General features: G+C 38.3%; 8 protein-coding genes and 3 pseudogenes across 43 annotated transcripts; 4 read left to right on the top strand and 7 right to left on the bottom strand.

The window, feature by feature from the left end:
* Window positions 1-10,785: 10,785 nt before the first annotated feature.
* On the top strand, window positions 10,786-90,816 carry DPYS (dihydropyrimidinase; the record flags this gene model as incomplete). Its single annotated transcript, XM_079722199.1, has 9 exons — window positions 10,786-11,049; window positions 25,821-25,979; window positions 30,907-31,086; window positions 32,565-32,754; window positions 45,753-45,909; window positions 47,148-47,289; window positions 49,589-49,731; window positions 81,035-81,242; window positions 90,700-90,816. 9 exons carry the CDS (start codon window positions 10,786-10,788, stop codon window positions 90,814-90,816), a joined length of 1,560 nt encoding a protein of 519 aa, XP_079578325.1.
* Window positions 90,817-123,615: 32,799 nt separating this feature from the next.
* On the bottom strand, window positions 123,616-129,967 carry DCSTAMP (dendrocyte expressed seven transmembrane protein; the record flags this gene model as incomplete). Of its 2 annotated transcripts, XM_079722761.1 has the most annotated exons (3): window positions 123,616-123,690; window positions 125,068-125,376; window positions 128,939-129,967. In XM_079722761.1, 3 exons carry the CDS (start codon window positions 129,965-129,967, stop codon window positions 123,616-123,618), a joined length of 1,413 nt encoding a protein of 470 aa, XP_079578887.1. The 2 variants fall into 2 exon arrangements, with proteins under 2 accessions (XP_079578887.1, XP_079578888.1); XM_079722762.1 differs by lacking the exon at window positions 125,068-125,376 and having other exon boundaries at window positions 123,666-123,690; window positions 129,141-129,967.
* Window positions 129,968-205,559: 75,592 nt separating this feature from the next.
* RIMS2 (regulating synaptic membrane exocytosis 2) lies at window positions 205,560-768,335 on the bottom strand (the record flags this gene model as incomplete). 29 transcript variants are annotated; one of them, XM_079722698.1, is made up of 33 exons in its annotated part: window positions 205,560-205,778; window positions 206,282-206,421; window positions 207,785-207,886; window positions 208,182-208,294; window positions 212,094-212,235; window positions 288,485-288,726; window positions 330,882-331,133; window positions 332,022-332,194; window positions 353,304-353,404; window positions 371,964-371,996; window positions 395,450-395,559; window positions 396,465-396,644; window positions 412,250-412,315; window positions 421,168-421,284; window positions 422,917-423,073; window positions 425,515-425,583; window positions 442,345-442,371; window positions 446,123-446,276; window positions 448,345-448,516; window positions 452,862-452,992; window positions 456,671-456,718; window positions 462,721-462,833; window positions 466,111-466,157; window positions 467,494-467,617; window positions 468,542-468,641; window positions 471,005-471,124; window positions 472,611-472,819; window positions 496,929-497,854; window positions 588,751-589,061; window positions 648,121-648,331; window positions 662,839-662,925; window positions 663,330-663,362; window positions 768,160-768,335. In XM_079722698.1, 33 exons carry the CDS (start codon window positions 768,333-768,335, stop codon window positions 205,560-205,562), a joined length of 5,205 nt encoding a protein of 1,734 aa, XP_079578824.1. The 29 variants fall into 29 exon arrangements, with proteins under 29 accessions (XP_079578824.1, XP_079578823.1, XP_079578826.1 ...); XM_079722697.1 differs by lacking the exons at window positions 371,964-371,996; window positions 442,345-442,371 and adding exons at window positions 392,030-392,098; window positions 394,602-394,634; XM_079722700.1 differs by lacking the exons at window positions 330,882-331,133; window positions 371,964-371,996; window positions 442,345-442,371 and adding an exon at window positions 394,602-394,634.
* Window positions 403,558-403,832, top strand: LOC307065633 (ragulator complex protein LAMTOR5-like; annotated as a pseudogene). The gene has a single exon. The product of its transcript is annotated as a ragulator complex protein LAMTOR5-like (transcript).
* LOC307065632 (actin-related protein 3-like) lies at window positions 673,923-674,721 on the top strand (annotated as a pseudogene). Its single transcript has 2 exons — window positions 673,923-674,038; window positions 674,088-674,721. The product of its transcript is annotated as an actin-related protein 3-like (transcript).
* Window positions 768,336-830,112: 61,777 nt separating the features above from the next.
* DCAF13 (DDB1 and CUL4 associated factor 13) lies at window positions 830,113-855,738 on the bottom strand (the record flags this gene model as incomplete). 2 transcript variants are annotated; one of them, XM_079722546.1, is made up of 11 exons in its annotated part: window positions 830,113-830,297; window positions 832,467-832,630; window positions 833,876-834,011; window positions 838,840-839,004; window positions 842,024-842,106; window positions 843,968-844,045; window positions 847,746-847,901; window positions 849,479-849,568; window positions 853,080-853,187; window positions 853,763-853,962; window positions 855,669-855,738. In XM_079722546.1, 11 exons carry the CDS (start codon window positions 855,736-855,738, stop codon window positions 830,210-830,212), a joined length of 1,338 nt encoding a protein of 445 aa, XP_079578672.1. In that variant the 3' UTR covers window positions 830,113-830,209. The 2 variants fall into 2 exon arrangements, with proteins under 2 accessions (XP_079578672.1, XP_079578673.1); XM_079722547.1 differs by lacking the exons at window positions 853,080-853,187; window positions 853,763-853,962 and having other exon boundaries at window positions 855,669-855,701.
* Window positions 855,739-856,254: 516 nt separating this feature from the next.
* Window positions 856,255-900,652, top strand: SLC25A32 (solute carrier family 25 member 32; the record flags this gene model as incomplete). Its single annotated transcript, XM_079722380.1, has 7 exons — window positions 856,255-856,408; window positions 892,096-892,246; window positions 894,076-894,161; window positions 895,664-895,824; window positions 896,193-896,306; window positions 896,634-896,779; window positions 900,517-900,652. 7 exons carry the CDS (start codon window positions 856,255-856,257, stop codon window positions 900,650-900,652), a joined length of 948 nt encoding a protein of 315 aa, XP_079578506.1.
* On the bottom strand, window positions 885,423-890,278 carry LOC307065631 (HMG domain-containing protein 4-like; annotated as a pseudogene). Its single transcript has 3 exons — window positions 890,244-890,278; window positions 887,067-887,272; window positions 885,423-886,984 (listed from the first exon to the last, which is right to left on the bottom strand). The product of its transcript is annotated as an HMG domain-containing protein 4-like (transcript).
* A 31,754-nt stretch (window positions 900,653-932,406) lies between the features above and the next one.
* Window positions 932,407-944,386, bottom strand: CTHRC1 (collagen triple helix repeat containing 1; the record flags this gene model as incomplete). Of its 3 annotated transcripts, none has more annotated exons than XM_079722379.1 (4): window positions 932,407-932,549; window positions 936,696-936,912; window positions 938,852-939,073; window positions 944,219-944,386. In XM_079722379.1, the coding sequence occupies 4 exons, from the start codon at window positions 944,369-944,371 to the stop codon at window positions 932,407-932,409; spliced, it is 735 nt and encodes a 244-aa protein (XP_079578505.1). The 3 variants fall into 3 exon arrangements, with proteins under 3 accessions (XP_079578505.1, XP_079578503.1, XP_079578504.1); XM_079722377.1 differs by having other exon boundaries at window positions 932,407-932,543; window positions 944,219-944,371; XM_079722378.1 differs by lacking the exon at window positions 938,852-939,073 and having other exon boundaries at window positions 944,219-944,371.
* Window positions 944,387-971,804: 27,418 nt separating this feature from the next.
* Window positions 971,805-1,007,441, bottom strand: FZD6 (frizzled class receptor 6; the record flags this gene model as incomplete). The annotated part of the gene is made up of 6 exons (XM_079722729.1): window positions 971,805-971,973; window positions 976,443-976,871; window positions 978,057-978,205; window positions 981,040-982,057; window positions 984,020-984,216; window positions 1,007,265-1,007,441. The coding sequence occupies 6 exons, from the start codon at window positions 1,007,439-1,007,441 to the stop codon at window positions 971,805-971,807; spliced, it is 2,139 nt and encodes a 712-aa protein (XP_079578855.1).
* A 41,073-nt stretch (window positions 1,007,442-1,048,514) lies between these two features.
* Window positions 1,048,515-1,134,560, bottom strand: BAALC (BAALC binder of MAP3K1 and KLF4; the record flags this gene model as incomplete). The annotated part of the gene is made up of 3 exons (XM_079722345.1): window positions 1,048,515-1,048,625; window positions 1,061,332-1,061,498; window positions 1,134,401-1,134,560. The coding sequence occupies 3 exons, from the start codon at window positions 1,134,558-1,134,560 to the stop codon at window positions 1,048,515-1,048,517; spliced, it is 438 nt and encodes a 145-aa protein (XP_079578471.1).
* Window positions 1,134,561-1,147,991: the final 13,431 nt, after the last annotated feature.

Raw genomic sequence — 1,147,991 nt, 5'->3', positions numbered from 1 at the left:
CCCTTTATGCTTTTGCCAATACATCTTGTAACTTAATATACTAGATGTTAAGGTTGTTAATATAAAAAGAGAAAAAGTCCTTATTCTCACCTGTTTTTATTTGTATAACATCTGTCTAAACATTAGATTTCATAATAGGAGCTTGTCAAAGGGAAAAAAACTTTGTCTAAAATTTTTTCTCTTACGTTTAACATGCAATGATGGGAAATTTAGATAGATTAGATAAATTAATGGCAAAAACAAAACTCTTTTATAAATTTTCTAATGTTGACTTTAATACTCTAATATGGTACAAACCAAATGGTAAAAAGCCCAAGTCATTTCTTTTTTTATCTCTGTTTAAGGACAGAATTAAGCGGATGAAGATATTCTACTATGCATTAAATCTTGAACTTTATAAAATATGTACAAAGATTGTACAAGATAAGTTCCAACTGGTGATGTCTTTCCCTGATACAGGGTTATGCTTGTATTGGACCCTAGGGATTTGCACTAAAATCATATCAAGGTCTCAGATGAGTTTAGTGCAGAAGCACTATCACTTTAAATACTATTATTTGCTATCATAATAACTATATATTTCCATAGCTTACGGGGGGGAGCGTGAGGGGGCATTTTTATTACAACTTGAGGTTGCTTTGCTGGTTTCATATTTATTTGTTGTATTTAAAAACTGCATTATAGTAAAAAAGTGATTTTTTCAATATATTTTATTCATAAGGGGAGGATCATGCTACATGTTGAAAAGCAAATTAAGAAATCATTCAGATCACCTCCCTTTTTTAAGTAAAGTGAATTGCAAAACCCCGCATATTTTTTTATTGTCAATTCCCATTTATTTATTCTTTAGCTATCTGTTTTAGTAGCTTAATGTTTGAGTATGAAAAATGTATTTGTGTGTGATTATTGCTATTTATTAAATTTTAAATACTTTGCTGAATGTCATTTTAAAGCATGTTTGAGGTCTTGTGTATTTGTCTTGTTATGCTGTCAGGAAGAACTGACTGAAATGTTTTAATATGTATCAAAAATTAAAATGACTTCTTTTTTTTTGTATTGCCTTGACGTACTTTTTAAATCAAAGTTTCTCTTTATTTTTGTTCATTTGGTGCATATACAAATTCAGGCCATGAAGTATGCAGTGTGTCTAGAAGAAAAATTAAAGAGGGGATGTCTTCCTTAACTCCCTTATAGTAAAGTAGTAGCTTGCACCAGTTCTCAAGGGTAAAAAGATCCCTAAGGACCTGGACATTATTTTGCCTTTGAAAAACCTGCCTTTTAATTGATGTGTCTTATAAGAGTCAGTAACTCTATCAGTTCTCTTTTTATATTATTTTCAGATTCATTTTAGACCCCTATACAATATTTTACTGGCAGAATTTGGGTTACCAAATTAACCTTGTTTAGCTCCTACTAATTATATACTATTATGTATAGGTTTTTTGTTTTTGTTTTCTGACATATATTTTAATTTCTTTGTTTAATTAACTAATACATCTTCTTGATTCAAACAGTAAAAAAATTAAGTCTCTCTCCTATCCCTGACAGCCATCTTCTAGTTCCCTTTCAAAGAAATAGGTACCAAGACCCAATTCTTGTATACCCTCCAGAAATACCATATAGATACATAAATGTATCTATATGTATAAATGCTATATGATGTAATACAAATTGTAACATACTATGCATTCTTTTTCTGTACTTTTTTTCAAGGGAAAAAGTGTATCTGCTACTGGTTGAATGTTAAAAGTACAGTTGGGTATTTCTGTTATTTGACTTTTCACATTTAAAAATTTGATCTATCCTGAATTTAAGGCTCCAGTTTTTCTTCCTAGGTAACTACCTAGTTCCTGCAAGGCTGTTTATTAAGTCTGTCCTTTCCTTGCTATTGGAAATGGCCCTTTTATCACATTGCAGATTTTCATATTATGTGGATATATTTCTAGACTCTAATTCCATTCTCTTCAGTTGACTTGCCTTTCTTTTTTTGTACCAGTCCTACACTGTTTTAATAACAGTAATTTTTAAATGTTCAAATATTCTTGCTTATTTTTCCATTTGAACTTTAGAATCAACCCTTTTTTTGTGTTCCACAAAACAAATCCATTGTACATTTTTTTTTTTGGACAGTTTTACTTTATATTTGACATCATTATCATGTTAAAGCTTCTATCTAAACCATGGTGCCCTATCCAAAAATGGTTCCCAATTTGTTCAAGTCTTTTTTGTTGTTTCCTTCACAGATGCTTCGCATTTTACTTTACAGAGATCTTGTACATGTTTTTCAAGAGTTCTTAGAAATTTTATTATTTTTGTTACCATTATTAAGGAAGTCCTTTCTGTTTATAATTTAGTCTGATTTTAGTATATATGAAGGCTAATGACTTATTTATGTTAATTTTCTACCCAGCTACCAGACTCTCATGTTTGTAATGGTACTTCAGTTAATTCTTTTGTGTTTTCCAGTTATACAGTCGTGTCTTCCAATTTGCATACCTCTTTATGTCTTGATTGCATTGTCTAGTACTTCTAGAATAATGTTAAAATATATTGGCTATAATGAACTGGGTTGAGATATATACATTTAATCATGTTAAGGAGTATCCATTGATCCCTATTTTAAAATAAATTAGTCAAGAGTGCATGTTGAATTTTATCACATGCCTTTTCATTTTCTATGGAGATGATCATACGATTTTTCTCCTTTGACCTTTTAATATATTTTGTCACTTTGAACCATCCTTGCGTTCCTGAAATAAACTCTACTTGACCATATGTATTATTCTTTTAATATATTTCCAGATTATGTTTCATATTTTATTTAATATATTTGCATCTGTATTCATCAGTGCAGTTTGTGTGTGTGTGTGTGTGTGTTCACGTGCACGCTATCTTTAAGAAGTTTTGTTATTAATTTTATGCTGGTAAATTGGAAATGTTTTTCCTTTTCCTGAGTTCTGGAACAGTTTGCACAGCATTGGAATTTTCTCTTCCTTAAAATTTCAGTGAAATTATCTGGTGTTGGTGGATGTTTGGCAATAGCTCTTTGACAGCTCTTTTAGTATCTGTTATGGTAATTGGTCTGTGTAGTTTTTATGTCTTAGCTAGGGTCATCAACCATCCATTTTGTCCATGTTTTCAAGTTCATTTGCCTAGAGGTGAGCAAAGTTACCCTCCTCTCTTCTGCATATGGCTCTTTCCCCCTTGTTATGTATTATGCTTGCTCCCTTGTTTTCTTAATTAAGATAGCTAATGGTTCACCTATTTTGTTGTTGTTTTTGTTTGCTTGTTTCCCCCAAGTGGTATGCTTTGAACATCTCTTCTGTTATTTTTCTGTTTTCCAATTAATTGATTTCCTTAAATTTCCTACTTTTTCCTTTCCTTAGTCTATTCTGTTGTTTTTTTCTAACTCCTTGAGTTAGCATTCAGTATAATCATTTTTATTTTTTCTTAATTATTAATATGAGATTTAAGGTGTGGACTTGAGTACTGCTTAAGCTGAATCACTTAGGTGAACTAGTGTTGTCATTACTATTATATTCTAGGTGTTCTGAAGTTTCAGTTTTTATTTCCTCCTTAACCGACAAGTTGTATAAAAGAAGGCTTTTTCCCTTTTTCTTTGCTGTTTTTTTCCCCCCAGATAATGGCAGTTTGGTGTGGGTAGTGGTTTTGTTTTCTGATTATTTTATTAGTTGTTATGTTTTAGCATCAGGATCAGAGAATGTTATGTGTATTATATTTACTGTGGGGAGTTTATTGTCTTTTCTTAATTTTAAAATATTCCAGGATCACTTTAAAAAATCATATTCTCTGTTTACAGGGTATAGATTTTAATAGATACTACTCAGGTTTATCCTGTATCATTTAGATCTTCCCTCCCTCATTTAGATCTTCCCTTCCATCAAAGTACTTGATGAATGTTAACAAGTACTTTGTCTTGTCTTATCCGTCTGTCTGTCAGAGCTCCAGTGTTGGTATAAAGGAAGAGAGGGGGAACCAAGGGGCTGCGTCAGACGAGCTCTGGGGGCAACAGCCCTGCCTCAGCTCACGTCATTCACTAGGACTGAGAACATAAGCACGTGATGAGGGGAGTCTTCCAACAAGCTGTTGGGGGTTTGGCTGCTACTACTGCTTACCACCGGCATCCACCGTTAAGCTGGAAATAAATGCATACGACAGGTTAAAAGAATAAAGGAAGAACGAGCAGATTGAATTCACAAGGTGTTTATCAAGTCCCTACCACAGAACCAGTAATGCTGACAGCGGTGACCTGCCTGCTGCTCTCCATTCAAGCTGCTTGGCCATTCCTTCTCACCCTTCTGAATTCCAGGCAGAAGATGACAGCAACTTGCTAGGACTCATTTTACTCAAGTGGGCCCTTGTTTAAAAATTGATAGACATCTCTGCAGAAGCTTTTTATGAGCTAGTCTCCGAAGGACCAAAATGTCACTTATGCCACATTCTGTTGGTCAAACGAATCACTAAGGCCAACCCAGATTCCACAGAAAGAGAAACTGATTCCACTCTCCATAGTAGATGTAGCAAAGAATTTGTGACTTCTGTAATCTACCCCAGGACAGTACCTGATACATAAGAAACACCAAGTTGCCAGAATTAATATTTTAAGCAGAAAAACAGTGCTACAGTCCCAGTAAGAAGCTCATTTGCTAAAAGGTTATCAAATTAGCTTCTCTGTCACGTCACGTACATTAATTGTGCATATCTTAGTTGATTAGAAATACAATAGTGTAACAATTTGCCTTAGCATATTTGAATGAGAAATCATAGCATTGATGCAAATTTAGATAAGCATGTTTAGGCATTTGATGAATGTTAACAATTAGTTATTTTTCAACTAAGTTTATTTCAACATGTTATCATAACCTGTAAATTTTTTTTTTTTTCGGTACACGGGCCTCTCACTGTTGTGGCCTCTCCCGTTGCAGAGCGCAGGCTCCGGATGCGCAGGCTCAGCGGCCATGGCTCACGGGCCTAGCCGCTCCACGGCATGTGGAATCTTACCGGACCGGGGCACGAACCCGTGTCCCCTGCATCGGCAGGCGGACTCTCAACCACTGTGCCACCAGGGAAGCCCACCTGTAAGATATTTTTAAATTTATTAGAGGCAACATCGTGGATAAAGACAATGGAGCCACATTGCCCGTCCTGCTTCTTCCTATCATGCAATCTTCAACAAGTCCCTTAATCACTTTGTACTTAAGTTCTTCATCTATAAATGGGGATAATAGGGCTGTTGGAAGATTAAATTAATGTATGTAAAGCTCTTGGAGCAGTGCCTGGCTCATTATTAAGGACTACATCTTTGCTATTATTGTCATTGTCTGAATGTTCAACAGAGAACATCTCAGAAGCTTGAATTAAATCAGATATTGTATGTGAAAAGTCCAAAATGATTCATGGTTTCCAAAGGTCGTGAAGATGTGCTTCCCAGGTGCTTCTGAATGCAGCCACTTCCCCTGGGATCATCATGGAAGTGAACCGGCAGCTCAAAGTCAAACGGGGAGCAAGAAAAGGGGGGGAAAGAAACAGAAGCAGCCCACTTGTGATGAGTTGAAGGGAGCTCCAAGACCCAGGAAACAGGATCGTGCTGCCCTTGGGGCCTGAGGAAATTACCAACCACAGTGACTGAATCTGGAGAAAAGTCTTCACAGGTCTCCTAGAACCTAGTAAGTTTTAGATCACTTAGTTCTTCCATTGTAACAAATGTGCATCCTCAACATCCAGAGGGAGAGAAGCCTCATTTTAAGGGTTTGGGGAAAGGATAAAAGAAGCTTGATGTCTCTGAGCAACTGCACCAGCCTTGGCCTGGCTCCCTCAACTTCCCAGGTCCATGAAGCAAGGGTGGTAGGCTTCTTTGTCACCCACGGAGTAAGACATGCCTAACTCATGGGCGGGTTCTTAGGTTGGGAGTAAAAACAGTGGTTGGGAGGATTAAATGAGAGTTAATGAGGATTAGTGAGTTAAAATAATGACAGTTAAGGGCAGCATGAGTGCTCGGTAAACGATAAATGTGGCTACAGTGATGATGGTCAGTTTATCAATGCACTGCTCACCCTTCTCTCTTCCAGCAGCAACTCTGTTTATGTCTTGGGCTTTCCTATAAGATTTCCTTTGAACAAAGGGTTTTGAGAGTTAATAAAATTTAGAAACCAGTGCTAGAATATGACAAGACTAAGTTGCCCTATGCTAATCGAGGGCACATATGGTTTACTGATCATGAAGTACCTTGAAAAGAATTTACGGAGTGATTTCAAGTAACGATACCGAGATGTCAATTGGAGTGGATTTTCCCACGTGCTGGAGGGAGGCTAAAGCCCAAAGAAGCTTAATATCCTCCAAAAAAGGGATATGTAAGCTTTACTAAGGAGAAGTAATAGAGTGTGGTGGGAAAGCATGGACTTTGAAGTCAGACACCTCACAGTTTGACTCCTGGCTCTGCTACTTTAGGAGTTTTATAACTGAATAAATCACTTGATCTCACTAAGCCTTGTTGTGTCATCTGAAAAATGGGCTAACGTCCAGGCTTAAGGGTTACTGCAAGGATTAAACTAAAGAAAGAAAGAAGAGGTTGAAATAAATTTTAATTGTGATTATTACAGACTCATATTCAAATAAAAATGACCTTTTTTTCGAGCTCCCCACCACTGAGTGTTATGCATTTTGTATATTAGTAGAGCTTTCTTTAAGAGCATATTTCTTATAGTAATCATTGTCCTGTTTTCTTGATTACAGGGCAACTTACGGCTGTATCTCAATGAAAAGTAGATTCACTAAACAAAGGTAGAGTGGCATCTTGGCACAGACGTCTTTATTTTATTATAAAAAGGCCAAAATTGTGAACTTCCATAGAGCCCCAGACCAAGAAAGATGTGGCTACACACTATGGACTTCGTAACATATGTTGAGCGAGTATAAATAAAAGAAATACAGAGAAGTTATTTCTATTAAAAAATTATAGTAACATAAACAATATTCAAAAACTTTTTTCAATTTCACTACAGTATCAAATTTCACTTGAATATTTATATTTCTCTCATCTGCTGAGCTCTGATTTCAAGGAATATAGAAATTCCTTATCTACTTCGGCTTTTTTTTTTTTTTTTTTTTTTTTGCGGTATGCAGGCCTCTCACTGTTGTGGCCTCTCCCGTTGTGGAGCACAGGCTCCGGACGCACAGGCTCAGCGGCCATGGCTCACGGGCCCAGCCACTCCGCGGCATGTGGGATCTTCCCAGACCAGGGCACGAATCCACGTCCCCTGCGTCGGCAGGCGGACTCTCAACCACTGCTCCACCAGGGAAGCCCTCTAATTTGGCTTTTAGATTTAGTTTTTACTTTCCTTAAATATAGACTTTGTTATTGTGCATTGTGTGAATTTCAACTTCACTGGATTCTTACTACTTTCCTTGGGTTGGAACTTACATTATTGCTGTTTTCCATGGAGATTTCACCATACAATGTAATTTCCATTTCTCTAGCTCATGAGTTGCCATTAGAGATGTTAGCCAAGTGCACAAAGCAATTCTTTGTAACCTTTTCCTTGATTTGGAGTGGAAATAAGCATCCATGTTTTGAGTACTTCCTGAGAACCAACCACAGTACTAGATATATCCCACTTTGTTTACCCATTTATCAAATGATGTATGTTTGAGTTAGTTCTACTTTCTAACTATTAAGAATAATGCTACTACAAACATTCATGTACAAGTTTTTGGGTATATACCTAGGAGTAGAATTTCTGGGTCATAGGGTAACTCTATTTAACTTTTGAGGCACTGCCAAACCACTTTCCACTGTAACTGCACCATTTCATTCCTACCAGCAATGTATGAGGGTTTCAATTTCTCCACATCCTTGCAATGTGAAAATATAATACAGCAAAGAGTCATGCTGCTTCCAATCCCAATGAGAAAGGCATTTCCTGAAGCTTCTGCTGATGTCTGAGAGAATAAGACCTACCCCACAGATTTGTTCTGAGGATTAGAAATGAAGTACATAAGGTACACAGTGAACTCTTCTTAGCCGTCACCATGGTCTGTGATAGGTCTTTGAATACAAAAATAAATGCCATGCAGTTTTCATTTTCCAGAAGCTCATAGATTAGTGCCCTTAAGTACAGTTACACAACAGACGGGTAGTTGGTATTATCCTTGACCTTAAATCACATTTTCACTGTGCTTGCCTTGTCTAATACTAAATACCTCTCACAGCAAGCAGAACAGTAAGTTTCTCCCAAGACGTATTTGTTTAAGATGAACAAAAGTTTTAATAAAGAAGGAAGATATACAAATCTAGTCCCTTCCAGTTATATTAGAGAAATAAAGTGTAAAATAAGATGGCACAGACAGTGGCAGAAACAGAAAGTTTCTAATTCAGAGGGTGTGGGCCCAGGTGGGACAAGTGCAGGTAAAAGGGGCAGCACCTTGACAACTGTCTCTCTGTATCTTATGGTCTTCCTTTTACGCTGATGCCTCCAACATCTGGGGCATCAGTCTCGACACTGTCCCGTCTACATAACTGTACACAGTGTCATGAGAGCTCCAGAACGGCACCTGCTGTCCCTGCTTCAGCCCCAACTGTGGTCACGCCCAGGACCTCCCAGGATTCCTGGAAAAATTGAGGTAAATCCTAGTAAGGTCCGCCTCTGAATCTTTTTAGCTTTAGACCTTGACAGCATCAACAGCAGGGCATAGGAAGAGTTTTACTAAGTTGCAGAACTGAAGTTGAACTCTCCAGAAGATACCCTGCAACTTACTTTGTTTCCATGTCTCAAGTCAACAAAATAAAAAAGACTGAAAGTAGATCAATGGTTGCCAGGGGCCAGGGCTGGGGGAAGAGGACTGACTGCAAAGGGGCACCTGGAAGCTTTTCGGAGTGATGGAAATATTTCCTATCTTGATTGTGGTGGTGGTTACATGACTGCATGTTTCTGTCAGAATTCATAGTACTGTACACTTGAAAAGATGGATTTTGCTCTATGTGCTTTACTTTTTTTTTTTTTTTTTAAAGAAGATGTTGGGGGTAGGAGCTTATTAGTTAATTTATTTATTTTTGCTGTGTTGCCATCAGGCATGGCTGGTTTCAGGAGCACCAACGGTGTCACGAGAACCCAGTCCCTCTGCATCTCTCCTTCCTGTTCTCTGTGTTGGCTCTGTTCACAGGACTATTCCCTTGTTGTCTTTTACTCCCTCCAGGATTCAAGTCCAGCAGGAAAGAGAAAGCTCTTCATCTGCTCAACCGAACACAAGTTAGGATCCGCTCTCACTGAGCACAGTTAGTCTTCTTGGGACCTGTATCATCCCTGAACACATCACCGTGGCCGTGAGGACTTCCTGCTGTGACTGGCAGTGCTTAGATAAGCAGATCAGTCCCAGAGCCGGAGGTCCCATCAGTTCCACCGAGGCGAGTGTTCCGAGAATGCACGGGGAGGATTTCCTGCCACAGAAACTCCAGTGACTGTTGACAGAATGAGGATGAGACTAGACGATGGGACAGCACACGTGCACCACACTCCCACCCTTCCTACGGCATTCGATCTTGGTGCTCTTGAAAGCCCGCACTGCTGTCGTCCCTCACACAGAGCTCCCCGAGCTCCCTTCTCTCACTGCTCCTCCTCTGTCTACTCTTCATCCTTCTCCCCTGGGAGGAAAGGGGTGGCCCACAACTGTCCAACCCTATCCCCTCAGCTTAACCACGCGGAGGTCACACTCAACTTGCCACCACCTTCTCGGTGCCTTTATCCAGCCTGTTTCCCCACCCAGAACAGCATCCCTCTTCCCAGCCCGCATCTCTCCATGTCCATGTCCTCTGTGTCCTAGTTCAAATACGTCTTTGTGAATCTTCCATATCTAATTTCCTTCAAGGCAGAAATAGACTCCCCCTTTCCTCTAAACTCGTATTTTTAGCCTCTCTCGAAGGTAGAATTTTCTGGTTCATATATTGTTATCCATTGAAATATGTATGTGTGTCACTGTTGGCTCTTAGCTCCTTGAGGACGAGAATGTCATTTATCTTTGCTCCTCGCATAGTTAAGAATATTTAAAAGGAAACCCAGATCAAGTGGTTCTTCGGGGCGTGGGTATTTTCATTGTTGCTGGTGGTGTCTGTCTGTCTGTCTCCCTCCCTTCCTCTCTCTCTCTGCCTGTCTCTCTGCGTTTTGGTACAGACACACTCTTCATAAAGGGAAGAAATGAGGTGGATTTTTTCCCCAAAGTGCCTTTTCTTAGAAAGGAAAACAAATGTCCCTCGTCTTTAAAACTACCTCCAAGGGCTTCCCTGGTGGCGCAGTGGTTGAGAGTCCGCCTGCCGATATACGGGACACGGGTTCGTGTCCCGGTCTGGGAGGATCCCACATGCCGCAGAGCGGCCCGTGAGCCATGGCCGCTGAGCCTGCGCGTCCGGAGCCTGTGCTCCGCAACGGGAGAGGCCACAACAGTGAGAGGCCCGCGTACCGCAAAAAAAAAAACAAAACAAACAAAAAATACTACCTCCAAGATTCTTCCCTTCCAATGACTGGAAGGGGAAAATCTCTGTGTACATCCAGGGTCTGGACGTACACCTGGATTCAGGGCGGCAGAACTTTCATGTCTGAAGCCAGTTGCCCTCCGGGTCCGCCCCAGCCTTTCGCGCAGGCCCAGACCCCCGGGGGTGGAGCCGCTCCTCCCCCACCCCCTCGCAGCGGGTCCTTGTTAAACCCGGAGCCGGGCTCGGGCATCCTTCCCGTGCACCTGGAAGGAGGGCGGCCCGCAGCGCGTGCGCCCCTCGCCATGGCGGCGCCGTCGCGGCTCCTGATCCGCGGGGGGCGCGTGGTCAACGAAGACTCCTCTCAGGTGGCCGACGTGCTGGTGGAGGACGGCGTGGTGCGGGCGCTAGGGCGAGACCTGCTGCCGCCTGGGGACGCGCCGGCCGGGCTGCGGGTCCTAGACGCCGCCGGCAAGCTGGTCTTGCCCGGCGGCATCGACACGCACACGCACATGCAGTTCCCCTTCATGGGCTCGCGGTCCGTGGACGACTTCTACCAGGGCACCAAGGTACACGCCTCACCGCATCCTGCACCCCGGGACAACCGCCGAGCCCTCGGCCGCCTCTGAGGCTGCCTCCCCGGGGTCTGGCTGGGCCGGCTCGCGCCGCGCGGGGGGCTGAGGGGGCGGGAGCGAGCCGCGGAGACCCGAGCGGGGTCAAGGCACCCACGCTGAGCTTCCTTCTTCTAGGTGGCCCTCCTCGGTGGCATCAGCCCGGCTTTGGCCAAGCCGGGCGCCCCCTACTCTCTTCGGGTAATTGGCAGGTTTACGGCAGCCTATTCCCGCACCCTCGTTTCTCTGCACCCCTCCCCCCGAACCCCTCTTTTTCGCTGGGTGTTCTGTGGAAGTCCACAAGTCCTCCATAAAATCGATAGTTTTTTTTTTTTTTTTTTTTTTTTTTTTGCGGTACGCGGGCCTCTCACTGCTGTGGCCTCTCCCGTTGCGGAGCACAGGCTCCGGACGCGCAGGCTCAGCGGCCATGGCTCACGGGCCTAGCCGCTCCGCGGCATGTGGGATCTTCCGGGACCGGGGCACGAACCCGTGTTCCCTGCATCGGCAGGCGGACTCTCAACCACTGCGCCACCAGGGAAGCCCCGATAGCCTCTTTTAAGTCGACACTCCCAGCCGTTTGTCCCCATCATCCATCCCCAGCCCAAACCGAGTGAAAAATCCATTCACCTACAAGTTACTGCCGTCACTCAAACGTTGGCAGTGCGCGGAGGGTGATAGTGATGAGCCCACGCGTCCACAGTCTTTGCCTCCGCCCAGCAGCCGAAAAAGTGCAACGTGGACAAGGGTTTCCAAGAGAACTGTTGCAGAAATGGTCTCCCAGCGCTCGCACTTGACGTGTCCCCACCACTTCTCCGACGTGCTTGCCCCGGGGATATTAAACACAGACCCTGATTCTTGCTGTTTGAGCACTTGCATCTTTACTGATTGTGTAGGAGGATCAGATCACAGGTCCCCAGGTGAGGGAGGCTTGGGTTTCTCTAGACACAAAGGCCTAGAGGCTCAGTCTATGAAAAGAACCTTAAACGGATCTTCAGAGCTCCCGAAACCAAGATCAGGAGATGAACAGGGCAGCCTTACAGAGACATAAAGTTAAAACTGCCCGCAGCACTTTGACTGCAGCCAAACCTGCACCCTCCTTGAGGCTTGCGTTTGGGGATGTGGTGGGAGATACGGCTCCTTGCAAAGTGGAAGTATCAATATCCTTAAGGTCTAAGCTGTCACTCACGGATGCGCGGGTTTTTCCTGGTGGGCCACGTCCTGGTGTGTGTGAAACAGATCGGGCTGTTTAGTGCAGATACAGGCTGCAAACACTTTCAGAGCAGTTTTGAGGATATATCCGTTACCCAACCAATTTCTAACAGTTTTACTCGCCCTACAGCTCTCTCCCTCCATGTTCCCCAGTCCTCTAGGATAGACCGGAATGTTTCACAGAAAAAAGAATCATCTGACCCAGAGAGAGGGGTCTGGGGCAGGCTGCTGACGCCAATATTTGCAAAGCATCCTTCTAGTTACTAATTATCAACCGTTACCATCAGGACAATGGTCAAAGTCGTTTGTAGGAAGGATCGTTAACTGTTGTGAAGAGTATTCATTTTTCTCTCTTGCTAAAACGTGAAATTTGCTAAATTTCAATGAATTTATGTTGACATTTAAAATACGTTTTTTAGATATCCAAGCTATACACGATTATAGACAATTGGAGAAAAATAATAGGAAAGTAGAGAGAGGAAAAGTATTACCCATAATCTCCCAGTCAGTGACAACCAATGCTTTGGTGTATTGTCTTTATGGTTTTCATATGCTTTATTTTACATAATTGAGGCTGTATTGTGCATGTGTGTATGAATGTGTGTACCTGTATTATAAAAGTTTTGTAACCTGTTGTATTCAGTTATAGTACACGCACTTTCTGTTATCACAGACTCGTCATTCACTAAGTGCATTGCTGATGGCAGGGCATTCCATTGACACCCCCATTTGCCAAGTGGGGACCCGCTGCTATGGCTGACCATCAGTCACCAGGCCCACTAGCATTATTCCCCCTCATTATTTCCCCTTCTCTGATCAGGGTTCCAGATGAAGCAGCCAAGAAGAGGGGTTAGAATGTTGCCAGGGCAGGACATTCCTTCTCATTCTCAAGCTTATCTGTGCATGCCCCAAGACCCTGGGAGGTGGTTCTTAGTTTTCTATCTGTTCTTGGCCATTCTGGGATTCCAGTGTGGAGAGATTTACGATTCCATACTTAGAAGGCAGGTTTTTGTAGCATATTATGTATAGTCTGTTCTCACCATTTGAAAGAACTTACTCACCAGTTGATTCTCTAGGCGTTTCTGTACTTAAAGGTTCTCAAAACATTAAAGGAAAACGTGTTTTTCATGAGCTTAGGATCACAAGCAGAAAATGATATGGTCCGAGATAAGGTCAAAGATTTAGCAAAGACTAAGTTCACGTGGAACATTAAACAGTACTCACAAAAGGGCAAAGTTGCAAAAGTCTACTGCAAAATTGGTTGGTTGAATCCCAGGACATCCCCATCCCACAAACAGATGAGGCTCCGTAAAATGGAACCAGCCAGGTAAATACAGATAAACATGAGCATTAAAGTATTGGCCTGAGTTCTGAAAGAAGGGCATTGTGGAGTTATTTTGTCCTCTTTTCTAGAGTCTTCACGATAATTCCCAAGGCAGTGTTGATGGAGTTTCTGGTTTGGGGAAACAGGGACAAAGAAGTCTTTTGTAAATGCTCCTCATATTATATACCAAACTTGAAAAACATCTTATGAATACTGTTAAGTAACATTTACTTTATCAAGTCCGTGCTATGTACTACACACTGTGCTAAGCTGTGCATTGTCTTCCGACAATCCCAGGTGCCATTGTATACTCTTTGCAGTTGAAGAAACTGAAACTTAAGTCACTTGTCCAAGGTCGCACACCTGGTAAGTGGCAGAGTGGCTCTTCAAATTCAGGACTGCCTGCCATCCCTAGAGCTCTTACCTACTAGGTTCTCTTCCTTTCTGAAATGATGACTGAAAAAAAGTCTAATGTTTAGATTCGTCAGAATGGCAGTAGGTAGATGAAAAAGCTGTAAATGTAAGGTGTGTGTTACTGTGAGATGTCTTTTGTCAAAGACAGAGCAAAGTCATCTTTCAGAAATACACTAGCCCTGGGGCTTCCCTGGTGGCGCAGTGGTTGGGAGTCCGCCTGCCGATGCAGGGGACGCGGGTTCGTGCCCCGATCCGGGAGGATCCCACATGCTGCGGAGCGTCTGGGTCCGTGAGCCATGGCCGCTGAGCCTGCGCGTCCGGAGCCCGTGCTCCGCAACGGGAGAGGCCACAACAGTGAGGGGCCCGCGTAAAAGCAAAAAAAAAAAAAAAAAAAAAAAAAAAAGAAATACACTAGCCCTTCTTTACCTGCCCGCCACTGGAGGCAGTTAAGGTTGTCAAAATAAATACACATCTCACGGTGTGGGTTTGTGAGACATTTATACATGCATTTATAGCCACATCATCCCTAAGGCTACAGAACTGGGTACCTTAAGTACAGAAAGCCATAAAGTAAGAACGATATATCATGCTTTCAGGAGATGGGCCCCAAAAGGTTAGACCAACAGCTGTGTGCTTCCTGCAAGCATAATGCTAATCATTTATAATATCTGACAAACAGAAGGGATACTATTTGTGGTGTTCTGTGTATTGATCACTAGATTGTGATGGACCCCAGTTTTAAAAATGAAATATAGGTCAACCAAAGGTTGCATATTTTGGAAATCTAATTCATGTCAGAGGTAGGTTTAAAGCTTATAATTGATTTACTTAATTACAGGTAAAAGCTTTCCATCTGATGTAAGTAATGGAAATAGCGTTCTGCTTTTAAGAAATCATATTTCATTTTGTTGGTCTAGACTAGATGTACAGTGGTCTTCCAGTAATTCAGTATCCATCGTGAAAGACAATGGGACTTTTTTATTCAAATGGGTATTGAAAGTTAGATAAACTTGAAGGAAATATGACTTTGCTTTTACTATATCCTGTGATAAGAGAATGAATTAAAAGAACTTGGCCAGTCTTCAAATATATGTATTTGTATTCAGACATAGATACAGCTTGGAGTGGGTGGACTCACATTAAAAACCTGGCAGCATCAGTAGCTGGCAAAAGGATCTTTTTTTTTTTTTTTTAATTGAGAAAACGCAAAACACTTTTTTTGTAAAGGACAAAAAGTCCTCAAAATTATCAAGAGAGAAGATTATACTTTGCTCTGGAACATTTTGGTAAAATGCCATGGAGGTGATTACTTATAATAAGGCAGTGGAAGATATATGATTAAGCGTATATTTATAGTTGTATTTATAGAGCTTCCTCACCTGGTAGAAGAGCTGTGATTCAGAGAGCTTGGTTACAAACCGAATCCCTTTTTCCATTTCTTGCTGGAGCTCCAGGATGGTTTTCAGAAGCTGTACATGCTGACTGCATGACCTTGGGCAAGTCACTTCCTCTACTGGTGTTGTCAGCATTTCCATATCTGTAAAACAAGGCAATAGTTCGAACATCTCAGATTAAATTTTTTTTTAAGTAATGAAAAATACATATATTTATCATTCAGGAAAATGCTGGAGCATTATATTTGCTTATCATACATAGTTGAATGAAGACACTGCTTTTTTTTTTTAAAAAAAGGAAAATACAGAAGAGTATAAAGAAAAATAATATCTAAATCATCTATAATTTCAACATTTTGCTTTTAACATTTTCCTTTCAGATTTTTCTTTTTGGGGGCACATATAATCATTTTTCCTTCTACTAAATTGTGCATACACTTTGGAATCAGCCTTGTTCATTAAACCTTTTCCCCACGGCCTTCACTGTTGTCAGAGAACGTGATTTCTGTGGACTGTTGACTTCTCCGAGGCTGAGTCCCAGATCTTTCTCTCTGGTCTTGTATCTCTTCTGCATCAAGCTTCCATTTCTGCCCATCTGACAATGAATGTCCCACAGGCGCCTCAGACTTCAAGTGCCCAAGTTTATCCTTCTCTTCAAGTGCTCAACCCATTTTTCATCCTCTGTTTCCCCAGTTGTTAACAGCTCCACTCTCATCTTGTTCGTGTTGGACATTTTGGTGGTTTCCAGCTTTTTTGGCTTGTGCATAAGAATGTTGTGACGTAATTCATCACTCAGATTCCTGATGATTGACGTAGAAATCACCCCTCAGGGTGAAATGCCTGGGCCAGTGAGTTTTAGATCCATCCTAAAGGAGTCTAACACATACATCCAGATTGCCCTTCAATTTATGCCCCCCTCCCAGCAATACCTCCTAATTCCCATCTCACTGCATCCTAGCTAATTATGGATATTGACTTTTAAAAAATCTATGCTAATTTAATAGGAAAAACATAGAATTTCTTAATTTTTTAAACAAGTATTTCTTTAATTGCTTGTAAGGCTGAGCTTTGAACATTCTTGTGCTAATAACTTCCATGTTCCAGCTGTAAGAGTGTATAATTCTGTGATTTCCTTTAGTGGCTATTTACTGATTACAAAGTTAATCTTTGCACTAATCAGAGGAAGAAAATAAAACCATCTCAAAGATTAATTTGAAGCCACTTGATATTAAATAGGGCTTTGGCCCTATTGAAAGTATTGTGTGTTAGGAATCCTTTCACTGAATTTTACAGAATCTGGGACTTGCCTTCTTTCAGTTTTCATACTTGAGTTTTGCATGCTTTTCACTTCCACTGCTCGTTTTCTCCCTCATTTATCTGGACTGCATGCCTTCAGTGTCTGATAGAGGTAGTCAGGATTCAAGGTTTCCTTGACGTTGCTGTCGGGAAAGAAAAATTTTTCCTCTAACCTCTTATGTTTAGTTTTTGGGGGCCCACAAATTAAACTGACAAAAGACAGATTCACAAGAGAGAAGATAGATTTTTAAAATTCATGTACATTCAGTGCAAGTTCACCGAAAAATGTGCTTCAAGGAGGCGGTTAGAATTTGGGGCTTCTGTATCACCTTACCAAGGGAAAGGGAGTGGAAGAAGGGCACTTATGGAAAAACAAATGACTTTTAGGAAAGACCAGTGGGTTCTTAGGGGAATAGCTAGAGATACGATAGTTCGTGACGAGGTCTATTTAGGTGCAGTGCAGGCTTCTAGTCTCAGGTGGTAAGAGTCATCTTCCTGGAAAGGCATTTATGACAATTCAGTTCTTTTGAAAAGCTCTGCTTTTAGGCAGGTAAGGGAGTTCAGGAAAAAAAATGCCTATTCTCAAATGCCTGCAGCTCAAAATGATTTTTTTGCCACAGTGACACATTCTGGACCTTGTCACTGCCATCTAATATGGAATAACCTTAAGCTAAGGAATTTTCAAGTTGATAGTTATGTTCCATGAATTCAGTCAACAAATAGTTCTTGGAAACCCACTACATGCCAGGCATTATGGTTGGGGTTATAGAGATGAAAACTGTGGTCTTTGCTCGCAATGGCAGACAGACTGGAGGTATATGGGGTTCTAATTTATCTTGGCTTTAATAATAAATTATGTACAGTGGACTTGTGGACTTGTAGACTTAACTTGGACAATTTGTGACTATTTTTGAGTGAACAGGTTTTGACCTGGCGTTTTCCCTTGTGCTTGGTCACCATTCATAATTGCTGGCGTCGCTGGGCTGCCTTTCCAATAAGTGAGCCTCTGCCACTCCCCAGAGCCTTCTTTCTCCTCAACACTGTCTTGTGCTTTTATTCAGATGTCACGTAACAGTTGAGGGAGGACACTGCAATTTTTCTGTTATGTTTCATTGCATCTAATAGAGGAATTTCATGTTATAGTGATAGTCATGAGTTCCTGAGCCCTGAGGATCTGTTCACACGTAAAAGCTTAAAATAACACAAACCATAATCTTTTCTTAAAAACAGGAAATTATTGGAGGCACAGATACAGAAATAGACTATAATTCTGTTTTGTTAAAAGTCCTGGTTAACGCTGATTAGGTAATGGGCTTGGGACAAAACTGAGCATTCAGCTTTCAAGTGTGCTCAGAGTCTACGTTCTACAGTAACATTTTCATAGAAGGATTTCAGAAACCACACAGCCAGGGCTAGCAATATTTTCGAGAAACGAAATCTCACATGAATATGCAACTTGCGCAGCTTTACCACTTTGCTGTTGGAAAAGTGAACCATCTTAATTCTTCCATCATAATTTCTGGGAGAAATTCATTGGTCTCTCTTCCTTTCTTCCTTAAACATTTAAAGAGTATTTATGTACCAGGCACTGTAACCGGCACAGGGCATATGGAGATGAAACTACATCAGCTAAATCAGCATCTCTGGGGGACAGGATAAAAGTTCCCTAGACCATGCCAGTGTGAAGCCAGGGTTAAGAGTCACTGGACTAGGTAGAGAGGGGACAGGGAGAGAAGAGTATGGGCGACTTGTCTCTCTGAGGTGGAAAGGAACTCAGATCGTGCAGGGCTTTATGGGCTGTGTAATAATTGTTTTCTTCATCCTGAGAGCAGAGGGAAGTCAATAACAGATTGGACGTGGCCCAGACTAACTGGTCTAGTCTAGTCAGAAGATGAGGGTGGCACAGGGCAACGGAGGTGCAGATGCAGGAAGTATGGAGACTCATGGAGTATGTAGGGGAGGGGATAGGTTGCTGATGGATTGGATTTGGGGATGTAGGGAAGGGAACAGGTAGACGTCAAGGGTGCCTCTCGAGTCTGTGGTTTGCACAGTGGGATGGGTGATGGTGTGATTAATGTTTCACATTTGGGGAGGCAAGGAGTGTGGAGAGGCACTGTGGAGGACATCTTTACAAAGCTGCATATGCTTCTAGAGTTGGAACGTAAACTGGGATCATGAAGTTTGTTTTCATAAGTCTTAGTGACTATGAGAAATCTGAAAATTCAGCCACGTGTTTTTCTCCCTAAGGCTCAAATGTACTTTTGGATTTCTTTTTGTTTTACTTGGGTCGAGCTGGTCCTCTGATAAATTTTAGTGAAACAAAGTTACTTGTTCTAGGATGAGCTTAGAAATGAAAATTCAGTGACCCCATAAAAGGAAAGAAAATCCTTGGGATGCTTTCAATAATGATTTACAACCTGATACAGTCCTAAATAAAATCTCGTGTTCTGTCATATTATGACCCCACTGTTGGGTAAGAGTTTATCCCAATTTATGTTCTATCACGTTTTCACCTAAGACAGCACATGCTCTTTTCCCCTCAAGAGAAGGTTTTAGACAAATTGGAAGGTTTTCAAGGGAGAACAGCCAAAGTAATTAGGAGCCGAAAGAACTGATTTAGGAGCCAAGATTAGAAAAGGCAAACGCATTTTGTTTGGCTAACTGACAAAGAAAGGAGAAGTCAATCAGCAATAAATACAAAGGAAACAATTAGGCTTTGTGTAAAAATATGAAAGGAATTTCCACCCTTTACTGGTTCTCCCTCCCCTAAACTCTCTTCATTCTTCAAATGTTGATCCTGGTGAACATTTTGTGAAGTGAATCTAGAAGCATCTGATGTTAAAAGCAATTCAACGAATACTGAAAATATCCCAGGTGAGCTAGGAATGAGATGTTCTGATGAGTTGGTTTGCTGGATAAAGTTAATTATCCCATGGCTAACAAGTGTGTGGAGGCCAAGAAGCACTGATATGGGCCTTTCCTTGTAATAACTCTTTTAGGGGCGCATTATTTCCATGGCAGTTGTCGCAGTGATGAACATCACATGAGCTTAATAAAGTTGCGTCTCATTTGTGAATTTACAGTTTATAATTTGATGGGACTTGTTTTGTTTTGGTATGGCTTTGGGTTTCCTAAATGCTTGATTCATTTTACCAACCTATGTCTTTCTCCAAGTAATGATTCACTGATGACTTGGGGCAACAGGCTGGAAGTCAGATCACACTAAATGGAAGGTCAGATAAGGGGGAGTGGCCTGCCTAGGGCTGAGGCCCAGAGTAGGCTAAATGTAAGACCTCCTGCTCAAAGCTGTATCCTCCTCCATGTTCCCAATGAGAATTTACCAGCTGTGAGAGCCTGGAGAGTCATTTGACCACTCTGAGCCTCAGTATCCTCAACTGTAAAATAAGAAAAGCAGTTTCTACCTCTCAGGACTATAGCAAGGCTTCATTCAATGAGCTAATGTGTGTAAGATGCTTAACCCAGGACTGGGCATTTGAACAAGCTCTTATTCCAAGAGGCAGATACTTCCCGGGAGGGGTAGGTCTCCTTCACACCTCCTGGTGTCCCCTCTAATTGGGATTACAGAACTGCAGCTCTGGCATGTGGCTCCCTGGATCCAGTGGAAAGAAGGGAACATTTCAGATCTTGAAATAATAGTCAGGGATTTGAGATGACTTTGGGCAGCCCAGGGACCCTGGGTAACCAGAGAGAACCAAAGAGGCAGGAGGAAGAAAGAGGTTCAAAGGAGGCTGGGGTGCTGACAGTGCCCGGCCACTGTTTGCCAGGTCCCAGGGTAGTAGCCAGGATCCCTGCGGCAGGTGGATGGATAAAGCCCCAGGGGTTTGGAAAAAGACAGGTTCCGTTTTCAATCCATTGCCTAGGATTGGCCCAGGCTATCCTGTCCCAGGCACTATAGTTTTTCTAGATCTGGTCCCGTTTTGAGGGTGAGGAGAAGGAGGAAATTAGGGAGGAGAAACAGAACAAGAAGAAACCAAAGAAGACAAGTGGCTGCTCCTTTTCTGTTCATTAGGGATATAGAGCATCTGTGATAAATCCTTATTTATGGGCTTTTAAATGATAGCCCCAGGAATTTCAATTTGCTGTAGTTTAAAAAAAAAAAAAAGTGTCCGTTTGACCATGACATCTTCAGTCTCATAAGAGGCCCATCAAAGTTGAGCTACTTAATTTATATGGCATATACATGCATACCTGGATTTGTATCACATATATGTAAAATCCTTATTTTTTCTTCTTTTGAAAGTTAGGCTTTGTTATAGAAAATGTAGCAACTATTGAAAAGAAAATTTAACTAGAGGAAAATCAAAAGGATCTGTAGTCGCTCCACCCAGAAACAGCCACTGGCTCAGACCTGCTTTGTTTTCTTGCTAAGGGCTGGTATGTTCTGGAGCATGTTGCCATGGCATCTCTCTCTCTGGCTATTTCCGCTGACCTTGGGACCCCTCTGGCATCCCCTGCAAGGTGACTGCCACATCCTTCTCCTGCGTTTGAGTGCTCCTTTCAGCATCAGGGCTGCGCTTCTCTGTCTGCAAACACACGGAGTGGACGTGTGCCCGAGCACCTCACACTCAGGGTCCTCTGCACAGAATTCATGCTCCCTCCAAAGGCCAGACCGGCTGCCCTCCTCTGTCCCCTCGTCTGCCACCTCTCAGTCACTCCAGTCAGAATCAGCTCCTGGACTCCCGTCACCCCCGCAGCCAGCCACTGCCTTGCCTTCTTCTGGGAACCATTGCTTCACACATCCCAGTCATCTGCTTTTAAAGTACAGTTGGTTTACAGTAGTATGTTGGTTTCAGGTGTACAGCATAATGAGTCAGTGTTTTTGCAGGTTATACTCCGTTATAGGCTATTACAAGGTAATGGGTATAATTCCCCGTGCTGTACAGTGTATCCTTGTTGCTTATCTGTTCTATACATAGTTATTTGTATCTCTTAATCCCATACTTGTTTTCTTTTTTTTTTTTTTTTTTGCGGTACGCGGGCCTCTCACTGTTGTGGCCTCTCCCGTTGCGGAGCACAGGCTCCGGACGCGCAGGCTCAGTGGCCATGGCTCACGGGCCCAGCCGCTCTGCGGCATGTGGCATCTTCCCGGACTGGGGCATGAACCAGTGTCCCCTGCATTGGCAGGCGGACTCTCAACCACTGCGCCACCAGGGAAGCCCTTAATCCCATACTTCTAATTTGTCCCTCCCCATCTTCCTTCTCTCCTTTGATAACCACAAGTGTGTGTTCTCTATCTGTGAGTCTGTTTCTCTTTTGCATGTACATTCTGCCCTTTACCACTTTTCTACTGATGCTTCCTCACGGACCCTTTTCTCAGAGTTTCCCTCCTGCTGTCAACTGTTACTGAAAGCACTGGCTCTGGAGCACAATGACCTGGGTCCAGTCTTGCCTTTGTTATTCTCTAGCTGTGAGATGTGGGGAGTTATTTCATGGTGCTATTCTCAGTTTCCTCAACTCTAAAAAGGGGTTAACAATACGACCTGCTGCAGAGCTCATGAGATGGTTAAAGCACTTAGAACATCAGAATAGTTCCTGGCACATAATAAGCACTCACTACAAGTTAGATACTATTATCCTTATTGGCAACTGCACATTTATGTCCTAATGCTAATTCACATCCCAGCTTCCTCTGATCTATTTCCTTCCTCTGAATTCCCAGGAGTCTTTTCCTCTTCTAGGGAGCTTAGCAATTTTAACTTCCCTTTAGCAATTCCTATACCACACTTACTATGGAAGTGTACTTGCTACCTATTATTACCATCTGATTATTTTATTATAATTGTTTTTGCATGTTTCTGTCTCCCCCTCTAGACGGTCTGATTACTTGTGTGTGTCTGATTATTACTGTGTCACATGGTGCAGTGACCAGGTGAACCACTGGGGGGTCCAGTTTCTTCCATTTAGTCCCTTAGTCCTTGCTCTGTGCAAAGATCAAGAAATGGGCAGATCAAGAAATGGGCAATGTCAAAACACAAGAAACTGGTGATGTTGGTTGCTTCCTGGAAGTCAGAATTGGAGGGAAGACTTTTCATTGCATTGTGTGTAACAGCCCCCTCACTCCCTGTAATGGCTCACTTGGGTAGACATTTTTTTGGTAATAATTTTATTAAGATGTAATTGATATACAATACCAGTTAGCCATTCAGAGTGTACAGTTTAACGTTCTTTCGTATATTCACAGAGCTGTGCAACCATCACCACAATCAATTTTGGAACATTTTTATCTCCCCAGAAAGAAGCCCATACCCTTTAGCTATCACCCCAACTTACCCCAAGCCCCCTGGATCCAGGCAACCACTATTCTACTTACTGTCTCTATGGATTTATCTCTTCTGGACATTTCATATAAACGGAATCATATGATATGTGATCTTTTGTGACTGGATTCTTTCACTTAGCATCATGTTTTCAAGGTTCATCCAAGTTGTAGCAAGTGCATCAGAACCTCATTCCTTTTTATGGCCCAATAATACTCCATTGTATGAATATATCACATTTTGTTTATCCATTCATCAGTAGATGGGCATTTGGGTTGTTTCCACTTTTTGATTATTATGGATAATGCTGCTCTGAATATTTGTGTACAGGTTTTTGTGTGGACATGTTTTCATTTCTTTTGGGTATATACTTAGGAGTGGAATTGATGGGTCATTTGGTAACTCTATGAGGAACTGCCAAACTATTTTCCAAAGTGGTTGCATCATTTTATTTATATTTCTACCAGCACTGTATTTAGTTTCCCCACATCCTGCATGTGATAGACATTTAATATGGAAAGAATTGTTCTTTAAGCTTGATTTTCTAGTTCAGTAGACACTAAAAAAGTACTTTCTTCCAACACTTAAATTAACAGCACTTTCTATTAGAAAAATGCCCTTCAGCCTCAAGGGATATCTGTGAGAAGACATTTTAGAAGGAAGAAGGTGAGAGGGTTAATCTGCATTCAAATAAAAATATAGAGCCTAAGGAATTTTTTCTGGTATTGTCATTATACCAATAGGGATTTCTTAAGAAATGCAAATATGTATTTTTTTGCCATGCATAAGGCAATTGTTATCTAAAGATAAAGTACAGGATCCTGTATAAATAGATTTTTGAGAGCAAAAAGAGTTGGAGTGGGACCAAGTGACTTAAGGAAAAATAAAAACCCATTGAAGTAAGCAAGAACGAGGAGATAGAATGGAGCTAATGTAGCAGGTGGGACCTTGGGAGCACTCGGCATGGCTGGGGGGCTGTGAGTGAGGGGTAAGGTGACAGGGGTGCAGACCTGGGAGGAAAGCTGGCGGCACTCCCTTCTTTGTTGTAACATGACCATGTTTCTGGTAGTGAGATGAGTCAATGTATGAAAAGTGGGGAAATGCCTGATTCTAAAGCAGTGGTGCAAAGGCTCATCACTCATTGTGGGCTGAAGCTTATGAAGCACTTAACCATGAGTCAAACATGGTATTAAGCACTTTATATACGTCACCCCAATTTAATCCTCCCAACAACCCTATGGTTCAGGTACAATTATTGTCCTCACTTTACAGGTTAGGAATCAAAGGCACACAGAGGTTAAGAAATTGCTGTCTACACTCTCATGTTCATTGCAGGATTATTCACAATAGTCAAGATATAAATAAATTAACGTGTCCATCTATGAATGAGTGGATAAAGGAAATATGGTGTATGTACACACTGGAATATTATCGAGAAAGAGGGACATCCTGCCATTTGTGACAAAGTGGATGGACCTTGAGGACATTGTGCTAAGTGAAATAAGTCAGACAGAGAAACACAAATATTATATGATCTCACTTATATGTGGAATCTAAAAAAGCCAAACTCAGAGAAACCAAGAGTAGAATGGTGGTTGCCAGGGGCTGGGGACGGGGCGCATGGGGGGAATGGGGAGCTGTTGATCAAAGGACACAGACTTGCAGTTATAAGATGAATACGTTCTGGGGATCAAATGTGCAGAATGTACAGAACAATACTGTACAAGGAAAGAAGGAAGGAACGATTTAAGGAAGGAAGGAGGGAGGGAAGGAAGCGGTTAAGGAATTGCTCCGAGTACCATACTGATAAGTGCTGAATCTGAGCTGTGCCCTGGAACCAATAAGCCTCTTTGGTCGGTGCCCTTAACCAGTGCACTAGTATATCCCTGCCTATGTTTTTTTTTTTTCACCTCCATTTTCTGAACACAGCAGTTAAAAACACATTTAACCATCTTTTAATCTTAGTTTAAATAAAATCAAAGTCAGTAATTAGTCAAAGACGTGATTTAATAACTTAATAGTTTTTAATCCAGTTGTAATGTAACATAGTGTAATATGCCAGGGAAAATAGGAGCTTCGAGGCAGATCGTGCAAGGCCTTGTAGATCATGTTAAAAAGATTAAACGCTATTCCAGAGGCAGTGAGAAGCATTCAGTTTTAAGTCTTGGAGTCAAGGGGTCACATCTGTGCTTTGGAATTTCCCCCTAATTGCAAAAAGGGGTTTTCATTGGAGGAAGTAAGAGCAAAACTGGGGACATGAAGATCAAGCTGAGGGGTGACATTAGGACCAGAGCATTGGAGATGGATTAGAGGGGACAGTTGAGAATTAAGGAAAGATTAAGGAGTCACCAGTTGGTTGTGGGGAATGAAGGTGAGGTGGGAATCACATGAGTCTCCCAGGAGTCTGTGTGCAACACAGTGTAGTTAGAGATACAATTCACCAAGATTGATTCTAATGAAGTGGATTGTACAATGATGTTTTCTTGAGAAGAAAAATGTTTGAATCTTCTCCGTTTTTCCATTTTGGTTTTACTTTACAGCCTTCACTATTTTCTTTGGTCAAAGCCATTTCCATTTCATCAGACGTGTCATTCTTTTTGCAGAAGCAATTCCAGCTCTTTTAATACTTCAAACTTTAATTTATGGAACATCTATTCATGTCTCTCTAGATCTTTTAAACAGGCAGCATCTTTGTGCAATTTCCTGGACCCATCAAGTTTGCCCAAGTGCTTGCAAATGCATGTTGTTCAAGGAGATAAATGACTCAACTAGAAAGCTGATGGCTAACCTGTTGAAACTCTTTTGTGATTCCAGGCTGCCCTGGCAGGAGGCACCACCATGATCATTGATTTTGCTATTCCTCACAAAGGCCACTCCCTCATCGAGGCCTTCGAGACCTGGCGAAGCTGGGCTGATCCCAAAGTCTGCTGTGACTACAGCCTTCATGTGGCGGTGACATGGTGGAGTGAGCAGGTGAACCACTGGGGGGTCCAGTTTCTTCCATTTAGTCCTTTAGTCCTTGCTCTTTGCAAAGATCAAGGAACAGGCAATGTCAAAACATAAGAAACTGGTGATGTTGGTTGCTTCCTGGAAGTCAGAATTGGAGGGAAGACTTTTCACTGCATACTCTTTTGTACTGTTTGAATTTTGAATCTTGTGAGGTATTATCAATTTAGAAAACTAAAAAAAATTTTAAAGCGTAGGAAAGTGGTAGGATAAATCCCTTATACTCATTCACAAAAGACTTTCCTAATATTTAATTCATGAATTGTAAATACTTTAAATGTAATTTTTAGAAACTGGACTTCTCAACTTAACAATACAGGACACTTTTAAGCAGTCTTTTCCCACAGATCAGAACTTTAGTTACAAATGTCTTTAATATCTGGTAAAAAATCAAGGAAGGGACGGACTGGGAATGTGTTCAAGGCCTTCTCCTCCCTGTGCACTAACCTGGCGTTCTGCTAACATCAACACCTGGTCAAAGCATTTCAAAGCAGAGCTCACACAACCTTCCGGATCTGCTAATTATTTAGGTCATGGCAGAAATGATCACATGATTCAGACAGAAAAGACAGTTTTGAGAGATGTTAAAATATGTTTATTTTTTTCCCCGTGAAAACGTGTATGTGTACTTTGGAAGAAACTTTTACTTGTGGTTTAAATCAATAACATGTTTTTCCACATTGAACTTAATTCAGAACTCGTTTTGCCAGAAAGGGCTCAACGGGATGACTTTATTTGAAGTTACCATGTAACTTATGTCCCTCCTTCCTCCCAAAATTTGGACTTTAGACACCAAGTTAATATAAAACAAGGAATCAGTCTTTAACAGATAGTTCAGCAAACGTAATAGCAAGGTTTATAGTCCAGAGAAAAAGTTAATTTTTCCCCAGAAACGCCATTCTAACTGAGGCATCTGATCTCTTTCGTGCTTTTAGGGTCTCCCTCCCTCCCTCCCTCCCGTCCTTCCTCTCTGTCTCCCTTCCTTCTTTCCCTTCTCCCTTCCTCCTTTCCTCCCTCTCTCGTTTTATAAGATAGAGCAAAGGTGAAGATGTTTGCCCTTACCAGTGTTTCTCACACTTTAATATGCAAATGATTACCTGGTGAATATTGTTAAAACACAGATTCTGTTTAGTAAGTGTATTAGTCTACTAGGGCTGCTGTAACAAAGAACTACAAACTGGGTGGCCGAAACAACAGAAGTGTACTGTCTCACAGTTCCGGAGGCTAAAAGTCTGAGATCAAGGCGTTGGCAGTGTTGGGTCCTTCTGAGGGCTGTGAGGAAGAATCTCTTTCATGCCTCTCACCAGCTTCTGGCGGTTTCCTGACAATCTCTGGTATTCTCTGATTTGTAGGAGCATCACCCGAATTTCTGCCATCGTCTTTACATGATGTTCTGTGTGTGTGTGTGTCTGTGTCTAAACTTCCCCTTTTAACAAGGACACCAGTCTTCTTGGATTATGGTCCACCCTGCTGACCTCATCTTCATTAATTACATCTGCAATGCCCCTATTTCCAAATGTTGACCTGAAACAAATAGACTGCTGGGTATTTCTCCAGCAAAAATGGGTTTATTTGGGATCAGCAGAGAATTGCAGCTCAGGGTCTGCAAGCTTGGCAAGCCACGTGCAAGTCCCCACGGGGCAAGGGAAGGAGCAGGCTTTCATCGAGGGGGAAAGGAAGCTGGGAGGGCTGTAGTAACAAAGAGTCCACGACTTTTCATTGGCTAAGACCTTGCCAAGAAAGGAGTCTTTTTTTTTTTTTTCCCCCTGTGGTGACATGCAGGTGTGAGAGCTCCCCCTTCTGGTCTCCCGACATACGCTTAATTGAGGTTTCTATTTATTAATTTTTTACACAAGCGAGGTCACATTTGGTACTGGGGGTTAGGACTTCAACATATGAATCTGGGGGGGACACAGTCAACCCATCGCAGTAGGTCTGGGGCGGGGCCTGAGATTCTGCATTTCTAACAAGCTCCCAGGTGATGCTGATGGTGCGAGAACAATACAGTATAGTGAGACTTACCTGTGGATGAGGATGTGGATGACAGGGATGTGTAACGAGGTCACCTTCAGAAAGGCTCTTCTACTCAGGGAGGAATAGGTATTTCATCTGAGCAATGCAGATCATAACTCCCTTTGGGAACCCCGTCGTGTGAATATTCCAACAATGTTTAAAGCATTTTTTTCCTGACTATAAAAATAATAGACTCATGGTAGAAAATATGAACTTATAAAGAAGCTTTAAAAAATGAGGCACACTATCCCAAGTCCTGCCCTTGCTGTTGTCACTTAATGGATCTTGGAACCCATTCCATCATTTCAGTGATGACCATTCTCAACATTTTGGTGTTTGCCGTTCCTTTTCATGCATTTATTCATCCAACAAAAAGCTATTGAGTGGCCACTATGGACCAGGCACTATTCTAGGATATAGCAAAGGACAGACTGTACAAAGGCCCTGCTCTTACGGGGTGGAAATTCTAGAGGAGGAGGCAGGCCATCAACAAGTAACTATATTATATGCCAGGTGATAAAGCGCCATGGAGGTAAGTAAGGGAAATTAGTAAAGGAATAAATAGTGATGGAAGTGAGTAACTTAACATGTGATATTGTCATTTTTAACACTTTGCTGATTCAGTAGGGAAAAATTGCGTTGTTTTATTTTGTACTTTAAAAAAAAATAAGTTTATTTGTTTATTTATTTATGACTGCGTCGGGTCTTTGTTGCTGCACGCGGGCTTTCTCTACTTCTGGTGAGCGGGGGCTACTCTTCATTGCTCTGTGTGGGCTTCTCATTGCAGTGGCTTCTCCTGTTGTGGAGCACGGACTCTAGGCACGTGGGCTTCGGTAGTTGTGGCTCGCAGGCTCAGTAGTTGTGGCTCGTGGGCTCTAGAGCACAAGCTCAGCAGTTGTGGCGCACGGGCTTAGTTGCTCCGTGGCATGTGGGATCTTCCCAGATCAAACCCATGTCCCCTGCATTGGCAGGCGGATTCCCAACCACTGTGCCACCAGGGAAGTCCCTATTTTATACTTTTTAGTCAGTAGGAAGGTTAACGTTTTTTCCATGTTTATTAGTCATTTGTATTTACTGTTTGAACTGTAACATTTTTTACCTAGAATATTAGGGTTTTTCTTATCAAGTAGAAACAGCAATAACTTTTTAAATTTTTTATTAACTAAGAGCTATAATCCTATGCCTGTTTTATATTTTTATGTTTTGTCGTATATTTTTGTTTTATATTTTATGTTATATATATATTTGTGTGTGTGTGTGGTTTTTTTTTTTAGCATGTAGAAATTCAAGCAATTTTATTTGATCTTCCTCTGACTTTTCCTTTGAAGTTTTTAGTCTTTGTTGAGACTAGAATTGGACCTGCAAGGGCAATTACTAAGCTAGTTTTGATCTTAACTTGTCCCTTACTGTTGGTGTGATGTTACGATTTATAATAAGAAATGCATGTCTGGTCTTCATCCCCATTTCTGGCACAGAGCTCCTAAAACCCCTGGAATTTCCTAAGTGATGAGAGCAACAAAGGTGCCTTTTATTATGTTAAAGAGGTGACTTTTAGACCCCACCTAAAGATGGGGGCTGATTGACCCAGGAGCCAACTGTATTATTAGAGGGTTGAAAATTTCAGTTCCACCCAGCTGACCTCCAGGGAGGGGAGAGGGGCTGGAGGCTGGATCAGTTGCCAATGGCCAATGCTTTAATCAATCATGCCTGTGTAATTGAGCCTCCACCACAACCTAAAAGGATAGGATTTGGAGAGCTTCCAGGATGGTGACCAAGTTGAGATTTGGGGAGAGTGGCGCTCTCAGAGAGGGCATTCAAGCCCCGTGCCCTTTCCCCATTCCTTGCCCTATGACATACCTCTTCCATCCAGATGTTCATCTATATCCTTTATTGTATGCTTTTATCATAAGCTGGTGATCCAGTAAGTAAAATGTTTCTCTGAGTTCTGTGAACCGCTTTAGCAAATTAATTGAACCCGAGGAGGGGGTTGTGGGAAGCTCTGACTTATAGCCAGTTGGTCAAAAGTGCAGGTGACAACCTGGACACCCCATAGCACTGAACCCTTAACTTGTGGAACCCAGTGCGGTCTACCTGGTGCAGGTAGATAGTGTGAAAATTGATTTTAATTGTAAGACACCCCCCAGCTGGTGTCTGGAGAGCCGCTTGGTGAGGGTGGGGAACCTCCCCACCTCCACACACTGGAATCGGTGATCAGAACCTTTTAGTTGGCAACCCAGAAGGCTCCTGCCAGTGGCTCAGTCTGCATCTTCCACTACCTGCATCTCTGAACTCATCCTGTAGGTTTCAGATTTGACCCCAAACCCTTACTTCACATTAGCTCTGGTTCCTTCTAGAGACACAGTTGCTTCTGTTGCTGCCAGTGGCTTTGTTTTCATGTTCTAGAATAATTTCTTCTCATCAGGAGATAGATGCTGAGAATTTCATAAAGTATAACAATGAAGTATTTGGGGGAAGTGCTATTAACTATTTCATGATTTAAAAGTATCGTAGGGACTTCCCTGGTGGTCCAATGGCTAAGACTCTGCACTCCCAATGCAGGGGGCCTGGGTTCGATCCCTGGTCAGGGAACTAGATCCCACATGCCGCAACTAAAGATCCTGCCTGCCGCAACTAAGACCCAGCGCAGCCAAAATAAATAAATAATTTTAAAAAATAAAAAAAGTATCATAGCAACAGCAGTTCATCAGATGAAATGAGGTCTAACCTAGGGGAAAGATCAAGACCTTAATTACATTTTTCTGGAGTTCAACTGATGTCCTTATTTTACTTCATTTTCTTCTGAATGCAAGATTTTGGAGAATGGTGATATTATCTTTAAATTAAAGAGTGGCATTCTGTTGTGGTTTTTGGGCCCTTTTAGGTTAAAGAAGAAATGAAAATCCTTACCCAAGATAAAGGTGTGAACTCCTTCAAGGTGTTTATGGCCTATAAAGATCTGTACATGCTGAGAGATGTGGAGCTGTACAAGGTCTTCTCTCAGTGCAAGGAAATTGGAGCAATTGCTCAAGTTCATGCAGAAAATGGAGACCTAATTGCAGAGGTAAGTAACTGCCTTCCAGAACTTCCACAGAAATGAAAATGGCCATAACTTAAGGTGAGGATGACTGGCCCCATGTAGGTTAATTCATTTAATGGATTGGAAGAAAGGAAATTCAGAAACTAATTTTATGTGGCTTGGAAACACTTGACTTGAATTACTTGGTGTCCGGCTCTGAGTTTTTTGCAGGTGGTATATGTATTGGAATGAGGAGTTCCCTTTTTCACATCAGTTATTAGATCTCAGACAAGGTTTATTCTAAAAACACAAATATTTTTCTTTGTGTCCCCAGCATTTTTTTTTTTTAAGTAGCTCAAGCTGCTGGTTCAAAATGCCAGTGTGGACATCAGTGAAATCTGATGACTAAAGCGGTGCATTAGGTAGCTGTTTAAAGCCCCATTCTTTTCAGAAACTGGGTATTAAAATCTGCTGTGGGGCTTCCCTGGTGGCGCAGTGGTTGAGAGTCCACCTGCCGATGCAGGGGACACGGGTTCGTGCCCCGGTCCGGGAAGATCCCACATGCCGCAGGGCGGCTGGGCCCGTGAGCCATGGCCACTGGGCCTGCGCGTCCGGAGCCTGTGCTCCACAACGGGAGAGGCCACAACATTGAGAGGCCCGCGTACTGCAAAAAAAAAAAAAAAAAAAAAAAAGTGCTGTGGAGGAATCTAGATGATATTTCTCATGTTAGTTCCATTATTAATGCCTGAAGGGTACACCATCTGCAAGATTTAAAGAGCTGTCTCTTACCCTTTATATTAGCTGATCTTTCTCTCTCCCTGGGCTCAGTTCCCATTAAAGTCAGTGTGATGGAGGCCCCGTGGCCAGGATGGGGGGGCGGCGGTAGGCAAGGGGAATGATAAGAGGAAAGCATGAGCTGTAAGCTCAAACACACCAGGTTTAAACTGGACTCTTCCACGTCGTAGCTGTGTGACACCAGGTGAGTCATTTTGACACTCTGAGTCTTGACTTCCTGCCTTTTTTGTAAGGAAGGCATAACACTTTTGGAGAGAGGAAATATTGGTCTAATATCACTCCGTGGATCTGGGGAGAAGGCAATGAAGAGAATGAATCAGTAAAACGTACAACTAACTACATAATAGCATGAGTCGCTTCATCAAGGACATAATATGGGGGACTAGAATACTTTGTTTTATTATATTTTGTTCTGAACCAACAAAAAGTCTTAAATATGGACACTACTTTTCAAAGACTGTGATTAGAACAGACCTCATATCTTTGTCACCTTTTCAATCAAAATAATTTGATTGTGAAATATGTATATGAAAAATTAACATATGCTTTGAGAGTAGTAGATTATTTTTACCCAAAACACACACTGTCTACGCACACATTCACACACACCTATACCTAATAGATCTAAAATAAAAGCCTGGCAGTGCATTCGTTTCACAACAAAATTATGGGAGTTGTCATTAGTAAACCTTTCTCACCGGTGTGTATGTTCCTGCTGCCTTTTTTAGGGAGCAAAGAAGATGTTGGCTTTGGGGATAACGGGTCCCGAGGGCCATGAGCTGGGCCGCCCAGAAGCGGTGGAGGCAGAAGCCACGCTGAGAGCCATCACCATAGCCGGCGCCGTGAACTGCCCTCTGTGCGTTGTGCACGTGATGAGCAAGTCCGCAGCAAGGGTGATAGCAGATGCCAGGAGGGATGGTAAGTCCTGAACTGTAGCCTCGCTTACAACTAGTACTGTTAGCTAAAGAGTAAGATAAAATACGCCAACCCCTGCTTTTGCTTATCAGAAAGTTGCCCATGAATTTCCACAACTTTTCTTTCTTTTTTATTTTGAATTTTTGAGTTTATTTTTTTATACAGCAGGTTCCTATTAGTTATCTGTTTTATACATGTTGGTGTATATATGTCAATCCCAATCCCAACGTTTCTTCCTCCCTTTTTATTAGCATCCTTTCTGTGTTCTCGCAGTCTTACACGTCTGTCTGGTTCTGCCCTCTTCAGCCGCAAGCCCCGCCCCTCACACCACTAACTGCCAACTCTCCAGTGAACTTTACAGAAGCTTCCCTGGCTCTTAGGCACCTCCACTAGCCCTTCCAGTACCTGAATCAGGGTCAGGCAGGGCACACAGTAGGTGCTCCACAAATTTCTTTTGAATCGAATTGATTCATCTCACAGCAACTTGATTGTTGGCGCGATTGAAGCAATTATCCAAATAGTGTTTTTATGACAATTATTTTAAGATTTTTAAAGCAAATTTATGTTTAATCCAAATTGCTTAATTGCCTCACTTCTATAGTGTAATTTTATGTGTAAACAGTCATCTTAAAAGAAAGAGAAAATCTCCTATTTTTGATAAGAATTGAACATGGAAATAATTTTATTCATTGGCCAGTACTGGGAAAGGAAGAATGAAAAACAAATAAGGTGTGTTTTATTCAGTAGTTTAGACCCTCCTGGGATGTGGTAGTGGTTTCTATCTCTCACTTTTAGGAACCCGGATAATCAGAAATAGTTGTGTAAATCATCCTGGCTGTTTGTTTTTTTAAACTGAAACTGGCTGCATTTTTATAACATGGATCTTAAAAACTATGAAAATAGATTTGGCATGTCTATAATTGACACTAAAAGAAATTTTTTCAAAATTGCTTCTTGTTGCTTGAGTTTCAATAAGGATTTTGTGCAAGCTAAATGCATTTTTAAATGTAATATATCAGTATTGTGTATTAAGAGTCACCTCAGTTTCACACAGGAGTTAATAAGGTCTTACTACCAGCCATTTCTGGTTGCTTTTTTTCCCCACATATAGTATAATTTCAGTATAAAAGAGCACACCACTTCAAAAAGAATCTGTACTTCAATTTTAAGTTATAGCTTTAGGTTTTGCCACCAGATGGCGCTGTTGCTAGCGCTATGAAATTGGTTTTCTCTATTTGCTTTGCAAGAGGTGTACCGTGTCCCATAGCCTGTCAGTCAGGTCCGTAATGTCAGAATATGGTTTAACAAACAGCAAAATCAGCAGAAATGGTCAGTCTTAACCCACCAGCAATCTGTGATTTTGCCAGTTCTGTCAGGAAACAGTTTCTCGATTTGAGTATTTATTTTGCATTGGGATAAAATTCCATTAGCAGCGGAGTAAGTCTAGGGAAGGTTTTAGAATGTAAATCATAGGCAGAAAACTATTAAAATTAAATATGAATATTTTAATTTTATTTTAAATTATTTTTAAATATAATTTTATATTTTAAATATGGAAAAACATTTACCTGGCCCAAAAGTCAAAGTGATATATTGAAAGATATATTCTCAGAGATATCTTGCTTCCTTCCCTAGCTTCTTCATCACATACCTCATAAGTAATTATTTTTATTAATTTATTTCTGGCCTATCCTGTAGTGTTTCTCTTTATGAAAAAGGAACACATGTATATTCTTATTTCTCTTTCTTTCCTACTTGAAAGGTAAAATCCATAGTGTTCTGTATCTTGTTTTTTCCTACTTGAAAATATGTCCTAAAGGTCAGCTCATATCAGGTATAGAGAGCTTCCTCATTCTTGTTTACAGGTGCAGAGGCTGCCACTGTGTTTGTTCAACTAGTCTCTAATTATGGATATTTGGGTCGTTTCCAATCTTTAGCTGTTACAAATAAAACCACAGTGATGTCCTGTGCCTATGCTATTTCATATTTGTGAAATATTAAATTTTTCGTAATTTCATAATTAGTCTCCTATTACTGCTGTAACAAATTACAGCAAACCTAGTGGCTTAAAGCAATACAAATTTATTATCTTATAGCTCTGGAGGTCGGAAGTTTGCAGTCAGTCACACTGGGCTGAAACCAAGGTGTTAGCAGGGCTGTGTTCCTTCCGGAGGCTCTAGGGGGTATGCCCTTCCTTGCTTTCTCTAGCTTCTAGAGACCACCTACATTCTTTGCTTCCTGTCTCCCTTCCTCCATTTTCACAGCCAGCAATGGTGGGTGGAGAACATTGCATTATCCTGATCTCTCTTCTACTTTAAGGGTCCTTGGATGACATTGAACCCACCTAATTAATTCAGGATAATCTCCCTATCTCAAGACCCTTAATTTTCTCACATCGGTGAAGTCCCTTCTGCCAAGTAGGGTTGACATATTCACAGGTTATGGGGATTAGGACATGGACATCTTTGGGGCGCCATTATTCTGTCTCCCACAAAAGTGTAGCCTCAGGGTGGAGTCCTAGAAATGAGAACCTGGAAATGGTTCAAAGGGCAAGTGCATATCTACTTTTTGGACGTTGCTAAGTCCCTTTGCAAAGGGGTTGTAAACATGAAATACTTAAAACGTCAGCCCAAATGCTCTAGTTGAGTCAGATTTACCGTACACTTGTGAAAATACTCTAACGCGCAATTGTCAGAGGCAGCAGAGGTCCAGAATAAATTAGCATGAGAGATTGTTCCATCGCTGGCATGTGACCTCTCACAGGTGGTCAAGCAGTGTCAATCCATTCACATGGTGATGGCATCAGCCAATCCAAGGCCAGATCCATGGGGAGTACAGAGTGACAAGAGCTGGTGGACACACTGAGCTTTTACAGAAGATTCCTCTACTCTATACGCATTTATTATGTAACGTAATTTCTGAACATAAAAGAGCAAGATACATCGATTCATTGTTATCTTGTTTAAAGAAGAAAAAATTCAGCCTCATAGATTTGTAATATGAACATCTGTAAATACCTTTGCCAGCGCATTCCATCATCTAGGGCCTTGCCACTCAGAGTGTGGTCCCTGGAACACAGTGCTGACATCCCGTGAGAGCTCGTTAGTGATGCAGCTCCTTAGACCCCATCCCAGATGCACTGAATCAGAATGTGCCTTTATAACTAGAACCCCAGGTGATTCCTATGTGTATTGAATTTGAGACTCACTGCCCCAGGAGGCACAAAAGATACCCAATTAGTAATTGTCTCTATTGTAGTTGCCTAGCAATACAATGCTCTTATTACCTTGGATTTTATTGTTGAATTGCCAACTATATACCCTAAAGATAGCGATCTGAGGTGCTGGTTAATGATTATAACAACTAACTTTGTTGAGTGCCTAATATGTGCTTGGCACATATTTTAATACATCTTTTATCTCATTTCAAATTTTATTATATAGTATCTCATCACTGCATTGTAATATACAATATTTTTTCAAATTGTCATAACAGTGCTTCAAGCTAAATTTTATCACTGTTTTGTAACTGATGAAATTGAGGCTTGGGAAAGTTTGGTAAATTAAGCCCAAGATCACTTTACTAGTGCGTGCTAAACCTGAAATTCAAGCCTATCCAACTCCAAAGCCCACATTTTTTATTACCCTCCACTCTGTTCCAGAAGAAATCAGTTTACAGAGTTGGGAAATGCAGATACCAAGTTTATATTTAATTGCTTTTGTTTATTGGCCTTACATTTTTAACAAATTTATTTAAAATATTGCCATCATTTTGTTATTTTTTTATCATTGTTAAAAGAAGAAAACATTCCAGAAATGGAAATGGTCAAGAACGTATTAAGTGAAGAGTAAACATCTTCTATCTCTCTCAGCTCAGTCCTTGGAACTAGCAGTTTTTAACCATGTCTATTTTTTTGGTAGTTTCCTTCAAATTTCTAAACCATAAATTTGTAAGTAGTGACTTATAAATCTTTGACAGTATCACTTGACTCTGAGTGATGAAAAAAGAACAGTCTAGCCTACATAAATCTTACCTCTCACCTGCTGAGTTTTGTTAGTAGTAAATGTTCACTTCTGGCAATATTACTTAAATTTATGTGTTTTGGCTATTTTTTGTGTGTGGTATCTCTTTATTCTCTACTAGGCTGAAAAGGAATTAAGAGGCCCAGAATCACCCTCTCTGCCCCCTCCTGACTTCTTTCAGCTGTATTATTGTCTTTACATGAACAGGAGTTACAGCATTTTCAGTTGGCTCTAGGACTAGAATCAGGTCTTCCAAGCTTTGTCTATAGGTTAGGTCTAAAATTTAGAACTGTTATAAAGTAAGACTGTGGAAATATTCTTCTTGGTAGAAACAATTCAGGAGAAGAGAACCTCAGAGGAATTTATTTGACTAACTTGAGAGTGAAAGCTAATGTCATTTAACTCTTGGAGAGGCCATCGCCAAGTGTCAAGGTGAAGTGGGTTTCCTTTCCTACACTCCCATAAGATTAACGGCATGCCTTATTTTTAGTTTGCTACATATTTAGACCATTATTGTCCTGTCTTTTTTTTGGCTTGGAATTTTTCCAATTAGCTCTTTTTAATATAGGTTCAGAAAAGAAACATGTATACCTTCTTTACTATATCATGAAGATTTTCCAGCTTCTACCTCATACCTTCTATTGAATGGAATCAGCTTCTGTTGAAATGAATCAGCTCTTCTTGCAGAGATATTTTTTAGGAGAAGAATCTTTTGGCTTTCTGCTTTATTTTTATACTTTCCAAGCTGTAGAGATGCCATCCTTGGATTTCTTTTCACAAAATCCTGGTTGGATATACTGTTTCTTGGTTCCCATCTCTCCCCTTTTCTTGAATTACTGTGAAGATTCTCATGTGATTTTTTTAAAAAAATATTTATTTAGTTAGTTATTTCGCTGCATCAGGTCTTAGTTGCTGCGGCACACGGGCTCCAGGGTGCTCGGGCTTAGTTGCCCCGCAGCATGTGGGATCTTAGTTCCCTGTGTCCCCTGTGTTGGAAGGCAGATTCTTAACCACTGGACCACCAGGGAAGTCCCTCTCATGTGAGTTTTAAAGGAAGAGTGTTAGAAGGTAAATTTTCTGATTCTTTGTCCTCAAGCTTGTTTGCAACTTGAACGGACATAGAATTCTAGGTTCAGAATTATTTCCTTGTGAATTGTAGGGTATCATTTCATTCTCTTCTGGCGTCTAGTGTTACTGATACATAGACAAATGCCAATAAAATTCATGTCCTTTTGTCACTTTTTTCACCATCTGGAAGATTTTTATATTTTCTCTTCATTTTAGACTTCCAGAAATTATATTAAGACTATGTTTAGCAGTAGGATTTTTAAAATTCACCTTCATGTTCAGATGTCTGTTTAATCTGAAGGCTGATCTTTGATTCTGAAAAATTTTCTTCTATTATTTCCTTCATATTAATTTTCTCTGTTCCTCTCTCGGAACTCCACTATAAGACCTCATGAACTAAGCCTCCATGTCCTTTAACTACTTTCACCTTTAAAAAAACCTGATTTTTGCTTTATATTTTAGGAAAAGATTCTGTTTACTTCTTCTTTCCTTCTAATAAACTTTCATTTTGGTAATCATATATTTATTTCCAAGAAAACACTTGTTCTCTGATAGCTCTTTTTTTTCCCTACAGTTACTTACTTTTTAATTTTTTTCCTTCAATGGATGAGATCTTTTTGACCTCATTAGAATACTAACAGAGATTTTTTTTTTTTTTAATTCTGTTTTCTGGATTATCTTTGTTTCTTGCTGAGTCAATTTTTCATTTTTTTTTTTTTAAACATCTTGGCCCTTTTTTTGTTGTTGTTGTTTTTGGGGGGGTTTTTTTGTTTTTTTTTTTGCGGTACGCGGGCCTCTCACTGTTGCGGTCTCTCCCATTGCGGAGCACAGGCTCCGGACGTGCAGGCTCAGTGGCCATGGCTCACGGGCCCAGCCGCTCCGCAGCATGTGGGATCTTCCCGGACCGGGGCACGAACCCGTGTCCCCTGCATCGGCAGGCGGACTCTCAACCACTGCGCCACCAGGGGAGCCCTTGGCCCTTCTTTTTATGTTGTTTGTTTTTTTCTTTAAGTGTCTGGTGATCTTGGGCTGTCTGTATTCATGACTGGACAGTTCAGATGATTAAGTAGGGAGCTGGTGTGGATTCCCTCTGCTGGTGAGTAGGCCCCGCCCCCAAATGAGAGCACCAACAATGAGACTATGAACTTTGTGAATGTAAATGGGGTGAGGTTACTGGTGAGCTTCGGTTTTCATGTGAGCTTCACTCTGTAGCATCAGCACCACCTTAGAAAGCTTTGTTCCCTAGGCAGAGGGCGGGATGAGGGCGAACTGCCCCAGCTCATCCCCTTCCCCACACCAGGAGGAATGTCTGTCATGACCCTTCTGCTCGTTTGAGTTCAAGCTGTAGCTGCCTCTACTTTCCTTAATAAGCATTGCCATCCCATCTGCTTTCTGTCTTCCTACAATCTATCATAACCTCTGGTCGGCCATGGTTCCTCTTTTATTCTCAACACAGTTTTGGATTTTGTTCATCTGTTGTACATCTTCACCAGGGTTTGATATGAACTGGGAAGCAAGAGACGGGAATGCATGTTCAGTCCATCAACTTTCTTTCAAAGCCTGTGGTTTCCCTACCATGATATTTCCTTTTAGCATTCAGCACCTGCAATAAAAAGTGAAAAGCAGGTTACAGGGAAAAGAAGAAAGCTTTCACATGCAAGCCATGGAAAGCTGAGTTGCCTTTGACCGTTTGCAAGGAATTTCAATTTCATGCTTATTTCAAGTCTCAGTTAATCTAACTTGAGTAACTAGGTTAGTTCCCATCTTTGCTGTGAGAAGCCACTTTTGCAAAAATGAGGCAAGGGAGTCAGCAGGCTGTCCCTAGAGTGTTATCCTTTTCTTCCAGAAGGAGAGTCCCCCCTCCCTTGCTCCATACCCCCAGTATAAAGTTGGACAAACCAGCTGAAATTGTATCTCATATAGAAGTTCCCACCTACCACTCTTAGACCTCTCTCACTCACTGTACTCTGATCTTTGTCCAAATAGTATATGTGTCAATATATGTCATTTGTTTCAGTGACAGAGGTGCTTTTTACTTTGGTTTGAGTAGCTTTGGGTATCGATGTTCCTTTTCTGCCGTGTATTGACATAAGGAATTAATAGTGTTTAAAAAAACATATTGTTCACCTCTCCTTCCCACCTCCCAGTAAAACTTGCATGCACATGGATTCATTATTTTTCTGGTGCTTTGCTTAGAATGTAGGTGATTTCTCCCAGCAACTTACTTGATACTCTCTTTGGTGTATATCTGTTAGGATAAATTTGTTTACCAATTAATGACTGAAATTTTCAATACTTTTTTTTAGTTCCCTGTTTAATTTGTTTTAATTTACCTTAATAAAGCTCATTCTATTTTATATCCATATTCGTGTCTTTAGGGTATAAATATGACTGTCGCTTGAACTTATTAATAAAATGTTTTCTTTATGCTTTTCATAAAAAACCAAGTTATTGGACACCTGATATATGCTTGGCACTGTGCTTTTGGCATTGGATTTGAAAAAATGATTAAGATAACTTTGGTTCTCAGATAGCTTACAGTGAACTGGGCTACATGATGGTTGGGGGTTTTTTGTTTGCTTTGCTTTGCTTTGGTTTTGGTTTTCCGTGTTGTAGAAAGCTTTATTTTCCAGGCTTATTGCTGTAAAATATAAACTTCTCTTACAGGGAGGTTTAGATGTCCTATTTTCCATTTTATTTAAACTCTGCCCCCACCCCACCCCCAGAGTATTTCTGTTGTATTTGGGGACTAACAGGGAGAAAGGGCCACACAGAGGCCACTCTCTGCCCATGTGGTCACACTACCCCCTGCTTGTTGGTGCTGAATAGAGAAAACCAAATCTCACACAAGTACGATGAGCTGATGCTTGGTAACCAGTGCTTTTCCTAATAAAGGGTTGATATGTGCCGAGTTAAGGTGGATTTGAATCTCAGGCTTCCTTTTTTCTTTCTTGTGCATGAACATCCAAACATCCCTTGTCCTTTAAATTTAGAACAAGATGATTTACCTTATGTCCAACTGCAAAGCAGTTCAAGACTGCCCATTTTAAAAGATTAAAAAAAAAAAAAGAATTGTGTAACCGTAAGGAAACTAACATTTGTAGAATGTATTTGTTTGCTGCTCTAACAAAGTACCACAGACTGAGTGGCTTAAAACAACCGAAATTAATTTTCTCACAGTCCTGGAGGCTAGAAGTTCAAGACCTAAGTGTTGGCAACATTGGTTTTCCTATGGGCACTGACAGAAGGATGCGTGCACTCCAGACCTCTCTCCTTGGCTTGGAAGGGCTGTCTCCTCCCTGTGTCTTCCCTCTGTGTGTGTGTGTGTGTGTGTGTGTGTGTGTGTGTGTGTGTGTGTGTCCAGATTTCCTCTCCTTATAAGGACACCAGCCATATTGAATGAGGGCTCACTTCTAATGACCTTATTTTAACCTAATTACCTCTTTTAAGGACCCCAGTCGTATTGAATGAGGGCTCACTTCTAATGACCTCATTTTAACCTAATTACCTCTTTAAAGCACCCTATCTCCAAATACAGTCACATTCTGAGATACTGGGGGTTAGGACTTTAACATGTGAATTTTGACAAGGGACACAATTCAGCTTATAACATGAAGTGACTCCAGGATCCCAGGAAGATGCTAGATATTTTCGTATATGTTAAGTTGTTTGATCCTCACAAAATTGCCACACTAGAGGAACATTACAATCCCATTTCATAGATGGGAAAAACTGAGACCAAGAGCAATGACTCATCATGCACAAGGTCACCAACTAAAAGCAAAATCAGGATTTGAACCTAAATCTGTGTGATCTACTTTATTATGCTGCTTCTACGTATTTTCCTTCTCAATTATTTTCTTTCTTTGTAAGTGTAATATTTTGAATCCAAACAAAGCCCAGGAAGGTTCTACCTTATCCTTCTAGCTGGGAGAAATTATTTTTATAAAAGCGTTTGGCCTTCTGTTTGGCAGCCAGTGCTTCCACTCCTGGGCACCTATGCCAGCTTCTCTGCATCTTTCAACCTTTTCTAAAAGATCCCATGACTTGATTAAATGCTGCTCCCAAATTCAGACAAGATGTTAACATCTGCTCTATCACTTTCATCTAATAAACAATGGGCTGTCTGGTCAGGGATGGGGGGTAGTTTTGGTTGGTTTGACATGTTTCACTATTTGGAAATCGTAACAATCTCTCAGAGAGTAGAACTCCTTTAACTGGGAGATTGCATCATAAGTGAAGATTCTTTTTTGGTTTTGAGCTAAAGGATGGAGAAAGAAGGAGAGAACACGTATGGGGAGACAGGATACAACATAATGTGAAACTTGCTGAGACAGTGGGAGGATATTAATGCTGGATATGTACTATCTGCCAAGAGTTGCTGAAATCATCTGGTCTCGAATGTAATCAGGAGAGTATCACACTAGGACAGATCTAGGACTTTTCATTACTCACCTGTTAAATGTAGTAAAACCAAACCAGTAAGTGAAATTGGAAAATTGCTTAACCGTGTCCACAGATCTTATGGTTGACTTTTAAAAATACATGCTCTTTACCAAGAAATGAAAAATGATACTTTTCCTACTGCATATGTATGGTATGTTATCAGTATACTAGGATTCTAATTCTCATGTACCACTCACTACCCCTGTCTCATAGACAAATTAGTCTTATTGAGTGTCAGTTTCTTTGTCTGTCAAACCAGTGTTTGGGTTGCCATGAAGGTCAAGTAAGATATATGATCTTCAAGCTGTATTTGCAAACTCTAGAGTGCTATACATACATTAGATATGTTTATTACTACTTTATTTCTGGCCCAAATCTAACAGAACCCACCATTATGCTGAATTAATCTAGTTTGATTCTTCAATTTATGTATTATCCAGGCCCCTTGTTTTCTTTTTACAGCTTGCATTGCTGTTTAGTCCTGTGAAAAATGTCTTAGAACCATTGTGAAATACAGGGAAGAATAGTTAGGAATTTTTACTTTTTTATTTTTTCATTTTTTTAAGTACTTACAGATAATTAATGGGGAGACAGTTGAAAATAAGCCTGTTAATGAAGAGCTTGTTGTATATACCAAAGAAGTGGCACGTCATATTGTAAAGGTGCTAAGCCCTTCCAAGGAAATTACCTGTCATCTGGTTTCAAAACAGTCCTGGCAGACTCCTGGTAGATGCTGACACTTTTAATTTTTCCTGAGAGCTATTAAAATTGTAGAAATTTTGGAACTGTATCCCCATACCACCTTGATGGGCCAAATGCAATCAGAAGAAACAGAACATGTGATAAGACTCTTTCCTCTGTAATGAAATACCAGGAAAAATCCTGAGTTGACAACTTGTAAAATGATTGCAGATCAAGAATCTGAGTTTTTCATTGTCCAAGCATCCGTAAGAAGTTCTCTTGGAATAGGAAGGTCTCTTTGTACCTGCAAATAAAATACCACACCCGTCCTGTTATCTCTCCAGTAAATAGTGCATTACCTCTTAGTTCATGTTAAAAGTGATTGCTTCTTTTTTTTTTTTTTTTTTTTTTGTGGTACGCGGGCCTCTCACCGCCGTGGCCTCTCCCGTTGTGGAGCACAGGCTCCGGACGCGCAGGCTCAGCGGCCATGGCTCATGGGTCCAGGTGCTCCGTGGCATGTGGGATCCTCCCGAACCGGGGCACGAACCCGTGTCCCCTGCATCGGCAGGCGGACTCTCAACCACTGCACCACCAGGGAAGGCCATGATTGCTTCTTGTTCGGTACACCAGAAGGAGATACTAATGGCATTTCCTATTTTCTGGGAATAGGACAGTAAGAAACGGGGTGGGATTCATCTAGTGTGTGTATATCGTGAAAGTGAAGGATATTAGCTGTGGCTAAGTTCTTGGAGGATAGCTTTTATTACCAATAGTTTGATGCTAGGTTACATAAGAGGCAAAGTTGGTTAGGCTTCAAGCAGCCTTGCTTTCAGGGTTTTTCAAACCCCTAGGCTCACTGGAGGAAGATGGCTCATTTGGGGGAGAAATGATCTGTGAGGTAATAGGGTGCCATGTTCCAATTCAATATGACTCAGGCAGCTGGTGGCCATCCACTGTCAGGACTCTGAGGAAATCAGTGCATTTCAGTTGTATATCAGGATTTTAACTAAAGTCTGTGGCATCTGGTTAACCAGAGTGAAGTAATTGAGATGCCAGCTTCTTTCTGTGCACTCTCCTTCATGACTGCTTGGATATGAGCAGGTTGATGCCAGAGAATCTATTATGCTGACAAATGCTAATCAGAGATAGGCTCCTGATTTTAAATTCAAATTCACTACAAGCTATTAACTTTTCTAACACTGTGTGCTTTTGATGGCCTCATTTGCATGATTTTATAAATATGCATTTCTGGCTACAATTTTATTATCTGAGTGTTATTTTATTTAACATAAGTTTTTAGAGGAGGTTTATACCTTAAGGGTGTGCAAAGATGATCAATCTACTTGCAACAGAGATATAGTGTGGTTGGACTCCGTATGACCATATGGTCATTGACATCAGGATAGTATAGTGTAGAGGTTAGGACCACTCAAGTCAAAATGCCTGGATTCAGACCCTACCTTCTCCACCCCGTCTATGCTGAGTGCATGTAATTTAACTGTACAAAAGTTACTTAATCCTATAAGCCTTAACCTCATCTTTTAAAAAAGTTTTATCTTTTATTTATTTATTTTATTGAAATATAGTTGATTTATAATGCTGTGTTAGTTTCAGGTGTACCGCAAAGTGTTTCAGTTATACACATATATACATATATATATATTCTTTTTCAGATTCTTTTCCCTTATAGATTATTACAAAATATTAAATAGAGTTCCCTGTGCTCTACAGTAGGTCCTCGTTGTTTATCTGTTTTACATATAGTCGTGTGTATTTGTTAAACCCAAACTCCTAATTTATCCCTCCCTCCCTTCCTCTTTGGTAACCATAAGTTTGTTTTCTATGTCTGTGGGTTTATTTCTGTTTTGTAAAAAAGTTCATTTGTATCATTGTTTGTTAGATTCCACATATAAGTGATATCATATGATATTTCTCTTTCTTTGTCTGGCTTACCTCACTTAGTATATGATAATCTCTAGGTCCATCCATGTTGCTGCAAATGGCATTATTCCATTCTTTTTTATGGCTGAGTAATATTCCATTGTATATATGTACCACATCCTCTTTATCCATTCACCTGTTGATGGACATTTAGGTTGCTTCCATGTCTTCCATTTAGGTTGCTATTGTAAATAGTGCTGCAGTGAACATCGGGGTGCATGTATCTTTTTGAATTATAGTTTTCTCTAGATATATGCCCAGGACTCATACTTTAATGGAGATAATAATAGCTTTTCCCAGATAGGGTTTTTGAGAAGATTCCATTAGAATGGCACATATATCAGCCAGCTTTTGCTAGGTTATGCTCCAGTAACAAATTAACTGAAAATATCAATGGCTTACAATGGCAGAGATTTATTTCTTATTCGTACTCATATCCATCATCGGTTGGCTCTGCCTCTGCTCTATAGTCTCTTCATTCTGAGACACACCTGAAGAAGCAGCTTCTACTGGTCTCATGACAGAGGGAGAACTCGTTGTGGCTTTAACAGGTTCTGCTTGGAAGCAGCACACGTTACTTCTATTCATATATAATTGGCCAAAGGAAGCCATGAGGCCAAGCCTAATATCAGCGAGTGGGTACAATCGTCTACCACAACATGCAATGCACACTGACTGGAGCATAGTAAAGGCTCGGTAAATGGTAGATTTTATTTTTCAGTCCTGATCAGAGAGGTAAACTGTAGTTTAGGTAGGACAGAGAAGACTAATATTTATGTGTTTGTCAAATGCCTCTCTTAAGAGCAAATCGAGGTGCTGAACGCTTCCCTTTGAACTTTCCAGGGAAAGTGGTCTATGGAGAACCCATCGCAGCAGGTCTCGGCACAGATGGCACTCACTACTGGAATAGAGAATGGCTCCATGCAGCCCATCATGTTATGGGGCCACCCCTACGACCGGACCCTTCAACGCCTGACTTCCTCATGAATCTGTTGGCTAAGTAATAGTTTAGTAGATGATTGTAAAGTGTTTTGCCAAAAGAAGATGTTTCGCTGGTCCCAAAACTTGAGTGTTTTGAGTGTAGGAGATCTTGTCCTACCATCTGGACCTTCCATTGACTTCCCAGTCTTCTGTTCTACTTGACCTCACAGGCCCTGGGGAATCCTTCATCTGGAGACCCCAAAGCATTGGCTTAATTGTGTTATGATGTGGTGTAAAATCTCCTGGCCACAGAGAAATCAGATCATTTTTACTGACATTTTCCTCTGCTCTGATTTTTTCGTTGTCTTTTCTATCTCTTGCTGCCTAGGACCAGGTCTCTTCAATATGCCCTATTTTTATCATACAGAATAGTCTTGAATATGTTTTTATGCTGATATAACCCAGGAACCAGATGTGCTTGTTGTATAGATACAAGAGATGATGATCTAGGTCAGAGCCCCTGGAGAGGTGAAAGGCAAAATCCTACCCTCTGATTAGGTTATCCCCATGAAAGGCCATCCACACTATTTTCAGATGCTGTTTTGGGAGACATTTTGAACATTTTTTCTTGAGAAATACACCATTCGTGGACATTCCCCATTCACGGATACTCAGATCCAAGTTAACAAAGAGCTTTTCACCACAGACTGTCCAAGAGTTCACTTGCCGTTTCCTTTCAGGCTCCTACCTCCTTCAGCCTTCTACATCCCCGAGGTGACTCACAGGTCAAAGCACAATTCCTGTTGCTCGTGACCTCAACATCCTCAGCCAGTGTCCCACCTCTGCTCGTCACAACATTGCCATGTGGCCAGGGGCTGCCTCTGTCTATGTGGATCACCCTGGTTCACCTTTGTGTGGTTCTGTACTCACAAGAAATTTTCACTTATGTTATTGCCAGTGACCCTGAATAATTGTCATCAAGTATATGTAATTACCAATTTCTAGATGAGAAACTGAGCATTGGACAAACTCATAGTCATATAACCAGTAGGGGATGGAGCCTAGAACCCACTTTTTCTGACCCAAGCACGATCCTTCATCATGCTTCATGTAAGAGTATTATTCTCCAAAAGTGTTTCCTGGAATAGAGACAGGCATGGGTGAAATATGTACTTGAAAAAGCTGCTCATTCTCCATTGCAGTTTTCTGACTATCAGTTGAGAATGGGGTCCAGAGACCAGGGAAGGTTATGGTAGCTTCCTCCTAACATATTCTGTCTACTCACCCCTATTGCTCTTGTGTGTTTCTCTTTTACAGTGGTCATCTAACCATAACAGGGTCTGACCACTGCACTTTCAACACCTGCCAGAAAGCTCTTGGGAAGGATGATTTTACTAAGATTCCCAATGGAGTGAATGGCGTTGAGGACCGGATGTCAGTAATATGGGAAAAAGGCGTGGTGAGTTTCACAGGATTCAGTCTGCTTTGCCTGATTTTTCAGCCAGAATCTGGCCCATTTTAGGACCAGAGTGGCAAAAGCCTTCATAGAGAAGCTTTTTGATTGTTTTCACTAGAGTGGAAACTGGGAATACAACCGTATCACCACCACCATGCCATCCCCCAAGATAATAATGAAAAACAGTTTTCTTCTCTGCATGGTTTAGAGGATGCTTTGCACCGTGATGCAGACATTAGGGGATACATTTAGATTGGGTACCTAGAGGATTATTCTTGAACTCTTTGAAATGTAATAGCACTTCTACTTGATTTCCATGTTTTTGAATCCTAGTTCCTCATATGTCACTGATATAGATACTTGCAATGATTGAAAGGACGTGAAGAATTTTTATTACGTTCATACCTCCTTTTCATATAAAAATGTAGATATCCCTTTTAAAGAACTTTTGGATATTATGTTTTAAAAACTGCTGTATGAGGTTACATAAATAAGAATCCAAAATATAGAAAGAGATTTTTTTTTTAATTTCATGATTTAAAAATTTCTACCTGAGGACGAAGAAGAATCAAATGGCTAAATGTTCATATGTTAGCCTATCCAGCCAGCTGACAAGTGTAGTTGTAAAGATCAGCAGTGGAGACTTGCCTGGTAAGACCTGAGGTCCCCATTTTCATGCCATTCTCACCCGTCTCTCAGAACCCCTTCCTTCAATGGCACATTAATCACATCTCACACCTCAGAATCCCTTACACATACCCCTCACTTCTAGCTCTAATATTTTACCAGGTTTTGTCAATTTTATTTCCAAAATGCCTCCTTATTTCCACCATCATGTCCACCATTCTACTTTGAGGCCCATGTCTTGTTTAGACCATTGCAATAGTCTCACAGCTGGTGCCCCTGCCTCCACTCTCTGGCTTGCTACAATCTATCCCATACTCTAAGACCAGAGTTGCCTTTCAAATACCAGGGTCTGTTCATGCTACTTTCATCTCTAAAATCCTTTAATTTTCAGCATTATTTATTGGATGATATTTGAACAGTTAATTTACATGCAAGGATCTTCAGAACATCTATACAGCCCTATCTTCTACCAATTGTCCTCTCCACCCCCTGCTACCTCTGCCCTAATTCTAAGCATCCCAGATGACTTTTCTTCTCTTTCTCTTTGCTTAGACTTTCTTGATAACAGTCCAACCTTTCACTTTGAACTTGCATGAATTAAAATGAGTATCTTCATTACAGCAGATTTTCATAATATATAAAGTATATAAATGGCTTTAAAGTGATCGGATACTTCTTCATAATATACAGGAGCCTATGTTATTTTCTGAAATATTCAGATGGTTTATTTAGGGCAAAATTACTTTCAGGACATGGTTCTTAATGTTTTTATGAGATGGGGACCCTTTGATAATTAAATAAACCTTAAGGAAGCTCTTGCCATGTAAATGTACACAGGGATAAATTCTCAGCATTTAAAAACAAATCATTTTAGAGGGATCACATCCCACTGGAGTTTGTCCATATTAAAATCTCTTATAGCAGACTGTCCATGACTGTTGGTTCATGTAAATTTCAGTAGCACAAAATTGAACCTCTTAGTTGATTTCTAAAAGCGTAGTCACCGGGCTTACCTGGTGGCGCAGTGGTTGAGAGTCCGCCTGCCGATGCAGGGGACATGGGTTCGTGCCCCGGTCTGGGAAGATCCCACATGCCGCGGAGCAGCTGGGCCCGTGAGCCATGGCCGCTGAGCCTGCGCGTCCAGAGCCTGTGCTCCGCAACGGGAGAGGCCACAACAGTGAGAGGCCCGCATACCGTGAAAAAAAAAAAAAAAGCGTAGTCACCTGAATTATAGGTCTATCTTATTTTAACTCTATAATATTCCATATAATGTCTACATGATCATCTCATAAATCTTAGGCCCATATTATAAATGTAGTAGGTGGTGGTAGTAAACTTTAAACAAGAATTGGAAATATTGTTACCAATATTTAGCTCTTGTCTGTGTGATTTTGGAAAGAATGGGAAAAATTAATGGGGCTGTTTTGTTAAGCTGATAGGCTTTTGAAAAATTATCTTCAGGCTTCCATATATAACCCCATTCATCCCCATCATTATCATTATGATTGTTTAAGATTTATCAGTATTCACAGGTGTGTTTGGCTTCACGATATAAGAAATTAGGTGCAATTTTATTTGGTTCTAAGAGATAAAATTCTTGTACTTTGATTGACGGGAGATTTTTAGTGTTTTATCAGAAAAAGAAATGTATTTTCTTCCTTGAATTGTTTTACAGCACAATGGCAAAATGGATGAAAACTGGTTTGTGGCAGTTACCAGCACAAATGCAGCTAAAATCTTTAATCTGTATCCAAGAAAAGGAAGAATAGCTGTGGGCTCAGATGCTGACATAGTGATTTGGGACCCAAAAGCCACAAGGTAAGTCTAAGTTTTGTTTTGGCTTCTCCATGGAGAAAAAGCACTAATTTGCAAAGAAATTTTCATTGGCCTTAATCAGCCATTTCTTATTAGGTGATTTATTTAGCCAGGCTCAGGTATTTTGAGCCTATGCACAAGATAAAGGTTTTGATGTACAGACATCCTTTTGTTTTCCTTGGCATAGAGAATGCAAAAGTTGTGTTGCTTCCCATTCCCTGGAAATGCATGTGTGTATAAAACCAGTATAAATTTCCCACTTCAGTGCTTGGCAAAGGCCTGAGTTCATATGGAGGAAAGGTGCCGAGCAATGAAGAAAAGGAAAGGCTTAGTTTGAAAAGGGCTGCATTGAAAACTCGAAATAATTACAGCTTCCAGATAGAAAAATTCCAGCACAAAGGATGTCACTTTTAGCCAGATTTTCCAGCTGAGTTCATCTTGAGCCTGTCATTCCCAGCAGACTCCGGCTTTTTGTTTCCAATTTCCATAATTCTATGTGAGTATCGCAGGTTTGGCTGATTCCACCAGTTCAGAAAAGTATTCAATAGCAGCTGAAGCTTTGTTAATTTCTCCTTATAGGATGTTGGCACAGACAACACCTGCATCCTGATTTCTGTTTTTCATAAACTCTGCAGCTGTAATGGAGAAAATCCCACATACTTTAACATTGCGTGTGTGTGTGCATGCATGCGTATGTGTGCAAACAGGGATACGATAAGACCTTTTACCTTTACTGAATAGGCATTTATTCAAAGTCTGTTAAGGGTTATGTTGTAGTAAACAGACGTCTATGTAGGCATACCTTATTGCACTTCACAGATACCATGTTTTTAACTAACTCAGCGTTTGTGGCAAACCTGCTTGGAGCAAGTCTGTCAGCACCAGTTTTCCAATAGCATTTGCTCAGTTTGTGTCTCTGCATCATATTTTGGTAATTCTTACAATACTTCAAGCTTTTTCATTATTATTACATTGGCTGTGGTGATCAGTGATCTTTGATGTTTGCGGACGAACTGAGCCCCTGTAAGACAGTGAGCTTGTGTGTGTTCTCAATACTCCACCAAACGGCTGTTCCTCCGTCTCTCTCCCTCTTCTTGGGCCTCCCTGTTCCCTGAAACACAACAATATTGAAATTCGGCCAGTTAATAACCCTACAGTGGCCTCTAAGCGTTCAAGCAAAAGGAACAGTTTCATGTCTCTCACTTTAAATCAAAAGCTAGAAATGATTAAGGCAAGTTGAAAGCCGAGATAGGCTGAAAGCTAGGCCTCTTGCACCAAACAGTTAGCCAAGTTGTGAATGCAAAAGAAAAGTTATTGAAAGAAATTAAAGGTGCTACTCCAGTGAACACACAAATGATGAGAAAGTGGAACAGCCTTATTGCTGATAGGGAGAAAGTTGTAGTGGTCTGGATAGAGGATCCAACCAGCCACAGCACTCCCTTAAACCAAAGCCTAATCCAGAGCTTTAACTCTCTTCCATTCTATGAAGGCTGAGAGAGGTGAGGAAACTGCAGAAGAAGAGTTTGAAGTTAGCAGAGGTTGGCTCATGAGGTTTCAGGAAAGAAGTCATCTCCGTAACATAAAAGCACAAGGTAACGCAGCAAGTGACCCAGAAGACCTAGCTAAGATCATTAATGAAGGTGGCTACACTGCACAACAGATTTTCAATGTAGATGAAATAGCCTTATATCGGTAGAAGATGCCATCTAGGACTTCCACAGCTAAAGAGGAAAAGTTAATCAATGCCTGGCTTCAAAGCTTCAAAGGACAGGCTGACTCTCTTGTTACAGGCTAAAGCAGCTGGTGACTTTAAGTTGATGTCAATACTCATTTACCGTTCTGAAAATCCTAGGGCCCTTAAGAATTATGCTAAGTCTACTCGACTGTGCTCTCTAAATGGAACAACAAAGCCTGGATGACAGCACATCCGAGGATATGGCTGAATATTTTAAGCCCCACTGCTGAGAGCAACTTCTCAGAAAAAAAGATTCCTTTTGAAATATGACTGCTCAGTGGCTATGCACTTGATAACCCAAGAGCTCTGATGGAGATGCACAAGATTCATGTTGTTTTCATGCCCGCTGACCCAACACCCATTCTGCAGCTCATGAATCAGGAGTAATTGCAACTTTTAAGTGTTATTCTTTAAGAAATACATTTCATAAGGCTATAGCTGCCATAGATAGTGGTTCTTCTGAGAGATCGGGGCAAAGCCAATTAGAAATCTTCTGGAAAGGATTCACCATTCTAGATGCCATTAAGAACATTCGTGATTCATGGGAAGAGGTCAAAATATCAACGTTCACAGGAGTTTGGAAGAAGTTGATTCCAGCCCTCATGGATGACTTTTGAGGAGTTCAAGACTTCAGTGGAGGAAGTAACTGCAGTTGTGGTGGAAACAGTGAGAGAACTAGAAATAGAAGTGGGGCCTGAGGTTGTGAATGAACTGTTGCAATCTCATAATAAAACTTTCATGGATGAGAAGTTGCTTCTCATGTGTGAGCAAAGAAAGTAGTTTCTTGAGATGAAATCTACTCCTGATGAAGGTGCTGTGAAGGTGTTGAAATGACAACAAAGGATTTAGAATGTTCTGTAAACTTAGTTGCTAAAACAGAGGCAGAGTTTGAGAGGATTACCTCCGATTTTGAAAGAAGTTCTGCTGTAGGTAAAATGCTATCAAACAGTACTGCATGCTACAGAGAATTTTTTCATCAAAGGAAGAGTCAATCAATGCGGCAAGCTTTATTGTTGTCTTATTTTAAGAAATTGCCACTGCCACCTCAGTCTTCAGCAGTCACCACTCTGATCAGTCAGCAGCCATTAACATTCAGGCAAGACCCTCCACCAGCAAAAACATTAGGACTTGGCCGAAGGCTCAGATGATGGTTAGCATTTTTTAGCAATAAAATAATTTTTCATTAAGGTATGTGTATTGTTTCTTTAGACACAATGCTACTACACACTTAATAGACACAATATAGTATAAACATAAGTTTTATATGCCCTGGGAAAACAAAAAATTCATGTGACTGGCTCTATTGTGATATTCAGTTTATTACAGTGCTCTGGAACCAAACCTGCACTGTCTCCGAGGTATGCCTGTGTTCTTCCAGATTCATTATTCTATGGAGGCTCCTCTTAACCATCCCTTCTATCCCATTTCTCACATTCTGCAGTTTTCACACTGAAAAAGATGAAGAAGGATAGTGCAAAAAATTCTGATGGTGGCTTAGAGAAAATTCTTAAAGGGTTGCAGAAGCAAGATATAAGACAAAGAAATCCAAAGAGGGCTAGATCATTTCAACACATCCTCCCAAGTAAAGATAATATTTCTCCGTGTTTCAAAAGGACATTAAAACAAGAAAAGAAAAAGAAAAAGGTCTCCAGTTTTTCAAAAGTCTCCGAGAGTCGGAGAAATAGAATCCTATGGTTCATCTGCCTCCAGCCAAACTAGATAAATATAAAATAACCTTAGTAATTTCTAAGGTTACAAAACGTTTTTGCATTTCTCATGAGATTCTAACAAAAACCTTCTGAAGTAGGCATAAAAATTATTAATATCTCATTTTACAGATGAGAGAGTGGACGGACATTCAGAGACCTTAAATGACATGCCTGGGTTCTCCAGCTTGGCACTAATGAGCTGGGAACAGGATCTACACATCAGTCTCTTGGGCTGTGCTGGTTTTCTTTATGCTTAGCGCTTAGTTATACACAATAAGCAGACATCAATAGAGAAGACTCAGCACTAGTAATCACATGCCAATATGTATCATTTTCCTAAAAGACACATATAAAAATGTAAATATTTAATTTTCTGATATCATTACTGTTACAAAGTGAAGGACAGATATATAAGAAATACTAGAGAACCGATGAGCGAAAGTGATAGAAACTTAAAAGCACAGAGGCTTTTTAGCTTGACCTTAAGTTAGTTATTCTTAGGCTAGAAATGAAGGAAATTAAGCAGGTAATATATAGATCTTAAAAAAGAATAAGAACTAAACATCTGGATCATTAAGGGCTATTCTGTAACAACTGACTAGGAAAAGGAGGACAAAGAATGTTATAGAAATCAGTAGCTAACACTGGTGAGAGAGCGGTCTAAATTTATATAGTCTGAAAACATGACTCAAAGAGACATGATCACAGCCTATAAATATCCTCCAAGCAACAATATATGTGGTAAGTAAAGGGAGTGAATTATTCACAACCTTGAGTTCAGGTCATTTTTCTTTGTCCAGTTATCTAAGGAAGACAATGCTTTACACCTGAGCTGGTATTGTCCTCAGACTTTACAACAGCGGAGGAGACTAAGGCTGGTACCGCTGGAGATACCCAGGTGTAGGGTTAAAAAGAAGATCACAGGGAATGGCCTTCCCATGGCTCTCCACCTTGCTAGGAATTAGACTGGACAGCTTGAGTGTTTTCATTTCTCCCTCACAAATAAAGGAATATTTGAACAAGGAATATTTGAACAAGGAGAAAGTGCATTTATCATAGTTCATACCAAAAGAGAGAATTTGACAGAAATTGAATGCTGAGCCCTTATCCGGGTCGATCATAGCACCAGCCTGCTCTACTCTTGGCCTGCTTGTTAGGAGAAAGTTGCTCATCTGAGCTGGCTGTTCCTGACCAAAATTTATGCTGATGACCTCAAGGAGGACCTGTCTGGTGCGAGACAATATTTTAAGCCTTCGCTAACTGTCCGCACGTCACCCATAGCTTCCCCGTCTCCAGCTACTACCCCACTGCCGTGACGGTCTGCCTCTCCTCGCCTCGCAGGCTGCGTTCTCTGGAATGCCGCACGCCCACCGACCACGCTGCATCACAGCCTTTATTCACTGTCTTTCTCCCTCGTTAACATTCTTGAAGTCTAATTCCATTTTTTAAAATAAACGTGTTGTTTCAGAATAGTTTTAGATTTACAGAAAAGTTGCAGAGTTAGCACAGAGACTCCCAAATGCCCCACAGTGGGTTGCCGTTATGATTATCTTACATTACTCTGATACATTTGCCACAATGAATGAACCAGTTTTGATATGGTATTATTAACTAGAGTTCATACTTTGAGACTTTCTTAGTTTTTGCCTAATAGTCTTTTTCCATTCCAGGATCTCATCCAGGACACCACATGACATTTAGTCATCATGTTTCCTTAGGCTCCTTTGGTCTCTGAGAATTTTTCTGACTTTATTTTTATTGAAGTACAGTTGATGTACAATGTTGTGTTAATTTCTACTGTACAGCAAAGTGATTCAGTTATACACACACACACACACACATATATATATATGTTCTTTTTTATATTCTTTTCCATTATGGTTTATCACGGGATACTGAATATAGTTCCCTGTGCTGCACAGTAGGACCTCGTTGTTTACCCGTTCTGTATATAACACTTGGCATCTGCTAATCCCAGCCTCCCACCCCATGCCTCCCTCTTGAAAACTATAAGTCTGTTCTGTATGTTTCTGACTTTATTTTTGATGACCTTGACAGTTTTGAGGAATTCTGGTCAGGTATTTTGCAGAATGTCTATTTCCTTTTTTTTGGACGTTTCTCTCATTATTAGCCTGGGGTTATGGGTTTGGGGAGGAAGACCATAGAGGCAAAGTACTATTTTCATCACAGCCTTTCAAGGGTACCTACTATCAACGTGACTTCTCACTGTCGTTGACCTGGATCAGCTGCATCTGTTTTCTCCACTGTACAATTAGTCATTTCTTCCCCTTTCCATATTGTACTTTTTAGAAGGAAGTCACTATGCACAGCCCACACTTAAGGAGTGGGGAATTATGCTCTAGTTTTATGTTTTAATTGATTCTACAACCCCAGAGTCTGACCCAGTTCAACACAGGCTAGAAACACAATAAATGTTGAAGGGATGAGTGAGAAGGATAGGGGTTCCACACTGTATGGAAGATTGATGTGATTAAGACATGGCATAAGCTCTATTATATACTTGAAAGTTGCTAAGAGAGTAGATCCTAAATGTTCTAACCACAAAAAAGAAATGGTAATTATGTGACATGATGGAGGTGCTTTGGCAGTAATCATTTTGCAATATGTAAGTGTGTATCAAATCAACATGTTAGGGACTTCCCTGGTGGTACAGTGGTAAGAGTCCACCTGCCAATGCAGGGGACACGGGTTTGATCCCACATGCCGCGGAGCAGCTAAGCCCGTGCGCCACAACTACTGAAGCCTGCACGCCTAGAGCCCGCAAGCCACAACTACTGAGCCTGCATGCTACAACTACTGAAGCCCGCACGCCTAGAGCCCATGCTCCACAATGAGAGAAGCCACCGCAATGAGAAGCCTGCGCACCACAACCAAGAGTAGCCCCCACTCTCCGCAACTAGAGAAAAAGCCCGCGCACAGCAACGAAGATCCAACACAGCCATAAATAAATAAATAAATAAATAAATATTTTAAAAAATCAACACATTAAGCTCATACAATGCTATATGTCAATTACAGTTCAATAAAGCTGAGGAAAAGTAAAGAAATGACATAAAGGAAAATTGGAAAGATTTTATTCAGCAACAATTACAGTGAGAGGAAAAGTAAGAAGAATTAGCATTTCCTCACCTTTTTTTTTTAGTTTTTTATTAATTAATTTATTTATTTTTGCTGTGTTGCATCTTCATTTCTATGCGAGGGCTTTCTCTAGCTGTGGCAAGCGGGGGCCACTCTTCATTGCGGTGCGCGGGCCTCTCACTATGGCGGCCTCTCTTGTTGTGGAGCACAGGCTCCAGACGCGCAGGCTCAGTAGTTGTGGCTCACGGGCCTAGTTGCTCCGCGGCATGTGGGATCTTCCCAGGCCAGGGCTTGAACCCGTGTCCCCTGCATTAGCAGACAGATTCTCAACCACTGCGCCACCAGGGAAGCCCTTCCTCACACTTTAACGTATTGCAAGTTATCAATAATTGTTGAAATGAATGAAGATGAATAAAGGAGAAAGGATTCTATAAGGAAAGAAGAAAGAACTGCTTCACGGGTCTTCTTTTCCTTGTGTCCCCTTCATTTTTGAGGTTGGGGCACAATTAGCTTTTTAAGCAGCTCTTACAATAAATAAGAGAAGAAAATGAAGTTAACAGAGAGCTATCTTCCTGGTTCTTTCATTCAGTCAGCAAGGAGCATCACTGAGAGCCAGGCATGAGGGTCAAGGCTGTACAAGAGCCAGGCCCTGCCTTTGGGAAGCTGACAGTCTATGGAGAGGAGATAAGAGATAAAGTCAAAGGGTCTCAGCCTCAGGAGGAATGTGTTAAGGATATCACGTGGGAGGCAGAAACAAGGTGCCATGGAAGCCCAGGGAGGAAAGATCATTCTTGCGCTAGTGCAGTCATTGGCATAGGACCTAGGGTCACATCAGAGAGGAGAGGAAATGAGGCTTCTGATGCTGAGAGTCAAGGCTAAACATGGAGGTGAGGTAGACTGAGGCATTGGTAGCAGGGTCTGGGTGGAGGCAGTTTAGGCTGGGGATTACAAGCAGAAAGAACAGGTTCAGGCTGTGGAAAGGGACTGGAGGATGAAGAGGTCGTGGGCTGCCTATCTCCAGCTTTAATCTTGTTCATTACAGACACAGGCATTTTTTTTTTTTTTTTTTTTTTAATGGTACGTGGGCCTCTCACTGTTGTGGCCTCTCCCGTTGCGGAGCACAGGCTCCAGATGTGCAGGCTCAGCAGCCATGGCTCACGGGCCTAGCCGCTCCGCAGGATGTGGGATCCTCCCAGACCGGGGCACGAACCCTTGTCCCCTGCATCGGCAGGCGGACTCTCAACCACTGCGCCGCCAGGGAAGACACAGGCAGTTTTAAAGAGAGCTCATCTAGTGAAGAAGCATCATTTAATCAAATGAACAAATAGATACATCTGTAGGGTTTTTTTTTCTTGCAAGATACTCCTTTTGATTTTACCTATCTAATTTTAATATTAGCTAAAGGCTGGCGATGTGAAGGCTTTCTGTCTGATCACAACATTAGAGTTTGAACAGAATTTTCCTTCGAAATTTCCTGGAAGGTTTTTAGCAAAAGCAATTAATTGCCCTGCTGACTAAGTTAGGATGTCAAATGACAGCAATGTGCATTTCACCCCAGAGCCTGAAGGGGGCGCCCACAGCCCACACTGAGCCAAAGGACCCAACCAGGCCATTCAAGCTTCTGGTTATGCAAGAAAAAGCCAGCCTCTGGAGGATGGATGCGTTTGCTAATGATATTTGGCTTCATGGAACATGGATGTTTTCCTTTTTTTTTTTTTTAATTCTCATTACTTATTAATGGCATGTAGAAGTATGCTTGCAACACAATCTGTAACCTTAAAAATGGACTGCATTAAAGTTGCTGAAGGAGATCAAGGAAAAGACAGGTAGTGCAGCCGTGTTTCTTTTTCTTTTAAATTTATAAAAAGCTGATGATTCCAGGGTGAGGGATCTGACATGTGGTGCTGGATGCTGAGAGAGGACTGGGAGTGGGCGTCTGTAGAGAAGGTTTGGACACCCTGTTGAAAGGTTACCTAAGACGTTACTATCCTGTAAAAAGTTCCTGCAAAAATCAACTGCAATAGCTCTTCTGTGTCATTGCACAATCAAAACAAACTGCATTTGGTGTATGTGGAGCATTCACCTTTTTTGGAAGTAAAAAGAGTCTGCTGTATTCAGTGTGACAGCCCATTGAGCCAGTGCCTATTGCTTGTGACAGAGGTATGTGCCTTAACACATCACTACTTGGGTCAGAGCTTGAAATTTAGGGACACATTGCCTATCTAAATGTTTGGCCCATTTCTGTAGGATATCTTGGAGCTTAGAGTCAGGAGGACGAAATCAGGATTATGATTTTCATGTAGTGTCAAGACAGAATCTTGTGGTATCATGTGGTAAATACAGAGACCAGTCAAATTGGCCAACTTGTTAAAAACCTTATTAGAGAAGATGGCATGTGAGTTACTTGCAAGCCTATAGCGTCAGCAATAACTCATGTTCTGGCAATTTAAGACTATCCTATGAGCTTCCGTTCTTCTGTGTTCATTAAATAGCACTTAGTTACCATGGCAACTGTCCCTTTTCAGTATTTATGAGCAGTAGGGTATATCACAGAATCTCAAGCACACAAACACACAGCTAACACACTGTGTGCACTGGAACATTTAATGAAGACTTCTAGGCTGGACTGTATTTTGCAAAGCAGGCATATTTTGCTCACAGTTATTTTCGTTTATTATTTTTAACTCAATATGGCAGGTTTCGACCATGAATACACCATTCTTGAAGGCATTGTGCTGTCTTTCCTGCTTAATTTCCTTCCCTTTCTCATTGAAGATAGAGATAAATGAATTTTACTCTATTCAGAGAAGAGTAATGACTTGCAGCTTAATGAAAGTGCCCCTCTGAGTTCTAGAGAGGGTCTTGTGTGTGAAAAGGAGAAGAATGACTGTTTCATCCTTGGCTAGTGGGGAGTGTGGGACGTGGGGAAGAAGAAGAAATGGGGAGTAAGGTGCCCTTTGGTGAATAGTGATGACTGGGGCTGATTATTACAGCTATGTTATCAGTGACTGTTTCACGGAAGCTACTAAGCATTTTCCCTTGAAGTTGCACATCGTGTATCATTTAACTAATTTGTACACTATCATCTTCCTTCTCAAAAGAAGCATTTGCACACACACATGCTAGCACACACACACACACAGGCACATAAACACAGCTACCGTGTCTCTGCTTGTAAATGTTGGTCAGCCTGAAAACTCTGCTTTTAATGCCTGTTTCTAAGACTGTTTATAACTCACTCCTCTCCCAGTCCCCAAACCCACACCGTCGCATCATGTGGGAGGAGGGGAGAGAGACCCAGGCCTTGTACCGTGTGCGTGGCTGGAAATGAAGACGATTTATGCCATGCTTTTTCACCGTGTTGTCTTGCAGACGTTCATGGGGGCAGCCTGGCGTCAGGTGAAGGTTGACCAAGGCTCTGCTTTTGCACAGCTATCCGAGGACCCGCCACAGAGTAGTTACCATAGATTTATAGAGTAATTTTGACAATTTTCTGGCAAATGATAGCAAAGTTTCTTGAGGAATAAATGACTTTTGCTAATCCACACAAAATCCAGCCCACCTTCTCAGCTGCTGGGGGCAGGAGCAGAACCAGAGTGTAAAGAGAAAGGCTTTGGGGTTCAATTCCTACTCTGTCTGCCACATACTAACTGGATGTGACCTTGGGAATGTTATTTAATTTTTCTGAATTTCAGTCTGTTTATTTGTAAAATAGGGATGATGATGATAATTGACGTTTATCTGATAACATTGTTGTGTTTAAGATAGTGTACGTAAAATACTTGATATAATAAATGAAATAAAAAACAAAATACCCACAATGCGTAGTACATAATTAATGTTTAGTAGTGCCTGGCGTGCAGTAGGTGCTCAGTAGGTGGTCAGTAGGTGGTCAGTGGCAGTAGGTGGTCAGTGGCAGCAGATGATCAATTGATCAAATAAGTGGGAGCTATTATTAACTATAATTGTGATTCAAAAGCAGTAATGACTTACTTCAGACCAAACAGGACTAAAATTATATTCCATGTAAAAGCTCCATCTCTTGTGTTTCTTACACACCTGCAACTTGCAGCAAGAATGACTAAAATTAAGGAGCTTAGTGGATTCTTTAGGCTAAGATAACCTGATTAAATCAGAACTCATGTGCCCCCAGAGCTGACCCCTTTGAAAAATTATTTGCAGTGAAACAGTTTCAACAAACCACCTAAGGTCCATTTTGTGACCTTCAGAAGTCATTTGCTTTAAAAAAAAGTTTTGGACTATGCATGAAAAAAGCTGGCTTGCTGATTACATACGGGTGAAATTTTAACCACTATTTATTCCAGGTTGTTTATTTAAACATGTTCTTATGCAGCTGAACCTTTCAAGTGAACTAGAAATGGTTTCCAAGGACTTCACTACTAATAGCTGCAATTTTCTTCAAATGATACAGGAAAAGTGGCTTAGGGACAGACCACAGTAACCCATATTCTATCACTGACGATTTGCCTTTGCCAGAGTAAGCATAGTTTATTTTAAGCATTAGGATTTGGGTAACAAATAAGCACCAAGGGGAGGTGGTTGTATGAAAGGCATAGGCTTTTCTAACCTGCTATATTTTTCTTCCTACCTGACATATGTTGTACATTTTTCTGTCTTTGGCATTTGCCTGTCTTATTTACAGCTGTATCCCTAGGTACCAAAACAGTGCCAGGAATATATAGCAGCTCAATAATTATTTATTGAATGACTAAACCAGATAGTAATTGTCTCGGGCCAGTGAACAAATGTGATTTTAAAATTTTGGTTGGGCTTTGTTTATCTGCTTCAGAAACACATTCAAGATCCAGGTTTTACATTTTTCCCCCTGAGTTGAAAAAAAAAAGAATTCTTGGCACTTCTTCCTTCTCCTTCCCCAAAGCAGTACTTGACCAGGATACGTTCTAGAGTCAGTGGCCAGTAACATTGCCAGACCTGGCCTGGCCATGAATGTGGCTTAAGCCAGATTGGATCCTTTTGTGGGTTAAACGACTCTGTGTTTTGGTCCCAGACTCATTTCTAATTCTGGCCAGTTATCTTAAAAACATGGGCCCTTGGTTATGGAGGGGTCAGAAGATGGAATGAAAATGGATGGAGGGAAATTTAGTATCAGTACCTGAAAAGAATCCCAGTGTCCTTATATTCTTAAAGCACAGCAAAGAGCATGACTTCCTACAAAGGCCTTTGGAAGAAGCATCAGTTACTAGGCATTGTCCTCTTTAGAAGACGATCACAATTGGAAGTCTGTTGGAGGCAGTGAGTAATTTAGGGAAGCACAGTCTTTTCTAATAGCCGAACAAAGCTCAAAAAACAAAACAAAAACAAAAAACCTTAATGTAAGCTAATTTACCTTTTTTTTTTTTTTTTTTTTTTAAAGAACAGGGCTTCTTGGGACTTCCCTGGCAGTCCGGTGGTTAAGCGTCCTCATTCCCAATGCAGGGGGCACGGGTTCAATCCTTCATCGGGGAACTAAGGTCCTGCATGCTGCACGGTGCGGCCAAAAAAAAAAAAAAAGGAAAAGGGGGGTGGTACTCAAAGTGTGGTCCCAGGACCAGTAGCATCAGCATCAGCATCAGCTGGGAATTTATTAGAAATGCTAATTCTCAGGCACATCCCAGAGCCTGCTGTCTCAGAAACTCTGAGGGTAGAGCCCAGCAACCTGCATTTTCACAAGCCCCCCACGGGATTCTGTTCCTCACTCAGGTTTAAGAAGCACTGGTTCTCATAGTGTGAGAGAAGACTTTGGAACTCAAAGTCCGATTAACTCCCCAAACAGAGTTCTCTGTAGCCCTGCTTGATTAGTACTAGTTTTAGGAAACTTACTACCTAACCAAACTGTTCAGTCCTTCCTGGGATGATTATAATTGTTAGGATGTTCTTACTTTGGTTGCATTAAAAATTCCCTCCTTCCAGCTGCTAATGTGTTTGGCCTCTGAAACTATGAGGAATGTATCTACATTCTCAGATAATAGTTCATTCATTCATTCAATCAAACATTTAAAGAAAGACACTGGCTCCAGTAAGTTATCCCATCACCAGATAAGCATCCTTGGGTCCCTCAGTGGATCCTTAGGTCCATGATTAGTAGAATCCCAATGTCCTGACCACACTTCTGCTCACCCTTCTCTTTTTTTTTTTTTTTTTTTTTTCACCCTTCTCTTGACACACACTTGTCCACATCCTACAAAGATGCAAGTCCCAGAACTGGATCCGATTCTGCTTGTAATACCACGAGAGCAGGAACATGTGAGGCTGATTGGTTTTATCACTAAATGCAGAACTTTGCATTTCCTTTATGACATTTTTTTCTGCGATGTACCTTATGAAATTGCCATTTGTAGGTTAAAAATGTGAAATGTGAGCAATTGCATGGAGTTCTAATATCTTACCACATTTATTCAGTCAATAATATAAAAACTTATATCGGGCCTTCTCTGGTGTTTATGTTAAGATAACAGGATTATGCTAAATGGTTTTTGTCTGTTTGTTTGTTTCACACTTTTAAGTCCATTTGAGCAGATAGTAATTTACAGTGTCCATAATTATTCAAAGATGCAATATTTAATATAAACAAAAGTCACAAAGAATAATGCAGTTAACATTTGTGTATTAACCTTCCCAAGCCCATCTCCTCCCCTCCCCCCAGTAAATACCTTGGATCCTGGATTTGATGTTTATTACTCCCATGCATTTCTTCCTATTTGTATGATATATATATGTAGGTGCATTCCCAAGCACAATATATACACAATAAATATATTTTGTGTATTTTTGGCTTTATATGGATTGTATTGTACCATATATATTTTTGTGCAACTTTCTCAATATTATGTTTATTGGTACCTAACCATGTCGAAATGTGTGTAGGTGTTTCATTCCTTTCTACTGCTGTATCGTATTCTATTTTATGAATATAGGATGATTGATTATATATCTTCCTATGCTGGTGGACATTTAGGTTGTTTCCAGTCTTTCACTGTTTCAGACAGTGTGTACATCCTTGTATACATGTGTGAGAGTTTCTATAGGACATCTATCTAGTCCCTGATTTGTTTTACATCAAATGCTGTCAAATTTTTGCCAGTAGAAAGATATAAAATTTCTCAATTCTTTGTAAGTAAATGCAGAACTTTCTGTTCTGGAGTCGCGTTAAACCTATTGCCTAATTACCTCTTATCTTGTCCCACGTTCATTTATTCAGTTATTAAGAAGCATATATTGGACCCCTGCCATGTGTCAAAGACCACAGTAGGCAGCTGAAGACAAAAGTGAGGCATAATCTCACTCCTTACTTGGGTGGCAGGGGCAGGGTTAGTGGAGAGGTGGTGGCTTTTGCTTTTTGGCTGCAGTCATTATTTTGTGAGCTGCGAGTCTGACATTCCAGGGATTAGCTGTCACTAACAGAGTAGGATGGAATGTGGAGATGAGGTGTGGGTGGTAGGAAATGGGGTTAGACAACTTGGGCTTATGATCCCTTCCTGTCCCCTGAGGTGACACAGCAAATATCCACCTGTAGACCTGGCTTTGTACCTATTTTGTTATTCTAACTGCATCCCTAACCCCGAAATACAGAGTATTAGCATCAAACAAAGACACATGAACACAGACATATAATGGTTTCCTATTCATCAGGGCTTCTGGTTACAGCCTCACATATTTTGCATAAACATACATGTTGGCCCTGATTTTCCCACTTCAGCATGTATAAACTAAGATTAAGTTTATATGTACATATATACACATCTACATATGTGTATATATATATAGGTTCATGCAGAGTGGTGAGCTCGGGGTGCTGAGCAGGGCACCCCTGAATCCAAGGTCAGAGCTTCCTCGCTGGGCTGCAGGGCAACAGACTGTGTGCTCTGTCCTTGGTGACAAGTGCGCACTCGGCATATAGGTCCCTGCAAATCTGCCAGTGCTCCTGGATCTCACTTCCCAGCACATCCTGCTGGCTGGGGGATTCTTTGGACACCAGAGGACAGTGGACATTTTCCACTTAAAAGATTTCCTGTGCCTGCAGAACACCTACTCGGTGCCCTCCCAGAAGAGCGGGCTGTGCACAGCAGAGAGCTGGGGAAGGAGAGTGAAGGTACATTAAGTTGATTTTGCAGCTGCAGCTGGAGTCGCGTTAAACCTATTGCCTAATTTCCTTTGTCTAACTTGATTTATTTTTGGCTGGAAGGGAAATGGATCAGGCTTGCTTTTTATGCCGAGATTATGTTGCCTGAAGGAAATTTTCCATCAGTTCCCTGTGCCTGCCTTCAGTCCTGTAATTGGGACTGGACAGCGACCTCCCCGGAGGCCTTCTGGAGGGGGTCACACAGGCTGCCCCTCCACACAGAGCTTGGCGTTTGTGCCAGGCCTTTCTGCAGGTTTCTCTGGCCATACTCTAACATAGACAGCTTCATTTTATTTATTTTTTTCTTTTCCGTGAAGCCCTTTTCTCTATCTCTTTTCCTATATTTGGAATGCTCTCTGTCTCTCCAAAACTTCTTGAAGGTGGTTCCTTTACATTTCTGATATAATATGTCCTTCCTGTCTCCCCTCCTCCCACCCCACTCCAATGTGATTCTGCCCTCCCCTTTTTTTTTAATCACCAAGGAGGGACATGTTTATACTTTGCCCTTGGTTCTATTCTCCTACCCAGGCATTTAAGGAAAGCTAAGAGTCTGGAGGCAGAAAAAAGAAAAGGCAATTTAGCCACACACAGAAAATAGGAGCATTTATCTGTGCGGAAGGGTTGATGAGTTCCTCGCATGGTGGGGATGGGAGGAGAAAGTATTAACCGGTTACCTACAAACACGTATTTATTGCGTGCTCACTCTGTATAAGAAATAGCGTTGCTAAGTGCTGTGAGGGACATAAATGTAAGATGTAACACCTGCTGTCAAAGAGGCTGCATTCTGGTTGGACAGACAAGATATAAACATGGGAAAGGATAAGATAACTCTTGGAAGAGGAAAATTAGAAACGCTCAACACATCAGTTCAAGAAGTGGGGAGGGTCTCATGTGCTTGACTCCTACCAATGAGGGGTCCAAATAATTGTCCTGAGTTTTAGGTCATCAAGCCTTCACAGAAGACCGGGTTGGGCTTGGGAAAGGGCTTTGACCTAGCTGAATCCTTGGGGACGGTTCTGGATAAGTAGACAGGGGGCAGTAAAGCCCTCCAGATGGAGAAGTCAGGGATAAATGAGGGAAAATGGAAAAGATAATTCAGTGGGCAATCAAGAGACCCAGGAGGCTGGGCAGAGGGGTCAAGGTGGCAGGCAGCTGGAGACAAGATTAGTCCTGGCCAAACTGCCAAGGGCTTTGAATGGTAGTTTGAGTACACAAGATTTTCTCTTAGGCAGCACGAGCTATTGAATGTCTTTGTGTGAGGATTTGAATTGATCTAAATCTGTACCTCCCTATTTTTACATGGCATAAGTAGAAAATAGTTATTTGTAGAGCACACGGCACTAAAGAGAAAGGGATTTGGAGACTGGGAGGAGAATATAGCAAAACCAACTTGTCCTGGTTTGCCTGGAACCTTCCCAGTTTTCCCATAGCACTGAAAGTCTCATGTCCAGACAAATCATCAACCTCAGCCTACACCAGGACTGCTTGTCACCTGGGAGAATACTTTTGGTCAAAGGTGACTAGCCTATGAGCTCTGCCCACACCTGGTCACCCTGGGATCTCAGAGTTTCAATCTTGCATCTGGGCTCATCAGTTGGGAAACCTTGATTAAATAGTATTTTAGGGTTATGAGTGGGCAGGATGGGTTGGAGTCTGGAAGAATGGTCAGGAGGCTATTGGTAGAGTCTGGCTTGAGGGGATAAGGCCTCAAACAAGATGATGGCAAGGAAAATGGGGGGAAAAATTGGATTTAAGACATTTTTCCCCCCGGGAGGAAAAATTCTCCTGACAACCAGGAGAAAGATTGGAAATTGAATGAGGTAAAGGAGTCAGAAATGACTTCAAAACAACTGCAGCTTTGTTCATTTATGACCCAAGCATTTATTGAGTGCCAACTGGGTGCAAAATATCATACTCAAAGTTGAGTGAGAAATGTGTTCCCCTTATATAACTTAGGACCATATTGGACGGATTAAATTAAAAAAAAAACTCTTCAAATAACTATAATATAAGGTAAAAGGTCAGGGTGTGTGGCACAGTAAAGGAGCATGGGATTCAGAGCAGAAGTGGGTCACCAGATTCAAATCTCAAATACTAGCTGCATGACCTTGGACAAGTTACCTTTTCAATTCTCAGCTTCCTCTCAGATGCACAATAATGTAGATATGCTAGTCATAGTGCCAAGCTCTGGGCCTTGTTGGAAGGAGATAATACCTTCAGCATGGTGCGTGGCATATGGTAAAACTTTAAGCAACATTAATATTATCATTATCACATACAAAGTGGTAAGACACGAGAGATTTACTACCTAGCAGGGAGGTGTCAAAGTAAACGACTTTTATAAAGTGAGGACCTATAGGAAAAAAAAAAAAAGTTTACATGAACCAACAATAGTTCCAGAATTCCAGTTTGTTTTGTCAATCCTAGTTTCACTCCTGTTTATGCATATCCACTTCCTCACATTTAGTTTGTGATTGGCGTGTCAGTGGGGTGCAGTTGTACCTGCAGTTTAGGTAAAGTGCCCCTTAGATGTCACATTGCAAAGGGCCATTCATCAGTGTTGGATGTCTGACCCTGTGGGGCAGTGGTCTCCAGAGAAGGGTCTCTATATAATTTCTTTATTTTAGTTATAACTTGGATTACTTTTTACAGTTTAAAAAAAATTTTTTTCTTTTGCTATTTTAAATCCAAATTTTTGATTATTTCTATTGGATGAGTTACTAAGAGCAGAATTACTGTATCAAAGGGTATATGCATTTAGGGGTTCTCTGCATATGTGGTTACATCCTCATGGTTCCTCACCAACTCTGGGTACAATCTTTTTTTTTTTCCTTTGATTTTTGTTACTTTTGCAGGTAAAAATTTTTACCTTTCAGCTACAAATTGCATATATTTGAGCACTAAGGAAGTTGAATATTTTTCCATGTTTATTAGTCATTGGGTTTTCTTCCTTATGAAGAAATATCTGTTCATGCCCTTTGTTCATTTTCATTTGGTAACGTGTTATTATTTGTCTCTTCATTTAAAGGGGTCTGTCTTATTTCTTGCAAACTCCCCAGGTTCTTTTGAGAAATAAATGCTATAGTTACATGAAAGTGTTTTGCATAAACTGTAAGGACCTATATGCATGTTATTATTATTGAAAAATTGACCTTGTTCGTATGTTAGAGTCATATTTATAACAAAGAGATCCTTGCAAATTCAGAAATAGGCTTGACTAGAGTGTGAGCTCCATTCCCCATCGGGATTTTTGTCTGTTTTATTCACTGCTGCATCCCCAGTGCCTAGAACAGTGTGTGGCATGGAGTAGTGATCAATAAATACATGTTAAATGAATGGAATATGAGATCAACACATAGATGGATAGAGATTTTCTACAATGTTCCACCAAGTTGACTTCATTTCATTTTCTTTTTTGCCTCAAGCTGGAAGCAAATAGAGTTGTGTATGGCTGGTAGGTCAGAGCTATGAAATAGTGTTCTTTTTTTTTTTTTTTTTTTTTTTTTTTGCGGTACGCAGGCCTCTCACTGCTGCGGCCTCTCCCGTTGCAGAGCACAGGCTCCGGACACGCAGGCTCAGTGGCCATGGCTCACGGGCCTAGCCGCTCCGTGGCATGTGGGATCCTCCCGGACCGGGGCATGAACCCGTGTCCCCTTCATCGGCAGGTGGACTCTCAACCACTGCGCCACCAGGAAAGCCCCTGAAATAGTGTTCTTATAATTCTGCACTTAGGAAACTCATTTCTTTGAACCTAACTTTCTTTATGGTAACATTGTAAGCCTAATTAGTAATTCTACCTCATTTATTTAAGTGATAAACCAGAGACAAGGAGAGTTTAGTGACCCCAGCGTGGCTTTCAGCAGTGTGATAGAAGACCCAAGTTGTTCTATTTTTATATAAGAGCTTTTCTAATTCCTAAAGATATGACAAGCCTCCTAGTCTTTCCATGCCTCACTTGTGGTTTCTGGCAATTATGAGAATAAATTGTACACAAGGTCTAAAAGAAAACATGACAGTATGCCTTAAAATTGATTCATTCTTTGGTTGCCTATTTTGCGGGAAAGGTTTTGCATACAGATTTATGCTAATGAGTTTAATCTCCTGTATAGACTTAAATTCAAATACCCACAGGTTCCTGGTACCAACTTCTTTTCTAGAGTTTCTCTGCTCTGTTTTTATCCCTAATTATCCTACCTCACATTATGTTTTCCTTTTAAGGTGCTTTAGTGTTTCTGGAAGAAGATGGGGTAAAATTTCATATAAATGTGCATTTTGCTCCAGACTTGTGTTCTGGATGGATCACTTACAGTGGAAGGCAATACATGGTGGTTAAGTGCTTTGTTTTTGAGGCACATAGACTCTTATTTATGACCTTAGGTGAGTTACTCAGCTTCCCTGAGCCTCAATTTCTTCATTTATAAAATAGGTATTTAAAAAACCCTGCTTCCATTGGATTGTAAGGATTAAATAAAATAATGTGTGAAAAGATGTTAGCATAGGGTTTGGCAAATAAGCAAGCAGGAAATAGAGGCTGCAACTGAATATTATTATTTATTATTGCCATGTTCATCATAGATGGCTTGGCCATGGCTCTTAGCCACTGAGGTGCTATTAGCAAATGTAAGAAAAGCAAGTGAAAATGTCAAAGCAAGAGACAAGGAGAGAGAGAGAGATGCCTGCAAGAAACAATCCCAGAAGCAACCCATCCAGGATATATCAGTCAGGGTTCAAACAGAGAAGTGGAACCACCTGGAGATACAGATATAGATACAGATACAGATGTATACACACATGCACCCATGCATATATACACGTGTCTGTGTGTGTAGATATATGTGCACATGTATATATATATAGATATACACATACATGTATGTATATATGATTTGACCTTTCACAACTGTAGGAGCTGGTTGATCAGTGTCTGTGAGGCTGCTGTCTTTGCATCTGATGCTGGAGCTTGAAGTCCAGCGGTTAGGCCATCGGGAGGGGAAGATGGAGGTCAAGTGGGAAGTGCAGAGACAAGGTGGAACCACAAGCGCAAGCTGGGCCCCACAGGGAGGACGGGGTGACACCAGTGCCTGCTTTTGTTGCCTCTGCCCTTGGGGGTGTGGCATGGATGTCAAACTTTGGTCATGGGGCCAAACACACACTGGGCGCAGGGGTCAGAGTGGCTGATGGAGGATCCAGAGGAAGGAGAAGCAAGCTCAGTCCCGGTGGCTTCTCACACCAGATGAGCCCGCAGATAATCTGAGCTGCAAATTGGTCGCTGCTTCACTTCCACCCTCTGAGGCCTAGATGTCTTATCAATGTGGTTGTCTATTTTAAGGTGAAGACACTGAGGGGTACAGAGAGGTTATTCATTTGCTTCAAATCACACAGCTGCAAAGGGCAGAGCTGGGCTTCACAGCAGGCCTGGTTGACTTGTGTCTAACCTCTTAAACACTGCAAAATTACAGCTGCCCAAAAAGTCAGGGAAGGAAGGAATACCTACCGCACAGAGGTTAACATGTGGTCTCTGGAGTTTGTAATCTGGCCTCTCCACTCCCTGACAGTGTAACCTGGGGCAAGTTACTGAACCTTGGCTTGCTTCCATTCGCTCATCTGTCAAATGGGCCTGATTATAATGCCCATGTCACAGGCTGTATGTAGAGCATTAATACATGTGGATTCTCTGCCACAGTGCCCAGGGCCGTAAGCACCCCATGAATGTTGGCAGTTACCACCCCAGTTTGCTCAAGTCAGCGGCTTTCTGCGTGTCTCTCTGCAGTGTCAGGTAGCTTGTCAGGCCCTCCTTGGGTGTCGCTGCCTTTCCGTGCTTCATTACGGATGAGTTGCCCTGAGGCTGGCTCAGTGGTGTAGCAAAGTCAGTTTCACTGGCTGCATTTCCGCATCAGCACCTTGGATTCTGAGCCTCATGCCCACTCAAGGCAGTCAGAGGTGATGTTGCAGTGACCCCGTTAACCCCGGCGCCTGCCTCTGTGACCCGCCAGTGCTTCCTCGAAGCAGCTGCCTTTTGGGTCCAGTCAAGTTTGAACTAGACAGCCGTATCGCTAATTGGGACTTTGGGGCTGTGCTAACTCTGGCAGAGCCTCCAAAATGCTCTGTTTTCCGAGGGTCGATGAAGCGCTGCAGTGCACCAGGATGGAAATAGATGATTAGGTGTCACCAGAGTTCTTGCCCCGATGGAAAGCAGATACTCACTGTTACAATTCCAAGTGTTCTAGTAACCTTCTTAATGAGTAAAGAATATAGTGCTTTCATCCTCGGAGCAGGGGGTGCTCACGGATGGTGGAGCGTGGTGAAGGAGGGTGGAACGGGGGTTCAGCCTGCCCGTGTTTATTTCCTCCCAACCGCGTACTTCCTGTGTAACTCGGACAATTTACTCAACCCCTCTCAGCCTCCATTTCCTCCTCTGTTAAATGGAGGTAATGAGTTCTTGAGAGATTAGGTGAGGCAGTGCACATGGAAGAGCCTAGAATCTGGCTTAATGGACATTGACCACACCAGGAACTTGCTGGGCCCCTAATTGAAGTGACTTGGAAATAGAGTCATGTGATGTTCTGTTTGCCTTATCACTTTCTCGGGAATGCTGGAGCCCAGGGTTCTGTTCTTAGGGTTGCAGAGCCGGAAATTCTCTCTGACTTTTGAGGAGGTGCTGCAGCCTGTCCTGGTGGATTTCACACAGTTCATTGGCCACCTGCGTCCACGGGTCTCTTTCCTGGCCACAGGTGTGTTCTTCACTAACACACCTCACTCCCAATTGTCACGAGGTTATTTTCCAGTGTCAAACTACATGTCATCTGCCAGCGTTTCTGCTTACTACCTCTTTTTATTTTCCTCAGCAGGGACGGAGGGAAAATAGGTCATCTTTTTCCTTTCAAAAAAAAAGAGTAGGGCTTCCCTGGTGGCGCAGTGGTTGAGAGTCCACCTGCCGATGCAGGGGACACGAGTTCGAGCCCTGGTCTGGGAGGATCCCACATGCCACGGAGCAACTGGGCCCGTGAGCCACAACTACTGAGCCTGCGCGTCTGGAGCCTGTGCTCCGCAACAAGAGAGGCCGCGATAGTGAGAGGCCCGCGCACCGTGATGAAGAGTGGCCCCCGCTCGCCACAACTAGAGAAAGCCCTCGCACAGAAACGAAGACCCAACACAGCCAAAAATAAATAAAATAAAAAATTTAAAAAAAAAAAAAAAAAGAGTAAAGTTTAGAAGTGCCCCAGACATTTCTGTTATCCAGCGTTCTCTTTTCCATCCCTTTATTGAGAACCCTACTGACTTCCCTTTATATTCCAGTAAGTCTTCTTTCTTCCTAAAATATGGTATTAGAGCTGAATATAATCATAAATACCTGGCCAACTCTGGTCTGCAAGAAGGATATTGTGTGAATTTTACCCAGTGTATTCCTGTGTAGAAAACCCACATCTTTTTCTGCCCAAGTTGTGCCCCTAGATAGTCTGTCAAACAATGTCATCTTGCCAAGGGCAAGGCAGCGTCCCAGGAAGGGTGACAATGTAATTACAAGACCAAGTCCACACCCAACCCCGAAAGTTATTTCTACCTCTTACCAATATGTGAGGTCAACAGCCTCACCTTCCAAAAGCTAATAATCATACCTCACCTATAAGCACTTACCTGTTTAATATTCATAGGACATACATCCTAGTATCATGCTAGCTTTTGCTGATTCACATTCAGTTCCTCTTTTTTTGTGTGTGTGTGCTACGCGGGCCTCTCACTGCTGTGGCCTCTTCCGTTGCGGAGCACAGGCTCTGGATGCACAGGCTTAGCGGCCATGGCCCACGGGCCCAGCCGCTCTGCGGCATGTGGAATCCTCCCGGACCGAGGCACGAACCCACGTCCCCTGCATTGGCAGGCGGCCTCTCAACCACTGTGCCACCAGGGAAGCCCTCAGCTCCTCTTCCTTCAAGACACTAAATTATTTTTAATTCCCCATTTTCTGAAAACTAGTATATAGAACATGAAATATTTATGTTAAGTAGTAATGTCAAAATTTGCTAATAACTTATTTTTAGATAAACAAATATGTATCTAAAATGCCTTCTATTTGCTCAGTGCTGTGCAGGGCACGGGGGGTGAAAGATGTGGGACCTACTTCCAAGGTCAACTTTCTAGAATCTAAATCCAGTTTATCTAACCATGGTCTGAACCACCATCCATGACCTGGATGACATAACTCCAAGGACAAAATAGTCGGCTTGCCTGATCAGTTTATTTCTTTAAGTCAATGTTTGGGCAGCATTATTATGAACCTGTATTGTTTTGTCGTCCATGTAGCACCAATAGAGTTCCAAGTTATTGTCCAATTTAGATTTAATAATGTGGCTGAAGCAATTCCCATTTTCTCTTCTGTGGGAGATGGTGCAGAAGTCTGCATAGAGGATGGAAGATTGATGGGTGCAGTGAGCAGCAACTTTGCTTAGTAATGAGAATGTACTTGAAGTAGCACCGATTAGCATTTCCAGAGATGTGGTTGCTTTGCTCCCCGTTTATATAACTTGTCACGTCCAAGAAATTGACAGAAGAACTAGTCTGAAATAGACAGTTGGAACACACGTCAAAAAATATTTTCCATCATGATCACATGGAGAATGACCAATTTCAGTTTAAGGAATTTTTAATAGCATCCTAAATCCCTTGCCACTAAACAGAAAACAGACTAAGAAACACTGGGAAGTAAGGAACGAGCTGCTTCCCATTTGTTTTCTGGTGGATGAAGAATGTTTTCACTGACTGCATGCTTTCCAAGTAGCTTCTCATAGAGCTTTCAAGGGGCAACACTGTCTAGTGGTTAAGAGCCCAACCTTTTATCTCACCTGAGCTGCATGAACTTACTAGCTGTGTAACATGGGGTGAGTTATTCACCTTTTTGTGTCTCATCATCCTTGTCTATTGCATGGTGCTATTGGGAAGCTTTAAATGGTTACTATTCCTTCATGTTGAATATACAAGATGTCATATAACACATGTAGAGAGATGAGAGAGATGAGGTATATTTTTAAAGAAACCACTAATAGACCTGATATGATTCTTTCAAACTTTTTTTTTTTTTGGTTCTCATGGCAACCTGGTAAGGATCCATCCATGCCATGGACAAAGTGGCTGAGTTGGAGGAAATATAACAAAATACCTAAACAAGTCATTTCTCTGGGGTCAGGAAGACCCACATTGTTTTAAGAAATTCTCTTCCTTTCCCCAGTGTTCCCTTTGAATGCACACGGGCAGTCTCCCGCAGGCTTTTTTGCTTCAGTGATTTTCTCATCTATAGGAGCGCGCAGCTCTTTGATAGGAAGCTATTTGCAAAGGGACAGAGTGTTTTTCTGCGGCTGTGATGTGAGTGGTATCCGAGTTATTGACAAAGTTGAAAAATAGCTTAATGTTACCTTCAAGGCTTCTGCTTTCCTGTCGGCTTGAGCCTTGGAGATGTGTATAATTGGGACTCAGTAAGACAACCTTGACACCCCTCTGCAGAGAGATGTGCCTGTTTGATACAGGCTCAAAGCGAGCTTGACAAAGAGCAGCATTTCCCTTGGGGCAGGGTGACCACGGAGAATCTGCTAATGAAGAGTTAATGGCCCAGGAACTCCAGCTTCACTTATCAGATGGGAAGGCTTTAATCATTCCTATCCTTCCTGTCACCACCAGGACAGGCCAACAGCCTAGCCATCCAGTCAGTAATTAGAGAGAAGGTATTTCTATACTCTCCTGAGCTGACTGTCATATTGTTAAATTTGAAAAATATTTGATGATGAATCTCACAGCTCTTTGGTTTTACTTATGAGTGGAATCAGAGCACCGCCCCACATTCGCATCTGTTCTGTGGACAGATTTGGTGGAAAATAGTTTCTGGTTTCTTTTTGAGTCACAGACCTTTTGAACTGTGCCTCAGAGACATCCATGGGCTCTTCATTACAGGAATTACTCTCCAAAGGACAAGGTCTTTATCAGTCAGGGTCTTTGGTTGCAAACCATAGCAACTAACTTACACGCAGATGAGCAAAAACACACTCTGTGGGAAGGCCATGGGGTGCTCACAGACCAAAGGAATAGTCAGTGCTCCAGGCTTTGAAAGAACAGAGTCCAAGGCAGCCCTGGACAGCCTGCAGCAGGAATTGCTCTGTGTTCAGGGATGCACCCTCCAATCACTTAAAAAAAATTTTTTTTTGTCATTCTACCAAAGATTCAAATTCCTGGGAAACAATGCAGTTCCCCCTCTCTTGGCAAGGGAAGAATACGGCACCATGCCTAACCATCTTGCCAGATATCTCCAATGGGGGAGAGATGTTTCTTAAAGAAAAACTGGGGGAGTGCCGAAACCAGAGGAAGGAAGAGTGTATGCCAAGGGATGGAACTACAGTGCTTGCTACACTGCATTTCTCAGACTAGGATCACGTGTGTGGCTGAAATGCACTGCAAAGCTCCATGTCACTTGCTCCAATTTATCTCACAGTGTTGCTGAACCTTAGGACGATAACATGTTAGCCCATTGACTGAATCCCTTTTAGTTAGAGCCCAGACGTGTGTTCCTGCTTTCTTCTAAGATGGTTGAAAGAAAAAGATGGATCAGGCAGGGCTCTTAGCTACAACCAAGAGAAATCTACGCTAGGTGGTTAAACAAAAGAGGAATGTATTAAAAGAACTGGGTGGCTCAGAGAATCTCCAGGAGGCCAGAAGACCAGGCTGAGAGGCTGTGTAGCCAGGACCAATGCCCCAGGCCTACCATAGGACAGTGGAGAGCCCCAGTGCTGCCCCTGGGCTCAGTTGCCATGGATCGCTTCACTGAGGCAGGGCTTGGACGCTAGTGCTAAACCCCTGTCACAGCTGGCCTGAAAAACAGGATTGATCCATCTCTACCTTCACCAACATGGATCCTGCGGCACCTGCTTCCTGAGTCACCAGCTTGCCATGCAAAGTATGGTGCTGGGGCACCAATTTGGAGGAGGCCAGGTCACATGACTGGGCCCCAGCTGCAAAGGGGCCTGGGAAGGCATGTTCTGGCTTCTGCCTTAGAACAGAAGGCCTCTGCCTTGGAGGAAGCATGTTCAAAGGAACAAGTATCCTTAGAAAGGCAATTGTGTGACTTTGAACTTGTGTTCATTCCACTAATGGACCACATCTCCCATACCACACTAGTAATGAATAGATTTTAAATACATTTTGTAATAATTTTATAAACGTTATGATGATATTGCATTCTATTTTTTGTTGAAACAAATATTGAAAATGTACCGCAATTTTTTTAATCTTCTCATGACAGAGTTACAGATATACCAGTATGCTCAAAAAGTGGCAGTGATTCCAACCTCTCAGAGGTTCCTTCAATATCAAGCTGTATGAACCTTGGGCAAACTCTTACACAGCTGTATTTCAGCATTACCATCCAGGACATGGTGTAATAGTACTTAGCTGGGGACTTAATCCTGTTGATAATATTGGTATTGCTAAGTATTTTTAGGTATCAATAAACAAATGTTTCATCTAACTGGATAAGATACAACTAAAAATGATAATTATAACAATGTTCCTTTATTTATTTATTTATTACTAATGAGCTTGTACAGTTCACCAGAAATGCTAAGTACACAACAGAACTTTAGGATTGGATGTTTACATTCCATGTAAGTCAATGTTCTGTTATTTCCAAAACACTGATTATCAAGAGATCATTACAATTGTTTCAGATAATGCTACAACACAGAGGAAAATGCAAGGTTTTGCCGTGGGTTGTCAGGGTCAGCTTCTAGGAACCAGAAGCCGGTCCTTCCCTTCCCTTCCCTTCCCTTTCGTTTCTGTTTCATTTCCTTTCTTTTCTTTTCTATTTTCTTCTTTTCTTTTCCAGCGTTATTGAGATATGATTGACATGGGACCAGGATATTTGAGCAGAGTCTTGGGGCAGGGAGGGGGCAGATCTGAGCAGTGAGAAGGGCCCCCAGGGAAAAGGAAGACCCAGAAGTGTGGAAGTTCCTAAAGAACGGGAGACTTGCAGCTCTGGCTGGAAGGAAAAAGTTGGGTGAGGAATGACACCCTGTCACACACCTTCCAATGTGAAAATGGAAGCACATTCTTTTTGCTGCTGGTGATAATGTCGAGAATCTACATTTTGTGTTAATTTGACCTCATTGACATAATGCCTTATTATAGAGAATCACTTAGATGTTGCCTAATTGCCTTCTTTCTCTTGCTAACCCCAACGCTGAGAAAGTAAAAAATGACCTTTGTTTTGGCTGCGGCAGAGAAATCTGATTTGATATTTTGTTGTCACAGATCTTTTGCTTTCGTATTTATTTGTTTTTTCCTAGGCCACACAAGCACTTTAATTTGTATATTTCCTTTTGCATTTGTCCACGTGCATATGTATTTTCTCACGCTTTCTGTAACTTTTTTCCATTTAAATTATATAATTATCATTTTCTTTGCTTCCCCAGTGTGTTCTTATTTCTAGTCTTTCACAGAAGCCCACTATTCCATTGAGTAATCATTGGAAAATTGTTATGCTTCAGTTTTTCAATAGTTTAAATATTGTAATGGCAATTTTTGTGTATAGAACTTATTTCTTCTGTTAGATTATTTTCCTAACAGCACCTGTAACTTTTAACTTCCTGCTTGGAAAAATAAAGTTTTATGTCTTAGGGTTTTCCCTTTTTTGCCTCCCATTCTTGTATGTAAATAACCATTTCAGCATGAATTATTATGCATTTTACTTTCTTTGTATAGCAGTCTTACTAATACATCTGTCCAGACATGCTTATATAACACTGTACAGTATAAGCCCAAGAGCTTCTGCCATCAGTGTAACTGTGATATGCAGGAAAGCAATAGCCCAGACTATGGAAGTATTGCAGAGAGATTGTGATGGTCATAAAACAACACTCTACCCTGAAGTTCTAAATCTCCTCTACATTGTTTCCTAGATTTATTTTCTTTAAGTTTGTATCTTTCATCACCAACTCATAACTTATCATAACTCATTCTATACCTAGTAACCCTTTAACTATTTTCTTCATTTTCTTACTTTAATGACATTACTTACTATTTGATCAGTACTCTTCCCTCCTCGTTAGTGTTTGAAATTATTGTTGTTGTATTTGTACCTACCTCCTATTCATTAACCTTTTAAATGTTCCTCTCTACCAGTAAGTTGGTTCCTAAGGATACTGGAAGCTCTTTTTGTGCAGTATACACTGGCCATATAACCCAGTGATGCCACTCATGGGAATTTACACTAAGAAAAGCATTCACACAAAACATGTACATGAATCTTTATAATATCTGTATTCATAATCATCAAAAACTGGAAACAATCCAAATGTCCTTCAGTAGGTGAATGGATAAACAATCTGTGATGTATTCATACATTGGAATACTACTCAGCAGTTGAAAAGGAATGAACTATTGATACACACAACAACTTGGATAAATCTCAAAATAGTTATGCCAAATGAAAGAAGTCAGCTTCAAAAGGTTACATACTCTATGATTCCATTTACATGGCATTCTTGAAAAGAGACAGCTCTAGAGATAGAGAACAGATCAAGGATTTCCAGGAGTTATGCTTCGGGGGAGGTTGTGACTACACAGGGATGGTATGAGTTTTGGGGGGGTGATGGAACTGTTTCTGTCCTGAATGTTGTGAGGATAACAAATCTATCCAGGTGTCAACACTCATAGAACTAACACTAAAAATATAAATTTTATTGTATGTTAACTTAAAAAAACATGAAAAGATTCCCATTTCATCAAAGTAGTCATAGGTCCTTTGACAAGTTATTTAACCTCTCTAAATCTCAATTTATTTACTTGTCAAGTGTAGAAAATACTCTCTACCTTGAAGAGGTGTTATAAAGATGAAATAAAATGTCATAAAGTATCCACCTGACATACAGGAAGATCTTCTTTTTCTTTTCCATGCTGATATTTCTCATTGGGAGCAGATTCTTTTTCATGATTATTATTATCTGGGCTTTTTTACAGTTATTTGTCCCTTGGGGAACAGACTGGAGGGTTTCAAGCAGAAAAGTGACCTGATATGATGTTCATTTTAAAAATATCATTTGAGCAGCTTTGTCGGGGGGTGGTAAGAATGTAGGAGGGTAAGAATGGAAACATGGAGGCCAGTAAGAGGTGTTGGAGGTTGTCCAGATGAGAGATGATGGTGGCGTGGACTTGGTGGGAGCGATGGAGGGGGAGAGAAATGGGCAGGTTTGGGATTTATTTTTTTTTTGGAGGTAGAACCAACAGGCTTGATGATGGTTTGAGGAGTGAGGAAAGGTGGCTGGGGGTGCCATTTACTGAGATGAGAAACTCAAGGGAGGAGCAAATTCGAGTGTGTGGGCTGGAGTCGTCATGGAAAATCAAGAGTTCTGTTTGGATGTGTTAAGGAGTGGAAACCAAACAGATAATTGGGTACAGGATTCTGGAACCCAGGACAGGGTCAGCATCGTGTCGTTCATTTCCACTGGAGGTGGCGCTGTGAGTCTCCCAGCTCCGCCCCTCCAGGGTAGGGTTGCAGGGGAGCTTTTAGCTGCTCTTCCTCTGACCTAGCCTTGGGATTGTTAGCAAAGCACTTTTCTTTAATCCATTCCTGAGAGCAAGCACTTGTAGAAACTTCAGATTATGCTTGTATGATCCACTGCTGCCAGATTTTCTTTTTCCTTTTCCATTTAATGTGATTTAGGGAAGGGCAAACACCCAGTATTTCCACATATCCAGCTTAGAAGTCATTAGTCATATTGTGTAAGATTGAAAAGAATTAATAAACTACTGAGAATGCTGATGAATATGCAAATGCATGACAAAATGTGCTGAGATTATATTCAACATATTTTGTTATTTTTATTGTCCTCAAATTTCCAGTTTTGCCACAGACAAGGGAAAGAAATTCAAGATATAATTTTCCTTTTCAAGGTATAATTTTTTCTATGTTGAATTTTTTAAAGTTTTATTTATTTTTTTATACAGCAGGTTCTTATTAGTTATCTATTTTATACATATTAGTGTATATATGTCAATCCTAATCTCCCAATTCATCCCACCACCACCACCCCTCCCACCACCACTTTCTCCCCTTGGTGTCCATACGTTTGTTTTCTGCATCTGTGTCTCTATTTCTGCCTTGCAAACCGGTTCATCTGTACCATTTTTCTAGATTCCACATATATGCATTAATATATGATATTTGTTTTTCTCTTTCTGACTTACTTCACTCTGTATAACAGTCTCTTGGTCCATCCACGTCTCTACAAATGACCCAATTTCATTCCTTTTTATGGATGAGTAATATTCCATTGTATATATGTAACACATCTTCTTTATCGTCTGTCAATGGGCATTTAGGTTGCTTCCATGACCTGGCTATTGTACATAGTGCTGCAATGAACATTGGGGTGCATCTGTCTTTTGGAATTATGGTTTTCTCTGGGTATATGCCCAGTAGTGGAGTAAGCGTCATAAGAGACTACTACAAGCAACTCTATCCCAATAAAATGGACAGCCTGGAAGAAATGGACAAATTCTTAGAAAGGTATAACCTTCCAAGACTGAACCAGGAAGAAATAGAAAATATGAACAGACCAATCACAAGTAACGAAATTGAAACTGATTAAAAATCTTCCAACAAACAAAAGTCCAGGACCAGATGACTTCACAGGTGAATTCTATCAAACGTTTAGAGAAGAGCTAACACCCATCCTTCTCAAACTCTTCCAAAATATAGCAGAGGAAAGAACAAACTCCCAAACTCATTCTACAAGACCACCATCACCCTGATACCAAAACCAGACGAAGATACTACAAAAATGAAAATTACAGACCAATATCACTGATGAATATAGATGCAAAAATCCTCAACAAAATACTAGCAAACAGAATCCAACAACACATTAAAAGGATCATACACCATGATCAAGTGGGGTTTATCCTAGGGATGCAAGGATTCTTCAATATATGCAAATCAGTCAATGTGATACACCATATTAACAAGCTGAAGAATAAATACCATATGATCACCTCAATAGATGCAGAAAAAGCTTTTGACAAAATTCAACACTCATTTATGATAAAAACTCTCCAGAAAGTGGGCATAGAGGGAACCTACCTCAACATAATAAAGGCCATATATGATAACTACCAATTAACGATTGCCTCTGGGAAGGGAGGGACAGGGATGGAATTTGAGGGACAGGGAGGTATTGAGGAAACCTCGACTGTGTCTACAAAAAGTTAAAATTCTGTAGAGTGGGGTATTGAGTCAGTGTGTTCATCATACTCATCTATGTTTGAAATATTTTATAATTAATATTTTGTTCTTTAAACATATACATAAAAATAACTTAAAATTATAAGCACGAGAGACAATGCCCTTCTTCCACTCACTCCATCCTTATTAATCACCATAAAGAGTGATCTACTGGATTTTTCTCTCAGAAAATATAATTACTTTGGAATAAAATGTTAATGCTATGTTCTATTCTTAAAGTCACTTGTTCCAGTGATAAAGCTATGGCTTAATAGAGTTGCTAAATTTTCTTCTAAGTCATTCTTTTAATATTTCATATTTGTCAAATGAGCTGGTAATGATCAGGAATATCTTTGTTTTTACATCAGGACCATTTCGGCAAAAACTCATCATCAGGCTGTTAACTTCAACATCTTCGAGGGCATGGTGTGCCATGGGGTGCCCCTGGTGACTATTTCAAGAGGCAAAGTGGTGTATGAAGCTGGAGTTTTCAGTGTCACAGCAGGAGACGGGAAGTTTATTCCTCGTAAACCATTTGCTGAATATATTTACAAACGGATCAAGCAGCAGGACCAGGTGAGTTGGGGCTAAGCGGGCTGTTAACACAGGCTGGATTGTTACTTGCTCCTGGATGCTGGTGATGGCGTTGTCACATACAATTGGTTAACATATTCACGTGGTGCTAGAAGAGGTTATGAACAAATACAGCTTTCAAAGGAAAAAGTCATTATTGGATGGATGCAGTTTCTTTTGAAGATTGGTGTCTATCGGGTTTCCTAATGGACCAAGTCAGGTTTTCCCAGGCAAGTGTAGGGCCCCTGTGGGCCTTTTGACAATTGCTGTTAGTCAGGGTCCTCTGAGAAGCAGCCACCTAGATGGATAAAGGTGTAACTTTTTTAAACACCTGGGAGAGAAAATGGGTGGGAGCCCGGGAAAGGCTGGGAGAGCCCTCAGCCTGCAATTCAAGCCTGGCCCCAGTGAAGGAGAGAGGGAGAAAAACAAGTGGTGGAAACATCCTAGACTACTATACAGACCAAGAAAGGTTGAGCAAGGCCTACAAGCAGCCCTTGAGCCATCTCCTGCACCTAGCCACGTGGCGTGCTGTCATTGGCTGAGAACAGCAGTGGGAGGCATGTCCTCCGACGAACAGAAGGATGGAGTTCAAACTCAACTACTGTCCCTTGAAACATCAAGCTCCTTGTAGTTGAAGGTCTGCAAGGTGTATTCTAATGACCACCAGAGCAATGGCAGAGTTTGAGGTCAAGGTAAATATGAATTCTACCTTGGCTTCCCTTTTCCTAGCTGTGTGGCCAAGAGCAAGTTTCTCTATCATCCTTGGTCTGTTTCCTCATCTGGAAAATGACAACAGTGTTTTCTCCCCAACAGATTGCAAGAGTCAAATGAGATTTTAAAACGTAAGGCACTCGTAGGAGGTCAATAAACATCAGTTCAGTCTCTTTGCTTTCCCCCTTTGATGACCAAATTTATAATAAAGGTCTCCAAGTCTTTGTTATAATCCAGTTGTTAAAAAAGAGGTGTTGGGCTTCCCTGGTGGCGTAGTGGTTGAGAGTCCGCCTGCCGATGCAGGAGACACGGGTTCGTGTCCCGGTCTGGGAGGATCCCACATGCCGCAGAGCGGCTGGGCCTGTGAGCCATGGCCGCTGAGCCTGTGTGTCTGGAGCCTGTGCTCCGCAACGGGAGAGGCCACAACAGTGAGAGGCCCGCATACAGCAAAAAAAAAAGTGTTTGTTCTTTTAGTGTGTCTTGGATTTTCCAGTGTTTGCTTGTTTAGCTCATGCAGTGTTTTAAACAGTTTTAAAAATTCACTTAACTACATACAGTAATATATCAGAATTTTCAGACTAAAACTGTCTAAATTGCTGGGTTTGGAGTGAGGTGGGGCACTGTGTGCCCTCAATCCCACATGGTAAGAGGAGGCCGGAGCTGGATGGCCAAGCCACACAGAGGCAGCCTTTCTGATTTTCACCTACAGGCTTCACTCGTTAATGTTCCCAGCTTGGCCATGTAGCCATTAGAATTTGTAACCCTTGGGTTAGTTCTAAGGCTTCTGTGTCTTCTTTCCATTTTAAAATATACTTCTCTTTTTCCAAAGTTCTCTGGCTGTTTTCCGATTCATTTCGTTGGGGTCTTATAGTCTCTTTGATTTCTCCTCTAATGTCTTGTGAAAATTTTTTGCTTGTGGATTCTCAGAGTTTGTTAGATAAGATTCATCCTTTTTTTTTTTTAACCACTTCCTAAAGCTTTGATTAAGTAAACAAGTGCTCTAGAATGCTTTAAATTCTCAGGATGCTACAATTCTTTATATACTGTATTTCAGTCAAAATATTTAAGGTTGCAGTTTATTTTGCTGGGAGTTAATTTGTAAATATTGACACTGACAGGTTACAGGTAGGTAGAGACTATAAGGTTTCCATGCATTTCTAAACATCACATGGTAAATAACAGCAATACTAACATTTACTGAGCATTTACTGAAGGCAAGGCACAATGCTAGGGGCTCTGTCACTGTAACAACCCTGTGAGCGAGGGAGTATTATTTTCCCCACTTTAAATATTAGGAAACTGAAGCTTCAGGAAATTAAGAAACTTGGTCATGTCACACAGCTAGTATATGGCAGGACCAAAACATAAACTCCGGTTATCTGACTACAAAAGCTATATACTTAAGCAATAAACCATATAACATAAACCATAAAGATTGAGTTAAATGAGTTAATGGGAGATAAATTATTCTGAGCTAGGTTTGGGGAAAAACTCTAAACGAGAGGCCTTGATGGCAGCTAGGTCATTCATGACACTTGTAGTAGTAATCCAAGGGATGAGCAGATAAGCGTTGACTTAGAAGAGACAGTACCGACAGAACTGGGTGATGAATCATGTGATGCTTGAAGTGGATCCAGGACGAACCTGCTCCTGGCTGTCAGTACCAGTTGGCCACCAGCAGGGACACTAGACTAACTGGGAACCCCTGACAGACTGTATTTAAAGGACTGACTTTGCCCAAGTCTTCCTCTTGTAGGGAAAATACGCCGAGATCACTGAATGACTGGCTTCATCAGTTCTCCTTTTCAAATCATTGTTGGGTATTTTATTGGCAAAATTAATGCCAACATCATTTTTTAGGAGTTCACTATCAATTTTGTGAGTTATTTTAGTTTCTCAGTATTTTCTTCTGATACCAACTTTTTAGGTATTCTAGTGCATTATTGTTTTTACAATAGCAATAAGTAATAGTTGTATTATAATATATTGTTCTGAGCACTTACTATCTGCCAGGCAATGTATTTGGTGTAATTTATATTTATTATTTTACCTAACCTGCACAACAAGCCATGTGGGAGATATTATCATCCCCATTTTACAGAACAGAAAACTGACTCTCAGCAAGATTAAGTAACTTTCCCTGGGCTGAGCAGTAAGTAAATGTAAGAGCCAAGGTGTGTGATAAGGCCGTTCTGATTCCCGCTGTACATGAGACCTCTGTAGAGCAAGAAAAGAGAAGAAAATGGTTGTGAAACTCAAATCATGGGGAATGCATTATTTTAAAAAGTGTCGATGTGGAAAAAGTATCCAATGACATGAATAAAATGAGGTTTGGGGACTGTGTGGAGATGTTTCAGACCGCTTTTCTCTCCATCAGGCGAAGATAATTTTATAGGAGAAAAATATTACGCTAAAGTTAACAAAAAGTTGTTAGGAATCCTAGATTTTAAATTCACATGAGGTAATTAGAGCTCTTACTTTGGTTTTCATTTGAAATATTCAGATTTCTTTGTAAGTGAGGATAAGAGTTTGAAGGAAAGCAGGAAAGGCCCATACCATTTCTCCTGCTCTCCTGTTATCCTTCCCAAGAAAATTAATCACTTACCACTCTGGACTCCAAAGCACAGATTGTAGAGACACGCCAGTGTCTGTCAGTCCCAGAACTCAGCTGGTCTCCTGGCTAGAATGTTAGTTCTTTGAGGAACTTACTTTTTTATTCCCAGTACTTCCTATGTAGTAGGCGTTTGATAAATAAGCAAATTGCAAATGGAAGGAGCAAAGACTATAGTTTCATAGGTCATAGAAAGGACTTGAAATAAATTTACACAGAAGATTGCCTCTTGCCTCGTCCCAAACAGTGGGGTTGTCTGTGAACTTGATTCTTATCCACGATTTTATTACTTAGTGAAACTTGGCATCATGCTGTGCAACTATCACTGTTAAAGGATATTGTGAGGAATTTCAAAGGAGAGAAATGACATTTTAATGCAATTTGACAGCTTCAGGGAATTGTTACTTTATTTTAACATTTAAACAGGGGATCCTTAAGGGGAAAAATTTAAATCAGAAGATGAAACATCAAAATTTATTTGATATATGTTACCTAATAAAATACATATTTCAATTCAATATAAAAAGTCACTTAAGGAAGAGTGTTGGGGGATTCAGGAAAGAAAAATAAAAGAGGAAGGAAAAAAAGTACATGGTCCCTCGGTATCCGTAGGGTTTGGTGCTCAGTATCTGCAGATACCAAAATCCACAGCTGCTCAAGTCCCTTATACTGTTGGCCCTCTCTATCCGTGTATTCAACCAACTGTGCACATGGAGGACCACTGTAACAGCAACTTGGGTGTTCAAGTACATTTTGAAAGAAGAAAATCAACTTACATACTATTCATTCTTTACCAAAAAGAACAAAAACAAAACCTTTTTAAACTCAAATGGTTTATTATTCCTAGAATTTTTGTGTGTTTAGAGTATTATAATTTTTACCAAAATTTGGAAGCATAGATATTCTTCAAGTCATCCCTTTTTCTCTTTTTTCAGTAATAAGCAACCCAATCTATTTTGGAAAATTAGGGTCACATTGCATTTTCTAGAGAAGCAGGGGTAACGTCATGGAGTAATGCATGGTTTCAGAATACTGCGCCAAAGCTTTTAAACTGGCTTGTGCCTTTGCAACCATAAGCATAATTTGCCTTTTAGATAAGATAAAATTAAATGGATGGCTGATCTAGTCCTTGAAATGGGTGTTCTCCATTTCCAAAGTAACAGTTTATCAATGTCTTTCTCAATGTGGTAGCTCAGAGAAAATAATTTCATATCATCAGCTGCCATGTAATTCTAATTTCCTCGGATTGATTGCTAGTAATTGCAAAAGGCGATACATATGTTGGAGCCAGCTCATTTTGGCTTATGAGAGACACTTGTATGTATCCCTTCCCGACTCCTCATTCAGTGATGTCAGTAGCTTGAAATCAGCCATGGTGAGAGCATTTACACAACAGAAATAGGCAAGTGCTATAAATCAGGGCTTTAGGAGTGGTGAGAAAAGGGGAAGGTGGGTTGTCAACATTTACCAGTACATCACTGTATACAGGGACTTTGTAAGTACTCTCTTTCCATGTTTTACCTAACCATTCAATGTTCATCCAGTAAATACTTATTGATGACCAATTATGTGCTCACATTGTTCTTGAGAAATAGCTCACAAGGTATTTTGAGGATTAAATGGAAACATTTGGTGGATTGTAAAACATTATCAAAATGCAAATTTTCATTGTCATAGATCACCTCTGTTGAATCTAGTGATTCATAGTCCCCTGGAGAGCTCAGTCCTGTGAGGACCTCTAAGAACCTTGAAGTTCACCAGGTACTGAATACCTACCTGTAAATTCACCAGCCAGGCATGGATTTCATTCTCAGGGAGTCGCTGCTCATTTGGACTGTTTGGTGTTACGTCAGTGTCTGCTGTTTGGTATTTGGAAGTTTTGTTGTCTTTATCGCTATTTTAGTATCTTAGCCTCCATGATCAACATTGTATTAGTGACTTCTTGGGGTTCAGGATTCTTGTCTATGGTCTTAAAAATCTCAGAAAAATCTAGCATCCTAGCGTTTTACTCTCTGCAGACAATACACGTAAATTTTCTATCAATTTTAAGCTTCCTCTTTTCCCTGATCAGCTAACCAAAAACATTTCTGCAATCATGCGGGTATAGGGATTGCAATTAATATTTATTCAGAGCACTTCATATTGCGATATAATTCTCATTTTTGTCTACGAACTCATCACAGTGACAATCATCATTAAATACTATGAACTCAAATTGAACTCCCATCTACCTAAGTAAACCACCAGCACCCTGCTGGGTGAGGTCCCATCCATGTTTCCTGTATTACTTAGGATAGCCTCTCACAGTGTTTTACCCTCAAACCTTTCTATTTGATTGTGAACCCATCAAGATGGGAAGAACTGCTGGCGGGGTGTGATCATCTAATTTTGGCCAGCCTGTACTGGGAGAAAAAAATGTCACCACCCAGATCAGTCTTCCGAAGGTGTGCGCTCAGGATCCTAGTCGCTTTTAGGTGCTCCTTAAGAAAGCTTTCAAGAGATTTTAGATAATGCTACCCTCAGGTGATTCTACTGCCCAGTATAATCTAAAAAGTTCTAAAAAGTCCTACAGTCAAGAAATCTTTCTTTTAACAAATGTTTGTTAAACACCAGATACAATTCCATATTCCAGGTGCTGGGGGTACAGGTGTAACTAAGACAGCAGTCCCTGGGCTCAAAGAGCTTTAATCCTACTTCTCTTTCAACTCTAGTTTGTGGTGCTTAAGTTCTAGTTCTGTTTGAGATGCTAATTACACATCCCTGTGAAGAGGTCAGTTAGCCACTTGGATAAAGGAGTCCGGAAATTGGGAGGCATTGGGGCTGGACATAAAATTTAGGAATCCTGGCATCTACATTTATTTAAAAACACAAGTCTGAGGCCACCGGAGAGACTGTAGACAGAGAAGAAAGGGGACTTGAGAAAGAGCTCTGGGGCTGCCAACCTTCAGAGGCTGAGGAGAGGTGGAGGGGAGGAGCCAGCAAAGGAGCCTGAGAAAAGCTGACCAGTGAGATCAGAAGAAAACTAGGAGAACACGAAGAAGAGAAGAGACCTGCTTACTTTGTTCAACCCAGAACCCTCTGATACCTCACCCTGGTCTTTCTGTGAGCTTTATGCTGCATTAATGTCCTCTAAGAAGTAGGTATGCAGGGACTTCCCTGGTGGCACAGTGGTTAGGAATCCACCTGCCAATGCAGGGGACACGGGTTCGAGCCCTGGTCCGGGAAGATCCCACATGCCGCGGAGCAACTAAGCCCGTGCGCCACAACTGCTGAGCCTGCGCTCTAGAGTCCACGAGCCACAACTACTGAGCCTGCGAGCCACAACTACTGAAGCCCCTGCGCCTAGAGCCCGTGCTCCTCAACAAGAGAAGCCACCGCAATGAGAAGCCCGCGCGCTGCAACGAAGAGTAACCCCTTCTCGCCGCAACTAGAGAAAGTCTGCGCACAGCAACGAAGACCCAACGTAGCCAAAAATAAATAAATAAATAAATAAATAAGAAAGAAATAGGTATGCATTTAGTTGGGAGACTCAGGATGGTGTCCCTGTCATCACTGTACTCATCCTGGATACCTGGTAAAGAAGCCCACTTTGGACCCAACCACTAGGATAACCTCTGAGCATTATGCACTGGTTGCACCAGATGCTGATGCCCATGTCAGGGCTGGGCACATCACACCTGAGATGGAGATTTGCCATTTGCCACTAGAGAGAAGCCACGTGACTACTTTTCCTGAGAGCTGCAGGGTAAGTCTGCTTAGAAAACACGGGCAGCCGAAGTCTGGAATGATGCAGGGAAGGCTTAACGTCCTGCAGAACGAGTGCCGTCACCTTTCCATTTCGTCACAGTCAACATCTATTGAGGTTCTAAAATGTATATAGAGTACAATGCCAGGGGCAATAGACAGTACAAGATGGACAAGACCTGGGTCTAGCATTAAAGAGCTTATGTAACCACATCTAAGGATAAGAAAAGATTCAAAGGTTGAAAGTACTGCAAGGCTTGAGACCAGAACTTAGATTGTCTGATTCCTGTCAACTTGTCTATAAAGGGGAAGACTGTGAAGTGTGGAGCAGCAGAAGCCTCCCCAGAGAGGGCCAGTCTGTGTCCGAGGTTGCGGTGTGAGTAGGAGTGGTTGACAGCCCACAGCCATCCTGGCGGGAAATTGGTCCCTGCCCGTCCCGAGCCTCAGCGGCAGATGAAGAGGAAGGCTGTGTGCATGTGAGACCTGGCCAGTCAGGTCAGAGACATTTGACGGTCAGTGTGACCAGAGTGACCAGCCAGGCTAAGAGGGGCCTTGTGGCATTGCGAGTACAGTGACTGAGCAGCCGGAAAGGGATTCTTAGACAAGTGCAAAGGGCAAGTGCAACCTGGGGAGCAGATCATTGGTGAAGCAGAACAAAAGAGGATGAGGGAAACTGAGCTCTGGCCAGGATAACTGATACAGAGAGGAGAGGAGCTCAACCGGGGATCTCCTCCCCACCAACATCCTTCCCTTTACGCTCTCAGAAGTGTCCCAGTTTGGATGATAAATCATATGGTCACCTTAGGCTTAAGTACATACATATAGTTGGGCTTGAAAAATAAACCAGGAGAAGAAAAAACATGGAGACTAAAGACCTGAAATGGGGGATGTGGTCAGAGAGTGGGGTATTAAATTAATTGAAAGTTTCAGGTGTGGATTGGCTCCAGGTAACTACAGTGTCCAGGGGTTGGGTGGCAGCCACGGGAAGCTGGTGCTTCATTACCCCGTGTCGATGTTCAAGGTGATGGCAGGATCCAGGGTGAAGGGAAGGACTGAGTCGATAGCGATCCAACATGCAAGTCCAGCAAAGCATCCAACCAGACACAGGAAGTGGACAGAGGCTTGGACTTGTGCACAGAGGGCAGGGGTCTTCCTAGTCACTAAGTGATGAGTGTGCTTCAAATCCCACTGTAGGGACGTGGTCTCTGTCTTGTTCTCTGCTTTATCCTCTGTGCCTGGCAGAATATCTGGGACTCCTGTATGCTCAGTAAATATCTACTGAATGAATGAAGGAAATGCTTTGTATCTGGGAAATCTCATGTGCCTGTGAGGTTTTATTCCTTGCATTTCATACACGAGTGAGTAGGCTCAGAGGAGCTTATTAACTCGCCAGTCTCCTACAGCCAGTAAATGGCAAAGCTAGAATTCAAACTTAGACCTATCTTTCTCCAAAGCCCACACAGTTGATTGCTACAATATATTAGTTTTGGTGGTCAAAATAAGACAGATGTACACAAACGTACACACACAACACATTTACTTTTTAAGAGCCTTTATATGCAAGGCATTATTCTAAATGCTTTACATATATTTAATCCTCACACCCCCCCTATAAATTAGGAGCTGTTATGATCCCCAGTTTACAGCTGAAGCACAGTTTTAAGTAACATGCCCAGGCAAGCTGGTTCCAGAGCCCATGCCCTTAATCACTGTGGTTTACAGTTACTTGACTTGCCAGTGAATTTGTGTCCACACTGACAAACAGTAGGATTTAGTTCTTATGAATCCCTTTGTTTAGAAAGTCCTGATTTCAAAAGTCTGCTCAAGCACTGAATTAACTCTAGCTGAATCCAGGGTTCTGCTACACAGTTGGCCACCAAAGAGGTATAGTCCCAGATGGGAGATTTCTGTGGAAGACTTGTGACAAGCGGGCACTATCAGGAAAATGAGGAAACACACACACAGATTGCTAGAATCTGAAACAAAAAGCTGAAAGTCTTAGGAGACGTACAACAAAGCACTCTGGGAATATAGACACCTAGAATTGAAACTACAAGAAAAAAAGGTAGAATGTTGGAAAAGCCTGTAAGGTGGTTATAGAACAGAATGTGTGAGGATATGGCAGAGGCCCCAGTGAAAGTTGCGGTGGAAGGAATGATCTTTAGGAAGTGTTCCCTGGGCCTTTGTCTGATGCAGGTCAACCCCAGTGAAAGAGTGGGGCAGTGCCGGTACCCGGGGTCGCCGGGAATTTCTGTGAAAGGGCAGGGCGTGGGAGGCACGTGATAAATCCACAAGGCTCATGTTTGGTCTCACAGTTCACTTAGGGCGCAGAGCTTAGCTTTGAATTCAAGAAGCCAATAAGCCGCAAGAGAAAAATGAAATGTTCTGTTTCAGACTTGCACGCCTACCCCCGTGGAGCGTGAACCCTATAAGGGAGAAGTCATCACACTGAAACCCAGAGGGACAGAAGAAGACTCCACACATGGGACCAGGAAGCAGGCCCACTCCTGAACCAGGTGCTGCCAGCAAGGGATAGTGGGCAGAGAAAGTTCTCCTCCCTGACGGCATAGGAAATTAGCATATCTCTTTCTTCCTTAGTGTTTAAAGGGTCCACGGTCGAGGTCAAAGACTTCAAAGTGACCTAAGACTCAAAGACAGTTCAGCCAAAGGGCCGGCTGATAAAAGACCTCTTGACGGGGAACACTTGGAAGAGCCCTCCAGGTTGAAGAAGGCCTTGGGCTAGCTGGAGGTTTATTCTCTGAGACGAGACATTAGGAAACATCGCACAGAGGCCTAGAGAATCAAGTATGAGCAAGAGGCTGGTAACACAGAGGGAGGCTGTTATTGAGGAATGTTGACACTACTTAAAACTGAGAGTGCAAGTTTATAGTCAAAATGTATAAACCGATTAGGGCTTTATCTCGAAGAAATGAATCTATGTATTGTAAAGGCAACCATATTCTAGAACTTAGAATGGAATGAAAAATGAATCGTTGCTTTGGGTATAATTTTTCAGGAAAATTATTTGATAGCTTATTTCACACAGTTTTAGAATAATATAGATATGGTCATTTAAAAAACATTTGAGTGCTTCATCAGTTTTCTCTTAGTCTTTTGACATTCAAATCTTTCTTTTTGAAGCATGTATTATCATCATCCTTGTCAATTTTCTTTTTCTTTTTCTGGGTTTTTTTTTTTTTTTTTTTTTTTCCCCTCCAGTTGTCTTCTGGTCCTGCTCTGCCAGGTACCTATTTCACCATGGCTTTCCTGTGATTTAAACATTTCTCTAACATCATTCCCACTGACTTCATGAAATCTACATGTTTTGCCAGTTTTGCAATTTCACTAGCCTCTATGGCTTTGTTTTTTCTTTTTAATGTGTGATACATATTCAGATGTTTCAGCATGTAGCAATCAGCAAAAGATTACAGAGGAGGTTGACAAGATGGACAGGGAGAGATGTTTGTGTTAATTAGGGACACTGTCTGTCAAAGGACTCGTTTTATACAAACCCAGTTAGGCATTGCAGGTTTTTACATTATGATAACCTATGCTTTCTCACATAAACCCTGAGACCTGTATAATGGGGCCCTGTGTACTCCCAGCTGTGTTCTCTTTCATTATTGAATGCTGTTAAGTTTTTAGTAATGCTGTACAGCCAGCAGTTCCAGCTTTGTTGTCATTTCCTGACTATTGGAACTATTTTTCCAATCCAGGAAGGTTGTGTTAAAAATCCAGAGGAAGATTAGCAAGAGGAAGAAATTTTATTGAATGCTGTAACATGCTATTACCAACATTTGTAGGAGTGGGATTAATGTTTACTTTGATTATAGGATTTCTTGGGGGTCAGGCTTGGGTTCTGCATCTCTTTGTGAGGGAGAATGTTACACTAGGTTCCTTTTATTCTGTTCAAAGGTAAAATCAGAGAAAAGGATGCTGCTGTTCCCATCCCAGTTAAACGTTGTCAGCCCGTGGAGAAGCAGGCCTTGTTTCAACTCCCCGAGATCCTTTTGAAAAAATAATCGCTCTAGGCTTCTTTGATTTCCTTTCAGAGCAATTGCCGTCTTTCTTACTGTGACTTTGTTGCTGTGTAAGATTGAAGATATAAATGAATATTATTGTAATCGAAAGTCTGTGTGAAAATTCACTGATGATACTTTAAAATGTCATCTTTGCTTGCACCAGATTTCTTACTTTGAATTTTTAAAAATCACTTTCTTGTTTAAAGTTTTTTAATGGCTACATTTGTTTAAAAATAGCTAACTCTGTGATTTTACATTCTATTGTAATTTGTAAACATTTAGATCTTTATTGTAATTAATAAACATTTAGATCTTCATTTTATATCCTGTTATCTGAGTTATGTGTGTCTTCTTTTAACTAGTGGGATTGGGAGTCTGGGAGGTTGGTTTTGATTCAAAATTTCCTGAGAGACATCTGCTTCCGAACTCCTGGAAATCCGGTCCCTCAGCAAACCCCTTGTAATCAAACTGGATACTCAACCTTAGAATAACTCCAAGGCAAATTATCCAATTACATTGATGAATGCAGGATTTGAGGGAATTAAATGGAGTCAACGTGGCTGAAAGATGCTGCAGTGATACCTTCCGGCCCCTATGCTTCCTGGTCTGTGCTCTGATCCTTCTGTGTGTGCAGAGAAGCTGAGTTTATATTCCTTCTCTTGGGTAACTAGGCCAAGAGGGATTTTAAAAACATACAGTAAAATCAGGGCAATTATGTTCTCACTGCAGACACATCTGCCCCGACTTACTCACTTAGATCTGGGGTGTAGTCACACTTTTGACAAAGGATGGTAGGAATCTAGTTTACTCAGTTGTGATTCGTTTTGAACACACAGTAAAAAGGATGATGAAATACATCTACAGAAGAATCACAGGTCTCTTTTCTCAGGTAAGAGATACCTTAAAATACGACTTTTCTCCTCCACTTTGGTTGATGAAAAAATTCAACAATAAGAAGACTGAATCCTCTGAAAAAATTCAACAATAAGATGACTGAATCCTCTGAAAAGAAAGAATGAAATTACTTTAACTAGAAGCCAATTTTCACTCATCATTTGGAATTCAGCTTAAATATCACCCTCACTCAGAGGCTTCCCCAGACCCAACACCATAGGGTTAAGTCCCACTTTCTGTTCCTCCATATCAAGGCCACCACGTACCCCGTCACAGCACCACACCCCACTGTACTATATCTACCTGCTTTATTTGTTGGCCTCCCCCAGGAAACTGAAAGCTCGTTCAGGGCAGGGCTGTCTGGTCCACTGTTACTTCCCCAGCATCTACCAGGGCACCAACTGATGGGCATTCAATGGATAATTATCAGAGGACATGAAGGAGTTCCTGCTAAGTTCCTGAATTGATACTGATGAACTAAGTGAGAACTTTCAACAAAATAAGGATAAATTTTGTGCAGTATTTTAGTGTAAAGGGGCTTTAAATGAAGAATACTGATTCATTATCTTGTATTTGATGGATCTCTTTGGGAGAATGAAATAGCCTCAGGATTCTACATTAACAAAATCATTTGAAATGAATGTGGGGATCCCTTTGTTGCTTTCCTTAGGCTTTGTCATGAAAATGTTTGTAGAAACATAGTTCTAAATAAGTGACGTAAGGCAATGGAAAAACATGATTCAAGCTATTAATATTTAATAGCTTGTTTTTCAGGATTGCCTCTGGTATACAAAGTAAGGGTCCCTTTGTCCCTAAACAATTGCATTCTCAAGGTCTGTCCAAAGACTAGATGGAATTAGTAGCTTTTTTTTTTTTTTTTTGTAAATATTCACTCCTTCCTCTGATGGGCAGTATGATGTACTGGGAAGCAAAAAAGTGTGGGATCTAAACTTCTATTTCCTATTTAACAATTCTTAAAATTAAAATACATTAAACAATTCTTAAAATTAAAAAACAATTCTTAAAATTAAAATACATTATGAATTTATCAAAACATACCAAAAGCAAAAAAATTAACATAATCACACTTATATACCTATTATCCCATTTAAGAAAGAAAACTTTACCAGTACAGCTGAAGAGCCCTGTGTGCTTCTCTATTCATTTCCCCTTCCTCCCCCAAGGTAACCAATGTCTGGAATCTGGTGTTTTATTCCCATGTACAATACATCTTTTATATATTTGCTATATGTGTACATATCTCTAAGCATTGTTTCGTAGTGGTTAAATCTCATAAAAGCATTATATAGTATGTGTTGGTTTTTTCTTTGTTGGTATGTATTCTTTGGTTTCTGCTTTTATGCAGTCAACATATTTGGGAGTTATTGTTTTGCTAGGTCTAGCTCTAGTTATCCATTTTATTGCTATACAGTATTTCCTCGTATGACCACACCATAATCTATTTACCCATGTTCCTGTTGATAGACATTTAGGTTGTTTCCATTATCATAAACAACACTGCCATAAGTGTTTTTGTACCTATTTCCTTGTGCTCACTGAGTGCTTCCCTAACATATATGTCCTGAGTGAAGGGGGGTGGAACTGACGGGTCTGAAGGTGGGTGCATTCTCCCCTTAGATACTGGCAAATTCTTCTCCAAAGTGGAAATGTATGCCCTCCATAACAGAGTGTAAGAGTTTCTGTTGCTCCAGATTCTCACCAACATTAGATATTGTCCAACTTACTAACTTTGCTAATTTGATTCTTGTCAAAGTTATCGGAGTTTTAATTTGCATTTTCTTGAGCGCTAATGAAGTTGAGCTCCTTTTTATCATGCAGTTTAATTGATCTTACTGAGCGTCAGTGTCTTCATTTATAAGATGAGAATAATAGTATCTTCCTAATGCACAAGGGTGCTGTGAGGGTTACAAAGCCCATACTGTGTGGTCAGCACAGGCTAGCTAGGATTACTGCTAATAGTGTCATGATGAAATAATAAACAGTGTGCTGCCCAGAGACTGCCGAAGTCTTGCCTGTTCTCCTTCTGTGGGAAAGCTCACCAGGCTTGGTAATGCCAGCTCCTTTGACAGCTGGAGGAGCATGGAAGCCAAGACCAGAAGGGTGGAGTGAGAGCAGGCACAGGCCTGGGGAGGGCTCAGTGGGCATGGTGGCCCTGGGTCCTGGCACATGTGAGCAGTCAGCAGGGGCATGAGCAGAAATACGGGGGATGAGCAGAGCCTGGCTCTCAAGTGACGCCTGTAGATCCAGCAGGTCCCAATGTCAGAATCTGCCAGCTACACCTGGGACCCTCTTCTCTCAGTGTTTTCTCTCCCCTCTGCCTGCCCACTGGAGAGGAGACAGCATCTTGTGGGAGAAAGAGTGTCGGCCTGTCACTGCCTTTAAAGTCACAAAGCTGGATTTGAACCAAGTGGTCTAGATGCTTGACCTTCCTGAGCCTGTTTCCCCATTGGTAAGGTTGGAACAATTAATAATACTTCCTTGGCAGGGAAGAGGCGAAAAGATTAACTGAGATGATAGGGAAGGTCAGATTCATCCTCTTCTCATGGCCCTCCCCTACACCTGCTTTTTTTTTTTTTTTTTTTTTTTTTTTTTGCTATACGCAGGCCTCTCACTGTTGTGGCCTCTCCCGTTGTGGAGCACAGGCTTCAGATGCACAGGCTCAGCAGCCATCACGGGCCCAGCCGTTCCGCGGCATGTGGGGTCTTCCAGGACCGGGGCACGAACCTGTGTCTCCTGCATTGGCAGGCGGACTCTCAACCACTGCGCCACCAGGGAAGCCCTGCTTTTACTCTTTTTTTGCCTTCTTTCTCACTTACCTACTATCGAATCCCCTGAAGGCACCAGTAGATTCATTAGATTTCTTTGTGTCAAACCCACTCTCTCCCTTTCCTTCTTTTTGGAGAATATCTGTGGACAAGTTAAAAGGAAATAAAGGCAGTGGGTCTATCATTTATTAAACACCTACTGTTTATAGAACACAAACCAAACCCCTCGGTTTTGGCTGCCACTGTCCCTCAACAGTACAGTGAGTAACACAAAGAAGTGCTCAATGAATTCATCTTGGGAAGAGAAGACAAAGAAGATTATGGTGATGGAGGAAGAAGAGAGAAATAATTCACAAATGAAAATCAACACTACAGCAAACCATTATTTGTGTTCAGGGGTCAGGACGGCATTTATCTCAGGAGCTATCCATAGCATGTCAGGGGAGTTGGTAAAAATCTAAATGGCCAGTTGTGACATATATTTGCCCACATTTTAACTTGGCCTATACAATAATCTAACATGATAAAATAACTATGTTATATTTGTTATACAAAATATTTGCAACTGCATTATGATTGTAAGTTCCTTGAGGGCAGGGACAGTTTCTTAACAGCTTATGCCCCAAACAACACCAGCACAATGATTTACACAGGGCAGACCTTCACGATGGGCTTGGTGAATTGAAATTAATGTACTGTGGCTGAGGGGATTTAAAGGAAAGCGTCTGAATTTGGAAAGGCTCGCTGAAAGAAAAGGATTTAAGATCCTATGGATGAAGACAGTCACACCTGGCAGAGGAGAGAAGGAAGTATATTCTAGGAAAAGGAACAGTGCAGCAAAAGCAGAGGTTGGCTCAGCCAGGGCCATCAGCCCATGGAGGTTCACTGGGGACTGGCCATTGTGGCTCTATGGGCCAATGGAGTTTTCCATAACCAGCTGTTGAGGTAAGGAAGTATTAACAGGGCTTTTTCAAGCATTGCTTTTTGCCTTAGAGTAGGATGTAGTCTCCACAAGAACACAGAACCTTTGGCATTTTCTTTAATGATTTCTATAAATGTGCTCAATAGATCATTAATATAACATTTCTTAGGCCCTTATTGAAACAGAGCAGGACCCAGTGGGGCTCCTGGACACGGAAGCCTTTTAGTGTCCCCTGTTTCTTGTTTGTAGGGAATAGACTTCAGCCTCCATGACCTTCCAAAGGGCAGGTTTGAACAGTTGCTAATCAGGGAAGGGAGGGGATGCAGAGACAAGGGAGGAGACCACCTGAGGCCAGATTAAAGGAGTGCAGGCCCTGCACACACCCTGATCCTTATCAGCAGCTCTGCCCCTGAATCATTGCTATAAAACTCCTCATCAAATCCTCCCAGTTTGGGACACATGGTTTTTGAGGCCCGAGCCTGCGATGTCCCCCTTTGCCTGGCAAAGCAGTAAAGCTATTCTTTTCTACTTCACCCAAAACTCTGTCTCCAGGATGCGCTTAGACACCGGTGCACAGAGGCCGAGCTTTCGGCATCATTATTCGGTTCCCAGACCAGCGTTGGAACCTCCCCCGCACCCTGTGTTTGTGCCTGTCCTGTTCATCACCCAGCGAGACTCCGACGGGCGTGTCACCGACCCTCATCCCGTGCAGGTGCGGCCGTCACGGGGCTGCGGGGCTGAGTGAGTGCTAGCCCCACCCATTCCGATGGCATCTCCTCCCATCCGCACACCAGGAGCCTGCTCACCCCTCTGCAGGCAGACATTTGGGAATTATTTATTCTCCACTCCCCTTCCTCCCAAGGCCTGCATTCTTTTCCTAAGTGGTTTACAATACTCTGAGTTGCTTTACACCTTATATGCAACTCGCTCTAAAGACTTCTCTTGTCTGGGGAATTCTAGTAACAAGACGGCTTGCTTTCTCTTTTCTAAAAGAACACGGCACGCCCCCTCCAATCAATATTTACTGGCTCTAGGTCTGCTGAGAGGCAGAGAGGTTTACGTTAAGAAGATGTAGACACAGCCCTCAGGGAGCTTATGATAAAAATGTTACAGGGAGAGGAGTCAAAAAATTACTAAGATTCCTAGGAGTGGAACTATGCCGGCAGTGGTGGGATTTCAAGGCAGTTCCTGAAAAAAGGATGTTCTTGTTGTGGTTTTTGCATTGTTTTTTCCTTCTCCTCCTCCCCCTCCCCCCCTGCTCCGCCTTCCTGTAGGCAAAGAAGGAAAAAATGAAGGTTTCTGAATCTTAGTTGTAGGATCCTAGAATCTACCTTTATGCCATGGAGCTAATGAAAGGGGAAATTGAAGGCATGAGTTGGTATTTCTCTTTACTGAAATTCTTTGGAGGACAATGGTATAACACGAAGAAGGAAAGATTCTTAGAATAAGATGGGAGGGGTGTGGGCAAAGACCCAGAGCCCCAAAAGTTATGCTTCATGCACCAGAGGACACATGACATGGGCCAGGAGCCTGGGATTTGGAATGAGAAGGTGGTTTTCATCACTTCTCAACGTGTCACTTAACCTCTCCGAACCTCTATTTCTTTCTTTTTTTTTTTTGCGGTACGCGGGCCTCTCACTGTTGTGGCCTCTCCCATTGCGGAGCACAGGCTCCGGACATGCAGGCTCAGCAGCCATGGCTCACGGGCCCAGCCACTCCGCGGCATGTGGGATCTTCCCGGACCGGGGCACAAACCCACGTCCCCTGCATCGGCAGGCGGACTCCCAACCACTGCACCACCAGGGAAGCCCTGAACCTCTATTTCTCGATCCATGAAATGGAAATGATAATACCTGCCCTGCTTACTTTACTGCTTTGAACTGAATGAAGTTTGTAGACAATAAAACATTATGAGTGTTATGAGTATAATAATATGATGATAATATCAATGCCAGGCTCAAAAATTCAGTTACTCTGGAAAACTGGTTTGTAGTAAAAAGAAGATTCAGAATGAGAGAGATTCTAAAGGCCATGGGAGATTTTAAAATAGCCTGGTGAGACCACTGTAATTACAGAAGGACACTTTTAAGGGGAGGGTGGCAAGAAAAGGATTAAATAACTGAGAACTGAACAAGAAGTTTAACAGGGGCCACAGAGAAGGAGGAGGTGTTGCTGGGTCCCACCGGAGGAAGCTGGAGGTCTTGTTCACTGATATATAGAGGAATGGGGTTGGGGAAGAGCTTATAATGTGAGCATTTACTGTGAGTCACTGTACCATCCCTGTTGAGTGTCACATGTAAAAGCTAGAGCCAAGAACAGGCATGCCAAGTGAAGGCTAGGACTGCATTCAAGAACCCATGGAGAAGATGCACTGAGCTGGGAGGACCAGGATGGTGAGAGGAGTTGGACACTCCAGGCGAATTCTGAGAAAGCTCAGCAGAAGGCAGTGGGAGGAGCTCAGACAAGCGCACGGATATCTGGGCAGAGAAGGCTGCCAGGAGGTGTAAGGACCTGCCGTGGGGATGGGTTGGAAGCCAAGAAGGTCAGTTCAGAAGGAGCTGGAATCCTAGGCAGGGTGGCAAGGATGCTACCTGGTCAGGAAGGAGACTTGGCAGACACCCTAGATTAGGACCAGAGCTTACAGGGCAGAGAGAAGCTTGATTCCCAAGAGCGGGACTTGAGGACAGTGTTTTTAGGTCTTGCTCATCCAGAGAGCAGTCAGGGACAGCAGGCTCCTGGTGACCTGGAACTATGTCTCATTGCTTTCCGTAGCCTCACTACCTAGCACAGTGCCTGGTGTTCAGAAAGCACTTGATCAATGTTCATTGGAATGAACCAGCAAATGAATGACAAAAGAATAAGGCCAAGTTCAAAATACCCAATAAGCTTTGAATTTTATTCCTCCCTCTGGTGGCTTTTGACAGCCTTTGGCTTTCTTTCTAGTGCCAAATAGTTCATGTGGAACCACCCTCACGGTCCCTCCTGAGAACTCTTGGCCACCCAGTGTGTCTCCTTCCCTTCTCTTTACATGGTAGGTGTGCTCGATATGGCCACGTTCCGCTTAGCGGCTTGTTTCCATGGCAACTTGCTTCTTCATTTTGCTACACTCACCCTGCCTCTCATTACGAGGCATTGCCGTATCTTATTCAGATTTCTAACCCTGTCAGTTCCCAGCCGTGTTTATATCCTGTCTGATAGAAAATGTCTTACATTAAGGGAACATTGAGAAAATTAACTTTAAAAATTGGATTTAAACACATTATGGCATGATTTTTTTTCCAACTAGAAATATAAATTTTCTCCACAACTTCCTTGCCAAGAAACAAGTTCCCTTGTCAGCCATTTTCACTGACTCTTTTCAAAACTTTTTTATCCATGCATATTTTAAAGCCCTGGAAAGAGTCACCAGAAGAAGCATCTGGCTCCTGAAGTAATGTATGGCTCTCAAACTTTCACCTACATCTGCGGACTCTACCCCCTGCTGGTCACTGCCATGGTCAGACCACCAGCAATCTCTCCCTTGGTACCGAAGAAGATCTGAACACCATCCCAAGAAAATGTAGGCACAAGAGTCACAGTGCACATTTAATTTCATTTTATTGTGTCACTTTTATTAGACCAGTCCATTTGTGTTTTAAGGCTCCCGACATGTTTTTCATGACTTTAATGAAGAAAGATCTAGCTAATCTGTTCTTAGAATCCATCTTGGTCAACTTACAGAGTGTGTCTTGACCTTAGTCTATTTCTCAGCTGTCAACTATTTTAAGAAACACTCAGATGGGACCCACTAATGCCAATTCAGGATCACCTCGTCTTTTATTTTCAAGGTGGATTTTCACATCTGCTGGAAGAACTGTCTGCCACACACCTGCCACTTGTAGCCAGTGTGGATAGGCTTGTCCTTGGTCCAGCAGCTCATCCTATTCCTCACTTGGGGCCTTTCACCATTCCTTACCTTCCCATAAAGCACCAAATGGATTCCTACATTTGGTGTCTCTCACTTATAAGGTCCCTCATGGCTCAGCTCAGTGTATTGCTGGGATCCTTCATTTAGATCTTTTCCTCAATGCTCAGTGAGCCTCTATGTAGCAGAACATTTATTTATTGTGGCTAAGATATACTTCCAAGTTCCATAGAACAACTTTCCTCTGGCTGTGCAGAGGAAAAAAAAAATCAGTTCTGAAGGACCTACTCTATAGCACAAGGAACTACACTCAATATTTTGTAATAACCAATATGAGAAAAGAATCTGAAAAAGAATATATATATATAGCTGAATCACTTGCTGTGTACCAGAAACTAACACAACATTGTAAATCTACTATACTTCAATTTTTAAAAAAAGGAAAAAAAATCAATTCTGATTTCTCCTGCCCTTTTCACACCTGCATTTAGAGTTAGAATGCATCAGAGGATGTGTAAAGTTCATCCTAACCGTGCAGCTATGCTATAACCCAGTAGAAGATATTTTCTAGAGAGTTGGTTATGCATACCAGACATACCGTACAAGGGGTGATTCTTGTAGGGGAAAGTCTTTGCTGGTTGTTTACTGTACTGGGTTGAATTGTGTCCCCCACAAAAATACCTTCAGGTCCTAATCCCCATTATCCATGAACGTGACCTTATTTGGAGACACAGTCTTTGCAAATGTAGTCAAATTAAGATGAGGTTATACTGGATTAGGTTTGGTCCGAATACAACGACTGCTGTTCTTAAGAGAGAATATTGGACACAGAAGGATGAAGGTCATGTGAAGACAGAGGCAGAAATTGGACTTGTGCTGCCATAAGCCAAAGGATGTGAAGAATTGCCAGTAACCACCAGAAGGCAGAAGAGACAAGGGAAGATTCTCTCCTAGACACTTTGGAGGAAACATGGCCCTGCCAACACCTTGAATTCAGCTTCCAGGCTCCAGAACTATGAGAGCATATATTTCTGTTGTTTTAAGGCCTCCAATTTGTGGTCATTTGTTACAGCAGCCCTAGGAAACCCATACATTCACCACTGGAAAACTAAATAAAGGTAAGAAGTTTGAAACTTGGGAATTTTGTCCTGCCTCCAAGGTTCAAATCCCCCAAGGATAAATGGGAATTTGCCCAGTTTGTTTCTTGGATATGAGAAAAAAACAGAGACATTTTTTCCTCCCCTGACATTGGTATCATTGTTAGCCGTAATATATTAGACTATCATATTTGAGCTACTGCCTAAATATTTACAGCTCCTCCTGGAGTATGAATACCTAATATACTGATAAGAGGCTGCTTGAGAGACACACCTCTGACCATGATGCACAGCTTTGCATCCTCCCAGCTAGTGAATTAAACATGACTGCTTGAGTTGACTCCTTAATCTGCGAGGGCAGCCGGCAACTTGGGGAGTGGATGTGATAAGTAATGGAGATGACAAATGACCATTGTAAATTCTCATCCAAGGAAAAGCTCTGCACAACTGGCTTTTTAGATTATTTTTTTTTGATTGTTGTTTTGGGAGAAAGAGTTCTAGAGCTGAGGCTTGATGGAGAAGCTGGAGTAGGGATGGGAGCCAATGCAGTGGTTTGGTAAGGAAATGTTAGTGTCAGTTAACACTGGAAAACAAAAGGAGATTCAAGAGATGTGCAGCAAGGGAATTGGTTGGGTGTTGGATAGAAGCAGAGTTACAAATAAAACTGACTCCTAAGCTGAGAAAATCTGGAAAATATTTGGGTCACTGATGGTGATGGGGAATTGATCTTTGAGACTAAGAAGGGCAAGAAAGAGGGTGATGAGGATGGGGATCTAGCAGTCTCATGAGCTAATAGAGCTTGTAGGGCTCTCAAAGTCATTGACTCCAAGGGTCACCCTGAGGCCCACGGAGGGGAAACTACTCAACCAAAATCCTACAGCCAGCGACAGACAGAGCCCAAGTCAGAATCCAGGACTCCTATCATTGTCCTGTATTCTTTCCAAATTAGAAGACTGGAAGAAAGTGGGAAGCTTTAGGCTGAAGCATGTAGATTTTGTAGAACCCCGCTTTATAGCTGGTAACAAACACGGTTCCCGAAAAAGAATGTATGAGCAGAGGCCGCAAACCACCAGCTCATGGATTGACCTCGACTCTATTTTTTTAAATTAATTTTTGAATTGATTATTGGGAATTCCCTGGCGGTCCAGTGGTTAGGATTTGGTGCTTTCACTGCTGTGGCCTGGGAACTAAGATCCCACAAGCTACACGGCGCAGCCAAAAAAAAATTTTTTAATTGATTACTAACATTTAAAAAGTAAGCAATATATGTGGAATCTAGAAAATGGTACAGATGAACTTAGTGGCAAAGCAGAAATAGAGACACAGATGGAGAGAACAAACGTATGGATACCAAGGGGGGAAGGGAGGGTGGGATGAACTGGGAGATTGGGATTGATATATATACAACACTATGTATAAAATAGATAACTAATGAGAACCTACTGTATAGCACAGGGAACTCTACTCAATGCTCTGTGGTGACCTAAATGGGAAGGAAATCCAAAAAAGAGGGGATATATGTATACGTATAGCTGATTCACTTTGCTGTGCAGCAGAAACTAACACAACATTGTAAAGCAACTATACTCCAATAAAAATAAATTAATTAATTAAAAAATAATAAAAGGCCTTTTAAAAAAAAAGAGTAAGCGAGCTCCTCTGAAACTCTGGCTGTCTAGCTGCTCTGGGAAAAGCCAGTGGATCTATGAGAAAGGAGGAAGAGCTGCCCTCTGTTTAAATTTTTTTTTTTTTTTTTTGCAGCACGCGGGCCTCTCACTGTTGTGGCCTCTCCCTTTGCGGAGCACAGGCTCCGGACGTGCAGGCCCAGCGGCCATGGCTCACGGGCCCAGTCGCTCTGCGGCATGTGGTATCTTCCCGGACCGGGGCACGAACCCGTGTCCCCTGCATTGGCGGGCGGACTCTCAACCACTGCGCCACCAGGGAAGCCCCTGCCCTCTGTTTAGATGAGGCAGGCACAGGCTGGTGTGCCCATCTACCTGGCCGGCTTTGCTAACTTATATTCTCTACCTGGCCCCTGCCGGCCCTGGAGTCTGCCAGCCCTGGGAGGGGAGGAAAGGCAGAGGCCCTGAGCCCGAGGCCGAGGCCAGAGTTGGGACTGTTAATGGCAGGGGTGAAAAGAACCTGGCAAAATACCCAGGGACTAGAAGGACTAGAGAGCCTAGGTCACAGAAGCTAAGGTCTTGTCCAGAAAGTCAGGGACAGACTTTTCATCTATTTTTAGATAAAGCAACAGGATGTGGAAACCAAAAATGTGGTCAGTTCTCCCATACTGCGCAATGGTGATGACTTATGCAAAACATCCTCTTTTCCTATTTTTAACCAGATCACAGAAGCTGCATCAAAGGACTGGCTGCTGACTAATCCTGTTGAGACGCCTTTCTCTGAGTTGCATAAATGTCATCTACGCGAGCTAGAGAACATTTGAGAAGGAAAAAAAAACCCTGTTAAGACTACTGCACATAGGGCATTCTTAAAAATAGCCTTCTGAGTGGTATCAAGGTGTTCTGGGCCACAGCTTTCTGGAACTTGTCTAGGATTTCATGGCTGAATGGGGCAGATATTCAAAGAGAAATCATTCATTTATTAAAGCTGAATTAATGATCCATGACTTTTGGACTCCAAAGTACAGTGATGACAGTTTTTCAGTAGATTACCTGGAGAATTACGCTGATTTTTTCAGCAAAACTATTATCTAGTTGTATAAATATCCCTGCACCAGGAACAGGCATTTTATTGGAGAAAAGGAGTCAGGAATGAAAGCAAAGCGTTGTCAATGCGTTATGGACGAGAACCACATTGTGACAATGGCAGGCCTTGAACATCGGCAGAGAGCTCAGCCATCATGGAAGGCAACCTTCTCACTTTACTGAGGGGGAGATGGAGCTGTTACAGGTGGTGTGGAGGCCCTGCTCCTCCCCCACCCCCGCCCGCCCAGGCCTCACCACTTCTGTGCGCTCCCGCTGTCCAGTGGCCAGACTCTGAAATCTCTTTGCCTGGGGGCTTTTTTCATAACTGAGGAAAGCCAGATGTGCCAGGGAATAAATACCACCGAGAAGCAGCAGCGGCCCACAATCAGGGACTGGTAGGACTTGGTGTCTAAATACCCCAGGCCCTCACCCCTCAGTGGGATAACCCCTAGGCATGAGCTCTACAAGCTGCTAACACAGAGAAAGTAGGCTGCAGGCTTTGGCAGGCAAGTATCTTGCTAGAGTTAATGTAATAATGTTTTGTTTTCAATGTGTGTGTATGTCTGTGTGTGTGGTATGTATAGTTTATATATGTATATTTAAGATGTATATATTGTGCATATTAATGTATATATGTAAATATGGGTATATAATAAATGTATACATGATGTTTATATAAGTTACTTTCTATTTACGGAAGGGGATACTGTTTTTCTATTTACAGTGGTGTTATACAGTTTCCTTTTATTTTTTAAAAATTTATTTTATTGAAGAATAGGTGATTTATAATGTTGTGTTAATTTCTACTGTATAGCAAATGATTCAGTTATACATATATATACATTCTTTTTCATATTCTTTTCCACTATGGTTTATCACAGGATGTCGAATATAGTTCCCTAAGCTACACAGTAGGACCTTGTTGTTTATCCATCCTATATATAATAGTTGCCTCTGCTAATCCCAAACTCCCAATCCTTCCCTTCCCCATGCCCTGTCAGGTCATCAGCCTCTGTTTCAAGCATGGCACCTCTGTCTTTGTTGGGTTAGGAACTGGTGATATAAAGAATGAATTAGAGATACAAACTACTAGACGTAAAGTAGATAAACAACAAGGATTTACTGTATAGCACAGGGAATTATATTTAATAACTTGTAATAACCTATAATGAAATATAATCTGAAAACAAGAGCTGGATCACTTTGCTGTACACCTGAAACTAACACAACATGGAAAATCAACTATACTTCTATTTAAAAACTACATTGTAGGCTTTGAACTGTACATTTAAACATTGTTAAAATGGCAAATTTTATGTTACATATATTTTACCATAATAAAAAATACAAACTAAAAATATATAGGTTTAAAAAAAGGTGACTTAGAGGAAGGGGGGTTTACTGCTTAGAAGAATAGTAGTTGATACGTTTGCAAATTTCAGATGGAGTCCAACACTCAATTGATCACGAAATTGAGGCCCAGAGAGATTAAATGACATTTCCCAGTTCCCACACAGAGTCTGTGACAAAACCAGGACAACGCCCCATTCCCTTAACTCCCACCCATGCTCTTCCCACAGGGCTCACTTCCTGAGGAGGCGGGACTTGAAGAATGGGAGGAAGTGAATGGGGAGAGAAGATTGGAGCGTGCAATGAGGAGATCCAAGAGAGCAAAGGTGTGAAGGGGGAATGCAGGCGACTCTTCCCAAGCCAGGTGGGCAGAGCTTTTTGACTAAAGGGAGGGTTGGGGCAGAAGCGGAGTGAGGAATAAGGTGGCAAAATAGGCTGGGATCAGATTGGAGGGGAGTTTGAAGGACCGATGGGGAGAATGTTAACTCCCCAGGACCTATGATGCAAATCTCTGAGCTGGGAAACGATAGGTCAACACCATGCTGAGGAGGCAGCATGGTAGAAAGTAACTATGTTCAAATATTGTTTCCAGAACACAGTGCTGACAAGTTACTTAGCCTCTCTGTGACTTGGTTTCTTCACCTACAAAACAACAACAGCGTCAGAACTTCCCTCATGAAATTTTGGTGAGGATTAATGGAAATAATACACCAAAAACAATATCTAGTATCTAGTAAGGGCTCAATAAATCATACCTATTATGATTTCTAAGGGCTGAATTGACTCAAGAGACAGAAGTGCCTTGGCTGAGCTAGTTAATAGCAGAGCCAGAATTAGGAGTCAGTTCCTATAATTTCTAATTCAACGTTCTTTTTCTTTCATTGTATCATATTTTAAAACAACGGATTATTTATTTTCTGGTATGTATTAGCATTTCGACTTGCAAGACATAGCACTCATTCTTTGTGTACAATCACTCAATCACTACAATGGTTTCCTTTTGGAAAAAGAATTTTTTTTTTTTTTTTTTTTTTTTTGCGTTACGTGGGCCTCCCACTGTTGTGGCCTCTCCCGTTGCGGAGCACAGTTCCGGACGCGCAGGCTCAGTGGACATGGCTTACGTGCCCAGCTGCTCTGCGGCATGTGGGATCTTCCCAGACCGGGGCACGAACCCATGTCCCCTGCATTGGCAGGTGGACTCTCAACCACTGCGCCACCAGGGAAGCCCTGGAAAAATAATTTTGATCAATTTCTTTCACTCTCTAATTAATATATCACATTTAGAGTGAGTACACTGTTTGCTTTGAAAAAGAAAGACTTTCAATTTTCAGGTCTTCAGGCAACTGACATTGCAGCCCGACTTTTCAGGCTCCGGACGCGCAGGCTCAGCGGCCATGGCTCACGGGCGCAGCCGCTCAGCGGCATGTGGGATCCTCCCGGACCGGGGCACGAACCCGTATCCCCTGCATCGGCAGGCGGACTCTCAACCACTGCGCCACCAGGGAAGCCCTGCAGCCCGACTTTAAACCATAAGAAATTACATATGACATTTAGAATATAATAAATATTCTGATTGCTTCTTTGTGTCTGTGGAGAAAACATTTATTTTTACCACATGTTATCTTTTCCCGCTTTCATCAAATGAATCATACTTATGACCCAAGAGCGTCTGTTGTTCTTTATGATTCATTGATCAACCATGAAAGAACAAACGAATCAAATACTGAAACTTGGGTGGCAGTTTATTGGTGATTGTCTCCAGGAGACTGTGGTCTCCCGAAGAATCATAGACCTTAAGAGATGGCAGCTTCCTCGGAGATCCCGTATCCCTGCTCCTTCATCTTTATAGACGAGAAAATTTGGTTCAGAAAGGTGAAGTGACTTTTGCAAAGTCATCCAGCTAGTTGGTGGAAAAGAGGGATTTTGATACCATTTTTTTTTTCTAACTTTGAAAAAAAAGAGGGATTTTGATCCCCCGCCCCTTTTTTTTCCGACATTGCATCATGTCCTGCATCAATTCATGGATTTCTGAAAAGTCTTCCTGCATTTCAGGTAGGCCAGATCCAGTTTGCTGCTTCTGCATTGCATCATGTCCTACATCAACTCATGGATTTCTGAAAAGTCTTCCTACATTTCAGGTAGGCCAGATCCAGTTTGCTGCTTCTTTGTGCAAATAAAGTTTTATTGAAACACAGCCATGCTCATTCCTTTACTGATTGTCTATGGCTGCTTTCTCACTACAGTGGCAGAGGTGAGGGGGTTGTACCAGACCCACATGACTGCAAAGCCTGAAAGACTTACTATCAGTCCCTTCACAAAAAATGTGTGCCAATTTCCATTGTATATCAAGCCTAGTTGAAATTCTGTTTTTTGTTTTTATTCTTTTTGTATCAGACCCTAATGTCAATGTTGAATAAAGTGGGCTTGGGCAGGGAAGAATGGGAAAAAAGAAAGAGAAAGGAAAGAGCTAACGTTTATTTGTCTCATTGGGGGAGACTTTTTATGTGTCACCCCATTTAATTCTCAAAAAGATGCTATCAGATTGCTCTTTTAAGCTCCATTTTATAGATAAGAAAACTGAGGCTAAGAGAGAGAAAAGCCAAGTTGCCTAAGTTCATGTCACTAATAATTAGCAGGACTAAGGTTTGAATCCAGCCTTCCCCATTCTAAAACTCTCTGTTCTTTCTTCTGTACCATGTGATTGTCATAGTCAAGGTTACCTTCTATTTTTTTAAATGTGATATATCGTCCCTTAAATTGAAAGAGTTGAATTAAAAAATAATATTGGATACCAAATCATACTTGATAAACAGTTAAATACTGGTTACAATTGTCTAATTCATGATGCCATCATGGGTTTTATTTTCCTTTGGGTGCTCATTTATACAAGTGGGGGAGTTGGACTGCAGAATGTAATAGTACATATTTTGACAATTAGCATTTTGCATTATTGGCTAAACTTGATGGATTTAATAGCTCCTGCAGCAACTTGTAGAATGGAAGTCTTGTGTGTATGTCCACACAACTAATTACATAGATACCACATAGATGGGTTTTTATTTAATCAACAATTCCTCCTCTCCAAAGTTGGCTACACTTCTCTAAAGCAGTGTTTACCAATTTGCCTCATCATCTGAATTGCCCGTGAAGACCCTTAGAAGACAGATTCCCAGGACCCTTCCAGGACTCTCTAGTTAGTATATCTGGGTTTAGGTTTGGGAATCCATAATTTTACATTATTTTGTAACCTTGGAAGGTAATTCTGATGATTAATCAGCTCTGGGAACCACTACTCTGTAAGGTCATGAAGGCATGGATGTCCATATCTTTGTCTCAGTCCTTCCTGGTCTTCCCTTACATCCTCTAACCTGTCCTCTTCCTGAATCCCACTTGGTGATCAGTGGGTGCATTGTTCCTTGTCTTTGCTGAAAGAGGCTGGGGGTGAGGGCACCTCACACCCCACACTATGTATTTCCTCAGTGTCCAGTAAAGCAGTGCAGACACTTTCTGCCTTAATTGTAGTTACTGTGTTTAGTTATGCTTTTATTTCTCGTTGCTTTTTTTGCTTTTCATTTGCATTTGCAAAATTTCCTCAAATACAAATCTGACTAACTTCTGCTTTTTGACTAAAAAATGAGGTTCATAGACACCCAAAATTTAGATCATAAAAGTCTATTATCCCCTGTACCCTGTTATTCATCTCCCTGTCATTTTCAACTTTTAAAAATGTCACTACAACCATTAGCAATTAAAATCAAAAGGTACTTTGTACCCTGAAAGTTTGGTGGTCTCAGACACACATTAATTTAAATCTTTCCTCCCCACTGTACAGGGTTTACATTAACCTCATATAACAGGCTTTTAAATTTACATATATAACCACACTCAACCCACATTCATTTTATTAACCAGTTCCTCTACCATAGTATAAATTAAATAAAATAATTATATATAGTAGGGTGTATATGTTAATCCCAAACTCCTAATTTATCCCTCCCCCCCCAACATTTCCCCTTTGGTAACCATAGTTTCTTTTCTATGTCTGTGAGTCTGTTTCTGTTTTGTAAATAAATTCATTTGTACCAATTTTTAGATTCCACATATAAGCAATACTGTATGATATTTGTCTTTCTCTGTCTGATTTCCTTCACTTAATATTATAATCACTAGGTCCATCCATGTTACTGCAAATGGCATTATTTCATTCTTTTTTATGGCTGAGTAGTATTCCATTCTGTACCACATCTTCTTTCTCCATTCCTTTGTCAATGGACATTTATGTTGCTTCCATGTCTTGGCTATTACAAATAGTGCTGCAATGAACATTGGGGTGCATTCTTCTTTCGAATTATGGTTTTCTCTAGATATATGCCCAGATATGGGATTGCTGGGTCATATGGTAGCTCTATTTTTAGTTTTTTAAGGAACCTCCAGACTGTTCTCTACAGTGGCTGTACCAATTTACATTCCCACCAACAGTGTAGGAGGGTTACCTTTTCTCCACACCCACTCCAGCATTTATTATATGTAGACTTTTTAATGATGGCCATTCTGACCAGTGTGAGGTGGTACCTCATTGTAGTTTTGATTTGCATTTCTCTGGTAATTAGTGATGCTGAGCATCTTTTCATGTGCTTTTTGGCCACGTGTATGTCTTCTTTGGAGAAACGTCTATTTAGATCTTCTGTCCATTTTTTGATTGGGTTGTTTGCTTTTTTGATGTTGAGCTGAATGAGCTGTTTATATATTTATAAAATAAATAATCAACAAGGACCTACTGTATGGCACAGGGAACTCTACTCAATATTCTGTAATAACCTATGTGGAAAAAGAATGGACATATGTGTATACATAACTGAATCGCTTTGCTGTACACCTGAAACTAATACAACATTGTAAATCAACTATACTCCAATATAAAAAAAAAGTCAATCAGGACTGTTAAAAAAAGTAAAAGAGATTTACAAGCTTCCCATTCAAGATGGGGACCTAAAAAGACCCTAAACTCACCTCCTCCCACAGACACACCAAGTCTACAACTACACATGGAACAATTTCCTCTGGAAAAAACCTAAAAACTGACTGAGCCACTCCTAGCATCCAGCGAATGAGAGAAGGTCTACATGGAAGCCCCCGGTAGGAGAGGCTGGGACACAGTCTCGCCATAAACCCCACTTCCTCCTCCTTCTCCTCCTCCTCTTTGACCCCTTGACCCCTGAGAACCCACAGCTTCTCACTGAGGAGCAAAAGCTTTAAACCCCACATTGGGCACCTCCCACTTTTAAGATCTGCACCTGAGAGACGGGCCTCCAAAACATCTAGCTTTGAATAATAACCGGGGCTCTGTCCACAAGCCCCACAAGGCTCTACAGACCTGGGCTCTTAAAGGGTTTGCACTGGGATGCACCAGCCCCAAAGCTCAGGGCAAAGCGTGGATGCAGGGTGCCAGGACTTGTAAGGGGAGAGGCCCACGTGCTGGTCTTGTAGTTGGCCTGGGCTCAGGCATCTGATCAGACAGGCATTTGCTGGCGCTCTGGGGGGAAGGGGGGGAGCTGTCGGCTGCCATCTTGGCTCTCCTTCCACAGCCTCCAGGGTCCAGAGTCCCCTGAGCGGAGCTTTTATGTGTGTCTGGATGCCGCCCAGGAGCCACTCCTTGATTGCCTGGCTCTGTTGGCCAATGGGGCTTGCGTCCTTGGGTCCCCTGGGAGTATGGTAATCTGCAAGGTGGTTCTTGGTCTGCCACGTGGGGCAGTGCACAGACAGCCATCTGAGGCACCCTCCCCAGGCTCTCTGCGAGTGCAGCCTCTTTGCTGGTCCTGGACCTCCAGTCCGAGGTGCAGGCCCACCTATAGGGCTCTATGGACGTGGATGTGCTCTCAGGGAAGGTAGGCTAGTGTAAGGCGTCTTTGCGCTCTCCCTCTGACTTGCTATAGCTCACAGACAGGAGTTTGTACACTCCTCTGGAGTCCCAATTTGGGGGACTGCTTCCCCGGGGGACACCTCGAGATGGTGGCCAGCAAGGCATACACTTGCAGTCCCATAGGATTGTATATACCTGCATACTTCAAAAGCTGCTGCCTGAAGGTCTGGCTTCTTAATCACATACCACAATATAGCACAGTAGAAAGCTCTAAATATGAAAAATAATCTTCCACAATCTCACCAGCAATCGTTGACTTTTTCATTCATGCCACCTTCTAGTCGCTGTCCAGCTCACTTTCAGAATCTGTATTGACTTTTTTCTTCTTGTATTGTGATTTTAAAATACAATATTTGTTTAACCAAAAAACAAACACTCTTAAAGAGCTATGCATAAGTTCTTCCAAGCACAGCATTGATTTCTAATGTGTATGTGAGTAATAAATTTACGAATATCATGGGTTACCCTCCTTGTGTTTCTTGTGCCCTCCTGCAATAGTTCATGGACTGACTTTGCTAATCAGTGCTTGTCCAAATAGATATTTTATATTCATCTCTTCAATTCTTGCTTACTAAACTTCACAGATATAGTGGTTCCTATGATATATTATTAAGAACAAACAATTAACTTGTCATTTTATTTAAAAGAACAAATTTCTCATTTCAAAAGCTCTGCATGCATTTACCATAATTATATGGGAATCTTTTCAAAGCTGTTTTTTCATCTATTGAGGTTCCCCCTCTAACTTTGCCAAATATACTTATTAATAAATCTCTACAATAATTAATTTTAAACAAATGTGCTTACAATTTAACACAAGTTTGGAATGTTTTATTTATGTAAGCACTTTTGTAAATGTAAAAAGATATTGGGCATCCTTGAAAGCAATATTGGGTTGCCCAAAAATTTCGTTTGGTTAATGAATACATTGTTCAATAAAGTTCTTGGTGAAAATGAAAAATGTCTTTTATTTTTACTTAAAACTGAATGAACTTTTTGGCCAGCCCAATATTTTTAAAAACTGAGCTTATAAATTCTCTGATGTATGAACTTTGTATTAATACTTATATAAATGCATACCACCACCTCTTCCATTACCATAAGGCTTAATGATTATGGTCTTAGGGTAATGTTAAAGATTTCTTTTAAATAAGTAGTACCCAACATCTTTTTGAGAATATTTAACTTTTTTGACTTGGAGGCAGTGTGAGGGATTGGTGAATCTAATCATTTACATCAGATTCAATCTAGTGTGTATCCTTCCTTAAAGTAAATGAGTTAACCTTATTAAACCTTATTTTGTTTTAAATGCAAGAATAATAATAATGATAACAATAATAATAATAAAATAATCGAGCTCAATGGTCTTTGTCAGTATTAGTGACTTTGGGTGAAAAAGTTAGTTCTTACTCACTCAGAAATAAGATATTTTGATCCACCAGAGGGCAGACAGAAGAAGCAAGGAGAACTACAATCCTGCACCCTGTGGAACAAAAACCACATTCACAGAAAGATAGACAACATGAAAAGGCAGAGGGCTATATACCAGATGAAGGAACAAGATAAAACCCCAGAAAAACAACTAAATGAAGTGGAGATAGGCAACCTTCCAGAAAAAGAATTCACAATAATGATAGTGAAGATGATCCAGGACCTCGGAAAAACAATGGAGGCAAAGATCGACAAGATGCAAGAAATGTTTAACAAAGACCTAGAAGAACTAAAGAACAAACAAACAGAGATGAACAATACAATAACTGAAATGAAAACTAGACTAGAAGGAATCAATAGCAGAATAACTAATGCAGAAGAATGGATAAGTGACCTGTAAGACAGAATGGTGGAATTCACTGCTGTGGAACAGAATAAAGAAAAGAGAATGCAAAGAAATGAAGACAGCCTAAGAGACCTCTTGGACAACATTAAACGCAATAACATTCGCGTTATAGGGGTCCCAGAAGGAGAGGAGAGAGAGAAAGGACCAGAGAAAATATTTGAAGAGATTATAGTCGAAAACTTCCCTAACATGGGAAAGGAAATAGCTACCCAAGTCCAGGAAGCTCAGGGAGTCCCATACAGGATAAACCCAAGGAGAATCACACCAAGACACATAGTAATCAAATTGGCAAAAATTAAAGACAAAGAAAAATTATTGAAAGCAGCAAGGGAAAAATGACAAATAATATACAAGGGAACTCCCATAAGGTTAACAGCTGACTTCTCAGCAGAAACTCTACAAGCCAGAAGGGAGTGGCGTGATATACTTAAAGTGATGAAAGGGAAGAACCTACAACCAAGATTACCCGGCAAGGATCTCATTCAGATTCGATGGAGAAATCAAAAGCTTTACAGACAAACAAAAGCTAAGAGAATTCAGCACCACCAAACCAGCTTTACAACAAATGCTAAAGGAGCTTCTCTAAGTGGGAAACACAAGAGAAGAAAAGGACCTACAAAAACAAACCCAAAACAATTAAGAAAATGGTCATAGGAACATACATATCGATAATTACCTTAAACGTGAATGGACTAAATGCTCCAACCAAAAGACACAGGCTTGGTGAATGGATACAAAAACAAGACCCATATATATGCTGTCTACAAGAGACCCACTTCAGTCCTCGGGACACATACAGACTGAAAGTGAGGGGATGGAAAAAGATATTCCATGTAAATGGAAATCAAAAGAAAGCTGGAGTAGCAATACTCATATCAGATAAAATAGACTTTAAAATAAAGAATGTTACAAGAGACAATGAAGAACACTACATAATGATAAAGGGATCAATCCAAGAAGAAGATATAACAATTATAAATATATATGCACCCAACATAGGAGCACCTCAATACATAAGGCAACTGCTATAAAGGAGGAAATCTACAGTAACACAGTAATAGTGGGGGACTTTAACACCCCACTTACACCAATGGACAGATCATCCAAAATGAAAATAAATAAGGAAACAGAAGCTTTAAATGACACAATAGACGAGATAGATTTAACTGATATTTATAGGACATTCCATCCCAAAACAGCAGATTACACTTTCTTCTCAAGTGCGCACAGAATATTCTCCAGGATAGATCACATCTTGGGTCACAAATCAAGCCTCAGTAAATTTAAGAAAATTGAAATCATATCAAGCATCTTTTCTGACCACAACGCTATGAGATTAGAAATGAATTACAGGGGAAAAAACGTAAAAAACACAAACACATGAAGGCTAAACAATACGTTACTAAATAACCAAGAGATCACTGAAGAAATTTAAGAGGAAATCAAAAATACCTAGAGACAAATAACAATGAAAACACGATGATCTAAAACCTATGGGATGCAGCAAAAGCAGTTCTAAGAGGGAAGTTTAGAACTATACAAGCCTACCTCAAGGAACAAGAAAAATCGCAAATAAACAATCTAACCTTACACCTAAAGGAACTAGAGAAAGAAGAACAAACAAAACCCAAAGTTAGCAGAAGGAAAGAAATCATAAAGATCAGAGCAGAAATAAATGAAATAGAAACAAAACAATAGCAAATATCAATAAAACTAAAAGCTGGTTCTTTGAGAAGATAAACAAAATTGATAAACCATTAGGCAGACTCATCAAGAAAAAGAGGGAAAGGACTCAAATCAATAAAATTAGAAATGAAAAAGGAGAAGTTACAACAGACACCGCAGAAATACAAAGCATCCTAAGAGACTACTATAAGCAACTCTATGCCAAAAAAAAATGGACAACCTGGAAGAAATGGACAAATTCTTAGAAAGGTATAACCTTCCAAGACTGAACCAGGAAGAAATAGAAAATATGGAGAGACCAATCACAAGTAATGAAAAGGAAACTGTGATTAAAAATCTTTCAACAGTAGAAGTCCAGGACCAGATGGCTACACAGGTGAATTCTATCAAACATTTAGAGAAGAGCTAACACCCATCCTTCTCAAACTCTTCCAAAAAACTGCAGAGAAGGAACACTCCCAAACTCATTTTATGAGGCCACCATCACCCTGATACCAAAACCAGACAAAGATACTACAAAAAAAGAAAATTACAGACCAATATCACTGATCAATATAGATGCAAAAATCCTCAACAAAATACTAGCAGACAGAATCCAACAACACATTAAAAGGATCATACACCACAATCAAGTGGGATTTATCCCAGGGATGCAAGGATTCTTCAATATATGCAAAACAATCAATGTGATACACCATATTAACAAATTAAAGAAGAACAACCATATGATCATCTCAATAGATGCAGCAAAAGCTTTTGACAAAATTCAACACCCATTTATGATAAAAATTCTCCAGAAAGTGGGCGTAGAGGGAACCTACCTCAACATAATAAAGGCCATATATGACAAACCCACAGCAAACATCATTCTCAATGGTGAAAAACTGAAAGCATTTCCTCTAAGATGAGGAATGAGACAAGGATGTCCACTCTCACCACTATTATTCAACATAGTTTTGGAAGTCCAAGCCATGGCAATCAGAGAAGAAAAAGAAATAAAAGGAATACAGATTGGAAAAGAAGAAGTAAAACTGTCACTGTTTGCAGATGACATGATACTATACATAGAGAATCCTAAAAATGCGACCAGAAAACTACTAGAGCTAATCAATGAATTTGGTAAAGTTGCAGGATACAAAATTAATGCACAGAAATCTCTTGCATTCCTGTACACTAATGATGAAAAATCTGAAAGAGAAATTAAGGAAACACTCCCATTTACCATTGCAACAAAAAGAATAAAATACCTAGGTATAAACCTACCTAGGGAGACAAAAGACCTGTATGCAGAAAACTGTAAGACTCTGATGAAAGAAATTAAAGATGATACCAACAGATGGAAAGATATACCATGTTCTTGGATTGGAAGAATCAATATTGTGAAAATGACAGCACTACCCAAAGCAATCTACAGATTCAATGCAATCCCTATCAAATTACCAATGGCATTTTGTACAGAATGAGAACAAAAAAATCTTAAAATTTGTATGGAGACAGAAAAGACCTCGAATAGCCAAAGCAGTCTTGGGGCAAGAAAGTGGAGCTGGAGGAATCAGACTTCCTGACTTCATACTATACTACAAAGCCACAGTAATCAAGATAATGTGGTACTGGCACAAAAACAGAAATATAGATCAATAGAACAGGATAGAAAGCCCAGAGATAGACCCACGCACCTATGGTCAACTAATCTATGACAAAGGAGGCAAGGATATACAATGGAGAAAAGACAGTCTCTTCAATAAGTGGTGCTGGGAAGACTGGACAGCTACATGTAAAAGAATGAAATTGGAATACTCCCTAACACCATACACAAAAATAAACTCAAAATGGATTCGAGACCTAAATGTAAGACCGGACACTATAAAACTCTTAGAGGGAAACATAGGAAGAACACTCTTTGACATAAATCACAGCAGATCTCTTTGGATCCACCTCCTAGAGAAATGGAAATAAAAACAAAAATAAAGAAATGGGACCTAATAAAACTTCAAAGCTTTTGCACAACAAAGGAAACCATAAACAAGACAAAAAGACAACCCTCAGAATGGGAGAAAATATTTGCAAATGAATCAGTGGAGAAAGGATTAATCTCCAAAATATATAAACAGCTCATGCAGCTCAATGTTAAAGAAACAAACAACCCAATCCAAAAATGGGCAGAAGACCTAAATAGATATTTCTCCAAAGAAGACATATAGATGGCCAAGAAGCACATGAAAAGCTGCTCAACATCACTAATTATTAGAGAATGCAAGTCAAAACTACAATGAGGTATCACCTCACACCAGTTAGAATGGGCATCATCAGAAGATCTACAAACAACAAATGCTGGAGAGGGTGTGGAGAAAAGGGAACCCTCTTGTACTCTTGGTGGGAATGTAAATTGATACAGCACTTATGGAGAACAGTATGGAGGTTCCTTAAAAAACTAAAAATAGAATTACCATATGATCCAGCAATCCCACTACTGGGCATATACCCAGAGAAAACCATAATTCAAAAAGACACATGCACCCCAATGTTCATGGCAGCATTATTTACAATAGCCAGGTCAGAAGCAACCTAAATGCCCATCTACAGACGAATGGATAAAGAATATGTGGTACATATATATAATGGAATATTACTCAGCCAAAAAAGGAATGAAATTGAGTCATTTGTTGAGACGTGGATGGATCTAGAGACTGTCATACAGAGTGAAGTAAGTCAGAAAGAGAAGAACAAGTATCGTATATTAATGCATGTATGTGGAACCTAGAAAAATGGTACAAATGAACCAGTTTGCAGGGCAGAAGTTGAGACACAGATATAGAGAACAAACGTATGGCCACCAAGGGGGGAGAGCTGCGGAGGGGTGGGGATGGTGGCGTGATGAATTGGGCAATTGGGATTCACATGTATACACTGATGTATATAAAATTGATGACTAATAAGAACCTGCTGTATAAAAAAATAAAATAAAATTCAAAAAAAAAAGAAATAAGATATTTTAATTTCTTTCTCTTAGGTGAATTAAGACAAAAATATATGATGTGTGAAGATGTCAACATATCCCGTATTATATTTAGGATTGATTAGGTTCTAGCAGAGAAAGCAGCAGATATAGGATCTATGAGGAAGGACAAGGTTTTACTTCCTGAGTAGAACAGTAAAAGAGATCTATTACTATGAAGGTGTTTAGAATTACTGTATCTTACTGTCAAAGAGAAACGTAACTGACAACAAATATGGAGTCAATGAGGACATCATAATGACGCTTATAACAAAATACAGCCACCAAGCTGAGATTCGTTAGATGAGAAATAGTGACTTAGACCATAATGTGATACTCTTTTATAAGCCATTAATATTAGAGGTGAAAAGGAAGTTCTATTAAATTACCTGGGGCAATATCTTTCTTCCTCTACAAGATTAACAAAGCACACTTGACAATAGATGTCTCAAGAAATTTAACTAACCATTTGTTTAAATCTAACATGGATAAGCTGCAATTAAATAAGCATTTTATGCCCTACGTTAGATTGGCCCTAATGAGCAAGTCTAAATCTTGTTTTCAAGATCAAAATTGCCTTTTGTGACAGCACCTCTTTGCCAGTCTGTCCTTCCAATAGGGACAAGTACTTCAGAGTAAGGGCAAGCATGCCTAACAGATAAAGACAGCAGGTCACTCTCCAGAAGTCTCGAGAACTGTTCAAAGTCACAGTCCATTAGAAACAACAGAGACTATGCTACTTCAGAAAGGTAGTTTGGTTTCAAGGAAGTTAAGACCCTTTTCCCAACCCCTCCAGTGCCCTTGTCATAGAGAAGAGGGGTAAACTGGGCATTCGTAATAGACGAGGGCAGAGAAACTGGGCATGATTCCCTAAAGGCACTGCCTGCCTGGTGCCCTTGGCACTTACCAAAAGCTACCACATACTGTTATTTTTTGTCTAAGCATCTGTCTGTCTTCCTGACTAGATTGGAAGCATCCCAAAGGCAGGGACCAAGGAGAGCTGTCTGGGCATCACCAGCACCTTCTGTGTGCCCTGTTCAAATGTTTACTGTAGATATTGGTGATATTTTTAGGTAAGTAAGTAAGTTAGTTAATTAGTAGAATTTTGAAAGGCCAAAGGATCCAATTTTCTCTAAAACTTGAGCAGTTGATTTAAAAAATTTTTTTTATTTAAGTATAGTTGATGTATAATGTATTGCTGCTTCACAGCAGAGTGCTTCACTTATATATACACATTCGTTTTTTAAATATTCCTTTCTTTATGGTTCATCATAGGATATTGAATATACTTCTCTGTGCTATACAATAGGACCTTGTTGTTTATCCATTCTATACATAATAGCTTACATCTGCTAACCCCAACCTCTCACTCCATCCTTCCCCAGACTCCCTCTCCCTTGGCAGCCACCAGTCTGTTCTCTACGTCCGTGAGTCTGTTTCTGTTTCATAGATAGGTTCACTTGTGTCATATTTTAGATTCCACATATAAGTGATATCAAATGGTATTTGTCTTTCTCTTTCTGACTTACTTCACTTAGTATGATTACCTCTAGTTGCATCCATGTTGCTGCAAATGGCATTATTTCATTCTTTTTTATGGCTGAGTAGTATTCCATTGTATATATGTACCACATCTTTATCCATTCATCTGTTGATGGACATTTAGGTTGTTTCCATGTCTTGGCTATTGTAAATAGTGATACTATGAACACAGGGATGCATGTATCTTTTTGAATTATAGTTTTGTCTGGATCTATGCCCAGGAGTAGGATTGCTGGATCATATGGTAATTCTATTTTTAGTTTTCTGAGGAACTTCCATACTATTTTCCATAGCAGCTGCACCAACTTATATTCCCACAAACAGTGTAGGAGGGTTCCATTTTCTCCACACCCTCTCCAGCATTTGTTATTTGTAGACTTTTTAATGATGGCCATTCTGACCAGTGTGAGGTGGTACTTCATTGTAATTTTGATTTGCATTTCTCTAATAATTACCGATGTTGAGCATCTTTTCATGTGTCTATTGGCCATCCGTATTTCTTCTTTGGAGAAATGTCTATTTAGGTCTTCTGCCCATTTTTGGATTGGGTTGTTTGGTTTTTTGTTGTTGAGTTGTATGAGCTGTTTGTAAATCAAGCCCTTGTCATTTGCAAATATTTTCTCCCATTCTGTAGGTTGTGTTTTTGTTTTGTTTATGGTTTCCTTTGCTATGCAAAAGCTTGTAAGTTTGATTAGGTCCCATTTGTTTATTTTTGTTTTTATTTCTATTGCTTTGGGAGACTGACCTAAGAAAACATTTGTACAATTTATGTCAGAGAATGTTTTGCCTATGATCTCTTCTAGGAGTTTTATGGTGTCATGTCTTATGTTTAAGTCTTTAAGCCATTTAGAGTTTATTTTTGTGTATGGTGAGAGTGTGCATTCTAACTTGAGCAGTTGATTCTTTGCCTAGTTAATGTGGGGCAGATCCTGTCTCTGTAGGAGGAATAATTGCAAAATGAGTAAAAAAAAATCACATATTGTATTAGTTTATTAATATATAATTTTAATAAACACAGTTTTGTTTTCTTTAGAAAACACAGTAAAACATAAAATCATCAGAATATTTAAATAAACCAAAACTACAAATTCATCTTTACCTTCTCAGATCTTTTTTGGTTGAAAGTTATGCCAATTATATCAGTATTTACCAGAGTATGGGCTGTAGAACTGGTCCTATGTGCTGTTAACAGTTATTACAGGTAAAATTGTTCCATGTTTAATAGCTTGAGAAAATTTTGGGTGAAACAGGTTAAATGAGATTTCTTTTTTTTTTTTTAAAGAAAGGATTCTTTTTTTTTTTTTTTTTTTTTTTTTATTTATTTATGGCTGTGTTGGGTCCTCTTTTCTGCACGAGGGCTCCCTCTAGTTGCGGTGAGCGGGCCTCTCACTATCGTGGCCTCTCTTGTTACGGAGCACAGGCTCCAGACGCGCAGGCTCAGTAGTTGTGGCTCACGGACCCAGTTGCTTTGCGGCATGTGGGATCTTCCCAGACCAGGGCTCGAACCCGTGTCCCCTGCATTGACAGGTAGACTCTCAACCACTGCGCCACCAGGGAAGCCCCGAGATTTCTTTATTATAGGGTTTCTCAAAGTTTTAAAATTATGCCAGCATGCATTATGAATCTTCAAGGTTGGAAGGCAGATTGTGTGGATTTATTGACATCATATAACTCTTTTATGGAACAACTAAGGGATTAGTGGTCTGAGGAACACACTTTGGGAAATGCCAACTCAGATTTCTAATGTAGGCTCCTTCTGCTAGAGAAATTTCACCATTGAAGACCTGTGTTGAAAGACCTGCAATTCAGTAAAACTTCCTGGAATGATGGTTCTCAGTACTGGCCAACTATTAGAATCACCTGGGAGCTTTAAACATGCCAGTGCCCAGGCCCCAGCCCAGGCCAGCTAAGTCAGGGTCTTTGAGGGTGAGTTTTCCCATCTATAAAATAGAAATAATACTACCTACCTCACAGGATTGTCATGAAACATAAATGAGACCTTATGTGTAAAATGCCTACTCTGGCGCCCAAAACAAAATTTGGTCTTCGAAAAAATGTTTCATTCTGGGGAGAGTGTAGAATTTCAATTTTAAAATGTAGAAGATATTATTAAAATAGAAAATCACTATTTGGCTGGCACAGTTTTGCATCCATGGATGCTAAAATTAGAGGGTAAATGTATGATGAGAAACAGGATGTTTGCATAGTCTGAAGGTATTTCCCACAATATACTTATTCATTCCAAAAGGAAAATAGTAACCTCAACAGTGGAAGAATCTGCGGACCCCATCTTAACTAAGTGAAGAAAGGTAACCTCATCAGTAACGAGACATATTAACATCACATACCCCCGATCTCATGCATTGAGAAGAGCATGTCAGCGCTTCTGTAGTATTGTTGCCCCAAAATACATTACCTGGGTTTACTTATAAGGAAACATCAGACAAACCCAAAGCAAAGGACATTTTACAAAATAACTGGCAGCACTCCTCAGAACTGTCAAGGTCATGAAAGAAAAAGAAAGACAGACTGAGGAACTGTCCCTGACTGGACGAGACTAAGGAACCATGACAGCCAAATGCGATGCATGAGCCTGGATTGGATCAAGGACTAGTCCTTGGGACATTAGTGGGACAATTGGTGAAAATCCAAAGAGTTTTGTAGATTATGCATTTTTCAGTGTTATTTACCTGGTTTTGACAATTGTGCTATGGTTATGTAAGATGTTAATGTTCTGGGATGAGGGGTGATAGGTAAATGGAACGCTGTACTTACTATTTTGCAACTTTTTTATAAGGCTGAAACATTTTCAAAATGAAAAGTTAAAAAATTGTTTTAAAATTTTAATGTTTCTTCATTTCTTCCCATTCGGGCACTTTAGAGATAATAGAATCAGTATTTTTCCCTCTTAGGTATTTTGAATATAGGGGAAATAGGCCCCTGTAGTGTAGAGTGTACATTGATTATAGTGAAAAAGAGGCCCAAGATGCACATTGTAGGAAGCCTCTCATAGGATTTTAATAAATGTGTTCTCTAAATAACTGTGGCTAGAGGATTTGGTAGAAGAGGAAAAACAAAAGAGATGCAGGAAAGTAGAGGATAGGAGCAGAGGGGGTGGTGAGAAGAAAGGAGGGGCTGCTGGAGGTGGGCTTTGGAAAGAGCTCTTGAATAAGGGGGCAGGGGGAGGCCAGACACTTGTGGGTAGGAAATAGCTGTGAAAGATATTAAGAAGGGCAGAGAAGGGATAGAAGCGTTTAAAGATACTTTGCTGGCATCACACATGCATGTTCTCCTTGGTATTATTTGTTTGTCAGCCTGCAGTAGAGATTTTGATTTTTTCCAATTTTTTTCTGATTTTTTCTTTGAATATTACTCTATGCTGAGACTCTCCTCAAAGGGCCTGGTTATAGTCCTGTTACACTGAGATACAGTCCAGATCATGTGCCTTGTTTGCGAGACAGACAGCACAACAATTTATCTGGTAGCCCTTTGGCCCTTATGGAAAAAAGTAGTTCGGCCCTGCAAACTCAAACCGCTGAAGGACCATGCAGTGTAGTTCTCTGTCGCTGGGCATGAGTACGGGTCACGATCAGTAGACTTAAGGAGAATTGCTGGAACAGTGTGGCTGAGGAGCTGCATGGGGCCTCTCACGGGTTGTCTTCACTGGCAGTGTCCATTTGTTTCTTCCCAATCATTTTCAGGACTGGAAGCCAGAAATGAATCTGAAAAGACACGAAGCTGGATGAATGAGCATTAGAGTCATTTCAAATGCCACTGACACAAACTTTTCACGAGACTTGGAAATGGCCAGAAAAGCTGACCCTTAGGGATTATTTTGGTCTTTCATTGTCTATGAACTATTTTCCAGTTCTGTAAGCTGTAGATAGCTGATGGCAACAATGCAAATGATTCTTGTCCATGGACATGCAAATGAATTTCACCCTGCAGAGTACAATTGATCTTCCCATCCTCCCTTGTGGAAGAAGCCAGTTTTGTATCTATTAAACAAATTCATTTTGGTATTCAAGATGACCTGTATATATGTGTGATTTAAATTGTTCTTTGGGGCTTCCCTGGTGGCGCAGTGGTTGAGAGTCCGCCTGCCGATGCAGGGGACACGGGTTCGTGCCCCGGTCCGGGAAGATCCCACATGCTGCGGAAAGGCTGGGCCCGTGAGCCATGGCTGCTGGGCCTGCGTGTCTGGAGCCTGTGCTCCACAACGGGAGAGGCCACAACAGTGAGAGGCCCGCGTACCGCAAAATAAGTAAATAAATAAATAAATAAATTATTCTTTGAATTGGTTGGAGTTTCTTACTGTTCCGTCTTTAATACGTTGAATAAAATCTTAGACAAGTGCTCATTTTATATGTGTATGAAAGTCATTGTTATCATATATATGTATAAATATATACATATCATATATATATATATCTCATCAGATATAATTTTTAATGCTGGAGAATGAGCAAATTCTTTGGAGTTTACCAAGCTATAGTAGATACTTCCCTTCTGTTATTTATTTATCCCGGTAAAGTAACTCTGACTGGGTATTGTTCTTTTTTTTTTTCCTTTTTTGCGGTACGCGGGCCTCTCACTGCTGTGGCCTCTCCCATTGCGGAGCACAGGCTCCGGACGCGCAGGCTCAGCGGCCATGGCTCACGGGCCCAGCCGCTCCGCGGCATGTGGGATCTTCCCGGACCAGGGCACGAACCCGTGTCCCCTGCATCGGCAGGTGGACTCTCAACCACTGCGCCACCAGGGAAGCCCCGGGTATTGTTCTTTAACAGCCATTAGAGAGGGCCTTCCCAGTAGCTTTTCTACAATATGACTGAATGTACTCACTTGAAATCAGTGTTTTGAAGGCTATCTTGTAGAATCCTCTGGACCGGCATTGCTGCAGGGTCTTCTGGACTTAGCCATGTACATCTGTTCCCCGTCACTGTTCACCCACCGCCACCACCACCCCCGCCCCGAAAGTGTCCTATCTGTTGCTGGGGATATAAGCCCTAATGTAAAGTTGAAGAGTTCTTTGAAATTCCATTTGCCTTTCAAAATCAAAATTTCCCTAATTACAGGTTATAACCCTATTTTGGCTTTACCTTTGTAAAGTACAGACTCAGTTTCCTTTTTACTTCTCCCACGGGCTGCTTTGATCTTTTCTTCAGTAGCTTTGCATGTAGGTATTGGATGCGCTCCCTCTGCACACTTGGGTAGAAGGATGCTGACACCAGGATTTTAAGTTGCATCAGGATGGAGGACAACAGTCCTAGCATCACTAGTATCACGAGAATAAAACTGAGAGGAATCCAGGTCTTAGACAGAAGTAACTTTGGTTTAGGGAGGCAACTGGGTTCAAACAGAGATATATTAAATGAAGAATCATGGATGATGTCTTGAGCTTCTTGTTTCTAAAATGAAAGAATGAAATCATCAAGATCCATGCCATTTTCATACTCTGTGCTTGTCTGTCTCAATACTGCCCCATAGCACATAACATTTATCTTAAAATATGCAGGGAGCTTTGGCTGAAGGGCTATCCCAGCTCCTTTTATGTGCTATGATTGGAATAAAGGAGAAGGGATGAAGTTTAGTTGTAGCCATTGCAGAGTTTTCCAAAGTGGGATTGTGGAAATATAGATTTCCTTGAGAGAAGGATATCAGATAAGTTTGTTTGCTCTATCCTTTCTTTAGAGAGTCACAATGGCCATGAGACTGTTGAAGGTGCTGAGAAGAAAGCAGAGAAATTCCCTTAACTTCAGCCAACGAGTCTCCTATTAATTTTGACCACATAACCCATTTTTATGGAACACTGTTTCTACACTTCAGAGCATGTGGGATTAATGAAAGATGGTTTTTGCTCAACTGGGGGAGAAGTTTTTTTTGTAGCAGAACCCCTCAAGACCCAGTCATAGCCTCTCCATCTCGACAAACACCTCGTCAGCAGACCACAAGGTCATAAAGATGTGGAGGCATTAAATTATGTTCTAAGTCATCCTTCTAGAGCTTGAGGTGGCGGGGAGGGGCGGGTGGTGGAATTATTCTTGATGCAAGAATACAAAGAAGAGTATATTTACTGAAAGTGTCTCTAAAATCCTATTTATAGAGGTCTCAAAATAGGACATTTTCACATCTCTCTTAGATGATAGGAGGGGTGCATTCCTCCCTGCTTGAAGGCAAGAGAATAAGCCAGTTGCCCTCAACAAACTGACCCAGAGGGCAGATGACATTGAGCCACCTAGCCAAGCCACCAGCAGGAGAAGTGTGTGCTGATTCAGCTCTTACTTTTCCCTGACCTGAGAAAGCCATATAGTCTCTTGGTTGATTTGTTTTCCAATTTGGTAAAACAGGAATTAATGGACCAGATCTTGCCCATGAATAAACTACTCCCAGTGTAAATTAAGCACCTTGGGGATGGAGCATTAACGTTACAGACTGGAGTACTTAGTAAGTTATTATCACCCCAACATCTTAGAGCCCTGGAGCCCAGAGGAGGAAAATGACTTCTGAGAAGAACCCAATCACACCCAGAGAACACCACGCACCTTCGATTTACCCCAATACCTGTGAAAAATCTGGAAACCCCAAAACCTGGGACTTCTACACAAATGTCAAGTCAGATCTGCAATTTCCCCAGCACTGTGGCTAAGCAGTAGAAAGCATTTGTGTTGCCTCTCCTTTGCTCTTATTAAAAAGACAGTTCACCTACGATTAAATAGAGAGATTTCAGTCCCCAGAGCAGTGGCATGCATTCTTTTCAATACTGTTGAAGAAACAAACACATCGATTGAGTAAGTGATGAGAAATCCTGCAATAAGAAAGCAGCGGGTGTCCGGTCTGGGAAGAAGTTTTTAGTCTAGGAATCTAACCGGGGATTTTGCAGCTGGGAGTCAGGGCTTCAGAAAGGTTGTCAACACTTTTGTACGGGCTTGGTGGAGGGTTACAAACTCTCAAAATACCGAGCAATGTAGTAAATGGTACCCCAGTGTTTTAAAATGTGTTTGCCTCTCTCAAGTAAACAATTTGCCAAGATGGTATTGAGTAATGGATGGAAGATTCACTCTGGTATCAGACAGTCCTGAAAAGTTAATGCAGACCAGTGCTGGGCACATAGTAGGTGCTCAATAAGTAGCGACTGTAGCTTTTTTTTTTTTTTTTTTTTTTGCGGTACGCGGGCCTCTAACTGTTGTGGTCTCTCCCGTTGTGGAGCACAGGCTCCAGACGCGCAGGCTCAGTGGCCATGGCTCATGGGCCCAGCCACTCCGCGGCATGTGGGCTCTTCCCAGACCGGGGCACGAACCCGTGTCCCCTGCGTCGGCAGGCGGACTCTCAACCACTGCGCCACCAGGGAAGCCCGACTGTAGCTATTTTTACTTACAGTGTCCACCTATCCATCCAGGTCTATTCACGTCATTTCCCACTTTTCTTCTTTATTTAAAATTGTAGAAAAGTGGGAGAAACCTTGAGCCAATGTTTCTTTTCTTGCTTGACTTCTCCTTTGCAAATCTGCTGCAATGGAGAGACCAGGAACCTCCAAGGTCATCATGGGATAAGGGCTGGGCACTGCCAGTTATGTGGAAGCCAGCTGCCGGTGGCACAGCCTCCCAGGCTCGGCAGGAGAGAGTTTGAGACGAGCTCCCACAGCAGTCCTGTGCTCGCATCTGTTCTGCGCCCACCACCCTGCTGTCATTGTGAGTGTACGTGGTGGCCTCCCCGGCCAGGACGTGAGCCCCTCGATGGCAGCCATCACGGTCTAGACAACTTTGCATCCCCAGGACCCAGCAACACCCCAAAATGTATTTGCCAGGACATTGTCATTGGAAAGCTTCTGGGCCTTCTTTGGAAGGCAGACTTGCTTTTCTCCCCCCATGTATCTAAACCAGTGAGAATTCACAAAACAGGCATGGGTTTTGGCTCAGAGAGAAATAGATGAGAGAGGAGCAAAAAGATGAAGGAGAGGGAAGAACTGAGAGGGGAAGATCAAAGAAGGGACTACAGGAGGGGGATGGACTGTGGGGGAGAGGAGGAGAGAAGCCCTTCTACTGGCCGCTGCCCCGGATCAAGCCTGGCTGAAAATCTTGTTTGGCTTTCATCTGAAACACTGCGTCCATTAGCCACCCTGCTCCAGATATGTAGAGCAACGGGGCTCTTGTAATTAACTGAAGACTTCAGAGGAAACAGAGGGCTCAGAGTAATCAACTCCGAGAAGCAGCCCAGGATTAGGCGGGGCAGGGGCCAGACAGTGCCTGCTGAGCCAGGAGAAAAGGGGAGGGAGAGCGTGGATGCAGCAGGAGGCAGAGGACGTTCAAAGGAGGGTTCCCAGGTCCCTTTCTGCCCTTCCCCTCTGAGATTCCCCCAGCAGAGGCACAATCTATTGTAGCTCGATGAAGAGGAGGGAAAATCAGACATATGGAAACAGTAGATGGCGTGTTCACCAGCCCGGGCTAGTGTTTACCACCCAGCATGCATGACATTCACACACACACACACGCACATGTGCACATGTACACACATACAACTACACGCACTATGTGTGCACATGCACACAGAGGCACACACATGTGCACGTTCCACATAGCGCAGAACGCCAGGTTTAAAAACAAATAAGACAAGTATCTGACAGTATCCAGATCCTCTGAAATGTCTACATAATCATACATTTCCACAGGGAAAAATGGAAAAGAGAAAAGATGGGATGAACAAAAACCATGGTCTCCTCTGTTGCAGCACGGCTGCCACAGGAAACTAATACAGGGATCAAAAATATTCAGAATGTTCTCATACTCTAACATTGGGGTTTCAACTCAATCTAACCCACATTTTGGGTGTTCTTCCCACATGCCAGGCTCCGTGCCAGGCACAGAGGATCCAGAGGGGAATAAGGCACTGCCCTGCCTTGGGAAGTTCACGATCTTTTGCAAACACACAGCAAACAGCTGGGATACACAGTGAGACGGGCCTGTGAGCACCTACCTCTCTGTGCAGCTTCAAGTGAACCTCAAGCCCTGGCAAGCTTTGGAAGTGTTTGCCGATGGAGAAAATGAGCCAGTATAGCAGATAATCTATGGCTGCAAACAACACCCAGATGTACAGATGGGTAAGCACCGGGAGGAAAAACAGCCCCAGGTTTTTCCTGTCTTTAGGAGTCAGCCAGAAGGATGGGATGATGACATACTTCTTCCTTTCCTGCTTATTCAGCGGGAGGACGCAGGGCCTCTGTTCAAGCCTCTCCCTCTCGTCAAACTGGACAAATTGTCTGGTGATGTAGATGTTCTCAAACTTCCAACCACAGGAGCCCAAAAATCGCTTCATGAAGAGGCCAGTGCCAAGTAGCACCAGCAGAAGCCCTGTGAGGGCAAATAGCTGCCGCCCCAGGGAAGACAACACCTCTGTCGCTGTCACCACCTGGTACAAGACACGCAGGGCTTTGTCTGTAGTGTCATTGAGCTGTGTCTCCAGGGCTTGGCTGGGACTAAAAAGAGAGACCTCCAGTGTTTGGTTCCAAGAAACAAGGTCATCAAATAGACTTAGGTGAGTGGCAAGGCCGTATATCCACTGAATTGCTTCAATATATTTTTTCAAAAGTGGAAAATGGATGGAAAAGCTCTTTGCCCTTAGGTTGCAAGTCATACTGTCCAGGAGACCTTTAAAGTTGTGAAAAATATTTTCCACGTGTCCAAAGATTACTATCCCTGTGCCAGCAGTGATCAAAGCGTTCCTGCCTTCACGCAGGCCACATGAGAGGAAGAAGAGCAGAATGAAACACCGTGCGTGCTTGGAGCAGCACAGCAGAGCACACGTGACCATCCAGGAGGTGGTGAAGACTGTGAATGAGGACAGAAACCAGTAGAAGGCCCCAGAGAGGAGGCCAACGGAAATGAAAGCAACAAAACAGCAAGTGCCCAAGTGTTGGGTCAAGTCCATCCATCCAAGGCTCCTTGGAGACACATACGTCCTCCAAAGACTGAGGAAGATATTGGTGCCTGAGGCCCAGACACCCATGCTCCCTGTGTCCCTGGAAATGAAAGAGAAACAGGGTCAGATGTTGCTTTTAAATGTCCTCTTTGTAAAGGGCACGATGATAGATTGATTGCAAGAAATGGCCGTAATTTTTTACCCTCCTCAGTCTCTACACTATTACTAAACCAAACTTGGGCCCACTCGCTGCCAATCCACTGACACTGGATTGTGGTGAAGGGAAGTGCAGAGTTTATTGCAAGGTGCCCAGTGCAGGACCAAGCAGGGAGAACGGGCAGCTTGTGTTCAAAAGACCCGAACTTGATATAAATGAGTTTATTTACAAAACAGAAGTAGACTCACAGACATAGAAAACAAACTTACGGTTACCAGAGGGGATAACGGGATGGGGAGGTGCGGTGGAGCTAAATTAAAACTTTGGGATTAACTGCTATGTATAAAATAGGTAAACAACAAGGACCTGCTGTACAGCACAGGGAACTATATTCAGTGTCTTGTAATAACCTATAATGGAAAAGAATCTGAAAAAGAATATATATACAAATTTATGCCTAACTGAATCACTTTACTGTACACCTGAAGCTAACACAACACTGTAAAATTAACTATACTTCAATTAAAAAAAACACAGTTTAAAAAAAAGAGACCTGAACTCCACAGTGGCTTTCGGGGAAGGGTTGTTAAAGGCAAGGTGAGGGAGAGGGTTGCAGGGTACCTGATCAGCTTGGTACATCCTTCTAATTGTGGGTGGTGAGGTAACAGCGTGATGTTTCGGGAATTAACATCATCAACCTCTGGTTCCAACCCCTCTGGGGTCTACATGCTTATCGTCACGTGCAGTTAACTTCTTCCACCTGGTGGGGGCTTTTAATGTCTGCGAAACACCTCAAGGATATGGTTCAGGTTATTATCTACAGCCTTGAGGAGGCACTAAAAGTCCTTGACTTTGTGTTATGGCTAAACTCTTACTATTTTGTCTTACTTGACTGTTATCCTTTGTTTCTGCATTTTCTCACTTTTCTCATTAAATTTGCTCTTTGGACTTGGGGGGGAGGCCTACGAGGCTAAAGCTTTTCTACAAACAAGAGGTGGGGGACACGGGGTCTGTCCCTGGGGAGGCCCTGCAGGGTCCTGCTCAGTTTCTACACCTCCTTGCAAAGTGACATTACAGCTTCTCCCATCAAGAAGTGAGAGAAATAAGGGCTTTCCTGGTGGCGCAGTGGTTGGGAGTCCGCCTGCCGATGCAGGGGACATGGGTTCGTGCCCCGGTCTGGGAAGATCCCACATGCCACGGAGCAGCTGGGCCCGTGAGCCATGGCCGCTGAGCCTGCGCATCCGGAGCCTGTGCTCTGCAATGGGAGAGGCCACAACAGTGAGAAGCCTGCGTACCGCAAAAAAAAAAAAAAAAAAAAAAAAGAAGTGAGAGAAATAGAATCACATGGTGGGGTTTATTTCTCCAGCCCTTGAATTTGGGATGGCCTTGTGACACCATCGGCCAATGGAATGTGGCAGAAGTAATAGTATGCCTATCCCGAGTCTATGATTCCCTCCTGCCTCTCTTGGAACCCTACTACTAACTTGTTGACAAGTCCAGGTGTATTAGCTTCTATTGCTGCTGTAGCAAATTTCCACAGACTTAGTGGCTTATAGAAACACATATTTATTCTCTCACAGTTCTAGAGGTCAGAAGTCTAAAACTGGTCCAGAGGGCTGCAGAGGGCTGGAGATTCTAGGGGAAAATCCATTTGCTTGCCTTTTCCAGCTTCTAAAGGCCACCTATATTCCTTGGCTTGTGGACTCTCCTCCATCTCAAAGAGAGCCATGTTGCATCTTCTTTTCTTTCTGACCTCTGCTTCCATCCTTATATCTTCTCTCATGACTCTGATCCTCCTGCCTCCCTCTTCAAAGGACCCCTGTGACTATACTGGGGCCACCCAAGTAATCCAGGATAATCTCTCCATCTCAAGGTCCTTAACTCAAGCACATATATAGAGTTCCTTTTACCATGAAAGGTAACATAGTCACAGGTTCTGGGCATTAGGACATGGACATCTTTGGTTGAGGCTAGGGGGGTGGGGTCATTCATCCCGTCATACCAGGTTGGGCTGCTGAATGACAAGAGGAACATGACCAGTCTATTCCATCAACTCAGCCAATAGCCAGTCAATTGCCAGATATGTGAAATAGGGCATCCTAGACCAGCCAGTCCCCAGCCACCAGCTGATCACAGATACTTGAGCAGTAAGAAATGCTTATTTACTTTGAGCCCCTGAATTCTGTGCTGCTTTTTTGCACGGTGATTGTTAACTGATAAAAGCAGCAATCCTGTGCCATGGGTCTTATTAATTGAAACAGACCTTAGGTTGATGGACAGGCTGAAATTTCAACAAACTGCATTACATAAGATCACTTTCTGACAGTCATCTATTTTCTTGTGCTCTAAGTTTACAGACAAGAAAGCAAACAAAAGGCCTCCAAACTTAAACGTGACATTGGACTGAGGCCATTGTATTCAGCTCTGTAACCATTGTGCCTTCCCTCCCTTGCTCCTACCCTCTGAGTGCAGTTCTCTCCTGAGAATCTTACAAGGAAAATGAGAATAATTTGTCACCGAGTTAATCATCTTTTCTTTTTTCCCAGATCTAAAATGAAGGTGCTATGGGGCTGCTACTGCCCTGTCAGTCATGCAGATTTAGGTGTGTGATTCACTCAGAGAGCCTTGGGTTCATTTGGGATGATACAAAATAAATTTGAGCTATCTTAATTGACATGAAAATATCTAATAAGCATTATACCCTATGTATGGGATTTTAACGAAGACATTGATCAGTTTTTAAACACTCTCAGATAAATCCCTTCTCACATCAAAAATTTGGGGGCTGGATTTATGGAGTAGCTTAATACTGTTTGAGCCAGTGAATTACACTGGTAATGTGAGAAAGGTATCCAGTCACTGGCGGGAGGGCATGAACTGAGCAACCTGAAGGGAAGAAATGGCTCTCTTTTGGGGTTCGGGTGGAATGGGGTTAATGTAGGACAGAAATGAAATGGGGAAATAGGCAGGTTAGGAACAAACCTGTGGAAATGTCTTCAGCAATAACATAGAGGGCTTGCAGTTCCTGCACGTAATCTGAACGGGGAAGTTCAGTGCAGAGAAGAGATACGGGGAGACATCGTGTTGAAGAAGGGTCATTACCATGTGGGACTGGCCTTATAGAAGATTCAAGGTCCTCCCTAAGAAGGTGGTCTTACTCCATCCGGAGGAAAGGAAGTTGGAAGAAATGGACCTTAGAATGGGGACCAGCAAAAGAACAGAGTTCTTTTTTCCTGCAAGCTTGCTTCCTTTCAGAACTGGAGGTTGATTTGGAGGTTGGCAGTACTCCTGTGCACCAACTCCACTCCTATGCCTCTCTGAGCCCCAGAAATCGCTGAAGCCCCTGTGCTCCTGAGCTGTCCCCAGCCTTGCCAGTGTGAGTCAGCCCTGCTTCATTGCCTGGGTCGGAGGACTTGATCAGTCAGCAGAGAGCAGGCGGACACTGGGCAGGACACCCAGCACCACAGCAAATGGGGAGGTGCTGCCTCTCCTCTGTGTCCCCATTTGCTTTCTTCGGTATGGCTTTGGATTTGACCCCAAACCACTGTCTGAGTAATTGGTACACTAATAGATAAGAATTGTCTATTTTGTCCTAGGAGCACTTTATATATAGCATCTCTCTGCATCCTCCCTAAAGCCTCTGGAGGTTGCTTTTCACACAGTGGACACTGAGGCTCAGAGCGCTTGCTGAAATGTGTCAGCGATCACATGGAGAGTAGGTGGCACAGCAGAATTCAGACCAGGTCTCCCTGCCCCCCCAGCCACGCCCAGATTCCACAGCTCTGGGTTATGTGACAGGATGCTCAGCCCACTGTATCTGCTGGAAACGTATCACACTTTCTGCCAGTGACTGTTTAAGAGCTGATGTGTATATCACAAACCCATTTCTATCTGCTCATTTCTTTTTGCATCAAAATAGTTTACCCTGTAAGAATGTTTCTCCAATCAGCAGATTTTTCTCTACAGCAAATCAAAAATCCCAGCTGTTTTATTTTTTTCTGATATCCTTTATGAGGTACCATGTTGCTTGCTTTCTACAAAATTAATAATGCATATTTTAGATTCATTTTTCCCTCCTCTTGCCTTCATCCTTGTACAGTGTGTTCTTTATAAAGAGATTTCTCTGCAAGTGAGAAACAGATTTATGGATACATTAAAATTTTAGCCTTTGGCAATAAAGTCTAATAACAATTAAATAAGATCTATTACTGCAATTTTGTCTTGTAAGAGGCACATGTTTTCTTAACAAGCAACAGATCTAATATTATTCCCCTTTGTTTTGGTGCTGAAAACAGCATGTCACCAAAGGACATCAAAACTTTCTGCAGCAAGAGGACCAAATGCCTTCTCTCCTATTTTATAGCTCAAGCCACAGAGGCGAGTTTGGACCACAAGCTCAGGGCTGGTGTTCCAGTCTGTTGAATGTGACCTTGATTTCTTCACCAATCTCTGTTCCTCATTTTCCCTACTTGAATAAAAGACCTGCCTGAGCTCCTTCCTGGTGAGGTTTAAGGAGGGAAGCTTTGGCAGGCATGGTGAGATGCCCTGGAGATAAGGTGCCTAGGAAATGCAACCCATTTCTTCTTGTTTCTTTGCTGCCACAGCAAATTGAGAATGTCCCTTCTCTGAAGCTCTTTAGGCAAGGCTTCAATGTCCCAACGATGAGAGGCTCAGAGGCAGGAGGTAGATCGCACCGCCTTCCCAGCACTGATGTTTGACACGTTGCCTTTAGATGTCTGTTGATCTCTATCCTCTTGCTCCTGCAGAGGTGCAGTCATTCTGCGGATCTTTCTTTCTTCTGATGGCCCCAGTTCTTTCCTTTTAGAAAAATCAGGGAATCAGGATTTGGACAAGCTGGTTACTTATTCCTTTCTCAAAGATTTTTTCAGGCAGATACCCAGATTCTTTTTTTTTTTTTTTTTTTTTTTTTTTTGCAGTATGCGGGCCTCTCACTGTTGTGGCCTCTCCCGTTGCAGAGCACAGGCTCTGGACACGCAGGCTCAGCGGCCATGGCTCACGGGCCCAGGTGCTCCATGGCATGTGGGATCTTCCCAGACCGGGGCACGAACCCATGTCCCCTGCATCGGCAGGTGGACTCTCAACCACTGCGCCACCAGGGAAGCCCCAGATTCTTAAATTTTACTTTTAGAGCTGGAAGAAATATTATAGGTCAGAGCTTCTTAAACTTGAGTATGTTATCACTGGGGGAGTCTAGTCAAAATGCAGATTTTTATTTCAAAGGTCTAGACTGGCCCCTGAGAGTTTGCGTTACTAACAAGTCCAAGATGGTACTGATGCTGCTCATCTGAGGACCAGGCACTGCGTAGCAATCTCTAGAATTCAGGACTGTCTGATAGCACTTTCAGCGGTGGTGGAAACGTTCTGTATCTGTGCTGTCTAACATGGTCAGCACTAGCCTGATGTGACAATTGAGCACTTAGGGCTGGTACAACTGAGGAGTTGAATTTTTAACTTTATTTAGTTTTAATTAATTTAAAGTTAAACAGTCACATGTGGCTGGTGTCTATCTACTGAACAGCACAGCTCTAGATCAGCAACACCTGGCTGGCTGGTTTCCACAGATGAGGAAACGAAAATCCAAGGAGGCTACTGGGCTGGCTGAGGCTGGCCTGGACTAGAGGCAGAAGTGGGAGGGAGACCCCAGTTTTCTACCACAATGGGACACATTTCCCATCATCAACATCTCATTTCTGACTCTTCATGAAACCTGTTTTAAAATTCCGACCAGAGTTCCTAAGCAACGGAATTAAAGTTTCCCACATACCAAATTTGCCTTCAGGCATCATAAAATAAATAATTAGAAAAGTGGACAAGCAAAATAGTAATAATAATAGATAATAGTTACCAAGTTGTTACCAAGCGTCTGGCTACTGTTAATGGCATCCAAAATACATTATTCCTAATTTTCACAGTAGCTCTGTATGATTATATAGATATATTTTAGATGAGGAAACTGAGGCTCAGAGAGGTTCAATAACTTGCCCAAAGTCACACAGCGAGTAAGTAGAAGAGACAGGATTCTAACCCGTGTTTACGTGGCACTGAGGGTTCAGGATAGGCAAGTTTCTCAGACTCTCTTTAACATGATCCTCAAAGAGTAGCTTCTAAATTTTGTTGAAATATATTCCCAGAATCCCAGTCATGCGGGAATCCTGAAATGCCATTCAACACTGTAGGTATAAACTCTCCTTGCATTGTCGTCTTCATGGGGCGTCCTCCACCTCCCCTGTCAGCACAGCCTAACTGAACCCTCCAGAGCTGACTACAGATCTCCACTGGGTGTCAGGCCCATCCTGGTCTGAGGTCTAGGCTGCAGGGCATTCGTTCTCAACTGAACCGTCTCTCCCAGCATCAGGGGATGAGAGCAGCATTCAGTGTTGGTCCCCACCTTCTCTGCTGAGCTGGGGGTTAGGGTCGGGGCTTTCCCTTTGCTGGTATATTAGGGCAGTGTGGGCAGCACTGAGCCTTTACACGCCTGCAGGGGTCAGACAGGCACTGTAAAGAGTGAAGAAAATCAGGAGATACAGAGACTTCCTGGGGGGCAGGGGTGTGGGCAGTGGGTCCTGGGGGGCTGGGAGCCCATGTCCCAGCCGAAGTTGCAGGAGCAACAGCTCCAGCCCAGCAGATTATCTTCGAGGCTGTACACAGACCCAGTGTTGCCAGATTTTCTGAATTTTTTTTTTAAGAGAAGCCAGAAATCTAATTATCTTTGGGTAGCATCTCCTGATTAAAAAAAAAAAAAGTTTGGCTCAAATTATTTTTAAAGAGTCTGACACTGGTTTTGGCTACTGGTTGTCAGTTTGCAACCCTTGGTGTTTGGGGAAATCCTCGCGTGACTTCCTCCTCTTCTCTCTGCCTGGCCTTTGTCCTCCCCTTCTCCTCCTCCTCCTCCAGTCACCTGAGTTACCCTCTTTTTATTCCCTGGTGCCTTTTAAAATCATGTTGTAGACCAGATTCCAGTCTCGTGCATACAGGTTTTTCTCTATGCCTTGGGAATATTTTTTCCCCTAAGATCTCTAGCTCTATTTTATTCCCTTCTCTTGCTCTGGATTGAGCCCTTCCCTCTCTCGCCATCGCTTCTTCCAGCAGCAGCTAAAAGGCTAACCTGATCGCTTTAACCTGCAGTTTCTCTTTACGGTGCCTCCATTATCAATAATGTTTATCTCAACATCAGTGTCTCCCCAGGACCGTGTACCTGCTTTTTTGCTTTTACCAACGGCAATATCCCAAGAATAATTACCACTTTCCTCCCTTTATCCCTAAACTCTAGTTTGTGCCGCAACCCGGGGCCAGGAAACCACAGCTGCAGTTCACAGGAGAATATCACCAAGGACCCATCTCTCTTTCACGGGATGAAAGGAATGTTTGTGTGGCTGGGTGGGAGGGAACAAGTTAAGGAACAGGGGCAGTGATGACAAGCTCCTGGTCCAAGGCCGGAGCCATGCAGAGCTGTGCAGTCTGTGTATCCAGCCTGAGCCCACACTTATCTGCTTTCACGCAGAGCTGAGCTGTTGCCATGGGAAACAGAGGCAGCCAGGCTTCTCCATCAACCTGCACACACCAGCAAACGCCGGCTGTGAGGTGCATACGCAGTGGATTTGATTGTTTTCCCCGGGGGGCTATTAAACATCAGTGGCAGCAGCAAAAGCCCTGGCACGGAGGACACAGGCTCCCAGCCCCCAGCCCCAGCCCCAGAGCCCTGTTCGCCCACTTCATCGGGGAGTCAGGGTGAGGAACATTCCTGTGTTGTCCTGTGATTCCTCTGAGCACAGATTAACTCTCAAGGTGCAAAGAACGCATCTTTGCTTCAGATACAAGGCCCAGTCAGCAGCTGTGACAGTAATAACTAGAGCCTCCAAAGTGGCCCACCCTGGGCGTCTTCAAGATTGGGGGGATATTGAAGAAGCACATCACCAGTGTCGCTCTGGCGCTGGCAGACAGAAACCCACAGGATCACTGCTTTTGCAAGTGCAGGAGAAACCAATGCAGCCTTCTTTGGGGAAGGCCCCAGAGGATGAGGAACTCAACGCGGTCCTATTGCCCTCCCCTCCTTCCCCAAGTGGGGATCACTCGCCTTGTCGGACATCCTGAGATTTCCAGAAAGTGCGACCGGATCCTTCTGGCCCTGCTCCCCATGCAGAAGCCAATGGCTTATGCGCAACAAGCCCAGGTACCGTCTGCAGACACCCTGGGGGAAAATAAACCCGACTGCGGACGTTCTTTCTCCGCTCCTCCAACCCGCTCTTCTAACCCCCTGTGGGAACCTGGTCTGGACACATCAGCCTCTCACTGACCTCAGGACTTGATGGGAATCTCATTTGAAAGGGAATTTGGAGAAAGGGCAGAGTGGGGTAGAAAAAGACCACGGGGCAGGGAGACAGGAGACCTGGGGTCTGGCCTGCATGTGACCTTGGATAGGTTACTTCACCTCTGGGGACCACAGCTCCCTTGGGTCCTGCCAGCCCCCAGTCTCGGAAATAAAGGCAAAGGAGAGCGGCCGAGCCCACTCTGGACGCTGGCATTTTGCAGAAGCCCAGCACCCGGAAGGGGGACAAAAGGAGGACGGAGCGTTTCTTGTCCTTTTCTCTTTTTCTTTCTTTCTTTTTTTAAAACTCCTGCAAACTTATAAATTGGTCGGGAACGCAGTGTTCTCCGGGCCTGCCAGAATAGCTCGAGCAGCGCCAAGAGGTGGAATGAATTCCTCATCATTTTGTTCTCATCGTTCTCGCCTTGGGAAAGCCAGCGAACGCCTTCCTCTCTGAAAGCAGCCTTCACACAAGGAAGGAAAGATTAATGAAAGCTACTGGGTAAACAGAGGGGTGTCTACAGAACAATTCAGCCCGGCATGGCACTGTCTGTGAAGCCTGGCAGCCTTTCCGAGCCAGCCCTGATCCTCTCCGCGACCCGAGCCTTGGCTAACAGATCAGTTCTTCAAAAGCCAGGGATGGCCCACGTCCACACAGCTGTTCTGTTAAGAAGATGCTCAAGCTGCAGTCCTCCCTGAGATGAGGGATTCAGATCCCTCAGGCCAATGTTAACAAAGGCTTTCTGATATTTCTGTACATAGGTAAACTGTCAGGGATAGAGGCAGAGGTTTCAAGTTTCCTCTAGTCTCAACTGTTTATTCCAATTTACTAACACTTAATTTTTTCTTATAAAAGAAAAGCAATTTCAAAATCAAGATTATTCTGAAAGTTTACTTACAGGCTCCTCTCAGGTTCTTCTCTGAGTGCAAAAATGCCCTTCCCTAGGGCTCTGAGTCTTGATAAAGAACAAGGAAAAAGGAACCAGAAGTGACAAGAGGGTCACATAGCCATGAATCAACCTCTTTAACTCCCCAGAGAAGTGACTAAGTCGTTTAATATTGACAAAGGGGATAACTGATGCAAAGAAACTACATATTTCTTTCTAATATTTTTCTCGGAATAGATGTTGCATAAACCAATCCTAGAAAATAATGAAATAGGGTATTTTCAAACGTCAGAGAGTGAGTTACGAAAACTCGGGTGGTCTCTTGCCCTCTTCCTCTTCTTCCTTCCTTCATACTCCCCACCCCCATCCCTACCCCCAGAGGTGGAACCAAATGTTCACCGTCTCCCTCCCAACCTCAGCTGAAAAGACAAGTTGCATGAAGGAGCCACCTCTGCCTTGATGACTCAAGAGAGGTGTAGTAATCTGTGTCATGCGTCTCAATTTTTTTTTTTTTGTAATATGTATTTATTTATTTGGCTGTGCTGGGTCTTAGTTGTGGCGCACGGGATCTTTAGTTGCAGCATGCAGGCTCTTAGTTGTGGCATGCGGGAACCTAGTTCCCCAGCCAGGGATCAAACCCAGGCCCCCTGCATTGGGAGCATGGAGTCTTAACCACTGGACCACCAGGGAAGTCCCACACATCTCAATCTTGCTGGGACCTTCCATCTTAGAAATTTAGCTTCAAGTCAAGAGGACCAGCTTGCGTGGTGGCAGGGAATTAGGAAAGCTCAAAACCCTTCCACAAAACTGCTCTCCACCTTTTGATTAGGACTGCAAGAGCTTTTATCTTAAAAATTCACACATTCCGGGCTTCCCTGGTGACGCAGTGGTTGAGAGTCTGCCTGCCGATGCAGGGGACGTGGGTTCGTGCCCCGGTCCGGGAGGATCCCACATGCCGCGGAGCGGCTGGGCCCGTGGGCCATGGCCGCTGGGCCTGCGCGTCCGGGGCCTGTGCTCCGCAGCGGGAGAGGCCACAACAGTGAGAGGCCTGCGTACTGCAAAAAAAAAAAAAAAAAATTCGCACATTCCTGTAAATTGGTGCAGCCACTATGGAGAATAGTATGGAGGTTCCTTAAGAAACTAAAAATAGAGTTGCCACGTGATCCTGCAATCCTACTCCTGGATAAATCTGGAGAAAAACATGGCCTGAAAGGATACTTGCACCTCAATATTCATTGCAGCACTATTTACAATAGACAAGACATGGAGGCAACCTAAATGTCCATCAACAGATGAATGGATAAAGAAGATGCGGTACATATATACAATGGAATATTACACCGCCATTAAAAAGAATGGAATAATGCCATTTGCAGCAACATGGATGGACCTAGAGATTGTCATAGTGAGTGAAGTAAGTTAGACGGCAAAAGAGAAATATCATGATATATTGTTTATATGTGGAATTCTGAAAAAAAATGATGCAAATGAACTTATTTACAAAACAGAATCAGACTCACAGACTTAGAGAACGAACTAAAGGTTACCAGGGAGGAGGGAAGGGGGAGGGATAGTTAGGGAGTTTGGGATTGACATGTACACACTGCTATATTTTAAATGGATAACAAACAAGGACCTACTCTATAGCACAGGGAACTCTGCTTAATAGTCTGTAACAACCTAATTGGGAAAAGAATTTGAAAAAGAATAGTTACATGTATATGTATAACTGAATCACTTTGTTGTTGTTTGAAACTAACACAATATTGTTGATCAACTATACTCCAATAAAAATAAAAAGTTAAAAAAAATTTCACACATTCCTGCCAAAATGCAAACATCCCTGAGAAGGGTCAGTGTAAAGAAAAATCTAAAACAAGTAACTGGGGCTTCCCTGGTGGCGCAGTCGTTGAGAGTCCGCCTGCCGATGCAGGGGACACAGGTTTGTGCCCCGGTCTGGGAAGATCCCACATTCCGCAGAGCGGCTGGGCCCATGAACCATGGCCGCTGAGCCTGCGCGTCTGGAGCCTGTGCTCTGCAACGGGAGAGGCCACAACAGTGAGAGGCCCGCGTACCGCAAAATAAATTTAAAAATAAATAAAAAATAAAACAAGTAACTGTATAGACGAGACACTGAAAACTCATGTTAAATGTGGTGAAGATATGCAAACATCTGATGTTTGGGAAACACAGCCATTCATTGATAAACAGTAGGGATCCAGCAAATTTTGTGAGCAAATTAACATTACAAAAAAAATCAGCGAAAGGAATTGATTCACATGATTGATTGTAGAGGCAGCTCGTCTAAAATCTGCAGGGTGGGCCGGCAGCTGGAGACTCAGGGAAGAGTTCATGTTGCAGCTGGAGTCCAAAGGTGGATTGCAGGTGGAATTCCCTCTTCCTCGGAAGACCTCAGTCTTTTTTCTCTTAAGGCCTTCAACTGATTAGACAGGGCCCACCCACATTTGAGAGGATAATCTGCTTTCCTCAAAGTCTGCTGACTTAAATGTTCATCTCATCTTAAACACATCTTCAGAGTAACGTCTAGATTCATGTTCGACCAAATGGGTTCTGTGGCCTAGCCAAACTGACACAGAAAATGAACCGTCATAGCCAGATTGAGTACTAGAAAGGAAAGACAAAGCATAGGGCTTTGTTTGTTTTGCTTGTTTGTCTGTTTAGGCTGTGAAGGGTGAATGGACAGAATTTGGCAGCTGGGGGAGAAAGAGGAAAGCAATCAGTGCTGATCAGAACTTTCCATCCTGTGAACAGGCAGGAACATGGGTCTGGCCTTAGGAGAGGACATGAGGTATAAAGGCGGAGAGCTGAGAATTAGCCAAACGTGTGCTTGCAGGGTAGCATCCAAGCATTTCTGCTGAATTGAGCTGCAGGTTGAAACTGTGAGATGGAATGGATTTTCAGAGGGAGCCAGTGTGGAAGCAGAAGACTGAGGATCTCTGTTTGTTGCGTACTGGGCTACAGGGTACCTTCCTGGCACTCAAAGGGCTGAGGCTGCTGCCGAGTCATTAAGTGTATAGAACACATTCCAGAAAAGCATTAGGAGCACGGCTTCCTCCACTGAGGTGGAGAGGCGAGTGGTGGTGGGAAGAGAGGTATTCCAGACAGAGCAAACAGCACCTGCAAACTCATGGAAACCAATGAGAGGGCTACAAAAATCTGGATGTGACTGAAGTATAAGGGGCTAGGGACAAGCGGTCACAGATGATGCAGGGAAGCCTGCCGGGGCCACATCTGTGACAACGATCATGTCAGGGGGCTGACTTAGTCCAGTAGGTAGCGAGAGCCCTTGAAGCAAGATGTTTTCATTCAAACAAGAAGGTCCAGAGTGCAGTGCAGATGGCTGATTGGGTCATCCGGAAGCAATGCTGGGGGTCCAAGACAGGGAAGAGTCAGGGAAGGAGAGTCGGAAGCAGGCTGGTGACCGTGAGGGCAGGAAAAAGAACAAAGTCCTGGAAATGGCCCTAGACTTTGGTGACCAGAAGGTCACTGGTGCTCTGGGAGAAGCCATTTCAGTAGAGGGGTGGGGGAAGGAACCAGAGGGGAGGAGGGGACGCTCAAGCCAAAGGTTACTGTGTAGTTGTGTTGAGGATGGAAACGGAGAGGGGAAGGCAAGTCCTAGAGAGGCAGTGATTTTGGTTTTTGGAAGAACAGAGAAAACTTAACATATCAAGCTCACAAAGGAGATCAGATGAGGAGAAAAGGAAGAAAGCTGGTGAGGATGGTCTCAGCCCTCTTGGGGAAAGAGAAGAGGGGGCCTTCTGCTCAAAGAGAAGGGAAGGAGACAGAGGTTGCTGGGTTGAGGAGAGCAAATCTGGGAGCAGCTGCTGGAAGAAGTACTGGGAGCGGGGGAGGACCCCAGACCCCAGGGCCCATCGCGGGGAGCCAGGGAGCGTGGTCTGGGGAGCCGCTTGGCAATGCCCAAGCTGGGAGTGGGAGAAAACGGCCAATTGGGTTTAGACCTTAGAGACTCCTAGAACTGGGTGCAGCTTAAGGCTGGGGGACTGGGATGCAGGTGAATGAGATTCAGCTATTGCTGCAAGATTTCTTTCCAATGCTTCCTGTGAACTTAGAGACTAGAAAAGCTATGCTCAGTGGAGAATCTCAACCTGATTCAGCTCAAATGTTCCTTAAAGACTCTGAGTCTGCAATTAGTGGGCTGGACTCTTTAGAGAGCATCTGTACTCTGCAGATAAATGGCTTCAGAACAGCAATGGTCCTGATATGCAGGAACCATCCTGATTCCAATGCTAGGGCCTGCTGGCCACCAGCCAGCTAAGACTGGGGCCCGAACTTCCAGGGTGTCTCTGGAATTCTTCCTGGGATGGCTGGCAAGGAACAGTCAGTCACTACTGAAATGACTGTACAATCCTGGGGTCAGGAGCAGCTCCTGTTCTTTCTACTGCTATCAGGAATCTGTGCCCCACAGAGGTGATTTTCGATCTGATGAGTCATGAAGCATGGCTAATCTGAGGCTCACTTCAGACGCACATGATTCATCCAGCCCAAAGATACCTCTGGAGAACTGAGATCGGGAGAGGGTGTTTTGTGAGGCTGCGGGGGCCTGGCATTAACAAGTGTAGTCACTTTGTCCATTCAGTAGCTTTTAACCACTTAAAAATTGTTGTAGTCTTCCCTGAACGACCTCTTAGAGGTAATAAGTTCCATATGTTGAATGAACAGAGAATTCTGTCCCATGAGGCCAGCTGTGCCATCTCTGTTTTAAAACTCTCTCCTTTTAATTTCAGAGTGATATTCCCAGGTCTATTTTTTCTGAGCTCATCCAAGTGATGTCCTTTATCATTCTAGATCTTGATCATTTCTGCTGCTTCAGTACTGAAGTCTTCCAGTGTTTAGTACTCGCTTCTGTACTGACACGGCTCCTAGCTGACCACCTCCCACCTTTGCTTTGTGTCCTCTCCGGGACCTTTTCTAGCTCCATCTGCTTTTCTTCCTATTCAAGTTCACTTTTTCAAGCATAACTGGGCTAGGCCCCGGGACTCCCCTAATGAAAGAGGGGTGGTTCTAGAAGCTCATGTCTGGCCGTTAAGACATATGCCCGCATAAGGCAGTCTAGACAGAAGGACAATGAAGTTATATAGAAAGGCCTGTGGGAACCCCAGTGAGCATCACTGAACCCTCTGGGGTAGAGGGTGGAGGAAGGGAGCGCCAGAGAGAACAGAATGAGGCTGAGCACAGCAGTTGGAGAAAGCAGGAGGGAGGAGCACAGCCACATAGCCCTGGAAGTGCCAGTGGAGTGCTGGTGGATGCCCACGGGGAAACCCTCCCCCTTCGGTTTCCCAGACTTCCTTACAGTCAGACCACGGATATGCGACTCAACCTTGGCCAATGGGACCTGAGGGAAAGTCTCTGAAGAGCTCACAGGAGAGTTTTCCTCTCTCTTAAAAAAAGACGTCTAAAGGAAGAAATAAGTTCATCTTTGCTACACATGGCTGCGCCTGCATGTGGCTTCTTGAGAAGCTGCATCCATTTTCATAACACGAGGGGAGACACAGCCCAAAGATGGGAAGCATCTGTGTCCTCAGTAGCGTCTGTAGCACCTGAACAAACCCTTGACCCCCTCTGCCCCCAGAGCCCTGATATGAGAGACAAAACATATTCAATGGTTCAAGCCAGTTTTTAAAAATTAAACGTTACTTTTTAGAGCAGTTTTAGGTTCGCAGCAAAGTTGAGCAGCCAGTACAGTGATTTCTCCTGTACACCCCGTCCCACACATGCACAAGCCACCCTCACCGTCAACATCCCACACCAGAGCGGAACATGTGTCACCACTGATGAATCTACATTGACATGTCATAACCACCCAAAGTCCATAGGTTATATTACAAATCACTCTTGGTGTTGTAAATTCGATGGGTTTGGACAAATGTGTCCACCATTATAGTGGATACTCAGTCAGACAGAATAATTTCACTGCCTTAAAAATCCTCTGTGCTCTGCCTGTTGATCCTTCTTTCCCCACCAACCTTTGGCAACCACTGATCTTTTTATGGTCTCCATGGTTTTGCCTTTTCCAGAATGTCATAGTTGGAATAATATAGTATGTAACCTTTTCAGATTGGCTTCTTTCACTTAGTGTTATGTGTTTAAGTTTCTTCCATCTCTTTCCAAGATCAAGCCATTTTTAAGTACCACTTTATTAAGGTATAATTGACATACAACAAACTGTACATAATTTGATGAGTTTCAGTATATGTGTACACCTGTGAAACCATCATCACAAGCAAGATAGTAAACATACCCACCCCTTTTGAAGTTTCCCCGTGCACCACTGTGACCCTTCCCTCTCTCCCCTCCCCACTCCATCCTATCTGCAGGCCACCACTGATCTGCTTTCTCCCACTATAGATTAGTTTGTATTTTCTAGAATTTTATAGATGGAACCATACAGTATGTAGTCTTTTTTTTTATCTGTCTTTTTTCATGCAGTGTAATTATTCTGAGATCTCTCCATGTTGTTGCAGACATCAATGGTTCATTCTTTTTTATTGCTGAGTAGTATTCCATTGTATGGATATACTACAATTTGTTTATCCATAAACCTGTTGATGGACAGGTTGTTTCCACTTTGGGGCTATTAAGAATAAAACTGCTATGAACATTTGCATATAAGTCTTTGTATGGGCACATGCTTTCATTTCTTTTGGGAAAATACCTAGGAGTGGTATGGCTGCATCATATGGTAGGTGTATGCTTATCTTTCAAGTTTTCTAATGTGGTTGTACCATTTTACATCCTCTCCAGCAGTGTGAGAGCACCAGTGGCTTCATGTCTTCATTAGCACTTGATATGGTCCGTCTTTTTAATTTAACCCACTCTAATAGGTGTGCAGTGGTGTATCAATGTAGTTTTAATTTGTATTTGTCTAGTGACCAATGATGTGGAGCATCTTTTCATACACTTATTTGCCATCCCTATATCTTCTTTGGTGAAGTGCCCATACTTGTCTCTAATTCATTTTTAATACAACTGCCACAGTAACAATTTCTTTCTGTTGAAATATGTATCTTCTTTACAAAAAAAAAAAAGCACATTCATTGTAGAAAATCACCCTTAACTTTACCATTCAAGATGATTCTCTGTTCATTTTATACATTTCAAATATTTTTCCAGTTTGTAACTTGCATGATAATTTCACTTATAGGTTTATTTTTAATATATAGAGGTTTTTAAAAATGCTTTCACTCTGTCTTTGAAGCCATAATTATAAGATCTACTCTCCCCACAAGTTTTGTTTGTTTGTTTGTATGGTATTCCTATTTAAATATTTAATCTAATATTTATTTGATAAGTTATAAACTGGGAACTCATATTAGTTTCCTATAGATGTTGTAACAAATGGTCACAAACTTAGTGGCTTAAAACAACACAGATTTATTCCCTTATTATCCTGGAGGTCAGAAGTCTGCAATGGGTCTTAAGGGATTAAAATCAAGGTGTCAGTAGGGCTGTTTCTCTTTCTGGAGGTCCCAGAGAAGAATCTGTGTCCTTGCTTTTTGCAGCTTCTAGAGGCTACCTACATTCTTTGGCTAGTGGACCCCTGGATCTTTATCTATTCCGCTGTCTCTGAAAAGATACACAAGAAACGGATTAACTGTGTGCTCCTGAGGAGAGGAGGGACCTGGGCGGGCTGAAAGACAAAGGTTGAGGTGGGGGACTTTTCACTGCATTCCTCTGGTATATTTTGAATTTTGAATTGCATGCACTACTGCCTATTCGAAAAATAAATAAAACCTCAACAGTAATAATAAAAATAGTCATTAACTATAAAAATAATTTAATATATTGCATAATTTTACAAATATATTAAAGTTCTATATATAAAACAATATGTCAGTAACTTACTATAGTATTAATATTGGAAAAATAAGTAAACAATAAAGCAGATGGACTGCATTTGAAGCCAGTTACTAGCTGTGTGGTCTTGGACAAGTCAGTTACCCTTTCTGAGCCTCTGTTTTGCTCTGAGCACAGTGACATCTGTTACTGGGCAAATTAGAGTCAGGTGGATAGTGGGAGCAAGGACTGGCACTGCGCACGCACGGGGAGCTGGTGCCTGGGGTGTGGATCGGCTCTGGGAAGTGGGAGGTGCTGGGCAGAGGACCGGAGGGTAACAGAGCACGGCCTTCGTGGGGAGGGTGAAGCCGCCTTGGGCCAGCAGTCCCTCCTCTGGGAAGCAGTCCCTCTGGCTCCAAAGGCAACTCTAGCCCGAAAGCTTGCAGCGCTGGTCCCGCAGTGGGACTTTCTTAGTCCCTGGCCTCTTCTTGGCCTCTTTCCTTTCAGCCACCAACAGGATAAACGCTTTGAGTTTATACGGCCCCAGACGCCTGCCCAGGCCGAGTCCCTGATTGCTTCCTGGCTGGGGCCGGAGGACAACTGAGAAGCCAGAGGGCTGCCGGAGCCCCTTCCCCGCGGCCCAGTTACTGCTGAATTTCTCCGCCTTCCCGCAGTCGGGCGCCTCCTGCCGGCGCGCGGGCCGCCAGCGCCTTCCCGGCAGTTCTTCATTCTCCGGAAGGAGAGGAGTCAGGAATCAACTAGAGGGTCATGAGTTAGGAAAGTGGCTTCTTCCTTACCTCGTTTTGGTCGTGGGTAAAACTGAAGCACCAGAAGTTTGAGTCACAAGAGCAGGGCAGGGAGGCTGGGCTGCCGGGAAGTCCAGCCCCCGACCCACCCGGCTCAAGCTGTGCTGTCCTTTCACCTCCTAACCCACTTTTAAAAAATCAAATTACGCTCACAGAGAGAACAAGCTAGTGGTTACCGGGGCGGGGGACAAACCGGGGTGGGGTAGAGAGGGTAAGATAGGCTCAAGGATGTATTGTACAACTCTGGGAATATAGCCAATATTCTGTAATAACTGTAAGTAGAAAGTAACATTTAAAACTATTAAAAATTTTTTTGATTAAAAATATAAAATTCTGTAAAGGGAAATCAAAGATGGCTTGTTTTCATCTGGTCTCTGTAGTCCCCTCCCCCCAGCCCCATACAGTTGTTCAATTTATTTGTTCATAAATAAGCAGTGGGAAAATTTGTTAACCAACAAATTTATTTGTTCATAAATAAGCAGTGGGAAAATGGAAATGTCTTAATTCTTCCTTCTCTGTAGCATCCCTGACTCACTCAGACTGGCCTCCCGTAGTGCCTCGAAGAGAGCTAGATTTAGAAGAAATATTACTTCAGCTCTCAGGATGGAAAAAGATCTAGCCAGGAGGCAGAGACTCTGGAAAAGTGCTAATAAATTGTTACTGCCTGCTATTAAAAGGATCGATAAGATAAGGCCAGAAATAACTGATGGAAGGGACTTGGGCTTTGAGAACTAAGCAGGGGAAGTGGTGCCTGGCGGCTCAGAACACCTCTGGCTGGGGCAGCACCCACCTTCTTCGGCAGAACCTTGGGCAGCTTCATTCGTTGCTTTGGAGTTAGTTTGCTGGTTATGAAGAATTAAATCAAATGTCATGTGGGGCCGTTCAGGTATCAGGGAAATTGCCTAATTTACGTCTGTAGCATTGAAAATGCACCAACATACCTCTTCTGTGATTGTATTCGGGATACTCTCATGGGACAGAATTGGGGTAGGGGGGGCTGTTTCCTTGTGAGGCTTCCCCAGGACAGGAAGGAGCCCAGGTGTGCTGCTGGCTCCTGCACGCCTGCCCAGCTCGTGCATCTTGTTCCTTGAGACTTCCCTGCCTTTCTGCATGCAGGCAGCCCCAGGGGGAGGCAGTATGGGCCCCACAGCCAGACGGACATGTGGTGGGCCAGGCTCTTCTGTGGGACTAACCTCTCTTCCAGCCAGCACACCTCCCAAGATCCAAGAGGACCAATCCATGCATCCAACAGCCTGATCTTTTTTTTTTTTTTTTTTTTTTTTTGCGGTACGCGGGCCTCTCACTGTTGTGGCCTCTCCCGTTGCGGAGCACAGACTCCGGACGCGCAGGCCCAGCGGCCATGGCTCACGGGCCCAGCCGCTCCGCGACACGTGGGATTCTCCCGGACCGGGGCACGAACCTGTGTCCCCTGCATCGGCAGGTGGACTCTCAACCACTGCGCCACCAGGGAAGCCCTCTTCACTTTCTTTTGCACATGCCCTTCAATGCCTAGCTCTTCTGCTCAGGGAAGCTCTGGATTTTGTTGCTACCTCTTTCCGGAGGCGGCCAGGTTCAAGGCCATTCCTTTCCCTTTCTCCCAGATTCAAACAAGCGCAGCCTGCTTTCAGCAGGAGCCCAAGCTCACCAGCAGCCAGAGTGTCATGGGCTTAATGGGAAACCGTTTCACAGGCATCTGAGGAGCCCTGAGTGTGCACAGTGGCCTGGGCTGCCCACATAATGACAGTTAGTGGAGCTACCACTCTCCTTACTGTGTGGGGAGCGTTCTGAGTGCTAGAATTATCCCCTTCCCAGAGCTACTCAGCATCCCAGTCCTGGAGCCCAGATGTGGCCCCAAAGCCAGGCTCTGTCCTTGACACTTCACCCCTCCTCTTCTGCAGGGGCCTCAGGAAGATGGATCTCTTAGCAGGGGCAGTGAAGGCTCTAGACTGACAAGGGAATGCCTTAGGGGCCCAGATCCTTGACCTTTGCTGATAATGGTACATAAAGATCACAGGAAAGCCAGGACCTGAGGAGGTTATGGCTGGGAAGTGACCAGCACCAAAGACACTGGCAGCTCCTTAGATCACCCTGGGGCTGCCTGGCCTGCTGGGAACAAAGCTGGAATACTCTTGATCTAGGGAAATACAGCCTAAAACAGCTGTTCCCCAGGTGATATAACCAGAGCCTGATCAGGGAGAGAATCACAGGCAGGCAAAGGGCCTGGCCTCTTTGAAGGGGGAGTCCAGCATGGAAGGCCCTGGGCAGGCGGGGGACGAGAGGGGGGCAGGTTGCAGACATGGAGGTCTGACCACGCCAAGGCCGAGAACAACCCTCAGGAGATCCTCACTCCTGGGGTTCGCTGGACCCTGCCCGGCTTGCTGGAGGCCCAGTGCATCCTGGAGCTCTGATGTGCCCGTGGACTTCCAGCTGGCATTTCTACACTGTGGAGCAGCCAACTTGTGCAGCTGGTGGCGTGCCACAGAACAAGTTAGGAAATTGCAGAGGGGTGGCTGACAGAGACAACTGCCCATTCTCCTGCCTGGAAGCTCATTTGGTTGGAGCCGAGGGTTCATCCACATGTGCCCGGAAGGGAGGGCCCTTGGGCAGCAGGGAGCAGGCCCTGGTTTGATAAAGGCGGCCCTTGCCAGCGGGCAGGGGCCCAGATTGGTGAGGCTTTGGGTCCCATAAGGGTGGGACTGGTGGCCAGACATTTCAGGCTCTGCTCTCCACTCTTGGCCTGAAGGTGACAGCTCACCCTGTGTCTGGAGAGGCTGGGCGCTTCTTTCGGTGAGGCCTTCAAAGTCGGCCAGCTTCTCCCTCCTGGAGAGTCTCGAACCAGAGCCTGTCTCCAGCCTTTTGAGGCTATGTAACAGCCTCACTTCTGTTTTCAGAGATTCACTGCTGGGACCGTTCACACCACTCACCACTCTACAGCCTGGAATGACACAGAGCGGCCCCTGGCCAGAGGGTCGTCACCCCAAGGGGCCTTGTAGGCAAGTGCGCCCCTGGGAGTCAAGCCAGTGTGCGTGTGAGCTCCTGCAATGCCACTTACTGGTTGAGTGGCCTTGGCCTAGGGACTGAATCCCTCTGAGGGTGAGAATCAGAATTCCTGCTTTCCTCCCTGCCTGCCTGTCCTCCTCAAAGAAGTCACATTCCAGGAGTCCCCAGGCCAGGGGGGTTGGAGGGATAAGGATGGAGCCTGTGAAGGGATGGAAGCACCCATTGGTCCAGGAGAATACAGGGTGTGGGTACCAAGCAGTTAGCATCCGGTGGACCCAGCAGGGATGGCCATCCCTTCACACCCTGCCCCGCTGAGATGCAGGGCACATCCTGCTGGGCACTCAGCTCCTGCCTCTGCAGCCAGGGCAGCCCCAGGAGGAACCAATAACAGTAATAGTGATTATAGCCACCACCTGCTGGCCCTGGCTCTGTGCCCGACCCTCTTACAGGCAATTTATATCTATTATAAACTCATTTAATGCTAACAACAACGGTAGCTCTTTTAATGCCCTGTACTGTTGGTATCCAATTTATAGCTGGTGAAACTGGTTATAGGACTTGTCCAAAGTCACGTAGTTGGTAAGTGGCAGTTCTTAGATTCAAACCAAAGCAATCCAGCTTGACTCAAGAGAGTGCTTTTAAGGACTAAGCTGAGGTGTCTCTTAAAGATATAGTCAGCACCGCTGTCAACAGAGGCCAAGTGCAGAATCATGGAGGAGCAGGTTTTGGGGACCCAAAACTGGTGGCACAGTGGTTGAGAGTCCGCCTGCTGATGCAGGGGGTGCGGGTTCATGACCCGGTCCGGGAAGATCCCACATGCCGCGGAGCGGCTGGGCCCGTGAGCCATGGCCACTGGGGCTACGCGTCCGGAGCCTGTGCTCCGCAACGGGAGAGGCCACAACAGTGAGAGGCCCGCGTACCGCAAAAAAAAAGTGTAGAATGGATGCTCTGGAGCCAGGTGGCAGGCAGCAGAGCTAAAGGACAGCCTACCTCTGGGGCTGGGAAGAAAGAATCCATGGAGAGCTCCTTCCCTGGGTGTTGGGCCCCTCCTGAGACCCTCCATTGACCCTGAGCTCGGTAATTCTGCTCCAAACCCAGAAATGGAACAGCACAGGCCCCTGACAAAACAGCAAACCCTGGGGAGAATAGCAGCAGAATTAGAGTAACAAATGCCTAACTCTGCAGTGGGAGCTACATAAGCATTAGAATGGAAATTAACCTGGAGAAGAGAAAGCTCGAATGGACTTTAGGGACTGGTTTTTTTGTGTGTTTTTTTTTTGTGTTTTTTTTTCCATTCCATAGATTGCCTTTCAGAGAGAAAATTAAACACTAAACAGAAAGCAAATGTTCAAGGGAAGAGGGACTCTGCTTTCCCATTGGTAGCCCGAATGCTCAGGCTGGGCCTGCCTCTGAGGTCCCCATCAGACCCGAAGCCTGGTGCCATGGCCTACATGTCCTGGCCACCTTCTGCATATACTGTGGATGTCGGGGGTGATGAGGGCATATCTCTATATAACTAACCTTCAGTAAAGGGAGTTGAGGCGGGACAGCCATAACGCATCAGCTGAAACTATTAGAGCCACTAATTGCTGCCTGGGATGATCCAAGCTCCAAGTGGAGCTTTTATGAAGCTGCAGAATTCCCAGGGAGTCTGCAGGACTGGGGCATCCCAGCAGAGAAGCAGCAGCCATTACACTAGTCACGACGTCCTCAGCCTGCCGTCCCTCCCCACTCCTCCCCCACCTCCATTCAGTTCCCGGCCTCTCGCACCCTAATTATTCGTGGGCTGGGGGGTGGTACATGCAGAGGCCTGACTCTCATAATTATATTAAGAGCTTTTGACAGGACCAACCTTTCTGGCTTCTATTTCTGTCTTGTTGAAATTCTACTGTGCTGAAATAAATGTGAGGGGAAGGATCCATCAACCCTTTCCGGAAAACAGGGGAGACAGCAGAGTCTATTGTGCACCCAGCACTCCCGTCCACAGGGAGATTTATGGCTTGTTCTCTTGACTAACAGGAAGATTGCCCAGACTGAGGTCAGGTGGGAGGTGGGAATGTCTCAGAGTTAAATGTGTTGCATTCAGTTTTATGCCAATATCAAATCATAGGGCTGAAAGTGACCTCCAGGGGGTCTCTGGCCTACGCTTGTTCCTATCTCATGGGCTGGCTCTCTCCTTGCACCCCTGTTCTTGTCTTGACCTGACATGTGGTAGTTTGCCTTGTCAGGTATAAAAAAGGTTAGCGCTGGCAAAGTCAAGGCCATTGGCCAGGACCTTCAACTGGCATGTTGGCCAAGGTCCTGACTGCCTTCCATCCCCAGCCACCTGCTTCTCTGACCTCAAGGGGAGTTAGCAGTGTAAGAGCATAATGGCTGACACTGCAGGACTCCTGCAGGGAGCAGTGGAGGTGGAGGCATGAGTGTAAAAGGTCAAGAAAAGCCCCCTGGACAAATAGTCACCTGCTCTCCCTGAAGACCCGCACAATAACCAACATTATCAATTATATACCATATGCCAAGTCCTGAGTTCAGCACATAACATGGTGTATCTAATTTAAGCCTCATGGCAATGCTATGAACTAAGCATTATTAGCCCATTTTGGAGATGAAGAAGTAGAGGCTCAGAGAGTTTAAGTGACTTATCCAGTGTCATATGGAGAGTTTCATGATTGGAATTGTATTTATAACTCAGTTTTGAACCCAGACAATCCCAGGTCCTCAGACCAGTTCCTTTTATTATTATTTTGCTTTATTCATTAGCAAGTTTTGCACCCGTGCATGAGTAAGTCACATCATGAGAATCTGTGTCTCATTTTCTTCATCTGGGGCCACATGGGCACAGACTCTGGACTTGGACCTGCGTCTCTGCCACTACTTGCTCTGTGACCTTGGTGCCTCACAGGGTCTGCTTTCTGTCATCCAAATAGAGGTAGTACCTCCCACCTGATAATGTTGCCAAGCACATAATAGATGCTCAATAAATGGTGTCGTTTACCATTATTATCAATAATAATATCTCTAATTCAGTCTTATTTAACCATCCGGCTCCAACAAGAGGGATGACGCTCTTGTACTTTATGCATTTATTTAAATGGATCTATTTAAACATTAGATGGTGGCTTCATTTGAATGGAAGCCTCTAAAGTCAGGGGCTCTCACAATTTTCTGTGAAGCCCACTCTCTCCCATTTCCTCATCTTCATAGTACCCACCTTGTAATATTTATCATTTGGGCCCAGATTAGGTCACAGAAGGGCTGAAACTACTGACAAGCATGTGTATGAATGCAGTCAATCCAAACAAATATCCACAAGAAAACCCACCAAAAGCAAGGTGAATTCATTCTAACAATTTTTGAGTAGGAAAAAAAAAAAAAAGAAAGGGCTGGAAAGACTAGGCCCACTGGCTTTGACTAAATGCTTCACTTTGGTCTGGATGTTTTGTCCTCAGGCAAAGCCCGCAAACATTTCTGGCTGAATCTCTGCACCTCCTGGGTTCTGCAGCTATGTCCTACGAAAAGGAAATGGTTTCTCTGAAAACCCAATAACCTGCCTCCCACTGTCCTGCCTGTAGAGTATCAGGCAAGCGCCTATTTGGGCAGGAAGGGAGACAGCAAGCAGAAATGAAGACGTTCCTCTTTAAGCATATGAGGTCAGGTGTAGCTCCTAGAAAATCAGAATCAGGTCTTTGGAAGAAACCTCACTCCAGCACAGATGGTCTTGACTGACAAGCCCAGCCAGCCTTTAGAGTGAGAGTTGAGACAAAGCTAAAGTAAGAGGACTTTCCACCAAGGTAAGAGGTTGTATTTCAAGGGGAAAAGATGTTTTAAACCTGAATATTCATACTCAAATCACTGGGCTCCCTTTGCCTTTCTTTTTTTCTTCTATTAGATTCATTTTTCTAAGGTCTACAGCAATTATCTTGAAAGGGAAATTTTAAAACTGCACCTTGCTCATGGTCAGGGGCCAATTTTTTTTTTTTTTCTAAACTGGATCACCCATTTTGTATTTATTCATCCCTCCTGCCTCCACGTCTCTCTCTCCCCAGCTCTGGGACAGGCCCAGAGACAATCACCCCCACGAGGAGCCATCTTTTTTTTATTTTTTGCGGTACACGGGCCTCTCACTGTCGTGGCCTCTCTCGTTGTGGAGCACAGGCTCTGGACGCTCAGGCCCAGTGGCCATGGCTCACGGGCCCAGCCGCTCCGAGGCATGCGGGATCCTCCCGGACTGGGGCACGAACCCGCGTCCCCTGCATCGGCAGGCGGACTCCCAACCACTGCACCACCAGGGAAGCCCAAGGAGCCATCTTTGAGTCAGCATCACTCTCTAGCTCCGTCCCATTCTCATCCCTCTATGTCAGTGCTGGTGGGGAGGTCTCAGGGCTGATACCCAAAGGCTAGAAGGCATAGGGTGCACTCACATGCCTGGGTTTGTATCCTGGCTCCCCGCTTAGAGCTGTTTGAGCTTGGGCAAGTTACTTAATGTCTCTGGGCTTCAGTTTCCTCATTGGTAAAATGAGGAATGAGAACTAGGACAATTAAGACAAACAAAGCATGCTTCCAACAGTGCCCAGCACGTGAGAAGTACTGGGTGAGTGGCATCTATTATTAATAACCGTTATTAGCCATAGATTCATAATGTAATCTCATAGATCTGTCTACTCACATCATCCCAAAGACTCTCTGTCATCTGGGATGATACCCTTTGGCACAAGAGCTGGGCATTGCACACCACACAGTGTGTGCACACCACACTGTGAGATCTCAGAGAGAGGTTTCCTGAGGCCCAGAGAGGCACCTTTGCTCAACCAAGTGAGGGCCAGGACTGGAGATCAGGTGGCCTCATCCTCAGGCTGAAATTTATTAGTCAGCCTAAGATTTAAAAACTTTGGCAGAAGAAGAATCACTCTCGAGACTCAAATCACATGAAGCTGAGCCTGGGTACGTGTGTTGTGCTTAAATGAAGCAGCTTATGATGTGGGTATTCAATTGCTATAATCTGTTCTAAATTTAAGCATGCAAAACGTCAAGTTATCTCACTATTTTGCTTCAGTTAAAAAAAAAAAGAGAGATTTAGATTTATGACTGGATGTTACAAGAACTGCTGCTTCATTTCAAATCCTGGCAGGTCCCTCACAAGCAGCAATTGACCAAGAAGTCACTTCCTGAGCTGAAGGTCAGTGTGTTGGCCCTGGAATGAGCATCAGTGCATCATCGATAAGAGCCAGGTGCTCTCTCCTGCCATTTTGGGGTGAGGTTGGTGGGAGGCCTTGAGACTCCAGCTGCTCCTGGCACCACCTATGCTCCCCATATGGCCCCCAGCCCCCTCCCCTGCACCCCTCCCACAGAGTGCTGCCACAGAGCTCCACAGGGCATGTCTGTAAGACCTGATGCTGCATGCCCTTGCCCTCAGACCCTTGGCAAAAGTGTACCCATCTGAAAGGGCTCCCCTGGACTTAGTGCTGGAGCCTAAGGGGCAGTGCCTGGCTTTGGGATCCCGAGTCACTTTTAAATGTCCTTTCAATGCCTGGGAATTCAAGAAGGTACCAGGGTAGGTTAAATATGTTTCTCCTGGTTTATGTGTTCTTGGGTAACAACTTTCAAAACATCCCTTTTCCTTATCAAATGTCTGATAAGAAAACTTCCAGATGGCTAAAAATCCCCTTTAAATAGACAAAGGAAATGAGACCTGGAAGCACTTTTTATTCACTTTCTAACCAGGTCTGGTTACCCCCTCTGTCTGGTATAGATAAGCAAACATTTACTTTTTTGTAACTTAGAGCCAAGAGGGCAGAACTCTGTTGTGTATCTGGTGTTTTCACAGCTTGAGTAAGTGTACTGTCAATCCTAAACTGTCAACTGCTCCCCAACCCCAAGAGCTGCACCAAAGGCCACCTGATCTAAAGCCATCCCTGATCAATTGCCATCTCATCTCCCCATCTTAATTCTCAGCACATGACTCCCCGAAAGTTTTCTTGTTTGTTTGTTTGTTTATCTACGGTCTTCAGAGCACAAGAATATAAACTCCTGATGTCAACCTTGACCACAGCTGTGTCCACGGAGCCCAGAACAGTGAGTTGTTCAACACTCAAGGCTCTTTACTGTGTTAACCCTTGTTATGCAGGAGAGGCCAGGAAACAAGTGGAGAACCAGAAGAGGAAGGAAAGACCCATGGGGTAGGGGAACATCTGGATATCCACCAAGTAAAGGAAGCTGTTTCCAGGAGAAATCCAAGGAAGGAAAAATCCAGAGCCTGATGACAATGTGGAGGTAGAAGAGGCTAGAAGGGCTGGCTTCCTTCCTTCTGCATTGCTGGACCTACAGGAATAAACAAGAGTTTCAAGTCTCAACGGAGCTTTTCAGTCACGCTTCTCCTTCAGCAAGCTGCCTGATGTTCACGTGATCGTCTTTCACATCCTCTGAGCCCATAAATAGTCTCAAACCAGCTGCTGGAATCCATCCTTCCATCCGCTCCCATCACCCCTCATCATAGCCACAGGTGCTGTGGCATCAAAGGTCACACTGGACAGTGTTGGGAGCGTAACAAACCCTGTGGGTGGCCATGCCACCTACCTAAACTGTGAAGACGGCTCCATGGACTTCACACACTGAGATGTAAGTCAAGGAAGAGCCCACAGAGGGGAGGAGGGAGTTAGGCCTGGGGACAGTGCTCAGGAGCACTGCCAGATGCAGCCAGGAGGGGCTTTGAGCAGTGGATTGGTCAGCTCAGGCTGCAGAACAAAATACCATAGACTCGGTGGCTTAAACAACAGAAATTGATTTCTCAGTTCTGGAGGAAGGAAGTCCAAGATCAGGTGCCAACAGGTTTGGTTTCTTCTGAGACCTCTGTCCTTGGCTCACAGATGGCCACCTTCTCACTGTGTCCTCACAAGGTCTTTCCTCCGTGCATGCGCCTCTCTGGTGTTTCTCTGTGTGTCCAAGTTTCCTCATTTTATAAGGACATCAGTCATATTGGATTATAGCCCATCCTATTGGCCTCATATTAACTTAGTCACCTCTCTAAAGGCTCTATCTCCAATCACATTCAGAAGTACTGAGGGTTAGGATTCAACATATGAATTAGGGAGGACACAATTTAGCCCATAATAAGCAGTGTAGGAGCATGGAACCATGGGCACCACTGGCTTTGGAGGTTTGAAAGGATGGGAGGTGGAAAAGAAAGAGGCAGTAGCAATTAGAACCAAGGGTGAAGTCTGGAGTTTCAAACCACCAGTTAGAATTGGGATTGTGTTGACTTGTTCCCCCTCCCTCCCCAAATATCTTGAAATCCTATCCTCTAGAACCCCAGAATGTGGCCTTATTTGGATGTAGAGTCTTTACACAGGTAATCAAGTTAAAATGAGGTTATTAGGGTGGGTCCTAATCAAATGTGACCAATGTCCTTATAAAAAGGGGAAATTTGGACACAGAGAGACACACAGAGAAGGAAGATGATGTGAACATGGAGGACTAGAAGGAGCAATCTATGAGCCAAGGAACGCCAAAAATTGCCAGCAAACTACCAGAAGCTGTGTAGACAAGTAGGGATTCCCCTACAGTTTTCAAAGGGAGCATTGTTTTTTGACCTCATAATCTAGATATTATTTTTTATAACATCAATGTAAGATTTTTCCAAATTCAGAATTTTAAAAAAATTTTACTTACCCTTCTTTCTTGTATCTCAGACCTGTTGAGGATTCCTTTTTTTTTTTTCCCTCTCTCTTTCTGTCTCTCTTTATAGTATAGACTTTAGAATTTCAATTAGTAAGCGTTTTGAGGTCAACTTCCTCAGTGTTTATCTGAAAATGTCTTTATTTTCCCTTTGTTCTTGAGAAGTAGTTCTGCTAAGTATATCTATCTAGCTTGACAACTATCTTATCTGAGCATACTGAAGATATTGTCTTACTACTTTCTGACTTCCATTGTTGCTGCTAAGTCAGCTGTCAGTCTAATTATCACTTGTTTGTGGTTATCTTTCCTTTCTCACTGGCTGTCTTAAAGATGTCATGGCCTCTGATTTCTGCAGTTTTGCAATGATGTGTCTAAGTATGTTCTTTTGTCTACCTTCTTCTTAGTTATTCTGCTTGGAAGTCATAGGGCTTCCTGACTGAAGATTTGTGTCTTTCATAGTATTTGGAAAATTTCTCTCTCTCTCTCTCCCCCTGGGAGAGGAGATATGCTAATCAACTTTTTATTTTAAAACAATTTTAGGTTTACAGAAGCACAAAGATAGTGTAAAGCTAGAAGGTAGTACATATACCCCACACCCAATTTCCCCTATTATTAACATTTTACAGTAGTAAGGGGCAGTCTCATTTGCTTTAAAATTCTGCTTCTTACCAGTTCTCTTTGTCCTCTCCTTTTATAACTCTCATTAGATGTATATTGGCATTTTTACTCTATCTTAAATGTTTGTTAACCATTCTTTCATATTTTCTGTCTCTTTTGACACCTCTTCTTCCACGTAATTTATTTAGACCTATCTTCCAATTCACCAATTCTCTCTTCAGCTGTGTCCAAACTGCTGTTTAACCCACTGATTAGTATTTTATATTTCATTTATGATAGTCTTTACTTCTGTAAGTTCTACTTGGATATTTTTCAAATTTCATCTGAACATTATCACTTTGATACCTGCTGCTCCTTACTAGTATCTTTAATTCCTACTTTGTTTCTTTAACCAGGTTGTATTCTATATTTCATAATCCCAATTTCTGAAGTCTTTGTAGTTCTGGTCTTTATTTTTTATTCTGACTCTATTGTTTCATTTTCTCTTTTGTGATTTTTTTTTTTGTAAATGCATATTTATTGCAACTCTATCAGTGAAAATTAAGGCCTGGGTTGAGAGCATAACTAATGTTTGTTTATGCCAACTGGGGGAACAACAGCCAAGAGTCACCTAAATGACAATTCTTGGGTTGGTAGAGGGAGTTACTTGTCTAACTTCAAGACAGACATTTGTCCCTGTTGTTTGTCTCTGAGTGCCATAATGGTTCCTGCGTTCCTAATTTCCCTTTCCTCTGTGGGTGTAACTCTTTTTAAAACCTATAAATACTTGTGGTAGCCTTTGATCTGCCTCCCCCCTTTGAATCCATCCCCCTGGGCACTAATGTTCTAGACCAGTGGGATGCACACAATGCCCCCAGGGTTTACTTGCTTCTGTATTGTGCTGACTTACCTTCCTGGATTCCTGCAGCTGTTCTGCACCTGGTCACCACTACAAAGCTCTCTAAACCACACTTAATGTGTATACTTTATATTTATTAAAAAAAAATACCCTGGGCTTCCCTGGTGGCGCAGTCGTTGAGAATCTGCCTGCCGATGCAGGGGACATGGGTTCGTGCCCTGGTCCGGGAAGATCCCACATGCCACGGAGCGGCTGGGCCCGTGAGCCATGGCCACTGAGCCTGCGCGTCTGGAGCCTGTGCTCCGCAACGGGAGAGGCCACAACAGTGAGAGGCCTGCGTAACACACACACAAAAAAAACCTAAAATATATAATCATGTACATATTTAAATAACATATATTATAGATACATGTTTATGAATATATACAATTGAGCAGTTATTATTATGCTGAAGAAGATATGGAAGGAGAAGGAAAGAAGGATGAGTCCATTCATACTAGGGCAGCAACAGCAAAATAAGACAGACAATGATTTGCCCAATATATTTACACTCATGAGGTAGGAGCATGAGTGCGATACCTGTTTTAGCATCTGACGCCTTGTTAAGGTAAATAAGAAAAGTTTCATTAAGAATTCCAAACATGCCAGCAATAATTTTTGGATGCCATGGTTTCCACACAAGGGAGGGAAGGGGAAGGCTGGGAGGATGACAGGGCAGCTTCCCTGTGCTACTGACTTTGCCAGCACCTGAGCCCTGGCAGGGAGTTAGAAAAAGCTGATGTTAGCAACCTCAGGCATATGACTAACAAACATTCCCAACACTTCTTTATCCACTTCTTAGTTCTCTTTCCAATCACACTCAGCAAAGTTGCACTTTTACCTTCACAGCTCATTATCTGAGTTACCTTTGTTCCTGTCTCTCTCAAAGTCAGTTTCCAATTCTCAGAATCTCTCTTCTCAGCTCTCCTGACAGCCCTTTTCATAGATATATAAATGTATTTCTCCTAGTTCTTCTTTGGCTCTGTGTGCCCGGGTGACCAAGGCAGCACGTGCCTATAGAAGTGACTATCCCTGAAATGGGGTCAGATGATGAGAAAGTGAGTGTGTTTAGACCTCTAATGCCTGGGGATACAATGGCATCCTATCTTTATGTGTGATTTGAAGTCAGCTTGCCTTTGAATGAGACAGGTCTGAACCATCACTGGTGCTGAAATAAACTCTTTGTTTACTCCAAGCCACTAAGGAACACACATTTAGCTCATCTCTGCTGAGAATGCTGGATCCCTGTGACAGTCAAAGAGGCTTCACTTTTGGCAATGCATAGGAGGCTCTGCCATGGTGATGATGCTCCATGACTTTTATCTTCCATTTGTGGCTTCTCAAAGCTGAAGCCCTGGTGAATTTTTCCTCTCTTTTCTAGGTCATGAAGAGGAAACCTGGATTCTAGATGACTGCAAAGAGGTAAAGTATCTCCAAAAGATAAAATTCTTTACTTCTTTCCAAAAGATTTTAATAACAGAATGGTGCTATATTTTGTGAAATCATATTACAAAATGAATTTTGCTATGATGGAGACAAAAACAGACTAACAGCAATAAAAGCATAGCTTACCTTAGGAGACAAAGATAAATGTATCCTGTATTGGCCATTTGTAAACTTTTATAAATTCTCTGTTTATGTCATTTTAAAATCCTTTTTTTCTTTTAGATTATCTTTTTTAAAAAATTCACCTGTCTTAGTGATCTCCATCTATGCCGATAATATTCTCCAACTTGGTGGCTTTAAAAAAAAAAGACTTTTTTCTTTCTTTACTAGAGAAGTTTTAAATTTTATAAGCTCAAATCTGTCAATCTTTTTTTTTATGCCTCCTGAATTTTTTGGGTTTTGTTTTGTCTTGTTTAGGAAGGCCTTTCTTATCTCAAGATTACAAAGAGATGTTCTAATTATCTAGATTTTCTCTTTACATCTTGATCTTTAATCTACCTGGAATTTATTTTTGTGTATGGTATGGGATAAGGATCCAACTTAATTTTTTTCCCTTTATGAGTATCCCTCATTGCTCCTTACTGGCCTGTTTGGCTGCCTTGAAAAGATAAGCCTGGAAATAATCAGCCTGCAAGGTATTCCTGAGGTCAGCAGCAGGATTCTGTTCTGTTCTAACTACATAAGTGGTAGGGTTATTTTCAAGCGGAAAAAGTGCAAGTGAAACCAACCATGAATGCTTAGTTGTAACAAACATGAATAACTTGCTGGTTTTCTTCCAGAAGATGCTCTGACTATAGGGCTCTACCACCTCAAATTCACTTCCTTTCAATTTTAAAAGGAATTATTATACATTTGCTTGATACCCTGAACACTGGGAAAGATCATACAACATACATCCCCTATGCTTAAAATGCTTAGTCTTATGGGAAAACCAATTATATATCAATGTCTATCTATATCTATGTAATATAAATATATACACATGCAGCTGAGTTGAATAAACACTCTAAGGCAGTATATATTAATGCACCATGATGTGCTAATGAATTCCTATCTGCCCTCCAAGTCCCCGAGAGGGTAGGATGGTGTCACTGTCGTTTTCATTTGCCCGGAACAAAGTAGGAGATTGGTAAACGTAGGCTGAATGGAATTGAAATAGCAGGTAGCATCGGAACTGAGAGAAGAGAGAACTCTTCATAGTTAATAAAGGTCAGAGGATGTTTCCTAGAGGTGACACTGTGCTAGCCCTAAGGATCTGGAGAGATAGAAAAGAGGAGGGAGGGGCTGCCAGGGTCATCTGACCCTGAGTATTATCTCCCTTGGAACCAATTTTCTCTGTTCTCACATACTAGTTCAGGTTGTCTGGGGGGGAATCGAAAAGGTGCAAACATGGTGTTGATCTCTCTCAATCATCAAATGCTCCCAGAGCCCTGGAGCTTTTCAAACCCGTGGAAATAGATTCTCTGGGACCAACGTCCCTACTGACACTCCTCTCTGCAGCAGCGACCAGTCGAGCGTGAGTCGCACGCGGGAATCCATCTGACACAGGGCTTTAGCGCTGTGAGTGCACACCGTGCTCACAGAACAGAAGATACAAAACACCCTTGGCCGTCTCGTCAGAAGCCCGAGTCTGACGTCTCCTCCCAGAGCCAGTGCTAGTGTCAGTCACCAAACAGCAGGGGGTTTTCTGCCCAAGTACAGGAGCGACACAGCTGGCCCTGGAGATACTGAGCCTTCAGGTCAGCCCTGAGGAGGACAAGGAATAGAGGCTGAAGACAAAAGAATGGACCCAAGCCCACACCCTAAGTCAGAACCCCCTGAATTTGCCTGGCACATTTCCTGGGACCTCAGGACTCTGGGACAAGGAGGCACGTGGCTGTGACCTAGGCCAGGAGAATACAGGTTCATGCAGACCAAGCTCTTCTGCACACTTCTCTGCTAACGAGGACCCTGTGCCCAGCCTGCTGGAGCAGAAAGGTGGAAAGTCAGACACCCTCCTGGCCTCCCACGGGCGAGGAGATGCTTTGTGGAAGGCCCGGGGAAGGAGGAGCTTTCCTTGCTCTTGAAGGGTGCTGTTGACCCCGCCCAGCTCTGCAGGGAAAGGGTCTCATTTCCAAAATGACCATTGGTGATTTTTCTGTTTTAAATTAGATTTAGCAGAGTGGCTTTTGGCATTCACTCACCCTCTTCTGTTTTCCTTCTCTCCTACTGGAAATGTGGGACTGAACCGGGATTGTGAACACGGCATGGCTACACAGGGGCTGAGGTTCTCCGACCCGCCCCTTTGCTGCCCTTGCTGAGCTCTGCTTGAAGCCAACTTCCCGCCATCAACGCATGTACTGAAAGCAGAATTTGTCTTCTGAAACCTCCTGGGCCAAGATTTCCCCAAATTGCTGGCATATTAAAACGAAGCCACCATGTGAAATACCGAGCGGGGATCCAAGGCCACAGTCAAGTTCACCTGCCCCGCCTGTCTCTAAGCCATGCCCCTGGCCTCCACACTCATCACTGGGGGCGACCTGCCTGTTCTGGGTGAGTCTCCACAGCTCCGAGGTCGTGCTCACGACCCTTCTGTGAGTCCTTGACCACGGTGGCTCTAGTCCTTCCTCTCCAGGCCACACTAGCCACCACCAGCTCCAGGTTCAACCACCCTCCAAACTGCAGTCCCCTTGCCTACAAAATGGAGATTGCACGTATACCTGCCTCCAGGGTGGTCTTGAGACTGGGGTGACAAAATGACTGGAAAGCCCTTACACTCCACCCCATACACACAGCACGTGAGGAAAAAGTACATGTGGACTGTGGCCGCGTTCCCCACCCTCTCATCCCATTTTGGCCTTTAAGATCTCTTTTGGAAGTTTTGAATTTATGTAAATCAGAAGAATACATTCTAGCCCTCTCCCCTCAGAATGCACTAGGGGGGCCTCCTTCTCCTTGGCAATCTGCGAGAGACACCCTCTATCCCTGGTGCTCAAAGACTCAGGGAAGGTCTGATCCTGTCCCCATGACCCTGTCCTCACACCTCTATCCCCCTTGATCTCCAGCCTGCTGTTCTGAGCACAGGCTTTTCTCTGCATGTCGGGAGGAGGGCTTTCGAGGTGGACAGAACACCTCACTCAGGAACTTGGCTACCTTCTGGCACTAGCCCAAGAAAAACCTTCCTTCCTGCCAGGGTCCCACAACAAAGAGAAGAAACACGAATTCACCCAGTACTTACTGAGTATCTCCCCTGTGCCCGGCACTGTCTAGGAACTGAGGGAACATCAGTGCACAAAGCACACAGATATTCCTGCCCTTGTAGAGCTTATGTTATAGCTGGGGAGGGCAGTGGGGACAGTAAACAAATATTATGAATAAACAGAAAAAAGTGAACACATATTAATCTTTTAGCAGATCATCCCACCACACTGGCATACCCCAATTTAAAATATAGGTACTTTTTTCCAGTGGTGGTTTAATTCAGATCATAATGGCCGTGATGACTGCCCTCCTAGGACCAGTGGGGCTGGTCATAGAGTTCAGCAGAGATTTGTTTAAGCTTCTCTTTTTAAAAAATCCATAAGCAGGCCCAGGAAAACCTTCAGTCACATGTGAGAAAGGTCGACCTTATACAAACGTTTGACTAAAATTTGCAAGACTGAAACTGGAGAGAATGCAAGTACCAATATAAAAGGCATTTTCATGAGAAGCCTGGTTCAAAAGCTTTAAAAAGAAATGTTCTGCACAATATAATACACCAAGAAAAAGAATCTGCCTCAGCAGATCTCTACCCTGCAGCAATGTTCCCCAAGCAACTGAAGCAGGTTCTGTGGTAGGTTGCCTGAAGGAGAAGGTGTGTCCTTCTCAACCAATGAATCCTGTGCATTGAGAGGCACATTTCTTCTAGACCTTCATTTGCAGTAAGTACTTACACGCAAACACACACACATACACGCATACACAACCAGCTAGCTAAAATGTTTCTTCTTTTTTTAAATTTTTTTAACAGATTTTTTTTGATGTGGACCATTTTTAAAGTCTTTATTGAATTTGTTACAATATTGCTTCTGTTTTATGTTTTGTTTTTTTGCTGGGAGGCATGTGGGATCTTAGCTGCCCCACCAGGGATCGAATCCACACCCCCTGCATTGGAAGGCGACATCTTAACCATTGGACCGCCAGGGAAGTCCCTTAAAATGTTTCTTCTAATCCCCAATTTTTTTTTTTTTTTTTTTTTTTTGCAGTACATGGGCCTCTCCCTGTTGTGGCCTCTCCCGTTGTGGAGCACAGGCTCCAGATGCTCAGGCTCAGCGGCCATGGCTCACAGGCCCAGCCACTCCGCGGCATGTGGGATCTTCCCAGACCGGGGCACGAACCCGTGTCCCCTGCATCGGCAGGCGGACTCTCAACCACTGCGCCACCAGGGAAGCCCTAATCCCCATTTTTTATGAGAACTTGATCTTTCCTTCAGAGATTCTGCCTGCTGTGGAACACTGTTTCCAAATCTGTCCTTAGCTGATGTTTCTTGTCCTTTAGGAGGCAACATACTAAAGGATGCTATCCTTTAGCATCCCCTCCTGAGATGCTATCCCCTCCTGAGATGCCTTTCCTGACTAGTCTAGGACATACCCTTCAGGCCATACTCCCCACCCACCCTGTGACTCCCTTTTAGAAGGGAAGGCAGAACTAAATATAATTTATTTAGTTTTATCAGAACTAAATATAATTGGAAATGACCTCTTTCACTCATTGATTCCTTTGCTCACTTGTTTATTGTATGTCTGCTTCCACTAGAAGATAAGCTTCATGGGAACAGAAAGCTTATCTTGCTCACTCCCCAGCTCCTAAAACAGTGTTTGGCAAGAGTACATGTTCAATAAACATGTGCTGAATGAACACATGAAAACCTGCCAGACTTCATTTAGCAAAGCAGCTTTGATTTTGCTGCTACCTCAAGCGGACATCTTATTTCCCTTCCTTTTTTCAGCAGTCCAGTGTTCTGTCTCCACTTTCGATCACTCCTTCCTCAGTCTGGCTTCGTATCTGACCCCATCGCCTCCATAAAGCAGATCTCTTGAAGGTCAGCCATGTCTCCTTCAAGGTCAGACTCAGTGGTCTTTCCTTGGCCTCGGATGTTTTTGACTTATCTCCAGATTTGGTAGTGAGGAACCTTCCTGAGATGCGTCTCATGAATGTGGCCCTAGTAAACTGAGCCCTTTGCTTTTCTATGTGTTTTTATTTTGCCTCTGTAAGTATGTGTTCTTCCTATGTATTCCTCAAGTGTCTGTCCTTAGAGTTTTGCTTTCCACTGTCTCTCCTCTTTACATCAAAGATGGTATCTACTGCTCTGTCTTCATCAAGGGTCTCAGTCTTAGATGATACATATGGGAGTCAGAACAGCAGTTGCACAGATGGCAGTTCTTTTGCCCTAGGCACATGTAGGATTATTTATCCACATTCTCCGAGCTCAAGGATGATCACATGACTTGCTTTTACCAATGAAATGTGAGGGGGGAAAAAAGGCACATGACACTTCTTGGCAGCATTTTTTTTTTTTTGGTGATATTTGTATATGAAAGTTCTCCATTGATACATGAGGTCTGGATTACAACTTATATACAATAAGTGATTTCCAAAAAAGTAAAGAAAGAGAAGGGAAGGGAGGGAAGGAGGGAAGGAAGGAGGGAGGGAGGGTAGAAAAGGAAACCTATATTCATAGACATCATAATACGGGATGTTTATTTCCAAGAGAGATACCACTGCTGCTATCGTGCACAAGAAGCAGCACAAATTAACACTAGACTAAAATTTGCTCAACTTTCTAACTGGCTCCTGGTGGTCCATGTTCCCCTTGTCCAGTCTCCATGACCACTGAGAATACACTGAAATGGAGCCTCCATGAAACTGCATCCCTGATGAACAGAGTCTCCTTGCTGAGTTGCGGTGGCCATGGTGTGTGAGTTATAAATAAGCACGATTGTTTCAAGTCACTAGGATTTTTAGTGCTGCTTGTTATGGCAGCATAAGCTGGCCTATTCTGACTTTCTTCTGAAGCTCAGTCCCCACTTCTCCAGCTGCTTTTAAGATTTCCATCTGGTTTTACTTACAGAAGTATAAGCCTAACATATCTATACTTATATTTATCATTTTCTTCCCCAACTCTGCAACATACCACTCCCCCTGACTTTTCTATTTTGGTTAATGGTACCAACACTCTTCTCAAAACCTAAACTTTATACAATCGGTTACCATATTTTGTCTCTCCTTTATTTATACCCCACTTTTTTGTTCCGATGGGTGCCTCCTGGGTCTTGCCTTGATTAGTACACTTCTGGGTCAGTCTATACTAGTACACCTCTTGAGCCATCTCACTGCTTCCATGAACTCTTCTTCCTTTGTCATTGGCCATTCATGAATGTGATAAAGGTACATTCCAGATCATATTATTCCTTTGTTCAAAACTGTCAATGTACCGCCGTTGTCTACTGAATCTCAACTCTCAGTCCTTGATCTAGCATGTACACCCCCTTTTTTCTCACCTCTAATCTCCTCTCCCACTACTCCTTTGCATGGATCTTACATGAGCAATGAACGACTTAACTCACTATAAATGGGATATACTCTGAGCTAGTTTGCCTCTGGTGCACTTAGAATTAATTCCCTGTCCTTGCTTTTCTTCCCATGTGCCTGTCAAAATCCAAGTCCACCCTTGAAATCCTGCTGAGATACCACTTTCTTCACAGAACCTTCTCTGATCACTCCAACCAAAATGTGACTCCACTCTCTTGAGTCCTCAGCTACTTGCTCCGCTCCACTTCTTGCTGTCACAGTAATTTCTGCAGAGGTCTCACCTCCTCTAGAGTAATCCTTTCTCCTTGAAGTCACCATATCCTGAACACCTTTGGCTTCCCCACAGAGCACAGGTCCTAACTTTTGCTGTTTTTCCATAAACATTAGTTGAGTGAAGAAGCACCAGGACATGGACTCAATTCACAGAAAAGTTGTGTGACTAAGCAAAGTGACTGCGTGTGGGAATTTCACAATTTGACAAATTGGAGAGCTCTATCAAGTCTAGGCAATAATTAGTGTTATTGTTGTTTTTTGGTTTTGCATCTATTAAAAAATGGGCCATCACTGGGCTATGAAATTTCATTTGATGTGAATTAGAGATGTACTGCTGGTGATAATGACCACCTAAATATTAGAAACATCTGTGGCTCACCATCATTAGCTTTTCCCAGTGTAGTTTATTAAAGAACTACTGTCAGATCCCAACTGTATACTTAAGGCTGTTTATTTACAGCACAGTAAGTACTGGAGAAGTAACTAGAAACCCTCAAATCTCCCTGCTATCATTTTTTTTTTCCAGGAAAAATCCTTATTACTGAAATGTCTCCTTTATAACCTTCTCCTTGATCTTGGATATCAGCTTCTCACCATCTAACTCTGGGAATACAGATGACATAGTGTTGTAAAGTAATGAGTGACCACAGAGCTGATGACTCTCTAAAGATGAGAAACGTAAATACAGACTAACATAAACATGAACTTGCTCTGAGAACTTTCCACATCAGTAGTTCTTAGAAGTGTAGTCCACAGACCAGCAGCACCAGTAGCACCTGGACCCTTTTTGGAAATGCAAATTCTTGAGCCCTTTCTCAGACCTACCAAATCAGAAACTCTGGCAATGGGGCCTAGACATGTGCATTTTAACAAGGTCTTCTTGGTGATTCTGTTGGGCACTGAAGTTTGAGAATCACTGCTCAGTATCATCTGTTAAGACATAAGGTCAAGAGAACTGAGTAAATTCTATTGGGTGGGCCAAAAATTGCCTTCATTTTTTTTTTTTTAAGATGTTGGGGATAGGAGTTTATTAATTAATTAATTAATTTTTGCCGTTGGGTCTTCGTTTCTGTGCGGGGGCTATCTCCAGTTGTGGCAAGCAGGGGCCACTCTTCATCGCGGTGCGCGGGCCTCTCACTATCGCAGCCTCTCTTGTTGAGTAACACAGGCTCCAGACGCGCAGGCTCAGTAGTTGTGGCTCACGGGCCTCGTTGCTCCGCGGCATGCGGGATCCTCCCAGACCAGGGCTCGAACCCATGTCCCCTGCATTAGCAGGCAGATTCTCAACCACTGCGCCACCAGGGAAGCCCTTGCCTTCATTTTTAAAGTAAAAAAACAAAAGACACATTTTTCATTTTCACCAAGAACTTTATTGAACAACGTATTCACTGTTTTGTTCCACTACTTTCTGCCATTTTTCAGGCAACTTCATAATTCCATCTTCCCGAAACTTTTTATCTTTTTCAGCAAAGAACTGTTCCAGGTGCCTTATACAGTCTTCCAGGGAATTGACATTTTTTCCATTAAGAGAATTTTGTAAAGACCAAAATAAATGGAAATCCGAAGGTGCAATGTCTAGTGAATACGGCAGATTAATCAGGACTTCCCAGCCAAGCTGTAACAGTTTTTGCCTGGTCATCAAAGAAACATGTGGTCTTGCGTTATCCTGATGGAAGATTATGCGTTTTCCGTTGACTAATTCGGGATGCTTTTTGTCGAGTGCTGCTTTCAGTTGGGCTAATTGGGAGCAGTACTTATTGGAATTAATCGTTTGGTTTTCCAGAAGGAGCTCATAATAGAGGACTCCCTTCCAATCCCACCATATACACAACATCAGCTTCTTTGGATGAAGACTGGCCTTTGGTGTGGTAGGTGGTTGTTCATTTCACTTGCCCCACGATCTCTTCTGTTCCACATTATTGTACACTATCCACTTTTCATCACCTGTCACAATTTGTTTTAAAAATGGAACATTTTCATTATGTTTAAGTAGAAAATTGCATGCGGAAATACAGTCAAGAAGGTGTTTTTCACTTAACTTAGGTGGAACCCAAACATCAAAGTCATTAACATAACCAAGCTGGTGCAAATGATTTTCAACACTTGATTTGGATATTTTGAGTATGTCAGCTATCTCCTGCATAGTATAACATTCATTGCTCTCAATTAATGTCTCGATTTGATTGCTATCAACTTCAGCTGGTCTACCCGACCGTGGAGCATCGTCCAGTGAGAAATCTCCAGCACGAAACTTCGCAAACCACTTTTTACACGTTCGATCAGCCACAGCACCTTCTCCATACACTGAACAAATTTTTTTTTTGCATTTCTGTTGCATTTTTACCTTTTTTGAAATCATAAAGCATAATATGCCAAAAATGTTGGTTTTTTCCTTCCATCTTCAATATTAAAATGGCTACACAAAAATTCACCAATTTTTATAAGTTTTTTAAAAATGCACATGGATATGACAGCTGTCACATACAATCTAACAAAATTGTTTTGAATGAAGTTAAAGATAATTAAGTGCTACTAAAGCCATCTTATGGGAAAAAAACGTGTCTCTAGCTTTTAGATTGCTCATCTGTTCTTAATATATTAGGCCTATTCCTGCACTGACAGAGTGTGTGTGTGTATTTAATGAAAATATTGGTATGAACATTTTTGATAAAATATTGATGTCATGGCTTGACAAATATTCTGAATTATACATTATGTTACAGTTTTAGCTTGTCTCTTAGGTTAAATAGAGACTCATTCAAAGCAGCTTAAATTGGGGGAAGGGGGTTAATGTGAGGAATCAGGTGAAGTGATTAGGAGACCCCTTGGATATCTAAGAAGAGGAGATCTCAAATAGGGTGGAGGCTCACACAGTCTGTAGCTGACAGATGGTTCTGAATTCAAGACTGGTCAAAGCATCCTGGCAGAGTTATAATGTTACACCATGATTGTGATGCAATTACAGTCTTATATGTCTGCTTTTTAAAAAATCCTACTATCAATTAACTTCCTCTATTTAATCATGTTTTTTTGTGGTCCACAATTTTGGGTTGTAGGGCTAATTCTTTCAATGTTTTTCTTTTGAGAGAAAGAGTATGATAAGTTCAACTTATCTTTTGGGTGCCACATTACTGGTTATTTTTGGTGAGAGTCAAATACTTAATAACTAATACAAGGCCGACCTCAACCAATCAGAATGGAGAATCAACCTACTAGAAGAGGGTGCCAACCAATTAGAATGGACACCAACTGAACATACTGGCATGGCCTTATGAATGCATACCTGCTGAATAACAGGCTGAAAAATAGCTGTTTAGATTCGTCCCTTTTGAATGGACTTTGGGCCGAGCAAAAGGATCCATATAAGCAGAAACTATGGGTTTTTTTCACTCAGTATCATCTCCACAAAACTCAGCACAGTGCTTGGTACATAGTGGACACTCATTAAATGTTTAACAGGACATAACTTGGAAAACTATATTTTTAAATATTTAAATAATACCAATAAATAGACTTAAAGTTCAAGCTCTAAGTCAAATTAAATATGTTGTTCCTTCCCTGTAACTGGCCTTTGAGTCTCCTTATCTATTCCTCTTGCCCTAACCCCTGCTTCACCAAAGTGCACATGGACCATTTCACCAACTTTCTAATTCATCTTCCTACCTCTAGAATCTTTCTCTCTAATACAACTTTTATACTCTCTCCAAAGCATCTCTCCATTCCATGTTTAAGTATTCCAGTTACTTATCTATTTTCCTGTTTGAGGATATGTTCATGAATGGAAACAGTATAAAGATATACGTAAAGGTGATACACATTAATGCAGGATAGTAGTTGCCTCTAGAGGTATAAGGAGGAGTTAGAGAAAGGTTCAACCTGGTAATATCACTCTTTATATGCTTTATATTTAAAAATTAAAGTATTTTAAACATTTTTGTAAAACACAAAAGAGTTGATGGTATCATGTTACTTCTAGTAGGGCTACCAATAAAATAATAAATAGATAACATTTTTGGCAGTAGGTTTCTGCTTCTAGCCATATAAGTAAGTGAAGTGCTGGACTTCCCAAAACAACTATAAAACTGAACAATGTATATGAAGCATCTGTTTTCAGGCATGAGACAACACTCAGGGTAGGACTGTGAACTCGAGGGGAGCAAACACAGGAAGTGAGCCCGTGGGCATGCTGGCTTTTTATCTGGGGACACTTTTCTGGGTCAGCATAAGGAGGAACAAGCCGAGCCGAGCTGTCATCCTGGTGAGCTAAGGAATCAAGGAGACAAGTTCTGGGCTGCTGAAGCAGCTGGAAGTTTTGGACAGAGTACCTGAGAAAAGGTAGCTGTACAGAGAGGTGACCTCAGAAGTCAGCATAATAATTCACCTCAATTTCTGGGCTGAGGACCAGACTATGTAGGAAAGGGCTAGACTTTAGAGATCAAATATTTTGAGGAGATTATCTGAAAAGTGATGCTGGGAGATGTTGGGATTTTAGACCAGCCGGAGTGGAGACACCTCCCCGAGTAATGCACACATTCAGTTATTACTCCAGAAAGACCATAACTTAGGGATGATGGCCATGCTCTAAGACTAAGTTCAAAACTGAAACAGACCTGCCCTAACATAGAATGAAAAAAGTTTGACAGGACCCAAAGACCCCACCAATGACTTAATAGTAATTTAAATACAAAGAAAAGCACATCTAGGTACAATGTAATCAAACTGCTAAAAACCAAAGATGAAGAGAAAATCTTAAAAGCAGTCATATTTTTAAAAATATACTAAAAAAAGGGAAGGAAGAGTATGAATAATGGCTGACTTCTCATCACGAATAATGGAGGCCATTATGATGAGAAGACAATGGAATGACATTAAAGTTCTACAAGAAAGAAGAAACTAAACAAAACAAAACACAGGATTCCTATAGTGTGGTTGTGATGGCAGGAGCTTCAGCTACCATCTTCAAGGATGTAACCTTGAAGAAAAAATAAGCCTCTGTATTTTAAGGCTGTTTTTACTGGGGACTCTGTTACCTATGACTGAATGCAATCTCTAATTCAAGAAATAACTTTGGTTGAGCACTTAATATATATATATATTATATATAGTTGTATTGGATGTGGTCATTTCTTTTGTCATTTAAACTCCCAAAGCCCTATGAAGTGGGCATTCTGCCCCTCAGTTTACAAATGAGTAAACTGAAACAGAAAAGTAAACAGAAAATTTCACCTCCTTCAAGTGAGCATTTCTGCCTAAAGAAAACTAACCAGTTCTTCCTCTATATGTGCCTGTCTACTATACATCTTATCTAGCAACTGACACAGATTTTAGGCATAAAAACATACACTTTGGACATATCCAGAGAATCCCTTTGCAGCCTGGAATGGCTGCGATGGCATTGCTAGTGCTTGAACAGAATTTAATATATACTTTTAAAAAGTAAAATCCAGAGACTACACTGTCTTACAGTATATTCTCCAGAGTTGTCATTATAAAGAACACCAGCTGTGTAGTGGAGACAAGGGCCAAGTGGCAATTAGTGGAGAGTTTTACCACTAGGAAACCAAAAACTAAAAAGTTCTTACAATCTGCGGTCTCCCTCCAGGACCGCTGCTTGCTGGTGCCTACCCTCCAGTTCCTTGGACCCTTGAGCCATGGTCTATGTTTCTACCAGTGTAATTCACCATATTAACAGAGTGCAGGAGCAAAAACATATAAACATCTCAATAGAAGGAAAAAAGGCATTTGACAAAATTTAATGCCCATTCATGTCAAAACCCCTCAGCAAATTAAGAGTAAAAGGGAACTTCCTCAATATGATAAACAGCATCTGCAATAATCCTACAGCTAACATAATACTTAATAGTGAAATATTGAACACTTCCCCCCCTAAGACCGGAAGTCTTGGGCAGAACTTCCAGGAAAGATTTCAAGATACAGGTTTCCCTCGCCATCACAAAGTAGAACATTCCTATGAAACTTTCACAATCTGAAATGACTTAAAGCAAAGAAGCAATTACTTTAGGACACGTCTTACTAATGGGTGCACAAAATAAATGGAGGTAAGGCAAGATGCTCACAGATACAGTTCAAAGCGATGGCAGGTGGATGCTGAGCTGCTGAGTGTAGTTTCTGGGGAAGGAGCTTGGCAGGGCCACTCTCACTGCTTTGGGGTGCTCGCTGCCTCTATAAGGGCTCACTGCAGAACAAACGCTGGGCACTACTTTTGCTTTCACCTTTTCTCATAAAAGCGAAAATCCCCTTCACATTTCATTCGGTTAGTGAAAACAATGCTCATGTAGGTCTTCCCTAAAGGTGAAGGGGTGCAAAGTGGAGGGTGCCTGTAGTTCCCCACCTGACTGTGCCCTTTGCTCCCCGTAAAGAACTAGATCTTTGGTTTTGTGAGTTTGGGATTATTTCTCTAACAGTCTTGAAGCACCATGTACCTAAAGGTTGATTGGATGGTCAACCTTGAGGCCTCAGCACCTGTCAGAACTCAGCACATTCAGGATCAGTCAGCCCTCCGTCTGCTCCCCATACCACCAAAGCACTGGGGGTTTTGGGGACTATTTTGATTTTTGTTTGGTTAGTTTCATTTACTGTATTACAAGCAACTTACATAAGCTTCATGGCTGTTAGCACACAAATCAAGAATGAACTAGGCAACATGCACCTTTCCCCACATTTTTCAATAGTTCTCCAGCAAGAGCTTGAGATTTGCTCGGAAAAGCTTATGATGGCCTAACAGACAGTTTCTTGTTACCGTGCTGTTCATCTTTCCCAGGTAGGGCCCGAGTCATCCATCAGTGGTTCAGGGTTTGTGTACCCCAGCATATTGTCAGGGCCGGGCCCTGCTGTCCTTGAGTGGAAACCCAAGCAGTCTGTTGTCCCTGGCAGCCTACCAGCCAGACCTATGACAGAGGGGAGCCCAGACTCTGGAGGTGAGACCCAGAAAAGAGCCTGACCTATTACTTGCTTAGGAAACATCCAGAGAAGCTGGATCCTGAGGATTCTGAGGTCGCCCTGCTCCCATCCCGTGTTAGCTTCCAGGAGACGGGCCTTCCCCTCCCATTCCCAAGGCTCCAGGACACACAGAGCCAGCCCATATGGAGTGAACTCTCCCAGGGTATTTTTAAAGTCCTAGCTTTTGGATAACTGCTCAGCTCTGTCTGCACAGCTGCTCCCTTCTGAGAAGGCCCTGAGCTGCCTTCCTTCTTGAGATTCCTCACCAGGGTCTTTCTTGTATGCAGCTCTGACTGTGGGCTGCTGAATCCATTGGGGGTACCTTCATCTCCAGGGGAGATTCGGCAAAGTCTGCTCTTAGGGAACTCAGCAGACCCACCTCCAAATCCAGCAGCTGGTGCCCTGAATGTACAGAGGAAACTATTTGTTTCCTTAGGAGTGCTTGTACCTTCGATGAGACGGACCAACAAAGAATGAAACCGTTCTCAGGACATTCTAATTAATTGCTTATGCTCGTAATAGTTGGCATTTGCAAGCACTTATTTTATACCTTCACGATGCTGTGGGTTCTACATAATCTCATTGAATCCTCCTGAGAACCCAATGCATTGGACAGTTTTACTATTCCTATTTTGCCACTGTGGGTAGTGAGACTCAGAATATAAATGATATTGTCAAGGCTGAACCCTAAGTGGCAGGGCCAGGGACCAGCCAATAGAGTAATTCTAAAACAAACAAAAACCCCCAAACTGGTTTCTTAAGTAGAAGTTAGTCATTTACCCTCTTGTGAGTAAGTCACTATTTCATTTTATATTTATCACAGTGAGGAAAGAAGATACTGGTCATCATCAGACAGGTGTCCTAGAGCTTTTACTGGCATGTTGAAAAATTCAGAGGATATAAGGATGATTCCCTGGCAGGAGTGGTAATTGCGAAAGAGGCATGCAACAATCTAGGGAAAACCAATCATCCTAATATTCCAACAAGAAAAAAGGGAAAGGCAGACAAAACAGAAATACATGAAGCAAACATAAAAATGAAAAGTCTAATTACAGAGAGACTCCACTGCTGAGCTCTGATGAGAAAAGGAGGATATCCTCACTTTATCCCATAAGTGAGGATAAATAGCACCTACGCATGTACCTGTCAGAAGGTGGTCTGATGGGGAAGAGTTTCCATGATAAGGAAGAGAACTGCCATTGGTGAGTACCCACTTTATGCCAAGTCCATATCCATGTTCTAGTCAAATCCAAATAATAACTCAGAGAAGTAGGTATGATTATAACCAGCAACTGCTTCCTCCCTCCCCAGCTCCCCCTCCCCCCTGTGCTTTGTTGGCACCCTGCAGTAGGAGGAAAATATAATAAAGGTAGTAAATCTGTATCTCAGTAAGTCATTTGAGAAAGGTCCCATGGACTGCCTAAGGATAAGGAGGGAAAATGCATGGTGGATGACGTAAGGTGAAGTGGTCTCATAATTGATCCAACAACTCAGTTCGTTGTCAGAGGACCCTGGTTTGCATCTGGATATACCACTTCTCAGATGGGAGACGTTGCTCACATTATGTAAACTCTCTGAACTACAGATTTCTTATGTGCAAAATAAAGATAATAACACTATTTACTTCATAAGGATTAAGTTAGATTATGTATATTAAAGGCATCTTATAAACTATAATGGTATTACATGACCATAACTATTAATATCCAGCAATATTACCAGTAGAGGATTACAAAGCTTTGATCTTGACCCTATTTTAGTCAACATTTTATCAAAGACATGGATGAAGACAGGAAACACCTGAGCTGGCAATGAAAGCTGATACATTTGATGTCTTAATAATTCAGAGTTGATGCTAGAGTTCGGACAGTTATAGTGATTTTAGCAGGCTGGAATATTCAACAAACCCAATAAGAAAAAAATGTATCAAGAATGAACTTTTATATCTGTGCTTGGCCAGAAACAAAATTCCACAAGGACAAAATGAGGAAGCAGTTCACTGAAGGGGGGGTCTGGGAGGTTGGGTTAACCTCGATCCCAGTGTGAAAGGGCTGTGTGAGGTGGCTGCAGAAAAAAGCAACAGAATTTTAGGCTGTGTTTATAGTAGTAGGGGCCATAGTCTAGTACTCTTCTTGGGCCAGTACCCATCTGGGGTCCTTTGTTTAATACTGGAGACGATATTAATGTACAAGCAAGATGACCAGGTTTCTAGTAAATGACAAATGGTTGAAGGGGTTAGAAGTGCTGGGGTGAGAGAAGAGTCAGTAGTGGTAGTAATAATTATAATCACCACCACTACAGCAATGCTTAATACTTACTGAGTACTTACATGTCTAGAATTCATATCTGTTATCTCACTTAATCCTCTCAAAAACCTTGGGAGGTAGGTACCATTGTTATCCCTGCTTCCCCATTTTATAGATGATAAAGCCGACTTAGAGAGGCTAGTGGCTCACTCAAGTTTCTATAGCTAGTAAATGAAGGAGCATATTTTTGATCTCAAGTATTCTTATCTAGAACTGGTGCTTTTAGCCAACTTGCTCTGCTGCTTTCTTAGAGCTGGGGAAATTTCAACAGCTAACAAAATATTTGAAGGACTGTCATGTGGAATAGAGATCAGCCCTTTTTTATACAGTTCTAGAAGTTAGTTCTAATGTAATAGGGGAGAACTTTTGTATTCCATTCCAAGTTCATCACTAAAGGGATGTTGCCGATAAGCTTAAATTATACAAAAGGGCCCATCTCTGGGAACCCTGCCTCCCAGGTAATGAGCATTAATCTAAAACACCTTTGTTTAGCTCTTAGGAAACATCCTGACCAGGCCCACCTGTGAATGACTGCAGGCAGGAAGAAATTAACACACCCCTCTGGAGGCGGACGGGAACCAGGAAGTGTTTGACTTTACTCCCTCCCCTTTTAGCATAAAAGAAGCCTAAGTTCTAACTCAGGCAAAATGGTTCTTTGGGGCGTGAGTTCGCCATCTTCTTAGTCCCTGGCTTTCTGCATAAAGCTGCTATTTTTTTCCCCAACAACTTGGTCTGTCGTGTGGTGAGCACAATGAGCTTGGACTCGGTAACACTGAGTCTAGGAAATGTAAAATTCCAGAAGGGAGATTTAGGCTAGGCGTTTACAAGGAGAGTCTAACTGTTAGAGAGTGTGGAATGGGCTGCATTGCCGAGTTTCTCTCTCCAGCCTCCTGCCAAGCAGAGGTTGGATGGCCGGCCCCTGTTGGAAAATTTTCAGGTAAGGCCTTAGCATCTGCCAGGACCACTTGTCCTGAGGATCTTCCCTTCAGAATTCTCTGAAGTAACAGTGCCTACCCCAGCACTTGGCGGCTGGAACAAGGAATCGGCCTTCGGGAGCTGGCCCATACAGCAGGGTAAGTCACTCCAGTGTGTGCAGCTGGGAACTTTAGTTTCTCTCCATTTGGGGCTTTTTCTCTGGAATAAGCCAATTTGTTTTGCATTTAAGTGGGCTACACTGTTGGAGAAAGGAAAGAGTTGTTGGACTTCTCCGCGATTTGTGAACTGCTTCATTTGTTTGTTTGGATGCTGGCATTTGTGTGTGAAGTTTGTGTTTTGTTTGTCTTGAATTTCTGTCTTTAAAAATGGGGAACGTTTCAACAATCCCTGTAGTCCTCTGAGGCGCATTTTGGATAAGTGATCTGATTACAACTATGAACACATGGGTGAGAGGAAGATGATATTTTATTGTAAAAATGTGTGGCCAGAGTACCTGTTAGGATCTCCACAAGGTGTTTAGGCAGGGCTGTGTTGGGACTCTGTGCACCATGTACTGCTATCCTTGCTGTGTTAATTATGCTGTTTATGATCTCCTGTGTCATTGGTATATGAAAAACCCCAAGAGCAAACTTGAGGGTTTATTTAGGTTTTTCTGTTTGTCCTTTGGGTTTTTCGTTTTGTTTTGTTCGGTACTGTTTCTCCATTTACAGCCAAATCAGTTGTGATATTTAAAACTTTTACTGATGTCAAGTGTAGGAAATGAACAGGATAAACAAACAAACAAACAAACAAACAAACCTGTTTCTTCTTCTCCAAGAGTGGGATGTTCCCCGGAAGAAGAGAAATGTTCCACTTGATTCCTGAAATCACCAAAAGCTACGAATAAAAGTGCCTTTTCCATAAATATTAGTGAAAAGGGTTTAGTCATCTAGACAGGTGACCTTGATTTGTCCCATCTCCCAGAAACCCAGTTTGCATCCAACCTCTTTTGTAACTGATAGGTTTTACGTTGTTGTACCAGATTCATGGCTGAAACTTTGGAATGGGAACTATGGGGTCCCTGTGGTTTTTTGTTTTTATTTGTTACTTTACTTCTTATGGTTCATAACATATAAACACAGACTAGTTCATTGGAGAAAATAGATTAATAAAACTCTTTGCGTCAATGTATCATGCCTTGCATTTCCCTTGACATTCAATGTCAAATCATAAATGAACTTCTTTTAAAAAAAATTTTGCCCCCTTATATAACAAAATAACTTTTAAAATGTTTATCTATTATGAAAATGACAATATATAGATGGCAAACAATAAAATATAGAAAAATAACAGACATGAATATGTATTGATATGATATAAAATATTATCTTCCATCTGGTATAAAGTTAGTTGTGTTGTATTAAAAAATTGCTATTAATTTATATCAGTCATATCTCACTTCTTACAGTTTGAACTTTTCTTGAACTCCAATTTTTTTCCAGTAGAAATGGGAAAAATATTTTTCCTAACTAATGGACTATTCTTTAAAACATGGAAGTAATCTTTATATGTTCTTAATTATGAAAGCATATTTAGTATTTCCCCTTTGACGTCCTTCCCCAGCATATTGACTAAAGCATCATCAGAATAGTAGTTTCCTATGGTGCATTTTGTACACTGACGTTCCCCCAAGAGATTGCATTTCTGACCTCCTCATTCTAAGTCTCTCTTCACATCTAGAGGACACATTTTCTCAATGCAAACATGTTTAAAAAGAAAATAGTCAACATTAGCCCATTTTATGAAGTCCAGACCCATTTGCTTTCATATTCATACAGAAATATTATGAGAACTGTCCAATACAGAAGTAACAAAAAGAGTAATCATAATGTCAGTGATCCTAGAGCACTAACAGAGCAGAAAACCTGAATTTCATCGATAGTCCTTGTCTCCATTTTGTCATCTGTAAAATGAGAGGTTATAGATCTTTCTGTCTCTCTGCTTGTCTCTCTCCCTCTAATTCTTTCTCTCTCTCTGCAGCCAACATCTTTAGAGAAACCCTTCTCACATTAACAGGTGAGCGTGCTCAAAGAGGATTCCATAAACTCACTCCAGACTCCTTTGCTGCTAGGAAAAGGCATGTCTCATAGGCTCTGTCAAGTACACATATGCATAAAAGAAAAATACGGGGAAGAACCGAATAAAATTTAGAAACTTGTTTTGTAGTACAACACTTGTGGCAATCAACACAGGTTTATATATTTACTACTGGTCTTATCACATTTCCAAAATGCTCAAATTTTGGTACCTTCTGGGAGGCAACCTGAAGGGCTTGGAATAAATGATCTACATCAATAAAAAGTCTAGAGTGACATTTTTTCAAGAGTTAAAATGTGTGCATTTGGAAAAGAAAGTGAAGAAGTATAAATTATACCTCTATTACAACTTTGATCCATTCATAGAATTTTTGTTCTTCATTGCAACAGTCTGGGCTCTACTTTTTTATTTTTTGCTGTACGCGGGGCTTTCACTGTTGTGGCCTCTCCCATTGCGGAGCACAGGCTCCGGACATGCAGGCCCAGCGGCCATGGCTCACGGGCCCAACTGCTCCGTGACACGTGGGATCTTCCTGGACCGGGGCACAAACCCGTGTCCCCTGCATCGGCAAGCAGACTCTCAACCACTGAGCCATGAGCGAAGCCCCTGGGCTCTACTTTTTGTAGGATTGGTTTTTTTGTTTTGTTTTTTGTTTGTTTGTTTCTTTCCTTTTTTGCCTTGGCAGTAATTGCTGTTAGCTTTTTTTTAAATTTTTATTTTATATTGGAGTATATTTGATTTACAACGTTGTGTTAGTTTCAGGTGTACAGCAAAGTGATTTAGTTATACATATATGTATTTTTCAGATTCTTTTCCCATATAAGTTATTACAGAGTATTGAGTAGAGTTCCCTGTGCTATATGGTAGGTCCTTGTTGATTATGTATTTTATATATAGTAGTATGAATATGTTAATCCCAAATTCCCAATTTATCCTTCCCCCCACCTTTCCCCTTTGGTAACCAAAAGTTTGTATTCTAAGTCTGTGAGTCTGTTTCTGTCTTGTAAATAAGTTCATCTGTATCTTTATTAGATTCCACATATAAGTGATAATCATACAATATTTGTCTTTGTCTGACTTACTTCACTTAGTATGATAATCTCTAGGTCCATCCATATTGCTGCAAATGGCACTATTTCATTCTTTTTTATGGCTGAGTAGTATTCCATTGTGTATATGTCCCACATCTACTTTCTCCATTCCTCTGTCGATGGACATTTAGTTTGCTTCCATGTCTTGGCTATTGTAAACAGTGCTGCAATGAACATTGGGGTGCATGTATGTTTTCAAATTAGGATTTTCTCTGGGCATATGCCCAGGAGTGAGATTGCTGGATCATATGGTACCTCTATTTTTCGTTTTTTAAGGAACCTTCATACTATTCTCCATAGTGGCTGTATCATTTACATTCTCACATATATACATTACCACATATATTGCGGGAGTATCAGTAAAGGATGTGTCAGAGTGTTCCCTTTTCTCCACACCCTCTCCAGCATTTGTTATTTGTATTCTTTTTAATGATGGCCATTCTGAGCGGTGTGAGGTGTTATGTCATCCTAGTTTTTTTTTAAATATTTATTTATTTAATTTATTTATTTGGCTGCACTGGGTCTCAGTTGTGGTACATGGGACCTTTTAGTTGTGGCATGTGGGATCTAGGTACCTGACCAGGGATCTAAACCCAGGCCCCCTGCATTGGGAGTGCAGAGTCTTAGCCACTAGACCCCCAGGGAAGTTCCTGTCATTGTAGTTTTGATTTGCATTTTTAAAATAATTAGTAGAGCATCTTTTCATGTGCCTATTGGCCATCTGTATGTCTTCTTTGGAGAAATGTCTATTTAGGTCTTCTGCCCATTTTTTTTATTGGATTATTTGGTTTTTTGTTGTTGAGTTGTATGAGATGTTTGTATATTTTAGAAATTAAGCCCTGGTCTGTTGCATCATTTGCAAATATTTTTCCCATTCTGTAGGTCTTTTCATTTGTCTAAATGGTTTTCTTTGCTGTGCAAAAGCTTGTAAGTTTGATTAGGCCCCATTTGTTTATTTTTGCTTTTATTTCTATTGCCTTGGGAGACTGACCTAAGAAACAATTGGTACGACTTATGACAGAGAATGTTTTCCTTATGATCTCTTCTAGCTTTATGGTGTCTTGTCTTATATTGAAGTCTTTTAGCCATTTTGAGTTTATTTTTGTGCATGGTGTGAAGGCATGTTCTTCACTGATTTACATGCAGCTGTCCAACTTCCCCAGCACCACTTGCAAAACAGACTGTCTTTTCCCATTTTATATTCTTGAGTCCTTTGTCTAATTTTAATTGACCATAGTTGTATGGGTTTATTTCTGGGCTCTCTGTTCTGTTGCATTGATGCATATGTCTTTTTTTGTGTGCCAATACTGCACTGCTTTGATTACTGTAGCTTTGTAGTAGTGTCTGAAGTCTGGGAGTGTTATGCCTCCTGCTTTGTTCTTTTTCCTCAGGATTGCTTTGGCAATTCTGGGTCTTTTATGATTCCATATAAATTTTAGGATTATTTGTTTTAGTTCTGTGAAAAATGTCATGGGTATTTTGATAGGGATTGCATTAAATCTGTATATTGCTTTGGGTAGCATGGTCACTTTAACAATTTTATTTCTTCTAATCCAAGAGCATGGGATATCTTTCCATTTGCTTAAATCATCTTTAGTTTCTTTAGTTAATGTTTTGTAGTTCTCAGCATATAAGTCTTTCACTTTCTTGATCAGTTTTATTCCTAATTTTTATTTTTTGGGGTGCTTTATTAAAAGATAGTTGTTTTTTTTTTTTTACTTTCTGCTATTGCATTGTTAGAGTAAAGAAATGCAACCAATTTCTGTATGTTAATCTTGTATTCTGCTACCTTGCTAAATTCATTTTTCAGTTCTAGTAGATTTTGTGTGCCAGTCTTTAGGATTTTCTGTATACAGTATCATGTCATCTGTATATAGTGACAGTTTTACCTCTTCCCTTCCAATTTGGATACACTTTATTTCTTTTTCTTGCCCGTTTGCTGTGGCTAGGACTTCCAATACTATGTTGAATAGAAGTGGTGAGAGTGGACATCCTTGTCTTGTGCCAGATTTTAGTGGGAAGGCTTTCAGCTTTTCACTGTTGAGTATTATATTGGCTGTGGGTTGTCATAAATAGCTTTTACTATGTTGAGATGTGTTTCCTCTATACCCACTTTGGTAAGAGTTTTTATCATGAATCGCTGTTGAATTTTGTCAAATGCTTTTTCTGCATCTATTGAGATGATCATGTGAGTTTTTTCCTTTCTTTTGTTGATATGGTGTATCACATTGATTGATTTGCATATGTTGAACCATCCTTGTGAACTTGGGATGAATCCCAATTGGTTGTGGTGTATGATGTTTTTTGTGTGATGTTGGATTTGGTTTGCTAGTATTTTGTTAAGAATTTTTGCATCTATATTAATCAAAGATATTGGCCTCTAATTTTCTTTTTTGGTGGTATCTTTATCTGGTTTTGGTATCAAAGTGATGGCAGCTTCATAGAACGTCCTTTTAAATTTTTTTAAATTAGTTTCTGCTTTGTAACAAAGTGAATCAGTCATACATACACATCTGTTCCCACATCCCTTCCCTCTTGCGTCTCCCTCCCTCCCACCCTCCCTATCCCACCCCTCCAGGCGGTCACAAAGCACCGAGCTGATCTCCCTGTGCATAGAACGTATTTGGGAGTGTTCCCGCCTCTTCAAACTTTTGGAAGAGTTTGAGAAGGATCAGTAAAATTCTTCTTTGTATGTTGGTAGAAGTTGCCTCTGAAGCCATCTGGTACTAGACATTTTTTGTAAGGAGTTTTTTGTTGTTGTTTGTTTGTTTTATTACAGATTCTATTTCACTTCTAGTGATCAGTCTGTTCAAATTATCTATTTCTTCTTGATGCAGTTTTGGTGTACTGTATGTTTCTAGAAAGTTGTCCATTTCTTCTAGGTTGTTGAATTGGTTGGCATATAATTGTTCATAGTATTCTTTTATGGTTTTTTGTATTTCTGTGGTATCAGTTGATATTTCTCCTTTTTCATTTCTTATTTTGTTTGTTTGGGTTCGTTCTCTTTTCTTCTTGGTGAACCAGGCCTGAGGTTTCTCAGTTTAGTTTATCTTTTCAAAGAACCAGCCCTTGTTTTTTTTGTTTGTTTGTTTTTTTATACTGCAGGTTCTTATTAGTCATCAATTTTATACACATCAGTGTATACATGTCAATCCCAATCGCCCAGTTCAGCACACCACCATCCCCACCCTCCACGGTTTTCCCCCTTAGGTGTCCATATGTTTGTTCTCTACATCTGAGTCTCAACTTCTGCCCTGCAAACCAGTCATCTGTACCATTTTTCTAGGTTCCACATACATGCGTTAATATATGATATTTGTTCTTCTCTTTCTGACTTACTTCACTCTGTATGGCAGTGTCTAGATCCATCCACCTCTCAAAAAATGACTCAATTTCATTCCTTTTCATGGCTGAGTAATAATTCCTTTGTATATATGTACCACATCTTCTTTATGCATTCGTCTGTCGATGGGCATTGAGGTTGCTTCCATGACCTGAGTATTGTAAATAGTGCTGCCATGAACATTGGGGTGCATGTGTCTTTTTGAATTATGGTTTTCTCTCGGTGTGTGCCCAGTCGCGGGATTGCTGGATCATATGGTAATTCTATTTTTAGTTTTTTAAGGAACCTCCATACTGTTCTCCATAGTGGCTGTATCAATTTATGTTCCCACCAACAGTGCAAGAGGGTTCCCTTTTCTCCGCACCCTCTCCAGCATTTGTTGTTTGTAGATTTTCTGATGATGCCCATTCTAACTGGTGTGAGGTGATACCTCATTGTAGTTTTGATTTGCATTTCTCTAATAATTAGTGATGTTGAGCAGCTTTTCATGTGCTTCCTGGCCATCTGTATGTCTTCTTGGAGAAATGTCTATTTAGGTCTTCTGCCCATTTTTGGATTAGGTTGTTTGTTTCTTTAATATTGAGCTGCATGAGCTGTTTATATATTTTGGAGATTAATCCTTTGTCCATTGATTCGTTTGCAAATATTTTCTCCCATTCTGAGGGTTGTCTTTTCGTCTTGTTTATGGTTTCCTTTGCTGTGCAAAAACTTTGAAGTTTCATTAGTTCCCATTTGTTTATTTTTGTTTTTATTTCCATTACTCTAGGAGGTGGATCAAAAAAGATCTTGCTGTGATTTATGTCAAAGAGTTTTCTTCCTATGTTTACCTCTATGAGTTTTATAGTGTCTGGTCTTACATTTAGGTCTCGAATCCATTTTGAGTTTATTTTTGTGTATGGTGTTAGGGAGTGTTCTAATTTCATTCTTTTACATGTAGCTATCCAGTTTTCCCAGCACCACTTATTGAAGAGACTGTCTTTTCTCCATTGTATATCTTTGCCTCCATTATCATAGATAAGTTGACCATAGGTTTGTGAGTTTATCTCTGGGCTTTCTATCTAGAGGCATTTTATCTTGTTTCATTGATCTACGTTTCTGTTTTTGTGCCAGTACCATATTGTCTTGATTACTATCACTTTGTAGTATAGTTTGAAGTCAGGGAGTCTGATTCCTCCAGCTCCATTTTTTTCAAGACTGCTTTGGCTATTCAGGGTCCTTTTTGTCTCCATACAAATTTTAAGTTGATGTGTTCAAGTTCTGTAGCAAATGCCATTGGTATATTTGATAGGAATTGCACTGAATCTGTAGATTGCTTTGGGTAGTATAGTCATTTTCACAATATTGATTCTTCCAATCGAAGAACATGGTATATCTCTCCATCTGTTGGTCTCATCTTTAATTTCTTTTTTTTTTAATTTAAATTTATTTATTTATTATGGCTGTGTTGGGGCTTCGTTTCTGTGCGAGGGCTTTCTCTAGTTGCGGCGAGCGGGGGCCACTCTTCATCACGGTGTGCGGGCCTCTCACTGTCACGGCCTCTCCTGTTGCAGAGCACAGGCTCCAGACGCGCAGGCTCAGTAGTTGTGGCTCACGGGCCCAGTTGCTCCGCGGCATGTGGGATATTCCCAGACCAGGGCTCTAACCTGTGTCCCCTGCATTGGCAGGCAGATTCTCAACCACCGCACCACCAGGGAAGCCCATCTTTAATTTCTTTCATCAGTGTCTTAGTAGTTTTCTGCATATAGGTCTTTTGTCTCCTTAGGTAGGGTTATTCCTAGGTATTTTTTTTTAATTTTATTTATTTATTTATGGCTGTGTTGGGTCTTCGTTTCTGTGCGAGGGCTTTCTCTAGTTGCAGCAAGTGGGGGCCACTCCTCATCGCAGTGCGCGGGCCTCTCATTATCGCGGCCTCTCTTGTTGCGGAGCACAGGCTCCAGACGTGCAGGCTCAGTAATTGTGGCTCACGGGGCTAGCTGCTCCGCGGCATGTGGGATCTTCCCAGACCAGGGCTCGAACCCATGTCCCCTGTATTGGCAGGCAGATTCTCAACCACTGCACCACCAGGGAAGCCCTGTTCTTCTTTCTCTAATTGCTTTAGGTGCAAGGTTAGGTTGTTTATTCGAGATGTTTCCTGTTTCTTAAGGTAGGATTGTATTGCTATAAACTTCCCTCTTAGCACTGCTTTTGCTGCATCCCATAGGTTTTGGGTCGCCGTGTCTCCATTGTCATTTGTTTCTAGGTATTTTTTGATTTCCTCTTTGATTTCTTCAGTGATCACTTTGTTGTTATATAGTGTATTGTTTAGCCTCCATGTGTTTGTATTTTTTACAGATCTTTTCCTGTAATTGATATCCTGTCTCATAGCGTTGTGGTCAGAAAAGATACTTGATACAATTTCAATTTTCTTAAATTTACCAAAGCTTGATTTGTGACCCAAGATACGATCTATCCTAGAGAATGTTCCATGCTCACTTGAGAAAAATATGTATTCTGTTGTTTTTGGATGGAATGTCCTATAAATATCAATTAAATCCATCTTGTTTAATGTATCATTTAAAGCTTGTGTTTCCTTACTTTCATTTTGGATGATCTGTCCATTGGTGAAAGTGGGGTGTTAAAGTCCCCTACTATGAATGTGTTACTGTCGATTTCCCTTTTTATGACTGTTAGTATTTGTCTTATGTATTGAGGTGCTTCTATGTTGGGTGAATAAATATTTGCAATTATTATGTCTTCTTCTTGGATTGATCCCTTGATAACTATGTAGTGTCCTTCTTTGTCTCTTGTAATAGTCTTTATTTTAAAGTCTATTTTGTCTGATATGAGAATTGCTACTCCAGCTTTCTTTTGATTTCCATTTGCATGGAATATCTTTTTCCATCCCCTCACTTTCAGTCTGTATGTGTCCCTAGGTGTGAAGTGGGTCTCTTGTAGACAACATATATATGGGTCTTGTTTTTGTATCCATTCAGCCAGTCTGTGTCTTTTGGTGGGAGCATTTAATCCATTTACATTTAAGGTAATTATCGATATGTATGTTCCTATTCCCATTTTCTTAATTGTTTTGGGTTTGTTATTGTAGGTCTTTTCCTTCTCTTGTAGGTCTTTTCCTTCTCTTGTGTTTCTTGCCTAGAGAAGTTCCTTTAGCATTTGTTGTAAAGCTGGTTTGGTGGTGCTGATCTCTCTCAGCTTTTGCTTGTCTGTAAAGGTTTTAATTTCTCCATCAAATCTGAATGAGATCCTTGCTGGATAGACTAAACTTGTTTGTAGGTTTTTCTCCTTCATCACTTTAAATATGTCCTGCCACTCCCTTCTGGCTTGCAGAGTTTCTGCTGAAAGATCAGCTGTTAACCTTATGGGGATTCCCTTGTGTGTTATTTGTTGTTTTTCCCTTGCTGCTTTTAATATGTTTTCTTTGTATTTAATTTTTGATAGTTTGATTAATATGTGTCTTGGTGTGTTTCTCCTTAGATTTATCCTGTATGGGACTCTGTGTGCTTCCTGGACTTGATTACCTATTTCCTTTCCCATATTAGGGAAGTTTTCAACTATCATCTCTTCAAACATTTTCTCAGTCCCTTTCTTTTTCTCTTCTTCTTCTGGGACCCCTATAGTTCGAATGTTGGTGCATTTAATGTTGTCCCAGAGGTCTCTGAGACTGTCCTCAGTTCTTTTCATTTTTTTTTTCTTTATTCTGCTCTGCAGTAGTTATTTCCACTATTTTATCTTCCAGGTCACTTATCCGTTCTTCTGCCTCAGTTATTCTGCTATTGATCCCTTCTAGAGTATTTTTAATTTCATTTATTGTGTTGTTCATCGTTGCTTGTTTCCTCTTTAGTTCTAGGTCCTTGTTAAATGTTACTTGCATTTTCTCTATTCTATTTCCAAGATTTTGGGTCATCTTTACTATCATTATTCTGAATTCTTTTTCAAGTAGACTGCCTATTTCCTCTTCATTTGTTAGGTCTGGTGGGTTTTTATCTTGCTCCTTCATCTGCTGTGTGTTTTTTTGTCTTCTCATTTTGCTTATCTTACTGTGTTTGGGGTCTCCTTTTTGCATGCTGCAGGTTCATAGGTCCTGTTTTTTTTGTGTGTGTGTGTGTCCCCAGTGGCTAAATTTGGTTCAGTGGGTTGTGTAGGCTTCCTGATGGAGGGGACTAGTGCCTGTGGTCTGGTGGATGAGGCTGGATCTTGTCTTTCTGTTGGGCAGGTCCACGTCTGGTGGTGTGTTTTGGGGTGTCTGTGACCTTATTATGATTTTAGGCAGCCTCTCTGCTAATTGGTGGGGCTGTGTTCCTGTCTTGCTAGTTGTTTGCCATAGGGTGTCCAGCAGTGTATCTTGCTGGTCGTTGAGTGAAGCTGGGTGTTGGTGTTGAGATGGAGATCTCTGGGAGATTTTTGCCATTTGATATTACATGGAGCTGGGAGGTCTCTTGTGGACCAGTGTACTGACGGTGGCTCTCCCACCTCAGAGGCACAGCACTGACTCCTGGCTGCAGCACCAAGAGCCTTTCATCCACACGGGCTCAGAATAAAATGGAGAAAAAGAAGGAAGGAAGGAAGGAAGGAAGGAAGGAAAATAAAGTAAGATAAAATAAAATAAAGTTATTAAAATAAAAAATAATTATTAAGAAAAAAATGGATGGACAGAACCCTAGGACAAATGGTGAATGCAAAGCTATACAGACAAAATCTCACACAGAAGCATACACATACACACTCACAAAAAGAGGAAAAGGGGAAAAAAAAATATATCTTACTCTCAATGTCCACCTCCTCTATTTGGGATGATTCGTTGTCTATTCAGGTATTCCACAGATGCAGGGTACATCAAGTTGATTGTGGAGCTTTAATCCGCTGCTCCTGAGGCTGCTGGGAGAAATTTCCCTTTCTCTTCTTTGTTCGCACAGCTCCCGGGGTTCAGCTTTGGATTTGGCCCCACCTCTGCGTGTAGGTCACCTGAGGGCGTCTATTCTTTGCTCAGACAGGATGGGGTTAACAGAGCAGCTGATTAGGGGGTTCTGGCTCACTCAGGCCGGGGGGAGGGAGGGGTACGTAGTGCGGGGCGAGCCTGCGGTGGCAGAGGCCGGCGTGACGTTGCACCAGCCTGAGGCGCACCATGCATTCTCCCGGGGAAGTTGTCCCTGGATCCCAGGACCCTGGTAGTGGCGGGCTGCACAGGCTCCCCGGAAGGGAGGTGTGGATAGTGACCTGCGCTTGCACACAGGCTTCTTGGTGGCGGCAGCAGCAGCCCTAGCGTGTAATGCCCGTCTCTGTGGTCTGCGCTGTTAGCTGTGGCTCATGCCCGTCTCTGGAGCTTCTTTAAGCAGCGCTCTTAATCCCCTCTCCTCGCGCACCAGGAAACAAAGAGGGAAGAAAAAGTCTCTTGCCTCTTCAGCAGGTTCAGACTTTTCCCCGGACTCCCTCCCGGCTAGCGGTGGCGCACTAGCTCCTTCAGGCTGTGTTCACGCCGCCAGTCCTCTCCCTGCGATCCGGCCCGAACCTCAGCTCCCGGCCCCACCCACCCCGGCGGGTGAGCACACGAGCCTCTCGGGCTGGTGAGTGCTGGTCGGCACCGATCCTCTCTGCCGTGATCTCTCCGCTTTGCCCTCTGCACCCCTGTTGCTGCGCTCTCCTCCGTGGCTTCGAAGCTTCCCCCCTCCGCCACCCGCAGTCTCCACCCACGAGGGGCTTCCTAGTGTTTGGAAACCTTTCCTCCTTCACAGCTCCCTCCCACTGGTGCAGGTCCCATCCCTATTCCTTTGTCTTTGTTTTTTCTTTTTTCTTTTCCCTACCCAGTACGTGGGGAGTTTCTTGCCTTTTAGGAGGTCTGAGGTCTTCTGCCAGCGTTCAGTGTGTGTTCTGTAGGAGCTGTTCCACGTGTAGATGTATTTCTGATGTATAAAAGATTCTGGAGCCTTCCGGGAAGAAAGTCGTTGACACCCCAGTCATGATGCCCAGGATTCAGAATAAATGAGATCTGCTTTTACAGTCAGTCCTCTAGAATCAAACATGGTATATTCCTTGACAAACCTGTCTCCTACATGAAGACCATCCTAATCAGTATACATTGGCTCACAGTCTGTTCAAGAAATGCTGAATGCACAGCTTTATAATCACAGCCAGGTACAACTTCTATAACGTGACAGCTCTCTGGTTCAACCAGTAATTTTTCCATTTTCCGATGCTCGCCCCGGGGCCGTCCCACATGGATTTTTACAACCTCTTGTCGCCTTGGCCCCGGGTGGCCGGGAGGAGCTGGAGCTGGCACCAGAGCCGAAGCCCGAAGCCTGAGAGAGCAGGAGCAGGAGGAGGAGGAGGAGGTGTTGGAAGATTCTTAATCACAGTTTCAATTTCATTACTTGTGATTGGTCTGTTCATATTTTCTGTTTCTTCCTGGTTCAGCCTTGGAAGGTTATACTTTTCTAAGAAATGTCCATTTCTCCCACCTTGTCCATTTTATTCGCATAGAGTTGCTTGTCTCTCTTAGGATGCTTTGTAATTCTGCGGCGTCTGTTGTAACTTCTCCTTTTCCATTTCTAATTCTATTGATTTTAGTCTTCTCCCTTTTTTTCTTGATGAGTCTGGCTAATGGTTTATCAATTTTATTTTCTCAAAGGACCAGCTTTTAGTTTTATTGATCTTTGTTATCATTTCCTTCATTTCTTTTTCATTTATTTCTGCTCTGATCTTTATGATTTCTTTCCTTCTGCTAACTTTGGGTTTTGTTTGTTCTTCTTTCTCTAATTGCTTTAGGTGCAAGGTTAGGTTGTTTATTCGAGATGTTTCCTGTTTCTTAAGGTAGGATTGTATTGCTATAAACTTCCCTCTTAGCACTGCTTTTGCTGCATCCCATAGGTTTTGGGTTGTCGTGTCTCCATTGTCATTTGTTTCTAGGTATTTTTTGATTTCCTCTCTGATTTCTTCAGTGATCACTTCGTTGTTATATAGTGTATTGTTTAGCCTCCATGTATTTGTGTTTTTTACCACTGTAATTCATTTCTAATCTCATAGCATTATGGTCAGAAAAGATGCTTGATATGATTTCAGTTTTCTTAAACTTACTGAGGCTTGATTTGTGACCCAGAATGTGATCTATCTTGGAGAATGTTCTGTGTGCACTTGAGATGAAAGTGTAATCTGTTGTTTTTGGATGGAATGTCCTATAAATATCAATTAAGTCTATCTGGTATTGTGTCATTTAAAGCTTCTCTTTCCTTATTTATTTTCATTTTGGATGATCTGTCCATTTGTGTAACTGAGGTATTAAAGTGCCCCACTATTATTGTGTTAATGTCGATTTCCTCTTTTACAGCTGTTAGCAGTTGCCTTATGTATTGAGGTGCTCCCATGTTGGGTGCATATATATTTATAATTGTTATATCTTCTTCTTGGATTGATCCCTTAATCATTATGTAGTGTCCTTCCTTGTCTCTTGTAACATTCTTTATTTTAAAGTTTGTTTTATCTGATATGAGTATAGCTACTCCAGCTTTCTTTTGATTTCCATTTACATGGAATATCTTTTTCCATCCCCTCACTTTCAGTCTGTATGTGTCCCTAGATCTGAAGTGGGTCTCTTGTAGACAGCATATATATGGGTCTTGTTTTTGTATCCATTCACCAAGCCTGTGTCTTTTGGTTGGAGCATTTAATCCATTCACGTTTAAGGTAATTATTGATATGTATGTTCCTATGACCATTTTCTTAATTGTTTGGGTTTGGTTTTGTAGGTCCTTTTCTTTTCTTGTGTTTCCCACTTAGAGAAGTTCCTTTAGCATTTGTTGTAGAGCTGGTTTGGTGGTGCTGAATTCTCTTAGCTTTTGCTTGTCGGTAAAGCTTTTGATTTCTCCATCGAATCTGAATGAGATCCTTGCTGGGTAGAATAATCTTGGTTGTAGGTTCTTCCCTTTCATCACTTTAAGTATATCATGCCACTCCCTTCTGGCTTGTAGAGTTTCTGCTGAGAAATCAGCTGTTAACCTTATGCGAGTTCCCTTGTATGTTATTTGTCATTTTTCCCTTGCTGCTTTCAATAATTTTTCTTTGTCTTTAATTTTTGTCAATTTGATTACTGTGTGTCTTGGCATGTTTCTCCTTGGGTTTATCCTGTATGGGACTCACTGTGCTTCCAGGACTTGGATGTCTATTTCCTTTCCCATGTTAGGGAAGTTTTCAACTTTAAACTCTACAAATATTTTCTCTGGTCCTTTCTGTCTCTCTTCTCCTTCTGGGACCCCTATAATGCAAATGTTGTTGCATTTAATGTTGTCCCAGAAGTCTCTTAGGCTGTCTTCATTTCTTTTCCTTCTTTTTTCTTTTTTCTGTTCCGCAGCAGTGAATTCCACCATTGTGTCTTCCAGCTCACTTATCCGTTTTTCTGCCTCAGTTATTCTGCTATTGATTCCTTCTATTGTATTTTTCATTTCAGTTATTGTATTGTTCATCTCTGTTTGTTTGTTCTTTAATTCTTCTATTCATTTTTTCTTTAATTCTTCTAGGTCTTTGTTTAACATTTCTTGCATCTTTTTGATCTTTGCCTCCATTGCTTTTCCGAGGTCCTGGATCACCTTCACTATCATTATTCTGAATTCTTTTTCTGGAAGGTTGCCTATCTCCACTTCATTTAGTTGTTTTTCTGGGCTTTTATCTTGTTCCTTCATCTGGTATATAGCCCCCTGCCTTTTCATCTTGTCTATGTTTCTATGAGTGTGGTTTTTTTCCCACAAGCTGCAGGATTGTAGTTCTTCTTGCTTCTGCTGTCTGCCCTCTGGTGGGTGAGGCTATCTTAAGAGGCTTGATGGGAGGGACTGGTTGTGGGTAGAGCCAACTGTTGCTCTGGTGGGCAGAGCTCAGTAAAACTTTAATCCACTTGACTGTTGATGGGTGGGGCTGGGTTCCCTCCCTGTTGGTTGTATGGCCTGAGGCAACCCAACACTGGAGCCTACCTGGACTCTTTTGTGGGGCTAATGAGAGACTCTGGTAGGGCTCATGTCAAGGAGTACTTCCCAGAACATCTACTGCCAGTGTCCTTTTCCACATGGTGAAACAGAGCCACCCTCCACCTCTGCAGGAGACCCTCCAACACTAGCAGGTAGGTCTGGTTCAGTCTCCCCCGGGGTCACTGCTCCTTCCCCTGGGTCCCGACGTGCACACTACTTTGTGTGTGCCCTCCAAGAGTGGAGTCTCTGTTTCCCCCAGTCCTGTCGAATCCTGCAATCAATTCCCACTAGGCTTCAAAGGCTGATTCTTTAGGAATTCCTCCTCTCGTTGCCAGACCCCCAGGTTGGGAAGCCTGACATGGGGCTCAGAACCTTCACTCCAGTGGGTGGACTTCTGTGGTATAAGTGTTCGCCAGTCTGTGAGTCACCCACCCACCAGTTATGGGCTTTGATTTTACTGTGATTGTGCCCCTCCTACCATCTCACTGTGGCTTCTCCTTTGTCTTTGGATGTGGGGTATCTTTTTTGGTGAGTTCCAGTATCTTCCTTTCGATGATTGTCCAGCAGCTAGTTGTGATTCTGGTGTTCTCACAAGAGGGAGTGAGAGCATGTCCTTCTATTCTGCCATCTTGGTTCCTCCTCCCCAGTTCTTGGTTTTATTGATTTTTTTCCATTTTTTTAAACTCTATTTTATTTATTTCCTTCCTTCAGCTGACTTTAGGTTTTGTTTGTTTGTTCTTGTTTTTGTAATTCTATTAGGTGGTAGGTTAAGATGTTAATTGGAGATTTTTCTTGTTTTTTGAGGAGGGCCTGTATCATTATGAACTTCCCTCTAAGAACTGCTTTTGCTGCATCCCATAGATTTTATATGGTTGCATTTTCATTGTCATTTGTCTCAAGATATTTTAAAATTTCTTCTTTGATTTCATTGTTGATCTATTTGTTTTTTAGTAGCATGTTGTTTAGTCTCCATGTGAGTGGGGTTTTTTTCTTGTTTCTTTTTTAGTGGTTGATTTCTTGTTTAATACCATTGTGATTAGAAAAGATGCTTGAAATAATTTCTACACTCTTAAATTTTTAGAGGCTTCTTTTGTGGCCTAGTATGTGGTCGATCCTAGAGAATGTTCCATGTGTACTTGAAAAGAATGTGTATTCTGCTTTTTTTGGATGTACTGTCCTGAAAATATAAAGTCTAACTTTTCTATTGTATCATTTAGGATCTCTGTTGCCTTACTGATTTTCTGTCTCAAAGATCTGTCCATTGATGTGAGTGGGGTGTTAAAGTCTCCTACTATTATTGTTTTCCCATCAGTTTCTCCCTTTATGTCTGTTAGTATTTGTTTTATGTATTTCAGTGCTCCTATATTAAGTGCATATATGTTGACGAGTGTAAAATTCTCTTCTTGTATTGATCCTTTTAGCATTATATAGTGTCCTTTATCTTTCTTTATGCCCTTTGTTTTAAAGTCTATTTTGTCTGATATGAGTATTGCAACCCCTGCTTTCTCCTCATTTCTGTTTGCATGAAATACCTTTTTCTATCCCCTCACTTTCAATCTATGCATGTCCTTTGCCCTAAACTGGGTCTCTTGGAGCAGCATATTGTTGGCTCTTGTTTTTTTAACCAATCTGTCACTGTGTGTCTTTTGATTGGAGCATTTAGTCTATTAACATTTAAGGTAATTATTGATAGATATGTATTTATTGCCATTTTAAACCTTGTTTGCCCATTGATTTTGTATTTCTTCTTTTTTCCTTCTTTTTCCTTTTGTGGTTTGATGATTTTCTTTTGTATTATGCTTATGTTCTTTTTGTTTTTTTGGAATCTATTATATGTTTTTGATTTATGGTTGCCTTGTTTTCTCAAGTATATTAACCCCTTTCTGTATCTACTTGCTTTAGACTGATAGTCATATAGGCTCAAACACATTATAGAAAAAAAATTCTACAATTTTTTTTTTTTTTTACTCTTCTTCCCCACATTTTATGACTTTGTCCTCTTTATATCTTCTGTTCATCCTTTTGCTGTTCATTGTGGTTATCATCTCTTTCACAGATTTTTTTTTTAGATCTCTCTACTGGCTTATTTAAGTGATTTACTTTCCAGTTGTGATTTTCTCTTTCCTATAGATTCTTACTTCTTTCCTTTTTAGAGAAGACCTTTAATATTTCCTTTAGGATGTGTTTTTTATTGCTGTATTCTTTTAATTTTTGCTTGTCTGAGAAATTCTTTCTGTCTCCTTCTAAATGAAGATCCTGCTGGGTAGAATATTCTAGGTTGCAGATTTTTCCCTCAGGACTTTGAATACATCTTGCTACTCCCTTCAGGCCTGCAACGATTCTATAGAGAAATCAGCTGATTGCCTTATGGGGGTTCCCTTGTAATTAACTCTTTGTTTTTCTCTTGCTGCCTTTAGAATCCTCTCTTTAATTTTTGCCAACTTAATTTTAATATGTCTTGGTGTAGGTCTGTTTGAGTTTATCTTATTTGGAACCCTCTGTGCTTCCTGTACCTGGATATCTGTTTCCTTCTTTAGGTTTGGGATGTTTTAGCCATAATTTCTTCAAATACATTTTCAATCCCCTTTTGTCTTCTCCTTCTGGGATTCCTATTATGCATAGATTGCATGCTTTATATTATCCCATAGGTCTCTTATGTTCTTTCATTTTTTTTTTTCATTTGGGTATCTGTCTGCTGTTCTAATTGGGTGATTTTCATTATGCTATCTTCCAGATGATTTATTCATTCTTCTGCATTATTCATCACGCTATTCGTTGCCTTTAGGTCAGCTTTTGTCTCTGCGAATGAATTTTCTAATTTTTCTTGGCTCCTCTTTATAGTTTCTAGTTTGTTTGTTTGTTTGTTTTTACAGTAATCTGCATTCCTGTCAATAGCCTTTCTTAATTCCTTCAGTATTTTCATTACCTCCTTTGTGAACTTGGTGTCTATTAGACTGAAGAGGTTTGTTTCATTGTTTTTTCCTTTGTGGGAATTCTCTTGATCTTTTAATTGAGAGTGGTTCCTCTGCTTCTTCATTTTTTCCCCTTATATTTCTCCTACTCTGTGAGTTTAGAATAAATAATTAACTACTGTGGTCTTGGAGGGTTATTTTTATGTGGGAGCATCCCTGTGTAGCCTGCGTGAGTTTAATACTTTTTGGTGCGAGGGCTGTTTTTAGTATGGATGCTTGCTGCCTCTTTCCTCAGTGTATGCTGGCCATTATCCCCTTAATAGGAGGTGTGACTGGTATTTTGGTGACCAGAGCCTGCACTGCATATTGAGTGGGGCCTCCTCTTTGCTCTGTGGTTGTCACTGCCTTGTCACTGTCACTGCCCTGTCAGGGGCAGGGTCTGCTCCTTAGTTGTTGGAGTAGAAGCCCCCAATCCATTTCTGAGCCGAGTTTCTGAGCTGCAGTATGAGATAGGCAGGACTGGAGTGTACCCACTGGGAAAGGAGCCCCTGGGTATTCCTCCGCTGGAGTTGTTCACCAGTGAGTGTGCACTGTTGTGTCACCTTTTTATCTGTTGTGTGGGCTCACAAAGTACATTGTTGTCTGCACTGCCCTTGGCCCCACCTCAATTGGGAATGCCAGCACTCGGCCCTAGTGTCCCTCAGGCATCGTTTTCACAAGGCCACCAGCACAGATCCACTGAAGTCAGGTTTTAGGACCACAGCAGTTGCGCACCTGGACCCAACGTGGAAGGCTATGGAGGCAGCCCAGACCCTGGCCAAGCCCCCACATGCACGTGCCCGCAAAGCCCACAGCTTCTAAGGCCAGACCTGTCCCAGTGGCAGAAGCACTGGGTGTCCTACAGGCGCTGAATTTACAAAGCTGGTGGCACAGGTGTAAAACTGTGTCTCACTCAGTCACTGGGAGAGATTTCAGCCCTGCTTCCTAAGTCACGTGGCCCCTGGCACTCAGCTGTGGATGCTGCTTTTAAAGTGTTCAACAGGGAAATACAAGAAAGATGATGCAAAACGAAATGCCATTTTTTGGCAGTGGCATTGGATTCCAGGAAAACAAGTAACCCGAAGAGAGGTAAGCCACGACAGTAAGGAACAATGCACTTACTGTAAGGAGGAAGAACATTGGAAAACAGACTGCCCTAGGCTGAATCATGAGAAGAAACACAATAAGACGAGAGCCTCTCACATGGTAGAAAGAGAGGAACACTGTGATGAATGAAGAGGCCTGGGGCTCCCTTGGACTTGGTACCTAATTCCCCACACCCGGAGCCCTGGGTAAAATTGACAGTGGGGAATGAGCTGCAAGTTTGCTGGGATGAAGGAGAAGATTGATTATCATTCTGGGAAAAAGCTGGAAGATGGCCCCAAATTCTTGTGATGTTGATATGGTTCCTGGCAAGCCCACTGTGTTGAGACCTTCTCTGACTAACTACTCTGCTCTGGACCGCTTTGCTGGTGGTGACATGAGACAGACGGTTGCTATAGGTGTTATCAAAGCAGTGGACAAGAAGGCAGTTGAAGCTGGCAAGGTCACCAAGTCTGCCCAGAAAGCTCAGAAGGTTAAATGAATATTATACCCGCCACCCCGGTCTTAATCAGTGGTCAAAGATGGTCTCAGAACAGTTCTTCTCAATTGGCCATTTAAGTTTCATAGTAAAAGACTGGTTAATAACAATTCATTGTAAAACCGTCAGAAAAAGGAGAATTTTTTGTGGACCATTTGTTTTGTGTGTGGCAGTTTTAAGTTATTAATTTTAAAAATCAGTATCTTTTAATTGGTTAAAGCCCTTCTTAAGGAAATTATCCCCTGATTTGGATTAAGGCATTGGAATTACATTCATCCTGGAGACCACAATCAATAGGAAAAACTGAGAAAATGGATACTAATTTAATTTGAGATAAGCCCTTGCCAGTTGCCCTGCTAGGGATCAGTGGCTCCCAGTAGCAGGCTTAAATTAAGTCCCTTCGAAACACTGAATGGTAGGCCATTCCAGGCGTCTGCCCAGGTGAGAGAATCTATAGATGCTTTAAAAGACCTAGCAGTTGCCAGTGATGTTGAAACTTTGGGCACTATACTAATCTCTGTTCATGAGTTTGCCTCCAACAGGTCTGCCTATCTAACTGAAGTAGATGGGAATTTCATTGTAGCTGGAGAAGGGTCAACCAAGTTGTTTAATTTTGTCTAAATAAATAGCACAGGAATTTAGTATATGTACTGGGAACTGGAACCAAAACACCCAAGTTCAGTTACAAATTAGACAGCAAAGTGCTAACGGGCTTCATCAGGTTCAGATGGTTGTAGATATAAAAAAGGACAGACTAAATATTCTAAGGAATGTTTGTCACCTCCGGAAGTAGCCAGAGCGGTCTTCGTCCTTTTCCCACAAGTTGGTGGAGTGGACATTGGCAGTCAGGAATTGTAATAGGAAAGAACCTTTGTATTCTATTACAAGTTAATCACTAAAAGTATGTTGCCTATAAGCTTAAATTATACATAGTGGCCCATCTCTGGGAACCCTGCCTCCCAGGTAATGAGCATTAAGCTAAAAAAACCTTTGTTTAGCTCACAGGAAACATTCTGACCAGGCCCACCTGTGAATGACTGCAGGCAGGAAGAAATTAACACATCCCCTATGGAGGTAGACCGGAACCAGGAAGTGTTTGACTTTACTCCCTCCTCTTTTAGTATAAAAGAAGCCTGAGTTCTAACTCGGGCACGATGGTTCTTTGGGGCACAAGTTCACCATCTTCTTGGTCTGCCAGCTTTCCAAATAAAGTCGCTATTCCTTGCCCCAACAACTCATCTCTTGATTTATCGGCCTGTTGTGTGGTGAGCAGTATGAGCTTGGACTTGGTGACACTGAGCCCAGGAAGTGCAAAATTCCAGAAGGGAGATTTAGGTTAGGTGCTAGAAAGGAGAGTCTGTTAGAGACCATGGAATGAGTGATATTCCTGAATTTATCTCTCCAGCCACTTGCAAGCAGAGGTTTGATGGCCACCTTTCAGGATTTCTCTTAATGATATGAGATTGTCCTAGGTAACCTCAAAGGCTCCTTCAAGGTTCTATGATTCCATCAGCCTTGTCCTTGGCCAAATGTATTAATTAGGACTTGTGACTTCATACAGCAGGCACCCAACTAACCAGAGCTTGAATGTATGGGCTCTCTCGGAAGAGCAAAGATGCAGCTGATCCTCAGTGGTAACAGAACCAGGAACATGAAACCTGCAGGACTCTCTTCGATTCATGCCTCCACTTTGGCTTTGCTGACGTTCTTCTCTTCCTTAATCCAATTTCCATCATATATCAGAAAATACAGCCACTGACAGCTCCTGGCCTTTTTTTTCCCCCCATCTAATAGTTTCTGTCACTGGAGATGAACTGCCTCTTTGGTATCAAGGCAAAAAATAACACATCTTCACAGGCAAGGGTACAGACTGACCCATTTTAGGAGTCTGCACCACCTATACCACCATCAGTTGAAGCCAGAAGAATGGGACTAGTTAGAAAATGGCAGGTCTCTTGGGAACACTATAGATAGATCAGAAAAGGAAGCATACTAAACAAAATAGTCCCCTACCTCAAAGCAAAATGACAGGAAGCTGGTGCTTCTAACTCCACCGTATACAAACTATGAACATAAATTTTAGGACTCGGGAATCTTCCAAGTTGATAACCACAGTCTTTCCGAGAATATCTGAAAGGGATATTCACTGTTAAGTCTGTGTATTCGGCAACTGTAATGTGCTTTAGTGCTGAGCTAGGTGCTATGCTGGGTACAGAGCTCTAGACCATGGTTCCTATGTTCAAAGATCTAACAATTGAATGGGATTAAGGACTGAGGAGCATTCTGAGAACCATTTTAAATATAATTAAATAGAGGATTATCCCTTACCGATGACTATTGATGAATCGTCCTCACATCAAGTTTAAGTTAAAACTATCTTCTCAAGGAAACCCTCAATGGTTCAGAAATAGCTTAGGCTGCAGAAATCTGTATTGTTTATTCATTTGTTCACTCATAAACACTGCATATGAACTCACCTTTGCTTTAGACACAGTACTAAGTGGTAGGGTTACAGTTCCCTACCCTCAGATTTCTCAGCTGCTGTTCTCTCTGCCTGGAATATTCTTCACCTGACTCCTCTCTCCCATTGCCACCATCACCATATATTTAACTCCTGTTCATTTTTATAGATATTAGCCTTCCTCGACTCTCTTGACTGGGTTAAAACACTGCTGTATATTCCCATAGCTTTTATCCCCTTTGGAAAGTTACCTTACTTGTAATTTTTTACCCAATGTGTGTCTTTCTCAGTAGAATTAAAGTCCCATGGGGATAGGGCCATGCTTTTTCTGTTTACTACAATGCCTTAAATAGTGTCTCAAAATAGCAAGGACTAAATATTCATTAATTTGGCAGATATTTATGGAACATCTATGTGTCCAGCATTGTTCTTATCACTGAGGATACAAAAGAGGGGGTAAAAAACCCATATATGGTCCCTTCCTTGAAGGAGCTTATAAGTTAGTCAAAGTGTTGATTTAATGATGGAAGAGTGTTTAACTCAAACTCCTTATTTCCCAGGTGAAAGAAATGATTGCCAGAGAGACTAAGTGACTTAAGTCATATGAAGAATTTGAGTGCCGTAGATTGTTTTTGTTTGTGTTTTTTATTCCCTCTTACACACTGTTTCTCAATACACATTTCACAAACCAAAGGTGGATGTGTGAACTTCTGTTCACTCAGTCCATGGATGCTAGAGGATATTGAGGCATCATGAGCTGTGTGAGTGGAGACAAACATGCAGAGAATGTGATTTTTATGCCAAGAATGTTAAAGGTTAAGTCAGTACAGACAGACAGCTTTGGTGATTTCTTGGCCAATTCTCCCACAGCCCCCATGATAGTGACCATCATGTCCTTCATCTTTGCTTGTGGACCCTCGGTGTCTGGAGTTCCTGGGAAAGTGAAGGTGTTGGCGTCAATGCAGCCACGTGGTTAGGGTTTAGTCAGGAACTGCTATAGGAGAGCTCAGTCCTGAGCCAGGAATTGCAGGAAGGGACTAACATGGATTACTTCTGAGAAAGTAGAAGGGCTTTTCAGGAGAGGGCATATAAAAAAGGCAAGGAGATTTTTAGGAGTGTATGAACAGCAAAGAAATAGCTTGCTAGAGCAGAGAGTATATATTAAATAGTGAAAATAGGGGATAGATATGGGGGACTGGGCTGGAATCGAGTCCTTGGAAATGAAAGAAATGGCTGGTTCAAGGCATGGAGAGAGAACTAGGTTTGGATTTCAATTGGATTTCTAATGAATCAAACTCACTCTTAAATTTAGAGCCGGGGAGGACTTCCACTGGAACTCTGCTGGGGTTCTTTCTCACAGTTTGAGGAACCACCCTAGAAGGGTATGGAGTCTCCTCCACTCATACTCACGCGACAGAAGCCAGTCTCTGGGCAGGTTGTTATATATCAGTTGCTCCATGTCAGGTTACCACGTGTGTGTCCCCAACTGAAAATGCACCCCACCCCAGTCCCCCACAAATTTGAGCTGACACATCAGTGGAAACACATAGTGTAGTGTCAACTGTCACCCTCGCCATCTCCAACCAGGGAATGGCAGAGCCTGTGCGTGATTCTCTTTGACTGCTGTCAGTGGAGGCCACACTGACTCAGAAATCTCACTCATTTAAATCTGTGAGTTGCTGAGTCATTTCATCAGAAAGCACCTCAATCTGCAATAATCTTTTTAAAAAGCAACCACTTTTAACGATGTGAGCCGGAATCCTTTGGCATTTTAAAGAAGTGCTCTACTGAGGGCTATCTGCTAAGACCAGAGGTTTGCTTCTGTCATGGAGAGGCAGAAAAGATGATTTCATTGTCTTTAAATCATGTGCGGGCTCAGGGAATGGGCTGTAGCAGGCTTGGGAATGTGTGGGAAGAAGTCAGAAGGCCATGCATACAACGTCTGCAAAGAAAATGTTTTATTTAAAGTGTTAAATACCATCACGAGAATGAATTTGAGTTTTACATTAGTTGGTGTTCATTACAGGACTAATCTGCCCTTTTTTTTTCCAACTGGAATTCCCTTTGCTTTTAAAACATACTATGTACAGGGCAGCAATGGTCACTGGAATAGTGCTATTTACATGACTAAACCACAAGTCGAGGTGCAGACATGTGAAAATTAAAAAAAAATACACCAACATTAAAATAAATACTGCATAATGACAGGTATGTACAAATATTCCATACAGTCATGTCCTTCTTATTAAAATTAGAAATAATTTATATAGGAATATGCACAAAAGATTATGTGACTGCATCTTAGTATCAGGAAAATGGTAAACGTTTATTCTAAGGGAGAGTATAGACACTATAGGTCTATTAAGTCAATTGTTGCTGGTACACAAGTGTCTAAATTATTTCAGTAGAGTTTTATTCATTCTTTTCAACTTTACCTGGGTCCATCGTAGGTCTCAGAATGTCAAGACACAGTCTCGGTGTATTTCGTATTGCACCACATAAAGAGAAGGCATTTTTAGTGATACTCATTTTTAACTTTTGCACCATATCAAGCATGATAGTTTTGAATGGTCAACACTGAACTTAAAAAGGAACACAAGAGAGCAATTTTTGTGCGTGGCCTTAAACAAATGGTATGTACGTGGATTTCAAAAGTTGTTGCAAGAAGTTAAAATCCATCTATAAGAATGTGTTATCAAAGTGCACAGAAAGAAACAAAGAAGTATGGGTGGTTTATTACATTACTCGGTGACTTTTCTCCTAAGTCGGGGAACTTAAGAGAAATTTGACCTTGCAGCACTACCCAATGGTAATAACTGTCTGTAAAACCAAAGGCAGGGGTTTGATTTTGGGGATTTGTGTGCAGACTTTCGGTGATGGCATCAAAGAACTGTTAATAGGCAGACTGACTTTCTTTGAGTCACCTAAAAATTGGAGCTTTAAAATTATCTGTTGCAAATTTATGTTTGCTATATTTCTTTAGAAATATAATTTGTGAAAAATTGAATTTTACTACAGAAAAATGAATTAATAAACAGCCTTGTGTTTCAGGGCTCCAAATTGTTAGCAGCGTTTCTATTCACGTAGTAAATGGAAATTGGCTAAAGGAATTGCTTTATGCTTTAATTAATTAGAAAACAAAACACAAAACCTAAGACCTTCTAGAAATAATACATTAACCCCTGTATGAATAATGCTGGTGCTAAAAACAAATTTATTAGACATTACAATGGCCACATGATTTTAGGATTTTCCTGTAAACTGAACTTTGAAGATGAAAATAAAATTACCATGCACTGTACAATAAATTGCAAAAGTTCAAATATCTTCTTTATCAAATACATGCTGACTTACTCTAATGTACTCCCAAGTCATGTTGCAAAATCCTTTTCAACATGCTTGAAATAAAGAAAGCTCTTAGTTTTTTCCCCCCTTGAGAAATTCAGAGATTCAGAAGCATCTACAGCTCTGAATCAAACATGGGGTATAAGAGAGTATCAGGTCAGAAACTTGTAATTTTTTAGCATAATGTTCACTCTGGTAGGGAGAAAGAAAATAAAAGCTTAAAAGAGAGAGAAGAAGAAAAGTGAGATAGAGGAAGAAAGATGTGAACACTTTGCACATATTGAACTTTAAGATTTGTATATTTAACATGGAAATAAATTGAATATGTTATACTTATTTGTCACATGAAGAGAATTTTAGTATTTTCTAGAAAGTATTTTCTTCTGTAATGTCTGCCAAAACACAGACTATGATTACTTTAAAGAATAAACATGGTGTGTCTTTGTATCACCCTGTTGCATTCTCTCCCTTTTTCAAAACCATGCACTAGTGAAATTTATTTTTAAAAATAATATAAATTGTTGAAAATGGCTGATTTTTATTTTTATTTTTTGCAAGTTGCAGCCCCAAGAAAATAATTTAAGTATTCAGCTAATCTGTGTCCATGCAAAAAAAAGTTTCTTTAATTTCATTCAGTACAGTGTAGCCACAGAATTTTGTCTTTCAGAGTCCAACTCATCTTGGCATCAGTGAGTGCCATGCCTGCTGGAGCTCTGAAGTCTGCCACTGTTCACGCTGTCACGTTGGACTGGCTGCTCCCGTCCCCGTCCAGAGGAGGGCTGACATTTTTGTCCTGGACCAAGTCTTTGGTCTCTTGCTTTTCACCTGATGCTTCCTAGGACTTCATGCCTTGACTTGTAACATGGCTTAATGGCTGGATAGCTCCATTTCTGTGGTATCACAGGACTTTGGGGTCAGAGAAATGAAGAAAAAGGAACGATAAAAATAGAAAGGTGCCATTGAAAAGGGCTTTTGTTGCATGAAACTGATTCTTTGAGATTAATCCATGGCTTCAGATTGGACCAAAACGTGAGTGTTATTGAACTCCAAACCTGATAGTTCGTCATAGCTCCGCTCTTTCACCTGAGGGCCTTCTTTAGGGCACAATGTGTGCAACTTCCTCTGAGAACACAGGATCGCTTTGTATCCCTAGAAACAGGCTCAGAAGACACAACATTAAGCATGCAGTGTTACCAGGGTTTGCGACCTGTGGGTTTTTTTTTTTGTAACGCTGGTTGCTATGACAACAGTTTTACAGCTGCTATGAACGAGAGTAAGAAGGTCCAGTTGAACTTTCCAGAGATGATTGGGAAGCTCTTCTTGTCAGAGGGGCCAAGGTTGGATCTACTAGAGAGGAAGGGGGGAAAAGTTTGAACCAGCCAATCACCATATTGGATAGCTCCAGTTCATCTAAAAGTATCTGGGCCACTCCCATAAAGGATTTGTGATCCATGCGGCCATAGTCTCCCCAGACTATGATCTGTTGGCAAAATTAAAAGAGCAATGTCAGTATAATCATGTATGTAAAAGCTTGTAAACTAAAATACATTCAGTTAATGTGCTGACATCAAACATCAAGTTATGTAGTTGTATTTAATTACTGGGATAGTTGTCTTTACTACAGTCTGAAGGTACGTTAGGAAAACTTTACAGGAGTGTTAAGATCATAAGCAATCAAGGAAGATGGGAGCTTATGTGTGATGGGGGTTTACAAGTCTATAGTCACTTTAAAGGAAACAACAGTGTGTACAGCTTTTTTTTTCTTTCTCACATTCATTTCCATTATGGTTTATTGCAGGATATTGAATATATCGATAGTTCCCTAGTGTGTATAGCTTTATAGCACTGGCCACTACTTTGAAGTTTCCCAAGAATTTCAGCTGTGAGGAATGGAAAAGGATGCGATAAGAAAAGATGTTGGATACAGAGTTTGACTCCATGAAGACACTTTCTTAGGTAAGGAATATATAATTCAGTAAATACCTGTAAAACCTTTCCTTGGGGACTTTCTTCAAAAGATAACAGTTGCTGGTAGAGGGGTTCCAGCGTCTTTCTTGCCACTTTTGTTTTCTTTTTGGCTACACAGACTCCATTATCTAATAGATACACCTTTACATATGGTGCTTGGGAAAGAAAACACAGAGGAGAGTTAAGTGATGAGCTATGGTTACGGAACACCCAGCTTACGGGTGACATGTGCCACAGCTTAATCTTAGGCTGGAAGAGCCAGCGGTCAAAAATCACTGGCCTTTCCACATTACGTCAAAATCATTAGCTAAACAATAGATAACTATCAGCCATTCAGGTAGTTTTAGGTAATGTTAACACAGCCTCTGAGTTGATTACTATTTTGCCATCAACTGGTTATATGGATTTGAACAACCGCATTAAGAAAAGGAGAAATGCTTCCAGTCCCTAACAATTTCAAGAAAGATGTCTCGCTCAGTTTTTCATGTGTCAATACTTAAATCTAATTAAACATGCTCGAAATTATATTGTTTTACTCACCCATCCCCACAAATCATTGATCACTCAAAAGGGTTTATTTATTGATGGTGTGGGTACACAACAGGGGTGGGGTTTGATGTAATATGTTCAAATTAGCCAGGAAGAGGCAACTAATTATGAATACCATGGGTTGAAGTTTTTCTGACAGACTCTTCATAAAAACATTTTCATGCATGTACAAACTGCAGGATTCTTTCTAGCAGAGTCAGCTGACTAAGCGCCAAGATGTTTATGAACACAACTGTCTTAATCACCACTGCAAGGTTGTACAATAGGTAACATACATTACAATTTGGAATTTCTGCAGGGACAGGGAAGCTAGAGATTCAAAATTACAGTTCAGTCAGTGGAGGTGCTGAGGTGAGAAACCAAGTTACAGAATTGTTCTGTTCATCAGATCCAATGTTCTCTCCATCTCTGCATCAGACATCTGGAATCTGTGGCATTCCCCATGGCTCTAAGCACCTTAGATTATGACATTTTGGTATGAAATATGTGACATCACAATGAAAACTTATAATGGTGCCTCTCTATACATTACAGGAAGTAAGAATCTTAGAATGTCCTTTACATATGGGCTTATGCTACTTTGGGAGCCTGTAGCTATTTTTATTCTAATTCCAGGACTCTAAGGATTCTTAAGGAGAATTTAGAAGCTCCAGATAAACTGAAGAATAACACAAAACACTAGCTAACAAGAACTTCTTATGTACACGTCATACAAAATGAATGTGATAGGTTTTATTTTGCAGTGGTTTCTACCACATATGTGCTTATCTAACGACTTGTCTTATCCCCATCTGGCCACCCTCACTGGGTGCTCACTCAGGACAAACACACAAACTACCACTTAACTGTCTCATTTATTAGTATCCTTGATCATTTAAGAGAAGTTTCCATTATCTAATCAAAAACAAAGTCTCTGAATTGAAAAGTGTGGCTTATGAACAATAATAGAAGAATCTCTTCTGTTCTTACCTGGCAGTGTCTTGGAACCTGGTTTTACAACAAGGCCACGGGCCCGAATGATTTCCACCTCCAGCTGTCCCTTTCTGTCCATCATTCCTACCTGAATGTCACCTGATGGCGTGTGAGGAAGAAACAGTGAGAGAAATATTTGTGCCAAAGACCTTGGTTTAACATTGTTTTATCATTTCCTACATCTTTTCCCAAATTCAAATATATTTAAAAATTTATCAATGATACCTTACTTTAAAAAGCATATAAATTAAAATGGAAAAATTTAGTCGAAGTTTTTTGTTTAAATCTAAGATACTCATTCCTGATAATATTGTTAAAGATCCTATGAAATTAAAGAATGTGGTTTTCAATAATCTAAAAGAAAAACAATGAATCACATGACAGAAATTCTTACCCATGGCAGGTGTGGCCAGAGTCTGGCGCCCCACTAGCTGGGCAGGGCCAAGGCCATCCAGAAAATCACTGAATTGGCTATCAGAGGCCAAGCGGACACCAGGGAAAATCAGACTAAAAGTAAAATAACACACAGGATTAAACCCTCGACTCCTGTTTCCATCTAGCCCCCTTTCCGTGGCAGAAGCAGTTGGTACCTCTATTTTGCTACTTACATTAATTGGATCCCAACCTCCCCACTGCACCTCCACCGCGCTCTCCCTCCTTATCCTCTAGCAGCCCTCATCCTGTATTGCAAGCCTCTGTTTATGTGCCTTTCTTTTCCTTGTCTGGAGGCCATGAACTGTGATTTCTATGTATAGCGCTCAGTACACTTTGAGCACTTATTCCATGACAGGCATTAGCATACTGAATCTCTTAGCTGCACTATGATAGAGGTTCTATTATTTAACCCATTTTATCGATGAAGAAAGTCTTCAGATCAGATCATTCCCATCAACACCCAAACACACTGCTATTTCTTCCACCTTAAAAAAATCCCTTTCCTAACCTCCTTCCCTCCCCAGCTACCACCCCGTTTCTCTCCTTGAAACTTCGTAGAGCTGTCTCTATGTACCACCTTCAATTTCTTTCCTCTCATTCTCCTTTGAAAATCGAATCAGTTTTTCCTTGCTCTCTTCCTCAATTTTTCTCCACTCCACCAAAATTTCTCTGATCAAGGTTACCTAACAGCCACAGTGGTAAATCTGACCCTTAATACTCCAGACTTGTCCAATTGAACATATTAGCCTCATTTGACCCAATTGATCCCTCCCTCTTCTTTTTTTTTTTTTTTTTTTGCTGTACGCGGGCCTCTCACTGCTGTGGCCTCTCCCGTTGCGGAGCACAGGCTCCGGACACACAGGCTCCGCGGCCATGGCTCGCGGGCCCAGCCGCTCCGCGGCATGTGGGATCTTCCGGGATCGGGGCACGAACCCGTGTCCCCTGCATCGGCAGGCGGACTCTCAACCACTGCGCCACCAGGGAAGCCCCCTCCCTCTTCTTGAAACACTTTCTCCAGTTTGCTTCCTGGACTCTCTAGCCTCCTGGTTTTCCTCTTTGGCTATTCTTCCTCAGTCTCCTTTGCTAATTTTACCACTAAATATAGGAGGCTCCATCTTTTGACTTCTTCTCTGTAAGTCCTGATTCCCTTGGCAATCTCATCCAGTTTCAAGGTTTTAAACACCATCTATGCTCATATTGCCTAGACTGACATCTCCAGCTTGGGCCTCTCACTTGGGCCCCAGACCTGTATTCTAACGCTCTGTCTCCTTACCTGCTTGGATGTCTAATAGGCAATTGAAACTCAACTTGTCCCAAGCTGACTCTCAACCCCCAAACAAACAAAACATCAAACTCTGCTCTTCTCAGAGGATTCCTATCTTAAATGGCAACTTCATTCTTTCAATTGCTCAACCCTGGAGTTGTCTTTCCTCTGGACTGAATATTAAAGCCGTAATCCTCAGTATGACTGTATTTGGATATAGAACCTTTACAGGGATATTTAAAGTTAAATGGGTCATAAAGGTGGGGCCCTAAGCTAATATGACTGGTGTCCTTATAAGAAGAAGAAACACCAGGCGTATCCATGAAGAGAGAAAAGACCATGTGAGGACACGAGAAGGTGGCCATTTGGGAGCCAAGGAGAGAGGTCTCAGGGGAAACCAAACTTGCTGACACCTTGATCTTAGATTCCTAGCCTCCAGAACTATGAGAAAATAAATTTCTGCTGTTGAAGTGGTACTGTTTCTGTGTATTTTGTTACGGCAGCCCTAGCAAACTAATACACTCTTTCTCTCACATTCATATCAAATGCATTATTGAAGCTTATTATCTCTACTGTCAAAATACATCCAGGATCCGACCTCACTAATGCTACCACTCAGGTCCAAGCCATCATTTTCTCTTTCTGTATTGCTGCAACAGCCTTCTGAATGATCTCCCCATTGCCACCTTCCTCTCCACTCCCACAGCAATCAGAGTGATCTGTTAAAACTGAAGCCAGATAATGTCAGGCATCTGCTCACAATCCTCCATTGGTTTCTCATCTCGATCTGGGTAAAAGCAAAGTCCTTGCAATGATGTATAAAGACAACACAACCTGTCCACCCCTGCCCCCCATATCTTAATTCCTAGTGTTTTACTACTCCTGCCCTCATTCCCCAGTGCCACCATTCCCACTACTGATGCCAGGTAAGCTCCAGCCTCAGCGTTGCTTCAGCCTGAAATGTTCTTCCTTCAGACATTCATGTGTTCACTAACTTCCTTCAGATTTTTAATCAAATGTTCCCTTTTCCCTGTCTAACCTACATAAAACCCTACCCTTAACCTCTGCCATCTCTTCTCTCACCTTTTTCTCCTTAGCACTTATACCACCTAATCTATTATATAGTAAATATTATATATTTTCCTTTTATTTGAACAACCTTTCAAGTTTATTGTCCATCTTATCTGTTAGACTGTAAGTTTGATGAGGGTAGGGTTTTTTTTCTTATTTGTTCACTGATATATATCCAGCACTAGAACCATGCCTGAAATACTGTAAGTACTTGTTAAACTCAATCAATTAATTAAAATGAATCTTAAAAAATTTACATAACTTGCCCAAATTTCTACAGCACCAAAAAACAGATTAGAATTTAAGCCTGTATGATTCTAAAGCCTATGGTCTAACCACCAACTGATTTTTGCTTCCTCGTATGACATATATCCCCAACTCATAGCAAAGTGCCTAGAACACTAGAAGGTATGGAAATACCTGTTGAATGAATTTATGAGTATTCATCCCATTTTTCCAATAAGACTATAAACACCTGGAGCACAGGGGTCATAGTTTAAACATTTTTATATCCCTAACAGTGTCTAACGCAGTGCTTTGCAGTGATGAGTGCTCACTGCACATTTCTTTTTTACTTGATTCTCCATCTCTTTTAAGACTTCCTTGATTAATGTCAAATCTATTTCATCCCCCAAGCTTAATTCCCAAATATACAGTTAATCTGAACATTTTTAATGCTTCCATAAATATCCCATATAACCTTATTTATAAATGTATGGAAACCATATAAATCTCTTGTATAATCTCTTGTGATAATTGTGCTAGACAAATGATCCCTAGGGCAAATCAACACTCTGTCAGCTGCTTCTATGGCCTCACGTCTGTGAACTGACTACACATATTTGCCTAAGCACCTGATGCTTCCATGGTGATGACAGATGAGGTCAGTAAACCTCACTTTCCTCTATTAATGTCCTTTACGCACCCATCTACGATCTGCAGTTGCTAATTATTGTTAATTTGTTGGTGACAGGGCTGTACAATCTTGACAAATGCTTTAAAAATATCTCAGACACAGTGGCGTCAAGGGAAAGCTACACGATAACTACATAAAGGAAAGGCTCACCAACTTTGTGGCATTTCATTTTGGCTGTTAGATTTATCCAAACTGTTTGTTGCTGGATGGAACTAAGTATGTGTCGATAGTCTATATTTTTTAGTAATAGCTCTTAGAGCAAAGATTTTAAAAATTAGCATCGTACATGTGGCATGGGCACAAGTGCTTATTATTTCTGTGCTTTTATGTATTATTTCAAGGTAGGGCAAACTTCTATTTGTGACAGTCACATTTTAGCATCTTGCCCTTAAATTGAAACACTTTATCCCCAAACCTATTTCCATTGATATAAAAAGCCAGATATGTCACATTTCTCAGTGGCAGGTAAGCAGAAGTTTTCTTCACAGCAAATCAGCCAGTGAAAGTTAAAATGGTGCTCTAGGGCATGTGAGTTAGCTTTGGTGAAAGCACAGAGAGTGAGGTAGAGAAGAAGGTCTCCAGCAAGGCATGGAGACCACGGCACAGCCAGCATCACTCACTTTCCTTCTGAGCTATAGCTGTTCATGCTGCCATCTGTAGATTCTCGGCTTGCCTGTCGAGTCATCCAGTTCCTCATTTCCACAGCCAAGCCTGTTTCTGTACTTCTCTGCACGGTGCTCCGTAGCTTTTTACCACTGGCTTCTGCACGGACAGAAAACAAAAGGGGTGATAGTTTTGTCATCATCATCTGGTAACAAAAAATGGCAGCCAATGCTTTGAGGTCCTCAGATGAAAAACCTGCATAAATACAAAATGCTTTTATGAAGGAGACAGAGAGAAAAGGTATTTCAAATCATGTCTTGTTGAGTGGGATAAAAACTTTCTAAAAAATCTTCAAGAAGCACAGAATACCATTGTTTTATTTTCATTTAAAACAGTGTTCAAATTGGTAACAAAAGGAACAAAAAGGTTCAAGCTATGTAAAATAAGCTTTGTTTTCATTGTAATATTTAAATCAAGATTAATTTATGCCTGTGTTTCTTTTTTCTTTCTTTTTGTCATAGTCAAAGAAGTAGGCCTTCACATTATTTCCAAAGAATAAGTGGTGAGTAATCCTCAATTCTAGCTTTAACTTTCACACAAAAACCTGTTTTTGCAGGGTGATCAGTATTAGAAAGTAAAGAAAGCTACACTAAGGAGATAGCCTTGCCTGATAACACTTTCACATCTGTTCGTAACTTTCAGAGAGATTCTCATAAGGAATGCAAAACCCAGCAATGCCATGTGAAAAAAGAGCTTTTAAATTTTTGGTCATGGAAAGTCATGTTCTTAAGGATCTTCAACAGTTTGAATAGGAGGTTTGCTCATGGAAGCCAATTGGAAGACCAAACAGGAAACTGAGTCAAGTACTACAGATGTAACAGAGGTACGAAGTGCCATCTGCAGAGGACAGGGAGGAAGGAGCATCACAGAGGGAGCTGGGATGGGAGCTGGGATTTGAGCTGGGCTTGAAAAATGGGCAGATTGGGATCCAAGAAACAGCCCCAGGTATCAAAGGCCTTGCATGTTGGAATGTGGAGCTGAGAGATGACTAAAGCTGGAGCAACAGGGGGGTGGTTCAAATTACTTGTATTAATTTACTTCCTGTCAGGTCTAAATATTTATCCACATTGACTATTCATATCATTAGTATTTTGGGATATGGTAAGCTCTTTTAGTGCCTGGTATTAATAATTTTATTTTAGATCAATAAATATTTGGTGATATTAACAGTGACTTGTGGAAATCCTTTCCATCAAACCTCTTATAATATCTGCTCACCATTTTGAAACACTGCTTTAAATTTCATGTCTTCTCCACTTCCAACTTTAATGTACATCAAAATGCTTTAAAAAGTATATATAAAATATGTTATCACTGATCTACAACTCAGTTCCATAATCTAAGCCTATTTTAGATAATTGATAGTAAAACATGTTGTACTGATATGAACTACTGAGAGGAGCTAAAGCATCCCCCATTGATGAGGGAAGGCTCTTCCTTCCAGAGAAATGGTTAGTTAATACATGTAAAAAGTGAGAAAATTTTAAAATTACCAATTGGCAACCTCCAATGGAATAAATGATTCAAATAAGGCACATCAATGGATGCTAATGTCATTAGATAAAAGGATATTCATATGAGCCAAAAAAATCATCCCACAAATTAGTTCTAATTGTTAAAGGAAAACAGGTACTTTACTACTGGAAAACCTGGCTATTATCATCTTAATCAAGTGAGCAAACTTAGCACTAATAGTGGGGCAATCACTGTAGTACCTATCAAGTTGTTCTAGACAAAAGTACACAACCTGTTTCTAATCAGGTCTTCGCAACCAACTTCTAAGTTTTCAAAAATAGAGAAGATAGAATAACAAGATAAAGGATACACACACACAAAATCAGACAAACCCAGAGCATGGGATTTTGTTCAAGAGAATTGACCTAGTCTCTTAAAGTTAATATCATGAAAACAAACTAACAAGGTGGGGGAATTGTTCCAGCTTTAAAAATATCACAGGGATGTAACTATTAAATGCTATAAGTATACTTTGACTGGTTTCTTTTCAAGAAAAAAAAACAACAAAAAAAGAAACCCTAAAAGCAAAACACTAAAAGCAATAGTAGGACAAGTAGGGAAAATATGAATATGAATTGGGTATTAGATGGGATAAGAAGATTGTTAATTTCCCTAGGTAGATAGTGGCATGTATTATAAAAAATTTCCTTATCATTAGGAAATACATATGCTGAAGTGTTTAGACATGAAATGTTATACTGTTTGCAACTTACTTTCAAACAGTATAGCAAAAAATACACATATACATAAAGAGGATGAAAGAACAACAACAATAACAAAAAGGACGGGGAGGAAGAGTAGACCTTGATAGCCATACATTCAATATTTATGATTTCATTTGAGAGTGATCCCCAAATGGCCACATTAAACTGAATGAAGTCAGTCAGACAGAGAAAAACAAATATCATATGATATCGCTTATATGTGGAATCTAAAAAAATGGTACAAATGAACTTAGTTACAAAACAGAAATAGAGTCACTGATGTAGAAAACAAACTTATGGTTACCAGGGAAGAAAGGGTGGGGGAGGGATAAATTGGGAGATTGGGAATGACATATAGACACTACTATGTATAAAATGGATAACTAATAACCTACTGTATAGCACAGGGTACTCTACTCAGTACTCTGTAATGACCTATATGGGAAAAGAAATCTAAAAAAGAGTGGATACATGTATATGTATAACTGATTCACTTTGCTGTATAGCAGAAACTAACACAACATTGTAAATCAACTATACTCCAAAAAAAATTAATAAAAAAAAAAGTAGTAAAATTTTGTCCAGGTGTGAACTGGAATCATGAAAGGTGCTGGGCTGATGTGAGGGAGCCAGGCCAATGGCTGAGTCCTGGCCTTTCCGTGTAGCTTTACCATTCACTTCCTGTGAAGAATGCCTATGAAGAATGAAAAACCACCACCAAGTGAGATATACAACTTCAGTGACGTTTGAAAATGCAGAATGAGGATAAGTACAGAAAACATGACTTCCTAAAGGTCTCAGGACATGGCCTTTGCAGTGTCAAAAATCTATTGGTTATCATTTAATGCCTGACTCTTATCACAGCAAAAGTGACTTGAAAATCCGCTATTACAGGGTGATGAGAACTAGCCACCATTTGGCAAAGAATAACAATACAATGAGCATGTAATCCTTTTGTTTACAGATTGCTTTTTACATGTGTCCTCTTTAGAACAACTCTCATAATCCCCATTTTACAGATCCAGTATCCAAGGGTCCCAGCGGGTTACACAATTCCCTGAAGCCAAACAGAAAATGACAGAACCAGAGTTTATACACAGTTCCCTGACTCCAAGTTCTCTGCTATTCACTATTTTGTTGTCAGAATATAACCAGTGGGTAGCTTGGACAGCTGTCCATAGAGATGATACTAAGCTAACTCTATGAGTACATGTGGAAGGCCCTGCTAGAAGCAGCTGGTGGGGTGGAAAGAGCAGAGAATAGTGAAGAGATCAGGCCCTGGTGTCCAACTGTTTCTCTTAGAATCCCTACTCTATCATGTACTAGCTGGGTGACATGAAGCAAGTTACTTTCTCTGTGACTCAGCTTTCTCAAACTGTGAAATGGCAATGATAATTGTAATGCCTACCTGATATAATTTTTGTGACGGTTAAGGAAAATAATATATTTAAAGTGCTTAGGATAGTGCCTGCTATATAGCAAATCTTCAATTAATGGTACTGTTACTATTTTTTCTACCAGAAAGGGAATCAGAAAACATGTATTCTAGGCCAGTCTTTACCACTGACTAGCTGGCTCTATGGCCTTCTCTGAGTCATATCCCTCTCTGAGTTTCAGGTTCCTCATTTATGAAGAAAAAAAAAAAAAGGAGGGGGCTTCCCTGGTGGCTCAGTGGTTGAGAGTCCGCCTGCCGATGCAGGGGACACGGGTTCGTGCCCTGGTCCAGGAAGATCCCATGTGCTGCAGAGCGGCTGGGCCCGTGAGCCATGGCCACTGAGCCTGCACGTCCGGAGCCTGTGCTCCGCAACGGGAGAGGCCACAACAGTGAGAGGCCCGCGTACCGCAAAAAAAACCCAAACAAACAAACAAACAAAACAAAGGAGGGGGAGGGTGCCAGATGATCTCTGATCTCTTTTAGCTCTAAAGTCTATGAGTTTGTGTCAGTAATGAATGACCAAGACCATGATTAATAGCATATATGGAGGAGATAAGGCTACTCCCTGTCATCTTATGGAATCAAAGAATTCTAGGCATATGCTGAGCATTTATAATAGCTTTTTTTTTTTTGCGGTACGCAGGCCTCTCACTGTTGTGGCCTCTCCCATTGCGGAGCACAGGCTCTGGACGCGCTGGCTCAGCGGCCATGGCTCACGGGCCCAACCGCTCCGCGGCATGGGGGATCTTCCCGGACCGGGGCACGAACCTGTATCCCCTGCATCGGCAGGCGGACTCTCAACCACTGCGCCACCAGGGAAGCCCTATAATAGCTTTTTAAAATATGTCTTTTAAATGTACTTTTATCTGATATATTTATAGACTTATTTAAAAAGTATGTTTCTTTTTTTTTAAACATCTTTATTGGAGTACAGTTGCTTTACAATGGTGTGTTAGTTTCTGCTTTATAACAAAGTGAATCAGCTCTACATATACATACATCCCCATATCTCCTCCCTCTTGCATCTCCTTCCCACCCTCTCTAACCCACCCCTCTAGGTGAACACAAAGCACGGAGCTGATCTCCCTATGCTATGCGGCTGCTTCCCAGTAGCTATCTATTTTAAAGTATGTATTTTTCAATACCACAAATCCTTTGCATCACGTTCACAATAAAAGTAATTTAACCTAAATATAATTCATTATGGTGATTCACATTTAATGTTTTGAATGCTGTCATGTTATTCAACCTAAAAACTGAATCTATATAACAGAGAATGCCTATATAAAGTATAGTAGGCAGAATTCTAAGATGGCCCCCATGACTATGTTACTTTACATGGCAAGAGGGATTTTGCAAACATAATTAAGGTTACTAACCAGTTGACATAAAGATAGAAAGATTATCTCGGTGGGCCTAACACATCCACATGAAAACTTTAAAAGCAGAGGGCTTTCTCTGGCTGGTTCCAGAAAAGTCAATCAGGGAGATCCGAAACACAAGGAGGATTTGCTGTACCTTTCCTGGCTTGAAGATGGAGGGGACCATGTGGGAAGAACCTGAGAGCAGCCGTCAGCAATGCCTTAGCTGACAGGCAGCAAAAAACTGGATTCTTCCAACAGCCTGAATGATCCTGGAAGCTGACTTTCCCCCAGAGCCTCCGGACAAGAACTCAGCCCAGCCTACACCCTGATTTCAGCCACGCAATACCCTAAGCAGGATCCCAGTCATGGCATGCCAGACATGTGTCCTACAGAACTGTGAACTAATAAATGGGTGTTGTTTTAAGCTGGTAAAAATTTGTGATAATTATCAAGCAATGACAGGTAATTCTTTAGATTTTTTTAATGGGAGATCTATAAAAATAACCGTTGTGACCACAGGAGTAGAACAACTGAAATTATCTGTAAGAACTCAAGTATATATACATATATACACTACATACATATCATATATTTATATATATGATATGTGTGTGTGTATAAAGATGTTTAAAAATACTCAGGTAGCAAACTACAAAACTAAGGCCCAGATTATGTTGTTGCAGAGTTCTTAAACCACTCATTCTGGTGTGGTATTTTAAGCCGAAGTATATTTGGAGAAGGTGCCTGTAGGTAAAAATCAAGTTCTTGACTTATAAAAGATCACAAGCATAAAGCAACACAGGAGGTGTCCTTGTTATTCTGCTCTACTTAGTCTGATGACTCCTTTGCTTGGCACCCTCTAAATTCAAAGAAAGCCACTTGACTAAATAAACAACCAAAGTGTCAGTTTCCCCTAACAATGCTGAAAACCACGAAACCCTTTGAGTGACTTGACAACAAAAATCAAAAAGTCCTCCAAACATAAAATAGATAGCTAGTGGGAAGCAGCCACATAGCACAGGGAGATCAGCTCGGTGCTTTGTGACCACCTAGAGGGGTGGGATAGGGAGGGTGGGAGGGAGGGAGATGCAAGAGGGAAGAGATATGGGAACATATTTATATGTATAACTGATTCACTTTGTTATAAAGCAGAAACTAACACACCATTGTAAAGCAATTATACTCCAATAAAGATGTTAAAAAAAAAAAAAAAAGGTCCTCTCTGCTACTGATTGGAAAACTCTCCTAAGCCCCAAGATGAGACTCACAATTAAATGCCTAACTTAATGTCAGGGCGACCTCTTTCCAAATCTTGGGTCCACAGAACCCATTCCCACTTGCTCTCACCTGGAAAGTCTCATCCCCTTTTGCAGACAGAATCACTTTAGAGTCAATATTTTCTTGATGTTAATATGGGAAGTGATTTATGGAAACAGGCTGAAGACAGGTTGGTAGATTCTGAAAAATGACTTCCCATCAGCAGATATTACATCTGGACATAAAGAGGTTGATTTATTTACCTATTTGGTCCTGCAAGACCTCAATATGGGGACACTCATGAGTAGATTACTGTAGTTGTGTATAAAAGCTTGTGCACTTATATTTATGTTTGTCAGGGCTCCTTACTATAATAAACATAATTCAAATCTCAGAAAGTCTAAACAAAATACGGACAAATATCTGACAATTTCTTTTGGGCTAATCCAGGATTGGCATTAACAATTAAATAGAAATTAACAGTTGATTTCCAAAATTGTTTCAGAGTTTAACACAAATCCATTCATTCCAACAGCTTTGTCACAGCTATTATGAAGTAGTAAGTGAGCTACAAGTAGAGGTCACAATTACGGTAGACATTAGGGCTGTCTAAATATATTCACATTTCCCTCACTTATGAAGTTCAGTGTGGTCATGTAACTTGCTTGGCCAATGAAATGTGAGCAAAACTGGTCTGTGTAACTTTAGGGTAGAAGCTTCAAATCCGACAATGTATAAAAAGAATTACACACCATGATGAAATGGGATTTATCCCAGCTATGCAGTGCTGTTCCAACTCTCAAAAGTCAACTAATGTAATGCATCACATCAACAGTCTAGAAAAGAAGAATCACATGATCATATCAACAGGTGCAGAAAAAGCATTCAACAAAATCCAACGCCTATTCATCATATAAACTCTCAGTAAAGTAAGAATAGAGGAGGGCTTCCTCAACTTGATAAAGAATATCTACAAAAAACTTACAGCTAACATCATACTTAATAGTGAGAAGCTTGAAGCTTTCCCACCAAGATCAGATACAAAGCAAGAATTTTCCTTCTTACCACTCCTTTTAACATCATACCAAAAGTTCTAGCTAATGCAATAAAACAATAAAAGGAAATAAAAGGTATAGAGATTGAGAAGAAAGAAAGAAAACTGTCTTTGTTCACAGACAGCATGATTGTCTACGTAGAAAATCTGAAAGAATCGACATAAAACTCCTGGAACTAGTATGTGATTACAGCAAGGTTGCCGAATACAAGGTTAATATACAAAAGTCAATTGCTTTCCTATATACCAGCATGAACAGGTGGAATTTGAAATTGAAAACACAATACTATTTACATTAGCATCCAAAATATGAACTACTTAGGTATAAATCTAACAAAATATGTACAAGACCTATATGAGGAAAACTACAAAACTCTGATGAATAAAATCAAAGAAGAACTAAATAAATGGAGAGATATTTCATATTCATGGACAGGAAGACTCAATACTGTTGATATGTCAGGTCTTCCCAACTTGATCTATAAATTCAATGCAATCCCGATCAAAATGCCAGCAAGTTATTTTGTAGATATTGACAAACTGATTATAAAGTTTAAATGGAGAGTCAAAAGACCCAGAATCACCAACACAATATTGAAGGAGAAGAATAAAATTGGAAGATTGATACTACCTAACTTCAAGAGTTACTATAAAGCTACAGTAATCAGGACAGTAGTACTGGTGAAAGAACACACAAGTAGATCAATGGAACAGAAATATAGAACCCAGAAATAGACCCACATAAAAATAGTCAACTGATATTTGACAAAGGAGCAAAGGCAATACAATGGAGCAGAGACAGTCTCTTCAACAAATGGTGCTAGAACAACTGGATATTCACATGCAAAAAAAAAAAATCTAGATACAGACCTTAAACCCTTCACAAAAATTAACTCAAAATGAATCACAGACCTAAATGTAAAATGTAAAACTATAAAACTTCTGGAAAATCTAGATGACCTTGAGTATGGTGATGACTTTTTAGATACAACACCAACAGCATGATCCATGAAATACAGAATCGATAAGCTGGACTTCATTAAAATTTAAAAGTTCTGCCCTGCAAAAAATCCTGCCAGGAGAATGCGAAGATAAGCCACAGGCTGGAAGAAAATATTTGCAAAAGACATATCCAATAATAGACTGTTATCCAAAATATACAAAGAACTCTTAAAACTCAACAATAAGAAAACAGACAACCTGATTATAAGATGGGCCAAACACCCTAACAGATACCTCACCAAATAAGATAGTATATAGGTGGCAAATAATCATATGAAAAGGTGCTCTACATCATATGTCATCAGGGAAATGCAAATTAAAACAATGGGATACCAGTACACACCTATGAGAATGGTCAAAATTTAGAACACTGACAACACCAAATGCCAGTGAGGATGTGGAGCAACACGAACTCTCATTCAGTGCAAGCTGGTACAGCCACTCTGGAAAACAATTTGGTGGTTCCTTACAAGAGAAAGAGACTACCCCAGAGAATCAGAACACTCTGCTCCTGTTGTTATTACTTGTTAATATTGTTAATAATTATTAATCCTTATTTTAGCAAGAAATAAAACCAAGCTTATGACTCTTTTGCAGTAAGATCATTCTAGTATTTTTCCATAAAAGTTGAGGCTTATCATTTTGGTGTTTTTTTGTTTTTGTCTTTTAAATAACAAACCACCCCAAACTTAGTGACTTTATTTATTTATTTTTGGCCACACTGCATGGCATGTGGAATCTTAGTTCCCTGACCAGGGACTGAACCTACACCCCCTGCAGTGGAAGTGTGGAGTCTTAACCACTGGACCACCAGGGAAGTCCCTCATCTTGGTATTCTTAACACATTTAAATATAAGAAATTATAGCTCTCACTGTACTCTTTTGGGGGTTGTCTTTTTTTGGTACTTTTTTGTTCCTACTACCTGACATTGCTATTATGGCAAATGAAATTATTTAGAAAATTGTTCCCCCTGCTTTTTGGCTTTTTTTTTTTAACTGACATCTGTCCTTGGTCATGCATCAGCCCACTGATATTTGTGCCTGTTTCTCTCTCAAAAATGGACATGAAATATCACTAACCTCTTCTTAACTCTCAAGTTTGCTATTTTGAGGCAGCATTTTTGTGGTGAGAAGAGCATGCCATTTTAGGATCAGATGATATGAGTTCAAGTCTTTATTCGATCATTAGCAAACTCTGGGCAGGTAATCTCCTTTCCAAAGCTCAGAGTTCTTTTGTGCAAACTTGAGGTCAGACTTAGCCTATGTCATAGAATATATGAAATGCAGTGGTATTTAATGAGTAGTGATAAATAAGGACCAGATACTGTAAGCTCTGTGAAAAAGTTTTGAAAACTGTAAAATGCTATACAAATCCTTCTTTGAAAAATGACTGGAATAATGTGAAATTATCCTAAACTTGCAGGAAGAAAACTATATATAAAAAAGTGGGAGGGGCTTCCTTGGTGGTGCAGTGGTTGAGAATCTGCCTGCTAATGCAGGGCACACGGGTTCGAGCCCTGGTCTGGGAGGATCCCACCTGCCGTGGAGCAACTAGGCCCGTGAGCCACAAGTACTGAGCCTGCGCGTCTGGAGCCTGAGCTCCGCAACAAGAAAGGCCACGATAGTGAGAGGCCTGTGCACCTCGATGAAGAGTGGCCTCCGCTTGCCACAATTAGAGAAAGCCCTCGCACAGAAATGAAGATGCAACACAGCAAAAATAAATAAATAAATAAATAAACTCTTACCCCCAACATCTAAAAAAAAAGTGGGGCCTTGCCATAGAAATGGGGAGAGCCTGCTGGCCAAACTGGATTAAGGGGTTGCTTTCCCACACAAACCCACAGATTTCAGATGATATCAAGGTGGTTGCCATTGAGAACAAAGGAAGTAGGCAGGGCACAGAGGGTGGAAACTAAAAGAACAGAATCTTGAGGCTTAAAATCTTTGTCCAATGAGGTGTTTGGTTGGAGTCACTCACACTTGAAACTGGCTGGAATCAAACAGCCTCCTGAATTTTTGAAGGATCTGTATAGAAAAAAATAATTACTAGCCCATTTACAAAAGCCTGTTCAGGAATTCCCTGGCTGTCCAGTGGTTAGGACTCCATGCTTTCATTGCTGTGGGCCTGGGTTCGATCCCTGGTTGGGGAGCTGTGCAGCATGGCCAAGAAATAAAAAAAAATAAATATTAAAAAAAAAGCCTGTTCAACCCCTAAGGTAACTCCTACTTTTTTCCTAATCTGCACTAGGAAGAAGTGGGCTATGAAAGCTATGAAACCCCCTCTTCAATGCAAACCTTTGTGGCCATAACAAATAAAGGACAAAGAAACACTTTCCAGAAAACAGAACCCAGGGTCCCAGATGAGTGAACTAAGAAATGTATTCTACTCTCAATCTTCACCATTCCCTCCAAGTGGGAAAATTCCTGTGGATGACTGATTGTTTTGTGCTTCCTATTCTCTCCTTTAGAAATGAAAATTTTTATTTTGGTTATCCTGCTGCTGCTTTACCATTTAAATTGGATGTACTGGAGGCAGATAATGCGTCTTTAGGTTTACAGGTCACTATAACCTGAAAAGCCACATGTGGATATGAAGGAGAGGACTATACATCACTCAAAGATTTCAATCTGCATGGTATATGGATGACATTTTAAGGTTGTCTTTCTGGGGGAGGGATTGACTATGTTCTATATGCAAAATAAAAATGTCCATAAATATTTTGGGTGGTCAAATCTGCAGGAAAAGTTAAAATTAAGAGAGCCATATACTTTACCTTATTGAGCAAAGACCAAGTAGCAAGCCAGTATTTTTAAAGACTTAAAAATAGGTAATTAGGCTGAGCTTAATGTTTCTCCCCCCCACCACTGGTAATTATATAATTAGATGGATATTTGTTAGGGTTTTTGGCTCACCAGCATTTGAACCCTCTTCCTATGTATGAGAAATAACCCATCCTTTAACTGTAGAAGCTAAAATTGTCAGCTGTCATTTTTCCAATCTGCCTGGCAATTACAACATGAGTAAACGGCTGAGGTTCTGCTGATCAGTCACCACCGCCCCAAACTTTGAATCTGAAGCTACTGAATTTGGAGATAAAGAGCACAAAAGCTTAGTTCTACTGATTCACTGGGCTCCTAAAGGGCTTTGGAAGGTAGGGAAGCTAAACTGAATGTAAGAACCAGATTGTGAAAGACTTTGAATGTTAGGCTAAAGGTTTTATTTAGTAGGAGATGGGAATCTACTGAAGTTTTTGGAGAGACAGCAGTGTCAAGATCAAGATGATGGGGACTTCCCTGGTGGCGGAGTGGTTAAGAATCTGCCTGCCAATGCAGGGGACACAGGTTTGATCCCTGGTCCGGGAAGATCCCACATGCTGTGGAACAACTAAGCCCGTGCAGTACAACTACAGAGCCTGCGCTCTAGAGCCCACGAGCCACAACTACTAAGCCTGCGTGTTGCAACTACTAATTCAGTCCTAAATTATCAAGGACTAATGATATCAAGGTGATAATGAGAATGGGAAGGAAGAAAAAGAACTGAAAAAAGCTGGGAAGGAAACATTTCCTTGGCAGAAGGTGCCAACTGGTGGCACACATTTAAGCTACACTTGGTCAATAGGTATGTGGGTTCAATTAATAATGTTTAAATTTTTTCACTTAGGCACTAACATTTTAAAATTTAAAGGCTTTAAGTAAACATTCAGATTTATAGCTTCTCTTAGGGAAAAGAGAAGAATAAATTTGCCAACCCTGGGCTGATATTCAATTTGGCATCAATTAGCTAGAACTGAGTATTCACCATTCCTTTTTGGATGGATAAGCTTGCTCCAGATTTTCAGAGTTCTGCATTTTCCCTTTTGTATTATATCTGGCCTCCTTCACTGATGTATGTTACTTTCCTGGCCCTCGACTTACAGAAATAATAAGAGAACAACTGATCACTGGAATAGCTAAAATAAATGACCCTTTCATTTTAGTCTCATTAGGCAAAATCTAAACCTTAAGAAATGATACTGCAGGGACTTCCCTGGTGGCGCAGTGGTTAAGAATCTGCCTGCCAATGCAGGGGACACGGGTTTGAGCCCTGGTCCGGGAAGATCCCACATGCTGCGGAGCAACTAAGCCCGTGCACCACAACTACTGAGTCTGCGCTCTAAAGCCCGTGAGCCACAACTACTGAGCTCACGTGCTGCAACTGCTGAAGCCTGCATGCCTGGAGCCCGTGCTCCACAACAAGAGAAGACACTGCAACGAGAAGCCCGCGCACAGCAACAAAGAGTAGCCCCCGCTCACCGCAACTAGAGAAAGCCTGCGCGCAGCAACGAAGACCTAACGCAGCCAAAAATAAATAAATAAATAAATTTTAAAAAAGAAATGATACTTTAAAAGTAGAACTTATATTATCATTTTTGTGTTAGCTTTTTCTTCAAGTGGTCAAATAGGATTATATATACATGGCATTAGGTAAATCCCCTCCTCTCCAATCAAATACCATTACAATATGAGATAGAACAAATATACAGAACGATCTTTTCTGGTCAATAATAATGGTCTATGAAGACCAGCAGAGAGCACTTAACCATAGTCCTTGGCAGCAACTGGAAGCTGCCATTAGAGCTAGTGAAACTTACTAGTGGGTTTCTTTTATAAGTCATTATACACAAGATGTCTCCATAGGAAAGTTTGTCCCCATTTCTAGTTTTTTGAATTTAGTGAACCTGCTGAAGGATGATAGCAAATTGGGGTTTAACTTGACTTTTGTATTAAATTTAAATTACTTTAAGGGTATTATTTGGACACTTGGCAGTGAAAGATTCTGAATCTTAGATTAAAAATGAAATATCTGATAAGCATTCTGAGTGGAACTGTTCTTTGATTTATCCTTTTAAATTCCAAAATCTTTTGCTTCACTTTATCGACCTAGAATGTAAATCTAATATAAAAATTGTGCTATTGTTGAATATGATGTGGACTCATATAAGAAATGATTTATTATACATAACCAATCATAATCTAGGAAAAATAATATCCCCTAAGAAAAGACACATATTTGGACTATTATTGTCTATCCATGTCTTGTCCCCAATATTGGCATTGTGAGAATGTACAAAAACTATGATCACTGAATTTTAGTAAGTCTAGATCACATGTTATAATTTTAAAATAGTATAAATATGATGGCTAGCAGTCAGTTACATTGATATTCAGCTTGAAAAGAATGGTAGAACTATACAGTTATTCTTTTACTGTTATTATTAATAGACACTTACTGAATACCTACTGTGCTAGACATGATGTCTGTACTTAGGAGGATTATATTTAAGTGTATGGAGAATTTTTTATTCCAGTGGAGCATGGGCAAAGTGTTAAGCTCCATTTTAATCAAATGGGACTGCTTATTAGGAATTAAGTGCACAGGGAACTATATCCAATATCCTGTGATAAACCATAATGGGAAAGAATATAAAAAAGAATGTATATATGTATAACTGAATCACTTTGCTGTACAGCAGAAATTAACACAACATTGTAAATCAACTACACTTCAATAAAAAATAAAAATTAAATTAAATTAAAAAAGAATTAAGTGTATTATTTACAAAAGGATTAGAATAAGATAACATAGCCTCTTAAAGAGTGGGAGATAGTTAACTAGGACTTCCGGTAACAGTCTGTTTAGTTCCTTTTATATTAATTCCTCATAGCTTCACTATCACCTGTAAAGATACTTTCCTCAGTTTTTCTGGTGATTTTTAAACAATTCTTGTTTCTTAGATGATTTTCCTGTAACTTAATTTTCAAGATAGTGGCATGTAAAAGAAATTAAATAATTTAATTTATTCAGTTAAATAACCTTAAGATGATAGGATCTCTTCTTCTGTATAATTGCCAAGCCATATTTTAAACAAAGAAGGAAGGCCATAAAATCAAGCAAATCAAATTCATCACATATTATATGTACATTACTGAGCAACAATCACTAGCCCAGAAACACAAGTCACTTTAAGATAGCTTGAGTGGATTCAATGTTGGGGCCAAGGACTTTATATAGTGAAGCTAATACTTATCCCAGAGGGCTCAATGATAAATAAAAATAATTTATAAACAGTTAAAGAACATGTAGGTGCTATTATCCTTACTTTTACTTGAAAAAAAAAATTACCCGGAGATTTGGAGAACAGTTATCTGGAATATATCCCGAGACAAAGAACAAAAAGTAAAGTAAAATAAAAAAGAACTGCAAGCAAACAAAAGAGATGCTACAAAGACCAGTCAACAATCTTAACTTATTTTGCTTGTACGAATGTCCCTTTCCTCCTCACTTAAATCAGCCCCACTGAGATTATAATCTGTGGCCAAGTTGTTTAATTTCTCTAAATCTCAGTTTTTGCATATATAAAATGAAAATGATAATCTCCTTGAAGAATCATCATGAAATCAAAGGTATACGGCACAGAGAAGGTGCTCAATAAATGGTAACTATTATTATTGTACTTGATTTTCAAAACACAGCATATTACAAGAAAATGCAGTATAATAACGAAGAAACAATACACAGAGTAGTTGGGATTTTAAACTTCAGAGCCAGATTATGGGTTTTGATCTCAGCTCCCCCACTTACTGGCCGTGGACTCTGGGCCAATTGCTTTCAAAGGCGTGCAGGAGGCAATGAGAGCTATCACTGTGTAACCCTCACTGTCTCAGGGTACCTACCCTTCTCTAACTCCTCAACTAGGTTTTTGTATCATCTCATTGCGCTCTGTACTTCACCCTCCTAAGCCCCGTCACAGTTTTAATTACATAGTTATTCCTATTAATATCTATCTCCATTAGACTGTGAGCTCTAAGAAGGTAGGGAGCATATTCAGCTAATTCAGGGACTAACACATCTCAGAGCCTCAATAAGTATTTCTGAATGAATGAGTGAAAAGAATATGGTCTCTCAATAAATTTCTCAGCACTTCTTGTGTAGAATGGTAATGCCTGGATGTGCTGCCCAAGAATAAAATGAGAATATGGAACTGGAAGGCAGAGTACATTTGAGATTAGTTAGCTATTGCACTATATCTGAAAAGAGAGAGAGAGAGAGTGTGAGAGTGAGAGAGAGAAGCTGTAAAATGAGATTGACTTACTGATCAGGTACTTCAGTCAAATCACACTGGTTGGTAGACCACTGCTCTCTTTAGAAAAGCTGTTCTCAACCAGTGTGAAAATCATCTCTTATGATGGATTTTCTTTATAAATTAGGATGGGTTTCACAGTTATGACTATAATAACATAGTCCTGAGTAAGCTTATGACAGTATGTTATCCACATGAACTTTATGTGTCCTGTATGGGTGTCTCAAGAGAAAATAATTGCAGAGAAGCACTGCTCCAGGCCAGTGATTTCTAACTTTTATAACTCTGCAGGGTATGTTGAAATACCCTCAAAAATCTCAGGATTTTCAAGGGTGATAGGAGTATAGCAAAATCAAAGAAGAAAGTTAGGATTTCTTCTCTTGGCTGTAAAATGACTACACCCCAGTGGAAAGACCTCTATTTTATGGGGAATGCCTCCTCTCTAGTTACTTACTTTGGCTTCATTTTGTCTTGGCGACTCAAGAAACCATATTATAGGACAGAAATCTGTTCCAATTTCCCATGTATAGATGTAGGAATTTCCTTTGGGATTAGTCTGTATGAGCCAAGGTTAAGTCAATGTACTTTAAATTTTGAAAAAATTTCACATTTACATAAGTTTTTCTTGTCTCAAAAAGGCTTTTAGGATGGCATTTTGTAAATCCAATTAACTCTAGCTACAACTTAAGAAAGAATGATGATAGTTCAACTGAAGCAAAGTCGAGGCTGAAGACTTGGTGTAAAAATTAAAAATTGAGAAATGAGTGTATAATAATGTGTTTTATCTAAATATGTATTTTTAGGCACACCTGGCTTTGAGTTCTAGTTTCACCACTTACTAGGTATGTGACTGTGGCCAAGTATATGCAAATAATAAACTAATATAGCTTGGGTTGGGTGCACAGATTGTGTTGTTGACTGCCTGGGTTCATATGCTAACTCTATTACCTACTATCTTGGGGAACTTGAGCAAGTTTCTGAATTTCTCTGCCTCAGTTTCCTCCTTTGTTAACTGGAAATAATAAAAGCACTGTCTCGTAAGGTTGTTATGGGCCTAAAAGACTAAGTGCATGTCAGCTTCTTAGAATAGTGCCTGGATAATAGCTGATACTGAAAGTTTTAGCTACAATTATGATCATTCATTTACCCAATTTGATTTTCTAATATCTTGACTTGCTTACATTTCCTGAAATGTTAAACATTTAATAGTAGAAAATGAGCAAACTGTAAGTGTACAAACAAGAACAGCAAAAGATTAGTATGAAAATTAAAAGTCACATTTACATAGAGAAGTACCCTACTATTAAACCCGTACTGATCTAGTACAAACTGATATTGCAACAATAAGGTAGAAGAAACCTGGATAGCTCTAACTAGTGAATTATCTTAAAGAACACTTTTCAGACATATTATTAATCAGCCATCTTCCTCCTCCCTGCCCTCCACTGGGAAAAATAGGGAAAAAAAATATTTCTACCTGTTCTCAGAGCAGGTAGTTAGTTTCTTCTAAATCAGGGGTCACTACAGATTTCCTAGTAAGAGGTCATTGACTGTCACAGAATAAAAGCAAAATAAATCGTATTCTATACAATGATATATACAATAACAGAGGTAACATAATGATGACAACCAACACTCTGGATATATGTGCTAGCAAAGATGAACACAGTTTGCAACTAGCTTACCAATAAATTAATAAACAGCATTTCAAATGTTGGGATGCTATTATTTAGCAGTCAATTCCTACTTTGATTTACATATTATGTTTTTAGCATTAGCTGTTAAATCTTACAGGAAAGTTCTTCACAAAGAAAACGTATGTTTTGAAAACTTTATAAAGGACTTGAAGTGTCTTGGTGAAAAGTCTGAGTCCCCTTCGCCGTTTTTCTCATTAGCTTAATTGTAATGACATCACTCAAACACCAGAGACAAACAACCAATGGTGAGATTCAAAGCGTGCCGGCCAACGAAGTTCCAAAGGCCCACAGCACAAACCAGCCTCCTTTAGTGCTATCAACCTTTGACCTGTCCATTGTATCACCCTTTCCCCTCATTTGGATCCTAAGCGTTCACAGGCTGGAATTCCCGTTTCAAAGTTTGGCTGCTGCTTTTCCCTTTAAGTTTTGATTATTTCTGTCCTCGAAATCAAATGCGGATACCAAGACTGCGCGAGTCAACGAAAACAAAACAGAGTTGGGTGCACCCAGCGGGGCCGCCTTGCCTCCCACCTGTCTCCATCCTCATCCAACTGCCAAGCACCGTTTAACTCAACTTCATTAGGAAAGCCTCTTCCCAAGCCAGCGCCTGTGGAGCTCCCCAAATAACCAATCAACAGAACTTCTCCTCGGCTCAGCTGGCGCTCTGGGGGGTCTCCCGCTCCACAGTCCCCCAGAGAGGAGGGGGTAGGGACACTGCTACTCGGAGTTCTCCAACCCTGTCAACCCTCCAACCACCGACTTGCCGAGATGCGAGATGTACGCAGACAGACACAATAACTACAGGCTCACCTCCTTCTTCCTCTTCCAGGGAGTTCATGCAGGGAAAGTAGCCGGCCAGCGCCTCGAAGGAGGCGGAGAGGCTGCTCCGGCTCTGGGAGCGCTGCATGGAGCGCCCCGCGGCGCCGGCGCCCCCCAAGCCCTGCCGGCCCATCTTGGACGAAGACCCGCTTTTCCCGCGGTACAAGATACGAGGCGTCTTGGCGGCTGGGGCGCGGCGACCGCAGCGCTTCGGGGGCCGGGATGCTGCCGCGGGACCCTGGGGTACTGGCTCCTGCCTCCCTGACCCGGTCCGGACCAGACGTGGCCTTCCTGGCTGCCGGGGCCTCCACTCTTCTGGGGAGGGGTACGAGGTGGGGATCCAGGCGGGGGCGAGCGGGGACGCGGCTGCTCGCTGTGGAAGTCCGACGTCTCGCCAGGAGGGAGCTGAGGTGCCCGGAGGCTGCGGCTGCGAGTCGGTCTGGCCGCCCTCCCCTCGCAGGGAGATGTTGCTGATGCTGAGGTCCCCGCCAATCAGCAGCCGGACGGGGAGGCGGGCTGGCGGCTCCGGAGCGCGCTCCTCGGGCTCGGGGCAACGCTGAGCCCCGAGGAGCTCCTGCTGTTTCCTTTTCTTCCCTTTCCCCTCGTGATTAACACCAGGGAATGGTCGTTAATGAGACGCAACACGTTAGGCATCGCAGATGGGAACTATCTCCTTTCCCCGCGTGATTAACACCAGGGAATGGTCGTTAATGAGACGCAATACGTTAGGCATCGCAGATGGGAACTATCTCAGGCAAATTTTGGTAGTCACTTTCCTCAGTCTCGCTTAAAATTTGTTAACGTTCCTCAAGCATAGATAGGAAATACTGAAATTTTCTCCAAATCATAAAACAAAGACTCCCCAATTTTTAACAGGTCCCACGAAAGCTTAGAATTAAAGCTTTCTCGTTTACCTTCTTTCTTAAAAAGATTAAAAAGTCAACGGAACGTAAAAAAAGGTTAAAAAAATATCAAGAGCCTGAAAAAGAACCAACACTAAAAATTACTGTGATGTTTATCAATTTTGCTTTAATTTGGGGAACTTTTAATGCTTTTTTTTCCCCTCCAGATTAGATAATCTGCTACCTATTGTTGCTAAGAATGACAATGAACACTGTAAGGCTTTAGCATCTAAATAACAGGTAACATCCTCTTAACATAAATTTGGAAGCAATACAGACATACCAGAAACAAAACAGTTTATAAGTGAAATAACATCACATTCCGCAAACTGCAAATCTCTATCCCAGAACATAAAGCAACCGTAATTCCATTTTAATATAAGTCAGAAGACTGTCCTACTTTTTGTAACTTTAGACAACTCACTAGACCTCTCAATTTCCCTGTCTAGGCAGGTGGGAAGGTAGGGCACAATGATTCCAGTCCTAACCATGTCATAGCTTGATTGTTGGCTGTGTGTTTTAGGGGATTTCAAAAGTGTTTTGTAAAATGTAAATTATACAATCTAAAATGGTTCTTTCATACAATAAATATTTCCTGAGTACTATATATGAACAAGTTCTTTGCTTGATGTACTGGGAAATACAAATACTCACTCAATTAATAGTAATTGAGCTCCCAGTGTATGTCAGGTACCTTTGTAAACACCTAGGACATATAGTGATCAAAGCAGATAAAAATCTCTGCTCTCATGGAACTTATATTCTAGTAGGGGGAGAAAGACACAGTAAATCAGTAAATTATATAGCGTTAAAAGGGAGAGACATGAAAATGGCAAAAAATAAAGTTAAGGGGTATGGGACAGTCTGCAATTTAAAAAAGAGCTGTCAGGGTAGGTATCATTGACAAGGCAACATCTGAATAGATGTATGAAGAAGTTGAGGAAGTAAGCTATTCGGGTATGTGAGGAAGAGAGTGAGTTTGAGGCAAAGAGAGCCTGCAGTGCAAAGGCCCTAAGATATGATGTCCTGGTGTGTCCCTGGAACAGCAAAGAGGCCAGGGTAGCTGGAGTGGAGTCAGTAGGAAGGAAGGAGGTCAGAGAGATAAGAGGCAGCGAAGGGGACAGATCACACAGGACCTTCTAGGTATGTTAACAGCTTTGGCCATAGCACATCACAATTTAGAAAGTACAAAACAACGCACTCAAGTAATAATCCTCCCAAATCTTTCTAAAAATTAGGAAACTTTCAAATGAGAGTGCTCTTACATAATAACAACTTTTGGTTGCTTAGACTTAGGATCATCCAGGTTTCTTGCTTCTGTTTTTCTGATAGGCTTTTGTCATTTCTCATTAATATTCCTACAATTCTTAGTTCAATTTCCTATTCATTATTCACCTTCCTAAAATACCAGCATTTCAATAGACACTGATAAAACCAGGAACTCTATGAGTAATTTTTCATACCATATTGCTTTTATTCAGAGAATAGAAATGTTTTTATTAAATGAAACTTTCATTATAAGAATAAAGAGAATCATAGAATTTTGGAAACTGAAAGGACTATTGTAAGTCATCTAAGTCATCTAATGTGTTTTTTATAACTGTGGGTCACAAATTTTTAGTGAGTCACGGAAATAACTTATCATTAGAATGATCAGCATTCTAAAAAATAAAATGAAATAAAATATTAGAGTGTAGCCCATGTAGTTATTGTATCAATTGCAGTATTGTTCCATGAATATGTATGCACCCCTGTGTGTTTGTGTGTGTTCACATGTGTGTACTAAGTTGTGATCATACATGTGTGTACTAAGTTGTTTCATGGAAGAGGGACTAAGTGGGAAAATCCTAGAAAAATAAATTGGCCAAGGGTGGAAAAGTTTTATTTTGGCACCCAGGGACATCATAATGATAGTTGAAAGTCACTTAGGAAGGGAATTATCTTGGGTTTCTACTAGTGATTGCATGGGGATAGGGAATCTAAGAACTCAATCAGCGGTCACACTCAGGTTGCTTGGGCCCTGCCATCTCTATGTTAATAACCTGACTTTATGCACCAAGAAGAGGTTAGTCTGGAATAGCCCAGATGCATCTGTTTCTTCATGAGCATCATTTCTCTCTTGCAGCTTCAGAACAAAGTTGTCCTGGGAAGCTTTTTGATATTTTTTCCTATAGCTGGGATTTGAGAGATATAGATAAGTGATAAAAGAATGACACAAAGAGAAACAGGAAGTACTAAAGAAGAAAATCACCTTATTTCAGGGAAGAAAGCTTCAAAGAAAAAGAAGACTATTGGCACACAGGTATCAGAGAGACAAACCACAATAATGGCCAAGAGACTTCTAGTCTTGAATGATAACTTGTGGAATATACTGAACTTACTGAGAAAACTTACAATTCCACTTTTTTTTTGTCCTATGCTCAATTGTTTTCCTATATAATAAATATTATATAAATAATATTTCTGGTTTACATATATTTTAAAAGTTGATTCACTATTCCTTATCCCATTCTGATATATGAACTAACAATCCTAAAGGAATTTAAGAATTTATATAAAAAAGAAACTACTGATAAAAAGATAGGAAATGTCATTTCCTCCATACCAGAAAGTATATTCAAATGGCTTTGGATGTAGTTTTCAAATGATGGGCCACTATATAGTTTCATTATAAAAACAAAGTGTAATTCCAGAACAATTATAGTCTAGTATTCAAATTATTTATAATATATTTATAACTTTCGTACTCATCCAAAATTATCAGAGAAAAAGTGACTCACAAATATACATACTAATTGCTTTCTAAATGCAAATTCTGGCCTTGAAAAAAGATTCCACTACTGTATAAGAAAATCATATTTTTGAAGAAAAGATATATAGATTGATATAACTTACATAAAAAATCATAGCATTGTTTGATGAATATGAAACATATCACACCAATTACGCCACTTAATTCTTACATCAATCCTGAGAGTGTCATCATTATTTCTTCTTTATAGATGAGCTAATACTCAATAATATTAAATGACTTGTTTAATTAGAAAGTGGCAGAGCCACTGATTTTCTGATTTCAGGTTCAGTGCCCTATATACTGTATCACAGGTGTCTCATACCATATACATAGCACAGATGAAACACATGCAAAACACAGATGATAGATATAATATGAACTATATAGTAAATTATTTGGTTCAAAATAAAATAAATATTGAAAAAATATATTTAAAAGTCATAATGTTTACTCTAACTATATACCAGTGTTAAATCCTTATTTGCCCTTTTAATCAAAACATATTAATATTACATAACCATATATGTATTTCAGTTAATCAATTCTTAACAGGGCTAGAAAGTTACATGTCATTTATGTATCAGTTTTTATAATAGTTTCCTCGCCAAAGTAAATCACCAAAATTTTAAAGTATGTTAAATTAGTTTATTCTTGAAATAGAGGCTTGGTCACTGATGTGAATGCATAAAAAGGTTATTTTGTGAAGTAGTTACGTAGTGTCTAGACCATGGATTAGTTCAGCTGGGAACACACTCATGCCTTTGGCAGCCTTGCCCTTTTCTATGCTAGAAATGATGTAGGTGATGATGATGAGAATGCAAACTACTACTAATAAAGAGAAGGAAAGATGAAGTAAGTCCTTTTGGGAAGTATTGGAACGAACAAATAATAAGGCCTAGAAGTGGATATGCTAAAAAGAGATAGAAAAAGGACTCTTATTGCTACTCCGTCATCACTATTTAGTGTATCCAGTCGACCCAGAAATGGCTGGTTGCTAAAAGAGATAGGAATTGCTCAGGATAGGCTATAAAGCCACACAGCAGACTGAATTAACCTCTTTCTTCTTAATACACATTTGCTCTTGATAATATAGGAATTCATCTCTACCTCAGTCTTCACAATTGATATCAATTACCTTTGCCACTTTGGGCTATTCCGCTCTACAGCAAATAATTCTATACTAAATAGAAATATTTGTGGATATATTTTGGTTTGTTTTATTCAAAACCAACTCTCAAAATACTTGCAAACAATGTGACCAACAAAGGATTAATCTCTAAAATATACAAACAGCTCATGCAGCTCAATATCAAAAAACCAAACAACACAATCAAAAAATGGGCAGAAGGGCTTCCTTGGTGGCGCAGTGGTTGAGAGTCTGCCTGCCGATGCAGGGGACACGGGTTCGTGCCCCGGTCTGGGAAGATCCCACATGCTGCGGAGCGGCTGGGCCCGTGAGCCATGGCCGCTGAGCCTGCGTGTCCGGAGCCTGTGCTCTGCAACGGGAGAGGCCACAACAGTGAGAGGCCCGCGTACCGAAAAAGAAAAAAAAAAAAAATGGGCAGAAGATCTAAATAGACACTTCTCTAAAGAAGACATACAGATGGCCAAAAAGCACATGAAAAGATGATCAACATTGCTAAGTATTAGAGAAATGCAAATCAAAACTACAGTGAGGTATCACTACCTCACACAAGTCAGAATGGCCATCGTCAAAAAGTCTACAAGTAAGAAATGCTGGAGAGAGTGTGGAGAAAGGGAACCCTCCAGCACTGTTGGTGGGAATGTAAATTGGTGCAGCCACTATGGAGAACAGTCTGGAGGTTCCTTAAAAAACTAAAAATAGAGCTACCATATGACCCAGCAATCCCACTCCTGGGCATATATTTGGAGAAAACCATAATTCAAAAAGATATATGCACCCCAATGTTCATTGCAGCACTATTTACAATAGCCAAGACATGGGAGCAACCTAAATGTCCATTGACAGAGGAATAGATAGATGTGGTACATATACACAATGGAATTTTGCTCAGCCATAAAAAAGAATGAAATAATGCCATTTGCAGCAGCATGGATGGACCTAGAGATTATCATACTAAGTGAAGTAAGTCAGACAGAGGAAGACAAATATCATATGATATCAGTTATATGTGGAATCTAAAAAGTGATACAAATGAACTTATTTACAAAACAGAAACAGACTCATGGACTTAGAAAACAAATTCAGTGTTACCAAAGGGGAAAGGTCAGGGGAGGAATAAATTAGGAGGCTAGGATCAACATATACATACTATTATATAAAATAGATAGTCAACAAGGACCTACTATATAGCTCAGCGAACTCTACTCAATACTCTGAAATAACCTATATGGGACAAGAATTTGAAAAGAATAGATATATATGTATATGTATAACTGAATCACTTTGCTGTACACCTGAAATTAACACAACATTGTAAATCAACTAGGTTCCAACAAAAAATTAAAAAACCCAACTCTCAGAGTCCATATATATACACACAGAGTCCTTTAGGACAGTGATCATGGCAAGGATGGTTTCCAGGTTTGAGAAACTTCCTGCTCCAATACTCTCTTCCACTATTCCAGCCAGTGCTCTGGCTTTGTGATAAATTTACACAGTCTTCATAGTTACATTCTCAAACATTTGAGAGAAAAGAAGAAACACTTCTTCTATTATAAATGCCTTGGGATTCTAGATGAACATCACCTAGCAACTTCTCATATCATTATGAGATCAATAGCATCACCATTTTGTGAGTGTAAACATTCTGCCCAAATACACAGCAAGGTTTAAAAATTAGATATACATTTCAGGTACCAATGCCAGTAACTATACAATAGTTATAAAAAGTGTGTTCATTTAAACTGCTTTATTCATTCATTATTAATTTATTCATTCACTATTCATTTACTCATTACTCATTTATTCCTTACACCACAGTGTGATGAGCATAATATTAGGTTTGCATGGAAAATAGAGGGATTCTCTTAATTACAATTAAGTCTAATTCCTACTTGTCACTGTTCCTTCTTTTTCTTTACTGGTTAAAGCTTCATGTATTCACTTCAACATACATAGCATAAAAGACTTCTGATTACCATTTAGTTTAACTGAATCATATGTTTGTTGTATATAAATGGTTATACACTGTTTAAACTGCTTGATACCATGCTGATATAAAAATAGAAAACTTAACACTTTTCACAGAAATTTGGCTTAATTGTCTGGTTGACTTTTAAATTGAAGGCACCTTAATTATTTTTCATTATATATCAAGGCATAAAATTTATAACAAAGTTATTTAAAGCTGTTAAAAATCAAAGGCAGTAAAAAAGAATGAGGATTCTCTCAAAGCATTAAAAATTGCAGGATTTTAAATCGTATATTGCAAAAATAAAAAGCCCAGGAAAAACATTCATGGTATACAGATCCAGGTCAAACATCACCTAGATTGGGCATAAGTGAATTGCTGCCTGAAGGAACTTCTATTCAGAGCTCAGTACCTTTGGTAAACAGTTAAGATTGTGTGCAAAGTGGCCAACTTAGGAACCAAACTAAGCAACTCATTATCAGCTGACACACACTTAAGGTACTCTGTGTTAAAGATGCCTTTAAAGTAACAGTTCATCTGTCGTGTTGATATGAAACTTCATAATAGGAAACAGCAATACAGATTAAATGTGTTTCCCTCCTAAAATTCAATTCAAAATGGTTCCATCTAATATGCTTTCTTTATCCTCCCACAATAAGATGAGAAGCTCAGGTCTAAGAAGACAGAGGTTTATTTCCCAGAGAAAACAGTCTCAGTAAGAGGTAAATTTGTGGTGTCATACAAAAAATCTCTAAGAAACGCAAGTAATTATAAAAAGGCAAATCAGTATGTGTTCTAGTTATGGGGATATTCTGTAATGCTTCTCCCTGACCACTGCTTTATAACTTGGATTCTTCTGCTTGGCAACTCCTTCTGCAACTCAGCCTAACAGAGTAGTGTTTCAAATCCCAACCTCCTTTCCCATACTTGACACCAAACTGGGAAAAGACATTTAGGGAGGAGCCGGAAGTCTCGATTCACAGCCTAAAAAATAACTAAATATGCAACTGTATATCTATATCTATATCTATCTATATCTATATATACTTAAATTTGGCCACACCATTCAAAAAGCTTTTCCAGACATGTTTATTTGTAGTGTAGCCACCATTTATCAGCATTTGGACAGAGAAAAACTGTGGTGTAGAATTTCTGAGTTCCTTTATTTTCTGTTCTGTTACTTATTTTTTGGTGATTATCTGGCATTTGATCTAACATCTAGAAGAAAGTCATTGCTTCACAACTCACTGTTATAAACTATTAATTTCATTTCAAATAATAGTGTATTTCACACTATGAAGGCAGCATTTTAGGGGTTCTCTGGGTGAGGCAAAAATACAAATTTTATATCTTAATAAATCTTGTATCGCAAATGAATAAACACTGAAAGACACCTTTCAAGGACAGTGATCTTAAAAACTGTAATTGTTACATATTTTATCACAATTCAAGGTGACTGCAATTTTAAACCAATGGAACACTTCTGGTTCTATTTCTAATTTCATTTATTAAAATGATTCATTTTTATTCTCAACTTCAGATTATACGCTAAGATCAGCTGACAAAGGGTACGTTTTCTGGTTTCTACAGCCACTTAGAAGGTGCTTGTCAGAGAGCCCTAGAGTTCAGGAGTCAATGAGAAGTCATAGCGTGAGTGAACAAGCCCCTTGTCTACCTTGTAAGACAGAGTTTGCCCCCATCCTTGCAGAACCAGAGCTCCACTCACCTCCTTACTCTTAGATCTGAGTCCCACCTCCATCCACAGTCTTATCCCAACTTTAACTCTCAACCTCGTTCATTATTACTCGGATCCCGTGATTACCCCGGATTTACCAAACCACCATGTCTCCTTTGCTTACACCACTCTGTGGATGAACTTTTGACATAGATGATGGGATGGAAAGGTCCCCCTATAACTGAAGTTCCTCTTTGTGTCCATACATTACAGTACTCCTTTTAATACAAGTTTTTGTGAGAAAGATCATAGTTTTTTTCCATAGTGGAGTCCATTAAGAAAAATGTAAAATGGCACTGGAGACTAAATAACTCTATGAGAATCTATTATCAACATGTATTTCTCACTATAATGATCACAATAACGATAAGAAAAATTCTCCAAATTATATTTTCTATAATGTTCTGTGTGTGTGCCGGTTTAAAAAAAATAATGCCAACGAAACAATTATTGACAGTTGTGTCAACAATATTATAAGAATCCCTATAAAAACTTTTCCTGGGCTTTCCTGGTGGCGCAGTGGTAGAGAGTCCAGCTGCCGATGCAGGGGACACAGGTTCGTGCCCTGGTCCGGGAAGATCCCACATGCTGCAGAGCGGCTGGGCCCGTGAGCCATGGCCACTGAGCCTGCGTGTCCAGAGCCTGTGCTCCACAACGGGAGAGGCCACAACGGTGACAGGCCCGCGTACCACACACAAAAAAAAAAAAAAAAAAAAAAGAATCTGGGTATCTGCCTGAAAAAGTCTTTGAGAAAGGAATAAGTAACCAGCTTAAAACACTGTTAACCAGCTTAAAACAGTGGTGGTAGGCTCAGAACCTCAGGACCATGATACAGGTTGTCAAATGTTGTATATTATTATTATTAGTTAACATTTCATAATTTAATAATATTATTATATTATTTGATCCCATCTACATAACTATTTGCACAGTGGTTAATGGTGTGAACTCTGGAATTAGACAAGCTTGGATATATATCCTAGCTCTTCCACTTCCTAGCTGTATGACCTTGGGCAATTACTTAAACACTCTGTGCCTCAGTTTTCTCATCTGTAAATGGGACATAATAATAGTAATGACCTTGTAGGTTGTTGTGAGAATGAGCTCATTTAACAGTAAGCGTGAAGCTCAGAAATTCCAAATCATCAGCTCCATATTTCTCCTCTTCCAATTAAGACTTCTACTCTTGAAGCACTGCTACCCTCAGGCCGGTTTTAAGATTAACATGAACTGTTGAAATGGATTCATCTTTCAGACATATTTTCATTTTCAAACAATATCCTTAACTAATTGGTGAAATTTCAGGCAGTGCTAAGTGATTTTAAAATACCTAGGCAAATTTAGGGAAGAACTGGTATATTTTCTCACATATAAACAAGCTCTCCTGAGATTTTTCTCTGAGCTCAGTTCTCCTGAGTAGCAGCTCTGTTACAGCTTTTCTCTGTCCTCTAAAAATGAACAAAGGCCAAATAATTTCTTTTAAAAATCAGGTGTTCTAGAGGTGTTCTACAGGTGGAGGTTGAGGGGTTAGGGCCTGCTTTTCAGACAGGCATTTGTATGTTAAAGAATTATCTGTGCATATATTTTTAACATATTCAAATTTCATTAATACTATGTAAGAACTTTAACACCAGCCTCTGTGAAACACTCCTTTGAGGCAGAGGGAGAACACCACACACAAATATTACACATTAACCTAACAGCATTATGTTGGACAAGACAGGTTCTTGATTAAACCAAGCCTGACAAAGCAGCCATCTCAAGGTGATTCATTCCACTTTCAGGACATAAGTTTATCACGTAGTTTGCATTACTTCATGACTATGATGTGAACATCACAAAGATTATTAAAGTGTCACATGCATTTATAGAAGTTCAGAATTTACCCCTAACATTGTATACGTACATAAACTGGTCCCCAATGTGGAATACTGTACAGTACATTTATTTATATTTTAATGTAGGTCCATATGTGAATAACTGCTCACAGATTTTATTTTATTCAAGTGGCCAGATGGACTCAGGATAAATTTATGTCCCCAAATGATTTTGCTATGTTTTATCTAGCATTTTCATGTGGGTGGAGTGGAAGGTGAAGGGTCTTGCTGCATCGACTACTCGTGCCACATTGACTGTGGAACAACTTTGAAGACGTGGAAAGTGTCAATTTAAAATATTCAAACTATTGGTCTTGCCTCTTCCCTTACTAGTGAGAAGTAGCTATAGCCATTCTCTACATAAATCACCAAAGCAAAAAGGCAAAGTTTGAACTGAATGCTTCAGAAGTAGTTCCTAGTGGATGAATTCTTTCAATCATTTCATTTAGTGTAATTTTTTAAATTATAGCTTCTAGTTGCATGAAAAATAACTTTTAAAACTTGTGTGGAAAATTCAATTGGTTTTATATGGTCCTAAGTTGCTCTCTTAACTTAGAGCCCATCTGATCATTTATTTTATTATTATTTTTTTGACCACGCCTTGTGGCATGGTATCTTAGATCCCAGACCAGGGATTGAACCCGTGCCCCCTGCATTGGAAGTGCAGAGTCTTAACCACTGGGCTGCCAGGGAAGTGCTGAGCCCACATGATCATTTAAATAGGTTTCTGCATTTGGGTCATAATATATTTATGAGACATGATAACAGTTTAAGAAACTTACTTTTTAAAAAACCCTCTCACACATCTTTTCTAATATAATTCTTTTTTGAATATAATAATAGACATACATTACATAATGAAATTTTGTGGTATTAAAAATTGTATGTAACTTTCTATTCTCAAAATTAATTTGTTTCTGGTAAAAGAACTGGATAATTATATTGTGTGTTACTACCACAAATTTTTTGTAGTTTCTAGGCCTGATAAATCATTTTGTATTTGGGGGATTGGGAAGAATGACAATAACTTTAAGATCTGAAAATGTCTTGAGAATGTACTAGTATAATTTCTGTCTATAAGTACAACTTTACATGAAGTCAATCAATTATACTTCTCTTCTAAATATTTGGAAAGATGCTTCCTAACCTACTGTACTTCCAGGGTCATGACTTTTAAAACTTGTGTTTAAAACATGACTTTTAAAACTTTAAAACTTATTTCTCCTAGACATCTTAGAGACACAGCCCTTTACATTTCATTCCATCCTTGGTCCTAGTAAATTGAAGAAAATTTATCGTGATTCATATCTCTTATATATAATGCCACTTCACAGGTGTTATGGCTGAATTGTGTTCTCTCAAAATTCATATGTCAGAGTCCCAACCCCTAGTATGTCAGCATGTAATTGCATTTGGAGATAAGGTATTTAAAGAGGTGATTAAGTTAAAATGAAGCTGTATGAAGCATTCAAACCTAAACCAATATGACTGGTGTTCTCATAAGAAGAAATATGGGCACACAAATTGACACTAGGGATGTGTGTGCACCAAGAAAAAACCATATGAACAGGCAGCAAGAGGGTGCCCTCTACAAGTCAAGGAGAAAGGACTTCCAGCCTCCAGTACTGCGAGAAAATAAATGTCTGTTGTTTAAGCCATGCAGTCGGTAGTGTTTTATTATGGCAGTCCTAGCTCCCTATCCTTTGAGATAGACTAAGTCCCCTTAATCTTTATCTTTACAGTGTTTTCAAAAGCTTTCATTTTTTTCCCTAAAAATTTAAGAAGCTTACTTAGCATATTTAGATCTATTCTAATTTTTTTAAACACCCTGTACAATTTTGATGTCCCAATAAACCAGGTCTTTTTGTACCATAAAAGTTGAGCTGTAAAGTGAATTTCCATAAATCAAATGGTATTTTCTAATTACTTCTGCTGTTTTAACAGCTGGTGTTTCTAGGCCAATGGTGGATACTATTCTTCCAGTTTATAAAAAGGTAAATTATTTACAGTCTCTTAAAAAAACACACTTGCCAAAACCCCCCACACTTTTCACTACATTCTTATATACATAAGACTAAGTTTCTTAAGTGCAGAAATTGTACTTTATTGATGATATTATTTGCATTCCCAGAGCCTACCACCATGATCGGGGCCAAGTTCACTGATTTGCTTCTAAGGACACTATTTTACCTAAATAAATTCTGAAAAAGGAGCTGTTCGTTACCAACAGGCATACTCAAATTCTTATTTCATTATTCTGTTAAAGAAAAGGGTTAAAGTGAAAACTGCTAACACCAGCTTCTGTGGTGAATGTGAATGAATCATCTGACTACTGTTATTGTGGATGTGGCTCTTGAAATTGATTTTTCTTCATTAGCATTCCAAATCATTACTTACAAATTACAGTTTTTTGATATTTAAAAGGCTCTACCGAATGCAGTTCTAACTTACCCAATTCAGTAAAGTAAATGGATGTCCTGAACACATCTTTTATTACCTCCACTTATCAGGAAGCAAATCAAAAGTAAACATATGTTTCTTACTTTCATCATATGAAGTGTTCAATACTAGAAGCCAAGCTAATTTTTTAAACACTGAATACATTAAAAATTAACTGTGTCATTTTCTACCTCATTAATTAAATATAATAGAAATGTAAAATCTTGTCTTAATCCAATATCATCATTTAAACCTGTGATGTTGAATTCTTTATACCCCTCAAATTGTTCATTTGCTTTCATGACCATCTCCTTCTCCTAGACATCATTAATGACACATATCAAACTGAAGTGAGTTAAAGTTTATTTTGTGAATATTTTGAAAATTTTGTGATAGTTCTGAAAGAATATAGAATATAGAAACCCGAAGTGTTGTTACTAAATTAGTGTTGGAATGCACTGATCCACCTAGCAATTTTAAATTCCCATAAATTTAAGTATGTATTTATGATCCTAAACCTATGTCATTCACACACACACACACACACACACGGACAAAGCAAATATATATAATTATGTTCTTGAAATTATTTCAAAAATCAATTCTTATGCTAGGATTAAAACTTCGTTTCAGTGCACATTGGCATAGTTTTAAGATAAAAATAACTATTGATGCTGGTACTAACCCAGATTTACAAATTGATATTAAAAATATTTCTTCTTTTCAGCTTCCAGTCCCCATGCCCTGGCCCCAGACTTCTTTATTTGTGTCTGGATTCTTTCACAACCCACTCATTGGCATTCCTGCCTCCAGTCCCTCCCTTTTAATCCACTCTGGACATTTTTGCCAGGTACATTTTCGTAGAATAGATTTATTATCAAGTCTCTTTCTAAGAAAAATAACAAACAAACCTTCAGCGAGTTGATAGCACAAAATCTATTCCACCAATCTGGGAATTCAGGGCTTCCGACAAAAAGAACTTTCCAATATCACTCTTACTTTTCAAACACATACAGCTTTAATCAAACTTTGCTACTCTATTCACTGCCCCCCACACACCTTTTTGCTTCTCATTTCTTATTTTCTTTCATCTGAGCCCATTATTAGGGTGGGGAATTCGTCTTCTTGTCCAAAGCCTCCTGTCTGCTGTGCCAGAGCTAAGTGCAACCCTGACTCTTCCTTTATCCTGGAGCTGGAAGGTATTGGATTCCTCATACCCTCACCCTCTAGACCTTCAGCATCACTGATAGAGCTTCTAGTCTGACTCTGAATATTGCCATTTCTAGGCAGCTTCTCTTGTCACCTCGCCCCTCCCCACTTCCTTTCATCAAGTGGGTCCCAGTTTCATCACATCTCTCTTTACAGCACACTTTAGACTGTGAGTCAGGGTGTTAAGGAAGAGGGTCCTGCTCTACAGCATCTCCATCACCATCCAGTTCAAGTTTCCTTCCTCCCAATCCTAGGCTTATGAATTCAAGGTCCCAGCGGCCTTGTAAATACAGAGCTTGTTAAAGACACGAATGTGTGCTGGTCAGAATGCTCTCCTGCATCTCTGCTTATATACAGTGCCTGTCCTTCAAGATTCAGTTTCATTTCACCAGCTCTCTGAATCCCCTGGTCCATAGTGATGCCTTCCTACTCTGAAATCCCTTTATCTCATTCGCTCTTTGGGTACTTATCATAGTCTACCTGCATTATTACTGAACTTTTCTTTTTCAACTGCCTACTGTACATCTTTAGTTGAAAGTTCTAGAGATATAAACCCCTCAAAATATCCCCAAATGCCTCATCCTCTGCCAAACTTGCTCCTAATTCTGTACTCCCTCTCTTAGCAGGTGACAGTACCATTCACTCACTCAGTCCCTCAGGCAGAAAACTGGGGTCATTTTTGACTTCTCCCTCTTCTTCACACCCCCATCCATATCTAATCAATCATCAAGTCCTAATTCACACCTTCTAAATATCTATGAAACTGATTCTTCTTCATCCCAAGTTCAAGGCCCCACAATCTCTCACTTCTGTTATATAAGACTCCTAATTTGTTGCTCTATCTTTAATCCGAGTACTTTTCAATCTATTTTTCATGAAGCCAGATGATTTTTTTTTCTTTCTTTTTTTTTTTTTTTTGTGGTACACGGGCCTCTCACTGTTGTGGCCTCTCCTGTTGCGGAGCACAGGCTCCGGACGCGCAGGCTCAGCAGCCATGGCTCACGGGTCCAGCCGCTCCGCGGCATGTGGGATCCTCCCGGACCGGGGCATGAACCCGTGTCCCCTGCATCGGCAGGCGGACTCTCAACCACTGCCCCACCAGGGAAGCCCCAGATGATCTATTTAAATAGCAAGTTAGCCCATGTCACATTGCTTTGCTTAAAAACTTTGCAGTGGTATTTCTTCTCTTGGCCTAAAAGGCATGCCTACTATCCTTCTTTCTCTCTTGCTTCTTCCTGCCTCTCACTCCCAGCTCTAGCAATACTGGATTGTGTGAGTTGCCATGCACCTTCCAGGCTACTACTTACCTCCAACATGTATTTGAAGGTGGGATACCTCGAATGCCTTCCTCCCTCCTTTTCTCTTTACCTAGACATTTTCTACTTATATGTTCAGGTATCTTCCAGGGAACAAGTTCTAATCTCCTGAGGAAGTAAATGCTCCTTCTCTGAGATTCCACAGTATCTGGAGTCTGTCTCTACTACACAGTATTAAAAGCTATGTTATAATTATGTTCATTCATTCATTCAAGTACTTATTGAATACCTATGGCAGGAAACTTTTTGTGCCATGTAATAGACATTCAATAAATGATTTTTGCTAATGAATGAGTGAATATGCCCAACTGAACTTTAAGAGGAACACTGTTATATTTTATTTATTTGAATTTATTTCCATTCACCCTCATGTCCTTACTCTATGTCTAACATAGTATTTTATATGTAGTAATAGCTCAAAACACACTTTGTTTGATTTATTTTTATATTTAGTCTTGACATTAAGATGTTTTTGAGAAAAAAATTATCATTGATTACAAAACACTATGAAGATTTAAAAAATTATATGATCATACAGTATAAATAATGCACAATAATATTTGTAAACTCTGAAATCTTAAATGCTCATTATTCTGGTAAACTATTGGCAGAAAGCTTGCTTTCTCCAAAATATGAATTTTGGAGTCACAGTATCTGAAGGTTAAAGAGTAATCATATGCAACAAAGAATCAAATATAAGAGTGGAATATAGGAGTATTTTGATAATATGAAAAAAAGAAAACTCTCATAATATTGATGTTTTCTATGGGAATTTATTCTAAGCAGTCTGGAAAATATTGCAACTACTGTGAAAAAGACCATTTAAAGATCCTCACAGGGTCTAGGCACTATGCCTATACTGCTTAATGGTTAACAGTCTAGTTTGAGGGATTCTGGATTCTTCCAAATTTTACCCCGCCACTTTCATAATGAAAAAAAAATATCTTCCAGATGATAGATTTGGAAAAATTTTCTGTAATATCTCAAACCAAAGAATGAATTAATATCAGAAACTGTTGAAAACCAAAATGATAAAGATAGCAATCCCAACAAAAAAATGAGCAAGAGTTAGAAACAGGCAATTCACGTAAGAGCAAACAAAAAGATTGATGGGGGGGCTTCCCTGGTGGCGCAGTGGTTGAGAGTCCGCCTGCCGATGCAGGGGACACGGGTTCGTGCCCCGGTCTGGGAAGATCCCACATGCCGCAGAGCGGCTGGGCCCGTGAGCCATGGCCGCTGAGCCTGTGCTCCGGAGCCTGTGCTCCGCAAGGGGAGAGGCCACAGCAGTGAGAGGCCCGCCTATCGCAAAAAAAAAAAAAAAAAAAAAAGATTGATGGGTATAAAAAGATTTTCAAACTCATTAGTTATTAGAGAAAAGAAAGTTAATACAACAATGAGAAATCACTCATTGCTAATATCACTCATGCTAATCATCACACATATGATCAGAAATACTTGTATTAGATATTAAAAGTTAGGAAGTAATGCCAATTGCTGGCATGGATGTTGGGATATAGAGACTCTTATGCACTGCTGTTTGGATAGTAGACTAGAGCAGGAGATCTGGTGAAAGGCTGACAGAACTTGGCCAAATTAATTAAACACACACTGAACAACTCGATAAATCTAGTTCTGGGTATACATAGATATATGTAAAAGAAATTCTCACCCAGGCTCATAAGGAGACATAAATGAGGATATCCATCTCAGTGTTATTTGTGGTGGCAGGAGTTGGAGTCTATCTGGATGTCCAGCATTGGAAGAACAGAGACGAAAAATGTGGTAAATGTATACCATGGAGCATACTACACAGCAGTTAGAAATATAAGAATAAATGTACACACAGATGCTCTGAAAACATAATGCTCAATGAAAAAAATAAAAAGGGAATGTAACTTTAAAATGCATGAACACATATATGTATACATAAAACAATAATGCACATTTTATGAGAGCACATAGATTACTTTATTCAGTAAAGAGGGAGACAGAGGCAGAGAGAAAGGAAGAGAGAGATGGAGAGAGAAACTCTTCTCTCAGTGTGGACCTGTGTGACCCCTCTTCACCCTGTTTCCCTAAGTGTTTCCTTGTGCTAACTCCTTTCAACCACTCCACAGTGTGATTATAGGTTAAATGTCTCTACAGCCAGGTCTTAATTCACATGACGATGGGCACCATGTGTCTGTCTCATTCACTGCTGTATCCTCAGTACCTGGTATTATGCTTGTACACAGTAGGTATTCAAGGAATATTTGTTGAAGGAACGAATGAATGCACAATTTTACATTGGCTGACCCATGCTAACAGACAGAAAACCAAAAGCTGAACTTAAGATCTTGAAAAAAAATTTCACATGGATCTTTTCAGTGTTAAATTCCAGGTTTCATCTCAAGAAAGGTAAGTTCTTAGGTTTCATTCAAGTGAAGCAGATAGAGCAGCAATTCTGTTTTCAATGATACTCACATGTGGCACTGGCTGAACCACTTTTGTATTAGGTTCTATGTTTAAAACGGAGAGAATAAAGATTTTTATCTTCAGCTTTTTTTGTTAGCAAGATAAAGAGATACTACTGCTCAAATGGCAAGAAATGCTTTTCTCTTTTAAAATTTAAAGTGTGCATACTATAATTTTCCTATCGAAATAGGATTATTATGCTCTCTTATATTGGAATTTCTGAGTCACAAAAGCTCTCAGTGAGTTTTCCTTCAGCATGTAATGTAACATTACAACATGATTCAGAATAGCATTTGACCTACAGTTTCACAAAGTATGCCTTTACAACGTATTTCACTTAGAACCAAATAATGTACTGCCAAAGAGATATGTACAGTATGGAACAAATGACCCTATCCTTTCAGTGCAGATACTGTTGATGCTTGATTTTTCCACCAGAATTCATAAATGCCCATTCACTACTGCCTGCAATTGAAAGAACTCTTACCTATGAATAAACTTCCCAAAGAATCTTTTAACTGCTTTAGTATCCTAGCTTCTCTTTTACAGTAAAACTACATTTTTTTGTTCATACATATTATAGTGAAAGTTTTCATTAGACTTAATTCTTCTGGGAATGAACATTTTTCTAGGATAACTGCTCTTCTTGGGAAATGAACTTATTTTTCAGGACATAAGATAATTTACTTAAATAGAATTCTGCCATAGGGCTATGCTGATCAGCTCTAAACTAACAAGTCTGCATTGCACCATTTGATTGCTTATTATCAACAGATTAGAAATAGCCAAATATTTTAGGGTTAAATACTAATTAATGCAAGATAATTTGCACTTAGACAATAGTTTCTTTGGAACTGCTAAAGCTTCTAAATAATCTCTTCTGGCTTTTAATCATGTGTTACTTTCAATACATTTTCTTCCAAACCTCTTTCTATATTGGTCTTGAGCTCAATTATTTCTTGGAAAAGTACAGAAGTCACTCTAGTATGCATAGTGCCTCATTTTACTAAATCATATCTTTACTGATCTGAAAAACCAGGGTCCTGAGACATATATATATATATATATATATATATATATATATATATATAAAAATAGGTAATTAGAAGGAGTTTATTTCACCACAAAATGCCTATTAGGTAGAGTGTGCTGATTCATAAAAATGGAAATTTACAAACAGCTATATTCTTTGCAGGAGCCTATTCATTTCCTAGGCAGAAGCCATGGCACAATCTTTACAAAAATAAGGCTTGAAATGATAGGCTTAATTATCACTGTCTTGAGAAGCCCACCATAAATCCCACAGGAATATAGACTACGTTTCACTTCACAGATTAATTTTTTTTTTTAGTATCCAGTAATGAAAATTAGATCCTGCTAATAGAGAGACTCCAAAAAAGCAGAACACTTTAGGTAACAAACTCTTTGTCTCTTCTGGTTTTTAGAAATGATCATTAAGAACTGACTGGATATTTTTGCTTGATTCTATGTATTACCAAATTTCCCTACTCTTTCCCACCCCAGAAAAGAAAGAAATTAAAACACACTCACAAACAGAAAAGAGAAAGATTAAATGTAACACTCCTCAAATGTTTGAGAAAGCATTAAAAGCACAGGCTTTTAAAATAGTTGCAACCCTCTACAACAACGCAAAACCTGACAGCGGTTAACTGCATCTTTCTTATTTTTGATGGTTTGAAATTATCTGTGAAATGGTAGTGCTGTTAAGTAGTTTTCCCAAAAGTCAGGGTGCTCTTAGGCTGCCAGATAGACGCATACTCTCAAATCTATAGGAAAGGAGGTGACAGTCCATTTTGCATCAATGTAGTCACTGCACACTCAGAACCTTACTCACTTTTCAGTGCCAAACTTAAGGAGAAATACAGGCAAACTTGAATACATTTGGAGGAGCAGAATCAAAGCATTTGGAGATTTGGATAGTAAAGACAAAAAGGGTAAATACTAAAAAGGAAACTCAGGCAGGACATCAGAACTGTCTTTGAAAATATGGAAAAATGTCATATAAGAGTTACACGAGTCCAACAAGTAGAACTAGACCAATGATTGGAAGTCATAGCAAGTTAGATACAAATCATAATCAAAGCTCTTGGAAAGATGAATTAAGTATCCTTATCTTTAAGTAGTGAGTTCCCTGTCACTGGAGGTGGTTAGCATAGGACAATGGCCCTGGAAGGTGATATGACAAGATTCAAGCAAAAAATGGGTAGTTGGATTAGATGGTCCCTTCCAGTTCTGGCATTCTATGATCTCCAAAGCAAAGCGATGAATGAGTTTTTGTCTTCAGAGATTCATATTAAAATTGTCTTGTTTCATCAGTTAATAATTAATAAAATATACCACCTCAAATTATAATTTTGCAGCCATTATTCAGCATTAATTGCATATATATATATATATATATTTGAAATATATATACATGTGGAGCATATATTTCTTGCTTTCCATATTGACATTTAGCCAGGACTCTCCAGAGTTTATGCTAGATATCAAATAATGCTACTATTTCATTCTTTTGGACCTCTAGAGAAATAATAGGTTCAGTTCAACAGTAAGAGGGTATCAGAGGTAAAGGGAGCACCTAAGGGAGTTCACAGTTCTGTGCCATCCCCAGGTCTGGAAGATGGACCAATGACCTCGTGACAAAAGCCTAAAGATTTGTCCTCCATCAGAGACCTAAGCATGTACGTTTTGGAATGTTTCTCTAATGCCAAGAGCTTTATAAGTCTTAAGGAGAGAGAAGATGTTCTTTTCCAGTTCCTTCTCATTTCTTCTTTTGGAAACACACTGCAGGCTTCCCTTTCTTTCTTTGATTTTCATAGAAACAGCTATACTGTAGGATAACTTATGGAAAATTCTGGCTATTTACTGGCCTTAAAATAACTATTAAGAAGTTGACTCACAATTTATCTTTTAAAACACAAAAATATAATTTTATTTACAAAGCAATTAAAGTTAAGGAAGATTGAGCAACTTGTAGACATAGGCAAACCAATAGAGGAATACTTAGGAAAGGTCAATATTTGTAATTCTCAAGACTAGTCATGCTCACTAGCAGTGCTATACAACTTCTGTTTTTTTTCTTTTAAGAATATAAAAGAATGTATAATTTTTAAATATGATTGGTTGATTGTAGAAAACCTGGAAAATACTGAAAAGTCTAATGAAAAAAATAAACTTTATACTTTCACTACCTGAATGAAGGAAACTATATTTTGGTGTATTTATTATCTGTAATTAAATTTAATGAAAACTGAATCATACCCTATAATTTTGTGTCCTTTTAAAAAAATTTACTCATTGTGAGCCTTTTCCCATGCAAACATTGCAAACGCTCATTTGGATACCACATTTCTCCACAATATCCACTAAAATGTTAATTATTTCACACCTCTCAGATGGGGCACACATTATATCTGACTTATTTGATATATTTTGAGTGTTTCATGCATAGGAAATATATAAATTTTATTTATACTTGACTATCTAGGAGTTCTATAATGCCTTGCACATAATGGACCCTAGATATTTTTATTATTTACTCTTTGTGAATTGAATACAAGATTATCCTGAAGTGAATACTGGGAATCTTGAGGAGTTTTTAGTTCAGGATAGATCTAGGTAAAAAATTAGATAGATCAACTATATACTTTGATGATTTTATACATACACACAGACATATACCCTCTCTATTTAAACAATTCAAAGTCCTACTTCTTTCATAAAACCTTACCTGACAAACGGTACCCAAGCTGAACTCCCCTTTCTGTAACTTTCATTACCAACCAGTAAGCACTGTCCTATTGAACAGATGTGTTAGGCCCCATCAATTCCCATCCTATAAACTATCATTTTTTGATGACTCTTAGATTTCCTATTCTGTCTATGCAGCCCAACCCAATCCCCCAATTGGTGTATCAGCTGCCTCCTAGCTTTTTCCATAGGAATGTCAAAACTCATCATTCCCAAGATGGAAATAGTATTTCTCTCCTTGCCTTCATTCATTGTTTGATAAATGCTTCTACCATCACTATGGACTAAATTGTGTCCCTCTCTTGGATTCATATGTTGAAGCACCAACCCTCCAATGTGAAGGCATTTAGAGATGGGGACTTTGGGAGGTAATTAGGTTTAGATGAGAGTGGGGCCCTTATGATGGAATTAGTGCCCTCATAAGAAGAGACACCAGAAAGCTTGCTTTCTCTCTCTCCCAGGCATTAGAGGACATAGTGAGAAGGTAGCTGCCTACAAGCCTGGAAGTGAGCCCTCACTGGAGAACCAAATTAGCTGGCACCTTGATCTTGGACTTCTCAGCCTCCAGAACTGTGAGAAACAAAGTCCTCTTGTTTAAGCCACCCAGTCTGTGGTATTTTGTTATAGCAGCCTGAGCAAACTACAATAGCTACTAAATCAATCATATATCTCAAGTATGGAAAACTTTCTAGATTCCCTCTCACATTCATTTATCACATCTAATGTCTGTAGTTTAGTCAACATTATTGTACCGATTTAGATTTCCTGCTTTTGATATTATACTATATCTATTGAAGATATTACCACCAGGGGAAGCTGGCTGAAGGATACACGAGACACTATGCATTATTTTTGCAACTTCCATAATTATTTCACAATAAAAAAGTTATTAAAAACCCCTTTGGTATTATTTCATCCTCTAGTAATAAGAATTTATGACAAAGAAGTGTGTGTGATGTTGGAAGATATTCACTGTTAAGAGAAGCATGTTGGATTCAAGCCTGATAAATTTTATCAAAATGAAGACTTAAAGGGTCTGGCTGGTCTTACCCTCTACAGAATATCATGATTTCTAAGTAGTAAATAATATACTTGAAATATGATTATGTTTTACTTCCTTAATTATTCATAAAATCATTTAAAATAATTCAATAAAAATACAAGAATAAAAGAAAAACCTTCAGCCAAACAAAATGGATTTCATGCCTCCAAATAAAACTTTAAGAAGCACACAATGTTTCGCTTTTCATGTTGAAAGCAAGAGATTTAGTTTTCAAGTAGGTACATAGCTAAATAAAAATAAAGTTACATTCCTATGGTAGATCTAAACATAGTGATAGAACAAAAGACTCTTGCTTTGAAATGTTTCAGTTTCACCTACAGATTTATTTTCTAAGGCTATTTTAACTCTGCATTGATATTTCACTAGCAGCAGGAAACTATTTGCCTGTCACATCACTATGTTCCTTGAGATTTATTCTTAAACACACTATAGATTATCATCATTATATTGTTCACATTAGAATCACTGAATAGAAATTCTCACAGTGAAGAGGAATGACAAACCACAGAACCATGTGCCTACATTTTGAATTCTTTTGGAATTTACAAGAACATATATTTTCCACACTTAAATTTCTGTGGAGTGGGCCTCATGAAATCTATGGAGGAAAAGCAAGAGTCATATAATGACTTTTGCATGGATTATCTTTGCTCCAAAGGCAACCATTTGACTTCTTGTAAGAGAAAGCATATTAAAATCACATAACTTGAGACTTGAGACTAATGGTGGCTTTGTTCTACTACTCAGTCTGTCAGTACTGTCTTCTCATCCTTTCTTTCTTTTTCTCAGACCTCCCTGTGGAAATAGGTTCTTCTTTCCCACTCTTTGGAAAAACCAGTTGATTGCTAGAGTCAAGCAAGGGGTATGGCCTTTTTTAGGCCAGAAGAGCTTTTTTTTTTTGGATCCTGAGTTGGTCCTTGAATAAGTAAAAGGACAAGGGGATGGAATATCAAATATTCTCTAATACAGATGCTGGAAAATATCTGGCTTTATGTGGAGAAGCTTTCTACACTGCAGCTCAGCAATCTATGAGCAGGTGAGGCCTAAAAGAACAAAAGGATGTAGCTGGTGGAAGGCATTAACACAGAAGGCCAGAGGCCTTACTATTAACATGAAGGGCCATTCTCAGCTCTTGGAGTTCTGAGAATTTAGTAACATTGGTAGTCAGCCTTATAGACAAAGAGAATTATTAATTCCCCAATTTTTTCTGCCTCCCCACTCTCTACCCTGGCAATGCTAGAAGTCAGAGCTCTGAGAGTAAAGAGTGGTAGAGATCTTTAGTGAGGGAGAAAACCATGAACTTATGTTTAACCTTCAGATGTTGATTACACTTGGAGTTTTAATGATGAATCTCTTTAATGTCTATTTATATCTCTTAGTTGAAGGCTCTCTTTAAATATAATTTTACTATTTGCATTAGTGAATTTGGTCAGGATTTTGGGCTACAGATAACACTGATCAGGCAAACCTAGAAAGAATGAATGGCCTTAGGCCTTTTGGAAATAACACCTATATATTATTTAGACATGTCGAATGACACTTCATTCTAATCAGAAAATAAAAGAACACTTAAAATGACAGCTTTGAAAGGTTACAGAGATCAGGGATACTTAAAAATTTATGTATAACCTGCTATCACCAGGAAGGAAAAACATAAAAGTTTAATAAATCATTTTTGTTTGCAATGAAATATAATTAATTACTGGCTTAAGCAAGATTTTATGCTTTATTCTCAGGGGTTACTGAGCTGAAATTAAGTTACTGGGATAAAATGTAAATGTTAACTGTAGAAATTTAAACACATTTTCATTTACTCATATGCATAAAAATAAATAAATAAATCTTCATTTATCCATATGTGTAAAAATAAATATTTAAGGCAATTATACTTCACACAAACCAGGGTTAACACTGAAAATATTTTACAACTTACCAGTCGGAACAGATGCTAACTAGTGCTATTGGTATATGCAAAATAGCAGAAGTAAAGCAAAAAATGATTCCATAGTCCATGAATTTTCTTTTTTTCTTCTCTATTAAAAACTTTTGCTAGAATCTTACTTTCTTACCATGGTACGTATATACATATATCTAAACTAAAAGGTTTCCTAAACACAGTACTTTTCAAAGGAGGTAGATGAGTCTTAAATGACTTGTTCTTGATTACTTCCAAAATCAATCTTTGTTTTACTAAGAATTTCTAGGAAGTACATCACTTTATTTTATCTTAATTTTTACTGAATATTTTAAGATTCACCAAAATAAAATAAAATAAAAAGTCATTCAATAGCAACTACACGAACACTGAAAACGTCTTTGATCTATTTGGAAACAGTTCCAAACCTAGACATTGAAGAGAAATCACAGACTTAGGACCATAGTCAGTGAGCGCTTTTATCTTGATACTATAAGAAAGAGTATTTATGACCAATCAAGAAAGACATACCTGTCAAACTATCCAATAAAAATACTGGTTTAGATATCACAAGATAGGTAAAAGAGTTATAGTAAATGGCGTTTTCTCTCTAGTAGTTTTTTAATCTAGCTGGGTGACTAGTAACTCAAATTACATAAAAAATAAAACACATAAGGTTAGGTGTAGATGCTTTAAGAATAATAGTTTATAAAGAAGATAAAATCTTTGTGTTTGAGAAGCATATAATCTAACTCAGTATGAGCAATCTAAGGAGAGTGTAGACATGATAACCTTGAGAAAATAAATACAGGGCATCAGAAATAGCGTCTGTCTAAATTTCATGTCATAGGATTGCTACCTTTTTTGTCTCTGGTGCATAGATGACCTGTTTTTAAAAAATCACATTATATACCGTCTTCTACATAATGAGGTACAGTACAAGTTATGACATAGACAACTCACAGTTTCTTTATTTCTCTTTTTCCTTTCTCCCTCCTTTCCTTCCTTCCTTCCTTCCTTCCTCCCTTCCCTCCTTCCTTCCTTCCTTCTTTCCCTCCTTCCTCCTTTCCTTCCTTCCTTCCTTCCTCCCTCCCTCCCTCCCTTCCTTCCCTCCTTCCGGGAACCTTTCCATGTTTTCAAAATCTTTAGAGATGAGCCCATACTAAAAGCAAGATTCTTCAATGTTAACTGAAAAAACAATAGTTTTCTCCTTGTAGATCCCCAAAACGTAAGACTACTATTGAGTGTTATAGGAAGTTTTACCAAAAGTATGTTGCTTTCATAGTTTTTAACTCTAGCCCAGAATTCAGAAGTTATCTATATCTGCAGAACTTAGACTACTTACTGCTTTCCCCAAAAGTCCTCTAATGATAAAAATATATATAATTAACGGGACTATCAAATATAGACTACAGATTTAATTCTATTACACATCATTAAACTTAGTTATGGTAAAAGCAGTGGCTCTCACCTCCAACAAAATCATATTCTTCTACATTCTGATGACTGTCCAGAATTTAATTTTTTAAAGGATTATCTGCAGCATTTCCTAAATTTCAGTTCTATATTTTTTGATAACTTAGCTTTTTCTCTTTGTAAAAAAGTCAAAGTTTATTTTCAAAATAATGTTCTTTTTTTTTCGTGGTATTCTGGAACTTTTGCATTCTGGTGTGAATAATATTTTAGTATTCAGAATTGTCTAATTAATGTCTATCCTATTAACTTTAAAAATCTGTAAAATTTGTATTTATTTACATTTCTGGTTTTACAAAACATATGAGTTTACTTAAGAAGGATAAGTGGAAAAAATAATGGTAAAATAAAGTAGAAAAAAAGAATGAAAAATAACAAAATGTAAATAAGTAGAAATATACTGCTATAAAGTCCCACTTAATTGTTATAATTAAACTTCAAATTTAACTTTGAACTTCTTGGTAGACAAAGTAATAAGGAGTACAGAATTAAATATTTAGACAGAAAAAAATCCAATTCTTCCATAGAAAACAATCTTTTTCCTAATTTAATTCTTTGGAAGACTAGTACATGAAAGGGTTTATCTTGTTTAGCTGTACTCCATCAGAAAGAATAGAACACAGAGCAGCAATACAACTTTCAATATGGGGTGAAAGTTGTAGTAGCTTCTATATTTTCATGGATTCATTTTCAACACCTTTATTTATTTCATTTTTTCTGAGGCTTAAAGGAAGAATGTGCTTTTAGTTGCATCTCTGGAACAACTGCAACTGCAACATGACATGCTATAAAAATCATCAATATTAGTAAACAACTGACAAAATATCTTCACATACATTTTATAATTTGATTCTTATAGTAACCCATTGAAATGGATATTATTTCCATTATACAGATGAGGAAGCCAAAGCTCAAGAATATGCACATCTACAAAGTGGAGGAGTCTGAACCTGCACTGTCCAAGACAGCAGGCACAAGCCACACATGGCATATGAGCATTTGAAATGTGTCTGGTCTGAATTGAGATGTGCTATAAATATAAAATGCATACCAGGTTTCAAATACATGGTACCAAAAATTGAATGTAAAATATCTCATTAATAATTTTTATTTATTACACAATGAAACTAAAGTGGGTTAAATAAAATATATTAAAATTAATTTCACCTGTTTCCTTTTACTTTTTCAATAGTGTTACTAGAAAATTTAAATTTATAGATGTAGCTGACATTCTATTTCTTTTGGACACACTTGTCTAAACGAAATCTCAGAGCCCTATTTGACACTTCCCCAATATACTTTGCCCTTAATATTCACATTAATAATTCTATTTTATAAATAAATAATCCTTTTTGTAAAAATTTCTCAATTGTTGCCTTTGGTAGTTGTAGCTTTCATCATTTGTGGTAAAAATCTTACTCTATGTCCCTCAAAGTTATCCCCAGATTCTACATACACAATATTAAGGACATTTAAAAATAATTACAATATTCATACTATGTTTATCACCACAATGTATTCAAATCTACACGTCCCATTAATGCCAGAAGTACCACTTTAGATTAGACCAAATCATTTCCAGCTAGATCACTGTACCTTTATTTCACCTGATTCCTTTTCTCTATCATTGCATTTTTCTTCTTCCTACTACACCTCTCATCTCACTTATTACCAATGCTGCTCGTTCTGAGTGGTCTCCTTATGATTCAGTGAAAGAATGGAGCAGAGACACATAAATCAGCTAAGAAGGCCATTTTAGTCCTTAGTCAATCCATTTAATGTAAAATGTAACTAGAAATATGCAACTAGATAATCAAAGAAAAGTTTATCATCTACTTCTAACTCTATGTTTTCTTAAAAACATATGCTGCAGGGCTTCCCTGGTGGCGCAGTGGTTGAGAGTCTGCCTGCCGATGCAGGGGACACAGGTTCGTGCCCCGGTCCAGGAAGATCACACATGCCGCGGAGCAGCTAGGCCCGTGAGCCATGGCCGCTGAGCCTGTGCTTCCGGAGCCTGTGCTCCGCAACGGGAGAGGCCACAACAGTGAGAGGCCCGTGTACCGCAAAAAACAAAACAAAACAAAACATATGCTGCAATTTAAATTTAAGGATGTTTAGGTGTTTTCCAAGGATATTAATTCCAAGATATGCTTCACAGACAAAGGGTTGGCCAAAGTGAGTTAGAGAGAAGTTCCATATTCTAACTTTCTTTTGAAAAGTCAAGAAGTACATAAACATAGCAAAGGACTTTATGAAGTCCTGCAATTACAGAAAACACATGTTAAAACTGTTTAACCCACATTTTCTCTACTTATTTGACCATGAGCCCTATTTTTCTGCTTAACATCTGTTGGCATCCAGAGACCTATTGTTCTGAGGTATACTTTTCAAGAAATGATACTTTAGGTGAAAACGTTTTCCATTTTCACGTCTGATATTGTCCATTTTTAATGAGTAACACATTTAAATGAGGAAAGTTAGAATGCCACAGGCGTAGAAGCCTTTATTAAACATGCTTCTTTCTGATTACTTTTGCCCTTGTTCCTGTCACTTTGTTAATTCATTTTTAAAATTTACTTTTTCATGCCTTTGAAAACATTGATAGCTGGAAATAGATCTTATATTGGCAAAAGGCCCAATGTCATATCAATACATTAAATAGTGCAATGACTTTAAAAAGCAATAAATCACAGATAAAAGTTTATGCTTCAAAGAACTACACAGGATACATTACAAAGGAAAACAATTTTGCTTTCTTTTTTGACAACATGACATATAATGCAGATTTGGGGTTGGGAAGGAAAAAATATTGCTTTTTCTACTCCCTCCCTTTTTTAAAAAGCAGAGAGTCATATTGATCCATTTTCTAGAGTAGCAGGGAACAAATGCAAAATAATTTCTGAACATATCTCAAGTCAATGCTCCAATTAATCTGTGATAGACCTGGGCGGATGTACCTTGAAAGTACACTTGGAGGAGGAGAGAAAATTATTTTCAGAAGATCTGAGGTTGTATTTAGGAAATCTAAAGCAAAAGCTAGTAGAATTAAATATTAACTAAGAATTAAGTATATGAGAAAAAAGTATTAGAACTAATCAGAGTTCAGTTAGGTGGTACAAGATTTAAAGCACTATTTAAATCAATAATTTTAACAGATCAATACCAAAAATAAGCAGTTAGAAAATGTAATAGAAAAAAAAAACATGGTATTTACAATAGTAATATACGTTACAAAATACCTGGGAACAATATTAAGAAGTTATGTTTAGAAGATATATGACGAAAATTATGTAATGTTACTGAAGGACTTAAAAGAATGCCTGGATCAATGGAAAGACATACTATGAGTCTAAATAGGAAGAATCAACATTATAAATACGCCAATTGTCCCCAAATTAGTCTAAATTTTAATGCATCTTTAACTCTACAGTTTACCAAGTAAAGAAAACATGGGAGTTTAGACGAGAGAATTTTGAAGATGAATAATAATGGTAGTCTTGCCGGTAAGTTGGTAAACTGAATTATAAAGATAGATTAGTATTTAAAACATTATGGTACTGCTTTAACTCCTAAAACTGATAGAACAGAATAGAAAATAACCCAGGAACAATAAAAAATAAGGACAATTTGATACAGATAAAGGATGGGATTTTATGGAAGTAAAGTTTGGGTTAGTCAATGAATTACCTAGGGCCAGCTATCTATACGGAAAAAATAAACTTAGATTTCTAATTTTCACCATCTATAACAGAAATTCCAGCTGCATCAAAGATCTAAACTCATAAAAACTTTATAGACACATCTGAGAATAAAATATAATAATATTTTTATAGCATTGGAGAGGAAAAGTGTTTACTAAATATGATGGCACAGAACTAGGAAAATGGGCAAAAACTATGAACTAGTATTTCACAGGAATAAAGAAATAAAAATGGTTAATAAACCAATAAGTACATTGAAATATTTGTTACCCCACCAATAATCAAAGAACGCATTCAGTAAGTGTTTGTTGAATACTGAATTAAATGAAAATTTGTGCTAAACTAGCAAAACCAGAAAAAATAAACAGTAGTATGGCCAAGAGTGGGAAAAATGAGCTCTCTCATATTCTCTTGGAGAGGATGTAAATAGTACAATGCTTCTGGAGAGCAATTTGCAATATTTTTCAAAATTTAAAATAAGCACACCCTTTTAGCTATTCTACTCACAGGAATTACTCTACAAATAAGTCAGACATACACTAGGATCAGTATAAGGACTGATAGCATTAAATAGAAAAGCCTAAATGTCCTTCAATAGAGCATTATGTTAAATCTATGAGGTAAAAGAGTAGTCAATAGAATTCCCTGAAAGATGAGATAAATCTACACATACTGACATATGAAGATGCCAAAATACACTTTGAAGTGAAAAACCCAAAGCAAATTGCAATAGAACATGTGGAGAGTGTATACTGAAAGATGCATAGATGAAAGTTTGGATGATTAGCTTCTGCAACAAAATGTTAACAGTGGTTATCTCTGGGAGATGAGATCAAAGGGGAGGAGGTGGGTAAGTGAGGAAGCAACTTTTATTTTCTATTATAGGTGTTTGTATTATTTCGTTTCTTAAAAGAGAAAAGCAAATATTGTTTTTTTAAAATAGAGACACAGAAAAGCAAACACTTATGATGCATGTTTTCCTGTACCGACAAGGTGATGATTACACTTAGTAGATGCATATTCATAGGAGATTTACATTTGAAAATAATGTGCTATTATTTTATTACATTTTCCTTAGTCAATCCACTTAGTTCAGTGGCTCAGTTTACTTAACAACAAAATAGATATACAAATTCTAAAGGAGAAATTTTGGTGTAGTAAGTAATTAGTGGTTACATAAAATTCTGAATAAAATACCATATTTTATTTTATGAAGCAAAAATTGACTCTCCTGTGCATTATTATTAATAAAGGCTAGTCAGAGTATAGGAGAAATCAAAAATTTCAGTACAAATCCAGAAAAGATCTTCTTAGAATCCAATTCAATAAAATAATAAACATGAGCATGAAGAACTGAGTGATTACCAGAAGCTTATCATTATAAAAATCCAATTATTGCATTGCACTAATATTTCATACATAGTCACTATTACCAAACTATTACAATGTATGTTTGTTGTCCTTGAAATAAGAAGATAACCAAAAAGATTCTGATTCTTAATTAGTAGGAGACATCTACTTTGGGTTTTTATAGATTAACCTGAGCTATTCTTATTATTATACCCAGTCTTCCTATGTCTAATGACACAACAGCAAAAACCTGAAGGCCACTAGTCATACCAGGACTATGGTTCAACAATCAAGAAACTCAATTCAAACAACAAATAAACCAATTAGATGGAGACTATTAAAGATTATATTTTAAATTAAAAAAAATCAATTCAGGTAAACATCTAATAATTACCATTTATCATGGTATTCCCTAGCAACTGCAAAGACACTCATGTCCTTAATAAAATAAAATCCCAGTTTTCTCAAGCCAGCAATATTGTAAGAATTTCCACATGGAGAAGCACACTTTGAGCACAGTTTCTCTTACTATTCAAGAAAGTCTTTGAGGTTGTCCTGCTAACTGCTGTTGCCACCACCACACTGATCCTCCTCCAACTCTGTTTTAAGTATGTGTGGTTGAGTGTCCAACTTTTTTCTTAATTTCCCTGAGACACAGTAGAGAGATGATTGGAACAGTTAAATATGACTTCACAAATGCTTGTAATATCAACAACAAATAAATGTAAAATTTTAACCTGAAACTAGATAATCTCATTTATAAAATATAGCTTACTGTTTCTAGGGTCCTGTGGTACGCAGAATTCCAAAGATGTCCCACTAAGATTCCTATCCTGAGGTTACTTAATCAAATACTAATCTAGGTGCTGATGTTAAAACTAGGAGATTGTCCTGGATTATCCACATGAGCCCATTGTAATTAAATGAGCCCTCAAAAGCAGAAGAGGAAGGCAGAAGAGTCATTTATAGAGTTGTATTAAAAGAGGAAACTGGATCCACCAGAGGGCAGACAGCAGAAGCAAGAACTACAATCCTACAGCCTGTGGAATGAAAACCACATTCACAGGAAGACAGACAAAATGAAAAGGCAGAGGGCTATGTACCAGATGAAGGAACAAGAGAAAACCCCAAAAAACAATTAAATGAAGTGGAGATAGGCAACCTTCCAGAAAAAGAATTCACAATAATGATAGTGAAGATGAGCCAGGACTTCAGAAACAGAATGGAGGCAAATATCCATGCAATGTTGAACAAAGACCTAGAAGAATTAAAGAAAAAAACACCTAGAAGAATCAAAGAACAAACAAACAGAGATGAACAATACAATAACTGAAATGAAAAATACACTTGAAGGAAACAATAGCAGAATAACTGAGGCAGAAGAACGGACAAGTGACCTGGAAGACAGAATGGTGGAATTCACTGCTGCAGAACAGAAAAAAGAAAAAAGAATGAAAAGAAATGAAGACAGACTAGGAGACCTCTGGGACAACATTAAATGTAACAACATTCACATTATAGGGGCCCCAGAAGGAGAAGAGAGAGAGAAAGGACCAGAGAAAATATTTGAGGAGATTATAGTCGAAAACTTCCCTAACACGGGAAAGGAAATAGCCACCCAAGTCCAGGAAGCGCAGAGAGTCCCAGGCAGGATAAACCCAAAGAGAAACACAACGAGACACATAGTAATCAAATTGACAAAACTTAAAGACAAAGAAAAATTATTAAAAGCAACAAGGGAAAAATGACAAATAACATACAAGGGGATTCCCATAAGGTTAAGAGTTGATTTCTCAGCAGAAGCTCTACAAACCAGAAGGGAGTGGCATGATATATTTAAAGTGATGAAAGGGAAGAACCTACAACCAAGATTACTCTACCCGGCAAGGATCTCATTCAGATTTGATGGAGAAATCAAAAGCTTTACAGACAAGCAAAAGCTAAGAGAATTCAGCACCACCAAACCAGCTCTACAACAAATGCTAAAGGAACTTCTCCAAGAGGGAAACACAAGAGAAGAAAGGATCTACAAAAAAAAACCCCAATAAAGATGTTAAAAAAACAAACAAAAAAACCCCAAAACAATTAAGAAAATGGTCATAGGAACATACATATCGATAATTACCTTAAATGTAAATGGATTAAATGCTCCAACCAAAAGACACAGGCTTGCTGAATGGATACAAAACCAAGACCCATATATATGCTGTCTACAAGAGACCCACTTCAGACCTAGGGACACATACAGACTGAAAGTGAGGGGATGGAAAAAGATATTCCATGCAAATGGAAATCAAAAGAAAGCTGGAGTAGCAATACTCATTTCAGATAAAATAGACTTTAAAATAAGAATGTTACAAGAGACAAGGAAGGATACTACATAATGATCAAGGGATCAATCCAAGAAGAAAATGTAACAATTATAAATGTATATTCACCCAACATAGGAGCACCTCAATACATAAGGCAAATGCTAACAGCTATAAAAGAGGAATCTGACAGTAACACAATAATAGTGGGGGACTTTAACACCTCACTTACATCAAAGAACAGATCATCCAGACAGAAAATTAATGAGGAAACACAAACTTTAAATGACACAATAGACCAGATAGATTTAATTGATATTTATAGGACATTCCATCTGAAAACAGCAGATTACACTTTCTTCTCAAGTGCACATGGAACATTCTCCAGGATATATCACATCTTTGGTCACAAATCAAGCCTTGGTAAATTTAAGAAAACTGAAATCATATCAAGCTACTCTTCCGACCACAATGCTGAGATTAGAAATAAATTACAAGGAAAAAACCGTAAGAAACACAAACACATGGAGGCTAAACAATATGTTACTAAATAACCAAGAGATCACTGAAGAAATCAAAGAGGAAATCAAAAAATACCTAGAGACACATGACAATGAAAACATGATGATCCAAAACCTATGGGATGCAGCAAAAGCAGTTCTAAGAGGGAAGTTTATAGCAATACAATCCTACCTCAAGAAACAAGAAAAATCTCAAATAAACAATCTAATCTTATACCTAAAGGAACAAGAGAAAGAAGAACAAACAAAGCCCAAAGTTAGTAGAAGGAACGAAATCATAAAGATCAGAGCAGAAATAAATGACAGAAACAAAGAAAACAATAGCAAAGATCAATAAAACTAAAAGCTGGTTCTTTGAGAAGATAAACAAAATTGATAAACCTTTAGCCAGACTCATCAAGAAAAATAGGGAGGACTTCCCAGGTGGTGCAGTGGTTAAGACTCCAGCTGCCAATGCAGGGGAAATGGGTTCGAGCCCTGGTCTGGGAAGATCCCACATGCTGCGGAGCAGCTAAGCCCATGTGCCACAACTACTGAGACTGCATTCTAGAGCCTGTAAGCCACAACTACTGAAGCCCATGCACCTAGCACCAGTGCTCCACAAAAGAAGCCACCGCAATGAGAACCCTGTGCAACGCAACAAAGAATAGCCCCCAACTAGAGAAAGCCTGGGCACAGCAATGAAGACCCAACACAGCCATAAATAAATAAATAAATAAATAAATAAATAAAAGAAAAAGAGGGAGAGGACTCAAATCAATAAAATTAGAAATGAAAAAGCAGTTACAATGGACACCACAGAAATACAAAGCATCATAAGAGACTACTACAAGCAATTCTTGCCAATAAAATGGACAACCTGGAAGAAATGGAAAAATTCTCAGAACGGTATAACCTTCCAAGACTGAACCAGGAAGAAATAGAAAACATGAACAGACCAATCACAAGTAATAAAATTGAAACTGTGATTAAAAATCTTCCAACAAACAGAAGTCCAGGACCAGATGGCTTCACAGGTGTATTCTATCAAACATTTAGAGAAGAGCGAACATCCATCCTTCTCAAACTCTTCCAAAAAATTGCACAGGAAGGAACACTCCCAACTCATTCTATGAGTTCACCATCACCCTGATACCAAAACCAGACAAAGATACTACAAAAATGAAAATTACAGACCAATATCACTGATGAATATAGATGCAAAAATCCTCAACAAAATACTAGCAAACAGAATCCAACAACACATTAAAAGGATCATACACCATGATCAAGTGGGATTTATCCCAGGATGCATGGATTCTTCAATATACACAAATCAATCAATGTGATACATACACCATATTAACAAATTAGAGAATAAAAACCATATGATCATCTCAATAGATGCAGAAAAAGCTTTTGACAAAATTCAATACCCATTTATGATAAAAACACTCCAGAAAGTGGGCATAGAGGGAAACTACCTCAACATAATAAAGGCCATATATGACAAACCCACAGCAAACATCATTCTCAATGGTGTAACACTGAAAGCATTTCCTCTAAGATCAGGAACAAGACAAGGAAGTCCACTCTTGCCACTATTATTCAACATAGTTTTGGAAGTTTTAGCCATGGGAATCAGAGAAGAAAAAGAAATAAAGTGAATGCAAATTGGAAAAGAAATAAAACTGTCACTGTTTGCAGATGATATGATACTATACATAGAAAATCCTAAAGATGCCACCAGAAAGCTATTAGAGCTAATCAATGAATTTGGTAGAGTTGCAGGATACAAAATTAATGCACAGAAATCTCTTGCATTCCTATACACTAACAACGAAAGATCAGGAAGAGAAATGAAGGAAACAATCCCATTCACCACTGAAACAGAAAGAATAAAATACCTAGGAATAAACCTACCTAAACAGGTAAAAGAGCTGTACTCAGAAAACTATAAGACACTGATGAAAGAAATCAAAGATGACACAAACAGATGGAGAGATATACCATGTTCTTGGGTTGGAAGAATCAATATTGTGAAAATGACTATACTACCTAAAGCAATCTACAGATTCAATGCAATCCTTATCAAAATACCAATGGCATTTTTCACAGAACTAGAACAAAAAAATCTTAAAATTTGTATGGAGACACAAAAGACCCCGAATAGCCAAAGCAATCTTGAGGAAAAGAAACAGAGCTGGAGGAATCACACTCCCTGACTTCAGACTATACTACAGAGCTACAATAATCAAGACAGTATGGTACTGGCACAAAAACAAAAATATAGATCAGTGGAACAGGATAGTAAGCCCAGAGATAAACCCACACACCTACAGTCAACTAATCTATGACAAAGGAGACAAAGATATACAATGGAGAAAAGACAGTCTCTTCAATAAGTGGTGCTAGGCCACATGTAAAAGAATGAAATTAGACCATTCCCTAACACCATACACAAAAATAAACTCAAAATGGATTAGAGACCTAAATGCAAGACTGGACATTATAAAACTGTTAGAGGAAAACATATGAAGAACACTCTTTGACATAAATCACAGCAAGATCTTTTCTGACCCACCTCCTAGAGTAATGGAAAGAAAAACAAAAATAAACAAATGGGACCAAATGGAACTTAAAAGCTTTTGCAAAGCAAAGGAAACTACAAACAAGATGAAAAGACAACCCTCAGAATGGGAGAAAATATTTGCAAATGAATCAATGGACAAAGGATTAATCTCCAAAATATATAAACAACTCATGCAGCTCAATTTTAAAAAACCAAACAACCCAATCCAAAAATGGGCAGAAGACCTAAATAGACATTTCTCCAAAGAAGACATACAGGTGGCCAAGAAGCACACGAAAAGGTACTCAACATCACTAATTATTAGAGAAATGCAAATCAAAACTACAGTGAAGTATCACCTCACACCAGTTAGAACGGGCATCATCAGAAAATCTACAAACAACAAATGCTGGAGAGTATGTGGAGAAAAGGGAACCCTCTTGCACTGTTGATGGGAATGTAAATTGATACAGTCACTATGGAGAACAGTATGGAGGTTCCTTAAAAAACTACAAATAGAACTACCATATGACCCAGCAATCCCACTACTGGGCATATACCCAGAGAAAACCATAATTCAAAAAGTTACATGCACCCCAATGTTCATGGCAGTACTATTTACAATAACCAGGTCATGGAAACAACCTAAATGCCCATCGACAGACGAATGGATAAAGAAGATGTGGTACATACATACAATGGAATATTACTCAGCCATAAAAAGGAATGAAATTGGGTCATTTGCAGAGATGTGGATGGACCCAGAGACTGTCATACAGAGTGAAGTAAGTCAGAAAGAGAAAAACAGATACTGTATATTAACGCATATATGTGGAATATAGAAAAATGGTACAGATGAACTGGTTTGCAAGGCAGAAATAGAGACACAGATGTAGAGAACAAACATATGGACCCCAAGGGGGGAAAGCTGGGGGTGGGTGGTGGTGGTGGTGGTGGTGGTGGTGTGATGAATTGGGAGATTGGGATTGACATGTATACACTAATATGTATAAAATAGATAACTAATAAGAACCTAGTGTATAAAAAAATAAAATAAAATACAAAAAATTTAAAAAAATAAGAGGAAAGTGAAGGAGAGATGAGGCAGAAGGAGAGGTCAAATGGATTGGGAGGCTGAGATGGACCTGACCAGCTGATGCTGGCTTTGACAATGAAAGAAGGTACCCACCAACAAAGGAATGCTGGCTGCCTCTAGAAGCTGAGAATGACCCCCATCTGACAGCTAGTAAAGAAATGGGGACTTCGGTCCCACAACTGCGTGGAATGAAATTCTACCAACAACTAAATAAGCTTGAAAGAAATGAGGCTGAAAGAGGATTCATTCCCCAGAGCCACCAGAAAGGAACACAATCCTGCCAACACCTTGATTTTGGTCTTGAGAGAGTCTAAGCAGGGAATCAGCTGAGCCACACTGGACTTCTAGCTAAAGAAAGTGTTAGATAATAAATTTGTGTTGTTTTAAGCCTCTAAATTCATGGTAATTTGTTACAGTAGCAACAAAAAACTAATATAATCTCCCAGACTCTAGCTCATCTTAGTTTCTTGCCTGCTTGCATGTGGTAGACCCAGTCCATCATTAGTATTCCTTATCTGCAGCTTTAGTATCTCCCTTTAAGTCTAGAACCAAGAAAGCAAGGGCCAGAGAGAAATGCATTGTGGAGACACTATTACCAAACACCACTTTGCCTCAGTCTGTTACAGCCTTACATATGTATTCAATGTGTGGTTCTTCCTTCTTTGCCTGTGTAACTAATTTGAAGAAATCTCCTTTAAGCATTGTTATTTTACCTTTATAATCAGTTATTATATATTAGGAAAATTTTTCAGAAGCAGTTCATCTTGACTGACATGTAAAAGCTACAAATTGGGCATAAATTTGTGATATCTTATTAAGCAAGGTGTCAATTTAGTTCTGAAAAAAGTGAAGATAGTACCTATGTTATATAAATTTGCCATCCTGATGTACTCCTTCTGAAAATAGCTACTATACAGACAGTAGCTATGAATTTACATAGAAACTTTCCTAGTACAAAGGCAGCACAATTACATTATTAAACAAAGAGCTAGCTTTGATCTTTGCTTTGTTATTAATATTATTATGAGAACTCAAGGAAGTCACAACATTTTTTGCTTTAGTTTCACATTCACAAATAATCTCACCAATATTTAAACATATTATAGTTGACTAACTCGTATTATAAAACTGTTCTATGCACATGTGTACATTGGCCTTTCATATTTCAATATATACTCAGTTGTTGAATTTGTGACATTTCTCACGTATGTCAAATAACCATACTGCTTGTAGTTAAGTAAGTATTTGTAAAGGTTGCTAATGATAAAATAAGAGTAATACGTAAAACCATGTGCTTTCTGCCCTTCAGTTATAAGTTCAAAAGTATACATAACTTCTATATAGTTCAGAAATATTGATAAAGCCTGGTGGAAGAAATACGACTATCATTTAATAATATCTGATAAATTTATTTGTTTAAAAAGAACACTATCATATAATGTTTATGCATCTCTTCTTCATTATGCCTCACCTTTCCTCTCCACAGCTATGGTGATACTATTACTTTTACTATGGAAATAGTTTCTATAATTTAACATCAAAGAGGAGAGAATAAATAGACCAATAGCTTAAAGCAGCAGAATTAAAGCCAGAATTAAATGCCCACTATGTTACGAAGCCAGGCCAGGACTGGTGTAATGGAATAGACCGGCAAGAATGACGATGGTGGTGGTGGTACTAATGGTGGTGGTAGGTGGTCAATGTTATAGTCCAATCAGAGAAAGTTTCTAGATTGTTCCTGATTCAGCATGCTATTACAATCAGAAGAGAAATGCTTAAGAAATTTACCTGTTACCTTAGTTCTTTGAATGAGTTTAGAATGGAAGACAGGAAAAGAGGCCAGAGCTGGAGAGCTGGAGATACAGGTAAAGCCATGAATCAGAACCAGCCAAGAAGCTAGAAGGGAGGGAGCACGTGTTGCCAGGGGGTCAATGCAAGACAGCATAGCTGTAAGCAAGTCAGAGTAACAGATATGAAACTGTAGGGCCAAGGGCTCCTGATATGGAGATATTTCCTGCCTTAGATAGAACTGTAGATAGAACAACAGGAGAGAGAGAATGAATTTGCCATCCTGAGAAGCTGAACTGGTTTGGGAACATAGCTACGGACTTTATGCCTTTCCCAAGATAGAGAGGAATATGCAGCTTGGCTCAGTTCTTTTTCCTCTTTAGGGGAAAGAAGAGTGAAAGAAGAGAACATACATTCTGGACTGGTCACCTCTAGAAACTGTGCCACAACCTGGATCTATAGAGATTACTGGGTCTGCTCAGTGATGCTTCAGATGTTGGTACTTCTGCAAGCTTTATGGAAAGAACTCCTCCAAGGTGTGAAAGCCATACATGACTAATGATGGTACACTTTTCTCTACTTGTTCTTTGTCCTTGTATCTCTGTTCTTCAAAATCCATATTGAGAAAGAGGAAGTTTATTGCACCTAGGAGGGATTTAACTTCCAATAATGTGAATAGGGAAATCTCTGTGCTTGTTAGTGCAACTTAAAAGTTCCTGAAAAGTTGTTATGCTAAAACCATAATATTTTAGCAGGTAACACATAACTTGGCTTAACAAAAATGGCAGCTCTTCAAAAGTGGACTTGGGTATGGAAAAGAAAGATTATATAATCATCATTTTGGAGATACAGGGAGACTCTTTGCCTCTCCAAACTTTCCTCTCCATTCGTTGATGCCTGAAATCTCAACAATACAGCTTCACTACTTTGGTTTAAGACTTTCCAATTCTGAATATACAAATACTTGTAGAGGGCTTTTAAGCATTCCCAACTATTATTCTATATCCTAATGGGAATGAGTAGTCAATTATTTCCTGAAAAAAGAAAAAGGTGAAAGAGTCTGGAAATATTTAAGGGGGATCAGCTATAGAAAGGAAGGGAGTCCATTCAAAGAGAACAGAAAGTAGAGACCATCAGAGAAAATTCTCCTGCTTCACAATTTTGAATAGGACTTGCTCAAGGCATTGTTCCTCTCCTTCCCCCGCTATCCCCACCATCATTCTTTCTATTGCTTCTTTAAGTTTCCTCATATAAAAATGAAAATATAATCCCCACTTTGAAGAGCAAATATGGAGATCAAAAGAGTTAATAAGTTAGAACATAGCTGGTGCTCCAGTAAATGTCCATTACTCTCTTTCTGTGGCTCTTGGCTGTTTCATTTGGCTTAAGAGGAAAAGCATTTCCTCAATGAATTTGACAGTAAATAAACAGATATCAAGAAGATGATATATTAACATTATTCCTAAACTTTTTTTTTTTTAGCTCTATGTGCCTTTTTAAGTTCAAATTTTTTCAACTTGCCATTTAACCTTCATCCCCAAGAAAAGATTTCAGGAACCTATTAACAACTATCACAAGGCCCTGCTTTAAATTTCACTTATTTGATTCCTTTTTGTCAAACATTTTTAGTAATGGCTAAAATGTTCCCTTTGATGTTACCCATTATCTGTAACAGATAATGCATAACTTAAGAGTCCTAGAATCAGATTCAATTACAAAAAGTCACAAAAGCTACAGCAGTAAATATTTTAAGAAAGCAATAGCCTATACTTTTTTCTTCTGTATAAAACAGACTTTTGTTTCATAACAATATAGAAGCTCATGACTAAATTCATAGTAAAACACACTGACTATTACTTCAGTAACATAATCTGATGTTTATTAAAATAAATAGCATTCAACGTTAACCTACAATTATCCACAAAGAACAGAACTTGCTAAACTACACACATCTGGAAGAAGCATGGCTTAACTGCTATGATCGTGTCATTTTTCTCAAAGACTGCCAAAATCCAGAGATAAAAATTCTAGGTTACAGGGTAAGAAACAAGGATCTTCCAATAGCATTCTGGACAAAGTGGAGAAATGATAAGGAACATGGCAAAGAATTTTTTCTTTTAACGTGTATTGAGTTTGTTATACTTGTTTTACAATCTTAAATGCTTATGCTATATTAATCCGAAAAACAAAATGAGAAGATCAAAAGTGAGAGGGAGCATTGTTCAGTGAACCAAAGGCAGAGGTGGTAAGCAGGACAGCTGTTGTTTTATGCAGAGCGCATGACAAATGTGCTAGATGGCAAATGTATGGACAGTGATAAAATTCCGAGGTTATTTTAGTGGAAAACTCCACTCTCTCACAGCAAGGGAGCAACACTTCTTGACTGGATACTCCTGGAGTGATCAGCTTTGCCAGGGTAGAGAACTCCTTTTGGAGTTTGAAAGAACTAAAAATTAAGCAGGAGATAGAAAGCTGCCTGGATTAAGTGACATTTAAAGTCTTTTTATATTTGAGATTTTTAAATTATCCAATAAAAATGTTTGGGAGTCTCTTTCTACACTTAGTCATTTCCTCTCTTATCTTCAATTAATCCCTTCCCTGTAAGTGCAATCATAAAAAGATTTTTCTCATCTTGGAGGATAAAATCATGTTTGGATCCCCACCTGCAACAAACTAGACAAGGGCTTGGCCAACTTTCCCTGTAAAGGGCCATATGATAAATACTACAGGCTTTTTGGATCACATTATTTTCTCTGGCAACCACTCAGCTGAGCTGCTATAGCACAAAAGTAACCATGGACAACATGTAAATAAATGAACTTGGTTGTGTTCCAATAAAACTTTATCAAATGAAAAAATTATTTATCGAGAAAAAAAGCAACATGGCCAAATTTGACCTTTGATCCATAGGTTGCCAACCCCTGAACTAGAGCTTCTCTATAGCAGGAACCTCCAGATTCTACCACCCATTTCCTCCTTAAAGCCCTGATGATCTGGCTTTCTTCCATCTTAAAAGCTAATATTTATTCAGGATTAAATTAGGTAATGCATTAAAGATAATTAATAGATAATGCATTGAAGACAGTGTATATGAAACTCTTAGCACAGTGCCTGGCAAACAGTAGGTACTAATACAGATTTATATTCATCAAAGTAACCTCAATGGTTCTCATTGCCTATCTCAATAAATAGCAAAACAACTGTCTACCCAGTTGCTCAAGCCAGACTTTCAGAAATCGGCTTTGATTCCTCTCACTGCCTCACCTCTAACTACCATCTACTCCTATTAATTCTCTCTAATCACACCCATTCACATCCTCCCTCCCCCCATTATTACCTGGTGGTCCAGGCCATTACCTCCCTTGAAAAATCACTGCAAAGCTCTCCAGCAGCTTCTCCCTACCTCTAGTCTACCTTTAGCAAAACTGTCAATAGTTTTAGGTTAAAATTCAATTTCCTGAACATGACTTTTAAGACATTCCATGATCTGTCCTTTGCCCAACTCTCCATCCTCACATCTCAACCCTATCGCTTGTACTCTATGCTTTGGGCACCCTGAACATAGCTTAGTTCCTTGAGCATGCCATACTCCCCTCTGAACACCCTTACAGATTATATTGTCTGGCTCTTCCAAATATTAAAAGGGCTCCAACTACTTAGAAAAAAGTTTGAAAACCAACACTTGAGTCAAATTAGATCACTGATATTTCTCTGATGCATACTCTATGTTTTCCTAAACTTATACTACTAAAGTTTTCTATGCTTGACATGCACTCCTATATCATTTCATTAATCTTAAAATTCTGGCTACTTAATCTTCAAATTCTAGCTCAAATCGTAAACCTCCCAGGAAGTCATCCAAAATTTCATTCCAGTCAGAAGTGATCTTTCTGAAATCTTACAGTATTTTCTGCTACTGAAATGCTATCTAACACATCTTCCCTAATAGATTTTAAGCTTTTTGAAGATGTGTCTGTGATATGTATAATTTTTGTATAATTTGTATAATTTTTAGTAGTCTATAGTACCTGCACAGCACTCTTACTTTATTAGAAACACAGTGAATCATATTGACTGAATATTTTAAATGTGTAATACTTTTAAAAAGTCAAAGTTCAGTGCTAGTTTAATAGTCTATTTAAAATTTTAAGCAATAGTTAAATGTAATGGAATTTTAACTGACCTTAGTATATTAAAATGTCTCATTGGAAACAAAATGAAACTAAATGGGGATTCTTACAAGAACAAAAATCAAATTACACCAAGAATAGATAAAGAATTATCAACCATAAAAGACCAAAAAGATAAAGCAGATTAAAACTAAATGAACTCATGCAGTTCTCTTATTCAAAATGAAGCAAAGAGCCATCATAAGATTTTACTGACACACAAATATTCCATGAAAAAATCAGTATGTTTATATAACATTTGTATAATATTTTCCAGTTCAAGTTTCTACTCATTAAGATAAATGCAGAATAAATACACATCCAGGGAATACTGAATATGATTGAAAGGATTAAAAAGAGGAATAGTCCATTATGCAGTCAGTGAGGAAATTTTATTGAAGTTGAGATTATGTAACTCAGAATAAGAAGGCTAATTCATATCTAAATATGTGAAATATTATTCAACTATACAGAGAATGTGAACCACTTGGTCTTCATCACTTAAAATATAAAACAAAAAATGATTTGATTGTAAGATGGATTAAATTCTAGCACATGATTCAAAGAGAGGACCCTAAGTAGGCTTAAAATTGTGCATGTGCTGTATGATTTGGAAGAAGAAATATTATACTTCCTTGAGGAAGGAAATAAACTTCAGTTTTCCATTTCAGTTGGAAATAAGAAATGGACTTTCAAACATAGAGTTACAGGTATTTAGTTACATGGTATTCCATCTCTCTCATTGTTCAGTACATTTACTATTTTGTTTCTAAAACACAGGTATTTTCATTTGTGCAAAATAATTTTTAATGTCCTTATTTTGGGGGGAAAACTTTCAAAATGAAAGAAGTCAAATGAACGCAGATTCTTAAATAGCATTTGTATTTTTTAAAGGAATCTATTTTAATGTATTGAAGTAGAACTAACAAATCGTCGTTTCCTGAAAGATAATTTTACAACTGACTGGTTAAGAGAAGAATTCAGCCTGGTTGAGAGGAAGTAAGAAACCTCTGGTCGCACATCTTCCCTTTGACACAGATAGCTCTAATTCAGAATAAATTAGCTCTGGCAGAGGAAGGAGGAAGACACAAGCGGAGGCCGGTGGCCATTGTTCTCCTACATTTTGCTACTATCTTTCCCTTAGAAAGGAGGGTTTGGATGAAAGGTGCTGAAGTAGAAATGACTCAGTTATGAGCACGTCCCACTGCAGGTTCTCTGTGGTTTTCTGCAATTATTTCCCTGCCTCTACACACTTCTATTTTTTCTTACTTCTGCATTCCATGCTGCCTCACCATCAATTGCCTCATCAGTATATTCCCCCACCTCATCTCATACTTCACTATTAGCTATTGTCCCAATCTCATTTTGTAAGCCATCATGAAGCTTCAAGTATAAAGCAATGGATTTCTCACATACTAGAACAAAATAAAAACCCAAACCCAAACCAAACCAAACCATTCTTTGGACTAAAAGGTACAGAAATTACATTCTCATGTCAGTACCAAACTTTAATGTGTAAGAGAATTATACTGGATCCACTTTCTCACTGTTTCAACCAAGCATATATCTAGGTTAAACTAGTATCTATTGCCTCTCTCCCTCAGAATATACATAGTATACAAATGCAGATCCTATACAGTTGAATTTAAATCCCTTTTCAAAAGGTCATTTGGCTTTCAACTGTTTTTAACAGAAACACACACAGATGCCACAGGGAGATTATTTGTGGACCATATTCATAAATGTGGAGATTGCTGAATAAACCATACATAAAGACAGAAGGGCACTGTACATATGTGCATATCATTCAATAGGCATTTGTTGAAACCCGACTATGTGCAAGAGCCGGGGTGGATGTAAAGATGAGCCAGACTAAGCTAGCATCTCCTGTGATATGCTTTCATGCTACGTGGTACATTTCCATCAAGGCAAACTTTGTAATTTTGATTAATTATTACTTTATTTATTTGTTAAGGCCTGTCTTTCCCACTGGAACATAAATACCACATGAAGAGGATCCCACTTAATATATACCATGGTGTCTGCCACAGAGTAGAATTTCAATAAATATTTATTAAATAACAATATGGAGACTTCCCTGGTGGCCAAGTGGTTAAGAGTCCACCTGCCAACCCGTGAAGTGGACACAGGTTCGAGCCCTGGTCTGGAAAGATCCCACATGCCGCGGAGCAACTAAGCCCGTGCGCCACAACTACTGAGCCGGCGCTCTAGAGCCTGCCAGCCACAATTACTGAGCCTGTGTGCCATGGCTAGTGAAGCCCACATGCCTAGAGCCCATGCTCCTCAACAAAGAGAAGCCACCACAATGAGAAGCCCGCACACCACAACGAAGAGTAGTCCCTGCTCGCCGCAACTAGAGAAAGCCCACACGCAGCTACAAAGACCTAATACAACCAAAAATAAATAAATAAATAAATAAATTTTAAAAAGCAATATGTTAAGATGTTATAAGGTAGTGAATAGGAATGTCAGTTTTTTAAAAAAGTCATACAATAAAAAGTTAGAAGGATTTGTCTACTTAGAGCAGCATCAGAGAGGAAAGATAGATTCTGTCTTAGTGTTTTTCATTCTATAAAGTCTGTGATACCAAAGAGGTTTCAAAGCCCAAGGGGACAATGAGCCAACACTCCTACCTTCTTCCATATGTTGAAAAAACAAGTTATGATTACTCCTAGTAGAATTTTACACTGCTTAGCTAGGGCTTTATTACATTTCCAACAAATACCTGCAACTGTCTCTTTGGAAGTCTTCCTAGTGGGTAACAGAAAAAGGACCCATCAAATAAAAAGCATCTAGTAGCTCCATATACCTATTCAGAGTATATGGGAATTTCATTAAAAAATGGTCTTTAACTTAAAATTGGGTTTTTATACTCTGTTTATACTCTGTGCTCAAAAACCTTAAAGCACTTAATTTTAATAAAATTAAAAGACTTCTTTAATATGTGCTGTTTAGCTTACAATTAAACTCATTATGGTTTAGTTATTTATTGGGCCTTTACTGATAACTAGGATGTACAATCTAATCCTCTGGCTATTTACGTCTTAAAATTATGTCCAATTACATTAAATAAAACCAACATTAAATTAAAAGTAGTTCCCTGAGAAACTTTTATTTTGAAGAGAACATTTTTTTCCTCTTAATGATATGAAAAGAACTAATTATTAAAACATTCTGTTAGCAGCAGTGGGGTCACATAGAGTATCACCTTTGAGTTTATCTGTCCATACAAATTCTAAGTCTCAGTTTTCTAATATGTGAAATGAGGATGATAAATTATATATCTCAGTTTGTGAAAATTCAAATGAACAAACTCATGCTATTGCTAATTATGTCTTTTTAATGACTGCAAGTTATTTTCTTAATTTTATATTAGAAAAAAAGTTTATATCTTAATAACTGGTATGTGTTCTTTGGTCAGATAGTGTAAATTGTGAAAGTTAACTTTTATTTCCATTTTGCATTGACTCCCAGGAAGCATACAGGATGTAAATAATAAATAAAAAAATATATCTACAATATTTCTTGAATCTCCCCACTTTTCCATCTCTATCCACTATCATCATTTGTGATAGGCAGAATTGTCCCTAAAGATGTCCATGCACTATTCTCTGGAATCTATAAATATGTTACATTATATTGCAAAAGGCACTTTGCAGATGTAATTAAGGTTAAGAAGCTTAAAACAGAGAGATATCCTGGATCATCTGAGTGGGCCCAATCTAATTACATGAGCCCTTAAAAGCAGAGAGCTTCCTCTGTCTGGAGAGATGCAGCAGAATGGGTACTCAGAGAGACTAGAAGCACAAGAAAGATTCAATGTGACATTGTCGGCTTGAAGATGAAGGGGGTCATGTGTCAAAGAAAATGGAAACCTTAGTCCTATGAAGGAAAGGAACAGAATTCTGCCAACAACCTGAATGAACTCAGAGAAAGAGTCTTCTCTTGAGCCTTCAAATAAAAGCCCAATACTGATGACACCTTGATTTTGGTCTTGTAAGACACAGAGAAGAGAAACCAGCCAAGATCACCTAGACTTCGGACAGAGTGGTAGATTTCCACTGTTTTAGGTAACTAAATTTGTTTTTGGTAATTTCTTATGGCAGCAACAGAAAACTAATACAACATTGATTAGGCCTGCATCATCTCTGCTCTAAACTAATAAAACTGTCTCTTATTTTTGATCTCAAGTCTTTAATGACAAAATCTTTCCAGCTCTGATTGTCATGACCCTGCTCCAAATACTGCAATAGCTCCCTACTGCCAACTCTATGGTTTGAACTATTTGGCCTGACATTAAGTTTTTTGTAATCTTGCCCCAACCTATATTGCTCGTGTCATCTCCCACTAAGTGTCAACTACTCTTTGCTCTGCTCATACAAAAACTGCATTTCCACGTCTCTGGGTCTAATATTGCCCATGTCTGAAATATCCATGCCTATTCCCATTCCTATTCTTCACAAGTTTAAACAACATTTAAAATTCAAGGCTCAGATCAACTGTTACTTTGGCATCAGTGTTGAAAGTAATCATTTCCACTGCTACACTAATGATAATATAATAATAATAATATTAACATTAACAGCTAAACTGTAAATAATATTAACAGTTGCAGCCACCATTTATTGAGAACTTGTTGGACAATGTTTTACGTGCTTTCATAAGTCTGCATAACAACCTCATGAGGTAGGAAGACAGATTCCATTATTTATACAGCTGAGAATGGAGGTTTAGAGAGGGTAAGTAACATGCCCATGTAGCAGAGATGGGATCTAGTATCTAAAACTCTGAAGTCTCTTTTCTCCATTCTGTTACACTCCCTTATAGAATATTCTTTGTACCTCTTGCTTGTCCTCATCATGTTCCAACTTGCTTTATATTTACTCAAGCCTACAACTCATTTCCTCTAGTAGATTTTAAGATTGAGTATAACAGCTATGAGAGAGTGGGGACTCCATTTTGTTAAGTTTTGTCTTCCATAGCACCCACTAAGATGCCTTCCTTGCAAAGAGTGATAAAAATGTTTACTTAATGAGATGAATAAATGCATGGTAATGTCTGTGCTTTAGGGAAATTATTAAAATACCGTAAGAATTCATTAGCAAATTTTTAATAATTTAAGAATGTAATATTTAGGCTTGAGAAGGGATAATGAAAGATAATTTGTAGATGTAAGTGGATACTTCCTTAACAATATCTTTCAAGAGCTCTGTTATTCTTTCCATAAAAAATAATAACAAAACACTAGAATATGAGATGAGAAATAAGAAATATTTGATATATTTATATAATCATTTATAGCTTTTAAAACTTCAATGTAGCAGTTTAACATCTGGAGGAATATAGTTTTAAATGTCCTTGTCTATAACAAAGATGCACTGAATTGTTCATTCATTCATTCAAAAACATATTGAGTATTTAGTAGATATCAACTATCATCTTAGGTACCATAGATATAAAAATGAATGAGATATAGTTCTTTCCATCAAGGATTTGAAGTCCAATGGAATTCAGACAAATTCAAATAAGTTATATATAAAATGTTATTAATACACAGATGACCCTTAAGAATCTAAAAAACAGGCTTATATTTTTTTGCCATTAAAAATATTTTTCAACTCAACAACAACAACAAAATAAACAGTCCAATTAGAAATTGGGTTTCTATACACTAATAATGAACTATCCGGAAGGAAAAATTAAGAAAGCAATCCCATTTACAATTGCATCAAAAAGAATAAATTACCTAGGAATAAATTTAACAAAAGAGGTTAAAGGCCTGTGCATTGAAAACTATTAGACATTGGTGAAAGAAACTGAGGAAGACACAAATAGATGGAAAGATATTCTGTGCTCATTGATTGGAAGAATTAATATTGTTAAGATGTCCATACTACCCAAAGCAATCTACAGATTCAATGCAATCTCTATCAAAATTCCAATGGCATTTTTCACAGAAACAGAATAAACAATCCTAAAATTTGTATGGAACCACAAAAGGCTCTTCAAATAGCCAAAGCAAACTTGAGAAAGAAGAACAAAGTTGGAGGCATCACACTCTCTGACTTCAAATTATATTACAAAGCAATAGTAATCAAAATAGTATAATACTGGCATAAAGACAGACACATTGATCAATGGCACAGAATAGAGAGCCAAGGAACAAACCCATGCATTTTTGTCAATTAATTTACAACAAAGGAGCCAAGAATATACAATGGGGAAAGGACAGTCTCTTCAATAAATAGTGTTGGGAAAACTGGACAGCCACATGCAAAAGAACGAAACTGACCACTATCTTACACCATACACAAAAATTAACTCAAAATGGATTAAAGACTTGAAGCTAAGACTTGAAACCATAAAACTCTTAGAAGAAAACATAGTAAACCCTTGACATCCATATTGGCAATGATTTTTTGAATTTGACACCAAAAGCAAAGGCAATAAAAGCAAAAATAAACAAGTGGGACTACATAAAACTAAAAAGCTTCTGCACAGCAGAGGAACCCTCAACAAAATGAAAAAGCAACCTACTGAATGGGAGAAAATATTTGCAAATAATATATCTGATAAGGGGTTAATATCCAAAATACATAAAGAACTCAGAGAACTAGTAGTAAAAAACCCAAATAATTCAATTTAAAAACGGGTAAAGGATCCGAATAGACATTTTTTCAAAAGGACATACAGATGGGCAACAGGTACATTAAAACATGCTCAACATCACTAATTATCAGGGAAATGCAAATCAAACCCACAATGAGAATATCACCTCACACCTGGTAGAATGGCTATTATCAAAAAGACAAGAAATAACAAGTGTTGGTGAGGATGTGGAGGAAAGGAAACCTTTGTACACTGCTGGTGGGAATGTAAATTGGTGCAGCATCTAAAGAAAACAGTATGGAGGTTGCTCAAAAAATTAAAAAGTAGAGCTACCATATAATCCAGCAATTCTACCTCTGGGTATTTATCTGAAGAAAATGAAAACCCTAACTTGAAAAGATATTTGTACTCCATGTTCACTGCAACATTATTTATAATAGCCAAGTTAGGGAAACAACCTAAGTATCAACTGATGGATGAATGGATAAAGAAAATGTGATACACACAGACGCACACACACTACTCAACCATAGAAAAGAATGAAATCTTGTCATCTGTGAGAACATGGATGGACCTTCAGGCTTATGCCAAGTAAAATAAGTCAGACAGAGAAAGACAAATATCATCCTGTTTGATATATATATATGGAATCTTAAAAAAAACCCAAAAAGCACTAAGCTCATAGATACAGGGAACAGATTGGTGGTTGCTAGAGGCCAGGTGGGGGTATTGGTAAAATGGGTAAAGGGAGTCAAAAGGTACAAACTCCCAGTTGTAAAATAAACAAGTCATGGGGATGTAATGTACAGCATGGTGACTAATAAAAATGTTGTAATAATAATACTGTATTGCATATTTGAAAATTATTAAGAGATTAATCTTAAAAGTTCTCATCCCAAGAAAAAAAATTCTGTAACTATATAAGGTGATAGGTGTTAACTAGACTTATTGTAGTGATCATCTCACAACATATACAAATACTGAATCATCATGTTGTGCACCTGAAACTAATATAATGTTGTATGTCAGTTATACCTCAATTAAAAAAAAAAGAAAATGGGCAAAGGACTCAAATATACATTTCTACAAAGAAGATACACAAACAGCCAATAAGCTCATGAAAAGATGCTCAGTATCACTAATCATTAGGGAAATACAAATCTGAACTACAATGAGAGACCACCTCCATTTCAGTAAAAAGAAAATTATAAATTATATATTTACTTTTAGAAAACATAAAATACATACAAATATTTTAAAAGATTAAAATGCAATAAATATTTGCAAATCATTATTTCAAATGGTAAAATAAGACTTTATGCTCTCAAGAAAAATGTTTGAAGTAATGTACATTATAGTTTTTAAAAATATTGGTTTGCTTACAAAACTGCTTCCTCTTTTTCCTGAGCACTCCCTAGACTACATTTCCCAACCTCCCATTTTCTAGCATCAGCCTTGTGACTGAGTTGTAGCCAATGAAATAAAAGCAGAAGTGACTCCATTATTTCCAAATCTTGCCCATAAAAACTTCCCATGTGCTGGCTGAATACAGAGGGCCCCAAGGCCCTAGAAGATGGTAGAGCCATGAGATGAAAAGAGCCTCAAACTCTGAATGACCATAGGGCAGGCCACCGGCCCACTGCGAATAACTGCATTGGACTGATATTTGCTCAATGAATGAACTTCTTTTGTACTAAGTTTTCAAGGTTTATGTTTTATTGCAGCTGGTATTATCTTAGCTACTAAATAGAGCAACTCGAAGGTGTGCTTCCAAATTCAGTTTTCTCATACTTGGTTTTAATAATGTCATAGTTGAAAAAGAAACTTCATAACAAAACACCACAGATCATATAAAGTATAAATGTAAAGTTCATTGTTAATAATAGTGGATATAAATCTGTATTTTATTAATTTTCCTGAGAACTTAGGAATTTTTAGTGACTTTTTGTCAGATCTTAGGGTGTCACTTTGTTTATTTCATCAGTGGCTAACGAAAAGCCTGACTAGGAGTAGAAGTTTCAGGACTACCTTTTTTTGTGTAGTTGCAGTATTAGTATCACACTTAATCCAGTTTCATTGCAGGAATCTCTGTAAGCCTCTTGCCCATTTTCTTGTGGTTAAGGAAACTAACATCTCCAGAAAGGCATGCAACACCTGACTGACATCCAGACCAACTGAGAAAACTAGGGCGAAGCCATATGTTAAATACGGTAGTGCTTAATTTCTTTTTTGTCTTTTAGATTAAAAGGAAAAATAAGTTCTACCATTTTTGTTTCATCCTCCAGAGAACTTCATCATGAACCCCAAAGGAGTACATGGGCCTTTCATCGGAGATCACTATATTTGATACTATACCAGACACTGAGAAGGATGTACAAAATAAGAAAAAAGTCTAGCCAAGAGATAGACAAATACATAAATGATTACAGTTATTAAGTATTATAATTAGAGGAAATATAAAGTACTGGGTGAGCTTAGAAATTACTACAAGATGAAAAGAGCAGAGATTCCTGAGTGGCCACAGGTTATAACAGCTGATTTCTACTTAAGCTCTGGATCCGAAGCTCTCTCACCTACTCAGTTGTTCCCACAAGTATTCCCTCTCATTAAAAAACCAAAACTCTTCTTTGATCTATTTCTTCCAAGCTATAGTTCTATTTTTTTATTTCCCTTTTTATCAAAAATCCTAGAAATTGTTTTTATTTGCACACAGTAGTCACTAATCATATGTGCCTACTTAAAATTATATAAATTAAAAATGTAAAAAAATTTAAAATTCAGTTACTCAGTCACACAAGCCACATTTCAAGTGCTCAATAGCCACATGTTGGTTGTATGGTAGCCACATGTTGTCTACCATATTGTATTGGATAATGCAGATATAGAACAATGCCAACACTGCTAAAGGTTCTATTGGACAGTGCTGGTCTAGACTATAACAGAATAATTAAGAACGAAGTCTCCAGGTCTATACTGCCTGGATTTAAATCCCAACTTCGACCCTTAACTAGTTAAGTAAACTTGGGGAAGTTACTCCCCTTCTGCCTACTTTGATTCCCTCATCTATAAAATGAGGGTAATAGTAATTAATTCTTGCTCCATAACATTGTAAGATTTAAATGATTTACATGTAAAGTGCTTAAAACAGTGCCTAGCACATGAAAGTGCTCAATAAGTATTAGGTGTTCTAATTTTTATTCTTGAAATTATTCTCACGGACTCTACTTCACCTCCCATTTTTGTTAACCTGCTACAATCAGGCTTTGTCCACCATTGCAAGGTTTGTCAAGGTTTACCAAATTCCTCCATCTTGTGAAATCCAATGGTCAACTCCCAATCTTCATCTTATTTGAACTACCAGAAGCACTTGACAGAGATGATCAGCTTTCTTAAAATATTTTCTTCCTTTGGTTTCCAAGATACCATATTCTTCTTTTTCATTTTCTTTAATGGCTGCTCTCTCTTAAGTTTCCTTTAATGGATTCTCTTCCTGATATCTAAATGTTGGCATATACCAGGGCTCTGTCTTTAGTTTTCTTCTTGATTCAAGTTACACAAAGTAATATTATCTAGTGCCATGGCTTTAAATATTACCTGCTGATTACTCCCAAATTACATGCTTAGCCTTGACCTACTATGGATGCATATCCAACTAACCATATAATGACTGTACTTAGATGTCTCATGGGCATCTCAAAATCGACATGTCTAAAATAGAATTCCTGATTCCCCATGAAGCTGAATTTGCTATTGATAGCTTACATCTATAAAATGATTTTTAAATTCTGAAAGCATTTTCTTATACATTTAAAGTATTATCTTTATAAAAACTCTGTTAGGACAGTAGGTGTTAAACCCAACTGTCAGATGAACATTCTATGACTCAGATATGTTGGGCAGGTTTTCTTAAGTGGCCATATTTGATATCTTATATAACCCAGAGTAAGCAATAGCATCCAATTCTCCTTATTCACCCTATGTGCTTTCTACAAGGCTGTGATGTTTAGCAAGATATATTTAAGCTTTAAAAATGGTGAGTTTCCACTTAACAGTCAAAGAGGGATACAAAATAGCCTGGGAAAAGAAGGGAGATATGACTAAGCTACTATGTGTATTAACCAACATATCTTTATAAATGGTTTCCCCTTCACCAATTATTGTTTATGTATGATTACTGATCCTACATAATCATACATAATCATAATCCAGAATAATTTTGACATTCTTTAGAAAGATATCATTTTGCTGAGTTTTCTACTCTTCAGAAGTCAAGTAAGCAGTCTTTATCTGGTCTTGAAATCCACACTGGTAAAATGATATTTACTTTTACAATGATGAGTATCATTTTAAGAAGTTGAAGATATTATGGTATATCATTAATTAAATGATAACTATAAATTAATTACATGCAGATGTCCATGCAAAGGCCAGAAAAATCAAAACAAAGGATCTATTGTAAGATCCAACATCATAAATCCATTCATTGTTTTAGATAATGTTATCATATGACCAAAGAGTTTAGGTATTAAATTGGAAGATTTCAGTTTTAAACACTGCTAGAGCTTGTTACTGCATTTTTAAGAAAACATAAAAACCTTACTTGAGACATATACACAGAAATACAGAATTTAGAAACCCACTGAAAGTTTGGAGTCCAGTAATTACAAAACAATCTCTGTTGGCTATTGTACAGTTAATCTCTGGCTTTAAAATGAGAGATATTCTGAATTCTATTGTCAATGTAGGTCGAAGCTATACGGTGTGTACGTAGGAATGCAACTGCACATTTTAAGAATGATCAAAAATTTAACAATTATAATGTTACTGAATATAAATGTAGACAACAACAAAAAGGAACACGTTATTTTCTGCTATGCTGTATACATAGGAAGGGGCTATATGGTATAACAAAGAACTACACATTTCTTAAATCTACTAACATCACAGTGTTTTTGACAATAAAAATCAAATCAGTGTATGGTCAACAGATCTCTATTTTTAAATAAAAATATTGTCAAAGAAAGATATATGGGATATTAATGCCAAAACTATGAAGACATGAAATTGATCATTGAGAAATATTGACCACCTTCTTCAAACGTTCTATACTCTTAGCTTCTGTGACACTACTCTCTCATAGTGTTTGTCCTTTCTTCATGATAATTTCTTCTTGGTCTTCATTGGCTCCTGTTCCTCTGTCCAATTCTAAAAGGTTAATCTTCCACAGAGTACTGCCTTCACCTACTACTCTTTTATCTGTAGTGTTCTTCTTGGGCAGTCTCACTCTTGTTCATGGTTTCAAGCAACCTCTAAACTTTATAACTCCCAGATTTATGTCTCTGGTTCTGACACGAGCTTTAGAAGAGTTTATTTAAATATGTTCTAGACATTTCTACTTGGATGCTCCATAGATATCTCAGATTCAAAGTGTCCTAATTTGACACCTCTCCTTCTCCCAACCTACTCCTTCTTTTATACTTCCAATATCCATTAATAGCACCACAACCATCCATCCAGGGATGCAAGCCAGAAATATGGGGATTACCTTAAAATCTTCTCTCTTTCACCTCCCCACATCCGACCCATCAATAAGTTGGGTGACTGACTACTAATTTTGCTTGTTAACAATCCCCTGAATTTATCAACCCCTCTCTATCTTTATTATAACTGACAACTCACTTAGTTCAGGATCTTATCTCTTATCTGAAATATTGTACTACTCTGCTAATTCATCCTAAAATCCTCTTTACCAGATGCTGACTTAGGTTTACTTCTTTATTGCAGTTCCACTAGATATAAGCTCCAAGAGAAGGATCTCATCCTGTCCATGTTTTCTTTAGAATACATCATATGGTAGATGCTCAAAAAATATTTGTTAGATAAGTAATGGCAGCCTGAATGGCCTACAAAATATATATTATGCAAATCTAACCATATCAATTCTCTACTGAAAACCCTTTAAAACTTCCCATCACCTACAAATTAATATGATCTATAAGACTCTCCATGACCTATCGACCTTGCCTCTAGCCACATTCAGTCCAAAATTTTTTGTTAAAATCACACCTATTTCCTATCATTCCAATATATGTAATACTTCCATTACTTTGTCATTATGGTTTCTATCTGGAACACCTTTCTAATTGTCCTTTACCTGGTTATCAATCACTCTTTTTTCAGGCCTTGGATCAGGCAACATCTCCTCCAGGTATTCACTCCTGGAATTCTAGGTTGGTTCAAACAATCCTCCTCTGAGCACTCAGCACACTTTCTATGTAATTCTAGTTTTACCACTGACATAGGATCTTGAAGCAATCTGTTTAAGTATCTATCTTCTACTAGAGTATAAGCAACTCAGGTTATAAATGATTTCTTATTCATCTGTGTTCTCCATGTGCCTGGCACATAGTAAGTGCTCAAACCCCTGAATGAATAGAATTATTTATTTCATTTAACACCACATATTCTGAAACTAATATAATTTTGTAAATCAACTATACATCAGTAAAAATCTATTGAAGAAATAATTTATAGATTGACTCTTGTCCTCTTTATTTGGCCTCATCATCCCTTAACCATATACTCTTTGCTCTATAGAAGACTTGCATTGCTCTGAAGAAGACATTTATTTCTACCTCTGCATGCTTACCCTTTCTTGTGTTTGGAATACTTGTTTCTTTTTATGCATCAGATGAACTTCTGCTCATCTTTCTTTTTTTTAGTTTTCTTTAAAAATAATTTTGAATCACTATGTTGTACATCTGTACACCACATATTCTCTAACTTGTAGTCTTATCAGTGTCTATTTTAGGATCTTCATTTTTTAGATTAATAGACTATTTTTTAGAGCAGTTTTGTCTTTACAAATGTTTGTAAGTTTTAAAGAGAAAAATGCAATAAATAAAATTCTAACTGCGAGAGAAAAAAAACCTCTCAATTTCAAAAGGCCAACATCTATCATTTTAGCACAACACAGTTAATTATGTATAAATGTTAGCAATTTTAAAAATCCTTTAAATATGATCTCTATGTCCATAAATTAAATTTCTAATTCTATATTAAAATGCAAAGTAACATTTTAAAACACCAAGTGAAAAATTACTCTAACATAATCACATTAAATATAGTAAGTTACAACCAGGATATAAGGAATGCCATCAAATAATTATCTCAAAATAATACTATTATATAAGGCTCAAATTCCAGAATCACTGTTACAGTTTGTAAAACCAAGGTTAGCCGGGACCAGGAATTAACATATCCTTAAATTCTTTTGTGCTGTAGATTTATGCCCTGGCTTCTCTGTACCAGAACCCTAGTATTCAGACATAAATGAGATTTAATCCATTTGCTTATAATTTATTTGCTGTAAAAGAAACACCGTATTATATGCTTTTGTTTGTGTGTTAAGTAGAAGATATACTATTATTTCCAAGATATCAGGGACTTAATGCTTAATTATCAACACCCATTTGAAAAAAGGCATTGCTTTGACTCACAAATTTCTTAATTACTAACAGTGGGTTTTCTGAGTAGGAGTGTGGTATCTAATTTATTTTTGCAGATGTGATTACACGAGACTGAATTTTAAAGTAGCAAAGCTTTGAGTATCTTCCCTGTCAGCAGAAAATTCCTCCATCCCTGCTGCTGGAGAATATTGCTGCTTGAAGTGTTAACAGGGAAATAAAAACTGCAGTGAGAAAATTGATACAACTGGTAAATGCTGCTTACAAACTGAAAAAGAAGTTAGGTTGTCAGCAATAAATGAAGTATATTATTCACACAAAATATGTGGTGTCACCTTCATCACGGTAACTTGCTGGGAGTGGAAATTAACTTGGCTGGTTCCAACTTGAGGAACCTAAAGAAAAGTAAATATCTCACAGATCAGAGTACCTTTACAAAGGACCAGCAACTGACAATCAGGAGGACCACAGCTTAACTTCTCTCTGAGGACAAAAGACGTTAAGTGCATTTCAAGAACAGTAACCAAGGTTCACTGAGAAGCAGGTTCACTGATCACTGAAAAATCAAATCATTGTTATATTTTCGGAAAAGTTAACTAGTTTAAAATATGCCCCTTTACTTCTGGAACATGTCATCATCTACACATTACTGAGACAGAATAAGAGAAAAGAATATGTATTTTAATTAATTACAACTCAGTTAGGAAGTGAAAAGAGTAACATAAAAATGCCTACCCGTTTGGCTGAGCTGAGAAGCACTGCGGCTTTTCCGGGAGAGACCAACAATAGCTACCATTTTGGCCCCAATGCTAGAGCGCCGCTTTTTGCTGCTGGTGCCCAAGGCGCCCACTGCAGTGTCAGACTGGCTGCCATCATTCTTCTCCAGCGAGCACATGTCTCCGCTGATGCTGCTGCTTTTAGTCATGTTCTTCCCTGAGATGCCCATTTGTCTGCTTTGCATTTTGGATGTAAAGACACTGTAGGCCGATGGATCATTAAAAGTGAGGACAAGAGTAAAAAGGAAAAGACAGAAAAGGTATTTTAGATGAAATATCTGGAGTATAATTCAATTATATCATTAGTGGGACATATTTTTAGGACTCAAAAATTTTCAAATACCATGGTCTTGAATGGGTTTTACTATTCAGGGCCAACCTTAACGTAACTATCCAAAATCAGACATGATTTCCTTTCTGCTTTCAAAAAAGGCACTGGTTTGCACGGCCACAGGAAAAAAATATTTGCGAAAAATCAGTGGGCTCATTTAAGAGAATATGCTGTCCTGCAAGTGCAATAAACTTTGAGGCAGCCTTATAACATACGAAAGAAGTTTCCAAAGCATTCTTCTCGAATTTGCTTTACTATCGCTTTCAAAGAGAAATTCGATGAGTGGGGAAATTTTACAAAAAATGGCAAGAATTACAGCATCTATTGCTAAGAGTGGCTCTTTAAGTTTCTCATTTTATTAATGAGATTTTTCTAATAGTTGTTAAATTTTCTAACAGGGATTGATGTTTTCATTAGTTTTAAATTAAAAATAATTTATTTCACTTTACACTTTCATATATTGATATAAGTTTATATTCCAAAAATGAAGAAAAGATTTTCCTCTTGCATTCATTTGAAAGAAAGAAACATTCAGTTTTCTAGACAATATGGTCAGAAGGCAATAATTTTTAAAACATTTAAAAAATTTTAAAATATTTTTTCCCCTCTATCCTAGAGTAAAACCTACTGAAAGGTTAGGACCAGGGATCAAACCTGGGCCCCCGGCAGTGGAAGCATGGAGTCCTAACCACTGGACCACCAGGGAATTCCCAACACATTACCTTTATTAACCTATGTTCGTTTCCTCCAAGTATTTAAGAGGGAAAAGACTCAGTATGAAATTTTTTAAAAAGACAGTAAATTGTACTATTCACATTACTTCACATTAGTTTTAAAAAGAAATGAGGCATAAATAAACAAGAGAGAAAGAGAGGAGACAGTGTATAACACTTCTACAATGCCCCAAATCAATCATTTCCAAGCTTGTTTAATTTTGCTATTCTTCAATAAGCAACTATAGAGTAAAGTAGAAAGAGTTTTGGAGGCAACAGATGGGGGCTTAAATCCCAGATTTGCTGCTACTTAACTGACTTCCTTTAGAAACATTAATTGCTCTACTTGACCCTCAGGTTCCTCATTTATAAGAGAATATCTTATTGTACTTTCTTATATTAAAGAATAGAGAAAATATATCTAAAGTAAAAATTCAGTAAATAAAAATTAATATTAGGGAATATAGACAATGGATAAAATAAGGTTAAAGCCCTTCAACATGTATTATATATGTAAATACTTAACAGCATCAATAGAAGTGATATTTATAATTATAAATTTAAAAACTTCTGAGATTCAAATGTCTAAACTGGTTTTTCATATAGCCAGCACTATGTAATGGAGAGTGGACTATACTGGGAGCCAGGAAATCTGGGTTTGATCTTTGGCTTTACTGACTGATCTTGGGAGAGTTGTTTCCCTTTCTGGAACTTAACTTTCTCATTTAATAAATGAGAAAACCTAAGTAAAGCACTAAGAAGAATGGGAAACACATAAGAGCTCCCGAAATTACTCTCTTCCTCCTTCTCCTTATTATTATCACCACCACCAGCACCATCATCATCCATTAAGCATCCATTAAACATGCTGAACTGGAATATCTATAAGGTCCCCTTTAACTACGAAACACTTTGCTCCCCAAGTATCTCTTGTTTCATGGATTCCGGGCAAATGAACATAAAAATACAACGTATGACTTTTATGGTATGCTATCGTCAGAAAAGGCATGGCATAGTCTAGGAAAGTCAAAGTTTAGTTGAGACTAAGACTTTCAAAATAATATGTTCCATAGTCACAATAACTAGTACTCCTGTTATGTAGGAATTTTTACCCCAAACATACTTTTCTAAAAGAACCTCCTAATCTACTACCTTCCAAAGAAGTCAAAGATAGACTCTCAAAATATTGTACCTTGTGATTTTTGCATTTTAATTCTCATGGTTGGATATAAGGCATAAAGAACTTGTCCAAAATTAAGCAGGGTATAATAAAATACTAACTGAATGGATAAATCAGATTACAGATAAGTATTTTAATGACCATTTGGTTTTAAAGAAGTATACTTCTCTTCAACCTAACAACTTTGATAATGCATTATCTACAAAAAGCGTTACTAAAAGTTTTGTAAAATGGTTCTACTTCTCATCTCCTTGAAACTTAGAGATCACCAGGGATGAGTTTACGAGTAGTTGCTCTCCAGTGCTGTGTTTTGAAGAGAGGGAGACTGAGGCTAGGGTATCACTACTGGTTTCCTTTACTTTCCTCACTTGGACATCACCTAAAACTATAAGCAAACAATACTGCAAGCAAACAAGCTATCAACCAACATTTTAAAAGTTTTGTGACTCTTTATTTAAGGACTACTTTGTAGTAAAGAATCTGTAAACATGGGCGATCATTTGGAATGCTTAGTGTGGTTAAGAAAGCACAGACCCATTCGTTACATTATCAATTACTTTAAAAGAAAATTTTGTAAGGGTCTGGTAATATGGTAACTTTCCAATACTGCTGGTGGTAGTACCAATGACAGATTTCTGAAGGGCAATATGGCAATATGTATCAAAAGCATTTAAAAAACATGCCTACCCTTTAACCTATCAATACTACTTTTAGGACTTATCCTAAGGGAAAACAGCAATGTTCATAGATTTAGCGAGAATGATATTTACTGCAGAATTGATTATAACAGTAAAACACATACACACACATGGTAAAACCCCATAAATGTCCAACAGTAGAGGGCGTTTAAATAAGTTATGTTCATCAATAAAATAGAATGTACCTTTGAAAATGCTGTTGTAAATAAATATTTATTGACATAAAATATGTTCTTGATATGGGAGAAAGGGTAAGAGGAAGCAGGTATCTACAACTTAGCTTTGGCTGGCACACATACCAAATAGGAATTTACCCTACTACTAGGGGACACAGGTAAATTCAAATCCCAGAGTGACACACTGTCACAAACAAACAAATGAAAAGAAATTCATATAAAAAGAAATGAACATCTCTTGATAAACTGGGTAGTTCAGGAAACCTGGATTCATAGATGATCTACTAGTTATCTGCACAAGAGGGGAATTAAGGGAATATAAAGAAAAATAAAATATGTTCAGGATGTTTATGTTCTTTGGGAAAAAAAGTGTCATAGCAAGAAATCTAAAGGATGTACTGTGAACAGCATGCTAAAAGTAAATAGTTTTAATTTTCTCTGGTTGGTAGTCATGCTTTTTAAAAATGTCCTTTTTTTTTCTGCTTTGTTTTTTCCAAAATGAACATAAAAGGTATTGGTAACAAGAAAAAAATTAAACAATCAGACAAATGAAAAGAGCAATCAAGGACAAAAAAAGGCCAAATAATTCAATTTGCATAGTTCATTCCATGGGCTAAAGGTGTACCATGGCTTTCAAGCTAATTCTAAGAGATTACTACATAATAATACTGGGCATTGATAAAGGATGCTCAATTCCAGAAAGAAACACAGTGTTTCCACATTTCTAAATATTGTTTTATGCATGTTTTCTAATTTTTGGCATTAGAAAAATAATGAAGAACTTTATATATTTAGTATTCTTGAAATGTGTAAAATTGCCAATACGAGTGATTTATTTTATGACATGATTGTAGTTGTTGAAAGTTGTATCCCAAAAGATTTTTTAAAGGGCAAATCTAGTATCACCTATCATTGAGAGAAAGGTAATGAAAGGCAGGTAAAATATTTGTAAATATTCTCCAAAGACTTAAAGAGCATATTTACAGGATTATAGGAGCTATGTGATTAAACTAAAAGAAGTTTATAGGCCAAAAGTATTTTTAATAGGTTTGAATGAATAGAACTGAGTAGTCTAGCTGTTAAGATAAACAGCAAACACAGGACAAATTCTGAGTTTGTGAGGGTATGAGCATAAGAGTAACATTGTAAATAAAATATACAGTCCTGAAAAAATATTTCATCTTATTGAGAGCTGGGAAGGTGGTTAGGAGAGAACCCTAACTAGAGCCCTGGGATCCAGCCAATATTTTATCTCTAAATATATCATTAATGGACAATTTGGAGACAACATAATTACCTTCTTTAAACAGTGACAAATTTATAAAGGCTAGATCATTAAAGGAATAGGAAGATTGCTTTATTAATTGAGCATTCATAAATCCATTTAAACTCTTAGGTCTACCTATCTATCTATCTATCTATCTACCTATCTATCTATCCATCTATCTACCTACCTACCTATCTATCTTTACTATCTCTTGAATTTATAAGTTCTCCATCAAATCATTGAATAACAGATCCCCTCCCTGCCATGAGTTTGAAGAAACTTACTTTAAGGAAAAATTTTAAACTTTATAAATCAAAAGTGTATGTTTCTCTCTCTGCCTATCACACAGTGATTGGGTTTTTGACTTTGTTGAGACAAATGAAATGTTAGTGGAAGTGAGTCCTAGCACTTCTGTGGAGAAGCATTTAATCGGTGGTGTTCAACTCCAACTTCTCTTTCCCTCTGCCCCTGGGACTGTGAAAGACAGGGCCTCTATCAGACTGAGCCCCTGCGTGACTATAATGGACAGAAATGAACTTTTGTTGATTATGCATCTAAGAATTCAGGGCTGTTTATCATAGCAGCACAATTTAATATGTCTTGAGTAACAAAGTCAGGAGACACTGGCTATGGAAAAATCAATTAGGAGTTTATAGCAATAATACTGGGAAAGTAAATAAGAACTTAGGCTACTGTACTGCTATTACTAATAGAAAGCAAAGATTAGTGTAAAAGTTATCTGGAAGGAACCTTCTATACAGCTTAGTATCTGGACCTGGGAATAAGATATAATCATAGTTCAAATTAGTTAGCATTTACCATATTCCAGAGGCTATCTCAAGTGCTTTATATGAATTAACTCATGTAATCCTCACAACAACTCTTAAAGAAAACTGAGACCCTTAGAGAGTATAGTGTTTGTCCAGGTGGTACTGATTTAGGAAACGATCAACACCGGAACCAGTGGAATTTCTTGATGGAAAGGCTGAGTAAGAGGAGGCTGTACACTCAGGCCAAGTGTTCAAGGGAATAGTCAGGGCTCAACAGATGGAGTCAATAAGTATTTGTTGTACAGGAGAGGACAGATGAAGCTAGGATGGCCTAAGTAGGCAAGCCAAGAGGGTAAAGAGAGAAATGAAAAAGGTTGAGAAGACAGTCCAAGGAATACTTATATTTTAAGATTAGGAAAAAGAAGAGTGACTGAGGTGAATAGAGATGCATTCTCAGAAATAAGAAAAATAGAATAGGGTTAAATTCCACAGAAGACAAGAGAAGAACGAGGTTCAGGAAAGTTGTGGTGGTCAAATGATGCAGAGTTAATTAGCAGGAACATTTAAGAAAAGCTATGGATTTAGAGGTTTAGAGGGCACAATTTACCTTTAAGAAAGCAGCTATTGAAATAGAGAAATTCCTATTGAAATAGAGAAATTCCTTCAAGATGGAGAAAACTTTTAAAAAAACTCAAGTGAAAGAGTTTGATTTAAAACATTAAATTTTTATGCTGTGAGGAATTTTATTAAAGGGGAATAGAAGGAACTCATCTGTATATCTGTTTAATAAAACTGTCTTATCACAATTTCTAGATCCAAAACTACACGGGTAATGGTTTACCAGAAAAGTTTCTTTTACTCATTGGTCCTCCTTTTCCTAACTTAGCGAATGAGGAGGTTAAAGATCATTGTTAAGGTACTTTTAACCTCCAAATTTTTATGACTATAATGCCTCCGTTAATGTGGTTTTTAAAATTAATCCCTTTGAAAATTTCATGGTTCTTTTTTTTTCCGGACGCACAGGCTCAGCGGCCATGGCTCACGGGCCCAGCCATTCCGCAGCATGTGGGATCCTCCCGGACCGGGGCACGAACCCATGTCCCCTGCATCGGCAGGCGGACTCTCAACCGCTGCACCACCAGGGAAGCCCTCTTTTTCTTTTTAATTCAGCTTTGCCTACTGTTCCCCACGATTTCCCTTGATATATGTATTTTAAGCAATAACATGTCTCCCTTCACAAATTTCCAGAATAAATTCCATAATTCTAACTCATCAATTCAATGTGTGTATAATCTCCTTAAATTTTTCTATTGTTTCACCTGTACTTTTCAACTAACCTCATTATTTCTATATGTAAATACTTTAGGCAGAAATAGACTTCCCTCTAATTCATTTTCAGGTCAGCTTTTCTGATTTTACCACATGATTACATAGTACTTTCAATAACATGAAAAAGTCCTTGACAAATTATCAGAAGGTATGTTCACTGGCCTATTACTTCAAGGATCAGTTTACACTTTTCACCATTCTTACTAATATCAAAGGAAAACTAATAGTTAAAATTTTGTGGGAAAAAAACCAAAAAAACCCCTGAGAACTTGATTTATTCTTGCTAATCATCCAGCTCTATAATCAGAGTACCAAGTTTTGTAGAGTATTTAACAAATGATGAATATTCTGCACTATTGAAATGATTACACTACATAAAAATTCACATTATGCTGCTAAAAATAACACTGAAAGCTAAACTATAATACGAAAATATTCTTGGACTGTAACTTTAACCTAAATAAAATCACTACATGTTGAATTTCAAAATGTATAAAAATGTATAAATGGCTATAGATTAAAGATATTAATTCCTCTAAAGACTCTAAAGTACAAAGTACATTAGTTCCATATTTTGAAAAATAGTGGATACTCAGATTTTTTTTCAAAAACTTGATTACAAATCAAATCAAAGTTAAAAAAAAATCTCTACTTTGTGTAATCACATTGCATCATTTGTAATCTCATTGCATCAAACATACTTTAAACTTATAAATCTTGATTAAATTTAATTATTATCTATAAAACTCCCATATCTAATTAAAATCAAATTTTCAAATTCATATAGAAGAATCTACCAGAATTTCTGGAGTCCCAAAGGATTAACAAAACCAAAAACTCATTCTAGAATTTTTTTCAAGAGGCCAAATATATATTATCCATACATTATTATTTTATATTTAGAAACAAGGTTGCTTTATTGAAGTTGTCTATGTGTTCCTTATACTTGCCTGACAATAACTGAGCAAAAAGAAGTTGTTTCTTGCCCTTTCATCTTTCTTAGCATGTGTGGGAGTCAGGTAAAATAATTTGTAGAGAACCAGAAATAACTTCCACTGTTCCAAGTTCTTAGAATTTGTGGCATCATGTCACCTGGCACATTATTCTTTTAGTGAGCTTTGCATTATTGCTATAGTAAAGCCTTTGTTATCAGAAAAGATAGCAATTTTTACCATCTATCCTCTTTAACAGATAGCAGGGCTCAGGAGACTGGGCCATAGGATGTGGAACTGTCAGTGAAGAAGAGCACATTGTGCTTTCTGAGACAGTGTTGTTATCAGTTACCAGGTCCTTGCTTGCTCGGGAGAAAATGAGGGTTCTGGGCTTAGAGATAAAAAGCCAAGAAGGAGCTTTTTCATCAATAGCACATAGTGACAGGCCAATGATTACAGATATTTAAAAATACCTAAACAACAAAGCTCCAAGTGAAAATTTTTTGTATTTCTTAATTCAATTTTAGTGGGTATTAAAAAATTAACGTCTAAAGAGTGTGTGTGTCAAAAATAAACTCAAAATGGATTAAAGACCTAAATGTAAGGCCAGACACTATTAAACTCTTAGAGGAAAACATAGGCAGAACACTCTATGACATAAATCACAGCAAGATCTTTTTTGACCCACCTCCTAGAGAAATGGAAATAAAAACAAAAATAAACAAATGGGACCTAATGAAACTTAAAAGCTTTTGCACAGCAAAGGAAACCATAAACAAGACGAAAAGGCAACCCTCAGAATGGGAGAAAATATTTGCAAATGAAGCAACTGACAAAGGATTAATCTCCAAAATTTACAAGCAGCCCATGCAGCTCAATATCAAAAAAACAAAGAACCCAATCCAAAAATGGGCAGAAGACCTAAATAGACATTTCTCCAAAGAAGATATACAGATTGCCAACAAACACATGAAAGAATGCTCAACATCATTAATCATTAGAGAAATGCAAACCAAAACTACAATGAGATATCATCTCACAACAGTCAGAATGGCCATCATCAAAAAATCTACAAACAATAAATGCTGGAGAGGGTGTGGAGAAAAGGGAACCCTCATACACTGTTGGTGGGAATGTAAATTGATACAGCTAATATGGAGAACAGTATGGAGGTTCCTTAAAAAACTAAAAATAGAACTACCATACCACCGAACAATCCCACTACTGGGCATATACCCTGAGAAAACCATAATTCAAAAAGAGTCATGTACCACAATGTTCACTGCAGCTCTATTTACAATAGCCAGGACATGGAAGCAACCTAAATGTCCATCGACAGATGAATGGATAAAGAAGATGTGGCACATATATACAATGGAATATTACTCAGCCATAAAAGGGAACGAAATTGAGTTATTTGTAGTGAGGTGGATGGACCCAGAGTCTGTCATAGAGAATGAAGTAAGTCAGAAAGAGAAAAACAAATACCGTATGCTAACACATATATATGGAATCTAAAAAAAAAAAAAAAAAGATCATGAAGAACCTAGGGGCAAGACGCAAATAAAGACGCAGACCTACTAGAAAATGGACTTGAGGACACGGGGAGGGGGAAGGGTAAGCTGGGACGAAGTGAGACAGTGGCATGGACATATATACACTACCAAATGTAAAATAGCTAGCTAGTGGGAAGCATTCGCATAGCACAGGGAGATCAGCTCGGTGCTTTGTGACCAGCTAGAAGGGTGGGATAAGGAGGGTGGGAGGAAGGGAGACGCAAGAGGGAAGAGATATGGGGATATATGTATATGTATAACTGATTCACTTCGTTATAAAGCAAAAAGTAACACACCATTGTAAAGCAATTATACTCCAATAAAAATGTTTTAAAAAAGTGTGTGTGTGTGTGCGCACGCGTGTGCATGCATGTGTATGTGTACTGATTATATTTTTTATTTTCAAGATATTATGATGTTTTGCCAATTTAAAAACCTTCCTGGCTGGGGAGAGATCGCCCCTTCAGGTGCAAGCCAATCCTTAGAGACAGTAAAGGGCTCAGCCTGGGGCATGCCTTTGATATGCAAATTAGCCAAATCCAGAGACAAACCTCTTCTATCTGGCCCATTTACACCAAAACAATATTTCCCTGCCCTAAATCATTCCAGGGCCTGGTACAAAGCAACTAGAGACCACCCCTATAACCCAAAGCCCAGCCTGCAGAAATTATTCAAACTAGCTAATCTTCAACTGTTTACTCTGCCTTAGCTTGTCTTTTTTGCCCCCCCAATAAAGGTTCTGTCCTTGACTTTTCTCTCACTCCTGCCCCTTCTGCCTCCTGACCTACCCTGCTGCTTTCCCACATGGCTTTGCGTGTAGTGGCATGCCTCCTGTTTCTTGGGACAAAGCTTATTATAAACTTTGTTTTCCTGAGCCCTTTCTGTGTCTCCTCTGTGGCCATATCTGTCCGACCATTACATAGAACAAAGAATACTATGTATGTATGTGTGTATAAAATAACAATACTTCTTGTCAAGAGCTACGGTTACTGGTATTCAGTATTACTGAGTACTGGTAATTTCTCTTTGATTAAATGCAGTGTTGATAAACCCAATGTCTTCAAATTCCCGACATTATCTCTTTGTTCACCCTAAGGAAAATGGTATTATTCTTTCATGTAAAAATGTGCAAATACATGATTTAATTTAGTATATTTGCTTAGCTTGTATTTATGCATGTAGATAATGTTCCAGTCATCATTAACCAAGTATAAGCTTGCTTTACATGTCACTCAGAAATCACCAAGAACAGAAAGATTATAATCTCCTTCAGTGATTACAATGACAGTAATATGTTGACAAGATGTCCTTGGTCATATATACTGAATCTTCCTTGGAACCATTTAGAGGAAAACCTTCAGCTTCTTAGAAATCTAAAGTTATTTTTTCTTTTTAGATTCCAAGTCAATCAGTTCTACAAAGATTGTGAATTTCTGTTCTGGAACCATGTCTCAGTACACACAATGCTAGTCTTTTAAGGTTGGAAAATCCACTGGAAATGGGGCTAACATAGGGAAGTTAGGTGGACATTTTTTAGTTTAGTGCATGGTTTTTGAAGTTTTCCTACAATTATTATAAAACTGAAAGACAAAGAATAACATGGTAAAACCATGCAGTGTAAAAAAAAAAAAAGAAGCATTGCTAAATTTTTCTGAGCTAAAGTATGTTTTCTTTAATATTTAGAATTTCTGACATAAATGTGAGGTATTAAGTATCGCATCTTTGGCCTCATTAAACAAACAAAGCAAAATATACAGTGAGAATGTCAAGAATAAATCTATGCTTCTCTAAGTGTCAGTATTTTATACATTTTCTTCGGTTGGAGTAATCAACAAAATGATTTTTTAGGTGTTTTACATTTTGCTTGCCAAAAAATAAGGTATTTTAAGAGAGTTACTGTTCAACATAGTTCAAAGAAAAGCAAATTAGATTTGAAATGGGCCTAATTCTTCATATTGGGGTAAGGAGGTAGTTCTTCTACTTTTCAGATATTCTTAAGTTTAGGTCATGTTCCCTCAAAGGAAAAGTTTTATATTTGATTCTTAGGTAGATATGTACTTCAACAATATTAATGATTTGTTCAAGGCAACAAAATCTGGCAATTTCATTAAGAGGTGAAATGTAAGTTTAGGTTCAAAGTCAGTCAGACATGGGTTTCTATCCTATTTCTATCATTTAATAGTTCATGATTTTGAGCATACTTCTTAACCTGTTCTGAACTTTAGTTTTCTCATCTTTTTATTATATACCTTTCCACTTGAAGCTGTATGGGGCAAGAACTTTATCTCTTTTGTCCACTGCTAGAGTCCAGGTTTTAAAATAATGCCCGGGGTCTCCACCGTAACCTGGGCACATTTGTGGCAAAAGTGCTCACATGAAACACTAAAGTATTATTTTCTCAAGTTTGTGTTGAAAACAACAAAAATTAATTCAAGGATATTATTACCTCCACTGCAGTTAGCTACTTTATGAAACTAATACACTTTCATTTTCAAATGAATTTTGAGAAGCCAAAGCCTAGAAAATAATGTAGATAATATTTATTCACCATAATGAAATAATAAAGATAAATAGAATTTAAGCAATTTGTAAATGTCGTGTTTCAAACATACTTCTCCTGCAGTTTATTTATTGGCTACTTCTGCTTTCATGGATATTTATCTAGTATTACGTTCTTTTCTTTAATGAACATAACCTGCCACTTCTCTTAAACTCATGTTTGAATGAGTGAATTGCACGCACAAATGAGAATACAAAGTATTTTTTTCACCTTGACATTTCTTACAGTATTCAGTTATAAGTATATAAAAAACAGATATGTTTATATTATATTTCATGTTACACTGAATATTTATTTTATAATAGGATTTTAACTTTATATGTTGAAACCAATAATGTTGCTAACTGTCATTAAGTGGAAACCCTAAATTTTAAATGTGAAAATGTAAATTTAAAATGTAACATTTATTACATTCTACAGGATTAAATCCTTATACTTAAAAATTCTTATGTTCCATAAACGGAAATTATAAATCCTCAGAACTTTTGAATGATTACATTATAGATTAATACACTATGAAACTATTAAATTGCCCAAGATTTATCATTAGTCATTTAGAGTCAAATTTATCTAAATAAACACAATTATGCCATATATACATATTTTACAAGTAGGCATATATAAAAAGTTTAATGAAAAAAATTATGGTAAAGAGGATTTACCAATAAAGTTGTACTGAAAGGGACCAGAAATTTGTAGCAATTTGAAAGTCTATTTATTTAAAACAAAACTATTTTTCTTTCTTCTTTCTAACAAATATGTATCTTTCCTTACCAAGATTTCTTAAACCATGCTTTTCTCCGGGGAAATAGACACAGAGCTTGACTTTGTATTACTTTGTTCAATTATACTTTTTGAAGGCTCTAGATCTCACTGCCCAGTACTATAGGCACTAGCAACATGTGGCTTATGAACACTTGAAATGTGCCTCCTCCAAATTGAGGCGCACTGTGTCATATACACACTATTTAGATATATTATACACTGTAATATACACAAGGTTTAGAAGTGTTAGTACACCCCCCCAAGAGAATAAAATGTGTTAATCTTCTTATATAAATTAAAATTTGAAATGAGAATATTTTGGATATATTAGGTTAAATAACATATATTATTAAATTAATTTCACCTGCTCGTTTTAGGTTTTTTTTTTTTTCCCCAGTACGCGGGCTTATCACTGTTGTGGCCTCTCCCGTTGCGGAGCACAGGCTCCGGATGCGCAGGCTCAGTGGCCATGGATCATGGGCCCAGCCGCTCTGCGGCATGTGGGATCCTCCCGGACCGGGGCACGAACCCGTGTGCCCTGCATCGGCAGGCAGACTCTCAACCACTGTGCCACCAGGGAAGCCCCCGTTTTAATTTTTTTAATGTGCCTACTCAAATATCTGAACTTACAAATTTGGCTCACATTATATTTTTATTGGATGCTGCTGCTCTAGATAACTGGTTTAAAATGGCATAGATAGAGTTCAGCAAAAATATTTGATATGAAGTGTAGTTTCCTATGTAAATTATCATTTCCCTTTGATATTAATTATGAAATTACTGTGCTGTGAATAAAATGGACTAATGCAAAAACATTATAAAGGCAATCAAATGCTATCACTGACAAAATATTAAGCTTAATACTAAAAATAACAACTATAATACGACACTCAAAAGGTAAAATAAATACATTGAAAGTGAAAATATAAAGCAGTAAAAGAATATTCAGCAAACAGTTATTACAAAGATGAGGCCGACACATGCTCTAAAATGAACAATCTATTTTTCTATTTTGATACTTATTTAGACATATGAATTTCAACTCTATTAAGGGCAAGGATTCCTAGTCTTGAACAAAGAATATCTATGATTTGCATATCTAGTAAGAAAAATAATTATCTACTGGGAAGCCAGTTGAGTTTAACCAGGAGACTCACATTTAAGATGTAGTGTACTACTCACGCTATAACTGAGTAATCAAAGTAGTTTGTGTCTCAGCTGCCCTATTATGTAAAATGGGGAAAATAATATCCCAACCTTATTCAGAAAGTTGCTACGAGGCTTTTCTATCTCCTTTCTTTCTAGCTCATTTCATCAGGTATTCTCACTTTTCAGTATTACGAGAGCTTTAATTTCTTCACTTTTTCGCCAATTATCAGCCCCCTCATCTTTACTTACATTTAACTAGTAAATCACTAGTTAATCACTCTTTTGCAAATTCCCTCAACTTTTTCAGTATCCCTCTTTATATGGCATCCAACCGGCAGAACCTTTTGATGAAGGCTACGATGTATTTCTTCTATGCCTACATCTCAACGCTTGAGCATTGCTGAGAAAATAAAATTCAGTAGGACATATTGGTTCCATTATAATTCACTGTCATCAGCCACAAGGGTTCCTCTTCACCCCTGCTCCCCACTCTCCACAATAACCACTGCACTCCTTCCTGCTACTCAAACCTTTTTGCTTTGCTCTTAGCAGAAACCTTTTCCTTACACTTCATAGAGAAAATGGAACTATCAGAAGAAATTGTCTTACCTTAAAAATAATATATATACACAAAGTTTACACCTATATATATAAACACACATACATACACAAACATATATATGTATATATGCCAAACATCTCTAAGTTTAAGTTAGCTAACTAAGCTACTTTTCTGAACTCCAGCACTATCTACCCAATCACCTACTTGTCACACAGGATATCACAAATTTGATGTGTCCCAAACTGAACTTAATCTTTATCAAATATATTCCTCCTTCAGTCTTCCCTGTTTCAGTAAAGAGTATAACTATTCACCAAGTTGCTTAAGTTGGAAAGTCAAGGGTGCACATCATTTCATGAACCAACATTACATGTGACATCATGGACTTTAGGATGCCAATTACAGTGTTTTCTCAGGGTTCTATTATATCTCCATTATATAAATTATATTGAAATTGTTTGCTCTAATGGAACTCAGTTCATTTTTCAGTGTATTTCAGCAGCCCAGTACCTGATACTTGGCACTAAATAGATCTAAAGAAAGAATTCATTGAATAAGTGAATTCAATAAATTCATTATATGAATGAATGCTCCTAGTAATGTAGGGATAATTAAATCCTAATGTTTAAGTGGCATCTAGTAAGTTCCATAAATCATTTTGGTGCTCAGTAAATATTTGCTGATGATAAAGAAGACAAAACTTCCTAATAAATGTTTTAGAAATACATGTCAATTAATTTATTTTTATACACACTATGTACAAGACACTGGAGTCAATACTATGCCAATTATAAAGAAATATAAGACATGGCATTTGTTCTAAAACCACTTATAACTCAGTTTGCTAAATGAAGCATAAAGACAACATATAACCCTGGGCAAAACATGGTAAGTGTCAAGTAAATGCTAAAGACACCAAATAATAAAGAATTTCAGATAATAAATTAAGAATGCTACTAATCTCCTCTGTCCATCTGTACACTTCACAACAGTCCTCCATCCCATGCAGACCATGCTGTTACCGGACGCTGCACTCATTTTTGCTTCTATGCTGATACTGAAAGCATTTCACTAATTTGGAGCAGCTTCCTTCTTTCTTCCACTTAAACTAATCCTTTTATCTTCCATTATATTTAGCTTGCATCTTCAATGATGTGCGGATAGTTAAAGCATACAGTGAGATGTCGGCAAATATTTTTATTTACTTGTTATACAATCTTGTTCTTAAGTCTCAGTTCTGTCTCTACATAAAAACAGCCTAGTCTAGAATGTATCACTTTGTTGTTCAGTTGCTTTTTAAAGTAGGGATGTAAGACATAACTTAAGGAAGAAATTGTATTTGGATCTAGAATGGAGTAACATTCAGGAATTGCTACATCAGATCACATTTTAGCCCATGTAGCCTAAGATTTTATTAAAAAAATACATTTTTTTCTTTTACAAACTGAAGACATTTAGCCATGCTATTTAAAACAGGTGAAAACACTCTATTTTAAGATGTTTAGCCACTCTACTTAAGTTTAGCCTAGCATATCAAATAAACAAAAATTTTAATGAAATAGGGCACAGCTGACTGAATAGTACCACTTATTCTGTTATGTCAGAGAAAGATTATTTTTTTTTTTTTTTTGCGGTATGCGGGCCTCTCACTGCTGTGGCCTCTCCCGTTGTGGAGCACAGGCTCCGGACGCACAGGCTCAGCGGCCATGGCTCACGGGCCTAGCCGCTCCGCGGCATGTGGGATCTTCCCGGACCGGGGCACGAACCCGTGTCCCCTGCATCGGCAGGCGGACCCTCAACCACTGCGCCACCAGGGAAGCCCGAAAGATTATTTTTATATCTTAATTCCTCAAATATTAGAAGATAAAATGACCTATTACTTGACTATTTAAAATGTAGCATTTTGGTAACATTTTGAAAAGCGACTACCCTTGGAAATTGTTTGATACTCAAATATCCAACTCACCAGCATCGAGGAACTTCTAAATACCCTCCTCAAAACTGGATAAACAAATCCTTGCCAGGGTTAGCTGTATGATCTTCTGATCAGATGGTAACTGGAGGGAATGTAAATTTCATGCTAGGTCCTTCCCACTCCTAAAACTGGCACATCTGGGCATTTTCCCAGGTACAACCAATGAGCTGTCATTTCATCAGACTCAGAAGACCCTCCCTATTTCACCTGTTTTAACTAAGCTAAATACCTTTTCAATTTGTAAGAGAGAATATTTACCGTTGCTTATGGAATCTTGGGCTAGGTGGGCTAAGATGTGATCTGATGTAGCAACGTGTGAGTGTTACTATAGACTGTATTCAGACACCCTCCCCTTTTCCTAGGTCACCAACCTGTGAAGGAAAGGCCTGCATATGAGATATATGGGCAGAGTCAGTATCAGCTGGCTACAATTGAGTTACCAAGCTAGTCTTCATTCCTAGAAATTTTAGATTAGTAGTACATGACTTTAAAGTGTTGGCATTTCATGTATAAGTTTTACCTTCAAAGTTATAGTTAATATTTCTTTTTTATTCTATTTTAGCAAATAATTACCAGTGCTTACTATGTGTCACTGTTATAAATGGTTTGTTAATTTTCATTTACCTAATCCTCAAACAATCCAGGGAGGAAACCATTAATATCATCACAATTTTACTGATGAGAAAACTGGGCACTTAGAGGCTAAGTAACTTGTCCAAGGTCTGTGCACAGACAAGATAGTACGTAGAAGAGCCAGGATTCATACCCAACTGTCTGGTTCCAGAGACTTCACTCTTAAAATAATGCTATATCCTACACACATTACTCTTTCATTCATTTACTCATTCATCCATTCTTTCTAACATTTAGTGAGCACTTACTATATATACCAGCATTGGGGACTGAGTAAGATACTCAGAAGATTTTTGTTGAATTAATGGTTTTACTTCAACTTTATTCCATTTTTTGTAAATCCTTAGGTCACTTCTGAAGTAATTATAATTTAAATTAAAGCAAGTACAACCTTAAGAGGCAATATTTTAGAATAGCCAAGAGTAGACATATTTATGGAAATAATTAGCCTGAAAGAAGTGAATGTTCTAGAGAGTTAACAGAACTAAAATTTAACATATATATGGTATTATACATTTTCCTACCTTTTACAAAAGCCACTGAAATCATTTAACTTTTTCTTGATGACTAGGATAATTATAAATATCATTTATTATTCTGAGTTTCAGATAATTTGGAACTTAGGGCTGAATGGGCACTAGCTTCACAGTGGCCATGATGGAAATAGGCTTGAAAACTTGTACTTTCTCTTTGACCCCTTATCTCTGGAGGCAAGTGTTGCTATATAAAATCAAAGACCAAAGCAACTTTATCAAAGGATATTTCTTGCCTTAAAAAAAATCTTAATTTCACTAATGTCATCAATGTGCTTTGGATTTTCAGTTGCATTCAAAATATCTTTCTCATACTGCTTCAAAAACAACAGCTTCTAACGTTGTCAAACATACTGAATGCTCACTGCATGCTAGCCATTGTGTTAAGCACCTCACATATATTTTATCTCGTTTCACATTCATAACAAACTCTAAGGTGGGTAATTATCTCCATTTTGCTGATAAAAGAAACTTGACTATTAGGGCAGTAACTTGTTCACTCTGACAAGCTGACGAGTAGTTTTGATTTAAACCCAGGTTTACCTGGTTCTAGAGACCATTTGCTGAAGCACTGTACTCTGCTGCATGTCTGATGCACCCACTAATAAAACCTCATATGTTCTTTCTAAAATCAGTTTATACCCATCACTTGACTTCACTGCCACTATTTGATATCTAGCCATCGAAGAGTTTTGATACTCTCAAGTGAGTTTGGAAATTATGTTTCACTGAAGTTGCAAAAAGGTAGAAGAACCAGTAAAACATTCTTTTCCATTTATGCATTAGCTTACCTTTTTTTGGTTGGGTCAATCTTTTATTTTGATTTTTTTTAAAGATTTTTTTGATGTGGACCATTTTTCAAGTCTTTATTGAGTTTGTTACAATACTGCTTCTGTTTTATGTTTTGGTTTTTTTGTCCTGAGGCATGTGGGATCTTAGCTCCCCAACCAGGGATCAAACACGCACCCCCTGCATTGGAAGGCGAAGTCTTAACCACTGGAGTGCCAGGGAAGTCCCTTATTTTGCATTTTGACAGTAATTTCTCAACTTCCATACTTCTATTACTTTTCAGTAAGTAAAGTTAGAGTGGACTTGCTTTTTACCAGTCATAGTTAAGACATAAGGAAAATAGTAAAAAATTGACCAAAATTCCGATTTCTCCCTACTAGGGAGGAAGAAGTCTTTGGATTTGGGGGGTTAGGAGGATACAGAATTTTTTTTTTTTTTTTTTGGTTGCGCCACATGGCTTGTAGGATCTTAGTTCCCCAACCAGGGATTGAACCGGGCCACGGCAGTGAATGCACTGAGTCCTAACCACTGGACCACCAGGGAACTCCCCACAAGTTGGTTTTTATTAGGAAAATACTAGTGTTACAGCACTGAAATAAATTTCACTAGTCTACTCCCTAATTTCAAGCACAGGAGCACTAAACCTTGCTTCTGAGGAGAAACTTTTCAATACAAAGAAAGACCAGCAAAGATGAGTCTATTACAACTTCATTTCTCACAAATTTTGAAGAGACCCTCAAGATCAACAGCCATTCATTTATTCATCAAATATTTTGGAGTTGTGAATGCTTTTCCCCACAGAAAAGATTTACCTTGCATTTTTAAGTGGTTAAATATGTGACCTTTTGAAAGGTCTAGGATAATGATTTTCTGACACCAAGATTAACATACATTTAAGAAAAGATGGTCAATTCTTATTTGTTTTCAAACTGGAGACACCCGATTTACTGACGTGTGCCATGGTGGAAGTGGGCCGTCATTATATATGTTATTAGCTCACTAAGATTGTTCAGGAGACTCCTGTGTCAATGGATGCCTTATTTGCAATGCCATGACATCCTTCCAGAGCTTTAGGATTGCTGACATTTTACTCAAGTTACATAATTTTGTCTCTTAGTTTGAATAATAATATTGATAACAGCAACCACTTATGTGCTAGGCACTGTTCTGTTTTATGTATATCAACTAATTTAAACGTCTTAAAGAATCTATGATGTAAGTACTATTTTTATCTCAATTAAAGACAAGAAAACTTGAGGCAGGTGTAGAATCAGGGCTCAAACAAAGTCAGTGTGACCCTAGAGCTCGTGCTGCCTATCTTGAAGTGATGAAGCGTACCCTCTTAAAATACACATCTCTCAGTCAATTGGCATTTAGAAGTATTTAGACTTTCAACTTGACCAGAAGTAGAGACGCTTACTTTCTTTTCAACTTCAGTCACTCAGAGGTGATTGGTCGAGATGTCTTGATTTATATGTGTTCATAACACGGTCCCATATCACGGGGAGCACAACTCAGTTATATGGATAGTTTGGCTTTCAGTCTTTCCTCTGCTGCCCATGCTCTCCTCTGGGTGTCTGCTGACCCCCTCCACTGCCTCTGCACTGCTCTTGCAACTGCTCACCACTAGCTACCTTTTAATACAGTCTCTTTTCCTGTCACTTCTTGTTTTTCATATTCAGCGGCAAAACCTTTATAGACATGACCAGTAAGTCAAAGTGTTCCTTGTTCTCCATGGGGCAAACTGACAAATCACAGAATGCTGACTGTAATCTTTGTAATCTTTTCAGCTTCTCTTACTGCGGGTTGGACAAATCTGCTTCTCTTTCGGCAAAGCTTTTGGGGATAATTCCAGAAACTTGAAGATTCCTCAAGTGAGCTGGGCAATGAGCCAAGCAGTAAATTTTGTTCTTGAATTATAAATATTGTTCAGTTGGAAGAATATATGAAGTACACAGTTTCCAGATGAATTAGAAGAGTATTTCTTAAGTTTTAGTGTTTGCCAGAATCACCCAAAGAGCTTTTCAAGCTTACAGTCTGCAGCCTAGTCTTGGGGATTCTAATATGCTATTTCTAGCATGAGAGCCAGAAATTTGCATTTTAAAGTTTCTCTGATGATTCTAATGCAAGTGACCATACAAAAACCACTAAGAAACTCTGGTGTAGGAGAATAAGGAGTGACCTTATTAAAATATCTTACTTAGTTTTGCCTTTTAGCTTAGATAGAATTTTATGGTTAAATTCCTAAGTCTATCAGCAAGCAGATATTACTGGATTTCTTCAGCCCCAGTTACACATATTTTTGGAACCATCTAACAAAAGGATGATCTGCATTATCTTTAATTAGTTCTTCATACACCTGGAGTCATGTTAGATGCTTCTTCGTGTTATTCTAATTCGCATACACTTAAGAATGATTTTGATAAAAAGTGTTTGTTTTTCCCTCATGTATAGATATGATTGTATATCATTAAATATTTTTACACTGGTTGATTTTAAATTTTGAGAAAAATAAAATAGTATTTTTGGTACAGCAGTTGGTATGATTTTATAGGTCCACTTTGGTTGATAATTCCACACTTAAGAAAATCAACTCTGTGATTTTTTTCATGTATTTATATATTAAAATTTTATTTGGAAATTAGCCAATTTTACTTTATGTATTCTGTGTCTTATTAAATTTTTGACCTTACTAGTCTCTTATTTTCCTGGAGTTGAAATAATTTTTGACCACAGAAGGCTTTAAACATTTGACCATTTGTATTTTGAGCTTTGAAAATAATTTTAAATCACTATGAAGCAACCTTAGACTTATATATTAAAATTGGTTAAAAAAATATAAGTTAACCATCATTTGCAATTTTTTTTGTAATCTACCAATGTTTTACATTTGGCTATATCCTATTCCTACATGGAATGTATTTAAGAAATAACAGAAAGATCTAGTTTGCATATCAAATATGTTATTTAAAAAAATCATCTACTATTATGCCTCACCTTACTCTCCTCCTTTCATTCCCGTAATAAGAAATTTAGTGTAAATAATACTTGTCATACTCCTCAATTCTTAAGTACTATTTTTATAACTAGTGTAAAACTTTATTCTTAGAGGTTTTTATTTTTTAAATGGGAGAAATGTTGCCTAAGTAGAATGATCTGGGGCATTCCATACTAAACTGAAGGATACAAATGATTTTTCTGTGACTCAGACTTTCCAGAATTATTGCTTATAATAATTAGAATAAAAACTTTTTAGAGTTATTGAAACATCATAAGGCCCCTTCATTTCCTATGATCCTAGATTAAGTAAAATCAAGAAATATACAAATCGAATGAAGGTTAGCGTTATAAAATAAACGTATTCTATAAAAGGTAATTAAATATATTTTTTTCAGATGGCAAAAATCTAGTTAGTCCCATATTCAAATGCAATATTTTCTGTGCTTAAAAATGTCATTCCACTTCACTCTCTAATTTATTGAAATTTTTTGTGAGATTACATTATACAAAAATAACATGACAACAATGCAAAGACCTTAGCAAACTGAAAATTAAGATATCAAAATATGGTGTCATTTGGTAAATCATATATTCTTTCCTTTATTCCGCAGTACAAGAAACTTTCTTTAGATGCATGTTTCTTGGCATTCTGAAAGGAAAAGAGTAATTTTTTGATAGTTAAGTACTCTATTTAGGAAGTATATAGGGTAATAGGAAATTTAAATGTCTGCAGAGGAAATAGTTTAAAATAGTCTGAAAGTGGTATAATTAATGACTTATTTTTATTACCATAGCTTTAAAAACTAAAGTTAAACATGAAGTTAATATCTATTTCAGTAACAATAACATGGATGGTTTCTTGTTTCCTTTTAACAGATTATACGTGTGAATCTAAACAGAAATAATGCAAATTCACTCTCCAATTAGCTTCAGGCCAATTTCATGCCTTACTTTTAAAAATTCAAAAATTTGAAGATCTTTTACTCTTCATCTGCTCAAAATTACTAACCCTTTAAACTTCCCAACTTTTCTTTCAACAGTCATAGTTACCAAATATAGGAATACTGAGGTTTTCCACCTCTTCCTTTCCCTTTGCTTCCTACATTGAGGACAAGAGGGAACACCAAGCATCAATGGCTATGTGTAAGATCACCCTTCCAACACCACAGGCTTGAGGGAAGTGGGCCCTGGAACTCTGTGTGCTCCTGCTGAGAAACCCCAACTCCAGCAAACAGCCTCACCCCTGCTATCAGGACTAATCTCACTATCTATTCCCTTCATCCCTGTTAATTTCAGTCACCACACAAAGCTCAGAATCCTTAAACCTGCACTAACTTTCTGGATTCAGATCTTCCCCCGTTCTCTGGGCAGTGAGGCAACGTTTCCATCTCCTTTACTCTAGCGCACTACTGTCCTCCTTGCCTCTCATCATCTCACATCCAGTATATTTACTTCTTTGTCAGTCTCCTCCATCAGAATACAAGCTCCATGATGGTGGGAATTTTGTCTGTTAGTTCATTACTGTATCCCAAGCGTATAGGGCCTGGCACTTAATAAGCACTCAATAAATATTTGTTGAATAAATGAATGAAGTAATTCAATCAATCATCAAACCCTACTGGCTAATTTTTTGTAATAGTCTTGGATTTTTCCCTTTTTTGGTCCTTCTTGCTATCCCTCCAGTCCAGCACCTTATTAAAACCAAACTAACTCCATTTTCAGATTAATTGGAATAGTACTACTCTGAGGTAATAAAGCAAATGCTGAAATATGGTAAAACTGGGAATAGGCATTTGCTCTTTAGAACTTGACTGGTGTGTCTTCCCTTTACACTTCCTTACATAAGGAAAAGGAGGAATCACTGATTATTTAATATGTGTAACTTTATAATATTTAATATATGTAACTATGAACTATTCAATTATTGAATATATCTTTATAATAGCAGTTATAATAGTGTGTTGTAATTATTTAAGTGTCCACGTCCTCCACTAGCTTTGACTTCCTCAAATTAAGAACTGTTTTCATACATCTCAGTAGCTCTCCAGGAATTATCACAATTGCCAAAATGTAGCAACTGAAAAAATGGCTGGAGAAACAAAGGGAGGGAAAGAGAGAAAGAGAGGAGAGGATGTGGGAAGAAAGAAGGCAAGAAAGAAGTTAATTAGTCCATTCACCTGTCAAACACTGCTAAGAAGAGGGGCCACTTATTTAATCTACATGTTCATTTCTTTCTACATTTCAGTGGTGACTAGAGGGAAAGGACTGGATCCTTCATGTACCTATATGCAGCGATATTTCCCCCACAATGCAATGGAATTCATTATGTCTGGACACTTTAAAATGTGATATTTTTAAGGTCTCTTCCTTTTTGCCTCCTCCTCCTTTCTGTATTTTAGTTTTACAGTACTGTTGTTGCTTATTGTAAGGTTACTATCCCAATGTTTTTCCCTAGAAAACTTGTTTAAAAAGTTTTAAATAAAAATCAGTGCTTAATTTGATTATACATTCTGTGTTATAAAATGAACCAAAAGAGTGAATAAGAATAGCCTTTAACTTTTTTAGTTAATAAGTTATTTATTTAATCTAAAGCAATACACAGTTCTCAATGTGAATGAATTACTATTTTTGGTTGATGGATACAGTGATGACTAATACACTGTCTTCACGCTCATGAACAGCACAGTCTAGAAACACATCTCAAAATTATAAAATGGGGAAGAAAACACAGATGAAAAAGTTACTAGATACTTTTTCAAGAAATTATCAACAACTAACTTGAGTTATTAAATGGCTCATTCAAATTATAATATAAATATGCTTTATATTGTTGGGTAAAAGCAAAAAATATTAAGCATTCATTTTTCAAAGTTATAAATTATGATCTAGCTCATATTCTTTGGAGTTTAGATTGTTAAATGCTTATATTAAATGTTACTTAAAAGTTAAAATTATGATAAAAATTTGAGTTCAGTAGGTGAAAGAGACTTGAAGATCATCTGGTTGGCTCTCTATATGACTGCAAAAACTGAGAAATGAAAATACTTGCCCCAGGTCTCACAGAGTACCAATAGCCAGATGGAATTAGAATCTATCCAATTGAATGCTGTTTCTACTACAACATATGGAAATGTGCTAGGAAAATTATTGGACATTAACTCTGCTTATCACAATGTGCTCCACATTTGTTCAAAATACAAGAGCTTTACTATGCTTAAGTAAAAACAGAGTTCCAAAATAATCTTTTATTAAACATGACAGAATATTAATCTCAATCAAAATTTCTGTCCATATATGCACTTGCTTTTGCTGTTCAATCAAAAGATAAGGGTGTGCCACTTTTGCAGGCTCTAGGTCACTGCAATTTTTCAGTCACCATTGGTTTTATTTTGAGCAAGACTGCAGCAATATGACAGGCAAGAATGATTAAATTGCCCTTATTCAGCTTCAACCTGGGAGCACTTGATTCAGACACCAATCAAGTAGAAGCTGACGGCCAGAACAGACACGCTTTATTTGTGTTGTAAATTTTGTTTCAGAGAGAACACTGAGGAATCGAATTTAGAAGTAAGAAAAAATGAATAACATACCATAATTTTTTAATTTAAAAATATTTTTTTAAAATTAACATTTAGACAATCTTACCCTAATGAATAAGTGAACACTGGGGCATTTTGAACTTATTTGAAAATTTTACTCTTCAAACTTATGGGTAAAGTATATTTTGCCAAGCATTTTTCTTTAACTGCTATATATTTATATATATATGTATGTGTATATATATATATATATATATATATACACACATAGCATGCCTAAAATACTATAAGCACATACAAAGTTCTGGTTCTATACAATAATTTTTAAAACTATGTTTTATGTACATTAACCATGAAACTTTAACCTAGGAATTTATAATTATCAACTGGAAATAGAGTGACTCTTCTTATCAAGTTTTTTCCTATGACATTCTCATAAACTTCTTCCTTATAAAGTTCTTTCTTCACAGTAACACGTATCTCTCATACTACATAAAGAATTCTAAAATTTTAAAATTTCTTATCTATCATAATAAACAGATAAAATAAAGAAAAGGAAACTCCTCTATCATTGGGATAGCTTTCTTAGTCACTGGAAGTATTTTTACTTTTTTCTCATAATTCATTTCTTCTACTGAAATCTTCAGTAGTCAATGCCAATAGAAGTTCATAGCATATTCTGTCCAGAACTGCAATCCATTTCTACTGTGCTCTTCACATGATTCTAAACAATCTGCGTAATCATAATATAAATGTTCCAGTAGGAAATCAATTCAAAAACTTAAGAATTCCCTGAAATTATACATTTAGATATTTAAATGTGCATAGATATTGAGCAGCCTGAGTGGAACCAGAAATTTGATAAGGCTATGTAGAGATCTCAGAATTCAGTATAAGAGAGAAGACAAAATTTCCAAAATACTTCTCTTAAGATATTGGGTTTTGTTGATTAAAGCAGAAGATAATACTCTGCATAACCAATCAATAGAAAATGTAAATATTATTTTGCGCATAGTTACATTCTCTGGAAATTCTCAAAGATAAGTTTTCTTTCGAAGGTATATATTCCTACAAAAATTTAAAGTTCCATTACCCTAAAACTGTAAACCTGTTTGAATGCATTAGATTATATCCATGAAATAAAGAAAATATGCCAATATACACACTGTATGCTCATATATATCATTTATATAATCTAAATATTAACATGTACAGTGTGATGAATTTTGGACAAAGCTGTATTAAACTTGCATAAATAAATTTCTGAGTTACTAGATCAAAAAAAAAAAAAAAAAGACAGCAAAGCTGTGAGCAGATTACCAAAGCACAGTTATTGATGTTATTCAGTTATTGAATTACTCCAAATTCATGCAATACTTTATTATACTTAGAGTGATTAAGAAAAGGTCTTTATCATTTAAAAAATAAATCTGAGAAGTATGAGAGATATACTGTTTATACTTGTTAGACCAATAGAAAAAATGGTCTTTTTTTAAAAGGAATCTTATTTATCTTTATAAATAATAATAATTACTACGTTGTAATATGCCATGCCTATTTGGTTTTAGACACACATTTGATCAGAGTTAAAAACAAAATGGAAACCATTCTCTTTCATGGTAAATTAAATAGTATCTCCTAAATTCCAAAATTACTAGCTAAAAGTATCAAATTCAGTTTATCTCACTGTATACCATATGAACCCTAAATCAATCAAGAATAGTTATTTAATTTTGCATTTTAAAGAGGTGCTTTTATTAAAACCATTTTTAGTATTTAGCTGTTTTCATTTTCTAACAATCTCAATAAAGCTTAATTTAATTTCCCCTTAATCTAGGTAGTCATATTATAAAATATAGAAAACAGTTTTTCACATGGGCAGCATCATTTATTTATACTTATTTAGCATTTCTATAATTAGCTCCACTCCTATACACTTAAAATCCATTACAGAGCTTCCTTTTGTATCTCTTAAGGACTTTACAGTATTATACACAACAATTCCATATAACATCCTATTATTTTGCTTGTTATCAGAGACAAATGAGGCAGAGCCAAAGTTTAATTTGTTTATAACATCTCTCTCTCTACCTACTTACCTACCTACTTATCAACTTATATTTTAGAAATGCAATATTCTGATTAATCTGTATATTCATTACTAAAGAATGTTCTAAAACACATGAGCAGTTTTCTTAGAACAATATGAAGAATATAATTTATTCCTTTTTTGACCATTTGGAACTTTTAGTAACGCATGGTCATTATTTTAACAATAATTACTATTTCAGCTGCAAACTCGTGGCCCATCCAGCAGATCTGGCCCACTGATGTACACCTTCTTTGTCCAGAAGAGTGGTTTACAAAGTTAATATAAGAATTAGGGGTCTTGGTTTCCTGAAACATGAGATCTGGCAATATCGCCTGCACGCCTGTGTGGCAACAACTGGCTGAAGCCGAGCAGCAATTTCCCCCTTCAAAGGGAGCACGCGCTTTCTAGTTGGCCAGAGTACCAACACTACCTCATCCTTAAATCTGATTTTTTAATCACTCATATTACCAACTTGGTCCTGTTAAGCCTTTTGACTTTAAGATCCCCAGACTAGTATTAGAACACTATAACTGTAGGAGTCACAGAAATTACACTTAATAAGTCTGCAGAAAATTCTGTGGAGGTTGCCTTTAGAAGAAATCGCAGTTATCCTGGTGTAGGTAGTTTTTATGGTACTTTACTATTTCTGGTAAAGCATGAGAGTAAATTGTAACTAATTACAATTTTAGATAGTTTGTTTCTAGTTTGTCAATACCAGAAACACTGAGCAATTGTTTCTACATTGTCAGGAGGAAAAGTGAAAGATTTTGTCCTAATAAAAGTAATCTAAATTGGAAAGGAAGATGTAAAACTTGTCACTGTTTGCAGATGACATAATATTTTACATAGAAAATCCTAAAAATGCCACCAGAAAACTACTGGAGCTCATCAATGAATATGGTAAAGTTGTAGGATAAAAAATTAATATACAGAAATCTGTTGCAATTCTATACACTAACAACGAACTATCAGAAAGAGAAATGAAGAAAACAATCCCATTTACCACTGCATCAAAAGAATAAAATACCTAGGAATAAATCTACCTAAGGAGGTAAAAGACCTGTACTTGGAAAACTATGATACTGATGAAAGAAACTGAAGATGACACAAATAGATGAAAAGATATATCATGTTCTTGGATTGGAAGAATTAATATTGTTAAAATGACCATAATACCCAAGGCAATCTACAAATTCAATGCAATCCTTATCAAAATACCAATGGCATTTTTCATAGAACTAGAACAAATAATTTTTAAATTTGTATGGCAACACAAAAGACCTCAAATAGCCAAAACAATCTTGAGAAGAAAAACAGAGCTGGAGAAATCATGCTCCCTGACTTCAGACTATACTAAAAAGCTATAGTAATCAACACAATGGTACTGGCACAAAAACAGACATATAGATTAATGGGGCTGAATAGAGAGCCCAGAAATAAACCCACACATTTATGATTAATTAATCTGTGACAAAGGAGGCAAGAATGTACAATGGAGAAAAGATAGTCTCTTCAATAGGTGGTGCTGGGAAAACTGGACAGCTACATGTAAACTAATGAAATTAGAACATTCTCTAACACCATATACAAAAATAAACTCAAAATGGATTCAAGACCTAAATGTAAGACTGGAAACCATAAAACTCCTAGAGGAAGACAAAGAACACTCTTTGACAAAAATTGTAGCAATATATTTTTGGATCCATCTCTTAAGCAACTAAAAGCAAAAATAAATAAATGGGACCTAACTAAACTTAAAAGCTTTTGCACAGCAAAGGAAACCATTGACAAAATGAAAAGACAACCTATGGAATATGGGAGAAGATATTTGCAAATGATGTGACTGATAAGGGATTCATAGCCAATGTACATAAACAGCTCATACAACTCAACACACACAAAAAAACCTTGATTAAAAAATGGGCAGAAGACCTGAACAGACATTTTTACAAAGAGAAAATGCAGATGCCCAACAGGCATATGAAAAGATGTTCAAAATAGCTAATCATCAGGGAAATGTGAATCAAAACCACAATGAGATATCTCCTCACACCTGTTAGAATGGCTATCATCAAAAAGAACACAAGGGCTTCCCTGGTGGTGCAGTGGTTGAGAGTCCGCCTGCCAATGCAGGGGACACGGGTTCGTGCCCCGGTCCAGGAAGATCCCACATGCTGCAGAGCGGCTAGGCTCGTAAGCCATGGCCGCTGAGCCTGCGCGTCCGGAGCCTGTGCTCCGCATCGGGAGAGGCCACAACAGTGAGAGGTCTGCGTACCGAGAAAAAAAAAACAAAAAAAGAACACAAGTAACAAATGTTGGCAAGGATGTGGAGATAAGGGAACCCTTGTACATTGTTGCTGGGAATATAAATTGGTGCAGCCACTGTGGAAAACAGTATAAAGGTTTCTCAAAAAACTAAGAATAGAACTATCATATGACCCAGCACTTCCACAACTGGGTATATAGCCGAAAAAACCCAAAACGATAATTCACAAAGATACATGCACCCCATATTCACAGCAGCACTATTTACAATTGGCAAGATATGGAAGCAACCTAAGTGTCCATCGACAGATGAATGGATAAAGAAGTTGTGGTATATATATAATACATATATATATGTAAATGGAATAAATGGAATATGACTCAGAAAAAAGAATGAAATAATGCCATTTGCAGCAACATGGATGGACTTGGAGGGTATTCTGCTAAGTGAAATAAGTCAGACAGAGAAAGGTAAATACTACATGATGTCACTTATATGTGGAAGCTAAAAAATATAAGAAACTAGTGATTATAACAAAAAAAGCAGAGTCACAGATATAGAGAACAAACTAGTGGTCACCAGTGGTAGAGGAAAGGGGGGAGGGGCAATATAGAGGTAGGAGATTAAGAGGTACACACTATTATGTATAAAATAAGCTACAAAGATATATTGTACAAAAGGGGAGTATAGCCAATATTTTATAATAACTACAAATGGACTATAACCTTTACAATTGTGAATCACTATATTGTACACCTATAACTTCTATAATATTGTACATCAACTATAATTCAATAAAATTTTTTTAAGTAAGTAGAAAAACAGATAAATTTAAAAAAAGAAACAAGAAAAAAAGAAACAGCTGTTATTCCTATGCAATTTATTTTATTAAAAGTTTAAGAAATTTAATCATTATTAAGATTATATTTTACGATTTATAATTAATTGAATGCAAATTTAAATACATTTATACTCTCAGCTTCAGAGTGCTACTATTATATTTTTTCATTTCAGAAAAATTATTATAAATTATTATGTAGTAATATTCTGAGATAATACATCTAGTTATTTTCAATTCATAAACAATATTGACTCACAGGTGTTCTCATAGTTAATAGAGTTTAAAACTATTCAATCCTGGGCTTCCCTGGTGGCGCAGTGGTTGAGAGGCCGCCTGCCGATGCAGGGGACACGGGTTCATGCTCCGGTCCGGGAAGATCCCACACGCCGTGAAGCGGCTGGGCCTGTGAGCCATGGCCGCTGAGCCTGCGTGTCCGGAGCCTGTGCTCCGCAACGGGAGAGGCCACAGCAGTGAGAGGGCCCGTGTACCGCAAAAAAAAAAAAAAAATGCAATCCTTCAATACAAACTTAAAAAGCTATCAGGGTATAAATATTTTTCTTAGAAATTTATGTAAATGAAAAATTTAAATAATTAAAAAAAGAAAAAAACAAAATTGAACAATAACAGCATTGTAGGAATATTGAATTTTTAGTCTATTATTCTCCAAAGCAACTCTCCTGATGATTAAGGAAGGCATGGATATCTAATCCATCACTTCAGAAAAATGGAACTCTCAGATTTTTCAAAGTAAAGGAGTTGTTCTGAAGTCTTACTTTGACTAACAGAAATATTAGATATTAACATTTATGAGCAGATTTCTAAAGGCTGAAATACTACTAATGACTAGATTTGACTTTACACAAAAGACTAGTTAAAACGTTTTATAGCACAATTTATATATTTCTTAAATAAAATATATTAACTAATTCTTTCAATGTCTTTCATATCAAAGATGAACACCTGTGAGTCCTCTTTCATCTTCATATTCCTGTTTTTTTTAAAAAAAACATTGTTACAAACTTATAATGTTTTAAAATTGTGCTAAAGAGGTAAATTTTCACATTTTTAAGTTATTTTCAACCTTTCAATACAAGATGTATGATGTATTGATTTAATATTAAATTGTGCAATAACTTCAAATGGAGAAACAATTTGTACATAGCGAGTGAAATGCAGATATAAATGTACTAGAGATAAATGGAACATGGCAAAAATTTATCCTGGGAAAAAACACCATTTAAAATGCCCAAACAGAATTTCACTTAGGTGAAATCTCAAAGATAAGGATAGCATGTGTAGTACAAATTTATTGACCTTAAAACCATTTATTTTTAATCATCAGTTCATGGGAATTTCTGGAAATACACTTGGAAAGCATTGATTCAAAAGATTTGTTTTTATATTTCTAAGTATTCACACTTCATATTCTTACATTGCTGAGTGATTTTAGCTAGAGACAGACCCTTTCAGATTTACATCGCAGGAAGATTAAAAAACAAACAACTAAGTAGGAGAACCTAGGAGACTGAAGTGAAAAATAATATATAATGTTTTAATTATTGTATTTTTAAAAAGATTTTTTAAAAGCCTTATGCTTTGTTTGCCTCAGAGCTAAAACAACTATTTGACAAACTTCAAATATGTTCTTAAGCTATTAATTCAGAAAGACTTTAAATGGTTAGTGGCTTATAAGAAATTGTGGATTTTCTTCTGACATTGTTTTCCTATCCTGGATAATGCTGAAAGAATCACTTGTCTCTTCCTACCTCAGTTCACTTATTCTAAATGTTTTACTAAAGGTAAGCATTATCAAATCACATATTAAAATTACTTTTTACACTTTTACTCTATATTGTAATCATTTATTTACTTCTCTATCTCCCCTCTGGACTTTAAGCTCTTTGAAGGAAGGAATTAGGTCTTGTTAACCAGTATTTTAGCACAGAATCTGGCATATAGATGTTCAACAATATTGGCTGAATAAACGAAGGCAATTTAGGAATAAAATCATTTTAACTCCAAGACCATTAAAGGTCCATCACTTCAAACTATGAAACACATCCCATAAAAATTTTCCAGAATCTCTACTATATTTATTACTTTGTGAAATGATCTTATAATAAAATTTTTTTTGCATTTCAGAAATTATTTTTTCTTGTACAAAACATAAGAAGGATCTGTCTTATTCTGAATTGTCATCTGGCAAAGTGGTATAGGAAAGTTTCTATGAAATATGCAGATCTAAAAGCTTTAAAAAGTGAGAATTTCATAAATGTATTTTCCATCTCCTCTCCTTTTCTTTCTTTATCAACCCCTATTATATATCAAATGCTTGTCCTGTGCCAGGAATGATGTTAGAAGCTTTCAGGATATAAGCTTATTAAATTTTGATGGCAATCCTGCAAGAATATTATTATTATTGCCCCCAATATATAGGTGAAGAAAGTGGTTTTTATTTGCCCAAATTTATATTGTTAGGAACGGGCAGAACTAGGATTCAACCCAGTTTTGTCTGAATCCAGAGCTAAGTTTTAGCCATCATGCTGTATTATCTCTCATGTATATTTTCGGAGGACTTAGGTATTACTTAGTATTACTTAGTAATACTTAGGTATTACTTAGTATTACTTAGTAATACTTAGGTATTACTTAGCGACTTAGGTATTGCTTTAGTATTACTTTAGTGACACTAAAAATAAATTCTGGATGAGGATAAGTGATATTATGCTTACTATGAGTCAGTGTAACATGGCACCAAGTTCTTATTCACAACTTTGCAAAGCAAGCCAGCTGAATCCCCAACGTGCCAGACTGGAAGGCTAAGTCTCTGCACATGACAGGTGCATCATGGAAGGTAGTAATTCATCCTCCATGATAAACAGAAATAGTAAAATTAAGTTGGTTAATTCTCAGTGTCCTGAAAATATGCAGTTGTCTTCAGATAACTTCAGTATTAAATGCTACATGTCATTTATTCAAAATATTTTGATAGAAAGTCTCAGAAGACTAATTTACAAAGTTTCTTATTTTTGCCATCCCCAAATGGTAGTCATTTCTCTCATCTTTGCACCTTTCAATAGGATTTTAGAATTCATTTTACACCATTCTTTTGGGACACATTAGATTGGTATGAGTTTGTCTAATCTTCAAATACTGTCTAATGAACCCTTTGCTATCTTTTCTTGTCTGTTTTTCTCCCATTCTTGTTAGACTTTATACAGGATTTTTATCTATAAAATAATAATTATCATTCATCACATATCAAATCAGTAAACCAACCAACCAACTAAATCTTTTCTAACTGGAATACATATGTGTCATAAAACAAACTCCTCTGAAATAAATTCCACTGACTTCTGAAATAAATAGTTTTCTTTTCACTGGGGAAAAAGGTGACCTCTTGGTCATTGTTGTCAGAGAAGATTGAGATGAGCATGTGGGTACTGTGCTATGTCAGAAGCTCTTCACACCTCTAAACTTCCACTGCTTTATTATGATCTCACTGATTCACACACTCATGCACAAACTTTTATTGAGTGCCTACTATGTGTGAGGTATTGTAGATATTGAGAGGTAAGACAACAAAAAGATAAAAATGATAAATACATATCCTCAAAAGGCTAACTAATGGTCAACAATGGTAGATTAAATGTATACATAATTAACTATATCACAGGGGAGGAAAATGAGCACCACAGGAGCAACTGTTACTGTAAAAGAATATTAGATAAATTATGGAGGAAGAGCAGAGGAGGTTTCTCTTGGATGAATTTATATTTGACTTGAATTTTTTTTTTTTTTTTTTCGGTACGCGGGCCTCTCACTATCGTGGCCTCTCCCGTTGCGGAGTCCAGGCTCCGGATGCCCAGGCTCAGCGGTCATGGCTCACAGGCCCAGCCACTCTGCGGCATGTGGGATCTTCCAGACCGGGGCACGAACCCGTGTCCTCTGCATCGGCAGGCGGACTCTCAGCCACTGCGCCACCAGGGAAGACCTGACTTGAATATTGAAGGATGGGCAGATACTTTACTCATAAAGAGAAAGAAAGAAGCTATACTTTAGACACCAGAAGCAACATGAGCATATACACAAAGGAATAAAAGCAAGAGCCTGTGAGGAAAAGGGCCAGTAAATGTGAAAGACTGAAGTCAAGATAAGGTTAAAAATTAAAGATTGGAATTGTGTCATTAAGGTTCTAAAGTCTCAGGCTGGGTGTCTGTGGATTTTCTTTTTTTGAATTTTGATCACTTAAAATTAGACTCCCCCTTTCTATATGGAGAATCAGCATTTGAAAAAGATGCCACACCATATAGTACCACACTGTACTGATATACTGGCATCTAACATAATAATACTCATGCACGGGAATCCTTTCACTTCAAACTTGATATTATTTTTATTATTTCTATAAAAAATCAAACTTCTATATGTTAAATTTGTTCATCCTGAGGGATACCTGTACTTCTATTAGGAGTCACTGTCAGAATATTGCAGGTAGTCTAGAATAACAGTTGTGAATTAATCGTCCTTTTTGGCTTGTAAAAATAAATACTGAATATGATGGAAACTACTGCAGCAGTTTTTTCTACTGCTATTATTTTGTATGGTAGAAGTCATTCCAATTTAATTATTTCTCTACTTTCACACTAAATTTATTTTACTCTCTAACATACAGCCAGTGGGGAAAATGTTAGAAATAAATGTTAACAATGTTATAAATAAAAATGAATTGTATCCATTATAGCAGACAGGTAAATAGAAACATTATTTACCTATAGGTTAATCAATAGTGGTAATGCTAGAAAACAAAAGTTTAATATGTAAATGAATGTTAATGGACATTTTAAATGTATATAATCCTAGATTGCTATTCTAACCAGAATGCAATTAATTCATCAGTAAAAATGAATCTGGGTAGGCATCTCTGAATAAGATTTCCTGGTGTGATAACAGGATAGAATAACCAGTCACCACAGAAATACAAATTAACAGAAATTGCTAATAACGATTACACTACAAAGTCAATTCAATTGAATAGGTCTCTTTCAATTACTCTTTGAATAAGTCTATTAATTTATGTAAGATGTAGGAGTAAATTTCAATTAACACCGATCTCCGAATTCATATCAAAGAATAGAGATGTGGTATTGAAGTATAAATATTATGAGTTAGCTGTAAAGACCGCTCTGAAACTGTGGTGACACCAGCAACAAAGCAACGCCAGGTGGCGCTGTTACAAAGCTATCCCCGACCACTCATTCCTAACCCTTTTTACTACCATCTTAACTAAAACCTGGTGCTTTCTTGAACACACTGCTTCCCCTGAAATCATCTCTAGTGCCAAATACTTATCCTTTTTCATAGGTTGTCATATTTCTAACTACTGGCTACTTTAAAAAAATATATTTCTCTTCTAGTTTATTTAAAAGTTAGAATTTCTTTGCAGCTTAGGACTTCTGGCTATGCTGACATATACCAATCATTTTTTCCCTTTCATCCTGTTATCTGATGAGCTCATGGTCACTGACTCATTCGTTGAAGTCTTTAGGAGCTGGCTTAGTCTTCTTTTCAATTCCCAAATTCTCATAACAGTATGAAATATAAGTATTCATTAAGAAGACCTAACCAAATGCCTCATAATTCTGAAACTCACATATCTCCAGTTACCCTCATTTTTATTCTTTTCCTCCACTCTTCTACTCACTCCAATGCTATGTCTTAGAATTTGTCAACTAACAAAAATAGCTTCATCACAAAATCTTGTTTCAAAGACATACTATAACTAAAACCGCTTATCCTCCCAACACCCTAAACTTACTTTTTGACTACAAGATCTAGTTTTCCAATTCTTGGATTTTCTCTATATTGTCCTAGTCTATCAGTTCCCATCTGGACTTTTCCTCCTTCTTGTCTATAACACTGACATTTACACAAGCACCCTCAATTGCTTTCCACTGCTATTTTTCCAACAACCCCATCCATCAAAACTCCCACTTCTCCACAAATGCTACAATCTGAGTTCTGTTTCTACACTTGGATGGGCTCAGTGCTGCTAGAAAAGATCACACTACTCTCCCACATTGGTGTCTCTTGAAATTGCTGGTCTCCAACCCTCAGCTAGATCTGCAGAACTATTCATCAACTTTTAAATTTGCCTTTGGTAAGCGACTTTCCCCTATTTTCTTCAGTGACTACTCCAAATCTTCAAACTAAATCTCAAATTCAACTTCCAGACTCTTATACTCTTGCCTCTTATGTGTTTGAGAACATTAGGGCCATTAGGCAGTGACAACCAACTTCCCAGCTCCCTGCCTAATAAATCATCTCTTTTATTATCTGTCTTTTTCATCTGGTTTGAGCCCAAGGAGAGTCTACCTATGCTTCTGACCCTAACCCCTCCTCCATCTCCAGGTTCTTACTCTAGTACCCGTGCCTTCCGCATCTTCAAATGCCCTTTCTCTTCAGACCATATACATGATCAAATCTCAAATTTCTCACTTTCAATGATCCAATATGGAGACTGTGAAGTCACGGCGCACTCAGATTTCCCACACATGGAAATTCCCTAAATTTTTATGAGAATAGCTTATTTACTTATTAACTGAGGAATCTATCTATCTATCTATCTATCTAGAGAGACAGAGACAGAGAGACAGAGACAGAGACACATAGAAAGGGAGAATTATTTCAGAGTTTTAGGCCAACAATTATATTTATGTGAAAAGGATAAATCTGGGGCTGCAAAAAAAAAAAAAAGGAAAAGTAAATCATCGCCTTTTCTTGAGAATAAGGTCTGTGTTTTATTCATCTTCAGCACCCTGGTGATGTTAAAAATGTATGCAAGAATTTAAAAAAAAAGAGAGAGATGAACATTTTAAGGAAAGGTGTCTCTTAAGAAGTATTGGAATAGAAAAAAAGACATGCTTGACAAACTTAACCCTAAACAAAATATCATCTGCATTTTATCACCACTACACTCATAGTAGTTACTGAAGAAGCAACACCAATTACAGATTATTTTTGCAGAGACCTTTTGAGCATTTTAAAAGATATATTCACATCCCATAAAATTCATCTTTTAAAAGTATACAGTTCACAAAGGAACAACTTCAGAAAAACTGACTACTCATGTTTTTATGCTATTAGCATAACGAGTTCAGATTTAAGGGCTATTATTTTTAAAAGACAAGATTTTCCTACTAAACTAATCTATGAAACTAAACTACTAAACTAATCTCCATAAGAGATAATAGCTTAAATTATAGAAGTAGATATAGGGTTAGGGAGAAATGGAATACTTCAGAGATAATTAAGCATTAAGATTAATAAGACTTGATTGGAGGGAGGGAATCGTGCTCAGTGGAAAAGGAATAGTCGAGTGATGCCTAGGTTCCTGGTTTGGGCAAGTGGGAGGATGCCGGTGCCACCCACTGAGAAACAGAGCACAGAAGGAGGAGTGGGTTATTAAATGTAGTTGCCTCTTCTGTGACAGTATGATGAATTTAATTTTACATGCTGAGTTTGGTACGTCCCCAAGACAGACAAGAAGATGGCAAGGACAGGACTGGATAGATCTGGCAGATGGTTAAGGAAGAAACCTGGGCTGGAAATACAGTTTGGAAGCCATCAATACACAGATGCTACTGGAACCCACGGAATAGAAGGCAGCATCAAGATAGAACACGTAAAGAAAAGAAGGCCTAGTATGGGATTCTGGAAAATGTCAACATGGAAGGGGCAGAGAGAATGCTCCCAGAGAAGACAGAGGTGATCAGAGAGATGGTTAGAGAACTAAAGGAATGTATAATCACAGGAGCTCAGAGAAAAGAGCATTTCAAGAAGAGAATGTAAAGGTGTTGAATTCTAAAGGTTGGCATGATACTATATGAAAACTGTTACAAGTTAGCAGCATATACAATTTGAGGCAGTTTTTTAAAAAAGTTACATAACACAACTGTTATAAAATAGAGGTAAAGGAGCAAAGCCTCAAAAAAGAGGCAAAAATAAAAATACCAATTATTATATATAATATAATGATTATAATATAATGTAGTTCAAGAAACTGAATGGAATTATCATGTCTTTGGCTATGAACTTGAACTTCCTGATAGACTAAAGAGAACATACAATGGATTACATTGTTTTGTTTTCAGTGAAGTAGATACATCTATTCTTTAAGAGAGCTGCTCACAAAATTTTAAAAGAAAGTTTCATATAGACTATTCTAAAATGGATGAGTGGCACAGGAGACATCCTCAAAAATGCTTTTAGAGCTAATGCAAAGTAATTCTACTAGGCTGTTTCTTTTAAGAACTTTCCATGAGCATTTCTTTTTAACATTGTAGTGATGGTTTTAGCCAGGTCAATTAGACAAGACAAAGAAATAAAAATGCATTCAGATCAGAAAGGAGGAAGTAATCAAGTAATCTTGATTCACAGATGACATGATCTCATATAGAATATCCTAAAGAATTAACTAAAAACTTTTAGAGCTAATAAATGAATACAGCACAGTTGCAGGTTTCAAGATCAATTTATAAAAATAAATTGTGTTTCTATATACTAGCAATGATCAGTCTCAAAATGAAATTAATAAAAGAATTCCACTTACAATAGCACCAAAAATAAAATACTTGGAATAAATTTTTAAAAAAGAAGCATATGTTCCCTGAAAACTGTGAAACATCATCTAGAGAAAGTAAACATAAATAAATGGAACACCTTGTGCTCATGATTGGAAGACAACATTTTTTAAGACGGCAATAATCCCCAAATTGATCTAATTAAACACAATCCCAGTCAAAAAGCGCAGCTGCCTTTTTCCCCCCAAATTGACAAGCTGACCGTAGTATTCATTAGGAAATATAAGCAACCCAAAAGAGAGGAAGGACAGCATCATAACCACTTGGAGGGTGTTTGTTTTAAAAATGCAAATTCCTGGGTCCTTACTTGATCAAAATTCTAAGAGTGATATTCGGTGTTTTTTTAAAAAGTCCCCTTTTTATGCACAATCATAAAACAGAGGAGGTCTATAACATAGGAGTAAATATGCAGTACACGTCGTTATATTACATAGTCAGGAAAATGTATTATCACATTTTAACTCTGATCTGTAACTCTGATCTGTAAGTTAGCAGTAATAAATATTTCATTAACAATTATTCTGCTTGCCCTTTTAAAGACTATAAGAACTTTCTGCTAGATAATTTATATGGCTTAAGCCTTAAAAACAGCTATTCATGAATATTTGAACTGATGCCATCTTTTTCCTTTAAAAAATTTTCCTATCTCAAGAATGTTTTCTTTAAAAAGAGAAAACATAATTCCATACCGTTTATAGACATGCCTGAGAACTAAATTTTTTTTTGACTTTTGAAACTTTTAATTTATATTTTGGTCTTACAAATAATCATTTTTAAATTGACTCTTCTGTAAGAATGTAAAGCACAAAAATTTACTAAATATCAGATCCACACAAATCCTCAAAAGGTTTTCTGTGTAGTCTTCATTAATGCAGATCTTTTTGTGAATATTTCACTCTTACCATAGATCTTGAACCTGTTTTACAATAATGAAGCCATAAAGTTTTTAGGCAGTGCATTCATTATAAACTGTAACATTTCTATTAAAAGGAAAGCTGGGTAATACAAAAATATGAGAGGATCTGAGAAGCAGGCAATCTTTTGAGGCTTGGTATATCTTATTTTGTTATCTATGAAAATTTATAGATAACGAGTTTCTTGAATTATTTTTTCTTGTGTCTTATATGCCCAGGACAGAACCTGGGGGAATGGATGAGTAATCTGATCACAAAGCTACCAAATGTTGTTGGTTTTGACAATATTATACTGTTCAATATTTGTTTTTCTATCTTCCACTGCAGATTTACTTAAGATCTCCACTTCTTGTGCCAAATTCTTTCATCAAATATCCTTGTGAATTAGTTTAGGTTTCTTGATGAAATTTTCTGGATATGGAGCTATCCTTAAACATCCATCCACACAAGTCTAAGAAACTGCTTCACCCTCAGGCTTAGAAGTTTAGAAATGCTTAATTTCACCTCTATCCCCCAGTTCATAGTATATAGTGCCTGACAAATTTTCTGAATAAATATTGGTTGAACGAATGATTTCTCCTTACATCTGAACACTTTTTTTCTGGGCCAGCCTACCACATATATATGGTATATAATCAGCAAATGTAGATAGATATAAAATTTAAAGCATACTTATGTTCACAGAGTGAGAAAAATATTTTAAATGGTAAATATAATTTTGGATTTTCTAGAAATGATTACCAAATAATCATTAATGGTAGGGGGGCATTTAACCAGGCTAATATACATGTGTGGAAATATAAATAGCTAAATGTGAATGTATTATTTATTAATCAACTTTGAAAAAATATTATATTCAAATATTTAATGGACCTTTTTTTGAATTTACTTTTTTGCTATTCATTTCCTACTAGTACATTCAGAAGACTTACTTTAATAGACTTACTATAACACAAACAACATAATTCTGTATCACACAATGAGATACAATTACTGTAATGAAAATAGCAACTAAAATGGATTTGGTTCTTTGTAGTCACTGTGTTAATTTTAAGTATACCAGCATTGCTATAGATACTTAAACCCTGAAGTCAGAAAAAGTTTTTTCCTTTACAAAATTTGGATAACAAGTAAACGTCAATGATGCATTATAGAATAAGATTATTTCCAATAACGTTGTATAAGCACGTAAGTTGTTTTTGGCATTTAAACAATCTATGATTCTGTTCATCAACTACCAAAACAAAATGTTACTGGCAGTACTCAGACATAGCTTCTCTTGGAATAAAGACTGTTCATTTTATTCTGAGAAATGAAAGCAAATTCAAGATCCTATGCTGCAATAATTAATGAGCAACACCAGCATTTTCTCACAAATAATTGCAGTTGACACTTTTTGCCATCATATGGAATATATGTTCCCTAGAGACATCAGCCTGGCCCCCTAAAGTTTACAGTTGCGAAAGTATTATATAGTTACTTAAGCGGAGTACAATGCCTTGATGACTCATCGCTAGGAATATACCATATTTCCCTTTCCTGTGTAAAAAATAATGTGGTCTTTTCAAGAAGAAAATGGTGAAGAAAGTAATATTAAAAAATCGAGAACTCAAGGTTATAATCTTCAAACTTTTCCCCACCAAGCCAGATATGCTAACATAGGCTTTTGGCTCCAGGCAGACACCAAGGGGCTCATGTGTTCTCCTTTACAGTTTATAGAATGGAAAACACATTAGAGGCTCACATTTTGCTCTGCTTTTGGAAGAAAGGAAACTCTGTGTCTCTTTCCAAGGAAATCTTGGAAAGCTTTTCTCTGTGAATTAATGATGAAATGACCCTATGCCAAACAAACCAGAAAAATGGTCTTCATTAATAAGGTAATGTAATTATCAAAACTTAGATAAACAACGAAATAGACTTGAAATTACTAGTTTAGACTCGAATCACAAAATATGCCTAATTTAAGATTTACTTTCAGGTTTCGTGTCTGTTACACAGAAACCTTCATAGATCACAGATATAGTTAAATATACCAATCTGAGACAGAAAGTGAAGTGTCACAGAATTAGACCACTGAATTGTATACCCAGGGGGTAAACATTTATTCCAATTATCTTTCTCATTAACTCTGAGTAAAGCACAAACTGAGATTGGATTTAGATACAATAAAGCAAAATTTGGCTTACAATCGGGGTGAGTATTATGCCAAGTGCATACTAGCACAAAATCAAGGTCTGGATGGATTACTAGAAAACCAAATTCCTCCAAAATGCACATGATTTGCAATTCTCATTCTCAGAGAAATGTAACTAGACAGATCTCATCTCCTCAGGCAGAAGGATGGAGTCTACTGCGGACTTGTGCTGACATGACTTTCAGTACAGCACTGTAAAGATGGCTTCATACTTACTTAGTGCATTGTGTTATGAAAATGAAAACATAGTTGTTGTTATGCCTTGCTGATTATGTTTCTTCCCTTTTTCCCCTGTTCAAAGCTCCTTCTCTGGCAGTTTCTGTAGCTGAATGAATTTCTAGAGGGGGCTAAGCCAACATGTCTGCCTTCTAATAAGCCCTAAGGCCTCTATCTTCTCAGAGTATCAAAGAGCACTGTTCCTACTCCACAATCTTCCTCAGGAATCAAAACTGCACTAGACCCCACCAGATAACTATGATGAGGCAAGGGACTTGCTTTTTTCTTTATTCAGAGACAGAATAAAGCTTACTTTTTGCTACCTATTTTGCCATTCATTTTAAAAGTTCTAGTATATAATATTTCTTATAGTAGAGGCTACATTTTTTCAGCCCCTTAAGAGCCTCATTTTAAAGGTTTGACTCCACAAATGAGGAAGATATACAGTAATTCATGCTAAAAAAACTAAAGGGAAATTTACCTTTGATCCACCGAGTCAAAAAGAACTTGAAAACCCAATTAAATCAGACTCTCAGAGCTATGGTATACAAATTAAAGACTGTTTAATAAATCAATCTGTTAGGTAATAATTTGCTAACATTAATTAGTTGCATTAGAAGCTAAATAGATAAAACACAAGAAAATAAACTAAATGTAAATGGCAAAATAGTTTTTAAGGGTAGGAGAAAGGACATTACTAATGGGAAATGTCTACGAAAATGAGCAAATTTTACCTGTCATCATCTTGCGAGAATTGCTTTTGCAAATCCTCTTTATTCCACTGTTCTTTTTCTTTCCCTTGTTCAGGTATATCTTGTGTTTTTTCCTCGTCTCCTGATTCTCTGTTTTTCTCCTTATTACATGTTTTTGTAATCTCTTTCCCTTTCTCATTCTCATTAATTCTTTCTTCCTTTACCTCTTCCTCCTCATGAACTATCTCTTCATGCTTATCCCCTTCTTTCCCTCCCTCTTCTATTCCCTTTGGCCTTTTGAAAGCAACACAAATTGAAGGCATGCAAATAAACACAAAAAAGAAAGAAAAAGTCAAGAAAAAATGCATACAAAATTAAATAGAAAAGTAATGATAACTACTAAAACATAAATAAAAATGACATCTTTTAAGCATTGAAAACTTTTTCTCCAGTGTACACCAGAGAAGCACTGTGTAAGCAACACTTAAATCATAATTGTTTTTAAGTCATATTTTCCTGTTACAAAGTTGCATGGAAAAAATTTGTGGTCTCTCCATTATTGTTTTTTCTGATCCAATAGGAGTAAAAAAAGACTAATTTAGCTCAGGTGTCCATAAAGTCTATAGGTTGGGTGATAAATGAAAATTATACTAACAAACATACATTACATTTATAAATTTTCTTGAGAAACTGAGAACTTTTTCCATGCATTTATAAAAAGTTTCAAGAGGATGGGAGAGCACCTTACTAAAAAAGTAATGTTCTTGTGTTTTCTGAATTACTATAATGTATTCAGCTAGGAAAAATCCCCTCTAAAATATGATTTTTCATATTCCTTAGAATATTAAAAAATTCAGGTCTTCACTTAACCAGCACTTTAATTTCAGTAAAGATATAATAACAGAATTACTTTTTAAATAAGAAACATGAAAAAATAGCTAATGATACTATTTCAAATAATCTAGTAAGAAAATAGTTATAAGTTCTGTAAAACTTTTCTGTGCAAGAAATTTGAAATGGAGACCAAAATATAATTAAAAGTAATCTGTACAGAAGTTCTTATTGTCTTAATGATATATATTAACCTTTTAGAAGTAAAAGATTTTACATTTATCCAAAGAAAAATAAAGACCTTCTAAAATATATTTAGAGGAACTTCCTGCTTAAAGTCCCCTTACTCACCTGATTTTCTTATTTCCTCTTGGCCGTTCTGATTGGACAGACATGTAGCTTGTGCTGCTGAAACGAGAAGCACTACTAGTCCTTGAAACCGCAGATATATCACTTACATCACTGTCCGAAGATTTAGTGGAAATATTATCTGCCCCTCTATGAGGATCCCATCCTGATCGATACTGTTAACACAGATTGACAAATACGCAGAAGTTGTCAGTATTACCACACAAAGCAATTATTCACTTCTCCTATTTCAGCACTTTAATTGTCCACAGAGGATACTGCAAAACCCCACTCAGTTGCATATAAAACAAAAGTGAATGGCAATTATCCTAAAAGAAAAATTCAGTTTACATGAAACTCTTGTTTTTAGCAATGACAATTAGAGAATTTTTACCACACCCAGATGAAGACCATTAAAACAGTTTCACAACAGGAATGGCCTCAGGGAAGAACATTTAGGTAAAATCTGGGAAATAAACATTTGGCTTAATATTAGGAAGAAAAAGTTTTTTTATTTCTGAATTTGAAAAAAAAAGTATGATGAAGTTGCCATTGTAACTTATAAAAACCAATTTTAGTAGCATCAATTTTCTCTTTAATCCATTATGCTTCACTGAAAACCTAGAGATAACACAAAATCTAATTATTAAAACACTAACTTTTTAAAGAAAAGCCAAGAGAAAAGAGAAAGTTTAATTTCTGAATGGTTGCTGGAATTTTGATGAATCCTAGAAGTACTAGAAAAAATCGTTATTATTTACAATAGTTCAAACTTTCTGGAACTGAAATAATCAGATGGTCATCTGGCACAGCCAGGGTGCAGGGTGTTCTGGGTGTTCAAATATTCTGATAAATTGAAAACCTTCATAAATGCTTTATGTTAATGACATGTGGAATGTAAAAAAGAACAGGTTTTGAAGTCTGAAAAATGTGGAGTAAGGAAAACTTGCTAGCTGGGTAAACTTGAGCAAATTATTTCACCTTTAAAACACTGTTTATAAAATAATAGGGAAAATAATATCTTCCTTGCAGGGCTGTTTTGAAAATAAGAAATAATACATGTGTGGTGTCTGGTATAATATAAAATAATGCAGCCAGTATTATTACTGTATGATTACCACCTGATGGCTATTACTAGGTTAACAGACTATCTGCTAATAGATTTTTTTTGTAAATATGCTCTTAAACATAATGGTGAAAAATCCTTACTTGTTCAATTTCACAATGGAGATCTTTTAAATCATAGATACTGGCAAATTGCCTAGAATAGCATTTCAGTGGTTGGATCCAGTATTATCTATGTTAACCATTATATTTAAAAATATATATATATAATATATATATACATATATAGCCAGTATATACTGGCTAGCATAGATAACGTTGGATATATGTATATATGTATTTTTTCCATGCTATTTATTAAAAGTAAATTTGATCTCAAGTTGAGACACAAATGGAAGTAATTTCCATTTTTGGACATTTCATATATATATGAAAAATGGATGTTTCAAGAAATTTTTCAAAATTATTAAATTGTTCCTAATACTACACTGTATTGAGAGAACTCTATCTTACTCATTCTTAGAATTTATAATAAAAAGGAGAGGCATATTGCTATTTATGTCTTTAAAAATAATTTATCATTGAATAGAAAAGCAGTTTTGGTATTATATTTTTTTCTTTGCTTTTGCTCATGGGATTACTATATCATCTAAATGCAAATGAAAAGCCACAACTTTTAACTTCAGGAAGTATTAAGGGTAAATGTAATCATGAAAAGCACATGCTCTGGAGTGAGACTGAATCATTAGTATGAATCTTGGCTACATAAATTATTAGGTTTGTGATCCTGAGTTCCAGTTTTTTATCTGTTAAAATGTGGACAACAATCATGCCCATCTCCTAGGTTTGCTGCAAGAATTAAATAAAATAATGTACATAAAGCACTTAGCACAATATTGGACACATAAGAAGTGTTTAATAAATGACAAATGATGACAATGATGATCATGATGATTAGATAGTAGCTGAATACTGGCTTAGTATCAATTCCAGGAATATATTTACCAAAAGAAATATTAGGTAAAATACCCAAGAGTAAATTTATTATTTTAAGACTGCTCTAAGCTATAATAAAAATGTAACTATTTCTATATATATCTAAGAGACACATTTCAGAAAATATATTTATAAAGCAAAATAAAATATTAAATCAAACTTTCCCCCTAGTATGTTCTCAGGCCTCACCTTCCCATTTGGACAGGTTCATTCATATCTCATCGCCTCATAGGGAACTACTAATTCTCAACTGCAGGATAAGGAATAGCTTTATCTCAGCAGGAAATAAATGACACTTCTTGGCTGACATAGAAGATGCCTCATTTTTAATATTTGTTTCTGGTACTTTATCCTAATATCCAAAGCCACCTGGTACCTGTGTATCCCATGTCTTCCTGATTGCTTCTTTTCTGATTTTCTTTGCCTTCATTTCTGAATCCTAACTGCTTGTTGACTTTTGTATTTCAGTAGTTAGGATTCTGACTTTGCATATTCTAGCCTTTGTCTTTTCAGGTCATCATGACTTTTGATCCTGTTGCTATGATTCATAGGTACATACAGGCTAGCCTGTATGTACATAAGGCTTAAGAATTTTTTTTTGAAACACACATGGTATATACACATTGCACATATCTTTGGCTAAGACCTCTCAAATAATCTAGTTTGCTGAGCTAAAATTTTGGATATGCAAAATTTAAGGAAAGATAAGATTCCACATACTATAGTTTTAAGCCTTTATATAATTCATCACATGCTACCTCTTGCTATAGGTGTGTGTGTCTGTCTGTGTGTGTGTGAGTATATTCATATTTATTGGTAGTTTTCAAACCTTCTATTAGAATAAAAGCTCCAAAAAGCCAGAACAATATCTTCTTTATCTTTGTAAGTCTCTTAGCACCTAAGAGTCAAAGATTTAATTTAATTTAAACTTGGAGGTTTAGCTTTTGTACCAGTAAGATAAGGATAAATTTCATTTTAAGGATTCTTGTGGGGAATAAGAGAAATAATATATGCAAAATACCCAATCATGTGCTTAGCGCATAGCAGCTGCTCATTTCCAACACTGAAAGCAGCGGGTCATAAATAAAAAGACACTGAATGGAATAGTTTAAATAAAGAAAAACTACAAATTAGCTAAAAGCTCTAGTTTGATGATTTTGTTGTCTACCTAAGGCTTGTACCAAATGCATTTTTCTGTCTATTTCTAACATGTTTACCTTCGGGATATAGCTCAGGCTTCAGCTGAAAACTGTGCTGACTGGAGATCATTAAAGTCTTGGACGACAGTGAGGGAGCTTTTCCCGACAACATTTTGATGTTTTGTACATTACTATTAAGCAGATCATGAAGCAGAAAAATTTACGGGAAATTATTATTCTCCGGGATGTTCCAGACTTTAAAGTTCTTAAGTGGCCTGGAAAAGTTAATGTTCTCCCTATTTATCTAACATTAGTGGAAAATAACAGTACATCAGCACAGCTCTATTGCAAGGAAAGTTATTATCAAAATTTTATAATAATATTCCTGAGCAAAAAGTAAACTCAGATTTCTAAAATAAAATTTTCATTTTCTCCTGTATACTCATTTCAAGTTCTTAGATTAAGTAATTTCCTAGTTTGAGTTCTCTACAGCATCTCAGCAACTCAGGTCATTTGAGCTTTGTACATGAACCTCTATGAGATGTCCTTAAGCATTGCTTGTCTTCAATTTATTGAATCTCACCATAAAACTGCGAATTATTGTCTAAAGCTCTAGTCCAAGAATTGGTTATGGCAAAATACTGGGAAGCAAGAAAGCCCATGTTTGAAGAAAAAAATTTTAGGCTATCAAGAAGTACTTGGAGGAATAGTTACATCATATTCAGAGAGAAAACATGAGTAGATCGAAAAGTAGGAAAAAATTGGGGCAAACGTAATCTTTGGAAGATAAGAGAGAGGCTGAATTTCTGGGCAGGGCTCTTGATATCAGTCTGGCGGGTCTAGACGAGAAAAGAACAGAGCAGAGGGGGTCCTGGCACTGTGGTAAATGAAACAATCATATGAGCAAGAAGATGCTCTCATTTGCATCATCTTATTTTTATTCCATATAATAATTCAAAGAGAGTAGAAGTTGTGTTTTGTTAGTAGCACAACTGTAGGTACTTGCTTTTTGAGGAGCTATTTCCAGATGAGTTTTTCTCTGTCTTAGCCAAAGTTCTTATCATGGTCTGATTTGAATGCTGACTGCGTAAAAATCTGCTTGTCAACAGATAATTTTCTTTAGATTGAACTCCTAAAGAAGGTATTTTGTGTTAAGTTCTCTACTTTGGAGGGAGAAGACAGTGAGGAAAGGCCACAGAAAACTGAGGGTTAATTTAAGATTTAGTTTTGTAAACAGTATCCTACAAATGAAATCCCAGCTAGAAAACTCTTTAATTCCTTCAAAGAGAATTAATCACTGCCTTGAGTATTCCTAAACTACTTTATTTATGCCTTTCTTATACTTTTTATCATGTCTCTCTTTCTCAGTCTCTGCCTCTCTCCTATCTATCTATCATCTGTCATCTATCTATCTATCATCTATTTATCTACCATCTATCTATCCTGCTAGATTATAAATTCCTTGAGGATAATTACTGGCATATTTATTTTAGTATTCCCGTTATCTAGATCAGTAGTGCCTGACTAGAAACTCAATGAATGTTTAATGAATAGAAATGAGTGGAATGGTTGTTTTATCTGGGCTATATACTGAGGTATTATCTCCAGTATGAAGTACCAAATCAGAGTATAAACTACTGTAATGATAGCTGAATAGAATCGAGTCACTTAATCCTTTCATTCTCTGTGATGGGTATAGATAGGAAGTGGTGTGCTTATATGTATTTAACAACCAGCTATCCAAAAGGAAAAAGTTCTGATTTACAGAGTTGGCTCATTTCTGAAGGCTAAATACTCCCACTGTGGCTGATTTCAAGTTACCAAATGGTCACTGAATGCAGAGTTGGTGCATACCACCAGGGGCGGGGGCTTAGACATAAATGCATTATTTGTAGGACTCACAAAGACTTGTTAGGAGAAAAGATGTACAGGACAACAAGATATCATACCTGCAAACTACTCATCTTGTGAAAGATGGAACAATAACAGCTTAAGATAAAGAAACAATTGCAGACAGAGTAGTTATTAGCTTGGAGGCAAAGATTTACTAAAGAGCCACTGTCTCTTGGTCTGAAGGAAATCTGTAAGTTTCCTGGAGAATTTGTAGAGGAGGAATTAATGCTAGTAGTCAATGCTGACTTTCTCAAAGGTTTGGCTCTGTGGGAACTCTGTGTCTCTTAGTAATTAGCTGTTCAAGGAACCTCATCCTTTATTTACTTCCATTGATTCCTCACAATTTTCAGAGATAGAAAGGCCAGTTCTGCGATGAAATCCCAGGTTTAGAAATCTCAGGTAGCTGCAGAGCTTGTGCTTTTGCCTTTAACAAATGCATTTACTATTTTCCTTCTCAGGATCCTTAACTCTTCCCCCATTCTAATCTATCATTTACTAGAATTGTTCTCAAAAAACAAACAAATACCAAAAATGTCCTAATTTATCAGCCAGTAGTGTCTTCTTTCTTGATTTTGCTATTACATCTAATATTGTTGAAGTCCTCTCTTTTCCTGAAACTTTTCCATAATGGTTTCTCAGATAATGTCACTCATGGTTTCTCCCCTATCTCTCTAACTATTTATTCTTTTTTAAAAATTTTATTTATTTATTTATTTTTGGCTGCATTGGGTCTTTGTTGCTGCGTGTGCAGGCTTTCTCCAGTTGCGGCGAGCGGGGGCTACTCTTCGTTGCAGTGCTCGGGCTTCTCATCGCGGTGGCTTCTCTTATTGCGGAGCACGGGCTCTAGGCGCGTGGGCTTCAGTAGTTGTGGCAAGCAAGCTCAGCAGTTGTGGCTCGTGGGCTCTAGAGCGCAGACTCAGTAGCTGTGGCACAGGGGTTTAGTTGCTCCGCGGCCTGTGGGATCTTCCTGGACCAGGGCTCGAAACCGTGTCCCCTGCATTGGCAGGCGGATACTTAACCACTGCGCCACCAGGGAAGGCCTCTGTTTATTCTTAATCTCCTTTGCTGGCGTCACTTTCTCTAACCTGATTTTAAATTATATTCTCCCCAAATTTCAATCTTTAGCCTTCTTTTCTTTTCACTATACGTATTCCCACAGAATGATCGAATCCATTATCTACCCATGTAATGACTAAAAAATCCTTATCTTTCCCCCTCACTTCTCTCCCAAGCTTCAAACCTGTATTTCCAAGACATCTAACAGGACATCTACCATATGTTGTTTTGTAGATACATCGATTTCAATGTGGCCAAAATCAAATTTATTCTCTTTCACTCCAAACCAGCTGTTCTTGTATCTCTTATATTCCCTCCATTATTTAATAACCAACTAAAACCTAGAAAACTTGTGAGTTATCTTTGACTTCTCTCTCTCTCCAATATTCTCCATTCTAAACAGTTAAGAAGTATCACTCATTTTATGCAAACAAATATCTTGATAAGCTACTTGGGACTTATGAATGGGTCCTTGGTCTTTTATATTCATAGTTAGAGTCTGTTATACCTACTTATTTGTCTCACTTGCTGTTGAATGTCTACCAATATTCTTTCTTCCCCTTTGTTCTTTACTAAAAGAATCAGATTTATTTTGGTGGTCTAACAGCAACAACAAAAAAAGAAAAGAACTTCATTTTTTAGGATCCCTTGTACCTAGGGTGATCCTTTCACTTGAGTCTGGCCTCTGAGGTATAAGCAGGAATTTAGGGGAAACAGTTTGGAGAGAACTATTACTTTTCTGATTACAGTGGGCTGGCTTAGCTGTTATGGTCTTTGCCTTTCCCTCTTGGCTTTTCTTTCTGATTGGAGTTTACATATGAGCCTATGTTAGTAGTTATTTTGTGACAATGGGGATGAATGCCTTCCTGTAAGAACAGGGAGCAGAAAGACAAGTTCTAAGAACAGAGAGTTTGGCTTTTGAAACAGTAGTACCAGCCCTGAACTGCTGCTTGAATTTCTTGCTTATGGAAAAAAAAAAATCCTTATTTACTCAGATGACTTTGTCTGTTTATTTGTTATGAACATCTGAATGCTAACCCAAATGGTATATCACTCATCCTGTTCTGTGCCAGTTCTGACCTCATGGTAAAAAGGTACACTCTTTAACCATAATGTAGTCATCTAATTTTAATGATAAGAGCCAGTATAGCGTAATGACCGCAGGGTATAGAGTTAGAAGATATGCATGTGTAACTGCTCTCCCACTTACTGGTAGCTATGTGATTCTGGGCAAATCTCTTAACTTCTGTGAGCCTGATGTGAGCTTTGAATAAGATCACAGGTGTTGACACATAATAAATATTCATCATGATAATAATTAGGAATGTAACTGTAAGTTTTTATTATATGTAATAAGAAGTTTCCATGATGAAACTCCAGAAGCTCTAGATTTTGATACTCAATTCTCAACATCATTTGGCTATGATCTCAAATGTTTTATCTTGAATTGAAAAAACTTGAAAATAGCTATGAAAACTTTACAAGTCCCTATTCCATATCTCATTAAAAAAATAAGGCATTGTCTTTTGACACCAGATTGGCTTATTTACTTAGGGTAGGATAACATTAAACCTGACTTGGAAATTCATGTTTTTTCATTCTTGAAACAGTTAACCTGGGTTGTTTTTTTTTTTTTTTTTTGAGGTACACGGGCCTCTCACTGTTGTGGCCTCTCCTGTTGCGGAGCACAGGCTCCAGACGCGCAGGCTCAGCGGCCATGGCTCACGGGCCCAGCCACTCCACGGCATGCGGGATCTTCCCGGACCGGGGCACGAACCCGTGTCCCCTGAATCGGCAGGCGGACTCTCAACCACTGCGCCACCAGGGAAGCCCCCTGGGTTGGTTTTTATAATTATGCTTATACTTGGCATCAAGGAAAGTTAAACCAAAGAACATAACAATCCATGACCATAACACTAATAATTACTAAAATGTGAATAATTTTAATGGTTTACAAACAACTTTCAAATATTTTATATATTATTTTCTTTTCCCCAACATCTAAGACAGCTATTACTTTTTAAATTTACAGATAATATGTATTAATACTTAGCCGTTTATTATTTTAGATGTATCCACATAAGGTAAATAATTGGTTTCTTTTTCCACAGCTTTACTGAGTCTTAGATTTATTTTTATGCCATTTATTTTTCAGTAATATCTCAAACAAATGTCATCTGAAATTTCTACCTCAATCAAGAAGTCTGTTCTTCCCAGACCCTTAAATGTATTAATAACAATATCTCATTCCGATATACGTAACATTTCATTTACATCCAAGCTCAGAGAGAGTAGAACAGAATGCTTGCTGCTAGTGCAAAAACCAGTGAGTCCATTATTCTTCCACAAAAGGAGTTACTATTAAAGCAATTATACCATTATTATGATTAAATGCTTCTCCAAGCCCTCGGATTATAAACTTGTAAGATCCAGCTAGAATTAAGAAATATCATAAATAAACTCTCCTTAGTCATAAAATTCCTGACATTTAGTTCTTTGTAAACATCTTTAACTATTATGTGGCTTATTATGTAACTTTATAGAGAATATTTATATCTTTTATTAGGACATAGGGTGGTGATATTATAGATGTTAAGTAGCAGGCTAGCATCCCAAAAGTTGTACCAGAAATAAGACATGAGAACATAGCACTAGGATCATGGTCCTGGGAATCTATAACAGGCAAAAATACAAGAAAAATTAATGGATTGAGGATATGAAGTGGTGTTCCCTTTCAAATATTAGTACCTTAGAAAGTAATAAAGTAACTCAAGGTACTTGCATCTAAGAGAATCAGAGCTAAATAATAGCCTGAAAAACAACATATTATTGAAGAAACTAAGAGGGCCTGAGAATTGCCCTGATGGATCAAATTCAAGCACAGGGCAGATATAATTACATTCTGTTGAAAATCTGGAAGAGGCCCACTACCCTTACTCCTTGTGTGAGAAGGTAGGGTAGGATCAGCTGGATTTGCATGAAGACCATTTGGGGTGGAGTCAACAGTCAAGCATGGCAAGGAATGACAATTATGTCTTGCTCAAACTCTAGCAGTAGCATCTGAATAGGACTCCTTGTCTTTAACATCCTTTTCAAATTCATCTGAAGTATACCATTAGAGTTTCTTCTAAAAGCACAGATTTGTAGATACTGATGACTTAAAAAATCTTCAAAGCTTATGATTTTAAAGAAGAACATTCTGGATTTTTAACTGAGTGATTTAAAGCCCTCCACAATCTGGTCCCAGACAACTTTTCCATTCTCACCTCTTAATATGTACCCCAATTTGTTAAATGTTTCTATCCTAAAGAACTACTAGCTGTTCCTTAAAACATAGCTTGTGCTCATATGCTTTTATAACTCTGCTTAAGCTCTCCCTCTGCCTGATATGTCCTTCATGTCATGTCATATTCTACAATGTATTCCCAGATTTCTTGAAGCCAAAAGAATATTTCTCATTTTATTTTTCCTTTGCATGACTTACTTGTATTGTACTACCTAACACGGCCTACTTTGTACGAGCATTACTTTTTTTTTTTTTTTTTTTTTTTTGCGGTCGGACCCGCAGGCCCAGCAGCCATGGCTCACGGGCCCAGCCGCTCCGCGGCATGTGGGATTTTCCCGGACCAGGGCACGAACCCATGTCCCCTGCATCGGCAGGCGGACTCTCAACCACTGCGCCACCGGGGAAGCCCCGAGCACTACTTTTTGTGCACGTGTTTCCCTAATTCAATTATGAACTCTTAGACTGGAAGGATTATGCCTTCCTGCTTCCTCCTTTCCTCCCTCCCTCCTCTTTCTTTTTTCCGTTTCTTCCTGCCTTTATGCCTTTCTTCCTTTATTCCTTCCTCATTCACTTAGTCCTCCATTTTATTATTATTTATTTGATTGTTTTTCTGGTAATTTTTCTTCTTTTAATGTTGCAGAACCAGAATCCAGACTTAAAGCTGATCAGCTTCAGAGATACCTGCGGTATGCAGTTCTGAGTAGCAGGAAAGAGAACATTACTAAATGTTCCCCGAGATAACAAAATACGTTCAGATATTTTAAAAAAGAGGACTCATATAACCATCCTTTAAGAAAAAATGCCCAGGAAAATTATTTGGCACTGAAACATACTTTTAGTTATTCACTCGTCACTGAGTCATTCAAAAAAATCACAGTATTTTAAAGCTGAAAGTGACTTCAGAGAGGATGTAATCTACCTTCCTCATTTTATGGATGAGAAAATTGAGAGAAGTTAAATGAATTAACTAAGCTTATACAACTAACTTGTTAATATTAAAGTCATTCTATTTCTTTTCATCAAAATAAATTGTGAACCATAAATTCATGTTTAATGGGATACTAGGCAACATATTTAGAACCTAAGCCATTTCTTTTTAAAATATTCACATATAGTTTTCTTCTTTAAAATAAAGATTTGCTTCCTTTTCTGAAATTTGAAAACTATATAAAATGACATGTATAATCAGAATACAAAACCAGCATGGAAATAACACTACTATACTGCTTATAACTATTTGTAGATGATTTTTTTTTTTTTTTTTTTGCGGTACGCGGGCCTCTCACTGTCATGGCCTCTCCCACTGCGGAGCACAGGCTCCGGATGCGCAGGCTCAGCGGCCATAGCTCACAGGCCCAGCCGCTCAGCGGCCATGGCTCATGGGCCCAGCCACTCCGCGGCATGTGGGATCTTCCCGGACTGGGGCACGAACCCGTGTCCCCTGCATCGGCAGGCGGACTCTCAAACAATGCGCCACTAGGGAAGCCCATAAGTAGATGAATTTTAAACAAGTAAGATATTTAAATAATAAAAAAATACAAACTAACCTGAATAAAAAGACATTTTATGTCATTTTTAATTAACACCTTCATATTCCATCTAAAATTCCGATGATTTTTCTTTTTGGCAGAAAGTGAAAATGGGCTTGAGAAGTAACATGTTCTTACATGACTGACCCTGAAGACTGTTAGCCTTGAAGTGAGTATTCCTAGTCATGAAAATGACCTAAGAAGGGTCGATCATAAAATCATAGCCATTTTCTTTGTTAGTCATAAAGTTATATTGAATGGTGGGTTTTGGTTCATCTATCAGAATGGGGTTCAACTGTAAAGATTTTGTTATTACTCCTACCTCACTTGTTATAATAAATAATAAAAACAGCTACCATTACTGGGCTTTCCCATGTACCAAGCTGAGTTCTGTACTCTTTTACATACAATATTTCTACCTCCTGAAATTATCACCAGCCAAAAGTTCCTTCCTCATAAGAGATATATTCCAAGGTTAGCTATATTATTTCCAGTCTGGAGTATTATTTTATAATTTTCAAAATTGATGATGTAGAAATAATCAAAATTCCATGTTTAGGAAGATATTAGTAAATTAATTTTGCTAATAAATAATATCTGTAATCCTTCCAACTGAAGAAAAGTTACAACTAATTTTTGTGCTCATGAGCAAAGCTATTACATAATAAAATTATAGATATGTTCAAATTATCATTAGCCAAATTAAATTGAAATTATAGATGTGGAAGACTCCATGCTGCCCTCCTAGTTGACTGATTGCCTTAATTGACTAAAGGTTTTGACTTAAGTCTCAATTCAAACTTAGTTATCAATTATTTCATGTAAAGTATGAAGCAAAAACATTATACACATACATTTATTCTATAAATCATAACTATTATAACATAAGTTAATTATAAAATCTGTAGATTCAATCATCTGTGAGAATACATTGAGTAGAGAGCCTGACACTGATCAGAGATTACTGAATCAATAATGAGACAACACTAGATAAAGGAAATGAAATATAGAAGATCTAGTTCAAACCTAATTTTAAAGATTAAGCTACAAGATTAAATGATTTGCTTAATTAATGATGAGGCTGCCTAAAACCCAAGTGTTAATACATAATGATGTTTTTCAACGTGGCCTCCAAACTACCATATATTTGTATAGCACTTTATAGATAACACAGAATTTGTACAGAGAAAAAAGTTGGGTTGTGAAGGACTATTGGGCAATGTATCCAAAGTCCTAGCACATAAGTGGCAGAATCAAAATTAGAACCTAAGTCTTCCAATTCTTTCTGAGTATTCTTTCTATTATGATTAACTCTAGACAGAAACCAATAATCATATGTCCATTAGAAAATTTGTTTTAGACTTTTGGGTAATAACCTACCCATACCCTCTCCAGAAGTTCCTTTCTTGTCCTTACTTGCCCCTGGAGAGACTACATAGATGAATAAATTATATCCCCATTCTCAAGAAGTGTGAAGTTTAATAAAAAGGTAAGAAACAAGCAAATAAGCACCACATAAGACAGAATATATGTATTTTAGGAAGTGATAAATGTCATGATTGGTTCAGAGGGTTTATATGTTTTCATATCTCTGTTGTCTTGAATATTCTTATATTTGTTATTTTTTATATGGCTATACTTAATCCTTTTCAATTACATGAAATTTGAGCTGGAAGGAATGTTTCTGCATTATTTACCACATTTTCTTCCTTCCTTATTCCTCTTATCGTCCTTGATTCTATAAAGCAAGATCTCTCACCCTTTGGTGACCCATATCATTCATTCCTTGTATCCCCCAAAGGGCGCTCTAGTTGTTAGCAAACCAGCAACCCTGGAGGCTTGATGAAAGCAAAGGTGAATGCATAAATTTCTATTTTTGCTGGAGGTAAAAGAAAAATGTTTCCTTTGTGTGTTCTTAGGAAATATATAGGAAGAAATTATGCTCTTGGCAATAGCAGCTATTGTCCATAGACTGACCCTTTTACCAGAGAGTAGCTAGATGCAATTTATTTAAAGATCTTTCTTTTGTTAGTTTTTAGCAACATTATAGTTATTAAAGAGAGAAATTACAATTTCTTCTGTAATTTTATAGTGTTCTACAACATGTAAGTTGCTGTCCCAGTCATCTCAAGTGACTTCTTCATAATTAAAAATATCTTTTTTATATTTCCTGACCTGACATGTGGTTTTCCTGGCCTGATATGTGATTGTATAGTATGCGGTAGCAATTCACAAATATAATGTAAAGAAAGAAGACACATGCTTGAATGTCTGTCTAAGAAAAACATATTTAAATTTAAATGTGGTTTTATAACTATGAAAAATATTTTTAAAATGAACTTGCAGACACAAAAATATTTCATCTCCTAGGATGTGAGAAGGTAGTTGGAGAAACAGAGAAAGTAAACACAATTTTAAAAAATCAAAAAGTTTGAAACAAAATAGCTATAGTTAGTTGCCTAAAAATACATATTTACATTATAATCAAATATGCTTTCATAATGCATTAAGGTGATAAACTAAAAGACCATTAACTACTTTGTATAGATATGTTATAGCTGAACTGTATATCCCCCAATTTCATATGTTGTAGTGCTAACTTCTACTCCCTCAGAATGTGACTGTTTTGGAGATAAGGCCTTTAAAGAAGTAATTAAGGTAAAATGAGGTCACACTGATGGGCCTTAATCTAATATGACTGGTGTCCTTACAAGAAGAGGAAATTGGAACATAGACACACACAGAGGGATGACCCTTTGAGGCCATAGCAAGAGAGTGGCCAACTCCAAGCCAAGGAGAGAGGTCTCAGAAGAAACCAAACCTGCCAACAATTGATCTTGGAATTCTAGCCTCCAGACTGTGAGAAAATTAATTTCTGTTGTTTAAGCAACCTAATCTGTGGCATTTTATTATGACAGCCCTAGCAAATGTTAAGAAAAAAGAAACCTAAAGTTAGAAACTTTTATATTCAAAGATTAGTCACAGATAAAACTATAAAATTTCTAAAATTCCATTAAAATTATCTACTATTAAGTTTGTAACTGTGGGTCTGTTACATAAAGTGAGGTATGTTTGTACATGTGAGACAAAGAAGAAATAAATAGTTGTTGCTTCCATCAGCTAAAATATGGAGGAGAGGAATTGTCCTTTGGCTCAGAGCTTTAGGATATGTGTGTGTGCATATCATAGATTTAGATAAATTATGTGTAAATTTATCTCTATGTTTAAGTTAAATTTGAAGTACATTCCAGCTGGCTAAAGAGTAGAAATGGCAAGAATGATAATTTGTGGTAGATAAAAATTTGACTAACCTGATAAAAATGAGACAACCCAAATCACTTTTTAACTTTTTAGATTATCATTAGTTTTTACACTTTTCCTCCCTTTCCACCCACCTATTTTTTAGGATTACCTTAAAGATATACTAATCTGTATCTAGTAGATTGTTGCTGGCAACAGAAATAGACCTGGTAAGAGCAGAGTATCTGTTGAAAATAATTTCTCTTTTTCTTTTTCTTCCCCATCATCATCATCATCATATCACCATCACCATCCCACCATCATCATACTATGGCTCACATTTACTTATTCCTTATTATATTCCAAACTCTGTTTGAGTTATACATAACATATAAATAGACTTAATCTTGAAAACAATCCTATGAGGTAGGTACTATTATTAGCACACTGTGCTAATTTTGCTAAAGTACGTGAAGCTATCTTATTGCAGGGTTATACAGAAATGAACACAACATCAGAGAAAATTGACAAAGTAGAATAGACGTTTAGAGAAATGGCAGGTTTCAGTGAAGAAATCCAGGTGCAGCCACTGGCATTCTCCCTGGCATCTTCATCAGTAAGTGATTAGATTTCTTGACTAGTTTGGGATGGAAACTATGAGGAGGTGATCTTAATTCTGATTTTTTAAAAATGAAACCATTCTGCTGGATATCTGGCTAGACCAAGCCTAGCAGGAATTTTTTTGAAAATCTGAATCCTACTTCTGTTCATAAAACAGTTGAACTGCTTATTCCAAGAAAGGATGCTTCATTACTTCCCACAGAACTTCTTTACCTACTCCTTGAGGACCTTGCAGGATAAAGATTGGGTTACTAAGATCACTCCTATTAGAATTCTCTTGCTCTATATATCACATGATTCCATCTAACACTGGCACAGTGGTGTCTGTTTCATGAGAATACCAGGTTCTCTGGGTAACTTGAGAGTCAATGATGGAGCAGCTCTTCCTCCAGCGGGCACCAGGCCCAGCTCAACTGTACTATTATTGGGCTGTGTTATATGTTACCAGAAACTCAACTTTTCTGCTTATCCAAAAAGAAAATCTCCTAGCATTTTATATCAATCACTGCAATAAAATTATATTTTTCATTTCTCCACTTTCAATAAATACATGTATTTCCACATATCATCTTAGTGATTTGTATAAGGCCACCTAATGTAATTTTAAAATGCACTTTTTATAAATTTAGTTTTTCAGTTTTCAGATCCATTTATGTCACTGCTGTTAAAGAGTATTTCTTTTTAAATACCCATACCCATAGCCATATGCCTACCTGTTAATCATCTTTCCAAGAGCCAGGCTCATTGAATGTCAACCTTGATAACATCATTTCTTTTTTTTTTTTTTTTTTTTTTTGCGGTACGCGGGCCTCTCACTGTTGTGGCCTCTCCCGTTGCGGAGCACAGGCTCCGGACGCACAGGCTCAGCAGCCATGGCTCACGTGCCCAGCCGCTCCGCGGCATGTGGGATCTTCTCCGACCAACCGGGGCACGAACCCTTGTCCCCCTGCATCGGCAGGCGGACTCTCAACCACTGCACCACCAGGGAAGCCCAACATCATTTCTTAATTTCAGTAATTTAGCTTGTAATTCTCATCATATGTTATGTTCCAGGCTCTTTTTATTTTTTTATCTCCATATTCTTTGAAGATTCATAAATTCTTTCCCCCTATATTTGATCTCTGCTGCTTCAGTCTCTTTATTTGAGAATAAAGGGAACATTCAATGATAGTTGAGTTACACTAAAATCCTTTTCATCAGCTTAGTAATTTCTTTACCATTTCTTTTCAACCTTGTATTCATTTCTGGTGCCTATGGCACATTTGCTGTTATTATAAAAAATAATAACAAATATCTGCACCATTTATTAAGCATTTTACTAAATGCTAAACCATGTATATACATTATCTCATTTCCGCCTAATCATTGCTGTATGAAATAGATCTCAAAGCCCTTTTTAATGAAGAAACTGAGAGTAAGAGGTTAACCTACCGAAAGTAACCCAGGTGGAGTTTGCTTGTCTCCAGGCTGTGTTCTCATCTCCTACACTGTACTCAAGTGCTGCTGCCATATTTTGGTGATATTAGAGTCTTAAAGTACTCCTGACTCACAAACACCAAACTTATAAGCAGCCATAGGTGCCACTCCTCACCAGCCCCAACCTGTCTCCCCTCTTCTGGTCCTTACTGCTTGTGTTTTGAAAGTCAATTTAAAACACTTAAGGCTGGCCTTAAATGTGTATTCTCAGTGTTGAGAAGAGAGTAAGCTCTAATTAAGGGAACAGCTTAGTTAACAATGGTGATCTACCCGCCAAAAATACTTTGCCTTTAAGTCTGAATTTTTTTATATTGATACTGCCTACAGCTCCATCGTGTGAGGTTTATTTGTATTTACAGACCTTTTTTTAAAAACTATCTCTGTGTTGTATAGTTCATGTTATAATGTAAGTTACTTTAGTGGGATTGCTTTCTTTCTAATATGTCTCTTTGAAATCAGTGAGTGGATCCTTACAAGACAAGAAGCCTGGAAGAAAAGGTGACAAGTGCCCAGGATCAGGTATGTACAAAGAATGGAGAAAAAAATTTTTTTCCTTTCTTTTGCAGTGTTGTGCTCCACTCCCAGAATACTGATCAGTCTATTAGACTGCAGGTTAAATGGACTAATATGAACTTCTGGTCCACATTTGAAAAGTTCTGCAAAATTTATGAGCTATCTTGCTTAATTCTAGAGTGATAAATAAGAAAACAGAAGATTATAAGTGCTACAATAGGGGTAAAATATTTTTGTGATAATTTTGTGGGAACATTACCACCAAAAAGGAACACTTTTTTTTTCTACAGAGAAATAAGCTTTGAGTTCCAAATAAACATGGTATCAATAAACTGTGTAGCTTCTCTGTTGAAATCTGATGGACTACCCTTTTAAAAAATATCCTCCAAGGGCTTCCCTGGTGGCGCAGTTGTTGAGAGTCCGCCTGCCAATGCAGGGGACACGGGTTCGTGCCCCAATCCGGGAAGATCCCACATGCCGCGGAGCTGCTGGGCCCGTGAGCCATGGCCGCTGAGCCTGCGCGTCCGGAGACTGTGCTCTGCAACGGGAGAGGCCGCAACAGTGAGAGGCCCACGTACCGCAAAAAAAAGAAAAAAAAAATCCTCCAAGTTCATTTAAAAACATTAAATATGGCTAATTTAAAAAGCAAACATCATATAGTTATATAAATATTATCAAATTCTCCATATTAATTTTCAGATATACCTACATTGTTTATCAATTATTGCTAATTATTGTAATTATGTAACTCATGGAAGGGTAGTTGGTCTATGCTGAATTATAATTCACATTGTTAAATGTAATAAACAAATCATGTTTTTCTGAACCAATGGAGAGCAGAGAACATTGGTTTTAAGTTGATCCTTAAATTATGTTGAGAGTAGAATAGATGAATCACATGTAAACTGGTATACAGACAATGCAGTAGGCATGAAAGGGTGCATTGGCTACATAGTTAAATTCTGTTGAGGGAAAAGCCCTGAGAAATCATCCACTGGTTAAATAGGAATCATGTCTGCATGTGGTTTTGATGCTTTTATTAAATATAGGCTGTCTGCTTACAAATTTCCTCATATACTTAAAATACGTTTAGAAAGACAGTAACTTAATAGGCATTGCTCTGCAGGTACTTTCAAAGTGAATTACTGAGGAGATATTTTATAAATTAGTAAGAATTGTTTACAACTGTCAGTGCAGAATGCTTGAAAAATTCAGGGAAGCAAAGCCATTTAAAATGTGGAATGTGTAGTTTAAAAAACACTTTGCTAACAATTATATTCCATGAAAGCTTCTTTATAGCTTCACTAGAATTTCAGGAATATAGCTCATAAGTATAGCATATGCTCCATAGGCTTTGGATTTAATCTCAGTTATCTCAAAATTGAAAACCAGATTAGCTACAAATAATACTTTCCATGATTTAATGTGAACTTGGGTAGATTACTTAACCTTTCTATGGCTTAGTTCCCTTACCAATTAAATGATTTTTTCACGAATTAGAGTTAATGTATTAAAGTGCATAGCTCAATAGCAAGTATTTAATTGGCACTTGTTCTCAAACAAGGAAGAAAAGAATGGAAATATAAGGTGAATATCCCTAGTTAAAAAGAGAGGGGATGGGGCTTCCCTGGTGGCACAGTGGTTGAGAGTCTGCCTGCCGATGCAGGGGACACGGGTTCGTGCCCCAGTCCAGGAGGATCCCACATGCCGCGGAGGGGCTGGGCCCGTGAGCCATGGCCGCTGAGCCTTGGGCGTCCGGAGCCTGTGCTCCGCAACGGGAGAGGCCACAACAGTGAGAGGCCCACGTACCGCAAAAAAAAAAAAAAAAAAAAAAGAGAGGGGATGCAGTTGAAAATTTGAATCTAAATAATTGTTAGTATGGAAATGAATAATAAATAAATCTATACATGCGCTTGACTGAAAAGAATCCTCTGTAATTTTCTCTTTGATTCATGAGAGAGTTAGATCAAGGTAGGGATGATAGGCAGATAGATGACCCAGCAAAGACAGTTCCACATCAGGAAATTTGTAGTGGAACAAAACAGAGTCATGCTTTGGATCCTTTTCAAAAGTTGTACCTTAATGACTTGATTGCATTTTTGGTTAGGCTGAGTGCACAACTCCAGCAATAGTAAACAGAATTCTATGTACCTGACATTCAACAGATAGGATTTGTTAGATACTAGGAGAGGCCTTGTAAAGGAGTCAGATCACTTATTCTCAGAAGGAAGTCTTCATTTTTAAATGACCTCATCCATCACTGGCTTCTGGCTAAAACCCTAAAAAGAGGAAGTCACCTCATTCAGTTACCTGGAAGTAAATTTTACATGCAGCCCACCTTAGAGCAGTGGTTCTCAAACTGTAGTCCACATCTCAATCACCTGGGAGGCTTTTTAAAACCAGGAACATCACCCCTAGAGTTTTGATTAAGTAGGTCTGGAGCGGGTCAGAGAATTGCATTTCCAAAAGTCCTTGGGTGATGTTGAGGTTATTGGTCTGGGTCTACACTTTGAAAACCACTGCCTTAGAGAATACCTAGGAAATTATATTGCTTAGCATAATAAGTCCTTTGCCAAGACTTAAATTTTTTCTAACCTAAAATAATTCGTGTCAAAGTTATAAAACTTCGAAGCCTCAGGCATTCTTTAGTATTCCTATGGTCCATCCCCTTGTAATGAATTTCTGTCAGGTATCCATAACAAGAATCATTGCATTGCTTCTAAGGAACTTGTTTTTATTGTATGAACAATGTAAATCATATGAGTGACCCAGTTTCCTTTTCTGCCTTTGCTGCTTGTGAGGAAGCTCACAGTCAAAATATAAGCCCCACATGTAGCAGGTGTATAGGATCTCACACTATGCATTTTGTTCACAAGCTTTACTTCTGGCATTACCTTGTTTTTTCTTGACCTCATTTTCCCTTGATACTCATTTCTTCATTGATGATATTATTGAGAGTATTTTATGTATTTTTAAGAATCATCTACATTCCTTCATGAAGTATAGTGGGATATAAACAAACAAAACAAATATGTGTTATCTTATGTTTATGGAAGCTTTAATATCCTATTTTATCAGGACTTCATGCCTTGGTCTTTGGATTACATAATATGTATAAATGAGAGATTAGAGCATAGCAGATGCCACAAAAGATCAGGTCTTTCTTCCTATTTAGCCCTAGGCAGAAATATTTTTAAAAGTACCTGGAAAGGCACAGATATCATTTCTGATACCAAGCTCAAAAGGTTAGAGATGTATCTGAAATATTCTATCACTGCAAATCTGTTTTCTGTGAAATTCACTGAACCTATTTGAAGTTATTCATATTTTCATTTTAGAATGAAATTTCTAGAAGTTAAAACCTGCTAAGTAAAGGCAAGGCTATTTTTTGTTTGTCTTAAATTTACCTTTCTCTTGGCATTAGGCCTGTGCCATTTCCAGGACAGCAGAACAATCCTGTATTCACCACATCAGTCAATATTCATGTACTCTAGGGAAGAGATTGGTGGCTTGGAAGGTGATGCTGAGGTAAGAATATCTGCCTCCTCTAGGTTGTATAATGGAGAAACTGAAACCTATGCTACCTACCACATACGCACATCCCGCATAGCCAGTTGTGCTTTACTTCATAAGTCTTATCTTTACTGAAGAATGGGCTATAATTGAGAGAAACTGAAGGTAAGGATAAAATAGACCTAACTGTATAAAAATCCAAATTGCTTTTCTCTAATACACAGATAACAGACCACAAATATTACATGACTACAATGATTAGACCACATAACAATGAAACGTTAGGAATAAGTTTTGTTATTTTCATTCTTTTGTTAAATCTTAAATAGGTACCTCAGAGCGAAGTCTTTGAATGAATAATATGATGAGCCTAAAAATGTTTTGAAAATATAAAGGCAATGAAGGGCAAGAGCAATGAAATAATATTTTTTTCCTACATTGGTAGACTTCACACCTCAATTTATTACCAAAAAGTGGTTCAAAAAGATTCTCACTAAAAAACTTTTTGAATTCTTTACAACACCTCATGAGTATGTATTTTGTTCCAATAACTTATTAATAAATCAGATTGAATTAAAATGCTATAAAGTAAAAAAATTCTATATGTAGGAAAACCATAAGATGATAATAGAAGTTCTTCCTAAACATTTTTGAGGGTGTTAGGGCCTTTATAAGTTTTATAAAATGAAAAATTCTAAAAGCTTTGTTCTTCAGATCATTTATGAGTTTCATTTCCTTAATCTCCTATATTATATAATGGTTTTTCTAAATAGTAAGGCAAATCTATACCTAAAAGTTGGTATACAAACACATCATAAATTTTAGCATTTAATAATATCATGGGGCCATTGCATTATATGTTTGTGTCTGACTAATCTGCATTCAGCAGTTTGAGAATCTAACAGTTTCATATGATTAACTGATTATTTTACAACTTTTAAAAAGAAAAATGTCTTGCCTTTGATTGGTAATCTTGTTCCAGTCTGGGATCTGATCCGGCTACCTGTTTGTATTTGTTAATTTTCATTTGGCGATTTCTCTCCTCTATATCCATAGCACCTATCGAGTAGAAAGAAACCCATAAAATTAATGTTCAGTTCTTATTTCTGAGCCCAACTTACAGGACGTATAAAAGAAGAAATGCTAGGATGATATATTACTTTCATTCAAGGTAGTATGTACAAATTAAATGTCATTTTTTAGATTTATTTAAGTATGCAATTTGGTGAATAAAAGCATGATTATTAAATATGTAAAATAATTTAAATCTGAATAAAATGTAAACAAATGTAAATAGAAGACAACAAATCTTCATTAGATAGAAAACACCTTCTGGTACATATATGTCCAGGAGAATATATTTGACAGCACGTAAATATGACAATAGTAATATTATAAGAATTTTGGCTTGTAATGAATTCATCAAGGTTCGAATTATTTACTGGAAAGAGGTTGTCTCATTGGTTTCAAATACAATTTTACAATTGCATTTAGAATTATCATAAAATCGTCCCATGTATTAAAGCAGGTTGCTCCAACATACGTGTGGATGCAGTTATCAAGATCTTTTGAACTTGAATTTTCTAGAACTAGGATCAAGAAAGAGGCACTTGGAATAATACTCCTGAAAACATACCATGCCTGTAAAGGCACAAAGTATTACTGAAATCATTTTAGGGGAAAACAAGAATGTAAGGAGGTGAGAAACTGAGATAGTAAGCCTATAATAAGATGAGATTAATGCTGTCTATAACAGGTGCTTCTTCAAAACACATCAACTATAGATATCAAGAGGGTCTTTAAGAACTTTGGTTAGAATAAGAACTAAATTCAGTAAGCAAACCTTAGCAAACATGAAAAAGTGCTTTAAAATTATATTTATGATTTTTATTAAAGAGATTTTATAGAGAAATTCCATTTCTCATTAATAGGCATAATGGAAAAACAAAATCTCAATTGTATGCTACAAACCTACAAACTGGGAAAAATAATCATAGCTTAGTAGGTTCAGTGGGTTTCTACAATAAAATGTTGTTATGTAAATCCACAAACACTGGGTCTAGGTAAGAATGTAAACATACACACACATACCCCTGGCTTAAGATCATAACTTTAAAACTGCAGTAAAGACATATAGACAAAAGTGTGCCCATTCAAAAATAGGTATTTTAATACTCATCCTGGGAAAAACCTCACTGTATATTTGATAACTGCTAGTAAAAAAATTTTAAGTAAAATTTGATAATTAAAATAAGATACAAAGGGAAGAAAAAGTTTCAAAAAGAATTAAGAAAATCTTGACTAAAAGAATGTATAAAGAGTTTAGATTATATGACATCTAAGTAAAAGAGCAAATTTAAATCAACTAAACAGTTTGAGTCAAATTTTAATAATGATTTGATTAATTGATTCTGTGCCAAATTATAAAATGGGGAATAGAAATATAATGTTAATATCAGTTGAATGATACACAAAATCAAGTGAGTGCTTCCATGATATAAGTGTGAAATATAGTCAATTATAAATGTCTATTACTCTATTAAAATACAATATTGGAATTGTTTGTACCTCAAGAGATATTCTCAGATAAATATGTTTATTTTCTCCAAGGGCAAGGGAACAAAAAAGCCATCCCAGCTTCAAAAAATTATGTGTGCTGAAAAAAATATTAGCTAAATTAAGTGTTTGGGAAGTTTCTTTTAAAAAGTTTAATTTTGATATTATAGTAGCAAAACAGTATTTTAAATATAAATAGCACCAATAGACAAAGTTTAAACACATTTTACATATACATAAATATACATATACATATTGACATATACACATACATACGTACATACATATATACATTTTCTAATATTGAGACTATTTCCTGGACATCGACCTCCTATGACACTACATTAAATTCTTCCTGATTATTAGATAATAATGTGTAATATTCAAATTGTCTCAAATTCTTTTTGGTATAAGGTAAATTATTAATCAAGTAAACTAAGAAAATATGATTTCTTATTTCATTAATATCTTAATAACATAAGCCATTTAAGAGGTTTACTTGTTTTTAAACCAATAAACTAATTGTGGTTATTCTGAACTTGAAAAAGACTACTTAATGTGTCCAAAAAGTTAAAAAGTCATATTTATTGTGTTGGTATGGCAATCAGGTAAAAAAAAAAAGTTAAGTTATAGGTAGATTTTGTAATCAGAGATGCAGTTGAAAATGGCCATATTAACCAACAGTAAGACAGTGGTTGCTTAGGTTTCTACATTTACACTACGAAGATCATCAGGTTCACCTTCAGTGATTTCTGTAGTGCACTTCAAGCAATAGTTTTAAGTTTGCTTTTCCAAACACACACACACACACACTCTCTCTCTCTCTCTCTCTCTCTCTCTCTCTCTCGGGGTCCCAAAGCAGCTTCACACACCACACTTCTTTGAAATAGGGATATAGGTCTGGCAATAATGCAATTCATAATGAAGCTAAACAGTGATCAGAATATTGTAGGACTGCTGACTCAGTGACCCCATCTTGTGATCTTAAGCAAAATGCTCAAATCTGGGGATCTTAAGAGGGAAAAATCTCAAGTCCAACAGCAAAGCTCAAAGAAAGAACACCAAAATTCAGAAAACAAATTAGAGAACCTATGATTACAACATCAGGGAAGTTTAAGACTATTATTAATCTTATCTAAATCCAGAAACTGCGTTGGTTAGTATCCCAAATTTTTGTGGCTAATTTAATGATTTTTCTCTTTTCCCCACCCTATCCTTTTCTTCTATTGATATATAAATATTTCGCTTCAGGTTTAAAAAAGTCTTCCTTTAACTGAGATTAAAAAGTTTCATTTCACTAAGTGGCTATCTGTTTCATGAGGGTTTCTGATGAAAATAATCACATCTGTAATTCCTTTTTTCTTTGATTATTATATGTCTTCACAAAACTTAAGATGTGCCTTTAAATAATCTGAGATTAGAAAACAAATTACATTGTTTATATATATATATATATATATATATATATATATATATATATATATATATATATTTTTTTTTTTTTTTTTTTTTTTTTTTCGGTACGCGGGCCTCTCACTGTTGTGGCCTCTCCCGCCGCGGAGCACAGGCTCCGGACGCGCAGGCCCAGCGGCCATGGCTCACGGGCCCAGCCGCTCCACGGCATGCGGGATCCTCCCGGGCCGGGGCACGAACTCGCATCCCCTGCATCGGCAGGCGGACCCTCAACCACTGCACCACCAGGGAAGCCCCATTGTTCATATTTTTAACAAAATAATACATCAAGAATTTGTGGAGTGATCATTAAAAATTTACATTTTATCATTGGATTTCTTCTAAAGTTTATCCTTGTAAAGGTATATGTTAAATTTGCTTTCCAGTTAAATTTAAGAATTAAAGACATTTGTGCAATGTCTTAATCAAATTTTTATTAATAGTGAAAGATTTCCAACAAAAACTATTCCTTGTTGAAACTATCTAAATAATTGATGACAATATAAATAAAATGTATTTGCACACAACACATACAGAGATATCATAAATGTAGTCTGAACATAAATCAAAATATTATGAGGCCTTTTTCTGATTGAAGCTACAAAAGTATATTACTTACCTATTAGAAATCTATTTACAAAATTAACTATATTTTGCCAAATCATCAAAGAAAGGAAAAAAATTTTTGATAACTATCCTATTGAATCCTAGTTTACAAAATTTTCTTCTAAAAAAATACAAACAATGTGGAAGAGGCACAACAAAACAAATGATGATTATGGACAATAATGATGACAGTGACAGAAATAACATATTCCAAATGGACAAAGTTTAAAAGGCCAAATTCATGTACTCTTTAAATGCTACAGTCACCAGTTAGGCATGTGCCAAATTAAGTATAATAAAAAAAGGTATAATCAGTGTATGCAGCTGTTTTCTCACTTTGAAGTAACAATTACACAAGAAAAAGCATAGCTATTTGTGTGTTTATTTTGTAGATTCAGTAGAATAGAGTATAAAACAGTTTACTGATGTCTTTCAAAAGTCAAAGGAATAGGAATAGAAATTGTTAAAATGCATTGAGATAAGAATATGTAATACTGGGCTTCCCTGGTGGCGCAGTGGTTGAGGGTCCGCCTGCCGATGCAGGGGACACGGATTCGTGCCCCGGTCTGGGAGGATCCCACGTGCCGCCGAGCGGCTGGGTCCGTGCGCCATGGCCGCTGGGCCTGCGCGTCCGGAGCCTGTGCTCCGCAACGGGAGAGGCCACAGCAGTGAGAAGCCCGCGTACCGCAAAAAAAAAAAAAGAATATGTAATACTTAGTTATAATATTATTTTCAAAGGCAGTACAATTTAAAAAGAAAATACTGTCTTTGGTTTTATTTTACCTGCTCTTTCAAGAGTCTAATAACTGCAGAAACACTTTTCAGAGTGACAGTAATAAACTAGCTGTTGACAAAAAAATTAATGGTCATTTACATGAAAGTTTTCCAAAGTACCTGATGTACAAATATTAAAAGCAAATTACTTAAAAATAAAACATATTTGGTACTGTGTATTAAAAGGTTTTACAATGGTCATATTTTTGACCCTGAAATTTCACTTCCCAGGATCTTTCCTAAAGAAATAAATCAATGTGCAAAGATGTACATACATATTCATTACACCATTGTTTGATAATTGCAAAGGCCAGGGAAAAGAAACTCCAAATGTCCAAAATAGGGGATTAGTTAACTGCATTTATGGTATATCTACAGAATATTATATACTCACAAAAAATGATGAGAACAGTGTGCATGTGCATTCACATATATAAATTATATAAAATAAAGATACTACAATTAGTAATTATAAAACACTAAATGGTGGATATGGTACTATAGTTTGTATTGTAAAAAACCATATATATTCATAAAAACACATATGCACAAAATTGACAAAAAAGACAAAGACATGGAGTGAAAAAGATTTAAGATTTACACACCAGAGTACTTATCAGTTATCACTGGTTATTAGAAGTTAGTATAAGTGCTTTTGGTTTTTTATTTGGGTTAATATATAGTTTATAAAGTATCCACAATGATTATATACTATACAGAAAAGATATTTTTAAAACACACAAAATATAATGTTTATGTGAACAAGGACAAATTTTCCAGTTTGAAAACCTTATTTTTTTGTCATGATTTGATAGAATGCTTTGGAAATAAATGTTAAATAATTTTTAAGATGCAAATATGCAATCATTCATTATTTAATTTATCTTAGGGACATATATTTATTAAATAAAAGCTGTGGGTGTATTGATTAAAAGTGGTACAAAATAAGAAATACTTCCAAATGCAATAAAGCGCAGATCTTTCCAATTTTTATGAATGTTAATTCAAAAAATGATCTGACATGTTTTAAAATTTTCCATATTAGTTTTTTCAAGTGTAGGACTTAAGAAACTATGCAACAAAAATTAAAGAAGTTACTTTAAAATGATTTCTTCACAATCACTTGCCTGTAATGAATTTTCTCATATTTTTAGACAAAAACTTTATCATATACTAGAACCACATAAAAAGTACACTTTTGTTAGCTAAATTATTTGTTAAAAGAGATGTAATGCAGGGAATAACAAATATTGGAACACATTAAATTGAGAAAAAGTATGGAAATAAATATTGTGAAAAATTAAAAATTATGCACCAGATTATTCTGTATTACTACTAGGGCAAATAGAAGCATTTTCTTTTAAAGTGTAAATAAACTTAGTCTTAACTGTGCAACTAAGATACACAAATTTTGAAGAATAATTATTTCCAAATCAATCAATTTTGAGGATTTTTCTACTGTTGTCACTAGGAAATAACACATTTGGAATGAAAGAAAATATAATTTATTTTTCTTATAATGTGTTTACTTATTTGCTCCTAGGAATGCAGGAAAACTGAACTTCATAGTTGCCTAAGTAAAATGTGGAATTAAATGAAACATAAGAGTTCTAGAAACTTATAAACTGTGTCCTACTGTGAGGTTCATAGTTATGGGCTATAGTCTTTTGAATTATGTTCTAAACCTTTATGATCTGTTTAGATACTTAGCTTACCTGTGTATCTGTATTCTGTTTCTCTATTAACTCTCTGCCATATTCATTAAATAATACTTCAAAGGAGATGTTATAGATAAATTTCAGACTCCTTTCACTATAGTCAAAAGAAACTCATATGCAAACTACTTTAGGACATAAGTTATAAGGAGTGATCTAGTGATCTCAGGAAACAGAGTATGTCTACTTTTGATATCTACATTCAGTGAACAGACTTACTGAGACTTTATTATTCAGAGGACTTGGATTTTAGCATCATTTTATGTTTCAACATGTAAAATCAGGATGTACTTGGGATCACGGTGGAAGATCAGGGTTTTGTCCATGGAGAGTGCAGAGAAGGTAATCATCACAGAGTTGATAGGGCTTTGGAATTGCCCAGATTTAGGGTAATGAGTATATTTATGATACATAGGATTGAAGAAAATCTTAAAAACAGCACTGGTTTAGAAGGTGAGAGTCAACACTTGGGTTCGAGTCTTAATTTCATGAGCCCTATAACTGCAAGCACTTCATTTCACCCTTCTGAGCATAAAGTTCATCATCTGTAAAATGAATAATTTGGACCAGATACTCATTATGATTCCTTCTGCTCTACAACTCTCTGGTTAGTTAATTCTGAAGGCAAATGATGTTTGTTTGTTCTTTTATATTGTAATACCTACTTCATCAATATAGATAATGTAAAGTGTACTAGAAATTCTTGCTGTATTTGCCCTGGTATTGCATTCATTAAAATTTCCTTTATAGAATGTGTGTATGCATGTGTGTGTGTGTGTGTGTGTGTGTGTGTGTGTGTGTACAGAGGCAGGGAGAGGAATGGGATGAAGGAAGAAGGGAGGGAAGGAGAAAGGCAAAGAAAGAGGAAGGGAGGGAAAGAGAAAATTGAAAAGCTCATTAAACCAGGAACTTTGCCCAAGAAAAAAAATCATAAAGGTGATCTAATCTAGAAGCATCTTTTAGACTAGCTAAAGTGTAACTGTTTCACCTACATATTGATACATTTGTCGCAGGCTGTACAGTGACATCTTTAGGAGAAAATGTTTAGCAACCTTCTAATAACTTAATTATTTTAAACTTGTTAGTCACAATTCCTATATCTTTAAAATAACCCTTAGTTCAGAGGATAAACTAAATCTTAAAATGAAAGGCCTTAAGGAAGGAATGCAGTGATTATCACTAAAATTGCTTCTAAGAAAAAATGCAATAACCATTGATAAAAGATAAAAACATGAGTCAGATTCATCAGGTTAATAAACTATTTCTCATATGTGTTCAGCACTTAGGAATGTTCTGACTTTTCCCTGAGAGCTAAAATCTACATTAAGGAAGAGATAATCCACAGAGTAGCACATATTATTACCATGAGTATGACTTGTCTCCTATTGTGTTTTGGTATGACACAATTATCACAGACCACTGTGTCCCATATCTGGGGCCTAATTAACATATCCTTAAGATATATTTCAACTACATCCACTCTTTACACACATCAAAAGATTGCACAGAAGATATGAAAGGAGCATAATAAAGAAATTTAAATGCATCTTTACATTTGTTTGTTTAGAAACAAATAGAAATTTAAATATACTTAGAAATACTGACAGTTAATTTAAAAATCATGAAAAAATAAAAATATCCATCATATAAAAACTGGGATAAGACCTATGCTGGAAAAGAGACCCATATAATTTTTCTTATGTATATTAGTGTGGTAATTAATAATAAATCGATATATGCCCTTGAATGAAGTATTTAGAAATATGGCTTTCAAGTAGTACTTCTGCTTGGACATCAAGCTGTAATATTGATTACTATTGGTCAATGGTACAAGAATCAGTATACGGAGCAACTAATGTCACACAGTATACAACTCCCTCAGAATTCAAAGAAATGCATCCTAAATATTTCATGAATAGGGACATTTTACAAAACATTCCTGTTCAATACTGAGAAGAAAGAGGAATAACATTTAGATGAGATCACTCAGAGAAAGAAGGATGAGAATTAGATGAAGAGGCATCAGGAGAGACTAACCTAAGTTAGAGATTGAAATGAATTTCATTCAACTTTCCAAATACCCACATGGTAATATCAGTTGCACGGAGGATCCTTAAATAAAACTGCAAATTGGATTGAGTTGGTCTCCACTGACATTAGTGCTCCCTTTCTGAATTCCTCTCTTCCTGCTCTCCTCTTTCTAGACCTCTAGCATTGTTCTTTCATGTTGTGTGCCGTAAAATGTCCCCTCTTGCATTCTCCACCTTGTCACAGATAAAGTGCCCATTTCCTGAGGTTAAGGGCATGGATTCTGGCACCGAATCTGATTCCTTCAGTTTAAATTCCAGCTTTAAATGACTGCAGTTAAGTTATTTAACTGATCCGTATCTGAATTTTTCAATTTATAAACTAGAATTAAAAATAGTATTTACAAAGGGTGGGAAACTCAGTTATGGATTAAAATAATTTATACTACAGTGACTTAAAATTATCCAAAATGTTGACAGCATTTCTGAAATCTGTGATTGAGGAAATGCAAAGTTCAAGTTGGTTTTGATCACTGAGTCCTAGTTTTGCAACTACCCCAAGCCCAAACCCTCCCAATCCCCTTGTCTGAGCTAGTTCTTACACTGGGTCTCCCAAGAGTAAAATCTATAGTATCTGGAATTAACTTCCAAGTCACCAATTATTCATCACCATTCCAAGTTTGGTAAGTGGGGCCCACCGTATCTCGTATAAAAACAATGGATTTTTACATGATGTGAGCATTTGTGCCTGTATAAGTGAGCCTTATGTATTTGCGCTATAAAGTTAGAATACCCAAATGTAGAGAGCCTCTTACTGTATCTCCAATACTGAGTCAAGTGCAATATGTTATCTGGTTACTGCTGGTTCCCTCTTATTTCATGGTGACTTTACTCAAAGAAAAACTTTATCACTGAGTACTGTAGTTAAGTCTGATATTATGAAACTTATGTCTCAAAGGTACCCCCAAATGTCATATTTGCCAAACCCAGTGATCATTCCTCAGAACCATTCTACTGGCCCTCACTGCAGCATTTGATATAATTACTACACTATCCTTGACACTCTCTCCTTCAACTGTTTGGCCATGCACTTTAATGCCACTCCTTTAGTTCACTCTTTACTAGACATTGTGTTGGCTCATCTTCCTCAGTCCATCTTTCAAATACATGCATTTCCTAAAGTTTTATTCTATCCCTGAGTGATTCTGTCTAAATCCACAGCTTCAACTGTCACTTCAATGATGAGGGTTCCTGGGCTTCCCTGGTGGCGCAGTGGTTGAGGGTCCGCCTGCCGATGCAGGGGACACGGGTTCGTGCCCCGGTCCGGGAAGATCCCGCGTGCCGCGGAGCGGCTGGGCCCGTGAGCCATGGCCGCTGAGCCTGCGCGTCCAGAGCCTGTGCTCCGCAGCGGGAGAGGCCACAACAGTGAGAGGCCCGCGTACCGCAAAAAAAAAAAAAAAAAAAAAAATGATGAGGGTTCCTACCTTCACCTTTCCTGTAACCCTAAGATTCACATTTCTGCTTATCTCCTAAATGCACCTAAAATCCCTATCAGCACCTAAAACTCAGCTTGTCCCAAACAAGTTAAAGTTACTTCTCATGTCTGCTCTTCCTTTAGTTATCAGTAAATGTCTAAAATATCCAGAATCTATTTCTTTGTTAATTGCCTTGCTTGTTCTTGATCTTTCTTGGTTAACTGACCACTGCTTTAGACTCAAAGCTTTAGTCCTTTCTTGGTTTCCCAGCTCATCCGCTGTAGTCATCTCTTCTCTCTGAAGCTGTAGGTCAACCCTATCCATTACCATGCTCTGTTTTGGGGTGGGATTTGGCTCTAAATTGCTTGAGTTGTGTTAGATTAAGTTTTTCTATTAGCATATATTTAGTACTGTTTGAGTAATATATTAAAATTCATTTTAACTTTGTATATTTTCAATAATTTTTAAAGTCAGATTTATTAAGGCATAATTTACAAAAATTAATATTCACACTACTTAGGTACAAAGGTCTATGACATTTGATAAATATATATAGTCATGCAGCCTCACTGCAAGCTACAGAGTATTTCTGTCACCCTAAAATGTTCCCTGGTGTAGCTTTGCTGTCAGTCCTCTCTCTGCCAGCTCAGATAACCACTGATCAGATTTTGATCTAGCTTTTAATTTTCCTTCAATAATGTTTTTAGACTAAAATTTTATTTGAGCAAGGCATAGCAAATGAAATGTAACAACGCTTTTAAAAATACACAGTTAAGGGGCTTCCCTGGTGGCGCAGTGGTTGGGAGTCTGCCTGCTAATGCAGGGGACACGGGTTCGAGCCCTGGTCTGGGAGGATCCCACATGCCGCGGAGCAACTAGGCCCGTGAGCCACAACTACTGAGCCTGCGCGTCTGGAGCCTGTGCTCCGCAACGGGAGAGGCCGCGATAGTGAGGCCCGCGTACCGCAGTGAAGAGTGGCCCCCGCTTGCCACAACTAGAGAAAGCCCTCCCACAGAAACGAAGACCCAACACAGCAAAAATAAATAAAATAAGTTAATAAACAAACAAACAAAAAATACACAGTTAAAATCTTGCATTCTAGAACTTGATACTAATGTTCTGGCACAATTAAGTTCTTAACAATGATAGTAATACTCTGTACATGCCAGGAATTGTGCTAAGAGCTTTGCATGTGTTATAATTATGTTACTCACTCAGCACAGCTGTTTGTGGTAGGACTTATTATTTTTTCAATTTTACTCATTAGAAAATTTGTAAGGTGGCTGACATTGGTCTGTTCTCCAAAACTTATAATCTGAAATATTTAGTCATGAAATGACTCTGTCTCTCTCTCTCAACACACCACTCTCAACTCTTGTTTAATTCGTTTTTCTTCCCAATGTTCTCCCTTTTAAAACTTCCCTTTTTCGTTTCTAGCTGCATCTCCTCTTTGGCTAATTTTCTTTTTTGGTAATCCTTCTTCAACTTATTTCCCTATGAGCCCAATCTTAACCTGTGATATAGTCATTTTTAATCTGTAATCTTCCTTTTAGAGATTCCTTCTGATTCTCATCCCTTACCTTGAATTGGTCTATCAACTTCCTTCACACTCTGCATGACCTTATAATCTATGACTAGGTTCTTCCCATCAGTTGCATCATGTAATTAATTAATGCAATACTTCTATTTATTGTCTTTCATTTTCCATTAAACTTTGCCTTTCCCATTGTTAGTTCCCTTCCTCATCCCTACCCTCACATCCCACACCCCATCCCCTCAAGCCTTTAAGCAGGCTGATAAAAGAAACCACCATCTGTCAAGTCACATCTTTCTCTTCAGCTAAATTATAACCTAATTTACATTCCCTTGGCAATTATCTCCAATATATTCATGCCAACTTACCCTTTTTTATATTAAACCTATTTACTGCTCATGCCAACCCATTTATATTACAATATTTTTATAGATATTAAAATATAGACCTTTAAACAAGCAAAGAGGAAGAAAGTGATCTGAAAACAATCATAATGTGCTTTTACCATGATTTATGAATATTCAGCAAGTATTGTGTATAAGTTAATACTTATTAAATAACTTGCTTACTAACTTGGCTTAACAATATGTACACTTTCCTTTCAACTGAAATAATTTTAAAAATATATTTTAACCATAACTACCATCCAGAGCTATACTTTTTTTTTTTTTTTTTTTTTTTTTTTGCGGTACGCGGGCCTCTCACTGTTGTGGCATCTCCCGTTGCGGAGCACAGGCTCTGGACGCGCAGGCTCAGCGGCCATGGCTCACGGGCCCAGCCGCTCCGCGGCATGTGGGATCTTCCCGAACCGGGGCACGAACCCGTGTCCCCTGCATCGGCAGGCGGACTCTCAACCACTGCGCCACCAGGGAAGCCCCAGAGCTATACTTTCTTCATTCATCTGTCTGGAAATCTGAAATATTTAAAACTCATCTGCCACTGACACTTAAATGCCTTTTCAGAAAAATATTTTACAGCAAAAATAATTCTTCTCTTCTGAAATTTAAATGCCCTTATTTTACCTTTTGTTTATTGATCTTAATTACATATGTATCTCCTAGCTCCTTTACATAGTTGGGTTCTTCTTATTCTTCTGGTTTAGTTCAGATATTACTTCTTCAGACAAGACTTCCTGGATCACTCCATTTAAAATAACGTCTTCCTCATTCCAGTTGCACTAGGTTACATAAGTGTTTTTAATAGCACTTATAACTATCTAAACTTACCGAATTTAGTGGCCATTAACCCTCCCAAAAATATAATTTTCACAACGGGAGAGACCTTGTCTGCTGTTGTCATTGTTATATCCCTAGCACCTAGAATAACACCTGACATATAATAAATATTCAGTAGATATTTGTTGAACAATGAATTTTCAGGCTGTGAAATACCTTTATATCACTGGAATAAGAATTTCAGAAATACCTCTCTTTTAATTCAGCCAATTGTGATATATGATAGTTTAATATGCCATTATGATACCTATAGAAGTATGCGTCTGGCATAGTCAAACTTGCAGATTGTGTATTTTATAAAGGTATCTTAATAACCTCTGCTTTGGATTTTTCTTCCTCTCTTAATAAAGACTAATTATCATTATTTACACAGCAAACCTAGAATTAACTATAATTCTGAGTAGAAAATATATATATATTGGTGTTCAAAAAACATTGAGAAGGAATTTGAATAGTTTGAACAATTCACGACATATGTATTAAAAATAACTTTTTAGCTACCTGCCAGACACTTTATGAAAAATTTATCTAATCTTTAAAACAATCTTTCAATCCTCTATGAGAAAAGTGGTAGCTCACAGTTTTTTTGTTTATTTTTCCTTTTTTCGCATTTATTTGCTTACTCTTGAAATAGACATTTTTTCATTTTGGCTCGTCATTTGTTTTTATTCTTTTGAGGATTGAAAGTATATGCATACACACACACACACATTATCAACTCTCTTTTACTAAAGACGAAGCTGGAACTTGGAGAGATTATGATGCCTAAAATCACAGAGGCCTTCAAATCTCACACTCTACTGCTACATCAACATTCATGCTTCCTTAATAGGACAATAGAGGATAAAACATTACTTGTTTGACTGTCCTTTAAGTAAAGCATATTTGTTTTTTAAAAATATCTAGAATTAAGTAGTTTGTCTTGTTTCTCGTGCTACAGATGGACAACCAAACTGGTCAATAAGCACAGTCCAATGCCCAGCTCTACTATTAAAATATTTTTCTCTCCATTTTTAAACAATCCTAGACGTGGGTATATTATCTGAACTCCTTACTCATTTACGTAGATTATTGATATACTAAATTTAGATTCAAAACGCTATTGCAAAACCCATGATTTAGCTAATAACAAACATAAATCATAAGTGAAGAGCTAAATAAGTATATCTTTCTGAAAAAATAACCTTTGGTATAATTTGTTTTAGTAGTAATGATTAAAAAGAACTACCATTTTTTGATTATCTAGTATGGACAAAACTCCATGACAAGTTCTTTACAAGTATTACTACTTTCAATTTTTTTCAAATTACAAAAAATATAGAAATAATTGTTTCTCATTTCTATGTCAATAAAATTATTCAGTTAGATGGTTGGATATATATCATAATTTATTTACCCCTTCCTCCATTACTTAACATTCATGGTAGCATCCTTTTTGTTGCTACAAATAATGCTTTAGTGAAACTTGTACATACATTTTTATCTGAATCTCTATTTGTACCATATCAGAATCTGCAAATATTTTTAAGGCCCTTGGCATATATTAAAAAAATTGCGTTTTAGAAATATTAAATTATGCTGCCACTATTTTACCATACTCTCCCCAGCATTAAAATGCTGTTTTTTAAAGTAGGTAAAACATAGTATCTTTAAAAAAAAAAAGTCACCTATATGGTTATGAAAAAAATAAAGTATTTTTTATATATTTACTGACCACTGAATTTCTTGTTTAGTGAAATGTCTGTATATGTCTTTTGCCCATTTTTCTATTAGAGTTTTATAGAACATATAATTTGTTCAACAAAGTGATTCAGGTGTTAAGGCTTTTAATACTCTGAGTTGCTGCAAATAATGTTTCACAATTTGTTGTTTGCCTTTTAACTTGTTTATGTTGATTTTGATATTTTGAAGTTTATACCTGAGACACTGTAGTCAGATCTCTCTTTTTAAATTTACTTCACTGCTTTTATTCTTAGAAAGGCATTCTCCCTCCAGAGAAAAGCTCTTTTATGCTTTCATTAAACATAATTAACTCTATCTCACTGCAGTTCACTTTTGTTTAATAGGAAGTATAAGCAAGCAGCCCAAAGTCTCGTCCCTAGTGGGTGACAAAACTTGGTTTAGAATTCAGACCTAAATGGGTTCAATGTTCTTGCTGTTTCTATCCAACTCTCTTGCCTCAGAAATGATAAAGTGCATTTCTGGTGTAGCAGTCCTGATGCACAAGTTTGTATGAAAACTAGCTCCTAAACTGGTAGCTTCAAACTAGTATAAGATATGTGTAATGCATAAAACAAAATAAATTAATTTTATCTTTCCATCATATCATGGAAAGAATGCTTACACATCAAAATGCATTGGCTTCAATACAGCGGATTCAAAATAAAAATTGTTTTTTAATATGTTTTATACAATAATAAAGTAACAGCTTCACTTGTATAGAGCTTACTATGTACCAGACACTGTTTTTAGGTGCTTTACATATTAAATATTAACTGATTTCATCATTACAAAAGCACTTTGACGTAGCAGTATTCAGTTGGCCAAAAAGTGCGTTTGGTTTTTTCCATAAGATGGCTCTAGTAGCACTTAGTTGTCTTTAACTCCATTCGAAACAATTTTGTTAGATTTTATTGTGACAGCTGTCATATCAGCGTGCATTTTAAAAAAACTTATCAAACTTGGTGAATTTTTGTGTAGCCATTTTAATATTGAAGATGGAAGAAAAAGAGCAACATTTTCCGCATATTATGCTTTATGATTTCAAGAAAGGTAAAAACACAACAGAAACACAAAAAACGATTTGTGCACTGTCCAGAATTAGTCAACAGAAAATGCATAATCTTCCATCAGTATAATGCAAGACCGCATGTTTCTTTGATGACCAGGCAAAAACTGTTACAGCTTGGCTGGGAAGTTCTGATCCATCCACTGTATTCACCAGACATTGCATCTTCAGATTTCCATTCATTTAGGTCTTTACAAAATTCTCTTAATGGAAAAAATGTCAATTCCCTGGAAGACTATAAAAGGCACCTGTAACAGTTCTTTGCTCAAAAAGATAAAAAGTTTTGGGAAGATGGAATTATGAAGTTGCCTGAAAAATGGCAGAAGGTAGTGGAACAAACCAGTGAATACGTTGTTCAATAAAGTTCTTGGAGAAAATGAAAAATGTGTCTTTTATTTTTACTTAAAAACAGAAGGAACTGTTTGGCCAACCCAATATTATTATCTCCGTTTTACAGGTGAGGAATCTGAGGCAGAGAGAGCAACTTTCTCAGGATCACACAGCAAATAAGTGGTGAGACCGACCAGGCGGTCTAGCTGTATAGTCTGTGCTCTAATACTGCTTCTCAGACTGTTTCTTACCAGAACAATACTTCCTCCAACACAGATATTCTTATGAAAGAGAGTTAAACCGGACAATTGGCCTAGGTAAAATTGAATGTCATAGTATTAACAGGGCATGAATAATATTTTGAGAATTTAGCAGTAACATCTTACCATCAGGATTAAGTTCTTAACGCAATGCAGTTTTATTTCCATAAAAAACGTAAAAACAATGCATTCTAAACCCCCATTTTAAATATGAGACAGCTGAAACCTGAAGACATTAAATTACGTGTCTGGAATCACAGTTCACTAGCAAGATTAGGGCTAAAACTAGATCTCCTGACTTCTAATAATCTTTCCAATTTCCTCCACACCACCCCACACAAGGAAGAAATGCTCAAAACCATGTTTATTCCATGTTTGGGTATTCCTATTATTTCAAGATCCATGAACTTTCTTAACTCTCTTTTATTTGAGTATCTATAGGCTTTAAAAAATTAAGTATTACACTTTATCAATAGTAGCTTTCATATGTGATGTGATTTTTTATATATATGTACATACACATATTTCATTTGAGACTTTTTGGTTAAAGTATCACAATATTACTTAATAAAATGTTAAGCTTAAACTTATATAAAAATTTCTCAAATCTACTGTGTCTCTCATAACATCTAAGCTATTTAACACAGTATTGAACATAGAGTTGACATTATGTGCCTCCTTATAAACTGAATGATTTTCATTTTCTGATAAGATTTCAGTGTAGTAGGGTTATGGTTTTCATGACTGAGCAATCTTGCACTTTTTTTTTTTTTTTTGGTCATGCCGTGTGTCTTGCGGGATCTTAGGTCTCTGACCAGGGATGGAACCCGCATCCTCGGCAGTGAAAGAGCGGAGTCCTAACCACTGGACCGCCAGGGAACTCCCCATGACTGAGCAATCTTGAGTACCTGTGTCTTAGACTTTTGTTAATAATATTAAGTCCATTAAATATAGGAAGTAATGAAGAACAGAGAATATCTATAAAATAAATAGAATATGTAATGAGAAGTTTGGTAGTAAATCAATAATTGAAAATTTGGAGAAATTTCAGTAACAGTTTATATATGCATTTATATGTATACACATATACACTTATGTTAAACTTCCCGTACAATGAATGTTACTTCTCTTTACCTTTTAGAACATAATGCAAGTAGAACAAAATGGCAAATGAAAGCTCACAGCACTGAAAATATGGTATAGATGCCAAGCAAATATAATAAGAATTGAAGTGAAAATTCGAAATACATACCAATGGACAATATTCAGAACAATCAAAGAAACAAAACAAAAAAGGGAATCATTTTCATGCTAAAAAGAATACTGTGATTGCAATAATTTAGCCCAGACTTCTCTCCAGAGTTCCAGCCCCATACATCCAATGAATGCTGTTAGATATTTACACTTAAGTGTTCCAAAGGAACCTCAAACTAACCCATCCCCAAACTGAAGTCTTTATTTTGCACTTAAATATTTGTTCAACCCATATTCCCTGTAAGATAAAATATACCACCATATATCCAAACATTTCAGTCACGCAAGATTATCTTATTCTTCCTTTTCCTTTCATCAGTAATATCCAATCGATAACTGTCTTATAGATTCTACATCTTTAAATAACTTCTCATGTATCAACTGCCTCTATTGATTCAACCCATTATGATCTCTTAACTGATTTATGCAATATCCTTATAAATGATCTTTCTGCTTATATAGCTCCGTTCCATTTTTTACCTAGTCTCCAAAGTAGTCTTTCTAGAAACAAATATCTGATCATGTCTCTCTCTTGCTTTACACACCTCAATAACTTACACAATCTTCAGAAACCCTCCCCTGCCTTCTTTTGCCTAAACTTGTTTGAAGCCATTTTACCACATTGTTTCCTCTGCCTGTCATACTCTCTACACACAAGACCAACATATTTCTGGTTTTTAACGTTCAACTCAAGGATTATTGCTTCTGTGAAGTCTTTCTTGAACGAATTAATATCCATACTGCTTAGGTGGAAATAATAACACCACCCTTTGTGATTCCATTGTAGTCTATATATACATAAATCATGTATATATAGATTTCTCATAGCACCTATAATATTATTCAGTTTACTTGTTAAACTCACACTAGAAAAAGCCCGGGAGGATGGGGGCCATTTTGTGTGTCCTGTTATTTCCAGCACCTAGAACAGTACCACACAGTATGTGCTTAATAAATGTGTTGAATGAATGTTCAAGTTTTAGTCCAAGTGTTATTTCTCTCATGAAGCTTTGTCTGGCCATCTATGTGAAGCAAATTTTATTTGACTTTATACCTTTGTAGAATATATTGTTAGAGTCATCCACATTAGCACATAAACACAGCATGTTACCCACATATTTTAACTCCTCTGTGATACTGATAGCTTGTTTAGGGCATGTATTAGGTCTTTAGTATTTTCCATAATCTAGCACATTGCTGAACTCAAGATAAAAATAAAATACTTTTAGAATTATGTATTAAAAAGCTGAAAATAAGTTTTAAGTCTAAAATAAACTTAAGTACAAGTTATGATTAATTTGTTAATTTAATCTACCTGACTATATATAAATATACATATATGTGAATCTGGAGTTAGTTACCCAGTTATGGAAAAAATGCATATATACCTATAACATAAATTTAATCATTTTATTTTTATCCATCTAATTGGAGCAGTTGCTGTTAAAAGTTGAATATACAACTACCTAAAATAAAAATGCCTGCAGATTTAACATTTTGTTAATATAGGAAGAGAATGAAAAATTATAAAATAAGTAAAAAACAGTAAAAGATTTCTAAGGCAAGTTAGATAAATGAAAAATAACAAAGAAAAGCAGTAGAAGAGACAGACCTGCATGTCTTCTCCTTGTGGAGTCCACTTCTTCTGTGATCACATCGTGTAATGGACAGACATAGACAAAGGAGATGGATGTGAGTGGATGTACTCAAAAGGTAAAAAGTGACACTGAAGGAAAGGGCCTCAAATCATTTTGAGAAAAGATCCTGTGCACAGTTGTAGGGAAGATATAATCATATACATACCATATTAAAAGAAAAAATATGGAAGAACTGATGGTGAACTATGGGTTAGCAGGATCAGAAAAATAAAGTTAGTGTAGAAATAAAGAGGATTCAAAAGTTTACAATTATTTATGGACAGCCACTCCTGAACAGTGATGCTGAAGAAAGATACCATTAGTAAAAACAACATTACTTGTATGACCATATTGTTTAAGACGTTACTGAGTCCATTTAAGATCTGTGAAAATGCTTTTAGAATTTTTACTTATCATTGAAAGGAAATAACTTAATTGAATCATCTTAAAAAGAGCAATAAAAATAGCTTGATCAGACTTCTGTGCCTTTTAAGTTTCCTAAATTGATGAGTACATACATGAAAATAAGTATGACCATAAAGACCAATAATTCATTGAGTTACTTCAGTACAGCAAAATATTATTATAAAAATATTCTAGAGAGTAACAAATATAATAAAACTCATAAAAAAGAGTAGCTGAAATATATGGCTTTAGTTAAATATTAAAGATTCAAGTTAATCTTCAATTTAGACAAATTTTCTTTGATCATATTACCTTATGAGGCTTACTTATTCAGAAAATTCTTACAGACACCACATAACAGATCACTGATGTTTCCATTTAAATTTGTCCATCCAAGTCCAACATCTACTATAATAGATACAGCACATATTTTGGAAACACTTCTTTACCCATTGGTAGTGGAGAAGTTCAGAAAACATTTTATACAGTGATTAAGCAGGAAATGTCTGCTAAACTGAGCATTCTAAGAAAACTTTTTTCCAAAAGATATTAATGAGTTAGTATTAGTATGACTGATACGGATGAACAATATAACACAAAACCAAAATGTCCTATTTTAATTACCTTCTTAGCTTCAAATTAGGTATTACAAAGTTCTTAATTCAAAACACCACATTCATTTCTGCAATACTTGTATCATAGTTTCTGAGTGATTTGTAGAAAAACCTGTTATACCAAAATATATTTGGAATATTGATATATTGAAATGATAACTCTTGAGAGAAATCTTTCCAATAACAAACTTATCTCTTTCTCTGAATAGTGAGAAAATGAAAATTTTCCACTAGGAAAGAAGGGCTGAGATATCCAAAACTTTCTTTCTAAGAGAAAAGAGAAATCCTATTATAGAGAACTGAAAAAAAATGACCATTTTGAAACTTAACAATGTCATTTTGATTATTATGTGAGCACACCTTTGACCTGTTCAAAATTAGACAGTAAATCTCATCACGATTATATTACAAACTAGACTTTGCCAATAGGACTGACCACTAGAAAATTATTATCCTCCTGAAATGTACTCCTAAATTAACATGCTATATGCCATATTTTCTTTTGCATCCCCAGTCCACCCATTTCTCAAAGAAGATAAAATAGAAAAATCTGAGCTATATTAATATCATAGGTTAATGCTGAATTGTATATTTTGCATTATTTTTTATAGGCAAAACTTCCCTATATACACATTTACCACACTACTAACGAAGTTTCCACACATGCTAAATTGAAATTGGTATGAATTGGATGAAATAACTGCTTAAGTATATTCTACCTCTAAGAAAACATTTTATTTTTTTGCAGAAAACATAAAAACAACATAAATAAATATCCTTTCACTACGTAGTATTTTCCTGTATCTTGACTATTTTATAATGGCATTGAGGCAATATTTTTCATGTTGTATGGATTCAAAACATTCAAATTTCTTTCCAACCCATGTATTAATTTATTATAGAGAATAACTGAAGCACATAGAGTTCAAGTGACTTACCCAAGGTCAAAAAACAAGTTCAATGGCAGAACCAGAAATAGAACAGAGGTCTCCTGATTACCGGGTCAAATTTCTTTCTACTAGATGCTATATGACCCAATAAAAACATGTGAAATAAAAAGTCTAGTAAGGGAAAAGAATCTTTTTATGTTGATACCTGAACTGGACATTTTATTACATAGTATTAATTAGAACGTTTTTAAAAAGAGTTACATGGTACAACTATGCAAGTAATTCACCAATACTTTTTACTCTTGTGAGGAATATGTAACTTAGCACCAACAATTTAATTGTTTTTAGAAAATAATACAAAATTTATGTTTTAGAAAAGGATGAAAATGAAACATTTTGACCAGGATCTCACTATTAACTAAAAGTGCCCATTAAATCATTTTTCCATCACTTATGTGAATATGATCCATTAATAAATAGATCATAATTAATCTTACATTAAAAAATCACTTAACTTTAATTAGCAGATAGAATACTAATTTAAATTATAAAATTTCAATGTATAACTTTCAATTATACCAAATATATTTAAAATTTTTTTCACTTTCTTTTCTTCTTCGTGGTTACAGTTTTTAATATATATTATTTGTATTAAACCAGCCACATTTAAAAAGAGAAACTATATCCTTTAAATAGCTAGGTCTTATTTAAATGGCAATAAACTATAAAAACTTATTTCATATATATTATTGTAATGAATTGCAGACTTCAGTGAACCTTGAAGGAGGTAAGAGTACCCCCTTCACTCTTCCTATCTCCCTAATTTTCCTTTAATTGTTACTTTGCCACAGTCAAACATTCTACTTTCAGTGCTGTTAATGGCTGTTCTAATGAGAAATCTTTCCAACACTTCATTTAACCAATAACCAGTTAGAGTGATTAAAGATAGTAAAAGTATACCCTCTCTTAGGTGTCTATTACTGTCACAACTATGGCTGGATCTTAGTTTCAGAAACAGAAAATATAAAAACTTTGTAATAAGAGTGTACAGTATTTGGGGGAGGTTCATTACATCACATGAGCTAACAAAAGAGAAATAAAATATTTTCATATACTACACTGAAAGACATTAATAAAATATAATGAATAACTCATAAATATCATTTATGGTAATTATTTTGGAAAAATATATTTAAATTTAAAGTACCATCAATGTGTAAACTGTAAAAAGAATGGTCCTTAATCAAACAAAGTAGTAATTTTATATATATATATATATACACACACACACACACACACACACACACACACACACACACACACACACACACACATACAATAAGCCTGTCTGTATTGGTCCTTAAAGTTATAAAAATCTACTGAAGATAAACAGATATATAATAAAATACTCATTTTCATTAAGTTATATGGTGTAAAAGTAAGTTTATGAGGATGAATATAATAGCAGCTTTTATGTAAAATTTTGTGCAAACCAAAATTTTCCTTGCCAATATAGTGTATTAACTACCATTGTATTTCAAATGAACACATCTCAAGTTCAAACAGAAATAATAATCTGTAATCAACTTAATTTACAAAGGCATAGACATGAGGCCTGTTTATGTATAAATGCAGTCTTTAACAAGGGTATATGATATCTATTTGAAAATCTGTTGACTAACAGCAGGCATAATATTGGTTCTATTATCAGATTTAATTGTACTTGAGTAAATATCAATATATATTGTATAGAAGGAAGTATTCTCTTAGAAAGATTCCAGACAATGAAACAGAAGCCTCAAGACTTTAAATGTATATTAGAACTTGCACGTAATTAAAAGTTAATCATAATTATGAGGGCTTTTTAAAGGTCATAGGAGCCTTAGAATGTTTCCTTTGAGAGAAGGCAAGATACCTTACAAAATAAAGCCTAAAAAAGCATCTACTTAGTAGGCGTCTCAATGATACAAAGATCAGGACAGACCTAGAACATAAAAACAAAATATTTACCAAAGTTTACAGATTTCAAACTAAAACTTCTCCACTGTGACAAAAATCTTGTCGAAATATTCCTCAATCTTAGTTATTTGAATTTATTTTCTAAACTAATTATTACTTTCCATAATTTTGCCAACAACCATAAAATTATTGAATAATTACAAAAGCATCTACCTACCTATTGAAATGAGCAAAGTACAATCTTTTAAAATATTAAGCTATTTTTAAAGCTAACAAAAATATTTCTTTTTAAAAGTTTTGTTTCCTAGTTCTAGCTGTGCCAGTTTTTTTTCTGATTCTATCCTTAGAGTCTGACATGTAATGCAATTTTAAATGAAGAAGAAAGACATAATTAGAGTATTTATTGAGGGTGTTTAAAATAATTGATTTTCAAACTATAGGATGCTATATCATAAAAAAGAAAGTCACTTAAGTACAGGCTTGGCCTTATAAACTTATGTGTATGTTTAGAGGAAACTGAACTAACTTTAAATGGGCAACTAAATTCATAAATCATGAAATCTCACTTTATTCCAGGAGAACATCCTTGTTAACAAACAGTGCTGTATTTACATCTGAGGGTGTTAGTAGTACTTAATTCAAAAATTCCGTCAGTTGATTTGTGTTCTATAAGATATTTACTTGGCTTGTTTTACATCACTTTCTCTGCCAAAAATAAAGTACATTCATTCTACAACAATCCAGAAATAATCAGAAATTACCAACCTGCTAATATTGACCAAGAACACAACCTCGATTTTTTTTACCAGATTAGATGAATTAGACTAGCATCTAATTTGAAGACTAAATTAGAATATTGAGTTAGACCGAAATAAATTGCTTCTACTTTTAAAAAATGTCAAATTATTCAATAATGAAAGGAAGCAAAAGTTCATAACACCAAAATAGTCAAGAAAAAATTGAAATATAAAATTCACCCACAAAACACACCTTTGAATATTTACTTTTCCTGACGATAAATTTTATAAAGCATAATTCCAAAGGTTGAACTAAGTAAAAGAAAATCCCTACCTTCACCATAATTACAAATCCATAAAGAATACAATACGGAAATGTCCATGTTGGAAAAAATTAAAGGTTAATATATTAAATCATAACAATGCTAAAACTAGGGGCTTATGCACACAAAAGCAAGTAGCAAAACACAACTTGTTACTTTGAATATTTTCAATTTCCAAAATACTGTATAATCATACAGTAACCCAGCAAAGTGTTTCATTGCCCTCACTTTTCCAGAAAAACACAAGGATTTATTTTCCAGATAAGATACAGCAAGGTAAGTAGCATTGTCATGATTCAGGATAATGAGAGAAAAAGTAGCTAAGTCAATTCTAGGTTTTCCTAGATATAGCATACCTTCTACTTAGAAAATGACAAATCAAGGTGGGCAATCTTTTTATGAATAGTATCAGGTAATCATCAAACATATCAGAAATCATTTATAATTACATCTCAAAGTAGATTCTGAACTATTTAAGTCCAAGACTTTTTTATTTTGGAGAAACTAAGAAACTATATCAGTTCCAAAACATTCATTTAGTCTAACTGAAGTTAGCTTTGTCACCACACTACTTTTGAGTTTAAGTAAAATATGAGATAAAATATTTTATGTAAAAATGTGCTCTTTTCCCAGATACTGTCCTAATTACTAGAAGAACAGATAAACTCACAAAGCGAAAATAATAAATTTCAACAGATTAAACTTTGTTTTCAATGTTTAATAACACTGCATTACTGTAGGCCATAGTATTCTCATCTAGAATCAGATTGCTCATTGAGAAAATAAACAACAGATTTTCCATGCTCATATGTCCTTGATTTGCATTAAGAATGTTTTGTTAACTTTACAGCCTAAACAAAATCTAATCCACATTCTAAATGAGGAAGACATTTAGTGATTTACTCTGAACATCATCCATAACATCTGGGTTTTAAAATCATTTGTAGAATTCTTATATTGTATGATCACATCAAAAATACTAACATGATAAACATCATTCTCTTTCCCAGGGATTTTTATCTACATTGTTGTCAGTTAAGTTAGAAATACTGAAAAAAAAATCACCCATTTTGCTCATAATTCTCTCAGAACAGCCTAATTCAGAGATGTATTTTTCTTAAAAGAAGCAGATAATAATGCATATTACTTAAAGTTCATCTAAATATTTAACCCATTTTTCTAGTCTATATAGTGCCATTTAGTCCTCCAGTTCCATAGTCTTATATTTAAAATAAAAATTTCAAGTGATGCTTTAATTGTTAGTATACATCCTTAAAATGGCAAAATTCCCAGGTATTGTTCTTGCATAGGTTTTCATAAAACAGCAAAAGGAAAAGATAACGATATATGCTATTGATACATAGATAACTTTATATCTTGGGTTTGGGTTCGAGTCCTTACGAATTTTTTCTAATGCCACAAGTTTCCTACAATAATCCTCTGATGAAGAATCCTTGACTATTAATGGAAGATGATCTCTTAGATTTTAGTGAATAAAACTTATGTTTTAAACCCTGATTACAATTACTAAATTATTAATATGGTAGATGTATCTAAATATAAAACAAAGAATGAATCCAAACATGTCTTCTGTAAAGCCCAGGCTCATAAACATGTTATTGAAATGCAATTAGCCCCACCTGATATCCCACTATTTTCCTCCCATTCTATCACTCCAAAGTTTCAATAATTAAAAATATTCTCAACATATCCTACCTCGCTTTTAGAAACAAACAAATAAAAATATTTATGAACACTAAAATTTAACACAGCATATGGCCTTAGCATATTGCATACTTACTCACGACATTTAGGATTTGAATTTCCAGGAATTTCCCAGTATATAGGAAAATGCATAACTGCCAAGATTGAAAATCTATAAGCAATTTAAACCATGACATTAAGGCACTCTAATTACATTAATTTTCCTCTACTGTGCACATAGTTTATACTCAGTTAGAAAGCCTAAGTGATAAAAAAATACATGCAATATATGAGAATACACAAATTAATAATATCTAAAGAAAATTTTTAAAAAATTTTGTTTGTGAGATTTAAAAATATGTTTAGCCAAATATTGCATTCTTTCATTATTTTAATAGTCAATATAATTTATTTACTATAGATATATATGGCCACAAACATATTCATGTAATCAGAAATGATGGCAAACAAGACAAATAAATAATAATTTATGACCATGGATAACCTACATCACACAGCACAGCAAGGAGACACTTTGAGAGTAATAGTTTTTGTTGTATAAATCATAACATAAAACCCCTTTTATACTTTGTTTACTTTTTAAAATCCTCTGAAATATATTAAGCTAATTATTATTTTCCAAATAAGCTAAGTGATTCTTAATTGAAGATTTGAAAAAACATGTAAGATATTTTTCTTACAACTGCATGAATATATTTAAATTTGCAATGTGAATTCCAGTTTATTTATTTATTTTTTTATTTTCAGTATGTAACTGTTTCACTAAAAGAGAATTCACAGATTAAGCCATTTGCACTATGGCATTTTTCCTTGCTCTCCAGACTTACGTAACATAATACCGTTTCTCAAAACATCCTATTCTCCTTAATAGCACTATCACAATTATAATAACTAAATCTTTAGTTATAATTATTTTTAACTTACATATTTTTGCCAGAATGTAAGCTCTATGAGGGCAATTGCAGCATCGTTCTTATCTACCGCAGTAACTCAGTGCCTACCATAATGCCTGGCATACTACAGGATAGCAATGAATACTTGTTAATAAATCAGTTTAATTTATATATTGACATATTTTAAACTATATGTTTTAGAGATTTAACATGCACCAAGTTACCACATAAAAATACATTAACCCTATTACTATAGACTCAGCCATTTAATGATAGTGTTATAAAAAATCCATCTGTATTCTAAAATTTTGAATGAAATTTTCGTTGTACTCTCATCCAATTACTGATTAAAAGTAGTACTGATTATTCAGTTGATTGGTTATCTCTGCATTTTGCTTCTCTTCCTTTTACTCCTGGTTTAAGTTTTTGTCCTCTGCTTAATTAATCTTATCTGCCCCAAAAAAAGAGAAGAGAGAGAAAATAAAATCACTTCATTTCAATTTATTCGTAGAATTAATGGTTTGAAGAGGCTCTTTATTGAATTAGAATACTATGCTATCATTCCATCTTGGTTTTGTTGTAATATTTTTAGCTCCAGAATTATAAATAAATCATTACCAACTGGTAAAATATCTCGATAGCATTTGCAATTAAAAAATAAGGAAGAGCCTATGAAGACAAACATTAAAAAAATATATATTGAGCTTTCTATAGTACTTTTTTAGGGATGTAAGCACCTCTCATGAGGGTAGTTTAATTTGGATCAAAATAACCAAATATATAAGTTAAGTTATCATTTGTGCTTAAGTGAGTCATTTTTTTCCTAAAGAAATAATCTTAATAATAAAATAATTGTTATTTTCCCAAAAATACGTGTAATTAGTTTTCTAAACAAATCTTGAAATAAAGTTTTCACCACTCTAATCTAAACAGACTCTACACAGTCTAAAGTTCACACCAAAATGAGAAAAATGAGGTACAACAAGCACACACATATTTAAAAAGCATGAAATGCAATGCTTATCGCCTCATGCTTTCAGGGGCTTTCCAAATCCTGACAAACCTGGCTCAGATTGGTGTTTCTCTTTCGGCAATGGTTTGTCATCACTTAATGTACCATTCACCTTTTTCTGCTGGTCTTCCCATGTAACTTCTAGTATAAATCAAAAAAAATAATCAGAGTTTGTCAGAAACATTAGATAATTTGTGTTATAAGAACCTAAAATTACTTCAGGGATCTAATTATTTTTTAATTTTTCCCCTAAATTCTCCCATAAGCTTTCAGTAGTACGTAGTTAATGTTTTAAATATAGAAATGTGACACTTAAAATTGTTTTATAGATTTCAAAATCCAAAGCACTTAAGTTTACTTCCAGGAAATTCTAAAATCTATTTTCAATAAAAGAATTTTTGAAGGTAAGAAGAAAATGATGATTTAAATGATTTGTCAAATAAAGTTTTCTTAGTTGATATTAAATAATTTTATTTTAGAAATAAACATTTTGCTAAACATTATTTTAATGTGGTGAAATGAAATGTTTATATGGAACTAAAATGCAGAGATTTTCATATATATTAAGAGAAAATCCATAACATTTTAACATATGATAAGATGGCTATTTATTTTACTACCATATTTAGTACTTTCATTAAACAATAGAAAAATGTATGTGCTATGGGATATTATTTCAGTAAAAATTAGTAACAGTTTGGTATCACTGAATATGAGTTACCTGGCTTATCTAAAATCATTTGGAGTTATCTGTAGCATAATATAATATTTATTCATTCAACAAATATATATTCAGCACCTACTATAACCTAGGCATGTCTAGGCACTGGGGATACAACAGAAAAAAAAAAAGACAAAAACCTATGCTCTCATAAAGTTTATATTCTAGTGGGAGAAATAAATTATAAACAAGATAAATGAGTAAAATATTTTGTGACAGATATTGATAAGTACTAAGAAGACAAACATGAACTAGGTAAGAAGTAAATAAAAAGTGCAGGGTGTGATGAAAATTTGAATAGACTAGTCATGGAAATCCTCATTAAGAAGGAAGGTTTTGAGTGAAAAACTTAAGGAAGTAAGGGAGTTACCCTATGGTTATTTAGGGAGGTCATTACAGGTAGAAAAATAGCACATGCAAATGTCCTGAGGTGGGAGCATGTCTGACATGTTCTAGGAAAGCACGAAGGTCTCTGTGGCTGGAGCAGAGTGAACAAAAGGGAAAGTCACAGAAGACGAGGTTAAAGAGGTAATGGAATGGAAAGTGGAGGGAGTACAGATCATGTAGGTTCTTGTAGGTCATGTATCAAAAGATTCACTGGTCACCATTTGATCTTAATCTCATAGTAGCATTCATAAACACTTAAGTATACACTTGCTTTTCTTTTTTTTTTTTTTTTTTGCGGTACACGGGCCTCTCACTGTTGTGGCCTCTCCCGTTGTGGACCACAGGCTCCGGACGCGCAGGCTCAGCGGCCATGGCTCACGGGCCTAGCTGCTCCACGGCATGTGGGATCTTCCCGGACCGGGGCACGAACCCGTGTCCCCTGCATCGGCAGGCAGACTCTCAACCACTGTGCCACCAGGGAAGCCCTTGCTTTTCTTTTTACTCACATGTTTCTAAAGCAGTAAGTCAAGTAGACAGTTACTGTCTATGTACATTTTAATCCCCAGGAAGTTTCACTATGCCGTAAACAATTTTCTGGTACTTATTCACCTCTGGCCATAAATAGTGAAATACTAACCTATTTTATAATATTAAGCTAAGCAAAACATAAATGTGAAGATAAAAATCACTATCAAAAATGAAAAAATATGCTATACTGCAACATCAAATATGGATGATTTTGGATACACCACTTTGATTACTTATACTGCTAGAAATGACGGCATTAAGTGTAAGGGTTTTCCAGTTCCTAGACCTGAAATAAATGTTATTAATAAAGGACATTTGTTCTGGTCCAACATAAATCAGTTACTGCAAGGAAGCAAACTTCTTGCTTTGGGAGTTAAATTTACACTTTGGTGTGTAGTTGACCCCCTGATTTCCTAATTGGTAAATAACCTGATAAAGATGCAATATAGTTTTCCCAAGTGGTAAACAATCTGGATAAAGATGCTATATTTGAATCAACTGCTAGTGGAAATAAAAATCTTAAAACCTTTAAAGAATATACAAATCTTCTGGCAAATTCCAAGACTAGTTTAGCCCTCTTTAGCTAAAAGAACAAAGGAATCATCTGCTCCTTAACCAAAGTTAACCTGTCGTAACACAAAAACAACAGACTATTTACCCCATGTTGAGGAAAATAATAAACTCATTTATAATACAGTATTTCTTGATTTTGAATAACCTGCACTTTGGGTTATCTATCAATACATAATATTTAAGATTTCACAAGCAATAAAGGGTTGTTCCTAAAATAAATTTTCTAAAAGCCTATACACTTGTCATTTAAAAAGTTGTTTCACCTATCACCATTTGATAAAGTTTGTGATATTCCAAAAAAGAAGGACACGCTACCTTCTGAAGTAAAATTGAGTATACAGAAGTAGAAATGGCTTGTTTTGAAAATGGTTCAGCCTTTCTATATACCGGTAGAAAGCATCTTCGGAAGTGTGGAGGAAAATACCTTAACATATAACAGGGTTAATTTTTAAACACTTTCTCTGAACTGACAAACATTTTAGTTGAAGAAAATCTATTATATGGCAGTAACAACAACAACAAAAACCTCATAACCATCCATTTATAAATAGCAGGCAATATAACAATGAAAGAAGACCTAGATCAAGGCTATCAGTGACATAAGGGAGGTAACAGATACATTACTGGGCTCAGGAGGCTTTTAGGAACATTTCTGCCATTAACTAGCGGTATAAACTTAGACAAATGCCACAGCCCCTCTGCCTCTAATTTGTTACATTTGAGGTAAGAAAGCTGGTCTTGAAATTTCTAAGTTTATTTCCAGCTCTAAAATTAGAGTTGCTCTGGCTTCTTAGCACTGATTAGTCAGGTTTTATGGGAGAGAATCTATATCAGAGATGGTAAAATTAAGACACTGAGTCTAGAAGATTTTCCAGAAGTTCTAAATGTGTCTATTTTCAAATCCTATGTTGAAACCCAAGTGTCTATTTTAAAACAGAATTAAAGTCGTAAAAAGAACAGAACTACCAACTCATTAATTCATCACCCAAAAAACAATGCTAAGAACAGCTCATACCTAGCCCTATTTGAATTTATAGGTCATATAATTAAAATGAAATATTTAATGTAATTAAAAGCAAACTAGTTTTATGTCAGGAAAATGCTCAAATTGTTTGAAAAGTGTTTTAGTTACATTAAAGAAAAAATAGCAAAAAAGCTCTAAGTATGCAGCACCTTAAAGATAAAGATAGTCTTTTCTATTAAAGGACTATTATGATAATTTAAAAAATAAAAGTTTTCTTAATGTTAAATAATAAAGATCTTAAAATTAAAATTTAAGTGGTAGCCCATGATATTGTACATCTACTACCAAAGAGTAAAAGTGAAAAATGCATAATGTAATTTAATTGTAAGTATGACTTTGAAAGAATATGTCACATTGCTCAGATGCAAACTAGAAATCCATTCAAGTACAGAAAACATTTTGTTCTAGGGGGATAACTGCATCAAGTAAATAGTTGTGAATTTAATTTGTAGATAGGGAAGCTTAAAAATTGATTTAATAACTATTAGATAATTTGAAGAAACAATTTACTCATGAAGACTTAACTATGAGGTTAAATGATATTTTAAAAACCCACATTTCTACAAACATAACTATATGAAAACTAACTAGTTTTCATCACACCATGTAGCCAATCCTATATCAAGACAACAATTTAAAGAGCACAAATTCCTATATTAGAAGATTATACTTCCATAACACTATGTGTTTCAATGTGCTTTCACATACAGCATCATATTTGATCCTATAAAACACAGAAAGGACCTTCTATCAGGTGGTTTCTACAGGTAAGAAAACAAAGAGCTGATTAATAAGGATAAGAACTAAATAGGTATCTTGGTTCACAAACAATTTCACATGCATTATCTCATTTGATTCTCAAAAAAGCATATTGGGAATAAAAGAGATATGCTAAAATTTCCTTTTCTCAGATGAACTAACTTGGGTTAAGGGCCTAGAGTTGCAAAGTTGTTCCCTAGAAAAGGCAGGCCCTGAGCCAAGGTTCCAAAACCTGTGCTCTTTCTGTAGTACCATATCACCTTCCTAAGATTATGTTATTTTCAACAAACAGAAGATGGCCTTAGGTTTGTATTTAGGAAGCCACAATGACATGTTTTGAAAGATGGCTGAAGTTTGCAGAAATGTATGAGGTGGAAGGGGTTCTCTCCTAAATCTGATTAGTCAATTGAGGCTTCAGAAGTCTAGAAGAAATAAAATGAGCAAAAGGGGAAGAAAAGAAAAATAAGGAGGAATGGTTTCCAGGAAGGAAAGGAGAGATTAGGAAAAGAAATTAGAAAATACTTGTTTACAAGTTAAGTGATAGAGTCCATCATATAATTGACTACTGAAATAATCTAAATAGTCGTATGTCCTCAGTCTCTTCTCTTTCAACTCCATCGTGTTCATTGTCACCAAGTTATTATTCCATAAGAGAGATGTAATTGAATAAAATATATGATAAATTCCTTGCTATTTTAAAGTATCCCTGAATCTCTCCCATTTTAATTTTTGTCAAATTGTCATTTATCTAAGTTGGCAGGGAATGCTGTACTTAGGAAATATCTACCAATGCCACTATAAAATCCGTTCCTATCTAGATATCAAATTTGGATGTCAAATTTGGAAATTAAGACATGGTATTGGTATTCTCCTCACTCTAGAAGCATTCATGAGAATACAGAGAGGCAGCAAAACAAAACCTGTCCACACCCTGTTACCCTAAATGCTATCCAATTCCTTGAATGCTTACAGAAGCAGGCATCCATTATAAAGACTGTCAAAATTATTTTATTATTTTTGGTTCCTTTGTAACCTGTATTTTTCCCCCTCTTCTTCCCATCCTTCCTTCCTTCCTCTCTTCCTTTCTTTCCTATTTATAAGGTTATCTACATATGAAATAACGTAGGCAACTATACACTGAGACTCAAAGGAACAAAATATTTTTCCTTCCATCTCACTGTATATCTTTAGGGACTTGACTTGTGAAGGCAGTATATTAGGGTTTAGCTTATAATCCCACAGCAAATGGCTCACTAACAGACAATAGTAGATTATATCTGTTAAGTTTCCAAAACCAAACCAAACAAACAACAATAACAACATAAGCAATAAATTAAAAACAAAATGATTTGAGACTTTACAATTTATTAGCCAGGTCTCCAAAACACTTAGCTTCTGTTAAAAATCATTACAGGATAGTTTATTATACAGAAGAGATAACTGAAGTTCAGGGAAATTAAAAGCTTTGCCAGAGAACATATGCTCAGTAGTAAAACTGAGTTTAAGATGCAATTATTAACTTCCAATGGAGTTCTCTAAACATTATGAAAAGTCCAAATGGTTTAAACAATTTTGAGTTATGCTAAATATTTGCATGTTGAGTTTTACATGTGGATTGAAATGTACAAATGTTGGGCAATATGCAACAATTCATGCTGCAATCCAGTTGATTTCTTTCCTCCTTGTACTGTTTCTTATGCAAGCCATGTGATCAAGAATAGCATCAATGTTACTATTTTCCTCAAAACCACTAAGTAATATGTATTGAATAATTGGTTCAGAGTGATGATCATAATCAGGTTTAGTTTCACTTTAAATCCAAAGTTTTCAGATTCTGTGCTGAAAATACAAAATTATAGCAAGAAATAATAGTACTTATTATGTGACAAGTATTGTTATAAACAATTTAAATATACCAAATTATTTAAGAAAGTTAATTTATAGCATATCTACATAGCAAGGAATGTTATTTAGAGTAGACAGGGGCTAGTTCAAGGCAGATTTTATCATTATCACCGTCCCAAGGTACCCAGTGCTCTTGCACATTTTCCAGCATCTCTCTCCCTACACCTGCCTTTCTCCATTCACAGGCTCTAACTTGCTTCCTATGAAATTTGTGTGTAATAATAACTCGGGTCAGTCCCTAAGGAATATTTACATTTCAGTGTTCTGGAAAGCCTACGCTTTATATTATTAAAATAATTAAGCCATTAAAGAATATCAGAATACTAAGTACTATCACAAGTAGTGGGAGAAATATTTGGGGCTGAAAAAATGCCCATAACACCTTAAAACTTACCTCCTCTATAAGTATCACAATCTTAAGAGACTGTATGTAATTGACATGTTATAAAATAATTTTACCAACTATGTTTCATTTGTTATCATTATATTATTACTGTTTTATTTTTCCCTTGGGAGTTCCCCAAAGCAGGAAATATATCTTATTGATCATTGCATCCTCAATGACTACCTAGTACAACAAACTAAAAATAGCAGCTATCGGTTGAATTGAGCTAAACTGTTAACTAATATCTAAAATAAAACAAATGGTTGAAACACATGCAAGGAGAATGCCATTCATCTGAGAAGGCATGGTATATAAATGCACAAGATTGGGAGTCAAGACTAGAGGTCTGCTCCTATGTGGACTGAAGAAAGCTAATTGTCCTCTAGAATTCTACTCTTTTATCAGTAAAGAAAAGCTGTTTTATTAAAAGATTTATAAGGTTCTTTCCAAATCTAAGTCTTGATTCTAAATCTAGGAGCAAAGCTACAGAACACTGATAAATGTCTTGGCGAACTATAGGCAGATGGCTTGGGGCCAGATGGCTCTATAGAACAAATTGGCAGATCTCAATTTAGAAGTCAGAGAATGAACATAAAGTTTCCCATATATCTTTCATGTATTCTTGTTCCCCTGACCTCTCCTCTTAGTCTAGATTTCTATTTCCTTTCTTCCCTTTACAGCCAAACTCTTTAAAAGGTGCCTATAACATCTCCATTTCTCTCGTCTTCCCAATCCACTGTAATTGGCCTTTCATCCCCTACAATTCCACCAAAACTACTCTTAATAAAGGTTAACACAATGACTTCCTATTTGCTAAATCTAGTGATCATTTCACAGTCTTGATAATTCTCTTCTGCTTCAAGCACTTTCTTTATTTCTCGGGGCTCTCACTGTTGTGGCCTCTCCCATTGCGGAGCACAGGCTCTGGACACGCAGGCTCAGTGGCCATGGCTCACGGGCCCAGCCGCTCTGCGGCATGTGGGATCTTCCCAGACTGGGGCACGAACCCGTGTCCCCTGCATTGGCAGGTGGACTCTCAACCACTGTGCCACCAGGGAAGCCCACTTTCTTTATTTCTATTCAGAGACACTACAATCCATGGTTTCCCCACTACCTCTCCTCCTACTCTTGATGCTCCTCAGTCTTTCCTGCTTCATTGTTTCAACTTCTAAATGTTAGAGTAGTTCAGTTCATAGTCCTTGGACCTCTTCTTTTAGCTACCTATGCTTGTTCTCTCAGTGATACCAATGGGGCTCATGGTTTTAAGTCTCTCTTTGTAAGGATGAATCCTAAACTTATAACTACAGTCCAAATCTCTAACCTGATATCCAGAACATATTTCAAACTGCCTGTTTGACATCCTATCCTACATGTCTAACAGCATCTCTAACTTATATCCAAACCTGAGCACCTGATATTCCCACCAAATCTATTAACAGAAACTCCATATTTTCCCAATTACTTGAGGCCCAAAACATGGATTTTATCATGGGATCTCTCTTACCCTGTCAGTTAATTCTGTTGGTTCTACCTTTAATATCTATCCAGAATCCAACTACTCCTATCATTTAGGTCTAAGTCACCATCACCTCTTTCCTGGGTTATTGGGAATGCCTCCTAATAGTTCTTCTTGTTTCTAATCTTAATTCTTTCAGGTTATTCTCAATGTAACAATCAAACTGATCTTTTTTAAAAAGAAATGGTATTGTGTCACCTTAATCAAAATCTTCCTATTTCACTCATGGAGGTCAAGAAATAGATAAAAATGACAAATGTAAATAGACATTGGAAGCTCAGTTAAATTTTTGTGTTTTTTTAATGGAGAATATTGATTAATTACAATACTTGATACAATTTTATTTATTTTGCTATACTATTTTCACCTTTTCATAATAACCTAGCATATTTTAAGAATTTTATGCTTGGAGAGGTATTAATGAATAATTAACACTCCAAAGTAAGAATTATAAAATTATTTTAGTGCTAAATCGATCTTAAATGTGACATTGTAGACATTATTTATAAAAGATGAGGACAGGGAAGAAAGAGTATATTGAAAACTAAAGGACATTTCAACTAAATTACTGAAGCACAACACTATGCATTTCTTAATTTGGCTCAATAACAAGGGAGATTGTTAGGATAAAAAGATATTTTAGAAGGCTGATTTTTTTTTTATGTAACCATTTTAAAATGCTGACATTCTAAATCAACATGTGTAGCTATATTTGATTATCAATTACTGCAAAACATATACAGTCCTACTGTTTTTTTTTCATGTTTTATAAAGAGCTTTAATCTTTTTGAAAAAAAATGTTAGGTCAAAATGCATACAATAGGCATTTTATGTAATGTTACTTTAGCTGGCTTTAAAATCAGTCCTAATGTTTTTGACAGAACTTAGTTGTGGGGGATGACAGAATTGTCACTTATAATTATAGGAAAAACTAAATATAAGTATTAAAATCAATCATCTTTTTTACCTGCCTAGGCAATATAATAATGTATAAAACTGCAAATATTAGTTTTAGTACTGTGAAAAATCTAAAAATATCACAAATGTTGTTTAATACTGTTGAACTCAGAATTAAGTTGATTTCTACTTTAAAATATACTTAAAATAATTTCTGGGTTGAAAAATATGCATGTTGTGTTTTTCTAAATGCATAATATCATGACCGTAACTATCTTCCTCAGAATCTTACTCCTTATGACCAATAAAGCAAAACTTTTTAATGCCATATATTTCAATAGAATAGGGTTGTAACAGGATCCAATAATAAGGTAAGTACTTCAGAAACAAATTTTGTATTCAGAAATGTATTTTAAAAAGAGCATACACTTCAAATATTGGATAACTTAAATTGGGACTATACTTGTATTTATACTTATTTAAGAAAGCATATTCATGCACATTACAAATGTCAAAACAGAGTGTCTAATATAGAGAAAGGCACTCTTAACTTCATATTAGACTTGCCTTTTTTCCCGTTATTAGGTGGGCTTGGTGTTTCTCCCTCATTGTCTTTATAACATTGAAAACAGACAACAGTGATTAATAATTAAGGTCATTAACAACCCAAATAAAAAACCAAGCACACCACAGAAGATGACATCACACACCAGAGAAACAAATCCATGCACTAATAATTTCTGGGTTGAAAAATATGCATGTTGTGTTTTTCTAAATGCATAATATCATGACCGTAACTATCTTCCTCAGAATCTTACTCCTTATGACCAACAAAGCAAAACTTTTTAATGCCATATATTTCAATAGAATAGGGTTGTAACAGGATCCAATAGTAAGGTAAGTACTTCAGAAACAAATTTTGTATTCAGAAATGTATTTAAAAAAGAGCATACACTTCAAATATTGGATAACTTAAATTGGGACTATACTTGTATTTATACTTATTTAAGAAAGCATATTCATGCACATTACAAATGTCAAAACAGAGTGTCTAATATAGAGAAAGGCACTCTTAACTTCATATTAGACTTGCCTTTTTTCCCGTTATTAGGTGGGCTTGGTGTTTCTCCCTCATTGTCTTTATAACATTGAAAACAGACAACAGTGATTAATAATTAAGGTCATTAACAACCCAAATAAAAAACCAAGCACACCACAAAAGATGACATCACACACCAGAGAAACAAATCCATGCACTAACATGACACCTCACATTAATGAACAGAAGAGTAAAGTATACACTTCCTAGCCCATAAGAAAAGTAATAAAAACAAAAATAAAATGAGGAATAACGAGTCATTTTATAATAAGTTAGGAAGATTGTAGTTACGGTTTTATTCTAAGAACTAATGTAATTTACCAATTTCATTTTGAGAATTAAGCATAGGCGACAAACTGGCTCAATAAATGAGCTTCTTTATTTTAATGAAGTTAAAAATAAATAAAAGTGATATTAATTACTGCTGAAGTCCCCAAACTAATGATATACTAAACAATGACTTTACTGCAAAAGCTAATTCGTGAACAGTATGAAAGCCTTTCGGTATTCGTATGGACTAGTTTCAGATACACAGGAATGGGCAAGCAGGGAAACATTAACTACACAGCTAAATTAAAATGAAATTCATTCTTACAGTATTGCCTAAAAATGTTATTCCTATAGCACTTCAGGAAAATGGAAGATGTGTGACATTCTAGTAGTTAGTACACGATATGTTCAGAAGAGAGATAGTTATACTTTCTTATTGATATAAATATGCGTCTAAACTTGCCTTTGTTTTCATTACTAGATGTACTCTGATGACTTTTCTCACCTTTATGACTTTAAAAATAGCTACTAAAAAATTTGCAATTGCAGTTTAAGAGGTTCTCTGTCTTAAACCACAAACACTACTGCAAGAATGCATCCATGAAAATACATCTTATGCACAATATACATAACATTGCTTTCACACAATGGTAAAGGAGAGAACAAAAGGCACATAAAGTACATGCTACCATTCATGAATACAATACTTTCAGAAATATTCTGACAAAGAAAGTGGCAAAAATTATGGTATGTAAACATAATAGGGGCTTAAAAACATCAAAATGAAGTGTCTTCATTCCATTTAGAAGGAGGACGCTTTGGGGAGAAATCAGGATGTCAATAAATAGCGCAATACTGAGCTGGGTTGAAGATGAAGCTACAGTTAATTGTTCTTAATTTAGAAAAAAAGTTTATGGATAAATTATAATAGTTTCTAAAAGTTTCAAGAACTAAAATTTTGTAATTTATATTCTGCTCTATATTCACTTGTAATTTACCTCTAAAAAATCAAAATTGTTGAGAGAAGAGACTAGGACTTCAATGAACCTACACTCAGTGAAATACAGTGTTTTAGTAGGTACCCAAAAAACATTTTTGAGTAAATATATGAACTGAATGTAAGGCTGGGATAAAGGATAAGTATAAATCTTCATGAGAGGCATTGTCTATAATTTCAGTTTGATTTAAACAATAAGGAGAATGTTCAAACAGGTAAATTAAATACCCTGATAAGTTACGTAGCTAGCTCATGTAATATCTTTCCACTAATAAATTTAAGTAATTATTATAAAATTAGTACTGAACAATCTGTTCTTTACTCTGTATTTATAAATTTGGAGCCTAAAGTGTTACGTGAAATACAAAAGTCATACTTCTAAAACATTTGACTATTTATTTTGGACACACAGTCAGACAGACCTGCCTTGACCTCTTCACCCTGCTTTTCTCCCCCCTGCTCTTCCACATGCCCAGTTACTTCATTAACTTCTGTATATGCAAAAGTAAAAGTAAAGAAAAGGATGAGACCAGATATGTACATCTGTTACTCTTAAGTAAAACAAAACAACAAATTTCAAATTATTCATGATATGAGTGATAATAAGGAGACAAATAGATTATTTTTAATGAGTTTCTGACATGTTATGGAAGCACATAAGTATACTGTTAATAAATTATCTTACTGTCTCCTTTTATGATAACTTTGAATTATAAAAGAAATTGTGGCCCATAAGTATTTGTAATATGTAATAACTGTAAGACAGGCAAAATACTTCATCTATAAACTTGATATACTCTTAGAAAAATAATACTATATAACTTTTCTTCTAGAGAAACAAAAAATAATATTATAAACTCATTTTTATTTTTATAAAATGCCAGTACATCAAAGTTAGGGGTAAATTAAAAATAATAATGCCTTACGGTTGTTTAGTACATTGTACTTTCATTATATTGTTTCTATTTTCTCTGACTCTCAGACAAAAAGAAGATGACTAATACTGTACCACTGTCAAGACCAACATATATACGATTTTAACAGACTAAAATATATCCCAGGTCAAAAGGAATTAAATTAGGACTTGCTCATTTTTCAGCTATTGAACAGGATCAGAAAATAAACATGTCATTTCTTTGATTCTAAAACAGTGTCACTAAATTATAAAGTCTGACAACTTTTTAAGAGATAATCCAAACATAATTCGATTTAGACCATTAATCCATAGTCAATTTTGGGTTATACCTTTAACTTCAGTTAGAAGTTGAAGACTTTAAAAAAGATATTATATATTGTCTTTAAAGCTAAAGAAAAGATACAGTCATGTATCTGCTGGAGTCTTCATATCAACATTTATGAAAACACTGCTAAAATCATTCACACTTTTAAGCAAAACAAAACAACCAAAACTCCCCAAATCCTTTTATTTCATACTGGAAAGAATAAGAGAAGTTTTTGACTCTCCTCTCTTTTATTTATAAAAATGGAAAAGTCACAATTAGAGACGTAGGAAAACTGTGGTTTTTATAGATTCTATAGGGCAAAACCAGATAGAAAATAGAATGTTTATTGACAAGCCCATGAAAAACTTCCCTGACCTTCAATATCAGCTTTAATGTCAGTTTTTTTGGTATATTTATTATTACAAAGAATGGAACAACTCATATCTCAATGGACTATTGCTACAGAAGATATTAAAACTGAATTTAGAAAAAAATATGGCATGAATTATGTTTCTGACTTCATATGCCAACAAATGATGCCAAAACTCTATCTTTAAAAATTGTGGGGAAAGGAGACAAAAGATTCTGTATATATTACAGAACTTTCCTTATGGAAACTACTTTTAAAATTATACACTCCCATTTTTATGTAAATAATTGACAACTATAGAAATGCTAATATCTTTTTATCAGGCTGTATAACAGACCACTAGTCATGATAGCACTGATTTGTTTACAATTATAGTTCACAGTACATAGTAAATAAAAAGGACCACAAAATAGGAGTTGATAAATCATTCAGCTACAACTAACAAGATCACAACTCGTTCTAAGTTATGTAAGGCAATAAAAGTACTGCTGCTCAAATGAAATGCACTTAAAAATGTGTTACAAATATGAATTTTACTATAAACATATATAGAATTACAAGATTATTTTAATGGTACTTTTTACACTATTTGAAGTAGCTTTTCAATTTGTAAATAAATATTTCATGCATTCATTCAACAAATATTTATTGAGGGCCTATAATGTGCCAGGCATTATTCTATGTGCTGTAGATTCATCAGTAAATAAAACAGTTAACAATTCTTCAAAGTTACAAAGTCAATTGCAGAATTCTATAATCAGCAGAGGAATTTTTATTGTCCTGGTAAATGTATGACACTCCATATATCATGACTCAATATTTTCTCTTGAGTCATAATGTAGCATTGACGATCAAACTGTACATATTTAACTTTGTTACACTATAAATAGTCTTGCTACAACATGAAAAATGATGCAGGAAATACAAAGCACAATCACTATCTAATGCAATAATTTTCTTTTCTAGAAAGCCAAATTTAATAATTGAAAGATCATCATAAATACAAAATGAAATATATGATGATAAATATAACTAGACTAGGTGTACATCCTCAATGACATAAACACAGACTGCAATTGATATCTTTGGTTAAAGTCTTACACAAAACATCAAATTCTATTTAAAAAGCAAATTTTTTAAAAAAGAAAATTTTACCTTGTGATTTAAAAGAAGTTAAATTCTTTGCATTCTTACTTGATTGAATCAAAAAATTTAACTCCTTTGTATATTTTCTAAGTAAGGCAAAAGTCAAATATGTTACCGGAATCATAAAACAAAGTAATTTTACTGTAATAAAGGTCTATACAGTGGAGGGACATCAATTGCAGTTGGGTTTATTTTTGCTCACATAACCCCTAAAAAGGCTGTCAGCACAAAACAAACCCTCCTTTATGTACAGACCTTCATAAGGTTCTATCTCCTTGACTCCATTGTCTAGGAAAAACAAAATAACAAAACAAAAAAGGGAACCAAAGCACAGGGGTTAAAAACAACAGAAATTTCCAAAGGCACAGAATGTATCATCTATTAAAGAAAAGTTAAATGGTGACTTAAATGTGTTTGTTGGTTTGTTTGTTTTGGTAAAGCACATCCAGTTACCAAATAAAGGGACCATTTTTTAAAATGACATTAAAAATTATTATATTTTATCATCCATGCTTTCAGAGGTCCTTTATCCAAGAATTTACAGATGTTTGGGGAGTACGTTCATCTGTGTGTAAGCAAATAGTGCTTCTTACACAAAAATTTGAAAGCATTAAAAATATCAGTACAACATGCATCTTTCTTGTATATTCATGATTACCTTTTTCTGGTACTCCAGTTTTGAGAAGGATCACCATTGCTGTGCATCAGCTAACCAGCCCTTTGTAGTGTGTGAAAATTAATTTGGCTAGTTACTAATAAACTTTATGTAACTATCAACATTACATAAACTTAACTGTAGCAAAGAAACATCACCCAACTGCTTATTTAAGAGCATTAAGTTTACTTCTTAAAACGCATTTATTAAAGTTTGAAAAATGTGCAAGAGCAATAATGACAGGTTATTTTTGCCTGCAAAGATTATAAAATTTAAATGCAAAATATATATTTATAAATATATTTATAAATATAACTACTAGCAAATGAAGCTAAGACATTCCACTGACAAAAGAAGAAAGCTAACACAAAGGTAGTAAAAAAGAATCTTGATTCACCTTAGCTTCCAAGGGTATTTCCTATATGACACAATTAGAAATAAAACTTACTTCTCTCCAATGTTCCCTTTGGTGGAAGTTGTGGGAGTTGACGGCCCCTTCGTCCTGCCACTGGAGTACTTGATGGGCTTGTTTGGACAGACCCAGTACGAGGGTGAGACCTACAAGATACATCATTAATATTCATTTTTCAATAGAATGAGTTAAAACACTTTTAATACATTTGGTTCATATGACAGCTGTATGGTGCAATTTTAAAGAGGTTTAGCTGCTGATTAAAAGGTTAGGAAAGTAGGACAAAATATGGATATTTGAATGATTATCTAAATAGCAAAAGATGTTTATACTTTTATGTAATATGCATACATACACAGATACATGCACACAAAACCCTACAGTAAGATCCATGGAATTATTAATGTAGATCAGTATTCTATCCACATGAAAGCAAGAAGAGAATTCTGCAGCTCAAAAGAATGAAAGATAATGCTTACATTTCTTTCTACCAGATTTCAAACTCTTAACACTAACCTCCCTCCCTTGATCCTAAGAGATTTTTGCTCACGCTTATATTAGATATCCCTTTATTAGAAATTATCTCACAAGACTACAAATAAAACCCTGAACAATTCAAAATTCAGCTAAAGAAGATACTGGTTAATACATGATATTAGTATGGATAGAAAGAAATTAAAAATCTAGTTTTATTTATTGTCATTATGATGATTATTCCAAAAGTGATGTCTAATGGACACAAACAATTTCTCATTCTGTAGGAGAACATGCTAGTCATGAGGTGCATTATGTGGGGATTTACCCAGGACTCCTGATAAATGAGAAATCACAAAACAAATGAGGTCAGGACAGTTAATAAACAAATTACAATGGCAGTCACACACTATTATATCCGCTGAATATAAATAGTGTGCTTACACTGAAAAGGTTAGTGTCGATTGTTATTAGTGATCAGCCAAGGATGATAGAAGAGACCACTTCGCTGCTGGGAAAGTAAAATGGTGTGCTGGTGGGGCAAAGGGGAAGTTAGTCTGATTGATTTATCTTTCACCTCGATAAGGCAGGTGAAGGAGGGGCAGATCTTCCAGTCATTAATGAAGGCATCGACCTCATGAGGTTTGTATCAGGACGTTCAGTGGATCGGGAGCGGGCGGCTGTCCGCTCTAGGAGAGGCCGTTGTCCTGTTGATCTGGATCTGTGATATGGCTGTCTATCTGCTGCTTCACAATCCCTGAAACGTTAGTCAAAAAGCAGCTCAGTTGATCTTTAGTGCCCTTCTGCTATTTTGTTATGATGCATCAAACTGATTTTGAAAAAGGTAATTGTTTAAAATTATTGAGTATGGAAAAAATGTTCTCTTCCCCAACATATTCTGAGTAAATTCTCACTGAACTTCATAAGAACTTTTAAGGAACCAACATCTGCCTTTAATAGCAATTCCCAGTGAAGACAATAGGAGTTGCTCACTTATAATCAAAACAAAACTGTTTTCCAAAATGAATTCTCTAAATGGAACATGTGAAATATGTGAAGTATTCTACTGTTTGAAAAGAATTCTTTGACTTTTCCTAACATTTTCAAAAGAGAAAAGAAAACCATAAAAGCACTAATTCTCAAGTCCCTAAGGCTGTTTATTAGTATACTAACTAAGATATAAAATGGCTTTCAGCACAATCATCGTGTATTGATACACCTAAACATTCCAACGGCAGAATCAAAATGTTACGAGAAAACTGTGCAACTTTGCAGTCTGTAGCCATATTTAAACATGGTCCACAAGAAAAATCTCTGTATAGAAAAGGAGTTAATCATGCTATGCTATGTATCTCAGTGCAGTTTAGCGATGCCAACCAACACAATTCAGAACGGGTATTAATTGACTGAAATAATAATGGTTCTGAAACAATGTGATTTCACACAATTTGACCACAAATAAATTTAACATCAAAACCTAACCCTTCTTGAAAGAAGCAGACTTAAATGAATAACCTATCAATACTAATTTTTGTATCCCTGGAGTCTAGCATAATGCTTTTACATCTAACATGTAATCAGTAAATGTCTCCTAACACCAGCACCACTATCTATGGAACAACCCAAAAAACACTAGCTTTGGCTCTAGAACTCCAAAGTAACACATACTCCAAAGTATACTTCAAATGAAACTACTACCCCCACACGTAGTCGTAACCACAGCAATGGAAATGTTTATATATTATAGACAGTAAAGAAAGCAGTAGTCTCCCTCAAGACTATTGTATTAAGGACTTCCACTTTACCTATAAATTCTCTCAATCTTATTTTTGATAATGAAAAATGCAAGAAATTAAAGAAAATTAAGAAAAGAAATGACACAATTTCCCAAATATAAGTAATTATGTGGCATATTGGACCAGTAGGCATTAGAATAGATGACTTTAGGAACTGGATACTGGATTTACTCTACAACGTTACCTTGTGATTATCTGACACTTTCAAATTATAGGGTAACATATAAGGCAAATAATTTTTAAACTATTTTTAAGTCCATGTACTATAATATGATTGATTTCTTAAGAATTTAGTTTTTTTGTGTATCCAGAATATGTGAAAATAAGCTGAGATTAAATGTAAATACATATACAATATTCAATTACTAGTCAAAGAGAGAAATGAAAAGACAACCTGACAGTGTAAGAAATCATAATTCCATTTTTGTTCCTGAAAAACTATTTTAGAGAGAACACTCCTCTTTAGAAATAAATATGCTCAGGACTTCCCTCATGGCACAGTGGTTAAGAATCTGCCTGCCAATGTAGGGGATACAGGTTTGATCCCTGGGCCGGGAAGATCCCACGGAAGATGCAGCGCAAATAAGCCCATGCACCACAACTACTGAGCCTGAGCTCTAGAGCTCGTGAGCCACAACTATTGAGCCCGCGTGCCACAACTACTGAAGCCCATGTGCCTAGAGTCCGCACACTGCAACGAAGAGTAGCCCTTGCTCACTGCAACTAGAGAAAGCCCATGCACAGCAACAAAGACCCAATGCAGCCCAAAATAAATAAATAAATAAATTTATTAAAAAAAAAAAAAAAGAGGGCTTCCCTGGTGGCGCAGTGGTTGACAGTCCGCCTGCCGATGCAGGGGACGCGGGTTTGTGCCCCGGTCCGGGAAGATCCCACATGCTGTGGAGCGGCTAGGCCCGTGAGCCATGGCCGCTGAGCCTGCGCGTCTGGAGCCTGTGCTCCGCAACGGGAGAGGCCACAGCAGTGAGAGGACCGCGTACCGCAAAAAAAAAAAAAAAAAAAAAAAAAAAAAGAAAGAAATATGCTCAATATTTGTTAAATGTTGTTGGTGTACATATCTTTGTATATATTCAACACAATAGGTAACCAGAATCAAAGGGATGTGTATACCTTATTCCTTAAAACCTATTTTTGGAAAGTACCAATGTTTACATTATTTTCATATTTCCTATTATCTTAAATTAGTAATAACCTTATTTCATTATATAACATGTAGTAACACAACTTTCTGGAATATCTATGACTATCCCAACAGAAAATTAAGCTAATATTTCACTTATTTATGCAAAATTTGATTTATTCTGATTCCATCGAGTAATTTTTCCGAGTGGAACGTGAAATATCAGGATATATACACTTACACTTCTTTGACACTATATTTTAATAATTGAAATATATAATCGTGAGTGAAATCCAGAGAATTATTTCAAATGTGTTGCTAAGTTCTATGTCCTTGAAAGGATACTATTATTTTTAAAGCAAACAGGTCACTCTTTAGGAAATATCCCTTTAAAAAAACTCTTTAGTGAAAACGTTGTTTGAAGATTATAATCAATGTTTTAAATTTTACTTATATTTTTCTTTCCATATTCATCAATAATATGAATTATATGATTTCCATAGTGTGAAATGAAAATTGTTTAATAAATGAAACATGACAAGAACCACAGTAGAAGGTAGAAATTTACTGAAATGTTCCACCACAGTTAAGGGGAGGGGAAAGCTATCATATTTCAAACTTTGATAACACAGTAGAAGGTCAAGATAGGCTCCTGCTCCCACAGTTGGGTAAGAAAAGGTCTTACTAGGTGAGAACTAAGATTATTGCTGAGAAAATTGAAAGCAGCAATGCCTAAGTCTCATATATAATACCCAGCTTCATAGCAGGTTCTTTAAGGGACTGAGATATAAGACTTGCCAACTTCCACCTAAATTCTTAGTGAGTTTTAATTTTAAGGTAAGAACTTATAAATAATTAATTTTGAATAGTAGCAACTGAGGCATGGGAAATAATAGATAACCATTTGCAAGGCATAAAATATTTAAGTGTTTACCTGGGTTTCTGAACTTGGGGTCTATAATTCAATGTAAATAGTTTCCTTTGTGATCCTACTTATTTACTTTATTTTACCTTATGTATTTCAAAATATTATTCTAAAAAGGGTAAACACAGATCTTACAAGACTGACAAAATCAAGCCATATAAAAGTTAGGAAACACTGACCTGTATATTTAAATCTTTCTTAGGTAAATAATTTGGTTGTCTTTTAAAAGTGATTTAATATCTGTCAGAATTCTATTCTTAGTTTACATTTTCTGATATATATGTTTAAAATAGTTCAGAGTTTGTATGTGCCATTTACCTGGATAGATACAGATTATAGCTCTGCTTATTTAGTGGCTGCTATTCCAAACTGCAAGCATTTGCAGAGGATACTCCAAAAATAGAGCAAATTCATATTTTTTTCAACCACAGAATTTATTTTCTTCCAGCTCTGGAGCCTGGAAGTTCAAGATCAAGTAGTTGGCAGGGTTTGTTTCTCCTGAAACTTCTCTTCTTGGCTTGTACATGGCTGTCTTCTCCCTGTGTCTTCACAACATCTTTTTTTTTTTTTTTTTAACATCTTTACTGGAGTATAATTGCTTTATAATGGTGTGTTAGCTTCTGCTTTATAACAAAGTGAATCAGCTATACATATACATATATCTCCATATCTCCTCCCTCTTGTTTCTCCCTCCCACCCTCCGAATCCCACCCCTCTAGGTGGTCACAAAGCACTGAGCTGATCTCCCTGTGCTATGCAGCTGCTTTCCACTAGCTATCTATTTTACATTTGGTAGTGTATATATGTCCATGCCACTCTCTCACTTTGTCCCAGCTTACCCTTCCCCCTCCCCATGTCCTCAAGTCCATTCTCTATGTCTGTGTCTTTATTCCTGTCCTGCCCCTAGGTTCTTCAGAACCATTTTTTTTCTTTTTAGATTCCATATATATATGTTAGCATATGGTATTTGTTTTTCTCTTTCTGACTTACTTCACTCTGTATGACAGACTCTAAGTCCATCCACCTCACTACAAATAACTCAATTTAGTTTCTTTTTATGGCTGAGTAATATTCCATTGTATATATGTGCCACATCTTCTTTATCCATTCACCTGTCGATGGACACTTAGGTTGCTTCCATGTCCTGGCTATTGTAAATAGAGCTGCAATAAACATTGTGGTACATGACTCTTTTTGAATTATATTGACTGACACTATCGAAACAAGACCCAGTATTGTAACAACCCAGCTTTAAAAGCATATGATAGTACATGCAAAATTGATGAGGATTTCTAAGGGAAAAATCATTTTATAATCATCAAGTGAAGTTGTATGTTTTCAATCATTTTTCCTCTCGTATAGTCGCCTTTGAAAGATTTTTTAATTTCCAGGTATCTGGCACAGCTTCCTACTTATTTCATCACCTTTGCTACTTACTTCTCCTAGTCTCAAAGTACATGGGAGTTACGCAGTGTAACAGAAAAGAATAGGTCAGTGAGCATTTTCTTTCACTTATATACAACCATTGCAATGATACAACTCCAGATCAACATAAGCTCAATGTAGACTATCTCTCTAAATACGATAGAAGAATACTAAGAATACTAAAAAAATGAAAAACAAACATCACAATGCTTCAAAGTATTATTCAGATATCAATGAAAATTGTCCTACAATGTAACTCAGACTTTAGAGTCTATGTTAAATCAGACAGACTTATTTTGGATTTATACTGTAAAGATGAGATAAGTAAATGTAATAGGGCTTTTTAAAGAATAGACTTGTAAAAAGTAAAGCTACTTAGGAATTACTATTTTTTCTTTTTTATAAAGAAATTATTTCTTTATAAAGCTGAAATATTAAAAATAAATTTGGATGTACCTCTGAAGGACAAGAAGTATAATCTCATGTTTGGGGCAAGAAATGACTTCCCTATATCTATATTATGTAATATAGTAAGCTGATTAACAGCAGCAGCATTATACTTTTGATAAAACACCTTCAGTGTTTAGAGATTTTCTGAGCATTAGCTGCATAATTGAAGAAATAAATATATTACAGAATTTTAAAATGAGATATTTTAGGGTAATTAATATAAAATGTTATAGATTTGTATAACATATCAAGTAATTTAAAGCAATTATATGATTCAACTCTATAATTTTCATGCTCATCATATTGTGCAAGGTACAGTTTAACTTTTTAAAAACTCTATATTATTTTAGCATTGCTTCCAAAGTTAAGAGAATTGCAAGTACACAAAATACCATGGTAATAGGTACATATTCAGAAATACTTATTTACCATGTGTATGAAGAGTAATATTTTATTATTTTGGAGGAAGATAGATTAATTTTCCTTGGGCACGACAGCATTTTTTTTTACAGAACATTTCTGTTCAGTTAAACATTAAATTCTGTATGTTAGTTAAAAGTAAATGATATTATTCAAAAATAACAGCAATATCTAGGGTCAGCCAAGTTAATAACAATCTACCATGTGACAATGGTAATAATACACATATTGATGAGAGAAACCAAACACTTTTAATGTAGAAAAACATGTTACTATTTCTCATAACCCTATTTTATCAACAGAAAGAGAAGTAAAGTGTTCCCTTATCTATAGAAGTATTTTCTAAAAAATAGTCAATGTTAGAAACAGCAAGAAGAAAAGATTCCCCCAATTTTCTCCAGAACAATAAAGTTATATTGTACACACAGAAACATGTAAAATATAAATATCTTGCGGATATTTTGAGTATTTTATTAGTAGTTATAGCAGTTATAGTAGTTATAATTCTCAATGTTATTTCATTTTTACTTCAAAAATAACAGAAACAAAACAACAAATTAGCAAGATTATTTACTCAGCAACAATGAGCATACTGCAAATTAATACATCTTTAAAATATGTTTTTTCAAAATCCTGAGAGATGATATAATTATCACCTTCTATCTATAAAGTTCTTATTTTACTAAATAGTTTCCATTTTCAGTGGATGTTGAAGTATTAATACCATTTTGTTAACTGTAAGAAATTCAAGTTATCTCACTAAAGTATTGATAGTATGTTTTCCCTTCCCAGGTCCTCAAAGATTCCATAAAATAACAAACATCTTAAAGATGTATCTTAAAGATGTATCTCGAAAGAACCAAATTATGCATTGCTATTGTATGACATGAGTAAATGTGATTAGGCATATTCCTCACTCTAGAATATCTGAGTGCCATGTTCAAAAGTTTCATTGGTCAACTTTGAACAATTCACTAGCATTTCTTTTGTTTGCTAGTTTTACATGGATAGTGGAAATTCCTCATATACACTGCTGACTGCTGCCCCTAGCTGTTACTTCATAATGTCAGTTCAAATCACATAGAGGTAGTAGTCAGAGGACTCATTAATCCCCTCCTAAATACACATACATACACACAGAACAAAAGGTATGCACATTTTCAGGCACAAATACTATCTGCCTCAGTCACTAATGATGACATGATGTCTAACAGTCAAAATTACTAGAAACACCAAAAAGCAAGAAAGATAAGGCCCACTGTCAAGAGACAAAGCAATCAACAGAGTCAGACTCAGCTAGGACACATGTTGGGACTATCAGGCAGGGAATTTAAAATATTATATGATTGGCATGTTAAAGACTATCTTAGAAAGGACAGACAATATCTTCTGCATGAAAAGCTGAAGAAATATCAGCAGATAGACAGCGACCATAAAAAAGAGTCAAATGGGAGGCCGGTGGTGAAGAAGGACGCCATGTGCTGTGCGGTCCTGGGCCTGGCACACAGTGGGTGGGATGGAGGCAACTTCTGAGTAGCACTTGGAGGACACAGTGAAGAATCCATCCATTGATGGAGTCCTGGTCACAGATTCACAGGGACTTAACCTGGGCTGCCGTGGGACCCGGTCAGATGAGCAGGCTCGGTTCTATCTGTTCTAGCCCAGCAAGCAGTTAAGCTAACCTCTGACCCCACTGATATTCCTGTGTTGTGTCTAGAATCAGACAATGGGAACGTCATGATCCGGAAACACAAAGGCGTCACAGTGGCATTGCACAAAATGGCCTTCTGACGTCTCATGTCAGTGCTCCAGAAGCCTGTGATAGGAACTACAGTCTACCTATGTTAATTATCTTAAAGAGTTATTAAAGTTTCAATAGTTAGGTCATTCATTTAATATGCATTGGACATTTTTCTACTAATTTTAGAGTAAGCACTTTTTGACATTGTAAGGACTGACCTATCAAAATGTTAGTAAGAAAAGATCTTGTTTTGAAGCAACAGGTCTAGGTCACTTTGTATATAGAATTTTCTTATGGTCAATAAATCTGGTTGGACGGGAGAAAAAGAGTCAAATGGAAATACTAGAAATAACAGAAAGTAGAATGTGGTAAAATGTTAGAAAATTAGCTTGGAGTCAGTTTATAGAGATCTTAAACATCTAGTTAAGAGGTTAAGACAGGGTTTAATTTTCAATGAGAGTGACCAAAAAGTTCTGAACAAAGGTATTTTTTAAGTAATGAATTAAGAAGATGACTTCAGCAGTAGTGTATGGAATGAATTAGAGTAGGAAAAGGCTGACTTGTAGTAAAAGTCTGGAAACAGAAGAAGGTATGGATGACAAACATAAATTACAATGTACAAAATATACAATATACAGAATTATACAAACAGAATTTTAAGGTGAGAAGGAATCTCATAAATTGTATAATTCAATCTCTCTCATTTTAGAAATAAGCAAACTAAGGCTCACAGAAACTTGGTCAAAGTCACATAATTAGATATTTTTTGAGCTGGAATTTGAATTGTGCTTTCTTGGTTCTAAAGCCTGTTAACTTCTTTGACCAGGGATTTTTTTTTTTTCCTCTATATAATGTTTGGCAAATCACCATATGAATTAAATGAAAGACATGAATAAACCAAGGAAAGAGTCTGAAATTCCCAGCCTCCAAAATGAAAGGATGATCTATTAACAGAAATAGAAGAATTCTTGGGAAGAACGAGAGTAACTTCAGGTTTGGACTTAAATTTGTGAAGCGTTGCAAGAATATTCTTGTACAGATGTCAGTCAGATAATCAGACAGTTTGAGAAGTCACTGTATTATATTAATAGTTCACTATTCATTAGAGAGGCTAAAAAGAGAAGTGGTTAATAATGGCAGATGCAAGGACATAACAAGGATAAATATGTGTAAAAAGATACAGCAAATAAGAACCATGGAGAAAATCATTTAAAATAAAGTGCTGGAAGCAGAGGTCAGACTGTAGAGGATTAAAGCTTAGGAGCCGATGAAGGAGTGGAGAAAGCATATGTAAAAATACATAGTCAAGAAACATGACCTAAGTAAGAGAGAGAAATTGATCATTCTCAAGGGAGCTTGAAGGTGTGGCAGAATAGAAAGAAGGTATTATTAAGGAGATTTCAACAGTCCTCCGTAACAACAATTTGAGGAAAAACAAATTAGTAAAGTAAGAGAGATTGAAATGTAAGAGAAACAAGAAATAATGAATGGAGGAAAATTCCAGAGAAATTAAGAAAGTGTACAGTCAGAAACACAAATAGATTACTTGTGATGGAGAAGAAAATGCTTCTAAGAGGAAAGGAGAAGGTTTGTAACAATGCAAAGAAATTAAGGCAAAAAGGGGAGGGGTAGCTCAGGAAGTGTGAATTACTTAGATTTGATCCCATTCACTAAGGGCTTTCAGTATACTTCTCAGATAGGGCATCTACAGGAAAACATTCTACATTCCACACAGGAATCTCATCCTCCTGTGACTCCACGAGTTTTGTCAGAAACCTTTCTCTAATTAGGGTCCTAGTCATGGCCCCAAATACCTTAAGAAAAGACCATTCACTGCCTCTCTTCAAACGCGATGGCATCCCTCAGCACTACTCTAGCCTCAGGTCAGACCCTTCCCAGAACCTAACTCAGTTCTGGCACCAAAACAACTTCCAATTCTGGCACCAAAACAACTTAGGATAAATTTAGGATAGTTGAGGTACATCACTTCTATTTAAGCATCTTATCTCTGTAATTCTTAGTATCAAGTAAAGGGCAAGCCCAATTGCCCCCTGATATCTTCTCTCTAAATTCTTCATTTCTTGTACTCTCTTCTGTACCATTTTAATCTTCTCTGATTCTCTTAGCTATATTTTCAAGAATCCTTATCCACTGTTAACTAACTTCCTTACATCATCAACCATTCTGCAGAATGGTTTCTGCATATTCCTACCTTAAATAACATTTAGCTCAACTCTGCAGACTCTCCTTCCAGTGTAACTCTCACCTGCAGAAGCTACTTATTCTTTCACATTTCAAAGCCCATGGATTCAGGAGAGATTGGTTCCCTAGAGACACCCTGGCCATTACTCTCCCACTGTAATGTACATGTCCTTATTTCTATTAAGCATGCCCCTTGGCTATAAGATCCATTATTAATTCACGTTGCTAATATCTATCCAACTTCCAATCACTATCCCTTAGTCATTGATAATTTGAGGAATTGGGTGTCAGCCGTCTTCTTTACCGTAATTTCTATGGTAATGCTAGGAGATTTCAATGCACATGCAGAAAATTGTTCAATTATCTGAACCACAACTCTTGGATCTTCAAAACTTCAATAATTGTCACTTTTTTCCTGCCTCAGTGCTCCCTCCTGGGGAAATACTGCGGATCTTAGAATCCAATGAAACTATTTAATATAATAATTGAACTCCAATATCTCAAATATTAAACTCCAATATCTCAAACTGATGACAATCATTATTTCTGTCAGGTGTTTTATAATCTCACTCCCAATTTACTTGATCTCCATTTGATACTTTTTGTTCCTTGGTCCAACCAATTCCTGCCAGTATACAGCACCCTCTTTGCTTTTCTTCCATCCTTCTCATCCTAGACTCTATGACTGATCATCTGAACTCCTCCTATAAAAACACTCAGCTTCCCTTTTATACCAAATCTTCCAAACATTCATCAAAACCCTAAAATTGGTTCAATGCCATAATCTGATTCTTCAACATCTAGGCAACTGGGTATTGCTTAAGCAAAGCATACATTCATACAGGTTGGCACATTACAAATTCATGGTTTCCAACATTTGCCGTGGTGGCATCACCAAAAATCTTTTTACTTATATTTAATCAGTTCCCATCAGTTTTTACCCAACAACTATTTAAACTTTCTCATTTTCAATCAAACATCGTATTCAACCTCTGGGAACCCTCAGGAATTTGTCTCAAAAACAATCATGTAATCTCAATTACAGCAACAACAAAATTGAGGTTATCAAACAAAATTACCTTCAATTTAACATCCTTTAAAAGCTTACTTAGTTCCAACTCTCTCATCTATTTTCCTCCTGCCTCAATGGTAAATAAGAGCTTCTTTATGTTTACAAACTCCACCTGTGTGGTTAGCCCTACGTACTGCTCTAAGACCTTTCTTCCAGTCATCCTCTTTTTTTCCTGTGTTTTCAACCTATCTTTTTTTCCTAAAGCATTCTTTCCTCCAAGCCTATCAACACAGGGTATATTTCTTATTCTAAAAGAAAGAAACCTACTCTGGTATCACATACCCCTATCTAATACTTCTCCTCCACACTCTTTTGGTGTATTTATTTTCTTACCTCCCAGTCATGCCTCAGGCCACTGAATTCTGCCTTTCTTCCCTCACTACCCTTCCAAAATCATCAGTGGAAGTCACCAATGACTTCTCCCTTGACAAATCAATGGGCATTTTTCATTTATTATTTTTATTGCTGACATTATTTCTTCCTTCTTAAAACTCTCTAATTTTTTAGCTCTATTCTTCTTACTTTTCTCATTCTTCCTTCACTATGTCCTTCAGAAATTTCTCTTCCTTCGACTACCACTTAAATGTTAATGTTTCCCATGGCAGAGGAAAACTCCTTGGCTCTCATTTCATGGGTAGTCTTTCTGGTTGATTTCACTTTCATTTTGTGGTTACTTCCCATTAGTAGTAAATTTACTCGCCAATTGCTCTACATAGACTAAACTACTTCTTTAAGCTTGAAAATTATTTACTTTACTCCTTGCTAGAGGTTTCCTCTTAGCCCTCTCAATAATTCCAAAACTGAACTTGTCTCTCACTTAAACTGATCCCTCTCCTAACAATTCCCCCCATCTTTGTTAAGGTACCACAGGCACCCAGTTACCCAAGCTGTAAGACAGGAGCGTTTCTTGACTCTTGGTTCCCCCTCAACATCCAAATCCCATTGTTTACCAAGTATTATTGATTTTAATTGGTTAACTCTCATCTTCTATCTCTCCATCCACTACCTTACTTAGTTCAGGCCCTCAAAGAGTTTCTGCTGTCCTAGAACAAGGCAAATACCTCAGTATGTGCTTTTCTTTTCCAAACTTTTTTCTCTCAAATCAACCACCCACAGAGTCTCTAGAGTAATTATTCTAGAGTGAATAAATGTATTATAGCCATCCCCAAACTAAAACTCTTCAAAGTACCTCTATCACGTACAGTCTTAGACCTAAGTTCCTTAACAGAGTATACAAGGTTATTCATATTCGGGACCATCTCTATCATTCCAGGTTCATTTCTTGCTATTCCCTGCCTTGTGGCTAATGCTCCAACAGCACTAAAACACGGTGTTTATTACTTTAGTAACTTTGCTCATATATTTCTTGAAAATTCCACCAACATCCTACCTTGCCTCCCCCTAAATAATTCTAATTCTTCCTTTAAGATATAGCCTAGTTGTCATCTCCTCCATCACATTTTTTTGTAAAAGTTGCCACGCTGTCCACCAGCAATGTCAGTGATTCCTTAATATGCTATGTATAGCTTTAAGTAAAGATAATTACTAGGAGGAAAATTAGGGTTGGGGGTAAATTTTAAAATATAAAAGATATATTTATTGAAATAAAGGATATATCTTAAAGGGAAATCAATAAAAGGTAACCTGATATCCATTCTAAATATGTTTGTTTAAATGTTGAATGTGTTTTAAAATACACAATGATCAGAGATAATTTTGCACTGGTCAGCATAACCTGTTCAGAAGAAAAAAAAGTTTTGATTCTTAATATTAGTTAAATATTTGTTTCCTGAAGTAATATAAAAGAAGTTTAGCAAACATTATTTAAGCTTCTCTTCATCTGTTCCAAAGAGAAAGCACTCATAATATTTCATTTTACAAACATGAAACAGAGAGACCAATTGTTCTGATTCTTCACCTATTGGAGATGTCATGTTGAGTTTACTACATTTATTCCATTCAGAAAATTCCAGATTTCATACAGCCAAACTATGGTCTACTTGGAACTATTAACATATTTATTCACAGAAAGGGAATTCCCAGACCATGATAGTTAATGCCACCTTGAAATCTAGACCAGGAAACTGGATACTTAGAAAGTTGGTGCCAACTTCTTTTTATTCTTTCCACAATCCTCAATAAAGAGGTCACTTTTCCTTTAAATGTTCAGTTTTTTTTTCTCAAGTAGGTAGTTAGGGAGAACTTGGGTAATTTAGATCAAAAACGATTTGGCAAGAGACAGAGATTGATCCACATTTGGACTTTGTCAAATAGGTAAAAGCAGAACAATGTAGCAAGGGAACTGATGATATTTCTGAGAATGGATTCAACCTCTGGATATGTAAGTAAGTAAATAAAAGTGGAGACTAATTGGGAAAGGTAAATGGGTAAAGAGAGTGGAGTTGTCTATTGAGATAAAAGAACCAGTGAGTTAAAAGTAACTCAATGAAAGAATAAGAAGGAACCATGTGTAGTTCTTGTCCAAGAGTGAAGTATTTTGTAATAATTGTAAATGGAAAGTAAACTTTAAAAATTATATAAAATATTAAAAATTTTTTAAAAATTTAGAAGATTTCAAAGGTAGAACAATTTCAAGTGACGATAATATTCAGAGCATGGCCATGGGAGTGACTGAGTGAAGTAGAACTGGGGGTAAAGTTCACTACCTCCAATTTGAGATGGTCAAGGAAGTGAGTGGGTGCTGAATAGATCATTCAGGTGAATGCTAACAGCACTCAGGCTCATGGCAGAAATTGTGATAAAGAGGAAGACTAAAGCCACATGCATAAAATATCATAACCAAGAGGTCAACAGATGATATCAACGTGTAAAGGAAATGGGTGATTGTGTTCAGTTGCATTACCTACAAAGGTTCAGGGGTTAAACAAGAAGCATGGAATATTATGGTAATAAATAAAGAAGAAGGGATAGGTGACTAGATGAGTTTTTATATTTTCAACAATCCCCAGAATCTCATAGTGGATTGAAGTGGGAGTCAGAGGGACTGAGTAACTCAGAAAGTTAGCAGAGTGAAATAAATGATCAAAGTCACTTTAAAAAAAAAACAAAGGAAGGAAATATTAAGCTGAATATTCAGTACAGCACTTACTACTTCTTTGGAAGAGGCATACGAATGCAATAGGCAAGGAGCCTACAGGTAGACGCAAGGAGTATAACCAACCATATATTCTGGTTCTTGGTTCGGGTAGTAGATTCATAAATGCTTATTTTATTACTATGCTTTGAAACATGCACACATTCTTTTGTATGTGTCAAAGTAATAACGATAAAAGATAATATTTTAAAAAGCAACTAAAGAGTGCATTCTCACAAAATCTATCCAACTTTTCTGGAGTAGGTATACACTAGACTCACAAATTTGAATCATTTAAGTGACAGTAAATCTTATAGTAAGTTATTTGATAACTTGTTTTCTAAAAGTGATTTTTCTAACCTTGTTTTACTTTAATATAAACATCAATGATATTGTGTTTCCTGAATATAAACTAAATTATGGCACAAAAGACAATTCAGAAATCTCTCTTTCAAAATAGGCCAGCTAGACTGAGATTGAGAATTTGAGTAAGTATATGAAATTGATAACCAACCTAGAGCTGATAAAGAACTGGTTCTATCTACATTGGGTTACTGAAAGAATAAATGATATGAAGCAGACAAGCTACTTATTGATAATTAAGAAAAATACAGAGTATAAAAAACTAATGTGGTTCATGATCTTAACTTACATTTAAATGGGAAGATACCAGTGTAAGAAGAATAAGCCTATAATCAGTAATGTCTCATTCATGCCACCCCCACCTTAAGAAAGGTCTTGCCCAATTATAAGGATTATAAAACTGTTTTTTGCCCAATTATAAATTATAAAACTGCTTTTCACATTTCTGTAAGATAAATGTATGATCATTGCAACCAAAAAATAGTCTGAATGTAATATACAGCAATAATAAAAATAAAAGACAACAACAAAGTAAAAATTATTTAGCATTGAAGCAAAATAACAGAAAAAGAGACCGAGAAATGTAAAAGAAAATAAAATATAGCAATAACCACTATCATATAAAAAAACTGGAAGGCACTAAATTTCAATTACATTTACTGAAAGACATCACAAAATTTGAATTATTAGGAATTTGTTATTGATGATATCTCTATGTTTCCTTCCACATTTGTCTAAATGAATTCAATCCTTAGGAATTTACCCATTAGTTTCAATTATTTTTTTCTAAGCTCTTTCATTATCAACTCTTAATTAACTAAACTAATAGGATAAAAGTGATCACACATAACCCAAATCACTTTGAAACCATAGTCAGAGTGAGTACAGCATATAATTCCTTATCTATACAGCTGAATCCACAACCACATTATCATTGCCGTTCTTTTCTCTGCCTACCGGGCCTAAAAATGTTGTCACTGAACTGGCTCAAATCCCTAAAGCTATGTTTAGCCTTGAGAAACTGCAAGCTTTACAGACCTTCTTTCCCCACTCGATTTCCTTCTAGGATTAACTAGAAAGCTAATCCTCCTTTCTGTTAAATGCCAGGTAATTTATATTTCCCTTCAGTACAAGGAGAATGGTGGTAGACTAGAAATACTGGGTCTGGGTAGACAGACCCAGTATTCTCCAGAGATCTGGGTTCATCTACTATGACCAATGAGTAGATCACAGCTACCTTTGACAAGGTAACGATAAACCTGAGTTTACCCTCATAAACCTCAGTCCAACCTAAGCACTTTCAAGGACTGACTGCGGAGGGAGGTGGGGGAAGTGGGCTGTTAAGATATGTACCAATCAACTAGTGCTGCCTAAATATCTAATCAACTAGTGCTGCAGAGGAAGGTGAGCTGTCAAATGCAATTAATTTTTAATAATACTGTTATTCTACTTTTGTACGTAATAAGAGTCAAATGTAATTTCTGGTGAGTTAAACTTTTAGAATCATCAAAGAGATGATCCTAGCCCATTAAGTGAAGCTATATTTTTGACATCCTAACACAATTAAAGTGTTTATATATGCTTTATTTTCTACTATTTTATAAGGATAATACTTCTATGTTTCATCAGTAACCATATATGTATATATAAAAAACAAAAATAGAAGTGAGTTATATCGTATCAATAGACAGGCACATGCAATTCTACGAACAGACTCAATTGTAAGAAAAATATACCTGCCGTCCCTGTGATGATGTTCAATGGTCTGACTGTATCTGGAGCGAGGTAGAGTAAGAAAATGACTGCAAGCATGGTAGAAACAAGAATATAAATGAGACTCAGGAAAGAAATGAGAAAGTACATTTTAATTTTTAAAGTGAGATTCAAAAAAGATAAGCAGATAGTAAGCAAAGCAAATGAAAACTGTTACTGGAAAGCTTGCTCCTTCCTCCCAATGTCCATTGTAATATGGCAGTGCTAAAGGTTAAAATATACTAAATGTTCTAAAACGAAACACAAGAAAATGTAACAAATTGAGATTAAACAAATAATATTTCAAAATAAAATCTTATCAATTATCACTCAAACATCTTTAGCACCATCTATAAAATGTTATACAATACAGATGCTTTCTCATTTTTTAGGAGGAAAGGTAGAAAGAGAAAAATAATAAAAATAACCAGAAAGCTTAAGAAGAAAATAATAAAAGAGGTAATTTCTAATATTTATCACACTTAGGAGATTTTATGAGGTAGCTATTTCTTTTTCAATCATTACTAATTAAAAGTAACTAAAAGATTTTATAAAATTCCATTTAGTAAGGAGCAAACTGATTCAAATTCCTTTAATTGAATACTAATTTTATTTTGTAAATGTATCAGATGCTATCCATTTTCCATTCACTATGTTTATTATATGTTTATTACATGCTATTGGCTCTGCTACACTTCATGCCTCATGACTACCATAAGCCATCAAAGTAGCACATTGACCTTTTTACCCTTATGTAGCTGATTCTCTTCTTTCTATAGCACTGATTTTAAATTTTTCTATTTTTTAAGTCTTTCATGTCAAAACACTTAATTTTGGCAGATGATCATGTTTCAGTAAAAAATGGAAACCAATCTTGGTCTCTCTCAACACCTCTAAATATAGAGTACATATATATCTCCACTTGTCCCCTTTTGCAACAAACGAAGAGGCAATTCCTCTACTTGTAATCCTACTTCCCACATGACCTTGTTTCATTCATTTTTGTCTCATGCCTTCCCTTCCACAACTGCACTTAATCCTAAAAATAAAACTTCACTAACCTTGCCTTCCTCTGACTTTTTTTCATCATAAAACATGTTAGACATATCTACAATTCTTGCTACCACTTTCTCACTTCTCATGCTTAAAGCTTACTGTGATTTGATTTCTGTCTCTACCATTCTCTTGAAGCTGTGAATATTATCTGTGAAATTCTAAAAAGTCCTTTAATTTCCTCTTGATCTTCATCACACTCCACTTATCTATGGTTTTAGACAATGATTTTCAACCTCTATTTCTTGACACTCTCTTGGTTTCTGAAACACTATTCTCTCTGGCTATTAGAAATTTAGAATGGATTACGAACAAGGTCCTATTGTATAGCCCAGGGGACTATATTCAATATCTTGTGATAAACCACAATGGAAAAGAATATTTAAAAATGTCTATAGGTGTATAACTGAGTCATTTTGCTGCACAGCAGAGATTGGCACGACATTGTAAATCAACTATACTTCAATGAAAAAAATAGTGTTTATATAACAACTTAACTATGTGCCACATACTCCATTAAAGCTTTGTCTATATCTCATTTACTTCCCGTAACAACTCTTTGAGATAGGGTCTAGTATTCCCACAGACAGAGAAACTAGGCTGAGTGCTTGCGCACAGCCGTTAAGTAAGTAGCAGGACTGGTTTCAAACTCAGGGCTTTCTTGAGCCAAAATTCCGGCTCTTAACATGTACACATTGGTCTGGTCTCTGCCTATTAAGTGCTTCTTTATCCATTTCACTTACTGATTCCCTTTCTTTTTATTCCTCAGAGACAGTGGTTTCCCAAGATTTGTTCCTCGACCTTCTTTATACTCCAACACCTTCTTTCTGGATAATATTATTTGTTTTTATAGTGTAAATTCTCACTTTGGTTTAGCCTTGATTTGTCTTTGGGTTTCACATTTCCAGCGGCTTCCTGGGATCTCCACATGGCTGCTTGAGTGTCATGTAGGCATTTTAGAAAAACACATGTTAATTGTGAGACGAGCAAGACATTGGCCTATTTGGACATCTGGTGCTACATTTGTGAAATAAGGGGGCTGGAGCAGTAGTTTTCCAACTTTCTTTTTGAGCGGAAGACCAGTTGTTTTTTCAAACAAAGTTTTATGTAAAACCAATATTTAGGAATTCAATAAAATCAAAATGGCACTGCTACAGAGGGAGTAAGAAGCTTAGACCCTACCCATTTGGCTTCATTCTTACCTACAACAGCAATCCTTCACGTACCTCTTAAGAACATAGAACCCTATAATCTCTAAAGGCCCTTCTAGTTTCATATATAACTCTTTAATCCCCCTTTGGAATTTAATATAATACTTGAGCTATTCCTTTTCTTTTAATTCCACTTTCAACTAAGGATTTAAATATTTACTTAATAAACCAAGCTTTAAAATATCAAAATTTAACTCCTCCATTTTCCTTATTTTCCACATTCAATTGATTTACAAACATTGCTCATTCTAATGCCTAAATAACTCAGATTTATTCCTTCTTTTCCTTTTCTTCTGCCACTACCTTAAATCAGGCTTACCATGTCCACTGAAATAACCTTTTATTAGGTCTCCTTTCCTTCAGAATCCAACCCTCTCCTGGTCCACTCTGTCTATGGAAGTATATTTACAAAGTATGCTTCTGGTCATGTAGGAACATTGCTCCAAATCCTTCAATGGTTTCCCATATCAAAAAACAAGTATATATTCTTTGAAATGGTACACAAATTAAGTTGTAAGCTACATTCAATCTTCATCTCCTATTACTTCCCTTTTCCCATACCACAACTTTTTATCTAGGTACAACAGACTACCTAAGATTCTCTAAATATATCCCATACTCTCCTGACTTCCAGACTCTGTTCATGCTCATCACTCATCCAAGAATGCCCATCATACTCCCTGTCTCCACTTCATTGCCTTTCAAAATTATTCTCATTTTTAAAGTCCAACTTCTCTGTGAAGGTCTTCCCAATAGATCGAAGCAAGTAATTTTCTCTCCAATCTGTTCCAACACTACTATGCTTAGGCCTCCCAGTCTTCTACATTTTATAACTAGTTGGTATATTGTATAATTAGTTGGTATGAATTACTTAGTATAATCAGTTGGATCATCTGTTTATCTAGACCAGGAGGAAGCCTATTTTAAATCTTTGTGCATAATGCCTGACCCACTCAATAAATATATTTTGGGTTGAACTAAAATGTATAACACAATTACGCTGTTTTCATGGTCAACCTACTGTCCAAAGAGAGCAGTCATTCACATAATCATAGAAACATTCTAGAACTGTAAATAAAAAATTACAAACCTATGTAGTATAAGAAAATAGGGAAAATGGTATCAAAAAGAGACTTTCCTGGCTTTACAAAGAGGAGAAAGAAAATCCAGCAGTAGTGATGTTGGGATTTATTGCATTAAAAAGGAATCAACTGTCTCTTAGAATTACTTAAGAGTAACAGAAATGTGTAAAATTCAAAGCTTGCTAAAATTTTCATATTCATAGAACATATATATCATCATCCAATTTCTAATATTTTCCTTGGGGAGGTTTATAATTAATTTTGTCTCTATAACGTAAAAGAAAACATTATACAGGAATCACCTTCATCAAGTAACAGTTTGTTTTATTTCCCTTTTTGTGATGGTTAATTTTATGTGTCAACTTAATTGGCCAAGGGGTGTCCACATTAAACATTATTTCTGGGTATGTATGTAAAGGTGTCTCAGGATGAGATTCCCATTTGAATCAGTAGAATCAGTAGATTTCCCTCTTCATTGTGGGTGGACATCAGACAATCTGGTGAGAGCTTGAGTAGAACAAAAGTAAGAAGAAGGAGGAATTTTTCCCTTTTTTCCTGCCTCATTTTTGAGCTAGACATCTCATAACTCTCTGGCCCTCTGACTGAGATTTATACCATCAGCTCTCAGGTTCTCTGGCTTTTGGACTTGGACTGAATTATACCACCATTTCATGGGTCTCCACCTTGCAGACAGCAGATGGTAGAACCTTTCAGCCTCCATATTCATGTGAGCCAATTCCTCATAATAAATCCCTCTCTCTCTCTCTATCCAACCTACTAGTTCTGTTTCTCTGGAGAACCCTGACTATATACTTTTCTATAGATATGTTATACCTCTTAACCTAATCTGGTCATGATCCCCCTTGAGATGGAGTGAAAAGTATAAAGACGCATCTATGAATATTACACAAATTAACCATACTGTTTTAGTAAGCCTCCTAAAATCCACTTAAGATACAGAAGTCCTTTGCTGCTTCCAATTAGTACAACTTAAAAACATTTTATTTACACTTCTCTATTAAAGCATGCTTACTTTTCTCCCCATATTAACAGATATTATAAAATCCTAGCAATAAAGTGATGAATATACATAATGAGCTAAACAAAGTTGTTATATTACAAAATGCATTTAATCCAATTTGTTTGAAATTTTAAAAAAATTGAGCAGAGCTGTAATTCACTGTAAAAGAATAAAATAGAAAACTAAAAAAGTGACTAAATTTTAAAAAGAGAAAAAAATGAAGTAACAGATTCTCAAATCACAAGAAAAAAAATCACTATTCAAAGAACTGAACAAGATTACTAATCCAATTTCCTGACACACTCTGATTCTTACTAAGAAATATAATCTTTGAAGACAAAACAAAATTATATTTATAATGAATTATCCTTCCATATATTTCATTAGCCTGAATGTTACCTTTTAGGACTAGCAGATACATAAAAAGGACTACAAAAGGAGATAAAAATCTTATTCTTAAGTAACCTGTAGATTTTGAAAGCTAAGTTTCCAACAATCTCAAGCTAACACCAAACTTTATGCTCTGTCTTTGATATTGTTACTGTTTTGCGACCTTAGTTCCTAAAATATAATATGATTTAAATAAGCTAAAATATACTCCTGAAATATAATGAATAAAAAGTTGTATTATTTTTGTATGATGAATTCTCTTTTTCCATTTACTTTCTCTATATTTTCAAACTTTCAGAGATGTATTTCTCTCATAGTTTATAACTGAAAGGATCACAAAAAGACTACAAATAGTTATAGGTATGTTTGGCAGTTTCTGGTAGCTGGTTGCCTGATAAAGAGTAGAGAAATAGCATGTGTGTGAGGTATTTCAGAGATATAACGGGGCATTTTTCTTTTTAGAATATAACTGCATTCATTGAATGCGCAGAAGAAAAAAGTTTATGAAGTAATATATCTTCTGCCAGTGTTATGTTTTTTTTCTTATTATGCTAAAAGTATACTCTATGGAATTAAATGCAACCGATATATTTTAGTCTCTAGGATAGACATAAAAATGTGTATTGTAGGGCTTCCCTGGTGGCACAGTGGTTGACAGTCTGCCTGCCGATGCACGGGACACGGATTCGTGCCCCGGTCCGGGAAGATCCCACATGCCGCGGAGCGGCTAGGCCCGTGAGCCATGGCCGCTGAGCCTGCGCGTCCGGAGCCTGTGCTCCACAACGGGAGAGGCCACAACAGTGAGAGGCCCGCGTACCACAAAAACAAAACAAAACAAAACAAAACAAAAATGTGTACTGTAAGATATCTCTGACATGTTACAGAAATAGTATCTAGTATTCTACACTTATTCTAATAGTAAATTAACTCCTGTAAACAAATAAACTCTTGAAATATTTCTAATACTAAAGTCACATGGTTTGCCCCAGAAAAATGATGTTCCTTGTAGTAGTTACCAGAATTTACCAGAGAAACAATGATACAAAAAGTATGGGCGATGAAAAGGAAGATGAAAGATATCCATTACGATTAATCGTTTTTATCCTTGTATCCAAGTTTCTGAATTACTTGTAATGAACCTACTTTCTTTTCAAAATATAATAGGAATTTGACTCATGAAATAAAGTAAGATGTGCAGAGAAAGATCCAATCAAAATTTTATATATAATTCTTTTTTATGTTATCTATAAGAAAAGGATATTGTTACACCCTTAAGTTTAACCAGGTACTACAAATTAATGTCAAATAGCATCATTTCTCACCCAATATAGCCAATGTAAAAGCCATTATCTTCATTCACAACTTTCCAATATGTTCCCAAGTCCTTCATCCTTCATACTGGGTCTTTCTGATGTACATGTGTATTCTGCCTCTGTGCCTTTGCTTTTGTTCTTGCCTGAATAAACATGCCCATTTTTTCAAGGTCCAACTCATGTCTTACATTCTCTACAAATGTCTTTAAAAAACACCTGAATTGACTGATTTCTCTTTTCTCTGCTTAATTGATAAGCACATTAAAATGTAAATTATTTGTAAGCCAAAAATCCTTTTAAAATGTTAAGAGTAAGGCACCTTTTTTGAGTACCATGCAATTGGAGGCACTATGTCACTTAATCTACCCAACAACCCTATAAAGTTGGTATTAATATTCTAATTTTATAGATAAGGAAATCAAGTGTTAAAGAGATTAGTTTTCACAAAGATACACAGCTAGCAAGTGGCAAAAAGCTTAAATTCAAACCCAATGCCATTTGGTTGCAAATCCTATGAAAAAAGTACATTCCATGAAATACTATTAAGGTCAGTGTGTCAATTCTTACTGACAAAGGTTAATGCACCACTCAAAATACCTAAATTTTACCTACTCTCTCAAAGGAAATTCTCTTTTAGGCTTTTTAATCAACAGTATTATTGACTGACTCTATAAAATGCTGTTCATGAAAGTTCACTGTAAGAGGTCTAAAGTATTCTTACCTTCTAAATAGTACATAAAAATTACAATGCTTTCACATGCATTCTATTATAGAAAACCTTTTAGAATATTAGGATAAAACAGAAATTAAGAACCCATTGTTTGATAATGTGATAGACTACCTACATGAATAACACTGTATTTTTGATTCTTCATGTTAATGAAGAATGATTACAAAAATAACTCAAAATTAATATATTAGAAATGGTTTTACAGTCCTATTTAAATGAAATTCTATTTTACTTATTTCAAAAAGGATTTGAAACAGCTCACAATTAAGAGTAATTATGACCTGGTAATGTACAACACAAAAGTAATGAAACCACATGGATCATCTTTCCCCAAAACTTCTGAATTACTTGAACATTTTTGCTAAACTAAAAGATTCATAAAGTTATAAAGTAAACAAGAAAATATGACATTTCAATTATGACTAATTCAAATATTAACTAATACCAAGGATTTAATAGCATTTTTCTGGTCATTAACCTTAGGGCTATATGTCTTAAAATACTGATAAAATATTATGCATTTGATATGATAGTGACTATTTTTGTTTGTAAGTATAATTCTAGAGGTTAATTTTATTCTATTCTTCTCTGCAAGATTTAGACCATACCGTATTATCTTCAGAGAAAATACCAAGTCCATTTTATATAAACTTGGAAGATTTAAAGCCATTTCAGACTTTTCTCCCTCATCATTTGCTTAACAAACCTTCAATGAACAAGGAGTTTATGAATCATTACATAAATAATTTCCAAAAATTACTGAAGTTCTGTTAGGTAACGAAAAACTCATTTATCCACCCTAATATGACTCCTTCCTAATCACACTAACATATTCACTATTATTATACTTGATAAGCATCAATTTCTATAGGTAGCATGCCTATAATTACCCCTAAAGACACAGACCACTATGAAAAAGTCAAATAAATGAAAAAGAAATAAAACACTACATAAACTTTCATTCAACACTAACAAAGATATTAATTTAATAATTTCCTATTTCTTCTTAGATCTCAGACACAAAAGCCAACACTTGTTTGACACTATTAAAGACTAAGATATTCCCTACCTTTTATTTTGGAAAAGTGTACTCCAACACAATGAAATTATAAGCATGAACTGAGTATAACCCTAGATTTAGATAAAACAATTAAATATATAAATATTGACAGCAAATTTTCATATCAATTGATTGAAAACCCCCAAGTGTTTTTACTAAATTTTACTAAACTAATTTTACTAAAATTAGTTTAGTATGCATACAAAGAGACTTCTGAGTTCCCGTGTTATTTCATCATAATATTCTCTGAATAGTAATTTAAGCTTTCTATCCTAATCCTTATCTTAAATCCTTTTAATAGTTTTGGGGAAATATCATAGCATTTTCTATTTTATATGTAACCAAAACATGAATTAGAGGGTTAACCAATTTGCTTAACTTAAAAAAATAAGTAGTAATTAACGTATGTACTAAAACGTACCATATTACTTCTAAGTATATCACATTTAATAGAGCAAATTCAGAGAAGTCTCTCAAGTACAGCAGCTGACAAGCATGATTCTTTAAGTTGCTTAAAAGGTTTACTGAAAGCCATGAGGAAAAACCTCTTCGTGAATCAGTTTTTGTGTCTGTTTCCTCAACAAACCAAACTTGTCTTAACACTTCTATATAAAAAAAGTCACACTTATTTCCCTGATGAATGTAAAAGACTTTAAATCTGTTGTCTCATGAAAGTATTTTTCTATATGATAATTGGTTATGATAAGGTAAAAATAATAAAACATCTTATTTTCCTTATGATTATCATTATAACCTCATGTGCAAATTCACTAACTTAACTGGTTTGATTTAACAAAGTACCAAAATTGAAAGAGCAAAATGAATTTTTTTTCTTACCAAACAAAAGTTTATTTTTGTTTCTTTAATTTTTTTTAATGATGTGGCAATCACAAGAATCAATGTAGGTATTGTAAAGGAAGCATATGGTTTTAGAAACTAGGATAAGAAATACCCAAGTTCAGGATGAAAATATTTTATGGTAATACCTTCTTCCTGAAGGCAGCAATTATAATAAGCTCTAATAGTATTTGATCATATTTACCTGTCTCTATCTGGAGAATAATGGTCATCCATGACACGATGTCTATCCATTCGGCTAATTGTATTATAATGTCCCATAGCAGAGCGTGTCCCTCGAAGTCCCTGTTCCACATTCCGACTGAAATAGCAAGATCCACTAAATATCTTAATAGACCATAGTCACATATTATACTAAGAAACAAAGTTTATTTATAAAGACAGTAGAAAAAGACAAAAATCACTGTAATGTCAAGTCCAAGGTTTTTGTTTCGTTTTAACTAATAGGAGATTGCTGCTATAACAGAGGTATAACATAAAAGTAAGATAATATCAATGGAGATGGAGATAAGGATTATCAAAACTATTAATGGATGACTCCCAGGTGTATAGTAGTGATAATGATATATGTAACACAGGAGGAGGAATAGATTTGTATGGAGAAAATGAGTTCAGCATGTTGCTTATAGACAATATATCAGTGGATCTTATCTTAGGGATATTAATTGTTATTTCTTTTAAAATCTAAACTGATGTCTTTAGAATTGATTAATGACTATTTTTTTAAGCTGCCATTCTTGGCCTGGATTTTCTACTTATATACTTCTTTTTCATGATGGAATAAACCTTTTACATAAGCTCCTGTTATTACGGGCTTTCTATTACATGCAGGTGAATCTAATCTAAAACCCATGCCAATTTTCTATTGGCATGTTCAAATATTTTTTCCCTGGTAAAAGTCAAGTTGTTTTTTTTTTTTAACAAGGAAGGACTTAATTTATTAAAGCTACGAATTCAAAATCTCTTTCTCTCTGGCACTTTAAATTTCAGATTACAAATCTTATTACTCTACTGATAGGCCTACCACATTTAAACAATTACTTTTCAGAAGACTTTTAATAATTTTAGTCCCATTTACAAATTTAGTTAATTCAACATCTTCAAACACTTTAAACTATGTTTGTTAACTTAACATATTAGATTTTTCTCTTCAATTAATTGTCTAAATTAACACTTTTAAAGTCCTTAATATTCTTATAAATTGTTAAATTTATAAATATAATATACCTTTTCTCTTAAATAGTCCAATACCATGTACAAAATTAAGACTACAATTTAAAATTCTAAGTCTAAATGCCTAAAACTAACTCAATTACTCATTTAAAATAAGTGTTATAAAGCTGTCGTTCTAAGAGTTCAAATTTCCTTAAACATTGCAAGTATATAAAATGTGAAATTATGCACATATTTCCTGTTAGGAAACACATTACTTCCATGGTTCTTACTCCATTAAGCCTTTCTGTACTTAACTGGATTGATCAGAGTTTTCCACTAAGCATAAGACCTGGAGTTGCAGATTTTCCAAGTAATTCTTCCCACTGCCCGTGCATTCCTTTTTAGTCTTCTCATGATTGTTCTTAATTGTATATAGATCCATCAAATGTTTTTTTTCCAATTTCTTAAATTATCAATATCTATATAATTCATGAGTATAATTAGTTGGGTCTAACTAGATCTGCTCAATATACATATGAGACTGGAAGTTGGATCTTCTTTATAACTATAACTATAAAATTATATATAGGTCATCTAAAGTTACAAAGTAGCCCATATTTCATCTTACTCTCATTATATAGGCTATTGATAGCAGGTATGTTTTTCCCTAAGCAACTTTTTTTTACAACAATTTATTATCTTTGAAAATTTCCAATAATACTTTATGATAAATAGGCTTATAATATCATCTTACAAATAAAATGTTATGCTGTCTTACCTCTGTGGAGGAGGGACACTGGGTGACCAAGATCTAGTCCTTCCTATAACATCTACTCGGTGAGGAGACCCTGATGGTGAACGATAGTTTGATGACATTACTTGTTCTGGCACTGACAATGTTGAGCTTTGAAGATCTCGACCATTGTGTCGATAATCTAAAGGTGGAAATATTAAGATTATAGTTATCTATACACTAAGATCTTTTGTATTTTGTATTTCACTGAAAAAACATAAAATGTTAGTGAAGTTGAAAAGCTCTGAATATACTAAATGTAAAGCATAATGAAAAAAGCATAACACTAAGATAAAATAATATTTTATAAACACTTAAATTGAAAATTAAAGACAAATATTCAAACATTTAGAGAGCTACTATGTCCAAGGCCCTATGCTAGGTAGAGTAAAACTTTTTTACACAGTTAATAATCTTCAGTAAAAGATTCAAGTTTATTCTAAAAACATTTTCATCTCTTCACTGACCTAGAAGACCTTCAAATAGTTCTCAACAATTATAAAGGAGGGAGGCTCCAATAAAGATGTTAAAAAAAAAAAAAACTGGGAGGGGATATATGTATGCATATGGCTGATTCACTTTGTTGTACAACAGAATCTAACACAGTATTGTGAAGCAATTATACTCCAATAAAGATCTATTTTTTAAAATTAAATAAATAAATAAATAAAATGATTAACTTGACAAAAAGTTTCTAATTTCTATAGTCTATAGTTATTTCTTTAAGAAATAAACAGTATTAGAAAGCACTCTGAATACCATTTGAAGTAAATATGTAAATTCTGATAGATTCCAAGTATTTGAAGTTATCTCCATATCCTTTTTATAAACATCAAAATCAGGACTATGGTATTGTAGTTTTTGAAATGTTATCTTTCAAATGCTATTAAAGTATGGTATATGATGAAAAAACCATGTCTCAAAAATTACACTGGATTTCAAAATAGCAACATATAGGATATTACAGCAGTCTTTTTTCCTCAATGGATTATTAAATGATTCACTATATAGTAAAAAAATTAATAACAACATTGAGACAAGAAACCATGATGTTTCATGGTAGTAAAAAGTAATGAACCCAGGGTAAACACTTTGAATTGTGTAGGTTTGCAAAATACTATTCTGTAACAACAAAAATTTTTCCAGAGAGTATTAACCAAAATAATGAATGATTCCTGAAAAGTTTTTTTTCAAAAGATACAGTTCCAGGCTTCCCTGGTGGCACAGTGGTTGAGAGTCCGCCTGCCGATGCAGGGGACACGGGTTCGTGCCCCGCTCCGGGAAGATCCCACATGCCACGGAGCAGCTGGGCCCGTGAGCCATGGCCGCTGAGCCTGCGCGTCCGGAGCCTGTGCTCCGCAACGGGAGAGGCCACAACAGTGAGAGGCCCGCGTACCGCAAAAAAAAAAAAAAGATACGGTTCCTTTAACAGAATGGAAAAATAATAACATGATCATTTTTTCGTCATCCTGGAAATAGAAAATAAAAGAATTGAAATATGCCAAAAATGGCATCAAGATAAAGAGCTTTAATGACCTGAAGGAAAATATTTTGGGTGAAAAAAATCTGATGTGGCTAGATATTTAATAAAGAGAAGAAGTTGAAAAGTCAATTAAAGGACTAGAACACAAGCAGGAAAAAACTGCTAACGATCTCCAATCAAGAGATCATGAAAAGTATGACTTTATTAAGGTTTAATTCACAAACCATAAAACACGAAAAATATTTTTCAGTCTTAGTGAATTAATGTATTGTTAACCCTTAGTGTAAAAAATAAAGGCTAAAAGATAGTCATTGGGTTTTTTAAAAGTAGTACACTGGTACCATGCAAACTGACTCATATTCTATCAAAAACTGTCCAACAAAAACTATCAGTCACTGATGCAACTGCAGCATGTCTTACATACAATAAAACATATTTTGTTCATGATAAAATTGGTTATGCTTATGAAATTTGCTAAGCTAACCTTCAAGAAGAAGAGAATCAAACATTTTTATAATATTTTGAGTATAATATATATAAAAATTTTGCCAGAATTTATTTAAAAATAGCTACTTACCTAAAATATTAAATCATCAGATAAATTTCTAACCATAAATGAGGCAATATTTTAAACCACAATACCATAATTTCAAAATGTAGCTGTACCTGATACTAATCCACATAACAACAATGAAAAAATTTCAAAAAAGTGGATTCAAATATTTGACATACTTGGGTATGTTAGTGATATTAAAAAGATTTTTTTCACACTATTAGTGAAGTAGAAAGAAGTTTCATTTATATAACTTCTCAAATTTATAGTGAAATCCTTATTACTTAGTAGTTTAAAAACAGAAAATTGGTAAGTATTACTTATGAGATATCTTTCAATAGAATGTTCAATCTAAGAACTGGTACAGGTATTCCAGCAACTAGAATTATTCAGTTTAAAGTGCCATAGGCTGTTTCGGGGGAGGGGGCATAAAGAGGCAAGTCCTTTGTACCTCATTATATTTATCTATCTATTTACATATTTACTGGTAAATAATGATGAGCCACACTTCCTTATTATCACTATAAAATAATTCTGAAATTCTTACCTGATACTACACCAATTCCGTCATCGCAGTCATAGTCAGAGACTTCACTATCACTTATTCTCTTTGACCCTATGAAGCAAACAATAGCAATAATTAAAATTGCTGATCATTTAAGGAAAAAAACCCTCACCAACCTGAAAAACAAATGAAAGGATTTTGAATGGAATACCTGAGAATAAAAAAAAGAGAGAGAGAAGAAAAGTCATTATGACCACACAAACACCTGTTTTCACATATATTTCATTATGTGAGGATATTATTTTTGAAATGTATACGACAAAGTTCCTAAAAGGATTAAAGCTTGAAGTAGTATTAAATATTAAATAATACATGTTAGTGATTTGATGCTGATTGATAAAATCTATTGGACAAAAAGCCGAGTCAAAAATAGCTCAATCAGGTCAGTTTTAGATGCTTTTAGACAAAGGCATTTAAATCTAGTAAACTTCAAAATACAAACAATGTTATATTCAAAGACATTCATGTGTCTTTTTCTAATATGCATGACTAATGAATTAAATACACCCAATTCTTTAATCTTTATTTTTCACACTCATGGAGAGGAAGCATAATTTAAGACATCTTAAATGTCCTTCCCTTATTATTACTTTAGTTGTTTTCTGTTGCTCTGAAATAAGTCATCCACAAACTGACTTACACATTGTGAACTGTGTTATGTTTTCTAAGAAACAACATAAGACAGAACAATAATAATTACTATAATTCAAGAGCCCTGTGTGTGTTTTCCTTACAACACAGATCTATAACAAAACTTTAAAACATTAATCATGCTATGGCAAAAATAACATTAAATTGAATTAAGTAGAGCTTTGATGGCTAAAGCAGACTGTCTTCACACTTAGTGATGACATATATCACATATATAAATAAACATGTTATAATTTGTTTTTTAATCTATCTTTTCTCCTACATGTGTCTCAGGAATAGGCACACCTTACATAAGAGAATCTTTTATTTAAAGCATTTTTCCCTTCTTTGGTATCAGAAAATATTTAATGATAAATGAAGACAGTGTTGCTATTTCAAAAGAGAACTTGTTTTGTCTGTCTACTTACATAATTCATTACTCATTACATAGACTAAACTCTGTTATCAGAAAATAAATACTTTCCTGTAAGGTTTATAAAACACTGAAAGCTCATGTTGTGTAAAATAGCAATAATTAAAACGTTCTAGGAATGCCCTCCAGCATTTGCAACCTCCCCTTAGAAATACTCTCTCTATATTTTGTTGTAATCCCTGCCCTCTTGGGAGAGGGAGAGTCTTTCTTTTTTGCCAGGAACTGCAGTTCTTGTTTTTCTCCTTTTAATGTTTAGGTAGAAGATACCTACCTTTTTTGGTCATGTCATCCCACTGAGTGTACTCACTACTATTTTCCTTCCAAATCCTTATGTCATAAAGTTTTGGACCCAATTGAATCTGAGGCTCTTACAGCACCAGTTAATATGGAAACTACAGTTATCTGACAACATCCCAACAGAATGCTCACAAAAGGATTTATAGAATTAGGACATACGTTCTAAATGAACTTGGGAGAAAGGAGGGATAACACAGATGGGGCTATTGAGGAGAGACTTAAGAAGAATTGCTCAGCTTGTAACAAGATTTCACCTTGTAAATGATCAAGGACAAAGCAATGATTAGTTTAATGTGCCAGTACAAAGCATAAAGATTACGTGCTTTTCATATTGGTCAAGGATCAGATCTGCTTTTAATGTAAAATAAGAATGACACCAGCAAAAGATGAAGTTCATTTTATCAGCCTTTACGAGCCATCTTGTGTGTGAGGGTGCCGGTGAGAGTGGGAGGCGAGGTATTATGTGTGGTTTGTAAATGCTACTTCCTTTCAGAATCTTGATTACTTTCCTGATGGAAGTCTTGACCTATTTTGATATTAATCCTCTAGAGGTTAAATATATTTCATTTATGTTCTATGTGGATCTTGTCACATTCTGATGAAATCAAGTACGTAAGTTTAATGTCACTGAATGGATCAATCTTCTCTTTTAAAGAGAAGAAATTTTAAAATTTCTTTAAGAAATTTCCTGAGCTTGTATACAAGCAGAGATACCCTTATTTTATTCTGAAAGTTTAAAAATGTTGCTCTGTGCAGTTATATCCTATCCATCTTGAACTAAGTTTCTGTACGGCATGAGATAAGGATGCAACTTCACTTTCTATATGGATAACACGTATCTCAGCATTGTTTATTTAATCATTCTATCTGTCCACAATGATCTACAATGTCACTTCTGTTACAAATAAACGTATTCTATCTGCTAGAATTTGTTTGGTGCTTTCCTTCTTTTTCCTTGTACAGGCTGTCTATCTATAAACCAGTAACTCACTGTCTTTGTTATTACGATGTTATATATTGAAAAGCAAATACTTTACCTAATTATTCATATATTTGATATTTCTCCTTTGCTCTTCCATTTAAATTTTAGATTCAGGTTATAAAACTGCACAAAAACATCCTATAGGGATTTTGATTTGAAATGCATTGAATCAATACATCAATTCAGGGAGAAATGGCATATTTTACAGCATTGTTTTACTAGCCATGAACATGCCATTCTCTTCATTAAAGTTTTCTTTAAGATCTCTCTATGAAATTTTTAACTTTGGTCACTCAAATTTTCTGCATTTGTTGGATTTATCCTTTGTATCTTATCATTTCTATTGCTATTAGAAATACTGTTAAAATTATGTTTTCTAACCTAATTGCTCATAAACAGAAATGCAATTTCATTGTAAAATAATGTTAATCAACCATCTTGTTAAAGTCTATTTTTTCTTTACTTCTAATAAATTTATTATGGTTTAATTGGAATTTTTCTATGGAGACAATATACTTCCCAGTCCTAATGCCTTTTTTCTTTCTTTTTCCTGTCTTTCTATGCTAGTAAGCATAATACTGGAAAGAAACAGAGAAATTTTACATTTCTTTCTAAATTCTGATTTTAAATAGAATTTTTCTAATATTTATCCATTTAAAGTGATATCTTCTGAATTTACATTCTATCAGATTGAGGAAAGTCTCTTATAAGTTCAGTGATATTTCATAAAGGATTTTCAATTTTTATTTACAATTAATTCTGGCCTGTTTCCTTCCTGTACTAACCTTTTGGTTTACAATCAAGGTTACACTAGCCCAACTAAATATTGAGAATTAGTCCTTTTTTATTCTCTGGGAGAATTTGTGTAGATTAAAAAAAAAAATCTGTTCTTTGAAATTTTGAGAGAATTAATCTATAAAATTACCATGGTCTGGTGTTTCCATTGTGGGTATATTTTAAATTGCTAATTCCACTTTTTGGTAGATGTAGAATGACTTATTAATTCAAGATTTAGTAAATTATATATTTTACAGGAACTTGTTCACTTTGTCTAAGTTTTCAAAGTGCTTGCTACAATGTTTAAATTTTATTTTATAATTTATTTTCTGATATATCAATTATACATCCATTTGAATACTAACCATACCTCCTTTTTATTTCTTCACTACAGGTTTATTTTATTTTATTTTATTTTTTTGCAGTACGCGGGCCTCTCACTGTTGTGGCCTCTCCCGTTGCGGAGCACAGGCTCCGGACGCGCAGGCTCAGCGGCCATGGCTCATGGGCCTAGCCGCTCTGTGGCATGTCGGATCTTCCTGGACCGGGGCACGCACCCGTGTCCCCTGCATCGACAGGTGGACTCTCAACCACTGCGCCACCAGGGAAGCCCACTACAGGTTTATTTTGTAATTGACTTAAAGGATTAAATTTGGGGCTCCATAATCCTCACTAGAAATTTGTTTCTTGTTTTATTTGGGTTTTTGCTCTTATTGTTAGGACTTCTTTCCTTCTATTTTTAATTTATTTCATTATTCTTTTCCTAAAAAACTGAATGAGTACATCGTAATTTTCAACCTTCGAACGCTTTGTTAACATAAGCATTCTCCCCCAAGTACTTCCTTGCATTACACAAATATTTGTATGTAGTATATTCATTAAAGTTCAGTTCTAGGTATTTTCTTCTTGGGTCTATAAGATATCTACCATACTTCATTAAATTTAAGACACTATTAACTGAATAATCCATGACAGTTGCAGAGATAATAGATCTTGAAAAAAATGTTCTTTAGAGTACAAGTTTATTTTTTAAATTTATCAAATGTATGGGTATAATTTATCTCTTTTTAAAAAAATTTACATAGTAACACTCTAGTTGAAGAAAATAGCCTACAGCATAACAATTCTTTGAAATTTGTCAAAAAATGAATTATTGAATAGTATATTAATAATTCTTACAAGTGTTTCATGGACATAACAGATGAATATGAATTCATCAAATGTTAGGTTCAGAGTTCTTTGACCATGAGATTAAATTTGTTAATTCTGTGGTTTGATTCTCTTCTACCTTCCCTAAATTTTTGTTTGCTTGACCAATAAATGATTGAGAGAGAATTATATTAAACTCTTCTTTAATGGTGGTACATTTGTTGATTTTTCTCTCTAGTTCTAATTTAATGCTTATTGAAGTTATTTCATTTATACATGCAAGTTTAAAATTATTTTAATAGACGTAAAAAAATCATGTGAAAAAGTTTAACCCCCATTCATGATAAAATGTATCAGCAAACTACTGAGAAGGAAACTTCCTCAAACTGATAAAGGGCATCCACAAAAAACCTACAGCTAACATAACAATTATTAAATATAGAATGTATTCCCCCTAAGAGAAAGAATAAGCCAGTGATGTCCACTACAACCCCTTCTATTCAATACTGTACTTGCATGACAGTAAAATACAGCAAGGGAAATAAATGGAAGGTATACAGATTAAAACGTGTATCTCAAAATAGAGAAATTTATCCCAGGAGAAAGGGATGAAAAAACAGGAGAGCAAAGGGAGCTGTAAAAATACAGATAAATATAAACATAAACAAACTCTGAAGGAACAAAATGACAGTAATTATAATAATTACTAATTTGGAAGTAGAGGTAAAATTCTGGCAGTAATATGTTAAATGGTAGGGGTGAGGTTGTGAATCAGATTTTAACTTTTTTATATGGTTTGGGAAAAATGGTAGCGATGTTAGTATTACTTTGTTAAGGGTGCATGTTATAATTTCAATAGTAACTACTAAAAGAATAGAGATTAAAAATAAAAAACAGAGGGCACAGAATATGTTAGAAAAAAAGAATTATCTATATATATTTGTTTGTGTATGCATAGAATATCTCTGCAAAAATATAGACACTGGTAAGAGTGGTTCATTCAGGGAAGGAGAACTAGATGTTTAAAAAATAGGGATGATAGTTTTTTTTCACTATATACACTTTTGAATTTATACCCTATGAATGTATTACTTAATTAAAAATCAGTAGCAAAATTTTACACGTTTCATTTGTAGGTGAAAAGCATTTATGTTCTCTATTGGGAATATGTTCTATTAATTCAAGTTGGTTAACTGTGTAGTTCAAATTTCTGGGAGACCGTTACTATGATTGTGGTTTTTCAACTTCTCTTTTCAATTCTTTCTCACTTTTATAATAGGTGTGATATAACCAAGTCTAGGATTTTAGATGCTCGTCTGGCTCCTGCTGGTTCTCCTACAGCTTCCTCCAGGCCTGTGCCACGCACATCTGCAGTTGCACACAAAGGACACCGGCTGCTTCTGATGGTCACCCACAAAATCAGGGTTAGAGACAGACACTGGTTCTAGTTTGTCCTCGTGGGTTCTGGTTTTCCTTGATTTTCCTGGTTTTCATGCATTTTTCCTTTCCAACCTGACCTATGACTTACAGTAACTTTAGGACCCCCTAGTGGATGGACAGCCTTCCATACTTTTCACTAGCTCCCCTTTGTGGTTTCTGGCAAGTGACTTTACTCAGATTCTTCAATTATACTTTTAAAAACCTTCTTACAAAGAAGTCCCAGCTTATCCTATAATTTTGTAAAATTTAATCTTTATAATAAATTTCTTATTCCATATCTCTAATAGTGCTTTAGCTTCCTGACTGAAGCTTAACTTATATAGTATTTAAGTTCTTAATCCAGCTAGAGTTAAGTTTTTTGTACATATTGCAAGACAGGAGATTTAATTTAACCTATTTTCTTTTCTTTATGGATGATAATTTTTTTCCAGCTCTTTAATTAAATTGCCTATTTCCCCCCTCTTGATCTGACATATTACTTCAGATCCTTATATAAGACAGTGTTATATAAGAGATTCTGCTTCTGGGCTCTCTACTTATTTTACTGATTGATTTATTCTCATACCAGTTCCACCCCATGTCAAGTACATTAAATGCTGATATCTGATCAAACAATTAGCTCCTCCCTGCCCTCACAAGAAGCTTTCTAACTATTTTTTGGCCCTTTAGTTCTCTGTACACTTAAAATCTGGCCATCAGTTTCGATAAAGATATCTGATAAGATTGGAACTGAATTGAATCGTTAGGTCAAACAGGGGAAATTGACAATAATGTTGAGTCTTCTTATCGATGGTTATGGCATATATCCATTTATTTAAGTGTTCTTTAATATTTCTTAATAAAAGTTTTAAATTTTGTCCTATGGTAGTTTTACACAACTTCTGCTAGATTTATTCCTAGATATTTGATATTCTCTGTTACTATTATAAGTTACATCTTTTAAAATTTATTTATTCTATTTGATACTAGGGTATAGAAATGCAGTTGACTTTTATATATTAATCTTATATACAGCTTTCCTGATAAATCATAATTTGTCTATAGATTCTTTTCAAAGTTTGAGTTAAACAATCATGTCAACTGCAAATATCTTTTTTCTTCCTTTGAATCCTTAATGTTTCTCGATTCTTTTGTCTCATGTACTAAGACCTCCATTACAATCATTTTCTTGTGTGGGTTTAAAAAAGAATAATTCTATCATTGGCAATTTAAGATGAAATTTCCTGTAGATATTTAATAGATATTCCATCAAATTGAAGAAGTTCTTTTCTAACTACTAATTTGCTAACAGATATATATGAATTTATGTTGAATTCTACAAAATGTTTTTTATTCATTATTGAAAATGACCATAGTTTTTCTCCCTGAATCTGTAAACATGCTTAACCACATTAATAGATCTTTATAAATTTTGGAATTGATTTCTTATTTTCAATAGCTTTTTGGTCATCTATATTTAGGAGTGAAATGGACTTATAAATTTCCCTTCTTGGAATGGCTTTGTAGAACTTGGGTATAAAAGTTATGTTAACTTTGTAAATCAGCTTAGAAACATTTTTGCTTTATTTATATTACATTCCAGAGTCTTATTAGATTAAGATAACCTGTTAAAAGTTAGTATAAATCACCCGTAAAAAATGATTTGTTCTAGTGGGTTTTTTATTTTCAAAGTTTTACAACTTTCAACGTATTAATAATATTTGTGGTTAAAGGAATGTTTAAAGTTTTTATTTCTTATTGAGTCAGTTTTCATAAATACTATTTTTCCAGGAATTTGTCCATAATATGTCCATGTTTTTGAAGTTATTTTTGTATACTTGTAGACAGAGTTCCAATAGCCTAACTGAACTTATGATAATATCAACTTTATCTGAAATTATCTCTTCCTTTCACACTGTTATTTTTTTGTGCCAAATCTGTTCCTGATAATGTCAGAGTTTTCAGAATTTTATCTATTTAGTTATTTCTTCTTTTGTTAGTTTTCTATTTCATACATTAATTTGCATTTATTAGAGCTGTATATAAATAGAATCATACAGTCTGTATTCCTTTTGTCTGTCTTCTTTCACTCAGTACAATTGTTCTGAGATCCATCCATGCTGTAGTGTATATCAACAGTTCCTTCTTTTTTATTGGTGAGTAATATTCCATTTTATGTCTATACCACAGATCGTTTGTCCATTCCCCAGTTGAGGGGCTTTTGGGTTGTTTGGCTATTACAAATCAAACTACAATAAACGTTCATGTACAAGTTATTGTTTGGATATATGCTTTCACTTTGGTAAATACCTAGGAGTGGAATGGTTGCGTTATATAGTAGGTGTATGTTTAACTTTTTAGAAACTGCCGAAGTATTTTCCAAAGAGGCTGTAACATTTTACATTTCCACAAGCAACGTATGAGAGTTTTAGTCACTTCCCATTGTCCCCAATATATAGCATAGACAGGCTTTTCCATTTTAGCTATTTAAGTAAGTGTGCAATAGTATCTCATTTGCATTTCTCTAACATTGAGCATCTTCTCATATATTTATTTTCCATCCCTATATCTTCTTTAATGGTCTTTCATATTTTATGTCCACTTTTTATTGGTTGTTCTTCTTATTGATGAGTTTTGACAGTTCTCTATATATTTTAAATATAAGTGCTTTATCAGATATATGGTTTGCAAATATGTCTCCAAGCCTGTGGCTCGGCTTTTCATTATCTTAACAGTTTCCTTTAAAGAAAAAAAAAAGATAATTTTATTTTGAGGAAGGCCAATTTATCAGTTTGTTACATAATGGAACACAATTTTGGTACCCTAAGAAATCTCTGCCTAACCCAAGGTGACAAAGTTTTCTCCTAGGAGTTTTATAATTTTAAGGTTTACATTGATTTTGAGTTAATTTTTTAATGGTGTGAAATGTGGATAGAAGTTCACTTTTTAAATCACTTGACCTTTTGTACCTGGCATTTTATTTAGCATAACATTTTTTTGTTCAACCACATTGTTGTCTGTATTAGCACTTTGTTCCCTGTTATTTATAGTAATCCACTGTATGGATACCACATTCCACTTTTTGACCATTATGAATAATGCTGTACATTCATGTACAAGTCTGAGTGGATATTCACTTTCATTTCACCTGCCTGCCAGTGAATTGCTGGGTCATATGGTAAATTTATTTTTAATTTTTTAACAAACCACCAAACTGTTTTCCAAAGAACGATACCATTTCACATTTCTAGCAGTAAACAAATTATGGTTCTAACCTCTATCCTTGCCAGAATTTGTTATTATTTGTCTTTTGTATCATACTGATTCCAGTGGATATGAATTGATAATCTTAATGTGGTTATAATTTGCATTTCACTAACAAATAATGATTTGAGGCATCTTTTCATGTGCTTATTTGTCATCTGTACGTCTTCTTCCATGAAATCACAATTCTAATTTTTTTCCCAATTTTTTTTTTTTTTTTTTTTTTTTGCAGTACGCGGGCCTCTCACTGTTGTGGCCTCTCCCGCCGCGGAGCACAGGCTCCGGACGCGCAGGCTCAGCGGCCACGGCTCACGGGCCCAGCCGCTCCGCGGCACGCAGGATCCTCCCGGACCGGGGCACGAACCCGCGTCCCCTGCATTGGCAGGCGGACTCTCAACCACTGCACCACCAGGGAAGCCCTTTTTTCCCAATTTTTGATTGCATTATTTGTCTTCTTATTATTGAATTTTATTTATTTATTTATTTTTTTGCAGTACACGGGCCTCTCACTGTTGTGGCCTCTCCTGCTGTGGAGCACAGGCTCCGGACGCGCAGGCCCAGCGGCCATGGCTCACGGACCCAGCCTCTCCGCAGCACGTGGGATCCTCCTGGACCGGGGCATGAACCCGTGTCCCCCGCATCGGCAGGCAGACTCTCAACCACTGTGCCACCAGGGAAGCCCCTTATTATTGAATTTTAAGGTTTCTTTATATATTGTGGGTACAAGTATTTGTCAAATATATGATTTGCAAGTATTTTCTCCCAGTCAGTGGCTCATCTTTTTACCTTCTTAATGGTGTCTTGAAGCCAAACATTTTAATTTTTTATGAAGTCCAATTTATTTCTTCAGTCTTCTATTAATTTTGCCTTTGGTGTTGTATTAAAGAAACCTTTGCCTAACCCAAGGTAATACAGATTCTCTCCTATGTCTTTTTCTATGAGTTTTATAGTCTTAGCTTACAGTCAGGTCTATGATTCATTTTTAAGTTAACTTTTATGGATGGTGTGAGATAGACTCTAAAATAATCTTTTAACATGTGGATATTTGATAGTTCTTGCACTATTAGTTAAAAAGATAATTCTTTTCCCACTGGATTGCCTTGGCACCTCTGTTGAAAATCAACTGACCATAAATATAAGGGCTTATTTTTAAATTCTGAATTAGGTTCCATCTATTGGTACGTTTATCATTATGCCAGCACCACAATATTGTGATTACTGTAGCTTTATAAGTTTTGAAATCAGGAAATGTAGGACTTCCAAATTTGCTTTTGTTTTTGTTTTGGCTGCTTAGGATCCTAGGCATGTCCAAATAAATTTTAAGATGAGCTTATTAATTTCAGCAAAAAATCCTGCTTAGATTTTGATATGGATTATATTGACTCTATAAACCAATTTGGGGAAATATCACCATCTTAATAATATTGAGTCTTCCAATCCATGAATGTGAAATACCTCTCAATTTATGTAAATTGTCCATTAATGGTTTTCAGCAATTTTTGTGATTTCTTTAGTATGCAAGTTTGCACTTATTTTTGAAATTTATTCACAAATATTTAAAATATTTTTATTCTATTATGAATGAAAATATCAATATTTTAAATTTCCTTTTCAAAACGTTAGTGGCTAGTATATAAAATACAATTGATTTCACATATTGTTCAATTATCTTTGAACCTTGCTGACACTGTTTATTAGCTTTGGTAGTTTTCTGTGGATTCTTTACAATTTTCTACATATAAAATTATGTCATCTGTGAATAAAAAGTTTCACTTCTTCCATTCCATTTTGAATGCCTTTTATTTATTTTTTCTTGCCTGACTACTTTAATTAAAGTCTCCAGTGCACTGCTGAATAGAGGTGGTAAGAACAGACATCCTTACTTAGTTCCCAATTAAAGGGAAAGCATTCAGTCTTTTACAATTAAAAATGGTGCTAGCTGCATCAGATCTCACAGTGGACACAAACCATATGAGTATCATGAATATGAGGAGAAGCCATATAAATACAAGGAATGTGGGAAAGCCTTCAGTTACCGCAAATCTGTTCACAGACATGAAAGGACTCACACTGGAGAGAAACCCTATGAATGTAAGGAATGTGGGAAAGCCTTCACATGGCTCACAACGTTTCGAAGACACATGATAACACACACTGGAGAAGGACCCTATAAATGTAAAGAATGTGGGAAAGCCTTTAGTTGTTCCACTTCATTTCGAGCACATGAAAGAACTCACACTGGAGAGAAACCCTTCATATGTAAACAGTGTGGTAAATCCCTCAGGTCTCCTCTAGGTTTGCGAATACATGAAAGAAGTCACACTGGAGAAAAACCCTATGAATGTAAGCAGTGTGGTAAAGCCCTCAGTTGTCCCAGTTCCTTTCGAAGACATGAAAGGATTCACACTGCAGAGAAACAATATGAATGTAAACAATGTGAGAAAACCTTCAGTTCTCCTTTAGGTTTGCGAATACATGAAAGAATTCACACTGGAGAGAAACCCTATGAATGTAAGGAATGTGGTAAAGCCTTCATTTCTCTTTCAAGCATTCGTACACACATGATAACACACACTGGAGATGGACCTTATAAATGTAAGGAATGTGGGAAAGCCTTCATTTGTCCCAGTTCGTTTCGATCACATGAAAGGACTCACACTGGAGAAAAATCATATGAATGTAAACAGTGTAGTAAAACTTTCAGTTGGCCCAGTTCCTTTCGAATACACGAAAGAACTCACACTGGAGAGAAACCCTGTGAATGTACAGAATGTGGGAAAACCTTCATTTATCGCACTACCTTTCAAGGACATGTGAGAAAGCACACTGGAGAGAAACCCTATAAATGTAAAGAATGTGGGAAAGCCTTCATTTCTCCCTCAAGTGTTCGAACACACATGATAATGCACACTGGAGATGGACCTTATAAGTGTAAGGAATGTGGGAAAGCATTCAGTTTTCCCAGTTCATTTCGAATACATCAAAGAACTCACACAGGAGAGAAACCCTATGAATGTAAGCAATGTGGCAGAGCCTTCAGTTGTTACACATCCTTTCGAACACATGAAAAAACTCACACTGGAGAGAAACCTTATGAATGTACAGAATGTGGGAAAGCCTTCATTTATCGCACTACCTTTCGAGGGCACATGAGAATACACACTGGTGAGAAACCCTACAAATGTAGAGAATGTGGGAAAGCCTTCAGTCGACCCAATTCCTTTCGAAGGCATGAAAGATCTCATACTTAATAGAAACCTCTTGAATGTAAGCAATGTGGGGAAAACAGTTGGCCTTCATTCTTACAGGTGAAAACCCCCACTGGAAAGAAACCCTATATGTGTAAGAAATCTGAGAAAGCCTGATACAAATTAATCCATGTATAATGTTCCAGAAAAAAATAACATGAAAGAATAATTCTTAGAGTTATATTGTCTTTATCAGTGCCTCATTCTTAAAGGGGATCTCTCGACTGGATATTTACTACTTACGTTCAAAAATGAACACTGAAGTGAGAGAATTCTGTAAGTACTCTGTAAGCAATACTACATAATGATTAACAGGTATTGTTTTGTCCTTAAATCAATTAACATTTTTCTCTTTTCATTTTGAAGCCTGTTTGTTCCATGGTTGAATTGACATGTATTTCTAATATGTAGGTTGGTTTAATTTTTATGTTTTGATTGTTTTCTGTGGGGCTATTGATAAATGACCTTTTGGTATTTGTTGGGATTTTCGTACTGGCCTCCTGTAGTGCCAGGTATTGGATATTCCTTACCCATATATAGTCCATCCTTCTTATGAGAAAATCTACTCTTGTTTTGGCCAGAAGAGCCTTACTTCATTTTCCTTGCTAGTAAAAGATGGCATAAATTTGTAAATATTATAGTGTATATAGTCTCATGTGAATTTCTATGTTTTGCCCTTTGCTCTTTGTCATTCCTTCTGGCTAGGATTTGAATAATAAGGAGTTTGCATTAAAAAAAAAAATGGTGCTAGCTGTAGGTTTTTGTATGTTCTCTTTATCAGGTTGAGGATGTTCCCTCCTATTCCAACTTTATTGATAGTTTTCTTTGTGAATGGATGTTGGATTTTGTCATAGCTTTTTCATCTCATGTGAATGATCACATGGTTTTTGTCCTTTTTTCTATTAATGTATTGAATTGATTTTTAGTTAGTAAACCAACTTTACATTACTGGGATAAATCCTTCTCAGTTATAGTATATAACATATTGCTGGATTTGATTTACTAATATTTTATTGAGGATTTCTTTATATTCATGGATATTGATCTATAGTTCTCCTGTGATATGTTTGTCTGACTTTGGTATCAGGATAATATTGGCCTTAGGAAATTAATTGGAAAATATTTCCTTCTCTTTTTTTCTCAAAGAATTTGAGAAGTATTGTTATTTCCATTTCCATTTACTATAGAATTCATCAGATTCATCACTGGTGAAGCCACTGGGCCTAGGCTTTTCTTTGTGGAAAAATCTTCATTACTGATTCAGCTTTTTTACGTGTTACAGGTTTATTCAGATTTTTTGGATCAGTTTCTGTAATTTATGACTCTCTAGAAATTTGCCCATTTCATCTGTTGTTTAATTTCATAGCATAAAGGTGTTCATTATATTCCTATGTGATTCTCCAAAGAATTCCCATAGGAATCCCTTTAATTTCTGTTAAATTGGTAGTGAATTCCAATGCATTTCAGTAATTTCTGTCTTTTTTCTTGGTCAATTTTGTTGAGCTCTTCAAAAACCATAGTTAATTCCTTTTTTGTTTTTGTTTTTGTTTTAATTTAATTTAATTTTATTTATTTTTGGCTGTGTTGGGTCTTCGTTTCTGTGCGAGGGCTTTCTCTAGTTGCGGCGAGCGGGGGCCACTCTTCATTGCGATGCACGGGCCTCTCACTGTCGCTGCCTCTCTTGCTGTGGAGCACAAGCTCCAGATGCGTAGGCTCAGCAGTTGTGGCTCACGGGCCTCGTTGCTCCGCGGCATGTGGGATCTTCCCAGACCAGAGCTCAAACCCATGTCCCCTGCATTGGCAGGCAGATTCTCAACCACTGCGCCACCAGGGAAGCCCTGTTTCGTTTTTTAAAAATTAATACAATCGAACAATCTCTATAGATTTTCTCTGTGTAATTTGAAGCTGCATTATTACATGTTTAAATGTTGAGGATTGGTATGTTCTCTTGATTAATTTACCATTTTATTATTATAAAATGACATTTATCCCTGGTAATATTCTTTGCTCTAAAATCTAATTTGTCTAATATTAATATAGGGTAATCCATATTTCTTTTAATTGTTATTAATGTGTTATCTTTTCCATAGTTTTCATTAAACCTCTTTGTGTTTTTACACTTAAAATGGGTTTCTTGTAGCCAGCATACAGCTGGGTTTTGCCTTTTAAAAAAAACCCAAAATGCCTTTTAATTGGGGCATTTTTACTATTTACATTTAATATGATCATTGACTTGTTTGGTTTACATCTTTCAACTTGCTACTTATTTTCTATTGTCCCATCTGTTCTTTGTTCCATTTTCCCTCTTTTTCTGTATTCTTTTGGATGAAATGGCCTTTTTCTGGTCCCATTATCTCTCTTCTGTTGGCTTATTAGCTATAACCTTTTGTTTTGTGGTTTTAGGGCTTACAGTATACATACTTATTACAATCTCCTTTCAATTCATATACTACTATTCATATAGTATACTATAAAAACACTACAGTCATACACTTCTATTTTTCCTCTCCTAACCTTTGTGCTGCTGTTGTCACATATTTCACTTTAACATATATTGCAAACCCTATACTGTATTGCTATTGTTTCAATGGTCAATTATATTTAAAGGTATTTAAACAACAAGAAAATATCTTATATATTTATCCACGAAGTTACCATTTCTGGTGTTCCTCATTCCTTTATATACATTTCTATTATATATCTCTGTCTCGTATCCTTATTCTTCTGCTTGAAGGACTTCCTTTAACATTTGTTATAGTGCAAGGCTTCTAGTGAAGAGATCTTTTAGTAGTTGTATGCTTGAAAACTCTTTATTTTGCCTTCATTTTTGAAAGAAATATGAATGGGTATAAATTCTAGATTGATATTTTTTTCTTATGTACTTGCACTGTTTCCAATGAAAAATCTGTGGTCATCTTTACCTTTACTCCTCAGTTATGTGCTGAGTTTGTTTTCTCTGGACGCTGTAAGATTTTCTATTTGTTATTAGTTTGAAAGAACTTAATTTTAACGTGCCTTGGTATATTACTCATGTTTCTTGTGCTTGGAAGTTCAGTGAGATTCCTCGATATGTGGGTTTATGGTTTTCAACAAATTTGGACAATTGATCAACCATTATTTCTTCAAATATTTTTGTGCTTTCCCCCTCTCCTCTCCTGCAGGGACTTAAATTACCTGTGTATTAGGTAGCTTCAAGTTGTCCACAGTTCACTTTGATCCTTTCAGTTTTTGCTCTAAAAATTTTTTAATGTAATAAAGTGTTCACTTCTAGGGCTAACTGTTCTCCACTACTGAGGTCAGACATTTCTGCATACTCAACACAATGTCCCATGAAACTTGATGTTTTCAGACTCACTGAAAAAAACAGACACTATTCTCAGGTACTATTACCTCTAATCCTTTTGGGTGGTTCTTTTTCCAGCGTTGTGTAGATTCCTCCATTCATTCACTGATCAAATTCAGCTGAACACTTGAGAGGGACCCTCTGTGGATCTTTGAGTTCTCTCTTTGCACAGTTCTCTCCTTTCCTGTATTCTGTTCTGTGAACTCTAGCCTTCTGTCTCCCTGAATTCAGCTCCATCTCCCTAACTCTGAAAGTCTGTAGGTTCCATCTGTGTTTCTTCCACTATGCTGTGTGCAGGAAATTCTCTTAAAGAGAGGTAGGCAAGGGCAATTTTAGGGTTCAACTCATTTGTTTACCTTATTTTAGTAATTACTGTCCTCAGTTGCCTGATATCCAGTGTTATTCAAACAGTTATATCATGTATTTGTCCACTTTTGTTGTTTTGTTGGGAATTGAGGTGGGAAAGAAAGTGCAACCCCTTTTACTCAATCCTGGTTGTAAATGGTAAATCCTTCCTCATTTACTCCATTTTCATTTAGGGACTGAAACTTCAGTTTGCTATTCCTAAGTTTTTAAAACAAATTTTACCTAATCTTATTCAAGAAGAAAAATTTTTTAAATATAAAAGTTCATTAGAATAAATATATTTTAAAATATTAACCTTACTAAAATTGTTAAAACCAAGAGAAATCCCAGCAACCAGTTAAAAAACTTAACATCAGTTTAAATATCTTGACATATACTCTGTGCATGTGTGAATTTAAAAGTCATAATACATTGGAGTAAAAAAACCTAAATCTATTCAGTTTCCTTTAGAAGATATGAAAAAATGGTTAAAATGATAGAAACTACAGCAAACATTGCAGTTTTAATTCAACATACTTAGAATTTTTAACACTATCCCTCCATAAGTCAAAAATATAGCAAATTACATCCATATAAATTCAAAAGTTCTGAAACAGTGTACATGATAACACAATACGCACTAAAACATACTTCACTGATGAAATAATACCATACTAAAGGAGACAAGATTAGACACACTGAAATCATAAATCACTATATTTCAACAAATGGTTTTTAATACCAAAATAATAAAGATGTCAACATGGAGATACTGGAAAAGTTCTATAGGTAGAAAAAGGAAGCTAGTGATATTTTGTTTAGGAATTTAACATATGCACAATAGCCAGACAAAGCACAAAACAACAAACTAATTAAACTGTGCATATGAATACATGCATTAAGCATTGTACATGTTAAAATTTACCTGAATTATATGAACATAAGGCTTTATCTGGAAAAAAAAATGTTAAAGTGTCAAAAATATACTTAAAAATATTTATATGCAAAAGGGATATTAAAATCTAATTTCTGTTCTACATTACAGACTGTCGTTTAACATTTTCATTTAAAAGTTTAAAAGGCCATACTAATTCAGAATAAAATAACGAAGGAAGATACATCATATCTAAATTAGTAAAAATTCAAATTATAAATATGTTAGTAGAGACTTTGATTAAATGAAACAATTAGAGGCTAACAGAGAAGTACAAATTAGAGAAGGTACATAAAATCAAACAATAATAGGCCTGCCCTGCATACTAATGGTTATCAATATCAATTCTATTTTAAACTATGTGGCCACATAACATACCATGAAATGTGAGAGATAATTGTTACACACAGAAATTTGGTATACAAGAAGCAACTAATGAACTTAAATTGAAGGGATCTTAGAAAAACATTATTAATTTTGGAATTCCTGATTTTGGAAAGAGTATATTTTAAATTTGATTTCTTTCTGGAAGAGGAAAACTTTGAAAATTCATAAAGAACAACTTATTTTGATGTTCTCACTCAGTAAAAAATATAAATGTAGAAATCATCACAGGTAAGTTAGCAGAATACAAATTAGTTAGATTCTTCTATTTCTAAATATTGACTAAGTTTCAAAAGGTAGCACAATATTAACAAATTGTTTTTACATTTAAAAATAAGTAAATTATCATCTGAATATACATTAGAAATTTAAAGGTATGTATGAACTATCAGGCCACAATAATACTAAGTAGTGAAAAGATGCCATAATACCTGGAAAAAAGTAAATATTTACCCTGACACATATAAGTTGTTAGCCAAAAGATAATAAATCACAGGAAAATGAAACAACAGGTTCACTGGTTATTATAGAAGCTTAGTTTCTAATGTTTAATTAAATTTTTTTTAAGTTTGAATGACTTGATTCTAAACTTTACTTAACAAACAGAGAAGTAGTACATTAGGCCTTATTATACATGATTGATCTGTCCCATTGGTAATCTATACATTGCTGGAATTATATAGATTATTTTGGGGAAAAAAAACTTTATTCTGGCCACTATATAGGAATTTCATAAGACCATAAGTATAAAATTGTAGAAATTAGAAAATAGTAGAGTTAAATAGTTTGTGTTGTAACATTTTATCAAGGGCATATTTTCATAAATTAACAATACACTGAATCAACTAGATTAAACTAGGATTTTTAAAAAATCAACATAAATTCTAATTCATTTGAGCAACACTTACTATTACTCTAATTACCAGGTTTCAAACTTACTTTACAACATTTTCATTTAAAATAGATTGACTATGTTCATCACAAAATTTTAAAATCTATTGATAATCTTCTCTGAGTTTCCTTCCATTACTTTCATATGGAACTTGGTTAAATACTCACTCATGTTTTTCTAGTCCTTTAACATTTTAACTTTTTAAATTTTGTTAATTCTGAAATTAATTTTGGTATATGGTATATAAAGGCAGTGGTGTGCTGGTAGAGGTTTAACAACTGTCTCTCTGGGGGGAAAAAAAGCCTTGACTTGTAACACTTGCCTATTTCCGTAATGTAATTACTCCCATATAGCCAATTTCAAGCTACCAAAGTCACTGTATGGGAAGGGAAGAGATACATATACAATTGGCTCTATCTCCAGCATACCATCGGAAAAGAATTGTTTACCATACTGAAATTAAAATATAATCGGAAGAAATGATCTTAGAGGAAGCTACTAAGGTAAACTGAAAGTAAAAAGACTGATGATGCTTCAAGATGTCAAAATCTCTTCTTATACCACAAAGTAAAAGAAAAGTCTGAGAGTAACAATAATTAAGAGCCTCATCATCCAAAAATAAAGACAATGAAAATAAGAAGAGATAAAGTTACAACAACCTTTCTAAACAAGAAAAAAAAGCAGAAGATAAAGTAATATTTTAAAAATTACACAATGAACAGATCACATGTAAATAACTGATACTGCAAAACTGTCATACAAAGAGGTAATCACGAGCATGCAGCAAAAAATTGTAGAAAAAAGCATGATAGTGGTGTGTTATATAGTTAATAAATAAAAATAACGTTACTTTAAAAAAGATTCAATTTCTATAATGTATATAATTTTAAATTGTAGTATCAATTGTTATATAATATTTCCTTAAAAACACTGAACATAATTGTAAATCTAAGTAAATATATCGAAGAAGTATTTTACATGCTGATACAATTAACATTTTTAGTAGTTTTAAAATTCTCTGTAGACATCTTTGTATCATGTCAAATAATTTTTATTAAATATTTAGAATAATAATATTCATAATCATAATGATTTATCCATATATGCAAATTCATATTAATATAACATATCCAAACCCTGGAATTTAGAATGGATATATATTTAGTAAAGAAAATATTTTTGTAGTGTTCTCCCTTCTTCATGTCATTCTGCTGTTTGTGTTCATCAAAGATAACTCTGGATCATGCATCTTTTTTCTTGGCAACAGTGTCTACATATAACAATGTGTCCTCAGTAAAACTCAGAGTATGCTCCACATTAATAATATGTAATTTTTTTTTGCCAAGAACACTATGGTAAAAGTATAATTTCATATCCTTCTTACATCTTGAATGATCTGGACACTATGGTTTAATGACATATTTAACTGATCCAAGTTTACTATGCCCTTCTCTATTTCAAAGGTATTATCTGAGGATTTTCTGTAAAGTACTCTGTTGTTAATTTCAATAAGATTCATCAGATAAAAACAAATAAATTTGAGCTGTAGGAGCATCAAACCAACAATGCCACTTTTCAAAGTGGAAAACATTTCTGAGTTTCCTTTAAGATTCTCTGGATTGATCTGTTTTATAGTTTGAACTGTGCATAATTCAGAGTAAAATGCAAACACTGAATAATAATAATAACAACAACAACAATAATAACATCAGTTTACATTCCAGAGATTAACTCTTAGAACCACTCTGTGATGTAGGTACTATTATTTCCATTTCCTAAATGAGGAAAGTGAAACAGAGAGAGATGACCTACCTCAAGTTATACAACTCTTTTTTTTTTTTTTTTTTGCGGTACACGGGCCTCTCACTGTTGTGGCCTCTCCCGTTGCGGAGCACAGGCTCCGGACGCGCAGGCTCAGCGGCCATGGCTCACGGACCTAGCCGCCCCGCGGCATGTGGGATCCTCCCGGACCGGGGCACGAACCCGTGTCCCCTGCGTCGGCAGGTGGACTCTCAACCACTGCGCCACCAGGGAAGCCACCAGGGAAGCCCCCATACAACTCTTAAGTGAGAGGATTAATATTTACACTCAGGTTTGTTTGAGTAATGTTCATGGTCATGGTTTCAACCACTATGCTATACTTGTTATCCTACATATTCATAAAATACTTGGCTTAATGACAGTGGATATCATAATTTCAGATATCTACAGGTACATCACCAAATTCTACTACATTAGCTATCTCATTCCTATATTTTTGATTCTGAGGGGTAAAATTAAAACATAACTATGCTTCATTGTGTGTCATACTGTGATGAGTGAATACTACATGTATACAGTTGAGTGTATCAAACAATTTAAAAGCTTCAATAGTAGCTATGAAAATACTAACAGATGACTGTTAATACCCATAATGGTATCTTCAAATTCTATGTCATATATATCATTCAAGATAAGTCAATAAAGGTACAATAAATTTTACTGAAAACTTACTTTGCAACCTCCGTGTTGGGCTCTCTCCATGTAGTTGTCTTCGTGGCATATATGGAGAAGGGTGGGGAAGTGGCAATGAAGAAACATCATGGGTCTGAAGTTTGTACCAATGTGGTTCATCATCTAATAAGGCTGTTTCTAATTCAATTAAAATCTACAAAGCCAAGAGACAAAGGACTGTCTTATGACAATAATACAGAAATTCTCTTAAATGGTTTTATTATAATAATGATAATTATAATAGTAATGCTATTTTAGGTCAAAAGCAAGGTTATGCTGCAGAATTGCCCATATGTTTGACAATAACTAAATGAGATAAGTATATACAACTTCTTATTAAGTTAATGGCTTTGAATATCTAAGACATTTATTTTGTAGACCCTTGAACACCTATCTGCTAGAGGCTGTTAAATATGCCATTACTTACTACTAAAAGTCTGTAATAAGAACTGGTATATATATATATATATATATATGCCATTTTACAGTTTAAAAAACATTTTCATTTACATTCATTAATTTAACCTTTACAAACTCTGAAATGGAGAGATTAAAAACAAATTAGAAGTGCTTACTGTGTGTTAAGAACCATGTCATATGTTATCTTAATTCTCAGGAAAAAACTACTAGGTTGGTCTTATTATTCAACTTTTACAAATAAGGATACCAAGGCTGAAAAAGGTTAAAAATTTTGTTTAAGCCCACATCACTGGTTAGTGAAAGAGCTGTAATAAGTCAAAGGCTGTCTTACTTAAAATTCTGTTTAACATATCATGCTGCTAAGGATTCAAAACAGGAAAGAAAAAAAAAGAATGGATTTTCAATATGAACCATGTTATAATATGAATATCTAATAAATTTATAAAGGAAATCAGTCCATAGAAATAAATGATTCTTTTTATTTTCTTTTAAAGTCATGTGCAAATATGACAGTGCCTGGTTTAAGTATATGAGAACTGCTATATAATGATAAATCACTATTTAGCTATGGGAGGTAAAAATGTAAAACAACTAAGGTACTCTTCATTCTTCCTAAATTTTCCCTAGTCATTTTCAAAATTAGAAGCACTGTGTTCCAAATGGTCTCTCACACACACACACACACACATTTAATTCTCACTCTAACCCTGAATTGCATACTACTATCATTCTCACTTGATTGAAGAGGAAACTAAAGCACAAATATATTAAATAACTTGCTCAAGGACCAAGGCCAGGAAGTAGTAGTGTCAGGAATGCAGAACCAGGCAGCTGGCGCTAATCTCTGCTCCTAGCCATTATGTTACCCTTCTTTCCAACTGGTTTACCACTCTTTGATTCCTTAGCTAACAACATTCAGTTCAACATTTCTATAGATTGTCGCTTTTCCCATGGTATTACATTTAATCTACTCAGGAAAACCAACCACACTGAAAAAACTGAAAGCAGTTCTCTTATATGTTAATAGCGGGAAAACTGCCTCTCATCCGCCCATCTCCAATTCATTCTCTACATTACAGCTAGAAATATTTTTCTCAAGTACAAATGCAATCAAGCCAGTCTCTTTAAAACCTGTCATTTGTTCCCATTATCTACAGGATAAAATCCAAACTCTTGATATATGAAGGGACATGATCAAGTGTCAGTTTAACCCTCAAGACTCATTTCTTACCACATTCCTTTCCCATTTCAATGCAGTTGTCCAAGACCCCTGCAACTCTAGTATTTTGTTATTCCCTCTGCAGGAACTTTACTTCCCCTGACTATGCTAAATTCCAGTTTCTCTGTGGATCCTTCCATGGACCACTTCCCTTTCCCTGCACAGCAATTATGTACACCTACTGCACTTTGCCTGAAAGAGCATCTGCCATACTATGTTATAATTGTTCACTCACTTGTGTGTATCCCAGTGGATTATAAATTCCCTGAAGAAAGTAATATACCTTATTGACCTTTGACACCTCAGTCCCTAGCACATTACAGATACAGTACAGGGCTGAAAAAATGATCTATAAATAAATGATTTAATTACTAGTTGTACAATTGGTTCAGTAAACTGAAAGGAAATACATGTACTATAGAGGCATCAATAAGTTTTTTCTTAAAACAGCAGGTAAATTCATTCTGTTAAATTATGTCTAGGTGTTTCAGTTATTCAAAATATAATATTTTACTGATAGTCATATAAACAAAAGTATTCAGGATGACATGAATAGTCTAAGCTTTAAAATAGTTCCAGATACCTCTCCTAAGAATTCACTTTCTTCCTCTCGAACTCGAGCTTGATCCCAAAGGGTAATCTCCAGCATTCGTTCCCGAAATTCTCTTCGGTGGACTGGAGAATAAATGAATGTTTGGTTCCATTTGGGTTCCAATGTTTTCTTTACTGTTTTAGTTCTTCTTTTGTTTTTATCACTATGAAAAAAATAAGAATATATGAACTTACATAAATCTTCATTTTAACTTTTGCCCTAAAATTTATTAATTTAAAATTTCTCAGGAAAGAAGTGAAGTTTTCCCACAAATTTATCATACCTTAAATATACTGTAATCTTTAAAATTACTATTAAAATTTATAAGGTATATAATTATATCACCTTATAAGTATGACTTAATAATAGAAATATTTCAATAAATCTGAAAATTTTCCATGATAGAGAATTAAAAACTTAACCTTTCTCAAATTCTAAATAAAACCAGACTGAAGAATCTTAACTCTAATTTTTTTTAACACATTGCCCTATTGGAAACCTTTAAATTGGAAATTAACCTGTTAGTTACATATAGTATTACTTTTAGTATTTGTACATATGCAAATGCAAACACTGTACTTAGTATTTGTAACCAATATACTATTCACTTAAACAACAGAAGTCCCTTGTACAATAAGTCTAATGAATTGTGATGTTCACAACTTTACATCCATATAGTTTAGCTAATAAGCAATTGTAATTACATCTTATCAAGTTACTCACTTATGTATAATTAATACATACTTGCTCATTTGACATCTATCAAGTCTTTAGAAACATGGTAAAATTATTTCTGTGTGAGGTAGCTGCTATAATCTGGGCTGGAAATGCAAGCTGGCCATCCTGATAGAACTTCCAACTCAGAAGCTTTCATACATTTTTTTGACTTCATATTTCTATCAAGTGAATGCTTTTGATTATGCATTCCATTGTATACACATATATTTATAAATATATTTATAAATTATATGTATGTATTACTATGTTGTTGTACTAATATATTGTATTCATTGGTAAATATGCAAAAATAGGAATTAAAGATAGGTGAAAATGAAAATTCAAATATTTCTTTATGAACTCCAATGAATTGTTTCATACATCTCCTGGGTACATCTGTTCTTTTTGGAGATCACTACTCTAGCTTATTAGAGAGGATCAGTGTCTGAATAGGAATGAAGAAAATAATCTAGGATGGCAATGTTAAGCTATTAGAAGAGCCTATCTGAAGTGAGAAGTGCCAGTGAACTCCAAGTGGAACCATATTAACTTCTACAAATGCTCTCTAAGAGTGTTGGGAAATAGGAAGCAGGGAGAACTAAGAAGGGACAGAGTGCCTCCAAATTAGGGAGGGTATGCAACTTCTCCCAGGTGAATACAGAGCTTAATGTTTAATACAGATTTGACTTAATCAAGAACATGTATGTTTCCAAAGCATATATATTTAATGTAGCAGAAAGCCATTTTAAAGCAATGTATCTTTATTAATTTCTAAGGCCTCCATAGGAAAATAACTTTGGAAACCCACGTAGGAAATTTTATCTCCATTCAAATTTATGAAAAAGAAGTGGTACTGTAAATAAAAATACCTAAATAAGAGAAATAATGACAAGGACTATGACTTATGACTCTTGTCACTTCCTCCTTCTAAAATTTTAACAAATATTTATAAAGCATCTACTTATATTCTATCCACTAAAGAATGAATTATGAAACCCTGTCAGAGATAAAATTCCTTCCACCAAGGTCAGGAAGAAATCATTTAGGGGGAAACTTGCCATCTAATCCAAGAATGGTTTATACTTCAACGTGAAAGGAAACAGAAGAATAAGCTTTGACTTTCTCTTAGGGAGTGAAAAAAGTTCTCAAAGAATGACTATTTTAGGGGGGATTTCTAATCCTGGATAGGAGGGAGACTAGATTATCTCTGAAGTTCCTCACTAACCTACCATATATGATTACAATTTAATAAGGCAATTTTGTGTGTACTGAAGCATCAATCCATGAAAATAACCATGGAAAGTTACCTTATCTTCAGCAAGTTACAAAAAAAAGTAAATGAGTTATTCTTTTCAAGAAGTATAACTAAAGCCTTCAAAATAAGATCATTCTATGTAAGTCAAATACTGAAAAGTTGCTAAAATTATTTAAAAACTAAGATCAGTAAGCTTGCTATAGAGATATTTTTAAATAGCAGCCTAAGGATAATAAAATAGATAACTGATCTCTACAACATCATTAAAATGTTGAGAAAGTATTTTTAAAATATCTAACTAAAGTTTTTTCTATTTATTTTCATGTTACCAGTACTTTTGTTTTCCATTTGATTTAACAGCATGCAAAGACTTGATATTTTTACTCAACATGAAGGGGAAAATATATTTTGACTGGCAACCAATATAAAAAAAGATATAAAAAAGTGTTAGAGGGCTTCCCTGGTGGCGCAGTGGTTGAGAGTCCGCCTGCCGACGCAGGGGACACGGGTTCGTGCCCCGGTCCGGGAAGATCCCACATGCCGCGGAGCGGCTGGGCCCGTGAGCCATGGCTGCTGAGCCTGCGCGTCCGGAGCCTGGGCTCCGCAAGGGGAGAGGCCACAGCGGTGAGAGGCCCGCGTACCGCAAAAAAACAAACAAACAAACAAACAAAAAAAAAGTGTTAGAGCATACCTAGCTATTTTTTAGAGTACCTAGCATATTATATAGAAAATAACTGTTCTGAATGGCTTAACTGACATACTGACATTCTAGACTAAATTCCTTCTATGTAGCCTCACTTGTCCCTCCAGGAATTCTTATCAATAAAAAGGCATCAATTGTTTTTTCTGTTTACTTAGTCAAGTACAGTTGGCCCTCAGTATCCACAGATGCAGAGCTATGTCATTTTATATAAGCAACTTAAGCATTGCAGATTTTGGTATCCATGGGCTTCCTGGGACCTGCAGTTTTTCTCACAAGAAATTTCTCACATTCTTTGCTATTGAGAAAAGATAAAAACCCTACATCTGGAATATAAAGGAGTCTTTAAAGGGACTTTCCCTTCCATTTGACCTCTATCTGCTTAGAAAGTGAGGGGAGGTATAAAAAATAAAACTAAACACAAGTAGTCAACCAAAAACCAAAAATTTGAGAGACTTTTATCATCTTGAAAAGCAAGCATTTTTCTTCAAAGGTCTGAATAAGTAGAAACTTAAGTTATGTGTGTGCATAAAAGCACAGATGGAAATACAGCACTTTCTGCGAGTTTTTATGATGGCATTCTAAGGATGCTTAGATTAATAAACTGTGCTCTGAGAAGCCAAGTGACTTGGCCTCCATCCAGGATGGTAGGTAATATGGCTGTGACATCTGTCATCCTACTGAAGTTTACGCTGGAGTTAAGTTATTGCATATCCTCTTCTTCCCTTGCAGTTCAAAGTGTGCCCCTCTCCAAAAGACAACCTAAGTTGTTAGAGAACAACCTCCTTCGAGTCAACTTTCTAAGATAAAATTATATGGCACAGCTTCTAATAGCTTAAGAGGCTATGGCACCCCTGCATATTTTCTAATTCATTTTACAAATTTTATTTCAAAATATATATCAAATAAAGTGTAAGACCTTTGCTAATTGCCTACTTCCTTTCTTTTATTATTTTCTTTGTTGAAATTGTTCTTCAGATGATACTTTGGCACTCAACACTGATGACTTTTAACTTGAACTGAGTAATAGAGGGTCCAAACGTGTATAAATGTTTAAGATCACATCTGTGCCCAGCTGCTTCCAACCTGAGAAAAATGACCAGCCCAGCCCTGAAAACCAGTGTTGCAGAACAGCTGGGGAAAGGGAAATTGGTGCATTACTTCTTTCTTTTTTCATGATGCTTATTGAATAATCTCTTCTATTTTGTATGTGTCTGAAATTAAAAATGATTATATGATTTTTGATAAGCTACTTCTCCTATCCTGATTCCTCTATTTAAATCAGGATAGATCAATATCACGTATGTTGATTAGCATGGACACAAAGCAAAGGACACTTTAGGTAGCTGATTCTAGGCCCAGTGGTAAAGATTCCTTGGTGATATGGGTGGTGAAATATAAAGCACATTCACTAATTTTACATAATATGGAGAAATAATATCTTAGTAAAAGGAGGTAAAAATTGTAGAGGAACATGATGAGTATCCTTTAGTACCATTTCCAGCTTTCTGCCTCTGTAGTTTATGTTAAAAATGTATTGACTTAAAGGAGCATGATTTAAAAAAAATACATTATTTAAGAAGTAAGCCACACAATCTAAAATAAATATTTAATAAAATAATCTATATTATAAACATTTGACATAGGTTTTAAAACAATCTCAAAGTATTTACTGTCACTATCTTGATTCTTAAGAATCATTATGCTTATATTAAACTTCATAAGTATCTAACTGGCATGATATTTTAAAATAAATGATACAGAATCAAAACACCTCCTGATATTAACATTTCTCATTTATTTTCAAGAATATTTATTTTTGTTTCATACCCCTACCTTCTGTCTGGAAGAAAGTAAATTTTAACATAAGGATTCCTTGGCCTCCCATCTTCCCTGGAATGGAGATCCTTTGCTCCCAAAATTGTAACTATTAATTGGTGACCAACCTTGTCAAACCATAGTTTTATCTGAAAAGCAAAAATATTCATTTATCAGTTTAAACATTTACTAATATAACGTAATGTTTACATTCCCAATCTTTGCCCCATTCTCTTACACTAATATTAGCACAAAATATAAACTTCACTTCGTAAATTGCAGTTAAGGTAAAAGGATATGCTATAATAACTTCAATGAACAGAGAAATTATTTCAGATATTTTAGTTTGATTGATAAATCACTTGAACTTTTTATAATCTAATTTGATAGCTTATTAACATGCACATAATAATTACACTACCATAACTAAGGACTTTATATAGGATTGCTTTGTGTCTACCTTTATGCAGGAATCACGGTAGTTCATTTTGGTTCCCCTACAATAGTGAGTTCAGAATAAGTGCTCAAAATGAATTGAATAGGTAAGTTCCTTATATGGCATTCATAGGGAATTTTTAAGCAAATGTTTTATGTTATACCACAGCAAAGACCTTTCAAAAATTATAAGTAACTGGGAATTACTAGAAGCTTTAGTAAATCTACTCCTTAAGTTTGTATTTAAAACTGTAAAAAATTTGTCTTTTAAAATTTCTTACGCAGACATAAAGTCTTTTTTTGTGTGTGAAGCAAATGTATTTATCCTCAGAATAATAAGGGTATATTTTATAATTCGAGATGAGAAAATTAGAATAATTTGCCTATGCCATAATTAAGGATCAGAACTTCACATTCAGCTGCTGAATTCATTTGACTTAACAATTGTCACCTCCCACACACATACCTCACACTCCCACACCTAGCTAGTTGATTTTACCATATCAGGATCTATGATGACTATGGCTCTGATCCACATTCGGTTCAGAATTCAGCACATCTCTGACCACTATCTTGAAACCGAAATTGAATCGGAAATTTGGAATTTGGGAAAAAGTTCTATTTAGGTAATATATATTTTTCATTTTATATGTGTATATATGTGTGTGTGTGTGTGTGTGTATCCAATGGTTTGATTTTTTTCTTTTAACTTGGATTTACAATGTTTGTGGTAGTTTAAAAAACTTAAATATACATCTCATGTCAGTCCCTTCCTCTCTTCTCCAAAGCAGACAGTCAGCTCTGGGCGAGGCTCTAGGATATATAAATAAATATAGACCATCTACATAAAAATCATACAAATAAATATATGTATATATGATATATCAGTAGTTCAGTTCCAATTCTAACATGGCTTTGTTGAGTCCCTCACTTCATATCTTAGAGAATGAGAGGCCGAGCAAGATTTTTAAGTCAGAAGACTAATGGCCCAGAAGAGTATATAAAATTATTTATACGCTTTTCTTTTTGGTCGAATGGAATTAGTCCTCAAACATTTAAATTTTAAAAATGATTATTGCTTCTCTTTATGTTAAGTCCTTATGTTTAACGCAGGTATTATCCTGAGTCTGTGTAACAAAAAGTTTTCTGAATCGAGTTGATAAGTACAGACTCTAGACAAGTGTTTCTTAAACTGTGGTTCACAAAACTCCTGCAACAGTATTATCTGGAAAGTTACAAATTCCTGTGGCCCACCTTTCACTTACTGAATCAGAATGGGGCCCAGGGAATTTGCATTTTAACAAGTGCTCCCAGTGATTCTCATTGCCATTAAAGCTTGAGAACCACTGCCTTAGACTAGGGGACCAATAACCTGAAAAAAAAGCCTCTGACATTTAAACAGAAAAAAAAGTTCAACACCTGAAACTAACACAACATTGTAAACTATACTCCAATATAAAATTTTTTTAATTACTATAAAAAAAGAAAAAAAAGTTCAAATATTTGCTTGCCTGACAATAGTAGAACAAAGATACAGATGAGGATAAATGGAAAAAAGAGACCATTCTTGCAAAAGATATGAGGGGGGAAAAAAGTAAGAAATACTAGAGTGTCTCATGTATGAGATCAAACAGGTGTTGTCAGAGAGCACCATGGTTCCTCTACATTTGTGAGCAAAACCACATTAAATTCTAATATTCTTTATTTTCTATATCAATAAAAAACCTTATGGCTTTATTTTCCATGATATTAAAAAACTTCTGAAAGGCTAAAAAATTGTTTTCCAATAAACAGTACATTTAAAAAACAAAGAAAAAAGTATTATTAGGCTAAGTTCGGAGTTATTGGAGCAAATTATTGATTTCTGTGAGGTTTTTTTTTTTTCAGGGATTGAGACTACCTTTGCCGTCATTTCCACGGGCAATATTTTTGCTTCTTTAAAATCATTACAGGTAAACACTTAAGATATGTGTTTCAACTGCCTGGTAAATAGTATTATTTTTAGATTTTCTTATGCCATGGAAAACCAAAAAGATCACTAATTAATAATATTCATTTCTCACACAAACAGATATTAGGCATATGGCTTTCATATTTTCATATTAATACTTTACATTTTATTAAATAATACTTTACAAATATATAAATATTAAAATAATATAGATATGAAACAGGCACACTTTAATTTTACTGAGTTTTTTACCAAAATTATACCTTTTAATAAACTGTCAAACGGGGCATTTGATCAATAGCCTTAATTTTCATTTTATATTACAGGACTTGCATTGAAGTTTTTAATAGATATCCACTTCAAACTATCAAAAAAGAATTATTTTATTTGCTAGATTCTTTATCATATTCCTAAATATCTTCTCTGTGTTTTTTAAATGAATGATTAGAATATATCTGTTGATTCTTCAAAATAAAACAAGTGTGTTTCCACAATTCTAGATATGATATAATTCTTATTTTACCTCATTTTCATTAATAAAAATCTTGATATCATTTTAATTGCTTTAATACAATTTCCATGTAACCACTTTTAAATTTCCCAAGCAGAACATAAGTCTAAGTAAATATTTTACACTACACAGTGTTAACTAGAACAATTCCAATTTTTTAAATTTAAACTAAATTAGTATTAAAAACCAACAACAGCAACAACCAAAAAAAACCATGCAGCAAAGTAAGGAAAGCATAATACTACTTAAAAAAAAAAAAAAACTTTGTTGACATTACTTTACCATATAAGGGTTTCCTAATGAAAAGAGGCAAACAACTTGTACCCAAGTATTACAGTAAAATTAAATGGAATTACAATTATGAAATGTAAACAAAATAAATCCAACATATTTTATTTGGATTGTGATTTTTGTTCTTTCAAAATAATATACTTTCCAAAAGTTGAACCTTGTATATAATATGCATAAAATTCATATTTTAGATAAGGTACAAATTTATTTGCCAATCTCCTCAAGGAGTCATTGCTTGGAAAATGCAAGATAATGTAGATGTTAAGTGATATAATGAATGATTTAAAGAGACAGCAACCTTAGTGTAATAAAGGAAAATATCAACAGTATCAAATCAGCTATTTCTGTCAATATTACCAATGTAAGTGGAATCTACATTAAATGCCAACCAGAAACCTATGAGTTTCAGTATTCAGTCCATCATATAAAACCACCAACAAATATTGTCTCTTTAAATTTTTATTGTATTTTAATCCCCATGCAGAATTTTACAAGCTGGCTCATAAAATGATTTGAAAGTCAATAATACGGTTTGGAGAAACACACCAAAAAAAGTTTTCCTACTACGCATTTTCCAAAAACATACAAATAAGGGTTAAAACACAACTTTAGTTTCTATCAGGCAGACAAGGCCTTTACCTGAACCCTAGGAACAAAAGGCGTTGTTCTTCTACTAAGGCTTTGGCTCTGGTAAGCAAAATTAAAGAAAAAAGCAATAAAACAAAACCAAAAAGGACAACACGCTGGAACTAAAAGACCAAAAGTAAAAAACACATACAACTATCCTTTAAGTACATTTTTCCATGACAATATATATCTAAATTAAGTAGTTCAATGTAATGAATAAATTAATTTTCCCAAAATACTTAAATAGATAAAAACTATATAAAATCTTAGAAGTTTTAAATCAGATTTTTAAATGTAATCAACATAACAGGAATTAAGACTGAACATAAAATAAAAGATTCCGGCTAATATATTCTGCAAGAATGAGTGTAAACATAATACAAAGTCAACATATTTCAGGTTTCACCCTTGAACACACAACATAGAAAAAAATCATAGTCCAAGATGAAGTCAGATAAAAATACATTATAGAATTATTAGTGAAAAGTCATCTGTAGAAGTAATGTTTCCAAAGGGACATACATGTAACTTTCCAAGGGGATAATATGGCTAATAAAAGTCTAAAAAACATTAGCCAAGTTGGCTTTAGCATTTCTTAAAAGAATAAACACAGAAAGATAAAGAGTGTGCTGGAACACACTGGAATAATTAGTTGATTCATACTTTAAGAATCTATAACAGGCTCTAGTATTTAAACATCATTTTCAGACATTTATTGTGTACCACCTGAGATAACACTGTTTAGAGCTAATCATACTTATTAATGACAATAATATCACATTTCTTTTTATTTATACAGTTCTTCATATTTTTTCAAACCTTTACTGACAGTTACTGCAAGTTCATTCCCTCTAACAATGCTGGGAGGTAGTTGCTGTTATCTCCAATATGCAGATGAGGAAACAGAGACATTTTAAAAATATTGGATAGACTTGCTCACACCCAACCAAAAAGTAAGATAGTGTAAAGGTAGAAAATAAAACCCTGGGACTTCTCTGGTGGTCCAGTGGTTAAGAATTTGCCTTCCAATGCAGGGGACGCGGGTTTGATCCTTGGTCCGGGAACTAAGATCCCACATGCCGCTGGGCAACTAAGCCCCTGCACTGCAGCTACTGATCCTGCGCGCTCTAGAGCCCACGCGCTGCAACTAGAGAAGCCTGCACATCACAACTAGAGAAGCCCATGCACCGCAACAGAGCCCGCACACTGCAACAAAGACCCAGCGCAGCCAAAATTTTTTTAAAAAGAAAGAAAATAAAGATCAGTTCTGACTAAATCATTCTATTTCAAATTCTTAGAATAAAATCAGATTTCTTTTTTTTCTTCTTCTAACTTATTTTGTTTTCATTTTGAAACAGTTTCCAAAGATACCACAATCATCTGAATGTTGTGCCTTTATTAAGGCATGTTAACAGTTAAAAGAGGAACAAAATCAGATGCAAGTCTCTGTGTTTGGGAATGGATTTCAGGGCATTTAATCTTTATTCTTTCACCAAGATTCCATCCCATTCCTCGCATTTCTCATGGATGTCTCTCTTGTTTAATTAACAGCTGTAAATAGTTAAAAGGCTTCAGACTTTTCCACTGCTACTAGGAGGACTGTTGTCGAATTCAACGATCATCAGACAGACCCTGAAGATAGTTTAAGACATAAATCTAAAACCCAAAAGAAAGCAAACCTTAAAAGCAGACTATCATTCAATCATGAGTCATCTTTCTCTGCAAAAACCAAGACGGTCTCAAGTCTAACATGTCTTCCTTTTTGTGTGGAGACATTTCCAAAGGAAGAAAGGAATGTTTAGATATGGAGTGTTACTGATATCTGTCTGTATAACCCTAGACGGATAATTCTCTAGCCAATGGGTAAGGGATATACGAAATTCATAGAGATTAACTAGGCATGCTGAAGAAAAGGACAAACAAGTCATTCAATTTAGAAAAAGATCTTATTTTTCTTGCCTTCTCACCTGTCCTACCTGTTTTAGACCAAAAATATCAAGGTAATGAAAGGTTTTTGCCAGTAAATATTACTTTATAACTAAAAGATTTACTTTGAAAGAAATAGTACTTTGAAAGAAAGTAATCCTTTAAGGTAAACATTTTTGCATCTTCTAAAATGACCTCAAATGAGCGACTCACACATTTTTTGAAATCAATTGTCTAAAATCTATGCCAGTTTAAACCTAACCTTCACCCGTAAGCTTATACATTAAACTTGGCTACGTAAACACAATTTGTTTTTTCAGCTTATTTTAAATTGAGGTGACACTAAAATAACACGCAATTAACCATTTTAAAGTGTACAATTCAGTGGTATTTAGTGCATCCACAATGCTGTGTCACCACCACCTCCCTCTAGTTTCAAAACTTTTTTATCATACCAGAAGAATATCCTGTACCTATTAAGTAATCAGTCACTCCCCATTTCCCCATTGCCCCAATTTCTGGCAACTACTAAGCTGCTTTCTATCTCTTCAGATTCTAGATATTTCATAAAGAAATGGTGAAGTATTATGTATCTCACTGCAATTTGTAATTAATATTAATTCATTTATTTTAAGCATGAAATATCTGATAATATCTATAACAATTCAGCCTCACACAAATGAAGAATTTGAATTTGTACACCACAATTTATTTTGTATTTTTAATGTCCTTCCTAGTTTATACAGCACTACTAACTTCAGGGCATTCCTTTTATGCAATGCTTCTAAAATAACAAGGTTGTAACAATGACATATAAAAGATAAAAGCTCAAAGAAAAACCTTTCATTTACAGAAAGTTTTAAAAAGACTATCGAGTTTCTAAGTAGATATAAAGGACACATGCCTATTCTTCAGTGACTTATTCCCTTTAAATGGGAATATAAAATGGATATGTACAATATTTACAAGCTCATCACTAAAAGTGGAGTCAGAAAAATATTAAAACAATGTAACTTAGGGAAACATTTCAACCATAAGTCAGCCACAGACCCTGAAGTAAAATAAAATATGTTTGTCAATAAGAATTAATGTGTTCCTATAGAAAGAAAGAATTCTGAGCCATTCCTCACTTTGAAAATAGTTAAAGGCTATATCTTATTTTAGCACTCTATCAAAAAATTAGTCAAAGGCTGTAAATTAATTTTAAAATATTGAGATAATTACAAAAGTAATCCTCCAAACAAGAAAACTGCTAAATTATGTTAGAACACAAATTTTAAAAAGAATCAAAATAAGGGAGTGCTGACACTGAAAGGCTAATATACAGTCCAGGTGTCATAAACCTGAACTCATACTAATTTTCTCACCAAATACATTAATGGCACTTTCATAGTTATGCCCTAGAATAATAACAAGTAGCAGCACAATTCAAGCATGGAAAAGAAATAAATGGAATAATTTTTTTTAAGTCATCAACAGTCTTGTGCATGAAAATTTAAATAACAATTTGCATTATATGTATATTATATATTTGAGAAAATATCAGTCCGTGAACTGACATAAATATATTAGGAATGTCGGCTCACATAATATACAAATTATCTTTGTTGTCAGGCATTAGTAACGTCATGATTTTGTAAGTGAGATAAATGGGCCCAGGTAAAATCTCACCAAAAGCAAAAATACCCAAAGGTAGAATAGAAGGATATAGGAATCATAATGTTGCCTTGTGACTTCCTACACGTTTCCTCAAAGGATGATATTTGTGGACAAATATTTTCTCAACCTCTACAACATTAGAGCAAACCAAAATTGTCTCCAGTTGGCAGAAATGGGGTTAAATATAAAGGAAAATACTATATCCAAAAGAGTATCTTGCTTATGTCTTGCTGCATGCAAAGAATGAACATAAAATTAAGTTTCATGAAGGTAAAATCCATGGCTATCTGTTCACTGTTGTATTCTCAGCTACTAGGATTATGACTGACCTGGGGATAGATCTTAAAATACATTACTTGAATTGATAATTGTAGCTTAACTGGGTAAAAATATTTTAGAGAAAAATTTTGGTAAAAGATTTCAAGAATCTTAAAACTTTTTTTTCTTTCATATTGTTACATCTGGAAAAGTTATCCTGACAAAGGAATTTTGTCCTAACAAAATATGCAAGATTTATATTCAAGGATTTCCATGGTATCATTATTTAAAATACTATAAATTAGAAACAAGCAAGATATCCTATAATAGCAAATTAAGTTAAAATGGAGTATTAAATAGCTATTAAAATCATTTTAGGGGGAATTTTTAAAGAAAAATGTTTAAAGGAAAAGTACACAATATATTACTAGTGAAAAAGCAAGTTTCAAAATAGTATACACAGATTTATTACAGTTTTGTTTAAAACTTTATATGTATGTTTATGTTTTAGTGGCAAGATTACAGGTGATTTTTATTTTTTATTTATTTATCTGTGCTTTCTAGATTTACCAAAACAAATATGTATTATATTTATAAACATTATCTTGCTGGAACATACTCCTTCTGAGTCATAAAAATTGATAAAATGGTACTCATTTTAAATTACAGTTATATGGATTTTAAACTAACATCACTTATAAATACAAATATCACATACTTTTAAGTTTATATTTCCCCCAAATATTTAACAGTCTTACCTTTCTACCATATTCACTTTGAACCATGAGGAAAAGTAGTTGAATTTGAAATCTGTCTAAATGCCTGCACTATCCTCCTCAATCTCCCCTCCTAGTCCAATTTCTAATACACCCTTGGGATTTCAAAAGAAGCAACAAAGTGGTACTTACTTATTATGGAAGTCTAACTTCTGCTCCCTCATCCACCAACTGAAGCCAACTACACACACACACACACACACACAGATTTATTTATATACTGGCATCATCAGCCACCCAGAGCATTATTTATAGGTGGAATATTTAAAGGGAGCCACAATTAAAAATAAAAAAGCTAACATTTATTAGTACTTTCTAAAATGGTGGAAGAAAATACACATATATTCGTAACCATAAATGACAACATCTGTGCTGTCAATATATGTAAGAGAATAAGTAAAATGATGCTGCTTATTGTGGAAAATGGAAAAAACACCACTGTCCTCAAATGAAAAAGTTCACTCTGTTTATGAAAGAGAAAGGAAAAGAAAATAATAAAGAGAAGAAATTCATTTTAGTAAGACATTTACAATCTCCTAATAGTATCTCATCTTCTTTCTTACATAGCTTTTCTGTTATTACCACTTTTGTGATCAAAGTAGTCCCAGAACAGATGTGTCTAATGACTTTTACTATGTTAATTCAGCTTATACTTCCTGTATCTCCATTTAATTAATGAAAATTCTTCAGAAAAATCAAACACTTCTCCTTCCTCCAGAAAATAAAAGGAGAAATTTTGTACCTGATTTAACAAAAAGCTAGAAATTCCTCTTAAAATATCAGCCCAAGAATAGTTGAGTTTTTAACTATAACATTAACAATTATCCAAAATTCAATGTCTGAATTTTGAGAATCTAAACAGTTTTTAATACTTATAAAATTTTAAGTTTAGTAACTCAACAGAATTAGTGTCAATATTAACCTGTTTGTTTCTAAAATATAGCTGGATAAATTTTAATATTTTAAATTTTAGAAATTAATAAAATGTGAGAGCCTGAATTTGCAAAGCTCTTCTAATATGGGTATATGATAGTTAACTGAATTTTTAACTTTTATTATAAAATGTTCAAATTAGGGATCACTTAATATGAAATCTACCTGATATGCTCAGTAATCTATTATATATTTCCCCATTTACTTAGTTGAGCAAAAATCATGACCTTGAATTTTGGAATAATATTACTAAGGTGAAAAAGGTTTTAGATAGCATCACAAATTCTAATTCTCATTAAATTCCAGAAAATCTAACTCTAATAAAGAAAGCACTCTGCTAGATAATTATAATTAAATTTAAATTAATTAAAATTACTAAGAATAAGAAAGTTGATGGTTAAAAGTACAATTATATTCTAAATAGAACTTGGTTTACAAAAAAAATACCATCATATAGTAAAAACACTACTTGATATTCCAAAAAGAGAAATTAATCTAGTGATTACATACTGAAAGTTGTCCAGATAAGAACTGTGGAACATCCCTCAACATGCCAGGACTCATGGGAGACGTAACGGAAATAGAAGGACGATCCATTTTTTGAGATTCAAATGAGCTAGAACCTGAAATGGTAATTATACATAAAGAATAACAACAATGGCTCTTCATTAGTATTTAATAATCTTTACCATGTATCTTTTATTTTTAATGCACACAAAATGCCATTATATACATCATTTTCTTAGCCACAATGTTCCAGATATACTTAGAGGGGTTTTTTAAAGCATAAGTGCAGCTTAGGGATTCTCTCAAGACCAAGGGTAAACCATTTTCTGTGCCAATTATAGTAGAGACAGACCTCAGAACTTAGTTACTTCATCTGTGTGGGTACTAAACTCATATCTTACAATAACACACCAGGAAAAATTTAAAATAGAAACTTAGGGAGGAAAAACCAAAACCTAAATCAATAAAGCAACTCAAAGATGGTCTAAACTTGTAATGTTAAAACTGTAAATACTAGAATGCTAACTGTGAAAAGTTTTCAGGAAGTGATTTTTAACCATATCTGGAAGAATATAATAAATTAGATGGGCAAAAAGGAAGTGAGGGGCTATGAAAAAAAGATACAGAAGAGCAGAAAAAGCAGAACTTCAATACCCAGAAGTTATATGTACGAATTTATTTGTATGGAGGGGAAGGAACAAATTGGAAAGTGAATAAAAATGGGGCGAATGAGATACTGACAGAATTAAATGCCTGGAATTCTGGGCTACAAATTTTGGCACTAATAAAATATCCATGCTAAACTTTTATGAGTAAGGTAATAAAAACTGCATTTGAGGAAGATGTCTTTACCATCTTTTTAAAGTGTAGACTGAATTGAATGAGATGGAAAACAGTTAAGAACAAGTGGAATTCAATAAAATAATAACAGGAATGACTAGAAAATGGAATGGAAAGAAAGAATTGAGGCAATATTACAAAATTAGAAAATAAGGACTCAGAAACTAATTAGATATGAGAGATAAAGGAAAAAGGGGGGAAAACATGAAGATTTCAAGTCCTGTAACCAGATATGGAGACAAGAAAGTCCCCTATGTTTCTGTCTTGTTCTCTGCACAGGACAGTGCTGCTATTCCCTGGGCTGTAGAACACTGGAGAAGTCCTGTGTGTTAGGGAATGGCTGGAGAAGTTAATTTGGAACCTGTCACAGTGACCCTGTGACACCTCAGAGACCTCCGAGGGGAAATGCAAAGCAGGTAACAGGATATGTGGATGGGACCAAATGTTGAGTAGATAATTAGTGTTAGAAATTAAACTGTAAAGTGTCTCCCTAACTGGAGGCCCAAATGGATAAAATTCACTTCTAGAGAGAGTATAGTGTAAAATGAAAGGGGAAACTGCAAGCCTTGGGATCAGAAGTAATGGTAAAACCTTAAATAGTATTTAGAACTGGAAAGAATGCTGCCTTTATACTAAGAAATAAGCCAAGTTTTCTATATGCTAAGCTTCAAGTAACAGGAAGACACTTAGAACATATTCTTTAAACATCCAGGGGTGAAGGGACAATGATAGATCATTTTGATAATGTAAACTTAGGAGTCATATGGCAATTAAAACCATATGAAGAGAAAAATTTACTGAGGAACTAAAAACAGAAGGTTAAGAATTGGGCCTTGGAGAAAGCTATTCTTCAACTTTTAAAGCATAAATAATTGAATCTAATTTGAGAAAGGACCCCTGTCCTTACAGGAACAATTTTAGAAATGTAGCCTAGAGGTTTTTCAAATCGCTATAGTAAGATAAAGGATTCCACACTGCTCACACAATATCTGAGTGATATAACGTAAGTGAATGAAAATTTTACCTACTTCATAGATTGCTGTGAAAACTAAGTGGGATAGTGTAGGTACAACATCTAGCACAGTTCCAGGCACTTATGATGATAATATTATTATATATAATAATTATTATCATTATGTTAGTACTTATATTTTTATGTGATCATGATATTATTTTGGATAAAATGATTTAGCAACTAGCCAAAAGTACAAAATCAAATAGGTCATACAATCATATTTTAAAGTTTAGAGCTATGCCATTCTAAAAGGATTTCACCTCTCTGGTAAAGATTTTTTTAAAATGTATACTCATAATTGTAATACAAATGTAAAAAAAATAACATCTATTTTAACAGTACATTCTCAATTGTTGTGTGTATAGAGAATCCAACCACTTCTCACCACCTTCCCTGCACCCACCATGGTCTAAATTACCATAATCTCACCAAATACTGAAACAGTCTTCTCACTGGTGTCTCTGCTCCATTTAATCTATTTTCAACATAGTAGCCTGATTTTAAAACATAAGTTTCTCCTCAAAAACATCCTATGTAGCTCTTGATTTCCCTTAGAGTAAAAGCCAAAGTCTTTACAGTGCCATATAAAACCTATGCAGTTTGGCTTCCCATTACTTCCCTGTCCTCCTTCCTGCCATTCTTCTCCTTGCTCACTCTTGCAGCCACAACAGCCTTTTTGGTTTTTCTTAAATGCAACGCAGGCTTTCCTGCCTTAGAGACATTGAACCTCTGGTCCCTGTTCCTGGAGAGCTCTTCCCTCAGATCGCCACTCTTTCAAATCTGGCTCCAATCCTTCCTTCTCAATGTCTATCCTGATCAATGTATTTCAAACTGCAACCCTCCTCCTCCTCTCTTCTTTCACAACATGCCTTACTCTCAATCAATCAACAAACTTAATTCACTGGAAAAAATTCATTTGCTTAGTATCTGAAATAGTACTCAAACACAAGTAATAAAAAGTGTCTATATACTTAATGTTATTTTAACTTATATGTCTATTGCTCCATTACTACTCTGTTAAATCAGAACTATTACCCCATTTTCTCAAAATATAAATTAGAATATGTAATTATTCACTAGATTGTCCCAAGCATTCCCTTCATTTACTGAGGATTAGTTTACAAAGTAGTAAATTTTAAAATTAGGTGAAATTTGGGGAGGGAGTGAAATTTTGGGGAGTGATGATATGTTCATTATTTTTTATGATGATAATGGATTCACATGTATATCAAAGCTTACCTAACTGTGCACTTTAAATACGTTCAGTTTATAGTAGTATATCTTAATAAGGCTATCTAAAAATACATAGTAGTTAAGACAGTGTGGTTTAAAAAAAATCTTAAAATATTATAGACTTTTATACTTTTTTCCACAATAACATGAAATAATACTAAATTTTCCATCTTTATATGACTGCATACTTGATAACAACACTATTATATTTCTTACTTTGTATTAATAGATTAAAGACTTCATTTGACCCCTGATGAAGAACGATTTTATTAATAACATTTTCTTCTAAAATAAATGAAACTTACTGGACTCCAGTTGTGCATGTGTGCTATCAGGTATTCTAGGTATATCTCTGAAATGACAGAAAAAGAAAAAAACAAGAAATTGTTTCAACAAATAGTAGCAACTGCTATTTTGATCATTATCAAACTATATTATAACAGGACAATGTAAAATGGACAAAATTGTGTATTATAGCAGCACTATATAAATAAGGAAAAAAATAAGTCGTAGTACTTTTTGCTAATAAAAGTGTTCTGGGCTAACCCTACTACTTAAAAGGAATTAAAACTCATATGCATTTAGAGCAGATTTGTAAAAATATATACTTTATTTCCTATGTGCTTCACTACACAATTATCCATTCTAAAAAATTTCTATATTCAACAGGGTAAGTTTTATAGATATATTTTAATTATATTCTACTCTTTTACCTGTTGTTCAAATCAGAACATTGAAATTCAAATAAAATATCACCAAAACAAAAGTTAAAATATTCAGATTGTCACTGAAATTTTTTAAACATAATAATTCTACTGAGAAAAATGCAAACATGTTTCTTATTGGACTTAACATAATTACCTTGTAACTGTATTTACACCAAAAGTATGTATATTTTTGTTTGAGGTTTGCCAGGAGGGGTATATATTAATGGTTAAGCTCATTCAGAAAACTGCATCAAAAATATTTAAGACATTAAACAAAAATATGATTAGAGCATCCTTTAACACCAAGAAATATATTTGATTAATACCCTAAGCTGATACAGTACAGTTTTACCACATTACAAAACTATGAAAAGACAAAATAAAAAATAGATATAATTTCATGTGACCGATTCATTACCTTTGAAAGGAACATAGTACAAAGGATTATATTTATCTGCAACTTAAAAAGTCAAAGAGTAATTGACATTTGCTTATTTTTTATGTTACCTTAAAGATGTTGTTTTTCTTTAAACAGTTGCCACCATCTAGTAATAGAATGTCCTTAAGCCCTCTCTTTTTTATATGAAATCTCCATTTTGGAAAAACAATATAAAATTCATAGAATATAGTTGATTCTCATATTTACAATGTAGAGAACCATAGCTTATGAAACTTCTCTTGAAAGTAATTGTTACTACAGTCCCCTTCCACTAATCCTTTTATCCATTTCCTGAGCAACTAAGATAATAAAAATAATACACCTAAATATCCCTTCTTCTTTTGTAATTAACTGTATATTCTAGCATGATCAATAAAGAGATGTCATGATTTTTGGTGAGGTATTTTTAGTAAAGGAGAAAAAAGCATTGTCCTCAAAATAATTTAGTTTTATAAAGCAATCAGGCATTATTGGATTGCACATTACAAATTATTTAATAGTAGTCAACTTTATACATGTATAAAATATTCAAACCAACTCACCCAATAGGCCTTGAAACAACAAGCTCCACTTGTGGTTCAGGTTTGGATTCCAGGATGATGTTATATACTTCTTCAAATGTGGCTCCTTGCAATAGTCTTCCATTCCATTCTAATACTTCATCACCTACAGTGTGTGTCAGTAATGATAATCTTAGAAAGAAAAACTAATCCCATAAAATGCACTCGAAACAAAAGCAGTCTCAAACTGTGATTAATTTTGTAGAACAAAATTCCTTTATGGAATAAGAAACATACTGAGAACAGCTCCAGTGGCATAAAATTTGATGACCAGGATAATTAGTGTATTTCACACAAAAGGACAAGGAAGGGTCAGAGGAAAAGATTACATAAAAGTTGTATCTGTGATTTCTAGAATTTTCTCAATGGTGTCTTGTCCCTGAATAGTTAGCTGTTTTTCTTGCAAGGGGAAGCAAGTTGGGAACAACCTATGTCTCCAACTTGGTGACATCACTCTTGTCTCTGTGATTTCTCAATAGAAATTCCAATTCTAGAAACTATTAAGATAAGTTGCCTCTTTGAAAATTTTATAACTCTGTATTTTAGGATTCTCAATATACATGCAGCTGAGCACCTTGTCTAAACTTTTGTAAAAAGCTTAATACTAAGCATCTTACTGAATCCTCTCCAAGGCATTCAAGGATCTCTTCAATAGTATCTATTATCAAAGAGATAAGGAGTGACACATTTCAGGAAATATGTATTTATCCATGAAGTTTATTTCCTAAATTATATTGGAAGTTCTTCAAAAGAAATAGGAAGGCTTATGGGAAACAAATTAGGTTAATCTAATCCTAGATACAGACTAGGAATATCCATCAGCAAAAAAATAAGATCAGTAAATATAAAAATATTTTTATCTAATGTGACTCAAGAACTAGTAGTTACAACTTTCCATTAATGAATAAAGATTAATATAAGTTAAATTAACTTTTTATTATCAGTGAAGTCACTTCTAAATGAGGATAACTTTTTCACAACTACTTAAGTTTAACAGTTTAAATGTAAATAATCAAAGATTGAAAACTACCTGGTCTAAGATGTCCTACAGTATCAGCTAAACTTCCTTTTTTAACTTTGGTAATAAATGCACAGAGCCGACCTGATTCAGTCATCTTTCCTCCTACAACCTGTTTAAAAGAAGAAAATGTTAAAACAAGCATATTGTTCAAATGAACACAGCTGAAGATTCAAGTAAAAACTAACTAGACAATTGCAGGTTTTGAAACTATAGTTTAATATGCTAAGAATAATTTTTAAATAATATAGTGTTACTAACAGGAACTGAGTACATGTCCCAAGTGTAGACTCTACATATTCCAAATGTTTAACATTTAATAAATTATTTGTTGAAAATGATTCATACCTTAGAAACAACTTAACGATTTATAATTTTTGCCTTTATTACAGAATTCTTACTTTTGTCATTTCTAAAAACTTATTACAGTACTACATAATTATATTAACATTTCTAGTTATAGATGTCAAATGTCATAATATATATTTTGTTACTTTTATTATATTATCATATCTTCTAAAAATTTTATTAGTTGGTAATATTTGGGCATATTGATAATGTGCATGATGATCATGATGATGCATTTTTCCTGAGAAAGTTACAAAATATACTTAATCTCATCAGAATTAATGTAAACTTTAGATCATCTGCATCCCAATTTTTCTGCTTTTACATTTCTATTAATACATATCTTTCAGAAAAAGAAAAAACAAAGGTTAGCAATAATGCTGTGAAGTCATATGTGTAGCTATAAGACTGGCCTCTTAAAAATTAATGCTCTGATTCTCATTAACTGCCATTCAATCAATATATCAACGTTATAGCAAGTTAAGCAAATAATAGTAACCAACTTCATTGACTAGAATAGTTCTTTTCCTCTTCTAAATTGACTGAATACAGAATTCAAAACTCATGGATTTATCTTATTCCGTGTATTTAGTCCCCAGTTTCAGTGAATTACACTCAGTTGCATTTCAGTTAATATTAACTCATTATGCCTATGTTTGGTTCTGAAAATTATATATATAGATATTATGGGCTGAAATACCTGTTAATATTTCTTTTTGTTTGTTTGTTTGTTTGTTTTGTTTTTGTTTTTGTTTTTGCGGTACGCTGGCCTCTCACTGTTGTGGCCTCTCCCGTTGCGGAGCACAGGCTCCGGACGCGCAGGCCCAGCGGCCATGGCTCATGGGCCCAGCCGCTTCGCGGCATGTGGGATCCTCCCGACCGGGGCACGAACCCGTGTCCCCTGCATCGGCAGGCGGACTCCCAACCACTGCGCCACCAGGGAAGCCCCCTGTTAATATTTTTAAAGTTTCTGGGCTTGATAAACTTTAATAATAATAATTATACTGATTATATTATTATTGAAATCTCAGAGTGCTAGGCACTGTACTAAATGTTTGTATACTGCTTTATTTAGTCTTTTTAGATAATAATTCAGTAAGTATTATTATCTCCATTGTACAGATGAGGAGTCTGAGGCTGAGAGGTTTAGTTGCCTAATGTCATGTAGCTAGTAATGCTATAACTAGAAATCAAGCCAAGACTTTTCAACCTCTATACTACACTGCTCTAACAGTATACTGGGCAGATCTGGATTTAATTCTCACCTTCATCACCATCTTTAAGACCATGGGCAAGTTATGACACCTCTCTAAGCTTATTTCTTATCTGTTGTGAATGTTAATAATATGATAGACATAAAGTGCTCAGATGAGTGCCAACTGCATGGCAACCAGCCAATAAGTGATGCTCAATTTTATTTACAACCAAAGTTTTCAAATATCTCTCACTTACTGGAATCTACACAACTACTTCTGTAGCAATGGCTTAAATCTAAAACATTTACTCTCTTCCCATTTCAGTTTTTAATTCACCTTATAGATGCACAAAAAATAAATAGAGCTTTCTTTGGTGTACTTACCAAATAATTATCTGGTATTTTACAGTAAAATATAAATCAATATTTATATTAAATCTCCTAACATAAGTATTTTTGAGTTTCCAGACTTCAAACAGTATTCTCTCTCTCTCTCTCACACACACACACACAAATACACACAAACGCACACACATTTTGCTACTCTAATACAAAAATTATATTCCTATGTAATATGTAATACATATATGTATTTCCCAAGTATGTACATTTAATAATTGAACAAAGCTATCATTTTAAAAGAATATAAACACATATATAGACTTAAAGGACAAACTATAGGTAAAATAAATTTGAAGAACTCAAGTTCTATTTTCCAAAATTATATAAATAAGTATTATTGTAGAATAATGGCAACTTCTTAAATAATACTTGGAAAATGAAAAGGTTTTGGATAATGAGTGCAAATATTTAGGAATTCTTGAAAATAGAAAAAAACCCCACTAAATTGGTATAGGGTTATTATGTCTTTTGCTTTTCTGATAAATCTGTAAATGAGTATAGAGCAACATCTCATATATTTCATCACATACCTTCAAGCCAAGCATTGCTCCTGAATCTCGAGGTACACTTCCATCTTTTAAACGCTTATTTAATAAAATGCGACCAATTAAACGATCTCCGTCTTTAGATGGCTGCCACGTCACAGGGTGCTGACATATTGCATCAATAAACACAAAATTAATGTTATTTTATGATAAATGACCCCTTAGTGTGCAATCTCTCTAAACTTCCAACTTCCAAAGTGTTATGATTACACAAATCAGTTTTTATTCAAAACATTGATCAAAAGGGTTTACTAGATTACGTTTATAACCTCATTTTAATAATCTCACGTTTTTTCAAAATCCAGTTACTGTAAAATCTAACAGTGTTCTGACACAATACTTAAGTTCTATAGTTCTACAAAATCTGAGAAATCTTGAAAATACCTGCAAACTCTAATTATCTACACACTGAAGATTAAAAATTCACAAGCAGAAAAGAGACTGCAATTCTATGCAATTGAACTCATTTAAAAATGAGAATTTAATCTTCAAACAGTTTTGGAAGACTTTGAAAGACTTTTTACAGTAAAAGTTAAAAGGTCACACTATATTAAAACATGAATTTGAACCTCTGATGAGGGCTTTCTTGAAGTAGGTTTCTAGATTAAAATTATTAAAAATAAACAAGCTCCAGTAACTTTCCAAATGAACGTGCATGGGAGAAACAGGCCTAATTCAAAGGTGATGATAGATTATATTTCTCACTTTTTGGAGGGTCCTTGATTCTTTCAGGTCTCTGATCTATTTAGCAAATTAATTTTATTTGATAATTCAATGGTATCCATTGTTAAGCAACGTTGAAAATATTAGTAGTTTATCTCAGGGCAGAACCAAGCCTTTTATAAATCATGATACCATTCCATTATGAATCATATATCAAATAACAAAGTAAATGATTTGTGTAATCACAGTTTCACAGTTATATGAAAGTAACATGCACACCTTCATGCAAAATTTAGCAGGCAAAAGACAAGTTCCAGTAAATCACATCTATATGGTAAAAAGATTTCAAAAGTCTCACTATAGTAAAAGCAAAATAATAAATACCAAAGCAGATGGCAATGGTTCTAATACTAATTAATACTACACTAAAATGCTATGACAATAAAACAAAAGAGCAAAATGACAGTGAAAGGGAAAAAAGAAAAACAACTTTTTCTGTGCAAACAGACCCAATCATCTCCCTTTTGCCTGGGATTCAAACTGTTAATAATTTAATTTTCATCCCAAGGAAAATATATGCAAGCAATCAAATAAGCCAATCCAAAAAAATTCTTTATATTTGTGGTATATAATAACATTACAAAGTTCTTTCATGCGACCATAAACAAAACATTCCTTTGTTCCTAATTTTTATTTTCAATTACTTATTTTTTGGTATGCCGTCAAAAAACAAAAACAGCAAAGCAAGCAAGAAGTATTTTGGTTGGTTAGTTTGTTTTGGTTTTGTTTTTCTTTTCTGCACCTTAAGAAATGCTACATTGACCCTTGAAATGCCCTGTCCTTTTATTATGTTCTGTTTGAATGAGTGACAGAGAGCAAACGAAGACCAAATGAGCAGGTTAAAAGGCAGGCTCCACAATCTCAGTACCTTATCACTATGGCTATGCTCCTCGTTAAGGGTTGTGCTACTACACGTATCTACCCCAGAGTCCTTAATCTGAGGCTCAGACCATTCCAAATCCTCTTCCAAAGAGTGGCCACCAAAGTACATCATTTTCTTTTGTCTCTCAGACCTGGTGTTAGAGTCCGACAAAACTGCCTGCTCACTAGTTTTTCTTTTTCCCTTTTGACTGTCCCCTACAGGTGTGGGATAAAAAAAAAAAAATACAAAAAAGAAAACATGCAAAGGTGTAAATCAAAAAGGAAAAGTGAAATGATAACGGGAATTAAATAGTAAGGCTCCACATGTCTCACCAAAGACATTGGGGATGCCTCACTGCTATGCCAAGACGTATGGTCCAACCAGTTGTAATCCATGTCTCCTGTGAGAGTCAGACAGACAAAAGAGGGAAGTAAAGGAGACGGCGAAAGAAAGGACAGACAAAGACATAATAAACATTTTAAACTGTGTGATCCTCTCCAGTTTTAAGAAATTTGTCTGTAGCACTCACTGTATTTACCAAGAGAAAGCTAAGATTTCAAATGACTAAAATTTATAGAATACAGAATATATAGTTTATGTACTCTAGACAGACCCTACAGGACAAAAGTGCTGCAAGAAGAGAAAAGGCTAATAATAAACAGGAATAGAAATGAAAAAACTTATATATTCTGAAAAAGAAAAAGACTTTCAGCTAGGTCTGTTACTCGTGCTATTTTTTTCATGCTGGCCTATAGACATGAGTTTTTTCTCCAAAGATTAAGGAACATTTTAAAAATTAAACAGTGGTTTGCTAATAACCACTACAATGAAAAGTGAAGTACTTAAAGGTTGTTTCTGGAAGGTAGTATGATATATATAATGCTGAAACCACCTAAAAATATTGAGTGATTAAAAAAAAAGAATTGGTTACACAAAAGATTATATGAAAATGACAAAACAGGTTCACTCAATTTCTATTAGTAGAAATAAACTTTCCTTAAATATCTTGAATTACTTAATATTACTTTGAAACAATTTTTCAAGTTTTTTTTTCAGAAATTGCATTCTCCTAAAAAATAAATTTTCTTTAAAAATAATTTTTTCAGACAATTTATGTAATTGGCAACTAAGAATGAATATCCATTTCCCAAACTTAAGTGCTCCTTATTTGCCTTACCTTTGAAAAAGAATTTTTTCATCTATATGTGCACATGTCCTTTTAAGCTCTATTCATACTTTCATTTATTTAAAAATATTTAGTAAACACCTTCCATTTGCTATGCATTGTTCTAAGTCTAGCATAAGGGGTAAAACAATGAGACATGCAGCAGAATGGAGATAAATGCAATATACAAATCATCAGTGTCATATAGGAGAGTACAAAACACTGAAAGAGTATAATAACATCTAATTTAGATTTGGGGGTCAGTAAACACCTCTAAAAAAAGTGATGTTTAAGATGAGAACTGAAATATGTGACTTAAAGTACAGGTAAAGATAAAGGCAGATGAAAAGCATAGGAAAGAGCATTTCAGGAAGAAGTAACAAGATGGTACTGTAAAAAGACTGATGGAACACCAATGTGTCTGAACCAAAAAGACTGAGGGAGAATATGGTGCTAAATGAGACTGCGGAGGCAACATAGACCAGTTTAGAGAGGGCTTCTTATACCATCTTAAATATTATGAATTTCATTCACTGAAGGATTTTAAGCAAGATACATGAACTGATTTACATTTTTAAAAGATGAATCTAAATACTAAAGAGAGGTTGGGTTGGAAGACACCATGAGTTAAAAGACAGTTGTGGGACTTTCCTGGTGGTGCAGTGGTTAAGAATCTGCCTGTGAATTCAGGGGACATGGGTTCGAGCCCTGGTCCGGGAAGATCCCACATGTTGCGAGGCAACTAAGCCCATGCACCACAACTACTGAGCCCGCACACCTAGAGCCCGTGCTCTGAGACAAGAGAAGCCACCGCAATGAGAAGCCCACGCACCACAATGAAGAGTAGCCCCCGCTTGCTGCAACTAGAGAAAGCCCGCGCACAGCAACAAAGACCCAATGCAGCCAAAAATAAATAAATAAATCTTTTTTTTTTAAGACAGTTGCACTAACTCATGCAACAGGTGATTATGGCTTGAACATAGGTGATGGTAATAGACATGGTAAGAAAGGGAACTGAGAGATGTTTTGGAGGTAGAAATAAGAGTGTTAAGGACAAGCATCAAGGATAACTCCCAGGTTTCTGGCATTAACAACTGAACAGAATTAAAGACCATTTATGAGAGTAAGAAGCACTTTTTATTAGGTAAGGGAGAGAAAACAGTTACTTTATTTCATGGAATCCATAAGATTCATAGATATTAAAATGATAAAAAATATGCATCTTAGAATTTATTAAACATGGTGATTGATTTTGGATATATTATTCCAAATACCTGTAATTCATTCAGGAAATCAATTGGTTAAATTATAATAGAGCTTAGAAGGAAGGTCTGAGCTGAAGACAAAAATTGGCCATTATTAGCATACAGCCATGAGTAACTAGATCACTGAGGAACAGAGAGTAAGGTAAGATATGAAGAAGACCCAGATTGAATTCTAACAGAGTTTGATTTGAGATGAGAGAGACTGAGAGCATGCAGAGATAGAAAAGAAGAAAGGAGGGAGAAAGATGGAGGTCTCCAGACCAAAGAGAAAGAGAGTTTCTTAAACTGGAGGGGAAATCAACTACAGAATGATTTCTACACATCACCTAAGATAAGGAACTGAAAATTATGCATTTGATTTGGCAACATTAATATCAGGAAGGATGTTAGAAAAAGCACTCTCGGTAGAATGATGAAATTAAAATCATACTGAAGTAACTGAAGAGTCAAAGGAAGATGAGGAAGTAGGAAACTTTTGTGTAGATGAATGGTTCACAAAATCCCTAAAATAGCATAATCAATAGCACCTGGGAACTTGTTAGAAATGCAGATTCTTGGGTACCACCTAGACTTAATCAGGAATTCTGTAGGTGAGGCCTAGAAATTTGGTTTAACAAGCCCACCAGGTGAATATGATCTCACTGTTTGAGAAGAACAGGAGACAATTCTTCTTTTTTTTAACTTTAATAACTTTATTGAGATATAATTCACATACCATAAAACTCACCCATTTAAAGAGTACAATTCAATAGTTTTTAGTATACTCACAGAAGTTTATTTGAGAAGGATGATGAAGCTGTGCTATTAACATACACAAAGTTCAATTTGTAGGGGAAAAAAAAACATTCTTCAACCTGTTAACTAGAGAAGTGCTTCCCAATCCTTTTCACTGCACAAACTAACAAACTAATTGCACTGACAATTAAGATTTTATGGCTACCCAAAACCCTGAGCGTATCTGTATCTCAGAAAACCTGTAACTCTTTTGAAATACACCACTGTTCCACAACAAAGTATTGATAAATCTCTGAATTGGATTAAATATAATATGGACACTATAAATAAAAGTTTTTGGCTGGTTTATGTGAAGATGTGAGACTTCAGCTTGCAATCTCTCTTCTCCCGTATGCCTACAAACTACCAAAATTGCAGAAATGTAGTTTTTCCCTCTGTACATAAATAAGAAATCAGCTGTTTGACAGTTTGAAGCTAAAGTGAAAATATCAAACAAACAAAAAAAGTCACATATGGTAGGCCCTCAGTAAACATTTTTTACATGAGTAAATATAGTAGCAGTCAAAAATGTACTGCTGAACTTTCCAGTTCTAGAACAAGAAATAGAAGACAAAAAGAACAAAATGGAAATTTTAGAACTTTCTGAAAAATGACTGAAATTTAAAAAGCAAATGGATGGGTTCAAGAGCAGAATGGAAAGGACAGAGGAACAACAATGTACTTGAAAATAGAACAGAAATTACCCAATCTGAAAAACAGAGAGCAAATAGACTAAATAATAAAATAAACAGAGCCTCAGGGACTTCGGGGATTATAAAATATAATTAAAATAATAAAAGATTCATGTCATTGTAGTTCCAGGAGAGGAGAAAGATGGGGTCAGAAAAAGTATTTGAAGAAATAATGACTGAAAATTTCCCACATTTGCAAAACATGTAAGCCTACTGATTCAAGAAACTACATAAGCCCCCAAATAAGAAATACACAAAGAAATCTGTGCCAAGACACATCATAATCAACCTAAAAACTAAAGACAAACTGTTTTGAAATAGGCAAGAAAGAAACAACAACTTATCTAAACGGGGAAGATAATTCCAATGACAGTGATAAAATTTCTCATCAGAAACCTTGGAGGCCAGAAAGAAATGGCACAATATTTTTCAATTGCTGAAATAAAAGAAATGTCAACCCTGAATTGAAACAAAAAAAGAAGGAACCTGAAAATATCAAGAAGGAATAAAGAACATGGTAAGTAAAAATATGGGTAAATACAATAGGCTTTCCTCCTCCTCTTCAGTTTTCTAAACTATGTTGATGTTTGAAGCAAAAAGTATACATTGTTTGATACGCCTTTCAACATACATAGAAGAAATATTTAAGATAATTACCTTATAAACAGGGAAAGATAAAAGAACTTAAAGTATGTAAGGTTTCTACATCTGTCTAACTAGTAAAATATCAACACCAGCAGGATGTGATAAGTTATACATATGTAATATAGTACCTAGAGCAACCACTAGAAAAACATCTTTGCAAAGAAATATACTCAAAAACACTACAGATGCTTCAAAATGCAATTTTTAAAAGAAAGTTCAAATAACCTATAGAAAGGCAAGAAAAAGAAAGCAAAAATAAAAAATGGAACAAACAGAAAACAAAAAAGAAAATGGCAAACAAGAAAAATGCAGACCAATTCCCTCATAAATATAGACACATAAATCCTTAACAGAATATTAGCAAATATAATTCAGCAATATATAAAAAGAATTATATACTCTGACCAAATGGGGTTTATTGCTAGAATGCAAGGCTGGTTGAATATTAAAAATCAATGTAGGGCTTCCCTGGTGGCGCAGTGGTTGAGAGCCCGCCTGCCGATGCAGGGGACACGGGTTCATGCCCTGGTCCAGGAAGATCCCACATGCCACGGAGTGGCTGGGCCCATGAGCCATGGCCACTGAGCCTGCAGGTTCGGAGCCTGTGCTCCACAACGGGAGAGGCCACAACAGTGAGAAGCCCGCGTATGGAAAAAAAAAAAAAGAAAAAAAAATCAATGTAAACTATCACATTCACAAGTTACAAAAGAAAAAATATCATGATCCTATTCATTGATGCAGAAAAAATTCATGATTTAAAAAAAAAGAAACTCATAGAAAGCAAGGAATGAGGAGAATTTGCTCAAATAAATAAAGGACATCAACCAAAAACCTAGTTAAGATCATACTTAAGGCAAAAGGCAAAATGCTTTATGTGACGAGAAATTTCACGAAAAAGGATATCTTTATTTGTAACAGCCAAAAAGTGGAAATAAACAAAATGTCCTTTAATAGGCAAATGGCTAAACAAACTGTGTTATATCCATACCATGGAATAATACTCACTAATAAAAAGGAAAAAACTATTGATACATACAACACAGATGCACCTCAAGGGTAATATGCTGAATGAAAAAGAAAATAACAAAATATCACATACCACATGATTTCATTTATATAGTATAAATAATAAAATTATAGAAATGGAGAATAAATCAGTGGTTAGCAGAGATTAGGGATAGGGTGGGGAGGGAGGAAGGTGTTACTAAACATAAAGTGGCAGCATAAGGAAGATCTCTGTGATGGTATAGCTCTGTATCTTTGTAACAGTGGTACTTATATGAATCCATATATGTGATGTCACAAACCTATACAAACACATAGTTCCAATGTCAATTTCCTGGTTTTGATATTGTTCTATAGTTAAACAAGATGTAACCATTGGGGGAAACTAGGTAAAGGGCACATGGGATCTCTATGTACTATCTTTGCAATTTCCTGCAAATTTATAATTATTTTGAAATTAAAAGTTAAAAATAATGTGTTGCTGCCTTCATAGGTATTGATAATCCCATCACTGGAAGTGTTCAAAGAAAAGCTGGAGTACCACTTGTTAGCATGATATAGAGAACAATCAGTGTAATAAAGTTACATTAAAAGAGCACTAAATCCTACCGAACTCTGATATTCAGTGATTCTATTAGTTTGAATTAAACACATTTAAATATAAAACCTGGTTAAAAATAATCAAAAGATTCACATCTTAGGCTAAGATTTTCTCCTTCACTTATCTCTACTGCAAAATATAAACTAACCCAATAGTACGTGTGTCTGTGTCACGTTGTGTTTGATGCACAGAGGAAAAAAAGTTGAGATATTCTATTTATAACATTTTCCCTACAGTCATTAAATGAATGCAAGAGTTTATAAACTGTTTTAGGTCACAGTTTTTCATTTGTTTAGGTTAACAAATGTTTTCAATTAAATCACATACTATATAAAGGTATTCTTCAACATCTTTATTTTTAACTTAATCATGTTTATAAAATCACAGCATGTTGCAACAGAAAGAGTTTTATAGCTGAAGCCACAAAACCTATGTTAAAGTATTGGCTCCACTCCTTACTAATTTTATGACTTGGGCAAGTCACATAATACATTAGGCCTCATTTACTCATTTGTATAAAAAGAGATTAATTGTGATATCTCACAGATTGTTGAGAGGCTTAAGTAAGATTATGGTCATGAAAGTGTTTGGCAAATTATAGAGTCATACCAATGTTGATGGTATCATGACCATCTTCATCATTATTAAGGTAAAATAATCATAACTTTCATTCTAAATAGATAGGGAAAATTTATCTATGGCCCTTTTATTTTTCCTCTCATTTTTCTTCTTGATATTTTACTTTCTTCCTCAGCTTGTCAGGCTATTTGTGTTGGCATTTTCCAACAAGAAACACTGCTTCTGCAAAATGTTAATAGGGTTGAGTGATATAAATGTCCTCTAGTCAAATAAGCTTAGAAAACTCTGGATTAAATGTAATTAAATAGATTTCTTGAGTGAAGAATCTTTCCTATAGTAATGACAATATGCTTCTTTACAAGAATTATGTAACCTACAGTTTCCACAAATGTATTTGGAAGTCTAACCTTTCCCATACGACAAGTGTTCCAGGAACTATATTTTGATACATAATGCTGAAACCTTCCTGGAGGATCATTTTTCCTAAGAAAGCCATTAAAACTGATCATAAGGCTTAAGTCCTTCAAGGAAAATATTCAGTATTAAGGGAGACTAATAGCCCAAGTTAAAAAAAGAAAAAAAAGTTATACATTGGGAATATTATCAAAGGCAATGGTTTTCAAACTATGTTCCATGGAGTTGCTTCAGAGACAACTACTGGGGTGAGTGTGGAGAACTGAGTCTAAAATGGTGCCCATAATCCCCACCTCATAGTGTTCATGCCTTTGTAAAGGATCTGTGACTTGCTCCTAATCAAAGTGGTGGAATGGCATAGTGATGGAATGTCACTCTCATGATACTGTTAAAATATCCACCCTAGCTAGTCAACTTGCTCTAAGCCTCCTTTGCCTGCTTGATGAAGTAAGCAGCCCACGTGGCAAGGAACAGCAGGCAGTCTTTAGGAACGATGGGCACCATCTAGGAACTTCAAGTTGCATCCAATCAAAAAGATACGTATTCTGCCAACAATCTGATTGAACCTGAAATTAGACTCTTTCCCCATCAAGCCTCCAGAAACACAGCCCAGGCAACAACCTGATTGTAGCTTGAGATCCTAAGCAGAATACTCAGTGAAGCCATGCTGAGACTCCTGAACAACAGAAATTGTAAGGTGGTAAACATGTGTTGTTTTAAGCCACTAAGTTTGTGGTAATGTGCTCCTAATGCATTGCCAGCTCTGAAAGCAGCAGATTTTAAAGATAGGGACCAAACCATAAAAGTCAGTAGATCTAAAGGGCCAGATACGCTTCAACCAACTCTCAAGTTCCAAAACAAAACCAAGGCTAGCTAAAATGCAATATTTGAAATAGGAAGGTAAATTATTCTCCATAATTAGCTTGTTTTTTAAACATCTTGCTCCTTTGGTATTACCAATGTATTCTTCATTAATAACAAGTGACTGATAAATGATTGTATAGATTACAAACATCAGAATTCATTTTAATGATTACACAGTGTGAAACTGTTTTAGGATCTGTGGGTGCAAATAGGACCTCAAGAAACTTATATTCAAGAAAGGTTGACAGGTAAAATATACGACAGCACAGCTTAGTGTAACATATCTTAATATATATCCATGCTATCCTATTTCATTACAGCTAAGTTGCTATCAATTAAAATACGCACAATTATTTTATATATCACTAGAAAGGAAAAAATGCTACCATTAAACGATGCCAAGCATTTGATGGCAAAAAGAATTTATATTTTCAAAATGTTATAATGTGAAAAAATTTGCTTCTTAGTATGAAAAACCTATGGCATTTCATGAAAAATGTTGATTATTCAGAAAGGGGAGAGATTTTTTAAAACTTAAGAAATGCTTCACTATAGAGGTGATATTTAAACTGTACCTTGAGATATGCAGTAAGATTTTACTTATTGGAGGATTTTACTTTCTTAGAGGAAAACAACTGGACAATCCTGGCAGAGAAAAGAGAATATATCAAACTACTGCTGCCAGTATGAATATATATAATATATTTGGAAATGGCAGGTAGTAGATTATTAACAAGTAACCTTTTCCTAGATCTGTAATTGGATATTGTTTCATGATCTGGATCAGTAGTTCTCAACCACTATGTTGTAACACAGCTGTAAAGTGTGTCACAAGTAATGCTACTACTGATAAAGTAACATAGTTTACAAACCAATTTTTAAAATAGAGTACATTTTAAATTAGAATAATTCCAACTTTGCATCTATATTAATGTAAATCTCAGTTAATGTCTTAAGTGAGAGGGAAAGGAAAGGAGTAAAAGTACCAAAAGAAATTAGAAGTTGCCCATCAGTAGGAAAGCATTAAGGCCTGAGTATGAATTATGTTTCATACTGTAAAAAATGTTTGGGAATTGTTGATCTTTATTATCAATTCACATAACTAATTACATCAGATGTAAGACAACATTGATTGCTTTCTGTATTACCAAGGGAAAAAAATAAAATGCTGCAATTCTGTCCTAATTTCAGAGATGATAAAACTGTGGGGAAAATATGTAGATTTGATGAAATACTATACTTAATCCTGGGAGCTACTCAAAGAGAATGATGAATCAGAAGACAAGAATCAAAATCCAGGCCGTGGGCTTCCCTGGTGGCGCAGTGGTTGAGGGTCCGCCTGCCGATGTGGGGGACACGGGTTCGTGCCCCGGTCCGGGAGGATCCCAAATGCCGCAGAGCGGCTGGGCCCGTGAGCCATGGCCGCTGGGCCTGCGCGTCCGGGGCCTGTGCTCCGCAACGGGAGAGGCCGCAGCAGTGAGAGGCCCGCGTACCGCAAAAAAAAAAAAAAAAAAATCCAGGCCGTGAACTGGATTATGACCTGAAGCCAATCATTTTACAAAGCGAACCATTTTGCAAAGATCCTTTCCATTCTAATACAGTGTGATTAGTGAATAAAAGACTGATTGAATAACTATACATGATAACCTGCTATGGTATCACTGCCACCCTAAGGTACTTATCCAGAATTGAGGCCTCATTTCAGGTTTTATTTAATAATAATAATGACACTTATTGAGTACTTACTTTGTGCCAGGAATTGGGGTAAACACTTGAGTGGATTGTATTTTCCAAAGGTGGCTACACCATTACATACCCCATTCCACATATTCTTCTTAAAATGTGACAATGACATCCCTCTACTTAGAGGGCAGTGTCTATATTCCCTCCCCTTGAACCCAGGATGATCTAGGACCAACAGAATGTGGTAGAAGTAACATTTCTGTCTTCTGAGGCTAGGTTTAAAAGGACAGCATGGTTTCTTCCTCAGTCTCTCTCTGGACACATACCCTGGGAGCTGTGAATCCATGTGTAAGAAATACACATATCTAGAGAAAAACACAAAACCACACTAACTAGTTGCCATAAAAATTTATAACCACTAATTCCAGGTCAGTTCTTATTGCTTCCAGGTAATTGGACTACATTTCCTTAATTCATTATCATCTCCATTCTCCTAGAAAAGGATTTCACATTTTTTCTATCCACAGAACTTTAACCTCCTCCCCTGATCCTGATTCTCAGATAATGGTCCTGCTACCTTTTCCATTTCCAGAAAAAAAGGAAAAAATTAGATGAGACATTCCACGCTAAATATGGTTTAGAACCAACCATATTTATCAACCAACATGTATCTGTTTTCATATTTTCTGCCTTCCTTCCTATTATTATAAACACGCTGCTCCTGTCCCTTTAGCAAGTCATCCCACCTACTAATGCACTAAATCCTATCATCTGTCATTACTTAAGGATAAAAACAATTGTCCTCTCTCTCTCCAGCATCAACAAATTTCCCCTTGCTATCACTGCTATGAGAACACAGACATGCTGTCTTATCTCCTATCTTTTAAAAATCCCTCTCTCTAGCCACCAATTCCTTTTTTGTTGTTGTTCCTCTCTACAGCAAAACTCCCCAAAAGAGCTGTCTGTACTATTTCCGATTCCTTCCTTTCCTTTTTTTCTTGAGCCCACTTCAGACTTGCAACTCCACCATTGCACTAAAAGTGCTCCTGTCAAGGTCACCAACACCAGCAATCTGTTCCTGCATTGCTAAATCTAGTGGTTAATGATCAATCAATCCTCATCGAATGTGACTCCTAAGCAACAACTGACACAATCAATACCTTTTTTTAACATCTTTATTGGCGTATAATTGCTTTACAATGGTGTGTTAGTTCCTGCTGTATAACAAAGTGAATCAGCTATATGTATACATATATCCCCATATCCCCTCCCTCTTGCATCTCCCTCCCACCCTCCCTATCCCACCCCTCTAGGTGGTCACAAAGCACCGAGCTGATCTCCCCTTGAAATCCTTTCTTTAGTTGGATTCTGGGATACCACTTTCCTCCTGGTTTTCCCCCTACTTCACTGGCCAGTTAGTCTCAATTTCTTTGGCTGGCTTTTTCTCATCCTCTTCTAATTGTGGGAGTATTCCCCAGGTTAATCCTGCAATCTCTTCTTTTTCCTAGAAACATACTGCCCTAGTAGTCTCTTCCAGCTGCCTGGCTTCAAATATCATACATATACTGATGACTTCCAAATGTATGTATCCAAACCTAACCATGCCAGTGAACTCCAGATTAGTATATCTGCTAGGTTACGCACCACCTCCACTAGATATCTAACAGGAAAATTGAACAATATGTACGAAACTGAATGGCTGATCCTCCCTGCACTCTCCCAAAAATCTGTCTGCCACAATTTCCTTATGTTAATTAATGGCAACTCTTTGCTTCAATTTGCTTAGGCAAAAATCTTTGCAGTAATCCTTAACTTACTCCTCTCTTACTGTCACACCCATCTCTAAACCATCAGAAAATTCTGCTGCCTGTACTTCCAAAAAATATCCAAAATCTGACTACCTCTCTTCACTTCCACTACTACCAAGCTGGTACAAACAACCATCATCTCTCATTAGGTATTGGATTAGCCACCTAACTGGTCTCCCTGAATTCATCTTTGCCCCCTTCAAATCTGTTTTCAACACAGCATCAAGAGTACTCCTCAAAAGGTAAATCAGATGAAGTCATCTGGCTTGTCATCTCACTTAGAATGAAAGACAAAGTTCTTACAAAGCCCTACATGATCTGGCGTCTTACTACTTCTTTGACCTCAGGAAATTTGCCTATTTTTTGTTTGTTTGTTTGTTTAACTGTTGTAGCCTCTGGCACACATAGAAGTGCCTGGAACACAAAAATTAATTGAATAAATTAGTTGATGAACTAAAATATCAAGTCGTCACTTTCACACTTCTTTATGCAGTGGAGTCTCTTTGCTAACAGAACTCCCTAATATAAAAGTGATTAAGAGCAAAATTTGGTTGAAACAAAGTGGAAGATCCCTGATAGTCACCCATGCTCTCTGAGCTTCTTCAGCAGTTCCTGAAACAATACCACAGAAATCTGGTGTTCTGGTTTTGGTATCAGGGTGATGGTGGCCTCATAGAATGAGTTTGGGAGTGTTCCTTCCTCTGCAATTGTTTGAAAGAGTTTGAGAAGGATGGGTGTTAGCTCTTCTGTAAATGTTTGATAGATTTCACCTGTGAAGCCATGTGGTCCTGGACTTTTGTTTGTTGGAATATTTTTAATCACAATTTCAATTTCATTACTTGTGATTCATTTATTCACATTTCCTATTTCTTCCTGGTTCAGTCTTGGAAGGTTATACCTTTCTAAGAATTTATCCGTTTCTTCCAGGTTGTCCATTTTATTGGCATAGAGTTGCCTGTAGTAGTATCTTATGATGCTTTGTATTTCTGCGGTGTCCATTGTAAGTTACAGACCAATATCACCGATGAATATAGATGCAAAAATCCCCAACAAAATATTTGCAAACAGAATCCAACAACACATTAAAAGGATCACACACCACGATCAAGTGGGACTTATCCCAGGGATGCAAGGATTCTTCAATATACGTAAATCAATCATTGTGATACACCATATTAACAAATTGAAGAAGAAAGACCATATGATCATCTCAATAGATTCAGAAAAAGCTTTTGACAAAATTCAACACACATTTATGATAAAAACTCTCCAGAAAGTGGGCACAGAGGGAACCTACCTCAACATAATAAAGGCCATATATGACAAACCCACAGCAAACATCATTCTCAATGGTGAAAAACTGAAAGCATTTCCTCTAAGATCAGGAAAAGGACAAGAATGTCCACTCTCACCACTATTATTCAACAAAGCTTTGGAAGTCCTAGCCACAGCAATCAGTGAAGAAAAAGAAATAAAAGGAATATAAGTTGGAAAAGAAGTTAAACAGTCACTGTTTGCAGATGACATGATACTATACATAGAGAATCCTAAAGATGCCACCAGAAAACTACTAGAGCTAATCAATGAATTTGGTAAAGTTGCAGGATACAAAATTAATGCACAGAAATCTCTTGCATTCCTATACACTAACAACGAAAGATCAGAAAGAGAAATTAAGGAAACAATCCCATTCACTATTGCAACAAAAAGAATAAAATACCTAGGAATAAACCTACCTAAGGAGGTAAAAGACCTGTACTCAGAAAACTGTAAGACACTGATGAAAGAAATTAAAGATGATACAAATGGAGAGATATACCATGCTGTTGGATTGGAAGAATCAATATTGTGAAAATGTCGATACTACCCAAAGCAATCTACAGATTCAATGCAATCCCTATCAAATTACCAGTGGCATTTTTTACAGAACAAGAACAAAAAATCTTAAAATTTGTACAGAGACACAGAAGACCCTGAATAGCCAAAGCAGTCTTGAGGGAAAAAAACTGAGCTGGAGAAATCAGACTCCCTGACTTCAGACTATACTACAAAGCTACGGTAATCAAGACAATATGGTACTGGCACAAAAACAGAAATATAGAACAATGAAACAGGATAGAAAGCCCAAAGATAAACCCACGCACCTATGGTCAAAACTAATCTATGACAAAGGAGGTAAGGATATACAATGGAGGAAAGACAGTCTCTGCAATAATTGGTGCTGGGAAAACTGGACAGCTACATATAAAAGAATGAAATTAGAACACTCCCTAACACCATACACAAAAATAAACTCAAAATGGATTAAAGACCTAAATGTAAGACCAGACACTATAAAACTCTTAGAAGAAAAAATAGGAAGAACACTCTTTGACGTAAATCACAGCAAGTTCTTTTTTTTGATCCACCTCCTAGAGGAATAGAAATAAAAACAAAAATAAACAAATGGGACTTAATGAAACTTAAAAGCTTTGCACAGCAATAGAAACTACAAACAAGACAAAAAGACAACCCTCAGAATGGGAGAAAACATTTGCAAATGAATCAACGGACAAAGGATTAATCTCCAAAATATATAAACAGCTCATGCAGCTCAATATTAAATAAACAAACAACCCAATCAAAAAATGGGCAGAAGACCTAAATAGACATTTCTCCAAAGAAGACATACAGGTGGCCAAGAAGCACATGAATAGCTGCTCAACATCACTAATTATTAGAGAAATGCAAATCAAAACTACAATGAGGGGGCTTCCCTGGTGGCACAGTGGTTCAGAGTCCACCTGCCGATGCAGGGGACATGGGTTTGTGCCCCAGTCCAGGAAGATCCCACATGCCGCAGAGCGGTTGGGCCCGTGGGCCATGGCCGCTGGGCCTGCGCGTCCGGAGCCTGTGCTCCACAATGGGAGAGGCCACAACAGTGAGAGGCCCGCGTACAGCAAAAAAAAAAAAAAAAAAACTATAGTGAGGTATCACCTCACACCAGTTAGAATGAGCATCATCAGAAAATCTACAAACAACAAATGCTGGAGAGGGTGTGGAGAAAAGGGAACCCTCTTGCACTGTTGGTGAGAATGTAAATTGATACAGACACTATGGAGAACAGTATGGAGATTCCTTAAAAAACTAAAAATAGAATTATCATATGACCCAGCAATCCCACTACTGGGCATATACCCAGAGAAAACCATAATTCAAAAAGACACATGCACCCCAATGTTCATTGCAGCACTATTTACAATAGTCAGGTCATGGAAGCAACCTAAATGCCCATCGACAGACAAATGGATAAAGAAGATGTGGTACATATATATAATGGGATATTACTCAGCCATAAAAGGGAACAAAATTGAGTTATTTGTAGTGAGGTGGATGGATCTAGAGACTGTCATACAGAGTGAAGTAAGTCAGAAAGAGAAAAACAAATATCGTATATTAACGCATATATATGGAACCTAGAAAAATGGTACAGATGAACCAGTTTGCAGGGCAGAAATAGAGACACAGATGTAGAGAAAAAATGTATGGACACCAAGGGGGGAAAGCTGAAGGCGGGTGGTGGTGGTGGTGGTGGGATGAATTGGGGGACTGAGATTGACATGTATACACTAATATGTATAAAAGATAACTAATAAGAAACTGCTGTATAAAAAATAAATAAAATAAAACTCAAAACAAAGAAAAAGAAATCTGGTGCTCCATTGCCATAGTTTTTAACACATTGAGTCTATTTTCTTTATTTTTGAGAGGAAATTAAAGACCAGAAAGTTAAATAACCTTCCTAAGATTACAATGATATCACTGGCAAAGCCTTGAAAAGAACCTGGTTTGTGTTTTCAACCCATCGGTCTAATATACCACATTGCTTCTCTCTAGAAAAGGATAATTAATAAACCTATCAACCACATTAGCTCCTTAAAGGCTTATTAATTTCTTAAGGAAAGGAAATGTCTTTCTTCATCTTTGCCCCCCTCAAATGTCAAGCAGTGTCTGGCAAACAGTCAGTACTCCATAAAAACTGTTCTTACTGACATAATTGTTATACTCCAATGTGTAGAATGACCACCTATCTCCATCCAATACCTGCTTTTTCTCCTGGAAAATTCTATTCAACCTTCAAAACTCAATACACATAGCAACTCCTCTGTAAAGTCCTTCCTGATAAGTCAAGGTAGAATTATCAATACCTTCTCTAAATTACATCTCTGTCTCTTATTAAATTATTTCATATCTAACATATTGTATTCCTCTTGTTTGCTTACATGCTTCTCTCAAGCAGAGATCACGCTGTACTCATCTTACACATAACACTTAGCACAGCATCAGGCACACAATAGGCATGAAATACATTTTTTTCCTACTGAATTAAACTGTATTAAACAGAATTTGAGAGTGAGGTTTGAGAAAATATTGGTATTATAATCTGTATTTTATGGAAGTTCAAGCAGAAATATGCTTTCTTTCACATCACCACGTTTCATCAGTTAAGCTAGATTCTTATCAAACTCATCATATCTGAAACCTAACAGTTATTTCTCTTTAATGACTTTGCATTATTAATTAATTCTAATTTCCATTTCTCTTCTGCTAATCTTTACTTGGCATTTATAATTTGAATATCAATCATTTGATTTGGGTCTTCACTCTTACAAATATTTTAAAAATCATGTTTATACAATTTTTAACTACTGGAAACCACTACAAAATAGAATAAAAACAGGAAAAAATATTAGCAAATGTTAAGCATGCTTTCCTAAATCAATATATTTTCATAATAAGACAATGAGTTTTAATGGGCTCTATCAGTTATAATTCATAAAACTAAATAGCTATGTTATACTTTTTTTCTGAACAAATTTAAAAGCTTTCCAACACCTAAAGCAGTCAAGGCTATTATTAATAAATAACATATAAATTCAAACACAGAATGGTGGCATTATGTACTTCTAATACTAGTTACCTAATATAATTAAAATTGTGTGCTGTAATCAAGCTGATATTAAAAGTCTTGTGTCATGGGGAAATTCACACTTAAATACAATCTTAATTTCATATAAAGTCTACCAAAAGGGAATCTGCAGGGGAGGGGGTGAAGGGAATGGGCATTTGGTTGTACAACATATTTTCCTTTTCTGTGAGTTCTCAAGGTAGCCTACTATTAAACGAAAAGTACCTACACTAGCCCTTCTAATTTTCTAGCATTAGAAGTATTTAATTAATAGAATCTGTTCCTCGATGTGTGATTTAAACAAAATAGATTTATATTATAAAGGGGGGTTGGATTAAAAGAAAAGGACACACAATTTATGAGACTACCTGAAATATAACAAATCTTGACTGAAGGCACCACACAAAAGTGTCAAGTGCATGAAGTGAGGGTACACAACAGAGGAGCAAAAGAGAAAGAGATGGGGAACAGGAAAGCCTCAGTGGGAAGCAGAGAGATACAGAGAAAAAGAGGGAGACAGAGCATGTGGTGGGGGCATATGAACCAGCTCAGCAAAAGGGTAATAAAAGAAGCAAAGTGCAATGACAAGTAATTTTTCCAAATATAGCTAAGTATAATTGTATCACAGAAACAACTGCAGTTGTCTCAAAATAAATTAGATGAAGACTATTTAGCCAGCATTTAGTTTACTTTTGTTTACTACTTCATTCAAATAAATCTGTCAAAGTGAATGTCAAACTTCTCAATCAACAGAAGTTAACCAATGGTCAGAATATGCTATTGATACCTACATTTGAATATACTTGCCTGGCCTGTAATTCAAAATCAAAGTTGTCTTATTTAAAGATGGTACACATTTTCACTACAAATAAATGTATTCCAATATAGCAGTTTGGTAATATCAACACCACAAACGCATTCATTTCAGTTTTTAATAAATAAGCAGAAAAGGGAAAAATTTTATACAGCATACCTTAAAAAGCATTTATTATTTTATATAATATTTGCAAATAAATATTTGAATGAGAGATCTTAATTCATTATTGTTACTGACATTTTGGAGATGAAAAGTTTTCTTCTGAAATTTTTATTTTGTGCTAGTGGCCATTCTACACTATAATGGAATCCCTCTTCTGTGCAGAGTAGCATTGCATATGACAGAAAATAAAGATAAATCAACTAGGAGACTGCTTGCTATATTTTGATATCAACATTTTAAAAAAATGTTTTGCATCTATTGGATATAGTAATCACTTAAGTAGCCTGTCAGAAGTTTTCTCAAGTAATGAATTGTCCTATTAGACTCCATTAAAATGTTAGTCTTGAGAAATTTCCTGAAAGGACTGTTACATGTTAAATGCTTATTTCCAGCTTGTAAAGATTCTGGAAGGCTATGTGATCTGGGTAAGGCATGCATATCAAAAGGAGATAGTTAATGAATGACTAGTTTAATTTTATTTGAATTTTAATGCAAATATAAAGATGAAGCATAAAGCATAAAAAAAGTCAACACCCTAGAAAATTTGATGGTGTTGTGAGGAAAATGTTATGGGGAAATGAATGTTGTTATAAAGTAAATAAAGGGTTTTTTTCACATTTTTTAGGCATTAAGCATGACCTACCTAATGCATAAGATTATATTCACAATATTTTTTGATTTGTACTCTGAGAGTGCATGGTGGATGATCACTAAAGATGGAATACAGTAAGACAACTTAGTTAACAGTTTCCTTTTTTTCATTATTACATAAACATTATAGCCATACTAATGAAATTCTACTTAAAAAATTTTTTTACAAACTGTTGCCCCCCAAACTTCTAAGTTATCCTTATTTCTTTCTAGTTCTATATGCATATCTCATTTTAACATAGCAGATATAACTTTTAATTCAGCTTCTAAAGTAAGTTTACATTATAGCCTGGATAATTTTCCTTGCTACCATAGCCTCCATAATTATCAAAACTTCAAACAGATTTTAGTGATATGGTAACTAATTTTTAACAACCTGTTTTGTAATATTTGCCTACTTCCATAGTGCAAATACTTTCACTTACGCCAATTTTGAACTACCAACAGTATGTCACTGAATGCAGAATTGGGAAGAGATGCACACAACTGATTCTCACAAGTTGGTATCAACCAGCTCCAGCCCATTATTTTTGTACAGTTAAGTTTTCTCCAGTTTTGCACTATTATAACCCTTACAATGAATACTTTTGGCAGGCATAATTGGTTCTCTACCCAACAATTACTTCCTATCCCCTTAGAACTGTGAACTCTTAGCCAATCTTGATAATTCTAACTCCATTGCCAGTGATTAGTTAGGAACTGGCATGAGTAACAATTATGGCCCAAAAAACCCATGAAGAAGTATACAGAGGAGGCTTCTAGAAAAGTTTCTCTCAGTTTCAAAAGGGTATTTGAGTACAGGATGCTTAAAATTGTTATATCCCTCTTGTAAACACAAGGGGACAATACTCAGAACAAAATCTTAGTGGATGTTGTTGTATACCACCCGTATGAACCCCTCAGAACTGCACTCATTCCTCAAGCTGCCCCCAAGTGTTGCATGCTCAGTGCTCATAGCTGAGTCCTTTACCAAAGAAGTTATACTCCCTCCCCAGGGGGCAGCCATATGGAGCCCTCCTGGCCCCTGCCTCAGTTAGGTCATCTCTGAAGATCTACACCAGCTTCAAACTCCTGTGGGATTGGTTGAGGTATCTGTTCACAATTTAACTTCCTCTTCAAAGTCTTTCCACCCTTATTCCCTCACAGGTGTTGTTACTAATTTATCAAGTTCTAACAGTGGTAATTACAGCAGTCCCCAAACAGACAGATTTGGCATTTGGAAGAACTAATATTCCTTGGCCTGTGGGATTAAGGACTATCATAATGTGGACTTCCCTGGTGGTCCAGTGGTTAGGACTCCACACTTCCACTGCTGGGAGCACGGGTTCGATCCCTGGTCGGGGAACTAAGATCCTGCATGCCGCATGGTGCGGCCTAAAAAACAAACAAATAAACAAAAACTATCGTAATGGGCCAACTGGAAACCTCTGAAAATACCCTCCCCAACTGGTAAAGATTAAATAAAAAATAAGGATGCATCATCCTGCATCCTTATTTTTTACTTAACACATTACATCCCTGTTTTATTTCATTTTATATTTTATTGAAGTATAATTGACTTGCAATATTGTATTAGTGTCAGGTGTACAACATAGTGATTCAATATTTTTATATATTATAAAATGATCAACACAGTAAGTCTCATTACCATCTGTCACCATACAAAATTATTACAGTATTTTTTACTATATTCCACATAACACTCTATGAAGAAGAAAATTACGCAACTGAACCCTGCCTGAGTTCCAGACTCAAAAAATCATGATAAAGGAAGAACTTATGGCTCAGTGGCTTGAAGTGTCAACTAGTTCTCGGTACAAAAAAACAAGCAGAAGCCTGGATGAAACTGACAAAAACAACAATTGCATGGCTGTGGAAATAAAACAAAGCCACATTAAAACATTGAGAAAAATGCTAGAGTTTCAGAAAATAACAACAGAAGTCTGTTACCTTCTTACCTGGAGCTGCTCCCACAGCCCCCTTCTGGTATACATACATAAAGGATCAATAGTTTCAGCAGCACAAGTCTGGTTGGGAAAACCAGCAGCTTTGCTACTTGCCTTGGGGTGGGGTGAAAACCCATGGCTCTGTCAGCTAGAAGAAGCAAACCCAGTAGGAAACAAAGAGAGAACCAGCAGCTTAGCTAGCCTCAGACTGCAGTCGCACATACGGTGAATAGCAGACCAGCCAGAATTTGACAGGGAAGCCCTGGAAATGAGAGATCCACAGAAAGAAAACCTGATAAACTCTCCACACATATCATACTGACTAGGAAATTATACCATGTTCAGGGTAGATCCTGCGATATTCCGGTAGAAAGTAAAATCCAAGCAAGTGACTTGAAAACTGGCTGAACTCCAAATGTGTCCCCAACAGTATACACAGATTGATTAGCAGAGGGTGAAAGCCTTAAAAGCTGAGAATATTTGAGCACAATTTCTGTCCAAATCTCTAGCTGGCAATTAGACTATGCAGACACAGCAGCGACCCATAGGAAGGTAAGCCTCTTATCACCAGAAAAAACTGCAATGACATATGCAAAGTACTGAGAGAGGGGGAAAAACTCTTTCAACCAAGAATTCTATATCCAAAGAAATTATTCTCCAAAAATAAAGGTGAAATTTTAAAACTTCCCAGATTAAAGCAAAACAAAAATAGGCACATGTCTTTTATACCACAGGATCCAAGTACCTAGCTTAGTGGCTGGAACTGGCTCCTTAAATTTGCTGAATCAAATAAATAAAAATATATAATTTATTGTCACTTATTATTTCTTTGAAAAAATACATAAAGTTTAAAATTAGAAACACATACTTCCTGTTTCCTCAGTAAAATTTGGAGACTTGCCCCCTCTACTATCTCAAGAATAGGATGTGAGGCCCAAATTCTAGGTTAATCAAAACTTAGGTATCCTTAATAACAAAGCAAAGGGCAATGGTCCCATGGGAAATAAATTTTTTTCTTTAAAAAATTCTCAACATGTATAGAGTAGGATATGCTGATATAAAGTGGCTTTTACAGTCATCTGTAAGAAAGAAATTTAAACTCGATTGAACTGCTGACTCTGAACATTGTGTGCACATTCATGCATGCACACACATTCTGAATATGTGTACTACTGTGTAAGATATAATCATATCTATTTTTTTAATTTTTGAATTTTATTTTATTTATTTTTTATACAGCAGGTTCTTATTAGTTATCCATTTTATACACATCAGTGTATACATGTCAATTCCAATCTCCCAATGCATCCCACCACCACCACCACCACCCCGCCACTTTCCCCCCTTGGTGTCCATACGTTTGTTCTCTACATCTGTGTCTCTATTTCTGCCCTGCAAACCGGTTCATCTGTACCATTTTTCTAGGTTCTACATATATAATCATATCTAAAATGCATTTGGTTTGAAGAGACTGAAATGTATTCCATTTATACTCATTTATTCTAAACCTAGAATTTTAGCACCCTTTTATTCTCTTTTAGTTTCCTTTTTTTGATGTCCTTCATCTTACATACAGTCTAACTTTTCTTATCATCTTGATCATTCATTAAAGTTCACAGTTTTCATGATCTTACTATTTTATTCAACAATCCATTCCACAAATTAAGGTAATTATATATTTCAAGATTTGGACAAAAGTATCAGGAGCATCTTAGATCCCTATGAAATGAAACATTCACTTATACTTCATTAGATCCTCTGTTGAAAGAGTTAACAACATTCTTGCACTCTAGGATTCCATGCTTATTTTGTCAGGCTGACTTTATTTGCTCCTGAAAGAGCTCTTTACCAACCTAAACCCTACAAAAAGAGGCAGATAAGCAGTACCAGGGAGAATGGGGTTAAGGACGGCAATAATCTGAGCTGCCCTTTTGCTTTGAAACACATCTCCCCATATCTCCCCCAAGTAATTCCTCAAGAAGCCCTTCTCATGGATACATCCTAGAAAGGAAAACAGACAGACAGCTCCAAGTTCAAGCTAACAAAAACAAAAGTCCATCCTACGTACAATTTTCTTGGATGAGTCAGCTAGCATAAATGCAGTCAAATTTTCAGCACAGTTCTTACTCCTGTTCCACAAAGCTGCAATTCTAGGGTGATAGGAAATGCTTTCATAGTTCATGTTTCATACTCTGGTACTATAATTATTGATATTTAATATATTTTAGTTGAATGATATAAAGAATGAATGAATGAATGAATCCACTGTATACTTCTCAATATACTGAAATAGACCCAACTTTCCTGCTATTTCAATGCTTTTATAAGTCAAATAAAATTGGTTTGTAAAACATTTGTAACACCATTAGGGTATTAATTGCCTCTTACCAATTAATAGCAATATGTCCTTCACAAAGCTTTGTATTTTTCTATCCATTGAACCAATTTCATCATTAAAATTTTAAGGCTATTCTAAATAGCAATATCTAGGCATCATCTACTATATTCTAGTTCAATTTAACAGAGACTTCAATGTAAGTTAAAGGTTAACGTTTCCTATTTACCAAACTAACTTCAACAACTAATCTATAATTTAACTCTGCTTTTAATTTTTCATCCAGCTAGCTAAACACCCTCTCAAATATCCCACAAACTGAAATCTGGAAGATTTTTCCCCTGATATATACTAGATATGTTTCTTGGATATTAAGTTATCCATTAAAAACAATCCTTTTTCTCTAGGTAAATGCTTAACATAGTGTTTTATCCATAATTAACAAGGAAATATTTTTGCAACTAGAAGGAATTACTATCTTAAACATTTTACATGTTGCAATTTATCAAGAAACAGAAAACTCTCCTCTATTCCCATTTGTAAATCTACCTTCTTGCTATGCACTTACAAATTAACTTTGAGTTAGTTTAGCCTCTTAATCTTCTTAGATATCTATCAGGTGTATTGTGGCGTTCACCAAAATAAATTACAGAAAGATTAAAAAGTTCAAGTTTAAAAAATAAATAATAAAAACATGAGAAAGTATACAGTTAAATATTCAACTGATTTGGGGATGAATAAAGAGTTTCTAGGGTTAAGAGGAATGGGAAAGAATCACCAAATATGCAAAGACTTAGCTATACTAAATTCAGTATTTCCAAATGACCAAAGAAAATTAGTAGCTAAACATCAAAATGGGAAATACATTTGGAACAGATGACAGTTAAATGGGTTAAATTCTAACCATAAAAAAAATCTTATAAACCAATAAGAGCAAAACTAATTAATACCCAACAGGACCATGGGCAGAAGAAATAAAAGCAATGAACAAGACAATTCATTGAAGAATATATCAAACACCAATAAACATACAAAACATTCATCTTCACAATCAAATTCAAATACAAATGACAGATGCTATTTTTTGTGGTCTATTCAAATGGCAAAAATTTGGTGTATCAAGAATGAAAACTCAAGCACATCTGACAGGAGAATGGAGTGTTATAATCTTTCTAGAGAGCAGGTTGGTAATCTGAATTAAAAGCTTAAAAGAATCAAAGCACAAATATGTATTTGTGAAATACTCAGAAAACAGGCAAAAAATTATGTATAAAGATAGCCATTATAATATTATTTATACCAGCCACTGGAAGCAACTGCAATGACCCCAGATAGATGAATAGTTTGTGGTACAGCCTTATGACAGAACATCAGTGCAGCCATTTAAAACATTTCTGAAGAACATCTAAAGGCTTGGAGAAAAGTTAATGGTATGATATCAACTGAAAAAAATCAGAATACAAAATTATATAGTATGATACCAATTTTGTAGATATGTAAAATACACATGCATCGGAAAAAGGGAAGAAAATACAACAAAATGTTAGCAATAGCTATATATGGGGGAAAGGATTGTGGATAGCTTGTATTTCATTCTTTACACTGAGCAATTTTTCATATGTTCTATAGTAAACATATTGTTCCTTTTAAAAGGAAACACACAAAAATGTTATTTTTACAACTATAGCTAATAGGTGTTTTTAAATATGCCATCAAGTGATGCAAGAACATTTTCAGAAACAAAGCAAAAATCAATTCTTAAAAATGTCAATAGACTTTTCTACTACATGAATTACCGAAGAAATTCACTTTTTATAACTTAAAATTTTCTTCACATAACCAGCATCATTAAAGAACTTAAAAGTAAAAGTAGAAATGTCTAACAAATGTCTACTCAGAAATACAACCTAAAAAGAAAACCCTTATCTAATCAATTACAGGAAAATGTGTGATTAGAATATAGTGCTTACCTTTTTCACTTACACTCTCACTTTCAATCTCAACATCATCGCAACTTGTATATTCGGGTGTAGAAGCTAATTCCTCCTCTGAACTGCTCAATGAAACCTGGCGCATTTTACCTCCTTTCTTTGATTTATGAGGCTTTGGTGGTGGAGGTCTCACTGACTCTGACTGGTCAGAACTGAGAGAATCGTTCCTTAACATTGTTTCCATTTTTTCACGTTTTGTTTTCCTTACAGCAGAGCTAGGATCTAAGTGCTGTTGTTTCCTTAGCGAGTCAGTACGCCTCAGGTCTGGTCTATCAATGGGTAATGGACTCCTCCGGGGGGTAGGAGGACTATGGTTTGTGGTCCTTTGTGGATAAGAACTTGGTCCCTGAGCCTCTCGAGTTCTTTCCATTGAATAAGATCTCTGATTTTCCATGGCAGCTCTACGTTCAGATACAGATCTTTGCCTTGATGGTCGTTCCATCCTTAGCATAGAAAGCCTGGAGTCTTCCAGTTCAGCATTTGCTAAAGAAACATCACTGTGCCTTCTCTCATGCCTGGCTCGTGACACTTCAGCATGGATACGCATTTGTTCTTCATAGGGCTGTGGCTTTACTGGATAACGGGCCAAATTCGGATCACTTCGATAGCGTGCCTGGTATTCCTCCTCTCTCCTTTGTCTTTCATATTCATCTCTGCTCTCCGCATCCTCATCATCTACAATATATTCTTTGGAATGTCTATGATTTCTCCTGTTGGAGTCCCTATAATTTATATGATCAGACTCTTCATAAAACTGAGGTTCACGTTGAGACCTCCTATCGGCATAATCTGATGGAGATCTAGGCATCGCGCTGTCCGAAGTAGCATACTGTGAATATTCTTCTCTTTCTTCCCTTTGGTCGTATCTTCTATTCTGATCTCTGGACACTGATGGACTTCGTTTCCTAAGTAACCAAAGAAAAAGAATGAGGAAAAGAGCAGAATTTAGGCAATTTCACATTTTACTGATTCACTGGCAGGTTGATGGATAAATTCAAATACTTCTTTTGCTCCTTTTTTTTAAATTTTCATTTTAAAATCAGACCAAAACAAAAGTTTTACTAATATTCATTTTATTCAGTTCAAATAGGAAATTTAAAAGGTACTTTTAACATGCTTCTTAAATGACTGGCACGCCCATATGGAATATACATTGGCCCTGAAATTAGATAATCAAAATCATACTTTACTGCAGCAAAAGAACTTTTATTCTAATTTCTTTGCTTGGCTCAATACACTGAAGCTATCTCCTAACTGTTATTCAGAAGCTTAGAAAAATTCCACCTTCCTTTCTCTCTATTCCTGACACCTTGATTTCATAGTCACTTGAAAACGTGATGAAGCCAAACTGATACAGCTCAAGAGTTGAATGCTTTCAACTGAAACTAAGGGCTGGCTCTTAAAAATCATTTTTCATTCAACATCTACCTAGATCACTCCTAGTATCGGTTCATCTAAATCTTCATCTTATCATTATATCGCCAATCCCTTACTGCTCTATCTTGAGATAATCAATTTAAATAAATACCAACTATAATGATTTGTTCATTTAAAAAAGCAGTCAGAAAGATCTGCTATTTTTATTCCATCTTCATTAAATTAAGGCCAGCTCCATGACACTTCTCTGTCTTCAAAGCTGACTCCTAATATGTCCTTACAGACTCAAAAGAAGAGAGTGTTTGTTAAGTTTTCAACCTGCCCCTCTAACACCAGTACAATCTGGTAGAACTTGCGATCACACATCATACTCTTTGTCAACAAAATATTCACGCTGTCCTCTTCTCTGGCACAAACTCAGATAATGGCAATCACTAGCCATGAGAAGCAATGGAACTGGAATCCTGAAGATGACAGAAAAGGTTTAGAATAACTGTTACAGAGATTTTGCCAGGACACATGAAATAGTGGGGTCAGTTGAGGTTAAAGATGACCAAGATTAGATAGCTCAGTTGAGAATTTCTTAGACAATATTTTCTTGATTCCAAAAGAAAGAGCAGAGAAAGGATCCACATGGAGTGACCCAACCCAGCAGCAGCAGCATTGTCCTCTCAATCCTCTTTTGTATTACCTAGTCCCTTTCCCCCATATCTGGAATTCAATCTGCTAATGCATCAGTTAGGGTTCCTTAACAGAAACAAAAGTCACTCTAGGTTTTCCAGGGAGTCGGGGTTTCAATTTAGAAATCAAAACCACACAACTGTTGAACCTGCTAAGGAATGAACGTCAGAGAAGATAATGCTGTTCTTAGCCTGGAGAACCAAAGACAGGGTTCTCAAAATGGTCATTAGGAAACTGCTGTGAATTCGAAAAGTCTTGAGGAATTTGCCACCAATTACCTCAGCTGCCTACGGCATTAGGGTGGTCAATTAAAAGGAGTTTCATCTAGGAGCCACTAAGACTTTCACATCTGCCTATCTGCCTGCCAACAACTCCCCTTGACAATCATGGTTTCTATAACTCTTCTACCTTTCAAACCTCACACATGTGCATTGCTAGGGTTGACTCTAACCTAGAGCCATAAAGGGAAAAGTATTGCAGTAAATGAAGGAGCTGGCCTGTTCCCTTAAATGTTTTATGATTAAGCAAGTGTATGCGCTTTATTTTTTACATTTACATATAAAACATTTAGGACTTAATTACAAATCTTTTAGGTTCCAATTGTTACATAACACCATAGATTCCTACAGCTTAAAATATACAATCAAAACACAACACTCAAAATAAATTATACAGTATTAACCTACACATAACCTATTTATGTGTCTGTTATGCATAATTCATTTTACTTTTTGTCATTATTTTTATACATATGAATAAAGAAAAAATACTCTAGTATGGTAGCAATGTATCATGAAAAGAACACTAGAGTTAAGGGATCTGGGTTTCTTAGTCCTAGTTCTGCTATTAACCAGTTACTTGAACCTATAAAGCCATTTAATCTTTGAGAGTCTGTGCTTTAAAGTGAGAGACATAGATTATACACATTAATTCAAATATTATTTTAACAGATATGTATTAGGTAAGAACTAAATTCCACACACTATAATATAGATTAGGAATACAGGAATGATTAAGAGATGACCCTTACAAGAAGCTGAATGATTCTAAAACCCTCTTTCATTTCTTAGAGATTATGATCTTATAATATTGATACCACAACTTCATCAAGTTAATATGCCTAAATGAAAGCTTAAAGCATTGCAAAAAATAATAAGGATGCTCTTATCAAGATGTAATTAACTGACTAGTGCCAATTTTCAATATACTCACATCTCATTAACTAGCTAATTAGTACTAACTATACTAAAAATATATATACTAACTGAGATAAGTGAGAATTTCTCTAGGGAACTCTAAAGAATAAGCAATTAAATTAGTTCCTTCTCAAACTGACCATCTAACATCCATTAGATTAGATGTAGAATTTATGTTAGGAATTCAAATTCATTTCAGTATGTTTAAAATAATATAACAAGTTTTTCCAATCTAAGTTAATAAATATATTTTCTCTAAAAATGTGTTATTCATAAATCTAATTTAATATAAAGAAATTGATACTGTTTCAAGAGTAAGGCTAGTGTTTCTCAGATTTATATGGTACATAAGAAAAGAATTTTTAAAATTTCATTTAGCGATTGCTTAATTAAATAAATTTTAATTTCCTTAAAATTCAGTGTGGACTGAATAGGAAACTTTATAGCTATATATAAGCATATGAGTTTTGGAAACATAAAAAAGGAAGTAAAATGTGATTTGCTAAATGAAAGCAGTTTTACTTCATGACAATAGGCCAGTAAGAGCAGCTCATCAGCTAGAGCTCACTTTTGTGCCTTTGTGTTTCCCCAGCATATTACTACTCATCCTACAGACAATTACCTAACTAGTGTTCTGTACTGTCCACTAGACTTCAAATTTTGAACCAGAAAGGGCTATGTCTAACACACCTTTGTACCTCCAGTATTTATTCAGTCACTCAACGAATATTTTATTAGTGCTTACTATGGGCCAGGTATGATTCTGGTTGCTGGAAATGCAACAGAGAAAAGACACAAGGTCTCAGCCCTCAAGAAGTTCTTTCTAGTAGGGAAGACAGACAGTAAGCATATAAACAAATTAAGGTAATTTCATACAGTAATAAGTCCTATAGAAGAAAACTGAAACAGGGTAAAATTACAAAAAGTGACTGAGTGAAGCTACTTTCAATAAGGAAATTCTTTCTAAAAAAGTACATTTGAACTAAGATCTGAAGAGCATAGTTACATGATATGTAGCCCATTTATGTAAAACATACAGCTTTGCTGGAGATGTTTTGGGTATTCTCATTAAGTTGCTATTCTTTTCTTTTCTTTCCCTTATTATTATTATTTTTTTACTCAAAGGTGTTTTATAAAATATAAATTTACTGAATTCTTAATTGTTATTTTATTGAATCTAGGATTTTCCAGGGTAGTTCATCTCTAGAACCCATCTAAAAGCAGTCTATAAGCCTTTTTCACATGCTCCTCCCTTTCAAAAGATTTCATGCTCCCAAATGAGTAAACTGTAATTTACCATATTGGGTAAATACTTCATTATATTTTATCTCAGTTGAAAGTCAAAAGAAAAACAAGCAGACCAAATCAGAATGAATGGACACTGGTTTTACAATATTATCAAAAATACTTACATGCCTAAGATTGTTAATACAAATTAATCTCTAAAATGTGGAACTTAAAGCCATACAAGAAAGTGAAGTAAAAAATTTCAGAAAATGTTCAGGGAAAAATTGGATATTTTGAAGGACGGTCAACTTAATGATGGCCTTCTTCCTCACTGCACTTCTTCCCTAGGTAATCTTACCCATTTCTATCCAGAAATGTCTATAATACTCCTTAAATGTTAAGTTTCAAGAGAACAGGCAACCTGGGTCTAAGGAGGATGGCAGATAGTAGGTGCTCAATCTTCTGAATTAAAGAACTGATTGATTAATTCTCCCTTAGATTATCTCTACTTTTCATGGCTTGCTCTCTTCTTCTGTATTCAAACCCACTGATGTGCTAAAATAGTCTAGATCTTCTCTTTCCCCTACTACTCCCATGGCAGTAATAGGGCCTTAAGTGCAATGAAGAAACTACTTTTATTAGTAGTGTAATTTAGCTCTATTGTATGTTAATTTGGCTTTTGTTGAACTTCAGACTATTGTTTATAAAATGACTTCTTTGGCAAAAATGTATTTTGAGTGTCAATCCCTTTAGAGCTAAACATTTAGAAAAAAATCTCTTTGTAAATTAGGGATTTCTAGTAATACATTTAACATCATGCTGGGTATGGACAGAAATGGGGAGAAAAAAAGCAACACTTCATCCCTGAGGAATTAACATAAATTTTTGAAAGTAAGTAGGGTAAAAGTGAATATAGTGAACCTTTATAACACAGGAAATATATATTCCATTGTCTTGATAAATAAAAATATTTATTCATTATACAGTTCAATTCTAAAAGAAATTCTATTATTAATTAGACCTTAACAAGATATTTAAGTGCTTTTTAAAGATCATACCTTAGGAAAACTGAATCCAATATTAAATCCAGCAATCACTTTGTTCTAGAGATTATATAATTTGCCTGAAGCATGTGAATCAGACTGTAGATGCTGATTTGTACTGGATTTAAGTAAAACTAGAACACTGGTCATGATTTCCGAAATTGGGATGACTATTGTCACTGTTCCTTAACATAATTTCTGAAATTGGGATGACTATTGTCACTGTTACTTAACTCTATGCTTTCAGGTAGAATACCTGATAGTATATTTATTAAAGTCATGTTAGAAGCAAGGCAAGATTTTATTCTAAGAATACTCTTACCAAACAATGATGAATCTGCTATCAGTTATTCCAAAATATTCAAATACTCATCAAAACAATTTTTACCAGTCATATCATTAATTATTTCATATATACTTTCTTAAACTTAAAATTGCTATATATCTTAGACACTATATTGTTTCAGAAATTGAAGAAAATCCATGAAAATATAAGTACTATATCTCTAACCTTTATTTTCCCTACTGGCCTTTATAAGCAGGCCCCAGCATTTATTATTATCAAATGGAAAACATTTAATAGGAAAAAGAATATAAAGATAATCTGTACACTTCTCTGATCATAAAGCATTTAACAGTATTTAACCCATAAATTTTAATTCAGAAGAACGTAGCAATTCATCTAAGATGTTATATTTCACTTAATCCTTCAAAGACCCTTAGAAATTAAAAGGCAGAATCCAGAATTATGACTTTTTTAGAATAAAATGTATTTGTGACATTATGTAGTGCCTTAATTTTCACTCCTATTCATCAATCAATCTCTAGTTCTAATATATAACAGTATCAGTATTATATTCACTTTGTATTTACCTAATATCTGTTCATCTTACTTCTCTTTATTAAAACCTAGGTTGCTACAATTATTTTCTCTTTCACCATATTATAGTGGTCTTAACTGGAACTAGTTTATAGAAAAATCACATAAAGAAATGTCCTAGGGGCTTCCCTGGTGGCGCAGTGGTTGAGGGTCCGCCTGCCGATACAGGGGACACGGGTTCATGCCCCGGTCCGGGAGGATCCCACATGCCGCGGAGCGGCTGGGTCCGTGAGCCATGGCCACTGAGCCTGCGCATCCGGACCCTGTGCTCCGCAACGGGAGAGGCCACAACAGTGAGAGGCCCGCGTACCACAAAAAAAAAAAAAGAAATGTCCTAAATATATATATATATATATATATATATATATATATTTTTTTTTTTTTTTTTTTTTTTACTTTTGGCTGCATTGGGTCTTTGTGACTGTCCACGGGCTTTCTTTAGTTGCAGTGAGCGGGCTTCTCACTGCGGTGGCTTCTCTTCTTGCAGAGCACAGGCTCCAGTAGTTGTGGCTCGCTGGCTCTGAGCGCAGGCTCAGTAGTTGTGGCGCACGGGCTTAGTGGCTCCGCAGCATGTCGGATCTTCCCCGACCAGGGCTCGAACCCGTGTCCCCTGCGTTGGCAAGCAGATTCTTAACCACTGCCCCACCGGGGAAGCCCGTAAATCTACTTTAATCAGTAGCATTTCTTGTTCACTGCTTATACGTTTTTTGTCATCTGGACTAATTATTCAATCTATTTCTAAATATTCTAGCTGTATATTCACACCCACTCCATTATAAATGTCTGATTAGGCATAATAGGTTGAGCAAGAAACTCTACCAATTAGTCTCTTTAAAATTCCACGTCTAAAAATCATATTGACTGATAGAGAAACTCCAAATAAAAAGATTCTTTCCCAATTAAAGCCACTTTTGACAATTTCCCAAAGGTAGTCTCAATTTATATACTGTATACTAATTCATGATGTTTTTAATATTAGTTTCTATTTTAATATTTACAACCTTTAACATCCTATGTGGTTTGTGTTATTATACTACCTAGAATTCTGACCATATATACTATAAAATAATCATCAAGTTTCTGAAAATATAATCCAGTAAACATTTGAAAACATTTACAAGGACAGCGAAAGGTTACGTGGAAACTTAAGTTTTAGTATTCATATATTTTTAACTCTTAAGACTTATGCAATTTTTAAGAATCATAATGATATTGAGAGAAGAGTGAAGAATTGGAAGATTAAGAATTTCTGTAAATTCAAATCTATGTTATTACAATTAAGCACTACCTATATGAAAATCTCTTACTCATAATGTTTAATTAGTAGAGATTATTAAATAATTGTCATTTTATATATAAAAGAATAGAGATGACATTTGAAGAGTCAATAATTTGAAAAAACCTCCAACTTTTTAAAAGCTTAATAAGGCATGATGTTGCTAAATAAATTGAAATACTTCATTAATTCAATTACACAATGCTAGCCATACAGTTTAAACATAATATTGCAATCAAATTCTGAAATTTGAAGCTATTAAATCAAGGATTTAACAGAAGCATACAATCCTGTAAAACATAAAATATGTAGGTTCTATTCCTATAATTCCTACAAGAAGGAATTTTTACAAATCAAACAATTTATATTCATCATAAAACATAATAAAAACAATCTTTTTTTACATTTCACAGTATTCAACACATTTTTATATTTTTACCTTTCGCTCAACCAATGCACATCTGTCGAGCATGAAGCATCATGTTGACAAAAATACATCGGCACTATGCCGGGCAGTGCTTTCATTTAATCCTTCTAGCTCTAGCAAAATCATAGGAGCCATCCTTAATCAGATGATTTGAAAGTCTCTACTTGCTCACAGTCATTTTATTTCAAAACTCAATTACCAAAAAAGTTACACATAAAACAAAACTCATTCACGGATGGAGTCATAAAATCCTCTAGTGATGGGACTGTTAAGAAAAAGGTTATTCCTTAATGCCATTACTATGTGGCTGTATATAGCTCAGGTCAAGTAAGAATGTACCCTGTAAGAAGGATTATGGTACTTAGCTGATTAGAGCCTCACAATACTGAACACCAGATGCATCCTACATCCAAGGCATTTCTGGGCACTATACTTAAAATGGACAGATTCAAAAATTGTAAACCACATTCTCCTATATGAATTACAGCATTTCTAAAATAACAGGATTTGTTGTGTTTGCTATTGATGTCTAACACACTGCTTTCACTATAAAATGAAGAGTGATAGTAAAAGATGGTGATGGTTTAACAGGTCTACTCTACCATTTCTTTTCAATTATTCAGTAAGAAGTTTCTTAATCTTTACTAAAAAGAGAATGCTCCCCTAAAGGCGTAACGAAACAGGAAGTAGCAGTTTCTGTAAAAATTTAATTAAAAATGTGTTCCGTAAGCTAAGAATTTGGTTAGACACTGAGTTTCAATCAAGCTTTGCTCACTTTTGCTCTATTCAGTCATTCAAAAAACTAAAAAATAGAAAAAAAAAAAATAACACCATGGATTCCTTTCTACCAAAAGCGAATTACCTAGATGTTAATGTTATACTTCTGAGAATTATGTTTAAGTGATTCCAAATAAACTTATATATAACTGAGAAAAAGTCAGTGTTTGAAGAGTAGGGAGAGATGCGAAAGTAGTGTGCTGTGTTTTGGTCTCCCAAATTTCAAGTTTAAATGAGGGTTTAGGAATATGTTGTAGCACCATTCAACTACTTATGCAGTATTCATCTACAGAATTCTCTCCGAATTCCCTCCTAAAATGTAGACTTGGAGACATTGGACACAAGGGGCGGGCGGGGGGATGCAGGGCGTGGGGAACAGGGACAGATAAAGCCATTTTTACCCTCTGAGATTCCTAATACAGACTTGTAGACTATTCAAACAGAAATGCAATAAAAATTAGAAATGCAAGTTAATTCATTTTTACAGAAATATTAACCAATAATAAAATTCAACCACTTAGACCCCACAGTTCATTTCAAACTGAAAAAAAAAATCCACATAGTATTTTGATTCTTCCAAGTTGGTAAGTCCAGAAGATTTCAGAAACAACATTACAGGTGATGCTATGATAGCAAACTGTCTTCTTTAATTTTCCTTCCATTCATTTTTACCCCTTCAGTGAGCTCTTGGCAATGTGTTCCCAACGGTAATGCACGCTCTGCGGCCCTTCCTCTCCTCTCCCATTAACCTCATTTCTAGCTCCTCTTATTTGTCCACCTCAGACTGTCATTCGTATCGTTTCTAGCACCACTGCTGCTTTCTCTTTACTCTCCACAGATTGTTCTGTGTCTCCAATTTCTTCTCCCCCACCCTTTGAGAGTTATTGGGTTGGCCAAAAACTTCGGGTTTTTCATAACATCGTATGGAAAAACCCAAACGAACTTTTTGGCCAACCCAATATCTTGTCCTTTTTCAAACTCTTTACTTTTACTTTTTTTTTTTGTTCAGTTATTCCCTAGATAAGTACTTCTTATGCATTCAAATTTATGAAGGTCCAATTTGGGGTTTAAAAAGTTTTCATGAAAATATTACAATTTTAGTATCCATTGACCACTTCAGAAATACAAAATAACAAAAAGATTCTGTGAATCAGATACAAACTTAAATTAATTTTATTTTATTTGTGACAATATTTTCAACTTATATTTGAAAGATGAAGACCTAGTACATGCAAATCTCTAGAAAATGGTGCACAAATGATGCTCCCTTATAGTAACACATTGGGCCACTCCCCTTTCCCCACTATCCCTCCCAAAATTGCCATGTCAAAAAGAGACACAAAGGCTAGGAACCATTCTATACTAGAAGGTGATCTGAACCTGTAGTAATTTTATTTCCCTTCTTTAAGGTGCTCTATCGAAGTCTATGGCAGCCTTAGAAACAATCCTACAATAAAGATTCACTGGAATCAATACAAAGAAGTACAATGAGCAACATAGAAGAAATAAAAGAGGGAAAAAAAGAATAAATTTATCTAAACTTCCATAATCATCAGAGAAAGGCCCTAGAAAGAGTTATTTTGTTCTATTTTCCACTGAAAACTTTATATTCTTTTAATATTACTGCCCCTCTACTGAACTTCAATTATTGGTTTCGTACACTTGTTCCATTCTCTCCTCCTATTTCTATTTGCTCCAAAGAGGCAACAGATTTTTGGTTAGGGCCTGCAACTATAGTTTTTCAGAGAAGAGAAATATTTTCCTGTAAAATGAAACAAACATATCTAGAAGTGTATATCAAATTTAAAAAGAGATGCTGTTTATCTGCAAATCAATCATGCATATAATTAATTTTCATCTTAAGGGTTTATCTCCTTATTGAGAAAAAGAATCATACAGTGTTTTAAAATATAGAAAATACAGGTAAGTGGTTTTAAGGAGAAGTGGCATTTTCTGTCTCAGTTAATGATTATTCTTTCCTTCTAGTTATTCATCCAATCCATGAGGAAATTCTGCTGGGTCTACCTTCAGAATATATCCAGAACCCAAACACTTCTCACCAACTCCACCAGTACAAGCCTGATTTAACCAGTATTTCTGGTGTGAATTATTGAAAAACTTCCTAACTGGTCTCCCTGCTTCTATTCTATCCCCCTTCAGATCAGTCTCAACACAGCAGCAATAATGTACGTCAGACCATATCATTAACATGCTTGAAACACTTCAGCAACTCCCTATTTTGCTTACAAGGCCTATAGGATCCGGCACACATTGCTCCCTGTACTCCTCCCCAGCTGCTCACTCAGATCCAGCCACGCTGGCTTCCCTGCATGTTTTCACTTAAGACCATTGCTCTAGCAGCTCCCTCTGCCTGGAATGCTGTTCCTACAGACATCACTAGAGATATCTAGTCGGCTAGTCAGTAGAGAGCTTCTTCAATTCTTCCCTCATATCTCACTTTCTCAAAGTGAAACGTGGTCTCAAGGAGGCCTACCCTGGCCACCCTACTGAATACTTCAATCTCTGCCTCCACTGCCACCCTCCAAATCCCAGTCCCATTAACCTGCTTTACTTTTTAATCTTTTTCATAACATTTATCACCTTCTAATTATGATACATTTTTTATCCTACTTTTTATTCCCTGGGTTTTTTTGAAATTTTGAATTTTATTTTACTTGTGTTTTTATATGCCAGGTTCTTATTAGTTATCCACTTTATACATCTTAGTGTATACATGTCAATCCCAATCTCCCAATTCATCACACCACCACCACACCCCTGCCACTTTTCCCCTTTGGTGTCCATACATTTGTTCTCTACATCTGTGTCTCTATTGCTGCCCTGCAAACTGGTTCATCTGTACCATTTTTCTAGGTTCCACATATATGTGTTAATATACGATATTTGTTTTTCTCTTTCACTTAACTTCACTCTGTATGACAGTCTCTAGATCCATCCACCTCAATACAAATAACTCAATTTCATTCCTTTTTTATGGCTGAGTAATATTCCACTGTGTATATGTACCACATCTTCTTTATCCATTCGTCTGTTGATGGGCACTTAGGTTGCTTCTATGACCTGGCTATTGTAAATAGTGCTGCAATGAACATTGGGGTAAATGTAACTTTTTGAATTATGGTTTTCTCTGGGTATATGACCAGAAATGGGATTGCTGGGTCATATGATAATTCTATTTTTAGTTTTCTAAGGAATCTCCATACTGTTCTCCATAATGGCTGTATCAGTTTACATTCCCACCAACAGTGCAAGAGGGTTCCCTTTTCTCCACACCCTCTCCAGCATTTGTTGTTTGTAGATTTTCTGATGATGCCCACTCTAACTGGTGTGACGTGATACCTCATTGTAGTCTTGATTTGCATTTCTCTAATAATTAGTGATGTTGAGCAGCTTTTCATGTGCTTCTTGGTCACCTGTATGTCTTCTTTGGAGAAATGTCTATTTAGGTCATCTACCCATTTTTGGATTGGGTTGTTTCTTTACTATTGAGCTGCATGAGCTGTTTATAAATTTTGGAGATTAATCCTTTGTCCGTTGATTCATTTGCAAATGTTTTCTCCCATTCTGAGGGTTGTCTTTTCATCTTGTTTGTAGTTTCCTTTGCTTGGCAAAAGCTTTTAAGTTTCATTAGGTCCCATTTGTTTATTTTTGTTTTTATTTCTATTACTCTAGGAGGTGGATCAAAAAGATCTTGCTGTGAATTACATCAAAGAGTGTTCTTCCTATGTTTTCCTCTAAGAGTTTTATAGTCTCCAGTCTTACATTTAGGTCTCTAATCCATTTTGAGTTTCTTTTTGTGTATGGTGTTAGGGAGCGTTCTAATTTCCTTCTTTTACATGTAGCTGTCCAGTTTTCCCAGCAGCACTTATTGAAGAGACTGTCTTTTCTCCATTGTATATCCTTGCCTCCTTTGTCATAGGTAAGTTGACCATAGGTGAGTGGGTTTATCTCTGGGCCTTCTATCCTGTTCCATTGATCTACATTTCTGTTTTTGTGCCACTACCATATTGTGTTGATTACTGTAGCTTTGTACTATAGTCTGAAGTCAGGAAGTCTGATTCCTCCAGCTCCATTTTTTCCCTCAAGACTGCTTTAGTTATTCGGGGTCTTTTGTGTCTCCATACAGATTTTAAGATTTTGTTCCAGTTCTGTGAAAAATGCCATTGGTAGTTTGATAGGGATTGCATTGAATCTGTAGATTGCTTTGGGTAGTATAGTCATTTTCACAATAGTGATTCTTCCAATCCAAGAACATGGTATATCTCTCCATCTGTTTGTATCATCTTAATTTCTTTCATCAGTGTATTATAGTTTTCTGAGTACAGGTCTTTCGTCTCCCTAGGTAGGTTTATTCCTAGGTAATTCTTTTTGTTGCAATGGTAAATGGGATTGTATCCTTAATTTCCCTTTCAGGTTTTTCATCATTAGTGTATAGGAATGCAAGAGATTTCTGTGCATTAATTTTGTATCCTGCAACTTTACCAAATTCATTGATTAGCTCTAGTAGTTTTCTGGTGGCATCTTTTGGATTCTCTATGTATAGCGTCATGTCATTTGCAAACAGTGACAGTTTTACTTCTTCTTTTCTAATTTGTATTCCTTCTTTTTCTTTTTTTTCTCTGATTGCTGTGGCTTGGACTTCCAAAACTATGTTGAATGATAGTGGCGAGAGTGGACATCCTTGTCCTTTTCCTGATCTTAGAGGAAATGCTTTCAGTTTTAGAACATTGAGAATGATGTTTGCTGTGGTTTTGTCATATATGGCCTTTCTTATGTTGAGGTAGGTTCCCTCCATCCCACTTTCTGGAGAGTTTTTATCATAAATGGCTGTTGAATTTTGTCAAAAGCTTTTTCTGAATCTATTGAGATGATCATATGGTTTTTCTTCTTCAATTTGTTAATATGGTGTATCACCTTGATTGATTTGCATATACTGAAGAATACTTGCATACCTGGGATAAATCCCACTTGATCATGGTGTATGATCCTTTTAATGTGTTCTTGGATTCTGTGTGCTAGTAGTTTATTGAGCATTTTTGCATCTATATTCATCAGTGATATTGGTCTGTAATTTTCTTTTTTTGTAGTATCTTTGTCTGGTTTTGGTAACAGGGTGATGGTGGCCTCATAGAATGAGTTTGAGAGTGTTCCTTCCTCTGCAATTGGTTGGAAGAGTTTGAGAAGGATGGGTGTTAGCTCTTCTCTAAATGCTTGAAGGAATTTACCTGTGAAGCCAGCTGGTCCTGGACTTTTGTTTGTTGGAAGATATTTAATCACAGTTTCAATTTCATTACTTGTGATTGGTCTGTTCATATTTTCTCTTTCTTCCTGGTTCAGTCTTGGAAGGTTATACCTTTCTGAGAATTTGTCCATTTCTTCCAGGTTGTCCATTTTATTGGCATACAGTTGCTTGTAGTAGTCTCTTAGGATGCTTTATATTTCTGCAGTGTTTGTTGTAACTTCTCCTTTTTCATTTCTAATTTTATCAATTTGAGTCCCCTCCCTCTTTTTCTTGATGAGTGTGGCTAATGGTTTATCAATTTTGTTAATCTTCTCAAAGAACCAGCTTTTAGTTTTATTGATCTTTGCTATTGTTTTCTTTGTTCCTATTTATTTCTGCTCTGATCTTTATGATTTCTTCTGCTAACTTTGGGTTTTGTTTATTCTTCTTTCTCTAGTTCCTTTAGGTGTAAGGTTAGATTGTTTATTTGCGATTTTTCTTGTTTCTTGAGGTGGGCTTGTATTGATATAAACTTCCCTCTTAGAACTGCTTTTGCTGCATCCCATAGGTTTTGGATCGTCGTGTTTTCAATGTAATTTGTCTCTAGGTATTTTTTGATTTCTTCAGTGATCTCTTGGTTATTTAGTAATGTATTGTTTAGCCTCCATGTGTTTGTGTTTTTTACTTTTTTTCCCATAATTGATTTCTAATCTCATAGCCTTGTGGTCAGAAAAGATGCTTCATATGATTTCAATTTTCTTAAATTTACTGAGGCTTGATTTGTGACCCAAGATGTGATCTATCCTGGAGAATGTTCCATGTGCACTTGAGAAGAAAGTGTAATCTGATGTTTTTGGATGGAATGTCCTATAAATATCAATTAAATCTATCTGATCTATTGTGTTATTTAAAGCTTGTGTTTCCTTATTAATTTTCTGTTTGGATGATCTGTCCATTGGTGTAAGTGAGGTGTTAAAGTCCCCCACTATTATTGTGTTACTGTCGATTTCCTCTTTTATAGCTGTTAGCAGTTGCCTTATATATTGAGGTGCTCCTATGTAGGTTGCATATATATTTATAATTGTTATATCTTCTTCTTGGATTGATCCCTTGATCATTATATAGTGTCCTTCCTTGTCTCTTGTAACATTCTTTATTTTAAAGTCTATTTTATCTGATATAAGTATTGCTACTCCAGCTTTCTTTTGATTTCCATTTGCATGGAATATCTTTTTTCATCCCCTCACTTTCAGTCTGTATGTGTCCCTAGGTCTGAAGTGGGTCTCTTATAGACAGCATATAGATGGGTCTTGTTTTTGTATCCATTCAGCGAGCCTGTGTCTTTTGTTTGGAACATTTAATCCATTCACGTTTAAGGTAATTATTGATATATATGTTCTTATTACCATTTTCTTAATTGTTATGGGTTTGTTTTTGTAGATCCTTTTATTCTCTTGTGTTTCCCACTTAGAGAAGTTCCTTTAGCATTTGTTGTAGAGCTGGCTTGGTGGTGTTGAATTCTCTTGGCTTTTAGTTGTCTGTAAAGCTTTTGATTTCTCCATCAAATACGAATGAGATCCTTGCCAGGTAGAGTAATCTTGGTTGTAGGTTCTTCCCTTTCATCACTTTAAATATATCATGCCACTCACTTCTGGCTTATAGAGTTTCTGCTGAGAAATCAGCTGTTAACCTTATGGGAGTTCCCTTGTACGTTATTATTGATTTTAATAATTTTTCTTTGTCTTTAAGTTTTGTCGATTTGATTACTGTATCTCGGTGTGTTTCTCCTTGGGTTTATCCTTCCTGGGACTCTCTGCACTTCCTGGACCTGGGTGGCTATTTCCTTTTCCCATTTTAGGGAAGTTTATGACTATAATCTCTTCAAATATTTTCTCAGGTCCTTTCTCTCTCTCTTCTCCTTCTGGGGCCCCTATAATGCGAATGTTGTTGCGTTTAATATTTTCCCAGAGGTCTCCTAGGCTGTCTACATTTCTTTTCATTCTTTTTTCTTTATTCTGTTCTGCAGCAGTGAATTCCACCATTCTGTCTTCCAGGTCACTTATCTGTTCTTCTGCTTCAGTTATTCTGCTATTGATTCCTTCAAGTGTATTTTTCATTTCAGTTATTGTATTGTTCATCTCTGTTTGTTTGTTCTTTAATTCTTCTAGGTCTTTGTTAAATATTTCTTGCATCTTTTTTGTTGTTGTTCTGTCTGCTCTGGGTCTGGGTTTTCAGCCTGCCATTTTACACTATAGTGAGTATCCTAGTAAACGATCAATGTTTAGTGCTTATAACCACTGAAACCTAAGTACAGAGATTACTGCTGAAATACAGAGACTGATCACCACTGTGCACCCAGCACCTTGTATAGGACTTGGCATTCAGTCAGCACTCATTCTATATGGAATGAATGGTATTATAATAGTAATGCTTCAATTATTCTGTAGTATTACAGCATGAACTACACAGGTAACTCAATTCTAGCAGAAATCATTTGTAGACATTTTAATGAAAATACCCACTCTGTTTCAATTTTATGCTTAAAAGCTGTATATATCTTTTTTAATTGTCCATTTTCTCATGTGATAATTATAATCCTTTGGAGGCTAGTGGTATAGTGAACACCAACTCATAAGTTCAGATCTAAGGCCATGTTCTCCCTCTAAAAAGGAATGTCCATGACTTAACATCCCTAAACTTTTTTTTTTTTTTAACATCTTTACTGGAGTATAATTGCTTTACAATGGTGTGTTTCTGCTTTATAACAAAGTGAATCAGTTATACATATACATATGTTCCCATATCTCTTCCCTCTTGCGTCTCCCTCCCTCCCACCCTCCTTATCCCACCCCTCTAGGTGGTCACAAACCACCGAACTGATCTCCCTGTACTATGCAGCTGCTTCCCACTAGCTATCTATTTTACGTTTGGTAGTGTATATATGTCCATTCTTGCATCTTTTTGATCATTGCCTCCATTCTTTTCCTGAGGTCCTGAATCGTCTTCACTATCATTATTCTGAATTCTTTTTCTGGAAGGTTGCCTATCTCCACTTCATTTAGTTGTTTTTTTGGGGTTTTATCCTGTTCTTTCACCTAGTACATAGCACTCTGCCTTTTCATCTTGTCTCTCTTTCTGTGAGTGTGGTTTTTGTTCCACAAAATTGGAACTGCAGGAATGTAGTTCTTCTTGCTTCTGCTGTCTGCCCTCTCTATGATATATATTTTTGTTTGTCATATTTTCTGTCTGCTTCTTCATGTGTAAGTTTTACAGGCAGGGATCACTGTTTTGGTCATTTTATCCCAAATACATGGCATACAGTAGGTACTCGATAAATATTTATTGAATAAGTAAATAAAGCTACCCAAGCAAGGTATTTTTTACACTATGATGAAAATAAATGTCATCCACCCAATTTCCCAACCTATCTACAATATAAACTTAATAGGATTAGTCAAAACTCACAATATTTGTTTTCTTTTTTGCATTTTACCTTGAAAAATATACTGACAAATTACTCAAAATAGTACTCTCAGGTGAACAAGCAAAAGATGTGCCTTTGATGCATGAGTTTTGAGAATACTGACCTCTTCACTTTCCCAGCTATTGAATCTTTTTGTCCAATTTTGTTGATTTTTAAGAGTGATTTAAAAATTCAAGTGACTTTTTCAGAAATGTGGAGAAAACTGCATTGCTGAGATAGGAAGAGGTGAGGAGTTAAAGAAAAGCTGCTTCTTGATAGCAGAAAGAAAAAATATTTGAAAATAGAGCTAGTTCTGTCAATTAGCCTGCCACTAATCTGCATGAGAATACCACACAATCAACTTATTTAGAATGTGGCAGGTACATAGAAAGCATTTTCTTTTTTTTTTTTTTTTTTTTTTTTGCGGTACGCGGGCCTCTCACTGTTGTGGCCTCTCCCGCTGCGGAGCACAGGCTCCGGACGCGCAGGCTCAGCGGCCACGGCTCACGGGCCCAGCCGCTCCGTGGCATGTGGGATCTTCCCAGACCGGGGCACGAACCCGTGTCCCCTGCATTGGCAGGCGGACTCTCAACCACTGCGCCACTAGGGAAGCCCCGAAAGCATTTTCTGAACAAGATTTTTCTTGGAAGAGAATTCATGATAAGATAACCAAATCAATACCGTACTGTTTGGAGTAACTGCCATGACAAAACAAAAACAAATAAACAAAATAATAATATATTGTACTTAAATGTGGGAAACTTCATTATACCAGCATTTGTGGAAATCGAATTTTTTGTGAATTATTCCTGTATTTTTAATGTACCAATAAATACTCACATAGCATGTTATATATCTTGATACAAAGCTGAAGGAACTGATAAAAAATATTTCTAAATGATCTGCACATTCAGATCTGACTCAATTAGATTTATTAAAGAAACCAGATTTATCTTCCAGTTAACAGAATGTTCTTTCTCAAACAGAGAAAACAGCACCTAACATCGGCATTCTAGCATGGTATGTTGGAGTTCCTTAGTTATGGTTATCAAATATTGCATTGCTTCAAATTATGCATCAATCAGCACTACTGTTTACATATGCAGTATATTCTCTGGAAATAGATACTCTTGATTCCTTAATTCTTCAAGACCAGTAAAAGACCATCAAATGGAATCTTTAGCAGATTGTCTTCAAAAGTGGTTGAAAGTAGTATATAATTTTATCCTGGGGCAGCATTCTTTTCACTCCATTCCCAGTCTCAGAAAGTCTACCCAAAACACACATATCTACATGGGTTTAATATTAAAACATGACGGAAATTTTAAGGAAGGTTTACTGAGGAGGTGAAGAAGATAGTATTGCACCCAATAGAGCAAACTTCCATAAAACATCCTCTTTTTAATAATTCTACTCTTTCCTTGAAGTAATTCTCCCTTCAATAAAGCTCTCTTAGCTTCTTATCAGCTTGTCCCCCACACTCTTCTACAAATTCCCTATGTCAATGATGTATTACAGCCAGGGGAAAAAAAAGTATGATGCTTGCTGGAGCTAGGCCCCAGAGGAGATGAAACAGAATGCAATGGAAGCCACTGGTGGGGCTGAGCTTTGTGAAAAGAGGCTGTTAAATTTCAAGTGTTTTTCTGTGGTTTTATAATATTTGAAACATGTGATGTCCTCTTTTAAACACCACATTAAAAGAGGGATAAACCCATGAGGATGATGAGTCACCAGATTAGACACTGGAGTTAGGACTTCCTTTCGAATGCAGACATGTTTTGTAATACAAATTTCTCCAGATAAATCATGTATTTTATCATCCCACCTAAGCTGGCCCAATCACAATGATTCTTAAGGACATTTGCCTGTCAGCGGTGACACAGATTTCCTGTTTTATGATTGAGAAGTCATATAACTCTCAGAGCTACTGAAGTCAATTTTGGGTCATGAGTTGGGGGAGTCTTCCCAAAATGGAGTCAGTATCCACTTAGTGAAAATTAAAAATAGAAAGAAAGAACTAACACAGAGTTGTAGGCCAACTATACTTCAAAAACAAACAAACTCAGAGAAAAAGAGATCAGATTTGTGGTGGGGAATGGGGAATCGGGAATTGGATGAAGGCAGTCAAAAATTACAAACTTCCATGATTAAAGAATATGTCAGGCAATTATTTAAAATATTGTGTTATTTTTTCTGGATTTTATGATGTGTGTGGTATTTGCCAGGCTTCCAAATTTGTGATTTCTGTGATTTATTTTCCCTTTCTAAATACATATTCACTTTTGTACTTAATTTTGAATTTGTGAGTTTGATTTCTTTTCTTCAAGAGGGTCACACAAATTTGGTTAGCTTCAGGGCCCACAAATCTGGACCTGCTTCTGGTAGGTTTAATATTACATTTCATTTGGTAATTATGATAGTAGACTGATTCTACTTAAGCCCAGAAAGCAATAAAAACAAATCACACCCCGACAAGTCTCAAGCAACGGCAACAAGCTGCTTTTTTTTTTTTTTTTTTTTTTTTTTGCGGTACGCGGGCCTCTCACTGTTGTGGCCTCTCCCGTTGCGGAGCACAGGCTCCGGATGCGCAGGCTCAGCAGCCATGACTCACGGGCCTAGCCGCTCCGCGGCATGTGGGATCTTCCCGGACCGGGACACGAACCCATGTCCCCTGCATCGGCAGGCGGACTCTCAACCACTAAGCCACCAGGGAAGCCCCAAGCTGCTTTTTTTAAGTAAGTCACATTGAACTATCCCCCACCCAACTTCTAAGCTAATTCAGAAATACAGAAAAGAGGTAGGAGACAGCAAATGAAATATTACTTTTATTACTGATAAAACTGAAATTGGAAAATTGACCTATATCTATGTAAAAGTGAGTTTCCTAATACCAAGCCTCAGAATCGTAGGAGCACACCTATTCATGCTCAGACAACCTGGTCTAAGACTATTTATTTATAGTTTGTGGTACGTGGGCCTCTCACTGTTGTGGCCTGTCACTGTTGTGGCCTCTCCCGTTGCGGAGCACAGGCTCAGGTCACACAGGCCCAGCGGCCATGGCTCACGGGCCCAGCCGCTCCGCGGCATGTGGGATCTTCCCAGACCGGGACACGAACCCGTGTCCCCTGCATCGGCAGGCGGACTCCCAACCACTGCGCCACCAGAGGAACCCATGTCCCCTGCATCGGCAGGCAGACTCTCAACCACTGCGCCACCAGGGAAGCCCCTAAGACCATTTATTTTATAGCCTGTCCCTGTAAAACTCAAGGCAGGAACAGAAGAGAATGCATGCTGTGAGCAGCTTGTTCCCAAGAGAAGCAGGAAAGAAACAAAGTGCTACTTACACTCAATCAATTCCTTATCCCCAAGGGCAAAGTAGAATAGCAAGTGGAGGGAAGCCAGGAATAGTATTCTAGAGCAGCATTCTCCATGTAGAAGGAACCACAGGAATAAGGAAGGAGGGTATCCTATCTACTAAAACCCTGGAACATTTAAGTCTAGAATTGTGTTAAGTTAAAGCAGCTCTGCTGAACATAGGACTTCATAATTTAGAGTTCCAAATACACTTTGCTTAAACTGTTAGTTGATGAGACAATAGTAGGGAATTAGCTTTATAAAGTTCATAGGGGAGAACCAGGACAAAAAGCAAAAGAGAATGTGGCAGACACAGTTGGTTGTGTCTTTTCTTTCTTACAAATAGAATCATAATCTTATTCAGATCAACAGTGTGCTTAGTCTAAAAAAACTATTTTCCGGGCGCTCTTGTGGCTAGGGGTGGTTATGTGACATACTTCAGGCAAATAATATTTAGATAGACGTTTACTAAGTACAGCTACTACAAAGCTAATTATTCCTAAGTAAGAGATAGACCCAACTGGCATATACCTTTCATACTTTGCCCTTCCTCCTTTATGACTGGAATGTTGTCCTACTTCCTATAACTCAGCCCTCTTTTAATCATAAGTTTGAAAGCCACACACTGTGGGTAGCAGGGGAAAAGAAAGAAAAGAAAAAAACAGAGTATAGGTCTCTGTTGATTTCCTTGAGCAGTCTGTCTCCAGTCTTGTTTTTACATGAGAAAAACATAAACTCCTCCTTTACTTAAGCATTGTAGTTATGATATTTGTGTTACATACAGCTAAACACAATGCTAACTGAGGCCAGAGAGAGACTTGTCTCTAGGAAGAAGTGTAAGGCATCTGGAGTCACTACCTGGCTCTATTTCAGTAGAAAATAAACAAGTAAATAAGAGGCTACCATAGGTGAAAAGGTCTAGGAACAGAAAATAGGTGCAGGTTATCTAATGAATATAAGCCAAGGGGAGAGTGATTTCAAATGACAGAGGCAGAATAGTATAGTGCAGATTTTAATTCCTTATCCAGTGGTGAACTGGAGCCAAGAGCCCATTGTAAACATTTCCTCCCAACTCTGTGTTCAGTGAAGTCACAATGGCAGCTTAAAATCAGGCATGCTGGCAATATTTACATCACGAAAATCGGCAAATGCTACAAACCGGGGTTTTTATTTTTCCCTTTGGAAAGCTGATTGTCAAATATTTACCAGCACACCACTAGTTATACCCCACTGCTCAGCTAAACAAGAACCTAGAAAGAAGTGCAATGGTTAGCCAAAGAGCTACCACTATTCATCTGAGCCTTCATTAGTGCAAAGAATATATAATAGAGAGCCTGACATTCAGCAGTTCAGTAACTGTTTGAGAAAGGAAGAGAAGGGAGAATAAAAGAATTCTTTCTCAGTCATTGATAACTATAGAGTTAATTTGACTTTCCAAAAGAACTAAAAATAGGAAAACAAACTCCTCAGGTTTTAATTTAATGATACCTGAAAATTCTTTGAATATGGCATTCCACTCCCAATCCTACACTCTTTTGTTTGAATTGCACGTTGCGACAGAGTTTAAGTGTATTTATAAAATCAAAACATATTAGAGGGCTTCCCTGGTGGCGCAGTGGTTGAGAGTCCGCCTGCCATGCAGGGGACATGGGTTCGTGCCCCGGTCCGGGAAGATCCCACATACCGCAGAGCGGCTGGGCCCATGAGCCATGGCTGCTGAGTCTGCGCGTCCGGAGCCTGTGCTCCGCAACGGGAGAGGCCACAACAGTGAGAGGCCCGCGTACCGCAAAAAAAAAAAAAAAAAAAAAAAAGAAAAGAAAAGAAAAAGAAATATATTAGAGCTTAAAAAAACCTTAGTAAACATGATGTCCAAAGATCCAGTGGTCAGTGTAATGACAGCTGACAGGGAAAGAGGGTGTCAAAGAGCATTTAAAGTTCCCCTGAGTTATATAGAGAAAACTGAAAGTAGTTACCACTAGATGGCACTATATTATACAACCGAATCTACATCTTGAGATACCCACACTAAAGAACTATTCTCATTTTTTCATTATTCTAGATTTTTACATTATGCAAAATCCCTTTACATGGTTTTATTTATTGGAGTTATTTATGTGTAATTCTTGGCACAAAAAAATTTTAATGGCACAAAAAGTAAAATACAGAAAAAAGTTAAGTAGAAACAGAAAACCAGAATCAAACTCAGGAGTGGCACAAGAGGCCAGAAATGAAAGCTGGGTGAAGATTTAGAAGGCTCGTGTACCATGCTAAGCATTTTGAGGCTTTTATCCTGTAGGCAAAGGGGAGGTCATCAGATGTTTTGTGTTAGCAAGTTAACTCAAGCAATAATCTGGTTAAACCAAGGGACAGAAGCAAGTCTAATGGCAGGGAGATCAATTGGATTATTCCAATGATTCTGGTAAGAAATTATGAGGTCCTTAGCTAAGGCAGTGGAAGGAGGAATGAAACAAAACATATTTAAGAGGCTAAATCTGTGAAAGTTTTTGACAGATTTGATGCAGGAGGTAAGAAAAAAGAAACAAAAGCTGTCTATGAATTTTATTTCTTGAGGGACTGAATAAATAAGACTTAGAGCAGAAGAAAAGGAAAAAGTTTGTAAGAAAAATACATATACGATTGTCCAATGAATAAATGTATTTCATAAATGACATTGCACAGTAAGAATCTGGCAGTGTTCCTCCATCACTGAACAGAAGAGAAGATATTCTAACTAGCCAACATGAGCATTTTTGTCTATTTGGTAGATTATATTTTATAATCAATCAAATTATTGATTTTATCATTATGTGGTAGTGGTGGTTGTTTAGCCAAACTGAGCACTGACTGTGTACCAGGTAATTTTATATGTATCCACTTTCAAGATAATCCTGTGAAGAAGGTACCATTAACATCATCCCCATTTTTCTGATGTGTAAACGGAGCACAGAGCAATTTACCTTGCCTAAAATCACACAGCTGGAAAATGGTACAGGAAGAATTTGAAACTAGTAAAAGAAAAAGTTGCCCTTACAGCCATCAGCTTGTAGCCGGCCTAGTTGCTATTGGTTAGGCTTGTATGCCCCCAGTAAATGTAAACAATTTCATAGAATATCACCATCAGACAAGAGCTTTCTGTGACTATTATGGAACAAGGCAAAAGCAATACCACCCCACAATCAGATCTGAACAGAGATAAAACCAAAGACACTGTGCAATCAAAATGAGCAAACATTCCCCTCCCTTAGCTGCAAAGTGACTACTGCTTCTTCTCCAGTAGTAGTGCTAGCACTGTTCTGTTCCTCCCACCTCCTAAATAAAAATTAAGATATGCAAACTGCCCCTGTTTTCTAACAAGCATCCAATTCAACATAGATCCCCATTTCTTTGAATGCTCTCCCAAACCACCTAATACAAACCCAAATCCTGTAACAAGCTTCCATTGACCCCTTCTGGCAAAGATACCCCACAATTTCACAAGGTGTGTGGTCTTCCTTGCTGCAGCGAATAGTAAGACACTCAACTTTACTTTGACTAGAGATCTGTTCCTGGTTGTCTTTGGTTAGTGGACAACACTAGCTCTTCAGGCTCTAGGGCTTCTGCCTTAAACACTATGCTGTATGTGAACACCCCTCACACATGAAAGATACATGGTATCAGGGAAACTGTCACTCTTAAAGCCAATTGAATAGCTGGCAAAACTAACAAATAAGATGAAAACTAAAAACTAATGGATTTGATTTAAAAAAATAAGCACTTGCAGTTAAATGTTTAACCTATATGCCTAATTAATAATGATGCATGGGATGTTATATGTTTCATTAGATTTTTTTCTGTCTTATTCCACAAGGGAACTATATACTACAATCACATTTCATTGCTTAGGCAGAGTCAGTTTTAAACCTAGCTCTTTTAAAAAAGTTAAATGAGATAATATATATTCAGTGCTTAACACGATGCTTAGCATACAGTAAGTACTCAGTGATGAAAGGCATTGTTTTTGGATGTTTCTGCTCACTGAGAATGCAGAGATTACATAGTATAAAAAGCAAATTTTCTATCTTTACTTGAACCTAAAAGAAATGTTGAATTTTTTTTAATTTGTGAAACATATTTTCTCACATCTTTTACTCTACCCCTAGTTTACCCTTTCCTTAAGCTCCCAATGGCCTAACAACGATGGCCATTAACATTTATTGAATACTTATCTGCTAAATACTACGCATAGCAATTCACTATACCATCTCATTTACTTCTACCAAACAACCTATGAAGAAAGTTCTATTATAATACCCTTTGTGCAAATAAGGAAAGTAAAGCTCAGAGAGATTAAGTAAAAGAAAACAATGAGGGAGTGACAGAGCCTGAATTTGAGCCCAGTTTGTTTTACTCCAGAACCTGTACTCTTAAGACACTCCATTCCTTTACGTGTACAGTTTAGTGAGTTGTCTCAGCTTGCCAGGGAATAAATATGAAAATGTTATTATTTTTCTCCAATCAGTGCATTCAACTATGTTCTGTTGAATCTACCTTTCTCATGCCATAATGACATCTAGAATAGCTCAATATAGCCACCTTCAATGATGTTGATCTGACCTACAGGAAATTCACTGTAGTAGATACTACTAGAGTTCTGTGATAGCAAAGTATCCTCCCCTTCTGAGCACACAGATGACTGTACTTATCTCCCTTTCCCAATGGGAGAGGCCAAGTGATTGATCCCGTCCAATGAGCTTTGACGGAAAGTGTATCATTTCTGGGCTGAGGTGGTAAAAAAAAAAAAAAAAAAAGCCCATGCCCAATTCTCCAATGTCTCTCCTTCTGCCCAGATACTAGATAGTACAGCTGCAAGGTGACAGAGTTGGTATGGCTGAACCACATGTGAAGAAATTCCTCTGGAAAGTCACCCTTATTCAGAGTACCAAACTATACCATACTACACAAGACCAAGAAGAAAACATTTTTCTGTGTTAAGCATTGATATTTTAGAGTTGCTTGTTACTGCTACATAACCTTGCCCATCATGAATAATACTCTTATACATTCCCTTCTACCTCACTTGGAAATACAGGCTGTTCTCTGACCATGACCCCTACTCCCACTCCCTTTCCAATTCCCTTTTCCTCTGTTGAAATAAGCACAGGTTAGATAGATCAATAACTCAACTACCTAAGTACTTAGCTAACCAGAGAATAGAATGCTATCTATCCCCTTCCTGATTAGAACCTCTAATCGCTACAAGTAACTCAGAGATTCCCTTCACTTGGTTTTTGGTAGAGAGGGATAGTATATTCCTTCCCAAAGTGGTAGAAAGGGGAGGAGAAGGTCACTGCACTCCCCAACTAGGCTCCAGATTCATTATTTGAGTTGCTTTCTTCCTACTTCCCTCTTCCTGGTCTCTTTCTTATTATGCAAAGGGAAGATTCCCCTGGGGGTGATGGCTCAAGGTAGCTGCCAGTTTATCTAATATTGGAAAACCCTGAGAGAAGTATTGGGTCCCAATTAACTGGCGGGACTGTTGTTTAATGATGGAGTATTTAATGCTTTTTTGTTCAACATTAGGTTCAGTCTCTAATTCCAAAGCAACAGGAAAAGACCCACTTTAGTGTCTTATGTTATCGCAAGCTAGCATTTTTAGTACTTATTTAAGCTTATTTAATACTGAAAATTTCTTCAAGCCACAATTATCTATTTCAACTGTATGTTGTAAAGAACCACTCAGATTGAATCCATTTATACCCATGTATAAATGACAAAAATATCCATCTAAGGGGCCTCTACTTTCCCTTCTCTGTAAGATGCATGATTCAAACTAGAAAATGAAGATCCCCTCTAGTTCTACCTTACTGCAATCCTGTAATACTGTATATTCTATTGTTGTAAGTTATGATCCTACAATACTAACTACACTGTTATATAATTTTTACTACCCATCCAGGAGAAATACACCACGATAACTTTAGGTAATTAGGTTCTGAGTTAAGGTTAGCCCAGCTAATCTCCATGCTAATTTAATTCTCTTAATGTTACATGATAATCCAATGTTTTTCTATATACAAACATTAAAACAAATTGGAAAGTTCACTTTTTTACTTTAATATTTAAAATTGAAGGAGCATTTTCCTTTATGATTGAATAAAGGCACAGAGGATCCAATGACTACTACCAAAATGAATATCAAATTTTTAAATATATAACACAATCTAAAGAAAGTTAGTTAATTAACATTAACTAATACTTGGTAAATAATAATGTCAGCAGCAATTTTCATTTGTTCGAGGGCTTTTGTACTTCCTATTATGGGTAGGAGGTTGGCATTTTTATAAACTAATATTCTCCTGGCTATGTTAAAGCTGGTAAATCAAACAAACTATTAATGGAAATATTTAATTAATGTCTATCATAGCTAGTATTAGATATATGCTGTTTTTATCATAAGGAGAATCAGTGTTTTGGTTATTTAAAAATGAATGTTTTTATTTATTTTTTTTTGCAGTACGTGGGCCTCTCACTGTTGTGGCCTGTCCCGTAGCAGAGCACAGGCTCCGGACGCGCAGGCCCAGCAGCCAGGGCCCAGGGCCCAGCCGCTCCGCGGCATGTGGGATCTTCCCGGACCGGGGCACGAACCCAAGAACCCAAGTCCCCTGCATCGGCAGGCAGACTCTCAACCACTGCGCCACCAGGGAAGCCCTAAAAATGAATGTTTTTAGACATAGCCTGAAAACTGTAAAAGGTCTTCAACTTTCTCCTTTCCTTGTGCCCAATTTTATCCCTCTTTTCAAATTGCCAGGTGAATACTTGTTCCTAACAAATTACTCAGTAACAACTGAAAATTATCATGAAGCAGACATGACAACATCTGAATAAAAGATGTTTTGGAATGCCCTCCCAATGCAAGTCACCGATGAGATGCAGTTTTATATTACTATGTGCCACGTTAGTCAGTTAAAACTTGTATGTAAAAATGCTTTGTAAACTACAAATTTATATTTTACTATTGTAATATTACCTTGACCTTCCTTCAAAATTCAAATAAAGAAAAACATTTTGGTGTACTTAATTCATTGATAAACTGCTAAAATTAGTTCCAATTCCCTACATGAGTCTATTGCTATACACCCATACTATACATATTCTGTTTGTCACTAGCTGTGTTTCTTAGTTCTATTAGTGCTGTTTCCCCTCATGAAAACCAGCTGCTGTGTCATAAGAAAAAAAACAGGATCCTGGTCTTGCTGGAAGTTGCAACCATAGTTTTACCATCAAAGTAGCCTCTTCATTCTCTAATATAATGTTTCAGGGAGAAAAAGTCATTAGTATCCGTCCTATCTTAGAGTAAGGGAAAGGATACAGAAACTGCAGTAGAAGACTAAATATCCATCTGCCTGAATATCACTTGCAGCATCTACACAGGAGAGGATAGGGAGCTACAATTCACGTCTCTGCTCTTTTCTTGGCTCTTTACAGTGTTCAATCATAAAATAATTAACGATTTTTCTAAAAGTACAATTACATTTTCACGTTTTATTTACCCTTACAAGAATATAAACAGAAAATGAAGTCATAATATATATTCTGTCCCATTTTTTACATCACTGTAAATAATTTCTTTGGCTTTATTTATTTAAGACCAAACTATGTCATCTTTTTAATCTTCAGCTTTTGGGCTGGACACGTGTGTATGTGTGTACATATACATCATATACACACAGGTATACACACATACGTACACAATCAGCCTGCAGCTAGCAATTGTAAGAATATTGAAGTCAAACTATTTTCTGAGCATGAAGAAAATGAAAAAAATATACACAACTGTTAGTCACATATTTGAAAGCTAATTGTTCTACCTATGTAGAATACAACTTTTTTATTTACATTCTTTTTCTTAGATTTCTTATTCCACTCATTTCAAGGACTCCTCCCCATAACATTATCAGATTTTTTCATATTTTATGGACATTACAAATATTTTTAAATTATCAAAATTATAGGGCAACTTTACAGATAACTAGCAAAACATAATAACAAATAGCCCATAATTCTTATCAAAAGTATACCAATAGAAAATTCACAACCATTTAAACAATTTTCCTGGCTCTAAAAAATATCAGTAAGAAAAATGATATATAAATATTTGACTATAACTCTGAACTTTTTATTTCCCTTTTGATCTACCATATTACTTCATAAAGAAGAAAACTTTAAATGAATGTTAAAAGAGTTGTTCACTATGCAATGCTGTTCATGCCTGAATGTAAAAATTCACATCAGGTATGACAGTAAACAATTTATAATATGAAACTATAAAGTATAATGAAAGTTAAAATTAATTTTCCAAAACTCTGACAAAGTGAATAAATGCCTAGGATGTTCTTTAACATTTATATAAAAGTTACCAGAAGCTTGCCCCACTCAAAGACATGGCAGATTTAATATAGAAAATAATATAGTTAATACACTTTATACTCAAGAATTAGCTGTCTTATCCAGTAGTAGGTACTGGATAAGAAAGAATGCAGGATTCTAAATATACTTCCAAATAAGAAGATCATGCGCAACAGGGCAGATCCAATATATTTTAATCATTCGTATTAAAAATACATGACTTACCTACTAAACCCCAAGTCTACTTTCTTAGCTCTGCTCCCTTAGAGCTGTTAACAGGAAATACAAGTGCAAAGTAAAATTAGAAAGTCATAGTCATGCAGAAAGAATAGGCAGCTACAAAAGATAAAAAGATCAGAATGACGGTGCCTCCAGTTTCTTCACCCTCCACCAAAAACCACAGCATTTGGTCTTTGGCATTCATTGGAGAACTAAAGAGGCACCAAGGAGCTACAAAGGAAGATGATCCTTCCTCCAAGATAGCAGCCTCTGTAACAGGACTCCAAGTGGCACACGCACCAGAGGAAGTTACTGAGCCATCAATGACTTAGGGACCTCGAGTGTCAGGGAATGAGAATTTGATTGACAATTTGTTATCACTACGAAGTTTATACTACATTTTAAAATTAAATACCCATTTCATTAAAATGTTTTCTTAAAATGGGATAGTATTTTATTCTCTTCCTCTGCAAACAAGTTACAGATGCATATCTTGGAGATTTTTCATATGTAATCATGTGATTAAATAACTACATTTAAACAGTGAGTATTCCATCAGTAATGTTATCTTCAAGTACAAAGAAAAATTTCTGGAAAAGTGAGTGAAAAACAATGTTAATACCTTATTAGATAAGATATTGAAAAATATCCCAATTTTAAACTATTGTTATCTTTGCAGTATAAAATCCATTCAATATTTGAGGTTTTCTACATTCATCCTCTTTACCCAAGTTATATGTAAACACATATTTAGATCATTTTTCCTCTCAACACTTTTTCTCACTAATTACTCTATGAAATATATAGATTCCTCCTTCTCTAGCCAAAACAGCCAATTCTATATGAAAGGGTAAAACACTGAAATCAGTCCTTAAGTCACTTTATTCCAAGAAGTGCACGTAATTTTTCTTTCTCCTTATGGCAGACACTGTTAGTGTCCTTCCCAGCTCCCCTTCGCCAGGCTGATGAATCCTCCCCCCAGCTGCTGTGTTGGCTCCTATAATGACATGCACTCCCCCCCTTCAGAAAACTGCCCTCCTCAACTAACACGAGTCACCTCCTCTGGAAAGTAGCATGGCCATTTCCTCCCCAGGTATAGCCCAGAGCCAATCCCCTACTGAGATGGAGATACCAAAGTCTGCCACTCTTGCCTCAAAGGAGAAAACACTGTCTTGTGATTAACTCAAGATCCAAGCCCCCAAACATACACCTTCCCATGCATACCCATAACCAGGCTAAGCTAGGCTAGGCCAAGACAAGGCTTTACCTGAGACCACATCCCTCTTCAGCTCTTTCTCCTTCCCTAGCCTGCTTCTATCACCTCCTTAAAGGTTTTTCTGGAAGAACAGTTCCTTAATAAATCATACACACAGAAATCCGTGTCTCAGTCTCTGCTTCTAATGGACTTGACCTAAGACAATTAATACCAGGAGTGAACCTAGGAGACAGACTCTAAGAAAGATTCTGGATTTGGCTCACTCGCTGGCTGATGGGAAATGAGTAACCTATTATTGGTGTAAGTGCAATACTGATGGTCCCTGACATGCAATGGTGATGAAGTTGTAAAGATTTTCACCTGTAGTGAATTGGAATGGATTATAGGTAGAAAGGGATACATTGGATCGTGCAATATCTCTGTCATTTGAGGAGTATGAGAGAAAGAGTAATTGTAAGGAATGAAATTGGATGGCTACTGCTGAATGCCAGTCAGATGCATTGAAAATAAAAAATGACAAGCTCAGGGCAGCCAGTCACCAATATAAAGCAAAGTGTGAGAGTCAAAGGGCCTCTCCAGCCTCATTTAAAGGGTCCCCTTCCATTAAAGCCAGAAGAAAGACAGAACTGAAGACCAGTTCAGAATTTAATTACAAGAGTGCAAGAATTTCAGAAAAGTCTAAATTCTCAGCCTAGGCAAATTGTCTATGTCAAAGTGAGGGCCCTGACAGGACAGCAATGGGAACATGAGACTTCAGATGGGACTACCTAAGTAGTTACACAAGAGGTCTCTGAAACTCAGATTCCCTGAATCCTTTAGGCTTATGGAAGTGACCTACCCTCCCCACCTCCACTTATTGGAAGATGGAGCACCCCCTTGACTGAAGAATATGCAGAAGCTTCAAGTGACGTAGGGGCCTTTCAGCACTGTGCTGGCTTCCCTCGGGATCTGCCACCTGATCAGAAAGGGTCAAATCTTAATATAACCCAACTGAGAAAGTGCTGGCCTTGTTAAGGATAAAAAGAGATTATACCTCAAAACCAAACCTAGCTAACACATTCCAATAGGAACTGGGAGAGTATGACTGGCAGTGAATCCTAAAAGTGTGGAGTCAAAGAGGGTAAAATATAAAGCTAGATAAGAGAATTTAGATAAGACAGGATTTTAACTCTGGCAATGGCCACAGCAGATGGTATTGATATGCAACTAGATTGCTCCTGAAAGCTTAAAAGTGATGATTTACATTAAATGAAACAGAGATGCCAGTACTGCCCTGGAAAATTGTTGAGGGAGGGAGCAAAAAACTTAGTGAAGTGTGTATGATGGAATAGTTCTGCTCTATAAGACTGGAAAATGTACTGGCTGACTATGTTCCTCAGGAGAACTTGGAGAACATTCCACTTACCAACTTGGTACAAAAATACACTGGTGAGGGGGACATGAACATAGCTGATGAGCTAGTGGTGGCCGTCCTCTACAGGCCCAGGCTAAGAGCAGAAGATGCTATTAGAAAACTGGGCTCCCCAGTATCAGTGGGGATGATGGGAAAGGGGAATATCCAGACCTTTTGAGGGATGGATACATGATCCACGTGGACACGAATATCCAGGGACCTAAAGCACCATCATAACCCACCCCCCACCAATTAGAGAAGGGGCATGTAGTGTCAGATAATAAATGAAGTCCCAGCCCATGTCTGCCTCACAGTGGACCCAGCCAGGAGTTATTTACCTGATTCCCAAATGTATCATCAGAATGGACATACTCAGCAATTGGCAGAAACATAAGATTGGTTTTTTAACCCGGAGAGCACCTGTAACCTCACCACCACCGTCAAAATAGTAAGTGAAAAACAATTTGCATTCTGAGGGAAATGTCAGTGACTAGGGCCACACTCAAAGACGTAAATGGTGACTCATTGGTGGTCCCCATAATTTGCCCATTTAACTTACCAGTCTGGCCTTTGCTAATCCAAATGGACCATGGAAGATGATGATATACTACTGTAAACATCACCAAGCAGTAGCCCCAGATGCAACCGTGCTGTGCCAACCATGGTATCTTTACCAGAATTGATGAACACAATATTGAATAAGTGATGTGTTGTTATTCATTTGGTGAAACTATTTTTCCACCATCAGAAAGAAGAATTAGACGCAATTTACATTCACATAGGCCAAACAACTGTATATATACAGACTTACCCCAAGGTTATGTTAATTCTCCTTCTCTCTGATATAATATAGTCAGAAGGAAACTTACTAACTAAATAAATATTCCACAGAAATCACTTTGGCCAACTACTTTGATAACAGCATGTTAACTGGACCAGAACAGCAACCTCAGGGTAATGTACATGCATTCCAGAAGAGGAAGTGAGAGAGAAACCTCAAAAGTTTAAGTTTTTAGGATTTCAAGGGTATGGAACATTCCAGAACATCTCCAACATAAAGGAATGTTGATTGCACCTTGCACTTCCAAACACTAAGGAAAAAGTCTAAAATTTATTAGAACCCTTTGAGTTTTGAAGGTGGCATTTTCTGTTCTTGAGAATACTGCTCTGACCCTTTCTGGCAGAGAAAAAAAAGGGCTGCTTAGTGTGAGTAGGGCCCAGAGCAAAAAAAAAAAAAAGATCTGCAGTGGATCCAGGCTGCTATACAATCCCATAGAACCCATGGTACTAGAGATATCTGTGGTAGTAAAAGAAGCCATGTGGAGTCTCTGGAAGTCCCGATAGGAGAACTGCAACACAAATACACAGGATTCTAGAACAAGGCCATGCTATCAAAGCAGAGAACCACTCAAAAAACTGCTTCTGTCATGCTACTGGGTCCCAGAGGGGATGGAACATCTGACCTTGGGGTATCAAGTGATCGTACATCCAGAAGAGCCCATCATGAGACCAGCAAACCATAAAGTTGGACAGGCTCAGCAGCATCTCATAAAAAAATGAAAGCAATTCAACTGGGATTAGGGTTGAGCAGGTCCAGAGGGAACAAATAAGTTGCCCAAACAGTTGGCCCAGGCTACCAAGCATTAATGCTTCCCCCGAAGTTCATATCCACTTAAAATCAGCTGAAGATGAAAGAAAAAGGCTGAGCTTGGATAACGAATGGGCCAGCTCTGTATGTGAGTATAAGCTAAAAATGGAGTGCTGCTGGACCTCAGATTCAAGGTTGCCCCTGAAGAGCAGTGATGAGGGGCAATCCTCTCAACAGGCAGAGCTTATCCACTTTGTGTGATGAGAAGAAAACAGATGGACTGATGGATAGTGGTGAATAGCTTAGCTGATGGATCAGGGGTCAGAACAGAAGCAAGACTGAAAGATGTGAGACAAGGAGTTCCAATAAAGAGATATGTAGATGGAACTGTGAGAGTGAGCTAAAGGTATCTGGACCTTTGTACTGCACATTACATGTACCAGAGAAAAACTGCTACAAAAGAGGCATTAAATAACCAAGTAGACCAATGAATTGGCCAGCCTCTGTCCTCACCAACCCCACCCAACTCCATAAGTGAAATAAAGCCATGGTGGCAGATATGTAAGCTATGCATGTACCCAACAGCATATTCCATTCTTACCATGATTGATAAAACTCCTTCACTTGCTGAATGTCTGACCTGTCAAGGACAGAATGCCTGCAATATGATTGCATTCTCCAAAGAGAACAACTGGATGTTTGGTAATACATTGGCCGCACTGGACACTTTACACCCTATAAGGGCCTATAATTCATTCAAACAGGCATCCAGGTATGGGTTTGCCTTTCCTGCCCAAAGTGCCTCAGCAAGTACCACTGTACTATGAGAGTCAGTCTATGTAGCAGGCGAGTCACTTAGACCAAAAGAAGTGGGGGGGAAAGGGGAGTTGATAAGTATCAATTATGGCCATAGGGTCAACTGCAGTGGTAGCAGAGAGCCCTCCTATAAATTTTTACAGAAACTATGAATACAGAATCCTGGAGGACTTGTGCCTGAATGGACTAAACTTAATTGTCAGAGGCAACTGTCTCCAAATGGTGAAAGGGATACAATAAAGTACACATTGTTGGTGGCTTGCCCAAATCCCCTTTGTCAGGTCAGTGCACCCAACTTCCAGCTGCTGTTGAGTGTTGGCAGCTAACTGCTCACAACTACCCTTGCTCACCAAAGAAATGCCCCCAAATGATGACAGCCATCTCACCCAGGAGGGTACCCTCATCCAAGAGGTAGCACTCAACCAATGAGGGACTGAGAGAGGAGTACATAGATAGGAGGAACAACTCTGAGGAATGATTCATGCTCAAGAGACCCCCACCCCAATGGCTAGACTTAACCTGAGACCACATCCTTGACTAGTTCTGCCCCATCCCACTTCACTCATTCCCTTAGAGTTTTTTCTTAAAGAACCTCACTCAATAAAGTCTATGTACCTGCATTCCTGTCAGGCTCTGTTTCTAGACAACTTGCACCAAGATATCCTCTTTTTCTTTTTCTAACTCTTAGCATAAATTCTACTGAACTGGACTTTTTACATGCAAGACAGCAAGAAGAAAGTAGACTTCAAGATTAATATTAATTAAATACCAATATTCTGACTTCTAGTCCTCAAGCCCCAGATTCCATACAAACTAAAAAAGGAAGTGAGAGAGTCAGTCATCTGCAAGTGACTTTTCAGTTAGAGCAGAATCAAGGTGGAACCAAAAGCCTAGATTAAGAATGGTTCTTTTAAACATACGTTTTCCTTGTAGTGAGTTAACATGTCACAGTATAAGTTCTCCAAGGATAGAGGCCTTGGATACTGTCTTTTTCACCAACTTACCCCCAGTGCCTGTAGGGCACTTGGCAAATTGTAGGTACTTAAGAAATATTAGTAAAATAAAGTACTTGATAGCTGCCTTTGTTTAAAACAGATGATTTTTACCTCGTTGCAGGGAGAAAATTATGAATACCTGGTGCCCCAGAAAAGGACTTAGCAAAAGTTAATACCGATAGCAGGGTCAAGGTTCCAGATTAAAATTAAAGGACATGTCTAAGTTTTGTCTAAAGTTGTGCAAATCTCCACAAAGGTGAAAAAGCAGAGAAAAAAGAATCTGCACAGAAAAGGTTGTGGAAGAAAAAAGCCAGGTAACATTTCAAACAGTGCATAAGACACAAAATTAGGAAAAACAGGAAAAGAAGCAAATCAGTAGATGATAAACTACTGAGAAAGCATCGAAAACATAAAAACTTTGAGATGAAGTGCAGGTAACATTTATCTCACTTGATTTGATCAAATCCTTCTACTACTCCTGCTACAATGGAACCATATTTGGGGCCCAGGGATGTCTCAATCCAGTTAAAACCTGGAAAATGATTATCAAACATCCTTGCAAAGGCTATGAATTCCTTTCTATGACCTCTCTTGCTCTTTCTTGCATTTGTTTTATCCTGCAGTCTGTATATTCAGATCGGAATTATCTACCTATTCCTCTTTTACTTAACTAACCATTATGTTTCCTTCTGGCCAGACTTATTCCACTGATAACAACATGCTAGCAGCATATGAGTGCATGCCATAGTAGAAATGTCTGACTTAGGAACAGTGTCTTAATCCAATCCTACTGGAGTCCTTTTAAAAGAAATCTGGACACACCAAGAGACACCAGGAATGCATGTTCATAGAGGAAAGAAGTGTGAGGTCACAGCAAGAAAGTGGCCATCTGCAAGCCCAGGAAGGAGGCCTCAGGAGAAACCAAACCTACAGACACCTTGATCTTGGACTTCTAGCCTCCAAACTGTGAGAAAAAAATGTCTGTTGTTGAAGCCACTCAGTCTGTGGTACTTTGTTATGGCAGCCCTAGCAAACTAATATAGATGTGTACACGGGTTTTTTTTTTAGTATTTAAAAAATCTATTTAATAACCAATGAAATTAAAAGTAGGACAATATAAAAGCAACCAGTGCCAATTACGAAAAGCAATTTTATGTGTTCATTTGGAAATGTAATTAGTTTAACCTTTTAGGAAAGCAATTTGGCAGTAAGAGGAGTCTTAAGAAAAGTTGACAGCTTTTGACCTAGTAATTGGACTTCAGGGAATCTTTCAGAGTGAAAGCCTGAATAGAGAAAAAGGTGTAATTAATAATAATAATTAACATGGGCTTCCCTGGTGGCACAGTGGTTAGGAATCCGCCTGCCAATGCAGGGGACACGAGTTCGAACCCTGGTCCAGGAAGATCCCACCTGCCGCAGAGTAACTAAACCCAAGTGCCACAACTACTGAGCCTGTGCTCTAGAGCCCACGAGCCACAACTACTGAGCCTGCTCGCCACAACTACTGAAGCCCACGCACCTAGAGCCCGTGCTCTGCAACAAGAGAAGCCACCGCACTAAGAAGCCTGCGCACTACAACAAAGAATAGCCCCTGCTCACTGTAACTAGAGAAAGCCCACATGCAGCAATGAAGACCCAACGCAGCCAAAAATAAATAAATAAAATAAATTTTAAAATAATAATAATTACCATTACTATTATTATTTACTTAGTGTTTATTATTTGCCAGGCCATGTTCTAAATGCTTTACATATTTTAGCTCATTTAATTTTCAAAAAATTTGTCATCTTGTTTATTTTTTAGTTATATTTTAAATTATAAAACCCAAAGCATTTGCTGTTAATATTCTGGTATATTTTCATTTGTTTTTTCTATGCTTTTTTCTTATTTGTAAAACAAAAACAAAAACCACATCTATGTTCTTTTTTCATTTGACATGGGTGAAGTCAAAAAATCAAATTCTGTTACTAAATCACTGAAAGTATAAAGGAAGTCAACAGAAAACTGGGAGTTTGCTTTTTGTACAAGATTTTACGAACCCACACAAAATGAAGTTAAGCTTTATTTCTTTGAATACCCTAATTTCATACATTTTTAGCTTTGTTTTTGTTTATTTTTCACTTCAATTATAGCTGCACTAGAAGTAATGCTAGTATCGGATAAGTATCAGACGTAAAGTTATTTCTTAATGCCAATCCTCAAATGTCTACAGATGTATAATCAAGTGTAACCACAAATAGGATTCAAACAAATTTGGTGAAAGCAGTTTGAGAATTTTAAACAGATGCTAAGAAACATCCGAACCATCTGTAAGATTCGATGGAGGAAGATGTCCAGCTGACTAGCTTAACAAGGCTCACCTGCATTTCTGCACTAGAGACAATGAGATAGGGCACTGACAGGCTGTGAGGATTGAAAATCTTACTCTGATTCACTTGCTTGCATCTTATTGCTGATAATGGACATGCACACTGACAGAAAACTGACAAGTCTAGTTTTTTCAGTGTTTTACAATAAACATCCAAGTAAAACAAGATAATTCATAAAGTAACATCAGGTAGGAGAGAAAGAAGTTTTAAAATAAAACCTATTCTTCAGAGGTAATAAGAAAGAAGGCAACAATTTCAGATGTGGAAACAAGTTTTACAGATTTAGAATTTATTGTTTCAGATAAAAATAAGATAAAAATCCAGAAGAAATCCATTTCCCAATACAGGTGTGTGTAGAGGAGAGGGAAATTGTGATAACTAATTAATTGAGAATAAATAAATTAAATAATTCATAAGCGACAGCATTAAGGACCTAGATGAGCCTCATTTAATAATGCTACTGACAACACAGTTTTTCTCAGCAATCTGGAGACATTATCCATAAAAATGCTAGACCTTTTTTTTCTTTAAAGCCTGCTCTACACCCACTGCTGATGCCAATTTCAAAGGTCTTTCCTTACTGATGTAGGAAAGTTTTATACCTTGCTTTGGTAGAAAAAAAGAAAGAAGGAAGGGGAAGGAAGAAAGGGGGGGGGAGGAAGAAATGGACGGGGGGAGGAAGAAAACTTCTGGTATGAGCACACTCATTTAAAATACATTTATTCTATGACTGTTTTCCTCGAATTAACAAGTGCACCTCCTGGAGATAGCTATGTTTAAAATTGTTCAACTTTTTCTATTAAAGTTTTACTCTTGAATTGTTTCGTTCCCACTTATGAATGCATTGAACTATCATTGTTTAAAAAAAACTTGTAAGAAAACACTTTGCTATTATCTCAAAGTTGAACGTAAAAATGGAATATATCTAAGAGAAACTCCTGAGGGAGAGGGGGAAGATGGCGGAAGAGTAAGACGCGGAGATCACCTTCCTCCCCACAGATACATCAGAAATTCATCTACACGTGGAACAACTCCTACAGAACACCTACTGAACGCTGACAGAAGACCTCAGACCCCCCAAAAGGCAAGAAACTCCCCACGTACCTGGGTAGGTCAAAAGAAAAAAAGAATAAACAGAGACAATAGGATATGGACGGGACCTGCACCAGTGGGAGGGAGCCGTGAAGGAGGAAAGGTTTCCACACACTAGAAGCCCCTTCGTGGGTGGAGACTGCAGGTGGCAGAGGGGGGAAGAAGCTTCGGAACCGCGGAAGAGAGCACAGCAACAGGGGTGCGGAGGGCAAAGCGGAGAGATTCCCGCACAGAGTATCGGTGCCGACCAGTACTCACCAGCCCGAGAGGCTTGTCTGCTCACCCGCCGGGGCGGGCGGGGCTGGGAGCTGAGGCTTGGGCTTCGGTCGGATCCCAGGGAGAGGACTGGGGTTGGCGGTGTGAACACAGCCTGCAGGGGGTTAGTGCGCCACGGCTGGCCAGGAGGGAGTCCGGGAAAAAGTCCGGACCTGCCGAAGAGGCAAGAGACTTTTTCTTCCCTCTTTGTTTCCTGGTGCGCGAGGAGAGGGGATTAAGAGCGCGGCTGAAAGGAGCTCCAGAGACGGGTGCGAGCCGCGGCTAACAGCACGGACCCCAGAGACGGGCATGAGACGCTAAGGCTGCTGCTGCCGCCACCAAGAAGCCTGTGTGCAAGCTTAGGTCACTATCCACACCTCCCTTCCGGGGAGCCTGTGCAGCCCGCCACTGCCAGGGTCCCGGGATCCAGGGACAACTTCCCCGGGAGAACGCACGGTGCGCCTCAGGTTGGTGCAACGTCATGCCGGCCTCTGCCGCCGCAGGCTCGCCCCGCATCTGCGCCCTTCCCTCCTCCAGGCCTGAGTGAGCTAGAGCCCCCAAGTCAGCTGATCTTTTAACCCCGTCCTGTCTGAGCAAAGAACAGATGCCCTCCGGCGACCTACACGCAGACGCGGGGCCAAATCCAAAGCTGAGCCCCAGGAGCTGTGCGAACAAAAAAGAGAAAGGGAAATCTTTCCCAGCAGCCTCAGGAGCAGCAGATTAAATCTCCACAATCAACTTGATGTACCCTGCATCTGTGGAATACATGAATAGACAACGAATCATCCCAAATTGAGGACGTGGACTTTGAGAGCAAGATTATTTTTTTCCCCTTTTCCTCTTTTTGTGAGTGTGTATATGTATGCTTCTGTGTGAGATTTTGTCTGTATAGCTTTGCTTTCAACATCTGTCCTAGGGTCCTATCAGTCCTTTTTTTTTTTTTTAACTTAAAAATTTTCTTTTCTTAAAAATTACTTTTTAATAACTTAATTTTATTTTATTCCTCTTTATTTTATTTTATCCTCTTTCTTTCTTTCTTTCTTTCTACGTTTTCTCTCTTTTATTCTGAGCCGTGTGGATGAAAGGCTCTTGGTGCTGCAGCCAGAAGTCAGTGCTGTGCCTCTGAGGTGGGAGAGCCAACTTCAGGACACTGGTCAACAAGAGACCTCCCAGCTCCACGTAGTATCAAACGGCGAAAATCTCCCAGAGATCTCCATCTCAACACCAGCACCCAGGTTCACTCAACGACCAGCAAGCTACAGTGCTTGACACGCTATGCCAAACAACTAGCAAGACAGGAATACAACCCCACCCATCAGCAGAGAGGCTGCCTAAAATCATAATAAGTCCACAGACACCCCAAAACACACCACCAGACGTGGACCTGACCACCAGAAAGACAAAATCCAGCCTCATCCACCAAAACACAGGCACTAGTCCCCTCCACCAGGAAGCCTACACAACCCATTGAACCAACTTTAGCAACTGGGGACAGACACCAAAAACAACGGGAACTACAAACCTGCAGCCTGCAAAAAGGAGACCCAAAACACAGTAAGATAGCAAAATGAGAAGACAGAAAAACACACAGCAGATGAAGGAGCAAGATAAAAACCCAGCAGACCTAACAAATGAAGAGGAAACAGGAAGTCTACCTGAAAAAGAATTCAGAATGATAGTAAAGATGATCGAAAATCTTGGAAATAGAATAGAGAAAATGCAAGAAACATTTAACAAGGACCTAGAAGAACTACAGATGAAACAAGCAATGATGAACAACACAATAAATGAAATGAAATTTAAAATAAATTTTAAAAAATAATAAAATAAAATAATAAATAAATAAATGAAATTTAAAACGGATAAATAGCAGAATAACTGAGGCAGAAGAATGGATAAGTGACCTGGAAGATAAAATAGTGGAAATAACTACTGCAGAGCAGAATAAAGAAAAAAGAATGAAAAGAACTGAGGACAGTCTCAGAGACCTCTGGGACAACATTAAACGCACCAACATTCAAATTATAGGGGTTCCAGAAGAAGAAGAGAAAAAGAAAGGGACTGAGAAAATATTTGAAGAGATTATAGTTGAAAACTTCCCTAATATGGGAAACGAAATAGCCACCCAGGTCCAGGAAGCGCAGAGAGTCCCAGGCAGGATAAATCCATGGAGAAATATGCCAAGACACATATTAATCAAACTGTCAAAAATTAAAGACAAAGAAAACATATTAAAAGCAGCAAGGGAAAAACAACAAATAACACACAAGGGAATCCCCATAAGGTTAACAGCTGATCTTTCAGCAGAAACTCTGCAAGCCACAAGGGACTGGCAGGACATATTTAAAGTGATGATTGAGAAAAACCTACAACCAAGATTACTCTACCCAGCAAGGATCTCATTCAGATTTGATGGAGAAATTAAAACCTTTACAGACAAGCAAAAGCTGAGAGAGTTCAGAACCACCAAACCAGCTTTACAACAAATGCTAAAGGAACTTCCCTAGGCAGGAAACACAAGAGAAGGAAAAGACCTACAATAACATACCCAAAACAATTAAGAAAATGGGAATAGGAACATACATATTGATAATTACCTTAAATGTAAATGGATTAAATGTTCCAACCAAAAGACACAGACTGGCTGAATGGATACAAAAACAAGACCCATATATATGCTGTCTACAAGAGACCCACTTCAGACCTAGAGACACATACAGACTGAAAGTAAGGGGATGGAAAAAGATATTCCATGCAAATGGAAACCAAAAGAAAGCTGGAGTAGCAATACTCATATCAGACAAAATAGACTTTAAAATAAAGACTATTGCAAGAAACAAAGAAGGACACTACATAATGATCAAGGGATCGATCCAAGAAGAAGATATAACAATTGTAAATATTTATGCACCCAACATAGGAGCACCTCAATACATAAGGCAAATACTAACAGCCATAAAAGGGGAAATCGACAGTAACACACTCATAGTAGGGGACTTTAACACCCCACTTTCACCAATGGACAGATCATCCAAAATGAAAATAAATAAGGAAACACAAGCTTTAAATGATACATTAAACAAGATGGACTTAATTGATATTTATAGGACATTCCATCCAAAAACAACAGAATACACATTTTTCTCAAGTGCTCATGGATAGATCATATCTTGGGTCACAAATCAAGCCTTGGTAAATTTAAGAAAATTGAAATTGTATCAAGTATCTTTTCCAACCACAATGCTATGAGACTAGATATCAATTACAGGAAAAGATCTGAAAAAATATTAAAAAATGGAGGCTAAACAATACACTACTTAATAACGAAGTGATCACTGAAGAAATCAAAGAGGAAATCAAAAAATACCTAGAAACAAATGACAATGGAGACACGACGACCCAAAACCTATGGGATGCAGCAAAAGCAGTTCTAAGAGGGAAGTTTATAGCAATAAAATCCTACCTTAAGAAACAGGAAACATCTTGAATAAACAACCTAAACTTGCACCTAAAGCAATTAGAGAAAGAACCAAAAAAACCCAAAGTTAGCAGAAGGAAAGAAATCATAAAGATCAGATCAGAAATAAATTAAAAAGAAATGAAGGAAACGATAGCAAAGATCAATACAACTAAAAGCTGGTTCTTTGAGAAGATAAACAAAATTAATAAACCATTAGCCAGATTCATCAAGAAAAAAAGGGAGAAGACTCAAATCAATAGAATTAGAAATGGAAAAGGAGAAGTAACAACTGACACTGCAGAAATACAAAAGATCATGAGAGATTACTACAAGCAACTCTATGCCAATAAAATGGACAACCTGGAAAAAATGGACAAATTCTTAGAAATGCACATCCTGCCAAGACTGAATCAGGAAGAAACAGAAAATATGAACAGACCAATCACAAGCACTGAAATTGAAACTGTGATTAAAAATCTTCCAACAAAAAAAAGCCCAGGACCAGATGGCTTCACAGGCGAATTCCATCAAACATTTAGAGAAGAGCTAAGACCTACCCTTCTCAAACTCTTCCAAAATATAGCAGAGGGAGGAACACTCCAAAACTCATTCTATGAGGCCACCATCACCCTGATACCAAAACCAGACAAGGATGTTACAAAGAAAGAAAACTACAGGCCAATATCACTGATGAACATAGATGCAAAAATCCTCAACAAAATAGTAGCAAACAGAATCCAACAGCACATTAAGAGGATCATACACTATGATCAAGTGGGGTTTATCCCAGGAGTGCAAGGATTCTTCAATATACACAAATCAGTCAACGTGAGACACCATATTAACAAATTGAAGAAGAAAAACCATATGATCATCTCAATAGATGCAGAGAAAGCTTTCGACAAAATTCAACACCCATTTATGATAAAAACCCTGCAGAAAGTAGGCAGAGAGGGAACTTTCCTCAACATAATAAAGGCCATATATGACAAACCCACAGCCAACATCATCCTCAATGGTGAAAAACTGAAACCATTTCCACTAAGATCAGGAACAAGACAAGGTTGCCCACTCTCACCACTCTTATTCAACATAGTTTTGGAAGTTTTAGCCACAGCAATCAGAGAAGAAAAGGAAATAAATGGAATCCAAATTGGAAAAGAAGAAGTAAAGCTGTCAATGTTTGCAGATGACATGATACTATACATAGAGAATCCTAAAGATGCTACCAGAAAACCACTAGAGCTAATAAATGAATTTGGTAAAGTAGCAGGATACAAAATTAATGCACAGAAATCTCTGGCATTCCTATACACTAATGATGAAAAATGTGAAAGTGAAATCAAGAAAACACTCCCATTTACCACTGCAACAAAAAGAATAAAATATCTAGGAATAAACCTACCTAAGGAGACAAAAGACCTGTATGCAGAAAATTATAAGACACTGATGAAAGAAATTAAAGATGATACAAACAGATGGAGAGATATACCATGTTCTTGGATTGGAAGAATCAACATTGTGAAAATGACTCTACTACCCAAAGCAATCTACAGATTCAATGCAATCCCTATCAAACTACCATTGGCATTTTTTCACAGAACTAGAACAAAAAATTTCACAATTTGTATGGAAACACAAAAGACCCCGAATAGCCAAAGCAATCTTGAGAACGAAAAACAGAGCTGGAGGAATCAGGCTCCCTGACTTCAGACTATACTACAAAGCTACAGTAATCAAGACAGTATGGTACTGGCACAAAAACAGAAAGATAGATCAATGGAACAGGATAGAAAGCCCAGAGATAAACCCACGCACATATGGTCACCTTACCTTTGATAAAGGAGGCAGGAATGTACAGTGGAGAAAGGACAGCCTCTTCAATAAGTGGTGCTGGGAAAACTGGAGAGCTACATGTAAAAGTATGAGATTAAGATGACTCCCTAACACCATACACAAAAATAAGCTCAAAATGGATTAAAGACCTAAATGTAAGGCCAGAAACTATCAAACTCTTAGAGGAAAACATAGGCAGAACACTCTATGACATAAATCACAGCAAGATCTTTTTGGACCCACCTCCTAGAGAAATGGAAATAAAAACAAAAATAAACACATGGGACCTAATGAAACTTCAAAGCTTTTGCACAGCAAAGGAAACCATAAACAAGACCAAAAGACAACCCTCAGAATGGGAGAAAATATTTGCAAATGAAGCAACTGACAAAGGATTAATCTCCAAAATTTATAAGCAACTCATGCAGCTCAATATCAAAAAAACAATCAACCCAATCCAAAAATGGGCAGAAGACCTAAATAGACATTTCTCCAAAGAAGATATACAGACTGCCAACAAACACATGAAAGAATGCTCAACATCATTAATCATTAGAGAAATGCAAATCAAAACTACAATGAGATATCATCTCACAACAGTCAAAATGGCAATCATCAAAAAATCTAGAAACAATAAATGCTGGAGAGGGTGTGGAGAAAAGGGAACACTCTTGCACTGCTGGTGGGAATGTGAATTGGTACAAGCACTATGGAGAATAGTATGGAGGTTCCTTAAAAAACCACAAATAGAACTACCATATGACGCAGCAATCCCACTACTGGGCATATACCCTGAGAAAACCATATTTCAAAAAGAGTCATGTACCAAGATGTTCATTGCAGTTCTATTTACAATAGCCAGGAGATGGAAACAACCTCAGTGTCCCTCATTGGATGAATGGATAAAGAAGATGTGGCACATATATACAATGGAATATTACTTAGCCATAAAAAGAAATGAAACTGAGCTATTTGTAATGAGGTGGATAGACCTAGAGTCTGTCATACAGAGTGAAGTAAGTCAGATAGAGAAAGACAAATACTGTATGCTAACACATATATATGGAATTTAAGAAAAAAATGTCATGAAGAACATAGGGGTAAGACGGGAATAAAGACACAGACCTACTTGAGAATGGACTTGAGGATATTGGGAAGGGCAAGGGTAAGCTGTGACAAAGTGAGAGAGTGGCATGGACATATATACACTACCAAACGTAGCATAGATAGCTAGTGGGAGGCAGCCGCATAGCGCAGGGAGATCAGCTCGGTGGTTTGTGACCACCTAGAGGGGTGGGATGGGGAGGGTGGGAGGGAGGGAGACGCAAGAGGGAAGAGATATGGGAACATATGTATATGTATAACTGATTCACTTTGTTGTAAATCAGAAACTGACACACCATTGTAAAGCAATTATACTCCAATAAAGATGTAAAAAAATAATAATAAAATAACCAAATGGAAATTTTAGAACAAAATATAAAATATCTGAAATTAAAAATTCACTAGATGAGCTTTTCATCTGATAGAGATTATGAAAGGATCTTGAAAATTACAAAATCTGAAAAAGAGAGAAAAAAATTTTAATTATGGAATATCTGGGATGATTTCTAAATGGTCTAAAATACCAAAATTGGAACATCAGAATGAAAAGAAAGTTAAGATAAAAACACTGATCAGCAAAGTAGTAGACAAACAAGAGAGAAAATCAACAAAGCTAAAATAAAAAATAAACCGGTCAAGCAAAAAGACGAATTTCATGAATTACAAAATACCAATACCAAAAATAAAAGAAGGGTTATCACTATCAATTCCATAGACATTAAAAAGTGAATAAAGGAAAATTACAAAATTTGTAACTTTTTTAAACTGTTCATAAACTAATGGACTATCACAACTTCTATTTAACATTGTACTATTTGTCCTAATAAGACAAGAAAAAGAAACAAAAAGCATAAATACTGGGAAAAAAAGTAGAACTGTATTTATTTGCAGATGACATGAATGTTTACATATGGTATCATAACAAATCTACAAAACAATTATTAAACTAATAAGTAAATTTGGCAAGGTCAAAAGATACAATGTTAATATTGAAAATAAATTATTTACATAAAAGCAGAAAACAACTAGAAACTGAAATTTTTAAAATAATTCCATTTATAGTATGATCAAATACTTTATATACTTATGAAAAAATAGTCATTCAAGACCTCTACCCTTAAAACTACAAAACATTCTTAGATAAATTAAAGAAGACCTAAATAAATGAAGAAATATCCAAAGGGAAAAAAATCAATATTTTTAGATGTTAACTCTCCCTAAATCAATGTACAGAAATACAACACAATCCTAGACTCAATCCTAGCAAACTTTTAAATCAAAATTAACAAATTGATTTTAAAATATATATGAAAATGCAAAGGACCTAGAATATCCAGCCTATCTTGAAAAAGAATAAAGGTGGAGAATTTACACTACCTGACTTCAAGATTACTATAAAGGTAAGACATTAGGATACTGCAGAAAGATAGACAAATAGATCAATGGAACAAAATAGATAGCCCTGAAATTAAATCATACTTATACAATTATTTAATCCTCTACAGAGGTGACAAAGCAATCCAGTAGAGAGTAGAAAGTCTTTAAGTCTTTTCAGCAAATGGTGGTAAAACACTGGATATCAACCAGGAAAAATATGAATCTTGACCCCTACTTCACACCATACACACAAAAATTAATGTGATGAATTGTATATCTAAATTAAAAAGCTAAAACTCTATAAAGTTTCTGAAAGGTATATAGGAGGATAGTTTGATGACTTAGGGATTGGCAAAGAATTGCTTGACAGCACACAGAAAACAAAAACTCTAAAAGAAAAAAGTTGATAAATTAGATTTTATCAAAATTAAAACTTCTGCTCATTTAAAAGAATTACTAAGAAAATAAACAGGCAAACAACAGACTGCAAGATATATTCACAGAGCATATATCTGACAAATGACTGATATCTCGAATAAAGAACTTTTGCAACTCATTAATAAAAAACAAAAACCTAAATTTTAAAAAATTGAATAGACACTTCACAAAGGAAGATATTTTCTAAAATTTTGAACAGACACTTCAGAAAGGAAGATATACAAATGGCCAATGAGCATATGAAAAAGTGCCTGACATTGTTAGTCGTTAGGCAAATACTATCAAAGGGAGTTGCTATTATAAACTCACCAGAATGACAAAAAATTAAAAAGATGTATATCATCAAATGTTGGAAAGTGTGTGAAACCACCAAAACTCTCAAACATATTTGGTGAGAGTTTAATTATTTTTAAAAAACGATCTGGCCTTATAAAACTAAATATAGACCTATCCTATCACCCAAGAATTCCTCTTCTAGGTATTCATCAAGAGAAATAAAAATATATGTCCACAAGGAGATTAATATGAGTGTAGAATATTCATAAAATAGAATACTACTCCTAGGGAAAGGAAAAACTACTCAATATGCAACAACATGGATGAAGTTTTTAAAATTATGCTGATTAAAAGTCTTTTATAAGAGTATCACCTACATGGTTTCAATTACATGAACTTCTAGAAGAGACAAAACAATCTATACTAAGAAAAAAAAAATCAGAACAATATATGGTTCTGGAGGCTGAAGGGAGCCAGTATTGACTGTAAAGAATCATGAGGGATATACGTGTGGGTATTCAGAGGTTAATAAATATATAGCCCCTAATTCAAGAGGCTCACAGTATAGTGACTCCACCAATATCACATAGCCAGCAAGGAGCAGACCCAAGATATGAACACAATTCCTGTGTTCACTGCACAATGTAAAGCTACCACAATATATGTAGAAAAGTCAGGCACAAATCAACCGCTGACTAAACATGGCAGCTCTCCTTGAGGTTTTCCTTTACCTCTATATCTGACATTTCAAAGGTCATGCAATGAAATGGAAAGTTTAAAGGAACTCAACTAAGAAGTCCTGAGTTTAAGTAAGCAGCTGAAAATCGTGTTCCTTATAGCCTAATCTGGGTCCCATGTCTCAATTTCTAAACCAGAACTGCTCCACTTTTAACTGCTTTACATATTGAGTTAGATTTTAAAGGAAGTGTTCTCTGCTAAAATCAAAAGACAAACAAAAAACATGGCTTGAAAAACACTAGACAAAATAAAGATCCCTCACAGTTTAAGATGCCACAATTTTAACATGCAATGGCTTTTTTTCATTTTGCCCCCAAAAAAGTGCTCACAAACATTTCTGAGATCCTTAAAACTTCTCAAATTCAGAATCTAAATTCCTAGATCAGCCCTAGGAATTCTTTTCCTGGGTACATGAATCTTTGTCAGTAACTCATAAATGGATATGAAGACAGCTCATAGCATATATGAAGTGAATTCACTTTACTATTCAGTGAATAGTGCCAGAATTAAACAAATTAAGTTTACCAGTAATTATCTTCTTTGAGTTTTCTCAGACTCCTTACAATCATATAGAAGCTGATAATAAAAAAGTATAGCTAACTTTTACATGTCAGTCATCAACAAAAGCAGTAACTTTATAAAAAGTTCTTTGAAAAGAGAAAATAGTACTTAGAGACTGTACATCAGTATCAGATTAAGTATCTATACTAATAATTGTGGTATATGGTTAAGATTCACAGTAAACATTCTGGTAAAAATATTAATGGTACACATCTAGGAATCAAAAGTCACTCTGATTAGAAATATAAAGAGACAATTGTTAAGATAAACTTTTATGTCTATAATATAACTATTATCATAATAATTATATATTTAACAAGGTTTATACATGTACATATATGTGTGTGTAGGTATGTGCATGAACATGTGCGCATGCATATCAGACTCTTGGGTGCTTTGTCTTTCAGAATACAGACTGTTCATGAAATATGTTCCTATAATGAAAAACCGATTGTGCTGTGATCATAACAACTCCAAACAATGCACACTGTGCAGACTGCACTCCCAGAACTATAAAAAGTAAGCATGCTGTTCTTTCAATGTCAAAGTAGTCATTAATATGCCATGATGAATAACAGGTGTCTGTGCCAAAAATCCTGAGCATAAATTGATGGCTTCATTATAAACCAAAGCAATAGAAAATGCTGCGTAAAGGACTAAATACTTCTGACCAAAAACACTACCAGATGACATAATTAAATATTTACTTTGCAAAATCAAATTTTATTTAAAATAATATTAACGCTTTAGAACTGTGGGAATGTTTCAGAGGAAAAGAGCCCATTTACACTAGGTGCATTCAAGCTTTACATTTCAGTTTTATAATTAGAGTGGCTCTGTAATTTATTGTCAAATAACAACACTTTTGAGAGAGAAAAGCAGTACTAATAATAATAGGTGGGGGACAGCAGGCATAAACTGGGACCAGTCCAGGCAAATCAGATAATATGGTTACCTTACTTGTAATTGAAAACACCAACAAATCCAAATCTTCTTTGATCTAGTAAGTTTTTTAAATCTTACTTTTAAATATTAAAGCCTGCATAACTCATTATATGTAGATGGAAAGGAGAGAAAGACTGTCTCTATTTTATTATCTATTTTGAATAAATTCCAGTCCTGTTATGCCCCTGTGTGGCCAGCCATCACAGCAAATTCACTGTCACACATTTAGCGACAGAGAAATAATTACAGGTTTGTAGGAAAATACAAGAAATGTTACTAAAAATCCGAAAATTGAAAAACTTATTAAGTACATTTTTTCCACAAATATTATCACAAAAGATAGTCATCATTATTATGTTATTTGAATACTGCTCAAAGCAACTGATTACTCAAGGCCCTGAACACTTAAAAATATACCTTCTAGCATCCCAACATTTTTGTTTGCTTCCAAAGACAAGACCACAAAATTTAGATTTCATAATGAATTTAGTACTTGAGAACTTTTTGCTGGTAACAAAAGCAATTATCTTTGTATCCTGATTAAATAATTTAATTTGGGGAAAAATGAGTTTACAGTAAGAAAATTTGATAATAAGAATTTAAAGTGTCATTTTATCAAAACCTATCAAGTGGATTTACATTGGATGCCAACACTAATTTTTTTTTCTTGTTGGACCTTCGGTTGTTTTATTTTAGCTGTAAAAGAAGATAATATCCTTCCACTTCCTTTATGCACAAAAATGGTACTCAGGAACCACAATGATAAGAGAATCAGCTAAGAACTTTCAGTTTGAAACATAAGGGTCATGCTATATGGTTTCCAACAAAAAGCCCATCTAAAATATTTCGATTTTTTTCACTCATAAATAAATTTCAATTATTCATTAGATAGCAAAATATTTTAACAATCTATAGTTACCTCCAGTTTAGTGACTTATGATGCATAATATTATTGTGTATTGAAAATCTTTGCTTCTTTGACAAGTTGAACCTGGAAATGCTTTTGGAATAATTATTATGGGAGATTTTCATTTTGAACTTTTTATTGCTTGTATGTCATAGAAGTAAACTGCCCTACCACCTGAAAATCTGATGAGGGCCTCCCTGGTGGCGCAGTGGTTGAGAGTCCGCCTGCCGATGCAGGGGATACGGGTTCGTGCCCCGGTCTGGGAGGATCCCATATGCCGCGGAGCGGCTGGGCCCGTGAGCCATGGCTGCTGAGCCTGCGCATCCGGAGCCTGTGCTCCGCAACGGGAGAGGCCACAACAGTGAGAGGCCCGCATACCACAAAAAAAAAAAAAAAAAAAAAAAAAAAATCTGATGAAAGTTGAGTTGCAAATTTAGGGACAAGATTAGTTACCTAGAAAAAGTCTCAAGAAAACTATTTGACAGAGTTCCCTTTCGATAATAGATTGTCTACTATTAACGCATAGTACTATTCTAGTAATTTCTCCTAGAAAGCAATTCAGAATAAAATATAATGCAATTGTCCATATCTATGATGTTATGTTTCTGTCACTTTAAAGATCATACTTAATGTCACAATACAATGACTGAATATTCCATTTCAACTAATCCAATTAAACAACTATTATTAATGTAATAACAACCAACACTGTTCTTTCCAGAGTGACAGTTATAGAATTGATGCTTCAACTTTAAGACCTTTATTATGTCCAGTCCACAAAGTTGAAAGGCCTGTTATTTAGAAACATTTTTAAAGTTGTTGTAAGAGCACATCATCTGATGACATACTCAGATCATCTTTGTTCCATAATTTTTTCTTCAAGAATGATTTTTTAGTCTACATCTTACTTTTCTAATTCAGTGTCTAAGCAAAATAAGAATTTTAAAAGTCCACTGTATCTGATCTGAACCCAAAGTAACCAAAACATTAGAATATGTGGCAATATTAATTATAAGTTCATATAAACTTATTTTCACCTTTGATACTTCTAAAATAATAACTATTTGTATAACTGGTTTTGCTTGATTAAAAGTAAATCAAGTAGTTTGCATTTATGAAGATCAGTAGAGCTACATGTGAAAAAATGTCATGTTTTCTGAAGACTAAGAAGTCAAAAATATATAAAGGCAGGGGATTTATTCCTCCTAAAACAGAATAAATCTTTATTGATTAACTGGTAGTTTCAGATAATTTTAGATTAAAAAATCAAAAAAGTTAAATAAGACTGGCCTCACAGAAGCATTAGAAACTTCACAATTTAATGTTTAACTGCAGCAACATAAAATTCCAGTTTTTTTAACAATGAGAGCATTGCAATTATAAGCATGCCAACAATAATAGAAACTTGAGGCCAAGGAAAAGAATAGTAATAGGGATGCATACAATTCCCTCAAAAAATAGATATTCTCATATTTTAAAACTACTAACATATACTATAAAACTAATTCCATACCATGCTGTTAATAGCACCACTTTTAAAGTGAATGTACACCCAGCCCAAATATTAATATTTTTAACACATAAATTCTTGGCATAAAAAAAAACAAATAGAAATCAAACAAGGAATAGATGTATAAAGGATGAGTACCAATCCTAAAAGTCTGATAGCTTCAGATCATGGAAATTTTAAGAAAGCCATACTGCCTCTTTTATGTAAATGTAAAATGCAATACAGATTATTTTTATCATTACAGATACTCAAGCAATGTATTACTAAACTAAAAAAAATCTTAAAATATAGATAGCCTATTTTAGAATCACAGAATTTCATAACTCACATATTTTAAATTAGTCCAAAAACTAAACGTAAAAAACAATCAAATTAGTTAATTGAACAGAACTGTATGGGGAAAGAAGTGAAATTTTATAAAAAGCCGATACATTATTCTATATTCCATGAAAAGGTCATAGATATATTTATCATCAGTAAACATTTTAAATGTCAACAAATTCTAAAAGCCTCCTTTTCATTTGCTAAATCAAAACATATACTGTGTAATAGGTATTTTTAAATCTATGAAATAGGCTGCCTCACATTGTTCAGAGATCCTAAAAGGAAGAGACCAGCAAAAACCATTCAATATTCTATGCACTCTTAGTTCTCCCTCAATTTCCAGAAGGTTTCAGTGCATTATCATGTTCACAGAATTTCCTTCTCAGTCTTTCACCACATATATTTAGTTGAAATGGGGTCTCTTCTACACTAGGTATATAACATTAGAAATTCTCAAAATGCAAACAACTTAAATGAGGGGAGAACTGGGTGATAAAACAGCATTTTAAAAGCATTCTTTAATAGGCTATCTCTTTTAGTGTAAGCCAGAGAAACCATCTAAAACATATGTCCATAATTTAACAACCTTCACCACACACACACACACACACACACACACACACACACACACACACACACCAAAAAAAGATCAGGTTGAAAAAGCAATAGGAATTTATAACAAAGCATCCTTCCAAAATAGCTGACCTAATACAAAGCATTATTAGCAGTTCCATAATATAGCTGTTTTAAAGTGACTGTTGATCTACCCTGCATAGAGAAATGTCTTAGACCTAGAAAACATCTTCCGCATGTTTTATAAAGAGCATGCATGATTGCTAATTCAGATTTTCCAACAAATCACATATGATTATATATCCCCATCCTTATATATGCAATGTAATCACTGGCGTGATCACAAAGGAAAAATATCAGACATTTTAAGTTAATCATTTTATTAGAAAATGAAATCATGAAACAGCCTGTATTATGTTTCAGAGGTCAAGCTAGTTAAATTTAAGATGCTGTTTGTGCTTTGAGGTAAGCTTATTTTCCTTCTTAAAATCAATTAAGAACTACATAAAATTTTATATTTATGATTAAAAAGACAACACCCTTATAATACTAATATTTCAATACTGAACAATTTTACAGACATATAAGATTATTATTCTGAAAATATCAATACTAGAAGAATATATAGTTTAGCTTTACCCACCTTGTATTGTTCAGTGTTTGTCCAAAAAGCTCATTTTGTAAAATATTTGGTGGGGATGAAAAAACCCCATGAAAATGAGACAAAACAGAATTGCAGACCTGGCGCAATGTCTCAAATTGCATTTTCCTTCCTTTTTTCTTCCTTCTCTTATTTTTCCTTACCACCTGTCTTTAAAGTCATCTATTTGCAGACACCATCAAATAAAAACATGCCAATCAAGTTCCATATTTCTCCTGAGCTCTGTAAAAACTGCGCTTAAATGAGCAGAGGTTGATAGTTAATTGTACAGTCATTATTCTTCTAATTCAGTCGTAGAAGATTCAGTACCCGTGTGGCTTTCGGCTTTCTCCTGACTGTAGCAAGAATTCTAAACAGCAGTAAGCTTTTTGGGCATTCCCAGCTGAAGTGCGAAGCTGAGCTGCTTTCATGTACTCTACTCATATTTCTCTCAGCCTATTAAAAACACGCAATGAATAGATGCTGTCATCAGGAGTTTCAGCACATCTGGCTACCAGCAATAAAATCTCAGAAGTAATAAAAATGGGGCAAGGTATCTTCTCAATGTTACTACTGAGTAAGAGGGAGAGAAATTATACATTTCCCAACCCTTTTCTCTTTCCCTGAAAAATGAATAACTCCAGCAACAGAGTATATAGGTCTCATCAATGTACAGGTTGCTGCATAGGACCAGAACACTCAAAAAATAAGTAGTAGGCTTCCCTGGTTGCACAGTGACTAGGAATCCGCCTGCCAATGCAGCGGACACGGGTTCGAGCCCTGGTCCGGGAAGATCCCACATGCCGCGGAGCAACTAAGCCCGTGTGCCATAACTACTGAGCCTGCGCTCTGGAGCCCCCGAACCACAACTACTGAAGCCTGTGCGCCTAGAGCCCATGCTCTACAACAAGAGAAGCCACTGCAATGAGAAGCCCATGCACCGCAAGGAAGAGTAGCCCCCGCTTGCCACAACTAGAGAAAGCCCGCACACAGCAACAAAGACCCAACGCAGCCAAAAATAAATAAATTAGATAAATTTTTTTAAAATACTTGAAAAAAAGTAGTATATCCTTCTTTTGATATCATGAAGCAATAAAAATATAACAGACAATAGGGCTTTTATTGCCTGCATTTATAATGCCATAATTCTCAAGAGACATTTGAAAAACATGTACTTAGTTGTCTTAATTCTTATTTAATTTTAAAACGTCTTCATCTATTTATTTTTAAAGGAAAGTGAACAATGTTCAATCTGGGCCCTTTCTAAAGGCCATACATAGTGACTACATGATATTTATGTAATGGTAGAAAAAAATTATACCTTATCAATTAAAACTCACTTAAACAGCACACATAAAATATGAACTTTCTCACAAATCAAAAAAACACAACGAAGGCCAGAGAGACTTTATCAACTATTATTAATTTATTTCAACAATGGTGGTCACAGTATTTTTCAGAAGGATATTTCCTGACGGCCCCAGTGGTCTTAGAGTACCCCAGATCACCATCCATTCTTAATGAGTAATTCTGGTTTAGATAAAATCTTAGGTTACTCTATATCCAGAATCATCCATCTTTCTACAACAGATGCTCTGGTGTAGCTCTGGTGAACTTAAAACCAAATTTTAAAAATCAACTCACTTATAGAGATGATTAATATATTTACTGATCTCTAATTGTTCCTAAATCATGATATTTCTTTAACAGATACATCCCTTTTAGCTCTTTTTCCCTCAACTTTTAGCCTTAACCTCCTCTATCCCCTTCCACACACATACCACTATCAATAAATACGCACTTAAATACACTAAGAAGTTTTTTAGAAGTGGTGAATTCTTTTTTGACATGAATAAACATGTCACAAAATAACAACACAAAATAAACAATAATATAAATTTTTAAATGATACAAAGTAAACATGTAATAATATAAACTTTTAAACAAATCATTTACTTCTTTTATAAACTAAGGTCTTCAATTATGGATTTGTCCTCAACTAAGAGTGCTCCTATTTTGCTTATTATTTTAGATTTTTATAGGTGCACATTAATCTATTTATGAAATATACACATACACGTAATAGTCATAAAGTATTTTTTGGCTTATAAAGTGCTTCTAAATTATTTTGATATCTAGAAAACATTATGAGTAAGTGATAATGTTGCTACCGTTTTATAGATGAAAAGAAACTTAGGTGTTAAGGGATTAAAGATCACACAGCTTGTAAAAGATAGAGTATTTGAATGAAGGTCTTTGCTTCGGACTCCACTTCACATGCTCCTTCCATGTTATTCTATCTTCTATATATGTGCACACGTGGGCACACACACATACACATATACACACATATACGCACATCTATTTGTAAATAGATCAGTCTCCATAGATGAACAGAAAACCTACCTGCCAGTGACCCAGTCAAGTATATTTCAGTTAGAGCAAACATCTCAAGTTTTTCAACTCACAAGTAACTTTAAATGGGTTTCTTCCATTTAACTCAAACAGAAGCAACCTGATGTGCTTCAAATTTTTAAGCCTCTGATTACAAGGTTGATTTTCACATCTATGAAAGGTCAGTTTCCATAAGTGGAAACATGCATTTTTAAATTCTTACTTTCAAAGCTTATACTATCTGTGATATATATATATATTTTCCCCCTTGTGGGTAGATTCAATTTTTATAAATAATCAAAAGCCATTTTAAAGCAACTCTATTAAATAAGAAGGTGATTACACTGCAAAACACTCTCTGTAGTTAAAAAAAAGTTTCTTTGAAGGCAAGCTCACAGCAAGAGTTTCAAAAATGGTCTAAGCAATAGAAAGACTACTGGAATGAGCCTCAAAATGGTTTCTTTGAAGTAAACAATATAGCAACGACCTTCCTCAGAGCCTTATTTTCCAGCTGTCATTGTACAACACACACTTCTGGTTGGCTTTCTCACAGTTCCTTCAATATCTCAGAGGAGATTTCTTCCACTTTCCCACCTCATTATCACCTTCCACCTTCTACTCATCCTTAAGGGCTCAAATGTCACTTTCTCAAAAAGGCTCTCTTTGACCTGGATTAGGTCTCCCATTATGCACTCTCATTGTACGCTATACGTTTTCTTCATAGCATTTGATGAAAGTATAACTATATATTTACTTGAAAAGAATGTTTAATGTCTTTCACCCTCAGTTCCATGAGATTAAGGCCCACATTTATTTGTTTACCACAGTGCCTAGTATAGAGTAGGTGCTTAATAAATAAGAAGCCTAAATTTTATGGAAAACTTAATTATTTTTTATTCGCATCCCATAAGTAGGATAGGAAACTGCTCAGGGCTTAATTTGGTTCTTAGTTTCTGTGTTTGTTTGTTTGTTTTAGCCTACCACATCATGTTATAAGGCTCAAGAAATAGAAGAAAGACCAATATTTGCAACGAAAAACATTGTTCATTGGATGGACTTTGTAATTTGTTATAAATATCCTAAATATTATAAAGAACGTTTATAGCTAATATTTGTTTTAAATTTTCTACGTACTGAAGGCTCCTATAAGGACAGAAAGAACATGGCACTTGAGGTCAAATGGCCTGGATTTAAGTACTGACTCCTAATACTATCTAGCCCTAATACTTCAGGATGTTCACTTTATATATCCGAGCTATGGTTTCTTCAAATGTAAAATAAGCTACATCACTTATTTCATAAAGTTACTATTATATTAAAACATGTAATATATATAAATGTATTTTATAAACTATATAACGTATATAGTACTTGGAAGTAACCTCACTATGAACTATCTAAGGAATCAAATTATTGGAACCAGGATTCTAACAATAATATTAGGTATCTTTTACTTACCATATTTATTCATGCAAAAAATATTTATAAAATTTCTTTGGGTAAGTTTCTATATCCCTGTTCATTAGATGCTGAATGAAGGGATGCAATGCTTATGCTTACACTTTTCTGCAAAAATGAGATAAATTCAGAAAGTCCTTCAAGTAAGGTCAGCTCCATACTTACATCTAGTCCTGCAGAGAGGCATTAACTCTCACAAATGGTGTAGCTGGTGGCAATTGTTTTCTCTATGACTGTTCTATTAGAATCTTTAGCTCCTCAATGGAAATGACAATGCTAACTAGAGTTCCCAAGGAAGAAGAGATGTTAAGAAACTTTAAGCAGCAGAGGCAATTTCATTAAAGATGATAGCAAAAAAGTCAATCAATGCTTTAAAAAGTTCAACCTAAAAGTAATCCCCAAATTTCATATAAAAATAAAAACATAATTTATTTTGCCTATTAAATTGGCAAAGTATTGCCCAGAAGGTCAGAGAAGGGGCACTCTTAAACCATATTTACTGGCAGCAGTGTATACTGATAGAACCTTTTTGAGAAATATTTAGTAGTATGTAGTAAAAACTTTTAAAATGTTCAAATTCTGAGAGAACACTAGGAGCATAAACACCAAAATGTTAATATTGATTATCTCTGGGTGAAAACATCACAGAATTTTTTTTCCATTATACTGTAGTTTTTGGTACAGTACCCACAAGAAAAGCCAAAATTTAACCTACGTAATGTGGAGACTTCTACAATTACAATGAAATTCATTAACCATAATATATTAAGTATGATGTTAGCCCATAAACTTTTGCTTAGCAATGCTCAAGTAAATCAAATACTAGATTATTAGTTTTCCCATGATTGGCTATATCCATTAGCAATGGTATGGTATCTATTCTCTTCTTTATCGATAGGTTCCTAAAATTCTGTAATAGGTCAAATTATTTAATTGGTACTATGAAACAACCAAATGAGATGAGAAAACAAAACTTAACTTCTTTACATCATCCTCAAAAATATTTGAAGTATGTCTTAAATTAAAATTATTTAAGAATCTTGTGTCGCAACTAGAGAGCCCGTACACCGAAACTACTGAGCCCGTGCACTCTGGAGCCCATGCACCACAGCTAGAGAGAAGACTGCATGCCACAACGAAGATCCCGCGTGCTGCAACTAAGACCCAAAGCAGCCAAATAAATAAATAAATAAAAATTTTAAAAAAGAAAAAGAATCTTGGTTTACAAATACCTAGAGGCAATAAGCTAGACGTCTCAAGAAATTTAATGAAAACTCAAAAATTAAACGAAAGGATAAAAATTGGGAAATTATATTCTTCTTAACAATACAAGTGTCTTACTTAAGGCACGATCACTCATGGCATATTTAAATTTTACAGTTTTAAAGATGTCTGGGTTTATTTTTAATTTTTAAGAGTACCAAAGTGTTTCTATTAAAATGTTCCACACATGCAAACACCTAAACATTGCTAATCAATTAGTGAAACCATATGTTATATAATATGTATAATCCATAATAAAAAATCCCTGAAACACTAAAGGAATTTTTTCATTTTCTTAAAATATAGATCTGTAGTTCTATCTACATAATTAAAACAACTGCACTATCTCTTCTATTGCATTATTCATTATTCTTGTTCCATTGACTTTCTGAAGCATCTGATAAAAATCTAAGGCTTATAAGAAAGATGGTCCAGAAAACAAGGTGTCTTCATATGTTTTGCAAATTAAAGTCTTGCATTGTAAATATGTCTCTGAGGCAAGACCATGAAACCATTCACCTCAGGGATAACAAATAAACAAAGAAATAAAAGGCAGATTAAATTTCCCACAAAAGAAGGAAAGAAAAGACATTCAATAAGCATAAATTGGCCTGTGCTTCAAATTAGGGTGGACCATACAGTACATCCAGGGATGAAATAGAGGAGGAATAGCCCAGACCTAAATAATTACATGACAAATCTAAAAATTTCAGATAAAAATCAGAAAACAGTTTAGTTCAAGATACCTACAGAAGTTCTCATAGTAAGTTTTTTTAAATGTGTTAATCCTCAGTTATTTCTGATGTACCAAAAAAATTCTGTAGCATTTCCCAGGGCTTGAACTCTGCATCTATCTCCCTAGTTTTGACCAGTGAGGCAGAACAGCCTCCACAGTTTCTACCATCTAATTCAGAAAGGAAAGGGAAAACAGTGAAAGCCTCCACAAATGTATGAAGTGCCACAATCATTATCATCTCCCCAACTCCTCTTTCTAGGCCAGATATATGAGGGCTAATCCTACTGTGCTTTGAATCAAGCTGCATTATTAGAAGTATTACAGAGCTGCTTCAACAGTCCAGAGCAGCTCTTACCAGAGCAGTCCCCACACCTACAAGCTGGCAGCAGGAATACCTTTCCTATCAGACTCAAGAATCAGGCTGTAGAGTGCTAATCCTAGATTTAAACTCTAGAATGAAAATATCCAGAGTGATTATCTGCTCTGACACCTAGAGGTTCTATCTGTCAGAGGAAAGAGAACCAAGACCTCTGAAAATACATTCTGGTAAGTCCCTCTAGTATTAGGACTGCTAGTTCCAAGTAAATATTCCCTTGATAATTATCAAGAGAATGACTGGAAGCAACACTACAATTTCAGGGAGCAACAGCCATAGGAATAAGATCCAACTCCATCTCTAATAGTGCCACTGTCCAGGAATGACGGTATAGAAGTATTTATAGCCTTGGGACTCCAAGCACTCAACTAAAGCTTGCAAACTGCCTCCAGAAGGCACCTCTACTACCTAGTAAATTCCAAGTATCCCTGGATTCTTCAAGAAAGAAATACTGACTGCACGTTGTCATTATATGAAAATGAAAAATGATAATCATTGGCACAACTATAAATGTGTTTTAGCAAAATATGAGAACAAATGAAATGCTGTGCAATAATAGTGGCCTCCAAGAGTTCCCATCCACAGCCCCTTTCTTTCTTTCTTCTTTCTTTCCTTTCTTTCTTTTTTTATCCTTTTCCATTATGGTTTATTATGGGATATTGATATTGAATATACACAATACACACAATTCCTTTCTTTCACGCAATTTCCTTCTACTCATTACATCATGAAAAAAGGGAGGAGTGGAGACATCATAAATAGACCAAAAAATTATCTCACCACATGTGGATAAAAGGACATCAATTAGAAAGTTGATATGATAGTCAAACCAAGATATTAGTTGGCTTGAATTAAAATGATCACAGTAGGGCTTCCCTGGTGGCGCAGTGGTTGAGAGTCCGCCTGCCGATGCAGGGAACACGGGTTCGTGCCCTGGTCCAGGAAGATCCCACATGCCGCAGAGCGGCTGGGCCCGTGAGCCATGGCCGCTGAGCCTGCGCGTCCGGAGCCTGTGCTCTGCAACGGGAGAGGCCACAACGGTGAGAAGCCCCCGTACCGCAAAAAAAAAAAAAAAAAAATCACAGTAAAATGGAGACAAAAAAAAGACTAAAAAGGTAGATGTTGGTGGGAAGCAGCCGCATAGCACAGGGAGATCAGCTCGGTGCTTTGTGACCGCCTGGAGGGGTGGGATAGGGAGGGTGGGAGGGAGACACAAAAGGGAGGGGGTATGGGAACATATGTATATGTATAACTGATTAAATTTGTTATAAAGCAAAAAAAATAAAAAGAAAAAAAAAGAAAACTTAAAAAAAAAAAAAAGGTAGATGTTGAATCAACCAAGACACAATGACTGATTTGCCACAGGGGTGGAAGGTAGTATATGAAGGTCAAGAGAGGAATAAAAAATGACTCTCAGATTTCTTTCTTAAGTAATCAAGCAGATAATCTTAAAATTTGCTGAGAAAGAGAACACTAAAGGAGGAGCAGATTGAGGGAAAGGAAGAGGAAGATGATGAGTTGTTGAATTTAAGGAGCATGTAAGATAGCTAGAAAGCCAGATAAGTAAGCAATTGGATGTCACTATGGAGTTCAGAAAAGAGTTCTCAGCTAAAGATATAAATTCAGGAAGCATCAGCATGTTAGTAATGATTAGATGAGATCACCCAGAGTGAAAGTTCAAAGTGGAAAAAAAAAGTCTAAGACAGTGTACCAGGGAACTAAGTTCCACATTGTCATCAGGTAAAGAAGAAGCATAAAGAAGAAAGAAGAGAAGAAGCCACAGAGGTAGGAGGAAATCAGGGAAGTGTGGTGGTCTCTAAGCCTTAATAAAAGACAATGTTTTAAGAAGAATGGTATGATTGGACTTCCCTGGTGGTCCAGTGGTTAAGAATCCGCCTTCCAAGGCAGGGGACACGGGTTCGAGCCGTGTTCTGGGAAGACCCACATGCCACGGAGCAGCTAAGCCCGTGCACCACAACTACAGAGCCTGTACTCTAGAGTCCGCGAGCCACAACTACTGAGCCTGCGTACCACAACTACTGAAGCCCGCACGCCTAGAGCCCGTGCTCCGCAACAAGAGAAGCCACCGCAATGAGAAGCCCGTACATCGCAACAAAGAGTATCCCTTGCTCGCCTCAACTAAAGAAAGCCCACGGGCAGCAAGGAAGACCCAACGCAGCCATAAATAAATAAATAAATAAATAAATAAATAAATAAATAAATAAATAAAGTAAAATGTAAGCTACTTTTACAGTTTATAAGTGTTCCCAGAATGTAAAAAATAAAGGATTATGTGAAAATATAAATAAAAAGACAAATGTAGGTCTTGGACATAAACATAACCCCCAAATCTCACATTTTTTGAGAGAATAAAACACAAAGATGCACTGAAGCACTGGATCAAAATATATTTAGGCAGAAGGGGGAAATACTGCAATGAAAAAATCAAATTTTCATAATTCTCCCCATTCACATGACTTCTTATTAAGCAAACTCAACCAGAAGAAATGGGTTTCTTACCACTTTCCAGACAGAAGTATTAAATCAACCTCAAAACTTTCAACCATGTCAAATATTTATACAAATGAATTTCAGATATATACCACTGAAGTGAAAAAGTTATTTTTACATCACAACAATTTTGAGTTCATATATTCTGTAGTCTTACAGTCTTGGCTGTTTGAAAAAATATAAACTTTTTCTGAGAGATGTAACTAAAATTTGTCAATCCTGCTCTATGAACATAAATCAACTCCTACACAGAGAAAAGGAAGACTAAAATAGTTTTAAAGATTGGATAAACGGAAAACTCAATACAAATTTGAAAATATTACTGAGAAAAAATAAGTTGAGAACTAACACAGAAGAATAGACAAACAAAAAAATGCTCGGGTGGAAATGTAATAAAAGAAAGAACTGAGGGCCTCCCTGGTGGCGCAGTGGTTGAGAGTCCGCCTGCCGATGCAGGGGATACAGGTTCGTGCCCCGGTCTGGGAGGATCCCATATGCCGCGGAGCGGCTGGGCCCGTGAGCCATGGCTGCTGAGCCTGCGCGTCCGGAGCCTGTGCTCCGCAACGGGAGAGGCCACAACAGTGAGAGGCCCGCGTACCACAAAAAAAAAAAAAAAAAAAAAAAAAAGAAAGAACTGAAAAGAAAAAAATGGCTGGGGGTTGCATCAGTAGAGAGGGGAGGTCACCCTTAAGTTTAATTTTCCAGTTCAAGCACTGTGTAATTAGGTAAGCACAGTGTGAACTGTTTCACCAATAACCTTCAAACAAACCTTGAAAGACCTTTCCAGACAAAGAGCTCCAAATCATATCTCAGAACTTCCAACTCTGTCAAATAACATATACAAGCATCTCTCAGGTATATATCACGGACATAGAAATAGTTGATTATAGGTAATAACAATTTTGATTCTCTACACTATTTATTTTTGTTGCATTATTTGCTTGAAAAAACTAGAGTAGCCATAGATTACTAAAGAAGAAATCCAGAAGATTCTATATTAATATTCCTAACAGCAAAGTGAATCCCAAATCTTAGGACAACAGCAATTTATCATGTATTGAGCTATCTTGAGATGCATGAGACTAATTCATTCTTTAGGATTCCTAGGGATAAAAGAGATCACACAAAATTAAAACAAAAACACTTAAGAGAAATACACACTAGTACCATTATTAAATACTGTACACACACACAAGAATGGACATACATAATTAAAAGTAAAAATGACAATTTCTGTAAACTGCTTACAAATTAAAAAATACATTTTGAAAACTGCTCCTGAGTTTTAAACCAAATTTCTCAATGGCTGCAGCAACTTTGCAGGTAGAGGCTACAGTCAAAAGATGCCAGGATCACTTCAAGAAAAACCCCTGTCCCAATCCACTACATATTAAACATATTCCTACCACTCCTGCTAGAAACTAAAGTCAGCAAAGATCTTTTGCACTTACTTATCAGGAGGAGCAGAGCATAAACAAACTCAAGGACAAAACCAGAGAGTTTCATATACTTTAGGTTATCTTTTATAATCCTGTTTCTATATATTTAAATACTCTATTGGTGATGAAGCAGGAGACTACTAAAAATTTAATCTCCAGTCTAGCAAATCTTGAAAGTGTAGTCTAGTGACCTTAGTGGGGTCCCCAAGACTCTTTCAGAGAATCTGCAGGGTCAAACTATATTCATAATAGTACTAAAATGTTATTTGCCTTTTGGACTTTCATTTTCTCATGGGTGTACAGTGGAGTTTTCCAGAGGCTACCTTATGTGTGACATCTCAAGATAATAAATACAAAAGGAGATAAAAGAGTCCAGCTGTCTTCCACTAAATCAGACATTAAAGGGATATGCAAAAATGTAAAAATAATGCCAATTTTCTCACTAAAATTTTCTTTTTTTTGAAATACTTGAAATGTTAGTTTTTATTTACATTTTCATTTAAAATATTGAAATATTTGTTTTATATTACTGCAGAACACATCATCACACACTTGGTGGTGGCTTAACAAAACATGTATTTATTATCTTACAGTTTCTATAGGTCAGGAACTCAAGCATGGTTTAAAGGGTGTAATCAAGGTGTTGGCCAGGCCACATTTCTTTCTGATGCTCAGGGTCCTTTTCCAAGCTCATATGATTGTTGGCAGAATTCAGTTCCTTGTGGCTCTAAGACTGAGGCCCCATTTTCTTGCTGTCTGTCAGCCAGGGGATGCTCTCAGCTCCTAGAGACTCCATCACATATGCCTGCCATGTGATCCTCTCATAGCCCTTTCACAACATGGTAGCTTACTTCTTCAAAGCAAGCAGAAGAATCTCTTACTTCAGTCTAAGACATAGTCTTGCATAATGTAATATAATCACAGAAGTGACTATCCCATCATTTTTGCCATACTCTATTAGATAGAAACAAGTCACAAGTTCCATACGTACCCAAAGGAAGGGTAAACCCTTCACAGCTCAACTTAGAATTCTATCTACTCCATATGCAGTGGGTTTACTGTTATTTTTAAATTAGTTAATAAAGATATATTTTAATTTTTTCTCAGTTTTTATTCCTAATATGATAAACATCAATAAATATAATCCATATAAACAAACACTCTTTGAGGTCCTCAATCATTTTTTTTTTTTTTTTTTTTGGCGGTATGCGGGCCTCTCACTGTTGTGGCCTCTCCCGTTGCGGAGCACAGGTTCCAGACACGCAGGCTCAGCGGCCATGGCTCACGGGCCCAGCCGCTCCGCGGCATGTGGGATCCTCCCGAGCCGGGGCACGAACCCGCGCCCCCTGCATCGGCAGGCGGACTCCCAACCACTGCGCCACCAGGGAAGCCCTTTTTTTTTTTTTTTTCTCAATCATTTTTAAGATTGTAAAGAGATCTCAAGACCAAAATGTTTGAGAATCATTGCTCTAATCTAAGCTGCCTCTTATATTTGCTGCCTCTTATATTTGACACATGATAAAAGATAAGAAAACAAGGGAATTCCCTGATGGTCCAGTGGTTAAGACTCTGTGCTTTCACTGCCATGGGCACAGGTTCAATCCCTGGTCGAGGAACTAAGATGCCACAAGCTGTGAGGCGCAGCCAAAAAAAAAGATATGAAAACTTACTTTCTGCAAATAGTGTTTCTATTTTAAAACAAACAAGCAGTAGTCATGCTCCCAATATAAAATGAAATTTTAAATTGAGGAAATGACTCAAGTTATTTAGCTTTCCATATCATATTTAGCTTGAAAATTTGAACTATAATCATTTATTTTTACAAATGTTTAAATATTCCCCATCCAATCCCATACTTTCACAATTTCAGGGAATTGTAGGAGCAATCTTCTTGAGTAGATAAAAACATGTAGGTTCTAGGCATAACTGGAACAGGGATTGTTTATCTATAGTAAAATGCAATAAGTTAGAGAATATGAGCACAGATATTTCAGTGTAAATGAGTACAAAAGAATTCAAAGACCCCACCATGATGCTGACTACTATTATTCATGTTATTATGGATTGATGAATTTAGATGCCTGAATCCTTGAACAATTAAAGATATCAAATAGGAAAAAGTATCTTTATTTTTATTTAAAGCTTGGACTCCAAATCCCTATTTTTTAACTCTAGTGAGATATGCTAGCCTTTATATGAGCCTTGAAAAGACTATTCTTGCTCCTTAAGTTTCAGTACCAAATAAGACAAATATAGTGGCCGGCTCCTTAGTCTCACTCTTCTTCCCCTTTGATCTTCCAAAGGGTACTTCCCAATTGTTTCATCTCAGTTCTGTCTTATCACATCAGCTATAAGAGATGAAAATATACAGTGCAAAAAATGGAAGCAGGCATTTACCTCAAAGCACTTTCATTGATTACCACTTTACTAAAAGATCTGAGAAACACTTCTACACTCACCAACACTCACCCTTGCCCACCTCAATATGGCAGTCCAATTTCATAGCCCTTATCTATCACATCCTTGATCAACATGAGAACTGCTTTACTTGACGTATATCAGGAGAGCCAAAGAGTAAAGGGAGAGGTGGTGAAATCCCCTAGAAGTAAGTACATGACATTAATATTGTCATAAAAGCCAAACTAGAAGCAATATACTCCCACAGCTCACTGTGCAGATTCACACACACATTTCTACTGCCAATATATCTGTAAAAAAAATCTGTGTAAAAGGATTGTATGAAAATGTATGCTAATATTAGTTTAAAAATTGTTACAATTTATGAAATTTTATATGTTTAATGCATGAGTGACCCAAGTAATTCAAAATACATATTTTGTTGGAATGAAAAAAGAGTCTCAAAAATGGTCATTTTGGTGTTAACCAATCATTTTCTCAGCAACAGCTTAAAAATAAGTGCTGCTGTTAACAAAACCACCACCAATACCTAATAAATTACCCCCATCTTAATGTCTTACTAGCTATTCTCTCCTTCTAACTTTACTACTAAAGCATTTTCCTTGATATCATTATCAAAACCAATATAGAGCTATATTTTGGAAGTGAATAAAAGGCACTCAAAAGAAACTTGTTAAAAATGAATTTATAGACACTTTCAAGAAAGAGTAAGTAATAAGTAGAGTCTCAGTCAATTAAATGTCACTGATTAGGAGAATGGATATTGGCTTATAATATTTCAAGTATGACTGAAAAGCAACTACTTCAAAAGTGAACAGTATAGTCAAGTCATACTCTAAAGAAAGTAACAACCTCCCTAGACTTCAAATAAGAAGAACAAAACAAGTAGACAGTAGACTAAAAGGCAAAACTTCTATAAGGCAAAGTAATTATGACTGAATGTCATTACACATAAAGTAAAAAGTCACCAAAAGCAGCCAGAGACACAGAGGAGTGGTCACTGAAATTATCCCAAGGATACCAGCAGATATAAAGGTGAGTTGAAATTGGAAAAAATATAGTTCTAAGATGTAGATCAGTAGGGAACATGGAAAAGGTTAAAATGGAAAGAAGTATCCTACCAAAAGGTCTTATTCTGTCTACAATATTTTAAAAGGAAGACGATAGAATGATTTTCAAATGATTAGTGAGACATTCCCAAAATGAATACAGCTGCCATGGCTTATAAAACTAGACTGTAAAAATATCCATATGCTCAAGAACAAATAAGTAATCTGAACAGTTCTATACCTATTGAAGAAACTGAATTCATAGTTTTAAAAACCTAGCCACACAAAAACCCCAGGCCCCTGGCATCAGAGACAAATTCTACCAAACATTTAGAGAAGAAATAATGACAGTTCTATACAAACTCTACGCAAAGTTCTTTCTACACAAATTTGCAGAAAATTGAAGACAGAAAAGCACTTCCTAACTGCTGAGGCCAGCATTCCCTTGATACCAAAACCAATGACATTGCAAGGAAAAAGCACCACACACCAATATCTTTCATGAACATAAACTGAAAAATCTCTAACAAAATATTAGTAAGTCAAATCCAGCAATAAAAAAATAGAATAACACCATCATGACCAAAAGGAGTATCCCAGGAACGCAAGATTAGTACAACATTTGAAAACAATCAGTGTCATTTCATTCTACAAACAAACCAAAGAAGAAAAATCATATTATCATCTCAATAGAGGCTGAAAAAAAGCAATTGACAAAATTCCACAGCCATTCATAATAAAAAAAATTCTCAGCTAATAATAGAATAGAATTTCCTCAACTTCATAAAAGACATCTATGAAAAACCTACAATTAACATCATATTTGACTGTGAAAGACTCAAAGGATTCACCCTAACACTGGGAATAAGACAAAGATGTCATTCTGACCACATCTATTTAACATTGAAGTGGAAGCACTAGCCAAACAGTAAAAAAGATGGAAAGATACAGCTTACAAATTGAAAAGTAAGAAATAAAGCTATCTTTTTTACAGGTAACATAATCATCTATGTAAAAAACACAAAAGAATGTTTTTTAAAAAATAGTGTGGTACTGTCACGGGATAGGTAATTAGACTAACAGGACAGAAGAGAGAACTCAAAAATGGCCCAACTGTATTCAGGAACATGTTATAAACAGAAGTGATAACAAAAACCAGTGGTATGCAAATGAACTGCTGCTGCTGGGAACACTGACTCACTATATGGGAAGAATAAACTTGAATTCATACTTTACTATATCCTCACGTGAACTCCAGATTGATTAAAGACATATATGAGAAAGGTAGAACTAAAAGCTAACAGTATATTTAGAGGGTCTTGGGTGAGGTCTGACTTCTTAATCATGACTAAGATGACAAACTGTAAAGTTAAAAAGTAATACATTTTACGACATCAAAATATGAATGTCTGTTCAACAAAGAGACCATAGACAAAAATGATGGGGAGCTAATTTTTTTCAAATGGGCAAATAAAAAAACAAGTCACAGTCATGTCAACCCAAATAGCTAACAAGTATATGAAGAAATGCTTGGCTCTATGTAACCAGGAGATTGCAAATTAAAACCAAAGTATCCTTTAATAACCACCAGACTGGCAAAAAGCAGAAGTCTGAATAATATTAAATATTAGTAATGATATGGGGAATCACAAACCTTCAAGCACTGCAGGTAGAAGTATGGACAGAGCCATTCTTGAGAACAGAATCAGTGAAATAAATTTATATACGCCCTATATCACATAATTCCCCATCTAGTTATACAGACTACAGAGAAAGTCTTGCATAGGTCCACGAGGAGACATGTTACAAGGATGTTTGTTCACTGGTTCACTGTTTGTAGTGATAAGGAGTTTTCACATAGCCTAGATTGTCCATCATTAATAGAATGTCAAATAAAAGATGGTAGATTCACACTAGGGAATATGGGTCGGTTTTCTATTGCTGCCATAACAAACTACCACAAATTTAGCAGTTTAAAACAACACCAGTTTATTTTCTTATAGTTCTGTAAGTCAGAAGTCTTTTAGAGGCTTCAATGGGCTAAAATCAAGGTGCTGGCTGAGTTCCTTTTTGGAGGCTCTAGAAAATCCATTTTTTGCTCATTCAGGTTGTTGGCAGAATTCAGTTGCTTCGGTCACCATTTTCTTGCTGGCTATAAACTGAGGGTGGTTCCCAGCTTCTAGAGGTGGCTGCATTAACTCATGGCCCCTTTCTTCCATCTCCAACATTCAACAATGGCCAATCAAGTCTGTCTTGTGCTTTGAATCTCTACTCCTCCTTCTTCCATCTCTTCTCTTTCACCTAGTCAGGAGAGGTTCTCCGTGTGATTAGACTGGAGCCACCTAGACAATCCAGGATAATCTCCCCATTTTAAGGTCCATAACCTTAATCACATCTGCAAAGTCCCTTTTGCCACACAGACTAACATATTCACAGGTTCCCAGGGATCAGGACGTGGACATCTTCAGAGACCACCATTCTGTCTACCACAGAATATAATGCAGCAGTCTGGAGCAATGAATTAATATTCCTACATGTATCAATCTTTTAAAATGCAAGATCTAAAGCACCATATCATTTATGTAATTTAAACACATACATACACAATGCAACATTTTTTGTTATTCAAAGATACATATTTAGGTGAAGAAACACAACAGAAGCCTTACACAGATCACTGTAGTGCCATAAACTGATAAATAGGGTTAACAAAACTCACTACGTCTGAGAACCAAAATAAAACAAAGAGTGGCAGAACTGACACTGATGATCTAGGAATAACTACACTACACAAATTTGCTTTCCTACTATTTTTATATCATGCTGTTATCTTCTTCTGTCTTTAAAATTCCTTCATTAAAATTCTGTTGCAGTTCTAACAAATTTACAAAACTTCCCCTAAACTGCCCTATTTTGTTCCATCATTTAGATTTGTTCATTTAATTCTCTGACTACTTCCATATATTTCTAAGTTATATTTTGTTACATGTTTTTACCAGTTTCAAATAGTTATGTTTATATAACTACATCATTAATCCTGACTTTCTTATTAGATAATAAATTCTTATGGCACAGTGCATCTTTTACTGTCTTTGTATTTCTCCATATAAACTAGTGTTATAAATAAAGTATATACTCAATAAATATTGTAGGCTAAGTACCTGAAGTAATATTTGTTACAATATAGTTCCATGGGGAACTTTCCATAAGTCTAAGTACTATGCAGTGTTTTCATTAGATATCACCTGGAAATCCTCCAAGAAGAATAGGGAGATCATGTAATTTATCCTCCACACAAGGAGACTTTTGAGAGTGAAATGGGTGCTCTTAATAATTATGCTTGAAAAAAGGTACAAGCCAGAATAGGCCCTGACAAAATGGGACATAGGTCACCCTACTCAAAAATATATTGAATAACATGGAAAACAGCAATACATTAAATCATATTCTTTAAGGTGAAGCTAAAATGTGACCGGTCAAAGCAAACAGACATAGAATTTCTTTCAAAATATATTAAAGCACTTAAAATTCCCCATGATCATTGCAGGCATCTAAGAAACAATAGAATTCTAGAGAGCAATCTTACATGTAACAACCAATAGTTGGTTGTCTTATACAGGTTAACACGTTTTTACAAAGTTATTACCAAAAAAAAAAAAAAAAAAAGAGTCTAAGAGACAGAAAAATACAGTACTTGATTCCATAAGTAAATTTAATGTTGTTAAACACAGGATAATTGCAACAGGTAAAAGTTATGGGAAAGATAGCTATCTGCTTGTCTTTTCAATGATTCAATTTATTTCACTTCATTCCAATTCAACTAATATTCAATGAGTGCCTACAATTTCTAGAACCTAAACTAGACATGCATGGATGCAAAGATATAAAAGAAAGTATGCCCTCAAGTTGTTCAAAACAAAGTAAGAGGGGAAAAAAACATTGATAACAAGTACACTAAAGGTCAGACAGTGGTAAGTGCTAAAATATACAAATATAAAGTATATATATATTTATGTGTCCGTATACATGTGTCTATGTATACGCACACGTATATAAAGGTACCATATATACCATATATATAAAGGTATAAACAAAAAATATAATTCTTACTGGGAAAAAAACAAAAGAAAGCTTCATGTAAGTAGAGACGGGGCCTTGACTTTGAAGAAAAAGTAAGATTTAGGCAGACACACCAAGACACACCCTTACTTAAGGATCTTGGCCTTTGCAATTTTTCTGCTTGGAGTGTTCCTCCCCCAGATATCTACATGACTTACTCCTTCACCTGCCGCAAGTCTTAACTCAATGTTAAGGCCTTCCCTCACCTCTAATTAAAAATTGTTAACCATCCCCCTCAGAAATCCCCATCCCTCCTCCCCCTGTATTATTTTCCTCCGTAGCAGGGCCTGGGAGGTGCCAGCGACAGGGTGTGCCACTCACATCTACGTGAATGGCTCCCTCTAGCGTTCTTCTCTGCACAGCCCGTGAAGTCGAATGCACAGGCCTCAAGCTGTGCTGCTATCCAGTATACTAGCTACTTCCTATTCTTTTGTCTTCCCCAACTGAAAAGCAATCTCTGTGAGATATTTTGTCTATTTTGTTCATTGCTATACCCTCAGCACCTAGAAATCCGTCTCTCACACAATCAACACTCAATAAATATTTGTTGAATTAGTGTAAACCTAGAGAGAACAGAATTCTAAATAAGAGGAATAGCAGGAGCAAATACTTAAAATTTTAGAATGAAGGATTTTTTTAATTCATTAGTTATCTTCTGTAGCTGTAGGTTAGTGGGGGGAGAGAAAAGAAGTGGTGAGTGATGAGGTTAGAAAGGACAGATGATAGTGAGCCTCAAAAAGTAGAATGATAGGGTTTTGAGTCAGAAAAACCAATGTTTCAATTGAAATTCTACTTCTAATTTTGGAATCTTGAGAAATCACTGCAGTATAAAAAGGGGTCTCTTAAACCCCACCTTACAACATCATTATGGAAATTAAAATTCAATGCCTTAAATTTTTTCACAGAGCCTAGAACAGAGTAGGTACTCAATAAATGTTAATTTCCCTTAGAAAACTAAGGATTGGAACTTTAAGTACAAAATGGGAAGCCATCAAAAGTGAGCAAATAAATGAGTTCATCCCATCTATACTTAAAAAGCACAATTCTGGAAACAAAGTAGAATATGTAGAAAAGCAAATAAACTCAGAAGCAGGAAGTCAGAAAGAAAGCAAGACACAATTAATGCCTAAACAGAGCAGTAACAAAAGTGGAATTGCCCAAAAACTTTATATGAAAATCAAGAGGAAGAGGATTAGGAAATAATACCTAGGTATCTTAACTTGGGCAGCAGGATGACTGGTGGTGCAACCAGCAGGGCTAGAGAATGACAAGAAAGCTGCTACTTTGGAAGGAAACAGACACAAGTTTCAGAACACTTTGATTCTGACATATTTGTGGAACAAAAGGGAAGACTGCACAATCTGCAGTTGAAAATACAAGTCTGGTAAATGAAGACCTCAGAACTAGAGATAAACATTTTGGGGATAAATATATTTGAATATGAAAGGCAATGATACACAAGAAGTACTGTATCTCAGAATCTCAAATGCCAACTTAATCCACGTATTAATCTATAACCGACTCTGTATCTAGTTCAGGTGGAATAATCACAGAATTAACTTGTCTTGCTTTTGAGAAGTACGTTCACCATCTGGTGGCAAAAATTATAAATACAGGTTAATTTTTAATCATTCAAAAGCTGAGATGATCCCTTACTTGTCATTTGGCTTATCAATAGCATTTCCAGCAATATATTACACGGAAAGGATCTTTCATTCTTCATTTCTATCATAACTGCTATTTCTCTTCTCATTTTTACTCTGGCCACTAACACATTCAAATTATATAACTGGAAGAAGTATTGGTAAAAACATAACCTTTCAGCTCTCCAGGACTTTACCACTTCTTCATAATTCACTCATTGCCTAGTCCAATATACACCACAAGACAGTTAAATAACTATGAAATTAAGGGTATTACTAAAGCTCATGTTGCCAAGTTTCTTGCTTTCAACAACTAATAGTTTGGATTGTTTAAGGAATAAAATGGTTTTTGAAACTAGATACATGCTTTGAACAAACTGATCAATAGAACAGTACAGAACACCTATAAATATAACTCTAGCATATAATTCAATATGTGATAAAATGGCATCTCAAATCAGTGGGAAGAACAGATTGACCATTCAATAAATATAGTAGCCAAAGGGGTAATCATGTGCAAAATAAAGCAAGGTTGGATCTGCATCTCATACCATACTTTAGTAAATTTCAGACAGCTCACTCTTTTACAATGTAAAAGTAAAATCATAACGGTATTAGAAGAAATCATAGCAATATTTTTTAATCTTAGTGAGGAGAGGGCCACAACAAAGGATTAGACACTTCTCCATTGAAGATATATAAATGATCAATAAGCACAAGAAAAGATGATAAACATCATGAATCATTAGGGAAATGCAAATTAAAACCACAATGAGATAAAACTTCACACTGAATAGGATGACTATAATCAAAAAGACAAGACAGAAGAATCTAAAACATATGTCCACACAAAAACCTGCATAACAGCATTATTCATAATAGACAAAAAAAGTGGAAACAACTCAAGTGTCCATGAATTGATGAATGGATAGGCAAAATGTGGTACATCCGTACAATTAAATATTACTCAGCCATAAAATGAACAAACTACTGATGTATGCTACAACATGCATGAACCTTGAAAACACTGTGCTAGGTGAAAGAAGCCAGACACAAAAGGCCACATATTGTATGATTCTATTTTTATGAAATGTCCAGAACAGGCAAAACCATAGAGATATAAAGTAGATCAGTGGTGTCAGGGAGCTGATGGCAGGGGAGGATGGGAAGTAACTGTTAATGGGTATAGAGTTTCTTTTGGGGGTGATGGAAATGTTCTGGAATTAGATAGTTGTAACGGTTGCACAAATTCACCCCTTTAAAGTATAAAATCCACTGAATTTCATACTTTAAGGGGGTGAATTTTTTTGCAAATGAATTATATCTCCATTTTTTAAAAATATGGAGAGTCGTATAAGAAAAAATATTCTACTACAGTAAAAGGTGTACTTATGTTTATACATTGGAAAAAGAACAATATAAGCAAAGTCAAAGATAATAGCAAACTGGGAAAAAGTATTTGCAATCTGAGGTAAGCAGACTTCTAAAACAACCCCTAAGATTCCCACCACCCAGTGTACACACCTTGTGTTATCCCCTTCCCTGGAGTGTGGGCAGAACCTGTGGATATGATGGGATTTAACTTCCATGATCAGGTTACATTATATGACAAAAGTAAGGTGATTTTTGGATATAATTAAGATACCTACTCCACTGACTTTAAATTAATCAAAAGGTAAATTATGGAACGTAAGCCTGATCAAGTAAGTTAAAAGATCGTTTATAGAGGTCAGAGAGAGAAGTCAGAGAGACTCAGAGCAGCACAGGGATTCTCTTGTTGGTTTTAAAGAATAACTGTCATGCTGCGGGGAGGGACACTTGGCAGGGAACTGTGGGTGGACTTTAAGAGCTGAGGCCCTTAACTGCAAGGCACTGAATTCTGCCAATGATCAGTGAGATTGGAAAAGGACCCTAAGCATCAGATGAGACCGCAGCCCCAGCCAACTCCTTGATTTCAGCCTAGTGAGACTCTGAGCCGAGGATCCAGAATAACCGGTAGCCTGATCTTGACCCACAGAAACTGAGATAATAAATTTATGTTGCTTTAAGCCACCAGGTTTGTGGTAATTTGTTACACAGCATTAGAAAATTAATATACAATCCATTCCACAAAGGGTCATTTTCCATAATACAAATGGAGATGCTAAAAATCCATTTAGATAAAGACTAACAACTCAATAGAAAAATGGGCAAGATATATGAAGAGAGAGTTTAAAGAGAAAAAAGAAATCTAAACGTTCTTAAACATATACATAAATGCTCAACTTGACTTATTTATGATATAAGAAAGAAAGATTAAGAGTATAATGCAGACTGGTAAAGATTAAAAGTTTTATAACATTGCATTGGCTAAAGAATTAGAAAACAGGATTCCTAATAATTGTGGATAGAAGTATAAATTGGTACATTCCCTACAGTAAACAATTTGGCAATGCCAAGAAAAAAATTAAACTGCACATAATTTTTGACCAAGTGATTCCACTTCCGGAAATTTTAGTTTATCTTATAGATTTACTCTTATGCAAAATTTTTTAGTATAAACATATATATGTATCCATATATATGTGAGATTATTTATTACAACAGTGTTTGCAAAAGCAAAAAAATTTGGCAATAACCTAAGTGTCAATCATTAGGGACTAAATAATTTTGACGCATCCATTAAAAATAATGAAGAACAATCATTATGTACTGGTAAACATATGTTATTAAATGAAAAAAAAATAACAGGATACTATATATATGCTATCATTTTAAAGGAACACATATGTACATATATTTTATATATAAAATATTTATATATTTACATATGTAAATATTTATATATGTAAAAATATATTCTCATATTTGCCGAGAATAACTATAAAAATACACACTAACAAAAATAGTAACTGTTTGTAGAAGAAAAAGAAACTGAGTGGCTAGGGTGTGGAGTAGGTATATAGAACAGGGAGATAATACATAGAAGAAGAAATACACTTTGAAGCATAAGACAATCCTTTCATATGATCTTGAAAGTCTTAAAATTTACTCCAAAAACAAGAATTCAAAAGAAGATGTGAATCAAAAAATGTGGGTAATTATGGAATAAGATCTTAAACCATATTTCAAATTACCATAGTTATTTTTCAAGTAGCTATCAAAGCTATCTCTATAGAATAATAGAATATAGAATAATACTAAGTCATTTAGGAGAAAATAACTCCTAACACTTGCTGATAAAGAAAAAATAAATTAATCTAATTTTACTAAAAATTATATGCTATGAATGAATTCAGAAGTTGCTGCTCTTGACTTTGTACCCAGTTTAAGAGGCATGAAACATAAAATTCTATTTATATCCTTTTTTAGACCACGTAATTTTTTTATGGTCCACTGGCAAGATCAATTTTGATATTGAATGTCGCACCAAAATGCACACAGCCCATCCTAAAATACTCTTATACAGTAAAATGGTGAGACATTTTAATAGGTTTCAAATAGCAAGAGTTTATACTCATGCTCTATCTCAACCCTAAGTAGCATAAATCCTAGGTCAACTATGTGTTATCTCAGACTTTAACTGCATTTTCATAGCAAAGTTTTGTTTCTTAACTAATCAATCTGTCTATATCGCTTTTCTTTAAGTTAACTTATCATATAAATTCCCAAGCATTATGTACAATACATATGCCAATAATATACTGATTTTCAATATGAAGGCTACTACAATACTCCTTTCATTCATTTATTCAACAAATTTCTACTAGTGGTCATCTTTCCCACCATGTAGAACAGCTGAATAGTGAAAACCATTTTGGAAAGACCAAAGAATAGAATAGATAGGCTGAGAAATAGAAAAAAAGATGCTGAGATAGAGTTTGTAGTATTTGAATCCATAACTCTAATTGTTCATAGAGTCTATCCTCATTCTTTTCCTGGGGTTCTTTCTGTCAGACACCCCAATATCCTTATAATTCATCCCCCCTTTTCCTTAAGCTATTTTATTATTCCATTCATTCAGTTTTTCAACAACTGTTCACTGAGCACACTACATATCAATTTCTATGTGAGGTGCTAGGAATACATTGATGAAGAAGATACACATGACTCTTGCATCATGAAGTTTGTTTAATTTGTTCAATTCCTCCCTTACTTTTGTAGAGAAAATTTTCAATGTCTTATAGTTGTTAACCACCACTTTTAAAATGCTTTTTAAAAGGTCAACACTTATCAGTGCAATGGAGTTCGTCTGTTAATGAAGCCAATAATTTACTTTTTGAGTGCACACAGAAACTTGGAATTCAAATGACTAAAATTAATTTTAAAGCACAGTCATTTCATGTAAAAGAAAAGTCATGCTTCACAGAATGACATATAAAATATACCTCTGTATCTGTATTATTCTGTCATTTTTGGTTCTTCTTAAAATAACTATACTAACTTTTGAAATAGATGTTGCTTTTTTACCAGATATTATTTTCTTTTTTGAATTCACATATTCAGTGACTATGAGCCCCCTAGTAGATGGTAAATGAAACAAAAATTTTGTACAGGTTACACATAATCAGTTAAAACACAGTTTCATTTTATAACACCTTGCTGATGAAATATTTACTGCAAAAGTTTTTTAAATTACTGAATAATAAAATACATAAATAGTTGTATGTTTACACTATGCAATAAATGACAATACCACTGTAGAAAAAACATCCAGACTACTTTCCATACATTGTACAAGATTGTTCAGCCTCTATTTCTTGCACATATTTCATATGCACCTATCTAAATTTTCCAAAGTCTCACACAAACCTTGATTCCTGCATCTCAAATGCTAAAGAATGAGCCATGACAAAGCTGGCCTATACACCAAAGGGTAAGTGGGGCAGCAATGTCAAATACCTCTCAAACCACCACCAGAGACCTTTCAATCACACTTCATTTTGTCAGCGAGCACTGTGCGTCCTGTCCTTAAAAGAGAACTGTTCATTACCTTGTGTCCGAAAACTTGGGGAAAAGATAGATTATTGCTGGCTGTATTTCAGATGAGAACTCTGTTCACTGCACATGAATCTCACACAGAATGAAGTCATGTCAGAAGCTATAAGTACCAGGTGGAGACCTACCAAACTCAACCCAGCTTATAATGCAATGCTTAATAAAATATTTCATATAAAAAAATCCAGGACAAATGCCAACCTATGCAGGCTGCCAGGAGAGCAGGTGTAAACTGGACTGTCCTGGGCAAACTGGCATGCATTGCAATTCTACTTATAGGTCACTTAAATGAAAGAAACTTGACAATGGTTCAAGCTTAATTCAATTGAAAATAGGAATACTCTCTTTTTTCACCTAAATATTGACACTAAAACTATTAAAATTACTTATTCCGAGTGAACAGCCTATCTGACTTCTACACAGTCAAACCAATTCTCATAATATGCTAAACATCCTTTTAAAAAAAAAGCCATAGTTTGTCTTCAGGTACTCATATCATATTCTTAAAAATAAAGACATCTCTTCAGTGTTCGCTATATGAGAACATGCCATTATATATCTTCACGTCTACTGATTGATCGTTCTGCCAATAAAAGACAAAGATGCTACAGAAATGACACTGGTCACGTCAAAGGCATTAGTATTACAGTTTGCACTCATTCAGCATCTGCATCAACCATTTATTGAATGTGCATAAATTACTGGAAGTGCCACCCAATATCTAGTCATCTTTGTTGCCTTGTTGTTTCATCTGATATTCTAAAAATTATAGAAGAAATATCTAGGAATAAAGGTTATAAGGCCACTTGCTTCCATGTTATTACGATTCTTTTTCTCCTAAGGCAACCATCGGAGTTTTACCTTTTCTAGTTCCTTGGCTCTTTACAGTCTAATCTCTTTCTTAACTATACGTTGTTTCCCTTTAAAAATTATTTCCCTTTACATCTCTTTATCTACCTCCTCTCATCTTCATGTTAGTTTTCCCGCACTACATACCCCATATAACCATTTTGAATAAGATTCATAAGAATTATGTCACAGTTTCATCGGACAGCTCATAGAAACAATCCACATAGTCTGTACATCATATGTAATCCACACTTAGTAAACTCTAAATATAATTGGTTTGATTCTAGGTCTACTATCAGCATTCTATAAATATGGACATCTCTGAATCTATTAAAAAGAGCCGTTGTTGAAAGATTATGAAGAAAAATTATCCACTTCTGATGCAATTTCACAATAAATCTTAAGTATTTAATACCAATAAAATTTCAATGAAACTAGCAATCTTAAAATGTAGGAAACATAAGAGAGAAGATCTTAAAGGTTCTCATCACACAAAAAAAATGTATAACCAAGTGAGGTGATGGATGTTAACCAAACTTATTGTGGAAATCATTTTGCAGTATATACATATATCAAATCATGTTGCACACAAATTAATGCAATGTTGTACATCAATTATATTTCAATAAAACTGGGAAATTTTTAATTTAAACAATTTCATGTAGCAATTATGCACATAATTCCCTTTTAATTTTTTATTGAAATATAATTTACATTCAGTAAAAAGTATACAAATCTTAAGTGTAACACTACAATAGCTATTGACAAATATATACAACTAGTAATCCATATCCCTCTCAAGACACAGAACATTTCCATCACTCCAGGTAGTTTCCCCAACAAAAGCATTGTTATGATTTCTTACACTAAAGATTTGTTTTGTCTCTTATTGACCTTAATATACATGGAATCATATATTATATACTCTTTAATGTCTAAATTCTCTCACTCAGCACAATGGTTTTGAGATATCCGTGTTTCTGTGCATGTAAATAGTTCTCTAGTTTTATTAATGAACAATACATTTGAATTTACCAAAATTTGTTTATCCATTCACCTGATTGGTGGACATGTGGGAAGTTTCCATTTGGGGGCTACTAAGAACAAAGCTGCGATAAACCTTAATACACAAGTATTTTTGTACACATATGATTCTATTTTTCTTAGGTAAATACCTAAAAGTAGAATTACTGGGGCACAAGACAAGTGTATATTTAATTTTATAAGAAACTGTCAAACACTTTTCCAAAATGCCTGTACCATTTTACATGTTTTAAACTCTCACCAGCAAAGTATTAGAGATCCAGTTGCTCCAAATCTTCACAGATGTTAAGTGATATCAGGTTTTTCACTGTTTTTTTTTTTTTAATTGTAGCTTTCCAAGTGAGTGCATCAAAGTATCTCATGGTCATCATGCTTTAAATCTCCCAAATGACTAAAGAAATAGGACATTTTTCTTTTATTAGCCATTTGTGTATTTCTGTTGTGAAGAAAATACTTTTGCACTTTTTAGGGTTATTTTTATTTCTATTATTTAAATGTAAGTGCTCTTTATATTCTTTTTAAGCTACATGTATTGCAAATATTTTCTCCTGAAATTTCTTGAAGTATAATTTGGTTATACATTTTCTTAGTATCTTTGATGAACAAAGTTTTAATTTTGATGATGTCTATTTTGTCTTTTTTTTTTTTGCCTTTTATAATTAGCACTTCTTGTGTTTATCTCAAAATCCTTGCCTACATCATGAAGATAGCCTCCTCTGGTTCCTCCTTAGAAGCTTTATAGTTTTAGCCCAAAGCAAGGTCACAACAATTTTCTTCTATATTTTCTTCTAGAAGTTTTATACTTTTAATTTTTATATTTATAGCTATGATCCATTTTGGGTTTTTTTAAGTGGTAAAAAAGCAAGCTTCAAATTTCACTTTTTAAATGGATATTCATTGTTACAGTACAACCTGCTTTCAGTCTTCTTCTCCTTTCTGTCCTTTCTCTGTTTAATTGCCTTTGTACCTTTGTTGAAAATTAGTTGCCAGTATGAGTGGGTACATATTACAGACTCTCCATTCTGTTTCCTTGATCCATTTTTCTTTATGCCAATACCATACTGTTTTAATTACTGTAGACTTATAATGTTTTCAAATCAGGTAGTGTTTGGACCTCTAACCAAGATCAATGCTTTATGAACTTTCTTATTTTCTAATACCAGTGTTAGTGCTATAAATTGTGCCCTAAGTACTGCTTTAGTGGCATCCTACAAATTCTGGTGTTGTGTTTTCGTTTTAATGAAAGTTTAAAACGTTTTCTACGGTCTCTTTTGATGTCTTCTTTGATCTGCAGGTTATTTAAAAGTGTGTTATTCAGCTTCCAAATATTGGGGGATTTTCCAAAGGTCTTTCTGTTACTGATTTCTAATGTAATTTCATTGTGATCAGAGAACATATTTTTATTACTTGAATTCCTTTCAATTTAATGAGACTTATTTAAAGGCCAGAACATGGTCTACCTTGGTACTATTCTATGTACCCCTAATGAATATTCTATTGTTGTTTGCTGGATTGTTCTGTAATATCAATTAGGTCAGGTTGGTTGATACTGTTGTTCAAGTCTACTATATCTTTGATGAGTTTCTGCCTACTTATTCTATCAGTTATTGAGAGAAGAGTATTGATATCTCCAATCATAATTGTGGATTTGTTGATTTCTCCTTGTAGTTTTATCAGTTTTTCCTTCATGTATTTTGAAGCTCTATTAATATAGACATAGATATTTAGGATTTTTATGTCCTATTGATTAGCTGACTTCTTTATTACTGTGAAGTAACATTCTTCACTCCTAATAAGATTGTTTGCACTGAAATCTACTTTGATCTGAATATAGCTAGCTTATGAGTAGGCTTAGCACGCTATATCTTTTCCATTCTCTTACTTTTTTAGCTATGTCTGTCTTTATATTTAAAGTCTGTTTCTTTTTCTTTTTTTTTTTAATTTATTTTTGGTTGCATTGGGGCTTCATTGCTACACGCAGGCTTCCTCTAGTTGTGGCGAGTGGAGGCTACTCTTTGTTGCGGTGCACGGGCTTCTCACTGTGGTGGCTTGTCTTGTGGAGCACGGGCTCTAGGCATGCGGGCTTCAGTAGCTGTGGCATGTGGGCTCAGTAGTTGTGGCTCGCAGGCTCTAGAGCGCAGGCTCAGTAGTTGTGGCACACAGTCTTAGTTGCTCCGCGGCACGTGGGATCTTCCTGGACCAGGGCTTGAACCCATGTCCCCTGCATTGGCAGGCGGATTCTTAACTACTGCGCCACCAGGGAAGCCCCTAAAGTCTCTGTCTTGTAGATAGTGTATTGTTCGGTTTTCAATTACTACCAATCTGAAAATCTGTGCCTTGAGGTGTTTAGGCAAATTATATTTTACACGATTATCAATATGGTTAGGTTTGTCCATCAATCTTGCTCTTTGTTTTCTACTTGTCTGATGTGTTTGTTCCTTTTCTCCCCTTTTTCTGTCTTTTGATTGAGTATATTTTGTATCCTACTTTATCTCCTTTGTTGATCTATTAGCTATAATTCTTTGTTTTGTCATTGTAGGGTTTATAATACACATCTTTAACCTATCATAGTCCCTCTTCAAACAGTACTACACCATTTCAAATATAATGAAAGAGCTTTGCAATAGTGTACTTCTATGTCTCCCATCCCAAATGTTATGTCATTGTTGTCATATATTTTATTTCACATATGGTATGAACCCCAAAATACATTATTATTGTTTTTATTTAAACAATTATCTTCTAATGATTTTTAAGTAACAAGAAAAAAGGATTATATATTTACCCATGTATTTATCACTGCCATTGTTCTTCATTTCTTGTGTAGATACATATATCTATCTGGTACAATTTTCTTTCTGCCTAGAGGACTCTGCTTATCATTTCCTACAATGCAGTTATGCTGGTGATGAATTTTTTCAACATTTGTATATCTGAAAAGGTATTTTTGCCTTCATTTTTAAAAGATTTTCACAGGCTATAAAATACTGGTTGATGGCTTATTTATGTTTTTAAATCTCTTAGTACTTTAAAGACATTTGTTTCATTCTCATCTCTCTTACATTGTTTCCAACAAGAAATCTGCTGTCATCTTTAACTTTGTAAGCATGTCTATATATAAACATGTCTTTTTTCTCTGGCTGATTTTAAGATTGCTTCTCTATTACTTATTTTATGAAGCTGGATTATGATATGCCTTAGTGTAGCTTTCTTCATGTTTCTTGTGTTTGGAGTTTATAGACCTTCTCAGAGATAATAAAGATTTGTAGTTTTATGAAATCTGAAAAAATTCTGGCAATCATTTCTTTACATTTTTCTTTGTACTCTGCATGCTCTCCTCCCCCTTCAAGTATGTGTATATTAACTGCTTGATATTGTCCCTTAGTTCATGATTCTCTTTCCCTTTTTAAATTATTTTATTCATTTTTTTATTCTGTGTTTCAATTTGGATCATTTCTATTGGTTTGTCTTCAAATCCACTAATCTTTTCTTCTTCAATACCTAAACTTCCATTATCCCTATCAAGTGCATTTTTCATTTCCAATATTATAATTCTCATCTCATTTTAGCATTAGATCATTTTAGCATTTATTTTCATATATTACATATTTCTACTTAACTTTTAAAATTATATGGAATACAATTATAGTAACTTTTTTAATGTTCTTGCCTGCTCATTCTAATATCTGTGTCACTTCTGGATTGGTGTCCAGTGTCTGATTACTTTCTCACTATTGATTGTGCTTTCCTGCTGTTTTGCCTGGTTATTTTTGACTGAATGCCAAACATTGTGACTTTTATCTTGTTGGGTGCTGGGTAATTTTGTATTCCTATAAATCTTCTTGAACTTTGTTCTGGGAGGCAATTAAGTTACTTGCAAACAGGCTGATCCTTTCAGGTCTTGTTTTTATGATTTGTTATTCTGTCTGAGAGCAGTACCCAGTTTAGTATTGATTATTCCCCACTGCTGAGGCAAGACTTTCCAAAATACTCTACCCAGAGTTCCAGGAATCTTGAGGTTTTCTAGTCTGGCTGCTGGGAACAGACACTATTCTTGGTCCTGTGTGAATGCAGGCCAGTGTTTCTCTAATCATTTTGGATGATTCTTTCCCTGGCCTCGAGTAGTTTCTTCACATGCATGTCCCAATTATTCCTCCACTGAATACACAAGAATTACCATCTGTAGATCTCCAGGATATCTTGCTGTTCAGCTCTCTCCTCTCTGGTACTCTTTCTAGAAAAATCCAGCTGCCTTGGTCTCCCCATACCCTCAGAACTGTCTCCTCAATTCAGGAAGACCTCTGGGCTCTGCCTATACTTCTCTCCCTTGCAAAATCCTGGAAACTCTCAAAGGAGTATGCTAAGGCAATCATAAGGCTCGCTTTATTTCCCATTTCTCAGGTATTATTCTCCTCTGTTGCCTGATGCCCAGTTTCTTAAAAACCATTGTTTCAAATAGTTTGTCTATCTTTACAGATGTTCTGGGCAAAAAGGTACATCGAGGCCCTATTATTCCATCTATACATATAGCAGAAGTCTTAAACATATATTTTAATCATTCATTTTACTTTAAAATAATCAAATGCTCACAAAGATACTTGGAAGGTCAACAGTAACGGAGAATAAAGAAATGATGGTTATTAACAAACTGTTAACTATTCATTATACAAGTTTTAACTTGCTTTAAAGCTTTACACTTTAGATCTAAGATAATCGGTTTATATCGTATTACTCTCTTGTCATCACTTACACCTGGTAGCATTTTTCACCATCTAACAAAATGCACTGAGATGTAATTTAGTCATATGACTTTTTTGTTTTCCACTCTTGTCTAATTAAAATTCCAGACAAAATCATAATGTAGTCTCTCAGTACTCTCATTGTGTCATTATTTAAGCAGTAAAATGCAGAAATAAATACTTAAGAATCTGTAATGCCTATAAAATATTGTTTCTTTGTAGTGATGCTCCTTAAAAATGCTTCATAGTCCATTAACAGCAGATAACTGTTACTTTTTCCTATCACTTTTAAACTTTTGTTTCACAATAGAATAAGGAAGTAGGGAAAATAGAGTAAGAAATATTACATAGTAATACAATTACAAGATGTTCTTAGTGAAGATTTAACCTAATATTGCCAATATATTCAATTTTCAATATGAATCATGGTGAAATTATTTGGCCATGTGGTAACAAGTAATATCTGTACTGAAATTCAATAAATATTTGTTGAATAAACTAATTATAATAATGAGTTTAATATGAATGCATACAATCCTCTATTAATTGAACACAAGACTATCAATTATAGGAGAGGAAGAAAAAATGGAAGAGAATGCTTCCAAGTTTATACCATGGCAGAAGACCTTAAAATACAACATAAATAATTTTAGACCTGGAGGTCTTTTCAAGATCTTGGAGAATACCTTTCCTATTTCAGAGATCGAAAAGTGAACACAAAGAAAAGATATACATCTACAAATGCTAACAGTAAAGGGAAGAAGTTAGAACAGGACCTATATCTTCTAACTTCCAGTTTTTGTATCTCTTCCACCATACAAATTAGCCATAATATTTCTTACTTTTTAACTTCTCCCAACATTCCAGGAAGTGCTAAATAAATAAATAGTAAAATGTTACATGAAAGAAAAAAACAATTAGCTGTTTCCTAAATTTCACTAATTTTCAACTATGGAAAATATGAACATCCAACTTTTAAATAATTCCAAATGTATAAAACATCAACTCAATGTTGTAAAACAGTTTTACTTTGGTTTTTCTGTAATTTTTTTACAAAATAATATTGTTTTAAAAATGGCTACTTCACCCACCCTCCTCTAAATCCCATCTTAGATCCTCTAACCCAGTGGTTCACAACCCTCTTCCAGGCCAAAGCCTTTTTGTAAAACAAATTCTTTGTAACATCCCCTTTACTACCCTGAAAAGGAAATCCAGAGGAAAAAATGTCCTGAGAATTTACATAATTTTTAAGACATATATATATTCCTAACTCTATAATAAAAGGAAAAATAAATAATTTATAAAAAATAAAATATATTTAAATAAGTAAATGCTCAGGCACAACAACTCAAGATGTCATAATAAAGGAGTCAGATACTTACACCCACATGAATGTGGTCAACCTGTGCCCCACTCAGTAAATGTGTCAAAACAGTATACTCAATGTGGAACGATGTTACCTCTAAGAACCACAAAGGTCCACCAAGTGTTATGCCTCTTAGTGACGGAGCTACAAAGGACAACTGCCACTGAGCTATTAAAGGACACTGGTGTTTCCCTCCCTAATATATCTCTAGATGCCTTTGTGCTTTGCTACTGGTCTCCACTAGTAAGTAGTATTGGCATCACTTGGGAGCTTGTTAAAAACACAGATTCTCGGGTACTACCTCAGACCTATCAAATTCAAATCTATATTTAAATAAGATCGTCAGGTTATATGGATGTAAATTAAAGGCTGAGAAACCACTGGGCACTCCTGGGGGACATAGTAAGGGAGAGGGTAAACAAACTACACATAACAAAAAAAGCGGTTATTTCAATACATATTTTGAAATTAAAAAAGACATATTTGAAAATCTCTAACAATATTTTGTAGCTAAATTGATAATAAACATTTGTCATTTTTATGAATAAATGAATTAAGTAAATACTCACTAACTCAAAGCTAAGGACTAGAGCCAACTTGGTATTCATTCACTCAGTAAATACTAAAGGTCTATGTGTAAAGCACTGTGCTAAGATCTGTGAGAGAAGTAAAAAGTCATAAAACAGGTCAAAACCACTGCAGTATACAGTTAAAGATTAAACTAAAGCTCCGAAAAAGAAGGAAATGTAACACACTCTTCTCTCAAACATACTTCTAGGTTCATAGATTTAAATTTAATTAAACCAAAGTTTCTCTTTTTGAGGCCACTGGTTTCTGAGTGGTATTGAAGAACAAATTACTAATAATACTTTAAACTGGAGTTATATTTTTTATGAGATGCTCCATTTTACTGTCCAAGTCAAATACTGCTGAAAGACCCATTGTGGTAAGAAAGGAGAAAAACATGGGGAGAGAGAGACAGACAGAGAGACAGAGAGAAAGAAAGAGAGAGAGATGAGCAGGAGGTAAGGCTAACAAGAAAACAGGCTTAACTGAAGTAATTTAAATAGTAACAAAAGAAAATGAGCGAAGAAAGGAGAAATTTCAACACCACTAAGGGAACTAACTACTTACTCTCTTGGGCAAGAAAAGGCAAATTTTTCTGTAAAGGGTCATAAAGTAAATATTTTAGGCTACGAAGGCCATATAACATGGTCTCAACTCTTATAACAGCTACTATACTCAACTCTTATAACTACAGTGGTAGCTGAAAGCTGCCATAGATAATAAGTAAACTAATAGATGTGACTGTGTTCCAATAAAACTTTATTTACAAAAGACAGATGGCACAGATTTGGTGCCAGGGATGTAGTTTGCTGATCCCTTGCTCTAGGGGAAAGAATTCAAAAGGTTCAAAGATACAGGCCTAATAAATTAAAATAGAATCTGCATTTAAAAAATAATAAACCATAGGCTCTTTCTTGCTGATGATAAGGGGAATTAAATTACTCTTGAAGAGAAAGTACTTTCCAAATAAAACTTTTTACAATTATAACCAATTCCATTTTCTAGGCGTAACTACTAAATCTGATATTAAACCCTAACTTCTTCCCTGACTAAAAGTCATTCTTATTAACAAAAGAAGCTATTGGTCTGACTTGTATTAGGTTCAGAAAGCAAGGAGTCATGAAAGTGTGCATTTACTAGTTATAGCTGTCAAAGGCACCAGGCAAAAGAAAAAAAGGAACTACTACACCTTGCTTCCCCATAATGGGTCAGATTCTACTGTTTATTCAGGCTAGTAGTTTGTCATTGAAAGAAGCATTAAGAGATAATATTGAAAGAAATATATTTGTTCTCATTACCACCTTCTTCAAACATTAGAGATATGCTTCTAGCTTCCCTTCAGTGATGAATTAATTACTCGAAAATTTGTTGTATTTATTTTTAATATCCGTAACCTCCTGACAATATGCACTCCAAAACTTACTAATTGATTATGTGACCCAGTGTTTAAGTATTTCCTTTCTTCTTCCCAAACCTACCTCTCTAAAGTCCAAAGGAAACTATCTCACGCAGCTATCTAGTTTTTGAAGGAGTCTGTTCCCATTATCCATGTTATTGTCATTCATTCATTTAAAATCCTATCTCCATTGGTTATCATCTATTTTTTTTCACCCAAGCTCATATACCTTGACCATTTCACTTGCCATTTTACAAGTTTTCTTGATTTCTAAAGTCCTTGTGTAGCAGACATTGCTACTGTCTCAACCCACATTGCCGTATCCTTCACTGTTGCCCACATAGCAATGTTTTCTTACTGTATTTTTAATATTCTGCCTGAGTGCTTTCTCTGGCACAGCAGCATGCTAGAGCAATGAGTTCTAGAGAGTTAACCCCAGGAACAGCCCTAGACCAATAGCAAAGGGAAGTTATGGATAAATATCCCCAGCCTCCTTGCCCATTATATGGGATAACTGAGGTCATGATACCGGGTCTCCCAAAAGTCCCAGTAAGATTAAGACACAGCGGCTAAAAGAGGTTACCTGCTCTTGAATGCATCCAATATTGTATTCTTTCTCTTAACTGGATCATTTCCCACTTCCCTACAGGTAGTGCCTGGGATTGCCTTCCATATAGACTACTCACTCTCAAATCTTTGTGTGCTTAAGGCGGTCCTCAATCTAAGATGGTCCTCTAACCTTAAAATTCCTGGGTTCCTGAGATTTTGCATTGAGACGAGTTCATAGCACACCAGTCATGAAATCACCAACTGTTTTGCCCAAAGGTAGGATTACATTGTTTCACTTTTGCTAGTTTTCAAAAGATATGGCACAGCCATCATTTTATTATTCTCCCAAGACATAGCAACACACCAGAGTGATGGCTTTAGCCACCCTCTAAAATGACGCCCAGTTACCTTACCTGTTATAACTGAGGGCTCACATAATAGGAGCGGGTATGCCTCGCACCAAGCCACACACAGGAGAGGCTGGGATGCTGGTGTGGGGTGGGGCACGGACACAGGGGCACGGTCCAGTCGGTAGCTGACCTCGCTCGGGTTCTTCGGGCTCAGCTGAGCCCCTCCCCCAACCCTGCATACCTGAAGGCTCACAGCCCTCCAGTTCTTGGCCAACACTCCCCTCATTTGGGTTTGGGGCATGAGCTTTTCCATCCCCAGCATCTGGCAGGGTGTTGGGCCAGGGAAGCCTGATCAAGTGGCCAACAGCGGCTGGAGGGCAGCACCACCCCACCCAGCACCAGACCTCAGGCCAGCAGCCAGAGTCCAGGCTCCGCAGAAAGGCAGGTAAGGGCTGTCACTGTGTAAATGGGCGGGGGTCACTTGCCCTCAAGTTGGAGGAGAGTCTACATCACAAAACCTAACTCAACTTTTGTTACTAAGGGACTCGTGTTGAGCAAAATCTGATGTTAACTTTAAAGGAGAGATTTGTTCTTCGCCTTCAAATTGTAATTGGGGTGGGGCGGGCGGGCAGCCCTTAGCATTCCACCCTTAATACCTGGCCAGCGCGTGGCCGTTAGCACGAGGCCCTTAGAACAGCGGTTAGAGGTCCCGCTCTGCCAGCAGTCAGCCTCGCAGTGATCCTCCGAGCAGAAAGTGCCGTGAGCGGTGGATCGTGGCCTTCTCCCCAGGGCTCGAGGTCCTCCGGCCTCCACGCTGGTGGGTGAGCTGGGGGGCCCAGGACAGGCTGAGGGCTGTGTCCTGCAAAGCTCCAGAGCCCTTGCCATGGCCGCCCACTGGCTGGGCCCAGGCCTTGACCTAATGGCGGCGGCAGTCTCCATGGGTCCCAGTCAATGGAGGCCTCAGCACCTGGATTGTATGGACACTGCCACTAAGGTAACAGCTTCAATCAGCTTCAGGCTGTCCATTCAAGTTTTGAAAATTGGTACAGCTTAGATCAGTTGTCTACCCCCCTAAGAGGTGGCCGGATGTCAGGGGTAAGTTGCAAGAACACTGCACATCATTAGTTCAGGTCCACCTCTGTGGCTGGGGCTCTTCTCAAAGAAGGACAATTCTTGTGAGCTGGGAATTCACCTGACGGGTATTTGCTACAAGTGATTCGCTCCAGTTTAAGTGAAACGCCTGAGGGCCAGCTGGGTCCAGGGCACTTGGCTCCCTCAGTGATGATGGCTGGGCAGGGTCTGACAACCCGGCCCTGAGGGCACCACCAGCCGAGATCTGCCTCTTCAGCCAAGCCTGGGCACTGGCAGGAGGACCCAGACTGGGTGCTGGATGAACGCTCCCAGGCAGGGTAACGGCCCGCGCAGGGACCCCCTCCTCTTAGCCAGGGCCTGGACCCTGGAGGGAGAAACTTGAGCCTTGGGACCTTGCCCTTTCTTGTCAGAACAGGGAAGAACATTCATTCTGGTGGAGGTTTACAGGAACATCGTTACCTGACCATGACCTGACCTCAAGAACAAAGGTTCTGACACCAAGAAGTTTGACAACTAACTACACCCCTCCCTCACATTTCCTATAAAAGGGTTTTGCTGAAAGCTTATGGGGAGTTCAGGGTTTGGGGGGCCTGAGCCACCCGTCTCTTTGCATGGCCCTGCAATATACCTTTCTCTGCTCCAAACTCTGATGTTTTGGTATTTTTTGGCCTCACTGTGCGTCGGGCACACAGACTTGCGTTCGATAACACTCAGGACCCACCAGCCTATAAGTACAGTTTAGATTTGTTTTTCCACAAAATGCATGACTTTCTACTTATTCACATGTAAATGTATCTGCCAATTCTAGATAACAAACGTAGTGTAAACCAGATTTTGTTTTTAATTTTCAATTTAAACAGAGGAACGTGGTATAGAAAAATAATCTTCCCAAGAAAACTTTTCATTCTCCTCCTTCCAAAAGTAGGAACTCTAAGAACCATAAACACTGTTTTAAAAAGTCTAACCCTTTGAACATGGAGAAGCCCATAGAACTGAGCCAAAAGAGTACATAACAGAGTTAGCCCATGGAAAAATCAAACTCACGAAACCCTTTCATCAATATCTACCTGCTTGGAAGACCACTTCATCTGTCAACCCAAGGTAGAACTTTTGGAGACATCCTTAATCTTCCCCATTCTCTTAATTCCTCTTCCAGTTAGTCCCATCAATCGAACCTCTCCAAAGTGTCTTAAAAAAAACATCTCTTCTTCATGCCCCTTGCTCTTATGCCAGTTTGTCTTTCCTGTGACCATAACCTATCTAGGTTCCCTGTTTCATTTCACTTTATTCTGGAAAAACCTGACACTCCCACATCAAACTTAAGACTGTTCAAACCTATAATAGCTCAAGTCCTGAACATCACTTTCAGCATTTCTATAAAACATATGGACATTTACATTATATTTAGACAACACATTTGTTGCCTAAACATTTCATGTATTTTTATTTCTGTTTGGAATGAAGATTAAAAATAATGTTTACCTAAAGATTAAGCAAAATGTTTACCTGTCTGAAGCTATGTCACTGGCAATTTGGTGCTTCACTCCTGACCCATTTTTAATAGAATCCTGTCTTGTGAGCCCATGAGATCGACTTTTCTCCACTGCAGGTACAGATAAGTCACCTGAGGGTCCTTGGAACGGGGCCTGTTCATGCAGTTTTGCTTTCTTCTCCTGAGGTGCCTCCTCATTCTGCAGTCCTCGGAGAACCTTTTGATCAGGTTGCTGTGGTGTATTAGATCCACTATTATAAAACCATGCTCCTGATTTAGTGAGGATTTCTTGTTGTTTTCGGCACAAATTACATACCCACATAACCTGCACACGAATATACAGGGAAAAGAAATTAGTGTTTCCAAAAGTTAAAAGCAAATAAAAATACAGACAACAACTCAAGGTAACAAAAAAAAGTACATGGTTATCCTTTCTGAAGTTAAAATGTAATCCTGATCAACTGCTATTGTTAATTAAATCACATATCTTAATTTTGTCAACAGACAAAACTGACAATATTTACTGGCAGTAGAAACACCAAACTAGAATGTGAAATTACTAGTTGTTTATTTATATTCTTTAATTGCTTTGTATTTAAATTAGGGGCATAGTATAATACAAAGAAAATGGATTTGAGGTTAGAAAAACTTGGGTTTAAATACCAACTGCAAGACTGGAAACTTGGCAACCTTCGACAAGGTACTGAACCTTCATAGCTATAAAACTCAGTTTCCTTAATGATAAAATAAAGAAATAAGTATAATAATATTCATTCCCCTATATTGTTTTGAGGATTGAAATAATTTATATAAAATGTCTGGCACAATGCCTCGTATATGTTGGACTTCAATAGATTACCTACTATTAGGTTAATCTTCTATCATCAACCATATTACAGTTTCTTGAAGGGGCTTTTATTTCTTTTGAGTAGCTCCTAATGACTAAAATAAAGCTAGGAACATTGCTGATCCTCAATAGAAACCTATCAATTGCTCATAACTTTAGTAGGACACTTAACATAAATTGTACCATTTTAACCATTTTTAAGTGCACAGTTCAGTAGTATTAAGTATATTCACATTGCTGTGAAACAGATCTACAAAATGTTCATCTTGCAAAATTCAAAGTCTATATCCATTAAACAGCAAATCCCCTTTTCTCCCTCCCCCCACCCCCTGGTAACCACCATTCTACGCTTGATTTTTTAATAGATATATTTTTCAGACTCCAGGAATCTAAGAATATTAAAACTAACATCTGTTTGACCAGAAAACCTTCGCCTTCTTCTGAAAAATATTTTTCGATTAGAAAAAAAATCATACATTCATGAAATAAAAGGTAAGTTAATATTTCAAGTGTTTTTTATGTTTTATGTCAAATATTGAATCTTACACAGCTCTCCAGATTGCTAAACATTTCCTCATAGTTTAAATAAATTATAATATAGATAATCGCAGTAAAAGAAAACTTCAACATGGTATTTTCAACTGATACAAGAATGCTTTTGTAAAATACCATTTAAAATTTTTGCTTAACTTCTCATTATTCCCAGTTCACATTGTTTGTATAGTTTATATCATACAACACTGTACTTGATCATTTTTTTATTTTGTTCTCTCTTCAAATTGTATATACATTTCTCTTTTCTCCAACTAAATTGAAAGCTCACTGGGGGCAAGGTCTATATCTTCTATTTGCATAATAAGACCTTATAAATTATAGAACAGTAAGACCTTCTAAATGTTTGCTAACTTGAATTCTTTTGAAGTCTTTCTGGGGGATGTATTATAATAAAATTTTTTATACTATTACACTAAGATTTATGTTTCATCCATTTCCAAAAGAATCAGTCAGCAATAACATCAATTTTTGTGACTATCTTATTTTTAAAAGTAAATAAAGTATTTTTGATATTAAAATACCAAAATCTCACTCAAATTTTAAAAAATACATCATAGTCCAAATTCCTTTTGGTTTGAATACATACAAAATATTAATATAATCTAACTCATCAATCATCTCAAAAATCAAATTTCAACCAAGATCTTCAGCTTTTCAATGCCATCTTGTGGCAATTATAGGTATTGCAGATATCTTTTAAAAGTGAAAGGCGCACTAAATATAGAACCAGAAAATAATGTTAAAATAAATTAAATTTGAACTTCAACTTTTCTGCTTTATTTTAAACAAATTCCTCACTGTACAAATAGCATCATTTCCATATAGTGAAAAATGAAAAAAAGACTTGGAAGCACTATGGGCTTAGTCTTCCTCATCTGTTAACACCTAATAGATATTAATATAAGATAAATGACTGTAAGTGTGAAGGATGATGTCTGACTCTCTATGTGTTAATACCCTTCCCATACTCTCTGGGCTATCCACATTGGCTGCTCTTTTTCGGACTAGATCCTATGTGCCCTCCTAAACTGCTGGCTTCTAGTAATCCTTATATCCTAACAACAAATTACCCTTCTCTTACTATCTCCTCCTACTCTTGGATTAAGAGCTTACTAATCTTTAAAGCTTAGGAAGCCTAAATTCACTCACTTAAATTAGTACAGGGACTGACACTTTCAACTGAAACCCTTTACACACATTGCAACTTGTAAATTGATGGTATTGCAGGATGCCTTACAAACACATACACATGCTATGAGATGACTTTTCATTAATTGGCTGTGAAATAATTAACATCTATTAGAGGTAAAGTCTGTATCTGTGGAAAATAATTTAACTAATTTGGGAATATAATAGCAGGACTTTTGTTAATGGAACCCTTTAACCAATTAAGTTAACCAGCAAATGTATCTTATGATGAATGCTGTTAAAAATATCTTAGAAATATACATGCCTGTAAATCACCATGGTTAGAGCCTATTAGTGTGGCTGGTCATCATTTATCAAAAAACATCTAGGCCCTAAGAATACAAAGACATAGAGGATTCAAAATTATAAGGTATTATTACTTTCAGTTCTAAATATGCCAATATTTGGGACTTCCCTGCTGGTCCAGTGGTTAGGACTTCGCCTTCCAATGCAGGGGGTGCGGGTTCGATCCCTGGTCGGGGAGCTAAGATCCCACATGTCTCGCGGCCAAAAAACCAAAACATAAAACAGAAGCAATATTGTAACAAATTCAATAAGGACTTGAAAAAAATTGGTCCACAGGGCTTCCCTGGTGGCACAGTGGTTAAGAATCCACCTGCCAATGCAGGGGACACGGGTTCAAGCCCTGGTCCGGGAAGATCCCACATGCATGGAGCAACTAAGCCTGCGCACCACAACTACTGAGCCTATGCTCTATAGCCTGCTAGCCACAACTACTGAAGCCCGCGCGCCTAGAGCTTGTGCTCCGCAACAAGAGAAACCACCGCAATGAGAAGCCTGCACACCACAACGAAGAGTAGCCCCCACTCTCTGAAACTAGAGAAAGCCCGCGCACAACAACAAAGACCCAACACAGCCAAAAATAAATAAATTAATTAATTATTTTTTTAATGGTCCACAAAAAAATAAAATACCAATATTTTCAAAGTAATACAGCAATATAAGAGATGGAACACTAGTGACCCAAGTTTGTCACTTATTATCGTATGTTCCATTCCACAGACATCCTTGTTGGGGTTAAAAAAGAAAAAAAAAACACTAAGGAAAATAGGAATATCTCTTTAAAACCATAAAAATGGTAAATGTAATAGCTAAACTGCATAGTCAAAAACAAAATTATGTTAAGTGCATACAATAACTAAAAGGAGTTTAAAGCTCTGAAAACTCTGATTTTCATCTAAATAGGGATAATAAATAATAGAATAATTCAGAGAAGGGAAGGATTTACTGGTCAGAGACTGGTGCTAATGAGACCACAAGCAAAGCTCATAAGACCAGCTAACTCTGCACAAAATAAAAGAATTTACTAGACTCCAGTCTAATCAGACTACACTCTATTGCTAATCAACAATGCTTATAAATGCATGCATTTGTCAGAAAAGAGTGTAAATTGATCAGTTTAACCCTATCACATGACTAGAAAACTGTGGAAGATGCTAGTTAGCTACTAAATTTACTTCCTTTTTCTCTTAGAAAACTACATTTCCCAATCTCCCTTGTTGTTAGAGATGGCTGTGATCATATGACTGTGTTCTGGCCAATGGATTATAAGTGCAATGATGTGTGCCATTTCCATGACCAGTAAAAACTCTCATATCATATGCTACTGTCATGCTCTTCATTCAAGACCCTGGGGGGTAAAGGAACCACACACAAAAAAAAGGGAACCTGGGAATCTGCATGAGTACTTGGAAAGGAGCCCTCTGATAATCAGCCACACCAGTGTGGACTTCACATTGGTGAGAAATAAACTTCTATTATGTTGAGCTACAGAAACTTTTTAAGTTTTATTGTTTGCAGTTGATATCATTTCCTTAACTAATTCAAATATTTTTAAAGTACATGTTCTACTGAATGTGTCACCAGGAGAATCTTTGTATGTGGAGAACAATGCATTACTAAAACTGGCATATAAATGTGCTTCAGTGTTGTTCTGGACCCAGCTTTCACTGAGTCCTAAGAACTGGTTATGCACACTTCTTCTCAGCTCTGCATTCGGTGAAGTAACCTGGATTACTTGAAAGTAGCCACGGTGAATGTTTTTAGAATATGAAAGTTGGAAAATGCCACAAATCAGGGCTTTTTCTTACAGAGAACCTGTTGTTAACATTTATCAGCACACCACTGAATATAATGTATCTCGTATAGTCTACTAAGTGATTAATACTACGTTTAGTATTGGAAGATAAACTTGGATGAAGCTGTAATTTACCATAAAATTAATTCAGACCATAAAATTCCCATTTATTTACAGATGGGCAAATAACTATTAACACTAATTCATTAATTATTTATTCATTCATACAATATTCACTAAATGCCTAGTGTATGCCAGACACTATGCTAAGAGCTGGTGAATACAGCTCAGCAGACATAGATTTTGCTGTGGAGTTTACAGTATAGTGGGGGAGACAATAAGCAAATAATTGCACAAATACTGTTTAATTACAATTGTGATAAATGCTACAAAAGGAATACAGTCACACCATAAATCCCTGGTGCTTCCTCTCCCCTGGCCCAGGCTGTGTTTGGAAAAAAAGAAGAATGCAGAGATCTGCAAAAGGTCAACTACAGTATTCCTTAGTGTTCCCATCATCAGATCTATGGTGTTTCTGTCCCTCAAAAGGCAGAATTCAGCAGCACTGTGGGCTACTAACCTACAAGCCCTTCTCCAGCGCTATCATGGTGGATCTGGAAAGTTGAAGTACTGGCCCATATCCTAGAGCAGTGATCCCCTTTTTGGCACCAGGGACCGGTTTATGGAAGACAATTTTTCCACTGACAGGGCGGGGGTTGGGGGGTGGATGGTTCAGGCAGTAATGCGAGTGATGGGGAGCGATGGGGAGCGGCGGATGAAGCTTCACTCACTCGCCCATCGCTCACCTCCTGCTGTGCGGCCTGATTCCTAACAGGCCACGGACCTGGGGGTTGGGACCCCTGGCTTAGGGAACACATTTGAAAAACCTTAACCCTCTATAGAATAGGGGTCCCCAAGCCGTCCTCGGCCTGTTAGGAACCGGGCCACACAGCAGGAGGTGAGCGGCGGGCAAGCGAGCAAAGCTTCATCTGCCGCTCCCCATTGCTCGCATTACCGCCTGAACCATTCCCCCTGCCCCCATGCATGGAAAATTTTCCTTCCACGAAAATGGTCCCTGGCACCAAAGAGGTTGGGGACCGCTGCCCTAAACAATTAAGGAATCAATGTAATTTCTATATAATAGGCTTCTAGATTACAAAACAGATATCAGAAAATTTCCTTCGTCTGATACCCCAAGACAAGCAGCAAGACTTTCCCAGATTCCCCATGAAGCACAAGCATGGCATCTCTAGCTACAGTCATATTTGTAAGTTGATACAAGAAGGTTCAATGGTGTCATCCCTAAGTCCCTCAGGAGACAGCAGCAGTACAGAAGAAACTTTAACTTGGAACATCTCCAAGTCTTAGGTGGCTATTGTTGTGGCTTTGAAAAATTACTCACAGAGAAACTTGTTTATTTCTCTATTTTTGATCTGATTTTTCCTCAACAGCATACTAGCCAGATTTCTTTTAAAGCCACCTACTAAATTTTTGTCTGCTAAATAGTTCCTTTGGATAAATTCTCTGTATCTGATATTACCTGACCTTCCCTTGCTGTTTTCCAAGAAGGTATCTGGGTGTCCCGTGGGGCTTCTGCTGCTGAAATCTGCAGCTCATCTAACTCACAGTCTGGTACTGCTCTATTTGGACAGGACTGTGCTCCACTGTTGACTTGATCTCACTTCAGCTCCCAGGGCACTGCTGGCTCCTCTTAGTCTCAGAACAATCCTCCATTCAGCCGTGGCCCAAGCTACCTGTACTGCAGTCTCTTCTGCAAAGTGACCTCATCCCTCACCATCAGGGGAGTGTCACGACAGGGACATGCAGCTACTTTTGTGTCCTCCATGCTTTCCAGAACCATCCTGGTACTAAGGATAGTTCTGGAAAGCTAATGCTGGCAGGGCATCCAGAAAGATGATCTCTTCCAAGAACCTCAAATAATAAGAAGGGTAAGAGCTGCCCGTTGACTGAACCAATATGTATCCTCATCCTGAGCAAAGCCTAGAAAAAATAGACTAGAACTAGATCACCTACTAGCCTTATCTCTGTCTTTCTCCTTCCTCATAATATACGGAAATAGAAGGGGCAGGCTCTTCCTAGACTTCCCTTTTCTGTATACCTGACACTTTCCTCAAGAATCCTCAGCCTTGGACTAATGATCTCCAGGCTTCCCTTAACCCATCTGTTACTTTCATGGCAAAAATGAAAAAAGAAGCCAGCTTACTGATAAAATAATCTAAACCAGGAGGCACTTCAAATATACTATACCTATTACACTGTGATCTGAATATTGTCAGCTATGTTCAGAGATTAATATTTGCCTAAGTACAAAGTATGAACCAGATCCACAGAGAGCTTCAAGTTTCTGATAAAATGGCTGATTCCTCTACTCTGGGCAGGAGTTGTGGGGTGGGAGGCTGCACAGCACAGAAAAGGAACCTAGTCTTTTAAAAGACAGAAAATGAAATGAAATGAAAGACAATTAAGTTGAAAATATAATCATTTATTGTTTTGCCATGCAGTCAATATTACTGAAAATTTGGGGTATCTGCACTGTTTATCAAAACAAAACACACAATTGCCAAAAAATGCAATTTTAATTTATACTTAAAACCTCAGAGAAATTATAGAGAATTAAAAATTATAGTGATCTCTACCACTCTGCTAAACTTAAACCTTTACACCTCTTTCCTTAAACTCTACTTTTATTTCTATATATTGGTTTGTCTTATGTCGTGATATAAATCTTACTTTTAACATTTTTCAGCGAAAATAGACATTGCTTGTACAGAAAGTTTTTGTTTCTGTGTCCAGAATTTTAGCTTATAAAAAAATAGAAATAGGGCTTCCCTGGTGGTGCAGTGGTTGAGAGTCTGCCTGCCGATGCAGGGGACACGGGCTCGTGCCCCGGTCCGGGAAGATCCCACATGCCGCGGAGCGGCTGGGCCCGTGAGCCATGGCCGCTGAGCCTGCGCATCTGGAGACTGTGCTCCGCAACGGGAGAGGCCACAACAGTGAGAGGCCCGCGTACCACAAAAAAATAATAATAATAAAATTAATTAATTAATTAAGTTAAATTAAAACAGAAGAGAAATGAAGGCAGATAAGCACAGCTGCAGCCTTGGGGCCACTGTGCCCCCAGCCAAAAAGCAGGCACCAATAGCTGAGAGCATAGCTCTTTTGGGATAACAGAACTAAATGCACCCCATATAAAATGAAAACCTGGAGTCAGGTTCACTTCTTGGTGCCCAGGTCCTTCTTCACTAATAAAAGGAGCTGGAAAATGCTATAGAAAGCTGCCTCAACCTACAGATTACACATAGCTGTGCGTTCAGAAAAGTGGGACACAGTCTTGTAACAAGATGCTGAACAAAGCCAACCATGACCTTGGTTTGTATATATGAATTTGCAAGATCATTAATTTAAAATAACACTAATATATTAATTTGCAAGATGACTAAATATCAAGATGGAAACAAGATCCCAGCTCAATCCTAAGACCTGGTTCTGGATTGGAGAGCCCAGATACTGCATGAAGGCAATCACAAAATTGTTAATAAGGACGGGATAAGCTCAGGGGAGGCAGAAGGGAGGGTAAGAGGAAGATAGAGAGAAGAGGAAGAAACTACAGTGAAAACTTTTTAAAAAATCATCTCACAAAAAAGAAAAAAAAAATGAGGTCTAAATGGTTTTACATTTGACTCCTACCAAACACTGAAAAAGCAAATAACCCCAAACTTTTTCAAACTATTATAGAAACGGGAAAAAAAAAAAAAAGGTAAGGTCCCCAATGCAATTTATAAGACTAGAAAGATTTTAATGGCAAAATCAGAAAAGGGCAGTAATTAGTTTCCTATGGCTGCTGTAACAAATTACCACAAACTGGTGGTCTAAAACAACAGAAATATATTCTCTCACAGTGCTGAAGACCAGGAGTCTGAATTCAAATTCAGTATCAATGGGCCAAAATCAAGGTATCAACAGGGTCATGCTCATTCAAGAGGCTCTAGGGGAAATCAGTTCTTTGCCTCTTCTGGCAGTCAGCTTCTGATGGCTACCAGCATTCTTTGGCTTGTGGCCACGTCAATCCAGTCTTCAGGGACAGCATCTTCAGATCTCTCTCTGCTACATCCTCACATCACCTTCTCTGTGTGTGTGTAATTCCCCTCTTATAAGGATACAAATGATTATATTAAGGGCCCAGGCAGATAATCTCCCCATCTCAAGATTCTTACATAATGACATCTGCAAAGATTGTTTGTTTGTTTTGCTATATAAGGTTATTCACAGGCTCAGGGATTAGGGCATGGATTTTTTTTGAGGGGCCATTTTCAGCCTACCACAGACAATATAAAAGTAGAATTATAGGCCAATAGCACAAATAAAAATGGATGCATTGATCTTAAAATCAAATGTTAAATTTCATACAGCAAATATATATGATAAAGAACAAAAAGAACCTATCATGACAAAGGGAAGATTATAACAAGAATAGTTTAATATTAGAAAATATACCTTCTTGAATGTATATTGAACCTTCTTGAATGTAATGTAATGTAATGAATGTAATGTAAAATGAACCTTCTTGAATGTAATTCACCACATTAATAGATTAAAATAGAAAAAATGTGATCATATTGATACAGAAAAACCATTCAGCATTCATAAAATGTAAGACTCATTCATGTGAAAATAAAATCTAGCAAACAAAAAATAGAAAAGCAATGCTTAAGCCTGATAAAGGGTATCTACAAAAACTTAAATCCTATTTTATACTTAAAGATGAAAAGTAAGAGCGTTTCCCTTAAAGTTAGGAATGAGCTAAAGATCCCAAGTATCATCACTTCTATTCAACACTGTCCTGGAGGCACTAGCTTATTAGTAAATCTCACACACACAAGACAAGAAGAAGGATGAAATAAAACTGTCCTTATCTAAATACTATATGATTGTGAAAACCATTTGATTATGACAGAAAAATCCAAGAAAATCTACAGACAACATATTAGAAGTAATAAGAGAGCTCCATAAGTTTCCTAGATCAGAGATGGACAAAGATAAACAGCATTTCAGTACACCACTAATAACCAATCATAAACATTTAATAAAAAAATTTTAAAGATACCTGTTTCAAAGAAAATTAGTATACAAGAGTCTAAAAGAAGACTTACATAAATGGAAAGATATACTCTGTTGCAATGAGAAGACCAAATACCACCAGGATGTCAGTCTCCCGAATTAAATCTACAATGTTCAGTGCAATTTTAATCAGACTCCTACCATGTTTCTCATAGAATTTATCAAGCTAATTCTGAAATCAATATGGAAGAGCCAAAGATAAGAAAATCTAGATAATTCTGAAGATAAGTAACAATTTAAGGAGGACTTGCTCTACCTATAAAGTGACAGAAATTAAGACAGTGTGGTATTGTAGAGAAGTGGTAAATAGAACATGGAGCGTACTAGAGGCTCTAGAAACAGACTCTCACATATGCCAGTGATCACATTACAAATCAGTGGAGAAAGGACACACTATTAAATTAATATAGCCAAGACAACTGGTTGTCCATAATGGGGGAAAAAATAGATTCACACCTCACACCATATACAAAAATCTGTTCCAAATGGATTAAACACTGAAACATGAAAGACAAAACTTCCAAACTTTTAGAACAAATGTCAAGAAGCAAAATATTTTTAACTCAAATACAAAAAGCACAAACTAAAATTTACTATATTAAAATGTTTAAACATTTTTGAATAGTAATATAATATGATAAAGTAAAAGAAGAAACCACAATCTGAGAGAGGTTTTACTGCAATGTATACAGTTTATACAGGATATGCACTCAGAATATATGAGGAACTTCCATAGTTCAATAAGAAAAAGACAAACATCACAGCAGAATAATAGGTCAAGAAATGAATATACAACTCCACAGAGAACCCCAACTAGACAATAAACAAATAAAAAGGAGCTTAATCTCATCAGTGAAAAATTACAAATTTTAAAAAATTAGTTACTATTTCACTCCCATTAGTTTGACAACATTTAAAAGTCTGACAATACCAAGCATTTCAGAGGAAGTAGAGGAGCCAGTACTCAGAAACATCCCTCCCAGGACTGCAAAACAGTTTGGAGATCCATTGTGCAATATCTAGTGAAACTGAAAATGGCTACTTATATACTGTATGATCCTGAAATGTTACTTCTACCCTAGAGAAATTACAAGAAGACATGAACAGGGATGTTCATTGAGCACTACCTCTACTAGGAAAAAATATTAGATAACCTAAATCAGCAGATAAACTAGCATATTCATGCAGAAGAATTATATTCAGCAGTCAAATGAGTGAATTAGATTTAGATGAATCTAAATTTTGAGATAAGTCTCAAAATACAGAGTTAAAGAAAGCAAGTTTCAGAAAAATATATACAGTATGATCCATAATATAAAGTTTAAACCTTGTAAAATAATACTACATATGGTTTAGCAGTGTTTAGATATTAAGTTAAACTATACAAATAAAAACATGTAGAATGATAAGTATTCGAAATAACTGCTCTATCTCCAAAAAAATGGCAAAATGTTAAGATTTGTATAATTGCTTGGTAGTCTCTAAACTTCCCAACATGTTTGAAATATTTCAAAATAAAAAAGAGAGAACCAGTTAAGGTTAATTGGACTAGTGAAAACATTTACTGATACTCATAATCATGCTAAAAGGAAATGTGAATTTACCATAAATATGTTAGTTAACTGAGAACTAATTACTGAATTTTCATACAAATATAATTTTTAAAATACAATACAGCTTACTTCCAGGGTTTTGTTTTGTTTTGTTTTTTATGGAGAGGTGTGAGTGAAGGAGTCAGATTACGTAAAAGGTAACCAATTAGCTGTACATGTTTTGTAGTGTTGTTTCTAGTTTTTCTTTTCATCAAAGCACTTGATTCATTTTATAAACTCCCTGTTCTAAATTAAATTTTATCCAAAAAACTAGGGAAGTGTTTGTCAAAGTAAATTAGTCATTGAGGAGAATTTAATTGTACATTGATTATTATCAGAATAAGTAGCTGTTGCCTTCATAATAAATACTTGACTTTTAAATCTTATTTTAATTAGAATTACATTTTAAATTTAAATTTCTCTAAGTGTTTTTAAAAGAAAAGACAATTCTTAAAACAGTAGGTATATCCAGCAATTCTAAGGCAAGTAAACATTTCTGCAGTTATTAAGTTTTCCCACTAGTCTGTGCTATAGCACTTTGTTCAATCTGGATTACTGGCTTCTTTGCATATTAGCACTACATTGTTAACCTACTTTTTTCCCTAAAAATAAATTTCAGTTAAAAATATAGTAACTTTAATAAAATTAAAAAGTGAGTTGAAAGAGTATCATTATTCTACATTATAAAATGTGATGGCATGAATTAGAATAATTATTTTCCATTGCATGTTAACTTACTAAAAAATTCAATAGAGTACAAACGTACTATCAGTTGAGTTTTCTTTTCCAACATATATAACTTAAAAGTTCTGCTTATAAATTATAGAACTATAAAATCATTTCAATAAATTTAAAGTAAAATTATGGCTTAAATTGGAGGAAAGCAAGTCTAATTTTTCGTAAAATATAAAGCATATTCACCTAGGTTTCATTTAAAATGGAGAACAGAACATAATTTCTGAAGAGGACATCTTATAAAGGGAGAGGCCAGAACATAATTACATGCAGGTTAGAAAATGATGCTTTATCCAAAATGAAAAGAATCAGAGGTGTAAAACTAGAGGAAATAGTAACAAATCACTAACAAAACATGGTAGCATGGAAATCACTAGAACACTCCTAGGAAAGAGAAATTTTTAAGGAAGAGGCATTAATTCAGAGAAGAAAAGTTCTTTAAAACTTTAAGATTAATGGATAAAACTATATGAGATCCTTGCAAGTAAATTTCCAGAAGCCATGCACTACTATATGGACTTCCTTTTGCAAATTGTGCTTCTTGCTCCTGTAACTGCTAAAAGGCAATAACATCACTAATCATACAGTCATATGATCTACTTCAAAGCACAGTGCCATGTAAGGGAATTCCAACTTGGCCCACTCAAGGGAGATTTACTATTCTATGAAAGATAAACTGTATCATAACTCTATCACAGCACAAAATTAAAAGCACTGACTTTTATCTAGTTTCAGTGCATTTGTATTTTGATTCATCTCAAACTTAACGAAGCCAAAACTGAATTCCAGACCTTCACCCCCAAACTGGTCCATCCACAGTCTTACTCATAGCAGTTAATGGCAATTCCCCATCCTCCCATTTTGCCTCGGGCCAAACATCTTGGAATAATCTTTTTCTCTCATACCCCACATACATTCAACTAGAAAATCATTTTGATTCTACTTTTAAAATATATCTACAGAGATGACATCTCACCACCTTCAGCACAACCACCCTAATCTAAGTCACCACCATTGCCTGCCTAAATTATTGCAATATCCTCATAACTGGTCTCCTAGATGCCACTCTTTTCTCACTCTCATTAATCTATCCCAACAAAACCATCAAAGTAGACTCTTCAAAATGTTTTAAAATGTAAGTCACATCATGTCACTTTTTTGGTCAGAATCTTTTCATACTCCCCATTTTGCTCAGAATAAATGCCAAAGTCCTTACAGAAGGTCCTCTGCAATCCATAGATCCAGAAGGTCCTCTACAATCTCACTGTCTAACTTTGTGTCTCACTATTCTCACCCACTTGTTCTGCTCCAGCCACACTGATTTCCTTGCTATTCTTCCAACAAGTCAAGCATGCCCCTACCACAGGAACTTTGTATTCACTATTACCTCAGTCTAAACTGCTTTTCCCCTAAATATCAGCAATGCTAGCTCCTTCACCTTTTTCAAGTTTTTCAAGTTGCTGCTCAACTGTCATTTTCCAAGACCATCCAAATTAAAATTCCAACATCACCCAAAATTAAGTATCTAGATTTTCATTTTTCTCCAGGGCACTTACACCTTCTAATATTTATTTATCTCACTTGTTGTGTGCATCTCCTAATTAGAATATACTCCCCAGAAAGATAAGAGGTGTTTGTCTATTTTAGTTCACTGCTATATTCCAAGTACCTAGAAAACACCAAGACATGTTCAATGAATGAGTGAATTAATATATTAACAATAAGTATGTAATAGTTATACATTACTTTCTTTAAAATCTGTTTGCCTATGGGCTTCCCTGGTGGTGCAGTGGTTGAGAGTCTGCCTGCCGATGCAGGGGACACGGGTTCGTGCCCCGGTCCGGGAAGACCCCACATGCCGCGGAGCGGCTGGGCCCGTGAGCCATGGTCGCTGAGCTTGCGCGTCCGGAGCCTGTGCTCCGCAACGGGAGAGGCCACAACAGTGAGAGGCCCGCATACGGCAAAAAAAAAAAAAAAAAAAAATCTGTTTGCCTAGCAAACTTCTATAATCCAAATACCATGGACCTCATGAAATTGTCTTTAAGGAAAAAATAAAATAACATTTAAGAATTTAGGAAACAACCTAAGTGTCCATCATCGGATGAATGGATAAAGAAGATGTGGCACATATATACAATGGAATATTACTCAGCCATAAAAAGAAACGAAATTGAGCTATTTGTAATGAGGTGGATGGACCTAGAGTCTGTCATACAGAGTGAAGTAAGTCAAAAAGAGAAAGACAAATACTGTATGCTGACACACATATATGGAATTTAAGAAAAAAAATGTCATGAAGAACATAGTGGTAAGACAGGAATAAAGACACAGACCTACTAGAGAATGGACTTGAGGATATGGGGAGGGGGAAGGGTAAGCTGTGACAAAGTGAAAGAGCGGCATGGACATATATACACTACCAAACGTAAGGTAGATAGCTAGTGGGAAGCAGACGCATAGCACAGGGAGATCAGCTCGGTGCTTTGTGACCGCCTGGAGGGGTGGGATAGGGAGGGTGGGAGGGAGACGCAAAAGGGAGGGAATATGGGAACATATGTATATGTATAACTGATTAAATTTGTTATAAAGCAGAAAAAAAAAGGATTTCCCAAATACAAGTATTATTATGAAAAATATTTTTTCTGATCAAAAGTCAAAATGCACGAAGTATTTTTTTTTTTTTTTGCGGTACGCGGGCCTCTCACTGTTGCGGCCTCTCCCGTTGCAGAGCACAGGCTCCGGACGTGCAGGCTCAGCGGCCATGGCTCACGGGCCCAGCCGCTCCACGGCATGTGGGATCTTCCCGGACCGGGGCATGAACCCGTGTCCCCTGCATCGGCAGGCGGACTCTCAACCACTGCCCCACCAGGGAAGCCCCGCACGAAGTATTTTAAGATTATTTTACATGTATTAAAATTGCTTAAATATTTAAATGAAAGTAAAATATGTATAGCTTACCTTAGAGGTTTCCAGACTTGTTTGATCAATGTCCTACTTTTGATCTAACCCAACTGATTTCAGAATACTACTTGGTTTTTTATTGTGGGTGAGGGAGAATCACATTTAATTATGTGTGTGTGTTTGTTTGTTTGTTTTGGAGGTGATGGATATGTTTATCACCTCAATTGAGGTGATGATTTCACGGGTGTATGCATATGTTCAAAGCCATCAAATTGTATACATTAAATATGTGCAGTTTTTTGTATAACAATTGTCCTGCAAAACAGCTGTTACAAAAATTAAAAACAAAATTGTGGGAACTGCATTGGATAAGTTGAGAATAGCAAAATGATGTACTAGACCCATGCTTCTCAAACTGTAATGTGCATTCCAATCGCCAGGGGAACTTGTAAAATGCAGATTCTGATTCCTAAGTCTGGGGCCAGAGAGGCAAGGATTCTGAATTTTTAACAACATCCCAGGTGATGCTCCTTCTCCTGGTTTGCAGACCACACTTTGCACAGACTGGACTGTGAGTCAAACTCTAGGCTGTAGCCACAACCCTGGTACTACTACTAATAACACCACCACCACAACCACTACCACTGCCATTGCTACGCTACTAACAACAATAACAAAGAATAGAACTTTCTGAGTTCTCACTATGTTCTAGACACTTGTCCAATTCTTGCATATTTGTTATCTCATTTAATCTACACCTTAGTTATGGATGAAGAAACTGAAGATTGAAAAGGTTAAGTCACACAGAAAAGGTCTTCCAGCCGATAAGTAATACAGCAAGAATTCAAACCCCAGCCGCTTATGACCTAGGACATTAGATTTTTTTGCATGAAGTCCATCCTAAGTCTCATGTTGCAGATTATTTTGGCACTCCTTGGTTCACATCCGATTTCAGCCATGTCTATCGTGGACAGTGGTGGCAGCAAATGAACTCAAAAGAACTTCACACACCCTGTGATAGATATAATGTTTTTTTAAAACAGAAAATAATAAGTGCTGGTGAAGATCTAGAGATATTGTAACCTTTGTACATTCATGGTACACATAAAAAATGGTACAGTCTCTGTGGAAAAGTTTGGCAGTTCTTTAAAAATTAAAAAATAGAATTACCTTATGACCTAGCAATTTCTTTACTAGGTAATACCCAAGATAACTGAAAATATATGTTCACATAATTTGCAAGTATATGGTCCTAACAGCATTATTCATAATACCCAAAAAGTATAAACAACCTAGATGTCCGTCAGTTGGTGAGCAAATGTACAACATATGATAAATCCATGCAGGGATATTATTAAAGCATAAAGAGGAATGAAGTACTAATTCTTGCTACAGCACAGATACCTTAAAAGGATCATACTAAGTGAAAGAAGCCAGACACAAAAGGCCACATATTGCATAAATCCATTTATATACAATGTCCAGAATAGGCAAATCTATAGAGGAAAAAAAGTGGATTACTGGTTTCCTGGGTGTTGGGTGAGATGGGAGTGATTGCTAATGGACACAGGGCTTCTTTTCAGGGTGATGAAAATATTCTGGAATTAGGTAATGGTGATAGTTGCACAACATGTGAATATACTAAAAGCCACTTGAAAATGGTGAATGTTATGTTATATGAACTATAGCTCAATTTAAAAATTTTTAATACTTCTGCAGAAAATCTCAGGCCAAAATGGTTTTTCCTGTTTTGGGTTTCTCCACAATCAGATCCTGAACCAAAGATCTGAATGCAAAGTAGTTTGTTTACTTGAAAAATGATACCAAGAAGTACAGTGAAAGAGTGGGGAAGTAAAACATGGAAGGAAAAAAAACCAATAAACAGTCAATTAAAGAGTACATTATTTCTGGAGGCAAATGGAGCTTAATCTTGATGGAACTCTCTTAGAATCATCCCACTAAGAGGCAAGGAGGCTGGGTATTATCTACTAGCTCATTGGCACTTCTGTGCCTCTCCTTCATGTTAAGCCTATTCCTTTGGCCATAAAATGCCCTTAGGCAGAGAGATGCAGGAAGCTACTGGTATGTTCAGGAACAATTGGTAGTTGTCATCTGGGGTGGGCTGAAGGCTTATCAGAAGGTTACCTAGAGCAATTGCTACAATTTTCAGGTGAATTCTACCACAGTTTTAAAGGACCATTAATTCATATCCTATATAAACTGTTACATAAAACTAAATTTTAAAAAGAACAAAACTCGTATAACTCATTTTACGAAGCAAATGTAATTATGACATAAGACAAGAAAAGCACAGACCAATTTCATTCACATATAGGTAGAGTCAAAACATAAACTAGGGCTTCCCTGGTGGTGCAGTGGTTGAGAATCTGCCTGCTAATGCAGGGGACACGGGTTCGAGCCCTGGTCTGGGAAGATCCCACATGCCACGAAGCAACTAAGCCCGTGAGCCACAACTACTAAGCCTGCGCGTCTGGAGCCTGTGCTCCGCAACGGGAGAGGCCGCGATGGTGAGAGGCCCGCGCACTGCGATGAAGAGTGGCCCCCGCTTGCCACAACTAGAGAAAGCCCTTGCACAGAAATGAAGACCCAACACAGCCCCAAATAAATTAATTAATTAATTTAAAAAAAAAAAAACATAAACTAAAACTTAAATGACAAAATCCAAGACAAAAAAACCCAAAAAACATGTTATATCACTATCAACCACAATTTAACCCCAGGAGTGTAAGGACAGTGCAAAAGCAGAAAATCTAGTTAAGCAATCAATATAACAGATTAAAGAAGAAAAATCATATGATTATCTCAATCAATGAAGAAAAGCATTTAATAAAATTCAATACCATTTTATGGTTTAAAGTAACTTAGAAAACTAGGAATACTAAATTAACTCCTAGGAAAACTAGTATCTCTTTACCTTGAAAATCAAAGTAGGAATAAAATGGCATTTCCTTAGGTTAGTAAAAATTATATATCAGAAACCCTCAGCAAAGGTTACACTTAATGGAGAAGTTTTAGATCCCTCTGACCAAATAAAACTTCGTTTTCTCCCGTACTTCCTTAGAGCATGAAGTAGTCTATGTTTGCAAGATAATAGTAGGCAGAAGAATCTGAAATATCAACAAAACCATAAGACAAATAATCCAGAAATATAGATCCTTATTGTTTACAGGAGATGACAGAAATGAGGCTCCAGTTGTGTCATATTGTTAATGACCTTGCTAACTGGATAAGTTGTAAATAAACTATAGTGTAATGTGTTTTTTTTGTCATGTCAATAATCTGGAGTTATCAATTCTAAGAGATTTTCTAATCAACACTAGCATCACCTCAATGGAATAGAAACTGCAGATGAGCAAATTCACCTAGCAGTCTTATTATACATGAAATCATGATTTTCTTAACTTAGTTTCTCAATATAGCAGTTAAGTATTTATTATAGATAACTGACAAATAGCTTGAGAAGAAAGAAATATGTGGCTACTTCCTGTCATATATTCATAATACAAACAATATAGTTGTAGATGAGATATTGATATAAATGGAGTTGTGTCAACAGCTAATGCCAATACTTGCATATATGTGCAGAGTTTTCTTCTGTGTTCAGAGAACATTAGGGATGCTACAGTTATACATCCATGACTAATGACGGTACTGGCTGAACAAACTTTGAAAAAATCCATAGCAAGAATCTAATTCTGATTGCAATAATACTAAAAATTATAATTTAAGGGTAAGAAGCAACTGACATTATCATTTTTAATTGGCACTGTTCTTTATAAAAATATTTTAATTGCTAATAAAGTAGATCATACCTTATAAAGCCTGTTTGTGATATGCTACCCAAAAATAAACTAAAGCCATTTAATAACCTGTAGTTTGTTAAAATCCATTCAGAGTTAAGAAGGGAGTTATGAGAATATATAAGAAAATGCCCTCGGATATATACCCATTCTGGGAAAGTGACTCCAAACTGTGAAAGAATGCACTGCTCCAGAAAGACCATAAGAGAGACTTTGATACACTATTGTAAAACAACAGCATGAAACCATCTATCTTGCTACACATCCTTTATTTGCAAAACATTCAAACCTTAAAGAAAGCTGTTAATGTTAGAAGAAGAATACTCAAGGTATTAGAAATTTACAAGTAGAAATCAAGACTGACTTTGGAAAACTTTTACAAATTAGTATTGCTCACAGTTAAAACTAGAAGGTCCTATATGACAAAAAAAAAAAGTTATTATTCTGCTCCACAAGTGAATAGCTAAAAAGATGATAGCTAGTAAGCCCATCAGCACAATTTTATTAAACCTTTATAGATACCGCCATACTTTGTAGAGGTCATAAAATTTCAGGAGGCATTTTTCAGCAAGCAGATTGTGACAATAACTGTGGTAGACAGAAGATGTTACTTACACATTGATTAATCTATAGATGTTTCCAATCATTCCCAGTTTTACTAAGAACAACATAACTGATGAAATTATAACACACAGTGACTTGCCCAGGAATCAAATGGTGACGAGATTTCAAAACTGTGAATACCAATATTCAGGTTGTTTGGGGCTTAGTTGGCAATGTGGGATCTCTGTGAATGGAGGTGATTCAGTGAGTAATCCCAAGAAATAGCATTATGGATAATACCTGTAACTTTAAACCCTTCACTGAGAACATTTCTATTCATAAAGAAACTTGTCTGCCAAAAGTTGAGTCCCTATTTCAGTATCAGATGCTATTATTAAAATGGGAAATATTATTATTGTAGTATTAATATATAACATTCAATTTTTTTCAAGTGACACGAGTAAATGTGGTCTACTCATAAACAGCTTTTGTCACATTTAAGAAATCACGTTAAGATTATTCAAGAATATTAACTTTTTTTAATTGAAAAATAAAGTGAGATTTTTCAGAAAATTTCATTTGCCTAATTGGTTTGACGACAAGGACTAGCTTTACCTAGTAGCTCATATGTTACATATTTTCCATAAACTAAGCTAAATATGCAGTTCTAAGATATTTATTAAAATAATTTAAAGCAAAGGCAAAATAAATTTATCACTGTAAATTGTAATTGGTAGGTACTAAAATTAACATTTTCCAAATCATTTTTAGTATACTGGTTTAAACAAGATGTCTCTAAGTGAAAAAGTAATAAGAATAAATAGTCATTAATAAGTTTTGGTAAAGCCTTTTTGGTATAACTCCCAGAAACTGACAGACTGAATCACTAACTGGGTAACAAATCATTTTGCAAGCCTGGTGTTTTCAACTCCTTGCTTTGAACAAACTGAAGAAAAACCTAAATGAATGGTCAGCTCTTATATAACTCAAAATAACTTTTGATGGTAGATAGCTAGATTTTTTGTCACATAATTTGGAAAGAGTTCCAAGAATTGAATGAATCATTATAACTAAACCTCTATTCACATTAATGTGAACAAATTTCTAGTCACGTACTCTAGTTGTCAATGTGAACAAATTTCTTCAGTACTTGCATCTATAAAAATAAAAGAAATAAAAATTGAATTGATGCTGCATTCTGTCTCAGTCTATAATAAGTAATATTCACATATGGATTTATGAACAAAGTTTAAAAGAAAACCAGTTCCATCCATTTCATTAAGTAATAAATTTCTAGTAAATTGTTTCTTATATTTAATAATTTTTAATCAAACTTTATATTAATGTTATTTTTAACCATTTGTGAATTAATAATAGACTAAATAAGTGGTCAGCTGATATATAACTTAAAATAATTTTTATGACAGTTTATTATTATATTTACTATTGGTAATTATCATAAACTCAATCCATTAGAAATTTTTCAAAACTTTAAGCCTTATGGTCACTGAAATGTTTTAAATATTTAATTTAATATATATTTTTTATTGGAACAAAGTACAAAAAGGTGATTTTTTTTAAGGTTTCTAGTGAAAAATATATGGGGATAAAATATTGTGAGGGAAGTGGAATGTAAATACATTTTCAAGAAAAACAAGGAAGGAAAACTTTCAATTGTTAAAAATGACTTTGTTCATTGTTTGATTTTTTAAGAATAATGGAAGCTGTCAAACTGATACATGATTTTGAAAATATTTTTAAAGAAGCTATAACTGTTTTACTATGATGTGTCGGTATTAGTAATATGCTAGAAATTATACTCTGCAACCATTTAAACATACAATGAAAATGTTAGATGTCATCTTAAAAAATATGTGCTGAGGTAAAAAGTTTTAAAAAATTAAGTGGGGGACTTGATATAAACACATTTCAAGATCAATGTCTGAACTACAGTCTCAGCTACTGCTTATAATATTCAGCCTCCTCCACTCCCAAACTTCAGACTAATCAAGTTCTCCAATCCATAGTTATCTTCTATTGAGCTAAAGTGCACAATATTTTCTGAGCAGAGTCCTGTAGACTGTAGGTGACCATCCTCTACAACAAGTCCTATAACCCAGGCCTTGCCTATTGAAGTCTTCCTTCCCTCCCCCACCAGCTGACTGCTAAGAAGCCAGCAGGGATCTAGGTTAAGTCAGCATGGCTTAAGCAATAATACCCACTAAGATTCCATTTAATCACCACTTACAAAATTGTTTCTACGAGAAAATATCAATACATTTTGAGTCCCAACTTGGTATGTAAAGAATATATATTCTTCCCCTCCTTCCCTTTACTGCCCCACAATCCAAATAGTAGTGATTATTATGAAAACAGATGAAAAGCTACATATTCCTGAACATGTAAACTGCTCATGTAAACATATTCCTGAACATGTAAAGCGAATGTAAACTTGACATTTTTGATCAAAAAAAACAAAAAACAAAAAACAAACAGTATCTAACTCAATCATTTCCCAGCCATTCTGAGTTAAGGTACACAGAGCAAATAGGCTCTCCAGGCCAGGAACAAAGTTCATATTTATGAATCCTTTCTTGCTTAAAGGTTTCATCCACAGGCTCTCTGTATACAATTTTATTCTTCACACATATTCTATCTTTGGAAATCTAGGATTCATGACATACTGATTTCTGATTGTATTAATAGTAAAAGAAAGGCAGTGCTTCAAGTTTTAAAAGGTATGATCTTTAGAGTCAGATAAATCAGTGGTGTCTAATCTTGACTATGCATTAGAATCATCTGAGAAATATCATAAAAATAAACATCCTGGTGATCACCCTTAGCTAGTCTAATTTGGTCAGTCTAGTGTGTGTGGAAATGTGTAATTTTTTAAAAAAGCTTCCCAAGATAATTCTGATAAAACCAATCAAAGGATAAGCATTAGGGAACTCCTGAGATAAATCATCCTAGATCTGACACTTGTCTTAGTTGGGGAATTCTGGGCAAATTACTTAATCCATTTGAGGCTCTGTCTTCTAGATTTTTTTTAAAATGCAGATAATTGAGCTCATGAAAAAGAAAGACTGTGTCTTATTCAGTTGTATAATCCCTGGGCACAGTATCTGGTCATTAGTAGCTTCAAAATAAGTGTTGTTGATATACTGCATATTTAGGAATCCTTAAATGCAAGAAAATTCAATCTAGTCTTTCTATTAAGGAATATCTGCATACTGTTTGGGAATTTTAAATTCATGGAATATATTTTAAATACATAGCAAAAAGTTCTCAATTAAAAAATTTGTTTCTCTGATGCTCACCTGTCAATGCTTATCAACTGGCACACGAGTACAGCAACCATGTGTGTATTAATATAAGCAAGAAGGCTGTGGTAGTATTGACTACAACAGCTACAGTATTTAGGAACTCTAAGAATGGAAATACATGTTTCATTTTTAATGAAAACCACTCGAAAATGATTCAAGATATGTAATTTTGCTTTAGAGATAGTTTTTCAAGACAATCCTTTTTTATCTTTTCAGAGGTACATGTGGTATGCAATTTGAAAAAGTAGATTTGGTATTAATACTATTTTTAATATAATATAGAATACACTTAAATTTTCATTTTTTATCAATAATTCTAAATTGCCTCTACTAAGAAAGAATTTGTTGCCATAAAAAGACATAAAAAATCAAATTACAGAAAAAAACAAAAAAAAACAAAAAAATCAAATTACATCCATATGAAATGAATTTTGGTGGTAATGTTTAATGCAGAGATGAAGTCATAAGTTTATGGATAAACCAGAAAATAACATAGCTTCCTCACATCTCCTTTCATTCTTGACATATCCCAATCCTAAGAAAAGTCTCAAGCTCAAGTGAGGCCTGGCTTTCACCCCAAGAGTTGGCTATCTATTGGGCATAATGAGTCAGTTATGTATTTATTCTGTTTCTTAATTGTATGAGATGACTTTAATTAAGTTTGAGTTAAAATAAGGATGAAAACATTAAACCTCTTTCCCTCACAGCTCCTACAGAGCACAATAATTTATTAAAAAATAAGTATATACAAAGAAAAATAAGAAATTGAGAAATTAAAATGTTTTCCATAGAAGTAAAGAAAATTCTTTCTCTCAGCTTCTTCCTTTCTATTAATCTTAAAACAGTATTAGGGAAGAGTAAGAATATCTTTTAATTACACAGGAGGAACAACAATCATACACAATCACTACCTAAAAAGGGGGGAAAAGGGAAAAAGCTCTTGCCCATTTCATTCACTCTAGAGGCACTGACTAAGTACCCAGGACTAATACCCAGCCAGTATATGAAAGTATGGAATAATAGCCATTGTCTATTCTGACTAGTCAGTTATATATTCTGATTGGTTCGTGTCAAAGGACCTGCTGATTTTAAAATAATTTGAATATCAACTGTGTAAGTATCTCCTATCTCTTAGTAATTGTATTAAATGCTTAGGATAAAGAAATTAACAAAATTCAATCTTTGCCCTCAGGAAAACAACAGGCGAGATATATAGGTAAATGAATAAATTAGAGTACAACTTTATAAGGATGGTAATAACATTCAGAAGATACTGAGCAAGGACTGATAAATCCTATTAGGGTTTAAGAAAGAAGAAATATCTAGGCTGGATTTGGAAGAATCTGTGTGAGTCTGTTAAATGGACAAAATAGAGAAGGAGACTCTAGACAGAGAAAATAATGTGTAAAAAGGAACAGAAACATTAAAGAGATTCATGTCTCTTTAAAAAGAGAAAACTCAAATTATTAAAATCATAAATGAAAGAAGGGACGTGACTGATTCTACAGAAATAAATATGATTATGAGAGAGTAAAAAGAATAATTGTATGCCAAAAAATTGGACAACCTAGATAAAATAAACAAATCCCGAAAAATATACCTAACAAAACAAAGAAATCAAAAAGAAACAGAAAATCTTGGGATTCCCTGGTGGCGCAGTGGTTGAGAGTCTGCCTGCCGATGCAGGGGACATGGGTTCGCACCCCGGTCCGGGAAGATCCCACATGCCGCAGAGCAGCTGGGCCCGTGAGCCATGGCCACTGAGCCTGCACGTCCGGAGCCTGTGTTCCGCAACGGGAGAGGCCACAACAGTGAGAGGCCCGCGTACCGCAAAAACAAAAAAACAAAAAAACAAAAAAACGGAGCTGGAGGAATCAGGCTCCCAGACTTCAGACTATACAACAAAGGCACAGCAATCAAGACAGTATGGCACAAAAACATAAATATAGATCAATGGAACAGGATAGAAAGCCCAAGATAAACCCCCACATATGGTCACCTTGTCTTTGACAAAGGAGGCAAGAATATACAATGGAGAAAAGACAGCCTCTTCAATAAGTGATGCTGGGAAAACTGGACAGCTACATGTAAGAGAATGAAATAAGAACACTTTCTAAAACCATACACAAAAATAAACTCAAAATGGATTAAAGACATAAATGTAAGGCCAGACACTATAAAACTCTTAGAGGAAAACGTAGGCAGAACACTCTATGACATAAATCACAACAAGATCCTTTTTGACCCACCTCCTAAAGAAATGGAAATAAAAACAAAAATAAACAAATGGGACCTAATGAAACTTAAAAGCTTTTGCACAGCAAAGGAAACCATAAACAAGATGAAATGACAACCTGCAGTATGGGAGAAAATATTTGCCAGTGAAGCAACTGACAAAGGATTAATCTCCAAACTACACAAGCAGCTCATGCAGCTCAATTTCAAAAGAACAAACACCCAACCTAAAAATGGGCAGAAGACCTACATAAACATTTCTCCAAAGAAGATATATAGATTGCCAACAAACACATGAAAGGATGGTCAACATCACTAATCATTAGAGAAATGCACATCAAAACTACAATGAGGTATCACCTTACACGGGTCAGAATAGCCATCATCAAAAAATCGACAAACAATACCAGAGAGGATGTGGAGTAAAGGGAACCCTCTTGCACTGTTGGTGGGAATGTAAATTGATACAGCCACTATGGAGAACACTATGGAGGTTCCTTTAAAAACTAAAAATAGAATTACCATATGACCCAGCAATCCCACTACTGGGCATATACCCTGAGAAAACCATAATTCAAAAAGAGAGGTGTACCACAAAGTTCATTGCAGCACTATTTACAAAAGCCAGGACATGGAAGCAACCTAAGTGTCCATCAACAGATGAATAGATAAAGAAGATGTGGCACATATATACAATGGAATATTATTGAGCCATAAAAAAGAAACGAAATTGAGTTATTTTAGTGAGGTGGATGGACCTAGAGTCTGTCATACAGAGTGAAGTAAGTCAGAAAGAGAAAAACAAATACCATATGCTAACACATATATATGGAATCTAAAAAAAAAAAGTCTGATGAACCTGGGGGCAGGACAGGAATAAAGATGCAGATGTAGAGAATGGACTTGAGGACACAGGTGAGGGGGGGAAAGGAAGCAGGGACGAAGTGAGAGAGTAGCACTGGCATATATACACTTCCAAATGTAAAACAGATAGCTAGTGGGAAGCAGCTGCATAACACAGGGAGATCGGCTTGGTGCTTTGTGACCACCTAGAGGGGTGAGATAGGGAGGGTGGGAGCGAGGCACAAGAGGGAGGGGATATGGGGATATATGTATACATATAGCTGATTCACTTTATTATACAGCAGAAACTAACACAACATTGTAAAGCAATTATACTCCAATAAAGATGTTAATTTTAAAAATCCCAATACTACCCAAAGAGATCTACAGAGTCAATGCAATTCCTAACAATATCCTGATGACATTTTTTGCAGAAATACAAAAACCCTTCCTAAAATTTATATGGAACCTCAAGGGACCCTAAATAGCCAGAACAATCTTGAAAAAAAACTAAATTGGAGGACTCATACTTCCTGATTTCAAAAATTACGACAAAGCACAATATGTAGTCAAACAGTACAATACTGGCATAAAGACAGACATGGACAAATGGAATAGAATAGAGAGCCCAGAAATAATACTTTACATATATAGTCAAATGGTTCTGGACAAGGGTGCCAAGACCATTCCATGGGGGAAGTACAGTGTTTTCAACAAATAGTCCTGAGAATATTAGATATCCATATGCAAAGAATGAAGTTGGATACTTACTTAATACCACTTGCAAAAATTTACTAAAAATCAAAGACCTAAATGTTAGACCTAAAACTATAAAATTCTTGGAAGATAACATAGGACAAACCTGTACAGCATTGGATTTGACAATAATTTTTGGATATGACATCAAAAGACAAGCTATGAAAGAAAAAAAACACAAGTGCGACTTCATTAAAATTTAAAATTTTGTCCATCAAAAAACAGAGTAAAAAGGGAGCCCACAGAATGGGAGAAAATGTTTGCAAATCATATATCTGATAAGTGATTAACATCCAGAATACGTAGAGAACTCCTAAAACTCAACAACAACAACAAAAAAAAAAAACAATTCAAAACGGGGAAAGGACTTGAATAGACATTTCTCCAAAGAAGATATATAAATATCCAAGAAGCACATGAAAACATGCTCAACCTCATTAATCATTGGGAAATGCAAATCATAACTATTGTATGATACCATTCACACTCATTAGGATGGTTACTATCAACAAAACAGAAAATGACAAGTGTTGTCAAGGATGTGGAGGAACTGGAAACTTTGTACATTGTTGGTAGAAATGTAAAATGGTACAGTCACTGTGAAAAACAGTATGACATTTCCTACAAAAATTAAAAATAGAATTATCAGATGATTCAGCAATTCCACTTCTGGGTATATACCCAAAAGAACTGAAAGCAAGGCCTTGAGGAGATATTTGTACACTCATGTTCATAGCAGCCTTACTCACAATAGCTAAAATGTGGACACAACTCAAGGGTCCATTAACAAATGAGTGGATAAGCAAAATGTGGTATATACATACAAGTGAATATTATTCGGCCTTAAAAAGGAAGGAAATTCTGACATATTCTATAACATGGATGAACTTTGATGACATTATGCTAAGTGAAATTAGCCAGTCACAAAAAGACAAATACTGTATGATTCCACTTACATGAGTTACTTAGAGAAGTCAAAATCAGAGACAGAAAGTAGAATTGTGGTTTCCAAGGGCTGGGGTTGGGGGTGGAGGGTAGTTATTGTTTAATACACACAGCATTACAGTTTTAAAAGGTAAAAGGAGTTATAGAGATGAATGATGCCTATGGTTGTACAACATTATGAGTGTGTTTAATACCACTGAACTGTACATTTTGAAATGGTTGTATTTTACCACATAAAAAAAAATGTTTTGTTAAAAAGAGGGACAGAACCGGGAAAAAAAATCCTATCGATGAAAGGTCTTATTCACCATTACAGCTAAATTCCATTAGCAATTATTAGCTTCCTCTTGACCCTGTCCTCTCCTCAAACTAAATATATTTAATCAAATCAGTGGTTCTTGGACTCTGTCTGGCTCTTGTATGGGCTACTTTTGGTGCATTCCTAGTGAACGTTATCTAACTTTTAATTGGCCACTTCCCTGCTTTTTCAACATCACACTAAATTCTGTATACTATTAGGTTAACACTAGCCTCACTTGGTGCCATCTTCAACTAAATAAGTGTACCCTCAGTTCCAAGAACCATAAGGTGCTGGCATTTTTAAAAGGCACACACAAACAACTCAGCAAATTCTCTTCTGATAAATACCTAAAAATAAATTCTGGACAAAATGTTAAGCCAGCTACCAATGCACGTCCTGCCTAGCAGACACAAGTCCCTGAGGGATCACTACCTATTCACTGAAAGCCCAGTTCAGTTACTCTGTGGCTGGCTAGAGCTAATGCAGAGCTATTTTTAGAGTTCGAATTTGGTCAGCTCCCAAGTTGATTACACTCTCGTGGGCTTGCAGGAAGTCTGGATCCAGAGTCTCTTGCAATGAAGTACTCGAGGGCTGCAGACCAGAACATACCTTTCTCATCTATGACTGTTTCAGTTCAGTTCCTCCATGCAATATAAAAAGTACAACCCTCAAAAGTGGAACAGACTCTAATATACATGACTATAGCACTTAAAGACTTAATCTATGATTAGACTTAAGGAAAGTAGTACATTTTGTTCCTAGAAACTACCAGTCCCCGAGACACAGATTTTTAAAATTGCTTGAAATGATGACTGAACCAAAAATTAGAAAACTGGTATTAACAGAAGAAGAATCACCAGGCCTGATGCAGCCAGTTTCATCTAGGCTCACTTGTTATGCCTGACCACTTTTTAAAATTTGAAATAATACTGGAGTTTAAATCAAAGTAATTGAAATTTAAAATCTTTCCACTTCAATTGGCTTTATGATGCTGTTATTTCTTTTTTTTTTTTTTTTTTTTTAACGGTACGCGGGCCTCTCACTGCTGCGGCCTCCTCCGCTGCGGAGCACAGGCTCCAGACGCGCAGGCTCAGCGGCCATGGCTCACGGGCCCAGCCGCTCCGCGGCATGCGGGATCCTCCCAGACCGGGGCACGAACCCGCGTCCCCTGCATCGGCAGGCGGACCCTCAACCACCGCGCCACCAGGGAAGCCCGATACTGTTATTTCTTAAAAATAATAAAATAATTATCTAATTTTATGTCTTTTTATTATTTCATCTGCTCATTTTGGGTTGAGGGCAGGGAAAATTTAGAGATATCAGGAAATATCTCTTTCATTCAATCACTTAATAATTCATAGATTCACAAAGTTATTGAATACTCCCTACTATGTGCCAAGCCCTATGCTGCTTACTAGAGATACAGTCATAAAGAAACAGACAAGTTCTTTTTTCATGGGGCTTACAGTCTAGCAGGGGAGACAGACAAGTAAATGAACATATAAGCAAGGTAATTTAAAAAACTAAAAATAGAACTACCATATGACCCAGCAATCCCACTACTGGGCATATACCCTGAGAAAACCATAATTCAAAAAGAGTCATGTACCACAATGTTCATTGCAGCTCTATTTACAACAGTCAGGACATGGAAGCAACCTAAGTGTCCATCGACAGATGAATGGATAAAGAAGATGTGGCACATATATACAATGGAATATTGCTCAGCCATAAAAAGAAATGAAATTGAGTTATTTGTAGTGAGGTGGATGGACCTAGAGTCTGTCATACAGAGTGAACTAAGTCAGAAAGAGAAAAACAAACGCCCATGCTAACACATATGTGTGGAATCTAAAAAAAAAAAAAAAATGGTTCTGAAGAACCTAGGGGCAGGACAGGAATAAAGACACAGACGTAGAGAATGGACTTGAGGACACGGGGAGGGGGAAGGGTAAGCTGTGACGAAGTGAGAAAGTGGCATAGACATATATACACTGCCAAATGTAAAATAGATAGCTAGTGGGAAGCAGCCGCATAGCACAGGGATTATCAGCTCGCTGCTTTGTGACCACCTAGAGGGGTCAGATAGGCAGGGTGGGAGGGAGACGCAAGAAGGAGATATGGGGATATATGTATATGTATAGCTGATTCACTTTGTTATAAAGCAGAAACTAGCACATCATTGTAAAGCAATTATACTCCAATAAAGATGTTAATAAATACATAAATAAAAATAAATAAAATAAAGTAGGAAAAAAATAAAATAAACAAGGTAACTATACATGTGTGCTTTGGAGAAAATTAATAGAGTGATATGATAGACAGAAAGTGGTATTGAATGGGAATAATACCCTACAAAGCATAGGTCAGAGAAGGCCTCTCTGAACTGATGACAGGCGAACTGATACCAAAGATGAGATGAGCCTTCCATGTGAAAAGCTGGTGAAATGCATTCCAGGTAGAAGAAACAACATATGTAAATGTCTATAGGTAGGAAAGAGCTTTGTGGCTTCAGTGACAGAAATGCCTGGGATAAAAAGCAATGAGGGGGAGAACAGTAGGAGATGATGTTAAAGAGACAGAAGCCAGATCACGAATCACCTTCCCTGTATGCCCCAGAAAGAAGCTGTGTGAGAAAGCACTTAAGCAGAAGAATGACATAATCTGGTTGCATTTTTGAAAAAGATCACCCAAGCAGATGTATGGAGACTGGGTTGGAGAAAGGAAGCAGAGACTGATTAGGAAGCTACTGCACAAGGAAATGTATCTCTGCTTATACTATGGACTAACAAGAAAGTCTCCCTTGAGAATTGAAAAAGTTGTCCTGCACTTCACATAGCTTTGTAATTCGTAGCATGATCCAGGAACCCACAAACCCAGAACTTATCAAGAAAATTGATGCCAGGACAGAAATTTTACAAAAAAACTTGGAAGAAAAAAAAAATTTAATTGCTTGAGAGCTACACAATCAACAATGGCTACAAGGTGCCCATAGATTGAGGTCCTCTGAAATCACATTCTTCTCCAGTACACATGGAGCATTCACCAAGAAACAACACATGTTGTCTCAGTAAATCCTAAAGGATCAAAACCTCACAGAGGTGTTCTCTGACTGCAATGGCACTAAACTAGAACTCAATAAGATACCTAAAAAGTACCCAAATACTTGGAAATAAAGCAACATATTTTAAAATAACCTACAGATCAAATTAAAAAATCAATAAGGAAAGAAATTTTAATATTTTACCTGATGACAAAATGTAAGCACACATATCAAAATGTATGTGCTAAAGCAGTTCTTAGTAAGAAATTTATAGTTTTAAATGCCTGTGTTAGAAAAGAACAGAATAAAATTAATAAGGTATGCTTCTACTTTAAAATCCTAGAAAAAGAAACAAAATAAACCCAAAGCAAGTAGAAGAAAGGAAATAATGAAGATAAGAATAGAAAAGAACTGAATAAAAAGTAAACAAAACAACACAAAAAATAAATAAGTAAAACCAAAATTGATTCACCACTACATGGCTGATTGTGGAGACAGACAGAAACAGAGAGAGAGAAAGAAAACACCAATTATCACTACCAAGCATGAAAAAGGGACATTTCTACAGATCATATCAACATTAATGGTTAACAAGTGGTTATAACAAACAGCTTAAAGGCAATAAATTCAACAACTTAGATAAAATGGACAAATTCCCTCAAAAACAAAACTTAACAGAAACATACAACAAGAAATAATCTGAATGACTTTATATGTCTTTTAAAAAATAGAACACATAATTTTAGAACTTCTGCACAGAGAACTCTATACTCAGTCAGCCTCACTGGTGAATTCTATCATACACTTAAGGAAGAAATAATACAAACTCTTTCAGAAAAATAGAGTAGAAACAAAACCATTCATTTTATGAAATCATCATAACCTTAAAACCAAAACCAGAAAAGAACAGAGAAGAACAGAAGATTACACACCAATATCCTTCATGAACATAAACAGAGAAATCCTTAACAAACTACTAGCAAATAAAAATCAAAATTTTTTTAAAATATTGTATCATAACCAAGTGAATTTTACCCTAAGGATGCAAAGCTGCTTATGAAAATCAAGAATTTTAATTTACCACATAACAGACTCAAGGAGAAAAATCATGTGAAGATATCAATAGATGAAGAAAAAAATCCTAAATAAAGACAAAATCAATAACAAAAATATTTTATGATTTCTTTTCAATGTCCTCCTTGGCCTTTGTACGAATTTTACATCAGGTTAAAAACAAAAATCTGCCTTTTTATCCCCATACACCCACCCCATCTTAACCACTTCCTCATTAAGTGGCCCAAAATTCTTACAACTAACATGTCTCAGTGACTGTCCTTAGAATTGGAGCTGACCAAAACTTAGCAAAAGACAAGAAAGAGAGTTGGATGGTTTATAACCCTTAAAAGACCATGAAGTAGGAAACTGGTACATCAAGAAACCTCTAAACAAAACTGGAAAAACTCTGCACTGGAAATGGAAAACACGTTTGCACAGGGGCAGTGAGTGCAGGGGGAGAACTTGAAAGTAATTATACAATTGTAAATTTTAAAAACAACAAAATGACAACTTACATAGATTATTCTAATTACACATGTGAATATATTTTGATTTCAAATTGTTTTGAAGGTTCTGGTTAATACAATTAAAAAAGAAATAAATGAGAAAGGAGGAGGTAAGTTATTATTTTCAAGTCATATGGCTTTGTACTGTTAAAACTCAAAAGAAACAACTGAAAAACTCTAATAAACAATATAATTTAGAAAGGTGGCTGTGAACGTACAAAGATCAATATATTCCTATGTAAAAATAAGTTTAAAAAAGGACTATTTCGGGCTTCCCTGATGGCGCAGTGGTTGAGAGTCCGCCTGCCAATGCAGGGGACGCGGGTTCGTGCCCTGGTCCAGGAAGATCCCACATGCCGTGGAGCGGCTGGGCCCATAAGCCATGGCCACTGAGCCTGTGCGTCCGGAGCCTGTGCTCCGCAACGGGAGAGGCCACAACAGTGACAGGCCCGCGTACCGCAAAAAAAAAAAAAAAAAAAAGGACTATTTCACTTATAATTCTAAAATAAACTATTGAGAAATATGCAAAATTAATATAAATAATGCTACTGAGTGATATATGGGAAAGTGAACAAATCAAAAATCATATTCTAATTTTGAATATGAAGACTTAACACCATAAAAATGACAATTCTTTCCTAATTTTTCCATTATTAAATGTGGTCTCAGTAAAAAAATATACCTATATGATTTATTTAGGACTAAACAAATTAATTCTAACATATAGAAGGAAAAATAAACAAGCAAGTATAGCCAAGGGCATACCTTTGCAACTTTGGGATAGGCAAAGATACCTTAGACCGCAAAAAGCACTAACCATGAAAGAAAAGGTTAGTAAATTGGACTTCATAAAAGTTAAAATTTTCTGTTCTCTGAAATAATGTCATTTGCAGCAACATCAATGGACCTAGAGATTATTACACTAAGTGAAGTAAATCAGACAAATATATCACTTATACATGAGATCTTAAAAACTGATACAAATGAAATTAATTACAAAACAGAAACGGACTCCCAGACATAGAAAACAAACTTATGGTTTCCAAAGGGGAAGGTGGGGGAGGGGATAAATTAGGAATTTGGGATTAACAGATGCACACTACTATGTATAAAAGAGATAAACAACAAGGACCTACTATATAGCACAGGGAACTATATTCAATATCTTGTAATAACCTATAATGGAAAAGAATGTGAAAAAGTATATAAAACTGAAATCACTTTGCTGTACACCTGAAACTAACACAACATTGTAAATCAACTATACTTCAATTAAAAAAATTTTTCTATTCTCAAAAATATGCCATTAAGAAATGAAAAGACAAGCCATAGACTGGTAGAAATATTCTCAATACATATATCTGATACTTGTATTCAGAACATATATAGGGAGAATGCCTGCAAATCTATAATAAATAGAAAAAATGAACTTTTCAAACAGGCAAACAGTTAGGCGGACATTTCACAAGCAAAGTAATATGAATGGCCAATAGACACTAATGATGCTCAAATCATTAGTCACTAGGGAAATGGAAATAAGAGCCAAACCACTTCATACTCACTAGAATAAATTAAATGAAAAGACTGACAACACCAAATGCTGGCAAGGTTGTAGAAAAACTAGAACTTTCGGGCTTCCCTGGTGGCACAGTGGTTGGGAGTCCGCCTGCCAATGCAGGGGACACGGGTTTGTGCCCCGGTCCAGGAAGATCCCACATGCCGTGGAGCGGCTGGGCCCGTGAGCCATGGCCGCTGAGCCTGCGCGTCCGGAGCCTGTGCTCCGCAATGGGAGAGGCCACAACAGTGAGAGGCCCGCGTACTGCAAAAAAAATTTTTTTAAAAATAAAGAAACTAGAACTTTCTTATATTGCTGATAGAAGTGTAAAATTGCACATGAACTCTGGAAAACTGTCTGTAATAAAAGTTAAACATACATCTAACTTCTTGTCCCAGCAATTCTACTTCTAGGTGCTTATCAAAGAGAAATAAAAATACATGCCCACAAAAAGACCCATAACACAAAAATTTATAGCAGCTTTATTAATTATAGCCAAAAAAGGCAGGGAGAAACAATCCACATGTCCTCAGCAGGAGAGTGGCTAGACATATTGTGGTATATCCACACAATTCACACAATAAAAAGGAACAAACTATTGCTACAGGCAATGACATGCATCTCTAGACTTTGAATTGAGAGAAAGAAGAGAGTACATACCATATGATTCTATTTATATTAAGTTCAGGAACAAGCAAAGCTATCTATGGTAATAGCAGTCAGAGAGGTGATTGCCTATTGGGAGAGGGGGGTGAGCTTCCTGGGAGGATGGGAATAATGTACATCTTGGTGAGGGCAATGGTTACAGAGGAATATACATACTTTTCATAACTCATCAAACTGTACTTAAGTCCTGTGCATTTGATTGTAAGTTACACTTCGTTTTCTTTAAAAAGAAAAAAATAATAGAGAATAGCCAAGAAATTTTTGAAAAGCAAAGAAGAGCATTGTGAGGAAACTAGCTCCAGTGGAAGGGGGTTAAGGATTTGAAGTAATCTGCCCCAGAGGGAAGGAGTATTTTATTACTAAATGGTTTAGAATTGCCTGAATATGGAGATAATAATAAGCAGGCCCATTATTATTAGCTTTCTTATTTTGTTTTTAATATTCTCTACAGACAACACTTCCCCCACCTCATACTGCCTGTGGCCAGGGTGACCCACTCCCACCACTCCCTACATGCCACTGGACAAGGGCTACAAGGTATTAGTAACACATATTGAAAAGGTATAGTCATTAAACCATGTTGTACTTGGTACTGGCTCAAGAACAGAAAAATCAATGTGCAGATTAAAGAGACTAGAAATGGACCATAATCATATGGGAATTCCATATGTGAAAAAGGTGGCTATGTATATTAAGGGATAAAAAATGAATCACTCAATAAATAACATTATGACAAATGGGTCACAATATGAAATAAAGTTGATCTATACCATATAACCTACACCAAAATGAATTCTGAGTAAATTGAAGTCCTCAATATTTAAAAAAATTGAATACCTCCCCCTGACAAAAAACAAGCCACGACAGAATATGGGAGAATTTGTTTTTGGAATCTTGGCATAGAGAAGGTTTTACTATGTGTGATATAAAATCCATATTTAAAAAAATAAATAAATAAACTTGACTACAAGGCAATTAAACATTCTTACATATAAACAAATAAAAGAAAAAGAAAAAGGAACAACTGGGATATTTGCAGCATATGTCATAAAGAATTACATTATTTAACATAAAAAGGACTCATTCAAAAAAAAAACTAATACAAATGAGCAAAGAATAGTAAAGAATAAGAAAAATGCAAGCCCCTACATGATAAGGAAAAATATGAAATCAGAAGTAGTCTCCCTCTACTAAAGGAATAGGATTTTGATTAAAGGGACTTATTAGTAAATGCCTCCTTAGTTACAAATACCCATTATTTGAACTCCTTAGACTAAAATCAAATGTGTCAGTTCAAGTGGGATTTTACTATAACCTACCTCCCATCATGGGTTTTATCTCCCTTATGTTTCCTGACACTTAGTATCAACGAAGAAAACAGCTTTCAGATGTACTACAGAACCTGTCTTTCATCTTTTTTTTTTTTTTTTTTTTTTTTTTTTTTTTGCGGTACGCGGGCCTCTCACTGTTGTGGCCTCTCCCGTTGCGGAGCACAGGCTCCGGACGCGCAGGCTCAGCGGCCATGGCTCACAGGCCCAGCCACTCCGGGGCACATGGGATCTTCCCCGGACCGGGGCACAAACCCGTGTCCCCTGCATCGGCAGGCAGGCGGACTCTCAACCACTGCGCCACCAGGGAAGCCCCCTGTCTTTAATCTTTAAAAATATAAATCCCATCTCTACATTTATATATATTTTAAGTTTTTCGAAATATTTGAAACATTTTAAAAATAAATGCAGGAAGTCATAAAACAGTTAAAATGGCTAACAGTAATAGTTCATAAATTGCACTATTTAAGACATAAATTACTTTTGCAATGAGCTTGCTAGACAAATTGTTTCTCAATGGTCATGAGGAAAAATAACATGAAAATTATCATCAAATTTTTGAAAACAGAGTGGAAATGTATTTTTTTTCCTACCTTATTCTAGCCCCTTTGTTCTTCAACCCTATATTTAAAAACAGGGCTTCCCTGGTGGCGCAGTGGTTGAGAGTCCGCCTGCCGATGCAGGGGACACGGGATCGTGCCCCGGTCCGGGAAGATCCCACATGCCACGGAGCGGCTGGGCCCGTAAGCCATGGCCGCTGAGCCTGCGCGTCCGGAGCCTGTGCTCCGCAACGGGAGAGGCCACAACAGTGACAGGCCCGCGTACCGCAAAAAAAAAAAAAAAAAAAAAAAAAACATAGTGAAACATCTAGTGTTTGATAAAGCATCTTCGGGCTTCCCTGGTCGCACAGTGGTTAGGAATCCGCCTGCCAATGCAGGGGACATGGGTTCAAGCCCTGGTCAGGGAAGATCCCACATGCCACGGAGCAACTAATTCCGTGCGCCACAATACTGAGCCTGCGCTCTAGATCCCACAAGCCACAACTACTGAGCCTGTGAGCCACAACCACTGAAGCCTGCGCCTAGAGCCTGTGCTCTGCAATAAGAGAAGCCACCGCAATGAGAAGCCCGCGTACCGCAACGAAGAGTAGTCCCCACTCTCTGCAACTAGAGAAAGCCCGCGCCCAGCAATGAAGACCCAGTGCAGCCTAAAATAAATAAATAAAATAAGTAAATTTTTTTAAAAAAGCATCTTCATCCAATATGAGTACATAGTAATAATAAAGGTACTTTTGATGATTTCAAAACCTAAACACATTGCAGAGCCTTGCTCTTCTTTGAAAGCATGAACAGACAGTACAAAGAAAAGAAAACACAAATGGCTTCTAAACATGAAAAGATGCTCAATATCACTCACAGTAAAATAAATGCAAAGTAAAATTACAATAAAATTGGTGAAGATTAAAAAGCTGGATACATTGTGTTGTCAACGATATGGGAACGAGCATTCTCATATGCTGTTAGTGGAAAGAGAAATTAATACAACTTTAGAGAGGGCTATTTGGAATACTGAACAAAATTTGAAATGTTCTACAATTCCACTTCAAGGAACTTATCCTACAGGTATACTTGCACGTATGTAATGTGACATGTACAAAAATATGTTTATAATAGAAAAGATTAGCTATAATCCAGTTAAATAAATTGTGGCATAGCCATACAAAGTAATAATGAATTCATTTACATAAATGTGATAATTCTATATGCACCAATATGGAAAAAATCCAAGATATACAAGTAAGAGATAAAATTAAGGTGCAGAACAGTTGTGTAAAAGCCATATGTCTATATAATATCTGTCAGAATATACAGAAGACAATGATAACTGGTTGCCTATGGGGAAAAGAACTGAGGGACTGAGAAACTGGGGAATTTAGGGCCAGGGATGGAAAAGAAACTTAGTTTTCACTATATATACTTTTGTATCTTTTGAATTTTGTACCATATCCCAATATTACTTATCCAAATACATAATAATTTTCTTTAAAATAAGCATAAATATTTTGTATATACTCTAACATGGCAGTGGTGAAGAACCAGATTCTAGAGAGACATAGGAAATGGAGGATAGGATGGGACCAGAGGAAAGAATTAAGGGACTGAAAGTGCCATTCAGGTGGAGGGGCATTTGAGAGCAGAGACTGCTAAAAAGGAAGAAGAAAATGGAGAAGATCATGAAAATAAGAAATGAGTTTATTCTGCCAGGAAGTGGACTCACAGCAGCTCCATACTAAGAAGAACTAGCCCATAACAAGTTTTCTCCTGGTTCTGTCCTGGTCAGATGAATTAAATCAAAGCCTTGGAGAAACCAAGCAGAGCCAATAGGGGAAGAATACCTCCCGGACCTGGTAGATCACCATTGGACCCAATGACTAAGAATACCACAGGACAATCACCAAGCCAATACCATATATTTGTTCTATTTCATCTTTTCTGTTAAAATATAATAAATCCTCCTATTTATTTTTGGGACATGATGGTGGGTTTTACTTTCCTTTTTGCACTTAGGAAAGAGGGTACTCAGAGTCTTGGGGAAGAAAATAATGATCAAACACAATATCCCTACAAGTTAGGCACTGTTAATTGTTAAATTACCTCCATTTTAGAGATGAGGAAAATGAGGCTTAAAGTGATAAAGTGATTGGCCCAAATACTATAGTTAGCAAAGTGATAGAACCTGGTTTTAAACTCAGGAATTCTAAGACTAGAGTCTGTGTTCTTTACTATGTTGCATCGCACCTCAGCCCCTATTAGGCCTTCTCCTACAGCTCACTGTTAGATGAAAATTGTCATGAGAATTAAATGAACTCATACATGTTAAAAAGTTTACTATAGTACTCTTTACACATAATGATTGTTTAATAAATGTTAGCTGTCATTATTAATAAACATCTCTTGCTTGGTTTTGTAAAAGCTCTTCAAACTCACTATCTCCATAATTAAACTCACTGTGCCTTCCCTCCCTGCCTCAAATATGCCCTCCATCCTTTATATACTTACTGGCTTCAGCACAAATATCCTCATTCAATGCAAAAAACCTGGTTGTCATCCTGGCTCTTTATTCAACCACCAATTCTCAGTTTTAACTCTCAGCTCTCAAATCCATCACATCATACAGCCACTGGCACTCTTCTATTTCGGGAGCTCAAAAACCCTCATTCACAGCACTTAGTAGTGATGGGACTCCCACAAAGGATAAAGAAATAGGTCTCATTTTCAGTTATAGATTGGATGGAATGGTATACATGATTGGAATAACATGATCAGAGCAAAAGTTATCCAAGAGATGGAAAAGTAACACAATACATAATCAAAACGTAGGATCTATCCCTTGTCTCGAGAAGTTATCTATGCTGCAATTGTAAATATACTTTGTAGTCTTCCAACATCCTCTGAACTCTATCCGAGCCAAACTGTCACTTTAGATCAGTTCTTATTAGTAACATCAACTTCTATAAGACTTCAGCATGTTATCTGTACCAGTATTTTAACTTGTCATATGTTTTTTATAATTTGTTTGTGGGATATTTTATTTCACAGGATTTTCACAGTGTAAGTTTTTAATCCCTTTTTATAAGAGACTTAGATTTTCAAAGTTCACTTACACATGTAAGAATTCTGGTCTTTGTCAGGCTAACAGTAAAAGAGGCAGAATAGTAGTAGTAGTATTTAAACCTGTAATTTTATTATAAGAGTTGGCCCTGACAGAGCTATTATATTCAATTTCTAGAACAATTTTATTAAGGTTATATACATGTTATATTGTAATTAAATAGAAATGCAGAAGCAAATAAATTAATCTACCACTGTTAAGGCAGTATTTACTGGAATGCAGCTCCCTAGCTATTGCCCAGATTGAAATGGAATAATCAAACATACTATAACTTGAAAGTACTTTTAAGTATATGCTAAATTGCAACTCCATATGAGAATAACAATGGGCAGCTACATAAACACATAGGGTATGGAAGCCTGAAAATGTGCTTAAATCAGAAAAAGTATCAGGTTGCAGTAAAAACAAAGAGCAACTTGCTCTGAATATCATAGTTGCAGCTGCAGCCAAACAGATAACCTTTATACTTCTGAAGTGTGAGAAATACTATAGATCATATATCATCCTTCCACACCCTTCATTTCAATAACAATATAATTAATAACATTATTTTTTATAGTAAAGCTCAATAACCTGTCAATAATGTTGTCTCAAGAGATACTGGTATCTTAGAACTAATAACTTGTAAAAAGAGAAAGAGGAATTATTTAAGATCCTCATTAAAATGGTCTCTATATAAACAGATAATATTGTCTCTAGACAGTGAAATGAGCACCATTTTGTTCCCAAAACTATAATTTCACTATATGCTCTTGCTAGACATGAGTAGATCAGTATTTATTTAAAGATGAACAGTTAGGTATATGTCCTAACTTATGGAAAATAATTCACCATGAAAGTTTATTTCCACACATCCTAAAAAATCTGAGAAACATCTAAATTATATATTTTTTTAAATTCAACGCCCTTTACTTTGATTCTATATATGAAATAGAATTCATATTAATGAAATATTCAATATCTAAGACCAAAATATTCATACTAATTTACTGTTTGCATCCTGAGGTAAGTTCTGTGTTACATATGAGCAGATGTGTTAAGTGATCCTGCTTCTTCAAACATTTATAGAGGCAAAAGTAGATAGATCTGGGCAATGATCAACACGTACTTCTTTATTCTACTTCTGTATTTCTGAAGCACAACTCTAAATGCTCATATGGTTTCCCTGCTGTATACTGCATTTCCAGTAATGTTTCCTTAGAAATGCTTTTGGCTATAAGTAACAGAAAATCTGACTATTGATGGTGGAAACAAATTGGGGATGGGTATTTTTCTCATATTCGGGAAAAGTGTCTGATGGTGTTGGATCAGTCGCTCAACAATGTCATAACTAATGACTCAAATACTCTTGGCTTTTCCCTCATCTTCACAAGTTGCTGGTGAAGCTCAGAACACCACTTTTTCATTAAACAGTAGCGCCACCTATATCTTTTTTTTTAATGACTTCCTAGAAGCCCTCATAAATTTTCTTACAACTCATTTGCTAGAACTATGTCACACAGCCATTCCCAGTTGCAAGGAAAGCCAAATGATTTTGTATTGTTCAAGTCCCTCTATTGGGGACTTCAAGAGAGAAGGAAGTTGAAAATGTCTGTTAGGATAGTGATTGAACAGGGTCTAGAACATTCTGCTTTCAACTACTCACAATTTCCATACATATGGTTTACATGTAACACATTCCCCCCTCCCTAAGTTGGGAGGTAATTCCCAACTCTCATTTAGTTATAAAACCTAGCTCTAAATCTAAGATCTGTGAAAGAGAACAAATCTTTCCATCATGGTCAAGTGCAGATTACTATAAACAACTGATATTGTAAATCACTGTAATTCACAAGTTATCTGTTCTCAACACACCCAATACAACATGATATAAATGCAACGAAACCTCTCATTCAAAAACAGGAAGAATAAGAAATATACCATGGTCAATTGTCCATAGCACACAGCAATCCCTACACATACAACACCTAAATATCCTTGGTTATTCTATCTGGCAAGTCCTGATTTAGCCATCTAGGAGGTTCTCCCTTGACTGCTGTCATTCAGATTCCCTTGTTCTGCCCTTTGAAAGGATGTCCCTTGTCCATTATCCTCCTTGACTATATATGAGGTTGGCATTGACAGTGTACCCTTCTTGTGTTCTGTCCAGTTTTATCTCCACTGATAGTATACACATCATACTGCGACTATGTGTGCAGGGAATTGCCTTAGAGATTGAATAGTCATACAATGTTTGCTATCCGGACTTGGGCTTTCTTTAGCCACTAGCCACTTATGACAATTTAAATTTGATTAAAATTAAATTGAAAGTTCAATTCTCAGTCACACTGGCCACATTTCAAGTGTTCAATAGCTGCATGTGACTAGAGCCTACAGTATTATGGTGAAGATATAAAACATCTTCATCATTGGTGAACAGTGCTACAGAAAGAGTATCATTGAAAGGCCTGTTAAATTTTAACCGCAATGTTCCAAATCCACATAAAATTAGTATTATCTGTTAGTTAATCCATGGCTTAAAATATAGATGGTTACATTATGAAATTGTGTCAGTACATGGAAGTCATTTCTATAGCTTAGCTATCACTATATGTCTCATTGCTGGGATAGGTGTCAGAATTCATTGTGAAAACTACAGACAATAATCAAACCATTATATATCCTGCGTTAACTCTGGACACAAAATTCGCACCAGAGATTTTAAAAGGCTCTGAATTGCCTAAATTGTACTACTTGAGAGTCAGCTAATAAAGTTGACTGGTAGAAAGCTGGCAGGTCTTCTAGAGGACCTGCTCCGGGTTGAAGATGATGCACAGTATCTTTTCTTCTGCTCAGAGAGTTCATTCTAAACTCACATCAATATTTGCCAATGTCTACATTATCTCCAACCTAGTAACTGAAGACTGAAGAGAATGAAAAAGCTCCAACTGACAAAAAAGAAGGCACTGTTTAGAAGACCTCAGCTAAAGGATGTTTTCTTTGGGTTTTATGCCAGTTTGAATTTGCAAAGTTTGAAAAGACCTCAAGTCTTAGTCTGATTCATCGTAAAGAATCAGAATAGAAAGATTTTATCTTTGTTCGCAGGAAGTCACCAGGCTCCAGAGCAGATCCAAATTCAAATCAGACTTCTAAAGGCAGACATTAGCAAATTATTATAATTTAGTGTATTGTCAAATTTTATATTCCTATATTTAAATTTTAATTATATCTAATATTCAACATGAGGATATAAGATTTTACCAATCTTTTTACCATTTTTACCATTTTACCAATCTCTAAAACATATTGTTAAGAAAAATTAAGATATACTAAATACTTAAATCAACTATAAATATAAACTTCAGAAAACCCATGTTCAATGTTATTGTGACTCATTACAAAAATTGAATCTTTATACTAACTCGGAACCTTATTTTAAAAACTCTGGCCAGTACAACGATTAGTTTAGGGAACATAATAAGATTAAAGGAATTCTTATCACAATGAGGAATGTTATAAGATCTCTTTTAAAAAAATATTAAATTTTAAAAAGGCAAGCCTTTTTAAGATTCAAGTAAAATAATCTAAATTTCATCTATAATAAAATGTGTTTTTCAGTAAATTCAGATAGCATGCTTAAAATATATCTTAATGTCTAGCAATTATCATGCACTACAACTGTAACAAAACACTTAAAAGTATATATAAATTAAATGTAACTACAAAATTAAAATTAGTAATAATAACAATAAGAAAAAAAATAATATCAGACAGAAAAAAGACTCTAACCACTTTGTCCTCCTGGTGTGAATATCCACGAAAGCAAGTTAGAAAGGACAGAAAAGACAAAACAAAAAAGAAATAATTAATCCCATTCTTAAAACGAGTAAGACTTTTTAAGAGTTCATTTCACAGTGAAATTAAACTTCTGAAAAAGCCTAAATTACATTTTGACTGAAATATAAACATTGTAAGAGGAAAATTTTTCCATACATTTCAAGCAAGAACATGTTATATACTAGAATATATTAAGATATATAAACAGAATAATTTATATAAAAGCAAGTAAATACCCAAACATCAGAAAAAGGAGAATGCTCTTTCAACAAATAAAATCCTAATTAAATACTCAATTAACTCAAAGAAAGAAACTGAAAAACGTTAAGGAATAAAGCTTTTATGTACAAAGACAATAAAACACAGTATCACTGTTTATCTTTAATTTCATCATATACTATCAAAAGCAGACAAAATGTAATTCTATATGAATTATGCATATTGCTTCTAAAAGTTTTTTTGTCCCATTAATTTAGGCCCTCTAAACTTTATAACTTGAAAGAATAAATAAGTAGAAACGGTCATTAAAGATAAAATATTATTGATTACAATTGGTAATTTGGGGTCATAGTTCCCCAACATCATAAATGTAGAAAATAAAATAATACATAAGATACATGACTTCTGAGAAAATAATCTAAAAAATAATGAATATATGGGGGCTTCCCTGGTGGCACAGTGGTTGAGAGTCCGCCTGCCGATGCAGGGGACATGGGTTCGTGCCCCGGTCCGGGAGGATCCCACATTGCTATGGAGCGGCTGGGCCCGTGAGCCATGGCCACTGAGCCTGCATGTCCAGAGCCTGTGCTCTGCAACCAGAGAGGCCACAACTGTGAGAGGCCCGCGTACCGCAAAAAAAAAAAAAAAAAATAGAATATATGTATATGTATAACTGAATCACTTTGTATAACTGAATCACTTTGCTGTACACCTGAAACTAACACAACATTGTAAATCAACTATACTCCAATTAAAAAAAAAAGACATGGTACATACATACAATGGAATACTACTCAGTCATAAAAAGGCATGAAATAATGCCATTTGCAGCAACATGGATGGACCTAGAGATTATCACACTAAGTGAAGTAAGCCAGAAAGAGATATATACCATATGATATCACTTATATGTGGAATATAAAATATGACAGCAATGAACTTATCTACGAAACAGAAACAGACTCACAGACATACAGAACAGACTTGTGGTTGCCAAGGGAGAGGGGAGGTGAAGGAGGGATGGAGTGAGAGTTTGGTATTAGCAGATGAAAACTATTATATATAGAATGGATAAACAACAAGGTCCTACTGTATAGCACAAGGGACTATATTCAGTATCCTGTAATAAACCATAATGGGAAAGAATATTAAATAAATAAATCAATAAGATACATGGTTTGGTCAAGAAAACATATTTAAATATGGTAAAGTTTAAAAATGTTGCATTCCTCTTTATTTAAATATAAAATAATGATAATAATAGTAAAATTAATAATGTAGTAATGACCTGATATATTATAAGAACTTATATAAATTACAAATTAAAATCGTGTTTTTAGGCATCACTGTCTGAAACATTTCTAGCTGTATATCTTATGCAATTTTCTCAAGCTTTCTAGGCCTTTACTTCCTTATCTGCACAACAGGAAATTAATATTTACTTTATATGGTTTTCTCAGAGTTAAACAACATGAAAAGCTCTCAATACAGTGTCTGACACACAGTTCTATATCTGATATTCTAGCTGATTAAAACATAGGATATTGTGTAGAAGGGATAGGATTGCATTCATTACAATACTGTGTTCTTGACCGATTCATTTGTTACAAAAGATCATATAAAAGCTATTGTACACAGTCAAGGAAAATTTTTGCTAACCATTTAGTCCAACAAAAATCATTTATGGAGCACTCATATATATGTATCAGGCACTACACTAGATTTATGAAACATTAAAAATGCGTAAGACAGTTTCTGCCATCAAGGAATTAAACGTAGTGAGAGGGAAATGAACAAGTTACTGCAAAACGGAGAGATGTCTGAAAGCAAGGGAATAACAAAGCACTGTGGAAACACAAATGATTGAGGAGATAGCAAGACTTGGAAAAAGAAATAAGAGAAAGTTTATGAGATGTAAGCAGGCCTTTAAAGTAATAAAGAGACACAGATGTAGAGAATAAATGTATGGACACCAAGGGGGGAAAGTGGAAGGGGGGGGTTGGTGGTGGGATGAATCGGGAGATTGGGATTGACATGTATACACTAATATGTATAAAATGGATAACTAATAAGAAGATGCTGTATAAAAAATAAATAAAAGAAAATTTTTTAAAAAAAGTAATAAAGAGAATGTCAGCAAGACTAGTGAGGGAGAACATTTTATGCAAAGAACATGGAATATGCAAGAAGCACAGAAGCACAAACATGCTTGGCATATTTGGACACAAGTAGCTGGAAATGACTGAATTATAATTGACATGTTTGCACTAAAGTCTCCATGGTTAACTCTATTAATATATGGCAAAAGCTTAGAAGCACAATACTTTCACAAAATAACTCACATTGCAGAAATTTTTTTAAAAAGAAGGAAAAAAATGAAGTCATAACTAATGAATTTGCTAATAGTTAATCCCTCTTAACAGATAATACAGGTTCAATTTTAGTTATACACATGAAAAACTTAGCTATAATATACACATGAATATTACTCTGCCATTATACCTTTACTATCTTTCAATAAGGATAAAAAATAAATACAAATCTACTATATGATTTATAAATAAGGCATAACATTATTTGCTACTACTTATAAAGTGTTTACTTTGCTAAAATGTGCAGACAGACTGGAAGAAGATAAGTCTGGAAGCAGAGAGACCAGTTAGGAAGTTGTTGCAATATTTGGGGTAAGAAACAAATGTGATAGTGGTATAAACTATAGTAGTAGCCAGAGGAAAGGAGAGAAGTAAACTGATTTAGGAGATACTAAGAAGTAAGGCCCCTTAAGACTTGATGGAGGAAGAGGAAGAAGTAGAGAAGGACTCCCAGAGTCCGGTTTAAGCAACCAGGAGGATAAGAAGACCATTCCTTGAAAGAAAAAAACACATGGAGAAGCAAATTTGGGGGAAAATAATGACTTCGAGTATAGACAAGGTGAATCTGAGGTGCCCATTAATATATCCAAGCAGAGACTTTTCAGTAGGCAGCTACAGAGGTGGATCTGGAGCTCAAAAGAATAATCCGGCTAGTGAAATCATATCTGTAAATCATCAGCATATATACAGAATCTGAAGCTATGAAAGTGAATAAAATCTCCCAAGGAAATTGTTAAAGGAAAAAAGAAAAATGAGGAAGATGACCCATAATCAAAATGGTTCTTCTCTTTGAACTGGCAAGACTCCAAAGAAAAGAAATTCAAAGCGAAAGGACTAGTAATCTCTTCTAATCAGATTTTAATATACAATTTAAGTCAGAAGTTTCACTGTATTTGTCAAAAGTGATTTTAATCTCATCAATAATCAAACTGGAATTGAGTTGCTTGAAAAACAAAGGTAATGTATAAATATAAAATATTATCAAGGTCCTTAAGACAAAGATTGATTAAAATCTCCTGGGAAATATGAAAAATAACTTGCTGTGGAGGAGTAGTTTAATTTTAAACATATGGAAAACCTGGATATTTTTAAATGGGTAAAAGTGAATCTTCAATCGAATCATTTGGATATTTACTTCAGCTTACACTTAGTCTGTGTTTAAAAAAAGAAAAGAGTAAATGGTCAATTCAAAGATTAAAGATTAAAATAAGGTATATATATTTACATACATGTTCATAATGACAGACTCAGTTTAGGTATACAGTAAGGAATATACTAATCCAATCTACAAATATGATTATCTAATTGAATAAGAAAACATATGTGAAAGCATCTTGCATGGTACCTGATATATATGTTAGGTAAGGAGAAATCTAATAGCATAGAAATTATTGCAAAACACTTTAAAGCACTCACTGTGTGCCAACTACATGTTTAAGTGCTTCACAAATATTAATTCATTTTATTCTCACAATAGCCTTGTAAGATATGTACTATTATTACTTCTATTACTTATAGATGAAGAAACTGAGGCAGAGAGACAAAGCATCTTGTACAAGGTCACATAGCTGATAAATGATAAAGCTGGAATTTAAGCTTAGTCTCACTTCAGAACTTGAGCTGAAGCCACCACACAGTGTTGCCTCTATATAATGCCAGTGTCCTCTGTTGGCTTTATGTATCTTTTCTATAATTTAATTGATGAATTAATGATTTTAGGTCATAATTACTAGACATGAAAACTCTAATAATAACTTAGGGTATGTCCAAAAGCATTTATTAAAATTTTAATAGTACAAATTATATTTGTTAATTTCCTTTAAATAGCTATTAAAAATTCATTGTATTTTATATTCTAAAAGAATTTTATACTTAGCATTTTTTCTTCATAATCAACTCTCCCTATGGCCATCCTTACTGTCTTACCACTTCTGCTGATAAGTAATCACATTGTCTCTTCCCAAGATCAATGTACTTTAAGTATTAATCTACCTTCTATCACTGGCTCTATTGTTCTCTTTCCTCTCTGATATTTCCTCTTGATAGTCATAGCACCATTTCAGACTAAATATGGCAATTTCATCTGCCAACAACTATTCTTTGTGCAACTTTTCATTAGTTCCCCAGTCACCTAGGAAACTAATGTCAGCTTCCCTCAGATTCCTTCTCTAGATATTCAGTCTTTCTCCTACTACTTGCTCATCTGTATTGCCAAAAAGATATATCCCTCTCTATATATCAATGTTGTACATTCTCCAGAGTTATACCACCACCACCTGTCTCTCTCTTCTTGCCTACTTTCTATAATCAATCCAAAACCACCTCTTTTTCACATCACTACAGTAATACTCCATCTTCTCTCTCAAGCCTGGACTCTTTTTTTCAAGAACTGCAAGAATTACACACTGCTGTATAGGCAGTATAAGTTTATCTTTTTATTCATCCACAAGTTTGGACTGCCATCTTCAAGAAAACATCATCACAGTGCTGAGCTGCAGCAAGAAGCTGGATCAAAAGACAAAGCTTAGGGCTTCCCTGGTGGCGCAGTGGTTGAGAGTCCGCCTGCCGATGCAGGGGACGTGGGTTCGTGCCCCAGTCCGGGAGGATCCCACATGCCGCAAAGCGGCTGGGCCCATGAGCCATGGCCGCTGAGCCTGCACGTCTGGAGCCTGTGCTCCACAACGGGAGAGGCCACAACACAGTGAGAGGCCCGCGTACCACAAAAAAAAAAAAAAAAAAGACAAAGCTTATCCCAAAATAACATGCCCATTTATAAGTACACCCAATTTCTTTCCTCCATTGATTCACTCAACAAGTATTTAATCAATCAATAATAATAAAATGCTAAGAGTAATACATTAGAAGTCTGTAGAATTCATTGAGGCACAAAAGAGTGAGTGGTTAATTCACAAGGGATACCCAAAGAAAGCATCATGGAGATGATGCTTAAATTCAGAAAGATGAGTAATTGTTCATGAAGTGGGTAAGGGTCATGGGTGGAATGGGGTCCAGGGGGAAGCAGAGAGATGTATTTCAGATTACAGTAGCAGGGTAAGCAAAAGCAAAAGACATAAAAGACAGTGGTAATTTAAGAGAAGTACAAGTATATCCATGGTTTCTGCTTCCTTGGATTCAAGCAACCATGTATAGAAAAGATTTCGGGAAAAAAAATTTCAGAAAGCTCTGATAGACGAAATTTTCACATACTGAGGTATGGGCAAGTCATTCTGGCTTATACATGATTTGGCTTGAACTTTATGCTAACTAGAACAGTCTGTCTTATGGCCTGTCAAACATGCATTGTACATCTGCTTTAACCATTAAAGGAAAGAATGTGTTTAAAAATCAAAACGAAGTGACGGGTTCAGGCATTCAAATCAGAGCTGGGTGATTATTGTGGATGTGGTTTCAGACACGTTCTTGCATCACTGAGACCCTGAATTTTCTGAATTGTATCAAACTCAAGGAGACCACCAGCCATTCTCAAAGCAATATCTTCCAGCAGTTACCAGCTTCAACGTTATGGTCTCAAGGTCTCCCCTTGTAACCATGCAACCATTTCAGACTCCAATCAATCCTTGCTTAGTAAGCACTCTTACTTCTTGTCAGATCCAATCCTAATTCTTGACAAGCAGTTTATGTAACTTTCTAGTTTTTCCATATATAAGCCTCCCCCATTTTTTAGTCTGACTGAACACAATTCAAGTCCTTCTTGAATCTGTGTCTCCCAGGCTATAGTCCTCAGTGTGTCTCAAAGAAGACTCTTTCCTATTCCTATTATAGACTGTTTATTGCTTATTTGTGTCAATAGTTCCAAAAAACAAAACTTGAATATGAGACACTGGTAACTATTTATATAACATTTACACTCTATTTACCACTATTTATATAGCATTTATATTGTATTAGGAATTATAAGCAATCTAGAGATGGTTTAAAGTATATGGGAGGATGTGCATAGGTTATATGCAAATACTATGCCATTTTACATAAGGAACTTGAGCATCCATGTATTTTGCTATGCGTGGGGGGGGGGGGGCAGTCCTGGAACCAATCCCCAAAGGACATGGGACACCAAGGGAGGACTGCAGTGTAGTTTAGTCGGGGTATACTGAATGCAGTGAAGCTTATTCTTTGAGTTAGGCAGGGAATAAACCATAGGGAGAGGGCTCTTTATGCCATTAGAAACTTCACTGAAGAGATGAGGAGTCACTAAATAGTTTTTAAGCAGAAGGTAAAATAATCAGATCTGCATTTTACAGATATCAGCATAGCAGCATGTGAAGGATGTGTTTGAGGAATCCAGATGGGAGCAAAGAGACCAGTTAGGAAACTAGCATTAGTCCAAGTGATGGAGGATGAGAGCCCAAATAAGAGAGCAGTTAGTAGTTTATGTAGACAGAGAGGAAAGAATAAAATGCAAAATTTGTGGGGAAAGAATGGTGAAGGACAGAAACCTGAGATGATTCCTGGCTTTCTAGTTTAGGTGATATAGCATATAGTGGTGCCATTCAAAAAGTTGAAAATTATAGGAGAAGTAGATCTGGGCATTGTTCCAGCAATAGGAAATACATAGTCTGTTCTGGCCTAAGTGAGAGTCAGTGGTGTTTTAATATATTTATTGAAAGGGAGTTTAAAAGACAAGACTTCAAAAGAAGAAGCTTATGTCCTTTTTTTTTAATTGAACCATTTATTTATTTATATAGATATATTAAAACTGCATATATTTTTGTATACAATTTGATGAGTTTGAACTTATGAATATATCCATGAAACCATCACCACAATCAAGTAACACACATATCTGTCACCTCCAAAATTTTCCTTGAGTCCCCTCATGTCCTTTTCATGGATCAGAATTATTTTTAATTTAAAAAAAATTGCTTCAGATAGGACTTCATTTGTTTTTGCTTATGTTTGAAGTTAAGTATTTTTGTTGGGGATCCTTTAAAAGAAATTAGATGAGATTTATTGGGTGAAGAAAGAGAAATTCATGACTATGTCTAACTGTCCTCTCACAATTACCTGCAATTCTATTTCCACTGTGTTCCACTATCTAGTGTCTGCTTTACCATCCTAAAGTTCTGGTGATATCCTGAATTCCTTTATTTATTAAACTCTATATAGTCTCCTATTATGATCAGAACTCATTTCAGATGCTAATACTAATCTTCTCCATATATACTAAGTAAAATCTATTTAACCTGGTGCTCATCTTTTCTAATGATAAGGAGCTCACTTTATCTATTGATGAGGACATTAGGTACTGAGCAGTATCCTTTCCACCAAGAGGTTAGGAGCAAAGAGATACCAAAGACAACTCTCAAAAGCACGTCTGCCAATAACCAAGAATACCTTGCACCTGTTATACATCAGTAGTCTACAAATATTTTTTCTCTTCTCTCAAATCTCTAAAACCACGTACCCCTCGCACATTTTTAAGATAGCATTTAAATTTTAAGTTTAAATAGCTGCAAAGATACATTTTCAGATACATTGTGTATTGTAGGTGTGACTTAATTATATTTTTATCAAAGCTTGGAGCTGTAGATTTACCTCGTTCAATATAAAGAAAATATCTACTTTATAACCTATTTGGCAAACTAGTCCACATTGTCAAACCATCACACAAATCTGACTTTATATCAAAAAGAGTCCAACTTCATTTTTAAATTCATATAAATGTGTTATTATGGGTCACCATGATAATCATCTCAAAATTCCAATTCTGAAAAAGAGAGATGAAGCACCAGAGTCTCGCCAAAAGTCTGTTGCCTGAATGAAATAACATGCTGCCTCATTCTATGTTTCTTACAAAACTTCTCACTGCTTTGCCCTCATGAATCTCTCCTTCAGGACAACTCTCCTTCAGCGGCAACTCTCCTTGTCACTTTGCCTGGTGCCCCATAGATTTTTACATCCTGAGGCAATATATTATATAAAGACCAAAATTCAGATTAGGTATGGTTGAGGAGCATGCTTTTCTTTTGAAGAGTAGAAGCCACCGACTTAAAAAAGTGAGTTGGAAAGAAAAATTTATAAAACAGAAAAGTGTTCTCAGGTAGATCAATTTTAAGAAAAAATGAAAGGATACATATGGAAATCTGTGCCCTTGAAGTTATTCGCACCCGTCTCCTCTCCAAAAAACCTTCCTTCCACAACAGGGTACACTTTCAAGACCACTGCCAAAGCTTAACAATATACTAGACATACTGACATAACAGAATTAATGAAGCTTCTCAATTCCTTTTATAAATTCTTTAAGCAGTAGAAATATCTGACTATATTCCTTCTCAAGGATTACATGAATAATCTAGTATTAATTTAAAAATCATAAAATGTTAAGCCCACCTTAGAAATCATTTAAATTGATGCTACCATTTTACAGATTTTAAAACAGAAGCACTAAGACATGAAATGATATGTCAACAAGAGTCATGTAACACCAGGGCAGGAACAAAGCTTGGTTCTCCTAGTTGTCTCAACTTAAGTCACCCTGTTCCTAGACAATGTCAAAGTTTTACCAATATACTGGAATGTAGTGATTTCATAAAACTCTAACAGAAAATCCATACATGATATGTTTGATTTGGGGTATGGGAACTGATTATATATTACACAAGCACACTAACTACAGACTTGCAGGTAATTACAGTGACTTGAATTTTTTTTTTAAAAGACTTACCATCTGATATACTGAACACACATATATCAATATATTTTAAGGGACTTTCTTAAGAATCACTTTCTTTTACAACCATACTAAAGGTATCATTCATTCTGTTTCAAATCTGATAATTTATAGTAAAAGAATCTATATCTGTTACATTTGCAAATTAAACACTATAATTCTAAAAAACATATATTCTTTATTTTTTCAAAATTAGATTATCCATTGAGAGATGGTAATCTATTTTTCCCAAAAAGTAAAAGAAACAAAAAATTAATGTTACCACACTCTGAAGCTTAAAATAATCCTGACTGTAAATTACTTTTAATGTCTTTACCACTAGAGTCTCTATTCCATGATTATAAAATAATATCTCCCTTAGAAAGTCATTATTTTTCAATTTAACTAAATATATAGTTTTAATTTATTAAGGAGTATCATCATAAGAAAATAAATGAAAGCAATATTTCATAAAATCTTATTATACTGGTATGCCATAGTCCTGTACTTCATTTATTCTCTCTGTATCCTAAATGCACCTCAGAAGAGTTAATTAATTGTTAAGGATGGCTGCACATGAAAGACCCTTAAAATTAAAACAAAAGATTATTTTATCTTGTTCTTTTAGGAGATTACTAAAATAATTTTTAAATTGCTTTATAACTAAATTTTAAGCTATAAAATATTTACATTGTCATTATTCTACTTCATAAAAATAATCTTACCAAAATGCACTGAGCTTAATCCTTTGGAGCTATGATAAATCAAAAAATGTGTTCAGCAAACATATGGACACCAAGGGGGGAAAGCGGGGGTGGGGGGGTGGGATGAACTGGGAGATTGGGATTGACATATATACACTAATATGTATAAAATAGATAACAAATAAGGACCTGCTGTATAAAAAAATAAAATAAAATAAAAGTAAAAAAAAATGTGTTCAGTATCTATTGTGAGCAAAAGCTTTCTTCTAGTACATAAGGCAACTGAGTATACGTAGGAAGATCCAATTTGAAAAGAGGAATTAAACTCATTATTCTTTTCATTTAGAATACAGGCTATATATATATATATATATGGAATGCTTTCCCAAGTAAATTATGAATGAAAATTATTTTTTATGTTTAGTCCCTAACATTTCCCTCAGATCTAAGAAAAAATATGAGAAACATGGGGGTTACTCTCTCTGCTTCCTTTCTTCTTCCATAAATCATCCACATCAGGCTAATCCACAATATATAGAGTTTTATAGTTGATTACAATACAAAAAATGTTCAAGGGGTGTCCCAGTTTTTCACTGTACTTAACTTATTGACTAGAACTTTGCTCAGCATAAAGAGACCATATGTTAGAAACCAGAAAATATATCTTTAAGCAAACTATATTCAGATGTCATTACAGACTTCTGCTTGTGGCCTAAATGGGGTAGCAAGGGCTAGATTCCTTCAGCTGCCTGAAACAAGCAAACAAACAAAAAATAGGCAAAATGTATGAAGAATGGTATTCAAGATAATGGACATCAGGCAAAAAAGCCCAGCTGAAATATGGGAAACAAACAAGATAAGCTCTACAATTGCCCCAGGTTACTGTTTTGAGAGGCTTTCCATGCAGCAGAGTAATACAGAGCAGCTGAAACTCACTTGGCAGACATCCTAAGTTGAAGAGAACAAACTAAGCCTGAGGAGGCCAACACAGCTAGCTTTTGTTGAACAAGTTATCAGAGAAGAGAAAGGTGAACAGAGAAAGAAAACTCCAGAGATCTACAGAGAGACCCTTCAAGTGTTCAACTTAGTAATGATCAGTGAGCATGAATGTGATTAAATACCCAGGAGTGGGGAAAAAAATCATCTGAAAGGATTAGAGAAAACAGTAGATGTTCCTACCAGCTAGACAAGAAAAACTCATAATCATGGGGTATTGGTTAAAGCACTCAGGAAAGCCTTGCCTCTGTAGAAGAGAATAATTAGTGCTAAACTGAGCACTGTTCCAGTTCCACCTAACAAATCACAAAAGCAAGATACAAAAGTCAAATTGTTTCCATGTAACAACTGCATTCCAGAACAAAGTTCAAGGAGAGTTATAGGAATGAAAAAATATCTAGCACCCAACAAAGTAAAATTTTCAATGCCTGATATTCAACGTAAGATACTAGGCACGTAAAGAGTCAGGAAAACACATACCATAATGAGAATAATCAATCAAAACCAACCCAACACTGACAAACATGTTAAAATTAGCATAGGAGAACTTCAAAACAATTATTACAGAGTGTGTATTCTACACGTTCAAAAAGTTAACTAGACTGTGGAAGATAAAAAAATGTCTAAAATTGAAATTCTAGACATGAAAACTATAATGTCTGAGGTGAAAAAATACACTGAATGGTATTAACAGCAGATTTGACACTGTAGAAGAAAAGATTAGTAAACCTGGGGCATAGAAATAAAACATAAACAAAATGAAAATGGAGAAAATTAAAATTTTATTTAATAAAAAAGAACATAAGTGAGCTGTAGGACAACTTCAAGCAGCCTAGTGTATGGGTAACAAGACTCCCTGAAGGAGAAGAGAGAGAGGATGGGCCAGTAAAAATATATGAAGAAAAAACTGACAACATTCTATACAGCCTATGAAAACTATAAACACATAGATCCAAAAAGCTCAAAAAACCTCCAAACACAACAAACATGAAGAAAATTAACCAAGAAACATCATAATTAAATTGCACGAAACCAGTGATCAAAAGGATATCTTAAAAGCAATCAGACAAAAAAGACACATTATATACAGAGAGATAAAGATGAGAATGGTATTACAATTCTAATTGGAAATACTGAAAGGGAGAAGGCAGTGAAGCAAAAATATTTAAAATATTGAAAGAAAATAACTGTTAAACTAGAATTCTATACCAAGCAAAAATATTTTTTAAAAAAAACAAGGGCAAAAATTTTAGCATAAAAAGTTGAAAGCATTCATCACTAGCAGACTCGTACTATAGCAAATATTGAAGGAAATCTTTCAGGCAGATGAAATATGATACCAGACAGAAATACAGATCTACAAAAAGAAATGAACACTACCAGAAATGGTAACAACACAAGTAAATACATAATATTTCTTTATTATTTAAAACTCCTTAAAACATAAGCCTTTTAAACAAAAAACAAACAAACAGTGTATTGTGGGATTTATAAAACAGGTAAAAGTAAGCTATATGATAACAATAATATAAGTCCAAAAGGGTAGAAATGGAAGTACACTATTATATATTCTTATACTATACTATACACCAAATGGTATAATATCAGTTCAGGTTGACTGTGATCATTTAAAGATGTATATTACAAATCCTTAAGCAATTAATAAAATAACAAAACAAAGAGCCAACAAAGCTACAAAACAAAGAGTCAACAAAGCTAATGAGCTAACAAAGCAGATAAAACTGAATCAAAAAAGTACTTGATTAATCCAAAAGGAGACTAAAAAAGAAATAAAGATCAGATGGTAAAAGTAGAAAAAGAGCAAAATGATATAATCAAACTTAACCATATCAGTAATCACATTAAATATGAATTATCTAAACACCCAACTGAAAGGCAGGGATTGTCAGATTGGCTAACAAAGCAATACCCAATTATATGCTGCCTATAAGAAAAGTACTTCAAATATGAAGACACAAATTAGTTTAAAGTAAAAGAACAGGAAACATAAACAATGTTACTACTACCCAATAGAAAGTTGGAATGATTATAGTAAGATTAGACAAAACAGATTTCAGAGCAAAGAATATTACCAGGAATAAAGTCACTTAATAATTATAAAGAGGCCAATTATTTAATAGGATGTAATAATGCTAAATGTTTATGCACCTAAAAACAGAACTTTAAAATACATAAAGCAAAAGCCAATAAAACTGTAAAAAGAAATGGACAAATCCAAGTTTAGTTATATATTTCAATACCCCTCTCTTAATAATTGATAGAATAAATAGGTAGAAAATCAACAAGGATATAGTAGACTTGAACAACTCTATTAAACAACTTGACCTATTGGACATTTAAAAACACTGTCAAAAAATAGCAGAATATACACCCTCTTCAAGAACACACAGAACGTTTGTCAAAATAAACCATATTCTGGGCCATAAAATAAGTTTCAGTACACTTCAAAGGATTCAAGGCATACAAAGTATATCTAGGACCACAACCGAATTAAATTAAAAATCATTAACAGAAAGATCTCTGGAATCCACCCCCAATATTTAAAAAATAAATAACACACTTCTAAGTTATTCATAGGTCAAAGATGAAAAGTAAAATTAGGAAGTATTTCAACTGAATGCAAATGAAAAGACAGCATATCAGAATTTGGGGGATGTCACTGAAGCAGTACTTAGGGGAAATTGATGGCACATGATGCCTATATCAGAAAAGAAGGAACACCTCAAAGCAATGACCTCAGCTTCCACCTTAAGAAACCAGAAAAAGAAGAGACAATTAATTACAGTTAGGAAAAGAAAAGAAATAATAAAGATCAAAGATGAAATCAACAATTTAAAAAATCAATAAAACAAAAAGCTGGTTCTTTGATAAGATCAATAAAATTGATAAATATCTGTCAGACTAAGCAGGGAAAAAGACAGAAGATGTAAATTACCAATATCAGGAATGAAAGAGCTAGCATCACTACAGATTATACAGATATTAAAAGAATGAGAATGGAATACTGTGAACAAGATGCTAATAAATTCAATAACTTATGAGGAACTGAACAAATTCCTTGAAAGATACAAATTACCAAACCTCATTCAAGAAAAAAATAGATAATCTGAACAACTCTATATCTATTAAAGAAATTAAAACTGTACTTAAAAACTTTCCCCCCAAAATAAAACTGTATGCCCAGATGGCTTCAAAACATTAAAGGATAAATTATACTAATTCTGTAGAAACTCTACTAAAACATTGGAGAGGAGGAAATACTGCCCAACACATTCTATCCGGCCAGCATTACTCTAATACCAAAATTAAAGAAAGACACTGCAAGAACAGAAAACTACAGATATCAACCCTCATGAACACAGAAGCAAAAATTGTAAACAAAATTTTATCTAATCAAATCCATTAATTTGTAAAATATATAATCCATCATAACCAAATGGGTTTTATTCCAGGAATAGAGTTGGTTTAACATTTCAAAATCAATCAATGTAGTTCACCATATTAACAAAAAACATATAATCAATCTCAATAGATGGAGAACAAACAAAATCCAACATCTATTCCTGAGGTAAACAAGCAAACAAACAAAAACTCTCAGCAAATTAATAATAGACAACATCTATGAAGAGATGATAGCTAACATAATACTTAATAGTGAAAGACTGAATGCTTTCTCTCCAAGATAAGAATACAATAGGGATAGCTTCTCTCATCACTTCCAATCAGAATTACACTGGAGTTTCTAGCCAATGCAACTAGTCAAGGAAAAGAAAAATAAGCAGGTAAACCAGGGAGAAAGATAAGGAAAAATAAAGAAAAGTTATTAGTTCTGGGCAAAACAAAACAATGAGAAAAGGGAAACAATGAGAAAATGGAGAAGTGAAATCACAAAGGGGAACAAATTCCCATAATTATGTCTAGGTAATGTATGTAAAGACATCAGCTTCATATTTTTGAGCTACCTAGGAACTGAGTGATAAAATACTACGAAGGAGATAAATACAAATTATAAAAAACTTAGTGAGACAACAATTTAAAATACTGCTTTTACTAATTTCAACATAGCATTCTTTGGGAAATATTAATATATTCCCTGAAGTGGATGGATAAACTACAAAAATCTAGTACAGGTGTAAAATACAGCCTTAACATTTCTTCTTTAAATTCCATAGTCTAATGTTGATTTCATTAATGTTAAAACAAAAATAAAGAGTAAAGTAGCCTCAAAATCTATAAAATTATGAAACACAGAATCTCAAAGCCGGAAAGAGCCTCTTTCAAAAAGAAAGAAAACGGAGGCCAAAGGAAGAGCAGATCTACCAAGTTTATAAAATTATGTGAAGTAATCGAAAAAGCTGTGACACAACCCAAACATTAATCAGTTGTATGACTTCAAGATGAATTTTACTGTCTCTGGATCTGAGTTTTCTATACCTTTAAAATAAGGAGTTAGGCCAATTGATCTCTAAATTCTCTTCATTTTTGAAAGTCTAAGACTCTATGAGGGCTTCCCTGGTGGCGCGGTGGTTGAGAGTCCGCCTGACGATGTAAGGGACACGGGTTCGTGCCCCGGTCCGGGAAGATCCCACATGCCGCGGAGCGGCTGGGCCCGTGAGCCATGGCCGCTGAGCCTGCGCGTCCGGAACCTGTGCTCCGCAACGGGAGAGGCCACAACAGTGAGAGGCCCGCATACCGCAAAAAAAAAAAAAAAAAAAAGACCCTATGAGTCTAAACAAAATCATAAGCTAAAGAACATAAACAATGAGACAAATACCTTTTTAATTCAGAGGAAAATTTTTTAAATTATTTTATCTGAACTGAAGACACTAAGGAAGGTTCTTATTCATTGATTAACCTGAATATTAATTTCAGTTGTCTATTTTATTTAAGATAAGCTTAAGTATAAGACAATTATGAAGTGTAATTTTCATTCTGTACCTTGTTTGAGCGTAATGACACTCGACCTCCACAACGAGCACAGAACTTTGTTTGGCAATATGAACAGTTATGGCCACATCCATCAGCAAACTTTGTTTTGTGGCAGATACCACAGGTTGGAGCATCACCTTTCTGTTCTTGCTGCTGCTGTGATTCTTCTCCCATCTTCTTTACCTGCTCCTTATACATTTCAAACTGCTGATGAAGTTTTCTGCAGAGAACACAGATAAGAAAAATTTGGTTTCCTGATGTCTCAAAAAAAATAATAATAATTACCACGATCTGTGGACACAATTTTATATCCAAAAAAATCCATAGGAGAATACAGAATAAACATTTAATTTTCTGTTTATAGAATAACATCTTTTATGGCACATCACATCATAAAAGTGTTGTAACTAGTTCTGCCTTCTGATATACATGCTAATTTAAGAAACAATACAATTAAGATACTTCTTTGAACTGTAATTGTAAAATTTCTACCAACGATTTGCAATATATTTTCAATCATATACCGTAAAATGTTTACAATGTTATTTTTCAACCATTTAGCTTCACAAAAAGACTGATTTGACTTACACAGTGAAACCAGAACCTAAGAACTTCAAATCATTGAGACAGAAGCTCAACTGGAATGATCTTAAGAATCCAAAAAGATGGGAAAACATTGGATGAGTGGTCTCACTAACTGTTTAAATCTATTCAATAGTCTCGACATTAGTTGGCTGCAAAGACACTATGAAAGGATAAACACACATACAATAGAACAGAACAGAGTCCAGAATAGTCCAACACTTAAATGGTCATTACTTTTTTAAAAAGATGCCAAGGTAATTCAATGATAAAGAATAGCCCTTTAAAGCAACAGAAAATTCATGTGTAAAAAAAGTAACTGGAAATCCATGTGTAAAAAAATGAACCTCAACTCATACCTCACACCTATACAAAAATTAACTAAATGTATTACAGAACTGTAAACAATAGATTACAGAACTAAATAAAATGACTAAAACTATAAAACTTCTAGATAAAACATTGACAAAAAGTGAGGCCTTGGGTTAAACAAAGACTACTTAGCTAGATTAGGCAAGCATACCTTCAATAGAATCTAAAAAGCATGAACCAGAAAGCAACCAACGGCAATATATAAATGAATGAGCATAGCTGTGTTCCAATAAAATATTATTTATGGGCACTGAAAACAGGCGGTGGGCCAGATTTGGCCTATGGGTCGCAGATTGCCCACTTTTAAATGATATGATTTCATTTATATAACATTCTGAAAGTGGCAAAATTATTAGGACAGAAATCAGAACAATGGTTGCTAGGCGCTGGAGTAGAGCAAGAGGATTAACTACAAATGGACACAAGGAACGGTTGGAGGTGAAGGAAATAGTCTGTCTTGATTATGGTGGTAGATATTTAACTGTATGTTTTCCAGAATTCAGTGAAGTGTATGTCTTAAAGGTGAATTTCACTGCAAATAAACTATACCTCAAACAAGCCTGACTTTTAAAAAAGTTAGTTTCAAAGTGCTAATCTAAAGTCAGTAGGTAGATTAAAAATAGATCTATGTAAGTCCTTTTACCTACTTACCCACAAAAGCAGACTTCCTTTTTCACACCTAATATTAGTAAATTCAAATAGCCGTGCCAGTTTTCTCAATTTTTTTCTATAACTTCAGACAACATACTATTTTTCCCTGATGATCTCCCACCAGGTTTAAGTGAATCTCTGTTAACACAAAATAAGCACCACTACAGGAAACTCAAGCTCATAAACATGTACCAGAGCAAGCATGATTTTAAGTGGACCACTGAATGAACTCTGCATCATAGCTTCTCCCAACCATTTAGGAGAACTATCTTTCTATGTGTGAGGTATATTATACATTTCTACTGTATACCTGTGTACACACTTATGATCTCTGGCATATCTTTCAGCACATGGCTGAACCCCACTGGGAAACAGAGAAAGAAGAAGAAAATTAGAGTAATGTTTTGTTTTAGTTCTAGAGGCACTGTACTAGGCAAGTTACCAAGTCACACTGGAACAAAAAGCAGAAATCTAGTTAAGTCAATTGTTCTACGATATAGTGCCTCAAGGGAAGTAGAAACCCCATTTCACAAACAGGGAGAAGGCCAATCACATTAGCAGAAAAATTAGTAATTATGTATCCCAAAGTGCTAGATTAGAGCTATTTAAAGCTCTTTTACATAACAACTGTAGTAATCCCAGAGAATACAGCAGTAGGATAGGATCAAATCTTCTCAGCTGTAGGGAGCAAAGAGAGGGAGAGAAGCCGAAATTCAGACAGGACTAGACTACAACAGCTTGAGGCGATAAGAGAGGACTTACAGAGAGATTTTGTGTATTCATCCTTCCAGTCCTATAATATGAGAAACTACCATATGTAGAAGTGGTGGTGTACAGGTAGATTCGGGAGCTAAATTATACTCCTTGCCAAAAAGAGCATTTCTTCCCTTCCCATTTATACATAGGCCAAATTCTATCTCTGCTTCCTCACCCCAGTCACTCTTCAATCAATCTAATCTAATTTCCAGTCTACTTCTTAATTCTCACAAAGTTTACCAAGGATCTCCCTTGGTATCTAAAACTAGTATCTAAAACTAATGGACAAATTTTTTTAGTCTCCATCTTACTGAGTTCTCAACAATACTTGAAATTATGTCCACATGCCCACTGGGCTTTCATTACACTCTCTTGGTTTTCCTCCTGTATCTGCCTTTCATTTTCTTTCTCCTTTGAAGGTCAAGACTCAGGCCCCTCTTCTCTTTCCATTCTATGTCTTCTTAGGCAATCATACCCACACCTAAGACTTCAATTTTCACCTATATATAAATTACTTATAAATGTAAATCCTCAGCTCAAACTTCTCCTCTGAGCTTCAATATTCAATTGCCTACTTGACATCTCTATTTGGAAGTCTCAATGCCAGTTGGAATTCAGTGCGTATCAAAGCAAACTCCTAATTTTCCTATTAAACTAAATTCCCTTCCAGTGTTCCTTCCAGTGCACAATTTCAGTGAATTGTGCCACCATTTAATTATGCAGGCCTTAAATCTAGAATTATTCTAGAAATATCTCCCTCCTTCAAATGCATAATTAATCTAAGCCCTTTCAATTTTACTTCTTAAATGTGTCTTGAATCCTTCCGCTTGTCTCTGAATCCATTGTCGATACCATAGGCCTTGTTACCATCAATGCCCACCTAGCCTCCTGGCTAGGCTACTCACATCCACACTTCTCCCCTTCTGCGTACTACAGAAAAATTATCTTGTCATCTCACTGCTTAAAATACGCTAATGGCTTCTGATTGCTTTTAAGAAGAAGAAAAATCTTCTTATGAAGACATACAAAGCCTTGAATGTTCTCGCATACATTCACCCCTTCAACCTCATTTTTTGCACTGCTTCTTTCCCCTCTTTTTGCTAAAGCCACTCATCCTTTAGACTCACGATGGTGCATCCATTATAGGGCATTTATATTTTATACATGCTCTCACCTCCTCCTAGGATAGATTACAATGCACACCTTTCTTTTAATTTTCTTTCTCTTTTTTTAAACCGGAGGTATCCAAAATAGAGTTGATCATGAGCTTGGTTGCACTGATCCATGCTTGGCTCCCTTTTTAATTAACTATTTTCCCTTCCCCAATGTGACTTCCCTTCCCTCAGGAACCAGTCTTTACATTTTTGTATTAAAATCTAAATAGAATAAACAATAGCTAATGCATATGGTGCTTATTGTGTATCAGGTAGATAGGTACTATTATAAATATTCTACTATTATTCTATTCTACAGAGAAACTACTTTTACTTACAGTCACACTGCTAGTAAGTAAAGCCAGATCGAAATTCAGTGTTGCTGCAGAATCCAAGCTCCAATAACTATAAGTGTACACATTTTAATGGCTGTATAATGTTCCCTATTTACATTTTATTCATCCCTTTATTTTTTAAAAGTTGGCACTTTATTCTAAAAAAGAATAGATTTATATATATAACTGAATCACTGTGCTGTACACCTGAAACTAACACGATATTGTAAATCAACTATACTTCAATTTAAAAAAAGAATTAGTAAATAAATAAGTTGGCCCTTTATAATTCATTACTGTATATTTCCAATAAATTGTAATATTTCTGTAATGAGATATTTATAAACACATATATGTTTTCCTCTGAGATATGTACACAGAAATATAATAGACATACTCAAGTTCACTAAATATTTCTGAACTTCCCTCCAAATGGCTTAACCCAGTTAGCACACCTGCAAGCAGGGTATGAAGGCTCCAGTTTTCTCTTATCCTTGCCTATACATGATATTATTCAATTTTTAAAATTTTGCAGCTTGGGTAGATATGAACTGATGTTTTATTTTTTTAAGTTCACATTTTTCTGACTCCTAATGAAGTTTAGCCAGTTGAACTGCCCTACCTATGAACTACCTATTCAGGCTGTCCTTTACCAAAACTCTATTGGTTTTCCTGGTGGGGCGGGGGTGGGGTGGGGAGTTATGGGGTTGTTTATTTGTTTTTGCTGATTTGCAGAAGAACCCTGTAAAGCCTATATGTTAATTCTTTATAAGCTGAGCATAGCAAATGTCCTAGTCTGACAAATGACGGCTAATTCTGTTCTTTGTTAAGCAGAATTCTTTAATTTTGTTGCATTCTAATACATCAGTTTCTCCCTGCATGGTTCCTGGTTTTGGTGGCTGGCTATAATAAAAATCCTTACTTACCCCTGAGTCAGTCACAAAAAATTCTACAGTTTCTTCTAATAGCTTTATAATTTTGCCTCTCACATTTAGGCTTTTAATCGATCTAAAGTTTATTTTTATATGTGATGTGATGCAAGAACTTAATTTTAATCTTTTCCGTATAGAGACTATTTTCCCAGCACCATTAAATAGACCATCCTTTCTTCCACTGATTTGTGATAGCAATCTATCATATACTTAGTTCTCACATGTGCAAATGTCTATTTATGGACTCTGCATTCTATTTCATTGGGTTTTTTGTTTGTTCCACTCCAAAACAACACTGTCAGAACCAAACTCCAAATACAATGAAAGGTCTAAACAATCTTAAATATATAAGCTTATATATTTAAGTTTATAAATATAAAGGTAAATACATAAGTTTCCAGTGATATAAATCAGAGGTAAGCAAACTTTTTCTGCAAAGGTCCAGATAGTAGATATTATAAGCCTTGTGGACCATAGGGTCTCTGTCACAGCTACTCAATTTTGCCAAAGGGATGTGAGAGTAGCCATAGATAAACAAATAAATGAGCCTGACTGTGTTCCAATAAAAGTTTATTTACAAAAACAGGCAGCAGGCAGGATTTGACCCATAGGTCATATTTTGCAGATCCCTGATACAGATAAAAGAGTCAAAGATGTACTCATATTTAATTTAAAACTTTTATGACAAATAAATATTTAAAAGACATATACAACAATATATCAATTTAGAAATATTGCTTTTTCCACTTTCTTATTTCAAAAAGCTGTTTTATCCAAATTTTTCATGTCTATTTTCTCCATCCTCACCAAAGCAACTCATTGAACTGTTTTCCAAAGTAAAATTTCTTCACTTCTGAGTTCTTTAAGAAAACAGAAATTTTTCAATCTGTTAGCTCCTAGTAATCCTGCTGTGCCTGGTAATTTTATGCCCAGCCACATAGGTTTTTGTTGCTGTTGGTGTTTTCCCATTCATCTTAGAAGTGTACTTTCATGATTTCCATAACACTAACTTTCATTAGATAATGAGTTTGAAGCTGTGCTTTCTACAAGTTCATGGCATGCAGTTATAAAATGTGATCATTAAATGCAGTCACACACGTTATAGAGTGCTTTTCAACCTGCAGAGTGCAACCCAATATAAAGACATAAACTCAATTTAGCAGGCCAAGACTCATGATTATTAATGAAATAGAATAGATCACAGCATTGGAAAGAGTACAAGTAAGATTTCATATAAATCTTGTTTCTATTATACATATATATGTATATTTCTATGTAGGTATGTGTATACTGGGTTATAGTGCAAAATATATTTCTTTTTATGGATGGAAGTTTTTTTAAAAAGTATAAAAGCCACTGCTTTACTAATCCGCTGACAGAACGGACTAATGTCCTTTTATTAAAAAAAAGAATAAACATATGTCATATGTTTATGGGATGTTTATGCCATCCCAGTCACAGAGCAGGTCTCTCCTCTGAACTTCTAAATGGCTGCCTAAGTGACTATTACAACTCTACTGTTTTTCTAAAATACAAATCTGATCATATCATCCTGTTCCTCTCCCTGGAATGCCTTTTCTCCCTTTCTTGGCCAGATGCAGAGGCACCAAAACATCAAACAGTAGGGCATGCTCAAGAAACGGTATCTATAGCATTATCAAATAAATAAATAGGAAGCTAGAGACATAGACACGCTGACATAGTAACTAGATTTAACATTTGAAAATATTTTTAAATAGCTGAAGTACTTCACTTTCACAAATAACTACAAAATTTTCCAAAGTAATAAGAAAAAATAATGGCATCAGAATGTATATCACAGCACTATTCATAGCCAAAAACTGGAAACAACTGCAATGTACAGTAATAGTAAAACATAAATGAATTGTAGTATATTCAGATACTAGAGTACCATACAATCAAGAGAATGAATGAAATACAACTATATGCAATCATATGAATGGATCTCACAAACACGTTAAGCAAAATAATATAGACATAATATACCATGTGATTCTATTTGTATGAAGTCTAAATATAAGTAGGCAAAAATAATATGTGGTGCTAGAAAAAATTCAAGATAAAAGCCACCCCTTGGGGTGGTAGACAGTCCTCCCTGGAAGGGAGCATAAGGAAGAGATCCTGGAGGGCTGGTAATGTTCTGCTTCTTGCTTTCAATGGTGATTTCCAGATATATTCACTGTCTGACAATTCAATGAGCTGTATATTTTCAAATTGTGCACTTTTCACTACATATGTTATGTTTTAATAAAAACTTTACTTGGCAATAAACACTTTGGTACTTTTATTAATTTTTCTAAATGCATTTTCTGAACAAGCAATCTATCATCATAATTTTTCTTTATTTATTGATCCCTTTTCTGAGCCAAAAGGAATTTAAGGTGGTTCTAAGATACATGACAAATGCAGTCAATTTTAGACCACTCAGGTTGAAGACTATCTATGTTGGACCTGGAAACATATTCATGTGCAGGAACTGCCTTCACTATTTCACAAGTCCATATCAACTGCTTTGACCAGTCAAGCGCCAATAAGAAGTACGTAGCTTACAAGAAAACATCTTTGTCCATATCATCCTCAAGCTTCAGAAAAAGTAGAAAAAAAACAAGTGGAATTTTTTAAGTAAAAGTAACTTAACAATATTCTCAATGACCCTTCAATTTCCATTGTCATTAGCCTTCAAAACAATAAAATCAACTTTTGGGGAGATCTATCAGCTTTCCCTTATAAGTTAATAATAGGCTGCCCAGGCATTTAGTATTTCACTTCTGACCCTAGAGTCAGCGTTATTGCAAGTTAACATGATTAAGCACAGCAAAGGAATCATGTGATACACTTAGTCTTAACATCAACCGGTACAAGCAGGATTTCCAAAACATCCTTCTAAGGAACACTCTATGACCTGAAACCTACAGATTTAGTCTTCTGGAAGAGATAGGACAGAAAAACTACCTCAGAGTTATGATGGAAAAGACTGTTAATAAGTCATGTTAACAATTAGCACTTCAACAAAAGCCTCAAACTGTTGATCTTTGGACTTATGTTTCACAATTAAAAAGACACAAACAATTTTGCATGGACTGTTGGAAATCTGCTCCATCAGGAGACCTTAAATAAAAGGAGTCTACAAACAAATGGTCTTTGGAGAGAAAGAGCTAACCAACGACTCTTGGATCAAACAGATGACAAACCAAAGTAGACAGCTTCCATCCAAGAACAGAAGAATGATTTTCTGATATTTCGCTCCTCCCTTTAAAAATTATCCTATTTATTATGTACTTTGTAATCTCTAATGTTCAACTAAGGGTTTCTCAGTATGCTTTCACATATTTTCACTGTTAACCCATTTTTAATCTCCTTTCACTGCCACCTAAGAGAATACAAAAAAATCTCCCTGTAATCCCACTGACAAAATTGAATTGGTATTCCTTGAAACACTACATACAGCAAATTTCTTTCCTTTGAGAGGATACTTCTGTATTTGAATTTTCTTCATATTATTAACCTTACCCTTCAGTATTGTAAAAACTAGATCTTGATCTCAAGTCATTACTTACAGCAGTTTCAGAAGAACCAACAGTACCAAGAATGGGGACTAATACTGGAGTTATCTTTGCTACTACAGCATTCTTTTGGCACGTCTTTATCTTTTGGCATCCTGCAATATCCATCCCATTGCAATAAATAAAAATCAAATGTAAACTAACTGTACTAGATGTTACTAGTGCTCACTATATAGAGTTGCCTCTCTTCATGAGGACATGGAGTTTCTAGACTTCCTTGCAGTTAGTTAAGAGCCTTGTGACAAGTTCTGGGCAATGAGCTATGAATAAAAGTGACCTAAAAAAAAAAAAAAAGTGACCTATGTCACTTCCTATCTTACACAATTAAGAATAAATGTGTGAGGGCTTCCCTGGTAGCGCAGTGGTTGAGAGTCCGCCTGCCGATGCAGGGGACACAGGTTCGTGCCCCAGTCCGGGAAGATCCCACATGCTGCGGAGCAGCTGGGTCCGTGAGCCATGGCCACTGAGCCTGCGCGTCCGGAGCCTGTGCTCCACAACGGGAGAGGCCACAACAGTGAGAGGCCCGCGTACCGCAAAAAAAAAAAAAAAAAAAAAAAAAGAATAAATGAGTGTAAATCTTTCATCATATAAATTTCCCTATAAGTATTGCCTCAGCTTCATCTCCCAAATATTAATATGCTGTATTTTCATTTATTTCTGTTCAAAATATATATGAATTTCCTTTTCTTTTCCTTTGACTCATGGATTATATAATAGTTTCCAAATATTTGGGGAGTTTTAAGATATCTTTCTGTTATTAATAACTAATATAATTTTGGTCATAGCACATAGTTTTATGATTGAATTCTTTTAAATTTATTGAGACGTTTTATGGCTCATAGAATATGTTCTATTTTGTAAAATTTCTGTGTGTACTTTAAAAGAATGAGTATTCTGCTGCTGTTGAGTAGAATTGTTCTAAAAAAATTCATTACATTCAGTTGGTTGATAGTATTGTTCAGGTCTTCTGTATACTTACTGATTTTTCTGTCTACTTGTTCTATCAATTATTGAGAGATAGATTTTGTAATCACTGACAATAATTTTAAATGTATCTATTTCTTCAAAAAAAAAATAATAAATGTGAGTTTTCCATTTTCTCTCTCTTCCTCTGATGCAGCAATCCTGGTAGCTATGTGTTCTAATTGGCTTGCCAACAAGATGGAAGCAGCCTAGATCCGTAAACTGACACTTGGAAGAGAAGCATTCTATAATCCTATAAATAAGTCTTAGCGTTTTCATGGGCTAGTGCCCCTGGGCTGTGACTGTCACAAGTGCTTCTCAGCTTCTTTTCCTGTTTTGGAGAGACAGGAAGGTTAGGGGGACAATAATTGGGTATTTCTCTACTCATGCTGGTTAGGCTCTGGCAAAGTAGTTTCCTTTGAGAATGAAAATCTCTGGGAGTATGTCAAAATGTTTACTTTTCCCATCTCCCTGGTGAAAGTATGAGGGTATTTTTCACTGATCTTTACCTTGAGAACTTAGTAGAGTTCATGGAGGTAAAACTCACAAAACTGGGGTGGGGGATCCCCTAAAGGTGGATTTCCAAGAATTTTTAACTCTTAAGTTAGTCCACACTCAGCCTTCAGTATTTCCTCAATTTCCTACCAGCTCCGAGCTCCGGTGGTTTCTGCTCCCAGGAAGCTGTGATTCTCTTTATTCACCTCTTCTTTCAGTTGTCAGGGCATTGATTTGTCCTGTGTCCTCAATTTTCTGGGATCTAAGAAGAGTTGTTGATTTTCAGTTTGTTCAGCATTTTTCTCATTGTAAGGATGGGAGTGACAGCTTCCAAACTCTTTATATGTCAAAGAGGAAACCAGAAGTCTCCACAATATTGTTTTTAATCACTTATCAGCATGTTTTCCCTCTTGAATATGAAATATTTAAGAGCAGGAACCATAGTCCTTTTATCTCTGGATGCCTAGTACCATGCACAGTGTGAGAATTTTCGGGGCTAAGTCTTGGACCTTCTTTTTTTTTTTTTTTAAGGCTATTTATTCTTTTTTTTTTTTTTAAGACCATACTTCATTCAGATTTCTTTTGCTTTTTTTTTTTTAATTTTATTTATTTATTTATGGCTGTGTTGGGTCTTCGTTTCTGTGCGAGGGCTTTCTCTAGTTGCGGCAAGTGGGGGCCACTCCTCATCGCAGTGCACGGGCCTCTCATTATCGCGGCCTCTCTTGTTGCGGAGCACAGGCTCCAGACGCGCAGGCTCAGTAATTGTGGCTCACGGGGCTAGCTGCTCCGCGGCATGTGGGATCTTCCCAGACCAGGGTTCGAACCCATGTCCCCTGCACTGGCAGGCAGATTCTCAACCACTGCACCACCAGGGAAGCCCAGTCTTGGACCTTCTTATCTGCTCTTCATCACATACTCTCTCTCTACGTCATCTTGTCTCCTCTTCTAGTTTTATGCATCATACTGACAACTCTGAAAGTTATATCTACAGCTAATCCACATCTCTCCTTCAAAGCTGGTTAACTTATTAGCATCTTAAACTTTAAAAATTTTAAACTTCAGTTTTAGTTTCTACCTCTAACCTGTTCATCCTTTCCGCTTCTTGATCATAGTTAATGGTATCACCACCCAATGAGTTCTTCCAATCAGAAATCTGGCAGTCCTCTTTGGTTCTCTCATCTTCCTTACTAACTTCTTCTAAATCTACTCCACTAACAAATCATGTCATTTCAACCTCCAAATATATCCCCAATCCACTTGCCTCCATCTTCAGTATCATCAACCTGGTCCAAGTCATCATAATCTCTAGCCAAGTTCTTCACAAAAGCCTCCTCATTACTCTCTTGACCTCCATCCTCACTCACTCTACTCATAGAACAGCCAGATTGATTTTTATACATAAATTAAATTATGTGACTCCCATGTTTAAAACTTTTCAGTATCTTCCCTTTATACTGACATTCAGATTCAAACTCCTTCTCACTCTCTAGAGAAACAATGCCCTGTCAGAGTCCTACCTCCAGAACCTCACTTCCTGCCACACTCCCTCTTGTCCACTATATTACAGCCACACTAGTCTTCTTTGTGTCTCTCAAACCCTTTGCTACCTAAAAACTTTCACCTATGATTTCTCTATGCTTAAAATCCCCTTAGCATATTTTTCCTATTAAAATACCTCATTATCAAAGAGGATTACTATACTAGTGGCCATCTCATTCCAATATTTCAAATTTTAGATTTTCCTAGTATTTCAAAAGTACATTTTTTTTTTTTTTTTTTTTTTTGCGGTATGACGGCCTCTCACTGTTGTGGCCTCTCCCGTTGCGGAGCACAGGCTCCGGACACGCAGGCTCAGCGGCCATGGCTCACGAGCCCAGCCACTCCGCGGCATGTGGGATCTTCCCGGACCGGGGCAAGAACCCATGTCTCCTGCATCGGGAGGTGGACTCTCAACCACTGTGCCACCAGGGAAGCCCTCAAAAGTACATTTATTATTTAACATGTCACAACATGAATAAAACTGTTATTACATGAAAATTCAAAATCAAACTTATCCAATTGATTGGTTTAATTAATCTGTATTAAAAAACTTACCTTTGATGTTATGCTACATATTGGCAACACCAAGTTAAAATAACAGTTGCACTAAATAGCATTTATCATTTTTTCCTAGTATGCCCATTTTAATTATCCAAAGACTCGTTTACACCCTACATATAACCTATATTATATTATCTTTACAGACAATTTTCCCTCTTTTTAATATTAATGTGAAAAAATAGTGAAAGAAAGAAAAGAATTTAAAATTATTTAATTTGTATATTAAACAATTTCTGCAAAGACTGAATGAACTGACAACTGAAAATCGGCTCAATCCATTTTCTATGCCTCAGTACTTATGGAAAGTCAAAATTGCATACATTGTTCTACTTATACCTATATTTTCACATGAATTGCCCAAATCAAAATTACATTACATTCAAAGTTCAAAATTACATTCCTGTTACATTAAAAAAAAAAACTATGAAATAAACAAATTCCAAAAATACAGACCTCAAAGAACCTATATTATTAAAGCTTTGAAAATCACAACATGGAATTTATAGAAATTCATTAAAATGAAATTACTGTTCAGGAAATATTAGATTTTTAAATACTATCTGATAGAATATTTATTTAGTTATTCTACTGTGAAAATGTTCATACAGAATATGAAAAGCATAAGTCCTACTTTTTAACATTTATAAATTAAAATGAATACCTAGAATTCAACTCTCCAAAATAATTTAATAGGTGAGTGAATAGAAAGTAAGCATATAGGATGTTATCTTTCTCAAATGGTAGTCAAAGAGAGAAACAAATGAGGTGATTCAGAAATAAGAAGTCCTAGACTCTGATCAAAGAGAAGATGAATTAAAGGAGAAGATTCAGAAGTACCCCGATCTGTGAATCAGAAGGATAAAAGGAAAGCTCCTAGAAAATTATATATCAGAAATCTTCAGCACAATAAGATTGTAAGATGAAGAAAGTAGCTATTAAGAGACCTTATTAGTTCTGATTTTTTAAATTGTATAAATCACAGAACAAGAAGAATGAATTAGCTGTCCAAGAAACATTAATGGAAATAATAGTTATTAATTTGGAATTAATTTTTAAATTATCGGAAAGTACTAGTCTTTTCTCCTACAATCTTCCTAGCCAAAAATCAAAGCAAACTATATTATATTTATTATTGAAATAAAGCTATTTCTTTTCAAATTTGCCTTGATCTTTGTTTATCCCAATCAAATGTCATTTTGTTTCAATAATTAGTGGTCACTTTTTAAAGTTACTAACAAAACATCTATTTTATTTAATGTCCACTGTAATCTACTAAATAACATAACAATCTTGATTATTTTCTAAAACCTACAAACAAGATACATAACTGACATCATTTAAAATTGAGACAAAGTCGCATCTAATTATATTTTGCTACTGATTTTACTACCTTATTATGTTTCAGTGCCTTAGAGAAAAATCAGCAAAACAATGACATTGTGTGCAATTTTAATACAATTTTTGATTAGAGAAAGATTATTGAATTTATTTCTATTCCTTGGGACACAGTATTCTTACATCATAAAAGGGTAAAACATGTAAAATCAGTTGTGAAGACGCATTTACTGAGTTCCTACCATGGATCAGTCACTCTGCTAGATGTCAAGGATAAAATGTAGACAAGACAAATACAGGCCTTGACTTCAACTGGCTTAAATACAGCAACAATTCCAACCGTAGAACTACATTATCATCTATTAGGAGAAGCATATCACAATACAGTTTTACTTCAGTTGAAAATGAAACACTGACCAAATTTAAAATAAAATGCATACAAGGTAACATAAAATGGATGAGGGATTACTCTCAATAATAACAAAACAAAAAGACATCTTCTAGTTTTCATTAAAGGCAAAATGTGAATGTTTTTCTGAATGTTTCATCTTAAGGCTCCTGGTAGTTATTCTTGTTCTCTCCTAGAGCTCATGTCACTTTTCAGTCTACCCATTCCTACAACCAAACCATCTACTCCATAGACATAATTCCTACTTTTATGAAGTGCAGAGGCTGACTGGTAAGAGCATTTCTGAGTAAGATGGCAGTTATCATGGGGAGTGTGGAATTTAAATCTATGCAATCTTTCTCACATTCTCAAAGAAACTTGCACTTTACAACATAAATAATATTTCTTGCACAAAGTTAAAAAGATACAAGTATGAACAACTTCTTAAAGAGTGTATTTTAATCTACTAATAACTGAAATAAATGGAATTGACATTTTTTAATGTTTCAGACCAATGTGATAATAAATTGCTGGATTTCCCAAATTATGTTTCATAACCTAATGAAATATTCAGTGAAAACAGGATTCAATAGTCACATAAATTTAGTTAATATTGTATGTTCTAATACCTTGGAGCATATTTAGACACTCAGAAGTATAACAATAAAGAAACCTTCTTAACCTTCTTTAAAAGAACCCTTCCAAAACTACTTGACCAAAGATTGAATTGGGGGGTAAATACCTCTTAATGTCTTCTGGAATTATTTTTGAAAGAAATATACTTTGGAATATACTGCATTATTGGAGAAAGATATTTTACTGGATAAATACAGTTTATATAATTTATACTTAAGTTGGGGGGAGAATTACCTCTTCGTTCTTACTACCCTATAAATTATCCTTGTTTTCTTTTAATATTTCCATGGGATATGAAGTATCAAAGGTGAAAATATCAAACTCATAACCTAACAATTTTCATTTCTGAGGAATGTTATTCCAAGGGCAGTATTTTAATACATACTCTTCAGTATGTTATGCTATTAGAGATAATACTTAGTCTGTACAGATCAGCTTACTTACGTCTGGGGCTCCTTTTCATTTTGTTGTTTTTGCTGGGGCTGGAGAACGTTATTTACCAGTTCAGTGATCCCACTAAAGGGAAACCACCTGTTTAAATAAGCAAATAATGTGACTGAATAACCAAATGAATAAAACAATTGTAGGTCAAATGTTTTCTTATCCATACTAATAAAAATACACAGGCACAAAAGCTACAGCCAATGGAAATATGGGCTCCAATTATCATCCAGGCAGTCAGAATATAGGGAAATTAAGTTTGAATACTTAACCAGTCCACAAGCAGGCAGCAAAAAACTACATCTAGTCAGTATGTAGATGAAGTAAGAAGCTGCAGGCAGCTCTCTTACAAGCCAGAGAGTCAAAAAGCAGAAGACACACTAGCTGCAGCCTATCCAGTATTAGTGTAAGCTAATACCATCCAAGGTGCAGAAAGCAGAATGTGGCAAAGGTACAGAAGTCAAGCCTACTGAACTCTTAATAAATTTACTTACTGTGTCAGTTGTGGTTTGTGCTCTTCTTTGACCCTAAAAAGATAAGTTTGCACAACTGAGTGCACTGTACTAGGAAGAAATTTCTATCTACACATCTGTGATCATATAAAAATGAAAAATGAAGTTTGTTACATAGAAAAGCTTATTAATGTTTTGCTATAAATTGGAATTATACATTTGAATTAATTTGACACAAAAAGGAAAAGTTGAATTATTTGTTCTTAATAGAGGGCTGATGTTAAAATTCTACTCCTGTCCTAATGATTCCATGATTTGGTCCTCAAGTTTTCTGCATATTTGCATTAATATTGATATTGAAGCATTTAAAATAATTATTTTAAAGTATTATATTAAACACAGTTACATTTGGCCTACAGAAGATAAACAGATTTCCTCTTTATTTTTAAAATTTCTTCCTTAATATAAATTGAAGTAAAGGCATAAATATTTTAAATAAAATGTAGGGTTTTATAAATGTATTTTAAAAGCCTTACAAATGGATTCATTTACTTCACAAAGGAACAGATAAAGGAATTGGGGGATTATGCATCTAATACCTAAAAATAGCTACTAAAATAATTATGTATGTTAAATTTAAAATATTCATAAGCTAAAGTAAATCATTCATATAACTATAACAGACTAAAAATGCATTTAACCTATAATCAACTCGGTGCTTCACTGAAATAGCACTGGATATTTAAAAGGTGGAGAAAGATAAAACACAAGGATAGTGATGCCTCCGAAATGTGGCTTCCCACACTTTGCCTGGGACTGGTCCTGAGAGGTAAACCTATGACTCAGTGATCAGTTGATTAGCTTTTACTTTCCCAAAGAAAGACTAAGAATTGGTAACTAAAATGGGTCACCAAAATCTAGGACTTTCATTAGGAAATTATATTAACATTGTGAATTAAATTCTCTTTAGATTAAATTGATCTTTTCAGTGTGTTCTTATTTTAAATGATATAAGCAATAAGTGAAAAGGTATACCCTTATACATTTTTGTGTCCCAATGAATATAATTGGTATTTATATTTCTCTATATTAACTAAAAAAGGATATCCCATGTTCTCTGCATAAACTTCAAAAAGTACAATAGTTTTGACCTAGAGCTAAAGTTACATCATTTAGTATTTAAGTAGAGATATAATGGATTAATAGTAAAAGATTATATTTAGCACCCAATATAGAAACACACAAATACAAGCAAACTATAGTGACAATGGATTCTACCTAGAAAACTTATCATGGTGTTTCTTTGAGAATAAGATACAAAAATCTCTTAACGTTTTAGAACAAAACAGTACCCATATAGATAATGACAAAGAAAAATTACCATACCAGCTCATCAAAATGGAGAACAATTCAAGAGTATCCTTCACCAAATAATATGCATGATAAACAAAAATAATTAAATGAATACATAAAAGAGGAGAAGATATTTGTTAAAGAAGTCCTGGGTGATTCTCTACAAGGAATCATATTTGCTCTTAATTAGTGACAAAAGTTTTTACCATAAACAAATTTATATTAATCATAAATCAGTTTCTAATTTCAAAATCTGTACTTGAAAATATTAATAGACATAAAAATTTTAATTACCAATTCAGAAATTATTTCTGGGCTTTGTAAAATATCTATATGTGAAATATACAAACATTTACATCAGCTTCCCAAATAAAATGTCATAAATACGGTGGTAAAAATATTTATCTTGTCTTTAAATCAAGAGTATAAAAATTTTCTTCTTTTGTCCAATATGTTAGATAAAATCAAACCTCCAAGTATCAGACCATAATTAAAATTCATGTTGAGATAATAATTTAAGAACTGGTAATATTAAAAAGTAATTATATATTTCTTTGACAATACATTAACATTGACAATGAACTCCTACATTCCTGCATTCCAGAAAGTGTATGTGGGGCTTCCAGTTTCCAATAAGATATATAAAACGCTTGGAAATCATCACTCCCACCCTTACAAGAAAAAAAGCTGAACAAACGGAAATCAATAGCTCTTCTTAGAGTCATCAAAGAATTTAGGTCATAGAGCAGGCAAAATGTTGCCACGAAAACTAGAAAAACAAACAAGTGGATCCAGACTATCACAGTTTACCAAGAGTAAAGCCCAGGAGCAGAAGCCCACACCTGGGGCCAGTGTCCGTTGGAACACTTTTAACTATAATTGGCCAACTGCTGGAGACTCACTGTGGACTAGATTGAGAGTTTAAAATTCCAAGGAGTCCCAGTTTGGGGCATACAACCACACTTCCATAAATTTTATCTCCAAAAGCCATACCAGTTGCTCACTGTGAAGATCGGAGAAAAATTTCCTCCTGCATCAAGCAGGAGGAAGGGAAAGAAACCATTTTGAAATACTCCCAGAGCTCTCTGCTCTCTTTAACAATCCTAAACTCAAGGGAAAATATTTTACCAGAGCCTAACCAACTGGCATTTTACCAAAACCAAACAAGCCTGTGGAAGGTAATTACCTATTATATCACCCTCTAGCCTTTTATGTGGGAGAAGGACAATACCAAACTACAGCTTCCTCCAGCCTTCAACATGGGGGAAGGCAAATACCTAACTCAGGCACACTAGAAGAATAAGACCTAATTATAGGACTGGTGAATGCTTGTCCTGTAGCAACACCTTACCACCAAATCATTAGAGTTCCTGAATAATAACAGGATTACAACTATAACAACTGCAAGCTTTAAACACTACTTAGTAAGAAGTCTCTAGGGAAACACAAAACAGAAAGGAAGACAAAAATAAAGACAATAGAAGAGAGGATTCTGGAAGATGACAAAGTAGAAAGCAACAGAAATCTGCCCCCCACAACCTAGACAATCTGTCTGACATAACTAATTTGGAAATCTGGAGTCTACTGAAGGCTTTCAACTTCAGAAGAAGGCTTGGACTGTACCTTGCTGTTAATTTCAGTCAATTTGAGCTCTTAGCATAGTAGCAGCTACCCATCCCCTACCACCCTGCTCCATGGAAGGTAGCTGCTTACCTGTTCTTGGAGCAACCTATACACAGTTTGCAGGAGCAAGAGTGGGTAAAAAGGACACTGTCCTCCAAATATCGGATTTGTGCTCTGATCCCTGATTACTGCTTCTCATCTCAGAGGTCCATACAAAGAGGTAAGTGGCCATTGTTGTTGCAATCCCCCCATTGTTGCAAGCCCCTCCCCCTTTGGCTAAGGTGACTTCCAGGATATTTTTAAAGAGCCTGGGCATTTCCCCCCCCCACAACCTTTGTTTTTCTATTTTTCTCCTTTTGGAAGCCAGACGTTAAAGACTGAAACATTCAAAAGCAACTGCGTATATGAGAGAAAACAGAAAATCACCACATTTGCCCAGGGAAAGGAACAGATTCAGAAAAGACCTTAAGTTTATAACACAACCTGATCCTCAGCACAGAGACAGCCTACAACAAAAAAGAATAAAATAAAATAAAAACAATAACAGAAAATAATAAAACTTAGTGAAAGGTGAGAATCTGATCTCCAGAGTTATCACATATTTAGATTCAAATGTCCAGTTTCCAACAAAAAAGTCACAAGGCACACTGAGAAACAGAAAGTATGGGCCACTCAAAGGAAAAAAAGGAACAACAAAAACTGGCCCTGAAAAACACCTGGCATATCTATTAGACAAAGACTTTAAAACAACATTGGTGGGGTTGGGGGGAGGAATTGGGAGATTGGAATTGACACATATACACTATTGATACTATATATAAAATAGGTAATTAATGAGAACATACTGTATAGCACAAGGAACTCTACTTAATGTACTATGGTGACCTAAATGGGAAGGAAATCCAAAAAAGAGGGGATAAATGTATATGTACAGCTGATTCATTTTGCTGTACAGTGGAAACTAACACAACATTGTAAAGCAACTATACTCCAATAAAAATTAATTTTTTTAAATTTTAAAAATTTAAAATAAAAAATAAAACTATCATCTTCAAAATGCTCAAAGAACTGACGATGTAGAGAAAGTCAAGAAAACAATGTGTGAACAAAATGGAAATACCAATAAAGAGACAGAAAACCTAAAAAGAACCCAAAAAGGATTCTGGACTGAAAGTTGTTGGGACTGAGAGCAGGCTACCCCAAGACATGCCACAATGGCATATAGATTATTTTGAATTAAAGTTACTTGAGAATCAGTCAGTGAGAAAAAAAAAACAATACTTAAAAGAAAACAACACTGTGATCCTTCTTTTTCCCCCTGAAAGCAAGAAAGAAATCTCCAATGTGAAAGTATCCCCCCAAACCCAAAGTATAGAAAGCATCCTTATCAACAGAATTAAGAAATTCAAGGCTAAGAAAGCTGTATAAAAAAATCTGTATGACTTCTTCATTAGTCTGTTACCACAAGTACAAGCCCCTTTGTTAAATCTTCACAAATGATTGTTTCTTTGTCTAAAATTATTTTTTTTAATAAACAGCCTGCCTTGGTCACTTCAGGTGTTCCATTTCTATGAGACCTCTGTGCATACAAATTAAAAAATTTTTTCTGTTAATCTTCCTGGTGTCAATTATTAAACCAGACAAATTTCCCCCTTCCCAAAAAAGTACAAAAACGTACATGAAAAATTCACTAGAAGGATGCAGAGGCAGATTTGAGAAGGGAAAAGAAATAATCAGTGAACTTGAAGATGGAACAATGAAAAGTACTGAATCTGAAGAACAGGAAGAAAACAGATTGAAGAAAAGACAGTCTAAGGGACTTGTAGGATACCACTAAGCAGACATAGGTTTGATGTGGGAATTCCAGAGGAGGAGAGAGAAAGAATATTTGAAGAAACAATGGCTGAAATTTTCTCAAATTTGATGAAATACATTAATATAAACATTAAAGACAATGAACAAATTCCACAAAAGATGAAATCAAAGTGACCCACACCAAGACACAATAAACCAACTAAGTCAAACAAACATACAGAATACAATACTCAACAAGAACAGGAAACACATTCTTCTTGAGTGGAAACGGGACATCTTCCAGGAGAGACCATATGTCTAATTAAGTCTCAGTAGACTTTAAAAGATAGAGATCACATAAAGTACTGGGGTGGCCAAAAAGTTCATTCGGGTGTTTCCATATGATGTTATGGAAAAACCTGAACGAAAATTTTGGCCACCCTAATATCTTCTTCAAACACAACAGGATAAAGTGAGAAATGGAAAACCAGAGAAATCACATATTTGTAGAAATTAAACAACATACACTTTAAAAACAATGGGTAAAAGAAAATACAAGGGAAATTAGAAAATACTCAGAGAAAAATGAAAACAAAACAAAACAAAAAATGTACCAAAATTTATGGGATGTGGTTAAGCAGTGCAAAGCAAGAAATTTATAGCTATAAACAATTATTGGCTTGGCCAAAAGGTTCATTTGGGGTTTTCTGTAAGGTGATACAAAAAAAACCTGAACAAACTCTTTGGCCAATCCATACATTAAAAAGCAAGAAAGACCTCAAAGCAAGAGCCTAATTTTGCACTTATGAAACTAGAAAAAGAAACACAAATTAACCCAAAGCCACCAGAAGGAAGGAAATAATAAAAATTACAGCAGAGATAAATGAAATAGAAAAAAAATACAATAGAGAAACTCAATGAAACTAAAAGTTAGTTCTTTGAAAAGATTAACAAAATGAAAAATTCTGTTAGATGGCCTAAGAAAAAAGGAGAAAAGAACCAAATTACTAAAATCATAAATGGAAGTGATAACACTACTACTGTTCTACAGAAATAAAAAGGAATATGAGAGTACTATAACAACTTTATGCCAACAAATTGGACAGCCTAGATGAAATGAACAAATTCCTACAAACACAAAACATACCAAGAAATCACAAAGAAATAGAAAATCTGAATAGGCCTCTAACTAGTAAAAAGATTGAATCATTAATCAAAAATCTCAACAAAGAAAAGCTCTAGACCTGATGCCTTCACTGGTGAACTCTACCAAACATTTAAAAATGAACTAATACCAATCCTTCTCTAACTTTCCCAAAAATTCAAGAGGAAGAAACACTCCCTAACACATTGTTTGAGATCACCAATACCATAATACCAAAGCCACACAAAGATGCTACATGAAAAGAAAACCACAGATCAATATCTAAATACTACACAAAGCAATCTATAGATTCAATGCAGTCCTTATCAAAATCCCAATGATGTTTTTGCCAAAATACAAAAAGTCATCCTTAATTCATATGGAATCTCAAGTCAGCCCAAATAGCCAAAATAATCTTGAAAAGTAAGAACTAAGATACAGGAATCACACTTCCTGATTCCAAAACTTACAACAAAGGTACAGTAATCAGTGTGGTACTGGCATTAAGACAGACATAGACCAACGGAATACAATAGAGAGCCCAGAAATAAATGCCATATATACATAAAGTCAACTGGATTTTGACAAGTGTGCCAAGACCATTCCATGAGGAAAGGACAGGCTTTTCAACAATGGTGCTGGAAAATTTGGTTATCCACATGAAAAAGAATGAAGTTAGATCCTTGCTTAATATCATATGCAAATATTAACTCAAAATCAATCAAAGACCTAAATTTAATACTTAAAACTATAAAATTCTTAGAAGAAATCAGGGACTGTGATATCTCCAGCTTTGTTCTTCTTTCTCAACATTGTTTTGACTATTTGGAGTTTTTGGTGTTTCCATACAAATATTAGAATTATTTGTTCTAGTTCTGTGAAAAATGTCATTGGTATTTTGATGAGTACTGTACTGAATCTGTAGATTGCCTTGAGTAGTATGGTCATTTTAACAATATTCTTCCAATCCATGAGCAAGTATGTCTTTCCATTTGTTTGTGTCATCTTCAATTTTTTTCATCAATGTCATAGTTTTCTTAGTATAGGTCTTTTATGTCCTTGGTTAGACTTATTCCTAGCTATTTTATTCATTTTGATACAATTGTAAATGGGATTGTTTTCTTAATTTCTCTTTCTGATAGTTCTTTGTTAGTGTATAGAAACATGACAGATTTCTATATATTAATTTTGTAACCTGTAACTTTACTGAATTCAATGATGAGTTCTAATAGCTTTCTGGTGACATCTTTAGGATTTTCTATATATAGTATCATGTCATTTGCAGTGATAGTTTTACTTCTTCCTTTCCAATCTGGATTTTCTTTTATTTCTTTTTCTTGTCTGATTGCGGTGGCTAGGACTTCCAATACTATGTTGAATAAAGTGGTGAGAGTAGCCATCCTTGTCTTGTTCTTGATCTTAGAGGAAAATGATTTCAACTTTTCGTCACTGAGTATGATGTGTTAGCTGTGGGTTTGTCATATACGGCAGTTATTATCTTGCAGTATCTTCCCTCTATACCCACATGGTTGAGAGTTTTTATCATAAACGGATGTTGAATTTTGTTGAAAGCTTTTTCTGCATCTAGTAAAATTATCATATGATTTTTATTCTTCAATTTGTTAACGTGGTGTATCACATTGATTTATGTGATCACACTGATTCACAGATAATTGAGCCATCCTTGTATCACTGGGATAATTCCCACTTGGTCATGGTGTATGACACATTTACAACATGAAAGCATTCTTGAGATGGTTGGTAGTAATGCATTCATCCATAAATACATTAAGAATGTATTTAGTGAAACTGAACTATACACTTAAAAGTGGTTAAGATGGAATATTTTATGTTTGTATATCTTACCACAAAAAAAAATTGGAAAAAAGTTAAGGACAATAGAGGAAATTTTTAGCCTCTGGCACCACAGTTACACCAATTAGTAAACACTGCCAGATAAATATAAAATCTGCCACACTAAAGGACTATCTACTGGGCTATCTACCTACATTCCTTTTACCCAATAAACCTTGTCTAGCTTTCAACAAAAAATACAAGGCATTCTAAAGGCAAGAAAAAACAGTCTGAAGAGACAAAGCACACATCAGAAACAGACTCAGATAAGGCAGAGAACTGGAATTGGGCAAAATAAATACAGTTAATATGTTAAAGGTGCTAATGGAAAAAGTGTACAATGTGCAAGAACAGATGGGTACTGTGAGCAGAGAAATAAATTGTTTAAGAAAGAATGAAAAGGAAGCTCTAGAGATAAGTAACACTGTTACAAAAATGAAGAATGCCTGTGATGGACTCATCAGTAGACTACACTCAGCTGAGAAAGAATAAATGAACTTGAAGATATGTCAATAAAAACTTCTAAAACTGAAAGGCACAGAGAGAAAAGAAAGAAAAAGATGGAACAGAATGTCCAAGAACTGTGGGATAATTACAAAAAGGTATAATATACATGCAATGGGAATGCTGGAAGGAGAAGAAAGAAAGGAACAGAAGAAACTTGAAGTAATAACGACTGAGAACTTTCCAAAATTAATGACAGACTCCAAGCCACAGATCTAGGAAGCAAGAGGAACACCAAGCAGAATTAATATAAAAAAAATTTTTTACACCTAGGCAAATCCTATTCAAACTGCAGAAAACCTAAGAGGAAATTCTGAAAGAAGCCAAAAAGAAGACAAACACCTTACCTACAGAGAAACAAACATTAAGAATTACTTTGGGGGCCTCCCTGGTGGCGCAGTGGTTGAGAGTCCGCCTGCCGATGCAGGGGATACGGGTTCGTGCCCCGGTCTGGGAGGATCCCATATGCCGCGGAGCGGCTGGGCCCGTGAGCCATGGCTGCTGAGCCTGCGCGTCCGGAGCCTGTGCTCCGCAGCGGGAGAGGCCACAGCAGTGAGAGGCCCGCATACCACAAAAAAAAAAAAAAAAAAAAAAAAAAAAAAAAAAAACAAAAAAAAAAAAAGAATTACTTTGGACTTCTCTTCAGAAACCATGCAAGCAAAAAGAAAGTGAAATAAAATATCTGAATTGTTGAAAGAAAAAAACCCCACTAACCTAGAATTCTGTGTCCAGTGAAATTATTCACTTCAAAAGTGAAGGAGAAATATACCTACTCAGACAAAGAAAAATTGAGGGAATTTGTCATCAATAGACCAGCCTTGCAAAGAGTGTAAAAAAAGGGAGAAGAAAATGATATAAGTTGGAAACATCTATATAAAAAATAGGAAGAGCATTAGTGAAGGAATAAATGAGAGCAAAATAAAATCTTTTCTTTTTCTTATTCTTAATTGATCTAAGTTTGTTCAAAATAATAGTAGTAACATTGTATTTAATGATTATAGCTTAGGGATAAGTGAAATGAATGATACCAACTTTCAAGGTACAAGAGGGGAAAATTAGGAATACTCTTTTATAAAGTACTTATACTACCCCTGAGGTGATATAGTGTTATCTGAAAGTAGGCTTGGATTAGTTGTAAATTATTGAATCAGTTTCAAACTCTTCAGCAACCACTAAAAAACATTATTTTTAATAAAGGAAGTATAGTTCATATGCAAAGTGAGGAAAGAAAATGGAATCAAATCATATAAAATGCTGAACTCTAAAGTAAATAAAGAACAAAGGCAATGATTGGAACAGTTACAAATATGATAGCTATTAATCCAATTATATCAATCATCATTTTAAATGTGAATGATCTAAATTCACCAATTAAAAGGTAGAAACTGTCAAAGTACACAAAAAAATAGAGAGAGCACCAACAATGTATTTTCTACAAGAAACCACTTTAAATAGAAAGACACAGTAAAGTCATGAAGAAAGGTATACCATGCTAACACTAATAAAAAGAAAGCTGGAGAATCTATATTAATTTCAGACAGTGACCTTCAGAGCAAGGAAAATTATCAAAGATAAAGAGGGGCACTCCATAATGATAAAGGGGAGAATTTCCCAAGAACACATAATAATCCTTAATTTGCAGAGCCTAACAATAGAATATCAAAATACAAGAGGAAAAAAATGTCAAAATACAAGAGGAAAAAAATGTCAAAATACAAGAGGCACAAGAAATATACAAATCCTTTATTAGAGTTAAAGACATCACACTTCTATCAGTAACTGACAAATCCAGTAGGCAGAAAATCAGCAAGGATATAGCTGAACTGAATAGCATCATCAATAAAACAGATCTAACTGACATTCTATAGTACTTCATCCAATAATAGCAGAATACACATTATTCTCAAACTCATATGGAATATTCACCAAGACAGACCACATTCTAAGCCATAATACACTCTTCAACAAACTTAAAAGAATACAAATTATACAAAGTACGCTTTGAGTTCACAGTCAAATTAAACTAGAAATCAATTATGGAACAGTAGTAGGAAATCCAAAAATATCTGGAGATTAAACCATACATTTCTAAATAACACAAGGGTCAAAGAATTCTCAAAAGAAATTTGAAATATTATGAATATATTTCACCTGAAGTGAAAATAAAAATGTATCAAAATTTGCAAGATGCAGCTAAATATGTGCTTAGATGGAAATTTCTAGCATTGGATGCATACGTTAGGGAAAAAAGAAAGATCTAAAATCCATAAAATAAATTTCCACCTTAGGAAACTAGGGGGGGGGAAAGAGTAAATTAAATCTAAAACAAGCAGAAGAAAATAAATAATAAAAATTAGAGCAATATGGTAATAGACAGTGGAGACAGTGTCACCCATGTCATCCCTGTGGCTGAAGGGTATATGTAATTGGCAGCTGTATTAAGCACAGCTGTAATATAACAGCTGTGTATATAACACAGGATGTAATATAACATATTTTACATGTATGTAATATAACATTTTATACAGCAATTGCTGAGAGATGGAAAAGTAAGAATCCATCAGAGAAATCCTTGGGAACGTTAAAGGAGCACTATAGTTACGCTTGCCCAGATTTGGTCAAAGAATTTAACAAGTATGACACAGATGGAGCAAAGTGGATTAAACAGTATACTGGAATCAATGTTATCTCAAAGAAAGAATTCTCCATTGGTGTTGGTTATTGAGAGATTCTTGGGACGTGACTTTTTTTTATCTAGAGTTTGCTAATCCAGGCTTTACTCAAACTATCTCAGAAGTTGTAGATGAAGTAAATAATCACAATTGTCCTACTGATGTCATAGATCCTCTCAACAAGAATATTGTCCTCTCTGGAGATTCAACCATGTTCAGGGACTTTGGACATCATTTGCAAAGAGATTTGAAAAGAACTGGAGATGCCAGGCTGAAATTAAGTGAGGAACTGAGTGGTGGTAGACTGACACAAAAACCTATCAATGTACAAGTCATCACACCCAAAATGCAGTCAAATGCAATGTGGTTTGGAGGATCCATGCTAGCTTCTACACCTGAATTCTACCATGTATGCCACACCAAAAAGGATTATGAAGAAATTGGGCCTAGCATTTGTCATCACTATCCAGTGTTTGGAGTTAAGTCATAAAATTAACTTCGTAGTCACTGGGGTTAGGGAAGTGAGGAAGAAATAATCTTTCTGATTGCCTTTTTTGTCTGGATGGCTGGTTTTGACTTGAAATAATAAGACTTGAAATAATAACCCTGACTTGAAATAATAAGACCAAACTAAATTACACAGGAATATTTTAGTAAGCTTATCAACATGGGAATGTAGAGGAGAGATAAAATGATTAAATGTTTTTCTTCAGATTCAATATTTGAATTGTATGTGTAACAAAAAGAAGCAGGTGTTAGTTCTTTCTGTGCCCTGATAGGTTCTATACTATTGAATTAGCCAAGATTTGAGGGTATGTAGATAGCTCTGTAATGCTTGAATTGTACACTTCTAAGTGTACAATGCAAGACCTTGTTTGTATTTCATACTTTTTACACTTTCAGGGAAAAGTCACAGGAAAACTAGTATTTGAGGGAAAAAAGTGACCAAGTAAAGGACAAATTCAAAAAGTAGCCTATGACACTTGGTGAAGACACACGCTCAAGGGATTCCAGTTATTATGAATTGCTTTCATACCTTGTGTCCCACCATGGTTTTCTTTGCAAGTGCTTTTGGAACTAAGAAGCTATTATCTTGGATTAACTGATGCCTGCCAGCGCTTTCTGTTTAATTCTCATTCTGTTTCTTGCTTTAAAGGAAAAGTAAAAATAAGACTGTTGGACCAGTATTGCAGTTCTAGTGTCACTTCTTATTCAAAAAAATGAATCATTTGATTACCAAAATTGGTCATTTTTAAAGCCTAACACCATTCTAATAAAGGCACAAATTTCTTTTGAACATTTGTTTCAAGTTCTTTTAAGTTAATAAGTCTATTTTCTTCAAAAAAAAATTAGAGCAGACATCAGTGAAATTTAAAATATGAAATCAACAGATAAAAATCAACAAAACCAAAAGCTGCCTCTTTGTAAAGACCAATAAAATGATAAACCCTTATCTAGATTAGTCAAGTAAAAGAGAGAAGCCACAAATTACTAATAACAGAAATAAAAGACAGTCCATCACTACTGATTCCATGACATTAAAAATGATTTTAAAAATGTTAAGAAGAATTCTATGCCAAGAAATTTAATAACTTTGATGAAATGGACCATTTTCTTGGAAGATGCAATCTACAAAAGTTCACACAAGGAGAAACAGATAATCTGAATAGGTCTACATCTACTAAAGAAATTGAATCGAGGGCTTCCCTGGTGGTGCAGTGGTTGAGAGTCTGTCTGCCGATGCAGGGGACACGGGTTCGTGCCCCGGTCCGGGAAGATCCCACATGCCGCAGAGCGGCTGGGCCCATGAGCCATGGCCGCTGAGCCTGCGCGTCCGGAGCCTGTGCTCCGCTACGGGAGAGGCCACAACAGTGAGAGGCCCGCGTACCGTAAAAAAAAAAAAAAAAAAAAAAAAAAAAAGAAATTGAATCGATAGCTAATAACCTTGCAAAGCAGAAATCACCAAGTTCCAGACGGTTCCATCTGTGAATTCTACCAAACATTTAAAGAGGAAATGATACCAATACTCTACAATTTCCCAGAAAAGGAAGCTAAGGGAACACTTTTAAAACTCATTCTCGGGCTTCCCTGGTGGCGCAGTGGTTGAGAGTCCGCCTGCCAATGCAGGGGACGTGGGATCGTGCCCCGGTCTGGGAAGATCCCACATGCCGCGGAGCGGCTGGGCCCGTGAGCCATGGCCGTTGAGCCTGCGCGTCCGGAGCCTGTGCTCCGCAACGGGAGAGACCACAACAGTGAGAGGCCCACATACCGCAAAAAAAAAAAAAAAACTCCTTCTCTTAGAGCAGCATCACCTTTATATGAAAACTAGGCAAAGACATTAAAATAAATTATGACATCTCTCATGATCAAATGCTAATATATTCAACAACATATTAGCAAATTGAATCCAACAATGTATAAAAACAATTGTACACCATGACCAGGCTGGGTTTATCCCAGGTACGCTGGTTCAATATTCAAAAATCAGTTCATGTAATCTATCACATCAACAGGCTAAAGAAGAAAAATCATATGACTACATCAACAGATGCAGAAAACGCATTTGACAAAATCCAAGAACCATTCATGATAAAAACTCTTAACACACAAGGAACTGAGGAAATGTCCTCAATTTGATAACAAAAAAACCTACAGCTAACATCAGACTGAATGATAAGAAACTAAAAGCTTTTCCCTTAAGATCCAGGAGGAGTTAACAACAAAGAGGTACAGAAGAATTTTTGGGAAGCTGTTGAAACTATTCTCTATGATACTGTGTTGCTGTATACATGACTGCAAAACCCACAGGAAAAAAAAAACACAAAAAAAAGTTACAAAGAGTAAACCTTAATATATATAAATTTTTAAAAAGTCAATCAAGGGCTTCCCTGGTGGCGCAGTGGTTGAGAGTCCGCCTGCCGATGCAGGAGACACGGGTTCGTGTCCCGGTCCAGGAAGATCCCACATGCCGCGGAGCGGCAGGCTGAGCCTGCGCGTCCGCAGCCTGTGCTCCGCAACGGGAGAGGCCACAACAGCGAGAGGCCCGCGTGCCGCAAAAATAAAATGAAATAAAATAAAATTCTTTCACAGATATTTATCTTTCACAAAATCACACATCTTTCAAAAACAGAAGAGAGAACACTTTCCATCTTGTTCTGTAAAGCCAACATTATTACTCTGATACCAAAACTAGGAAAAGTCAATTCAAGAAAAGAGAACTACTGACTAACATCCCCTATAAGCACAGATGCAAAAATCCTTAATTGATCAGCAAACTGAATCCAGCAAAATATAAAAAGGATAATATATCATGACTGTGGCAGGCTGAATCTACTATGGCCTACAACCTAAAAAGCAGAACAACAAACTAGAAAACATGTATCATCTGATCGGAGTTCTAAAACAGATAAGATGTGCCAGTTATTGAGTCATTTTTTCTTAGCTCCAAACCCATCCTCTACACTTGACTCTGATTCTGATGCTGTGATATCACCCACCACCCACTTCTGCTTTGTCAGCTGGACCTATAGTAGGCTCTGCCATTAGGAGGTGCTAGTGGGAGACTACAAGACTGGAAGAGAAAGAACGTGTACTTTCCTGTTTTTTCAAAATGTGTGCTTTCTGTTTGCTTTCCTCCTGCTTCGTGTTCTTGTTAGCAACATTTTCTTCTGTATATTCTGACAGATATTATATAGACATATGATTTTTACACAAATGGTCTGTACCTTAATTTTATCTTACTTGTATATCTTGGATTTTTTTCTGTATTGGTGTATATAGAATTATCACATTTATATTAATGAATTCATTATTACTTTGTATGGATATGCCACAACTTATTTAACCAGATTATAGCTAAACTTCTGCTATTATAAACATATTTTTGTACATGTCACATTGCATATGTGCAAGTATACCTCTAGGATAATTTCCTTGTGGTAGAATTGAGGAACATTTCAAATTTTATTCAATATTCCAAATTGCCCTCTCTAAAGTTGTATTAATTTCTATTTCCACTAACAGTGTATGAAAATGTCGTTCCCACAACCTCAACAAGACAACGTATCCAACTTTTTAATCTTTATCAATTTTATTGAAATTTTAATTTTCACTTATTTTACTATGTGTTTCCTTTTCTTTGTACTGTCTGTTCATGCTTTCAAAGAAGAGCAAAGTTCTGCACTATATTTGGGTGTGTAAGTAAGCATGACTATGGGTCTCAAGATAATGGCAAACACTCTAAGAACAAAACTAGAGGTCAGCAGCACTGCATGGGCAGCTTCCCAATAAGGTCCATGGGAATCCCAACTGGCTTCTCAGTGGTGAGTTCAGCAGAGACCCCCAAGAGTGGATATCCAGTGAGTTCTGAGGGTGTTCATCCAGTTTCTCATAGAATTCAATAGCACATTAAACAGGTAAATTGCTAGCAGCTTTCTAGGAAGTCAGCCAGTACCCCAGCCCACATCCCAGAAAGTTCAACAGTACTCCCCCAAAGCAGATTTTTGGTGAACTTCATCAATACCCCAGCAAGCAGTTTCACTCCCAATAGCCTTCAGTTGAGGGCTTCCTACCTACAAATGTGCTGGCCCTTGGTACCCTGCCCACCACCCTCATCCTGCCAAGCACCCAAGTGGAAAGGCTTTCAACCTGCCAGCCACAGATTGTGGTTCTCCTCCCACCATCCTTGCTACTGACAATGGCCAGCTCTGGCCCAGGGCAATAACAAACCTCTCTCCACTATCCAATGGGCTACAACTCCATCCTCTCCAACAAGTTCTGAATCCAGCCTTGAGGAGGGACCCTGGCTTCCAAGTTTATTCTTTCCTTGAGTACTCCTTCAGTCCTAGGGCATTCTCTTTTATCTCTGTTTAGCACTTAATTCCCTATAAATAGTTCACTTGTTACATGAAAACTTCCCTTTTGAAATTTTTGTATCTCCTGACTGGACCCTGACTGATAGCTGACCAAACAGTTAAGGGGACAAAGAATTACTTATCTGTATCTGTAAAAGAAACAACAAAATAAAATATATCCATCATACTCATATATGTACCCAAATACATCAAGCAATAAACAAATCTACAGGAATAAACAGAAAAATCAGCAATTATAACTGAAAATGTAAACACAGCCATCTCAGAAACTGCTAAAACAAGTAGACAAAACTAGATGATAGATAAATAGAAGGAAAGAGGGAGGGAGAGAAGAATAAAGACGATGATGATAATAGGTAGATAGACAGAATATAATTAATAAACCAGAGCTATTATGCTCAAATTATTAGATTAACCAAGAGTGGAGTTATGAACACAAGCATTTGGTTTCATTCTCTCCCAAAAACTATCCCAAAGAAACAATAATAGTGTTTTGTTTGTTTATCAATGGAATGGGTTAGGATCTGTCAGGGAGGAGGAAATTTCCTCCCTACTCCCCTTGAGTTCTTTTGGCTGGTCTAATAATTAAATTGACATAAGACAGATTAACAGGAGGAAAAAAAGCTATTTAATTCATATGCATGAAGGTCCCATAGAAATGTTTCCTCTGAAGTAACGAAAGCTGGCTGTGTATTTATCATTTTTAGACAAAGAAACAATTATTTGCGAAGATTTAATAAAACAAAAGGACTTGTGCTTGGGGTTGCAGGCTCATGAAGACGTAATAAAATTTGTTTATACAGGTCTCTTAGCCTTGAATTCCCTAACTGTTGATAAGGATGCTTTCTTTCTACCCTCCTGGTATAGGGAGGATACCTTCACATGGGAGGTTTATTTCCATGCTTTTAGGGGGAAAGAGGCAGCTCATAGTATTTTTTTAAACATCATTTTTTTTTCTCACCAGCTGTTTCTCAAGTCACTTTGATTCAAAATAATCAATATGCATTGAGGCATATTTTGGGGCAGCCTGCCCTGGACCCTAACAGATCCAATGGTAGCAAAATTTACTGAGCTGCAAAGCAGACAGACAAGTGTAACTGACTTCAGCAGGCCCAACAAAGCTGAATCTTGAAGTAGCAGTGAAGAAAGCAAAGAAGCAAATTAACATCCTGGAACCCCATTAGTCACAAAAATTGGCTACACCAGGTATCTCTAGAAGTGAAGAGTAAAAATGGGATTAAAATCAAGTTGAAAGTCTCTTTAAGAACAAGATTAGGACCCAAATTCCTGCACTCACTCCATGCCTCTCCCCAGCCTCAGCAGAAGCTTAACAGCATCTTCTCTGGAGAGGGTAAAACAGAGAGGGATTAACTAGGGGATACCAGCAGAGATGAGGGCAAAAGCAATATACTGAACACAGAGAAAATAAGTAAAATCTTATATAATGAATGTTAAGACTCTAGCTTAACAACATGGCACTAGCAGCCAAGCATATGTCCTCTAGCGTAAAGTCTGGAAGATCCTACTCTGGGAAAGTTAATTCAAGGAAGCAGCCCAGCTATATCACAGACCTTAGAAGGGAACCAATGTCTAAAGAAAGAGGAGGCTAAGGATATTATGAAACGATATTAAAATAAAACTTAAGCCACCAAATATTTATAATATCAGAATTACAAAAAAGGGAGAAGGGGCAAAGAAAAGAGACCACATAGTGAAAGACTTCTACTCTCTAATATAAATGTAAACAAAATGAAATAAGGCAGAATAGAGACCAAAAACTTTCTTGCTGCCTCTGCCCCTACCTCTGCATCAGCACTTAAAGCTGCTACACCACCTGCCCACATCTCTCCGTGATCCCCATGTAATCTGTACGTCAGTCACTCTGGCTTTCTTTCAGTTCCTAAAATGGGCCAGGCACTTTCTGCCACAAGATCTATGAAAATATCTGGACATATTCAGGGGAAAAATATGAACATTTCCATTAATAACCACATAACTGCCTATATAATGCCAAACATTTTAACATTTGTATGCGCCTATAAATGGGCCAATTTTTTTTTGCATGTTACTCACAGCAAACAAATCAGTGTTTTAGAAATGATGGTTCCAGAACCTTAGCTATTGCTACCTTTGTCTGTAAAAATGAGCCACTATGCTTATGAATAATGGAAGAGAACATTTGTCAAGCTGTTAGTCAATGAAGTGATTGCCAATGAATGCTGAAGTCCTTTCCATATTAAATTTAGTGGACAAAAGTTACATAATTAATCTGGATTATATATGTGACAACTTTTCAATGCCAAATTGTTCTCCCCCTAACACCAAAAGATGTTCCCCCACTGCCACATAGTATTTACTCAGGGAATGCAAACGTAAATTTTTTTGTAAGTTAAATATATAGATGACAGTAAATCTATAATGGAATGTAAATTCAAGACAAAATGATTTTTATTTATTCTTTTATATTAACACAAGCTATGAAATATTGACTGTATCATTTAAAAACTATAATCTTTTCTTCATACATCTTTTCCCAAATTTCTTTCACTAGTTACTCAAGTTTATCATTATCAGTTTAGTGTAAAAATCTATTTCCTAACCATTTTCTGAGGGAAAAACAACAACATTTTAATGTAAACTCAATTGAAATTCCAAAGCATTAATTTGTGTAAGATAGCTGATGAACCAAGAGAATGGGCTCAGGAGAATTTAGACAGAACTAGTTCCTATTTCTTATTATGTTACTTGATATTCATGGAATCATGAGCAACTTACTTTATTTCATTGAACCTCCATTTGTAATTAATAAAATTGTGACAAGACTAGATAGATTAAGATATTTGGAAAGTGCCTGGCACATAGTGGTTACTCAATAAACGAAAGTACACTTTTCAAAACTGAATTTCCTTTTCAAAACTAAATTCAAACTTTTTCAGGTATCCCTGCCTTTAAATTATTTACATTTCATTTCTATGAATATATTCTCCTTAGCAAAGAACAACAGATAAATGGGGAAACGTTTTGGAAAAGAAACTTTTCACAACATATTTTTATAACTTTTGTATTATATTGCATTGTATTATATTATGTATATGTACTGAAAATAAATCAATAAAATAGTAAACCAATATATCCAAAACATTTATATTAAATAAATGTAGCACATAAAGACCTAATAATTTTATGTAAGTGAGCCCCCTGAAAGCAGAGATTATGTCTTATTCATCTTTGAGACAAGAATTTTAAACAACGCTAGGCACACAGTAAACATTCAAAAATATCAGGAGGAGTGGATGAATGGTTGAGACCTCTATGTACATTTTGGTCATATATATATGGTAGCAAAAATAAGACTGAAAATGGCTCTCTACAGTTTCTAGCTACCTAAATTACATAATAAAATATGAGTATGACTTAATTAACTGTGCTATCAAGGAAACCAAAAATAATTGATTCCACAAATGATACATTTAGTGTCTGTATATAGAGAAACAATCCAAAATACATGGTAATTTGCCATAGCATCAAACATTTTTTTAAAACTATCATTAATTTTTAGAGATTTGTAGAGAAAAACACATTTCTCAAAAATTTAAAAATTGCTTACAATAAGGTTATTACTTTTTATAACTGAGAAAACCAAATAAATCATGAAGAATGAAAAAATGTTTTTCCATAGTAAATTATAAGAATTAATAATTCAGAGTGGACAAGGCAACAAATTAGTCCATGACACAAACATACACATTTTGAAAATCCTTGGCATCATCATTATAAATCATACAGCCTTGGGTCCAAAAGAGACGTTAAGATATTATCTGCAAGATTAGCTCTAAGTTTTTTGGTTTTTTAATGCATAAGATTTTTTTAAAGACAAGCACGAAATACATCAAAATATTATTATTGTTTTTATTAGAGTAGCAAGATTGTGGGTAGATTCCTGCCTCTATTTTCCAAATCTCCTCTAACGTAATTCTATTTTCTCATAATAAAATATATATAATATTTTTAAGATATCACCTGGTTTAAAAAAGAAGAAACCATCCAGTGTATCCTATGCTTATAGGCAGTTTAAAGATTAATCTTACACATAGATATGTAAAATCCATTTTCAAAGTACCCAAGAAAAGGGATTTACAATTAGCAACACCTGTTCAGCAAGGGAACCTGCTCTTTCTGTCCTCATCACGGTGACTTAGATTGCTCGAATCGTATGCATATGTGCTCTGATCCTTTGAAACCCGTAAATTCTCTGTGGAGGTCGTTAGAGGAGAAATGGTGATAGGATTCAGTATACTGGTCCTGTTTAAAAATCCTAATTTGTTCTCCTACCGTCTCTGCTATCAAATGAAGCACTGTCCACAGGCAGGTAGCCAAGCAGCCAGGTGAACTGCTCTAGTCACTCAGGCATTTGCACATGTCTAAAACACTTCATATCCTTTTATGATAAAATTACTCAAAACATAAAGAAAGGAAGTAGCAGCAATAAATCATGCTGGCATAGCACAGGTTATTTATTCTGAACAGGATATGGCTGACAAAGGAACCTGCTGTCACAACATATGAGAGCACTTAACATAATGAGGTTTTTCAGAAAAAAACTTAAAAGGAATAAAGAAAGACACTAAGTGTCTGACCCTATCCACAAGACACTCTCAAAGACAATGAGGATGATGAGGATTTTGTTCTGACATACTGGAGGTTGATAACATGATCTCCCAATTTAATTTTTCAGTTTTTATATGGAAGAGTATGGGCTTTGGAGTCAAGCAGACTGAGGTTTGAATATTGGCTCCAATGTTCACTACCTGGCAAGTTACTTAACCATTTTATAATCCACTTGTAGAAATGGGAACTAAAATAGCTAGCTACCTCATAGAGTGATAGTTAGAATTAAATAAAATAATGGATGAAAATACATGGCACATGTTTCTATATGTTTGGAATATTATAAAAACATGTGGTACATTGAGTGGCACATAATGGACTCTCAATAAATGTTGACTCACTTCCTTGTTACACACATAAGAATTAAACCAGAGTGGTTTTTAGTTGAAAAAAAAAAAGAAATGAAAAAAAGGAAGGGACTAAAGGAGGTCACCAACTTCAGACCTCTACCTCTAGGCAGATTTATCACATTAAATAAACATCATCTGATGACTTTCAGCACAAGGGTGTAAGAGGGACTGTTCTTAATGCCTAAGAGAAAAGGACCACAAATAGGAAAATACTGATCAATTAAATCCAGAAAAGAAAAAGTTGATGCTGATTGTAAAAAGGAACCCGCTTTTAAGGACCCCTACAGTTTAAATGGCTAAAACACAAAGTCATAGTGATTAAAGAAAACAAAATCTGTAAAATAGGCAGTATCACAAATGAATGGAAGAAAAAATGCAATGTCTTGGTTGATAATATCATAGAAACTCACTATAAGAGGAAAAGTGAAATTATGTATATCTTTATACCAGAGGTCAGCAAATTATTCTATAGGGCCAGAGTGTAAACATTTTATGCTTTGCAGGCTTTACAGTCCCTGTTGCAACTATACTCAACACTGCCATTTTAGCAGAAAAGCAGCCATAGACAATACATAAATGAAAGAACATGGCTGTGTTCCAATAAAGCTTTATTTATGAAATACCAAAAACTGAATTTCATATAATTTTCACATATCACAAAGTATTATTATTCTTTGATTTTTTAAACATTTAAAAATATAAAACCATTCTTTACTCATGGGCTATACAAAAATTCAGCCAGATTTGAACTAGACTTGGACTGGGGGCTGTAGTTTGACAAGCCCTGCTTCACACCATTAAAAGAAAAAAAATTCCAAATTGATTATAAAGTACTAAATGAAAAAGATAAAACTTTAAAACTAACATAAGAAAATAGAGAAAACATCTTAACATCTTGTAGTGAATAAAGATTTCTTAATATGACAATGAAGTAAAAAATTACACAGTTGACTACATAAAAATTAAAGATGTCTGTTTAATGAAGGACACATGGGACGCCTATCATAACAGGAAGGTAACACACTGGGAGAAAATATCTGCAACATTAAAAAGGCATTAATGTCTAGAATATTCAAAGAATTCTTACAAATCAATAAGAAAAAGAAAGGAAACCCAATTATATTTAAATACTGATTGATGCCATTTACTCTCAGAAAAACAAGGGGAAGATTATGTTTCTGCTTTGCTGTCTAACGAGGTTCATTATCAGAATTTCTCTTCCTGTCACTGTGAAAATTCTTAAAGAGATAATCTAACCTCTGGCGTATATGTGTATGTGCATAATCTGAATAGTGGAAGTCATTCACTTGTGGGATTTTATTCTATTTTAGTACACAAACAACTACATAGTGATTCACTATGTACCAGGCATTGTTCTAAGTAATTTACTAACATTAACTCATTTAACCCTCTTAACTCTAAAAGAGGTACTATTATTATCCTCATTTTAAAGATGAGTCTTATGAGTGGTTTTCATCTTTATACTTATCTTTATTTTCTAATTTTTAAGCAATGCATATTTATACCTACATATCCACACAAAAATTAATAAAATAGTGTACAGAAAAACACTGTTCCCTTTTTAGGGGGAGGAATGTGAAGGGGTCAAGGAAAGTACAGGATTCAAATGCAATACCTACAGAACTCGAGTTTATGTTTTGTCACACTTTTTTGTATAATTAATGTTTCCTGCTTCCACTGGCTACCTTTCCTGTTCATTCTTCTCTTAACATATACAATTGTTTTTTTTGGTTGGGGGGAAGGGATAGGTATGTAAAGGGCTGAGGGGTTTTGTTTGTTTCAGAGCATAATGAAACCTTCTAACTACAAAGCAAAGCTGTCCATCAACAAATATTTTTTACGCACCTACTATACCAGGCATAGTTCTAGGCAGTAAGGATAAAGTAGTAACCAAGACAGATGAAGACTCAGAATATGTCATTATCTGTCTTGGTTACTACTCTATCCTTACTGCCTTGAACTACTTACTGCCTAGAACTACTTACAGTCTAGAACTAGAGTAGGTGCTACTCAAAGAACTCAAATTCTAGTTTGAGAGCTATATTCTAGGCCAGAGTACTGCAAAGGCAGAAATGAGAAAATGGATTTTAAATAGAACACTTTGCTTTTGTTTGGCTTTGTATTCATATACAAAGTCAAGTATAGGATTCTTTATATTAACTAACATAGTACCTTAGAGTTTATAAAATGCTCTCCCATGCATTAATTTCTTACAACAACATACAGAGGCAGAATTATTTCTAACAAAGCCTAACTTAACATATTGATAACTAAAGATCATATAGTTTAAATGATATCTTCAAGATCACAGTTTTAATAATGAGTATAATGATTTTTAAGAAAAAGCAAAATGAGTAAATATCATCTATGTTAATTCAGTTAACATTTCAAATATTTACTGAGTGTACACAGGTCTGACATTAACATTTATAGTTGTACATTGATAAAATACATAGACTGCCTACCTGCTGGCCTTCTACAATGATTCTATTCATATATATGTATGTATATATGTACATACTTTTTTATATATTATATATTATTACTATTTTATAAATATATATACATTTAAATATACACATATACACACACATACATACACACATGGATACACGCTACCAGGAATATAAATATTTCTTAATATTTATATTCCTCAATAGAGTATGAACTCCTTAAGAACAGGGACCATGTCTTACTCTTTTTTGTGACTCCAAAACCTAACACAATGTCTGTCATATAATAAGTGTAAAATAAATGTTAAATGAATGAGTGAATTATGAATTTCCCTATATTTTAATACTTCAGGTGGTACATTATCAGAAACATAGGGGATAGATTTAAATTTATGATTAACTCTCATGAGGATGTCTCTTTCAGATATTTCTATTAAGATAATTGTTAAAGTTTAATACTTGAATTTTGATTCATTGATTGAGGATAATCAATTCATAATAAAGCATGATTATTAAGCTGTCACCCTCTTCTATTACCAACTGATTACAATCATTTGCTCCTGCCAATTTTTCTTTGATCTGTATAGAAACTTAATAGGGCAGTCATTGAAGAAGTACTACACTAGCAGAAGCCAAGAAAGAAAATAACAATAATAATAGTAATAATAACAAAGAAGTCCATAAGTAAAGGCAAATAAAGGACTGCAACCGCAAAAATGTGGACATCAGCTAAAAATTATAACAATTAAGCAGTTCATCAAAAAAATAAAAAGTTCTCAATTTTACAATGGAGAACAACTGAGTTCTCTCACTGTAAGATAATGATAGTCAAATCCAAATAGAAAATAGTAATGAGTTGAGATCATTTTATTCAGAGTAGAAAGTAATCATTTTTTATGCTTTACGTTTAGACAAAGCATACTTCAGTTGCTTCAAATTTATGCTAATCTAGTGCCTTTGAAAAACCTAAACGCACCTGCTTCTTTATATAACTGGGTACCTAATTTGCAACTCTTTTCATGGCTACTGGTGCTCCAAAGTTACAGAGAGCCTGGATACATATTAACTAGACCCATCTAACAATTTCATAATCCAGTATTATCTGTAACTTCTTCGTAATTAATGTAATATTATTGCCAAATTATATAAGGAATGGCAATGCACTGGGGTAAACAAATATAGTGAGAAAACAAAAGATTAGGAGAACGAAAAGTAACTGTCTAATTCCAGACAAGATGGAGTAAACACACACCGTCCGATTTCTCTTACTAATTACAATCTTTAAACTCCCAATAAAATTCAAAAGGCAACCGACAGAAGACACTAGAAGACAAACAAAAGAATGTGGACTGGATAAGAACCTTGAGACTCAAGGAAAAACCTCTGGGAATGAGATACCTGAGGCCTTTTTTTTCCCCCCATGTCCTATATATCCTAACATAAGCACTAAAGAGATCCACAACCCAGAAACACCAGCAGGCACAACAACAACAAAAGTCCCAAGAAAAGCCTGATATCTCTAGCCAAAGGATCAGGAAAAAAGCAGTCCAGGAGAACATTTACAGTGCCTGCCCTACTCCAGGCAAACAGCATGAAAAAAGATAGATTACTTCTCTCCACTCTCCACTAAGCCCTACAACTGCAGAGATTATGAGAAGAGCCCTGTCTAGCATCTCCACAGTAACCCCTCCCCAGCTGTGGGGACTATGAGAAGAGCCCAGTCTTCTGTCCTCATCCTGTAATAAGGAAATAGGTCCCTCTCCCAGCTACAGACTCTGAGCAGAGCCTGTCTTGCATCCTTGCTCTGCAATAATGAAATGGTACCCTTTTCTCCCCACTCTGGGTGCTGCAGCAAGATAAGTGCCCTGTCCTCCATCTCCATGATGTAATCATGAGGCAGAACACCATTTCCTCCCAACTGGAGAGTGGAGGGAAGATTATCAAGAGGAAGGGATTAGAGGAAAGGATTTTCTAAACCTGCATAGGAAGTCCTCAGCAGATCTATGTGCAGCCAGTGCATAAAGCTAACCAAAATTAACACAGCAAAAGGTTTGAGAACTACAGTGTGAAATACCACCCAAGTTCCACATTGGCCTCTGGATAACACATAAGTAAGGCAAACCAGAAGAACACTGGAAAGGTTTCAAAAACTAAACTGCCATTTTAATCATAACCCAAAAAAGTGGGCCAGAATGTGCATATTTAACCTAAACAGGTTGAATACACACTAAAATAAAAAACAGGAAGAAGGGGCAGAATAGGGCTGGAGGGCCTTCAAAGCCTCCTTCCCAGAGAAGTGTCGTTATTTGACCTGTCTGGTGGTACCCTGGAAGAGCCCCATTTGCAAGGCTGTCTTTATTTTACCTGACTTGGAGCCCGCCCAATACAAAAAAAAAAAGCCTTTTCCCTGGAGGAGTTTGTCAAAAACAATTAGAGGCAGTGGATAACAACTGGAGCAAATAATAGACTAACCAAAAAGTTTAAAAGGAATGACATGTTCATAGGGGCTTTGAAAGCTCTAACATATTCCTGGGATTCTAGAAGGCCACACATGTGCATAGGACTGTGCCTCTGCTCAGGAAAACAGGAGAAGGCTCTAAGCTCTCACCTCTGGCTGACCTTTGGGACAATGCAAGCAGGAAGTGAAGGCAAAGGCAGAGTTGTCAACCTGCTTGGCTGAATGTTGAAAGCATGCCTCAACACCCACACAGAGACCCTCGGCAAAAATTGTTGCCAGCATTTAAGGAAATCTCTGTCCAATCATTAGCTGACCACCAAGCTAACCAAGTAGAGATTTCAGTGACCATCCATGACAAAGAAAACAGACTTTACAGAATTAGTTCAGAAAAGTCATCAAACAAACAACAGTAAACAGCAAAAACAAACCCTGGGGAAGGGGGAGAATCTTATTCCAAAACTATCACAATATATTATGTCCAGTTTTCATCAAAAAACTAGGAGATATGCAAAGAAACAAGGAAGTATGGCCCACACACAGGAAAGAAAGCAATCTATAGCAACTGTGCCTAAGGAAATATAAAATCTAGAAAAATCACTCAACTGGAATATGAGATATATTATTACATATACATATAACTATCATATGTACTATAATACTAGATGGATTAATTTAAATCTCTCCACATCTAAGGTCTCTATCATTCAGAAAAGCTCAGTGTTCTATTACAGCCAGAATAAGCACGAGAAGACGATATCATAAATGCACTTGAACAAAAGGAATTACGGTATCTTTTTTTTTTCTAAACTGAAACCAACATTTTATATTACGTTCTTTAAGTCATTCTATCCCAAGAAAGACATTATATGTAGTTACAAAAGATCCAAGGCAAGATCAATTGATATCTATGAGGGAATGGGGCTGAAATCAGGTCAGATTTTTAAAATTCAGTCTGAAAAAAATGAGGCTGAATGGAGATAGAACTAAAACCTAAATAAAGAATGAACATAGTAAATAGAGGACAAGGCACTTCTATTCAAATTTAAGGAGATAAATTGAGAATAGGCACGAAGAAGTATTACTGCCTTATATCAGAAGGTTTAAAAATAACAAATAATAGGCACTGACTGCCCTGTCACAGCATGATGATTTTTAGCAGGATTCTCCATATTACAGACAGATTTTGGGTTTTCAAGTGAGAATAAGTTTCTCAAGACAAAACACGGGTACTCCGCCTTCTAAATACGATGAAAATATAAAAACAAGGAATGCCTTGTAAGAAATGTTAGTGACGGGGTACTGGGGAGTGGGGTGGGGTAACATCCCGTATATTTTGAGACTGGCATTCTGAAGGATAAGTCTGAGTTCCAATGAATCATCCAAGGATATCACTGTTAAAAACAATGTTTTAGGCTCAAAAGAGATGGAACTGACTCAACACGGCAAGTCTATTTTTCTTAAATACTAACCAGCTGAGGAACGCACACACAAATGAGTATTTCCATGGTGCTTCATGTAAATTGAAAGAAATGAAGAAATTATAACACATGAGCAAGTGTGTCTAGTAACCACTCATTCTGTAATTCTATTCTTCTAACACCGGTTAAAAAGCAGGAAGACTCTTGGGGCTTCCCTGGTGGCGCAGTGGTTGAGAGTCCGCCTGCCGATGCAGGGGACACGGGTTCGTGCCCCGGTCTGGGAAGATCTCACATGCCGCGGAGCGGCTGGGGCCATGAGCCATGGCCGCTGAGCCTGTGCATCCGGAGCCTGTGCTCCGCAACAGGAGAGGCAACAACAGTGAGAGGCCCGTATACCGCAAAAAAACAAAACAAACAAAAAAAAAGCAGTAAGACTCTTGGCTACCACATGACCAAGCCTAATAGATACAGCTAAGCAGTAAGTTGTCTCCCTAACTGAAGCTTATTTTACCAGTGAGGTCTGATTCACAGACATCTGGGTAATAGTGGAAAATTAGATTAGAGCTCCCTAGAACTCTAAATCATTGTAAGCTAATTTAAAGAACAGATATAAGCCTAGGTTTATAATATCAGCTGTATTAGGACCATCAAAGTGCCACAGTAATATTTTAAATTATTACTTTAAAAATCATAATAAATCTAATGATGCCTACACTCAGGGAGAAAGCACCTTAATGGAGGCAGATTGAAATGTCTAGTACCCCATGGCCACATTTTATGCTTTTCTATACTTTCCAAAAGAAAAAACCAATATTACCTTTTCCAATTAATCAAACAAGCATTCTTTAGGCACACATGAAAGTGTTTCCACATATACCTCATTTGTCTGCTCTATATATATTAATTTACTTATGCCTCCACCTGTTTCAAAAAGGTATTGAACTGGCTTAAAATAAAAGTACTCTGAAGTGGTTTATAATCAATTTAATGGAAAGAGTACAGGATTTGGGGTCGCTTAGTTCTAAGAAGCCTAGCTCCAACACTTTCTGTGTGAAAAATTTCAACTTGTTTACCTTTGAAATACAGGTAAATAATATTGTCCTTGTGAGGTGGTTGCAAAGAATAAAACATGGTTAAGTATTCTAGCATTGTGTCAAAAACATAGGATTCGGAGTCAAAAGGAGCTGAATTCTAAGCCAGCCTCTGCTATTTCTAGGTCACTGGGGCAAGTCACTTAACGTCTCTAAGACTCAGGGATCTTACCATCTTAAAAAAAGGGATAATATCTGAGGTTGTTGTGAGAATTAAGTTAAATAATGCATGAAAAGTATTTAGCACAGTACCTAGGATATAATAAGCCAGAGTTTTGTTACGATAGTTATTATCCAGGAAGATATAAACAAAACAAAAGATAAAAACATAAAAGAGCTAATTAGTAATTGGAAATGAAAGAGAAATGTAATGAGATACATAGTTCTAAAAAAAAAAAAAAATGCCAGTTCTCCAGTAAAGTCAAAAGTTCCCAATCTCTGTTAAGAATTTGTCACAAGTGTCTTCATATAAAGAGCAGTGAACAAAATATTAAACAACATCCTCAATAACATTATTCCAAAACATGTAGAAATGACACAGTTGTTAATTCTGGGGGACTTCGGCAATTTTCAAAAACATAATATTGAATCAGTTTTGTAGGCAATACAGAGATATACTTAGATATTTATATAGCTTTCTGCTGATCTTTCACATAGAGAACAATTGTGGAAGCTTGAGAAGAAAAGGGAGTGGCTGTAATCACCATAATTTTAAGAATATAAACTCTGGAGTCAGGCACACTAGGTTTATATCTTGATTTCACTGCAACCTGTGATACTTTGAACAATTCCCTTCTCTCTCTGAGCCTGAGTTTCCTCATTTGTAAAAATGGGGATTAAAAACAATATCTACTTCACAATTTGACATTTGAATAAAATACAGACGAAACATATAGAAAAGTCCTAGTCCACATATTAAGTGCTCAACAATTGGTAGTAGTAGTACTTGTTGTTGAGAAGAAAATAAAGAGGAGGAGAAGGAGAAGAAAACTTTTAATATGCTTTTTAGACAACTCTTTCCTATCAGCTGTCTCTCCCTAGCCCTTGGCAAAAACTGAGAGAACAAAATATTCAAGGCTATGGTGGCTAAGAGTAGGTCTTCAAGTTAACTGAAAGAGCAATACATTTTAACTAGAAGATACACAGATGGTAAAGACAGTAATTTATTGTTAAAAAAAAAAAACAAAACAAAAAAAGATCCTACCTTGGACATGCTATTTCTGCATAGAAGCAGACTATAGACTACATGTGGTCAAAGCCAGGATTTTTTTGTTGTTGCTTTTATTTTGTTTTATTTTTTTAACATCTTTATTGGAGTATAATTGCTTTACCTTGTTGTGTTAGTTGCTGCTGTATAACAAAGTGAATCAGCTATACATATACATATATCCCCATATCCCCTCCCTCTTGCGTCACAGCTTCCCACTAGCTATCTATTTTACATTTGGTAGTGTATATATGTCAATGCTACTCTCTCACTTCGTCCCAGCTTACCCTTCCCCCCTCCCTGTGTCCTCAAGTCCATTCTCTATGTCTGCATCTTTATTCCTGTTCTGCTCCTAGGTTCTTCAGAACCATTTTTTTTAGATTCCATATATATGTGTTAGCATACGGCATTTGTTTTTCTCTTTCTGACTTACTTCACTCTGTACGATAGACTCTAGGTCCATCCACCTCACTACAAATAACTCAATTTCGTTTCTTTTTATGGCTAAGTAATATTCCATTGTATATATGTGCCACATCTTTATCCATTCATCTGTCGATGGACACTTAGGTTGCTTCCATGCAAAGCCAAAAAAAAGAGCAGCAGCAGCTCTATCTCAAGTTTTTTTTTGGTTTTTTGTTGTTGTTGTTGCATTGGGTCTTCATTGCTGCACTCGGGCTTCCTCTAGTTGCGGCGAGCGGGGGGGTCTACTCTTCATTGAGGTGTGTGGGCTTCTCATTGCAGTAGCTTCTCTTGTTGCAGAGTATGGGCTCTAGGCATGCAGGCTTCAGTAGTTGTGGTGCGTGGGCTCAGTAGTTGTGGCTCGTGGGCTCAGTAGTTGTGGCTCGCAGGCTCCAGAGCGCAGGCTCAGTAGTTGTGGTGCACAGGCTTAGTTGCTCTGCAGCATGTGGTATCTTCCCAGACCAGGGCTTGAACCTGTGTCCCCTGCATTGGCAGGTGGATTCTTAACTTTTGTGTCACCAGGGAAGTCGCTATCTCAAGTTTTTGCTCAAGTATTTAGCTGAAACTTCAGATTTCTGTACCTTAAACCATGGAAGAGATGCTCTTGGTCTGAAATATTTTGAAAATAGGACTTACTGCTGAAAACCATGTTCATATGATAGCATAAGGTTCGAAGAACACTCCCCATTCAGGCAAGTGACAAATAATGTCCTGGTACCAGGACAGAGCATAGGGATAAGGATTTGCTTCTAACACTATTTGTTCTTTTTTTTTTTAACATCTTTATTGGAGTATAATTGCTTACAATGGTGTGTTAGTTTCTGCTTTATAACAAAGTGAATGAGTTATACATATACATATGTCCCCATATGTCTTCCCTCTTGCATCTCCCTCCCTCCCACCCTACCTATCCCACCCCTCTAGGTGGTCACAAAGCACCGAGCTGATCTCCCTGTGCTATGTTCTTATTTGTTGGAAATTTGCTACCACTTAAGTCAGCCAAATTTCTGGTCCTAACACAGTACACAATCCCCCTACTGCATATTTTTCTGACAAAAAAATCATTATCTCAATGAATTTAATTTTGTAAGCTATGAATAGGAAGATGAATATGGACTTCAATATCTGCACATCTTTCAGCCCACCTTTATTAACCTAGTCACTTCTAAATGTAGCACAGAACGAAAGGAGCTGCAACAGAGCTTCAAATGCCACATGCTGCTGAATTACTTTGCAATCCCAGTTTCCATGGTGGCTTCACCAAATTAAATGCTGAGTCAGGCATCTCAGATACAGTAATGTTGTTCTGGGGCTCATGTAAAGCTTTGTGATAGAATTCAAGGGCTTCTACTGTAAACCTAGTTCAAACCCACTCTTTCAATATGGATTGATCTCTTTGAATAAGTATCATCTGAAAGCAGCCAGACCAAAAGTAAATTTTCTACTCAATGACATTCAAACCTTTTTTAACATGACCCACAGTAAGAAATATATTTTACACATAGTATATACATTTATATAAGTGCATATAATAAAATTCCATGACAAAATACTTAACTAAGTGTAATACACAATGATATTGTCTGTTCTTTTCAATTTACTGTTTCTTTTCATTGCTAGTTGTGCTTCCGCTAAGTTGATTTCATGAGCCACAGTTTGAAAAACACTCCTCTACAGTAACTACATGTAGATTATACCTTATAACCTCAGGCCAAATCCATATCTTCTGAGTTCCTCATGACCTTCAGAATATTCCTAGAGTTTAGGAGAGCAGGTTAAGACTCAAAAATAGCCAAATAACACGAGGTGCCTTTATAATCACCTATTATACATGCAGATATGATAGGCTGTTGGGTCCCCCAATAGGTTTAAATCATTGTAATTCTCCATGTAAAGGAGTGCAGAGGAGGGTAAGTCACAAGAGGAGGGTTTACTAGGGCCATAAGGTAGGCATAAGCACTGAGCGGAGAAAAGGAAATAAAAATTAAGTAGGCAGAGAGGCAGGAGGTGTAGGACCCACTGGGCTGACAAAGGAAGCAGAGAATGGAAGATAAACAGAGCCAGGAAAAAAAAAGTAGAACCTGAAGCAGGAGGCTAAATGCAGCCAGAGCCAAAAGGGAAAGCAAAAACAGGCACACAAGCGGAAAACAAGGCCAACAGAAAATAATGTGCCATGTCAGAAAGGAAAAAAAGGCTGATGGCATTTGGCTGCCTCATGCATGAGAGCAGAAAGGCATGGAACTGTGCTATTATGTGTGTTCTCTCAGGCTATCAGAGAACTAGAACTTTATATGCAGCTAACACTCAGTATAGTTAAAAAAAATACGGTCTTGGTTTATTATGCTCTATTAATTAGCATCTCTTTCCTGTCAATAATTTTGACCCATTTTAATTGAAATGCTCGACTGACTAAATAAACATACGTTCTTCCTCTATTTGATAATTTTTGACTGCCAGAATTTAGAATCAAATTTAATTTCTGCCACATTGTTTTACATTCTTTACAGATCCAGTTTCCCAGTTTCTTTAATACTTCATGCATATAATTATGCTATAAAAATACCTATGCCCTTTTACTGGAAAAATACTTTAAGATTTATATGACAAGGAACTAATTTTTTTATTTATCTTTTTCTTAGTCTTTACTAATAAAAAACTATTTGCAAGAGAATTCAATAAATTACTGATGCAGTTGCTACAAAGTGATCACCATTTGGCAATATTTAAGCTGTGTCTTTGAAAAATAACTGGATAGGTTTTTTTGTTTTTTTTTTTTTGCTTTTTGCTTTTTTTTTTATTTCTTAGAAAAGAACAAGAATCAGCAATTATGTAACAAATTAAGGGAAAGTTCAAACTGAGGTCAGATTTAAATTTATCAGAATCAGACATTTACATTTATGAGAAGAACTAATTCACCACCTAGTAAAATTCACCAAAACCTATTCAATCAAGTTCATCATTAGGCAAATGTGCCACAAATAAATTTTTTAAAAGGCCTATGTGGTATTAGCTATCATATTAATTGATGAACACCTAAATTAATTGGCAAAGAATTATTCACAGCTAAATTTCAGTAACAAGCTAATAGAATAAAAACAAATACTAATTTTAGATAATTAAATATTATATAAAATAAAATGTATATAGCACTAGTAATATCAACAATTTTAAAATTTAGAAATTGTCCCTAATCAATTGACTTATTAAGTAGGAAATTACAAAAACTTTTACCAAAACAATGTTTTTGTAAAGAAAAATTTCAGAAGAGCAATTTAGAAAAATTTAAAGGAGCAAAAGTGCAAATACCCTACAATCCAAGAATGTACAAGCATGTTCACTGCCACATGGTTTGTAAGAAAGAAATATTAAAAATAACCTAGTAGTAGGAGATAGGTTACCAAAAATAACCATTTCACAATTTTTATTCATTTATTTGTTTTGGTTTGGGTTTTTTATTGAGATATATTTAACATATAACATTGTGAAAGTTTAAGATGTACATGTTGATTTTATACATTTATATACTGCAATATGAGTGCAACCTTAACATTAGCTAACACCTCTATCACATCACATAATTATCTTTTATGTGTGTGTGTGTGCATGTGCGTGTGTGGTGAGAAAATTAAGATCCAGTCTCTTAGCAACTTTGAAGTATATGATATTGTTGACCATAATCACTATATTGTGCATTAGCTCTCCAGAACTTATTCATCTTCTAGCTGTAAGTTTGTACCCTTTAACACTTCCCCAATACCCACACCCACAGGTAATTACCATTCTATTTGAGCTTGGCTTTTTTAGATTCCACATATAAGTGATATCATATTTGTCTTTATCTGCCTGACTTATCTTACTTAGCATAATGCCCTCAAGGTCCATCCACATTGTCACAAAAGGGAGGATTTCCTACTCCATTGTGTGCGTGTGTGTCTGTGTCTGTGTATGTGTCTGTCTGTGTCTGTGTGTGTGTAATCCCATCCTCTTTATCCATCCATCCATTGATGGAGACATAGGATGTTTCCATATCTTGGTTGTTGTGAATAATGGTGCAATAAAATTGGGAGTGCAGATCCCAGTGTTCATTGCAGCACTATTTACTATAGCCAAGACATGGACGCAACCTAAATGTCCATCGGCAGAGGAATGGATAAAGAAGATGTGGTACATACATACAATGGACTATTACTCAGACATAAAAAAGAATGAAAAACTCCCGTTTGCAGCAACATGGGTGGACCTAGAGATTACCATACTAAATGAAGTAAGTCAGATGGAGAAAGACAAATATCATATGATATCACTCATGTGTGGAATCTAATTTTTTTTAAAAAATGAAACAAATGAACTTATTTACAAGACAGAATCAGACTTACAGACATCAAAAACAAACTAATGGTTATCAAAGGAGAAACGTTGCAGGGGGAGGGATAAATCAGAAGCTTGGGATGAATATACACACACTACTATATATAAGATAGATAACCAACAAGGACCTACTGTAAAGCACAGGAGACTCTACTCAGTATTCTGGGATAACCTACATAAGAAAAGAATCTTAAAAAGAATGAGTATATGTATAAGTGAATCACTTTGTTGTACACCTGAAACTGACACAACATTGCAAATCAACTATATTCCAATAATTTTTTTTTTTTTTTTTTTTTTTTTTTTGCGGTACGCAGGCCTCTCACTGTTGTGGCCTCTCCCGTTGCAGAGCACAGGCTCCGGACGCGCAGGCTCAGCGGCCATGGCTCACGGGCCCAGCTGCTCTGCGGCATGTGGGATCTTCCCGGATCGGGGCACGAACCCGTGTCCCCTGCATCGGCAGGTGGACTCTCAACCACTGCGCCACCAGGGAAGCCCCAATAAAACTAATTTTTTTTAAAAATTGGGAGTGCACATATCTCTCTGATATCCTGTTTTCATGTCCTTTGGCTATTTATCCAGAAGTAGAATTGCTGAATCATATAGTAGTTCTACTTTTAGTTTTTTTGAGGAACCTCCATACTGTTTTCCATAGTGGCTGTACCAAGTTACATTCCCACTAACAGTGCACAAGCGTTCCCTTTTCTACACATCCATGCCAACGCTTGTTATCTCTTGTCTTTTTGATGATAGCTATTTTAACAGATGTGAGGTAATATCTCATTGTGGTTTTGATTTGTATTTCCCTGATGATTAGTGATGTGGAGCGTCTTTTCATCGACCTGTTGGCCATTTGTATGTCTTCTTTGGAAAAATGTCTATTCAATTCCTCTGCCCATTTTTTCACTGGATTGTTTGTACTTTTGTTATTGACTTGTATCAGTTCTTTAATATTTTGGATATTAATATCTTATCCAATATATCATGTGCAAATATTTTCTTCCATTCCATAGGTTGCCTTTTCCTCTTGTTGACTGTTTCTTTTGCTGCGCAGCTTTTTAGTTTGATACAGTGCCAACTTGTTTATTTTTGCATTGGTTGCTTGTGCTTTTGATGTCATATCTAAAAAAATCATTGCCAAGACCAATGTCAAGGAGCTTACCCCCTATGTTTTCTTCTAGGAGTTTTATGGCTTCAGGTCTTATGCTCAAGTATTTAAGCCATTTTGAGTTGGTTTTTGTATACAGTATGAGAGTAGATTAATTTCATTCTTTTGCATGTGGCTGTCCAGCTTTTCTAACACCATTTATTGAACAGACTATCCTTTCCCCATTGCACATTTTTGGCTCCTCTGTCATAAATTAATTGACAATATATATGCATGGGTTTATTCTGGGCTCTCTCTTCTGTTCCACTGATCTATGTGTCTGTTTTTATGCCAATACCATACTCTTTTGATTACTATAGCTTTATAATATAGTTTGAAATCAGGAAATGTGATGCCTCCAATTTTGTTCTTTCTCACAATTACTTGGTTATTTTTATGGTTCCACACAAATTTTAGAATTGTTTGTTCTATTTCTGTGAAAAATGTCATTGGAATTTTGATAAGGATTGCTGTGACTCTATAGATGACTCTGGGTACTACAGACATTTAACAATATTAATGTTTCCAACACATGAGCACAGACTATCTTCCCATTTATATGTGTTGCCTTCAATTTCTTTCATCAATGTCTTATAGTTTTCAGTGTACAGATATTTCACCAGTTTGGTTAAATTTAATCCTAGGTATTTTATTATTTTTGATGCAATTGTAAGTGGGGTTGTTTTCTTAATTTCTCTTTCTAGTTCATTATTAGTGTATAGAAACACAAGTGATTTTTGTGTATTGATCATGTATCCAGCAACTTCACTGAATTTGTTAATTAATTCTAACAGTTTTTTGGTGGATTTTCAGGGTTTTCTGTATATAGTATCATGTCATCTTCAATAGTAATAGTTTTACTTCTTTCTTACTTTCTGATGTGGATGCCTTTTATTTCTTTTCTTTGCCTAATTGCTCTGGCTAGGACTTCTAGTACTGTGTTGAATAAAAGTGTGAGAGTTAACATCCATGTCTTATTCCTGATATTAGAGGAAAAGCTTTCAGCTTTTCAACAACAGTATGATGTTAGCTATGGGCTTGTCAAATATGACCTTTATTATGTTGAGGTATGTTCCTTCTCTACATAGTTCGTTGAGAGCTCTTTTTTTTTTTTTTTTGCGGTACGCGGGCCTCTCACTGTTGTGGCCTCTCCCGTTGCAGAGCACAAACTCCGGACACACAGGCTCAGCGGCCATGGCTCATGGGCCCAGCCACTCCGCGGCATGTGGGATCTTCCCGGACCGGGGCATGAACCCGTGTCCCCTGCATCGGCAGGCAGACTCTCAACCACTGCGCCACCAGGGAAGCCCTGTTGAGAGTTCTTATCATGAATGGATGTTAAATTTCTTCAAATGCTTTTTTCTGCATAAATTGAGATGATAATATGATTTTTATCCTTCATTTTTTTAAGGTGGTGAATCATATTTATTGATTTGCATATGTTGAACCATCCTTGCATCCCTTGAATAAGTCCCACTTCATCATGGGATATGATCCTTTTAATGTACTGTTGAATCTGGTGTGCTAATATATTGTTAAGGGTTTTTTCATCTATGTTCATCAGTGATATTGACCTGTAATTTTCTTTTCCTGTAGTATCCTTGTCTGGTTTGGTACCAAGGTAATGCTGGCCACATACAATGAGTTCGGAAGGATTTTCAATTTGGAAGTCTCTTCAATTTTTAAAAGAATTTGTGAAGGACTGGTATTGTTCTTTAAATTTTGGTAGAATTCACCAGTGAAGCCATCTGGTCCTGGACTTTTGTTTGCTGGGAGGTTTTAGACTATTGATTCAATCTCCTTACTAGTAACCAGTCTATTCAAGTTTTCTATGTCTTCATGATTCAGTCTTGGAAAGTTGTACTTTTCTAGAAATTTCTTTCATTTCTTGTAGGTTGTCCAATATAATTGTTCACAGCAGCTCTTATGATGTTTTGTATTTCTGTGGTATCAGTTGTAACATCTTTGCTTTCATTTCTAATTTTACTTCTTTGAGTCCTTCCTCTTTTTTAATTGGTGAATCCAGCTAAACATTTGTCTATTTTTTATCTAAAACAATATATTATTCTTTTCTATTGTCTTTTAGTCTCTATTTTATTTGTTTCTTCTCTGATCTTTGTTATTTCCTTCCTTCTACTAATTTTGGTCTTCATTTGTTCTCCTTTTTCTAAAATTCCTTGAGGGGTAATGTTAGGTTATTTACTTGAGACTTTTCTTGTTTCTTGAGATAGGCTTTTATCACTATGAACTTCCCTCTTAGAACTGCTTTTGCTGCATCCTATAAATTTTTGTATGTTGTATTTCTATTTTTGTTCCTCTCAAGATATTTTTCAATTTCCCTTTTGATTTCTTCTTTGACCTATTGGTTGTTCAGTAGCATATTTTTTAGTCACCATATTTTATAAGTTTTCCAGTTTTCTTCTTGTAACTGATTATACTTTCATACTATCGTGGTTGGAAAAGATGCTTGATATGATTTCAATCTCCTGAAATTTATTAAGACTCATTTTGTGGCCTAACATATGATCTATCCTGGAGAATATTCTATGTGCACTTGAGAAGAATGTGTATTCTGCCACTACTGGATGGAATGTTCTGTAAATGTTTGTTAGGTTCATCTGGTCTAATGTGTAGTTTAAGTCCAGTGTTTCCTTATTAATTTTCTGTCTGGATGATATGTTTATTATTGAAAGTGGGGAACTGAAGTCCCCTACCATTGTTGTATTGCTGTCTATTTCTCCCTTCAGGTCTATTTAAATTTGCTTTAGATACTTAGGTGCTCCTTTCACAACTTTAGGATTCTAATTCTCCCTTTCCTTCCCAAACCACAATAGAGGATATCAACATACACCCAACTTCTTCACTATACCTGACTTCTGAAATTTAGTCAGTTCCAGATCTGATATTTCCATTACATAATTTCCCTAATTTATCCCCTTATTGTTATATGATTCTCTTAATGCTTGTATTTCACCAGAACTGTCAAACATGCCTGTTAATCAAGCAGACCTGTACCTTTTTGTGGTGGATGCTGTGGTGCACTGTTCAGATACCCTTTCAGGATAACATCATGTGATATGTCAGTGCTTTCAAGAGTACTGCCTGCTGACAGCTTACAATGGAATGCCTCCCCAGAAACTTCCCTCAGGTGAAAGGAACTTCCTCATCCAAGTTTATTAGCTTCCCAAGGGCAGCTCACAACCAATGACCCAGGGATAAGGACATGCAAATGCCCAGCAACTTTGCCTCAAGTCAAGGCAAACCTGAAGGGCCATTCCACCTCCAGAACTCCCCCTGGACTCAGTTAAGGGCCTTGTTACAACTGCATCACAGTTCAAATTCTCCTTCTCCTTAGTTGTGCTTCCTTCACTCCCTCCCTGGTATTACCAAGGGCACTCTCCAATAAACTTCTGGAGGCAAATCTCTATCTCAGAATCTATTTCCTTGGTAACCCAACCTAAGATATTCTTTCACTGCTCTTCTCTAGTTATTCTGTCACTATTGCACCAAAATTGGTTTTTCTACTTGAATCATATCTATGTTTTCTTCCTGAACATCATTTTCACCTAATTTCATTTCTCTACTCTGTATAACTCACTTCCCTTGCCCCCTCATCAGTGGCATTTAACTCCATAAAATTGACTGGAAAAGAGTTGGTAATTCCCCTAATCAAACACTTATAAACTGAAGTCATAGTTACTCAGAGTTCCTTTACTGGAGTATAATATAAAAGTGCACAAATCATATGTGTACAGATCAATTAAGTTTTACAAACTGATTACACCTATGTAATCAGAACCAAAATCATTAGATGATTACCAGCACTCCAAAAGGTCTCTTTGTGCTCTCAGTCATTAAGACTTCCCAAAGTTAACCACTTTGTTGACTTCAATAGCTATAGGTTCTTTCTACCTGTTTTTGAAATTTATAGAAAGAGAATCACAAAGTATATATTCTTTTTGTATCTGGCTTCTTTTGTAAACGTTATGTTTGTGAAAGATTTATCCACATTTCTGGGTTTAGTATTAGTTCTTTCATTTGCATTACTGTTCAGCATTCAATTATACGAATATACCACTGTGCATTTATCCATTCTATTCTCAATGAATTTTTAAGTTGTTTCCAGTTTGGGGATTGTGGTAGGCCAAATAATGACCCTTCAAAGATGTCCACATCCTAATCCTCAGACCCTGTGAATATATAATCTTATGTGGGAAAAGGAACCTTACTGATATGATTAAGTTAAGGATCTTTAGATGAGAACATAATCCTAGACTATCTGTGTGGGCCAAATGTAATCTTTATAAGAGGGATGCAAGAAAGTCAGAGAAGAAGGCAATGTGACAACAGGAGCAAAAAGAGAAAAGGCAGTGAAATATGGTATTACAAACCAAGGTATAAGGACAGCCTGTAGAAGCTAGAAAGGGATTCTTCTCTAGAGACTCCAAAAAGAAGAAACCTGACAACACTTTGATTTTAGCTCTGTGAGACTCATTCTGAACTTTTGACATCAAGAACTCTAAAAGAAATGTGTGTTGCTTTAAAAAGTCACTAAGTTAGTGGTAATTTGTTACAGCAACAATGGGACACTAACATAGGAACATTACAAATAATGCAGCTATGGACATTCTTGCCTTTTCTTTTAGTGTATTCATGCACTCATTTCTGTTCCATATATACCTGGGAATGAAACTGCTGCGTCATGGGGTATCACATGTCCAGTTTTAGTCGGGGATTTTTTTTCATTTTTCAAAAGCATTTGAATTCATTTAGACTTCCAAAAGCACTGTATCTGAATTACTATTATTCAATATCTTTGCAACACTTGGTATTGTCATTTTTTTATTATTATTTCAGCCACTCTGATGGGTACACAGTAGATTTTGTTGTGGTTTTAATCTGTATTTCCATTGTGACTAATGATGTTAAACACCTTTCACAAGTTTATTAGCCACTTGTATAACCTCTTTTATCCATTACTTTCACAAGTACCTTACCCATATTTGAATTGGGTGGTTTGTTGTTTTGTTGATTTGTGTGAGTTGTTTATACATTCTGGATGAGTCCAATGTCACATAAATTAGAACCTTTTTGGAGTAAAAAAGGAAGCATTCTCATGGCTCTACTGGGGATTTTTCCTTATAAAAAACTTTGAAAGCTACAATGCTGACATTGTGCTTTTTTTATCATAAACATTAAATGTAATATGGCTAAAAGTCTAGATTAAAAGGTACTTCAGAGGAGGGGCTAAAAATATCTCCTATCTCCTTTGTATCCTCTGAAGATCCTAGGCACTAAGTATACATTTAGTGTACACTAAGTATGTATATAAATAAAAGAGTCCCCTAAGGTAAACAATTCATTTATCTTCCAAAGTAAGGGCTTCCTGGTAACTAGCCAATTACTAAAGCTCAAGTAAGTGTATACACCAGGCGAAGTACTAGGAAGTCCCAGGAACCAGGCAGGACCAAAAAACATATTTTTACAGGGTAATCAAAGACATCTTATAAAGAGAGAATGAAATTGCAGTGAATGCAAACATTAACAATGTTATCAAAGTACAATAGTTACATATCAGAGGAGCAAAGTAAAGAAATAAAAAGGAAAATGAATCTCTGGAAATAGGAACAAGTCAATCATAATAAACTGGGCCAAGGAGTTCAGATAAGGCTATGAACAATATTACATTGAGAGATATCTGTTCTTATGTGACAAAGTGTTACTGAAAAATGTACAAGGAAAGACTGGTGTAGGGAATTATGGACTGAAGATTCACTCCTGTAAGAAAAATAACAAAAGCATTCCACACCAGAATTATTGTGGTTTTCAGAAATACCTTTGGTCCAAATATCTTTATATTTAATAAACTGGGGAAGCTTAGGACAAATATAATCTCTAATTTTTCTGTGAATAGCATCCAATAAGTGCTGTCTCTTCAATAGTTTCAAATAGATTACAATAAAAGTGAGCAGTTGACCTCACAAAAGAATGAAGTCTACATATACTAGCCAGAGGAAAGACTTTAATAAGGAAAAAAAAAAAAAAAAGCTTACTGGAATCAATGGCCAATTGAGGAAAATCATGGGAAAGATGCAGAAACCTGAAACAAGTAAACACAATATTGACATACCAGTTGAAAATAATATAAATATCTAAAAGAAATCTGTGTAGAGGTAAAAGACAAATTCTGTGTGAATCACAGGTTATTCTAGTCACTTGCTTTAACAAGCTTTGTTTTATCTACACTGGATTTCAATATTTTTTAAAGAAGTATAAATAATATTTTGAAAAGTATCTTTTGTCATTATTTTATCTGCTTCATTTTCCTTTTTTCCCTCTAAAACTTAAGGTTATCATAAATCAAATATCTTGTAAAATACAGATAGTTTTAAAGCATTTTGAAACTGTGAAAAGTGATTTGTTTTAAAATTTTCATTAGTCTAAGATTTTCATAATTTAACCACTCAAATAATGTACTACTATCAAATGGCCTCACTTAAAAAAACACAACACATTTAAGAAGTTTATAATCAAAACTGATAATACTGTTGGCCTCTGACAGCTGTAACTGATCATTCAATGTTTAATATGGAACTCTCTGTTGCTAAGCAGCATGGTAAATAAAATGTTTGTTTAGTGGACATATGTGTTTTTTCTTATGTGTCCCAGATCACTTTTTTTAGGGAATGACCCTACCCCACACTACGGGGTTTTAATAAGGCTGTCAGTGGGGCCAGGAAGATAACTCAGCTCTGAGTAAATATGGGACCATTGTTTCTTTACACAGAGAAACTGGGCTGAGAATGGGCATGTTACAAAAGCAAAGACAGTGAGCTCTTCCCTGAGCTGACATGGGGCAGAGAGTATAGCATAGTGGTAAGCACATAGAGTCTGCCTGGATTTCATGGCTCTATCACTGACTAGCTGAATGATTACACTGGTCTATCTCTTAATTTCCTAATCTTTAAAATGTAGCTACTAATAACACTTTCCTCACAGAGCTATGATGAAGGTAAACACTGTAAAACACATAGAGAACTTAGCATAGTAAATGGCATATAAAAAGAAATAAATTTTATTATTAACTACTAATACCATTACTATTACTATTGTTATTGCTTGTGTTATTGGTGTTATAAACACATGGTAAGATTGCTAAGTTTGGAAAATGTGGCCTAAATATGCCAGAAGTCTCTCACTGTCAGTTGCAGACCAGATAGAAAAAAAATTTTTTGAAGCCAACAAATAAAAGGAAGCAGAACCAAAAGAATAGAGGAGAAGAGAGTCCTAAAGACATTCTTTGAAGCCCCAGATCTGATCACTTACAGGACTTGCAATAATTTTTTTTCTTTAAGCTAACTTAAGTTTTTAATTCAAAGAAAAAAGTACTATTACAACATCTTATGTCTAGAAGTCACAAAATGAATGAAAATGTACACAAACACACATATCAAATAATTGGGTTTTAATTATTTGTTGCTGCAATATATATATACACACACATACAAACACACACACACACACAAAAGGAAAGCAGCTTTATTCCATATACACAGATGATAAAGAGCTGAATACAATTGGGTGGTAATGTCTTGTTATCATAGAATCTTGGCCAAATCTTCTAATAACCTGTTTCCATTAATATCCTCTTACAGTATTTTCAAGAAACCCCAAGCAGATTGGTGTGCATAAGGTGAGAAAAGGGGAATAATGCAGATAAGATTGGAAAGGTAAATTGATCAGGTTATCAGGGATGTCGTATGTCATGTTAAGGTATTTAAATTTTATTCTGTCAAAAATAGGGATCCATGAAGTTTTTAAGAAGATAAGTGACATTCACTTACTCATTCAGTAAATACTTACTGAGTACCTACTATGTGCCAGGAGCTATATCAGAGAATAAATATACATGAGAGCTGCTTTAGTGGAATTTATAATAATGTGATCACATCTATGTTCTTTAAAGGTAACACTGAAAAGGATGGATAAGAAAATGGGTGAGAATAGATACAGATAGATTAAAAAAGAAAAAAAAGGAAAAATTAGAAGTAGACATTAGTCACTAGGATAGTATGAGAGTAGTCAAAAATGACTCCAAAATACCTATTTTGAGTAACTAGCTTCAGAAAAACAGAAAAAGCAATAGGTTTTGTCAACAAATACAATGAACTTGATCTTAAAATTTTGAATCTAAGTTCTTCCCACCAGAACATAACTTCCATGAAAGTTCCAATCACTATTGAAACCCAGGATCTACAATAGCATCTGGCCTTTAGTAGGTGCTCAATTAAATGTGTTATTCTTGAAGAAAACTATCTAAGATTTTCAGATAGAAGCACTGATTTAATTATGAATTTATTGATAAATATTATGTGTCAGGTACTGTGCTAACAATAAATAAAACACAATTCCTTTCCCTTAAAAAACTCAGTCTGCTGGAGTATTCTTAACCTTTTCCATCTCTAAACACATTTTCACTCCCCTGTCAAAATTTTTTCCTTGAAAAAAAAAGTCCACAGAATTAAAGCATCAGAAAATGAATGGAGTAGGAGAGACTTTTTCATAAAAACATTTGATATGCATGTGTATGCAGTAAACTCATCTAAAGAACAAAACTTGTCATTTTACCAGGGATAGATAAGCAATGACAAAAAGGAAATAAGACTCATAATTTTTAAAATCCTGAACTCTATTTTTTCAAAGCTGGTCTTTTTTCCCCCAAAACTCCATTCTATAGGTATTATAAATAAGATGAGGGAATAAGTGCCATTGAAAGATAGAAAAATGAACCTTATTTTGTTGTTACAGTTAGAATTCACAGAGTTTCAACATTAGCTATGATTAAGTAGTAAAGCATTCACAAATTTCAGTATTTCAAACTACTGTTAGTAAGAAATATTTGAGACAAACCTTCTCACTAACGGTGGCACACAGGTATGTTACAATAGCAGGACAGAAAGCCAATCTAATGGTTTACCTGAGAGGTCTAGAAATAAAGCTACAATAACAAAATATTATAGGTGTGTATTGTATAACGAGAGGATAGGTAGGGATTAATAGCAACATAAAGAAGAGTTATGGACTAATTCACTCCAGAAGGGACTATGAAATTTTCCCAGAGATGACATTTGCAAAGAATATTAAGAACTGAGTAAATTAGAACTAATTGCAAGATACAAGACCAATATGCAAAAATCAATTGTACTTCTATATACCAGCAATGAACATTCCAAAAATGGAAACTAGGAAAACAACAGCATTTAAAAATACCATCAAGAAGAGTACAATATTTAGGTATAAATTTACCAAAAGAAGTATAAGACTTGGAGACCTTCAAGACGGCGGAGAAGTAAGACGTGGAGATCACCTTCCTCCCCACAAATACATCAAAAATACATCTACATGTGGAACAACTCCTACAGAACATCTACTGAATGCTGGCAGAAGACCTCAGACTTCCCAAAAGGCAAGAAACTCCCCATGTACCTGGGTAGGGCAAAAGAAAAAACAGAGACAAAAGAATAGGGACAGGACCTGCACCTCTGGGAGGGAGCTGTGAAGGAGGAAAAGTTTCCACACACTAGGAAGCCCCTTCACTGGCAGAGACGGCGGGGGGTGGGCAGGGGGAAGCTTCAGAGTCACGAGGAGAGCGCAGCAACAGGGGTGCAGAGGTCAAAGCAGAGAGATTCTAGCACAGAGGATTAGTGTCAACCAGCCCTCACTAGCCTGAGAGGTTTCTTTGCTCACCCGCCAGGGAGGGCGGGGGCTGGGAGCTGAGGCTCGGGCTTCAGATGTCAGATCCCAGGGAGAAGACTGGGGTTGGGTGCGCGAACACAGCCTGAAGGGGGCTAGTGCACCACAGCTAGCCAGGAGGGAGTCAGGGAAAAAGGCTAGAACTGCCTAAAAGGCAAGAGACCATTGTTTCATGGTGCGTAAGGAGAGAAGACTCAGAGCACAGCCTAAAAGAGCTCCAGAGATGGGCGCAAGCGGCGGCTATCAGTGTTGACACCAGACATGGACATGAAATGCTAAGGCTGCTGCTGCAGCCAACAAGAAGCCTGTGTACAAGCACAGGTCACTATCCACACCTCCCCTCCCAGGAGCCTGTGCAGCCCACCACTGCCAGGGTCCCGTGATCCAGGGACAACTTCCCCAGGAGAAAACACAGCGCACCTCCGTCTATTGCAACGACACACTGCCCTCTGCCACCAGAGGCTTTCCCCGCATTCCGTAGCCCTCCCACCCCCTGGCCTGAGTGAGCCAGAGGCCCCTAATCAGCTGCTCCTTTAACCCCGTCCTGTCTGAGCGAAGAACAGACGCCAGAGGGTGACCTACACAGAGAGGCGGGGCCAAATCCAAAGCTGAAACGCAAGGGCTGTGCGAACAAAGAAGAGAAAGGGAAATTTCTCCCAGCAGCCTCAGGAGCAGTGGATTAAATTTCCACAATCAACCTGATGTACCCTGTATCTCTGGAATACCTGAAGAGACAACGAATCAACCCAAAATTCAGATGGTGGACTTTGGGAGCAACTGTAGACTTGGGGTTTGCTTTCTGCATCTAATTTCTTTCTGGTTTTATGTTTATCTTAGTTTCGTATTTAGTTTATTATCATTGGTAGATTTGGTTGCGCTCAGTTTTTTTTCCTTTTTCTCTTTGGTTCATTTGGTTGCTCTCATTTTTTTTTCCTCTTTCTCTTTTTTTGTGAGTGTGTATGTGTATGCTTCTTTGGTGATTTTTTCTGTATAGCTTTGCTTTTAACATTTGTCCTAGGGTTCCGTCTGTCCGTTTTTTCTTTTTCCTTTTTTTTAGTATACTTTTTAGCGTTTGTTATCATTGGTGGATTTGGTTATGGTTTGGATGCTCCTTTCTTGCTTGCTTGCTTGCTTGCTTGCTTCCTTACTTGCTTGCTTGCTTTTTTTTCTTTTTAAAATTACTTTTTAATTTTTCTGTTTTTAATAATTTTTTAATTTTTTATTTTAATAACTTTATTTTCTTTTTTTATTTCTTTCTTTCTTTTTTCTCCCTTTTCTTCTGAGCCATATTGCTGACAGGGTCTTGGTGCTCCGGGTCGGTGTCAGGACTATGTCTCTGAGATGGGAGAGCCAAGTTCAGGACATTGGTCCACCAGAGACCTCCCGGCTCCATGTAATATCAAACAGCGAAAGCTCTCCCAGAGATCTCCATCTCAATGCCAAGACCCAGCTGCACTCAATGACCAACAAGCTACAGTGCTGGACACCCTATGCCAAACAACTAGCAAGACAGGAACACAACCCCACCCATTAGCAGAGAGGCTGCCAAAAATCATAATAAGATCACAGACACCCCAAAACACACAACCATACGTGGTCCTGCTAACCACAACGACAATATCCAGCCTCACCCACCAAAACACAGGCACTAGTTCCCTCCACCAGTAAGTCTACACAAAACATTGAACCAACCTTAGCCACTGGGGGCAGACACCAAAAACAACGGTGACTACGAACCTGCAGCCTGCAAAAAGGAGATGCCAAACACAGTAAGTTAACCAAAATTCGAAGACACAGAAATACACAGCAGATGAAGGAGCAAGGTAAAAACCCACCAGACCAAACAAATGAAGAGGAAATAGTCAGTCTACCGGAAAAAGAATTCACAGTAATGATAGTAAAGATATGCCAAAATCTTGGAAATAGAATGGAGAAAATACAAGAAATGTTTAACAAGGACCTAGAAGAACTAAACAGCAAACAAACAGTGATGAACAAAACAGTAACTGAAATTAAAAACTCTCTAGAAGGAATCAATAGCAGAATAACTGAGGAAGGAGAATGGATAAGTGACCGGGAAGATAAAATAGCGGAAATAACTACTGAAGAGCAGAAAAAAGAAAAAAGAATGAAAAGAATAGAGGACACTCTTAGAGACTTCTGGGAGAACATTAAAAGCACCAACTTTCGAATTATAGGGGTCCCAGAAGAAGAAGAGAAAAACAAAGGGACTGAGAAAATATTTGAAGAGATTATAGTTGACAACTTCCCTAATATGGGAAAGGAAATAGTCAATCAAGTCCAGGAAGTGCAGAGAGTCCGATACAGGATAAACCCAAGGAGAAACACACCAAGACACATAGTAATCAAATTGACAAAACTTAAAGACAAAGAAAAATTATTAAAAGCAGCAAGGGAAAAATGACAAATAACATACAAGGGAACTCCCATAAGGTTAACAGCTGATATTTCAGCAGAAACTCTGCAAGACAGAAGGAAGTGGCAGGACATATTTAAAGTGATGAAAGGGGAAAATTTACAACCAAGGTTACTCTACCCAACAAGGATCTCATTCAGATTCAACAGAGAAATTAAAACCTTTATAGACAAGAGAAAGCTAAGAGAACTGAGCACCACCAAACCAGGTTTACAACAAATGCTAAAGTAACTTCTCTAGGCAGGAAACACAAGAGAAGGAAAAGACCTACAATAACAAACGCGAAACAATTAAGAAAAGGGTAATAGAAACATACATATCGATACTTACCTTAAATGTAAAAGGATTAAATGCTCCAACCAAAACACATGGACTGGATAAATGGATACAAAAACAAGACTCATACGTATGCTGTCTACAAGAGACCCACTTCACACCTAGGGACACATACAGACTGAAAGTGAAGGGATGGAAAAAGATATTGCATGCAAATGGAAATCAAAAGAAAGCTGGAGTAGCAATTCTCATATCAGAAAAAATAGACTTTTAAATAAAGACTATGACAAGAGACAAAGAAGAACACTACATAATGATCAAGGAATCAATACAGGAATAAAATATAATAATTGTAAATGTTTATGCACCCATGATAGGAGCACCTCAATACTAAAGGCAAATGCTAACAGCCATAAAATGGGAAGTTGACAGTAACACAGTCATAGTAGGGGACTTCAACACCCCACTTTCACCAATGGACAGATCATCGAAAATGAAAATAAACAAGGAAACACAAGCTTTAAATGATACATTAAACAAGATGGACTTAATTGACATTTAGAGAACATTCCATCCAAAAGCAACAGAATACACATTGTTCTCAAGTACTCATGAAACATTCTCCAGGATAGATCATATCTTGGGTCACAAATCAAGCCTTGGTAAATTTAAAAAACTGAAATCATATCAAGTATTTTTTCTGAGCACAATGCTATGAGACTAGATATCAATTACAGGAAAAAATCTGTAAGAAATACAAACACATGGAGGCTAAACAACACACTACTCAATAACCAAGAGATCACTGAAGAAATCAAAGAAGAAATCAAAAAATACCTAGAAACAAATGACAATGAAAGCACAACGAACCAAAACCTATGGGATGCAGCATAAGCACTTCTAAGAGGGAAGTTAATAGCTATACAAGTCTACCTTAAGAAATAGGAAACATCTCAAATAAACGACCTAACCTTGCACCTAAAGCAATTAGAGAAAGAAGAACAAAAAAACCCCAAAGTTAGCAGAAGGAAAGAAACCATAAATATCAGATCAGAAATAAATAAAAAAGAAATGAAGGAAACAATAGCAAAGATCAATAAAACTAAAAGCTGGTTCTTTGAAAAGTTAAACAAAATTGATAAACCATTAGCCAGACTCATCAAGAAAAAAAGGAAGAAGACTGAAATCAATAGAATTAGTAATGAGAAAGCAGAAGTAACAGCTGACACTGCAGAAATACAAACCATCCTAAGAGACTACTACAAGCAACTCTATGCCAATAAAATGGACAACCTGGAAGAAATGGACGAATTCTTAGAAAGGTATAACCTTCTAAGACTGAACCAGGAAGAAACAGAAAATATGAACAGACCAATCACAAGTAATGAAATTGAAACTGTGATTAAAAATCTTCCAACAAACAAAAGCCCAGGACCAGATGGCTTCACAAGTGGATTCTATCAAACGTTTAGAGAAGAGCTAACATCCATCCTTCTCAAACTCTTCCAAAAAATTGCAGAGGAAGGAACACTCCCAAACTCATTCTATGAGGCCACCATCACCCTGATACCAAAACCAGACAAAGATACTACAAAAAAAGAAAATTACAGACCAATATCACTGATGAATATAGATGCAAAAATCCTCAACAAAATACTAGCAAACAGAATCCAACAGCACATTAGAAGTATCATACACTATGATCAAGTGGGGTTTATCCCAGGAATGCAAGGATTCTTCAATATATGCAAATCAATCAACATGATATACCATATTAACAAACTGAAGAAGAAAAACCATATGATCATCTCAATAGATGCAGAGAAAGCTTTCGACAAAATTCAACACCCATTTATGATAAAAATCCTCCAGAAAGTTGGCACAGAGGGAACTTTCCTCAACATAATAAAGGCCATATATGACAAACCCACATCCAACATCGTCCTCAATGGTGAAAAACTGAAACCATTTCCACTAAGATCAGGAACAAGACAAGGTTGTCCACTCTCACCACTATTATTCAACATAGTTTTGGAAGTCTTAGCCACAGCAATCAGAGAAGAAAAAGAAATAAAAGGAATCCAAATCGGAAAAGAAGAAATAAAGCTGTCACTGTTTGCAGATGACATGATTCTATACATAGAGAATCCTAAAGAGGCTACCAGAAAACTACTAGAGCTAATCAATGAATTTGGTAAAGTAGCAGGATACAAAATTAATGCACAGAAATCTCTGGCATTCCTATACACTAATGATGAAAAATCTGAAAATGAAATTAAGAAAACACTCCAATTTACCATTGAAACAAAAGGAGTAACATATCTAGGAATAAACCTACCTAAGGAGACAAAAGACCTGTATGCAGAAAAGTATAAGACACTGATGAAAAAAATTAAAAATGATACAAATAGATGGAGAGATATACCATGTTCTTGGATTGGAAGAATCAACATTGTGAAAATGACTCTACCACCCAAAGCAATCTACAGATTCAATGCAATCCCTATCAAACTACGACTGGCATTTTTCACAGAACTAGAACAAACAATTTCACAATTTCTATGGAAACACAAAAGACCCCCAATAGCCAAAACAATTCAGAAAGAAAAACGGAGCTGGAGGAATCAGACTCCCTAACTTCAGACTATACTACAATGCTACAGTAATCAAGAAAGTATGGTGCTGGAACAAAAACATAAGTATAGATCAATGGAACAGGATAGAAAGCCCAGAGATAAACCCACACACATATGGTCACCTTATCTTCGACAAAGGAGACAAGAATATACAATGAAGAAAAGACAGCCTCCTCAATAAGTGGTGCTGGGAAAACTGGACAGCTACATGTAAAAGAATGAAACTAGAACACTTCCTAACACCATACACAAAAATAATAACTCAAAATGGATTAAAGACCTAAATGTAAGGCCAGACACTATAAAACTGTTAGAGGAAAATATAGGCAGAACACGCTATGACATAAATCACAACAAGATCCTTTTTGACCCACCTCCTAGAGTAATGGAAATAAAAACAAAAATATACAAACAGGACCTAATGAAACTTAAAAGCTTTTGCACAGCAAAGGAAGCCATAAACAAGACAGAAAGACAACTCTTGGAATGGGAGAAAACATTTGCAAACGAAGCAACTGACAAAGGATTAATCTCCAAAATATACAAGCATCTCATGAAGCTCAATATCAAAAAAACAAACAACCCAACCGAAAAATGGGTGGAAGACCTAAATACACATTTCTCTGAAGAAGTTATACAGATTGCCAACAAACACATGAAAGGATGCTCAACATCACTAATCATTAGAGAAATGCAAGTCAAAATGACAATGAGGTATCACCTTACACCAGTCACCACGGCCATCATCAAAAAATCTACAAACAATAAATGCCAAAGAGGGTGTGGAGAAAAGGGAACCCTCTTGCACTATTGGTGGGAATGTAAATTGATACAGCCACTATGGAGAACAGTATGGAGGTTCCTTAAAAAATTAAAATTGAACTACCATATGACCCAGCAATTCCACTACTGGGCATATACCCTGAGAAAATAAAAATTCAAAAAGAGACATGTACCACAATGTTCACTGCAGAACTATTTACAATAGCCAGGACATGGAAGCAACCTAAGTGTCCATCGACAGATGAATGGATAAAGACGATGTGGCACATATATACAATGGAATATTACTCAGCCATTAAAAGAAATGAAATTGAGTTATTTGTAGTGAGGTGGATGGACCTAAAGTCTGTCATACAGAGTGAAGTAAGTCAGAAAGAGGAAAACAATACTGCAGTCTTACACATATATATGGAGTCTAAATTTTAAAAAATGGTTCTGATGAAACTAGGGGCAGGACAGGAATAAAGACGAAGATGTAGAGAATGGACTTGAGGACACAGGGGAGGGGGGAAAGGGAAGCTGGAACTAAGTGAGAGAGTAGCACTGACATATATACACTACCAAATGTAAAATAGGTAGCTAGTGGGAAGCAACTGCATAGCACAGGGAGATCAGCTCGGTGCTCTGTGACCACCTATAGGGGTGGGATATGCGGGTCGGAGGGAGGTGCAAGAGGGAGGGGATATGGGGATATATGTATACATATAGCTGATATACTTTGCTATACAGAAGCAACTAACACAACAATGTAAAGCAATTATACTCCAATAAAGATGTAAAATAATAATTGTTTTTAAAAATAAAAAATTCAAACTCTAAAAAAAGAAAACTGCTGCCTATAAGAGACTTACTTCAGATCTAAAGACACATACAGACTAAAAGTGAGGGGATGGAAAAAGTTATTCCATGCAAATGGAAATGAAAATAAAATCTGGGGAATATATATATATACATATCAAAACAGACTCCAAAACAAAGAATGTAACAAAAGACAAAGAAAAACATTACAAAATCCAACAAGAAGATATAACAATTGTAATATATACACAACCAACATAGGAACACCTAAAATCATAAAGCAAAGGGGCATAAGAGATTACTACAAACAACTATACACCAATGAATTGGACAACTTGGAATGAAAGGATAAATTTCTAGAAGCATATAATCACCCAAGACTGAATCAAGAAGAAATAGAAAACAGGGAGACCAATTACAAGTAATGAAATTGAATCAGTAATTTTAAAACTTCCAACAAACAAAAGCCCAGGACCAGACGGCTTCACGAGTGAATTCTACCAAACAGTTAAAGGAGAGTTAACACCTATCCTTCTCAAACTATTCCAAAAAGTCAAATAGGAAGGAACACTTCCAAAGCCATTCTACTAAGCCAGCATCACCCTGATATGAAAACCAGACAAAGACACCACAAGAAAACAAAACTACAGGCCAATATCACTGATAAACATAAATGCAAAAATCATCAACAACATACTAGCAAACTGAATTCAACAACACAATACGAGGATCATACATCATGAACAAGTGCAATTTATCCCAGGGATGCAACGATGTTCAATATCTGCAAAATCAATCAATGTGATACACCTAACAACACATTAACAAACTAAAGAATAAAAGAAAAAAAATCACAATCATCTGAATAGAGGCAGAAGAAACTTTTGACAAAATTCAACACCCATTTATGATAAAACCTCTCAACATAGCGGATATAGAGGGAACATACCTCAACATAATAAAAGTCATATATGAAAAACCTACAGCTGACACCATACTCAATGAAAACAACCTGAAAGCATTGTACTCTAACATTAGGAACAAGACAAGGATGCCCCCTCTCATCACTTTTATTTAACATAGTATTGGAAGTCTTAGTCACAGCGGTCAGAAGAGAAAAAGAAATACAAGGAGCCCAAATTAGAAAGGAAGGAATAAAATTGTCACTGTTTGCAGATGGCATGATACCATATATAGAAAATCCTAAAGACACCACCAAAAAACTATGAAAACTCAGCAATGAATTCAGTAAAGTTGCAGAATACAAAATCAGTATACAGAAATCTGTGGCATTTCTATACATGAACAACAAGCTATCAGAAATAGAAATTAAGAAAGCAATCCAATTAACAATTGCATCAAAAAGAATAAAATACAGATTGGTTCAAGATGGTGCAGTAGAAGGACGTGTGCTCACTCCCTTGTGTGAAAGCACCAGAATCACAACTAACTGCTGAACAATCATCAACAGAAAGACACGGGAAATCACCAAAAAATATACCCCACATCAGAAGACAAAGGAGAACCTGCAATGAGACAGTAGGAGGGGTGCAATCACAATAAAATCAAATCCCGTAACTGCTGGGTGGGCGACTCACAAACTGGAGAACACTTATACCACAGAAGTCCAACCACTGGAGTGAAGGATCTGAGCCCCAAGTCAGGCTTCCCAACCAGGGGGTACAGCAATGGGAGAAGGAATCTCCAGAGAACTGGACTTTGAAGGCCAGCAGGATTTGATTGTAGGATTTCGACAGGACTGGGGGAAACAGAGACTCCATTCTTGCAGGGCACACAAAAAGTAGTGTGCGCATCAGGACCCAGAAGAAGGAGCAGTGACCCCAGGGGAGACTGAAGCAGACCTACCTGCGACTGTTGGAGGGTCTCCTGCAGAGGCAGGGGGTGGCTTTGTTTCACCATGGGGACAAGAACACTGGCAGCAGAAGTTCTGGGAAGTACTCCTTGGCATGAGCCCTCCCAGAATCCGTCATTAGCCCCACCAAAGAGCCCAGGTAGGCTGCAGTTTTGGGTCGCCTCAGGCAAAACAACCAACAGGGAGGGAACCCAGGCCCACCTATCAACAGTCAAGTGGATTAAAGTTTTACTGAGCTCTGCCCACCAGAGCAACAGTCAGCTCTGCCCACCACCAGTCCCTTGCATCAAGCCTCTTAGATAGCCTCATCCACCAGAGGGCAGACAGCAGACGCAAGAACTACAACCCTGCAGCCTGTGGAACAAAAACCACATTCACAGAAAGATAGACAAGATGAAAAGGCAGAGGGCTATGTACCAGATGAAGGAACAAGAGAAAACCCAAGAAAAACAGCTAAATGAAATGGAGATAAGTCACCTTCCAGAAAAAGAATTCAGAGTAATGATAGTGAAGATGATCCAGGACCTTGGAAAAAGAATGGAGGCAAAGATCGAGACGATGCAAGAAATGTTTAACAAAGATCTAGGAGAATTAAGGAACAAACAAACAGAGATGAACAATAAAATAACTGAAATGAAAACTACACTAGAAGGAATCAATAGTAGAATAACTGAGGCAGAAGAACAGATAAGTGACCTGGAAGACAGAATGGTGGAATTCACTACTGCGGAACAGAATAAAGAAAAAAGAATGAAAAGAAATGAAGACAGCCTAAGAGACCTCTAGGACAACATTAAACACAACAACATTCGCATTATAGGGGTCCCAGAAGGAGAAGAGAGAGAGAAAGGACCCGAGAAATATCTGAAGAGATTATAGTCGAAAACTTCCCTAACATGGGAAAGGAAATAGTCACCCAAGTCCAGGAAGTGCAGAGAGTCCCATACAGGGTAAACCCAAGGAGAAACACGCCAAGACACATAGTAATCAAATTGACAAAACTTAAAGACAAAGAAAAATTATTGAAAGCAGCAAGGGAAAAATGACAAATAACATATAAGGGAACTCCCATAAGGTTAACAGCTGATTTCTCAGCAGAAACTCTACAAGCCAAAAGGGAGTGGCATGATATACTTAAAGTGATGAAAGGGAAGAACCTACAACCAAGATTACTCTACCCAGCAAGGATCTCATGGAGATTCGAAGGAGAAATCAAAAGCTTCACAGAAAGCAAAAGCTAAGACAATTCAGCACCACCAAACCAGCTCTACAACAAATGCTAAAGGAACTTCTCTAAGTGGGAAACACAAGAGAAGAAAAGGACCTACAAAAACAAACCCAAAACAATTAAGAAAAGGGTCATAGGGACATAAATATCAATAATTACCTTAAACGTGAAAGGATTAAATGCTCCAACCAAAAGACACAGGCTTGCTGAACGGATACAAAACCAAGACCCATCCATATGCTGTCTACAAGAGACCCACTTCAGACCTAGGGACACATAAAGACTGAAAGTGAGGGGATGGAAAAAGATATTTCATGCAAATGGAAATCAAAAGAAACTGGGAGTAGCTATACTCATATCAGATATAATAGACTTTAAAAGAAAGAATGTTACAAGAGACAAGGAAGGACACTACATAATGATCAAGGGATCAATCCAAGAAGAAGATATAAAATTATAAATATATATGCACCCTACATAGGAGCACCTCAATACATAAGGCAACTGCTAACAGCTATAAAAGAGGAAATCGACAGTAACACAATAATAGTGGGGGACTTTTAACACCTCACTTACACCAATGGACCGATTATCCAAACAGAAAATTAATAAGGAAACAGAAGCTTTAAATGACATAATAAACCAGATTTAATTGATATTTATAGGGCATTCCATCCAAAAACAGCAGATTACACTTTCTTCTCAAGTGTGCATGGAACATTCTCCAGGATACATCATATCTTGCATCACAAATCAAGCCTCAGTAAATTTAAGAAAATTGAAATCATATGAAGCATCTTTTCTGACCACAACGCTATGAGATTAGAAATGAATTACAGGGGAAAAAACGCAAAAACCACAAACACATGGAGGGTAAACAATACGTTACTAAATAACCAAGAGATCACTGAAGAAATCAAAGAGGAAATCAAAAAATACCTAGAGACAAATGACAATGAAAACACGATGATCCAAAACCTATGGGATGCAGCAAAAGCAGTTCTAAGAGGGAAGTTTATAGCTATACAAACCTACCTCAAGAAACAAGAAATATCGCAAATAAACAATCTAAGCTTACACCTAAAGGAACTAGAGAAAAAAGAACAAACAAAACACAAAGTTAGCAGAAGGAAAGAAATCATAAAGATCAGAGCAGAAATAAATGAAATAGAAACAAAGAAAACAATAGCAAAAATCAATAAAACTAAAACCTGGTTCTTTGAGAAGATAAACAAAGTTGATAAACCATTAGCCAGACTCGTCAAGAAAAAGAGGGAGAGGACTCAAAGCAATAAAATTAGAAATGAAAAAGGTGAAGTTACAACAGACACCACAGAAATACAAACCATCCTAAGAGACTACTACAAGCAACTCTATGCCAATAAAATGGATAACCTGGAAGAAGTGGACAAATTCTTAGAAAAGTATAACCTTCTAAGACTGAACCAGGAAGAAACAGAAAATATGAACAGACCAATCACAAATAATGAAATTGAAACTGTGATTAAAAATCTTCCAACAAACAAAAGCCCAGGACCAGATGGCTTCACAAGTAAATTCTATCAAACGTTTAGAGAAGAGCTAACATCCATCCTTCTCAAACTCTTCCAAAAAATTGCAGAGGAAGGAACACTCCCAAACTCATTCTATGAGGCCACCATCACCCTGATACCAAAACCAGACAAAGATACTACAAAAAAAGAAAATTACAGACCAATATCATTGATGAATATAGATGCAAAAATCCTCAACAAAATACTAGCAAACAGAATCCAACAGCACATTAGAAGTATCATACACTATGATCAAGTGGGGTTTATCCCAGGGATGCAAGGATTCTTCAATATATGCAAATCAATCAATATGATACACCATATTAACAAACTAAAGAAGAAAAACCACATGATCATCTCAATAGATGCAGAGAAAGCTTTTGACAAAATTCAACACCCATTTATCATAAAGACTCTCCAGAAAGTGGGAATAGAGGGAACCTACCTCAACATAATAAAGGCCATATACAACAAACCCACAGCAAACATTATTCTCAATGGTGAAAAACTGAAACTATTTCCTCTAAGATCAGGAACAAGAAAAGGTTGTCCACTCCAACCACTATTATTCAAAATAGTTTTGGAGGTCCTAGCCACAGCAATTAGAGAAGAAAAATAAATAAAAGGAATACAAATTGGAAAATAAGAAGTAAAACTGTCACTGTTTGCACATGATATGATACTGAGAATCCTAAAGATGCCACCAGAAAACTACTAGAGCTAATCAATGAATTTGGTAAAGTTGCGGGATACAAAATTAATACACAGAAATCTCTTGCATTCCTATACACTAATGATGAAAAATCTGAAAGAGAAATTATGGAAACACTCCCATTTACCACTGCAACAAAAAGTATAAAATACCTAGGAATAAACCTATCTAGGGAGACAAAAGACCTGTAAGGAGAAAACTATAAGACACTGATGAAAGAAATTAAAGATGATACCAACAGATGGAGAAATATACCATGCTCTTGGATTGGAAGAATCAATATTCTGAAAACGACTATACTACCCAAAGCAATCTACAGATTCAATGCAATCCCTATCAAATTACCAATGGCATTTTTTACAGAACTAGAACAAATCATCTTAAAATTTATATGGAGACACAAAAGACCCTGAATAGCCAAAGCAGTCTTGAGGAAAAAAAACAAGCTGGAGCAATCAGACTCCCTGACTTCAGACTATACTACAAAGCTACAGTAATCAAGACAAGATGGTACTGGCACATAAATAGAAACATAGATCAATGGAACAAGATAGAAAGCCCACATGTAAAAGAATGAAATTAGAACACTCCCTAACACCATACACAAAAATAAACTCAAAATGGATTCAAGACCTAAATGTAAGACCAGACACTATAGAACTCTTAGAGGAAAACATAGGAAGAACACTCTTTGACATAAATCACAGCAAGATCTTTTTTGATCCACCTCCTAGAGTAATGGAAATAAAAACAAAAATAAACAAATGGGACCGAATGAAACTTCAAAGCTTTTGCACAGCAAAGGAAACCATACACAAGACCAAAAGACAACCCTGAGAATGGGAGAAAATAATTGCAAATGAATCAACGGACAAAAGATTAATCTCCGAAACATATAAACAGCTCATGCAGCTCAATATTAAAGAAACAAACAACCCAATCCAAAAATGGGCAGAAGACCTAAATAGACATGTCTCCAAAGTAGACATACAGATGGCCAAGAAGCACATGAAGAGCTGCTCAACATCACTAATTATTAGAGAAATGCAAATCAAAACTACAACGAGGTATCACCTCACACCAGTTAGAATGCGCATCATCAGAAAATCTACAAACAACAAATGCTGGCGAGGGTGTGGAGAAAAGGGAACCTTCTTGCACTGTTGGTGGGAATGTAAATTGATACAGCCACTATGGAGAACAATACGGAAGTTCCTTTAAAAACTAAAAATAGAATTACCATATGATCCAGCAATCCCACTACTGGGCATATACCCAGAGAAAACCATAATTCAAAAAGACACATGCACCCCAATGTTCATTGCAGCAGTATTTACAATAGCCAGGTCATGGAAGCCACCTAAATGTCCACAGACAGACGAATGGATAAAGAAGTTGTGGTACATATATACAATGGAATATTACTCAGCCTTAAAAAGGAACAAAACTGAGTCATTTGTTGAGACGTGGATGGATCTAAAGACTGTCATACAGAGTGAAGCAAGTCAGAAAGAGAAGAATAAATATCATATATTAATGCATGTATGTAGAACCTAGAAAAATGGTACAGATGAACCGGTTTGCAGGGCAGAAGTTGAGACAGATGTAGAGAACAAACGTATGGACACCAAGGGGGGAAAACTGTGGTGGGGTGGGGATGGTGATGTGCTAAATTGAGCGATTGGGATTGACGTGTATACACTGATGCGTATAAAATTGATGACTAATAAGAATCTGCAGTATAAAAAAACAAACAGAAAGAACAACTAATACTAAAAGAAAAAAAAACAGTATGGTACTGGCACAAAAACAGACACGTAGATCAATGAAGCAGAATAGAGATCCTAAAAATAAACCCACACTTGTATGGGCAACCAATCTATGACAAAGGAGGCAAGAATATACAATGGGGAAAAAATAGCCTCTTCAGTAAATGGTGTTGGAAAATCTGGGAAGCTAAATGCAAGAGAATCAAACTGGAGTACTTTCGTACTTTTTCACACAGTGTACAAAAATGAGCTTAATATAGATTATGGACTTAAATCTAAGACATGAAACCATAACACTCTTAGAAGAAAACACAGTATGCTCTTTGACATCAGTCTTAGCAATTTTTTTGGATATGTCTTCTCAAGCAAGTTAAACAAAAGAAAAAATAAACAAATGGGTCTACATCAAGCTGAAAAGCTTTTGCAGAGCCAAGAAAACTACCAACAACATATATACACTACCAAATGTAAAATAGATAGCTAGTGGGAAGCAGCCGCATAGCACAGGGAGATCAGCTCGGTGCTTTGTGACCACCTAGAGGGGTGGGATAGGGAGGGTTGGAGGGAGGGAGACGCAAGAGGGAAGAGATATGGGAACATATGTATATGTATAATTGATTCACTTTGTTATAAAGCAGAAACTAACACACCATTGTAAAGCAATTATACTCCAATAAAGATGTTAAAAAAAAAAAAAAACTACCAACAAAATGAAAAGGTAGCCTAGTGAATGTGAGAAGATATTTGCAAACAATATACCAGATAAGGGGTTAATATCAAAAATATACAAAAAACTCATACAACTCAACATTAAAAAAAACATACAACCTGATTTAAAAATGAGCAGAGGATGTGACTAGACATTTTCCCAAAGAAGACACACAGATGGCCAACAGGTACATGAAAAGATGCTCAACATCACTAATCATCAGGGAAATGCAAATCAAAACCACAATGAGATATCAACTCACACCTGTCAGAATTGCTATTATCAAAAAGACAACAAGTAACTAGAGTTATTGAGGATGTGCAGAAAAGGGAACCCTAGTTCACTGTTGGTAGGAATGTAAATAGGTGCATTCACTAAAGAAACAGTATGGAGATTTCTCAAAAAAAATTAAAAATAGAACTATCATATAAGCAAGCAATTCCACTTCTGGTTATTTTTCCCAAAAAAACAAAAAACAAAGAAAAAACCAATTTGAAAAGATATATGCACCCCTATGTTCATTAGAACATTATTTACAATAGCCAAGATATGGAAGCAATCTAAATGCTCATCAATAGATGAATGGATAAAGATGTGATATATGTATACAATGGAATATTACTCTGCCATAAAAAAAGAATAAAATCTTGCCATTTGCACCAACATGGATGAACCTAGAGAGTATTATGCTAAGTGAAATAAGCCAAACAGAGAAAGACAAATACCATATGATTTCACTTATACATGAAAAATAAAAATTGAAACAATAGAACAAATATAACAAAACAGAAACAGACTCATAGATAATGAGATCAAACCTGTGGTTGCCAGAGGGGAGGGAGGGTGGAAGGGATGAATGAAATAGGTGAGGGAGATTAAGAGGTACAAACTTCTAGTTACTAAATAAATAAGTCACATGGATGTAATGTACAGCATAGGGAATATAGTCAATAATATTGTAATAATTTTGTATGGTGACAGATAGCAACTAGACTTATCATGGTGATCATTTTGTAATGTATAAAAATACTGAATCACCATGTTATACACCTGAAACTAATATATAATACTATAAGTCAATCATACATCAATTTTTTAAATGTTAATAATAAAAACTGATTAATGGATAAATAAAATTTAGTCTATCCATTAACTGGACTATTCTGTCATTTAAGAAAAATGAAATAATATAAATGTTATGACATGGGTGAACCTTGAAAACATTATGCTAAAGAAAAGCAGCCAGACACATTTTGTACAGCAAAGGAAACAATAAACAAAATGAGAAGACAACCTATGGACTGGGAGAAAGTATTTGCAAATGATGCAACCAACAAGAGCTTAATTTCCAAAATATACAAACAGCTCACACAACTCAATAACAACAAAAAAAAATCGAAAAAATAGGCAGAAGATCTAAATAGACATTTCTCTAGAGAAGACATACAGAGTGCCAACAGGCCTATGAAAAGATGCTCAAGATTGTTAATTATTTGAGAAGTGGAAATCAAAACTACAATGAGGTACCACCTTACACACACAGAATAGCCATCATTAAAAAGTCTATAAATAATAAATTCTGCAGAGGATGTGGGGAAAAGGGAACCCTCCTAAACTACTGGTGGGAATGTAAGTTGGTTCAGCCACTGTGGAAAACAGTATGAAAGTTCCTCAAAAAACTAAAAGTGGAGTTGCCATATGATCCTGAAATTTCCTCAAAAAACTAAAAGTAGAGTTGCCATATGATCCTGAAATTCCACTGCTGGGCATATATCCAGAGAAAAACATAATTCGAAAAGATACACGCACCCAATGTTCATTGCAACACTATTTACAATAGCTAAGACATGGAAACAACCTAAATGTCCATCGACAGATGAATGGATAAAGAAGATGTGGTATATATATATATATACATACACTGGAATACTAATTAGCCATAAAGAGGAATGTAATAATACCATTTGCAGCAACTTGGATAGACCTAGAGATTATCATACGCAGTGAAGTAAATCAGAAAGAGAAAGACAAATACCATATGATATTACTTGTATGTGGAATCTAAAATATGACAAATGAATTTATCTATGAAACAGAAACAGACTCATAGACATAGAGAACAGACTTGTGATTGTCAAGGGGGGTTGGGGAAGGGATGGATTAGGAGTTTTGGATTAGCAGATACAAACTATTATACATAGAATGGATAAACAACAACATCCTACTGTATAAAGCACAGGGAACTATACTCAATATCCTATGGTAAACCATAATGGAAAAAATATGAAAAAGAATGTGTATATATATATAACTGAATCAATTTGCTATACAGCAGAAATTAACACAACACTGTAAATCAACTATAATTCAATAAAATAAATTTAAGAAAATAAGAAACCAGACACAAAAGACTTCACCTTACATGATTTAATTTATATGAAATATCCAGAATAAGCAAATCCAAAAGCAGATTAGTGGTTGCCAAACTAGTGGCTGCCAAATTAGAGGCTGGGGGAGGGGGTGATGGGGAGTGGCTTTAATAGGTACAGGGTTTCTTTTTTAGGTGATGAAAATGTTCTGGAACTAGGTAGTTGTGACAGTTACACAACATCGTGAATATACTACATGTCACTGAATTGTACATTTTAAAATGATTAAAATGATAGATTTTGTTATGTGTATTTTATCCCAATCAGAAAAAAAAAAAAAAGAAGTGATGTACTGACACATGTTACAGCATGGATGACCCTTGAAAAAGTTATACTGAGCGAAAGAAACCAGTCACAAAGACAACACATTGTATGATCCTATTTATACAAAATGTCCAGAATAGGCAAATCCACAGAGATAAAAAGTAGGTTATGGTTGCTTAGGATGGGGAAAGGGGTTAATGAGTGCTAATGGGTACAGGGACTTTTTTAGGGAGAGAAAACCGTTCTACAATTAGATCATGGTGATGGCTCAACACTGTGAATATACTAAAAAATATTAAATTGTACACTTTGTAAGAGTGATTTGTATACATGAATTATATTTCAATAAAGCTGGAGAAAGAGAGAGTGGCAGAGAGAGAGAACCGATTAAGAATTTAGCCAAGAAAATGAAGGGTTAGTATAAAATAGGAATAATTAAAACAACATATAGAACAAGGATATGGGAAAGGATATAGAACAAGATCACCACTGCTCTTGAACATTCCCTACATCTTGTTCCAGAGTAGCTACCACCTAAACTGTAAGACTAGGAGACCGGATACTGTTAGGAGGAATAGGAAAATATCCTGGGGGAAATAACCAACAAATGTTCACCACAAAACATAAATACAAGTAAATCAATATATACAAGCAAATATTAAGTAGAATGTATAAAAATGAGTTCGTGTGTTATGGACTCCATTTTCCCAATGAAGTAGGAAGTCAGGTCACCAATTGAGAGTGAAGAGTATGGGAAAGGAGGTGAAAATTCAAAGAGAATGATAAAGTTTGGGAGTATCCCTGAAAGAACTGGGAAAGAGAGCCCTCTTCTTGCTTTCTGGCACTCTAAGACTACAGCACTAGTCTTGACCTCTTTTCACCCTTAGTAAAATTCTATCTTTCAGTCTTCTCAATTTTCTATTTTTTAGATTTAAGTAATCATATTAATACAATTCTATAAGAGGCAAAAATACTGGGTTGGCCAAAAAGTTCGTTTGGGTTTTCCGTAACATTGCCAACATTTGCTGAAAAACTAAATAATATCACAAAATCAGAACCAAGATTTCCTCTCTCTCCCTCCTTCACTTTAGCACCTCTACATCTTAACAAAAACCACTGGAACTAAAGAGAGCTGCTGGAAGGTAGCTTTGTGAAAATGTACCTGGAATTTTCTGTCCCTAATCAATGCACTAATGCTATGCATTCCGATGCTAGGTGTAAATCTTAATCAGAGATAATCAACTTCTATACACATACATGTCTTTAGCCCATATGTCCATCAAGTCTCAGTTGAGAATCTAAATAGGATCCAGCCAGAGTCCCCAGTATGAGGCTTCCTAAATGTTTGGCTGAAAATATGAAGATGGAACTATGTCACACAACAGTGGGACTCTCCTGCTGATGCTCTTGCTCTTTCTGTTCTTTTACTCTCTCTTTCGTGCTTTCACTCTTACAAAAGATGCCCATGCCTAATCCCTAAAAAATGTAAACAGTAATGACAGAATAGTTGGAATAAACCTATAGTCTCCCAAGATGACTACTTTAAAGGAATAAATATCTGTTCAAAGGTATAGGATCTGATATGTTTATTAAAAACCAGTTCATTTTTCCCTATAATCATATTTCAAATAAATACATGAGTTAAGAGTTGAACAGAGAAATTAACTTCAGTGCATGTGTTACAAATGTTATGTTCCTCTTCTATACAGGAGAATTAGGACCAAAAATGTGCAACAGACTTAAACATTGCAGTGCCACAGTATAAACTGTGCTTTGAGGACACGAAAACAGTCCGAGGGAAAACACCTGCCTATATAAAGATCTTGAGTCACCCAGTCAGGTAGGTGCTAACTCATCCTTATGGTTGTCAAGTAGCTAATGTTTATTAAGTTAAATTAGGGGCTTCCCTGGTGGCGCAGTGGTTGAGAGTCCGCCTGCCGATGCAGGGGACACGGGTTCGTGCCCAGTCCGGGAAGATCCCACGTGCCGCGGAGCGGCTGGGCCCGTGAGACATGGCCGCTGAGCCTGCGCGTCTGGAGCCTGTGCTCCGCAACTGGAGAGGCCACAACAGTGAGAGGCCTGCGTACCGCAAAAAAAAAAAAGATATATTAGGAGCACACCTTTTTGTTTTGTTGCTGTGGTTGTACTGTTGTTGCTAATGTGAGTAAGGAAGTATATCTTTTTTTTTTAAAGGAAATGGTTCTCACTGAATCATGACTGGTGATTTGTTTATGTATGTATTGACTTCCACCACAATAATATATAAATAGTTTTAATCATTGCAAAACTAGTAAATCAGATGTCAAGACGTAGTTATTGGGTCATATGCCAAATGTTTAAGTAGCTATCTCTAAGTGTAAGGATTACTTCTTTATATGCCTGAGTTTTCTAAATTCATACAATGAGCACAGGTTTCTTATTTTAAAAATACATTGCAATTCCTATTATTTTTTGTCTATCCAGATGAAAGTATCTAAAATAAAAAGTATATAAAAACTGCTCTTCGTAAAGCCTATGATAGATTGTTATTCTTAAATATGAACAATTGATATAATCCCTTAAGATGTGTATATTTCAGATTCTGGATCACAGACAAGAAAAAATGGCAGGAAGCTGTACTGTTAAATTAAGCCAGATAGTATAAAAAGCTCATGACCAATTATTTGGAACAGCTGCAACTGAGTCACTGTGCTAAATTTTAAAACCAACTTAACTTTGTCAAACAAATTCCAAAACACATATAAGAATTTAAAGATACAGGCAGTAATTTTGGTTGCTGGTTCATTTTCATTGGTCTTTGGTTTGCAGGGTTTTATGTTGTTGTTGTTTGTTTACTGGTTTGTTTGCAAGCAATACTAGTCAAGTGGCTAACCAATTCCAACTTAACATAAGGGGTACATCTATATTCATTATCAGAACCTCAGAAGAACATAAACATAGTATCTGGGGTGTTGAATTTTGTCAAATGCTTTTTTCTCCATCTATTGAGATGATCATATGGTTTTTCTTCTTCCATTTATTAATATGGTGTATCACATTGATTGATTTGAATATATTGAAGAATCCTTGCATCCCTGGGATAAATCCCAGTTGATCATGGTGTATGATCCTTTTAATGTGTTCTTGGATTCCGTTTGCTAGCATTTTTTTGAGGATTTTTGCATCTATATTCATCAGTGATATTGGTCTGTAATTTTCTTTTTTTGTAGTATCTTTGTCTGGTTTTGGTATCAGGGTGATGGTGGTCTCATAGAATGAGTTTGGGAGTGTTCCTTCCTCTGGAATTTTTTGGAAGAGTTTGAGAAGGATGGGTGTTAGTTCTTCTCTAAATGTTTGATAGAATTCACCTGTGAAGCCATCTGGTACTGGACTTTTGTTGGAAGATTTTTTTTTTTTAAACGTTTAGGATAGCATTTGGTATACGGTAAGCGTTTGTCTTTAGCCTTCCTCCTTAGGATGATATACATGTTCTTTCTTTCTTTCTTTATAAATGTATTTATTTATTATTTAGTTTTGACTGTGTTGGGTCTTCATTGCTGCGCATGGGCTTTTCTCTAGTTGTGGTGAGCAGGGGCTACTCTTCACTGCAGTGTGCAGGCTTCTCATTGTGGTGGCTTCTCTTGTTGTGGAGCATAGGCTCTAGGGGCCTGCAGGCTTCAGTAGTTATGGCACACGGGCTCAGGAGTTGTGGCTCGAGGGCTCTAGAGCACAAGCTCAGTAGTTGTGGCACACAGGCTTAGTTGCTCCCCGGCATGCGGAATCTTCCCGGACCAGGGCTCAAACCCGTGTCCCCTGCATTGGCAGGTGGATTCTTAACTACTGGACCACCAGGGAAGTCCCAGTTGGAAGATTTTTAATCACAGTTTCAACTTCATTACTTGTGATTGGTCTGTTCATATTTTCTATTTCTTCCTGATTCAGTCTTGGAAGGTTATACCTTTCTAAGAATTTCTTTCTTCCAGGTTGTCCATTTTATTGGCATAGAGTTGCTTGTAGTAGTCTCTTAGGATGTTTTGTGTTTCTGCCGTGTCTGCTGTAACTTCTCCGTTTTCATTTCTAACTTTATTGATTTGAGTCCTCTCCATCTTTTTCTTGATGACTCTGGCTAATGGTTTATAAATTTTGTTTATCTTCTCAAACAACCAGCTTTTAGTTTTGTTGATCTTTGCTATTGCTTTCTTTGTTTCTATTTCATTTATTTCTGCTCTGATCTTTATGATTTATCTCCTTCTGCTAACTTTGTGTTTTGTTTGTTCTTCTTTCTCTAGTTCCTTTAGGTGTAAGCTTAGATTGTTTATTTGCGATTTTTCTTGTTTCTTGAGGTAGGTTTGTATAGCTATAAACTTCCCTCTTAGAACTGCTTTTTCTGCATCCCCTAGGTTTTGGATCGTCGTGTTTTCATTGTCATCTGTCTCTAGGTATTTTTTGATTTCCTCTTTGATTTCTTCAGTGATCTCTTGGTTATTTAGTAATGTATTGTTTAGCCTCCATGTGTTTCTGTTTTTTACATTTTTTTCCCTATAATTGATTGCTAATCTCATAGCATTGTGGTCAGAAAAGATGCTTCATATGATTTCAATTTTCTTAAATTTACTGAGGCTTGATTTGTGATGCAAGATGTGATCTATCCTGGAGAATGTTCCATGCACACTTGAGAAGAAAGTGTAATCTGCTGTTTTTGGATGGAATGCCCTATAAATATCAATTAAATCAACTGGTCTATTGTGTCATTTAAAGCTTCTGTTTCCTTACTAATTTTCTGTTTGGATGATCTGTCCATTGGTGTAAGTGAGGTGTTAAAGTCCCCAACTATTATTGTGTTACTGTCGATTTCTTCTTTTATAGCTGTTAGCAGTTGCCTTATGTATTGAGGTGCTCCTACGTTGGGTGCATATATATTTATAATTGTTATATCTTCTTCTTGGATGGATCCCTTGATCATTATGTAGCATCCTTCCTTGTCTCTTGTAACATTCTTTCTTTTAAAATCTATTTTATCTGATATGAGTATTGCTACTCCAGCTTTCTTTTGATTTCCATTTGCATGGAATATCTTTTTCCATCTCCTCACTTTCAGTCTTTATGTGTCCCTAGGTCTGAAGTTGGTCTCTTGTAGATAGCATATAGATGGGTCTTGGTTTTGTATCCATTCAGCAAGCCTGCATCTTTTGGTTGGAGCATTTAATCCTTTCACGTTTAAGGTAATTATTGATATTTATGTCCCTATGACCCTTTTCTTAATTGTTTTGGGTTTGTTTTTGTAGGTCCTTTTCTTCTCTTGTGTTTCCCACTTAGAGAAGTTCCTTTAGCATTTGTTGTAGAGCTGGTTCGGTGGTGCTGAATTGTCTTAGCTTTTGCTTTCTGTGAAGCTTTTGATTTCTCCTTCGAATCTCCATGAGATTCTTGCTGGGTAGAGTAATCTTGGTTGTAGGTTCTTCCCTTTCATCACTTTAAGTATATCATGCTACTCCCTTCTGGCTTGTAGAGTTTCTGCTGAGAACTCTGCTGTTAACCTTATGGGAGTTCCCTTGTATGTTATTTGTCATTTTTCCCTTGCTGCTTTCAATAATTTTTCTTTGTCTTTAATTTTTGCTAATTTGATTGCTGTGTGTCTTGGCGTGTTTCTCCTTGGGTTTACCCTGTATGGGACTCTCTGTGCTTCCTGGACTTGGGTGGCTATTTCCTTTCCCATATTAGGGAAGTTTTCGACTACAATCTCTTCAAATATTTTCTCAGGTCCTTTCTCTCTCTCTTCTCCTTCTGAGACCCTATAATACGAATGTTGTTGCATTTAATATTGTCCCAGAGGTCTCCTAGGCTGTCTTCATTTCTCTTCATTCTTTTTTCTTTATTCTGTTCTGCAGCAGTGAATTCCAACATTCTTTCTTCCAGGTCACTTACCCATTCTTCTGACTCAGTTATTCTGCTATTGATTCCTTCTAGTGTAGTTTTCATTTCAGTTATTGTATTGTTCATCTCTGTTTGTTTGTTCCTTAATTCTCCTAGATCTTTGTTAAACATTTCTTGCATCGTCTCGATCTTTGCCTCCATTCTTTTTCCAAGGTCCTGGATCATCTTCACTATCATTACTCTGAATTCTTTTTCTGGAAGGTGATTTATCTCCATTTCATTTAGCTGTTTTTCTTGGGTTTTCTCTTGTTCCTTCATCTGGTACATAGCCCTCTGCCTTTTCATCTTGTCTATCTTTCTGTGAATGTGGTTTTTGTTCCACAGGCTGCAGGGTTGTAGTTCTTCTTGCTTCTGCTGTCTGCCCTCTGGTGGATGAGGCAATCTAAGAGGCTTGTGCAAGTTTCCTGATGGAAGGGACTGGTGGTAGGTAGAGATGGCTGTTGCTCTGGTGGGCAGAGCTCAGTAAAACTTTAATCCACTTGTCTGCTGATGGGTGGGACTGGGTTCCCTCCCTGTTGGTTGTTTGGTCTGAGGCCACCCAACACCGGAGCCTACCTGCACTCTTTGGTGGGGCTATTGGAGGACTCTGAGAGGGCTCACGCCAAGTAGTACTTCCCAGAACTTCTGCTGCCAGTGTCCCTATCCTCATGGTGAGAAAGAGCCACCCCCGCCTCTCCCAGCGACCCTCCAACACTAGCAGGTAGGTCTGGTTTAGTATCCTATGGGGTCACTGCTCCTTCCCGTGGGTCCTGATGCACACACTACTTTGTGTGTGCCCTCCAAGAGTGGAGTCTCTGTTTCCCCCAGTCCTGTCAAAGTCCTGCAGTCAAATCCCACTAGCCTCAAAGTCTGATTCTCTAGGAATTCCTCCTCCCACTGCCAGACTCCCAGGTTGGGAAGCCTGACATGGGGCTCAGAAACTTCACTCCAGTGGGTGGACTTCTGTGGTATAAGTGTTCTCCAGTTTGTGAGTCACCTTAATATTTATTTATTTACTTCTTTAGGCTGCACCGGGTCTTAGTTGCAGCACTCGGGATCTTCGTTGTGGCATGTGGGATCTTCAGTTTTTGTATGCGGGATCTTTTGTTGTGGCATGCAGGATCTTTTTAGTTGCAGCATGAGGGCTTTTAGTTGCGGTATGCGGACTCTTAGTTGTGACGTGCAGACTCTTAGTTGCAGCATGTGAACTCTTAGTTGCGGCATGCATGCAGGATCTAGTTCCCCGAACAGGGATTGAACCCAGGTCCCCTGCATTGGGAGCACAGAGTCTTACCCACTGGACCACCAAGGAAGTACCTTGTGAGACACCTTTTGAACTGTTATAAGTTTTCATTTCCAAAACTCAGTTTCCCAATTGTGTTCAGCCTTCTTCAGAATTCATTGCCATCTGCTCTGAGGAGTTATACCCATACCATTTGTACATATCTCAATTACAATTACAATCACTTCTTGATCTCCTTTACTAGACTATTGTATTAACTGAATCTCTATTATGTGGCCAAATGCTTTATAAGAATTTTAATATATTCTCTTATGTAAAACTCACAGAAAAATCCTTTAAACTTAAGTATTATAAACTAATTTAATGAAAGAGAAAACCATAACTTAGAGAGATTACGACAAAGACCATGTCTTGTTCATTTTTATATTCCCCAGCACCTAGCAAAGATGCTATTGCATAGTGGAGATAAAAGTTAGATGAATAGATCAGTGAATTAATCAATTGTTAGTTTGTTTTTGTTTTACAGACTATTGACAACATCTGAGGCTTTCCGTCGGTAGATATCTTCTTATCTTTTCTAAACTTTACAATTCAAAAATAGACATTACTCAGTCAGTCTGACCAGTGTATATCTTGAGATTTTTTTCACAATTTCTACACAGCATATTAATACTTTCTCATTAATTCATTCTTATTGCTTTTTCATAGGTCCATGGAAACTCTTTAAGCCTCCTCTACACATGTAGCACATCTACAAAAATATATGAATAAACTTAAAAGTTTTTTCTTATGTAAAATCTGTCTTCAATCCCATACCCACAGAAGTGCCCTTATGTGTTTCTACTAAGGCAAAGTCAAAAGAGTTTCCTCCTAAAGTTTAACAACAAAAATAGAGATCAGAATATTCTCTGCAGTTCCACTCCCAGGAAAAAAGTTTGGATCAAACACAATTGGACTTCCCAATAAAACAAAATATGATGGGGCATCCCTGGTGGCGCAGTGGTTGGGAGTCCACTTGCGATGCGGGAGACACGGGTTCGTGCCCTGGTCCAGGAGGATCCCACGTGCTGCGGAACGGCTGGGCCCGTGAGCCGTGGCCGCTGAGCCTGTGCATCTGGGGCCTGTGCTCCACAAAGGGAGAGGCCGCAGCAGTGGGAGGCCCGCGTACCACAAAGAAAAAAACAAAAAACAAAACAACAAAAAAAAATATATGATGAAGCTAAGGTCACAGGTGTCCCAAACTATTGTTTTATGTTTGGCTATTTCTCCTGCTATAGTATCTACCTGTGTCAACTGTATCATTGGAGTCAAGTACTAAAGACAGATGGACTGAGCTCTAATCTACTACTTACTATTTTAAATTACTTGATCTCTGAGTTTCGTCTATAAAATAAGCATGGTAGTGCCTCACTCTCAGATTTTTTGCTGTAATTTAATAAAATGATACATGTAGAGCACCTAGCACAGTGTCTGCCACTCTAAATTTTAGCCCCTTCCTTAACTTTGCTCCTTATGCCTTTTCACCTTCTCTCCTTCACTCTAAGCTTATTCAGAAGATTGTCAAAGTTGAGCTCTACTCATCTTGTCACATTTAGCTACCTGAAAGCCTAACTCATCACCCTTTGCTAAGCCTATCATCAACCCAATTTTTTGCCTCACCTTTTGACAAGAACTAAAAGTGCAGAAGCAGACCATATGGCCAAGGTTCACTAATGGCTCTTGGAAGCTAGTCAAAAGCTAACGTAGAACTCTGACTAAGCTCTGCAGGTATTCTAAGCAGTTCTTTTCGCTGTGATCACCTCAAGGATGGGGTTAAACATTATAATATTAAAATCCTGGAGATATATTTGAGGCTGATATGCCACTTATGGAATGAATAATCACATTTATGAACAAGGCTCTTGGTAGTTTCTAATATCAGAGTCAAAAGCTTAGAATATGGGTGTAGATAAGGCTTTTCTAGCAGTATAGCTCATTGCTAGACTATTTAGAAGTAATTAAGGGTAACTGATAGGCTGCATAGCAAGGGAGGAAGAAGGACTTATACTAACCCTCCATACCTACTCTACTCCTACTAGCCTAATCTCTACTAGAGCTAATTCTGACAATGCTAGGATATAATTTCATTGGAAGAAAGGAGCTCTGACTTTCAGAGCTGATGATGAAGATAGTTGTTCTAGTTCTGTACACAGTTTACAGTTGTTTCTGGTTAGTCCACACTTTGTAAAGGATGCAAAAAAGGACATGATAATGTTGAGAGCAACCATATATAATTATATTCTGAAGTTGTAAATAACAATTTATATTCAAAGGTTCCTCAAAAAAATTTCTTTTAGCAAGAAAGAGGCAACAGTAAACTGGACATTTCAAGCTTAAGATTCCTCTTGATTACTCAAAGAAGAAAGCCAACACAGTGTACAGACTTCAGATTAGTATCTACTAGTATTTATTGGCCTAAATCAAAGGTCAACAAACTTTTTCTTTAAAGGGCCAGATAGTAAATATTTTAGGCTTTGGGGTCAAAAGACAAAATTGGGGATAATATGTACTACTAATATAACAAGAGAATAAACACATTTCCACAGAATTCCTATTGACAAAATTCAAACAACCGAGTGCAATAATATAGGTCTATTAATGAGAATATACAGAATTCTTTTGTGGGGAGAATAACACTTTACTCAGGTGGGATTCAAAGTTAGTCCTCCAAATCATCCAAATCAATTGCATCCAATCAAATGTTCTTCTGTTAATGCTGATCTAGAATATAATTTTACATATTTCATCTTATAAATGTCTTTGGACACAGATAAGAAATATCAAGTACTGATATCCATATCCATGAGAATATGATTTAATTGACTATATTCTTCACTAAGAGGATGCAGGGAATTGAATTAGATTCTTCTCTTGATATTTGCCATTTAGCACATCATTACATTGCAGATTAAGTTTGAGTGGTAGCTCTTCAACTGCATAGTTAAATGAAGCTTTAAATATGTAAATTTTTTGCACTTGCATCAAAGTCTGAAAAATGCTGTTGGAATCAAAGTTTGAGCTGAGAAAATAGATCCACCGGAAACTTGTGTGGGAATGGAGAGCTTCCTACTTGTTTTAACTTTTGGCAACATGGGAAGCATATAAAGCAATTGAAATTCTTCGTGATAAATATTAGTTGTCACTGAAATGACTTTACAACAGTATACGTTCCACATATAAGCACAGTTCTGCCTTGTAATTATAGTTTGAACTCAGAAACTTTATCAATTCTGCAACAAAAGCTAATTTCCAGAGCCATTCAGTGTTCAATAACAGTGGATAAGGGTGTTTTTCTCATGCAGAAACAGTTCAAATGTGAGCCCTAAGCTCAAAAACTGGTAATAAAATTTTAGCACTTCTAAGCCATTAAAATTCTATGTGATAGAGCAAGTCATGATAGTCAATTTCTATTTCTGACAAAAATGCACAGAACTAATGGTTCAAGAGGGAATGAAGTTTTACCGTTGACACTACTGCTTCAGTAATCCATGATGATTCAAATATTTTCTGCAAAGTACTTACTTATAAATAACACAGTAAATAACCACGGGCTTTAAACAGCTTATATTTTCACAGTCTTTGTAAATCTGTCCAACTTAGCCTTTTTCTACCTATACTTATTTTTATCACCACCATTTTTAACACATCTTAGCAGATTTCACTTCAGGTCATACTGAATCAGTGTTTTCTCAAATTCTTTGAAAATGTTTTCGCCTCTTGTTGTTCCACATTGACTGTTCATATAGGCTTATTCTTCAGTCACTTCAAACAGTACTGACTTTCCAAATAAACAGAGCGGTATCGGTAAAACCTGTCAACTTGGCAAGAGCCAAGAAAAAGCACTCAAAATCATTTGTCTTGTTTATCAATTCACCATAAGACGTTGCTCCTAATGCCCTCAACTCTTTGAGAATCTGTTCTCATTGAAAGCGTTAACAGTCTTAAACAAGTTTATTTTCTCTGGGTACATTTTTTTCAGTTGCTGCAATCAAGTGTGATTTAATTAACTCACCATGGTAAACGGATTGGCTAATAAATTAGCCATTCAGAAACTTTTTGATTCAAGACTCATTTTCATTTTTTAAATTTTCTAATTCTCCCTAGATGGGAATATTGTGATAGGTGCTTAGTAACGTAATATCTACATATACTGTATTCCCTTAGCACAACTATAGCATCAATACATAATAAACACAATGTTTTGTCAACTAACTTGATAACAAAATAATCCACCCACTCTACTATGCTTTAAAAGTACAACATTTGAAGTCCCTTTTTTCTTCTCTTATTGTATTGACATGATGGGTATGCACTGGTCAGTAAAAAATAAATAGAACTAAATATCACAGTACAGCAGTACACATAGCACTCAAAATACTGTTGAGTTTTAACTGCAACACTGCAATTTGGAATGGAACAACCAGGAATGCAAAGTGAAGAGAGCGCCACATACAGTCACTGTCTCAACTACTCAACTTTGACGTACAAGTGCAAAACAGCCATAAACAAGACAAACAAATGAGCATGATTGTGTTCCAATGGAACTTTATTTATAAACAGTGGAATTTGAATTCCATACAGTTTTCAGGAGTCATAAAATATTCTTTTGATTTTTTTAAACACTTAAAAATGTAAAAATCATTCTCACACGTCATACAAAATGAGAGTGAATTAGATTTGGCTCATAGGCACTAAATTGCTAACCCCTAGCCAAAACCCATCAATGGAGTAAGAGATTTAAAAATCAGAACGTCCTAGAGAAGATTTTCCTTCACTCTTAGGACCACATTTTAGATATAATGAATCATAATTCTGTGATGTAATTTGAATGAAACAGAGGATCATATTTGTGGAAAATAAAGACCCAAACTATGAAAGAAGACGATCTGATAGGGACCATAACAAAGCAATTTCCTTCAGCCTCACCTAGCTGAGTATTTCTCCGTAACTTAATGGGGAATAATCGGAAATTAACACTAGAAGCACACAATAGCTATTATCTGCATATTATTGTACTTTACTGTACATATTTATACCTAAATTAATTTTAGTTACTTATTGAACATTGCATAGTATGTCATTTCTAAATATTTCTCTGGTCTTTATGTAGCCTCAGGTAGAGAGCCCCTGGGGCATTGAGACTAGAACAGAAGAGAATCATTAACTGTAAATACTATGGCTACGTACTGTATTTGGTACTTCGTATGTTTCATCACTTCTCCCAGCCCTGGGTAGATACTATTACCTTAAATTACAGTCCCTCCGGGTAAATAACTTATTAAAGGCCAAACTAATAGATGGCAGAAGAAATATTCCATACTAGCTTTGTCTGCTTCCAAAACCTATGCTGTTTCCTGAATCCAATAAAGCCAATCAACATTATAGTAAATGTTCTGTTGTTCAAACCATGACCAACTTATTTCTTAGAGTTTTTAAATAATTTTAAATAACATTAAGTACTAATACTAAATGTATCTTCTGTATCAGATACAATTTTAAAGTCATAACCATAGAACAGTGAATGTTACAAGAATTAGCAGAGATTGGATATGTACTGTTCAAACTCTTAAAAGTTCTATATTTCAATAATCATAAAAAAACCTAAAGTAAAATTCATTAGCTTCATAATACAATAAGTGGGTAAAAAATTAAATATTTTTCTATTAATAGAATTATAGCACATTAAAAGTGGGGAAAACATCATAGAGATAATCTAACCCAGCCTCTTAAATTTACAAATGAAAGTATGAAAGGCCACAGAACTAATGGAAGGAAGAGGTAGGACTAGAGCCCAGATGACCTGATTCCTAGCACAATGCTCACTTCTATTCTTTATTTACAATCATAATTCTCAGAGGAGATTGTGTGAACTCTTCACTATTTTCTACATAAAGGTATAAAAACTGACTTTCCAGTATGTGAGTAAATTGAGTTTGGCTAACCAGAAATGGCCCTGAGTTGTGACTTTACAATAATCATGTTTATAGTTTGCCACTAGTGGTATCATTGCCAACCTAAATCAGTATTATTCATTTATGTATCAAACAATAATGAGTTCAAACTAAGTAATAAATAAAACAGAGCAAATATCTTAAGTAGCTCAGGGTCTAGTGAAGAGACAGACACATACAGATCATTTTATTATAGCGTCATAAGTAGAAAATAGAAAAAGGCACCGTCCCTTTGGACTAAATATATTGTTATTTAATATAATGCTTAAATAAGGTAGGTCCTTTACCAGCAAAAAAGAACTTCATAAGATCCCATCTGAGCAACTGTACTAATGAATATAAGAAATAGGTCAGTACACAAAATATATAACATAATGTGTACTATATCTATATTTAAGAGATACTGTGACTATTTCCAGTCATGTTATGATTTTCACCCAAATTTTCAAATACCTTTTACTCTCTGACTTGCTTTGTACTCTTTAGGAGGTATTTTCTGATGAACACAAGTTCTTATCAATATAATACAATTTACCGATCATTTGCTATATGGTTACTGTTTTCTCCTATTAAGAATTCTTTTCACATTCCAAGTCATGAAGATTATTTTCCCAAATTATCTTTTAGAAACTTTATTTTTATGCTTTCACCTTTAGATTGATACCTGGGAATAGTGTAAGGTATGAGGAAAATATAAATTTTTTTCCACCAGCATATCACAATTGACCTTGTACCATTTATTGAAAAGACAGTCTCTCCCCACTGCTTTTCTGTGCCTTTCTAAATCCAAGTGTCCACACATCTATGGTTTTGTTTCTGGATTCTCTATTCTGTTACATTGATATATTTGTCAACCTTTGCACCATTAACTCAAAATCTTAATTATGGTAGCATAAGCATTCTTAATATCTAGTATAGCAATTGCTTTCACTTTATTCTTCTAAAAGAGTGTCTTTGACTGTTCTTGGTTCTTTGCATTTCCACATAAATTTTAGAATTAGCCTATCAGTTTACTTAAAAAATAAACTGCTGTAATTTTCATTGGGATTACACTGAGATGAATTTGGGGAGAATTAACATTTTAATAACATTGAGCTTTCCAACTTAATCAACATTATTTAATCCTATTTAATTTATCTAAAGAATGTTTCATAGTTTTCAGCATGAGGGCTTTGCATTATCTTTTCTTGGATTTATTTCTAGTTATTTGATGTAAATCATCATATTTTAGATTTATTTTCTGGTGCTGTGTTTATACAGAAATACACTTGATTCCTGTATATGAACTTTGTATCCAGAAGTCTTACTAAAATCCTTATTAATTCTAAAAGTATATTTTTCGTTATTTTTTTTAATTCTCTCCATACCAACAACTGCAAATAATAAAGGCTTTTTTTTTCTTCCCAATCCCTATACGATGTATTTCTTTTTCTTACCTTATTGTACTCGTTAGGACTCAACAGAAATGGTGAGAGTGGGCATCCTTTTCTCATTCCCTATCTCAAAGAGAATGTTCCAACATGTTAACATAAGTAGGGTATCTACTACAGAGTCTTGTAATATTTTTATCAGATTAATAATGTTCCTAACAATTCCTAATTTGCTGACGTTTTATCAAAAATGGATAATGTGTCTTATCAAATACATCTTCTACATCTAATGACATTATCACAATTTTTTTCTCCTTTATTCTGCTAATGTTGTGAATCGCATTGATTTTCAACCTTACATTCCCAGAATATACACAATTTAATCATGTTCTATTATCTTTTTTATTTCCTGATAGATTTCTATTTTTTATGCTTTTTACATCTACATTACTGAGAAAAATTTGACCTGTACTATTCCTTTATAGTAATGTCAGGTTTGGGTATCAAAGTTTTGCTGACCTCATAAAATGAATTTTTAATTATTCTCATTTTTCCTATTCTCTGAGTTTAAGATAAGTATTATTTCCTTCTTATATATCTAGTAAGCCATCTGTTCTTAAAGTTTTCCTTGTGAGAAAGTCCCTAAATTACAGATTCAATTTCATTAAGAGTTATAGGATAGTTCAAGTTTTCTGTTTCTTCTTGTAGTAATTTTAGTAAGCTTTTGGTAAGTTGCTTTTTCTAGGAATTTGTCCATATCGATGAATTTTAACTGTACCATCATAAGATAGATCATAATAGCCTTTAATTACTTTTCTTAATGTCTATAGGGTCTACAGTGATGTACTCTTCTTCATTCCTGGTATTGGTTAGTTCCATATTTTCTCTCTTTACTTTTTTTTAACAGTGTTATCAGTGATACTTTTTTTTAACTTTTATTAACCTTTTCCTTGTTGATCTTCTCTCTTTTAGGTTTGCTTTTCCTTTCAATAATTTCTCTCTTGTCTTTATTATCTACTTCATTCTGCTTTCTTTGGGTTTAACTTGCTGGAGATTCTGTTCTTACTCTCTTGAGATAAATGCTTAGATCATAAATATTCGCCCATTCTTATTTCATGATATATGCCCTTAAAGCTATTAATTACCTTCAAAGGACCCTCACTGCATCATACAAATTTTGACAAGTTGTGGTTTCAATATCATTCATGTAAAAATATCTTTAAATGTTTCTTTTGCTTTCTTCTTTAATCCTTGGATTTTTTGGAAGTGGATTTCTTGATTTCTAAATACATGCAAATTTTCTAATTATCAATTTTTTATTGATTTCCAGCACTGTGGTCAGAGAACATACTCTGTATATTTCAATTGTCTGATTTTTGTTGGGAATTGCTTTGTGATCCAGGATATAGTCAATTTTGGTATTCCATGTGCATTTGAAAAGAGTATGTATTCTGCAGTTGTTGGGTTCAGTGCTCTAATATGTCATAAGGTACAGCACATTAATCATTTTGTTCACATATTCTATGTTACTATTAATTTTTTGTCTGCTTGATCTATTGAGTATCTGAGAACTCCATTATTTGATTCCCTTGTGAGCCCGTTGCTATGGTCTTTGTTTCTCTTAGTTGCAGTCATATGATCTTGTCTCCTGCTGACTGGTTATTTTTGGTGTGCATGCAAAAACACTTTATGTAAAAACTATAGAAATTATCTGAGGTCTAGGATGATGTTATCTTCCTCCAGAGAGGATTTATATTTGTTTTAACAATTGGTTAGAGTCACTTACAATCCTGGAAAATCATTAATCTAATCAATGATATGGATGATTCTAAACTGGGTTTTATTTTATAAGTAGATCATTCTACTTCTAATTCAACTTTACTCCTAAGGCATCCAGAAAAGCAGATAGAATCAAAGTCAATCATATCTTTTTTAGGCAAATAATAGATGGCAAGTAAGTTGATGCTCAATCCAAAACTGAAGGTGGCAGTTTGGCAGGAAATGAAGGGGTACGGTGACAGGGAATTTTATAGTAGTATTAGAAATACTCTGTACAGTTTGGCAGGAAATTCATTAACACAGAATGGATACTGAAGATTCAAGACCTTCACACTTACTCCTCTACGGTGAAGAGTAAACCATTTCTCATGTGCTTCCCCCATATGTATTTATGTATGTGTGTATGTCTCTGCATCTGTCCCTCTCTCTTTCTCTCTCTCTCTCTCTCTCTCCCTCTCTCTCTCACACACACACACACACACACACCCCACATCCTCATTAATGGCTATACCAAAATGATTAATTCAGGTTTACCTTCAGGGTCAGCTTTTAGAGTATTTCTAATGCTACTCTAAAGTTCCCTGTCACCGTACCCCTTCATATCTTCTATCAGTACCTTGAAACTCTTTAAACAAGGTGTCTTTAGTTCCTTCATTAACTTATTACTGAACACCTACTATGTGTCAGGCATTATGCTAACTAACCTCGAAAAGGAATAGAGTGATACATCATACACAATTCTTGCCCTCTCTTCTCATACACATAACTTACTAATAACTGGCTGAACCTATAAATACATATCTGTTTAAGGTTATAACTTTATTATTAGCCACTTGGAAATTTTACTTTTTTTTATTATTTTCCATTTGAGAAAATATAAATGATTGATCACTCTTTTTCTAAGTGGTAGAGGTTGAGAAGATTAAAGAATAGGATGGCAGTAAATGCCCAAAGAAGTCATTTCCAAATAGAGAAAAAGTATCAAATGGGAAAACGAGGAAGAATGCAAGATAGGTTCTGAGGCAGGAGATAGATGGGCCCCAGGCTGAGCATCTGGAGTTTGTCCCCTGTGGACAGATTCTCCAAAATAGCAGGAGCAAGAGACAAGCTGAGCCCTGCCCAGATAACAGACAGAGACCATATATTTCTCATTCTCGAGGTCAAGGAGACTTTCCCGACTATACAAGTGCAGAGAGGCTCTTTGGAGGTCAAAAACGGAGTGATGTCAACCTACCCATAGGCCTCTTCGCTGGAATCCATCTTGGCTACGAGATGCGCACACACATGGGAGGACCCTGAGATAAACCAAATACAGACTCAGAACCAGGCAAAGCAAGATGATTGGCCAAAGGAAACCTGGAAGAAATGCCCCATATAAGTGATTCAAACTACCACAAGGGCATGGCTCTCTCTCTGAGCCCGCCCATGTGTGCCTATTCACACGTATTCTTTTTCCTCCTAATAAACACTTTACTTGTTTCACTGCTTTCCGTCTCTTTGTGGAAATTTATTTCTACAAAGCTGACAGGCCAGGGCCTTGTCACTGGCCACTGGTCCCTGGTGGTCTAATGGTAGGATTCAGTGCTCTCACTGCCTCAGCCTGACTTCAATCACTGGCCAGGAACCGAAATCCTGCTTCAAGCCGCTGCAGGCCGAGGCCACCCGAGATCAGGTTCCAACAAGTTCTCTACTGTACCGTGGCCCAGTGCTCTTTATCATCAAACTTGGGCAGATAAATAGAAACTGCACTGTCATTAGAAACATGGTCTTTGGGCCACAAGAATCACAACAATCCCGTTTCACAAAACTAATGATTTTTTTTCTATTTTACTAAGAGCTATGTCCTCAGAGGATTTATTAATCAAGGTTATCACTCTACTCCATATAAACCTAAGGAAAATATTGGTGAAATTTAATTATAATTCATCTAGTGTTCCTTAACCTTTCTCTTAAGTAGATGCTGTAAAACTCTTACCCACCTTTTAATATTATTCAGGTCCAAGTGAACATATAGTCTGAAGGAATCCCCTAAAAACCAACCAAGAGCAACTAAACGGCAATTTACAGAAAAATGTTTGCAACAGAATAGAGAAAAAATAGGAAAATATCTGGATATGCTACTTCACAGTGGAAGGGGAACTTCAAGGGAATAGACTGAAAGAAAAAAACAAAAACATAGCTAACCTGGGAATTCCCTGGCAGTCCAGTGGTTAAGACTCGGCGCTTTCACTGCCCAGGGCCCAGGTTAAATCCCTGGTGGGGAAATAAGATCCCACAAACGACGTGGCATGACCAAAAACAGAAACAAAAAAACATAGCTAACCTGATATATATATAAATTATCAGTAATGGAAATTGGAGAGTGGGGAGGAAGTGAGTGGGCAGGAAATGGAGGAGAAAAGAAAGGGAAAGCAAAAAGAAGGAAGGGCTAACAATATGCCATAAACTGGAACCCAAATAGGCAGAAAAAGGCTCAGAGACTTTTTAAGAATGGGAGAGTCTAATTCAACTTTGAATTATCCACTATGTGGAAACCCCATCATCATTATCCCTAAATCTCCAGAGAAATTCTATGAACACGGCTGTCTGATATGAGTAAAATTTTAAAATCCAGGAAATAAAGCTGTGTTCCACATATGGCTTGACTCCAGGGCAGAGATAAAGGCAAAACATACAGCAAAAACGAATGCTGAGCTTTTTTTGCTGTAATTGCAATTAAATGTTCTGCAGGTATTAAAAACAAGAATGGAGGAGAATCCATTCTCCCAAAGAGAATTAATATAAATTTAGAAGTACACTATCTGGTCAATTTGAAAAAGTTATGAACATCTTTGAAATACACACTTGTCAAACTACAGATTAAGTCCATAGCAGGGCTTACATTTGGATGAGCTATTTGCAGAATTTTAAAAAACAACTATTTTAATACTATTACTTTTTAATTAGTTATAAAAAGACTTTAAGATACAATTGTCAGGTTACTAATGACAAGAATAGAGCAAAGCTGAGATTCTGATTAACTATTTTCAGCATGTTGTTTATTTAAAAAATTTTTTAAAACCACCTTTTGGACTCAAGAGGGCCATTTGCTACACTCAATCTAAAGAATCTTTTAGTGAAGAAAATGTTCAAGGACAAATACCCTGATGAATTTCACTGATGTTCTTCTCACTTCCTTAACTCTACTCTCATCTTCTAATCTCAAGATTGACCTTCATATAAACGAATGAATCTAACTTCATATAGGGATGGCAAGCACAAGATTGGTAGCAGAAAAAGTAACCTAAAATGCATAGTGCTTATCTTTTCCTATTAATGTTTATCATAAATCTTCTGTGTACCTGGCACATTATACTTGCATCTCACCACAACCCTATGAAACAGGTGTTATTGTCCTCAATTTATAGTTAAAGCAACAGAGAAACCAAGAGATTAAGTGACTTGCCCAAGGTCACACAACTAGGCAAACTAGGATATGACCCAGAGTTGACTAATGCCAAAGCCTTCCCGTTACGCTGCTTACACACTGCATTGCTTTAACTCCTTGAAACCAGCTAAGGAAACATAGAATAAGGAGGAAACTAAGAAGAAAAGTCAATATTTGCAATCATAAAAATCCGGCTACTTATATAAGCTATCTGAATTGACTTAGACTATATAAATGCCCCTAAATTCTAACCAGACAAAAACAGGATCCATAACAGGGAAATTTTTACTAGAACTCCATCTTATATTGTTAAAGGAACCAGCCAGCTCTAAATCATAATGTTTCTGACTCTAATTACTTTAAACAGAGGTAAAAGACAAGTAGCAAAGCCATAAAGGACTGAGATTAGACTGCTGAACCTAGAGCAGGAATCAAGAGTGCTAACTGAGGATAAAGCACTGCTTATGTTAATAGCCTAGAAAAGGGTCCAGGAAAAGAGAAACACTAGAGAACTGACTCTCAACGGGAAGGCTATAACAGAGATTACTCATGAATCACAGAAATGAATGAGAATTATAGGGTAAAAGCCGGGACAGAGCTGAGAAATGTGAACTGGAAAGGGTGGGAAAGAGGAGAGTGTTTGAAAACATTGGAAATATTGAAACATATGGTAAACTGTCTCACGACAGTTTGAGCTATGGCATGGTTATATAAATTCCTGCTGCAAAATCTGGTGGCAGATTGGAAGCATGTGTTCCAAAACAATTCCATAAGATTTCCTATTGAAGCTGAAGAAAATGAGTAATGAGAGTTTTATGTCCTTAGTGGTATGTGAGTCTCTTCAAAAGATGGTTTTAGGGACTTCCCTGGTGGTCCAGCGGCTAAGACTCTGCGCTCCCACTGCAGGGGACCCAGGTTCAATCCCCGGTTAGGGAACTAGATCCCGCATGCCACAACTAAAGATCACGCACGCTGCAACTAAACATCCCGCGTGCCGCAACTAAAGATCCCACATGCCTCAACTAAAAATCCCACACTCCGCAAGTGAAGATACCGCACACAACAACAAAGATACCACATGCCTCAACTAAGGCCCAGCGTAGCCAAATAATTAATTAAAAAAAGAAAAAGATAGTTTTAGCATAACTTTTTAAATGAAAGCACCACTGATTTGTTCCCAATCTCAAACATTTAAGATACATAGTATATATGATATATTAATTCACTAAATCATATATTCCATATATGCTCCCCTTATAAGAGGGTCCCCCTTTCCCTACTTCAGAGCCCCAGGAACAGTGAAAATCTTATGGCTAAAAGAAAAGATCTATAAAAGGGAAAGGTGGATGATGAGCTGGAAAGATAGTTTGGGGAGAGACTGTGAAGGAACTTGTGTACAAAAGTAAGGAGTCTGAATTTTATCCAAAGCAAGAGGAAGGCTAAAGAGGTCTTTAAACTAGGGAGTGAATGATTTAAATTTGATTTTTAAGACGGTACTCTGAAACTATACAGAGGACAAATCTAGGATAGAAACACAAGATCTCAGAATACGAGACAGTGGCAATACTGGTGGAAACACACTGTGAGAATTCTCAAACTAGCTAGATTTTCTGACACTAAATCAATGGAATTTATGAATATACAGGCCCTAACATGCTCTTACTTCAAAATCTTTCACAGCAATCAAACATGCCAGTGATATAAACTCAAATTTCTTAACATGGCATACAAGTATAGATGGTTCTAAATATTTAACAACTGATACAACCATATAAAATTAATATACAAATAAATACATAAATTAACATTAAAAGTAAATTTCTATTGGGTGTAAGATAGGATCAAGGATGTGTTGTACAACATGGGGAATATAGTCAATATTTTGAAATGACTATAAATGGAAAGTAACTTTTAAAAATTGTATAAAGTTTTTTAAAAATTATAAATAAATTTTTTTTCCAAATAAGCTATAGATGCTTACTGTGTACAGTAGTCCCTCCTTATCTGCGGTTTTGCTTACTGCAGCTTCAGTGATCCACAGTCAACAGCAGTCAAAAAATATTAAATGGAAAATGTTTATTTCAGAAATAAACAATTCGTAAGTTTTAAATTGCACATCATTCTGAACTGCGTGATGAAATCTTAAGCTGTCCTGCTCTGTCCCACCCAGGATGTGAATCATCCCTTTGTCCAGCTCATCCTGCCTCTTTGTCACCTAGTAGCCTTCTTGGTTATCAGATCAACTCTCACAGTATCACAGTGCTTCTGTTCAAATAATCCATATTTTACTTAATAATGGTCCCAGAGCGCAAGACTAGCGATGCTGGCAATTTGTAAATGCCAAAGAGAAGCCATAATATGTTTCCTTTAAGTGAAAAGGTGAAAGTTCTCAACTTAATAATGAAAGAAAAAAATTGTATGCTGAGGTTGCTAAGATTTACTGTAAGATCAAATTCTCTGTGAAATTGTGAAGAAGGAAGAAGAAATTTGCACTCGTTTTGCTGTCGCACCTCAAACTTCAAAAGTTATGGCCACTTGAATGATAAGTTAAGATGGAAAAAGCATTAAATTTGTACAATATTTTGAGAGAGCACATTCACATAACCTTTATTATAGTATACTGTTATAACTGTTCTATGTTATTTTTAGTTATTGTTGTTAATCTCTTACTGTGCCTAATTTATAAATTAAACTTTATCATAGGTACTTACATACAGGAAAAAACAGCACATACGGGGTTCAGTACTATCCGCAGTTTCAAGCACCCCCTGGGGGCTATGGAACGTATCCCCAGCTGATTAAGGGGCACTACTGTAATAAGAGTTGTACCATAAATTATACACATAGTCATTTTAACAATTTCCAAATCATTTGTTAAGTTTTAGAAGTGTTTATTTAATCTCTTTAAAGGGGCCATGATTTGATATTTAGAACCACACCAAGCTTTTCCCAACATCTTTCTCATTAAAATGACAGTCATTAGTCCCTGGTACCCAGCAGCACTTTGTTGCAGCTGTAAGGCAACTGGGCATGCTGCCTGCATGTCACTGTCACATACAATATGGATGCTAGTGTTTCCCATGAAACCCCTGTGCCTCAGGACATTCCCCCAAAAAATGGTGCCACAGAAACTACGTGCACTGCAGCCTGTTCCATTACCTCCAACAACAGGAAATGCTGAAGTATTAGGCAGGCACTAAAGCTCCAGCTCCAGTCACTATGTGCCTTCCAAGGACCACATTAATCCACACCAGCAACGTTACTAGGACATGTCATTCACCCCTACACATTGCACTGGACAACATCATTAGGTAACATTCTCCAATAAAAGTTACCAATCTGCGTGTAAGTGATTCAATATCTTAATAACTAGTATCTCTGTACTGGTACACATCAGTTGAATACCAGTCCTTCATACAAGGCCCTGTACAACTGACCCCTGCCAACTAGCTTCTCCCACTCCATCCCTTCTTCCCATCTTTCAGGCACCTAGCAATATAGGAATATTTTAAATGGCTGGTGACAGTTATAACATCAATGGCCACTGTGATTATGATAATTAACATGTTATAGCAATTTATAGCTCACAGGCACTTTCATTTACAGTGTCACCTTAACCCTATGAGAAAGATACTACAGACTCTAATTCCTTACCCATGATTCCAAAATCCAAAAGCTCTGAAAACAGAACTTTTTTGTGAGTCTGTGCCAAAATTCTTGATCTGAATGAATTAGCATGAGACTTTATATAGTCTTTATTTAACCTACTTGTAAATATTCATGTTTCACTAGAGAAATATAAATGTGTTCACTTAGGGGCTGCTGTCCTGACCCGCTGAGAGTTACACATTTCCATGGTATATGCATCTTTACATTTCTAAAATCCAAAATAGCTGCATTATAAAATACAGCTGGCAAAACAAGTTTCAGTTAAGGAATTTTGGACCTGTGTTTTCTATCTCCATTTACAGAGTTTAGGGAGTTGAAGTGACTTCTTCAAGGTAACATAGCTTGTAAATGATGGTGCCAGGACTCTAATCCAGATACCCAAATCTTGTTTTTTATTCCTTATCCAAAACTGACCATAAATGAAAAAACTTTTTCTGCATAAAGACATTTCATATTTCATGTAATATCATGTAAGCATAAGCTAATATAAAAATTTTAAATGCAAAATTTTAAAGTAAAGTCTGTATCTAACCTTCAAAAAATATATTTCCTGCTGCTTAAATATGTTTCACCCTCACTATTTTACACAAGTGAGTAAGGTCACTGTCAGATTTGAGGTCACTGAAGTTAAGAGCACCATCAATTTTTATGTTGATCCTATTTTTCACTAAAATTCCTAAAAACTACAAAGCAAATTAAACAATTTTTAAAGGCAGAATTATAAATAATTATCCTAGGGATTGACAAACTTTCTAATACCAATCCTGTCAATCCTGTGGTAGTTATATTTTTCAACAAATATTTCTGATTCTGCTTCTATCCATGGTAGGATTACACTTTTCTACCCTGAGTTAGGCATGATCACGTAGCTTGCTATGTATGGCCAATGAAATGTGAGCAGAAGTTATATACATATTTCTGATAGGAAACTTTAAGAGACAACTTGCAATTCACCAGTCTCTCTCTTCATCTGCTCTCCGAGTTGACAATGGAGTGAAGGCCCCAATTGAGCCAGAAAAAACATATAGCATGAAAAAGAAATAAACCTATATTGTTTTAAGCTACTGATATTTGAGGACAGCATAGCCTACCGTAAACTTATACATGTATTGCCTCTCAGCTCCTAATCCATCCTTCTTTGTCCTACTTGGTGATACTGGATCTGGACTCTATGACCATTTCTCCTTTACCAGTTGGCACAATGTTAAGTTTTGTCAGTAGAGGGAGCCAGAGCAAAAGGAAGAAGGGGCTTTTCTCTTTGGTTCTGGGAGTTCTGTAGTGTTTCCTTCGATGCTTGGCTGCCAGGAGCTTACAGGATACCCAGTGGCACTCACTCTCCTAGCACTTTTCAACAGCACCCCAACAGGCATCGTTCCAGAAATTTCAGCAACATCCCATCAGGCAGTATCCCAACAAGTTTCATGGACACCCATGGGTGGCTCCCCAGTGAGGGACTTTCCTGAACACTCCAGCCATCTTCTCAGCAGCCAACATCCCCACAGATGATTTCCTGCCTGCTTGCCTCAGCTGGTGGCAGCTCAATGGGACACTGCCACGACCTCCAAAAAGGGCTGAATTTCAGCCTTAGTCATGGGGGAAGGGACCTCTTCCAAGTTTGTTCCTTCCTTGAGTACTCAGCCTCAGCCCTAAAGGAGGTGGCTGCTCTCTGCTACAAGTTAATAAACCTTTATATTAAAATTTCCCTGTTCAAATTACTACTGTAGTTTCTGTCTCCTGATTGGACTCTGTTATCTAGTCTACTCCAACATATAAAACTATTTGTTGGACTTCCCTGGTGGTGCAGTGGTTAAGAATCTGCCTGCCAATGCAGGGGGCACGGGTTCAATCCCTGGTCCAGGAAGATCCTACATGCTGTGGAGCAACTAAGCCCGTGCACCACAACTACTGAGCCTGCACTCTACAGCCCATGAGCCGCAACCACAGAGCCCACGCACCACAACTACTGAAGCCCATGCACTCTAGGGCCCACATGCCGCAACCTCTGAGCATGTGTGCTGCAACTACTGAAGCCCACGTGCCTAGAGCCCGTGCTCCGCAACAAGAGAAGCCACCACAATGAGAAGCCCGTGCACCGCAACGAAGAGTAGCCCCTGCTCCCCGCAACTAGAGAAAGCCCACACGCAGCAATGAACACCAAACGCAGCCAAAAAAAAAAAAAAGAATGGTAATTACTAACATATATATAAAAAAAAAAAACATATGCTGAAACATGAATTTGTGTTAGTAGTTTTGAAGGACAGCCTTGGTTATTTTCTTTTTCTAGCTATATCATAGCTACTTTTAATCTTTTATGTACTAAAGTGAAAACAATAGATTATATTTTAACCAGACATAAAATTTAAGTCATACTACATACTATATCATTTCATTAAATCAGACTTCTTGGCTAAAAATTATAAGAAAGAAAAATAATATATGAAAGCACATTTATTGTGGGGTAAGAAATGGCTCTTCAACCAAACATGCCAAGAGAAACTACATTCTCGTCAAAAGATTAAATCCCAATCTTTATTTACTCTTATATAATATAAAGTTTATACTGAGTCTTTTAAAATGGCCATCAGATAATGAAAATGCTGCATTTGGAAAGGTTTCAAAAACTCTTCACTATGTTAGTCATATGGCAAATTTATTTATTCCTCAATCTATAAAAATAAATCCAATTATTAACGGAAAAGACTACTCAGGAAGAGTACTTAAGTGTTCTTTATGTGCAGAGCTAAGAACAATTCTCACTGCTTGCCCCCAACCCCCCAACCCCACTTCCCATTTGAGCAGTATTTTAATTCAAGAGGAAACAAATAAATGAAAAGTGAAGAGCAGATTGGCAGTAATTTGAGGGCAATAAAGCATAATAAACCTATGGAAAAGTACCTATTGTAAAATAGGTAAAAAAATAGGTTAAAAAACCTATTGTAAAATATTATTTCAGAGATACCATTCTAGGATTTGTGTCTCTGAATACAAAGTACATTTTTAAAAATAAGAGTAGCTCAATGTCTCCTTTATAAAAACATATATCCAAACTTATATCTAGTGGCACTTACTATAGAAATGTAAGGAGAATAATGGTTGCCCAAAGATGTTCACGTTCTAATCCCAGGAACGTGAATATGTGTATCCTTACATAAAAGAGATTTTAGAGATGTGATTAAGATGGGAAGATTATTCTGTAATATCTGGGTTTGCCCAATCTAATCATATGAATCCTTAAAAGAGAAAAATCTTTCCCAGCTGTGGACAGAGAGAGAGGCAGTGACAGAAGAACGGTCAAGGAGACGGCATCTTGAGAAGAACTGAATGCCCCATTGATGGTTCTGAGATGTAGGAGGCTATGTGCAAGACTGGAGAGAGGTCTCTAGGAGGTCAAAACAGCATTCAGCTGATAGCCAAGAAGGAAATGGGGATCTCAGTCTTATAACTTCAAGGAACTGAATTCTTTCAACAAACCAAATGAGCAAGGAAACACCCCCTGCTAGCTTCCAGAAAGAAACACAGCCAGTTCTTTTGATTTTGTCCAGTAAGACCCATGTCAGACTTCTGACTTAACAGAACTGTATAATACATTTGTATTGTTTTAAGCCACTAAGTTTGTTAGTAGTAGAAAACTAATTAATACAAGGGATACTACTTATAACCTTGGAAGATCTAGGTCATACTTTATTAAAGGAAGTAGCAATGTCTTTTCAACAGGTATTAAAATATTGGGGATTCGTAAAAGTATATATTGAAGATAAACTGGATTGATATTCTCCAGTTATCAATGCTTTCCTCTTTCAGCTAATTTATTTATTTAACAAACACATGATGTTTATCATGTGCTAGGAACTCTTCTAAGAGCTTTATAAATGTAAACTCAATCCTCATAACAGCTTATGAAGTAGGTATTATTATCCCCGTTTTACAGATAAAGACACTGAGGTGCACAACTACCAAGTAACAGAGCTGGGATTCAAACCCAAGCTTGTCTGACTCCAGAGTCCAAGTGCTTCAGCACCAGGATCTTAACTATTTTCCATAAGACTAAACAGCAATGTGATGGAAAGAGACTGGGTTGTGGAGTTAGAAAGATCTAGGTACAGATCTGTGTTCTGTTACTCATAAGCTTTGTAACCTGGATCCTAGTACATAGTAGGCACTGAAGAAATATTAATTCCCTCCTTCAATTCCTGCTACAAGTCTAGAGATATATTCAAATTCAAAGAAAACCCTATATGGAAGAGGCTTAAGATAAAAAGTGAACACTAGTCTCATACTCTTGGATTTCCACTTCTCTTTCCTCAATTTTACACATTCCTCCTCAGATCTCAGCTAAGACGACCAATGGTACCACAACAACGCATCTCTAGGAGTACTCTACGCTCTCACTATCATATCAACAAAAAATATACTGGAATTTTACCATTAAGAACATAATTACAAAGTAAGGGGGAAATTTTTTAAGAAATTAAACATGAGGTATAGGTAGGGTAAAGCCTCTTTAAGGAAATCTTAGCCATAGATTACCTCAAATGAAGCAGCTCTTACACACACCTTCTGGTTCATTTCTTTGGCTCAAGTTTGTTACCACGTTACCTTATTCTTGTTAACATATTTGAAGAGTGGTCACTGACCATATGCTAATATTCTTTATATTCTTTATCATCTAGAAATCAACTTCATCACCTCATATTCTAGACATTGAACCTGGTCTTAACAAAGATGTTTTGTCCTCAAAGCTTCCTACCCCTGTAATACCACCATTATTATTGTCCAGAGAATTTTTTTTGTTGGTGGAATTCTCTAAAATGCTAACTACTATTTCAAATAGAAAAATACTCAACACTATAGCAAAAAAACAGTGTCTACTGGTGCACCAGCAAAAGGTGGCTTAATCTCTCACATCCGGGCTTCCCTGGTGGCGCAGTGGTTGAGAATCCGCCTGCCGATTCAGGGGACACGGGTTCGTGCCCCAGTCCGCGAAGATCCCACGTGCCACAGAGCGGCTGGGCGCGTGAGCCATGGCCGCTGAGCCTGCGCGTCCGGAGCCTGTGCTCCGCAACGGGAGAGGCCACAACAGTGAGAGGCCCGCATAACGCAAAAAAAAAAAAAAAAAAAAAAAAAAAAATAAATCTCTCACATCCTTGAATAAATGTTTATTAAATGAAAAGTTTTTTAAATGTAAAAAATAATACTTATTAAATGTATTTTGTTCTCAACTGTTTTCATCTGCTGCCCACTACTTGATTGTTAGTTTAATACCATGCAACATGACCAATAGCTCTCATGTCCAAGAGAAGTAACAATAAACTTCTTACAAATGCGACCACTAAATCCTAAAGATAATCATTTCTTGAGGTATTAGCAGCTATCCACTCTGTCAGTTAGGTAGTGCCAGATTTAATCATTCATTCAAAAAAAAATTATATCCACTTACAATGGACTACCCACTGGGAACACTGTCCTTTTTCTACAATCTATCAGAAAAGAGGAAGAAGTCAACAACTATAACATAATAAGGTGTGGTTATTAAGAGTACAAATTCTGAAATATGACTGCTTGGGCTTAAATCCTCGCTCCCTACTGAAAACTCTGAGCATATAACTGAAGTCTTTGTTTTTTTTAATCTGTAAAACTGGGGAAAATAATAACTATCTCATAAGATTGTTGTAGCAGCTGAATCAGATAATGCATATATAATAGAGCATAGCAACAGCACAGTAAGCATTCAATAAATGTTGGCTTGAGCATTAATGTAGTATTAATGTATATAATAGAAGTATATAACAAGAGTTTGTAAGAGCACAAACGAGAGTCATCTAACCCAGTTTCCAAAAGGTTGGAAACCTGAGATGAATCTCAGTTAAGACCTAGGAGGACTTAGCCAGAGAAAAGTGGCTAGGGCTTTCTAGTCATAGAGAACAGTATATGCTAAACTACAACAGAAGATGGAAAAAAAAAAATAGGGAACTCACTTCAAATATTTTGATACAGTCAAAACAGGCAGTGCTCATGAAAGACTGCCAGGATATAAAGGTTGATAAAACATCACAAAGGGACTTCTATGATATACCTAGAAGTTTGGGCTATATCATAAATGCAATGGGGAGGTACTGAAGAATATTAACAACATTAAATTTGTATGTTAGAGTGTTGTACTATTACAGAGGTTGGATTACAGGAAGTGAACCTGAAGAAAAGATCCATGTTTAGAAATGAATAATTAAGGAAAACATAGTAAAGGCATGAAACAATGCAGTGACAATGAAGATGGAGAGAAAGAGACAGATTTCAAAGATATTTGGGAGATAATAATGACAGGATTTGGTAACTGATTATATTTGAGGGCTGAGGAAGAGGGAGGAAATTAGAATGACTCCCATGACCTCCAGGTTTTATTAACAAATGTTTATTGACTCACAACTACGTGCCTGGTACTACCGTGGGCATAAAAAGATGATCAAAACTTGGTCCATGACATCAAAGAAACCTGTTATACTAAGAAGAACATAGAGATTAGTAACTGATATTGAAAATCTGAAACATTATAAAATAATTATTTACAAAGTGCTATGGAAATTGAAAGGAGAGACACCCAACTGGCAGAAATACATCAGAGAGATGTATCTTTTCACAGCAATGGAGCTAGGCACAAAACAGCATATCAGGTAAAGTAAGAGGATGTGCACAATCAGAGTGTTAAAGAACATGACACAGAGAGGGATTCGTAAAAAGATTACTGTGATTACGTAGAAGGAAGTGGATTGTGAATACCTAAAGTCATGGTCCATTCACATTCATAATCCCAATAAATTTTTACTGAACTCCGGTGTGTCAGTCTGGGTCCTGGCAGGAAACAGATGGCATATTCAAACAGAGTAACTAAAGAGAGTTTAATAACGGGACTGTTTTACAAAGGTGTGGGCAGGGTTTAAGGAAACCAACAAGGGACAGTGCAGTATGGGGGCTAGCAACAGTGGGAAACAATTTCCAGAACCAGAAGAAAAATAGCTATACTAAGAGGGCCACCAGACTAGTATGGAGGAAACTTGGGAACAAATAACCTGACCTCATTCTCCTTCCATCCAATCTGTCAACATCTCACATCAACAGAACCCACCTGGAGGTCAGAGAACAAGGGAGCCTGCTGGTGCAATCCACAGAGGTCAGCCTCCTAAAGTACAAAGCAAAGTGGGAAAAAAAAATGGAGTAGACCTGGAGCAGTGAATGGAAAAATACGTAAAATGCAGTGGTAAAGTTCAACAACATTCAACTATATCTCCCTCTGGTCTTATAAAATTCACTTCCCAGGGCTTCCCTGGTGGCGCAGTGGTTGGGAGTCCGCCTGCCGATGCAGGGGACACGGGCTCGTGCCCCGGTCCGGGAGGATCCCGCGTGCCGCGGAGCGGCTGGGCCCGTGAGCCATGGCCGCTGGGCCTGCGCGTCTGGAACCTGTGCTCCTCAGCGGGAGAGGCCGCAGCGGTGAGAGGCCCGCGTACCGCAAAAAAAAAAAAAAAAAAAAAAAGAATTCACCTCCTAGTCTTGTAAATCTTCCTAACCTTAAGAGTTTGGAGATGGAGTTTAACCACTAGCCTTCAACCTGCAAAACTTTTAACACGAAGCTTCAATTTGTTCTAAAATGGATCCTTAGCGTTGTGAATTTTTCTTTCTCATCATTAAGTCTATATGCTATGTTAGCTTCCAGAGCAAGTATCTCTGTTAAGATATAGTATAAGTACTTTCCCAAAACTTCAATAACAAATCCTCAGTTGGGATACAGCCCAATTGTCACCAAACAGGTGGAAAAGACATTTCCTGATAAATTATGTATTCAAGAATCAATGACTGAGTTAAGCCTTAGGTTAGGTTAGACCAGACAATCGTTGAAGAGAGATCAGCCTGTGATGGTAAAATTCAATACCGTGGAAGTACTTCTGGATTCGACCAGTGCAGATGTGAACTTTAAAGCTTTTCCAAAGTTAAATAAATAACAGGCAGTAATCATATGAGAATTTGTATTAGATTAGGTGATATTAGCCACAGTGAAAGATATGCCTCCAAAATCACAATGACTTAACACAGAAGTATATCTCTTATTCATGTAAAATCTAATGCGGGGTTCGGGGGCAGAGGGAGAGGATAATCATCAGCCGGAGCTCTATTACACGGACCCACCTAGATACAAGAGGAGCTGGAAAAGGTAGTCCAGGGCTAGACAGCTACTGCATAGCAACAACTCTATGAAAGAGGAATATAAATCTTTGATGAACACTTAGCTACCTCCACCACAAAATTCATTTTTGACAAAAAAAAAATTTCGTGCCAATAAAAGCATTAATTAATTATTTCAGCTTTCGGTCAAAAGGAATTATGTGTGATGTGATATGTGATTAAACAGATTTTTCATGTATGTGCCTGAGAAGCAAACCATTACAACAATTGTAATAGACACCTCATATGCCAACAAAACAAGACAGATGTGGGCATCATCTCCATCTGTCAACTGAACAATACCAAAGCATCAAATACCAATAAACACCATTGTGGTTATTCTGCTATCTAGGTATATTATTTAGTGTATCCTTTTTTCCCAGTTTTAGCATCCCAGAAGCCTAGTTGCAGGATGTTGTATGGAAAATATAAATTAGAGCTTTTTGACATGTATATATATAATATAGATATAATACATGTTCATAATATATAAACTATATAAAAGTTGTTCATTCTTAGCTTAACTTATACTATGTAGTTGCCCACCAGTTTTTTGGTAACAATTATAGAGAGAGAGTAGGTGAAACAATATTATATCACTCCTAGGTCTAAACCTGTTCTCAACTTTTCCCTTTCTATAATCCTAGCTCTAATCCTATTTCTAGAACTTCCCATCACAAAATCCAACAAAACTTATAAATTCTGCAATAATTCAGTAAGATCATATAAAGAGCAAAAGAATCTTCATCATCTGCAACATGTAATTTCCACAGCTAATCTCCTCTCTACATTTTCCTAAAATACACTCGCATTTCCAAAATTTCCTCAGAAGTGATATAGGAAGATATACAAAAAAAGGAAGTTTGTCCTAATTAAATCTAACATATACAACAAAGACTGCATAATAGTTTTAAACGCCCAAAGAATGAAACAAAACCAGTTGGTGAGAAATTCACTGAGACTAAATTGTCAATGGGAGCAAGGAATGTTCAATAAAAGGAAGACAGACCTGGAAAAGATTACATGGCGTTAATATATCCATCAGGAAAAAGCATTATAAGCAAAGATATTTATTAGGGTTCCTTCCTATTAGGAATGGATTCAAATAGTCCTGACCTTGTTCTCCCCTTTTTCTTTGCCTTCTTTCCTTTCTCCCTTTTTATTACTGCTCTATTATTTCCCATCCTACCCCCACTACATCCCAAGTTGTAGTCACTTCTAGTACTCATATTCATGTTATAAACTCTTTAAAATAACTAAAACAATAAAAGAAGCCACTTCCCCACCACCCTCTCAAGAGAACACTGGTCCTGAAACTAGATGGGTTCAGAGAGCTGACCGTCAGTGACATAAGCAGACAAAGACAAATAGGTATTATGTATACAGCAGTCAGTTGAGCAAGTCAGGCATCCTAAGAGCTTACTTCACCCTTTACACACAGTTGTCAAATCACGGCCATTGGGCTTCTAAGTTTTTCAAAATCTGTCCTGCCTCTCCACCTCGACCATGACTGCCTTATTTCATATCTTCATCATTTATCAGCCAAAATACTGTAAGAGTCTCCCAACTACTGTCCTTGTCTCTAGCATTACGTATTCTCATCAACCCATTGTACTTGAAAAAGTGGTAGGGGGAGGTAGTTTGACAACAAAAGTCTGATTATATTGCACCAGTGCTTAAAATCCTTCCTGGACTCCCTACTGCCTTCAGGATTAAATCCAAATCCAAAGAATAGCATGTAAAATCTTTTCAACTCTGAACCTTGCCATCTCTCCAGTCTCTTCTACTAACTCACCTCCATTTAAACCCTGTGCTCCAGACCTTCTGAACCACTTCAAGTGAGTTTCTCCACCATTCCCTGCCTCTCTTTTACAAATGAAAGGTAAAGTTTTGGGGGAGAGAGATGTGGGAGTTTTAGTATTTTTGTTCGCAACATCTTCCTCTGCCCAGCTAACATCTACTCATCCTTTGAGACTCAGCCTAGATACTATCTCCCCAAGACTGGATCAGGCACTCCTCTTGTATGAATATAGCCAAGATATACTGTGCTCAGTGGTCTCCTAGCACTTATTATGCAATAGTTTAATTGTGGTTTATCATGGTTCTTACAGTGAGTTCCTCAAGGATTAGCTGATAATGGTTAAAAGTGTTTTTAACACCCAGAGATGTCTGCATTTCCTTACATGACTAGAGAATACAAAAGTATTGATACCTCTAGTCTCTACTATCTTTAATATCTAGGAGTGAAATTTCTAGAGATTTTAAAAGAAAAAACTGTCTGACACCCTCAAACAATACCAAAGAGACAACAAACTACTCACTGGATTATCTAACATATTTTTTGCTATGGTTATAATGTGCTAAAAACAACTTTACAGTGTTTTTTCATGGCACTTTACATCTTTATGTGCTCATATGATTATGCCTGGTCTTGGACTGCCCGCTCCTGGAGGAAATGAATTATTTCTAACCAACACATTCTGTATGTTTCTTACCATTCAGCTCTGTTAAACATACTGGAAATTTGCAAATGCTTTAAAAGTAAGGTAATCATTTTTAAAGTAAAATATTCCTTAATTTGCAATATTCCTTAAATGGAAAATGATATATCACAATATTCTTCTGGTTTCTAGTCAAAACAGATATGCTCTTAGTCCCAAAGAAAGATGAGCTGCAATCATACAAAAATACTGTGTTTGCTTCCAGTAAAATAAGCAAAACTGGACGTATGTTTAAAACTTACATTTCATTTCAAAAACAAGGGCACTACTACCTAAGCAAATCTTTTTCTTTCAGATTACTGAATTTTACCTTGAAAGCAAGCACTATCTAAATGAACATTTAATTTCTAAATGAACATTTAATTTCTAAGTGAGCATTTAATTCCCAATGTTTCATTCATTCCCCCAACTAATTTTTTTTTTTTTTTCGGTACGCAGGCCTCTCACCGTTGTGGAGCACAGGCTCCAGACGCGCAGGCTCAGTAGCCATGGCTCACGGGCCCAGCCGCTGTGCCGCATGTGGGATCTTCCCGGACCGGGGCATGAACCCGTGTCCCCTGCATCAGCAGGCGGACTCTCAACCACTGCGCCACCAGGGAAGCCCCTCAACTAATATTTTTGAGTGCTACAATGTGTAAGGCATTGTGTTAGATTAGAAGCTGAGGCTGAAATGATAAACGAGACAGACATGGTGCCTGTTCTCTGGGAGTTTATAATCCAGCAGGGTACACAGATTATAAACAAAGATTCCAATGTAAATTTTGATAAGAATAATTGGGGAAATATTAAAGATGTGATGAATAAAAGAAAGCACTCTCTAAGGAGACAAATTTGAAGCTAAGGCCAGAAGGATGAGAGAGAGGCAGGCATACAAAAATTGTGTGTATTTAAAGGGCAAAGGAAAGGAGATGAGCATTCTAAACTCTAAAAACCATGCTTCAGAATTAGATTAACCTGATAAGATTCTGAGTCCTCATATATAATATGAATAAGACAAATAAGTAAATACATATTTTTGATTTACTAATAGAGTGAAAAATTGATCCAGGCAAATCTAAGAACAATCACAATGTAATTTCCACAAATTAGTTCCCTCACATTCACCTAGGACAATCAGTATCTTGCCAATAACCAATAACATGGTGTCAGTATTATTTTCACTGCTACACCTTAGTTATCAGACTCCTTATTAATGGTTTTTGCTGAGGAAACTGCTTCCAATTCATCACCTTCCCTCTCCTCATTCTTAGCCTTCTAGACAAATAATGAAGTCACCTAAAAGTCCTCCAGGCATATTTTGACTTCCCAGTAGACAAGGAAAAGAATCTCTCAAAAAAAGGGGAGGGGGGACAAATTTCACTCAGGAATGCTATGATATTAAGGTTTAGAGACTCCTGTCTATAATCAGTTAATAACAACTATTTATTTCACACCTATTTGTGCCAGGACACTTAACTAGTCTATATTGATTACAACAATCCTTCAAGGTAGATGTTATTACTCAGATAATACAGATGAGGAAACACGGGCTCAGAGAGTTTAATAATGTAAGCAAGAACTTACAGTTATCAATTAATAAAATAAAGTTTCAAGTCGAAATCCAGCTAGCCCAGCACACTTGCCTCCACTACCTCTCTCTTCATCACACTGTACAATCAATTTTTTATCAATATATATTGTCAACAAGATATTATTTAATTATCCTAGTTACTTTAAAATATAGAATATATATAAAGAATTTATTAGGTACTCTCTCATAAAATGCCAATCAATATTTTAGAATGCATTTTGAATCCTTAAAAACTATAGAGTTTCAAGTTTTGGCAATGACCATGGTTATTTACATGTACAATAACGATTTTTATTTAAGTCTTCATGACTGTTACATCATTTATCTGACTTAAAATTTCATTTAGCTATAAGAAAAAATATGGTAGTATTTTAAATATTAGAATGAGGAAAATCATTCTAAGCATATCACAAAACCGGAAAGCCATAAAATAAAAAGTAATAAATTTAAATACATTTTTAAAAACCCTGACTTGTAAAAAAAAAAGGTATAAACAAGGTCATAAAACAGGTGACAAAGAGATTCAACAAATCACTAAAAATGACAAACAGAAAAAGAAATACAAAAGGCTCTAAACAAATGTAAATGGCTCTCAACCTCCCTGATAGTAAGAAAACTGCAATTAAATCTAGAATGGCATATTTTTCACCAAAACATTGGCAAGGACTATCACATACTGAGTTAACAAGGATGTGTGAAAATCTCCCTAGTATATGTCACTCATGCATACTTCCTTTGTGAAATTTAATATTTTTTTAATATTTATTAAAATTTAAATTTTTTATTTTATGTAAGTTATAAAAAATATAAAAGTTATATTTTATGACCTTTTGACCAAACAATCCCATTTCTAGGAATTTATTCCAGAGACATATTCACACATGTGGGAAATGGCACATGTACAAAGACATTTATCACAGCATTATTTCTAATGGCAAAATAATTAGAAACAACGTAAATACCTAAGAATATGACACTAGTTAAAGAAGTTACAGAACATTCATAAAATGGGATACTATACAGCCATTAAAATGAATTAGGCACATATATTCACAGGTATGGAATTGATCTCCTAAAAAGTAAACTGCAAGACACATTTGTGTTTCTTTATGTTTACAAATATAAACCCATACGTGTGTGCACACACATACCTACATATACAGACACACAGTATTTGATATACACACATATCTACTCCCATGCATCGAATATTTCTGAAAGAGTATACAATATGCTGGCAACAGCAGTTGCCTCTGGCTAGGGGAAACAGGTAGCTAAGAAATTTTGTACATTATGTATGTGCTACCTATTAAATAAAGGAGTTTATAAATTGACTTTGGAAAGTACTTTTAAAATTGAATTATTAAAAAAAATTAGAACTGCTTACCTATGTTTTAAATATAAGCTAAATTATTACTTTGATCTATCATGGAAATTTTTACTTATCATCTTCTTTTATTGGGGGAGCAAATTATCCCTTTGACATTAACAGAAAATCTAAACTGAGAATGAAAAGATAATTTACACGTCAAGAAACACATAATTTCTAATTTGTTGCAAAAACACCTCATCTGAAAGACTATGATATGCAGATAGTAGAAACTCAGTAAGTATTTACTGAATGAATACTTTTCTGTTGATTTCAGTAGGTTTGCTTTCCTCATACATTTTTTTTTCACAATATCACACCAAAAACAAACAAAAAACAACAATAAACACTCACTGGAAAATATAAACTTTTAATAAATTATGTACTTTTGTCCCAAAAATTTCATTTTCCCAACAAGTTTGGTAAACTACTTGTTAATGAACATTACTACAATTTAAATCAACATTGCTTACTAGGTACCTACCACGTGCAGGTGTTAAGGATGCTGCAAAACACAAACTCCAAAGAAAAGAAGGGTAAATTTTTATTCTTGCCCTCAAGCGTTTAGTCTTGAAAGGCAAGGTTTAAAAACTTTAATCAGAGGAAAACATAGGCAGAACACTCTATGACATAAATCACAGCAAGATCCTTTTTGACCCACCTCCTAGAGAAATGGAAATAAAAACAAAAATAAATAAATGGGACCTAATGAAACTTCAAAGCTTTTGCACAGCAAAGGAAACCATACACAAGACCAAAAGACAACCCTCAGAATGGGAGAAAATATTTGCAAATGAAGCAACTGACAAAGGATTAATCTCCAAATTTTATAAGCAGCTCATGCAGCTCAATAACAAAAAAACAAACAACCCAATCCAAAAATGGGCAGAAGACCTACATAGACATTTCTCCAAAGAAGATATATAGACTGCCAACAAACACATGAAAGAATGCTCAACATCATTAATCATTAGAGAAATGCAAATCAAAACTACAATGAGATATCATCTCACCCCAGTCAGAATGGCCATCATCAAAAAATCTAAAAACAATAAATGCTGGAGAGGGTGTGGAGAAAAGGGAACACTCTTGCACTGCTGGTGGGAATGTGAATTGGTACAGCCACTATGGAGAACAGTATGGAGGTTCCTTAAAAAACTACAAATAGAACTACCATATGACCCAGCAATCCCACTACTGGGCATATACCCTGAGAAAACCATAATTCAAAAAGAGTCATGTATTAAAATGTTCATTGCAGCTCTATTTACAATAGCTCAGAGATGGAAACAACCTAAGTGTCCATCATCAGATGAATGGATAAAGAAGATGTGGCACACATATACAATGGAATATTACTCAGCCATAAAAAGAAACGAAATTGAGCTATCTGTAATGAGGTGGATAGACCTAGAGTCTGTCATACAGAGTGAAGTAAGTCAGAAAGAGAAAGACAAATACCGTATGCTAACACATATATATGGAATTTAAGAAAAAAAAATGTCATGAAGAACCTAGGGGTAAGACAGGAATAAAGACACAGACCTACTAGAGAATGGACCTGAGGATATGGGGAGGGGGAAGGGTAAGCTGTGACAAAGCAAGAGAGAGGCATGGACATATATACACTACCAAACGTAAAATAGATAGCTAGTGGGAAGCAGCCGCATAGCACAGGGAGATCAGCTCAGTGCTTTGTGACCACCTAGAGGGGTGGGATAGGGAGGGTGGGAGGGAGAGAGACGCAAGAGGGAAGAGATATGAGAACATATGTATATGTATAACTGATTCACTTTGTTATAAAGCAGAAACTAACACACCATTGTAAAGCAATTATACTCCAATAAAGGTGTAAAAAAATAATAATAAAAACTTTAATCAATAAAAGGACATAACAGATATTACTGATAGATTGCGTTATCCAAACTAAAACTGTTAAAGGAATTTACATAAGGATAAAAAAAGTAATTATTGATCTACTGAGGGATATACTGAGATATAAAAATGCTTCCAAAGGCCTAATATCTCACTCACACGTAAAATGGTATTATTTGATGGTGACCAAAGACTTCCAGACTTCCAGAGTATGTGGATATTCAGCTAGACTTTGAAGAAATTGCTAATGATTAAATAAATATAAATAGTTTTTAATTATTCAGGCTCCTTAGAAGAGAGATTACTGCAGTGGTCTCAATCAGTTTTGATCGCTCACCTCTCTCACCAAAAATATCTCAGGCATGAACTTCTTAAAATATGTATATTTATTTATAAATTATATGCATCTTCACACTGTCAATCTATATATTAAGTATTAGTAAAGCTTAATTTCTTTCTTTTTCAAATAGAAATGTAAATATGTTTTATTACTTTCTTCCTGTAATCCAATACATCATCTTATGATGCCCTTGGGTATGCACACTCCACTTTGTATGAATACTTAACATGAATATTGAAACTCACAGATCATGCAAAAATATTTTCATGCAACAGTTTCAATTTTTCACACAGCAAACTTATTTTTTAACATAGTTGTTAAAAGGCAGCAGACATGAATTTGAATTTTAGTTTATTTCTCTCTGCCCATGACCTTCTCTCAGAATAAATGTTAACATGCAATTAAATGGACACCACTAAAGAGAACAAAGTGTAGTCATGACCAGATAAATGGCCCCTAAAACTTAATGGGAAATAGTAATCATTGAAGAATATTAGTATTATTTTTTCTTATAAATAGCATTTGTAACTTAATAAACAACATTGAAAATATATTACTTAGTAAATTATCAAATTCTTCAAAACAATGTCTTGCATTATTATCATTCTATTATAAAGTCTATTCTTTTCCTCATTTTCTTTGCCTACTCTTATCTTATTACAAAAGCCAAAAGTAATTTTAAAGAACATTAAAAATTAAAGTTTCAAATATATTATGCTTTAACCTCCAAATAGCTTCTTGTTAAAATGAATACAAAAATAATTCCAAAACCACGTAGATCATTTTGAGGTATGACTCCTTCCAAGTCTCAGGTAAAAATTCAAATAGATATTTTAAATAAATATGAACAGATTTTTCATCAATGTAATTTCATATACTGTATAACTATATGTGTAGAGAATGCTTGTTTCTACCTAAACTATACAAATATGAATGCACAAACTTTATATGATTTGCACAGTATGTAAGTTTTACATAGAAATGTAGTATATTCACATGTACCTACCTGGAAAACCCTTTCACACTATATAACATATAGTTCATTTTGAGTAATTCTTAATCCAGTACTCAAAACTTCATTTAAATTTCTATATATTAGAACAATAAATAGATTTGGAACTATAGTGAACTAGCCAGTAAGTACCATGATTTAGCATACCATAAAAAAATAAAAACACATTCTACATCTAAATATGTGAGTCAAAGAAATAAAATTTGAGTATCATTTTGAAAATACTTATTTTGTAGCAATTATAGTGAAAAATACAGATTCATATATCTAAACATCAAATCTAAGTCATCAAAAAGCTTGGCATTGTTAGTATATATAGTAAAGTTGAGCAAAATTAGAAGTATGCTCAAAAAACTTTTTAAAATAATGTTTTATTCTTTATTAGTTGAAATAAGCTACTCAAATCTTAACCTTTTTCATTTCCCGAGCCTACTAATAAATGACACTCCCAAACAAGTATTCAAACCCAGAAATCAGTTTCGAAGAAGCAATTCTTTCTTTCAGTTAATATGTTAGGAGCACATTTGCTCTCTTAGTGCTTCAATATTTTTGAGAACTAGTATTTTTCTTGGACATGTAAATATATTTGATACATTTGTTATTATATTATTTCAAGGAGTATTTTTCATTAAAATATGCAAATATGTATGTATAGACAGAATTGTTTCTTTGTAAGTGCTAAAGAATACTGAATGCAACAACCTGTTTTTAAAAGTTAATGATCAGAGGTCAGTGTGTTAGTTCCCTCCTAGAGGAACTCTTACACTTTCAACTATGTGTTTCTGTGGAGAATATGGGAAAAGTATATTTGATAACACAGAAAATAACTGTCGCACCTTTGGCATATAAACTGTACAAATTAATCTCTTAATGAATAATGCATTTCAAGCAAAAATGAAAGATTTGAGTTGGAAAAATATCAGAAGGGTTACACATCTTCTGCGCACTCTCTTTCACGTAGTAACTGAGAAATCAAATAACCGTAAAACATTTAAAAGCAAACCTGCAGAAACCAATCTCTTTGCCAGACTGACAAGAAAAGGAGTCTCAAAGCTACAGATATCTGTCCGGACAGTTCCCTGGTGCTGAAGTTAAACAGCCGCTAAACTGCGCGGGTGCCTGGGTGCTGCTTTCACCGTCCCACCCTCGGCAAGATCCCGGCTGCCTAGCCTATCAGCACGAATAGTAGAACTTCACAAGGTAGGAAGCATCCCAAAGCGCAGTAATGGGAGGAACTGGAGTCTCTTCAGAGTCCCTTCAGGATTAAACAGATTTACTAGTTGCAAACAGGAAGAGCAGCAGAGTGCAGGGTGTTAGAACCCGCCGAGGGGGAGGGGGTGGAAGATGGCGGCGGCCGCAAACCCACCCGAAACGCGACAGAGCTTAGGCCCCTCGCCCGCATAGCCTCCCTCCTGCCCGCGACGACAGTGGGCAGCTCTGCTCTCCGAGCCGCCCTGCGGAGGCGGCGACGAGGCGCCCCCGGCGGCGCCCTCATCCCCGGCCGGCGCGCCTTTGCCCGGGTCCCGGCCGGGGAGCACCTGTGCACGGCCATATTGGATTCCTTGCCCCAGTCACTGCCTCCGCGCGGGGGCGGCGGGAAGGAAGAAGGGACGCGCGGAGCCTGGGTTCAGCCCCAGCCCCGCCGGGGCCACGGAGCCGAACTGGCCCGCGGGGAAAGCCAGAAGGACGCCCGGGAAAATTACAACGCCCAAAGGCTCGCGACCCTCACCTCAGCCGGCCTCGGCGCCCTCCCTCCCCGACACACACCCCCGCGCTCTGACACCCAGAAAGCAGCCCCGGCGGCCGCCGCCGGCCGCAACCCTCGTGGCCCGGGCGCCGCCGGCGGGAGGGAGGGCGGCGATCCGGGGCGCGCAAGCGGCCGCAGGGCAGCGACCGAGGGGGCGGAGGGCAGGGAGGGAGGCGGGAAGATGGAGCCAGGTCCTTACTTGAGCACCGACTGCTCCTTCTCCTCTTCTTTCTTCTGCCGATCCATGACGGCCAGGATGATTTTCCTCTCCTCCTCCGTGAGGTGGCTGAGGTCGGGCATCTCGGGCTGCAGAGGCGGCTGAGAGGCCGCCGGGGTGGGAGCCGGGCGGCCCCGCGGCCCGACAGGAGCCGACATATTTGGTGGAGTCTAACCACCCTAGGGAAGCAGGGAGGCAACTCCACTGGCGGCGGCGGCGGCGGCGGCACCCGCGCGGGCGGCTGGGGCAGCCTCCGGCGCTGGGACAAATACATACAAATCAATGGCCTTCAATCCCAGGCGACAGCCCCCCTCCTCCAAGATAGAAAGAGCGGGGGGAGGGGAGGGCGAGCGCGGGGGAAGGGAGAGCTAAAGAGTGCGCTCCGAGAAATGTTTCTTCTTCCCGGGGGCGAAGGACTGGCAAGTGAGCGGTTTGAGGGAGCGAGGAGCGGGAGGCCGGGCCGGGACGCGGAGTGAGCGGAGCGGCGGGGGAGGGTGGTGGAGTAAGGTGGCGGGGACGACTAAGGGTGGGGTGACTGGAGGGAGCGGGCAGGAGGGCGGCGCGCCGGCCGGGGCGCGAGTGTGTACGGCCGCGGCGGGGGCGGGGGGTGCGCGCACCGCCTGAGAGAAGAAAGAGGAGGCTGCGACCCAGCCCCCCCCCGGGGGAGTCCGGGGAACTCGCTCCGAGCGCCCAGAGGCAGCGTCCCGCGAGCCGGAGGGGCGCAGAGGGGGGAGGGAGGAAACAGGGGCTAATTTCCCAGAGAAGCCGCTGAGCCGTCCAGCCGGCTGACGCGTCACAGGGCTCCCGGCGCCGCGGAGGGAAGACCCCCTCTAGCCACGACGAGGAGAGGGCCGCGGGGCAGGGGACGGCCGCCAGAGACCCCTCTGGGCTAGAGCGGGGAAGCGAAAGCGGAGAAGGGATGACAAGGGCTAGCGGTGGAGAGTCCCGGGGCCAGGGCTACGCGGCTGGCAACGCCCGCATCCAAGCGAGCTCCGACGCGCAGCAGGGTCGGGCGCCGGTCCTTCCTCATCACGCGCCCGCCCAGGGTCCCTCAGCCGCCGCCGCCGCCGCCGCCCTTGGGTCCGTAGAGTGGGTGCGGTGGGCCCGCTCCCTACGCCGCTGCTGCCGCCGCCGCCGCCGCGCCTCGTCCGCCCCTCCGCCTCCCGGGCTCCTCCCGCGGGGCCGCGTCACCTCCCGGCCGCTGAGGTCCGGGCACCGCGGACGCCCAGCGGGCGGCGGCCACCCCTCCCGAACGCGATCTGTGGACTGGGGCCGGGCGGGGAGATGTGAGGCTAAGAGTGTGAGCCGGGCGGAGGCGGGGAGCGGGAGTTTCAAGGGCGGGGGTGTGGCGAATGTGAGCGTGCGAGCCGGCGTCGGGAGAGAGGAAAGAGCGAGAGCCGAGGTGGATGGGGGCGCCCTGTGGGTCAGCTGGAGAGGCAGAAGACTAGGAGTGTGGGCACTGGCGGCGGGGCGTGTCGCGTCCGGAGAGCGGGTGTGATCGGGAGTGAGGGCTCCCAGGGTTTTGGAACGGGAGGGCGGGGGGTGCGGGCATGGTGTCTGGCTGCAGGTGGAAGAGTGTGAGCGCGTGGAGGGACTCTCGAGATGTCGTGGGAGGGGTCCTGGAAGGAGGGAGAGTATAAGCGTGGCGTGGGGTCCCCATGGCAAAGAATGGTCGGAGAGCTACTGAGCCGAGGGAGTAGGAGAGCCTGGAGAAGCGGGGAGGTGAGATAGGGGAAGATAGGGTTTGTCTGGGACAGGTGTGAGGATGAGGACGAGACAAGAGGCTGCGAGTGGGAGCACGAAAGGACTAAGGATCAACCGGAGGGTGAGGATGAGCCGCTGCTGGGCCAAGGGCTTCGGTTGTATTTGGTCCTTTTTGGAGGGCCTAGTCTATAGAGACTGGCAGGGAAGCCAGGGGATGGGGTTAGAGTCAGAGTACGGTTTTCCGAGCACAGGGACGGGTAAGATCAAAGAGGTTGAGAGTGGACAGAAAACCCGCTCCTGGAGGATGGCCGTGGCTGCCGCTGCCGCTGCCTTCTGTTATTGGTGGGGCTGGGCCCGGCCCACAACCCTCTGGGTGCGGGCGGGACTGGGAGCTGGTGGAGAGGGGTGGGGTTGAGGTCTGGGGGCGGGTTGCCAGGGATCAGCCCTTCTGCCTGCTCTCGGCAAGCACTGTAGATGACAGAGTTGGGGTGTGTGTGTGCGCGTGCGCGGGTGTGTGTCTACGTATATGTACACACCCCTACCCCACGTTCCACGCTAGCTCTGTTTAGTACCAGGCCAGATTATGCTCTGATGAGTAGTGTAAGCCCTTTGGGGTCTGTATATATGTATCTTCTTGGTGTGTAGCAAACTCTCTCCTCCCTGTCCCCCAGGTACCACCTGACTAGCTCCCAACTTAAGAGAGCTGGGGATAGACACAGCAGCCCCAGAAGCCTCTTGTGATTTCTAAGCATTAATGTCTTATGTTTCTTTTCTCCCACCCCTTGTAATTGGGAAGAGGGAAAAGTTTACTTAAGTGCTTTTATTTATGTATGTATGTATGTATATTACCTACTTCAAATCAAACTCTCACACTCTAAATAATTCCGTTTTCATCTCTTTGGAGCTAGTTTGATGAGATCATATGAATCCCAATTTATGTAATTTTGTTGTAGAGTTAGAGAATTTTTATATACCTCTAATCCAACCTCATTATCCTATGGGAAATAGAAGACTAAGATCAGCCAGCTAGTAAATGGCAGCACTGCAACTAGAACCTAGATACTTTTACTGCTGTTTGAAACCGTAGTGGTTTTAAACGCTGGCTGCACATTAAAATTATCTGGGTCACTTTTTTCAAATATCACCTGAGTGTAACCCTAGAGCAAATGAATCAGGCTCTGGGGTTAGGACCCTGGTCATGGGTATATTTTGAAAATTCCCCAGGTGACTAATATATAGTAAAGGTTGGGAATTACACTATGTGCATTACAATAAAAGATAATGGAGGAGAAACTGGGAAGCAGAAAACAAAGAGAACACATCTAGAGAGACTGATTTTTCTTTTTACCTAAAATTTAAATGTTGAGTTTTTAAATAACATCCACACTTTCCTTTCCACTCATATGCAATGACAGGTACCAGTAAATACATGTATCTGTGACCTTTGCCTTGGAAACCCTCACTGCCACTGAAATACACTAAAAGCTCCTTTAAAAGAAAGGAGAACAGAACTAAAAACAAAAAGGATGGGTGGAACACTCTACCTTATTCAACTGTTTCTGAGCCAGGTTTGAAGTAACACCACCTCCACTCCCCAGCCAGCTATCAACCCAAGCAGAAACAGACTACCCTGAGGCTAAAATAGCATACTTATTTTGAGTACATAAAATGTGAACCTAAAAGAGGTTGTCCAAATTGGACGATTTTGGCTTCCTTTACACCCTGGGTCACACCCTGGGCCAGGGACTGTTTTCTACCAGACACAAAGTGCGCTGGGTGCCTGCAGCTGTCTCTCAGAACCCCCGCTGCCTCTTACCTGCCTGGAGACAGTGCCAGCATATAAAACTCAGTGTGCATGAGCTGGTACCACCGGGACACCTGACTTCTTACAGGACTGAAAAAAGCAGAAGTGTGTTTCCTTTTTACATTTCTTTACTACAAACAATTACATGTGTTTTTCCTATTAAAGGGAATCCTTAGGGCTTCCCTGGCGGCGCAGTGGTTGGGAGTCTGCCTGACAATGCAGGGGGCGCGGGTTCGAGCCCTGGTCTAGGAGAATCCCACATGCCGCGGAGCAACTAGGCCCATGAGCCACAACTACTGAGCCTGCACATCTGGAGCTTGTGCTCCGCAACAAGAGAGGCCGCGACAGTGAGAGGCCCGCGCACCGCGATGAAGAGTGGCCCCAGCTTGCCACAACTAGAGAAAGCCCAGGCACAGAAACAAAGACCCAACACAGCCAAAAATAATTAATTAATTAATTAATTAATTTTTTTAAAAGGGAATCCTTAGCAGTGGAAGCATCTTAAAATCATCTTCCACCCTGACTCGTACACCTTTTCAAAATAAAAATTTGTCACAGTATTTATATAACATATAGATAGAATCCCATAGAATTTCAAATGGGCTACTTTTCAAAGTAGTAGGCCCAATTTAAAGTAAGATTGCTCTGCTGAAAACTGAAATACCTTCCAAAGGTCTCTCGATTTTACTACAATATGGATCTTAGAAGTGTTTTGTTTTCTCTGTTCCGGTTTAGTATTTTACCTAAAATGTTTTATCACATCTCATTATATCTTGTATGGCATTATGTTTTACTTGGGCATGTCCCTCAAATATATGAACACATTTGAAGTTGAGTTGAAAGTGCATTGTTCTTATTTACCTTTAGAAGTAACTATCCATCTTCGTCTTCCTCCCTCACTGAGTTCTCAAGGTCTTCTTGACAGGCCACAAACTAACTCCAAAATGTAAGTCCTTTCTTCAGTTCCTATAGAAGCATAAGTTTGTGAAGACTGTAAGCATGTGGACTTTCATTTTTACATGTGAGTAAGGGCTAATTACTTGTAATCTACTAAATAATTTATAGGAGGCATATCTAAACTAAAATCATAAACTGAAATAATCACTAGAATTTACTGAGGACTCAGTACTCTGCTAAGAGATCTGGCTGCCTCACAATGCTTGGAATCATCTCAGTTTCTCCTAGTAGATCTCCCTGCTTCTATCCTTGTGGCTTTACAGTCTTTTTTCAACACAGCATAAAGAGAAAGCCTCCTAAAACATTAGTCAGACCACATCACTACACTGATCATAATCGTGTGGTGGCTCCCCACTTGACTGGGTCAGAACTAAACTCCTTAAATGGCCTGCAAGTCCCACATAACCTCTCTGACCTCATCTGCTACTCCCTTGTAGGCTTTCCTCTAGCTGTTCCTTCTGCCCAAAACACTATGCACCCAGATAGCCACTTGGCTGACTCCTCTTCTCCTGCATATTTCTGCTCACTTATCCACCCTATTTAGTACTCTAGCCCGCCCCACCTGCTCCCCGGTCACTCCAGTCTCCTTTACCTTACCCTACTTTTTCTTTTTTTCCATAACACTCGCCACTCTCCAACTTTACTTTTACTCTAAGTTGAATAATATCCCAGCTTATCACGTTTATCATTAACCTTTCACTTCCCCCACTAGAATATAAGCACAGGGACAGAGTAGGATTTTTACTCAAGTATCCCAAGCACCTAGAACGATACATGGCATATAGTAAGTATTCCAACAAATACTTGTTGAATGAATTTCTGGGGAGAGAATTTGCCATGACTGGTTTAAGTTGGGTGGGCAAAAAGGAAAAAGCAGCCTCGAAAGAGGGAAACACAGGTGCAGAGAAGTAAGATCTAAACTCTTTGTCAAGGTGAATAGAGGTTCCTTTAGGATTCAGCTACTGCCTACCTCTGTAGCCTTACCTCCAACCCAGCCTACGAACACGCACCCCTCTTCAGCCGCGACAACTGACTTGCACTTTACTGAATATGTAGTTTCTCGTCTTTGGGACTTTCTGTTCCCTCAACTTGGACCACCCTTTCTACTCCCTCTGCCATAACCTCCCTCTCTGTCAGTTAACTTCTTTGTCTTCTCCACCATGTGCTCATGCCTCCCTTTTTTCCTCCCTCCTCCTGTTTGCCCCAGGATCTCTTAGCACTGCACATACCCTGCTCACAGATAGCACTTGTCACACACTGTTGGAGCCATTTATTTCCCTGTCTGCCTCCTCAACTAGACCATGAATTCTTTAAGGACAAGGAATATGACTTTCACTCCAGTTTCCCTAGGGCCTATCAAACTGTCTCATATATTACAAAGACTCGATAAATATATGCACAATTACATGAGCAGTCACAAAACAATGAGAAAAATCACTGTTACTGGAGTATGAAGAGAGGGAAGCAGGGAGTTGCAGCAAGAGATAAAGCTAGGAAAATAGGCTGTGGCAAGATTATGCTACAACCTTATATGCACTGCTGAAGAATTTGAACTTGTCCTATAGGCATTAGGCAGGCAGTGGTGGTTTCTTTAGCCAGAGAACTGACATGATCAGCTTTGATTTTCAGGAGAATATCCTGCCTTCAATTCCTCATCCATTTCCAAAACACCTGCTAAGAGAATTGCTGAAAGGACACAGATGTGCAGTGGTTTAGGTTTGGGGATACAAATAGCAGAATTTTTTACTTCCTGTCTTCAGAATTTATTTTTCTGGCTATTTTGCTCAGTAGATTATAACAGCATGATAATGAGGCCAAGGTCATGGTTTAAATCCCTGGATGAGTCAGTCAGTGCAGTGGCCACAGCTGACTGTTAATCTTTGCCAGTTGTCAGATGACAACATGTTATTTCTTGACAAGGAGCTGGGTGGAAGGATATGACTGGTTCATCAAAAATTAATCAGCATTATTGGAAAAGTAACTCAAAGTGCTTAACTGTGACTATAGGACCACACTGTAATTTTAAATAAAAATAAGAATATTAAATTGGTGATTAACAAAAGAGCACAGCATCAGAGAAAGAATACATTGTTTGTTCCTAGAAAAGAAGCTACAGATTAGTACAGTTTAATTATTGGTATTTGAAGCCAAGAAGTAATGAAAAATTTTGAGGATGTTAGTGTAGATAAGTTTTATTAATTACTTTTTGTGTATCTAGCAATATAGGAGGTTATTACTTAATTATTATGTCATAAAACCCATAGAGCCATTTATATTTAAAAGGTCTGGGAAAATCATATTCTAATCATCTTTCACTAATAGCATTATAAAGTTATTTCTATTTTTATTCTCTCCTAGCAATCAATGAGCACATCTTTAAAGTGAAATAGGACAGTATTGGAGGTTGGGACATATAGGCATAACTGATGTAACTATTTTCTTAATTATATCTTCATCTTAATGACAACTCCGACCATTTTCAGAAGTAAAAAAAACAAGTGAATTTTATAAGATCAGAAATAAATATAAAACCCTTAATGAAAAAATACATCTAGGCATTAAATATCAATTAAATAGCAACAGCTGCTGACATCATAAAGGATAATCAACCAGGCATTATGTGCTTCCTGATGGAAAAACTATACAACCTGTGAAGTTGTCTGGCCAAAAAAAAAAAAAAAATCAAACCTGAATTTACAACATCTTCTAGATCCACCTACCAATTTACAGGAAATACTGAGAACAGAGGAACATATTAAACTACACCATGGTCCCCCACTAACTGGTGACCTGGAACAAGATAGTGACCTCCTGGAGCCTCAGACTTCTCACGCATGACCTGGTAAGAAATGTTCCCTCCTAGTGTGGGTGTGAGGACTGAACAACTGGGCTTACAGCATCATGCAGAGTAGCAGATATATAATAAAACTCTCTTCTCAGAACTATTCCTCCATCAAGTTCTATTTTAAGTCTCAGTTCCCATGACCACTTTGACTATATTTATTTATACTTATTTAATTTTTGTATCTGTTCCATCTCCCCAACTTCATTGTAAATTCAAGGCCAAATTTTACTATCCTCATTGTAAAAAATATTTATAACACTTAAGAGCCATCCTGGGCTTCCCTGGTGGCGCAGTGATTGAGAGTCCACCTGCCGATGCAGGGGACACGGGTTCGGGCCCCGGTCTGGGAAGATCCCACATGCAGCGGAGCGGCTAGGCCTGTGAGCCATGGCCACTGAGCCTGCGCGTCTGGAACCTGTGCTCCGCAACGGGAGAGGCCACAACAGTGAGAGGCCCACGTACCGCGAAAAAAAAAAGAGCCATCCTGTGTGTCATATAACATGCTAAGCGCTTCACTTACCTAATCCTAACAATGACCCACTGAGATATTAACCCCATTTTAGAAACCTAAAAAGGGAGGCTTACTTCAGACAACTAGTGAGTGGTGGAACCAGAATTCACAATGAAGTGTCTCAATTCTAGTCTCTGCTCTCTTAAACACAGTGCTTCTATCCCACTCAGGCACATTGTAGGACAACCATAGGAATCTTTGAAAATTGCAGGTAGACCCAATATATGAGATACCATACAAGACATACAAATGTGCCTGTTAATGACAGAGCTTACTTGAACAAGACTTGTATTAATATCAAATAAAATTTATTACATGATTAAGCTGCACCATGGGATTGCAATCTGTGGAACACTCTATAGAATATTTTACAGGGCAAAACCCAACTGTTGTTTTTTTTCTTTTTCTTTTTTTGGCCATTCTGCACGACCTGTGGGATTCTAGTTCCCCGACCAGGGAATCAAACCTGGGCCCCCAGCAGTGGAAGTGCAGAGTCCTAACCACTGGACCACCAGGGATTTCCCTAAAACCCAGCGTTTTCAGCAAATATATTGCAAGGAAAAAAAATTAAGAGATGGAGGGGGGATCTATATTTTAAATGGAACTTAAAAGACATCAACAAAGTGCAAGGATTTGTGGACCTCATTTGGACCTTGATTTTTTTAAAAAAAGTAAAAAATCTTTTATAAGAGAACTGAAAATTTGGACAGTAACTAGGTACCTGATGATAATGTGGAGTTATTTTTGCTTTCTTTGGTTAATAATGATATTGTGATGATGTTTTAAAAAAGTAAAGACTCCTTAGTGATACATACTAAAATACCTATAGATGAAATTATGTGATATCTGAGTTTGCTTCAAAATAATATGGATCGGGGTGTGCATGGGGCGAAATTGGCCGTGGAAGATGATAGTAAAAAATTCTTTGTAATAAAAGTTTTTGGAAAGAAAATAAGAGTCTCTAACTTCCACTCTAGCTGCCTTTCATTAAACTAGAAAATCAACAAAGTCGACATTCATTGTCAAGCATTCATTATTTGTTGGATAGATGGTATGTTAGCTGCTTTCACATGTTTTATCACTTTCACACACCATCCTACAAAGAATAAGTATCATTCCATTTTATAAGTAAGAAGACAGCCTGAGAGGTTTAGTGATTCGACCAAAGGAAGAGATTGAATTTCAAGGCAAATTTTCATTCTAGGTATCCTGACTTTCTATCCAGTATTCATGCCACTATACACAATTGTTTAATTTAGCTATATGTACATATTCTGTTTTCCTGACTAAAATCTGAGTATACTTTACTGTAGTGTCTGGCATGTAATAGGCATCATAAAATAGTTATATTTAACCCAACCTGCTCCCTAATAACTATAATACTTAAAATGCAAAAAAAATACTATAACAGAAACAAATGTTTTGTTAATGTTCCAGTTTGCCTGACATTATCCCAGTTTGCCCAACATTATCCCAGTTTGCCCAGGACAGTCCTTGTTTAATCTGTTGATCAGGTGTAATTATTAGTTGCAACTCCTTTCAAAGTATCCCAGTTTGCACCTCAAATTTTACAGTCATGCTATACTTAGTGTAATATGAATTAGGCTCAGGTGTACAATACGTAATGGGTATAGAAATTTCTATAAAATTCAAACAGTATTTCCCAGAGGAAAGGTCTATGTCATAACCATCCTGTAATTACCACACTATATGGTAGACATTTAATAAATTTGTTTGAAATAGAGTTAGTGAGTTCTCCATTACAAAAGAGTAAATTTTTAAAAAATAAATCACTCTAATTAAATCATATTCTCCCCTAGGACAAGAATTTTACCCCAGCTGGAATCCAGAAATAGCTAAAAGGAATACCAGGAAAACAGAGCCCAATTTTTAACAAAGAAACATGGCAAAATGAATCAAACTGCCTAGGATTTGTAAGCCAAGTATAATAAATAATTGATATAGAAGTCATCAACATAGGCTGAAATACAGTGCAAGAAGATAAAGTCAAAGGAGGCTTCCCAACTAGAAGAAAAGTTAATGGTTTTTATTTGATAGCATGTAGGAAGGGATTGTAGAAATCTGACCAAAATCTAATCATGTAGGAATAGCCTGCAATCCAAGATTTCCCACAGTACTGTGGCTTTCAGAGACAAGGGGTGGGTTGATCTTTTGCAATGTAAACTGACTGCTGTATACTTCAAATGTCTCCCTCTGCCTATGAGGATTGCTTTGGTCTTATCAAGATGGTGCCTGATCCAACTGCTTTCGTCCATGTCCTTTACTCCGCCAGACACTGTGAAATTCAAGAAACCGCATCTTAGATCTGATGAAAGGAGATGCAAAGCTTACTATCAGCTGTGTACTGATGGTACTGTATCCCTAATTACTTCACTATCTTTCTGATTAGCGTCATATAACACTAAGGTGAAGAGGAGATAGAAAAGAGTCCTGTCATTTCCCACAAGGGAAAGGTGAGGAAAAGATAAGCAGAAGAGATAGAGAATAATCCAGGTTTATTAGAGTCTTTACCTTACTTAGTCAAGGGAAATTTAGTTCATCCAAAAACCAGAGAGAGAAAAACAGTTTATCATATTTATTGGCTGGATACTTTGTGGGGTGCCTAGTATATGCAGAGAAGAATGTCACCATGCCAATAACTTGGAGAAAGTCATTCAACTTTGGGGGCTTCAGTTTTCCTCTTGTAAAATAAAAATCCTGTATAAGGATTCTTTCTACATTTGAATGCAGCCATTGTATGAAATACTGCCATTATCTAATACTCTCTTCTAAAACATATCATTCAAACAGCAAGCATGGATTGGGAACTATTGAGAACAGCATGACTATATGAAAAATAATGTCTATATCAAAAAGTTCACAGTGTAGTATGAGAGACACACAAGTATTTAGAACCCATTTGATACATGCTGTAAGAGAAGTATCTATAAAATTCTGTAGAGTACAAAGAAGATAACACCTAACTCTTATGAGAAACCATAGAAAGAGAAATTTCAAATGGGTACTGAAGATCAGAGCAAAAAAGTTTTTTAGGCGGCAGAACAAAGGTGAATACTCAGAATTACAAATTATTTTGTACAACATTGAATATGGGTTTTAAGAGATTGGAAAGGGGTAGTTGCCGGAGATGATGCCAGAAACTGAGCTAGACCAGAACCTCTATGATATGTTAAAGAGTTTGGACTTCATCCTATAACTGCTTCTCAGAGATTCTGCATTTCCAATGAGCTCCAGGCAATGCCTCCTATACTGCTGATCCATGGACCACATTTTAAGTGTGAAGTGTATTCTAAAGAATGGAAGTGATATGGTAAGATTGTTTTTAGGAAAGGTTACTCTATAAAAAGGTAGGAAGTGAAATGGAGAGAAGCATGGTAGTAAAAAGAAAAATTGAGAAGCTGTTAAAATAATAAAGGTCAGATAGGACCTGAAGAGTGGTAATGCAGATGGAAAGGAGGTAATATCTTTAAGATATTCTGGGCCTCCCTGGTGGCGCAGTGGTTGAGAGTCCGCCTGCCGATGCAGGGGATACAGGTTCGTGCCCTGGTCCGGGAGGATCCCATATGCCGCGGAGCGGCTGGGCCTGTGAGCCATGGCCACTGAGCCTGCGCATCCGGAGCCTGTGCTCCGCAACGGGAGAGGCCACAACAGTGAGAGGCCCGCGTACTGCAAAAAAAAAAAAAAAAAAAAAGATATTCTGAAGATGTAGGAAGAATAGGACTTAGTGACCAATCAGCTGGGACAGGTGAGGGAGAGAGAAGAGTCTACAAAAGAATCCAGTAAACTCACTTAATTTGGTGTTTGGGGGTTTTTTTGTTTTTGTTTTTGTTTTGTCTGTTTGTTTTGTTTCGTCACACTGCATGGCTTACGGGATCTTAATTTCCCAACCAGGGATCAAACCGGAGCCCATGGCAGTGAAAGCGCCGAGTCCTAACCACTGGACCGCCAGGGAATTCCTATCACTTAATTTTTTTTTTTTTTTTTTTTTTTTTTGCGGTACGCGAGCCTCTCACTGTTGTGGCCTCTCCCGTTGCGGAGCACAGGCTCCGGACACGCAGGCTCAGTGGCCATGGCTCACGGGCCCAGCCGCTCCGCGGCATGTGGGATCTTCCCGGACCAGGGCACGAACCCGCGTCCCCTGCATTGGCAGGCGGACTCTCAACCACTGCGCCACCAGGGAAGCCCTCTATCACTTAATTTGATTTAAACGAATAAAATAAAATCTCGTTAAATCAATGTTGAACTTCATCCCAAAGATAAGAAAAGACTGTAAAAGTACACTTGTTTTGGGAATTCCCTGGCGGTCCAGTGGGTAGGACTCTGTGCTTTCATTGCAGGGGGCATGGGTTTGATCCCTGGTCAGGGAACTAAGATCCCACAAGCCATGCAGTGCAGCCAAAAAAAGTATACTTGTTTGGCTACAACAATCTTTTGCCATTTTTTCTATTTCACTCTGTAATAGTCTAAGGTTGATCTAGAGCTGTGTTGTCTGATATGGTAGCCACTAGCCAGAACCACACTAGCCACAGGTGGCTAGTAAATTTAAATTTATATTAATTTATTACTAAATTACTTAAAATTAAGTAACATTAAAAATTCAATTCTTGGGGACTTCCCTGGCAGTCCAGTGGTTAAGACTCCATGCTCCCAATGCAGAGGGCATGGGTTCAATCCCTGGTTGGGGAACTAAGACCCTGCATGCCACATGGCACAACCAAAAAAGAAAAAATCAGTTCTTCATATGAGCCAGTGATCCCACTCCTGGGCATATATCTGGAGAAAACTAAAATTCGAAAAGATACATGCACCCCAATGTTCATAGCAGCACTGTTTACAACAGCCAAGACATGGAAGCAACCTTAATGTCCATCAACAGATGAATGGATAAAGAATATGTAGTATATATACGCAATGCAATATTATTTGGCCATAAAAAAAGAATGAAATAATGCCATCTGCAGCAACATGGATGGACCTAGAGATTAGCATACTAAGTGAAGTAAGTCAGACAAAGAAAGACAAATATCATATCTGCTTACACGTGGAATCTAAAAAGAATAATACAAATTAACTTATTTATAAAACAGAAATAGACTTACTGACACTGAAAACAAACTTATGGTTACCAGAGGGGAAAGGGGGGAAGGGATAAATTAGGAGTTTAGGATTAAAATATACGCACGACTCTATATAAAATAGAGAACCAACAAGGACCTACTATAGCACAGGGAACTCTACTCAATATCTTGTAATAACCTATAATGAAAAAGAATCAAAAAAGAATATCTATATCTACTGTATATATATATATATAATGGAATCACTTTGCTATACACCTGAAACTAACACGTTGTAAATCAACTATATTTCAATAAAAAAATTTTTTTAATTAAATTATTCAGTTACACTAGTCAAATTTCAAGTGCTCAATAACTGTATGTGGCTAATGGCTACCATTTTGCACAGCATCAATATAGAACATTTTCATCTCAGAAGAAATTTCTATTGGACAGCACTAATAGAGGCTCATCTAGGCATCTGTATTGCAAGGAGTCAACATTAGGAAAAATATTCCATTATCTTTATTCTTTGTTTATTTGTAAGATAGTTTAGTATTTTTTTTAAGTGTGACAATGAATTAAGAAAAGGGAACAGGACTTCCCTAGTGGCACAGTGGTTAAGAATCCGCCTGCCAATACAAGGGACATGGGTTTGATCCCTGGTCCGGGAAGATCCCACATGCCACAGATCAACAAAGCCCCTGTGCCATAACTACTGAGCCTGTGCTCTAGAGCCCGCGAGCCACAACTACTGAGCCCATGTGCCACAACTACTGAAGCCCACGTGCCTAGAGAAGAGAAGCCACCGCAATGAGAAGCCCACACACCACAACAGAATAGCCCCTGCTCGCCACAACTAGAGAAAGACTGCGTGCAGCAACGAAGACCCAACACAGCCAAAAATAAAATATTAATTTTTTTTAAAAAAGAAATTCAAATTGAAAAAAAATAATAAAAATGGGCAGAAGACCTGAAAAGACATTTAAAAAGAAAGAAAGAAAGAAAGAAAGAAAGAAAGAAAGAAAGAAAGAAAGAAAGAAAGAAAGAAAGAAAGAAACGGGAATGTTTGAAAACCATATTGAAGGTGAAGAGATCTTGGCAGATTCAACAACATTGTTTTCTTTTGAGAAACAACACCAAGGTTTGAAAATCCCAGAAGACGTCTCAAGATCATAACACCCTTGAGCAAATGAGCTCATTTTTAAGTAAGTCTGTGAGACTGATAAAAGATACATTATTCCCCATATGTAAGCAATAAGTAAATAAGGTTCAATTTTAAAGCCTTGTGCAACTGTCATGAGCAGTTTAGTCAAGAATAAAAAACTGAGTATAGAGGTTTAAAGAAAGAGTCTATTCCAGGACTTTTCCCCGTAACAACAGTAAGCTTACCAACAGAGAAAGAATGCTTTACCTCATGGGATGCTTTCAGTGATGTATACAGAAAAATTCGACACAAACTGACAAATAAGGAAAGTTATTGGCTCATTTAACTAGAAAATCCAGAAGTGGATAAGGTTTCAGAATTGATTGGTCTAGCAGTCTAGCTATGTTTTATCAAGGACTCAGTTTCATTCTAAATCTGTACATGGTGTTGACTTTATTTTAACAATGATTACTTTCACTGACATAATATGGCTGACAAAAATAATCAGGGCCTCTTCATACCTAAGCTAGTCTGCTCCCATATCCCTTCAACAGAAGTTCTAAACTGTGCACTGATTAGAGCACTTCTCATTCATCCCTGGGGCCAGGGCAGTCCACGCTCTGCTAACCTGAATCCATCATCCTAGCAAGAGGCTTCGCCTACCCAAACCACATGGTTCCCACATAAAAGGGGAAGACTGAAATAGATGTTGGGGAAATAACCATAATATTTACAATGTCAGCAGAAAAAGAAGACAACTTTTTAGTTCTCATTTATATCAACTTATTTTTTAAAATCCTTACATTCCAAGCCATTTTTTCTTGATAAGAAAAAACACTGAAATGTGAAAATGAGCAATGATGTTTCAGATTCACAGATAAAAATCACATTAGAGAAAGCATAAGGAAGGAAATGGTGGCATGAAGGTAAATTTTACTTTTTACTGCAGCCACAAAAAGTGGGGGAAATAGGTTCAAAAAGAATTGATGGTATAAGGATAATTGGGATATATTCATATTTTACTCTAAAGCTATATATGAGAATCTTTCATAAAATGCAAGCAGTACCAAAAGTAAAGTGGAAGGACTTTGGCCACCCTACTGTTAAAATATACACACATAGGAATTAATTACCTTATAAATAGAGTTTCTAATATACAAATACGTATTGAATTGATGACCATGATAAGGTACAACCTTAAGCAAGTTATTGCTTACCTTTCTCCATTGTTGATTGGAAGATTTTTATTCAAATCCAGTAGAAACATTTCAAAAGTTTTTTCAAAATAACTGAAAGTTTATTCCCCTAATGTTTTTTCAAGTAAAAGGACCCCAAGTGGATGCAGGAGATTAAAAATAATAATAATAGTAATAATAATGCCCACACTTTGTTGTACTCTCACTTGATGTTTAATGACAAAATTTTGGTTTCAACATCTACCTCAATGAAACTAATATCTAAAACTCTCATTTCACTTCTTCATTCTCAGCTGTCTATGAAGTATTTATACTTGAGGATCCACTACCACCTCAAACTTAATATGCCTAAAACAGAATTTATCCACTATCCCTTCCCCAGCAACAACAAAAAGTTCCTTTTCCAACTTCTATTTTTCTGTCATTGGAATCATTATTCCCACTCCCACCCCCCAGCCCCAAATCTTCTGTGGCAGGAATGTCGAAAACATCTGTGATCACTCCTTATGTTTTTTCTTATATGTAATCAGCCCCTGCATACTATTAATTATTTCTTTATCATATCTCAGAGATATCCCATAAACTATTCTCATTGCCACCACTCTAACCTAGGTTATTATCACATCCCACTCAAATAATTGCAATATCCTAGTCGGAGAAAGATCACTGGACTTGGACTCCGTATACCACCAATTAGTTATGTCCTTTTAGGTATCACAATCTTTGAGCCCCAAACTCCTCTATAAAATGAATAGAGCTAGGACTTCCCTGGCGGCCCAGTGGTTAAGACTCTGCTCTTCCAATGCAGGGGTGCAGGTTCCATCCCTGGTCCGGGAAATAAGATCCTGCATGGCATGTGTGTGGCACAGCCAAAAATTAAAAAGATAAAATGGACAGGACAAGGTTGTCACTATGTTCTCTTCAGTTCTAAAATTTTGTGCCAGAACTATTTCCCCTTGCTTCAGTCTCTTCTACTTTTCCCCTCCAAATCATTCAGTACACTGCTATCAGATCAACCTTTAAAAACACCCCTTTTACTATGACATGTAGGAGGCAGACTAAAGCAACAGTTCAGAGTGCCAGCTCTAAGGTCAGAATGCAAGGACTCTAACCTCAGCTCTGCCACTTATCAGCCACGTTACAAAGCATGTTCCTCATCTGTTGAACAGGGAAACAGATAGCACCTCATTAAAGAGCTCAAAATTAAATGAGGTAATACATGTATATGCCTGGTACATTGTTAAGTGCTCAATAAATGTTTATTATTCTTACATTACCTAATCAAAATCCAACAACTGATCCTGCCTACAAAACAAGTCCAAAATCTGTAGCCAGAGTTTTAACTTTTTCTGCATGTACCTCTGAACCACTTTTTTTACACTTGTCTTTACTGTTACATTCTATAGACCCTCCTTCCCGAACATGTTGGTCTACTCTTTTTATCTTCAAGGGCTTTCTGACTTATTTGCACCTCTTCAATGCCACTTATGCCTGGAACATGTCAGCCTCTTTTGTCTACTTATTTGAAATCAAAAGGCTTTCAGCTACATGTAAAACAAACGGACAAACAAAAACCTTAAACTAGGTTAAACAATAAGGAAATGTTTGGCCTGGTGGCAAGGCAGGTTTTATTTTATTTTTTTAATATTTATTTATTTATTTATTTGACTGTGCTGGGTCTTAGTTGCAGCATGCAGGATCTTCATTGCAGCATGCTGCAGCATGCGGGATCTTTAGTTGCAGCATGCAGGATCTAGTTCCCTGACCAGGGACCAAACCCAGGCCCCCTGCATTGGGATCGCGGAGCCTTAACCACTGGACCACCAGGGAAGTCCCAAGGCAGGTTTTAGATTGGCTGGATCCAGTGGCTCCACCTCTGTTTCTCTGCAGTTCTCCTGGCAGTGCCCTTGTCTGTATATTTCCTTGACCCTCTGGCTTACTACCTGGAAAACAATGGCTCTAGTTGTTCCAGGCTTCATATTCATGCACCCTGTTGTTTGAGGGAGAAATTCTTCCCAGTATTCCAAATAAGAGTCCTGAAATTCACCTTGATTGGGTCATAGTCTCCTCTTCCCATCCCCCACCCTCAGCCCCAACCAATGATGTGACCAGGGGAAATGGAATGTGCCAGTGATGAAATTAAACCAACCACAAATCCCCCTGAAACCTGAGGTGGAATCAGGTTCCCTCCAAATACTTGAGCTTATGGTAGAAGATATTATCCAAGCTAAAGTCTGAATGCTGTTAATAGTGAGAAAGCAAATAACGAATATTGGTTATGGAGCCAAGAATGTCCACTCCACCATCCCTAAGCCCCAATTAAAGACTATCTCTTTGACGATGTTAGTTTCTATAAACACTGCTTTGACTTGCTTTATACTATGTATATGTCTTGCCTCTCTCAGTAGATTAAAAATTCCTGAAGTCAGGGACATTATATTCCTACTCAGCACTAAGCACATATAGAGAGCACTCCCTGAAGGATAAAATAGTTGAATGGTGGATTCAGTGCTTTGGAAAGTGGAACTAGGTGGTTGAAAGAAGTGGGGTGGGAACAGTTCTGGGGGAGAGGAACAACCTAGGTAATGGATCACTGGGTAAATTAATTCAGGAAGTGTCACTCCCCAAAATAGGATTAGGGGAGTGATAGGAATCCCATTTTTACTTTCAGATTTGAGGCCAATATGATTTTCTAATAGCTCTGTTTAATGATGATATTTATGCCTCCACAAGTGGCTTTCTTAGCCTTGATCATCTCAATTTAAGTTTCTTATTTCCTTTGGATCTCGCAAAGTGTTTCTCCTCACGTGGTATCAGGGAAAACATGTTCTACTCATTTACTTCATAACTGCTCCCTTGACCTCTTTATTGCTCCCCTAACCATTAGAGCCCAAGATGCTCTTGCACACAGGACTAATTATTGACAGTCTTCATCTTTTGCAAATGGATGTGATGACAGACCCACTGCTTTGTATGAAAATGTTTTGCTATTTCTATACAAAATATTTTATTAATGGAAACCACACAGTATGTTATATTGAAATGTTATGACTTGAAATTTGTGTATCTAATGTCTCTAATAATAAAGGCTTCACAGTACAACTGTTGCTTGTAGATTTGCAGCTGGATGGCATTTTAACTTTTAATTTACATTTTTAATTTAAATATGACTGATCTGAAATAATTAGAAAAATTCTCCTTGAATCATTGTGTTTCAAAAGAAGAAAGCAAATCCAGCTGTCTAATTGTGAGGCAACCTTTTATTTATAAATTGAGATCATTAGCACTCACTTAATGCTTTCTTTCTCTCTATTAAGTATTCTCCTAATAATGCTAAATCAAATGAAGTTTCTTTGTATAAAGTCAGATTCACCAGAACAACATAGCAAAGTATAGAGGTGAGAATTACTAACATGTTATGAAAAAAAACCTCATTTCTAAAAACAGTTTCAATAAACAATAAGTATGCAAATAACTACTGCAGTTTCTCTTTCTCAAACCTTAAAAAATGCATTTTTAGGTAATAGTTTCAATAATTGTTCTGTCTTCCCCACTGAATTTTGAACTCCTGAAGGTATGTGAAATGCCTTATTCTTATTATTCACTTATTCTCTAGCATAGTGCTTTCTATACCACTGAATATTTATTAAATCTAATTAAAAATCAATAAGCCCTGCTAATAAACCAGGAATTAATAGGAAATATTTTGACTCTAAAATCCTGACACTTGAAAGAAAAACATCTAAGCATAGGAATGTGATTTTCCTCATTTAAAATGCTGAGGTTTGGGCTTCCCTGGTGGCACAGTGGTTGAGAATCTGCCTGCTAATGCAGGGGACACGGGTTCGAGCCCTGGTCTGGAGGATCCCACATGCCGCGGAGCAACTAGTCCCGTGAGCCACAACTACTGAGCCTGCACGTCTGGAGCCTGTGCTCCGCAACAAGAGAGGAGGCGATGGTGAGAGGCCCGCGCACCGCAATGAAGAGTGGCCCCCACTTGCCACAACTAGAGAAAGCCCTCGCACAGAAACGAAGACCCAACACTGCAAAAATAAATTAATTAATTAATAAACTCCTACCCCCAACATCTTCTTAAAAAAAAATGCTGAGGTTTTTTTTTCCTTTTGCTTTTAGCCTTTATTGTTAACCTAAGTATTGAAAAAAATTAAATATATATGGTTAGTGATAAAACATCACATTTTCAAATCCTAGATCATCTTCATTTTAGTTTTAATTTATCTTTTAATTTAATTTTACTTTTTTAGAAAAAGAAGAAAAATGACTAAACTCTTTTTTAATGCTGAGTGTAGGAGGTCATAATTTTCTGCTACAGGATTGCTGATGTTTTTTCCTTCTTCATTCCCATGTGTTTCTATGAAAGGACTATTCTTTTGTTACTGTGTATGTGTTATAGGGATATGATTTAAGTCACTTTGTGATGATGATGATAATGACCCTTTAGATCACTTCCTCACAGAATGCTCAAGAAGTTGGCAGATCTGTTAACCTCAGCCAGAAAGGTTTAGATATTGTGTGAATTCCAATAATTCCGATAATCCACTATGGATAAGGTATATACCTCAGGCTAGAAACCTGAACTGCATAAGAAGACCCCAATTAATCTGAGACATTTAAGCCAGTCTCCTGTACCTTAGTCCAAGAATGAGTCAGTATGTGATGAAAACACCTCTCTTGTGATGGTACTGAGATGCCTTGTCATATAGAAGGAGGGAGATGAAAGGCAAGGAAACCGTGCTTGCAAAATTGATCGAATCCTTTAAGGTTTCTGTATGGTTATAATTATTTCATAATCAAAAACACATCTTTTATGCTTGAGGTGGGGTGGCGTTTTTTTTGCTATTTCCTTTAATTTTTTGTTCTATCTTAATATTTAGTGAAGTTTTCAAAATGACCACTTATTTATTCTGTCCTAAGGAGAACCAAGGAAGGAAATATTGTTCACATTTGGACCAGAGTTTGGTACCCAGCATAATTCAAATTGGGACAGCACGAATCTTCCCAAGGGAAGATGAAAATGGAGGTGAAATAATTAGGGTCATTTGCTTGGCTTCTCCTCCTAGAGATTTTCCTTCCAGAATTTTCACTGACAAAACTTCAGAAGGTTTTGTGTTTTAGCTTTTATAAGAAAAGGGTTGTGACACAGCATCGTGACACATATTTTCACAAAGTTTATAAGATCATTCTTAAGCATGAGTTAAGCACTCTTAACTCATGTAATTTCCCTAAGAGAAGGAGGTAGAAAAATAGTGAGGAAAATCTCAGCAAAACAAGACTAAAGACATGGGGGCATCTTTGGCTAGTACCATCACCATCAATTTAATTATAGAGCCCCATGGTGCCTGATGATTATCTTCTACTGCACTTGATGCTGTGCTAGGCTGGTACAAAGATAAGTCCCTAATGGCTTCAAATATGTAGTAATAATTGGGAGTATGAGATTTAATAGAGTTGAAACAATATTGAGAGATAGTAAAAGAAGATATAAAATTCAGTTAGAGGAAAGTTTAGAGGAGTTAAAATAAAAGAGAAATAGCATTGAAATCAGGGGGAATTGTGGGTTGGGTCTTTACAAATATAACTGAGAAAAAAATGGCAGAAGAAATGACTGGGGAAAAAAATCTTTATCTATATATATTCCTGAATTTGAAGGGAAAAAATTATACCCAGGAGGTACATAAAGGATGGAGAAATATAGTCCTCATTAGCTTCAATAAACCAATTAACAGTGTCTAGGGCCTTGAGTATTTTAATCAATTTTTCTAGGCTTGTAGACCAGAAGAAATGAGAACTACCTTTGACTCCTCCACTGAGTCCCCTATATCTATACTGTCACTAAATTCTTTCTACTTTCACCATTTTCTCTACTCTTTTTTCTTTCCTTCTCAACTGCCACTTCACCAGACTTCAATCTGTCTTGTATTAAGGCCAGCAGATTAATATTCCTAATAATTATTTCCATGATGTCACCATTCATCCTCTCAAGAATCTACATTGCCTAGAGTATCAAGGCCAAGCTTCTCTTTCGGAGAAATAAGAGCCCTCCACCATCCAAATCCACTCTCCTTGTATAAATTTTACTTTCCAATACCGCCTAAAACATATACTCATTTCAGACAGGGACATCTATCTAAGCACTTCTCCCACAATCCCAAGCCCATTCTTGCTTTACTGACTGTGCAAGTGCCAGTGTATTGCTGAAAGGACCTTGCTGCTGCCCTGTTCACTAAATTGTCTCATTTTCAAAGTTCAGTTCAAATCCCACTGCCAGAAAGAGGCCTTTTTCAGTTACTCTGGCTGTAACAACACGGATGCGTCCTATTTCTGAAATCATTCTCTCCTTATAGTTAGTGCAAGTAAGAAATATTTCTTTCTTTAAAGCTTTACTAGGAAGGTTATAAGCTACTTGGGGCCACGTTTTTAACTCCTTTTTTCCTCCAGTGTTGTATAAAATGAGTTGGGCCTTTGTTTATTCTTAATGCTTTGACTCACAGAAAAACTGAAATTTAAATATTATGATTTAGGAAAAATTTTCAGGAATTTGTACAAATTTAGAAATGTATACAGTATTGGCGTGGTGTAAGTTTTTACTATTTATATTAAGTAGCTTCTTAAAAATAAACTATACTCATGGCAAAAGAAAATTCAAAAGTTTTCCTCTTTATCCCCAGTCACACTATCCCCAGTTCCACTCTACAGAGGTAGCCGGTATTAATGGATTCTGCCAAAATCATTCAGAATATGTCTATGCATATACAATATGTACTTAAGGCAAATGAGATCATAATTTACATACTGTTCTACCAATTTGCTTTTTTTTTTTTTTTTTGCCATACACGGGCCTCTCACTGTTGTGGCGTCTCCCGCTGTGGAGCACAGGCTCCGGAGGCACAGGCTCAGCGGCCATGGCTCACGGGCCCAGCCACTCCATGGCACGTGGGACCTTCCCGGACCAGGGTACGAACCCGTGTCCCCTGCATTGGCAGGCGGACTCTCAACCACTGCGCCACCAGGGAAGCCCCTCTTGTATCTTTTAATATAATTTGAACATCTGCCTAACCATGGGGAAGGATGAAGAAGTGGCAACAGACTTTGCAGAGTGGATTAGGCCAAAACCTAAGTGCTTGCTGGGGGTGAAATTGGTGGGGGCAGGAGGAGCTTCAGGAAGGGAGGATATTAAAGAGAATGAAGGAGATTTAACCTTAGAACCATGGAAAGGCTTCAACTTGAAGGTCCAAGATACAGCAAATGGCAGAGGTAAGGTTTGAGGCTGAAAGAAGGATTGGTTGAAAAATCTGGACAGAAAATGATTAGACTCCCTAGGTTCTCTTTTCAACCCCATGTAATTTATGACTCCATATCCACCACCAACACCCATCCTCCACCCCTACCATATTCCCAAACACTTTCACCACGATACCATAGATATATGGGGACCCTGAACCAAAGAGCCTCTGACTTTTGTCCAGGCTTGGGGGTAAAGTAGGAAGACAAAGGGCTAACAGAAGAGATTAAGCCAATCTAATGGACCCCCCCTCTACTGCCCTGGTTCCAGGACAATAGGCACCAATACCTATTGTAGTCGACTGACAAGTGTCCTCCAAAAATTTATGTACACCCAGAACCTTAGAATGTGAACTTATTTGGAAATAGGATCTTTGCAGATGTAATTAGGTTAAGAAGACACCATGCTGGATTAGGGTAGGCTCTAAATCCAATGATTGGTGTCCTTATAGGAAGAGAGAACACACAGGGACACGTGGACAGAAGACCAAGTGAAGATGGAGGCAGAGATTGGAGTGATACAGCTACAAACCAAGGAATTCCAAAGATTGCCAGGAGCCATCAATCAAGGATTGCTGGGAGCCATCAAATACAATGGCTAATCCTCCAGCCTTGTATTTGGGGGTATCTTTGTGAAAATTGTTTAGACTCTCACCTACTTATTCAGTGCTATTTAGCTTTTTAAATTACTTTGATAGGGAAAAAAAAGTTTATTCTAAAGACAAGGTAAGGAAGGAGTCTTCCCTAGAGCCTTCAGAGCATGGCCCTGATGACATTTTGACTTCCAACTTCCAACTTCCAGAACTGTGAGAAAACAGATTTCCATTGTTTTAAGCCACCCAGTTTGTGGTAGTTTGTTACCGTAGCCCTAAGGGAACTAATACATCTGTCCTTAGGCAGAATTGGAAGACTATTTTCTGGAAAAACTGAACAGTCCCAGAGAAAAGCCCTACAAATATTGACATTTAGGAGTTTCACACATACAAGGAAAAAACTGTCTAACTGTCAAATGAACCAACAGTGAAGCCTAATTCCCACCTGCTCACTACCGCAAATCAATCTTCAAATCAGGTCCTTAGTGCCTCACTCTTAAATAGGAATGGATAGCCAAGAATCATCGTCATTCAAGGAAATTCTCCAGTACCTAAGCCAGAGACTACAACTGTCCCCAATATTCATTCTTCTCCTTTTTCTTTTGGTAATAGAACCTCGTGAATTTTTGCTGGACATGTGACTGTTCAGTTAAAGACTGCTTCCTAGCTCCCCTTTGTGCTAAAGCGGTCAGCGGGATATGAAAAGAGAGGCATTGCTCCTTCCAATTTATGTCCTTAAAAGAAAGCTGCTTGGTGTTCCTCTCTTATTTTCCTCTTCCTTCAGGCTGGAACATGGACTTACTGGTGGTGAGCCAGTTTCAACCACGCAGAAAAGAAAACTACCTTAGAGGATTTGGGAGTAACATGGTAGAAGGGTCCCTGGATGACCCTTTGGAGCAGAGCTACCCACCCTCCTGGACTGTTAAACGAGAGAAAAATAAATTTCTAGTTTGCTTCAGCCTTTGTATTCATGGTTATTTTTGTTACAATAATTTAGCCTCTCACCTAAGAATTCGTTATTATTTAGCTCATAAAAATTACTTTGATAGAAGTAAAATTTCATTTTTAAAAACAGATTTGATTTTTAAAAAATTTTTAAGTAAAAGATGAGCCTGGTCTCTCCTACCTTCAAATACTAGTGTGTCCCTTCAGTTTCTAGATAATAATACCTGAGTCTTCAACCTGCTTGAAGTCTTACCTTCCAACAGATTATTTCCCAGGTGTTTCTAAAAGTCCCTAAAGATGCTTGTATCTTCTGCCATAATTGGAACATAGTAGGAGAGCAATAAGTATTTGTTAAATGAATGAAAAATATTATTTGATTCACAAAAATTGACTTGACACTATGCACAACTTTTTTAAAAAATAGAAATTCTTTCTTAGAGTTGTTTTAAGTTCACAGCAACATAAAAGAGAGTACAGAAGTTTCTCATATTATACCCCTGCTCCCACACATGTATAGCCTCCCCCATTATCCACATCCCACAGAGTGATACAACTGATGACCCTCCACTGACACATCATTATCACCCGAAGTCCACAGTTTAGATTGGGATCCTCTCTTGGTGTTGTACATTGTATGGGTTTTGACAAATGTATAATGACAAGTATCCACCATTATAATATCACACAGGATAGTTTCACTGTCCTAAAAATCCTGTACTCTATTTATTCCTCTCTTTCCTCTATCCACTGTGCCTATCTTTTTAATATCATGAGTTTTGGGAAAATGAAATTCACTTGATTTTTTTTCTATTCAGTTTGCAACACATTTTATTTCTCAAGCAATTTCAGTGTTGAACAAATGAGACAAAGTTATAATTTGGTAACTTTGGATTGTATTCTGGGGAAAATTTTTTTACTGTATTTTTTAAAATAAACTATTATTTTGTATTTTCATTTAAATATTGCTTGGAGGGAAGACAGTTTTATAATAAAAGACATGGTTAGGGTTCTTATTCTTGTATATTAGAAGAAAATTAATGTAATGGTGAAAATGTGTTCACCAAGTAGTTTTTCCATTCTAAGCAAATTATTTTATATAGTTGCGTGACATCATACATGAAAGTTAAGTTTTTAAATTATCATGGAAAACAAAAACTTTTAATTAATTGAATTTTTAATTGAAATGACTTTGAAGGTGCCAGTTTGAAGACTGGGCTTGTAACTAAGCAGTACCCCATGGGGCCTTCCTGGGACAGACCCCTCCCCCATGCCCTCTGCTTTAGCACCTCTCTGAAGTACCTAGATAACAGTATATGATGCACATTTCCTGAGTTGTTTTACAGACGAGAAAACTCCCACCAAATGGAAGATGCTAACTACTTGATGACCATGAGCATGTAGCCCCCAGGCCTCGGAGCCTAAGGATTGATAATGTTAATCCCTGTGACACTGCCCGGTTACCTCACAATTGACCAGTCATATAACTGTGCACAAGCTGATTGCATACCCTGCAACCCCCTTCCCTCACCTGGCCTTTAAAAATGGTTTCCGGAACCCATCGGAGAGTTTGGGCTTTTTGAGCACTAGCAGTCCTGAACTCCTTGCTTGGCGTCCTGCAATAAACGCTGCACTGTCCTTCACCACAACCCAGTGTCAGTAGATTGGCTTTACCACACGCAGGCAAGTGGACCTAAGTTTGGTTTTGTAACGGGAGATTGCTAGGTGTCCCCAATATCCATTTTCCTTGCTTACATGGTATTAGAACATTCAGCTGGCAGGTAGCCACCCAGGATAAAGAGAACATTTTCCAGCCGTGTTCATGTGGCCTGTGTGGCTAGGCTCTGGCTAATGGAATGTAAGAGTGAATGTCCTGTGGCAGCTTCTGGGAACCTCTCAAAAGAGACCTGGAGCTTGCTCTTGGATCTTCTTCCTACAGGCCTTCCTGCATCCTGCTTTCGAAATACGGATGCCACACTGGACCCTGAGGATGAGGGTCTGTATCAGTCAGCGTTCTCCAGAGAAACAGAACCAACACGATGTATCCATCTATCCATACTTATATTTATATTTATACTTACTTAATCATCCACATGTTCAACAAATATTAATGAAGTATCTAGTACATCCAAGTTACTATGTTAGGCTCACTATGGGCTACAAAATAAAAACCTTACCTTCAAAGAATTTACTTTTAGCATCAGAGTAGTATCAACAAATTCACATTAGTAATAGCCAGAACTATCCAAAGAGAAAGTTTTAGCATTATACTGCCTCTTAATTTTTCAAGTCCTTCACTAATATCTCTTAAAATACTACAAAATAGTATTACATTTACATTTATAGATTATATTATAAGATCTAATCTATAGAAATATAGCTGGCCATGAGTTTGGAAAATGCATTAATCAATGTGTTACATATCAGCATAGATTGTTCAATCCAGTACCACCAAGGAGACAACAAGCAAAACACGTGATTATGTAAAACCCTCAGGAAAACCTCTTACAGAAGGGGGCAAATGCCTCACAGATCTTTCTTCTTCTCATGAGAAGCAGATGGGATTAGCAGATCATGACTATTGTATACTGTTACTTACAGTAAGTTTTTCGTTGTCCCTTCCAAAAAAAAGAATAAGCTGTATATCTGCACTGAGGAAGAAAAACATGTAAGACCTACAAATTCCCTAAATCTCCTTTGTTTACAAATCCTGTTTGCTTGGTCTTTTGAGATATATACACATATTTTTATATTATATACAATTTACATAATATATATAGAATAATATATGCATTATATATTATGTATTGATATTTATATTATGTTATTATATAAATACAATATATATGTATTATAAATATTTCTTCATAAATAAATTAGGAGAAATTGATCTCTTAGTATCCCAAATAAGGTGAAATGAGGTTGTCATTGGTTGCTAGTATGTGCCAACAATTTCTACCCTAGGCAAAGTAATAAAAGGCAGGGGGGTGGGAATTCCCTGGCAGTCCAGTGGTTAGGACTCAGCGCTTTCACTGCTGTGGAACTAAAATCCCACAAGCCGAGTGGCGAGCCCCCCCCCCAAAAAAAAGCAGAGGAGGACAACATCCCAGTACCTCCCATCTGATTATCTCCACAGGCTTGGCTATGGATGAAAGAAGATACCTCCATCCATTCCATAGCCAAGCAAGCCCTCCCAAATGGATCCAGAACAAATCAAGAATCTCACCTTTGGTGAAAGGTTGAAAGCATTATAGGTAAAAGAATCAAAATGCAATTTAGTGGAGAGAGATGGGAGGCATCCTTAATTTGGGAGGACCCCGAAACAACTTCATAAAAAATGCCTACTTTGTATTTTAAATTATATATTTAATCTTTTGTTTCCTTTATAAGATATGTCAGTCGTCAGTAATATGGGAAGAGTGTTAAATCTAGTACCAGTGTAAGAGGAACATAAGAGCCTGGATTCTGGAGCCAAACTGGGTTCAGATTCCAGCTCTACCACTTAACGACTGTATGGTCTTGGGAACCTCTTCCATAAAATGGACAGAATAATAGCACTCACTGCATAAGGCTCTTCTGAGGAATATGTAAATTAACATATATGCACTTAGAAAAGTACTTGGCACAGAGTAAAGATTATACAGAACCTCTTGCTGTTATAAATGCCTTGGCATCATTTGGGAAGTGGGATGTGGTATTCTGTGTTAGCTTGCTGTCAGTTAAGATAGATTGGAATTCTATCAAATTTTTAAAACTCCCAGCAAAAGATTTATGACCCTTTCTCTTTTCCTACAATTTTTCTGGTATCCAGTCACCTGCTATATTGCAGTTAGGTCTTGGAGGTAAATGAAGAGGGATACAAAGATTCTCCAGCAAAGACCCTCTTCTTAGGAAGAGAAAGCAAGAGAGCAAGGGTGTCATATCAGGTACGGTCTTATACATTCATGCTATTCCTGCCTCACTGCAATTGCTCCTCGCACCACAAGCCATCAGAGGGTAACCAGTAACAGTAGTAGTAGTGGTAGTAGTAGGCATACCATCTGAGTGTGTGCCAGGCAATGGGCTAAGTGCTTTAAATACTTAATTTAATTCTCACAAGAACAAGAACGCTATGATGTAGGTACTGTTACTGAGAGGGGATACTGCATGATGATTTTGACAATGGGCTTTAGAGGTAGATTTGCCTGGGATTGTATCCTGGCCCCATCATTAGCTGGCTGTGTCATCTTGGGCAAATTACCTAACCTCTCTCACCCAGAGAATGAGGATAATGGTAGTACTTACCTTACAGGGCTTTTGGGTGAGCATTTCATGAGTTAATACATATAATGTCCTCAGGTTTGGACTGGTTTAGAATGTGGGCTGTGAAAACAGACTGCTTGGGTTTACATCTCAGCTCCATTACTTAGGAGCTAAGTGGCCCTGGGCAAGTTACCTAACTTATCAGTGCCTCGGATTTCTCCTCCGTAAAATGAGTGTGGCCAGAAGAGTACCTACCTCATAGAGGTTTTATGAGGATTAAATTGGTTATATCTGTAAAGTGCTTAGAGAAGGGTCTGGCAATATAAACTTCTCCCCCCTTCTCTCTCATCTCCTGGGACTCCAGCTACATGTGTTAAACCTATTCACTGTGTCCCATTTATCTTTTCCTCTCTTTTCTGTCTTTTTTATCCCTTTTGGAGCTTAAGTCAGAAAACTTTTTTCTGACCCTTCTTCCAGTTTGTTAAATCAAAAATAAATATTTACATATACTTTGTTGTCTAAATAAAGAATTCTATGCACTCTCAAAATAAAAAAATAAGTGAATAAGTGAGTAGACACTGTACATAGCATATATTTGATGCATGTTTGTTATGCTTATTAACCCCTATATAACACGAGAGGAAACTGAAACCTGGGGAGGTCAAAATAACTTTTCAAGGTTAAACAGTTAGCAGGTGATGCAACCGGTATTTAGACTCAGACTCCAGAGCCTTAATTACTTTAATTATCATACTATGCTGCTATTGCCAGAAAACTAGTAGGACATTGCAGATGTTTGGTGATTTACCTTGTTCTTGAGGGTGGATAGTGGCTTTGTTATCTAGTATGTGTGTATATTTTAAGGGCTTTGTTGGGTGGTTGTCATTTCAACCAAATCCACCCTACCTACATCATCCCTAATTTTGCTCAAAATACCTACCTCCCAATTAGAAAGCTAACTATCATTCTGCATATGCAATCAGTGTGAACTCCCCACCCAGAAGAGAAGAGCAGTAAAACTAACAATTCTCAGGCAAGCAGCCTGTGATTCCAGAATTAACCTCATGCTGCTGCCATTATGAGCCCTTGGGCTGAGACGCGGCTCTGGCAGAGGAAATGAATGAATCACCGTTAGGTTTTTTTGTTAGTCTTTAGCTATTTGGAGCAGCACCGCTTTAAATAATTAATGAAATTTGAAGGAAAAAAATATAAAAGAATTAGTGATTTCTTTCTTTGCTGATAAAGCCAGGATGTATCAATATTAACTAGCTGAGAAAGAAGAGAGGAAAAACTTTCAGATGATTTTCTAGGAACAGTTCTGCTTAACTAAAAGGCTCAGATAGCAGGAAACCAGATATAAAACTGGAATGGCAGACTGTAAAGTATAATTATTATTTTGTTCAACCATCCACTTGCCATCAAATACACACATATACACAAACATTATTCTTTTAACAGTGAGTTCAATGATTTCATTCTGTCTCTCCAACCATTAGCTTTTTTTTCCAGTTTATTCTTCCCCTAAAATATCATCTATTCTAGGGCTTCCCTGGTGGCACAGTGGCTGGGAATCCACCTGCCAATGCAGGGGACGCAGGTTCAAGCCCTGGTCCCAGAAGATCCCACATGCTGCGGAGCTACTGAGCCTGCAAGCCGCAACTACTGAGACTGTGAGCCACCGCTACTGAGCCCATGAGCCACAGCTACTGAGGCCCACGCGCCTGGAGCCCATGCTCCGCAACAAGAGAAGCCACCACGATGAGAAGCCCACGCACTGCAACGAAGAGTAGCCCCCGCTCGCCACGGCTGGAGAGGGCCCACGTGCAGCAACGAGGACCAAACATAGCCACAAATGAATAAATAAAATAAATAAATTTTTAAAAAAATATCTATTCTATCAGTTTTGATGACCACATCTATAGGTGACACCTGAATTTTCATGTCTTATGTCTCACATTTGTAACTACTTCTTAGAAATATCTGCATGCTTATCTTGCCACCAGCCCAAATCAAATCCACTTCTATCTAGGATGGAGAGAGCTGAAAAGAATATTGTTTCCACCTTAATAAAAAGAAAAAGCAGGTCAATCAACATATTCATACCTTTTCTTAAGTCCATCAAACAGCTGATATCACAGGGCAAAAAAAGTACATTGAAATCCAAAGAAAGACAGAAACTTCCAAGGAGAGAGAGGTCAAGAACACAGGCTCACTCGTGGCAGAGCACAAAAGGGAGAAACTCCAGGTGCAGCACAAGCAGGTAAGAAGGCTACAACTAATTTTTTAATGAATTGCTAAAGGCTGAGTGTGGGCTAGTGAGAGAGTTTAGAACCCCTGGGAGCTGCAGACACAGGGGGAGATCACACCCACCTGCAGGTTCTTCTCCATGAATATCCACTGACTGTATCAATATATGCGTAGTGGAGAGTACATGGTGTCTGAACAGGGCCATTCTATAGGGGCAGGAAACATTTACAGATGAACATCAGTGAAACCATGGTGGGGGAAAAAGTCACAGAGGACTACAAACAGCTTGAATATCATGCGCACACATGTGCTTATGTTTGGGAAGGAAATTGGAGGAGGCAGGAGGGGTACAGGAGCTCTCAATTTGCCTTGGAGATGAAAGGTTTTAGGTATCAACTATAGTGTGGCTTTTTTCCAACAATTTCCTATCATGAGGTTTGGCAGTTGTTAGTACCATGATAGGAAGATGTAGAAGAAGCAGTGTGAAATCAAGACTGAGAAAAGGGGGGACTTCTCTGGTGGCGCAGTGGTTAAGACTCCACGCTTCCAATGCAGGGGGCCCGGGTTCCATCCCTGGTCAGGAAACTAGATCCCACATGCATGCCGCAACTAAGAGTTCACATGCCGGAACTAAGGAGCCTGAGAGCCTCAACTAAGGAGCCCACTTGCAGCAGCAACTAAGACCCGACACAACCAAATAAATAAATAAACAAATAAAATCATTTAAAAAAAGACTGAGAAACAGTTGAGATGAAAGACAAAGTGTAGCAGCTTTCCTATGTGGCTGTTCCCTTCTCAAAAAAAGCCTTATCCATCACCCCTACCCACTCCACTTGCTTCCTTAGGCTTACATGTCAATTTCTGCCTGCACTTCTGCTGCCAAGGGTATATTTATGAAGTTCTTATCTTATTACCTGCAATATGGACCATCTCTTTTTCCCTTGTCTGACTGCCCCTTGGGTTTTTCTCCCACCACAGTGAGTGAAGGCAGGGCACTAAATAAGAGCCCAGGAGAGTATCCCCAGGTTTGCCTTATCTGGCTGATGGCTGTCTCTGAACCAGATGCCATCTTTTACTGACACTGGACACGGGTACGGGTCTCCCATTTCTGAGATAGCACAGTGTCATATGCCCTGTTTTCTTTTGTTCACTTAGAGAGCTGTTTCTACCACCCAAGTCACTTCGTTTTAATAACTTCCAAACCTTTTCCACATTCTAAAGTCAAAATTTTGTGTTGCCTGTGTTATCCACTGGATTCAATTAGCAGCTTTGTTTTAAAAACAAGGCTACAAAAATCCTCTATGTTAAAATAGAATTGGTCTTTGGGGAAGATGAGCTCTAAGAAAAATGTGTTTGGAGTTTAATCACACTGCCAGCAAAATAATTTAAAAGTCATTTGAATTACAAGTAATCAAAAACATACCATTGCTCACCAAACCTAAATGGCTACATGAACCTCTACCTGTAGGGAAGAATGGAGCAATTGTGGTAGAAAGAGAATAAAGAATTGGAACATATGTTTCTTTGGTTTAACCTCAGACATAGGGAAATTTTGATTTGAAGGAAAATGTATGTAGAAGTTTTTCACTATGCTGCAGTCACACATTGGATTTCAGTGCGTACTGGGGAAAAAGGTACATTTTGACCTGTTTCAGTTCATTCTCAGGACTAGACACGGCATGATTTGGAGGTAACTAGAAAGATCTCATACCCTAAAATAATCTTTTTTATACCTTGGGACAAAAATATATCAGAATATCCCCCAGAGAGTATCTTCCTAGAATTCCCTGACTGGTAAGTTTTGGCATCATCACCTGTCATATGGACTGTGGCTTTTCTTTTAATTAATTAATTTTGTCTCTAATTTCCCCTCCTTTCTGAGTCTTGTTATCTCATCTCAGGCAGTCAGTCACTTATATTTCAGCATGGCTTTGTTCTGCAGTGCAAAAATTTCAGGATATAAATTATCCAGAGTGATAGGAGTACCGTCTGGCTACTTAAACCAGTTTGATGCTTCTTAACTCATTAAACCCAAGTTTAACAGACTGTTACTCAAAATTCGCTGCCAGGTCAGCTGGTGATTCAGCTCAGTTCTAGCCACTACGCACTGCCCTTGGTCTCAAATGAAAACAGCTTTCTCTCTGCAGCTTCCGGATACTGCTTGAACAGTTCTCTTTGGAGTCTATCTTAAACCTCTTTATCAAATTTCTAATCTCAGGAGCCCTAGGCCTATTCAGGTGAAGTGATTTAAGCTGCTTCTTCCTCCTTCTAAGCCTTTTCTAGATAACTTATCTGTATAAAGCAAATGTACTTCTCCCACTGGACTCTCCTAGTGTCCTTCCTGCTCTGGCTCCTCATGCCTCTGGAACTTTCCCCAAGTGTCTCTTTAAGTAACTTCTACCTTTCATTTTATCCATCTTTTCCTCTCATAGTTTTACCTCCAGGACTTCCAGAACCTTCATCCTATCCCTCTTGATAAAACATAAAGCCCATTTACATTTCAGTTGCTCTTGCTTCCATATGAACAAGAGCACTATATCCTTAAATCCACACATTCACTGGGGAAGGGTTATCTTTTTTTAGTCACAAGTTTAATCATCAAAAATCTTGTTAGCCAAGACTGCTTTACATTTGGCACCTGATTAAGACGGGAAGACCCTATCATAGGGCATAGCCTAGGACCTGGATGCAGAGATGGTTAGGAACCACATGGGAGATTACAGTCATTCATTAAGGCTCCAGACAGAATATAGCTCCAAAATTTGGGGATGAGGTCAAGGGAAGGTTAGCTTCTGATATTCAAACTAAAAAAATTGGATAGGACTGCATCCGCAAAAATGACTCACTTTCAGTTATTTAAAAACATGTCCCGAATGGAGCCATTGTCTCTTAGTCCAATTAAGAAAGTCACTGGGTTTCTCAAAAAACTAGTCCACTCAGGGATATTGTCAAATGCCTCAGATTCTTGTTGTGCTGTCATAACAGGAGGATTGGAAGTTGGCCTCAGACCTAAGAAAAGGAAGGCAAGAGAGCAAGCTGATATTAGACTTACCCACCATCCCCAGATGGCAGGACACTTTGGCTTCAGAGGACCAATGTCCATTATTTAGTTAGACTATACCTAGAATAGAGCAGGGGCAAGGTACACCTAATTTTTAAAAAATAGCCAGTAATTACATCTAACTATTTTTGTTGTTATTATTTTCGCCAAGTGTTGCAGTAGGCAGAGAGAACTAGGAAGAGGAGCGGATATGAATGTCACGGATGAGGAAAATAATGTACATTTAGTGCCAGATAGGAAAATAAATTGCTAAATGGAAGTTTCACAAGAGATGCAGCTCAGGAGTGGGTGAACAGAAAGAAAGACTCGGAGAAAGGCAAGGCTGACCTACTGATAAGAGAAAGTTAGGATGAGGCATAATCACAAGGGAGTGCATTTATAGATAACACCTGAATCTAAATGCCTGCATGAAGAGGAAAATTGGGAGAAGACGTCCCATGTGAAGCTTGCCATAGTAAGCATTTTTTTCCCAATGAAGTTGATACTTTGTAACGTCAAGCAATTGAGGGGTAAGCATTTAGAACCAAAGTAGAAGATAGGGAATAGCATTTGATTAGTTGGATGTATTAAATCAGCTATCAAGACAGATTGCATAAATGCTGCTAGAACTGTGTTACTTAGTATAAGATATAAGTTCAGGGTTTCCCCAATTTTAGTCTTTGGGAACTACCTTTATCATCTTGGCCACATCCTCATACCACTTATACTCTGTTTAATGTAATTCTTTAAAACAATTAATTTTTTTTCACACTTTAGCTTCATCCTAAACAATAGTATCTATGACCCCATGAGTTTGATAAGCTAGTTACATCTTTTTCTAACATATATTAACGTAAATGTATAACCTTAAAATTTCTTCATCTGTGTGACAGAATAAATCAACCTGTGTATTGTACAACTGGTGATACACAGATCCCATTCTGAGAAACCCTAAGGTATATCAATATATTGTTTGTCTACAGTAATGTTGTGGTTTGGCGTGTAAGAAAGCAAGTACTAAATGCACTTAGAACTCACTTTTTCTTCAGGTTCCTTCCCTTTTGAGAGGAAAAAGGAGTGAAAATATAGCATCATTAATTCCCTCCTACTTGGTTGGCTCAGGGACTTATTTTTAAGTTATTGAAACCACTGATTACTCAAAGTGTAAGCCGGGGGGCAGCCATTTGTAAGAGGGCTTCAGATTAATAGAAGAGCAAGCTCTCCCCTGGTATGGAAGGAAGTGTACGTAGAGAGGCAGATGGAGTGACTGATTGCTCCTGGATACACTGAATATGCTTTTATTCAGGCTACAACACACCATAAAGAAAAGCTGTGGATGGGAATGAACAGTGTACCTGTTGAAAGACAGACCCTCTTTGGAGAAAATCAACTAACATTTATATTCAAGTACCCACATACTATGAAGAACAGGTAAAGATCCAGCCTACTTGGACCCACTGCACACATCCTTATTGAGTTTCTACCAAAATGTAGCACCAATATTTTGTCTCCCAATTGGATTTACCACTAAGAGAGAGAAGTTGAAGCAAATAGCCAATGTTGGCATCTGGATAGATATAAATTCTGTAAATTCTGAAACTGGCATCCTAACTTATAAATCAGCCTCTTCTAAGTTAGAATGAATGAGTTGCCCCTAAACTTGAACAATTTTGTAAGAAGAAATAATTTTTCAACCTGCAAGGCTAAACATCTGTGGAGGCTCTACTAAGAAAATCATTCATAGCTGGGGCCCAGGTTGATCAGAAGGCTAGCCTATCTTTCTTTGAAACCTCAATAGGTAAACGGGTACTAAAGACAAACTTAATCTCTGGTCCAGTTTTCCACAGGCTGGCTCTGCTCATTGGATAGCATTCGAGGGGTTCCTATTGCTCATCTCAAAGCTACATCTAACATCTTACTAATGGAGGCTCTGCCTTGATAGTCAATGAAAGATATTCACTAATGGAGTATTTTAAGAAATGAAATGAGTTTATGTGGTGGGTAGAGTATTTTGAAACAAACAAAGATTGGTTTGTGCTAGAAGCCTTCATTTGGTGAGAAGACTGGCTTCTTCTCACCAAACCATCTGCCTGTCTTCCAAGGGCTATGCTGACCTTCTTGTTAAGCTGTCTTTTGCCCACTTAGCTCATCAGTTAACAAACTCTGTTAATTAGATGCTAAGAGAACAAGGTGATGTCTAGGTAGCTAGGTAGCAAAATCCAGAACCTAATTATACAGTACTGAAAACAAAGTCTTTATCACTAAATAAGCTCTGTCTGGAGCAGGTTAGTCCATAAACTTTATTTCTTTTTACTTTTCTTTTAAGTGGTCACGCTGTGCTAACTTCTAAAAAGTAGTTAGTGCTATAAAAGTCTTAGAAGAAAACACAGTGGTAAATCTTCATGACCTTGGGTTTGTCAATGGCTTCTTAGCTATGACACCAAAAGCATGAGCAATAGAGGAAAAAAATAGGTAAGTTGAACTTCATCAAAATTTAAAACTTTTGGGGCTTCCCTGGTGGTGCAGTGGTTGAGAGTCTGCCTGCCAGTGCAGGGGACACAGGTTCGAGCCCTGGTCTGGGAGGATCCCATGTGCCGTGGAGTGGCTGGGCCCGTGAGCCACAACTACTGAGCCTGCGTGTCTGGAGCCTGTGCTCCGCAGCAGGAGAGGCCGCAGCAGTGAGAGGCCCACGCACCACGGTGAGGGGTGGCCCCCGCTTGCTGCAACTGGAGAAAGCCCTTGCGCAGAAACAAAGACCCAACACAGACAAAAATAAATAAATAAATTTATTTATTTATTTAAAAAAAATTTTTTTAACTTTTGTGCATCAAAGGACATTGTCAAAAACTGAAAAAACTCACATAACTGGAGAGAAAATTTGCAAATCACATATCCAAGAGGGGACTTGTACCCAGAAAATATAAAGAACTCTTACAACTCAATAACAGAAAAATAAATAGCCCAATTAAAAAATGGGCAAAGAGGTGTACAGATGATCCCTAACTTGTGATTTTTTGACTTTATGATACACATTCAATAGAAACCGTACTTTGATTTTTGAATTTTATTCTTTTCCTGGGGCTAGCTAGCGATATGCAATAGGATACTTTCACGATGCTGGGCACTGGCAGTGAGGTACAGTTCCCAGTCAGCCACGAGATCATGGGGGTAAACAACCGATACACTTCCAACCATTTTGTACCCATACAACCATTCTGTTTTTCATCTTCAGTAGAGTATTCAATAAGTCACATGAGATATTCAGCAGTTTATTATAAGACAGGCTTTTTGTTAGATGATTTTGCCTAACTGTAAGCCAAGGTAATTGTTCTGAGTATGTTTAAGGTAAGGTAGGCTGGATCTTGTTCAGTAGGTTAGGTATATTAAATGCATTTTTGACTTATGATATTTTCACTTTACAATGGGTTTATTGGGACATAGCCCCACCAGAAGTCGAGGAAGGTCTATATAGACTTTTCTCCAAAGAAGACATGCAAACAGCCTACAAGCACATGAGAAGATGCTCAAAAAGATGCCCAATTAATCATTAGGGAAATGCAGGTCAAAACCACAATGAGATGCCACTTTACATCCACTAGGATGGATATAATTTTTTAATATACATTTATTTATTTATTTTTGGCTGTGTTGGGTCTTCGCTGCTGCATGCGGGCTTTTCTCTAGTTGCAGTGAGCGGGGGCTACTTTTCTTTGCTGTGCGCGGGCTTCTCATTGCGGAGGCTTCTCTTGTTGGGAGCATGGGCTCTAGGAGCGCGGGCTTCAGTAGTTGTGGCACGCAGACTCAGTAGTTGTGGCACATAGGCTTAGTTGCTCCGCAGCATGTGGGATCTTCCCAGACCCGGGCTCAAACCCGTGTCCCCTGCATTGGCAGGTGGATTCTTAACCACTGTGCCATCAGGGAAGTCCGTAGGATGGATATAATTTTAAAAAAGGAAAACAAGTGTCGGTAAGGATGTGAACAAATTGGAACTCCTGTACCTTGTTGATGGATAACTAAAATGGTGCAACTGCTGTGGAAAATCGTGTGGTGGTTCCTCAAAAAGCTAAACATAAAATTATCATGTGACTAGCAGATCTACTTCAAGGTATGTAGCCAAAATAATTTAAAACAGGTACTCAAACAAACACTCTCACATAAATGTCTATGGCAGTACTATTCACAATAGCCCAAAGGTGAAAACAACCCAAATGTTCATCAATGAATAAGTGGATAAGCAAAATGTAGTATATGAATACAGTGAAATACTATTCAGCCATAAAAGAAATAAAGTACCAATACCTGCTATGATGTAGATAAACCTCAAAAACATGAGGCTAGTTGAAGGAAGCCAGATATAAAAGGTCACATATTGAATGATTCCATTTATATTAAATATCCAGAATAGGTAAATCCATAAAGACAAAAAGCATATTGGTGCTTGCTCCAGACTGAATGGAGGTAATGGCGAGTGACTGCCTAATGGGTATGGGTTTTCTTTTGGGGTGATGAAAATGTTTTGGAACTTGATAGAGGTGGTGGTTGCACAACATTGTGAATATACTAAATGCCAATGAATTGTACACTTTAAACTGGTCGATTTTATGTTATGTGACTTTAACCTCAGTTTAAAACCAAAAGCAGTTGATAATTGTTACTTAATGATCTGACATGCAAATTTGAAGCCAGAATCAACAGAATGCCCCATTGTTACAGCCATGACTTTTGATGGCATATACAGCCCACTGAATTGAAATAATTTTCTAAAGAACCATAAAAGGCTATCTTTTCAGGGGAATCCTTTTTATGAGTGTGTATGCTCAAAGTTTAGCTGATATCTGTTAAATAGCAGTATAAATTATTTAGCACTGTTTCCCCATAACTGATGGAGAATTGGTTCAGAACAAGTGACATTAATTTGAACACGACTGGCTATCCGAAGTGACTAGGAGATCCTGGGGAACTTGATAGTGCCAGGTGATGAAGCTGATAGATACATGGCACTGCAGCTGACAGCTTAGAAACTAAAGAAGTACATCTACTATTCTGAGGAGTACTAATTAGGACCAGGGGAAATCAATAGGAGAAGTGCTTTAGAAGAGTTGTACATCACTCTACTAAAAGCAGGTGAATCTGCCAGGAGAGCAGGTTCTATTCCCAGAGATACAGATTTGGGTTAGAAAAATGAAGAATCCTTACAGGGAAGATGTGCTTTCTATTGTATGGAAGTCAGTTTTATTAACTTACACACAAAGAAGTGCTTTGATATGAGCCACCTGAACCTCTGATTAAAAGGGATTAACTTTAAATTTGCTCTTTTCTGTAACTGGCCTCATTTCCCAAACTGGTTAAAAATTATCACCCTAAGGATGATTCTTGAACTGTGTTACATGCACAGCTTGATAACGTGCAAATGTTTCCATAACACTAAACTATCACCTCTCTTCCACCCTTTGGAAAAGTCGAGTTTACTTATCAAATTGAAAAAAGCTTATAATGATCACTACAGATGGAACAATCTCACCTAAAATAGCCAAGAAATAAAATGAAAACTTATGTTTATCCTTTGGGGTAGGGTAGGGGGTGGTTAGACTGAAACTCAAACCAAGTCTGGTATCAGTTAAGATGTTTTCTCGGCTGTAAGTATTCAGAAAATCAAACAGTGGCTTAAACCAGTAGGGATTTATTTGTCTCACAGAATTAGAAGACAGGAGGTCAGATTTCCTGCTGAATGATGCCATCAATGACCCTGGCCTTTTCTATCTTTCTATTCCATCCTACTTAGCCTCATACTTTAGACTCATGGTCACAATATGGCTGCCACCGTACCAGATATCACGTTCACATTTAAGACATAATGAAAGATGGATGAGTGCTGGGAGGATGAAGGTGGCATCAGCCACATCTGCCCCTTTTTAGGAAAAAAAAAAATCTTTCCCGGAAGGCTCACAGTAGATCTCTGCTTATGCCATATTGGCCAGAACAGGTCACATGGCCAGACCTAACTGTAAGCCTGGTAGAAAGAAAATATTTAGCATTTCTAGCCTCCCTAGTGGAGGGTTGGGAATGGGGAAGAGGGCGGGGAATGGGTTTAGGCTGGTCTTATTTCATTGTTTGCCACACTTTTCCTTGTACAAACATTAAAAAGATTCTTAGATGGAGAAGTAAAATAACCAATTTTATGGATAATAACAACAACATGGACAATGTATGACTCCTTTTCCAACTCTCTTAATCTAGGAAGTGTGAAGATGCTTGTTTCCACTTCATTTCAGAAAAAAGGAAAACTGATCTTCTATTTTAAATGGTTTGTGGCCTTCCTTTTCAGGTCCTAAAATATCTTCATGCATATTGACTCGTTTGGTTTTCCTACATTTAAGAGAAAGACAGTGGAGACTGGGGATGAGGGGAAGATGAGAAACGAGCCACACGATCATTTACTCACCCAAATTTAGAAATTTAAGGGGTCCTGGCTTGGAGTTCAGGATATTTTAGCCAAGTATTTTGTCCCTACTATTCTTCCTCCCTGTAAATGCCCGATTAAACACATACACTTACAAACACACACACACACACACACACACACACACACACACAGATTATAAATAGTCACCACCAGCATAAGTGAAGGAAGAAATTACCTAAACCTTGCCCTGGGCAATGGAAGGCTGTGACTGAATACCCAATGCCAGGAAAGGAGGGAAATTATTTTTTCCCTAGGGAATACAAATCTCTTTTAAGTTATCACACCTGAGAAATGGATTTATGCAGCAATATTTTAGGGAATAGTGGTCAGATTTATGATGACATAAAATACATTCAATTTCCCAAAAAAATCCAGCTTCCTCTTTGTTATCCACAGAACCTATCTTACCCAACCAGGCAAAGTTAAGCTTAACCTTGACAAATTGCCTCCCTGCAGGAAATGCTTGCATCAGCTGGCAGATTTTCCCAGCTACGGATTTGTAATGACTTTCTTAATTTTGAAGAACAGACTAAATGACTACATAAGGATCCGAATATGACCACCCACAAATCTTTCTGCTAACTGATTAGTATGAGTTATTATTAAGTGGGTTTTCCATGTTTCATAAGCATTTCCTGTGCTGGCGCATCCTTTGTGATACTACATATTGCCTCTGACAAATGATTCAAAAATAAAATATGAGCTTCAAAGGAAATGAAGCCAACTGTGTGGCAGAATAGATTTCAAGGAAGAGTTTAATAACATCTTAGGGGGAAGAACTTTAAAAATACATTTTCTGAGAAAAAAAGATAGTAGCTTTAAGGTTTGCACATTAATGAAAAAATAAGTTTTAGCAAAAGAACAAAAGTCATCATAAAGTGCAATGTTTATAGGTTTAGCATTTGAGCTTTAATAACTTGGTTGCAATTGTGATAGGAATAATCTGTAAATATCACTGGAAAGGCAAAATACATTCTCTTCTCCCAGGTTGAAATGGACTTCTAATCTGCTAGCCAAAGGGCACAGTTTAACTATCTCTATGGCAACCATTTTTTTCCATTTATCTCAGCGTCTGAGGAAAGAACATGCTGTGTACAGCTGGGTAATGCAGTTGTCCCAGACTTTAATAAATTTGCTTTTACATGCTGTTTACAGACTATCGTATCTATAATCTTAGATATTAAGGTTGAGAGATACACAGGGTCTTCATAAAGTTCTTCTACAGATATCTGGTTATATTAATTCCCTTTGGCAAACTCTTATAGTACAGTGTTTTATATTTTGGAAAGTACATTTAATCATTTCCATTTATCTTCCCAATACCCGTAAGGACGGAGTAAGCTCCAGACGCAGAAAGTGTTGGCTAATATTGAAGGCAGAAGAGTCTGCTGACCTTTCATAGACATTTTACAACAACGATCAGAGGCTGAGAAGACAGAAAATCATCTTGTCACAAATGCTATAATGAAGAAGGACAGCCAAAGTTGCAGACGTGAGAATCTAATATTGGAACCGAGAGAAAGAAAGAGTTAAACCTACTAGCTTCCAAACTTGGAGAATAGTAATAGCTATCCCATAAGTGGTGAGCTAAGAGTGCTGGGCACTGGAATAAGTATTTTACATACTTAATTGTCACTGAAATCTCACAAGTTTCCTGTGAAGAAGATATTACCACCATTTTCAGATATGGAGAGGAGGCTTAGGAAAATTGCTCAGTAAAAGTTAGATCCCTTCTCTGCTATTCTCCACTATGATGATGTATAACAAATGACAATCATTCACTTGGTCATACTTGATTTCATGCTGTAAGTATTTAATGGACAACTGCTTAGTGCTAGGTACTGTGCAAGTGATTGGGAAAACCAAACTAAACAAGACCAGCATAAGCCCTCTCCTCACAGGCCTAACTTTGTTAGTCTAATGTGGTGCAGAGTCCATGGTTAAGAAGTGATAATAGCTAATACTTGCATAGCATGTGTTTTATGCCAGGCACTAAGTGTTTGACATATGTTATTTCACTTAATTCTCCCAACATCCCTACCACTTTACAGATGAAGAAACTCAGTCAAGGCTAGAGGTTGAGTAATTTACCCAGGGTTATACTCCTTGTGATTGGCAAAGTCAGGATTTGAACCCAAGCAGTCTAACTTGAGGGACCACGATCTTGCTACTGTACTATTTTCTCTCTAAAATTACTTATTGAAATAGGTTGAATAGAGACCTCTCTCATTAAGTGCCAGGCCTGTCGGTTAACTGTTGGATACCTTTCGCTTAGAGAGAGTCCGAATGAGAAAAGAATGAAAGAAATAACATCTACTCAGGATATAGGGAAGAGGGATTTTTTCAGGGATGTGACAAAGCAGGTCAGGGAGCTGAGAATACAACTGAGGATAAGACAAGCATGGTCTGTGTCCCCTTTGAGCTCTCAGAGAAGCGCTCAGAGATTTCGGAATGAGGGAACTTCCTGCCCTATGGGATCCAGAAAGTTTGCTCTGAGGAAATGGTGCTTGAGAAAATCTGAAGAATTTGGGACAAGCCCTGGGGGCAGGAGGAACACACTGTGGAAGTTTTGAGACAGGAGAAAGCACAATGTGATCAAAGAACTGAGAAAAGTTCAGTTAGGGGAACGCAGAGATGGAGGAGTGTAGCACAAGGCGGAGGTGTGATGCTGATTGAGAGAGCAGACCCTGTTGAGAACCCTGGACTTTATTCTAATGGCAACAGTCAGCTATGGAAAAGCTTTTCAACACAGGAGAGTCATGGTGAAATTTGCTTTTTTAAGAAGATTACTTTGGCCAAACGGTAGAGAACAAATTAGAAGAGGGAGAAATTTATGTAAAAAGACCTATTAGCAAGTCTTTGCGTCCTAATTGTACTTTTTTTTTTTTATTAGTTTCTGATTTATAACAAAGTGAATCAGTCATACATATACATCTGTTCCCACATCCCCTCCCTCATGCATCTCCCTCCCTCCCACCCTCCCCATCCCACCCCTCCAGGCGGTCACAAAGCACCGAGCTGATCTCCCTGTGCTCTGCGGCTGCTTCCCACTATCTATCTACCTTACGTTTGGTAGTGTATATATGTCCATGCCTCTCTTTCCCTTTGTCACAGCTTACCCTTCCCCTTCCCCATATCCTCAAGTCCATTCTCAAGTAGGTCTGTGTCTTTATTCCCGTTTTACCCCTAGGTTCTTCATGACATTTTTTTTTTTTAATTCCATATATATGTGTTAGCATACGGTATTTGTCTTTCTCTTTCTGACTTACTTCACTCTGTATGACAGACTCTAGGTCTATCCACCTCATTACAAATAGCTCAGTTTCGTTTCTTTTTATGGCTGAGTAATATTCCATTGTATATATGTGCCACATCTTCTTTATCCATTCATCCGATGATGGACACTTAGGTTGTTTCCAGCTCCGGGCTATTGTGAATAGAGCTGCAATGAACATTTTGGTACATGTCTCTTTTTGAATTATGGTTTTCTCAGGGTATATGCCTAGTAGTGGGATTGCTGGGTCATATGGTAGTTCTATTTTTAGTTTTTTAAGGAACCTCCATACTGTTCTCCATAGTGGCTGTTTGAGTGAAGTTTGGTGGAGGGCTAGATTGGGGTGTTGACAGTGGGGATGGAGAAGGAGAGGGAAGACTCGAAGATAATTAGAAGGTACTTAGGACTTAATTACTAATGGAAAGACAGGGAAGAGCCCGGGACATCCAAAGGTAGAAATCTAGTGTCTGGGTAATTATCAAACTAGTTAGTGGAGCAATGCTAGCAAGTTGCAGGGCAGATAGAAGAAGCCGGAAGTTGCGTGTAGGATGCTGGTATGGCAGCGGGAGGAGAAGGCAGGGATTGATGCCTTGGATGACAGTAGGAAGAGGAATGTGGGTGGTTGTGGGGAGGGAGGCTCCTGAGGTTTCTTTGCCACTTTCAAAAACACTTCTTAAATATTTTACTAAAATTCACTTTAGCTCTCTGGTGCAGATTTACTGATGAAGGTAGAATTTGAGCAGATAATTTTAAAATGGAGAAAAGTTATTAGCCAACTCATATATTAAGATCTGGTTAATATTTTCTTCATCAACACAAATCAACTTTGAGCTGAAGTCTCCTTTACCTACTAAATCATCACTGGCAACATTAGTACTGGAAGGGCAGTGTCTAGTCTACCTGAACTTGCCTTATAGAAGTCTATTTGACTCTTGGAATATAATGTCTAATAGAATAAGTTACAAATCATGAATGAGTTCCCAAACCAGTTCATAAAAATTTATTTTAAGCCTTAATATAGCTAGAATAAGAACCTACATAAATCATGTTGAAGAGATCCATCACATTTACTCAACAAGTTCAGTCTAGCATCTGTTAGATTCTGTTTATGTGCTGAGAAATCAACAATAAACAATACAAAGGTCTTTGCAGTCTAGTTGGAAATAAGGGGCTGAGGATAGGAGTTATGGCAACAAGGTTTTCTTTCCTCTTCTACCTTTACCCCTTTCTCATTTCTCTACCCCAAGAGTGGAAAGCAGAAGCTGCCCAGGGAATGTAGGACAGTGAGGTTTACTGAAGTAGAAATGTGATAGGCTTTCCTTCCTGCCCCTTCTCCCCTTCCCAGACGCTGCCGCAGATCCCCTTCCTTTGTGCTCCTTCTCTCTATGGAATCTCTCTTCCTTGACCAACTGGGGCTAATCTGTGGATCAGTGGCAGGAATGTGGAGTAGGGCAGGGATTGAACAATGAGAAAAAACAGTTTTTAAAAATTAATTAATTTCTTTTTGGCTGAACTGGGTCTTCGTTGGTGCCCACAGGCTTTCTCTAGCTGTGGCGAGCGGGGGCTACTCTTCGTTGCGGTACATGGGCTTCTCATTGCAGTGGCCTCTCTTGTTGCAGAGCACGGGCTCTAGGCATGTGGGCTTCAGTAGTTGTGGCACGTAGGCTCAGTAGTTGTGGCACAGGGGCTTAGTTGCTCCGTGGCATGTGGGATCTTCCCAGACCAGGGCTCGAGCCTGTGTCTCCTGCATTGGCAGGCGGATTCTTAACCACTGCACCACCAGGAAGTCCCAAAAAAATAGTCTTGAGAAAAGCAAGACAGACTTACAAATGGAAAGAGAAAGGGAAAGATACATTCCCAACAGGCACAAAAAAGAGTCCCCATTGAAATCAGAAGAGGAGGCAGTTCATATGCAAGATACCCAAATCAATTACAGGGCTTACCATTCTTTGTAGGAGTCTCACTAAACTGTTTTTTTTTTTAAAGAAAATTAATTCTCTGAAAGGCAAGATTTACTTAAGAAAAAGTAATAGAGTTATTTCTAATGTAACTACCAAATGGTAATTTCCTAATGAATTAATTGGCTCAGAGCTATATGCTTGTCTTAAAAAAACAGAAACTGACTATTGCTAACTTCAGCAGAAAAGGAATTTGTTGGAAAGGTAGAGGATAGGTCATAGATTGGATGGGAAGGCTAGACTCCAAGGCTGGAAATTTGAGAGGAGCCAGGGAAAGTTAGGGAGCAGGCCAAATTCCCACTGCAAGAATCGTCTGTTTGTGATGTCTCAATGGACATGACAGCCATTTTTGCCTTCCACTGCTGCTGGATGCACCTCCATGTGTGAATTCAAAACTGTCCCTGTATAATAGTTTCACTAGCCCCAGATTCAAAGCACTGGGCAGAAACATCCAATTGGCTTTTCCCATAAGGGAATGGGGAGAGGGAACGTCTGGCTCCATCACTTCCAATAATCACACAGAATGGATTCCATCAGAGTAGATACTGGGCAGCCACAAAGAGGACAAATGCCCACTGCACCCTGCTTCTGATAATTTACTAAAGTGTTATTTTAATGAAAGGGTAGAATTTCAGCCAAGGATTTCAAAAGCATTTGCAAGGGCAGCAAAGAAATTCTGCCTAACGGTTACTTTCACTGGCTGACTCAAATAATAAACACCACCCAGGTCTACATTTGACTTTGATTCTTAGATCTTGAAGCACACATCTTTGTCAAGATTGCCATTTGTCTACTTGTGGCATTGTCTCATTAGAAACCCTTAGCTCTCTGAAGGTGTAGGTATATCCATTTTATATACCCATTTTACATATGACATGACTGAGTCTCAGAGAGGATAGTGTTTTGCCTATAATCATGTACTATAGGCCTAATTGGTTATTATGGAATATAAACAGATTTGGAGTAATTAATTTCTTCTACCTTATTTACTCCAATTTAAGTAAAACGACTAGTAAAATTATTATTTTTTAAAATTATTTTTATTAATTAATTTATTTACTTTTGGCTGCATTGGGTCTTCGTCGCTGCACGCGGGCCTTCTCTAGTTGCAGCAAGTGGGGCTTACCCTTCGTTGTGGTGCGCGGGCTTCTCATTGCGGTGGCTTCTCTTGTTGCGGAGCACAGGCTCTAGGCGCGTGGGCTTCAAGTAGTTGTGGCGCATGGGCTTAGTTGCTCCACAGCATGTGGGATCTTCCCGCACCAGGGCTCGAACCTACGGCCCCTGCATTGGCAGGCGGATTCTTAACCACTGCACCACCAGGGAAGCCCCTGTAAAGTTATTTTTTAAATATATATTTCATCTAGGATTATTTCAATATTTTCTTCATAAAATGAATGATAGTGATTTGAAAGTCCCTGATGGATGAATAGGAAATTTCTTCGTTACAATAGAAATTGAGTCCATTAATTATAAATCAGAATAGATAATGCTATTCAAAGCTTCACATTTCACCTGGAAAGAATCTAATTAACAAGACTGCTTTTTATAAATTCATTTCTGACCTATTTCCTTAAAGAACTGAAACTAGACTCAAATACATTTGTTCTAGTTAGTTGTTGTGTTTGAGTTTGAAACTTTTATATTTGGGATTCTGTGTACAGTGATAACACAAGTTCAAATGAATTTAATTAAAATTATGGATGTTGAGAACAATAGCTTTGAGGAATGTGTATTACCATCATGCCAAACTCTATATTTGGGCTTAAATTCCCTACAAATTCTAATTGTTGAAGGGAACTTTTTCACAAGTCTAACGTTGTGAAGTTTTGATTAAGGAATACTTGGGGAAACGTTTCTTCATGAGGAAGTTCAAGGTGTTAAAGCCAACAAAAAGCTTCATAAATCATGCAAAGCAAGGCTTCCTGAACGTGTTAGCAGGACAACAACACCTCTGTACAGAGTTTCTATTTTATCCCTGCTAAGGTGAAGATAAAATTCCCTTAGAGGTAATTATGAAGTCTGCAAAGTTTGTTCTCAGGTGCAAGGCATGCTGGGACCTCAGCAGCAAGAATAAGGTCTGGCCTGGCAACACAGGGGCGGTGGATGCTGGTAATTCTGCAGTGCTCTCAGAGGTGCTGTGGTTTAGCAAGCTCGAGCAGCATTCAGGGGCTTATTAGTGGTTGGTCAGAGCATGGAGGGAGGGTTCCTGAGTGGTGGTTCAGTGTAGGAACCAGACAAGACACATACCAAAGCATCCATTACGCCAGAAAGTAGGGCCTGGCCAGCAGGATCCAGCCACGGGGGAGGCCAATTTAGTAGGAACTAGTTAGAGTTCCGTGGCATTACTCACCACCAGGGCTCAGGGTGACCATAGAGAGAAAGGAGGATTGGGATCTACAACCAGACGCAGGGAGACATTGAGGGTCTAGGGAGTCTAACTGAATTCCAAGCCTCCCCTGTACTTCCTACCTCAGTTAGATACAGCAGAGGCCAGACTGGGATGTGTCTGGGGCGAGCATCAGGAGACCCTGAGTAGAGGAGCTAGGCGAGCAGAGGCAGTCAACGTGAGTGAAGGCTGACCTCCATCTCCTCTCTCTGTGCCCTTCTATCAGCTCAGGAGTGACCTGTCCCACACTGTGGACTCCCAACTCCTTCCTATTTTCTTCACCTCCTTGCCCATATCAAATACTGATGTGGTTTATTTTGATATGATTGCTGATATGATTGCAAAATACTGAGTGCTGTTTGTTTTGATGGTTAAATGAACTGTATTAAGCATTTGGGGGACTTGCATTCCCAGAGCTCATTCTGAAGACGTCCCACCTCTAGCCCACGCTATGCGAGTGGTCAAGGGCAGATCTGCTGGCCAGGGCCTCTGACGTGACTCTGCTACAAAGGACTCTGCCCCCAAGTAAGTGATTCCCAACTAAGGGATTTCCCTCTCTCAGGAATTGAAGTTGAAAGACATAGAGGTAAGGAGCCAATTGATGGGTCAAGAAAGCCATGCTGAACCAGGCTGGGGCAGCCATTTGTGGACTTGAAGAGTTGAAGTTACAAAAAAGCAGCAATGACAAGCAAGGAGAAGAAGCCAGTTGGTAGAGAACAGGCAGAGCAGATGCAGGAGTCTCGTTTCCTTGTGGCTCTCCAACACCCACCTCCAGAGTCCTGGCCATCTGGCTCAGCTGTACTGGGGGTCCTGTCCTTGGGTTTCTGTGAGATTCCTTCCCACAAATTTCTTGAACTGCCTTGGGGAAAATACTGTTCCTTGTGACAAAATGACCCTCAATCTATACACAACAAAACAAACAAAAAAATCAATGTATTAACCAATCCCTGTATTTTCAATCTTTGTGTTTAGTTGCAATAATGAGATGGTTTATTTAGTGGGGGCAGGACAGAGGGAACCACAAAAGCATTCAGGCCTATTTTTGAAGCTGGCCCTAAAAGTTAACCTGACTCCCTCCTTTGTTTGGATGAGTTACGGCCATAAAGATCAGAAGACGGCTTCCCTTTCACTGCGGCCAGACTTCTCCCCGCTCCTTCACACACATGGGTACGTGTGTGGGCACCTGCCGGCGGCTGAGCTTGCCATGGGTCACCCACCGGGACCTGCAGCACACCCTACTCTGGCTCAGCACCTCTGCTACTCACAGCCACCTTTATATTTACCTACCACTTACCCTAAGACCCCTCGATATAATTTTTGTGCTTTCTGATCCCTTAATCTTCAGTGCCTAGTGAAATGCCTATCCTCAGCTCTCTTATCTCCCTAGAGAGTATTAGCCTAAACCTTATATATTATTTGACCTAGGTAATAGGTTTCTGATAAGCATTGCTGTAACAGTTTCTTTCATTCATAGTGATACATCTGAATGAGGGATCACAGATTTATTTTGAAAACAGTCCTGCTGTGTTTCTACTCACCCAGGCAACATGCCAGAACCAGCAGCTTCGGGTGGTCACCATTCAGCTCTGGAGGCTTCTTCCTCCCCAACAGGAAGCTAGGACCTTTCTCTTGGGAGAGGCTGTAGTATCCTCTCAGGCATCAAAATGTACTGCAATGTCTTGTTTTCACAAGTCCATCTCTTTTAAGACTGTGCTCCTGGGCTTCCCTGGTGGTGCAGTGGTTAAGAATCCACCTGCCAGTGCAGGACACGGGTTCGAGCCCTGGTCCGGGAAGATCCCTCATGCCGTGGAGCAACTAAGCCCGTGCGCCACAACTACTGAGCCTGTGCTCTAGAGCCCACGAGCCACAACTACTGAGCCCACACGCCACAACGACTGAAGCCCGCGCCTAGAGCCCATGCTCCCGCAACAAGAGAAGCCCCTGCAATGAGAAGCCCACACACTGCAACTGAAGAGTAGCCCTCGCTCACCACAACTAGAGAAAGTCCACGTGCAGCAATGAAGACCCAATGCAGCCAAAAAAAAAAAAAGACTGCGCTCCTTTCAGAATCTTTTATACATTGAGCACAGAGTACAGAGACTAAATATGGATTATAAAGGGCCTTCTTTTGGGGGTTCTTAGGAGAATTGAAAGTAAATGAATTTAAATTAAGTGCATGCAAAGCATTTGCAGTGTTGTGAGAGTTCCATAAACATTAGCAGCTATTGTTACTATTACGATTATCATTAATAAAATTTGCTTCCTTCCACCTAGCTTTCTGTCTGGGTATCCCTGTGAGTGATGTGCCATTAAGAAATAGGGAACTAAAAAGGAGATAAAATTTGGGAGTTGGAGCAAAATAATGAGTTCATCTGGGGACATTAGCTTCAATGCTTATGTAGAGACCCAAGCATGAGGCTAACTTAAAAACACACACTCCCATTGTCGGGACTCAATAAATGTTGACTAAATGAGAGAATGCTCATTCATTCATTCATTTGTTCGTTCAATAAACGAGTTCTTGGCCCTGATTTAACCCTAGCTGTTCAATAGCTTTAAGGAACGGGATCAAAGTAAACGTAATGCTTATTTTAAATTGTATATACCATTAGCACTATTATGAATGTTATAGTATCAAAAAACTGAAGAACACTGATCTATTATATGTTTTTAAATTTGTTTCACCAAATAATCAAACATTTATTTAGTACCTTCTAATATGGGGCTTTAAGGCCCTGTATAAATAATCAATGTTCACTGGGCAGCAACCAATTTTGGATTCATTGTTCAAACATCCAAACTGACCACGAATGTTCTCTAAGGACTTAAGATGCCTGATTTCTTGATTATCCCTCCTTACCTATAACTAGTCCTCAAGTCTCCCTGGTATGTAGATGTCACACCATCTACATACTAGGGAGAATGAAAAATTCTCCCTCATCTGTCCTGTAACTGTAAAACATAGAAGCAAATGAAGAAGGAGGAGGAGGAAGGGGAGGAGGAAGGGGAGGAGGTGGAAAAGAGGATGGAGGAAGAAGGAAGGAAAGAAGAAAAAGACAAAAAGACTGTTCTGTGTTCACATCGCTAAGTGGGTGGCAGGTGAGGGGAATCTTTTCCCTTTCTTTTTTCCGAAAATAAGATGAGTGGAGATTATTTTTTAAAATAGGTTGAATAACAATCTGCTCCCTCTGGTTCTATCAGGTAAGTGTGCTGGCAGTGACTAAGTGGCAAGACTTAATAACAAGGTATTTGGGGCAACTTTTCTTTCCTGAGGAGCTACTGGAGACCCTCTGTATTTACTAACATTTCTCTATCTCCTTAAGCAACACTTTCATATCACCACCGTTCTTATCTTCTCCCTCAGCGTTCTACCTTAATAACCTCACTTCTTCAAACATCTCTGTGCATTTTATTCCAAAAGATTTTGACTGGAAAATTTACTCTTCAGAATGGTCGAAAGCATGTTTCCATTTCAAGATTAGTAAAAGGCTCAAATTACAGGAAATTGCTCATCTTTAACCAGTCAGGTTCTGTTGAGAGCAATTCACTGAGACGTCACTATGGAAACCACAGGTGGTAGCAGGAGGTCAATCCAGTGACTCAGCAGGCGGTACTTCCCTTCAAGTCAATAGTAGCCAGTGCCCCAACAAGATGCCGAGCAAACAGCACACTATGGGTGTTGCATTTTTTAGGTGGTATACACTGACGTTCACTGGGCTCAGGTGTAACCAAATTTTAGATCAGCCAAACGAGCAGGAAAAACAGCAAGAGAGAAAGATCAGAGTCAAGTGGTGAAAGAGAGAGAAAAAAAAGAGTAAACTTCCATTCTACTCAGCTTTGCAAATCACTTGAAAGTTGGCCTCAGTGACTGGAACTGATTACTCAGGGGAAGCTGTAAGGGAAGGATGCGCTTTCCTGTTAGGCGCATTCTTATGACCTGTAAGGATAAGATATTGCTAGATGATGATCAGCTTTGTTGCCTGGAATCTTTTTTTTTTTTCCTTAATGAAATACAAACTGTTAAAAATTTGCAGTTTTGCATTTTGATTTTAAAAAAAAGGATTGGGGGCTTCCCTGGTGGCGCAGTGGTTGAGAATCTGCCTGCTAATGCAGGGGACACGGGTTTGAGCCTTGGTCTGGGAGGATCCCACATGCCGCGGAGCAACTAGGCCCATGAGCCACAACTACTGAGCCTGCGCGTCTGGAGCCCGTGCTCCGCAACAAAAGGCCGCGATAGTGAGAGGCCCGCGCACCGCGATGAAGAGTGGCCCCCGCTTGCCACAACTAGAGAAAGCCCTCGCACAGAAACGAAGACCCAACACAGCCAAAAATAAATAAATTAATTAATTAATTAATTAAAAAAAAAAAACAAAGGATCCCTGGTGGAATTTTGGTAGCAGCTTGGCTAAATTTGACTAAAGCAGGCTCTCTTGACGATGGCACTATTGACATTTTGGACCGGATAATTCTTCCTTGTGAGGGTTCTGTCTTGTGCCTTGCAGGATGTTAGCAGCATCCATCTCTGGCTTCTACTTATCAGATGCCAGTGACAGTATTACCCAGCCCAAGCTCACTCTGCTCACCACATTATAGGCCAATAAATCTGGAGACGAGTTGTTGGGGACAAGGAATAACTACTTGAATCGGAAAGCCAGCAGACAGAGAAAATGGCAGACTTCCAAACACCATCTTGCCTCAGTCCGAATTCGGGCTCCTTTTATACAGAGGAAGGGGAGGGGGAGGGGCCCACCGTGGTGCCAACCAATGGCTGAGCAGGACCGCTATCAGTGGCACCTGCCCCACCCCTATTACAACAAACTTCTACCCTTACCCAGTTGGTTGTAACAATAAAAAATGTCTCTAGACATTGTCAGATGTCCCCAGGGCAACACAACTGCCCCCAGTTGAGAACCACAGGTTCAAAGGTAAAAAGCCTTGCTCCCAGGTGTCTGGGAGCTGTGAATCCAGACTCTTCTTTAACATTTTTGAGGAAAAAAGTTTTTTACATTGAACTTTAAGCTTCAGTGCCAGAGGAATAAGACTCATTTCAGAAGTTTTCCCCCTCCCTAGACATTTGCAATACATGTGCCGAGTATAATATATATATACTATATATAATTACTTTATACTGTTGTTCAGAAAATGCTTCTGTCCATTCATTTTATTGACCTCTCTCTTTGACTTCAAGTTGAGAACTCCGTCATCATACTTGAGGGTAAGCTCTGTGACCATTCACCCTCCATCATTTCCCTCTATACTGCCCTCAAGTAAACATGAGAAAGAATGATGGCAAACATGGAAATTTTCAAAAGTGATCAAATGGCTTGTGGGTCGGCCAGAACACTGTACTAGTACTAGGGTTTCCTCCACTGAATACCCTTGCCCATCACCTTCAATAAGCAAAAAAATCTGTGGTCCTCCTTTACGCTTTGTAAAATTTAAGAAAAAATATAGCATGGTTAAAAAGAAATCAAGCAAAAGGGAAAACTGGGGCTTTGTTTTTTAACTACATGACCGGATATATGCACTCTCATCCCCTGTCCCTTAAGAGTCACGGTTGGGTCCTGTTTCAGTTACCGTGATTACTCTTCAACAGAACAATAACATCAGAAGGGTATCTTGTAAACATCTATTTGGCCTAACTTTAAATATTTGATTGAATTTTGGTATATGGATATATTTTCAATTATTTTAATCAATTATTTCAATTAATTTATTCAAATTGAGGTGTGGTATGGGTGACAAAAAATATCTTGAATATTTTCATCAAAATGAGTTTAACCAGGAACTTCCCTGGTGGTCCAGTGGTAAAGAATCCACCTTCCAATGCAGGGGACACGGGTTCGATCCCTGGTCGGGGAACTAAGATCCCACATGCCACGTGGCAACTAAGCCCGTGTGCCACAACTACTGAGCTTGTGCGCCACACTAGAGAGAAGCCCACGTGCCGCAACGAAAGATCCTGCGTGCCGCAACTAACACACGGTGCAGCCAAAAAATAAAATAAAGAAAGAAAGAAATGTTAAAAAAAAACTTATATTGATTAAAAAAAAGAATGTAACCAGCTATAATGCATAGTTCGATGAATTTAATCAATTTTTTGTTGTATCAAATACAATTTTTATTATTAGAACCATCAAAAAATTGAGCCACATGTTTTTTATTCATGCATGTGGATGATTTTTTTTTTTTTTACTATTTCAGGACAAAATATATTTTAAGGCAGCATTCTCCTTACATAGGGACATTCTGCATTCCTCGGCTTATGGAGGACAAAGGCATTAAGGAAAAAGAGCTAAGTCATGAAAATACGTAACTAAAATCATAAGCAAATATTCTACCAGGAACCCAAGTCTGGGTTTTATTTTATGTCAACAAACACTTACTGAGCACCCACTATGTGCCAAGTGCTAAGTGCTGAGCTTGGCTGCTTCCTCTCCCACGGTCACTCCCAATCACGTCACAGTTACTTTCACTTAAGACCAATATTAAATTAATATCACTTAAGTGAATATCACTTAAGACAAATATTTAAATAGCACCTTACAAATGAATTGCACTTTCACTTACATTAATTTCAGGATAAGTAAAAAAATTACTGTCACTTAACAGTGATCTGAGATCTCCTATACAGAAATACGAATCGGTATTAAATCATAATGACAATGCGAATGATAGTGGGTGGCTGTAGCAGCCACAGGAATGTGCCACTCAGATCTCCTTCAAGAGAACTGGCAACGGGGAGCGTTGTTTCCTAAGAACCCCAGCTGCAAACCGTCTGGATCCACCACCAGGCTCCTGTCAAGCTACACTTTCCTGGGCTGTTCCCAGCCAGTGTCTGAGCACAGCAGGGGTCTTAGTGTTGGCCTGTCATCAAGGGACTCAGGGCTTCTCTGACAGGCAGCTCTGTCCCAAGGACTCCCCATTGGCTTGGCTAAAGGCTTCCTAGAGCTGCACTGCAGTCTGAGGCTCTTCCTACTCAGACCTGCATTCCATCTCCTGTCACAGGTGTCAAGCCTTCAATACAGGTGGACGGCTCTTGCCGCCTACTCCTGTTCCCTCCCCTTTATCCCTCACACACAGTTCCCTCCGGTAAATCTCTTGCTTGTCTAACCCTGATTGGTGTCTGTTCCTCAGAGAACCTGAACTGACCCAGGTGATATTGGGAGTGATTCAAGAAAACACATAGACAGTAAGATGGAGTTTGGAAATAGGCTCACTCACTGCCTGGCTGATAAAAACTATCCTGAGTGGCCCAATTGCTGAAGATTTCAGTGGTGATGACCTAGAAAAATATCCTGATGAAGGAAACTACCATTGCAGGTGTGATGATTCAAGCATCTGAAAGATACGAGGGGCAAAAAGTCTGTAAGGATTGCAGAGTCACTGGTAATTAAATTGTATTGGTGCCCTGCAGAGCAACAAAGAGGGCCATTAACAATTAAATGTAAGTGTGAGAGCCAGAGACTGGAGGCTTTGCTAGCTTCCAAAGAGGCCCTCAGCTGCTGCAGTAAAAGTGCAGACAAAGATGAGAAGCAGACAAAGGATTTGATAATGAGAGTTGTAGAGCTCCTGAGACATTTAAATGCTCAGCCAATGTAGGTCTGTTATGCTGAGGACAGGGCTCTGGTAGAGAAAACATAGGATTTTGAAATATGGGGTGGGAGATCTCTAAGGATGTCCCAAGGATTGGGGCACTGCAAAGCTCCCTGAATCCCTAGAACTTGGAGAGGTGGTCCACCCAAGGGCTAGCACTTCCCCATATGGGAAGATACTGCAGAGGCTTCTCCCTTGCAACACAGCAGGTATGGAGCTCTCCCCATCTACACTGCATGCTGCCAGCCCAATAACTAAAGTTAAATTCCAGCATTTCTTGTCTGGGGATACGTTGGCCTTGACAAGAGAGGAAAGAGTTTACACATCAAAGGAGCCATGTGTACACTGGCAGGAGCCAGGGGAGTGCTGCTGGGATTGGATTCTAAGGGGGCTTGATCAAGGGGGCAGGAACATAACACTGAAAAAGGAAGAACGCATTGAACTGGGGGCACTTTCTTACTTCATGGGATTTACCACCCTGGCAAGGACTCAGGAGATGGGGCAAACAAGTGTGGCTCTTAGAAGCCTAGAGAAAGTGATAGCCAATGTTGAGCAAAGTGGAAACACCTGTGTTGCTTTGGTAGCCTATAAAGGAAGAAATGAAGAGCTGAAGGAAGTTGGCATGCTGGATGGATATATTATTATGTTAGGCTAAAACCGATTATGTTCCATGGGAAAGCCTAGAAGACACACCATTCACCAAGGTCAACAGGAAGGTGCTGGTGAGAGGAGCACTAACACCACCAAAATGTTCATTGCTGGCTCTCCTCTGCAGGCCAGAGCTGGGCTCATTAAAATCTATGGTGACCATACGTTTGCCCCCAAATATATACCAGTAATAGAGGTCATGGGGTGGTGCTTCACCATTAGAAGCCAGGAGGCTGTAATGATCAGCAAGGCTGAGGGACAGCCAAATAATCTTAATCTGCAGGGAACTGTGAAAACAAAGCATGGTGTCCTTTAGGCAAAACGGATGGGCATCCAGTGAGGGTACTCCTTGATGCCTGCAACCAGAAAAAGGCAAGACTGTAGGAGTAGGGGGCCAAGTGTAGTCACAGTAAAGAGCACAAGCTCTTGCTCAGTTACCAGACCTGAGCCAGCTTTCATATCTGGAACCACTGACTAGAGAGGTGGCTGGGGCCCTAGGAGGAAGGACCTTGCAAAACCACAGCAAGTATGCGCAACAGTGGTTCCTCAAAAGGACCTATGACCATTTACTCAGGGAACTGTGAGAAAGGGGGAATCGCTAGATATTGGCAAGGACTCTTGGACCCAGAGTTTGATTCCCAAAGACCTAAAGAGTCATCATGACCCTGTTAGAATGGAAGCTCATGAGGGCCATTTAATAAATGAAGATCTATCTAAAGTCTAACTTATAGACTGGGTAAGTTATAAGTTCAAGGACTTACCCAGTTGTCGTTTCCTCAGTTCCCAAATGCATAAATGGGAATCATGTAGTTGGAGTAAACACCATATTGAATCCTTGCCCTGTAAGGTAAGAGGGTAAGGAAAAACAAGTAAAAAACTTAAATTTCACCCCATCCTCCCAACCAAGGTAAATCTAGCAAATAAAAAACAATACAGCATTGGGGGTGGGTAGGATAGGGAAGATTAGTGTCATCATTAAGGACTTAAAATATGGGGGCGGGGGGGCAGGGAGAGGAGCAGGTGTGGTTTCTTTCATATCTCTGTTTGTCAGTCTGACCTCTGCACAAACCAGATGGATTCTGGAGAATGACTGTAATGTCAATGCAAGCAGGCCCAATCACAACTGCTGTGATGGACGTAGTACCGTTGCTAGAGCAGATGTGTTGCTAGGCCTCAGGTACATGGTATGCAGTTATTGATCTGGCAAATGCATTTTCTATTTCAGTTTAAAAAGAGGACCAGCAACAGTTCACATTCACATGGAATGAATACTATTCATTTAATTTTGCCCTTGGGCTGTTAATTCTCCTGCACTCTCTCATAATCCAGAGAGATCTGGACTGACTGGACATCCCACAGAACATTACATGTATCCATTACATTGATGACATTCTCCTGATTGGACAGGACAAGCCAGAGGTGACTAGTACCCTTGAAGCCTTGGTAAAGACATATGCAGTCAAGAGGGTGAAAAATTAATCCTATGAAAGTTCAGCGATCTGCCACTTTAGTGACTTTTTAGAGGTCTAGCGATCAGGGGCATGCCATGATATCTCTTCCAAAATATTGCATTGGAAGGAAGCACTGTGCCTGGCAGGTCCCTTTGAGTTGTGCAGGTAACATATTCCACACCTAGGAATATTTATGCTCTGGCTCATATGTCGGGTAACATGGAAGCCTACCAGCTTTGCATGGGGCCCAGGGCAGGAAATAGTGCTGCAGGAGGCTGTGGTGCAAGCAACCCTGAAACTTGGGCCATAAGATCCAGCAGACCTTCCGGTATAGGAAGCATCACTGGTGGGAGAGATGCAGTGTGGAGTTTATGACAAGCCCCAGCAGCAGAATCACAACACAAGACTCTAGGATTCCAGAGCAAAGTCGTGTCATCTGCAGCTGATTAAACCATTTGAGAAACAGTTCCTAAAAGGTTGCTGAGCTCTGGTAGACACAGCATGCTTGACCATGAACACCAAGTAACCACATGTCCGGAACTGCCCGTTACGAGTTTAGTCAGACCCACCAAGATATATAAAGTTGTATGAACTCAGCAGCAGTCCCTCAGAAGACAAAAATGGTACATATGTGATTGAGCCCAAGCAAGACCAGAGGGTACAAGTAAGATGAATGAGCAGGTAGCCCAGACCTACACGTCAATCACAGTTGCATTAATGCTGTTTTCCCCATTTGTACCTACAGCCATATGGGGAGGTGGGGTACAACCAGCTGAAGGAGGACGATGCCCAAAACCAGTGGGTTGGCTTGGCTCAAATTGTGGGTGCGAGACACAAATGGACCATGGCTGCATTAGAGACATATAAAGGGGTGGGCCTTGAAAGACAGTAGTGAAAGAAAATCTGGGAGCAAGGTACCTGCTCATAGTTTTATGTAGAAGTGGCCTTAGGTGAGATTCCTGGGCAGTGGTCAATAGCTGGCCCTCTGGTGAGGGTATGGGCATCCACCATAGAAGAGGCACTTTCATCTACAACCAAGTAGATAAAATGATCCCATCATTTGACACTGGCCACCCTGGAAGAGGCAAAATGGGCACATGGATAGAACTGCTTGTGGCAAAGATAGAGGCTATGATTGAGCCCAACAGATGAACTCCCACTTACCAAAGCTGATCTAGCTGTTGTGTTTCTGACTGTCCGATCTGTCAGCAACAGAGACTAATGCTATGCCAATATGGTGCTATTCCTTTAGGAGAACAACAGACCACTTGGTGTCATCCTGACTACAATGGATCCTTTTGATTCTAGAAAGGCCAGCAATTCAACTTCACAGGGATACCTATTCTGATATCCCCAGATACCAGAGCTACAAAGTCTCAGCCAGCACCACTATTTGGATGTTAATGGAATGCCTAATTCACAGGCATGAATCCCACCCCAAAACAGTTTTCATCCAGGGGATCTATTTCAGCAAAGGAGTGAGAGTGGGCCCAACCACAGAACCCACTGATCATATCGCATAAACACAATTTGCAGTCTCACAGATCACTGGAGTGGTCTACTGAAGACACAATGTAAGCACCAGCTCAGAGGCAACATGCTGAAAGGATGGGGTACCATCCTTCAGGATGCAGTATATGCATCAAATCACAAGATGAGAGGATACAAGTGATGGCTCCAATTACCATCACTTCCAGTGAACCACTGGAGGACTCTGCTTACCATTCCTAAAACTCTGGGCTCTTCAGGGTTGCAAGAATTGGTCACCAAAGGGGATCCACTCTTACTAGGGTACACAGTAAAAGTCCTACTGAACTACATGCCATTACTGTCACCAAGGTACTTTAGACTTCCTATGTCCAGGGACCAGCAAGCTAGACGAGCAGTCACCCTTCTGGCAGGGGTCACTGACGTTGCCCAGCGGGAGTCGGGGGGCTGGGAGAACTCTGTGCAGAACGCAGGTGATCCATTTGGTGCCTACTGGTATTCCCTTGCTCCACTGCAGCTGTAAATGGATATGTGTAACAACCCCAGCCTGATAAGGGTGTGATTAGCAAAGGTCGGAACACCTCAGGAAAGAAGGTTTGGGTCACACCATTAGATAAGCCACAAAAACCTGCTAAGGTGATTGATAGCTGTGGATGAGGAACATTTAAAATCAATGATGGAAGACAGGATGAATACTAGATGTGGCCCTTCAGTGACAGGGGACACCGATGATCCAACTCAACTCCTCCTTAAGCAAAGTACATAGAAATCACGGAGTTGCTCCCCAATCCTGCAAGAAGTGGGTCTCTGGGGTGCAAGGGGTGCAGCTATAGGAATGCTCCGTTCAGAATTCCTTCAAGAGAATTGGCTGCAGGAAGCATAGCTGACTGAGTCCCCGCTGAGGGGTCCTGGCTGCCACCGCTCTGGATTCACCGCCACATTTGCTGCAAGGCCAGGCTTCCCCGGGGCTGCTCCCTGCCACTGACTGAGCACAGAGAGGGTACCAGCGCTGGCCCGGTCTTGCACAACATGGGACTCTTCTGACAAACAGCGTGAGCTCGAGGACACCCCAACAGCCTGGCCCAACCTTTTTCAGAACTGCACTGCAGTCTGAGGCTCTTCCCAGCCGGTGCTCCTTCCTTCCCGCTCTCCTGCCCCAGGAGTCAAGCCTACAGTACAGATGGAAGGCTCCGCCTGCCTCCTCCCGCACCTCCTCTTTATGCTTCAAAGACACTTCCCTCCAATGAATCTCTCGCGACATGTCTTCCATAGGCATCTGCTTCTTGATGGAATCAAACTGACACAGAAGCTCAGATTTACAGACCAGTAGTTGCATTATTTTCTTTGAAACCACACCCAAACTAAGAGCAGTACAGATGCCCCAGAGAACTTTGTTCACCTTGTCAATCAAGTAATTCGAGGCCTACAATAGCTCCTAAGGATTAAAAGGGAAATGGGTGATATTATCAGCCTTGAGAAAAACATGATGAAATATTTAAGATATCCAAGAAAGCATAAAAAATAACAGAATGAACACACAGCTTAAGAAAGAAACCTTATTGGGACTTCCCTGGTGGTGCAGTGGTTAAGAATCCACCTGTCAATGTAGGGGCACGGGTTCGAGCCCTGGTCCGGGAAGATCCCACATGCCGTGGAGCAACTAAGCCCGTGTGCCACAACTACTGAGCCTGTGCCCTAGAGCCCGTGTGCCACAACCACTGAAGCCTGCGCACCTAGAGCCTGTGCTCCGCAACAAGAGAAGCCACCCCAGGGAGAAGCCAGCGCACCACAACGAAGAGCAGCCCCTGCTCGACGCCAACTAGAGAAAGCCCGCGCGCAGCCATGAAGACCCAAAACAACCAAAAATAAATAAATAAATTTATATATATAAAAAGAAACCTTATCAAAAGAGTTAAAATCTCCTGTGTATCCCACTCTGACTGTACCCTTCTCCCACTCTCCAGATTTTGAGCTTTATCATCGTTGTGCATGTTATAATATTTTTACTACAAATATATGTTGTTTTTTGGGGGGCTGCGCTATGCAGCATGCAGGATCTTAGGTCCCCAACCAGGGATTGAACGCTTGCCCCCTGTATTGGGAGCACAGAGTCTTAACCACTGGACCACCAGGATTGTCCCTAAATATATGAATTCTTAAACAACATATTTTTGCTTTGGATTTTTAATTTCTTTTTAACTTATAATTTCCTAAAAATTAGACTTATATGTATTTATAATACAGTTTACTAAACTGATGACTTAAAAAAAAACCAACCTTTGTCACACAGAACTATTTACAATTTAGTGAGATTAAAGTGAAATTATTTAGCAGAATTGGATCAAAGTCACAATGCTGAGAAAAAGGATGTTTTATTATCTTGACTTGACCATATGTTATAAATTACTGTTTATAAAAGTTATATAAATGTAGGCTGATCATCTTTTTTTTTTTTTTTTTTGCGGTACGTGGGCCTCTCACTGTTGTGGCCTCTTCTGTTGCGGAGCACAGCCTCCGGACACACAGGCTCAGCAGCCATGGCTCACAGGCCCAGCCGCTCCGCGGCATGTGGGAATCTTCCCGCACCGGGGCACGAACCCGTGTCCCCTGCATCAGCAGGCGGACTCTCAACCACTGCGCCACCAGGGAAGCCCCGGCTGATCATCTTTAACGTCTCAAAAAGCCAAATATAAATAAAGCACGGAAAATAAATTCAAATGAAAAAAGTTCTGACATATTTCTTCTATGTGTTTATGGAATCCTAGGAAGAATCACTGCAATAATTATCTAAAGTAATATTAAAAGGTAACAAAAGAGATGTTTGGTCTTAAATGTAAATTCAGACGTAGAGTGTCTAAAATAACAAATCAAAGCGAAAGTATATCTGCAATTTCTAACAGCAAAAAATAAGTTAGTTTGTAAATACTGTATTCTTTAATGCAGTAAGAAAGAAGATCAGGAATAAAATGCTGGATAGTCTTATCGACCAGGTCACATTTAAAGATAATTTTTCAGGATAGCAAAAATGTGCAACGATTAAGCTCTACACATACAACTATAACATTCGTTGTTATACTAGAGCCAGTATTTTTATTTGTAGAGTTCACAAATCAAAACATAACAAATACTTATACAGCAGTATTGGTAGGAATACCAAATATTATTTCACAACTGCCACTACGCGTTTCTTCTTCTCTGACACCCTCTGCACAGATCCAGGCTTGCTATGTTTGATACGATTCAGTTCCCTAGAAATAAAACAAAATACACAAAATATAAGCAAGTTTATGAGAAATCATTTTAACCAAAGAAAACTTCCTCAGAAAAATCACCAGGCATTTTCTTTCACTGGAAAACCATCTATTAAAAAAAAAAGTTTTCACAATGAGATTAGGTAAAAAGCAGCTAGAAATCAAGTTTTGTTAACTTATTTATTAGCTTCTTCTCTTACTACCTATCGGTGTCCTTTACTAACTTTAAAAACCTGCTGCAGTTGTTAAAATATTTAAAAGTGACTCAACCCCAACATCTACCCAAAGATAACAAAATAATCATTTGAATAGTCTAATTCAAAGAAAAAAAGAACTCTGTCTTAGAATTTCTACAACACTTCACATGAATTCAAAGACTGCAAGAAGAATATTCCACAGGGGAAATGGTGGTGATGGTAGAACGCTACGCTTTAGAGCCAAAATGTTAGATTCCAAATGCTATGATGAAGCATAGGAGACATATTTTTATCTAACAAATGTTCTTGGCAGTCTTTAAGCTGGAAAATACACAATACGTCTTAATTCCAGCTACGTTAGAAATTATTATTATTTATTTATTTTTAATTAAGGGTACTTTAATTAATTTATTTATTTTTGGCTGTGTTGGGTCTTCGTTTCTGTGCAAGGGTTTTCTCTAGTTGTGGCAAGCGGGGGCCACTCTTCATTGCGGTGCGTGGGCTTCTCACTGTCGTGGCCTCTCTTATTGCGGAGCACAGGCTCCAGACGTGCAGGCTCAGTAGTTGTGGCTCACGGGCCTAGTTGCTCCGCGGCATGTGGGATCTTCCCAGACCAGGGCTCGAACCCATGTCCCCTGCATTAGCAGGCAGATTCTCAACCACTGTGCCACCACGGAAGCCCTAGAAATTATTTTTTACAAACATTCTCCATTTATAATAGTTTTTTAGCATGAGCAAAAGTATTTTCTTATTTTGATATAAGTCACTGACATTGTTTGCCCTTTAAACATATGCTCAAAGATAGGTAATGAAAATTCTCACCATGTGAGATGACCATTGCCCCCACTTTTATCAGGAAAAGGAAAAAGGCCCAGAGAAGTATTCAAAAACACCTCTGACAACCCAATCAAAAAATGGGCAGAAGATCTAACTAGGCATTTCTCTAAAGAGGACATATAGATGGTTAAAAAGCACATGAAAAGATGCTCAACAACACTAATTATTAGAGAAATGGAATTCAAAACTACAATGAGATACCTCCTCACACGGTCAGAATGGCCATCATCAAAAAATCTACAAACAATGCATGCTGGAGAGGGTGTGGAGAAAAGAAAACCCTCCTACACTGTTGGTGGGAATGCAAACTGGTATATCCACTTTGGAGAACAATATGGAGGTTCCTTTAAAAAACTGAAAATAGAGCAATCCCACTCCTGGACATATACCCTGAGAAAACCATAATTCGAAAAGATACATGCACCCCAATGTTCACTGCTGCTCTACTTACCATAGCCAGGACATGGAAACAACCTAAATGTCCATCGACAGAGGAATGGATAAAGATGTGGTACACATATATAATGGAATGCTGCTCAGCCATAAAAGAACAAAATAATGGCATTTGCAGCAACATGGATGGACCTAGAGATTCTCATACTGAGTGAAATAAGTCAGAGAAAGACAAATATCATGATATTGTTTATATGTGGAATCTAAAAAAAGGCTACAAATGAACTTCTACAAATCAGAAATAGAGTTACAGATGTAAAAAATAAACTTACGGTTACCAGGGGCGTATGGGGGGTAGGGATAAATTGGAAGATTGGGATTGACACATACACACTACTATATAAAACAAATAACTAATAAGGACCTATTGCATAGCACAGGGAACTCTACTCAATACTCTGTAATGGCCTACATGGAAAAAGAACCTAAAAGAGTGGAGATATATATATATATATATGTGTGTGTGTAACAGATTCACTTTGCTGTACACCTGAAACTAACACAACATTGTAAATGAATTATACCCCAATTAAAAACAAAAAAACACCTCTGATGCACAACAGCACATAAACTATTCCCTTGAAAGGCACTTTTTTTTTTTTTTTTTTTTTTTTGGTGAGACGCAAGGCAGGGAGTTAGAAAAGGGTACTGAGAGAGAGTCAAATGCTCCAAAACATACTTTCGTCGACGAGCTTCTTTCATGATGCGCTGTTCCTGAATCTGGCTGTAGATAGATTTTGGTAGATGTCGGTGACGAGAAATACGTTTTATGTGAGGATGATGTTGAAATTTCTCCCTTAACCTCTGGTTATAATCTGTGGCTGCTTTTTCTCGTGACGTAAGCTGAAAAAATGCATTTTGATATTTTAATGAATGGTGTGTTTGTTTTGCTTCAGTACAACAAAGTTAGGAGCAATGTTTCCCCAAAAAACTAAATTTTCATGACGTGCGACCAAAACTGCTAATGTAACTATACCCTTTACAAGGTTATGTTAGTGATACCAGGTTTGCGAGCACTGAATCTTTTAGGTAGCATGCCTACAATGTAGATGGATGCCACCAAGTGAAAAAGAGCAGTGCCAAGGGAGCTGGGCTCTGTGAACCACTCTAGGCATAGTAAAAGCACTTAAATGAATCACTCAAAAAAATTTTTTTTCTGTAAAAATAACTTCTGAAACAGAAAAGAAAGCGTCTGATGCCGTAATAACTAGCCTTCGTCTAACAACTGTTAAGGATGATATGATTTAGAGGAACATTTAATGATGAACTGAAACCTAGGCATAGTGTAGTACTTAGTAATCATTAAACCTAAAATAAAACTATCTTTAATTACTACTTATCATATCTTGATTTTCCTTCCATAACCCACACTTAACCTTTCCTTCTTAAACTTAATATTTGTTTCAGTTATAAATACCCTGTATGAAAACATGAGACATTGAGAAAAACATTAAGAACAAACAAAAATCAACCATAACTCACAACCCAGAGGTAACTAGCCAATGGTAATATTTGTTATATTTTCACTGAGTCTTTTTTAAAAGTCTGAAGCTGTGTATTTTTTTAAGTGTTTCACTGTCTTTTTGATATTAAAATACCTCACAGAGACTTGCAGCCTTTGACTTGCCTGATTATTATTCCTTTAACAGAAGAAATGGGCGTTCTAAGTTCTAAGCCTCTAGTCCCTACATCTTTTCTCCCCACCTCAAGGAGAAAAAAAAAAAACAAGAAGGCTCAAATATGATCAAACATTTTAATTAACAAAAGCCTCTGGGGGAATTTCCTGGTGGTCCAGTGGTTAGGACTCAGCGCTTTCACTACCAAGGGCCCAGGTTCAATCCCTGGTCGGAGAACTAAGACCCCAGAAGCCATGCGGCATGGCCAACAAAAACAAACAAGCAAACAAAAAACAAAGGCCTCTGAAGGTGCCTTTGACATGAAAAAAGTAAACCTCATACAACCCTGTTTTGTTGCTAGCCTTTTTTATCACAACTAACACATTTCAAATAAATTCTCTTTATAATATAATGATATTCAATAAATCTAGAAACTAGCTTTATGACAATGAAAGAAAATGGGGTCTCTTACCACACCCAACTTTTCAGAAGCGTTAGCTTTCCATAGACGAATGTTCATTTCATCAGATCCACACATAATGTACTTGCTGTCAGAAGTCCATTTTACACAGATAACATGTTGCATTCTCTTTGTGTGATAGACTTCCCTATAGAAGAGGAATTAAGTTAAAACTCTTAGGATTTTGGTACAGATTTTCTTTAACCACGCCTATCAAGTATCAGGATAACATTTTTGAGTCCTAAAAGAGTATAAAAGAGAGATTAAAATTCATTTAAATGTATTTTTATGGGACCAATCTAACAAGATTCTATTCTAAGTGTTGGGGAATTAAAAATTCCTGCCCTCAGAGATGTTATAATCCAATAAGAAAAATAAGTATAAACAAACTAAGCAAAACTAGATGTCCAGAAAAGATCACAAAATAACTGAGGGCATATAACACAAATAAAATATGTTGAAGCTGGAGTAATTTTGTAACAATAAGGTCAACCACCACACTTTTTTGGGGGTTTCTTTTAATTGAAAAATAAATGCAGTGGCACTCTAAGAGCACATCCTGATATGTTGATCCTAATGTCTGATTTCTGTTTTGGTCAAATTGTTTAAAAAGCTCAATTAATTGAAGTGAGAGCTGATGATTTACATATGTGAAAAGAAATGGAGGGCTATAGAAGTGATGAGGTAAGGATCATTTAATAAATGGAGATGTCAAATATCATACCTATTTGGAAAGCTGTGAAACATACTAAGTGAATTCACAGAATATACTATATTAGGAAGTGTTAAGCAGAGAATTAAAAAGCAAGTAAAAGACAAGGTCAGAAAAAATAAAAGGATGAGAGTTATAGAGAAGTAAAGTTTCCATATCTGGATTAAGTGATTCAAAATGCAGACTACTTGAGGGAAAGGAAACTCGCTCAGTAAATTCTGCACAGTAAAAGAAAACCCGTATGTGATGATGAAATCAAACAGATTTCATATCTATAAAAACACCTCTGAAGTACACTCACAAAACTAGTCTATTACACTGTTTACAACAGATACATTTTGAGCTCTTGAATGAACATGTAGCTAGACCATAAGAAATTTATTTCTAAAAGAGAGTATGGTTAGAAAGAGCATCCTATTAAAAGAAAAAGTAGATGAGACAGACTGCTTTTTCTTCTCTCAATGCTCTGCTTTTACAAGACTCAATTCTTATAACCTCTACCTATTTAAGATGTCTTTTTTCCCAAAGCAATGTATTGAATTTAAATATTAGGAAATTCGATTAGGCTTTGGTAACCATTAAAAATAACCTATTCATGTATTAGATCAGTTCATGTATTAGACCAGACAAATCCAATGGTTAGTCACTTAACCAACTTAGAATCCTCCTTAATGGTAAACTACACAGGGTTCTTAACTTCTAGATAAAGTTTATGCTTGTACTTAAAATAGATACATAAAGTTCATTATAAGTTATACTATTTGGGGATAAATACATTTAAAAACTTAAACTCTTTATATATGTAGTCAAGATAAACGAATTGTTCCGTGTGAATGCAACTGAATTTACTTGTTTGCTAAGTAAATACTGAATGAAATGCCAACAGAAGCTTACCTTCAAATATTCATTTAACTGTACTTTTTGAAAACCTACTCAAAATTTACTTTTAAAATACACTTTAACTACTTTAAGATCTTTCAAAGGAAAACATTTTAAAAATACATATCATTCAAAGCGTTGCCTGTGTTATTTGATGTTTGTAATGATAGGAAACTAGGGCAGACCACAGAAACAAACCAGAAGCAGCTTTCAAGCAGACGAAGGTCAGAGGGAATACCATTTATAACTAAACCCAACAGGAAGTAACACATATTAAATTGTGATTACAAAATCTCGAATGACATCAGGAGACAATTCCCTGGAAACGGGGTATAAGAACTCCTCACTTCATACAGTTTTGGAATAATTTGAGCTTTTAACTAGACTTGCATTTAACTGCCCACACTGGCTGCAGAACAATTCAGTTGGAGCTCAGCTGCAGGGCTCTTGGGATCATAGGTGCCTAAACATTCCCATTTCTCATACTCTTCCTTTGTTCTTTATGTCTGCTTACGCATCATGTTAGAAAAGTATTGTCCTACTTACTACCTTTGGAGGTCCTGGTGCCAAGAAATGATGGAGGGCCACACTCTCTTGATTCTTAATATTTTCCAGAGAGGTGAGAAGAATGGAAACTCTCAGCCTTGCCTTGGGCTTGACTGAACAATTCCCAACAAACCATTCATGACAGTTTGGAGAATATCAAGTTAGTTGTAACAGCCATATAAGAACCAACCCCAGGAGGAGTTCCACAGCAGAGATGACGGAATGAAGATCAAAGTCACCAGAACACCCACTCAGTATGCTTTTGATTCCAATTCAAGCACTTTTTAAATCATACACATGACGATGCTGACAATTATTTGCTAGCAATTCATGATTATACAAAAAGGTTTAGGAATTAATATGGTTTCCTCAAATTAGAGGGGAGAAAGATGCAATTATCACAAGTAAAAATACCAAAGAGTTAGACAAGCAGATTGGCTATGACCAAAAAAAGAGCTGTGTGACTCTAAAGAAGAGGCTCTGTGTGAACACAGGGCTGGGACTAGGGTGAGGCAAATGCGGTGCCTACAGTTTAAACTTTAAGGAAGCATCTCTTTCAGGGTGGTGCAGATGCAGGGCTGGCACTTGCATGACCCTCAGAATGGGTAACTCCTTGAATTCTGAACCATAGGCAGCTCACTAAGATGTACTCTAGTCCTGGCCCTGCTGGAACAGAAAGACGGTGAGTCAGGAGGATATGTCTTTTTTTTTTTTAACATCTTTTTTGGAGTATAATTGCTTTATAATGGTGTGTTAGTTTTACTAGGCATATACCCTGAGAAAACCATAATTCAAAAAGAGTCATGTACCACAATGTTCATCGCAGCACTATTTACAATAGCCAGGACATGGAAGCAACCTAAATGTCCATCGACAGATGAATGGATAAGGAAGATATGGCATATATATACAGTGGAATATTACTCAGCCATAAAAAGGAGGATATGTCTTTGAAAATGAACATCATTTTTTCAGAAAGTTCAGACACCTTCAGCACTGTAGAAGCTAGCTAGTTATCATTAAAAGTAATAATCAAAATTCTTATCATTGCACTAAAATGGTGAGATTTCTATACCCTGTTATAGTTACAACACTAAATTGAATGTTCTTTAGGTTTGCTTTTTTTGAAGTGAAGGAAGGGACCCAGAAAACTTCTCTGCTAATCAATCTTTATGTAGCTGGGGAAACGGCTTCACCAGCTCCACACTGCTGTCCTCTAGAACAGATCATCACCTCCCACCCTCAGTATACAGGTTTTCTGTTCTTTCTTTTCCCTGATTCTGCTTATTTTTCTCCTTTCCTTTTCTATGACTTCCAATCATTCCCCTTTGTCTTTTACCACGTCCATCTTCTCCCACACGAAAGCAAAACTAGGTCACCCAAACAAGTATTATGTATATGCATGCATGTATTGTGTATGTATGTGTGTGTGTGTGTGTGTATATACATATATACACATATACATGTATATATATATATTATCTTAGAGAGAATGTTTATATTTTCTTTTTACATTTTACTGTTACTATTACTGCTGTGTTAAAATGGAGGTGGTGATATCTTCAAGTGTGAGCAACACCACCATAATCCTTTAACTATCATTTTTTATGGGAAAATGTCTTCTAGTTTGCTTGGATTTGCTCTGAATATGCATGAAAGTGCTCTGTAAATCATAGCACACTATACAAGGGGCTGTATCTTACATAGGAGTTAAGTTTTAAAGTTGGCCTATAAAGCAAAAGATCAAATTCAGTCAAAATTATCCTTGAAAACCTTAAAATGCCACAGTTTACTGTAAACTACCTCAATACAATAACATATGACATAATAATAATATGGATGTATAAATATATACTACATTCAGTAACATATAACATGTAGAGGGCCAAGCTGTACAAAACAACACACCTCTTAAATACTAGAATTACATTCAACGTGCTAATACAATGACACACAAACAGAGCGCACGACAGCTGAGCATTCAGATCTCCCACCTCCTAATCATTCCAGGGCGTATACCTACTAGAGTGGGATGGAGGAAAAATGGTCCTGACAATTTAAACTGTTATTTTACTCTTTTTTATTTTTGCCTCAGTGTGTAAGAGCTGAATTTAAATAAGTAAGAAATAACAAATGTAAGGTATTATTGTTATTAACTGCTCTTAAACTGTATTAGGGAAAACCTTATCTAAGTTCTTCATTATCAAATTTAAAAAATTTTTAAGTTTACTACATTTTAGGGCAGTGAAAATACTATGATAGTATCATGATGGACATATGTCATTATACATTTATTCAAACCCATAAAATATATAATACCAAGAGTGAACCCTAGGTAAACTATGGATTTGGGGTGATTATGATGTAGGCTCATCTTACATTCTGGTGAGGTAACAAAAGTACCACCCTATAAGGAATGTTGATAATGGGATAGGCTCTGCACGTGTAGGGGCTGGGAATATATGAAAAATCTCTCTACCTTCCTCTCAATTTTGTTGTAAACCTAAAACTCCTCTAAAAAAATTAAGTCTTTATTTAAAAAAATTACTATAAAACACTTAAAAATAATACTAAAATAAAAGGTTTTGCCCTAAGGCAAACACTAAGATTTCATATAAACAAATTATATAAAGATAATATCCTGTTCAATGAAGAAACTGCCCAGTAGGCTGATATTTTACCCATAGATGATGCAGTGTAAGTTGGTAACCCAAGTCACAACACCTGGGTGTGAGCTCCATCATATACACACAACCAAATAACCTTTCAAAAAAGATAAATGATCAAGACAAGGAAAAAAATCAAACAAAAAAACAAATGTTTAGCGGTAGTAACATACCTGCTTCTACTTTTGTCCACAGGAAAGATTCGAATAGATTTATCAAAACTAGCAGACACAAAGTCTTTCCCAGTAGGAGAGTAATCCACATCAAGCACTGCAGATACGTGATCCATATGTACCATTACAGGAGTGTCCAGTGCACGCATATCAAAAGTATATAAGCTGTAAAAGAATTTTTAATTATTTGATACAGATTTATATTAAAAAAAGCATATGTAGTACTAAGAGACACTAGTGAAAATAAGACTGCTGGCTAAATAATGCACATCTAAATAAATAGCTCAATTCTTTACACAGTAGGTAAGGGATAGGGAAAAATATCAACAGTTTTTATTAGTCCTTAAGATTACACTTACACACTTTCAACCTTATAAACATAAATCTCATTGTAGAAAATATGCAAACTTCAAAAGAGTATGAAGAGTACAAAATTACCTTTAATTCCACCACCCAGAGAAAGTCAGTTAGCACAGTGTAATTATTTCTAATCTTTCACCATACTATTTAATTATGTACCTTTTAATAAAATTAAGGTAATACTGTATAAAGCTCTATATTCTGATATTTCATGTAGCATATTATGAACATTTATCCATTAAATAATCTGAGAATATTTTAAATGTTTTCATATGTAAATATGAGTTAAAATAATTATTTGTTTAAATAAATCTATTAATAAAGTTTCCAACATTTTACTATAAATAATTCTTAAATGAAATTTTAATTTTTCATATTTAATTTTTAATTGAATGGGACAGATTCAATTAGATCTGAATAGATGCCTACAAGTAGAAAAGACATGAGCATATTTAAGTCTTTTGAGTTGACAAATCATTTCCAACGAAGTTGCACTAATTTATACTCCATCAGTGATATATGAGTGAGCACAGCTTTTCAAAGGGTATACTAAAATTAGAAAACTATACTTTGCGCACAATTGGCAAAAACAATGACTTCATGATTTTCGAGGTTTAAAAATTCTTAATCAACAGCTAAAAAAACAGTGCTTCAAATGAGCCAACATGGATGATGGACAGTAGTAATATAGCATTACTGTGACCAAGTTCCCAACATCAAAATACTTCCAGATGTGAAGATTAAGTTTGAGGAGAAACAAGATATCCACATAATTTCAAAGTATCTCCCCAAAGACATGTATTAATTACAAAAGGAAAAAATAGTAACTTTATAGTGGAGAAACTGGCAGACAGTACATTAACTAAGTGATCAAGGTTAACATCACCAGTAATATAATAAGATACACTGACATTATGTACCCCTGATTCAATGCACCAAGAAGGGCATATCAATTTTGTGGTATTCTTGCTAAAGATGCATAATCTCAATGAAATAATGAGAAAACACCAGTTAAGCCCAAATTAAGGGCAGTCTACAATATAATTGACAAGAAAGTCCTTCTCAAAAGTACTAAGGTCATGAAAGAAAAGGGAAGACTGAGAAAGTCACAGAGTGAGCAGGCTAAGGAGACATGGCAATCAAATGCAGTGTGGGATCCTGCACTGGGTCCTAGAACAGTCAAAGAACATGAGTGGAAAGACTGGTGATGGGATAAAGTCTGTAGTTTATAGTAGTGTACCAATGTTAATTTCTTGGTTTTGCTAATTAAACTGTGGGGATGTAAGGCATTAACATTTGGGGAAATTGGCTGACTGGTACTATTTGTGTAACTTTTCAGTAAGCCTAAAATTATTTCAAAACAAAAATTAAAAAAAAAAAGACCTAACACTTCAAAAAGAATATTTTTAAATACGATTATTATGAAAAGTCACTGATGCTAATGATACAAATTTCCAAATACCATGAAATTCTCATCAAGAGACAAGTCATTGTTCTCTTTCATAATCTTCAAACATGCCACAGGATTGTCAGCCAAGGTCATACTGATCTTTGAGGTTAAATTTCTGAGTTGACAACTGCCTTACAGTCCCTATCTAAGGCAGTGGTTCTCAATCAGGTTTGTTTTGTTTTAGAAAATTTTTTTAGTAAATTCTGTTTTAATTTCTACATGAGAGAAAGGCTAAAAGGGCTTCAATTAATGTGGTTTGGTATTGCTAGTTAATGAGAATCCAACTGAGCTTCTTTTTAGTACAGGAAAGTCATAAGAGATGTTTTTAGTTGGTACCACTAAAACATCATGTAATAAGTCCTATTTCTGAGCTAACTTATGCTTTCATAAATAACAGTAGTGGAAAGAACAAAGAACTTAAATACAGACGATCTAAAGTTCAATCTAACGACAAACTTCCACCTTCCCCAAAAAACATGTATTAAGAGTCCATCATATGCACAGCACTACAATAAATGCTTGGATAAAAAAAGATGAATAAGACACTCTTTCCTCATCAGGAGATTAAACTTCCTACATCAATAGCCTCATCTGTAAAAAGGGAATAACATACATGTCCTATCCACCTTACAGGGATACTGCAAAGATAAAATAAGTTAGCTGATGACAAATGCTTCAACAAGTTTTAAAGCAGTATATAAGAAATCATAAAATTCCATCTAGGTCAAGAACATAAGGCTTCTATGTCACCTTTACATGAAGTCACAGAATAATATATCTGCAAATATTAAGGTAAAGCTTGAAACTTTATTTTTCCTTTTGTCTTACTGAATTAATAGTGGTAGCTGATAACATGACCACATGAGTATCAACTACCTGAAGAGCTACACACTTTGTAGGCAGATATTTTTAGTTTCTCAAAACATGTATGATTCAGCCATTATTTATATGGTCTATGTCAGGGATCAGCTAATTTTTTCTGTAAAGTGCCAAATAATAAACATTTTTGGCTTTGTGGGTGATATGGTCTCTGTTGCAACTACTCAACTCAGGCATTATAGCACAAAAGCAGCCATATTCCATACAGAAATAAATGTAGCTATACTCCAATAAAACTTTACAGAAACAAGCAGCAGACAGGATTTGGTCCACAGATCACAGTTTATCATCCATGGTCTGTATCATTTTGAAAACTGAGAATACTTTTTAAGAAGCACTTCTCTAATTTGAGAAATATTTTTTTTTAGCAAAACAAATAGCAATTTTCTAGAGTATAGGAAGGAATACTACCTAGGAAAACATATTTCATTAGTAAGACATACAACTGAGTTATTTCTGATAGAAATTAAGTAAGTTTTAAAGAGGGAAACTTACTTGTAATCTTCGTTTGCTGCAGTAAAAATGAAAGCTTCCATAGGGTTCCAGCAAATTGTATTTGTTCTCATATCTAAGATGACCTAAGAAAAGAAGCATACACTAACCCATTACTATGAAATTAAGTCCCTCTAAAATGGATAAATTCCCACTTCATTTCCTTTCCTTCTTTTCTCACTGATTTAAGCAAGTACTTTAGTAAACACCTATTATGTGCACAGTACTTGGCTCAATGCAATAGGAAAATAAAATCAATAATTGTTTACTGAACACACAGGCAGAGTGCTAAATACTGAAAAATATAAAAATGCTTATAGTTTAGTCAGGAAAAATGAGATACATATAAGAAGAGTTAAAATATAAACAGTGAAGCAGCAAATAATCAAGTATCAAATCCGGGGCAAAATTAATGGTGAGCTTAGGGTTAAAGTGGAGAAGAAAGGTTTCAAAAGATAAGCATGATTTGAGCCGATCTGTGAAGGTCCAGAAATATTATCGTGTTTCTCAACAGGAACATTCTGGCAGGATAATCTTTTGTTGTGTGTGACTGTCCACTGGAGGATATTTAGCCTCTCGGGAGCCGGCCCATTAAATGCGAGTAACAGTCTCTTAAATGTCCCTCTCACACTTCCAAAAATATACTTGGTTGGGTGGTACAACCCCTGAATGAGAACAGCTACATTAAGGAGAGAAAAGATAGAAGAAACATTGATAGTCTAGTAGGTAGAACAGAGAAATAATAGAAAGTAGAATGTCTGCATCCATCAACGTGACATACATGTAACAAACCCTTATGACTAAAGCAAATAAATAAATGGAATACAATTTGGGACCAGATTTTGGAGGCCCTTGAGAGCTACAGTTCTTTTCTTCAACCTAAAAGTAGTGAAGCACTATTATTAACAACTGAGAATGGAGGAGTGAAGGAGGTAGAAATTACTATTATTAAACTAGTACTTCATGTTAGCATTCTGCTAAATGCCTAAGTATCTTGTTTTATTCTTACCATTGGGCTGCAAGGTAGCTATTAATACCACCATTTCACAGGAGAAACACAGGTTAAGTTACCTGCTTAAAGTCTAACACCAAAGTTCATGCAGGATCTTCCCTCCATATCACATGAATGAGTGAAATGATTGGAGTGGTAGTATACTTTGGAAAGATTATCCTATTTATCTAGTTCAAACTTCAAGGAATATAGTCTACTCCTAATATTTCTGAATTTATTACCTGTTAGGAACAACAAAAATATTCAAAACATTTCTGTTACCTGTGGACTATGACATCGGACTTGTGGCACATGAACAAGGTCTAGCTCTTCTTGCACTCTCTCAATTCTAGCACCTGAAATCAACTTTATACCTTTTTACTTATAATGGCACTCCCCTCTTTACCAACAATATTTCTCTCCCTCTCTAGAGTCAGCTTAAGGTTGTATTAACTTTGACATCTAAGTCCTGGAATGACTGCTTTAGAACTGTTGGGAAATCTGACACCTTGAACAGGACAGAGCTTGTCTAAATAAAACGTCAAACCCCTTGGCATGTAACTAAACAAATAAAGGTAGTTATGTAAATTCGTTATAAAACTTTCTGGAATAAAATACCATATGTGTCATATGATAATCACAGGGCCTGACGTAACGGGATGCAATACTTTTTTAAGAACTTCCAATTCAGTAAGTACAAACTAGATGCCTAAAATCTGCTGGCATTATGGAAGACACAAAGACTAGGATACAGTACCTCATGGAAATTTAAGGGTCTGTAACAAGCAACAGGAAATTGAGAGAATGCCATTATGGTCATTTTGGGTTCTAAGGACACCTCTATTAAAGAGTTTTTTTTTAATTCTGAAGAAACATTTGCTCCATATTTTCAGTCACTCCACTTACAGGGGGATGCATTAACAACTGTATAAAGCAGAAGACAAATTGAAACTCACCTTTTTCAGAGGAGTAGCTTGCCTCATATCATATAGTACTATATTCCTGTCAGAAGCACAACTTCCCAAGAGAAATGTCTAAAAATAAGTATAACAATCATCAGTTTAAAGCTAGGCTTGGCAGCAAACCATGTCCATTCAGTGAACAAATGATTTAATTACCCTCAATGTTTATGTTTAAGATACAAAGTTATAACATTAAAGTCCATTTTCAGAGGGTACAATGAATCACTCATAATCTCAGCAACCTAAGCCAAGTATTTTCATTGTTAAATCCCCAGTTTAGATGCCTGTGATGATACTGTACAGATAATTCTGCATTCTATTTTAAAACAACATATTTTACTTATCCATGCTTCAACTTAGACCTGTTTCCTGTTCTTCAGTATTATAAATAACACTTCAAAAAACATTTGCCTACATTTAGCTCTCCTTTTTCTAAGGGTAAGATTTTAGTAGTGGCATTACTCAATCAAAAAGTATGAACAATTTTATGGCTTTTGATATTTAGGAGTAATTGTTTTCCAAAGAGTTGTACCAATATACATTACAATGTGGAAATATATTAATTTTACTGCAACTGGGCAGCAATAGGTAGTGCCATTTAAAAATAATATCTGTATGGCAATATTTCCTATATACTGTCATCCTTTGGCATCTGTGGGGGACTGGTTTCAGGACCACCCACAGATACCAAAATCCACAGATGCACGAGTCCCTTGCCCTCTGTAACCACAGACACAGAACCCGCGGATATGGAGGGCCTACTATATAAATTACTACTGCTTTATTAGCAGTTAAACATTTCCTCAGGTTTATTAACTCTCCGTATAAACTAGGCGTGTCCTTTGTCCAACTGTTCCAAGATGTTTAAAATATTTATTTGTAAGTCAGTTATAAATGTGCTAAGTGCTTACATAATCCTTGGCATTAAGTGAAAATAAGCTGTCTACCCACCAGTGGAGTCCCAAATCCCACCCTCTGTAGTACCATTCCTCCTCAGCCATGGTTCCTGATACAACTCTTGGCTTCTGCCTCTATTATTCCTACTGCAAGCGTTAAGAGGAACTAGAAGAGTTATTTACTAAGCAGCTGTATGGCCTGCCAGCTCCTACTACATGGGTGTATATAGTTCAAATAAAACTCATAAAGCCAATGCTACCATCACCATCTCTTCTCAGTTCTTTCCAAAACCCTCCTTCTTAAACCACTTCTTCTCTAAGCCTTTCCCCTAGTGACTCCTCTCAACCTTTCTTAGTTTCTCATTATGTCACTCCAAAGTCTGACCAGGTTCTGTTTCTAAAAGTAAAGACTTTAATTTGAACAAAGCAAAAAATTCTACCTAGACGGAAAGCTGACTTTCATACTGTAAAATGTAGCACTGCTCAGCATAAACTTTCGGCTTTATGAGAATTCTAGGCTTCAATATTTTAACAAAAAATTAATTATTAATGATTAGGAGACAAATACACTCCATTTGTTCATAGCAACATGCCCTTTCCATTAAGTTTAAAACAGGGTAACAGACATGCACACCATTTGCTTTTACCACTAAGTCAGTTCGTAGGTTAATAAAACACGCATTCACACACAGCTGAACAAATAGTTTTTATACAGGCAAATTTGAAAAACATGGTTGCTAGGTCATCACTCATAATTAATTATGATTTTAGAATTGGCCATCAGCTCTTCTGACACAGGTGTTCACCAAAACAGAGAAACAAAAGATCTCGTTCACCTTTAGAGAACTAGGAATCAGTATCTGTCTGTTCCTCCTGTTTATTTTTTTTTAAATAGCAGTAACACCACCATCTTAAATTTGGGGAGCACCTTTTAAAAATATTCACATATATTATCACATTTTACGCTTACAACAAACCTAAGAAGCACAATGAAGATATAATTAATCTCATTTTAAAAATAAACAAATACAGAGAAAAATTGTGACTTGTATAAGGTCAATGCAAAGGCATGCTGGCAGGAAATACAGTTCCAGCCTAGGTCCACCACAATACAAGTAAGACATAAAATGTTCCCACAAGTGGCTTGTGTTTGTAACCTGCTTCTGCCTAGTGTCACCTCGGGCTGGCTCTGCAAAGCTGGCTTGCCCCTTCATGCCATATCTCACTTCTACAACCAAGGGGAACACAGGGAAGGTAGACAGAGGATGGAGTGAGGAAGATATAGTAGGGACAGATACCCTGTACCAGCGAGCAGCAAACATTTTCTGTAAAGGGCCAGAAAGGAAGTATTTTAGGCTTTGTGGGCCATATGGTTTCTGCAGTGCTTACTCTACTTTGTAGTGCAAATGCCGTTACAAACAATAAATGAGCAAAAGGGCACGGCATGGCTGTGTTTCAGTAAAACTTTTTTTTAAACAAAAACAGACAGTGGGCTCACAGACCATAGCTTGGCAACCCCTGCTCTAGACCTGCAGCCTCTCCCAGAAGTGTATATGCAGGTGTGTGCTGGAGGCAGGAGGGCATCCTCTGACTGACTTCTCAGCAGCACCTCAAAGCCAAGTTCACATCACACCGCAGCACCTCAGTCTTAATACGCTGCTACTGTGACTTAACCTTTTTTCCTCATTTATCAGTTAGGGTCTCCAAGAGTGTAAAACTTGCAGATCAGGATTTTCTCTGATACCATCTAACAAGATAATCTCCTGATGATTTCTAAAATCAGCTTACACATGCAGTGATTTCCTTTTCTTTCTGCAGGAAAAGCCATCTCTACTGAGTCTTCTGGAAAATGAGTTCATCATTTGTTATGTATTCAGGAAAAGCTCAGGGAAAAGTCTGGAGTCCAGGGGATAGCTTAGCCTTCAGGGAAGCCTCCTTTCCCAAATTCGGACCTGAATAAACAATAAGTAGGAACTTCCCTGGTGGAGCAGTGGTTAAAAATCTGCCTGCTAATGCAGGGGACACGGGTTCGAGCCCTGCTCCAGGAAGATCCCACATGCCACGGAGCAACTAAGCCCGTGTGCCACAGCTTCTGAGCCTGTGTTCTAGAACACGCGAGCCACAACTACTGAAGCCCGTGAGCCTAGAGCCCGTGCTCCGCAACAAGAGAAGCCACCACAATGAGAAGCCCGCACACCGCAACCAAGAGTAGCCCCCGCTCGCCGCAACTAGAGAAAGCCCGCACGCAGCGACAAAGACCCAACGCAGCCAAAAATAAAACAAATAAATTTATTTTTTTAAAAGTAGGCTAATCTCTAACTCTTCCCTTAGACCTGGAAGAAATCAGGAATCACAGTTCAGACTTTTGAGCAAAGAAAAATATAATTATCATGTAGTACAAAAATAACCATGCATATTATTTTGAAGCACTGGTGCCCCTGCCACATACAAATAATTAAAGAAAACAATGCTCAACACTCCTTCTCCTGACCTCCAAGAGAGTTAAGAAAAATTAACATTTTCCTAAAGGTACAAAAATGTTAATCTGTGGAACATCGAGTGTTGAAGGCACAAATAAAACTGGAGTTTCACTGGACAGTATGTGCTTGGATTCTACCCCCACGAGCACATGCACACACTCACCTCTTAACAGTGCTGAACACTAGTATCTGGGACTATAACTGCAGGCAAACATGTCGAGACCTGACCAAAGGTATCAGAACTCAGATATAACCTGGAAAATGGACCGAATGCTAGAACACCACTAAAATTCAGAAAATTCTTGTATCATACATTCAAAAGTTTCCTAAACAGAGCTGAAATGACTAGATAATAAGAAAACAATAAGCAGAACATATTTCAAACGGGAACATTACCTCAATTGGGTTAAATTTAACACTGCTTATGCTGTCAAATCCCCAAGTCATTGAACATATAGGACTGGTTCTTTGTTCATCCCAAATGTCTACTTGCTGTCCACATGTGGCAAAAACAGCTTCTTTCCAGTGATGATCAATTCCTGTATATACTGTCTTTTAAAGCAAAGATGTTGTTACAGATGAGTCTTTTCATTAGTACTTCAAATCTACAGAATATTTTAAATATATTTCTCAACACTCTCATTTGTTTAAGAAAATCCCAGCTCACAAAGAAGTTTCTTTGAAGCCCTCACTGAAAGGAGAAAACTCTACCATAAGAAATGATGTTTCTTATCACACCTTCTGGGGATAAAGAAAAAATGTTAACATGGGATGTATTTAATTAAGTTTGAATACATATCACTGAAGTAATTTTTAAATCATCATTGGGTATTGAAGGATCTTGGAACCAACTAATGAAACACAAAGGTAATTTCTAAAAAACTTAATTCCACATTTAACATATGAAGTACTGATTCCCAGGACAGAAACACAGATACGGACAACTGCATTAAAATTTATGGGGAGAAATAAAATTGGTGAGCGTGGATGCTAAGACTGTTAAAAGCAATAAAATCTCATAAATTTGGTATGATTTACTTAAAAATATGCGACTCATCTATTCAGGACCAGCTTAAAGTCTACCTTTGTACTGTATGGCAAAAAATGTTTGCAAAGCAAATTAAAGGGAACTATTTAGCCAATACTCTAAGCTTTTAAGAACTCTTATCAGCATCCGCAGATTTAGAATTATTTTTATTCATGAAGGCAAGTCCTACAAACTTTTCCATAATAAGAATTAACCCCCAATACCACAGAGAAGGGGTAACACTAAATGTTTCAAAAATCTTTGGAACTCCTAGAGAAAAGACATTTTACAAGAATGAAACCAATTTTGTTTTACGAATTACTATTTTTTACCATCTGCAAATTATTTCCATTTCATACTAATATCCCACCTCCATGTCCCTTCAAGAACACATAGATCGACCATTAGAACACAGGAAGGCCCTGATCATGGGCTGGACCCCTCATTTAAAGAAAGAACACTTAGAACTTCTTGAAACCTGAAAAGCAGAACCTAAATATATACTAAATATAATACTGAAATGACAAAGAGATTTTAAAGATGTGATATTTAAAGATTAATTCTAATTTTAGAATTTCACTTAGTATCAAAACATAAGCATTAAAAAACATGGGTAGGCCCAATTATCTGAACTATTAAGCTATAACTAAACTATATCATCTGATTTGCAGAATGTTAAGAAATGTAAGTAAGATTTATACAAAAACCACACTATTACATTTATTCATTTCCTAAAGAATTCTTTCAAGTAAGAAATTCTGAGCTTTGTGAAAGATCCATGATGATATAAATCAGAAGCTGAAGCATTTTTTTCTGACCTTACAGATTTCCTCCCATGTTCTTGCTCTAGGAAATGGTTCACTGCATCCTCTAGCTAAAAACAGAAACTGAACCCTACTGGAATGAACACCGAAGAACTGTTCAAATTCTTGAACTGCAAAGAACATTCATTGCATTAAATGTTGCTTAGAACAGGCCAATTATTGCAGCCTAAAGTCTCTGATTTCTTATTTATATCTTTTTTGAAATTAAAATTATGAAATAATTGTAGGTAAAAGAGAAGAATTCTAATAGCCAAGTATGGGTCAATTTATTTTTGTACCTTTCCTAATATTGTATGCAATGGTTCCTCCTCTTCTCCATAGCTTGGTCCATCCATTTTCCACTGCTTCACAGTTTTGTCATCACCAACCTAGAAATATTTATGATGATGATGATAATGAACAAGTTATAAACTGTAAACTTGCCAACACATACATCAAATTATAAACCTCTCAGTTTAAAAAAGAACACACACCATATTCTTCCAGTACTGTATTTATTGATGCATTTATGTCCCACCTTGTTATAGTAAAGATTTGTGACAAACACATGAAGTACACAAAATTTAAAACAGCATGAGCAGAGCAAAAGAAGAGTAGGGTAGAAACAAAGTTAGGTCATAAACATGGCAAAAACTGCATTATTGTAATAAAGATGACTTCAAATTAGGGAGAAAAATGAATTACAATAAAATGGTATTGTGAGATCAGATCGGTCATTTAAGAAGTATGAACCAATCTGATATCTTATATAAAAATAAAATTCCAGGTAATTTTAAATGTAAAAAATGCAACAAAACCCATAAAAAATACTAGAGAGAAGGCATTTTTAAATCTTGGCATGGGTAAAGTCCTTCTTTGCATGACACAAAACTCTAGAAACTATTAAGTCAGAGGTTGTCAAACTGTGAAGTGTAGACTTCTGAAGGACCCTGAGAATTTTTCAGGGGTCCAGGAGGTTGAGACTATTTTCATGTTAGTAAAGGCACTGCTTGTCTTTTCACTAAGCTGACAGCTGCACAGATGGTGAAAGAAATGGTGGGTAGAACTGTTGGCGCCTTAGCCCAAATGAAAGCAAGGCAACAAACTATGGTAATTTAGACTTTGGTATGTGGCAGATATGTTCAAGATATTAGGTAAACATCAATTTTACTAATTTTTTTTGGAAATGTTTCCTCAGGCAAGGGAAACAAATGGGACTCCATCAAACTTAAAAAACTTTTGCACAGCAAAGAAAACTATCAACAAAATGAAAAGGCAAACGATATTTGCAAACGATATATCCAATAACGGGTTAATATCCAAAGCATACAAAGAACTCATACAACTCAGTATCAAAAAAACAACTCAAATAAAAAATGGGCAGAGGCTCTGTATAGACATTTTTTCAAAGACAAACAGATGGCAAATTAGGCACAGGAAAAGATGCTCAACATTACTAACCATCAGGCAAATGCAAATCAAAACCACAATCAGATATCACCTTAGATCTGTCAGAATGGTTATTATCAAAGCCAACAAATAACAAGTGTTGGTGAGGATGCAGAGAAAAGGAAACCTTTGTGCACTGTTGGTGGGGATGGAAATCGATGTAGTCACTATGGAAAACAGCATGGAGATTCCTCAAAAAATTAAAAATAGAACTACCGTATGACCCAGCAATTCAACTCCTAGGTATTTATTGGAAGATAACAAAAACACTAATTAGAAAAGATATAAGCACCCCTATGCTCAATGCAGCATTATTAACAATAGCCAAGACAGGGAAGCAACCTAAGTGCCCATCAACAGATGAATGGATAAAGAAAATGTGTTATATATATATACAGTGGAATATAACTCAGCCATTAAAAAAAGAATGAAATCTTGCAATTTGCAAGAACATCAATGGACCTAGAGGGTATAATGCTAAATGAAATAAGTCAGACAAAGATAAACACTGTATGATTTCACTTATATGTGAAATCTAAAAAACAAATGAACAAACATAACAAAATAGAAACAGAATTATCAATATAGAGAACAAAAAGGTGGATGCCAGAGGGGAGGGGGGAGGGGAATGAGAGAAATAGGTGAGAGAGATTAAGAGGTATGAACTTCCAGTTGCAAAATAAGTGTATATAGTCAATAACTATGGGTATCTATATATGGTGACATCATAACTAGACTTACTGTAGTGATCATTTTGAAATGCATAGAAATATTGAATCACTATGTTGTACACCAAGAACTAACATAGTGCTGTAGGTCAATTGTACTTCAAAAACAAAAAAACAAACTTACAGAAAAAGAGATGAGATTTGTGGTTATCATAGGTGGAAGGGGGAACTGGATGAAGGCAGTGAAAGGTACAAACTTATTTATAAGATAAATATTAGAGATGTAATGTACAACATGATAAATATAATTAACATGGCTGTATGTTATATATGAAAGTTGTTGAGACTAAATCCTAAGAGTTCTCATCACAAGAAAAAAAATCTTTTTTCTATTTCTTTAATTTTGTATCTATATGAAATGATGGGCGTTCACTAAACTTACTGTGATAATCATTTCATGATGCATGTAAGTCAAATCATTATTGCTGTACACCTTAAACTGACACAGTACTATATGTCAATTATACCTCCATAAAACTGTTTCTAATCCCCAAAATAAAAATGTTTCTAAACCTAACAACTACTTTCAACTGTTTTCACTCCCCCGGAGTGACTATTATTGCTTATGCAGACTATTAAAACAGCCTCCAAACTGATCACTTACTGCTGTCAAAATCTCAAAGCTCAGCTTAGATTCTGTCATTCCCCTATTAAAAAGCTTTCAATGAACTTGAACAGGTATTTGTACATGATAGCATTATTCACAAAAGCCAAAAGTTGGAAATAACCCAAACGTCCATTGATGGATGAATGGATAAACAAAATGTGGTATATACATATAATGGAATATTATTCAGCCTTAAAAGGGAAAGAAATTCTGATACATGCTACAACATGGATGAGCCTTAAGGACTTTATACTAAGTGAAATAAATGCGACACACAGGGACACACAGAGACACAAAGTTCAACAGTGACTACCGGGAGCTCGGGGGTGGGAGGTAGGGGTGGGAGATGTGGAGTTAGTGTTTAATGGGTACAGAGTTTCAGTCTGGGAAGGTGATGGTGTACAATGATGTCAATGTACTTAATGCCACTGAAATGTACACTTAAAAATGGTTAGAATGGTAAATTTTATGTTATGTGTATTTTATCATACACAAAAATCCTTCAATGATGTATTAATAACAGACAAAGGAGTACAAATTGTTCATCTTGTTTTGTTTCTTTTTTTAAAGTGGCTTGCTTTTTTTTTTTGGTCTGCCTTGGGTCCCCGTTGCTGTGCACAGGCTTTCTCTAGTTGTGGCGAGTGGGGGCTACTCTTGGTGCATGGACTTCTCATTGCAGTGGCTTCTCTTGTTGCGGAGCACGGGCTCCAGAGCGCAGGCTCAGTAGTTGTGGCGCACGGGCTTAGTTGCTCCGCAGCATGTGGAATTTTTCCCAGACCAGGGATCAAACCCGTGTCCCCTACGTTGGCAGACGGATTCTTAACCAGTGTGCCACCAGGGAAGTCCCTACTCATCTTGTTTTAATCCCACTTCTGAGTGTCCTATAGAATATTAGTTGAGTAATATGTTAAGTAATTATGTATAAAAAGATTGAAAAGTATGGAAAAGGCTGGATTACATAAAGAAAACCAGGACTTTTCCAAGTTTTAATAAGTTATTTTGCACTGTGAAACTCTGAAAGGGTCTTGGTCCATGTAAATGAACTCAGAAAATATTCAATTACATCAGTCTTATACATGTTGAAAAGAGTTAATGATTTAACTGCATTATACTTACAGTAAAAAAGGAAGTCCCACAAAAGCGAGTACATATTCCTCGTACAAAACCTTCATGTGCTTGTATCATACGAATACATTTTCGTTTAGTTAAGTTCCAAATTCTAACCTACGATAAAGCATACTAGGAAATTTCAGTGAATTATAAATAAAAAACGTTCAGGCACAGGAGTACATTGCAAGAAAAATAAATTCAACACTGAAAAGGCTGTAAATCACTCTACCAGACAGCTAAAAACAAAATCCTCTATATTAAAATAATGCAATGTCTATGGATAAGAATATCAACAAGCAGAAAACTGAATCTGTTAAATGCTCTGTTGATTCTAGTTTAAAGTGTTTCAAAGCTTTCTTTCTTTGCCAGAGTGGGGAAATTAAGTGTTGAATTGTTAATAACATCCTCTGTGGAAAAACACTCACAGTTAAATATCTGTACTGTAAACATGCCTTATTACTTACTGTCAAATAGCCTTAAGTTATACATTTTAAATATCTTAGGTTTAGATAAGAAACTACTGAAATTACCAATTCAAATAGAATTTACTCTTGAGAATTAAAAGAAAACAGAACATAGAAAAATAAAATCAAAACAGTTAAACCCCACAGTAACGCACAGCTAAAGGAAGAACATTTGTAATATAACTATTTTTAGTTTAAAATATCAACGATTAGAGTGACACTTGCCTCTCCATCACATGCCCCAGAAAGGACAGTAGCCAGACTCTTCGGATGTTTTGCCAAGCAACTGACTCCGTCTCGGTGACCATCCAGGGAAGCAAGGAACGGTTTCGCAAAAACCCGTTCCAGTTTGGTGGCATTTAAAGCTCTTACATATTCTCGTGGGACCTCAAAAGGATGTAAGGTAGGATCATAGTTTCTTGGAACTGAAATAAGAATGATTCCTCTTAATAAAATAATTCACATTTAATATTTCCTGTGGTCTTCCTCAGCTAATCATTCAATTTGTTCCTCAAAAAACCTTTATCAGGGACACTGTCTGTGCCTAGCACTGTGGAGAATACAAAAGTTGAAGACCCTTTGTCCAAAACCTTTCCGAAATTACCAGAAAATCATGGAATTGTCTTCCTTATTTTATGTTTCACAGAGCTCCAATACTTCAATCTTTCCATTTTGTTATCTATTAACACTTCCATCCAGAAACTATAAAGAAATAGGAAGATGTTATAAGAAATAAGACCCTTAATAACAAGATCAGGTAACTAATAACTTCCTAACCTCAAGATTCTGTGACCAGCCAGTCATTCACTCATTCCTTCATTCAGACATTAATAATGCAACTCCTAGGTACCAGGTGATGTCTAAATACAGGATATAGAACCAAATACGATTGTACCACTCTCTGCAAGCTCAGTCTGATGGGAAAGACTGATAGTCACAATAAGAACGAGGCAATGTAATAAAAACTCTGATATTAGTATAAAAATATGTGACAGAAGCATAGAAGGAGAGTGCTTAAGTGTGTACAGGATGGGGGGAAATGTGCAGGGGATAAGTTTGGAAAGATTATTGTTCAGAGAAAGCTTCCCAGAGCTAGGAGAGAAACTGGGTGAGGGCTTGTGACACAGGATGCCTCAAAGAGAATGACTGAAATGCATTCAGACTGGCAAGAGTAAATGTAAGCTAGCTGTGGGAAAAGTAATCACTGGTGAAACTGAAGAGGAAGATGCGACCAAGTTCAAGGAGTAGGGATGATGTCAAGTCCAAATGACACAACCTAATTTGCATTTTAGAAGCATTACTGTTTTGTTACTTAATATAACTTAATATATAATATATTTACTTAGCATTGCTCATAATATACATATATAATCTCCACGACTCAATGATAGTGAAACAGCCTCACCTTGTACGGCTTAACCCCTTACTCAAACTCCGAAGACATGGCCCTTTTCTTATGCCTTACGTTTATTCCTGCCTTAAGGCATTGCACCTGTTATTCTCTTTGCTTAGAATAGTCTGTTCATACATGGATGGTCCCTTGTCATTTAGGTATCACGAGTTATAATTCATAAGCAGTCGGCATGTTAATGGGGAAACAAGACACCCAGTAACAGAAAAATAAAGCTCATTAATTTCATTTTAGCCATTCCCACATCAAACTTCTCCACAAGTTTTTAAGAGAGAACTGATGGCTTTACGTTTCACCTTTATCTCTTTCCACATCCAGAAGGACGTAATTTTAAGTAGTAAATTAACCAAAAGTTAGAGCAAAAGGAAAGGTTTAAAGAAGTCTGCTCAATTGTTAAATCCGTCAATCCACGAGTTTGGCTCACTCAAGTTCCACTTTTCTTCAACAGGAACCTGAGAACAATCAGGGAACAGCAGCTGGAAAGGGGGAGGTGCAATCATTTCCCCATATAACTAACTTTCCCTCTTACCACTAGAGAAAGTTATTAGAAAAAGTACTTGAAGACAAGGGTTCTGCTACCCAGTACCAGAACGGCTTTATGCCCTGGCGAAAGGGAACAGGAAAAGAACGAGAGTGGAACACCAGGCTCCCCTCCAGCTTTATTCCGTGGAAGCCGAGGCCAGATCCAAGCCTGGCGGACTCCCGACTAACTTGTCTCACCTCTCTGTAAGTCCAGTTTGGTTTCGCGGACATAGCTGTCCGGGTTCCGGCTCAGCATCTTCACCTTCATCTTGTTCCTAGCTCTTCCCTACTCCACGAGCCTGCCCCTTCAGGTTCCTGTTGCCCCCGCCTCCTCCTCTACCAACACACACCACTTCCGCTTCTTCTAGACTACTTCCTGTCACGTGGCTTCTACGGAGCGGAAACCGGGTTTCACTGGGCCCTGCGGTGCTCCGTAGTTTTGCGGACAAAGGTTGGCAGGGGGCGGTGTTTCAGAGGTGGTCTCCCATCCACGCCCTTCGGCCTAAGCCAGCCGCCGAGGTGGGCGAGGCGGGGCGGGGACTTGGCGGAGGCGCCCCGCCCCTTCTCACTGTCCTCCAGGTAGGCGTGGCGTGCGGCAGCACACTTCTGTACCCCTGGCCCCTGGGTCTCTCGGCTTCATCCCGCGCCCAGGCGTGTGACTCCACGCGCGGGTCCCGGAAGTGGGCTCGTGCCCTGCGGTTTCTGCTCCAGCGTGGCGACCGTCGCCACGGTGGCGGCCACTGCATCTCTTCCCACTTCCACGGCATCACCGGGCCCTGAGCCCATGACGGGCCAGGGCCAGTCGGCGTCCGGGTCGTCGGCGTGGAGCACAGTATTCCGCCACGTCCGGTACGAGAATCTGGTGGCGGGCGTGAGCGGCGGGGTCCTTTCCAACCTCGCACTGCACCCGCTGGATCTCGTGAAGATCCGCTTCGCCGGTAAGAAACCGTTCAGACCCTGGACTTCTCCTTGCTGTCACCCCGAACTGAGTGATAAAAGACGCAGACGGAGGCATTGGCCTCTCCTGCCTCTTCCATACGGCAGGTGAGGCGAGCGTTGAAGAAGATGCTGTTTGTCAGGGCTCGCCTGGGGCCAGATATGAGGAAGGGGTGTTTGGTAAAGTGGTCTGGCAGCCGTCGTCCCCTTTCCCTAATACTGAGGGATGAGGAACATGGATATAAAAGTCTGAGAAAGGGCCTCCCTGGTGGCGCAGTGGTTGAGAGTCCGCCTGCCGATGCAGGGGATACGGGTTCGTGCCCCGGTCTGGGGGGATCCCATATGCCGCGGAGCGGCTGGGCCCGTGAGCCATGGCTGCTGAGCCTGTGCGTCCGGAGCCTGTGCTCCGCAACGGGAGAGGCCACAACAGTGAGAGGCCCGCGTACCACAAAAAAAAAAAAAAAAAAAAAAAAAAAAAAAAAAAAAGTCTGAGAAAAGTTCTCATTGGTATAGAACGTGGGACTCAAAGCCTGATTTATAAAATAAAGGGTTTATCACATTTTAGGGCTTAACCCTCACAGGTGTAAATCATTCACCCTTGGAGGTACAGGTTTCTCCCGCTTTTCGAAAGTTCGCTTTACAGCACCTCCCTTTTAGGAAAGGCTTACATTAGTACCTGTTTTCCGCTAACCCAAAAATCCGAAAGAAATCCGAAGTGGATTTTCGCCATTACAAATAAAAGGCGAAAAGCGAAAATAGCATTCAGCGTCTGTTTTGCAGCAAGCCCTTGTAGAGGCAGCATGCACCGCCAGCAGCGCGAGTGGCACCGCCAGCAGCGCGAGTGGCACCACCAGCTCCTTTCCTGGGAACTGCACTCAGCATCTCAGCATCAAGCCGCCATTAACTTTGAACTGTGTCTGTGAGCATCTGTGCTTTATCTGGATTTATTTTGTTCATCCATTAGCAAGGTGTGTGTTAAGGTAATAGCTTCTTCGCTTTATGCAATTTTGGCTTATTAAAGCTTTCATGCTTTACTTTCGCATAGCCAGGGAAACCTGTACTTTGAAAGCTAAGGATAGTCACGTGTTTGGCCTCAGGGCTGAGAGGGAAATGCAAGTGCTTGGAGTAGGGAGTAATCCTTAGCAGACGGTTATGAATGAGGTTGGGATAGAATTCTCTTGAAAGTTTGTTTTTGGTGTTTACAGTGTCCTGTGAAGGAATGTCCTGTGAGGAATAAGTAGCTAGAATTCAAATAGTATTGTTCTTTATTTAGCTTTATTGAATTAAGCTCATTGAGTTAAGTGAATTAAGTATATTGAAATTAACAAAGTACAGATAAACTGGTAACATAAACTCAACATTAAATTCTGGAAAAGATAGCTTCAAAGAAGGTCTTTGATAACTTTATTTGGAAAGTATTTTCTGTCATTTCAGTTCTCTTATTACTGTTACTAAAAGTGGGGTCCGGCTGCTCGGCATTCAAAAGCCAATAAAGAGGCAAAGTTGGTGGAAGGGAAAGTTTGCTTTATTTCAGAGGCAGGCATCTGGGGGCGGGAGGGGGACCTCGTGTCCAAAGGCTGATTCCCACCCCCCCACTTCCCGGACAGTCAGTGGGTAAGACCTTTTATAGGCGGAGGGAGGGGACTACATGTAGAAACAACACAGGCAGCTCTGACAGTCATCTTGAAATTGGTCATGCAGCATTATCTTGATTGTTTTAAGTACAGTTAGTCTTCAGTTCCAGGGTCGGTTTGTTCCCATTTCTTTGAGGCCAGTTCTTGGAATTGTGGCAGCTTATGTCATGGCTAATCTGGTCATCATGTAGTTAACTTCTTCCACCTGGCGAGCATTTCAGTCTCTACAAAACAGCTCAAAGGATATGGCTCAGAATATTATCTACAGCCCTTGAAGAGGAACTAAATGTCCTTGACTTTGCTGAATGAGTAAATTATTATTATTTGGTCCTGTTTGACCGTTTTCCTTTGCTTCCATATTTTCTCACTTCTCTAATTAAACTTATTCTTTGACCAAAGTTTTTCTACAGGCAAAACCAGGCAGAGGATGTGGGGGGAAAGGACCATAGAGTCCTGCTCTATTTCATTACAAGTTAACTTCTACCATGAGAATTAGATCAGAAGTGGATTATCTTAAAGAGTAGGTAATTGTATTCTGTTCACCTGGTGTATATTGGTCTTTTAACATTCGTAGACTGCTGTATGGGATACAGAAGCACCTAAAGTTCTTGCCCTCAGGAAACTTACATTCTAATGGTAGGTTTGAGACTAAGTCAAATAAAAAGTAATTGTAGACAACATAAAATTAAGGGCAAAATGGAATAACTGCAAATACCAAAACATGAGTAGAGATAGACTGTTAAGAAAAGTGTAGATTGGTGATGACCACAGATATATATCTGTATCTGTAAATGTTCCATTAGATCTTTTTTTTTAAATATAAATGTATTTATTTATTTATTTTTGGGTGTGTTGGATCTTCGTTTCTGTGCGAGGGCTTTCTCTAGTTGCGGGGAGCGGGGGCTACTCTTCATCGCAGTGCGCGGGCCTCTCACTGTCGCGGCCTCTCGTTGCGGAGCACAGGCTCCAGATGCGCAGGCTCAGTAGTTGTGGCTCACGGGCCCAGTTGCTCCGCGGCATGTGGGATCTTCCCAGACCAGGGCTCGAACCCATGTCCCCTGCATTGGCAGGCAGATTCTCAACCACTGCGCCACCAGGGAAGCGCCCTCCATTAGATCTTGAGGTTCCCCAGAGAAGGACTAAAATTTTTGACAGCTGGAGAGGAGGCAAGAAGCCATTGAAAATCAGTGAAAATTATGGAGTGTTCTCCCTAGAAGAAAACCCACAGAGGCATATAATTTCCATAGTTTACCATGCACACACAAATAATAATTATGACAACAGGGAACATTCATTGAGCATTTACTTGCAGCAAGAGCAATGAACTAAGAACCTTACTTGCATTATATCATTTACTACTCTGAACAACCCTGTGAATTTATTATCCCCGTTATACAGGTGAGAATAATCGAAGCTGACTAACTTGCCCAAGTCACAAGTTTATAAAGGTAGATCTGGAATTTGAATCCAGGCAGGCTAACTCAAGTACCCTCTGGCACTTAACGACTTACCCCAGTACCTCTACGCATTCCTGGTATACTGTGGCTTGAACATGAAGGCAGGAATTCTGGACTTGGCTGCAGACGCAGACCTATATGACTTGGTATTTCTCTTCTGCAGCATTTTATGTAAGAGCAGAAGAGGTGATGGTTGAGATGATCATTGAGGAATAGTGTTGTTGGCCTGATGAGTTTAAGACAGTGCTGTGAAGCAAACTGTGCCTGAGAAAAGGGAATTCTTGGTACCTGAGAATATTGGTAGTCTTGGTGAAATGGAGAGAGTATTAGGAGACCAGTAGGGCTGAAGTGACTGAGATAGGATTGGGGGACAAAATTAAAGATCTAGGAGTTGAAGCAGAACTTTGTAATAACAAGCCCATAGTGTGGCTGTGAAATGGTGATAAGAAAGAAGAAAAGTTAGGAGGATAAATAACTGAAATCAAAATAGTTGCCTGGCCACCAGCATTAGTACTAGAGTTTTTATGCTTTCATAAAATTAAGCCCTTATAATAAAATTATACCTAGTGATGGGGGTGTTAGTCTTGACCATTAAACCAAACCTGCAATATTTCAGTGAGTTCAGGTACAGATTGGAACTCAGACGTGTCCAGAGTAGTCGAAGGATTAGAAATCATTTCATACGAGAAATGACTGGAGGAACTAGTTTAACTTAGGGGGTGGGAGGGACTTAAGGTATTTAGAGAACTGCCATGTGGGAAGAGAAGCTGCCTTATTGCAGGTGATCTGAAGGGCAGACAGAGGTTGGGTGGAAATTACAGGGAAGCAGATTTTGGCCTGGCAAAGTGGTGGTGCTCAGAAGTGAAACTGGCAATGACTGGCAGTGGTTCAGCAGTTGGATGACAGAGGTTAGAAGATATTCTTGTGTTGGGTGGAAAGGTCACTTGAGGTGATTATTGAGGCCCCTTATAAGTTCAAGACTTAAAGTATTCAAGATGACACTTTAAGTCATCAAGAATGATGAGAGGGAGCCCCAACAAAGAATGTGAATGAGGTATAAAAATAGTAATTTTCTAAAATAACCTGAAATCCTAATCTGTAGGTTAATCAAGGAACCAAAATGTAGAGCCCATAACAAGAATAGCATACAGTCAAGTTTTGTATGTATATGGTATTGCAAGACCCAGTAGCATAAATAAAGTAATACTTACTGAATGTTTGCTATGTGCCAGGCATGCTTTTAAGAGCTTTATATGTATTAACCCACTTAATTCTCTGTAACTTTTAAAGTTAGGTTCTGTTATTTTTCCCATTTTGTGGATGAGAAAACTCAGGCACAGAGTAATCTAGTAACTTACTCAGGGTCACACAGTAAGTGTTGGAATTGGGGTTCAAACCCAGGAAGTCTGATTTCATAGCATATGCTGTTAGACTGAAACCATAAGTAGGTAGTTTGGTGTAACTAAAGGGTAAAATGCTAAAGGTTGAAACGAAAATTATTCCAGAAAGTTAAGCTTCTGGATTGACACATCTTTTATGCCATGTAAAAATGGAAGCCAGGTCTGGATGTTAGGAATGAGATCAGGACTAGAGATGTAGAAACCATAGCGCAGGGATAGAAATTGAAGCTACTTAATGATTGAGAGACTACCCCTGTTGAGTGGAAAGACTGCCTAAAAATCAACATTTAAAGGATGGGCAGAAGAGAAGGAGGCTGCAAAGGAAATTTACTGGCCAAAGAAGTAAGAGGAAAATCAGGAGAGAGTGAAACTAGCCCAAAGAAGTGTGTTTTAGGAGGTAAACGATGTCAGGTGCTGCTCAAGGGTTAAATAGAGAGGAATCCCAAAGTTCACTTGGAGGTCTTTAACCTGCAGTAGCAGGTGGAGGCCCAAACCAGCTTGCAGTGGATTGAGAAGCAATGGAGGTGAGAAAGTCTATGCTGAGATTGTAGTTATCTCTTCCAGAAGCTTAACTGACAGGGAGGCACTGGGATCTGAGAGGAGACACTCAGGAGATACTTTATTGTTTACATTTTAATGGGAAAAAACTAAAGTGAGAAAGAGATTGGAGATGGAGACAGGAAGATAATGAGTGAGAATTCTAAGGGGTTCTAGGCAGAATCTAGAGCAGCCTCTTTCAAACTTTTTTGGCCACAACCCTCAGTAGGAAATAAATTTTATCTTTGCTATCTGGTGCGAGCATGCATGTACACATGTTACTGAAACAAGTTCCTTACAGTAATAGTTATCTGTACTACTTGTGATGTCATTTATATTGTCTTCTATTCCAGTCTGTTGTTGGTGCTGTTTTTTGTTGTTTTGTTTTGGTTTGGGTTTTTTTTTGTTTTGTTTTAATGACCTCCTCAATCGATTTCTTGACCCATCTGCAGGTTTCAAAATGCTGACATAGAGTACAGGTAGAGGGGATTGGTTTTACCAACTCTTCAGTTTATAACAGAGGAAAGGAGGGCTAAAACTAATACCCAACAAATGAAACAGGTTGTAGTAGGGTAGTGAAAATTAGTGTACCCTGTCTTGGCTCCCTCCTGCACAGCAAACTTTTCTATCTTCCAATTGTGTCTGTTGACATCTTTTAGTACTATCGTAGGCCGTTGTAACAATTATGCAGGAGGTATTTAGATGTACCTACTAAATCTTCGGTGGCAAGTGCTTTTAAGACAATTATGAGGCCGTTTGGGCCAAAAATATTCACTGTACAGTAAGTCCCCTACATACACACCTTCAAGTCGTGAACTTTCAAAGATGCGAATGTGTGTTCAATGTCCAGTCTTGTAAGTTCACGTGTCTGGCATACATTGTCACGTGCGTGCATCCTCTACAAGTGGTTGTGCTTTTGTGTACTTTACAGTGCTGTGTAGAGTACTGTAGTACAGTATCTTTATGTCAAGCCCATGATGTCCAGAAGCAGGTGTAAAAGCAGTGGTGATGTAGCTGGTACTGCTAAGAAGCGCCAAGTAATAACGATGGAAACAGAAGTGAATAATTGAGAGAGTGGAGCGAGGCAAAAAGATGGTAGACGTCGCTCGTTCTTATAACATGAATTGTTCAACCATTGGCGTGATTCTAAAGAACAAGGACAAGATCACGGAACTTGTGAAGTCTGCTGTGCCGATGATGTTGACAATAATATCAAAGAAGCGTCGAAAAGTGATAGAGGACATGGAGAAACTTCTCAGTGTGTAGATGCAGGATCAGCATCAGTGTCGCGTCCTGCTCACCTTAATGCTGATTCAAGAGAAAACTAAAAGCCTTTATGAAGACTTGAAGAAGAAACAGAAGAGAATCAGAGGGCGCATCTTTTAATGCCAACCATGTCTGGGTTCGTCGGTTCAAGGCTAGCGCTAACCTTCACAACGTAAAAGTAAGTGGCGAGGCAGCGAGTGCAGATATGGTAGCTCCCTGGGAATTTCATGAAACGCTTTGAGAAATTATTGAAGGCATGTGTTTACCCAAGCAGGTTTTTAATGTGGATGAGACAGGACTGTACTGGAAGAGGATGCCAGACTGACGTTACATCAGTAAGGAGGAAAAGTTGATGCCAGGCTATAAGGCACCAAAGGATAGGATAACCCTGTTTGGTGGCAATGCTTCCAGTGATATGAAGCTGAAGCCTCTCTTAGTTTATCATTCAGAGAACCCAAGACCCTTAAAAACATAGCCAAGGGCTTCTCTTGTATGGAAGAATAACCCCAAAGCCTGGGTTACACAGGCCATTTTCCAGGACTGGTTTTTCCATCACTTTATCCCAGAGGTAGAGAAATACTGCTTGGAGAAGGATCTCCCATTTAACATTCTCTTGCTGCTTGACAGTGCTCTGGGCCACCCTCCATTCATGGACAACTTTCATCCCAAAGTCAAAGTAGTGCATCTGCTACCGAATAGTACATGGCTCATCCAACCTATGGACCAGGGAGTTATAGTGACTTTCAAAAAATATTTTTTACATCACACTTTTCGTTAGGCAGTAAAGGCGAGTGATGAATCAGGAACAACCTTGCAACAATTTTGGAAGGACTATAACATCTACAAGGCCATAAAAAACATTGACTTTTCTTGGCATGAGGTTACGGCTGTCACCATGAATGGGGTTTGGAAGAACCTTTGCCTGCAGTTTGTTGATGATTTTCATGGGTTTGAGAAGGTGGATGGAGTCCAAAGAGCAGCTTATTGACTCTCAGAGAAAAGCTGGACCTAGATCTGCAAGAGGACGACTTCACTGAACTCCTTGCTGTGTAAAACGAGGAGCTTACTAATAAAGACCTGATGGAATTGGAGGCGCAGAGAAAGGACGAAGAGACAAGAGGAAGAAAGAGTAACTGAAGAATCAAAGAGATTCACGATGCAGGAAATGGCAAGGGGATTTTCTTTTCTTTATTTGAGGAGGCACTGTTCCTTTTTGAGGCACGGAACCTGAATGTAGAACAGTACACGCAGGTTGCAGCAGGCATTCAGAATGCAATCCAGTGCTACCGTGTCATCTATAACAAGGAAAAAAGAGCTACTACCCAGACATCACTGGATCGCTTTTTCAAGAGGGTAGATAGAATTGAATCCAGCAAGGAAGCAGAACCTGTGCCATCAGCATCAGGCGTGAGTGATATTGCAGCTTGCCCTCCGTCTCCTATTGCTGAGGATCCTTCAGCTCTACCATCTTCCACCTCCTCTCCCTCCTCCAGTCAGTAACTCTTCTTGCCTGTTCACTCGATGCCAGCCCCTCTATGCCAGCTGTTGTACTGTACTACTGTACTTTTCAAGGTACTGTAAGATTAAAAATGTTTTCTTGATTTTTTGTGTTTGTTTTTTATGTATCATTTGTGTGAAAAGTATTATAAACCTATTACAGTACAGTACTGTATAGCCGATTGTGTTAGTTGGGTACCTAGGCTAACAGTGTTGGACTTACGAATGCGCTCTCAGAATGGACCTTGTTCATATGTAGGGGATTTACTGTATTTTATTTACATAGCAATTTTTTTTTTTTTTTTTTTTTTTTGCGGTACGCGGGCTTCTCACTGTTGTGGCCTCTCCCATTGCGGAGCACAGGCTCTGGACGTGCAGGCCCAGCGGCCATGGCTCACGGGCCCAGCCGCTCCGCGGCATGTGGGATCCTCCCAGACCGGGGCACGAACCCGTGTCCCCTGCATCGGCAGGCAGACTCCCAACCACTGCGCCACCAGGGAAGCCCTCTACGTAGCAATTTTAATTCTACATTAGAGAGGCCCTAATTCAGATCCTCTTCATCTCAGTAACTTTGCAGTGGCCTCTTGTTTTCTTGCTTCCAGGTTTTCCACCTTCAAATTCATTCCCCCCAGGGTGCCTGGGTCTCCTTTCTAAACACATATTTGGTTATCTTAGGCACACTTGAACCCAGTTTGAGAAATATGGGACTTTGAGATCATAGGCAGACTCTCTTTTGTGATTTTCAAGAACCTTTGCAATTAAGTCTATCTTAGTCTGCTAGGGCTACCATAACAAAATACCACAGAGGGCTTAAACAACAGTAAATGGTTTTCTCATAGTTCTGGGGGCTGGAAGTTCAAGATCAAGGGACCAGCAGGGTTGGTTTCTTGGTGAGGCCTTTCTCCTTGGCTTACAAATGACTTCCTTCTGGCTGTGTCCTCACATGACCTTTTCTCTGTGCATATGCACTCCTAGTGTGTCTTCCTCTTTATAAGGACCCACCAGTCCTATTGAATTAGGGCCCCACCCTTATGACCCCATTTAATCTTAGTTATCTCCTTAAAGGCCCTATCTCCAAATACAATTACATTGGGGGTTTGGACTTCAATATATGAACTGGAGGAAGGACACAATTCAGTCCTTAAACAGGCCCTTACCCTTCTTTAGAGGCTGATTTCCTACCAACCTTTCCCTCTACTTCAGCTGAACCATTCCCCCGGTATTCTCCCCAGCAGTGCCAGGGGCTGTGATACTTCATGTATTTGTACCAGCTGTTCCACGTGTCTAGAGATAAACTTTCTCTCCTTTTCCCAAAGACAAGTTTCTAATCAGTCTTCAGGGCTCTACCCAGTATCTGCTCTCCCACTTTCCCTGTCACCCTCCTACATCCCCCCAGTTCCTCCATACACAAGTGTTGATTGTGTTTCCTCTATATTCCTATAGCACTTCATAGGTTTACCATGGTGCTCATAACTTTGTAATGAGATTGCTTGTCCATTTTGCCTTGCAGATTATATCTTCCTCAGGGTCAGGGTTTGTGTCCTACTTATGTTTATATTCCTTCTTTGCCTGGCAGTGATAGTCAATAAATCATTTTCTTAATTTTTTAAAATAAATAATTATCTGTGAACAAGCAGACATCTTTCAAAATTAAAGATTTGATCCTAACTATGATAAAGTGATAAGATTATAGTATTAAGGAAGTATAGGGTACAGAATGTTGTTGCCTATTACTGAGATAGTTCATACTCAACACTTCTAGGATTGACTTCTTAAAACAAAGAAATCATTGGTTCATATCTGTGAAAAGCAAAGATGGTGTTTTGTGATTTGTATTTTTTTGTTTGCTTTTTTTTTTTTTAAACCTCAAGAGAGAACTTGTGTTGTGAGCTTATTATTGAAAGGAAAATTTACTTAGAGGACATTTATACAGGAGAATGAGAGCCATAAAATCCAAGGGAGGCATCAGAAAGATTATAAAGAACACAGCAAAACATTTCTTGAGAACCAGTAACTCTGCTACTTGCTTTTAAACTTATCTTTTATAAACCTCACGAGAACCTGCAAGGTAGGTAATATTTATCCCCACTTAAAGAGGACACTAAAGCTCAGGAAGAAAAGACCAAGTAGCTAACTAGGGAAGTTAGATATCAAACCCAGGTCTTCTAACAGAGCCTAGTGTACTTTAATCTCATTTCATGGTGTAACATTGTCAGATTTATGATGAAAGAAATTGACTTTTCCCCCTTTGCCTGGCATTGGTAAACAGTCAATGGTTCTTTGCCAGGCTGCAGTATGCACAGTAAATTGGTGGCAAGGGGACAGTGAACTGGGCCTGCCTGAGTATGACTAGTGGACTGTAATTTGTATAAACTTTCTGGGGTGCAGTTTCTATGCGTATTTGAACAAATTTATACTCTTTGACCCTTTCTAATTCCCATTCTAAGGATATAAGAAAAAACATTGTTGAACAGAATTTTCTTTAGAGACCTTTTAATAATAGCAAAGAGAAAAAAACAATTCACATGTCAACTAGAGGGCTGTTTGTACAAATGATGGGATATCTGTGAGAGGCAAAACCATCATGTCATTGTTGAAATAGTTTTTTTTTTTTTTTTGAGTCTTCTGGAAACCTTATTTTACGATATACCAATTTTATAAAAAACATAATTAAGATTATAAATTTGGCATTCTCTTTCATGCCATTTCCCTGTAGGAAACAGAAGGCACATTCAAAATAGTATAGCTCTGGGGCATGGGGGTGCCTAAAAGGATTGTTTACAAAGATGTAAGCAGATCATAGGAAAACCGAAAGGAATAATGTAGTATTCGGGGCTAGAAACAGTTTGGGCTGCTGTCACCTGAAGGACCAAAGGACAGAGAGAAAGAGTCGTTGAGAGAGGGCTACCTTGAGAGGAGCTGTGACCTTCAGTAGAGGAATGCAGCCTGCCCAAGGCAACCCCTGCAAGAATAAATATCTGCATCTGCTCTCTTCCATCCCTTTGATCTGCCAGGGCTCCCCACTAACCCAACTCAGCTAGAAGCTAGAAGGCAAGATCAGGCTTCTGGAGCAGAACATGGTTGAGAGAGGTGGACCCTCGATCTGGAAAGGAAACGGAAGATATTCAGGCTATATTAATTGAACACATATATATTGAGAGCCTGCAATGTACCAAGCACTATGATAGGAGTAGGCATATTGCAATGAGGAAGTAGTAGTCTCTGCCCTCACAGAGCATCTTGCTACTGAGAAGCCAGGATCATTGAACAAAAAATCTAATAATTGCAATGAAGAGTGTTTTATTGTGGTAGGGAAAGTATCGTATGCCATGGGAACAGAGAAACTTGACCCCATCTAGAGGGTAGGAAATGATTGTTAAACTGAGACCTGAAAGAGGAATCAAAGTTAACTGTATGAAGGAATAGGTAAGAAGAGAATGTTCATGGCAGACAGAGTAGCCTGTACCAAAGCGTTAAGGTCAGAGACTGTATAAGAGCTGAAAGTTGTTGAACATTCTAGCAACTTTCATCAAATATTTTGAAGTGTAAACTGCAATGAGCCAGGCGCTATGCAGTAAGTTCCGTAAGGCAGCGTCACTGAATGCAGGGAGAGAATAAAGAGGAGACTGGGGCTTGTTGCAGAAGAGTGATGGAGGGCCTTAGGTACTATGTTAAGGAATATGTTCTTTATTGTTTGGGGTGTAGAATAGTTTTAAGTGGATAAATGACTTATTGAAATGCATGTTTCTAGAAAGATTACCTAACCTACAGTGCAATTAATGGGGGCCGGGCAGCAAAACTGGATATAAGAAGGTTAAATTCTGTTGCTAGTTGAGAAATGGTGCCCTGAAGTAGGGTGATGGCAGTGTGAACCAAGAGATGTGAATGGGTCCAGGAGAGACTTGTGATACAGAATCAACAGGACACCTTAATTGGTAAGAGGTTGTAAGAGGAGGAGTGTTCATGGATGGTCCCCAGGTTTCTGTCTTGAGCATCTGTGTAGATGGTAGTTCTGTTTATTGACCAATATGCATCAGCAGAATAAGAATAGCTGCAATAGGGATAGGGAATACTAGTTCAATTTTGGATATGTTCAAACTGCAACTTTTGTTAGTTGCATTTATCTATGTAGATCTGAAGATAAGCAAAAAGGTCTGGTCTAGGGATAGAGAACTGGCATTTATATCCACAGACAAAAAAAGAAAGGGAGGAAATATACCACAATAAGGGTAGTCATCTTGGAGTGGTGGCATTGTGGGTGATTTTATTTTCTTTATTCCTTCTATATTTTGTAAATGTTCTGCAGTGTACACGTTTTGCTTTTCAAAAAGCCATTTTTAATGATTGTATGCTGGTTTAATATTTATTACATGGAAAAGGTTTTAAAATTACTCTATTTCAGTTGCAGATATAAAGCATCTGAAAATGTTCTTGGGTGAAGGATAACAGAAATAAAAATTTTTTAAATTTCCCTAGGGCCGCTGTTTTATTTTATTACAAAAGGTGTATGTCATCTTTGTTTACTTTTTACATCATGAAATTTGTATTGTTGAATTCTCTTTATCATTCTCCTCCTACAACCACTCACAGCCAGTCTCATTCCCTGCAGATAGCTACTATTAACCATATGCAGTGTTTCAATCTATTACTTTCATAGCTCTCAATTTTTCTAAATATTCAGAGTAGTCCACAGTATACATGTATCATAATTTATTTAAACATTTCCCTATTGGTGAAATTGGTGAAATTACTGTCACTTTTGCTGTTGTAGAAGACGCTTCAGTGAACATTGTTCTATGTGTATCTTTGTAGATTTGGGGCTATATTTCTTTTTTTTTTTTTTTTTTGCAGTACGCGGGCCTCTCACTGTTGTGGCCTCTCCCGCTGCGGAGCACAGGCTCCGGACGCGCAGGCTCAGCGGCCATGGCTCACGGGCCCAGCCGCTCCGCGGCATGTGGGATCTTCCCGGACCGGGGCACGAACCCGTGTCCCCTGCATCGGCAGGCGGACTCTCAACCACTGCGCCACCAGGGAAGCCCTGGGGCTATATTTCTATAGGATATATTTTTAGAAACGGAAATGCTAAGTCAAAGAATAATTTGCATTTGAATTTTTATTAATGTTAAACTGCTCTCAGAAAGGCCATGAAAGTGTCTATTTCCAAATACCCACACCAACACTGGGAATTAACAAACCTTAAAATTGTTTTCCATCTGGAGGGAAAAAAAAAAAAGCCACCTTGTCTAATTTGTATTTTATTGGTGAGGTTGAAAACTTTTTCAGAGCTTCTTTTTTTTATTGAGTAGTTGATGTACAATATTACATGTTACGGTGTACAGTATAGGGATTCACAGTTTTTAGAGGTTATACTCCATTTATACTTATAAAATATTTGTTTTATTCCCCATGTTGTACAATATATTTTTTAATATTACTATTTCTTTTACAAATTATTTTATTTTATATTAGAGTATAGTTGATTTACAACGTTGTATTAGTTTCAGGTGTACAGCAAAGCGATTCATTATACATATACATGTATCTATTCTTTTTCCATATATGTTATTACAGAGTATTGAGTAGAGTTCCCTGTGCTATACAGTAGGTCCTTGTTGATTATTTTATATATAATAGTGTATATATGTTAATCCCAACCTCCTAATTTATCCCTTGCCCCCCACCTTTCCTCTGTGGTAACCATAAGTTTGTTTTCTAAATCACTGAGCCTATTTCTGTTTTGTAAATAAGTTCACTGGTATCATTTTTTAGATTCCACATATAAGCGATATCATATGATATTTGTCTGTCTGACTTCACTTAGTATGATAGGTCCATCCACATTGTTGCAAATGGTATTATTTCATTCTTTTTTATGGCTGAGTAGTAGTCCTTGTGTGTGTGTGTGTGTGTGTGTGTGTGTGTGTGTGTGTGTGTGCCACATCTTCTTTATCCATTCATCTGTTAGTGGATATTTAGGTTGCTTCCATATCTTGGTATTGTAAATAGTGCTGCAGTGAACATTGGGGTGCATGTATCTTTTCAAATGAGAGTTTTCTCCGGATATATGCCCAGGAATGGGATTGCCAGAACATATGGTAGCTCTATTTTTATTTTTTTACAGATCCTCGATACTGTTCTCCATAGTGGCTGTACCAATTTACATTCCCCCCAACAGTGTAGGAGTTTACCCTTTTCTCTATACCCTTTCCAGTATTTATCGTTTGTAGACTTTTTGATGATGGCCTTTCGACCGCTTTGAAGTGATACCTCATTGTAGATTTGATTTGCATTTCTCTGATAATTAGTGATGCTGAGCATCTTTTCATGTGCCTGTCGGCCATCTGGATGTCATATTTGGAGAAATGTCTATTTAGATCTTCTGCCCCTTTTTTGATTGGGTTGTTTGTTTTTTAATATTGAGTTGCGTGAACTGTTTGTATATTTTGGAGATTAATCCCTTGTTGGTTGCATCATTTGCAAATATTTTCTCCCATTCTGTGGGTTATCTTTTCATTTTATTTATGGTTTCCATTGCTATACAAAAGCTTTTAAGTGTAATAAGGTCCTCTTTGTTTATTTTCTTTTTATTTTTATTACTTTAGGAGGTTGATCCAAAAAGATATTGCTGCGATTTATGTCAGAGTGTTCTGCCTATGTTTCCTTCTAAGAGTTTTATAGTATCTGTTCTTACATTTAGGTCTTTAATCCATTTTGAGTTTAGTTTTGTGTATGGTGTTAGAGAGTGTTCTAATTTCATTCTTTTACATGTGGCTGTCCAGTTTTCCCAGTACCACTTACTGAAGAGACTGTCTTTTCTCCATTGTATTTTCTTGCCTCCTTTGTCATACATAATTGACCATAAATGTGTCGTTTTTTTGTGGACTTTCTATCCTGTTCCATTGATCTGTAAGTCTGTCTTTGTGCCAATACCATGGTGTTTTGTTTACTGAAGCTTTATAGTATACTCTGAAGTCAGGGAGTCTGAAGCCTCCAGCTCTGTTTTTCTTTCTCAAGAATTTGTGTTTCCATACAAATTTTAGAATTTTTTTTTTGTTCCACATCTGCAAAAAATGCCATTGGTAATTTGAGGGATTGCATTGAATCTGTAGATTGCCGTGGGTAGTATAGTTATTTTGACAATATTCTTCCAATCCAAGAACATCGTATATATTTCCATCTGTTTTGTGTCATCTTTGATGTTTCATCAATGTCTCATAGTTTTTGGAGTACAGGTCTTTTGCCTCCTTAGGTTTATTCCTAGACATTTTATTCTTGTTGATGTGATGGTAAATGGGATTGTTTCCTCAATTTCTGGTCTTTCATTGTTAGCGTAAAGAAATGCAACAGAATTCTGTGTATTAATTTTGTGTCCTGCAACTTTACCAAATTCATCAATGAGCTCTAGTAGTTTTCTGGTGGCATCTTTAGGATTTTCTATGTATAGTATCATGGCATCTGCAAACAATGATAGTTTTACTTCTTTTCCCATTTGGATTCCTTTTATTTCTTTTTCTTCTCTGATTGCCATGGCTAGTACTTACAAAACTATGTTGAATAAAAGTGGCAAGAGTGGACATCCTTGTCTTGTGCATGATCTTAGAGGAAATACTTTTAGCTTTTCACATGTTAGCTGTGGGATTGTCATATATGGCCTTTATTATGTTGAGATATGTTCCCTCTATGCCCACTTTCTGGAGAGTTTTTATAATTGGGTGTTGAATTTTGTCAAAAGCTTTTTCTTCATTTATTGAGATGATCATATGGTTTTTACTTTTCAGTTGGTTAATGTGGAGTATCACACTGATTAATTTGCAGATATTGAAAAATCCTTGCATCCCTGGGATAAATCCCACTTGATCATGGTGTAGATCCTTTTAATGTGCTGTTGGACTCAGATTGCTAGTATTTTGTTGAGGATTTTTGCATCTATGCTCATCAGTGATATTGGCCTGTAATTTTCTTTTTTTGTGGTATCTTTGGTTTTGGTATCAGGGTGATGGTGGCCTCATAGAATGAGTTTGCGAGTGTTCCTTCTGCTGCAATTTTTTAAAATAGTTTCAGAAGGATATGTGTTGACTCTTCTCTAAATGTTTGATAGAATTCACCTGTGAAGCCATCTGGTCCTGGATTTTGTTTGTTGGGAGGTTTTTGTTTGTTTGTTTTTAAATTTTAAATATTTATTTATTTATTTTTGGCTGCGTTGGGTCTTCATTGCTGCATGTGGGCTTTCTCTAGTTGCAGCGAGCGGGGGCTACTCTTCATTGTGGTCCTTGGGTTTCTCATTGCGATGGCTTCTCTTGTTGCAGAGCATGGGCTCTAGGTATGCGGGCTTCAGTAGTTGTGGCTCATGGGCTCTAGAGCACAGGCTCAGTAGTTGTGGCACAGGGGCTTTGTTGCTTCACGGCATGTGGGATATTCCCAGACCCGGGATCGAACCTGTGTCCCCTGCATTGGCAGGCAAATTCTTATCCACTGCGCCACCAGGGAAGCCCTGTTGGGAGTTTTTAAATCACAGTTTCAATTTCAGCACTTGTGATTTGGTCTGTTCATATTTTCTATTTCTTCCTGGTTCAGTCTTGGGAGATTGTACCTTTCTATGAATTTGTCCATTTCTTCTGGGTTGTCTATTTTTTTGGCATAGAGTTGCTTGTAGTAGTCTCTCATGATCCTTTGTATTTCTGTGGAGTCAGCTGTACCTTCTCCTGTTTCATTTCTAATTTTATTGATGTGAGCCCTTTCCCCTTTTTTCTTGATGAGTCTGGCTAAAGGTTTATCAATTTTGTTTATATTTTCAAAGAACCAGCTTTAAGTTTCATTGATCTTTCGTATTCTTCATCTCTATTTCATTTATTTCTGCTCTGATCGTTATGATTTCTTTCCTTCTGCTAACTTTGGGTTTTGTTTGTTCTTTTCTCTATTTGCTTTAGGTATAAGGTTAGGTTGTTTATTTGGGATTTTTCTTGTTTCCTGAGGTAAGATTGTATTGCTATAAACTTCTTAGAAGTGCTTTTGCTGCATCTTATAGGTTTTAGATCATCGTGTTTTTGTTTTCATTTGTCTCTAGGTATTTTTTTACTTCCTCTTTGATTTCTTCAGTGATCCAGTGGTTGTTTAGTAGCATATTGTTTAGCCTCCACGTGTTTGTGGGGTTTTTTTACTGTTTTTTTCTTGTAGTTGATTTCTAATCTCATAATGTTGTGAAATTCAGTAAAATTCAATAAATTTCAATTTTTTAAAATTTACCGAGGCTTGCTTTGTGCCCCAGCATGTGGTCAATCCTGGAAAATGTTCCATGTGCACTTGAGAAAAATGTGTATTCTGCTACTTTCAGATGGAATGCTCTATAAATATCAGTTAACTCCATCTGGCCTAATGTGTCATTTAAGCCTGTGTTTCCTTATTGATTTTATGTCTAAATGATGTGTACACTGATGTAAGTGGGGTGTTAAAATCCCCCACTATTATTGTGTTACTGTCAATTTCTCCTTTTATGGTTGTTAACATTTGTGTTATATATTGAGGTGCTCCTATGTTGGGTGTGTGTGTGTATATATATAAGTGTGTGTGTGCATGTGTGTGTATATATATATATGATATATGATATATATCTTCTTCTTGAATTGATTCTTTGATCATTATGTAGTGTCCTTCTTCGTCTCTTCTAATAGTCTTTATTTTAAAGTTTATTTTGTCTCATATGAGTATTGCTACTCCAGCTTTCTTTTGATTTCCATTTGCATGGAGTACCTTTTTCTATCCTCTCGTGTTCATTCTGTATATGTCCCTAGATCTGAATTGGGTCTCTTGTAGACAGCATATACACGGATCTTCTTTTTATATCCTTTCAGCCAGTCTTTGTCTTTTGGTTGGAGCATTTAATCCATTGACATTTAAGGTAGTTACCAATATGTATGTTCTTATTGCCATTTTGCTAATTGTTTTGGATTTGTTTTTGTAGGTATTTTTTTCTTCCTTTCCTTTTTGTTTCCTTCTCATGTTATTTGAAGACTATCTTTAGTGTTGTGCTTGGATTCCTTTTTCTTTTTTTGCGATCTATTGTAGATTTTTGGTTTGTGGTTACCATGAGGTTTTGCTATAGCAGTCTTTATATATACAATATTGTTTGAAGTTGCTGGTCTCTTAATTTCAAATGGATTTCCAGTATCCTTCATTTGTTCTCACAGTTGCTGATTTTGATATCATATTCGTGTGTGGGTGATTTCCTACCTTTACTGTATGTTTTCCTCTACCAGTAAGCTTTCCATTCGTAATTTTCTTGTTTCTAGTTGTGGCCTTTTCTCTTCTGCCTAGTCAAGTTCCTTTAGCATTTTTTTAACATATTTATTGGAGTGTAGTTGCTTTACAATATTGTGTTAGTTTTTGCTGTATAACAAAGTGAATCAGCTATACATATATATATATCCCCATATCTCCTCCCTCTTGCATCTCCCTCCCACCCTCCCTATCCCACCCCTCTAGGTGGACACAAAGCACTGAGCTGATCTCCCTGTGCTATGCGGCTGCTTCCCACTAGCTATCTGTTTTACATTTGGTAGTGTATATATGTCCATGCAACTCTCTCACTTCATCCCAGTTTACCCTTCCCCCTCCCCATGTCCTCAAGTCCATTCTCTATGTCTGCGTCTTTATTCCTGTCCTGCCCCTAGGTTCATTAGAACCTTTTTTTTTTTTAGATTCCATATATATGTGTTAGCATATGGTATTTGTTTTTCTCTTTCTGACTTACTTCACTCTGTATGACAGTCTCTAGGTCCATCCACCTCACTACAAATAACTCCATTTCATTTCTCTTTATGGCTGAGTAATATTCCATTGTATATATGTGCCACATCTTCTTTATCCATTCATCTGTCCATGGACATTTAGGTTGTTTCCATGTCCTGGCTTTTGTAAATAGTGCTGCAATGAACATTGTGGTACATGTCTCTTTGAATTATGGTATTCTCGGGGTATATGCCCAGTAGTGGGATTGCTGGGTCATATGGTAGTTCTATTTTTAGTTTTTTAAGGAACCTCCATACTGTTCTCCATAGTGGCTATATCAATTTACATTCCCACCAACAGTGTCCTTTAGCATTTGTTGTAAAGGTGGTTTGATGGTGCTCAATTCTCTTAGCTTTTGCTTGTCTGTAAAGCTTTTGATTTCTTTTTCAAATCTGAACGAGATTCTTGCTGAGCAGAGTATTCTTGGTTGTAGGTTTTTCCCTTTCATCACTTTAAATATATTGTGCCACTCCCTTCTGGCCTGCAGAGTTTTTGCTGAAAAATCTGCCGATAACCTTATGGGGATTCCCTTGTATGTTATTTGTTGCTTTTCCCTTGTTGCTTTTAATATTTTCTCTTTGTCTTTAATTTTTGTCAATTTGATTAATGTGTCTTGGTGTTTTCCTCCTTGGGTTTATCCTGCATGGCGCTCTCTGTGCTTCTTGTAATTGGGTGACTGTTTCCTTTCCCATATTAGGGAAGTTTTTGTTTTTTGTTTTTTTTATTTTTTTATTTTTGGCTGCGTTGGCTCCACCAGCCGCGGCGAGCGGGAGCCACTCCCTGCCGCGGTGCGTGGGCCTCTCACTGTGGTGGCCTCTTCCGCCACGGAGAACGGGCTCTAAGGCATGCGGGCCTCAGTAGTCACAGCATGTGGGCTTCAGCAGTTGTGGCTCTCGGGCTCCAGAGCGCAGGCTCAGCAGCAGCGGCGCACGGGCCCCATTGCTTCGTGGCACGCGGGATCCTCCCAGACCAGGGACCGAAGCCGCGTCCCCCCCACCGGCAGGCAGACTCCCAACCGCTGCGCCACCAGGGAAGCCCCTAGGGAAGTTTTCAGCTATTATCTCTTCAAATGTTTTCTCAGATCCTTTCTCTCTTTGTCTTCTGGGACCCCTATCATGTGAATATTGGTGCGTTTAATGTTGTCCCAGAGGTCTTTTAAACTGTCTTCATACCTTTTCGTTCTTTTTTCTTTATTCGCTTCTGTGGCAGTGATTTTCACCATTCTGTCTTCCAGGTCACTTATTCATTTTTCTGCCTCATTTATTCTGCTATTGATTCTTTCTACTTTATTTTTCAATTCAGTTATTGTATTGTTCAACTCTGTTCTTTATCTCTTCTAGCTCTTTGTTAATCATTTGTTGTATCTTCTTGGTTTGTACCTCCATCCTTTTTCCGAGATCTTGGATCATCTTTACTATCATAACTCTGAATTCTTTTTCAGGTAGATTGCCTATCTCCACTTCACTTAGCTGTTCTTCTGGGATTTTGTCCTGTTCCTTCATCTGGAACATATTCCTCAGCCATCTCATTTTGTCTAACTTTCTGTGTTCTGCAGCCTGCAGGATTATAATTCTTCTTGCTTCTGGTGTCTGCCCCCTGGTGGGTGAAGCTGGTCTACGAGGCTTGTGCAGCCTTCCTGGTGGGAGGAACTGGAGCCTGCCCTCTGGTTGGTAGAGCTGAGTCTTGTCGCTCTGGGGGGCATGGCCATTTCTAGGGGTGTGTTTAGAGGTGCCTGTGGGCTCCAGAAGGCTTTAGGCAGCCTGTCTGCTGATGGGTGGGTCTGTGTTCCCACCATGCTGGTTGTTTGCCCTGAGACATCCCAGCACAGGAGCCTACAGGCTGTTGGGTGGGGTCAGGTCTTGGTGTCAAGATGGCTGCCTCCAGGAGAGCTCACATCAGTGAGTACTCCCCGGTACCTCCTCCACCAGTGTCCTTGTCCCCACAGTGAGCCACAGCTGCCCCCTGCTTCCCCTGGAGACCTTCCAAGACCAGCAGGTAGGTCTGGCCCAGGCTTCTGTGAAGACACTTCTTTCTCCCTGGGTCCCAGCGCGCACGAGACCTTCTCTGTGCCCTTCAAGAGTGGAGTTTATGTTTCTCCCAGTCCTGTGGAGTTCCTGTGATGAAACCCTGCTGGTCTTTAAGCCAAATGCTCTGGGGGGCCTCTCCCAATGCCTGACCCCCCCAAACTGAGGAGCCTTACGTGGGGCTCAAAACTTTCATTCCTGAGGGAGAACCTCTGCGATACAGTTATTTTCTAGTTTGTGGGTCACCCACACAGCAGGTATGGGATTTGATTGTATCGTGAATGCACCCTTCCTACTGTCTCGTTGTTTCTTTGTCTTTGGGTGTAGAATATCTTTTTTGGTAGGTTCGTCTTTTTTATTGATGGATATTCAGCAGTTAATCGTGATTTTTATGTTTTTGTGAGAGGAGGTGAACTCAAGTCCTACTCTGCCATCTTCTATTAATATTTCTCTAACTTTCAGCGGGCTGCCTCAGATCCCGTGATGCACTGCCTGCTGGCTGTGCCCTCAGCCCCTGCCCCCATGGCAGAGAGCAGACCTCAAGACTCTTTCAGCTAATTCTTTAAAGCTTCTATAACAAGGTCCCCTGCTTCAGGCTCTCCTTTGATAATGCTGAATAGTGTTAGGAGTTCCAGCTTGCTGAGGTTTTCCAGATTCATATGGAAAGCCTGATAATTGGCAGTCACACTTTAGTCCTTAAGCATAAATTCTTAAGGCTTTCTTCAGTTAAAATTTGGGAAAACTGACAAATATATTTAGAATGCCATCAGCATGGTAGAAAAGTGTCCAAGCTTTTCCTGGCACTCTGGGCTCCGCTTCCTACTGCCTCCACCACCCACTCCATCCAGAGCCCCCCAAGGCCCTGCCCCTCAACCTACAATATATTCTTACAACTTATATCTAATAGTTTGTACATTTTAATCCTCTACCCTTATATTGCTCCTCCCCCCTTCCCTCTCCTCACTGGTAACTGCTAGTTTGTTCTCTATATCTGTGAGTCTGCTGCTTTTTTTTTTTTTTTTTTTTTGCGGTACACGGGCCTCTCACTGTTGTGGCCTCTCCTGCTGCGGAGCACAGGCTCCCAACGCGCAGGCTCAGCGGCCATGGCTCACGGACCCAGCCGCTCTGCGGCATGTGGGATCCTCCCGAACCGGGGCACAAACCCGTGCCCCCTGCATCGGCAGGCGGACTCTCAACCACTGCGCCACCAGGGAAGCCCTGCAGCTTTTTTGTTATAGTCACTAGTTTGTTGTCTTTTTTAGATTCCACATATAAGTGATATCATACAGTATTTGTCTTTGACTTATTTCACTTAGCATGATGCCCTTCAAGTCCATCCATGTCGCTGCAAATAGCAAAATTTCATTTTTTTTATAGCTGAGTAGTATTCCATTTTGCAGATATATTGTACTACAGCTTCTTTATCCATTCATCTGTTGATGGACACTTAGGTTGCTTGAATGTCTTGGCAATTGCAAATAATGTTGCTATGAACATTGGGGTGCCTGTATCTTTTCAAGTTAGTGAGTGTTTTTGTTCTTGTTTTTTTTTTTTTTTTTCCCCCAGATATATACCCAGGAGTGGAATTCCTGGGTCATATGGTAGCTCTGTTTTTAGTTTAGTTTTTTTTTTTTTTTTTGAGAAACCTCCATACTGTTTTCCACAGCGGCTGCACCAATTTGCTTTCTGATTGACAGTGTAAAAGGGTTCCCTTCTCTCCACAACTTTCCCAACATTTGTTGTTTGTGTTCTTTTTGATGCTAGCCATTCTGATGGGTATTAGGTAATTTCTCATTGTGACTTTGATTTGCGTTTCCCTGACAATTAGCGATGCTGAGCATCTTTTCATGTGCCTGTTGGCCATCTGCATTTCCAATTTGGAAAAATGTCTGTTCAGGTCTTCTTCCTATTTTTTTAATTGGGTGTTTGGTTTTTTTGTTGTTGAACTGTATGAGGTGTTTGTGTATTTTGGCAATTGAGCCCTTGTTGGCTGCATCATTTCCAAATATTTTCTCCCAGTCCATAGGTTATCTTTTCGTTTTGTTTATGGTTTCCTTTGATGTGCAAAAAACATGTAAGTTTGATTAGGACCCATTTATTTATTTTTGCTTTTATTTCTGTTGCCTTGGAGACTGACCTAAGAAAACAATGGTATGATTTTATGTCAGAGAATGTTTTGCCTATGTTATATTCTAGGAGTTTTATGGTGGCATGTTTTATATTTAAGACTTTAAGCCAGTTTGAGTTTATTATTGTATATGGTGTGAGTGAGTGTTTTTACTTCATTGATTTACATGCCGCTGTCCAGCTTTCCCAAAGCCACTTGCCGAAGAGACTGTCTTTTCTCCATTGTATATTTTTGCCTCCTTTGTCAAAGGTTAAGTGACTGTAGGTGTGTGGATTTATTTCTGGACTCTGTATTCTGTTCCGTTGACCCATATGTCTGTTTTTGTGCCCATACCACACTGTTTTGATTACTGTAGCTTTGTAGTAGTGTCTGAAGTCTCAGAGGGTTATGCTTCCAGCTTTGTTCTTTTTCCTTGGGATTGCTTTGACAATTCTGGTTCTTTTGTGGTTCCAGGTAAATTTTAGGGTTATTTTTTCTAGTTCTGTGAAAAATGTCATGGGTAATTTGATAGGGATCTCATTAAATTTGTAGATATGGCCATTTTAATAGTATTGATTCTTCTAACCCAAGAGCATGGGATATTTTTCCATTTCTCATTTTCAGTTTGCTTTATCAATATTTTATAGTTCTCAGTGTATAAGTCTTTCATCTCCTTGATCAGGTTTATTCCTAAGTATTTTATTTATTTAAAAAATGATTCAGATACATATATTTTTTTCATATACTTTTCCACTATACATTATTACAAGACACTGAATATAGTTACCTGAGCTCTACAGTAGGTCCTTGCTGTTTATCTCTTTTATACATAGTAGTGTGTATACATTAATCCCAAACTCCCAACTTATCTCCCCACCCCCCTCCCCACTATCCCCTCTGGCAACCACAAGTTTGTTTCCATGTCTGTGATTCTATTTCTGTTCTGTACATAAGTTCATTGATAGCATTGTTTGGATGCTACATATAAGTGATATCATATTTGTCTTTCTCTGACTTATTTCACTTAATGTGATAATCTCTAGGTCCATCCATGTTGTTGCAAATGGCATTATTTCATTCTTTTTTTATGGCTAAGTAATATTCCATTGTATATATGTACCACATCTCCTTTTTCCATTCATCTGTTGATGGATACTTAGGTTGCTTCTATGTCTTGGCTATTATAAATACTGCTGTTATGACCATTGGGGTGCATGTATCTTTTCAAATGACAGTTTTCTCCGGGTATATGCCCAGGAGTGGGATTGTAGTATCATAAGATAACTTTATTTTTTTAAGGAACGTCCATATAGCTCTCTGTAATGGCTGTACCAATTTACATTCCTCCCACAGTGTAGGAGGGCTCCCTTTTCTCCACACCCTCTCTAGCATTTATTATTTGTAAACTTTTTAATGATGGCCATTCTGACTGGTGTGAGGTGGTACCTCATCATAGTTTTGATTTGCATTTCTCTAATAATTAGGAGTGTTGAGCATCTTTTCATGCGCCTGTCGGCTATTTGGATGTCTTCTTTGGGGAAATGTCTATTTAGGTCTTCTGCCCATTTTTTGATTGGGTTGTTTATTCTTTTGATATTAGGCTGTATGAGCTGTTTGTATATTTTGGAAATTAATCCCTTGTTGGTTGCATCATCTGCAAATATTTTCTCCCATTCTGTGGGTTGTCTTTTTGTTTTGTTTATGGTTTCCTTTGCTGTGCAAAAGCTTTTGAGTTTAATTAGGTCCCATTTGTTTATTTTCGTCTTTATTTTCATTACTCTAAGAGATGGATCCAAAAAAATATTGCTGCAATTTATTTTAAAGAGTGTTCTGCCTATGTTTTCCTGTAAGAGGTCTTACATTTAGGTCTTTAATACATTTTGAGTTTATTTTTGTATGTTTTGTTAGAGAATGTTCTAATTTCATTCTTTTACATGTAGCTGTCCAATTTTCTCAGCACTACTTATTGAAGAGAATGTCTTTTCTCCATCGTATATTCTTTCCTCCTTTGTCATAAATTAATTGATCATAAGTGCATAGGTTTATTTCTGGGCTTTCTATCCTGTTCCATGGATCTATGTTTGTTTTTGTACTAGTACCATACCGTTTTGATTACCATAGCTTTGTAATATAGTCTGAAGTCAGGAAGTGTGAATCCTCCAGCTCTGTTCTTCTTTCTCAATCGTTTTGGCTATTTGGGGTCTTTTGTGTTTCCATACAAATTTACAAAATTTTTGTTCTAGTTCTGTGAAAAATGCCATTGGTAATTTGAGGGATTGTATTGAATCTGTAGATTGTCTTGGGTAGTATAGTTGTTTTGACAATATTGATTCTTCCAGTCCAAGAAGAACATGGTATATCTTTCCATGTGTTTGTATCATCTTCAATTTCTTTCATCAACATCTTATAGTTTTCAAAAACAGTTCCTTTGCCTCCTTAGGTAGGTTTATTAGTACGTATTTTGTTTTCTTTTTGATGCAGTGGTAAATGGGATTGTTTTCTTAATTTCTCTTTCTGATATTTCATTATTAGTGTATAGAAATGCAACAGATTTCTGTATATTAATTTTGTATCCAGCAACTTCACCATATTCATTGATGAGCTTTAGTAGTTTTCTGGCAGTGTCTTCAGGATTTTCTATGTGTAGTATTATGTCATCTGCAAACAGTGACAACTTTACTTCTTCTTTTCCAGTTTGAATTTCTTTTATTTCTTTTTCCTCTCTGATTGCCATGGCTAGGACTTCCAAAACTATGTTGGATAAAAGTGGCAAGAGTGGACATCCTTGTCTTGTTTCTGATCTTAGAGGAAATGCTTTCACCTTTTCACTATTATGATGTTAGCTATCAGTTTGCCATATATGGCCTTTATTATGTTGAGCATGTCCCCTCTATGTTCACCTTCTGGAGAGTTTTGTTTTTTTTTCTCATCATAAATGGGTGTTGAATTTTGTTAAAAGCTTTTTCTGCATCTATTGAGATGATCTTTTGGTTTTTACTCTTCAATTTATTCATGTTGTATATCACATTGATTTGCAGGTATTGAAAAATCCTTGTATCCCTGGGATAAATCCCAGTTGATCATGGTGTATGATCGTTTTAATGTATTGTTGCATTCGGTTTGCTAGTATTTTGTTGAGGGTTTTCATATCTATGTTCATCAATGATACGTATAATTTTCCTTTTTTGTGATTTTTTTGTCTGGTTTTGGTATCAGGATGTTGATGGCCTCATTTAATGAATTTGGAACTGTTCCTTCCTCTGCAGTTTTTTGGAACAATTTCAGAATGATAGGTGTTAACTCTCCTCTAAATATTTGGTAGTATTCATCTGCGAAGCCATCAGGTCCTGGACTTTTGTTTATTAAGTGTATCTTTTCTTTTGGAAGAGTTTTGGAGGGATTAGTATAAGTTCTTAGTATGTTTGATAGAATTCCCCAGTGAAGCCACCAGTCCTGGACTTCTGTTTGCTGGGAGGTTTATGGGGGTGGGGTTGTTTTTGTTTTCCTATATAGTTTCTATTTCACTTTTAGTGATCATTCTGTTCAGAGTATTTATTTCTTCTTGATTCAGTTTTTGGTGGGCTGTATGTTTCTAGAAACTTGTCCATTTATTCTAGGTTGTCCAGTTTGTTGGCATATAATTGTTCATAGTATTGTCTTACGGTCTTTTCATATTTCTGTAATGTCGGTTATTTCTCCTTTCATTTCTTAATTTGGTTATTTGTGTCCTCTCTCTTTTCTTCTTGGTGAGCCTGGCCAGAAGTTTGTCAATTTTGTTTATCCTTTCAAAAAAGCAGCTCTTGGTTTAATTGACTATTTCTATTGTTTTTTTAACCTCTGAATTTATTTCCTCTCTTATCTTTATTATTTCCTTCCTTTTGCCAGCTTTAGGTTTTGTTTGTACTTTTTTCTTTTAGGCGGTAGGTTAGGTTATTTGAGATTTTTCTTGCTTTTTGAGGACCACGTCTATTGCTATGAGCTTCTCTCTTAGGACTGCTTTTCCTTCATCCCATAGATTTTGTATGGTTGTGTTTTCATTGTCATTTTTCTCAAGGTATTTTTTAATTTCCTCTTTGATTTCATCGTTGACCCATTGGGTTTTTAGTAGTATGTTATTTAATCTTTATATAATTGTGGGGTTTTTTTCTTTTTCTTTTTTTTCTCATTACTCTTTCTATGGTTGATTTCTAATTTCATACCATAGTGGTCAGAAAAGATGCTGGAAATAATTTTTTTTCTTTACAAATATTAAAAATGTGATTTTTAATAATGTAAGTACAAAATTTTATTTCTTTATACAACTCTAATGGGATTTGGATCAAACTGCTAGAATTTATTTAAAAGACAAAATAAAACAATGATATAAAAACTGCAAGAAGGTTTGAATCCAAAGGTTTTCCTCTAACAGTACCAAATACCACAAGGAACAGATTATTATACAAATGTGTACAAATTTTAAATACAAATACAATAGGGTTGGATTTTAAAGGAAAACGAACAAACAAAAATCAGGTCCTCATCAGGACTTTATTAATGTGTACAAATGACAATGGTAGGATTGACTTCTTTCTGTACTAATCCATGTCTCTGAGGCCCTTCCTTGATACTCTGTGTCAAACAGGAAACTGACATGGGTACAGAGGAGGCGTGGGACAGGTGCTAACACACAAACTCAAACCAGGATTTCTGCTCTTCGTGATTTTGGTTCCCAGACATTCCTGTTTCCTTCTGTTTCCCCAGTTAAATCTCAAAACTGCTCTGAGGTGAGAATGGCATTCAGCAGCCAGAATACCTTTACGAAAAACAGCCCTGTGACCACACTGGTGGGAAGAAAGGAAGGAATTAAATAGGATGCAGGCTGGCGGCACTTTCCTCAAAGATCTACTTTGATACTGTGGTGCTCCATCCAGGCCAAGGGAAGAAAGCAGTCACCTCAGAGCCTGGTTTTGACGTGGACTCTCAAACCAAATTTAAAAACAACCCTGAAGCCCTCAACTGTTTTCTTTGGAGCTGGGAAGCAAAAATCTGGTTCTTTGGACATAAGGGCAGCTGGGAATGGTAACATTCCTTTTTATTTAGTTTCTTGACATTGTTCAGTTGTAAAGAACTAGAATCCCTATATGATCCCTTTTCGAGGCACAGTACCTGAAAGTAGATGATTTGGAGTTTGCAGAGGAGACCAGAGGAAGGAGGGGAGGAAGAAATGACAAATCTGTATCTTCCACATGCTGTTGCTGGTGGAGGCTCTTGTTTTTAACTTATATATACAGAAATTTACAGGATAAATTAAAATCTAAGAGAGTTTAAAGAGTTAAATACACATAATTAAAACACATCCACACACACACATAAACAAACCTACATGAGAATAGAGTACTTTTTTCGCAATTTGCTTAAGTGTGGAATGCAGAACACTGTGTATCTGCCCAACAGGGGAGCCAATGAGATGAACCCAGGAATCAGGCTGGGCAAAGCTCACCTTCCACACCCACCAAGCAACTAAGCAGCAGAACTGTGAGCTAAGCTGACGCTGCCAATGGAAGATACCAGCTCTTAGCTCTGCAGACCAAATGCTGTGGGTCAGCTCACAATATAGTCCATTCAGCTGGTGGCACTGACGGCCTTACCCTCTCCAGGGCTCACAAATCTCCTTGGCTCCGACTGAGGCTGCCAGTGGTACCAATGATTACAATAAGTTTTGAGACATGGACACTGGTAGAGCAGGAATTGGAATGAACCCCCCTACTAAGTTCACTTAAGCCATCACAACAACTTTCAAATGGGAATGATGTTATCACCTCCCACCTAGGTCACTTCAAGTTGAAAAGCTTTGTACTTTCAGTTAATTGACGTCTTCCCATAATCTTTCCTATTGCATTTCAGACTGTAAGACAGGTAAGGCAAATGGTCAGTGATGGGTCTGGAGGTACAATTGAGTTTGGAAAAAAATCACATTTTGGCTGACCTTAAAGCGATGCACTTGACATCCAGAACAAGCCCCCAGCCCCCAAGTTACATTGATTTCTAAGGCAGATTTATCCACCACAGGAAAGTAAATAATCCCAAGCCCATATTCATGCCAAGGTTTCCTCTTGGCTAAACCTTTGCCATTTCATAAAATTATTAAAAGCAAAGTAGTTACAGTCCTATGTATATATTATACATTATATATACATATATATACACATTATGCATATATATAAAAATTTAAAACCTACACCCAGAGGCCAGTGAAGGGATCTGTAACAGTCACATATACACAAGCCAGCAACAGGCAAGATAAGGTTTCTGTCCCAGGAGTCTTTGCTGTCACGGTCCAGGCATGATGTAAGCAATGTGGTCTAGTGTGTTTGACAAGACCTGTCTGGGACAGCCATTCAACTCAGGTAGTTGTGTGGTCACACACGCCAAGGGGCCAAGCACACAGATGATGAAATCCAGAAGCACTAACAAACTGCCAGACACAGCCACCATGCCCTCGGTTTCCTGCAGGTGGTGTCCAGTGAGGCTCAGGGACTCTCCCAACAGCTGGAGATGAGCGGCCACGTCGACAGGCTCTGTCTCGGGGGCTTTGTCTGGCGAGGCGGGTAATAATAGCAGGTTGGTGGGTGGGGATTTCTTCGGGGGTGACAGTACTCCTGCAGAGGAAGCTTTCACTTTCATGGAACCTTCTGAGCTGGATGCTTTTCTTCTCACAGTTGTAGCTTCTGCTTTGTTCTGTTTGTGTTGCAGATGCTGAGGTTTTTGCTTCCAAATCAGTTTGTCCTTCTCTGGCAATTGCTTCCACACCTCAGCCAGTTTTTTACTCAGTTCCCCAAAATCTATGCCTGGATGGTCAGCCACGATGGTTACACGATACTCCTTAAAGAACACCTGGTAGGCTCACATGTTCTTTTTTGGCTTTTCTCCTCTGTCTCTCTTTGTCCTTCTCCTCTCTTTTTTCCTCACTGTGCCTATCTGTGTGGAGGCCAGGAAATGGTGGGGGAGGGGCGGCTGCTCCAGTGTACGGGATGCTGGGCAGAGGGCCAGGCGGCACTGGGACCTCTCCCACTGCTGCAGCAGGAAGTCCCAACCTTCTCTTGGACTTGGAGTGTCGCTTCTCTTTATGCTTCTCCTTGTCCTTTTTGCTCCTCTTTGATTTCTTTTTCTTCTTGATTTCCCGGTAAGAATCATCAATCACTAACTCCCCAGCCTCCAGCTCCCCGCCAGAGGAGGAGCCTGATTCTACTAGAATAGGTTCAAGCCCTGAAAGATCAAGGTTAGCACTGTGGGATTCTGGGAACTGGGAGGCATCAGACCCATAGCCTTCAGGGCCAGGAGACGAACGTGAATCTGAGAATGACTTGTGCTTCCTCCAGGCTGTTTTCAGAAAGCTCCGTAACTCGTGTCCTAGGAGTAAAGCACCTTGCTCATCTCAAGCTGACTTCTTAGAGGATTTTTTCACAGTCGCTTGTTGAGAGGGGTACTGAAAAGACTCCTCATCAACTGAGCTGCTTCCCTTCTCCTTTGGTGAGAGAATAAGTTTCATCTTTAACCCATCAGGTTCCCAAAGGGTCTGTGTCTCAGTGTTCACATAGAGCAGTTTCATTTTTTTGGATTTGTGGGAACCACCGTCCTCCAGGGGCAGCTCCCCACTGCTTCTGCTGACTTTCTTCCTGTGGTGTTCCTTTTTACTCTCTGAATGGCTTGAAGAACTGGAGGACTTTTCTCTTGTCTTTTTGGGGGGCTTGGTGCCTTTTGCCAGAGGGGAAGTGATCCCTTTCAACAGGTCCATAGTTGTATCAGCAGATTGCGGGCTGGACTTTTTCTTTTTCTTCTGTGACAATTCCAAAGATAAAATATCTCGTGTATCACAAATGAAGACTGTTCTTCTACGCTGAATCCTCCAAAATACCAGCTCTCCACCTCTCTCCTCCTTCACCCTGGTTTATCGGCACTCAGAACAAGAATCACTGCCCTCCATAGTAGTAATCATCAGAGGAGTGCTTCCTCTGCTTGTGTTGTCCATCCCCAAGAAGTAAAGTTCACTGTCCTTTAACCTCTTCTTGGAAGAATTCCTGACCTGAGCAGTGATTTCTTCCTCTTCCCTTAAAAAAACTTTGTAAGAACGTTTCTTTTCTCGTTGGCTTCGGCCAGCAGCTAGCCCTATGTCCTCAAAGCTGTGAAAAGCAATCTTCACTAGGCTCGCCCGGATCCTGCCTCAGTGCGCTGACTGCCGCCATCTTGGAGAAGGAGCGAAAAGCGCAAGCGGCCAGGGAGCCTCAGTCGAGCCCAGAGCGTAGACCTTGAAATAATTTCTATCCTCTTAAGTTTGTTGAGGCTTGTGTTGTGTACTCATATGTGGTGTATCCTAAGGAATGTTCCATGTGTATTCTGAAATACACATGCTTGAAAAGAATGTGTATTCTGGGTTTTTTTTTTTTTTGCATGTAATGTCCTGAAAATACCAATTAGGTCTACCTGTTCTATTGTATCATTTAGTATCTCTGTTGCCTTGTTGATTTTCTATTTGGAAGATCTGTCCATTGACGTCAGTGGCGTGTTAAAGTTTCCTACTGTTATTGTATTCCCAGCAATTTCTCTCTTTGTTAGTATTTGTTTTATGTATTTAGGTGATCATATTGGTTGCATATATATTGAGTGTAATATCCTCTTCTTGTATTGATGCTTTTATCATTATATACTGTTCTTCTTTATCTTTCTTTGTGGCCTTTGTCTTAAAGTCTATTTTGTCTGATATGAGTATTCCTACCCTGTTCTTGTCGTTTCCATTTGCATGAATATCTTTTTCTATCCCCTCTCTTTTTTTCTTCTTTTTTTTTTTTTTTTTTTTTTTTGGCTGTGTCGGGTCTTTGTTGCTGCATGCAGGCTTTCTCTAGTTGTGGCAGGTGGGGGCTACTCTTTGTTGTGGTGCGTGGGCTTCTCATTACAGTGGCTTCTCTTGTTGCGGAGCATGGGCTCTAGGCGCGCGGGCTTCAGTAGTTGTGGAGCATGGGCTCAGTAGTTGTGGTTCACGGGCTTAGTTGCTCCGCGACATGCGGAATCTTCCCAGACCAGGGATTGAACCCATGTCCCCTTCATTGACAGGCGGATTCTTAACCACTGCCTCACCAGGGAAGTCCCTATCCCCTCACTTTCAATCTATGTGTGTCCTTCGCTCTAAAGTGGGCAGTATATTGGAGGTTCTTGTTTTTTTAATCCAATCTGCCACTCTGTCTTTTGATTTGAGCATTTAATTTTAGTTCATGGACATTTAAGGTAAATATTGATAGGGGTTTATTTCAATTTTAAACCTTATTTTCCAGTTGATTTTGTATTTCTTCTCTGTTTCTTTTTCTTTCTACTTTTTTGGTTTGATGGGTTTTTTTAAATTATGCACGAGTTCTTTTTGGTTTTTGTGAATCTGTTGTGTTTTTGATTTGTGGTTACCCTGGTTTTCAAGTACATTAACCCATTACTATATACCTGCTTTAGACTCATAGTCATATAAGTTCAAACACATTCTTAAAAAAAAAGAAATCTATGTTTTCTTACTTCCCTTCCCCACATTTTATGATTTTGATGGCCTCTTTTACATCTTCATGTTTATCTGTTTATAGTTATAATTGCTTTCACAAAAAACATTTATCTTATTTTAAATGATTTACTTTCCAATTGTGATTCTCTTTCCTATAGATTCTTGCTTTTTTTCTATTTAGAGAAGACCTTTCACTATTTCTTTTAGCATAGGTTTTGTATTGCTGTATTCTTTTAGTTTTTGCTTGTCTGGGAAATTGTTTATCTCTCCTTCTATTTTAAACAATAATCCCACTGGGTAGAGTATCCTAGATTGCATGTTTTTCCCTTTCAAGACTTTGAATATATCTTGCCATTCCCTTCTGGCCTGCAGCATTTCTGTAGAAAAATCAGCTGATAGCCTTACAGGAGTTCCCTTGTAATCAACTTTTTTTCCTCTTTCTACCTTTAGAATTCTCTCTTTATCTTTAACTTTTGCTGTTTTAATTATAATATGTCTTGGTGTAGGTCTGTTTGGGTTCATCTTGTTTGGGACCATCTGTGCTTCCTGTACCTGGATATCTGTTTCCTTCTTTAGGTTTGGGAAGTTTTCAGCCATAATTTCTTCAAATACATTTTTGATCACCTTTTCTTTCTTCTTTCTGGGATCCCTATTATGCATAGATTGCCATGCTTTAAGTTATCCCATAGGTCTCATATATTGTTTTCATGTGTCTTTCTGTCTTTTGTTCTGATTGGGTGATTTTCACTATTCTGTCTTCCAGATCACTTATTTGTTTTTTGCATTATTCAGTTTGCTATTTATTGCCTTTAGTTCAGCTTTCTTCTTGGCAAATGAGTTTTCTAATTTTAATTGGCTCCTCTTTATAGTTTCTATGTCATTTTTACAGTAATCTGCATTTCTGTTGGTATCCTTTCTTAATTCCTTCAGTATTTTTATTACTTCCTTTTTGAACTCAGGGTCTAGTAGACTGGCAAGGGCTATTTCATTGTTTGTTCTTTCAGGGGAAGTCTCTTGATCTTTTAGTTGCAAGTGGTTTCTCTGTTTCTTCATTTTATTTATATTTCTCTGACTATGAGTTTAGGAAAAACAGTTATCTACTGTGATCTTGAAAGGCTTTTTATGTGGGAGCATCCCTGTGTAGCCTGCGTGAGTCTAATATTTCTGTACAAGGGCTGTTTTTAGTATGGATGTCTGCTGCTTCTTTTTCTCAGTGTGTGCTGGCTGTTATCCCCTTGAGAAGGGGTGTGATTGTTGTTGTGGTAACCAGAGCCTGCACTGGATCGTGAACGGGACCTCATGTTTGCTCTGTGGTTGTCACAGCCCTGTCAGGGGCAGGGTCTGCTCCCTAGTTGTTGGAGCAGGGTCTGCTCCCCAGTTGTTGGAGTAGAAGCCCCCATATTCAGTTCTAAGCTACAGTGTGAGGTAGGTGGGACTGGATTGCTCCTGCTGGGATAGGAGCCGCTGAGTATTCCTCCTCAGGAGTTGTCCACCAGGAAATGCACTCTGTGGTGTCACCTGTGTGAGCTCACGAAGTACAGTGTTGTTGGCACTGCCCTCAGCCTTGGGAATGAAGGCAGTCGGCCAGGATGTCCCTCAGGTGCTGTGCTCACAAAGCTGCCAGCACAGAGCCACTGAAGTCCAGCATGGGGATCCACCCATGGGAGCTATGGAATCAGCCCAGACCCCAGCCCCACCTCCACATGCAGGTGCCCACAAAGCCCACCAGTGCTAACACCAGACCTGCTCCAGTGCCAGTAATATGCTCCAATGTCCCACAGGCACTACACTTTCAGAGCCCCAGTGGCATAAATCCACACAGCTGCTGGGACATGGCTCAGATTTCAGCCCTGCTTCTGAAGTCTCTAGCACTGGGGATCTGCTCAGATTTTAGCCTCATCTCTGCGTGTGGGCACTTGCACACTCCCAGAGCTCCTAGAAGCGGAGCTGCACGTGCTGTGAGCACACTGAGAATGAGGCTGCTATGGCGGGGCCCCACCCCTCACTTTGTGTGTGTGTGTGTGTGTGTGTGTGTGTTTGTGTGTGTATTAACAATGGGGCTTTTATGGCAGATCTGGGCTGCACCCTACACACACCCTGTTGCGGCCCAGACCACACTTCAGTCCCTTTGGGCAGTCTCTGCACAGCCAACCCCAGTCCTCTCCCCAAGTTTGTTCACTGCAGCCTGTGTTTCAGCACCCAGCCCCTGTGCCATGGGTTGTTTGTTTTTTTGATGTTGAGTTATAGGAACTGTTTATACATGTTGGATATTAACCGCTTATCGGTCATATCATTTGCAAATATTTTCTCGCATTTGGTAGGTTGTCTTTTCATTTCTTGGATGGTTTCCTTTGCTGTGCAAAAGCTTTTAAGGTTAATTAGGTTCCATTTGTTTGTTTTTGCTTTTATTTCCTTTGTTTTAGGAGACATTCAAAAAATGTTGCTACAATTTATGTCAAAGAGTGTTCTGCCTATGTTTTCCTTTAGGAGTTTTATGGTATCTGGTATTACATTTAGTTCTTTAATCCATTTTGAGTTTAGTTTTGTATATGGTGTTAGAGAATGTTCTAATTTCATTCTTTTACATGTAGCTGTCTGGTTTTCCCAGCACACTTACTGAAGGGACTGTCTTTTCTCCATTGTATATTCTTACCTCCTTTGTCATACATTAATTGACCATAAGTGGGTGGGTTTATTTCTGGGCTCTTCATTCTGTTCCATTTCTGTTCCATCCACAGAAAATTACTGTATGTAATTACACATAGTAATTTTCTGTGAATTGATAGTTCATGTAATTTGCCCATAAGTTTTTTAGAGGCTGTTTGTCATTTTCTTATTGATTTGTGAATCCTTTTTGTAAATTAGATATATTAACCCTATACTACAAATTTTTTTCAATCTCTTATTGGTTTGTGGAGTCTTTCATGAAATAGAAGTTATTTAAAATAAGCATTATCTTTTAAACTTCCAAAACAGATTTGAATTCTCCTTATTTAAGTAACACAGAGTGTGTGTAGCATCAGTTTTTGTTTTACCCTATCATGTTTTATTAATTTAGAACTTTTGAGAGTAAGAAAACAATGGATGGGATTTTCTACTTTCTATTCTGATTTCTCTGTGTGTGTGTGTGTGTGTGTGTGTGTGTGTGTGTGTGTGTGTGTTGGTGGGGACTGTGGCAAGAGAATTTCCAGGAAAGTTTATCCCATTCTCTACATTTGCTTTATCACTCCTCACATCTTTATCCAAGTTTTTATTGAGGGTATACTACACACTTAAAACTTAGATAAATATATGAATTTATTAATTTAAAAATATCAAATCCTGGAAAATAATTTTATCTACCAAAAAATTTTTTCTTTTGAATTTACCTCCTTTCTGTGATTGATTGTGTGATATCTATATGTTTATATATAATTCAGAGATAGAACTTTGCTCCCACCTAACTCTGTGTATCTTTTACTGCAGTGAGTGATGGATTGGAACTGAGACCGAAATATAAAGGTGTTTTGCATTGCTTGACCACCATTTGGAAACTTGATGGACTACGGGGACTTTACCAAGGAGTAACCCCAAATGTGTGGGGTGCAGGCTTATCCTGGGGACTCTACTTTTTCTTGTGAGTAGGTCTGGGAGATTTTACAGTAGTAAATAAAAAGGAATTTATGTTTTTAATGATTTTTTAAAAAATCAGTTGGTGAAGCAAGGTGAGTCATTTAATCAGTTTCTCTGAATTGGAAGGGCTAGAAAGAGCAAAATGGCATATTGGTCTCATTCTCTGTAAGCTATTATCAGAGGCATTTAGTCTGGAAAAAAGTTATTAAGAAGGTAAAAGGATGAGATGGAGAAACATTCTTCCAGAAGCCATTTCTGTGAGATGGATTCAGGAAGGTGGCTTCCCAAAATACACTGATTCATAATGAAGTTGGAAAAGCAGAAGAGGACAGATCTTGGAGTCCTCATAAGACCATGTATCACAGGATGGCCCTATGGGAACAGAAAGCCAAAGCCAGTACATGACTGAAAGAGTCTGAGGCTTGTTCTTTCTTACCTCCTATTTGACCTGCTCCTTCATCTTTGTAGCTCATTCATTTCCTCACTCCTCACTGTCAGGTATCATCACCGTTTGTAATAACTGCTATTGGATGCTTACTGAAGAAGCCACAGAAAACACCTGTGGCAGCCATATTCAAGTTGTTGAGTGTACAAAGGCATGGAAACAAAGTATTATCACACTGCAGTGGAGGAGTGTGTACTGCTCTGAGCTTGCTTCTGATACCTGAAACTGAATCCATGAATGGGGAGGCTTTTGTTTTAATACATGGCATTTTTAGGAAAACATCAATACCTGGTATATTTGCCTTCTTCTCTTTTGTTTCTTACATTTTACTTGATCTCTCATAATCTTATGGCAGTATACAAACCAACCTTAAAATATTTCCTAAGTGAAATCAAAATAAAAATCAGCCTTAATATTGTTTAAACATTTTTCCTATTTTCAGTTGTAAGACATTCCTAGATGGGTGAAACCGTATGTATAAAATTTATTATGTTAATAATTTCAGAGCTGTGTGGGTTCTTTAAAGAGAGTTTCTAAGGGCAAGCCATGTAAGGTTTATGTGTTGAAATTATCATAAAGCAGTATACTTGTTTTATGATAGAATGGATTGGTCAAGTTTGGAAAGATTTAGTTGAAGTCTTCTTCCTGGAGGAAAGTGGAAATTGGAGTTTGACAAAAAACGTGATTTAACTCCCTTACTCAGAAGCATTTTGTGGCTGTTTTCTGCCAAGTAAAGCGTAAGTGTCAGTGTGCCACTCAAGTGTAGCTCAGTTTGCCCTGCCTTCCCATCCACCCCTATAACTTTTGCTCATGCTTGTGTTTTCCTATTGAAACTGCACCTGTCTCTCCATACCTGGCTCAGTGTTGCCTCCTACACAAAGCCTTCTCTGATCTCAGTAATAGTTCCTGAATCTCTCATGATACTGTTTGTGTTATCTTTTGTTAGGATTTCTTGTGTGCCACTGTGGTCCTTGTTAATCTGTTAGGTGGGATCCGTGGAGTGTTTTATGCATCAGAATTGCCAGCCACAGTATCTGAACATAATAGTTAGCTGCCCTTTTTTTGTCTGCCCAATTGCTGCACCAGTACACCCTCCCCCTTCCAGTTTTCCTGTTTGCTGTTTTTATTAATGGTTGAACATGTGATAAAAAATATTTTATATATGTATTGCCAGCCTACTACATATTTGGGGGGAGAGATGGTATAGTCTTACAGTAAACCATTTCCAGTAAATCCATTATTTGAAAAAGGTCTTGTTTTGTAGTTGGATTACGCATTGACTTCTACTTTTGAGGTATTTTTAAGTTACCCACACTTTAAAATAGAATTTACTGCTTTATGTCACTCATTCATATATTTATACAACTGTTCATGTTTAATTCTTTTAGTTACAATGCCATCAAATCATATAAGACAGAAGGAAGAGCAGAAAGGTTAGAGGCAACAGAATATCTCATCTCAGCTGCTGAAGCTGGTAAGGTAGTGTGTGAAATATAAAACATCAACTTCCAACTTGATTTTCACTTTTGTTCTTTATTTGCCTTTTTTCCTATGAACACCTGAGTTTAAATATGCTCATCTAACTATACTAGTCAGTTATCACATGAAATTTCTTAGAAGGCAAGTATTGTGATGGATTACTCTGGATTTCAAGAATTTTACTTGTCACAAAGGGTATAATATTTAGAAAGGTTATGACTCTCCAATGATTTAAGATGATTTGGCATAGTGTTTCTTCCATTAAAATACAATTTCAGTTTTCAGATTAAACAATTTAATAGTCTTGTTTAATTGCCTCATGTATGTATAATATTCAGAAGGAAAAACAAAGTAGGACTCATAAGTCTTTTTTTTTTTTGCTGTACGCGGGCCTCTCACTGCTGTGGCCTCCCCCATTGCGGAGCACAGGCTCCGGACGCACAGGCCCAGCGGCCATGGCTCACGGGCCCAGCCTCTCCGCGGCATGTGGGATCCTCCCAGACCGGGGCACGAACCCGTATCCCCTGCATCGGCAGGCGGACTCCCAACCACTGCGCCACCAGGGAAGCCCGACTCATAAGTCTTTTAACTCCTACTTTGATACCTTGTTACCTCGGTGTTTTTTTTTTTTTTTTTTTCTTTTTGGCTGTGCTGCACAGCTTGTGGGATCTTAGTTTCCCAACCAGGGATTGAACCCAGGTCCTTGGCAGAGAAAGTGCCGAATCCACTGGACTGCCAGGGAATTCCCCACCTTGGTTTCTTAATGTTTACTGATTGTTTTTAAGGCAAGAATTATCTTGTTTATTTTGAATACCTAGCTGCTAGCAGAGACCTGACTCACAATAGGACTCCATAAATACTTGTTGAATAAAGGACTACTTAGGAAACTTGGCAAATGAGAAACTTAACCATTTGAATTTTTTTTAACAAAATCATCACTCTCTGTAAGGAATGTAAATATTTCTTTTGATATTACATAGTTATTTAATTTTTGAGGTGTTGTGGCTACTTTGAATGGGTTTGAGGAAGAGTGTGATAAAGTTGGGGCAGATATGTGTGCACATGCACAGATGAGTGAGGTGCTGGATTGCTGGTCCTTTTCCCCTAATCTTCAGCCCCTCTGGGTTATACTGTGTCCTCCTCCTAAGTATATGTATCTCCTTATCAGCATCTGCTTCCCAGGACCTTGGTCTGTTCTCCACACTAGGCCACTTTGGTTAGGAGCCAGGACATCTTTGCTACCCTCACACCACAAAGGGAAAGTGTTTCACATTTTTATCACCTTTTAAATTTATTTCTCACTAACCACATGGGGAACTTTTTAAGACCACCAAAAACTATATCTACCCATTAACCCTAGGTCTGTGCCTCAGGGACCACACCTTGCTGTTGCAGGTACAGCCCCATTCTTTATATAAATGGACTGTTCTTAATTCAGCTTGTCAGAAGTAAGAAAGTACCTGTATGCTGAGTAATATTATTTAAATCTGATTTCAGGAGCCATGACCCTCTGCATTACCAACCCATTATGGGTAACAAAAACTCGCCTTATGTTACAGTACGATGGTGTTGTTAATGCTTCACAGCGGCAATATAAAGGAATGTTTGATACACTTTTGAAAATATATAAGTATGAAGGTGTGCGTGGATTGTATAAGGTAATGAATTATTATCAATATATTTTAATAGCTGACAATTGTAGTTTCCCTTGGCTCTATTGTCTGAGTTCGGAATGACCTGTACTCAGTCCTGAAAAGAAACCAGACTTAGGCAAGGAACAATTTAATGACAACTGGAATCTGTATTGAGATTGTACTTTAAACTGTTTATCCTCATTACCATAAGAAGTATCATCGTGACACTGGTGGGTGTGAGAAGGACTGTCTAAAATAAAACTTTGTTGAGTAACCATTTCTCTAAGTCACACATTGAGGTCACTCATTCCTTACTCCCCTCCCCGGAAGCTGTGGTCCCTTGGAAACTCGCTTAGTTTAGCTTTTTTTTTTCTTCACTTGTTCCTTTCTAGGGGTTTATTCCTGGGCTGTTTGGAACATCACATGGTGCCCTTCAGTTTATGGCATATGAATTGTTGAAATTGAAATACAACCAACATACCAATAGATTACCAGAAGCACAGTTGGTAAGGTGATACTTGAAAGAAACACTGGTATTTATTTTTATGGGCATTTAATAGATGGAAATTTTGTCACGTTTACTTTGGTAGTATTGCTATGATGATAAGTACCGATTCTGCCACTAATTTAATTTATAGTTAAATACTTTACAGGATAATGGCACACAACTTTAAAAAATAGAACCCCATTGCACAGACCTTGTTTCAAGAGGGGAAACAGTATTTTCACTTGTGGATCCACTTCACTGTTGGTTCCCCTATGTAAATTTTACTTCTATATTTTTAAAGAAACCCTACCTAAAGAAAAACAAATGTTTTCTGTTGTCATTTTAGAGCACAGTAGAATATATATCAGTTGCAGCATTATCCAAAATATTTGCTGTGGCAGCAACATACCCATACCAAGTTGTAAGAGCTCGTCTGCAGGATCAACACATATTTTACAATGGTGTATTGGATGTAATCACAAAGACATGGAGGTAAGAGTATGTGGTATATCAAAATGGCTCTTAGGAGGTACCTTGTAAATCTTAAACTGTCCAGTTGACATCATTAGTTTTATAGCAAAGACCAGTGTCTGTGGTGAAAACATGGCTGATGGACCCTTCCTCCCCATATCCCATTTACTCCATAGAAAACCATAAGCCTCAACTTCTTCATTTATAAAATTTGAATATCTAGGTTGACAGTTTTTTATAAAAATCAAATGAGATGTGTGAAAGTACCTTGACAAATTAATTAAAATTTAGGTGTTATAAAATATTTGAATGGCATTGAACAGAGGAAGTCATAAAAAAACCTAGTTTAATAGAATTAGGAAGGCCCCAAGGTGGGGAGGAGTCAAGATGGCAGACCAGGAGGACGCGGAGTTCGTGACTCCTCACAACTAGGACACCTACCAGGCACTGGTGGGGGACCACAGACACCTAAGGGGATGAGAGGAGCCCCCAAGCAACCGGACCCCAGGGAATATTAATCAGGGTGAGGTCTCCCGGAGGTCCTCAAGACCCAGCTCTACCTAACTGCCTGCAAACTCCAGCGCTAGACACCTCAGGCCAAACAACCAGTAAGGCAGGAACACAGCCCCACCCATCAGAAAAAGCGAGACAACAGAAAAATGTTACAAACGAAGGAGCAAAGTAAAAAACCTACAAGACCAAATAAATGAAGAGGAAAAAGGCAACCTACCTGAAAAAGAATTCAGAGTAATGATAGTAAAGATATCCAAAATCTCTGAAATAGAATGGAGAAAATACAAGACATGTTTAACAAAGACCTAGAAGAACTAAAGAACAAGCAAACAGTGATGAACAACACAATAACTGAAATGAAAAATACACTAGAAGGAATCAATAGCAGAACAACTGAGACAGAAGAGCAAATAAGTGAGCTGGAAGGTAGAATGGTGGAAATAACTGCAAAGGAGCAGAATAAAGAAAAAAGAATGAAAAGAAATGAAGTCAACCTAAGAGACCTCTGGGACAACATTAAATGCACCAACATTCGCATTATAGAGGTCCCAGAAGGAGAAGAGAGAGAGAAAGGACCCGAGAAAATATTTGAAGAGATTATAGTAGAAAACTTCCCTAACGTGGGAAAGGAAATAGCCACCCAAGTCCAGGAAGTACAGAGAGTCCCAGGCAGGATAACCCAAGGAGAAACATACCAAGACACATAGTAATCAAACTAACAGAAATTAAATTCAAAGAAAAAATATTAAAAGCAGCAGAGGAAAAGCAACACATAATGTAGAAGGGAATCCCTGTAAGGTTATCAGCTGATTTTTCAGCAGAAGCTCTGCAGGCCAGAAGAGAGTGGCAGGATATATTTAAAGTGATGAAAGGGAAAAACCTACAACCCAGCAAGGATCTCATTCAGCTTCGATGGAGAAATGAAAAGCTTTACAGACAAGCAAAAGCTAAGAGAATTCACCACCACCAAACCAGCTTTACAACAAATGCTAAAGGAACTTCTCTAGGCAGGAAACACAAAAGAAGCAGCAGACCCACAAAAACAAACCCAAATCAATTAAGAAAATGGTAATAGGAACATATATATTGATAATCACCTTGAATGTAAATGAATTAAATGCTCCAACCAAAAGACACAAACTGGCTGAATGGATACAAAAACAAGACCCATATATATGCTGTTTACAAGAGACCCCCTTCAGACCTAGGGACACATACAGACTGAAAGGAAGGGGATGGAAAAAATATTCCATGCAAATGAAAATCATGGAGTAGTAATACTAATTTCAGATGAAATAGACTTTAAAATAAAGACTCTTATAAGAGATAAGGAAGGGCACTATATAATGATCAAGGGATTAATCCAAGAAGAAGATATAACAATTATAAATATATGTGCACCCAACATAGGAGCACCTCAATACATAAGGCAAATACTAACAGCCATAAAATTAGAAATCGACAGTAACACAGTAATAGTGGGGGACTTTAACACCCCATTTACACTAATGGACAGATCATCCAGACTGAAAATAAATAAGAAAACACAAGCTTTAAATGACAGGATAGACCAGATAGACTTAATTGATATTTATAGGACATTCCATCTGAAAACGGACGAATACACTTTCTTCTCAAGTGCACATGGAACACTCTCCAGGATAGATCACATCTCGTGTCACAAATCAAGCCTCGGAAAATATAAGAAAATTGAAGTTGTATCAAGCATCTTTTCCAACCACAACGCTATGAGATTAGAAATCAATTATAGGAAAAGAACTGTGAAAAACACAAACATGGAGGCTAAACAGTGCGCTGCTAAATAACCAAGAGATCACTGAAGAAATCAAAGAGGAAATTTAAAAATACCTAGAAACAAATGACAATGAAAACACGACGACCCAAAACCTGTGGGACACAGCAAAAGCAGTTCTAAGAGGGAAGTTTATAGCAATTCAGTCTCACCTCAAGAAACAAGAAAAATCTCAATCTAATCTTATGCCCAAAGCAACTAGAAAAAGAAGAACAAAGAAAACCTAGTTAGTAGAAGGAAAGAAATCATAAAGATCAGAGCAGAAACAAATGAAATAGGAATGTAGCAAACAATAGCAAAGATCAATAAAACTGAAAGTTGGTTCTTTGAGAAGATAAACATGCGCCATTAATTGGCCAGGTAAGAGGGTATCAGTGATATTGGTGGCAATGTTAGCTTGCATGGTGCTAGAGTTTTGTTTGAAATAAAATTTCTAAGGACCATCCTTAAAAGAACCTGCTGTATAGCTCACGGAGCTCAGCTCCTTGCTCTGTGATGACGTAGATGGGTGGGATGGGGTGGGAGGCCCTAGAAGGAAGGGTATATGTATGCATACAGCTGATTCACTTCATTGTATAGCAGAAACTAACACAACATTGTAAAGCAATTATACTCCAATTTAGGGGCTTCCCTGGTGGCCCAGTGGTTGAGAGTCCGCCTGCCGATGCAGGGGACACGGGTTCGTTCCCCGGTCTGGGAGGATCCCACATGCCACGGAGCGGCTGAGTCCGTGCGCCATGGCCGCTGAGCCTGCGCATCCGGAGCCTGTGCTCCGCGACGAGAGAGGCCACAGCAGTGAGAAGCCCGCGTACCGCAAAAAAAAAAAAAAAAAAAAAAAAATTATACTCCAATTTAAAAAAAGAAAAAAAAAGGCCCCACATCTGCTACTGGTAGCAGAACTTTTGCAAACACTTGTTTCCATGTATGGAAGACATGCATGTCTTCAGTGTGGGAATGTTTAAATTGTTATAGGTATACATCCCCATGTTTCTTTTTAATTCTAAAAGGCCAGAACAGAATATTTAAACGTTTAAATTCAGTTCAGTTTAGTAAATATATATATTGAGAATGTAAGTAAAAAGTTTCAAGGCTTTATTCCAATTCTAGGCATTAAGAAAATTAAGTTTTATTGCTGGGTTTGTGGCCAATTACCAGTACTCCCAGGTTGCCTTGGTGGATTTCTCCTCTCCAAAGCTCTAACTGGATGGTCCTTAAAAAAGTTTTATTTTTGTGTGCTATATTTAGTGTTGTCTAGCATTTTTATTAGTTATGAGATGTTTAATGCCTACATTAGATCAGCTAATACTCCTACATGTTCATACATTTAAAGGCATTTGAAAGATGGTTATGATTATATCTTCAGGCTAGCTCTGTAGGAAATTAAGTATATATGTATATATGTATATATATACTTTTTTTTCTCTCTCTAAAGGAAAGAAGGCATCGGTGGATTTTACAAAGGAATTGCCCCCAATTTGATTAGAGTGACTCCAGCCTGCTGTATTACCTTTGTGGTATATGAAAATACCTCACATTTTTTACTTGGCCTTAGAGAAAAGAAAAAGTAAACTAAAAGAAGATAATTCCAGTATATCTGCCCAAGGCAGCCATGTGCTCCTTTGTATTTGAGACATGAAACTCAGAAGAATACTGCACAGCAACATGGCTCATAATTGAACTCGGTCTATAATCATTAGAAGTCACAGAACTGCTAAGCCTTCACATTGTTTTTCTGCTTTTGCTTTCCCCATACATATGAGACTTGGCTTCCTCTACCTGAAATGGTTGCCAGCAAACACAACAGTAAAACTGACACCAAATGGAGAGTTTCACAGATTTTCTCCATTTCATTGTCTAAGTAGAAGCTGATTTGCAGCACTTGCTGAATGGATTTGAAGACTGCTCCTTTTTCTGAACTCATTTGTCTGTATTGGCTTTAAAATCAACCTCTGTGCAATAGCAAAAAAATGGCTTCTTAAAAGATGTCATTGCTTTTTCAAGAGTTTGCTGGGAAAGATGTTGCCCAAATCCTGACCATTTTTGAAACGGGAAAGTTTGGTGGGGAAAAAAATCCACTGTAAATGTGCTTTTGTTTTAATTCATTTGGAATGCAGTTATGTACTTCTCTTAATTTGAGAAGTACCTAACATCTGTTGTCATTCCATCACTAATTTTTTTCCCAGAAGCTCTTTCATAATTTAAAATGTAATCTTGGATCACATTATTATTTTTCAGCATAGGTGCTTAGTGTCTTTTTATAAAATCTGAACTAGGATCCAGCTGTGTCAGCCCTTACTTAGCATATTTGTCTATAAATCACTTATTGGTGTTGCTAATAGATCACCTTATATAGATACTAGAATGACTGGGGTACGTTTGTTGACAAACTATGGAAGTGAGAAGCTTTAGCTTTCTACTTCAGATTTCAGATATATGGGTCCAGATCCCAAATAAGTTACCAATCTACATTGGTTGCTCAAATTCAGGTTTAAATACAAATTACACTAAAGGCCATTATTGATTTTACTTTTGAGTTACGGTAATTCTTCTATAAATATAAAGGCCTGCCCCAAAAGGGTGCCAGAATGATACTAACATTTTTATTTACGTAAACATCTACGAATGCTTTTTGCAGTACCATCTATTTGTTATAAATAAAATACTGTGTCTCTCAAAGCCATATTTAAATGGTTCTTTGAGAAGAGGTCTATTTTTTATATTTTGAAAATGGCTTTGTTTTAAAAATAAAGATAAGTACTTAATTGTATTTTCTGTATCTCGTTACATGCAGAGGAATGCATTATAAATTAAATGTGATGTATTTTCCTCCTTCTGAATAATACTATTATTCATATGAAATCCTGATAGTAGTCCCTGTATGGAAAGACAAGTTACAGTTGATATTTGGAGTTTTAGAGGTAGTGCCATTATTTGAATGCCTCCTGTGTACCCCTAAATTAATAAGCCATAATTCCTGTCCTCTGAGAGCATACAGGCTTGCAGGACGAATAAGCATTAAATAACTACAGTTCTAGATTAAGAACATGCAAGAAGATTTCTACAAGCCCTGCACGAGTTCTGAGAAGAGAATTCATTCCACTCGATCAACAGTTACAGCACTCCTTCCTGCGCTGTGCCATGTATGTTACCAAGCATTGAGGATATAGCAGTAAATGAGCTACAAAACATTCCTGCCCTCAGGGAATTTTCATTTTAGTGTGAGTGACAAAACATAAATATGCATAATATAATTTCAAATATTAAATGCTAGAAGTAAAACTAAGGAGTTGGGAATAGTGTTGCTGTGCTAGGTAGGACAGTTGGGGTCAGGAAAGGTCTCTGAGGAGGTAGTATTTGAAACATTTTGACATAAGTGAGGAAGCAAGCCACTATGAGATGTTGACAAAATCAGTCAACCTAAGAAATGGAAACTGTTATTCGAGCCAAATTTGGATATTACAACCCAGGAAGAGCATCTCAGAAAGCTCTGAGAAGTGAAGTAAAGGCACAGTTAGTTATAGAAGTTTGTTGAGACAGAAGGCTATACATTTAGGTGACGTGTTATTGACAGTTTACACAATCCAAGGCTAAGCGTCATCGTGGCCCCTTACAAGATCAAGAAGGAATACTGTTTTTTAAGGAGTTGTCTTTTTGATGCTAGGAGAGTGTTACTCTTTATGGTTGAGCAGGTATTTCTGCCAATGGGGAAGGTTTGGCCGATGCATAATGCAGATACACAATGCATAGTAGTGGGGAGAGAGGTCACCAAAGGGCAGAGAAAAGTTTAAGTTTTTCTAGTCTTGCCATAAAATACGAACTTTAATGATCAATGGGGGGAAATTGTGAAATAATCTTTCAGTAGAAAGTGTTAGGTGATCAAATATTTGGTCCCTCAAAACCAGGGTGGCTGCTTGCCTGTCCCTTGATGCCTGGTCTTAATGGCCCGATTCTCTCCTTTCAGGGGAGCTGTACTAGCAGGATGTTTGGCAAGGACTGACATTCAATTCTAAGTTGTCCAGTAAGACTTAAGCCAATTTTCCTCACGTGTGTGGGATATGTCCATTATTTTATACAGAACTACAGATGTGATCTGTAGTTTCAAGTCATTTAGACATTATCTTAGTATGAGTAGGTGACACAGCATGAAAGGCAGGAAAGTATCAACTTATAAGTTCCACAAACTAAATTGGTAGTAGTAGCAATATCATTAGCAAAGATTTAAGCCAAAATCCTCCTGCACAAAACCATTTTCCTAGTATTTCCCCTAAACTAGGAAGAGGATTGTTCAGAGCAGAAATCTGACACTTCATGGGTCATAAGATGAGTAAACAATTATCATGGCTAAATGGTCATGCCATTTGGAAAACTGATAGTAACCAGAGTACTCACATTACAGATTGACAGGGGCTGTTTCCACAGTAGCCATAGGTGACCTTGAGCCCAAGGGAAACCAGTTTTTTATCTTCTTAACCACCCTGGGGAGAGCCAAGGTCATAAACTTGTTCAGTAAATCCATTGGGTCCTGTTAGGAGCTACCCAGTATTCAACATCTAATAAAAAAGGAGTATTATGGCCAGGTTCAGAACATGCACCATTAATTGGCCAGGTAAGAGGGTATCAGTGATATTGGTGGCAATGTTAGCTTGCATGGTGCTAGAGTTTCGTTTGAAATAAAATTTCTAAGGACCATCCAGTTAGAGCTCTGGAGAGGAGAAATCCACCAAGGCAACCTGGGGGTACTGGTAAATGGCCACAAACCCAGCAATTGGACTGATTTTTGAAACTTGCATGTGATTGAGCCCAAGAAATACATTTGGCTCATTAGCAAAAGTATGTGCAATTGTCAAAGTAATCAGTATACAGACCTGCTCTGGCATCTTGGGTCAGCTGTCTACTTCTGAAGTAATATTCTCATCCTGGTCTGGTAGTGCTGGTCTTAGTCTAAGTCAGGTGTCAGAAATTGGAGTTGCAGTTCATTCAGTTGTAGAGGTCTGATAAGGTCCCTTCCGAAGTGGCCAAAAGGGGTCCTTTATCTGATGTCTTTTCCAGTATGTGTAAGCTGGTTGCAGGTCATGATGCATCTTGATCTTCCAAAGTTAGATTACTGTGATAAACTTCAGAAACAGTGTCTTTTTAATGACTAAACTTAACAAGGAGTTATCTGGGAAGTGAGTCTTTGCCAGTAAATACAGACATCAATTAACAAAACTAGAATTCTGTATTCACTGAAACAATCTTTTTCTCTCTAAAAGTACCCTCATTTCTACCAAATATAGCCAAATTAAGACTTATTTGTTTGCAAAATAAGTCGGGGTAATTGACCACATAGACTTTTAAATTGGCTGTGCTGGAACTTTTCATAAAGAATCTCAGATTGAACTTTAAAAACCTCAGGGCTAGGAAACCCATACCAAAGGTATGTCATAGATTCAACCTGTGATATCTATAGATTTGGGTGATGGATTTAGGCGAATTCCTCTCTTCTCGAGGTCCCCCAAATACTGTGAGGTTCCCGTACCTTTTAGGAGGTGGCTTTCCTTATATTCCTGATAAAGCTGCTGGGAACCTAAGAGTTCCCAAATTCTGGAGGCATCTGGTAGAGAGAAAAGATAAGGTTTCAGTTCTACTTACAGAGGTATATTTTAAAGGTTTCCTTATATCTGGAAAACAGATTAAAACCCAGTAATATTTCAGACAAAAACCAAAAATTATAACCATAGTCTGTTCACCCACTCCTATGTGACTAGTCCTTGATCTTAATCTTCTGGTAACAGTTACATGAAGCCATCCAGTTTATTAGAATTCTAATTTCTTACCCAGTTCAGCAGTATGATGTGAAAATTATCAGAAATCTGTTCATGTCAAAAAGTACTTTCTGTGGATCTTCTTGAAGATGAAGCATTTTGCAAAAAGAGTACAATGATAACTGCCTATAAATGTCAAAAGACTTAAAAAGTCAAGGTTAAAGACCTGATTATAATGCAATTGGAAAACTGGGTTACTGCTGTGACACACAACAATTTAAGATAATTACTAAAATTATGACTGATATAATTTTTACCAGGACCTACCAGAATTTTAGGAGTTCCATATAATTTCTAGAATATGTATGTTGGTAACATTTACCCATAGGATACAATCTAAGAAGTTTTATCACCACTTATTTGACAATGCTTCCCATGTAATTTAACATACCAAATAAGCCTAATTAGTTTAATATTCCTCTTTCTGAGATGGAGAGAAAACAAATATTTTGAGGTATTCTAGGGACCCTTTGGAAAACTTCAAAATTAGCTAGAGGTCAAATGAGCTTCATTTAGGATTTTATCTTTAGGAAGTTTGTCAAAAATATCAAGAAGTTTTACAATGCTTGGTCAAATAGAATCACAGGTCACTGTGAAACAATACCCATTCACTTAACTAAAGTGACAATAAAAGATCTCACTGGCAAATACAGAACACTTAAAGAAACTCACAATCTATTATCAAAAACAGTTCAATATTTTAAGAAAACTTTGTCCTTTTAGAGAACCAAATTCAGGTTTTGTACCACTTTACTTTTAAAATTCACTTTCTTAATTAAGTTCAATCGTATCTAAGCCAATCCTGATGATGTACAAAATTCTCAGTGTTCCCTTTGCACAAACATTTGACAACTTTATGTATCCATTTAGAAACAACCAGCTCTAGGACAAAATGACCTTTTTTAATAATGCATTTTCATTCCTCTTTTTTTGCTGAAAACACACATCCTACTTTCTTTGCATACTGAAATGTTTCCCTTTTAATTCTTTTTTTTTTTTTTTTTTTTTTTTTTTTTGCGGCACGTGGGCCTCTCACTGCTGTGGCCTCTCCCATTGCAGAGCACAGGCTCCAGACGCACAGGCCCAGCAGCCATGGCTCATGGACCCAGCTGCTTCACGGCATGTGGGATCCTCCCGGACCGGGTCACAAACCCGTGTCCCCTGCATCGGCAGGCGGACTCTAAACCACTGCGCCACCAGGGAAGCCCTCCCTTATAATTCTTAACCTTAGAATCTTAATCTCTAGCGAAAACCAAGAAGCAAGTAATTATAAACTGTCATACCAGCATTTCCTGATTGACAATTATGAACGTATTTTATAACCTCTAGAAACATACACCTTCTTATAGAATTTCTTTCCTCAATGTGATACAAGACATGTATCTAATAAACATCTTCAGTTTCTCATAGGACAAAAGTAGGGAAACTTAGGCCTGCCCAGCAATTAATGTTCTAGTATTTTATCCTACTTGTAATGACCCAGATAGTGAAGAAATTCTCGTAGTTTAACTTAGTTTTGTTTCAGGTTACCAAAATATGGAGATATTATCCTTAAAGTAGACATTCCCAAAACAGTTATTCCTAAAGAGTTTACCTAAAGCTCTTCTCATTTACCTCTATTTTATTTACTTAAAAAGTTTTCATACCATTATTTTTCTTGCTGACAAACTTTAACAGTAATAAGGTCTTATTTGATTTCTAGTAAACCTAGGTACAGTAAAAGTATTATATTTAATATTGATGACTCAGACAGGAAAGGGGCAGGGCACAACCTTTAAAAGAATGACATAGCCCAAGGACGCATCATAAACTGGTTAGAACCAACTAGGTCCAAGATGTCAGACTAGTCGACTGGAGCCTCAGTATACGCTCATTGTAACACATCAGCACGCTAAATGACACATCCACAGGTGCCATGACAGCTCCAAGGCCAACCATAAAAGGTCAAAAAAGTGGGCAGTGGCCCAATTCCTGGAAGTCCCCACCTCTTCCCCAAAACAGCTGGAATACTCCTCCCATTCATTAGCCTATGAAATTACCCACCCCTATAAAAACTGACAGCCCTATATATACCCTGGGACCTCTCACCTTCCAAGAAGGCCCACACTGTTTATGGAGTGTGTTTCTCCCATGGCCTCTTGCCTTCTGAGATGGCCCACACTGTGTCTATGGAATGTGTATCTCCCTGAATAAACCTTTCACTTTACCATGGCTCGCTCTTGAATTCTTTCCTGTGCAAAGCCAAGAACCCACACTTGGTGGCCATTCCAGGGACTCGCCCGAGACCTGGGACATGACCATCCTTTCGTGCCCCACTCTTGGCTGCAAAATCTTTTCTAAAGACGTGTCCGTATTAAACCAACAATCTTAGTCTAACTTTAATACCAGATATTAATTCAATACTGAATATTTTCCAGATCACATGAACCTGAAGTTCATTCTGGCCAGTTTCTTTTATATTTCCAAGTATTTTTGTAAACAATTTCCTTTAAGCCAATTAAGTAGAGCTCTTTTACAAATTAATTTTGGCAATACCACACATCTGCAACACAGATCTACAACACACATATAGCTACGTACAAACACACACAGAGACCTCATAGTTCCCATTCCAAAATTTCAGTCATGAATCAGGTACAACAATATAAAATCGATCAGTTACAAAAGAGGTTGGATTCACATTGGGTTTCCGGCAGATGGAACAAATCAAGGTCACCTGTCTATGGCTAAACACTTTTTACTAATATTTATGGAAAAGACACTTAAGATTTCTATTTGTCCTTGATAAGTTCCAAATTACCTACCCCCTTTCCTGGAATTTGCATTTTAAAAACATAGCAGAAATAAGCGTTCCTGGAAAAGACAAGTAAAACATTTGCATCTCAAAGGCATAGAAGGAGAAAGGCAAGTTCCTTCTAGGATGACTTTGTTCCCATAAGGCCAGAAAACAATTTTTTTCCCTCAATACTTACAAGCCTCTTTTGATAACATAGGGGAGGTTTGGGTAGTGGTAAAAGGATTGGTAGGCTTTGGATTATTTCTGGATCCACACCTCTGGTCCTGTAAAGACTAAACTTGTAAAACAAGGACAGTTTTTTTTCCTCAAAGAATTGGGTGGCCACCTCAATGATATCAAAGGACTGACACACCCATTCATCTATGTTAGAATATTTTACTTTCCCTCATTTAGCTTGGGGGAGAAGTGCCCCTCCCCACAAAAACAATTCCTATCAGGCTCCAATTCCTGTCAGGCTCCACCAGTCAGACTGGTGGCCTCCCATTTTGGGAATCCACTTACAAACACTTTTGAGGATCCTCCCTGGGTTTAACTACGACCCTCAGTTTGGCCTTTGATATGAAGAGGCTTGCCTACAGCCTCATGTGGTCCCATTTCTAAAGGTAACCATTTAATAGTGTCTTCAGAGTGGAAAGGCAATTCAGAAGATTACTAGAATGAGTACTCGAAGAAGGATGGAGGGAAACAGTAATTAGTTTTAGGTACCTTTTATATCATTACTTTCATTAGCCTTCTACAACAAATCTTTCAATGAGGCTATTTTGGAATTTTGAAACCTTTTGGGGCATCTACATACCAATTAAAATTGGTACAATAGCTTAAGAGCTCTCTAAAATTTTAACAACTTGGATGTTTCTCCAAAGGATCCATGGAGCTAGCCCTACAAATATTTTCCCCTAATCTAATTTTAGAAAAATATTACAACTGTTGTTTCCGGTAAACGTTGCAGGCACAGATCCAGAAGACTGCCGGCTTTAACTTCACACTCAAAATCATTTTGGAGTGTCAAAAGGACCCCAATTTGGCCATTTCAGGGCCTGATTTCCTTTAGTGCCCAACTGAGTACTTGCAAGCATACATAAACCCAGCTGGTATTCCCACAGGTGGCTGTTTGCACGGGCACAATTTCCCAGTATTAATTTCGTAGCCTAATTCAGATATGATATCTGAACAACTTTCTGAGGACAGTGTGGTAGGTCACATGTGTGCTGCTTCTGAGTCTAGCTCCCCAAGGAGTTATCCTTGGATGGGTTCGACTTCTTTTATGTGGCTTGGTTTCTCCCTATGATGGCCTAAAACTGTCATGAGTGGTTGGGGGGCTAGGTTATCAGCCTCTGTTGTGCCCCCTGGTTGTGCAGTACTTACTTTATGGTCATAGTGGGGTTCCCCTATAGGACTGCCTTGTGGCCAGAAGGAGCAATATGTCCCTTTACTCTTCAAAGGTGAATAATTCAGTCTCTTATTTCAGTAGTAAAAAGTTTTGTTCAAACCATATATCAACTCATTCTTTAAAACTTAAGCCAAATTTAACAAAAACCCAGCCACCTATGAAAGGAGGTGGCCAGAAAGGAGGTTGGAGAAGTAGTCATTACACTGGTGGGGAAGAGTGCAGGCTGGGAGCCAGACTGTCTGGCTTTAAACTTCAGCTTTTCCATTTTCTGTTTGACCTTAGGCAAAGGCTTTACCCTTCTCTGTCTCAAGTTTCATCATCTGTAAAATCAGTTCCTCTGGAGCCATGCCTGAGATGGGAATTCTTGGGCAAGTATTTATTGAGGAAGTGCCCTTAGAAGATATTTATAAGGGAGTAAAGAAAACAGCATTTGGCAGGGGAAAAAGAGTTTTCAGAAGTTCAGCCTCAGCCTGACCCAGCAGGGCACTCTGCAGTATGGATGGACCACAGGGTTGTCCTGCCCAGAGTTGAGGGGCTGGGCTATTATGTTCCCATATCAGGCAGTCCTTGACTACCTGTGGTGTGGGAAGGAGGAGTTGGAGGGCTGGCTGGGTGCCTCTCCTCAGTCAAAGGCAATCCTCCAAGTAAGGTGGAAGTATGAGCTGTTAGCCAACACCTGCAGCAGCTGGGCTGCGGGTGCACCAGTCCTGTAGAAGGGATCTGGGTGGGTGGTCAACAGTATCTACTGCAAGTGAGGATATTAAAAGTATGTAGCTCAGGAGAACTTCAAGATGGCAGAGGAGTAAGACATGGAGATCACCTTCCTCCCCACAAACACATCAAAAATGCATCTACATGTGGAACAACTCCTACAGAACACCTACTGAATGCTGGCAGAAGACCTCAGACTTCCAAAAAGGCAAGAAAATCCCCAGGTACATAGGTAGGGCAAAAGAAAAAAGAAAAAGAGACAAAAGAATAGGGATGGGTCCTGCACCTCTGGGAGGGAGCTGTGAAGGAGGAAAAATTTCCACGCACTAGGAAGCCCCCTTACTGGCGGGGATGGGGAGCTTCAGAGCTACAGAGGAGAGTGCAGCAACGGGTGCGGAGGGCAAAGTGGAGAGATTCCCACACAGAGGATCGGTGCCAGCCAGCACTCACCAGTCTGAGACGCTTGTCTGCTCACCTGCTGGGGTGGGTGGGGGCTGGGAGCTGAGGCTCGGGCTTTGGAGGTCAGGCCCCAGGGAGAGGACAAGGGTTGGCTATGTGAAGACAGCCTGAAGGGAGCTAGTATGGAAACACAAAAGACCCCGATTAGCTAAAGCAATCTTGAGAAAGAAAAATGGAGCTGGAGGAATCAGACTCCCTGACTTCAGACTATACTACAGTAATCAAGACAGTATGGTACTGGCACAAAAACAGAAATATAGATCAATGGAACAGGATAGAAAGCCCAGAGGTAAACCCACGCACCTATGGTCACCTTATCTTTGACAAAGGAGACAAGAATATACAATGGAGAAAAGACAGCCTCTTCAATAAGTGGTGCTGGGAAAACTGGACAGCTACATGTAAAAGAATGAAATTAGAACACTTCCTAACACCATACACAAAAATAAACTCAAAATGAATTAAAGACCTAAATGTCAGGCCAGACACTATAGAACTCTTAGAGGAAAACATAGGAAGAACACTCTATGACATAAATGACAGCAAGATCCTTTTTGACCCACCTCCTAGAGAAATGGAAATAAAAACAAAAATAAACAAGTGGAACTTAAAGAAAAGCTTTTGCACAGCAAAGGAAACCATAAACAAGATGAAAAGACAACCCTCAGAATGGGAGAAAATATTTGCCAACGAGGCAACTGACAAAGGATTAATCTCCAAAATATACAAGCAGGGGGGGAGGGGAAGATGGCGGAAGAGTAAGACGTGGAGATCACCTTCCTCCCCACAGATACATCAGAAATACATCTACACGTGGAACAACTCCTACAGAACACCCACTGAACGCTGGCAGAAGACCTCAGACCTCCCAAAAGGGAAGACACTCCCCACGTACCTGGGTAGGGCAAAAGGAAAAAGAAAAAACAGAGACAAAAGAATAGGGACGGGACCTGCACCAGTGGGAGGGAGCCGTGAAGGAGGAAAGGTTTCCACACACTAGAAGCCCCTTCGCCGGCGGAGACTGCGGGTGGCGGAGGGGGGAAGCTTCTGAGCCACGGAGGAGAGCACAGCAACAGGGGTGCCGAGGGCAAAGCAGAGAGATTCCCGCACAGAGGATCGGCGCCAACCAGCACTCACCAGCCCGAGAGGCTTGTCTGCTCACCCGCCGGGACGGGCGGGGCTGGGAGCTGAGGCTCGGGCTTCCGTCGGAGCGCAGGGAGAGGACTGGGGTTGGCGGCATGAACACAGCCTGCAGGGGGTTAGTGCGCCACGACTAGCCGGGAGGGAGTCTGGGAAAAAGTCTGGACCTGCCGAAGAGGCAAGAGACTTTTTCTTCCCTCTTTGTTTCCTGGTGCACGAGGAGAGGGGATTAAGAGCGCGGCTTAAAGGAGCTCCAGAGACGGGCGCGAGCCACGGCTATCAGCGCAGACCCCACAGACGGGCATGAGACGCTAAGGCTGCTACTGCCGCCACCAAGAAGCCTGTGTGCGAGCACAGGTCACTATCCGCATACTCCCTCCCGGGAGCCTGTGCAGCCCGCCACTGCCAGGGTCCCGGGATCCAGGGACAACTTCCCCGGCAGAACGCACGGCGCGCCTCACACCGGCCCCTGCCACCGCAGGCTCGCCTCACATCCATGCCCCTCCCTCCCCCTGGCCTGAGTGAGCCAGAGCCCCTGAATCAGAGGCTCCTTTAACCCCGTCCTGTCTGAGTGAAGAACAGATGCCCTCAGGCGACCTATACGCAGAGGCGGGGCCAAATCCAAAGCTGAACCCCAGGAGCTGTGCAAACAAAAAAAAGAAAGGGAAATCTCTCCCAGCAGCCTCAGGAGCAGCGGATTAAAGCTCCACAATCAACTTAATGTACCTGCATCTGTGGAATACCTGAATAGACAACGAATCATCGCAAATTGAGGAGGTGGACTTTGAGAGCAAGATATATTATTTTTTCCCCTTTTCCTCTTTTTGTGAGTGTCTGTGTGTATGCTTCAGTGTGAGATTTTGTCTGTATAGCGTTGCTTTCACCATTTGTCCTAGGGTTCTATCCGTCCGTATTTTTTTACTTAAAAAATTTTTTTTTCTTACTAATAATTTTTTATTTTAATAACTTTATTTTATTTTATCTTTATTTTATTTTATCCTCTTTCTTTCTTTCTTTCTTTTCTACATTTTCTCCCTTTTATTCTGAGACATGTGGATGGAAGGCTCTTGGTGCTGCAGCCAGGAGTCAGTGCCGTCCCTCTGATGTGGGAGAGCCAACTTCAGGACACTGGTCCACAAGAGACCTCCCAGCTCCACGTAATATCAAACAGCGAAAACCTCCCAGAGATCTCCATCTCAACACCAACACCCAGCTTCACTCAACAACCAGCAAGCTACAGTGCTGGACACCCTATGCCAAACAACTAGCAAGACAGGAACACAACCCCACCCATTAGCAGAGAGGCTGCCTAAAATCATAATAAGGCCACAGACACCCCAAAACACACCACCAGACGTGGACCTGCCCACCAGAAAGACAAGATCCAGCCTAATCCACCAGATCATAGGCACTAGTCCCCTCCACCAGGAATCCCACACAACCCACTGAACCAACTTTAGCCACTGGGGACAGACACCAAAAACAACGGGTACTACGAACCTGCAGGCTGCAAAAAGGATACCCCAAACACAGTAAGATAAGCAAAATGAGAAGACAGAAAAACACACAGCAGATGAAGGAGCAAGATAAAAACCCACCAGACCTAACAAATGAAGAGGAAATAGGCAGTCTACCCGAAAAAGAATTCAGAATGATAGTAAAGATGATCCAAAATCTTGGAAATAGAATAGAGAAAATACAAGAAAAATTTAACAAGGACCAAGAAGAACTAAAGAGGAAACAAGCAACGATGAACAACACAATAAATGAAATTTAAAATACTCTAGAAGGGATCAATAGCAGAATAACTGAGGTGGAAGAATGGATAAGTGACCTGGAAGATAAAATATTGGAAATAACTACTGCAGAGCAGAATAAAGAAAAAAGAATGAAAAGGACAGAGGACAGTCTCAGAGACCTCTGGGACAACATTAAACACACCAACATTCGAATTATAGGGGTCCCAGAAGAAAAAGAGAAAAAGAAAGGGACTGAGAAAATATTTGAGGAGATTATAGTTGAAAACTTCCCTAATATGGGAAAGGAAATAGTTAATCAAGTCCAGGTAGCACATAGAGTCCCATACAGGATAAATCCAAGGAGAAACACGCCAAGACACATATTAATCAAACTATCAAAAATTAAATACAAAGAAAACATATTAAAAGCAACAAGGGAAAAACAACGAATAACACACAAGGGAATCCCCATAAGGTTAACAGCTGATCTTTCAGCAGAAACTCTGCAAGCCAGAAGGGAGTGGCAGGACATATTTAAAGTGATGAAGGAGAAAAACCTACAACCAAGATTACTCTACCCAGCAAGGATTTCATTCAGATTTGATGGAGAAATTAAAACCTTTACAGACAAGCAAAAGCTGACAGAGTTCAGAACCACCAAACCAGCTTTACAACAAATGCTAAAGGAACTTCTCTAGGCAAGAAAAACAAGAGCAGGAAAAGACCTACAATAACAAACCCAAAACAATTAAGAAAATGGGAATAGGAACATACATATCGATAATTACCTTAAATGTAAATGGATTAAATGCTACCACCAAAAGACACAGACTGACTGAATGAATACAAAAACAAGACCCATATATATGCTGTCTACAAGAGACCCACTTCAGACCTAGGGACACATACAGACTGAAAGTGAGGGAATGGAAAACAATATTCAATGCAAATGGAAGTCAAAAGAAAGCTGGAGTAGCAATTCTCATATCAGACAAAATAGACTTTAAAATAAAGACTATTACAAGAGACAGAGAAGGACACTACATAATGATCAAGGGATTGATCCAAGAAGAAGATATAAAAATTGTAAATATTTATGCACCCAACATAGGAGCAAATCAATACATAAGGCAAATACTAACAGCCATAAAAGGGGAAATCGACAGTAACACATGCATAGTAGAGGACTTTAACAGCCCACTTTCACCAATGGACAGACCATCCAAAATGAAAATAAATAAGGAAACACAAGCTTTAAATGATACATTAAACAAGATGGACTTAATTGATATTTATAGGACATTCCATCCAAAAACAACAGGATACACTTTCTTCTCAAGTGCTCATGGAACATTCTCCAGGATAGATCATATTTTGGGTCACAAATCAAGCCTTGGTAAATTTAAGAAAATTGAAATTGTATCAAGTATCTTTTCCGACCACAATGCTATGAGACTAGATATCAATTACAGGAAAAGATCTGTAAAAAAATACAAACACATGGAGGCTAAACAATACACTACTTAATAACAAAGTGATCACTGAAGAAATCAAAGAGGAAATCAAAAAATACCTAGAAACAAATGACAATGGAGACACGATGACCCAAAACCTATGGGATACAGCAAAAGCAGTTCTAAGAGGGAAGTTTATAGCAATACAATCCTACCTTAAGAAACAGGAAACATCTCGAATAAACAAACTAACCTTGCACCTAAAGCAATTAGAGAAAGAAGAACAAAAAAACCCCAAAGTTAGCAGAAGGAAAGAAATCATAAAAATCAGATCAGAAATAAAGGAAAAAGAAATGAAGGAAACAATAGCAAAGATCAATAAAACTAAAAGCTGGTTCTTTGAGAAGACAAACAAAATTGATAAACCATTAGCCAGACTCATCAAGAAAAAAAGGGAGAAGACTCAAATCAACAGAATTAGAAATGAAAAAGGAGAAGTAACAACTGACACTGCAGAAATACAAAAGATCATGAGAGATTACTACAAGCAGCTCTATGCCAATAAAATGGACAACCTGGAAGAAATGGACAAATTCTTAGAAATGCACAACCTGCCAAGACTGAATCAGGAAGAAATAGAAAATATGAACAGACCAATCACAAGCACTGAAATTGAAACTGTGATTAAAAATCTTCCAACAAACAAAAGCCCAGGACCAGATGGCTTCACAGGCGAATTCTATCAAACATTTAGAGAAGAGCTAACACCTAGCCTTCTCAAACTCTTCCAAAATATAGCAGAGGGAGGAACACTCCCAAACTCATTCTACGAGGCCACCATCACCCTGATACCAAAACCAGACAAGGATGTCACAAAGAAAGAAAACTACAGGCCAATATCACTGATGAACATAGATACAAAAATCCTCAACAAAATAGTAGCAAACAGAATCCAACAGCACATTAAATGGATCATACACCATGATCAAGTGGGATTTATTTCAGGAATGCAAGGATTCTTAAATATACACAAATCAATCACCGTGATATACCATATTAACAAATTGAAGGAGAAAAACCATATGATCATCTCAATAGATGCAGAGAAAGCTTTTGACAAAATTCAACACCCATTTATGATAAAAATTCTGCAGAAAGTAGGCATAGAGGGAACTTTCCTCAACATAATAAAGGCCATATATGACAAACCCACAGCCAACATCATCCTGAATGGTGAAAAACTGAAACCATTTCCACTAAGATCAGGAACAAGAAAAGATTGTCCACTCACACCACTCTTATTCAACATAGTTTTGGAAGTTTCAGCCACAGCAAACAGAGAAGAAAAGGAAATAAAAGGAATCCAAATCGGAAAATAAGAAGTAAAGCTGTCACTGTTTGCAGATGACATGATACTATACATAGAGAATCCTAAAGATGCTACCAGAAAACTACTAGAGCTAATCAATGAATTTAGTAAAGTAGCAGGATACAAAATTAATGCACAGAAAGCTCCTATACACTAATGATGAAAAATCTGAAAGTGAAATTAAGAAAACACTCCCATTTACCACTGCAACAAAAAGAATAAAATATCTAGGAACAAACCTACCTAAGGAGACAAAAGACCTATATGCAGAAAATTATAAGACATTAATGAAAGAAATTTAAAATGATACAAATAGATGGAGAGATACACCATGTTCTTGGATTGGAAGAATCAACATTGTGAAAATGACTCTACTACCCAAAGCAATCTACAGATTCAATGCAATCCCTATCAAACTACCACTGGCATTTTTCACAGAACTAGAAGAAAAATGTCACAATTTGTATGGAAACACAAAAGACCCCAAATAGCCAAAGCAATCTTGAGAGCGAAAAACGGAGCTGGAGGAATCAGGCTCCCTGACTTCAGACTATACTACAAAGCTACAGTTATCAAGACAGTATGGTACTGGCGCGAAAACAGAAATATAGATCAGTGGAACAGGATAGAAAGCCCAGAGAAAAACCCACGCACATATGGTCACCTTATCTTTGATAAAGGAGGCAGGAATGTACAGTGGAGAAAGGACAGCCTCTTCAATAAGTGGTGCTGGGAAAACTGGACAGCTACATCTAAAAGTATGAGATTAGAACACTCCGTAACACCATACACAAAAATAAGCTCAAAATCGATTAAAGACCTAAATGTAAGGCCAGAAACTATCAAACTCTTAGAGGAAAACATAGGCAGAACATTCTATGACATAAATCACAGCAAGATCCTTTTTGACCCACCTCCTAGAAAAATGGAAATAAAAACAAAAATAAACAAATGGGATCTAATGAAACTTCAAAGCTTTTGCACAGCAAAGGAAACCATAAACAAGACCAAAAGACAACCCAAAGAATGGGAGAAAATACTTGCAAATGAAGCAACTGACAAAGGATTAATCTCCAAAATTTACAAGCAGCTCATACAGCTCAATAACAAAAAAAAAAAACAACCTAATCCAAAAATGGGCAGAAAACCTAAATAGACATTTCTCCAAAGAAGATATACACATTGCCAACAAACACATGAAAGAATGCTCAACATCATTAATCATTAGAGAAATGCAAATCAAAACTACAATGAGATATCATGTCATACCGCTCAGAATGGCCATCATCAAAAAATCTAGAAACAATAAATGCTGGAGAGGGTGTGGAGAAAAGGGAACACTCATGCACTGTTGGTGGGAATGTAAATTGATAGAGCCACTATGGAGAACAGTATGGAGGTTCCTTAAAAAACTACAAATAGAACTACCATATGACCCAGTAATCCCACTACTGGGCATAAACCCTGAGAAAACCATAATTCAAAAAGAGTCATGTACCAAAATGTTCATTGCAGCTCTATTTACAATAGCCAGGACATGGAAGCAACCTAAGTGTCCATCATCAGATGAATGCATAAAGATGATGTGGCACATATATACAATGGAATATTACTCAGCCATAAAAAAGAAATGAAATTGAGTTATTTGTAGTGAGGTGGATGGACCTAGAGTCTGTCATACAGAGTGAAGTAAGTCAGAAAGAGAAAGACAAGTACCGTATGCTAACACATATATATGGAATCTAAGAAAAAAATAAAATGTCATGAATAACCTAGGGGTAAGATGGGAATAAAGACACAGACCTACTAGAGAATGGACTTGAGGATATGGGGAGGAGGAAGGATAAGCTGTGACAAAGTGAGAGAGTGGCATGGACATATATACACTACCAAACGTAAAATAGATAGCTAGTGTGAAGCAGCTGCATAGCACAGGGAGATCAGATCGGTGCTTTGTGACCACCTAGCGGGGTGGGATAGAGAGGGTGGGAGGGAGGGAGATGCAAGAGGGAAGAGATATGGGAACATATGTATATGTATAACTGATTGACTTTGTTATAAAGCAGAAACTAACACACCATTGTAAAGCAATTATACTCCAATAAAGATGCCAAAAAATATATATATACAAGCATCTCATGCAGCTCAATATCAGAAAAACAAACAACCCAATCCAAAAATGGGTGGAAGACCTAAATAGACATTTCACCAAAGAAGACATACAGATGGCCAACAAACACATGAAAGGAAGCTCAACATCACTAATCACTAGAGAAAGGCAAATCGATATCACAATGAGGTATCACCTCACACGGGTCAGAATGGCCATCATCAAAAAATCTACAGACAGGAGCTTCCCAGGTGGCACAGTGGTTGAGAGTCCGCCTGCCGATGCAGGGGACACGAGTTCGTGCCCCGGTCCGGGAAGATCCCACGTGCTGCGGAGCAGCTGGGCCCGTGAGCCATGGCTGCTGAGCCTGCACGTCCGGAGTCTGTGCTCTGCAACGGGAGAGGCCACAACAGTGAGAGGCCCGCGTACTGCACAAAAAAAAATCTACAAACAATAAATGCTGGAGAGGGTGTGGAGAAAAGGGAACCCTCTTGCACTGTTGGTGGGAATGTAAACTGATACAGCCACTATGGAGAACAGTATGGAGGTTCCTTAAAAAACTAAAAATAGAACTATCATATGACCCAGCAATCCCACTACTGGGCATATACCCTAAGAAAACCATAATTCAAAAAGAGACATGTATCACAATGTTCACTGCCGCACTATTTACAATAGCCAGGACATGGAAGCACCCTAAGTGTCCATCAACAGATGAATGTGTAAAGAAAATGTAGCACATATATACAATGGAATATTACAGCCATAAAAGGAAACAAAATTGAGTTATTTGTAGTAATGTGGATGGACCTAGAGTCTGTCATACAGAGTGAAGTAAGTCAGAAAAAGAAAAACAAATACCATATGCTAACACATATATATGGAATCTTAAAAAAAAAAAGGTTCTGATGAACCTAGGGGCAGGACAAGAGTAAAGATGCAGACGTAGAGAATGGACTTGAGGACATGGGGAGGGGGAAGGGTAAGCTGGGACGAAGTGAGAGAGTGGCATGGACATATATACACTACCAAATGTAAAATAGATAGCTAGTGGGAAGCAGCTGCATAGCACAGGGAGATCAGGTCTGTGCTTTGTGACCACCTATAGGGGTGGGATAGGGAGGGGAGGGAGGCTCAAGAGGGAGGGGATATTGGGATATATGTATATGTATAGCTGATTCACTTCGTTATACAGCAGAAACTAGAGCAACATTGTAAAGCAATTATACTCCAATAAAGATGTAAAATTTTTTTAAAGTATGTAGCTCATAGGATTAAATGGATTAATTCAAGTAAAATTCTTAGCACAGTTCCTGGACAAATAGACATTAGCAGGAGCCAGATCTTATAGGCCACAACGAGGGGTTAAGATTGTACGAGAGACACTTCTAGTGGTAGCATGGAGAAACAAGTAGAAGACAGGCAAGAAGCAGGGATACTAGCTAGAGAGCTTTCTCAAATATTCCATCAAGAGCTGGTGATAGAGCATGGACCTGGTTAACGGGGTTGGAGGTAGTTCAAGTTTGGAGGAAAGTAGAGCAGCGTTCATGGAGGGAAAATATTTAAGCTGAGCCTTGAAGGAAGATATTTCCAAGGGAACCTTGGATAAAAGCACAGATGACATGTCTTGAGCAGTGAATAGTCAATGTGGTAATGGAACAAGAAATGGAAGAGGAAGTTGAAAGATTGAGACCAGAAAGATGAGGACTTTCAGAGCCTTACTAAACCTGTTTATTTGATGCATAAAAGAGCAATGAGAGAAATTAATAGAACAGAAAGACATGGCTATGTCTTAGGAGTGACAGAGGAAGACCAATCAGATAAGAGGATCAAAGAAAAAGGGGTTATCAACCATGTAAATATTTTCGTAGGATGAAGATTAATGCCAGTGATAACTTGAGGCAGATTCAGATTGTAGTAGATTTAAGCAACTAAGCAAAGTAGTAGATTGCAAGCAACTAAGCAGGTGGGGAAAACTGCAAGTCTTCATTTCACTACAGACTCTTTCTTGGATTTCAGCAGATAAAGGTAAAGAACTTTAGCTTGAAAAAAGTACTAGGAGTCTAGGAGGGTGTGGAAGTGGCGGAGACTGACAAAGGGAAAACCAGAACATGACTGTAGGAGAATGCTTGAAGATTAAGATGCAGGGCAAGAGAAAAAGAAAAAAAAAAAATCTGCTGGAGCTCTGTACCGGAGAGTGAACATAAGGTACAGTGTGATCCAAGACAATGATGGAAACCATGCTTTGTGAAAAGAAGGTTATCAAGCTTCAATATGTGTTTTTGCCATGGCAATTTTAGAGACTCATGTTTTTATATAAACACCACACTAAAGAAGGAATATCACAAGTGACTTCATGAGTCATCAGAATGAGAATTTGCTCTTGAATGTGAACACTTTACTGAATATAAAATCCTCTAGATAAAGTTTATCACTTTTGTAGCAAGGTCTCTTTGATTATAAGATCACTTATAGAAATTAAATCATTTCACATTATTTTACCTTTTTATTTTCTAAAAATGTGTTAGGTAACATGCAGAAAATATGTGAATTTTGGAGTTACCTAAAGTCTTAAATTTCTTTGAGTAAATAGGAAATAGACTCTGGAAGTACCTATAATGAATACCTGTTATATGGCTGCCCAGTATCTATTTTTCTTCCTTGTTGGAGTAATAGCCTGAATTTCTTTTCAGTACCTACCCCATCCCTCCATTCTCACATTTGTGATTTAGATGGAAAATGGACCTCACCTGCCCCAGAGAAAGGCCCTGATTCATAGAGCCAATCTGAATGTGCCATCTCTGAATGTTTTGGAATTGGCACGATTACCTAAGTTGGTCCAATCAGTGACTCTTAGACACTTTTGCTGAATATATGATATAGATTCTCTTTGTTTCACAAAAAGGATTCATGTAATTCTTAGAGTTCCTCAAAGTCAGTTTAGGATTATGAACTGGGGTGGGGGAGGGGGGAGGGAGTGAATTTGTTCAAAAACAGTCAACACCAGGGAAGTGACAGTGAAAAACTGAAAGAAATTAGGTTCTAAGTCACATCATGTGAGCTTCTAGTCTCACTCCTAGCAACATGTATCTCTGTAGTTTCAAAGGAAGCTAATTGGTTCACTCTATGTAAGCCATCCTCAGTTGGGTTTTTCTATTACTTGCTGTACTTGAAAGCTTCCTAGGTGACAGAATCTGTGATCTAGACCCTAAAGTCTATGTGTCACTTTTCCATCAGCTGTCAGGATGTTGGTGAACTCATCTATGGAAATAGATGTCATTTTTATGAAAAGTGAGCATTTGGGGACCCTTATGTATGTTGTATAGGTTCTTTAAAACGTTTAGTTTTACAGAGAAACTTTTTTTTATATAATAAAGATATTCAACTCACCATGAAAAGCATAAGAGATTGACTAGTCGACTTAGAAAAATAAGTAAAATCTGCTTATAGTTGAAGGCCCAACTACACAAAAGTTGGATTTGAAGGTTGTCCCTTATATATTTTCTGACAGCAAATATTGCAGGATTGTTTGTTTATATTAACGTAAGTTTCAATATATGTTAATTATGAATAGAACAAGCCTAGAAAGTGATAAAACCAATTCACACTCAACTTGTCAAAAGAAATAGCAATAAGCTTCTTCCCTTAAGTGAAGCATGTTAACCTCTTCCCCACCCAGGTTCTAAAGTAACTCATAAGTAGACAAGAGGTATATGGAACATGATGTATTATCTTTATTACTAATAACGCTCATTCTCTAATTTCAGCCTTATATCTGTGTAAAAGAGGGCTTCCTTACACCGAGCCCCGTAATGATACAGACATCCACATCCAGCCACAGACAGCACTGGACCAGACTATTTTGCCACCTGCCCTTGTAAGACTTATGGAGAAACGGGGCCCAATGCATGCTTTCTGTGAGCAGCTTATTCCCAAAGAGAGGGGGAGAAAGTGCTACTCATGCTCACTTCTTTGTCCCAAACTCAAGCAAGTCATCACACCTCTACCAATCTAGGTCCAACCAGGAGACAGAACACGGTAAATTTAACCAGAATTGTTAAGCTATAATAGAGTGAAATAAATACAATTGCCCCTCTGTATCCACGGGTTCTGCACCCCGGATTCAACCGACCGTAAATTGAATTGCAGTAGATTGAATCCTCGGATGCAGAATCCTCCAGTGTGGAGCCCCGGGGTACTGAGGGCAGACTGTACCTACTCCACTTTATATAAGAGACTTCAGCAATCGCAGGGGACTGGGGGGTGCAGGGGGAGCCTTAGAACCAACTCCTTGCTCATGCTGAGGGATGACTGCGTGTTGAGAACTCTTAACAGTACCCTAGGGCAGAGGGAGAGTACCCAGGGAAAGGCAAGCTTGGAAGAGGATCCCCCTCTGGCATTCATACCTCTGATGGAATAAAATTTAAAGGCAGGACAAAAAAAATTAAACATAAAATTCTGTTTGGGTCTTCTCCCTCCCTAATGTCCAGTGTGCATCTGCATTACACATTAAGCAGAGCTCCTTAAAGGTGGGAGTGCCTGCTCAATTTTTTTTTTCTTTCTTCTGATGCTAGCAATGTAACTTCTTAAAGGAATAGTGTTCTCTCCCAGCTCTGCAGGGGGTCACCGTGACTCCCTGCTCACTTTGTATGTGCTTACCTGGACTATGCATCTTTGGTGAACTTTGTATAAAACATCAGCATGTCATTTTGATGTATGATTCTTTGTCTCAAAAATGTATAAGTCTATGCCTTCAACTTCTAACAGGTGGAAGAGTTCTCAGTGCTTTCTGAGAATCTGCTTCCCAGGTTATAATACTCAGTTTGGCTCCAAAAGAATTCCCTTTTTTTAACTTGATAGTTAATTGAATTTTGGAGAAGGTGCGGTTGCAGACCACCACTGGCTGGTGAGAATGTTTGCTGGGTTGCCTGTGCCAGAACTGGTTTAGGGTCATCTGATGAACAGGAAGCAATCACCTAGGACACAGGCAAGCCAAGGCATGTAAGCAGGTTGCTGAGGAAGCTGGGATGTTTCTGCAGGTGCCAAGCCAGAGCAGACATTGTCCACCCTGGAAAGGTCTCAGGAACAGCCCTGCAGGGGGCAGGAAAGTTGGACCTCGTCATGCTTGGGAGTGTGCGTGGTGAGGGCTGTGGGTTGCTACAGCATGAAGCCAGAAGCATGCGGTGTGCCTCTTAAGACCACAGCAAGGTGATCACCAAGGCTCCTGGGCTGGGGCTACAAGATAGTCAAAGGACTGAGCACTCTGGGTGTGCAACTGGAGGATGAATTTGGAGCTGGGAAGCAATAAGTTCATAACCAGCTCAGTCGACCCCTTTGACTTCTCAGCTTTCATATGCACCATTCTACACACATTTCAACGCCTGCCCAGCAAAGAAACTACATTTTAGCAAGAAACAGCTAACCCTCTGATAAGTGAAGTTCTTGTCCTTCCCCCAGGTAAAACACAAAGCCCCAACAGTCATTGAATCCAGTGCTGCCTATATTAATTAGGCCTCAATTTCAGTCTTAGGTCCCACTAAAGACTACATTGTAAAGTTGACCTCCACCTAGTGTTATATAAAATTAAAATGGGAAAGAGAAGTTAGAATAAACACATATAACAAAATATGCAAAGCTACCAGTCCTGGTTTCTGTAGTTATTCACAAGGTCAGAGTTGACGGCTATAGCTTCCACCTTCACCCACTTATTCCTTATTTTCCTTGCCCACAGCCAGAACCCACAGCTCCAGATTCTTTACTGGTAGAATGATTCAATCCTTCCCTTCTGAATGGTCTGAATCCTCAATTGTCCTGCCTTTTTCCAGTTCCTGTAGCTTTCCATTGATCTTTACTGCTGGCATGAAGTATTGAAAGGAACCTCAGAAAATCTCTTGGGTTCCATAGAAAATCTCCTGGGTTCCAGAAAATATCTCCTGGGTTCCAGAAAAAGTCCTCCTTGCTTCCATTATAAAGGCAACCAATTTCCTGCAGTAACTGAGATCATAACACCAGTAGATTAACCTTTTTCACCTGTTGGTTCAGTGGTATAAGGAGTGTAAGATGGCCAGGGGGCAGTCTGTGGTAGGCAGAATTCTAAGATGGATCCTACAATTCCTGCCCCCTGGGGTAAACACCAGTGTAATTTCCTTTGAGCATTGTAGGGACCTGTAAATACTACTGGATATCACCTTCATGATTATACAACAATATGGCAAAAGGAATTTTGCAGATGAAATTAGGGTCCCTAATCAGTTGACTATAATTCAAAGGGAGATTATCCTGGGTAGGTCCAACCTATCTAATCAGGCAAGTCTTTTAAAAGCAAAAGTTCTATTCTCCAGGATAGATCACATGCTAGGCCACAAGACAAGTCACAGTAAATTGAAGATTAAAATCGTATGTTGGGCTGCACCCCACAGGCCTGCAAGGCTTGTAGTTGTCAGCCTCAAGACTGAAGAGCCTGGAGACAGCAACAGAGATATCAGTGACTTATTGGACAAGGGATCTTACACACCTGAAGCAAGGTCCTGGAGCAACACCTCACTGTTTGTGGCAGACAGCAAGCAGGACATGGCAGCAGTCTTTGCTACCCAGGGGAGAAGGAGGCTACCATTTATAGGGGGAATTTATGTCAGGTTGGCTCATAAATCACCAGAGAGACCAGCAGCTGGGGCAGGAAGCAAGCACATAGGCAGTTACTAATTAAGCCCTATAATTAAACCCTATAATTAAGAAGATTGAATAGTCATGTGAGTGAAGCAGGTACTGGCTGAACAGGGGATATACAGAGCAAGAGGACAGTCATCTTGAATGGCGTGTTCAAACACTCCACCCTTACATACCCTGCACGACCTCTATAATCTTGGCCCATACTTCTTCTGCTATATCCCTGAGGACAGGTAGGTAGAAGTGCAACTGCAACCAAATACCACAAATGCAATACAGACAGTCCAACAGGTGGGCAAGCTTTGGAACCAGGAGCTTATCAAGTCAATTTTTCCATGGACTCTCAGAGGTTGACAATGGCATTTAGCTGTAGAGCCAGCAATCAAACTCATTTCTCAGTGAGGCCACCATTGTCACCCAGTCCACAAACAGATTCCCTTCACTCAGAGTAGGACAAGATGCAAGATGTCTAACAGGCACAATATAGGGAAGATCATGACCATTAAGCAAAATACGAGCAGTAACATCATTCTGAGGTAATGCCACCCCTGCCTAAGCGTTTTGTCCTGTCCTGCAATACCATACCACCTGCCCACCCCCAGTCTCCATAGCCAGTGCCGAATACTGGAGAGGTGGTGTAACAGTACACAGGGTTAGTATAATGGTGCCTTTCTACAGTAGAGGCCTGGATTAATTACCTTAGTAATCTGAGGTGGGGCTGGGTAGAAGACAGGTGAAATCTGTAAATCCCTTTCTGATCCTATTCCCCAATGGGACAGCAAACCCAAACCACTGAGGACTTACCTGCCAGTCCTAAGGGCTATTTATAATATGTTCCCGTGGGGATAGATCCTGTGAAGGGCAAAAATGAGTTGCTGTCCTGACCTGTAGTTGGCAACAGTCCTTCAGTTGTCAACAGTTGAACTCGAACGGTGTTGACTAGTTACCTCCGGGTTAGCATGGCCTCGGCACTGGGATAATTGCTCCTGGGATGTGTCTACATGTTGAGTGAGTTTCCCATCTCAATTGTTGTTTAAGTAGTCTCTTCATAGCCAGTAGCAGTGGGGTTGCAAGGCAGGTGGAAATGCCCCTGTATGTCCTTTGTATCGGCCCATTCCTGAACTTCATGGCCAATAAAGTAGATTCCTTGGTCACTATTGATGTCCACGGGGATCCTATATGTTGCATACAAATGAATAGTGGTTTTTTGCATGCTCAAAGAATCGGGTAGGTTTTTTGGAATGTCTTCCACCTGTTGTAATGTATTGTAGACTGCATATAGCTGTTGTTCCATCACACTCTATCATCGCTCTGCCCCCTTCCATAGTTGGGACCAGAAGCCCAAGGGCACTCCTATTATTTTGCTGTTGCCACAGACCTCAACCAAACACTCCTGGGAAATGGGCCATGTTAATTCACAAGTCTGTCTCCGAATTCATATCCCTTAAAGCCTGTGTCTGTAATTGTTTAGGGGTGGTAGGTCAGGGGTATGCTTTTATTTTGTAGATAATCCAGGTCCTTGAGTTTTGGCTTTATTCACCAGCCACCCCCGTGCAGTCAGATGAATGAGGAGCACTGGGCTGCTACTTTTAAACTGGGAAAAGACTGAGGTTAACAGGATATCATGAACATAATGGAAGAAAAAGACATCTCTCATGGTACACAGCTACCACAAGGTCCCACATGCTAGTAAACAGCCTCCTCCTGATCACCTCCACAACTTTCTGTTTCCCATCCTTATGTCCTGACATCTCAGCTCCCAGGAATTTTCTCACCCAGAGACAGCAACAGAGACATCAGGGATTTATTGGACAAGAGAAACTTACACATGAAGCAAGGTCCTGGAGCAACACCTCACTGTGTGTGGCAGACAGCAGGCAGGACATGGAAGCAGCCTTCACCACTCCGGGGAGAGGGCGGCTACCATTTATAGGGTGAATTGATGCCAGATTAGCTCATCAATTACCATGGAAACCAGCAGCTGGGGCAGGGGGCAAGTAGGTAGGCAGTTACTAATTAAGCCCTATAATTAAGAGGATTAGAGAGTCATGTGAGTAAAGCAGGGACTGGTTGATCAGGGGAGGTACAGAGAGCAAGAGAACAGCCATCTTGAGGGCCTGACCATACATCATAGCAAGCATCTTTTCTGACCACAGTGCTATGAGACTAGAAATCAACTACAAGGAAAAAACTACCCAAAACACAAACACGTGGAAGCTAAACAATATGCTACTAAACAACCAATCGGTCATTGAAGACATCAAAGAGGAAATAAGAAAATACCTGGAGACAAATGAAAATGAAAACACAATCCAAAATCTATGGAATGCAGCAAAAGCTGTTTTAAGAGAGAATTTTATAGTGATACAAGTCTACCTCAGAAAGCAAGAAAAATATCAAATCCACAATCTAAACTTACATCTAAAGGAACAACAAACAATACCCAAAGTTAGTAAAGGAAAAATATAAAGATCAGAGCAGAAATAAATGAAATAGTGACTAAAAAAAAGAAAAATAGAAAAGATCAATGAAATTAAGAACTGGTTCTTTGAAAAGATAAACAAAATTGATAATCCTTTAGCCAGACCCATCAAGAAAAAAAGAGAAGGCCCCCCAAAATAAAATCATAAACAAAAAGGGGAAGTTACAACAAACACCACAGAAGTACAAAGGATCATAAGAGATTACAATGAACAACTATATGTCAATAAAGTGGACAAACTAGGAGAAGAGGACAAATTCCAATAAAGGTACAATCTCCTGACTGAATCAGGAAGAAGTAGAAAATATGAACAGATGAATGACCAGGAATGAAATTGAGTCTTTAGTAAAAAAATCTCGCAACAAACAAAAAAATCCCAGGGCTTCCCTGGTGGCGCAGTGGTTGAGAGTCCACCTGCCGATGCAGGGGATATGGGTTTGTGCCCCAGTCCGGGAGGATCCCACATGCCACGGAGCGGCTGGGCCCGTGAGCCATGGCCGCTGAGGCTGTGCGTCCAGAGCCTGTGCTCCGCAACGGGAGAGGCCACAACAGTGAGAGGCCCGCGTACCGCAAAAAAAAAAAAAAAAAAAATCCCAGACCAGATGGCTTCACAGGTGAATTCTACCAAACATTTAAAGAAGAGTTAACATCTATCCTTCTCAAACTAGTTCAAAAAATTGCAGAGGAAGGAACTCTTCCGAACTTATCCTACGAGGGCAGCATCACCCTGATACCAAAACTAGACAAAGAGAACACAAGAAAACAAAATTACAGGCCAATATCACTGATGAACACATATGCAAAAATCCTCAACAAAATATTAACAAACTGAATTCAACAACACATTAAGAGGATCATACACCATGATCAAGTGGGATTTATCCCAGGGATGAAAGAGATTCAATAGCTACCAACCAATCAGTGTGACATACCACATTAACAAACTGAAGAATAGAAATCATATGATCAGCTCAATAGATGAAGAAAAATCTTTTGACAAAGTTCAACATCTATTCACGAAAAAAATAAAAGCTACCTACTGAATGAGAGAAGATATTTACAAAGACAAATATTGTTTGGTTTCACTTATATGTGGAATCTAAAAAACAAAACAAATGAACAAACACAACAAAACAGAAACAGAGTCGTAGATTCAGAAAACAAAGAGCTGGTTGCCAACCAGACTTATCATGGCGATTATTTTGAAATGTATAGAAATATCAAATCACTATATTGTACAAAAGGACTAACATAGTGTTGTAGGTCAATTAGGTTTCAAAAAGAAACAGACAAACTTATGGAAAAAGAGATCAGATTTGTGGTTACTAGAGGTGGGGATTGAGGGGAGGGGGAAGTGGATGAAAATAGTCAAAAGGTACAAACTTCCAGTTATAGAAATAAGTACTAGGGATGCAATGTACATGATAAATGTAATTAACACTGCTGTATGTTATCTGTGAAGGCTGTTAAGAAAGTAAATTCTAAGTTCTCATCAGAAGGAAAAAAATTTTTTTTCTATTTCTTTTATTTCGTATCTATATGAGATGACGGAGGTTCACTAAACTTATTGTGATAATCATTTCAAGATGTACTTAAGCCAAATCATTATGCCGTGCACCTTAAACTTATACAGTGCTGTATGTCAGTTATATCTCAAGGAAACTGGAAGGAAAAAAAAAGTTTCATAATATCCCATGCTGGCTAGGGTAGCGAGAACAGAAATTCTCCAACACTATTGGCAGGAGTGAAAATTGTCATAATAATTGAGGGTAAGTCAGTAATATATCAAAATTTGAAACATGCTTCCTCTTGGACCCAGGGATAATTTGCCCTACAGGCACACTTGCAGAAATGCCCCAGGACATACTGTGTGTGCCCGGAAATTTCACTGCAGCATTGTTTGGAACAGCGGGAATAGAAAGTGATGCTAACAGTCAGTCACTAGGGTCTAGCTAAATAAATGATGATCTATTACTACAATGGAATGCCGTGCAGCTGTTTACGAGGATGAGGTAAACATACATTTGTCTCCATGAAAAGACATTCTTGGGACTTCCCTGGGGATCCAGTGGTTAAGATTCTGTGCTTCCACTGCAGGGGGGAACAGGTTCGATCCCCAGTCGGGGAACTAAGATCCTGCATGCTGCACTAGCGGCCAAAAAAAAAAAAAACCAAAAAAATCTCACCAAAACAACAACAACAACAAAGATGTTCTTAATGTTAAATGAAAAATAAAAACATGTTTCAGAACAATAAAAAAGCAGAAGAGTTCTCTTGCTAGTCTGGAAGCAAAACAGCCATGTTGAGATAGGAGGGGCCGCATGGCAAGGCCCTGAGAACGACCTCCAGGTGCTGAGCCATCCCCAGCTGACAGCAAGAGAACAGGGACGTTAATCATGCAGCTGCAAGGCACTGAGTTCTGCTAACAACCACATGACCTGTGCAGAGGACGCTGAGCCCCAGATGAGATTGCAGCCTCAGCCGATGCTTTGATTTCAGCACGGTGACACCCCGAGCAGAGGACTCAGCTAACCTGTGCCTAGATCCTTGACCCCCAGAAACCATGGGATAAAGACATTTCTGTTATTTTAAACACATAGTCTCATCTTCCAATTCAGTGGAAACATTGTTGTATCCCCTGGCAGAAGCATTCCCTTATTGGATACTTAGATATCCAAACCAGCAGAGCTCAAAGTTGTCAGGACAGGAAGCAAAAATCTGCAAATGGGTTCTAAGATGTAATAGTGAGAGAAGCCACTTCCACTTCTGCCACTTGTATTCTGGCTATAGGAGTGAGAACACCATGTAATGCTTTCTGATCCAAAGCATATACTGCACCTGTAAGACAGAACCCCATTCTTTCAGGATGTTGTCTACCAACTGGTACCATCAATGAGTCCTCAGTAGCCATTTCCCCTTTCATTTAGGCCAGTCACTTCCAGGTGATGGGGGATGTGGAAAGACGAGTTAATTCCATGGGACAAGCCCTATCACTGCACTTCTTTGCTGTGACATGAAGTTTCTTGATCAGAAACAATGATGTTTAGAGACTTACCTGGTGGTCCAGCAGTTAAGACTCCGCACTCCCAATGCAGGGGGCCTGGGTTCAATCTCTGGTCAGGGAACTAGATCCTGCATGTCGCAACTGAAGATCCCGCACGCGGCAATGAAGATCCCACATGCTGCAACTAAGAACCAGCACAGCCAAATAAATAAATAAAACAATCCTGTTTAGAATGTAAGGTGGTGGATAAGGCATTCTTGTGAGTCCATGAATGGTAGTGCTAGCAGAAGCATTAAGGGCAGGGAAGACAAATCTGTATCCAGAATATATGTCATTTCCATGAGAACAAATCTCTGCCCCTCCATGATAGAAGTCCAGTGTAATCAGCCTGCCACTAGGTGACTGGCTTGTCCCCCTGGGACAAGTATTGTTGCAGTATATTTGTTGAAGAAACCCAGTTGTCTTTCAAGTTTTCCATAGTCCTGATTTGCTGATTATAATCCTGATATGTCAACTAACATATTCTTCCATCCCCTGTATTGCCTAAAATTTAACGATTGTATCTGGAGGCTAAATCAGATCCAGGTTTGATTCTTTCTTGCAAAACAACTTCTCGGGTGGTGTTATGTGCTTTCCTTAGGGGGCACAGAGTCTTCTTCTCATGTTGGAATGTTATCAATCATTGATGATCATTGCTAGAGCCCTAAAATCATGCAGGGTTGAAAAGAGGGATATGCTATCACTTTCTTCATTTGTTATCTATACCAATATATACTGCTATAAAATACACACACACACACATTCTAGAGAGAAATTTTCCTTCATCAACAATTTGGTTACCCAGAAATACAGTTCATGTAGAGAAAGCAGAACAAATGCTTTGCTTTTTTCCCCAAATTTCAAAGTAACAAGTTGATTTCCTGGCATCCTCTAAGTTGACCAATGAATTTTATTTTAATATCATTATGAACTCATGCGTTTAAACATATCTGATGTGTTTCAAACCATTCCAGTTGTTACCTTCATTGATGCTTAAATCGTATCATCTCTGCCAGTGAGAACCAATCCACATTGGCTCTTGGATCCTGTTGAGTTGTCTTTCATAGTTGCCAAGATGTTCCAGGCTCATCTTCTACATTTCCTGCCCCAGAGCTGAAATCACCCATTTCTTCAAGGAGCCTTAGTTCCTTTTAGTAGGAAATGGTATATAGAGATCACAATCCAGGTATTACTAGTTTGGTCTTTATTTCTAGGTCTTTTCAGTAAACAAAGCTAGGAGATTCTGTTGTTAATTGTTTTATAGCTTTATTTAAGATAAAGTAACTTATGAGTTCATAAGTTACTTTATCCAAGTCAAGCCCAGGATTTACTTAACTTTATCAGTCTTACACCTGTATTTCCTTCATCATGAATTCTTTCTGATGACCTCAGCCAGAAGTGATAGGTCTTTCTTTGAATTATACCACCTCTTCAACAACTTCTGTCACAATCAACATATTAATCTTTGATTTATTATTTTTGTGTGTATCTTAGTTTCCCTACCAAATGGTAAGCAATTTGAGACCAGAGTCCCCGTCTTTTTACTCTGTTAAATTAAGATAAAATTTCTAAAGTGCTAGTGTATTTCCTGACACATAAATATCCCTTTCTCTTTGAATCCCTCAAAATATGGAACAGGACTATACGCGTACTAAATATAAAACATGATTGTTAAATGGATAAATACAAAATCAGGTTTATCCTCAACTTTCCAGATATAAAGTACCAGAAACCCTCATTTTAGTGGCAATTACATTAAAGATATTAAGGTTGTTTGAAATAAGTTTTATTTCACAGCTATTAAACAATTCTGAACATTTACAACTTACACAAAGACTGGTAGCTTTTATATTTTAAGAAGTGCTACACTAAGAGAACAGGAAAGAAACGGAGACCACAATAACATTCCAAATTATAGGTTCAGGGAATGGATATATGAAGAAAGTATTTTAATCTTCTACAAAATCCCAAAACCAGTTTTGATGGAAGGAAAATGAATACTGGATCTAAATACAGTGTGAAATCACACTTTGGTCTGTAAACACATTTAATTTTGTTTTTTCATTCAGATGTACACATAAAAATTATATAAGGGGTCACTAAAATGAACCATTCAAAGGTATAATACAAGAGAGGTAGGGAACAAAATTGAAAGGATTTATTTTGGTAGCTCTTCAATAATGATACGAGACACTGAATTCCACCCTGTAGAGGCATCTCCTTTCGGGTAATCTGAGCAAGTTCCAACCCAGATAGCAATGTCCACTAGTCCAGCACCAATTCCTTCACAGAGTCCTTCCACTGCAAAACAAGGTGAGAATTACAAATCTCTATAGAACAAAGAGCAAAAACCTTTAGCTCAACTATATTACTTCAGCAAGCTAGGTTAAATCTACTTAATGTACAGGGAATTAAAAATGCTAATACTTAATAAAGGTCTCATAAAGATAAGTTCTCTTTTTCTTAGCACATAAATATTTTTTAAAGATGTATACATATCCATTCTATGAAATAAGCTTCACGGGGAATTTTCTTAGAGGTTTTAATCATAAAGGGAGACTTTGTTTAGTTACAGAGATGACCTAAAACAAAAAAAGCAATTTATTTGACTAAACAAAGGAAGCCTACATTTTTAAAAGCCAAGACTTTGACGTGATATGTAAGTCTTTTTTAAAGAAAGCCCTTTCCAGCACTTACCTATATACACTTGATGGTATTCAACTAGAAAAAAAAGGACTTGTATAACATTAAAAGTAATTCTAGAGTAATCATTACATCAGTCCTTCAATCCGGAATTTCCTCACCATGAAAAAAAACAAAAAACTAAGTAAATCCTGTTTTTCCTCTGTGTTTTTATGCTTTATAAACACGTGCCTTTTCACAGGTCCTCTCAACTTTCACATACTAATATATATAAGCTGCATTCCTTCTAATCAAGGCTCTTCTCCAACATTAAAAAATATTCCCCCAGGGGCTTCCCTGGTGGTGCAGTGGTTGAGTCTGCCTGCCAATGCAGGGGACACGGGTTCGAGCCCTGGTCTGGGAGGATCCCACATGCCGCGGAGCAACTAGGCCCGTGAGCCACAACTACTGAGCCTGCGCTCCGGAACAACAGAGGCCGCGACAGTGAGAGGCCTGTGCATCGCAATGAAGAGTGGCCCCTGCTCACCGCAACTAGAGAAAGCCCTCGCACAGAAACGAAGACCCAACACAGCCAAAAATAAATATAAAAATAAATAAATAAAAAAATTAAAAAAAGACCTAAAGAAGAAATACATGGCTAATATCTTAAAAAAAAAATCCCCCCAGTGTTGATTTTAATAGGCAAAAGGTACAACCCCTTTGACGTCTGTGTCAGGGGGAAAAGGTTGGCAGATTGGTACATTCTTTAAGAAAACAGGTTCTTACATATAAGTAGGGTAGGGATGACAGCATGTGACTGGTTATTTTTCCTACCTGGTTAAGGTTAGTGCATTTGAACCGAGCCAGGGGTTGCAGGCCTAAAGCAATCTGCTTCCACCAGCTGTGACATCAGTGAATTGAAGGCAAGTCCCTCTGAATCCTGGGACCTGTGACTGGTTCAGGCCCCTTTCAAAGTTGGGAGAACTAAGCAGTGCGTGCCCACGATCCCATTTAATCTAGAATTCTCAGTATCATGCCAGGTGAGAAAGCCTGGAAATCCTCATGTTCTCCCAAGGTCTTGACATCCACAGCCTAAAAATTTGTTCACTTCATCCCATAGGAGATCAGACAAGTTTGCGTTTGGTGTCAGCCTCACACGGGGAGAGTCAAGTGGTCACTTCATGGTCTTTAACAAATGAAATAATGTTTTTTGAATGAATGAACATTTTCGCTGTGATAAGGTAGTATTATTAAACACCTAAACTATGTTGGATTAGGGGTTCTCAACCTGTTTTCCTCCTAGATCCAGATAAGAAGATGACATCCTAATGTATGTCAAACTCCCATGGACATATCCAAGGCTTAACGTCATCCTCTGATGTGCAAACTGTAAGCGCATCCCTTTCCTTTCCCTCAAGAAAGAGTATCAGTGTGCAAGGGAAAGTGAATTTATTATAGAGGTAACCTTTAACTCATCTTAAGAAAAAACTGTTATGAATAACAAATTACTTCTGACATTCTACCCAACTGATCACACCAAATAAGTTTCCACAACATGGTTGGGAAATGCTATGTTAAATAATTTACAAAGTATATGTATGTATAGGTCACAGTTCCTAGGCCTGAGAGCTTACATTATAGCAAGATATTAACACACACATTTATAGCAAGATATTAACACACACATTTAAAGATACTACTATAGAAAGTAAGTTGCTTATATCAACTACTATTTAAACACATATCATTTCCTAGTCAAATTTTGTATTTTATATACCCAGATTTAAAAAATTTTAGTGACTGCTTCTCAGATGGAAAGCACCTCTTCCTTTACAGCACAGAACTTAGTGAAGAGGCTTTTTCATCTGATCAAACCTTGTCTTGGGAGACAAGAGAGCAGGGCTCTGGTTTCTGCTCTCCAGGACACTGAGTCTACTATTCAGCGTAAGATACTTTATTTCCCTGGACCTCCTCCATGTGCAAAGAGAAGGGGTTAAAGTATCTTCTTTATGTCTTGAGGATATTGTGGGGATCTGAGGAAGAAAATGGAAGGGATGCCCTTGATTTCTTAGGGATAAATGTGCTCTATTAATTTGGGGGATCAGTATCTGACTTGGTCCCAAAGAATGCTGAAATATTTCTTCTGGTTAGCAGTGAGGGGATCTCTTCTCTTCCCTCTGACATTTTTTTTTTTTTTTGGGTAGGAGTTTATTAATTAATTAATTAATTTTTGCTGTGTTGGGTCTTCGTTTCTGTGGGGGGGGCTTTCTCTAATTGTGGCAAGCAGGGACCACTCTTCATCGCAGCGCACGGGCCTCTCACTATCGCGGCCTCTCTTGTTGTGGAGCACAGGCTCCAGACACTCAGGCTCAGTAGTTGTGGTTCACGGGCCCAGCCACTCTGCGGCATGTGGGATCTTCCCGGACCAGGGCTCGAACCCATGTCCCCTGCATTAGCAGGCAGATTCTCAACCACTGTGCCACCAGGGAAGCCCCCTCTGACATTTTTAAGTACAAGATTTGTGAGAAATCCTTTCAAGAAATCAGGGAAATGAAGCTATCGCTATCGACACCTTGTGATTCTCTCGGCATGTGTTGTCATGGTGTGCCACACTCCCAGCTCCTGCCACACAGCAACTCAAGAAAGCAAAATAGCTGGCAGCCAAATACTCATAGTGGTGTGTCTGGGTGATGACATTAATAGGTAGTTTTTTCCCCTTCTACTTTTGGTAGCTTCTAAACTCTTTCAATGAACCTTAAAATACAGCAAAACAAACCCCAAAAAACTCAACAAAAACAAAACAAAAAACCCAATAGTTTTGGGGTTTTTTGGCCACGCACAGCATGCGGGATCTTCCCTGACCAGGGATGGAACCCGTGCCCACTGCAGTGCAAGCGTAGAGTTTTAACCACTGGACCACCAGGGAAGTCCAAGGTTTTTTTTTTAACAGCTTAAGTGACCACTGGTTTAATTGAATGTCGTTTCTTTTATAGGAGGTAGAAGCCAACAGAGAATGCAGGAACAATATAGAAATGTTCTCTTTTACAAATGCAGCAGACTGTACCTACCTTTTTAAAGAACAAGGCAGAAAAATCAGCTTTCTTTTTTTTTTTTTTTTTTTTTTTTTTTGTGGTACGCGGGCTTCTCACTGCTGTAGCCTCTCCCGTTGCGGAGCACAGGCTCCGGATGCGCAGGCTCAGCGGCCATGGCTCACGGGCCCAGCCGCTCCGCGGCATGTGGGATCTTCCCAGACCGGGGCAGGAGCCTGCGTCCCCTGCATCGGCAGGCGGACTCACAACCACTGCGCCACCAGGGAAGCCCGAAATCAGCTTTCTTATCAATCTAAGCTAGTGGTTCTCAAGCTTGGCTGAACATTGAGATAACCAGGAGAGACTTTGGAAGTTCCATTGCCTGGGGTGCAACCAGACCCATTAAGTCAGCCTTCATGGAGGAGTGTTACCCAGGCACGGTGATTTTTTAAAGTTCCCCAGTTGAACACAAGGTATAGCTAAGGTTGAAAAACACTGCTCTACGGCATTATTGGCTATTTCGCCATTTCATCTAACTCAGTGATTTTCAACCTTGTGATCTTTTAAAAAATACAGCTGCTGGGGTCTTACCCCAAGATTCTGATTCAGTTGATCAGAGATGAGACCCAGGCATCCACATAGTTTTTAAAAGATCTATAAGAAATTCTGAAGTGCAACCAGGATTGAGAATTATGCACAGAAAGCTTGCTATGACCTACCATGATAGTGGACTCAAAACTAATCTTTGGTCTCTAAAGACCTGAGGCACATTCTGCAATGTCCCCATTCTACGTACCAGAAGAAGTGCGATGAATATTAATTGTCGAATTCAGTTCAGGGCTTCCTTGGTCCAAATAAATTATGGCTTCAATAGGAAGAGGTCCTGAACATTCAGCTCCATTGAACGTGAAATACCAACGCTGACAGCATGCACTTCTGCATTTTAACCGAAGCGAGCCACTGAACAAAACTCTTAGGGCGCTGTTCGAACGCATCTTTGTGAATGTACACTCCTGTCACAAACACAGAAATAGGGCTTAATTAGCATTTTCATTTTAACTAAAAAGATGCTTTCAAATTGTATTGTGCATTTTATTTAACGATCCTTTTGCCAAAACTGCATTTAAAAAGCTTAGCTTTTACAGAGGGAAAGCAGTTCTCTGCAAGATGGAAAAGAGACTCTGATATTAGAAACTCGAATTATGGCTTTCTTAGAATTATTCACTCCATTGAGAGTATCTTTCAGTTTTTACCAAAAGCAGCCAGTCTTCAGTATTTTAGACCAAAACAGTCTATGTATTTACTTTTCTTTTTATTCCAAAATTATTTCCTATGTTCTGGATACTACAGATACAACAGTAGACAACACAGAATCCCTGCCCTCATGGAACTTACATTCTAGGCTAGCACTGCCCAAATATATCACTTTGACCTGTTTCTTTTTTTTTTAATATTTATTTATTTATTTGACTGCGCTGGGTCTTAGTTGAGGCATGAGAGATCTTCATTGCCTTGTGCAGGATCTAGCTACCTGACCAGAGATCGAACCCAGACCCCCTGCATTGGCAGCACAGGGTCTTAACCACTGGACCACCAGGGAAGTCCCTGACCTGTTTCTTTTTAAGCAACAGAAAACAGTATCAGGAGTAAAGCGTAGGTGGGGTTTTTAGTCTTTACCTATATGACACAATGATAAGACCCAGGTCTTTGCAAAATTTGTTTGTCTATTGGCTCATGGTCCTACTATCTTTTACCTGTAGAAGGCTCCCAAAGTCATTCCGACCACTGCTAAAAGGAACTTGAAAACATATTGTATTAATAATCCAGAGTCCATAGGGTAAGTTTTTAGAGAGAACTCAGCCAGCAACTTTTGATGAACTATAAATAAGCAACCAGTCTATCAACGTCAGGTGTTTAAAGAAGTAGGCAACATTTTAACAAAATGCTTTCTAAGAAATCACATGTGAAAATATAACTGGTCACAGTCACCAAACTATGGAAGCTATATAGAAATTCTACCACACAGAGATCAAATCACGACAGTCTCAAACATTTTTATAGATAATAGAGCAGGCATTAAAGAGCTGAAAGAGGAGCAGGGATAATACACAGATTGCTACTTAGAACCTGAGAGTTTTATGAAAATAAAATCACTTCCATTTGCCTGGTGGTAGTAGTGGTTAATATCAAGGAATAATATATTGTGGATACAGAACCATGTACAGAGTTTGTCAACAAAAGAAGAAAGAGGCTTGAAATGGCACCAACTTCAACTCTGTGCCATCCCAGTGGACTTGCCAGTTACTTTGGAAGCAAACACTAATCAAAGTGACTGAGTCATTAATCCAAATGCATTGCCAGACAGGCTGTTTTGAGTAATTTTTCTCCCTAAACATTACAGAATAATTTTAAATGGTCATTGTAGTGTATCTCTGGTCCATTGTACTTCTCTTAAGCTTAGCAATTTTTATCTGGGCCTGCTACCCAGAATAAGGACTAATACCAATGGAATCCCCTCCCAGATAATTCCAATCATGTGTTAATTTCTTGGATATTTCTTTCCACCTTTATATCTGGAGCCACAGCAGAATTTCTTAGACTAATTTAAAATCACTTTAGGACAGGATTGGAAAGTTGCTTACTGTCCAACACAGACGCCTATGCTCTCCCTTTTTGTTTCCATTAAAAAAAAAAAAAAGAGTAAGTTATTTTAAGTATTGTTAGGGTTAAAATAATACGGTGATATATTTATCTCAGAAATAGCTTTATAAAATTAATTCTGAAATGTTATCAATGTTTTCCTAATTCTAAGTTAGAAGTCACACGGTACCCATTCCTTAATATTTTTTGTCTTTTAGTAAAAATAAAACAAAAGCACACTTAAAATTACCACTCAACTATGAAAACCTTTAAGTTTTACTTCAACTTTAAAATAATTCAGACTTTACTTACCGCAATTTTTCCAAGGTCTATGCCATAATTCAGTGAACTCCACGAACACTGCTTATAGTTAGGCGTCCAGGACTCCTCAAAGACTTCCCTCAGGCATTCCCCCTTTTCTCCTTTGAATCCATCTCGACCTGGGATCCCAGGGGTGCCAGGGATGCCATTGGCCCCAGGGCTCCCATCTCGCCCAGGCACCCCCGTGGGCCCTTGTAAGCACATGCCATTATACTGCATCAGAAAAAAGAAAGGGGGAAAAACTCCCTTCACTTAAGATTCAAAGACTCAGTCTGATCAGAACTGCATTTATTTTGAGGCCTTGGAGTCAAGAATCCCTTCATACCACTTGCCCATGTTCCAGATGAGTTTTTATATATAAAGAACCGATTTTTAAAGTTATTTCTAAAATATTGGGATTTCTTTCCTATTCTTTTTTTTTGTGCAGACTTTACACACACACACAAAGAAGAGAAAATGTTTTCATTTGCCTGCTTTTTTCTACTGCTCATTAAAAGCATACATAATTTTTAAATGGCTGTATTCTAAGGTAGACATAATTTGATATACTGCTCTTTTCTTCTAACCCTACATATTGTAAAGAGACTTGGATTTCAGAATTATACTTTTACAATTTTATGCAAACATTGCACTATTTTGGGATCGTTATTTCTATTTTTTTCTATCGTTAACATTATTGTAATGAAAACCTTTATCCACATAGCTTTTTTCTTCTTTTCAATTATTTCCGTAAGATAAATTCTCAGAGATATAATTATAAAGTAAAATCTTAACTCAATAGTTATCTTACACTGGCAATATCTCTAAGTTGGATAAGCACACCTGCTTCTCCTCCCTATTTTCATGTGGAGGAAGTGCTGGAACACTTCTGGCCTCCAACCCCACTCAGCCCTCCCCATCAAGAAGGAATAAATAATCTCATTGCAAGTGACCATTAGTCTTTAATAGGGTGGCAGTAATCTAACAAACTCTTAAGTGCTAGGATTATCTGTTTTCCTTGGGGGGTGGTGCAGTAGTATCACGTAGAAGTTGAGTGATAGATTCTAGAGTCATATACTCTGGATTTTAATCCTGGCTCCACCACTTATTAGCTATGTGAGATAGAGCAAGTTATTCAACATTTCAATGCCTGTTTCCTTAACTGAAATATGGGGAAAATAATAAAGATTCTTACCTTGTAGGAGATTTAAGTGAGATAATACATAAAATGTACTAGAGCAGTACCTGGCACATAGTATAGTCAGCCATGATTATTCTTATTATTTCCTCAAGACCATGTGAGATAGTGGCCCAGGGCAAGTGTGTCCACTCCCTTGAGTGGACTAGGGCTGGGGAAGAGAGCATTAGCAAACCTGCTGGCTAACACACATAGCCATAAGCCACACACAGCAATATAGTTGCATCGGTGATAAAGCTGGATCTCCATCTGCCTAATTCTCGTGCCTATCCCTGAATTGGTCCATTATTAGACCCTTCAAACCGCACACCCAATTCATTTAAATTTTTACTTTAACAATCCCTATTTGTATAAATGATCTAATATTATCATTCTCTATAAATATACTGTCCAGTGAGAACCAAAAAAATCAAGATTCCTTATATATTAAAATAACTTCAAAGCTTTTTTCTTTCTTTCTTTTTTTTTTTTTTTTGCGGTACGCGGGCCTCTCACTGTTGTGGCCCCTCCCGTTGCAGAGCACAGGCTCCGGACGCGCAGGCTCAGCGGCCATGGCTCACGGGCCCAGCCGCTCCGCGGCATGTGGGATCCTCCCGGACCGGGGCACAAACCCGTTTCCCCTGCCCAAAGCTTTTTTTTCTTTAACATCTTTATTGGAGTATAATTGCTTTGCAATGGTGTGTTAGTTTCTGCTGTATAACAAAGTGAATCAGGGCTTCCCTGGTGGCGCAGAGGTTGAGAGTCTGCCTGTCGATGCAGGGGACACGGGTTCGTGCCCCGGTCTGGGAGGATTCCACATGCCGCGGAGCGGCTGGGCCCGTGAACCATGGCCGCTGAGCCTGTGCGTCCGGAGCCTGTGCTACCGCAAAAAAAAAAAAAAAAAGTGAATCAGCTATATGTATACATATATCCCCATATACCCTCGCTCTTGCATCTCCCTCCCACCCTCCCTATCCCACCCCTCTAGGTGGTCACAAAGCACAGAGCTGATCTCCCTATGCTATTCAGCTGCTTCTACTAGCTATCTATTTTACATATGGTAGTGTATATATGTCAATGCCACTCTCTCACTTCGTCCCAGCTTACCCTTCCCCCTCCCCATGTCCTCAAGTCCATTCTCTACGTCTGCGTCTTTATTCCTGTCCTGCCCCTCGGTTCTTCAGAACCTTTTTTTTTTTAGATTCCATATATATGTGTTAGCATACGGTATTTGTTTTTCTCTTTCTGACTTACTTCACTCTGTATGACAGACTCTAGGTCCAACCACATCATTACAAATAACTCAATTTCATTTCTTTTTATGGCTGAGTAATATTCCATTGTATATATGTGCCACATCTTCTTTATCCATTCATCTGTCGATGGACACTTAGGTTGCTTCCATGTCCTGGCTATTGTAAATAGAGCTGCAATGAACATTTTGGTACATGACCCTTTTTGAGTTATGGTTTTCTCAGGGTATATGCCCAGTAGTGGGATTGCTGGGTCGTATGGTAGCTCTATTTTTAGTTTTTTAAGGAACCTCCGTACTGTTCTCCATAGTGGCTCTATCAGTTTACATTCCCACCAACAGTGCAAGAGGGTTCCCTTTTCTCCACACCCTCTCCAGCATTTATTGTTTCTAGATTTTTTGATGATGACCATTCTGACCGGTGTGAGGTGATACCTCATTGTAATTTTGATTTGCATTTCTCTAACAAAGCTTATTTTTTAATTTCACCATCTAGGATCGGATATGGTCATATTATTAAATTCAGTAATGACACCGCCTAGGGAAGATCCTTTTGTATCTAATGTTTGCCAGTCAATCTTCTCACATCACCAATTTGATCTTTATTTTGCTAAATGATTTTTATGACTTTGACCAGTGCCATTTTCCTGACTTTAAGAAAAAAAAAAAAAAAAGACACTTCTATTTATTTGCTGCCAGAGAAATAATAAGAAACGTATGTAACAAAATTGCAAAAGTACTCAAAAACATGTTAAATTATAAAACATTCTAGTTGGCTTTATTTTATACTTAATTTTGATTTTGGTAGATATACTTTAATTTTATTTAGATTTAAATTTAAATTTAGTAGATATTCTTCAATTTTCATTTAGTAGATAGGTTACTTTCACTAGCAGATATATGCAATGTTTACACATAGATTTCAAGAGAGAAGGGAGAAACAATAAAACTTCTGGTATTCTTTGATTTTTTTTCACTGTTATTCCCCTCAGAGCAAAGTTTTATTTTTCTATAGATGAGCAGTTCTTAACGGGGACAATTTTGTCCCCCAGAGGATACCTGGCAATGTCTGGGGACATTTTTGGTTGTCACAGCTTGCGAGGGAGAGATTGCTAATTGCACCTAGTGGGTAGATGGCAGGGATGCTGCTAAGCATGCTAGATGTACAGCACAGTCCCCGCAACAAAGAATCATCTAGCCCCCAAAAGTCAATTGTGCCATGGTTGAGAATTTTTATTCACCTTTTTATCTAAAAACTGCATTTCAGAGACCACAAAATTTTACTGAATTCGGTTACACAGGTATTACATCTGCCTTATTTCACTTCTTTCATTAACCCAGCACATGATTAGTATCAGGTAGGGGTTCCATAAATGTCTGGGGAAGGAACCCCTGTTTCTTTCACTGGCCACCAGGGGGCAGAGCTTGTTGCACGCTTGAAAGGAAGGCTTTGAAAGATCCTGTACAAAGAAGCTGCTTTATAGAATCTGTTGAAACCTTAATGACTGTGTGGATTCTTTTCCCCCAGCAAAACCAAATCCAATTACAGGATGCACCTGAGCCAGGCTGCACAATAAAGTTTTCCAAGTCGGGCTAGAGTTGTGGGAAACCGCAGGTACTGTAAATCCTTGGAGGGAAAGAAAAAAAGTTGCTAGCTTTATAGGGAAAGGGGGTATTTTATGTATCATAACGACAGATTCATAAAATGCAGACTGCACATGAACCACATTCATTTGGTACAGTTTTAAACAACTTAGGCACTAAAAATAGAACTGTAGCCCTGAACACACAGTCTGCTTTGTGGAGCAAAATTACATAGCACCACACCAAAAAGTGCAGTGTGGAACGGCAGGAATTTTTTTTACAGAGCTTTTGAATCTGGCATAGAACTAGCTGCCAGGGAGCTTGGCTAATTAGCTCAGTTTACAATGGCAGCTTAACAAATTCGAAACAGTTTTTTATCAAAAAAATGCCCCCTCTTATGTCCTGCAATGCCTGTAACCCATATTTGTCTGCTTAAAGACTGAAGTTTATTATATGCCAAGGAATATGGTGGTTTTGAAAGGATCCCTCTTGCTCCAGGGTAGAGAACCTCTCTGCCCTTCACTGGGTTTGTTGACTTTTAGAAGAAAAGAGCTTTAAGTAAACAAACCTTCCCATAGATTACCCCTTCGGAAAGCACTTGGGCTGTTTATTTGCTCTGCTGGTAACTGTCTTCTCCCCTTAGTTTGGCTGTGATGCTCCTACCTGGAGGTCACAGGCTGAAGACCCAGGGTGTCTGGAAGGGCTGCCCATCTGTCTCAACAGAACAATGAAATGGGTCCTTGGAGGGTTAGTGCTGGGCCCCTTCATTTCCCCTTCTGATCGTAAACCCTCTGAACAATTCCTGGCCCAGCTGTGGTCGTCCCACAAAGTAAACTGAAGCCCATACTCCCTAGGAAGATAACCCAACATGACTCACTGTCATCAAGTTACAAAGAGTTAGTTGGACGGATGTTGGGTGAGGATTGTTATTCTCTCCCGCTGGCAGACGTAGCCACCAGCCCCAACAAAGGACACGTTGCAAGTCCCTGGCCCAGGCCCACCCAGGAGATCAGTTAGTCCAGGGTGTCTCAGGCAGCTCCCTGGCCCACGTTCTAACCTACCCAAGCTCCCCATTCTGCTCTCATTGTAGCCCTAACCCTCTCCATCCTTGGAGGGGTGGGGGTCGGGAATCGATGGGGGCTCAGAGGTTAGAAAGTATTGGGCGACTCCCTGTACTCTGCGGCGTCCCACACGACCCGCGGCGCATCTCTGGTTCACGATGGCCCTCTCATATCGGTCTCCCTTGCCAGTTCCAGGACTCCACTACCCGCAAAGACTCAGACAAAGCGGGACCCCCAGGCGCACGCTAGACATACACCCACTCCTCCGTCCCCGCTCGGGGCTCTGTCCCCTCCACCGGACTCACCAGGTCCACCACCTCCCTCTGCCGGAGCAGAGCCTTTTGCTTCCCCTTGGGGGTCTCGGAGGCGCTCGACGGCGCCCGCAGCTGCAGCAGCAGGAGCAGCAGGAGGCCGAGGAGCCGCTGCGGGGAGGCGGTGGCGGGGCCCTGGAGGCGCATGGCGCGCGGCGGCCCCGGGACGCGCGGAGCAGGCGACGAGGAGGAGGAGGAGGAGGCGACGACCCGGGAGCCGGGACGTGATCCCAGTCCGGCCGCGCTCCGAGGCCGGCTGCATCAATGCGCCTTTCAGCCGCGCGCTTCCCTCCCGCCCCCCGGACACAGGAGTTTCCCTCCCGTCATAGGTCAGAGCCCTCAACCCGAGCCCGACGCGGGGCGGGCCGACAGCCGGGCCCGCCCCCTCCTGCGGCCGCTCTGCCCGCGCGGACCTTCGTGGGCTGTGCAGGCCGCTGGGATCAGAACCCTGCAAAGGCGGGGGAGGGAATTGGTGTTGGGAGGGGTGGTGCGGGTGCGGATGAGGGTGGCCGTGTTTAGTGAACCACAGGTGGAGGCTTCGAGTACCGAGTGGAGACGGCACCGTTGAAATGAGCATTGAAGAGGCCCGTGCCTTCACCTGGGTCCAGGAACACCTGGGTCAAACCCTGGCACCGTGGGCGAGCTCTTTTGAGAGATGACGTTTTGGGGAGGCGTAGGAAGGGCTGGGAAGGAGTCATAGATAATAGCATCAGGTTCTCCCAGGGGCCCATGACCCACATAATTAAGAACCCCTGCTTCACAGAGTGCTAACACAAAGCTCCAGGAACCACATAGTCTTTAACCCATACTCTCTGTCCTCTTGGCAGTACTGTGGAAGTTGATACCTCCTCTGCTTGCCCCATTTACAGATGGGGAAACTGAGGCTCGGGAGGTTAGGCAACATTCAGTGGTAGAAGTCCACTTTTGAGCAGTCACTCTTGACCTCTGATTGATAATTAGCTTTTTCTAACCCCCTATGTCCTCCTTTGTCCATTCTGGAAGAAAGAATCCTCAGAGACCCAGGCCACCCACCAGCTAGGGTCAGGCTAGAGCAGGAGCTCTTTATACACCACTAGCTGGAGTCAGGCAGGACAGGAGTCTTGCCACACCACAACCTCTTGGCAACCACAGGGGTTGCCAACAGAATGGCGATGATGCTGAGGTCAAATTCAGCACAGCAGGGTTCTCTTTACAGACCCAGCCAGGTTCTGGGAAGTTATGGTGGGCCCAACAGATGGATATGAAAAAGAAGGAACAGTCTGGCAGGGGAGCAGTTCAGGGCAGTTCTAGGAATGTTCACTCCTGGGCCAGTGCCTAAATTCAGGTAAATTCCATTCCTGTTTGTCAGAAGAAACAAACATCCAAATGGGTTCTACAGCCAGGACTGGCTGCATAATATGTGGAGCCCAGTGCACATAAAAATTCAGGGTCCTTTGTTAAAAAATTATTAAGAATTTCAAGACAGTGTTAACAGAGCAATACACCAAGCATGGGACCCATCTTAGTGCAGCCACACGGGCTGCTCACCCATGAAACCGGCCCTGTGTAAAGCTGGACAGGGTCCCAGCTGATGCCCTTATGTAGCCAAACCAGTCTACAGGCTGGAGAGGAGAAGAGGGCACCACCAGCGTCTGTCTTCTATCCACAATTCTTGCTGCTGTTACTGCTGCCACTACTACCACCCAGTGACTTCAGATGGTCCCTTTCTGTGTGAATTTGGGGCCGAGATTAGCAATTAGCTAATCCTGTGTTAACATCCATGCATTTTAATCTACACCTCCACAGTTAATTAAATTACACTGTAAGATAAGTAAACCAGATATTGTTATCTATATTTCAAAGATAATATATAATAATGTATAAGTGTTTTACAGCATACAGAGGGCTTTCATATACCCTGTCTCTCAGATCCTAAAATTATCATAAAAGTACTCCCACTATGGGTTTGATTAACTTCGCTCTCTCTATGCTTACTTCTATACGTCTGTGGGTTTGCAAAGTCATTTTTCCTACTACCTCTGGAATTTGTTTTCTTGGTTTAAAACTTAGACCCATTCTACCATTATAGATTTTTAGTTTACATTGGGGATTATGGATTAAAGTCCTAGGTGCTATTTCCAGAGTGATCTTTCCTGAAGATTTCCAAATGTTCTACATATTTTCTGTTCAAATATTTAACTTTTTTTCCTATCGAACTTTTTTTTTTTTTTTCCGGTACGCGGGCCTCTCGCTGCCGTGGCCTCTCCCATTGCGGAGCACAGGCTCCGGACGCGCAGGCCCAGCAGCCATAGCTCACGGGACCAGCCGCTCGGCGGCATGTGGGATTTTCCCGAACCGGGGCATGAACACGTGTCCCCTGCATCGGCGGCGGATGCTCAACCACTGCGCCACCAGTGAAGCCCGAACTATTTTTTTTAATTAAAAATTTTTTTTTAACTTTTTTGGTTGTCTCGCGTGGCATGCAGGATCTTGGTTCCTCAACTGGGGATCGAGCCTGTGCCCCCTGCAGTGGAAACACAGAGTCTTAACCACTGGACCACCAGGGAAGTCCCACTAGTGAGCTATTAATGCATTTCTTATGTCATAAAAACGCCTTTTTTTATAGATTTTTTTTTCATACAGTTAGTAACTTTTTTTTCAATTTAATGTTTGGCTGCATTGGGTTTTTGTTGCTGCATGTGGGCTTTCTCTAGTTGCGGCGAGCGGGGGCTACTCTTTGTTGCGGTGTGTGGGCTTCTCATTGTGGTGGCTTCTCTTGTTTCAGAGCACGGGCTTTAGGCGCGCGGGCTTCAGTAGTTGTGGCTCGCGGGCTCTAGAGTGCAGGCTAAGTAGCTGTGGCACACGGGCTTAGTTGCTCTCCGGCATGTGGGGTCTTCCCGGACCAGGGCTGGAGCCCATATCCCCTGCATTGGCAGGCGGATTCTTAATCACTGCGCCACCAGGGAAGTCCCATAAAAACTCCTTCAAGAATGACATATTTTAAATATTTAATTTTCCCATTTAGATACATAATATAGCTCCCCATTTATCCAAATCCTATTTTATGCATAGGTAAAATTTTTCCTTATATAGGTCTTATATATTCTTTATCGTGGCTACTATGTATTTTGCTGGTGTTGCAAATGGAATCTACACCTCCCCACTGATTGTATTATTGTTATATTACTGTGTAACAAATTGCCACAATCTTAGTGACTTAACACAAATTTATTACCTCCCAGTTTTGTGAGTCATGAGTCCAGCACAGGTTAGGGTCATACAAAGCTGAAGTCAAGGTGTCAGCCAGGTGAGTCCTCATCTGGAAGCCTGACTGGGAAAAGATGCGCGTCCAAGCTTCCTTAGGTTGTTGGCAGAATTCATTTCCCTGTGGTTGTAGGACTGAGGCCCCTGCTTCCTTGCTGTCTGTTATCTGGGGACCATTCTCAGCTACTAGTGGCCACTGTCAGGTCTATGCCATATAGCCCCCTTCCATAGATCCTCTGCCACACTTTGAATCTCTGTCTTCAGGAAGGGTCCAGTTCCTTTTAAGGGCTCACACTATTAAGTTAGGCTCACCCAGGATAATCTCCCTTTTGAGTAAATCAAAGTAAACTGATTAGGAAACTTAATTTCGCCTGCAAAATCCCTTCTGCCATATAAAGTAACATAATCATGGAAGCAACATCCACCATATTCACAGTTTTGCTCATTCTCAAGCGGAGGTGATTATACAACATAGGGCAGAAATCTTAGCAGTCATCTCAGAGTTCTGTCTACAAAATGTATCAACTGGCTATAGCTGGAAGCTTTTGATTTTTAACAGTTGCCTTCTTATGACATAAAAGTAACCAGTCCGGTAGGTGGCAAGAAGATCAAGATGGCCAAAAAAACTATTCTAATCACACTAGTGGTCAGAGTCAGCCAACAGAGTTCTATATTTCTTTTGTAGGAAAGCAAATACAGGAGAGTCTCAACTTTTATTTATTTTTTAAATTTATTTATTTATTTATTTGGCTGCACCAGGTGTTAGTTGCGATACGTGGGGTCTTTGTTGCAGCATGCAGAATCTTTAGTTGCTGCATGCAGACTTCTTAGTTGCAGCATGCATACTCTTAGTTGCAGCACGTGGACTCTTAGTTCAGGCACGTGGGCTTCTTAGTTGAGGTACGGGGACTCTTAATTGTGGCACGCACATGGGATCTAGTACCCCGACCAGGGATCGAACATGGGCCCCCTGCATTGGAAGCACAGAGTCCTATCCACTGGACCACAGGGAAGTTCCTCAGCTTTTAAATTGTTAAGCATTCACATATCTCTCCATCACCCTTTGCATGCTAGGTGTACTTTTTTTTTTCTTTTGTTGAATATGGCATTTTCCCCAAATCTTAATTTTTATTTATTTTCTTAAGTCATTTATCTTCTTAATTCATTTTTAAAATTAATTAATTTATTTATTTATTTTTGGCTGTGTTGGGTCTTCGTTTCTGCGTGAGGGCTTTCTCTAGTTGTGGCGAGCGGGGGCCACTCATCGCTGTGGCCTCTCTTGTTGCGGAGCACAGGCTCCAGATGTGCAGGCTCAGTAGTTGTGGCGCACGGGCCCAGCTGCTCCGTGGCATGTGGGATCATCCCAGACCAGGGCTCGAACCCACGTCCGCTGCATTGGCAGGCAGATTCTCAACCACTGCGCCACCAGGGAAGCACCCTAGGTGTATCTTTGATGCATCAGTTGATGATAAACATTTCAAAGTATCACATAATCACTGCCTGTCAGTCCAAAATTTCATTTCAGCAGCATTTCTATCTTTGTAAACAGTATTTGTGCAATTATTTGATAATTTTTTCGTATTTTCTAAAAAAAGTAGTGATAGTAATGATAAGAACTCTTAAACTTAGTATAGTTGAGATACATATAGAAATAAATGGGCTGAAAGTGCCAACTGTTTAGAATCAATGGGACACTTACTAGAATTAAGGTGGAAGAACTTTTGTATTAGTCAAGGTCAAGGTCTAGTCACAGTAACATAAACCATGCTAGCTATTTCAACCAGAGGAGATTTAATACAGGATATTGTATTGTATTTCCAGATGTTGGAAAGCCAGGATGCTGAGGTAAATCAGACAGTTACCGAAGGAAGCAGCTACCACACCTAGGGCTGGAATCCAAAAGGGACGAGTCTCTGGGGGAGGTCCTAGAAGCTAGAGCTTGGAGGAAGTCCCAACCCCAACTCTAGGGTGCACAGCTGGTCCTTAGACTTCTGGCTGGAGCACCAAGTGCATAGTATTTGGACCACCAAGGAGGTCATGGGCAGCTGGTGCTGGTACCTCCGAGGGAGTATAGCATGGCTGCTGCCAAGAGAAGCTGGAGGCTAAAGCTGTAGCTATCCTCTGCTGAGTTACTTACTCAGTACTTTTACCTGGTACTTACAAAGTGCTCAATATACATTAGCTATTATTATTTTTATTATAAAAGTAGGGGATTCTGTATAAAACTAAAGGAAGCCTTGATTTAATAGATGACACTTAACCTACAAAACAATTGTATCATTTAGGATCCAATTAGGACACAGAAACCACTCCGGCTATTTAAAACAGAAGGAATTTAATGTAGGAAATTGACCACAAAGGCTAGAAGCTCAACAGGGGACAGTGAAGCAACCCCAGATTGGTCATAGCTATAAGCTGCTACCACTCCTAAGCTGGAGAGACGTAGGTGACCAGTCAAAGCTGGGATCATACTGGGCCTGTCCATTGGAAGCTGGAGCCAAGGAAGAGATGAAGCCACTACAGGAGAGGGAAGATGATCAGTACTCTGGCTTCTCCCCTTTTGCCACCCTCCAATTTCTGATGGACCAAACCCAGCTAGAGGAAGAGAAAGGAAGGGAGGGAGGGAGGGAGGGAGGGAGGGAGAAGAAAGGAAAAGTAGTGGTATTAATGATAAGAGCCTGGGAAACAGACAAGCCTGGAAACAGCCTGCAGAGGTCAGCCTCCTGGGATACAGAGCAGGGCAGGAGAAGCACAAAGAATGGTACTGAGGGTAAACAACACTGATAAGTCCTGAAACGGGGGGCTGAATTCCTCCCTCCACTGGCTCAAGTTCACACATGCACACACAGTCAGCAATAAAATCCAACAGTGTAGTGGCTTCATCTGCATTCCTAAATCTCTAGATTACCAGACTGTTCAAATCGGTATTAAATAGTTAATCTACCCACATCCTGCACTGATAGACATTAAATATACATTTCCCTTACCAGCTCATGAGTGATTGGAATTTTTATAGTTCTAAAAGAATAAAATTTGATGGAAAATTATAGAACCGAAATCATTGATGAAAGATGAGTAAGAGTCCCTTGCCCACGATCATGGCAAGTACACTCTACATGTATCCTGTTTTACTTGTGCGTATGTATACAACTGGAAACTGGCATCCTTTGCAGTGCTTGAGGGCAAGCCGCGGTCTGTGTTAGACCAGAAGAGTTACACAGTTCGAGTTACATTTCGTTTATTCTGAGTCATAGCATGCTACATGCTTTCTACTTGGGTAGTCTTGCACTTCCTGTCAAGTCTTCTTCCTTTTTCTTAAGTTACCCGAAGCTGTGCACTTTCTTTCTCTCTTCATTATGCCCTGTGTACAGAGGTTTTGAAATCAGAATCCTCTGAACAGACTCTGCATTGTAAGAATTCCTTAGAAAATTCTTCACCATGGAGATCTGTGTTTGAAAATGGTCAAGATTAAAGACGTTTCTGAACATTTCAGATGAGTCTTTGCAGCCTGTGTCTCTTTCCAGGCACAAAGCACTGTCTCTTTTATGACAAAAGAAAGCCAAAGTAAGCAGGATATTTGGAATTACATCTTAAAACATTTAGGTTTACAAAATACATCCAGGTCTCCTGTCCCCCTCCACAGATATCCAACCCCATCAGCTAAAATGTGGATTCTGGTTATTCTTTTTCTCCAGCTCCCCTGATATGATTGTTTTGTTGATATAAAGTCAGACCATTGCAATGGAAATTGAAATACGCCAGTAATATTAATCCCCTCCCTCACCTATCAGAGTTTTTATCAAATGACAAAGCAAGCTGAATGCAGTTTTACATCTCCCAAATCTGTCCAATAGAGGATGCTAAACAGTGACAAAATGGGAATTGACTGGTGACAGGTGAGAGAAAGAGATCAAGAGGTTTGGATACAAAACACGAAATGGGTAAATGTCCAAAGAAAAAACAAAAGTTAATGGAATAGGGGACTTCCGTGGTGGCGCAATGGTTAAGAATCCACCTGCCAATGCAGGGGACACGGGTTCAAACCCTGGTCTGGGAAGATCCCACATGCCACGGAGCAACTAATCCCGTGCGCCACAACTACTGAGCCTGCGCTCTAGAGCCCGTGTTCCGCAACAAGAGAAGCCACCACAATGAGAAGCCTGCGCACCACAACACAAAGTAGCCCCCGCTCGCCGCAACTACAGAAAGCCGGTGCGCAGCAACAGACCCAACGCAGCCAAAAATAAATAAATTAATTAATTAATTAATTTTTTAAAAAGTTAATGGAATAATTCATTGTCAATTATGGCATAAAAGTTAGTGGTCATAGGACTTACTACCCACTGTGTAGAATTCAAGTCTAGGCAAACTCCCTTCCCATGTTCCTTACCATGACTTGAAAATAACCCTTTGGCAACATTAATAATACTTGGGCAGTATTATCAGAATCATCAGAATTACAGAATTTTCAGTGTTATCAGAAACATCCTCTTACCACTTTCCCTTCTAACTCTTGGCTAGATTAATGATTCCTATTTTTATGGACACTGCCCCCCCCCATTTATTTATGGATTCTATGGAAAGCATGTTTGAAATTTATAGATGACCCAAAGCTGGAAGAGATAGCTCAAGCTGTCTGCACTAAAGCCAGATGGGAAAGATCAGCTTTGCAGCAGTTTCTGAGAAAAAGACCAGGGAGGATAGATCTGGGGGTGAAGGGGCAGGGCGGAATTAGCCACTTGCTAAGTGAAAACCAAGGAATTGTTATACAGAGGAAAGTCATCGGACACTGAATAATGAGAGAGAATAAAAAGCCTCACTTATTCATTAAACAGATGTAAAAGTCTACTAACCCCATCCATACACAAATTTCCTTTGGATTTTAAATTCACAGATACCTGCTGCCACTAGCTGTGTGTGACTCCCATACCAGGGGTGATAAGAAATACCCTGGAGCTTGACCTCCTCAGGGTTTCATTGTGAAATCTCTTCATTAGGTAACTGGAGTCTTTGGCATGGACCTTAATTTTTAAGTGATCGCTCCCTTGAGCATCACAGGAAATTTGTACTCGTGTCCTAGTCCTTTCTACCACTTTCGTTTAGGTAGAATCCTTCTGAGAGCCAGGTCACATCCTCAGCGTCTGCTTGATATGTCTCCAGGAGCTTCAGCTTCTTGGTAATCCTTTATTAAGTGTCCGATGACATGTCAAGGTTGTGTTTGGAATGCTAGATTCTTGGGCTATCTCCCAGTCCCCTTGCCTCCCCAGCCCATATTCATGCACGTAGACAAAGGCAAAGGCCTGAATTTCTGCTCTGATTATAATTATATGGCTCCATATTTCACAATTATCAAGGCCAGGATGATGTGGCTACTATAAACAAAGGTAATCTTAGTGGCATTATAACCACTATAAGAAACAAATCCACTGACAGACAAACACTGTCTTGCATGGTGAAGAACTTGCTGGAGTACTGTATTCTCTTCTAGGCAACATGTTTAAGAGGAACATTTGCAAATACAGCACAGGAATGTTTCTAAGTAGAGTGAGCATGAATGTAAGGGGGTTTAGAAACCATCTCAAAGAAGGAACAGTTGAAAAAACCAGAGCATGGTGGCTTAAGAGGAGACAAGATGCAAAACTCTGAAGGGCTGTCACAAAAGGGAGAGAAGAGCCTTGGTCTATTGCACTAATAGGGTGGTGTAAACTTCTCTGAGAGTCACTGCTACGTTCCAGGAAGTGCGAAGAGTGGAAGTGATCATTGAGGATGTTGCTTGCGTTGCAACAGACATCCCCGTGTCCTGGCTGTGGGTAGGCAGGAACAGAGGTGCTGTCAGAATGTGTAGTGGGGGAATTCCCTGGTGGTCCAGTGGATGGGACTCCCAGCTTTCACTGGTGAGGGCCCAGGTTCAATCGTTGGTCAGGAACTAAGATCCCACAAGCCTCATAGTGTGGAAAAAAAAAAAAAAAAGAGTACGTGGGGTGGTACCTCTGTGAGGCCTCTTATTTGGGGATTGCCCTCTTATAGGGCAATTTCAGTTGATTCTGGAAGACCAAGACTACATCCCGGAAATAGGCATGTGGACAAAGCATCCCCCTGCCCCCCAACCTCTCCACCAAATTAGGCTTTCAGAACTGTCTAGCTAGAGACCCAGCCCTTACTTCTTCTGGTCTGCTATTTCCTTTACATTTCCACTCTATTTTTAAAGTATAGGACTTTATTAGACTGTGGTTTTGAAACTCACCTACATTTTAAAAGCCATTCCTTTCCAGTTCAAAGACAGATAGACTTTGGATTTCAGGACACATGCTGGGCAATACAGATTTATTAATTGAATAACTAAATATAGATTAGCATTCTTCCAGAGGCAGAAACATGAAATGACCCTGTTGTGTGTTCCCTTTCAAGGGTAAGAGCTTTCTTTCCTGAGTCCTCCCTGTAGACTTCCTTCCAGTCTCACTGGCCAGGACTGTCTCACATGCTTGTTGCCTAAAACAAATCCCTTTGGCAAGAGAAATTAGCTCTGTGGGGCTAAAAAGAGACTGTGCCTCCCCTGAAGAACATGGCTTCTTGGAGGACAATGAACAACATTTGGGTTCTACTAGCAAGGAAGAAGGGTGAGTGGCAGGCATAGCCGGTTGACTACTGGGTAGGCACCTGAGTGTATCTGCCACAAGATAAGATAAAATGAAACCCTCAAAGTGATAATCTTGCCATTTCCCCCTTCCTGTCAACCTCAGGAAAGTCCTTGGTTTATTTATCCAACCAACCATCAGTCATTTCAGTTCTGGATATCTTTTGGAAATGGGAGATGCCTGGGTGACAGGCTTAGGGCAAAGCACCAGAGGAAGTAAACCCTTAAGTTCAAAGGATGTATCACCAAGTTCCATTCATAGATATTAACCCATGATACCTACTCTCTTCTTGTACTGGCACTTTTCCTAGTATACAAAGGCTAATCAGAGAATGAGCTCTAATTTTAGGGGAATAGCACCATCTCAGTGTGGTTGCAATGGAATGGTCCTGAGAAGATCCATTTTTATGAGTGTTTTACGCAAAGTCCAAGAAGCTTGCACACATTTTTCTGCTTATTCAGTGTCTTGTCTGTAATGTTTGCTTCCCCCCTCCACAGTAATTCTAATCTCAAAGGAATGTGCCTTTTCCTTCTGGGGTGATCATCTGGGGGGCCCCACTTTCCACAGAGCCTGTGTAAGTCTGGGAAATGCCACTGACAAGCGAAGGTTTTCTGGTCAGTCATTCTTCCATGGGCATTTTACTGTCTCTTGATAATGCCTCAGATGAAACTTAGGCTCTCCCCTGATGCTCATATTCTTTCCTAGGCTCATTACAGTCTCCACGTTCCTGAAGGATTGGTCCATTGGTAGAAACTCAGTTGTTAGGCATTGGTTTCCAAATTACTATTAATGATTGCTATCATGCCTCTATTATAATAATCACTATTGTACTTTAGCTCACTGGTTGGTTGTTTCCACACTAGTCTTTTTTTCCACTGATGTGGTCATTATTTCCACACCAAAGAAGAAAGTATGAGTCCTTGTGATGTTTTCTCCATTTACAGAGTTCTCCACCAATTTATCTATTTGAAAGAGGTATAAGATGATTGCTCCATTCCTTCTTCCACTCTGCTTGCTGTAGTTCAGTGCATCAGTAAAAATGATATGTATATGCAGTTTATAAGTTTATAAATTAATAGTTCTCAGTAAAACACCTGCCTAATTGATCATCACCTTTCATAAAATATCTTTTAAATGTATGTAGATAGAAACTTTGAGTTTTAATTAGATCCAAAACTTTCATGGTAAGTACTTAGAGGGGATAACACACATTTGGCAATTAACCTTTTATGTCCTTCAGTGCTGTCTAATTTTTTTATAGCCATATTTTTGGTTCCCCCAAAGATTGCCAAAATGGCAGGGATTGTATCTGACATGTCTTTGTATCTTTGACAATACTTAAAGCAATGTGTGGGGACACATAATAGATGTTAAATAATGTGCATTATATTGAACTGAAATTCTAGCCTTGCCTTCCTATGATTCCAGAGTAGCCAAAATAGATGGGATGAGGATTAATCTCTTTTGAAATCTGTCACCAAAATAAAGTTAAAAATTTGGCTCAACAATGAGAAAACAAATACCCCTATCAAAAAATGGGCAAAAGACCTGAGCAGATACCTCACCAAAGAAGATTTATAGATAACAAATGAGTGTATGAAGAGATGTTCACATCATATGTCATCAGAGAATTGCAAATTAAAACAACAGTAAGGTACCACTACATACCTATTAGAATGGTCAAAATCCAGAACACTGACAACACCGAATGTTGATGAGGATGTGGAGCAACAGGAACTCTCATTCATTGCTGATGGGAATGCAAAACAGAACAGTCACTTTGGAAGACAATGTGGTTGTTTCTTACAAAACTAAACATATTCTTACCATATGAGCCAGCAATTATGCTCTTTTGTGTTTACATGAGTTTAAATGAGTTGAAAACTTATGTCCACACAAAAACCTGCACATAGATATTTATAGCAGCTTTATTCATAATTTCCAAACCTTAGAAGCAGCCAAAATGCTCTTCAGTACGTGATTCCAAGTAAATGACATTCTAGAAAAGGCGAAACTATGGAAACAGTAAAAAGATGGGTGGTTTCCAGGAGTGGCAGGGTCAGAGGAGGAGGGAAGGATGGATAGGCAGGGCACAGAGGATATGGTGGGCAGTGAAATTATTCTGTGTGATACTATAATGATGGACACATGACATTATTTATTTGTCAAAACCCATAGAATATACAACACCAAGAGTGAACCCTAATATAAAGTGTGGATTTTGGGCGACAATGGTGTGACCATGTAGGTTCTTCTATTGTAACAGATGTACCGATCTGGTGAGTGATGGTGATAATGGGAAAGCCTGTGCATGCGTTGGGCAGGCAGTATATGGGAAACCTCTATACCTTCTGTTCCACTTTGCCGTGAACTTAAAACTGCTCTAAAAAAAAGTCTGTTGTTTTGTTTTGTTTTTAAATTGGGTATGATTGTGTAGAATAGTATCGTGTTGGATAAGGTCCCCATGAATTTATGGCTCTGGGTCATTTTTTGAACAAAGTCTTCCTAGAATTGCCATCTCCCCCTTTGCAAAAATCACTTTGAATGTGCAAAGCAGATCTGTATGGAGTGGCATTTCTCTAAGTATATACAAAAGAGTACAGGAACTCAGGGCATAGCCAAAAGCTTTAAACCTGTCATCTAAAGGTTCTGTATCTGTTTCATTTTTGCTCACCAGACCTCAGATTGGGAAAAGCTTTCAGCTTACCAGTTATTATTCTGCTCTGCCATCATGTTTATAGCAGAATTTTCAAGCATTTCACACTGAAGGTTGAAGTCCCTGAAGGCATAAACCACATTTCCTCAGCCAGCTGGTTACTGCTGCCTTCCCTGCTGACTCCTGACCATCAGTGATTCCCAGATGTGCTCACTCTGTATAAACCCTACCATGTCCTCTTACTTTGCAACTCATTTTGCAGTATAAACAAGCTCAAATTCAGTGGTATTGGGTGGAATGATGTAACTCTAGTTGAGATCATCAGAGGCCTGATATATACATTCTTATAATATTTCAATAAACATTTATTGAGCATCATTTGTGTGATAGACACTTTGTGTTGGGGGCTATGTATCACCCCCAAGGAGCTGATTCTTATATCAGTTAAGATGCTTTCAGCAGCAGGTAACAGAAAATTGTGTGGCGTAAACAATAAGGAAATTTCTTTTCTCTATTAACATGAAGTTCAGAGGTAAGGCTGTTCCATGTGACTCAATACATGATCAAGGATTCGGATTTTTTCCATTTTTCTGTTCTGCTACTCTTAGAGTTTTGCCTTTGTCCTCACGTCATCACCCACCCTGGGGAGAGAACCAGTCCAAGTGTCCCTGCTGCATGCAACTATATCGAGAGGAATAAAAGGACCATCTCTCATGATGTCTCCTTTTTAGGAGGAAGAGAATCTTTCCCAGCAGCCCCCAGCCCTTTTACATCTCATTGGCCAGAAGGGGGTCACAAACTCATCCCTAAAATAATCCTTAACAAGGGAAAGGTGATAACCACAATAGACTTCAGCAAATCAAGAAGACTCTCCACGTAGAATAGAATTGCTACGTGAGTAAACTGGGGTAGTTGGTAATGAAAACAGATGGGGGAATGAACGTTGATTTGGTAACCAACAGCTTCTGGTTGAGGACACAGGTATATATAACAGGATGCTAAAGATGACTGTTCCCTTTTCCTCAGAACTTTGGATGAAGCCCGAGTAGAGGACACATCCCCACACATTCTACGGGGAGATGCTAGAAATGCCTGTAGTACAACACTTGACCCCTCAGCAGGCCTAGCCTCATACTCACCCCCTTCAGACTATGTACCCTTTGTGTACTCATGGCTCTGTCTGCCTTTGCTCAGCATAATATTTTTGAGATCCATCTATTATTACAAAATCAGTAGTTTGTTTCTTCTTATCACTGAGCAAAATTCCATGGTTTGTTTATCCATTTCTCAGAGATTATACCCCATCAGCATTTACAGTTTAGGATGAGTGAGTGAGTGCATCAGCTCCTTTCCAGAGAGCAGGATTTGGCCCCAGGGGCTAGAGCTCTGGGGTGTTCCCACTGCAGAGGGATGACCCCCAAGACCAGGAATGTGCTGAGAGCAGACGACACTGTGCCAGCGAGCTGCTTCCACCGGTGGAGGGGGACCAGATGCAAGTCCCAGGGAACTCCTGGGGATTCCCTAAGAAGGTGAGAAAGTACAGATTTCCCTCTCCTTATAACTTGTCACCAGGGCTCCTTTTGTTCTGAGATTTTTGGACTTTGAATCAGGAGCAAGAATCCAAGTTATACCATGGGCTGCTGCAATGGAATTTTTCCCCTCCTGCCTGACAGAGTCCTGGAAAACAGAAGGCAGAGGGAGACAGGGAGGTTCCCCTACTGTCTCAACCCAGCAAGATACATTATTAGCAAACTCTTGGCCTTGAACTTAGGAGTCAAGTCCAGTACATCTATTTCAATTCCAATTTTCTGTTGGTGTTACAGTAATCCTAGACCTCAGCACATCCAGAGCTATGAGCTAAACATTTAATTCCATAGTACATTTAACTCATGTGGTTATGAGTCACTGTTAATACATTCAACAGATATGCCAATCTCCAAGCTGAATATCCAAAGTCAGGGTTTTAACTGTTTTTCTTAGTGATTTACTCATGTCTGCATACCATCTGTCTAGCTTGGCTGATCAAAGCCATCTTGAAATATTTAACTTAGAATTCAGTATAGGACTAAAACATGTCAACTATTTCTAAGATCTCTATCCAGAGACACAGATCACTCATCAAAGTCAAGTTCCAAACCAAGTTACAGTAGGAAGTAAAATCAACTATGTATTTTATACATTAATATTAAACATGGAATAAATGAAAATTTACATCATGTAGGAAATTTTCATGCATATAGAAACAAGCATATTGTGTCTTTTACAAAATTGAAAAAAAAAGGAATATTTATCTGGTGAGCAATAATTTTCTTTCTTTCTTTCCTTTTTTTGGCCACACCACGCAGCTTGTGGGATATCTTAGTTCCCTGACCAGGGATAGAACCCGGGTCCCCGGCAGTGGAAGCTCGGCGTCCTAACCACCGGTCTGCCGGGGAATTCCGGGACTGAAGCCTTAACCTGTTTCTGTCTCCAGACAGCCGGCGTCAGAATTGAATTAACTGCTTGGTGGTGTGGAAAATACATCCACGATGGAACAGATTTTCTATAACCTGCTTTTTTTTTTTCACCAGTGATACTTCCTGGACTTCTTTCCCTATAAATATTTAGAGTTACTCCTTGTTCTTTTTTTTTTTTTAAGGGATATTACGGAACATAGTTTTTGTTTGTTTGTTTGTTTTTAACAAACTGTGTTGGGTCTTCGTTGCTTCGCCCAGTCTTTCTCTAGTTGCCACGAGCGGGAGCTACCGTTTGTTGCGGTGCGTGGGCTTCTCATTGCAGTGCCTTTGCTTGTTGCAGAGCATGGGCTCTAGGCGTGCAGGCTTCAGTAGTTGCGGCGCGTGGGCTCAGTAGTTGTGGCTCGTGGGCTCAGTAGTCGTGGCTCCTGGGCTCTAGAGCGCAGGCTCAGTAGTTGTGGTGCACAGGCTTAGTTGCTCCGCGGCATGTAGGATCTTCCCGGACGAGGGCTCGAACCCGTGTCCCCTGCATTGGCAGGCGGATTCTTAACCACTGCGCCACCAGGGAAGCCCCCTCCTTGTTCTTTATAATATTTTCACAGTATTCCATTCAATGAAGTGAATTATATAACTAGTTGCATATTTGTAGACACTTAAGTTTCTGTTATAAATGATGCATCAATTAATATCATTGAATAATATTCTAGTATAAAGCTTATCCCTATCTGAATTTACCTTGATGGTTTATTCAGTTACTTGCTTATAGTCTGACACCCCCTGGGATATGAGCCCCATGAAAGCAGGGGTTTGTCTCTTGTTCTTCATTATATTGCCAGCACCCAGGAGAGTTAATATTATTTGTTGTTATTACTGGGAGCACTTGGACATTTCTAGGTCCCTTCCACGAGGCATGAAAGCTGAGGGGAATGTGGTGGGAGGTAGCCACTTCTGCTCTCTCCCTGCTTAGTTCCCTTAGCCACTTAGAACTCTTTTCTGCCTAAGCAGTGCCCTTTTGGAGATTTGCTTCTCTGAAACCTTCAAAGTTTCCAGTCTGAAAATTAGGAACCAGTTCAGGTCTCTGGAATTCCACCCCCCACCCAGCTCCTTTCCTTTTTACAATTTATCTGGCTGCATGGGGTAGGTGGGGAGCCAGGACACGTTCAGTCACTCACATCCCTAGACCCCTTTGCTCTTGATGGAATCCGACGGATTATTTCCCATCTGTGTATCTTCTTTGATGACGTGTCTATTAAGATCTTTTGCCCATTTTGTAAATTGGGTTGTTTGTTCTTTTATTTTGAGTTTTAAGGGTTCTTTATATATTTTGGATAACAGTCTTTTATCAGATGTATCTTTTGCAAATATTTTCTTCTAGTCTGTGGCTTGCCTTCTAATTCTCTTGACTGTCTTTCATGGGGCAGAAATTTTAAATTTTAATGAAATCCAGCTTATTAGTTATTTCTTTCATGGATCATGCCTTTAGTGTTATATCTAAGTCATCTCCAAACCCAAGGTCATCTAGGTTTTCTCCTATGTTATCTTCTAGGACTTTTTTGTGTTTTACATTTAGGTCTATGATCCATTTTCATTTTTGTGAAGGGTGTAAGTTCTATGTCTAGGCTCTTTTTTTTTTTTTTTTTTTTTTTTTTGCATGTGGATATCCAGCTGTTCCAGCACCATTTGTTGAAGTATGTGAATTTTTTCAGTCTTTACTTTGACCTAGCCAACCCTGATTAGCAACACAGGGTTTCAAGAAAGCAAAACCTGTCTTTTTCTGTTTGATTTACCAAAATCTCTATGGCTTGTCTGAGTGGTTCCTCGTTTAGTTTTACCTCCTTAATTTTCAAGACTGCATGCTAAATTTTTGTCTTTGGAGGTCTCTAGTAAATGATACCTCCATCTGAAAGCAATTGAGAGATTGATACAGAAGTCAGACAGATGAAGATAAATATCCTACTTTTGTTAACATTAAACACCTACTGGAGAATGTGGCTTATTGTGAGAGCCATGTGGGCTCGCTTGTGCTCCTTGCCCCCTGATCCTCCAAAGTTTAGACCTCAGAACAGGTCACCCAAGGGAAAACTGGAGCTTCCAGAACAGACTCATCTGCCTGAGTGTGCATGATGGAGGCTTGATGTGGGGTTTTCTTAGAGGTTCCAAAGCTTACACCCACTCCCATCACCCTCCAAACACGCCCCCACATTTAATATTTATCCTTTTTTTTTTTTTTTTCAGTATGCGGGCCTTTCACTGTTGTGGCCTCTCCCGTTGCAGAGCACAGGCTCCGGACGCACAGGCTCAGTGGCCATGGCTCACGGGCCCAGCCGCTCCGCAGCATGTGGGATCTTCCCGGACCGGGGCACGAACCCGTGTCCCCTGCATCGGCAGGCGGACTCTCAACCACTGTGCCACCAGGGAAGCCCAATATTTATCCATTTTAAACTGGAATGCCAAGAGCACCCTTTGCTTTCCTTCATGAATAGGCTTTTACAACCAGGAAATGATCCTGTTTCCAAATCCAAAGTGATATGGAATAACTGTCTTAGCAAAATATTAAAAAAAACAAAGTTGTATTGTTGTCATGGACCCCTGTTCTTTGTATGAGACACATAATGTTAACTCCTTGGTGTATCTGGAGTCCCATTCCAGGAGGAGTTTGCCTGCAGCCTGGGGTCCGGACAATGGCTGCCTTTAGGACCTCACCTCCACCGCCTGGAAATGCTAAGGAGGGACTATAGCACCTGCCTCTTGGGAGGAACACAATCCAACTTGGACACCAGCCTCTAGTTTTGCAGAAACCATAAAACTGAACCAAAACATACAAACAAAATAGCTACTGGGAGTTCCTGAGTTCAGGTTTACAGTGTGTGCGTAATCTTGCCAAAACATAACTTACGTTTTCTTCTTGGCTTGTTTCTGGAGCTGAATGGCAGACCCAGCAGTGGGAGGCTCTCATGGTCCACAGCTGGGCCTTGTCTTCGGCTGATATATATAGTACTCCTATTGGCACATTTAGTGAATCTTTAAGTGTCAGGTGGTTAAGAAGGTTATTTTTGCTCCTGGCAAACATGTTAGGAGGAGAAGTTGACTCACCTGGTCTGGAGGGAAAAGACCATGTCAGTTGCTAAAATCAAGACCTAATCCCTTAGCAGTTTAGGCAGCAGGAAGGTACAGACAAGAAACTTATTCCCTTCACAGTCCAGCCTAAATTTGGAACTACTGAGCCAGCTGGGAATGGTTGATCAAAACTAGGTGGTCCCAAGAGGACCTAGCCAGGCTGCTAGGACAGAGCCAGCCATAAACAGCCAACTTGTTTCTCAGATCCGTGGGCCCCAATCCCTCAGCCCAGGACTCAGGAGCCTGGGCCAACTGCATGGCCCTAAGGGGTGGGTGACTACACTGGGGGAGTCGCTAGAAAAAAGCAGGGGTCTGCCTTCTTCAGAAAGCCACAAACGCCTTAGACTCTCCCTGACTTTCAGATTCCAGACTCTGGCATTCAGTTTTGACCAGCTTCTCAACCTGAAATTCATGAACACAGAAACAAGTTGTATGTTGACTTACCCACTGCTGGAGCACTTGAGGTGGTGGTGGTCTGTGTGTAAGGGGGTGGGAGGGTGGAGGGGTGGTGGATAGAAAGGATTTGCCATTGTGGTTGTTCAGCTGAATTCAGCCTACTGCAGCCTCTCTTCCTTCCCTCGTGTCCCGCCGTATCACACTCTGTGGGGCTGGGCCTCTGGTCCTCTGTCTCCCAGGGCTGGATCAAGTCAGCAGGCCTCAGCTTTATTTGTGGGGATGGGAGCAGAGTCTGGGGAAGGGACACTCTCAAAGCCCATATGCTGATTGCCACCTAAAGGTTGTTTCAGGGACAGAGAGAAGCACAGGAGGGAGGAAGCAAAGGGAGTTTGAACTGGATGAGCTGGTGGCCTTTCCAGATCTCACTGGTGTGGGCTGCTGCCCCTCCCTGGCCTGTAGGTGTGCACATCAGTGACACAAGGACCCTTGCAGCCAGATGTGGGTGGACCCACTGTGTCGCCATTAGCTAGACAGGTGCTTAGTAGATCTTCTATTAAAAAATTAATTCTTAATCATACCATGTGATATATTAATAGATCTTCCTTATAAAAATTTAAACATTACAGATCAGGCTAAAGTCTGCTTTGATCATCACCTACGATGCTGGTCCCCTCCACAGAGATAACCCACGTTACCACATTTTCCAGAGTCCCTGCTTATGTAACTAGAGAAAACATACAGCATTATTCTGTGGCCTGGGGGTTGGTCACATACGTGCTGTTACCCTGTAAGTATAGTTTTGCCACTTGCTTTTTTGTGCTGAGCAATATTTTGGTAGGTTTCCGTGTCAGTGCCTTTAGATTTCACGCTAATTCTTTAGATGTTCTTACCTCTTGCAGGTGTGAAGTCAGCCCCTTCCGTCACGCTCTATGCTTGCTGAACGGAAGGGACAGGATCTTAAACTGTCTTTGGTCTCTTCAGGGTGTCCAGGGTAGCCAGACTCTGCCCGGCCTCCAAAGTCCCCAAGGCACCCTGCCCCTGAGACAGGCTAAGACCTGGGGCCCTTTGCTGAAGTGCTTGCACTTGGAGAAACGTCTCTTTGAGCCACGGAATACAAAGAAACTAGAAGGCAGGGGTCCCCAACAATTTTGGCACCAGGGACCAGTTTTGCGGAAGACAACTTTTCCACGGGGGCGGTGAGGGGGATGGTTCAGGTGGTAATGCGAGCGATGGGGAGCCATGGGGAGTCATGACGAGCGATGGCGAGCCCCGGATGAAGCTTCACTCACTCACTGCTCACTCCTGCTGTGCGGCCCTGTTACTAACAGGCTGCGGACCGGTACCGGTCCACGGCCCGGGGGTTGGGGAGCCCTGCTATAAGGGACTGAAAATAATTGCATGCCTGCACAGTTGGGGCAAATTATGAACAGTAAGGTACAAAAAGACCAAAACCCAGCTTCCGCTTCTGAGGTGCCAGGAGCAAAAGCAGGAGCTGCGCATGATCCCTGCACACGGCACCACCCGGGGGCGGGCAGACCACCTAAGCTGTTCCTCTGGCCTGACCCACCAGTCCTCCCCCACCCTCCCCCCATTTAAGGGACCAGCCCACCCCGCCTCGGGGAGCAAGCAAGGGCACCTGTTACTGGTTTTCCCTCGCTCGTACTGCAGCGTGAGTCCCAGTAAAGCCTTGCCTGAATTTCTCGTCTGGCCTCTTAGCAATTTCTATTGATTAAGGACTCTGAGAACCCTGGTCGGTAACACCCCAGTTTTGGATGTGCTGCACGCCCCTCTCTTGGTTTTTGCTTTCATGAAGAAAACCTTTGGATCTCTCAGTGTCTGCAGGGCCAGCCTGGAAAGCCCTACCTGGAGTCTCAGAACAGTGACAAAGAGGCAGTGATGACTGTCAGTTGAGGAAACACAGTCCGCCTGTTTTGTTTTACTCTACTTTTTATTTGCACACAGCCTGCCAACAAGGTCAGCTCTAGAAACACAGTGTGTTATTCTTCTTCACTTGGACTCTGAACTAACAGAGGTGGCAGCTAAGAGGCTGAAAACGCCAGCAAGGGGTTTTGCCAGTGGTCAGCTTGGTTTACAGGCTCTGGAGGTTCCTGTTTTATAAAAGGCTGAAAATGCCAGCAAGGGGTTTTGCCAGTTGTCAGCTTGGTTTACAGGCTCTGGAGGTTCCTGTTTTATGAAAGTTTTCATGGGGGCACTGGAATGGCCATTCAGAAGGACTGAAACCACTAGGGAGCTTGTACTTTGCTGATGACTTTTCCCAGATAAAGTCTGGAGTCTATATATTCAGATTCATATATTTCCTGACCGTGAAACTAATTAGCTCCTAGAATAGGCCCCCAAGGAAATAAACTCACAACTAGACAGTTTTGCTTTGGTTCGCACTCTGGAAGATAAAATGGAGAAGATATTAAGATATTTTATTTCCTTCTGAGTTTAGGAAAAAGTTTTTCTTAATCTCTGTTGATTTCATACCTCTTTTCTCAACATATCCTAAATGTAATAGTATGCAATAGTGTATTTATAACGTAGGTATTAAACGTAGGGTTTAATAAACGCTTTGCACTTAGGTATGTTAAAACCCAGTATAGGGACTTCCCTGGTGACTCAGCGGTTAAGAATCCACCTGCCAACGCAGGGGACACGGGTTCAATCCCTGATCCGGGAGGATCCCACATGCCGCGGAGCAACTAAGCCTGTATGCCACAACTACTGAGCCTGCACTCTAGAGCCCGCGAGCCTCAACTACTGAGCCTGCACTCTAGAGCCCACGAGCCACAACTACTGAGCCTGCGCTCTAGAGCCCACGAGCCACAACTACAGAGCCCGCGTGCCACAACTACTGAAGCCTGCGCGCCTAGAGCCCGTGTTCCACAAGAGAAGCCACCACAATGAGAAGCACGCGCACTGCAACAAAGAGTAGCCCCACTCGCCGCAACCAGAGAAATCCCACAGCAAAAAAGACCCAATGCAGCCAAAAATAAATAAAATTAATTAATTAGTTAATTAAAAAAACACAACAGTATAAGTGAAACCAAATAAGCAGGAATTATTTAAAATAGGACCACTGTAAAGGAAAATGAACTATGGCAAGCATTTGGAAGATAGTTTATTTGAAAAAATTTCTCCAAGATGTTCCTATGAAAACTTAAGTAGCTTAACCCCCTCTCACCTCCACCTTTTGTGGTGGAGAATTAGAAAACCTACTTAGACCATTTTCCTGGTTTTCCCTTTTTTTCTTCTTGGGATAGAAAATAAAAACCTCCAATTTGCCTGCTAAAATGTATTCAACTAGCAATCATTTTTTCATTTGTTTTCATTTCTAACTAGTGTTTACAACTTCCAGTTCCACCTTCTTTTTCTTTTATCACCCTTCCTTCATACTGCTTCCTTTAGTTTCCACTCCTCCAGTTATGTTCACAGCAAACTTTACTATGCCACTTTCATTACTGTTTAGCTCTGGGTCCCAATGTCTTTTGATACTTTTGGATTAGCCTTTTAATCTTTTCTTCTCTTTTCTCTTTGTTGATTCATTGCTATTGTGAGTTAATGAAAGTGTGATTCTTCTGCACATGATAAATCCCAGTGGCTACTGTTAAAACCTTTAGCATCTGGAATTTTAAGTCTTTGACCTGTGGTGTGAACAGTGAGGTATTAAAGATTATGCTTTCCATGCAGCAAAGTAACACCAGGGCTCCTGTGGTTATTAAAAAATTATATCTTTCATTTCCTGAGTACCAGTGTTTAACTGCCTTAGCAGTGTTAAAACTTTCCAGCAGTAGTAACTGGAAACTCTCACCAGTGGTATAGCTCCGAGAAGTAAGGAAACACTAAAACTGTGATTTTGATGATGGGTGGCAATTACAAGCTGTTTTCGGTCCAGTTTTTCAAGGAGAGTGTAGAGCAAGGTTCCTTCAGTACCACGAATAGCCCAGCAGTGATGGATTCCAACGAGGTACTGAGTTTTTTTTAAAGATGGCATTCCATAAAGTTCTGTTGAGAACTTGTGGCTGACTGTCATAAAAAGCAGTGAAATGCTGCTTTATCACATCTTTACTGCTGTTGAGCTCAGCTGCACATTGCTCATGCCAACCTTGTCATTGTAAATGTAAACATATTATGTAATTTAGGTTAAAACATTCTTGGTTAAAAAATGCTATGTAAATTCTTATAAAAATTAATGTCACCAGCTCTGAAATAGCAGGCTCTTTTTGCATCAAAGACTCTCGTCCCACGAAAAAGAGAAACTGCCCTTTTCTTTTGAATTAGATGATGGTTTTGAAGTTTGTAATTAAAAATGAATACTTAAAAAAATTCAAGCTTACTGATTACAAATATTATGCCCATGGTTGAGACATCATTTGGAATGTAGGTGGATATAGATGAAAATTTTTATCCTAAACAAGTCACTAACAAATCAAATCCAGCAGTATATTAAATGATAAACCATGATCAATTACAGTTATTCAAGGCGTGAAAGGATGACATTATACATACTAGGAAAAGTACTGACTACGTCACATTTGTAGATTGAAATATTGCTGTCCAGTTGCTCATTAAGCCTGTTTCTTCGCCCTCCCAGGCACGCACCTAGACCACATTTCTCAACCTCCCTTGCACTTAGGTATGGATCTGTGCCTGAGTTCTGTCAAATGGAATGTTAGCTGAAAATGATGTGAGCCAGTTCCCGCTCCACCCATATTTTTGTGTGTGTGCAGTCGGTTACTCTTTGTCTCTCTGCCTCCACCTGCTGGCTGGGTGCGGACAATCCTGCAGAAGAATCTGAAGCCCTAACGGATGGCAGCATCACAAGATGGAAGAGATGGGTCCTTGAATAATCACTTGGAAGGCTACCTCAAGGACATTTGCATCTGTCATGTGAGTGGTAACAGTTTCTTAAGCTACTAAAATTTTGAGGTTTGCTAGAGCAGTTAGCCCCCTTGACTAATACTGATAACAAAAAGGCATTTGATAAAAATTCAACACCTACTGCTAATTAAAAAAATTGTCAAATGGAACAGGATTCTTTATTAACTTGTTAAAAATATCTACCTTATATCAAATGCCAACATCGTTCTTAATGATGGAGTACTATAGGCATTTTCATTAAAATAAACAAGAATGCCTGCTGCTACCACTATTAATGATTACTGGCTTCAACAGGTGAGAAATGAAATTATCATTATTTGAGATGAAAAGATCATCCACCTAGAAAATCCGGGAAAAATCAACTACAAAATTATTAGGGACTAAGGGACTTTAATAAAGTCATCTGTTACAAAATAAAAATTAAACATTAATATATTTTCTATGACCTTTAAAAAGTAAATTATATATCTTCCAATATATATAAAAGTCATAAAAACAGGAAGATACTACTTAAAAAGAGGAGATAAAATGTTCTGTGAAATTAAAAAAATGATAGCCAAAATAAAAATTCAATAGCAATTTAGAAAAGTTTGAGATATTTTCTTAGAAAGAGAACAAAAATTCAGAGATGAACAAAAGGAGAGGAAAGATAAGAAAACTGGAGCATCAATCCAGCTGATGAAAAGGAAATCCAGAGACAAAGAGCAAGCAGAAGGGAGAAACTTATCACATACATAATTCAAGAATATTCCATTGAATTGAATGACAAAACTAAAGCCCATGCTTTACTCAGATTTTGTTAGTTTTTATCTAATGTACTTTTTCTTTTCTAGGATACGTTACATTTACATCATGTCTCCTGAGGCTCTTCTTGGCTGTCACCGTTTCTCAGACTTTGATGATCTTGATAGTTTTGAGGAGTACTGGTTTTGAGGAGTATTTTGTAAAATGTCCATCTGCCTAGATTTATGTGACTCGACAAGTCATGACTAGAATGAAGTTACAGATTTGGGGGAGGAAGATCACAGAGGTCAAGTGCCATTTTCAGCACACAGTGTGAAGGGTACATACTCTCAACATGACTTACTACTGTTGATACTGACCTTCACCTGGTGGAGGTAGTGTTTGTCAAGTTTCTCTACTGTAACAAATACTCTTCCCCCACCCTGTTCCCATACTGTATTCTTTGGGAGGAAGTCACTATGTGCTGTCCAGACTGAAGGAGTGGAGGGTCTTATACTGCACCTCAAGGGTGGCATATCTTTACAAATCAGTTGGATAAACAGCTAGGAGTGTGATTGCTGGATCATATGGTAAGACCTTATTTAGTTGTGTGAGAAAACGCCCATTTTTAAAGTGACTATACCATTTTGCATTTCCATCAGCAACGAATGAGTGTTCCTGTTGCTCTGTAACCTCAGCAGAAATTGATGTTGTCAGTTTCTTGGATTTTAACCATTCTAATAGGTGTGTAGCAGTATCTCAATATTGTTTTCTTTGCTATCTTTTTAAGTTATATGAGTTTAATGAAACTACGCCTGGTAATTTAGGAGTATCTCTGCATCTTTTTCTCTTGTCTGATGCTTGTGCCAATTCTTGTTCATGTATTGTCTTTTTGCATACCTGACTATGTTTGATTATATAATGGACATTTGAAAAAGTATTCACAGTGTATGTAAAATGACATTTTCTTCCTCCAGAGAAGATTTTCATTTGTTTCTGCCTGGTGCCTGAGGGTACTAGTCATCCAGAACTACAGTATTCTAATTCCAGGGTTAGAGATTTTTCTAGTCCACCCAGATAGCAAAGCAGGGTTGCTTTCCATATAGTTCATCTTACTCCTAGATGTATTTAATTTATTCTTACTCCTAGATGTACGTAATTTTGACCTTTGAGGTCAAAATTCTGACTCCCTTCTCCTTGTCCTCCAGACTTTGAGGCTGTTAATAGCACTGTTAATGTCTCAGCTAGTGACAAAGCGAAAGAGCGGCATGGACATATATACACTACCAAACGTAAGGTAGATAGCTAGTGGGAAGCAGCCGCATAGCACAGGGAGATCAGCTCGGTGCTTTGTGACCGCCTGGAGGGGTGGGATAGGGAGGGTGGGAGGGAGACGCAAAAGGGAGGGGATATGGGAACATATGTATAACTGATTAAATTTGTTATAAAGCAGAAAAAAAAAATGTCTCAGCTAGCTTTTCCAAATCATCAAATGCTCCCTAGGCAAAAGAAGCACCAAATGTTGGGCTTGGCAGTATGAATTTCTCTTCTCCCAGATCTTAAACTGGCAATTATTTCACATGATCTTATTAGGTTTTTCTAATGTTTTCAGGATGATCTTGTTTTATTTCCCACTGTCAGGAGTGAAAGCAGGGTCCTGGGTTCCCTTTGCTTTACCCCATATCCCAGGTCTAAAACTGGCTTTAAAAAGTTATGACAAATATAGCTCTATAATTATATTTTGGGAAGAAACTGTGACAAAGAGAAAATAACACAAGTCCTGATTGTCTTCTCCTTCTCTAGTTAAAAAGCTACTGGTAGGGCTTCCCTGGTGGTGCAGTGGTTGAGAGTCCGCCTGCCGATGCAGGGGACACGGGTTCGTGTCCCAGTCCGGGAAGATCCCACATGCCGCAGAGCGGCTAGGCCCGTGAGCCACGGCCACTGAGCCTGCGTGTCCGGAGCCTGTGCTCCGCAACGGGAGAGGCCACAACAGTGAGAGGCCCGCGTACCGCAAAAAAAAAAAAAAAAAAAAAAAAAGAAGCTACTGGCTTATTAGTCATGGAGCCACTGATCGGAAAAATTATACCACTTCCTGGGCCAGAACCACTGTGCATAACCACAGAATACTCTACAATCTCATATACAGAGAACATTTTATTACTGAAAAGGTCACACAAAGTTAAAAAATGTGGAAAAGTTAATATTTACAAACTTTTTCATACAGTACATGATAATTTTCTTTTTAAGCTTTAACAGAATGTTAAATAGAGGGAAAAAAACAGAAGTATAAGAAAACCTTGTTCAAGGAATAATAGTCATTGGAAACAAAATTAAGAAAATTCTTTAATATTTCAAAGTATGTTATATGAAATACATTTCATTCTGTTTATCAGGACTACATTTTTTTCCATTTGTTTGGCACTAACACTGCTAGTACATTTCTGAATGTTCAGCAAAATCCTATTTAGCTGCAGAGATGAATTCTACATGATGTCTGAGAAAGATACTGCACAAATGCAAAGGGTCTGTAGTATTCTAAATGTTAAAAAACAAAAGTTAAAACAAAAGTATAAGCAACTGTAAATGGTCATACAAACATAATCTTGGGTGGTCATGATATATTAAAAAAAGGAAATCAATTGCACTTGGCTTAATTTATAAAGGAGTAACATATCATCTACTAATCCTTCAGGACATTTTATTTTAAAAAATCAGAAGGATCAGCCAGCAGCATAATATTATCAACAGTGGACACTCAGTAAGCACCTTATTTCAGCTGCATAATAGATCTGTGAAATTCCTAAACCAACTAGACTTTATAAAGTTCACACATTGAAGACGATAAGGTAGAGTAAATGGATTTTTTTAGTTGAATTCCCATTATAACATCTTTTGGTGTATCAACTATTTTTTATATTATAAAAGAACACTATTTCTCAATTTTCTTAGAAATTCAGTGTAAAAGCTACCAAAGCAGTGCTAAAATAAGGTATTGGAATAATGTAATAAAAATATTTGAAAAGACTTTCCAGGATTTCTAAAAAAAGCTCAAAACATATAAACTTGTTTTCAAATATATAAAAAAAAGATACAAAGGTAAGTTTTAAATACTTCAGCAAAGAAAAATCTTGATTTTATACCATAAAAGTGAAATAGCATAGTACAACTTAAAATACTTTTAACAAGAGTAGAATCTTCATAAATAGAAAAGGAAGGTTCCTCTAATACTCCCTCCTCCCACACAACTTAAAAAATATCATTAACCTGCACATTTCCGTTTTGGGGGTATACTGTTGTCAATTAACCTCTATGTGAAATGAATCATATTCTTAGAATCTATTGTTTCCAGTGTAACAGGAGGCAATGTAGCTTTAAGTGCAGAAGAAGAATATAACAGTGATTCTTATAAGACAGTGTACTGTCAACTCCAGTGTAACAGGAATTCACTTCTTAGTAACGCGATGATCTGGTTTTCAAGTATCTGAGTGACCACCAGTGCCTTGCTCTTTTCCAACTCCTGACGCTGAGTGAACAAGCAGTGATGTGGAGCCTTTGAGGCTGCTTGGCTCTGAAGACCTGGGAACATGCAAGCTGTTGCTCTGCACTGGGCCAGTTTCAGTGACATCACTCTTTGGAGTTAGCCTAGGTAAAAGAACAAAAGCTGATGTACATACACACCAAAGCACAAATGTGATGCCAGTTGTCCTCATAATTGCTGTTTCTCTTTCCATGAGTTTTATTCCAACCAGTATCCACTTTTATCAGAAATAATTAACTCTTTATGTATACTCTTAACTCCTCAAAGTACAAATAATTTATTTTCAAATACAATTTTTGCTAACTTCAGAAACTTCATCAAGCACCACCCCTGTATGGGCTGAGCATGGTGTCTCGTGGGGAATAAGACAGCTTGATTCTTGCCTTCAGTTTAGCAAATTTTTTATCGATTTCCTACCATGGATCAGACACCGTGTAACAGGTTGGGAGCACAAAGATGAGTCCGACCTCAGCTCTGCCTTCGAGGAGTTTACAAATCTAGTGAAAGATAAAGGCATGTATCTAATCATAGATAATCCAGTATGCAAAAGCTGTTGGAGGTACATTTGGCCTATTTGGGAGGAGATGAGGTAAGACAACCTTGAGACCTTAAAGTAGTCAGCTGTCAGTATTTTGGCTAATTTGATATTTACCTGTGTTTGGATCACCTATGACCATTTGGAAAAATTAATTAAAGATAATGTCAATATCCTTTCATGTTCAGAAAATAAAAACATTTTATAATCATCTTCATATAAAATGACAAATACCTTTTATTTTTTTCTGAATCTATTGAGGTGATCATATGGTATTTATTCTTCAGTTTGTTAATATCGTGTATCACATTGATTGATTTGTGTATATTGAAGAATCCTTGCATCCCTAGGATAAACCCCGCTTGATCATGGTGTATGATCCTTTTAATGTGTTGCTGGATTCTGTTTGCTAGTATTTTGATGAGGATTTTTGCATCTATATTCATCAGTGATATTGGTCTGTAATTTTCTTTTTTTGTAGTATCTTTGTCTGGTTTTGGTATCAGGGTGATGGTGGCCTCACAGAATGAGTTTGGGAGTGTTCCTTCCTCTGCAATGTTTTGGAAGAGTTTGAGAAGGATGGGTGTTAGCTCTTCTCTAAATGTTTGATAGAATTCACCTGTGAAGCCATCTGGTCCTGGACTTTTGTCTGTTGGAAGATTTTTAATCACAGTTTCAATTTCATTCCTTGTGATTGGTCTGTTCATATTTTCTATTTCTTCCTGGTTCAGTCTTGGAAGGTTATACCTTTCTAAGAATTTGTCCATTTCTTCCAGGTTGTCCATTTTATTGGCATAGAGTTGCTTGTAGTAGTCTCTTAGGATGCTTTGTATTTCTGCAGTGTCTGTTGTAACTTCTCCTTTTTCATTTCTAATTTTATTGATTTGAGTCCTCTCCCTCTTTCTCTTGATGAGTCTGGCTAATGGTTTATCAATTTTGTTTATCTGCTCAAAGAATCAGCTTTTAGTTTTATTGATCTTTGCTACTGTTTCCTTTGTTTCTATTTCATTTATTTCTGCTCTGATCTTTATGATTTCTTTCCTTCTGCTAACTTTGGATTTTGTTTGTTCTTCTTTCTCTAGTTCCTTCAGGTGTAAGGTTAGATTGTTTATTTGTGATTTTTCTTGTTTCTTGAGGTAGGCTTGTATAGCTATAAACTTCCCTCTTAGAACTGCTTACGCTGCATCCCATAGGTTTTGGATCGTCGTGTTTTCATTGCCATTTGTCTCTAGGTATTTTTTGATTTCCTCTTTGATTTCTTCAGTGATCTCTTGGTTATTTAGTAATGTATTGTTTAGCCTCCATGTGTTTGTGTTTTTTACGTTTTTTCCCCTGTAATTCATTTCTAATCTCATAGCATTGTGGTCAGAAAAGATGCTTGATATGATTTCAATTTTCTTAAATTTACTGAGGCTTGATTTGTGACCCAAGAGGTGATCTATACTGGAAAATGTTCTGTGCGCACTTGAGAAGGAAGTGTAATCTGCTGTTTTTGGATGGAATGTCCTATAAATATCAATTTATCTATCTGGTTTATTATGTCATTTAAAGCTTCTGTTTCCTTATTTATTTTCATTTTGGATAATCTGTCCATTGGTGTAAGTGAGGTGTTAAAATCCCCAACTATTATTGTGTTACTGTCGATTTCCTCTTTTAGAGCTGTTAGTAGTTGCCTTATGTATTGAGGTGCTCCTATGTTGGGTGCATATATATTTATAATTGTTATATCTTCTTCTTGGATGGATCCCTTGATCATTATGTAGTGTCCTTCCTTGTCTCTTGTAACATTCTTTATTTATTTATTTTATTTTATTTTATTTTATTTTATTTTTTTTTGCATTACGTGGGCTTCTCACTGCTGTGGCCTCTCCCGTTGCGGAGCACAGGCTCTCGACACGCAGGCCCAGCAGCCATGGCTCACGGGCCTAGCCGCTCCACGGCATGTGGGATCTTCCCAGACCGGGGCACGAACCCGTGTCCCCTGCATCGGCAGGCGGACTCTCAACCACTGCGCCACCAGGGAAGCCCAACATTCTTTATTTTAAAGTCTATTTTATCTGATATGAGTATTGCTACTCCAGCTTTCTTTTGATTTCCATTTGCATGGAATATCTTTTTCCATCCCCTCACTTTCAGTCTGTATTTGTCCCTAGGTCTGAAGTGGGTCTCTTGTAGACAGCATATATATGGGTCTTGGTTTTGTATCCATTCAGCAAGCCTGTGTCTTTTGGTTGGAGCATTAATCCATTCACATTTAAGGTAATTATCAATGTGTATGTCCCTATAACCATTTTCTTAATTGTTTTAGGTTTTTGTAGGTCCTTTTCCTCTCTTGTGTTTCCCACTTAGAGAAGTTCCTTTAGCATTTGTTGTAGAGCTGGTTTGGTGGTGCTGAATTCTCTTAGCTTTTGCTTGTCTGTAAAGCTTTTGATTTCTCCATCAAATCTGAATGAGATCCTTGCCAGGTAATCTTGGTTGTAGGTTCTTCCCTTTCATCACTTTAAGTATATCATGCCACTCCCTTCTGGCTTGTAGAGTTTCTGCTGAGAAATCAGCTGTTAACCCTATGGGAGTTCCCTTCTATGTTATTTGTCGTTTTTCCCTTGCTGCTTTCAAGAATTTTTCTTTGTCTTTAATTTTTGCCAATTTGACTACTATGTGTCTCGGCGTGTTTCTCCTTGGATTTATCCTGTATGGGACTCGCTGTGCTTCCTGGACTTGGGTGGCTATTTCCTTTCCCATATTAGGGAAGTTTTCAACTATTATCTCTTCAAATATTTTCTCTGGTCCTTTCTCTCTCTCTTCTCCTTCTGGGACCCCTATAATGCGAATGTTGTTGCGTTTAATGTTGTTCAAGAGGTCTCTTAGGCCGTCTTCATTTCTTTTCATTCTTTTTTCTTTATTCTGTTCCACAGCAGTGAATTCCACCATTCTGTCTTCTAGGTCACTTATCCGTTCTTCTGCCTCAGGTATTCTGCTATTGATTCCTTCTAGTCTAGTTTTCATTTCAGTTATTGTATTGTTCATCTCTGTTTGTTTGTTCTTTAATTCTTCTAGGTCTTTGTTAAACATTTCTTGCATCTTCTCGATCTTTGCCTCCATTCTTTTTCCGAGGTCCTGGATCATCTTCACTATCATTATTCTGAATTCTCTTTCTGGAAGGTTGCCTATCTCCACTTCATTTAGTTGTTTATCTGGGGTTTTATCTTGTTCCTTCATCTGGTACATAGCCCTCTGCCTTTTCATCTTGTCTATCTTTCTGTGAATGTGGGTTTTGTTCCACAGGCTGCAGGATTGTAGTTCTTCTTGCTTCTCTTTATTTTATGTATATATATATATATATATATATATATTTTTTTTTTTTTTTTTTTAAATGTATTTATCATTTATTTTTGGCTGCGTTGGGTCTTCATTGCTACGCGCAGGCTTTTAGTTGTGGCGAGCAGGGGCTACTCTTCATTGTGGTGTGCAGGCTTCTCATTGCAGTGGCTTCTCTTGTTGCAAAGCACGGGCTCTAGGCAAGCGAGCTCAGTAGTTGTGGCTTGTGGGCTCTAGGGCGCCAGCTCAGTAGTTGTGGCACACTGGCTTAGTTGCTCTGCGGCGTGTGGGATCTTCCCAGACCAGGGATCTAACCCATGTCCCCTGTGTTGGCAGGCGGATTCTTTACCACTGCACCACTAGGGAAGTCTGACAAATACCTTTTAGACAGTACTATAATGCAGTACTAATTGAAACTTAATGGCCTGTATTTTATATGAATCTTAAACATTTCCCTAAATATACAAGCAACTGGTAACAATTACCACAGAAACGAACATTACTTTTCTATTTGAACAATAAACATCAAAGGGTCTTCTCAATACTAAGAATTAAACTACGAAATAGCATTTATAGACAAAACCCAAACTTCCCTGGATTAAGTGTATAGACATGTCATCTCAAGAATGCTTTCTTTCCAGATATGTTATGCTTTAATGAAAAATGTGCAATGCAGTATTCAAAAAAGTCATGGTTTAAGATAGCAAAGTCCAAGCTCACCTTCCTTCACTCCGTGCACTTTCAGACACACTGCTCTTATCATTCACATTAGCTGCCCGGCCTTTCCCGTCGGTCTGTTCCCCACAGAGTTTGGAGCTGGATGCTGCTGGGGAGGCAGGTTCCTCACAGTCCTGTTCTCGTAATTTGGAGGTGCTCGCTCCATCTGCTCTCACCTCTCTCACTGATGTTTCTGGTGAGGTTTGTATTTCTGTCAAAGTTTCTTGTCCTAAGTAATCATGGTTAGTGATCGCTACTGCAGAAGTGCCATGATTTGCTGTAGCTCCTGTGCTGGTTCCCATGGATTTGGAAATGACCTTCAGCTTATGTGAACTTGGTTTGTAGTGCTTCTTTTTGTGTTTAACTTTAGAATTGTGCTTTAAGAAAAACTCACACGACTCCTGTAGTACTCTTCGACTTTCACTGATTGGACTGTAAGAAAATCCAAGGAGAGAGTTTACTTGATAAATGTTAAGTGTTATAAAAGAAATCATAAAGCATATCACATATCTTATGCCAAAAATCCTAATTCATTAAAGTTATGATCTATATGATTTACATTATTTATAAAATCTGGGATTATAAATACTATGAGATATAAGTAGATTGCCATGAAATGAAATCTTTTTGTGCATACACTGTTAGTTGCTTTTGTCAGCATAAAGAGTAGAAAGAAATTAAATAGACAAAATCAGAAGATGAGGGCAAGAAAACTCAAATCAGCATAAAGTAGGGGATTATCTGTATGTGTATCATATATAAATATATCAAATATGAAAGTAAACCAAAGAGAAAGAACACAGAATATAATTAGTGGTCTTTGTTTAAATGCAATTGTTTTCTTTCTAACATTCAAGTTATAGCAAGTTATTCTGAAGTTAATGTGGGTATATAAATACAGGATAGAGATATAATAATAGTTCAAAAAAATTAAAGTCCAGTTAAATGCAATTCTTCAGACTTCAAAAACTTATTTGTGAAAAGGTTCTGAAATTTTTACCACAAAAAGAGTTCATTAATCAAACCAACTGGCAACAGTTTAAAAAACTCTATACTACATTGTTGATTGTACACAATGTATAACACATATAAATAACAAAATGAACTATTTACTCATAAATGTAAATCTACTATATTGTTACAGAATATTTCATAAGCTCAAATTTTTACCATCTTAAGCAAGGCAAATAAGTGACATGTTAAGTCAGTATTATGTGTAATAAAATTTAAAGGTAATGATTGTACATCACATTTGAATCGTACTCTATAGATTGCCTTACATATATTTGACCCATTTCATCTTTCATCATTGATAAAAAAGGATAAAATTATTTAAAATTCTGAACCCAAAGCAATGAACTTAATGATAGCAGTAATAATACTGGATATATTATAAGCCATGGAAAGAAAATGCACTTTTTACAAACTTTTCATTCATATTTCAATAGAATAGTACATGTCAAAGACTACTGTAACAAATGCTAAAATAAAGCATATCTCTCCATGAAAAAGATTTCAACTTGAAACAACAGATGACATAATGAAACTCCAGTACAATGATTTGGTATTTGATCTATTTATTTTAAAACAATGTCATATAATTCAATAGATTCTTACTCTTTCTTGCGACTTCGTTTAAAAAACCCAGCCCATTCTGTGCATGTCTTTTTGCTTCCAACCCAGAAGACAGCAGAGATGCCAACAATTAATGTCATCAGATATTTTATCATAAATAAAGCCAACTCTGGTCGAGTTTCTGTTTTTGCCTACAAAAAAGTAATTAATAAGAATTTTAGTGATACATTTAAAGTGGAGAAAAGTCTACACAGTCAATGCAAAACTTGAACAAAAAGTATAAATCAGTTTGTTTTATTATGAAATGTTTGATATAACATAATATGAAAAGTGCTTTAAGTGTAATATAGAAGTTCTGAACAAAGAACTTTTATCAAAATATATAGCTAGAAAGGGAAAAATACTTATTAAATATATTTAGGAAGGACGTCTTACATCTTGGCTTGATATCTGGCATTTTTTTCCCTATAAGTACAGCAGCTTCTTATAATTGCCAAAATATCTGCCTCTCAATATTTATCTTTTCCTTCACTATAATCTATAAAAAAATACATTTAAACTCATTATAATAACATACTATTTTAGAGTCTTTATGCATTGTTGATGTTTTGTTACAAAAACTTAGAGCAAAATAAGTATCAGTAAAATGTAAAAATGTGGAAATTTTGTAAAAATTAAATCATACTTTTCTTTCAAGCATAAACTTTCAAATATTATTTTTTAAATGTTACAAGTATCAAAATACTATACATTATGCATTATATCTTGCTTTTTGCACTTAGTAATATTTCTTGGAGACCATTCTAGAGTACTTCATTCTTTTTAAAGGCTGTTCCATTGTTTGGATGAACTATAATTTATTCAGCTATCCCTACTAATAGATATTCAGGTTACTTCCAACCTACTGCCATTGCAAATAATGTTGCAGTGACTATCTTTGTATGTATATAATTTCTCACATTTGTGAACAGAGCTGTTGATAAATTCCCAGAAGGACAGGATCAAAGAGTATGAGCATTTTAAATGCCAGATATTATCAAAATGCTTTCCATAGAAGGTTGAACTAATTGAACAGCAAAGTCTAGAACGTGTATTTTGCCAGTTTCATCAATACAGTGACTATAAAACCTGTCGTAAGCAGGAATATAATTTTATTATAACTTTAATTTGCATCTGTCATAACATTTTTCATATGTTTAAGAACAGCTTTTTTATTTTCCTTTTTTGTGACCCCTCTATACATTCTTTTCTCATTTTTATATCAGATTGTTGGCTTTTTTATTGATCTATAGGAACTCTTTATAAATAAGGAAATTAGCCCTTCAATTATGATGTGATGAGTGAATAAATTTTCCCCGTTGGTCTCCTGACTTTGATTATGGTGGGGTTTTTTGCCATGCAGAATCTGAAAAAAGTTTTTTCCTTAGTCAAATTTAGCAATCTTTTCTTTTATAGCTCCTGCATTTTATATCATAAAGTCCTTCCCCACTATAAGATTAGAATTTTCTCATTTTATCTTCTAATATCGTTTCTTTCTTTACATGAAACGTAATCTTAAAAAATCATGTATCTTGGGCTTCCCTGGTGGCGCAGTGGTTGAGAATCTGCCTGCCAATGCAGGGGACACGGGTTCAAGCCCTGGTCTGGGAAGATCCCACATGCCGCGGAGCAACTAGGCCCGTGAGCCACAACTACTGAGCCTGCACGCCTGGAGCCTGTGCTCTGCAACAAGAGAGGCCGCGATAGTGAGAGGCCTGTGCACCGCGATGAAGAGTGGCCCCCGCTTGCCACAACTAGAGAAAGCCCTCGCATAGAAACGAAGACCCAACACAGCCAAAAATAAAAATAAATTTAAAAAAATAATAATAATAATAAATAAAAAATCATATATCTTAAACTTTTTAGTAGTATGTAACAGTTGCCTTCCCCCCCTAGTTTGCCAAAAATACTGAGGAATCTAGGAGACATTTAATACAGCAGTATCACTTTAAGAGAGCTCGCTTATTAATCATATAGTAAAAACAGACAATGGATAACACACTATGGACAGGATGTAAGGCAAGTAAAACCATTATCCCCACATATCAGTATGTAAAATAGATTTCACTGTGTTAACAGTGAAGTAATTTTCTAGAATATAAATTATGTAAAATAATTCAGCCCACACATTGCTTGATCTGATACACTGTGATGACAGCACTCACACTCAATATAATTAGTTAATACCATATATAAATATTCAAGAAAATGTATAAATTCTATTAAAAACAAAGTTTCTATTTAAAAAAACTCAACTAAAATGCTTTAAGAGATTTTCTATTTTCAGATATTTATTTTTTTAATCCTAAAATCATCACTTTAATCCAACCAGAAACATCAGAAACATATGAAACATATTTTGTTTTAATTGTGCGTTTTGTCATAAGAAATGACACGGTGGTTTTGGCATAAATTCTGTTTTTATAAGCATATACAAGCAAAGTATAAGATGATATATACCATTTTATTATAAACCCAAATAAGGGTTTCCCCAACTAACTGAAGAATTAAAAACAACTACTTCTCTCTCTCTCTTTTTTTTTTTTTGGCTGCTCCATTCAGCTTGCAGAATCTTAGTTCCCCAATCAGGGATTGAACCCTGGCCCCCTGCAGTGGAAGCGCCAAGTCCTAACCACTGTATGCCAGGGAAATCCTGCAAGTTACTTCTCTTTTTCTCCCTATGACAAGACCTGTTCTTCTGATTCTGTTCTGCAGTACTATTCATCTGCCTTTGCAATCCAATTTAATTTTTAAAAGAATAGCTAAAGGAGGCACTTTACTATTGTAACTGAAGCTAAAACTTCAGGAAAGAACTTTGGGACACTTACCCTAGTTTCAACTGAGGCGTAGGGAACAACTCCCTCTGTCTATTGGATTTTCTCACCTGAAATCTAATTTTATGGTCATGACTAATTCAAAGATATTTCCAGGGAACATTTTCCATGTTAAAATTAAATAGTGAAATAACACAAATGATAGGTTTTACCTGGTAAGGACATGGGATGTGGTACTGGCGACAATGGTCAGAGACCCAAGTTATTTCCCAGGTTATCCTGTTCACTTGCTCATAGACGTAACATCCAAGAAGTGTCACTAATGGCACAAGATACAGGCCACTGAAGACTCCAATTCGAATCATAAATTTCTTTAGTTTCTCTTGGTTCCGGCCATCATGTTGTATAACTTGTCGAACATGATTTAAGGAAATAATGCCAGCTAAAAGAAGAGAGAGCCCAACAAACACACAAAGGCACAGTGGCAAGAGTACAAAGTAGCGAGAGGCATCCAGGTCATAAAGGCCGACAAAGCAAACTCCACTAATGTTGTCTCCTTCAACTTTGTTCATAGCAAGAAGCATAACGGTCAGAAAACCTGGTATTCCCCATGCAACAGCATGAAACCACACTGCTTTCTGTTCAATGGCTTCACAACTCCATTTTCTCCCAGCAGCTAAGAACCAAGTAATGGTAAGAATCACCCACCACACAGTGCCAGCCATTGTGAAAAAATACAAAAACATAAACAAAACGGTGCAAGCCTTATTTTGAGAGCCTAGAACAACTGTGTCACCAAGTTCTAGTTTCTCATCTGCCTTATTGCAGGCTGTGTTATTGCCTAGCAAGAATCCAATGAAGTACATAAGAGATACAATGCTGTAACAGACAGAGTAATATATAATTGGTCTCTCAGGGTATCTGAACCTTCTAACATCAATTAAAAAAGTAAGGAATGTAAACAGAGTTGCACAAAGACAAAATATTGAAACTACTCCAATAAAACTTTTTGCAAACTCTAGCTCATCACTTTTAAAATACATGTTGGGGCATGGAGGTGCACACTGGTCAATTCCCAGAAACTTATAGCCTTGTCCCCCAGAAGTCTTAAGATGCCTTGGACACCAAAATCCAATGTCTCTTTGGACTTGTTCTGTTTTCTTGTGAGGAATGAGAAACTCTGTGTGTTGATCAAAAGTTACAGGAACAGACTTGTCACAGTACTGTAATCTGTAAAGATTTTAAAAAATAATACATGAAGTTGACATTTTTGAGTCACTATTTTAATACTCTGCTTTACAACTATAAAATATTTCCTTATGCATTCATAACTGATGGGAAGACATACAAGCTTAAAGAGATTACAGCTTTAGAGCTGGGGAGAAAGTTTTGAAGTTGACTAAAAACTTGTAGGTGTTAATGAGGCCCCAACACACTAACAAATATATTAAGTATCAGGCAAGTGAACATGAAAACTCCCTTACTCAGAAAACAATCAATTAGTAATTGTTAAATAATTTCTGGTTTCAAGACTAAGTACTTAAGAAAGAATTTATCTTGACTGGTATTCTCTAGACAAAAAAATGCTGGCTTGTCTGTTTAAGCATTTGAAATATGTCTTGGGGAAATTAGTTTTTATTTTCTAGCGTCCATGAGCAAAGTAGATCAGCCACATAGTAAGGTGATGACAACTAAAATGACTGAAATGAGATCATTTCCCGGATGGAGAGGACAGAGTTCAAGTGATATCTAAGTTCATAAAGAAGGGCAAGAAGAGGAAGGCCAAGGACCAGCTTAACTCACATCACCATTTTGTTGCAGTGTGGCTGTTTGCCTCCCTTGTTTATGGGCAGACCAGAGTGATAGAAAGGGATATGGCTGTTTTGTGCAGCACTTTATCACTGAGTTGTCTCCACACACCAGAATTATTTTGGAGGATCTACATAGTTTAGAAATTAGTGGAGGTTTTTAAGGAGAAAGCGTTTGAAATATGCTTTAGATAAGAATAGAAAATAATAAAACATATGCCCATAAAAACAACACAGATGTATCTACAAGCTTTTTCAAAAGGTGGTATATCAGTTTTGTTTTATATCTTTTTAAATAAACCAATATAACATTACAGATACAGTTTGGACCCCTTTCTGGTCCTATTCTCTTTTCTGTCTCTTCCAAAATATTCATTACTACAAGTTCAGTTTTTATTTCTCCTCATGCATTTTAAAATATTTTACTATGTTATTTTCCAACTACAATGTTATATAGTATTATTTTACAGGTTTTGAACTTTATATAAATGACATTGTGCTATATACATCATACTTTTTTTTTACTTATGCCATAATTTTTAGATTTATCCATTTTGACAGATGTGGGTCAACTGCATTCATCTTATAACTGTATAGTAGTATTCTAGTGTGTAAGTACATCACAATTTAGTTATCATTCTTACAGTGGACTTTCAGACCTTTTCTCATTTTAAAAAAAATATGAATAATGCTACAATAAGTATTCTTGCATACAATTCCTTGTTTGTGAAAAAGTTTCTATAGAAGGGGATCTCCTAAGATGTATGGCATGAGCATCTTCACCTTTACTATGTACTAAGTTGTTCTGGAAAGTGATTAGGTATCTAACCGAAATGTATGAGTTCCACAAGGGTCTGTAGTTTCTTCAGTCTACAGATAAAGAAACAAAAAGAGAGCCACCTTCCTTCCCACATTTATTATATGAGGTGTCATTATGTTAGTAGAATATTTCAAATTACAAGCTCCCAACGTCTAGAGAATAGGAGATAAAAGTAATCAATCAAGACAGATGCAAAAAGGTCCATGAATTGATAATAAAGCCCATTTCTCCCCAGTTTAGGGCAAAGGCACCATCACACATTCTCATAGAACTATGCACCTTCATTTGTTGTATTAACACAGTTGTAATTTTGCATTTATTTGTATGATTATTTGATTACTCTCTGTTCCTCCCACCCCACTGTGAGTTCCCTGAAAACAAGAACCAAGTCTGGTTTTGCTCACCATTGTTTACAGTGTTGATATATATTAAGTGCCTAACATATATTAAGTGTGCAGTAAACAGCTGTTGACTTAAATAATGAAAGCCTGTCACTAATATTCTGGAAAATTAATACCAATATTGAAATATCATCAGTAGCTTTCAGATGAAAACATAATTTACCTGTCACATTCAAGTTCCTCAGGCCATCGGATCCCAAAAGTGTCCATTAATTTTTTGCAGTCAGAATACACTTTCTCACAAAATTTACGACAGGGTGGAACCACATCAATTTGCTCTGTGCAGGTTGGTACAAAAGCTTTGCAGAGGAAAGTTTCAACATTTGGTGAACATTCCAGATTTGCAAGAGGAAGAAAAAGCTATTAAGAAAAACAGTAAGATAAGGTTAGAAAATATTTTAATATAACAAATGAATTTTTTGGTATATACTTTTTCACTTAGTCTCCAAAAGAATCTTTAAATCTCACTCTCAATATAATCAAATTTGAGGAGATACTTTTGTTTAGTTAGACATAAGAACCCTTAATACACAGTGAAATATTATTTTATTCAACTATGCATTTTTCAAGAAGACATGCTAAATCAAAACAAATCAAAAGTATGAGTTGATTGCTAGATGAAATAGATCATACAAATATTTAATTTGTAAGTATATGCTGAAATACCTTAACACTTTACTGTGTATTCTAGAGAATAAAGGAATGTTTGGGGTGGAGGGAACAGCATGAAAAAGGCATGAGGATCACAAGAACATGGAGTATTCAGGGCAAGAAGTCCAGTATGACTACAAGATAAGGTCAAAGAGGTGAAGTCAAGGACAGAGTAGAGAGAGATGAGACTGGAGAGGTTCTCTGGACCTGATCATGGAGAGCATGGATGACATGCTAAATTGCTTGGATTTAAAAATAACGAGTGGGATGCTATGGGAGAGTTGTAAGCAGGAGGTGTCTCTACAGTCTGACAGCTAAGTTTGAATGTTAGCTCCACATTTACTAGTTTTATAACTTTGGCGAGTTACTTAAATTCTCTGTGCCTTAGTTTCTTCAACTGTAAACTGGCAATAATAACAGTACCTGTCTCATAAGATCATTATGAATACTAAGTTAATAAACGTAAAGCATTTATAACAGTGTCTGGCATACAGGTAAGTACTCAATAAATATTAGTTATTGTGATTACCCTTTAGAGAGTGTGGATAGGTTCTGGAAAAACATGGTAGATTGAGCACATATGTTTATCTCCTTTCCCTCCTCCTTGCTTCCTCAGTAACTTGACGATAAAGAAAAAAAAAAGGTACTAATCTATTAGTAAGTGAACAAGAGAAACTACATTAGCATATCTGAGTTTTCCAAAGAACAAAAATGAAACAAAACAACAAAAAAGAAAGCCCTAAACTTTGAGCGACAGAAAGCTATTAGAGGAGTGATAAGTCACTTAACGGGACAAAGCTGGAGTGGAGGGATTCACGTGAGAATGAGCTGATTTGCCCTAAAGAATCTGAGAGTCTCAGTTCTTTGAAGCACCAAGTAGCATAAAAGGCTAAAATTGGAGGAATGTTTACAAAATTACTTCCTCACTATGTCACCCCCCATCCCCACCCAGGCAGCCAGATGACCACCGCATTCTACCAGAGTTGTTTCCAGAAGAGATGGCACTAGAGACGTTCTGCACTTGGGTATCAGGCACAGAGCAGGGCAGAAGTACAATCTACAGTGACGAAAGGGGGACTAAGTAAGAGTCTACCTACAGAAACAGGAAGCCTTCACCTTCTTTTCCTGCTCTATTCCCAAAAGGCTGGCAAACAGGCATATACCTACCATCCCCAATCTTTGAAAAAACCCGACAGTCTTGGAGAAAAGACCTCTCTCTACACATTGACAATGAAAAAGCTAGTCAACCTCAAGCTCACCTTACCACAAAGCCCACCGGTGACCAGTCCCATTCATGCACACAGAGCTTTTCAGGGCCCCACAAACATGAACGGGCAGCCAAGGATCATCAGGCATTTGAAGAAAGCATCATGAAAGACAGAGACCAAAACAAGCAAGGAGATAAAAGGAAATTTGGAGGAAATAGAGACTATGCAGGGAACAGAAGAAAACAAATCACAAAACAAACAAAACCCTGAATAACTTAAGTGAGAAGCTATCACTTCCATTAAAAAAGAATAAGATGCTATGGAAAATTTAAAAATAGTAAGATAGCTGAAATTAAAAACTCTACAGAAGGATTAGAAGATAAAGCTGAAGGAAGAGATGGACAATAGGAGGATCACTCCAAGTGTCCAACTCCTGACTAAAGGACTTCCAGAAAGAAACAAGGAAAATGCGAGTTGGAGTGATAATCAAAGAAGAAATTAAGAACATTTCTCAGAACAGGATACCAGTTTCCACACTGAAAAGGTTGTCAGCACACTGTAATCCTGCTACTAAAACATTTCTGGGCTAAAACGTCAGTCAATGAACTGTCTTGTACAGAGGTCTCTCTCACATTCTCCTCTTTTTTCAAACCTCCAGTTCCACACCCCATCCTCTCAGTTGATGATTCTGTTCCTAGTTCACTGAGAAATCAGAAATAACCAGAAGACAACTTCCTTAGTCTCTCACAAAAGGTACCAAACCTAACTGCAGCTTATCCACATTCTCTGCCTTCACTATTTAAATGGTTGAACAGCTTGAACTCCTAACCAACCAAGTCTTCCATTTGTACACTGGATCTCTTCCCACTTGTCTAGTCAAGGACTTTGCTCTGGTAACTGTCCTGTCTCCTATTCTTGCAGTGATTTCCCCCTCTGTGTTACAGTGATTCCCCCATCATACAAACTTACTCTATTATCTCTCACCATAAAAAAAAAATCTTTCCTTGGGCTTCCCTGGTGGCGCAGTGGTTAAGAATCTGCCTGCCAATGCAGGGGACATGGGTTCGATCCCTGGTCCGGGAAGATCCCAGCCGTGGAGCAGCTAAGCCTGTGCACCACAACTACTGAGCCTGCGCTCTAGAGCCCGTGAGCCACAACTATTGAGCCTGCGTGCCACAACTACCAAAGCCCGTGAGCCTAGAGCCCGTGCTCCACAACAAGAGAAGCCACCGCAATGAGAAGCTCACGCATCGCAAAGAACAGTAGCCCCCGCTCACCGCAACTAGAGAAAGCCCGCGTGCAGCAACAAAGACCCAATGCAGCCAAAAATTAAAAAAAAAAAAATCTTTCCTTGACTCCACATTCCCACCCCCACCCAGCTATTATTTCATTTTTCTCTTCCTCTTTATAGAAAAAACCCTGAAAACAGTTGTCTTTACCCACTTTCTCCAATTCTGCTCTTCCATTTCCTTTTGAGCCCACTCTCCAATCAGGTTTTATCCCCATACTTCAATGAAACAGCTTGTCAGAGCTACCAATAAACTTCAAATTGTCAAATCCAATGGTCAATTCTGAGTCCTCATCCTACTCAACTCTTTAACATTTGACACAGTGGGATCCTGTCCTCCTTCTGAGGCACTTTTTTCAATTGGCTTCTAGAATATGAATTTTCCTGAATTTCTACAGATCTCACTGTCTGTTCCTTTTCTGATTTCTTCCATTTCTCAAGTCTCAATATTGAAGAGCTCCAGGGCTCAATCCTCAGACCTCTACCCTATGTATACCCACTCCTCAGGAGAAACTAATCCAGAATCATGGTATTAAATACCAACTATACATGAAGGATTCACAAATTTATTTCTGGCCTCCATCTCTCCTGTGAACCCCAGACTTGAATGACCATCTGCCTTCTGGACAACTCCACTTGGCTGCCAACACATTATCTCACACCCACCATGTCCAAAACACAACTCAAACCCACTCCACCCTACCCCCCGAACACTCCCTTAGTCTCCCCATCTCAGTAATGTGGTGCCACCATTCACCAAGTTACTCAGGCCAAGAATCTAAACATTCACCCTCTACTCCTCTCTTTCTCTCACCCCATATCCAATCCATCAGCAAATCCTATTGGCTCTCCTTGCAAAACATATTTCAAATTTGACCATTTCTCACTGTTATTAAGTTACTACATCTCAGCCAGTATATATTTCACCTAGACTACTGAAATAGCCTCCTAACAGGTCTCACTACTTACCACTCTTGCTAATCTTACAATTTCTGTACCAATCCGTACTCCTACCGATGTGATTCTTTAAAATGCAAGTTTGTCCTTGTTCAAAAGGCCCCAATAGAAAAAATTTCAAAGTCCTTACCAAGTCCTATAAGGCCCTAAATTTCCTGGCCCTTAGCTATGTCTCCAGTTTCATTTTGTAACTCCTTTTCTTACTCTATTGCCACCAAACTGGCCTTTTGCCTCTCAACATTCCACGTTATGTCTGCTTCAAGGTTTGCATTTGTTGTTCCCTTCATCTAGAACACTCTTCCACCAGGTAGTCACATGGCTTGTGTCTCTGCTCAACTGGGTCTCTGCTCAACGGTTACCTCAGAGAGGCATCCCCTACCCACCCTACATAAAAAATTATATTGTCATTCTCAGTTCCATTATTATGTTTTGTATTTCTTTATAGTCCTTATCAGTATGTGACATTTCATTATGTTACTAGTTTATATGTTCACTAGTTTATTTCTTAATTTCTGCCTTCACCACTAGAATATAAATTCCATGAGCGGAAGGGATTTTACCTATTTTTTTTTTTACTGCTGTATCCATAGTGCCTAGAACTGTGTGTGTGTGTAGAGTGATTTCTCTATAAATATTTACTGAATAAACAATAACTATCTAGAGCAATGAATGAACAATGACAAGGCATGTCCAAAAATTTCAGAGCATCAAGATAAAGAAAAGATCATAAATATTTCCAGATAGAAAAAAACAGGTCACATGCAAAGGAATTAAATTCTGACTATTTGGTAATATCATGCTAGAAGGCAATGCAGAAATAATTTCTAAAATTCTGAAGCAATATTACTTTCAACCTAGAATGCTATACCCAACCAAACATTTAGGTGACAGTAAAATAATGACCTTTTTGGCCCTGTAAGGAAGCAAAATTTTTAACTTTCAAATATGCTTTTTTAGGAAGCAACTAGAGGATGTAGTATTCCTAAAACCAACTGAAGGAGTACATGAATAAACTAGGAAGGAAAATGACATGGGACTCAGGAATTAGTTGATCCAACACTAAGCAGGGCAAGGGGAAGACACAGCACGACGGCTACGCATTTAGACCAAAAAGAAGTCAGAGCATATTGATAGGAGGACAGACAGCTGAAGGAGGAAGATCTCCAAGGGGATGGGAGTGGGGGATTGGAACTGACAGATTATATGATATTCTGAGCATCTGAGATAATTACTGCTATATGTCTAACAGGTCTGCTGGGATATCTAAAAAAAAAAACCATAGGTACACAGAAAACAAAGCAAATGGGGAAAAATGCAATTGCTGTATTAACTACGTGGGGGGGGGTTTATGGAAATAAATGCAATCAAAGTATACTACTTGATTCAGCAGTGAAAAAAATTGTATTAAGAGGTTGAGAGGAGAAGTAAAAGTGGTAAAGTAAGAGAAATATATTATCAACTACCATAATGAAGGAAAGACTAAAAGTCTACTGCCTGAAGTTCTAAATTGATGAATCCAAATAACACACTAAGCATATTAGGTAGAATATGGCCTATGTAGCAGAGGAACACCTAAAAGAGTTCAAAGTGGCTGCCACTGGGGAGGAGGACTGGGTGGGGATAGAGAACAGTGGACAGGGATTATTGTTTTTCTGTTAAAAGTCTTTAATAATGAGGGTTTTTTCCCCAGCTTTATTCAGGTACAATCGATGTACGATAAACTGAACATGTATAAAATCCACACATTGATGGGTTTTGAAACCATTACCATAATCAAGGTAAGAAATTCATCCATCACTACCAGAAGTTTCCTCTTGCCTCTTGGTAATCCCTCCTCTTATCTCCCCTCTCATCAACACCCTCTTCCCCCACCTGTAACCTTCCCTGGCAACCACTGATCTGTTTTCTGTCACTAAAGAGTGGTATTTTCTAGAATTTTTCATAAATTTATACAGTATATTTTCTTTTTTGTCTGGCTTCTTTCACTCAGCATCATTTTGACATTCATCCTGTTGTTCTGTGTATCAATACTTCATTCTTTTTAATTGCTGAGTGGTACTCTATTGTATGGCTATACCATAATTTGTTTATCCATTCACCTGTTGATGGACAGTATGACGTACCTGTGGGACATTTGAGTGTGGATGTCTACTAACAGGAAGTTAAACAAATAGAGCTCTGCAGGTGAGAGACTTTAGGTTAAGGATATAGATGTGGAAGTCATCATTATAAAAACAGTAACTGAAATAATTGAATGTAATTATCCAAAGAGAACATGAAGAGTTAGACGAAAAATTGGATTCAAAAATCTGATTCAGGGGCTTCCCTGGTGGCGCAGTGATTGAGAGTCTGCCTTCCGATGCAGGGGACACAGGTTCATGCCCCGGTCTGGGAAGATCCCACATGCCGTGGAGTGGCTGGGCCCGTGAGCCATGGCCACTGAGCCTGTGCGTCCGGAGCCTGTGCTCCGCAACGGGAGAGGCCACAACAGTGAGAGGCCCGCGTACCGCAAAAAAAAAAAAAAAAAAATCTGATTCAATGCACTGAACTTATATATTGTCTTCTTCCTTTCCAAATACCACTGAAATGTGAGAAAATGTTTAAAGATAAAAAAGAAAATCTATATCTGTACAAAAAAACAGGGGAAGGGTCTCATCAGTGAGCTATGAACACTGAGACATCTCTGAAAAATAAATAGGAGAATGAGGACTTCTATTTTCAGCACTGTGACCAATTAAATATCTCTGGCCACAAAACATTCAGATTCTAGATAAAATGCAACAGATATACATTAAAATGCATTGCTGAGCACTGCATATGCCTAATAAAATAGCATAAAATACGTAAAATGAAAAGCAACAAATCTACAAGGAGAAGTGGACAATTCCATGATCACAATCAGAAATTTCAATTCATATTTCTTAGTAAATGAAAGGCCAAGCAGACAAAAAAAGATTAATAAGTAAATATGAGATGTGATTACAATAGTACAATTAACAAGTCTCATTTAAAGGGCACATACAGAACCCACACCCGACAATTAGAGGACAAGAGCTGTGGAGGACTTTGGACCAGTGGAGAATTCACCCTGCCCTGATGGGGCAAAGTGACTGAGCAAAGACAGGCCTGCCACGGTTGTACACTGTATCTCCCTTATCTGAATGGTGGTGAGGCCTAAACCTTTGCCACCTAACAAGAGCTTGTTGGAGAGCAAACAGTAGGGTACTTTTCTCAATTTTCTCTGTCTGAAAGGGGAGAATGCCCAGCTTGTGTGAGTATCCTCCTCTCGGACTGAGGTGGAATAAAGGGAGGCAAGGGCAACTGGTAGCATTTACCTCTTTGTTTCCTGTTCCAAGTAAGCCTAGTTCCTACAAATTTTGAGTGTCTGGTAATCAAATCTTTTGATGGAAATAATTAAAACACACTGTTTAATTCTTCTAACTCAGAAGCCATTCTATAATAGCTATAAATAAATTGATGGTCAGCACTTAAGAACTATTATTGTCCAGGGCAGACAAAACGAAAGTAACACATGTACTTTTTGCTAAATTAGAACAATTTTCTTATGGGGCAAACACGGCAGTCACATGCTCTGTTTAATTCTTCTAGAGTGCCAACACTGGTTCATCCAATAACGTTGCTGTTCATGCAATCTGCAGGGATAAATCAGATGCTGAAAACTCAAACACCTTCAGTAGCCAGGAAGATAAATTCAGAAGGGTATAAGATAGCAGGAGTAGTTGGGGAGCAGCGGCTACGCAGTTCTAGTGGGCTGTTATGGGAGAGTGGGAGCACAGAGCCGTTAGGTATTTCAATTTTTCATAAGAAAACAGAACCTGGATTTGTACGCGAAATCTCCAAATGAAAAAAAATGTTCATGTGAACATTTAAAATAATGTACAGGACAAACATGTCTTCAGATCAGATCTAGTGTGGGTCACTAATGTTCAAGCGCTGTTGCAAACTAATAGACATAAAGAAATTTTTTTAGACTTGGAAGGGACCTGAGTAGACTTTTAAGACTGTTGTTTTTAAAATGTGTGTGAGCATTCTGCCAAGGAATAGTTTCTTTAACTAAGAGGTTACAAAGAAGCTTAATATATTAAACAAATAAAAGCACAGCTGCTCCCGCTGAACAGGAAGCCCTCCCTCCGAGACACCTCTCACGGCTCCCCTTCCCCACCAGTGACCTCAAAGCACCTCCAGAGATCACAGTTTGAAAACTACTGAGCTAATCCATTTTCTCAGATTACAAGTGAGAAAATGAAATCCAATTTCTCATTGAAATTGGTACTGAAATCCCCAAATCTAGCCTAAATTAGAATTAAGTGCCCTTATTCCTGAGCTAATGCTACTGATAATAAATGAGATTTATTCAGCACCTACCATAAACTAGGCACTGTGTTTTCTCATTATACCAGTTGTTTTTACAACAATCCTGTGAGAGGGATGTTCTTTTTGTTCGGGCTTCTCATTGCGGTGGCTTCTCTTGTGGAGCACAGTCTTCAGTAGTTGCAGCACATGGGCTCAGTAGTTGTGGCCCGCGGGCTTAGTTGCTCTGCGGCATGTGGGATCTTCCTGGACCAGGGATCGAACCCGCGTCCTCTGCACTGGCAGGCGGATTCTTAACCACTGTACCACCAGGGAAGTCCCTGAGAGGGATGTTCTTATCTCCACTTTGCAGATAAGGAAACTGAGGCTCTTAGAGCACCTTTCATAGGGTCACATAAGTAGTAAGTGGCAACCAGGATAGGAACCTGGGTCCAAGTGACTCCAGATCTGTCCTCTGTAACCCTGATACTAAGTTGCCACCCAACTCTCCCTGAAAATTACCCTTCCCCAAAGCATGAGACAGGCAGGAATGCCAGTAAGAATGAAGGAGAAGGAGGATATCAAAAGAGGACTGAGAATCTTCTAACATGAAACAAAACTCAACAAATGTTCACAGGACACATTAATCAAAGACAGTAAAACCTCAAACTATGTTTATCATATTCAGATGATACATGTACCTCCTGAAGCAGGTAATTCTGGAACAGGTAATTTTTAAAATCAATCAATCTATCTATCTAAAAAAAATTTTTTTTTGGCCACGCCACGCAGCTTGCAGTATCTTAGTTCCCTGACCAAGGATCGAACCCATGCCCCCTGCAGTGCAAGCTTGGAGTCCTAACCACAGGACACCAGGGAATTCCCTGGAACAGGTAATTTTAGAACAAATAATAGCACTTTAAATAATGGATAGTCAGCCTGTTATTGAACTCATCCCAAACGGTTGAAGAAACAGAATGAGCATATTTCGCTAATTGTTTAAATAAAATTCTTGACAGGAATCTTTTATGTTCTTCCACAAAATGTCCTAGGTATCATTCACAGAAACCAAACCCTGACTGAGATGGAAAGACTACTAACCTGACTCATTGTGACATTTCTGTGTCCTTAATCTTATACTCAGAATATCATAGTATTAAACTAGTATTTAGCATGGTAAGTGCTATGTAAACCCATGAACTGAGCAATGATTCAAACTTTCTAGGCTCTTCAGTCCGTTCCCTCTCTCCTCCCTGAACGACACACCTTCTTCAGCTCTCTCAGTAACCCAGAGCCTTCATGGTCTCACGCAAGAGTTTCTCCTTTTCAAATTTTATTCTCATAGAAGGCTCATAAACTCACCCAATAACTAACCACAGCATTAAAAAAATCAATGCTGCTTTTGAAATTCTAGCATTAAGTAATAATTAAAATAGTCCTGTTGATTATACTTTTAACACTCAGAGAAATAAAAGGTAGGAACCTTTAAGAAAATGGTCAGTTCCTGGTAGAAATCCTGTGGTAGTTACTATCAGTACTAGCAAGAACAAGGAAGAAGAGGGCAACTACGAAGGCAAGCTATGCCTCCATTCTGGAAAAGAGCAGAGCCAGACTATGGTATAGAGACAATGAGAACCAAAATACGTGGAGTATTTCATAGAATCCTTCGCTGGAAATAACGCCAGCGTTGTAATTCTGGTTCCAGCTCTGTCATTAACTGCTGGTGTCACCTTTGGCAGATAATTTTCTGTCTTTGAGTCTCAGAGCATTCATCAGTAAAATGAACATGATGAACCACTGGATGGTCTCTAAGGATACTTTATGGCTCAGAAAGTTTATGAAGAGGGTAACAAAGACTTGAATAGCAGAGCTGGACATAAATTTCAAAGCAACTGTAGGTACCACAATGAAATTTTCTCCTTGTTGGTTAACTAACTCTGTCTTGCACTGAGGTTTACGGTGAACATTTCCATATCCATCTGCCCAGCAGTCCTATTTTGGGGAATCCCAAACTAGGTGGGATGCTACAGAAGCTTAAGGACAGATGCAGGGGTGCAACCTGACAACAGAAACATAGGCACATAATCTAAGCTTGGCCAGCTGGATGCTCCAGGTATTGAGATTCTTGTATAAAAGAACAGTCAGATTATTTGAGGTAGTTGCAGTGGCATCAATAATACCCACAGTGCCAAAATAAGTGTGCAGGGACAATGGTTCAGGAAGTGTCCACTGGCGTTGGCACTGGTGACAGACTGATCTTATGGCATGATCTTAGCTGTGTTCTGGTTCCCTGTGCTTCTCCCTGGTTCTCCAGCCTCTCCATTGATCCGACAAGCTACCCAACATCCACCCATTTTCTGCTTCAGTTAGTCGAAGTTGGTTTCTATTGTTTGCAACCAAGAAGACCAACTGGCATAAAAATTATATAAAGAACAAGTTGTAAGTGACCTCGGTGAAATGGGAAGAATTCTAGAACTGGTTTTCTGGACTAACTGGGGCCAGAAGCAAGCAAACATTCTGTCACTATTTAAAGATGGAAATCTGGCAGCCCATGGTATACAGCAGAAAAACAACTAACTGCATTATCCTTATAATCACTTAGATTCAAAGAACTTCTTAGAATTATGTGCCCAGTGAAGACAAGGCTGAGTGGCTGCTGCCAGACAAGCAGAGAAAGGTATAAAGACCATCACATATTCAAGGACTACGGGCTGAAGTGAGTGCTTCTAGGGGCGCCGTTCGGCTTAGGAAGAGAGCGACATACTGGCATCCCTGAATTCTTGGCTCAAGGTGTGGAGTGAAACAGAAAGATTAAAACATGCAGACCACTCCAGATTGGTAGGTGGCAGATTTAATAAGCAAGAAAACTTAAATACGAGGCTTGTCTTGGGTGGTCACAAGATGAGCAGATCTCCGTACCCGCCCGCCAGAATCTTAAAAGTTTATACAGAGGCCTTCACTGGGCTCAGTCACACATACCATTCAGGTGGTCTCAGCACCACTTTACTATCTCAAGGCTGAAGTTGAAAACCAAAGGCACAGTTTGATCCTGCAGGTTGCCAAATTATATCAGTTAAATTTGCTTCCCTTTCACATTGGAGATCCAGCGATATTGTGATAAGAAGGCAGTGGGACATCAAGATCTGAAGTGGGGATACATGACAAGGTTCAGAGTCCCCACACAGGACTCTGAACCCCCAGCCCTCAAAGCAAACCCTCATCCCTGGTCTGTTGAGGCACTCATCTGAAGGATTTACTTTGTAAGAAGCAAATAAATAGCCTCATACCCCATCCCCACCACACTTCAATGTCTCAATCTGTAAGAAGAGTTCTACCCCACCATGCCCTGGGAGGGTCAAGTCAAAATTAAATCTGAAAAAAAGGATTATACATTATTTGTAAGACACTATACACTTATATTGGTTTGAGGGTGCTGGATTATGGAGGAAAGAACAAAATTTTAGATGGTGCGAATACTGATAGGAGTGTATCGATTCTAGATTCAACGTGCTAGCTTCAGAGACTGGGCTTTTGACAGGGGCTTGGTGGGACCCTGTTGGAGGAGATAATCGAGAGGACGTGACCCATGAGCTGGACCCTGGCAAACGGAAGTCCCTCATCCCCTCTCCTGTCCTTTGAAGGTATGTTCCACTGGCCTTCCCCACACTACAAGCTGCCCAAGGCCTCAGCCTTGAGATAGTAAAGTGGTGCTGAGATCACCTGGACGGTATGTGTGACTGAGCCCAGTGAAGGCCTCTATATAAACTTTTAAGATTCTGGCTGGGTGGGTGCAGATATCTACTCTTCCTGTGGCCACCCAATACAAGCCTCGTATGTAAGTTTTCTTGTTATTAAACCTGCCACCTCCCTATCTGGAGTGGTCTGCCTCTTCTTCAGTCACTCCCTGCCCTCTGTGTATGGGGGCCAGTTTCAGATTACACAGGGGCAACTCCGGAGGAGGATGCAAACTAACAGATCCCAAACCCAACCCAGTGTAATTTCCCAAGCCCAAGTGTGTATACTTCAAATAGCTGTATTTCACAATAGCACAATCACCATGCTGGCTTCCTGGATAAACATTTTTATGGTCGAGGTGGCAAAACAAAAAACATTAGAGATCTCCCCCTACCATGATAGAAAATCAAAAGCAATACTGTAGACAGGGCTTTCAGAGATGAGTGACACCATCAAAAAGAGATTCAGGGGTAGTAATCGGTGGCACCTGTCCATTTTAACTGGCTATGTTATTAATGCATTGTCTTAAGCAACCTTAATCAAATGGCTAAGGTACTTTTCCAGATGTGGTCTCTCTACTATAGCAAATCAGTACAGCCTTGGCAACACATATGCAGCTCTAATCTGGCCAATGCTTTTTCCTCCAAAAGGAATTTACTTTCACCTAACAAGGACAGCAACACATCTTCCCCAACTTGCCTTAGAGCAGTCATTCTCAAAGAGTGGTCCCTGAAGCAGCAACAGCACGCCCCACTGGAAACCTGTTAGAAGTAAATTCTCCATCCCACCCCAGATCTACTGATTCAGGAATTCTGGAGGTGTTGTCAGTGATCTGTGTTTTAACAGGCCCTTCAGACGATTCTGATGCACACCAGAGTGTGAGAAGCACCGCCTTAGAGTAATAACAGCTCTTCAGCTCTGTGCCTCAATTTCATTTGACCAGAGACTCTAACCATATCACTATTTCACAGGACATCACGCTGGCCCATCATATTTAGGACATAAAGCTGGTGAGGCCATAGGTATGTACCAATGAGGAGATTAACCCTACATAAATAAAAGGAACCTTCCACTTTGATTCTGCTAATGGTTCCTGGTAGACACTGGACACAACTATGGGACATCTAGAGATCATCAGCCCAAGACCTCTCATGAACTGGGTGTTTTCTAGTCACCTATTTATGACATCAGGTGTAGCCAATATGATTCCCTCTTCAAGTAGCCCGAGTAGATTTTAAAGACACGGGAAAGCAGCATAAGCGTACTGCTCACTCTCAGAATGCCTACTTCTGTCATACTACACCACTTCCTTAAAACACACCAGCTAGCTCCCCATGATCTAATGACACGATAATGGAAGGGACCATAGTATAGACCTGGGGTTGCTGGTGCTATAAGATCCTGAAGAGAAACTCTGGGTTAAAAGGCTAATAGAGAGGGATCAAAAGAAGAAAAATATTTTGATTTTAAGAAATACATAAAGCTAAGCCTAAGCAGAGTGGGCTTGTGGCAGTATCTTGCCTGCAGCTTGCCTCCCTTAGCAATAAAGATGCAGGTTATATAGACATTTGTCACTTTGCTGAAGCATGAATCAGAATCCCCCCGGTACATGGAAGAAGCCACTTTACTAGTGACCAAGGCCAAGTGACCGTAAAGCATCTGATTCTCATCTCAGGATTTGTGCTTTCTACTCATGGTGTCACACAGTAACTCTCAAGAAGTGGTAAGAGCTTTATTTCTTACTTTAAAATGTCACCAAAAAGAAAGCCAACCTCTAGTGATAGTAATGAAAATTGAGGAAAAGTGAAGAAGTTTAAAAAAATGATTGAAAAAAAAAAAGTGGTGCGCCTTAGGTAGGCAACAGACTCACTAAAGATCTCAAGGGGTCCTTAAATGTTTACACTTCACAGAGCAAATATTGTCAAAGTGGTTACGAGAGTTGAGTAAATTCTTTGAGAATGTTAATGGACTACTGTATAATCAAGTGGTACAAACTCTGCCACTTATTATCATGAATGTGACCAATCTCAGGCAAGTCAACTTCTTTTTAAAAAATGCAAACCAGGGCCTGGAATACAAGACAAGAATAAAAAACAGAAATTTGCATTATTTCCACAACAGAAAACTTGTTATTTTTTAAGTAGTTCTTAGCGAGCACTACAAATTTTAAACTATTTCTCCAAAAGACCTTTCCTTTAGAAATTAGACAAAGATATATAGTAAGTGGTTGGTACTGCAAAATAATCTGTCCACTGAAGAGTCAATTAATTAATTTAAAACTTGTAACTTAGAGAATGTGGCCAAGATGGTGGAGTAGGAAGACTCTAAGCTCACCTCCTCCCACGGGCACACCAACATTACAGCTTTACAGAGTGACTATTGATGAACACAACCTGAAGACTAGCAGAAAAGATTTTCCACAACTAAAAATATAAAGAAGGAACCACAATGAGACAGGTAGGAGAGGTAGTAATACAGTACAGTCAAGACCCACTCCCCAGGGTAGGCAACCCATAAATGGAAGGATAATCACAACTGCAGAGATTTTCCCCAAGGAGCCAGGGGTCTGAGCCCTACATCAGGCTCCTTAGCCTGGGGGTCCCACGCTGGGAAGATGAGCCCCTAGAACGTCTAGCTTTGAAGGCCGGCAGGGCTTGTGTACAGAAGAGCTGGAGAGATGCAGGAAACAGACATTCCACTCTTAAAGGGCACATGCAAAACTTCACACACTCCAACTCCCAATGCAGAGGCAGTAATCTGACTGGGTCAGACCCTCTTACTGGTCTTAGAAAGGCTCCCAGAGAGGCAGAAGGCCGGGACTCCCCCTGGGGAAACAGACACTGGCAGCATCCATTTTGGGGAGCTCATTCTACCACGAGGACACTGGTCCTGGCAAGCACCATTTTGGAGTCTTCCCTCTAGCCTATTAGTGGTAAGTAGGTACCACTACCTCTGGCAGCCACCACACAAGGCAGGGACTTGCAGCCAGCACGGCTGGGGACCAGCCCCACCTACCAGGGTGCTCACAGTTGTTAGCCCTGTCACAACAGAAGGGCCCACACAGCCCACATAGTGGGCACCCCTAGAACACACAGCTCTGGTGGCCAGAGGGGAGTGTTCTACTGGGCCCCACAGGACGTCTCTTACATAAGACCGATTCACCAAGATTGGGAAACATAACTTACCTACCCAATACATAGAAATAAACACAAGGAATTTGGCAAAATGAGGAGACAGAGGAATATGTTCCAAACGAAAGGACAAGACAGAACCTCAAAAGAAGAACTGAGTAAAGTGTAAATCAGCAATCTACCAGATAAAGAGTTCAAGACAATGATCACAAGATGTTCAACAAACTCAGGAGAAGAATGGATGAACACAGTGAGAAATTTAATAAAGAGTTCAAAATTATAAAGAAAAACTAAACAGAACTGAAGAATACAATAACTGAAATAAAAAATACACTAGAAGAAATAAACAGTAGATTAGATAATACAGAGAATCAGATCAGTGAACTGGAATACAGAGTAGTGAAAATCACCCAAGCTGAACAGAAAAAAGGAAAAATAATTTTTTAAAAATGAGGACGGTTCAATTTAAGAGACCTCTGGGACAACATCAAACATACTAACAATTTGCATTATCAGGGTCCCAGAAGGAGGAGAAAGAGAGAAAGGGGCAGCGAATTTATTTGAAGAAAACTTGTAACTTGAAAAACTATAATTCACATTCAGGTACACATTCAACAAACATTAATGAATGAATACATACATATATACAAACTAGAATAATAAAACTTCATTATCTACATGCCACATTCTCAAGGAAAGGAAAAAGTCACAACACAACAGTCTTCCCATGGTCTAAAAGAACCATGTCTCTTTGTGGACAGGCTCTCCTGAAGGCATAACTAATAATATCCCAGACTGTGGAATAACAAGGAATGACCCTAGGGACTTTGTGCCTATCAGCAGAGACTCCCAGGAGAAATACTGTCCTCTGTTCACATACAGGTTTAACCCTGATTCTGTAGACTCAGAATTAGTCAAGGTACTTTCCCTACTACTGCAGTACAATGTCAGAAAGGAAAGTAAGTTTATAGTTTCTACATTTAAAACCCAACAGTAGCCACTATACACACAACTGATCTGGAATACTTTTCTATATTTATTTCATTTTAAATGACTCAATAGCTTACTTTCAGAATAATTACACCTATTTTCAGAAAGTCTTCCCTGAAAAATAAAGAGGTTAGTCACACTAAACATTTTCTTTCCTTTTGTATGGGGTAGAAGAGTGGAGAATAAGGAGGAAAGGAAGGGGTCCACTAGCCTCATCTAAAAGCAGATTAATATGTTTAAAAACCAATAGAAACAGATTTTTTCTTTAAAGTTTGTTTATACAGTTTTTCTCCATCCCTTTACTTTTAATTGATTAGAGACATTTTACTAGTGCATATTAACAGGTGGAAAGGAAAGGAGTTCTTTTTTTTTTTTTGGCTCACTTCCCTTTAGACCGTTCAAAAGTAGAACAACCACATGCTGTTCCAAACACAATACATGACTTAGCTTTGTCTAGGACTTAATGAAGGCAATTCAAAAAGAAAAATACAAAATTCTGGTCTCCATTTCCCCTAGATCAGTCTCAGCTCTTTCTGGATGAAATCAGTCTCTCAAGGGACATCAACCTCACAATTTGAGAAACAATGCTCTAGATATGAAACAAAAAGCAACACAATGGAAAACCAGCAACCATTTGTTTTTCCACTTGGGAGAGTTGGACTGTACAACATCCTTTTCATTACAAAGCCAAGTTACTATTCAGAATTGTAAATTAACTCTGTAATAATACAAATGACTTCAGTCTCAGATAATAAAATAAGGAAAAAAATCAAAGTCCCTTATTTCAAGCAATCTCTGAAACAAAACTAAAGGACCAGGATATCTCAGTCAGATCCTTTGGTTTGTGATAAATTTGACTTAAAATTATCTGGAAAGAAAATAACACATAACACATATGGTAACATATTAATAAGAATGCACAATAATGATTTTTATTACATGCTTTATGTGTATAATCCTTAAGAACATTTTCAAGTACTTTAAACCAGGGTTCAGCAAATTACAGCCTGTGGGCCAAAAGTGATGCACTATCTGTTTTTATTTTTTTATTATTATTTTTTTTTGCAGTACACGGGCCTCTCACTGTTGTGGCCTCTCCCGCTGTGGAGCACAGGCTCTGGACGCACAGGCTCAGAGGCCATGGCCCACGGGCCCAGCCGCTCCGCAGCATGTGGGATCCTCCCGGACCGGGGCACGAACCCGCGTCCCCTGCATCGGCAGGTGAACTCTCAACCACTGCGCCACCAGGGAAGCCCTATCTGTTTTTATAAGTAAAGTTTTATTGAAACATCCACACTCATTTGTATTGGCTACAATTGAAGAGTTGAATAGCTGTGACAGAAAGTGAATGTTTTGCAAAGCCAAAAATATTTATTATTTACCCCTTTACAGAAAATGTCTGCATTCCCTGCTCTAAACCACTGGGTCTCAAATTTTAACGCTCATAGGGAACACCTGGACAGCTTGTTAAATCAGTTTCCTGAGCTCTACTTTCACAGATCATGATTCAGTAGGTTGGGATGGGGTCCATGAATTTGCATTTCTAACAAGCTCACAACCTGCTGGTCTATGAACTGACAACCACTGCCCTAAACCATCTCATATAATCACAGATCAGCAATGACCACAAATGTCATAAATTCTATAAACCAGGATAACCATCACACATAATGAAAACTAAGGCATAAAAGAGGAGGGAAATAGATCTCTTGACTTACATGAAATTCTTGGTAGTTAAGAAGGCGCAACTGGTTGCCATAATCATCAGATAATTCTTCAGCCCCTCATCCTAACGTTAATTCATAGTAAACACTGGAAATTCAACCGGGACCAGCAGGAGCCAAAGGCAATTGGGTTGGAAGTGTAAAACACAATCAGTTCTTTAGAGAAACTATAAAACACTTTTTAAAAGTAAAAGCTGAGGTATATTGAGTTATAATTTAGTATTTGACTGGACTATAGATTAAGTACTAAAGTACAATGTTTGAAAAGAAATCTGACACATATAGTTTATAATACAATGGTCCAATCAAAAGATTAATTCTTTCACTCCATATAAATAAATATAAATGGTTAAAAAATCTAATCTTTTGAATAAATTCAAAATAAACATGTGTCAAGCTAATAATGGCAAAGAACATAGAGGATATCAACTGATGTATTTTATTAGAACTAGGCTCAGGCAGATCAAAGGTGGATGATATGTAAACCACATAAAAATATTAGGGCCTTTCAAAAACAGAAATATAGATCAATGGAACAGGATAGAAAGACCAGAGATAAACCCACGCACATATGGTCACCTTATCTTTGATAAAGGAGGCAAGAATATACAGTGGAGAAAAGACAGCCTCTTCAATAACTGGTGCTGGGAAAACGGGACAGGTACATGTAAGAGTATGAAATTAGAACACTCCCTAACACCATACACAAAAATAAACTCAAAATGGATTAAAGACCTAAATGTCAGGCCAGACACTGTCAAACTCTTAGAGGAAAACATAGGCAGAACACTCTATGACATAAGTCACAGCAAGATCCTTTCTGACCCATCTCCTAGAGAAATGGAAATAAAAACAAAAATAAACACATGGGACCTAATGAAACTTAAAAACTTTTGCACAGCAAAGGAAACCATAAACAAGACAAAAAGACAACCCTCAGAATGGGAGAAAATATTTGCAAATGAAACAACTGACAAAGGATTAATCTCCAAAATTTACAAGCAGCTCATGCAGCTCAATATTAAACAAACAACCCAATCCAAAAATGGGCAGAAGACCTAAATAGACATTTCTCAAAAGAAGATATACAGATTGCCAACAAACACATGAAAGAATGCTCAACATCATTAATCATTAGAGAAATGCAAATCAAAACTACAATGAGATATCATCTCACACCAGTCAGAATGGCCATCATCAAACAATCTACAAACAATAAATGCTGGAGGGGGTGTGGAGAAAAGGGAACCCTCTTGCACTGTTGGTGGGAATGTAAATTGATACAGCCACTACGGAGAATAGTATGGAGCTTCCTTAAAAAACTACAAATAGAACTACCGTACAACCCAACAATCCCACTACTGGGCATATACCCTGAGAAAACCATAATTCAAAAAGAGTCATGTACCAAAATGTTCATTGCAGCTCTATTTACAATAGCCAGGACATGGAAGCAACCTAAGTGTCCATCAACAGAAGAATGGATAAAGAAGATGTGGCACATATATACAATGAAATATTACTCAGCCATAAAAAGAAACAAAATTGAGTTATTTGTAGTGAGGTGGATGGACCTAGAGTCTGTCATACAGAGTGAAGTAAGTCAGAAAGAGAAAAACAAATACCGTATGCTAACATATATATATGGAATCTAAAAAAAAAAGGTCATGAAGAACCTAGGGGCAAGACGGGAATAAAGACACAGACCTACTAGAGAATGGACTTGAGGATATGGGGAGGAGGAAGGGTAAACTGTGACAAAGTGAGAGAGTGGCATGGACGTATACACACTACCAAACATAAAATAAGATAGCTAGTGCGAAGCAGCCGCATAGCACAGGGAGATCAGCTCGGTGCTTTGTGACCACCTAGAGGGGTGGGATAGGGAGGGTGGGAGGGAGGGAGATGCAAGAGGGAAGAGATATGGGAACATATGTATATGTATAACTGATTCACTTTGTTATAAAGCAGAAACTAACACATGATTGCAAAGCAATTATACTCCAATAAAGATGTTAAAAAAAATAAAATAAAATAAAAAATAAAAATATTAGTGCCTTTCACGTAGACTCTGCAGAAGATAAAGGTGGAAGGTAAAGATTTGGAGAGAAAATTCTCACTGATGATTTATTAGAATAAGAAACATCTCCTTTTCCTTTATTTAGCCTTCATTGAACATCTACCATGCTCAGAGGCACTGTACACTGTACTAGGCATTAGACATAGAAATGAATAAACATCCCTAATCTCAACAACCTCAAAAGCTAGGGAGAGAGCCATGTAAATAAGTGCAATACAGCACAGTAAATATAAGAACAGTTGTATGTATTATGTACTATCAGAGTGTAGAGAGTGAGCTGATTAAATACGCTTGGGAGAAAGGTGAAAGGAATGCTTCGCTAAAGACAGAGTTATTGCTTTAACTGAGATGTAAAGAAATTGAGCAGATGAAGAAGGGCAGGTAAGGAGCCCAGGAGGCAGTGGATACAATATGTGCAACTGTATGGAAGTGAGAGGGAGTAATATGGATCTGGGTTCTACATCTACAAACAGGTCAGCTTGGCCGAAGCAGAGTGTGTAACATAGGAAGCAACGAGATGGGAAGCTGGACAGGAAGGCAGGGTCTCATATAAAGAACCTTAGGTGCCGCACTAGTCAGGTCTTTATTTTTCCAGCTTTAGGGAAATGGTGAAGAATTTTAACCCCAGAGTGGACTTGCATTTTACTGAAATCACTTTGGCACCACCAGAGGGGACAGGCTGAAGCCAAAGGATTTTATTTTTGATCTAAAAATTTTGACAAGACTTTGTATTCAAGGAATGGATGAGAAACAGAAAGGTAGAGCTGATTAGAGGTTAAAAAAAAAAATCTCCCAGGGCTTCCCTGGTGGAGCAGTGGTTGAGAGTCCGTCTGCCGATGCAGGAGACACGGGTTCGTGCCCTGGTCCAGGAAGATCCCACATGCCGCAGAGCGGCTAGGAGGCCCGTGAGCCATGGCCGCTGAGCCTGCGTGTCTGGAGCCTGTGCTCCGCAACGGGAGAGGCCACAACGGTGAGAGGCCCGCGTATTGCAAAAAAAAAAAAAAAAAAATCTCCCAGCTTAATTTTTATCAAGATGAAGTTTAGGAAGAAGCAGCAAAGATTGAAATTAACACAGGACATCCTAATCTTAGGAAATATTTTCTTTTTTATCTAATACGGTCAAGGATAAAAAAAACACCCACAAAAACCGTTAAAGATGACATTATGGTCCATGTTGACAGAGAAGACTGCATTAGAATATAGCACTCAGATCTTGAACAAATCATAACTTTTCTGGGCTTCAGTTTCTTCACCTATATAATGACAGGTTCAAAGCTTCCTAACCTGGGCTATAAATAGATGTACATTTCAATATAATTCGTTTCCTTTGTAATCCTACTCATGTTATTTAAATTTTAAAATTCTGAGAATGGGTCAATGGCACAAAAGAGGATAAGAAGCTCTGCATGATATTTAAGTCACAACTCTCGAATTATAGAATTTTGGACATTCAATACAGGAACTAAAAGAGAATGCCACTGGCTAAGGAAAAATAAGAATGGGGCAATAGGAAAAGCGTAATACACTGGACCAAACAGATAATTTATAGGGATTTAAAGTCTGATTTAGGTTGATATTATTTTGCCTTTCCATTTCCCTTTCTTCTTTTGTAAACTAAGGTTAATGCTGGTATTAAATGACTGCTTGATGGCTTTCTTTTATATCCTTAAACCAACTGAAATGTGATTTATGGAATAAAACTTAATAGTAAAGGCTAAGAGAAAGTGTAGATTATATAATGATTAGTAGTGTCAGCAATCAAATAAAGGAGGGAAGAACAAAAATGCCTTCCTGATATCAAGTCCAGACACAAAACTACCTGGAAGAGAAGCTAGGTAAATGAAAAATAACCTTTTTTTCGGTCAGAAACAAATTGGTTTTAAAAAGACATGTCTAGAACAAAAACTACTTCTTATCATCTTAAAATTACAGTATTTAATAGCAGGGATACATCTCTCCCTATCTTCATAATGGTACTCTATGATAAGGAATCCTAAATTATCTGAATTTATAAGGTCAATGTCAGCATTCAAAATGCATGTAGCTACTATACAAAAAGGAGACCAGATTTTAAAAAATTTTAAAGAACTCTATAAGATATGAGTTATAAAACACTTATCAGAAAAAATGTGAATGAAGGTTGTAATTATTCCTTGAAGTTACTCATACTACATACTTTATTTAATCCGATTAAACAATCACAATGGTTCTGATTAACCAATGGAAGTCTCACCACATCATCTGTTCAGCGTTCAACTGTTCAGTGTTCAAGACACCTTGCACTGGTTTGAAAAACCACTGAAAGATTATAGTAATATAATTTGCAATATCTTTTAAAAGTACTTCTACTTAGTATTCAAAAGCCTTCCTATTTTAGACATGAGTCTACAATGAGGTAGCTGGACAACTATTCAACTAAACAACAATGGAAGACTTTAGAAGCTGCGAAATCAAGTCTGGTCAGTTTTTAAAGCTGTGTCTATATTAAAACTGCCGGGGTTTCAACTCTTCGAAACAATCTGAGGGGAAAAAGCCTTTACCATCCTCAGTTTTTCTGGAAAAAAACTACAGAAACATTTGTCTTCTTTCCTTCATGAAAGTTATCCACCTAACAGATCTGTAGGAGAGGACAGGTTTCTACAGGTAACTCTTTTTTCCCACACCTCCCTAGCAATCTGCATATCTCTAAACCAGAGGCAGGTAACTGAGGCACCTGAGGCAATCTTTAGTGTCACTCTGCTCCTCCCCTGACGTGTGTGTTGTTTTTTGTTTTTTTTTAAACAGGTATCTTACAAAGAATACTGAAGCACTATGCTTAAAGAAAAAGTCACTTTTTAGCAAAACACTTATCTACAGCCCCAAAATCTTCTAGTCATTGATTTGCTTCAGAAAAACAGGGCCAAGTGAACATAACAACTACTTATGAAAATATATGTAATCCAAGCACTTTTAGTCCAGGCAATATAGATTATACGTTCAATCAATTAGGAAAAATTCAGAATTCACATTTCTAGAGGAACTACCATAATTTACTCAGGAGAGCAAAATATTTGGCAGGTGCAAGACATTGCAAAATCATTCATAACTATACTTCATATAAAATGAACCCGATCTTAAGCAAATCCACTAAGCAGGGCCACAGCTGTACACGAGCGTAAGTTAGTAGGGAGGTTTAATTCTCAAAGGGATTTATTCAAAGTAGGACTTACATACAACTTGAAGAAATCCCTTACTGTGTCTGTATTTTTTTTTTTTAAAAAAAGGTCCTATTTATAGTTTATTCCAGAACAGAGCATAAACTACTTTTCCATAAAGATACGAAGAATCACTCACCTCCATTTCCACAGCCGCAATACTCTGGTCATAATGACCCATCAGATTAGGGAAAAATGTCATGTTGTAGGCCATTTTCATACATCTGGGAACAGTAATTGGTTCACAGGTGAAAAGACTGTGCCCTCGTACGAGGGGTAGAAAAATACATGTCCACAAAAATGTAAACGTTTCCATTCTCTTCAAATTCCTAATTTTACCACATGGCTTGGATTAATCGCTCTTTTCATTCTCAGATTTCCATCCAAAGATAAAATGCTCAAATTCCTCGTTTAATTATTTTACCATTTTGAAGGAAGCCCTTTTTCCTGAAAATGAGTTCTGGGTCAATTACTGTAAAAACAACCAAAAGGGTGTATCAGCAACGTTTGTCATAGACTCAAATGCGTACGTCAGAGTGCAGAGTTAAGATTTTCACCCTAGGTAACTAACACCGGAAAAACGACGGAAAATTTCGTCCCATCGAGATCCTCTTCCACCTGCCTTGGCACAGAATCTATCGCCTGCTGAGGAAGTCTCATCTCTAGGGAACGGATGATAGGAGGCTTGCGCTGTACGGAACACAGGGTAAAAGGGGGGCACTGGATGAGTGAGATGGAGAAAATGGTGGGGATAGGAGTAAGTTAAGAAGGGCTGATAGAATTGTAAAACCTAAAAGCCCCTGTTGGCTATCTTATTACGCACAAGAAAACCGAGTACCGGGGAACTTCCTTAAGATCTCATGAGTTCTTCAATTCTTTAAAGACTCTAAAGGGCCAGTTTTTGTGGCACTCTTCTGGAGACATACTTTTACGTTTTTAAAAATGCCAAGTAGAGGGAGACTTCCAGGATTTCTACTGCGGAGGAGCGAAACTAGTATTCAAGGGCTGGGGGGAGTAGCGATCTCACGGAAAAGGAAAATGAGCAAAGCTGTCCCGCGGCGGCGACGGAGTTTCGGTGGGAGGGAGGCTGTGGGCCCGGAGCCACGAATAATCGCACGCCCTCATCCCATCCCCCAACACACACCGGTGCCCGACTTCCAGCGCCAGGCAGGGCAACTCGCCCCACCCCCGGCACCTGCCCCGGGCCCAGCGCCGGGCACCTGCCCCTGGCCCCGCGGACACCGGCGTCGCCTTTCCCCAACTTCCGGGAAAACTTTGGCCGGTGAGGACCGTCCCGCCGCCGCCGCCTTCCCCGCACCTGCGGCAACAAGCGAGCGCCCCCCGCCCGCCCCGCACCCCTCGAGGCCCGCCCCCGCTCACCCCGGCACCCGCCTGGCCGCGGCCGCCCGCCCAGTCGGGGCCCGGGGACCCTCACCTCGGGCAGCGGTCGAAGGCACCTTCCTCCCCGTCCCCGTCAAGCCCACCGTACCCCCGCGACCAGAGACGGCTCCCGGGAGTGTCCGGGACTCCAGCCACCTCAGGAGCCGCACCGGGAGCGAGAGCTGAGGAATCCCGCGAGACTGCGCCGCCAGGTCTGGCGGGCAGGTCACGGCTCGCGGCGGCAGCGGCGGGTCTGGCTCTCCGCCCGGGCCCCGCCCGCGCTGCGCCGGCCGGGCCTGGTTCTGGGCCGGCCCGGCCGGGCCTGGTTCTGGGCCGGCCCCGCCGGGCCGGGGTGAGCGATGTCGCGGTGTCGGGGTTCAGCTGTTGGGCCGGGGAGCCCCCTTCACTTTGCCGTCTCTTACGTGCCGTCCAGAGGGGTTCAGCCTAGAATCCCAAATAAAGCTTCTTTTAGAAGAACCCAATTTATTCCGAATTTCAGGAGCCAAGAATTCTTAAACGGGGCCAATTTGCTCTGGAAAGTCAGTTGCCTAAGTGACCTTAGTTGGAGAGTGGGTAACTTGCTGGGTATCTGTCTTAAAAAAACAAAACAAGAAACCCAAAAACCCTTTTATTAATTCAGGGAGTCTGGTCACCAGCTGGAGGCACAGGTGGCAATGGGGTTTCAGCCCTGGCAGGTCCTATGGTTTACTGATTCAGAACCGTAATAGAAAGTTCAACTGCTTTAGGAGTCAACCCAGTTTTTAATACCAGCTGTGCCACGCGTCATCTCACAGTGCTTACCTATTCATCCCTTCCCTCTAACGTTTGAAAATCACCAGATCTTCATACTGTCACCAAGTTTGGTCTTTTCCAGAATGTCATACATTCTCTTTTCCAGTGGAATCGTACGGTATGTAGCCTTTTCAGACTGGCCACTGTCATTCAGTACTGTTCCTTCATGTCTTCTCATGACTTGATAGCTCATTTCTTTTTAGTGATAAATAATATTGCATTGTCTGGATGGACCACAGGTTATTTATCCATTCACCTACTGAAGGACCTCTTGGTTGATTCCAAGTTTTGGCTCTTATTACTAAAGCTGTTGTAAAAAAACATCTGTGTGCAGGTTTTTGTGTGGAAGTAAGTTTTCAGTTCCTTTGGGTAAATAGCAAGGAACCAGATTGCTGGATCATGTGGTAAAAGTATATTCAGTTTTATAAAAGAGAAAAAAAGTGCTAAACTGTCTTCCAAAGTGACTATACCATTTTGCATTCACACCAGCAATGCTTGAGAGTTCCTGGTGTTTAACCCCTCGCCAGGGTTTTATGTTGTTACTGTTCTGGATTTTGGCTTTTCTAATAGGTGTTTAGTGATATCTCTATTTTAATTTGCATTTCCCTGATGAAATAAGATATGGCATTTTTTCATGTGCTTATTTGTCATTTGTATATCTTCTTTGATGAGGTGTCTGTTAAGGTCTTTGGCCTGTCTTTTAATTGGGTTGTTGGTTTTCTTATGGTTGAGTTTTAAGAGTCCTGTGTATATTTTGGATAATAATCCTTTATCAGGTGTATCTTTTGCAAATATTTTCTGACAGTCTGTGGTTTAACGCCTAATTCTCTAGACTTCATCTTTCACAGAGCAGAAGTTATTAATTTTAATGAAGTCCAGTTTGTTAATTTTTTCTTTCATGGATCGTGCCTTTGGTGTTGTATCTAAAAAGTCATCACAAACCCAAGGACTTCTAGATTTTCTCCTATGTTATCTTCTAGGAGTTTTATAGTTTTGTGTTTAAATTTAGGTCTGTGGTTCATTTTGAGTTAATCTTTGTGAAAGGTGTAAGATTTGTGACCAGATTTATTTCTTTTTTTGCATATGCAGTTGTTACAGCACTGTTTGTTGAAAAGATGATCTTTGCTCCATTGTATTGCCTCTGCTACTTTGTGAAAGATAAGTTGACTGTATTTATATGGGTCTATTTCTGGGCTCTCTATTCTGTTCCATTGATCTGTTTGTCTATTCTTTCACCAATACCACACTGCCTTGATTACTGTAGTTTTGTAGTGAGTCTTGAAGTCGGTAGTGTCAGTCTCCAACTTTGTTCTTCCTCAGTTCCTCAATATTGAGTTGGCTATTCTGGGTCTTTTTCTTCTCCGTATAAACTTTAGAGTCATTTTGTCAATATCCACAAAATAACTTGCTGGGATTTTGATTGGGATTTCATTAAATCTATAGATCAATAGATTTGGGAAGCACTAGTTGGGAAGCACTAGCATCTTGGCAATATTGAGTCTTTTTATCCCTGAGCATCAACTATCTCTATTTATTTATTTCTTCATTGATTTCTTCCATCAGAGTTTTGTGGTTTTCCTCATATTGATCTTATATACATTTTGTTAGTTTAATGCTCAAGTATTTCATTTTTCAGGATGTTAATGTAAATGGTATTGGGGTTGTTTATTTGTTTGTTTTTAATTGGTATTGTATTTTTTATTTCAAATTCACTTGTTCATTGCTGGTATATAGGAAAGCGATGAGATTTATGTTAACCTTGTATCCTGCAAGTGTACTATAATCACTTATTAGTTATAGGAGTGTTTTAGTAGATCTTTCCAGATTTTCTACATAGACAATCGTGTCATCTATAAATAAAAACAATTTTATTTCTTCCCTCCCAATCTGTATACTTTTCTTTCTTTCTTTCTTTCTTTCTTTCTTTCTTTCTTTCTTTCTTTTTTTGGTCTTATCGCATTAGCTAGGACTTCCAGTACAATGTTGAAAAGGAATACTGTAGTGAGAAGGAAACTTCTTGCCTGTTCCTAATCTCAGCAGGAAAGCTTCTAGCTTTTTAGGATGATGTTAGCTGTAGGTTTTTTGTAGATGTTCTTTAGCAGGCTGAGGAACTTCCCCTCTATTCCTAGTTTGCTGAGAGTTTTTATCTTGAATGCGTGTTGGATTTCATCAAGTGTTTTTTTCTGCATATATTGATATGATTATATGATTTTTCTTCCTTAGCTTGTTGATGTGATGGATTACACGAATTTTCAAATGTTGAATCAGCCTTGTATACCTACGATAAATCTGAAGTCTGCTCTTCTGAAATTAATATAGCTACTCCAGCTTTCTTTTGATTAGTGTTAGTGTGGCATATCTTTCTCCATTCCTTTGCTTTTAATCTATATGTGTCTTTATTTTTAAAATGGGTTTCTTGTGGACAACACATTGTTGGGGCTTGTGTTTTCATCCACTCTGATGATCTCTGCCTTTTAATTAGTGGATTTTTACCATTGATGTTTAAAGTGATTATTGATATAGTTGGATTATGATACTATTTTCTATTCATTGCCCTTGGTCTTGTTGCTATTTTTTCTTTCCACTCTTTTTCTGCTTTTTGTGGTTTTAATTGAGCGTTTTGTATAATTCCATTTTCCCTCCTTTCTTAGCATATCAATTATACTTCTTTTTTAACTTTTTTTTAAATTGCTTGCCCTATTGTTTGCAATATATGTTTACAACTCATCCAAGTCCACTTTCAAATAACACTATACTGCTTCAGGAGTTGTGCAAGTGCCTTATAATAACAAGGCATTCTTAATTCCTCCCTCCCACCCTTTATATCATTGCTGTCATGTATTTCACTTATACATAAGCTATAATCATTGAATATGTAGTTGCTATTACTGTTTTGAAAGAACTGTTATCTCTTAAATCAATTAAGAATAAGAAAAATAAAAGTTTTAGTTTGCTTTCACTTATTCTTTCTCTAATGCTTTTCCTTCCTTTATTAGATCATGTTTCTGACCTATATAATTTTCGTTTTCTGTGAAGAGTTTATTTTAACATTTCTTGCAAGGCAACAAATTCCCTCAATGTTCGACTGAGAAAATCTTTATTTTTCCTTAACTTTTGAAGGATGATTTTGCAGGATACAGAATTCTAGGTTGGTGGGTTTTTTCTCTTAACACTAAATATTTCAGTCCAGTCTATTCTTGCGTGCATGATTTCTGAGGAGAAGTTGATATAATTCTTGTTTTTCCTCCTCCATAAGTAAGATTTTCCCCCCACTCTGGCTTCAAGATTTTTTCTTTATTTTTAATTCTCTGCAGTATGCATTTGATATGCCTAGGTGTAATGTTTGTTTTCTGCATTTATCCTGCTTGGTGTTCTCTGAGCTTCCTATATCTGTGGTTTGGTGCCTGACATTAATTTGGGGAAGATTCTCAGTCATTATTTCTTCAAATATTTCTTCTGTTCCTTTCTCTCTTTCTTCTCCTCTGGTATTCCCATCACACATATGTTACATTTTTGTTGTTGTCCCAGAGCTCCTGGACATTCTATTCAATTTTTTTTTCAATCTTTTGTCTCTCTTTGCTTTTCAGTTTCGGAAGTTTGTATTGACATATCCTCAAACTCAGAGGTTCTTTCCTCAACTGTGTCCAGTCTACTAAAGAGCCCATTAAAGGCAGTCTTCATTTCCATTACACTGTTTTTGATCTCTAGCATTTCTTTGTGATTCTTTCTTAGAATTTCCATTTATCTGCTTACATTATCCATTTGCTTTTGCATGTTGTCTACTTTTTCACTTACAGCTCTTAGCATATTAATCATAGTTATTTTAAATTTCTGGTCTGATAATTTCAACATTACTGCCATATCTGGGTCTGGTTCTGATGCCTGCTCTGTTTCTTCAAATTGGGTTTTTTCCTTTATAGTATGCCATATAACTTTTTGTTGAAAGTCAGACATGATGTACTGGGTAAAAGGGACTTGGGTAAACAAGGCTTCAGTCCTGTGGTGTTAAGGTGGGGGTGGTGTGGGACGCATTCTATAGACCTGTGGTTAGGTCTCAGTCTTTTAGTGAGCCTGTGGCCTTGGGCTATGAACTTCACAAGTGCTTCTCAGTTTATACCCCCATTAGGTGGGATAGTATGGCTAGAGTGGGCTGGGATTGGGTATTTCTCTTCCCTCTGGTCAGTTAGGCTCTGATAAAACCCCAATAGATTAGCCTCTGGTAAGATAATTTCTCTGAAGAGCAGGTCTGGTTAAGAACAGAATGCTCTGACATATTTCAATTTTTTTCCTTTTTTTTCCTCCCTGCCAGAAACGTAAGGGGCTTTTTCTCCAATATTTACTGTGAGAATCTGGTAGAGCTTCAGAAAATAAAACTCACAAAAGTGTGGGTATCCCCCAAAGCCTGGGTCCCTATGGAGTTTTTAACTCTAGCAGTCTTCTGCAGTGAGTCTCCAGGAGTTCATCTATTACAGTTCAGGTTTTCATACCGCCTACTGGTTCCCCTGGAGGTTTCTGCCCAGTAAGTTGTGATTCTCTGTTTCTGCCTGTTTGTCTCTCCAGTTTTGGGAGCAGCAGTTTGCTTTGTGATCTCAATTCTCTAACACATCTAAGAAGAGTTGTTGATTTTCAGTTTGTTCAGCTTTTTACTTGTTAGGATGGAGTGATGGCTTCTATACTCTTTACATGCCAGACCAGAAACCCCAATCCTTCATCTTCTAAAATAAGTATTGTTTTAAGAATTTGATTGACATTTCCAACTGCTACTGCCTTAGCAGAACAAAGTTTCTCCAAGAAATTAAATTTAAAAATTCCAAAGCTACAATATTATGTAATTTGGCATTATTATTAATAGAACACTGGTTATATCAATATGAAAATCATGATTATAACAGCATCATTAAATGATTTGGCTGAAATGAAGGGGAGAAAATTAATTTCATAGAGTAAGTTGTGTGAATTTTTATTTTATTACTTATCCAAACATCTACAGCCTATCACCAGACTATGCAGACACACATGATAATAATTAAATTTTTTCATCACTGATAGCTTGTCCATACTCATTAAAATATAGCTTTATACATTACAAAAATTTTTATCTTAGGATAAACGTAGGAAGACTGAACATATTTTATTTAACAGTTTGTTAGCTTGATTTATGACTTTTAACTATGTAAACATAGAGGCGCAGCTACTATGGAAAACAGTATGGAGGTTCCAAAAAAACTAAAAATAGAGTTGCTATATGATCCAGCAATCCCACTCCTGGGCGTATATCTAGACAAAATTATAATTTGAAAAGATACATGCACCTCAATGTTTATAGCAGCACTATTTACAATAGGCAAGACATGGAAACAACCTAAATGTCTATTGACAGATGAATGGATAAAGAAGATGAGGTATATATACACAATGGAATACTACTACTCAGCCATAAAAAAGAATGAAATAATGCCATTTGCAGCAACATGGATGGACCTAGGGATTATCATACTAAGTGAAGTAAGTCAGAAAGAGGACAAATACCATATGATATCCCATACACGTGGAATCTGAAATATGACACAAGTAAACTTATTTACAAAACAGAAACAGACTCACAGACATAGAGAACAAATTTATGGCTACCAAAGGGGAAAGGGGGTGGGGGAGGGATAAATCAGGGGTCTGGGATTGGCAGATACAAACCACTATATATAAAATAGATAAAAACAAAGTCCTACTGTATAGCATGGGAAACTATATTCAGTATCCTGAATGGAAAAACCGTAATGGAAAAGAGTATGAAAAAGAATATATATACATGTATAACTGAATCACTTTGCTGTACACCAGAAATTAACACAACATTGTAAATCAACTATACTTCCATTAAAAAAATAAATAGAGCATGGTGCCCTCCTTTGTACTCTTGCCTGGGGCCTAGAAACGTGTGGGTAGGCTTGCTTGTGACCACTCACCTGATGCCCAGGTGTTAGGGGGCTGGGGAGCAAACAGCAGTAGGGGGACCTCCACTGGAGGAGTCTGAACTGAGCAGAGGCATAGAAAAGAACAGAGGGAAAGAGAGGAACTTGGGCTGCATGAGCTACTTCCCTCCTGAAGTTTCCTCCCAAACTCTTCTTGGTCTAACCCTTGAAAGCCCTCCCCACGGCTCCAGTCCCTCCAGGTGACACGTGTGAATTTGATGGCTTATTGACTTAATTTAGGGGAGTCTACGGGCACAACATCGAGGATAACCTTTATTTAAAAGCTTTCACTTGAAGTATGTTGCCTGTCGAGCCCTGCTTTAAAAGCTAATTACTGCCCTGCAACTAGGTTCACGGGTACCATATGACCTAGAAGGGTGGGATAGGGAGGATGGGAGGGAGGCTCAAGAGGGAGGGGATATGGGGACATATGTATGCATATGGCTGATTCACTTTGGTGTACAATGGAAACTAACACAGTATTGTGAAGCAATTATACTCCAATAAAGATCTATTCAAAACAAAAAAGCTAATTACTGCAGTGTTTGTAGCATAACAATTAACCTTTTGCTGTGGTTGTATCCATTATGGTTGGCCAGAAATAATACACCTTCTAATTACTACCTGCAGTATTACTGGAAAATAAAAATTTTGGTAGTAACATGACACTGCAGGAAAGAGCCACATATTTTCATAACAGTTTGATGTATAAGATTGCCTTGTTGGAGCTCTGGTATTGTCATTTGCAGATAAAGAGTTTCATAATGCGAACGAAAAACAGCTTCAGCTCTACTAATGCTTTGAGTTGCATTTTGTGCCTGTGATTTTACCCTACTTGGTTTTGTTTTTAGTGGCTTCACTACCTTCCATCTGGTCATCTTTAATATTTAATATTTTGTCCCTTTTTCTAGCCAATCAGCTATATTAAGTCAAACACTAGAAATTGTATTTCCCTAAATCTTTTTGCACCTAGAAAAGGGCTTCTGCCTCAAATGTAATGATAAAGATAATAACTAATGTCCTTTGATATGCAAAGCTAACTTTATACCTAATTGTGCATCATGGGCTGCTCATGACTACATGTCATTTTCTAAAATTGACTTAAAACAAATGGGATAAGTATGTGTTGTAGGGTGATAAGTGGAGGAAAATATGGAATTAAATTTTAGAGAAACTGGAATTAAAGAAATATCACTGTTTCTACTGTTCAGTAGAAAAGATTTTATAGAGGAGGTGGGCTTTCGGAAGCAACTGGAATGTAAAATTTTTGAGAGATTTGGTGTTCCAGACATGGTATGTGGATTGGGAAACAGGATAGTTTAAAACAATAGGCCTTGTGTGTTTTCACTGGAAGGCAGAGGCAGATTTACCATGAAGCTAATGAAGCTCAAGCCTCAGAGCTCCATTTTATTTTACATTGGAAATCTGACCTTCTCTTAAAAAGAGTCCCTAAAATTTGTAAGTCTCAAGAAACTTACAATCAGAATTCGTTCCTCTTGAAAGGAGGAAAACAAGATAGTGGAGGGCGGAGAAATGGAGTAATTCAGGTGGACTTTGAGGCAGTTAATAACAATTAAAAGAGTCTAACTGATTTCCTCTAGGTAAGGGGAAATAACGGGAGGTGAGGTTACTGACCTATGTTCTTATTAATAATAAACCTTGTAGAACTAGTTAACTTTTGTTTGTATAACTTTGGCAAAGCTTAAAACTTTAATTAATTAATTTGAGGGGAAATGGAGTGCGGAGCAGGACACGTACATGCCCGTTCTTGCTGCAGAAACCTTCACGCCAGGGAAAGGCGCGCCAATCTTTGGCCCTCCACCACTTCCTCCAATCTAGAGCCCTTGCTGCCAAAGGGAGAGCTCATGCGAAAAGGAAGTCCTTCTCCCACATTGCCTGGCCTGGCCCTTCACCTTCTCCGCTAATGATGAGGCATTTCTTCCCATTGGGGTGGAGGTGGAGGGTGAGGATGGGGATAGGGAGGTGGTCTTTATCACCCTCTTCCATTGGGTGGATTTTCTTTCCCACACTGCCTTATCGGAAAGTAGAATCCACACTCAAGGTGGATTCAGCTTCCAAATAAACCTACTAATGAACAACTAAAACCACAATTAAAACTTGGGTCAATTTCAATCTCTTTTTATGGAAAATTTCATATGATCACTTTCATTTTTAATTTGAACATGTACTTTTTACTTAAATAACTATAATTTTGTTCAAATTGAATGGATTACAATCTTAAGGATAATATTTTATTTTAAAAAGAGAGGTGATTTAAACAGGAATTTTATGAATAAAATATTTCCATTTTAGTAAAAACTCTGGATAAAATAAATATTGTATTTGAATTTGATGAATAAATCCACTGTAGCATAAATGACAGTAAGAGAATTACATGGGTAGTTCAACAACCAGAGACACCAGAGACTGTAAAATCGTTTCTCTGGGCTTACTGCAATTATAAAACAAATATGAAAGTTACAGAAAGTTTTCCTAAATAAACTTAATTATTTAAAAACAAAAACACACTGACAGGTCTAGGCTTGAGTTGGGTGAGACCAGGACATGGTGGGAGGGATAGAGATGCAGAGGAGAGAGAAAAAGATATACTTCTAAGGAGGTATAAGAAACTGTTGATGTTGGGTCCCCTGTGGCTGGTTAGAATATTAGAGTCTAAGGCAGAGGCTGATGTGCAAAGGGGACTTTTATAGAGCATATATTACTCTTATAAAAACATTTTGTAGGAAAATCTTACAATGTAGTATATATACAACAGAAAAGAAAAAAGAAAAGCACAGTACTAAAACCAACAATGAGATACCACTATACATCTATTAGAATGGCCAAAATCCAGAACACTGACAACACCAAATGCTGACAAGGATGTGGAACAACAGGAATTCTCATTCAGTTGCCAGTGGGAATGAAAAATAGTACAGCTACTTTGGAAGACTGTGTGGCAGTTTCTTACAAAACTACACATACTCTTACTGAGATAGGATGGGACCTGGGACCCTTTGCTGCAGTGCTTGCACCTGGACAAAGATCTCCTCAAGCAACAGAATACAAAGAAACTACAAGGGACTAAAAATAACTGCGTGCATGTGCAGTTGGGGTAAATCATGAACAACAAGATACAAAAAGGCCAAACCCAGCTGCCACTTCTGAGGTGCCAGGAGCAAAAGCAGGACACTGTGCACGATCCCTGCATGCGGTGTCACGAGGAGGTGGGCGGACCACCTAAGCCACCCCTCCAGCCTGACCCACCAATCCACTCCCACCCTCCCCCCATTTAAGGAACCAGCCCACCCCCTGCCACCCCTCGGGGAGCAAGCAAGGGCACCTCATACTTGTTTTCGCTCCCTCGTGCTGCAGCATGAGTCCCAGTAAAGTCTTGCCTGAATTCCTTGTCTGACCTCTTATCAATTTCTATTGACTAAAGCGTCCAGGGACCCTGGTCGGTAACTTTCCATACAACCATATGATCCAGCAATCATACCCCCTTGTATTTACCGGAATAAGTTGAAACATTATGCCCATGCAAAAACCTGCTCTCTGATGTTTGCAGCAATTTTATTTGTGACAGCCAAAGCTTGGAATCAACCAAAATGTCCCTCAGTAGTGTCAGGGGCTGAATGTTTGTGTCCCCTCCCCACTCCCAAATTCATATGTTGAAGCCCTAACCTCCAATGTGATGTTATTAGGAGGTGGGGTCTTTGGGAGGTAAGTAGATTTAGATGAGGACATGAGGGTGGAGCCCCCATGATGGGATTAGTTCCTTGCAAGAGGAAGAAAAGCACCGGAGCTTTCTTTTTCCACCATGTAAGGATACAGCCAGAAGGCAGCCATCTGTGAGCCAGGAAGAGCACCGAATCCACTGATGCCTTGATCTTGCACTTCCCAGCCTCCAGAATTGTGAGAAATAAATGTTTGCTGTTTAAGCCTCCAAGTTCATGGTGTTTTGCTATAGCAGCCCAAGCTGACTGAGACAGTGGGTGGATGGATAAATAAACTGTGGTACATCCAGACAATGGAATAGTATTCAGTACTAAAAAGAAATGAGCTATCACGCCATGAGAAGACATGGAGGAATCTTAAATACATATTACTGAGAGAAGACAATCTGAAAAAGCTACAACTCTATGACATTCTGAAAAAGGCAAATCTATGGAGACAGTAAAAGATGGGTGGTTGCCAGGGGTTAGTGGGGAAGGAGGGATGAATAGGAAGAGCACAGAGGATTTTTAGGGCAGTGAAACTATTCTACATGATACTATACTGGTGGATACATAGCATTAGACATCTGTTAAAACTCACTGAAGCTACAACACCAAGAGTGATCCCTAATGTAAAGTATGATCTCTGAGTGATGATGATGTCGACGTAGGTTCATCAATTGCAACAAATCACACCACTCTGGCAGGGATGTTGATAGTGGGGCGGCTGTGTGTGTGAGGGCAGGGAGGGTATGGGGACTCTCTGTACTTACCCCTCTACTTTGCTGTGAACCTAAAGCCAGTCTGAAATATAAAGTCTATTAAAAAGAAGAAAAGAAAAAGAAAAAGAGAAAGGAAAAGAAAAAGAAAGCGTTCCAGGAAAACTTCCCAGAAGATTGGAATCTTGCTTTTGAGAGCTTGATGGTTAGTCTAAAGGGGTAGGTGAAGTTAGGAGTCCCTATCGGGGCCTTAAAAAGCCACAGGCAAGAAGGAGTTGAGATTACAGAATAATATAATTAGTTAGACAAATGGGTAAAATAAAAGGAAGGTCTGCATGCAGACACACAGGCATTCACACTGCTCTGCTAGGGTCAAATCCCTAGCACTGGGATGGGAGTGGAAAGAGATAGAGGATACCCACTCTCCCACGAGAGGTCTCTAAACATACACAGAATGGGAGGGAAATGAGTGCTACCTCCTGCTCAAATGGAAAAATTAGATAAGGCAGAGGAAATTTCTAGAAAAGTGTGTATGTTTTGGTCATTTTTCATCCAGTTTGGCAATTGGAGTTCTCCCAAAGAGCTATACACTAGCAGACTGCAAAAAATGTTGGAATGGATATATTCCTTGGCTTTTTTCCTGTTGGACTGGTTTACCTATGGTTGAAGTGTTGGCAGTCCATTTTATTCAACAAGAAAACCAGTGATTTGAGACATTTTGTAAATATCATGAGCTGCAGGGAAACTATCATGGAGGAAAAAACCCCGACACATCTTGGACATTAAGCATGATTATTAGATCTGCTTTTGTCATTTTATTTAGCATTTGATTCCCTGGTTAAGCCTTTTTGCATAAGCCCATCTCATATATTTTTCTAAACCTAATTTATGCACATTTTCATTCCTGGGTAGGATGGAAACTCTCATACTGGAAAATTGATTCTCTTTTGGAAAAGGAGGTTTTTTGTTTTTTGGTTTTTTTCTAATTGCTCCCATGCTTTGGGTAATGAGTCTTTTAAAACATTTCTCCTGATCATGGTTCTAAACTTTAAGTATAACAATGGAATTCCTTAGGAAATGGGAAGTAAGAAAAACAACTTTGAGATGGGAGAGGCCTGGAAAATGAATGAGGTATTCGCTGACATCCCAGGCTCTGTAAAGAGAGCCTGGTGAAAGGCATTGGGGGAGTATTTACAACTACCAGGTTTTGTGAAGATATATATAGTTCCTGCAGGCAATCTCCTCCTTTATGTCAGATAGCAAGAGGCAGAGTAGTGTGGCTAACACCTAGGGCTGTAGCTTTGGACTTCCTGAGTTCAAAACGTAGGCTAGACGTTTACTAACTCTGTACCTTAGATAAGTGCCTTCAGTTCTCTGGCGTGGTTTCTATATCTGTCAAATCAGTTCAATAATAATACATTTCTCACTAGGTCTTTTGAGGCTTAAGAATTAATTTACATAAAGCATTAAAACTATGGCCTGGAGAGTAGTAAGATGCCCAATTAATGTTGACCACTAAGTCCATTGAAGAAAGTCCCTGGAGGCCTTCTGGAATACAGGTAGATAATGGTGGCCTGACCTATTCTGATTGGGACATCGGGCATTCCCTATCTCTTCCTTTCATCTCAGGAGGTGCTTTTGAGAAACACACAACAACCACTATTGCCCATGAATTTAAAGGTTAAGCTCTCTCATGTATCTGTGATCAGCTACAGGTCAGCTAGGCGACTCTGCTTCCAGAGGTAGGATGGCTATTGGCTGTGATACTTCTCTATATGGCCCGGCATTCTCCAGCAGACTATTCTAGCTAGGGTTTGTTCATATGGGTCTCAGAAATTTCTAGAAGGAGAGTGAAACTCTTCCAGGCCTTTTGAGATCTAGACTCAGAACTGGCATAGTACTGCTTCTGTTGTGTTCTGTTTGGTAAAGCAGTCCACAAGGCCAGCCCAGATTCAAGGGGTGGGGAAATGCCATCTCTCAATGGGCAGAGCTTCAATGTCATCTTGCAAAGGGGAGTGGAAAAAGGGAAGAAAATAATTGCAGCCATTTTTTGCAAACAATCTTCTACAGTGCCCAATTTAATAATTTCTTCTACAGATTTTCCGGCAGGTGGTCACGTAGCTGGAACACCCTCAAAAATGGGCAGGTCACTGTTTTACCAGGCAGCTGTCATTGTTAAAATGCTTTTCTTTATTACGCCTCTGTAGAGACACTGACTCTCATAGAATCTTTGAATCACAGAATTAAAGGTCATCCAGGCAATGAAATTTTTGTAGCCAGATTCCTGTACAAGAAGCCACATGAAGTCTGCAATTTCCACTGATTTGTCCCAGTTCTAACTTCTGGAGCAAAACAGTACATTATGTATGCATTACCTATTTGTTTTCAAAAGATTCTAATTAAGGCCTACTTGGGCATTACATAACAGGTACATACTCTACTCTAGTTCCCATTCATGCATTTTTTTTCATTCACTTGTTCATGCATTTAATATTTATGAAACAGATTCCATGGGCCAGGCACTCATCTTTTTTTTTTTTTTTTTTTGCGGTACGCGGGCCTCTCACTGCTGTGGTCTCTCCCGTTGCGGAGCACAGGCTCCGGACCCGCAGGCTCAGCGGCCATGGCCCACGGGCCCAGCCACTCCGCGGCATGCGGGATCCTCCCGGACCGGGGCACGAACCCGTGTCCCCTGCATCGGCAGGCGGACCCTCAAGCACTGCGCCACCAGGGAAGCCCCAGGCACTCATCTTAATATGAATAAGAGCGTGGTGTTTCAAAGCACTCATATTTAATGCAAAGTTTCATTCTACCACTTGCCAACTATGTGATTTGGAAAATTTATTTAATTTCTCTAATTCTCAGTTTCCTCATGTGAAAACTGGCTATATAATATCTCTACCTCACAAGGTGGTTGTGATAATTAAATGAAGTAACAAATATAAAGTGCCTGGCCTTTAGTAGGCCCTCCGTTAATGGCAACTATCACTATTATTATTATTATCAAGGGATAACTGTAGCCCTGGATATGTTTCCTGGGATCTCACGGTCTCCTGGGGTCTCAAATTACTCTCCACTTCTTGGCAATGCTTTCTTTAGAATGAGTTATACTGTACATAGACAATATAGTATGGTGTAGCAGTTTGAATAAATGGCCTTTCCAGTCAGACATAACTGGGTATGAATCCTGGCTCAGACATTTACTATTCTGTGACTTAAATTCTCAAAGCTTTAGTTTATAAATCTGCAGAATGAGAATAATAATAATTCATAGATTTAGTATGAGGAATATATGAGAGAATGTACATAAAACCCTTAGCATGGTGCCTGATGCTTAGTGAGTCCTTCCACGGCCCACTCTCTACTAGATGGACGCTGTGAATTTTACTTGATGCTTTTTCATGATGTGTAGCATGGCATCCTGGAAAGAATCATAAGAAAACTTGGGTCAAGCCACTCTAGCTTTACCTTAATGTGTAAGGGAGGAGACGGATTCTGTGGTCCCCAGGATAGCTTGCATCTCTAATAGCCCACGATTCCCTTCCTCCAGGTTCTCTTACTCCTTTTATCAGAGGTAGAGTTATGTAGGAGTGTTGGGATGACCGTAGAGAGTGCAAGCAAATGGAAATTCAAAGCCCTTCCAAGATTAAATAATCTCATACTGTGAGTCTCAGTTCCCCACAAATGTGCCACGCTACGCTCTTGTTGATAATCAAGAATCGTGGTCTAGAAAGCCAAAGTTAGAGAGAAATTGCCCTCTTTTGTCCAGGCATCCTTCCAGGAGTTTCACACAGTGCTAAAGGGCGTCACAGCAGCTGTAACTCAGGGCACGGCAACTAGACAGTCTCTTTTGGAAAGCTGTAATAGCACTGTCAAATGTTACAGGTAAATGCTGAATAAGCTTTCTTCTGTTTTCCTCTCTGTGTCCTCTAAAGTGTAGGAAAACAACTGTGTGACTGCCTCTTCATCTCATCTGCATTTTCTCACGTGCTTTCTTCTGATTTTCTTCAAGTGACAGTCTCGTATGCATAACCTATGTGGAAATAACTTAAAATTGAAAGACAACACTAACTGATGACCTGCGGCTAATCTCCCGCCGTTGGCTTTACTGTTGTTCAGAGTTAGAAAGGAAGATTGTAGCAAATTACTGACTTCTATGTTCTAGTGCCTTAGACTGCTTTAAAAAAAAAAAAAATTGATCCTAGTCTTAGCAAACACCGTCCTTAGGGATCACTCTCCCAGATGTGAGCACTAGATTTAACATGAGAGGGACAGGGTGGCAGAACTGGGACCCTGTGATTTTTTTTTTTTTTTTTTTTTTTTTTTTACTTAATGTAAAGCTCTCCCACTAGTGCTAATAGCATATACACAGGAAAAATTCAGAGCATACACGACTTTGACTGGCTTAAGTGCCATGGACATGTCATCAGGGAATACTAATCACAGCCCACTCTGGCTGCTTGCAGCCTCATCTTGCTACTGTTGTGTTAGGTTCCATTTAAAGCTCAACATTCCTTTTATGTTTACCCTTTCCTCATGGGGCTCCCTCATAAGTTATCTAAGAAATGTACCATGGTTAACAATGTAGTTGAGCAAATATATATATATATATATATATATATATATATATATATACTTTACACTCATGAGAGAATTATTTCACTCCTGGGTGTGTCTCATTAGCATTGTTTCTGACTTGAACCAAGATAAGATGCTCCTCCAACACCCTTGCAAGGATGGCTATGTCCTGTGAAATTCCTGTCACTTTCAACTGGAATATTGTTCTCTAAGCAGCTGACAACATATAGGCCATATCAATGTTATTTGTGTAAAAAATAAGTATCCAGATGTTAGTCTGTTTGTCCAAACCATGAAAAAAGCAGAAAAGATTGTGGGAAAGATAGCTAGTTTGGGCACAGAATAATATATTTGGTAATAAATTAAGTATCATATTAGAACTATTATAAAACATTTACAAATCTTTCAGAATATGATAAGGAAAAGGTAAACATAAACATACAGTGTAATATAGTGTGATTAAAGCCTCATAGCATGTCATAGTGGTGCCAGAGAAATCACCCCTGGGAACAAAACAGTAAAAAGCAAGAAAACTTCTATCACTGTGTAAAGTCCAACAAACGTTATTTTGGCATAATTGTGAGCTTCTATAACGTATGATAATTAAGTCAGTTTTCCATAATAGTATGGTTTTAATAGTATGGTAATTATCAGTCAAGTTAAAACAAAAAACAACCAAACAGTCTATATATATTATAAGAAGGATAGAAAGACTAAAATCTCTTGCTAGACAAAGAGACAAAGAATAACTTAGGGGCTTCCCTGGTGGCGCAGTGGTTGGGAGTCCGCCTGCCGATGCAGGGGACACGGGTTCGTGCCCCGGTCTGGGAAGATCCCACATGCCGCGGAGCGGCTGGGCCCGTGAGCCATGGCCACTGAGCCTGTGCTCCGGAGCCTGTGCTCCGCAGGGGGAGAGGCCACAACAGTGAGAGGCCCGCCTACCGCAAAAAAAAAAAAAAAAAAAAAAAAAAGAATAACTTAGGAAAGGAAAATGTTCAGCAAATATATGCACAGAATTATAGCTAAAAGAAACATTGGGAAACAAATTAGACTACCATCTCTAAAGACTTCCTGTATCTTACCCTCTCCCTCCCAATAAAAATTTTGGAAATATTTATTTTAGATGATAATTATAATGAACATTTATTTGGTACTTAACATGAGTCAGGCATTTGCTGAATGGTTGCGTCATCTTGTTTGGTTCTACTAATAACTCTCTAATCCTAGGAGGTAAGTACTATTATCATTGCCATTTTTACAGATGGCTTCTAGAGATCGGGTAACTTGCCCAGGGTTACACACTAGTAAGTAGAGGGCAAGATGGAACCCAGGTCTCTCTGACCTTTGACCCTCTACCAGTCATTTGCCTGTTTGCTCTCAGCTCCAATCTAGCCCTTCCATGATCTGCTCTGCATTGCAGGATGCTAGATCTGCTCTGCATTGCATGATGCTAAATCTGCACTGTCCAATACAGAAACCACTAGCCACATGTGATTCTTCAAGTTACATTAATTTAAAATTAAACACAGGGCCTCCCTGGTGGCGCAGTGGTTGAGAATCTGCCTGCCAATGCAGGGGACACGGGTTCGAGCCCTGGTCTGGGAAGATCCCACATGCCGTGGAGCAACTAGGCCCGTGAGCCACAACTACTGAGCCTGCGCATCTGGAGCCTGTGCTCCGCAACAAGAGAGGCCGCGACAGTGAGAGGTCCGTGCACCGCGACGAAGAGTGGCCCCCGCTTGCCACAACTAGAGAAAGCCCTCACACAGAAACAAAGACCCAACACAGCCAAAAATAAATAAATAAATTAATTAATTAAAAAAAAATTTTAATTAAACACAATTTAAAATTCAGTTCCTCAGTCATAGCAGCCACATTTCAAGCACTCAATAGTCCCCAAGTGGCTAGTGGATATTGTATCAGACAGCAAAGATGATAGAACATTTCCATCACTTCAGAAAGCTCTACTGGACAGTGCTGAATTCTAGATCCTGAAAACTACATTTCCTTTCAATAAACTCCCAGTGCCAATGGAAGACACTGATGGGAGGTGGGAGAAGGGGAGAGTGGCTACAAACTCCAGTGCCATTAGGTAGTTTTAGCGGCCCACAGCTGCTGCTGGTCAGTGGGTGGCAGCTGTGGCAGCACTGGGCCTCAGTGATGTGTCAGTAGTTCTGGCAACAATAGTAAGCCTCAGTTATTAGAGAAATGCAAATCAGGACTACAATGAGGTACTATTGCGTACTGGTCAGAATGACCAGCAGCATCAGCATCACTGGGTAACTCCTTAGAAACTCAAATTATCAGATCCACTCAGGACCTCCTGAATGAGATGCTCTGAGGGTGGAGCCCAGGAGATCTGTGTTTTCAGAAGCCCTCCAGGTAATTTTGCTACACACTGAAGTTTGATTACCACTGGTCTAAAGACAACTTTTATTATCCATACCTGTAAATCCTCCTAGAGTTCCATAAGTGGGGTCCAAAAATTTCAGTCATTTAAAATGCAGGTTACGTTATTGTGGGATTAATGAACTGATTGGCATGGGCTTTCTGACGAGAATGAAAGCTTATAGAGTTGTGCTTTGTCTGAATTCATTGCAGGGCAAATTATGCTGGGGTTTTATGATAAATATATGTCTTCAGAATATATACACGCTATACTGAAATCCATGGTGCATTTAATAGACAAAAGGCTAGATTAATTTAAATAGAACTCAAGTTCATGGAGACCACTTGACACCTGTGATGTTTCACAGAATTGGAGGAAGCTTGGTTTTTTTTATTCCTACCTCTGCTTGTCTGATGGCTTCACTTTCTCAAGTTTGATTTTTCTTCTATAATTCTTCCTTCTCTCCTCCACCTGTGCAAAGATAGTGGATTTCCATATTTTGTGAAAAAGACCATCGCCTCCTGTATTGGAGAGGTTCCCTCCTCAGTTCCCCCCATGGAGTCTTTGCTTAGCCCAATGCGTTACATTTAGTTGCTTGTGGATCTGTCATCCCCCCACTAAATGGAGGACCTGACCCCTTGTGAGCAGAGACAGTTACTTACACCTCCCTGCATCCCTAGTTTTCATCACAAGGCCTGGCAGACAGCCAGAGTTCAAAATAATGGTTGAATGAATGAAGCAATGACTGAATGTTACAATTTATGAAATATATTCATCTATTCAACATCAAAATGTTTTGCATAGCAAATTTTAATACAAGAAATGCATGCCAGGAATTTTACCTACATGAATTTTAATATGTGAGGAATGCATGTACTTAAAATGCTATGTACTGTGCTGTTTATCATTTGGTTCATCTTAACATCATCAATTTTTCAGGAACTTCCAGCAGATGGCACCAATAAATACTGTCATGGGACTGAATTGGAAATTGGTTGATATATTTCAACATGAACTTAAAAAAAAAAAAAAAAGGACGATAAATAAAACTTTAATTGAACTGATAATAATAATTTGCACCTGTTTGGCATTTTCCAGTTAACAAAGTGCTTTTATATCCTTGTCTCAATTCTGTCTCAAATTATGTCAAGGTATTGAGAAAATTTTATTATGTGCTTTAGATTTTTGTTGACATGTCATTAAGTCAGAGTAGCAGGACAATTTATGCCAATTAATGACTCTATTATTAGTTTATATTTATAATACACACCAATCTTTCAAAGATCAAAATTTTCTTTGGAACATTTAGGCATGATCCTATACATAAGAACTGAACAGTAACTCAGACCACTAATAATTTAGTGAACTGTTTCCCTGGCTTATTAAACAGTAATGATTCCTTTCATTTATATGGTGTACTGTGAATACAAAGCACTTGCTGAAATGTAGATCCTCTGATTCTTGCAACAGCCATATGATGTGGACCAAACAAATATTACTTTGTGGGTGAAGAGACAGTAGTTCTCTTCCTCTCCTTCTTTCCCATTCCTCATGCTTCCTCCTGGGCCCCACTGCTGCCCTTCCCAGCTTGATTAGCTCAGGCTTAATATGTCATAAATCCAGTGATGCATGAATTGCAATTAACATTAGCTTCACTTAGAAAATTTCAAGGAAATACTTAGAAAGGTTAAAACTCAATATTTAAGGATATGCCACTATTTGGGAAAAAATAGGAAATAAAACAGGAGCCAAAGAGCCTTTAGCCTATGGGTAATCACTCATAACTTAAGATGTGTATTAGCTCAGGCTAAACTAAATACCATAGACTAGGTGGCTTAAACAACAAAAGTTCATATCTCACAGTCTGGAGGCTGGGAAGTCCAATATCAAGGTGCTGGCTGATTCAGTTTCTTGTTAGAACTGTCTTCCTGGCTTGCAGACAGCCACCTTCTCACTGTGTGTTCACATGGCCTTTTCTCAGTGCATGTGCTTGGAGAGGGAGAGGGAGAGGGAGAAGGAGAGGGAGGGGGAGGGAGGGGGAGGGGGAGGGGGAGAGGGAGGGGAGGGGGGAGGGAGAGGGAGGGGGTGGGGGAGAGGGAGAGGAAGCAGGACCTCTCTCAGGTTTCCTTTTATAAGTCATAAGGGCACTAATCTCATCATGAAGGCCCCACCCTCATGAACTCATTTAACCTTATTTACTTCCCAAAGGCCACATCTCCAAATACCATCCCACTGGGGGTTAGGGCTTCAACATATGAATTTGGGGCTGATACAAACATTCAATCTATAACAAGATGTTACTGACTTTAAGACTGACAGTTGCTGATTTGGAATCAACAGATTTTCCCCCATTATTTTCCCTTGTCCCTTTAATACTCAGTTGCTTTCTTCCCAGTGAGCATGTTTTGCAGAGGATGCCTCTGATTGTTTTGGAAATGGACCATTTTCCCTTTCACACCGATAACAAGCCCAGAGCCTAAAGGCACCTGACAGAAAACACAGCCCTCAGGGGAGCACTATCTGTTCAGTACTTTGAAGTCACACAATTAATACATAGTGCATACCCAAGATCTGGAGAATTGCTGAGTATTTATTGATTTAAGTATAAAGCACATACTCAAGGCAAAGCTCATCACAGTTCAGCAAATTGTCTCATTGGTGTTTCAAATTCCAAGAGAACTAAACCGCTCACTCAGAAAGACTTTACGGTGCCATAAATGAGGTAGAACCAGCTGTTTATCATGTTGTGTAATCTTACACACCCTCTCCACCTTCCTACTCAAAGCAATTTGGAGCCAGACAGACCTCGGTTCAAATCCTAACTCTGAAACTTAGTCCTTATGTGGCTTTTATAAACTCTTTGAGTCCCACTTTCTACAAATGTAAAATGGAGGTAATTATCTACCTCATAGACATTCGAAAGATTAGATGAGCTAGCACATGCCAAGTGTTCAGCAGAATGCCTAGCCAAGTAGCAAAGGTTTAATAAATATTTCAAGTTGTTTTACACTATTTTTCTTTTTCTCCTTCAATATTGAGTTTTCTCTATGTCCCAGATATTATATGCCAAGTGTAAGTGGTGAACAAAGCAGATGTCCCCTTTCCCAACAGAGTTTAAAGGCTAATGGGAAAGAGAGACACTAAAGATGTAAAACAAGTGTCAATTACAAATTGTGATTAGGATGCTGAGAGAAAAGAACCTGGTGCCCTGGGGGAATAGCACAGGGGCCAACTGAGATCAAGCAGACAAAGAAGCTTTTCTGAGGAGGAGCCAGTGAAGCCTAAAAGACTAGGAGGAACCACCTGGAAGAAAGGGAGGGAGCAGTCTGGGGGAAGTTTCTGAAATGGGAAAAAGCTTGACATGCTCAAGTATCTGAAAGATGAGCAGTGTGGATGCAGCATATGAAGGAGGGAGGAGATGGCTGAGAGTGAAGAGTGAGGCCAGGGACAGAAGCAGGAAAGCCTTGTCGTGTAGGGGTGAGGAAGAAGAGGGTGAGGAGGGAAGGGAAGGATAGCTGAGATTTACTGGGCACTTGCTATGTGCCAGCACAGTTCCAAGAGTTTTACGTTTATGAACTTACAAAAAACTGCAGACAGGAGGTCTGCTATTATGGGCCATGGAAAGGAGTTTGTTTTTATTTTGAGTGCAATGGGAAACCACTGAGAGCTTTTAAGCGGGAGAGATACGATCAGTTTTAAATTTTGCAAAGCCCCTGCTGCTGTGTTGAGGAAGGATCAGAGATGTGCAAGAGTAGAAACAAGTCATTACATATCCAGCCACCCTTTTGCTCTTCCCCCATAACTTGACGAGTTGTTGTACATAAAGTGTTTTCCAATGAATGTATAAATTTATTATGGGAAGTTTATTGCAAGTGCAGCAGGAGAGAAAAGCAGAAGAAAAAATGTAACAACTGCAACATATGGTTGTTTTATACCTTGTATACAGCCTTGTGGGTGAAAAGTTTCTATTGAGATAAGAAGTCACATTTTGAGAGGGTAAAAAAAGGATGCTGCTGATTCTTTGGTCTCCTAAGAATGGGACCTTACAGAATAGTAATCAGGTTTACATAAAGAGGGTCAATTGCACTTCTTCTGCAAGTCAGAATTTTTTAAATGAGTCAAAGCTGGCCATATAAGGTGCCTACAATGGCATGAGAATCAGTCTAGTGAAATGTACAGTACTTCCGGGATCTCATGTACAGCATGGTGCCTATGGTTGACAATATTGTATTATATACTTGAAAGTTGCTATGAGAATAGATAGATCTTAAATGTTTTCACCACACCCACACAAAACAGTAATTATGTGAAGTGATGGAGGTGTTAACTAACCTTATTGTGGTAATCATTTTGCAATATATATACGTGTATCAAATTACTACTGTTGTACACCTTAAATTTACACAATGTTATATGTCAATTATATCTCAATAAAGCTGGAAAATAAATTTTTTAAATAGATAAATAAATAATATAATAAAAAGAAAAAAAAAGTGTGGTACTTCCCCAAGTGTGTCAATGCCACCGCTGATGGATGGGGCTATCAGGGTGCTGACCAACTTGCTGAGTCTTAGCAGAAGTGCCACTTCATCAGGAGAAATATTAACTTTAATATCTAACACTGGTTCCTTACACATGCATAATCCAATTTAAAGAATTTAATGGGCATGTCTGAGTTAAAATCAAGGACTGACTACATTGAGATTTCATGCTTGATTTAGCAAATTAGTGACCTTAGAATTGAGAGTATGTCTGCCATCTCTTTTCTACCTTACATAGTGAATTAATTTTTTAAGGCTTAAATAAAAGTTCAAAAGGAATGGTTTTGAAGTTGATTTCTTTGAAGATATGTGAGAATTTGAAGACTCCTTTCTTCTAGATTGTGTTTAAACCCCTTAGTACGGCAGGACCTGGGTCTCTGGTTCTAGCAATCTTCACGAGGCTCAGGTGATTTTACTGTGTCTAGTGTTTCGATTTGTAATCTTTTACGGTGAGATATAGTACTGGGGGAGACTAGTTAGACCACAGAAAGATCACCATGAGTTTAAAGCCTGTTTATTTCCATCTGTTAGAGAATCAGATTTTGCTTTTGTTGTATACAGAGTTAGAGCCAGGCTTATTGTTCTGACTGAGAGGAGGATGACGTCATTTCTCTGCTGACTGCAGTAATTGTTCAGGAATGTATTGATATGGTTTTCTATAGCTGAATTTATAAGTGTTTTGTAAATGGCAGAGGTGTACAAGGGCATCTTTGCCTAGACAGGCCTTTGCACCCATGGGAAATCTCTGCTTTTCTTTCTCTCCTGGTCCCTGAGTTGTGCACAAACTCTTTTCCCCCTTCCTTTACCATTTCTTAAGCCCTGTGATCCTATGTCCTGGGATTTATCAGTCAGCATTTAGTTACAGATAACAGAACACTCTTTCACTGGTTTTAGCAGAAAGGGATTTACCATAAAAAATTAGGTTCTTATAGAACTTCTGGAAGGGCTGGAGGGGCAGGGTCTAGGCTAAGCCCCCCAGAGATGACCTCTAGTTCAGAGCTGACTTGGCCAGGGAATTGCTGTAAAGCAAGAGGAGAAAAAGTTAAGCTCTTGGTCAAAGCTTTTCCCATGAATTTGTCATTGATTAAATATATGGATCAACATCATTGCTTTATTATGGTAACGCTGGGGAAAAAACGGACCTATCTCTTAGGTAGTACAACATGGTCCATAGACCTGTAGCATCAGATCCCTGGGAGCTTGCCACAAATGCAAAATCTTGGGCCTCCACCCCCATCCCTACTGAGTTAGAAGCTCTGGGGTAGCCCAAGAATCTTGCTTAACAAGTCCTCCAGGTGATTCTGATGCAAGGGTGACCCACTGTCCTGGTTTCCCTGGGACTACTGAAAGGATTCTTGGGACACAGGACTTGTATTGCTAAAACTTGAAGAGCCCTGGGCAAGCCAGGACAAACTGGTCACCTCAGATGCAGCTCAGATTTGGGAACTACATCTTAGGCCATCTATGGAGCCGCTTGTAGCTAGGGAATGGGGAGGGTGTTTGTGAGTCATAGATAAGAGGCACAATATTATTGAAGCAACGTGACAGCGAAATTCTGCTCTCTCAAAATAACTTCAGTTGAAGCAGCAAAACGCTCATTTGTCACTCCTTTTGACACAATTGAAGAAAGGTGTCAAAATTCTGAGCTGAATGACTTCCGAGTGTGAGATCTGACAAACTGAGAACGTGTGTGTTGCAGATAAATTTTCTCAAGTCATACACTCCTTTTCCTATAACTGAGCTTAATTTTCATCTCAGGTCCCCATTCTGCCTGATGGCAGACTGTAATCCTCGCCATTCTGAAGAAAACTTAGTCAAATCAGAGTTTTCTCATTCAAAGCAGGTGGTTTTTTTGCAGTCAGTTCATGGTTTTCTCCACCCCCCCCCCCCCATTATCTGGATTAGGTCTAAATTACGGGGAGCATTCACAGAGCCACAGTGTTGAAGGAGGGGGAGGCATCTGTCCCTGCAGGCATCTAGAGAGATGTACCTCATCCCTGCAGGAAATTTCTAGGACATCTGGGTTCTCCATGTGGTCTCTGGTGGCTGGTCCAGGAAGTTCACCCTGCATCCCTCTCATCTCAATCTCAAAGCATCTTCAGGCCTGTGGGCCTCTCTCAGCTGTTCCTCCCCTCATCACCCAGTCCAAAGGATGCTTATCTCATCTGGGGTGAGAAAATTTGCTCTTGTATAACCCTATTCTCGATATTTATGGTTTCAACTTTACACCTTGAGTTCTTCAGGAATGTGGCAGAGATTGCTATTTGCAACATATTCATTCTCCCTTTTTACTTCCCTAACACAGTATTGATTTTATTTAGATCAGTTTTGTGCCCTACAAAAGATTATATTTTCTAGGCTCCCTTGCAGCTAAGCATGACCATGTGACTAAATTATGGCAAATGAAATGTAAGTCTAAGTGTTGTGTGGGGCTTCTAAAATGGCCATGTAAGTGAGTTGACTCAATGGGAAGGTATACTCTTTGCCTTTCCCTAGTTCCTATTTCTTCAGATGTGGATATAATGGTTGGAGCTCTAGCAGCCGTCTTGTACCAGGAGGTAATCTTGCAACTGCAAGGAACAAGGACTAGGAGGGAACTGAAATATAGAGGAAGTCTGAGGATCTGATGACAATACCAGCTTTACACTACCAGACTGCTTTCATAAGAAAGAAATAAACTTCTATATTTACTATATTTATGCCTTTTCCATTTTTGTTTTTCTGTTTTCTGTTTCATGCAGCTTAACTAACTCTAACCAGGGATTTGGCTTTTGTTCTTGAAAACCCTTTTCTCTCAAGCTACTTTTTCTGTCATTCATTTCAAAGGTCTACATTGAAACTTAAAAGCGAAAATTGGATTCCCTTTGTTTCTTTGCATTTATATTGTAACAACCCTTTCCATGAGGAGGACATCTTCCTGCTGCCTGAAGGAGTAGAGAGAAAGAAGCAAATGTTAATGCTTCCAAATGTTATTATCTTCACACATGAAATTTATCCAAACTGTCACCATGTCTCGGATTAAAGCCTGTAATTTAGAGCTTTACAGATCTAAGAGAAAACAGAGAGAAATGAAAGATTTTCAATAAATTTGACGAGGTCCAAAATTTTCTCAATAAATTTGACAATGTCCAGCTCTACAGGAGTTTGTTTGAAAACAGTGGCTGCAGATGGCATACTCTGATCTGTCACTCCCAGCCGCTGCTACTCAAGCCTAAGAGTTCTCCCCTCAACAGTTGAGGAGTCAACATCTGTATCATATTTCTTTGTATCTCCTGCTGAATTTCACAGTGAGCCCTTAGTTCACATTTCCTTATTGATCTGGGGCTTGTCAGTTTGCCCCTTCGATGAGTGGCACAGATAACCAACCTCATGAATAACTGCAGCTCCTCTGTGTTGACGAATGTAGCAAATATTCTATTCCTTCTTAAGGAAGTAATGGTTATTCAACCATGGTTAACTAAATTCAGTTTCCTGAAATAGATATGTATCACAGGGCATGTCTATCATTCTTAATTTTATTTTTCTGCAAGGTTGTGATGAATTTGGTTACCTAAGTTGATGGAATGGATGTTGATATAGCTCTGGAATCTAGAGAAATAGAATTAATTCCAGTAAATATTCAGTTTGTATTAGAACATAGTAAAATAAAAGTAAAGATATTTATGTTTCATCTCCAAGATTATATTCCCCCTTTGAAGGTCTACTCCCCTTCCTTTTTTAGATATTTATACGACCTAACTTCAAGTTTTACAGTATCAATTTACATGAATTAACTTGATTCTTTGATCATGCACCAGCAGCACGACCATGTAGACAAGGAGGCCGTGTGACATTTTTTCAGGACAGTCTTGATTTTTGTTTAATTATTTTATACTCCACCCCATTCCACAAAGAATACGACACCACTCACAAGAGCATACACAATACTACCAATAAAATTCAAATACAGAATCAGGACCAAGGAAAATCAAGATCAGAACAAAGAAAACTAAAATATATAAAACCCAGGAATCTGAGCCAGCAATTGTCCCATTTGTCTTTGAGCTTCTGGAAAGCCAAAGCAAAAGAGAAGGCACAGTAAGTCACATAATTCTCATTATTAGAAAAAAGGAAGCAGACAACTTCCTCAGGAGGTGCATATTTTGTCCTGGAACCAAATTCTGAGAAATTTATCTTTTTATTTATTTATTTATTTATTGACTGCATTGGGTCTTCGTTGCTGCGCGGGCTTTCTCTAGTTGTGGCGAGCAGGGGTTACTCTTCATTGCAGCGTGAGGGCTTCTCATTTTGGTGGCTTCTCTTGTTGTGGAGCACAGGCTCTAGGCACTCAGGCTTCAGTAGTTGCGGTGCATAGGCTTATTTGCTCTGCGGCATGTGGGATCTTCCCGGACCAGGGCTTGAACCTGTGTCCCCTGCATCGGCAGGTGGATTCTTAACCACTGCGCCACCAGGGAAGCCCTGAGAAATTTATCTTCTGGGACTTTATAAGGGGCCCCAAGTCACACGGTGGACAAAATCCTCAACAATATTCACAAAGTAGCAAATTGTTTGTGACTTATTTTGTTTAACTTTAAAACAAAGCTGAGAAAATAACAGTTAAAATTCTGTGAATGACCTCTCAAATTGATATTCTAGGGAACAATGTTCTGAGAATATTAGTATGAGTGTAACTTAAAAAAACGTGCTCTATGCTCAAATAAGTTTAGGAACTACTGAGTTAATCAAAGTGAAGCAAGATTTCTTTGTTGCAGGATTTCTCACAAGCTTTGAGGCGTAGATGTGCATTGTGGTTCTCAAAAAAAAAAAAAAAAAAAGGACTACACAATGCAGTGGCTCTTATTTTACCACGGAAGCTTTTCTTCTGAGATTCACCTAAGAATAATCCCCAAGTTCTGTGACACATGGTTTGGAAAGGATGAGCCATGGTAAACTGATAGAAATACAATGATGCAAGGGTAGGGCAGCTGCTTTTGTGATTAAGAGCATGTGCATTGGTGTTGGGTAGATTTGGGTACAGATCCTGTCTCTGACACCTACTGGTTGCATGACTTTGAAAAAGTTACCCAAACTCACTGAGTTTTAGTTTCCCATTTATAAAATGAAGTGCATTAATGAGAGATAGGTTTGGCTACAGGAACAAAAAAATCTGTCAGAGTTACTGGGGATTTATTTTTCTGATATAAAAAGTCCAGGATTGGTCCATCCAAGAGCCAATGAAGCTATTAATGAATGTTGTCTTGCTCCAGGTTCACTCCGTCTCTCTGCTTTGACGTCCTTAGCATGAAGGTCTCTGTCTTCATGCTTATTGCCTCATGGTTGCAAAATGGCTGCTGTACCCTCATTCTCAAACCAGCATTTCAGTCACAAAAGAGGAAAGGGATGTAAATTACTTTTGAGTAGCCATTCTACAGGGTCAGCCATAAGGAAATAATAAAAGACTCTCCCTCAAAGAATTATTTTGAGAATTAAGTGAGATAATGAGTATAGAGTGCTTACATAGTGCCTGAAACTAGTTAGTGCTCAATAAACATCAGTTATTAATATTCATATATAGCTTTGGATTCAGTGTGATACAACTCTAGCAATTAGAGTTGTGAGAAGACTGAAGAACACATTCTTCAGCCAGTGACGAGGGACCATCTCTTTTCTCAGTGGGGCTTAATTAGAAGCAAAAGATCAGACTGACACTATCTCTTCTTATAAGGCTCTGGAATACTGGCAGGTAGAGATGCTGTCTGAGAGCAGGTACTCTAGGAACTAGACAAGCAGGAGGAAAGCTGGCATCCTATTGTACAAACAAGGAACCTACCAGGACTCTCCTTGAGAGGAGACCCATCCATCTTTAAATAGAGGCACGCTATGGGGTTCCTAGGTCAGAATTTGATTAGGAAGCGATTTTGATGACAAAGCTTGGTCAAGTCCAATAAATATCTATAGCACAGTATGTAGTCAGGATGATTTGGGGACGTCTCAATTCTAAATGTTCTGTCCCATTGTCAGACCATGGATATAACGATGAATCCTGACTTTTGGGTCACAAAATAAAGTAACTGTATACAGAGATAACATTTTGAAATATTAACTAACAAATACGTATTGAGCATTTACCGTGAATCCAGTATTGTCTCATGGTCATGGGGAACTGATTAACACTTTTTTGAGCCATTTTGGGAAATATTGGGATAAATACAGTACATATTAGGAGAAATTCATTGGCAATTAGAGGGAAAAGTATTACAAAAATAGCTTAACTTGGGGCTAAACATTGTCATAGGTAATGAAATTCAGGCTAGTATGGTGATGAGGAGGAAGAGGGTGATGACATTGATCATAGCTAAGGCTTAATCAGCACCTATTATGTTCCAGACACTATTCTAAGTGCTTTGCAGACCATATGTCATCAATTCTAAATATGCAATTTTTCTCATATTTTTAACATCGATGGCTCGCTTGGAGTTTCCAGCACCAGCATTTCATCTTCACATCAAATGTATGATGTGGATTTGCACTATTATTATTCTCATCCCATGGAGGCAGAAACAGGCGTAGCATGATAGCAACATAACTGGTAACTGGGGAGCTGGGATTTGAACAGACATCCATCCTCCTCCTGAGCCCAAGCTCTTAGACCGTACTCTATGACATAAAATATATACTTTTATGGGCATAGCTTTTATAAGACAATTTTAACCTCTTTGTCTTAAAAAATACAAATCAGGGATTTATTTCTCATGAAATGAACATTGCTCCTCTGAGAGACACAGTCTGGACTAAATAACCCATGTTCCCTTCATCTACGTGATTTTTCTTCATCGTAGTACCTAATAACTATATCCTTTAAAAGGGGGGAGGGAAAGCAATGCAACGATGAGTCATCCCCTGTGCTAGGCTGGCTCCTCATTCTTCGGTGCTGAGAGGAAAAAGATCTGACCCAGAATCACCAACACGTTTGACTCTCAGATCAACTGATGTCCAACAAAGTTTCTACGGGGTTATTACAAAAACAGTGGGCGGGGCCACGTTCCACGTGACCTGATTTACCTCAAGCATTGGATTGTCCCCTTTCTTTCCACCTCTCTCTCCAGGCCCACTCTTCCTTACTCCTCTGCCCTTTGAATTCCTTGTCCCTACCGCCCTCCGCTTGTCCAGGTTTTTTCCCAGCATCTTGAGTTCATTGCCAGAGAAGGTCACATTGAGCCCTCAAAGACGTATGTATCGTGGAGCATGAGTCATGCTCTAGTTTTCAAGGGCTTTTGTTGCTTCCTGGTGGCCTGGGTGGCAGCATCTTCCTTCACAGCTTTCACATCAAGACATTTAGAGAGCAATTGCAGGGCTGTTTCCACTTAGGTGGACAAAACAGCAGCTTAGAGCAATAAGGAATAGCTGGAGTATTTCAGATAAAGTATCTTTTCCTAAAATGAAAGAATAAAAGTTATCTTGTTCTACTTGGTATTTTCAAATATTGTTTTGTTCTTTAAAGTTGTAAACTTCCTACTGATAGCCACCATCGGAGAACAAGCAAATCAAAAAGTACATGGAACAGAAAATCCAAGTAATTTGTGGTATCTAAAAAGACCTCAAAAGAATGTTGTTAGATATTTAATCTAAAATATGGATTCTATAGGATGGTGCCACATATAGAATGTTCAACAGAGTGTGTTCTATGGAGCTGAGTCCCTTACAATAAAGTAAGTACCCAGATCACTTCACAAACAAGCAAAAGAACATCTCTAACATGAATAGACTTGTTCCCGAAGCTACAGAAGTAAAACTGAGGCGTTCAGGGCAGAGAGGGATCACACTGGTTTAAGAGGATTAAGAAATTTTCATTGAGGAATGAGGTACTGGAGGTACTGGAACTGACCCTCAGAAGATGAATAAGATTCCAAAAGCAGTGGGGAGGGATGCTCCAGTGGAGATGTGGGCCAAGGGCAGAAGTGTGATAGGCATTCAGAGGGCTGCAAGCAGCCTAGTTGGAAGCCTAAAATATGTGCAAGTTGGTCAGAGCTGCAGAGACAGGGAGGGCTCTATGAAAACCAGCCAGACTAAGAAATTAGCTGTTAAGTCAGGCAATGAGAGCTGCTGGAAATTTAGAGTAGGGACTGTTCAGATTTAATTAATGTTTATTGAGTGTCTCCATTTTACAGGTGAGGCAAATGAGCTTCAGACAGATGAAATGACTTGCCCACAGTCGAACGGACTGCAAGCGGCAGACACAGAATTGTACCAAGGTCGCTTGACTCAGTACTCCCAGCAGACCCCAGCCACGCCCCTGGGACATTCACTGTGCCGAGAGGTAAGCAGGACTGGAGTGAGCGAGACGGAAGCCAGGCGCGCCACCTGAGAGAAAATGAGGGCTGTTTCCTCTGCATTCATCCACTGAGTCACTCCCAAAAAGAAAGCATCTCAAACATAAGATCATCTCCCATTTCCCAATGATAAGATGAAGAAAGATTTTTTTTTTTTTTTTTGCGGTACGCGGGCCGCTCACTGTTGTGGCCTCTCCCGTTGCGGAGCACAGGTTCCGGACGCACAGGCTCAGCGGCCATGGCTCAAAGGCCCAGCCGCTTCGCGGCACGTGGGATCTTGCCAGACCGGGGCACGAACCCATGTCCCCTGCATCGGCAGGCGGACTCTCAACCACTGCGCCACCAGGGAAGCCCAAAGATTTTCTGATCTGCATGTAGAAACTGACTGAAGATGATGGAAGGAGCCAGATGTTCAAGCAACTATTTAGTCAGCTAGTTTTATTAGAGTCCAAATCTTGAGGGCAGCAAGTGCTATGATCAGATTTGCATTTTTGAAAGATAATTTTGTCAGCAGTGTGGAATCCGGATTAGAGGCAAAGTGGGAGGCAGAGAGGTGAGGAGACTTGGGCAGAAATCCAGATTTGGTGGCTTGGGGCTAAGGAGGTGGCTGTGAGACTGAGTGTAGAAAAGACAGATGTGAGAGGCAGGTGGGAAGTGTATGAAACCGAATTTGACAACAGAGGGAGAGGGAATAGTCAAAGGTAACTCCAGAGTTTCTGATTTGAGCAGTTTGGTGAAGAGTCAGCCATTGATTGCCGGACGCAAGGCACATTGATGAGGACACATTTATAGAACTAGGAAATGGTATTAGGAAGGGGGAGATCAAAACAAAAGGATGGGGGGCTTCCCTGGTGGCTCAGTGGTTGAGAGTCCACCTGCCAATGCAGGGGACACGGGTTCGTGCCCCGGTCTGGGAAGATCCCACATGCCACGGAGCGGCTAGGCCCGTGAGACATGACCACTGGGCCTGCGCGTCCGGAGCATGTGCTCCGCAACGGGAGAGGCCACAACAGTGAGAGGCCCGCATACCGCGAAAAAAAAAAACAAAACCTAGGAACCCAACCTAAGGAGGTAAAAGACCTGTATTCAGAAAACTATAAGACACTGATGAAAGAAATCAAAGCTGACACAAACAGATTGAGAAATATACCATGTTGTTGGTTTGGAAGAATCAATATTGTGAAAATGAGTATACTACCCAAAGCAATCTACAGATTCAGTGCAATCCCTATCAAATTACCAATAGCATTTTTTACAGAACTAGAACAAAAGGTCTTAAAATTTGTATGGAGACACAAAAGAGCCCAAATAGCCAAAGCAATCTTGAGGGAAAACAATGGAGCTGGAGGAATCAGACTCCCTGACTTCAGACTATACTACAAAGCTACAGTAATCAAGACAATATGGTACTGGCACAAAAACAGAAACATAGATCAATGGAACAAGATAGAAAGCCCAGAGATAAACCCACACACCTATGGTCAACTAATCTATGACAAAGGAGGCAAGGATATACAGTGGAGAAAAGACAGTCTCTGCAATAAGTGGTGCTGGGAAAACTGGACAGCTACATGTAAAAGAATGAAATTAGAACACTCCCTAACACCATACACAAAAATAAACTCAAAATGGATTAAAGACCCAAATGTAATGCCAGACACTATAAAACTCTTTGAGGAAAACATAGGAAGAACACTCTTTGACATAAACCACAGCAAGATCTTTTTTGACCCACCTCCTAGAGAAATGGAAATAAAAACAAAAATAAACAAATGGGAACTAATGAAACCTAAAAGCTTTTGCACAGCAAAGGAAACCATAAACAAGATGAAAAGACAACCCTTAGAATGGGAGAAAATATTTGCAAACGAATCAGTGGTCAAAGGATTAATCTCCAAAGTATATAAACAGCCCATGTAGCTCAATATTAAAAAAACAAACAACCCAATCCAAAAATGGGCAGATCTAAATAGACATTTCTCCAAAGAAGACACACAGATGGCCAAGATGCACATGAAAAGCTTCTCAACATCACTAATTATTAGAGAAAAGCAAATCAAAACTGCAATGAAGTATCACCTCACACCAGTTAGAATGGGCATCATCAGAAAATCTACAAACAATAAATGCTGGAGAGGGTGTGGAGAAAAGGGAACCCTCTTGCACTGTTGGTGGGAATGTAAATTGATACAGCCACAATGGAGAACAGTGTGGAGGTTCCTTAAAACACTAAAAATAGAATTACCATATGACCGAGCAATCCCACTATTGGTCATACACCCATAGAAAATAATTCCAAAAGACACATGCACCCCAATATTAACTGCAGCTCTATTTACAATAGCCAGGTTGCAGAAGCAACCTAAATGCCCATCGACAGACAAATGTATAAAAAAGATTTGGTACATATATAGAATGGAATATTAGCCATAAAAAGGAACGAAACTGGGTCATTTGTAGAGACGTGGGTGGACCTAGAGATTGTCATACAGAGTGAAGTAAGTCAGAAAGAGAAAAACAAATATGTATATTAACGCATATATGTGGAATCTAGAAAAATGGTACAGATGAACCGGTTTGCAGGGCAGAAATAGAGACACAGATGTAGAGAACAAACGTATGGACACCAAGGGGGGAAAGCGGCGGGGGTGGTGGTGGTGGTGGTGTGATGAACTGGGAGATTGGGATTGACATATATACGCTAATATGTATAAAATCGATAACAAATAAGAACCTGCTGTATAAAAATATAAAATTCCAAAAAAAAAAGTTAGCCTTGATTTTGCTCAAGAAGTAGTAGGTGAACTGTCCCTATTCTTCTTTTAGAGTTCTCAAAGCTGTTTTAGAAGGATCTTTTCTTTTAAAGGATTAATTTTCTGTGCTCATTCAAGTGATATATTTGAATATACATATTTAGTTGAATCTTTCCTGGTTGTGACAGCCAGGGAGAAAGCTGGGATGTCTTAAGAACAGACAGAACCAAACAGGTCTGCACAGGATCTGCAGGGTGTTGCCAGCTTTGTCCAATATGCTGGAATGGGGCATTGTCTTCCTAGAGAACAGCATCGCACATTTGATGCCAGCGGCTGGACATTATTAGTGCCAACGAAAACTGTGGAAACCCCAAATCCATGGCTGTACCACTCCTCACACGGGACTCCTTTACATCTAAAATCATGTCTCACTTGCTAGTTACCAATCTGGGAACGACTACCCTCCGGAGAACTTACCAATGAAAGCTCAGACAAGTTTAAAGGGACAGCATAAAGTTTCCAGAACCCAAAACTAACTAAGCAAGCTTTCTTCCTCTGCATTATCCTGGGTCAGTTCTTCTGCCCAGAGTAAAGCACAGGCTCCTTAGGAAGATTTCTTGAAGATGGTTGCTGTCTTCATCTCATGATGCCCAAGGTACATTTTGTATTGGATAAGAAGTACTTATCGGGCTTCCCTGGTGGCGCAGTGGTTGGGGGTCCGCCTGCCGATGCAGGGGGCACGGGTTCGTGCCCCGGTCTGGGAGGATCCCACATGCCGCGGAGCGGCTTGGCCCGTGAGCCATGGCCATTGGGCCTGCGTGTCCGGAGCCTGTGCTCCGCAGCGGGAGAGGCCACAACAGTGAGAGGCCCACATACTGCAAAAAAAAAAAAAAAAAAAAAAAAAAGAAGTACTTATCTTGGGCTCCCCTGGTGGCACAGTGGTTGAGAATCTGCCTGCCAATGCAGGGGACATGGGTTCGAGCCCTGGCCTGGGAAGATCCCACATGCCGCGGAGCAACGAGGCCTGTGAGCCACAACTACTGAGCCTGTGCGTCTGGAACCTGTGCTCCACAAGAGAGGCCGCAATAGTGAGCGGCCCGGCCCGCGCACCGCGATGAAGAGTGGCCCCCGTTCGCCACAACTAGAGAAAGCCCTCCCACAGAAACGAAGACCCAACAAAAGAAGTACTTACTTGGGAAAAAGGTACATTTGTGGTTCATGAGAAGAAACAAAGTACTTAAGTAAGGAGCCAGCTCTCTGGTACATTTACCTTTAAGAGCTGAATTTTATACATCAGGCCTTGCCCATGTCCTGGAATTTTCAGGGCTGGATAACAGTTCAACAATAATAAACAACCTTGTGTTTATCCTCATATGCTGGGCACTGTGCTAAGAGCTTTACATGTATCAATACATCCTTACTAAATCCTCCTGCTATCACTGAGACAGGCTGGGACCTGAAACATGGGACCTGGGACCATTTGCTGCAGTGCTTGCACCTGAACAAACGTCTGCTGGAGCAACAAAATACAGAGAAACTATAAGGGACTAAAAATAACTGCGTGCATGCTCAGTTGGGACAAATTATGAACAACAAGATACAAAACGACCAAAGACTTGACTGCCACTTCTGAGGAGCTGGGAGCAAAAGCAGGGGACTGTGCATGCACCCTGCACACAGCACCACCAAGGAGGGGGTGGGCAGACCACCTAAGCTGCCCCTCCCACTGACCAACCAATCAGCCCCCATCCTCACCCCATTTAAGGGACCAGCTCGCCCCCCCACACTTCAGGGAGGAAGCAGGGGAACCTGTGACTTGTTCTGGCTCCACCCTGCTGAAGCAGGAGCCCCAGTAAAGCCTCGCCTGAATTTCTTGTCTGGTCTCTTATCAATTTCTATTGTTTAAGGAGGCCAAGAACCCTGGTCAGTCACACAATGAGATACTCTTAGCTTCATTTTATAAACAGGCAAACAGAAACATGAAGAGCATAAATGACTTACCCAAGGTCATAAACCTAGTAAGCGGTGAAACCAGGATCCAAACCCAGGGAGTCTGATTTAAGACCCTCTCAGAGAGTTTTGGAGACACTAATTCTGTCTGTGATCTGCTAAGGCACTGGTTCTAAATCCTAAATGCGCACTAGAACACTCTGGGGAGTTTTGAAACATCTTGATATACAGGTTGCACCCTAGACCAATTAAATCAGAATCTCTGGGGGAGGGAACAGGCCTGAATAGTCGTTAAAGCTTCCCAGGTGATTCCAATGTGCAGCCATATTGCCAACCGTCGGTGCTAAGCAATCATAATTCTTTCCACCTGCTAAATTTTTTTTTTCCACTAGAAACTAGTTCTATTCCATTTCATCCCTTTCTATAAGACACAGTGCGGCCCTTACCTCCTGGGGGACCCAGCTAGCCCAGGCCTTCATCTTCCTATTCTAGAACAAAGAGGAAGGAGTGATTACTATGATAGATCTATAATACTTAGGTTTGCAATATGTTTTAGAAAGACCCCCATATTTACTAGTATTACCTTCAGAGGAATTTTAATATAGTGGCACAACCAAAAGATGGCTACTGCCTTTGCTGCTGTTAAGAAAAAAGTTTAAAAGAAACAAAGATGAAATTTCACAGATTTGTATCCAGGGTGCTGTCACTGATCCTGGCATTAACACGGACAACTTGGAGGTGCTGAGACACCGATGCTATAAAAAGGGCTGTGAAGTCACTTGCCATCCATCATGACAGGAAGAAGATTAACACATTCTAGGTACTTACTCATGGTGCAGTGGCCAGAGCAGGGGTTTTCCCAGACAGGCAGACATAGGTTCAAATCCCAGCTCTGCCGTTTAGTAGCTGCGTGGCCTCTGACCTTCTAGTCTCCATTCCCTTTATCTGTAAAGGGGGGCTAACAAGGCTCATGTGGCGGGGCAGCTTTATTGATTACAAATCGTGTGTGTGACACACCAAGCACTGTACCTGGCACAGGGCCGTGATTATTATTATGTGGCACACAGTATGTTATCTACATGTGTTATGTCACTTAATCCTCACAGCACACTCTCAGAAAGATGCTATTATTTCCCCTGAGAGGCTCCACCATTTGCCCCAGGGCACAAAGCTGTTAGATGCCAGGTTAGGATTTGTCTCCTGCACCTGAAGCCTGTCTTCTCTGCTTTTCCTGGCTGTCTGGCTGCAGCCCCTTGTTTCAGAGGCCATCCCATGGTTGATTTATCTATTAGAACAGAGGGAGACTTTCTCTGGATAATAAAATTTAAAAAGCAAACAATTTCAGCCACCTCGCTGGCACACGGTGATGTTACGAAAATGGCTATTTGGATCAGAAAGGGCAATATTATTTACCCCTTTTCCTTTAAACATGAAGTCCTACCTGGAGAAGGTCTAGTTAAGAAATTAAAACTGCAATGCTCACTCTGCCAATACGTGCCCAGACTTAGCTCTCTGCTGGGTTGCAATCCGGGTGATCCATCGTCTGATAATGTCAGGATCATTTCACTGTTCCATATTCCCAAGAGAATTAAGTATATGTCCCTTCTGATGCTGGCTTTTATGGTCTTCCATCAGGGGTGGTCTTAAGGAACAATTTGAAGTACTTTAAGGAGAATTAAATATTGCTCAAGTAGTTTAGCAACTCACAGCAAGGCAGGCTGGTAAACGTGGCCCAGCTGAGAGAGCCACCCGCCCTGTCAAAAAACCCAAACAAGTTTTTTCACTTCGTCTTATACTACCTTACCAAGAACCCTGTTGATCAAAAAAAAAAAAAAAAAAAAACTTAGGAATCACATTGGTTTGTCCCTTCTCTTCATTTCCTACAACCAATCCATGAGCAAATCTTAATGTTTCTATTTCCAAAATGTACTCAGCATCCATCCACTTCTACCCATCTTCACAGCCATTATTCTGTTCCCTATATCTCTCCCCAGGGCTGCTGCGGTGGCCTCCTAAATGGTCCCTGCTTCCATTCCTGCCTCCCTCCAATCCATCCTCCTGTTAACATTTTTTTTTCAGCATTCATCACCACCTTAAATTATCGTAATAATTTCTTTATGTCGTTACTGTCTATTTTCTCCACTAGAACACCAGCTCCACGAGTGCAGGGTACAAGTCTATTTTATTCCTCACCATATCCTACCTTCTGACACATTGAACTTCTTGATAAATACGTATGGAGTAAGTGAAAGGGGAAGTGAATATAGAATGTTAACCATTAAATCATGTTTGTAGTTTGCCTACACAGAAAATTCTCCTGCGATTGACTTTCCAGAATGTGGAATGGGGTAAAAGGACCTTTTATATTTTGATGTCTCCTAAAAAGAACATGAAAACAATATACCGGGAACACAGTTTGGAGCAGGGGTTGCGAACACAAATGTCTCAGGGCTCCACCAGGTAACAAATGGGGAGGCTGCCGTGTGTCGGCCACAGTGAGTGGTGGGGGCCCTCATGAGCTGGAGACCCCAACTTCGGCTAACACAACCTCATCAGCTCCGGCTTACTGTATGTGAGTGACAACAAGGGCCCAAGGATGAAAGCTCTTCCACTTTCTCAAAGAATCACAAAATGACAAAGGTTTGGGAAAGTGTAGTTTTGTGCACAGTAAAGGCCTGGACAGTGATTAGGAGAATGTCCAGATCTGGAGTTTAGGACAGAAACCTATCCTGGCTATAAAATTAAGATTACACTGCAGAGCAATTCGCACCATACACTATACCCCAGCGTCAAAGCCAGGCCCCTAGTTATTAAGTTCGCTGTCAAATTCAGGATATACAACCGTGACTGGCCAGACTCCAAATCTCTCAGCATCTGCACGGTGCCTGACACAGTGCTGGCATTTAATGTTTACTGAATAAATATACAATCCATGGAAGGAAGGAAGGAAGGAAGGAAGGAAGGAAGGAAGGAAGGAAGGAAGACGGACATTGCCCACTTGTGTCTGAGGAATAACCGAGTTGGCAGGTACAGAGGCCAAGTATCTGAATTTTTAACCTTCTCTGGACTATGATGGATAAACACACACCATCAGACTACCTATTTCTGCTAAACATGGAGTTTATTGGTATCATTCGGTACAACTTTAGTCCTACCTTTCCCAAGTCCAGGCATGTTAACAGTCCTTTAAAAATCATGCTACATTACTTCGGAGGAAAATACTTCCACCTTAACATGTTTAAAGAAATGCTAGAAAATTTTATTCCTACCGATTTTGTTTTTTTTACTGCCTCAGCTACAGATGTCTAACAGTGCATGTGGATCTAATGTCCATGTGAACGCACACCAACTGGTTACTGACTTTTTAAAGCGATTCCCTTAAATAACACAGTCCTGGGCTGTGCAGAGAGGCCAAAGGGAAGCCAACATGTTCCAGATTTTCTCCCTCTTGTGAGCCTGGTCTTTGATTAACAACTGCAAATGGCCTTACTGGAGAGAAAAAGCACTCAAGAACACAAGCAAAGGAAAGTGGAAAGCTGGAAAAATGCAATGTCTGCTGAGCCTTGAGGACTCCGAGGTGACCACTACCGTGATATTATGGTTCAGAAGCTGACGTGGACCCTGGCCCGGGGGGATGCTGAAGGCAGATGGGAGAGAAATGGGTGTGGCTGTATCACAGAGGCCCTCCCTGGGACACACCACGGGTGTTGGTGGGGTTAGTTTGTGTAAAATTGGATCTGAATCCGTCTCATCCTGAGCTAAGGAAACAAGAGTAACAGAGTTTTCCTGTTTCTTGATTCCTCATACATGTCGGTTTAGAGTTGGGTGAAAGCCAACTTTTAAGTGAACACGGTAAGCTTTGTGATGGTGGTATATCGAAAAGGAAGAATGAAGGAATAAGCCTGCCTGAAACAGTGCGCAGGAGCATGGCCAGGAGAGCTCAGAACCGACTGTGACGCTTTCAGCCAGGAACCCACCCCTTCTACTCTTCCGTTTCCTAAACTGGCCCGTGCTTTTGCTCGCCACTTTTCATCAGACCACACTGCAGCAGTTGCAAGGGGCAAACTGAACATACATTTGCAGTTTATTACCCTATGGGAGTACTCTGCCAATACATTTACGTGATAAATAGGAGGCTGAGAACATCCCAACAGGCTAAGACAGTCTCCCAAGGCACTCAGCAGCGTTCCCACAGAGCAAGGGCTACCCACGTCTTCAAGGTTCCACGACGGGGTCCAGGATGTGAAGGGCACCAAGGAAGCCCCTCTGCCCTTCAACTGGCTGAACACTCGGCTAGTTGACGCAGTTCTTTGTGATTCTTCGACTTCTGTCCACCTGTCGGATGCTGTCTGCGACATTAATGGTGACTTCTTTTCCAGACGTCCGCTTAGCGTCTCTTTTAGCCTGTTAAAAAGTTTAAACACAGTGAAGTGAGTTACTAGGAAATATCCAAAGGTCCTGACATTTGCATTAATCTCTTGAAATTGTTACACACACACACACACACACACACACACAGATGCAGGAAGAACGACCCACAAGGACACATGCACATATACTCCTTTTCATAGGCTGCTCTGTTGAATCTCTAAGACCAACCTAGTGCAGAGCTTGGCATAGAAATGCTCGGTAAAGCACCGTTGAATGAATGGATGAATGAACTGGCGAAGGTCCATCAAAGGGCAGTGTGATTCCATATATATGTGTTAGCATACGGTATTTGTTTCTCTCTTTCTGCCTTACTTCACTCTGTATGACAGACTCTAGGTCCATCCACCTCACTACAAATAACTCAATTTCGTTTCTTTTTATGGCTGAGTAATATTCCATTATATATATGTGCCACATCTTCTTTATCATGAATAGAGAGGTAGACATAGAAAATGGACTTGGGGACATGGGGTGGGAGGGCGAAGCTGGGGCGAAGTGAGAGTAGCATCGACATATATACACTATGGAATGTAAAACAGTTAGCTAGTGGGAAGCAGCAGCATAGCACAGGGAGATAAGCTCAGTGCTTTGTGACCACCTAGAGGGATGGGATAGGGAGGGTGGGAGGGAGGCTCAAGAGGGAGGGGATATGGGGACATGTGTATGCATACGGCTGGTTCACTTTGTTGTGCAACAGAAACTAACACAATATTGTGAAGCATTATACTCCAATAAAAATCTATTTTAAAAAAAGGGCAATGTGAGAGGTTTCACAGCTGGCTTTGGTAGAGCAGCTAAGGGTTTGAGCTTTGGAGTCAGACAGACTTTGGTTTGAACACTGACTATATAATTTCACTGTGGGCAAGTTTTTTCTAACCTCTCTAACCCTTAGATGAGTTTCTTCATCCGTAAGATGGAGGATAATAATAGTACCTAACGCATAATGTTATTATAAGGATTATCTAAGGTAATGAATGTAAAGTACTTAGCACAATGCCTGTCATTAACTTAAAATGAGGGGAAAAAAAGACTTGACAAGTATAATAAGTAAAAAGTAGGATATATTATCCATTTCCTTTTTTCAATTTTTTTTTTTTTTTGCAGTACGTGGGCCTATCACTGCTGTGGCCTCTCCCGTTGCGGAGCACAGGCTCCGGACGCGCAGGCTCAGTGGCCATGGCTCACTTCGCGGCATGTGGGATCCTCCCAGACCAGGGCACGAACCCGTGTCCCCTGCATCGGCAGGCGGACTCTCAACCACTGCGCCACCAGGGAAGCCCTGCACCCTTCTTTTGAGACTTGCCCTCATCTGATCAGAGTCACCTCAACCAGAAATACCAAAGAGGTTATACCCTAATTTCCAGAGACAGCCTAAAGCCAATGCCTGACTATTGGGAATATAAAAGCTGGTCCTTTTGCCTCAGGAGGGTATAAATCTATGATGCCATTCATGCTCTGGAGTTCCCTTTGGGATCAGGCTGAGGCTACACTACAGCTGTTCAGTTGAGCTCACATATTTGCTGAACTCGGTCCTCTGCCCTACCCTGTGTCCCACTACCTTAAGGGTTTCTTTCACCTGAGACTATGCTTTCACTCACTTACTTGCACAAGAATCCTCATCTCAGGCTCTGCTTCCAGGGACCCTGACCTAAGATAACACTCTATGGGTAATTTGAGGAATGTTTAAGGATCATTTTGACTATATGCAACTTTAGCCTTACCCATTGATTTCATGAGATAGGATTTCATTGTTTTCCTCTTCAAGTTCCCAGTGCCTAGCACAGTCTGAGACCTAAGCGGCCCTCCATTTAACTTTGGTTGAATAAATGGATGAATGAATGAATAAACACCATGCTTTTTTTTTTTTTTTTTTTTTGAGGTACGCGGGTCTCTCACTGTTGTGGCCTCTCCCGTTGCGGAGCACAGGCTCCGGACGTGCAGGCTCAGCGGCCATGGCTCACGGGCCCAGCCACTCCGCGGCATGTGGGATCTTCCCAGGCCGGGGCACGAACCCGTGTCCCCTGAACTGGCAGGCAGACTCTCAACCACTGCGCCACCAGGGAAGCCCATGCATTTCTTTATGTACCCCTGCTTTAACAATCAGAAGTCAATGCTGTCTAAGGACTTAGTGTTAACGCTCAGCTCCTCCAAGCCTGAACCGGCACTAGGGCCTAGCAGTGACTTTCGTGGGTTTATTTCCTCCTAAAAGCAGAGAACTCATAAAGTCCCACAACCAATTTTGTTTCTGAAAGAAAACGGTGGCAATTATGAGGCTAATTCCATCTGATTTCCATTTCGGGTGTTATTGCATAAAAGCTTCGAGGACTGGGACATGGAATAGAGACACAGAGGCCTTATTTGAAATGAGCCAAGTTGAGGGCAGCATTCCCCTCAAACCGGTGGGCAGTAAGAGAGCTTTCCAGAATGGAAGTGTAAACTTTCTGAACTGCATAACTGCTTTTCTTTAGAGTTATTGGCGAGATTTCACAAAAAGTTATTAAAGATCCTACACAGAAGGCGCTCTGCTCGAAGTTTCAGCCTTCATAAGCTTAAAAGTTCAAGCAAACATTCAATAGTTGGATGATTCTTAATTTTTCAGCCTGTTTAAGAATCAAAGGCTACAAAATAGTCATTCCCAGAACAGCCACAGAATATGTATGGTTTGCATCTCAAGTATAGTGGGGCAATCTCTTAAATCTGTGTAGCAAAAGCCTGACAATGGAGATGTTCAGAGGATAAGCTTCAGGGCCAGGCAGACCTGGATTTGGCACGAGGCTTTGCCATTAGTTAGCTGCATGAGACATTGCTTTAACCTCTGAATCTCAGTTTCCTTATCCAAAAGCGGGGATAATGCCTACTTCTTAGTGGGTTTGTTTGTTTGTTTGTTCGTTTGTTTTTGGGGGGAGAGAATTAAGCATGTCACTTAGCATTAATAGGGTGATCAACTTCTGGCTTGCCCAAGACTGTCCCGTTTTCAAACGGAAAGTCCCACATTCCAGGAACCGCCTCAGGACCCTGCAAACCAGGACAGTTAGTTGCCCCAATTATATAGCTTTTGACGTTAATTGTATTCGCAAAATAATGTCAGTCAAACATACCAAATTTAAATCAAAAACTTTCTTGTTCTACTGAAACCATGACTAATGCTACGACTACTTCTAAATACCAATAATAATAATAACTCTACAAGATCCACATTTGGATAAAGAACAAACTGGAGTTCTGTATTCTAATGATGGGCACAGAAGGTTCCAAGCCATAAACAAATCCACTTTCAAATAATTACACTGTATTTAATTTGGCAAATTAAACAATCAGAACAACAATGCATTGACTTGAAAGTGTTTTATAAACGAGAAACTTCCGAGTCTGAGACCTCAGAGAGGCACCCATCCTTTTTAAAGCAGCACGATTATCTAGGAGGGTGGTAGTTGCTGAAATCTAGTCACAGCTTGGAAACCTCAGATTTGAAGCCCAAATGAGAGGGACAAAGATGAATGAGAAAGAGAACCACAATGCCAGATAGTTTCTCTAGAAGTTCCAAGAAAGAAGTTGCTTTGCCCTCCTCTGAGAAAACAGCTATACAGATACACGGAACAATTACACCATTTGTACCTCTGGGACTATGACATTTTGTATGACATAGATATTTTCCCCTGTGATGTGGTTTTTAGCCAGCCAAAGCTTTTAATTTAACAGCCAACACTCTTTATTCAATGACAGGAAAAGAAAACGTGTCCCTATTGCAACTACTGGCTTAAAAAAAAATCTTATACTTCCCAACTCAATGCTGAGAGAGGCCTATTTAGTACCTTTTCCTTTTGCAGCTGTCTGCTAATTTCACTTCTAAAATTCTTGTTTTGTGAGTTTTATCACCGTTGATTTTTGTTAATGGGCCACACTCTTGTTTCTCACCTGGTTTTACAGCTTTTCTATTCTTCCCTTGCCTCATTTTAACTTCTGCAGGTTTAGAATCATAGATTTTAGTCCTCTTGATACTGCCTCTTTAATTAGAAGTCATTTATTTGCTGCCATTTCTCAAAGGTAACCAGACTGACTGTGATAACTTCCTGGCAGATGGGCGTGTTTCTCTTGGGGTTTAGAAGTCAACAGCCCAGCTCACTCTCGTGGAAGGAGGCCCGGACCCAAGAGGGCAGCTAAGTCAGCTCACCTTTTCTCATCTTCTCCCAAATGGAAAGAGCAATGTTCTCTGCTTTAATCTGACTGCACAATATACCTAACACAGGCCTGCACCAACCTTTTCACAGTTCCTTTTAGACAACGAAGAAAAAAGGCTTACTTGAGTTCATGATTTATCAGACACCAATTTTCTGCATAACTAGTATTTTTTAATTATAGAAATGATACATAATTATGGTAAAAGAAATTCAAAGAGTAGAGAAAAAGCACAGTGAGAAGTAACACTTGTTCCCATGCTCTGGCCACGCTGTGTTTTCCCCAGAGGTAATCACGGCCAGTCATTTCCTAGGGAGCGTTGCGGGGATTTTCTAAGCAGACACAGTATGGGGCCGCCTTATTCTCTCTCCCGGTATTCTGTACTTTCTTCTTGGCCTTTAACCAGACTTTGGATTATATATTTATTTGCTTGTTTACTTGCTTATTTCTACATCTTCATCAGATTAAAACTTCAAGGAGGGAGGGACCCAGTCTGTTGTGTTCACCACAGTGTCCTCAGCATCTAACTTAGCACTCATCACATAATAGACCTCTGACAAATAATTTGATGAAGAACATGTGTGTGAAGATACATCTTCAGAAAGAAAGAGAAAAAAATCCTGGGGAACAGAACCTATCCGCATTGCCCTGCCTAAACATTCTAGAACTTTCCTAGGATTTCAATCATGCTCGTGATTGATTGTTCCTTGCACCATCCCTGAGACACGGCCAGGAAGGCAGTTGTGTTCACTTTTCCCGAGGAGGCAACTGAAGTCACTCAGGCTAAAGCAATTTGCTTGAGGCCAATGTCAACAGAGGTGGTGAGTTGAACTAAAGATGGTGGGAGGCTGGACGTGGGCTGTGGGCCTCACACCCAGCCTCCCACAACTGCCAGTGCTCACACAAAATTCTCCACCATTTTGCTTCCGGAAATAAGAAGGAAGATCATGAGGTTTAGAGGCAGACAGATCTGGGTTTGAACTCCAACACAGCCAAGTCACCACTCCCTCTGCCACGCTGGCCAACTACTTAACCTTCCGGAGCCGGTTTTCCCAGCTGGGGAATGACGCTACTTACCACTCAGAGCTGTGAGGGTTAAAGAGGATGCCATCTATACAGGGTGTCTGGCTCACAGCAGACACTGACAATGTTAGTTCCTTCCTCTCTGCCTTCCTAAAAGATTAAAGCCTGAGCCTTGTCAGCTGCAACTCAAGACATTTTTCTTCTTTTCAGTCAAGTCCTATTAAAAGGAGACACACAATAACAGACTTCGAGCTGTTCCCAAATTCCATGAATTTATTTGCTGCTGCTTTATTGGCATTAGAGAGGTCATTCAGGAAACACTTGATCTTAGCAACTCCACCAAGGGCCAGGATGCTAGCCTCCAGAAGCAGGGATCAGACTATGCCTCGGGCAAAACTCTCAAAAACTCCCCACACCTCAAGCAAATCCTGTGCAGACCACAGCCACTTGTACGAATTCAGGCTAACACAGTCTAGGGGTTTTTATTTATCAGGTATCGGACGCCAAAGGGAGCTGTTGCTTTCCAACTTAAACCTCAGATAGATCAAACACTAGGAGGGCAGTAGAACCTGCTTTAGAAGAGCAGTTGGGCTCCAACAGAACAGTCATCAATCACTAAAGGTGGGGAAGGGGGTGAGTGGGGCGTGGAGCCATGGGAAGTTTTTCTAATCTTTCTTTTTTGGCTGCGTCCAGTCTTAGTTGTGGCACGCGGGAATCTTCGTTGAGGCCTGTAGGATCTTTCGCTGCGACACATGGGCTCTTCACTGCAGTGCGCGGGCTTCTCTCTAGTTGTGGCGCCCGGGCTCCAGGGTGCATGGGCTCAATAGTTTGTGGCACTCAGGCACTCTAGTTGAGGTGCAAGCTCAGTAGTTGTGGCGTGCGGGCTTAGTTGCCCCAGGGCATGTGGGATCTTAGTTCCCTGACCAGGGATGGAACCCGCAGGTGGATTCTTAACCACTGGACCACCAGGGAAGTCCCAATTTTTCTGATCTTAATGAAGTCCTAGGCCGACCTCATTCAAGCAGCAATCAGTGAGTACATACTAGGTGCACACCCCTGAAGCAGGCTCCGGGGGGAAGGGAAGAGTACAAAGAAGAAGGTCTCTGCCCTGAGAGTCTTCTAATCGAATTGGGTTTTCTGCAGACCCTCAGGTGAATACTGAGTTTTCCAATTCTTCGTCTACATAAGGTAACAGCTGATATACAGATGCATTGTGGAAATCAGCACACACACACACACACACACACACACAAACACATCCCTATGCTGCTACATTGCTTCCTTTCCCCAGGCTTAAACTAGAATATGCATCAAAGTGTCCTTCTAAGAGGTTTCCCTCTCTGGTTGTCCTCAATGGCTTCTTTTTTTTCGCTCTCCTTTTAATGTCATGTTTTTGTTTCTCTAGGAGAAACTCATATTTACCTTCCAAACTCTCCTCACGGATCTCGTATTACCACCAACCAGGAGAAATTCTGGGCTGGTCCCATCCTCCTTTCTGGATTAGGCCTCCCTCTTTGGTCACATCCACGTCTCTGAGGCTTCACCTACCTTTCCTGGACCACACCAAGCCTTGCTGACAGTCAGACACTGGAGGGGGGGAGGGGGAGGGGTGGGCAGGAGGCGCAGAAGGACAAGGCTACTTAGCTGAGAATCAGTCCAGGCATCAGCTAATTTCTTTGGCAAGGTCCGGCCACTTTGCCAAGAATAATACAGCAACTAAAAAAGATGCAACTTCTGAAGACGTGAAGGCTCACTGGGAGGCCAGCCACAGACTCAGAGCTTCGTCTGCCCCGAGCTACATCCACCATCCAATTTTCTACCTTAGCTGAACACTTGAGGCGATACCTCTGGAGAAGAAATACAAGAGTCCTAAGCCTGAAGAAACGGCACATTCACGTTGGAGAGTAAATGTCTGGAGGCAGCCCAGAGTTCCTGAGCAATTAATTAGCAGGAGAGAACAAGCAGCTACAGAGCTTCACCTTGCGTGGTTTGTTGAGCTCAGGGAAGGCTGGGGGAGGAGAGAGTCGATGATTTATCAGATGCTGCACAGTCAGAAAGGTCCCAAGTGACTGGAGCAAATCAAGGTTTACTAGAGAAAGAGCGACCCACGGAGACAGTTCCAATTTGTAAGACATCATTTTTGCCACAATCTTTCTGCCAGTTAGCACCTATTAACGCTGGGCATGAGACAGGGGCCAGAGGGAGTTGAAAGAAGAAGATGTGGTTTGTTTGGTGAGACAGAGAGTGGAGAAGGGCCCCGAACGCTGCTGCTCCCAGATGCTCACAGGCATCAGCAACGTCAGCTGCCCCTCGTGGCCCTTTGGAAAGTGATCTGAACCGTGGACCACATCTATGTTGAGTAGTTGCTATCCCCTTCCAGGGGCCTTTTCTTTCCTTCGCAGCACCATCTCAAATCTATCTTCATTTATTCTGTATTATCTGCCTCCCCAGGCTCAGCGCCATTAAAATTGGCAGCTGCTGGCTTTGCAGGAGCAAAGGGTGTGTACTGAGAAGACTGCAGAAAACAGGGAGACTAAGCACGGTGGAAACAGATGACAGGCAGCATCAAAAAGGACAGACAGGGCTTCCCTGGTGGCGCAGTGGTTGAGAGTCCGCCTGCCGATGCAGGGGATGCGGGTTCGTGTCCCGGTCCGGGAAGATCCCACATGCCACGGAGCGGCTGGGCCCGTGAGCCATGGCCGCTGAGCCTGCGCGTCCGGAGCCTGTGCTCCGCAACGGGAGAGGCCACAGCACTGAGAGGCCCGCATACTGCAAAAAAAAAAAAAAAAAAAAAAGGACAGGCAGAGATATCTGGATTCTGAGGAAGTAGCACCACATTGCTCAACTCCAAAGGCAGCATCTGCATTGCAGGCTGTGACTGTCCTGTGCACACAATGCAAAGGAGTGGTAGAAGCTGCTTCCTGAAGTTGTACAACAGAGGCCTGAATAGAAGACCCTACAGGGTCCCCGTGGTTTCACTGAGCACCTACCATGCACAACATCCTGAGCTGGGCACGTGCTCCAGAACCTGGGAGAGTTCAAGGCACATGCTGCTGCTCTATCACCTGCCCATTCATCCCAGCCCTGGTCCACCACTTTCACCTGGCTGGCCCTCCCCATTCCTTCTCCTGCTCTCAGATATGGCTTCTCTTCCCCCAGAAAGCTTTCTCTGACATCCAGGTTGGGTTTATTCATTCAATCCCTTGACAGACTTTTGTTGCTCCTCTGCTAAGTGCCAGGCGCTGTACTGAGCACACAAGAGGTTCCCCTCCTGGGGGCTCCCTCAGCATCACATGACCCCCTGTATAACAGCACTTACCACACTGTGTTATAATAGTGTATTCACTGCTATGTCTCTTCTACTAGACTGTGAACTCCTTGAGACCAAGGACTCTATTTTATTAAACTGTGCCTTTCTAGAACATCAAAAAAGAAAAACAATTGGCAACTGCTTCAGAGCAAAGGGCACGTGTGCCTGTTCCACTCTTGGATCCTTGGCATCAGAACAGTGCCTGGCACCCCAATGGCACTCAGTGGATGAACATCAGATGAAGGAATCCAAAGAGTGCTTATAGGACCTGATGAGGAAATTTTCCCGGCCCAGTGACTGGACAAACTTGGTCTATAAATCTGAACGGGAACACTGTGTAGACACATGCATGAGGATGCATGTTTTATGAACAGGTTCTTCTGGAGAAGGAAAGCTTTTTAAAAAGTGCCCAAGAACCATCAGCCGGTGGCCCGATGATGTCCAGGGGAACGCGGTGAGGTGCTAATAGTTCATCTTGAGGGAGCAAAGGCAGACCAGAAGAGGTGAGCCAGACAGTGCCTGAGCCAGGCACAGAAAACGCAGGAAGCTCTAACCTGGAGTATGAAACAAGCTAGGGAGAGACAGTATGTCAAAGGCCCTGGACGCAATAGGAAGAAAATTATTTTCCTTAGGCAGATTCTAGGCAGCTGAGATCTGTGTTGGTACGAGATAGCTCTGCTGACAGAAGCTTCAATCAGAGGTTGACTTGTCTTGTAAGCTGCCACCTTAAGTAGAAACCTTTGCCTTTGAGGAAGTCAGGATGCCTGGTGGCTGGTGAGGTCTCAGGACAGGAAGACCCCTGATGCATTTCAGCAATTGTCTGAATGCTTAAAACTGAAGCTATCCGCTCCCTGATCTTATTTTGGAAATACTTACAACACAGCATTGTTCACTGAATCGTGAAAACAAAATTTCACAATTTTGTTTTGTGGCCAGCTTATCAGCGTGTGACATCTGCCCCCTGGTGCTGTGTTGGTCAGGTGCGTGGTCCTCACTCCCCTGCGACACAGTTTTCACTGTGGCCGGAGCCCGGGGCGGGCTGGCTCCACCCGGCCCCATTTTAACTACCACACAAGCTCCCAGAGTGCACACGTGTGTGGTGTGCGGAGAGCTTGCTTGAGCTGCCTAAGTCTCCATTCTTATCTGTGAACTGGAGACAAAAATATCAACACTGTAGAGTCATTGTGAGGATCCAGTGAGATAATACAAGGAAGTGCTTAGCACCCCAGGCGGCACCTAGAAGGCTGCCCTCACAGGCCTAAGAAAGACAGGGCTAAGCACGACTTACTGGCTTTAAACTCTTATGGTCCATAACTGGAACTTATCTGCTGCTGGTTAGCATGTAAAGTGGTATAACCACTTCGGAAAACTGTGTCAGTATCTATTAAAGTCAAATATATCCCCATCCTATGAGCCAGGAATTCTACTCCTGGGTAGATACCCCAGAGAAGTGAATGTCCACCAAAGGGTACAAGAATGCTAACAGCTATATTGTTCACAATAGCCCCAAACTGGAAACAACCCAAATGTCCTTCAAGTAGAAGGGTTAAATTGTGGTATATTCATTTAATGAAATATACATAACAATGAAAATGAGGAAATGTTTGCAACTCACAACAACATGGATGATTCTCACTAGCAGAATGTTGAACAAAAGAAGCTGGACACAAAAGAGAAAATACTGTATGATGCCATCTATAAAAGTCAAACATAAACAAAAGTGGTCTATAATGCTAGATGTCAGAACAGTGGTTATATTGTTGGGGTGTGGATAGTGACTGGCACATCCCAGTAACCGGGGTGAGGGGCACACAGGGGATTTTTTTTTTTTTTTTTTTTTGCGGTACGCGGGCCTCTCAGTGCTGTGGCCTCTCCCGTTGCGGAGCACAGGCTCCGGACGCGCAGGCTCAGCGGCCATGGCTCACGGGCCCAGCCGCTCCACGGCATGTGGGATCTTCCCGGACCGGGGCACGAACCCGTGTCCCCTGCATCGGCAGGCGGACTCCCAACCACTGCGCCACCAGGGAAGCCCCACACAGGGGATATTTGGAGTGTTCTGTGTCTCCATATGGAAGACGGTTACATGGGTGTGTCACCTTATTAAAATTTATTGAACTTATGACAGACTTGTACATTTTTCTATATATATGTTATATGTGGTAGATTGCACTATTGCCCCTAATCCTTTGCTGTCTCTCTACTGGGGACAGAGTACACTTCCTTGTCCTACTGATGTTGGGTTTGGCCAATAGGAGGTTAGATGGTATGGTGTGAGCAGAGACATGAAATGTGTTTGCCCTCTTGGGTTTCTGCCATAGCCATGATAATATACCTCAGAGAGCTGCTGCTCTTTTAGCCTGATTCACAGAATAAAATACACAGAACAGACTGAGCTAGATCTGGAGCCTGAAGTCAGGCCTAGCCATTCAAATTGTGGCTGATTGTGAGGAGAAAAAGATGGTTGTTTTAAGCCACTGAATGTTGATTTGCTTTGTCATGCAGCATTATTGTGGCATTAGCTGACTAATACATTATTCTCTGACAAAAAAGTACTTTAAGATCTCTACGCTCCACTTTTCTAATAGTCACCTGTTTCAATTTAAAGTTACCAACACCCATCTCTAGCACTTATATGACCTATTCATGTCATCAGTCAAGTGCATCTCAGTTTCCTTGTCTCTGAAATGGGATGATGCTTATTTTACATGCTCTTGGGAGGATTCAATGAGCCAGTAGAACTAAAAGCACTTTGTAAATTGCAGAACACAACTTTAAAGTGATGGATGACGGAAGTGAGGTTGGAAAGCAAGCATGTGACAGGCAAAGCCACTTCCTCCCATTCATGGAATATCTTGGCTCAAAAGGTGAGGGCACAGTGTGGGGAGGAGGTTAGGGTACAAAAGTCAGGGCCTGCCCTAGAGCAATGACCAAGCTTCTGAGCTTAGTTCTGTGGGGCCCAGACTGCCTTGGGAGATGGCAATGATGCTTGGGCCTCTAGAAGGCCAGCTTACGCACAGACAAAGCAGGCAACACAGGACACCAGGAAGGCCACTGCTGCCCTCAGATCTACCCCCCACCCATGACCTTCTACATGTCTGAGGAGCCACCATCAGTGTTTCCTTTAATTGGTTGTGGTGCTGGGTGCCTTACTGCCTTTCTCACGGCACCTCTCAGTTCACAAAGAACAGGCCCATCTGTTCTCTCATCTTGGTACTATTTCCATTGTGTGGATAAAAAACCTGAGACTCTGGGAGACTGAGTGATTCCCGCAAAGCTACTTACTTAATTGAATTTGCAACAGGTTTTCTGACCAAAGCTTAGAAAGGGAACTCACTGATGTGGGCAAGAATTCCATCATTAGATAACCCAGTTGGATCCTCAGAAGATAGACGGCGCTGGCCTGAGGGACAGGACCAGTAAGTCTTGACAGGGGAGAGGGGAAACTGGATTTGGAGTATTGGGTAAGTAGTGGACCTTGAAGGTGGGAGCTAGAGGGGATGGGGGAGATGAGGGAGTGAGAGGGAGGAACGGCAGACCGCTGCGCTGCTCTGCCAAGGAGCGGTCAGGGGCAGCAGGAGAGAAACGAAAGAAGCAGACAGGATGCCAGCTAGGTCCAGGCACTCCGTAGCCCTGCCTCTTCTCCAACAGCAGCAGTGTGGGGTGATGCTGCCACCACATTCTGCAACAAGAACCCCCCTTGCAGACCCTCCCACAGCCCACCTGGTTGGAGGGTGTGAGGTAGAACACCAGGTTTGCCTGCTACCACGCTGGTCTTCTTCCCTGCCAACCCCTGAGATGGCCAACTGCCTGGCCTGAGGCTCGTTCCCGTAGCCAGTACAGACCTCACTACCAAGATGCTGAGAGCTGCGACAGCAACGGAGGTCCTTGAACAAAGCTGTACTTAAACAAACACACACTTCCTTTAGAGTGCAAATATCAAGGAGCCATTTCCGCTGATTCAACAAAACACAGCAACCCTCAAGGCAGGGGGTGGGAGGTGGAGCCTTGCTATTTTCTTTGCAACAATTCTCACACGGGTGGGTGGAGAATTTCCTTTGGCGAGGTGAGCTGTCACTGCTCCTTCCCTGGGTGCTGTCTCAGCTTAGCTCTGCCCTGAAGCAACCTTCTCCCCGTCTCCGGTCCCAAGTCTGTTCTGTGGCTGCGACCTACCTCTGTGGTCCGGAGGCCATTCTGTTTCTGGGTCAGGGGGCCTGAGCTGAGGCCCTGGGGATTTGGGCACTGGGTCCCGCAGCTCATCTTCTTCTCTGGGTTGGATATTCCACTTGGGGCTGTCGATCGGGGCACACTGTTGGAGGACACACCATCTTCCAGCCCACCTGGGGGAGGGAAGAGCAGTTACTGAAAACAGTCTCCAAGAGTGTGGAAAAAAAGACAGCCAAAGAGAAGAAAAAAAAGTCAAGCAGAAATCTCACCATGCAGAGCTACCATTTTCTATAAGAACATGTGTGGTGTTGTTTTTTTTTTTACAAAATGAGACTTTAAAATAATTTTGTAACCTGAAATTTCTACTTAATAATACATCAATGACATTTTTCCATACCCTTAAATATTCTGCCATATTATTTTTCACATACTTACTCTGTCATTGTATGGATGTGTCACCATTTAACTAAACCCCTCTAATTGGATATCTGTTTTCACTTTTTCATATCAAATGTTACTGTGATGAAACTCCTTGGGGTTAAATCTTTATTCTTAATTACTTCCTTAGGATAAATTCCTAGAAGTGGGTTACCGGTTTGAAGGTTATATATCGTTTTTTACATAATTCCACCTCAAGGTATTGGACTGAGCATGTATTCCTCCCATGAAATGCCAAGAAATGATAGAATGAAGTTTAAATATAGCCTCATTGAAAAGCAAGACGAGGGAATTCCCTGGCAGTCCAGTGGTTAGGACTCTGCACTTACAATGCCAAGGGCACGGGTTCACCCCTGGTCTGGTCAAGGAACTGAGATCCCACAAGCCATGTGGCATGGCCAAAAAAAAAAAAAAAAAAGAAAGAAAAGCAAGAGGAGGACTACAGAGAGAAATTCATGGATAAAGAGTATCTGATTGAAAAGATAAAAGGCGGCCCAGGGAGCATGAGGGCGAGTGCCAAGTGGGAGACGAGAAGCCAGCAGAGGCTCTGTCATGGCCACAGGGAGGCCAAGGGCAGCCAGGTAGGTCATTCTACTCCTCCACCAGCTGAGGCCAGTCAGCAATGATGGAGCAGTCTGTCAGGGCAGGACATTGTGATATAACAAGAAATATATATTTGGTCTTTGTCCCCAGTTCCTGGCATAGAGTTCCTAAAACTCTTGTCATTTCCTGAGTAACAGGGGTGACAGCAGCATCTTTTGTTACAACATTTGGTATTTGCTCGCACTTCATGACACAGAGCTCCCAAATTCCTTGGAATTTCATGAGTGATAGGACAGAGAGGAGCCCTATTTGTTATAACAAGGCAGCTCCTGGTGGCCCCTAGATAGCTTCAGATGGGGGCTGGTTGCCAGGAAGACCTAACCTTGATTAGGAGCTTGGAACTTTCAGCCCCACCTTCCAACCTCTGGGGAGGGGAGAGGGGCTGGAGATTGAGTTAGTAACTGATGATGCCTCATGATGAAACCTCCATAAAAATCCCTAAGTGACAACGTTTGGGGGAGCTTCCAGGTGTGCTGGGAGGGTGGCACACGCCAACTCCACAGCATCAGAAGCTTGTCAGAAGCTCCTGCACTTGGAACTCTTTTGGAGTTCTATGTACCTCTTTATCTGGCTGTTCATTTGTATCATTTATAATATCTTTTACAATAATCTGGTATACATAAGTAAAGTGTTCCTGAGTTCTGTGAGTCATTCTAGCATATTACTGAACCTGAGGAGGGGGTATGAGAACCCTGATTTATAGCCAGCTGGTCAGAAGTACAGGTGGCAGCCTGGGACTTGCAACTGATGTCTAAAGTGCGGGAGAGGCAGTCTTGGGGGACTGGGCCCTTAACCTGTGGGTCTGTGCTAACCCCAGGTAGTTAGTGTCAGAATTGAATTGAGTAGTAGGACACCCAGTTGGTGTCTGGAGAGTTGGAGAATTGGTTGATTTGGGGGATAAAAACCCACACATTTGGTGTCAGAAGTATAGTGAGTAGAAACAGCACAGAGAGGGCCTTGGCTCAGAGAGAAGGGCAGGGCTCTCAGGGGCTAGTGACACGTGAGAGAAAGAGAAAAGTCATGCCGAGAGGGCTGGCTTTCTGAAAACAGTCCCAGTGGAGTAAGGCAATAGTTGTTTCCAACCTTGCCTTCCAAGCTGGCTTCTTAAATAGATGCAGCTGATGTTCTAACAGGAAATTTCAGTGACAGAAATCAGTACAAAAATAAGAATATACAAACAGTTGGAGAAGGTCAACACCAAAAAAGAGAGACAACAAACTCTATAATGGAGACCTCAAAGGAAATGGAATTAATACAGGATGTAGCACAGAATTTTAAGTAAGTGTATTTAATCTGCTCAGGAAAATAAGGGAAGATAATATGAGGACAAGAGTGACCAAAAAGGTTCCATTAGAAATATTTGGAATAATAGTTTCGGTTTTTTGAAAATTTATTTATTTTTGGCTGTGTTGGGTCTTCATTGCCGCGCGTGGGCTTTCTCTAGTTGCGGGGAGTGGGGGCTACTCTTCATTGTGGTGTGCCGGCTTCTCATTGCGGTGGCTTCTCTTGTTGCGGAGCACGGGCTCTAGGTGCGCAGCCTTCAGTAGTTGTGGCTTGCGGGCTCTAGAGCACAGGCTCAGTAGTTGTGGCGCACGGGCTTAGTTGCTCCGCGGCATGTGGGATCTTCCCGGACCAGGGATTGAACCTGTGTCCCCTGTATCGGCAGGCAGATTCTTAACCACTGCGCCACCAGGGAAGTCCCTGAAATAACAGTTTTAACTGTTGAAATGAATTTTAAAAACTCAATAGAGAAGCTGAATAGCAGGACAGGCACAGTGAAAGAGCAATTTGGTGAACTGGAAGAGCAAGCCAAGGAATTCTCCTGGAAGGGGTAAGTGAACGTAAGAAAAACACATTAAGAAACACAGAATAGAAATCCAGAAATGACAACCTTAATCTAAGAGGAGTTCCAGAAAGAAGGAGCAGAAAAAAACTGAGCAGAAGCAATACTCACAGAAATAATACTAAGTATTTCTCAGAACTGAAGAAAGACATGAAAGCCCAAATTGAAATAGCCTACCAAGGGAATGTAAATTGGTGCGGCCATTATGAAAAATAGTATGGCGGTTCCTCAAAAAACTAAAAATAGAGTTGCCAGGTGATCCAGCAATCCCAATGTTGGGCATATACCCAGACAAAACTATAATTCAAAAAGATACATGCACTCTTACGTTCACAGCGGCACTATTTATAATAGCCAAGACATGGAAACAACCTAAATGTCCATCAACAGATGAATAGGTAAAGAAGATGTGACATATATATATATACAGTGGGATGTCACTCAGCCATAAAAAAGAATGAAATAATGGCAACATGGATGGACCTAGAGATTATCATACTTAGTGAAGTCAGAAAGAGAAAGACAAATATCATACAATATCACTTATATGTGGAATCTAAAACACCCCACAAGTGAACATATCTATGAAACAGAAACCGACTCACAGACATAGAGAACAGTCATATGATTGCCAAGGGGGAGGAGAGGTGGGGGAAGGAAGGATTGGGAGTTTGGGATTAGCAGATGCAAACTAGTATATATAGAATGGATAAACAACAAGGTCTTACTCTATAGCACAGGGAACTATATTCAACATCCTGTGATAAACCATAATGGAAAAGAATATGAAAAAGAATATATATGTATAATTGAGTCATTTTGCTGCACAGAAGAAATAAACACAACATTGTAAATCAACTATACTTCAATAAAATTTTAAAAATATATATGAAATAGCCTACCAAGCACTTGGCAGGACAAATAAAAAGAAAAACGCAACCCAGACAGATCTTAGTGAAATTTCAGAATGTCATTGATAACAAGAAAAGTTTCAGAAGAGGGGAAAAAATCAAGAATGAGATTGACATCAGGCTTTTCATCAGCAACTAACAGATGTAAGGAAACTATGCAACAATGTCTTCAAGATTTCAAAAGATATACACATTTTAAAGTCTTTTGCAATTCATTGCCAGATTTATCTCTGTAAGTCTTTCTCCAATCACCCTATTGCCCTTCTGCTAACAGTATATGAAATGGCAATGTTCCCAAAACCCTCACAAACACTGAACGTTTTCTTGCTTCTTATCTTTGCCAATTTAAGAGGCAAAATAAATTATCTCATTGCTTTGGTTTATACTTCTTGATTTACTAGAGATATTATTTATGTGCCTGTTGGCTAATTGTGTGTATGTGTTTTTTAATTGTCAAGTCATTTGCCTATCTTACTTTCGGGGTGTTAGCCTAGGTTTGTTTTCAATGAAACTTAAGGAAAACAAACAAAATCCTTTCCCAGACTGTTGAGAAATTATTTGCCATGAGGCAGGCACAGTGTATCTGACATACTAAGGGAGGGAGGAGCAGAACTGATGAGGCTGTAGTCCCAACGCAGTTGAGGGGGTAATGATCCAAAGGACACACATGTCCACATGTCACCCACCTGCTCTGCAAAGTGCAGGCTCTCGACCATGGCCATGGGATAGAAATCAGAATTCAAAGCATTGTAAGTCACAATAGAAGATGCCTGGTCCAAAGTTTCCTGACTGGCATGCACTGTGATTAAGTTCCAGATGTGCAGAGAAATGGATTCCTTCAGCTGGGCTCGCCCCAAATCTCTGTGCCCCTCTTCCTCCACCAGCTGGCAGCCTGCCCCCCTTCTCTTCCCATCCTCCCACCATCCTGTATCAACAGTGCCTCAAATGCATGTGTATAGACACCCCAGCACACATACTCAATCTCCATCCCCACTGCTCCTGCAAACAGCTGTCCCTTGGCCTAGGGGAGTGCAAACCCAGAAAATGAATCAGGTGAAGAGGCCCATGAAGACCCTGGAAGCAGGTCTGGTGTGATTTGGGCTGGTAATTCCAGGGTCCTGGCACCCACAGAAGAGTCTAAAACAGAGCTTTGGGACTTCCCTAGTGGTCCAGTGGTTAGGACTCAGCGTCTTCACTGCTGTGGGCCCCAGTTCAGTCCCTGCTCTGGGAACTAAGACCCCGCAAGCCATGCAGCATGGCATGCATAGATAGATAGATAGATAGATAGATAGATAGATAGATAAATATAAATAAAATAGAGCTTCTCACTGTGGTCCAGGCAAACTGTTGTTACTGGTCTGCTGTGGGATAAGTATAAAAACTGAACACAAGCATTTGGAGGTATCTATGGCAATCTGACATTGCTGGAACACCCAAGATTGAACTTGTCTGATCGAAGAGGGTATAAGACCAGTACCAGTGCTGTCAAACTCACACATGGTGAGTCACAAGTGCTGTGAGCTGTATATTAATCACGCACATAGGATCACATATTTGTCTGTGATGGACTGGGGGGAAAAAGGCAACTGGTTCTGAAGGAGGGATGGAGGCTTTGGTAGGTATGATCCCTTGGCCCCTGGATAACTTGCCCTGTATGGAAGGGTGGAGCCTGGGGGCAGTGGGCAGAAAGGCGGGTCTCTAAAGCACAAGACCAAGGCAGATACCTTGCTTACCTAAGTGTAGGGTGCTTCCTGCCCTTGGGGCTGCTGAGTGGGATTCAACATTGGCCAGTACTGCCTTGACTGTTTACCGCAAGGGGCCATATGGATGTTACCATTTTCTCTGTGGGTCAAAACTTGGTACCTGGGTTGAGGGCAGGTAAGAGGCCCTACTGAGCCATCCACTGAATGCACCATGGTGCTTCCAGCTTGCATCCAGATGACCCCCACTTTGTCCCACCCTAAGACACTTCAAGATGCAAACCTGTCCCCAGTCCTACCCTTGCCCATGGCCAGGCCCCTAAGGGGGTTAGAGGACATGGAACAGAGCTCCCTTCCCCCTTCCCCCACAAGGTAACCCAGTTGTTGACCCAGGAGGAAGGTGACAAGTCAGGAAGGGGAGGCTGAGGGCAGCAGGGGCCAAGAGCAGACGGTGGAGAACACATCGAGGGAAGCAGAGAGGCGACGGGAAGTGGGACCAGGCACGATTTAGAGCTCCAAGCCCCTGGCACACGTGCCATTGTTCCATAGTATTTCACATACAAAACACAAATTCGAAGACAAAATTATTAAGAATTTCAAGATGGCAACTGCAGAGCATTAAATCCTAAGCACAGGCCCCTTCTGAGCCCGGCAGGCCCTGTGGGGCTGCACTGGTTGCACACCCATGAAGCCAGTCCTGACAACACTTAAAAGAGATCAAGGCAGAGCTGCTGTGGCTGAAGTACAAAGAGGCAGTCCTTCCCTCTAAGCAGCCCAGTTATTCCCTGGGCATCTCTACTGAGCCTCAGGGCTTCTAGAAACACCGCTGGAAAGTCACTCATTTGGTCTAGTGTTTTCAGTTTTCATTGGTAACTGAACAACAGTTAGAACTCTGTTTCATTTTTTTTAATATTAATTTTTATTGGAGTATAGTTGTTTTACAATGTTGTGTTAGTTTCTGCTGTACACCAAAGTGAATCAGCTATACGTATACATATATCCCCTCTTTTTTGGATTTCCTTCCCATTTAGGTCACCACAGAGCACTGAGTAGAGTTCCCTGTGCTGTACAGTAGGTTCTCATTAGTTACCTATTCTATACATAGTAGTGTATATATGTCAATCCCCATCTCCCAATTCATCTCCCTCCCCACCTTGGTATCCATACATTTGTTCTCTACACCTGTGTCTCTATTTCTGCTTGGCAAATAAAGAACTCTGGTTTCTTAATCCCCAATCTAGGGACTTCCTCATTGATTAAATGGGAAGAACAATGCCTACTTCACGGGCTGTTTTAAGGATTAAACAAGACAATATATATTAAGGTTCTAACGTGTTTGGCACATACATTGTACTTATTATTACTTATGGTCCAACACCAGCTGCCTTGTCTCCTCATGGCATCTCGCTCCATTAGCCATATTAGTTACATTCTTGATTTATGAGTCACACAATCAGGCCCTGTGAAGTGCTAAAAGACTGGCCCACTGAGGCTGATACACAAGCAGGAAAGCTCTGGCCATAAGCAGGGAGACAGGGTCAGGCTTGGGGCTGGCATTGCCAGTGAGCAGGCTCATCTGCTCAGTATGGTCAAGAGTTCACTGCAGGGGGTCAGGAATATGGGGTCATTTACTGTTAGTTCTGCCTGCAATAAATCAGGTGGTTTTGCTGCATGGATTTAATTTGACTTGTATTTTCTAGTTCCAAAAATAATAAACTCAGTATTAGAAAACCTGTAAACTACAAAAGCACACAAAGGAAAAATAATTTTTACCTCATCATGCAGAGATAACAAGGAGGTGATGTCCTTCTGACAGATGCCATTGGTGCCCCCGCCAAGGTTCACTTACCCGACCCTTGCACGCATCCCCCAGCTGTGGTGGATGCTGGTGGCTGATAGCTCATGCCTGCCCTCTTCTCCTAAAGCTTGTCCTTGGCCAAAGGAGGCCCCCTCACGGGCAGAGGCTTGGCTGATTATGTCAGGTACAGCCCATGGCCGATAAGTGTCTAAAAGCGTGTGGGTGGGATAGGTGGGGGAGAGGTGTGTATACGACAGCCCAGCCCCCTTGACCCTGAGCAGGACAATTTCTACAAAGCAACTTTTCTCCAGAGCAACTCAGGGGATCAGGCCGGGGCTAGACTGATCCTGAAACTGCATCTTTGCCCAGCTCCCCGCCCTGGCACATCCTGCTTCCCTTGGTCCCTCCCTCACACGGTTCTCCTCCAAGGAGCATCTCCAGGAGTCACTCGCATAAGATCCCCATGTCGGGCTCTGCTTCTAGAGAACCAAACCTAAGACAGCATATATACCCTGCACGCTGGATACGTTCTGTCTGCCGCTCCACACTCACTCTCCCCTCCTCTTCACCCTGCTCCAGGTCCCAGAACACTGACTTGAAAGCACCATATTAACAGGCTCCCTTGCCCACTGGCTTCTAGTTGGGTTTGCCAATGGGCATCACTAGCTACTGAGGTGGAGGCTCTTCAGCAGCATTCTGAGGTCGGGTCTTTATTTTCCTAGCTCCCTCCCAGCAGGGTTTCCACCGGTGCACCGTGTCCTCTATACACTCCTCCACCAGAAAAGGGTAGAGAACCAAGAAAATCCAGGGAGGTTGTGCCATTAGGAGGTTCCTGAAGGTTTCAAGGAGAGCTCAGAGGGGTGGTGGGAAGAGAGAACAGATGGTAAGTTCCTGAGTAGGGAGGTACAGATGCTGTATCAGTCAGAGTGCATAGCTGCAAGCAACAAAAATTGACACCAGTGAATTAAAGTAGAAAAGTGACTCATTTAAATGATCTGAGGTGCTCAAAGAACACCTGAAAGGGCTAGAGGCTGAGACACAGAGGCTATCAATCAAGGAACAATGTCCCAAATCCTTCTATGGAGCTTGTCCCACCAACACCTGGACCCTGGCAACTCACCTCAGCATTGCTGCCACACTTATATTGAAACATTGTTGTTGCTTTTCTGAAATTCAAGTTTAATTGGGTGTCCTGAATTTTATCTGGCAACCCTACTGGGTGCCAAGTGCCCCAGACTGGGGGACATTGTTGTGAAAGTTGCATTGTACTAGACGCCGATCTCCATCTGCATCTCTACTCCACACCACCCCTCTCACGCCTAGTGCGTGGAGGAGTGACCCTTATTTTATAGGAGAGAAAAACTGAAGTTTAACTCAGGTTACGTATATTTCCAACGTTTGTGGTCTTAGTAAGTATTCACATTTCCTTTGAGGAAAAACTCCCAAGCAGGCAGTTCTCAAATTTTAGTGTGCATGAGAGCCACCTGAAGTGTCTTTTAAAATACAGATCCTTACATCTAATCCCCAGAACTCCTGATTCAGTAGGGGCCCAGGAACATGCATTTTAACAAGCTCTTTCCATCCTTCCTCACCTCCAGTGATTCTGAAGCAGGGAATTCTAAAGACTACACTTTTAGGCTCCTGACATAGAGATCAACACTCCTACTGGTTTTGAAGGTTGCCTGAAAAATGTCCATCTCTATTTCTCTCCACAGTGGTCGTAAATTGAGGGACATTTGTGTGCCCCTAGGGTATGTCTTTTTTGGACACCCTTCATAAAATGTTCATTCCACCCAGAAGACAAGCCACATCACTGAGTTTGCCAAAAGATGGCAAACAGCTGTGTCCAAAGCTTGATGACAAATTGCAGCCAAGGACTTCTTGCCAGTTTCTTGCTATTTTGGAAATGGAGCTGGGAGAGGGGCAGAGCATAGGAGTTAAAGATGATCGTCAGAAGCCATGTGGGGGGCAGGACAAGGGGCACTTCCTCCTTAGCCCTCAGTGAAGGTTCAAGACGATCGTCAGAAGCCGTGTGGGGAGCAGGACAAGGGGCAATTCCTCCTTAGCCCTCAGTGGAGGTTAAAGATGATCGCCAGAAGCCATGTGGGGGGCAGGACAAGGGGCACTTCCTCCTTAGCCCTCAGTGAAGGTTAAAGATGATCGTCAGAAGCCATGTGGGGGGCAGGACAAGGGGCAATTCCTCCTTAGCCCTCAGTGGAGGTTAAAGATGATCGTCAGAAGCCATGTGGGGGGCAGGACAAGGGGCAATTCCTCCTTAGCCCTCAGTGGAGGTTAAAGATGATCGCCAGAAGCCATGTGGGGGGCAGGACAAGGGGCAATTCCTCCTTAGCCCTCAGTGGGGGTTAAAGATGATCGCCAGAAGCCATGTGGGGGGCAGGACAAGGGGCAATTCCTCCTTAGCCCTCAGTGGAGGTTAAAGATGATCGCCAGAAGCCATGTGGGGGGCAGGACAAGGGGCAATTCCTCCTTAGCCCTCAGTGAAGGTTAAAGATGATCGCCGGAAGCCATGTGGGGAGCAGGACAAGGGGCAATTCCTCCTTAGCCCTCAGTGGAGGTTAAAGATGATCGTCAGAAGCCGTGTGGGGAGCAGGACAAGGGGCAATTCCTCCTTAGCCCTCAGTGAAGGTTAAAGATGATCGCCAGAAGCCATGTGGGGGGCAGGACAAGGGGCAATTCCTCCTTAGCCCTCAGTGAAGGTGAGCACAGATTTCAAAGTCACTGAAACCACCTGCAAGTCATTCCCTCAACCATCAAAATCCAAAGTATAAGTCATTAGCAGTCTGTTTGGGAAGAATCTCCTAAAGTCACATCAGATAAAATTCTGGCTCATCAAACACTATCTGGGCTCAGGCTCGGAACACATAGGTGATGGTAATTCTGTGTGAACTGAGTTATACATTAAATAAACTGCAACTACCCAGCCGCTTACCGAGAATCCGTTTCCTCATGTTTCAAAATGAACTAGAATAGGAAGGTGTCTGTCATTTCTTCAATCTGATGGGTAATTTTTGAACATACATAATGTGTAAGAGGCTTATATGAAACTTTTTGTATGGCTAGTATATGAAAATCCTTAAAAATGGTGAGCAACCCTTACATTGACTGTCAATTGATTTTGGGCAAGGGTGCCAAAGCAATTCAATGGGGAAAGAACTGTTTTTTTCAAGTGTGTAGGATAACTGAATATCTACACGCGAAAGATTGAAATTGGAACCCCACCTCGCAATATATACAAAAGTTAACCCAAAGTGGATCAAAGAATTGCCAAACGTAATTGCTTAAACTATCAAACACTTAAAAGAAAACATAGGCATAAATTTCCACGGCCTTGGATTAGGCAATGGTTGCTTAAAAATGACCCCAAAAGCACAAGCAACAAGAACATAAAGTAGATAAATTGCAGATCATCAAAATTTAAAACTTTTGTACTCCAGAGGACACCATGAGTAATGTGAGATGACAGTTCACAGAACAGGAGAACAATTTTTGAAATTATGTATCTGGTGAGGGATTCTTACTCCCCAAAACCCATACAACTCAACAATAAAAAGACAAATAACCCAATTAAAACACAGGCAAAGGAGGTGAATAGACATTTCTCCAAAAAAGATATGCAAATAGTTAACAAGCACATGAAAATATGTTCAACAGCACTAGCTATCAGGAAGATACAAATCAAAATCACAATGAGGTATCACTTCACAACCACTGGAATGGCTACAAAAAAGACAGATAAGTGTTCGTGAAGATGTGGAGAAGTTGGAACCCTCATACACTGCTGGTGGGAATGTAAAATGGTGCAGCCACTTTAGAAATCAGCCTGGCAGATCCTTCAAGGATTAGACATAGATACCATATGACCCTGAAATTCCACTCCTAAGTATATACCCAAGAGAAATGAAAACCTACATCCACACAAAGACGTGCACATGAATGTTCATAGCAGCATTATTCATAATAGACAAAAAGTTGAAATACCCTAAATATCCACCAATTGACGGATGGATAAATAAAATAGGTATATACCTACAGTAGACTATTATTTGGCAGCAAACAAAATGAAATACTGATACATGCTGCAACACTGGTAAACCTTGAAAACATTATGCTAAGTGAAAGAAGCCAGTTACAGAAGGCCACATATGGTATGATTCCATTTACATGAAACTTTCAGAAAGAGGCAAATCTATAGACAGAAACGTAAATTAGTGGTTGCCTGGAGCTGGGGTGGTTGGGTGGGGGGGATGAGGAGCGACTGTTAATAGACACAGGATTTCTTTTTAAGGTGATGAAAATGTCCTAAAATTGTGGGGATGGTTTCAGAGCTCTGAGACTATACGAAAAACCATTTAATTGTACACTTGAAATAGGTCAATTGTATGGTATGTGAGTTACAGCTCAATGAAGCTGTAATTTAAAAAATGGTGAGCAACACATTTTGGAATGTTATACTGTCTAGAGAGAATGAAGCACATTTGGATTTGAACAGCGATAGTCAACACATTTTGGAATGTTATACTGTCTAGAGAGAATGAAGCACATTTGGATTTGAACAGCGATAGTCAGGGAGAGGGATGGACACCTGCAGTACTAGCCTCACAATCCCCAAAGGTCATGGGTCCTGACTAGGAGGGCACTGGAGATGAATCACCAGCCTGTTACATCTACCCCTGGCTGTGGGGCTTGGTGGTGGAAATGGCTCCGCCACCGTGGTACCCAGCAGCGTGCAAGAAAGACGCCTGCTGAGAGCAACAGCTGGAATGGAAAGGACCACGAGAAGGAAGGAAAGTCCCATCTGTCCTTGGTGAAATCAGGCCTGAATTCTTCTCTCCCCAAAGAGACACCCAGGAGACAGCAAACAAGCTAGAGAACTGGGAGGCAGCCCAAAAGGAAAACTCAGAACCTCACTTTTCTTCTCCCTACTGATGCCCTTACAACCTGTCAGTCTTACCCTCCCCTCTCTCTTTGATTCCCTCAGTGGCACCTCCCTTCCTGTGGCTTCCACCTCTGCTCTCACATCACTACAGAGCAGATTCTCCATGGTGGGTGCGGGCCGTATCTCTGCGTTAATTACCGTGTAGCTGTCTCGACTCTAATGAAAACTCAGTTCTCCCGCCCATCAAAGATCTTATTGCTTTTCTCTTCTGACTTACTTCACTCTGTATGACAGACTCTAGGTCCGTATATGTATAGCTGATTCACTGTTATAAAGCAGAAGCTAACACACCACTGTAAAGCAATTATACTCCAAAAAAGATGTTAAAAAAAAAAAGATCGTTTCTAAGGTAGGCAATACTGCTATGTCCATAACAATACCTTATGCTTTTCTGAAGCCTTCCTCCCAAATTGCGCAAAACACTTCCCTGATGTCCTTCCCTGTCCTCTTTGTCTTTCCTTGAATAATTCTTTTTTTTGGTGGCTATAAGGTTACAGGTTATTTTTGTTTGTATTAAAGAAATATTTTTTTAATTGAAGTATAGTTGAAGTACAATATTATAAAAGTTACAGGTATATTGAATAATTATCTTAGACTTTAAAAATGTCTACGTTGTGTATTAGTTTGCTAGGGCTGCCACAACAAAGTACCACGGGCTGGGTGGTTTAAACAACAGAAATTTATTCTCTCACAGCTCTGGAGGCTAGAAGTCCTAGATCAAGGTGTCAACAAGGCTGGTTTCTTCTTCTTTTTTTTTTTTTTTAACATCTTTATTGGAGTATATGCTTCACAATGTTGTGTCAGTTTCTGCTTCATAACAAAGTGAATCAGCTATACATATACATATACATATAGCCCCATATCCTCTCCCTCTTGTGTCTCCCTCCCACCCTCCCTATCCCACCCCTCTAGGTGGTCACAAAGCACCAAGCTGATCTCCCTGTGCTATGTGGCTGCTTCCCACTAGCTATCTGTTTTACATTTGGTAGTGTATATATGTCCATGCCACTCTCTCACTTCGTCCCAGCTTACGCTTCCCCCTCCCCGTGTCCTCAAGTCCATTTTCTACGTCTGCGTCTTTATTCCTGTCCTGCCCCTAGGTTCTTCAGAAGCTCTTTTTTTTTTTTTTTTTCAGATTCCATATATACGTGTTAGCATACAGTATTTGTTTTTCTCTTTCTGACTTACTCTGTATGACAGACGCTAGGTCCATCCACCTCACTACAAATAACTCAATTTCGTTCCTTTTTAAGGGCTGGTTTCTTCTTAGATCTCTCTCCTCGGCTTGTAGATGGCTGTCTTCTCCCTGTGTCATCCCTTTGTCTATCTGTATCCTAATCACCTATTCTTTTTTTTTTTTTTTTTGCGGCACGCGGGCCTCTCACTGTCGTGGCCTCTCCCGCTGCGGAGCACAGGCTCCGGACGCGCAGGCTCAGCAGCCATGGCTCACAGGCCCAGCCGCTCCACGGCATGTGGGATCTTCCCGGACCGGGGCACGAACCCGTGTCCCCTGCATCGGCAGGCGGACTCTCAACCACTGCGCCACCAGGGAAGCCCTAATCACCTATTCTTAGAAGGACACCAGTCATACTGGATTAGGACCCAGCCAAATGACCTAATTTTACCTTAATTACTTCTTTAAAGGGTCTATCTCCAAATCTAATCACATTCTGAGGGTACTGGTTGTTATATCAATATCCCAGTTTTGAGGGGACACAGTTCAGCCTGTAACACCTTGCTTTTCCTTTTATAATGTTTCTATTTTGCTGATATAAGAAATAGATGTTTCACGTAGAAAATTTGACTATATTGGTAAGAAAAATACAAGAAAATGAAAATTATTCATAATCCCACCAACCAGGGATAGCTGTTAGTTGTTTTTCCTACTATGTCCTCAAACATTTTTCACTGCATTGACACACATAGTTTTTAAGACATGAGATTATACCCTAAGCCTGTTCCATTTTCCCCCTTATCTATCACACCATTTCTGCTCAGGCTCATTCCTCCTTCATCTGCTTCTTCCTCTTCATAGATCACTTATTCTTCTATCATCCGTCTTTCAATTATCCCAACATTTGAAAAATATTTATTCAGTGCCTACTATGTGCCAGGCACTATGCTGGGTGCTGGGCTTATACCTGCGACTGATAGTCCAGTAGGGCTGCAGTCTCTCAGCTCAATCCTCCCCCCACCCACCTTCCTTTTCCTCCTGCCTCTCCCGGTCTCTTCTAAGTCCCTGAGCTCCACACCAGAGAGGATCCCGAGGACGGAGGGAAAGATTGAATTCTCACTGATGGGAGAAGAAAGACAAGAATTTGAACTGGTGTTGACACAATTCTCTGTGACAGATGGAGGGCGAGGCAAGGCAGAGGACACTTAGAAGACAATAAATCAGATCCATTGTGTATCTGACTCTGCCTTCCTCATCCACGTGGCACAGTCTGGAGCCCACCTTCTTACTCAAGCTGAAACTGCCTCTCCAGGGAACTGTTCAACCGCAGGCACCTTGACAAGCGGTGTCCTTCCCATGGAACACTCTCACAGGGAGATGCACTGATGCCTCAGGATAAGGTCCCACGAGTCGGGTGGGAGGAGGACGCTCCTCCAGTGACTGGGGAATTCCTTGGCCACGGCCCTGCCCCTCGTGATCCCATTTCTTGGTAAGTAAGCTTGAATGGGGAGGCTTACTTTGATCTTTTTTTCTTACCTCATTTCCTTATGTGCCCAGACAGGCATCCTGCTTGTGGCCTGGCTTCTTTCCACAAAGTCTGCAGATCTAATCAGTCAGGGATTTAAAAACACCTGGGGGGGGCCTCCCTGGTGGCGCAGTGGTTGGGAGTCCGCCTGCCGATGCGGGGGATACGGGTTCGTGCCCCGGTCTGGGGGGATCCCATATGCCGCGGAGCGGCTGGGCCCGTGAGCCATGGCTGCTGAGCCTGCGCGTCCGGAGCCTGTGCTCCGCGGCGGGAGAGGCCACAGCAGTGAGAGGCCCGCGTACCACAAAAAAAAAAAAAAAAAAAAAAAAAAAAAAAAAAAACACCTGGGGGGCTTACACCTCACACTGCTCCAAAAGTGGCTGGCTCCATGCGAGTCTTCATGGCCTGCTCTAGACTCCTGCTTAGTCAGTGAAACTTGTCCTCAGGGAAAAAGTCTTCCAACGCAATTTTCTTTTTGCCTTGGTTCAATCACTTTTGGGGTGGTTAGCCCTTTAAGGAAGTGGCAGCTGGTTTCCTGTTTTTTGTTTTAAACTCCTTGACATTTTCTAAGTTTAGTACAACCAGCTTCTTCAGCAGGCTCTTTCCTGGCCAGCTGTAGCTGGTACTAAATTGTTCTCTTAGGTGGACATTAGAAATTTCGTGATAAAGCCTTACTAGATGTAAGAAGTGTATTTGGGTCAATCAGAATTAGGAGATTTAGGTCAACTGAACTGAAATTTTAATTCTTGAACATTTAAAATCATCCAAAGCAATCTATCAGTCCTCTAGCATCTCTGAGTGCCTCCCCTGTGCCTACTGGCACTGGGGCTGTCCTTAGGGGATATAAAAGACTTGCCTGCCTGGATCCTTCCTGCTTCTGTAATTTAATTGGAAATTTAATAGCTTATTTAAGAATTACTGGAAAATAGAGCCATGCAAACTTTAAATAACAAGGTATCATTTCTTACCCATCAGAGTGGCAAAAGTTAAGAAGTCTGATAATATTAAATGTTGAAAGGGTGTCAGTGAATGAGTTCTCTCATATTTATTACTGGTGGGAGGGCAAACGGAACTAAATATTTTGGAGGACAATTAATTGGTAGAATCTACGCAAGTGTACAATGTGTGCACATCATGACTCAGCAATTTCAGTCGTCAGTATCTACTGCAGAAAACCACTTACCAGAGGCCTGTCAAGGATGTTCTTTACACCCCCATAACAGTGAAAAATGGAATCAACGTAGCCATTCATCAGTTGGATAATTACTAAATTAACTGTGTTTTATCTATACTGTGGAATTCTATACAATAATTTAAAAGTATACAGATTTATGTAGCTAGAAGTCCAGTATATAATAATGAATGGAATAAAGCAAGTAGAGAATAAATATGTACAAATGACAGCTTCTGCGTAGGAAAGAAAAAACTATATTACATACTGTGTTATTATTATTTTTTTGCATAATGATGCATACACATATAGACGTGTATAAATATATCTATCTCTCTATATATGTGTGTGTGTGTGCATGTGTGTGTGTCGTGTGTATACACCCAACAAACTGATAACAATGTTTGTCTCTAGGGAAAAGACAGGGGACCAAGATCAGAGGGTGGTTATGGGGACTTATCTATTACAGTTCTACTTTTTAAATATATTACTTGTGAAATAAAAATGATTTAAAAAAAAATAGAGCTAGGTCATATTCTGTCTTTTCTCCTTGGTAACAGCTTTGGACCCACCCAGAATATTTGGCTATTTGGCTATCTGTTTATTTATTGGCTGTGCTGCTCAGCTTGCAGGATCTCAGTTCCCCCACCAGGGCCTGAACCTGGGCCACGGCAGTGAAAGCACTGAATCCTAACCACTAGACCACCAGGGAACTCCCAGAATATTTGGCTATTTAATTGTTAGTTGTTAGATTACATTTAATCATCAAATATGCTATAAAAAATGGTAATCAAATATAACGACGCCCAAGAACAAGGACGATACACAAAAATTACTGCATTGCTATTAGCCTATTCTATAAAGGCAGTTCAACCACTTTAAAATCAAGGGGTGAGGGACTTTCCTGGTGGTCCAGTGGTTAAGAATCCACCTTCCAATGCAGGGGATGTGGGTTCAGTCCCTGGATGGGGAACTAAAATCCCACATGCTGCGGGGCAATTAAGCCCGCGCTCTAAAGCCGGCGAGCAGCAACAAAGATCCCACTTGCCGCAACTAAGACCTGACGTGGCCAAATAAATAAATTTTTAAAAAATATTAAATAAATAAATAAATAAAATAAAATCAAGGGATGAGATGTCTGACTCTCTGTGGGGCAGTCCGACAGTTCACTGAGGCACCCTAACAGTAAATGTGGATAGAGCAAATTATAGTTGTTGGTTAAGAGCCTGGGGATTACTCATGTGATTGAGTTCAGATGTGGTTAATCCTCACAGGAGAGCGGATTCTTGGGCAGTGTTTAAAAGGAAAGACTGGGCGGTTTGGGCATGAAGGGTAATAGAAGAAATGAAACAAAATTCACATTTGTGGGCTCCCAGCAAGTGCCAGCCCCATGCTCAGAGCTAAAGATATAAAGATGGAAAGACTCCTGAAATCACTGCTAGCTAAGAGCACAGGTCTGGAATTTGATTCCCAGCTCCACTATCACACCAAGCTTCAGAGTAGGTGTTATGATCCTCCCCCCATCCTTTTTTTTTTCCAGAAGAGGAAACTGAAGTTCAAGGAGGTTAAGTAACCTGCTTGAGGTCAATACCAGGCTTCTACCCAACGTCAGTCAGACTCTAGAACCTTTGCTTTCACATGCATTTGTGTTTACTCACATCATTTAAGAAAATCTACAACGAATCATATTCTCCCTTTTCAGGGCTAGGCAATAACAAGGAGATGTATGGTGCCATCGAAATAAATGAAGGGCTTTTTGTTTGTTGTTTTATAGATAATCCACAGCTCAGAGAGGTCTTACTCCTCCAGGGTGGAGCAGGTCTTTGGAATACTTCAGAATCCAAGTAACTTGCCAGCAGAATCAAGGTCACACTGAAGCACAGACAGCCAGGAGATGAGTATATTTAATTAAACCACCTTTGTGCATTTTCTACCCGTCGGATCCCTGATATTGTCCTCCTGCCAGGTGCTGAGCCCTCTGGTCCCCCATGGAAAATTCAGTGTCTATTCCCTAACACTCATTTTCTACGCTCAGCACCTCCCGTTTCAGGGATGCAGCCAGTTGGCCTTGGACAATATCTATTCCAGGTGGGAACATGACTACCTGCTTGGGGATGGAAAATAATTCCAGGGACGCTCACAAAGCCGGGGTGTTTCAGGCATCTGGTGATCCAAGCAAGAGGACAGAGAGAAGCAACCAAACAAGGAGGAGAAGGGATGGTGGCCTGTGGATTCCACTCCTCACCAGGCAGCCAGAACAATCTTTTAGAACCACGAATCTAATCCCGGCCTACCCCTCCACTGACTTCTCACCGCCTTTAGGCGAAAGACCCCAATCCCTACACGCCCACAAGGCTCTTGGTGAGTTCTCCTGCCTCCTTGGGCTTCACGGCTTCATGTTTGCTATGCTCCTGCCCTGTTGTATGCAAAAGGTGTCTCACCCCCTACACACACTCTCCCTTCTACCCACAATGCTCTTCCCTCGGCCTGGCTGATTCTCTGTCTCAACCTGAGCGTCACTTCCTCGGGGGGCCTTCCCAGACTCCTCCCTCACGCTGACTTGGGTTCCCCTGTTTCCCTCCCAAAGCGCCCTGTACGTCTTTGAAGCATTCATCACTGTTGGAATTTTTTGTTCCAGACCTGCCTGCCCCACTAGTGTGGTTGCTCCATGAAGCCAAGGACCATGCCTATCTTGTTCATGACCAGGCCTGGCATGTATAGGCATTCGAGAAATGTCTGTTGGAAGAGCGGAAAACCACTGAGCAGGTTGCCAGAGCTGGTATCATCACTCAGGAAGAAGCTGCCATATAGACCTCTGTGTATTCCGTGTTTTCTCCCTTGATGTACTGAACAGCCGAAATTCCAAAGGAAGCAAGTGCAAACGTGCAACATGCCAGCAGTTCCAACGACTGTGGAGGTGTCAGGGAGTAGAGGAAAGAGCTCACATAAACAGTATCGTCAGCCCCCCGGAGAGACGTGTCAGATGCTGCCAGCCACTCACCCCACACTCCTCTTCAGGTTACTGTGACGCCCAGGGGCTCCCAAGGCTGCCGTCTTTCCAGGATCTGGGGCTGCGTGCAAACCCAAAGGCAGTACTGTAGGTCTCCCCAGATTCCATTTGCCCTTTGGGGGCTCGTGCTGCAGGAAGGAGGGATGGCTTCCCCTTATCATGAAATGTCACAGCCCTCTGGCAAAAGCAGTTCTCCCACAACCTCAGCCCAGTAAGGTGACCCGGTACCCACCTACAGGAAGGGCTGGTGACCAGCCTGGGCAATGCTGCCTGGGGGCTGGCGACGGTACAGGCGAGAGGTGAGTCACACCGGCCTTTCCTTTCCCCTCTCTACAGATGGCTGCCTCACTGCTGAGAAGGGGAGTTTTGATGGTGGGGCCTGGGAAAGGTGCCAAGGGCCTGACCCCTAGGCCTTTTGAGTCCAGGCAGGAAGGTCTACAGGGCCAGCTTTGTACAGAAGAAGAAGAACCCCCCAGCCTCCAAAGTGCTCCCTCTTTTCCACCGATGCTTGAAATTCCTTACCCAGGGGACAGTGTCTTTCACACTATGATTAGTGCTAAGGTTTAAATTTTAGTTCCAGGAGAGAGAGCATGGTAACTTAAATTCCCCTCTCTCCACCTCTCCCAATCTTTTAAAAGCAGAGAGGACTCCTGCATGCTAGAATGACCTCACGGCTTGCTTCTGAGTTGAGGAATCCAGGTAATTAACGGGTAGAAAGGAAATCAAAGAACAAGGAGACATTAAGTTGATTTACTTATTAGGGTCTAGGCGGAGAAGGAGCAAGAAGCAGAAAAGCCATGTCAGGGACAGAGAGAGGAAGGAGAGAGGTTTACGGAGAAGGGAGCCACTGCCTGGTTTGTAAAAAAATGTCTGAGTCAGAGGATTTCAAAGAGGTTTTGTTGGGCTTCCCTGGTGGCGCAGTGGTTGAGAGTCCGCCTGCCGATGCAGGGGACATGGGTTCGTGCCCCAGTCCGGGAAGATCCCACATGCCGCGGAGCGGCTGGGCCCGTGAGCCATGGCCGCTGAGCTTGTGCGTCCGGAGCCTGTGCTCCGCAACGGGAGAGGCCACAGCAGTGAGAGGCCCGCGTGCCGGAAAAAAAAAAAAAAAAAAGACGTTTTGTTGTGCATCGAAAGTAAACTCCTTCCAAAATCCTGCCATTTGTGACAACATGGATGAACCTGGGGGGCATTTTGCTTAGTGAAATAAGCCAGACAGAGAAAGACAAATACTGCATGGTATCACTTATATGTGGAATCTTAACAATAATAACAAAGAGTTAAACTCATGGAAATAGAGAGTAGAAAAGTGGTTACCAGGGGCTGAAGATGGGGGAAATAGGGAGAGGTTGGTAAAAGGGTACAAACTTTCAGTTATAAGATGAATCAGGTCTGAGGATCTAATGTTATAACATGGTGACTGTTATAATCACCGTATAATACTATATGGGTGGGTAATAGTATTATAGTGGGTGATAATACCATATTGTATAATTGAAATTTGCTAAGAGTAGAACTTAAGTGATGGGTATGTTAATTAATTCGATGGGGGGAAATTCTTTCACAATGTACGCATGTATCAAGTCATGTTGTACACTTTTAATATCTTACAGTGTTATTTGTCAATTATACCTCGGCAAAGCTGGAAAAAATAAAAAACTCCCTCTTTTGTGATACTTTTCTTGTAAGATAGAGCAGGACTTGAATTGCTTTTTTTCCCTTCATTCCGTATCTCTGAATCTGCCTCCATTTTGAGACTGAACTTCTTGGGGCCCTAAGTGCCTGTGAGCTGAATGACTTAAGTTCATAGTCATTCAGCAAGCGTCACTGGTGGCCTGCTGGCTGTACAACCAGGACACGCGTGCTACAGTGGGGCAGCATTGGAGCCAGGCAGGCCTGGGTTCAAATCCCATCTCTGCCCCTTACAAGCTGTGTGACCTTTCTAAAGTGACTTAATAATAACATTCACCATTTTTTTCCTTTTTTGGCCTACCAAGTATCAAACTCTCTGCTATAACTATTTCCATTTTACAGACGAGGACACTGCCTCGGAGAAGCCACGAAACTTGCTCAAAGACAAGCAGCCTGCCAATGGCGGAACCAAGACTCAATACTCAGATCTGTGTGACTCCAAAGACATCTTGTTCCCATCTTCTGTCTCTGTCATTGCCCCACTACTTAGCATCACTAAGCCTCAATTTCCTTGGGTAAAGGATGAGAATTATGATATCTGCATCACAGATTGGTGATCAAAGGGAAAAAGGGTAGGCGAGCCTCGCTCTGGGCCTGGCACACAATCAGGGTTGATTTCTCAAATTCCCACCCCCAGGCACAACAAGAGCTGATATCAGATCTTTTCTTAAGAATAAAGGGATGCGAGGGTACTAGGTGGGTGAAAGAAAATGGAGAAAAGAGATGGGGGAAAGAGAGTATTATCAAAGATCAACTGTGGCAATTCTACAACTCTGTCCCAGAACCAGTCAGGGCACAGCAACTCCTAAAGGGTGTACGACCCAGAGACTACAGGGACCCAGGAAGCCCATCAAGAGGTCAGAAGGTTGAGCTAATGCAGGAGCCCCAGATTACAGAGCTGGCTGGTTCATTAGGGTCTCTTTACTATATGTTATCAGAGGGCTGATACGTGACACATGTGACAGGGATAAAAGATAAAACACAGTATCCACAAGCCCTCACTGGGCCTCACCTTCTTTAGAAGGACAGATCATTTGGTGCGTGGCCAGCTATGGGCCTTTGTTGTGCTGAAGAGAAATGCACAGAGCCAGAGAAAACAGGCCATGGACCAGCGGTTCATGAATATTTACTGCACTTTTCCGAGGTGCCAGGCTCTGCTCTAGGGCTGGGACTCAGCAGTGAAGGAGGGAGAGAGTCAGTCCTTGCCCTTTGGTGGAGATATTCAGGACGCAGGCAAGAAAGATGTCCAAGAGGTATTGTTGGTGGCAAAGTACAAAAATAGGCCAAAGAGAGGCAGAGGCCAAATCCTGGGTGGTCACAGGCACACTGCCAAGGAGTTTGGACAGTGTCCTGCGGGCAACGGCAGCCTGAGAACAGTGTGCAGGATCCACTTGAAGGGCTTGAGCCTGGAGGCAGGAGTCCAACAAGGAGAGCCTTGCCTTTGGGGCTCTGCCCCCTTCTGGAGACGCCCTTAGCCCTCTGAATGCATTTTTAAGGTGATTATCTTCCCAGCTGGAGTCACCAAATTGGAAACCACTCTCAGAAGGCTGCGACTGGTAATTATGCCACTTCAGAAAGATGCCTTTTGCCAAAATACACACCTGACAAGTGCAAATGAACATTTAGAAAGAAAGGGGCAGAAAAGGAAAACAACAGTAAATTAATTAGGATAATCAACTGTAACCACAGTCTAGATGAAAAGGTTTTCAGTAACAATTTCAAAAGGACACAGCCAGAATGGACAGGATTAAGCTTCACAAGCCATTTTCTACAGCTCACTATGAATGTTTAAGTAGTTGGTGAGATCTAAAATCCCTCTGTAGCAGTCACATAAGACAGATACCGTGAGATTTCTATCAGAAGCAGAAATAAAAACTCCAGTGGGGCTGCTTTGATTTTGTATTTCTAAAATGCACTAATTGGCTCTTATACCCCCAGTTCCTGTCTCTGATCTTTCCCTGGATAGTTTTAAAAGCAGGTTTAAGCTTAATTTTTTCTTCTTTGAAGTCAAGTTCAAGCTTCCCACCCTCAACAAGTTCCTGCAAGGTTCCAGGAGTAGGTGCAGTTGGCTTTGCTGTAAATCATATTACCGTTCTCGATATTTACAGAAGGAGGTGGCTCTTCCAATGGAAGGGTTTGACCCACATTATCTGTAAAGTCAGTGACCTGCTTGTGTGACCTGATTCCATCCCAAATGCATGGATTCCATTTTGAAACAGGTTCTGCTGAGTTTGGTATAACAGAACCAAGGGATGTGAAGCCTGAGAAGAATCAAAATCCCTTCTAGGGATTTTCTTCATTGTAGAACAACAGCAAAACTGATTTTTCTCCAAGTTTCCCAAAGTATCTGGATCAGACCCCAGGAACATACCAGAAGTTAGGTAGCCCTGTGGGAAAACTTCATGAGCCCAAGGTCATGCAGGGACTTAGACAGATGCAGTCCTGGGACTGGCATACTCAGGCCACTACTGACCGCTGGCTCTGTTGTTGCTGTCCAAAAAAATCAGCACATGGTGGCTCATACTTCACTGAGAAGATGGCTACTCTAAAAATCCTTTCCGGGGTGGAGCCTGAGCAGGGTGGCAGGGTGCCAAGGCCCAAGCCATGGGACCCGATCGAAGGCGGCGCCGAGGCCGCTGGGCCCCAGCAGGCCGCCCTAGCCGCTGCCACGGGCATCAAATTTTTAGAAGTTATCAAACCTTTCTGTGCAGTTCTAACCAGAAATTCAGAAACCTGAAAGGAAAATCCAGTTTAGAGAGAAGGTACTATGGACTGCTATAACCTTCTTCATCTTCTTACTATGTTGTCAGATGCCACTATTTGGAATCATGTCATCAGATTCTGCAGATCCTTTCTTCTGGATGAGAGTTATTCTTGCATCCAACAGAGGAACTTTAATGGAATTGGGTATCTCCCCAATTGTAACATCTGGTTTGACTATGCAGTTGTTAGCAGAAGCCGAAATCACTGAAGTTGGAGATACACACAAAGATAGAGCCCTATTACACACAAAGATAGAGCCCTATTCCATGGAGCCCAGACACGTGAGCATCAACACAATTAAAGAGCGCTTTCCAAATTGGAGAAAAAACAAAAAAAATCTTTTCCCCGCTCTGTTATAATATATTCCTCTCTCAGAGACTACATCCATCTTCACCTTCAATTTCAACTTCATCTTCAACTGAGTTAAACTTCAAGTTAACTCACATCTGATACCCAACCCTCTGCTACCAGTTCACCTCAACCAGTACCTGCTGAACCCAGTATATGCCAGACACGTCACCAGACTCTGGTGCCTCACAGAGACATAGTTACAGTCTTCACCCAACAGGTATTCACACTGAGTGAGCAAGTCAGATATAGAAATCACTGCAGTCCTTATATATCAAGTCATCCTTGTGCTCCAGTCTCAAAATGACATCAGACTGAAGGAAACCACGTTCAACGCTCCTAAATTATTAGAAAATAATCTAAATCCTTTACTTGCTTTTCTTAGAGATAAACAAAAGGAGTTCCAGTCATAATCCACTGCAACACTTTATAATATCCCTATATCCTTGAATTAGTAATTTGGAAAACCAAATTATGGGCATAGTGGAAATATGAGGAAAAGTTCAACGACATGGAAGATGATGGATTAAAGAGGATGAGACTGGAGGAAGGAAACTTGGTTAGGACTATTACACTCTCTGGAGCCAGGAGGGGATGAGGACTTCAACTCAAACAGTGGGGTGGGGAGTGGGTTGAATGGGATGGATTCAAAAGACAGTTAGTGGAAACAAGAGGGTGAGATTCAGGAGGAGACGCCCACGGTCCTGCAGAACCAGCTGCAGTCCAACTTTTCTACGTGGAAGTCCCTCAGGTCACGTTAGACTCGGCGTATGCAAAGGGAGCTTACCATATTACCTTCGATCCAGTTCCCTTCCTGACTCTCTCTTGTATGTCAGTTATGCCATGAATTTTCTATTTCTAGCCTCTGGTCTTAAAAGCTTGTGAGTTATTTCCTTTCTCTTTTTCTTCTTCCCTATAATCAAGTCTGACACTAAGCTTTGTCATTTCTTTCTTTTATGCATCTTTCCAAATAGCTCTTTATTCTCCTTTTGCTCCCATTTGAGAGGTCGGGCTCACCTCTCCTCTAGATTACTGCAATAGCTGACAGCTGGCCTCCTTGAGTCCAGTCTCTCTCCACCATCCAGAACATCTATATCATGACAGAAAGACGAATCTTCCCAAAGCCTGGCTTTCCCCCTCATACCATATTGCCGCACTGCATCAGATCCAAACACCTCTGCCCTGCTCTAAAGAGCTCCATCGTGTGGGCTCACTGTCATAACACAGCTTGGTTCTAACTACATACCTTACCCTCCAGGCAGGCTGGCGTCCTTATATTCCCCAGAAGTGCCAGGCTCACGCCCACCTCGGTAACTCTGCTCAGGGTGATCTCTTCCCTGCAGGGCTCTCCTTCCCTCCCTCACCTTTCCAACCGGGTGAGGGACGACACGGACCAGGGCTTGCTCAACAACATCCCCACCTGTCATCAACATCCCCCCGTTCAGCACTAAATGATGCCTTGTTTATTCCAAGTGCCAAGGTATTCTCTCCCTAGCTAGGATGTTCATTCCCTAGGGAACAAAGTCTGTCACTTTGCCCAGTTACTTCTGCTAATCTAAGAAGAAAAAAGATCTCAAGGGAGCTTTGGCATTTTAGTTTTTGCTCTCATTTTAAGAAAAAAAACACTATGCTTTTCTTAAATAAAGCATGGGAAATATAACAATAATTTTGGAACAAATTTGCACACAATTTGTTCTCTAATTCATTTTTAATTATTAAATTACATATTTTATTTAAAATGAAACTATAACATAGGTTTAAGTCTTATAACCTCTTAGAAAACATGAATATCACCATCTCTACAAACTATAGTGGATATAGTCCATTTTTTTCCCTTCATCAGAATTTTTAATGGTCCCAAAAAGAATCAGAAGGGAGTTTCTATTTATAGAGAGCCTATTAAATGTCAGGTACTGACTAGTTGCTTTCTTTTAAGCCTCCCTACTATACTGAGACAGGTACAAAGGCAGTTTTTTCTTTAAAATTGACTTTTATTTAAAAGATATGCTTAAAAATAGCGCTTGGGTATGAAGTTGAAGAAATGCAGTTTAAAGTCTAATGGAAATTAAAAGTACTTCAATTGCCACATTTTAAAAAAATTAATTAATTTATTTCTTTTTGGCTGCATTGGGTCTTCGTTGCTGCGCACAGGCTCTCTCCAGTTGCGGTGAGAAGGGGCCAGCCCCCACCCCCCACGGTGCATAGGCCTCTCACCGCAGTGGCCTCTCCTGCTGCGGAGCACGGGCCTCAGTAGTTGTGGCATGCAGGATCAGTAGTTGTGGTGCACGGGCTTAGCTGCTCCACAGCATGTGGGATCTTCCCAGACCAGGGCTCGAACCCGTGTCCCCTGCATTGGCAGGCAGACTCCCAACCACTGCACCACCAGGGAAGCCCCAACTGCCACATTTTGACTTTTCAAAGAAAATAATGAAACATTGTTTTAGAAAGTTGCCTAATAAAATAAAGATGTGAGATTTCACAAGAAGTTTTAAGAAAAAAAATTTTAAAGCATGAATAAATTAAGATATAGAAAAATATAAGTGTTCATCACAGTTGAATACATTGTGGCATATTATCAAGCAAATATCAAACTACATTTCATGTATTGAAAGGTGAGGCAGGGGAGGGTGTGTCAAATGAGGGGACTCTATAAAGAGTATAACCGGAGGAACATGCAGGCAATATTTCCTTTCCATCAGAGGTTCCTTTAAACTCCCTGCACCTTCCCAGAACCCATGCTCCCCACACCGTGCAGTCCAGTTTGCTTAAGCATAAAATTATCAATCCTTTCGCATTTTAAAATGATACATTCTTCATTAGAGATTCTCTCCCTGATCTCCATAGTAATCCCACAGCCCCTTTGATAGAACCTAAGATTCTAAACCACTGCAGTCAGCTTGTCCTCCATGGCTACAGTATCTTTTTCCCGGTAACCTCACCCTCCCACCTTTTGACTGGGTCATCTGAGTTGGAGCATGTGACCAAGGGCAAAGCCAATCAACACTCTGCATTCTCAGGGACCATGGGATTGGCTCAGGGGTATCACATGACCCAAGCCAGAAACTCTCAGAATCTCTGCAGGAGCTAATAGAAGAGGCTCTCTTTCCCACTGGACTTGAATCTGGGAGCTTTGAGGTGGGGCTGTGGCAGTGCGAGGGAAGACCCTTTCTGAGAATGGAGCCCACACAGAATAAGGGGCTTGAGAGACAGAGAGGGAGACATGGGGTCCCTGACATCATGTAAGCCTTGAACCCAGTCTCACCGCAAGGCAGTCCCCTACACCTGGCCTTTCTGTTACCTGAGCCAATTCCCGTCCCTTTTTTGCTTAGAGTTTTATCTTGGTGGATATTGATCTGTTTGTTTATTACTTGCCACCAAAAGAATCCTAACTGACTCACAGTGTAGATCTTCAATAGCACTCATCCAAGTTCTGTTCTGAGTTGACTGGACATCAACTCACAAAAGATTGTCTCAAGTTCGAGCTTAAGCTGGGACCGGCACTAGAGTTCAGACATGTCAGGACCAACTGGTGGGAGATAGCAGCATATTTGCATTAGCCTCCCCAAAATAACTCACCCTAAGGGACGAGCAGCCAGGCCCAGCAGGCCTCACCCAGTAAGGAGAAGAGCCCAGCCTCAAGGTCAGAGGGGAGGAGCAGCTTTAAAAAGAATCAGCCTTTAGCCCTGAGATCTGTCTTCTGTCCACAACCTGACCCAAGGGAGCATAAGCAAAAATTCAGAAAGCTGCGTGTCAAAAATTTGTCTAAGTCATAGGGTACAAACAACACCACTGGGGGACCCCGCTAAGCTTACAGCATAGCACAGAAATGGGAGAGAAGTCTTCCTTCCTACTTGATAATATAACTCTGCTCATTCTGGACATCCCGGGTCTAAAGCAGGGTTTCTCAGCCTCAGCGCTATTGACATTTGGGGATGGATAATTCTTTGCTGGGGTGACTGTCCTGAGCATTGCAGGAGGTTTGGCAGCCCCCTGGCCTCTACCCACTAAATGCCTACAGCACCACCCCTGAGTTGTGACAACCCAAAATGTCTCCAGACCTTGCCAAATGTCCCCTAGGGGGCAAAACTGCCTAGTTGAGAACCTCTTCTTTAGAGTCTTAGTGGTTGTGGCCATAACTAAGGGGGACTTCAGTGCCCACTGGAAGTGGCGGTGATGCCCAGTTGCAAAAATAAAGGTACTTGGAAGATATGCCAGCACCCGGGATATGAGTGTGGGGAGTGAGGACAGCAAGTGAGGGGGCAGTTTCTAAAACAGAAAAAAAAAAATCCCAAAAAGCAAAAACAGCACCCCAGGCTAGCAGAACAGCAGCTGGCCAGTCCCACCCTGGGGACACCCTGAAATACTTTGGGAGACTGCAAAGGGCTAGGGGACCGCGAGAACAAGTAAGCAGTGGTGAGAAACAGTGAAACATGCTCTTTGTTTTTCCTGTGAGCTCCTGCGTACCCAGAGGCCAGTGAGACCTGAGGATCTTTGGATTAAACCTGGAAAATCCCATAACTTTGAACCATACCAAATAGTTTTGGCTCAAGATTACCCATTACTATTCTCTCGGTCACAAGTCAATTTACCCACAGCCAAAGGGGAATAAATTCCAGACTCTATTTCTGGGGTGTGGACATTCCAGTATGTGCACTGGCAGAGAGAACGCAAGAAGGTGTTTCCTAGGCAAATTTAATCAAGAGTCTCCAGGGCAGCAGGGAGATTAGCTTGGGTGAAGAGGAGACATTGAGACAGAAAACAATCCCTGGGCAATGGAAGTGGAGCTTGGTGACAAGAAGCAAGGCCCCTTGGAATTTTCAAAAGGAACCAGATTCATTGACTCACCACATTTTCCTTGGCCTCTTATGTCTGATGCTGAGGTGCTATAGTGTCATGGGAATTGGCTTTACTGTCAGACAGAGCTGGAGTCCAAGCCCTTCAACATCATCTATTTGTTAAATGATCTTGAGCAATTTACTTCTCTAAGTGTCAGTTTCCTCACCTAATAAAGCAGCTAGAGCAGGCCTGACACTAGGGCAGGTGCCTTACGACATGCTAGCTGACTTTCCCCAAAGGGAAGCAGGAGGTGACTCCTGGACATTCCTTCAGTGGACAGTGATCACTGGGTGCTGTTACTTGATGGACCCTGTGGGGGAATCACAGGCCAATATGGCTTGGTCCCTTCCCTGAAGGGGCTTGACATCTCATTCTTCAATCCCACTGAACAAACATTTAAATTATGTGCAAGTATAGAACTGGGCATGTGGGCTACAGTGAGTGCTAACACAAGACCCTGGCAACAAGCAGAGGAAAGAAAAGAGGACTCATATAAAAAGGAAATGGAGGGTGGGCGTCACTCTCCAGGCATGTAGTAAGTGGGGAAGGAGACAAAGTAGTGAACCCAAGCTTCCCACAAGTGTCCACTCCCATGGTGCCTTGTATTTCAAGTTCAAAGCCCTTCACACACTTGTGACTATTTTATTAATGGCTTGGCTACTGTTTGTCTCCAGTGTTAGAGAATACGCCCCCTGAGGACAGGGACTGTGTCTAACTTGCTCTACACTATACTCTTAGCACCAGCACTTAGAAGATACTCAGAAATAGTGTACATCTTGATATGATACTATGCATAGAAAATCCTTAAAAAGCCCCTGGAAAACTACTACAGCTCATCAATGAATTCAGTAAAGCTGCAGAATTCAAAATTAATACACAAATATCTGTTGCCTTTCTACACACTAACAATGAACTATCAGAAAGAGAAATTAAGGAAACAATCCCATTCACCATCACATCAAAAAGAATAAAATACCTAGAAATAAACCTACCTAAGAAGGTAAAAGACCTGTACTCAAAAAACTATAAGACAATGATGAAAGAAATTGAAAATGACACAAACAAATGGAAAGATACACCATGTTCTTGGATTAGAAGAATTAATATTGTTAAAATAACCATACTACCCCAGGCAATCTACAGATTCAATATAATCCCTATCAAAGTACCAACAGCATTTTTAACAGAACTAGAACAAATAATTTTAAAATTTGAATGGAAACACAAAAGATGAATAGCCAAAACAATCTTGAGAAAGAACAAACCTGGAAGAATCACACTCCCTGACCTCAAACTATACTACAAAGCTACAGTAAGCAAAAACAGTATGGTACTTAAAACTCCTAGAAGAGAACATAGGCAAAACATTCTTTGACATAAATCATACCAATGTTTTCTTAGGTCAGTCTCCCAAAGCAATAGAAATAAAAGCAAAAATAAACAAATAGGACCTAATCAAACTTATAAGCTTTTGCACAGCAAAGGAAACCAAAAACAAAAGGAAAAGACAACCTATGGATTGGGAGAAAATATTTGCAAACAATGTGACCAAAAAGGGCTTAATTTCCAAAATATACAAACAGCTCATACAACTCAATAACAAAAAAACCCAAATAACCCAATCGAAAAATGGGCAGAGGGGCTTCCCTGGTGGTGCAATGGTTAAGAATCCGCCTGTCAATGCAGGGGACATGGGTTTGACCCTTGGTCCAGGAAGATCCCACATGCCCCGGAGCAACTAAGCCCATGTGCCACAACTACTGAGCCTGCACTCTAGAGGCCGCAAGCCACAACTACTGAGCCCATGCACCTAGAGGCTGTGCTCAGCAACAAGAGAAGCTACCATAATGAGAAGCCTGTGCACCGCAACAAAGAGTAGCCCCCACTCACTGCAACTAGAGAAAGCCCACGGGCAGCAACAAAGACCCAATGCAGCCAAAAATAAATACATAAATAAATAAGTAATGGGGAAAAAAAAGAAAAGAAAAATGGGAAGAAGACCTAAATAGACATTTCTCCAAAGAAGACATAAAGATGGCCAATTGGTACATGAAAAGATGCTCATCATTGGTAATTATTAGAGAAATGCGAATCAAAACTACAAGGAGGTACCACCTCACGTGGGTCAGAATGGCCATCATTAAAAAGTCTACAAATAACAAATGTTGGAGAGGGTATGGAGAAAAGGGAACCCTCTTACACTTCAGTGGGAATGTAAATTGGTGCATCTATTATGGAAAACAGTATGGAGGTTCCTCAAAAAAATTAAAAATAGAGCTGCCAGATGATCCAGCAATCCTGGTCCTGGGCACATACCCAGACAAAACTATAATTTGAAAAGATACATTCACCCCTATGTTCACAGCAGCATTATTTATAATAGCCAAGACATGGAAACAACCTAAATGTTTACTGACAGATGAATGGCTAAAAAAGATGCAGTATGGGAATCCCCTGGAGGTCCAGTGGTTAGGGCTCCACACTTCCACTGCAGGGGGCATGGGTTCAATCCCTGGTTAGGGACCTAAGATCCCACAAGCCACATAGTGCAGCCAAAAAAAAAAAAAAGAAGAAGAAGATGGGGCATACACACACACACACACACACACACACACACACACACACACACTGGAATATTAGCCATAAAAAATGAAATAATGCCATTTGCAGCAATATGGATGGACATAGAGATTATCATACTTAGTGAAGTAAGTCAGAAAGAGAAAGGCAAATACCATATGATATCACCTACATGTGGAATCTAAAATACAACACAAATGAACATATCTATGAAACAGAAACAGATTCACAGACATAGAGGACAAACTTGTGCTTGCCAAGGGGGAGGGGTGGTGGGGAAGGGAAGGACTGGGAGTATGGGACTAGCAGATAGATGCAAACTAGTATGTATAGGATGGATAAACAACAAGGTCCTACTGTATAGCACAGGGAACTATATTCAATATCCTGTGACAAAAAATAATGGAAAAGACTATGAAAAAGAATATATATATATATATATATATATATATATATATATATATATATATAACTGAATCACTTTGCTGTACAGCAGAAATTAACACAACATTGTAAATCAACTATAGTTCAATAAAAATTTTTTTAAGAAGTACGGTACTGGCACAAAAACAGTCACACAGACCAATGGAACAGGATAGAGAGCCCAGAAATAAACCCACACACTTATGGTCAATTAATCTCTCACAAAGGAGGCAAGAATATACAACAGAGAAAAGACAGTCTCTTCAATAAGTGTTGCTGGGAAAACTGGACAGCTACATGTAAAAGAATGAAATTATTATAGAACATTCTCTAACACCATATACAAAAACAGTCTCAAAATGGATTAAAGACCTAAATATAAGACCAGAAACCATAAAACTCCTAGAGAAAAACACAGGCAGAACACTGACATAAATCATAGCAATATTTTTCTGGATCTGTCTCCTAAAGCAAAGGAAATAAAAGCAAAATAAACAAATGGGTCCTAATTAACCTTAAAAGCTTTTGCAAAGCAAAGGAAATCATCGACAGAATGAAAAGACAACCTATTGAATGGGAGAAAATATTTGCAAATGATATGACCCATAAGGGGTTAATATCCAAAACATATAAACAGCTTATACAATTCAACATAAAAAAACCAAAATCCTCAACTGAAAAATGGACAGAAGACCTGAACAGACATTTTTCCAAAGAGGAAATGCAGATGGTCAACAGGCATATGAAAAGATGGTCAACACCACTATTCGACAGGGAAATGCAAATCCAAACCACAAAGAGGTATCACTTCACACTTGTCAGAACGGCTATCACCAAAAAGAACACAAATAACAAATGTTGGCAAGGAGGTGGAGAAAAGGAAACCATCGTACACTGCTGGTGGGAATGTAAATTGGTGTAGCCACTGTGGAAAACAGTATGGAGGTTTCTCAAAAAACTAAAAATAGGACTTCCCTCGTGGCGCAGTGGTTGAGAGTCCGCCTGCCGATGCAGGGGACACGGGTTCGTGCCCCGGTCCAGGAGGATCCCACATGCCGTGGAGCGGCTGGGCCCGTGAGCCATGGTCGCTGAGCTTGCGCATCTGGAGCCTGTGCTCCGCAACGGGAGAGGCCACAACAGTGAGAGGCCCGCGTAGAGAAAAAAAAAAAAACAATTAAAAAATAAATGGGGCTTCCCTGGTGGCGCAGTGGTTAAGAATCCGCCTGACAATGCAGGGGACACGGGTTCAAGCCCTGGTCTGGGAAGATCCCACATGCCACAGAGGAACGAACCCCGTGAGCCACAACTACTGAGCCCGCGCGCCTAGAGCCCGTGCTCCGCAACAAGAGAAGCCACTGCAATGAGAAGCCCGCAAACCGCAATGAAAAGCAGCCCCCACTCGCCGCAACTAGAGAAAGCCCACACACAGTAATGAAGACCCAACACAGAAGAAATAAAATAAAATAAATAAATAAATAAAAATTAAAAAATAAATGGGGCTTCCCTGCTGACACAGTGGTTAAGAATCCGCCTGACAATGCAGGGGACACGGGTTCAAGCCCTGGTCTGGGAAGATCCCACATACCACGGAGGACCGAATATCGTGAGCCACAACTACTGAGCCCGCACGCCTAGAGCCTGTGCTCTGCAACAAGAGAAGCCACTGCAATGAGAAGCCCACGCACCACAACGAAGAGTAGCCCCCACTAGCGGCAACTAGAGAAAAGCCCGCGTGCAGCAACAAAGACCCAATGCAGCCAAAAATGAAATAAATAAAAATTTTTTTAAAACACCAAAAAACAATTAAAAATAAAAGTAGAACGAGGATATGACCCAGCAATTCCACTCCTGGGTATATATCCGAAAAAAACAAAAACACTAATTCAAAAAGATACATGCACCCCAATGTTCATAGCTGCATTTACAATTGCCAAGATATGGAAGCAACCTAACTATCCATCAACAGATGAATGGATAAAGATGTGGTATATATATACAATGCAATACTACTCAGCCACAAAAAAGAATGAAATTTTGCCATTTGCAGCAACATGAATGGACTTGGAGGGCATCATGCTAAGTAAAATAAATCAGAGAGAGAAAGACTTATATGTGGAATCTAAAGAATACAACAAGCTAGTAAATATAACAAAAAAGAAATAGACTCAGAGACATAGAAAACAAACTAGCGGTTACCAGTGGGGAGAAGGAAGTGGGGAGAGGTAATAAATATAGGGGATTAAGAGGTACTGTTATATACAAAATAAGCTACAAAGACATATTGTTCAATACAGGGAATATAGCCAATATTATATAATAACCATAAATGGAGTGTAACCTTTAAAAATTGCGAATCACTATATTGTATACCTGGAACATATAATATTGTACATCAACTACACTTCAATTAAAACCAAAAGGAAACAGTGTACATCTTGAATTCCAAACAGCACATTTTTGTTTCTGATATTAGAGTATATTTTTAAATTGATGCCATATTTTATCTTCTCAGTGTTTTCCCCTCTTAAAAGCTGTTAAGCTGATCTCACAACCTGCAGAGTTCTTAGAATTGCAGAAAGGTGTTTCCTAGCTAACTGAACAATGCAAGCAGGGAGCGGTAAACTGCTCCAATCTCCTCTCCTCCCTTCAGAGGTGAGGGATGGGTTTCCATTCCAGTTCTAGTGCCCCCAAAAATTCAGCGATTGAGTTGCTCCACCATTCAACCATTTCTAAGAAAGACATTGTTTCCCACAGGTGAATTTGGGAAGGAGAAACAAACAAACACAAATTTAAGGCAGGTGCACCTAATAAAATAGACCTCTAGGTAAGCACATATGGTACCTTTGGAATTGCAATATCAAGCTATTGCTTGGAGGTTAAGATGTGTTCCATGGAAACACAGCTCACCTTCAAGAACAGAGTCCCAGCACTGGAAGGATGCACACCTGGCTCTTGGTAAAAGGCACACTGGTTTCTGTTTTCCCAGACCACGTATGAGGCAGTAATGCAGGCCAGCTGGGTCGAGAAGCCCTGGCATAAACTAAAGTATAATGCTTTATTAGGGGAAAAGATAGTCTCTTAAGTAAATGATATTGGGAAAACTGGATATCCACATGCAAAAGAATGAAACTAGACCCCTGTCTTATACCACTCACAAAAATTCGAAATGGATTAAAGCCTTCAGTGTAAGACCTAAAATTGTAAAACTCCTAGAAGAATATACAGAAGGAAAGCTCCTTGACACGAGTCTTAGTGATGATTTTTTGCATTTGACAGCAAAAGCACAAGCAGTAAAAGCAAAAATAAAGAAGTGAGACTACATCAAGCTAAAATTCTTCTGCACAGTGAAGGAAACCATCAGCAAAATGAAAAGGCAACCTACAGAATGAGAGAAAATATTTGCAAATCATGTATCTGACAAGGGGTTAATATCTAAAATATATAAGGAATTCACATAACTCAATAGAAAAAACAAACAACCCAATTTGAAAATGGGCAGAAGATCTAAATAGACATGTTTCCAAAAAAGATATACAAATGGCCAACAGGTAAATGAAAAGGTGCTCAACATCACTAATTATCAGGGAAATGCAAATCAAAACCACAATGAGATATCACCTCACACCTGTTAGAATGGCCATTATTTAAGAAAAAGAGAGAAATAAATGTTGGCAAGGATGGAGAAAAAGGGAACACATGTGCACTGTTGGTGGGAATATAAATTGGTGCAGCCATTATGGAAAACAGTATGGAGGTTCCTCAAAAAAACTAAAACTAGAACTATCATATTATCTAACAATTCCACTTATGGGTATATTTGAAGGAAATTAAATCGCTATCTTGAAGAGATATCTGCACCCCCTGTTCATTGAAGCATTATTCACAATAGCCAAGATATGGAAACAGCCTAAATGTCCATTGGTGGATGAACGGATAAAGAAAATATAGTATGTACATATACATACATAATGGAATATTATTCAGCCATAAAAAGAAAAAATTCGTACCATTTGTGACAACATGTATGAGTCTTGAGGGCATTATGCTAAAGGAAGTAAGTCAGACAGAGAAAGACAAATACTGTATGATCTCATTTACATGTAGAATCTTAAAAAAACTGAACTCATAAAAACAGAGAGTAGATGGGTGGTTGCCATGGATGGGCATGGGGAGTGAATGTGGTCAAACTTCCAGTTTTAAGATGAATAAGTTCTGGAGATTTAATGTATTGACACATCTTAATGACTATAGTTAACAATACTGGATTATATACTTGAGAGTTGCTAACAGAGCAGGCCATAAACGTTCTCACCACAAAAAAAAAGGTAACTATATGAGGTGATGGATGTGTTAACTTACCTTATTGTGGTAATCACTTTGCAATATACATACATCAAATCATCATGTTGTGCACCTTAAAATTACATGCTATATGTAAAGTTTATGTTATATGTCACTTATATCTCAATAAAGCTGGAAAAAAATAAAAGTATGCTTCATGAGTACCATGGAGGTTAAAGCCTTATGTTCAAAAGTACCCTTCAGATATGGATTTTTTCACAAATGCATTAGAAAGGATTAGTATACTTATTATAGTTAAACTTATTACGTTTATTAGTATACTTACTCTATTAGTACAATGAGTTGAATTGTGTCACCCCCCCAAAATTCATATATTGAAGTCCTAATCCCCAGGACCTCAGAATGTGACCTTATTTGGAGGTTGTTGTAGATGTAATTAGTTAACTTAGTTAAGATGAGGTAATTGTCCTAATCCATGATAACTGGTGTCCTTATAAAAAGGAGAAATTTGGACACAAACACACATAGGGAGAAACCATATAAAGGCAGAAGTCAAGCTGATGCTTCTACAAGCCAAGGAACCCTAAAGATTGCCAGCAAACTACCAGGAGCTGAGAGAGGCATGGAACAGGTTCTCCCTCACAGCCCATAGAAGGAACCACCCTGCCGACACTGTGATCTTCGACTTCTAGGCCCCAGAATAGGGAGAGAATACATTCTTGTTGTTTTAAGCCATCCCATCTGTGGTACTTTGTTGCAGCAGCCCTAGAAAACTAACACACTTAGTATCAAAGAGAAAGGACTAGCAGAAATCAGAGCTGGTGACAGGTGACTGAATCCTTTCTTGAATGGCCCTGCTTGGGGGAGGAAAGATACATGGTATCAACAGACTCCAGTTTACAAACCCCCCAGGATCACTCACTGAGGTGTCTTTGGTCACAAGTTTCATCACTTAACTTTGAGGCCTGGGACAGAGCCCCACGTGTTACTCTCAAGCACCAGTGTCTTTTTTTTTTTTTATAGGAAGGAATTAAGCTCACACAGGAACAAGGAAAGGTATTTATAAACTTCAGATTTTGATAAATTAAGTGTACACGTTACAACTTTAGGATAACCACTAGAATAGAAAAGAGATTTCAAAAATTCCAAACTAGAATGGGGGAAAACATCAGAAAGGAGAAAAACAACAACAATCCAGAAGCTGAAAACAGAGGGAAAAAAAATAGAAAAGTTGGGAGAAGAAAATTTGAAGAATCTCCTTGGTCCATTGCTCAGCAGAAGTAGGAGGCACAATGCTCCCCTGAGAGGAAGGGGCCAGTGATGGGAATGGGGGTCTGCAGGGCGGTGAAGGTTTGGAGGGTCAATGAAAGGAATGAGAGACGAGGCCAATCTAGATTGAGTCAAATGGTCGACTTGCAGTAATCAGGGCCTGGCTGAGGATTAAAATCACGGTTTTGCACGACAGCCAATTAGCTATAAAAGACCAAATCAGGCAGAAAGTTGCTTGGCGAGTACAGAACAGAGCACAAAGAATGAGAAGCTTTTGAGGCTATTCCAGCCAGGCTTTGGAGTGGTGAAGCCCAGGACAGGAAGATGGCTCTGCTCTGTCATGACACTTGTGCCCTCTCTTTACAGTGGGCTGGATAAAAAACGGAGACATTCTTATGACACAGATCCTGCTTCGATCAGACTCCAAAGGTAGCCCTACAATCAGGCAAGTTATAAATCAACAAAGTAAACGACAGCCCTCTGTGCTCGAGTCCAGATAGGTCTCCCGAGCCTGCCCCCCCGATGGCCTTCTGTTGTCTGCAGTCGAATAGTCACCAATTCTCCTTGGATGAGTCACCGCTTCTGGTTGCCCCTCTCATCTACGTTAAGTGGATTCTCCTTGGCTTCAAGTTCAGAGGTGACTTCTTACTGTGTTTTTGTCCATCAACCCCACATATACTTATATTTTGAAGCCTCTGGGCCTGTTTGGGAGGAGCAAAGGGTAGCAGAAGGCAGCATGGACTGGAGGACATACAGACTGAATTCCACAGTCACCAGCTGTGTGACTAAACCTCTGTGAGCCAGCATTTTCTCACTTGTAAATTAGGGCTTGAATGTTGACAGGTTAAATGAGATAATTTATAAAGCACCTACTTTACTGTCTGACACACAAAAGACACTCAATGAATGGCAGATCTCAAGGTTTCGAGCACAACTCTGACTGGGGACATGGTGTGGCAGGCAGAAATAATGCCCCTCCACACACAGCACAAATGTCTGCTCTTAACCCCCAGAACCTGTAACTGTATTAGGTTACATGGCAAAGGGGAATTAAGGTTGCAGATGTAATTAAGGTTGCTAATTCCAATTAAGGTTGCTATTTTAAGCTGACTTTAAAATAGATTATCCTGGATTAGCCAGTGTAATCACAAGAGTCCTTCAAAGTAGAAGAGGGAGGCAAAAGAATAAGACTCAAAGGGTGACCTGGCTACAAAAGGAAGGCATGGAGAGATGCAATTTCGCTCGTTGGCTTCGTGGAGGAAGAGGCCATAAACCAAGAAATGTGAGCAGCCTCTAGAAGCCAGACAGAGCAAGGACATGAATTCGCCCCTCGAGCATCCAGAAAGGAAAGCAGCCCTGCTGACACCTTAGCCCAGTGAGACTGCATCAGGCTTCTAGCCTACAGACTGGAAGGTAATAAATCGTGTTGGTTAAGCCACTACATTGGTAATTTGTTACAACAGCAACAGGAAACTAATATACCTCGCATCATGGAAGTTTTCCCCTCCTGCTTTCAGGGACCACACATGGGAATTCGGTTAGCACCTAACAGTGCTCCGCAAACGTAGGTATTCCAACGACACAACCATGACTTCTATGCCTGGGACCAACTTGAGTCATTATACACCTAGGTTAGTGGGGCAGTATGCAGCAGGGGTGATGGGACTGGGTAGGTACAGTACTCACCCCAAGCTCTGTGTTGGAAAAGTACTGACCACTGCTAGTGATTCTGTGGCAGCTGTACTGAAGCCTAAATGGTCCACCTACTGCAGGGACCTCCTGACACCTGGGGCAGGGTGGCTCTCCCACTGGTCCCTGTTTTCTAGTTTACTTCTCTCTGGACCCTGTAGTGAGTCACGAGGAAGGACGGAAGATCTTGAAGGATGCTGAAGTTGGAAGCCTCTTCCTTGAACTGCTACTGTGGTGAGGTTGACGCCCTGCATCTAAAATATCTTGGAAGCAGACCCTGTGCCAGCCAGGCCTGGATTCTGCCAAGATTTTTTGGAGGTTAGCATTCAAACCCCAGTTCCAGAGGCCGTATCTTCCCCGTGGCCAAGCGCGTGAGCCCTGGTGCAGGCAGCCTGGAAGACCCGGATTCAGTTTCCCATGCAGTCAGCTCGCTAAGGACCGATGAGGACTAGTAACAACGAGCCACTGGCACTGCTGGGTTCTGAGCACTGTGCGGTTGCTTCCTCTGCCTTGGGCTCCACTGTCTTCCGTTCTCCATCTTGGAACTGTGTTCCTCCCACTAGCCCACTCTGTCCTACCTTTGCCCTTATCTCTTAGCCATAAATCTGCTCCTTTCTCTCCCTTGTTCTTCACAGCTCCCCAGTTCCGCATCCCCCTCTCTTATCATTCTCTCCTGGGCTGCCAGGAATCCCAGGACCTGGCCTGGGCCTCGCATTCTCTCTGGACGGGAACAACAACTCAGGACTCCAGCAGTGGGTACAGCCACCCCTCCTTAATCAGGAACTGGGAATTCTAGTCCTCATTACACATCCCTAAGCCCTGAGACCCTAAGGCCACCATGACTCTCCACTACCCCCAACAACCTCAGTACCATTTCCAGTACATCAGCACATAACTGACGCTCACAAAGCTGTAATGACTCCACAGTGACTGGCTCAAATCCATTTTGGAACAAGAGAGAGCTTAACTGAATGCACTCTGCCAGGAACTAGCTGTCTGCCTTTAGAGAAGCCATCTACACTCACAGCTGGAAAATGAGGAGGTTGGACCAGACCTAGGGAATGTCTGAGGTGCCTGTTCTGCTAAAAGTCTGTGACTCTTGGTAGAGCTCATTGTGCTTCTGTCCAGCACAGTGACCCTGTAATTGGTAGTTTTATTTGTGAAGAACAATTACCCAAAAGCTGGAAGAGATGATAAATGTCATCTCTGCTAGGAACACTTCCTAACAAGCTCACCTAAAGGTCTTCAGGCTCCATGGACCCTGAGAGTCTAATACCGTGTTTCTTAACCAAGATGACGTTACCCGCTAAAGACATCTGGAGACGTTTTGGTTGTCAACTGGGGGGCAGCTACTGGCATCTAGTGGGTAGAGGTCAGGGATGCTGCTAAACGTCCTACAATGCACCGGACAGCCTCCCACAAGAAAGAATTTTCCAGGCCCAAAATGTCAATAGCGTTGAGGTTGAGAAACCCTGTTCTAGAGTATGCAACTTTGTTCGCACATTTGGTCATGACCCAAATATTTTATAATTCTGGGAACTGATAATGTGTTTCTTTTCACTTGCTAGAGAGGATAACCCCAAAGACTATGGGTTTTTTTCTTCTTTGCCCCATAGGATATAACGAGTTTTATATTTAATTTAGTAACTTTATTTCTGCTTCCTTCTTTCCACTGCCTATTAAAAAGAAAATAAGTGTCTCATATTTTTTTCTGAGCTATATTTTGTTTTTAAATTAAACTTTTTATTTGTGTAGATTCACATACAGTTGTAAGAAATAATGCAGAGAGCTCTGTGTGTCCTTTACCAGTTTCACACAGAACTATATACAAGACCCTATCCAGGGTGCTGACATGGGTACAATCCATCCATCTTACTCAGATTTCCCCAGCTGTGCTTGTATTCATTTGTGCATCTGTATTTAGTGCCATCCAGTTTCACACATATGTAGGTTCATGTAGCCATCACCACGGTCAAGATACAGAACAGTTTCATCACCACAAGGATCCCTGTTGCCCTTTTGATAACCACGCCCGCATATTCTCTTTTGACCTGGCCTTATCATCCTGCTGTGACCCTTATTCATGAGTCAAAGAGTGACACCTGCTCACTATTTGTATGAGAATTAAGGTTTTAACATTTTGAGAAATACACTTTGACATATTCCTTTGCCATTACAAAATTACCCTTCTAAGTAGCAGCTCCAGGCTGAGCTCTGATGACAATGGTAGACCAGATGGTTCCTAATTTCTCCACCACCGAGTATACTAATGAAAACCATCACTCTATGTGTCAGGAACACAGAATGACCATAAGAAAGCTACTTCTCTTCTCTGTGGTTCAGTTTCTTCTTCTGAAAAATGGGAACAATAATAGCTCCTATTTCAAAAAGTTCATGGAGAATTCAACAAGTTAATACATACAAAGCACTTGGAATATTGTGTGGCACATAATAAATTCTCAATAAATTTTAGTTACGGTATGTTCTCTCATTTAACACCCACAACTACCCTACTAGGTAAGTGCTCTTATTATCCCAGGACAACAGATAAGAAAACCAGGGCTCAGAAAGTTCAAGTAACTTTCCCAGAGTCTTAATCTAGTAAGAGACAAAGTCAGGATTAGAACTCTGGACTCTGTGACTCCAAGTATCACCTTTGCCCTACTCACTTTGTGGGAATATTAGGCAGCTGTTCGCAGAGTAAAAACCAGAAGAAACTCAGGTTCCAGAGGAACACAGGTTGTTGAGGAGGTGGGGAATTTTGCATGGGATAGGTGGCTATCAAAAGAAACTGAAATTCTGAGATCCAAATATCCCCACCACCTTATTTCTAGAGTTTGAGGACTATCCATCTGAACAACAGAAACCCAAAGGAAAACCTCTGTAAAATGAGTAAAAGAATATTTTGCCTAAACTTTCTTCCCACACAAGGCTTGGAAACACATGGGGAAAAGAAACCAGTACTCATCAGCTCAAACTCATTCAAGCCTAGCAAAGGGACAGTAGTCAGTAGAAAGGGAGGACAGGGTCCCAGAGCCTCCAGCCTCAAAAAACAAGTTTTTGATCCACAATTCTTCCTTTGAAATATTGATTTACACTGAGGCATAATGAGAAACTTCCTGGATCATGACTTAAGCAAGATAAAACCCCAGCCAATTGGTAGCCTAGGAAATAAAAGCCCACAGTTGGAAAAGGCTGGAAGGAAACCAATCATAAGCAGAGACTGAACCATCCTCACCAGCCCCTCCCATCTCAACTTCTTTGGAGCTGAGACAGCATAGGGCAGAGGTTCCAAATGCTGGGTCACAGGGATGAGACCCCCAGTGTGCTGCACGATGAGAAAAATGAGTAACTGAAGAGGGTAAAACAGTCTGCCACATTCTGACCGGCTCTGTCCTGTAAAATTGCGTGCATGGAGATGGAAGTGGGGAAGCCTCCTTCAGCAGTGGTTCCCATATTTTTAAAATGATCTGAAAAACTTGGGGGAATCATGGCCAGACTGCTAGCTGCCATCTAATGTTAATCCTTTGGTTTTGCCTTAGTAACAGAATCTTGGTTTTTAGCTTGGCATGTTGCCACTCAGCTGAAAGACTTTTCCCAGCTTCCCTTGCAGCTAGATGTGGTCATGTGACTAAGTTCTGGCCAATAAGATATAAGTGATATAGGATACTACCAGGAAGTTTCCTTAAAGGAAGGAGGCAGGTCCTTCTCCTTTCTCTTCCCCATCTTGATATCTGGAATGTGAATGTTATGCCTGGACCGTAAGTTTAAAGGCCACCTGAGCATGGCAAGGCAGTAAGCTCATGGCAGAGCAGTGAGCTAGAGGAAGCCTGGGTTCCTGAGGACTTAAGAGCTGCCATACTGGCCCTGGAGGGAAATAAACATTCATCTTGTTTTAAATCACTACTTTTCAGGTTTCTTCTTCACAATTAAACCTAAGCCTAATTGATACAGGTAACAAAACAGGGTTTTGGACTTTTTATTTTGCTAAATAAAGCTTGAAAAAATCAAACTACTATGTACCATCACACTAAGAAATATCAGGGTAAAGAACTGTCTTTTCAATTGACTAATTTTTTCATTCGCTCAATAAACAGTGAACATTTACTATGTGGCAGACACTGTACTAGGGGCTAAGGATACAGCAGTGACCATATGAAGAAGACATGGCCCCTACCCTTGTAGGGCTAACACTTCAGTGACACTGTGAAAATCTCACTAAACTGGCTCTGTTTCTCGTTTTGCTGCAAGCCAATGATAACTTGGTCAGGACTGATACTGGTCCATACACCATATGTGGGAACCACTGCTCAGGTGGGTTATGGTAAAGTCTGCAAATTCAAGTACATATTAAGCATTGCCTATAGCCTGAAAAAATGCTATGTCTCACATGTTAACTACTGTTTTCCAAATGTAGGTGAACTCAAAAAAGGAAATTCATTTAAAAGCATTACTGAATTCATAATAGTTTTCTGTCAATTGGGGGGGGCAATTTTTCTCAATTTTTACAAAATTAAAAAAAATTTTTTTAATTAATTTAAAAAAAATTATTTTTAAAATATTTATTTATTTATTTATTTTTATTTTTTTTGGCTGCATTGGGTCTTCGTTGCTGAGCGCGGGCTTTCTCTAGTTGTGGTGAGCAGGGGCTACTCTTTGTTGCGGTGCGCGGGCTTCTCATTGCAGCGGCTTCCCTTGTTGCGGAGCATGGGCTCTAGGTGTGCGGGCTTCAGTAGTTGTGGCACACAGGCTCAGGAGTTGTGGCTCGTGGGCTCTAGAGCACAGTTGTGGCACATGGGCTTAGTTGCCCCATGGCATGTGGGATCTTCCCGGACCAGGGCTCGAACCTGTGTCCTCTGCATTGGCTGGCGGATTCTTAACCACAGTGCCACCAGGGAAGTCCCCAGACAATTATTTTAAAGGCAGTCTAGAAAAGTCTGCTGGAACTATACACTGTCCCATGCAGATGCAGAAGCAGACAAGGACAGGGCAGGGGTTAGAACAGGGACAGAAGCAGAGCAGAAGTCCAAAGAGAGAGTAAGGACAGCAAAACTGGATTTAAAGGAAAGCCTAGTCGTTCACACTTAAAAGAATCCTGGAGTAACAATTCCAAGATAAAGCAGCTGCAGCAAAGTTGAGGCAGAACCCAAACTGGGGTGCTACATAATGACAATTTTATAGTGTTCAAGAAAAATTAAGACATATACTAAATGAAACTTCCAGATAACAAATGGTGTAGAGAACAAACTCCTGTTTCAGGGAAAATCACCTTCTGTTTCTCAAAGCACATTTCATTTCTAAGAACACTAAGTTACATAACAATATTCATCTGTGTTAGTTTCTGGGGGCTGCCGTTAACAAAGTACCACAAACTGGGTGGCTTAAAATAACAGAAATTTATTTTCTCACAGTTCTGGAGGCTGGAAGTCTGAAATGAAGATGTTGGCAGAGTTGGTTCTTTCTGGAGGCGCTGAGAGAGAGTCTGTTCTATGCCTTTCTCCTGGCTTCTGGTGGCTGCTGGCAATTCTTGGTGTTCCTTGGTTGGTAAATGCATCACTCCAACCCCTGCCTCTGTCTTCACATGGTGTTCTCTATGTGTCTGTGTCCAAATTTCCTTCTTATAAAGACATTAGTCATTGGATTAGGGTTTACCTTAATCCAGTATAACATCATCTTAACTTGACTACATCTGCAAAGACTCTATTACCACATAAGATCAAATTCAGAGGTTAGGGTCACTGGGCGGGGAGGGGGGCGGGTAGCGGTTAGGACTTGAACAAATCTTTCCAGGAGACACAATTCTATCCACTACCTCATCCAATACAAAACTGCCAGAACCATCAAATCCCTTTTCTCTACTATAACCAAGGTTTTATTTTTTTTTAAGCAGGCTCATTGAACTCCAATTTTTAAATGGAAAATTTTATAATTGCAAATGCAGTTAGCTCTATTCTACTCCCAAGTCCCACTAAAACAAATGTAAGGGATTTTTTTAATGGAATAAACCCACAAGGATGAAGAGAAGAGGAGAGAAAACATAATACAAAATTTTGGAAGCTGGAAAGGAGATGAGCATGTGGTTACTGGCTTAGCCGTCTAAGAAAGATGAATCCTAAGCAGAAGATGGGAAAGCTGAGAAGCATGAACATGGTTCATATCCTTTAATTAAAGACAGGAATTAGAGACAATGGAGACTTTTGGAAGTGGGAGAGAAGGAATTTGTGGGAAATCAGGTTAAGAAGCAGTTAGAATCCCAGGTTCTCTCCCCAACATAGTAGATCTCAATGACTGACCCTCCTCCACCCTGAAGGAGGTTGTAGTGTTATTTTCTGGTGAAAATTTCTGGACTGAGGATCACTTAGAACAATGATGGTCAGGGCTATTAAACTGAAAATAGGGAGCATGAGACACCAGACTTCTTCCCCAACTCAAACAGGCGGATACCCTCCATGCAGGAAATTGCAAGAATCTGCCCAGTGGAATCTGATCACCCCCTCCTTTCAAAAAGGCCTAAAAATACAAACATCAAGAGTTCTTCAATGGAATGACCCAGCCAGATAATCCACAGTGAAAAGGACAGACTTCAAGCCCCAACTTTGTGCATGGAGCTTCCAAAATCTTAGTGGTCTCTCCTTATATATGAGCAAACAGCCAAGGGCTGAAAACTTCCAAATGAACAACAGGCAGAAAAACAAACAAGGGAAAAATAAACGGGAAGAAACGAAGACTATAGGGGAAACAACCTAATTAAAATCATCACCAAAAAGCTACTGAATGTAAAAAATGAAAATGGATGCTACAAAAAAGGAACATTCAGAAAACCGAGAGGTTTTAGAAATTAAAAATAAGGTAGGAAAAATGAAAATTCCACAGAAAAGTAGGAAAATAATGTTGAGGAAATCTCCCAAAAAGTAGAGCAAAAAACCAAAGAGAATCTTCTAATTTCATTCTTTCACATGTAGCTGTCCAGTTTTCCCAGCACCACTTATTGAAGAGACTGTCTTTTCTCCATTGTATATTCTTACCTCCTTTGTCATAAATTAACTGACCATAAGTGCATGGGTTTATCTCTGGGCTTCCTATCCTGTTCCATTGATCTGTGCATCTGTTTTTGTCCTCTAACACCATAAACAAAATAGACTCAAAATGGATTAAAGACCTAAATGTAAGACCGGATACTATAAAACTCCTAGAGAAAAACATAGGCAGAACACTCTTTGACATAAATTGCAGCAATATTTTTTTGGGTCCATCTCCTAAAGTAAAGGAAATAAAAGCAAAAGTAAACAAACGGGATCTAATTAAACTTAAACACTTTTTCACAGCAAAGGAAACCACTGACAAAAAGAAAAGACAGCCTACTAAAGGGGAGAAAATTTTTGCATATGGTATGACTGAGAGGGATTACTTTCCAAAATATACAAAGAGTTCATACAGCTCAATATAAAAAACACCCGGTTAAAAATGGGCAGAAGACCTGAATGGACATTTTTCCAAAGAGGAAATGTGATGGCAAACAGGCATATGAGATTCTCAGCATCATTAATCATCAGGGAAATATAAATTAAAACCACAATGAGATATCTCTTCTACACCTGTCAGAATGCCTATCATCAAAAATAACACAAATGACAAATGTTGGCAATGATCTGGGGAAAAGGAAACCACCGTACACTGTTGGTGGGAATGTCAATTGGTGCAGCCACTGTGGAAAACTGTATGGCGGTTTCTCAAAAAACTAAAAATAGAACTACCATATGACCCAGCAATTCCACTCCTGGGTATATATCTGAAAAAAACAAAAACACTAATTCAAAAAGATACATGCACCCCAACTTTCATAGCAGCACTATTTACAATAGCTAAGACATGGAAGCAACCTAAGTGTCCATTGACAGATGAATGGATAAAGAAGCTGTGGTATATATATATACAATGGAATGCTACTCAGCCATAAAAAAGAATGAAATTTTGCCATTTGCAGCAACAGGAATAGACTTGGAGGGCATCATGCTGAGTGAAATAAGTGAGACAGAGAAAGACAAATATTGTATGATATCACTTACATGTGGAATCTAAAAATTACAACTAGCTAGTAAATATAACAAAAAAGAAACAGACTCACAGATATAGAGAACAAACTAGTGGTTACCACTGGGGGTGGAATATCAGGTTGGGGGAATGGGAGGTACAAACTATTGGATGTAAGATAGGCTGCAAGGATGTATTGTGCAACGTGGGTAATTTAGTCAATATTTTGTAATGACTGTAAATGACTGTATCCTTTAAAAATTGTATAAAAAATTAAAAATTAAAAAAACCCTATGGAAAAATAAAACAAAACAGAAAAACCCCAAAGAGATGTAAACTAGGAAAGAAAAGATAAGAAAAATAGAGGACCAGTCTATGAGAAAAAATAACTTGAGAAAATGTTTCCATAATTGAAAGCTCTTAGGTTCCAGATTTTTTTTTTTTCCGGTACACGGGCCTCTCACTGTTGTGGCCTCTCCTGTTGCAGAGCACAGGCTCCGGACGCGCAGGCTCAGCGGCCATGGCTCACGGGCCCAGCCGCTCCATGGCATGTGGGATCTTCCCGGACCGGGGCACGAACCCGTGTCCCCTGCATCGGCAGGCAGACTCTTAACCACTGCGCCACCAGGGAAGCCCCCAGATTTTTAAAAAAGTCTCGTAGGAGGGAGGAAAGAGTATGCAGGGGGATAGGGGCAGGGTGGGGAGGGGAGGGATGGGGGAGGACGCCAAATTTCATACAAATGATCACAAATCAGAATGACATCAGATTTCTCAACAGCAACTTCAGAACCTAAGGAATGTGATTTCCATCCAAAACTTTTATATCCAGCCAAGCTATCAATTAAATAGAGAAGGCATAAAGAGATGTTTGAAATGCAAGGTCTCAAAAAACATTACCTCCCTGTAAATCAACTATACTTCAATAAAAATCAATCAATTAATTAAAAAAAAAAGTTACCTCCCACATAGGAAGGTACTTGAAGATGTTTTGGGCCAAAATAAAAGAAGCACCCAAGAAAGAAGACACAGGATCCAGGAATTCAACACAAAAGAGAGGTCAAGGGGATCCTCAGATTAATGGTGAAGGCAGGTTCTGAACCAAGAGCTGTGCCACTCGCCTGGAGAGCAGCTAGCCCAGGACTGCAGCAGGTCCGAAAGTTCCAAGGGCAATTTCTTCAAAAAGAAAAAAACTGAAATAATTCCTAATGTGCTTGAACATGTTGAAAGGAGATTTGCACAACCGGAGGACAGTTTAATGTGAATCAGTGATGAGTTCAAATTAAAAAAAAAAAAAATCTTAGTGCAGCCAAAAAAAAATAGTGTGAAAGGAAAAGTAATCACAGTATATTACATGGTTCAGCTGAAACAGTGTTAACAAAATGTATCAGTAGAAACAGTGAACACTGATCCAACCAAACTATGTACAACTATGTTGGGAGTGGTGCAGGTGGGGGTGAAAGAGAGAAATCCTCACCTTCAATGTGGATAATTAACAGATCAGGCCTTAAACTGAAACATCAAGACAAGATCTGCATATTATTTAGAGACAAGTAAATACCAAGAGAATCAGTTGAAAGAGGTGAAAATAATGTCCCCTTGGGAATTGAAAAACTAGGAAGTTGTAACAGGGGGCTGTTGATTTTCATAACAAGCCTTACAGAAATCATTGACTCTGAAGTATGTGCATGGATAACTGAAAAATATTTTAAAATTTTTAAATTTAAATTTAAAAATTTTTAATTTTGGATCAAGTTACTCTCCTGGTCATAACAATTACAAGGCTTCTCACTGCTGTTTGGGTGACATCTCAGATCCTTATTACGGCGGACAGGGCTCTGTGTGATCCAGCCCTGCCCACTCCTCTCACTCACTGCTCTCAAGATGCTCCAACTGCGCTGCACTGGCTGGAGGCCTGCCCCAGGCCTTTGCACATGCTGTTCCTTTCGCTAAAAATGTTCCCATGTCAACCCAAACCTGGTGAATCCCAAGCCCTCTTCAGTTTTTTGTTTTTTGTTTTTTTTTAAAGGGTGTATGCGTTTTGTTTTTTTTTAAAGAAGATGTTGGGGGTAGGAGTTTATTAATTAATTAATTAATTTTTGCTGTGTTGGGTCTTCATTTCTGCGCAAGGGCTTTCTCCAGTTGTGACAAGCGAGGGCCACTCTTAACTGCGGTGCGCGGGCCCCTCACTATCGCGGCCTCTCGTTGCGGAGCACAGGCTCCAGACGCGCAGGCTCAGTAGTTGTGGCCCACGGGCCCAGTTGCTCCGCAGCATGTGGGATTCTCTCAGACCAGGGCTCAAACCCATGTCCCCTGCACTAGCAGGCAGACTCTCAACCACTGCGCCACCAGGGAAGCCCCCTCTTCAGTTTTTAACACAAACGTCGATATCTCAGAGGAGTCTTAGCCGACCCTTAGATTAGGTTACATTTCTGAGTTTTACTTTCCCATAGTACCTGGCTTCTCCTGTAGCACTTACAATGACTGTAATTCATTAGCTGTGTGAATCAGTTAATCTACCTCTTCTTCTACCTGTGTTTTCCAACACAACAGCCACTAGCTACAATGAGCTATGTAAATTTAAATTGACATTAAAGAATATAAAAAATTCAGCTGCACTAGTCCCATTCCAAATGACCCATAGCTGTCGCTAATGTATCGGACAATGCAGACACAGAACCTTCCATCATCACAGGAAGTTCTATTGGACAGAGTTGCTCTGACTGTAAACTCCACAAGGGCTCTTCATAGATCTATCCTGAGTGCTTAGGACCATGTCTTGCACTTTGTCAGGGCTCCCTAAATAACTGTTGAATAAATTAATTCATTCATTTTTTAAGGTAAAAAGTAGGGACGCTTCGATGACTAGGGGGATGTCAATATTTGGTTCGCCTTAGTCTCAAGCCCTTCAGTAATGTCTATTTCTATATCATCCCAATAGCAAAACCTGCACCAAAGAAAATTAAAACTTAGGTAACAAAATAAATAAATATTCATGACATCATTTGAGGCATAATTGTGGAGTCAAGTGATTTCACAAAGGCAAAAGGACTACACTTCATCCAGAACTAGATTTTCGATTTGTCTTATGAACCAACCATTCGAATTAACCTGTAAGACATGTATTTTCAGAGTCCATTTGGATGTAAGCATACTAATGTATCTGTGACTGTAGTAAGCTAAGTCACTTTGGGCATTGTGGAGTATAAATCCACTTTAGATGCTGTATTCAGCATTACACACAGAGAAAGAGATTAAATAGATATGATTTTCTCTTAAGAGGATTATTACCAGGATTTCAAAGATGCCCAAGCACCTCATTAATGATTAATGTGTTCATTGGGTTTGAACAAATTCAACAAATCAGAGACACATTCAAATATATTTATCTCAATAAACCACTCTGGAGATTTAAAAACTAAAATTGGATCTTTCTGGATAACAATAAATCACTAGCTCCCTCTCCCCAGCCTGCTGGCTATGGGAGAACCTGCTTGCCAGTGTCCTGCCCATATTCCAAAACATGGAATCTGTCTTCAGGTGCTCCCCTGTGACAACATCTTCATTTCAATCCCTGATTCAAGGAGGTCCTTGGCAACAAAGAAAGTATTCCTGAGGCCTGAAAAAAGCAGTCTGGGAAAGCAGGGCTCTCTCTTCAGTGATGAATATGTAGTTTCTATCTCCTTTTTTATCTGCCTCCCTCGCCTCTTATTCTCTCACTCTCTGAACAAAAACAACCACAGGGTAGCCCTGAGCGTTTCAGGAGCAGAGACTGGTGGAAATAAGTGCTTCTGTAATTACAGAAGCAAGTGGATTCTAAGAACCAAGCATGACATGGAGTGGCAGAAGTTTAAATTCTGGGTCCCTAAAGGAACTTGTGAAAAGATGACCTCCTCTCCCAAGATATATCTGTGTCCTGTACCCACAATGTGTGTCGTTTCAGGGAAAAAACAATGGCGGCCCTACTCGGACGACAGTTAGAACTAGGACCTCTGAAGTTGAAATTGTATAACCTAGAGGAGGGAAGGACATGGGGAGGAGCGCAGGGGGACAAAGTCACAGCCGTAATGAATGAAATGCTAGTGTTTACTGAGCACTGCTGAGAGCTGAGTCTTTGACATACATTACACCACTCGATCCTCCCCATGACATTCTGGGGGTGCGTTGTATTATTTTTTTAAAGTGGCACAAAGAAAGTAAGTGCTGTGTGGCCTCATCTGCAAAGTGGGTGTAACCTGACCTCACAGGGTTGCTACAAATATTCAGTGAGTTTTGTTATGTGGTTAGAACAGTATCTGGCCCAAAGTAAATAAAATACACAAGTATTTGTTATATAAAAACAAGTAGGGACTTCCCTGGCAGACCAGTGGTTAGGACTCTGTGCTTCCATTGATGGGAGCCCGGGTTCGATCCCTGGTTGGGGAACTAAGATCCTGCAAGCCGCACAGCACGGCCAAAACAAAAAAAAGTAAATCCCTATTTTACAGATCACAGATTTTAAAAATGCTTTCTAGTTTGGGTCCTGTGGCTGACAAGCTGTGGGACTTCAGGCAAGGCCCTGAAGCTCGCAGGTCTTGATTATCTCGTAAAGACTTCAGGACTTGTGCTTAACAATTATGTGGATCCCTTTCAGCTCTAAGCTTTTTCTGATGAGTACAATTTCTTTGTAACTCTTCCTTTACCTTACTCCCCTGTCCTCATGACCTAGCGGTGTTAACAGGTGCGGAGAGGGGGAGTATGGAAAGGCACGGGGACGTTTTGGGTTGTCTTGATGATGAGAACAACACTGCAATTTGGTGGCAGGGTCAAGGGATGCTTAATGGTTATGACTGCATACAGCAGCCCCACCTCAAATGCCAATGGTTTCCCTATGGAAAACCCAACCAACCTCAGAATGTTGGTAGAAATCTTGATGCAATTCATAGAAAAGCAAAGGGAAGTTTTTCTGTCAAAGCAATGGAACCACACGGCCATGCAGCCATATGGCAAAGTGGCTGGCCAGCCATGCAGCTGTGCAAATTGTGGCCGGATAGCTATGCTTCCATATACTCATGCAGCTAAACAACTGCACAGCCATGCGATCATGCAGTTATGTGGTCATGTAGCAAAGCAGTCATGAGGTCACTGCAGCACACAGTTATGTGACTGTGCAACCACACAGCTAAATGCCCATGGAGCCGTGCCCGAAACCCCACTGTGTTACAGCCAAGCAATGAACCAACATCTTCTTCAAATGCAAGAGAGAATAACAAACTGCTGTTTGCCTATCTTGTCAATCTCAGAAAACATTAATGGAGCTCCTATTTCTCAGACAATGAGCAGGACAAAATTTCTGCCCCCAGGAAGCCCTCATTCCTGCAAAAGGACGGACCTGTGCACATGCACCCAAGGCTGACCAGAGAGCAGTGGAAATAATGATTGGAAGAAAAATAGGGAAGTAGGGAAACAGATTGGTTCTACCTGGGGAGAACCTAGGGCGGTTAGGAGGTTTTGCAGAGGGCGTGGCTTTGGGGTTGGATTTGTGCGAGGGGCAAATGTGAAGGTAAAATGTTCCATCTGAGCAAGCAAGACTAAAGACATAAAGAAGAAAGGAAAGGGCAGGGCAGGCCTAGGAAGCAGTGAGGGTCAAGAGTGTGGAGCTGGTAGGGATAGAAGGTTCAAGCCAGAGGCCCAAGGGCCTAGAAGGCCATGCTGAAAATGTTCATCATTTGTCCAGTGGGAAACAGGGCTCATGAAACATTTGGGGGTCTGAGTGACAGGATCACATCCATGCTCCAGAAAGATCCTGGCAGGAGTGTGAGGAATGACTGAAGAAAGGAAAGGTCAGAAGTAAACGCGAGGCTCAGAGCCTCCATGGGGGTAATCCCAGCCCTGCTTCCCACTGTCCCGGGAACGAAGTCCACACTCCTGCCCGTCACCCACAAGGTGCTACTACATATTCCATCCCTACACACATCCTCTCCTACTATCCCCCTCTCTCAGTTCCCTCCAATCACTGTGGCCTCATTCTGTGCCTCCATCACATCAAGCTCATTCCAGCCTCAGGGCCTTTGCACTTGCTGGTGGCTGTCCAGGAGCACGTTGGCCCCTAATGTTCACAAGGCCAGCCCTGCTTTTCACTCACAGTTTAACTCACATACCACTTCCTCAAAGAGGCCTACCCCGACCACACAATCTGTTAGCCCTCACCCTATCCCAAGCTCCATCTATTTCATTACCTTGGTTTTTTTCATGGTGCTTACAAATATCTGAAATTACTCTAGTGATTTACTTCTCTGCCCATCACCATTACACCCAACCTGAATGTAAGCTCCAAAAGCAGAGCCTTGTCTGTCTCGTTCACTGCTACAATATCTAAAACAGTGCCTCCTACCGCCCACAGTGGGTGCTGAAGAATATTCGTGGAAAGGAAGGAAGGAAGGGAGAAAAGAAGGTTGTTCACTGGCTGAGAAATCCAAAAAATTCAGCTGAGCCTGTGGTTTAGGGAGAGACAAGTATGGGGCAACGAGAGAGGAGGGGGATGCCCGCCTCACCATCAGGATGCCCCACATGCAGGAAGGTCAATGGGAGGCTGTTCAAAGGTGAGCATTAAGGAGGCCCTGAGCTAGGGCACTGGTCCTGGGGCCTGCAGACAACTATTCATTCCAAGAGACATTTCAGACACAGTCTGTGGGATTTGGTGCCACATCAGATGTGCAGAAAAAGAGAGAGAATGATGGGAATAAAACAAAAATAACTTTGAAGACTTGCATCCAGTCAGAGGATGACTGTGGTAAACTGAGAGGGAATGCACAGTAGGAGGGGCAGGTGTGTGGAAGAAGAGGTGAATTTGGTTTTGGGAAAACTGAATTTGAGGCACCTGGTTGGCAGCAGCCAGATGTCTTTCGAGCAGTTGGAAATGTGATGATTCCCCAGCAGTGAACATGCTGAATGAGGAAAGGGAGCCAGGACAGGGCATGAAGAGCCACATACCTATGGGGGGGGGCGGTGAGGGGAAACCAGGAAAGAGGAGCCAGAAAGGGAGAATGAGGCAGAGAAGATGTAATCAGAGGTAGAAGGGAAACTCACCAGTGGCGGGAGCGGGAAAACTTGGGGAGAAGGTTGATTTCCAAAGTGGGGAGGAGGGTGTGGGCAGAGGACATTAGCCAGATCAAGGCAGTGCTGAAAGCTGCAGAGAGGTCAAGGGCAATGAGCGCTGACTCTGCATTTACGATATCGCTCTTTGGGAGAAGAGCTTCAGTGGATTCGCAGGCACAGAAATCTCCTGTAACACAATCTACTGTGTGTGCAGGAACCTGGACCCATCTGCGTCACCCCTGTGAGACTTGGGGAAAAAGGGAACTGATGAAAATGCTAACTCGCACGAGGCTTGCTGCGCCATAGTGATCAAGTCCTTTGTTTCTGACCCAGGAGTCTCACGTCTTAGCAGCTTCCAAGACACTGTCACAGGCCAACTTGTCAGGTAAAATCTCAGACCCTTAACGGTTCTTCAAACTGCCAGGCTCTTCTAGAACCCTGCTGTTCTTTCATCAAGGGATGGTGTCTAATTTCCTCCCTTTGAATCTGGGCAGGTTTGTGACTCACTTGTAAGCAATCGAAGGCAGGAGAAATGACACCGCGTGACTTCCAAGGCTAGGTCACGAGAGGTAATACAGCTTCTGCCTTTTTAGCTGGGACACGTGCTGGAGCTTGGAGTAGTTATGTAAACAGTCTGACTGCTCCGAGGTCACCATGCTGTGAGGAAGCCCAAACTAGCTCATGCAGAAAGACCATATGGAGAAGCCCTGGGACTGTACTCATAAGGAAAGATGCCCAGCCAGCCCCAGCTGCTCCACTTGAGAGCTAAATCCCAACAATTTCATTCACCAAATAACTTTAGGGACTTTTTGCTCTTCAAAATATCTCAGTCATCCTCAAAGGATGAAGATTCCCAACTACTGAATATGGTCAAAAGAAGAGGCCTAGGGATGTAAACAGATTGTATACACCTAGGAAAAAGACAATTTGCCCATAATCATATGAAAAGACAGTGACCTCACTCACAGTGATGCACATTAAAACTAAGTGACAATTTCTTACCCATTAAAGTGACAAAAACCCCCTAAATTGGACAATATACTCCATTGGCAAGGCTATGGGACAACAGGCACTGTCAGACACTGCTGATGTGTCTCAGCACTTGCACATAGTACAAGTGCTGTGGAGGGGAATTTGGCAGTTCCTGCTTGCATTCAGCCTTTGGCCTAGTCATCCCACTTTTAAGAATCTACTTAAAGATACACTGGCAAAAGTGAGAAAACACATGGACAAAAGTCTAGAAACAACCCCAATGAACTATGACATATCCACACAATTGAGCAATATGTAGTTATGAAAAGAAATGAGAAATTTATCTATATACTGCTCTGAAGTGATCTCTGGAATATACTAAGTGAAAAGGCCAACGTACAGAAAAAACAGAGGGTACAGTATGCTACTTTTTATCTTTAAAAGGGAGCATGTGAATGTATGTGTATGTGTGTGTTGTGTGTGTCTGTGTGTATGTATATACTGTATAAATATATGAAAAAATAACCAAAACTAGAGGAGGACAAAGGGAACAGAGTAGATGGGGCAGAAATAAAAGTTAGACTTCCTAAATGTAGCTTGTTTTGTAGATTTGTCATTGGATCCATGTAAATTTTTTACCTAAATATAAAACAAAATTAAACTGAAGTTTTAAAAAGCAACAATTTGGCCACAAAATGAAACAAATAGCCTACCTCTATGGCAAGTTGACAGCTTAACGATACAGCAAGAAACAAGTTACTGTAAAACATAGCCATCTAACTGTATATTTCTATTGTACTACACCTTAAGGACAAAACCCCATAAAAATCTAAAAATATTTTCAGTAACATATTGTTAGATATATAAAAAGTAAATAAGTACTTCTAATGTTGTTAGGAACCAAGATTTTCAGCACCTAAAAAAAAAGAACAAATACAAAAATAAAAAAAATAAGAAAAGGGCTTCCCTGCTGGCGCAGTGGTTGAGAGTCCGCCTGCCGATGCAGGGGACACAGGTTCGTGCCCCAGTCTGGGAAGATCCAACATGCTGTGGAGCGGCTGGGCCTGTGAGCCATGGCCGCTGAGCCTGCGTGTCCGGAGCCTGTGCTCCGCAACGGGAGAGGCCACAACAGTGAGAGGCCCGTGTACCACAAAAAAAAAATTTACCTTAAATGTAAATGGATTAAATGTTCCAACCAAAAGACACAGACTGGCTGAATGGATACAGAAGGAAGACCCATATATATGCTGTCTACAAGAGACCCACTTCAGACCTAGGGACACATACAGACTGAAAGTGAGGGGATGGAAAAAGATATTCCATGCAAATGGAAATCAAAAGAAAGCTGGAGTAGCAATACTCATATCAGACAAAATAGGCTTTAAAATAAAGACTGTTACAAGAGACAAAGAAGGACACTACATAATGTTCAAGGGATCAATCCAAGAAGAAGATGTAACACTTGTAAATATTTATGCACCCGACATAGGAGCACCTCAATATATAAGGCAAATGCTAACAGCCATGAAAGGGGAAATCGACAGTAGCACAATAATAGTAGAGCACTTTAACACCCCACTTTCACCAATGGACAGATCAACCAGAATGAAAATGAATAAGGAAACACAAGCTTTAAATGATACATTAAACAAGATGGACTTAATTGATATTTATAGGACATCCCATCCAATCACAACAGAATACACTTTCTTCTCAAGTGCTCATGGAACATTCTCCAGGACAGATCATATCTTGGCTCACAAATCAAGCCCTGGTAAATTTAAGAAACTTTAAATCATATCAGGTATCTTTTCCGACCACAATGCTATGAGACTAGATATCAATTACAGGAAAAAATCTCTAAAAAATACAAACACATGGAGGCTAAACAATATAATACTAAATAACCAAGAGATCACTGAAGAAATCAAAGAGGAAATCAAAATATACCTAGAGACAAATGACAATGAAAACACAACGGCCCAAAACCTATGGGATACAGCAAAAGCAGTTCTAAGAGGGAAGTTTATAGCAATACAATCCTATCTCAAGAAACATCTCAAATAAACAACCTAACTTTACACCTAAAGCAATGAGAAGGAAGAACAACAACAAAAAACCAAAGTTAGCTGAAGGAAAGAAATCATAAAGATCAGATCAGAAATAAAGGAAAAAGAAATGAAGAAAACAATAGCAAAGTTCAATAAAACTAAAAGCTGGTTCTTTGAGATGGTAAAAAAATTGATAAACCACTAGCCAGACTCATCAAGAAAAAAAGGGAGAAGACTCAAATCAACAGAATTAGAAATGAAAAAGGAGAAGTAACAACTGACACTGCAGAAATACAAAGAATCATGAGGGATTACTACAAGCAACTATATGCCAATAAAATGGACAACCTGGAAGAAATGGACAAATTCTTAGTAAAGCACAACCTTCCAAGACTGAACCAGGAAGAAATAGAAAATATAAACAGACCAATTACAAGCACTGAAATGGAAACTGTGATTAAAGATCTTCCAACAAACAACAGCCCAGGACCAGATGGCTTCACAGGCAAATTCTATGAAACATTTAGGGAAGAGCTAACACCTAGCCTTCTCAAACTCTTCCAAAATATAGCAGAGGGAGGAACACTCCCAAACTCATTCTATGAGGCCACCATCACTCTGATACCAAAACCAGACAAAGATGTCACAAAGAAAGAAAACTACAGGCCAATATCACAGATGAACATAGATGCAAAAATCCTTAACAAAATACTAGCAAACAGAATCCAATAGCACATTAAAAGGATCATACACCATGATCAAGTGGGGTTTATCCCAGGAGTGCAAGAATTCTTCAATATATGCAAATCAATCAACGTGATACACCATATTAACAAATTGAAGGAGAAAAACCATATGATCATCTCAATAGATGAGGAGAAAGCTTCTGACAAAATTCAACACCGATTTATGATAAAAACCCTGCAGAAAGTAGGCACAGAGGGAACTTTCCTCAACATAATAAAGGCCATATATGACAAACCCACAGCCAACATCATCCTGAATGGTGAAAAACTGAAACCATTTCCACTAAGATCAGGAACAAGACAAAGCTGCCCACTCTTATTTATTCAGAGAAGAAAAAGAAATAAAAGGAATCCAAATTGGAAAAGAAGTAAAGCTGTCACTGTTTGCAGATGACATGATACTATACATAGAGAATCCTAAAGATGCTACCAGAAAACTACTAGAGCTAATCAACAAATTTGGTAAAGTAGCAGGATAAAAAATTAATGCACAGAAATCTCTTGTATTCCTATACACGATGAAAATTCTGAAAGTGAAATTAAGAAAACACTCCCATTTACCATTGCAACAAAAAGAATAAAATATCTAGGAATAAACCTACCTAAGGAGACAAAAGAACTGTATGCAGAAAATTATGACACTGATGAAAGAAATTAAAGAGGATACAAATAGATGGAGAGATATACCATGTTCTTGGATTGGAAGAATCAACATTGTGAAAATGACTCTACTACCCAAAGCAATCTACAGATTCAATGCAATCCCTATCAAACTACCACTGGCATTTTTCACAGAACTAGAACAAAAAATTTCACAATTTGTATGGAAACACAAAAGACCCCGAATAGCCAAAGCAATCTTGAGAGAGAAAAACGGAGCTGGAGGAATCAGGCTCCCTGACTTCAGACTATACTACAAAGCTACAATAATCAAGACAATATGGTACTGGCACAAAAACAGAAATATAGATCAATGGAATAGGATAGAAAGCCCAGAGATAAACCCACGCACATATGGTCACCTTATCTTTGATAAAGGAGGCAAGAACATATAGTGGAGAAAAGACAGCCTCTTCAATAAGTGGTACTGGGAAAACTGGACAGCTACATGTAAAGGAATGAAATTAGGGCTTCCCTGGTGGCACAGTGGTTGAGAGTCCGCCTGCTGATGCAGGGGACACGGGTTCGTGCCCCAGTCCAGGAAGATCCCATATGCCGCGGAGCGGCTGGGCCCGTGAGCCATGGCCGCTGAGCCTGCGCATCTGGAGCCTGTGCTCCGCAATGGGAGAGGCCACAACAGTGAGAGGCCTGCGTACAGCAAAAAAAAAAAAAAAAAAAAGAATGAAATTAGAACACTCCCTACACCATACACAAAAATAAACTCAAAATGGATTAAACACCTAAATGTAAGGCCAGAAGCCATCAAACTCTTAGAGGAAAACATAGGCAGAACACTCTATGACATACATCACAGCAAGATCCTTTCTGACCCACCTCCTAGAGAAATGGAAATAAAAACAAAAATAAATAAGACCTAATGAAACTTAAAAGCTTTTGCACAGCAAAGGAAACCATAAACAAGATGAAAAGACAACCCTCAGAATGGGAGAAAATATTTGCAAATGAAGCAGCTGACAAAGGATTAATCTCCAAAACATACAAGCAACTCATGCAGCTCAATATCAAAAAAACAAACAGCCACTCATTTATGTATCTTTTCCTATGGCTGCTTTGGTGCTAAAAACAGCAAAGTTGAGTAGTTGCAACAGAGGGCAGTGGCCCATGTAGCCTGAAATATTTACCACCCGGGCCTTTACAGAAAAGGTTTGCCAGGCTCTGATCTAGGACCTCCCTTCTCTACGAGAGGTCCAAGCATCACTTGAGAGCTTGTGAGAAATGCAGAATCTTGGCTCCATCACAGACAGAGGGAATGCCTCTCAGTGTTGACCTAAAGAAGCTGTTAAAAATGCAGGAGTTCCGGCCCCACCCATCTACCATATTTGAAGCCCCAGGTTTGGGGTGCAGGCTTTATTTTAGGTTTCCCAAGAGAACCTGATGTGCAGCCCTTGGGCAAAGTACCTCACCTCCCTGACTTCCCCCAATCTGTAAAATGGGGGTAACAGAATGAGATACTGAATACGCAAGTCCTGGCACGTGCTGGGCACTCAGTTAACAGAAGCCACGCTCACGAGGCAGTGGCTATGCTCCTTAGTGTTGGCACACACATCACTTATCTCCCCAGCAAGCAAATCTGAACCTGGCTGCTATGAAGACTGTCCTTGAAAAGTGACTCTTGGACATAATAATTTATGGACGCCTCGTTGTCAAACATGACTGTTGTTTATGGAGGTGTTTAAACCTGAATCGTCCCTGCTGTGAAGGGCACTGGCCATTGCCACTTCCCTTGTAACTGCTGCTGTGCTGTGCCCTGTTGTTATGGCGACCAGTTTCCCAAACAGCCCTGCTATTTTCTACAAATCCTTTCGGTTTCCCATGCCCTCAAGTCCACCAGACCTAGAGACAATAGCAGGGTGATTTCTTTTAAACTTTCACAGGAAATACTGTCAACTCTTTAAATTAGACAATTGGCTGTCTGCTGCTTCTCCAGCAGAAGCCCCCAGCCCGGGTATCAGAGCGACCCTGCACAGTGAACCTGCACAAATGTTCCCACTAATTGGAAATCGGTACCACAGAGGATCAGCTGGCACATCAGTTTCTGGCTGGCATTAACTTTGCAAGAAAATGAAGCGGAAAACAAGGAAATGTCCACCACACGTCACGTGTACGCAGCACAGAGTCTGATGTCAAAAGACCACTTTAAAAGATATCGGTTTGGGCTATTGCTGCAGTATTTCTGAAATTAGTTCAATATTGGCACATGTAACTTTTTCAGCAAATATTCACCTTTATGAATTCACTTGACACATGGGAAAGCTAAAAACACACAATTATTATTATTATATATTATTATTACAGCAAAATCTTAATACTAGTAATTATGTTGTCTTGGTTTCTGGCAGACCTAAGCCCCTCCCCTCTCTACTTCCTTTTCTCCTTTCCCCTGACTCCTGCTACTCTTCTCTCCTCTGACATGGTCTTCGGATGAAAGGTACATGCACCTGCCTGCAGCCTACCCAATATCTGTTCTCCCCGTTTTTTCTTTGCAAAAGGACCCGTTACTTTTAGGGTGTCATGAGCCCAGCTAAAAGTCTTGACTTCCTAGGCTCTTGAAGCCTGTGATAGCCATGTAACACGGTTCTGGCCAGTGTGACATGCGAGCAAAGTTTACTGGATGCTGGGAAAGCTATTCTTTTACAGATTGAAAAGAAAACTTAGGTGGAATGCTTCTTTCTATCTTTCCCCCTTCTTCCTATCTAAAATAAGATGCCACAGCAACTTGCAACTATGAGGACGAAATCCACAAAACAAGGATGGCAAAACAATAAGCTCAAAGAGCCTGGGTCCTTGATAGCGGCCTTGAGCAGCGTGGCTACCAATCTCCAGACTTTTTGTTAAGTGCAGAAAAAAAACGGATGGCCTCAGCTATTGTTACAACAAGGAACAACCTCATCAGTGGACCTAGAATCCAAACAGGCAGGTCTGAGGAGAGAGGATGGCTACAGATGTTTAAAAATGCTGAGGTGGCAAGAAGGATATACAATAGGTGATTGGAGGAAAAGATGGGAGAATTCACAGAAAGTCTTCCATTTTTTTAGCGTCCAGAGGGCAAGAACAGAATAATATCGGGAGTATTACATGGGGACTAAGACAGCATATTAATAAGGAACTAACAGAACTGCTGAGAACTGGTAAGGACACTGAGGTTCTAGGCATGAATCACTACTGGATGCAATGGCCAACACTCATGACGTTCAACAGCAATGCCAAGCAACTCAGAAACAGAGGAGGGGTGACCCCGGGTTTGCGATTGGTGAGATGAGTCCAGGGGGAGATTGAAGAGGCGGGGGATCCTGGGTGCCAGGATGGGCAGCACTGAAACACTATGCCCTTATTCTGCTTTATTACCTTTAAGGAAGAGGAACCAGTGAAGAAGATAATGGAAAAGAAATACCACAATGCTGGTCTTAGTAAATGTGAGATAAAAGTAGCTATGTCAAAGGAACATCCTCAGCAACAGCAACCAGGGGATCCAGAGGAGGACTGGCAGGAAGAGCTCGTGCAAGAGGTGGGGACCAGCACAGTGGTTATGGGAAAGTATCCAGGTGAGGTGGTCATCAAAAGAGCTGCAAACCATACTAAATTGTTCCATTTGCAACTTATCCCCAACAGGTGGTGGAGCAGTATTTTCCAAATTGAAGATTCACTTAAAGGTGGCCCCTGCCACCTGCTGATAGCAGTTCAAACTAAATTTCTTGTATCAAGTTCCTGAACTGGAAGTATGATGCTGGGGCCCTCTGGAGTTTAATTCTGAGTTCTCATTAAAAGAAATTTGCTTTCATTGCTTTATTTCTTAATTGCTATGCTTCAGAATCAATTTGTGTTTTATGCCCCACCCTCCCCAGTATGGTAGAGCAAGTCTTGTGTGAAAAGCCCAGTGTGACAGTGTCATGATGTAGTAGGGTCTTACTGGTTTTTTAATAAATCCTTTTGTATAAAAAGAAGAAAGAAACACTGTGCCCTTCATACTTGTGAGTACCTGAATTCTGCAACGACTCCCATCTTACAATGTGGAAACTGAAGCCCAGAAAAGCTAAGAAACTTGCTCAAGGTCACACAGCTGGTAAATGTCTGTTGTTAAAGTCTAATTCCTTAACCACTGAACTGTACTATCTCCAAGCAAAATAACAAGGAAGATGATGATGATGATGATGATGATGAAGAGAAAAGTTAGGACATTGGTCACATGAGAAGGAGATTGTAAACAGAGAGATCAGATCTGGCTGAGTGGTCCCGTAGGTGTGGATGTCTGACAGCTGTGGGTGCAGTGGCTTGGAGGAAAAGGTCTAGAGGCTCTGGGTTGGACTTCCAGGCTGAAGCGCATCTAGCTAGGAGCCGCTGACTCAGCCTTGCCCAAATGCCCATTAAAATGCCTATGAAGATAGAAAAAGACCAGGACTCACAACATTACCCAAAGTAAAGGACTAATGGACAACCTAATCCTGGAATCTGGGAAAAATTGGCACTATTCGTAAAGCAGACAGAGCTAGATTAAGGAAAATCTACTCAGGCTTCTGGCTTTGCTTCATTACACAGAAGCCACATGGCAAGATGTAGGCAGACACTCCATATCTATTCTGTCTGACACAGAGACCCAGAGCTGCAGTGTATGGGGTTGTAGCAACCCCAACGCTGGGCAGCTAACCTGCACGACCTCATGGGCATTCGAGACTCAGACAGAGAGCTGGTACACACACACACACACACACACACACACACACACATACGCACACACACACACACACCCCATGTTTCTACATCCATAAAGCAACTCTAAACCCCAGCAAACATCTAGGCAGAATATAAAACAGCATCCTCAGCCCGAGCCAATTGTGGGGGATGGAAGGGAGGTGAAAGGGGGAGGTGGAGGGGTTACACACAATGGACTCACACTACGCATTAGCCTAGTACATAACTTACCTGAATTCAACTATGTTTGCTTAGTACTGAAAGAAAACAGGGAGAAAAATCCCTTCGCTGATCCACGGTCTTTGCCCCCTGCTCTTCCCCCATTCAAACTAGACTTTGGCTGCCACCACCTCTAAATATTTTCCTGAACACAAAGAAACAAAAGTTATTTTTCTTGGCCTTTGAGCTTCCAAGCAACTTGAGGGATATTTTTCCCATGCCCCTTCAAACTTTAAACATAAACCCTACAGAAGATACAATGTGCACCATATACACCTAGATGCAGGTCCTTAAGGGCAAAACCTAAATGTTACAGAGGCGTTATTTCCTTTGTGTGCTTCTCTGCACTTTCTAGATTTTCTTGAGGAGCACCCATTTCATTTGAAACCAGAAAAAAATCTTATTCTGCCCAAAGACTATTCCATCTTTAACGAGCCCATCAGGTGAGTGGGATGCAGGTGATTTTCTGAGCAGCCCCGGCAGCCCCGCTTGGGGACACTCAGCACAGGCAGGGGGTGGCATTAGTGTCACAGAGCTGCACGTGTCTCTTCAAAGACTCCTGTCATCATCCTTGAGAACGCTGGCAGGAGGCTCCCACTCCAAGTGGCTCATATTTTCAAAAAAGCCAAACCAGATGGGGTGGAGGAGGGCCCTAAATGTGTGCTTAGTCGTTAGCACTGCCCTGCATTTAGAAACTAGAGAACTGGATTCTGAGCTGGGTGCTTCCACTTCCTGGATGGGTGACCCCGCTCAATCTCTTTTATTATTAGTATTGTTATTTCTTAAATGTTATCATAGTTGATTTACAGTGTTGTGTTTAAACCACTCAATCTCTGTGTTTAAACCACTCAGTCTCTTAATCTCACTGAACCTCATTTCCTCATCTGGTAGATGGTGATAGCAATGATTTCTGAGGTTATTTTAGAGAGTTATGTAAGCTAACATCCCAAGAGAAAAATTCTCACCTATAGTAGATGCTCAATAAATGGTATTTGAATATAAATGACAAGGAAAGAGACCCAATCTCTGAAGGAAGTGTGAGGTAGTGACCAAAGAAATCCTCTCTCTTATTATTTCCAAATGTTCAGTGTCTGTGCTCATAAATACATGTTTATTAGTCTTCTGTAGCTGCTGTGACAAAGTACCACAAACCAGTTGGCTTAACAGAAATGTATCATCTCACAGTTCCAGAGGATAGAAGTCTGAGATCAAGGTGCTGGTGGGGTTGGTTCCTTCTGAGGGCTGTGAGGGAGAATCTGTTTCATGCCTCTCCTGTAGCTTCTGCTGCTTGGCTGGCCATCTTTGGCCTTCCTTGGCCGTTCAATCTCTGCGTTCATCTTCACATGGCATTCTCCCTGAGTGTCTGTCTGTCTGTGTGTTCACATTTCCCTTTTCATATGGACACCAGTCACATTAGATTAGAGTCCACTGTAATGACCTCATTTTAACTTGATTACCTCTGTAAGTACCCTATCTCCAAAAAATGTCACATTCTGGAAAAGAACATAGGCAAAACGTTCTCTGACATAAATCGCACTAATGCTTTCTTAGGTAAGTCTCCCCAGGCAATAGAAATAAAAATAAACAAATGGGCCTTATCAAACTTATAAGTTTTTGCTTATATAAAATGAAAGGTTTTGCATAAACAAAATGAAAAAACAGCCTATGGACTGGGAAAAAAATATTTGCAAACAATGAGACCGACAAGGGCATAATTTCCAAAATATGCAAAGAGCTCATACAACTCAATAACAAAAAAGCAAACAACCCAATAAAAAAAATGGGCAAAAGACCTAAATAGACATTTCTCCAAAGAAGACATACAGATGGCCAACAGACACGTGAAAAGATGCTCATCATTGCTAATGATTAGAGAAATGCAAATCAAAACCACAGTGAGGTACCACCTCACGCCCGTCAGAATGGCCATCATTAAAAAGTCTACGAATAACAAACGCTGGAGAGGTTATGGAGAAAAGGGAACCCTCTGGCACTGTTGGTGGGAATGTAAATTGGTGCAGCCACTATGGAGAACAGTATGGAGGTTCCTTAAAACACTAAAAATAGAGTTGCCATATGATCCAGCAATCTCACTCCTGGGCATATATTCAGAGAAAACTCTAATTTGAAAAGATACATGCACCCCCATGTTCATAGCAGCACTATTTACAATAGCCAAGACATGGAAACAACCTAAATGTCCATCAACAGATGAATAAAGAGAGAAGACGTGGCACATATATGCAATGGAATACTACTCAGCCGTAAAAAAGAATGAAATAATGCCACTTGCAGCAACATGGGTGAACCTAGAGATTATCATACCAAGTGAAGTAAGTCAGAAGGAGAAAGGCAAATACCATATGATATCACTTATATGTGGAATCTAAAATGTGACACAAATGAACTTATTTGCAAAACTGAAACAGACTCATAGACATAGAAAAGAAACTTATGGTTACCAAAGGGGAAAGAGGGTGGGGGAAGGATAAATTAGGAGTTTGAGATTATCAGATACAAACTACTATATACAAAATAAACAACAAGGTACTTCTGTATAGCACAGGGAACTATATTCACTATCCTGTAATAAACCACAATGGAAAAGAATATGAAAAATAACATGCATATATATGTACAACTGAATCACTTTGCTATATACCAGAAACTAATACAACATTGTAAATCGAATTCAATAAAAATAAAATAAAACCCCAAAAATGTCACATTCTGGAGGTTAGGACTTCGACATATACACTTGGTGGGACACAGTTCAGCCCACAGCAACAGTCTGAAAGAGCTTTATCTCTGGAGAGAAGGAGGCAGATGGGCGGGGGGGCAGAGTGGGAGGGGAGCACGTGAGGAAGTGAACCCTGCTGCTGGCTGAGCTGGAAGGGGCGGGACCACAATGTGGCTCAGGGTTCACCCACCCAGTCTCCTCTACAGATGGAAGCAAAGGTGGCACTGGGACCAGCCAGAGAGCCTCTGTAGGAGTCCTGGCAGGGTCAGATAGTCTTCTGAGAGGGGCTAGAGACCATGGGCCTGTCACAGAAGGGCTCCTGGGATGAAAGCCCAGGCACCATGGGTAAAGAACAACAGGCTCAGACTCCCGGCTTCACTAAAGGACAGAATGGTCTTATCTGCGGGAAGGGGCTAAGGGTCACAGGTCCACAGACCCCAGGGTGGAGGCAGGACCTCCAGGGGCTGGGGGGTTGCTGAGTGCACGAAAAGTCTCCCTGCTGATTGAGAGGGGACTCTCTTCCTTACAATGGGGCCCAAGCCTGGAGCCTTAAATTCATTTCTGATCAGAGCCAGAATAGCTTTATCTAGTGTCCAATGAAGACACGGTTCACTGGACTAATGTCCAAGACAAGATCATCTAAGATAGGACTCAGGTAAGAGAGTACAAGACAGACAGACAAAACTCACCTGCCTAGCTGGATCATTCACCCACCTAGGTACTTTTACAGTCATTCAGCACACATGGGGTAGATGCCAGGCACACAAATGCCAATCACACAGTCCGCAACCTGGCAGAGCTCACAGGCTAACCCGAGACACAGACGGGAACAAGCCCGGCGGTGCAGTGTGACTGCTGCTCTCACTGGGCTGGACAAAGCACCTGGAGAGCCTGGGCAGGACGGGTGACTGCTCAAGAGACCAGGGCCATGAGAGGTGAGACTTCCTAGATGTGGATGAACTGCCCGGGTTTGCTGCCACCTGTTTCTTGAAGTGATTTCTGCAAAACCACCCTTATAACAAAGGGGCTTGTGTTTGGCAAAGGGGGCGTAGAGAGGTGGGGATGTTTTCTTACTATACAACCCATCAGGTAGACAAGAACCTGAAAAGGACGAGCAGATGGAACTTTTGAGGAAAGAAAACATCATCTCTGGGCACTGCAGGAAGAACGAAATGGACACAGAGCAGTTTTAGGAGATGTATTCATTCAAGAGAGATCGCTTGAGGTCCTACTATAGCCAGGCCCAGCGTTAGGCACAGGACTACAATGGCCAGTGGAAAGACACCTTACCTAACTAACGGAGCAAGTCATTCCCACGGGGGAAGACCTTAGTCAGTAATTGTTTGAATATCTTGTCATAACCTATAATGGAAAAGAATCTGAAAAATTACATATATATATATATATATATATATATAAAATCACTTTGCTGTACACTTAAAACTAACACAACATTGTAAATTAACTATACTTCAATTTAAAAAACTGTTTGAAAATATAACCAAGTGGTAACAGGTATATAGAGAGCTGGGGGAAGCAGGGAGGCTTATCCACCAGGAAGCCCCTGGTGGGTTCTGCACAGGTGCCGTCACTCAAGGAGGGAATGAGGGTGACCGGCTGTGCAAGTCTGCAGGAGCAGTCCTGCTGCCTTCTGCAGGGAAGCCTCCTGCAGGGGTGTGTACACACTGGCCCCTCCCCAGGCAAAATGAACTACTCAGTCCTCTGCACTCCCCCAGCACCCTTCCTTCATGCTGTTCCAGTGTGCACCATGCTGACCTGAAGTGTGTCCACCTATGTCCCCTATACTATTAAGTTCTTCAGGTCGAGGAACATCTTTGTGCCAGCGGTATACTGAATAAACAAACGAGCAAATAAATGTCCTTTATCTTTAGACTTCCAACATAGGGCAACGAAGACCTAGACTACTGTCTTCATGGCACTATCCAAATGAGTCAAGGTCAGTAAGTTCAAACATTAAACTGAAACCAACAAGATTAGCTTTAACAAGAAGAAATATAAAAATCCCAAATTTGGGATATGGAAATCAATAGTACAAATGTAGGATTCATTAGGGGAAAAAATTCACTCATTCCACAAACATTTATTGAGTGTCACCTATATTCTAGACACTGTTCCAGGTGCTGGGTATGTAGTGAAAACCAGACAATGTCACTGATGTCACAGAACTTAGATGTGACTAGAAAGAAAGATCTAAGGGTTTTAACTAATTGCAAGCTTCATGTGAGTCATCAAGGTAATATGGCAACAACAACAGCAGGAAAACAAACAAATCCTAACCTGGTTTTACCTGCATCGGGAAAGGGTCAGTGTCCACATCATAACAGACCTCATATTTCCTTCTGCTGTTCAGCTGATGTCAGCAGCTTGGAGGTAACCATAGGTCCCCTTGTATCAAGAGGGACTTTGACAAATCAAACGGTGCATTTGTAGGAATATGGTCAGTCCCACAGAAGTCTGAGAAATGACGGAAGGAATTGCATGTGTTTGGCCTGGCGGACCAATGGTGAGAAAAAATACAACAGCAATCTTCAAACGTTGAAGGAACGATCTATGTGAGACCAGGTGGAAATTACAAGGCAGCAGGAAGAGTTTCTTGCAAGGGGAACTGCTCCACAACGGTATGGGTAGACCTCCTTCCCTAGGGAAGAGATATCCCTTCCTCAGAGATGCTGCAGAAGAAAACTGTGCTGAGACCAGACTAGACTGCCAAGAGACCACACTAGACTTGGAGTTCCATCCACTGTCAAATCAAGAATTCTACAGTTGATCCCCCCATTCATCAGGAAGGCAGGATTTAGGAGTGAGTCTAATTCTGCAATCTTCCATCTTGCATTCACTAAAGCACTTAGAGCAATTTAAAACTATAAAGTAGAAGCATTTTAGAGAAATTTGAAATGTTTTATTCTCTAGAGACATTAGAAAAATACTAACAGTAGAAAAGGGGAGGGACCTGCCAATGCAGGGGACACAGGTTTGATCCCTGGTCCGGGAAGATCCCACATGCTATGGAGCAACTAAGCCCGTGCGCCACAACTACTGAGCCCACGTGCCACAACTACTGAAGCCCACGCACCTAGAGCCCGTGCTCCACAACAAGAGAAGCCACCGCAAGGAGAAGCTCATGCACCACAACGAAGAGTAGCCCCCGCTTGCAACTAGAGAAAGCCCGTGCGCATCAATGAAGACCCAACCCAATGCAGCCAAAAAGAAAAAATCTATAGACTATCTAAGATAGTCTACGTCCTATACTAGGTTTTAAGAAAAAAGAAAGGAAAGGGGATCTTTAAGGATGTAACTTAAGGGGCTCGTGATTAAATGGAGGTGAAGCTAGGACGTTATTCATGTATGGAATGGCTGAGCTAGGCTGGGGCAGAGCATCCTCAGAGACCCCCTTCCTCCACAGGAGACCTCCCTCAGACCACAGAGGTAAAAATCAGTCCAGCAAACCGATTTTATGAGAACTAAATCACACCAGACCAATTTAATTTCCTCCTGTGACAGAGAGACAGGCTTCGATGACACAGAGAAGCAATGGATATCAGATACTGCGGCTTCAGTTAGGTCTTTAATTCCAGCCTGCGTAATAGCCAAATCTAAACATCGAATTCTGCTGGCAAGTGGAGGTGATCCCCAAACACAGAGATCAAAGGCTCAGGATCACGTAAGGATCCTGTAAGTAAGGAGAAGAAGGAAAGAAATTCTCTCCTTTGTGGAACTGGCAGAAAAACATGCCTCCTTCCTGCGGTGAAATGCAGAATTCATTCAACAAATACCGAACACTTGTCATGTGACGTGATCTCCATCTGGACTGGACTAAGAGAAACAGAAATGAGGTTTACAAGCAGATGTGCTTAAATAGGGCTTTTTGGTAGATATGGGTGTGGAGTTGAGGTTGAGGGGTGGTGGCGCTACAGAAGAAATGGCATCTTTGAGCTGGGCCAGGGGTTTCAATGGGGTAGGGCAAAGCTGGGGGCACTTGTTAAAGAAAAGCTGTGGGCTCAGAAAGACACTTGGAGGAATCTAGGTTAAACTCATTCAAGTGGGAAAACATCAGCAGCAAGGGATGCAAGGCAGAGCAAAGGGGGAGGGAATCTAGGAAGAGCTGACAGGGGAGGGTAGGTTTAAACGGAGAGCCTACTCATTCAAGAAAATCCCAGCCGGGGGCTCCACAGTGTAACTGGCTAAGCACAAGATATAAAGATGCATTAGTCCACTCCCTGCCCTCAGAGCTCCTGAGGCTGGGATGGCTAGAAGAAAAGTGGCTTCAATTTGCTACTAAAGGAGAGTGACCAGGGGCCCAGAAAGAAAGGACTCTTGAGGACTGAGGGAGCTGGGGGTAAGAACTGTGAAAGGACTGGGAGGCTGTGCAGTGCAGACTGGGGCAACTTAACTGTATCCCATCTGCCTTCAACAGATGACCTTCAGAGAGCCTCTCCAGCTCTAGAGTTCTAGTCATGAAGCCCTTAGTGATGATTTTACAATCTGAATTACCCTAAATCCAGCTTTTCCTTTTGTCCCCCCATCAGAAAATAGTTGATGGAAACAGGAAAAAGTGGCATTCTGGCTTCTTATCACCACACAGTCACTGCGGGCCAGTGGGTGCCCCCCAGAAGACTGGAACTGAATTCACAGGTGGTGCACTGGCAGCAGGTGGATGAGGCTGGGGGAGCGGGAGGGAAGAAAAAAATAAAGGATGCTGGCTAATCTCGCAGGGTGGCTGAAACCCAGGAGAACTGTCGCTTTCTCCAATGACCCACTCTGACCAAAGATGACCAGTTGCTAGTCTGAAAAATCCACAAGAATCAAGAAGGCATTTTTCTAAAGGGAATGCCAGTGGATTTCCAGGGACGGCTTGAGTCCATCTTGATCTTCAGAAATGTTCCTCTCCTCTGAGGCTGATGGAAATTTCTAGGGAATTGAAATGATCCTGCCCATCTAAGTGTCTTGCCAATTTCAGGGCGCTGTTCTGAGACTGGAGCTGAGACTTTCCTGTGAATGATTCAGGTCTTCAGGACCACTTGCCTGGCAGGGCTGTCCCATGTTTGGTCGGGTACCACGAATGAGCATGCTTGTCCCAGACCCCTCCCTGTTGCGGGAACCAGATCTCATGATGCATGATGGGACATGACTCAGGATGGCAGAGTAATAAATGAATAAGCATTGGAAACAAATAAATATGTACATATTTAGCCATCCCATAATAACTCTCTCACATTCGTACACATGTACACACACACACACACACCATATACTTCCAGTCGCCAAGGCAACCATTCCCTGAAGCTGTACTTTGTTCTTTTCCACGTTAGATATTTTTAACCTTATTTCCTTGGAGTGCAGCTCTGGTCTTTTTGAGTGTCTCCTGAGAGGTACCATACCTCCTCAGGAAATGTTGTTACATCTAACATTTACCAGGTCTATTTTGAAGGCTCATGTCTTATCCTCATTCTGACACTGAATTCAGCCAACACCATTTGAAAGCCCACTGAAAGCATCAGCAATACGAAATAACCATTATGATTGCTACTGTGAGTCAGAAGAATTAGAGACAAATGAAGTATTATGCCTTGCACAATTTTCACTGATGGTTCTCGCTTTAAAAAAAAAAAATCACAAAGTTCATGTGGAAAAGGACCCAGCTTGGTCCTAAAAGATGGAGACAGAGTCTCAGGATTAAAGTGACAGCTCTTATTTAGGAGGCAGGAATTTAGGACTACTGATGTGTTAGGAGTAGTTGACATTTCTCTCCTCCTCCTTATAATATATGCAATTCTTCAAATTAACCTCGTTTTCTATTTTAGATTTCAATATTCAAAAATGCCAGCAACATAAAGGGAAATAGTTAAAACATTCTTATACAAATACTGATCTGGCTTCTGACAACATCCATGTAATAAGCAGTGAGGTTTTTTCCGTTTAACGTCACTAACAAGTTTATGATTAAAGGTCAGTCTGTGGCAACAGTCTGTTTTCATCTCTACGCTACAATTATTACTGTCTGCTTTAAGAGAAAAAACAAAATCTGATGTGCGACTGGTCCAGGAAGTTCTTTGCATATCCTTCTATCAGATTTCTGCCAGAATGGTAAGAGTGTTTAATTTATAGTCGTAATCCGCTTTCATGACCTGCCTCATATAAAGCATCGAGGCACCGTGGGGTAGAGAGGAAGTCCTTGCTATGAAACAACTGCTTGAAAAGTAAGCTGAAGTGCAGAACTAGTGATGGGGCAGCCGTTGTTTATTTTGCCCTGAACTAGGATTTTGGTTTTCAAAACCCGAGACACGGGAGAAAAGGGGGAAGCCACGAGGAAGAAACCACCCAGGTAATCTGGGCCAGTCTGTAAATCAAGGGAGAAAGGGGCCAGGCGGCCAGTGGATGGAGTGGCCCGGCTGGGGTGCCCAGGCGGCCAGAGGAGGAAACGGGCCAAAATCCAGCGGAGGCGAGTCCAAGCGGGCGAGAAGCCTGGGTGGGCGGCGGGATAGGTGTGCGAGCCGCGCGGGCTGTCCTCCCACCCAACCCGTCCCCGGCCAATGAGCAGGCACGGGCGGAGGCCAAGAGGTGCGGGGTTTCCGCGAGGCCCAGGGGATTAGCTCAGCCTTTTGTAGGGGTCTCTGGTTGGCCCTGCTCCCTCGGCCTGGGTCGGTCAGTCTGTCAGCAGACAGGTGCTGTCTCCCGCCTCCTCCCGCGGCCCCAACACCACCACCACCATTCCGCACAGAATTCTCTGGGGGACTGGGCTGCCCCGGCGCCCCGCGTCCCTCCCGCTTCCCCCTCCCGTGCCCAGCCTCCCAGCGCTGGGGGTCTGCGGGTGCCAGGCGCACTCACCTGCGTGCAGGCCGCCCGCCTCGGGGCCGCTGTCCGGGGTGGCGTTGCTGGGCGACGCGTCCGAGTCGGTGTACGTGAGCCATGTGGACTCGGTCTCGCGAGTCCAGCTCTCGTAGTAGCGGGGCTCGATGGCATCCGCCCGGCTCCCGCCGCAGCCCATCCTCCCGCGCTGCTGGCGCGCCCAGCGGCCGCTCGGTTCGCGGTTCTAGCGGCGGCTCAGCCCCGGCGGCGCAGCCCGGGCCGGCGAGGAGGCGGCGGCGGCGGCAGCGGCGGCGGCGGCATCGCGTCCCTCGACCCGCCCGCGCCTCAGCCACGCGCCCAGTTCCCGCGGCGCCAGCCGCCCCCTCCGCCGCGCCGGCTTCCCGCGCGCCCCTCCTCTCCTCCTCCTCCAAGGCCCTCCCCTTCCCCACCTCTCCTCCCCCACCTCCACTCGCTCTTGCTGCCCTACCCCCAACCCCGTGCCAAGTCAAACGCTGCCCCGCATGCTCCCTCGGTGCGCCCCAGCCGGACGTGGGACGCAAGAGCGGCGGCCTGAGAATAGGAGGAGGGCGGTATGGGGGTGGGTGGATTCCGCAAGGGGTTCAGCCTCGCCGGCTAGGGTTACCCCTTTATTTATCCGTCTCTCCCAACCTCCCTCCCTCCCTCCCTTTCTTCCTTCCACCTTCGTTCCATTCATCCATCCTGGGGGCTTTGGAAGGTACCCCAAGCTTTCTGGCCACTTGTTCAAAACCAGTGGAGCTGGTGACAGCCCAGAAACAGGGGAGGAACTATTGCTACTAAGAATTAAGGAGCAGTCAGACCCCCTGCCTGTCCTAGTTGGTTTGAGGAGCAGAGAGGAGGGCCTATAATTTCTGAGAGAGCTGGGCTGGACTCTCTGTCACTAACACCCTTTCCAGTTCTGTGACTTCGAACTTTGTTCTCAAGAAAGCAAAAGAGGATCAGGAATCGCAGGGCAGCCGGAACACTCTCTCTGGATGGGGCTGGGAGCTGTGGCTGGCTTCCCTTCAAACCCACTGAGGGCCTTGATATTCCAGGTGCACACTCAGCTCTGCGTGCTTCACGTGCGCACACTTAGAGCTCAGACTTGGCTAAGCCAAAGAATTCGCCTGTCCCAAAGGAGCCAGGACACGTGGTAAAAGAAGGAAACTGCCTTAAAGAGACAGCTAAGAAAGAAGGGTTGAAAGAATAAATCCTCAATGACGAGGCTCTGTCAGAATGTCATAGTGTTGAGCAAGTATTGTTTTCATTCATTCAAGATTATATATACATTTTTAATTGAAATATATTTGATGTACAATACTGTGTTAGTTTCAGGTGTACTACATAGTATTTGACATTAGTATTCATTATGTAATGATCACCATGATAATTCTAGTAACATCTGTCCCCATAAAGTTATTACAATATTATTGACCATATCCCTTATTCTGTATATTACATCCTCGTGGCTTATTTATTATATAACTGAAAGTTTGTACCTCTTAATCCCCTTCACCTATCTCACCCACCTTCCCACCTTCCTCCCTTCTGGCAACCATTCTTTTGTTCTCTGTACCTATGAGTCTGTTTTCAGCTTGTTTTGTTTGTTTGGTTTGGTTTTTAGATTCCACATATAAGTGATATCATACAGTATTTGTCTTTCTCTGTCTGACTTATTTCACTTACCACAATACTCTCTAGATCCATCGACGTTGTTGCAAATGGCAAGGTTTCATTTCTTTTTTAATGGCTGAGTAATATTCCATTGTCTATATACCACATCTTCTTTATCCATTTATCTGTTGATGGACACTTACATTGCTTCCATATCTTGGGTATTGTAAATAATGCTGCAACGAACACTGGGGTACATATATCTTTTCACCTGAGTAGTTTTGTTTTCTTCTGGTAAATACCCAGAAGTAAAATTGCTGGATCATATGGTAGTTCTACTTTTAATTTTTTGAGGAAACTTCATACTGTTTTCCATAGTGGCTATACCAACTTACATTTCCACCAACAGTTCCTGAGGGTTCCCTTTTCTCCACATCCTCACCAACACTTGTTATTTGTTGTCTTTCTGATGATAGCTATTCTGGCAGATATGAGGTGGTATCATTGTGGGTTTGATTTGCATTTCCCTGATGATTAGTGACGTTGAGCATCTTTTCATATGCCTGTTGGCCATCTGTTTGTCTTCTTTGGAAAAATGTCTATTCAGGTCCTCTGCCCATTTTTAAATTTTTAAATTTTTTTTTGATGTTAAGTTGTATGAATTCTCTGCATATCTTGGATATTGGAATTGTTTGCAAATATCTTCTCCTGTTCAGTAGATTACCTTTTTATTTTGTTGGTAGTTTCCTTTGCTGTGCAAAAGCTTTTTAATTTTATGTAGTCCCATTTGTTTATTTTTGCGTTTTTTCCCCTTGCTGAGGAGACAGATCCAAAGAAATATTGCTAAGACCAATGTCAAAGAGCACACTGCCTATGTTTTCTTCTAGGAGTTTTATGGTTTCAGGTCTTACATTTAAGTCTTTAGTTCATTTCGAGTTTATTTTTGTATATGATTTGAGAAAGTAGTCCAGTTTCATTCTTTTGCATCCAGCTGTCCAGTTTTCCCAACACTATTTATTGAAGAAACTGTCTTTTCCCCATTTTCTGTTCCTGGCTTCTTTGTCATAGATTAATTGACCATATAAGCATGGGTTTATTTCTGGGCTCTCTAGTCTGTTTCACTGATCTATGGGTCTACTTTGTGTCAGTACCATACGGTTTTGATTACTGTAGCTTTGTAGTATAGTTTGAAATCAGGGAGCATGATACTTCCAGCTTTGTTCTTTCTCAAGATTGTTTTGGCTATTGGGGTCTTTTGTGTTTCCATACAAATTTTAGAATTATTTGTTCTAGCTCTGTGAAAAATGCCATTGGTATTTTGATAGGGATTGCATTGAATCTGTAGATTGCCTTGCAGAGTATGGTCATTTTAACAATATTAATTCTTCCAAACCATGAGTGCAGTATATCTTTCCATTTATTTGTGTCATCTTCAATTTCTTTCATCAATGTCTAGTTTTCCAAGTCTTTTACCTCTTTGATTAGAATCATTCCTAAGTATTTTGTTCTTTTTGATACAATTGTATATGGGATTATTTTCCTAATTTCTCTCCAGGTAAGTCTCTTTAGGCCTGAATGCCAACCCTCAGCAAGGACTCCACTGCTCCAGATTCAGCAGAGCAAACCAGAACTGTAGCCCCTTCCCTCCCTCTGGAGGATGTTAAAGCAGCTTCCACTGAGCACCCCTCCCAGTCCCCAGTCTTGGCTAGCTGACAGGTCCTCATTATTCTACAATTTTGTAGAATTCTGTAATTTTGTCGTAAAGGAAGAGCTTGAGGTTAGTGTCCCAAAGGACAAAATCTGATACCATTCTCTGCATCTGGGTAAAAAAAAGTCAGCAAGTGCCAGTTGACGTGGGCCCATTCATGCATCTCTCGCCTTTGAAGAATGACTCCATGCCCTGGGGGAAACGTACAATGCACCTGGACTTCAGGTGATGCAGACAGATGGGGTAAACATGACAACCAGGGTGGAAACAAGAAAGGGAAACTGAAATATCAATATTAAAATGGCAAAAGGGGAAATGAGTTTTTGACTTGGTTGAGGAGGTTAGAAAATGTGAAAAAGGGAATTTTGGAAAAGAAAAGTAAATATGATACCACAAAACATTTATATAGGAAATGAAATTTAAATGTGAAACACTGTAAATTCTCCCTCCACTAATCTTTAAACCAAATAATTCTCATGAGAAGAGAGGTCTGCTCCTTCCAGTTAATTCTAAAGAAATTCAGCAAGTTCTTTCAGTAACTTCAAAATCTATCTCAGTGCCTGAATTAATGTCCCGTGGCACTTTATCATACCCCGAATAAAAACCCGGGACAAAGCAGTTGCGGATATTTCCGAGTTTCTGATTTCATTATGCTTCCTTTCTGTGTAGCACTGCTCATTAGTAAGATGTAAGGAATAACCAATTTGTTCTCTCACAAGGAATATGAGCCACATTCTACTGGAAATGGCCTGGAGAGGAAAATCTGGTGATGATGAGGTGGACGGGTGAGTTTTTTAATTGTCAGAACAACTTCAAATTGTAGATTGTGATAGTTGGAAAAGAGGGGTACTGAATTAGAGGTGAGAATAGATCCAGAAAGGCATATTCACACAGGACTAATTCCAAAGAGAATTCTGAAAACCCAGAGAAGGTCTTGATAAAATATCCACATAGCATTACATATTCTTAAGAACCTTTAGAGTCATCATTATCTATGTCTTCTAACATTGTACTGGCTGAATTAATAATATCGTCCTCTGCACTTCCTCTTCACCTAGAATGAGGAAAGTTTCGGCAGATAATCTGATGAAAAGAGAAGAACTGAAATAGAAGGAATACAGTTTGGCTGATGCTTTTGAACAAAGGTTGCTAGTTTACAATGTCAGGAGCCCAGAGCCACGGGGCTTGCGTTTCTAAGGCAAAGCTTAAGATGTGGAACAGAATGTTCTCCTCACCTCTGACCGTGGCCTGGAAAATGGAGGCAACTTGTTTCTTGGGGCTCTTGAAGGTTCTCAGAAATGTTCACGTAGCACAGAGTAGGCTAGATAATTGAGATTCTTTCTCTGAAAGAAAAGAAAGCACTTTCAGACCATTTTTGTTTGCTGTTTGCTTAATCATATGACAGTTAACCTGGACTTCTGATCACTAAAGAGAGGTGGTGTGTCTTATTCATTTCCCTTTGCAAAGAGTTGCTTGCCTCTTCAGGCAGAGCAAATAAAAATGAGTCCCAGGCAAGTGAAAAAATACAAATTGGTTTTCATATTTATTACACTTCTCCTTCAGGCGAGGCAGACCGTTAACTAGACCTAAGTATAAAGTTAGATCACACCACAGCAGAGCTCAGGGCAGCAGATGGCAACTTTTATTCATTTCCCAGGTGAGGGGAAAAGGACCACAGTCATTTACACTGTCAATGCCATTTCGGTGGTGGCTGTTGGGATTGATGCCTTCATCAGATAAGGAATAGATCTAGAGGAGAGGGCGTGAGACCCTGGGAAGTCAGGCCATCTCTCAATCCTGTCCTCATAAAATTAATGTAGAAATGAGGCTCAGTTTTCTGCTAGTCTTCAGTCAGCAGAAAAGTAATTGCCTTATCCTAAATGAAAAACATGACTTCCTGATCTAGTAAATAGGGGAAGGAAAAAAAAGAGCAGCACAGACAATCAGGTCTTTCATTTGTAATAATCCAGTGAAAGCGCTGCCTCGGCAGAGAGCTGGCAGCTCAGGAGCTGATGAAAAGAAGCCGAGAGAGCCCATGGGGCATTTTGAAGGCAGAATTTGTCCAGATGCATGAAGCTCCCAGTGCACTGTCCATTAGGGAGGTTCACCCGACTCTGCCTGTGTTGGGGGGTAGGTAAACCAAGGATTTAGAATGTTTTGTGCATTTTCCCCCTCAAACAAACCTGTGTTCAAATTTTGGCTCTGACACTTACTGTGAGACCACAAGCATGTTTCTGTGCCTTGGTCTCATTTATGACATGGAAATAAGCATGGTACCTGCCTCACAGTGTTGTTGGAAAGAGGGCACGGTGCTTGGAATGTTCTGAACACAAGTCCTAACACAGAGCAAGTCTTCAGTAGATGGCAGCTATGATTTTAATCCTTAAAAATGTTTTATTCTTGTCACTGTTGTTCCTTGACCGACTGGGACAGCCGGGTCTTCTTTCTGTCCAGTTTTTGACGTTGCTGGGCTGCCTGGACCTGCTCTCTCACAGTGTCCTTAAAGCCCTGGCATCCTCAGAGCAAGACAAAGAGTGGGGACAAGCTAAGTTAACCCCCAATGGGACTCCGAAGTACAGAGGCCCCTCTCCCTTTCTTGGTGTCTCCACTTCTGGCCAGACAGGCAGAGAGCTCATAGACAGGTACAAGTTTCTGCCCAGAGGCAGCTGCCTTTTGCACCCAGAGGTGACCATGGAAACTGACCGGGCCTACTGGCTGGTGTCCATCCCCGCAAGAACACCTTTCTGATAGACGGTGGATCAGAAGGCCCTTGGCTGCACATGGACGCCTTCCAGGCTGGAACAGGTATACTCGGGGGAACAGCAGTCCTTCACCCAGCTCCTGTGACTAATGATAGCCAACATTTACAGAGAATTTATATGTCCCAGTCTCTGTATAATAAGCACACTGAACATGGATTAGCTCATTTACTCTTCACAGCAACGTTAAGAGGTAGGTGCCATTAAAAGCCCCATTGTCATGATGAGAACACTGAGACCTAGGGGGGGCTAAGTGACTTATCCAATGTCAACCATAACACCAAAGCCAAGAGTTAAACCCAGGTCTTTATGACCAAAGTCCATGCACTCATTGATCACAATGCTGATCTCCCACTTGAGAGCTGTTCACCTGGGCTGGCGACCTGCAAACATCTAAGTAGCTGCGTATGTCATGGCTCCAGGGTGGAGAGCCTGCAAGGGCTTCTCCAAGGGCAACCCCACTGCAGGAAAGCTATGTGTGTTCTCCCACTGTTCACAGGAGAAAAATGAAGATTAAAAAGGCCGTGGGAGAAATTTTCCAGTTCCAAGCAGTGTCTATGCTGTGAGTAATCCTATCTAGGATTGAGAAAAATAGAACAGTTACTGGAAATAGGGTGAAAAATACTCCTTCCACAGTTTAGAACTCCCTCATAAACAACCATGAGACCAAATCCAGGAACAAGCCACAAATATGAGAGCAATGATTTGATTTTGTTTATTATCTATGTTGCATAGGGTGTTATCCTGGTAGCGCTGGGGAGAAATGAGCTAGCAAAAAATTATGTGCGGGCTGGTAGAATGTTTGAATTATCTTCGTTAATTGATTTTACCTCCTGCTAGATTCTTTCATAAGGCTGAATGAATTGATGTGAATTTCAGGTTCTCAGCTACCAGCAAGCAAATCTCAGAGAACTGCTGCTATCACACAGGCCAGAAAGCAGGTGTTTTCACTCTTAACAAAGCATCTCAAATAAGAATAGAACTTCAGGATTTTTTTAGGTGCATTTACTAATAAGCCCCATACAGAAAGAACAGTGTATTTCTTTTGGTCCCTCCAGCATGTATGCAGATATTTTAGGGGGGAAAGTCAGGGCCTGGAGTGATTACAGAGTTTTTGAAAAGCAGGTGATTGTGGTGGGGAACAGTGTAAAGCTAAATTGCTCAAATATATCTAAATCTATCTAGACATAGGCTTGGGTGGCTCTATTTGCTTGAGAGGCTGAGAAGCCTCTTGGGAGGACGATGTGGGGAAAGCAAGCTGGCTCAAAGAGCAAGGTCTTTGCTATCAGAAAGAGGGATGGTTCCTAGTGCTTCCCAGTGCTGGTATTAAGGGTCACCTCTTGCCCTCCTCATGCCCCCGGTCTCTCAAACTCCCCTCTTCTCTGAACTTGTGTCCAAATCCTATAGAAAGGAGGAGGCTGTAAGCAAAACTGGACAATAGTTTCACTCAAAAGATGTTTGTTGTTAGGGCATAGAGTTCCCTCCCTTGCACTCAACCAACCAGATGAAACATACACAAAAATAGGAGAGATATGTGCTTTGGCACCTCTAGGGCTCCAATGTCCTGGCAGGAGACTTGGTACCCAGAAGAAGTAGATGCACCCAGAGAAATAACAGGTGCCCAGTAGAAAAACCATGGTGTCTGCTGTAGACCATGGTAAGAAGTTTGGATGTTGTTTTAAGAGCAATGCAAAGTATTTTTATCAGAGGAGAGAATAACCTTTGGATTTTAAAAGATCACCTGTGTGGAGGACAGATTTTAGAGAGCCAAGAGAAAAAGTAGGGAGACCAGTTGGGACACTTTTGCAAGAGTCAAGGCAAGAGATGATAGTGGCTTATAGACTAAGGTGGTAGCAGTGAGGATGGAGAAAATGGATCAATTTGAGACATTACAGAGGAAGAGTCAAGAAAGCTGGCTGGTGCTTTGGATGTTGGGGTAAGGAAGAGGGAGAAAACAAGAACGACTCTTTGATTTCTGCTTGCATATTTGGGTAGATGTGGAAGACTGTAACAGGAAAGAAACTTTGTATTCTATTACAACTTAATCACTAAAGGGATGTTGCCTATGAACTTAAATTATACTTAATAGCCCATCTCTGGGAACCCTGCCTCCCAGATAATAAGCATTAAGCTAAAATACCTTTGTTTAGCTCACAGGAAACACTCTGGCCAGTCCTACCACGAATGGCTGCATGAAGGAAGAAATTAATACATCCCCTCCGGAGTCTGGCTGGAACCAGGACTTTACTCCCTCCCCTTTTAGTGTGAAAGAAGCCTGAATTCTAACTCGGGGAAGATGGTTCTTTGGGATATTAGTCTACCATCTTCTTGGTCTGCTGGCTTTCCAAATAAAGTCGCTATTCCTTGCCCCAACAGCTTATCTCTCAATTTATTGGCCTGTCATGCAATGAGCAGTATGAGCTTGAACTTGGTAACAAGACTTGATGAGGAATAAATTTAGAGAAAAATATCAGGAATTCTGCTTTGCAAATCAACAAAATTATCGATGTAAAAGGAGACATTACAACTGACATCACAGAAAAACAAGGGATCATATGAATAACTATATATCAACAAACTGGACGACCTAGAAGAATTGGAAAAATTCTTAGAACTATACAACCTACCAAGACTGAGTCAGGAAGAAATAGAAAATCTGAATAGACCAATTATTAGTAAATAGATTGAATCAGTAATCAAAAATCTCCCAATGAAAGAGTTCCGTTTAGGCTCCTTTGAACTTAAACATGCTTGGGAGATAAATAGGCAACTGTGACCATATGTGTGTGGGTTTATCCCTGGGCTTCTATCCTGTTCAGTTGATCTATATTTCTGTTTTTCTGCCAGTACCATACTGTCTTGATTACTTACTGCAGTTCTGTAATATAATCTTAAGTCCAGGAGCCTGATTCCTCCAGCTCTGTTTTTCTTTCTCAAGATTGCTTTGGCTATTCAGGGTCTTCTGTGCTTCCATACAAATTGTGAAATTTTTTGTTCTAGTTCTGTGAAAAATGCCATTGGTAGTTTGATAGGGATTGCATTGAATCTGTAGATTGCTTTGGGTAGTAGAGTCATTTTGACAATGTTGATTCTTCCAGTCCAAGAACGTGGTATATCTCTCCATCTGTTTGTATCATCTTTAATTTCTTTCATCAGCATCTTATAGTTTTTAGCATACAGGTCTTTTGTCTCCTTAGGTAGGTTTATTCCTAGGTATTTTTTTCTTTTTGTTGCAATGGTAAATGGGAGTGTTCCTTAATTTCTCCTTCAGATTTTTCATCATTAGTGTACAGGAATGCCAGAGATTTCTGTGCATTAATTTTGTATCCTGCTACTTTACCAAATTCATTGATTAGCTTCAGTAGTTGTCTGGTAGCATCTTTAAGATTCTCTATGTATAGCATCATGTCATCTGCAGTGACAGCTTTACTTATTCTTTTCCAATTTGCATTCCTTTTATTTCTTTTTCTTCTCTGATTGCTGTGGCTAAAACTTCCAAAATTATGTTGAATAATAGTGGTGAGAGTGGACAACCTTGTCTTGTTCCTGATCTTAGAGGAAACGGTTTCAGTTTTTCACCATTGAGAACGATGTTGGCTGTGGGTTTGTCATATATGGCGCCTTTATTATGTTGAGGTAGCTTCCCTCTATGCCCACTTTCTGGAGAGTTTTTGTCATAAATGGATGTTGAATTTTGTCGAAAGCTTTTTCTGCATCTATTGAGATTATCATATGGTATTTATCTTTCATTTTCTTAATATGGTGTATCACATTGATTGATTTGCATATATTGAAGAATCCTTGCATTCCTGGGATAAACCCCACTTGATCATGGTGTATGATACTTTAAATGTGCTGTTGGATTCTGTTTGCTAGTATTTTGTTAAGGATTTTTGCATCTATGTTCATCAGAAATATTGACCTGTAGTTTTCTTTTTTTGTAGTATCTTTGTCTGGTTTTGGTATCAGGGTGATGGTGGCCATGTTCTTGAATTGGAAGAATCAATATTGTGAAAATGACTATACTACCCAAAGCAATCTACAGATTTGATGCAATCCCTAACAAATTACCAATGGCATTTTTTACAGAACTAGAACAAAAAATCTTAAAATTTGTATGGAGACACAAAAGACCCCAAACAGCCAAAGCAGTCTTGAGGGAAAACAATGGAGCTGGAGGAATCAGACTCCCTGACTTCAGACTATACTACAAACCTACAGTAATCAAGACAATATGGTACTGGCACAAAAACAGAAATATAGATCAATGGAACAGGATAGAAAGCCGAGAGATAAACCCACGCACCTATGGTCAACTAATCTATGACAAAGGAGGCAAGGATATACAGTGGAGAAAAGACAGTCTCTTCAATAAGTGGTGCTGGGAAAACTGGACAGCTACATGTAAAAGAATGAAATTAGAACACTCCCTAACACCATACACAAAAATAAACTCAAAATGGATTAGAGACCTAAATGTGAGACTGCACACTATAAAACTCTTAGAGGAAAACATAGGAAGAACACTCTTTGACATAAATCACAGCAAGATCTTTTTTGATCCACCTCCTAGAGTAATGGAAATAAAAACAAAAATAAACAAATGGGACCTAGTGACACTTAAAAGCTTTTTCAAAGCAAAGGAAACTACAAGCAAGATGAAAAGACAGCCCTCAGAAGGGGAGAAAATATTTGCAAACGAATCATTGGACAAAGGATTAATCTCCAAAGTATATAAACAGCTCATGCAGCTCAATATTAAAAAAACAAACAACCCAATCCAAAAATGGGCAGAAGACCTAAATAGAGATTTCTCCAAAGAAGACATACAGATAGCCAAGAAGCACATGAAAAGCTGCTCAACATCACCAATTATTAGAGAAATGCAAGTCAAAACTACAATAAGGTATCACCTCACACCAGTTAGAATGGGCATCATCAGAAAATCTACAAACAACAAATGCTGGAGAGGGTGTGGAGAAAAGGGAACCCTCTTGCACTGTTGGTGGGAATGTAAATTGATACAGCCACTATGGAGAACAGGATGGAGGTTCTTTAAAAAACTAAAAGTAGAATTACCATATGACCCAGCAATCCCACTACTGGGCATATACCCAGAGAAAACCATAATTCAAAAAGACATATGCACCCCAATGTTCATTGAAGCACTATTTACAATAGCCAGGTCATGGAAGCAACCTAAATGCGCATCGACAGACGAATGGATAAAGAAGATATGGTACATATATACAATGGAATATTACTCAGCCATAAAAAGGAACAAAATTGGGTGATTTGTAGCGACGTGGATGAATCTAGAGATTGTCATACAGAGTGAAGTAAGTCAGAAAGAGAAAAACGAATATCGTATATTAACGCATATATGTGGAACCTAGAAAAATGGTACAGATGAACCGGTTTGCAGGGCAGAAATTGAGACACAGATGTAGAGAACAAACATATGGACACCAAGGGGGGAAAGTGGCGGGCAGTGTGTGGTGGTGTGATGAATTGGGGGATTGGGATTGACATATATACACTAATATGTATAAAATGGATAACTAATAAGAACCTGCTGTATAAAAAAATAAATAAAATAAAATTTAAAAAATTAGAAAAAAGATTTATTAGGAAAAGTAAAAATATAAAAGAATCAACAGCAATGAATCAACAAGGTAAAACAGAATCCCAATCTAAAAGAGAAAAAAAAAAAAAAGCCTTGGCTATGGGGGCGGAGTTTAGGTGGGGGGATGGAACTTAGGCAGGTGCGGGGTTTGGGGGGTGGGACCTAGGCGGGTGGGGAGTGATGTTTGAGTGTGGGGCGGGGCCTAGGCGGGGCCACATTCAAGCGTGGGGCAGGGCCTCTGCTTAGGACCTGTGCAGAAGCGGGGAGGCAGCACGTGGGAAGGAGGGCCTCTGGAGTGTGGGGCTCCTGAGTTTGAAGGTAGGGCCCTGAGTGAGGGTGTTTGGGTGGGGTTTAGGCCCATCTCGTTGCAGGGGGTCTCCGAGTGTAGAGGTGGGGCTCTGGGTGGGGTTTAGGGGCGGGGCTCGGGCTCTGCGCAGCAAGAGGGGGCCTCCGAGGGCAGAGGATTAGGCCCAGGAGCCCAACAGGCTTCCCGGTGCCTAAGTGAACAGGGAAAGCACTGGCCTCGTTCCCTTCCGTTCCTTCGTGCCCCTCCCCCACCGTCTCCCCCAGGGTCTCCCCCGTCACCGCTGGACCCCTAACCGTGGGTGGGTCCCGCTGGGTGTAGGAACTCCTCCCCTCCCCCAGCCACCCCTCAGGGGTGCCGGTCCTGGAGGTCCAGCCTTTACTTTTGCTCCCCCTTCCCTCCCTCCCACTCCCTCAGGACCCGCGCGGCTGGACCTCCTTGGTGGGCAGAGGATCAGGCCCGGGATCTCAGCAGGTTCCTGGGGGCCCAAGTGGGCGGGGGAAACCTGGCCACGCTCCCTTTTGATCCTCTGCCCTCCCAGTGGTTCCCCAATTTCCCCCTCCGGGCGTGGGATCCCTTCCCCTCCCCCAGCCACCCCTCAGGGGTGCCAGTCCCGTCCTGCCTCCACTTTTCCCCCTTCACTCCCCCCACGCCCCATGTCCTACCCGGTCGCTGGGGGTTCCTCCCGTCCCCCTAGGTGTCCGTGGGCCCCCACCGGTGCCTGGTAGGTGCCCTAGTTGTGAGGAGACGCGCATTCCGCGTCCTCCTAGTACGCCATCTTGACTCCGCCCCTCCAGTAGTTTTTGAGAGAGTAAATCCTGAGTTCTCATCACAAGGAAAAATGTTTTTTTTTATTTCTTTAATGTTGTATCTATATGAGATGATGGATGTTCACCAAACTTATTGTGATAATTGTTTCATGATATATGTAAGTCAAATCATTATGCTGTACACCTTAAACGTATACAGTGCTGTGTGTCAATTACATCTCAATAAAATTGGAAGAAAAAAATTCTGAAGAAGTTATTTTTGTCTAGATTTTAAAAATTCCCAACAGTCGATTAAATGTTAGAATAAAGGCAGTTTCACTTACAAGCTCTCGAAATTTTACCTGTCATACACTCTTCTCAAGAAGGAGAAAACAAAAACAGGAAAGATGAAGAGTTTGAATTCAGGCCCTAAGAAAAAGATGAAGAGAATCCCTAGGATGACAGGGAAGGGACCTCCCAGGAGACAGTGCTCCACCAGGTCTGAAGGGTAGACTGGAAAAGATCTAAACTGGCAAAGGCCTGAAGTCTCTGGAAGAGATTTCTTCAAGAGGATAGAATTGATAGCAAAATCTAAACATTTTGAGGGGAGAGTTAAAGAACAACAGTTTGAAGTGAAACTGCTGATAAGTACATAGAAAGCTAAACGAAGAAAGTTATTCCTAAGGAAAATGAAAAGTTGTATAAGAAAAAGTAGACTTACTACATGGCTCTGTTCTCAATATCACTATGTAATCGATAAACACTGATTATCAAACTAAACAAAATTATAATGTAACTATATGGGCAGGGTCCACGTGTGTGCTGTGGGAAGAGAAAAGAATGGAGTTAAAG

Source organism: Hyperoodon ampullatus (genome assembly GCF_949752795.1).
Source record: "Hyperoodon ampullatus genome assembly, chromosome: 17".
Classification (NCBI taxonomy): domain Eukaryota; kingdom Metazoa; phylum Chordata; class Mammalia; order Artiodactyla; family Ziphiidae; genus Hyperoodon; species Hyperoodon ampullatus.
This window is presented reverse-complemented; position numbering and strand designations above follow the sequence as displayed.